The 820636-nt window shown below is 43.1% G+C and overlaps 1 protein-coding gene and 1 non-coding gene across 5 annotated transcripts; one reads left to right on the top strand and one right to left on the bottom strand.

The window, feature by feature from the left end:
• Positions 1-20828: 20828 nt before the first annotated feature.
• Positions 20829-704507, top strand: cntn1b (contactin 1b). Of its 4 annotated transcripts, none has more exons than XM_080190723.1 (25): positions 20829-20875; positions 104723-104788; positions 115930-115993; positions 284264-284401; positions 320700-320826; positions 321178-321350; positions 329218-329313; positions 339033-339239; positions 341247-341346; positions 343677-343858; positions 356500-356633; positions 357041-357170; positions 358495-358645; positions 369042-369169; positions 376043-376218; positions 396538-396658; positions 476143-476301; positions 479041-479190; positions 556763-556833; positions 561010-561244; positions 591703-591806; positions 636726-636912; positions 639973-640085; positions 649796-649955; positions 698813-704507. In XM_080190723.1, exons 4-25 carry the CDS (start codon positions 284347-284349, stop codon positions 698893-698895), a joined length of 3042 nt encoding a protein of 1013 aa, XP_080046849.1. In that variant the 5' UTR covers positions 20829-20875; positions 104723-104788; positions 115930-115993; positions 284264-284346; the 3' UTR covers positions 698896-704507. The 4 variants fall into 4 exon arrangements, with proteins under 4 accessions (XP_080046849.1, XP_080046848.1, XP_080046850.1 ...); XM_080190722.1 differs by having other exon boundaries at positions 20837-20923; XM_080190724.1 differs by lacking the exons at positions 20829-20875; positions 104723-104788; positions 115930-115993 and adding exons at positions 204697-204791; positions 205993-206056.
• Positions 76542-76614, bottom strand: trnak-cuu (transfer RNA lysine (anticodon CUU)). The gene has a single exon. It is a non-coding gene; the product is annotated as a tRNA-Lys (tRNA).
• Positions 704508-820636: the final 116129 nt, after the last annotated feature.

Consider the following 820636-nt stretch of genomic DNA (forward strand, 5'->3'; position numbering starts at 1 on the left):
CTAATGGAGGGTTGTGAATCTTTGGAATTCTTACCCCAGAGAGCTGTGAAAGCTCAGGCATTGAGTGTATTTAATGGAAAGATTGGTAGATTTCTAACTAACAATAAAGTAAAAGGTTATGGGGATAATTTATGCAAAAGACTTTGAAGTGTCCAATCAGCCATGATTGTACTGAATAGTGAAGCAGGCTCAATGGGCTGAATGGCCTACTTCTGTTCTATGGTCCTACTCAGGACAAAGCAGCCTGCTTGACTGACATCCCTTCCACAAGCATTCTCTCCCTCCATTACCGACACACAGCGGTAGTAGTGTGTACCATCTGCAAGATGCAATGCAGGAACTCATCAAAGCTCCTTTGATGGCACCTTCCAAATTCAAGACCACCATCATCCAGAAGGACAAATGTAGTAGATACCTGGGAATACCACCGTCTGGAAGTTCCCCTCCAACTCATTCACTATCCTGCCTTGGAAATATATCACTATTCCTTCAGTCTGCTGGGTCAAAACCCTGGAACTCCCATCCTAACAACACTGTGAGTGTATCTACAGCAGTACTGCAGCGGTTTAAGAAGGCAGCTCGCCATCACTTTCTCAAGGGCAAGAAAGGATGAGAAATAAATTTTAGTCTAACCAGCCAATACCATGCCCGTAAATTAATTTTTAAGAAGTTATATTATTTCTGTTATGCCCAATGTTTAAGATCTGCAAACAGCTTACATGAGTAACTTGCACTGCTAATTTGTAATAATTTCTGAGGTGGGACCCAGAACCCAAAGCTGGCACCAAGAAATAGTGGGATATCATTCAGTACCAACAGATTGAGAGCACAATGCCAGGATCACTGGGGGGAAAAGAAATGTATCTTCCCTTTTGAAGAATGAGGACAGCCAGTTTGTCTGTGGGAGCAGTCAATCCTGAGGCTTTGATTCCTAGCTTGGGTCACGGGTTGTGCAGAGTCGAAATGTTCTTCCCTTGTCTGCATGGGTTTCCTCTGGGTGCTCTGGATTCGTCCCACAGTCTAAAAGACTTTGGGGTGGGAGACTTTACTGACTCCTGGAGTTTTAGGGGGTAGGGGAGGGAGTGCACCATGTGCTGCTTGGGGGCTCATCATTTCAGGCAGCTGCTGCTTCAAGCAGGGGCTCTCAGGTTAACACAGACCCTCATGCTGCACATGCTCTGCACTAAATGGGAACTCATCTTGTGATAATTAGGAGGGTGTCCCTGACATGTAACATGCCTGGAAGGGAATGCTGTATTAGTACCCACGGCAATGGGTCAAGGGCACGCAATAGCCATGCCCACACACCAACCTGTATGCTCTCCCTTTCTGCTGTGTTCACGATGTCAATGGGCAAACAACCTAACCAGGTGACACATGGCACCACAGATTGTGTTGTGTTTTTGGCACCACAGATTGTGTTGTGTTTCTGGCACCACAAATTGTGTTGTGTTTCCAGCATCCAACAAGTGGAAACATTGGTCCCAGGGAGGGATTTTTTGGGGCAGTGGGTGGGTGGCAGGATAGTAAAAAGCAAAGACGTGTATCTGTCTATCTATCTCTATCTCTCTCTCTGGAACCCCCACCATGCAGATGGATTTTGGACTAATAGGTCTGGAGCTAGCCACCATGGTGGCAGCTGCTAACGAGGAGGAGACGTGGCACAGAAGGTGGAGGGAGTCACATGGCCGCTGCAAGGCCAGCCAGTGGGAGAACCTGCATTAAAAGAGCAGGGGACTGCCGGTGAGGCAGAAAGTGGGAACGCAGTCTCCCGCAGGGGGGACAGGGGAGGGTGCATAGACAGAGATAGTACAGGGCAAGGAGCCCCCTTGAGGGCCTGTCTGAAGCCATGTGCTGGTGTTGGCTCTGCCTGCGTGAGGAGACAGTACCTGTGTCAGGTACTCACAGACCTGACACGTCTGAGAAGGGGAGGGTTCCTGCTCCCAGTGGAAGGCAAGGTGATGGCAGCCCTGAATTGTTATGCCACTGGATCGTTCCAGGCACACAGTGGAGATATCTGTGGCATATCATACACATCTGTACACAGGTATGTGAACTAGGACAAGGATGCCTTGTATCTGGGCAGGCTAGTACAGCTACTTTGATGTTGGCCAGGTGTAACAGGAGGCCTGAACTGAAGGCTTTGCTCCATATGCAGGAGGCTGTGGATGTGACGCACATCACCCTGCGGTCCCCACGAGGTGAGGGGCAACCATTTATCAACAGGAAGGGCTTCCATTCGCTAAATGTGCAGGTCTCTGACACACAGACAAATCATTATGGATGTGTGTGCAAGGCACCCAGGGAGCGTCCATGATAGCTATATCCTAAGAACATAAGAAATAGGAGCAGGAGTAGGCCATCAAGCCCTTCGAGCCTGCCCCACCATTCAGTAAGATCATGGCTGATCTGAAGTGGATCAGTTCCACTTTCCCGCTTTCTCCCCATAACCCTTAATTCCCTTGTCTATCAGAAACCTATCTACCTGTGACTTAAATATATTCAGTGAGGTAGCCTCCACCACATCAATGGGCAGAGAATTCCAGAGATTCACCACCCTTTGAGTGACGAAGTTCCTCCTCAACTCCGTTCAAAACTGCTCCCCCCCAACCTTAGTTTGAGGCTGTGCCCTCTCGTTCTGTTTTCCTTTCTAAGCGGGCAGAATCTCTCTACCTCTACCCTATCTAGCCCCTTCATTATCTTGTTAAGTTTCTATAAGATCCCCGCTCAGCCTTCTAAACTCTAACAAGTACAGACCCAGTCTGTTCAATCTCTCTTCATAAGCTAACCCCGTCATCTCCGGTATCAGCCTGGTGAACCTTCTCTGTACTCCCTCCAAGGCTAATATATCCTTTCGCAAATAAGGGGACCAAAACTGCAGACAGTACTCCAGTTGTGGCCTCACCAGTTCCTTGTACAGTTGCAGCAAGACCTCCCTACTTTTATATTCTATCCCCCTCGCGATAAAGGCCAGTATTCCATTTGCCTTCTTGATCACCTGCTGCACCTGCAGACTGGGTTTTAGCGACTCATGCACAAGGACCCCCAGGTCCCTCTGCACCGTAGCATGCTGCAGCTTTTCACCCTTTAAATAATAATCCCTCCTACTATTATTTCTACCAAAGTGGATAACCTCACATTTGCTAACGTTATACTCCATCTGCCAGGTCCTCGCCCACTCGCTCAGCCTATCCAGATCTCTCTGCAGACTTTCCACACCCTCCACGCAATTTGCTTTTCCACTCATCTTCGTGTCATCAGCAAATATTGTTACCCTACACTCAGCCCCCTCCTCCAGATCGTCTATGTATATGGTAAACAGTTAAGGCCCCAGCACCGATCCCTGCGGCACTCCACTAGTCACCAACCGCCAACCAGAAAAGCACCCATTGATTCTAACTCTCTGTTTCCTGTTAGATAACCAATCCTCAATCCACGTTAACACTTTACCCCCAACTCCGTGTACCCTAACCTTCTGCAGCAACCTTTTGTGAGGCACCTTGTCGAACGCCTTCTGGAAATCTAAAAACACCACATTCACCTGGTCCCCTCTGTCTACTGCACTAGTCACATCTTCATAGAGATCCAATAACTTCGTTAAACACAACTTCCCCTTTCCGAATCCGTGCTGTGTCTGCTTGATCAAACTGTTCTTTTCTAGGTGTCTTGCTATTTCTTTGATATCCTGAGATGTTTGAAAATCCCTGGGCCATTTGAAGACCAGCTCAGGCTGCCGGGATGGCTCATGGGGGAACAAGTGCTATCCGCTGAAGTCATGGCTGATGACACCAATGTGGAAGTCCAAAATGAGGCAAAGACCTGGAATAACGAGGCTCAAGTTGCCACTCAGTCTATTGTGGAGCAACGCATAGGCCTGCTTAAAATGCAGTTCTGGTGCCTGGACCACTCTGGGGGTGCCCTTCAATATAGCCGTGTGTCATCATTGTGTGCCGCATGCTCCAGAATATAGCGCAGCAGCAGGAAGGCCAGCTGGAGGTGAGTGGGGGGGGAATCACCAACCGCAGGATGTGGAGCAGGTGCCATACGGAGAGTCGGAGGATGGCGATGGTGAGGGTCTGACGGGGCAGGGTGGCAAGGGATGTTTAATTGCAGCACGTTTCACCTAGTTGCTGCCATGCGGTGTGGCGGCTGCTACAACCACTCCCCCACCACACCTCAGGAGACACTGCAAGCCCTCAGCCATCCTAACCCTAAGATTTCCCCCTCAACCCCCCCAACCTTTCCCCACCTCATTCTTCTCCTCCCCTCGCCTCTTTCACCCATCCCCTCCTCAACACTCTTTCACTCCATCCCCCACCCTTCCCCTCCCAACCTTCTGTCACCTCACTCCGCACTCTTCCCCTCCCCCACCTTTCACCTCCCCCCCGCCCCCAAACCCTTCCCCCTCCCCCACCCTCTTTCATTCCACCCTCTACCCTGCTGAGTCACAACCGGTTAATATGCCTGGGCTGGCCATGATCGTGAGTCTTTGGTGAAGGCTGGAGGATGATGATGACTCACTGTAAGGCACACTGGCATCCTGCCGCTGGTGCCACACAAGTCTGACTCCGTTCTGTGCTCCAAATGTACACTAGCATCTGGGCCTATGTAGCAATAAGGATTTTGACCACAAATGTGTGTGCCAATGGGCAGGAGGCGGGGGGTAGTGTTTGACAAAGGGTCCGGGGGATGCTGGTGACAGCAAAGCAGATAGTCTGTAACGTTTGGCCAAGGCACCGGTGCTGTGCAGTAGAGCCGTCTGTGTCTTGATGCGTGGGATTGGGGAACACTCAGCCCTGTGGGGGAGAATCAGAGGCAGATTTGTCACAGCTGTGAAGCACAAATAACTTTTATTTTTGCTCTTAATATTGACCAAAATTTAACCCTTACTACTGGTAAACGTCACCCATGCCCTCTTAATGAACCTACAACTTTCCAATCTTAGTGTTTGTCTAGGTGCTCCCCAGGATGTAGGTAAGAGGTGGAGGAACATAGCTTTGAGCTGTGCCACATTGCCTGTGATGTACTTGGTGGTGTCCTTGGGGGCTGGCGGGGGGGGCCGAGACTTGGAAGGCCCCAGCCGCCTTGCAGATGACATTGATATTTCTTTGCCACCCTGTTCGTCCAGTTGACCCTGAGATGACCTGGTGTGAGGAAGGGGGAAATCAGATGGTCCAGGGAGGTCCGGAGTCTCCTAGGTGATGGCCCTGACATGGGGTCCAGCCCTTCCTTGGAGATCCCATAGGCCCTGGGGACACTTCATGGGACACTGGGGCAGTTGGGCTGAGCTCCACAAGCCTTGGCATCACCAGCCGTGGTGGCCCAGATGCGTCTGCCCATGGTCTGTGATCCTTCAGTACTGGCCCTCTGAGACTGGGCCAAACTTTGTAGACCCTCAGTTAGAGTATTCTGTGAGCGAGCCAGGCTCTGGAGCCCCTTACAATTGTGCCTGTGACATTAGGTTAAGTTGCCGAGGTCCACAGCCCGGGCCTACTGTGTCTCCAAAATCTCTGCAAGAGCCCCAGCCATGGCCAGATGTGTCTCCAACATGCCACCAACACACTTGGCCATGGCCGGCTGTTTCTCCAGGATGACCAGAATGCTGTCACCCATGAGGACACATCCCTCACCCACTGCAGTCGCCACCCTTGCAGTGTTGGCCTGGTTAACACACTGTGTCAGCACCACCTCCTGTGACACCACTCTGTTTGACTCTGCAAAACAGCCTTGCAGTCGCAGCATAGCTGCTGACAGCCCACCAACAATTAGTCATGTTTGCTGATGCCTCTCCATCAGCTTCGGGACGACCAATCCTGAGGCCTGCACCTAGCTTGGGGCCTGCTGAATCCTCACATCTAGCAGACTTCCAGGTGCCTGAGCCCTCAGATGTTTCCACTTCCGTCCGATGCGCATCAGCGGCTGTGAAGTGCTCACCAATAAGTGACCCAGAAGCCTCGCCACCAACATGCCCCACCATGTTGTGATGGCGGGTTGAGTTGTTGGTGCCTGTGCCGAATCACTGGTGCTGTCCTCGGAGGATTCCTCAGAGCCTCCCTCCGAGGTGTCAAATGAGATGTCCTGAGGAGTCTCAGCAGGAGCAGCGGGAGGGGGCAGCAGCATCTGAAGGGCTTGGAGCATTAGAATCATCCCCTGAAAGAAAGAACATAAGAACATAAGAAATAGGAGCAGGAGTAGGCCATCTAGCCCTTCGAGCCTGCCCCGCCATTCAATAAGATCATGGCTGATCTGTCGCTGCTCAGTTCCACTTTCCCGCCCTCTCCCCATAACCCTTAATCCCCTCTCTTATCAAAAACCCATCAACCCGCGTCTTAAAAATATTTAGCGAGGTAGCCTCCACCACTTCAACGGGCAGAGAATTCCAGAGATTCACCACCCTTTGAGTGAAGAAGTTCTTCCTCAACTCCGTTCTAAACCACCCCCCCTTTATCTTGAGGCTGTGCCCCCTAGTCCTACTGTCCTTTCTGAGCGGGAAGAGTCTCTCCACCTCTATCCTATCCATCCCATTCATCATCTTATACGTCTCAATGAGATCTCCCCTCATTCTTCTAAACTCTAACGAGTACAAGCCTAGTTTATTCAGCCTCTCCTCATAGCTCAACCCCCTCAACTCCGGTATCAGCCTAGTAAACCTCCTCTGCACGCCCTCCAAGGCCAAAATATCCTTGTGTAAGTACGGCGCCCAAAACTGCACACAGTACTCCAGCTGCGGCCTTACCAATGCCCTATACAGCCGCAGCAAGACCTCCCTACTTTTATATTCAATCCCCCTCGCGATGAAGGCCAGCATCCCATTCGCCTTCCTGACCACCTGCTGCACCTGCAAGCTGGGTTTTTGCGACTCACGCACAAGGACCCCCGAGGTCCCTCTGCACCGTCGCCTGCTGCAGTTTTTTGCCACGTAAGTAATAATCCTTCCTACCAAAGTGGACCACCTCGCACTTGCCAACATTAAATTTCATTTGCCAGTTCCTGGCCCATTCGCCCAGCCTATCTAGATCCTTCTGTAGACTCTCCACACCCTCCGCGCAATTTGCCGTTCCACCAATCTTGGTGTCATCAGCAAATTTCAACACCAGACACTCGGTTCCCTCCTCCAGATCATCTATATAAAAGGACACACATTAATGAAAGGGAGGTGCTATGGTCCAGGTTAGAAACTTCAAAATGTTTTTATGAGGCCTGCCTGAATCATAAGTTTTCCATCTTGAATTTGGCGAGGATAAACAAGAGATGTTCCGTTTCGGGTATGATTCAAAAGAGCCACAAAGGAGCTTTTATCAAACAAAGTTTATTTAAGAATATAATTCACACGTATTCTCTGAAAATTAGCAATAACTGTTATCAATTACAAACAAGAAACAAAACCACCACTATAATATATAACCCTTAATTGATATAGATAAGCTGTCCTAATCAAAACCAAAACCTGCCAGAGATAAAAGACTGTCTTCACACGTTTAACACAGCACAGATTAATATTAATTTGATACTAGGATTGCAGTCCTTAGTTGAATTCTGCAGTCCAATGCTCTTGAGACTCAGAACAGTTTGAAGACAAGACAGCTTCCCATAGTACCAGTGAGACTCTGGCCCAGCCCTGAGAACAACAGATCTCCACCCTTCAAGAAAACAAGACATGAAGAGAGGGAAAACACTTCTTTTTAGCTTGCTGTCCCTTCTAAATCTCAAACTTGCAGCTCCAAACTGAAAATCAATCCTTGTCACCTGACCACAGTTTGTTCTCCTCCCAACAATGACACCACCTAAAGCTGTGAACTTGAATGGCCGTTGGTGACCATTCTCTGCTCCGTTTCTCCTGCCAGCTCCAGTGCGTGCTATTCAGACCCCATGAGCAGACACAGCTTGGCTACTCCATTACCAATTTTCTCTCTCTCTCTATGTGCAGTTTTCCCCTGTGGAGACATGAGCAGGATTGTGGTTGGTACAGACTTGAAGGGCTGAATGGCCTCCTTCTGCACTGTAGGAATTCTATATAAAAAAAAACACATTTTACCTTCATCTGTGGAAAATCGCCTTGACATCTTCTGTTTTGTTCTTTCAATGTTCTGGGAGAATGATAAATAGGAGACTGGCTAGAATTAGAATCTCTACACTATTGATTGGTTTAGATTCAACACAAACAAAAAATGGTTTATTGAAAAGAGTAAATCATTTGAAAGAAATACAAGGGAAATGAAAACAAGTAATGGGTCTCATGCCTTCTGCCCGTCGAGGACCCCAGTAATGGCGGCTGGTCTGCAGCATGAGTGATCCCAATCCGAGTGTTGAGCAAACGACTTGTGTGAGTGACTTGGTATAAACATACGTGGAAAACAATATACAAAAATATCACTCAAAGATCAGCTTATTATTGGAGTGCAGCTTCATTTTTAGGTTTTCACAGTACGAATATTGTTGAGTTGACTGGTGACTATCTTAACTCCTTACTTTCTATACAGATCTAATAACAAGTTCTGATTTCTGGCTTCCTCTTTTTCTGAACTCTTCAGGCACAAAGTTGAAACTGTGGGGTTTGGACAAGTTGGTGAGGGACTTTGGAACGTCTCACCATCAAACCTTATCCTGGTCTCAATCTATCAGCAGAGACCTTCAGGATTTGACATCATTTTGAAATTAGTCCCCCAATGCCTGAGTTTAATGGTTTGTTCCCCTGTAGCTGCTCACATGGGTATCTGTCATTCACAGCTGCAAAAGACACTTAGCCCTCAAGTAAGTTGATGGAGAGTGGCTTGAAAAGATACTTCCATGACATGCATTGTCCTGTCCAATCTTAGTCTGACTGTTGATTAAACCCATTGATAATGAGAGCAATGACACCAAAAAAGTATGTTTGCTAAACATAACTTTTGATGAATTAGACCTTCCTCCGCATTGTAATATTGATGGTAATTAATGCTTTGCAAACACTAACTGATATTTTTCCATGGTACTACTTGTTCTGAGATGTTACTGTGCAGAATAACTGAACATTCATGAATCATTTATACTTTTTAAAATACATTTTCAAGATGGTAAGGTCCCAGGCAATCATTTCATTTACTGTTCATCATCAGTTTGTCTTACTATGTTATGTAAGAAGTCTCACAACACCAGGTTAAAGTCCTACAGGTTTATTTGGCAGCACTATATTTCGGAGCCTCAAGCTCCTTCTTCAGGTGAGAGAGGATGTGTGTCCACAACCAGGGCATATAAAGATACAAACTCAAATGAGTTTGGATTTCAACTCCAAACATCTATCTGAAAGGAAAATTAAATATGATTGTTTTAGGTTTATAATGCAGTACTGTATCTCACATAACAAAAGTGGGAGAAAACAAAAGTGGGCAGCATGGTAGCACAGTAGTTAGCACTGCTGCTTCGCAGATCCAGGGACGTGGGTTCAATTCCCGGCTCTGGTCACAGTCTGTGTGGAGTTTGCACATTCTCCTCATGTCTGCGTGTGTTTCCTCCGGGAGCTCCGGTTTCCTCCCACAGTCCAAAGATGTGCAGGGTAGGTTGATTGGCCACGCTAAAATTGCCCCTTAGTGTCCTAGGATGCTTAGGTTAGAGAGATTAGCGGGTAAAATATGTAGGGATATGAGGGTAGGGCCTGGGTGGGATTGTGGTCGGTGCAGACTCGATGGGCTGAAGGGCCTCTTTCTGCACTGTAGGGTTCTATGATCTATGATCACTGAAGCTGCTGACCTTGTTAAGATATTTCAATAGACGGCCTCCACGCCTATTGGAAATGTATTGACGGCTTACCCACTTTCTGGAGTCCGTACAAAATGGAAATGCTAATGTTGGAGATGGGTTGGGTAGGTGTTAGGGTTTGAAATTTTAAAAAAGTTAACATCTGACCCAACCCAATCTACCTGGGGTCTTAAAATCTAATACCAAGTTTCAGCTATGACTCATAAAATTCACAGGTTAGGAGTGTTGTCTGTCATAAGATGCAGGGCTGTGATCTGAAAAAGATAAATGAAAAATAATTTAACAGATCACAGGCTCAGTCTGGATGGAGAAGATCCTTCAGCCCTCTCTGTGTGATAAAATAATATCTCTCTATATTTTCACGTAATGGTGAGCACCATAAAGCAATTAAGACTTCTCAAGGATGGAGACTGTCAGATAGGATCCAGCTCATCCTTAAAATAATTTTCAATCAGTTCTCATAATGGAAAATTGCAGCAGTGCACTTGCTTCTTGCAAATAAGTTGTCAGGGGAGATGCAGCGTATATAATGAAATAGAGTGCAAAAATGTTATTAAGAAATTGGAGCAAATGGAAGCTCAGAAGGCATCAGATATAAATGGAGTACCTGAGAGCAGAGCAAATGAACATTAAAGAGGTTATTTCTTTCCGTTTGGCTGAACTGGTGCAGGGAGGGAGTGTTTTACATTCGTGGAACATTGGGGAAGAGGATGGACCTGTTGAACCTGAACACAGCCAGAACTAAATTAATTGCTGGGTTATTTGCTAGTGCTATTGGCAGGGATTTGGGAACTAGGAGGTAAGATTAGATATGAATACCAGGGTGCACAGGGAACTGGGAGAGAACATGTTCTGAACTGAGATGAGAAAGAACTTTTTCACTCAGGGAGTCATTAACCTGTGGAATTCTCTACCACAGAAAGTTGTTGGGGTCGGCTCATTAGATATGTTCAAGAGGGAGCTGGACGTGGCCTTTGCGGCTAAAGGGATCAAGGAGTATGGAGAGAAAACAGGAGTGGGATACTGAAAGTAGATGATCAGCCATGATTATATTGAATGGTGGTGCAGGGCCAAATGATCTACTCCTCCACCTATTTGCCATGTTTTTATGTATAGATAGGGAGCCAGTTCATTCCTCCTCATCTGGGATTGTAACAACTTGTGACAAATTGAGGGGTCTACCCGGATCAACAATTTAGGGGAACCTCATATGTAGTGGGACCTAACATAATGACGTACAAGAATTATGGTGTAGCTACAATGGAGGATTTTAATCATCCTAATGGAGACTGGGATCCTCAAACGTTCGAAGGGTAGATTTAGCCAAGAGTTCAGAGGAAATTTATACATCAGGATGTTTGAAGTCTGATAAAGAAGGAGACATTGCTGGATCTGGTTCTGAATGATTGTGGTGGTCAGGTAGATCAATTGTCAATAGGGAACATTTAGTGGATAGTGATCATTGTATCATAAAGTTTCGGTTGGCTATGGAAATGGATAAAGGCTAATCTAAAGTAGGAACGGTTAATTGGGGAGGAGCCTGCTCCTTGAGCTAAAGTAAATTGGAATCAAAGATTGGCAGGAAAAACTGTAATGGAACAATAGGCAATCTTTAAAGAGGAGATAATCCAGGTACATAAATGAGGGGCAAAATCCAGGTCTCCATGGATAATAAAAGAGAGAAACTGTGGGATTAAGTTTGAAGCGGTGCATATGACAGATGTTGGATGGATAATGGAAAGGAGAACCAGGTTGAATAAAGAAAGTTCAGAGGGGAAGTGCAAAAACAAATAAGATAATCAAAAAGAGAGCACGAGGAGGAGTTGGCAGCCAAAATAAGTGAAAACTCAAAAATCTTCAATAGGTATATCATAGTAAAAAATTGGTGAAAGGTAGTGAGAGGCTGTTAAGGGGTCTAAAAAGGAATTACATGTGGCTGAAATACAAAATGAGTATTTTGCGTCTAAGGTTTTTCTGAAGCCATGATGAAAGACGTGGTAATTAAGACACTGGATGGGGTAAATATTGTTAAAGCAGACAAACTAAATTGGTAAGTCACCAGGTCTGTATGAGGTGTATCCAAGGATACTGAAGGAAGTAAGGAAATTGTGGAGACATTGGTCATAATCTTCCAAACCTCCTTAAACACAGTGCCAAAGGATTTGAGAATTGCCAATGTTGTAATCTTGTTGTAAAAGTGTGTAGGGATAAATCCAACAATTACATGTCAGTAAGTTCAACTCTGCTGGCAGAAAAGCATTGAGAAACAATAATTTGGGACAAAACTAATAGTCACTTGGACAAATGTGGACTAACTAAGGAAATGCAACACAAATTTCTTAAAAGCAATTCATTTTGTTGTAAGATGTTGCGTTTAGTTTAGATAGTCCAACAGTAAGCATTTATTAACTGCTAGAAACCATATACATAGAAACAGTAAAGGTCTAAGCTGGGAGCTCGCCCCAAGATTGTTTCTACATATGACTCTGTCCACTGACCCCTCGGTGCAGGTCATGTGTTCTCTTGCATCACTATTTGGCTGGTACTTTATTCAGTACCAGATTAACTCTTTATGTGCCAGGCCCTTATATTTCAATCTTTAAGTAACTTGATTGAGTTTTTTTGATGAGGTACAGAAAGGGTTGATGAGGTAATGCTGTTGATGTGGTGTACATGGACTTCCAAAAAGAATTCAATAAATTTCCAAATAACAGGCTTGTCAGCAAAATTAAAACTCATGGAATGAAAGGTACAGTGGCAGCATAAATAAGAAAATAGTTTGAGGCAAAGGAAATAGGGGGTAGTAATGAAGTCATTTTTTTGGACTGAGGAAGGTACATTATGGGGCTCCCCAGGAATCCTGCTTTTCTTGATATATATTAGTGACCTAAATCTTGGGGTACAGGGCACAATTTCAAAATTTGCAGATAACATAAAACTTGGGTGCATTGTGAATGGTGAGGAGGCCAGTGATGGTGATCAGGTGTACATAGGCAGGTTGGTGGGATGGGTGGCCAAGTGACACATGGAATTTAATGCAGAGAAATGTGAAGTGATTCATTTTGGTAGGAAGAATGCAGACACAAAATAAAATAAATTTATTAGTGTCACTGTAGGTTCACATTAAAACTGCAATGAAGTTGCTGTGAAAATCCCCTAGTTGCCACACTCGAGCACCTGTTTGGGTACACTGAGGGAGAATTTAGCATAGCCAATGCACCTAACCAGCATGTCTTTTGGACTGTGGGAGAGACCAGAGCACCTGGAGAAAACCCACACAGACACGTGCAGACTCCACACAGACTCCAAGCCAGGAATCGAACCTGGATTTCTGGTGCTGTGAGGCAGCAATGTTAACCATGTGCCGCCTCCAAGGAAACAATTCTATAGGAGGTACACAAGCTGTGGAATTTAGGCACATATGTGCACAAGGAATGGCTGAGAGAGCAGTTTAAGTAAAGGAGAATCCTGAGCTTTGCACATAGAAGCATAGACTGCAAAGGCATGGAAGTAATATTAACTTTTATAAAACACTGGTTTGACCTCAACTAAAGTATTGTGTCAATTTCTGAGCACCACATTTTACAAAGATGTGAAGGTATAAGAGTGGGTGCAGAACAGATTCATGAAAATGAAGGACTTTAGTTACATGGATAGATTGGAGAAGCTTGGTCTGTTCCCTTTGGAGAAGACAAAATTTGATTAAGAAGTACTCAAAATCATGAGGGGTTTGGACAGAGTAGATGGAGAGAAACTGGTGGATGGATCAAGATCGAGAGAACACCAACTTATAAAAGGCAATACTGACATGAGGAAATCCTTTATTATCAATGCGTGATTAGGATCTGGAATGCACTTCCTGAGATTGTGGCAAAGGCCTATTCAATTGTGACTTTCAAAAGGAAATTAGACAATTAGCTGTAGAGAACAAAATGCAGGAAATAGCAGGACAGTTGTATAGATAGGATGCTCTTGCACAGAGCTCGAACAGATACAATGGGCCAAATAGCCTCCTCCAGTGCTGTATTCATATATCACATGATGGATATCACTTTCTGTCACACCCTTGAATTTCCTTTTCTGCTCCACCACCTCTTTCTCCTCCTTTAAGACCATCCTTAAGAGATACTGATTTGACCAAGAATTTATGTTTCTCCTCCTCATACCACCTTATTTCCTTTGACCATCATTTTGTATTCTGATTACACTTCTGTAAAGTGGAGTTGTTTTTACATTAAAGGCACTATATCAATGAAAGTTCTTGTCACTCTGTACTCAAAAATATCTTTTGATGAATGTAATTGTTCAAAAACAATTGGTAAAATGTTGTTTGGTTTCAGAACATAGCACTCTGTCACTCAAAACTAAAGCAGAATACTTTGAAAGCTGACATTGTTTTGCAAATCTATTATAAATTCGGAACAAATTTACATCATCCAGCAGCTGCTTGTTTCATTCCTCTGAGATGTAGAAAACAAGACAATAAAATCTGCAGAACACCAAAATGGTTCAAACAGATGAACAGTTACTTGACATTGTAGAATTGTTTCACTCATCACTGGCCTTAAGAATAAGTTGGAAAGATCATTTCATGAGGTAAGATTGATAAAGTTGCACTTTAATATGAAATTCTGAAGCGTTGAGACCTAATTGTCAGGAACCATATGATTTGAAGAAAGAAATATGCAGAAGGATTGTACTCACTTGAAAGAATGCAACGTGAATGGTAAGAGCGCTAATGTTAGTGTGAGAAGTACTTTGTGGAACATCTGAATATTTCTTTCCCTACTTTTTATCCCCCACCACCCCTGAAGGGAAAGAAGGGAGAGCTCTGAAGAAGGGTCATCCAGATTTGAAATGTTAGCTCCATTCTCTCTCCAGATGCTGTCAGACCTGCTGAACTTTTCCAGCATTTCCTGTTTTTCCTTCAGATTCCACTATCCACAGTAATTTGCTTGGAGTGGTGGAATACCCAAGGTGATCAGTACTGTTAAGACAATACAAGACTCACAAAGTCAGTGTTTCTTTGTATAAAGATGTAACTTTATTAAACGAGCAGCCGCCAGGAGATCATTAAAAGGGTTAAGAAGCTCTGACATAGAGCATCAAAACCTGTCCAATGATTCTAACAATACAATCAGAAAACAGATCAATTATAGATATTTCTTATCAATCATTCCTGTCTTACAATAACTTTAAATAAATCATCTTCAAGATACAAAAATCAACAATAATACCTGTCAAATACTCTGGCCAATTACATTCCATTCCTCAGCATAACAGTATTTTATTAGTCTGTGCAATCCGGAAGGTAACTCCTGTCTTGACTGACCCACCCCCACCTTCCATACCCTGGTTAACTAGAAACCTAAGCCACAGAGTCCAGAATTCAAATTAACATTCTTACAGGTTCCCTTAAAGTTCACTGTCTAACCAGACAAACATGTGACCCAACATTGGGGCACTAGTCCATCTTGTCTGGACAGTAAATTAGCCCTATTCATCAAATGTGATTAAGTGTTCTAACAGTTCTTTCATCCAAAACTTTAACTGATGAAACTTGCACATTTTCAAGGTTCAAATATTCTCCTGAACTATGGCTTTGCTCTTATGACATTTACCATGATGCCTTGTGATAAAATGGCTTTTGACCAAAGTGAACAATATTCCTTAAAATCAATAACAATACATTTAAAATACCAGCATTTATATTTTACAATCATAATGACTTATTTGAATTAATCACTGCATCTCATGTATGTAAATTACTTCTTGTTAGCTTATTTTAAAGCCATTTAACTGAATGCTGCTGGTTCTGTCAGTGCCTCAGTGTGTACTGATTTTAAAAATCTCACTAATCTTATTACCCCACTTTAGAGAGTAATGGTTAATGGGCTCTACAAGTAAAGTATATTGGCCAATGTCAGTACTCTTATCCCTCAACAACCACATGGAGGACATAAGCACATAGTTTCCAGGTGAAAATCACTAGATGCCAATTAGAAGCAGTTGCCTGATGTAACAGCTTCCTATCATTGTGTGGGAATTCTATACTAAGAAAATTCTTGTCAAGGAATATTGGCCAAAAAGGCCCCCCTCCTTTTGGGGAGCTGCCCCCTTTTTTTTTGTCCGAATGTAATTTAAGTTTGTTTGCTTGGTTCGGCCCACCTGAAAGAACAATATTGGCCAAAAAGGACAATCACTAATTTAGAATGCAAACTGACAATGTTTATTGAACAATAGAGATGATACTTAAAAATGTCATTAGCCAAAGCACAGCAGAATACACAGATCCAATATGTGTTGGTCTGTTTTCCTATTGATTCCTAGATTTTTGGAGTCTTCTTGGTTCCTTGAACCTAATCTCTTGATTTGCTATGCCCTTGGAAATTTTAGCTTAGCCAACTTAACTCTGATATGCATACAAGTTCCTTCATTGCTTTCAGACTTCAAATATAGTGGATTCTGCTAACCTGCAACTTCCTAGTTTACCTAAACAGCTGAATCTTCCAGCCCACCTTAACTGCTGAAGCTACACACTTTGCAGCTACCTGTTGAGTCTTTTTCTTTCTCTCTCTCTTGTGGAAACAGTTCTTTTAACAAAGTCTATAAGAATGTACTTTACTACTGATTCTCCCCAGGTAGGCTTTAACTGACTGGACAAACCCTTGGCAGCTATGTGGTTGTATATTCACTTTGTCTTGAAGCAATTACTTTAGCCCTGGCATCCTGCCTATACTGGGTCCACTGATCTCTAATATTGGATTACTATGGCAATCCTGAGACAGTCACTTTAGTCACTATCTGAATGTATTATGAGGTTCTAATGGCAATGCCTCAGCCTGTGAAAAATACCCATTGACTGGCAAGGTTGCACGCAAATGCTAACTTCCTAGCAAGTACCCTACATTTAACTTTTTCTCCCAACAAATACCTCCCAAAGGTATCCTAAGAGGATGTTAACCCTTGGCAAGTGAAATAACCTGAGTGATACACCCCTATTTTCACACCCATTTTGCAAGCAGTTTTGTGACATGCGCACACAACTAATACTTCTAACCCCGATATTTGCAACTCTTGGCCAATGGGAAGAGCATTCCTAGCCTTTCCATAACAATCTAATCTTATTTTTTTCATCTATAACTGGCAATCCTTGGAACATTCTAGCCCTCAAGTCAGCTTCCTCTCTGTCAGCATTGTAGCTTTAGCTTCCCTTCCAATTGCTAAACTATAACTTATATCTTTTACCAGATGTCCTAGAATATCTAGTCCTCAGGCCCAACTTCCTGGCCAATCAGCAATATAACTTTGATCTCTCTGCTAAGTTAGACTCACTGGAGCCCAAATGTGCAATTGTGTCCTAGCTATAACTTCAGTTCATTCACTCCTGCGTGTTTTCCTTAAAACTACATCATATTAATTGATATTAAAGAGATGCAAGTTTTCAGATTTTCTGAACAACATGAAAATTCACAAATCATCTCAATAATACAAGTAAGTTGAGACTTTTCATCGCTAAGAATACATACAGTTCAATTTTACAATTTAATCCTTATTAATTAATTACACAAATGTGCCAATACGGTGAAGTCTAACAATGGTGTGGCTATATTGGAAAACTCTGGCACCCAAAGCCAGCTGAACATAAGATCACATATACAAGTCATTGCTTATGGTCTGCATATCTACACTCACTAAACTATGGAGTGCAACCTTGTCTAACAAGGTCTTAAAGTGGAGTGTGTAAGTTTTTTGGGCCTTCTAAAATGGCAAAATGGTGTGGCAAAAGATAGCTGGAACGATGTCGTACCACTGCAGTATGAAGGGAAAGACAGCTTGTAGTCAGGGTGATGGGGAATGAATTGGCGAGATCATTCCCTTTCGCACCTGACAAGACAAAGAGAAGTGCAAACTTACTCAGTGGTGAAATTGTGTGGTAAGTGAAAGAAGAAGAACACGCCTCCTTCAATGACTTCATTGTGTCCCACAATGTCTTACAGCCAGTGAAGTGCTTTTGAAGAGCAGTCACTGCTGTAGTGCAGGAAATATAAAGGAGAATTCTCTGGCTGTTCACACCACTGGATTCTCTGGTCCTGCTGCGTGTTTCACAGGGGTATGCAATGATATCAACAGGAAATCCCATTGACAGCTTTAAGACCAGAGAATCCCACTACCAATGAACAGTGCGCCACCTCCTGCTGCTGAGAAACATATGGCTGGGAGGCCAGGAAGTTCCCCCTATAAACCAGGGAGCGAATGTGCAGAATGATGAGGCTCATCTGAAAGGACAGGGTAGGTTATGTTGTGATGGGGAGGGAATGAGAACAGAAACCTAGGAAATGAAGCAGACCCTTTCTTGCCAAATAGTGTAAAGAGAAAGATCTGACAGAGAGGAAAGGAAATTTCTAGAAACCCTTACAGGAAACAAAAGATAGAGATGGGTAAATGGGGAGAGTGGATGAAGTCTTTACAGGAATAAGGGTGTGAAAAGATTCCCTTGGTAGCTATATGGAAAAGGGTGGGCTTGCAGATTGTGGAAAATCTAGAAATTGGATTTTCAGGAACTATCCAGAAAGAAAAGAGTTAAAGCGGAAACACATAAAACTGAGTGAATTGGAAACATGGATAATGTAATTCTCACAATCAGGGTAAGAGTAGGAAGCAACAGCAATCAGTGTAATTGGAATTTGGAGGAAACCTCCAGCAATCAAAACCATTAACCTGTCTTTTGAAATGCAGTGTATTTTTAGCATTTTCTGATTTTTTATTACGGACAATATTCCCCACAGACCTTGCTGGAGGTGTGTATGTGCTTACCAAGTGAGCATAAGGTGTGTCTTACATGACCAAATATCTTCCCAAATATATTTGCATAGAATAAACTACAAGGGCATGGGACTGAAGAGAACCCTCCCTATGTGGAGCTGTCTCCCTGGTCTGTTGCTATGGGCATGGTATCTAAGTAATTCTGTTGTCACACAGCATCTAATTAACTTCTCTCTTCAAGTTTCTAGGTATGAAAATTTTAATATAGGGTATGGCAGGGTAGTGCTTATGTCATTGAACCAGTAATCCAGAGATTATGAGTCCAAATCCCACTATGGCAGTTCATGAATTTGAATTCCATTTGTAAAAAGCTTCAACCATCGCCATCATTGTTGGAAAGCACCAGCTCCTCTAGTGACTTAAAGCGGTGACCCACGGCAGCGACCAGTAAAAGTGACCACAAGGCCAACTAGTTCGCCATTGTACCCTTTGGTGTAGGGAATCTGCCATCCTAAGTCTGGTATGGCTCATTTATGACACGAATCCCACAGTTAGTGGAGTATAATTGCCCTCAGATTTAGCGAGCCACTCTGATACGTCTATCTGTTATCAGGTCCAGCAGCTTCTCAGATGCAGCTGAGGATGGGAAATAAATGCTAGCCTTGGCAGCAATGCCCACGCCCTGACTATGAATTTTGAGAAGCACATTTACTGGTACATCCTGGAGCAGTCTCAAAGGGCTGAATTGCCTACTCCCGCTCGTAATTCCTGTGTCCTAAATCCATGTATTGATAGGCACAGTGGTGGTACAGATGTGGTACAATGTTAGCATTCATACCTCTGTGGATTGGTTTAGCTCAGTTTGCTGGATAGCTGGTTAGTGATGCCAACAGTGTGGGTTCAATTCTTGTACCAGCTGAGATTTATTAACAAAAGCCTGCCTTTTCAACATTGCCCATCACCTGAGGTGTGGCAATCCTTGGGGTAAATCACTACCACTCACAGCCTATGGTCATCTGGGATTATGAGAACTTTACATTTTTTAAATCTCTGGACGAGAAGCTCCTGGTTCAAATCCAACAGCAAGACTTGTTGGCTATTGAAGGAGCAGTCACATGGGGTTCACCAGGCTGGTAATCAGCTTGGAAATCCCTCCACCAATTCCCCGCTGTCCTCAGAGGGGAAAACACGGTGTGTGTGCGAAGCTACTTTAAAAAATGTAATAATGTTGACTATATGTTGGCACAGCATTAAACACAGACTGGCTGCATAAATTGTGTATTTTAAATGTGTGAAAATACTGATGTATGCGCATTATTTTTCCGGAGGGGGCAGTGGCTGTTGCCCAGTTGCTTCCCCTTCTGATGTTGCTCCTGGCAACATGTTGCTGCGATACAATTGCTAGGTTGCTGGTGTTATGATAGAGATTATTGCATGCTGTTCTGCTCTGATCTATTACGCACCGCCCCGTTTCATTCATTTCTCCCAGTGAGTGCATGATCCCACTTTGATTTGACTGCGTCCCCTTCCAGCACTGCAACAGTCCAGTGACACCCCGGTTGGTGAATGGGCGGGAGCGGGGAGGAGGGGGGCACCAATGGACTGTTTTGGGGGAGTGTCGGCGTCTGTCATCCAGTGTTTATACCAGAGGGGCACTCCCCAAACCGAACATTGCGCCAACCTGAAAATTGGGCGGATTCTCCTCGCTGCTGTTAAAAATTGAGTATTAGGGTGACTATTTCTCAACTGCAATGCTTGCTGTCACCTCCAATAACCCCCGCCCCCTCCCTCGTTGCATCCTGTAGGAGGATGGGCTCTTACTCTTTGGAGGAGGTGGGTCTGCTTGCAAGTTCTCTGCAATGTCATTGACGGAACCCAGGTGGAAAGGATGTGATGCAGTGTTTTTTTAAAAGGGTCTGTTTTCAGCTTTCCTCCTCCATCATCTTCCCCCTCTCTACTGTCAATTGCAGGATGTCAGTTTCCTGACTGCAACTGACATTTCGCCTGCTGCTGCAAGGTTTGGGTGGTGTATGTATGTGTGTGTGTGTGTATTTCTGCAAACTCCGCAATGCCCATCCTGTTGCACTCCATCCTGCTGCTGATGCAGTGACCGTCCCGTTTGACGCAGCTACTGCAGCAGCCGGAGAGGAGGGGGAGGCTGGGGAGGGGATGGGAGGAAGACAACAGATCCCGCCTCCCCTCCCTTTGCTTCCTCCTCCCCCTCGCACTGTTAGGCTGCTTTGTCCTTGATTGACTTCTCAGTTCACCAATGGGACACTAGCAGTGCCTGTCAGTCAGGGGCTGGCTGTGTAACGAGCTGTCAGGCCAGCCCCAGCTCAGGTACCAGTGACTGGGAGAGCCGGCTGGCTTCCAGGTGAGCAGTAATACTGTCCACTGACTTCCAACCCCCAAAGCGCCACCGGTAAGTGAGACAAAATGCAGCTATTTAATCTCCTCTTTCTTTTCAGGAGCTGAGCTTTTCTTTAAAAAAAAATGCACAGCTTTTGTTGAAAAGCAATAGCTACTAAAGTCCTGCTTGTGCTTAATTCCAATCCTGCATTTTAAATCCAAATGTTTTCCCCAATGTCACTCGCGCCTTATATGAGTACCATTCAAAGTTTCACGCGTAGTTTTAAGAAATCAGTTTTCTTAAAAACAAATCTATCAAAATCTTTTGGCGGGCAATTGAATTCACTTTTTAACAGATGAAACGGTTCCTCGGGGTAAGGGGAAAAAGCAATGGCAGGTAAGACAGTGGATTAGTCGTATATTAAGCTACAGCAAGTGGCTAAAAAATAGCTTTATAAATTTGGGACACCGTGAAAATATTTGCCACAGGTGGGCGGATAAATAATCTGCAGTTTTACAAAATAAGTTATCAGTCAGAGACATTCAATGCAATGAAATGCTTGATTGTGTTGTAATGCAGTGTGTGTGTTTCTCACTCGGGAGTGTGCCAGTGTTGGTAACATGCTGCGTTCGCGATCAGCACACTATCGGAGAGCAACTGGAGAGTGAATCACATACATTGTGAACAGTCTATATCCTGGCAACATCCAGTGTGTATGTGCAGAATTCCGCTTTGCTGTCTCTCAGCCACCTGCATATTTTAAAATAGCTGGCTAATTTTTTTTAGTTTTAATTTTGCAGCAACAATGCACTGAATAATTTTCCACTGCAGTCTGCATTTCTGGATGGGTATCTAATTCAGGGATGGAGGTGAGGTCGGCTGCATCCTGTAGTTGGCATTATGTCATCCCTTAACAGTATCTGGAATTCCATATTTTAGTGCAAGGGAGCATCAGGGAGGACACCACAAAGAAGTTAACAGTGCTCAATGTGGGTGGGAGGGAGGTTTGTGATACCGATTGTTGGTATCACTATCTTGGCAATCAGGAGTAAATTTTGATCCTGCTTGTTACTCTCGTCTCCCAGGCCCCACCCTAGTTTTTCCCCCTACCACTTCCTTGGAGAATACTTTGGTGAACTGTTCCTCCTCTGCATTTTCCACCTTCTCTCTTCTCACTCCAGGGAATGTGTTTAAACTTTGCCAATGAGGTTCCTAATGAGCAATTTCTGATAATGATCATCTGGCTATTTGTATGGATTGTAGATGGCGAGCAGATGATTAAATCAGCCTTCCAACTATCCTGTTGCTGACATTGGAGCGCAGAATATACTACACTCCCAGTCAATACCAGGAGTCTCACTGGCAGAGTAATGTATTCTGTTTTGCAATTTAACGTTGGTGACCTTCTGTTCCCCTCTAATTTACTGTAAGCTAAGCTGTGAAAGAAATATTGCTATTAACACACTGGGGAGACCTCCCAGAATTTACATATTGGATTGCCATGGGCTCAGTGAATCTGGGGGGGGGGGGAAAACAGGAGGGCTGAACCCTAGCTCTAAATCATTGTTTAATACTCCTAGCATGTGACACTCTGTCGAACCAAGTCTCTGGAGGAAATGAAACAATGTCAACGGTCTGAATGAGAATTAATCGGGAACATATATATTTAAAGAATCAATCTTGGATAAATTGAAACAGATACAAGTTGAAGGAGGTCTGCATTTAACATCAGACACCCAAGCACTTCTAGAAAACAGCAAATATCTTTTAAGATTGGATACTTGTTGGAGTTCTTATCAGAAGTTGGTTGAATCATATTATGGATGTCTGCCCCAGCTGCATTAAGGTTCAATGAGATTGTAGGATCTGAGTGCAGGTCAGCCTTGCCCATAGTGAGCTTTGGGCAGGGCTCTTTAGCCTTGATTACAATTTGGCTTGCAGAAGGTAGTATACAAAGATGAAATCCATGAGGAAGGCAGTGAGAACCCACCTCATCTACTCTTCCCTAGTAAGTTACTCTGGAATCTTTGTGGCTGGAACTCACCTCCTAAGTATGTGTTGCTGGATAACGTTTCATGTAAACAGCCATCGCTATCCACTGGTGACCAACTTCGAAACATAATTGAAGAAACCTCACCGAACTTGAGAACTGCTCCATGTGTATTTGATGTAAATACTAGCGTTTGGTGCCTAGTAGGCACAAGGCAATGCAAGCTATTTGATCAATAAAACCATCCAAAACAGACTTTGTTTAATTGTCATGCAAATTTGCTTTCTTTCATTTAAATAAAAACATGTAAATTTTCAACAGTAATCTATCCTGGTTTTTCACTTCTGACCAATCCAGTCATTAACCACTTCAAAACCACAAAAATCTCATTGCTCGTTTAATGTAAAAAGTCCCTCTTCCTACTGAATATTTTGTTTCTTTGCTAAATAAATCTTTTGGGGAACAAATGCAGGGTTTTGGTCTCCCAGATTTTTTATTTTAATAAGTCAGCAGTCTATTTTAGATCATAACCATCACATATGCAAAACATTTTTCATTTTAAAAAAATCAAGAAAAAGTTAATTGTTTCCTTCAGGTCTCAGGTAAGCTTCTACAGTAAGAGACAACATGGCCCCATTCACCTGTAGATTCGAAGAAGAGTGGTTAATCTCTAATTGATGTTTATAAAAAGAAACTTACACTGCAGAAAGAGGCCATTTGGCCCTTTGAGTCTGCACCAACCCTTTCCCACAACCCCATACATTTAGTCTGCTAATCCCTCTAACCTACACATCCTGGGACACTAAGGGGCAATTTAGCATGGTCAATCAACCTAATCCACACATCTTTGCCAGGAATTGAATTTGGGTCCCTGACACTGTGACACAGCAGTGCAAACCACTGTGCCACCCCAGTTCATGGTTTTAAAGACATGAGCTAAATATTGTTCTCTTCTCGCACATTAGGAAAGAACTTGTGTTTGTCTAGCACCTTTCACATCCTCACAATGTTGTACTTCACTTCACATTCAAGTAAATAGTTTGTTTGAAGTAAGGTCACTGTTGCAATGTTGGAAGAACAACAGCCAGTTTATGCATAATCTCCTAAAATCTTATAAATTAAGACAAATGTGAGAAATAGGAGCAGTAGTGGACCACCATCCAGCTAGTTCTGCCATTCAATACGATCATGGCTGATCTTCACCTTCAACTCCATTTCCCTGCTCACTCCCCATATCCCTAAATTCCCTGAGAAACCAAAAACCTGCCTATTCCAGCCTTAAATGTATTCAATGCTGGAGTATCCAAACCTCTCATTGTGAATTCCCAAGATTTGCAATGCTTTGAGTGAAGTGATTTCTCCTCATCTGTCTTAAATTATCTTTATCCTGAGACTGTACCTCCATGTTTTACATTCTCTGACCAGTGGAAACAATCTCTCAGCTTCTACTCTCTTGAACCCCCTTCAGAATAGGTTTCAATGAGATCACCTCTCATTTTTGTAATCTCTCAAGAATATAGGCCCAATTTACTCAACTTTTTATCATTAGGACAACTTCTTTATCCGTGAGACCAATATAATGAATCTTCACTTTAACACCTCCAATCCTTCTATAGCTGTGAAGACCAAGCTGCATACGTTATTTGCCAAAGCCCTGTGCAATTACAGTAAGACTTCAATATTCCCTGTACTCCAGTTCCCTTGTAATAAAGGCCAACATGCATTTGGCTTCCTAATTGCTCACTGTAATAATGTTTTGTCTTTGTTGTACGAGCTCACAAGAGTGTCTGAACATCACACTTACGAGTTTCACACCCTTTTGAAAAAAATATTCTGCTGTACTATTCTTAGAACAAAAGTTAATGACCTTGCATTTCCTCACAGTATACAGCGTCTGTCATCTTGTTCTCTGCTCACAAAACCTATCTATTTCTTTTTGCAGCCTCTTTGTGTCTTCCCCGCAGCTTACATTTTCAATTAGATGTATATCATTGTCAGAATTAGTAACATTACTCACTGCTTTTCACCTAGGTCAGTAATATAGAATTTAAATAGCTGACACAGCAGCACTGATCCTTGCAATGCTCCACTTTTCACAAACAACCTACCAACTTGAAAATGCTCCATTTATGCCAACTCTTTGCCTCTTTTTCATTGACTGATCCTCTCTAACCATGTGTATATATTATCCCAACTCCATGAGCTGTTCATTATCTTACCTATTAACCTTTTGCGTGGCACCTTATTAGGTATGTATTGGGAATCCAGATGTACTACATTTACTTGTTTCTCTTTATCTATCCTATTAGTTACATCCTCAAAAAAACTCTAATGAATTTGTCAAACATGATCACCCTTTTGTAAAACCATGTTGGCTCGTTCTAATCATACTAACTTTCCAACTGTGTTGGTAAGACTTCTGTAATAATAGATTTCAAAATTTCCCCAATAACTGATGTTAGACTAACTGGCCTGTAGTTCGGTGTTTTCTCTCTTTTTTGAAAAGCAATGTTAAATTTGTTGACTTCCAGCCTGATGGGACCATTCTCGAATCTAAGGTATTTTGGAATATCATAGTCAGCATGTTCACTATCTCTGCAGCTATCTCTTTCAGAATCCCGCCCATGGACCTTTCCATGGTCTGCCCCTTGCCTGCTCTGATTTCTATGGTGGGCAGGACAGTAAAACTCTGGCCAGGGCATTAGACATCAGTTCCTGAGATTCGCTGGATTTTAGTCACATAGGTTTCTCTACTAAGTGCACTATGACTGAGTCAAGGCTGAAGCTTAAGTATGCAGAAACTACAAATTAAAGGGAACATCTGAGTGTGTTGAAAAATTTACTTGAAAGGAGAAATTGTGTGAGAACAGGAAGGGAGCGAAGTTGGAGAAGATGGGCTGAGGGAAGTTTAGGAATAAAGCAAAAGCATCAATGAAAGATGCCTAATGGATTAGGTGAAGGGAGACATGAGGAAGACAGGCTGAAGGTGGGGGAAGGAAGGGGGAGGATTGGTTGGCAACAGCTGCAGCTGCCTCTGTGTTGTTCCGAGTACAAACGCTGCCGGCCTCTGGTTGGCGGCAGCTGTTACCGAGCAGGAAGTGGTCTTCTGGGGCCGCCAGTCCAGAGGAAGGCCTGCTGCTGTTCACCTAACTGCCTGATGGGCAGACAATATGGCAGGCCTTCCTCCTCAGAGGTGGTGCAGGTGTCACGTCACTAGTTCAGGCAACAAGCGAGATGCCTGCAGAGAATGGAAAATTCTTCCCATTGTGTGGTATTCAGAGAATATTACAACCACGAAATATATTCCCATAATGCCTTTAATGCAGCAAAACATGCTAAGGTGCTTCATAGGAGTGTTAGGAAGCAAAACTTGACACTAAGACACTCAGTGTTCTTGAGGGAGCTGATTAACGACTGGCCAGAGGCAGGTTTTAAGGAATATTTTAAAAGAGAAAAGAGAGTTTAATGGAAGATACACCAGAGCTTTGGGCCTTGGTATCCAAAGATGTGGGCGATCAGTAAAATTGGGGGTATTCAAAAGGCCAGAATTGAAGCAATGTAAACATCATGGAGGGTTTGGGCCTGGAGGAAAGTACAGAAATAGGTAGTGGGGTCTATCCAAGGAGTAATTTGAAATTGTGGTTTTACTCAGTTGGGAGCCAATATATGTCAGCGAGCATAACAAGAATAGACAAATGGGACTTACGTGAGTGAGGAGATGACAGCAGTTATTAGAATAGAGTCAAGGTTATGGAAGGTAGCATGTTGGAAGCTGGCCAGAAGTCCTTTTGAATAGTTAAGTCTAGAGGTAACAAATTGATAAGGGTGTCAGCAGCAGATGAGTTAGGTGATATTACAACGGTTTATATAGGTGGTTTTAGTGATGGCTTAGGGATAAAGGCTCAACTCAAACTCAGATATGACACCAAACTTAGTCTGTTTCCACCTCAGACAGTTGCCTGCAAGAGGGATGGAGCGAGGAGCTGGGATGGAGTGGAATGAGAACTAATGACAATGGCTCTGGTTTTCCCAATATTTAACTGGAGGAAATTTCTGCTTGCCCAGCCCTGAATAGCAACAGTGGAAGAATTGTGAGGTGATGGTAGAGAGACAAAGCCAGGTGTTGTCAGCATTCAGATGATGTTGCTGAAGATGAGAAATAAGAGGGGACCAGGGATGAGTCTTTTGCAGCAAAGGTAAGAATGGAGGAGTGGTGGATATGGGTGTTGCTGTATGGGCCAGCATTTATTGCCTATCCCTAATTGCCCTTGACCTGAATGGTTTGCTAGCCATTTCAGAGGGCATTTAAGAGTCAACCACATTGCTGTGGGTCTCAAGTCACATGTAGGCCAGACCAGGTAAAGATGGCAGATTTTGTTCCATGAGGGACATTAGTGAAACAGATGAGTTTTTACAACAATGGTTTCATGGCCATCATTAGACTTTTAATTCCAGATTCTTATTGAATGCAAATGTCACCATCTGCTAGTTGTGGAATTTGAGCTCAGGTGTCCTGTGTGGCTTCTGTCTACGATTAGATATATAGCAGGGCCTCCAGCAGTAAGTGATGAAGTTGGGGGAAAGCACCGAGCAGGGGAGCAGGTTGAACCCTATGAACCCCTCCTTGTAAGGTGCAGTGCTTTGATAAGCTAAAGAGCGGCGCCTGATGCCGTGAGGTGAAGGAGATGCAGAAAGGACTAATCCTGGGTGTCTGAATGGCAGGAGCATTCAGCAGCTTGGAGAGGGACTAAAAAGCCAGAAAGAGAATTGAAAACCCTAGTCAAATTAACTGGCAGCAGCAATGAGTCTAAGAAGCCTCATGAGAGAGAGAGAGAGTGTGAGAGGACAGGATTGCAGCCAGGAGCTCAGCAGGAGAACAAGCCTGGTAAGTGACTGCATTGAGGAGCCAAAACCCTGAATAGGACAGAGAAATGAACATTGGTAGTGAATATTCTCTGCAAATAGTTTATTTCTTAGAGTTACACATCTCTTCAGAGGTGATAAGACTTTGATGCCAGTTGAATAAACACACCTTGTTTTTGAACCTAGTGCAGACTGTGGCTAAATCGTACATTGCAGATAGGGAAGAATGGGATCAGTGAGGCAGTCACACCCAGCTGGATGACAGTGGAGAGGCATCAGAGGAGGAGGGTGTGTTCAACTGTGTCGAGGACTGTAGACAGTTAGACTGCGGTGAGGAGGTTTAGTATATCGCCATCACAATCGCATAGAACTTCCTCTGTGATTTTGATAGGAGCGGTACTCTGGATGGGTAGAAAACTGATCAGAAAAACAAAGAACAGTACAACACGGAACAGGCCCTTCAACCCTCCAAGCCTGCGCCAAACATGATGCCTCTCTAAAGTAAAACCATATGCACTTAAAGAATATGTACCCTTCATTTTCCATCCTATCCATGTATTTGTCTAGATGCCCCTTAAATGCCATTATTGTACTTGCTCCCATCACCTCCCCCGGACGCGCATTCCAGATCTCTGTCCATCCTCTGTGCAAAAAAAAACTTGCCTCGCACATGTCCTGGATTTAAGTATGGAATTCTGGGAAAGATGAGCACAGGTTCGGGAAGCAACAGCATCTTCGAGGATTTTGGCATTGAAAAGAAGATGGGTGGTAATTTGGAAGGGCGGTGCAGGTCAAACATTGTTTGATAATTTGAGGTCAGGAGTGATGATGGCAGATTGCAAGGTGGGACAAACATTTCCTGAAGAGAATGGGGGATCAAGGATTGATCAGTGACTTAGTTACACTCTGACAAGGAGCAGAACAAAAAGAGGGTGATTTATTGGGAAAGAATGAAACGAGTGAGAGGGAAAAGATGCAGTGAGAACTCGTGCGGGATGGGACCTCTCTCATTGCAACAGGCCTTTTTGGGCAGGGGGAAGTGATTGGCAATGACACCGGGTCATTTGGCTTCCATGACTGAGTAATCTGGATAGCCACATGAACAGACTGGGAATGGAGGGATACAAACGAATAGTCTAGTTGGAAGCATGAGCGGCGTAGGCTTGGAGGGCCAAAGGGCCTGTTTCCTGTGCTGTATTGTGCGTTCTTTGTAATGGCAGCCACAAACCAAGTATCCACCAGGGCTAGGATTTGTGTATGCTGAGGGTCTTCCTGTGGGGAAGGGGTATCTCAATGGGAAATGGTGATTCACTAATACAGTCAGAGGGTAGAGGTTGTGAATTGGACTATGGGAAAGCCTTGCTGAAATAGGCTGGATGGACAAGTCTGGTTATCCAGTTGACTTGATTTTAACCTAGGTGGAGCTCCCCTGAAGCAGAAGGCTTGCAAATGGTTTCTCTTATTGACATGGCTTTTGGCCTAATGGCACTTGATTGAAATCCAAGTTTCTGCTAATGCATACCAGTGTACTCCTGACCCTAGCTTGAACACTTTTGTCCATTCTTGAGTTTCCACCCACTCACGCGGCATGTAGCAAGAAGACTGGTATTTACAAATTTTGCCTTGAACTATCAAACATCTAGCACTACTTTGGATTGGTAGAAAGAGGAACTGAAATGCAGGTTCAAGAAAGAGTTTGGGAGGAGTTGCTTAAGTTATGGTAAAGGTTTCAAGAGATGCAGAAAGGACTAATCCTGGGTGTTCGAGTGGCAGGAGCATTCGGCAGCTTGGAGAGGGACTAAAAAGCCAGAAAGGGAATTGAAAATCCTAGTCAAATTGACTGGTGGCAGCAATGAGTCTGAGAAGCCTCATGAGAGAGAGAGTGAGAGGACAGAATTGCAGCCAGGAGCTCAGCAGGAGAACAAGCCTGGTAAGTGACTGCATTGAGGAGCCAAAACCCTGAATAGGACAGAGAAATGAACATTCAAGACAGCAAGGCCGCAAACTTTGTCACAATAGAATCAATGGAGAGAATGCACAGGATAGTGGAGTGAAAAAAATAAAGGGCTCAAAAAGGGAAAGTGAACATGGAGAAGGCAATTGCAGAGTTTGTTCAAATAAGGCCACCAAGGGCTTTCAGCAAGATCACTTTAAATTTCAAGGTGCTTTGGGACACAGAAGCCAGTATCAGAAGATTGCCAATATGAGTACTGAAGAAGGTGAGGTGGTCCTTCAAGCCTGTTTGGATCTTTCTCTCCAGATGCCCTTGCTATCCTATTCTGCTGTTCACTGCTCCAATATCTTTTGCATTTCTCTTTTATAAGCAACTAATTCCTTTTTGAAATAATTTATGGGACTGTGCTTCAACAGCAGGTTAAGGATAACTAATTCTATATTCAAAACATCATCTATTTTCACCTCTTTGGGGTGCAATTTCTGCAGGGGTTCTCTCGATCTGCTGTCATTTTCTCTGAACCTCAACCATCTGTGAACTCCAACTTGACTAAAATTCAGCTGTTTGTGTCCATTCTGCTTTCCTATCTCTGTTCTCTTCTGGACTCACACTCCCCTTCTTGAATCTCCATTCCATAGCCTATGAATTCTTTTACTTAACAGATGCACCATAGAAAGCATTCTTTCTGGCTATATCACAGCTTGGTGTGGCTCCTGCTCTGCCCAAGACTGCAAGAAACCACAAAGGGTTGTGAATGTAGCCTAGTCCATCACTCAAACCAGCCTCCCACCCATTGACACTGCCTACACTTCTCGCTGCCTCAGAAAAACAGCCAGCATAATTAAGGATCCCATGCACCCTGGACATACTCTCCCACTTTCTTCCAACAGGAAAAAGATACAAATCTGAACTCACGTACCAACCGACCCAAGAGCAGCTTCTTCCCTGCTACCATCAGACTTTTGAATGGACTTACCTCCCACTAAATTGATCTTTCTCTACACCCGAGCTATGACTGTAACGCCACATTCTGTATTCTCTCCTTTTCTTCTCTATGAACAGTGTGCTTTGCCTGTATAGCATGCAAGAAACAGTACATTTCAATGTATACTGTTAAATGTGACAGTTATAAATCAAATCTCTAACTTGCCCTAGTGTCCTGAGCAGAAATGCCCATCATTCTGGTGGCAATGTTTTTACTCAGCCATTTCCACCACATTATTCTATCACAATGAACCATGGGGTGCCTGCTTGGTGATGAGAGGGACCTGCTCTCCATATTTGTGTTTAAATATCTCCCCTCCCTTTCAGCCATTCACCCCACTATCCCTGGCAGAGCCTTCAGCTGGCTTCGGTCTTGATGAAACCCATTCTATAACCGTTTGGGTGGAATTCTCCCGAGCCCCTGCTGGCAGTTTCAGTAGGGGCTGGGAGAGGCAAAAATTCAACAGGAGTCCAAAAATCATTTCAAACCAGAGTGAACATCTCACGGGATTGTCCACTGGTGCCAGCCAGGGTGGATCAAGAAACCACTGGAGACTGGCGTGAAACTGATTTATATCATGCAGATGAAGACCCAACCGCTATTCCACACACTCCATCCCCAAGCTCTCGATCCTCTGTGAAGCCAGTAGGAAAAAACACTGGTCCAGAACATGTCTAGAGAATCGTGGCTTGCAGAAGTTGGGACTCGCTTGAACAATGCTTGCAGCTGCCTCCAAGAGTTCAGCATTGAGGCTGCCTTCAATCCTGGACCCCACAACACCACAATAGTGGGTCGGGGGAGCATCAACACGTGGATCTTTCAGATTCATTTTCATGAGGAGGTTCACCTTCCATCCTTGGTGTTCCTGCAAGTCTATCTTCCCTTTTACAGGTGGCCCATCTCTTTTCTTCAATGGTGGGTCAGTGATGTTGGGCACCTATTTAATATGGCACTTGGATATGATAGTGGGACTTGCACCATCATGCCCATCCTACCACAGAATAGGGGCAAAACTCTCGATGTATAATGAACGAGGTCAGCATCGGAAGATACAGCACAGTCTTCTGCCGGCCTCCACAGCAGGAATCTTTACATTCCTGCCTCCACCGCAGGATGTAGTCCATATAGGAGAATTCTGCCCTTTGTCTCTCCATTTTAAATCTTCCAAAACCATCTTTTAAGCCCATCCTTCAGACTATGTTTTTAGCCCCCTATCCTAAATTTCCCAATATTCCCAATAACATCTATTGCTTATTTTCCCTGTAGAATATTTTGGAATGTGTTTTTAAGTGGTGCATGTGATTAAAATGGTTTTGCCTTTCCTAAAACTACTACAGTTTTACAAACAAATCACCGACATGTGTAACCTCCCTCTCCCTCCCACCCTGCTTATTACAATTCCTGCAACTAATTCATTCCTGTTTTTTCCCCATTATATTCACACTCACACTAGTGTTTTTTTTAAATTTTACTCCATTCTTAAAGTTACAAAGCCAATGCATACAGTAGATACGGCAAGCCCTTAATCTTGCTTGGTCCAAAAACCAATTCAAATTCAACTTGAATCCAATTCATGGTTCCCACAAGAGAGACATACAAGATCCAAGCTGGCAAGAAAAGACATTGCTCCTAGTTCATCAGATTAAATTATGTAATATTTCAGATGAGTTATACACCCCCTCAATAGCTGCAATGCCAAATATTTCTGGACTCCTATGCAAAATCCAGAAGTTACATATCCTTGAGTGTTCAGTGGCAGTCTGGTGTGAAGGAATTATGTATCTTTCTTAAAAATGATACTTTGAACCTCAGTGTAACATGAGAATCTGCACAGTGTAGCAACAACTACTTGTAATTTGAATCCATGGCATCAGTGTTCAAGGTCTTGTCTCAAGTCACAGAGTAAACATATTTTTGTTTCTCATTCTCTTTGCAATACACAAGTCTGACATGTCCTTCCTTCTGTGCTGGATGGTGGATTGGTATTAAGCCAGCTGTTTGTTATTATACAACCGTAGAGCACTCTGGGGCTTAGCTTAAAATTGAAGTCTGAACAGTTTGACGTGACCTTGATTTTATCACCATCACAAAACAGATTCAGATGAGTCAGAGAAACTTGGAATCAGTCCAACTTGGCTTATACATCCAAAAAGAAGTAAATTCATCAATTCCCAGCTCCCAAAGGGAAATTGTGCTTATTGGACCCACAAGCAAAGGGAATGTGGAACAGAGTTGGGTAAAGGCAAGTCAGAGCCATTAGACCTTTTCAGGTAACACTGAGTGCTAAGAGTGTGGAGAGTCAATGACAGCTCCCCCATCCTCCTCTTCACTGTATCTAGTTCTCTCAAGAGATTTTCTTCCAATGCTCCATCTGAGTGACATCAATTCTAAATGCAATTGTACATGTGTCTCCTAGATCTGCTGCATTGGTATCATTGCAAGCAGGGCATTTGATTGACATTTGTCCATACACTGTACGGAGACTTCATTAATAGAATAAAAAGATTTATTTACAAGTTTCTTCAGCAGATAATTCTAAAATACCTCTGGTCTAGGAGAACTCCTCCCCTGAGGTGGTTTCCTGTTCTCTGCTGTAGTAGAACTCCTCCCCCTGGGACTCGAAATGCCAGTTGGTCACCCAGATCAGGTGACCTTTACTCTGCTGTGATGCTCTTAAAGGGACAGTCACAACAGTTAGCTAATATCCTCGGGCTTAAACATCTCATTGTGAGCTTTTTCACTGCTGTGTCCCCTATTGAAGTTTTAACCTCTCTCTGAGCTGGACAGTGAGGTTATTAAAGAAGATGAATGATTTCTTCAGCTGATGAACCAAGTTTGTTTGTCCAAAACTAAAATTTTGAATTAAGACTTTTTTGATCAGGATTGATGCAGTCATAGGTTCTCAGTTGACTGATATATGCCATTGCTTCCTTACCAAACACCTTGTGTGGTTGTTTGAAAGGAACCCAGATGGAATCTCCTGAGCAATTTATCTTTACAAACAATTCAAATGCTGCCTTATTCCTTTCTCACTGAGCTTTCAGCACCTTGGACATCTTTTCCCTGAAGCTCCCTGTGGCTTTGGTGGATAAGATTTATGCTGAGATTGTCTAACTACAATGAAAGTAAAATACTCTAGATGCTGGAATCCTGAAATGAAACTTGAAAATGCTGGAAAGACTCAGCAGGTCTGGCAGCATCTGTGAAGAGAGAAACAGAGTTAGTGTTTTGAGTCCAATATGACTCTTCTTTAAAAGAACTCTTCCACTATGTACAAACAAACAATTTAGGAGCACAAGTAGGCCACTCAGCCCCTTGCGCCTGTTCCACCATTCAATACAATTATGGTTAATCTGATTGTAACCTCAACTCTACATTCCTGCCTATCCCTATAACCTTTCACCCCTTGCTAATCAAGAATCTATCTACTTCTGCCCTAAAAAAAAACTCAATAACTGCTGCCACCATCTTTTTGACGAAGAGATTTCCAAAGACCTATGGCCCTCTGAGAGAAAGAAATTTTCTTCATCTCTGATTTAAATGGGCGACTCTTTACTTTTAAACAATTACCCTAGGTTCTCAATTCTCCCATATGAGGGAAAATTCTTTCCACATCCACCCTTCCTAGACTCCTCATATCTTACATGTTTCAATAAAGTTGCCTCTTACTCTTCTAAACTCCAGCAGATACAAGTCTAGCTTGCCCAACCTTTCCTTATATGACAACCTGTCAAATCCATGTATTAGTCTAATAAACCTTCCCTAAACTGCTTTTAATGCATCTACATCCTTCCTTAAATTGGTCTCACCAATGCCATGTATAACTGAAGTTCCTTATAATTGCTTTCAGTTCCCCTCACAATAATTGGTAGCATTCTATTAGTTTCCTAATTACTTGCCATACCTTCATACTAACGTTTTGTGCCTCATGCATTAGGATGCCCAGATCTTTCTGCACCTACAGAGCTTTGCAATCTCTCACCATTTGGATAGTATGCTTCTTTTACCCTTCCTGCCAAATAGAAAATCTCACACGTTATATTCCATTTGCCAGATCTTTGCCCACTCACTTAACCTGTCTATATTCCTTTGTATTCTCCTTATGTCCTTTTCACAACTTACTTTCCTACCTATCTTTGTGTCATCAACAAATTTAACAAGCTTAACTTCAAGTTATATAACTTGTTTAGATTCTGGCACATCCAAAATTATAATTGAGACCTCACCGAGGCATGGAAAATGACTGCTAAATTTTGGTTCAAACACAATTGGAGTACTATGAATAATTCTGGTCACCATATTACCATTTTTAGAGTCAAATGAGACAGTGCAAAATGGATTTGGTTGGATGATATTAGACCTGAGATGGTGCAATCATCAGAAAAGACTGAAGAGCCTGAAACTTTTGCCTCCAGAAGGAAGAAGATTGAGAAGTAATCTAATTGGGATCTTTATTTTGTGAAGATGTCCAACATAGCAGATATGGATGTCACTGGCTAACACAGCATTTGTTATTGTTGGGAGGTGTGAAAAAAGACTGTGGGAGGTCAGGTGACCAAAGTTTTTCGACTTTCAGTTCTGTTTTGGTGTTAGAAGAATAGCTGAAAGAGGTCTCTCTCTGTTTTGAAAGTTTTACCAGTTAGCTGAAAGCACAATTTATTGCCATCTTGCAGTAAAGAATCATGTGTTTTGGTAATTTTGGAGAGTTGATGACTACAAGCTGCTCTGTGTTTTCAAGATCATTTACGATCAGCATTCAACCCAGGGAACTGGATTCCAGTATTAAGTGAGCTTTAGCCTGTGCAGTAATAAGTCTGTTTAAAGGGTTTTGCTTTTTGGATTTTGGTTTTAATTGGAACACATTAGAGATATCAAGAGTTTTATATTATAGTGGTTGTTTTGTTTCTTGTTTATAATTGATAAAAGTTCTTGCTAAATTCCTTAGTATACATGTTGACTACATTAAGTAAACTTTGTTTGATAAGACCTCCTTGGTAGGCCACTTGACTTATACCTGAGGTGGAACATCTCATGCTTATCCTAGCCAAATTCAATGTGAAAAAACTTATGCTTCAGGCAAGCTTCATAACATACTTTGGAGTTTTTGACCTGAACAATAACACTATTTAGCAATTCCTGCTGGACAGCCTGTATCTTGGGCACATAATTCACATTCACGATATATCATTAAGATGCACTCTCTCTGTAGATCAATGGGAACTTGGTACTTTTCCACAAGACCATGACATATCAGAGCAGAATTAGACTATTTGGCCCATCAAGTCTGCTCTGTCATTCAATCGTGGCTTATCCCACATGGAACACAAGGTGGGATCAGCTTCGACTTCCCAAATCTGGGGAAGTTCACCCTTGAAAGGCTTCTTTAGATATTTTGCAAATCTGTCTTGGGTTTTGAACATAAACCAGTACTGGACCTGTAGAGTTCCAGACAGGTAAATTGATTTCCTTGCCTTATGAGGTTCTAAGATTATTGAGGGTAGATGAGTAACTTGGTATTTGAAACTCAAATAAATCAGCCATGATCTTATTGAATGGCGGAGCAGGCTGGAAAGGCTGAATGGCCTACTCTGGCTTCCATTTCATTTGTTTAGTTAGTCTCTTGGATGAGATGGAATTCTTCACATTCGGAAGGGGGCAAAAAAAGAGTTAAACTCTCTCAGGTTAAAACGAAGTTCGCCATGTGTTCAGCTTCTCCATCATCCTCGAACAGACCATGAAAATTCCACACATTAATGAAACGGTTTGTTCCAAGAAATAGAACGACCGAAAAGAAAACAACATGTGGTAGCACTTCTTCTCTGCAGATTGAATTTTGGATAATGCTGAAAAACAAAGTTGAAATTAATAGCACAACAACATTCTCTCCTCATTTTCTTCTTCAAAGAGAAAACAGTGCGTGTGGTCCCAGGAACAGCGCTCTATGTCCACTTCAGCTGAAATGAGGATTGACGGCGGGTGGGTGATAAAACAGCACATAATTGTGGAAAACCAGATTTATGAACCATAATCTCTGACCCCTCGGGTGACCAACAGTTTCTTCCTCGTTAAGTACAAAGAACAGTACAGCACAGGAACAGGCCCTTCGGCCCTTCAAGCCTGTTCTGATCATGATGCCTGCCTAAACTGAAACTATATGCACTTACACAGTCTGTCTCCTTCCATTCCCATCCTATCCACGTATTCATCCAGATGTCCCTGAAATGCCACTATCATACCTGCTCCAACTTCTCCCTGAGCATTGCATTCTAGACAAAAAAAACTTGCCTCACACATCTCCTCTGAACTTTCCCCATGCACCTTAAACCTATGTCCCTAGTACTTGACTTTTCTACCCTAGGAAAGAGCATCTGGCTATCCACTCTGTCCATGCCACTTAGTAGTAGGTTTAAAAAAAAATGTTTTGTGCTCCACTGAGGCACTCAAGAGGGCAGTAAATGATAATTATTTGAATAGAAGGGATACAGGGGAATGGCACCAAGTTAAGTTGCCTGTTTGGAGAGCCGGTGCAAACATGATGGGCCAAATGGCCTCCTTCTGCACTGTAACGATTCTGTTGATTGGTTGAAATCCATCAACAAAGGCACCATTTTTCAAACACAATGTTATTTTGACAAATAACACTGGAGTTCTCCCGTGTATCTATAGTTATCTAACATTTTATAGAAAGATTAAAAAAAGGAGTAGGCCATTTGGCCCATCGAGCCTGTTCCACCATTCAATGTGATCATAACTGATCCTCAATCAATGCCGTTCTCCCACTCCTTCCCTAAACCCCTTTAGAGTCTAGAGATCTATTTATTTCTGAAATATATTCAGTGATTCAGCCTTTTGTCGTAGAGAATTCCACAGGTTACCACTGAGTGAAGAAATTCCTTGTCATCTCAGCCCTAAATGGCCTAGCTTGTACCCTGACACTGTGACCTTCATCTAGATGTTCTCACCCCTACCCCACACACCATAGACAGGGAAAAGTCTATGCTGAGTGACTTCTATGGCGACTATGGAAAAATTCCCACTTTCACCATTGAATTCAGATAGCGTGAATGTGGATGGGAGTCACACGTGAAGGGAAATTCATTTTGTTTTTTTCTTCCTTTGCTGGGCATGATTCCTCATTTGAGACAACAGCAGTTTGCGGCCTACACAATGGACTTCTATTTAAAGCACTTTTAGGTCCTGTATGCATGCAAGTACCCAAAGTCAACCCAATGATACTCTCTGTGCAATAGTGACCCTGCTGAGATTGGCAGCTCGACAGCATGTGGTCAAATAGCCTACTGACTGACATATGATGTATGCCTGAGGCACACGTGGAAAGGGGAGAGGGTGTGTTGCCGTGTGCAGACTTGTACCTCCTCAGGAGTTGGTGTCTTTAAGGGAAGGGAGAGTGAGAGAGAGGACTAAAAATGGTTGGGGATTGGACAATCAACTCATCTGAAAGCCTTTAAAATAAAATGTGTTACACGACAAAAATAATTAATACGGTCCTCTCCTGGTTTACAAAGCTTGAAAAATTATTCAGGTCATAGTTCCTACCTGCAGTTGTGTTCTGCATGACTGCCGATTTCATTAGAGATTAATTTTAAACAATATCATGGTTTAATGTTAAAATAACTCCGGGGCTAGAAACTGTGCAGAGGTTTATTAGTCATCAACCTATAACTAATGACAGTGTGGTGGCCACTTACTGTGATCAGCAGCACCTTTTTCTTTGCAATAATTATGCCTGCAGTCTAAGGGCGTTTCAAGGACTTCCTTCCACGGTGGTGGCAGCCTCAGTGATGCAGTGTGTCAGAAACTCTCCTTATTACACTGGCTGCAGCCTTTGCTTCGGTGCCGAGGTAGCAGTCGGAGAGACATTTGAGCTTGCTCTTGCACTGAAACTCTGCCAAATCGGTCACTCCTGTACCTCGTAAAACAATAAGACCTTCTGTGAAATGATCTGCTCAGTCTGTTAACCGAGCAAGTGAGCAGTGGCTGTTTGGCGTGTCCCTCTATTATGCAGTTGGGTGTGCTCTTGCGGCAGAATTTTTTTTTCTCTAATCTACACTCTGACTCCTGCGTTATTCATAGGTTGCTTGGAAATCCGTTTAAAATGGATTCCCTTAACCAGCTTACAGCCAAAACCACAGCAGGAGCCCCATCACAAACAGCCTCTTGAAAACACAGAGCTCGCTCCATTTAATCCGGTCTCTATTGGTCTGGTATTTGTTTTAATGTTTTGTTTCTGTAGATCACCCCCTCCGCGCTCCTCCTGCAGTAACTGTTTTTCAATAACGGGAACATGAACAAACAAAATTAACTGCAGGCAAGGCCCTGCTAAAGGGACCAGGCTGGGCACAAGGTCTATTAAACATTTGACAAAAAAAGGTAGGTTAGCATTTCAGGCATTTAACTTCAATCAGAATCAGATGATGACAGAACCCAAAAATAGCATTAGAAGCAAGACTCAGATCGATTTTTGTATCGGAAGTGAAATGGAATAAAACCGGACAGACAATCATCACTTTAGGCACCAGAAACATCAGTGGCAAGCCCAGCCCAGCTGATCCTGCAAAATCCTTTGGGGTTATAATTGTGCAAAATATTGGGAGAGTTGTCTCACAGACTGACATAGTCACACTCACAGAATCATACCTTACAGCCAGTGTTCCAGACACTATCCCTGGGTATGTCCAGTCTCACTGGCAGGACAAACTCAGCAGAGCTGGTGGCATAGTCGGGAGGAAGTTGCCCTGGAGTCCTCAACATTGACTCAGAATGCTGTGAATTCTCATGGCATCAGGTCAACGTGGGCAAGGAAACATCCTGCTGATTACCACCTTCTGGGCCCTGCCCCCACCCGCTAGCTGATGAATCAGTACTCCTCTGAAAACAATTGGTTGAACCTCCATTGAAAGAAGCAGTCGTGTGCCAGGGTGTAGGAGTTCTGCTGCCACTGGGCCAAGCCAGTACTGTTGCTGTTGTGCATTTAACATGCATAATCCATTAATTAACTGAATACAACCCGAGCTATATGCAAAGAAGCAGTGCAGAGTGTGACTAGAGACCGGTTCCATTCACGTCAGAGTGGATGAAAAATAAAGTCTGGTTTCACAGCTAACTTGTGTGTGTAGTCAATGCTTGCTTTGCAAGCTGAACAATGGCAACTGTCCAAGTGATACAGTCTTCCAACTTGAGTCTTGTTGCAGTAGCTATTGACAACATGAAATCAGTGTATGCCTCTGTGATAATGCAGTCATTGCTTTACTCTATCTGAGATCAGTCATGTTCTTGATCCTATACCATTCCAGCACTTGCTCGCTCAAATTCTCTCCTTCAGGGAAGTAGGTGTGTGATGGGCTATGGAAGATCATGGAAAAATTCCTTTCCTTGATTCTATACAATCATGTTGGCTAATGGTGTGGGCATATATCAGAATTACTCAGGATAGGTTTGGGGCTGATGAGTCCCTTGTCATTGCTGGATCAAGTCCTGGAACCCTGCTTTCAAGGTTCCTTTGGCACATGGACTGCAAGTGTTACCAGAAAATATCCCACCTTCTCGAGGGCAATTCAAGATCAGCGATAAGCATCAGCGTTGTTTGTGAAGTTCATACCCTGAGAATGAATCATCAAAAAATTGCTAGCTACCATTGGCTACCTTTACAGCATTCCCTTATAAATGTTAACATTGCAATCCTGTCACAATCAGATGCATGCTCTAGTTGTAAGTGAGAGCAGCAGTTATCAACTGGGGACAGTATTGGGCTTTATTCCTGAGTACAAGATAGAACCTGTTTCCACTTGTGGGGAGAGGAAAAGAGTCTGTGCTTCTGTTCTCTGGGTTTTGCGAATAACTGTTATTCACTTTGCTTATTGAGCATTGAATTGTGACAATAAAGGTTCACACATGAAGAATGACCAAGGATAGGAGAATGGAAGACCAATATGGCTTTTAGAATGAACTCGCACCAAGAATTAGCATCTTCAGGTGAGGAGGTAGTAGAGGGGAAACTGGAGGTCAGGTGACAAACAAAGAATTCTGAGGATACGATGTTGCACTTTTGGAAATCATAAACACTTCTAACCTTGGCTGCACTTGACTACTTTAGCAAAGACCAGGCATAGAACCAGTAACTTTACCAGAGCTATGTATTTGTTGATCTTTTAATCACAAAAAAGAAGAAAAAAAGCTCTTTGTCGGGTTGGGTCAAAGTGTAGCAGTGTAGCAGAACTGCAGAAAGCAGGATTTGGGCTCCCTCATCTTCTTGCTGCTGAGATAGCTGATCAAGATGTCCATGGTCCATGCCATTGAGTTAGGAAGGGGGCACTTCCGGAAGTATGAACATTGGGTGTGGACAAATTTGGTTTATCCTGCAACACCTCTGATTTTGGAATAATCCAGTGAATACTAAGTTCATTTACGTGAGGTTCCGGAGGCGGACTGATGCTTGTGAAACCAAACCCCAACAATGGGTTGCTGCTTTCAATGGAGAAGGACGTATGATTGGGTTGGAAGACTCTGTTTATCTGACTTTACAGTAAGTTAATTTGTACAGTTTTATGGTTGATTGTGATAAAGAAGTGGAAATCCTGAGCACTGATGCTTTTATTATAGCATTAGCTGTGGCATGCTCCAAGAAAATTGTTTGTTGAATTTCCACCCTAGAGACTAAAGAATAGTCAATCATAATCCTATCACAGTTTGCGGGACCCTGTTTTGTGCAAATTGCCTACCACATTACTGGTATTCGAGAAACATTCCAGTACAACACAGAGAATGCTACACAGTCAGTGGTGTTCTTTCGGATGAGGTAAAGCCAAGGCCCCATTTGGCCTTGCAGATATCAAAAAAGGAGTTTCATTTATATAGTGCCTTATCATGTCCTCTGGATGGCCAAAAGCACTCCACAGCCAATGAAATCCTTATCGAATGTCAATACTGTTTTCACATAAGAAATGTGGACTCCCATTTGTGCATAGCAAGCTCACACCAAATGTAATGTGACAAAGACAAGATAATGTTTTTTGCAATGTTGGTTTAAAGATCAGTATTGGCCAGGACACTGGGGAGAAAGTCTCTACCTTTCAATTTAGTACAATGGGATCTTTGACACCTCCCAGAGAGGGAGGGGCATCTCTCAAATAGAAACTGGGGAGCTCTCTCAATATCCTGCCAGCCTGGATCCCTCAGCCAACATCATCATAAATAGTCAATCATTATCCCATCACTGTTTGTGGGACCTTGTTTTGTGCAACTAGCCTGTGATGTTGCTCATATTGGAAACTTAGTCTGTGATTCAATCAGTGACAGTAATTGTGTCCACGTCAGATATCACTGTTTGTATTTAATGGAATTTCTGCCTTAATATGACTCTTATTTCATACCCTGACCTCTGGGCCACAGTCTGGAGCAGATCTGTCAATGTTCCTCTGCAATGTTTCAATTGCAACTTGTTTCAATAAAACAAAATTTTAAAAAATGATCACTTTCATACAGGAGGCTAGGAATCCTGCGACAAGTAACTCACCTCCTGACTCCCCACATCCTGTCCTTCATCTACGAGGCATGAGTCAGGAGTGTGATGGGATACTCTCCATTTGTCTGGACAAGCACAGCTCCAACAACGCTTGACACAATCCAGGACTAAACAGGACACTTGATTGGCACCCTATCCACAAACATTCTCTCTCTCTCCACTACCGAGGCACAGTAGCAGTAGTGTGTACTGCTACTGAGAAGTGGGAAATTCCCACTACTGCTAGCGGGGAAGTGAATTGCGTGGAGGACGCAGAAAGTCTGCAGAGAGATTTGGATAGGTTGAGTGAGTGGGCAAGGATCTGGCAGATGGAGTATAACATTGGCAAGTGTGAGGTTATCCACTTTGGAAGGAATAATAGTAAAATGGAATATTATTTAAATGGTGAAAAATTACAACAGGCTACTGTGCAGAGGGACCTGGGAGTCCTTGTGCATGAATCGCAAAATCTCAGTCTGCAGGTGCAGCAGGTGATCAAGAAGGTGAATAGAATGTTGGCCTTTATCGCGAGGGGGATAGAATATAAAAGCAGGGGGGTCTTGCTGCAGTTGTACAAGGTACTGGTGAGGCCGCAACCAGAGTTCTGTGTGCAATTTTGGTCCCCTTATTTGCGAAAGGATATATTGGCCTTGGAGGGAGTACAGAGAAGGTTCACCAGGTTGATACTGGAGATAAGGGGGTTAGATTATGAGGAGAGATTGAGTAGATTGGGCCTGTACTTGTTGGAGTTTAGAAGGCTGAGGAGTGATCTTATAGAGACATATAAGATAATGAAGGGGCTAGATAGGGTAGAGGCACAGAGATTTTTTCCACTTAGAAAGGAAACAAGAACTAGAGGACACAGCCTCAAAATAAAGTGGGGGGGGGGGCGGTCAGATTAGAACAGAGTTGAGAAGGAACTTCTTCTCTCGGAGGGTAGTGAATCTCTGGAATTCTCTGCCCATTGAAGCGGTGGAAGCTACCTCGTTGAATATGTTTAAGTCACAGGTAGATAGATTTCTGATCAATAAGGGAATTAAGGGTTATGGGGAGCAGGCAGGTAAGTGGAACTGAACCACTTTCAGATAAGCCATGATCTTATTGAATGTCGGGGCAGGCTCGAGGGGCTAGATGGCCTACTCCTGCTCCTATTTCTTATGTTCTTATGTCCCATCAACAAGAATCACTGCAGGAACTTATCAAGGCTCCTAAGCATTTTCCATGCTCATGAGCACTACAACCCAGAAGGACAAGTGCAGCAGATACATGAGAACATCACCACTTAGAGCTTCACCTTCAAGCCACTCACTATCTTAACAGAATCACAAAATTGTTATGGCACAGAAGAAGGCCATTTGGCCCATCATGGCTATACCGGTTGTTCAAACAAACATCATGACTTCGTGCCATCCCCCTGCCTTTTACCATACCCCTGCACATTGATTCTATCAAATAATCATCTAATGTCTCCTGAATGCCTTGACTGAAACTGCCTCCACCATACTTTCAGGCTGTGCATTACAGACCCAAAGCGCACATTGTGTAAAATAGTTTTTTCTCACATCACATTTGCTTCTTTTGCAGATCACTTTAAATCTGTATCCTCTTGTTCTTGATTCTTTTATGAGCAAAAACAGTTTCTCCCTATTACTCTGTCCAGTCCCCTCATGATTTTCAATGTTTCTATCAGATCTCCTCTCAGCTGCCTTCTCTCCAAGGAAAACAATCCCAACCTCTTCAATCTCTCCTACTAACTGAAGTTTCTCATGCCTGGAACCATTCTTATAAGCCTCTTCTGCACTCTCTGCAATGTGTTCACATCCTTCCCATAATGTGGCACCCAGACCTTCACACACTACTTCAGCTGGGATCTAAGTAGTGTCTTGTATAAGTTCAGCATAACCTCCTTGCTTGTATTCCATGCCCTATTAATAAAGCCCAGAATACTACATAGTTCAACTGCTCTCCCCCTGCCCTGCCACCTTCAAAGACCTATGTACGTATACACCGAGGTCCCTCTGCTCCTAGACTCCTTTTCAGAATTTTGTTCCTTTTTTTTATTACCTCTCATGTTCTTCCTATCAAAATGTATCACCTCACACATCTATGCATGGAATTTCTTCTGCCACCCATCTGCCCACTTCACCAACTTGTCTAATTCCTTTTGAAGTTCTGCACTGCCATCTTCACAGTTTACAATACTTCAAAGTTTTGAAGTTGTCCCCTGCATACTAAGATCTACATTAATATATATCAGGAAGAGCAAGGATCCCAATACCAACCCCCTGGGGAACACCACTGAAACCTTCCTCCATCTTGAAAAAATGGGCTTGGAACTATATTGCTGTTCCTTCACTATCTCTGGGTCCAAATCCTGGAACTCCCTCCCTAATAGGACTACAGGGGTATCTACACCACATGGACAACAGCAGCTTAAGAAGGCAGCTCACCACCACTTTCTCAAGGGCAATTAGGGATGGGCAACAGTTGCTGGCCCAGCCAGTGATGCCCACATCTCATGAATGAATAAAAAAAAATTAAGAGTGAATGCAGCAGGAGGAATCTTTGGGTGTGGAACCTGAGAAAATGTTGAACCTTTAATCCTCTGTGGCAGGAATTTTCAAAAAGAATTGATCAGGTGTGCACCAAGAAAGGAGGAAACTCTGGAGCACTTCATCTAATGTTGGTAAGACGTCAGTATCAGTATTGGTACTGTAGCTTTGAAAAATTATGAAGACTGCTTTGAGAATGAGAATTATTTGGGACCTTGGCTGACTGGGAATACTGGTGACAGGAATTGTTTGCCTCTGGGGGAAAATGAGACTAAATGAGAGATTACCATATTATCAAGATTCATGGTTGGATCTGGAAGGGTGAAAATCATCTTGTTGAACAAGGCCATGCTTCGTAGCAGATTGTGTTGTAAACTCAGTGCAACTTGAAGACCTTGACATGATTTAACTGCTCGTGGTTTCATCAGTAATGAAACCATTGTCATAGATTATTATATGTAAAACACACACAATATTTCAACTTAACCAAACATGGATAGGGCAGAAAAGGCCCATCATCTTCAACATTTTGATTTGATTTATATTGCCACATGTATTAGTTTACAGTGAAAAGTATTATTTCTTTCACATGATACAGACAAAGCTTAACATACATGGAGAGAGTGCAGAATGTAATGTTACAGTCATAGCCAGGGTGTAGAAAAAGGCAGTAGGGAAGAAGCTGTTGTTGAGACGGTTGGTACGTGTCCTCAGACTTCTATATCTTTATCCTGATGGAAGAAGGTAGAAGAGAGTATGTCCAGGGTGCATGGGGTTCTTAATTATGCTGGCCGCTTTTCCGAGGAAGCAGGAAGTGTAGAAATGTCAATGGGTGGGAGGCTGGTTTGAGTGATGGACTGGGCTTTGTTCATGACCCTTTGTAGTTTCTTGCAGTCTTGGGCGGAGCAGGAGCCATACCAAGCTGTGATATAACCAGAAAGGATGCTTTCTTTTGTGCATCTGTAAATTCTGTGTATTTCTTCTGTGGATTCTGTGCACTTTTCTGTGCATTCATTTGCACAGAATTAAGAGAAAACGTAGAATCCCTACAGTGCAGAAGGAGGCTATTTCACCCATCAAGTCTACATTGATTCTCCAAAAGAACATCCCACCCAGGCCCTCCCCTTTACCCTATCTCTGTAATCCCGCACACTTACCATGACTAATCTACCTCACCCACATATCTTTGGACTGTGGGAGGAAATTGGAGCACCTGGAGGAAACCCATGCAGATACAAGGAGAACATGCAAACTCCACACAAGGCCAGAATTGAACCCGGGCCCTTGGTGCTGTGAAGCTGCAGTGCCAAGTATTGTGCCACCCTCTAAATGCTGAGATGACTTGAAAATGGGAATGTAAGCAGGCTGTTATACCCAATGTGTGTACTGCATGATGTGAGTCCGTGATTCACAAACCTCAAGCAAGGCAACCAATTAAAAGTTTATTTTTCCTCTTGTACCTGGATGGAGATGTGGATTGGACTCCCAGTTAGTGCTGTGACAGATCAATGTTTAAGAAGATTCACTGAATGGTGAGCTGGTTAGCAATGTTTTTGAGATTATATGGAGATCAACAAATCCCAGCTGTTCCTTTAACTTTTCACTGAACACTGCCAACTATTCAGAACTGTCTTAGAGCTTCTAGGGAGTAAAGATTAAATTCCTGCTGCAAGCAGGAAAAAATGCAATGTTTAAAACAAAAATGCTGCTTGCATTTTCTTCAAATAATTTGGTTTCATAGCAAAACATATAATGGAGATAGGGGAATGTAGAGAATAGTTATTAGGCTGAGTTTGATACAGAAGCTCATGGTTTTTGAAACCTCACAGGAATATAATCACTGAATGCTCCCTGAGTTATTGAACCATGGATGTGTCAGGCATGGAATTCACTGCACTGGCGAAGGAAATTAATGGAAGGAGAAGACTCCTTGATCATCCCTTAATGATGGAGGGGCCCCACACACGAGTATCCAAGACGAGGCTAAAGCTTTTGCAAACATCTTTGTTCAGAATGCTGAATTGATGGTGTTTATTGTACATAATTGGGGGTATTAATTGTATTCAGATGGCAGGTATTAATGGGGACTCATCTGCACTCATATGTAAGAGTAGACAAAGTGTGGCAGATATTTAACAATGCTCAATATCTATAGTGCGTTTTTATAAATGAAAAGGTATAAGCGCATTAAGGCTAGGCTCCAATGTTCTGTCCTACAATGTCTGGCTAGCTGAGTTCTAATGGATGTTTCATCTTGTTGTCCTCCTCAAGTTCCCCACCATTGTAGAAGCCAGTTTTCAACCAGTTTGACGCCATGTGATATCAAGAAGTAGCTGCGTGCACTGACTGGATAGACTAAAGACTATGAGCCCCAACAACATCCCAGCAGTAACTAGTACTCCAGAATTAGTTGCACATCTAGTCAAGCTTTCCTAGTACCGCTACAGCATTGGCATCTACCCAACAACGTGGAAAATTGTCAAGCTTGTGTCCACGGGACGTAAGGAAAATCCAACCCAGCCATTTATTGCCCCGCCAATTGACTTGTCAGTCATCAGCAAGATGATTGACAGTGTTGATGGTGCTGTCAAGAAGCATTTACTTATTGCTGCTTGCTTACGCTCAGTATGAATTCATGCAGGGTTATGCTCTGCTTCTGACCTCATTCTAGTCTTGGTCCAAATGTGGATGAAAGAACTGAATAGGTGAGAGTGGCATCGGGAAGTCTCAGCAGAGCTGCATTCAGTGGGAAAATTCTTCACGGTTTGGAATGATACCTTGTATGAAGGAAGGTGGTTGTGGTTATTGGAGGCCCATTATCTCAGTTTAGGACATTGCTCCAGGTGTTTCTAAGGTCAGTGTCTGAGTCCAGTCATGTCAGAAATGGAGGATGTTCTCTTACGATTCAGTTCCATTCACAGCATCTCGGATGCCGAAGCTGTCCATGCCTGTCTGCGACAAGACCCGAGCAACATTCAGACTTAAGCTGACACATGGCAAGTAACATCTGTGTGAGGCCACGACCATTTCCAACAAGAGAAAATTAAGCCTGTTGCTCCTGACATCAATAAAATTCCCCTTGTTGAAACCCCCACCTTCAACACCTTGTATATAAGCGTCAACCAAAAATTGAACTGGGCCAGCTGCATAAATACAGGAGCAGGCCAGAGGTTGGGAATTCTGCAGGGAATAACTCATTTCCCGATTTCCCCAAGGCCTGTCCAGCATCTACAAAGCACAGTTCAGGAGTGTAACGGGGTACTCTCCACTCGCCTGGATGAATGCTGGTCCAACAACACTGAAGAAGCTTGACACCGTGCAGGACAAAGCTGTCCATTTGTTTGGCTACCCATTATTTATTACTAAATCTTGGTTTATTCCCCAGTTCAGAACAGCAGAAATGAGTTCCTTCAGTACATTTACATCATGACAAGTCAAAGAACATTCTATACAATCACACAGAGCTGGGCCAACTTTATGAAGTAGAATACTGCTCACTGCAGCCGCTCAGTCCCACAGTTCTGAAATGTAGACACTCTCTCTTTTTCTGTCACATTCTTATCATTAATACTGCAGGGATAGCTGGTGATCGTCAGCCTATAGGACAACCACTTTATTTTTTTTTCTCAAAAATATGTCTGAGGATGAGTTTCCTAATGGTACAGACCTTTTGAGATCATTAATTTTGTTCACATTCACTGGTTTATAGATGTACACATGTGGTTATTTCAAAGGGAGACCACATTGCCTGCCAACACACTTGGATCTCAGCAGCTTCTGAGTACATAAGAACATAAGAAATAGAAGCAGGAGTAGGCCATCTAGCCCTTCGAGCCTGCCCCGCCATTCAATAAGATCATGGCTGATCTGAAGTGGCTCAGTTCCACTTTCCCGCTTTCTCCCCATAACCCTTAATTCCCTTGCCTACCAAAAACCTATCTACCCATGTCTTAAATATATTTAGCGAGGTAGCCTCCACCACTTCAACGGGCAGAGAATTCCAGAGATTCACCACCCTTTGAGTGAAGAAGTTCCTCCTCAACTCTGTTCTAAACTGCTCCCCCCCCCTTATCTTGAGGCTGTGCCCTCTAGTCCTGCTGTCCTTTCTGAGCAGGAAGAATCTCTTTACCTCTACTCTATCCATCCCCTTCATTATCTTATAAGTCTCTATAAGATCCTCTCTCATCCTTCTAAACTCCAACGAGTACAGACCCAGTCTATTCAGCCTGTCTACAGAGTCCAACTCCCTTATCTCTGGTATCAGCCTAGTGAACCGCCTCTGCACTCCTTCCAAGGCCAAAATATCCTTGCGCAAGTGCGGTGACCAAAACTGCACACAGTACTCCAGCTGTGGCCTCACCAGTGCCTTGTACAGTCGCAGCAAGACCTCCCTGCTTTTATATTCTATCCCCCTCGCTATGAAGGCCAACATCCCATTTGCCGCCTTGATTACCTGCTGCACCTGCAGACTGGGTTTTTGCGACTCATGCACAAGGACCTCCAGGTCCCTCTGCACCGTAGCAAGATGCAGCTTTTCGTCCTTTAAATAGTAATCCCTCCTACTATTATTCCTGCCAAAGTGGATAACCTCACACTTGCTAACATTGTACTCCATCTGCCAGGTCCTCACCCACTCGCTCAGCCTATCTAGATCCCTCTGCACACTTTCCACACCCTCTGCACAATTTGCTTTTCCACTTATCTTCGTGTCATCAGCAAATTTCGACACTCTACATTCAGCCCCCTCCTCCAGATCATCTATATAAATGGTAAATAGCTGAGGCCCCAGCACCGATCCCTGCGGCACTCCACTAGTCACCAACCGCCAATCAGAATAGCACCCATTGATACCAACTCTCTGCCTCCTATTAGACAACCAATCCTCTATCCACGCTAACACCTTACCCCCAACTCCATGCCCCCTAACCTTCTGAAGCAATCTTTTGTGCGGCACCTTATCAAACGCCTTTTGAAAATCGAGAAACATACAGGCCTAAGAACAATCTGCCAAAAGAACTAGAGATCACAGATCATTTTTGGATTGCATCAGCCGAAAGTGTGTTTGTCATTTGAGCATGCAAAAACAAATCTAAAACATTGCATCTTGCCAAGAGGGAAGTGTGGATTGAAGCTTTTGAGGAAGCATATTTCAGTTTAATCTGTGCAGAGGACAGTGATTGGGACAGATGTGAATAGTATGACAGAGCCACTGGATTAAATCAAGTAGGTTAGAAGAAACTGGATAGATGTTTCAGGATGTATCTGTGTATATGTATGAATTGACAGAACGCAGGACTGCAAGTGTAGGTCGTGTTAATCTTACAGGAAGCTTTGTAATGCAATATTTAAAGCGTGCTTACATTTCCGATGCTCTGAGTTGTGCAGAGCTCAGAGCTACAGACACTTAGTGCAAAAGGGAGTTATTGGTGAAAGATTGCAAAACCTAACATCTACAATATGGAATGAAAGAGGTTAATGGAGATCTCATTGAAGGGCATAAAGTGTTGCATGCAATCAGAGTAATGTAGAAAGGTCACCTCCAAATATTCAAGGCAAGTTAGTTGTGTTAGACAGCCAAGTTTAAATTAAAAAATAGTGTTGGAAACATCCTTTTAATCAAAGGGTGATGTAATGTTTGAGGTTAGCTGTGATGTAAAGTAGTAGAAGTACATACTTGGAGCCACTGAAGTGGAGAGGAGTAATGAGCTTTGGAGACCCAAGTGATTTACTTTTCCCTCCTTGACTTTAGCTGGTATAGCCCATCAGCTGGTGTCACTGCTTCTTTCATACATCAGTTTGAGGTCTCCGATAAAAAGACTGTGAAACATGTCAAGAATCATCCATTATGTCAATTTTTAATTGAGAGTTCAACTTTTGTTTTGTGCTTCTTATTTTTCTTTTGTTGTAAGTGAACCCTTTGTGTCTTTTTGTGGCTTTGCAGTGAGGAAGAATTCTGATAATTTGATATTGCTCATTTTGCGTGACCTTGGGAGAGAGTACAATTTGTTTTTTAGAGTGTCATTGATTGATCTACTTGTCTGTCAAAGCTTCTTTAATGCTATTCTCAAGAGTTTCTGAGGCACCTTTGCCATCTCTGTTCATTATTGGGTGTTTTTTTTAGCATAATAGGAACCTTCCTCTGGTGATGACCTGGGTGCTTTTGACTGAGTGGCTAAAATAGAAAGTGTCCCTACTTTCCAGCATATTGTGATTTGAGGTTTCCTGCCTGGCTCATTGCAATACATGACATACTGTCAGCTCATGGGAGATCCAGCATACTTTGCCCCTTTCTCCCACCCCCACTTGCTGCCCAGGGGTCTTGGTAAAAGCATTTCACATCAAAGGACAAAGAATGTGGCCAATGCACCAGTTTCCAAAAGAATGTCTATAACCACAGAATTCCTACAGTGCAGAAAGAAGCCATTCACTCCATCAGGTCTGCACCAACAACAATCCCACCCAAACCCTATCCCAGTAACCCCACATGTTTACCCTTAACATTAAGGGTCAAATTTAGTACGGCTAATCAACCTAACCTGCATGTTTTTTGGACTGTGGGAGGAAACTGGAGCACCCTGAGGAAACCCGTGCAGACGTGGGGAGAATGTGCAAATTCCACACAGACAGTGACCTGAGGTGGGAATTGAACCTGGGTTCCTGGTGCTGTGGGGCAGCAGTGCTAACCACTGTGCCATCGTGCTGCCCATCCATAATAGACTAAAAGACCACACCAGTAAACAGAAAAGAAATAATGGCCTTGATGGTGAACTCGATCAGTGACAGAACAAAACCAAATTGGGTTAATAATTCCACTGCTTTCTAGTAACGAATTCAACTCCAGAGTCTGCAGTCTGCTGCAAACCCTCATGCCATCAGCACTTAGTATAGCGACTGTAGTTCAAACTTGGACAAATCACTGTTTTGGGTTCTCAAGTATGTTGGTCAAACTTGAGTGAACGGCAAAAGACTTTTGTAACAGCAGCACAGGTGCAAGCTGGTGAGATGGGAAGAGGGGAAAGAAAGAAAATAAGAGGAGCATGCTTGTCATTGAATTTGTTTTTAAATCTCTGCATTTTCTCTTGTCTTCCAGCAACCTCCAACTCACTACTCCCAATCCAATTGTACATGCTGTATTTTTTTCAGTTAAGTCCTCTTTCTGTCTTCCTGTGCAACTGCTGGGGAGCCTGACATGGGGAGGTCGCCTTTGGTGAGACTGGAACATCCTGCTGGCGGGAAGGGCTGGACAGTCCCACCCAATGAGTGGAACTTTCCCTATTTTTCTTCTAACTGCTGGCTCAGTTGAGAAAAGAGGCGTGAAGCTTGCCAGTTGCCGCATTGTGCGGTACTTGAAAGCAAAAATCATTTGGAGGCTGGCAGGGCAGGGCCAGAAAAAGCTGATAATTTTGAGATTCCCAAGATTGGGCCACTGTGTAAAAAGGGCGCCCCAATCTCTAGTTTAAGAAAAATGGAATGAACTGTGAATTCGAGTGCAAGTATTATAAAGGGGGCAGGAGCTCCAGAGTGATTTGGGAGTCCAATTGCATCAATTAAATAGAGTACAATTTCATTTAAATAGCGCCTTGTGCTTTTGAAATGTAGCCACTGTTGTGATGTAAGAAACATTGAACCAATTTGTCCGTAGCAAGCTCCCACAAACTGCAGTGTGATAATGACTTGATAATCTGCTTTAATGGTGTCGATTGAAGGATAACTATTGGTCAGGACACTGTGGATAATTACTCTGCTCTTTGAAATATTGCCTGGGCTCATTTTACTGCCTCCCAGAAGGTCAGACTGGCCATCTGTTTAATGCCACATCCAAAATACGGGACCTGCAGCACTCCCTCAGTATTGCCTTAAGGCGTCTGCTTTGATTGTCGTCTTCAAGTCTTGAAGTGGGCATTGAACTTTCTGATTTAGTGGCTGAGTGCAATCAACTGAGAGTGCATTGCACTGCCAGAAGTAGCCATGATGTGGAAATGCTGGCATTGGACTGGGTAAAACACTAAGAAGTCTCACAACACCAGGTTGAAGTCTCACAACACCAGGTTAAAGTCCAACGGGTTTATTTGGTAGCAAACGCCACTAGCTTTCAGAACGCTGCTCCTTCGTCAGGTGGGTGGGAGTTCTGAACAGAGAACAATTCTGAACAGAACTCCTACCCGCCTGACAAAGGAGCAGCGCTCCGAAAGCTAGTGGTGTTTGCTACCAAATAAACCTGTTGGACTTTAACCTGGTGTTGTGAGACTTCTTACTCTGCCAGAAGTAGGAACAGAAGTCAAAAAGGCTGTTCAAAAAATAATAATAAAGTAATTAGTCCTAGAAGGTTAGCATTGAAAAAAACAGACAAGTTATGATAAACCTGTACCAAACTTTAAATCATTCTTGGAGAACTGTGTATAATCCTTATGTTATTAAACAGATGTCACAGAACAGGTGAGGGTAAATAACAGGGTTTGAAAGAGGACACCATAACTGTGAGGTTATACTCATCAGGAAGGGATGAATAAGATGAGACTCTTTTTTGATAAAGGTAGGCTGAAAGAAGTTTGAAGGCAGTTCAAACGCGGAGAGATTTTGATGCACACAGATTGGCCTAGATCTTCCAATGTCAGGATCATCGCATATCAGATATACCTTCCAGGAAACTCTTCGGGACCCTGTGGAAATCCCAATACAATGAATCAGTGGGAATCATCTGAGAAGTTTGAACTGCTGATGGGCAATTGCCCTGGGACCATCCAAAAGGTTCTCTGACTTTATTTTAGAGCCGTAGACTTGGGACTGTTCAGATTTACTTACCTGGAAGTTGTCTAGGAAATGTTGGTCAGAACAATTCCAGTTTAAGTCCCGGTTAACCGTATAATTGACAGCACTGAATAATTCCCCAACCAGCCCTTACCACCTGACTACACCCTCTGACTCTCTCCTGACCCTAGTTGCTAGCCCCTACAAGCTGACTACCCCCTCCGACCATATGACACCTTCCCCGTCCCCAACCCCTAATGTGCCCTGACAGCTCTCCCAACCCATCTGCTCACACAGCTGCTCACTTACACACCCACCCATTCTTTCTTACATTCAGTCACAATGAGAACCTTGGGGAATCTTTAAACGCTTACCAGAAAATGGCAGCTACTGCTGTTCAAGAAGAGTTGTGGCTTTTGCACAGTTTCACTTCAATGCTTTCTGCATGAATCCCAACACTGAGGGAGTTCTGCAGCATCCTCTTTTGGAGCCTTTTCAACGTATGCACATCATTTTCCATTTGCTCAGTTAGACACAGGCCTGGCCGGAGTTCTACCACCTCACCTGTCATGGAATTGGAGTGGGTGAGGGTCTGACAATGGAAATCTCCATTGACCTCGGGAATTTCCGGTCTCGTTTGAGTTGGGCCGTAAAATTCCACCCGGGGGCTCCGAATGTGATCTGAAGTTTTGGACCGGTCTTTCTGCTTTTGGAAAATGCAAAGTTGGAGGCCACCAATACAAGCTAGTCACCAAAAAAATGCAACAGCAAATTAAAACAAACGTTTTAACTAGAGAGGAGTCAGAAAGTGGAACTGACTACCATAAGCAGTTCAGGAAGCCAAAATTAAATAGTGGATGGGTAAGCATGTGGTGAAAAAAGAGATGGAGGGTTAAGCTGATGGGGAAGGATTGAGCTTGACTGGTGTACAAATGCTGGCAGTGATCAGTATGGACTGAACATTTTATATAATTCTGAAAATTTCTATCTGTTTCATATTGAATCAGTCACTGTAAAGTACAGTGACTCTTGTTATGTAGGTAAATGTGGAAGCCATTTATTAACAGCAAAGTTGCTTGAATTACTGTGAATGAACATTTTTGCTGCTGAGTGGCACGGTAGCACACTGGTTAGTCCTGCATCTCACAATGCCAGGGACTTGGGTTCGATTCCAGCCTTGGCTGACTGTGTGGAGTTTGCACTTTCTCCCTGTATCTGTGTGGGTGTAGTCTGGTTTCCTCCCACGGTCCCAAGGTGTGCAGTTTAAGTGGATTGGCCATGGTGAAGTGCCCGTGTGTGTGAATGTGTGCCCTGTGATGGAGTGGTGTCCTGTCTTGACTGTGTCCTGCCCAGCACCCAGTGTCTGTCAGGATAGGCTCTGACTCCCCATGACCCTGAATTAGAGTAAGAGGTTGTGAAGTTTTACTGCTTTTGATGATGGGAGGAGTATTGGTCAGTGCAGGAGAGGTTTTTGCTCTACCTTGTGGAGTGTACAGACCCCTTTATTTGAACACTGGCAAAAGCAGACAGGAAGACTTCCCTCTGCATGTCCAGCCAAAGTATGGCACAAGCAGCATTGGCTGAAACTGTACTGATGGAGAGCTTGAACAAAGGACCTTCTGACATTTGAAGGTGTTACCAATGAGTGAAGTCAGTGTGTTAGGATTGATTGCACTTTGGAGTTCTATTGTGTTTTGAAGCTTGAACTCATTGAAATCGATGAAACCGACATTGGTGTTTGTTGATGTTTGGTCTTCATTCTGCTGCACAGGATATTGCCATCAATAAATAGGACAACAGCTCGCTAGATAATAGGCTTTTTGTATAGACTGAGTTTCCATGGTGTAGTTCAGTGAATTGGAGAATAACCTGTTTCATGCAGTTGAATAGAATGAGCTCCTCTTCAGCCAGCTAGGCCACGGGGCTTTCATACTTTAAAAACTATACAGTTCTCAAACGCTTAAATCTGGGTCCTTTGCTTAATGACTCTCCGGCCACTGGAAACACTTTTTCTCCTTATTTTCTCTCTTACAAACACTTCGTAATTTTGACACTAAGAAAAAAATGCCTCTTACTCCCCTCTGGACTCTCCACTTAGCTGAAATCCTGTGACCCTTGTGCCATTCTGGTAAATCTCTTATGCACGCTCCTAAAGTGGTCCAGAATCAGACACAGTACTCCTGCAGGTGCCAAATCATTGATTTTTGTATCGGATTAGAGTCATTTCCCTGTTTTTGTTGTGTTTTAGTTTTACACATAGAAACATAAAGAATCTCTGTTTATTTTTGTGAACAGACTTTTCAGCTTATCATGCCATCTTGAAAGGATTGTGCGTGCAGTCCCCCAGGTTCCTTGGTGTTCTTCTTAAAAATTGTACCATTTAGTTTATGATCCTTTTTTCACTCTGATCAAAATGCATCACTTCAAACCTCTTTATATTAAATGTGATCGGTGGTGCTTCTGTCCATCACACTGGCCTGTCTGTTAAGCTTTCTTAATCATGCGAATGGTTGACAGGATGGTTCAATACGACACTTGACAAGTTTAGTCAAAGTCAGTGTCCTAGCAACATGTTTTTTTTGCCTTGTTTTGTATTCATGTCTAGCTGTTTTGAAACACAGCCCATTCTAGTTGCCATGGGATTCTCAGCAAGAACATTGAGCAAGAATTCCTCTTCTCTATTGCAATCTAAAAATGTAATTTCCAATTGTTGCCTGGCTGGATTAAAAATGGGTCTTAATAAACAGAACAGCTCGAAGAGGATGTCATCTAATGTTTACTGAAACGTTGGCCTGGTTGGCATCTGCTGATTTTTGCATCTGTATTAAGCTTCCAGTATTGCATGAATGATCTAGTGTAGTAATGTTTGATTTCATATCCCCGCTTCAATTTTTAGTATTTATTTTAGTGCCCCTACATAGCAAGGTTGTACAGAGCACCAGATCCACCTGAGGCTTGAAGGGTATGACAAAAGCAGTCAGATCTTTTTTAAAAGAGATAACCTCACCCCAGTTTCTAAATGGCTGTACAGAGATTTTTGGCATTTTATCTGCAAATGAAACTGAGCCAGTTTGCAGTCATCCCATTGTGTTGTTTTCTCTGTGCAAAGTTTTATTTTATTCCTTTATGGTCGTGTGTTTGGAGTCGCATGTAAGACAGACCAAGTAAGGAGATCCTGTCATCGTTCTCTCTGAGAATGACTAGCTCTGCCATTTTAGGAGCTGACTCTTTTGTCTCACACGGAATGGATCACAATTGCTCTGCCATTTGATCAAGTGATGTCAACTCCATTTCAAAATAGGGACATGCAATTGCCCAATATTTGCAATTCAGTCTGAGCAGGTAGACGTCTGAGTAGATGTTGCTGGTTGTGCTGAAATGTGACTGATAATGTGCAGCTATTGCAAGTGAATAGAGGGTAGTAGTTATCTTCCAGCTTTATAAGTAAAAGTTCAGGTTTGATTTTTCTGCTCTTGGTGATATTTTGAATTTAAACCCTATTAGAAAATAACTCCCTTCATTTTAGTTGCTACAATCAATTTCCACATAGGTGGTGAAAAATCCTGGTGCTTTTTTGATTTCCATTGCTGACTAAATCCTTTGGATACTTACAATGCCATTTAATTCCGATTTTAATCCAATAGACTAATCTCCCATTTCGTTTTTGTTTTGAAACTTGAACGTTTATCAAATACTTGCTGCATAGTTTAGACTTTTAAAAATGCTGTGATTTGGAATGGTTGTCTGTTTAATTACCTGGATGCTCATTTAATGTGATTGTTTCCTTTTTTATATAGATTGGTCATTAACTTGACTCGTAATTTCTTAGCAGGAGAACGAGAGGGCAGGTTCTGTTGCCATTTTGATCTTACTGGGGGCAAGTAGCCTGCTAAAAGTTAACATGATATCTGGAAGCTAGAGCTCTGATAGTCTTCAAATTGTGGGCTATGACATTGGGGAAAGGGTGTGAGGGGGAGGAGCAGATATTCCATTTCCATTGAGCACACCTAACCTGTTGGATGCTAACAGTGTACTCTGAGACTGTTCTCCTACCAATGTTGTCAACCTTGGGGCTTGAACTTATAACCATCTAATTGACAGGCAGGAATGCTAACACCCAATCTAGGCTGGAATTCCAAATCCACACCACCACTCACCATAACCATTGCACCCCCATCCTGCAAGGACAGCAGTCAGCCATATCTATTAAAGTTGACAACCAGTGAGTGCAGTGAATAACTACTGTTTTTTAATCAACTACTGTCTGCATATAGATGTGTTAATTTGCAAATAGAGTTTGCAGTTGATGATCAGTTCTGAAAATTGCATTGTGGCTTCTGACTTTTGCATTTACATACTTTGTACAAAGGACTGTTTTTTTGGGGGGGGGTGGGGTTGGAAGCAGGGTGAATAAGTCTCTCATTTGTTGTGGGGTGCACACCTGCCTCATTTAGAAATGACTTTTGGTCAAGTTTCTCCTTTTGACTAGGGAATTTTCACAACTTCACTGCAGTGTTAGTGTAAACTTGTGACACTAATAAATAAACTGTATGTGTACCAACTAGTTGATGGCCACATTTCCAAACATGTCGTCTATGGTGAGTTTGTTATTCACACACAACTATCAGGTCACCGTATCTGTGATACAAGGATGTCTGCAATCTCAAGTTGATTGGCATCAGTGTTGATCCGTGGGAAGTCCTCACTGCTATCTGGCGACAAGCGGTCAGGAAAGGCATGAAAAGTAACAGAAGACAAAAGCAGCAGACATAGTGGAAAAGAGAGCCCATCAGAGGGAAAAAGGGTCAATTGACCTCAAGGCAACACAATTCAGCTGTGGACGGGGCTGCCTTTACAGTAACAACAGACAGTGTTCAATATGGAAGTGCCATATGGCCCAGGTACAATCCCTCATCTGAAACAGGCAAATCCCACTGCCACTCCTGTTTGTGGTTTCTGCCAATCTTCTGAAAGTTTGGTGGGAAATCTGGGAATCCCTGTGGAAATTCTGCCTCATAAATTTTCGAAACATCTTGTGTGGCACTAGCTCTGGATTACCTGACTATCTGCCCCACCCCCAGCCTGAAGATTGAAGGTTGCTGCCTCTGCCGCAGTGCAATTAACTTCACAGTACTTCCTTCCACATCAGTTCACAAGTAATATAGTTCAACACCTTTTGGGACCTTAGTTGCAAGCTTGGACTAGCCTACTTCTGTATCTGTAGGTTTGTCAATCCCTCTTGGCCTGATGTACTGACTGGTTCATTGGAGTTTTCTTTTAAATGCAACCAAGTATGAGAGATTTTCAGGTTGGCTACCTTGCTTTCCTGACATTCTTAACTTCTTTCTCATTGTGCCAGGTTATGGATGTTGGTATGCTGTGACATTTTGATCCATGTACTCATATTCACTCAGTGCTACAAGCTGTGTGTTATTATACCTAAGGGTCTAGGTTAACAGAAAAACTTCATTGGTGAGTCACAGTGGTTCAAGGGACATTGTTGTAAAGCACTGTTTGTCCAGTCTGCTTTTGTGCAGCCATGGGCTCCTTTGTACTGTGGGAATAACAACCTCGGGGATTTCTTTCTGAAATTGTACCCTACATCTGCTGCTCCTTTATTGGCTTTCTATTCTTTTTCCACCATTCAAATGAATCTGCCATGATAGCTCGCACCTTGTCCCCTTGTGGATACTTCCACAACATTATTTTGTTCTCCCTTGCTGCTACCACCACCACACCATATTTCCTCACAAAGCTTTGACAAAGGGTCATCTGGACTCGAAATGTCAGCTTTTTTCTCTCCTTACAGATGCTGCCAGACCTGCTGAGCTTTTCCAGCATTTTCTCTTTTGGTTTTAGGCCATTTGACACAACTGGTACTTTACAATACTCTTGTGTACAAGTAGAATCTGAGATTTGCAATGCTTTTTGTGGGTCTGCTGATGTTAGATCAGGTGCTCGTTACAGCATTGGTTAGACAAGGTAATGTTCATCAATCTAAAATTAACCCCAATCTTCACAGTGCCTCCTACAGGATGACGGGTACTGAAAGCAAGTTCCCTGCTGTACCAATGGGATTGTTCTATTTTCTATCCTGGTCTTCCTATTTGTCCTGTGGAATGAAATTACTCATTTAATTTCACTGTGACAAACTGTGGATATTTGTGCTGTAGATATAACTCACTTAGCACGTGGACTATCTTGTGCCCAGATTTTCAATGGCTACAAGGTATGCCCATAATGGTGAGGGTGAAAAATGACATGCTGGCAGGACTGCAAGACATGCTAATGATTAACAGAAAGTGACACAATTAGAGGCCAATGTGTGAGAACCTTGGAAAGGTCAGAAAACAGGTAAGCAGCCTTTTATTAACAATGAAGGGGCCAAAAAACTTAAGATTGCAAGTGTTACACTTTTGTTCAAGAAATTGGGAATCAGATAATCCTTGTAATTACAGGTCAATCATGCTAATATCTGTGACAGGAAACTATTGTCAAAGACAAAATAAATCCTCGCTTGGGGGAGTATGGAGGACAGCCAACACAGACGTGTCAAAGGCCGATTGCTGTCCAAGTAACCTGATTGTGTTCTTTGAAGAAAGAGATGTAATATAGTAGATGTTGTATGTATGGACTTTGAAAAGGCATCTTATAAAATAATAGACCTACTAACAAAATAGAGGCACATGTTATTAAAGGGATGGTGATAAGCTTGGGTATGTACTTGACGATTGAATAAGAGCCAAAGAGTAGTGTTTTTTCTAACTAGGGGAAAATGCAGTGGTGTTCTCCAAGATTCATTACTTTGATACTAGAATGTAGCAAACAGTGAGCAAGATAGAAACAGATCTCAGGAGGCCTTAGACAGACTGGTGAAATGGACAGGCTGGTGGTGGATACAGCTTAAAGCAGCTGAGTGTGAAGTGATGCACTTTGGGAGAAACAGGAATTGCAATATTTGAGGAGGATGTAAGGGCTAAGACCTGGTGGTGCACATTCACAAATCTGTGGATGAGGCAGGGCAAGTTGATAACACAGCATATGGGAGACTTGACTTGCAGCGGGACATTAAGTTTAAAACAAGAAAATCATACAAAACGTTGATAAGACTGGTCAAGCTACAATGGGACTGCTTTGCACAGTCCTGGGCGGTACTCATGATTTTGGATGAAATGTTGAGGGTACAGACTAAGTTTTTACCAAGGACTTCAGTGTCATAGTAGAAGTCACACCAGGTGTTGGGAAGGAAGATGGCACCCCACGGTATTGTCCACCATAGGCAGCATTCCAGCACACCTAAAACGTGGTGGAGATTGTTTTGACTTAACCACATCATTCTCAAAAGTACCACAAACATCTGCCATTGTAATTGCACTTCCCCACAGGATTCTTGATTATAGATTTACTAATGGACCCTTTCTCATTATGCAATACTGGATGTAAAATAACCTACTTCCTGGTTGATCCTTTGGCATGATACTGTAGGAAACAACCTCTAATGTACTCCAAGATATTGTCTTTCCAACCACTTTGCCAGTGTAGTCTTTATTAAGGTTAAAGTCGCCTGGGATTATTTCAATACCCTTGTCACATGCCGCTGTAATTTCTTTGGTATTCTGTCACAATCACTGTTAGGATTCTAATAAGTACCCCCCCACCTATCCCCCCCCCACCCCCCTCCCACCACCACCAGTGATTATTTTACCCCTTTTATTAGCTTCTATCTCAACTCAGCTGATTTTGCATTCTGGTTTTCTGAGCTAAGATCCTTGCTCCCTCCTGCCTTTATTTTATTCCTTCTTATTAGGGCTATCCCCTCTACTTCCTTCTCCATTTTTCATATTTTTTTTACATATCCTGGAATATTAATTCCCAAGTTTTGTCACCCTGCAACTCCATAATGACGACCAGACTGAATTTGCTCTCTCCTCTTTCTGTGAATTCGCCGATCTTGACTTGAATGCTTTGCACGTTGGAATGCAGTGCCTTTAATTCCAACTTATTTTTAATTTTTTCCAGATATTGCCTTAGACAGTAATACTCTATTATGTTATTACGTTCTCTGTCCCTTCTTGATGCACTTCACTTAATTTTATCCTGGTTGCTGTGATGTAGGGTCTTTGACTTTTCTCTTCAGACTTAGCAATTTATTAAAATGAATCATCCCTCCCCTTAAAATTTTATCTGCTGATGTACTTATTTGATTTGTTTGGATATTGGTCTAAGTGGAGTCCAACCCAACAAAACAGTTCTCCTCTTTCCTGAGCATGGTGTTTGTTCCTCAAGTGGGTGGCATGGTAGCACAGTGGTTAGTATCACTACCTCAAAGCGCCAGAGACCCGAGTTCAATTCACGGCTTGGGTCACTGTCTGTGCAGAGTCTATAGGTTCTCCCTGTGTCTGTGTGGGTTTCCTCCGGATGCTCTGATTTCCTCCCATACTCCTAGGGATGAGCTGGTTAGGTGCATTGGCCATGTTAAATTCTCCCTCAGTGTACCCGAACAGGCGCCGGAGTGTGGCCACTAGGGGATTTTCACAATGTTAATGTAAGCCTACTTGTGACACTAATAAATAAACTCATAAATAGAAACCCTTGTTTCCTACTCCTCTCTCAGCCATGTTACTAAAGCTTTCTCAGTGCTAATTTGCATGTGGTTCAGATAACAATCCACATTGAGCAAGTATCAGGAGAGATTGAAACTGTCCCAGGGAGGCTCAACACAAGCTTGCAAATAGCTCCTCCTCCTTTTGATTAGGTACTCGATTGAGCGTTTGGACTCAACATTGAGTTGAACAACTTCAGACTATAATCTCTCTTCCATTTTGTTTCCTTTGCTTGTTTCATTTTCCCGATTCGCAGCACATCTTTATTTTATTTTCTTTTCTTTTCCGACCCTATCATCATTCCCCTTCGCCCTGCAAGACAGTTATTGAATCACTCCTGATTTTCACCCTATCCATTTCACCTTATCTTCGTGTCCTTATCCCACCTACTCCTCATTCAAAACCTATTAAATCTCTAACTTTTCCCAATTCTGATGAACGTGCACAAAGCTGAAATGTTGGGTGCGATCTTATTGGCTGTTCACGCCACACTCCCGTTGCAGCGAGGTTGGAGAATTTGGCAGCCAGCCAAATCTTCATTCACTGCAGCAGGATGGGAAAATCCCACCGCTGTGAACGGTGGTAAGACTCTGGTCGTTAACTCTGTTTCTTTCCACGAATGCTGCCATAACCTGCTGCGAGTTTCCAGCATGTTCTGGTCCATTTTTAGTCTTTGAAACTAATTCAGCTGGTTTGAACTCAGTTAATAAATATAGATTCCTAGTTTTCAATGCTTACTACGTCACCTTCCCACTTTGTTTACAATGCACTCTGTTAACATTGCGATCTGCAGCTATGTGTGTGCCTTAGCTGTCAGCTTGCAGTTTTCAACATGGTTTAGTTTGATAATGATTTTGATTCTGTCATGGTACATTAGGGACTTCAATGAGTTTTCAAAGGTATTTTTCACCATGACCTTTTCAAATGCATGAGTTTACCTGGGGCTTCCAGAGAAAGAAAATCTCCAGGATCTTTGAAGAGGTTTAGTGGTAACCTCCAAAGCGATTCATCTCAGCAAGGCAATATCTGTGGTTGGCGAGATAAAAGGAATAATGAAGAACAGTTCAGTTTGTCTACTTTTGGGATCATTTGGCTTCAGGGTTTCAAGAGAATCTCTGTTACCAGAGCAAAGCTAAACCTAACAACAAAATACTGCCGATCCTGGAAATCTGAAATAGAGAGAAAAATGCCGGAAAAACTCAGCAGGTCTGGCAGCATCCCTGGAGAGAAAGTTACCGCCTCGAGTCCAATATGAATCATCTTCAGAGCTAGAAATGTGATGGGTTTTATGCTATTGAAAAATTGGGGTGGAGGATAGAGGAAAATAGAAGGTCAGGGATATGTTGGAGGGCAAGAGAGATTAAATGGCAAATATGTCATGGAACACAAGACAAGGAGTGATAATGATAGTATTCAAGATGAAGGCTTTCGTCCAGAGTAAGTGTCAAAAACAGAATAAAGGTAAGTGTAGGAAGGGTGTTGGTTACAGATTAATAAGTTGTAAATAAAAGTCTCTAAGTTAGCTAAGTCTTTAACAACTGCTACAATTATTTACACAAACAGCAAAAGCTACAAGCTAGGCGTTGTATCCATGCTTAGGTCTGGGCACGTTTCCACGCCCTGGGTCTGGATCGTGTGCCTTCTTATATCACTGTGTGAACAGTACTCAGTCCCACATTAACACTCTATGTGCCAGATATTTACTCTACAGTAAGCATTGTCTGAAAGCAAAATCATGAAAGATATAGGCTGGCACTGGGAGGGAGGTGGGGGCTGGGTGGTGACAGTCAAATGGTGGACAGAGTTCACAGCCTGAAATTAAGACTGTAAAATGTCTAACTGGAAGGTGAGGTGCTTGGGTTTCACTGGAAAATTGTAGCAGGTTGAGGACAGAAAGGTGAGTATGCGAGTATGATGGTGATTTGAAATGGCCAGCAACAGGAAGGTCAGCAACCCAAACCTAACAGCAGCAATCTTACATACTGCTGGCAAGGCTGGTGTTTATTTAGTTGCCACTTCAAGTTGTCTTTGAGAAGATGGTGGTGAGCCATCATCTGGAACGGCTGCAACTGGGGTGACGGAGCTCTGTTGGGCAGGGAGACCCGGGATATCAACCCAGCGACAAAGAGAGAGCGACAATAGATGAGCATCAGGATGGTGTGTAACTTGACGATTATGATATTTATCTGCTACAATTGGTGATGGAGATTGTCAGGACATTCCATATCCACAAAGAAATGTTGGGCTTGTGCCAAAAGATTCTGTGAGCAAAATGCAGAAGTACTAATTTAGTTTGCACAGGGATGTCATTACGATGGAAGATCCAGTGCATAAATTCAATCTAATCCTAATTATTTTGACCTAGATGAGATATTCACATGATGATCCCTTCTTGCTCATTAGATGGTATGAAGCAATGCTAATAATTTTCACACATTTACTCTTAAGCTTGCAAGTACTGTTCATTTGAAATGGTAATTCTTCTGTCAGGGGAAGAGAAGTAGAAGACTGGCCTTTTACTGCCAGTATCTCTGAATTCACAGTTAATCATGCAAATATAAAAATAAAGAAGTGATGAGCATGAACAAGACTTGGCTAGATGGCGATTGAAAGATTTTGTATAGTCTGGACACCTCATTCTGGGGAAAGTATTGGAGATGTGAAAAGCAAACAGTGAAGATTCACAAATGATAACTGGAAATACAGATTTATAAAGGTTGAAAATGTCCAGAATCTTCACTGCTTCCGTGAAAGAGAAGATATAGTCATGGTTGCCAAAATTCTCGAAGATTTTGAGAAGGCCAGTGGTGAAGTATTGTTTATATTTGTGGATGATTGGGTACCAAAGAAGCTTAAGTTCAGAATTGTCATGAAAGAATGAAGAGAGACTTTTTTTAACCTCATGCAGAGGGTCATTCAGAAATAAGGGGTGGGTGGGTATTGGGGCAGAGAGTAGCTCAGTTTAAAAGGGAATATTAAATAAACATTTGAAGAGGAAGATGATAAGGACATGGGAATGGAGTTAAGAGTAGGTAGTTCCGAATGAAGATGTATTACTCACTAGATGGGTTGAGTGACACTCTATGCTGATGCACCACACATTTTCCAACTTTTCAGACAAGATTTGAATAATCTTCAAAGTGTCAAGTTTAAAGATTACTGATTGTGATTGATCCCAGTAACTTCCTGACAATGGCTGTAAAAGGGTTCTCAACATTAAGAGTAAGGGGCGAACTTATCGGATGGCTTTTAAACTAAAAGGTCCACTGTTTCCCGGTTTTCCCTTCCTTCTGTCTTTGCCTGTGCAATGGAATAAGTCTTGAATCTGTTGAGCTTTGGAAAATTAAGACATGACACATTGTCAATTAATCCACCTGTCTCTTCGAACCCCTTGGGTTGGAAACCATCAGTTTCTTTCCATCTGGAATCTCCGTCCTTTCCCCATTACCATTTGTATTTGATTCCGATAAGTTTGCCCCTTACTCATAATGTTGAGAACCCTTTTACAGCTGACCTTTTGACCTCTTCTATGATGGAAACTGATATAGACTGTTCATGAAATCATTCCTTATTATCTGTTATAGAATCTGCCTTTAATGGGCCCACATTTCCTCAACCTCCTCACCCTTCAGCATTTGCATTTGCTTTGATACCCATTGCCTTTTCTACATCTTAGCACCCCCCATCACTCTCTTGTATTTCTTTGTTAATATTTATTGCTGTCCCAGACTGCTGGATTTGCACTTTGTCTTTCATTGGTGTAAACATTGAATTTGATACTGTGTCTTTACTTCGTTTGTTGGCCATTGCTGTTTGTAAGTGAGTGAGGCTTTTGCATTTTTGGATGATGCACTGCTTCTGTAATGTACCAAAAAATTCTTTCAGTCTTCCCACTATGTATCTGTAGATTCTCCCCTTATAGCCCAGTTTCCAGTGGTCAATATATTTTCTGACACCTTCAAGTTTCCATAGAAGAACGCCCACAGTGCACAAAGAGGCCATTCGGCCCATTGAACCTGCACCAACAATCCCACCCAGGTCCTATCCCTGTAATCTCCACATACTAAGCCTGCTAATCTCCATGTCTCTGAGGGGTAATTGAGCATGGATAATCAACCTAATCTTTGGAGGAAACTGAAGCACCCGGAGATAACCCATGCAGACATGGGGAGAATTTATAGACTCCACACAACCAGTGACTCAAGGCTAGAATTGAATGTGGGTCCCTGGTGCTTTGAGGTAGCAATACTAACCACTATGCACCACCTAAATTTAACTCATGCCTTTTACATGAGTTAAATTTAGAACCTTAGGGCAGAATTTTAACTGTTGGGTGCCTTTTGTCAAAAGCGTAACCAGCACTGTAAGCCATTTCCACTCTCCTGCTCTTTGCCATTTCCCACATGGATATCTGAGAGGTGGCAGCATTCACGGGAAATGTCTGTGATTCTGCGGCAGAGGAAGCTTTTCATTGGTGCAACTCACCATTGGCTGATTATACTGCAGCCACTGGTAGGCTATAAAACTGTCTCCTGGGCAACAGGGGAACTCCACACGATGGTGACAACTTTGCTGTCAAAGTCAGTGCCAGTCTTTCAAGATGCTTTCTCAGGAGTGGCTTCATTCTGACCAGCCTCCCCCTCTAGCGCTGCCCACTGTTGACCTTGTGGCCTCCATTGTTGAACGTCAAGAGCCAATTCTTTGTTGTGCTCTCTCATCCTGCTCCTGAGGTTGCAGGGATATTGGGTGTAGGAAGCTGGATGCAATTGGACTGTGTGGAGAAGGCAGTGTTATGAGAAAATTGCATCCATGGATTTCATCCATGTAATGGATGAGCAGTGAGAGTCTCAATATCCTCCATTGTGTACAGACAAAGCTCCACCTGCCACACCCAGGATGATAGGCCCTTCCCTTTTACCATTTCTGGATTCTCCCAACCGCACTTTACAATTCTGCCTAAACCCCTTCCATCCCACCCCCTGCGAGCTGCCATTCTCCTGCTCCCCTCCCAAAGAGCTCAGTAAAGAAAACCGCTGATCTGAAACAGAACTGTAAAAGGCCAACCGGTGCACACTGCCATTAATCAAACAGGAACTGGGTTCCATGTGACTCATGTGCCGCTGACATTATCTTGAAGGTAGGATGTAATTACTCAAACGTTTTGCATCGAGTAATCATGGCATGCAAAAATACAAATTACAAATATGAACCCACCATAGGTTGGCATGAGGCATACAAACATGGCACTGATGGAATCTTGGCACAACAACCATCGGGAAATTCTCTCTCATTCGCTCAGATTTCCCATTCTTGCAGATTCCTTCAAATTCCCACCGCAGTTTGTGACTTTTCTGTCTGTCTCTCGAACATAATATGAAATTCAAATACTATCTCCAGCAAGATGCACACTTCATTATTTTCTGTGAAATGCAGCATGGTATTTTTCATTTCCCTTGGCAGTTGCACAACAGATTTGCCCTAGAAAACTGTGCGTGATACATTCAGAAATTCATTACTTTTATTGCTTAAGCTATTTTGCTTCTCCGAGTCTGTGTGGAAATTGAAACTTCACATTAAAGTCACATTGTTTCTGCTCCATGCTTCACCTCCCTGTGTATCTACACCTCCCTCCCACTACATCATTGCTGACAAGAAGTCTGCAGACAAGTCCCACCAGTGTGTTCAGTCCTTCGCTCTTCATTAGCTCTACTTTACTGTTTCCACTGACTGCTCATCCTTACCATTGTCCTTTCTTTCCACTGTGATAATTGTGCCTTTTATTGATATTACTGCTCCTCCTTTCCTAACTTACCTGTCATTTTTAAAAATGCCACAGCCTGTAATATTCCGATCCCCTTGGACTTGCAACCAGAACTCCGCTACATCACAGCCATTTAAGATGCAGCTAACTCACTTCTACACTTGTGTTTTTGCCTATTGCTCTGGTACTTCCATTTTTACCTCACCTTGGGTTTCCCACTGGCAATGTATTTTAGTTTTGCACAGGCGCAGTGGAGGGAGGCCAGGCTGGTTCAGTTCCACGGGAGGCACTTGGAGATATTTCCCCTCCACAATAATGGTATGGCATTCCTGCCCCCGGCAGTCATGATGTGGAGACGCCGGCGTTGGACTGGGGTAAACACAGTAAGAAGTCTGACAACACCAGGTTAAAGTCCACCCAGTTTAATTGATAGTAAACCCACAAGCTTTCGGGGTTTGCCCCTTCATCAGGTGGGTGGAGAGTTCTATTACAGTATTCTGTAAACTGTGTGTGCCTTTTACATGCTCTGTCTGAGACCAGAACTCTCCACTCACCTGACAAAGGGGCAAACCCCAAAAGCCTGTGGGTTTACTATCAGTTAAACTGGGTGGACTTTAACCTGGTGTTGTGAGGCTTCTTACTATTCCTGCCCCCGGCAGAGCTGGGAGCAGTGCTTGTGGAGATGCTGTGTCACTTGGGAAGCTGTTAAGGGATTAGAATACTGATTGTAACCTAACCTGCAGCCCACCTCCACCATTGGACTGCATTGACTGGGAAGGGCACTGGCATAGTGGACAGAAGTGTTCAGTCTGCTACCGATGCACTTTCGTTGGCTCAAGCATCATTTTTCAGTTGGAGATCAATGTAGGCGAGAGCGGTACAAAATGAATGCTCATATAAATGAGATAACGATCAATAAATGTTTTTCCTAATGCAGTGATTTGATTACCATGTGCAGTAACTAGGTAGAAAGTATAGAATCTCCTCAGTGCAGAAGGAAGCCATTCAGCCCATCCAGGCTGCACCAACTGTCTGAAAGGGCGTTTACTCAACCACCCCACTCCCCCCCTCCTGGCGGTCTATCACCATAACCCCGCATGTTCACCTTGACCAATCCACCAAGCCTACACATCATGCGAAGAGCGTGTAAACTCCATACAGACACAACCAGTTAAGTGGCTTAGTGGAGAAAGGAAGAGCAGGATGTGTGGTTAAATTAGGTAGTTTGGAGAATGCTCACGTCTAAATGCTGGCACGGCCTTGTTGGATTGTTTGGCTTATTTCACTCCTGTAAATACTAGAACCTGCAGCGGTGTAACAGGCCAACATGTCTAACCAAGTGACAGCATTCTTTGTGACCCTTATCATAGAAAAAAGAATCATAGAGTCACGCCAGTGCAGAAAGAGGCCATTCAACCCATCAGGCGTGTACTGACAACAATGCCACACAGGCCCCACATATCCCTGTAACCCTATGTATTTGCCCTGCTAATCTCCCTGACAATAATTGGCAATTTAGCATGGTCAATCAACTTTATCTGCAAGTCTTTGGAGTGTGAGAGGAAACCACAGCACCCGGAGGAAACTCAGACACAGGGAAAATATGTACACTGTCACATGAAGCTGGAATTTAACCCAGGTCCCTTGTGCTGTGACACAGCAGTGCTACCAATCTGATTTTCTGTTGATGTATGCCTGTAATGTTTGATCCCTTTGAGTATGCATCATGCTTCATCTAACTGCTACCTGACTGGCAGGAGTGCCGTCTCCAGCAGCTACCCATGGACGTCTCTGTTTCTGATGACAGATGGTGTCTCCTGATCCTCTGATCAGAAACATCTTCCGTCTTGTGTCCCACTGCCAGCTCCTCCTGTCCACTCCTGTTTTGTTGTATCATCTTGCGTGTTTTTTTAGGCTCACATCTAATATATGTCATCAGACACTGACTCTGTGAAGACATGAGTGATTCACAGCGTGCACTGAAGTGGCAGCAAGGCTGAAGACGTAAGGTTGCCCTTTGTTGTTTCGTCAATGCATTTAGAGGAAGAGAAAATAACTCGTCGCTTCTTCACCTTTTGCCTTGACACCGAGGAATACTTCTGAAGTGCAATGAACAATACGAAGGGCAGAATCTTACCAACATCCACGCCAGCATGATTTTCCCATCATATCCTAGGTGACATCCTCAACTCAGTAGTGACATCCAACTCTCTGAGCCAGCTTGTGGCTTCAACATTTACATAGAAACGTAGAAACTAGAAGCAGGAGCCAGCTCCGCCATTCATCTTGATCATGGCTGATCATCAAATTCAATATCCTTATCCCCTCTTCTCCTTATATCCGTTAACCCTTTAGCCCCAAGAGCTATACCTAATTTCTTTTCAAAATCGGACAACATTTTGGCCTCAGCTATGTTCGGTGTAGCGAATTCCACACGTGCAAAACTCTCCAGATGAAGAAATTTCCCTTTGCCTCAGTTCTAAAAGGTTTACCCCTTATTCTCAAACTATGACCCCTAGTTCTGGACTCCCCCACCATTGAGAACATTCTTTCTGAATTTACTCTGTCTAACCCTGTTAGAATTTTATCGGTTTCTATGAGATCCCCTTTGCAAGTGAAAGTTGCAGCTGTAACAGACAAGAGGAAAGGTCACACCTAACTATGCTAAATATCTAATAGCAGAGACTTGTGAATGGTACACCCATTTTAGACTGCTCCAAACATTGGAGGACAAAAGCTTTACCAACTTTGAAGATTTTAAGCAATGGTGAACAAACGCAGGGCCCCATTCCCATAGTGGACTGGCTAATTCAACAGCTGCCTCTGTTTCCCTTAAGACAACAGGTGAGTTCCCTTTGCAGAAAGCCCAATGAAAGGGATGCTTGGCAGCCCCACTAGGAGAGGTAGGGTGTTGCTGAGGCAGGTAGAAAACTCTGACAGAGAAACTTCTAGACCTGAAACATTAGCTGTATTCTCTCTCTCCACAGATGCTGTCAGACCTGCTGAGATTTTCCAGCATTTTCTGATTTTGTGCAAGAAAACACGAGTGCAGCTCAAAATAGAGGCACTCACTTTAGCATTTGAAATGCAAAATTAATATAGGGCTACATCTGTCAGCCACCACTGCAGAAAATAAGCCACTCCAGATGTCTTGTGGCTGCAACTGTGGCCCTCTCATCCCATTGGCTGCGATTGAAAGAAGATGCCAATGACTTCTATTTTTGCTGCTGGATGGCTGACTTCTGGGTTGCAACTTCACTGGGGGTCCTGTCCATCATTGTGAAGATTGCAGTAGCGTTAAAAGCATTGCCTTGGCTAGCCCCTAGTGACCTTAATAGATCTATGTGGCTACCTGCTGTTGCTGGGTGGTCACTGACATACGTTCGTAGAATCATAGGATCCCTATAGTGCAGAAGGAGGCTATTTGGCCCAGCGAGTCTGCAGTAACCACAATCCCACCCAGGCCCCATTCCCAAAACCCACATATTTACCCTGCTAATCCCGCTGATACTAACAGTCAACTTAGTATGGCCAATTAACATAACCCATATATCTTTGGACTGCAGGAGGAAATTGGAGCACCCAGAGGAAACCCACGCAGACATGGGGAGAAAATGCAAACTCCACACAAACAGTGACCCGAGGCCGGAATGGAACCCAGGCTGCTGATGCTGTGAGACATCAGTGCTAAGCTCTGTGCCACCATGCTGCTCATACCACTGTGTCACCCATGACGCCAATGTTGACCCCATGCCTGAGAGTTTGAGATTTGCCACTGACCCAAACTTGCTGCAATCCAACAGTTTTTACCCAACAAAAAGTTTAAAACCTTGTGTTCCAGTTTAAGAAAACATACAATTATGGCCTGATGTTGTAAGGCCCAGATTGACTACAGATCAGTTGGATCTTATTTGACTAGGACTAACCTGCTTACCAGTGGGACTTCCTTGATAGTCTCACTCTGAGATTGTTAGCCTCCTTTTATCCATTGGCTGCAGAACAACTATCCACAATCTTTCTACCCCACCACCTTGATCTGTTTCTGAACTATGTGATCTGTCTTTGGCCCACATCGAACTGAACTTAGTCTGAAATAGCATGTCTAGTATCATGTGTTATCAGTTTTCTCCATAGTCGATTTTCCCATGCACATCATTGTAACAGCAGGATGTCTGGTGCATTTGTCTTTGTTTATTTCAAAGTTCAGCTATCTCATAGGTGGTGATGAGGCTGCGCATGTTGGAGATATTGGGTGGGATTTTCCAGCTGTGCTCGCCCTATGTCCAAAAACTCCCATCCAAGGTCAACAGACCTTTGCATGGTCCGTCCCCACCAGTTATGATTCCTGTGGTGGCCAGGACGGAAACATTCTGTCAGTTGTCTCTTTCCAAAGTCACTTGAGAAAATGGAACGTAGGAAAGAGCCGTATTGCTTTTTGACAATTGTAACATGTTGCAACAATTGTCAATCTGTTTCTGGTGCATCAATTCTGAGCATAATCTTAACCGTGTCCATGGCCAGGTGCTTGGAGGTGAAACGTACCGAATATTTGACCTGCGGCACTAGTTCCCAAGTATCCCCCGATTCTGCCTCTGCCTCTGAGAAAACTCTGCCTACTCTTAAAATGCAAGTTGAGCAATTCTTGTTTAATCACCAGCCTTGCAAGTGGAGTTAACATTTTAGATTGTTCCTCAGACAATGATGTGCTGGTCACCATGACGATTGAGGATGCTCATGAGAAAGGAAAAAAATTATGTGCCTGCTGATTGTTTGATGTACATCCATGCTGAGTGGAGTTTGCCTGGATATTTATTCATGGTTTTGCTTGATGAAATTGCTTAATGAGTGCAGTGAGCTTGTTATGTATAATCAGAACGTCTGATCAGTTTGAATGTTGGAGTTTTAATGCTTGAAGTGAGAATTGGAAGTGCCTCAAAAGATCATCAAAAGCTGAACACATCGCTTCAGAGAATTTGATGGTGCCAGTGTATATATTGCTTCAGAGAATTTGATGGTGACTGATTCTGTAACATTGCAAACTCCTGACAGGGCTGAAGGAAATACAAAAAAAACAAATGAGGAGGGGAGGTTTTGGGAAATGTCTGTCATCGTTAAGGTAATAGACTGTTCTACCCTGTAACTCCTTGTAACTATAGCTTGCTATCAACTTGCCCTCTGTAGCAGACAATGGTTCATTTTTTGGCAATTTTATGGTTTTACATATGACCTTTGGTAATGATTTTCCACTCCTGTTTGGCTTGGGTGGGTTTGGCCATGGGACAGAAAATATAACGAGAAAGCCAAACTCACGTTTCACAAAGGTGTCAAACCAGAAAGCACTTGTTGCTCCTGCCCCTATCGGTTTTGAATTTGCAGTGAAGAATGACTAGTCTCAGAAGGCTTTCACCTGGCAAGCAGTACTCCCAAGAGAACTCTGACGTGAAAGCTGGAGTGGGGTGAGGTGGGGGTATGGTTAGTGCCTGGGCTGTGCTCAGGTAACGTGAGCTTGATGCCAGGAGGTGCACTTGGGTGAAGATTATTTTACAGTTCACCAGCTGTACACAGAGAGGTGGTTGTTAAAAATGGCATTCAGACCATCAGATGTTTGATTCTGTGGCCGGGTGAGTGAATCAGAGGCTTGCCAGTCGTGGCGTGGAATCCATGACTTCAGGATTTTTTTTCAGAAGTGCTGCACTATGTGGCGGAGAAAGTCACCATTGTCATCGGTGGTTTCAATGCCACTTTTCCCGCCCGACATCGACCTTTTGTTGATATCAGAGAAATTCCTGACCACTGTTTCTGGGCCACCAGTCTGTCCCTCAAGCAGACTTCTCATTTCTTAGGTTCTGGACAGCATCTCACAATTAGCTCAATGATGGTGTGATATGACTTCTGTTCTGTATGTAAGAAATGCAGTATGATGCATGCCACCATGTGTGTCCCCCTGTCATGGGAACATCTCTGATGAAATGAGAAAATATGAAAATGAGTCAGTCGTTTAGCTCTTTGATCCCGGTCCGCTGGCTGTTCAGTGAGATAATGGCTGACCGGTGAGCTGACTCTGTACATCAACCTTTATCCCTCCATCCTTTTCATATCTTCTTGTTACCAAAAACCTATCAATCTCAAACTTAAAAATTAACAATTGACTCAGCAACAGTGGAAATAAGGTAGATAAGAAAGAAACTATCAGTCCCTTTTTAAAAAGCTTGAAAACTTCATTAAGTCACCCTTTGAATTTCCAAGATACACAACTTGTAATCTCCATTTCATTTAGCTCTCGGAATCTGGGTATTATTCTGTTAAATTTGCACTTCTCTCCCTCCAAGGCTGTTATATCCATCCGTGAGATCCGGCACTCAGAACTGCTGGCAATATTCCAGATGTGGTGTAACCAGGATCTTGTGTAGTTGTAGCCTCAGGTCTAATTCTTTTGTATTCTAATCTGCTAGATATGAAGTACAGATTTCCATTTGCCTTTTTAATAATTTTCTTCGACTGCATGTGGCATTTTAACAATCCCTAAATCTCTTTTTGAAATTCTACTCTCTCTAGCTTTTCACCATTTCAAAAGCATTCTGACCTATTTGTTATAGGTCTGAAGCAGATGACCTCACATTTACCTACATTGAAGCCATTCGTCACAGTTTTTCCCATTCACTTAATCTATTAATACCTCAAAGTAACTTTATGCTTCTGACTACACTGCTCACAAGGCCACATACCTCTGTGACATCTGCAAGCTTAAGTATGTGGCTTTTTATGCCATTGCCCACGTCGTTTATAAATATCCCAGCCTGATAAATAATTTGTCTCCGATTACATGGACTTCAATTTGAGCCAAGTCTCAAAAAAGGAAACTTATAGAGTGTGTCCTGAAAGCCCATTTCAGTAATATCATCAATACCTGGTTTATTTTATCTAAAATGCTTGAATGAACAGTACATAGTTTGCACTGTGCGGACAGTCAAATTTCTTAATCCAGTTTGGGGTAAATAATAAAGATACCATGTCTTAAGAGCCCAAAAGTGAAAACTGAATAGGGAGGGTAAGATTCCGGTCTGAAATGCTTAAAGTCTGTGTTCCAATCACTGGACAAAGGTGTTCGAATGTTTAAGTGGTCCATTCAGTATTGAACCTGTGGAGGAGGAGCTTTTACTTTGATCCTTGGTATATGCAGATTGCAGCTACAGCTACTCAATTGGACTAATTCAGTCTTGATGCACTTCATTGTAGATTGTATCCATCTTAAAAACTCATTCAGTGCTATTCATAGATGCCATGTGCTGATTTGGTCGTGAGTGTGAAACATGCAAGATTTCCGGATTTATTTCCCTTTTTAAAATAATGGAGGTTAAAATCTTCTCTGGCCAAGATGTAACATGGTAGACTGCAGGTGCTATATGAAGCTGCCAACATCTTGTTCAACAACCAATAAATCCCAGAAGGTGTCTGAAATAAATTATTTAACATGTTAATATGTAAAGATTGACAGGTGTTCGAATAGTCAGTTCTCATCGCAGAACACTGTGCCGTTAGGGAATCCGTGAACATAATCGTGTGTTGATCAAGAATTTTCTCCCAGTATTGTTTTGTATAGTGCTCAGTATGTAAAGGTGTTGCATTCAGGAGAGTGGTACCAATGTTTACTGGGATGGGCTTTGAGAGTAGCTGGGAAATTTGCATGTCCTCCTATTTTAACATCACAGGGTGCATCCTTTTTGTTTTGCAGCGTGATTGACAGACTTGGTTTCCTGTCAGATGGGAAATACTCCAGAGGGGGCTGCAATCCAAAGTAAAATAGGTAGCCTGCAACTAGGTTGGTGTTGGGGGGAAGCTGGGTGGTTGAGGTAGAGCTGTGGGTCCCTTTGGGGAAGATAGTTCTGTGGTGGTCAGAGAAGCAGGTAAACCTCTGGGCCGGTGGAAAAGCTCCCCCTCTTCGCCTCACGTCTCCTGTGAAGCAGTCTACACTAAATACAAAAACATTTCTTGGCTTTCTGGAGATCTGAAAGATTCTGCCAGCTGGGATAAACATGGAAGATTGGTTTAATCATGATAATGTTCTCCTAGGAGGAGGTGAGTTGCCTGCAAACCAACTGTATCCTGTTTCAGTGTAAAATACAATTGGGTGTGATTGATGGAAGTGGCCTGGGAAATATTTGAAATTTGCACATGTCATGCAACCTAAACCCATCCATTTTTGGTCCCATGTTTCTGCTCATAGTACTTTCTCAGCGGTTACGTACCTTTTCTCTGTGCCCATGAGAGATCTTGAAATCATAGAAACCCCACAGTGCAGAAAGAGGCCATTTTGGCCCACCAGGTTTGCACCGACCACAATCCCACCCAGGCTCTACCCCATATCCCTACATATTTACCTGCTAATCCCTCCAACCTGTGCATCTCAGGAGCCTTGTGGGCAATTTTTAGCATGGCCAATCAACTTAACCCGCATATCTTTGGACTGTGGGAGGAAACTGGAGCACCCAGAGGAAACCCATGCAGACACGAGGAGAACATGCAAAACTTCACACACCGTGACCAAAACCAGGAATCAAACCCAGGTCCCTGGAGCTGTGAAGCAGCAGTGCTAACCACTGTGCTACTGAGCTGCCCACAAAATTGCACCCCTCCTCTCATAAGAGCTCTCTGTTTTGCCTCCCAGTCTGTCTACACTTTCCCAACTGTTTATAATCAGCTAAATTTTGCCTGCAGGCTCCAGCAGGAATTGAACTTGCAATCCCTAGTTTAAGAGGCCAGTGCTCTAACCACTGAGCTACAGAGCCAAGTGCTGTAAACTACTGTAGTCATAAATGTAATAAACTGCTCATCCTTGCCTGCCTTTTTGAACCTGAAACAGTTCTGATGGATATAGTGGATTTTGCAGTCCTTGATTGGGTTGACTGACAGTAATATCAGGTGACTGGGTGGAGCTAGGCTTACACAGAGATCTCCAGCTTGGTTGCTGTTTGGGAGCTGAAGGGAGAGGTGGCCTTTTCTCTATCTGAAATCTGGCAACTGGGATCCGTCAGAGACTAAGTTATTTCTCTGAAGTTCTGCCATTTGAGGACATATCCTTCTTTGGAAATTGCTGTATGACAGTCAGCAGACAGGTGTATGTCTGGATCTCTATCAGTGGTGTTAAAAGGCCAGAAATATAGCATCCATGAGCTTACTGCTTTTGGTGTTAACTGGTTCTGAATAAGGGATTTATGTCTAAGGGGATACTGCTTGAAATTGGAACTATAGAGATGGATCATTGTTAAGAATTATACTTTGTCATGTTTAACTATTTTAATTGGTAAATGTTATGCTAATTCTTTTTGTTATATTGTAACTGTGTTCTTAAATAAAGTTTGTTTTGATAAAAATTTCCTAGTGTGTCAATTGAATCATGCCTGGGGCAAAATACCTTATGTTCACCCAAATGCCAAAATCGAAAGGAAAAGTTAGGATCGAGGCAAACTTCACAAAATATCTTGGAGATTTTGATATGGTCCCCAGACCGTGAAAGATGTCACATATCTCCTCCTTCCTTGTGTATTGGAGAGCTTTTCTGTCTTAACAGTCACATCCAAGCAAACCTTGCAAGTTTATTTATTACTATCACAAGTAGGCTTACACTGCAATAAAGTTGCTATGAAAATCCCCTGGTTGTCATACTCTGATGCCTGTTTGGTAAGGTTACACTAAGGGAGAACTTAGCATGGCCAATGCACCTAATTTCAGACTATCCTGCAATGCAGGAGCAAATAAAGCATGTGTGTCCACTGCAGAATATGATATGAACTAAAGTTCTTTGACTGTCTACACCTAGAACTTCTTTTCATTGAGATTACTGGTTAGATTGTTGCATTTTGTTTTAAATGGAAACTTGTTTACATCCAAAGTATGTCCTGTGATTACACTTCACTTCTCGAGCAAAAGCAAAACTTTAATGCAAAGGACAACCCAAAGCAGTACGTTTCCAGCAATATGATTACTATACCGTGACCCATAAATGCTTGTTCTTTACCCAGTATCTTCTATGGGCACAAGGGATCAAACAGATGATGCAGACTGTGTTGCATGGGTGCACAGGAGTTTAAGACACAGCCAGTCCTTTACATTGGATGCCACTGACAATGAATTTGTTGGGTTTTAAACACATTGTAGTGAAAAGAATCTCTATGCCATTATTTCATTTATTAAATTATGTTATAACTTAATATGAATTAGCAGTGTTTCTTTATCCACATTTCAAAATGGTGACAAGCCTCTCACACACCCATGTTTATATCTGTGTATATGTTGACCTCCAGTTTTTGGAGGAATTTTTCAAGGCTTCAATGGTTGACTTGTGTGTCAACATCTACAGGTAGCCATGACCTTCCAGTGGTTTGATGCCATACAGTGTCTCATCTAGCTGGATGGTGGGCAAAGACTTTCTTCCAAAGCTGGGTCATTTTTCACCTCTAGCACACCCACCATCTTGCCATATTTACCCAGATATCTTGGAAGGGAAGGGAGGAGCACAGTGGTTAGCACTGCTGCCTCTCAAATCAGGGACCTGGGTTTGATTCCCGGCTTGGGTCACTGTCTGTGTGGATCTACATGCTCTTCCCGTGTCTGCATGGGTTTCCTCCGGGTGCTCTGGCTTCCCTTCACAGTCCGAAAGTTTACGTGCATTGGCCATGCTAAATTGTCCCTTAGAGTACCTGATCAGGCACCGGTGTGCGGCGACTGGGGGATTTTCATAGTAACTTCATTGCAGTGTTAATGTAAGCCTACTTGTGACACTTGTTAATAGAATTTAAACTTTAATTTTAGTGGAAGGTGAAGTCTTTGCCTGTATTATCTGGCTTTGTGAATGACAGTTATCACAGGTAAAATTTGGGAGTTGCAGAGATTCTCTGCAGCAATTTTGTGCAGAACATGCATTTTTTGAATGGCCTGTCATGTGTGCTGAGAGTTCTGACTCAATTTGCCTGGCGCAGCTGCATTTTGTGGATTAGGGATGGCTCTGGAGGAATATGTCGAGGAGATAGCAGGTGGGTTCGAGGAAAAGTAATTGTGAGCTGGTGGAATGAGAAATCTTGGAGCAGGTGCACTGCACCTCATGCTGTTCACGTTCTCACTATTGGCTGAGTTAGCAACTGTGGGGGTGAGGTGGAGACAAGGCCCAGAATGAGCAGTTTGGACTGTGCAGTTTGCTGCCCTCCTCAGCCAATCTTTGAAGCATATTGAAATGGAATTGAGCTGCCGAGGTTTAATTGTGATGGGCTGGTTCCCCCCCCCCCCGCACCCCCCATCCCTGATGGAGCCTGTTGGGCTTTCTGGCAATGGTTGCCAGTGGGGACTTGCTTACCCACATCTTGCCTCTCTGACTTGGATCTTTAGTTCAAATCCCACTCCAGAACTTGAAGTCAAGGTCATCGCCAACGGTGAGGAGGCACTGTATTGTCAAATGTGCCATCTTTTAGATGAGATGTTAAAATTTCTTTCTCACACCCTATGTTATTTATGTTAACTGTAACTGATTAAGGTAGCACACTGACATTAGCACTGATGGTAGTAGCTTTTTGGGCCAGTTTTTCTTTTCTAAGCTCCCAGTAAAATTTTGCTAACTTTCTGCGTTGCCATGTATGTTTAGATTGGCATTGATGATGCCTCTCGGAGCAGGAAGGGATGGAGACACAGCGATTCTGCAGATAAGCAGATGGCTTGGAACACTGGAAGAGGAGCAGGTGGTTTGGAAAGTGGAGACCATGACAACAGCGATTAAATTCAGTTCCTGCCAATTCCATTGCATCAGACAAAATTAGCAATTGGTAAACGGAGCAGTGTTTTCAATACACAACCTGCCATTGGCACAAAAATCAGGTTTAAACACTTTCCGATAGCTAATTTTGTTGTACTGGGCAGTGCATTTATCCCCGACCTTTTCTGGGACGCTCCCAATCAATCATTGCTATTTGACGCTGTACTGAGGGAGCACTGCAGTATTGGAGATACCACCATTTTGGATGAGATGTGAACCCAATTTTCTACCTGTTCCTTTTGGTGAACATAAATGATCTTGCAGTTGTATTGACAGTAAAGCAGGGGAATTCTCTTGGTGTTAACTGCATAATATTTATCAACACATCTAAAAACCACAGCATTTGGTCAATATCACTTTGCGTTGTGGGATCTTGCTGCATGCAAATTGGCTGCTGTGTCTTCAAAACAAAACTTCATTGGTGCTGAAATGTTGGAATTGTGAAACGCACCATATAAATGCACATTTATCCTTTTACTCTGATCCCAACAGGTTCGAAATTCTTGTTCCCTGTGTGGATGGGATCAGGTGCTGCAGGGAGGATGAGCAAACTGACCATGGCACTGTGGTACAGGGAGTCATTCAAGTGGGGTGGAGAAAAAAAATGTAGTTATAATTGGGGATAGTATAGTTAGGGGCATTGACATTGCTCTCTGTGACCAGAATTGAAAATCCCAAAGGTTGTGTTGTCTGCCTGGCGCTCAGGTTCGGAATATCTCACCTGGGCTGCAGAGGAACTCGAAGTGGGAGCATAAAGATCCAGTTGTCGAGGTCCACGTAGGTACCAATGACATAAGTAGAACAAAGGGTCGGCTAAGAGAGTATGTGCTGGCCTTGGAAAAGGTCCAGAGAAGGTTCACAAGAATGATCCCTGGAATGATGAGCTTGTCGTATGAGGAACAGTTGAGGACTCTAGGTCTGTACTCATTGGAGTTTAGAAGAATGAGGGGTGATCTTATTGAAACTTACAGGATACTCTGAGGCCTGGATAGAGTGGATGTGGTGAGGGTGTTTCCACTAGTAGAAAAAAGTAGAACCAGAGGGCACAACCTCGGGCTAAAGGGATGATCCTTTAAAACAGAGACGAGGAGGAATTTCTTCAGCCAGACAGTAGTGAATTTCTGGAACTCTGTGCCGCAGAGGGCTGTGGAAGCGAGGTCATTAAGTGTCTTTCAGACAGAGATAGATAGGTTCTTGATTAACAAGGGATCAGGCGTTATTGAGAAAAGGCAGGAGAATGGGAATGAGAAAAATTTCATCCATGATTGAATGGTGGAGCAGACTCAATGGGCCAAGAGGAGGCCTATGTCTTATGGTCTTATGATTAGTGTATTAGATCCACTTTGCAGCTCTGTCTTGGAGGCCCTAAGCTTCGATTCAAGGGTATGTGTGTTTGTGTATGCATTGAGGTGGCTCTCTTTCTGAGGGAACTTACTCTGCACCTTGCTATGTATGATATCTGACCGAATCACACTTGATACTGATTGTCAGTGCCTGAAATTAGTAGATATATCCCACTACAGTGTCACCTCCCACACCTGCAGCCAAAATAAATGTATGCACATTCTGGCATCAAATTCAACTCCTCAATCTTCCCCACAGGAGCAAAAGTAATTATTTGGGGCTCTATCTCACTTTCAAAGCACATGAGTGTTAATTGTATCAATTGAGATTAAGTATACAAAGGTGGAGGCATTGATTGCCTGGTTACTTGAGCACATATAAGGAGACATTTGATGGCTCTGTGGCTCAGTTGGTTAAAGTATCTACCCCCTAAATGGGAGATCCTGAGTTCAAATGTCAGCAGTACCCTCAGTGTTTGGCCAATGAATGGCTTTAAATCAAACTGGCTGTGTCCAGAAATAGCATTGAGAAGTATGTGGCTGTCTCGAGAGGCTTTTACTGACAGGATGTGATTCAGGCTCGGCAGTATATGCCTGTAATGACTTACTGTGACTAAATCTACACCAAGTGAAGATTAGCTCTATTTTTGCCTTTCAACAACTGGCTCTCAGGGAACACAACAAGTTCCCATTTTATCAGGTACACTTAGGAATTTTGCTGCCATGTATATTGATTATGCCTTGTGCTAATTTGAAGATTTTTAAAAATTAATTTTATGGGATATAGGCGTCACTGGTGAGGCCAGCACTTGTTGTCCTTCAGAAGTGGTGATGAGCTGCCTTCTTCAACCACTGCAGTCTCTGAGGTGTAGGTACACCCACAGTGCTGTTAGGAGGGAGTTCCAGGATTTTGGCCAGACAATATTGAAGTAATTGTGCTACATTTCCAAGTCAGAATGGTGTGTAACTTACATGGTGTCAGTCTTCTTGCGTGTTATTGGAGCTGCACTCATTCAGACAAGTGGAGAGTATTCCATCACAGTCCTGACCTGTGTTTTGTAGATGGTGGCTAAGCATTGGGAGGAAGGGGCAGGTGGCCAGGAGCTAAGTTATTTTCCACAGGATTTTTAACCTTTGGCCTACTCTGGTAGCCACAATATTTATATGGCTAGTCCATTTTAATTTCTGGTCAATGGTAGCCCCACAATGCTGTTACAACAGATTCAGTGGTGGTATTGCCATTGAATGTCAAGGAGCAATGGTTAGACCCTCTCTTATTGGAGATGGTCATTGACTGGCACTTGTGTGACAAAATGTTACTTGATACTTGCCAGCCCAAGCCTGGATATTGTCCAGGTCTTGCTGCATTTGGACAGGAGCTGCTTCATATCTGAAGAGTTGAGAATGGTGCTGAACATTGTGCAGTCATCAGCAATTGTCACCACTTCCGACCTAATGATGGAAGGGAGGTCATTGAAGCAGCTAAAGACTGTTTGGCAGAAGGCTCTACCCTGCAGTGATGTGTGGGAGCTGAGGTGATTGATGTTCAACCACCACAACCTCTGTGCTAGGATGACCCCAAAAGCAGAGAACTTTCCCCACAGATGCCACTGACGCCAATTTTGCTAGGGCTCCTTAATGCCATACTCGATCAAATGGAGCCTTGATGTAACTCTTGCCTTACCTCTGGCATTTGGCTCTTTTGTTCATGTTTGAACCAAGGCTATAATGAGGTCAGGAGCTGAGTGGCCCTGACAGAACCCAAATAATAGAATTCACATCCTCGCATCTCTCTTCCTCTCCACCACATTCGTTCAGTCTTTTTTTTCTAATCGCCTGAAAGTTATTGAGAAAGTAGGTTTCAGTGGGGCTTCAGTCAGCCCCTCAACTAGCATCCTGTGCCACAAGAAGGTTTGGCAAAGTTGTCAAATTGCTGTAAAGATCTAGTCCTTTGACCGAAATGCATGTTTTTTAGGTAAGCTCCACCTTCCAACACTAATGAATGCACAACTTGCCATAGCCTGCTAAATTTCCAATCTTCAAAGTTATGGTAAAGTTGGTGCTAAATTTATGCTTTTTTTCCCTGAGAAATTGCCCATTATTTGTTTTGACTATCTCCTGAACCTCCCTCCATCCTTTCTTGTCTCTACGTTGTAAGTCTGTTTGTCCGACAACCGGTTATGGATGAGCAGGAACTTCCATTCCTCGAAGCCCGCTCTCCAGTCCCCTTGTGTTCCCTTGTTACTGACTTCATTCTTCTTGGTCACTGCCTGAAGTTGAATAAGGCAATTTGTAATCTTTTTATGTTTTTAAACTCTAGGATGAGTGTGGTAACCTTTCTCGCTATGACCTCTAAAAACCTGAACTCTTCCAAAATTCTGCTGCTCTTAGGATAGCGTTCCATTCACCCATCATCCCTGTGTTCGCTGGCATTCATTGGCCCCCGGTCCAGCAATGGCTCCATTTTAAAATTCTCATCCATGTTTGCAGTTTCCTCCATGGCTTCATCCCTCTCTATCTCTACAAAGAATAATTTCTTCTCCCTGAGGGTAATGAATCTTTGGAATTTTTTGATTGCGGGGAGCTGTAGAGACTCAGTCATCAAATATTCCAAGGCTGAGGCAGACCAATTTTTAATCGGTGAGAGAATCAAGGATTATGGGGACAATGTGGGAAAGTGGAGTTGAGGATTATCACATCAGAACAGACATGATCTCATCTCAATGGACCAAATGGCCTTATTTTGCTCTTCCTTGTGTTCTAAGTTTCCTGAGCCCTACAGCCCTCCAAGATCTCTGTGCCGATTCAGTTTGGCATCTTGTATGTCTCCAATTTTAATCACTCCACCATTGCCGGCTGTGCCCTCATTGCCTTGGCCCAAAGCTCTGGAATTCTCTCCCAAATCTTCCCTACCCCTCTCCCTTCTTTCAAGATGCTCCTGAAAAACCAACTTCTGACCAAGTTACTTACCCTAATGTCACCTTTGTGGTTCTGTCAATACCACGTCTCTGTGTTCTGAAAAGCTCCTCTGAAGTTCCTTGTAGTTTTTACTTTGTTAAAAACCCTATATAAAGAAATATTGTTGTGAGTTTCTCCATGTACCAGTTCAGTGTAAAATCATTTCTAGTTTAACAAGACTTTGAGTGAGTATTGTTGCTTGCTGCCGTGATGGAAAGTGCTGATGAAGAGAATTCCTTTGGGTCTTAGTCTAAGTGATGAAGATGAGTTCATGAGGGGATATCAAATTTGGAGGATGTGCTGGGAATACTTCAAGTGTGTTTTGTATTAAAACAAGATCGATTTAATAAATATGTTAGATGTGCTTGTGCAAATTAATGGCTGACATAAGCTAATATTTTCCCCTCGGAATGCAGAATTCAGCAATAATTGAGAAAAATTATCTTGATGTGAGATTTCTTACTCAGCACTGCTGTTTGGTAGATCAGTCCACTATCAATTTATCCTGATAAACCAAATGCAAATTAGATTGATGTTTTTATTTGATACTTAATTCTCTTTGTAAGGCTTTACAAAGATCAAGATTTTGATGCAAATCTACTTATTCTAGGGTAATCTGACTCTGCTATCCCATCAATATTCATTCTGTTTAAGAGCAATTAGAGATGGGCAATAAATGCTGACCCATAGCCTCTGAACAAATTAAAACGAAACTCTTCTGAAGAACAAGATATCCTGGTCAACATTCACCCTGCAACCAAAATGGAACAATTGAGCATTAATCTCATGATCTTTTTTCTAAAGAGCTTGCTGTGTATGTATTGGCTTTTACAGTTGTTTGAAGAACAATGATAGTCACAATAATTACTTGATTCTGAAGATCAGGCGGCATGGTGGCATAGCATTTAGCGCTGCTGCCTCTCAGCACCAGTGATCTGGGTTCAGTTCCAGCCTCGGCTGACTGTCTGTGTTGAGTTTGCGTATTCTCTGTGTTTACACAGGTTTCCTCCAACAGTTCAAAGACATGCAGGTTAGGCTGATTGACTATATGGTAATTTGTCCTTTAGTGTCAGGGATTAGCATGGTAAATCTGTTTGGTTATGGGGATAGGACTTGTCGTCATCGTCATCGTCGTCGTGGTGAAGGGCCAAATGACCCCCTTCTGCGCTGTAGCAATTCTATGATTATATCCTTGGAGTACTCTGCGGGTGCAACATAAGTTTTGTTTTCTTTCCTTTGCATGGATGGATAGAAATCCATGCCAAATTTTGTTCTGCTTGTGCTCAGAAAATATAAATGCTGCTGACATACCCAGGAAAGGAGATTTATTTAATAAGCATTGGAATTACTTTTATGTACCAAGTTGAAAATATATCAGCTCATAATAAATTGAAAGGTGGTTTAGTTATAATTGGCTTTGGTGGAAACCACATTTGTCTCTCCAAATGCAGAGATTAGATCCTGAATTTCTAAAATGGTGGCGAAGCTATGAGCAGCCATTTCCAATCCTTAACATTTGGTTATGATCCAAGACTCACCCCTACTGCATAAAGGTATTTCATAATGTAGGAAAGATTATCCAACAGCAATCTCCATTGTCATTTGACACTCATAATTACTCCTGCAAATCCCAACATGACTCTGCCTTTTCTAACATTGTGGTCTGTTTGGGAATCAAAAGATATAGGGAGCAGATGGGAAGATAGCGTTTAGGCAGATGATCAGCCATGATTATGTTGAATGGCTAACCAGCTTAAAGAGCTGAACAGCCTACTCCTGTTTCTTAACTTCTTACCAGTACATCCTGTTGAGGTGGTGGCAGGACGATTTTGCCTATCTCCATTCAAGGTTGGGTGCAGGCATTATGGAAAACATACCAATCCAACAAAATTCCATGCATTCTTTGGCAGAAGCTGGAACTAAGATTGGAAGTCTGGGACCTGTCCATGCCCTGCTGTTAGTTGCACATTAGCAGCATTCCCCATATTGTTTGTCTACCACGCATCTGGAACACGTACTAACCCAGCAAAATACTGATGACTGAGTGATGGAGTCGACCTTAGTTTTTCTTCTTGGCAAGCTGATGGTTATTGGGGGTGAGCGAGTGGTCTGTCATGAAATTTTGGTGTGGTTGAATTACATTATTGCCTATTTTCCCTGGCAGTATAGTGGCTATTAGTCCATGGTTCAGGTGATGAGAAACTTTTTGCATTTTCTGCATAATAAGACCCTTGTGTTTGACTTGAGGACCTAAAATTTGGAAATGAGGCCAAGGAAACTTGAATGTTCATTGCCATGAACTTCTGGGGAACTGAGTTGAATGTCCAAACTCACTTGACATTGTAATTAGATGAAGTGACGGGTTATGGGCAAAAGCACAGTCTGGTGTTGTACCAAACCATATAATACGGCCCAGAGCTGTGCTCTTGCACTGGGAGTGAATGAATGTTCCAGTTAATTTATCTCCTGTACTGGGCAGCTAGAAGGATGGGAATAACCTCGATTCCAATTTCTCGCATTATCCAGAAGTGTTGCTGATGAGTGGGCTCGGGATTGCACATGGTTATGATGGCTTCCTGAAGGAATAGTTTCTCTTTCCTCCCAACCCCTCAAAGGTTGGGGGGAATGGGGGAGAGAATTCATACATAGGCTGACAGCCAGTCAGGGGTCAGCATCGATTTGGGACCAAACTGGAGAGCTTTGGTGTGAGTGGGGAAGTGTGACATATTTGTTAATATCCCCCTTTACCAAGAACAGCTTGCACCTGGAGAAGAAAGGAAAGAAGAAATTCTCAGGGTGCCCACCTCCCAGGCATTTTGAAATTTTCTCTTGGGATTTTCCCCTGGTGCCTGGTGTGACTGATTTGGGAAATCTACTGGTGGCTGTATGAAGCTGATTTGCATTTCACTAATGGGATGCAGATGAAGGCTTGACACCCCATCTCCCCCCTTCCCTGTCCCCAAATGATTCTCCACAACGCCAGTGAGAAAACACACTGGTCGAGAACACATCTGTATCAATGTGGCAAAAAGTCTGGACTTACCCAAAGATGTCCAGGGCTGCCTCGGGCATTTAGGATGGATACAGCCAGCAATCCTATTACACCACAGTTGTGGCTGGGCAGAGCATCTTTAAAATAGATCTTGCAGCTTCACTGTCATCAAGGAGATCCAACCTCCAGCCTCAGTATTCCTGGGGAATCATCTTTCTTCAAGATGTCCACCTTCATTCTTCAATGGTGGGTCAGTGATGGGCACCTTTTAACTATGGTACCCAGATACAATGGTGAGATGAACATCATCAAGCCCACCCTGCCACAGAATATGATGCTAAACCCCTGGATGCATAATCAATCAGGTCTGGGCCTGAAGATATGGCATGGTTTCCATCGGTCGTCCCAGCAGGAAACATTCCCTGCCCCGTCTTGCCATTGCCATGGGCAGGATCTTCCAATCTTGCCTGAAGATCTCACTGGCAGGAAGGGCTGGAAAGTCCCCATATTGACCTTTTTTGATCAGCCAGTAAGAACAGGGATTAGACATCAAACTGGCTCCACTGGTCAAATCTTCAAACTCCTTCAACTTCTACAGATGCTCCATAAAAGCATTCTTTCTGCTTGTAATCACACCTTGGCATGGTTCCTGCTCTGTCCAAGACCACAAGAAACTACAAAGGGTCATGAACGAAACCCAGTTCATCACTCAAACCAGCCCCTCATCCATTGACTCTGTCTACAATTCCCACTGCCTCAGAATGCAGCCAGCGTAATCAAGGGCCCCATGCACCACGAACATTCTTCTTCCACCTTTTTCTGTCACGAAAAGATACAAAAATCTGAGGTCATTTACCAACCTACTCGAGGCAGAAGGGAAGAGGCGTTCATCAGGCTTTTGAACGCACCTACCTCGCATTAAGTTGATCTTTCTCTGCACCCTAGCTATGACTGTAACACTGCATTCCTCATTCTCTCCTTTCCTTCCCTATATGTGGTATGATTTATCTGTATCATGTACAAAAAAATGATACTTTTGCTGTAAACTAATACATGTGACAATAATAAATCAAATACTGAGAATATATCGGCAAACCACCTGCAATAGCCTCACGAGACACAACATCTTAGCAGGTGAAAACTAAACAAAGTAATTTATTGTGAGATGAACCATATTCCGAACAGAATGATGAATGTGAATTTATTCTCTAACACCTGGGCTCCAACAGAGGGACGGCCCACTCCCAGACCTGCGGCCCCTGCTGTGATTGGCCCACTCCCAGACCTGCGGCCCCTGCTGTGATTGGCCCACTCCCAGACCTGCGGCCCCTGCTGTGATTGGCCCACTCCCAGACCTGCGGCCCCTGCTGTGATTGGCCCACTCCCAGACCTGTGAAGGGCCACGGTACCACACAACCAATTAAAGAATAGAGACAAAAGAAAAGCAGTGAATACTGCTCAGCTGAAATAAGACAAAGGGTTCAAATTGAACATTTGAAGGATTGATTATTTTGGACAGGTGGAGTCTGAAGATGTAAGATGTAACATTCCATTTTGGGTCTCACGACAGACTGCCCATGAAAACCTGCAAAAGTTCAAACAGGGTTAAATCATAAATATATATGTTTTTGATTAATGAGGCCTGAGTAAAGTTAGTGCTTGGCGAAGAGTTGAATGGGAGGAAAAGATCACGGAATCTCAGCTGCCTGAGGCTCAGCTCAGGTTGGAGTGAGGCCTGGGACGCATGGACCCAGGACAAACAACCTGCTGCTGGAGATTGTGCCCACGTGTTGACATTGGTGAGATTCGGTTCTTCAGCAATCTGTGGTCATCTTTGTGGGTGAATCATCTGCCAATGTTCCCGTTCTGGCTCACCAATTCCAATTGGCCCAACTGTGGGGGGATTAGCAGGGTAAATATGTGGGGTTACGGGATTAGGGCCTGGGTAAGATTGTGGTTGGTGCAGACCCAGTGGACTGAATGGCCTCCTTCTGCACTGTGGGGATTCTACGGTTCTATGAAGGGCTGAGACAGAAAATTAGTGAAAGCTGCTGTCACCCGTGACAACCTATTCGGGGAAAGAGGTGGAGAAAATTGCCTTCCAGGGACAGCAGCTTTGTTTTATGTGATAAGGTATAAAAAGTAGAAAACTGGGGAGCTCTTGAATTTCCACTTATAAATGTAACTCGTACACCTCTTTCAACAAACTCTGCTCATTATTTGCACCACTCGGTTATCTCTTTCCCCAGTCCTTTCCCTTCCAGATCCATAAACGAGGGTACTATTTTATCTGTTTTGATGTGAGCAAGAATTCAGGATTTTAATTGGAAGCTTTCAGCTGTCACCTTGTCCGTGGTATTTCTAATTCTTGGTGATTTGTTGAGGCTCAGCCAAGCCTGAATTTACAATTTGCGGCTCAACAGTCAGAACAATTAGTTACAGCTTTCTAAAATGATGTGCCCTTTTGACACGCATCCCCCTTCCTGTTTCACTGCCTTAATTTCTCCAATTCCATCAACCTGCTCTTCCCCTCTGATCTCTTATTCAGCATTCTAGACGCGATAGCGCTGCGCTCATAGACTGACCCCAGCACAGAAGATGCCATTCAGTCCGAACAGCCTGTGCGGACTCTCTGGAAGAGTTATTGAGTTCCTTTTCTCTTTAGCCTGAAATCCTGCAAATGTTTCCCTTTCCAAGTCTTATTGAAAAATCAATTATTGAATCTGTGTCTACCTGCCCTTACAAGACTGGGTGTTCCAGATCATACCAACTCTGTGTATGGTTTCCATCATGTTGCCTTTGGTTCTTTTGCCAATTAGCTTTTGGATACTTTTAAAAGTGACACTTGTTGCTCACGTATAGACAGGCTATTCAACTCTGGAAGACATCGAGAGCCACCTGATATTCACTCAAGCACATTTTCTAAAGGACCCCAAGGCACCAGTAGAAACAGGGAGCCTGGCAGATTGCACCCTCCCCTTCCCTAGCCCAGGCAGTGAAGACTAATTGTAGCACTCCCCTAAAATGCTGTTCTGGACTAATATTAGCCTTGGCTCACCTCTTGAGTTTGGTCTCGGGCCTACATTTCACTTGAGCACTTAATCCAGGCTGACATGTTCAGTGCAGGGAGTGCTGTGCTGCTGGAGCTGGCAGCTTCCAGAAGAGACGTTAAACTGAGCTTACTCGGGTGAAAAATTAAAAAACCCAGGACGCCATTTGAAGAGCTGGGAAGCTCTCCCTGATGTCTGGGCCAATGTTTATTCCTCAATCAAGAAAGGTTATCTGGCCATTATCACATTGCTGTGATCTACTCACGTTTGTCGCCATGTTTCAGTATTACACCAATGACTATATCAGAAAAGTATTTTATTGGCTATAAAGTCTTTTTGAGGTTCTGGAATAATCTGCCATGTAAATGTATTTTCTTTTATGGATGGGATGAAGGTGCAGCTGGTGCATTGATGTTCTCTGCATTGCCCTGAACGAAATGGACTGCGGTCTTTTTCTTGTCTTGCTATTACTATATCCTTCCACTTATCACATTCTAACCTTCTCCCTATAGCCAATCAGCAATTGTGCAATTACCAGCCTCAAAGTGGAGCCCTCCCACTCCCCCTTTAACTATTCCACCTCCGCCCTAAGCTCAGCCTTCCAGCTGCAGCCTTTCACTCCATTGCTCCACAACCTGACCCACCCAGAAAATGGCTGCTTCCCCCCTCCTGCAGCTCGCTACCTCAGTTTCAGCTCCTCCTAGATCGGCACTGATCCCCGGCTGATGTTTTAATGCAGCATGCAGGGAGTGCTGTACTGCCAATAAAGGTGCTGTCCTTTGGATGAAGCAGTTAACTGAGACCTCCACCTTCCCTTTGGACTTCAAACATCCCAGTTGTTTCAAAGACAGACTCCAGGGATGTCGCCTGGTGTCTTGGTCAATATTCATCTCACAATTGACGTCACCAAACAGGTAATGTGGTCAGTATCACCTTGCTGCCTGGAAGACTTTGCTGCGCAGAAATTGGTTGTCACATTTAGTGAATCAAATCCGTGACTGCAGATTTCAACAAGCTTGATTGGTTCCAAAACACTTTGGAATCTCCTGAAGTAAAAAACACAATAGAAATGCAAGCTCTTTCTCTATCTTGACTGTCCCCCGGTTGAGACCAGCGATCTCATGTCAGAATTGGAGATTAACTCTCCCAACTTCTGGTCCGACTTGGTACATCATTCTCGCATTGTTTGTTATGCACTGTTAGTGCTTGAATCCGTGAATCATTCTTTTATTTTAAGATGCCTCCTGTTCTCTGAAGGATTTTCAAAGCAGCTGCCTCGCCACCAGCGAACTTCGGAATATCTATTATTCAAGAACTTTGACATCAAAAAAGGTTTTTCTCTCCTGTTCAAAATGGAATTTTAAATTACAGAGATGCAAATGATGATATTGTTGCAGTGTGCATTATTTTTGTCAACCCCTTTTGATTTGGCTGAATGAATTCTGACCCACATTTGTTGTAATCTTTGGGGTTTGCTGCAGTCTCTTGCCCTGAAGGCTGTGTTTCTGAAATTATAGTTGGTGAATAACTTCTCGAGGGGGACTGCAGTAATGAAACCTGATTTGAAGGCTGCGTTTAAAATTTAATTTTAATTTATGCACTGCTGCATTGCAGTTTTCTAATTAAATGTGGATGGTGTCATTGGATTAAACAGGGATACATTTTGCTCCTGGCTTGTTTGTTTTGGATAATCATTGCAGCAGGATAGCTGGGTTAATTCTAATTTTGAGAGTGAGTCAAAAGGCTCCAATTTTATGGCAGGGTTAACGTCCCTCAACAGATTTTCAGTGGCTTCTGAGCATATGTTGAAACCAGAGATGAAGTGATGCTGGTAAAGATATATCTTATAACTAACAAATGGGGTGAGGTTTCAAGGGTTGCAATGCAAGTCGCCATTGAGAATTTCTTTTATTCATTTGTGGGACATGGGCATTGCTGGCTGGCCAGCATTTATTGCCCATCCCTAGTTGCCCTTGGGAGGGCAGTTAAGAGTCAACCACATTGTTGTGGCTCCGGAGTCGCATGTAGCTCAGACTGGGTAAGGACGGCAGATTTCTTTTCCAAAAGGACATTAATAAACCAGATGGTGTTTTTTTTTGACAATTGGCAATGGTTTCATGGTCATCAGCAGATTCTTAATTCCAGGTTTTTTATTGAATTCAAATTCCGCCATCTGCCTTGGTGGGATTCAAACCTGGGTCCTCAGTGCATTAGCTGAGTTTCTGGATTAATAGTCTAATGATAATACCACTAGGCCATCACCTCCCCATCACTAGGCCATCACCTCCCCTAGAGATTGATATTAGATGACAGTTAAATATTGACTGGTATATCACAATACAGAAGAGGTCTTGCAGTGCAGTGAGCAGCATCCCTATCTCTCAGCCAGAAAGCTCTGGGTTCAGTTCCAACCCAAAATTCAATGGCCAAGGAAATATTAGAAATGTGTTCATAGAGTGGCCAAACCGATTGAACATCAACCTGCAAGATTGGTTCATCATACCAGTGGCTGGTAATAAGAGCAGGAGAGACTCCTTGTCAGCCACCTAGAGATGGAGTGGCACCCTCAAGGCAAAAGCCTTTGGCAACTGGCTAGTAACCTGTTCCAGGGAAACTGATAGCCAGGTTCTGCACACATGAGGACGGCGTCAACTGGGATCTTGGATTTATGTCTCACTATCTGTAACCCCCCACGACTTGCCTGGGTTTGCAAAATCTCACTGACTGTCCTGGCTGGAGACAATTCATACGTCTTTAACCTGTGCTTAACCTCCCTCCACTCACATTACCTTGATTACCTGTTAAGACTCGCATTCCAACCATTATCTTGTAATTGAGTTTGCCTGTTTGGGAAACAAATCCTGCACTCAGCTGATGAAGGAGCGGTGCTCCAAAAGCTCATGCTACCAAATAAACCTGTTGGACTTTAACCGGGTGTTGAGACTACTTACGGTCCAGGGAAAACTAACTATGGTTTCCATGTACACCACTAGGTGCCAGAAGAGAAACAAAGCAAACAATGTTATGATACAAAGATAAAAGTGGCTGCTGGAATCTGAAATAAAAACAGAAAAGTCTGTAAAATCTCAACAACATTTGAGGAGAGCAAATAGAACTAATGTTTTGAGTCTGGATGATGCTTCATCAGAGCACTTGCAAACCTGGGATACAATCCACCTGGACCTGGTGATTTATCCACCTTCAAGGATGCCAGCCCCTCTAGTACTTCCTCTCATTATGCTTATTGTATCCAATATTTCACATTGCCCCTCTCTAATGGGAATGTCTGCACCATCTCTCTGCTTAGTGAAGACAGACTAAAGTACTCATTGAAAACCCTGTCAACATCTTCTGAATCAACTCCACAAGTTACCATGTAGATCTCTGATAGGCACGATCTTTACCTGAGGAGTTCTCTTGCTCTTGTCATATTGGTCAAACATCCTGGGTTTTCTTTGATTTTACTTGCTAATGTATTTTCATATCCTTTGTTTGCTTTTCTAATTTCCACTTTTACTCCAAAGATGTGTGGGTTAGGTTGACTGGTCATGCAAAATTGCCCCTTAGTATCGGGGGGACTAATAGGGTAAATATGTGGGGTAGGGCGTGAGTGGGGTTGTTATCAGTGCAGGCTCAATGGACCAAATGGCCTCCTTCTGCACTGTAGGGATTCTACTTCATCCCTGTACTTTTCACTTCTTGGTTGTTACCAAACAGCAGTAAACTTTGGCTGATTTTTGTTTCTACCATCCCTCTTGATAAGTAACATTTGTGTACATATGTGCCAGGCAATAATCATCTCCCCTTGACAGTCAACAGCATTGCCGTTGGTGAACCACTGCAGCTGCTTCATGACGTCCTTGGCTCAGGGCGGTAACGCACCATCTTTCATCACTTGAGTTTGTTTTCCAAAATGAATAGCAACTATATTCGTTGAATTTTGTGATGCTTTTTTTGTTACAAAATGGAAAGTACAGTGACAGCAAAGACGGATTGAGAGACACTTGACTCCAGCAACTGGGCATAAAGTACAGATTTCATTGCAGAGATCTCTTGGAAACAGATGTTGCCCAAATTGGGATTCCCACTAGTTTGTCAGCCTCTATTTCTCTTTGCTGCTCATTCACTGTGTCCCCTGTTATGTTCTCCTTTTACTGCTGAAGGGTCTGAAGGAAGAATCTCCACCCTCTAAGACATCAAGCCTCCTTAAACCATGGTACCAGCATTCATGCTTCTGTGCTGCAAAAGCTCCATACCACAGGGACATTTTGGCCATTCTACATGCAGACTTTCCAGTAAATATCAATAGGTTATTTGACTGCAGAAGGCATTATTAATTCTTGCCCAACGTCCGCATCTGTGTACTTCTCAGCCGGTGTTGACTGTTGGCAGAGAGTAGTAAACTCCAGCTGATTTTGGTTTGCAGCAGAAGAGAAAACCCATTTGATTTCTCTCTCCCTCCCTCTTTCAGCAAGCAATAAGTAACATTTGTGTCACGTAGGTGCTGGGCAATAATCATCTCCCCTTGACCTGAACCACTGCCTGCCTCAGTATCTTGAGAGTCACCATTGACCGGAAACTTAACTAAACCAGCCAAATTACTCTACCTACAGGAGTAGGTCAGAGGTTGGTAACTGACTTCCTGACTCCGGCCTACGTGCTTTGTCCACCATCTACAAAGCACAAGTCTGGAATGTGATGGAATACTCTCTGCTTTCCTACTCCAACAACACTTAAGAATCTAGATGCCATCTAGGACAAAGCAGCACATTTAAACGGCTCCACAGCCATTACCTTAAGCATTCACTCCTTCAGCAGTGTGTACCATCCACTGCAGCAACTCACCAAGGTTCCTTCAAGAGCACCTTCCAAATGCACACTTCCCTGCACTTAGAATGACAAGGGCAGCAGACACGCTACCACTTGCAAAGTTACCTTCCAAGCCACTCACCATCCTGACTTTGCCATCACTTCACTGTTGCTGGGTGAAAATCCCGGAACTCCTTCCTGTCAGCACTGAGGGTGTACCTACAACACATGGTAGTAGCAATTCAAGCAGGTGGCTCATCACCACCTTCGCGAAGGCAACTCAGGATGGCTTTGGTGGCGATGCCCACATTTCATAAACAAACAAAAGCCTTCAAGAACTGATGAAGTTAACAAATTTGATGCAGGCCAGGTATCAAACAGATTGGGAGTCCTGTATAGTTTCCTGCCAGCTAATAACCATATTATTGTGCTGCCAATAGAGTTGGAGTTTGCCCAACAACCTGATTGTTGAGTCTGGCCCTTGTCAGTCTCACTCCGCACTGGATCCAACATAACATGAGCTGTGAGCCCCAGTTCTCCCCCATGTACCCGAACAGCACCAGAGTGTGGCGACTAGGGAATTTTCACAATAACTTCATTGCAGTTTTAATGTAAGCCTGCTTGTGACACTAAATGTGGAAAAAAACCCCTCAGTTATCATGGATTTTGTGGTTATAATGGCAGCCTCACTAAGTTTAATTATAATTTTAATTCCTTTCTAGCCTGATCTTAAATTTTACTGAAGACCATCTATCAGCCTCTTTAAGACGAATTGTATCGTCACAAAGTTAACTTTTCAGATGATAGGAAAGCAGTTTTACAGCTGAGAGGGCCTTGGTGCTTGTCATTGCTTGCTCTTGATACAGAGGCAGCAGGTGGTTAAGATGTGTTTCCTATATGTGCTTCTCCAAATTAAATTGGTTCTGCATAAACACACACAATTAAACTTTAATTTCTGGCGCTAATTTCTACAATTAGTTTGGAAGCGTATGACCCATTAGACTGGATAAATAGAGCAACCTGTTTTAGTTTCAGATCTATTTGTTCATACCAGATATTGACACAAGATACGACAACAGTGTAGCTGAGTGACAAGCTTAGATGATCTTTCTATCCATTTTAAGATATTACGTGTATCTGTGTGTCATAGGAACATAAGATTGAAGAGCAGAAGTAGACACTTCAGCCCTTTGAGCCTACTTGCCATTCAATCAAGTCATGGCTGATATTTCCCTGGTCTCAAATCCACCTCCCAACCTGCTCCCCATCTGCCCTTTATCCCTTTTTTAATCAGAAATATATCCACCTCCTTCTTGAAACCATTCAACAATTCAGACTCCACTGTTCTACGGGATAGCGAGTTTCTCAAATTCACCACCCTCTGCAAGAAGTAGTTCCTCCTCATCTCAGTGTTAAATCTACCTCCTCTCAACCTATACCTGTGACCCCTTTTGTAGAATGCCCCATAAGAGGAAACATTTGGTCTATGTTTACTTTATCAATCCCTTTTAAAATTTTATATACATCGATCAGGTCGCCTTTCTTCCTCCTAAACTCCGAGTATAAGCCCAAACTGTTTAAGCTCTCCCCATACGTCAACCCTTTCATCCCCAGAATCAATCTGGTGAACCTTCTCTGAACTGCCTCCAATTTCAGGACCACTGCCTCCTCAAATAAGAAGACCAAACTGGACTCAATACTCCAACGCTCCGTACAATTGCAACAAAACTTCTCCACTTTAATACTCCAGTCCTTTTGCAATAAATGGCAACATCCCATTTGCCTTTTTTTATTACTTGTTGCACATGCATACCGACTTCCTGTGATTCATTAACATAGACATCCAGATCCCTCTGCCCAGATGCAATTTGCATCTACTTTCCTTTTGGTTAAATATTTGCCTTTCTATTTTTCTTCTGCCAAAATGGATAACCTCACACATTTCCATCTTAAACTACGTCTGCCAAATGTTGGCCCGTTCTCCTAGTTTGTATCTATATCCGTCTATAAAATCTTTATATCTTCTTCACTGCGTGCTTTCTCATCTATTTTAGTGTTGTGTGTGTGTGTGTGTGTGAGACTCTTTTTATTCAATCTTGGGCTCTAGGCCTCAGTCCAAGTTATCACTCTCTAGTTGTCCTTGAGACAGTGAAAGTGGGTGGTGTGCAGCCTGTATGCTAATAATGCCCCCACAATATTGTTGGGTCAGGAGTTCCAGAATTTTGACTCAGTTAGGAAACAGCACCAAATCTCCTAATCGGCGTTCACTGTGACTTGGGAGCAGAATTGGGAGATTATGGCGTTCCAATGCAGCTACTGCTCTTGTTATGGATGGTGGAGGTGCTGCCAACAAAGACACGGCGAGTTATTGCAGTGCACCTTGTGGATGGTGCACACTACCACCTGCGGTGGACAGAATAAATGTTCAGGCTAATGATGAAGTGACAATCAAGCTTTGTCTTGGGTGATATTGTACATAGTAGGCTATTCAGCCCCTCGAGCCTGCTGTGCCATTCAGTAAGATCATGGCAGATGTGTTTTGAATTCCAAATTCCCATCTACCCCTAAGAACCTTTGATTCCTTTGCCTAACTAGATTCCATCTACCTCTGCCTTAAAAATATTCAGTGAATATGCCCCCACTACCTTCTGAGGCAGAGTTCCATGGTTTCATAATACTCTGAGAAAAAACATTTCTCCTCAATTCTTTCCGAAGAGAGTGACCCCTCATTTTAAAACCGTGTCTCCCAGTTCTGAACTCACCCACAAGAGAAAAACATTATTTCCACATCCACCTTGACGAGACCATTCAAGGTCTTGCATTCTTCAATCACGTCACCCCTTACAGTTCTGAACTCCAGTGGAAATGAGCCCCGTCTGTCTAACCTTTCCTCAGAAGACAACCCACTCATTTCACATATCAACTACACACAATATTCAAGATATAGTCTCAAAGTGCTGTGTAACTGAAGCATAATGGCTGGGATTCATCAGTGGGGGGTGGGGGGGGTCTTTCGCAACATTGCCAGTCGAGAGTCTCTCAGATGTTCTTTTGGAGCATATCCTCATCAGAAATTAGCGCCGAACTGATTGTCACTTCCATATGATAATCATCCCCCAACCCCAACCTGGCCAAGTTCCCACCAGCAAGGTCTACAACTGCTCCCCACTAATGGGGAACAAGCATCCTCACCCCACTGGTGGGGACAGAGGCCATTGAGGCCCCCACTAGGCATCAGTCAGTGCTGAGAGGGTGGGGCATATTGAAGGGCGACAGGTCGGGGGGGTGGGTGGGTGTGAGGGGACCTGCTACCATTCTGCAAGTGGGGTCGGTGGAGAGGGAAGGAGAAGCTGATTGGAGCTGGTCGTGGGGATGGGGAGTATGGTCTGGTCATTGGGTTGGGGTGGGAGGTTGATTGGGGCTGCCCTGGGAGGGGGCGAAGAAATGGGCATTTCCTACCCGTTGAGCACTTAGAATCCTGGTCAACATCTTTGTTTTTATTTCAATTCTTTCATAATAAAGGATAACATTCTATTACCCTTCTTAATTATTTGGTGTACCCGCATCTAAACATTTTGTGACTGATGCACTCAAACACCTAGATCCCTATGCATCTCAGAATTTTGCAGTTGTTCTCCATTTAAGTTATACTCTGCTTGTTTTGTTCTTCCTGCCAAAATGAATGACTTCACATTTCCCCATCTGCCAGTTTTTTCCAATCTCCTCATGTCCTCTTCATAACATGCTTTCCTACCTATTTTAGTGTCATCTGAAAATTTAGCTTCTATGACTTCATTCTCATCGTCTAAACCATTGTTATAACTTGTAAAAAGTTGAGGCCCCAGCACAGACCCTCTAGTGGGATTTCACTCATCACATCCTGTTCTGTTTTCTGCCAGTCAACCTTCTTTCCATGCCAATATGTTATCCCCTACACCATGAACTTTCATTTTCTGCAATAACCTTTGATGTGGCACCTTTAACAAATGCCTTCTGGAAATTTAAATGCAGCACATCTACAGGCTCTCCTTTATTCACAGCATGTTACTCCTTCAAATAACTCTAATAAATCGGTTAAATGCGATTTCCCTTTCGTTAAACCATGCTGATTCTTCCCAATTACCTTGAATTTCTCTACAAGTGCCTGGCTATAACCTAGTTAATGATTTAATTTTTGAATGTGATTGCAATTTCACTTATCCAAGCAGGTGAAAAATATTCCATCAGGTATCTGATTTTTGCTGACACAAAGTCATATCTATAATAATTGAACAATGGTTGATGGAGTTTTTTGCTGGTCAGTGTAGTTGACACAGTGTAGTTGACGGGGAAGTGCCGGAAGATTGGAAAACGGCTAATGTACGCCGTTGTTTAAGAAGGGTGCCAGGCAAAAGGCAGGGAATTATAGGCCGGTTAGTATAACGTCTGTTGTAGGTAAAATGTTAGAATCCGTCATCAAGGAGGAAATAGCGAGGCATCTTGAAGGGAATTGCTTGATAGAGCAGACGCAGCACGGTTTCGTTAAAGGGAAGTTGTGTCTGACAAATTTACTGGAGTTCTATGAGGATGTGTCTAGGGCGGTGGATAGAGGAGAGCCGTGGATGTGGCCTTCCTTGATTTTCAGAAGGCGTTTGACAAGGTACCTCACAAGAGGTTACTGCAGAAGGTCAGGGGACATGGAGTTGGGGGTAGGGTGTTAGCGTGGATAGAGGATTGGTTGTCAAATAGGAGGCAGAGAGTCGGGGTCAATGGGTGCTATTCGGATTGGCGGATGGCGACTAGTGGAGTGCCCCAGGGATCGGTGCTGGGGCCTCAGCTATTTACCATTTATATAGATGATCTGGAGGAGGGAACCGAGTGTATGGTGTCGAAATTTGCTGATGACACCAAGATTGGTGGAACGGCAAATTGTGCGGAGGGTGTGGAGAGTCTGCAGAAGGATCTAGATAGGCTGGGCGAATGGGCCAGGAACTGGCAAATGGAATTTAATGTTGGCAAGTGCAAGGTGGTCCACTTTGGTAGGAATAATGGTAGGAAGGACTATTACTTACGTGGCAAAAAACTGCAGCAGGCGACGGTGCAGAGGGACCTCGGGGTCCTTGTGCATCAGTCACAAAAACCCAGCTTGCAGGTGCAGCAGGTGGTCAGGAAGGCAAATGGGATGCTGGCCTTCATAGCGAGGGGGATTGAATATAAAAGTAGGGAGGTCTTGCTGCAGCTGTATAGGGCATTGGTGAGGCCGCAACTAGAGTACTGTGTGCAGTTTTGGGCGCCGTACTTACGCAAGGATATTTTGGCCTTGGAGGGAGTGCAGAGGAGGTTTACTAGGCTGATGCCGGAGTTGAGGGGGTTGAGCTATGAGGAGAGGCTGAATAAACTAGGCTTGTACTCGTTGGAGTTTAGAAGAATGAGGGGAGATCTCATTGAGACGTATAAGATGATGAATGGGATGGATAGAATAGAGGTGGAGAGACTCTTCCCGCTCAGAAAGGATAGTAGGACTAGGGGGCACAGCCTCAAGATAAAGGGGGTCAGTTTAGAACGGAGTTGAGGAGCAATTTCTTCACTCAAAGGGTGGTGAATCTCTGGAATTCTCTGCCCGTTGAAGTGGTGGAGGCTACCTCGCTGAATATATTTAAGTCACGGGTAGATAGGTTTTTGACAGACAAGGGAATTAAGGGTTATGGGGAGAAAGCAGGAAAGTGGAACTGATCCACTTCAGATCAGCCATGATCTTATTGAATGGCGGGGCAGGCTCGAAGGGCTAGATGGCCTACTCCTGCTCCTATTTCTTATGTTCTTATATTATGCAGGGACTGTTTCCAATTAAAATACTCATTCTCTCCCCCTTCTCTGACAAGGGAATAGCAAAAGGGATGGTTTACTTATGTGAGTACATTGTACCTGCTTTGTATTTAGATTCTGCTGTTGGTTGAGTCTGCCGATGATCATGTACAGGCTGAATTGGGTGTGGGCTGATGGTAGGCACCAACCATAACCTCCAGCGTACATTGTGATGCTCAAAGATATGGTGTGCATGCTTTGATTCATCACCATGGTGACACTGCAATCGCAATCTCTTTCTCCTTTACATTCCTGAAAAGAGCTGCTCCCTTTCTCATTAAAAAAAACATAAGATTTCATGTTTTATATGATCTCAATATTCATTATTTTTTAAACTATTCAGTTGGCAGCGTTGGTGTTGATCAGTATCTATTCTGACCGTGCTTTATTTCAACTGAACATGTCTGTAGTAGCTGGGATCCCCAACAGTAAACAAGTTGGATCACTGGATCTATCATAGATGTCAGTGTATAAGTTGACCATTGAAGCTTTGAAAAATCCTTCTAGAAATGGTGTTTAACTTGTATGCCAAATGTAAAACCGCTGGCTTGGGTTTGGTTTGTCATTTTAAAATGTCAATGACATCCAACACAAAGGGTGGACGCATCTTAAACTCCCGTGCATCTTTGCACCTGGTTGTAAGGCACCGGCATGTAAACATTTTTATTTATTTATTAGTGCCACAAGTAGGCTTACATTAACACTGCAATGAAGTTACTGTGAAAATCCTCTAGTCGCCACACTCCGGCACCTGTTCAGGCACACTGACTGAGAACTTAGCATGGCCAATGCACCTAACCAGCACGTCTTTCGGACTGAGAGGGGAAACCGGAGCACCGAGAGGAAACCCACGCAGATGTGGGAGGATGTGCAGACTCTGCATAGACAGTGACCTAAGCTGGGAATCGAACTCGGGTTCTTGGCAATGTGAGGCAGCAGTGCTAACCACTGTGCCAGAGTGGGGTGAGAAATTGATGTTGACTGCTATTACAAGTGTAACATGTCACGGCTAAAAAAGGTGGTGGGGAGCTGGGGATGGGTGCAGGAGTGGGCGGGGGGGAGGGGGAGTAGGGGATTGGCTTTTAAATGCTGAGTATGTGCAAAAACGTAATTTTAGGGGCCAGAACGCTGCAGTAGTTTTATATGCCAGGTCAACTTGTATGCCACAACTTACTGCAGATGGCTTCTGTCCATCTATCGTATTAGTTTTGATCACTTCCTGTGTTTCAGTTACTGAATGATTGGGTTTAAATTAATCTCAGAGCCCTACCCAGGATTAAAACCCCTTTGGTCAATCACAGTTTGAAGCATCATAATTCTCTTCATTTTAGAGAACATGTAAAAGTGACCTACAGGAGATTAAAAGCTGCTCCATCAAAGCCTGCCCCACCAATGCTGTGACTGCATTCCTGAATGGGATAACCAACTGAGTGCCCCACTTAGTGTGGCAAGTGAATAAAAAGTAAAAGCTGCAAGAAGATAAATATTGTAGCTATAAATCCTTTGACATTTTGTTTTCTTTTTCACTGCTGGTAACTTGAGGATACCAGAGGATGCAAACATGTGAGAGTTGTATCTGTATTTGAGGAATAATGACTAGAGTTTGAGGAAGATGATTTAGTGTTCAGTGTAATGAGGAAAGTAAAAATCAGGTGGATGTGGATCATATAGACATATATCTTGGAGAATACGGGCCCAGAAGTAGGCGCTGTGCACAAGATCCTGTAACGTGATAGATTAGAAAACTGTTCAGTCAACTCTGCAACCTTGGCTCAAATTGAGCTTGTGTCAACATGGCCTGAAATACATTTGGGCAGGTTTGACATATTTTCTATTTGGGTTGACAACATGGAACCATCTGCAAATCATCAATGGCTGTCTTAGAGTCACAGAGATTTACAGCATGGAAATGGACCCTTTGGCTCAACTTGTCCATGAACATAGAACATAGAACACTACAGCACAAACAGGCCCTTCGGCCCACGAGTTGCGCCGATCACATCAACACCTACCAACCTACAGACCTATCTATAACCCTCAATCTCATTAAACCCCATATACTCATCCAGAAGTCTTTTAAAAGACCCCAGCGAGTTCGTCTCCACCACCACTGACGGCAGCCGATTCCATTCACTCACCACCCTCTGAGTGAAAAACTTACCCCTAACATCACTTCTGAACTTCCCTCCGTGCACCTTAAATCTGTGTCCTCTCGTAGCGACCATTTCAACCCGGGGAAATAGCCTCTGAGAGTCCACCCTATCTATTCCTCTCAACATTTTGTAAACTTCTATCAGGTCGCCTCTCAACCTTCGTCTCTCCAGGGAAAAGAGTCCCAGCTCCCTCAACCTAACTTCATAAGGCATGCCTCCCAGTCCTGGCAACATCCTTGTAAATCTCCTCTGTACCCTCTCAATAGCTTCTACATCTTTCCTATAGTGAGGCAACCAGAACTGCGCACAATACTCTAAATGAGGCCTGACAAGGGTCTTATAAAGTTGCAGCATTACCTCCCGACTCCTAAACTCAATCCCTCGATTAATGAAGGCCAGTACACCATACGCCTTCTTGACCACCTCCTCCACCTGCGAGGCCGATTTAAGAGTCCTGTGGACCCGGACCCCAAGATCCTTCTGCTCTTCAACACTACTCAGACTTCTGCCCTTGATAGTGTACTCGTTCATCCCGTTGGTTCTGCCAAAATGCTGCCCCTTTATTTAACCATTAAGCTAGTCCCAATAGCCTGTGTTTGGCCCATGTCCCTCTATACCCATCTTACCCATGTAACTATCTAAATGCTTTTTAAAAAACAAAATTGTACCCTCCTCTACTACTATCTCTGGCAGCTTGTTCCAGACACTCACCAGCCTCTGTGTGAAAAAATTGTCCCTTTGGACCTTATTGTATCTCTCCCCTCTCACCTTTAAACCTATACCCTCTGGTTTTAGACACCACCGCTTTTGGGAAAAGATATTGACTATCTAATTGATTTATACCCCTCATTATTTTACAGACCTCTATAAGATCACCCCAAAGCATCCTCTTTTTCAGAGAAAAGCAGTCCCACTCTATCCAGCTTCTGCTTATAACTCAAGCCATCAAGTCCTGGTAGCATCCTAGTAAATCTTTTCCATACTTTTTCTAGTTTAATAATATCCTTTCTATAATAGGGTGACCAGAACTGTACACAGTATCCCAAGTGCAGCCTTACCAATGTCTTGAACAACTTTAACAAGACGTTCCAACTCCTGTATTCAATGTTCTGACCAATGAAACCAAGCATACCAAATGCCTTCTTCACCTGTGACTCCACTTTCAAGGAGCTATGAACCTTGTTATTAAGACGACAAAATGCTGCATTGGTTGAGTTGACTACGTGGTTCAGAAGCTGGGGGTGAATTATATTGTTGGGGTGAAGTTAAAGGACCTTTTTGTCTAAGCCTGTTAAAACACCTGTTCTTGCTGAGTGCACACTGATATACATAACCAAAATCAACCTTAGAGACCAACTCCCCAAACTCAGCGCAGCATGGTGGCACAGTAGATAGCATTGCTGCCTCACAGCGCCAGGGGCCAGGGTTTACCCAGCCTCGGGTCACTGTCAGTGCAGAGCCTGCAAGTTCTCCCCATGCCTATGTGGGTTTCCTCCAGGTGCTGTGGTTTCCTCCCACAGTCTGAAAGACGTGCTGGTTAGGTGTGTTGGCCATGCTAAATTTGACCTCCATGTATCCAACAGATGCGGAGAATGGCAACTAGGGGATTTTCACAGTAACTCCATTGCAGTGTTAATGTAAGCCTACTTGTGACACTAACAAATAAACTTTAACTCATCAGATCTGTGCCTATGCAGAAGCTTTTAAAAGACCAGCAAGAAAACTTCGATTAATCGGTCAACATTCCCAAGTTATCGTGTGAAATGTTTGCTCTTGCATCTTGTGTCAATGTGTGTGAGCTGACTCTTAACCATTGTTAAATTCATTGCTGCTTCAAATCTTGTTTGACGACAGTAGTTTATTTGTCCATCCGTGTGACCCCTATTTGTCCTTGTGGTCAGCTGCCATCTATTGCTAATTGTTGACTCTCTTCCTTCACCCACAGGTTTCAGAGGGTGGTGCCAATCTTCAGGCTCTGAATAGTTTTCTCCCATTGATTCCTCTGTTTGCGGTAAGAATTGGTCATTTAAATTTCACTGAAACAGGCTCTTTGTCCGCAACAATCGCTAAGACATGCTGTTGTTCACTCATTAAATGATGCCCGATATACTCAGGTTCACTAAAGAGATGATCTTAAAAAGTGTAGCTTGCCTAACTGCTGTGGAAACCTAGGGAATTATAGTGTCTTTTCAGAACCGAATTATGCATCTTGCCAACTTATCACATGACTGTGTTGGCGTGGAAATATCCCGCTACTACCAACTGCAAAATGCATGCGGTGTGGAGAGGAGTTTGAGTGGAAGCCTGCTTTCTCTTTGAGTTTGTAATGCTATTTTGGTTTCAATGGCATGTAACAAATCCTTTCTGGTGTTACTAACCTACACATCTTACTTCTTAAAGAAAGGACTAAAATCTTTGAGGCAAGCTTATCATTTTGTGACTTGATTTTTTTTTCTCTTCACCTTTGAAACTTGTTATGTAAAGCAATGCCATCTTTGTGCGATTAGTTACATAACATGCTGTGACACCACCAGAGATGTTCACGGGTTTTTATCTCTCTTCCATGTTGGACTTCAATCTGTCAACAGCTCTGAAATAAATCTGCGCGAGTCGGTTCAAAATCCACACTATGATACCTCTTCATCTTTTACCTCATTGGTTCTGCCGGTCAAAACATCGATGATGGGATTTTCTAGCCGCACTCGCCCAAAACTGGAAAATCCCACTGAGGAGAATGGATCTTTGCGTGGTCTGCTCCCTGCCCGCTGTGATTACCATGGTGGGCAGGATGGGAACTCCACACTCCCGCCACCCTCCTGCTATTATATAACAAAAGTAATCTTATGTTGCAGTCATAATAATGGTTAGAGATTGGCACTCTCTTCAGTAGCACTGTGAGTGGAGAGCATAGAATATAGAGATAGCTAGGCAAAGAAAGACCCAAGATCTAATTAGTTCACCCCTTCAACCATCCTTTTGTGGTCTGATGCAATGATAATCGATTTCCTTAATGAGCCATTGCAATCAATCCATATCAGTTTGTCTCCAAGAGACCCTGAGACATGAGGACAATATCCTAGTGGTAGAGAGCATTGGGGACCATGTGTGAAATTTTAACCCCTGCTCTTCCTGAACCCCAGGAGTGGATGGGCAGGTCAGGGCATTAAAATGGGACTGTGCCTGTCACCTGCCTGCTACCACTGGCATTTTACTAGCGGAAGGGGAGATGTTGGATGGCCAGCTTGCACATAGGATCCCTACAGTGCAGAAGGAGGCCATTCGGCTCATTGAATCTGCATCAAGTCTCCGACAGAGCATCTTACCCAGGCCCACCTCTCTGCTCTTTTACCATAACCCCACGTTATCCAAACAAGGCCTTTAAGTGGTAAGTAAATGGCTAATTAAGGGCTTCTTCTGCTGAAACTGTTGTTTTCTGAGCACAGAGGAAGGGCGAGGGAGGGTAAGTGGTATTGGTTAGTACTGCTGATGCCGCTTGTTCCAATAGAGCACTAGGGAATTAGGCTGATCATCCAACCCAGTAGCTTGATCCTGCCTTCTCTCTGCCCCCTTCCCCCTCCACCCCCCCATATCCTGTTATCCCTTTCATCCCCTAAAAGAGTTTGCCTTCTTGAAAACGCACAATGTTTTCTCCTCAACCGTTTCCTGTGGTAGCAAATTCCACAGGCATCCCACTCCCTGGGTGAAGAAATTTCTGCTTACCACTGTCTTAAAAGGTTTACCCTGTAACCTTAGATAATGACCCCTGGTTCTGAACACGCACATCAACAGGAACATCCTCCCCTCATCCACCCTGTTGAGTCCTATTACAATTTTATAGGTTTCTGAGATTCCCCCTCATTGTTCACATTCCAGTGAAAATAATCCTAACCAACTCAGTCTCTCCTCATATGTCAGCTTCCATCCTAGGAATCACTCTGCACTTCTATAGCAAGAACATCCTTCCTCAAATAAGGAGGTAAGAGCAAAACTGCAAACAATATTCCAGGTGTAGCCTCACCAAGTCTCTCTATAATTGTAGCAACAGAAAGAAGTCTCACAACACCAGCTGAAAGTCCAACAGGTTTATTTAGCAAACACCACAAAGCTTTTGGAACAGGCTGTCCCTTCGTCAGGTTGATGGGCGTTCTGATCACAAACAGGGCACAAAGACACAAACTCAATTTACATGAATAATGATTGGAATGTGAGTCTTTACAGCTAATCAAGTCTTAAAGGTACAGACTATATGACTGGAGAGAGCATTAAGCACAGGTTAAAAGCATGTGTATTGTTTCCAGACAAGAAAATTGGTGAGATTTTGCAAGCCCAGGCAAGTTGCGGGGTTATAGATACTGTGACATGAACCCAAGATCCCAGCTGAAGCCGTCGTCATGCGTGCGGATCTTGGCTATCAGTCTCTGCTCAGCGACTCTGTGCTGTCGTGTGTCATGAAGGCCACCTTGGAGAACGCTTACCCGAAGATCAGAGGCCGAATGCCCTTTACCGCTGAAGTGTTCCCCAACAGGAAGAGAACAGTCTTGCCTGGTGATTGTCAAGCAGTGTTCATTCATCTGTTGTTGCAGCATCTGCATGGTTTCCCCAATGTACCAAACCTCAGGACATCCTTTCCTGCAGCAGCCTCCAAGGCAGCCTTCATGACACATGACAGCGCAGAGTCACTGAGCAGAGACTGATAGCCAAGTTCCGTACACATGACGACGGCCTCAACTGGGATCTTGGGTTCATGTCACACTATCTGTAATCCCCACAACTTGCCTCGACTTGCAAAATCTCACTAACTTTCCTGTCTGGAAACAATACGCAACCTTTTAACCTGTGCTTAATGCTCTCTCCACTCATATAGTCTGTACCCTTAAGACTTGATTAGCTGTAAAGACTCACATTCCAATCATTATTCATGTAAATTGAGTTTGTGTCTTTGTGCCCTGTTTATGATCAGAACGTCCACCAACCTGACGAAGGGACAGCCTGTTCCAAAAGCTTGTGGCGTTTGCTACAAATAAACCTGTTGGACTTTAAGTTGGTTTTGTGAGACTTCTTTCTGTTTTGATTCCAGTCCAATGCCAGCATCTCCACATCATAATTGTAGCAAGACATAGCTGCTGTTGTACTCGAATCCTCTCGCTATGAAGACCAACATACCATTTGCTTCTTTACCACCTCTTGCACCTGCATGCTTACCTTCAGCAACTGGTGTACAAGGGCATAGCCATTCAGATAATGATCTATCTCCCTGTTTTTGCTACCAAAGTGGATAATCTCGTATTTATCCATACTGTACTGTATCTGCCATGCATTTGCCCACTCACAGCTTATCCAAGTTACACTGAAGGATAAAGAAAGGGCTTAGGAGGGGCATGAGCAGTCACTGGGGCGTTGGATAAAAGAAAACCCCAAGGCTTTTTACTCTTATGTGAGAAACAAAAGAATGACCAGGGTGAGATTAGGGCCAGTCAAGGATAGTAATGGGAACTTGTACATGGAGTCAGAAGAGATAGGTGAAGCGTTGAATGAATACTTTTCTTCAGTGTTCACTAAGGAGAGGGGCCATGTTTTTGAGGAGGAGTGCATGATACAGGCTGATAGGATGGAGGAGGTAGATGTTCTGAGGGAAGATGTATTAGCAATTTTGAAAAACCTGAGGGTGGATAAATCCTCTGGGCCAGATGGGATACATCCTAGGATACTTTGGGAGGCAAGGGATGAGATTGTGGAGCCTTTAGCTTTGATCTTTAGGTCCTCACTGTCCACAGGGATAGTGCCAGAGGACTGGAGAGTGGCAAATGTCCTTCCTCTGTTCAAGAAAGGAAATAGGAATGACCCTGGTAATTATAGGCCAGTTAGTCTTACTTCGGTGGTTGGTAAGTTAATGGAAAGGGTCCTGAGAGATAGGATTTATGACCATTTGGAAAGATTCAGTTTAATCCGAGATAGCATGGTTTCGTGAGGGGTAAGACCTGCCTCACAAATTTGATTGAATCCTTTGAGAAGGTAACTAGGTATGTGGATGAAGGTAGAGCAGCAGATGTCACATACGTGGATTTTAGTAAGGCGTTTGATAAGGCTCCCCATGGTAGGCGCATGAAGATAAGGAGGTGTGGGATAGAAGGAAATTTGACCAATTGGATAAGTAACGGGCTGTATCATAGAAGACAGAGGGTGGTGGTGGAGGGAAAATTTTCAGACTGGAGGCTAGTTACCAGTGTTGTACCACAGGGGTCAGTGCTTAGTCCTCTGCTTTTTGTGATTTTTTTTATCAATGACTTGGAAGAAGGGGCTGAAGGGTGGGTTAGTAAATTTGCTGACGACGCCAAGTTTGGTGGAATAGTGGATGAGGTGGAGGGCTCTTGCAGGCTGCAAGGAGACATTGATAGGATGCAGAGCTGGGCTAAAAAGTGGCAGATGGAGTTTAACCCTGATGAGTGTGAGGTGATTCATTTTGGTAGGATAAACTTGAATGTGCATAACAGGGTCAACAGAGGGTTCTAAAGAGTGTGGAGGAACAGAGAGATCTTGGGGTTCATTATCAAGTGGATAGAGCCGTGAAGAAGGCTTATAGTATGTTAGCATTTATTAACAGGGGGTTTGAGTTCAAGTGCTGTGGGGTTATGCTGCAACTATACCGGACGTTGGTGAGACCACATTTTGAATATTGTGTTCAGTTCTGATCACCTCACTATGAGAAGGATGTGGAAGCATTGGAGAGAGTGCAGAGGAGATTTACCAGGATGCTGCCTGGTTTGGAAGGTAGGTCTTATGAGGAAAGGTTGAGAGAGCTGGGGCTTTTCTCTTTAAAGAGGAGGAGGATGAGAGGCGACTTAATAGAGGTTTATAAGATGATGAGGGGGATAGACAGAGTGGACGTTCAGAGACTATTTCCTCGGGTGGATGTAGCAGTTACTAGGGGGCGTAACTATAAGGTTCATGGTGGGAGATATAGGAGGGATGTCCGAGGTAGATTCTTCACTCAGAGTGGTTGGGGTGTGGAATAGACTGCCTGCTGTGATAGTGGAGTCAGACACTTTAGGAACTTTGAAACGGTTATTGAATAGGCACATGGAGCACTCCAGAATTATAGGGAGGGGATAGCTTGATCTTGGGATTGGACATAGCTCGGCACAACATTGAGGGCCGAAGGGCCTGTACTTTGCTGTAATGTTCTGTGTTCTATTTCTGCATCCTCCTCAGCTCACCGTCACACCTAGCTGTGACAGTACATCTGCAAATTTGGAGATATTACATTTAGTTGCCTCATCTAAATCATTAATATACATTGTGAATATCTGGGATCCCAGCACTGATCCTACAGTACCCCATTAAGCACTGCCTGCCATTTGGAAAAAGACCCACTGATTCCAATTTTTTGTTTCCTGTCTGCAAACCAGTTTCTTACCCATCTCAATACAGTACCCCCACACTAGTCTCTTGTGTGTGACTTTGTCAAAAGCTTTCTGAAAATCCATATAAATCACATCCGCTGGCTCCCTCTCATCAACTCTATTCATTATATTTTGAAGAATTCCGGAAAGTTTGTCTTTGTTGGGGACTGTCTGGAGTCTTGTAAATAGCCAGCATTCTTGGTGGCACAGTTGGACTTTGGAGTCATTGAATGAGAGTGAGAGTGACCTTACCAAAAGGAGGTTAGCTCCTCCTTGGCTTTTACATACTTATACTTTATAAACTGCTTCCCTGTGATGTAAATGACCAATCATATACAAGGACTAGTGAATAAATAATATGGGTTCTTTATTTGAAGAATATATACCTACAATGTTCACTGGGAAACTACAAGGGCACAAGGCTGACTGTAATCTCTGCTTACACACTGACGTAATGGTTGACAGTAGAATCATAGAATCCTACAGTGCAGAAAGAGGCCATTCAGCCCATCAAGCCTGCCCTAACCACAATCCCACCCAGGCCCTATCCCCATATCCCTACATATTTACCTTCGAATCTCTCTAACCTTTGCATCCTGGGACATTAAGGGGCAATTTAGAATGGCCAATCAACCTAGCCCCCACATCTTTGGACTGTGGGAGAAAAGCCGAACACCTAAAGGAAACCCATGCAGACACAGGGAAAACGTGCAAACTCCACGGAGGCAGTGACCCGAGCCAAGATTCAAACTCGGGTCTCTGGAACTGTGAAGCAGTAGTGCTAACCACTATGCTACTGTGCCACCCTTTAGTTTAAGAATTGCCCCCTTAAAGGTATATGTTATCACAGCACAGCAACAGCCTCTTTGTAAAATTTCAAAACGTGGGTTATAAGTCACCTGTTCTGCCCAAACGTGTTACACTTGTCACATGTATCTCAATTAACTCACATACCAACTATTAACACCTATTTCTAGTCATGGCACATGTATGTAGATGTATTTACAGCTATGTGCAAAGCCTTGGCTAATTTTATCTTGGTATTCGATTCTGTCAGGACTGAATTGAAATTGGACTGATTTGAAATTTGACAGAGTGATAAAGGAATTTTATGGCTTGGTGTGGAAACTATTGCCAATTAGCAAACTCCACGTTGGAGTCTGTCCGGAACCCAATTTCAGCCTTGATATAGATAAGTGGAAAAGCAAATTGTGCGGAGGGTGTGGAAAGTCTGCAGAGGGATCTAGGTAGGCTAAGCGAGTGGGCGAGGATATGGCAGATGGAGTATAATGTTCGCAAGTGTGAGGTTATCCACTTTGGCAGGAATAATAGTAGGAGGGATTACTATTTAAAGGGTGAAAAGTTGCAGCATGCTACGGTGCAAAGGGACCTGGGGGTCCTTGTGCATGAGTTGCAAAAACCCAGTCTGCAGGGGCAGCAGGTGATCAGGAAGGCGAACGGGATGCTGGCCTTTATAGCGAGGGGGATTGAATATAATGGCCGGGAGGTCTTGCTGCAACTTACAGGGCACTGGTGAGGCCGCAGCTGGAGTACTGTGTGCAGTTTTGGTCGCCACACTTGCGCAAGGATATTTTGGCCTTGGAAGGAGTGCAGAGGAGGTTCACTAGGCTGATGCCGGAGATGAGGGGGTTGAACTACGAAGAGAGGCTGAATAGACTGGGTTTGTACTCGTTGGAGTTTAGAAGGATGAGGGGGGATCTTATAGAGACGTATAAGATAATGAAGGGGATGGATAGGGTAGAGGTAGAGAGATTCTTCCCGCTCAGAAAGGACAGCAGGACTAGAGGGCACAGCCTCAAGATAAGAGGGGGGGGGAGCAGTTTAGAACAGAGTTGAGGAGGAACTTCTTCACTCAAAGGGTGGTGAATCTCTGGAATTCTCTGCCCGTTGAAGTGGTGGAGGCTACCTCGCTAAATATATTTAAGACACGGGTAGATAGGTTTTTGGTAGGCAAGGGAATTTAGGGTTATGGGGAGAAGGCGGGAAAGTGGAACTGAGCCACTTCAGATCAGCCACGATCTTATTGAATGGCGGGGCAGGCTCGAAGGGCTAAATGGCCTACTCCTCCTATTTCTTATATTCTTATAGTGTTTGTCTTGAGACTGCATTCAGATATAGTGTCAGTATTATGATGTTCAGGCCCACTTCAAGACTTCATCTGCAGGAAAGGAATTAGGATTTGATGGATTAAAGATCAAATTGGAGTGCTCATCCCAGGAGTAAGAAATCTCACTATGCTTCACTGAAGAACTAGGGTGGGCCCCTAACTCTGAATTAATACTACAACCAGTAACTGTATAGTTTAATTGGAAGAGTAGCTCAAACAGTCCAAGTGAAATTTCATCGTGCTATTTTTAGAAGGAAGCTGACAGACTGTTAGCTCTGTTCTAATTATAGAAACTTCAAAATGTTCCCCTGGGTTCTACTTTGCTCTTTTCAAACTTGAATTTTAGCAGAAACATTACAACTACTGAGAAGCTGAACTGGTGTGTGGCTTACCAGTATTTCCTAGGGTTGATCTGGCACTCCATTCGGAATCCACTCTTGTCCTGCTGTATTTGCCCCATGATTCCTCGGTTGCCCCCGATACCAAAGAACAGAAGTTTGGAAGAGGAGAACAGGGGCAATTTGAAAACTCATTGGTGCAGGAGTAAGGAGCCTTTCCTTTTAGTTATTGCAAAACCTCAGTGAAAGCTCAAAAGTTGGCAGAGAAAGCAGCTCAAAGATTAGTGAGAAGATGAGGTGAATTAAGAAGTCTGAGTTTGGTAAATGCATGCTTTGGGATTTAAAATCCTGCAGTGTGTTGAAGGGTGAAGGCACTGAAGAGGATGCAAAGTGCCACAGTTCTGAGCTCATGGGAAAGAATTGGCTGATGTCGGGGTGCTGAGGTTGCTGGAAGCAGATAGAAATAGAGCAGGAAATTTAGAGAACAGCATTACTGTAGTAATTGTAGAGTAAAATAATGGCCTTGCATACGCATGATTTCACAAGAATTCAGAATCCGAGAGTGTGGAGTTCTCTCTTCCCTAACTTCTGTTCTTCGGTGTCAGGGGGCAATCGAGAAATCATGGGGCAAATACAGCAGAATGATAGTGGATTTGAAATGGAGTGCCAGATCAACCCTAGGAAATACTGGTAAGGCACACACACCAGTTGTGTGTGGCTTACACCAAATAGTGTTTGCTGATTTATTTATTTATTTATTTATCCGTTAAGTTTACGTTTTCTCTTGGGCTTTTTTCTTTTCAAAAGTTTTTTTCCTGGGAAAACTGCGCAGGTGCCTGACGCCAGCTAGTGGTGAACAGGAGCTATAAAGAGCAGGCCACTCTATACAGTGGGCAGGTTGAGAATGGGCGCGGAGTGAGAGGGAGCAGAGTGAAGGCTGAAGGGCTTTGGCTCAATGGGCTTTGGCATAAACAGGCAGGGCAGGATAGGTTTGTGTCCTTCATTCTTCCAGTATTTTAAAGGAAGGGGTAATTATGAGTGAGAGGCCAGTTTGTTGCTTTCAGTGTTGGTTGTGGGAGTTCATGGAGTCACCTAGCCTCCCAGAAGTCCATATCTGCACCAGGTGCGTCGAACTGCAGCTCCTGAGGGACCGCATTAGGAAGCTGTGGCTCGATGATCTTAGTCTCGTCAGGGAGAATGAGGAATTAATAGAGAGAAGTTACAGGCAGGTAGTCACACCGGGACCACAGGAGGAAGACATGTGGCTCACGGTTAGGAAGGGTAATGGTCACGTACCAGAGAGTACCCCGGTGGCTGTCCCCTCAACAGTAAGGGCTGGGTGACAGACAGGAGAGGGGATGGGAGAGAGCAGTCAGTGGAGGGATCCCCTGTGGTTGTTCCCCTCCATAATAAGTATACCATTTTGGATTCTGTTGGCAGGGGATGGTGTGGAAGGTCTTAGCTATGAGGAGAGATTGGGTAAACTGGGGTTGTTCTCCTTGGAAAGGAGGAGGGTGAGGGGCGACCTAATAGAGGTGTATAAAATTATGAAGGGCGTAAATAGGGTGAACAGTGGGAAGCTTTTTCCCAGGTCGGAGGTGACAAACACAAGGGGTCACAAATTCAAGGTGAGGGGAGGCAAGGTTCAACACCGATGTCGGGGGGACGTATTTTACACAGGGTGGTGGGGGCCTGGAAAGCAAGGTGGTTGAGGCGGACATGCTGGGATCGTTTAAGACTTAGCCACATGAACAGACTGGGAATCGGGGGATACAAACAAATGGTCTAGTTGGGCTCATGAGTGGCGCAGGCTTGGAGGGCTGAAGGGCCTGTTCCTGTGCTGTATTGTTCTTTGCAACCACTGAGAAGCTGTACAAACAATGTTTCTGCTAAAATTCAGATTTGAAAAAGCACTGTAGGAATTCCGAAGTGTGGAGTTGGAGAGTTGTCTGTTGACGATAGGTAAGTGGTCATTCTTGTACTTGACTCCAGACATTTGCGGTGACAATGAACGGTTGCCCTGTCAAACCCAATTTTACCGTGGTTCAGTGTCACACATGTACACTTCCAGCACGGCTCCCTTGATAGCCAACTGGCATGGACGACTGTCCAGTTGCCTGTTTAATGCCAGTGTCTGGTGTGTTTCCCTCTGTCACTGCCAGAGAGCAAGATTTAAATCTTGATGCTCAGCCACTCTGGATAAACTGGGTCAATCATGGCGAGTTTAGCTACAGAAACTTTAACTTGAGTATCCCACACTGTGCCTGTCTGCCAACCAAGCAAGCTAGTCAATAGAACAGTTGAGACTAGTGAAACCGCGGTGAATTTAATAATAAATGGCTTGGTGTATGTAAATACTATTGCATTTACATTTCCATATTTCATGAACTGGAATGCATTGCTTATTTTTGAATGTCCTAACTTGGCTCTTGTCGCCCTGGGATCTGCTGAATAATATCTCTTAAAGGTAGCGTTGAATCATTAGGAGATAGCTTGTTGTGCAAAGCTTTCAAAGGTCAGTTTAAAGGCTGACACATCTTTTAAATTACTTATGCAGTCTGAAAAGACATTTCACGAAAGTGCAGATAGAATGTGCATCAAGCTTTTGGTTACATAACCATTTAAAATTTTCTCTGTATTTTTGCTTCTTCTTTGATATGTGTTCAATTTCCCTCTGCCATCAATGTGTCAGTGCAGAACTGTCTAATAACCTAGCATTTACTTGGCTTTGTCGAGTTTTCATTTGGGATTGGTTCATGGGGGAATTACTGGAATGTGTTCCTTCACTTAGCCTATCAAACATTTTTAGTTTGTGCTTTAACACACATCATGTCAGCCAGTTGGCCTCCCACTTGATTTCAGCTGTCATCTGTGGCTCAATGGGAAGCACTTTCACCTCTTTAAGTTGGGAAGTTTCTGGGTTTGAGTTCAACTCTGCAGATTTAAGCACAGCACCTAGGCTGACACTCCAGTGCAGTACTGAGTGGGAGTTTTCATCTCTGAGGTGTCGTTGCTGAATTGTTAAACGGCTGCACCGTCTGCCCTTTGAAATGGATCTATAAGATTCCCCCAGTAGTGTTTGAAGAATAGGGCAGTTGTCTTTGGTGTTCTGGCCAACGTTTACACCTCAACTAATGTCACTAGAACAGACTATCCCAGTCATTATCCTGTTGCTGTAAGCCAGAGCTTTGTGTGTATAAAATGACGAATGCATTACCAACATTGCAATATCATGAGGTGGTGAAAGGAGTTATGAGAAATATAAACCTCTCTCTTTGTTTTTCAGGGTAACGGGAGAGTGTACTGAGATGTCAGCGACTTACTGACTTCCAATCCTTGATCTTTTACAGGTTAGATGATTCTCCAGTGCTCGATTTGCATTCACAAGAGATGCTGGGGGGTAAATAAGCTTCATGTAAACTGTGGTCCATGCCCAGTCTAAAGCTGGGCAGCAGGGCCAAGTTCAGTTTTTAAATGGTCCGACTACCAAATAGATTCACTTGAGCTTGGACATAATTCTGCATTTGCTTGAGTGCTACTTTGGACTGTTCAGTTTAAAATTGGGAAGTACTTGCCTTGACAAGGGTTGTGGGCATTCGCATTGGCTTATGCCAGAGGTTCTAGCACATGGTGGAGGCTGGAGGAAATGTTAGGAGGTTTTGGTCATACTTAGGGAGGAGAACTCTTTCTGATGGTTGTCAATAAGGGATAATTTGGATCACACGATGTAAACCAAGACTAGGGAAGCCTTCCTTATGTCAGGTTCATTATCTATCTATGGTGAAGGCGAGCATGGGAATGTAAACTGCTAGGAGGACATGCTTCTTATGTAAAGCTGCAAAAAAGTAAAAGTTAACGTTTATTTATTAGACACAAGTAGGCTTACATTAACACCTCAATGAAATTACTGTGAAAATCCCCTAGTTGCCACACTCCGATGCTGGTTTGGGTACACTGAGGGAGAATTTAGTATGACCAATGCACCTAACAAGCATGTCTTTCGGACTATGGGAGGAAACCAGAACACCCGGAGGAAACCCACATAGACACAAGGGGAATGTGCAGATTCCACGCAGTCACCCAAGCCAGGAACAAACCCAGGCCCCTGGCGCTGTGAGGCAGCAGTGCTAACCACTGTGCTATCATGCTGCCCAGAAAGATATAAATAGGGTAAATGAGTGGTAAGATAGTGGTAAACGGAGTATAATGTGGGGGAATGTGAAATTATTCCTTCAGTCGTCAGAATAGAAAAGCAGAATATTTTTTAAGGTGCGTGTGTTTTGTAAATGATGATATTCAGAAGTGTGGCCTTAGCGCACTGAGCTGGTATGCAGGTACAGCAAGCAATTAGGAAGGCAAACGGCATATTGCCCTATATTGCAAGGGGATTAGAGTACAAGAATATAGAAGTCTTGCTATAATTGATGTAGTAAGAGTGATTGATGAACATCCTACGATGAGAGGTTGACTAAATTGGATCTACATTCTCTGGAGTTCAAGTGAATGAGAGGTGATCTCATTACAACACAGCGTTCTGAAGGGACTTGGCAGGGTCAAAATAATTCCCTTTGGCTGGGGAATTTGGAACACGGGCACAAAGTGGGTGATCTTGTAGGATTGAGATGAGGAGACCTTCACTCAGAATGTTGTGTTTCTTTGCAGTTCTCTACCCCAGAGGGTTCTGACTGCTCCAGCATTGAATACGTTTAAGTCTGGGATAGGTAGACTTTTGGTCCTGGGTAATTCAAGGATTTTGGGAGGGGACATATGAAGTTGACGTATTGACTGGTGGAGCAGGCTTGACAGGTCACGTGGTCTATCCTGTTCCTATTTTTATCTTATGTAAAGGCGTGAGGGACTTCTCCTCTGAGGGAACGCAAGTGAAATTTTCAGAGGAGTTAATAATTATGTTGCTACCATGGAAGGTTCTAGATTTTAGTCATGCTTTTCTGGGAGTCCTCAAAGAATGGTTGGTGTTGACAGTTGTTTGGTCGGCTTTGACCTCCAAGCCTGGCCAGGATTTATGTCGGCTGACTCAATTTCGAACTGCAAATCCCCAGAGCTGGGCAGTCCAGTAACAGAATCATGGAATATTTCCGCATATCAGTTCGCTGGTCCATCATCTTTGCACAAGGGCTTTTATCCGTATGAATGATCCCCTCTAATCCCCAACTCCTGGTTAATCCCCAGTGATTTCTTCTTTTCAAGGAATCACATCTCTTCAACAGCTATTGCAGACTAGTATCGTGGAAGGCAATTTCACATTGCAAGCACCTTGGCTCGGGTCACGATTACCTTCAGGAAGGCCTCCCAGGGGAAGGTTTAGACTTTGATGACTTGTTCTGTATGGATAGCTGACAAGGACATCTGGTGCGTGAGGATGTTGGTTAACCGTCTGATGGCCGTGCCGCTTTCTGGGTCAGTAATGTGAAATGGAGAGAGTTCTAGGGAGCTGTGGGTGATGGAGCTTCTGGGCCTGACAGTTGGGGAAGGTGCCAAAGAGCTTTCAGTCAATGTTCCATTGCGTTCACGGCTCAACTTTGGTGCTTGACTATCAGGATCACTTGGTGAATCTGGAAAGGTGAAAGCCAGTGGTTATGTCTCCCTCTGGAAGAGCCCAGCGTGTGCCCATGCTGGCCTTCGCTGTGTTCTAGCTTTTAGTGGGTATTCTGAAGGGCTGCTGCAGCTGTTCCCATAAACTGGTGCATTGAACTTTGAGGGTGAGTTCACAGGTAATTTTGGTTCTTTATCGGGTGCAGACCTTCCTTAAAATCAAGGCTGGGAGACAACCTTACGTGAGGAAGTCAAGAGAGGGAAATAATGTCTTGGGTCGTCACTTGGAATGTTCATAAGGTATAGTTAAGGTTTTATATTGCTTTTGAAACAAGGCAAAGACAGATCAGCTATAGTAAGAACATTGCAAAGCCATTCCACTGTTGTCCAGTTAAATGAGGGTATATTTATCTAGTTCCATTCCTAGCCACCAATCATACTTGGTGTATAAATGATGCACTTTCAGATACTTCATTAGTAAACAACAAAGGATTTATTTACAAAGGTCTACAAGAGCAGCAGGATATCCACAGCTGGATCTGGAATGCGTCTTGCCTGAGAGGACTCTTCCCCTGGGGTGATTACCCACTCTTGAGTATCGATTGGTCATCCAGGCCAAATGACGCTTACTTTGCTGTGTTGCCTTTAAAGGGACAATCACCAGGCACCTATAGTGGCTTCTCTTCTCGCCTTTTACTGCTACCCCTGGATCTATCCTTGGCCCCCTCCTATCCTTCCTTGTGGCATCATTGGAAAGTACAATGTCACCTGACCTTGTCTCGGTGTCAACTCATTGATTGCAGAAACCCTCATCCGTGCCTTTTGTTATCTTTGAAACCGACTATTCCAATGCATTCCTACCATCCCATATTCAAACCTCCATAAACTTGAGACCATTAAAAAGTTCAACTGCCCATTTCCTAATTTGCATCAAACCTTATTCATCGAGTGTGCTCACTGACCTTTATTGGTCCAGGTTAAACAAAGCCTCAATTTTGAACTTCTCATCCTTGTTTTCAAGTCCTTCCATGGCTTTATCTCTGCCTGTCTCAGAAATCTCTCCCTTTGATTCTGCCCTTGTGCACAGCCCCAGTTTTTAACTGCTCCATCATGGGGTATTAGAATGTAACCTGTGATAACATTGGATCTGTTGTGATATGACCAATGGTAACGAGCTGTAAGGGTCAGTTGACCCAGTAAACCATGTAACCAATGACAGAATGATGTGCTGACCAGCTGACACAGTATAAATTAGATCATGTTCACAATTGTGGGATTGGCCCAGGGTGAGGCCTGAAGATTGGAGTAATGATGTTTCCTTATTAAAGCTTTTCTTTGATTTATAATTGGAGTAAATTTTATTATATTTTTATTGTTTACACTAGAAGATCTTTCTTGATCAGTATTGGTGGCTGTGCCTTCAGCTGCCTGGGCCCCAAGCTCTGGAATTCTGACCTGAACCTCTCCATCTTTCTTTCCTCCTCTAAGATGCTCCTGAAAGCCTAGGACCAATTTTTGGCCGTCTCAGGATTTGTTTGGTAATGTTCCTTGTATTGTACTAGGTTGGAGGTGTTATATAAATGCATATTGTTGGTGTTAAATGATATGAATAAATTTGATGTGGGTAATACAGAGCCTTGTGCTGATTATAAACACACTGAGTAAAGTCAAAGTCTATGACGAGCAGGTTGCTGAGATGATCTTGCAGCAGGATTAGACAGAGGCCTTATTAGTTACAAGGATGCCTGTCTTGCCAAAGCAGTTAAAAATAAAGGTTATAACACAAGGCTCAAAGTGAATTCTAGCACCATTGGCCTGTACAGGAAGTCATTTGATTCCTGGGCAATTCTTTACGTGTAAATTTTCTAGACAGACCCTGTAGGGCTCTGCATATAGCCTGAAGAAGAATGACTTGAATCATTAACAAGTGGAAATGATTGTCAGGTTTATTTCTGTCTCTGGCATTCTCCAGTCTGGACTAATCATAGAATCCTACAGAGGCCGTTTGGCCCATTGAGTCTGCACTGACCATAATCCCCCCTCTTCCCAGGCCCCGTAACCCCGTGCATTTACCTTAAGTAGTCCCCCTGACACTAAGGGGCCATTTAACATGGCCAATCTACCTAACCAAAGACTATCCAACAGTGTTTCCTATTTTTCTTACTGCTTTCCCCTGTGCATGTTGACTGCGTGCTGGGTTGTAGTTTTTCTTGGTTGATTTACCAGACTCAACTTTGGCGAGCTCAAGGTTCCTGATTTGGCCCAGTCTGTTGGGTCCTGATATTGCGGTCAAACATGTCCCTTTACCCAGTGCTGGAGTGCAGTCATTTAACAATGTCTGCACAAGAGATTTCATTGCTGCTGTACAGTCTGTGCTGAAGCATTAAATTAGGATTGGATTTGTGGTAATAGAACCTCTAGGAATCTGATTAAGTCTTCCGATCCTATGGGTATGAGTACCAGGTGGGCTGCTGGTTACCAAGTAATGCACTGTCTTTATATTGAATTAACTCCTTTTTCTCTCTTTACAAAGATTTAATTTGGTTTCAGGTCCCTCTTGCAGCTCAAAGGTGATCAAAAAGTTGTTTTTTCCTTTAACACTATTTATTACTGTTGAAGAGAAATATCATGTTTTGGGCTCTAACCAGATCAGATGTGGTTTTATTTCCACATTCCAAAGCCATGTCTTTGTTCCACCTCCCCCACACACACCTTTATATTATTATCATTCTGTTATTGGGAGATAGCAGATGCTGAGTTTAGGATGTCTTGATAGTGCATCACCATTTCCATGACCAGCACTTTATACAGTTCCTGTAACTTACACTCATGACATCAAATTACATCCAAGAAACAGGCTGTTTGGTTCAACAGGTCTGCAATTCCAAACGAACCACCTTTGGCCTTGCTTTGTCTTTCCCTCGTGTATAAATCTGACTTCTCTTAAATGTAATAATGACATTCAGTGGCATTACCATCACAGAAGCTCCCACTACCAACATCCTCAGGTTTGCCATTGACCAGCCATAGAAATACTGTGGCACAAGAGCAGGTCAGAAGTTGGGAATTCTGCAGAGTAACTCGCCTCCTGACTTCCCAAAGCTGCCCCACCATCGACAAGGTACAGGTCAGAAGTGTGATGGGGTACTCCCCACTTGCCTGGATGAGTAGAGTGCCAACACTCAAGAAGCTTGACACTATCCAGGACAAAGCAGCCCACTTGATTGGCACCCCATTTCACCACTGTAAACATTGTGCATCAGTGGTGGAGGAAGTCAATGTTTACAGTGTACCATCCACAAGATGCACTGCAGTAACTTTTCAAGCCCCCTTCAATAGTGCTTTCTAAACCTGTGACCTGCACCTCCTGGGAGGGCAACATTTGCATGGGAACACCACTGACCTGATGAAAGGGCAGCACTTGAAAGATGTGATTCCAAATAAACACCACCCCCCCCCCCCGATTCTGAGCCAGAAACTGGAAACCTACAAGGCTGAAGTGTGAACTCCATCTTGCCTTTCTGAATTCTGTAAAGTCAATTCGGGTGATAAATTCACCTCAACTCAGTTTTTAAATTTTTAATTTCTTCTCTTTTCCAACCCTGCTACTCTTAAATTATTCCTGTCGGTTGCTGGAGAGTTTTATATTTAGGGTTGTTTGTTGGCTTGCTGCAGTTATTTTGTTCTTTGAACATCGATGAGATGGTGGATCTGGTGATACCAGACTACTTATAATATCCCAGCCATATTGGAATACCCTATACATTCCACCCACACCAAATCCTCATTGCAGCATGCAGCTGTTTCAGGAAGAATTTGGTTTTGCAGCCTTTCTTAGAATTCCATGTATTGATCACACTGTGAAAAAGAGTTTTTGATGAGCAGTGTAGGTAAAACTGGATAAAACCAGCAGTTTTGCCCTTGTGCCTTTTGAGACTTGATTGTCAGTTTAGTATTTTGGTGTTACACAGTTGCTGTGGCTGGTTCACTTTGGTGGAAAAATTGTGGGGGTTGGGGATGTGGATTCAGTGGTCTCTCCCCAGCCACATCTGTCTCAGTGGTGGGAGGTGGCATGCTGTTTGCTGGTAGCAGGATTCTCTGATCCTGTTGCTGTTAGTGGGATTTCCCATTGAAGACACCCCACACTGGCGGGAAACCTGCAGGTTGGGGTGCCAGCAGAACCAGAAAATCCTGCCAGTGTGAACAGCCGGCGAATTCCCTCATGATCTTATTTGCATCTCTACCCTTGCAATTTTGATGGAGTTATTTAAGATCAAATTGCAACAAGCAAACTCTTTCTCAATTTAAATTCCTACTCTATATAAAGAGTTCATTTACATTGCAATTTTATTTTTGGAGAAACAAATATGTTGGAGAAATAGGGAAATGTGCAGCTGCCACTTTAATGGCTTTTTGAACTGTCCTGACAAATATGCAAAGAATGAACACTGAGGGATATTAATGGACTATCTTGACTTATAGTGTGGAAAGGATATGAAAAGAAAACTGGTGGGAGAATGTGAATAACATTGGGCCATGTCACCCATTGCTATTTAATCCGATCCTTAATCTATGTAATGAGCAATTAAGAAGCTCCTCCATTGAATCATTAACAAATATTTCAAAGCTCACAATCCCTGTTCCCTGACTGGAAGGAAAAGCCAGCCAAAGGTTGTACCAGTTCACGGGCTCCCAAGATGCCTGCTCTTTTTGCAATCTTGTGGAGTCTGTGGCCCATGTCTGTTTCCTAATATAGGCTGCACTCCCTTTTTAGTTGTCATAAAAACCTTTCATTGTTTTTCTTTTGCAGTACAGTCCCACACTCCTGTTCGACAGTCACCTGGTATGCAGGTGGTAGGGAAGGTGTAAGATTTCCTCGTGAACCTGCTCCTGGCCAAACTTGCCATAAATAGGTCCAGGTGACTGAGGGGGTTGTCCGACTTGACTGTCTGCCCCTCTGCTGTGGCTACATTATGCCCAGGTGTCCCTGGAGAGGGAGCATTTGGTGTCTGAGGGCACTGTTGAGGCCTTCCATACTCGTTGGGCATCACAGCTGGGATGTATTATCAACCCTTTTACCCACAGTTTTTAGTTTGATGTTTTAAGTTTCCTTTCTGCATTGTTTCTTGTTTTGGGTGGTTTCCTTTTTGGGCACTGCCCTTTTTCATTTGTCCCTCAATTAACTTGATTTAATTTAATTTAATTGATTTTTAAAAAATTAACTGGAAGAAAAAGCTTTGCGTTGCTCCCAAATGGTTTTTAAGCTTTGCAGTTGAGTCTCCTTTCCCAGTGTTGATTCCCCAGAGTTGTGTGTGTGAAAACAACATTTTTATTTTAAAAAAAACATTTTATGGGATGTGGGTGTCGTTGGCTGGCCAGCATTTATTGCCCATCCTTAGTTGCCCTTGAGGGTGGTGGTGAGCTACCTTTTTGAAATGCTGCACTCTGAGGAGAATGTACACCCTCAGTACTGTTAGAGAAGGAATTCCGGGATTATGCCCCATTAGTAATGAAACAATGGTGATATGTTTCCAAGTCAGAATAGTGAGTGATTTGGAGGGGAACCTCCAGGTGGTGGTGTTCTCAGACATCAGGGCAAGGGTGCCAGATACATGCTAGCAGTCGTGAGTTTGGAAGGTGCTACCTTGGTGAGTTCCTGCAGTACGTCTCACAGTTGGTATACACGGCTACCACTGTGCATTAGTGGTGGAGGTGTGGGTGAATGTCTGTGGAAGGTGTGTCAATCCTTCAGGGTGCTCTATCCTGGATGGTGTTGAGTTTGTTCCATCACACATGATTTGTAGATTTATTTGTAGATTGTGGACAGCCTTTGGGGAGTGAGGTGGTGAGTTACTCACTGCAGAATTCTTAGCCTCTGACCTGCTGTGGTAGCCACAGTATTTATATGGTTAGTCCAGTTCTTTTTCTGGACAATGGTAACCTCTAGGATGTTGATGAAGGATTCAGCCATGGTCAGCCATTACATGTCATGAGGTAATGGCTTGATCCTTTTTCTAGTTAGAGATGGTCATTGCCTGGCACTGCACTAGTGTAGTGATGAAGGGTCATCTAGACTCAACACTGACTCTATTCTCTCCCACAGATGCTGCCAGACTTGCTGAGATTTTCCAGCATTTTCTGTTTTTATAAATGGCTGCAGTAAGTTTTTCATGCCATTGGATGGCGCTGTGTTCTCCTGCTGCCTTTTGTTGTACCTAATTTCAGCCACTTGGTGGCGGTATAAGGGAATCCATCAGTTGCTACACAGCGCTCTCGTGAGGTATCTATTAGGTACTGCAAGATGCAATACAAGTTTTAGTGCCATTATACACATTACTGCTTTAATGAACCGAAGAAGAACCATAGAGTCCCTACAGTGCAGAACGAGGCCATCCAGTCCATGCACTTTAACTTTCCAAAAGTGCATCAACCCAGGCTCTCCTTTCAACCCTATGCCTGTAACCCCACATATTTAACTCACTAACCAATTTATTTGACGAAGAGGGAAACCTCGAAAGCTTGTGAGTTTACTATCAAATAAATCGGTTGGACTTAAACCTGGTGTTGTCAGACTTCTTACTGTGTTTATCCTAGTCCAACGCCGGCATCTCCACATTACCCCACATATTTCCCATGGCTAATCCATCTAACCTACACCTAACTAGGACACTAAGGGGCAAATTAGCCTGGTCAATCCATCTAAACTGCACATCTTTGGACTGAGTAAAGAAACCCATGCAGACCCCACATAGTCACCCAAGGCCAGAATTGAATCCTGGTCCCTAGTGCTGTGAGGCAGCAGTGCCAACCACTGTGCTACCATGCTGCTAAATGCCTTGCATTCATGTAATGCAATATTATCTCTAAAGAGCTGTACACACAATGCATTGACCTGCAATTTAGCTCGCTCCCACAAACAGCAAGGAGATGAACAAAATTGGGGGATTTTCTGCTCAGCAAGACTCCAGTAATTGTGTTCTTTTACCAATGTTCTTTTTAATGTTGTTTATTGATTAGGAGCAGGAACTCTGAGCATTATTTTTTGCTGTTTCCTAGTCTGGGTTCACTTGAATGTTAACTGTAATACTTGTTGATGAACTCCTGGTAGAGGCTGGTAATGCCAGAAGATGATGTGGAGTTGCTGGTGTTGGACTGGGGTAAACACAGTGAGAAGTCTCACAACAAGTGATGAAGGGGCAGTGCTCCAAAAACTTTGGCTTGTGCTACCAAATAAGCCTGTTGAACTTCAAACTGATGTTGTGAGATTTCTCACTATGCCATGAGAAACCAGGATTTGAACGTGGCACCTTTTTGGCCAGGAACACACAATATAACACATTGTATATTTACCCCAGCACTACAGAGCTGTTGTACTGAATGTAAAGGCTGTTGAAGTAAAAGATCTGAATGGGTTTCGTTCAGGTCACTGTGTGCTATAAATTCAAATCCCTGCTCGTCTTTTATGATTAGACTATCTCATTAATAACGTTAACGTCATTGTCTTTTCCACAGATTAATGATTTTTGGATGTCATTTGAATTTGCCACCTAACGTGGAATCTAAAATTAATTTAAATAATTGTGGTCTACTATCCAAAAAACCAAAAACATGAAGGAACAAATTGCATTGCGTTATAACAGTGATACTGTAAGTGGACTAATAATGCAGAGACCCAGGGTAATGCTCTGGGGACCTGGGTTCAAATCCCACCACAGCAGATGGTGAAGTTTGAATTCAGTAAAAATCTGAAATTGAAAGTCTAATGATGACTGTTGTCAATTGTTCACTAATGTCCTTTAGGGAAGGAAATCAGGTGTCCAGCTTGTGACACTCACCCACATCCATGGATTAACTTAAAATACATGTATATAGTTTATGATAGGCCCATGTATTGATTTGCAAGATATTCATAGAATCCCTACACTGCAGAAGGAGGCCACTCAGCCGATCGAGTCTGCATGGACTCTCCAAAAGAACATCTTACCTAAGCCCTGTTCCTGGAACCCCACATATTTACCTCTCTAATCCCTCTAACCTATGCATCTTGGGACACTAAGGGGCAAGTTAGCATGGACAATCCACCTAACCCACACATACTTGTGGGAGGAAATTGGAGCACCCAGAGGAAGCCCATGTAGACTTGGGGAGTATGTGCAAACTCCACACAGTCACTTATAGCCAAAATCAAACCCTGGTCCCTGGTATCATTTTTTTTGTCTGTATAAAATTGACTAGTGTAGTGACAAAGGGTCATCTAGACTCAACATTGGCTCTATTCTCTCCCACAGATGCTGCCAGATTTGAGATTTTCAATTTCTTTATTTGAGGAATCATGCAATTACTGTTTAAGTGTTAATCATGCTACTGTGAGAAGCTATCTGGGTATTTGGTTTCCTGAACATAAGTCACTCCTTATACACACAAGCTAATTGCATCAGAAATGTCCTGTGCTTTTTGAAATGTTAAATCTGTGAAGAACTTGCAGATGTCTATCAGGTAATCTTGCTGTTGAGGCTGGATGAAGCTATGTGGTATGTCACTTAGGAAGCCAAACACCTTGCCTTCGTGCTCAGCCTACCTGGATGGTGAAAGTGATATTCTGCATCATGGGAGTGGAGTATTTGGATAGAGCAGTTTCCAATTGAGTAAACAACCACAAGTATAGCATTACAATTGTTTTGAGTGTACGTAGTTGCCTGTTTGCTATTTAGCTGGTGCAGCTATTCAATAGCAGATGGGGTGAGCCTCATGAATTCTGAAACACTCCTATTCCTTTCTTCAATGGTTCTGACTTGAAGAACAAATAACAGCCTATATTGTTATGACAAATCTTGCAGTTTAGCCACACTTTTAAAGCATTTGAAATAAATGGGTTAACGCTGTGGTTAAATTGGTGCTGACTGAAGCATTTGGATTGTTATCTTTACACATGCTGCAGGTGGATTCCAGGGTTCTTTTCAGGAGTCAGGAAGATCTCCCATTATCATCGAACCCCTATAGTGCCAAAGGAGGCTATTGGGCCCATCAAGTCTGTACTGACCAGAATCCCACCCAGACCCATTCCCATAACTCCACACATTTACTCTGCTAATCCCCCTGACACTACTGGCAATTTAGCAATCAACCTTTCCCACACATCTTTGAACTGTGGGAGGAAACCAGAGCACCTGGAGGAAACCCACACAGACACTTGAAAGAAGACAAAAGTCTTGGTACACTAACAAGATGGAGTGAAGAGAGCTAAGGGTGATGGAAGCTTTGCTTCTCAATGGCAGGAGTGGTAAGGTTGAGATGCTGTACAAGAACCTATATGCCAATAGTTGGAGTTGCATCGCAGAGTATCAAATACTTAACCAAATTGATTCATTTTTGCACTTTTGCTGCCTTGTCAGGACCTGCAAGACTGAATACAGCAGGAAGTATCTATGTAACAAAAATGCTGGACTATCTCAGCAGGTCTGGCAGCATCTGTAGAGAGAGAACAGAGCCAATATTTCGAGACAGGATTATCCTTTGTTGGAGCAGGTCATCCTGACTCAATGTTGGCTCTATTCTCTCTCAATAAATGCTGCCAGCCCGGCTGAGATTTGCCAGCATTTTCTGTTTTTGTTTCAGATTCCAGTATCTGCAGTATTTTGCCTGGTTGGAAGTGTCTCTGGTTAGATTCAAGCCTTCTAAATTATAATAAGAACATAAGAAATAGGAGCAGGAGTAGGCCATCTGGCCCCTCGACCCTGTTCTGCCATTCAGTAAGATCATGGCTGATCTTTTTGTGGACTCAGCTCCACTTACCCACCTGCTTACATAACCCTTAATTCCTTTATTGTTCAAAAAATTATCTATCCTTGCGTTAAAAACATTCAATGAGATGGCTTCAACTGCTTCACTGGGCAGAGAATTCCATAGATTCACAACCCTTTGTGTGAAGAAGTTCCTCCTCAACTCAGTCCTAAATCTGCTTCCCCTTATTTTGAGGCAATGCCCCCTAGTTCTAGTTTCACCTGCCAGTGGAAACAACTTCCCTGCTTCTATCTTATCTATTTCCTTCATAATCTTGCATGTTTCTATAAGATCTCCCCTCATTCTTCTGAATTCCAATGAGTACAACCCCAGACTACTTAGTCTGTCCTCATAAGCCAATCCTTTCAATCCGGAATCAACCTCATGAATCTCCTCTGCACCCCATCCAGTGCCAGTATATCCTTTCTCAAGTAAGGAGACTAAAACTGTACACAGTACTCCAGGTGTGGCCTCACCAGCACCTTATACAGCCGAAACATAACCTCACTGTTTTTAAACTCTATCCCTCCAGCAATGAAGGACAAAATTCCATTTGCCTTCTTAATTACCTGCTGCGCCTGCAAACCAACTCCTTGTGATTCTTGCACAAGGACACCCAGGTCCCTCTGCACAGCAGCATACTGCAATTTTTCACCATTTCAATAATAGCCCATTTTGCTGTTATTCCTACCAAAATGGATGACCTCACATTTACCAACATCGTACTCCTTTTGCCAGACCCTCGTCCACTCACTTAGATTATCTATATCCTTTGCAGACTTTCAGCATCCTCTGCACACTTGGCTCTGCCACTCATCTTCGTGACCCACCACACTTGGTCCCCATCTCCATCTGCGTAAATCATAAACAATTGCGGTCCCAACACTGATCCCTGAGGCACACTAGTCACTGATCACGAACCAGAAAATCACCCATTTACCCCCACTCTTTGCTTTCTGTTAGTAAACCAACCCTCTATCCATGCTAATACATTACCCGTAACACCGTGCACCTTTATTTTATGTAACAGTCTTTGGTCAAATGCCTTTTGGAAATCCAGATGCATCACACCGGGGAAGTGCCAGATGATTGGAAAACGGCTAATGTTACGCCGTTGTTTAAGAAGGGTGCCAGGCAAAAGGCGGGGAATTATAGGCCGGTTAGTTTAACATCTGTGGTGGGTAAAATGTTAGAATCTGTCATTAAGGAGGAAATTGCGAGGCATCTTGAAGGGAATTGCTTGATAGAGCAGACGCAGCATGGTTTCATTAAAGGGAAGTCGTGTCTGACAAATTTACTGGAGTTCTATGAGGATGTGTCTAGGGCGGTGGATAGAGGAGAGCCAGTGGATGTGGTCTTTCTAGATTTTCAGAAGGCGTTTGACAAAGTACCTCACAAGAGGTTATTGCAGAAGGTCGAGGGACATGGAGTTGGGGGTAGGGTGTTAGCGTGGATAGAGGATTGGTTGTCAAATAGGAGGCAGAGAGTGGGGGTCAACGGGTGCTATTCGGATTGGTGGATGGTGACTAGTGGAGTGCCCCAGGGGTCGGTGCTGGGGCCTCAGCTTTTTACCATTTATATAGATGATCTGGAGGAGGGAACCGAGTGTAGAGTGTCGAAATTTGCTGATGACACCAAGGTTGGTGGAACGGCAAATTGTGCGGAGGGTGTGGAGAGTCTGCAGAAGGATCTAGATAGGCTGGGCGAATGGGCCAGGAAATGGCAAATGGAATTTAATGTTGGCAAGTGTGAGGTGGTCCACTTTGGTAGGAAGAATGGTAGGAAGGACTATTACTTACATGGCGAAAAACTGCAGCAGGCGACGGTGCAGAGGGACCTCAGGGTCCTTGTGCATGAGTCGCAAAAACCCAGCTTGCAGGTGCAGCAGGTGGTCAGGAAGGCGAATGGGATGCTGGCCTTCATAGTGAGGGGGATTGAATATAAAAGTAGGGAGGTCTTGCTGCGGCTGTATAGGGCATTGGTGAGGCCGCAGCTGGAGTACTGTGTGCAGTTTTGGGCGCCGCACCTGCGCAAGGATATTTTGGCCTTGGAGGGAGTGCAGAGGAGGTTTACTAGGCTGATACCGGAGTTGAGGGGGTTGAGCTATGAGGAGAGGCTGAATAAACTGGGCTTGTACTCGTTAGAGTTTAGAAGAATGAGGGGAGATCTCATTGAGACGTATAAGATGATGAATGGGATGGATAGGATAGAGGTGCAGAGACTCTTCCCGCTCAAAAAAGACAGTAGGACTAGGGGGCACAGCCTCAAGATAAAAGGGGGGCGGTTTAGAACAGAGTTGAGGAGGAACTTCTTCACTCAAAGGGTGGTGAATCTCTGGAATTCTCTGCCCGTTGAAGTGGTGGAGGCTGCCTCGCTAAATATTTTTAAGACGCGGGTTGATGGGTTTTTGATAAGAGATGGGATTAAGGGTTATGGGGAGAAAGCGGGAAAGTGGAACTGAGCAGCGACAGATCAGCCATGATCTTATTGAATGGCGGGGCAGGCTCGAAGGGCTAGATGGCCTACTCCTGCTCCTATTTCTTATGTTCTTATTTCTTGTGTTCTTATGTTCTCCATTGTCCACTGCACATGTAATGTTTTCAATGAATAACACCAAATTAGTCAAGCATGACCTTCCCTTCCTGAACCCATGCTGCGTCTTACCAATGGGACAATTTATATTCAGATGTCTCATTATTTCTTTCTTGATAGATTCAGGCATTTTCCCTACTACAGAAGTTAAGAACTAACCAGCCTATAGTTACCTGCCTTTTGTCTACCCCCTTTTTTTAAACAGTGGCATCACATTTGCTGTTTTCCAATCTGTGGGAATCACCCCAGAGCCCAGCGAATTTTGGTAAATTACCACTAGTGCATTTTGACCGAGTGCATGATGACCATACCTATCTGCAGGAGCTTGAGGTCTTTTACTGATCTATCACTTAAATATAGTATATATATAGGGGACACCAAAACTTGTAATTAAACATGTCTTCTTCAAGAATTAAATTCTGGGCATGGTGGAAAATGACAAGATGTCAGCCTTTTGGGTTCTGGCTCCATATCAGTGTAAACTTAAGTGGGCACTTCAGTGGGATATTGTGCAAGTGCTACACTGTCAGAGGTGCCATCTTTCCAGATGAAACCAAATCTCCGTCTGCATTCTCAAATGCAATAAACTTAAAAAAAAAATGCCGGGGAGTTATTTCAGTATATCAATATTGTACTTAAGCTTCAATCAATAGCATTAAATACAAAGCACCTGGTTTTCTATCGCATTGCTATTCAGGAGACCTTGTTGTGTGCAAATTGGTTACTATGCTTCCCTATCTTAGAGCAGTAATTATACATCAAACACTGAATTGACTGGAAAAGATGCCTTCAGATGTGCTGAGGCTGTAGGAACAGAAGAACATAAGAACATAAATAAGAACATAAGAAATAGAAGCAGGCCATTCCGCCTCTAAGCTTGTTCTGCAATTGATTTGACCTTGGCTGATCTATACCTCAACTTTATTGACCAGCCTTTTCTTCATGTCCTTTAATGGCCTTGACAAATTAAAAATCTGTCACTGTCAGTCTTGGAGGTTTCAATTGAGCCAACTTCTAGACCACTAGTGGGGGAAGGGAGTTCCAGATATTGACTATCCTATATATTAACTTCTTATTTATCCTCCCAAATGGCCTGGCTCAAATTTGAAGGTCATTAAGAATATTCTTATTATTTGTAAAAGGCGAGATAGAAATTCATTGTTTCTTTATCACCACATCTTTTCTAGACTGTTTCTTTGGAAGAGCTGCCCCATTGAATCCTTGTATTTAGAACATTCAGATATTCAGTGATCAGCTGTTAGTGAAATAGAAGAATCATTTACAGCTTTTCCGCCTTAATAATTAATAATGTTGATGTGATAACCCTCAGGGCTTTCACGGGCAATCACTGATTGATCTCCCACGAGCTCCTTGGGTAATTAACTAACCAGGTGGAGCTCCTATGTTGAGCGCTGTATAAAGCAGGCTCCTGAGTGGGTCTTTTGTTGCATTGTCTCAGTTGAGACCTGTTTGTGTTCACCACAGACTTGTGGTTTTTCCTTTACTTTTATTTTGTACAATAAAGCACAAAATAAAGTAAATGGAGGTCAGCTGGCTCCTGGAGTTATTATAATTGGGAACATCACTGTTTGTCTCATTCACAAACTGGACAGAATGCATCATGCCTTATAACATTAGAGATAGGAGCTGAAGTAGACCAGTTGGCCATCGAGTGTGCTCTGACATTGATTAAGATTATGGCTAATTTGATTATTGACCAACTCTAGTTTCCTGCCACCCCACCCCTTTGCCTACCATTACTCTGCACTCCCTTAATTGTCAGTCAAAAATCTACAACACTGCCTTGAATATATTCAATATGCCGGCTTCCACTGCTTTCTATGGAAGAGAATTCCAAAGACCAATAGCTTTCAGAGAAAAGAAATTAATCGAGGTACTTGGCATTCCAACAATGCAGGCAGCAATATTGATAACGTGAGCATGAGTTGTGTATTGAGAAAGCCAAAGCCCTCGGGTGGGGTGGATGGGGGAGGCAGGAGTGGTGACTCTGTTGCTGTTGATTTGTTACTAGCTCCCCTTGGTTTCTTATGAAACTTTCAATCCGTTCCTGTTCAGTACTGAATTCATCCCTCTTAACTTTCTGGCACAGAATGCTGTCCATGCTTCATTTTCTGACAATTCTATGGCATTTGCATCTTTTTTTATGCTACTGTGTCACCAGCTTCAATTTTGTCCCTTACCTGTTAATTTACCTGTGGGTTGTCTTTCACACGCTTCGAGTGTTACACAGTCGAGGGCAGAATAGGAGAACCAGTTCTCAGGAATGTGAAAACATGTATTGCGGGAAGGCCTCGCTCTCAATAAGTTAATGCATTGTCGTTGCTTAATGTGTTGGCCACTTAAATTACGAGGGAACAGATAACGTTAGATTACATCCGCGTAGAAGCTATTGCCTGGCTTGGTGATTACTGCACGCGCTAAAAATACAGCACAAAGAGTTTCCAATCTAGTGGTGAAGCACAGTCAACGAGTTACGAGGCTCACCCCAGCCTTGGAGGCCAGTGCTGGATTGCTGGAAGATATTGGATACTTCAATTTTCAAGAGGAGTTTTATAGGTAAGGTCAACCTGCAACTCAAACGTGTTAAACAATGACCTCAGGGCAAGATAGCTGAAGCTTAAACTAGTAAAAGACAAATTTGTGACTGACAGGAAGTTTTTAACCTAAATTACAACCCTTGTTTGGAAAGGAGTTGCAGGCAAAAAGCCTGGATCCATTTAAGGAGCAGCAGAATCTGGGGATGGTGGGGGTTGATTTTTATGCTTGGGTGAATGTACGGCAAATAACCACTTTGGTCTATTGCCAGATCATCACATTTACAAGCTATTCATGGAGCAATAAACTCTATTTTATGCCAAAGCCAATAAGCTACACATATACTAAACGCCTTCGAAGTGGTTTAAAAAGTGACACATGAAGGGGAACGCAAACAATCTTTCCTAAATGTCAATGTGTAATAGCAGGAATGGAAATGTCACAGCCTCCCAGTTGAGAAGATTATTCATCAAAATATTGCTCCTTGCTTGACTGCACTTGTTGCTGAACAGTTACATTGATTCCAAGTTCCCGTGCGCAGATATTTGACGAACTTGCTCGAGTCTTGATAGCTAATTCACTTTGCTTTGTTAAATTGGATTATTTCAGTGTTTGTGTGAAAACCAGGATACACTCCAGTTTTCATGGGATGTGGGCATTGCTGACAAGGCCAGTATCTGTTGCCCATCCCTAATTTCCCTTGAACTTAGTGGCTGACTAGACATTTCAGAGGGCTGTTAAGAACCAACCACATTTCTGTGGGTCTGAAGTCTCATGTAGGCCAGACCAGGGTGAGGATGTCAGATTTCCTTCCCTGAAGGACATCAGTGAACTAGATGCTGAGTTTTGACGGCAATTGATGATAGTTGTCATGGTTACCGCCACCAACTAGCTATGTACAGGTTGAGTATCCTTTATCCAAAACCCTGGGGGCTGATTGTTTTTAGATTTTAAATTATTTTGGATACTGCATTTAGGCTGAGTCCTACTTTCAATACAATGGTCAAAGTCTCGGCTAACTGTAATCTGAAGCCAATAAAATGGCTACAAAAGTAAGAGGTACCACTGAATAAATGAGGTCAGGTAAATCAGTAGATGAGATTTGTGTTGATTTGAGGACACAGACTTCCTGTGTGGGGTTCACTTAAATGGGCTTTATTAATGTTCGGTTTTTGGATAAAGGATAGTCGACCTGCATTTCATTGTAGACTTATTAGCTGAATTTAGATTCTACCAGCTGCTGTGGTGGGATTTGAACCCATGTCCCAGAGCATGAGCCAGGGCCTCTAGATTAATAACTATTAATATTACCACTATGCCACCATCTCCCCTTCGTTGAGCTACAGCGTTAAGTACTGGTGCTATTTGACACTAATAACAATGGACAAATGTAATATGTATATAATACATGTACAGCTTTCAGAAGATTGCCGTCAGATGGATTTTTTATGTGTTTCTTTGGTCTAGTCAGAAGTGACAGCTGCATTCTGCTGGCTTGCTTCAAATGCAATTGGAATGACCCAGGCTAAAACTCAGATGTGTGCCTTATACCCACATATCTTGCTGTAATTCTTTAGCCAACAGGAGAGTCCTGGTTGTGCTGAACCTTGCTAGTTATTGTCAGTTCCCACAGGATCTGGTAAGGGGCTTATTTATTCAAAAAAAAGCTTCCCTACTTGAGGATCTGTGCCTGGTGAAATGTAAAAACTGACTGGTTATCAGTTAAAAATTGTCAACAAGCTAATTTGGGGAAATATGGACAGGTGATCAAAAGTTTGGTCAAAGGGAAAGCTTAAAGAGGCGACACATGAGGAAAAGGAGCAAAGTTGAGAGAGGAAAACCCAGTATTGGCAGCTGAAAGTACGGCTGCCAATGGAGGGGCAATGGCAATCAGAAATGGATAGCGGAGTCACAGGGACACCATCTGTAAGTGTCACTTCAAACCACACATTGGGTGGAATGTTCTGATTGTTCCTGCTGGTGGGATCTTCTGATCTCATCGGTGAGTGCACGCTTGGGGTCCTGGTGGCAGAACAAGCATTGAAAGGGAAACCTCGTTGACATCGGCGGGACCAGAATACCTTGCCATTTGCCAATGTCAGGTTTCCTGTACCACTGTGAAACATGCAGGGAGGATGGGGATGGAGGGGGTGGTGGTGGTGTTGGGAGCAGTGCATGAAAATTCCCACCCATTTTCCTGATTTGGAGCAATCATTCCTTCACTGACACTGGATCAAAACCCTGGAAGTCCCTCCCCATACCAGTTCTACGTACACCACATGGACTGCAGTGATTCGAGAAGGCAGCACCATCTTCTCGAGGAAAATTAGGGATAAGCAACAAATGCTAGCTCAGCCAATGACACCTATATCCCACAAACAGATAAAAGAAAAAAGTTGGGGTTGTGGATGAGACCTGAGTTGGAAGAGCTCAGCACTCTCGGAACGTTGCAGGGCCGGAGAAGGTTGCTGAGATGGTCCTACAATCGACACTGCTAGACATCTAATCACCTAGACCTGAGTTTCTGACACCGAAGGGTCAAACTTGTGAATAGCAAGAGGAAAAAAACTCAGTCTTTTCATGTTGCTTATGTCTGATTTAGAATTATACAGCAGAGAAGGAGGTAAATTGTGCCTGAGCTGACTTTTTGAAAGAATAGTCTGATTCCATCCACATCTCCCCCACCAATCCCAGCTCTGCAGATCTTTCTTTCTCAGTTCCAGTGTCATAGGTGGCACAGCCGTTAGCATTGCTGCCTCACAGCGCCAGGGATCTGGGTTCAATTCTGGCCTTGGGTCACGGTCGGTGTGGACACTGTACATTCTCCCTGTGTCTGCGTGGGTTTCCTCCGGGTGCTCCAATTTTCTCCCATAATCTCAGTCTCAATTAGAGATTTCCCAGTGTAGTGTGTTTGTCAAGACATTATTCCTGAGTTGGGCAATGAGCATTATTATTAGTGTCACAAAGTAGGCTTACATTAACGCCATAATGAAGTTACTGTGAAAATCTGAGTGACACCCTCTGGCACCTGTTTGGGTACATTAAGGGAGAATTTAGCATCGTCATTACACCTACCCAACATATCTTTCAGACTGTGGGAAGGAACTGGAGCACCCAGAGGAAACCCACACACATGGGGAGAATGTGCAAACTCCACACAGACGGTCACCCAAGCCTGGAATTGAATCCTGTGTGAGGCAGCAGTGCTAACCACTGTGCCAACTTGCTGCCCATTACATTGTAATAGAAGAAATGAAGTGTGGTTGGCCTTTTAATGTTTTGATTAAATCCATTATCTTTTCAAACTAACCAGTTGAACATTGCTTAGATTTTTTTTCAAAGCGATTACTCCCCCTCCCTCCCTTGCCACATCACTGCCTGTTTCTTGCTCTGAAGAGTAAGATTCATCACATCACAACAAGATTGCAAGAAGCTGCATCGTTGCTTCAGGGCACAATATATATGTTAAAACAGAAATGCCTCAGAGTGACTGTCAAGTCATTTCTAGACCAGTGCTAAATGTTTTTTTTATTGCATACCTTCTCCATTTTATTAGTCTTTCTCCTTCCTGTATTCTTGTTCAGTCTCCCAACACCTTTCGAGTTTCTTGCCTCCCTCAGTAGTTCTTCAGGGTTTTAAAACCTAAGCTTAGTGTCACAAGACAGCAATATCCTGTATATTTGAAGCACTTCAAAAAATACATTATAAATCCTGGAGTTTATACTGTGGGCAGTCAGTTTTAAAACTATTCATTGGGAAAATTGTGCAATATATATAAAACAGATATTATGACCGACTTTCAACTTGTGCAACCCATTCATACATCTTTCCATCTTCACCATGGCTCAGTTAGTAGCACTCGTGCCCTGGAGTCACAAGATTCCACATCCCACCCCAGAGCTTGAGGGAAAAAAAGCATAAGCTGACATGTTCCTAAGGAGGAGTTGAATTGTTCTTCGGTTGAAACATTAAACTAAGGACCTTTCTGCCTGCTCAGGTGGATGTTGAAGATCCCATGGCACTTTGTTGCTCACGTGCAGGGGAGTTCTCCCCAGTGTCCAAGCCAATATTTTTGCCTCAATCAGCATCATAAAAATCAGATTACTTGGTTATTTATCACATTGCAATTTGTGGATCTTGCTGTGTGCGCATTGGCTGCCATTCTGCCTACGTTACAACAGTGGCTACACTACAAAGTGTTTCATTAGCTGTAAAACACTTAGATGTCTGGTAGTTGTGAAAAGTTCCATAGAAATGCAGTTTCTTTTCTCTTCATACTCAACAATCACACTGATATTCACTCTTACATTTTCTCTTTCCTCCACACATCTCTCTTTCTCATTCTCTGCCTTCACATATCTCTCTTATTTATATGGTATACATGCACAATATACGATGAATGAACGTTGGACATAGTCTGTGTCTGGAAGCCATATTACAGCTTTTCTATAGAATCCCTACAGTGCAGAAGGAGGCCATTCGGCCTATTGAGTCTGCACCCACTGTCTAAGAGCTTCTCACCCAACCTCACCCCCCACATGCCCTATCCCCATAACCCCACACATTTACCATGGCTAATCTGCTTTACCTATACATCTTTGGAGTGTGGGAGGACCAGAGCACCCTGAGGAACCCCACGCAGACATGCGGAGATTATGCAAACTCCACACAGACGGTCACCCAAGGCTGGAATTGAACCCGGGTCCCTGGCAGCAGCAGTGAAGCAGCAGTGCTAACCACTGTGCCACCATACTGCCCTTTGACCAAAACATAGTTACATCTCTCTGCTAGTTGAGGTGAATCCTCGTACCTCAACAAAGGTTCTTAAAACAAATCCATTGTTTAGCTGGAAGCTAATCATGAAAATAAATAGTTTTGTTCTCACATTCCAAGCTATGCACCTGGCTTCTGGGTGACATACCGGCAGTAGATGGTGCTGGCAAGTATATCATCAAGATACTCCCGGAGTGTGGAATACTGGTGTTCTGCTGTTCATCATTGTGAATGTTTGTAGTTACTGGTCTCATTTATTAAGCCTTTTTAATGCATATTTGGTGCCCTAATGGTGTCTGTGTGCTAATTACTTTTAAATTTTAAAAATATGAAATTTAATATGAAAATGAATAATGAAGATCTGTGAATGTTCATTGAGTAGTTGAAAAATGGAACCACTAGTTTGGGTTCTGCTATATTTAGCAGCTTGTGATTATTAAGGTATAAAATGCTCTTGGAATAAATGTTAGAATTGATTCTCGTTTTTAAAAATTGCATCTGGTGCTCTTCTGTTGAATGGAGCTTGAGGCTACATGTAGGAAGACAGTTAATTTCCTTGCAGTCAGTGATTAAATGGGAAAATGCTAAATCCTATTACTGTCCAGTTAACTCTAGATATTGATGTGCAGAGGACAATTTTAAAGTTTGCGGATAACGGAAATCTTGAAAGCATTGTAAACTGTGAAGAGGATAGTGTAGAACACAGGTTATTTGGTGGAATGGGCTGGTAGGTGACAGATAGACCGAGTTCAATGCAGTTAAATGTGAATTTGTTAGGAAGAACACAGACAATATAAAATAAGGGGTGCAGGAACAGAGGGACCTGGGTCAACATGTGAATCACTGAAGGTAACAGAACAAGTGGAGAGAGCAGTTAATCAAGCATTCAGTATTCTGGTTTTTATTAATAGGGGCATAGAATACGAGAGCAAGGAGATTTTGCTGAACTTGTACAAAATATTAGTTAGACCTCGGCTAGAATATTGTGTATAGTTCTGGCCACCATGCTAGAAGGAAAATGTGAATGCAATAGAGAGATCAGAAAACGTTACAAGAATGGTTCCAGGGATGAGAAAGGGGCTGGACAGAGTAGATTGGGAGAAATTGGTTCCACTTGTAAAAGGATCAAGAATGAGAGGGCATAGATTTAAGATGATTTGCAAAAGAAGCAAATGTGATGAGTACTTCTTTACACAACAAGTGGTTCAGGCGTGAAATGCACTGCTGGAAGTGTGTTGGAGGCAAATGAGACATTGAAGAGGACATTAGGTGATTGTTTCTATTGAAGTAATATGGAGGGCCATGGAGGAAAGGTGGGGAATGACACCAAGTCATGATGTTCATTTGGAGAGCTGGTGCAGACATGAAGGGCCAAACGGCCTCCATCTGCACCACCACAGTTTCTACGATTCTATGAACTCCCATCGTTCATGATTCCTTCCTATAGTGAATTAGTTTACCTGGGCGCAAGCGGTTGTACATGTTATCATGGTTCACCGCCCCAAAACTTCCCTCATCGGAGCATTGTAATATTGGACTCTCACTTTTCCCACATCATTCTCACAGAGAAAGGGCCCAATCTGCACATGCACAAGTTCACTGTTCATAATTTCACACTGTGTGAGTATTTACAAGAACGGAACCCTTCTGAATAGTGGAAGTTTATTGTATTAATGTTTACTTAGTAAGGTTCTGCTGGTAGTTACAAGCACAAGTTTAATGTTGAAGCATATTTTGCAATATATTGTGTTCAATTTCCTATCAGTTGTTGTCTTGGCCAAAATGACCCCTCTCCATCTAATTGGGGAGGCCCAGTTCACCATGATGAAATCAATCGTATCCCACATTGGGTTTTCATTTTCAGGGTTAAAATTCTCAGTCAATATTCTCTAAATACTAGGTAAGCGAGTGCATCACAAGCCGTATGCCTTCGCTGACACAAAAAGCCTATGTGTCAGGAATGTGTCAAACTGTATCTGTAATTTGGATCTCAGTGGCTGGCTAGTTGAAGTGCGTGTATTCTTCTCCTCTGTTATCCTTCCTTTTCTTTTCCTTTTTTATGCTTCTGATGTGATTTTTCTTCTGACGTAATGGAGATGTTTCTGTTGATGAAGACCATGATCAAACTCTCACTCATCATATCCTGATTGCCGTGTGTACAGGGGAATGAAATTATTTCTGAAGTGAATTGATTGTTGCCTTAGCTTTGCAGAGATTTCTTGTTGTTTAATAATCCTGCCATGAAGGACTCTTTCATAGAGCCAAGGAAGTGGACATCCCCACTGTGAAATTTTGCTTTGTGTCAAAGGGGCTAGAAGGTTTTGTCAGAAAGCATTCCCTCACTGCTACCCGCCCCATGGCTATTTTGTTTTGTAATGAAGCCAGGAGCAACCTTTAGCTTTAACATTCTCTGGTGAATAGCAATAAATTTAGAAATAAGATTAATTTGCACAACTTCATCTGAAGTAAATGGACCGAGTTTGGTAAATATTGCCCTATGCTGATTTCTCTTCCACACAGACAATGCTATTTTTCTCAGATTATGGTCCCTCTTGACCAAGATAAAAGTTGGGGGACACTTCACGAAGACAGCAAAGTCAAGAAATACAAGCCAAGTATCATTTATCCGAAACCTCTTGAGCCAATTGCATTTCGGTATTCGCGTATTCTTGGTTTTCAGATGTGCTAAAGCTGCTGTATACACTTTGGGCTTGGGCCTACTTGTATTACAATAGCCTTACCCTAGGCTAGCTATCATTTATGAATGCTGGGTTGTTTCTCCATTCTCCACATCCTACCTCTTGCCCTGTTAACATTTGTTACATCTGCAATAATATATTAATTACATTGCTTTATTAACATTCAAATTCACTGCAAAGTTGTTGGAAGGAAATTCACTCCGCACACTGTTTGCTGATGTAAGCACCATGGTCAAGTGTCTGCGGCAACTCCACTTCTTTAACAATTGATAACGAGCAATGATTCCTTTTCTTTCTCTCGCCGTTACCTGTAAGAGTGCCTGACATGTTCTTCATAGCATAAAAGCACTAAATAACAATTGCAAGGTGAGGACATGTGACTGTAATTAGTGCAGGCAAACAAGTAGACTTTCCACATTGAAGGTTAGGTCTGGTATTATATATTTAAAAAAGGATGCAGGTTGCTTTAAGAGCTGACTACATGATTTGATGGTGATGTCATTAGGGTGCGTGCTTAGGTTGCTGTTTTACTTTCAGTTTTGTACTTGATGCAGTGCAGAGCAGCTCTTCAATAAAACCTGTTGTGTGTTTGTTTGAATTCATGTGTGCAAATCATGTTCTTTTTCTGTTAAAACCCACAGCTTCTAACATAGTTAGGACATTGCATCCACTCAGTGAGGTTCATGTCAGCTTGAGTCACAGATTTCCTGAACAAAAAGTTTGTGTTGGCTCATGTTAGTGTCTGATGTGTTTTATTTTTGGATGTACGGATAAAGGATATTTGACTGTACTTCACTGAAACCTTCCACTACAATCTTCCTCTTCAATCTTCAACTGGGGGAGTCCTGATCCATTTCCATTCTCAGTACAGTCAACATGAGCCTGCCAAATGATTTGATCTCATTTCTGCATTTGGATATCTAGTGCACACAACTACGATTGGTCATTCCATTCATTTGCAACTCAAATTCTGAATCATTTTAAGAGACTTAATTAAGGTTTGATTTATGAGGTGCTAAATGAGTACTTTGCTGAAAGTCTTAGCAAAAGAGCTGGCATGGTGGCACAATAGTTAGCACTGCTGCCTCACAACTCCAGGGACCCAGGTTCAATTCTGGCTTGGGTCACTGTCTGTGTGAAGTTTGCATGCTCTCCCCGCATCTGTCTGGATGGATTTGCTCCAGATGCTCCAGTTTCCTCCCGTAGTCTGAAAGACACGCTGGTTAGGTGCATTAGCCATGCAAAATTCTCCCTCAGCGTACCCGAGCAGGTGCTAGAATGTGGCGACCAGGGGATATTCACGTTAACTTCATTGCAGTGTTAATGTAAGCCTATTTGTGACACTAATGCATATACCCTTTTTTAACGAAGAGGAGGATGGGCGAGAAATGAATAAAATGGTGGTAAAGTTGATAAGACACCAGGACCAGATGGGATGCATCAAGAATGTTCAGGGACGTAATGGTGGAAATTGAGAAGTTCAGGCCATAATCTTCCAATCTGGTTCAATACACAAGGGTGGTGCCAGAGGACTGGACAATTGCAAACATTTAAATTCTTATTCTAAAAATGGTCAAGGATAAATCCAACAACTGCAGGCTTGTCTGTTTTAATCTCAGTGGGAAAAATTTCTGACAATAATCTAGGACAAAGTTAAATCACTCAGACGAACGTGGATTAATGAAGAAAATCCAGCATGTATTCATTGAAGACAAATCGCGTTGGATTGAGTTTTTCACGAGGCAACAAAGATTATTAATGAGGCCTATGGACTGCCAATGGAAAGGTGAATAAATGTCACTGAGTCAACTTGCCTGCAGAATTCAGTAAGAGAGGAACCATGACAATGTGGATATGAAGTTGGCTGAATGACAGGAAACAGAACATAGTGTCGGCTAACACAAAACTTTGTGTATTGTGAACCAGGAGGATAGGAATAAGTTTCAAAAGGACAGACAGGTTGGTGAAATGGGCAGACATGTGGCAGATGAACTTTAATGCAAAGAAGTGTAAAGTCACTCATTTTAGTCATAAGAGAGGAGAGGGAATAGACAGAGTTCAATGAGGTACTGAAAATCATTTAAGGGTTGTAGACAGATTGTGAGTGAAGTTTAAAAAGTCATACAGATTCCTGGACTTTGAAAATAGAGGCATAGGGTACAGAAACAAGCAAGTTACGATGACTCTTTATGAACTACTGGTTAGTCTCAAATCAAGTAGTGTCCAATTCTCGCAACCACACTTAGAGTGCAAAAAACAGTTATGAAAATGGTCATCCAGGGCTGAGAGTCTTCAGTTGCACAGACAGATTGTAGAAGTTGGGATTCTCTCTCATGGTATTCAAAATAATAAAAGGCAGGGAAAAGAAAAATCTGAAATTCATTAAGATTAATTTGCGAGAGGGCATGAAGGCACATGTTCAGACTGATTTTAAAAGGGCCAAATTTAGTGTGGCCATTGGGAAAGTCTACACACATAGTTTGGCCCACTTGGAGTGGACAGATGCAAAAAAAACCCTCAATCATTCTCAGAAGGAATGAAATAGTGTGATGTGATCCAGGGACCAGATAAGCACAAGCTTTCTGAATGGATGGATTGACTTTCCTTATGTGTAATTGTCTTGTAAGCAGCCAGGCCACAATGTGGTGAAGTGGTGATGGCATCCGGGAGATTTTGTATACAAAATGAACTGATGATTGCACTAAAATAGTACATTGGCGCATGAACAGTTTTGACAAAGACAGTCATCAAATGTCTTACTTTTTTGTTCAGGTGGGTATGTGCCTCTTATTTTAAAATAACCTTGCCCAAGTATCTGAAATCCAAGTGCACAGTTTGACATATCCCAATTATGTTGCTGAACTCGCATATCACTGAATGCTATGTGCTGTATTTAAAAGCCCCAATTACTGCTGCCATGGGCTGCAATCACACAGAACCATTTTTATTTTTAAATGACAGCTCTCTGCCAAATTATGCTCATTCCCTCATCCTTTCCCATGCTTTATGGACAATTCTGATCTAGATTTGCCTCATGAAGGTCACTACACTCCAGAGGTAATTCATTTTTGTGGAGAACTTTGAGACATTTACATATATGATGAGGTGCTTACAGCTCCTCTTTTCTCCTCTGCACCCCCCTCCCCACTTTGTTTGTCATGCACCTTTGTAAAGGGGTCAGATTGACAACAGCTTTTTTTCTCCAAAATGACTCTTGGCAGACACTATCCTCTTGACCTGGGCACATCAGCACTCAGACACTGCAAAATTTACCTTTGTGTGAGCTTTATCAACCTGTTTTAATGAGGTTAATAATTGGATGGGTTTTCAGTTAATTTATTTCAGAAGGACAAAGCAGAGTGAGGGAAGAGCAGAACCTGATGGTGAAAACTGAAATGAAAAGACAGATGTCAGGTAGCAACTGTGAAAGAGCAGACCACTTTTGTATTGAACTCGCAGTAGGTGAATAGATCTGCCTGACTGCACAATTTTAAATATCTTCCTATGTTCTGTGCTTGTATTGTTCATTTGTCCAATCGTCTCCTGCAATCTAACTAATTTTCCAACAGTACACCCTGGTTTGGGTGCATTTTCCCAGAAAGTTTTGCTTCACAGAGATACCGAGTGATGCCAAAGCCTGACATTGGAGCAAAGTAGATTACGATGAGTCAGATTGGAGGGGATTCTACATATCGAACACACCGAGCCTTGCTTTTCAGTGTTCAGGATCTGTTGGATTCTCAACCATTTTGTAAATGCCTCTGACCTCTTGAGAGTTAAGGTTCTTCCACTCAACCCCCATTTACTTTGAATTTCAAATTTGTTATGCGAAAGCTCTGCCCATGTGTTTTTTTATTCTTTCACAGGACATGAGCCTTGTTGGCTCAGCCAGAGTTAATATTACCTTTTAGAAGGTGGTAGTGATCTGCCTTTTTAAACCACTGCAGTCAATATGCTGTTGGTGTGTCCCTAGTACTAGAGAGGTTTCCAATGACTTCTGAACTGGAGAAGTTAAGGCTGCAGCCAAAGGCAAAGAAACAATAGCTAGAATTTCAGCTAGCTGCCTCAGTCTGCAGTCCACATATTTCCATTGGGTGACTTAATGTAGAAATATGTTTACTTGAATACCTCCAAGTAATTCACAATAACTGACACAGGCTAGGAATGTGGCAGCGGGCAGATAGAATCCCTACAGTACAGAAGAAGGCCATTTAGCTCATCGCGCCTGCACTGACAATGATCCTATCCAAGCCCTATCCCTGTAACCTCATGTATTTACCTTGGCAATCCCCCTGACACGAATGGACAATTTACCATGGCTAACCCACCAAACTCGCACATCTTTGGACTGTGGGAGGAAACCAGAGCACCCGGAGGAAACCCACACAGACACGAGGAGAACGTGCAAACTCCATACAGACAGTGACCAAAGTCAGGAATGCAAGGGGATTGGAGTACAATAATTTAAAAAAAAAGTCTTGATACAGTTGTACAGGGTTTTGGTGAAAACACATCTGGAGTACTGCATGCAGTTTGGGTCTCCACATTGAAGGATATACTTGCACTGGAGGCAAGGGCAATGTTCAATTGATTCCTCCCTGGAATGAGAGGATTGTCCTATGACAAGAAGCTGAATCAATTGGGCCTATATTCTCTGAAGTAGTATTTCATTGAAATATACAAGACTCTGCAGGGGCTTGACAGGGAGGCATCGAGAGGTTGTTTCCCTTGGCTTTGGAATCTCAGGCATGGGGGTACTCTCAGGATAAGGGTGCAATCACTTAGGATTGAGATAAGAAGAAATGTTTTCACTCTAAGGGTTGTGACTCTGTGGAATCGTCAATCCCAGAGGGCTGTGATGTTTCATTGTTGAGTATGCTCAAAGATGAGAGATTTTTGTCTTTTGGTGAATTCAGGAATATGGAAAATGGATGGGAAAATAGAGTTGAAGCCAAAGATTAACCATGATCATTCTGAATGACAAGAGAAGGCGTGATGGGATGACTGGTCTTCGTCAGCTTCTATTACTTCTGTTCTTGTGTGGAAATCAGTGATCTTGATTATGGAGTCAGAAGCTCATCTCTGGGTCAAATGCAACACCACACTGTGAACACACTGGCTTCATCTCCAAACAATAGCCAGAGTAGTGATTGAGTCAGTGGTCAGGGAATAGAGTTTGGACTAGGCACGAAAAGCAATGACATCAGTCTTCCTAATATTTAACAGGAGGGAACTTCTGTTACTGGATGTCCAGCAAAGCAGCCTGATAACAGTGGAGTGGGTTGAAATGGGGGTGGGTGTTGGCCAGTGTATATCTGAAAACTAAGGGACCATGTCACAGAGGGGCAGCATGTAGATGACGATAGGAAGGGGCCAAGGATAGAGCCTTGGGAGGTGCCAGAGGTAACAGTACAGGAGCTGGAGGATTTCTATGGCTGAGATTAGGTAGATAGGAACGGAAGCTGGTGAACGCAGTTCCACCCGGCTGGACCACAGTCGAGCATGAAGGTGTGGTCAAATATCTGCGCAGGCAAGATGAAGATGGGAAGGTTTACCTTTTTCACAGTCACATAGGAGGTCATTTGTGACTGATGTGAATGACAGGGATGGAAATCTGGTTGGAGTGATTCAAGTAAGGAGTTCTGGAGGAAAAATGGATGTGAATTTGTGAGGCAACAACACACTCTAGGACTTTAGAGAGGAAAAGGAGGTTGGAAATGGGGCAGTAGTTTGCAAAGACAGAGTTGAGAGTTGGTTTTTAAGTAGAGAGATGATGACAGCAGAGTTAGAGCAGAGAGGAACAACACCTGAGAGAGAAAACCATCTATAATATTGATGAACCTGGGGATCAAGGTGGTCCACAGTTCAATGAGAATACGACTGAGGGAGCAGAAAGTGGGTCTGAAAGGCCATGGAGATAAGAGGTTGCAGAATGGGGAAGTTCTTTGTGATGCCCGCTGCCAAAGACACTGACTCTTCTGAACTGGCAAATAAGCTACGCTTTATGCATGGCTGAGTTGCAGCCCACCCGTGCCTAATGGCTCACTATGTGCTGATCCCAATGGTGTACTAGCCTCGAAGGTAAGAACAGTGAATGTGCTGGTGACTGCTGAGTGTCAGATCATCACTGCTGCTGATACTCTGTCCTCCTTAGACTGCTGTGGCTGGGCAGGCTACAGCTTTTGGGTGTTTGAAAGCATGAAAGAGAGGATTTGTGCAAGGGGAAGAGGTGGAGTGGGAAATGAGCAATCCATGATCACCCCATTGGCAGCTTGCTCATCAGGCCAAATAGCAGGACAAATGTGTGTGTGTTAGGGGATGAGAAAGCTCAGAAATCAACAATATATCCAGTGTTCTTGACAATGTTGAACTCCATACACACTGTTGCAGCTGCCCACATAATAGGGGACTAAGGGGAGGGAAACCATATCCTCCAGAGGATTCAGAAGATGGTTTTTTTTTACCCCCATGCCAATTCTTCTCTGATTCTATTATGTGATTTGATTTATTAATGTCACATGTATTAGTATACAGTGAAAAGTACTGTTTCTTGCAGAGGGAACTTCATACAGAAGGAAAAGAGTGCAGGATGTACTATTACAGTCATGTAATAGGGTGTAGAGAAAGATTAACTTAGTGCGAGATAGGTCCATTCAGAAGTCTGATGGCAGCAGGGAAGAAGCTGTTCTTGAGTTGGCTGGTATGTGACCTCAGACTTTTTCCCAACGGAAGAAGGTGGGAGAGAGAATGTCCAGAGTGCATGGGGTCCTTAATTATGCTGGCCACTTTTCCAAGGCAGCAGGAAGTGTCGACAAATCCAATGGATGGATGGGAGTCTGGTTTGTGTGATGGATTGGGCTACATTCAAAACCTTTCGTAGTTTCTTGCAGTCTTGGGCAAATTAATGGTGTTATCTTTCCTTGTAGGAGCAAGAGAAGAATATCAGTGATTGTGTTGCTCTGTTTGAATGATATACCTGCTGTAGCTGAATAGTTAAAAAAAATATGTGAGAGGTGTGTAAGGTTGGCAACATTGGTCAGGTAACCTGGAGTATCTGGATGTTGGGCATGAGTCCTGAGTACCACAAGAAGTGCTGTTGTGTGAGTGACAGAGGTTTGGTGCACTGAGGCGAGTGTTGTGCTGGGTAGATGTAATGAGAAGATGCGTTCATTTGACCTTGACCTCTTACTGCAGAGCCAGACTCCCTGGCTGCGCTATGCCCACCCAAAGTGATGCTGACCAGGCCCCCTGCTGAGCACGCGGTTTGCTCCAGTACTGCAATCACGGAAATGAGGAGGAAGCAGCAAATTTGCTAGCTGCCCATTTCTAACAAAACCAAGTGGGGCCAGCTCACCAATCCCTGTCTCTCGTGCCTGAAAAATGGAGTAAGTCCATCTTTAGCCCACCCTGCTTCTACATGGCCCTTGAATGTCTTTGTGCTGTGCATACATTTTCAAAATAGAAATTCAATTGTTTTGTGTCCATTACTCAGGCAGCACTGAAAATCACCCAGTGTTGAAGTGACAGGCCCCTCACTTGCATCAGTAAAGGTCCTGAGACAGGTTTCAGATTGAGTGCTATTTGATCACTGCAGGCGTCATGATTTGGCTCAGTCAGTTTTGGTAAATTTTAAAGGGACATTCCCACCAAAAGATATGTCAAAATGATAATAGGAACATAGGAATTAGTTGGTAAAAATTCAGCCTTTTGAGTCTGCTCTGCTATTTAATCAGATCATGACTGATACATTTACCTGGACAGCAAAGACTTATCCCCTCACACCCCACAATTGCTCTCCTCCCCAAGGAAAGCAGTATTTCAGGAACCATGATTGACACTGAGAGTTCACTAGTGCAGAACAAGAGAGACTGGAGATCAAATGAATGGAGTTTGGCCAGGGTCCAGTTTTTAAGCTATAATGTTTGAAGAATGGGAGGCTGGGGACTGCAACAATATGATGTTTATTGTGGAAAATAAAGAATCTAATTTCATACGACGTGTTTCGATTTATTTTCTATGAATCTGTGTTGTGACTTATCACAATTCTCTGTTATTCCCCAATATAACAAGTACAGCAGTTTAGTAATCTGCACTGCACTTATTGCCCTGTTGTGCCTGATTCCTTGGCAGGGGAACTCGGTGTGTGTGTATGTGACGATGATGAATGGTTAGTGCTGTGGAAGAAATGGAGTGTGGAGAGATGGGAAACCTAGTTCAGTAAATTGCCATCAAAACTGACAGATGCACCCGTTCCCCCCAGAGCTCAGCCACTGAAGCATGTCACTGCAATCACATGTGTTTGGTGGGGACGGCGGCGGGGGGGTGCTTGAGGTTTGATTATTGGTCTCTGCCACTTAGGATTCCCTGGCTTTCAGACAGAGAGAAGGCAACCCCAGCCCAGTGCCCCCACTCCTGATTATCTGTCTGGTTATTTCCATTATTTAAATGCTAGCCTCATGTGGCTAGTGTGTGATGCCTTCCATAGTTCAATGGCCAATTTTTCATTCTCTTTGAAAAATGGCCACATCGGTGTTGCCCTTTGAGCTGCACCCTGGGAATGGATCAGCAGTGTTTGTGGGGAAAGATGGGGAAGTGAGAAAGGAGGTCTTGCTGCGGCTGTATAGGGCATTGGTGAGGCCGCAGCTGGAGTACTGTGTGCAGTTTTGGGCGCCGCACCTGCGCAAAGATATTTTGGCCTTGGAGGGAGTGCAGAGGAGGTTTACTAGGCTGATACCGGAGTTGAGGGGGTTGAGCTATGAGGAGAGGCTGAATAAACTGGGCTTGTACTCGTTAGAGTTTAGAAGAATGAGGGGAGATCTCATTGAGACGTATAAGATGATGAATGGGATGGATAGGATAGAGGTGGAAAGACTCTTCCTGCTCAGAAAGGACAGTAGGACTAGGGGGCACAGCCTCAAGATAAAAGGGAGGCGGTTTAGAACGGAGTTGAGGAGGAACTTCTTCACTCAAAGGGTGGTGAATCTCTGGAATTCTCTGCCCGTTGAAGTGGTGGAGGCTGCCTCGCTAAATATTTTTAAGACGCGGGTTGATGGGTTTTTGATAGGAGAGGGGATTAAGGGTTATGGGGAGAGGGTGGGAATGTGGAACTGAGCCACTTCAGATCAGCCATGATCTTATTGAATGGCGGGGCAGGCTCGAAGGGCTGGATGGCCTACTCCTGCTCCTATTTCTTATGTTCTTATGTCTTTTTTTTAGTTTTTGGCTTGATTGGCCAGTTCTGTGCCCCCGTACAAAATCCTGATGCTTGGTTCCTGTTTCACTCTGCCCTGTTGACATTCAAGATTAGTGTTGGAGTATTGGCCAGGATTTCTGCGGTTCCCAGGATGTGGGGGATGAGGAAAGGGATAGTAAAATTGTGGGGATCCATGTTGGTTTAGCTCCACAAACCTTCCTGCTATTGGGGCATTTTTCTGGATTGGTTCCTCGCTCCAAGGTGCTGGGCAGCCAATTAACATAATTAAAATCATACTCGCAGGATATTTCACTTAACCATTGACATTTTGCTGATGGGGTGACTTTCCTTCTGCTTGCTAAAGCTGCCAGCTAAATGGAGAGTGCAAACAAAGATTTTCAAGGATATTACTGGGATTGGAAGGTTTAAATTATAAGGATAGGCTGGGACTTTTTTCCCTGAAGCATAGGAGGATGAGGGGTGACCTTACCAAGGTTCATAAAATAATAAGGGACATCAATAAGGTGAATAGCCGAGACTTTTTCCCCAGGACTGGGTGTCCAAAACTAGAGGGCATAGGTTTAAGGTGAGAGGGGGAAGATTTAAAATGGATCTGAGGGGCAACTCCTTCACACAGAGGATGGTGCATATATGGAATGAGCTGCCGGCTGAGGTGCTGGAGGCAGGTACAATTACAACATTTAAAATGCATTTGAACAGGTACATGGATGGGAAAGGTTTAGAGGCATTTAGGCTAAGCGCAGGCAAATGGGACTAGTTCAATTTAGGAAACATGGACGAGTTAGGCCAGAGGGCCTGATTCTGTACTGTAGATCTCTGTGACCCTCTATCTCAGCAGCGACCACCTCTCCCAATTGTACTGAGGCTTCAGAATGGCTGGCCCACTGATTGCTGGTGAAATAGTATTAGGAGCTTGCCCACTGCCCTCTGTTTGATGACAAGCCAGCAGGCAGCCAATTACAAGTGAGTCTTGTAGCCAGTAATGTGGGCCCAGGACCAGTTTTCATCTGAAAAATGGCAAAATGCGGGCAACATTTTGGCTTTCTAATTAGCTGCTCAGTTGGCATCCAAATAGAGAGAATTTCACCCGAGCCATAATCAGTGTGGCATCACATATCAACATCACAGTAAAATATGCTCTTGATTTCAATGGGCGATGTTTAAAGGAACCACCACACAATAAACTCTTCCTTTTAGCATCAACACTGGGTTTGAGAGATTAGCAGATACTAACCAGGAACAGAGTTGTCTTTCCTAGTTTTAATGTAGAAGATTGGCTTTATAGAGAAGTGATAGAAATAAAAATCTCACGAGAGGTGATGAAGGCGAAGTTATGTAAATAGGTTTTGAGAAAGTAATGAAGGGTGATGGAGGAAAAGAGACATGGAATCGTCCTGAAGTAATTGTAGACTTGTGTTAAGGGAATGGTGCACAGTGGGCTGGAGAGAATGGACTGAAGAAGACAGAGATAGGAGGTCAGGTATGAGGCTATGGAGAAAATTGAAGACCAGTACAAGGATTTTTCTGTTGGGCATGTTCAGGCAGAGAAGGAGGAAAAGACAGCCGTGACGTAGGAGTGAGGAGGAGGATTACTGGAACGTGGGCCAAAGTATGACATTTTGCACAAGTTGTTTGACAGGCAAGGACAGGAAAGAGAAGACTGAGGTATTTATGTAGATGGTGACAGAACCATAGCGCTTAGAGATGATTTGGGAATGGTTATGCAAAACTTGCAGAATTTGGATCCTTTCTCTCCTATAATAAAACCGCATTCATTGTCCATCTTTAGTTTCTCTCAAAGGTGGTGGTAGTTTTGCAAATGCTGCAGTCTGTGGTGAGGGTGCTCTTGCAATGTTTATAGGTAGCAGATTCCAGAATATTGATGTAACAGCAATGAACAAATTGCAATCCGTGTCCAAGTTGGATGCTGGGTGACCAGGAGGTGATCATATCTAAGTGATGGAGATCATACATTTGGTACATGCTGCTTTAGAAGCCTTGGCATGAGTTTTATTCTATAATTTACTTGCAAAATAATTGAATCATGGACAGTATAAACAAACTATTTAAAGATTTTGGTACCAGTCTTTATGGCAAGTTCATGCTGCAGCTTTAGCACTATTTCACAAAATACTATGATTACAGCTGAATATGGAAACAAAGATAAATAGGAGCAAGAGGAGGCCATCTGGCCTGTCAAATAATCACAGCTAATCATCCAACTCAATGGCCTGATCCTGAGCTTGAAAAAGAAATTTCTCCCTCATCTCTCTCCTAAATGGTCTACCCTTGTATTCTCAGACTGTGACCTCTGTTCTGGATGCTTCTGCCATCTGGAACATCCTTCCTACATCTACCCTGTCTAGTCCTGTTAGAATTTTATAAGTTTCGAATGAGGTTTCCCCTCTCATTCTTCTGAACTCCAGCAGGTACAATCCTAACTAATTCAATCTCTCCTCATGTTAGTCCTGCCATCCCAGGAATCAGCCTGATAAAGCTTCTGTGCATTCCCTCCAGAGCAATGACATCCTTCCTCAGGTAAGGAGAGCAAAACTGCACACTATTCCAGTTGTGGCCTCACCAAACTGCCATATAATTGCATCAAAACATTCCTGCTCCTCTACTTGAATCCTTTTGCTATGAAGGCTAGTATACCATTTGCCATCTTTACTGCCTGCAGCATCTGTATGCTTACCTTCAATGACTGGTGTATGAGGACACCCAGGTCTCATTGCACATTCCCCTGACCTAATTTATGGACATTTAGTAATCTGTCTTCCCGTTTTTGCTACCAAATGGATAACCTCGAGTCACAGCTTCTCAATAATTTGTTGGAGCTTGTGGTTTGCCATTGAAGCCAGGGAGTCAAAAGGAGCAGTTGCATTAATAATCTAGTCTGATCTTAAAGCCACATCAAGTCACCCTCGATTTATTACAGTTGCACTGCATGAAGCAGGTCTTGGTTGAGAATGACTGGTGATTTTTATGCAAAATTGCCCCTTAGTTTCCTGGGATGTGTAGGTTAGAGGAATTAGAGAGTAAATGTGTGGGATAGTGGGGGCAAGGCCTAGTTGGGACTTGATGGGCCGAATGGTTTCCTTCAGCACTGTCGGGATTCTATGATTCTTTCTATGAAATTCAGTCAAAGTGTTGGTGAAAGTGTCGCCGTCAGGTTTAATTATAAAGAGTAAGACATGACACTGGAGAAAATACTATTTCTTATAGTCAGCTTTCCGTTAATAGCAATGAGATGTAATGAAGCTGATCATGCAGAATTTAGAAATGGCATTCATCAGTCTGAAAGTTGAGATCATTTCCAATTTGTCTCTCAGCCATGGTTCCATTGCAGGGGAGGGTTTATAATGAAGCACACTTTGTCACGGCATGGGGACCTCCAGTAACAGGGGGCTCCCACAGTGAACGAGTTTCTACTATATAAGGGATTGAATTCCATGTGACAACACGTTTTCTTGGCAAACCTGTGCTTTGAATGTCATAGAAACAATAACCTATCTTGCAAAGATAGGAAATTAATATCAAGTCGCTTAACCACGTGAATGGATCTCCATAAACTTTTCCGAAGTGCTCAGCGAGACCATTGCTTCGAAGTTCATCCAGACACCTCGCGTTGTAAGGGGTAACCCATTGTCACCTGGTGTTCTGATAGACTGAGAAACCAGAGCCCTTAGTATGGGACATTGGCGAGAGGTGAGAACTCCTCCCAGCGCCTCTTATGACTGCAGGAAAATCAAACAAATCCTGGACAACCCCCAGTCCATTTGCCTCATTAGTCAGGTGGGAGTCATTCCGAGCCTCACTCACAGCCAACCTGGCCCGTGAACTTCATAAATCCATTAAAAAAACAAGCTGGGTCCAGGAAAAAGAAGCTAACCGCAGAAGGCTCCTCCTCAACTTTTCGTTGCTCTTGTCTTGTAGAAGTGGTTAGTTTGTTTCTTAATTATAATTGTCAGTTTGCTGAGTAATTTCAAACAGCACAATGCTGAAAATGGAAAGAATCACAAATATTTTAGTTGTTAGCTTTGGATTTTTGTTGCTTTTAACTGCATTTGGAAGAACTTCTAAGTAGCCAGGTAACTTTTCCATATAATAAATGTAACCCACATTTCAATGTAGCTTACAATTTGACAATTGGAAGGGATTGATATTCTACATTTGCATTGCTGGCAGATTGTCATTTTAATATGATGGTTCTACTTGAAATGCATTGATATTCTCCAACAGGTTTTCACTGAGGTCCTAATTCCAGTTCCCATTAGAGTCCAAGCAATTTTCAACTGACATCCAGTGGGTTATATTTCTCCATCATAAAATAATCTGATCATTTATTTTGGGACATGTATTGTTTCAGCTATTGATATTGGCAATAGTGGGTACTAATTGATGGTAACTATTCATCCTAATATTCATTTCAAAGAGTAGTGTAAGTGAGCAATCACCTAGAGCACCCTGATGTGTCACTCTGGTAATGGTGCACTCGGTATGTTCCAATTTAGATCTCTTGTCTGCGTTGATTTCACTGATCGCCCACCCGCACCCCCCTCCCCCCTCCCACCGGGGGGTTGTTGATATGCCAACAAGAGCAAACAAGAGATGATGGGGTGGCAAATTGATTAGCACAGCTGCCCCACAGCACCAGGGACCCGAGTTCAATTCCAGCCTTGGGTGACTGCCCTGTGTGGAGTTTTCACATTCTCCCTCTGTTTATGAGGGTTTCCTCCAGGTTCTCAGGTTTCCTCCCACACTCCAAAGATGTGCAGGTTAGGTGGATTGGCCTTGATAAATTGGTTCATAGTATCCAAGGATGCATAAATTAAGGAGATTGGCCATGGCAAATACATGGAGACATGGCGAAGGGGAGGTTGCTCTTTCAGAATGTCGTTGCAGACTTAATGGGCTGAATAGCCTGTCTGCTGTGTAGGGATTCTATGAATTGGATAGCACCTTGTGGCCAGTCAGGCACAACGGGTTGAGTGGCTTCCTTCTGTGTGACATGAGTTTTAAGAGTGCTTATTGGGGTGTCAGCAGACTCTGCAGTCTTTTTCCATCCATTATGGATAGATCTCTACACTCTGGCTCCCTGACCCCTGTGGCTGAATTCCTGTTCAAAGATCCAGATGGACAAAATTGGGACAACAGCTGTGTTTGGGGGGGGAAAAGATGTGCCTGGTAATTTTTAAGCATGAAATCTGACGATATAATTGGGGAGCGTGGCCGGGTGACTGACTGAGACCACCTGGGAAGCTGAACAGGGAAAAGAATTAAATTTAAAACCAGAATGATGCAGGTTAAAATTATCCTTAACGATGTGGTGTTTGTTTAGCTGTTGCTTTCAGCTGGCAAATGTTTCTTGGCCGTAATATCTATTCCAATCCCGGTGTGGTGAACATGACTTGACTGTGGATAGAAAATAAGTCATTGAATCACAGTTATTCAAACCATACAAAGTTTCTGAGTTGTGGTAATGGAATATATAAATGCAAGTCACCTTTTTTGTTTCCCCTCGATGCTTTTTTTTAAATTATCAGCCTTGTGCCTGTAATTACCTGAAGCCTCGTCTGTGCTGCAAAGATCAAACAAGGCAGGCAAAAGTCTGCTGGCAGTTTGCATTTTAAATGCCAAGATTTAAGTACACTTCCTCAAGTCACAGTTTCTCAATAATTTATTGGAGCTTGTGGACGTGATATGCGGAGGCAGCAACACAGTGATCAATAGCCTCTGTGTGCCTTTGGGAGCAAAGCCTGACATGACTAATTGTGTAGGAGACACCAGTGATGAGCAAGTCACACTGATGTTTGATATCATGTAACGTGCTGATGTTGTAATGCTGCAGCAAATTGGATTCAACTTTATGACCATCGGCTTACAGGTAATAATCTCTTTAAAATGTACTGGGGTTTGGCAGGGATTTGGCAGTAGTGGGGGGCGCTATTTGTCACAATGAATGACAAAAAGCTGGTCACATTAGATACATAATTGTTTAAGTTGCAGAGATGTAACGTCGCTTATCAATGCTTGCAGCCATAAAGATCAGACGAGAGAACTGAGCACTGGAATCTGTAAATGAAATGAGAACTCTGTGCGGGTACCAATTGAAAAAAGCACAGATAGCTGCTTAGGGATAGTGAAAGATTATTCAGAATGGAGGCTTGATGGCTTGAAGTAATCTGCCATGTGAGCTATCCAGAGTTTTTCTTGTTCTTATTTGGGTGCCTTAAAATGAGATAGCCAATATGAAAGGCAGGACTGTCTTAAATTCCAAATATTCATCTCTTTGATTTCAACTAACTCAGTGTCCAGATAGAGATCTGTTGGAAACCAGACCCAAATTGGCTCATTAAAAAGAGTTGAAAACTAGACCAAAGTGATTACCTTTATTGCCTTTTCACCAGGTGACTCTCTTGTACTAACTGTTGGTATGGTTGATCTATTTGTAAGACAGTGCCCAAGGAATTCATCGTTTGGAAAGCCACAATACCAGCTGTAAAAGGACGATTTCTGCCTATGGATCAAAAGAACTTTTTGTTCTACAAGGACTGAGGGGCCAAAACAATTGTTCCTGCCATTTCCTATGTGTCTGTGTTTCTACATTTCCTGCAAATATAGTTTGAAATTACAATATGCTAAGTATTTAATGATAGGTGTACAAAGTTGAAGCAGTGCACAGTGGATATATATTACAAGTTTGGCTCTTGTATTATAAAAACATCTGTAGAGATGGACTCTTTGCAGTGTTATAAATAAACAAGGTACAATGATGTCCCTGTTGTTGGCAATTAAACAGCAGATTGTATGGAGAGTTTGTGCCAGTCTGTACAAAGTGTAGCATGATGGATGAGTCCACGGCCCTAACCCCGGCTGCTTCACTGGCTTATTCAATGAGAACTGTTGACTGGTGAGGGTTTGCTCTATTGTGAGAACCTCTGATGAATAAATTATTACAATTGTTGGCTTGGCTGCATGTAAAATTAACATGTGATTGGGATTATGTTCAGAGTCCAACAAGAGGCACAATATTTGCAATGTTTTGCTTTGTTTTGAATAATCCTCAGTTTAGTTTGTATGCCAACACTATAGGGTACTGGACTCCTTACAGCCCCTGACAAGCCATTCGTATATATCCATTGAGCTGATAACAAAACTTGTAGGTTTTAATATGTGGAAACAAATTATCTGCATTTTCCAAGCTCAGTACAAGAATGAAGCTGGGTTTCCAGTAATGTTAACTGGATCCACGCCAGTTGGTGAAGTTAGAATTCGGACATGGCAGAGAGCGAGTTTATGGACTTAGTTCACAGTCAACACTACTCTTGCCCCTCTTCTCCCCACCCCCCCGCCCCCCCCCCCCCCCCCCCACCACTATCCCCCCACCCTCCTCCCAGTATCTCCATTTATAGGTATACAAGTACCCATAATCTGTCTAACAATGTAATTGCCATTCAACCGTAACTAATAAGACATTGACATGTAGTGGAAGTTCAGTAGCATACTGATCCTTCATTGGTGAATTATAATAGGGAATCTGTTGTGGATACAGTAAATCTACTTTATCTCTGTAAAACATCACATCATCTTTCTTTTATTGACTACACTTGGGATATTTAATTTAAGTCTAAACATATTACATGTATAACAAAATAATTGAAGCTGTACTGAAGAATCCTGCAGGGATTTTCTTCAATGTATGGGTAATCTATCCTTTCCTTTCTGAAGACACTGATTTAGCCTTGGGTACAGTCCCACAGGCACCATCAACACATTACTGCCCCATGCAATTGACTGTACTGTATCTGTGCCCATAGAGAGTTACTGTCAGCAGACAACAAGATCATAGTGCACACCGTCACTGTGTTGTTCACGTGTGATCCCTGGGAACAATTAACCAGCACCAGGAGCTGCCTGGCAATTCTTAAGGATCATGACACTGCACTGCTGGTTGGAACTAGCATTACACTACCACAAGGAACATGGCACAGCACTGGTTGGAGCTGGCACTGCATCAATGGAGGAAGCCTGGCACCGCAGTGTCTGAGAGTGCCATTTATTCTTACAGAATGTTTCTCTGTACGCGAGTCAAAAATATTTTTTTGACTCGCATATATAATCAATAGCTCCCAATCTTTATACTGGTGTAAACCAAATTAGAACACCATCTCTGCAATGAAATATCTGCATCAAAATGAACAACATTGTGTGATGAATATTGATTTGCATCATTGTTTTCCTTTGGGCAATGGGTGAACTTTTCATTGGTATTGATTTGTGTTATAAGATCATATTACCGATAACTTTGATTTATTCCATTTTAAGGAGACTGAGGAGAATGTTCCTTTTCTAATGCTTTTCTCTCTTTCAGAATATGTGTGTGTGTGTGTGTGTGTGTGTGTGTGTGTGTGTGTGTGTGTGTGTTCCATCAAATCTTTTAAAAAATACATTTGACAGGCTAGTTCATGCACTGAATTAATGCTGCTTGGAGCAGCAAGATGCTGTTCATCATATGGGGAGCTGCTGCTGATCTTGGGGACTTGCAGCTGATTGGTATTTAGTCAAATGCCTCTTGGGAAGGAAGAAAATTGTGATTGGATTAAACTGAATCAGGATGAACCCTAGGAGTTTGACCAACGTTATGTGGCACAATGTGAAAAAAGTGGAAAAATGAGCAAAATGAACCTACCCCAAAACTGCATAATTAATTGCCTGAGTAGGATGATGATGATCCTCAGTGGACAAGGATCAGTAAGTGTATGAATTAGGGGTGGTACAATGGCGCAGTGTTTTAGCACAGCTACCCCACAGCAAGAGGGACTCAGGTTCGATTCCGGCCTCCAGTGTCTGTGTGGTGCATTGGTTCTCCCAATGTCTGCATGGGTTTCCTCCAGGTGCTCCAGTTTCTTCCTAAAGTCCAAATATGTGCAGGTTAGGTGGATTAGTCAAGCTAAACTGTCTCTTAGTGTCCAAATGTGTGTAGGTTAGGTAGATAAGCCATGGTAAATGTGTGAGATTATGGAGAAAAGGTAGGGTAGTGGGCCTGGGTTGGATGCTCTTTCAGAGAGTTGTTGCAGACTTTATGGGCCAAATGGTCTCTTTCTACACTGTAGGGTCCTATAGTTCTATGATTTTATGCTTTGTGCTGGTAAACTGTGCTATTGCCACCTGCTGAACTCCAGTTTCTACTCAACTGGAAAGGTCAGTTGATGATATTCTGAAATCTGAGGGCCCTAAGCCTTGGCTTCTGCAATTTTAGAATTGGCGTGTAGTCTTGGAAGGAGAGAATCTACTGGTTTAAACTTAACTTGTACAATGTGTTACTTGTTTGTCACAGAGGCCCTTGAGCTTAGTAATAAGTTTCTGAATGTAGCTGTTGCTGGATGTCTAAACGCATATTTTGGATACAGGTATGGTAATGTCATTGGAGTTTCCTCTTCAGTTCACAATGCTAGTTTCTCATAATTTGCCCCAGTACTTAAATTCATATCTAAATGCAGAATTACATTTTTCTATATGTCTCTTTGGTTGTTCCCCTGTGAACCATATGATTAGAATGTTACTGTTAGGTGATATTCTTTGGGATTTTGCTTTCTTATTATCTTGAAAGCTACCAATTTGTAGGAGGACACAAGTAGAACAATTTATTGGGACTTTCAATCACCAGTATTTCTCAGTCAAGTTGCCCTTTATTAACCTCATGTCATTTTAGGGGCCATTCACAGTACATACAAACAAAGAAAAAATCTTGCATTTATATAGCATCTTTCTTAAGCTCAGACCATTCCAAAGTGCTTCACAATCCATGAAAAAGAGACAAAAGAAAAACTTACTTTTATAATACACTTTTTTCAGGACTTCTAGGTACTTTGAAGTACTTTACAACCAATGCAATCTGTGTTGAAGTGTGGCCACTATTGTAACGTAGGGGACACAAGCCAATATATGCTCAGCAAGCCACACAAATAAGATGACAGTGACCACGTAATCTGTTTATTTTGATGTTGATTGAGGGGTGAATGTTGTCCAGTACATCAGGGAGAACATGCTTGCTTTTCTTGGAAATGATGCCCTGGGATTCATTTGCATCCATCTGAGCAGGGAATTTGGTCCTTGGTTGAACAGCTCACCTAGAAGACTGCACCTCTCTCTGTGCTGTCATTCAAAGGCCACCAACTGAGCCACAGGTGACCTTTTGAAGTGCAGTCACTATTGTGATTTTCAGAAGCTTTGAATTGTTAAGAGGTACAATTGAACCTGTTGCTTTTCTATTTAACTGAACTGCCAGTACCAGAAAATTTCCTTCTCTTTAAGAGAAGTCTAAAAAGATTTCTGCATTCAATTCATGGTGGATGTAGGATTATCTCCTTCTGTGTCCTGTTTGAACACTCGCTTTCATTGTTACAGCATATAGCAAAACTTTCAATAATCTAAAGATATTTTGAACAAAAGGGCATATTACAGTAAGAAAAAAGTATTTTACAGAATAGCTGTTCTAGTTAACCAAACATATACATAGAATAATAAGGGCTTTGAGGCATAATCAAACAGATGATTGTATTAAAGCCTTGTGGCTGGTGATTGACATTTATGGATATGTTCCCATTATCACAGGTTATTAGTTGCTTGAGGAGAAAAGTAATTTAATCTTTTAGTGGATTTTGAATGTTCTAATATTTAAATGTTCAGCTGCTAACCACATCTGTGAGCAAATTGCTACTGTAATAAATGCATTCTCTCTGCCCTTTGTCCTTGCACACCTTAGTATGCACAAATTGCCTATTGTTCATGATACTACTAAAAGAGGAGCTTTCATTAGTCAAGTTCTCTGTGGGATCTTGCTGTGCCTGAGATAGCTGCCACATTTAGCTGCCCAGCTCATAGTACTTCAGAACCACTCAATGGCTTCCAAGGTTTCTGTAGCCTTTTGATAAGGTGTTACTTAAATCAAGTCTTAAGTATGTAACACAGAATGTGCCTTGGGCATCTGGTGTCAAAGCTGAATGACAGCTTGATTATTGCAGAACTTTATCCAGACATTTTAAACTCTTTAATTTCCTGATCTCTCTTGCTTTTTAAATGAAAACGCCTAGGTAAATGGCTATGGCCCCATTGTCATGACAATGTGTGTACAAACTTGTGTCAAAACAGGCTGCAGGCAAAAGAGAATGCTAATGTAGCATTAAACTAATGAGATTATGGGCAGGATTTTTCAGATGGTGGAGTTTCCTGCCTGGCCACCCCAAATGTGGATGGGGCATGCCTTCCTGCCTATCCTGGTTGCCCTATAGCCATTTAGACCCCTCGTCTGGGGAGGAATCCATGCCTCCAAGATTGGTCGGTAGCTCTGTAATCCCAGTAGCACCAGATTTCAGTGGTGGCCATTCCAGGGACTGCAGACAATCCCCAAAGAAGAGGCGGTTATGGGTGCCATATTTCAGGTAAATCCAGATTATTAGCAGACCTGGCTGGTGAGCGTGTGGGGGGTGGGGGTTGGGGGGTGCAGATAAGACACGTAGAAGGTCTGATTTGAGGGGCTGGAAGGTGGGGAGTGGGGGTGGTGGGCGAGTTGTGTGGTAAGCCTTGTTAAGGAGGAGGATCCTTTAATATGCACAGAGGAGGCACCCTCTTATCTAACACTATCCTACGCAGTAATAGCTACCAGACTACCCACTGGGCCTGAGCATTCCCCACCCCTCCTGTGGCTAATATATAATGGTGGAGGCTAAAGTCCTTAACCGTTGACTTATTAGTCACTTAAGGACCTCAACTGGCCCAAGGACAGTCCTGAGGACTCCACTACCACCTATAAAATGGGAGACTGGTTGGGATTGGCAGATAAGTAACATGCAAGCCATGCACTACACTTTGTGAGTTTTCATCTTCAAACTTACAGGTTGTGGTCTATAAAGCTTTGACCATAACTTTAGAATTAAAGCATTGTTTGGTGCTGCACTAGTAGGATATTAATTGGCTTAAATTAACTGTAAAGTGATGTGGTTGAGGTTTCCTCCTTCTTCAGAGTGTCTGACTTTGTTTCACATTAATGCTGGACCAGGCCCTGATTCTTGATCCTGGCTAAATTTGTACTCCTGCTGCTTTGGCTGAAAGCAAAATTGCTTCGCTCCAACAAAACCAATATAGGGTGAATGCACCCTGAGCATTAGGCAAGGAGTTGCACAGCCTTGAGGACGTGGAAGAATGGGTTCAAGTGTAGAGAGGATAGAAACTGAGGAGGTGAAAGAGGAACATGGAGCAAAACATATTTCAAGGATGAGAACAACTGGAGAAAAAAGAAGGGGGCATTGATCAAATCAATGAAACAAAAAGTGGGGATGGGTAAATGTGGGGCTGGAAGAGAATGAGAGAAGACAGGTGAGAAGGATCGAAGATGATATCAAATTTGTGTTTACTACCCTACTCACTCTAGTGGACATTGTGAAATGTCATCCCCTGCGCCCCATCTACCCTAATGATATCCTCTCAATTTGCTTTCCAAATATCAAAGCTAAAAGCAATTAAAACCCTTTGCCCCAAGCTCTGAGCTGCAGAGACATCTATTATTCAAAGAAAAGTTGTCTTCTTCCAATCTGCTTTGGTTCTCTCGTGCAGAAGCACCTGAGCAAAAAAACAAGGACCAAAAAGAGCTTTGGGGATTTTCAAGTCACTCTGAATCAGTCCAAGGCTCTGCCTTAGTCCTGTTTGGAAGCTCCTAGCCATAACACCAAGTCAATTGATCATTTGTATCCTCTTTCAGACACACATACACACAGTTTCTCAGGACTGTGGCAGCTTTCCATTTGGATTGTATAATTCTTTGCCACAATTTAGAATATAAATATTTCCTGTCGCTATTGCTTTCATAACCTGACATGTTTCTTTGAGGGTTGTTCCTGTGTCTATATGAAATAACTTCCATTGAAGGCGATTGTGGGATTGTCCCTTTAAGGACAGCACAGCAGGAGAGGGTCACTTGGCTTGATTTGGACTGAGTGGGTAATCACCCCAGGGGATGGAGTCTTCAGGCAAAGGCATCAGGATGAGGGGAGGGGGCCGTCAGCCTCTAGAGTTTTTCCTTACAAATAAGTACTCTTTGTGTTCCTAATGAAGTCTTTAAGTGTTCATTATTACAATGTCTATTTTGTTTCTGGGAGACACTTGGTGTAACACTTAGTTTACTTAATATCTTTGACCTCACGACACAGCCGTGAGGCATTGGTATCATGGGAATTCTCTGGATAAACAACCAAGATGCTGTTATTGTTTTGAATGTTGATGTTGGGACTGTGACAATGAGCAAATCACTCATAGTACTGATGAAAAGAAAGACTTGTCCTGATACAACATTTTTCAGTCTCAGGACTTTCCAAAGCACATCACAGTGGCTGAAGTAATTTTGAAGTGTAGTCACTGTTGTCATGACGGAAAGGTGGCAACCAATTTCTGCTCAGCAAGATCCCTCAAATAGTAATGTGATTAACGGCTATACAGCCTTCATTTTCTTAGTAACATTGACTATGGTTAAACATTTGCAGGGATACTGAGGAGAATTCTCCTGCTCTTCTTTGAATAGTGATGGGAGATCTTTTACATTCACCTGAGAGGGCAGGTGGAGCCTCGGTTTAATGTCTCATCTGAATGATGGCATTTTCTGACGGTGGAACACTCCCTGAGCTCTGCACAGGAGCATCAGCTCAGATTGTGTGTTCATGTTTCTACAGAGTGAGAGTGTGAAACTAAATCACGGGTTTCTCTGCCAGCTTGGTGTTATCCAAGCACTTGGGTATGAGAATTGCCTCTGCGTGGCTGTTTACTAACTAACTGGCACGTTAGTCTGTCTCCTCGCGCCAGAAGAGAAAGGACCTCGCCAGAAAGGAACGGAAGCATTTCCATGTGCACCACTAGCCAATTGTCATTGAGGACTGGAGCTGAAGTGACTACTGAAATTCTGGGTGCTTAAAGCAGAATTAGGACACGTTAAGGGGTGGTATTTTTCATTTGGGAGGAGGCATAGTATTGTCACTCAACTAATAATCCAGAAACCCAGAGCAAGATCTGGGGACCGGTGTTCAAATCCTGCGATAGCAGATGGTGATATTGGAACTCAATAAAAATCTACTAAAAGCTAAATAAAATTTAATTTTAAAGTGTAATGGTGACTATCGTCAGAATTGCACACTAACATTCACTCATGTCCTTTAGGGAAGGAAATATTTCTTGGTCTGGCCTACGTGTGACTCCAGATCCACAGCAATGTGGTTGAGTCTCAAATGGAGGGCAGTAAATGCTGGCTCAGCCCGTGGCGCCCCCATCCTGTAAAACTGAATTAAAATAAATATTTTGGACTGGGATTCTGACATTAGCATCACCTGACCAACTCCACAAATAGATTTTGCTGGATTGGCAATTTAGCGGCCAGACAGCGCATTCATTATCCAACTATGGATCATTGGCCTCTTCTACACTGTAGGGATCCTTTCAGCCCATCAAGCAAGACTCTTTGACGGAGTATCTTACCAAGGCCCCTCCTATCCCCATAACCCTACACATTTACCAAGGCTAACCCATCTAACCTACACATCTTGAGACACTAAGGGACAATTCACCGTGGCCAGTCCACCTAACCTGCACATCTTTGGACTGTGGGAAGAAACCCACTCAGACGGGGAGAATGTGCAAACTCTACACAGAAAGTGACCCAAGGTCAGAATTAAACACAGGACTGTGCCACCACACATCCCTGAATGGAGTCAAACCTAACATTGCAGGCAATGGAGCGAGAGAGAGCACACTCATCCTGAGGTCACTCTCAGCACTTTTATTACTTCTGAAATAAGAAATAACCACAACTATTGGACCATTGCTGTGGAGGAGAAACCCCCTTGACAGGGCAGCTCATGGCAAGGTAAGTATGATAGCTATGGACAGATTGTTGTGGCCTCGGCTGCTGATTAAGGGCTTAACTGGCCATTAAAATTCCATTTGGTTACTCTCCAATGGCGGAAGGTAGCTGTTCCTCGCCTGATCCAACTTAGAGGAAAATGACCACGGTGGGGAACTGACACACTGTACTGGAAATTTAGTGCCTGTCAACCTCCAGTCCCACTCCCAAGTGGTCAGAATCATACCCAAGATCTTTTGAAATGAATGCCAGTAAATATTTCTCTGCATTCTTCCTCAAACTGTTTTTGAAATTCTTTGTTCATGTGCTGATTTGCATTTTAAGACAAGGATCAGCCCACAGAGATAGGAATTGAAGAGATGTGGTGGTGAATTGTGTATCTTCATTCAATCAACCTGAGCACAAAATTCAGACGTGCGTGTGCACATACCTTTGTGTATGAGTGAAAGCATTGCTGGAATTTTACTGCCTCACCAGCCCGAGGCTTGTAAGATCCTGCCTGAGGCCAATGAAGAATGCCTTTCTGCAAGTCTCACCTGCCCTGATTCTGGGGCGGGCAGGCCAGTAAAGTTCGTGTGTGCATGCACGTAAGGTATTATATAAATGGAAGTTCTTTATCCTGCTTTGTGTAAAGATTTCAAGCTCTGTGCTGGCTGTGTTCAGCAAACTACTTTGTCAAGAAGTGTACAAGTTGGGCAAAATAGATCAACAGGATTTGGCTACAAGCAGCAAAGAAGTTGGTCTGAGTTTGGGGATGTGAGATGCCTCCATGGTGAGAGTCAGTCAAGGAGGCTGCTGAATTTGTCCTTGGTTTAGTCACCTTGCTATTCCCAAGTAACATGTGATGCTACTGAAGCTGAAGGAAGCAATTCCTCAGTGTTGGTGTTGACAGTACATCAATTATACTGCATGTGGATTTACGAGAGGACATTGATAGATTAAAGCAGTAAATCTGCAAAGTGCTGTGTCTAGGCACATAAAATCCTCATATTTCTTGCTCAGGCATCTGATGGACACAAACACATCACCATGCTTAAAGAATCTCCCAAACTAAATTACTGAGAAATGAGCTTAATATCCTTCCACATTTCAAGATTTTTGATATTTTGTTTGTCATCTGGTAAAGATTTGTGAGGATTTCAATTTTAAAATGAATTTAATTTGTTCAGGTTTTGAAGAAAAACTTCAGGCGGTCAGGCTGAATGTGAAAGCCTGATTATGGGAAGTTACGGCATGCCATCCACCTCCAAGGCACTGAGGTTAAATTGATTCATCTCAGAAATCCAGGATGGTTTTGAGAATACCACGATACATTGGGTTGAGACTCACAGAAGAAGGAGGCACAACATTTTTTTGGTGAAATTGCTTGTGAATCACTGAACATTTGCAGAGAGATAAGGTGATCCTGGAGTTGTGCTGTCTCACTCAGTACCCCGTTACAGGCTGCACTTTGGCCAGTAGTCAGTAAGAATTAAAACATCCCTGCTTTCCCATCACTGTTAGAAAGATAAAGTTAGAACAAAATCCTTTAAATTATACTTTGCTCTGGGCTTTTAATGGTGATGTGACTAATAAAATTTGAACAACAAAACTGACCCTGAAAAAATAATTTTATCATTGTGGTGCGCTCTTTAATGATTAAGTAATCATATTTTTAAGCAAATATATTAAATAATTTATTTCAGAGGAAGATTTTAGTTGCTACTTGTGTCATAATCTTCTGATTGCTTTTATGCTTTTTAAAAAAAGTTCTATTTTAATAATTTAGTTTCCAAATTGGCTGTCTGTGAGAATCCTTTAATATGATTGGCTGCCCAGAAAGCGTGATGACATCACTTCCTCACTTACAGGGAGTCTTCAGTAAATAATGCTGTGATCAGTTGCAACTAAACTGCATGTCGATAGAGATAAAAGTCAGACCAGAGGCACTGCTAGGTTTCTCAGTGAGATTTATTTACCAGTTATGGAGAATGGCTTTGTTTTGCCAGAAGTACAAACTCCAGACCAATATTGGTTTCAGGTCACAAGGGAATGTGATGGGATACTCTCCACTTGCCTGGATGAGTGCAGCTCCAACAACACTCATAAAGCACGATTCCAAGCAGGACAAAACAGCCCGCTTGATTGCTACCCCTTCCACAAACATTCAATTCTTCACACTGAAAAACAGTGGCAGCCATGTGTACCATCGACAAGATGTACTGCAGAAATTTACCCAGATTCCTGCGGCAGCGCCTTCCAAACCCATGACTACTAGCATCTAGAAGGGACAAGTGCAGCTGATACCTGGGAACGCCACCACCTGAAGGCTCCCCTCCAAGCCGCTCACCGTCCTGACTTGGAAATATATCATTGTTTCTTCACTGTCCCCGAATCAAAATCATGGAATTCCCTTCCTAATGGTACTGTGGGTGTATGTATACCTCTGTGACCGCAGCGCTTCAAGAAGGCAGCTCACCACTATCTTCTAAGGGCAATAGGAACGTCAGTACGTGCTGGTCTACCCAGCGATGCTTACATAAAATGAATGAAAGATAAATCAAATTCTTTGTATTTAAAAATCAAATCATGAACAGTTAACATCAGCATTGAAGAATCATGACTTTTAAGTCATGGCTGGACTTTAAAAGCCATGTTGACATTTAGTTCAACAATGCCATTAGCTGCTCGGTCATATTCCCAGACAGATTTAAAAGCCAATATTAGTCTTATTTTGTAGACAGGCCCTGACGTTTTAGGAGCAACATCCTTTGATTATTCTAGGGCCTGAATATCTCCACTGGCAGGGGCTTGGTGCCCTCTATCATATTAGTCATTGATCCCAGTATGTGTGTGGCCATTTTACACTTTAACAAGCCTTGATTGGCCTAGGACATCAATCCAATTAGCTTGCAGCTCTCAGGACCTCCAGGCATACTGCTGTGGTGGCCAGAATGTGCCTGAAACTAAGTGTTGTGACATGGAGGCCAGCTATGTGGGAGAGGTCCAGTTGAGAAAAGTGTAGGAGAGACCCAGGAGAGCTGCAAGGGCGGGATGGATGTGTGATAAGTGTCCTAAGGAAAAGGTGAGAACGCGTGGGAAGTCTCCACCATCAGGAGGAGACTACAAATGGAGTCATCCCTACCCTCCATGATGTGTCATCTGCCCACCAGCATAAAAATTGAGGCTGGATGGGAAAAAGCTTTTAATTGGCCATTAAGTGAGCAAATATAAAACTCAGGCCGAGGTGAATATTTCTGACACAGTGAATTGGGAAATTCTGACTTTTTCAAACTTTAATTTAAACTGTGCATGAATGAATGGCCATGTGATCTATGGATAATGCTTACAGTATTTTAGATCTTTGTAATTTTTTAACCCAGGAATGACCATCTGGCCTTAAAGTGTTAGTGTGATTATGAAATGGTGAAAGATGTATTGTTCCTTTCTCAATGTTTTGGACTATGTGAAATCAGGTAGAAAAATAAGTGATGCCATAAGTTGAGGTGGCAATATCCCTGATCTAGCGAGAGAGGGACCATACCCACTGTGCTGTCCGGTGGGGTCTGAGAGGGCAAAATTCTGCCACATTTACATTTCTATCGGGGGACAGGAACTAACAAATCCAAAGGCAATTGACATGGTTCACATGGTTCCTTTGCCCCTGGAGTAAGGCATCAGGCACCCAACGGTGGCTGAAAAGTGCGTTTGCCAGTGCTTGCACTTTGCTCACGCGGAGAGTCCCTTTAGGTCCCATCATGGTTGTTCAGAAGGCTCTTTTGCAAAGCTTTGGGTTCGCTGTTGCCTATCCCATGACCAGCAGGGAAATATACGTGTATTATACTTCCGTTGAAATCCAGTCAATCTCCTCCAAGGATTTCATTTCTTCATTCCTTTTGCACCTCTTGTAGAGAATTCATTTTGTGGTCATCCCTTTGTAAATCTAAAAGGGCTCCCTGATAGAAATTTACATAGTAATTACTTGTTACCTTAATTGTAATCAGCTCTTACAATGTGATATTTATGTGAAATGCAATTAAAGGTAACGTTTGTATATCCGACAACCGATATAATATTTGTAACTACCAAGTCAGTGTGTGTAGATAGAATCGATTCCCTTGTAAGCCATTTCCTTAATGGAGAAGTATTAAACCTGCTTTGAACTAGTGAAAAATAAACTTTGGAAGCAATGAAAGGTGATCATGTCCAGCAAGTCTGTACCTTTGATAGTTCATTTCCAATTATTCAGCTTTTCCCCACAATCCCATTTTAAAGATTTTTTGCTATCTCGTGCTTTGTAGACCTTCCTTTGGTACTGATTTCCCCACCCCATTTCTCTGGATTACTGCTCCCAGTTGACTCAATACTGGAAGAGGCGTTTAATATGGATGAGCTAACAGGCTTCATTCATCTTGGTGAATGTTGCTCTTGGGGCAACTCCCTGTGCCACTGCTGTCCTCCAGCTTTACAAATTTCCAAGGTCTCTGCACTCGCCAACTCTGGCCTCTTGAACGTTTCCAATCTTAATTGCTTCTGGCCCCAAGCTCTAGAAATCCCTTCCTAAACTCCTCTGTTTTTCACTTTTGCTCTTTAAGGGTGAGATTTCCTGGCCTCCCCGCAGCATCTTTCTCGATGGCAGGAGGCAGTGCTCTATTCAGTGGTGGCAGGATCCTTGGGTTCCACCGGATACAATGGGAATGCTCATTGTAACTATACCATCAGGAAACTTGTGGCGGGGGGAAGGTGCACCATCAGTGGATCACACCAGCATGAATAGCTGGAGAATCCTGACCACTCTTTTAGTTTTTGGTCATATAAGCTGAATGGTTCCTTATATAGTTTGATGTCACATTTTGCTTTATAATGCTCCTGTGAATGCCTTGGGATTTTCTATTCTGTGAAAGATGCTTTATAAATGCAAAGTTGTTTTTGAATTGGACACTTTCACTCCTCTGCTTTTGCTTCAGCTGAGTTGTGTTGAGCTAAGTCGATGCCTGGTATTTGCTACACGTGATTTATTTAAAATAAATGGCTTTGTCAGCAATACGACAGCCTGTGCTATCAAAATCAGGATATATTGCAGGGGCATCTGAGCTGCCTTGTAACAGTAGCAGCGCTTTAACCTGAAATCTATTGGATGCACCAAAGATATGATTAAACAAAAATCAATTCCATCTAGATTTTGCACCATTTTCAGCTCGTATAGATTAATGTTGTGATAATGATTATATGAGCCGGTTGCATCCATAATCGGCATTACCCTCGCTTGCTAGGTAGACATTATTGCTGATATTTCTGTCACTGTGACCCAGAAGTGCATCACTTGATATCCTATTCAAACATCAGTTAAAATGATTGCAGTCTCTCCTCCATTCATAGTTCTGGAAAGTGGTAAACAAGGCTTGCCATATGTTCTCTTTGCACTGCTCGATTGGATCAATCCCTTGTGTTCCATCAGGTCATTATGAGCTGCCTTTTGATCTGATACGTAAATTATTTCCAGATATTTACAACACCAACGATATAAACTCTGCAAGTTGTTAATTTTAACAGTATCCTCGATTGCTGGCCAATATCCATATTGGGTGTTTTCTTCTATGGTTACATTTTGTTTTTGGACTCAAAGTTGGAGATTGCAGGAGGATAGAGGCTGACTGGTCACTTGTAAAGATAGGTAGTGAAAGTAGTGGGTGGGATTTTCTTCCCCCCCGTGGTGTGTTTCGTGCTGGCGGGAGGTAGCATGTAGCTCGCTGGCAGCGGGACTTTATAGTTCTGCCATTGTCAACAGAGTTTCCTGTTGAACACACCTCTCACTGCTGGGAAACACATGGTGGGGGGGGGGGTGCACCTTTGGCAGGATCGCTGAATGGGGGGGAATGGGTGTGAATGGCAGCAAGATTTCCATTAATTTATTGCAGCTTTGAAAAAAAGTTCAGTTTTTTAACTGGAACACGTGAGGTTGGTGGGTAGAGGTGAGTGCAAGATGGTTGTGAGACAGATTCAATAATACTGTTCATGACTCTGAGTGTCCTTGAACTCTGAATATCCTTGGAGAATATGTTGGGCAGGATATCACCACACCACCACTCCACCCCCCGCCGCAACTGGCGACATGTTTTTATTGAGACAAAGACCCTAATTAAAATAATTTAAAATGGAATTGAATATGCCTTTGTAAAGTAGCATAAAATAATACGTGGGACACAAATATGTAGCTCCATTTGAGAAGCTCACATCAGTACTGGCCTAGTGGAACTGAATATTTTGTGTCACTATTATAGGTTCCATGATCTGCTATGGCACAGCTGATGATAAGTGCTGACCTGCCAAAATCCCAAAGGAAAACCTGAAACAGCTGCCAGAGCAGTTTGCAATTTGTGTATTATGAGGAGGTTTTCAGAAATCAGGAAGTGACTTCTCAGACCAACTGTGACTTTATATTAAAGTGAATTATTAAAGTAAATAAAATAAAAATATATTCTTAAATGCATGAACATGTTGACACAGTTAACAGTATTCTTAAACCTTTCTGAACAGATCTTGGCTTTAATAAGTTGCAGCTAAATCTCATTTTAAATGGCAAATGTCCTTATAGATTTCCTAATCTATAATATTCCAGTAAATTAACCTTGCAGCTTTTGGGGTGTTCTGTGAGGGTGACAGCAAACAGACTCTCTCGGTCTGGCTTTTACCTACACTCTGTCCTTTTTGAGATCTAAACAGCTACCACTCTCATACATCTTGTCTGTTTTTTCCCTTTAATTTTACCCTCTCTTGATTCCTCCAATCTTTTAGACTCGTGTTTCCCATAATTGGTTAACCCCCCCTCCCTTTTTACTTTATGGCTACTATATTTTGAAAGTAAACTTAGCTGATCTTTCCTCAGCTATTTACAATCTTTCAATTGTATGTTCCCTTTTAGAATGCAGTAGTCAATTTGAAACCAGCTTTTTCTTTGCCTTCTGTAAATTCTTATGTACGTTTTCCTGGCTGCCTCAATTCATCAACACATTAAACTATTTGCTTTCACACCTTTCTTATTGGTATTTGACTTTTGGATTAGAGGCAGAAAGCCTGCAGTCACACGCACATAAATGTGTTTCCATGATTTAAAATTTGGCAGTGATATTCCAAAGACAAGATTTAGTAAAACTCCTTTTCCCTACAGTTTCTGTAATAGGACCAAACCCCTGCAGCACTGTAATAACTCAGGAAACTGATTTAAAAGGAACGACATTTACTGTAATCATAAAGTAAAACCACAATCCTGTGGTGCATGGACATAAGTCCCAACCGGATCGATGCAGACCCGTTTGGGAATCTGCCTTATCAAGGGCTGAGGTAACGAGTGCCACCTGGGTAGGCGGTTGCCTGTTACCATGGGAACTCTTATTCCACGGGCCCCAAAGGGAGATCAATTAAGAATTCTCCATGGAAGCCGTGCAGCTTATCACAAGAACTCATGGCGGTCTCAGTAATTCCAGAGATTTTGTTACTTAATTTGAAAGGAATGAAAAAGAATCTTCCTTGACCACCGTGTTCAGCAGGAAAGGTCTCAGATTTGATTTTCTGAATTAACCAGATTCAGCTAAGGCAACCTCTTGTTTATAGCCTTATAATCTGTAGACTTCTGTGCAGTTCTTGCTTACAGGTATGTATGACCTATTTTCCCTTCAACAGACATTTTTTTTTGTTTTTTGGTACTTGCTTTAAACTGGTTTATTAACACTAAGGGCCCTATTTTACCACTTTGATGCTAAGTGCTGGGCAGACTTGAAACTGAGAGTGTTTCAGATCCGACTTTTAGACCCATTCTCAGGCGCCCCTATACGCACTCTGCATGCAAAAGCATCAGCAAGTCCGAACTGCACTGCACAGGCCTGTGGCTAGGCCTTAACGCACTTGAAATCCTGCAGGTCTGATTGGCACCTCCAACTGCACATGCACAGAAGAAAAAAAGATAGAATGCTGCTCCTCTGGCACATCCCCCTCCGCCCCCCTCAAGGCAGGATAATGTCTCCCCTGGTCTCCACAGACATTGCCCTCACAACATTACTGAACCCCCCTCATTGATCTCAGACAGTGGCAGCAGAACCTCCTTTCCCCCCCACTCCCCTCCTCCCTACCGATCTCAGGCAGTGGACACCCCTTCCCCCCACTGATCACAGAGTGATCCACCTTCCCCGCCCCCCCCCCCCCCCCCCCCCCACAATCTCAAGTGGAGTGGCAACGGACCCACCTTCTCCTGAACTGATCTTTGGCATAGTGGCAGCAGACACCGCCCCCCCTGCCTCCCCCCCCCCCCCCCCCAACCAACTCACTGATCTCAGGCAGAGTGGCAGCAGACCCACTCTTCCTCCCCCCCGCTCCCCCAACCCCAACAATCTCAAGCAGAGAGCCATCGGATAATAGGCACTTACTTCCTCATTAACTGGAGCACCCAAATCGGACTTTTGTGGAGCATGTCTATTTCACGCTGATTCTGGATGGATGAACGCGGTGGTAAAGGGGTAAGTGCTGGTAAGGTTGGGCATGCAGCCCACCAAGTCAATTTAAATGCATGCAAACGCATTTAAATTGCCATTACTTCCATTTTGGGTGTGGTCCTGATTATAACCATTTTCAGGCTGAGGTAAAGAGGAAACCGATGCAGAGATAGGCGTAGATCATGCTACTTGCCTCATGCCCAACTTTACCAAGTTTCCACGCCCAAAAACAGGTGCGACATAATGGTAAAATTGGGCTCTGAGTCTTAACAGGTTATAGAGTAGTTTGTGGCTCCCAAGTACAGTGAGTTCCTTCCTCTTGAGACATCATCATCTGCCTCACTCCCTCGCATATCCATTCCATCAACCCTTTACACTGCACTTTTGACCTTTAGTGCTTAGGAAGGGAGTTCCTCAGGGGTGATGGATGTCAGGTGAGGACGGGAGTGGGCTTGGCTGTGATGAAGGGCAGAATTCTCTCTCATCCCTGTTGGCAGGTTCAGTGGTGGGCAGAGGTGGAGGGAGGCCCAAAGATCAGTTTTATGCCGGCATGATTTCCCATGGGATCATCTGCTGGGGCCCACCATGGTGGATTTGGAAATCCTCTGGAAGCCAACAAGGAACTGATTTACACCCCACTACTAGGATGCAGATGAAGGCCTGACCACTTGCCTAATTCTCAGTGATGCCAGCAAGAAAACACATTGGTCCAGAACATGTCTGGAATAAGTTGCTGTGCAGAAGTCAGGACTTACCTGAAGAATGCCTGGGGCTGCCTCCAGAGTTTGGGATGGAGGCCACCAGTGACCTTGGACTTTGGAACGCTACATCGATGAGTGGGGAGAGTGTCTTTCAGGTGGAACTTCCAGCTTTAGTGTCATTGAGGAGGTCCACCTTCTATCTGAGGAGATTCATTTTTTTAATGCTGGGACAGTGATGTTGGGTACCCTTTCAATATGGCATCCAGATATGATGGCGGGACATGAGCAATCAAGCCCAACCTACCACAGAACATAATGTTAACCACCACCAACGCAGCCCCCCACCGCCCACCCCACGGTGCATAATTAATGAGGTTGGGCAGGAAGATATGCCTTTGCCATGGGAAACACTTCCACGCCATGAGACCTAGGCTGGAATTCTCCCATTCTGCCCGCCACTGGAATTTTAGCGGGTGGGTTGCGGACAATGTGAAACCCCATTGACAGTCGGGCGGGAATTTCCGGTTTTTAGACCATCGCAGCCGGAGAATTCTGCTCTTAGTCTCAGATGAGAGTTCTGCCCCAAATTGGCACTTGAAGCTTCATTTTCGACATGAACTAGCAGAGGTTATCAGTATCCTCCTAGAATGAGGGGAGAAATAGCGGAATATCATACAGAGAAAAATAATAGAATCGTTGATGTCAAGGACACTATTTTTTGCACACTGCTAGAACTAAACTGATTTGCAATTCTGGATACAACATTTTCTTCCCAAGGATTCCCTTTTGGTTGCACTTACTCAGAAAAAAGCTCCATTAATTATGCGAAGCTTGCCTTGAATTAAAATTGCAATTTCCTCAGGAATAGCTTAGGATCTGGGAATGTTACCTTCATGCTTGACCATCACAGATATTATAGGCTCATTTCATAGAGCAGGGATTTTCTTATGAAAGTTGGTTTGGTTTAATTTAAAGAATAATTTACTTTGGTTACTTGTAAACTGTTTAGCACAGTGTATCTGGAGCTCTGGCAGGAATCTCTCACTGTAAAGGAAATTGCATAATTTCATTATTTCTGGTAGTTGCAGACTTGAAACTGCAAAAATATGAGGAAACATTGTGGTCAGATGGAAATTTTGCTGACTGGCAGTGGGAGTCACTCTTGGGATTCTGCTATTGGGCCCAGAGTAACAGGGTTGCCAGCAGTATCTCCATCTTTCAATGTCCGTAATGTTGGTAGTTACTCTGGACAAGCAGAGCAAGCTTTCCAGACCTGTTGAAGACCTCTTAGCATAGCCACCCTTTCACTGCACCTGTAGGTGCCACCCATGTGTTGAGGAGCCAGGAGCCCTGAAACTAGCAACTCCAAATTGCATCATTCAGCAACTTGAAAACAGACTCAACATTAATTGAAGATGTGAAAAAAATAACCAGTCCCTGAGTTAGAATTGATATTTAGTTTTGCATGGAGATGACTATAAATTTTCATCAGATCATCAAACACTGAAAGAAGTTAAATGTACATCTACAGGTGTATAGATTCTTGCTTCTGCTGTTATAAAATATTTTGGAATTATTATCACTGTTCATCGGGGTTTATGGTTTGTAAGCCACTGCAGAAGTTGCTCAAAAATATTTATTGGTTAGTGTAATCCTGTAGTTTATTTTATATACCTTTTATAGCTCATAGATTTTTCTGTCACATGTAAAGTCGATCATAACTAATGATTTATGATTTTTGGAAGGGATGAATCGTAAATAATCTTGAATCTTTGAGCTTTGGTGCTAATCCTATTAAAAAGAAATTGTTTCTGGAAGCTTGCCAATTACAGTTGTTAAACTGACTGGTCTGCAGTTGCTGAGGCTATCCTTACAAATTTTTTTGAACAAGGGTGTAATATTTGCAATTTTTTAGTCCTTTGGCACCTCCCTTGATTCTGCAGAAGACTGGAAGATTATGGCCAGCACCCCTGCAATTTCCATTCTCATTCCTTAAATATCCTTGGATGCCCCTTGTTTGGGCTTGGTTTCTTGTCAACTTTCAGTACCAATAGTGCACTGGAGACTTCCTCCCTATCAATTTTAAACCCTTTTATGGACATCCTCATCTGTCACCATGACCTGAGTAGCATCTGCCTCCTTAATAAAGATGAATGCAAAGTATCCATTTAACATCTTAACCATGCCCTCTGCCTCCATCTGTAAGTTCCCTTTTCGGTCCCTAAACAGCCCTCTTCTACCTTTTATCACCCTTTTACTATTAATATAAGAACATAAGAACATAAGAAATAGGAGCAGGAGTAGGCCATCCAGCCCTTCGAGCCTGCCCCGCCATTCAATAAGGTCATGGCTGATCTGTCGCTGCTCAGTTCCACTTTCCCGCCCTCTCCCTATGCCTATAGAAAACTGTGATTTCCCCTTCATGTTGGCTGTCAGTCTTTTCTCCTCTTTGCTCCTCGTTTGTGCTTTATCATCTCCTCTCTGAACCTTCTGTATTCCTTTTGCTTAACTGTATTTTCTACCTGACCTCCCTCATGGGCACACTTTTTTTTTTAACTCATCTTACTTTCTATCACTTTTTTTAATGCAGGAAACTTTGGATTTGTTTGCCTTGCCTTTCCCTTTTAAGAGAAACTGTGTCCAGACTACTACTGTTTTGAAGGCAGCCCATTATTCAGCTATAGTTTTTCCTGACTGTCTGGCTCCGCTGTGTTCTTGCTCCATTGATGTCGGCTCTCCTCTACTTATCCATTTGGACTCTAGATTGCTTATTTTCCTTTTTTATCATCTTCTTAAACCTCACAATATAATGACCACTCTCTCCTAAATATTCCCTCCACTGATACTTGATCTACTTGGCCCACCATATATCAATGAATCAAAAAGCAACATTTCAACCTCGTCAGATTTGGCTTTATTCTTCTCATGCAAACAAGGATCTTTCTTTGCCTGGTTTAATACAAGAAAGCATTATGATAGCTTTTGCATAGTTATTTTTTTCACTCCCATCTGGTTCCTGATTGGCATCTAGGCTGTTGGACCACATGTTCTCTCCTTTGCTTCCTTTCTTTCAAGCCCTTTTTTGTTTTGCAGTTAGTCATTTCATAGCTGCAATATGAGTCAGTTACCCAATTGAGCTCTAGTCGGCTAAAAATCTGTTTGCATTGGCCCTTCTCTTTTGATGTTAAACATTGTATCTTAGCAAAGCTGCCAAAACTCTGACACATACAGTTAATACAAAATGGATAATCTGTGTCGTCATTGGCATTTGGCACCATTGGGCTAGTGTATTAACTTCAAGTATTGGTTCCATTAGTTAACTTATGAAACACAATGATTTATTACAACTATAAACAACCATTTATCAAGTGCTTTAAACAGTTTTTCTAAACTCAGCTCTTGGTTCAACTGCTGGGACAAGTCCCAAAACGTCCCAGTGAATCTCCAATTCCGTCCCTGGTCCCCATTAGACTAGCGGGGCAAATGACTCCTCCCTCAGAGAACATCCCTTTAAAGGGGTTAGCAACTACAGCTGGCCACTGTGCAAATGAGCCCAAGACTTCTACGAGACTGAATTAATTTTTAAAAACATCTCCAAGAAATGGGGAATGCAGCGGCATCTGGTAGGGGCAGCACGGTGGCACAGTGGTTAGCACTGCTGCCTTACAGCGTGAGGGACCTGGGTTCAATTCAAGCCTCGGGTGACTTTCTGTGTGTGGAGTTTTCACATTCTCCCTGTGTCTGTGTGGGTTTTCTCTCGGTGTTCCGGATTCTTTAACGGTCCAAAGGTATGCAGGTTAGGTTCATTGGCCATACTAAATTGCTGCTTTGTATCGGGGGATTAGGATTGTAAATATGTGGGTTACAGTGATGGAACCTGGGTGGGATTGTTGTTGGTACAGTGATATATTTCCACATCAGGATGGTGAGTAACCTGGTACTGAGTGACTTGAGCCAGAATTTGGCATATGCTTTGATGTTTCTCCTTGCTGAGTGGTTTAATGTTATGAGGTTCACATGGGAATTTGTGGAGGATGTGATCTTTACCGGTGGGACTTGATATTTGTTGAGGCAGCCAGTGCTTTCAGAACAAGTGTGAAGAAATATGTTCTCTCCTAATTTTTGAAAATTATGCTGCTTGAACTCTGTCAGAGAATTGTTGAAAGATTTGGTGTTTACTCAATTCGGTATCATGTAGAGGCTGCACCTCATGATTCTCAATTATTTTGAACTGTGAAAACTTGAATTATTCATGAAATTGCTTCAAGTGGTGTTGAAATTATATCATGTCCTTTGTGGAAGATAACATGCCGGCCTTGCCCAGTCTAGTCTATATGTGATTGTGGCCTCAATTGCCATCTGAAGGGGCCAAACCCCTTGCCAGGATTTTAAGAAGATGGCTCACCACAACCTTCTCTGTGTAAACAGGGATGGGAAGAAAAGTACTGGCCTTGCCGGTGGCATTCAGATCCTAGGAATCAATTTGGAAAAACAAATGGGAAGTTGGTGCCAAAAGTAAAAATTTAACTAACAATTTGAATGATTGTCTATTGAAGAGGATTAATCTATTGTGAGCAGTTAATTTTCAGATGTTATGGATGCTGCTTTTGCCCTACAGTGACAAGGGTCACTGTACACATCAGCAAATCATTCCTTGCCCAGAATTGAAGATGAATTCCTTTGTTTTGTGCAATAAAAGGGCATGTCAGATTATAATCTTGAGGTAAATTCACATTGGAAGTTACTGCATATCGTAATGAATAATGGATGTAGCAAATAGACTAGGAGAAAATGCAGTGAAAGCTTTATCTTCCACATTCCTACAAGTGCCAAATGACTGCCATTGCATAATAAGTCACAGATAAAGTACATGGCAGGCATGGTATTTAATATGTGCATCATTTTAAGTACGTTTGATCTTTTTTGTTGGATTCACATGCATTATGTTGAGGGTTTCAGAAACATGGAACTGAGTTATCCAAAGAGCTTCATCCAGCTTTGGACTCATGGGTTTGGTTTTCACACAAACCTGATGACTGCTGTACTCATAAGTGATAAGAACAATGCCCAACCCTGTATCCAGGCCAAAGTTATTGGTGGAATCGCCTTAACTTACTTGAATAAATCCAACAGTTGCACATAGTTACAAATATAAAAGCTTACTGCAGATGCCGGAATCTGAAACAAAAACAGAACATGCTGTAAAATCTCAGCAGGTCTGACAGCATCTTTGGAGAGAGAAGAGAGCCAACAACTGGAATTTTACCACTTCACCAGTACGAGGTTGTAAAATTTCACCTAACATTTTGAGTCTGGATGATTCTTCGTCAGAATTCGAGTATTGGCTTGTGGTCTGTCACTAATGTGAATTGTCTCCCATTTAAACATCAATGGAACGTTTTGGTGTCACAAATGTCTTCTCTCAATTTGTGAATAGTTCTTCTCGGCATCTGTAAGGGTTCTCGGCACATATCCCACAGATCTCTGTGCCCCATCATGCATTTAGTAGGATCATATGTTGCTATTATTTTCCTGTGGAGTTGGAGTGCACCAATAAACATGATGACCGTAATTTTATTGGGGCAGGCGTGGCTCGCAGAACAGTACTCTCAGTTGACCTTGGGCGGAATTTTACGACCTATAGGTAGACGAGATGGTAAAATTTCGGCAGAAGACTACAACACCTGATTGAGCTATTTAAAGACCTCCTCTTGTGGTGCCTGCCAGACCCATCTCTAGCAGATCTCTGATAATATGTGTGGTGGAGCTAACGTTGTTGACAGATTTGGGAGGAACCTATATTGACCATCCCCAGAAAGGAATTGAGTTCTGAGGTATTCCTAGGCACTTGCCTCCTTGTTTGCTTTCACCTTGTCCTTCAAGGGGTGCACACCCTGTGTATCCACCCAATAACTCAGATAAACCACCTCATTAGCCTGGAAAGTGCACTTCTGTTTCTCTTGAACATTCTTGCTTCCTGGAATCTCTTTTTATCTCTTCCAAATTTAACAAATGTTCTCCTTCTGTATGTCGTGTTACTAATTTGTCATCCAAATAAACAATGACACCCCAATTTATAGCCTCACAGTAAGGTCCCTGTGGTTTTTTGGAATATAGCACATGCTAATGAGATTCTAAAGGGCAAGAGTTTGTACTGGTATAACTATTTATGGGTGTTTATGGTCACATATTCCCTCAAGGCATTGTGCGATCCAGTTGCTGATAGGCATGATTCTTGTCTAACTTAGTGAATATTTGACCTCTAAACAGTTTTGCATATGGATCTTTGATTATAGAATGGGGTACTTACCCAGATTCACAGCTGGGTTCATTGTCAGCTTGTAAAGCCTGCAGATGTGAATGGTTTTACCTGGTTTCATGACTGCACAATTGGTGTTGCCCATTCTGCAAATCTCACTGGTTGAATGATGCTTTGGTCTTCCAGCCTTTTCAACTCCATTTCAACCTCCTCCAATAACACATAGTGCACAGGTCTGGTCCTGAAAAATCTTGAGTTGGCTTCCATGGTCTCATGATTTGTTGCCTTTACTCCTTGTATTTTTCTCAGTTCTTCCTGAAGATGTGTTGGTACTTTCAGATGATCTTGTGTGGGCTCTCTTCCTTGATACTAAAAATCTCCAGCCAATTGAATTTGATCCCTTGCAGCCAGTCATGCCTATTAAAGTCAGTACCTGACCAGCCACCATGACTAAACGCAGTTCAGTGGATTGCTGTCACTGGAGTCATCGTTACACCTCTCATCTTTATGGCCTTCATCCGTATATGTTGTCAACCTGGTCCCAATATTTTTCAACCTCGAGGGGAGACCCCTTCATGAAGTTGGTCTACACCCCCACCACATTGGCTAAGGCCCAGTGTCTATTTCCATTTGTAACTCCCTTTCACTTATCAGTAACTTTATTATGATCTGAACCACTTTGCCTCCTTTTACATTATTGACCCATATAATCCTCCACTCGCCTCAGAACTATCTTGTATATGGAATACTCGTGCTGTATTGTTTGATTTACTAGTGCTAGGTAGGCTCTGTTTAGACTTGCACTTATATCTCAAATGTTCTTTTTTCCAGCACCTGATGCATACAGCTTCACAAAATTTGTATACATCTGGGACGCGGCTTCCCCCACACCTGTAACACTTTCTACAGTCTGGGTCTATACGACGCTGTTGCTTTAATCTCTCATACCTTCTGACTGTTCCAGTTCCATGTTCATTTCCTTGCTTGGACCAGCGCTTTCATTCCTGTCACCACAACTGTTTGTGTTTTTCCACCCTAACTGGTGGACTGCACTGCTCAGAGCACTTGTAACCCTTGGGCACCATTCTCCATGGATAAGACAATCTCTAGCACTTTTCAAAGTCTATTCCAATTTTGCCAAAAGCTTCCTTAGTATGGCTTCGTCGATAAAGCCACATACTAAACAATCTCTTATCTCATTTAATGCAGGCGAAAGTCACAATGCTCTGCAATCTTCTTGAGCCTTGTGCAAAGGCTGCAATGGCCTCCTTTGTTGCTCTGTCAGTCAAACTCAATTTGAGTAACTCTAGCCTCTGTGAATGTTTTTGTATCAGGGCATCTCAGGATTTTTAGCTTTGAATCAGACTTTGTCTGTGCCCCACACATAGGGCCTGATTTTACCATTGTGTTGTGCCTGTTTTCAGGTGTGAAAACTTGGTAAAGTCGAGCGTGAGCCACATAGCATGATTTGCACCCGCGTCCGTGCAGATTCCCATTTTACCGAGGCCGGAAAGTGGCCATAATCAGAACCGCACCCAAAACATGCATTTAAATTGACTTAATTACCTGGATGCCCAATCTTACCTGAATTTCCCCCTTTACCACCACGTTCACTCATCCAGATTTAGTGCAACATGGACTTGCTCAGCAAAAGTCTGTTTCGGGCGCTCCAGCTTCCAAAGGCTCTCTAACTCAGATCGGTGGTGTGATTGGGTGGGGTGGGTCAGATGTACTTCTTTTGGGGGGGGGTGGGGAAAGAGGCGGTTCAGATTTTCTCTGGTAGGCGGAGAGGGGGGAGGATGGAGGTCTGATCATTCTCTGGTTGGGGGAGAAGTAGGGAGAGAGGCCAGATCATTTTCTGGTGGGTGGGGGGGATGAGAGAGGGCCAGATCATGTTCTGGTTGTGGGGGGCGGAGGGAAGGAGGAGGGCCATATCAGTCCCCAGCTATGAGTGGGGGGAAGAGGAGGAGGAGGAGGACAGGGAGGTCAGATGGTTCTCTGATAGGGAGTGAGGTCAGATAGTTCTGTGTGTGGGTGTGGGGGTAGGGGGGGCACATGGCTCTCTGGTGGGGGGGGGGGTGGGGAGGGGAGAAGGGAGACCCAATCACACTGTGTTGGTGGGGGGGGGGAGGTGTATGGAGGAAGAGGAGGGAGGCAGGCCAGAAAGATCTCTGGTTGGGGGGGGTAGGGGGGAGCAAGGGGGTCTGCTGCCACTCTGTGGGTGATTGGTGCGGAGGAAGGGGGGCCGTGCCACTCTGCAGATGATCAGTGTTGGGGGGGAAAGGGGAAGAGGGTCATGATCGGTCTGGGTAGCAGGGCGTGTAGGTAGATAAAAGGAACAGTTATGTTGTGGGGGTTGGGCAATATCTGTGGGAGCCATCACTCCTGTTTTTTGCTTCCGGACCACTTTATCCACTTTTTGTGGCCTGGGAGCAATATGAAGGGGAGCATTTTTCAAATTTCTTTTTACTGCGCATATGCAGTTGAAAGTTCCAATTGGAGCAGCAGCATTTCGGGTGCGATAAGCCCCACCCACAGTGCAATTCAGATTCGCCATTTTATTTTTCAGGCTAAATGCGTATGGGGCGCCTGAGAGCAGATTTCCAAGTCATCCCAGATTGCCCTTGAGAAGATAGTGATGAGCTACCTTCTTGAAGCACTGCATCCCTATGTTGTAAGCACACCCACTGCGCTGTTAGGGCAGGAAGATTAGAATCTTTAACCCAGTGACACACAGTGATTAGGACTACTGCCCCACAGCTCCAGGAACCCAAGTTCAATTCCAGCCTTGGGTGACTGTGTGGAATTTGCACGTTCTTCCCATGTCTGTGTGGATTTCCTCCAGGTGCTCCAGTTTCCTTCCTTAATCCAATGATGTGCAAGTCAGATGAATTGGCTGTGCTAAATTGACTTAGTTTCCAAAGATGTGTAGGTTAGGTAGGTCAGCCATGGTAAGTGTGTGGGGTTATGGGAATAGGGCAGGGGAGAAGGCCTGTGTAAGATATTCTGTCAGAGAGTCAGTGCAGATTTGATGGGCCGAATGGCCTATTCTGCACTGTAGGCGTTCTATGAAACTCCAAGAACGGCAATATTTTTCGCATCAGGATGTTGAGCGATTTGCTGTTGTGTGACTTGAGCCAGAATTTGGCATGTGTTTTGATGTTTCCCCAGCTGAGAGGTTTTACGATGCAAGGTTCACATGGGAATTTGTGGAGGAAGTGATCTTTATTGGTGGGACTTGAAGTTTGCTGAGGCAGCCAAAGCTTTCAGGACAAGAGTGAAGGAATATGTTCTTAATTTTAGAAAATTAAACTGCTTGACTCTGTCAGAGAACTGTTGAAGATTTGTTGTTTACTCAGCTCATGATTCTCAATAAGTTTGAACCGTAAAAACTTGAATTATTCATGAAATTGCTTTAAGTGGTGTTGAAATTATATCATGCCCTTTGTGGAAGATAACATGCCAACCTTGCCCAGTCTATATATGTGATTGTGGCCTCAGTTGCCATCTGAAGGGGCCAAAACCCTTGCCAGGACTTTAAGAAGATGGCTCACCACAACCTTCTCTGTGTAAACAGGGATGGGAAGAAAAATACTGGCCTTGCCGGTGGCATTCACATCCTGGGAATCAATTTGGAAAAACAAATGGGAGGTTGGTGCCAAAAATAAAAAGTTAACTAACAATTTGAATGATTGTCTATTGAAGAGGATTAATCTATTGTGAGCAGTTAATTTTCAGATGTTATGGATGCTGCTTTTGCCCTACAGTGACGAGGGTCACTGTACACATCAGCAAATCATTCCTTGCCCAGAATTGAAGATGAGTTCCTTTGTTTAGCGCAATAAAAAGGGATGTCAGATTGTAATCTTGAGGTAAATTCACATTGGAAGTTACTCTGTTTTGTGTTGAATAATGGATGTAGTGAATTGACCAGGAGAAAATGCGGTCAAAGCTTTATCTTCCACATTCCTATAAGTGCCAAATGACTGCCTTTGCATAATAAATCACAGATGAAATATTTGACCAACGAGGTATCTTATTTCTTTATTGGAACCAAATTGTAAAAACTGTATGATCTCCACATTACGAACTGCACCATTGCTATCTTACCAGATTGCTTACCAGATGTTCAGTGCTGGATGAGCAGAAATTTTCTACAATTAAATACTGGGGCAATAGAGACCATTGTTTCTGCACTCCCCAGCCACTCTTTTCCCCTCTCTTCCTCCCGCCCCCCACTCCAATTTCTGTTCCCAAGCTACCATCCCCTCATCTTGGAAACAGATTGAAACTAAACTGTGATGGTCACAACCTTTGGATCATTTACGACCCTCTGATGAACGATCACAGGTTGTTCCGTAGTTTGGCAGGTTAATATCACTTTTAAGATAACGGTCAAAGGAAATCCAGGGAATCTAAGATAACCAGCTGTATCTTCACATGCCATTGTTTTGAGAGTTACTTAACTTTCATTGATAGCAGGCACTGTCATCGCTGCTCTTGAATAAAGGTTCCTTCAATACAAGCGTATGAACTGAAAAATGGAACAAGACTTCCCTGGTGTTGCCATTGGCTTACTCAGTACTTTATGATTCATATCCAGTGTTAATCGACCATTGAACACTTCATGCTTCTATTTAATTAATTAATTTTATGCAAGTGTAATCATATTGATGACTGGTTGCAGATGTTAGGAGTGAGGGTTCAAAACGTTTTTCAAAACTCTTGCTAGATTTGAGTAACTTCCCATTTTCAAGAAACCACTGTTGTAAAAGGAGTTCATAATGGGAATTAGACAAAACAAAGGAAAAGTATGTTCACGTATACATTTTATGCAGCTATTATACATGTAATTTACATTGACCAATACATTGTTAGAGACCATCACATCATATATTTTATGAAAGTATAGATTACCATACTTATTTATGAAGCCATTGTGTCTATGTATGCACAATTATGGTGGGAGATGTGTATTTGGCACACCCAAGTTTCCTGACCTGACGACATTTGTGTTGGAGGAATGGTTATGTTTGATTTTATTTCTGGGCTTGTATTTAACAGATGAACAGATGTTCTGCGACTTGAACATGAAAGGAAACGTTTGATGAATGTTGTGTCATTAAATTAGCAGGGGGAATTAGTGGCGTAGTGGGAACATCACTGGACTGAGGCCATGGATTCAAATTCCAGCATGGCAGCTGGTGGAATTTGAATTTGGTTAATAAATCTGGAATATAAAGTTCATCTCAGTAATGAATCATAGAATTCCTGGTTTTGTGAAGGAGAGGTCATGTGTCACTAACTTTGAATTTTTTGAGGAAGTGATGAAAATGATTGATGAGGGTAATGCAGTGGATGCTGTCTACATGGACTTCAGTAAGGCCTTTGACAAGGTCCCTCATGGCAGACTGGCGCAGAAAATGAAGTTGCATGGGACCAGAGGTAAGTTGGCAAAGTGGATACAGAACTGGCTCGGCCAGAAAAGACAGGGTAGCAGTGGAAGGGTGTGTTTCTAAAATGGAGGGCTGTGACAAGTGGAGTTCCTCAGGGATCAGTACTAGAACCTTTGCTGTTTGTAATACATATAAATGATTTGGAGAAAAATATAACTAATTTGATTAGTAAGTTTGTGGATTTGTGGATAGCAATGAAGTCCATTAGAGGATACAGCAGGATAAAGATTGGTTGGAGACTTGGGCAGAGAGAAGGCAGATGGAGGTTAATCCAGACAAATGTGAGCTAATGCATTTCAGAAGGTCTAATCCAGATAGGAAATATAGAGGAAGTGGCAGAACGCTTAAGAGTATTCATAGGCAAAGAGATCTGGGTGTAGGTACACAGATCATTGAAAGTGGCAACGCAGTTGGAGAAGGTAGTCAAGAAAGCATACAACATGCTTGCCTTCATCAGTCGGGGCATTGAATTTAAAAATTGGCAAGTCATCTTGCAGCTTTATAGAACCTTAGTTAGGCCACGCTTGGAATATAGTGTTCAATTCTGGTCGCCACACTACCAGAAGGATGTGGAGGCTTTGGGGAGGGTACAGAAAAGATTTACCAAGATGTTTTCTGGTATAGAGGACATTAGCTATGAAGAGAGGTTGGGAAACTTGGTTTGTTCTCACTGGAATGACAGAGGTTGAGGGGCGACCTGATAGAAGCCTACAAGGTTATGAGGGGCATGGACAGAGTGCATAGTCAGAAGCTTTTTCCCAAAGTGGAAGCGTCAATTACCAGGGCACATGGGTTTAAGGTGCGAGGGGCAAGGTTTAAAGGAGATGTACGAGATACGTTTTTTTACACAGAGGTGCTGGGTGCCTGGAACACTCAGCTGGGGAGGTAGTGAAAGGAGATATGATGGAGACTTTTAAAGGACGTCTTGACAAATACACGAATAGGATCGGAATAGAGGGTGATGTTCCCCAAAAGGGTAGGGGGTTTTAGTTCACGTGCAGGCTTGTAGGGCCAAAGGGCCTTTCTTGTGCTGTAATTCTCTTTGTTCTTTATTCTTTGTAAAACAAAGGGGGACAACTCACCCCATTGGGTCAGCATCAGCTCACCTACAATTTTAGCCAGGCCCTGTCCTCATAACCTCACGTATTTACTCCACTAATCCCCCTAACCTAAGCATCTTGAGATATTAAGGAACAATTTAGCGTGGCCAATGAACCTAACCTGCACATCTTTGGACCGTGAGAGGAAACTGGAGCACCTGGAGGAACCTACACAGACAAGGGGAGAACGTGCAAACTCCACTCAGTCAGTCACCCAAGGCCGGATTTAACTTGAGTCCCTGGCACTGAGACAGCAATGCTAACCACTGTTGCACTGTTCTGCACCATTCATGGAGGCCCATGATAGCTTTCATCAAGATTGTAAAAACCCATCTATTTGACTAATGTCCTTTAAGGAAGGAAATCTGTTATCCTTTCCTGATCTAACCTAACCCACATGTGACTCCAGACTCTCAGCAATGTGGTTGACTTGTAACTGTCCTTGCTCCTCCTCTGAAGTGGCTCCAGCAAGCCCCTCATATCAAGAGCTTTAGGAGTGGGCAGCAAATACTGACTTGCAATTGATGTCCACATCCCATGAAAGAATGCAAAAAAAAAAGTCAATTCATACATTCCCTATGTGTTTGATGATATATTTTGGTTTCTAATTCTCTTATGAATATCCTTGAGATACTTTGTATTGTTATGTGTTAAATGTAAATATAAAATTAATATAAGTCATTACTGCACTCCTAATTTGTTTTCGTCTAATATGATTGTTTTTTTGTTCGGAATCTATAAAGCAAGTAAAAATCCAGAAGCTAAAGCAAAAATTTATTCACTGCATCATTTTAATAAACCCAGTTTCAAGAAGTAATCCTGCTTCTGGATTCTTGGATCTCCTGGTTATGTTTGCAATTCTTGCCACTTTGTGGTCCTGGCTCCAAGTAGTGACACCTGAAGTATAGCATAACTAAAATTGGACCCCTGAGTAGATACAAGTTTCCATTTGCAATCATCTTGGCCGTGGTTATTTAGATCCTTTAGTTTAAGTTGAATTAATTGTGTCAGAGATAGGCTTACAATAACACTGCAATGAAGTTACTGTGAAAATCCCTAGCCACCACACTTCGGCGCCTGTTTTGGTACACTGAGGGAGAATTTAGCGCGTCCAATGCACCTAACCAGCACATCTTTCAAACTGTGGGAGGAAACTGCAGCACCCGGAGGCAACCCACAATAGACACAGGGAGAACGTGCAAACTTCATACAAACTGTCACCCAAGGCCAGAATTGAACATGGTTCCCTGACACTGTAAGGCAGCAGTGCTAGTAACTGTGCCACTGTATCATTCCACTGCCACGTGACATCTTCGCCCACACCTACCGTCTTCCCAACTAAAGAATGGACCTTCCCAAAAATTAAGTCCCTACGTTTTCTTGACAAGATGGTCCTGCCATTACAGTTTGCTTTTTAATCTCTCCCTGCCTTCAGTTATTTTTCTTAATCCTTTAAAGGGGCATGGGCATTGCTAGATAGGCAATATTTAGCCGAACCAACACGGTGAGTGATGCCCAGGTTCCATGAAAGAAAAAGGAAATGTTATTAACGAGTGCCGATAGGTGTACAGGCAGGCTGACAGCTGGGCTTGCTGAGATTCTGCCATTGGTTACCTTCAGTTTGAATCCAGTGAGAAGCAATATCTGGTTTAAAGAATTATTCTGGGCTCTCATTTGGGAATGCCATTCATAGGAGCTTGACATGTAGTAGCCCTGTCCCTCCCATTACTTAACAACGCTCCCTTCCCCTCCCCCACAACTTCTGCCCATAGTCCCTCATCGTCACCCTCTAGTTCTCCTTACTTCCCCCACCTCACACCCCACCTTCACTCCTTCCCACAGTGGTGCTTTCCATTCTGGTGAATCTAACTCACAATAAAACGGTGATTGTAAACGGTCCATGCCATGAATGGGCTGATCGATCCAAATATACTTGTCGGTATCCGATTGTTTCTTTGTGGTTTTGTTACTGGAAGTTGGTTCTGATATAGAACACTGCTATTAGAGGAGACCGGAAGAAACAGCTCCCAAAACATCAGCATGGTTTCACCTACATTTGACCTCATAATACATGACTTGTTACCGATCAATCTGTGCATAGTCTCCAGAAAGCTTATTGTGTGCTTAAGTTGCTATCAAGTAACGCCAGGAAACTAATGTATTTGGAAAGATACAGAATCATGCTGTCTTATTCCACTTCGGAAGCAATATTTCTATTTGAGGAAGATGTTGAGACGGCTTTCTCTGGAAACAGCTTCACTTTCTCAACTCCCTGCTGTGGAGCAACACTTTATACCCCTGCTAAGATAAATGCCTCAACAAGGTGAAGATGTATAGATTTTTCATACACTGACACTAAATTGTAATGTTATTGATAGTGCTAGGCATAATCAGTGACAGAATGGTGTCACAATATCATCAACTACTACTGTTACACCCCCCCCATCCCACTTTCAGTGAATTGATTGGACATTTGGAAAATATAAACAGGTGCCAAAAGATGGGAATTTGAGTCAGCAATGGCCCAATTTTCAGGGATGTAAGGTGAACATTATGGATTGTGAAATGCAGTACAGACGTGGAGTTTGGCCTTATGCCATTTGTTTGGAGGCTCTCACAGCACAGTTTCTCGAGTTATTCTGAGCTGTTGGAAACCTGAACTAATCTGGTCAGGAATTTTCAGTAAATGGACAGTCTGTACCCTTGTCTTATCCAATCACCTCTGTGGCTTCGCTACACCCTGTGGATCTGCCTGTGTCTGGTAATCGAACACCTCCACATGGGGTGAGAACTAGGCTCATTTTGATACAGAATTGCTAATAGTTGTCCAGACCCAATAGCTTGGAGATGCAACTGCTGTTTGTGGTAGCAGTGCACGTAAGGGAGACCTGGAGTTGTCAGGACATTGCAGATCTGACACTGTATAGCACTCATTTATATTATTTACCACTTAGAATCCTCCTCACTTAGAAACGTGTCCTCTTCATGGACTGCTTTAATGGCACCTTTTCTGTATCCTCTACAAGCCTTGCAGTTCCTTATAACTTCCACGCTACATATAACTATCATGTTCACAGTCCCTGATCAAACATGTTGCCAATGCAGCAGCAGAATGCTGTTTTACATCCATCAGTGGAAGAGTTCATTGTTCTTGCTAGATGTGTATCACTGCCTTCAACATGCACTCCCTCCACCGCCGACACACAGTGGCAGCTGTGCGTACCATCTACAAGACACACTGTTGCTCACCAATGCTCCTTCCACAGTATCTTCCAGACCCTAAACTTCCACAATCCAGAAAGATGGGGGCAGTAGATGCATGAGAACACCACCACCAAGTTCTGCTCCAAGTCACTCACCATCCTGACTTGGAAATATATCACCATTCCTTCGCTGTCACTGGGTCAAAATTCTGCAGCTTCCTCTCTTGCAGCACTGTAGGTGTAACTGCACCTCGGTGATTGCAACAGTTCAAGGAGGCAGCTCACCACCTCCTCAAGGGCCATAGAGATGGGCAACAATTTCTGGCCAGCATCATACAATAAATCCTCAAATCAAGCTGATCCTTGAAATTTGGGCAGGGTCAGAGTGACCCTCGAGTGGCAAAGTGCCACAGTGGTTAGCACTGCTGCCTCACAGTGCCAGGGACCCGGGTTTAATTCCCAGCTTGGGTCACTATGTGGAGTTTGCATATTTTCCCTGTGTCTGCATGGGATTCCTCTGGGTGTTCTGTTTTTTTTCTCACAGCCCAAAGATGTGTGGGTTAGGTTGATCGGCTATGCTAAATTGACCCTAGTATCAGGGGATTAGCAAAGTAAATATGTGGGGTTATGGGGATGGGGCTTGGGTGTGATTGTGGTTGGTGCACACTCAACGGGCTGAATGGCCTCCTTCTACACTGTAGGGATTATTTGATTTGATTGCACCATCTCTAATTCATTCAAGTTTCTAATGGGAAAGATCTACTTTGCTCCCCACATTTAGGAATTTAGGAAATAGGAACAGGAGTAGGCCATTCAGTATGATCATGGCTTATCCTCTATCTCTATCCACACAGTCCCCATACCCACTAACACCTATAGTTTCTAGAAATATGTTTCCATGTTCAATATATTCAGTGATTTGGCCGCCACAGTCTTCTGTAGTAGAGAATTCCACAGAATCACCACCTCTGAGTGAATATGTTTCTCCTCATCTCATTCCTAAATGGCCGACTCCTGTATCCTGAGACTGAGAGCCCTGGTTCTAGACCTCCCACCTCCCCCAGCCAGAGGAAGCACCATCCCTGCATCCAATCTATCCAGCTCTGTCAGAAACTCTGTCAGACGTTTTGTTGAGATCCCCTCTTATTCTTCTAATCTTCAGCAGATACAGCCCTCATTGACCCAGTCTCTCTGGGTCAACAATAATCCTGCCATCCCAGGAATCATGTTAGTTTGGTCACATTGGTTATGCTGTCAGTCTGGATGGCCTGCTCCCTCCTTCTGTCCTTAAGTGTTTGCAGAAGCACTTATCCTGTTCAAAAAAGATTACCACTCAGGGAGCCTAACTGGAAGAAACCACGGCTTTTATGGAGCAAAGCTCCAACAGATATAACTGGAATGAAGAATGGTGAGAATTAATACCCTGAACTGAACAGTACAGCTAAATTCAATCAACACATGCACTGAGGATTTAACTTCAAAGCTGGGTGAAGACATGCTTTATGAAGCAGTTAATATTTGTGTGGATTACCCATTTTTAAAAATTCTGTAAGCTGCAAGCTTTTAATTTTGTTGGAAAATGTTATTTTTATGTTAGGAAAAAGGCTTCTGCTTTACAGAGCTTAAAGCTGGCTTGATGCCGTGATTACAGTCTGAACAAGCATATTTCTTGGAAGAAGACTAATTTAGAGACCACTTCACTATATATTTGTTCAGGGTGGTGAATCCAAGACCCTGCGTGTCAATTTGTAATATTTTTTCATTGAAGGGACGCACAAAGCAATATGAATTCACAAACCAAAAATGAATAGATCCCCACCATCTGTAACCTAATTTACACCATTGCAATACATTAATAAAACAGTGAATAATAGATGTAGAACATGAATATTAATTTTATCCTTCGCTGAACCAATATGAGGCAGTTCATAGAATGATAGAAACTTTCAATATAGGAGGTCATTCAACCCATTATGACTGTGCTGGTGTTTTGAAAGAGCAGTATTGACAGTCCCACATTCTTGCTTTTTATCCGTAACTCTGCGGGCTAGTCCCAATTGCCTACATTTGGCCCATATCCCTCTATATCCATCTCACCCAACTGTCTAAATGTTTTTTAAAAGACAATATTGTACCCGCCTCTACTACTGTCTCTGGCAGCTTGTTCCAGACACTCACCACCCTCTCTATGAGACAATTCCCCACTGAACCCTTTTGTGTCTCTCCCCTCGCACCTTAAACCTATGCTGTCTAATTTTAGACTCCTCTACCTTTGGAGAAACTTGCTGATACATAACGTGCAGTATTGCATTATGTGAGATTACTGTGCTTGGGCTGAAATATCTTTGTTCAGTTAGATGTTAAAGATTCCATGGCACAGCTTGTAGCAAGGGAATCCAGGGAATCTTCTGTGTCCTGCTCAATATCTAACCACTCCACAATCATCCTCATCACTGATTAACTTGATTCTCATCATTATTTTTGGTTTTGTTCCAATTCAAAATAGACATCATTTTTCACTTCCATGGCAATAGTCACTGTTTCAAAAATATTTTGCTGGGTGATGAATTTTCATCATGTATTCATTTCTGTTGATTTGTGGGATGTGGGCATCGCTGACGAGGCCAACATTTATTTCCTGTCCATGTTTACCCTCGGGAAGGTGATAGTGGCCATCGTTTTCATCCATGTGACCACAGTGTGTCCCACAGTGTTGTGACACAAGGAGTTTCAGAATTGCCACCCAATAATGTTGAAGGAACTTAAAGACTTGAAGGAAAAGTTTGAAGTCATGGTACTCCCATTGCACCTGCTGCCCTCTTCACTAAAGGTGAAGGAGCCACAGTTTTGGGAGGTATTGTCAAAATTGCCTCCTTTGATAGTACACAGTGGGGAGAATTTTACCATTATTTGTGAAGTGGGAAAGGTGGCAATGAAGTCACTGGCACCAATGGTGGCTTTTTCTTCCATTTTGCTAGGAATTTAATGCACAAAATGTGAAGGAGCCGGTATGAGCCATAAGACATAAAAGCAGAATTAGGCCACTTTACTCATCGAGTCTGCTCCGCCACTCAATCATGGCTGATTTTTTTTTTCTCATCCCCATTCTCCTGCCTTTTCACCATAACTTATTAATCAAGAAGCCCATCCCATCAGCAATTTAGTTTTATTTTTAAATCTATTACGCTATTACATTCTATCACTGGCATGGGGCAGGGACAATCGCAAAGAGACTTACCACTGACAGTTTAGGCTTCACAGGAGATTTTTCGTCCTGCCTGAGAAGAACAGATGCGGATAATCCTGACCACTGTAGCAATAATGAAAGGAGTGAACGTTTAAGCTGTGAATGGTATGGTCACCACATGGATTGCTTTGTCCTGAATCATGTCAAGATACTTGAGTGTTGTTGCAGCTGTGCCATATCCAAGCCAATGGAGGGTGTTTCAACACACTCCTGACTTGTGTGGATGTTTGATGATGTTGGAGAATCAGACATCCACGGACATTCTATTTACTGTAGAATGAACAGTCTCTGACCTGCCCTAGTAGCCACAGTATTTATTGCCAGTTGAGTTTTCAGTCAATGAAAACTCCTCAGGATGTTGATGTGGAAGATCCGGTGTTGGTAATATCATTGAATGTCCTGGAGAGTTAGTTAATCTCATCGGGATGTTTTATAGATACAAATATTTATTTTCCTTCCACTTAGATATTTCATCTGATACAGTGTCCCAATATTTTATTAATGATATCCATTTGTCTAGATACTAAATGGTGTCTAGTGTTAACTATTTTAATATACTATCACAGTATATGCATTAATTGAGAATTCCAAACAATCAGTTCAGATCCATGTACAAGATTATTATTCCACAATTGACCTTGGGAGGTAAATTATGTTATTAGCCTTCTAAAATATTTTTCAAGTGTCTCCTTCTCCATATCTGTAATCTCTGTAAATAACATCCAAGTAATAACAGCTAATTCCTCGTGACTTTGAAAAACTTCACTAAACAAATTGCCAAGAGATGTGGCACTGTAAGTGAAATGCAAAGCTTCTGATCACAGTCATTCACCCCCTCGGTGACTCAGTATATACATGAACAACTAGGACTTTTTTGCTTAGTCCTGTTGCTTATGCTGTTGAACCCTTCAGAAACAATTTCCTCTTCCCCCGAAGATGAATTATAACTATGCTGTCACGTTGTAACATTTTCTGACTTGGGTGCCACTGATAAAGCTAGTTAGATCTTTCAACCTAATCAATGGACGTGGCTTGCAATGCATGAGGTGGGGCAAATGTTCATGTTATAATTAATTACAAATTAATTGTAAACATTCGTAACTTTGATAAACAATGCCTCCACATTGTCAAAAACATGCATAAGAGGGAATAAGTTGGCTTTTGGTTGAAAAAACTTCTAGAAATCCCGATCAAAAACTGAACTGTGAATTATGTTAAGTAACAAGTTTGTTGCTGATAAAATCTTCATCTTGAAGGTAATTGAGTCCACAGTTTTAATGGGTAATATGAAAGCAAGTCTAATATGAATCTAAACCTTTTGGAATTTTTATCTTCAGGACCACTATTCTTGCAATCTGTCTGGATATCTTTTCAATCTTAGTAAACTTTCATGATGTAGTATAATTGGGTCCAAAAAAAATTGTCGATCTGTATTGGGATTCACAACTGCTTATAAGCTACTTATTGATTTAAATATCCAGCATTATCTGTGTCAGCCTTGGGTAAGGTGTCCATAAAGTTCCCAAATGGTAATAAACAATGAATGGTGATTGTATTTATGTGAAAGCTAGCAAACCTATGTGTTTGAAAACCCTACTCCATTCAATAGAGGCAACTACTTTGACTCTCACTGCCTTTTACCAATTATCCATCCCCATGCAGATTCTTAAGCACTGTTGTTTGCAAAATGGGCACCGAGCTTGTTTGTACAAAATTTCTTATGACAGCTCTGTTAAACTATTTAAAATACAACATTTAAATTGGGGGCAAAAGGATGTCTGCAGTCAAAACAAATTGATGCTTAAAATTTTAATTATATTGCAAGAGAAAAATTACTCGTGTATTTTCTTTTCTGTACTAAGCACAAGTCATATTCTAACAATTTTTTGTTTGAAGTAGGAAAATCACTCCATGATAATTAAGAAAATCTGATGTCCAAAATTGGAAATGCACAGTAAAGCCATCAAATCTCAGAGAAGAAATATAGGCTAATGATTTGGGGGAAAGCATTAAATGGACAGGTTGTATAGACTTGGCTTGCATTCCCTTGAGTACAACAGATTAAGGGACAAACTAAATTAGGTGCAAAGTAGTAGATTGGGTAGAGAGAGAGAGAGAGAGAAACATTTCTGGTTGGGTGGGAGTTCGGAACAACGGAGAATATCTTTTAAGTTTGAACCAGGATGTCAAAGACTGAAATCAGAAGTATTTCAAGGGAGTGGAAATCTGGAAAACTTCTGTCAAAAAGCCATTGAGGATAACTCGATTTAAGTACTGCACATGGTTGCTTTTTGTTAGATAAGGGTATGGAACCAGGGCAAGTATATCAAGTTAAGATACAGGTCAGCCACGGACTAATTGAATGAGGCAGCAGACTCATGGACCTCCAACCATTCCAACACTCTGTTGGCAGATTTGCTGTTCCTTTGTAGCATTCTGAGCTTGTCACCAATCCTATGGACTTTGAAGGAGCCAACCAGCCCCCTTCAATCTCTGTAGTCATGACCTCCACCATTCCCTGCATCCTACCCCACCACCATTCTACTCTTGCCTTCCCCTCTTGGAACTTACCTCGGGGTCACTATTGTGTAAGGCAATTGTCCTGAAGCATATGTTTTAAAAATAGACTAGTTGCCTTTTGAGACAAACAGGTGCCAGCAACTCACCCAAATAATGCTAATGAGGCACAGGGTCCAAGATGGACCAAACTCATTAGTCATCTTGCTTGGGTGTGCTTGCCATCCATTCCAAGCTCAGGACTGAACCTAGGAGGTTTTCCACCCATAAGACTATATGATGTAAGAGCAGAAGTAAAACCATTTGGTTAATCAAGTCTGCTATTCCATTCAGTGAGATCATGACTAATCTGACATAATAACCCCCAATCCACTTTCCCATCTTATCCCCATAACCCTTCACTGTCTTACTGATTAAAAATCTGTCTATCTCAGCCTTGAACATACCCAACGACCCAGCCTCTACAGCCCTCTGTGGAACAAGTTTCACAGATTTACTACCCTCTGAAAGAAGAAATCCCTCCTCAACTCTGTCTTAAATGGATGGCCCCCTCACTCTGAGATTATGTCCTCTGGTCCGAGATTTTTCTACAAAGGGAAACAATCTCTCTGTATCTATTCTGTCAAGCCCCCTGAGAATCCTATTTTGTCTCAATAAGTTTGCGCCTCATTCTTCTAAATTCCTGTGAGTATAGGCCAACCAATCAACCTCTCCACAAGAAAATCTGTCCATGTGCGGGATCAACCTAGTCAGCCTTCACTGGACTGCCTTTAATTTCCATGGATAAAGGGACCAAAACCTTCTCTAACTTTACAAATGAGACACCAAGGGGAAAAAGGGGTAGACGGGTGGAATTAATCAGTCAGATTCTTTGCATTTTATTGATCAAGCTTGTGCATTAAAAAACTGATTGTCTTATGAATGAGTATGGCTGGAATTGGCTGCTATGTGTTTGAAGATTCACTTAGTTCCCAGGTTTCCTGGAGAGGACATGCTCTGTATTAGAAATCACTCTTATAGTTTAACATGTCAAATAGTTTTGACAAGAATTGAAAGCAAGTGGCATGCATTCCAGTAACACATTGACAAATAAGACAGATTAATAATAGTTTTCTTTTCACAAATGTCTTCTGCTTTGTCTGCTGTGATCAAATATTGCAGATTTAGTCAAAAACCCTTTCATTGTGTTTTTCTCAAATTAATGCAATGCTGTGGTTTTCTCTCAGAATGTCTTACAGATAATAACAGGCTGGGATTTGCTCTTATCTGCGTGTTCCATTCAGACTATTGTAATATTTAATAGATAGAAGTGATAGTGAATAGAAAAAATATTACTTTAGATATTGTATCTGATGCCTAACTGTTGAAGGATCAATTGTTTGAAATGACAGTGTGTAAAGATCAAGCAACCCTGACCTTCCATTTGATAGGCTGCTCCCCACCCCCCCACACTTTAGAAAAACCTTTAACCTTTGTCATGTTGCACTCTGCATCGCATTACTTTTTCCTCCAAAGGTCATAATATGTAACATTAAACCTGGTTATTCTTTCTGTGCTAATAGCAGCTTTTGATATGATTGATAAATGTATATTATGGTTTAAACTCTGACAGATGAGCTCAATTCACTGATGAATCTAGCATTGCAAAGTGTTGAGGAGCTGGTTTTGGGGTGTTACTGAAAACAAGCAGCACTTTGATTCTTTCTCATTAATCTCCTATTTTCACAGTGAGGTTTTTGCTATCTGTTTCCATAACCATTGCTTAAGACATTACTAACTGTTGCCCTGAATGCTCCATTTGGTGTCTTCTATAAAGCCAAGCTTGTATGACCCCGTAGCTATATTGCATCTGCAAACCCTCATGGAACTTTAAGACTCTTGATGGGCACCAGTGCAAAGACAGTGGACAGAAAATTTATCTACATTACATTTACAGAATCTATTGACCTTTGGTTTAACCTGTCATTTTTGTGTCATTGAGCACACTTGCACATTGGTAACAACTGACACAATTATTGTGAGGCTCAACAAGTTCCGATGACTGGCTGAGTTAATGCAGTATTATGTGTAAGAAATACTTGGTTTTTAAGAAAGAGAGGCTTGCAATTATACAGCCCCGATCCCTTTCCCCAGCAACATCTTATACAACATCCACGCAATGCACTACACTACATCTGCTTTGGTGCAGCTACAGGGCTACTGACTGATAATGTCTGAATATTCAAATAAGTGAACGTGACCAGGTAAATGTTCCAGTAAGTACAGAAAGTGTAAATGATTTGCAAGCCTTCAACAACCTTCCGGGTACCCCTTGATTGGTCAATTAGCCCTTCTCAACTCCAAATCCAGCAGCCATTTTATGCACAGATGGATCCCACAATCATCAATGGGGTGAAAAAGTAGTGAGCTAGTTTTGGTCCTTTATGTCGAGGGTATAACTTTAACCAGGATGTAACTGACTGTTTTTCTTCTAATTTGGCGCCAAGTGGTCTTGAGATCTGTTGGAATCGACAGGCTTGGTTGAACACCTCACATGAAGAATGATACTATCAACATTGAAGCTCTTGCTCAGTACTGCATGGGACTGTCATCATAGATTATGTACCTGAGATCAGTTTGTGACGTATATAGCAACAGCACTGTGCTAAGTGCAAGGAATTCAGAACAACAAAAACTGCAGTTCCATTGTAAGGTAAAAAGTAAAAGTAAAGTTTATTTATTAGTCACAAGTAAGGCTTATATTAACACTGCATTGAAGTTACTGTGAAATTCCCCTAGTTGCCACAGTCCAGCGCCTGTTTGGGTCCATGCACCTAACCAGCACATCTTTCAGAATGTGGGAGGAAACTGGAGCACCTGCAGGAAACTCATGCAGACATGGAGAGGACGTGCAAACTCCACACAGACAATGACCCAAACCGGGAATAGAACCCCTGGTGCTGTGAAGCAGCAGCAGTGCTAACCACTGTGCTACCATGCTGCCCACAAATTGAGTTCAGAAGAGATGGCATAAAAATGGCTGAGCTGATGCCCACTATTGAACGGTTCAAACTTAGAGCATTAGCTGTTTATTGCATTTTAAAAGAAAACTGGGAGACTAAATACAAAATACAATTTTCACAAACCACAGTGTGAGATGGCACAAGAGTGGCAACAACTTTTGAATATTCACTTTTAACCTTGCTTTGCCTAAAACTGCTGTACAATTCACCTATAAATGACAGCAAGCCTTGTGGTTATTTTGATGGTGAATTCTGGGCCAAAATAATTTATCGGCAAATGAACAGCAGCATTACAATTTGATCTTATCGCATAAACTAGGTGGCACAGTGGTTAGCACTGCTGCCTTTATAGTGAGTTTGATTCCAGCCTTGGGTGACTGTGCCGTTCCCGTGTCAGCGTGGGTTTCCTCCAGGTGCTCTGGTTTCCTCCCACAGTCCAAAGATGTGCAGGTTAGATGGATTGGAACATGCTAGATTGCCCCATAGTGTTAGTGGCCATGGTAAATGTGCAGGGTTACGGGGATAGGGCCAGGGAGTGGCCCTATCTAGAATGCTCTGCCGGCAAGTCAGTGCAGACACGATGGGCCAAATGGCTTCTTCCTACACTGTAGGGATTCTGAGATGTTCTTCCCCAGAAACATGTTGCGAATGAGCATGAGTGTGAGCACAGATTCCATTGAAGCTGAGGCTTAATCGTTGAACTGACGAATATCTGTGAAATTGTTGGAATTATTCCAGGGAAGTGGATTATCAGCAGTTGCTGCATGGAAAAGATGGGATGAACAAAGGTCACTTAGCCTGTCAAAGCCTATCCCTCTGGTACATTAACTCTCTACCTTGCCTTCTAATTGTATTTTAAATGTCTTGACAATTTTTAACCCTTGATTACTTCAAGATTTCTCCATCGCTCTTTAAGTAAAGATATTTAAAATTTTTTAAATCAAATTCTATTTCTGTCTTTAGCTCTTCTTTCACAGTTTACTTTGAAATAATAATCTAGATCTGTTGTCGTGATGCACAATTGAACGTTTGAGATATCTTCGTATACTTGAGATAGGAACGTTATCTCATTGTTCTTATACAACTGATCCTGGTTTCATGTGGGATCCATCTGGTTCTTCTTTTCTATACTATTCCCAATGCCAGTTGATCTTTTTCCTTTCTTGTGACACATTGATATAAAACTTGAACCAAGAATTCTAGTTGTGGTTTGATCCCCCAGCGTATTGTAAAAGTTCAGTGTAAAACCAGTACAACAATTGATTGTTTCTGCTGCAGCATCAGATTGCCATCCAGTTGGTTAGCCAAGAATAGGTGCAACACAAAGGGTCAATGCCAAGTTTCAGATCTCATGTAGTGCTAGCCATCTGTTGTCGAATGGGCAGTTGCTATCAAAATAAGACCAGGAATCACTCTTTCCCCTTAATTTTTCTGTTTTTTAATACCACTCCTCTTCTGAGGGTGGTGGCCTATACTACCATTTGGCTCGATGAGCGCTGCCAGAGGTATGGGGTCTTGATTACATTTTGTAACTTTGTCTAGGCGGATCTTAGTTATATGTGATTGTCATTGGACTGTTCAACTGCAGGGGAGATTTCTGAATCTTGTCTTCAACTGGCCAACACACATTTGCAATAAGCGATGTGTTGATGCATGACACTTAGATCCACAATCATCATGTAAAGGTCCTGTATAAATGTATCTAATTTCACCATATTATGTTATAAATATACCATTAATATAAAGGTCTACTTCGACCACAAATCTTGTAGCGCAGGGGGTAACATCTCACTTATGGACCAGAAGCTCCAGGTTCAAGTTCTACTCAGGACTTGATGGCCATGCAAGGTGCTTTAATTACACGGCCAAACATGTTGATTATCAGCCTGTAAATCCTTCCAATCAGCCTGATATCTGGCAGTAAGGTGTATTGCAGAAGGCAATGGCAAATGATTGCAGTATTTGGCCAAGCATGATCATGGACAAATCCATGGTCGCCAACACCTTCTTAGGGCATGGCACCTGAAAGAGGTGTAAATTTAAGTTTATTTATTAGTGTCACAATTAAGCTTACATTAACACTGCACTGAAGTTACTGTAAAAATCTCCTAGTCGTCACACTCCGATGCCTGTTCGAGTAAACAGAGGGAGAATTCACCTCACAGCACATCTTTCGGACTATGGGAGGGAACCAGAGCACGCAGAGGAAACCCATGCCGACTTGAGGAGAATATGCACACTCCACACAGTCAGTAACCCAAGCTGGGAATTGAACCTGGGTCGCTGGTGCTATAAGGCAGCAGTCTAACCACTCTGCAACCGTACTGTCCTAGAGTTGGAAGAGTGAGACCACACCTGCAGTACTGTGTTCAGTCCTGGGCATCTCACGTTTGGCTGGATGTATCGATCTTGGAGGGAGTGCAGCCTAGATTTCCCAGAATTATACCTAACTTCCAAGGATTGAATGACGAGTAGAGATCACATGAACTAGGGTTGTATTCCCCGGAATTTAGAAGATCGAGGAGTGATTGAATCAAATATTTCAAGATGTTGAAGAGAATTGTTAATGTATACTAGGAGAAACCATTCCCTCTAGCTGGGGAAATATAGGCTGAGGGGCATAAGATAAATATTGGAGCCAGGCCCTTCAGGAGTTAAATTAGGAAACTGTTTTTGTCTGAATTCAATTAGCACAGGATTTCTCCCAGCAATTCACAATGTAAAAACTGAGTAAGCACATCTGTAAAAATTCCAAAGTGTCATATATAATGATCTCTATGTGTGATGCTACACTTCTCCATCTTAAACTATACCTAAGTTTGCTGAGCCCACGTACCAACTCTTTTCAAGTCTATCTGTGTGGTTCTTACTTTCGCAACATTGGATACCTGACCACACAGAGTCATATGTTCGACATCTTGGGAAGTTGAGAGTTAGTAGTCAAACTCCTTTGTGTTTTTGGAGTACCAGTTTGCCAATGCAAACAGGAAGGCTTGGAGGTGTCTTGAGAGGAAAGAATGGCTTGTCCTGGGATAGAAAAAAAAGCCTCGTGTGAGGAAATAAGTGAAAGTAATAGTATCAGCCATGTGTGATTGAAGTGGGAGTTCAGTGGTTAAGATTATAGAGGTTTACAGCATGGAAACAGGCACTTCGGCCTAACTTGTCCATGCCGCCCTTTTATAAACAAGGGTAGATGTATGCATTAGCTGTACTATTGAAAGATAATGGTTAAGAGGACTTATTCATCAAGAGGTTAGGGACAGTTAGGACAGGAAACCTTGTTCAAAGGAAGTAGCTTTAAAGTAAGGAACTACAGCTATTTACCTGAATAGAACGTATTCAAAGAATTTTGAAATAGATATGCGAAAAGATCTAATCTGTGGCAATATACCTTTTGATGTGGGAAAAATACGGTGGTAAAGGAGCATGATTTTCGACAGTTCTTAAAAGGACTGAAAAGCTGCTTCTTCTGAATGCCTTGAAGTTGATCACTTTGCTATTATCAATAATGTCTGTCCTGTATTTTACACTGCTATGTCTTGTGCCAACTCAAAATGTGTTGTTAACTATGAAAGGAAGGAGATTGATTGCTGGCAGTGTCATCAACAAATTTTGTAACATAATGGTTCCAATTCTAACCTGACCTGCTGGATGGGACAGGGGTGGTTTGAGTAACTGTACCTTTCATAACTGTAGTTTTAGTCTGCATCAAAGTCAATGGAGAATATAGTTAGTTGGGTAAGATTTTAAATGTGGTCATTTGTGGCCCACATGTTGCCCTGATAGATGGTTTAATTTCAAATGAGCAGTATTTACTACCATGGCATTTATGAACAATGCATTACAGTAAAGTGAGTATGATGGCCAGTTTGAGGCTGTTTACATGCATGTTAGTTTGCAGTGTGGCTGATGTACGTAAGCCTAAATATTAATATTGTTAACATTAACAGTCCAATATCTGCTGCATTCGAATGGTATTCCACTGATATCGTCAAAGCACTGGAGGCCCACTACCAGTGATACCTTCATAAATCCTGCAAATCCATTAACAAGAAAGGTAGTCCAACAACAGTGTTCTCTCCCAGGGCAATCTGCTCAGCATTGAGGCAGTAATCACTCAAAGCCAGTTCTCCCCTGGGTGGGATATGTCATTCACATGCCTGCATCAGACTCCTGTAACAATTGCTCTATTTGGCACTCAGTCACAGCAGGAGACTCCCAGGAGGAAAGTAGAAATGCTTTAGGGATGTCCTCAAAGCATCCCTGAAGAAGTCAAGCATTCCTCCTGAGATTCTGACTTGACTGACCAAAAAGGAGGAGTTTCATTTGCGAGAGTTGTGGGGAGGGGAGGGGAGGGTGGTGTCTGCAGAATCTGCAGATCCTGCATTGGATTTTTAAGACATCTTCAGTCTTGAGAGACTGCCTAAGCATTTAAATTATACATGGGGGTAAGAGAAGGCCATTCAGCCTGTGGATCCTGCTCTGTCATTCAGATCTGTATCTCTCAACTCCATTAACCCGCTTTGGCTCCATATCCCTTGCCTAATGCCGCTCTATTGATCTCAGTCCTGAAAGCTCCAATTGTCCTAGCATCCACAGTCTCTTGATCGATTTCTTTTAAATGATGCTGATAAGTGTTTCTCTGCTACTCGTGGCAACTTTAAAACTAAGGGTAGATAACAGATTAAATAAATCAAATGGCATTAAAGATCTTTCGTTGCACAAAGTACAGAAAAATAATTTATTAGGAATTACCTTATACATTGGAGAGCTGTAGGAGAGAGGGTGGGACTACTTGGATAGCTCTTTCATTTGGAATAGACATGAAGGGCTGAATAGCCTCCTTCTGTGCTATATGATTGTATATATTGATTTAAACTGTTCCAAATTACAGTCATGATGTAGAGATGCCAGTGTTGTGTAAACACATTAAGAAATCTCAGAACCTTCCACACACCTAATGAAGGAACACCGTTTCTGAAAGCTTGTGAGATTACTATCAAATAAACTGGTTGGACTCTAACCTGGTGTTGTGAGATTTCTTACCAAATTACAGTAACACCACCAGCACTGCACTCTGATCCTGAACAGACCCTTGTAGAATAGATATTGGTAATTGTGTGACAATTATCAGTCTTGTGATGAGCCTGTGGCAGATCAGGCTATGTTTATATAAGGCACCCTGGAGATTTAATACAGAAACCTTTTCCCCTGCACATAGTTAGCTGCTTTGTCCATTGCACTTGGCTGTAAATGAAGAAATGCACTGACCTACATTTGGAAGAGGATTAGTGACAGCAATACAGAGTCAAGTGGCATGATGTGAACATCATAAAGGCAGGGTAACAAATAATGGCAGGTGTGGAGAGCTAACCAGCTGAGTATTTTTGAAAAAAAAATCATTGTGTATCTTTAGCGGATGCTGTTTAACTTTAAGATTTGCAGTAAGCTCTTTCTGATCAGCACTTTAAGGTTGGCTGTTAGGGACTTCGCCGTGACACTGCAACAATACAGCACTAATAATGGATGGGCAACTCCCAGTGGGTTAGATAAATGCACAAACTTGAGATGAGCACTCTGGTTTTAGCTAAGATTATATCAAATGAAAATAGCTGCAGGGTTAGAATTCCTGGATATTAAATGCTGGATTTTGATGAATGTACTGCTAGACGCAATCAAATCTAATGACTGATACCTCCCCATCACCCAAAATTATTTTAGTAAATGAGTGATCAATAGACCATTACGCTCCCCCAACTGGGAATAGAGGAAGTGTACAGGTTTGAGGGATGAATTATGCATCATCGGTAGAGAATTGGACCGATTTGCAGATCAGAGGCGAGTGGTTTTAATTGGGATGGTTCCTTCAAGGCAAAGGTGACTGAATCCCAGAGCCTGATTTGACAGCAGAAGCTGCCACGGTGCATCGCGTCTCTCGGGTGCAGCCCGAGCCCTGCTTTGCAGAGGAGGTGGGGAGGACTGCTCAGACTCATTGCAAAGCCACTGTTTTGTGTGTGCCTTTAACAACCAGAACTGCAGCCCCGCGGAAAGCTGCCACTGTGCAAACACGGAGCGGAATTGGGGTGGGTAGGGGTTGAAAGCCAACGACAACTAAGTGCATCCGCGGTAGGTTGAATCCTCATTCCGTCTGAAGCAAATTCAATGAGATTGCTACGTCTTGGGCGGGCGTGGGGGCGGAGGGGTGGTGGTGCGGTGAGGTTTTGCTGAGACAAGGGTTTAAATGATGCAGCGAGATGATTTTGATATCGACTCTCCTTTAACCATGCACAAAAATGTCAAGTCAGTTCGTTTTTTTTAAAACAAATAGCTGTAAGATTACTGCTTCTCAGTTACTGATACTAACCACCTAGTTATCATATTGAGTTGTGAATTCCACTGAGGTTTATTTATGTGTTCGCACTGAAAGGAGGAAGAAAAGGTCAAAGAATTAATAGCCACTGCTGAATTTAACACCCTTCCCCTTTCAGCATTCTGTCTTTGAATGAGAAACGGTTTTAACTAATGAAAATAACATGATAATCTTACAATCTTACAGTACCTATCACTCCAAGCCTTATCTTACTGGCTCACATTTCTATCCATCTCTGTGTCGCACCGTTTTTTTATAAAAAAAAATGCACAATTGTGCATTTCACTGAGCTTCCTGCTAGCCAATCTAAGAGTGGGAAGCAGCAGGGATGATTTGTGCAGTGGCTTTGCATTGAACTGGGCAGTGATCCTAACGCTTCAAGTTTTGTCATTGTGCAGGGGGGATGGGGGGGGCAGAATCCTGTGTCAAATGAACAACTGAATATGTATTTAGCCACAAAAAAAAATATGGAGGAATTGTTTAGTGAAAAAGACATCACCAATTGAGAATGTGGAACCCTCAAGTGAGGAATCTCAAGTGATGTTTTTCGATATCATAGAAAGTGCCATGAACTGTAGCAATCGATTTAGCACTGACTGAGTAGGCAGATTTTTCAGCAGCACTTGTAGCTTTTTTTGCCTCGTAGGGATTAAATATTAATGAATTATTGACCAAAAAAGACGCCCCCCGCCCCCAATTCTACTCCCAATGCTTCGGACGAGTAGTTTTGAGATATGACCAGTAATGTTGACGAGCTTTGTATGAATTGGAATGAGAACATTGTGCATCTGATGAAAGTTGTCCCTTGCACCTTGACCAAAGCGTGTCTGTCGCCTGTGCCTGGCCCATTCTCTGCAATCGGCGGAATGGCGCATTGAATATAAAGAAGCTGTTAACAAATTCCGATCACATTGGGCAGTACACACTCCGATCCGAAAACTCTCTCTCTCTTTTCAGGGGCTTTTTGTCATGGATTTGTTGGAGTCTGCCTTGCTATTCGGTGCTGGAAAGTGAGCCAACGGTAGGGTTCTGATCCTCCAATTCTTATTGTGCTGGATCCCACTCTCTCAGGCAGCTCGGGTATTTGAACTTTGCGGTGGGATTGTGTCTATATGTGGGTGTGGGGGTGGGGGGGCGGGGGTGGTGGACAGACTGACAGAATTCTGTGCAATACATACCTGGTTAAATTCAAGTGCAGCATTGTAAATGTGTATTGCTGTTTTCTGGAAATGTGTGTGAAGCAGGGAGATGAGATCAAAGAGCGGGCACTCTGGTCGATTCCTACCCTCCCTGTCAGTCCTAAGGTGGGACCTTGAGGGGAGAAAAAGCCGAATACTAAAGTCTGACAGTGGTCAGAGATGACTTTGCTTTGAAAAGATCCAGTGTTGCGTTGTGCCTCTCACGAGTCGCAAGAAGTCATTGCCTTTTTCCAGAGAAATAACCTGTGCAAATGTGTATGTTCAATTGCAGTGTCTTATTTAACCAATGTGTGATGCACTGCTCATGGTTTGTGATAAATCCCATGAAAGCGGTGCTAGCCAAGATTAGAAAAGGAAGTCTATATTCTCTATAAGAGAGTATAGACTACCCATTAGTTGTCATAAAATCTATTGTGGAGATATCGGCGTTGGACTGGGGTAAACACAGTAAAAAGTCTCAACACTAGGTTAAACCTGTTGGACTTTAACCTAGTGTTGTGAGACTTCTTACTATAAAATCTATTCCCTATGCACAGTAATCCAACTCAGGTTACTTAAAGTTAATTTATTAGTCACAAGTAAGGCTTACATTAACACTGCAATGAAGTTAGTGTGAAATTCTTCGAGCTGCCACAGTCCAACTGACACCTGTTCGGGTCAATGCGCCTCACCAGTACATCTTTCAGAATGTGGGAGGAAACCAGAGCACCCAGAGGAATCCTGTGCAGACACGAGGAGAACATACAAACTGGAAACAGACAATGACCTAAGCGAAGAATCGAACCCAGGTCCCTGGCACTGTGAAGCAGCAGCGCTAACCACTGTGCTACTGGTTACAACAGCATGGGTACTTCAAAATACAAATTTTGTTTTTTTGCTGTTGTACAGATTGTTTAGAACAAGCTAATGGCTTGGATCCTTGGATATAGCTTCAACGTTGTACCTAATATCCATCAGTAAGAAGCCTCACAACACCAGATTAAAGACTTCTTACTGTGCCCACCCCAGTCCAACTCCAGTATCTCCCCATCAGGTCAAAGTTAAAGAAACAACTTTTTCATAATATAGTTTTCACAACCTCAATGTTCCATAAGTATTTTGCATCCAATTAAGTACTTTGTTTGACGTGTAGTTGCTGTTTTAATGTAAGGTGGCACAGTGGTTAGCACCTCTGCCTCACAGCTTCAGGGACCCGGGTTCAAATCTGGCCTCGGATGACTATCTGTGTGGAGTTTGCACATTCTCTCGTGTCTGCGTGGGTTTCGTCCACGTGCTCTGGCTTCCTTCCACACTCCAAAGATGTGCAGGTTAGTTGGATTGACCATGCAAAATTGACGCTTGCTGTCAGGGGAATTAGCAAACTAAATAAATGGGGTTTCAGGGATTGGGCATGAGTGGGATTGTTGTTGGTGCAGATTTGATGGGCTGAGTGGCCTCCTCTGCACTGTAGGAATTCTATGATCCTTCTATGTAAGGAATTACTTGGAGTCCCTTGAGTTTAAATGTTGTAAAGCTCCCTATAAGGGACACATTGTTGGATTTTTAGGGACTTAATCTGCAAAAGGCAGTAAAATCTGAAAGGAAATGTTGGTATTGATATATTCAAGGATTGTGGAATCATTGCCTTCACTGTCTGCAGATATATTGATTTGACTTGCACAGTGCTTATATCTGCATTTCTGCCTGTGTTGGTGGGTGTGTTTCGATCCATTGTGCATTTGATTGGTCTGTTACTTGTCTAACATCATGTGCTGCATGAATGAAATTTTTTCCAACTAAATATTGGAAATACCAAATGCATTGTCTTCAGACCTGCCACAAATTCTACTCTGGTAAATGATCCCATCTTTCTCCATAGTAGCAGTCTGGGCAACTAGACTTTTTGCTAGCTCAGTATCCTGTTTTACACCATGGTAAGGTTGCAACTACATAGGTACTCCATCATAAACACTGCCTGCCTCCACCCCTGTAACATTATCCAGCCCTGCCAATGTCACAATCCATCTGCTACTGAGTTTCCTTTCCACTCCTTGTTATCTCTAGTTTTAACTATTCCAGTGCTCCCTGACTGGCCTCCACTATCCATAAACTTGAACTCAACTAAACCTAGTCTGTTCATTCATTATCCCTGTGTACATAGACCCCTGCCAGCTACTCTGGCAATGTTTTCAGATTTCGCCATGGCTTCACCTTGCCCAAGTTCAGTAGCTTCCTCTCCAGCTCTATGAACCTTGATTTCTGTGCTCCTCCCATGTTGGTCTTTTGTGCATTCCTTGATTTTAAATGACCTCTTTGCTAAGCTTTTGATTTATCTCTGTCTGGTAGCTCAGTACTGAATTTAGTATGATAATACTCCAATGAAGAACTATAGGAATGTCTTGTGCTATATAAATAATGTTTAACTGGAGTGGCTTCTTCAGCCAAGTCAGAGGGCAGTTAAGAGCCGACCACATGTCTAGAGTCACATGTAGGTCAGGCAGATTTCCTTCCCTGAAGGGCATTGGTGAACCAAATGGCTTTATACAACCCTAGAAGATTTTTTCATTGTCACCATTACTGAGACTAGCTTTCGATTCCAGATTTGTTAATCAAATTTAAATTCCATCATCTGCTATGGTGAGATTTGAACCCGTGGCCCCAGAGGATTACTGTGGATTAGTAGTCCAGTGACGTTGCCACTGCGCCATCTCCTTGAGCTGTGCTGGCTTGTTGAAAAAGATGTCTACTTAGACCCACAGCTGTATAAATTTTCTACATCAACTGGCACACAGTTTGATTTAATTTTAAACAGTTGTGCTTTTTGCTACTGTTGATGGATAGACATCTTGTGGTTCAATCTTCCTTCTTCACATCATGCTAATAACATTGTTTGTTTTCGGGCATAGTGTCACATGCGAGAGTTTAGTTAAATAATATGAACCCAGAGTTCTGCAAACATCTCCTGGAAGGGACTGAGTTGCTGTGTCTGTATCCAACCCTCGCCATCACGCCTTTCTTCATTCTTCTTTTTCACCTCTCCACCTTCTGCAACCCTTTGCTCAACACGTACACCATGTCCCTCTTTCCCATGGTCTGATTACTGAGCTGATTTAAATTGCCTGACTATGCAGTGTTCATAAAATTAATCATAGAATCCCTACAGTGCAGAAAGAGGCCATTCAGCCCTTCAAGTCTACATCAGTGCTCCAACAGAGCATCTTAGCCAGATCCCATCCCTGTAACCCTATTTATTTACCCCATGAATCCCCCTAGCCTGTATATCATGGGACACTAAGGGGCAATGTAACATGACCAATGCACCTAACCTGCACATCTTTGGACTGAGTTAGGAAAGAGGAGCACCCAGAGGAAACCAACACAGACATGGGGAGAATGTGCAAACTCCACACAGTCACCTGAGGCCGGAATTAAACCCGGGTCTTTGGCACTGTGAAACAGCAGTGCTAACCACTGTGCCACCAACAAAAATTGACTAGGTGCATGGCTAGTTACATTCTGGCTTGTGCACCTGAGAATGCAGCCTGGAAATTGCCAATTTTTACAAATCATTGGAATTACCTTTCTGAGAATGCTTCATTTATGACATCAGTCATTTTGGGATTGACAGCACTGGGCTTGCTGTACCCTTCGTGGTGGATGCAAAAGGCCTGTCAGGGCAATTCGAAGAAGAGCAGGAGAATTCTGCCCCGTGTCCTGGCCAACATTCATCTTCAATGAGCAATCGTTTTCTGTTGTTCAATATTTCAATGCAGTGTTTGGGAACTTACTGGGCGTAAGTTGACTGCGAGGTTTTGGCATTTCAACAGTGAAACTTTAGAACTACTGATTTGGTAGCAAAATGCTTTGGGGCATCATGAAGTCATGAAAGGCACAGTGCAGATTTGTAGTTGAATTCTCTAAACTGCAAGTTGAATTTAATTTCTCCTCTTGTATTTCAATGATGTCAGCTCCAAATACTGTTTGAGAAGTTCTGTTGTATGTGGTAATCACTGATGAATCGCTCCACTGTTATTGTCTGGACTTTTTTTGTTTAAGAATTGCCGGACTACCCGGTTTTTGACTGGGAGCTGTGGAATTTAAAAAAAATTTTGCCTTAAAATTTTCCCACTCTAGCCTGCCACTGTTATGAAACACGCATATTAGTTTGTGTGTTTGTTATGATCTTTGAAGATTTTTCACCAGGAACACAGCAAATCCTGGACTTCTGAACCCCACCCTAATCCTGCCCTTTTTGTGCTTGGCTTTAAAATTGGCAAAAGGTGGCTCTCTGAACAACATTATTCTTGACTACTTCTTCACCTCCTTCATAACATTTTGAATATAGTCTACTGCATTTGTTGTACGGAAGGATCTTTTGGAGTGATTCAAAATTGTGATGGTGCTGGTGACTGACATGGTTATACCACAAGGGATCCTTCATCCTTGATTGGATCCAATAAGCTCCTTGTAATCCAGAGATTTTTGCCCCCTGTGACACCCTGGAACTAATCACGAGTTGTGATCGTGCAGCACGTTATGGGGAATTGTGGCACAGGAGTCTCCATTCTTCTTCCCATCCGTTGTTGGGTTAGTGGGACTTTGCTGTATCTCTGCAATATCCCACAAGGCACTGCTGTCCTCCTCAGTCAGCATGGAGTTGGGCCAACTGGCAATGTTCATTAAAATCTCTGAATGGTCCTGGTTAAAATTGTGTCAGTCATAAATCTGTGGAACTCCTCAGAGGAAGAAAATTGCAGGGATATTGGGAAAGGGCAGTTGAGTCAGACTATTTGGACAGATCCTTCAAAGAGCTGCCACAGGCAATACAATCTGAAAGGCTTGTTTGTGCCAAAAGGTTTAACGATTTCTGTTCATCATCCCGTCAAGAGACTGGATTTGTACTTGTTTTGAGCATTTTCCTTGTCTGTTCAATAACAATAAGAGAAACAGAGACCCAGAATGTTGAATTTAAGGTGGTTGCCCCATTTTGAGGTGATTTGGCATGTTGTCCATGGATTCAGGCCACCAATGAAATACAAGCTGACATTTATGCCTAAGGGTACAGTGTTATTGTCTTCAGCCTTGAGAGGAAAATAAGATGCCTGTTCTTGTGGGAGTGGATACAGAAGAACTTCCACAATCAGGGCCTGTTGAGTTTTTAAAACTGTAATCAAGCTTGGTTGTGACTAATGAATCATCTGTATGACAATTGTAGATCATGGTGTAACTGACCTTTGTACCAGAGATCTGATATAACACTCTGTCCCACTTAGTCCTTATCTGAGCCAGTGGCAGCTCTACATTCCTTCCTCTGTCTTTGCCTCGTGAGGAACTTTTTCTGCTATTTCTTCAGTCTGGCAGCCATCTTTTCACCAACTGAAGAATGATACTTTTCCTGAATACAAACACCAGCAGCATTGACCACCAATGATGTTGCTCTGGATCACCTAAAGCAATCTGGTCTGAGGAAATCATGCTTTAAGCAATGCACTGAGTTGTTTAATTTCTTTTGTTCCATGGCGCCAGCCAAATTGCTGCTGTTACATTCTTAAGTAGATTCCTTTAACTTTAAACTTTGAACATAAAACATGCATCTAAATTAATGATAATTGTATTTAATTGTTTCTTACAATGTTGATAGTGTAATTTCCAATCCTCATTGCTCCTGTCCTTTGAGACTTGAGTTTTTTTTTAAATTGTAATTAAGCTTGGTGGCTGCTTTAATGAATTGTCTGTGTGGCCATCATAGATCATGGAGCAACTGATTAGTGCCTCATTACTTGCTGTTTAATGTGGTGCCGGGTTACAAGATGTATTAAATGTCAAAAAAGAGAGAGCAGGAGCTTGTAATAGAAATAACGGTGAGGCTAATAGTGCTTACTATTACTTGCATGGGAAATCGGACAGGAAAGTCCAGCAACTGCACCTGTGCATTTAAATGTGGGAATGAGGAAGTTGTTGACCGAGATGCTCTCCAGAAGTTGTGCAAAAACAATGTCACACCGTTTTGACTCCCCATTCAAATATATTGAATGGTGTTGGTTGCTGTCTCTGCTGAAACTTGCTAGAGACCATTAGAGTTACATACAATGTATGGCACAAAAACAGGATGTTTATCCCTGTATTGGAGCCTTCTCCCTTCCTTCTTTGTCTAATTATATCAGCAAAATTCTGTAATCTCTTCATCCTCACCAGTTTTCCTAGCTTCCCCCTAAATGCTCGATTCTTCACCTTGCATACTCTCCTCCCACTTGTTCACCAGTCCTGGGCAATGATGTTTCTTTTGACATCCCTGTTTGACTTCTTGCTGACTCTTTTATATTAATGGTCACTGGTTTCACTGTTACCCACAAATGGAAAAATACTGCATGCGTCTGCTCTCAAAGTCTAAATAGTCTTTTTAATAGTGTGGTAAGTTTTACATATTGTGAGCAACCGCTCTGCACTGAAAATCAGCTTTTATTTATTGTGTACTGCCACATTCTTTTTATTAATTTGTGATTTTGATAAAAATTGAGTAATCATTTTCATTTCTCGCAATCAAATATTTCCCTCTGCTTTCCTTTCTGTATCTTATTTTTCATTTAAATTGACATTTACTGTCTCAGACTCTTCACTTAATTCTTCAGTCGGGGTGAGGAGATTGCTTGCTGTGTTCACACAGATCCCACGTTGCCTGTGTTAATATAAACCTGCTTGTGATACTATTAAATAAACTTAAACTGATAATTCAGATAGTCAGTATCTATGGATTGTAGCATAACACAGCTACAATGAGAGCCATGATTGTCATTGAGTGCATGATGGATATCTAGAGACCCAACAGGTCCTGGAGCATCCCCTATCAGGGTCTTTGGAATCATCTCTCTATGCACGATAACATTGTCATCCAAAGGGGACAACTACAGAGAGAAGAGAGGAGGAAAAATGTCAATTGCACCAGGAGTCAAACTGATAAAAGAGGAATGATCTTTGTGGAACTGATTTCATTGCCAGGCAGCTAGAACCACATGGCTGTCTCTCAAATACCCATTTCACTAAAAAACCCAGCCATATTCTGTGCTACGTAGTGGCCAAATACACTTTCTCTAATCTTCATTCCCATTTGGGCCACCATAGAATCTGAAAATAGTCAGAATAACCACAACTAATTTGGTACCTTCATAGTTCTTCCTCTTTGTGTTTGAATATTCTGGTTTCCAATCGGGAGTTCCTTCCAAGTGCTCCACCAGTCTCTGGATACATGAAATGTTTGTATACCAGGCAGCGTTTGTGATTGAAGTATCCCTGTGGAACCATTGAGAGAATTGTGCAACTGGTTGATGTGCTGTGAAAACCCCCAAATTTTGCTTTAATGCTGACTCACTGCCTTTTGTTTGTATATGGGAAATTGGAGAGGCAGTCTATGACATCATTAGGAGTGTGCATGACATGCCTCTAGTGATACTATGATTGCATTCCGTTTATTCAGAGTCACTGATGTTTGAATCCAAAGCTCAAACTTAATGAGAAATGTCAGATGTCCTATAGTTCCTCAGTGCTCCTTCACTGACAACTCCCATTCATTGTTATTCTGTACAAACTGGTACCCCTTCCTCTACCTTGGTTTGCTGCAAAAGGATGGGTGACCGTGGTACTGTGTTGTCATCTTGAAGCCATTGGAACATTGCACTGAATTCTTTGGCACACTCACACATTGCCTAGGGCAATCTATGGAAATCTCTGTGTTCAATGGCACGAGAATAGCTAGTGTCACATATAGCTGTGCTTGGACAAGAGCCAATGAAAAGAATGAGAAGGAAGAATGCTACTTATCCTCACTCACCCTCCATCCTGCGATCTTGTGATCTGCTAGGTGTCATATTCTGCTTCACTTGAGGTGGCTGGTGTTCTCCTATATCCTATACCCACATCTGCTTTCTCCTGTTGTCGATGTCTTTTCGCTCAGACATTATTGAGGAGCTCACAGTATCATAAAACTGTTACAGTGCAGGAGGCCATTTGGCCCGTTGTGTCCGCATCGGGCCCTTTACAGCCAGTATGTTATTGGAGTGGAGATCATTCTGCAATCTTGGTGAAGATGTGGCAAATCTTACAACTCAAATCTGTTGCTTCTCAAGTTTTTTTAAAAAAAGCTCGTTGATTTTGGGGGATTGCCAATGCATGTGGGTGTGATTATTTATTCATATGTGTATCCCACATAAAATTCAGAAGGTGAGTTTTTTTCTGCTACAAGCAGTATATTCTTGTAGAAAAATTTTATAAGATAGCATGAGGGGGAGGAATCTAATCTTTGTTCAACCACTTTAAGATAATGGAACCTAAAATGACTTGAAGTCCCTGAATTCTATCTCAGCAGCCACATCTCCATGGTTCAGGGCTACTTCTTCCCATGTACCTTTTATATGGATTTGTTTCCATGGTTGTTGCACAGCAGAAACACTTCCTCTGTCCAATTGAACCTCACTGAATGAAAAGCTGTCAGCTTTTGTGCCATCCTTTACCACCCAAGGCTTCCAAACATGGAAGTTGCTAATGTCTGATTACACAGAGTGTGCAGTAAATTGATAAATGGATGTAGTCCTGGTATGGTCAGACATTGTTCATTTTTGATGAGATCCTCCATGTTTTAATCCAATATTGAGTGTTGCGAGTTCTCCTGCAGTGAATTTCCCTGGCTGTAGTACAGTAGCAGTTTTGGAGGAACAATAAAGATATGCTGAGATGCTTTCTCCAACTGCAAACTTTTACCCAGGTGAGGTAACGGAAAGCCTGAGGTATTGGTTGTAAGGGATTCTGTCATGGGGCAGGATACTGCCACACACTTTAGTGCTCACATATTAAGAATGGCTGCTTGGGAAAAATATTTGAAGATCAGCAATGCCTCTGGTTCTGATCCACAACATGATCCAGCGCTGTGGGGAAAGGAAGGAACAAAATACATTGAATAGTTAGCAATGTGCAACCAGAAATATTTCAACATGGGGAAACCTAACAAGTTATTGAAATGTAATGGCTGTTAATGCTACTGACGGGTTCACAATCTTGAGGAAGAGCATCATGACTTCCAAATGTGGCCCGCGTAGCCATTGTGCCAGAGAAATGATGACTGGCTCTTTGCCAAAACCAATCCTGTTATTGTGATGCATTGTTATTATCTGGAATGGGTGACAGAAATGGTGGAGGAAGCAGATTCAGGAGGAAGGGGAATTGGATAAATACTGCCGAGGGAAACGTTTGCTGGGCTGTGGGGAAAGGAGTGGGTTGTTGGATGAATTGGATGTCTCGATGTCTTCTGTGCTTCATGAGTCTGAACAGCTGTCTTGTCTTTTCCAGTGAGTGATTTTTGATTTAAACAATAGGCAGTGAGGCAGGATCAGTGGGTTCTTGGAAACAAAGAGCAAGGGATCAATATTAAACAATGTTTTAAAACATATATCTTGGAATGTGGGCACCACTGGCTAGGCCAGTATTTGTAATCCCATCATACGATATCAGCCACCTCGGAGGGAAGTTAAGAATTAGCTACATTGGTGTGGAGCTGGAGTTAGAACCAGTTAGAGTTTCCTCCTCCTCTTAAAAAAATAGTGAACCAGTTGGGATTTTATTTTGATAATCCAACAGCTTCACTGTCACCTTTTCACACGTCCCAGATGTTTATTTTTAAACTTAAACCAAATGATCAAACTGATGCGATGAACCAACGCTCTCCAGAATATTTGACACTTGTGGGGAACGTTACTGGATATTAAAGAGGAGTTTGAAAGGGGCAGCTTTCAAGGAGTTTGTGGGCCACAGAGAGCCTGTTTAATGTGTGCTCTCTTGCTCGCTCGCTGGCTCTCTCCCTCTCTGAAGTTTGACTCTGGCTGAGAAGATGATCTCCTTTCAGCCCCACATCAAAGAGTCAGTTCATTTGGTGAAAGGAACTCTGGCAGCTGCATACTTTGCCTAAACAAAATGGACATCATTATTCCTAATTATCAAATTAAATGCTGACAGGAGGACAAGGGGAGCACAAATTCAAGTGTGCGAATGCCAAAGTTAAATAAAGACTGATGTCAGGGAGTCCTTTACACAAATTTCAAGACAGGCAAAAATAATGGAATTCATGAACCTAAGTTGTTTATTAGTGTCACAAGTAGGCTTACATTAACACTACAATGAAGTGACTGTGAAAATCTCCTAGTTGCTACACTCTGGCGCCTGTTGGACACTGAGGGAAAGTTTAGCATGGCCGGTACGCCTTTCAGACTGAGGGGAAACCGGAAGACCTGGAGAAAACCCATGCAGACACAGAGAACGTGCAGACTCCACACTGATAGTGACAGGTGACCCAAGCCAGGAATCGAACCTGGGTCCCTGGTACTGCGAGGCAACAGTGCTAACCACTGTGCCACCCATTAGCAAGAAAAGGTTGGTGGGGAGTGAGAAACAAAACAATGGTACTTTTCTTAAACACGCTGTTTACATTCGAGGTGGCTGGAACCAGTAATAAGCTGTTGCACATGTTGCAGTTTCACTGATTGAAATGAAAGAAGATGTAATTAAACAACATGGTAATGGACTCTCAAGCATGTTTTTTTTTGCGCTTGATAATTACAGTTTTAACTTTCATACATTGCGCTGAAGGATCACAGACTCTGAATACAGATGCTGTTTTCACCTGCTGGGAAGTTGCTATGTTCTCTCTGGTTAAGCTCGGGACCAGCAATAGTCATGCCTTTTGTAAAATTCATTATTCTAATGTAGCGCAATTTTTTTTCCCTCTACTAATCTATCTTTCTGTCATCATCTGGTATTCGAAGATTAACAGAAATGTTAATCGTTGTGGCATGTTTGTATTTGAGCTGCTCCCATGCTGGCTTTCCAAACAGATGGTGACTCTTGATTGACGTTCAACGCTGAGCTGCCTCTCAAATTCGCCAAGTGCATTTGGGATGAGCAGGCCGAGGAGGTTAAAGGTCAGACGCTCGCCCTGTGCAGTTTCTGCCCAAAAGTGCCCTACCAACAACACCCAATCTGAAGCCTGGATGGCCAAGCAAGCATCACCAGTGGATTATTGGCAGAAGTGTAAAGGGGAGAAGAATTCATCAACCTCTTCAACACCAACTGCTTCTACAGGCACCCTTTTTTTAAGACATTTGCTGTTTTCAGTGTAACGGTTTGGATAGTTGAGCCCAACCTCACTTGTTTTGTAGCTGTGCATATCTAATCACTGATCCATCTCCTGCAGTGTTTGCGAACCGATATTGTTCTGGTGATATGGGAATTTTTACTGGAGATCAGATGGCAATTAACACACACTGTGCTGCAGATGCAAGGTTTTGTGTTGCTGTTTTATTTTGAGAGCATAATTACAGTATAGCTTGTGTAATTGCAGTGTCAATTAACATTGAAAAGATAGGGGCAAAAAGGACAATTTGTAATTTATCCAACATTTCTTCCAACATGAACTTTTCATTTTGGAGCTTGGGAACACGGAACATTGCTTACAAATGTTAAATGGCTGCAGCCTAAGTCCTGTGCTGTGATTATACTCAGTTTTATGGAATCGGAAGTGCTGAATTATTAATTAGTGAAATAATGTAACTGCTGTTAATTTAGGTGCACGGGCTACGTGTAAGAGAAATCTCTGGGCAGATAAAAGGTTTCACAGAATGGAGTTTTGAGAAATTTCTGTCATGTAGTTTAAGGTCTGCAATGGTAATAGGATTGCTGAATCAGAATGGTTTCATTACATGGCCAAATCAAACAGCTGATTTTTTTTTTTGCTACTATTTCCAGTTTATTTATGAACAATAAATAAAATTATGAAGAAAAATTAGAAGTACAAACAATTATTTTAATGCCTCAGTTTTTCTCATGTTTTATTGCTTGTGGCGGTGCCCGGGGGATTAATCAGGTTTACAGACTTGTCGTGTAGGGCTCAGCCAAGAACTTCAACTTCATCGGGTCCAATCTGGCCCTGCGTCCTCTTTCCATTATCCTTACCCAGCAGAGGAGTCATAGCAGCTTTAAATACTTCCTTGTTCAGGTTAAAAATAACAGTTTGGCCTTACCATGTACTTCAAGTAGATTGCCCTGTTTCAAGTGGGTGCCTTTGTTGCCTGTCCCCAGACAGCGTTAAAAGAGCTTATTGTTCTAAAGGTAAGTCTCAGCTGTTTTAACTTTGCCAACCCTAACTCTTCCTCTTTGACAGTTGCTGAGGATCAAGGATGACTTGCTTCCAGTCCAGTTTGGGTCCTGAGATGGGTCCAGTGCACCGCCTGCAAACTCTGCAGGGCAAGTGGTGCTTGAAGGATTGGGTAAATGGATTGTTTTGAGTCTGCTGTCTTGATTTTTACCTCTGTACCTTCCCACCAAAGCATCCTCAATGTGTCTGGTATCTTCCCAAACTTGCCTTCTCCAATTTGGTCGTTTGCAAGCCAGGACCTGCCCATGAGTCACTGGGTATTGTTTGCACTCTTCACTGAGGACTTCCCCTGAAGTATTTTCACTTTCCTCCTGGGAGTTTCCTGCTGTGTTTGAGTTCTGAGTAGCGCGGGTGTTTCGAGAGTCACTGGGCATACAAGTGATATGTCCCATCCAGTGGGGCTGGAGGTTTTGAGTGATTAGCACTTGTGCTCGGGAAGGAACACTGTTGTTGGACCACCTTTCCTACGACCGGATTTGAAAGATTTTGTGAAAGTACCTTTGGTGATACTTCTCTAGTGCTTTGAAGTGCTTGCAGGCTATCCAAGTCTGTGAAGCCCAACAGCAGACATGGTGTCCATACCAATTAGGGCAGAGCGGTGCTTGTATTTCAAGCTGCTCTCCAGCCAAGATCATTGCTGGTGGATAAAATCTGGAAGTGACTTTCCGATGATATTACTTTTTTTCTGGTTGCCACTAACCTGATGAAGGAGCATCACTCCGAAAGCTCATGATTCTAAATAAACCTGTTAGACTTTAACCTGATGTTGAGAGACTACTTAAAGTGAGGATTAGGCAGACTTACCTGGAACCTTGAGCTCCTCATTATTCTCTTGTGTGTGACTGAAAGCTGTGTGTCTCCGGAGCATGATTCAGCTAATGGAGTTTTAGGCTGTGAATATTTAATACTCTGATTAACTGGCGTCCAGAACTAAGTCGCATGATGTCTGGCCTGTATTCTCAGCTGAACATAGTGGTGGAAGGAGGTGGGAAGCTGGTAGATGTGGTAAACTCGTATGAGCAGAATACAACTGTGTAGTCTTCAAGCTCCCTCATGTTTGTTTTTGAGAGATATCACTGAAAAAGTGACACACTGTCAAAGCTTTTCAGCATGCATACATCAGGACAGAATCACAATAGCAAATTTCAAATGGGGCAAACATTTGAACTGCATGAAAAAAGGGTGCTGATTGGTTGGCAAGTGGATTCTGGTAGAGGTGTTGCCATGGAGATTGCACCAGGGAATATGATTTTGAATGCAGTATAAATAGCTGTTCCCTTTGAAATTTAATGAATTTTTTTCTTTTTTTTCTCCTTTTGTTTGCTTTTTAATGAGGCATTGTCATTCTATACAAATTTCACCCAGCAATTGTCCTTTGCTCACCAATTGCACTACTTTGAACCATTTCTCACAGGGAACAGCTGCGCAGTGTTCACCTGAAACTCAAACTGCAGCTTAGCATTGTGTTCGACGGTCGCTTACTCACCTGTTGAGTCAGAAGTAGGTTCTAATTGTGCTCCAAATTTGTATTTAATCAGGTTATTCAAGTCCAGCTGGTATGGTACCCAACTCATTGTATTGATTCTGAAAGCCAAAATTAAAACACTCTTGCTGTAGAAGCCTAACCACTCTATGGGCTGGTATAGAGAAAGTGACGCCCATGAAAGGAGAGTTCATGTCACAGCATCAGTTCTTCCTCAACTTCACGCTGATCTCTAAAGGAAGAGTATGAAGCTACAGAAATATCTTCTCAGTCAGATCCTAGAAAAATGATGAACCATGCCATAATTGTGGGAAGTTTACTGAACCATTCCATTCCAATACCATGGTCTAGAACATTGCACTGGTTTACAGTAGCACAGCAATTCTGTCAGAGGGTTCAAAGGGTCTTTTACACTCGTGCAGTGCTATCGATCACAGACTTCTCCCAAGCCACTTGCATTATAAACCCATGCAAAAATCGCCATTATGTTGCCTGTCAGGTGTCAGTGCTGGTTTCACATACAAAATAGGTCATTCGGCCCATTGGGCCTGCTCTACCATTCAGTGTGATCATAGTTGATCCTTGATCTCAATGCCATATTTTCACACTCTCCCCATACCCCTAAGTGTTTGGTAATATATTTATTTATTTCTTAAGTATATTCAGCTACTTGACCTGTACAGCAATAGAGAATTCCACAGGTGCAGCATCCTCTAAGTGAAGAAATCTCTCCTTATCTCAGTCCTAAATGGTCTACTCCATATCTGAGATCACGACCCTTTGTTCTAGAGCCACCTTCCACGCACAGAAAAGTTCAGCAAGACATCCTTGCTCCTTAACTCAAATCCTCTTACAATGAAGACCAACATACTATTTCCCTTCCTAACTGCTTACTGCCCCTGCATGCTTGCTTTCAGTGACTGGTGTACAAGGATACCCAGTTCCCTTTGTACATCAACATTTTCCAATCTATCACCATTAAAACATTTTGCCATTCTGTTTTACCTAATTGAATCATCATACTTATCCACATTATGCTGCATCTTCTATTTACCCACTGACACTTCCAAAATTATCTTGAAGCCTCTTTATTTCCTCCTCACCACCCACAGTTCCACCCAGTTGTGTCATCATCTGTACATTGCTGTGTAACCAAAATACCCACTTGGTTTGAGGCCAGATTTAAGCTGCCATTGGGAACAGGAACACTCCCACCATAGAGGGCGCTATATCTTTGTGGATAGCCTTTTCTGAAGTCAGCAGTAAGTCTCCTTGCTTCACCACTGAACACAAAATTCAGGCTATTGACTCTTGTGGCCAGTAGGGGATATGTCTCATTTATAATTACCTGTGCACTTTATTCAAAGGAACTGTAATAACTCCATGGAGGTGAAAGTTCCATCACCAAGTTTATTTACATCATACATCTGTAAACAGCCAGCTCTCCAGTTGCTCCCTGCTGAATGCAGGCTGGGAGTCTGACACACCTACTTTAAATAGGGAGCATGAGGCCCCTTGTTTTCAGCATCTATTAGGACTCATCAGGAGTTGATGCTCTAGCAAGCCAACCTTATTAGCCTGGCTGAAGTTATCACAGAAACCTTTGTCTCCTGCAGTCATTTGAAGTGAGTAATGGAAGGTAGCCCTGGCTTGAAAAATTAACTCAGAAACTGGTATTGAGTCTTAATTTTGTCAAAACCTAAGATGAACACACCTAACCAATTATTTTTGTTTTTATTGGTCTGTCCTATTTTCAACCCTTTGGAATTTTAAACATTGGACTGGTGCTTTAATCTGTAGACTTTATCTTCTGATACGGCAGTGGATATTTGATTACAATAGTGAAGTGTGATTATGGCTTAAGATAGCAAGATCGTTATGAAACTGGTTGACAGACCACCACTGATGTTGGAACTTGCTGCTCTGAAGCAGAAGTCTGCAGTGTTATTCACAAAATGTTGAAAATGTTTAGCGCCTGTGGAGAGAGAAACAGAAATAAGAAAATAAGAATGAGGAGCAGGAGTAGGCAAATCAGCCCCTCGAGCCTACTGTGCCATTTAATCCAATCATGGCTGATCTCATCTCGGCCTCAACTTAACTCTACTGCCTGTTCATCATAGCCCTTCAAGCACTAATTAAAAATCTGCCCATCTCTTCCTTAAATTTACTCAATGTGCCAGCATCCACTGTACTCTAGGGTAGTGAGTTCCACAGGCTCACGACCCTTTTGGGAGAAGTAATTTCTCCTCATCTCAGTTTTAAATCTGCCACTCCTCATCTTAAAACTATCGTTTCTTGCTCAAGAGGTAAATATCATCTCTGTTACCCCATCAATCCATTTTAGCATCTTAAATACTTCAGTTAGAGCTCCCCTTATTTTTCTAACTTGCAGGGAGTATAGCCCTAAACTGCCTAATTTATCTTGGTAAGACAAACCCCTCATCTCTGAAATCAATCTAGTGAACCTCCTCTGAACTGTCTCTAATGCAACGCCATCCCTTGAAGAAATAGGAACAAAACTGTACACAATATTTTAAGTCTCACTGGTGCTTTGTACAGTAATGCTTCAGTACTTCAATATTCTATTCCTTTAGCGATGAATGCCAAGATTCCGTTTGTCTTCCTTATTACTTGCGTTCTAGTTTTCTGTGATTTCATGCATGAGGACACCCAGATCCCTCTGCACTGAAGCACTACAAAGTTTCTCTCCATTTAGGTAATTTGCCTTTATATTTTTCCTGCCAAAGTGGGTAATCTCTCATTTATCCACTTTAAGCTTCATCTGTCAAATGTTGACTCATTCACTTAACCTATCCATATCCGTTTGTAAATGTCTTAATTCATTATTGCAACTTACTTTCCAACCTATTTTAGTGTCATCTGCAAATTTGACTATGGTACCTACTATCCATGCATCCAAACCATTAATATAGATTGTAAATAGTTAAGGCCCAAGGAGTGAACCCTGTGGCACTCCATTAGTTACGTTTTGTCAACCAGAAAAAGACCCATTTATCCTGACTCTCTCTTTTTTGCTGGTTAGCCAATCCTCTATTCAAGCTAATAAATTATCCCATGTTAACTAACTAGTCTTGTGTATTAACCTTTTGTGTGGCACTTTCTGGAAGTTCATATATACTACATCTACAGGGCCCCCATTATCCACTTTGTTTGTTACATCTTCGAAGAACTCAAGCAAATTAGTCAAACATGATTTACCTTTCATAAAATTATGCTGACTCTGATGGATGCATTTTGGCTTGTTCTGTTATTACTTCCTTACTAATGGATTTGAACAATTTCCCAATGACAGATGTGAAACTAATTGGCCTATAGTTTCTTACATTTTACCTCCCTTTTGAATAAGGGCATTTCATTATTATTTTTCCAAGCCACTGGAACCTTTTCCACATTCAGGGAAGTTTGGAACATTGTCACCAATGGATCACTATCTCCAGTGCCATTTCCTTTAAGGCAGCAGGATGTAGGCCATCAGGCCTTGGGGACTTGTCTGCCTTTAATCCCAATCCCAGTAGTTTACATAGTTAACATTTTGTGTTGATAATGTTTTCTCTCCCCACAGACGCTGCCTTACCTGCTGGGTGTTTTCCAGCATTTTCTGTTTGTGTTTCTGATTTCCAGTATTATTGACTTTAACTTTTTGCCAGCTTCTCAATTGTGATTTGAACAGTTCAAAGCAGCAATGTCTCTGTGCCGCTAGGATCGATGGATCAGTGAGTTGGCCAGCGTGCTCTTAAGAACATTGTAGGCTCTTGTCCTTGGTTTGATCTTGGGAAGAATAATTTGCCAGCCTGTTGACCTGTTGGCTGCTAGGGCAAGGCCAGTACCATGAGTGAAACTCCACCTGTGTGAGGAGGCTACCTCGCTGCAACAATTACACACATATGCTTGATTGGCTGCTGCAGTTGCTGTGACCTATGGTACCTATAGCAGATTCTGAACATTGATAAAGCTGCCAGGTTGCTCCCAGACTGACTGAGGCCTGGGAAATCCAGGTACAAACTGGGGAACCTTCTGTAAGGTTTGTGCAAAATGCTATACATCAATTGCAGCACCGTCAATCCAGTGAAGTCTACCATATTGGAAGTGAGTACCACTACCTCTCTGTGAAAGGACCTTAGTTCACTGCCGGTTTATTTTCCACCTAACTTTATTAACAAAATCCAAATAGGAATATAAGATGATAAAAGACCATCTAAATCTCTTTCGATCATCCTGATTATTGCATTCAATGTCAGTGGATTGTTGATTAATCATTGCAATCGATGTTTGTCAATTAGTTTACACGTCAGTCCTGGTTTGGTGGATAGAATCTTGCCTGAATCAGAAGATTTTCATTCCAATGATTTCATCCCAAAATCAAGGCCACATAGTCTGAATTCCTGCCTTTTCAGATGAAACATTAAATGAGGCATTGCCTGCCCTCCTTGTAGAAGGTTTCATAGCACCATTTGAAGAGGAGCATGGGAGTTATCAGTGTCAATATTTATCCCTCAATCACGTTATAAAGGAGAAATTGATCTCCTGTCTGAGAACTAACATTCAACCACTCAGAGGTACCTGCCTTCATAATCTGTTTGTGTATGGAAGAAGGGATAAGATCTTCCTCTCAGCAACTTTCAGTGATCAGATCAAATCAAAATAACTACCTGAGATTCTCTCTGTAAAGCAACAAATTATACTTTATTTATCTAACTAATAATAAACAGGTTAACAAAACTATTAATAAACCAAATAAAATGCTATTCTAATGAAATGCTGTTTAGATAAATATAATTCCACTTAGTAACAAAAACAAATAGAATATTTAGTCACACTCAAAATGCTTCTTTATCTTCTGCCTTCACCATCTTCTGTTGGCACCTTTTGCGATTGAGATGAGCCTTTCTTTTAAGACATAAATGTGGCTGTTACGCTGGCAGATGACAGTTACTGGTTGTCTCTCTGAAACAGAGAGAGCTGTATGCTGTGGCAGTTCTGGCTGAGGCAGTGGAGCTGTTCTTATGTCCCTGATGGCATACCAAAATCAAACCTGATAGGCTGTTGCTATTCAAGTGCCTAGTTTAAACTGGTTAAAATTAAAAAAGCAATCTGTTGTCTTGGCAGCATTACTGCAGGCTCACGATACAATGTTTCAGTCTGTGTACTGCTTGCCCCTGCCCCTCTTCAGTACAGAAAACAAGTACCTTTTCTAATAGAACTATGAAATTTTACAATTTTTGAAATAATTTTACAAACACTTCACACCAATCAGCATTAAAAAGCAAATTATCTGGAAGAAATCACATTGTAGATTCTTACTTTGTGTGAGTTGGTTGCCCAGTTTCCAGCTAAACTATTCCTGGCTGCAGAGCACTCTGTTACATCCTGTGATTGTGAAGATGTTAAATACATGCAATTATTTTTGCAATAATCTAAATGTGGCTTGAGGAAATCCAAAGTGGTGTAAGCTTTGGGAACCATAAGTCCACAGTCTCCCTTTTCCTCCCAAGGATGTTAGACATAGGATAGCTTATGTCTCAAATTACTCATAAATCTACTCAGACCTCCCAGGAATAAAGATCCTGGCTCTCCCAGGTTGCTGCAGCTTTGGGAGTTCCCTGCTCAGAGGGATTAAAGCAAAGGTAAATTTGGAATGCTTCCAATCTTTGTGGTTCACAATAGCTTTCCATTGGTAATACAGAGACACTACACCAGTGGGAACCAGAGTGTGACAAGGAGCAGCAGTGTGCAGAACAGTTGGCCTATTCATTGTGGCTTTGCATTAATGGTCACCATTATCTTTGGGACATAAGTTTGGGAGGTTTCAGTTCTTGTTTGGTCCGAGGACTTTGCTCACCTAATTATGCTATGATGCACACAACAATTGGAGAGACCGTGAGGCAGTTGGTGTGAGAAGTGGGAAAACTGCATTGCCGCAGTTGTGAGAAATCCAAGTGTAGTGCTAAGATTAATCTTGGAGCAGCACAGTGTGGGAGTACAAATGTATGTCTGGCTCTGATTGTACTTGAGTCCTTGAACAATTTCCATTCTTCAGCAGTCTTATCCCCTAACTTGATGGTTACAAGGTCTGGCACTGTAACTGAGGATTAAATCAAAGAATGAAGGAAGCTGGCAAAGACTGGTATCAATTTTTAATGAACCATAAGTGACTGTGGATTTCGGATAATACTGCAATGCAAATTTTTAAATCTCTTTTTTTGGCTGTCTCAAAGCAGAGTCCAGAACAAACACACACATTCAAAGAGTGCAGAGAATTGTTTTTATCCCACCTTTTGTAATTCTAGGTGATTGATGTGGCCACATTATTCTGCACCCTTATCTCCGTTCACAGTTGGCAAGTAAATTATTGATGGCATCTTCATTTTTGAACACTTGGAAGAGATCTTTTTGTGCGCTCATGGGATGTGGGCATTGCTGGCAAGGCCAGCATTTATTGCCTATCCCGAATAGTCCTTGAAAAGGTGAACTCAGTTTACCCCATGTGGGAATGCAGCACCACAGAAGAGGACAGCAACATAGTTTTAGATGTTAAAACAGATTCCTTCTCCCTTGTGCTTTCCTCTGAAAATCAACTTGATGTAGCTCAGGACAGGAAGGTTCAAACAAGACTGACTAGGTTGAGGATATGAAGTAAATCACGAATCAAGGATTCAATGGCTGAGGTAACAACAGAGTTGAGCAGTTTTAAGTGAAATGGCAACATGAGTTAGAGTAGATGGGCATGATTTTCCTGGCCTGCTGTGTTGTTTGAGTACCGCAGCGGGCTGGGAAATGTCAACGGGAAGCCACAAATGGGATTTGTGTCTGACTGGTCTCGATCTTCCCATTGTTTTTTTTGGACATAATCAGCCTCGTGCTGGGGAATAGCACAAGGCTGATTACAATATGCAGAAGCTGCTCTGCATCTATTTACCAAATCCAGGACACAATCATCTGGGTTCGCTAAAGTTTCTGACCCCACTCGTTGAGGTGCTCATCAACGGGGACCGGGTGTGATGGCATCGCTGGTGGGACCTGAGGCCATTGAGGCCTCTGGAAGGTCTGGGGTGGGTGGTGGTCAGGGCTGGTGATTGAGAGGCTGGTGATGCTTGGGGTGGGGAGAGTGGGGGGATGCAGTGGAGAGACTTGTCAACAGATCTCCCAGTGTACCAGGAGATTGGCGCATGTGCACTGACCCCAAAGCATGCTGACGCCTGCCTCTCTGGCAGGGTATCCTTCTCCGTCAGCATAAGTCCCCTGCCAGCCTTTGTGCGTATAAATTGCTGGAAATTTATTTTAAGTTCACCCAAAAATGGATGGGAAAAACTACTGTATCCTTACCTATTGAGCAGTTAGTTTTTTTTTGGAAAATCATGCTCAATTAGTCTTTCTAATATTAGTGGGAGCGCTGAGAGATATATTTATAGGCTAGCATGAACAAGAGAAAATATCTGACAACAGTGACAGAAATAAGAGGCAGGATTTTTCCGTGAACATTGGGCATACATATAGATCCTGAGCTCACCCATGTTGACAAGTGATCCCTCTGATGTCACCACCTGTGACGCAGCCTCCTAATTGACCCACTTCTGGTTTGGAGTCCTATTAAGAGTGGCAGGTGGAATCCCCAAGCTGCAGGCTCTGAGGATTTGTGGTGACATTAGCCCCACTGGGCAAGGATTGCGAAGGCAGGAGTCTAAGTGTGGAGGTGCCATCATATGCTTTGAGGTTACAAATTAGAGGCACGAGGCTGGTCGGCCCATTGGGTCAGAAGGAAAACCGTGCTGCAGGCCTGGTCACAGACTAGGCAGCAACCTTTCATTCCCATTTTGCTAAGATTTGAAATATGGAACCTCTGGCTCCATCAGCACCTGGCCTGCAGCTGCAAGAGAACCTCAGATGAGCTGGCAGCCTCGGCATATGGCGGAGGAGGGAGTGGGGGGACACTTCCAAGGGCAGCAAAGTTCTGGTGCAATATGGTCCTGAAATAATTGAATGAATGGCTGTTGTTAAGTGCAGCACGGTGGCACAGTGGTTAGCACTGCTGCCTCTCAGCACCAGTGACCCAGGTTCAATTCCAGCCTTGGGCAACTGTGTGGAGTTTGCACGTTGTCCCCGTGTCTGGGTGCTCTGATTTCCTCCCACAGTCCAAAGATGTGCAGGTTAGGTGAATTAGTCATGCTAAATTGCCTTTGGTGTCAGGGGGACTAGCAGGGTAAGTATGCAGGATTACAGGGATAGGGCCTTGGTGGGATTGTTGTTGGTGCAGGCTCGATGGGCTGAATGACCATCTCCTGGACAGTAGGGATTCTGTGATTCATGGAGCAGGCAGCCAACCCTGTTCCGAAACCCACCCCTGAGAAAATTGCCCAGAGATATAAATACATCAGGGAGCTATCCTAATATAGTTGCCCCTTATTTTGCTGACTTTTACCCCATCTCTAACCTTCATCTTATTGGAGCTACGATAATCTAGTCCAGAATGTCAATGGGTCAGAAGGCTGTAGATGAGGAGTGTACGATTTTTGCATTGCAGCGGGCAGCCTTTCACTTCATTTTGTCTTGAAGCAATACAGAACTGATGGATCAATATCAAAGTGGAATACAGGAGGCAACAGAAGCCCAAGGCTGCTGTTATATCAATCTGGATTTAATTTATTTTTTTGAGAATTAATTCAGGTCATTGTGTCTTCTGGTCGATGTATTGTTCATAAATCAGTATTGGGAATTGTCTTGGTAAATGTAATTTTAAAATAAGAGCAGGATTTCTAGGTGTTCAGCTACATCACTGATGAAGTGAGATACTGTCTTTTTCCATGGATGGGGGCTGCAGCTAATTGAAATGCAGGCGTTACAAATGACTTCAGTTGTTCAATGTTACTTGAGATGTTGTGTTCTTTATGCTTGTGAAATGGTGAAGAACCAATTAAGATCAGTCCATATTCTCCAGTCAGTCACTTGTAATTGTCTTGCTCTTTCCACTGTGGTTTACCGAATGGTAGCAATGCTGATAGCACACAGTTGGTTTGTTTTAATGCGTTGTGACTTGCTTAGACAGCAGGGCGAGATTTCTACCCAGCTCTTTCTTTTTGCTGTCTCTTTCTGTAAATCACTGTTTCATCAATAGTACATGTATATATTTTGCGTCATGAATGGACCCAAAATTGCTGGCCACACTGCCTTTGAGGGGCTTATCTTAAAGGTGCAAAACTGACGGGTAGTAAAAGACCATCTATACCATCCACTTGATTTCATATCGTTGCAGTATTATGTGTTGGGAACAAGGTATGGATTTAAGTTTTTTTAAAAAGGTATTTTAAGATTGCGCCTTGGGTTTGATTTCATTTTTGAGGTTCTGTGAAATTGAGCCAAGAAGCCTGTTTGTACACCTGCATTTTTAATGAGGCTTTACTGCTCTTGGAAGCGGTTCAGGGAAGTTAGAAAAACTGGGCTGTTGCCTAGCAACAGGAGACCTACATAGGGAAACAGAAGGCAGATTTAGTTCCGTTGGGAGCAGGTGCCAGGGGATGCTGGACAAGAAAGGGGAACTGCAGAGAGCAGACCTTAAAGCGCCAGAAGAAAAGTCCCAAGACCAGAGAATGGAACAGGAGAAAGATCCCATGAAGACAGTTAAATCAAAGGACAGGAATCTGAAAAAAGTCCTGCTCAGTAAGGAGCAGAGGAAATGGTTCCACATTAGAGTGAGAGCTGCAGGAAGCAAAATCAAAGCAAGCTTGTGAGAAACCAGAAGTTCTGAAGAGACAGCCCAAGGTCGGTGGCTCCTAGTGTGCTTCTGAGGCAGTGGTGTTCTGTTTATCAAGCTGATTACCTGAGAGTGCGTGGAAAGTGAAGCTTGAATGCATGTGCTGATCCAGGGAAGAGGAACATTCAGGAATGATTGAAGTCCTGGAATTAGTCACTTTTGAAGATGTCCATGAGAAAATGATGTTTGCGAGAGGATTCCAAGGCAGGTTCTTAGAAGGTGGAGATTGGGAATCCTCGTCTGGAAGACAGGGTTTGTGAGACCAACTGCCTCCCAGCAAGAGAAATCCATGGCATCTGTCTGGGTGGCATTTGCCACCTGATTTTGGAATGTGATTTGTCTGACCACTCAGCACCCATTAGTTTACATGGACTGTATCCTCGTTATTAGAGTATGAGGTTTTTAACTATATGGACAGCATTAAATCTATAAATGCTTGGTTGTGGGTGAAGGCTTGGTGCAACATAGCTTATCTTGTTTAGTAAATGCCTTATTCTTTTAATCAGCAGACTTTGATTCTGTTCAATAGCTGCTCTCCATATTTCTGAACAAAAAAATTTGGATCTATCCACATTTGAATCTGACTTATCCAGTAGTAACAACAAATGGGATCATAAACAATATATGACACACTTGCCCCATCTGCTTGGAATCATGAAACCCTGTGTTAGATGGGAAAAGCTCTGGCCAATTATGGGGAAAATGAAAACAACTCTCCAGTCTCTTTAGATGATTAAAACTAGCTCAGAAGATCATTGTAAGCCTGATTTTTATATCGCAACATATCTACATCCTGCTCTGTCTTCTGTATAGTTTCGACCAGCAAGCCAATTTTGTATTCAGTTGGCTTGTTCTCCCTGGATCCCATGTGATTTAACCTTACTGACCAGTCTACCATGTGGTACCTTGTCAAAAGCCCTGCTAAAGTCCATGCAGACAGTGTCTATCACACGGCCCTTATCTATTTATTGGTCACCCCTTCAAAAAAACTATTAAATTCGTAAGACACACAATTTCTGATGCACAAAGCCATGCTGACTATCATTGAACATAGAATCCTACAGTGCAAAAGGAGGCCATTTGGCTCATGCAGTCTGTACCGATCACAACTTCACGCAGGTCCTATTCCGACAAACCAATGTACTTACCCTAGTTAGTCCCCCTGACACTAAGGGACAATTTAGCATAACCAGTCTACCCAACCTGCACATCTTTGGGCTTTGGGAAGAAACTGGAGCACCTGGATGAAACCCATGCAGACACGGGGAGAATGTGCAAACTCCACACAGACAGTGACCCAAGCTGGGAATGGAACCAGGGCCCCTGGCACAGTGGGGCAGCAATGCAAACCACTGTGCGACCCTGTCTTGGCACCACACATGTGGCTGTTGATGATACAAATATCTCCACCAGAGACTCCAGAATTTCTCCTCTAGCTTCCCACAATGTCCTGGGATACACTTGATCAGGTCCTAGGCATTTATCTATATTTACGCATTTTAAGGCCTCCAAAACCTTCTCGTCCTCCTTTTGAAGACACCACTATTTACTTCCCGAGTTCCCTAGTTTCCATGTCTTTCTTCGCGGTAAATGTTGACGAGAAATATTCGTTTATCTCACCCATCTCCCATGGCTCCACATATAGACAACCTTGTTGATCTTTAAATGGACCTATTCTCTCCCTAGTTACTCTTTTGCCCTTAATGTACTTATAGACTCTCCTTTAGCTTATTTGCCAAATCTATCTCATATACCATTTTGGTTTTCCTGATTTGTCTTTTAAGTGTACTCCTACACCTTTTGTGCTCCTCAAAGATTAGCTTGACCCCGCTGCCTATACCTGACATATGCTCCCCTCTTTGTATTGACCAAAGCCTCAATATCTCAGTGATCCAGTGTTCCCTTCTCTTGCCATCCTTGTTCTTTACACTAACAGGACACACCGGCTCTAAACTCTTATCTCACTTTTGAAAGCCTCCCACTTGCCAGACGTTCCTTTACCTGCAAACAGTCTCCCCCAGTCAACTTCTAAAAATTCCTGTCCAATACCATCAAATTTAGCCTTGCCCCAATTTAGAACTTTAAGTTGTGGACTAGATCTATCCTTTTCCATAACTGTTTTAAAACTAATTGAATTGATTTGGTTTATTATTGTCACATGTATAAATATATCATGAAAAGCATTGCTTCTTGTGCACTATACAGACAAAGCATGTGTTCATAGAGAAGGAAAAGAGAAAGTGTAGGATGTAGTGTTACAGTCATAGCTAGGGTGTAGCAAGAGATCAACTTAATGTGAGGTAGGTCCATCCAATAGTCTGGCAGCAGGGAAGAAGCTGTTTTTGAATCAATTTGGTACATGTCATAGAATCAGAAGTTTACAACATGGACACAAGACCTTCGGCCCAACTTGTCCATGCCACCCTTTTTTTTTCAAAACCCCTAAGCTAATCCCAATTGCCCACATTTGGCCATATCTCTCTATACCCATCGTACCCACATAACGACCATAAATGCTTTATAAAAAATAAAATTGTACCCACCTCTACTCCTACCTCTGGCGGCTCGTTCCAGACAGTCACCACCCTCTGTGTGAAAAAATTGCCCCTCTGGACACTTTTGTATGTTCCCCTCTCACCTTAAACTTATGTCCTCTAGTTTTAGACTCCTCTACCTTTAGGAGAAGATATTGACTGTCTACCTTGTCTATACCCCTCATTATTTTATAGACCTCTATAAGATCACTCCTCAGCCTCCTACGCTCCAGAGAAAAAAGTCCCAGTCTATTCAGCCTCTCCCTATAACTCAATCCGTCAAGTCCCCGTTGCATCCTAGGAAATCTTTTCTGCACTCTTTCTAGTTTAATAATATCCTTTCTATATTAGGGTGACCAAAATTGCATACAATATTCCAAATGTGGCCTTACCAATGTCATGTACAATTTCAACAAGACGTCCGAGCTCTTGTAGTCAATGTTCTGACTGATGAAACCAAGCATACTTGAATGCCTTCTTCACTGTTCTGTCCACCTGTGACTCCACTTTCAAGGAGCTATGAACTTGTACCCCTGGATATTTTTGTTCTGTAACTCTCCCCAGCGCCCTACCATTAACTGAGTAAGTCCTGCCCTGGTTCAATCGACCAAAATGCATCACCTCACATTTGTCTAAATTAAACTCCATCTGCCACTCGTCAGCCCACTGGCCCAATTGATCAAGATCCTGTTGCAGTTGGAGATAACTTTCTTCACTGTCCACTATGCCACCAATCTTGGTGTCATCTGCAAACTCACTAACTGTGCCCCCTATATTCTCACCCAAATCATTAATATAAATGACAAATAACAGTGGACCCAGCACTGATCCCTGAGGCACACTGCTGGTCACAGGCCTCCAGTTTGAAAAACAACTGTCTACAACCACCCTTTGCCTTCTGTCGAGAAGCCAATTTGGTATCCATTTGGATACCTCACCCTGGATTCCACGAGATTTATCTTAATGCAACTACCTACCATGCGGTACCTTGTCAAAGGCCTTGCTAAAGTCCGTGCAGACAACATCAACTGCACTGCCCTCATCCACCTTCTTCGTTACCCCTTCAAAAAACTCAATTAAATTTGTGAGACATGATTTTCTGCTCACAAAGCCATGCTGACTGGCCCAAATGCATCTCTAAATGCCTGTAGATCCTGTCTCTCAAAATATCTTCCAACAATTTACCCACCACAGATGTGAGGCTCACTGCTCTGTAGTTCCCAGGCTTTTTCCTACAGCCCTTTTTAAACAAAAGCACAACATTTGCCATTCTCCAATCTTCAGGCACCTCACCCGTGACTATCGATGATTCAAATATCTCGGCTATGGACCTGCAATTTCCTCCCTAGCCTCCTACAACATTCTGGGATATACTTCATCAGGTCTTGCAGATTTATCTACCTTGATGTGCTTTAAGACTTCCAGCACCACCTCCTCTGTAATATGTAATACTTGTCAAGACATCACTATTTATTTCCCCAAGTTCCCTAACATACATGCTTTTTTCAACAGTAAATACTGAGAAGTATTCAATTAGGATCTCACCCATCTCTTGTGGATCCGCACATAGATGACCTTGTTGATCCTTAAGAGGCCCTACTGTCTCCCTTGTTACTGTTTTGCCTTTTATGTATTTGTAGAAGCTCTTTGGATTCTCCTTTGCCTTATTTGCCAAAACAATTTTGTGTTCCCTTTTTGCCCTCCTGATTTCTCTCTTAACTCTACTTCTACACCCCTTATACTCCTACTCCCCTTATATTAAGAGATTCAATTGATCCCAGCTGCCTATACATGTCATGTGCATCTTTCTTCTTCTTGACCAGGGCCTCAATATCCTGAGTCATCCAGGGATCCCGACTTCTGCCAACATTGCCCTTCACTCTAAGAGGAATGTGTTTACCTTGAACCCTGGTTAACCACTTTTGAAAACATGCCACTTACCAGACGTCCTTTTGCCTTCCCACAGACTCCATTAACTGTTGAAAATTTCTGCCGGATACCATCAAAATTGGCCTTGCCACAATTTAGAATTTTGACTTTTGGGACAGACTTATCATTCTCCACAGCCATCTGAAAAATGAATAGAATTATGGTCACTGGTCCGAAAGTGATCCCTCACTAACACTTCTGTCACCTGCCCTTCCTTACTTCCTAAGAGGAGGTCAAGTTTTGCCCCCTCTCTAGTCAGGCCATCCACATACTGAATGAGAAATTCCTCCTGAATACACTCAACAAATTTCTCTCCATCCAACCCTCTAACACTATGGCTATCCCAGTCAATGTTGGGAAAATTAAAATCTCTGACTGTTACCACAAAATTTTTCTTGGAGCTTTCTGTAATCTCCTTACACATTTGCTCCTCAATTTCCCGCTGACTATTTGGGGGCCTATGGTACAAACCTATCAAGTGATTTCCCCCTTCTTATTTCTCAGTTCTACCCATATCAACTCAGTGGTCAAACCCTTGGATATATCCCCTCTCAGCACGGCCTCAGACTTTTGTATCTTTATCCCAATGGAAGAAGGTGGAAGAGAGTGTGTCCAGGGTGTGTTGGGTCCTTAATTATGCTGGCTGCTTTTGTGAAGCAGCGGGAAGTGTAGACCGAGTCCGTGGTTGAGAGTCTGGTTTGAGTGCGGGACTGGCCTTCATGCATGACCCTTGTAGTTCCTTGCAGTCTAGGACAGAGCAGAAGCCATATCAAGCTGTGAAACAACCAAAATGAATGCTTTCTATGATGCATCTGTAAAAGTTAATGAGAATTGTAACAGGCATGCCAAATTTCCTTAATGTCTGGAGAGAGTAGAGGTGTTGGTGGGCTTTCTTAACTATAGTGTGAGCATGGGGAGACCAGGACAAGTTGTTGATCTGGACACCTAAAAACTTAAAACTCTCGACCGTTTCAACTTCTCCCCCATTGATGTAGACAGGGTTATGTCCTCCACTATGCTTCCTGAAGTCGATGATTATCTCCTTTGTTTCGTTGACATTGAGGGAGACTGATTGTGGTCACTGATCTCAAGGTGCTCCCCCACTTAATTACTCAGTCACTCGCTTTGCCTTATTTCCCAAGAGGAGGTCGGGTTTTGTCCCTTCTTTAGCAGGCTGTCTACGTAATGATTGAGAATTTTTTGCTGAACGAACTTAAAGTCCTCCCCAGCCAAGCCCATAATAAAATGGCAGTCCCTGTTGATGTTTTGAAAGTTAAAATCCCCCACTATTACAATTCTATTATTCTTACAGTTATCTGCAATCTCTGTACATATTGCTTTTCAATTTCCTGCTGACAATTGGGAGGGCCTATAATAGAATCCCATCAAAGTGATCACCCACTTCTTATTTCTCAGTTCCACACATAAAGCCTCACTAAATGATCCCTTAGAAATTTCCTCTCTAAGTACTGCCATGATGTTTTCCCTCATCAAAAACGCAACTTCCCCATCTCTTTTGCCTCTCCCTTTATCCTTCCAAGAGCATCTGTACTCTGGAGCATTGAGCTGCCAGTCCTGTCCCTCCCTCAGCCAAGTTTCTATAATAGCTATGATATCTCAACCCACGTACCCACCTATGCCCTGAGTTCAGCTACCTTACCTGTCAGGCCTCTTGCATTGAAATAAATGTAGTTTAATTCATCAGTCTTCCTTCGTTCCTTACCACGTTCATGCCTGCTTACCTATTTAACTTGCTCTCTTTAAATAGCGTATTAGCCTCAACATCCCCATTTGTCTCACTACTCTTTAGGGTTCTACCCCACTGTCAAACTAGTTTAAACCCTCCCAAGTAGCTTTAGCAAATCTGCCTACTAGTATATTGCTCCCTCTCCGGTTCAGGTGCATACTGTCCCTCTTGTGCAGGTCACTTCTGCCCCTGAAGAGTTCCCAATGTTCCAAAAATCTGAATCCCTGCCATCTGCTCTTGCACATAAACCACATATTCATCTGCCCTGTCCTATTCCTACTCTCACTAGCACATGGCACCAGGAGTAATCTTGAGATTACTACCCTCAAGGTCCTGCTTTTTAACCTCCTGCCTAATTCCTTATATTCACTCTGCAAGACTCCATCCCTTTTACTATCAATGCCGTTGGAACCAACAGTCCACAATGTCTGTCTCATCTCTCGCCCCTTTCAGGCTGCCCTGCAGCTGTTCAGTAACACCCCTGGCACCATGAAAGCAACACACCATCCTGGAGTCACATTTTTGGCCACAGAAACGCCTGCCTGTTCCCCTGACGAATGAATCTCCTATTATTATTGCTCTTTCCCCCTCCTCTCCCTCCCAAAACAAACACACACACACACACACACACACACACACACACACACACCTTGTGATGCCAGGCTCTTGGCTCTGACTACACTCCTATGAGGTATTAGTGCCCTCATCAGCTTCCAAAATGGAGTAATAAATAATGAGCGGGACCCTTGCACTACCTGCCTGTTCTTTCTGGACTGTCTGGTAGTCACCTATTCCCCTTTGTCTGGTTCCTTGAGCTGCTTTGAGACCACCTTTCTGAACATGCTATCCATGGATGTGCCACACTGTCTCTAGCTGCGGCTCAAACTCTGAAATCCTGTAGCTGGGACAACTTACTGCACATGCGGTTACCTAGGACACTAACAGTATCCAGGACTTCCCACACATGTCAAGCTGCACATTTAAACTCGGCTGGCCCCTCCTAATGTCTCTTAAGTTTACAATTAATGACTTAGACTAGAATTAGTAAACTTATTCTATTAGAGTTATTATTAGACATCCTACTCCTCTATCATTTGAGATTATTTTTGGTTATTGCATTAAATGTTGTACAACTTTAAATGCATTTCTGCTTTAAGACTGTAGTTCTGGAACAGAAACCCGAGTTCACGAGGGTGATTTCCCCCAATTAGTTCCCAGGGTCATGTGATCCTTATTATGGATCCTTAAAAGAACAGCTACCACAACCAGTTTATTGTAGGCCTCTTCCATTGCCCTAGGCTGTCAAGGACAAAGTGGCACAAGAGTTGAAAAGATTTGAGACTGAGACTGTTTTCTAAAGTAGAAAAGAGTATTTGGGCACATCCCATAGGGGTAGTATTCAGATGACAATGCAAGAATATGTGGTGAGTCAGGTACTACAATGCACTTGAATCCTCTTGACACTTAGTTGAATGTAGAAATCCTGCTCTGTTTTGTTGTTACATCAGATTTCCTCAGGTTTGACAAATGTCCATCTGCAACTTAAGTTACACAATTTGTACAAGTCCTGTTTGAGTCATAATACACACATGGGTCTATTTTAGTTTCATAGGCTGCCATTCAGTGTTTCTTCAGCCCATGGAATCTTGCGAGGGATAGTGAAGCAAATTTTACAAGGAATTTAAAGAGCTCTGTGTAATTTGGATGACCTACTTATTTTCATTCCAAACTGGCATCTATTCGCTTCCACATACTGCAGCTCCAACACATTACCTGCTCTGCCATCTTTGTGTGTTAATTTATAATTAGTAAACCAAGCACCAACATAAGCTTTAATACTACACGTAAACCTTACTACTATTAATAAATCTCACAGATATTAAAAAATTACCTGAATTTGAAAAATAATCAATAAAAATAATTAATATGATGCGCTGAAAAAGCGGCTCCAATGTTTGGAGAAGCATAGAGATTGGATGAAGGCACACAAACGTGAAATCATTCAAAATTCCGTCCGGTGTTTGGGTCACAGGATAGACAAAGATGCGTTACCACCTTATAACGCTCATTAAATGAACTGCTAAGAAAAAATGTGCTATGGAATTGGACAAAGAAGTGTGAAGAGGGCATTTCAATTTTACCATCTACCAATACATGGCCTAATATAAAGTGTTGAAGTTAGCATGTGATCCCTCTCCAAATGGACTAGTCTAAAATAGCAACACCCAGACTTTGACAGCAAAGGAAACAGGTTATTGAGTATTTTTTATTGATTATTTTTCAAATTCAGGTAATTTATTAATATCTGAGATTTATTAATAGTAGTAAGGTTTACGAGTAGTACTAAAGCTTACGTTGGTGGCTGGTTTACTAATTATAAATTGACACACAAAGATGGCAGAGCTTTTAATGTGTTGCAGCTGCAGTATGTGGAAGCTGATAGATGCCAATATGATCCAAGGCAACCACATTTGCAGTAAGTGCTATGGCCTGAGGCACTTCAGCTCAGTGAGCTGCAGACACTGCAACACATTGGAGCAGCGGACACTTTTACTGGACAACTTTGATCCAGAAGGCACTCCCCTCTTGGCTTAGGATCTTCTGATTTGCTCAGGGACAGGAGAGGGTGACTGCAAATGAAGCAGGTATGCAGTCCTAGAAGGTCAAATTGGAGAAGCCTCAGCCCTAATAATCAACCAATAGGTTTGAGATTCTTGTAGCCAGTGTGAATGAGTGGAGACTATAAAGTGGATTAATGAACTGACTGTGGCACCATACTGCAGGCAGTCTTTCAAGTGGGAGAAATAAATAAGTGTTTTTTAAGGTAGAGTTCCGTATAGTCAGGGGAGGTTCTCTGCAGCCGAGAGCAAGAGTCCAGAAGGCTGTTTTGTCAGCCTGGGACCAGGAATTGGGACGTTTCCTCTGGGCTGCAGAGGAACTTGCAATGGGAAGGGGAGGATCCAGTTGTCATGGTCCATATTCATACTAACAAAATGGAAAGGGCTGGAAAAGAGATTTTGGTTAGACATTATGGGCAGCAAGGGGCCAAGTTAAAAAGCAGAACCTTGAAGGGAATAATCTCTGGACCTTAGCCTGAGTCATGAGCAAATTGGTGTCAGGTAAATAGATTAGAGAGGTGACTGCATGGCTCCAAGATTGCTGTGGGAGAAATGAGCACTGGTACCAGTGCTGGGGAAAGAGGGAGCTATACCATTGGGATAGTCTTCATCTGAACAGTTCTGGGACCAGTGTTCTGGTGCTTTGTATAACTAGGGCAGCAGAGTTTCAGTAAAAGGAATCCTATGTGATTAGAACATGGCGAATTAAAGGAAACAAAGATAAAAGAGCAGGGTAGTGATTTGGGTAATAACCCGAATGTGGCAGGAAGTTAAGAAGTGTACCAACCTGGGAGTGCCCCAGAAGATCAGGACTGCAGCAATTTAACAAGGCAGCTCACCATCTTCTCAGGGACAATTGGAGATGGACAATAAATGAACAGATACAGTTAAAATTCTATATCTGAATGCATATAGCATTTGAATCAAAACAGATGAACATAGAGCATGCTTAAAAGTAAATAAGTAAGTACAACTGATCACCATTACCAAGACATGATCTCAGGAGGATATGGATTGGGACCTGAATACTGAAGGGTACAGCATATTTAGGAAGGACAGGATGTGAGGAAAAAGTGACAGGGCAGCTCTGTTAGTTAATGATGGTAAAACAGGGTGACCTAAGTTCATGAAACCAGGATGTGGAAACCATCTGGATGGAAATGAAAAATGGTAAAGGCAAGAAATTATTTGTGGGAGTGGTGTACAGGCCCCCTAACGGTAGGGTGAAGCATAAAGGAATAAATAATTGGAACTTGTCAGAAAGGCGCAGGGTTAATCATAGAAGAATTTAGTTTGTATATTGCGTGGAAAAGTCAGATTGACAAAGATAGTCTACATGAGGGATTCACTGAATGTTTTCAGGATAGTTTCTTCAAATAGTATGTCCTAGAGCCAACCAGAGAGCACGTTATATTAGACTTGTTATTGTGCAACATGGGAGTAATTAATGACCTCAGTGAAGACACCCTGAAGTAGCAGTGATCATAATGCATTTTATATTCAGTTAGAAGGAGAGAGGAGTAGATCCGAGACTGGTTTTAAATTTAAATAAGGGCAATCGTGAGGGCATGGGGTGTCTAAAGTGAATGAGCAGGGTAGGCTAAGGGATAAGTCAATAGAGATGCAGTGGCAAACATTCAAGGACTATTTCATAGAATCCCTACAATGTAGAACTACTATTAAAGATATTATAGTAGGGCACTTGGAAAAGCTCAAAGTAATCAGGCAGAGTTAACAAAGTTTGTGAAAGGGAATCCATGTTTAACCACGAAGTTCTTTGAGGAAGTAATGTGCTGTGAATAAAGGGGAACTGGTAGAGGTGCTGTACTTAATTTTCCAGAAGGTATTTGATAAGGTGGCACATCAAAGTTATTGCAAGATATAAAAACCCATGTTACAGGAGATAATGTATTGGCATGGATAGAAGATTGGCTGACGAGCAGAAAGCAGGCATAAATGGGTCTTTTTTCAAGCAGGCAAGATGTAATGAATGGTGTGTCACAGAGATCAGTGCTGGGACCTCAACTATTTACAATTTATATAAATGACTTGGATGAAGGGATGGTTGCTAAGGCAGCTCACCACCACCTTCTGGGTAACTGGGATAGATAATAAAAGCTGACCAGCCAGCAGTGCCCATGTCCCATGAATGAATAATAAAACAAAAAACTTGCTGATGACACAAAGTTGAGTGGAAAAGTAAGTTGTTAGAAGGATATTAGGAGGCTACAAAAATACAGGAATATGTTAAGTGAGTGGGCAAAGATCTTGCATATGGTGTATAACGTGGAAAATGTTAAATTGTTCATTTTAGCAGGAAGAATGAAAAAGAAACATAGGACTATAGAACACTACAGCACAGAAACAGGCCTTTTGGCCCTTCTTAGTTGGGCTGAACCGTTTTTCTGCCTAGTCCCACTGACCTACACCTGGACCATATCCCACCACACCTCTCTCATCCATGTATCTGTCCAAGTTTTTCTTAAATGTTAAAAGTGAGCCCGCATTTACCACTTCATCTGGCAGCTCATCCCACACTCTCACCACTCTGTGTGAAGAAGCCCTCCTTAATATTCTCTTTGAACTTTTCTCCCTGCACCCTCAACCCACATCCTGTAGTTTTTTTTCTCTCCTAGTCTCAGTGGAAAAAGCCTGCTTGCATTCACTCTATCTATACCCATCACAATTTTATACACTTCTATCAAATCTCCCCTCGTTCTTCTACGCTCCAGGGAATAAAGTCCTAGCCGATTCAACCTTTCTCTGTAACTCAGTTTCTCAAGTCCCAGCAACATCCTTGTAAACCTTCTTTGTAAACTTTCAACCTTATTAATATCCTTCCTGTAAGTAGGTGGCCAAAACTGCACACAATACTCTAAATTTGGCCTCACCAATGTATTATACAACCTATTATGTAAATAGCAGAGTTCTAAAGGTGCACAGGGATCTTTTTTGTTTTCATCTTATGAGATGTGGAAGATGGAGGCTCGACAAGCATTTATTCTCTAGGCCAAGTTGGTACTATAAAATACCTACAGTGCAGAAGGAGGCTATTTGGTCCATTGAGTCTGCACCAACCCTCAAAAAGCATCTTACCCATGTCTTCCTCTCCCCCTTTATCACGGTTAATCCACCGAACATGCATATACTTGGACACTAAGGATCAATTTAGCATAGCCAATTCACCTGACCTTCACATCTTTGTTTGTGGGGAAAAAACCAGATCTCCTGGAGGAAACCCACGTGGATATGGAGAGAACATGCAAACTCCAAACAGATAATCACCCAAGGCCAAAATCAAACTCAGATCCCTGGCACTGGGGCAGCAGTGCTAATCATTCTGCCACTTAGTTGCCCTTGCGAAGGTGGTGGTGAACTGCCTTTTTGAACCACTGCAGTCTGCGGTGTAGGTACACCCACAGTGCCCTGAGGGTGCGAGTTCCAGGATCTTGACCCAATGAGAGTGAAGGAATGACAATATAGTTCCAAGCCAGGGTGGTGAGTGACTTGGAGGGGAATCTCCAGGTAGTGGTGTCCCTAAGTATCTACTGCTGTTGTCCTTCTCGATGATAGTGGTTATTGGCTTGGGTGGTGCTGCTGAAGAAACTTTGGTGTACTCCTGCAATGCGTCTTGTAGATGGTACACACAGCTGCCACATTTCATGGTGGTGGAGGGATTGAATGTTTGTGGAAGTGATAGCAATCAATTTGTTTAGATGGTGTCGAGCTTCTTGAATGCTGGTGGAGCTGCACTCACCCAGGCAAGTGGAGAGTATCCCATCACATTCTTGACTTGTGCCTTGTAGATAGCGGACAGGCTTTGGGGAGTCAGGAGGGAGTTATTCACTGCAGGTTTCCAGTCTTTGACCTGCTCTTGTCGCTGTAGTATTTGTGTGGCTAGTCCAGATCATTTCTGCTCAATGGTAGCCCTCAGTTTGTTGATTTGTGTGGGATTCAATGATCCTAATGCCATTGAATGTCAAGGGGTAATTGTTGAATTCTGTTTTGTCATGATGGTCATTGCCTGGCACTTGTGTGATGTGAATGTTACTCGTCACCTATCAGCCTAATACCGCATATTGTCCAGAACTTGCTCCATTTGGACATGGGCTGCTACAGTATCTGAGTAATTGCAAATGGCGCTGATCATTATGCGGTCATCAGCGAACATCCCCACCTCTGACTTTGTGACGACATGGAGGTCATTGATGAAGCAATTGAAGATGGTTCGGCCGAGGACACTACCCTCAGGACCTACAGCAGTCCTGGAGCTGAAATAAATGACCTCTAATAACCACAACCATCTGACTTTGAGTCAGGTCTGACTTCAACCAACGAGAGTTTTCCATGATTCCCATTAACTCCGTATTGCTAGGGCTCCTTGACGCCATTCTCAGTCAAATGCTGCCTTGATATCAAGGACAGTCATTATTACATAACCATTGACATTCAGCTTTTTTTTTTGTACATGTTTGAGCCATGGCTGTAATGAGGTCAGGAGCTGAGTGACCCTGGCAGAATGCAAGCTAAGCATCAGTAAGGTTATTGCTGAGTAAGTGTTGCTTAATGGTGGAGTTGAGTAGATGCCAGTTTTGTAGCTGTATGGGAATAGCTAGGTTAGGGGTGCACATTTGTTCAAGATGTTTGGTTGTGCAAAGGTAGGGTTTGTACCTACAGATCATGTTTTACTTTTGCAAGTTCACAAAGGAGCGAGGAGGATGTTGGGAAGAATCAATGAATCTGATGAATTGGATAGTTGGGATGGGAGTCGAATATCAAGTTACGACAACACAAGTTTTACCTGAAATCAGTTCAGACCAAAGCCAGAGTCAGACAGACATCTCTGATGAAGTGCAAATTTCAACTGAAGACCAAGGACAAGGTCTGTCCTTGTTGCAGAAAGCATCTCCTCAGACTCGCGTCAGGCCCTTCCCCAAAATTTTTAAAGTATGGGTCAAGAAAGGAGATATCATCTTAGGAATAAAGCAGTGGTTCAGTTTGATTTGTAAGTGGATGAAAATAATAATGTATATATGTTGCCTGAAACTGAAAATTGTGAATCTTTTTATTGGAAGAGTGTGGGGGTGATTCTCCCCCAAAAAATTCGAAGTGTTGAATTCATGGGATAACTGGAGTAAATCAGGCTGGTTTTTTTTTCAAGGAGAGTTTAGAGAAGAGTGCACCAGCGTGAATCACGTAAAAATTCAGCTGGAGAGGCCAGCAGCGTAGCGCTGAGCAGGCCACTGCGCATGCGCCAATGTGTCTGTTCTGAGATTAGCACAGTAGCCCCTGTCTGCCGTTCTCTCGATTGCTGGCCAGCTCAATCGCTGTGACCCTGCATCACTGGCCATGGATCCCCTGCCCCCACAGCCAGGGGACCTAAGCTGGCACTGCCAATGTGCCAGCGCCCAGGGTGCATCCTCCTGCCACGTGACCCTCTGGGGAGGTCCCAATTGCCCCCTCTTTCATTCCAGTGGGATTTGAGTCTCTAGCTCCCCACAAGTCAGCAGCTGTCGTAATCTCCGTTGGAGTGAAATACCCCTGGCGGAGGGAGGCTAGTGGGTCTGGAGACTTCAGTCCAGGTCCCGCTAATGCCAATTAAAACAAATGCAAGCAAACGAGTGGTGGGGATTGGTTGGGAGGGAATCGAGTGGAGAGTATCGCTGTATGCAACCAACTATGGTATGTTGGCGACCCGTCCAACTCGATTCCCAAAGTCTGATCTATACTGGAGAGGTTTGGTCATGTTTCACGGTACAAGCTTAACTTGAATAAGAGTGAGCTCCTTCCTTTGAATGCGGCAGCTCATAGCCTCCCGCTCCACACCCTGCCTTTCAAGATTGTCACTAGGCAGTTTACTTACTTGGGAGTGCAAGTGACTGGCAAATTTAGTCGGCTCTTTGGAGCTAACTTTATTCTGCTCATGGGGCGGACGGAACAGGATCTCAAATGTTAGTCCATCCTCCTGTTATTGTTTGCGGGCGGTATCAATGCAGTGAAGATGAACATACTACCTAAATTTTTATATATCTTTCAGCGCATCCCAATGTTCATCCCCAAATCCTTTTTTCACAGACTTAATTGGTTCATTTCAAGCTTTGTCTGGAATGCAGAGGACAATCTCTAAAAGCTCTAAATGGGAGGGGGGATATGGGATTGACCAATTTTCTATTTTATTATGGGGCAGCCAATATTACAATGGTAATGTGTTGGGTGCAGAGAGAGAGAGGCAACAGGAGGTTCCTTGTTGGCTGCAGTTAGAATCCTCTTCCTGTGCTCCATCTTCCCTGGCTGCCTTGACATGTTTCCTTGTATATTTTTCCCCCTCCCAGTATACTAAAGTGCAGCTGTCAAGTCAACTCTTTGAATTTGGATGCAATTTAGATGTCACTTTGGGTTTCAGGCCTGGTCACTGGCTTCCCCAATATCAGCTAACCATTCTTCTCCTGCTTCTGTTTTGGATGGTGCCTTCAACATAAGGGCCAATCACGGGATTAGAACATTCCGGGACTTGTACGTAGACAGCATGTTTGCGTCATTCCAGCAGGTGGTGGATAAGTTTGCTTTACCTGCAACGCACTTTTCCAGATATTTGCAAATTTTGAGACTTTGTGCGTAGGGCCAACCCCCAATTTCTGATGCTCCCACCTTGTGCCTCGATTGACATCTTCTTCATGCCTTCTTTCACTATGTGTGTATCATTTCTGCTCTTTATTCTGAAATTCTGTCCCAACAAAACTCTGTAAGTGGTTAAATCTTTATGGGAACAAGATCTGGGGGAGGAGATCTCGGTGGAGGATTGGGACATGGCGCTGCATCAAGTACATTTTTCCTCAATATGTGCCAAGTTGGGTGTGATACAATGTAAACTCCTTCACAGACCCTATCTAATTTGGGTTAGACCCGATTGGGGATGCGTCCTGGCTCTTTACTTGAGTACGCACGCCTGCCCTGCCAAGGTGTGGGAACCAACACAAGAACTTTTCCTTTTTTCTTGTTCCCCCTCTCTTTCTTCTCTCGCCTTCACTGTCTCTCTCTCTCTTTCTTTTCTCCGCTCGCTAGTTTATAGCCTGGGCTGTTTGCGTGCTCAGTTGGTTCTCCAGTGGTGTTCCTCTGCCTTTTTGTTTTTATATTATTACTGTCATTCCCGGTGCAATTAGATGGGACTCAGGCAGGGTGGGTGTCGGACGTACCAGGAGCTTGTCCCTTGGCCATGGGGAGCCCTGAGCCCAGTCATGTTGGAATGTACACGTGAGCACTGTGTGGATCTATATCTGTGTTTGTTTGCTATGTGAAATATAAGAGAATTTTCAATAAACCTAAAATCCAAAACAGGTGCAAATGAAGGGCTGCGTATCCATTGCAGTTCCGTGCCTATTTCTTGAGCGGAGCTGACGGCACCAGAAATCTGACGCTGGAAGACCAATCTGACACTTGGGGCCAGACACCCAGCCTAAATATCCCAGCCCGCTGTGCTTAAAAAAATCAGTGCAGTGGAATGAGAAAATTGCCCCCCTGTATTTTTGTATTGAGAGTGTAACAGCACCCAATGTGACTTTGTTTGTTTGTGTGTGTGCCTTTGTGTATGTATAGGTACCAAAACCAGATGAAACTGGATTGAACTCCATGTGCTTGCACTGGTCTCTTTTTGTCCTGCAAGATAACACACATTGGAATACAACCACGAGAGAGCAGCCTTTTCTAAAGGGCTTATATTCTCCGGGAAGAGAAGAACATTTTATAGTGAGGAGAAATAATTGATTTCATAAGCACTGCCAAGTCTCTTCATTATTTTGTATACCTTGATTATTGTCCCCCAAGTGCCACTTGGTGCTATTTGTCTTTAATAACTACCAAATCCACTGGAACAGGAGGAAGGAGGGTTTGTTCAACTTTAATCTGAAGCACAACTCCGCTGGCAATGCTGCAATCCCTTCATGCTGACCAGAGTGCCAGTTTAGCTTTATGTGCTCAGTTGTGGGAGATGGGGGCTAGAAGCTGCAACTTTCTGACTTTGATCTGACAGTGCATCAACTGAGCTAAGACCACTGGCACACTTTTTTGGCTCATGAATGGCAGTCTATGAAGTGTGCTGTTCTTTAGGTTCCAAGAAGATGGCAGTGGAAAACAAAACAACATTTGTCCCGTCTTTTCAACTGAGTGCATCTGATTAACTCACCATTCATCGCATGATCAATACATCAATGACTCCATTTCAGTAAATGTTGCTATCGGAACAATAATAATTCTTTAACTTAGTGCAAAGAACTGTAGATGATGCTTGTTCAGTTATCTTCATTCACATTTTCCTTTTGAGGTATTTTATTAAGAAACTGGCTTTAAGCACAAAATCGCTTTTATGTGCCGAGACTCCCAAAGGAAGTGAAATAAATAGAATATAATTGTCATACTTTATTGGAGTGCTTCAGTAAGTGCTTAATGATTTAAAAAGATTTACTACTAAATATATTGAGACAATTTCTGAAGAATATTGATGGAAATCATTGATTTATTGTGAATGCGCTGAAAGCTTTGCCTACATAATTAATTTGAAGTCTTAAGGCAGCAAGACTTGCACATTTTGTCATCTCAAAAGCATTTCACATACAATTTGTTTCCAAGTTGGCAGGTGAAAATTATGGCAGCCATTTTATGCCATGCAAGACTCCTACTGGAATGGCCATTTTAACATGTCTTTTTCTGCTTTTGATGTATGATGTGAGAGCTCACTGCTGCTCTTCACATAATGCAGTGAGACCTTTAACCCGTGACTGAAACATTGGAGTAAACATTCGGGCCTTGGGTTCATATTGCTGTTCAGTGGCAACGACAGCTGGACACTGAAGCTTCATCAAGTTCCTTCTTTTTGGAAAGAAACAAACATTTGCATTTATAGAGCCCCACAGTGCAGAAGGAGGCCACTCAGCCCATTGAGTCTGCACCGATCACAATCCCACCCAGGCCCCATCCCCATAATCGCGTGCATTTACCCTGTCTACCCCCCCCGACACTTAGCATGGCCAGTCAACCTAATCTCCACATCTTTGGACTGTGGGAGGAAACCCACACAGACATGGGGAAAAGGCGCAAACTCTACACAGCCACTGACCCAAACCAGGATTCGAACCTGGGACCCTGGCATTGTGAGCAGCAGTGTTGCCCTTCACTTTATTTAGCACATTTTGCAGCCTGTGCAGTATTATTAAAGTGTAGTCATGATTGTAAGGTAGTAAACATGACCCCCAATTGTCAAACTGCAAACTTCCACAAATGGCAAGACGATACTGACTGGATAATCTGTATCTGTGATGTTGAGTGAAGGATAAATATTGGACAGGACACCAGGAGTCGTTGGTTCCTTTGCTCCATTTTGAAATTGTACCATGCAATCTTTGTCCCCTTGACACCTCATTGCAAGATGGTGCAGCACTCCTCAATACAGCATTGAAGATCAACTTTGATTTTTTTAATGTATTATCCAAATTGCTTAATTATTAATTACACAATATAAGCAACTTTTAGCTAAAAGTTAAGGGGTTTAAGGCCTTTATTGCAAGACACCACAATTTAGAAAAAGTCAAGAAGCTGTGAATTAACAAGAGATGACACTAAGTTTATTTGGGTTTATCAGCCTGATCCATAGGATACAAAAACAAGGGCAGTAAGGCATTCCTGAGAAACAGACTGTTATAAACAGAGGAAAAATGAGTAAGGCTAAGAGTGATATATGAATGCTGTTTCTATGTTCGAGTTAATATCTGCAGAAGTGGAACTTGCAGGAAGAAAAGGAAGACTTGCATTACACACACTTTTCATGACCACTGGATATCTCAAAAAACATTTCACAACCAATGAAGTATTTCTGAAGGGAAGCCAATATTGCAATCTAGTAAACTCCACAGCAAATTTGCACACCGCAAACTCTCTCAAACAGCAATGTGAGAATCTGTTTTTATGACATTAATTGTGTGACAAATATTGTCCAGGGATAACTTCCGTGCTCTTATTAAAAATATTGCTGTGGGACTTCTTAGCACTCATCAAAGCAGGCAGAAGGATTAATGTTTAATCTAAAAGACAGCACCTCCAACAATACAGCACTTGGTTTTTGTGCTCAAATCTTAAAGTGGGACATGAACTTAAAACCTTGTGACTCAGGCAACAAACCACACTGCTTAATGGCGACATGTAAACTTTGGTGGTGTTCTTGACTTTGGTCGATGAAGTTCTGATGCAGTGTGCTGTTGGGTGTGACTTTTCGTGTTGTGAGTCAGGCGGTGCCAACTGGTAAAATAGAAATCTGTTTCTTTATATTCTGTGATGGGTTATATTCAGTTTTCAAAGACTTTTTGTTGTCATGCTTGGTGTTCCATGCCCAAGCATTCATTGCGCAGTAATTGAAGAAAAGCGAAGCCTTGCAGCTTGTTATTATCTTAAAATGCTTTATATGAAATACTTCTGAAGTACAGAAACTTTCATTATATAGGCAAGAATGGTGACTAATTTGCATGCAAGATCCTACCAGTAATGAGAGGAAGGAGCTCTTGAGCTGTAATGTTGGTGTTGGTTTAAAAAGAACACACTTGGCAACTCGGTGCTGTTCTGTAAATTATGCCTAGTAATTTTTAATATTTGTTACAGCAGGCACAATTGCTGTAATGTCTCAGCTCGAAAGATTGCACCACTGGCAGTGCTGAAGTCAGGCCTGCCATCCAGAAAGTGTTGTGGATGTAACCAGAGGGCTGCTGAATGCTGAGTTGAGCAGTTAAAAGGCTTGTTGGCACTCCGGGACTTTGAGCCAGTTGTAATAAAAGTAATTTAGCTCTCAGCCTTCATATCCCCTCCTCATGTCTCATCCATGTCAACTCATGGTCCACCAACCCATGATTGTCTCCCCCTCCCCACAGCATTTATTGCTCATCTCTAGTTGCCCAAGGGCAATTGAGAATCAGCCACATTGATGTGGCTCTGGAGTCACATGTAAGCCAGACGAGGTAAAGGACATTATTGAACCAGATGGGTTTTTCCGACAATTGACAAGGGTTTCATGGTCACCAGTAGATTCTTAATTCCAGGTATTTTTTATTGAATTCAAATTCGATCCCAGCTCCCCAGAACATTAGCTGAGTTTTTGGATTAATGGACGAGTGATAATACCACTAGGCCATCATCTCTCCTTTTGGTCTCCCAAATACTCTGGAAGATCGCTTGAGTGAAGGTAGAGGAAGTTCCTCTGTGCAGTTGGAATGAACATTACCCAATTAAATGTACAACAATCTTCCCAATTCGACTGTCCAAGGCAACATTAGTATGTTTTACCTCCTGCAATAATTCTGCACTGCCCAGAATATATCGTCCCTTTCAGTCGTGGCTCAGTTGAAGGCAGTGGGTAAGTAGAGAGCAACCTATGCTCTCTAACCATCCATGACCCACCATGGCCACTTAGTCTTGATGCCAATCTATGTCCCCTGCCCCATCAGCCTTTCTCAAGGGCACTTGGTCAATTTTCTCATCCAAATGATTACACTCCCTTATCATGATAGTAAAGTATTAGCCTTGAATTTTGTGCTGTAGTATCTGGAATGGAACTTAAACATACAACCTATGAGCTCCAGAGATGACAGTGCCTTCAACTGAGCCACGACTGAAAGGGAGGATATATTCTGGGAAGTGCAGAATTATTGCAGGAGGAAAAACATACTAATGTTGCCTTGGATGGTGGAATTGGGAACATCGTTTTACATTTAACTGGGTGATGCTCATTCCAACTGGATAGAGGAACTTCCTCTACCTTCACTCAAGTCGTCTTCCAGAGTATTTTGGAGACCAAAAGGGGAGGCAGTGGTCTAGTGGTATTATCGCTAGGCTATTAACCCAGAAACTCAACTAATGTTCTGGGGACCCAGGTTCAAATTTGAATTCAATAAAAACCATCTGGAATTGAGAATCTGCTGATGACCATGAAACCATTGTTAATTGTAGGAAAAACCCATCTGGTTTAATGAAGTCCTTTAGGGAAGGAAATCTGCTGTCCTTATCTCATTTGGCCTGCATGTGACTCCAGAGCCACAACATCATGGTTGATTCTCAACTGCCCTCAGGCAGTTAGGGATGGGCAATAAATGCTGTCCAGCCAGCGACATCCATGTCCCACGAATGACTTTTTAAAAAATCATGTAAAATTCTTTCTTTGCATTGAAGCTCATGGCTATCCACCACCTATCTGATATTGATTTCGTAGCTCACTTAATGATAACATCCTGTTTGTGTGATTTGTCCTGTACTTGTGTAACCCAAGTGATAGAAATGACAACTTGTGTAAAACTAGAAGCTGGAGGCTTGCATTTATCTCTCATTTGACTTCACTTATTGAGGAGGAAGTCCCTCCCATTCTGCCAGGTATCAGGAATGATAGCATCATGGCAGTGCCATTTATTTATTGTTCTTAAGCTGCCTTTCTCTATTCTGACCTTTAGATTTTTCTGTGTGTGGAGTCTCCTGCTGTACTTTTCAGTCATTCTCTTTGAATCCCTCAGTTCCTTTCTGGAACTGGTGATTTCTGTAATATGTTGTTCTCAGTTAATTTGTCTGACTGTTCAACATCTTGACTGTGAGATGATGCCGACACATCAGACTGCAGCAAAGCTGATGGAGTGTTTGTTGCTATGACAGCCAGCTCTCGTCATGTGCAACATTCAGCTCAAAGTATTCGACAGCACAGAATCACTAGTAACTGAGTCAGGATCATGTCATGGGAAATCATAACACTGCTTTGATAGAGAAGTCACCTGGTGAAGCTACAACATGGGACTACATGCATGCTGACCAGTGGAAGCAGCATGCCACAAACAAGGCCCAAGTGGTCGCACAACCAACAGATCAGATCAAAACTCTGCAATCTTGCCACATTTAGACATGAATGATGGTGGACGATTAAATAACTTACTGGAGGAGGAGGAGGCACCACAAACATCCCCCTCAATGATGGGGGAGCCTAGCATGTCCGTGCAACAGAGAAGGCTGAAGAAATTTTTAATCATTTGTGGGACATGGGTGTCACTGTCTGGCCAGTATTTATTGCCCCCCCCGCAGTTGCCCTTGGAGGCAGTTGAGATTCAACCACATTGCTGTTGCTCACATGTAGGTCAGACAAGGTAAGAATGGCAGATTTCATTCCCTAAAGGACATCAGTGAACTAGATGGGTTTTATCAGCAGATTGGGTGGCACGATGGCACAGTGGTTAGCACTGCTGCCCCACAGTGCCAGGGAACCCAGGTTCTATTCCTGGCTTGGATCGCTATCTGTGTGGAGTTTGCGTATTCTCCTGTGTCTGCATGGGTTTCGTCCGAGTGCTCCAGTTTCCTCCCACAGTCTGAAAGACGTGGTGGTTCAGTTTGCCATGCTAAATTCTCCCTCAATATACCCAAACAGGTGCTTGGGTGTGGTGACTAGGGGATTTTCACAGTAACTTCATTGCAGTGATAATATAAGCCTACCTGTGACACTAGTAAAAAAAAATCTGGCATTAAAATTTATTTATTGAATTCAAATTTCACCATCTGCTATGGCTGGGTCCCCAGAACATTAGCTGAGTTTATGGATTAATATACTTGCAATAATGCCATGATACCATTGCCCCCCAGTATTTGCAACAATCTCCAGCCAGAAGGGCTGAGTGGATGATTCATCACCATCTCCTCCTGAAGTCCCGAGCATCACAGATGCCAGTCTTCAGATGATTTGATTGACTCCACATGATATCAGGAAACAGCTGAAGGCATTGGATACTGCAAAGGCTATGGGTTCTGACAATATTCTGGCAATAGTACTGAAGACTTGTGCTCCTGCACTGACTGTGCTGCTAGTTAAGATGTTTTAATACAACTACAAGATGGATATCTATTGAAAAATGATTTGTTAATTTCCACATGAACAGGACAAATTGAATCTGACCAATCACTGCCCCATCAGTTTACATTTTGATCACCAGCAAAGTGATGGAAGGTGAGGTTGACAGTGCTATCAAGCAGCACTTGCTCAGCAATAACCTGCTCACCAATGTTGAGTTTGTGTTCTGCCAGGGCCGATTGACTTCTTATCTCATTACAGCCTTGCCCCAAACAGAGTCAGGGTGGCACAGTGGTTAGCACTGCTGCCTGACAGTGCCAGGGACCCAGGTTCAATTCTGGCCTTGGGTGACTGTCTGGAGTTTGTACATTCTCCTATGTCTGTGTGGGTTTCCTTTGGGTGCTGCAGGTTCCTCCTACAGTCCAAAGATGTGCATGTTAGGTGGATTGGCCATGCTAAATTGCCCCTTAGTGTCCACAAATGTTAAGTTAGGTTGGTGCAGACTCGATGAGCCAAATGGCCACCTTTTGCACTGTAGGGATTCTATGGTTTGATGGACAAGGAAGATTAAAGAGGTGAGATTCTAGTGACTACCCTTGACAGCAAGGCAGCACTTTACTAAGCATAGCATCAAGGATCCTGAACAAGATTGAAGTCAATAGGAATCCGAGGGGGACAACTCCTCACTGTTTGGAGTCATACTTAGCGCAATGAAAGGTTGTTGGGGTTGTTGAAATGCGCAGATTTCAGTCTCAGGACATTGTTGTAGGAGTTCTTCAGGGCAGTGTCCGAGACCCAATCATCTTCAGCTGCTTTATTGCTGGCCTTGCCTCCAATATAAGGTCAGAAGTGGAGATGTTTGCTGCTGATTGTGTGATATTTAGCACCATTTGTGTCTCCCCCAATACTGAAGTAGTCCATGGAGCAAGGCTTGAACATTGCCCAGACTTGGTCTGATGTGTGGCGCAGTTGTTACTTGCCACTTAGGTGCGAGACAACGGCCATCTCCAACAAGAGAGGATCTAATCATTGCTCCTTGATCTTCAAGGGCATTATCTTTGTTGAATTCTGACTAATGTCCTGAGAAGAATATTGTGGCTACCACAGCAGGTCAGAGGCTGGGGATTAAGTGGTGCATAACTTGTCTCTTAACTCAAATCTTGGCCATCATCTCCAAGGCAAAAATCAGAGTCTGCTAGACTACTCTTCACTTGCTTGAATAAGTGCCAGTCACTTGATGTCCAAAAGTGCTCAAGAAATATGACACCATCCAGGATAAAGTAACCCACTTGATTGGCATCCCATCAACTGTCTTAAACATTCAATCTCTGCGCCACTGATGCACAGTGACAGCTCTGAGGACCATGTACAAGATGCACCATAGCACCTTGCCAAGTTTTCTTTGACCACAGCTCCCAAATCCACAACTTTTAACATCTAAAAAGGCAAGTGGAGCAGGTATAGATACCAGTTACTGCTAAATTGAGACTGCTGACATTCCCAGTTCTATAGTCATGAACCATACCATCCACCTCTAAGACACACTTGGAACTATATTACTGTTCCTTCACTGACACTGGGTCAAATCCTGATGCTCCCTTTCTTCCTGTCAGCACGGTGGGTGTACCTACATCACATGGAGTGCAGCAGTTCAAGATGCTGGCTCGCTAATTAAGAATGAGCCGTATATTTTGGCATTGCCAGTGATGTTTCCCACGTGCAGTTTTTAAGTTTTAGAACTTGTATTTACACAACCCTGTTGTGACCCGCCACGATGGCCTGAAGTACTTTTGTAGCCAATGAGCTGCTTTTGAAGTGGAGTCACTGTCATGTTGCAACTACAGCAGCCGATGGGCACACAGCAAGTGCCTCCTTAGCTCTTCAACTACTGCTGACATCCACCTGGGAGGGCAGACGAGACCACAGTTTAAAAGGACAGCTCTGACAGATGGAGCTCCCTCAGCATTGCATTGGATTATGGACTCTGTCTCTGGAACAGGATTTTCATCCACAGAATGCTGCTTTAGAAGTGAATGTGACATCAACTGAGTCCAATTTGGCACCCAAGAGTCTTATCTTTGAGACTTTAGAATTGAGGTCAGTGGGTGGCAATGCTTTTGCTTCTTTTTTTGATGCCATGCAGCTCTGAGATCTTTCCAGATTGAAACTCGAGATGGGGAAATTTGTAGGAGATGACTCAGTTGTATGTCTCTACCTTGAACCGGTCTTTTCATTGCAGTACAGCCATTTATGTTAATACCCTTGTGTGGTCTGGTGTAATCTTGGCTGATTTCCATACTGGAAACAATTATTCTGCAATACCCGTGTTTAATTTTTGGAAAGAGGGTGGGGAGGAGGAAGATGTCTTTAACCACTGTTGTGACAGCTATTTTGAGGAAATGGTGGAGCCTCCCAAAATGTGGAAGAAAAAGCATCACGCTTCTGTAAAGCAGTGTGAAAAAAGCAATGTGCTGCTGTCTCGCAGCCGGACTGTCAGTTTAAAGATTGTAATTGTTTCTATTCATTAACATTCATTTACAGTCCACTTATTAAATGAAATGCTGCAGAATCACGTCTTTGAAGTACTAATGCTGCATCTTATCCAGAGCCGCAAATGCTTCAATTTAATTTTCACACATTTCAAAGGAAATACGAGTCTGGTGAGGCAGCTTTTAGCTTTTGATAAGAGTGTGGAGCAACATGCAGTGAAATAAACAGCTGTCAAATCATCAAACCTTTTCCTTCCGCACAATTTGCTTTCTCTCATCAATTGTAGACTTTTCTTTCAGCCATTCCATATCACGAGCACAGGTTCAACATGAATGTGGTCTCCTATCCACCCCCTTCACCGAAAATCTCGCAGGTGGCTCAACCCAAAGAATCATAAAGACCATTCAGCCCATCAAGTCTGCACTGACTTTCCAAAAGAGCATCCCACCCAGGCCCCTCCCCTCCATCCCATCTCCACAATACCATGCATTTACCATGGCCAATCCACTTAGCCTACACATCCTTGGACACTAAGGGGCAATATATCACGGCCAATCCATCTAATTTGAACATCTTTGCTCTCCGGGAGGGAACCAGAGCACCCAGAGGCAGTCCACACAGAGGGTGAAATGGGCAGACTCCGCACAGACGTTGACCCAAGACTGGAATTGAATCTGGCTTCCTGGCACCGTGAGGCAGCAGTGCTAACCACTGTGCCACCGTGCTGCCCTAGAATGGCTATTTTTGAAAAGTCATACTGTGAAGAGTGATTGAAGTTCGGCCACTATATCCATTGAAGAAATAAATGGTTGCATACTGCAGTAAGACAACTGGGTTATATGTTTTTGGATAGTTACATTCATTTGGAGTGTTGGGGTTTCTCAGGAAAACACTCTTGGTTGACATTTCCGAATCACTTTAAGAAGCACGATGTTCTACATCATCACCTCTACTTATCCTCCAATTCTACCTGTTCTGAATGAAAAGATATTTGAGAAATCATTAAAAACTTTACCTGGGACTCTAATTCCAACAACCACACCTCTGCTTGTGGGCAGAGGGGAGAAACCTTTTGCATTGCTCTTTATTTGCAGGTCATGAATTTCTTATGCATTTGATTATTTGTTTCTAGTACAAATTAAGCAACTTGATTGCATTGAGATTATCTATTTTCATACCTGGATTACATCCAATGTGCTTCGTAAGAAGGATGCTTCCCACTCTCAAACTGGCTAAAGAAGCTGTAAGTGGCGACTAGACACTTCTAAACTGAGGGAGGTGAAAGCAAAGGGAAATTGGTTATGCTACCAATGATTCCTGTGACTTTATGGCTAGATTGCAGCTCATCCTCTTTGAACCTAAATTTGGCTGGCATTGATTTAACTAGTCCTTATCTCTACAACGTTGTTTGTTTTCTCTCATCTGGCATTGGAGTACTGTTCACTGGGACTCGTTCACTATGTCTGCCAGGGAATTAAAGCTTTGCTAATATAGCAAACAAATTTGCATCCATTAAGTTTCATAGACACACAAAAGCAAATCGGTGTCTATGTTGTTTTATGTCATATTTTATTGATGGCCGTGCATTAGGGACAATTAGCAAACAATTATGGAGGGTCACTGACCCTGAGTGAACAAATGCCAAAGTTCTTTGTGATGAATGCTGCTTTAGAATGCTACTCATCAGTCAGGAGGTAATTGTCAGGATAAATTAACTTCTTTGTTCCCTTAATGCTGCAATGGTCTGTGCTCCTCACTCCTTTCTCCTAAGTTGAAAACAAATTACGCTGAATTGTCTTGTTGAAGCCTCAGTGTGTTGAAATCCAGATGAATTCAGACTCATTCTCCTACAAGTGCTCCCCGTTGTATTAATGTTAAAGTGCTTATATCTGTACAAAAAACAGCCACTCTCCCCATCATCCATACCCCCTTTTTCTGGAATCAGGTTTCATGGGCATGTTCTTCATGTGTCTCAGTTTAACCATTGGTTGCTAATTTATCTTCACAAGCTGGACATCTTTTCCAATACTTCCAATCTTTTTGAAGATTCCATCTACACCCGCAAAAAATCTCCGACAGCCTTATAACCTTCCAAGACCTCTCTGCTCCTCCACTTCTGGTCTCTTTCCTGTGCCCTACCAAGGATGGCCATTGTTCAGTTACCTAGGTTTTAAGCTCTGGAATTACCATGCTTAATCTTTCTGCCGTTATATCCTTTTTTCCTCCATCACTCCTGAAAACATTCTCCTAAATTTTGTTTGTTAATGCTCCTGCGTAGTCTTATGATATTCTGCTACAGGTATGTTGAAAGTGAGTAGTTGTTGTTAGAGAATGGCCGTGAGGTAAGGTGCTGCTGGTACCTGTGGTAATGTTGCCCCAACAACAGCCGGTATCAGAAAAGGAGAGTGAAAGTTTGGCGTTGTCAAGATTTGGTTTAAGTGAAGATCAGTTTAGTTCCACTGGGAGCATTGTCATCAGCAAATCATGGGAGAAAGCTTTATCTAGATGGACACTTCAGTGGCAGATTGAGGATGTACCCCACAGCCCAAATTTCTTTTGAAGAACATATTAAATTGAGGCTCTGTGTCTGGTGTTGGGATATGGGTATTTTCCTGGTGTTTTGTCCATCAACTAATTTACTCTCTCTTTGTGGAATCTTACCATATTTGGCAGTGTACCACACGGGCAATCCCTCAGCGTACACTATTTGATGCCAAGAGTTTTTTGGGGTGTCCTGAAAACCCCAGATGCTTGATTAAATTCAAGTTTGTCCTGCAATTGATACAGGAGCTTCAATGAAATCCATTTATCTTCAGTGACCTTTCAGTGCATGTTTCAAAAATTAATAGCATGTCAGTAAAGCAATAGAAGAAAGATTTACAGGAAAGCTTTGGATGGACAAGGGGATGTGCAAGTGTGGGTCTAATTTTCTATTTTTTCTATGTGTTTTGACTTGTTAATGAAATCCATAAAGAAATCCTCTGATTAGAATTTCTAGAGGCAAGTGTGCCCGTTCTTTCCTCTCTTGTCAAACATGGCCACAAGAGGAAACCACTGGCAACACTGTGTATTTACATATGCACCTTCAGTGCAGTACTCTCAAATTAAACTTGACACTAAGCTACGTAAGATAGTAAAATCTGATTAAAAGCTAGATTAAAGAGGTAGATGTAAAGGACAGCTTTCAAAAGAGCAGAGAGCGAGATGGAAAGGATCAGGGAGGGAAGTACAGAATGTAAGACCTTCACAGTGAAAGTCACAACTGCCAATGATCGGATCAAAGAAATTGAAGATGCCAGAGAGGAAGCAAAATTGGAGGACCACAGATTTCTGGGAGAATTTATTAATGGTTGAGGGATGGGGTGCACAGAGAGGTTAAAGACAGGGATTTGAACAGAAAAGGATGAGCATTTTAATTTTGAAGCATTGGTGGACTGGGAATTAATAAAGGTCAGTGAGTACATGAGACATGTGCAAGCTTAAGATACTGGCAAAATAGACTTGAATGAGCTCTGGTCTTGGAAGGGTGAAAGGTGGGAGGTCACCAGGAAAGCATCAGTATAGCTTAATCTGAATAAAACAGTAGCTATTTAATTCCTCTCTATATATTTGAATAAAACAACATCTTCCTCCTGTAAAAACTCATAAGTATGTTGACTGAAGCTACTCACTTTTGGAACACACATTGCATTTGTTTGGATATGGAGATGAAAATCATTTGTGACTGCTGGGCATGCTGACACACACTGGCTTCTTCAATAGTAGCACAGCTTGACCTGCTCTGAAGTGCCTCTTTGCTTATTTGTTTTCTCCAATAATTTTATTTGCTCGCTTTGCGTGGCTGCTGTACTCCCTAGTTTATAGCCTACGTGCAGAAAGGTTGTCATGGTAACAAGATGATGTTGCATGGGGGATGGTTGGAGGATAGTCAGCTCTGTACCAAACATCTCCACGTTGACTGAAGGAATAATCTCCTGTCTTCCCCTGACAAGTTGAAATTCCGAGTTGAGCTGTTGAGTAGGCAGGCTGAAAACAGCAGACATTTGGCTTCTGTTTCTTCTTAAAGTTCGCCAATGAATGAAAACTTCACCTGGAGAAAGAATTTGTCTCATGACTGCCTTTCCAATCTCTTCCACTCCCACTGAGAATGTACTTGGTGCAATGTATGATCTGTTATTCTGAGCTTTTCATATGTCACCTTTTCATTTTCTCTTTAAAAATTTTTTTAGAGTTGATCGGAATTATTGAGTGCCTACATAAGAACATAAGAAATAGGAGCAGGAGTAGGCCATCTAGCCCTTCGAGTCTGTCCCGCCATTCAGTAAGATCATGGCTGATCTGAAGTGGATCAGTTCCACTTTCCTGCCTGCTCCCCATAACCCTTGTCGATCAGAAATCTATCTACCCGTGACTTAAATATATTCAACGAGCTAGCCTCCACCACTTCAGTGGGCGAAGAATTCCTGAGATTCATCACCCTTTGAGTGAAGAAGGTCCTCCTCAACTCTGTTCTAAACTGCACCCCCCCCCCTTCAGTCGCTCACCTTTTCTCTCTCGATCCTCCTCTCCACTTGCTCCACGAACAATGGTGAGTGCTCTTCATATATTACAAAACCCTTTCCAGCACACCCCGTGCCTAATACATCCCAGCACATCAGATATTGTATCCAGAGATTAATCATCTAATCAATTCACTCTACTCGTAAAAGCAGTGCAGTAAACTGTTCCAGCAGAGATGGATCATATTTTCCATGTCTTGGAAGCCTCGTTTTGACGAGGCCTGATGTAGGTACAAAATTTATTATCTCCTCCAGTGTGCCAGCTCAGCCTTCAGGTAACTGCAGAATGGAGTATTTGAGCACCAGGTTGGCAAACCCGAGGCTAAGGTCATAGTTTACTGAGAAGCAGAGATTCCATGCACTCCTCTACGTCTTGGAGTCATGGGCAAACTTGAGCAGGCACCAGAAAACACTGGGAAAGTACCATCAGCAGTGCCTTCGCAAGGTCCTCCTAATCTGGTGACAAGAGAAACAGTCCAACGCCAGCAACCTCTCCCAAGCCAACATGCACCGCAGCAGGGTGCTCATCACTCAAAACCAGCTCTGTTGAGCAGGACATGACAACGGACTCCTGAAGTAACTCCCTGCCTGAAAACCTTTTGACAGAATTCTGCATGCATGTATTAAAATTGCCCTCTTGTTGCGAAACTCTATGTTCTTACGAAAATTAAAAGAGAAGGAATTGACCGGAACCTACATCAGTTACGATCCTTTATTTGCTTGCAATTGTAGACATCACATCAATTGCAAACACCAACTATTTGGCTGACAGCATTGGTGTCAACACCTAATGGATCAGTGACCAGAATACTCCCAGGAGGCAGTGCAAACACAAGGAATGCTTTGAAAATATCAAGAGATCAAACATCCCTGCCAACTGCTGGGAGACCTTGGCTTGTGACAGACCAAAATGAAGAGGCCTCATCTGGAAAGCACTGAGTACATGGTGAGATTTCATTGGGAACACATGGATGTGAAGTTGACGTGTCAGTGAGAGCGCACAAATGTCCAAGCAGCCCATCTACCTGATTCCCAAGCACCAAATGTGGCGGCCTCATAGCTCCAGACACCTGGATTCAATTCCCAGCATGGGTCACTGTCACTGTGTGGAGTTTCCACATTCTCCCCATGTCTCTGTGGATTTCCTCTGGGTGCTCCAGTTTCCTCCCACAGTCCAAAAATGTGCAGATTAGATGCATTGGCCATGCTAAATTGCACCTTAGTATCCTGGAATGCATAGGTTAGAGGGATTAGTGGGGTAGAGTATGTGGGTTACGGGGATAGGGCCTGGCTGGACTGTTGTCATGCAGACTCGATGAGTCAAACAACCTCCTCCTGCACTGTAGGGATTCAATGGCAGTATTTGCACATCACACATTGGACTTATCAGCCATCTCAGAATCCCAAAACTGGAATGGAACCGAGTCATCCTTGATCCTGAGAGATTGCCAAAGAAGATAGATAACACAAAACTTTGCAAGCTTTTCCGTATTCTCCCCAACATTCTACTTCCCAGTAACCCACTGACGGAGATTACCAGGGGAGGACCTAAGTTTGATCCCAGATCAGAGCTGACCAATGTTAATGGGTTGCACTATCAGCAAGCTAGGCAGGGGAAAAATTAGCCCGGGCCCTAACTCTTCATTGAAATCCCACCACCCCTGTTAGAAAAGCCTCTGTGTGGATAGTGGCTGAGAGCAGGATCATCCTTAATCATAAAGCACACCATTGTAAAACAGTTCATACTGTGCGGACATATGAGAAGTAACTGGGGGAGCTTAAAGGCAGAATTTAGAGGAACTTTGACACAAACCAACTTCCAAACATTGACTGTGTCTACACTTCCCAATGCTTTAGAAAAGCAACCAGCATAATTAAGGACCCCACGGACATTCTCTCTTCTGCCTTCTTCTGTTGGGAAAAGGATACAAAAGTCTGAGGATACATACCAACCAACTGAAGAACAGCTTCTTCCCTGCTGCCATCAGACTTTTGAATGGACCTAAGGTGATCTTTCTCTACACCCTAGCTATGACTGTAACGCTACACTCTGCACACTCTCCTTTCCTTCTCTGTAAATGGTATGCTTTGTCTGTTTAGCATGCAGCAAACAATACTTTTCATTGTATCCCAATACATGTGACAATAATAAATCAAATCAAGGCAGTGGCAGAATACTTTTTTGGTGTGGAGGAGTGGGGTGTGGGTGGAGGGGTTGGACAGAGAGAACTGTGGGTGTGATGGTAGGGAGTAGAGCGCTGGGGAGCATAGGGAGCAGAATGGATGGAAATGGAGCCTTGAGGGAGAATAGGGAGCAAAAAATTGGGAGGGGGAAATGAGTGACAGTGAAGCTTGGTGGTGGGGATGAAGTGGGAGACAAGGGGAGAGGAGGAGAGAATGGGGCAAAGGGCTGGTAAAGGAAGGATAGAAGCAATTGAAGCAAAGGGACACAAAAGACAGCATTACATGTTATTGATAAGCAGAATAATATAAATGTTGGGAATCTGAAATAAAAACGCTGGTCTGGCAGCATTGTTAAACAAGATTAACAATTCACATTGACCTTAGATCTGAACTGGGAAAAGTTACAGGTGGAATATGTTTCGATCAAGAGAGAGGTGGAACCAGGACAAAAGGAAGCTCTGTAATGGAGTGGACGACAGGAGAGAATGAATAATGGAGGTGTTAATCTTCCAGGACCAATGGTGATGGGGCAAGGAAAGAAACAAAGAGATAAATGATGTACCTGGAGCAGATGTGCTGCTGACTGAAAGAAGGAAAACAAAAGTAGCAAACCAAACTGGAACATTAGAATTTAGCTTGAAAAACAACAGTAAGTAGTTTAATACACTTCACTATCTATTATCTCCTGCCAACACTACTGCATATTTCCAGCATTTATGGGTTTTTACTTCCAATAGATTTGTGCTTTCACTTGTGCTGCATCTCTTGTATCAATGAGGTTAAACAAATTTGGGTTTGATGAGGCTTAATTTAATTTGTCTGTCCACGCTGACAGTCACTCTTAGTGTACACACTGCAATGTTGTGACCTTTCCTTCAATCTTTAATGCTTTGTGCATGAACAACAGATTATAGTTCATCCTGTCCTCTGCTCAGCCGTCTTGTTATTTTTATCAGCATTCTCGAACAATTCTTGATGCTTGTGGGAGAGAGGTGTTTAGCATGCCAGGCATCGAGTTGGCAGTCAGATGCCATGTGTGGAAAGGGGTGAATCTCCACCGACACTTGTGGACAGAATTTCTTCATGAGGAAGTTTTCCGTAGTACTTTTCCTGACTCCATTCCCACTCAAAAACTAACTAATTGGAAAGCATTCCCATTGACTATTAGGGCATCGCTACTACAGTAGCTGCATGTCTGTCTTGCAAGTCTTTTGGGACATGCCGTTTGCAGTGGCACAAAAATGGGTTTTGGGATTTCCTGCAATCACTAATGGCTGTGTTTACAGGAGTTATCCATAAAGTGGTCTGTTTTCTGCAGAACATCTGCTTATCGTGAAAGGGCAGCACAGTAGCACAGTTGTTAGCAGTGCTGCCGCACAGCACAAGGGACCCGGGTTCAATTCTGACCTCGGGTCACTATCTGTGTGGAGTTTGCACGATCTCCCCGTGTCTGCGTGGGTTTCTTCCAGATGCTCTGATTTCCTCCCACAATCCAAAGATGTGTGGGTTAGGTGGATTGGCCATGCTAAATTGACTCTAGTGCTAGGGAGATTAACAGGGTAAATATGCGGGGTTATGGGAATAGGGCCATGGGTTTGAATGTGGTCAGTGAAGACACGATGTGCGGAATGGCCTCCTTCTGCACTGTAGGGATTCTGTGATGGAATTTTAGAGTGGGCCTAGGATGTACCAGCTGTCTCCGATGAAGGGGAAGCTATGGTGGTGGCAGCACAAATTTCCCCTGCTTTTCCTGGGTCATTTCCCTGTCTCCTGACTCAGTGATCATTATTTGCTCTTCAATTTTTCAATCCTTTCAACTATCTTTCATCTGGATGCACTGTTAAGCTTCAGGAGGCATCGAGCTAAACATGATCTTGTCTGGAACTGAACTAACACATGGTTAGAGATCTGGGAAAGGCTCCTGGGATTGTGATATGGTGCATGCAGTTTAACGTATTGATTAATGTACTGCTGAATATGCAAATGATTGGCATATTCATCACAGGAGATGATGCATTTGATACAGTATTTGGATCATTGTTGAGAAACAGGTGGTAGTGCATCTATGACGAGGTCTCTTGGGATACTGTTATCCTTCAAAAAAGAGCCCTTGGTTTAGATTCCAAAAGAGAAAATGCTGAAAGATCTCAGCAGTCCTGACAGCATCTGTAAAGAGAGAAAAGAACTGCCGTTTCGAATCCAGATGACCATTTGTCAAAGCTAAAAGGCGTAGAAAGTGAGATCTTCCTTTTGGTTTCAGATTCCAGCATCCACAGTAATTTGCTTTTATCCTTGGTTTAAATTACTAGTCTTTATCATAGTGCTGGGTAAGATTGCAGGAACAGGCAATAATATAACATTTGGGTGAGCCTCCCCTCTAACTGAGGGCAATTTAGGAAACACGATAAACATTAAAGACCAATGTTGGATCTTGTGGCTTTTTAAATTTTACTCCACTCAAAGTTACAAAGCCAATGCGCAGTAGACTGGGCAGGCCCTTAATCAATCTCTAGGCAATGGCCTGATGGTATTATCGCAGGACTATTAATCCAGAAACTCAGCTAATGTTCTATGAACTCTGGTTCGAATCCTGTCATGGCAGATGGTGGAATTTGAATTCAATAAAAAATATCTGGGATTAAGAATCCACTGATGAGCTTGAAACCATTGCCGATTGTTGGAAAAATCCATCCTGTTCACTGAGGACTTACCTGGTCTGACTTGCATGTGACTCCAGACCCACAATCATGTGGTTGACTCTCAGCTGCGCTCTGAAATGGCCTTACAAGTGTCTCAGTTCAGGGGCAGCTAGTAGGGATGGACAGTAAATGCTGTGGAGATGCCGGCATTAGACTGGGATAAACACACTAAGAAGTCTCACAACACCAAGTTAAAGTCCACAAGGCTTATTTGGTAGCAAAAGCCACTAGCTTTCAGAGCTCTGGCTGCCCCTTCATCAGGAAAGTGGGCGTTCTAATCACAAACAGGGCATATAAAGACGCAAACTCAATTTACTGAATAATGGTTGGAATGCGATTCTTTATAGCTAATCAAGTCTTAAAGGTACAGACAGTGTGAGTGGAGAGAGCATTAAGCATAGGTTAAAGAGATGTGTATTGTCTCCAGATAGGACAGTTAGTGAGATTTTGCAATCCCAGACAAGTTGTGGGGGTTACAGAGTGTGACGTGAACCCAAGATCCTGGTTGAGGCCGTCCTCGTGTGCGGAACTTGGCTATCAAGCCTGTCTGGAGACAAGTGGCCCTCTTTGCCTCTCGCTCGCGCCCTCTTTGTCGCTGGCGCCCTCTCTGCCGCCCGCTCGCTGGCGCCCTCTCTGCCGCCCGCTCGCTGGCGCCCTCTCTGCCGCCCGCTCGCTGGCGCCCGCTCGCTGGCACCCTCTCAAAGTAATCTGTGCTCTCCTCTGCATGCTTGGCTTAGACCAAAAATGTAAATAGAAATTTGACCAGTGGTGAAGAGCGATACAGTGGGACAGTGTTAGCACTGGGGCCTCACAGCTCCAGAGAGCTGTGTTCAGTTCTGAGCTTGGGTCACTGTCTGTGGAGTTTGCACATTCTTCCTGAGGCTGCATGGGTTTCCTCCCACAGTCCAAAAATATGCGGGTTAGGTGCATTGGCTGTGCTAAATTGCCTTTCGTGCCCCATCATGTGTAGGTTGGAGGGATTAATGGGGTAAATATGTGGGATTACGGGATGAAGATTCAATGGACTGAATGGCCTCCTTCTGCACTGTAGGGATTCTATGATTCTATGAAAGGTTGGAAGACACCTCTCTGTTTATATTCCTTTGTAGTGACTGTGATGTTTGAATTCTTTCAAGCCATCCTTTAGGCCAAAATGCGTTTTACTCAACATTTTGATTCAAGATCCAAACAAATGGCACCCACTCAAGTAGATCACTCTTCCCTCTAGCTAATGGGATCTCCATTTTGCAGCCTACTGATCAGAAGCTCCAAGGTTCAATTCCCAGCCTGAGCTGAAGGAACTAATGAGTGTGCTACTGGTAGAGCAACTCATCCTGACTTTGTGCCTCTTGTTGAGAATGTAGCCAACAGTGTACACAATCCAGGCTCCCATGCAGATGCAGTGAGGTGACAAAAAGAATTTGTCGCACGTCTTCCGATCAATTCACAGGTGTCCAGGAGAGGAACAGAATGAAGGCCATTGATTGGAGACAGGGGAGAAGTTTATGAATTGGTGAAGGGGAGAATCTGCCATGTCTCGACTAACAATTCTCCTTGTGTATTCAAAACAATCCATGTGGGAGTTGTTGAGATGCTTTGATAGCACATTTGTGTAGATTAAAGTTACTATGTGCTGTGTATCAGTTGAGAGGGCGCTGGGCACTGGTGAGATGCTGCTGAGAAGAGATTAGATTTGGGGATGATTTAATTTGTCTTAAAATGATTGTAGCATCTTTAAAAATGCTTAATCCATTTCAGTCCCTGAGGGTTGGGGGAATTATATTTGATGTTCACTTAGTTGTTCTGTGCATCCATCAGGACAACATTTTACAGGGTCAATGCTCCTGTGACCAAGCTGTTTTGTCCCTCCTGTTCTGCTGGTCTGAATAGACTCCCGCGTTCATTGTGTGTCTATAAATCTATAATGTGGATTGTTAAACTTTAAGCACCTTGCAGTGCGGTATATAAATGCTGTCTGATATGTGGTTTGACTGTTGTCGCGTGGCAGTACTTGATTGATCAGCAGTGCAGTTGAAATGATTGACTCTAGTTATTCACGTTGTATTTCATCTGTTGCCTCAAAGAAAAGAGTTTTCTGCAGGAAAGGTCATCTGTCTGAGAGAATCAATAATGAGAAACCGTGTTGGAAAACCTAATGGGATCAGTCCTTCACTGTGCTGTTAAATGCTGAATTGCAACAAAATATGTTTCTAACCCAGTAAGAGATTTGTTTTAGCAGGAATAAAATACTGTTCAACATGCTGTCCTCTGATTGCTCACATTGATTGTCATTGTCCCCGGTGTGCTCCTCTCCCAGCTGCCTTTGGAATTCAGTTTGGGACTAGTGAGATGCTTGCTTCTTGGCCTTTGAGCTAAGATCAAGTGTGTCGGCCAAGTCAAAGATGTGGTGCAACGCCTTACCTTGTCGTCTTGGATTTTGTGTGTGTCTCTTGTACGGACCATGAATTGGATTCAGTTGGTTTCTGGAGCAAGCAAGGGGATAGACTCGGGTCGGGCTGGTGCACGCTGAGTATTGATTTGATTTATTATTGCCATATGTAATGGGACACAGTGGAAAAGTATTGTTTGTTGCCTACTATGCAGACAAAGCATACCATTCATAGAGTATATCGGGGAGAAGGAAAGGAGAGGGTGCAGAATATAGTGTTAGAATCATAGCTAGGGTGCTTGAATATGCTGGCTCTTTTTCCAAGGCAGCAGGAAGTGTAGATAGAATCAACAGATGGGAGGCTGGTTTGACTGATGGGCTGGGCTTCGTTCATGACCCTTTGTAGTTTCTTGCAGTCTTGATCAGAGCAGGAGCCATACCAGGCTGTGATACGTTGAAAAAGATGCTTTGTGTGCTGCATCTGTAAGAATTGGTGAGGGTTGTAGTGGACATGCCAAATTTGCTTAGCCTCCTGAGAAAGTAACTTTAAGAATGGAGAGGCTCAGAAAACAAAAGCAGTTGGTCCCCTCGTTTCAAAGTGTTTCACATAGTCCAAAATCTTTTATTTTGGACTTGCAGTTTTCAGAAGTCTTGTGCCTGACATCTCGTGAATACCTAAACATCCCCTGGAATCCTCTGATGCTATCGATGGATTTCTGGCACCTATTGTCATACTTTAAGGAAACATAATTGCTTGCTCTCCTCCATCTTCAGGGTTATCTTAGTTGCATTGAATCTTTTTGAAAGAGTGTAAGATGCCTGAATGCAACAAAAGCTTGCATTTATATCATGCCTGTCATATAGTAAGAAGTCCCATGGTGCTTTGCAGGAGTGGTCTCTGCCCGTATTTAAAAGGACAAGTGACTGAAAGGAAGTAGAGAAGGAATTCTAGAGTTTTACGGTCTAGGCAGTTGAAGGCACAGCCATAAATGGTGGAATCTCAAAAATTTGTTATGTGGTAGAGGTCCAAATTATAGGAGGATAGAGATCTTGGAAGATTATCCATTGTTTGGAGCCCATAAGGTGTTTAAAGTTTATTTGTTAGTGTCACAAGTATTCTTACATTAACACTGCAATGAAGTTACTGTGAAAATCCCCTCACTGCCATACTGTGATGCCTGTTCGGGTACACCTGAGGGAGAATTTAGCACGGCCAATGCATTTAACCAGCACATCTTTCAGACTGTGAGAGAAACTAGAGCACTCAGAGGAAACCCACACAGATACCGGGAGAACATGCAGACTTCTCACACAGTGACCCAATTCGGGGATCAAACCTGAGTCCCTGGCGCTGTGAGGCAGCAGCGCTAACCATTGCGCCACCATGCCGCCCATGGTGCAAATAAATTCATAGCTGCCATGAACTTCACAGTTGCAGGTATCAGTGTAACAAATGGAGCGATCCCCAGCCTTCATGGCAGGTGACATTCATCAATGCCGAACGTGGGATGGAAAACTGTGCTGTTCTGTAGTGCCAGCTATTTAGTTGGCTGGTATCAAAGAGATTAGCGGCATTTATTTCCTCAGTTTTTACTGCCCCCCGCCACCCACACACATGCACACACGCGCACGCACACACATACACCCCCATCCACACAATTAGCCTTATTCATTCCAGTGGGTCAGGAAGCTTCTGCAAGTTCAATTAGCCCGGCGGCATTCATGACACACAGTGAACTCATTGAGCTGCTGTTTGATGCAAGACTCGGTAGGCTGGTTTCTTTTAAGCCACATCCGTCTGACAGTAAACTGATGTAATGACTAATTAAGTCACTATAGATGGGTTCAGTGCATGCTGCTGCTGTTTAATTGTAGAAAGTTCAAGTTTGTGACAATTGTATCGTATGTAGCTTTTTGTCTTGTAATTGTCACAGTTAGTGCCAAACTAGCACAAATTTAACAATCCCTTTCATAATGTATAATCTTAGAAAATAGTTTATTTTGTTGTCCAGTTGCCAATTTTACAATATAGTTACAACAGTAACTAGCATTTTTGTTCTACAGTGCCTTTAGTTTCAAAGCACTTTGCCACGGGGAACTGATGCAGATAAACGATGAGAACTTTCTTGTCTGTTCCAATATGGCTGCTAAATTCTCCCTCAGCTTACCCGAACAAGTGTCAGAGTGTGGTGACTGGAGGATTTTCACAGTAACTTCATTGTAGTGTTAATGTAAGCCTACCTGTGACACTAATAAATAAACTTAAATCTTGTGGGTCGGGACAGCAGGAGTCCCGTGTTAAGTAAGGCTCAGTCTTTTTCCCTCTCTATACTCCATATAAGCTAGCTGGTTAGATTTCAGGGAAACATAGAAACTAGGAGTAGACCATTCAGCTTTTTGAGCCTACTCCACCATGCAATATGATCGTGACTGATCCTCAGTCTCAATGGCATATTCCTGCTTCTTCCCATACCTCTTGATGCCATTAAAATCTAAAATCTCTTTCTTGAAAACATTCCACAGCCTTTTGTGGTAGAGAATTCCACAGGTTAACTACTCTGTGAGTGAAGAGCATGTAACTGAGACTGCTATAACACACACCAGGCTGGGAGCCTGTTCTTTCGAAAATAAAAGACTAAGGTATTACCTAATCAAACTTTTCAGATAATGAAAGAGTTCAATTGGATGGACATAGAGAAGATCTTTCCAACAAGGTGGTGTGCCATTCTATGGGAATGAATATAAGATGGTCACTAATAAATCCAGCAGGGATTTCAGGAGAAACTTCGTTATCCACAGAATGGATAGAATGTGGAACTCGCTACCGCAAAGAATGGCTGAGACAAATAGCACAGATCCATTGAAGGCAAAGTTAGATGATAATATGAGGGAGAAAAATAGAAAATATTGATATTAGATAAAAAGGGTGTTGCAAGCTTTGGTTGTCTTTCCCTGTCAGCCTTGGTCAGTGGGTTGTCTTCGAATCAGAAGGTCATGGATTCAAATCCCACTCCAGGGGCTTCATCATGTAACCATGGCTGACATTTGAGTGCTGACCAATGATTTGCTACTGTCCCATAAGACAGCAGTGACTACACTTCAAAAATATTTCACTAGCAATAAAACACCTTTGGGAAGTTCTAAGCACATAAGAAATAAGAGTAGTCTTTTGAGCCTGCATCTTGTCTGGCTGATTATGACTGATCTCCCAAGTCCACTTTCCTGCCCACTCCACACACCCCTAGAATCCAAGAGAGATCACAAGTCTGTATCTCAGTCTTGAGAACCTACTTAAAATCCATTGAAGAGTTTGAATGTATAGTCCAGGCTGATAGCCAGGTGCATCACCTAAAGAGTTCTGTGTTGCAGATGGTTTAGATGATACATTGAACAAACTTGTGACATTAATAAACTTAAACAACCCATCTATGTTTCCTATTACTTTGAATGGTCTGTGATAGACATCAGTTTCATCTCGAGTTGCATTTTGAAATATTTTCCTGACTATCTCTCGTAGGTTAGCCGTTGTACTGAGAGGTTAAAATGATGTTGTTCAGTTACTTCTGAAGAATCTATTTTGACTTTGCCTTGGGGCCTGATTTTTAAGCAACCCTGAAGAGTATTTCTGTCTGTGGGAGAGAAAGGTATTGCCACTATTTGCTAATGCCCAGAAATAAAACGTAATTAGTTCAAATTTGCCTGGTCAGTAGTTCATGTTCATAGAAATGTTAATGTGGACAATCCCTTGAAACCACTTGCCTTGCATTAACAAACATTGACTGCAAAGATCAGAAAGCTTGTGCTGTGAACCAAATAATGTTTCTTCTTGGGAGCACATGTTCTTGTATTGTCCGGGCTCCCAGTCACTGTTTTTTAAGTTTCAAAAGCCTGTGTGATTGACACTTTTATTTCAGACTTATAGGAAAAAGTAATCAATGGATCTATTTTGTCAAAGTTTTTTTAACAAATCCTGTGATGTACTGTTGTACTTATTGATTCTAGAAAGTATACAGTGGGTCAACGGACATTGAAGTGTCAAAGTTTGGTATAGGGGCTTGAGGGACCTGAGGTGTAGGGTGGAAGGGCAGAGCTTGGTATAGGGAACATGAGGGGAGATAAGGGTAGGTGGGGGGTATAAGGTGGCAGGGATGGGGCTTGGAGAGTAATGTGAATGTGAAGACTTGGAGGGTCTTTGTCTCTTTTTCGCTGTGGCAAAGCCCCCAGCACTGATCGAGTCATGTGTGTTGGCTGACCCAAATGCAACCCGTACCCAGTCACCAACAACGAAGATCCTGCTTCTGTTGACATTTTCTCCCCAGGTGGATGAGCTAAGCCAGGAATTTTCCTGATCCCCTTCTCTCTACCCCCTCACCCTCTCACCAGCCACCTTGAGGATGAAGATCCAAGCCTCGTTCTCTATGTTACTTGTTCAATAACAAAATAGTGTTACACGCAGGATGAAAGCTCTCTGTTCCTGTGAATAAAGCAGTGATGATCAAAGGATAAACTTCAAAGCATCTGCCACCTTCAAGGAGCAAGCAGATTGAAGCAATTGAACTGACCTTTCTGAATAATAAAGGAATCTTCATCTAAATATAACTTCCTATAACTCTCAAGTGATGGTCTTGTGTCGCAGTGGATGGTGTCCCTATTGCTCAGCTAGAAGCTCTGGGTTCCAGGTTCAGTATCAAATACTTCCATCACACTCCAAAATGGCATGAGGTGAGAAAGGCAGATAGTCTTGGGCGACTTTGTGAAGGAGGGAAGTTGGAAACTTTAGTATCAATATTCATAACTCCAGTCAACGTGCAAGTCACAGCAAACCAGACTCCCTGTCTGGTCCATAAGGCAGCATCCATCAACCAACCACGACCATTGCTTTTATTTACCTCAATTTAAACATAAAATGCTCAGACTAAGCATTACTGTTTATTGCGGAAAGGATACAGAGGTGGAATCCCTGTTGAGAACTGTTACGGTGATCCCTTCACGAGGGAGCTGGCCGGAAGAATCAGATCTGATCACACTCTGCAGAGCCTGAAATTCATCATCTGAAACATCGAAGCATCTGCTTTCACAAGTCATGTTTTAGTCAAAAAAAAAGCAGTCACCTAATTCTACAGCTCATTGCAGAGCAGACTTTGGAAGGGTGTTCAGTTTGGACACCGTGACACAGAACGTAGTCACGCCTAGGAAAGGACACAGCAAAATGCAACAAGTTGATTCCCAAATGTATAGGGGCTGAGAGGGAAGGCTCAAAAACAGTGAGTTTTACAATGTGGCAGGTAGTAGTGGAAATCTGACTGGCATAGCTTAGCTACAGCTGGAAAATCAATTCAAACTAAGCCAGCAAAGCAGCATCACAGAAACCCTAAATAGATTTCAGCTAAAAACAGTCAACTCATCAGCACTGTTCAAACTGGGGAGTCTGCACTGAGGTGCCAGTAGATTAAGCAGAGTGCACGCTATCCAGGACTACAGCTGGTCACAAAGTAACAGGTGGGATCACAGTTTAAAAGGCTGTCTTCTGCGTTCACTGACATGACAGACCAGCTGGTTAGAATAGGAATGGGCAACTCCCCTCACTGCCAAGGGAGGGGACAGAGCCCCTGCTGAATCCAATGGCGAGAGAAGAATAAACCAACTGCTGCCAAGCCAGGCTATGGGGGTATAATTGTGAGATTACTCAAGGGGTGTCTCATGGGAATAATTTCCTCAATGTAGCCTGAGTAGGAAGAAAGCTCAGTGGGCTAAATGATCTGTTCTCCTTTGATGCTTCTGAGCTGCTATATTTTCTGGATTTATTGTTAAGTGCTGGTACATGAGGTGGTCTGAGTGGAAATTGACATATTCTCATCTGAAGGACAACAGGTATTTGGAGTGCGGAGATAACTTGCCTTGATATTTCCATGGAACTGTCTAACTGCCTGATCCTCAACTATTTAAAAAATTTACCCTCTTCAGCAACATCAGTTCACTCCATCTGCAACGTCAGTCTAATTTCACACTCTCTGATCATCACAGTTCGGGACCTTCACTCAGCGATTACCAGACTCTGTAGCTAACAGTGTGACTGTTAGATTAATAGCAAACCCTCAACCACTGTTGGCAGGTTTTCGTTCTCCCCAAGGATTGCTTATTGCTCCTTGTGAACTGGCCTTGTCTCTCCCAAACAGCAATTTTAAGCTCAAAAGTAGGGAGTCAGTAAGATGGAAGAATCTGAAATGTGAACCCAGTCTTTCCACTTCTAGGTTTAATGGAGGCAGGATGAGAAAAGGGCAACCCATCTCATCCCAAGACCTGGGTCAACCAATTAATAAATCTTATAAAAAGAAGCTATGCCTTAGATTTTGAATTTTAACCCAGGCCTCAGGAAAGCCAGCAACTACTGGGAGGTAGGGACTGCTGGATCCAGCAGGCAATTATCTTTTCATTTGTCTACTCGATCCATTTGACTTGTTTCCAGCAATGCTCAAACCCTCTGGGTTAGGCAGTATTCCAAGTTGCAATCTCTCCCTGAGCTGCAATCTACGCCCTTGTACTTTCTCTTTCCAATTCTCCCTGGCTGCAGACTCCAATCTCCCACGCTGCCCACCTACATAATGAGACCCTGCCAATCTCTCTGTCTCTCTACCCACACACATCTTCCTAACCTGCAATCCACAACACCCTTTCATTCTCACCTCGGCCTTTCCAATCTTTGTCTTGCTTGCTCTGTCTCTTTCTCTCACTTGCTCTCTCTTGCTTTCTCTCTCCGTTCGCTTCTCTCTTGTTCTGTCTTTCTTTTGCTCTCATTCTCACCCTCTTGCTCTTTCTTATGCCCACACACTGCTCCTCCTGCCTGCCCTTTCCTCCTTAAACACTGCATAGTCTAAAAGATTTGTCCATGCTAAATTCTCCCTCAGTGTACCTGAGGAGGCGCTGGAGTGTGGGTGACTAGGGGATTTTCACAGTAACTTCATTGCAGTGTTAATGTAAGCCTACTTGTAACTAATAAATAAAAAAAGCTTTAAACAATACACAGTCCTCTTTATCCATTAAACTCCACACAACCCCTTTTCCCCATTAGGCTCTGCACTGCCCCTAGTCGTCATTAATTAGTACATGGTTTATGCTCTACAATATTAGCTGAAATGAGCTAGGAGTGTCGGTCATCATGGCGCTCGGTTCTACAACTACAGTCAAATTATAGAAAAGGCTGGTCAAGTAATTATATTTTCAAAGATTTGACCGAATCAAAGCCGCCCTGCTTCGGTGTGTTAGTTCTTGAGAATGTTGCCCTGTACTCTTGAGCCAGGCCTGGGCCAATACATGTTTACAATCACTTCTTAGCCTGGGACCAGGGTCACTTTGCTGCAGAATTTCAACTGGTAATGAAATAGCAATTTGAAGGAAAACAATGGCAGAATAGTAGCAGGATAAGCAGAGCATTTTATTAAAGAATTATTGACAGAAACGAGGCTACAAATGTGTTTATGTGCACAGATGGAGTGAGACAAGGCGAGACTCCCAGCAAGCTTAGTCAGTGTCTGGCTTGATCATCTTTGCTGTATGTCATTAGCCACTGAGCTTTGTTCGGTTGTTGTTTGTGCAACTTGTACTGAGGGCTGTGTGGAATGTCAGTGAGCTACCATTCTCTCATTGATGTTGCAGATATAAAGGCTTAGGGAAATGGAATGTGTAGCACAAGGTAATGAAGGAGAGGGAAAGATCTGTGAATAAATGCAGAAGGAACTGCGATATGCTGCCACTGATATGAAAATAAAAGGCTGTATTTGCTTAAATTCCCAATGGTGACATGCCCCCAGGCGCACTAAATGCAAAAGGTCCCTGAGTCTCAGCCAACTGGCTTAAATAGGTCTCTGGAGGGAGAGATAGTGTATGCTCCATTTCAGCAAAAACCAGTGCTATCTGGCTGGTTTATTTGAGTTGAGCATGGGTCCCTGCTGATCAGTCACACAAGAAACTAGAAAATATTTCAATACGAGCAGCATAATCTTCACTGGAATAAACCGGTATGGGAAAGCTATTCTGGCGGATGGGGAGGTTGAGCAACGGCACGGTGGCACGTTGCCTCACAGCACTAGGTTCGATTCCCGGCTTGGGTCACTGTCTGTGTGGAGTTTGCACATTCTCCCCGTGTCTGTGAGAGTTTCATCTGCGTGCTCCAGTTTCCTCCACAGTCCAGAAATGTGCAGGTTAGTTTGATTGGCCATCCTAAAGTGACCCTAGTTTTAGGGGATTAGCAGGGTAAATATGTGAAGCTATGGGAATAGGGCCTTGATGGGCCGAATGACCGCCTCCTGCACTGTAGGGATTCTATGATTCAATGAACTTTAGATTGTTTGTCCTTTATTGAAAGGAATTTAAAACTTCCCTTTTGGGGTGGGTAGGTTGGATTCCACAAGTGAAAACCTATTTGCCTTTCAAGTTTTTCCATGTTTCTGTCTCGATTTTCTCAAGAATCTCTGCTGCCTGCAAGGATGTGGATCCTTGACCTTCCTCTAGGCTACCCATTTATAAACCTATAAGGTTTCACTCTGGAGGGCATCACACTTGAGCTCAAACCTTCCGCATTCAACACTCACTCCCATATGCATTTGCCATTAAAGGCCTCTGGATGTTCTCACGGCTTGCCGATTGGGCAGCATATCAATTGAGTAGAAGTACAGGGAGAAATTTGCAAAGAGCACAGGAGTGGCCGGGAATGGAATTGGACAGTTCTTTCCAGGAGCTGACACAGGTATTATGGACTGAAGGGAGACCATTCAGTTCATGAATGAAGCCTGTCAATTGAACCAACAGTCGAATCATGAACATTTTTGCTTCGTGGGACAGTGTTTTTTGCCCACTGTATCAGGAAGGCGAGCTTACCGAAGGCAGTTTCCTAGGCAGGAGATCAGGAAAGGCAAGATCAGAAAAGTCATAATAGCCTTAACTTAATCCTTTTCTTAATACCACAAAATCCTTTTCACCACAGTTCGTTGTAATTAGACCTTTGACTCCCTACTTTGTGACGGCTCCGACAAGATATTGCTTCAGCCTGGACGCTTTTTCCATTCCCCTTTTGGAATCCGTAAGAAGGATTAAATCAGTCAGAAGCCAACTGCATCAGATTGAAAAATAGACTAGAGTTAGAAATTAAAATTTCACTTGGATCAAAAATTGGCACAGAGTAATTCACATGCCCATGGTTTATGGATGTTATTTTAATTTCTGATGTATGGATTGATATACATTATTTAAATGTTCATTACCAAAGCAATAAGGACAGGACCCTCATTGTAAGTCAGTAATTACCCTCATTTTCAAAGAGAAACTCCATTACTTTGTGAGATTGAGGAGAAAGTTTTGATAGTTTGAAATGTTGCACTCGCAGCTCTCGAGAATGTGACTGAGTCAGCTTTGTTACCCAGGGACTGGGTGTGAAATGTGCGAGGTCAGAGGTCCAGATTTTGCAGGTAGCAGAATATTCAGGGTTCTTGATTCCAAATAGGAAATATAAATTAGGAGGAAGTCCTGGAAATTCTGAACAACTTCTTGACTCTCAGGATTGACATTGCTCTTGCCCTGTTAAAAACTAGAATCATAGAATCAGAATGTAGAAGAGGCCCTTCAGCCCATCGAGTCTGTACTGACACGTGAAAAACGCCTGAAATTTCACTCGCACAGCTCCCCTAGAAGGAGCGGTCCTCACTTGCACAGCTCCCCTAGAAGGAGCGGTCCTCACTTGCACAGCTCCCCTAGAAAGAGCGGTCCTCACTTGCACAGCTCCCCTAGAAAGAGCGGTCCTCACTCGCACAGCTCCCCCAGAGACCAATCCTCACTCGCACAGCTCCCCCAGAGAGAGCGCGCTTCACTCGCACAGCTCCCCCAGAGAGAGCGCGCTTCACTCACACAGCTCCCCCAGAGAGAGCGCGCTTCACTCGCACAGCTCCCCCAGAGAGAGCGCGCTTCACTCGCACAGCTCCCCCAAACCTCCTAGCAGCCTTCTGGAAGCTGCCACCTCTCACCACCACCCCACGACACACAGTGAGCCTGCATTGGACCCTGCACCCAACAGGTTCCTGCCTCTGCCATAAGAGTGGTTTTCGTGCCTGCTACCCTCCCTCTCCCATACTAACATTGGGAACACTCAGACTTAAATTTCTGGCCAATACATTAAGAGGTGCAGATGTGATACATTGCGAGTAACTATTTCCCCTGGTTCGGGCATTTGGGACTGGGAGATATGGTCGAAAATTTAGTGGCAGACGTTTTATGAGTGAACATCTACACAGACAGACTGTAGAAGTTTGGGATTCTCATCTGCAAATGACAACCGATGTTGGGTCAATTATAAAGTTTAAATCTGAAATTTAGATTTCTGTGGATATGGGGCAAAGGCAGCGACCTGGGGTTAGGAGAGTGATTAGTCTTGATCTCATTGAATGGCAGAATAGCCTCAAGGGCCCAAATGACCTACATTTCCTAATTGACAGCACTCCTGATCTTAGCTCACACATGCAGAATGTGCGCTGAATCTAGACGACACTAGGTGATCTGTGGGGATGAAATCACATGCTAATGAAGGCTCAGTAACTTTGGGGGAAGAGGGCAAGAATGGAAAGCAAAAAAATCCCCTTGGTGTTCTCCTTCGCTATGCGCTAATTCTGCAAGGCAAATGATTATTGTCATTGCTCAGTCCTTTCCACTCCTGCATCCTAATCTGGGATCGGGATGCTAGTGTTGGAGCAAAGAATAGATTATACTACAGTTCCGCTGCAAGCAAACCCAGGTCAACAACATCTTAATCTGACAGCTGATATTTATTTGACCATGACATTAGTAACAACAATAGCATCTCTCTCTCTCTGTCCCTGTGTCAACACATTCCTGTTTGAAGGGACCTAATTATGTACACTTCAGTTTATTGAGCACCTTTTACTCCAGCACAGACAGATTTGGACATTGAATGTGACTTTCTCTCAAGGACGACCGGTCAAAGCTGGCACATGTGTGCAGACTTCAGGGCACATGGTCTACCCAGGATTTGGCATCCAATTTATCACTTTGGGTGTTGGGGATGTGATGGAAATATCAATGGGGATAACAGGAAACGTTTGTGACATGCTGGCATCAAGCTGCAGTCAGAACTGGTTAAAATGTAGTGGATCTTTGTGGCGAATTGGCTGCTTGGGATTTCTCTGAACATCTCTTCAGAATTGATGCGGTGCAAAATTTCTTCCTCTGCCTTGTTAACAGGAGCCCCAACATGTTAAAATAAAATACAGCAACCCCATCAGTGAAGTGACAGAGGGCAGAGTTTCATGTGTGAAACTCCAGTGTGTTGGGATTCCATGTTAGGTTTTGCCTTCTACAATCATGGCTTTCACTGGTTCAAAGATGTAGGGACCTGACTCATTAGTACACTTAATTGCAAACGAAATTTACACATTCTACATGAAGAATCTTTCCAAGTGATGGTATCCTAGCTTCCTGTTGTATTGTGGTGCCTGCAGGCAATGTAGCAAAGCTTGAGTTGTTGTCATTGGTGTTTTAATTGCTTTCGAAAGGGAAGTTATTGCCAGTGGTAACCCTATCAGCTTCTGACTGTCTCGTTTTCGCACATCAGGCAGTATTTAATTACCAACTGTCAGATTAGCCAGATCTGGATGTTGCTGAGCTCCAGCTCAATTGCACAGTGAATTTGTTAGACACCAACTGAATCAGATCTTCCAAAATCGGAATAGACTGCGGAATTACTGAGTGTAAATTAAAATTGTTATCATGTGCTGAGTAGTCACTGGTGTGTAAATGAATGCCAAATAAATTACACACTCATTAGGAATTCAGCAGCAGTCAGACTGGGACAACAGTACAGAATACACAAGGGATATAGCCATTTAAAGGGCAAGTGTTTGTACCGCAACTTCAGCACCTTGTACAGCGGATGTGAGTGTTTCACTGTCAGCAATGTGAGTCGAGTACACTTAAAACTGAGAGTGAAAAGCCCTGAACAGTCAGGTGCTTCACACACATGAAACGCCTTTGATGCAAGATGGTTATAGACGTTTCAGCCCTTCAAGGCTGTTCTATCATTTAATTGGGCCATAGCGAATCCATGCCTCTTGGTTCCATATCCCTTATCTGGCAGAAATCCATCAAAGTCAGTTTTGAATTTTTAATTGAGCTAAGCCCAACCATTTTCTGGCAGGTCTCAGACTTGCACCACCCTTTGTGTGAAGACTTTCTCTCCGATGTGATCGTTAAACAGCCTAGCTTTAATTTTAAGCTCATGGATTCTGGTTCTGGACTGCTTCACCAGAGAATCAGTTTAACTCTCTCTACCCTACCAAATTCTTTAAGCACCTTGAATAGCTCAATTAGGTAACCTGTTAGGTTCCCATGTGCAAGCAAATACTAGCCCAGCCTGCGTAAAGATTCCTGTACCCCAGAGATGGGACCTTTCTGAAGTATAGTAGTTCCCGTTTGCCTGAGCGGGAATGTCTCATAGGCTATTAATGCTTCATGTCGTGACCCAATGGTATCAGCTGAGTGTCTATTGGAATGGAGAGTCCATTGGGATTATGGGTATAAATTAGATCTCTGTTAACAATATGAAGTTGAGCAATGCACTTTCATTATACAGCAGAACAGCACCCTCCAACATTATGGATTAGATTTTACAAGATGGGGGGTATGTATGCCCCCCAGAAGAAATGTTGAATGCCAACCTGCATAAAACAAATCCACCCCACAGCAATAACATGCTGTGGGCAGCATGGCTGAGGTGACAAGAGGGACTTCTGCCCCTCAGTGGGTGGAACAGCTTGAGCAGTCCTAACAGCACCAAAACCCAGTAGTGGGCATTGTCAGAACTGCAAGCAGGTCCAAGGACAAAGAGGATATAACTATTGAAGGGAAACTAGTCTGGGGTAGGATCAGAGAACTGAGGTGAGAGGGTTGGATTTTGAGGCCAAGTTGAGAGGGGAAAGTAACAATTTTGTGGGGGGTGGGCAGGGGTAGTGTTGGTGGGTGCTGCCTATGCCCCCTGCCCTGGATGTAGTCTGTTGTCTTCTTGACTATTACACAGCCTGCCTGCCTACACTGGCCCATCTGGCTATGTCAGCCCAATTATTGCATAGGTAGGGTATTATTGAGGTCAGTTGGCTGGTAACACATTTGGAATGGCAATTAATTATTTATTCCTAAATGCCTGTAAGGCTGCTTATTTCATTGCCTGCTCATCTATCGCATTGTGGGAAACACTTCAAAGTTGGGCAGAAAGATGCTGGGCTTAGCAATCTTATGTTTTACATTCTTTTAAAAAAAATGCTCAGCAGAGGATGTAAAATCCAGCCCTATATTTTAAACTCCAGTTACATTTGCTTCCTTTGGACTTGTTGCATGCTTGAATTCTAGTATATGTACTTTATTGATTATAAAACTCTCTTAAGCTCTCAATCCCCTGGTTCCTGCTTGACTATTGCCACTCTCCTTACTTAGGCCTCCAGTCTATACTAATTTGCTGTTCTGATAAGCTGATGCAGTTCTTGGGCCATTTCATTAGTGGTTTCTTCATTTTTTAAATTTTAAAACATGCAACCTCAGCTCAATATCATCCTCAGAAATATACCTGTACTGGACTAATGTGATACTTTCCATTTTCCCTGTACACTAATTGATTCCATATTTACAGTAGCAGAGAAGGAAGTTTGGGGTCTGGTGATGGATTGAATGGATTGCCTCAGCTGGTAGAAAACCAAACTTGGTGAAATTTTATATTGGTACGAAGTATGGCTAATGGAACCTGTTAAAGACTGAAATCTTTCCTGCTGGGTGCAGAAGGTGACACAACAGCATGTCATCTTCAACCTTTAAATAGCTTTGAAAAATGTAGTCAGATATCTTGGGAACATTGCCAATTATTATTTGCCTTCAAAGGGGTCATCTATAGAGTTTCAAATGTCTGGAGTTTTAAACATCGAAGGGATGGAATTGCATTGCTGGGAAGGGGTGGGGAACTGACCCCTATCTTTCAGGGAGCACCGCTTTACCTGAGGTGGCCCCTAGAATGGCAGACCAAGCAGTACCCTTCAGCTCACTTTATTCTGCATCTGTAAAGCTCTGTTATCTCCACATCATCAGCTTGCTGACATAGAAGTTTTAATTTGGTGTGCGGCCCATCTGGATTCTGAGTGTGGCCCACGAGACATTTTGTTGACTGTTGCCCATGCACTGGGTTGCCACATTCTGCTGATTTTACATCCACACGGCATTTTTCTTATTGGAATGACGGAAGTGATAAACACATAAAGCAAGGGAAATTGAAGTGAGGTGCATGCTAATTGCTCACAAAATTGAGTGTGACAGCCATGTGTTCCTTCTGCATCCTAAGTGTAAATATTTCTGTTGTTTCTACTATTTGAAGTTGATGATCGTTCAATTAATATATGAATGATTCAGTATTTTGTGTAACTTGCTATGAACTATTCAGCGTGTATTAGATATACTCAGTCTTATTCATGGAATCATGGTTAGCAAACATTCCTGATTTCAATCTTACAGCCCACTGAAATGAAGAAGGGCTACTCATGCGGCCCACTCATTAACCTCGGTTGCCCATCGCTGATTTAAATGGTTGCAGCAACAAAGTCAATGTTCCTTGCTCTCAGTTCCCAATGAATAGTTAATGACAAGCAAGCCTGCATGATCAGGTGGGGCAAGCACACGTTATGCATTACTAGAGGTGTGCACAAGAGAAAGCCTACCCTAATGTGATGGGAATTGTAAATTAGGCAGATTTCTTTCAAGAAACAACAACCTGGGTTGCAGTATATGAAAAGTTGGAGTCCTAGCGTATGGTAGATATCACAAGCTTGGGAGGAACAAAGACTTTGGATCGATGGTTCCCAGGGCTCGTCACTTTTGGGGTTTTCTCACCTCATGTCTGGGGCTGTTGTAGTCTAATTAGTAGAGATTGTTTTGTGATGACTCGTCAGCACCTCAGTTATCATGGTATCATGTGACTATCAAGGGGTTTTCTGATATGACAATTCCTGTGGTCGAGATTTTAACTTCGGATGTGGGCCAAGGGTAGTCTGACGGTCCCTTGAGGGCTGGAGGCATGAATCACCAGTCAAATCAGGACACACGTACTCTGACATCCTTTACTAAATGCGAGCTTATAATTGCCGCCCACCCACTCACACTTGACCCACTATGTGTGTGTTTCAATTACCTCATTATCACAATGGTGAATAAGTGGCCTCAGAGCTGCAACAAACAGAGGTCCTTTGCTTTTTTTAAAACAAAGTGGTGCTCATGGAATATTTAAATAATTTTGGTTTGGCATTTGAACAAGCTGGCTGTTCAATCGCCTTTTAATAGAGCCCAAATAACTCCTTTTCTTCCCAAGCTAATTTCCAAATTTGCCCGTGTTAGTTTTGGGTCCATTTCCGTCCTGCCAATTTTCTCCCCTTTTTGTAAACTGAAATCAAAAGTTGCAAATAAAAAGATTCCATTGGAGTTTTAAATCGGCAATTAAAATTGACTGCAGTAATCCTTACTTATAATTAGGCAAATGTGTGAGAAAGCATCGCATAAAATTAAGTTGATGATCCGAATGATTTTGCTCATCAGTGAATTTAATGAAAGCACAGGTATTAAAATATGGCAGACATTCTCACACTCACAGCTTGAAATCGCACTGTAAGATAATAGACACATGGTTTCACACATTAATCTTACTGCTATTTTTAGCAGAGGACCACTTGTTATATTGCTAAAAGGTGTCACTATAAAGGATAGGAATGCCATGCTGAACACATTAGGCTTTTGCAATTATTATGGACCGTGATTTCAAGGCTCCACGTCTTTAAGCAAAAAATTAGTTGCTCTAATCTGTAAAATTTTGAGTTCAGGGGCGACAGATATGCAAAATAGGCAGACAAGTATTTGCCAGCCATTTTAAAGTAATTACTAAGAAACAATAGTTTAGATGCATTGGCTAAATAGATAGAAGTATACAACCTGTGGCAGATGAAAGTGGTTCACAAGAAAAACAGAAATGTGTGTTGAACTCAGCTTGTGATGGCAGCATGCTGTTCTTTAGCTAAAGAGCTGGGGAACGCTTCCCTCCGTCTTCCTCCATTTTACTTGGTCCATCTTCTGCCTGAAGAAGACAACTGTTTGATGAGGACTGCTCCTTTGTCTCTGAGCACTCGGTATATTTCTAATCAATATGGGGCAGGTACCCAAGATATCAGGATGGTCACCTCCCCATTGTACACTGCTTAACCTGAGTCAGTTTTTAGTTTGCTTCATGCTGAGGGTCATTGTTTACCTGTAAAGACTCGCATTCCAAGCATTGTATTGTAAATTGAGTTTGTGTCTTTATATGCCCTGTTTGTGAATAGAACTCCCACTTACCTGATGAAGGGGCAGCACTCAAAGCAAGAGGCTTTTGCTACCAAATAAACCTGTTGGACTTTAATTTGGTGTTGTGAGACTTCTTATTGTGTTTCCCCTTAGCCAAGCATGGAAGCAGAAGCAGTCGTTAAACATAGTTAGGTGTTGTAATAGTCAATAACAATGTGTTTATGGGCTAATTAAAGATTAAAGGTGGTATTCAACTAAAGGAAAAGGTTAATGATGTTGGCAAAAAGAGTAAACCTGAGGAGTGGAAGGTTTTAGAATTCAGCAAAGAATGACCAAAAAATTGGTAAAGGGGGAGGAGGGAGAAAGTCAGAGTAAACTATAAAAAGAGACACAAAAATAGACTGTAATAGCTTCTATAGGCACAGACAGTGGCCCAAGTCAGGAATCGAACCCAGGCCCCTGATGCTGTGAGGCAGCAGTGTTAACTACTGTGCTACTGTACTGTCCTGGTTGTAGAAAGCAATGTTTCTCTCTCTCCCCAGTATTGGAAATTCTGCTAGCTAACTGAAAGCTAGTCTTTTTGCCTTCCTGGTGTTTTTGCTAGCTAGTATCTAGAGTCTCCCTCTTCCTGGTGTTTTGGGAAGCCGTTCTGAATCCAAGCTTGTCAGTGTATGCATCAAGAGAACTGCAGCATCCAACCAAAGGACTAAGTTCCAGCATCACGTGAACATTTCTATTTTCTGTGCTAAACCTGTGGCAAGGCTTTTGTATAGGGAAGTTTGTTTGATTGGAACATTTCCTATATTCATTTAGGGTTGTACAATATCAAGGTTGTTTTTATTTTTGTTTGTAATTGTTAAAAGTTATTGATAATTTTTTTCTATATATGCTAACTGTATTTGTAAATAAACTTTGTTTGATAAAAGCTCCTTAGTAGGTCACTTGAATCGTACCTGAACTGAAATATCTCATGCTCACCCTAGCCAAATTCAAAGTGCAAAACTTATGATCCAGGCAGACTTCATAAACACTTCTGAGTTTCTGGCCTGAATTATAACAGCTGTGATGATATGGTGATGTGCTGTAGAGATGGGTTTCGAAGGGACAATTGATATGATGTAAGGATGGATTGTAATGAGAGAGGATGGGCCAAAAGGCCATTTTATCATTGTGGGGGGTTTTTGATTCTGCTGTCTAATTAGAACCGGTGACAATAGTAGTGCTCACTTTCTGTTCTTTATTTTTCAGGCGGGCTGGTGAATTTCTAACCCAGACAGCCGGACATTATCCCCTTGGAAATTCATGCTAACCTCTGTGAACCAGAGCTGAGAATGTGGTTCCTGTTGAGTCATTTTTTTGCATTGTCATTCATTTGCTGCTTGGCAGGTAAGTTGAGCGTTGGGCATGACACTGACGTGAAGGGTTTTCTGCTGCTCCCCTTGGCATGATTTCAGATGCAAAGCACTTCAAGGTCAGCACTGAATTTACATGAACGATTAATCTTTGCACCCACAGCATCCATTGACAGGTAATCATGGCATTCTTGAGGCCTGAGGATGAGCAAATTTTGTGATTTTTCAATGCTGATTTGCAACAATCGGATGAAATGAGAAGAAAAAGCATTGGGGTTATAAAACCCTGACTTCGTTTGTGTCTCTGAGCAGTTGAATCCCCTGAGTTCCTGTGTACTTTGCGCCAAGTCTCCCATTTCACATTAAATATTCTCTTACAAGAGCCTCGGTGCAATATGCATGACAATATTGCTTTTATGAAGCCTGTTGGATTGATATCTTGATGTCTGACTGACGACTCGAGCTTCCGTCTTGCTCACGGATATATCTTAGGGCTTTCCAACTCCTTCCGTGAGGTAATGGGCCATTATAACATTGTGTAGGCTAGCTTAGAAATAAAATCACGATTCCCAGATGACCGTGCAGCATTAGTCCTTTTGAAGATCGTGGCAAAGCGGAAAGGTGGTAATTTATTTCTGCCCGCCGTTGTGTGCGAGCACAATGTACACATCAATTATGGATGCAAAGATGCGTCAAGTCTCGCAAAGCTGTAATGTTCAATTTGACAGGAGCCGAAAACAAGCAGATCATCAGCATCACCAGCTGACGCTTTGAAGGTTTTGTGAATCTGTTACTTCATTCCCAGCTGTCATCTTCAGGCCAGCATCTACTCACTGAATTGTGAAAATGTTTAGCAAAACAATTGCTGGGGGATCATTCCTTAATGCCAAGTTTTTTTCTTCACTGAGTCCCTTCACTCAAGTGTGGTTCTCACTGACAGTTATTTCAGGGCAGCGTGAAGTGAATTTAAGTTAAAGTTATGATGGATGCAATTTATTCCTGACTCGCCTTCCAAACTGCATCAGTGACCAGCTTTTGTTAATTGTTTGGAGGTAAATAAGATACAAGAAATTAAACATTACTGTGTCAGTGCCAGAAATGTAGAATTTTGGATGGGCAATGTAGAGCGAGGTATTCGATGCCTGATGGACGATATGTTGGGTCCTACTGAACATTGTCACTATTCTCTCACTAACTCAAGTTTAGTCTCTGAACCAAAGAAATCCTTTAAATGACTGACAGCGTTTATTGTAATAAATGTGTGACAACAATAATGTGTAGTTGGTAATTGGGATATAAATTCAGTGAAAAGCAAAGCTATATTTATTGGTATTCAGGCTGATTCAGATGTCTTCGACCTAATTGATTAAATAAGTATTGTCGTTTGGATATCCATAACATGCTGTGCGTTGTGAGATGGCCGTTATGAACTCAACATGTACAGGCACCATAAAGCTAAGGAACCAACTGTTTTCATGCAAAGCATTCCGTTTAGTCTTTGATTATTCCTGCTTTGATCTTTGTCGTATTGCCATTCCCAACTCTCTCACAGAAAAAGAATGCCACTGGCAGGAGTTAGAGGTGTTCTCCATGGAGCCTGCGTTAGGCAGCAAACAAGTCCGTTTGATTAAGAGAAGTCTTGATGCAGGCTGTTGTATTCCATGTTGTTTCCGGGTGGAACACCTCCACGTTTGTAATTTCTCAAATAATTTCTTAGCCATGTAGCTGCTAAATGGAGCGACCTATATTTATTTGATTGTAATTTTCTTTTAAAAATTCTTGTGGAGAAGAGATAGCTGGTGCCATGCTAGGACTGTTTAGTCACTAGTGAATGAAGTGTGTGATACATTAAAGAAGATGGGGAGGAGGGTGTAGGTGTGGATGAGTATACTGGAAGTCACAACTGCTAAGGAAATTGCACTCTGAGATCCAAGTTAGATACAAGATTTAATTTAAGAAGAAAAAGATCACGCTTGTAGCTTTTAAGTTTTCAGTGCCAATTCTTCCATGTCTTCATTATTAGCTAATATTTATTTGTTGTTGTTTTATTAATCGTAATGAAATATATCCCGTGTCTGCCAAAAGTAATTGTAATCATTATGCACGAGGTCATATTGTATGTCTGTAATCCACAGAGGGGTTTTGGTTTTTGGGTATTTTATTGATTTATAAATATTTTGCACTGATGCACTTTTGGTTCTGAAGAAGGAGGAATGTTTGTATATCAGCATGGCTTATGAGAACTTCCAATCTTTGTCCTTACTGCAATGCACGTGAAACTGCAACTGAGCATTGTACACGACCTAGTCAAGTCTGCTGATAAACTGATAGGTACAGTTCACAATTTGTTATTCTTAATATTTTAAGGATCCATGCACTTTTATAACCTGGAAGCTCCATGTGATAGAATCATAGAAAAACTACAGCACAATTCAGTGATATTTCCCAGGATAGTTTATTCTGAGGAAGCTTTCCAGACTTTTTTGGGAGAACCAAAAATTGGTTAAAACGAGCAAGTTTGCATTGCACTTGCCCTTTGTTCACATTTTTGGGAGGACCATATGTATGCTCAGTACATGAGTCTCTCCCTTCAATGAATGTCAGCAATTGGAAGTGACTGTATGTTAAGTTCTGTATCTGTGCTTTGCATTGTTTATTCATGGTGGCCTTATGGGGTTTTTTTTAGGGGTGAACATGTTTCTGACCTCCCAATAGTCTTGTTGTTACCCTACCAAATCCTTAGAGGTCCATGAAGAGTCATATCCTCTCTTGCGTGCTCTCCTTGTTTAAATAGAACTTGATTCTTGAGCTACTAATCCATAAGGTTACGATGTTAACTGCTCAATATTAACACGCATTGACATTCACTGAACAGAATTGACTGTCACTTGTCTTTCGCCAAACATCTATAATGTTGTACCAAGGTACAGGATGAATTACTCAAGTGGACAGTCTTGCAAGCTGATGATTAGCTGATAGATTCAATTCAACCACAGAACAAATCTTACATTGATACTTAATGTTCAGAACAGTAAAGCAAATGTCAGCAAATAAAACTCAGGATTGGCCGTTTCAAGGAGCTATAGTTGTCAGTAAACGAGGCAGAGAATTTCTCCTTGTGGTTTAACTGCTACCCAGAAAATGCCCATGGAAAGAGAAGCTGCTGAATCTGCTTTGTGTTGCAAGTTAAAAAGATTTTTTGTCAGTGTTACTGAGTTGTGAAACTAAGTACAGACCTATCATACTAGTCAATAAAGTGTAGATTATTATTAGCAAATGTTGTATACTGCAGTGTGCAAAACCACTGAAATGTTTTCAAAAATGTAAGGCCCAGATGTTGCTGGAGTTGGGCATCTTGTCATATGTCCCAATTATTTAGACTCGTTTGTGCATGTTTTAGGTTTTACCATCTTTTGTTCACAAGATTCCTGGGAACACGAGCTAATAGCACATAGAATATCTTGGTCAACAATAGGACATGATGTGGAGATGCCAGCGTTGGACTGGGGTGGGCACGGTAAGAAGTCTCACAACACCAAGTTAAAGTCCAACAAATTTATTTGGAATTAGGAGGTTTTGAAGTGCTGTTTCTTCGTCAGGTGAGTGGTCAATTCACCTGATGAAGGAGCAGCACTGTGAAAGCTTGTAATTCCAAATAAATCTGTTGGACCTTAACTTGTTATTGTGAGACGTCCAACAATAGGACAAACAGTGCACCTCGTTAACCAAAGGATTAGGAATGAGGAATGATTAGGAAAAAGGAATGATTAAGAAAGAGTGGGTGAATTCAATGTCAAATCAAATGCCAAAACAAATAAAGGGAGAAAAAGGAAAATGATTGAAGAGGAGGAAGAAAAAGAGACCAGAAGATTAAGAGAATGCCTTTAAATAAATTAATGCATTACTTTATTTAAATTTCCAAAAATAATTCACAATCTGAAAGATTAAGACTTTTAATGGTTCACTGTCTGCGCAAGAGAAGCTGATCGGTAGTCCTTAGCAGTTATTGCACAATTTAAAGGATACCTTAGCATGAATGAGTGGGGTCTTAATGCAAGAAATGCAAAAATATTGAGGAGCTGTGTCTTGTTATGTTGAACTGAGCAGATTTACACAGTTGCACAGTTAGCAATATCAGTTTTGAGGCTCAAAATCAGTCATCAGGAGCATCTTCTATTCTTAGCTACAATAGTACTATCTGAGGAGAAGAATGTATTTTAGATTGTTCCCTTTTTACCAGAAGACATTTGGTGTTTGCTATCGAATTATTGAGCTGATGTGACTTTGATTGTGAAAAGCACAACCCATTTTACCAACTAAGCAGTAATGTTCATTTACACGGTGGTCCCCTGTACACAGTGGTTCCCAGTATACTGCGATCCCCTGTACACTGATAGAGACTTGAAGACAGTTCAGTGTCTTGTCTTTTTATTGGTTTTTTGCAACATTGTTTGTCTAAGTAGCCACCTACTGCTGCTGAGCCATATCTTGAACACAGTGATATGGGTTCACCTGACCAGATTGAAAGACATTTTTTACTCTCCATTCTCCTTTAAGGAAACATATTGAAGGTTTATAGCATAGCTTGTCTTAACACACAGTCCAACAGTAATACATTTCCAAGTGACTTGTTTGTAAAGTAAAAGAATAAAGGTTTATAGATGTGTTTCATGAAGATACTCAGACTGTGTGACATCATTTTTGTAGCTGTCTCTTCCTATCTACTGCCTACCATGCACGTAATGAAAATGATGTCTTTGGCATGCAATCGCATCCTTGAAGACTCTTGACACATTTTCTGCAGAAATTGCTTATGTTGCTTACTTTTACTGGGACAGTTGTTCACTGGAGCTATCAGTCACCTGGACCAGGAGAGAAATATGAAGCCCCAGAGCATCCGCCATTTTCTGCAACACAGCAACACTGCTTCAGGAGTATTTTCCAGATACCCAAACTCTTGTCTAAAATGGGCAAAAACTGCTAAGTTCTTTCTGACCTTCCATGTGAAAAGACAGAACATGGATTGGGAAGGTTCGGCTGAAGATGATCCCACATTCAATATAGAAGAGATCTTGTTCTGTGCCTATTGGAGCTGTCCACTGGGTATCTGATCAAGAGAAATTGCTCTGGGTTAGATGAACTTTTACAGATGCACCATAGGAAGCATCCTTTCTGAATGTATCACAGCTTGGTATGACCTCTGATCTGCCCAAGACCACAAGAAACTTAAAGGGTTGTGAATGAAACCCAGTCCATCATGCAAACCAGCCTCCCACTCATTGACTTTGCCTACACTTCCTGATACCTCCGAAAAGTAGCCAGCATAATCAAGCAAAGAGCTCAACTCCAGACGTGAGGTGAAAGTGATAGCCCTTGACATCAAAGCTGCATTTGACCGACTGTGGCATCAAGGGGCCCTAGCAAAATTGGAATCAGTGGGTATCAGGGGGCAAACTCTCCACTGGTTGGAGTCATACCTGGTACATAGGAAGATAGTTGTTGATGTGGAGGGTCAGTCATCTCAGCTCCAGGACATCTCTGCAGAAGTCCCTCAGGGTAGTGTCCTAGGCCCAACAATCTTCACCTGCTTCATAAATGACCTTCCCTCTGTCATAAGGTCAGAAGTACGGGTGTTTGTCAATGTTCAGTACCATTCATGACTTCTGAGATACTGAAGCGGTTCACATTCAAATGCAACAAGATCTGGACAAATATCCAGGCTTGGGCTGACAAGTGGCAAATAATGTTTGCGCCACACAAATGCCAAGCAATGACCATCACCAAGAAGAGACACTCTAACCATCGCCCCATGACATTGAATCCCTCAGGTCAACATCCTTGGGATTATGATTAGCTAGAAACTCAACTGAACTCACCACATACATACAGTGGCCACAAGAGCAGGTCAGAGGCTGGGAATATTGCAGCACGTAACTCACCTCCTGACTCCCCAAAGTCTATCCATCAACTACAAGGCACAAGTAAGGAGTGCGATGGAATACTCCCCACTTGCCAGGATGGGTGCAGCTCCAACAACACTCAACTTGACACCATCCAGGCCAACCAACTTGATTGGCACCGCATCTACAAACATTCAGTTCCTCCACCACCAAAGGCCAGTAGCAGCAGTGTGTACTATCTGGAAGATGCACTGCAACAATTCACCAAAGATCCTTAGACAGTGCCTCCCAAACCCATTTAGAAGGACAATGGGAACACCACCACCTGCAAGTTTCCCTCCAAGCCACTCACCATCCTGACTTGGAAATATCTCACCATTCCTTCACAGTTGCTGGGTCAAAATCCTGGAATTCCCTCCCTAACGGCATTGTGGGTCAACCCACAGAACGTGGACTGCAGTGATTCAAGAAGGCAGCACACCAGCATCTTCTCAAGGGTAACTTGGGATGGGCAATAAATGCTGGCCAGCCAGCGCCACCCATGTCCCACAAATGAGTTTAAAAAAAGGGCCCTATGCACCTAGGACACACTCTCTTCCACGTTCTTTTGTTATGAAAAAGATGCAAAAGTCAGAGATTACCTACCAACTGACTTTGAACAGCTTCTTCCCTGCTGCCATCAGATTTTTGCATGGACTTATATTAAACTGATCTTTCTCTACACCCTAGGTCTGGCTGCAACACTAAATTCTGCACCCTTCTTTCCTTCTCTATGAATGGTATGCTTTGTTTGTAGCGTGTACAAGAAACAGTACTTTTAACTGTATATCAATGCATGTGATAATAAATCAAATCAAAAAATTTGTCTGAACAAAAGATTTATTGATAATATTGATGACTTCTTTTTTTTCTTGTGCCATAAAAGAATAGAATATCCTGTATAAGGTTTGAACGGATGGCAATGCCATGTGATATTTCTTGTGTGTGAGTAATTAACAAGTGCCCTTATCTCTTGCTGTTTAACACAACTGTAAACTGCTAGATGTTGATGTCAAAGATTAGTGAGCATGTGGAAGTGTGACTTTGAGCGAATCATTATTTTTGATAACATGGTAACTTTTTCACATCCGTGTAGTTCAGCCATCAATTTTGGTACTTTAGCTAGCCCCAGCCAAAATGTTTGTTCTCTAGAAAAGCTTATTTATTAGTCACAAGTAGGCTTACATCAACATTACAATGAAAATCCGCTAGTCGCCGCACTCCAGCACCTGTTCGGATACACTCAGAGAATTTAACATGGCCAGTGCACCTAATCAGCACATCTTTTGGATGTGGGAGGAAACTGGAGCAGCTGGAAGAAAACCCATGCAGGAAGTACGTGCAGACTCCACACAGACAATGATCCAAGCCAGGAATTGAATCCTGGCGCTGTGAAGCAGCAGTGCTAACTACTGTGCCACCGTGTCATCCATCTGATTGCTGAAGATAGGCATTTAGAAGATCTACCCAAGAAATACTGGTGGCTTTCAGTCTGCGATTGTGGAAACCAATGCAATTCACTAGATGAGATTTCAGTCTATTGGTTTAGATCCACAGGTAGCAGAGACACCAGAACTAAAGCAATATTCTGAACTGGTCTGAGTTAGGATAATATGACCGATCTCTGAATTTGGGTTAGCTTCAGTTCAGGTGTTTTTCAGGGAAGAAATAATGAAGACAAACTGAGTTCCTCAGTGTGTGTCTGAATGGTTTTGTGCTGCACATTCTGGTTAATGTTGGTGCCTAGGGACGGTTACTTTGCTGTATGTTCCGTTGACAAAGCAGGAATGTGGGATGATTTGAAATGGCATTGCTGGTCAGAAAACCTGTTGAAGGAAATTGTCTGACGTGTGTGTGCCCATTGTTCAGCTGAGAATGATTAAGAATCACTGCAAAGTTAATTGTTCTGAGACAATACCTTCACCATTTCTAATCTTACAAGACAGAAATCCTACCGCACTGTGTTTGTGTTAAAATAAGGGTTTCAGTATCATCAGTTGAAACTGATCAAGGTGAAAAAGCATTACCAAGGGTCACAGTGATGGCTGAACTGTCTTCCACTTTATGATTATTCAATCCACTGAGTGTGGAACATTACAAAAGGCCTTTTAGATTATTGGACTCATCAGTGTAGCGTTCCAATTCTACAGCTCATTTTCAGTTTAAGTTTGCACTCTGTGGATTGATTCTTCCCACAAATGCACAGAGTGTTGGCTCAGGTGGGAAAGCCAGTGTGAATCCTGCAGGTTTTTCTTGCTGCATTGAACAGCACTCCGTGCACCTTCAAAGGGGAAGCAAGATTCACATGGGGCCAAAGAAAACAGGCAATACTGGGTGTCCTGAGAAAGGGTGACCCCATCTCTGACTTCAATAAAACCTCAACCCGACAGAGATCAATACCCCTCATGGACATTGAGGCACCCCGCTCCCAAGGAGAAGGGAAGTGTCTGCAACAGAGCTCCCAGAGGGCCGTCATGACAGTACCACGGGGTCAGAGTGCCAGATCATTGCCTGAGCATATCTCTCACCCTCTCGGGGCTATACTTACATGTACACCCCTGGCATGGACATTTTGACTGGTTTTTGTTTTTGAAAGCCATCAGTGACTTGCACTAGTGTGATGTCAAGCTGGTTGGATGGGGAGTTCGGCTACGAGTGAAAATAGCAGCATCAATCCCATTAATGCGATAATTTATACACATCAGTAACCTGATCATGTCACAGACTGGGTATCAGGGAAGATTTCAATCTGAGCTGTTGCCGTTGCAAATCCCATTTTTGGCTTCTCAAGATTTAGCAGCCATTATGGGACTTGTTCCCACAAACAGTAGAGCCATTAGATTGCGGCCTATGAAGAATAAAATGTTTGGAGCATCCATAACATTTGTGTTGTACTATTTCCCCACATTTACCATTCTGTACAAAGAAGTACTTTCTGGTATTTGATCTAAATTTGCTGTTTATTTTTTCACATTCATGATCCCGAGTTCCTCATCAATTAGTCAGATAGACATATTTAAGCCATTTACTATTTCCTATATTCCAATGAAGTTCCCTTCCAGGTCTCCTCCTCGTCCAAACCACTCTCTGCCCCTACTTAACCATTCTCACCCCAGTTTATCTGACAGGCTAGTATAGGGTGGAAATTACATGGAGCCAGTCAAAGTATAGTGCTAATGAGTGTCACACTGCTTCACAGTGATTTTTTTTTATAATATGTATTTGCCAGGTTCCTGTGGGACTGTAAATGTGAATTTACAATTAATAATCACCTTACATCAAGACCCAAATGCAGATGGATCTTCAGTGCTTAAACAATTCACTGGTAGAAAGCTGAGGCAAAATTTTTGCAACAATGGAGTATCTCCTCTTCATTTTTAAAATGGCGGAAGTGGCTCAAAATCTTATGTCCTGCTCCTGAAAAGGACACTTCCTATTTTTGTGGGATGGGAGCTTTTCAAGCATGCACAATTTATGTAAATGGATGACCGTTTAAATCATCAGCAGCCTCCACTTATTTTGGTGGGCTTTTGTTTGACCAGAAGTATGAAACCTGGAGTGTGCAGATTAGACTAAGTAAGTGCAGCTCTGAACTTTGTGGATTCATTTATATAGCCAGGATACCCCTTTGGATCTAACAGTGGACACCTTTGGTGCCCTTTGGCAGAGGTCAGGTGCCCTTTGGGGTTAATAGGCAAAAATGTATGTAAAAGTTACTTAAATTCATTGCTGTAAAGCTCATTAGAACTGCCAACAGTCCTGTGAAAGTTGTCCAAACTGTCAAAAACACCTGCTGAAGCAACCTGTCAAAGGCAGCTGTCAAAAGCCCTTGTCAGTACTTTGAGTTACCTGTCAAAGGTCCATCAGAGGAACCTGTCAGGGCATCGAACAGTCTTGCCTTTAAATTTTTGAAAAAATGTTTGAAATGTTAAAAAAAATTATTGCCTACCATGTTGACGTAAGCCTGAGGGCTTTCACTGCTGGATGTGTGCTACGTGTCTGATTTCACATCCAACTGTTATCACAGTAGGGTGCCTACCATTTCAGAGCTTAATTTGACGACCTATGTATATTTGTAGACTCTTTGATGTAAGACTATGAATTTCAATGCTTGTTGTCATAAGAGATTAGACACTTGAATAATTGTTGGTTAAGGCTTTATTTAGTTGAAGGAAGGAATGCAAATGTTGCAAATGGATTTTTGTGGATTTTTGTTTAATACAGTGAGTTCTGCAACAAAAGGAGGGAATTTCACAACCCCTCCCACTGCTGGTATTTTCCAGTTGCAGTAAAGTCAATGGGTCTTTGAGTGGCTTGAGTCTCTAGCTCTGTGTCCAACGTTTAAAAATAAAGATTACAACGTGGAACATCCATCCAGCTCTCACACCTCATCACCCTGCACAGTCCCCATGGCACCGCATATTCCCATAACCTTCCTTTAATGGCACCCATAGTCCCTCCTATCCTCCGTGTCAACTATGCCCCTCATGCCAACCATTCAAAAGTCCATTGACTTTGCAAGTGGAAAATTGCGGTAGCAAGAGAGGCTGTAATGTTCTGCCTTTCTGTTGCAGACTTCAATATACTAAAAACAAAACTTATTCATTAAAACCCATTTACAACATTGGAATTTGAATGGCTCACTACATTTTCTGGCCATACTCTCACCATAACAGGGCAGTAAAATTCAGTCCCTAGAGCTTCTTATAGAACTTAATTTTATCCTATCTCTGCGTTGGCATGGTAAGTATAATGGCAAAGAATGGTGAGTGGGGGTCCATGGGTTAACATTAAGTTGGCATGGGGCTATAAAGAGCTGCGGGAATAGGGAGGACATGATGTGGGTATGCCGGCGTTGGACTGGCGTAAACACAGTAAAAAGTCTGACAACACCAGGTTTTAGTCCAACCTATTTATTTGATAATATTCTCACTAGCTTTCGAGGGGACAGCCTCTTCGTCAGGTGAATGGAGAGTTCTGGCCTCAGACAGAGCATATAAAGCACAGACAGTTTAGAGATTACTGATTAAAATGCGAATCCTTACACCTAACCTGCTGTTCAAGACCTGAAGTGGCTGATAATGTGAGTGGTAGGAGCACTGATCACAGTTTAAAGAGATGTGTATTGTCTCCAGACAGTACAGTAAGTGAGGTTTTGCAAACCCAGGCAAGTCACGGGGGTTACAGATAGTGAGACATGAACCCAAGATCCCTGTTGAGACCGTCCTCATGTGTGCGGAACTTGGCTATCAGTCTCTGCTCAGCGACTCTGCGCTGTCGTGTGTCGTGAAGGCCGCCTTGGAGAATGCTTACCCGAAGGTCAGAGGCTGAATGCCCGTGACCACTACTAATAGGGAGGGGCATAGTTGACACTTGGGGTATGAGGGATCATGGAGGTGGGTGGAGGGGCATTCTTAGCGTGGCAGATATGAGGTGATTATTGGGACCACTGGGGCAACTGATACCAATGTCAAGAGCACCACTTTGCCACCATGTCTGCAATCCAGAGACTGGGCAGTGATATAGTTTCTTGTTTACTGCTTTGTGTGAATCCTATAAAGTCTCTGGGAGTGGGAGGAGCTTAGCTAGCTGGCAGCAGTATTAAGACCTGAGATTTGAAAGTTTTGTGCACATTTTATTTTTTTTCTTTTGGTGCCGCATGCCCTGTAATAGTGAAGAATCAGTGATCAAAGCAGAGGACTATAATCAGAGGCTGGGTTCTTGAAGCCGTCCATGTTTCATGCAGTACAGATACACAGGTAGGAAAAGAAAAATCTGATACAGGAAATTGTTGTCAGCAATGGGATGTATGGGTATCCAGGGCTGGGAGGTGGTGATCAGACTGGGTTTTGGGTTGTCAGGATGGGAATGGCCGGAGTTTGGATCAGGATGTTTGTGTTGAGATTTGGGGTGCTGTGGGGATTCCCAGAGTGAGGATAGGAATAAACACTCCATAATGAACAAACAGCAGCATCATCATTCACTTTAAAGCATCTTAAATCAGTAGATTTTTTTCTACATCTGCTCGATGCTCAGATGACCAAAGCAGAATTTATACTGAAAAAAATCAGTTTTGCATACTCTAGCCCATGTCAAAAAGTCATGAGTTCAAGTTCCATTTGGCAATATGACACCCAGCGGAAATGGAGTGCCTCTTGAGGAATGCTAGACTGATAAACATCCCTCCCACCACCCCCAACCCGTCTCCCGTCTCCTGTCTCCCACTCTAAGCACTTGTGTGAGTGCTGCAAGAAACAACTACCAGCTTCCCAGATTAGTGATAAAAAACCAGGGAAGGTAGCTGACTCCAACTGGTGCAGGAAGTGGACTAATTTGAACCTGGAGGCAGCACAAAAGGCTTCTGGAGAAATGGCAGCTAAGACAGCACAGGAACGGATTGGGCCAAGATACAGATTGAGTTGAGGATGAGCAAACAAAGCTCAAGACAGTGCTGATGATGTTTTGGGACAGAGATGAGAAAATCCAAAGCTTATGGTTGCAAACTTGGAGATGGGGGAAAATGTGAGAATGGCCATATGAGGGAGAGGGGCTGGAGAGACTCGGCCAAAAGCAATTTTGGTTTTGTGTGCAACTCAGTTCCAACTGGATTGAATCTTTAGGAGGATTGGAAGTTAAGTATCAAGTATACATAGCTTGCACCATAAAATCAGCTTTCTGGTGTGATAGAATTGGTCGTTATCTTCATGGTGGAATAGAAAGCATATTCTACTTAAATGTTTTACATAACTAGATATAAAGGTACTTTTTAACATTTGATCAATGTCATAAGAAGCTTGAGCAAAATATTATATAAAGATTGACTTTAAAATAGATACAAACAAGACTTCTTGTTCCACTGTATTCTAATATAAGGGTATTTGACATAGCAAGGGTTAATGTGTACCACTCACATAAAGAGACACATGGCCTGAGACTACGATCAGTTGTGGACTGGACAAAGACCTGTGTAAAAGCAAGCATGGAGTTGGCTCATAGCTTGGGCCGTATATCTGTACTCTTTGGGTGGGACTTGCCAGCCTTTCTTGCCAGTGGATTGAGAAGATGCTGCTGAAGATGACCCCCTACGCTGAGTTCCCTTGTGGCAGGACAGGCAAGCCCCATAAAGTGCCATTGATGTCGGTGGGACAGGGAGACCAATTCCGGCGGCCAATAGCAAGCCACTTCCACCAGTAGAAAACACGCTGTGATGGTGGGACGAATCCCACCCTTAATGTTCACCAAAAAAAGAGACCTACTGAAAATACAACATGTATGACCACAGCCTTGATACATTCTTCGGTCATTCATGTTCCGACACTTTATGGACATCAGCTTTGGTTTATTTAATCTCTCAAACAACATGTCAGCAGCCACCTGCATTCTCCCTACAGGACCTGCCTCCTCAGCAGGAGATGGCTATTTTATGATTTAATGATTTTGTAAACTTCAGCTGACTGCCAATCATTACACTTTTAGCAAGAATTCAAGGCTGCAATTTGGTCTATGTATTTACATTAATGCTGATGATGCATTCACACTCTGTGCTCAGCATTTACACCACCCGTTTGATTTGTGACCTGGGAACATTGCCTATTTATACACAAGTCCTTTGGCGCCTTTCTTAGGGTGACCATTATCGTCTATGTGAAATCCTCTGGCTATTTTCCTGATAAGTGAATATCTTTGCACAGCTGTGTAAATATTGTTAGGTATCTTCTTGAGTGTTTTCCCAACTCTGTGTGTACTTCTTCATTTCAGCTGCCTTTCCAGGGGTGGCATAGTGGTTAAAACTGCTGCCTCACAGCGCCTGTGACCCAGGTTCAATTCCTGGCTTGGGTCATTGCCTATGCAAAGTCTGCACATTCTCCCCGTGCCTGCATGGACTTCCTCCCACAAAGACATGCTGGTTACATGCATTGGCCATGCTAAATTCTCCCTCAGCGTACCCAAATGGGTGCCCGAGTGTGGCGACTAGCTGATTTTCATAGTTACTTAATTGCAGTGTTAATGTAAGCCTACTTGTGACAATAAATAAAATTTAAAACTTTAAGCAGTTTTTACCTCATTTATTGCTGTTTCTTTCTGTCTCATTTGCTAGTATTTAAAGTCCAAAGAAATCAATGTGAACTTTACTCTCTTCAACACAGCCATCAGGTTCTTCAACATTTCCTTCCATCTCTCACTTATTTCATCACGGTTTGCTATGGGGGGAAGACTTCAAGGAAAGGAGGGAAGAAGAGAAGTCAATATTGGACAGCTTGAGAAGTGAAGGAAGTTACTGGCAAAAGAAAAGAACAATCTGAGGGTGAGGATGAGGTATCTAAATGGATACAAAATTGGCTTCTTGACAGAAGGTGGTTGTAGAGAATTGTTTCTTCAAACTGGAGGCCTGTGACCAGTGGTGTGCCTCAGGGATCAGTGCTTGGTCCATTGTTATTTGTCATTTATATTAATGATTTGGATGAGAATATAGGAGGCATGGTTAGTAAGTTTGCAGATGACAATAAGATTGATGGCTTATTGGACAGTGAAGAAAGTTATCTCCAATTACAACGGGATCTTGTTTAATTTAGACAAATGTGAGGTGATACATTTTGGTAGATTGAACCAGGGCAGGACTTACTCAGTTAATGGTAGGGTGTTGGGAAGAGTTACAGAGCAAAGAGATCTAGGGGTATGTGTTCATAGCTCCTTGAAAGTGGAGTCACAGGTGGTCAGAGTGCCGAAGAAGGCATTCGGCATGCTTGGTTTCATCGGTCGGGATATTGAATACAGGAGTTGGGATGTCTTGTTGAAGTTGTGCAAGACATTGACAAGGCCACACTTGGAATATTGTGTGGAATTCTGGTCACCCTATCATAGAAAGGATATTATTAAACTAGAAACAGTGCAGAAAAGATTTACTAGGATGCTACCGAGACTTGATGGATTGATGGCTGGATAGACTGGGACTTTTTTTCTCTGGAGCATTGGAAGCTGAGGGGTGACCTTATAGAGGCCTATATAATAAGGCATGTATAGGGTGTCAGAGAGGAGTAGTACTTCTGGTGGGGGAACATGTCGCATCCTTCCAGCGTGGTTTGTCTACCCTTTGTCCCCACCTGGCACTCAGCTCTCACCTGTGGCTCCCTGTAGTTGTTTGCATGCGACAGCAGCCACACCCCGGGCAACGGCCTCGACAAGCTGGCTAAACCAGGTGAGGGTAGCCGACGGGTCTCAACCCTGGGTGAGATAGGGAGATGTCTATCCCAGCATGTGAAGACAGACTCCGGCGGATTGAGCGGACAAGACCAATGGAAGGTCCAGTGGTCAAGAAGGCGGTCTCTAAGTATCGTGGAACACGAAGAGCAGGACAAGATACAGAAGACGTCCCGGCCATCCACTGCGCCTAGTCCCATCTCCAGCCGTCTTGACTCTTGTCTTGTCACTGGATCCAGATGGGAATTGGGAAGAGTGAGTGAGGCTGACGCTGCACAATTCTCCCTCACTTTAATCCAAATCAAGCGCTAGTTTCGACACCACCATCGTCAGTGTCCTGTTCAACCCTTTAAGTCCTGTGGCTATGGGCGAGCAACAAAGCAGCAGGTGTGGATACACAGGGAGTTGTAGTCACGGACCTGCACACAGTTGGCCCAGATCTAATGGTGGTTTTCCGCTGACCGAAGCAACCGTGAAACTCGGTGCCTACCTGGGCGACTGAGCAGTCCTCTTCAGGAACGCACTGCTCACCTCCATAGAATGAGGAAGGGGCTAGAAAAGGTGCCCTAGACAATGCCTGCTTCACTACACCCTGGCCAGTTTACCGCGGCTGGCAGGGATCCCATCTTGCGGTCGAACAAACAAAACAGAACACGAGGTAACACCGCTCATCATTGGCAGTTGGAACGTGTGCATGCTTTTGGACAACTCTACAGCAGACAGACCAGAGAGAAGAACAGCCTTAGTTGCCAGAGAGCTTGCAAGATACAACATTGACATTGCAGCCCTGAGCGAAACTCGTCTTGCCAACGTAGGTCAGTTTACTGAAACTGGAGGTGGATACACTTTTTTCTGGAGCGGTCGCGGCAGCGATGAGCGTCGTGATGCTGGAGTTGGATTCATCGTCAGGAGTCACCTTGTTCGGAAACTTGATAGTCTACCCAAGGGTGTAAACGACCGGCTTATGACATTACAGTTTCCGCTGCAGAACAGAAGTTAAGCCACCCTGATCAGCGCCTATGCCCCCACAATGAACAACCCAGACGAGATGAAAGACAAGTTCTATGAAGAACTAGATGCCCTACTATCAGCAGTGAGCAGTACCGACAAACTGATCTTGCTTGGTATTTCAATGCAAGAGTAGGGTCTGACTCTGCAATCTGGCAGGGAGTCATTGGGAGGCATGGAGTGGGCAAGTGTAACAGTGACGGCCTACTCTTAAAGAAGACTTGTGCAGCACATGACCTCCTCATCACCAACACAATCTTCGTCTGCCTACCTATAACAGGACCTCCTGGATGCACCCCTGCTCTGAGCATTGGCATCTTATCGGCTATGTCATTGTCAGGAGAAAAGACAGGCAGGATGTCAGAGTGACCAAGACCATGTGTGGTGCTGACTGCTGGACACATCACAGGCTCATTGTCTCCAAAATGAGGCTCCGCATCAGACCCAAGAAGTGACCACAAGGAAGCAAGGTTATGAAAAGAATCAATGCGGCCAAGCTAAAGAACCCCAGCATAGCTTCAGCACTGGCTGAAGACTTAGAAATCAAGCTTGCTGACCTACACCTCACAGGCAGCGCTGAGGATGATTGGGATGCTTCAGGGATGCTGTCCATACATCTGCACTGAAGATGCTTGGACCCTCTACCTGCAAGCAGCATGACTCGTTTGATGAAAATGATGAGGAGATACAGGCTCTACTTGTTGAAAAGCACCGTCTTCATCGGGCCTGTCAGATCGACCCATCATCAGCTGCCAAGAAAAATGCTTACACCAGTGCCTGCAGGACAGTCCAGAATAAACTGCATAAAATTCAGGATGCCTGGCTGAGCGCCAAGGCAGATGAAATACAGGGATACGCTGATAGGAACGACTTGAAATGGTTCTATGAAGCCCTCAACACCCTCTATGGGCCTCAATCTCTCGGGAGTTCCCCCCTCCTGAGTACAGATGGTACAACTCCCATTATAGAGAGGGCTCAAATTCTGCAGAGATGGGCTGACCACTTTGAAGCTGTCCTCAACCGACCGTCATCTATTAATGATGAGGCAATAGACAGGATTCACCAGGTTGATATCAACAGCGCCATGGATGACTGGTAGTAGCTGAAGTCACGAAAGCTGTCAGCCAGCTATCCAGCAGCAAAGCCCCAGAGGCAGATGCCATACCTGCAGAGATCTACAAAGCTGATGGTTCTGTACTTATTGAGAAGCTCACCGAGTTGTTCCAGTTCTTTTTGAAGCAAGGATCCATTCTTCATGAACTTAAAGATGCCTCTATCGTACACCTCTACAAGAGGAAGGGCAATCGGCAAGTATGCGACAACCACCAAGGACTCTCGCTGCTCTCCATCACAGGAAAAACCCTCACAAGAGTCCTGCTAAATTGTCTGGTCACTCATCTGGAGCTGGGCCTGCTTCCCGAGTCACAGTGTGGCTTCCGCAAAGGCCGTGGGACAACTGACATGATTTTTGCTGCACGCCAACTTCAGGAGAAGTGTCAGGAGCAGAATCGTGAGCTCTACACAACCTTTATTGACCTCGTGAAAGCCTTCGACACTGTCAGCCAACAAGGTCTGTAGAGGATCATGTCAAAGTTAGGCACCACCCCCCCCCCCCCCCCCCCCCCCCCCCAAATGATGGCACGATGGCCAGAGTACTGGATGGCGGAGTATCCTCTGAGGTATTCCCAATCACCAATGGCATCAAACAGGGCTGTGTGCTCGCACCCACACTGTTCAGCATGATGTTTACTGCCATGCTGAATGGTGCCTTCCAGGACAGTGTCGCTGGAATCAGCCTCAAGAACAGAGTGGATGGGAAGCTCTTCAACCTGAGGAGACTTCAAGTTATTACCAAAGTGAAGGAGACTGTTCTGAGAGATTTCCTCTTTGCCGATGACTGCGCCTGTATACTGGCTCAGAGCCAGAGATGCAAGTCAGTATGGACAAATTTTCCACGGCTTGTGACAACTTTGAACTCACCATCAACATTAAAAAGACCGAAGTTATGCACCAGCCTACTCCTCATGCACCATACACAGAACCCATAATCACAATCAAAGGGCAGAAACTACAGGCAGTGCACCAGTTGACTTATCTTGGCAGCACCCCCTCCCAAGCAGTGACTGTTGATGCAGAAGTTAACTGCAGAATAGCGAAGGCAAGTTCTGCTTTCGGTAGACTGCGCTCCACTGTGCGGGAACGTCGAGGAATCAGCCCAGTAACAAAACTGAAGGTCTACAGTGCCGCGATACTCACTACCCTCCTGTATGCCTGTGAAATGTCGACTGCGTACCGAAGGCATGCAAGACAGCTCAATCATTTCCACATGACTTGTCTTCACAGAATATTATGCATCAGATGGCAAGACCAAGTACCAGACACTGAAGATCTCTCTAGAGCAAGTCTACCGTCAGTCCACAACCGCTGATGAGAGCGCAGACCCGGGGGGGGCAGGTCATGTCATCCGTATGTCAGACGAGCGCATACCCAAGCAGCACCTTTTTTGGGGAACTGTCTGTTGGAAGAGGTTCACGTGGAGGACAGAAGAAATGTTTCAAAGACACACTCGAGGCCTCCCTGAAGTCGCTTGACATTGACATGACCACCTGGGAAACGCAGGCACAAAACCGCCCTATCTGGCACTGCCTCATCCACAAAGGCTGTCAAGTTCACAAAGCAATGTGTATTGCTGAAACACAACTTAAGTGCGAGCTGCGCAAGTCCAGAGCCACCAGCGCAACTACCACAGTGTCTACACAAGTCTGTCCAATATGTGCCAGGACATTCCGTGCCCAAATTGGCCTGATCAGTCATCTTCGGACACACTGCAACCAGCCTCAAAATGACTAATGGTGTTGAGGTCCTCGTCAATAATGATGGACGAACAACTATAAAATAATGAGGGGCGCAGATCAGCTCGATAGTTAATATCTTTTCCCAAAGATAAGGGAGTCTAAAGCTCGAGGGCATAGGTTTAAGGTGAGAGGGGACAGATTCAAAAGTGTCCAGTGGGGTAATTTTTTCACACAGATGGTGGTGAGTGTCTGGAACGAGCTGCCAGAGATAGTAGTAGAAGCGGGTACAATTTTGCCTTTTAAAAAGCATTTGCATAGTTACATTGATACGAAGGGTATAGAGAGATATGGACCGAATGCGGGCAATTGGGATTAGCTTAGGGGTTTGAAAAAAAAGGATAGCATGGACAAGTTGGGCCAAAGGGCCTGTTTCCATGCTGTAAACCTCTATGACTGTATGATTCCATGAGATAGAGAGACATGGAAAGACAACTTTGCATCAAAGACCTCTCTTTGGGCAGAGCACATGTGATAATGACGATGAGAACTGCCTATATTCTTGAACCTTTTCCTGTACAATGATTTTTTACCCAGTCTTTCCCCTTCACTATCAATGTCTTAATCTTTGGTCCCTTTGACAAAAGGCACTACCAGTAAAACTCAGCAAGCTTGATCAGTGAAGCACCGACGCATAAACAAGAACATTATATGCTTTAAAAAGATAAGGGTTTGCATGCAAAGGATGCAGGCTCGGATTGACTTTCATGAAGACATTAGGCCCTGCTTCAATTGGTAATATTGTAGAATCGTACAGCTCAGAAGCAGGCCATTCAGCCCTTTGTGTGTGTGTGCCGGTTCTTTGAAGAACCTCTCCAATTAATCCTGTAGCACCCCATTCTTTCCCAAGATCCCTACAAATTTCTCTTTTTAAATATGTACGCATTGCTTTTTAAAACTTCTTATTGAAGCCGCCTGGCAGAGAATTCCCAAACTGGCTGTGCAAAAGAAATAATCAGCTCTGGATTTTTTTCCCTAGTTATCTTGAATCTGTGATCTCTGGTTAAAGGGCTCCTGCCAGTGAAAACAAATTCTCCTTATCTAATCAATCAATATCCCTCATTATCACTCAATTCAATAAAATCACCATCAGCACTCACATAGCTTGACAATATAAACCATTTGCTATGGAATATAGAAGCTATTTCCTATTAGTATAAAAGTAAAATACCCCGGATGCTGGAGAGCTTGACAATATTAATCATTCCCTCTGTAATATAGAAGCTATTTCTGATTAATTTAGAAGTACTACGGATGCTGGAGATCTGAAGTAAAAACAAATTGCTGGAAACACTCAGCAGGTCTGGCAACGTTTGTGGAGAGGGAAACAATTAACGTTTTAAGTGCAATATGACTTCTTTTATTGTTCCAGAGAATGATGCAATTGGACTTGAAACATTGACTGTGTATCTCTCTCCACAGATGCTAGCAGACCTGCTGGGGTTTTTACGTCAGCATTTTTTTGGTATCGCTTTAGGCTCCAACTGACAACAGGAAGTTATTTGATTTATTAATGTCACATGTACTAACTTATAATGAAAAGTATTGTTTCTTGTGCGCTATACAGACAAACCATAACGTTCACAGAGAAAGAAATGAGAGTGTTCAGAATGTAGCATTACAGATATAGCTAGAGTGTAGAGAAAGATCAATTTAATGCAAGGTTAGCCCATTCAGAAGTCTGACAGCAGCAGGGAAGAAGCTGTTCTTGAGTCGGTTGGTACGTGACCTCAGACTGTTGTATCTTTTTCCTGAAGAAAGAAGGTGGAAGGGAGAATATCCGGGGTGCGTGGGATCCTTAATTATGCTGGCTGCTTTGCTGAGGCAGCGGGAAGTGTAGACAGAGTCAGTGGATGGGAGGCTAGTTTGCGTGATGGATTGGGCTTCATTCACGGCTTTTTGTAGTTCTTTGCATCTTGGGCAGAGCAAGAGCCCATACCACGCTGTGATACAATCAGAAATATTGCCTTCTAATGGACTTTTTAAGTCCATTTTCTCAGTCATTCTTGACAATACTAATGAGGAGAATTGCTTTTGGTCACCACCAGGGATTCTGAATTATAGAGGTTGAACAATGTTACCCAAATGTGACCTGCAAAGCTGATGGTTCCAAAAGAAAATAAACAACATAGATCTGCCAACTCTTGGAGCTCGGAAGAAGAATCAATTGTTAGGAAACTGGCACGAGGCTTGATGGGCAGTCAACACTGAGAACATTTAATACTCCGTGGAAAATCTTGCCTTTCTCTCTGATGGCAGATATCTTGCCACACCAATGGGACTCCTAACAAATGCTTTCCGTTCAGATTCGAAGAACAAAGTGTTCCTGCCAAAAAAATGTCTTTCAGGTTCTGTGCCCTGAGGGGAAAAAGGGACATTATGATGTTATACCACTGTTGGAATGACTCAGAATTAGCCCAGGCTGTTGAGAATAGTGATGCAATGTTTTTGATATTGCCCTCAGTGTGAACAGATGAACGAGCAAGTGCGATGGGTTGGAGTGATATATCACTGTTTACTAATTGGAATTTCTTCTGCAAAAAAAATAAGTAGCACAGGGTCTGTAATTTATGAAGAGCTGCACTGAATGATGAACTATCAACAAGATAAAAGAAAGTGGCCTAGAAATTGGTCTGTACCCAAGTTGGGGCAAGATTCCTTTGCAGTGCATGCTGCAAGCACTTAATGAAGTAAAAGTTGGCCACTCGGCCCCTCGAGCCTGCGTCACCATTCAATAAAATCATGGCTGATCTGATTGTAACTTCAACCCCATATTCCTGCCTGCCCCCAATAACCTTTCACCCCCTTGTTAATCAAGAATCTATCTCATTCAACCTTAGAAATATTCAAAAACTCTGCTTCCATTCCCTTTTGAAGAAGAAAGTGCCAGAGACTACTGACCCTCAGAGCAAAAAATCCTCCTGTCTGTTTTAACTGAGTGACCCCTTATTTTTAAACAGTGATCCCTCACTCTGTATTCACCAACAAATGGAAACATCCTCTCCGCATCCATCCTGTCGCCACCCCTGATGATCTTTAAGGTTTTGATCAAGTCGCCTCTTACTCTACTAAACACTAATGGATGCAAACCTAACTGCTCCAACCTTTCCTCATTCCTGATATTAGTCAAGTAAGCCTTCTCTGAACTGCTTCTAAGATATTTACATCCTTAAATAAGGAGACAGTATGATACACAATACTCCAGATGTGGTGTCACCAATGTCATGTACAATTGAGGCGTATCCTTCCTGCTTTTGTAATCAGTTCCTCTCAGAATAAACAATAACATTCTTTTAGCCTCCCTAATGACTTGCTGTCCTTGCATACTAGTCTTTTATAAGAACATAAGAACATAAGAAATAAGAGCAGGAGTAGGCCATCTAGCCCCTCGAGCCTGCCCCGCCATTCAATAAGATCATGGCTGATCTGAAGTGGATCAGTTCAACTTCCCCGCTTTCTCCCCATAACCCTTAATTTCCTTGTCTATCAGAAATCTATCTACCTGTGACTTAAATATATTCAACGAGGTAGCCTCCACCACTTCAATGGGCAGAGAATTCCAGAGATTCACCACCCTTTGAGCGAAGAAGTTCCTCCTCAACTCCGTTCTAATTCTCCGTTCTTATGATTCATGCATTTGGACATCCAGATTCCTTGGTACCTCAGCACTCTGCAGCTTCTCACCATTTAGATAAAAACCTTCGTTTATTCTGCCTCCCAAAATTGGCAACTTCACATCTTCCCACATTAATACTCCATTTGCCAGATCTTTGCTCAGTCACTTAATCAACTTAACCAATCACTATGTCCCTCTGTAGCCTCCTTACATCCTCTTCAGAATTTACTTTCCTACATACCTTTGTGTCGTCAGCAAATTTAGCAACCATACATAGAATCATAGAATCCCTTCAGTGGAGAAGGAGGCCAGTCAGCCCATCAAATCTGCACCAACTCTTTGAAACAACATCTCACCCAGGCCTGATCCCATAATCCCATGTATTCTACCCCACTTATCCTCCTAACCTGCACGCTGAAGAGCAATTCAGCATGACCAATCAACCTAACCCGCACGTCTTTGGACTGTGAGAGGAAACTGCAGCACCCAGAGGAAACCCACGCAGACACGGGAGGAAGTACAAATTTCACACAGACAGTGACCCAAGGCTGGAATCGAACTTGCATCCCTGGCGCTGGAGACAGCAGTGCTAGCCACCATGCCACTATGTTGCCCCAAACCCTTCAGTCCCTTCATCCAAGTCATTCATATAAATTGTAAAATGTTGAGGGGCTAGTGCTGCTCCTTGTGCCGCACTATTTGTCACATTCTGCCAACTGGAAAAAGACCCATTTCTGCCAACTGTTTTTTGTTTGCTAGCCAATCTTCAACATGTTACCCACTCTAACATGAGATTTTATTTTGCGTAATCATCTTTGTGGTACTTTATCAAATGCCTTCTAGAAACCTAAGTACAGTACATCTACCGGTTTCCCTTTACCACAGCACATGACTCCTTCAAAAAACTCCAATAAATTGGTTAAACATGATTTCCCTTTCAGAAAACTATGCTGACTCTGTCTAATTGCCTTGAATTTTTTTCTAAGGGCCTCCTGTATATAACATCTTTAATAATGCCTCATAACATTTTCCCTATGACAGATGTTAAGCTAACTGGACTGTGGTTTCCTGCTTTCTGTCTTTCTCCCTTTTTCAAAAAGGAGTTACATTTGTTATCTTCCAATCTAATGGAACCTTCCCCAAATCTAGCGATGTTAGGAAAATTATTAATTCTCTCATTTAGCCAGGGTTGAGCCCATCCTGGGGTTTGTCAGCCCGCAGACCCAATAATTTGCTCAATACCACTTCCCTGATGATTGTAATTTTCCAGAGTTCGTCCCTCACTTCCACTTCCTGATATACAGCTATTTCTGGGATGCTACTTCTGTCCTCCCTCATGAATATTAATGCAAAATACCTGTTTAATCCATCCATGATTTCCATTACCAATTTCCCAGACACATTTTCTACAGGACCAATGCTCATTTTGTTAACTCTTTTCTTAAGTAAATACCAATGGACAATCTCATTATCCACCTTTATATTATTAGCTAGTTTTCTCTCGTTTTCTATTTTTTTTTCCCTCCTTAATCTTTTTGCCATTCTTTGATGTTCTTTATATTCTTTCCAATCTGACCTGCCACTTGTCTTTGCGCAAACATATCCTTTTTCTTTAAGTTAATACAGTCTTTAACTTTTTCATTTAACTACGGATGATAGGCCCTCCCCTCATTTGACTGAGTCTATTCTGTGTATTCTGCCAATTAATCTCTATTAATCTATCCCTTAAGCAAATTTGCCAGCTCACCTTAGCTAGCTCCACTTCCATGTCCTCATAACTGACCTTATTTAAGTTTAAAATACTAGCCTTTGGCACGCTCTTCTCTACCTCAAATTGAATGTAAAATTCAATCATGTTATGATTACTGTTACCTCAGGGTAACTTTACTCTGTGGTTAACAACGAATCCTATTTTGTTGCAGAATAGCAGGTCGAGTATAGCCTGCCTTCTAGCTCCAGAATGTTATGTTCTCAGAAATTATTTCAAAAATGTTTTATGATTTCCTCGTCAACACTACCTTTGCCTATCTAATTTTTCTAGTCTTTCTGCTTATTGCGGTACCTTACTGATGAGCTCCCATTATCTCTTTTATATTCTGTCATATCATGTAGTTACAATTAGGGAGCTTGTACACTAGTTCCTCAAGTGACTTCTACCTTTATCATTTCTCATTTCTGTCCAATCTGCTTCTACATCTTGATTTCCTGAACTTAGATCATCCTTCTCCATTATGCGAATACTATCATTAATTAACAGAGCTCCCCTCCACCTTTTCTTAATTTTCTGTCCTTCCTAAATATTACGTCCCCTTCAATATTCAGGTCCTGCTCTATGTCATCCTGTAGCCATGCCTCTGTAATGCTATTAGATTATACTTATTTCAATTTGCTCTATCAGTTCGTCTGTTTTGTTTTGAGTGCTGCGTGCATTTAGATACAGAACCTTTAGTCATTTTCATCATTTTTGTAGCATTTTCCCTTACATGCTGATTGACTTAAATTTGTACTCTCTGTCCCTTCCTGCCATGGTCTATTTATTATTTCCCATATTGGTACCTTCCTCGCTTGCATTATCTCTACTCTTTCGCATCACCATCTTTCCAAATTTGATCCCTTGCCCCCACTTTAAAGCTCTTTCTGCATCCCTAGTTGTGTGGCTCACTGGAATATCAGCCAGAGCATGGTTCAGATCCTGGCACATTGGTCAAGCTGGCTCTCTGACTGTTATTGTTGAGCTGCTGGCAATAGGCACAGGCTCAGCTCGCCAATACCAATGAGGATGGTATGAGGTTGGAGCATTGAGACAGGGGCGATGGTGCATGATTTTGAAAGGGAGCCTTAATGTGGTGGGGTTTGATTGCTGGCAGTGTTGACCATGTCTTCTGTCTGTGTGAATGTCAACTGTGATTGGAGTTTCAAATCCAATTGTGTCATTGGGTATTTGATTGGTCTTCTGCTCTTTCCCTATAGTGTTGCAGCTTCAGTATTTGTGGTTTGCTGAAAATTTCAGAACTGTATTCTACACCTGAATTCCCTGCAAAGTCAGTTCATGCTACTTTGCCACTTAGTGCCAGCACAAAACCATTTCCAATACTTGGTATGAAATTAAGAGTTTAACCAGGGAGTCTGTCTGACTCCTCTTGGCTTGAGAAAGAAGGCCACTCTCAAAACCTTCTGGCATCCCATTGGATGTGGCTAGGTAAATGTCCAGGTTATCTAATGCACAGCCTGGAGACTTGGTAAACTTGGACAGATTTGCAATTTTGATATTTCAAGATGTGGACCAAGCGGTCGACAGAACATAAGTGCACCAAGCTCATTCCCAGCTGAGCACCATAATAAAAATCAGCAACATTTGACTTCTTTCACCTGTGCTTGGTCTTGGCTATTCTTCCTACTTTCTGATTGATCTCATTCATTCACAAACCATCTTCATCCTACAGTGGGAGCAGTGGGTCTTTCACAAGATGTTTTTGGTTTAAAATATTTTTGTAATATTTATTGTTCAGTAGTACATTCATTTGCATGCCACACAGAATTCTGAAGTCATTTGAAGAAATATCATTGACCATATAATTGTTGTGGTATCATGCACCAATGTGATTGCATTGTACAAATTATGTGACTTACCCGTGTGTTGGGTAGTACTGAATTTATGCTGTTTATGTGGTTCCTACAAGTACCCAGCCACAACTCACTTGGCTTCCTTTGTCTCTACATCAAACGCTGATGAACTCCATTCAAAGTTCCATTTACCAGTACGTTAAAAGAGCTCTGTCTTTATGAAGCCAAGTACTGATTGTGCCTTTTGTTCCAGGAGGGAGATCATCTATCGTTTCTGTTCTGAGAATGTTCTTGCACAATGATGAATTTTGATACTCATTGAATTGTGTACTGGCAAATACGTATCTAAAAGTTAGCCAAATGATGTTTCATTAAGTCAGCTCCACCAATTTAGCTGTTAATGCAGAACAAAATAAACTGCTGTTTGACAGCCATTCGCCACTTTAAGCCTTAACTCTCTGCAACATCGTTACACCATGCCTGCAGTCTAATATCTAGAGGATGCATTGCAATAACTTAGCAAGGCTTTTTTGACAGTACCCATGCAAGGCCATGACCTCCATCACTAAGATGAACATGGGCAGCAAGTGTATAGGAAGTCTGCCTTCTTTCAACTTCCTCTCCAAGTTCTATCATGAAAATGTATTGCCATTTCTTTGTGGTGGCTTGGTCAAAATCCTGGAACTCCCTACCTTTGTTGGAGTATCTTCTTCATGGGGATTACATCAGTTCAAGATGTCACCCTACCACAACTGTCTGGAAGGCAACAAAGATAGACAATTAATTGTAATTCTTACCTTGCCCAGCTAATCAGATGTGAGCAAAAACGAGAACCACAATTCCACTCTTTTTTTGTCCACAAGTCTGAACACCACCTTTTCTATTGATCATGCTTGCATCAACTCTTACTACTCTTTACATGTGCAAACCAGTTGCGGCTTTTATTTTGATGAACATTTATAAGTTTTAAACTTGCAGTGCAGTCAGTCTTTTTGAAAAGCTGCATCAACTTCTGTGCATTAATGAGTGGGCTATTTCACTAGCATTATTTTTTTCTACCTTGTACAATTTGGAATGGGATTTCAGGAGCTGAGGCGCCTGTCTCCAAGGTAACCAACCGCTGTGGCAGTCGGGTGGTTTTGAATCTCCCTTCATTTTCTGACCCAAACCGAGAATAATATAATTCAAATATGGAAGGCCTTAACAGGCAGAAAATACTGGAAAAGGTTGGGGAGTATATTCTCTGGAGTTGAGAAATGAAGGGTAATCTCGTTGAAATATAGAAAATATCGAAGAGACTTGACAGAGTAGATACCAGAAGGTTGTTTTCCCTGGCTGAGGAATCTAGAAGATGGTGGAGATAAGCAACAAGAATTTAGGACCTGGCAAGTTTGAGTGGCATGGTCTACTCCTGCTTCTATTTCCAATGCTTATGTCAGTCAACTTTACTTAAAGGCTTAAAAAGCTATTGTTTAAGTCTAAGAGGTGGCAGATTTCAAACAGAAATGAGGAAATATCTCACTCAAAGGATCATGATTCTGTGGAATTCTCAACCCCACAATGCCAGAACATTAAACAAATTGAAGGAAGAGAAAGCTTGGTTTTTAGTTAGCAGTGGGATGTAGGGTTATGCAGAGCAGGTAGGAAGATGGAGATGAGGCTGAGATGAGATCAGCCATGATTGTATTGAATGGCAGAGCAAGCCCGAGAGGCTGAATTGCCTATTCCTTCTCCTTGTTCTCACGTTCATTGAGATTGTACACTGTGATTTTGCTGTAACGTGGCCCGCTTTAGTGTGGAATGTGGGTTCATTTATCATTTTATTATTTCAGAACATTGTTGAAGTGTAAATGTTCAATACTCCCCAAGTACTTAGAAACAGCCCATGAGCTGGGAGGTTCCTGACTAATTAAGATGCAAATTTTCCCATTATAAATACTAGTCAAACTTGCACGATAGCCATCCAAGGATCAGTGTGAAATCATATGTCCTCAATTGCCTAAATAAAGGGCAGTTTCTACGTAAACATCCATTTTGGAAAGAATGGGGATTGCTGAATCAACAATTGTGGATGACAAAAGATTGAACAGAAGTTGAAAATTGTGTTGGTGGAGATGGATGAAGGTGCCCACACAAGGTGGCAACTCTGCACTTTCAACCAATCATCTCTCAACAAGGCTGTATATGTCAATATCTGATCAATCACATTGCTAAAGTTTTAGTATCCATTACATGGTCAAGGCTAAAAGAAGGAGATGATGGGCATTTAAGCACTTTAAATGGGGAATGGCTGGGACACTGGGTTGTGTGTGGGGAGATCTGTGAGGCTGAGTAAATCAATAAACTCTCAATAAAGAAAAGCCTTGGTTTGTGCTTCACCAATATGCTTGGAACCTATTAACAGTACTCATGTGGTTCCCTCAGCAGAAAGTCAAGATTGCACTTGTATTCGCTCCTGTTATTCAAGCTCAGGCGCAGAGGTTATGCAGCCAAGTGAATGGAAACACGAATGCTTTAGTAGAGTTTTGAGGTAGCAAAGGATGCTTAGCAGGATGCAAGAACTGATGCAGCATTTTACAAGTTATTATCGGAGGACATTATCGGTCTGTGGATCACAGCAACATTTCTGGTTGAATTAACAACATGAAGGAGGATATGCCAGAGAACAAGCTTACAGCTGCAACGAGACAGCCCTGTACGAGAAAATGTTAGTAGAAAAGACAATAATAACAAGGAGCAATACTAAACAAACAAGCACAATGAAACAGATAAAGACAATAATGACAGTTTTCTTTGCAGAAACATAATGGGTGAAATTTCTCCTCCTGCCTGCCATGGAAATCATAGTGGGCATGGGCGGGCCATGCAAAGGTTCATTGACCCTGGGTGGGAATTTCCAGCCTTGGGGCGAGTGTGGTTGGAAGATCCCGCTCAACTTGTCTACACAAGGATGCTCTACAGCTCATTGGAAAATTCACCAAAATATTCCATCACCTAAACCTAAAATAACTACCATGTCAGAGCTCAAGAAATGCCAAAGCCTGGATGATTTCATCAATTTTCAAAGACTGGTTCCACTATGAACTTGTACCAAATGTCAGTGAACATCTTTAAACTATTAAAGAAAGTCAGTTTACTGCCTGACATTCATGGAGAACCTGGTGACATGAGATGGGAACATCAAATACATCCAAACAAATGTCAAATATTCAACACTGGACCAAGGCATCATACTGATCTTCAAACATAACTACAGAAAAGAAGTAATTAATCCATGTAAGGATGACATTGTAAGTTGCCTGGAAAAAAACTGAGCACCTTCGTGTGTAGTCGTGGCTGGTGAGAAGAGATAACTGTATCAGTAATCTCCTGGAGACGTACCTTGATGCCGCCTTTGAGATGGAAAATACCAGAGATGATATGGAAGATTTCAAAGGCTTCGTTGGAGAAGGAATTATTGGAAGCAAAGAGAGAGCTATAAACTCTGGATCTAACGCTCCCAGCCTGAACAATGCTTGAAGCTGAAATAGATAATAGCAGGATTAAAGCATGATTGACTATCAACACCAAAGAAGATACCAGCGAGATAATGTCAGCTGATGAAATATTGCGTAACAGATCCAAACCGTAAATATTGCATAACAGATCCAAACCATAAAGACATTCCCCAGGCTGAATAAGACAATGATGATGATGCTGAGACTGAGCCACTGATTCTATACAGTCGCCCACTATCTAGGAGTATCACTGAGATTTTTGGAAGTCGATGAAAAATCAATTGCTCCAAGTCTGACATAACTTCAGAACATGCTACATCTAATAAAGGCAGAGACAAGGAATTAAAAATAACTGTGTTTCTTCCACATGCATTCATCCATTTGACTATTTAAGATTGCAGCTGTATATACGTATCTCTGTCGAGAAGAAATAGCATTCTATTTGTTTCAACTAGTTGTCTTCACTTTGTTTTTATTATTCTCGTGACTGGCTGAAAGGACCACATTATAACATGGTCTCACCTATTATGCAGCCTTGTAATGTGAGCCCATTGGAACAGGAGCCTTTTCAGCCTTTCAGTTTGATTATGGCTGAGCTGTGTCCTAACTATATTTACCACCTCAGCTCCATGTGCCTTGATTTCCTGACTCAATTAAAATTGCCCAGTCTCGGTATTGAAAGCTACAATTGTCCCAAAATCCACAGTCTTTTGGGGAGGGAATTATAAGATTTCTGTTATCCTCTGTGTGAAGGTTTACGTCATCTTGGGGTAGGATCTTGAATTGAAAACCTAGCCAGTTGCTTGGCAGAGATTCAGTGATAATTGTGCTGTTTATTTTGAAGAGCTGTATCTGTGAGCTGTGCCCCTATATTAGAAGCACAGGGTTGATTCATGATTAACTCGCTTTTGACAGGAATATTATACCATTAATTTCTTATCGGTGTGGCATTATTGTTCAAAAATGTCGACTTATTATGGTGTCCAAACGTAACACATAAGGCCCCCTGTGTAACATATAAGAAGAGAATAATAGTTATGTGGGAGTGAATACAAGGCTTTGATATGAGCAAAGATTTCAGTGATACTGCAAACCTCAGGAGAAAAGCTCGAACTGCTTATAATCGTACTGTCAACACAAAAATGAGATTACAGTTCCAAAATAACTGCAGGCTACCTGTTTGTTCTCATATATATTCTGAGTTTCAAAACCCAATATTGTGCCCCTACTTTCAAAGAAGACACCTTGTTGCAGCTATTATTGGCTCATGTACTTTGTATATGTGGTCGGTGTGTACAGTTTATATATTGATGGTTCAGTACTTATGACCTGACAACTGGAAGTTCATCCAGCAATATTATAGACTAATTATAGACTTAACTGAAAGTTAAGAATCAAGTAAATATTGAAGTCTGTCTGTTTGAGAAATGAAACCCTAAAGGCTTATTTACTTATTTGCTTATTTACTGAGCACTTTTATACCTCAAAGAAATTACAGTGCCAATGTAACTCACAAGCCAGGTTTTCTTGTGACTCTGCAAGGGAATGACATGAGCCCTGATTATCAGCTTGCCTTGAAAGAGGTGGTACAAGTGCAGGTTTGTACTTCGGGTGGAGGGTATAGGGTGGGGTGAGGTGGTCTTATTTGCTAGGTCTCCTGGTGTCTTTTAAGTTACTGTTGAATTTCTTCAAACGTCTTCAGTGACACACAAGTGCAATAACAAAATCAAGATTCTTCACTCAAGGGACAGCTCTTTCCCTCATCCCTAGTTGTGAGCATGCATCTTCAGGATTTATTGTTTATCACTGGAGGTACATTCAAAGGCAGTTCTAATGGATGTGAAGGCTGGAAGTTAAATGAGAGGTAATGATCTTAAATTTGGTACAACAGCAAACTCCAAACTGAAGTTATATATTAGAAGAAAGAACCATCGGAAAATATTGAGAAAAATTAATATTCGCTATTCCATGAGGACACTTATATCAAGCAGATGTCACTTGTATTACAGAATAGGTTTATAATATTCTTGCTATTGCTAAGTTTAGCAACCATACATTTTGACATCTGCTGACAGTGGAGATGTACCATCAGGCTATATTCAGTGTTACATTCAGTGTTTACATGCGTAGAAGGTTCGTTTATATTATTGAGAGAATTCCATACAGGTAAATTCTGACGCTCTGCATTACTCATAACTTTATTTTGATCTTACGCTAGATGTGGCAATGAACACAGTAGTAACTGGGTGAGTTTGGGGCTAGGTTTTTACCCACTGCATAGTTATGGTGGTAAATTGATGTTTATTTGTTGTGGAGGTGCATGCCATTTAGTAGGCCCTCAGAATAAAGGGTGGTATTGTAACATTGCCTCATAAGGATATCTCTGTATCAGCTTTACATTTCATATTATTCTTCTGCTCAGATCTATCCAGAGCAGTCAGCATTTACTGGATATTTAGAATGGTCAAAGGTTGAGGGTTGGATTTTTCTTGAAGCTGATGTAAAATCCATGAACTCTGAGGGCCAGTGCTCAATGTGGCTGCACATGCCTTTGTGCAGGTGGAGGGTGATATAAAGTAAGTCAGAGGCCTGAGTGTGATGTGAGAAGAAACACGATTAAAAATTGGCACTATCTATATGGGAAAGTCAGTTTCGTTTTAGTTTTAGGAACATTGTGACACATAATTTGCACCCAAATGGATCATTACATGATAATGATGCAACTCTCTACTGGCAGCTGTATTTCAGCCAAAAATAAGTTTGCCAATTATTCTTTCCCCTTGGAAGCTGTCTCTTTAATCTGTTTTATACTTGTTGCTCATATCACGAAATTAGATTTTCCATTTCCTCCACGACCCTCGTGCAGTGAGAACTAATGACATCTTGCATATCAGTGTGTACGTGTGTGTACCTTCTGTGTGAGTACCGTGTCTATCTATGTACCATGTCTATATGTGTGTGTGTACTGTATGTGTGTGCATGTGAGTTGGAGCAATTAACAGTCCAGGGGGAAACATGAACATGCTGGGGCTCAGTGTTCGTGCAGCGTTCTCAGCACCTGGCCCCACCTGGCCATGATATCCAAATGAATATTGCAGCTTGGGTACAAGTCATTTGATCAAAGCTGGCCAGGTGAGCAAATACTGAAAATAAGACTGCACGATGCATCTCTAGGTGGAATGACAAAGTCAGCAGCTTAAATGCCAGTCTTACTGTCTGTCTCCTTGCCCATTTTTTTAAAACACTTATTTGTGTATAATATGTTTTTCAATATATGTATATATATTTAGTTTTTTTTTGTGTGCATGTACGATATGTACTTTAGTTGTGTGCAGTTGACTAAGATAGGTTTGGTTAATACAGCTGAACAATCTCCACAATATTCCATTCTGCTACACCAAACCATTCAGAAGTTACATTACACTATCCCAGAACCAGGGAAGAGTAAACGGTCAAATAATGTTTTTAAATGCAATGGGTTGATATTCATAGATTAACACATAGTTATACATGTGTATGAACTTGTTTTGAATGTTAATTTTGGAGGAATTAATCCATTTGGTTACAATATTGAGCAAAATAATTTCACGCAAATAACATTAAACTTTGTGTTAATATTGTACAGTGTAATTTCAGGCCATAAGCCAATCAGGATGGAATATATATCTATAAAGATGTTTTACATTTTTCATCCCATTTCAGATACTGCTGTTATGATCTGAGAATGCATTATTAATTTCCTCCATCCAAAGATTGCCTCAGGGGCTTTAGCTTCAAGTCGGGGAGTAGACTCACTGGCTTTTCTTATTCAAGTTAATCCTTATTTCTGCCAAGCATTCAGAAAAGCCACATGTACATTTACCATAGGAACCGATGCATGGTCAGCATAGAGTTACCAAATGAAGTGGTATTGTTAGCCAGGTTTCACTCAAAGATGCTGTGAAATTTTCATATTGTGCCCTCTGAGCAGAGTGCAGTCGTGCAATTCTAAGTTTTGCCATTCCAAAATTGGTTTGGGTTTGGAGGGAGCTGTTTGATGACCCTGAGATGGCAATTTGGTGATCACTAATCACTAATAATAATAGTAACCTGTCACTAGTGGTGGGGGCAATATTTAAACAATGAACTTTGGCTCAAAATGCAACTTTTTAGGTTCAGCACATTGCTTGTAATACACTATATAAGGTACTAACAGGCAGATTTCAAAAACCTCATAAATCATGCAAAGAATGCAAAATTGAAGGGCAAATGATCAGAGCACACCTCCCATTGAAGGTCATCTTTAATATTTTGAATGCTGCAACAAAAGAATTACAAATTGCTCATCTTTCACTTAATATTATGGATGTGTACAGATCTGAAATGTGACAAAGGTTCTTCGTTTTAGCATTTTGTTCATTGAAGAAACCTGATCCCAAACTTTGAAATATGTAAATTTTGAAATGGCTGCTGAAGAGCACAATGGATCGACACTTCGTATTTCAGTGTGATATCTCTGTCCACTGTTATAACATGGTTATCTTCGATGGTGGTAATAGTTCTGCTGCAACAGTGAATGTAACATAAACGTGCCTAGATCATGACCGTGACCTGTTTTTGGTTAGTGACAATTGCAACATCTCATTTTACCTCTGAAATTCCCATCAGTAGTTTCTGGACTGTAGTTTGCCTTTCACAGGGCTTTGAGGTAACTTTTGGAATGTTGGTTATCTACATTTTTGGATGGTGCTCTATTCTGCAAAGATGATTTTTCAAAGATTTGTAAAAAAAAGTTGCCATCCTGAGTTGTTCAGGTGCTGGTAACATTGTTATTTAACAATTATCATTTCAAATGATCAAGAATTGAGGTGGAGCTGGAAGTAGTTTGTGATTAATAGCTGGTTATCAAAGACACTGCTGAGGCATTCTCCTCTTGAGTTTTGTTCCAAAGTGGAGTCCAGCTCAAAATCCAGAACTTCAACATCAGGTGACAGATATTGTTGCATTGTACGCATTAACACCAACGCTAAATGTTACAGTACTGTCAACTTGTTTGCATTGCTCAGGAGTTTCATTTGGATTTGGGTTATATTTCCCGTTTGAGTATTAGCGATGCATGTTGACAGACTTGAGTTCCGTTATTGAGGAAGAGGGCAAACCAAGAGACAGAACTGTCACTGTGGCCACACTGTATATGGACTGCTGGCTGTTCCAGCTAGCTAAAGGTGTTCATCTTCTACAATCAAACAGCAGGAATTTGCAAGAACGTCATTACAATTGCTTCAGTTTCAAATCATCTCCCAGCAAAACCTGTCAGATTAGTTCCTAATTGCGGCCTGCCTTTTGAATGTATGGCAGAGGGCGAAGTGACGTCAAGTCAAGGTTGAAGTGGACATAACTCCATCTGTTGTGCTTTCTGCAGGGGGTGAGATGACCTGGCTTCTCAAAATTCTACCCTGCAATGGACCAGCTCCAGTCAAATGTTGAGTTTGTCTGCAAATAGGAGCAAATGAGCTTTGGAACATTGTACAGAGACTAACCAAGGAGTCTTTAATGCACCCTGAACCCAAATTTTGGTGTCAACAGAAATGAAAGTCAGACTTCATTATGTTCGAGTGCACAATTCTTACATTGATTGCACATTGTTTTTGTTAATTGGACATAATTCTCCACGAAAGATATTAAAAATTGAGACTAGATTGTTCTCTGAAGTGCTTGTCAATTCATGAGTTCTAAGACGCGCTCCTTGCATGATACTATATTGATTGTACCATAGGATGTACATGTTTAATAGCAATTGCAATAGAATGGTAGCTTTTCTCTTTGTGTAATAGAGATTAAATGCATTGCATACACTAGAAAACTAATGCAAACTGCCATCTTTTTGAGAGTCCATAATTAACATCCCCTGATATTTGGCTTCATGATCGCAACTGTCAGCTGTGGTCTCATTGTTGCCACTCCTGTGCAGAACTATACCCTGAACGATACCAGAGCTTCACCTGTGTAGATTTATTTGCCTCGGGAATTTTGATGGATTAACAAAGTAACTTGTTGAAAGAAAGATTGAGTAACATGTTTAGACAGGTTCAAATTGTGGTCAGGTTATTCAAACTGGACATGTTCTGGAAATTTCAGGTTGACTTATCAACATTTGGAGAAGTTAAGGACATAGATTAACTGACTGTGTCTGAAGAAAAGTCAGCTGAATCTTTTACAAAGTGTCACAGAATATAATCTGTCTTTAACAATGACTTGATTTTATGGGTTTTGCGAAGGTACGATAAATGTAAGGTAGAAGCATGAGCCCAAGGTGCTTATATAGGTGTCAGAAAGAATAAATGTTCCTTCAATGTTGAAGGAGTATTGAGGGAAAGGACTGAAGAGCTACTTTCACCATCAGTTTGTGCTCTTTTAAAGCATGTGTCACTATGGAAAGTGAAATAGTGCTGTGGTGGTGAGACAGATAAGTGTCATTGTGTCACTGATATTAATCAAAAGTAGGTAAAAAGTAGCGGTAAAATCATGGAAATTAATGTACTTTTTGTCCCCTTGTGTCCAATGGATGAACATTATCAGTCCAGCACTTAAGTAACAAGATTTCTAGTTTGTAGGACATGCCATGATGTTTCTTACAGGTGCTCTCGTTGGCTATAATAGCAATGTGTTGTGATTGCAGAAGACAGTAGGCAGCATGGACCAGTGTTTGAAGAACAACCACTACCTACCATCTACCCAGAGGAGTCGGAGGAGGCTAAAGTGTCACTAAACTGCCGAGCCCGGGCAAATCCTCCTCCAGTCTACAGGTAAAAGAAACTTTTTCGGTGTATAAATGTCTACCCATCTGCAGTTATTGGTGTCCAAAGGAATATTGTTCTCTCTGTTTGTTAACAGTATTAGAAGGTATGTCAAACGTACTTTACCTCACTTTATGTTCCCTTTTACTTTTCCTAATCCCTTATTGTTATCATTTGATCGCCAGGTGAGTACTGGAATGGCCTTGACCTCCCCATTACATTTGCGTATACTATGACTGTTTTCATTGTTTCTAACACAATTGGAGCAAGTCTTGGGTGTTCAGTCGTTCCCTTGCAGCATGGACTGTCTGCCTTTGAGTTTATTTTAACATGTAGAATTGCATTTTGTGTTTGGTTTAGGTGGAAACTTAACAACCGGGACATTAATGTGGATGATAGCCGCTACAGTATGATCGGTGGTAACCTAGTTATCAACAACCCGGAAAAGTCCAAGGATCGTGGCAGATACCAGTGCCTGGCAACAAACAAGTATGGAACCATCATCAGCAAAGAGGCCAAGCTGCAATTTGGCTGTACGTAGTTATCTGGAAACCATTAATCTTTCAGAGTCGATCCATGTGTCTGTTGTGTGTGTTTGGTATTTAATTTTTGCCACTTCAGCAGTGGCTCAGTTGTTGTATCTTCCCCTTTGGGTACAAGCTCCACTCCTGATACCTGAGCATGTCATCTTGCTTGACATTCCAGAGCAGTACCACAGAAGTGCTGCATTGTCAGGGATGCCTTCTTTAAGAGCCACATTTATTAAATTATAGAAACTATATAAAAATAATGTCCCAAAGTGCTTCATATAAGCATTAAAAACTAAGTTTGATATCTAGCTGATTTTCAGCATTGTTCTGTCCATGCCAAAAAACTTGAGTTGGGATTTGCTATCAGGGTGGGCACACGTGTGAATCCTGCGATTCAGCCGACTCAAGAATCTCCTGACCTGCTGCACTAAAGAAATTAGTGCAGCGGGATGGGAGAATCATCCCCAAAGTAATTAAACTTGCTCTTCAGAACCAGCTTCATTAACATTGATGCCATCACATTATCATTTCAGTCAGTTGTTAAAATATTTTTACTCCGCTTTTTTGTATTTTTAGTCGCAGTCGCTGAGCTTGTGTACCTTTTCAGTTTTTTCTTGAACATTAATCTATGATTGTGACTTGCCTCGTCCAATCACTTTCTAACCTTACTGATGCTTTACCTTTTGAGCTTTGATCCTTTGACCAGGCATCTCAGTAAAATGAAGGGCACAGAATAAAGCCACAGTGTAGAATTTATATCCGCTGGTGATCTGGGTTTGTAATTTGTCACTCTGGAGTTGTAGGGTCAGCTCACTGGGGAATTATAAATCATACCCTGCAGCTTCTCATCATACTACTCTCTGTTTACTGTTATATATTAAGAGATGGTCAGGGACAGATTACTGAACTCTACATATCACCCGATTGTTTATGGGGGAAGGGGTGAAAGGGGGCTTGCAATGAATGTTTATGAACTTCTAGCCAATCCAAGGTAGCGCATGCCTCTATAATGTGTCCCTGGCCATCCATTACTCTCTAAATTGTGCAGTTGCATGAAATTTGATTCCGAATCAATTCATCTTAGAAACGCTCTCCCAATCAGACTGGAATACAGCAGAGATGGGCTTCAGATTTAGTTGAGTGAGCCTGTAATCTATCTTTCCTTTGTGTTGATTGAAAATGCAGTTTGAACAAAGGTTGATTCGAACATTCATTTCTCAAAATTCCATTTACATGTCCCTTCCATCACCTCTGCCTTTTTGAAGATGAGCACATATTAACAGTGATGTAAAATTCCAGAGCTGATTGCATTCAGGACAGTAGGGAGCACATGAGGTTGGATGGGGGAACATTGCTTTGCGATCCTCTTCCCTTGTAGAGTAATCTTTGCTGGCATCACTTGCATGAATATTGGGTGAGAATAGGATTGGGTTTGGCTGTGATGTCTTCGATGGTCAGATAGCCTGCTCGTACTCATATGAAGAAAAGCCATTTTGAAAGTGTTGGAGGGATTCTATGGAAGGGTAATTCAGGAAGAGTTCAGGCCATAATCGGATAACTTTGGATGAAGAAAGCTATCCAGCCTATTTGACTCCATCCCTTCAGGACACTATTCATGGTGGCACGGTGGTTAGCACTGCTGTCTCACAGCGCCAGGGACCCAGGTTCAATTCCAGCCTAGGGTGACTGTGTGGAGTTTGTGTGTTCATCCCTTGCCTCGTGGGTTTCATCTGGGTGCTGATTTCCTCCCAAACTTTAAAGATCCGCAGGGTTAGGCGGATTGGCCTTGCTAAATTGCCCCTTAGTGTCCCAAGATGTGTCGGTTGGGGGAGATTAATGAAGTAAGTATGTGGGGTTACAAGTATAGGGCCTAGGTCTGCTGAGGAGCAGTGGAGGATCTTTAAGGAGATCTTTCTTGGTGCTCAGCAGAAATTTCTTCCGATGGTTAAAAAGGACCGTAGGGGGAGAGGAAATAAGCCATGGACAACGAAGGAGGTGAAGGAAAGTGTTAAATTAAAAGCGGAGGCGTTTAGAGTAGCTAAGAGTAGGGGGCGAGAAGAGGATTGGGAGAGATTTAAATGTCAACAAAGATTGACAAAGAAGTTGATAAAGAATGGTAGGAGAAACTATGAAGCTGGGCTAGCGCTTAATATAAAAAAGGATAGCAAGAGTTTTTATAAATATATAAAAAGGAAGAGGCTGGCTAGGGTGAACGTTGGACCCTTAGAGGATGAGAGGGGGGACTTAGTGGTAGGGGATGGGGAAATGGCTGAGGCCTTGAATAACTTTTTTGTTTTGGTCTTCACGGAGGAGGACGTGAATAATAGGGGGATTTCAATCTGCATATTGATTGGTCGACCCATGTTGGACGCGGGGGGCTCGAGGAAGAGTTCTTGGAATGCTGCCGGGATAGTTTCCTCAAACAGTGTGTATTGGAGCCGACGAGGGAGCGAGCTATCTTGGATCTGGTGCTATGTAATGAGGCGGGTAGAATTAGGGACCTTGTGGTGAAGGATCCTCTTGGGGAGAGTGATCATTGTATGGTGGAGTTTCTGGTGCAGATGGAGGAGGAGAAAGTGGGTTCCCGGACACGCGTCCTCTGTTTGAATAGAGGGGAGTACGGTAGGATGAGAGAAGAATTGGCGAATGGGGACTGGGGGAGCGCGTTGGAGGGAGAGTCTGTTGAGGAGCAGCGGAGGATCTTTAAGGGGATCTTTCTTGGTGCTCAGCGGAAATTTATTCCGATGGTCAAAAAGGATAGTAGGAAGAGAGGTAATAAGCCATGGATAACGAAGGAGGTGAAGGAAAGTGTTAAATTAAAAGCGGAGGAATTTAGAGTAGCTAAGAGTAGTGGGCGAGAAGAAGATTGGGAGAGGTTTAAATGTCAACAAAGATTGACAAAGAAGTTGATAAAGAAGGGTAGGAGAAACTATGAAGCTGGGCTAGCGCTTAATATAAAAAAGGATAGCAAGAGTTTTTATAAATATATAAAAAGGAAGAGGCTGGCTAGGGTGAATGTTGGTCCTTTAGAGGATGAGAAAGGGGACCTAGTGGTAGGGGATGGGGATATGGCTAAGGTCTTGAATAACTTTTTTGTTTCTGTCTTCACGGAGGAGGACGTGAATAATTTGCCGGGTGTTAGCGATGGAAAGGTGGTAGGACTGGAGGGTCTTAATGACATTACTGTTACTAGAGAGGCGGTGCTCGACAGACTGGAGGGGCTGATTGTGGACAAGTCCCCAGGACCGGATGGAATGCATCCGAGGGTTCTGAAAGAAATGGCGGAGGTGATAGTGGATGCCTTGGTTATTTTCCAAACGTCGCTGGATTCCGGGGAAGTGCCAGATGATTGGAAAACGGCTAATGTTATGCCGTTGTTTAAGAAGGGTGGCAGGCAAAAGGCGGGGAATTATAGGCCGGTTAGTTTAACGTCTGTGGTAGGTAAAATGTTAGAATCTGTCATTAAGGAGGAAATTGCGAGGCATCTTGAAGGGAATTGCTTGATAGAGCAGACGCAGCACGGTTTCATTTAAGGGAGGTCGTGTCTGACAAATTTACTGGAGTTCTATGAGGATGTGTCTAGGGCGGTGGATAGAGGAGAGCCGGTGGATGTGGTCTTTCTAGATTTTCAGAAGGCGTTTGACAAAGTGCCTCACAAGAGGTTATTGCAGAAGGTCGAGGGACATGGAGTTGAGGGTAGGGTGTTAGCGTGGATAGAGGATTGGTTGTCAAATAGGAGGCAGAGAGTGGGGGTCAACGGGTGCTATTCGGATCGGCGGATGGTGACTAGTGGAGTGCCCCAGGGGTCGGTGCTGGGGCCTCAGCTTTTTACCATTTATGTAGATGATCTGGAGGAGGGAACCGAGTGTAGGGTGTCGAAATTTGCTGATGACACCAAGATTGGGGGAACGGCAAATTGTGCGGAGGGTGTGGAGAGTCTGCAGAAGGATCTAGATAGGCTGGGCGAATGGGCCAGGAAATGGCAAATGGAATTTAATGTTGGCAAGTGTGAGGTGGTCCACTTTGGTAGGAAGAATGGTAGGAAGGACTATTACTTACGGGGTGAAAAACTGCAGCAGGCGACGGTGCAGAGGGACCTCGGGGTCCTTGTGCATGAGTCGCAAAAACCCAGCTTGCAGGTGCAGCAGGTGGTCAGGAAGGCGAATGGGATGCTGGCCTTCATAGCGAGGGGGATTGAATATAAAAGTAGGGAGGTCTTGCTGCAGCTGTATAGGGCATTGGTGAGGCCGCAGCTGGAGTACTGTGTGCAGTTTTGGGCGCCGCACCTGCACAAAGATATTTTGGCCTTGGAGGGAGTGCAGAGGAGGTTTACTAGGCTGATACCGGAGTTGAGGGGGGTGAGCTATGAGGAGAGGCTGAATAAACTAGGCTTGTACTCGTTAGAGTTTAGAAGAATGAGGGGAGATCTCATTGAGACGTATAAGATGATGAATGGGATGGATAGGATAGAGGTGGAGAGACTCTTCCCGCTCAAAAAAGACAGTAGGACTAGGGGTCACAGCCTCAAGATAAAAGGCGGGCGGTTTAGAACGGAGTTGAGGAGGAACTTCTTCACTCAAAGAGTGGTGAATCTCTGGAATTCTCTGCCCGTTGAAGTGGTGGAGGCTACCTCGCTAAATATTTTTAAGACGCGGGTTGATGGGTTTTTGATAAGAGAGGGGATTAAGGGTTATGGGGAGAAAGCGGGAAAGTGGAACTGAGCAGCGACAGATCAGCCATGATCTTATTGAATGGCGGGGCAGGCTCGAAGGGCTAGATGGCCTACTCCTGCTCCTATTTCTTATGTTCTTATGCTTTGTCGGAGAGTTGGTGCGGACTCGATTGGCCAAACAGCCACCTGCACTATCAGGATTCTATGGTTCTATGATACCATTGCAGTATCTGACATCAAGCATTTAAAAAGGGGCAGGGTCTGGTCTCAGCCATCCTTTCACCCTCCAGCTCACTCTCCCCTGGTGGTGGAAAGAATATTTGGATCAGTGTTTTATTTTCAGTGTTTTGTTTTCACTTAAAACAAAGAACAGAGAAAGGCACAGCACAGAAACAGGCCCTATGGCTCTCTAAACCTGTGCCAATCATGATGTTCTAATTAAACTAAAAAAACCCCTTGGCCCTTACTCGGTCCATATCCCTCCATTCCCTGCCTATTCATGTACCCATCCAGATGCCTCTTAAATGTTGCTCGTGTGCCTTTTTCCACCACCTCCTCTGGCACAGTGTTCTAGGCACCCACCACTCTGCATGAAAAATTTCCCCTCCACATCTCCATTAAACTTACCTCCTTGTAATTGACATTTTCACCCTTGGAAAAAGCCTCTGGCTATTCATCCTGTCTGTCATAATTTTGGAGACTTCCATCTGGTCTCCCGTCAGGTCTTTCCAGTAAAAACAATCCCAGTTTATTCAACCTCTCATAGTCAACATCGTGGAGACCAGGCAATATCCTAGTGAACCTTCTTTACAGCCTCTTCAAAGCTTCCGCGACCAGAACTCTACGCAGTATCCAAATGCGGCCAAACCAAACAAATCATATTGTAGCTTCTTTGTGAGATACAGGAGAATACTTCTCCTCGTAATCCCACAAATGTACCCTCTCTGTTCCCGCTTTTCATGATACTGCAGGGTGATGGGAGGGGTGGGGCTGACCATTCCCAATTTTAACCGACTCATTAAAGCAGGAGGCAAGAACATACATCCAAGGTAAGTCGAAGTCTATCTGACATATGCATGTCAAGTCACACATGTCATTGGGATTCAACTGTCATTTTAACTAAATGGTTAGGATGGGATTTTGAGTTCGTATGATAGAAATTCCAAGCCAAGGAGGAGGTTCAAATAGGATTTTTAAAACTTTGTTTGTGGGGTTAGGAGGAAGAGGAGTACTCCCCTGTATCCCACAAAGAAAACCTAGCTACAACATTATGTGCCAACTCTTGTACCCAATGCCCTGGCTGATGAAGGCAAACAAGCCCATATGCTGCCTTAATCACCTTGGCCACCTATGTTGCCACTTTTAGGGAACTGTGGACCTGCACACCAAGGTCGCTCTGCATGTTAATGTTCCTAAGGGTTCTGCCATTTTCCAGTATAATTAAATAACTAAAATAACTAAATTTGCATCACTTCGCATTTGTCTGGATTAAACTCCATCTGTGCCCAAGTCTCCAATCTATCTATATTCTGTTGTATACAGAATAGAAATTTGCCAATAAATTGCCAGTGAATGCTTTTACACCTACAAACCCAACTACAACAAGAACAAGTGAATTACCTGTGTTTGGTTCTAGCTTTTTCAGGGAATGTGTCCTTCAGTGTGTCTTTGAGTATCTTTGAGCTCTAGTAATGGAAAAGTTAGATGAAATTATTAATTGTGTCTCAGTGCTGTCCCTATTTGTTTCACTTCCATCTTACCACTATGCCTCTGAAAATGATTCCAATGCGGCCTGGTTGAAAGCAATATTTGTGCTAATCAGAACACCCACTCCATGAAACCTTTATTCCACGTCCATTTTTTGAAGAGGAAGCAGAATCTGTGGGTAGTCTTTTTTTCCCCAAAGTATTCCCCCATCATACATCGAGAAAGCAGATCTCCCAAGCTTTATGCCATAATTTTTAAACATTCAATTCCTGCTAACCTACTCGCACTGATTCAGTGGAGCTCTGCTTTCATGTTAAGGATTTATTGTCAACTGTTGCTTATATTTGAGAGTCAGTTGTGGCTATCAACCACTAAACTATTGTAATTAATTCTGATCTGCCTTATTCTTAATGGCCGTACTTGAGGCTGCAAAATAAGTTTCCATTAAATCACACATCCTGTGGTGACCTGGACTAGCCATACTGTGGCTCCAGAGCAAGTCAAAGGCTAGGAATCCTGTGGTGAGGAACTGATCTCTTGACTCCCCAAAGTCTGTCCATCATCTACAAGGCACAAATTAGGAGCATAATGGAATACTCTCCATTTGCCTGGATGAATGCAGCTCCAGTAACACTCAAGAAGCTCGAAATTATCCAGGACAAGGCAGCCCAATTGACTGCTACTCCATCCACAAACTTTCAATCCCTCTGCCACAGACGAACAGTGGCAGCTGTGTATACCATCTACAAGCTGCACTGCAGAAACTCGTCATGATGTGGATGTGCCGGCGTTGTACTGGGGTAAACACAGTAAAAAGTCTGACAGCACCAGGTTTTAGTCCAACCGATTTATTTGATAGTTTACTGTCAGACTTTTTACTGCAGAAACTCATCAGGATTCCTTAGGCAGCACCTTCCAAACCCATGACCATTACCGTCTGGTAGGACAAGGGCAGCAGATACCTGGGAACACCACCACTTGGAGGTTTCCCTCCAAGCCACTCGCCATCCTGATTTGGAAATATATTGCTGTTTTTTCACTGTCGCTGGGTCAAAATCCTGAAATTCACTCCCTGACAGCACTGTGAATGTACCTACACCACATGGAATGCAGATGTTCAAGAAGGCTGCGCACTGCCAACTTCTGAAGAGCAATTAGACATGGACAATAAATGCTGGCTTAGCCAGCGAAGCCCACATCCCATAAATGAATAAAAATGTAGAAGAACTTTCCTTTAGGCAGCACGGACAGCTAACTGGGATATCACTGAATTTTGTAGACTGTTGTAGAATAAAATTCCAGTCAGAGCAAGTGTCTTAAATCATGAGAACTGTGCCCCAACTGAAATTTTAGCTTCAGTGGTGTCCAGCTCCAACCTGCCATGACTTTGCCTTGTTAGTTTGGATGTAATGAGGGCTTTGCGCTTATGAAATATCACTTATGATCATCAATAAATTAAAATTGATTATTTCCTATATCTTTCTCCTCCAGATCTCGAGAGATTTCCCACTGAGGAGCGTCAGACTGTGGAGGTGAGGTTAGGAGTGGGTGCGATGCTTCTCTGTGCTGCACCTCCACATTTCCCAGGTAATTCCACAAACATACCTATCAGTCCATTACGTGAACACTTAGGCGTCCCAATTCTACTTCCATTTTCTTACCAAATCACCCTCTGCCTCTTCCCCTGAAGGCATTACATCCTTCCTGGTGTATAACATGGTTGTTACAGACAGGGAGGGATCTGTTTAGGCTGCACTAATTTTCCTCTCGCCAGCCATCCACAAACAGAAATGGAGTTTTGATTTTTTTTTCATAAGCGACGATGCAGCTTCCCAACCATTAGACTTTTGTGTGACCCAGTTTCTGTGAATAACCTCGCAGCATGAACTCAAAGGGTTAGTATATCTCACACTTTCAAAAACTGCAAAAAGGAGGGTCTGCAACTTCCCTAGCTGCACACAGTAAAGAGAAAGATAGGCTAAAGAAGTTTTAGCAATACAGAGGTGACAGAGAAAGTAAATACAGGTTGGCTTAACACCCAAGTCCAAAATTGAAGCCCCAGAAGAAATTCTTTCACGGAGGTAATGGGTTGAAAACTGATGTTGTAAAATTTACTCTTCTGGTGATGCTGACTTCACAAGATGAAATAGGCAAGCAGAGATTAATTAAATTTTGTAGGCGACAGTGCAAAACTTCTAGCCAAGTTGGGGCAGTTCGACCAATTCTTCAGCCTAGCCCATGGCCACTGTTATTGTTTCCTGCATTTCAATAAAAAAAAAGTTTGAACAACCCTTTGTAATCTGAAATGTATCCTCCCTGCTCCTGATTTTCATGATACTGCAGGGTGTTGGGAGGGGAGGGGAGGGGCTGACCGTTCCCAATTTTAACCTGCTCATTAAAGCAGGAAGCAAGAGCATACATCCAATGCAAGCAGAAGTCTATTTGACATATGCATGTCAGGTCATGCATGATGTTGTCATCGGGATTCAACTGTCATTTTAACTCAATGGTCAGGATGGGATTTTGAGTTGATTTGATAGAGATTCCAAGCCAAGGAGAGGTTCAAATCGGATTTTTTAAAATTTCTTTGAAGGGTTAGGAGGAAGAGGAATACTCCCCTCTGTCCCACAAAGAAAACCTGGGCCTCCGTGAGTGTGAACACGCCACCCAGCTGCACCCTCCATCTCCATCATGAATTCTAGATTACATGGATTACATGAAGATATTATTAAATGGAGAAGAAACAGGAGGGGAATATTGAGGGAGAGAACCGAAATGGATAGGCAGGTTAGGTGGATTGACCATGGTAAATACACAGAGTCACAGGGATAGGGCAAAGGTGAGTGGGGGGGTTTGCCTGGGTTGGATACTCTTTCGGAGAGTCATTGCAGACACGAGCCGATGGCCTCTTTCTGCACTGTAGGGATTCAAAGGTTCTGTGGATAGAGAGATTAGCTGTGGAGACCAATCTCCATTCAACCAAGGAGATGCAGCAACAGCCTGAATTCAGTGCTTCATTCTTGCAGACTCTTGTTCTGTGCCCCCATCCTAAGGGACAACGCTCAATTTATGAATGTCTTAAAGATGAAAGGCTGCATGAAACCTGCTGGCAATCAAGCTGTGCATCTCTGGCACTCAACCAACTGAGAACCCTCTTTTATGTGCTTGTAGATGAGGTCATGTGTTTCCTTTGAAGTCCCCTATCTTCAGTCTCCTCGGAGAGAATCACTCACATTTCCCTCTGGTCCCAGATTATCTTCCCTGACCAGCTGACGTATAACAAAGGGCTGGGATTTGTCTCGTACTTGTCAAACATCAAGAACAACAGGTCTGCTGCCCCTTCAAAATCTTTACCCTCGGATACAGTATAAGCAAACGGATGCGTGAAGCTTCTCTATTTAAACTCTCTGTTCTGTTAGTCACCAAGAGAGTGAAAGCTGCATTTCAGATGAACACTTACTTACAATATATGGCAAAGCAGCTGCCAACATCTCAATCAAACCTGCTGGAAGTGGAATGGAGCAGTGTTAAGCTAATTCCCTGAAGATCTTCAGTTCTCCTTATTTCTTTGAATGTTGGTTGTACCAATGAGAAGAGCATTTGTATGATGCATATCTCTCACCACCTTGTGGCTGTTAACAGTTACTACGTGGGAAACATTCTGGAACCATCCAACGGTTTTCACTTCTCTTCCAATACCTGCAGATTCAAGAATAACATGTGATGCGCATGGCACTGCAATATTTTCCAAGAATTTGCTCCAAAGACCAAGTGCAATGACTGGGAAAGACTCTCAATGTCCTACAAATGCTTTCAGTAGAGGCTCAGAGAATCTGAAAACTCAATGGTATATCACTATTGCTGAAAGCACCCAGAGCTACGGCTGAGCACATGTACTTAATGAGTGAGACTTAAACACTACCTGAGCAACACTGTCACGCGATGCATAAATCTACAGCACAGTAGCTGTACTGCTGCCTCACAGCACCAGGGACCTGGGTTCAGGTTCCGGCCTTGGGTGACTGTCTTTGTGGAGTTTGCACATTCTCCCTGGCTCCGGGTGCTCTGGATTCCTCCCACAGTCCAAGTATGTGCACAGTAGGTGTATTGACCATGCTAAATTGCCACTTGGTGTCCAAAGATGTGTAGGTTAGAGGGATTAGTGGAGTAAATGTGTGGGTTTTGGGGATAGGGCAGGAGATGGGCCTGGGTAAGATGCTGTCTTGGGAAGCAGGTTCAGTGGGCCAAATGGCCACCTTTTGCACTGTAAGAGTTCTACGATTCTATTCTGCCTTTTAAACTCCAACTGATATCTGAATAGTTTCTCAGTGCTCTTTTGATCACATTGTCTAATTAGTGTGTTCACTTTTCTCCTTTTCCTGAATTCTCCATGGTATCAATAAACATTCAGCATTATGCCCTGTCCTTGAAACTCTGCTGAACCCTTCATAGCGGTATTCTCAACTGTCCCCTGTGGAGGATGCTATCAGGTATCCACAGACCTGTCTCACATTGGATGCTTGTCTTTGCCACCTCCCTCTGTCTATTCTTTCATTCAACCAGCTGCTTTCTTATTTCCCACTGAGAGGTGCATAATATTCCCCTGCTGGCTTCCTCTGGTAATTGCTTCTCTATGGACACAGCCTAGAACCTCCACATATGTTACCAATCACCTGTTTATTGTTCTGTGAACTGAGGATTCTGTTAGCCTTAATGCAGGACTCTTCCTAGTTTTCTTAATGAAGTAATTTGTGTACTTTGAAATAACAAAACAATTGAGAGAGGTGGACAGAATTTCCCCCTTTCCAATGAGAACTATGTATCCTTTCTTTCGCTGTCATTGGGTCAAAATCCTGGAACTCCTTCTTTAGCAGCACTGGTTAATTAATATGTTAATAACAAAAGTGAATGAAACTGTAATTTGCTTGAATGTTTCTGACATGTCACACAACTAAAATGAAATTATAATAATTTTATTTGTTAGTCCCTGTTCTGTGGAGCCCATACATTTAACTTGCAAGTATCCTGGTGTTGAATGATTCCTTTTTGTCCCATTGAGTAATCACCTTCCTTTGGCCTTGACCTGAGGATAGAAAACAAAGCTAAACTGTGCTGAAAAAGAAAATAGGGCATTAGCCTTTCAGCAGGGACATTACTGGAATGTAAGCTTTGACTCTGAAATGCAGACAGAAGTACCATAGTTTCTCAGTACTTTCTGTTCTTAGCAAGTGTCTGAATGGGGCTGTGTTAGAATGAGTTAGATTGTCACCTTACTCCCTAGAACTTCAGTTTGAATGGAGACCTCACTATTCAGGGTGTGGAAAAGGGGATTAGAATTGCCTTTCCTCATTCATAGTCATTTTAAGACCCCCAACACGAGCAAGTGAGTCATGAGGGTATCAGTTCTTGGAAATGAAACTTCTGTACTTGTGTAGAGAAAGGACTTGGATTTATATGGGGTGGGATTCTCCCAAAAAAATTTGAATGTCAAATTTGCATAAAAACTAGGGTAAATCTCACTGGATTTTTCAGCGGGACTTTCAAAATGAATCCTCTACATGATACACAGAGCGCTTTAGCATGAAACATGCTAAAAATCAGTGCATGGGGCCTATTCCCGCTGGAGAGGCTGAGCAGGCCACTGACAGATTGGGGCATATGCAATAGCCCCACACTGCCGGGTGTTCATCCAGCAGAAGGAATTCTTCAGTTGTAAGCAGTGAAAATAGCTTACTCCATAAATCAAAGAAAAAGGTTTAATGAAGACAATGTATTACTCCAACACTTGAGGCCACCCCCTGGGCCATACAAGTTCCCCACAATTCCCATCTGCTTTTATTTATACTGGGTCAGCTGACCCTTACAGCATGTTACCATTGGTTACATTATAACAGATCTAATGTTATCATTGGTTACATTCTAAAGATTCCCCTTTTTCTCTTCTAAATTAATTTAAGACAACCATCCTCCTGTATTCTTAACAACTTTCCAGTTCCTGCATCCCTTTTAGTAAAACGGATTTGTTTTATTCATAATTGGAGATTTACAACAACCCAGTTGAGCTTTGAAATTTCCTTGTTTTCCAGCATTTGTTTAATGCTGGCCAAATCAATTCTCAGTCGCCTTTTGTCGGGTGAACATTGTTTATAATACACTCAATTGGTACTTTCTTTCCTGATGTTGTCATGAAAATAACTGTTAATGTGTCAGACAAATGCCCATATCCCCATATCTACTTCTTCTGCTAACACTAAGGTTTCCGCAATGTACTTTTGAATGCCCTTTTTATTTTCTTTGCTTCCCAGGCCGAGGGGCAACATATTTCTCCCTTACCAAGAATATTATGAATCCAGCCCTGCTTAAATGTCCATCTGGTAGATTGGCATGTGAAGCATCATTAAACACAACTAATGTCATGTCTTCTAATTCTCCTAGTGCTGAGAATTTAATTACACATTCCTCTAATTTCAGCTTTTTTAAAATTCTATTCGGCTGCAGGATCTCTCTGACTGGAGCGCGTCTCAACTTATTACTTAGTTCTAGGACATTATAGTTCCCATCCTGTCTTATCTATGTGCATAGTCAATTTAACTGTTCTGTCATACCCCTCAACAATTCTGTATTTTTTTTCCATTGGCCAGTTCCTCTTTTCTCATCGACCTTTCTCTTGTGATGCTGCCTAGATATCCCTGTTGATTAATAGTTATCCCAGATTTGTTTTGGCAGGTATCAAGACCAAGATATTGATAAGCACCAGCTGCTTGATTCCCTACTTTAAATCCTGTCTTTAGCCCATTACTTACCCTTTTTTAAACTCCTTCGTGCCACCCCAAAAGAAATCATCAACATGCATCACAAAAATTCCAGCCAATTTTCCTTCAGATTTCCAATAGAACATTGCAGGATCTGCTTTTAACTGGACATAGCCAGTTTTCATCAATACAGATGACACCAAAAAATACCAACCTCTTAATACATCACTTAATCCATATACATATTTGTTCTGTTCCACAACTATCCCTGTGTGTCATCTGCTTCTTTGGATGGCTTCAGAAAAATACTTTGAAATGTTTTGGATCACTTTCCCTGCTGTGGGAATCAACCCTAATGTCTCTCCCCTCCAAGTGCTCCTCATACCCTCTGACTACCATCTAGGTTTTGCTTTGAGTCCCGCCTTGCAAAACTTTCTCTGTGCAAACCTTCCAATGGGATAAAGCAAGCTGCCCTTTCTCTGGTACCTCGGTGTACTCCCCAAACTCTTTCCAACTGTTCAAATCTTTGTTTGGCCTCTCTCACTTCCACAAGCTCGACTTTACAGCAGCCACCAACACTTCCCTATCATGGGGACTTCTAATACTGTCATTGGTTTGATTCCTAGCCTTCCTCATTAAACTCCAGCCTCTACTGCCATATCTGTCCCTGTCAGAGTTACTACTCTCAGACCGCCGTTCTCTGTTAACATACTTTGGTCACAGATTCGTGACTTTTTTCTGGGTTTACAAGTGCTCACTGACTCATTCTCAGAACTTAAATCTTGCTTTTTTGTCTTCTATCTTTCCACCCCATTTTCCCAAGCTATAGCTTTTGCTTTTTGCCCTTGCTCTTTGACTTTGAGCAAGTGTTTATATTTTCCTGAGACTTTTCTTGCACTGATTATTATTATCACCCTTTTTGAAAAGTACCCCTGATGTTTGCTCCCGTATGCTAACTGGCACGGACTACAACCCCCCCCCCAGCTATTTGTAATGAATTTTTCGCTCGCACTGCCCATGCTAATGCAATCTGCACTTTACAGCCTGGTTGCTCTGCCAAAATGTTATGCAGCATATCATCAATAACTGTGATTCCTTCCACAGTGGCTGTTGCTGAATGGGCTTTCTACTGCAGTGTGCATTATTGCAATATTTATATTTTCACATACCTTGAAATTCATTATTTGCAAATTCACTTCCATTGTTTGTCAAGAATTTAGACGGTGCCCCCAACTCTGTTCCAATACAGTGGGTCATAATTTTATCCATAATGATATTTTTATCTTTGCTGTAAATCACTGCAGATATGCTACTTTTCTTGTCCAAGAAATGCCATAAATAGATGCCTTTGTCTTTATCCCGTATCTTCAGATCCATCGTCACTGCATCAGTGAAATCCTGGGCTAATGGTAAACTCACGACTGGACGTGGCGTGTCCTATATTTCATGCAAATTTCATACCGGGCTGACAATTATGAGATCGTTATAGCCTTTGTCCATCACACCTGCATTCTGCAACAATGTTCTCAGTCTGTGTGATGCTAAGTGAGCAAACTGCTTATGAAGTTTAAAAGTAATCATCCTTTTGTCCAACATGCTGTTGTGAGTAAGTAACACTAATGCATCATGAATCCTTTGGTCCAATAATTTTGGTCCACTTAAGAGAAGACAATAATGGCCCAATGTAAAATGTAGGTCCACATTCTTTCCAAGTACCACAGCTTTATCGTGTTTCATGGTCATCTGGACTTTTTTAAAATTGCAGACCTGTTTAATAACAAAGGTATGTCACTGGAAACAACATCTGTACTTATGAATAAGCTGATTCCTGCAATCCTACAGGGAAGTACCACCCTTTTGGAAGAAGTTAAAATATTGTCATCTCCAAATTGTAAACAGGTGGAACCACCATATTCTTTCACTCTTTATGATCTAGAGACCCTAAATAACTTCTTAGCCAATGTTGGCCACTGACAGTGGATGTACATCCACTATCCAGAACAGCATAGTTCAAAGAGTCTATCACCAGGATATTCGTTATGGGGCTCAACTTTTCTGTGACCAGTACAATGTCTTCATTGTCCTTATCTTTCTCACTGTTGGTTTCTATGTATTTTGTGTCATGTGTAGTTTCAAAGACAGGATTTCTTCTTTTTGGACAGTTTACTACATAGTGATATGCATTGGAAACAGCAATTTACAATTCCATTAGCATTTCCTTGATTTAAATGTCTTTTATCACTTTTCCCTGTGTGTCTACTTTCCCCATTATCAATTTGGTTATATCCAGTTTCAACATCAGGTCTATTTTAGCGTAACTGTCTCTGTTTAAGGGCCTTTGTGTATCATTTGGTCTGGCACGCAGCTGAGCTACTATTGACTCCTCCATTCTGGGTGCCATGGCATTCCGATCTGGATTGAAAAAGGTGGCAGGGAACAATTATTTCATAAAAAACTTATATAATGATGCTGTCATTTGATCAAAGACAGGCTCTGTTCCCTTTAATTCCAGTCATTACTAGAAGACTATTGATCCACAACATTCATACATAGTCCAACAACTTAAAGGCCAATACTGTATCCAAAATCTCCAAATTAAATTTCATTAGCCTGTTGTGGCCCCTATCAAAATCCATGATATACTGTTTCATGGACTGGACAGCTTATTTTCTAATCTTGTTAAACATCACCCATTTCATAATTCTCCAAAAACTCATCATTTTGGTAAAACTTACCTAGATATGGCAGCAAAAGCTTTTAACCTTGTTCCTTATTTAAGGTATCTGCAGTCCACTCAGAAAACACCATGCTCCTTATCTTCTGATCAGAAATGACAATGCTAAGGCCTTAATTTCTTTTCAGTATTGAGGTGACAAGAATCCACATTTCCACCTCTGCCTTCCATTTCTGATATGGTTCAGCATCTGAAAAGCCAGGGGGACAATCAAACAATGTCAGTTCACTTCTACCTTCTGCATGGTTCTATTCTGAATCTGTAGCACTTCTTCAAAAACAAACATCAAGTTAAGATGGGTTTTCTTCTGCTACCAATGTTCATTCAGCAGAAAGAAATCTTCAATTTCAAGCAATAAAAATAACTTCAAAGAAAATCAAAGAAAAAGTTTTAATAAAGAAACCTAATTACTCAAACACTTTCAGACCACATCCTGGGCCACACGAGGTCCACACAATTCCCACCTGCTGCTTATTTATGCTGGGTCTGCTGGTCAGCTGACCATCACACAACTTTGTCATTGGTTGCATTGTCTGCCAGGTCAGCTAACCCTCATAGCATGTTATCATCGGTTGCATTATAACAGATCCAATTATTGGTTACATTCAAACACCGGCCTCCTGGTTGCTGGCCAGCTCCACAATACCCCCATCACTGGCCGTGCAAACTCCCACCATCCAATCGTTGGGCTCCCAGATATGTCTGGGCCTGTCCCCTGGTAGCCCAAGCACTGGCCTCCCTCTTTCTGCCACTAGGGAGATTGGTAGTGGGACCCTCACCAATCCCTCCCCCCCAAGCCATTGCACCCCTGTGGGCATTGCCAGTTTTCCCCTTGGGCAGTGCCAGCAGGGGCCATGATCGCACTGCCAAGCTGGCAGTGCCCCTTACCCCCAATCTCCTTGAGGGCCTCCATGGCTCCCCTTTATTGAAATGAGCATTAGAATAATTTATTCAGCTCCCCACCGATTTCTGGCATGGAGCTGTAATCTGGCAGTTGGAAACGCACAGATGCTGTGGTGCCCAGTAGGAAGCCCGCTACACAGCTTCCCCTTAAGTATCGCCCCCATGCTGTCTTTCACATTTTCAGAGCATCCAGAAGCATTTTATGACCAATGAACTACTTCTGAGGAGTAGTCTCTGTGGTAATCTAGGAAAAATTGCAGCCAGTTCATGACAAATGAACTATGATTGACACTGCAGCTGGGAGTTTCCAGCCCCCCTCCCCCAATTGCCCTGGTGGGATTTCCAGCTGCTAATGCAGCAAGCTGTCAGCAACTGGCAATACCTTCCAGTCACTGCAGAATCTATGGCCTCTGCATGGTTCACCTGCTCTTCCACCAGGGAACCCGTAACGGGAGAGTGGGGAGGGGGTCGATTTCAGCAGGACCAGAAAACCTGTCAGTGGAAAGAGTTGGAATATCCCCTTTACAAGTGGGCCCTTGGCTGTAAAACTCTTGAGACTTCATGAGGTTGTGAAAAGTGCAAAATGATTTCAGATCTTCCTTTTCCAAATGAAAAGATTCCTTCGAATTAATACCTCTGTTAAAAATGTAATGCACTGATGCCACATTTAGAATGTACCTCATAAAGGGTCCAGTGTAGGAAAATAGAAGCTGCAGTGAACCCTTTACATGATCCAACTGAGCCTGATGTTGACAAAGCGTGGAGACGTGTTCAATTCACCCAATGCTGATGTTCAACATCACAAACATTTGTAAAACTGTTTCTCGAGCTGTGTTTTGTTCAGAGTGCTTTAACTGGGATGTTAATTTTTCACCAAACCCTGGACTAACAGCAGGGAATGTTTTTCCGCCCTGCAGATGACCTCACCTATCGCTGGCTTCTGAACGAGTTCCCCAAGTTCATCATATCCGACAGACGCCGTTTTGTTTCTCAAACGACCGGGAACCTCTACATTGCCAAAGTGGAAGAAGCTGACATGGGCAACTATTCCTGCATCGTTACAAGCCCATCCATTTCCAAAAGTGTTTTTAGCAAGTACATCCCTCTCATCCCTCAGACAGATGGTGAGAATTCTCATGTTTTGTAAGTGCTAAGACTCTGAATCGTTTTGCTTGTCAAAGTTGTAGAAGGAAATGATTTAAGTGTCTGGATGGGATTTATTTCAGGCCACCTGGGAAAGAAATTTTGAGCCAAATTTGGAAATCACTCCTTAAAGGATGTTGTTTAGAACAGAGCCAGTGAGTTCAGTTATAGGCCACAGGGATTCACAATCACAGTGCAGAATTTTGCATGTAGTGGGAATTTGCTCATGCGCATAAATAAATGAAATGTCATTGTAAGATAGTCACCAAAAAAGCCAATAAGGAATTCAGAAGAAACTCCTTTACCCAAAGAGTGATGAGATAGTGAAACCTACTATCACAGGGAACAGTTGAAGTGAAGTACAGAAGGAAAGATTAGACTAATAATGAAGGATTTGATTCTGGGTTATGTGGAGTCCTTGATTATGCGGCAAAGGGAATAGAAATTTACGATGGCAGATTTAGACAATGATGGGGGGAGGATGGAGTTCTGCATAAACACCCACTGGATGGGCCTAAATGACCTCTACCTGTGTCATTAACCTTACGTTAATATGAAATTCCTGTAGGCCATTCATTGCTCTGACAACTTTGGGCAAGCATCCCTGTCTCAGAGTTCTACACAAGCTAGTCAGATCTTACATGCTGGAGATTGAAGGAGTCTTACTAGCAAAATATCAGAATTCTTTATTTTCCAGGTTTTCCCACCTTTCATCCGTCTTCTGCCGCCTCTCCTTAATTCTCTGACTCGTGCAGGATGCAGGGGGCTTGATTTTTCCAGTTATCAAATATGGGTCCATAAAGGTCATGAGTAGGGCATTGCAGATTACAGCCTTTGCCCACATGTGCCATGCCCTTAACATGGGTTACCTATCCACAATCCAGAGCAAGGGCACTGCCTCGCCGATAGCTGTAGCCCTCTGTTCAGAGCCACTAACTATGTACAGCCTGAACTAAGGCCCATATGGAAAAGCTGGCCACGTGAAGAGTGCAGACTCTTGATGGCTTGGTTTCACAGGAAAGGTTCGTAACTGCTAACTTGTCCAAGCATAAAAGTGGATCTTGTTCAAGATGAGGCTTTGTAGTTCTTGTTATCAGCCAGATGTGAAGCTTACAGCTGGGAGCCAGAAGGAGAAACACTGCCAGTGATTTGCATTATTCACTGCCCTTGCTAATCAGTAGGTACTGAGGCTAAATTTGCTCTGCCAACCCAGGGGCGAGCCTAATGGGTGCAAACTGCAGGTAGAAACTGAAATCCTCCTAATGTTGTGTCTCAGCTACTTGCTGCTTAAACTTATTTTGTCATCAGAGAGCCAAATAGCACTTTTGTTGCAATCGTGAGTAAATGGTGATTGAAACTGAAGTCAGTATAACACCTTGGGAGGTTTCGTAATGATGTGGATTGGTTCCACTGTTCAGTATTGTGCACAGTTCTGAGTGGCACACCATAGAAAGGATGTGAACACACTGAAGAGTGCAGAAGAAGTTCATAAGAATCATTCCAGGGATGAGAAACTTCAGTTATGAAGATGGATTGAAGAGGTTGGGACTGTTCTCCTCGGAGAGAAGAAGGCTACGAGGGGATCTGATAGAGATGCTCAAAATCATGAGGGTGCTGACCAGCGTAGATGGGGAGAAACAGTTCCTGCTTGTCAAAGAATCAGGGACAAGCTTTAAAGTGATTTGCTAATGAAACAAATGTGATTTGAGAAAAACCTTTTGCATACAACAAATGATTTGGGATTGGAAGTGTGGTGGAGGCAAGTTCAATTGAGGCATCCAAGGGAGTATTAGATTATTACTTGAATAGAAACAATGTGCAGGGGGATGGAGGAAAAGGCTGCAGAGCGGTTAGAGAACTGGTGCAGACATGATGGGCTAAGTAGTCTCCTCTGCAATGTAACAATTCTGTGATGCAATATTACTTTTGTAACACATGGCTAAATGATCGCAAACCACTCAAGTTAAATTTCTTGATTTTAATCCCAGCTGTGGCGAAAAGGTATCCGGCTGACATCAGAGTGAAGTTCACTGATACCCAAGTCCTGATGGGTCAGAATCTAACTCTTGAATGCTTTGCACTTGGAAAGTAAGTATGGGGAGTTTTCAGAGCAGTGCAATCCACTCTCGCTATAAAATATTCTTCTCTCACTTGCAGATACTCATGAAGCATCAAACTTCAATGGGAACAGAAGTAGACCCATTCAGACCCTTGAACTAACTCAGCTGTTTAGTTAGGTCATGGTTGATTTGTACCAGAGCAACATTTGCCTGTTTAATCGATATCGTGAAGTGCCTTGTTAATATCAAACATATCTCAGTCTTAAAATTCCACTGAACCCACATCCTTCTGTGAGGAGAATTCCAGATTTGTACAAGTATTTATGGAATGATTCACTAATGTGCTTTGGGAAGGTTCACTGCTGTCCTTACTTGGTCTGGCCTTCATGTCTTCAGGCCCACAGCAATGTGGTTGGCTTTTAAGTGCCCTCTGAATGACTTATCAAACCACTCAGTTGTATCAAACTGCTGTAAAGTCTAAAAGGAATGAAACCCAACAAACCACTTGGCATCAACCCAGGTACCAGAAAACACAATGGTATACCCAGCCCTGTCGACCCTGCAAAATCTTTCATACTAACATCTCTTTTAATTTGATTTATTATTGTGTCACACATTAGTATACAGTGAAATATATTGTTTCTTGCATGCTGTACAAAGTATATCATACATAGAGAAGGAAATGAGAATGCAGAATGTTGTGTTACAATCATAGCTAGAGTGTAGAATGTAGACAAAGATCAACTTAATACGAAGTAAGTCCAATCTAAAGTTTGATGGCAGCAGGGAAGAAGCTGTTCTTGAGCCAGTTGGTACATGTCCTCAGACTTTTTACGTTTTTCCCAACAGAAGAAAGTGGAAAAGAGTATGTCCGGGGTGCGCGGGGTCCTTGATTATGCTGGCTACTTCTCCGAGGCAGCAGGAACTGTAATTGGAGTCAGTGGGTGGGAGGCTGGTTTGTGCCAAAATTGGCAGAGCTGTCTCTCAGACTAGTCAACCAACAGCCTGACATAATCATGCTGACAGAATCATACCTTCCAGGTAATGTCCCAGACACCATCATCACTGTTCCTGGATGTGTCCTGTCTCATTGGCAGGACAGACCCAACAGAGGTGGTGACACACCAGTATGCAGTTGAGAGGATGTTGCCCTGGGAGTCCTCAACATTGACTCTAGACCCAAGAAGTATGGCATCAAGACAAACATGGGCAAGGAAACCTCCTACTGATTACCATGTACTGTGCCATGGTATAGTATATACCATACCATGATGGCCCCCACCACCCCCAGTTATGCTATGGGACACTACGACTGTGCTAAACAGGAAAAAAATTGAACAAATCTTGTAACTCAAAACTGGGCATCAATGAGGCGCTATGGGCCATCATCAGCAGCAGAATTGTACTCAACCATAATCTATAACCCCCCCTGGCCCGGCATATCCACCACTCTATCATTACCATGAAGCCAGGGGATCAACCCTTGTTCAATGAAGAGCGCAGGAGGGCATGCGAGGAGTCATACCAAGCATACCTAAAAATGAGGTGTCAACCTGGTACAGCTACAACACCAGAGTACTTGAGTGGAAGCAGCAAGTGATGGGCAGAGCTAAGTGACACCACCCCCTCCCCACCACCCCCCTAACTAAGGGATCAGAGATAAGCTCTTCAATATTGCCACACCCAGTCATGAATGATGGTGGGCCATTAAATAACTACTAGAAGGAGGAGGTTCCACTAATATCCCCATCCTCAGTGATGGAGGAGCCCAGCACAAAAGACAAGGCTGAAGTATTTACAAACACTTTCTACCAGTGGTGTGGAGTGGATGGTCCTTTTTGACTTCCTCATGAGGTCCCCAGTATCACAGATGCCAATTTTTAGCCAATCTGATTCACCACACATGATATCAGGAAATGCTGAAGGCACTGGAAATTGCAAAGGCTGTGGCCTTTAGTGGTCTGGCTCGTGCTCCAGAGCACCACACACTTCTGGCCAAGCTGATCCTGTATAGTTACATAGCAATGGCTCCGGTACACCCTGTCCACTATAAGCAGGACAAATCCAATCTGGTTAATTGCCACTCCATCAGACTATTCTCAATCATCAACAAAGTGATGGAAATTGTTGCCAACCATGCTTTCATACAATAACATACAATAATTCTCCCTCCTCCCCTTCCCTCTTTCTCCCTCCTCCTCTCTCCCCTCTTTTTTTCTCCCTCCTCCTCTCTCCCCTCTTTTTTCTCCCTCCTCTCCTTTGCTTGCTCTCTCTATCTCGCTCTCTCCCCCCACCCCACTTTCTGTCTCTACTCCTGTCTCCCCCCATTCCCTCCAACCCCTCTTTGTCTTCATTCAGCCCACTTCCTCAGATCCAGTGGAGGAAGGTGGAAGGAAGTTTGCCGAGCAGTGCCGAATTGCTCAACTTCAACTCGGTCCTCAGACTAACAAACATCCAGCCCGAGGATGAAGGTGTTTACATGTGCGAAGCAAAAAATTCCAAAGGACAGGATCATGTTGAGGGACGGCTCACCGTACACGGTAAAGAAACCCATCCTTGATTTCTCTAAACTTTGAGACTGAGGGACTGCCCTTCTTGTTAGGGAGCAGATCAGAAACGCCAAGATATTCTATACATTTAGCTGAGACCTCAATCTTTGCATTTGATTTTGGCGTGAAAGTGAACATAAGGTGTTTCACACCAGGTAAAAATACAGTTGACCCACTAAGAAGCTTTTATCAAAACAAACTTTGTTTAAAAACACAGTTACACTATAACAAAAAGAATTAGCATAACATTTCCAATTAAAATACTTAAACACGACAAAGTAAAATTCTTAACAGTTAGCTATCTCTATAGTTCCAATTTAAAACAAACCCCCTTAGACATACACCCCTTTTCAGAATTAGCACAAAAACAAGTTTGCTCACTGGGGCTAGATTTCCAGCCTTCTAACAGTAACAATACAGTGCTGCCAGATCCAGACAAAATAGTTCGAAATGCACAGAACTACTACAACAGATCCTGCACAAGAAAATAGCTCAAATACATCCCTTAAAGGCACAGTATCATCACATTCTGAACAAGTTATGCTAATCTATTACCTTTTTAGATGGACATAAAAGATCCAATGACACTTTTAAATGATAAGTTCTCCCAATAGTGTCCTCAGTAATATTTATTAACCCAGCCGTACACTGCAGGGATATTATCTGGCCCTATATAAGAAAGCTATTTGTCAAAAGTTGCTGTGTGTATATTGGGTACTGTATTTCTTAAACAACAACGATGACTATGTTTCAAAATTACTTTGGTGTGTGTAAAGCACTTTGGAACATCCAGAGATGGTGAAAGGCTACAAAATAAATGCATGTCTGTCAAAATTGTCAGTGTTAGCGTAAATTGAAAGGGTTTTGCATTAAATGTAGGAATTAGGAGCAGAAGTAGGCAAATTCAGCCTGCTCCACCATTCATTCATAAAGCTAGAATATTTGTGAAGGACGTCCCTTACAATTCTAGCTGTGTCACTAACTTGCAACAAGAGGCACTGTGGCTTTAAGAAGAATTTGTCTCTTTATTGAGAAAAACAAGCACCTTAAAAGTTGACATTTGTCGAGGTTCATTATCTCCAATAGACACTATCAAACGTTTGCATCTCTGAGAGGCAATTACTTGATTGCCTGAAGAAGAGGATTTTAGATGCAATTAAATTGGTGAAAAAAGAGGTTTGCTCTTTCAGCGACCTTTTTCCAAGTTGCCTCTTGCTGTTTTCATTAGTGGATTCTATGTTCTTCACAGAAATTGAACAAAGAACACTGAGGATAGAAGTGGTAGAAAGGTACTAGTTATTAGCTGTCATGATGATTAGTATTATAAAAGAATTCCTTCTGGTTTTCTTCACACATTTGGACAGCTTTAAAATTGAAGACTTGTAATAGTTTCTTTGATTTTTTGAGTTCTTATTCTCATGTCTGTGCTGGGTATTCTCCACCCTGCCATCCATCGCTGTCCAGGAAAGTGAATTCCAAAGATTCCCTCTGAGAGAATTCTTCTCATCGCCATCTTAATTGGGAGACCCTTTATTTTTAAATTAGATCCCGTAGATTTGTCTTCCCCACAAGGGAAAACATTCTTTCAGCATCTACCCTGTCCAGTCCCCTTAGGATCTTATATGTTTCATCTCTCATAGAATCCCTATAGTGCAGAAGGAGGCTATTCGGCCCATGGAATCTACATTGACCACAATTCCACCCAGGCCCTATTCTTGTAACCCCACACATTTACCCTGCTAATCTCCCTGACACTAAGGGGCAATTTAGCATGACCAATCAACCTAACCTGCACATCTTTGGACTGTGGGAGGAAATCGGAGCATCCAGAGGAAACCCAAGTAGACATGGGGAGAATATGCAAACTCCACACAGACATTGACTGAAGCTGGGAATTGAACCTGGATCTCTGGTGCTGTGAGGCAGCAGTGCTAACCACTGTGCCACCATGCCGCCCAAAATTCTTCCAAATTCCAATGGATACAGACCCAACCTATTCAACCTCTCCTCAGAAGATAATCCCTCTCTCGTATTTTCATCCCAGGTGTCAGTCCATTGAGGACTGTTTTACTTTCAGCAGAAGACTCGTACTTTGAGTCTATGGATGAATCTTGAAGGGACACTTTTTTTATCCGAGTGTATGGACTTCCAGAGGTGGGTGAAGGTGTAAGCTGGATAACTCTGGGGAAATTAGTGACTGAGGAGCCTATGAGGTATAGAAATATCATTGTTTTTAACTGTTCAGCCAATCTTAAATTTGAGATTGTATAGCCGAGCTCTTAGTAATGTGCACTTACAATAACCCCTTCAGTGTCAATTGAGTTTACCTGTTGCGTACAAAGAATCTCCTGGAGCTAAAGAATTTTTGTTATTACAGCTGCCAATAACTCAGAGCAGTTGCTGATGAGTTCACAGGGTGAGGTACAGTCAGCTAGGTCATCTGTTCACGAGGCATTGTGATAGGAGGCCGTAGGTGAAGATTTTGGTGGAATAGACTTCCCACTCGAGGAGTTCTCTGCTTTTGGTGTGTACAGGCTGGGCAGATGGTACAGAAATGTCTTTGTACCTCCTCACCAATAACAAAAGATAAGCAAACTTGAAGAAATGTTAGAGTTTTCTGAGTTTCATTTATTGAAAGTTAATCTTTCTCTACATTTAGATTCAGTGCCGTATTAGTTCTTAGATGTAAATTGCCCTTCGGCAGTTGTGCCAGCTCATGACAGGTTCACCTCATCTGGTCTTATTCCTTCACTTCCTTTAACTCCCTTTCCTTGGCAGCAATTGACAATCCTTGATCACCCTCTGTGTAAAGAAGCACTTTTCATTTCTGTCCTGTTTTCATCCTTTTAAACACTGAACCTGTGCCTCCATGTCACGCTGCTTCAGTACACCTTTAATGTTACTGTGGGTTTACTTCATCAAAATTATAATCATAAAATCCGCCATAAAACATCTGATTTTGACAGTTATTTAGCTCTTTGAAGCTCACTGTCTGACAGACTAGATCAATCCCATCCCTGTGTTCCATTTGGATGCTTCATGTAAGATGGTGGCCCTGTTCCATAAGCCTGAGGCTGGGTTACATTGTTGGGGCAGAGGGGAGGCCTCTTTACCCTGCACAAATTAAGCAGATTAGTCCTGGCAGTGCTTGATGGTAGCACTGAAATTAAGATGTGTCTCAGTTCTTCAAACCAACATCCTTGGACTGATGAGCCAAAAGCCCACTTCCAAAATTATATTTTGGTACTTTGATGTTAAGATGAATACTAAATAAGCAACTTAATTCTCTTATTGTGTCCCATGGCGTATCATTTCACTTCGCACGACAAAGTGCTCTCTGATCTGGTGTGAAATCAACCTCCTCCTCTCCAAGCACTCACCATACTTCTGTAAGCATCTTGGGCTGGGTAAGTGGTTTTAAGGAGCTTTAATTGAGCCAGTGTGGTCTTCCGCCTAAACAGCAGTTCAACTGCCTCACAACTGCAGAGCAGTGACAGGATTAGAGTTTGGAATCTGAAGCAGCATTAAGCAAAATAGGGGTTGCAATCAGACCCTACACTTAATCCTTGGCAAAGTGCTGAGACAATTCTGGCCTGAAATAGAACTCTTCATTTAGAGAGCATTGTGAATTGAGATGGCTGTATGCGATTAAGTGCATCTCTGTAGTTTTACAGATTGTAAAAAGTCTGACAACACCAGGTTTTAGTCCAACCAATTTATTTGAGAGTAAACGCACAAGCTTTCGAGGTTTCCCTCTTCGTCAGGTGAATGGAGAGTTCTGGCCTTGGACAGAGCATATAAAGCACAGACAGTTTAGAGATTACTGATTAGAATGCGAATCTTTACACCTAACCTGCTGTTCAAGTCCTAAAGTGGCTGACAATGTGTGTGGAAGGAGCACTGATCACAGGTTAAAGAGATGTGTATTGTCTCCAGACAGCACAGCGAGTGAGGTTTTGCAAACCCAGGCAAGTCACGGGGGCCACGGACAGCGCGACATGAACCCAAGATCCCTGTCGAGACCGCCCTCGTGCGCGGAATCTGGCCACCAGTCTCTGCCCAGCGACTTCGCGCCGCTGTAAGGTTTTACAGATTTGCAGAGGACTGGATTTCATACATTTCCAGATCTGTGAAATGTGCCAGAATGAAATAACACAACATTCCAAAACATAACATCCAAATACCACATTCAAAAGTACTGCAGTGTACCTGTGTGACATGGTAGAGGCTGACACATTAATCATTGAACTTTAAAGAAGGTCATTCAGACCTGTTCCATCTCTTTGGGAAGCTATCCAATTAGTCCCACTCTCCTCTCCCCAAAGGCTCTGTGATATTTTTGAGTTTGCAAGCATTTATCCAATTCCCTTTTGGAAGTTACTATTCCTTCCCTCAAAGGCAGTGAATTTCAGATCATAACCTGCTGTGTGTAAAAAAAAAACTTCTCTTCCCTACGATTCTTTTGCCAAATATCTTAAATCTGCACCCTCTTGTTAATAACCCTCCTAGCAGTGGAAACAATTTCTCTTTATTTCTTTATCATGTAATAAATAGAAAACAAGAGTTTGGGATCACTGACATTTAGGTGTGTAGGAGGATTTTGGAAGAAATAGGGAGATTCATGGAGTAAAGGGAGATTCCATTCTGGGTCCAGTCTCATTGAACCCATGGAATCCCTGCAGTGTAGGAGGCAGCCATTTAGCCCATTGAGTCTGCAGCGACTCTCTGACACAGTATTTTACCAAGGCCCTATCCCCATAATCCCATGCACTTGCCCTACTAATCCCCCGAACCTACACATTTTGGGACACTATGGGGCAATTTAGCATGGCCAATCCACCTACCCTGCACATTTTTGGATTGTGGAGGAAACCGAAGCATCCGGAGGGAACCCATGCAGATACAAGGCAAATATGCAAATTTCACACAGTCACCCAAGGCCAGAATTGAACATGGGTCCCTGGCACTGAGGCAGCAGTGCTAACCACTATGCCACCAACCTGTCTATTCTAATGTAGAATATTAGACTATTCTAGTATTAGGGAGCACAGGAAAGTTGTAATAACTGGGCTCTTCCAGCAATCTGTAAGAACACTTCTTTGTTCTTCCCTTTGCTTGCTTTGGTATTTCTACCAATGCTGTACAACCCCTTGTCCAATAATAATGGAGCCATTGACTTATTGTAGCAAATAGTCTCTCTTCAATTGGTGTACCACAGACCCAGTCATGGAGTGAGGGAAACTCCATTGGTCACTAACAGTCCAAAGATACTCATTCCTCCCGAACTTGCAACATTCACCACAGTTAATGATTCTAAGCACAGTTAGTGCAGTTGTCTTTCTAATTTGAGAGCTACTCTGTTCCCTTGAGTGCCATTGCATGTCAGGCTCCCAGCCAAAGCTCCTCTTCTCTCAAGGACTTTCAATTCTGGTTGGACGTATTCCTGGAAAGTTAATTAGGTAACATTTGATCACATGATATGGGAACTAAGGCTTCCTTTAAGCGAGAAGCACAAAAGCTGCCTGGAAGCTCCCAGAATAAAACACATCCTTCAACAATACACATTGCAGGCTCACATAAACTCTTCCCTGTTCCTTCATATGTGCACATCACTCTCCCTCCTTCCCCCAGTTTGTCTTTTCCCCTCTCTCCCAGTTTGTTTTTCTCTCTCTCCCTCCTTCAGTTTGTATTTCATTCTCTCTCCCTCTCCATGTTTGTATTCCGCTCTCCCTTCCTCTTTGCATTCCAGTCTCTCCTTCCCCCAAGTTTGTTTTTCTCTATCCCTCTCCCTGATTGCATTCTGCTCTCTCTCCCTCTGCCAGTTTGTGTTCCTACTGTGTTACGGTGATTGGGGGTGTGTGTAGGGGCGAGGCAGGGTGGGGCGCCTGGGTAAAACGGTCTGTCGGAGAGTTTTTGCAGCGACAATGGGGGCTGAATGGTTGTCCTGCAGTGTAGCGATTCTATGAACTCACTGTGCTTGTTCGACACAATAGTCAGGATGTGCATGAACTCTGCAGATAGGAACTATTGATCCTGTGTGGGCAGTAGCAGCATTCTGATACCAATCGCCCATTCCTGCCCAAAGCAGGAGTGTTGGGAGCCATGGTCCCCTCTGTTGGAATTATGAGCTTAACCTTGGCCTAATGACCCTCAATGCTCTAATTGATTGGATGAGACACCCTTCCTCCCTCCCCTACAAGTACTGAGAGTGAGACTGGCTAAGGCAGAAAGTGGTCAAGATATTTTGATGGGCATTTTTGTAAAATAGGTTCTATGGGACACATAAACACCAGAAGACCGCCTTGAGGGGTGTGGGCGGGGGGGGGGGGGAAGGATTATTTAAAGAGACATCAGTGAGACAAACTGGACCAAATTTTCCAAGCCTGAATGCGGTGACAATGGGAGAAGGGGTGTCTGCAATTTCCCATCCTGGCCAGTTTGCCATGATGTTGCTGTCTCTGGGTCATTTTGGGAGTGAAATGCCTACCTATCAGCAAGTGGCCAATTCGGACCTGCTAAGAGCCCTCTGCCACTGCAGACTGCAATTTTTTGTTGGCAGGCTGGCGCTGCACTGTAGCCAGGACTCATCAGATGAAAGGAGGCATCATCCTGGCAACAGACCAGAGTGCCAGTTTTACTTGTGGTTTGTTCAACCCGGTCCCTTGGCGCTCCAAATGCTGCAACTAATTAATGGCTACACCTGCAGCCACAAACTACCCTTTGGAGAAGTATCCCTCCACAATGGCACTCCTGCAGTTGTGACCAATGTTACGATCACAGTTGATGCTATAACTGGGCGGCATGGTGAGACAGTGGTTAGGACTGCTGCATCTCAGTGCCAGGGACAATGGTTCGATTCTGACTGTGTGTGGAATTTGCACGTTCTCCCCGTGAATGTGTGGATTTCCTCCGGGTGCTTTGGTTTCCTCTCACACTCTAAAGATGTGAGGGTTAAATTGATTGGCTATTCTAAATTGCCTTTTAGTGTCGGGAATTAGCAGGGTAAATATGTGGGATTACGGGGATAGGACCCAGGTGAGATTGTCATCCATGCAGACATGATGGGCCAAATGGCCTCATTCTGCACTGTCAGGATCTGTGAACTGTTGATCCCAGTATGGACCTCTGGCTCAAACGACTGCAACTTCTATTTTTTTATTGAACATGGAGAAACACAATCACAGGAATACTAATTAGTTTCAGCAACAAGAAAAAAATCTAGTAAACATGAAAAATTAATTATAATACAATACTCCTTCACTCCTCCTTTAGATTAACCATTACACACAGGTTTTAAGATTAACACAGATGACAAAACCCATTTGAAATTACAATGGTCTCATTAGTATATACATTCTGTGTTTGCGGCTTTCTCCTCAGAATTCCCCAGATGATTGTAATATGAAAGTTTGCAAACTCCATGCCCAAAATATACTTTTAAAGTCTTCTGTTGTGGTTTGCATTCCAAAATCCAGTAAACATTTTCTGAAAGACCTGTTTGACCAGAGCTTTCACTCTACTGCTAGGAGTAAGCTATGCCAGGATTTTGCATTAATCCTTTCGGGTTTTCACTGTAACACCAATTCTGATATCCAGTCAATACTCTATAACTTATTTATAGACGGTAATAAGACGTTCCAAACTTTAGGATTACTTTTCGAAAACTTTTCTCTGTTATCCTCACTAATTGATTTCTTCTCGGTTCTGTCGGGTGTCCCTGAACAGAATTCTGCTCTACTTCCCAGTTTCTTCTTTGTTCCTTTAACTTCAGACCTTCTGGATACCCTTTTTCATTTCTCTAGCTTCTTTACTAGTTTCTCGGAACAAATTTTCCATTGTAGAGTTATTCTTCCAGAAAGGTCAAAAGAGCTGGTTCTTGTTTAGCTTTCCTGAGCAGAGCTGAGAGTGAGTTGTTTGCTGCTTCATTGTCTGTCTCCAACTGCCTGCAGCTTTCAACTGAAGAACAAAGAAAACTTCTGCTGCCCTTACAGAGCCCCTCTAATTGCTAAGCAATTATCTTTCATCACTGTAGCTTTCTAAACATAATAGCGTTGCAAATGGAACTGAAACTAACCCCCACACAGACACATACTTTTATTCATCATGAAATCCAACTACAACTCCCTCCCAGGCACAGGAACATTAAATTAAATGTATCTAAAGCTATATCTTATTTATTGTATTTACCCATACAAATATAAGTCCCTTAAAATTACCTACAGTTTGCTAACACCAACTTTTAAAAGCTGTTGAGACGGGGCCTTGAGGTTCATACCCTTTCTCTCTCTCACCCAGTAAGGTTGCAACATCCACCTTTGACAGTGGGATTGTCAGACTCAATGCTGGAGGGCTTGATATTGGCCCTGTAGTGTCGGGAGGTCACCCACTGTCTTTAATTGGAGTGTGCATACCCTGTGGCAGGTACTGAAGTGTTGTATCAAGCGTGTCACACTGACACTGTTTGGAGTCAGGATCCCCAGACCACTGTCTGAGCTACACAGTGAGACACATGGAGGATGACAGGATAGAAAAGCAACAGGGAAAGATAAAGGGGCAACGGAATAGGAAAGCTAGCAATTACGTGAAGAAAGATAAATGTTAATAGGTGATCATAGTGAATGTCAAATAGATTTAGGAATTATACGGCTGTAATTTAATGCGGAGAAGTGTGAGGTAATTCACTTTGGTAGGAGCAACAGATGTGTCGAGTATAGGGCTAACGGGAGGACTTTGAATAGTGTGGATGAACAGAGGGATCTAGGTGTGTGTGTACATAGATCCCTGAAAGTTGGGAATCAAGTAGATAAGGTTGTTAAGAAGGCGTACGGTGTCTTGGCGTTTATTGGTAGGGGGATTGAATTTAGGAGTCGCAGTGTAATGTTGCAACTGTACACTACTCTAGTGCGGCCGCACTTGGAGTACTGTGTGCAGTTCTGGTCCCCGCATTACAAGAAGGATGTGGAGGCGTTGGAGAGGGTGCAGAGGAGGTTTACTAGGATGTTGCCTGGTATGGTGGGGAGGTCCTATGAGGAGAGACTGAGGGATTTAGGGTTGTTTTCGTTGGAAAGAAGGCGGCTAAGAGGGGATCTTATTGAAACATATAAGATGATTAGAGGTTTAGATGGGGTGGATAGTGATAGCCTTTTTCCTCGGATGGAGAAAGCTAGCACGAGGGGGCATGGCTTTAAATTAAGGGGGGGTAGCTACAGGACGGATGTCAGGGGTAGGTTCTTTACCCAGCGGGTGGTGAGGGATTGGAATGCCCTGCCTGCTGCAATTGTAAATGCGTCTAGTTTGGGGGCGTTTAAGAGATCTCTGGATAGGTTTATGGTCGAAAAGGGATTGGTATAGGCTAGTGGGTCATTGTTTTTGTAACTGGTCGGCGCAACATCGTGGGCCGAAGGGCCTGTTCTGCGCTGTAATGTTCTATGTTCTATGTTCTATGTAATATTCAGCTGATGGTATTGCAAAACCTCAGTGATGTTAGGTGTCAGTGTATTCCAACCTGAAACACTGGTTTCATGTGTTTTTTTTTTGGATTATTAGTAAGAAACATTTGTGGAAACAGTGATAATTCCGACCTCTCTTTCTTTAAACAACGATGAAAGTAGTTAGTAAAATAGAAAACAGAAATGAAACGCTACAAAGAACAATCTTATACTTCAGGACATTGATAGTAAGCACTTAATCTGTCATAGATTATAGACTCAAAAGCATCTATTTTCCCTGTAATCTTGAATTCTACTAAGACTATTTCCAAACAACACCCATTTCTTGGTCAAATCTAGCCAGTGACTACTACACTGTACAACTTAAGTGACCAGGACTTGGGAGTGGAACTGAGCAGCGACAGATCAGCCATGATCTTATTGAATGGCGGGGCAGGCTCGAAGGGTTGGATGGCCTACTCCTGCTCCTATTTCTTATGTTCTTATGTTCTTATGAATGGTCTTTGGTTCAGCAAAGAAAACAATCTTTTGCACAGACTGGCTTTTGCCTGCAATACTTCAACTCTGGCTGAACTGTTCCCTGAAGATGGCTGCCGATCTCTCTTGCTGTTGCTTTTTCAGTGCCTCATCTGCATCTGTTTGCTGCTGCTTCCTGAATGCAACACTCTGATTACTTAAAATTTAGCAATTGCGGAGAACACTCTGTTCCCTTAGTTCCTGCCCAGAAAAAAATTACATGCTAGTTTGGTTTTACTTTTGCACAAAGCAATACATTCATTTTAATTGCATCAATGGGTATGTTAAATGTTGTATACACATCCTGGCCTGCTGTGCATTGTAGTTATTCACAAAGTGATGGATTATTTGCCAGTTCTGTATCTTTGTGTACTTGGAGCAGCTGAGAAGTCATTCACGTTTCCTAAACATAGTCTGCCCTGTAAGTGAAAGACCCTGTGCACCCGCCAGAAAATAAATACTGAACCGTGGGGAAAAAGTACAGGTCGGAATTTTCCGGCCATTCATGCTGGTGGGGTTCTCTGGTCCGACTGCAGTGAATGGAGATTTGGCTGAGTGTCAAATTCTCCGCCCTTGCGTGCAGTGGTGGCAAGATGTGAACGGCCAGAAAATTCCAGCCACAGATTATGATCCCACCTCAGGAAAACTCCCATCTTGTTTAAAAATGAGGACAGCAGTAAATTAGAGGTGCTTTTATCAAATGCCATAATTGCCATTTGAGCAGGTAATTAGCTCAGATTCAACCTGTGTTTGACACTTGGGAATGGAAAGAGAATGGGAGTGCATCGAGTTGATCCCAAGATTCAATAAAAACCACATTGGAGCACTGTCGCAAATTTTCCCAAGAACACTCATGATTGGCTGCTGGAATTTGGGCAAAAATGTTTGTGTTCTTTGCCTCCAGCTCTCAGAATTTCTGGCTACATCCAACAATACAGCTGTTCTTAGCTCTCAGTTCATGAAAAGGTAAGATGAAGCTTTATTGACAGACTTTGAAGATCAGGCAGGGTGGGTACAAAAGAGGAGGGTTACTTTGCAGAGATTCCCACATTTGGACCTCTAACCTCTCATCTGTGATGAAAGTGTTTTTTTCATGTACAGAATGCTGCGCCCTCCTTGCATGGCTTTTATGTAACTAACAAAGCAACATGAAGGACCAGTCAGAATAAATCTAAGCAAAAGCAAAAAGCCACAGATACTGAAAATCTGAAATAAAGTCAGGAAGTGTCAGAGACACTCAGCAGCTGTGGAGAGGGAGAGAGAGAAGAACAGTCATCCTTTCTTGAGCAGAACTAATGAAGATTTAACAGTGTAGAAGTTAGTGAAAAGTCAGGAGAAGGGAATGCAAGTACAGGGGAAGGAGGACAAAAACAAGGGTGGTGGGGAAGGTCTGTGATAATAGGGTGGGGATGGCACCAGAGATTCAATGACAAAAATAATGATGGTAGAAGTCAAAATAATGGGGAAATGCAAAACAAAAGACAGAACCTGGAGAGATGTGAGGGCAGATTTTTCCAGCCATGCTCGTCCTGAAACCAGAAAATCCCATCCCAGGGTAAATGTTTCTTTCCATGGTCTGCATGTTGTGGGGAAATTTGAAAATGGCCAATTGTGTCATAAGCTAAGACAATTCAAAACTGGCCAAGCAAATATCTCTGTGCAAAGACATAACAAATATATTTTGACAAGTAAAACATAGAACAAACAAACAAATCTGTAGCCAACCGGAGACTTACAAAGGGTTAAGTAGCTCTGAGAATAGAGCGACACAACCTCTCCAAAAGATCTGAAGTACATAGTCAAATATAGATCAATTATAGTTGGTCCTAATCAATAATTCTGCCTTTCATTAGCTTAAAATCAATTTCATTTAATAGTCATACAAATCTCTGTCAAGTACCTCAGCCAACGATATGATACTTAATAGCATGGTGATATCTTATTCGTCTAACTAATACGGACGTTGCCCCCCTCCCCCTTCTTGCTTGTAACTATTTTGTTGTTGCCTGGTAACAGCAAATGCTACCTTAAGGTCAAAGTGGATGTTCCCACTGGCTCACTGGCAAGTTGAATAGATATGTGTTCCTGCATCCAGGGGCATATCTATCCTAGTGTTTGGGCAGTGAATGTATCTATTCATTCTGTGCAAGATGTGTTCCCTTATATGAATCCTCCCAGTAAGACTGCTGCTGACGAACCAGTTCCCAGACCTTTGGCTATAAACTATTGACATTTACCACCATGCCTTTTGGTAACTTTGCTTGGTGTAAGTTAACAATACATTTAAAATATCATAAAACATATATGCTGATATTTTATGATATCCTAAAATCACAACAAATCACTTACTTTAATTTTCTTACTGCATTCACATATGTGTAAAACTATTCATGTTAGCTAGTCTTAAGCCTCATTTAACTCCTTACTGATTTCTTGTCCTCTGAAAGACTGCAGTCTGCCTATAAATCTTCCTAGTTGATTAGGAACCTCCTCCTTCACCGCCCCTCACCTGCTACAATTCCCGTGGCAGGCAGTTTGGGAAAATTTGCCCCTTTGCTTTACTTGTGTCTTGTCAGTCTTTGCTTTCCTTCTTCAATTTGATGTATTTTTGTGACAGTGAAATTATTCAATGTCACATTCTAACTTGTCACTTCTGTTTCTCTTCAGCTCACCCTTACTGGATCCAAGCAATCAATGACACTATGGAAGACATTGGGAGTGACCTCATCTGGCACTGTGAAGCAGGAGGCAAACCCCAGCCCACATACAGATGGCTCCGGAATGGGGAAGTAGTGCATGGGGTATGAAAGCTGTGCCTGTGTTCTCACTGTGGTTTCCACCGTTTGCAATGGTTGCATGTCCACTTCAACACAGTAAAACAATGAGAAATAAGGATGCCTGAATCCCTTGTACAGCCTGTGTCCTGTTAGCTATTGAATAGAAATGATGCGTTGAAATTTCTTGATCTTTGCTTCAGTTCCAGAGAAGTCCTTTCCCTTTTGCCTAATCTGTCAGAATGTCCCAAGCGCATAATCATCAATTTCGCTTTTCTCGCACGTGTAAATATTTGCTTCTTTCTTTCTGCAGGTCTTTGAAAATGATAAGCTCCTCAGAGCATTGCTGAGAGCAGTCAAAAGCTCAGTGAAGTTTTAGATTAAATGTCAAAAAATTCCCTTTTCAGCCATGTGCTTGTTTCATCTGTGCATAGGCTCGATTCCGAGTGAATAGAGGGGAGCTGCGAATTTCCCGACTAATCCTGCAAGATTCTGGAATGTACCAGTGTGTGACAGAGAACAGACACGGATCCTTATATTCCAACGCTGAGCTGAAAGTTTTGGGTTGGTATTCCGAACACAGCACAGCCCTCGAGAGTTCAGTGCATTTTAAAAAATATATCTTATTTTAGTTTATGTTAAATTTTTATGAATCATTGGTTAGGCCTCAAGCTGAAATATTGTAGTTAATTCTGGGCAATAGAATGGACATCAAGGCTTTGGAAAGGCTGCAGAGATGATTTCTCAGAATGATGCCAGGGATGAAATATTTTGGGTAACTGGAGACCTCAGAGAAATTGAGAATGTTCTTCATTTGTTCTGATTTCCTTCCAAGTCCAAAGATGTTCAGGTTAGGTGATTGGCCATGATAATTGCCCCTTAGTGTCAGGGGGACTAGTTAGGGCAATGCATGGGATTATGGGGATAGCGCCTGAATAGGATTGTGGTCGCTGCAGACGTGAAGGGCTGCAAGGCCTCCTTCTGCATTCTATGATTCATAGAGCAGAGAAGTTAATGGGCTAATTTAATGGCAGCGTTCAAAACTACAGTGGACTTTGATTGTTTCCACTGGCAGGAGAGCTGTTCACCAGAAGATACAAATTTAAAGTAATTATCAAAAGAATCAGGAGGGGAGGTGCTGAGTTGTTTTTACACAGCAACTCATGATGATGATCTGGAATGCACTGTCCGAAAGGCTGGTGGAAGCAGATTATCCTTTTAATTGTTCATGGGATGTGGGCATTTCCAGCAACACCAAATTTGTTGCCCATCCCTAATTACCCTTGTGAAGGTGGCGGTGAATGACCTTTTTGAACTGCGTGATAAAGGTGCTCCCATACTGCTGTTAGGGAGGAATACCTGGATTTTGACCGCTGTGACAATGAAGGAATGGCGATGTATTTCCAAGTCAGGATGGAGGGGATTAAAAATGCTGGTGTTTCTGTGTGGTAGAGGTCCTGCATTTGAGGAAGTGCTATTGAGTAAATCTTGGTGAAGTTCTGCACTGCATCTTTGTCCATTCTACATACTGTGGCCATGATGCGTCATTGCAGCTGTGAGTAAATGTTTAAGAGGGGGAGGGGGACAGCTAAGTGAAGTTCAAGTGCAGATGAACCATAATCTAATTTAATGGCTGGGCAGACTCGAGAGGTTGAAGGATCCACTCTTGCTCTTGATGTTCAGTGTGCAGAGCTGGGCCATGCCGTCATGCCTTCTCTTTTCTATCCACCAACGCCCCCCCACCATTACCTGCAGTTAAAATTAAAATGACACTAAGATATTTGGAGGGAAAGTAAAATTGATGAGAGGTGAAAGAAATGTTTTGTAAAAACAATGTTGAATTTTCAGTAGTCGTGTTTTTCTGTTCCTGTTCTGTGCTTTCCTTCAGCTTCTGCACCAGACTTTCGGCTGAACCCAGTAAGGAAGAAGCTGCTGGGGGCCAGAGGAGGCAGAGTGCTAATCGAATGCAGACCCAAGGCTGCTCCCAAGCCAACCTTCATATGGAGTAAGGGAACTGAGCTCATCAAGAATAATTCAAGGTCAGTGAAATGGATCCGCCTCCAAATACGATGGTCACCATGTTATGTAACACCCAGATCTTCAGCCTTGGTGGGCCATCCACAATATTTTTGATCAGTAATTTATCAGAACTGGGCAGTTTACAGTCTTCTCAACTCCAGTAAGAAGTCTCACAACACCAGGTTAAAGTTCAACAGGTTTATTTGGTATCACGAGCTTTCAGAACACTGCCCCTTCATCAGGTGAGTCATACTAATCTGAGGAAGGAGTGACACTCCGAGAGGTCGTGCTACCAAATTAACTTGTTGGACTTTCACCTGGCGTTGTTAGACTTCTTACTGTGCTCACTCCGGTCCAACACCAGCATCTCCACATCATTCTCAACTCCAGCAATTGTATATTCTATTTTATTCGTTCATAGATTTGGGGTGTTGCTGGCAAGGCCAGCATTTATTGCCCCACCCCTAACTGCCTGCGAGGAGGCAGTTGCTGCTCCGTAGAACCACCACAGTCCATGTGGTGTTTGTTTACTTTCAGGAGTTCCAGAACTTTGACCTAACAGCAGTGAAGGAATGCCAGTATAGTTCCAAGTCAGGATGGCATGTGGCCTTGGGGGGAACTTACAGATGGTGGTGTTTTGTTGCGCCTGCTGCCCTTGTTCTTCCAGGTAATAGAGATTGTGGTCTTGGAAATTGCTTTTGAAGAAGTCATAATGAGTTATTAATGATAACTTCCCATAAACTGGTGGGGAGGGTGGAAAGGGGTGATCTCAACAGTGAATGTGATGATTGAAGCTAACATCATTTGCCATTTACTTTAGCAGGACCAGAATATCCTGCCAGGTAGAGGGGCTGGTAAATCCTGCTCAATCAGTGTCTTGGGCATGGAGAACAATGAACCTTAAAAGCCTTGAATTCCTTAGCAAAATGAATATGTAATGTAGGGATTTACTCTTTGTTAAAAGGTAATTGTGTCAGTTTCATGGAGTACTGTGTGCAGTTTTGGTCGCCGCACTTATGCAAGGATATTTTGGCCTTGGAGGGAGTGCAGAGGAGGTTTACTAGGCTGATACCGGAGTTGAGGGGGTTGAGCTATGAGGAGAGGCTGAATAAACTAGGCTTGTACTCGTTAGAGTTTAGAAGAATGAGGGGAGATCTCATTGAGACGTATAAGATGATGAATGGGATGGATAGGATAGAGGTGGAGAGACTCTTCCCGCTCAGAAAGGACAGTAGGACTAGGGGGCACAGCCTCAAGATAAAGGGGGGGCGGTTTAGAACGGAGTTGAGGAGGAACTTCTTCACTCAAAGGGTGGTGAATCTCTGGAATTCTCTGCCCGTTGAGGTGGTGGAGGCTGCCTCGCTAAATATTTTTAAGACGCGGGTTGATGGGTTTTTGATAAGCGAGGGGATTAAGGGTTATGGGGAGAGGGCAGGAATGTGGAACTGAGCCACGACAGATCAGCCATGATCTTATTGAATGGCGGGGCAGGCTCGAAGGGCTAGATGGCCTACTCCTGCTCCTATTTCTTATGTTCTTATTAGCAAGGACGCAATGATCACAGGCCCATTACTGACAGTGGGATCTTTATGTTAAAGCTGGTGGGGGGAGAACCTGTGGTGACTGAAAAATCCCACATTAAAGGAGAATATTTTGAATAGTAAATGGTCATTTCAGCACTTTACAGCAAGAAATAATTATCATGACTCAATAGTGTTGGACCAAGTTAAATCCACATTCTTCTTTCGACACCAAATGCACACACGTTATTTCTGTGAAACTAAATAGGGCTATTCTATCAGAATAAAAGTGCACAGGAATTTCCAACCAGTAGATTGGGTCAGGATTGTAATTACTACTTGTGCATAACCATAGTACCCTTATAACATGAAGACTCATCACGTTTCCTAGCAACGAACAGCAATCGACGATAACGCCCATTGTCATGCAGTTGATAGGAACATGGCAGTAAAACTGAACATTGTGCCCCAATCAGTATACAGGAGAGAAAAGTGGAGAAGATAAATGGGGAGATATTCTTGAGAAACCAGTCCATGGTTGACAGGGTGGTTGGCACTCCTGGGGATATACCTACCTATCACCCCCCCAACATGCCTAGACAATGGAAGCCTTCTTCCCCAAGTCAGATTTCCACCTCTGCTGTTATTCTGTCACCTGCACCTTTTTTTCCAAAACTTGCATCTTTATCACCTACTTTTGCTTTACAACATGATGACTTTCGCCATTTAATTACGTCTACTTTACCCCAGTCCTTTGCAATATTCTTCCCCTGCAAATCCCATTCATTTATGTTGGCTGTGAATCTCAAACACCATTCAGTTGTACAGAACCTGAAACATTAACTCTTTCTGTGTCCACAGTTGCCACCAGATCTGCTAGAATGTAAAGTTCACATTTATTTATTGTCACAAGTAGGCTTACATTAACACTGCAATGAAGTTACTGTGAAAATCCCCTAGTCACCACACTCTGGTGCCATTGGTTACACTGAAAGAGAACTTAGCACAGCCAATGCATCTAACTAACATGTCTTTCGGACTATGGGAGGAAACTGGAGCACCCGGTCGAAGCCCATATAGGCATGCGGAGAACATGCAGACTCCACACAGCCAGTGACCCAAGCCAGGAATCATACCTGGGACCCTTGGCACTGTGAGGCAGAAGTACCAACCGCTGTGCCACCCTGTCTGGCATTTTCTATCTTTTTGTTTTAGATGATAGGAGCATGGTTCTGCTCTACTCTTACTTTCCCCATTCACACGCCAAGGAGCTTCTGTCTAATCTAGAACTGTTCTTACTTGCTGTCCTCTGGGTCATTATTTCAGCAGCCTTGCTAAAACAACCTTGGCATAGCAACCAACATTTTTCACCTGCAGTCCAGCTTTTGAAAAAGAAGAAAATCCAAGCACAGTGTGGACTCTCCCCGCCAACCTTCCTCTGTCTTCCTGTTCCCTCCTACCTGCTGCTCGATTTGCTAAATGATAGATGTGGATTCTAGTGCACCACCTGCTGTGATTTTCCCACCGCATAGGAACAGAACATCACAAGTAACCAAGCGGAAAATCGCTGCCCAGGCCCTGAACTGAAGTGTTAATTTTAGGTCAGAAATTTGTCTCCGCTGGTCATGGGAAATGAGCATTATCACTATAACCATACGATAAATTCTACTGGATGTTCAATTCTATTGAAGGCAATGGAACCAAGTGCCAGCTGGGAATAGATCAAGTGGCACAATGATGCTGTCTTTTGATCTGCTGCCCATTAACATATTTTTAAGTTCCCTATCTTCGCATGAGTCCATTACTTGCCAGTTCCAATTCAAAACAGCCACTCAATGAGGTGCATCTTCAACTCAACGCAAGAAGCTTGACCCCAACCAAAACAAAGTAGCCAGTTTGACCAGCATCTCATCCATCACACTAAACATTCACTCCTTCCACTGCCAGTGTACCTGATATATATCAGTACTCGTCAATGTTGAACACCACTTAGAAGAAGCAATGACTGTAGCAAGAGTGGGGGACTTAAATGCCCATCACCAAGAGTAGTTCAATAGCAAAACTATTGGTTGTGTCTTGAAGGACATAATAGCCAGACTGGGATGTTGGCAGGTAACTAACAAGTGGGAAAGAACTACTTGACCTTGCCCTCACTAATTTACCTGTTGCTGATGCATCGATTCATTATAATATTAGTAGGAATGGCCACCACACAGTCCTTGTGGAAATGAATTCCCATGTTCCCTACTGAGGATACCTTCCATCGTCTTGTGTGGCAGAACCATTGTGCTAAATGGATAGGCTCAGAACAGATATAGATGTCCAAACTGGGCAACTGTGGGCACTGTGCGGCCTTCAGCAACAGCAGAATTGTACTCAACCTCTATCTGTAACTTCATGCCCCAGCATATCCCCCACCCTACCATTACTGTCAAACCAGGGAATCAACCCTTGTTCAATAAAGAGTGCAACAGAGCATGCCAGGAACAACACCAGGCACACCTAAAAATGAGCTGGAAGCCTGCTGATGACAGCAGATAACTGCTTGCATGCTCAACAGCGGAAGTAGCATGAAAAAGAGCAAAGCAATGCCACAACCAACAGATCCAAGTGTGAGTCGTAGTGGACAATTAAACAACTCTTGCTCCCTTGTCTAGGAGGGATGAGCTGCCATTGGAGGCAGTCCAAAGAATTAATTAGGGCGATCCTGGGTGTGGAGCATTTTCTGGTGAGGACGGGTTGAGTTGGTTAGGATTGTACTCATTACAGTTTAGAAGAATGATTGGCAAACTTATTGAGACATACGGTATCCTTAAGGGGCTTGAGTGGTTAATTCCCTTGTGGGAGAGTCTAGGACCAGCAGAAATAATCTCAGTGTAAGGGTCACCCATTTAAGACAGAGATGAGGAGGAATTTCTTTTCCCAGGATCGTGAACCTGTGGAATTCTTTACTGTAGAGGTTGGGTCATTAATTACGTTCAAGGCTGGGATAGATTTTTAATCAGTAAGGGAATCAACAATTAATGGGATTAGGTGGGAAGTGGAGTTAAGGATTATTATATCAGATTAGTCATGATCTCATTGAGCAGTTGATGGGCCGAAAGGCCTTATTTTGCCCCTACTTCATATAGTCTTAACTTGCTGGGAGCGGAGGCTCCACAAATATCCCCATCACCAATGATGGGGGAGCCCAGCATATCAGTGCAGCAGACAAGGCTGAAGCCCTTGCTACGATCTTTGGCCAGAAACGTTGGGTCAGTGATCCATCTCGGCCTCCTCCTGAGGTGACCGGCATCATAGATGTCAGTCTTCAACCAATTCGATTCATTCCAAGACACAGCCGAAGGCACTGGATACTGCAAAGTGTAATGAGCCTCAGAATTATCCTGTGGATAGGACTGGAGCATTGTGCTCCAGAAATTTGCTGTGCCTCTGGTCAAGCTGTTTCAGTACACCGCTGGCATCTACCCAGCAATGTTGAAAATTGCCCAGGGAAATCCTGTACAAAAAAAGGAGGACAAATCAACCTGGCCAATTATTGCTCCAGTGTGTGGTTGAAAACCTGTTCGTTGATGCACAGTTCCGCCAGGCCACTCAGCTTCTAACCACATTGCAGCCTTGATCCAAATATGGACAAAAGAGCTAAATTCTAGCAGTGAGCTGTCCTAGACATCAAGGCAGCATTTGACCGAGTGTGACATCGAGGAACCCGATCAAAATTGAAGTCAATAGGACTCGGGGAGAAAATTCTCCACTGGTTGGAGTTCTACCTAGCACAAAGATGGTTGTTGTTGTTGGAGGCCAATTATCTAAGGCCAGGACATCATTGCAGGGGTTCCTCAGGGTAGTGTCCTCGGCCCAACCATTTTCAACTGCTTCATCAATAACCTTCCCTCCAACATACGGTCAGAAGAAGGGATGTTTGTTGATTGTGCGGTGTACAGTGCTATTGGCGATTCCTCAGATATTGAAGCAATCCATGCCAATATGCAGCAAGACCTGGGTAATATTCAGGCTTGGGCTCATAAGTGGCAAGTGGCCTTCATGCCACCCAAGTGCCAGACAATGAAGAGCTCCAACAAAAGAGTTTGTTTCTGCCCTTGACATTCAGTGGCAATTGCTGTTACCAAATAAACCTGTTGGACTTTAACCTGGTGTTGTGAGACTTCTTACTTCTTACCCCAGTCCAGTGCTGGAATCTCCACATCATGACCACCACGTACTAAGCAGGAATCCACTTGTTTACAAACTTCACGCTTCGAGTAAGCCATGTGTGTGTTCACCTGTGTTGTGCATGTGTGCATTGTTGATTTACTATTAATCAAAGTGTATGGCCTGACCATAGATTGCAAATGGGAATGGGTGCCACTCCTCTGCTCTAAGTCTGTGTTAAGCCTCACCAGTTTTAGTGAATGGTACAGATTTTTAATGAAACTGGAAGCATTTACCAAAGGTCAACATTGATTGCATATAAGAGACCTGTCAGTTCTCTTGTGAAATGCATTAACCATGCGCAAGCCAGACTGGAGCATGCCACAATCCAGGCTGAAGCTGAATTCCTGATGCCCAGCTGCTCTAACCAATTTTGCTGCAAACTTTTACAGGACCTGCTTATCTTTGTGAAGTACAATAAGAAGTCTCACAACAGCAGGTTAGAGTCCAACAGGTTTATTCGATAGCACAAAGCACAAGCTTTCGGAGCGCTGCTCCTTCATCAGGCATCTCCCCATTATATCTTTATGAAGGCAGCACAAAATGTCTTTGGAAAAATACTTTTGCTAATCTGGTCTCTCTTTGCATTGAAGTGGGACAGTGTGTTCTTGGAATCCAGTTGTGGAGGCAGCAGTCAGAAAGCACTGCATTCTAGCTCATGGTTATAGCTGCCAAAAACAATGTTTTCTTTGGATTATGCACATCAGATCTGAGTGAACAAGGGTCCTTTTAGACAAGGGCCACCTGTTTCAGGAAAGACAGAGGAGCAAAAATTGATGGAAAGAAGGAAGGGAAGAGATGCTACTAATGAAAACATGGGGTGGCATTGTAGCCTAGGGTTGACATCCCAACCTCGAGCCTGGAAGCGACACAATATAGACTGGTATCATCATCCTTAATGAACCTGATTTTGTTGTGTTGGAGTAGATTTGGGCTTAAATTTGAGTGCTCATACCTTTGGCACCATGGTTGTCATTTTGGCTCCAAAATGGTGCCTGGAATGCGTGCACACCATCTTCAGTAGAGTGTTGATGTGGGTGCAGGGGGGTTATGTATTGCTGAGTTGAGGGCAGCACTACCATTTTGCTGTTCAATGCTCTGTTAACTTTACACAGAGGACCAAGTGTTCAGTAACAGTAAGGAATCCCTTAAGTGGATCCTTACCACTACTGAATGGTAACTTAATTAATTTCACATTAGGTACATATTTGTTGCTAAATTTGTGCAAGTGTTTGGCAGTTCAGAGGGACTGTTGCAGAGGGCAATATGGCAAGTACTGACGACGCGATCTTGACCTCATGACTTCTGTTTTAGCATTTTTTCATCTTTTCTTGGTCTTTTCTCCTTAGAGAGACGAAGGATGAGAGGTGTATAAGATGAAGTGTATAAGATGTTGAGAGGTATAGGTTGGGTGGATGCTCGGAGGCTTTTTCCAAGGGCTAGAATATTTGCTACGAGAGGACACAGGTTTAAGGTGCTGGGGAGTAGGTACAGAGGAGATATCAGGGTAAGTTTTTCACTCGGAGGAATTGGCTGCCGTCGATGGTGGTAGAGGCAAATTCGATAGGGTCTTTCAAGAGACTTCTGGATGAGTACATGGAACTTAATAGAATTGAGGGTTATAGGTAAGCCTAGTAGGTATGGATATGATCGGCGCAACTTGTGGGCTGAAGGGCCTGTTTGTGCTGCAGTTTTTCTATGTTCTATGTTCTGTCTTGCTCCCTTGGTTTGCAACATGGTTGGGAGAGTGAGAAGTGGCTGAAAGGATAATGACGAGGTGGTGAGGGACAGCCCTCAGCTGGTAGATATGTTCGCCCAGAGTATTCAGGAACCTATCATTCTGCCATGCCTCAGCTAGGGACTGATATTTCCACTTCAAGCAGGTATTCTTATGGAGTATAAACCAATTCCATACTTGGCTCCAAGCTCTGTGTCAAATCCTTGTTAGACTGCTCCAGGCTGCTTGACATTGAGTGCAGGCTTTCGAGCGCCATGCAAGTACTCCATTTTTCTTCTGAGGGCTTTCTTATCTAAGTGCTCATCTGAGTCCTCAGTGGTACAACTCGTATGTAGCCTCGCCCTCTAACAAGCTGGCACTTATTGCTTCACAGTGCAGGGACCCAGTCAACATGCTGCCTCACAGCACAAAGGACCTATGTTCAATTCTGGCCTTGGTGAATGTCTTTGTGGAGTTTGCATGTTGTCCCAGTGTCTGCGTAGGTTTCCTGTGGCTGCTCCGATTTCCTCCCACAGTCCAAAGATGTGCAAGCTAAATTACCCTTAGTATCCCAAGGTTAGGGGGATTAGTGGAGTAAATATGTGAGGTTACAGGAATAAGGCCTGGGTGGGATGCTCTTTTGGAGCATTGGTGCAGATTCGGTGGGCAGAATGGCCTCCTCCTGCACTGTAAGGATTCTGTTATAATGTACCCTTATCTGGTGCCCTTGCTGCAGGTTATTCATCTTCATGTCTCAGCTTGCACCAATGCTGTCTCTAAAGCAGGGGCAATATCGGCATCTGAGGTGCCAAAGTGTGGTGACTAGGGGATTTTCACAGTAACTTCATTGCAATGTTAACGTAAATTCTACTTGTGACACTAATGAATAAACTTTAAAAAAACTTATGATGGCTGTTCCGCTCATTCAATTCAGGTTCTCCTACAGTTCTAATTTATCACCTTGTGTAAAAGCTGATCCAAGATATTAATGTAATTCCATCCTTTTGTACTGTCAAGTGCAAGAAAACCTCCTTCAACCCTAAGCGATCCCACACTTACTTTGACTGTCCTTTTACTTATTCCCTTTAATGTTGACTGCCATTTTTCTTTCATACTTGTCCCTCCTCTCTGCTGCCATCTGGAATTTAGGTTATAATTGTCATACTTGTCTTCTATTCATCTTCCCAGTACTTGCAGTGTGCATCATTTTAAATTGTAGTTTTGCTCTAGCTTCTTCTTGGCTATGATATTACTATTTTTTTTACATAACCCCACTTTACTTCCCTTTGGAATGTACTCTCCCCACATCTTATTCGCGTCATTTTTAAACTGCCCAGAACTTCCAGTCTCTGGATAGTCAGAGACTAGATGTACTATGGAATTTTTTCATAAATCCCAACAGAAGGGCTGGAATTTTCCCCAAAAAATTCTTAGGTATGGATATGATCGGTGCAACTTGTGGGCCGAAGGGCCTGTTTGTGCTGTAATGTTCTATGTTCTGTGTGTTCTGAGGTGATGATTGGGAGTGAGAGAGTGAGTGATGGCATTTCTTCTTCACTGTCTTCCTGAACTTCCAGCACTGCCTGGGCAGGTTGCAATTCTTTTGTATCTGAAAGGAGAAATTTGTTGAGGAGAGTGGGGAAAAAAGCAAAGGGTGCCTGCTTACATCTGCGGCTAGCTTACCAGAAGAAAGAGTAGAGTGAAGGGAAGTGGAAAACGAGATGGAAGATTAGGGAGATTAGGAATGAGCTGACTGTCGTCAGGAATTGTTTTAGCCCTGCCACTGGCGCTGGCCTTAGTGATCACTGCTCAAATGATGGCAAACATCATCTGCTCCGTAAGGGCGAGGGCATGCTGGGCTGTCTGACCTCCACCAGTTACGTGCCTCAAGCTTTTCACCATCTTAGCCTGCAAGGGAGAGGGAAATGTGTTAGTGAGAGTGGTGCCATGTATTTGGGTGATCTGGCTGTCATCAATAAATAGCTGGCGGTGAGTATGCCAGCTGTGTGAGTGTGAGGTTTGCAGCAGTGCTAAGGGTGTGAGGGCGCAGTGAAGGGATGAAGGTATGTGATTGATAGAGATTGTTGGTAGGTGAGTGAAGCGGTGTGCTGGGTTGAGCTGTGACTGCGGCCAGTAGTTTCATGCCAGGAGAAAATAAATTTGCTGGCCTTGACCACTTGTGTGAACTACCTTGTGTGAAAATCCCCTAGAACTACTTGCAGCACTGTAACCAGCTGTATTGCTGGTGTTGACCTTGACAGTTCATTTTATCTCTCAGACTTTGTTAGAAGGTCCTCCAAGACTCTAAGCAGAGACTCTCACGGCTTCTGTCCACTTTGTGTACCAAAGTCTTCAGCATTAGATATGAGAACTTTGAATTTGTTGCACCATTATTCGTTGCTGCTCTTAGGTTGTTCTGTCTTCCCCCTCACATTTGCAGCACTTGCCTCAGTGGAATACATCTCCCCTTTAAGAATGCAGACTGACGTTCAGTAGTGCAGGTTAATTTTAATCCATACTAGCCTTGTACAATCTTGGAACCTTTGCTGAGATGGGCAGCCATTCAACAACAGGACATTCGGGACTGGAACGGCAAGCTATTATGACATACTTTTTCAGGTAGCATGACATTTGCTGCTAAAATTGCAAGGAATGAGCGTGACTTCATCACATGGCCCCTGTGCCCATTTTCAGGGGCTGGTGTAAAAGTTGACCCAAACTTAATTTCCACAGATTGGTTCATTTTCATCTCCGGAAGGGATGCTTGACTTTTTTTCTCTCTAATTGATACATTTAATGGAAAACTTTTAGGTAAATGAGAGAAAGAACTGGAAAAATGTTGATCGGATCAGACAATGTAGAGTGAGAATTTTGCCTAGAGTACAAACACTGTCGTAGATGGTTTCTGCGCAATTGATTCTCCACAGTCTTGTCTTTGTAACTTGTCATATGCTTCATTAATTCTAGGATGTCCATTTGGTTCAATGGGACTCTGGAGATTCGTGATCTGTCTAAGGCTGATGAGGGAAACTATACCTGCTTTGCTGAGAACAACAGAGGAAGAGCAAACAGCACTGGCACTCTTTCCGTGACAGGTAGGGGAACAAAGTTTTGGGTTTACTCAGTGTACTGGCATTTTTCACTCCAGACCCTGGATCTCTTGAATAAAAAATGTTGCTGTTAAAGTTTATTTATTAATGTCACAAGAAAGCTTACATTAACACTACAATGAAGCCACTGTGAAAATCCCCCAGTCGTCACACTCCTGTTCGGGTACGCTGAAGGAGAATTTAGCATAGCCAATGCACCTAACCAGAACATCTTTTGGACTGTGGGAGGAAACTGGAGCACCTGGAAGAAACCCATGCAGACATGGGGAGAACGTGCAGACTCTGCACAGACAGTGACCCAAGGCCAGGAATCAAACCCGGGTCCTTGGCAATGCGTGGTAGCAGTGCTAATCACTGTGCCACTGTGCGGCCCCATTCCGCACAAACAGTAACAAGGCTCGGTATCTTTCCCTGAAACATTCGTTCTTCCCTTATCTGCTGATACACAATGTGCCTTTGTGCCAGTTTCCAGACGAAGGGGCAAACTGGCATAAGGGTCAACCCTCATACATAAAAGATTTTGGTAATCTGCTACTTTCTGATACATAGCTCCAAGACGAACTCAGTGGTGCAAAACTACCTTGAAGCTCATGGAGTGATTCAGGAGCAGAACTCTGAAGGGTTTAAACTGAAGCCAATGGGGTAAAGAGAACCTCTCCTCTATATAGCCTGGCTTGATTTGAAAGTCACATTTCATTGTACTAAACATGCTCATAGCAGAAAATGTTTCTCTCTATCCACCTTATCAATTCTTTCAAAATTCTTTTTAAAAAAAAAGCACAATCAAATCATCATTTAACCTTTTTTATTTCAGGGCATACAAGCCTAATTCATGTGACCTCTCATAAGTCAAACATTGAAACCTCTCGTAACCTTTTCATGAATCTGTGTACTACTGCCAGTATAGAATGTGCAGTGTCCAGAGTTATATACAACACTCCATTAATGGTCTAACTAGCAGTAACAAAACTTCTCTGTTATATTTGTAACCCTAACCCACCAGTTAACCAGGCTAACGTTCCACTTTTGTTTATTTCAACAAAAACAAACTGAAATCCCAAGTCTGTTTTTCCTCTACCATCTTACATTCCTGTGTTAAACTCTTAGATGTTTCATTTTAAGACTTTCTGCACAGTTCATTTCTCAAGTTAGCATTCAAGCCTCCAAATTCTTCTATTCAACATCTCCAAAGCTTGAGCATTTTGCCTAGTGTCTTGAAGCAAAGGCACAAGTTGCAGTCTGAGAAGAACATTCTGTATGTTTTACGTATCACTTTAGGAAAATATATTAATTTCTTCAACTTCACGTATTGAACCTGTGAAATGGAGAATCAAAACCTCACATAGAACAACCTGTGCTCTAACATTAATAAGAACATAAGAAATAGGAGCAGGAGTAGGCCATCCAGCCCCTTGAGCCTGCCCCGCCATTCAATAAGATCATGGCTGATCTGTCGCTGCTCAGTTCCACTTTCCCGCCCTCTCCCCATAACCCTTAATCACCTCTCCTATCAAAAACCCATCAACCCGCGTCTTAAAAATATTTAGCGAGGCAGCCTCCACCACTTCAACGGGCAGAGAATTCCAGAGATTCACCACCCTTTGAGTGAAGAAGTTCCTCCTCAACTCCATTGTAAACCGCCCCCCTTTTATCTTGAGGCTGTGCCCCCTAGTCCTACTGTCTTTTTTGAGTGGGAAGAGTCTTTCCACCTCTATCCTATCCATCCCATTCATCATCTTATACGTCTCAATGAGATCTCCCCTCATTCTTCTAAACTCTAACGAGTACAAGCCCAGTTTATTCAGCCTCTCCTCATAGCTCGACCCCCTCAACTCCGGTATCAGCCTAGTAAACCTCCTCTGCACTCCCTCCAAGGCCAAAATATCTTTGCGCAGGTGCGGCGCCCAAAACTGCACACAGTACTCCAGCTGTGGCCTCACCAATGCCCTATACAGCTGCAGCAAGACCTCCCTACTTTTATATTCAATCCCCCTCGCTATGAAGGCCAGCATCCCATTTGCCTTCCTGACCACCTGCTGCACCTGCAAGCTGGGTTTTTGCGACTCATGCACAAGGACCCCGAGGTCCCTCTGCACCGTCGCCTGCTGCAGTTTTTCGCCCCGTAAGTAATAGTCCTTCCTACCATTCTTCCTACCAAAGTGGACCACCTCACACTTGCCAACATTAAATTCCATTTGCCATTTCCTGGCCCATTCGCCCAGCCTATCTAGATCCTTCTGCAGACTCTCCACACCCTCCGCACAATTTGCCGTTCCCCCAATCTTGGTGTCATCAGCAAATTTCGACACTCTACACTCGGTTCCCTCCTCCAGATCATCTATATAAATGGTAAATAGCTGAATAAATAACATTGGCCTGAACATCCGCACAGCAGGAGGTGTTGTAAATGGAGGTACGCCAGAAGATTCTCTGGTGTCCCCGAGAAGTCCAGAGACAAGGACTGTACAGGAATTGTCTGGATAGTTTAAACTTTCAATGGCCAATCACCCTGGAACTGGAACCAGCTGATACTCTAACTCTCTGAGCAAGATAATTACCCAAGTAATATCAGAAGAATTCAAACCACTTCTAGCTCCTGGGTAATCATAATACTGACACCTCCCCATGCCAAACCCCCATGACTCCTCTCCTGACCCCCTGACACCCTCCTCCAACAACTTAACTCCATTGATCACCTGACCCCCTCGACTATCACCATCCTTCTTGGTCCCTTCGTACCCACTTACCTGACACAGTTATGGGGTGTGGCTTCACTTCCCCAATGCTGCTGCCCTACACTGGTAGAAATTTGGAGCTGCTGCATTGCACATTTCTCACCAGGCATGGAATGGTAGATTAGGCATGGTGGCATAGTGATTAGCACTGCTGCCTCACAACACCATGGTTCTGGGTTCAATTCCAGTCTTTGGTGACTATGTGAAGTTTGCACTTTCTCCTCATGGGTTTCCTTTGGGTACTCCAATGAAAGGATTCTATGAAAGACAGGAAATGTGCAGCTCCCAACCTGAGTGAGTAAAAATGAACTAATAGGAGTTCTGGGCCAATGAGTTAGATTCATGTTCCAGATTGGTGAAGCCTTTCTAGAAAAAAATGATAAAGTGAGAGATGTGATATCAATGATATGTTCAGATCAATGGTCACTGTATTCATAAAGTTTCTCTCTTCACTCCAAGCATTTTCTTCCTTGATAGATCTGGGACGGCACAATAGTACAGTGGTTAGCACTGCTGCTTCACAGCTCCAGGGACCTGGGTTCGGATCCTGGCTCAGGTCACTGCCTGTGTGGAGTTTGCACATTCTCCCTGTGTCCTCTTGGGTTTCCTCCCACAGTCCAAAGATGTGCGGGATGGTTGATTGGCCATTCTAAATTGCCCTTTCATGTCCTGGGATGAATAGGTTAGAGGGATTAGTGGATAAATATGTAGTGATATAGAGATACGGCCTGGGTGGGATTGTGATTGGTCCAGACTCAATGGACTGAATGGCCTCTTTCTGCACTGTAGGATTCTATGATTCTCTAAGATTAACCTCAGCCACCAAACTTCACCACATTCTGCGGATCTTTCTCTCACCATCTCTTCCCCCTCACCTACCCAGCTTGTAATTACTTTCCTCTCCCCTTCTCTCCAGAAACACAACTAATGGTCTTCTCTACAGATTGTAGGGTTTTCCTACACTGCATCCATGTGAGAGGTTTGCAATGGGATGTGTGCCCAGACGTTTGCACCACTTGTGAGAAATTGGCCATTGAGCAAGAGCATCCAATATTAACCCAACTGCCTGATGCCCCACATATCAAATCCTGTTCATTCATCGCCCCGAAGCTCACTGACCTATGTTGGCCTCTAGGTCACTAAAGCGTTGATTTTAAAATTCACATCTCTGTGTGTAAATCTCTCCACAGCCTTGCCTTTTTCCTATCTCTGTAATCGCCTCCATCTATACGTTCCTCCAGTGTTATCATGGGGTGTGTGCCCAATTTCCTTTATCCTTCTATTAGCAGCTGAACCTTCAGTCATTTAGAATCCAAGCTCTGGATTCTTTCTCTAGTCCTCTCTCTTTTCCATTAATACCCTACTTAAAAGTTGTCTGTTTGAGGCGTTTTGTCACAATTTGCTTGGCTTGGCTATGCTTGGCTTGGCATCAATCTTCAGTGAAGCACCTTGGCATGTTTTTCTATGTTGCAAGCATGATATGTGTGTTGTTATTCTGCTGCCATTCTTTGCCAGTAACAATTGAGTTGTTTTGGAATTCACAGCGTTAAAGTTCCTAACTCACTTCCTGCCACTTTCTGGTGCAATGTAATCACACAGAAGCACATCAGCATATCCAGCATCTGGTCAAATCCCAATAAAATGGGAGCTAGTGCAAGCATAACTAGTTTGAGGAAGTGTGAACTTTATGGCGTAAAAACATTGAGAATTACCTCTTGTTATTCCTGAGAGGTTTAGCTTTAATAGTAAATGGTTAAAATAAATTATGGTTTTAGCACTGAAGAATGCTGTCAGGCCCCATGTGTCCGTGGCTGCTCTCTGCAAGAGCAACTCACCAAATGCCATTCCCCTGTCTTTTCTCCACAGCCCTGATTTGTGAAAGCCAGGAGGAATCTGGTTCCACCACACTCTTAGACTGTGCATTCCGGATCCTAACCATCCAGGACAACAGCCCAAACTTCTCTGATCTGCCTGCGTAACTGAAGTTTTTTATCCCTAGAAGCATTCTCCTGAATCTTTTCTGTATCAGCTCTCATGTCATCATATTCTTCTTGAAGTCATGGTGCCATGAATTGGACGCAATGCTAATATTACAAAAGGCAATGAAGAGGAGGGAGTTTATCTGTAAACCCTACATTTAGATCTTAACACCTACAATGGGGTTCATGATCTTCCACTTGAGCAATAGATGTTGAGATAAACCACCTTGCCTCTATGATTCAGCTACAAATTCAAACCCTTTCCAAGCGTTCCAGTTTAATGTGACAACAATGACAGGAGTCGACTCTTTATTCTCTTAACAATCTTGTTTTATTTAACGCTTTAGGTACCAAACTCAGTTGCAACCCTTTGATGGAACTTTAACTCTCAACTGAACATTAACTCTTCACTAGCAGTAACTCTTAACTGAACATTAGCTCTAATTCTGAAAATAGATGCTGCCCAGATTAGAACAAAATGACCAGGTCTGTTCCCGCTGTACAATCTATCCTCGTGATCTTCTCTGTCCTTGTGAAAGTTGATCTCTATAGTTATCGCTGGAGACAAAGGACTGCACACCTCTCTTATCCACAAATTGTTTCAACTTTTTCTGGAAGTTCTCTTGCACCTAGCCAATTGGGGTAACCGGAAACTGATCACATTGCTCGAATAGCCCATGGAATTACTTGTAAACGACTCTATAATGCTTAGTTCGGATAGCACGTAGCTTACATTGCTTTCACCCAAATTTTGTTGCCACAGAGTCTAGCTCCAGCTGGACAGCTACCCATATTTGGTCAACACAGGAAACTTCAGATCACATCTCTCAGACCAGGTCATGGCTCACAGTAACTCTGCAGCATGCCTTTGTTTTTATTTATATCTTGGCCAAAAATCCTAGCATGCTTAACTCTGTTACACCTGCTCTTTAAAGTCAATATTGCCATTACTGGTGTTACACTCATTCTTGTAGTTATTCTTTCTCCGTCTACACCTCACAGAATGTATTTACTCAAGGACAGCCTCTCTGAAGAGGATAACCTGGGCCTTGCCTGGTACACACTTCTTCATCTTTTAGATGAGACATGCAATTGAAGCCCTGCCTGTCTATCTGATTGATGTAAAAATATCCTGGGGCATTATTTCAAGAGCTGGGAGTTTTCCCAGTATTCTAGATTTTTTCCAGTATATTTCTCCATCAACCATAAACATGGAAAAACAGCAAAACAAGGTAGCTCCTTGTTAATGTTTCTGCCTAGTCACTCAGGGGAATTGAGGTTTGATTCTCTGATAGATTACCACGACAGCTCCCCGCTATGGTGTTTTAAAATGACATCTTCAAGTGCATCACAGGTGAGGCTTCCCATCTGGCCCATTATAAGCAGTGCAGCACAGCACCATGCGCCTGCTGCTGCCCAGGGAACCGGTCAAACACGCCATGTCGAAGGGAACAAAGGCAGTGACCAAATGCACCATCTCCAACTAAAACTGTACCATGCACTGTGAAGATACACAGAAACACTAAAAAATACGCAGTTTAAGTAGTTGTTCATTCAGTTTATGGGACCTTACTGTGCTCCAATTGACTTCTATATTGGCATGGACTGCTCTTCAAATACAATCGACTACCAATGAAGTGTTTTTGTTATACAAACATTAGTCTGTTCGTTAACCTATCGCTCTGACTTAGTCTGTCCCAGCAAATATTTTTAAATTATTTCTCTCATAAACCTGTGACAGGGATGCTGAGGATCAGTGCTATGTCCCTCTTTAAACACAGCTTGGGACCTTGCGGTTTTGTATGACTTCCGAATCCAGAAGTTAATGTTGCCCATGTTACTTTTATTTGATTTTGATTTGATTTTGATTTGATTTGATTTGATTTGATTTTGATTTGATTTGATTTTGATTTGATTTATTATTAGTATACAATGAACAGTATTGTTTCTTGCACGCTATACGAAGCATACTGGACATAGAGAAGGAAAGGAGAGGGTGCAGAATGTAGTGTTACAGTCATAGCTAGAGTGTATATCAAGTCGCGCCTTGATTGCACTTTCACATCTTGTTTTGGCTGCCAGATGAAAGGGTTTTCAAGATGTTGAGATGTTGTAAATATGATTTGATTCCTCTGTCATTTCAGAGCCCACCAAAATCACCCTTGAACCATCAAACATCGATATCACCATGGGCGAAAATGGCACCATGGAGTGCCATGCATCTCACGATCCCACATTGGACCTTACGTTTGTCTGGTCAACCAATGGCTACCCTATTGACTTTGAGAAAGAGAAAGACTACATGGATCGCAATGTACTGGTGAGTGACCAGAAAGAACGCCCGTGGCTAATGCAGACCTGAATTCTGCATTTGAACAACATTCTCATCACATGTTTGAACTGTAATTGAAGATCAGATCAATTACTTTCCATCCAGAATATGACACAAAGATTGGTGGAACGGCAAATTGTGCGGAGGGTGTGGAAAGTCTGCAGAAGGATCTAGATAGGCTGAGCGAGTGGGCGAGGACCTGGCAGTTGGAATACAATGTTGGCAAGTGTGAGGTTATCCACTTTGGTAGGAATAATGGTAGGAAGGACTACTACTTACAGGGCGAAAAACTGCAGCATGCTACGGTGCAGAGGGACCTCGGGGTCCTTGTGCATGAGTCACAAAAACCCAGCCTGCAGGTGCAGCAGGTGGTCAGGAAGGCAAATGGGATGCTGGCCTTCATAGCGAGGGGGATTGAATATAAAAGTAGGGAGGTCTTGCTGCGGCTGTATAGGGCATTGGTGAGGCCGCAGCTGGAGTACTGTGTGCAGTTTTGGTCGCCGTACTTACGCAAGGATATTTTGGCCTTGGAGGGAGTGCAGAGGCAGTTTACTAGGCTGATACCGGAGTTGAGGGGGTTGAGCTATGAGGAGAGGCTGAATAAACTGGGCTTGTACTCGTTAGAGTTTAGAAGAATGAGGGGAGATCTCATTGAGACGTACAAGATGGTGAAAGGGATGGATAGGGTAGAGGTGGAGAGTTTCTTCCTGCTCAGAAAGGACAGCAGGACTAGAGGGCACAGCCTCAAGATAAGGGGGCGGGGGCAGTTTAGAACAGAGTTGAGGAGGAACTTCTTCATTCAAAGGGTGGTGAATCTCTGGAATTCTCTGCCCGTTGAAGTGGTTGAGGCTTCCTCGCTAAACATATTTAAGACGCGGGTAGATAGGTTTTTGGTAGGCAAGGGGATTAAGGGTTATGGGGAGAAAGCGGGAAAGTGGAACTGAGCCACTTCAGATCAGCCATGATCTTATTGAATGGCGGGGCAGGCTCGAAGGGCTAGATGGCCTACTCCTGTTCCTATTTCTTATGTTCTTATGTTCTTACGTCAATGTTTGAGTAATCACAATTAGGATTTAATGTTCCCCTCGTCAATGTCAACTGGACTGATTGTGACTGCCTGAAGGAATTGGAGAAAGAATTTCAAAACTTTCTTCATTCCATATTTGCCTTAGAATACGTTTCCTGTCTTTTTTAAGTTGCCTGATCCAGAAAAAATGCATGGCTACTGAGATAGTCAGGATAGTCTGCACACCATTGTGTGTTTTGATCAAACTTTGTGAATCAACTCCTGTTTTCCTTCCTATGTTCATATGCTCACATGAATTGAATGAGAAATGGTTTTGTGGCCATTAACTGCTTTGTTTCCTTTTGTCATGAACATTTGGTCCTATTTGTACCTCTTCCACATGTTTGTATACAGTCACTTTCGTTGTGCCCACTGCTGTTTCTGTTGCTTTGGATGGATAACCATGGGATTTTTCCCAAGCAAGGGAGGCAGGTTTGTGAAGCTGCAGGGAGTTAAATCCTTTAAAAATAGCACTGGGTTGCCCTTCTGTTCCTGTGCTTGTTGCAGCCTTGAAAAGAAAACACTTGGTCCATTGCAACACATATCAGGGTCCGATTCTTTACATCAAGAGATGAGGTGCTACTGCCATGTATGTCTTCAGCAAAGATCATTCTAGCTGTCAATGGGTCTCCAAAGAGATGCAAGTCCCAGTTTTTAGCAGGAATTACTCTTTGAAAGCAGCACTGTGATGCCTCTGAAGGAGATCTTGCTATAATATTCCAGTCAGGCAGCTGCCAGACAGGTGCTAGTAGCTGTAACTAGCATCTTACAGCTGGTTCTATCAATGGGTTTCCGTTTCCACATTGACTAGTGGGCATTGTGTTACTGGTGAACTATGTGGCCAGTCACAAGGGGAACTGAGTCTGATCCCTGCCAACATAGGGGAAGAAAATCCTTTATGTGGGATTAATTGGTGTGGGGATTATGCTTTCGTAATTTAGTTTATTCACTGTGCCTGTGCTACATGGTTCCCTCCATCCTGTCTGAAACTAGCTCCCTTCCTTATTACTCATAGTATTTTGTTGTATACACTCAATAAGACCAATCATATCATGTGATGGGATATGTATATTCAGCTGTTGCATGGAGCTATCTGAAGCAGGCCTCCGAACATTCAAAAGACTGACTAGTCTGCTAAACCTGCCCCTTTAAGGCCATCATTCCTTTTACAGGCATACTCCTGGCTCTCAGAGTGGCTGTGGGATTGGCAGAGGGTCCTAGAGCTTGGCACCATGAACAGGGCCCTTCGATTTGGCTCTGCCATGGAACAGAAGCCAGGGGTTTGGAAAGCATGATGAGTGGCTGTGGTGGATGAGGGATGTACCAGGGATTGGTGAATGTCCCAAGTTCCGCAGTGCTGGGGAATGAATCCATTCCATGGCGGTTCTGGCATCACTGCGAAGCTTTTGGCAATATATACAGGTGAGGGAAGGTTCAACGGAGAGAAAACAGGGATTCTACCTCAGTGGGTGTGTTTTTAATCACCATAAAATGTAGCATGTCAACAAACGCACATCATGCCTACAATTGCACCCATTTGCTCTCGTCTTCTTCTGCTGATTTGTGCTTTTTTTAATGTATGTTTATTTACCCTTTCCTGAACCCCGCAAATAAGTTTTGGAAATAATTGTGGGATAAATTTAAGTGACGGGGTTCCTGCTCTCTCACAGTAACCTGGGTTAAGAGAGGAGAAATGGTGGTAGTGAGATGACAGCAAGAGCTTGGAAGAGTCCAATATGTTTACTGTTGATCATTGTCCACTCCACACAAAACCATCTTTGCTGAAAGCCAGCTTATTTCCCATGAGTGAGCACGGCCATCAGTGAATAAACCATAGGACACAAAAGGTGAAAGGAAACATGCTGATGGTGAATCTGAGAACAGTTGTGTTTAAAATCAAAACCCAGATCCGTGATTTCTCTTTATCTAAGAACAGGAGTGGGTCATTCAACCCATTGAACTTATTCTGCCATTCAGCTAGATCATGGCTGATCTGTGGCCTAACTCCATATACCTGCCTTTGGTCCATATCCTTTAATACCTTTGACATAATAATTGAGATCTGCATTCCTCTGACAGTGTATTGCAGTTTGGTTTCCTTACCCATATATGAAACATATAGGAGCTGACAGTGACCTGGCAGATTCCTAGTCATTATGTTAAAAAAAAAACACAAACAGAAGATTTGTAGGTGCCACCAGTAATATCAGCAATAACTTCTTGTGATAAAACATCTGAAGGCGCTTCACCAGCACAACTATAAGGCAACGTTTGACGCCAAATCACATAAGAAAATATTAGAGCAGATGACCAAAGACTTGCCCAAAAACGAGTGAGCTGATGGCCTAGTTGTATTATGGCTAGACTACTGATCCAAAAACTCAGCTCATGTTCTGGGACCCGGGTTTGAATCCCACCATGGCAGATGGTCGAATTTGAATTCAGTAAATAAAATCTGGAATTAAGAATCTACTGATGAGCATGAAACCATTGTCAGAAAATCCCATCTGGTTCACTAATGTCCTTTAGAGAAGGAAATCTATCACCTGGCGCACCTATCTGGCCTGGCCCATAGACCCACACCAATGTGGTTGATTGTCAACTGCCCTTCAAGGGCAACTAGAGATGGGCAATAAATGCTGGCCCAGCCAGCAATGCCCATGTCCACGAATGAATAAAAACAAAGTAAAAAGAATAAAAGGTAGTAACTTGTAGGAAAGACAGTTATAGGGTGAGGGGTATTCCAGAGCTTGGGGCCTAGGCTCCTGAAGGCCCGGCCACCAGAGGACCGTTGAGGGGCTGGAGATATGGATGTGAAAACAAGGATTTTAATATCAAAATACTGTTTGGTCGGGAATTTTGTGCTCATGTTGAACAAGCAGCCAGACCATTGGGAGACAGCAGTGGATTCAAGAGTTGATGCTGAGGTAGAACTGGGTGCATGTGGCAAATAAGTCTGTGCTTTTGGACACTGCTGCCAAGGGCAGCATGTTTATGCAAAATAGGAGGGGACCAAGAGATAATGGTGTGGAAGCATTGAAGGTGATTCTTGAGCTATGCTTAGATAAGCATGGAACCAGGTGGGTGCAGTCCCACATAGCTGGGTGACAGTGGAGAGAGGTGATGGTGGAAGGTAGCATTGTCAGCTGTGTCAAATCTGCAGACAGGTCAAGAAGGAAAGAAGAGATAGCTTACCTTTATCACAAATTCATCTCTTGGTGACTATTTTAATTTGATGGCCTCTTGTGTCTGTGTCTGTGAAAACCTTACATAATTTAAAACATGGCGATTAGATCTCCCCTTGAGAGAAAAGTGACCTGGCTTGTTTATCCTTTCCTGATACATACAACCTCACATTTTCAGTCTCCAGTACTTCCATATATTTTGTATAATATGGCGACCGGAACAGGCCTCCAAATATGTTCTAATTAAAGTGTGTTGCATGTTTTAGTACAACTTCCTACTTTAAAATTCTATCCCTCCTGGAAATAAATCTGAATGCATGGCTTGTTCTTTTTTAAAAATTCCAACATTAATCTGCCTCTCAATTTCTAATCATTTGCGTAATAGTGCTCCCAGACCTCTTTGCTCCTTAACCCCGTTAGATTCTAATTTTACAAGTTGTATATGATTTATTTTGTTTATGGAAGTTTAATAACCACACACTTATCGGTGTTAAAGTTCATTTGCTGATTATTTGCCAATTCTGCAAGTTTACTTTTAGGCACCAGAATTCATATCTCACTACGTTCAGTGTTGGCTTGTGAGGAGGTGAATACAGTAGGCTGTAGCTGAGTGGAACCTCAGCAAAATGTTTGAATGGAACCGGTAAGAAACTAGACTTGGTGGCCGAAATTGAAATTAATGAATAGTAACTTAGAACAAATACCAGGATAAACTCCAATACTTTCCATTGACAGACATCTAGAATGTTCTTTTAAGGTAATCAAGTCATTAAACACTGATTCATAGAGAAAAATGATTTTATTACGGAGGAGTTCATGTGCTGGATGATCTTCTCATCTTTAATTTCACCAGTATTCTTACAGTTTGTGTGTCAGCTGAAGATTTCCTTAAGATGTAGCTCCATCATCCATTGGTTTAACACCCCCCCCCACCCGCTGCAGCTCTCTGTTTGACCACCGTTTGAAAAAGAATCCATACAGAGCTTGTTGTTACAGAAATGCTTCTTTGCAAAGCAACTTATGATTCTTGCCTTCATTCTATCACCGCACCCCCTCCCTCCCTTACCCGCAGCACCTTAGCACTTCTTAAAGGAGCAGTCACCAACATGCCTAAGTAGCTTCAAGGAACCCTGTTTGTACTGTGTAGGTTGTAAGCGTACTGTCCTTTCTTAGATGTTGCCATCCCTTTTTCCTTCTCCTTTCTTTTGTGTCAGCTGGGAAAAGTCAGGGGAATGTATTCATAAATGGCCTACCAACCAGTGAAGCAGGAAGATGAAGTCTAATTTCATGTTTTCTCTCGGGAATTCCGCAAAGAACATGAATTGAGTCCCGAAATTGCAGCCAAATCCAGGAAGCGATATCCCTGTTTGCCGAGTACAATGTTGAACAACATTGTTGAACAGACAAGTGGCCACATGACCTATCATAGGGTATTTGACCCATGGTGCCAACTTTAAGCAACCATTTGAGCACCTCAGTTTCAATATCACTTTCTCTTTAGCAACAACATCACCTTGTGTGTCCCCATGGTGCTCCCAGTAGGCATGCATCAAACCACTCCGTCTTCACATTCGCCACTTTGGAAACCTCTGACTCCTTCCTCTCCAACCCATTAACAAGATTAAGTTAATTGGAGACATGTTGCCGGCTTTCCCCCGCCTTCCTGCACCCTCGCTTTGAATATTGTGGCATGTTCTGGAGGCTCTGGAAGACTGACACACACACACCATCCTGAGCGCTGTTTGCAAAGTACATCTGCACCCAGCCTTGCATCCACAACCATTTCTAAGTTCTGCTCCCTCAGTAACTGCAGTGCCACCTAACTGCTTCCTCAGGCTTGTGTGACAAGTCCCAGAAGTAGAGAAATTGGGTTGATCGGAGTCACAGCAAATGGTTGGTCCTGCAGATAATGAGGGGCATTTGGCATCCATTTTTGAAGCATCAACCTTGCCCCCATGTTTGGCTTCAAACAGAGCTTGCTCATGAGTAAATCTCTTTGCTCGGTTTCTACCCCTTGGCAGTTTAACACTAGCGTCATTTAGTTTAATTTAGATTTGACAAGAACATAATACCATAACTTTCTTTCAATTGCTAGCTCATTGGAAATGAGGCCAAACAGACCAAGGCTTGGTATCTGAGAAGGAAAAAATAGTAAAACAGGGATACAAGAATACTGATCCAAACTGTTTCTTCCTTCTGGGGCACACTCATGCACACACACAGCCACACACAATCACTGTCACTGAGTCAAAATCCTGGAACTCCCTCTTTAGCAGGACCATGGGTGTACTTACACCATGTGGGCTGCAGTGATTCAAGAAGGCAGCTCACCAACATTTCCATTTCTTCAACAGCATTTTCCAAATCCACAACCTTTACTATCAGGAAGGTCAAAGGCAGCAGATGTTTCAAAATACCACCACATATAAGTTCCCCTTCAAGCCACATGCCATCCTGACTTGGAACTACACTGGCATTCCTTCACTGTCACTGGGTCAAAATCCTGGAAGTCCTGTGAGAAAAGCAGCATCTGGCCCCTTGGGTCTGCTCCGCCATTCAATAAGATCATGGTTGATCTTTTTGTGGACTCAGCTCCACTTGTTCACCTACTCACCATAACCCTTAATTTCTTTACTGTTCAAAAATTTATCTATCCTTACTTAAAAACATTCAATGAGATAGCCTCAACTGCGTCACTGGACAGGAAATTCCACAGATTCACAATCCTTTGTGTGAAGAAGTTCCTCCTCAATTCAGTCCTAAATCTGGTCCCCCTTATTTTGAGACCATGCCCCCGAGCAGTAGTTTTACTTGCCAGTGAAAACAACTTCCCTGTTTCTATCTTGTCTATTTCCGTCATAATCTTCCATGTTTCTATAAGATCGCCCCTTATTCTTCTGAATGCCGGTGAATATAGTCCCAGTCTACTCAGTCTCTCCTCATAAGCCAAACCTCTCAACTTCAGAATCAACCTCGTGAATCTCCTCTGCATCCCCTCCAGTGCCAGTATATTCTTTCTCAAATAAGGAGACCAAAACTGTCCACAGTACTCCAGATGTGTCCTCACCAGCACGTTAGACAGCTGCAACATTACCTTGCTGTTTTTAAACTCCTTCCCCCTTGCAGTGAAGAACAAAATTCCATTTGCCTTCTTAATTACCTGCTGCCCTGCAAACCAACTTTTTGTGATTCATGTGTAAAGCCACCCAGGTCCCTCTGCACAGCAGCATGCTGCAATTTTTTATCATTTAAATAATAGTCCATTTTGTTGTTGTTCCTATCAAAATGGATGACCTCACATTTACCAACATTGTGCTCCATCTGCCAGACCCTCGCCCACTCATTTAGGCTGCAAATTTTGACACACTACACTTGGTCCCCAACTCCATATAATCTATGTAAATCGTAAACAATGGCGATCCCACCTCTGATCCTGAGGCACACCACTAGTCACTTATCGCCAACCAGAAAAACACCAATATATCTCCACTTTTTGCTTTCCGTTAGTAACTAATCCTCTATCCATTCTAATACATTACCCATAAGACTATGCACCTTTATCTTATGCAGCAGCCTTTGGTACAACACCTTGTCAAATGCCTTCTGGAAATCCAGATACACTACATCCACAGGTTCCCCATTGTCCAGTGCGCGTGTAATGTTCTCAAAGAATTCCACCACATTAGTCAGTCGTGACCTGCCCTTCATGAACCTATGCTGCGTCTTTCCAATGGACAATTCATATCAGATGTCTCGCTATTTCTTCCTTGATGATAGATTCAAGCATTTTCCCTACTACAGAAGTTAAGCTAACCAGCCTATAGTTACCCACCTTTTGTCTACCTCCTTTTTTAAACAACGACGTCACATTTGCTGCTTTCCAATCTGGAAATGGACTGTGGCAGTTCTAAAGGGCAGTTGTCGCCTCCTCGGGGCAGTTAGGGAAGGGCAATAAATGCTGGCCTCACCAGTGGCACCCAATCTGTGAAAGAATAAAGACAACTCATGTTCTCTCTCTCTCATGCTCTGGCACATACAAACCTGGTGTTGTCAGACTTTTTACTGGACATACACACACACAGACTTCACACACCCTTTTACACACAAACACACACGTACTCAATGAATTGTATATCAGAAGATTCCAGCTTTCTGTAGTTGACTTCACAGAATCCTTACAGTGCAAAAAGAGGCCATTTGGCCCATCGAGTCTGCACCAACTACAATCCCACCTAGGCCCCACCCCCATAACCCTGCATATTTTACCCACTAATCCCTCTAACCTACGTATCTCAGGACACTAAACAGCAAATTTAGCATGGCTAATCGACCTAACCTGCACATCTTTGGACTGTGGGAGGAATCCAGAGCACCCAGAGGAAACCCGCGCAGACTCGGGGAGAATGTGCAAACTCCACACGGACAGTGACCCAAGCCAGGAATCCAACCCAAATCCCTGGAGCAGTGCTAACTACTGTGCCTCCCTTCAGATTAATTTTTCATTCACTGTAATGGAATAATCAACACCTCTGTTTTGAATCTGGTGCTTACAAACATTTGGTCCAATGACCTTTTTTAGTCTCTCTCACTTGTGTCTCCTTCCCATTTACTCTGCTGTTACTTTGCCTTCATTGGGTATATGTCAAAGACACCTCATAGGACAGGATTTCTGGCCATGTTAGCCCCAAAACCAGAAACTCCTAGCCAAGCTCAATGGACCTTTGCCTGGTTCATCCCCCGCCTGCCTCGATTCCCATGGCGGGTCGGACGGTAAAATTCCTCCCATTGAGTACTAGAGCTTTACAGCACAGAAAGAGACCCTTCAGTCTATCAGGTCTGTGCTGGCCATCAAACACCTATCTATTCAAATCCCACTTTCCAGCGCATAGTCCATGTTCATGTTTGGCTCTTTACTTAGAGTGTTACCTTTTAGAGGAACTTCAATTCAATTAAACCCAGGTCTCTTTAGAAACACTACATGACTCCCCGGAGTTGAGGGGATTGAACTCCGGAGTTGAGGGGATTGAGCTATGAGGAGAGGCTGAATAAACTAGGCTTGTACTCGTTAGAGTTTAGAAGAATGAGGGGAGATCTCATTGAGACGTATAAGATGTTGAATGGGATAGATAGGATAGAGGTGGAGAGGCTCTTCCCGCTCAGAAAGGACAGTAGGACTAGAGGGCACAGCCTCAGGATAAAGGGGGAGCGGTTTATAACGGAGTTGAGGAGGAACTTCTTCACTCAAAGGGTGGTGAATCTTTGGAATTCTCTGCCCGTTGAAGTGGTGGAGGCTGCCTCGCTCAATATTTTTAAGACGCGGGTTGATAGGTTTTTGATAGGCAAGGGGATTAAGGGTTATGGGGAGAGGGCGGGAATGTGGAACTGAGCCACGACAGATCAGCCATGATCTTATTGAATGGCGGGGCATGTTCGAGGGGCTAGATGGCCTACTCCTGCTCCTATTTCTTATGTTCTTATGACAACACCCGCTCCTTTTAGGAAAAGCACCAAATTGGCTGTAAAGCACCTTGGGGCATTCTGATGTTGTGCAAGATGCTACATAAATTCACGTTCTTTATTTTCCATTGGAAAAACACTGGATTTAAAAAAAGTAAAACCTCACTCTCCCTTTGGCTGGAACATCAGCCCCCACATTCTCCACACTGCTAGGAATTTACAGTGTCAAATTTGTTCACTCAGTCAGAGCCCAGCAGATGGCGCTGTTTCTTTGTACCTAAAGCCATATTGGTGATTGCTTAGACACAACTTCGGACTGTTCTGGGAATCTGTTCAGAAAGTTCTGCACTAGAGGTCAAAGTAGACACAACCACTGTTATAGTGCGGAACGTTCCAACTCCCTGGATGTACCTTGTTGCTGGGAGTACAGGATTAATAACTTTACTCCAATTGAGGCAATTATTAATTTACTAATTTCCAGAGTGTGGATGTTGCCAAAAGTGCTGGTGTTTATTGCCTATCCCTAGGTGCCCCTGAAAAGGTGGTGGTGAGCTGCCCTCTTGGACCCCTGCAGTCTGTGTGATGAAGATATTTATTAAATGCTGTAGGGGAGGGAGTCCTAGAATTTTGACCCAGGAATAGTGTGTCATTTCCAATCCATGACACTTTCCATATCTTCATGACCTCCGAAAATGCGATCTTTCACAACAACCAGTAGAGGGAAGCCAGGAGCCGATGATATGTTTACGGTGTGGATGGGCCAGTAATAAGTGACAAGATGTCTGTACTGAGTTGCCTTCTTGGTGATGTTGCATTCCATTAATAGCATAGTCAGAACGATTAGCTTGCCACCTGAATGGTACATTGAAATTTTCATTATTCATAGCTTTGGACGTGGCAATGCTGATTACATATCAGCATTTTCACAAGACAGCCTGAGCACATTCCTCCATTTGTTGTGTGTGTTTCACCGCATTGTCTAAGTATCACAGTCGCAAGGATTGAACCAAATGTAATGGAGTGGAGGCAAATTGTCAATAACTGTCAACTGAGGAAAGCAGCACCCCTAAGAAGGCAGATAGCACGGCTGGGAATTCTCCCAAAACATTTTGAAGTGTCAAATTTGTGTGAAAAACAATTGTCCCTTATTCACTCCAGCAGGGTCAGGCCACTAACTCCCGAAAGTGAGGAGCTACTGTTAATCCTGCTGGAGTGAAATACTGCTGGCGGGGTGGCAGAGGCTAGTGGGCTTAGAGACTTCGGTTTCCAGGCCCGCTCATAGCATTTAAAATATATGGTAATGAGTATTACCATAATTTATGCATCTCCCTGCCAGTGCCTGGCATGGAGTTGACGGTGCTGGAAACCAGGCGCTGGGAGACACTAGCGGGCCAGGATGCCTAGCAAAGATTCTGGGTATCGGACGCTACTGGAACCTCCCAAAAAAACTCCAAAAAAATTGAGAGTAATGGGAGAATCGCCTCCCCCCCACCCCCCACATCTTTATTTTTTGGCATAAATGTAGTGAAAGTTTAAAGCTTATTTATTAGTGTCGCAAATAGGCTTACAACACTGCAAATAAATTACTGTGAAAATCTCCTAGTCGCCACACTGCGATGCCTGTTTGGTTCATTGATGGAGAATTTAGCATGGCCAGTCCACCTAACTGCCTCTCAGACTATGAGAAGAAACCGGAGCACCTGGAGGAAACCAAAGCTGTCATGGGAAGAATATGCAGACTTTGCACAGACAGTGACCAAAGGTGAGCGCTATCCACCGTGCCACCATGCTCTCCTGAAAGGAGGCAGAGTAGGCATTTGCAGTGTAACTCATAGTGGCAGTTAATCTTGACTTTACCCTTGGTTGAAATACTCAACAGCCTAAGCTAATTTTAATTTACTCCTTGTAAAATGTAATGATGTGGTTGAAGTGGATTAGAGTCTGTCCTTTTGCCTCTGAAACCTCAGTTCACATCTGCCACAGACTGAAGGAGTGGAATTTGGATTTGTATCCTCATCATCAGCTGAAGTCAATTAGCCAGCCTCATTCCCTTCTCCCACTGTGAAGCATTGATCCTAACTTGGCATACTTGGATATGCTACAAATCTTTGGCAAAGCAGCATTCCTCCATCTCTGCATCCCGTACAGCTCTCTCATCCATTGGTGGCTGTGCCTGCAGCTGACAAGCCCAAAACGCTGGAATTCTTTCCGTAAACCTTTCCACCTCTCTCTTTTCCTTTAAAACACTCCTTAAAACTTTTTAACCAAGCAGTTCTAATAGTCCATGAAGTGTTTTAGAATCATAGAAACCCTACAGTGCAGAAGGAGGCCACTCAGCCCATTGCATCTGCACTGACTCTCCAAGACAGCATCTTATCCAGGATTACCTCCCTGCCCCACCTTATCCCTGTAACCCTGCACATTTACCATGTGGGGTGGCACGGTGGCATAGTGTTTAGCACTGCTTCCTCACAATGCCAGCAACACGGGTTCGATTCTCGCTTGGGTCAGTGTATGTGTGGAGTTTGCAATTTCTCCCTGTGTCTGCATGGGTTTCCACCCACGATCCAAAAAGACTGATTTAGATAGATTGGCCATGCTAAATTCTCCCTCTGTGTACCCAAACAGGTGCTGGAGTGTGGCGACTAGAAGGTTTGCACAGTAACTTCATTGCAGTGTTAATGTAAGCCTACTTGTGACACTAATAAATAAACTTTAATAAACACATTTGTGTATTTCCCAGTAATGGGAAATCTTTTAGCATGGCCAATCCCCAAACCTACATATCTTTGGACTGTAGAAGGAAACTGTAGCATGTGGCGGACACGGGGAGAACACGCAAACTCCATGTAGCTGTCCAAGGCCAGAATTGACCTCAGATCCCTGGAGTTGAGGCAGCAGTGCTGGCCATTTTTAAAGGGGTGATACAGATGCAGTTTTTTGTTGCATTTCTGAGGTTGGCAGCCGTGCTGGATTTTGTTAGCATCCTTACCAAAAGCCCAAACTGGTGTGATCTGGCCAACTGCAAAGGGTCACACACTCAGAGCCACTAGTATGTCGTGTAACTGTCTGAGTTTTACAGCCACAATGACATGCCTGTTTTCACGAGAAAACATTTCCATTATGCGCAATGTCAAGCTCAGAATGTAATTACACCTTAAGGCTCATTGTAGAATGTAGAATACAAGGAATTGAGTTGGTAGGGTTTGATACTGGGCTGTTTTGAATTCCCATTGATTGAAATGAACTTCCTGCATTTCAACAAATGCAACACACCCCAAACAAGTTTAGAAAAGAGAGAAGCACATTCATGCTTTAACTGATGGTGACAGAAAAGCCCTGAAAACAAAATGCTGTGGTTTGAGAGCCTGTAAGTGGGATCCCATTTTCCCCTCCCCACCACGCTCCCAGCAGTGTGTTTTGCAGCAGCGGAGGAGGTCCGCCGTTGGATAGCGCCATGACCTTCCAGTCCCAGCACTGCCAATATGTTTTCTCTTTGTCACACTGTCCGCCGCTTGAGAACCTGCAGCAGGGGGTCGTGGTCGACAGGACTGGAAGATCCTGCCAGCAGAACAGCCGGAAAAGTTCAGCCCATATGAGCTCCCGATTCGATCCAAAACTTGTGAAGATGTGCGCAAAGTGGAAGACATTTTCCTCAGAGTTGTGGAAGCAGCGACAGTTCATGGAAGATATAGAGGATTTGACTGGTGCTGGGGTACATCCCAGCTTCCATCTCTGGACAGGGCCGATTTAGATGATCCGAATATGGGGAAACATTGAGGTACTGTCAACATTCAAAATGCTGCAGCAACAAAGAAAAGGGGCAGTGATATCAGAGACTCCTAAACCAGCCTTCGTTTAGCTCTTATCCACAGGCAATGCTTTCTGTTTCAGCTTCCCTGTGAAGAACAAATTCTTCCTCAAGGTGTTTGTGCTTTGCCAGTGTTCTGCCCTAGGCCATTGTCCAGAAAAAGTCAGCACCTGCAGGAGAGAGGAGGAAAGGAACTGGAAAGCGATACAGCTTTCATTGGAGAGGTTGCACGTTGCTTTCCCCTGTCTGAGGTTAGTGGGTTTCAGCATTGATTGAGCTCTTATGCTGAAGGAAGGCAATCATTCATAACCAACCAAAGATATATTTGGGGTAAATTAGCTTTTCTGATCACAGTTTCCAGTGCATGATCCAAGTTCATAATAATTGACAAGCCTTGGGTATTGCCGAGAACATTGGTATCTTTTGCAGGACAAAAGAGAATCCCTTCACAATCAGTGCCTAAAAAGGCATTAGCTACAGGTTGCAAGTGGATTGATTATATCATTTGACTGCTCATTTCAAGAGTGTCGTGACAGACAGCTCAACACCTTACAAAGATAAAGTTATGGTGTGTGCGGGGGGATGGGAGGGGTGAAATAGTTTAGAGACCCAAGAATTCATTCATGTTGCATCGTTGGGACATGTGAGAGTGCAGAGCTGACACTCGCAGCTCCTGAAGCCGGAGCCAAGTGACACAGATCAAAGACATCATTGCGAGTCCAGACTTTTGATTCCATAGTTTTGACCCTTAAACACCATGCTCTTTGAAAGGTGGGAGTTCAGCACTTGTGTGAGGGATCCATGTTATAATTCAGTGCTTCAATCAGGTTTGATTGACCTACGAGCATAACCTTTCACTCGGTGTCACTGTTACATGGTTGGTGTGGTGGAGGTAACTTAAATAACGGTTTGCTTGAGTTGCTCGAAGGAGGCCCTTGATGCCCAGTGATTTCTGTTTATCTCTGAAGCATGGGCAGAATCTTTGTAGCAGCCGTAGGAACCATTCTCCTAAAGGTGCTGTATTGGTGAGAAAACTGGTGTAAATCATGATTGTTTTTTCAGTTCAACTTCACACCGAATCTCTCCACTCTGTACAATGTAGAGGTCACAATCATGAAAATCATTAAAAGCTCAGGGAGCGGGACCTATTCACGCAGAGTCTGACAGTTTCGGAACTCTGCGCGTGTGCAGTGGCCCCAATCTGTCAGATTGCAGTTTGCTGGCCAGCTCAATCACTGCCAGCTCCAACGCCTGTGCCCCAATAGCTAGCCTCCCTCCAACCCCAAACGATTCCAATGCAGAGTGGCAGCAGGACCCCCCCATACCTCCATCGGTCGTCCTATTGGCCCTGCCTCCTTGCCCCCTTGGACCTGATAGGCAGTGCCAAGATGCCGGCTTTGGACTGGGGTAAACACAGTAAGAAGTCTGACAACACCAGGTTTAAGTCCAACTGATTTATTTGATAGTAAACTTGCAAGCTTTCGGGGTTTGCCCCTTCGTCACGAAGGGGCAAACCCCAAAAGCTTGCAAGTTTACTATCAAGTGAAACAGTTGGACTTAAACCTGGCATTGTCAGACTTCTTACAATGGACACTTTGGGCAGTACTGGGGGCAGAGGCTGGCAATGCCAGAGTTCCCACGCCAAGGGGACACCACCACCCTGCTGCCTGACTCCCTGGGAGGACCCAGTTGCCCTTGCTTTACTCTGGCGGGGTCTCCCGCTTGTTCCCCTCAAGTGGGGAGCTACTCTAAACCCCACAGGACTGCAATGCTCCTAGCAGGTGGGGGATGCTCTCTGGTCTGGAGATTTCTGTACCAGGCCCGATAATCACACTTAAAATACATTGAAAAAGATTTAAATTCCTTACCTCTCCCCACTGGTTTCCAGTGCGATTCTGACTGCGCCTGTTTTCCAGCTGTGGCAGATGCACATGCATCGAGATATGTGATTTTCCCATCCCAACATGCCAAAAAACGTGCACGTTGGGATGGGAAGAATGGGGCCCAATGTGCCCAAATGGGATGGGCCAGAACTGAGCCAAATTTCCACTTGAAGGCAAGACAGCTGGCCACACACAGTCATAGGCTGGAGAGATGATTGTGCATAGTTCAAGTGGCAAGGTCAGTTGTGCAGTGGAGGTGGGCAGTTGGCCGCTGACTGTGCAGTTACCTCATGAGGTTTCAAGATTAAATGTTTTGTTTGTACCATCCAATCCCTGCAAACCAGCAGCATCAGACTGTTTGAGAGGAGGAATTTGAACTGGGCTTACTGCGAACCTTTACCCTGCACCCTCCCTCAGTCACCCTAGACCTCCCTTCCATCACTCTCCTTCCTTCATCTCCACCCACTCTTCTCTAATGCTAGATGCATTCACCATCGCCCCTGATCAATTATCTGCCAGTCTAGAGCTACTCCCTTGTCCCATTGAGCTACCCCCCCCACCCCCAGCACCCTTGTCCCACTTCCATGCTCCTCCAACCTCCCCCCCCCCCACCAGCTTGCAAACCTTCACCCTCAAACATCCCTCAGTAACGCTCAAATCCCCCAGCCTCATCTTTGACTGCTCCCCCCACCCTCACCCCCCTGCTTACCATTAATCTCCTCTCCATCATGCGACTGACTTCAGTAGGGATTGAACTTTCTTGTGTCATCCAGCTCCCTCTACCTCTGTCCCCATGAACTTTCTGAGGGCTGCTACGATCTGCCCCCTCTCCCATGAGCAGCCATGCCCTGACCTCTCTGGACAACATCTACTCAAGCTCAGTGCAGTAACCTGATCTCCCCTTCCCTGGTCCAACAAACTTCATCTTCCAAGGAAAGCAGTTCCTACTCTGTATCCACCAGGCCTGTTGCACACCAGATGTGAATCTAAAGGCATGACTTAATCCCAAAGGTATAATTTAATCTGGCAACTGTCCGATTTAATGAGGATGCGTGTCATGCAAATGCATTAAAATAGGTTCCCGCCACTGTCAGAAATCACAATCCACCTTTAATCTGCCACCAACCTACTCCTCAACTTCCATCCCACCATTGGGAAGCTGCATAAATGTCCCTGCCCACCCCATTTCTCGTTCCCAGGACTTTCACTAGATTCTGCCCATGGAGTGCCAATGTGCCCTGTTCCTTGTACACATGCCCCAGTCTGCAAAGTTAGTCTTCCAATGTTTGGCTTCGAGAGCACGAGGTCTGCTTTGCCACTTTCCCGAGTACCAAAGCCAACCTGCCGCCCCAAGGAGGCTGCAGTTGTACCAATCTATAGTGGGTCAAGAGCCATCCTATATTCTGGGTTGAATGCTGGGGTGGCTTGTTTTACCACATCTTTTGGACTATCACATTGTGCTGGCCTTGACATCTCACAGGGCTGAATTGTAACAATTTGAGAAATCGGATTCTACAAATCTGCTATCTTTGGGCTGACCCCATTCAAAACAATCTGACTGTTTGTTTAAAAAAACCCACATCGTTCTGAAATGTCCTTCAGGGCAGGGAGTTTATTACCCTGTACCCAGTCTGGCCCGGTATGTAACTGGTCCACACTATTTGACTAGAGGGTTTACAGTTTATTCCCCTGGCCAACTGGCTCTGTGGTGGCCTACCCCACTGCCATTACACCAGTAATGCCCACTTCCTGATAGTATCTTGTAAAAGGAAAAATTTACTGGCATGTCATTCACCATGTGGGTCTTTTTCACGCAAAAGGGTGGAGGAAATTTCAAACTCTGTCCCAAACATCTGCATACACTGGGATAATTGGAATTTTCAGGACCAGGTTCCATCGAGTTCTGTTGAGAATGGTTATCAAGGGATATGGAGTACAGGTAGATCAGTCATGATCTAACTGAGTAACAAGAGCATGCTCAAGGGGCTGAATGGCCTCCTTCTACACCATAATTTCCAGGGTGTGGCTATGTCTTGCATGAATAATGGAAGGATTGATTGGGCTTTGTTTTTTCACTGAGCTGTATCTGTAGCTTCTGTTAATCAAAGGTTCCAGTCACTCTTGCAATCTACAGAGATTTGCGTAGATTGATATCACCAAGTTGTTAGCAGCCTCGCACCAAGAGAGCAAGGTTTGAACAGAACTTGTGCAGGGCTTCAGTTAGCCACATGGTTCTGTACGTCTCTCCTCTTAACAGTCTCTCACAATGGCTTCAACGGATTTGGTCTCTCCAGTAGTGGACTCGCGCCATGTCTAGCTTAAGTTCTCCAAAGTTCTCTGGTAACTGGCCGATACACAGCCAGTTACCAGAGTCCAAACTTGTTCAATGCTTTCCTTCTGCTCGTAAAAGTTACTCAAATCTGACACATTTGGCCATTTGACTTGAAACTGGAGGAGCATTGTGTGAGCTGATGGGCTGACACAGCTTAGCTTTCAAGCATGTTTTCAGTTAAAATGGCAAAACTGAGCAGAATGGCTCAAGAGGGAAAGTTGTTGTTGATTACACTGGAGCAGCATTTGCTGCAGGTCACTGTTTATAACCTCTGTCCAGAGCTGGCTTTTCCAGAGTTACTTGGTGAACGATTATGACAGTAGACAATATTATAGTTAGATTAGTGTGGCCTGCAGCGTCCACGATCCAAATACCCGCCTGACGTATTGTCTGAATAAATCTTTATGGCAGACATCCTGCGGAATGGGATGGGGTTTAAAGACAGAGGTGACCATCTGTAGATTATTGTAAACTGACACCAGGCACTGCCCAGTAGCTCATACAAATCATGAGAACGAGTTGCTGCAGTTTCTGCTGCCTGATAAAAATCTTGAATTCTTAACAGATTGTTGATGAAGAGTTTTAAACTTCAGCTTTTAATTTTAATTTGTTCTGGCACCAGTGTAGTGAAAAACAAGTGTCAATTGGTGATCAGACTTCCCAAATTTCATTCCAAAAGCTTGTGGTAATTCCATGAGATATTGATATTGAACTAAAATTCTGTGACATTTAAGCAGCTGACCAGAACTTCTTACATTTTAGCAATGGCCTGAAGTTCCCTGACTTTTAACAGAATATAGAAATATCTGAGGGGTAGTTCTTCCAGCCTGCTGCGCTGCATCAGCAAAGCAACTGGCTGGGAGACATCAGCAGAGGTCATTTAGCAGGCGTCCTATTGGGCGCCATGGCCGCCTCCTCTGCCCCAGGATTGGTGGCTTCATCAGCATGGAGTTGATTTAAATATTAAAATCATCACTACCCTTTCATTAGCAGGCCCGGGACTAAAGTCTCCAGGCCCGCTAGCATCTCTTCCCCCTTCCAGCCAAGAATGGCTCACTCCAGCAGGGTTTACAATAGCTCCCCACTAACGGGGACCCCGCTGGAGTGAGGGATGGCCTTTGAGGCCCATCCCCCCAGGAGGTCGGGGATGGGGGATGGGGGGGGTGCCCCCTAGGCATTGCCAGCCTGGTTCCCTGGCACTGCCCAAGGAGCAAGCTGGCAGTGCCCAAAGGGCACATTGGCACTGCCCACCAGGCTTTGGGCAGTGCCAAGGGGGGGGGGGGGGCCAAAGGGATAGGGCCTATTTGTGGCCTATGGGGAGAGATTGATGTGGGGAGTGGGTCCCACTGCCATTCTCCAGTCACCATCAGTGGCAGCGGCTGATCAGGGCTGGTCTTAGTGTGGTGGGGAGGGGGGGGTGGGTTGGGAAGATCAGGACCGCTGAGGTTTGGGGGGTAATCGGGGCTGGTGTGGTGGGGGGGGGGGGAAACATTGGGGCTGGCTCAGAGACATCCAGGAGGCCTGCCATCAGGGGATGAGGTGGCGGAGCGGGAGTTGCCTGGCCAGCAATGCAATGTCACATGGCTGGCCAGCGATTGGGAGGCCAGCAGTGCAGGGCTATTGCACGTGCACCAATCTCTGACAAATCAGTGCATGTGCAGTGGTCCATTGGCCTCCACCTGCCACACGCCCCGCACCCCCCTCCAGTCAGGCCCCAACATATTGGTACTGTCTCAGCATAGTTATGGTGACCAGTGGGCAGTGCTGGAGTGCCTGGTGGGCACTGCCAAGTCATTATCCCGACCACTTGAGGACTTCAATGGCCTTTGATTCTACCCTTCAGTTCATTTACACCTTGCTAGACTAGACTAGTGGTCTAACAATTCTTGCAAATGCCAAGCACATTTGTGATTAATTAGCAGACGTTTGTCAATTTTTATATCCATACTTTTTCTCTAGTGAACTGCTGTGCACTTGATGTATAAAAGCATTCTGTCATCCTACTGAGGAAACTATGCCAGGCAAAGCCATGTTGATTGATAACCAAACATTATGTAATTGTACATTTGTTATGTTTCACTTGTGTGAAAGGAAATGGAAGTGAAGCTTTTCTGAATGACATAGTACTGAATTCCATGTTTTTTTGTTACACATACAATAGGGGAACTAGGTAAGGATTAGCAGCAATGTGTGGATGCATTCATAACTTAGCAATATGTTTTAGTACTTTGAGCTGTGCTTCCTATCTTCTATCTTAAGTCATGCATGAGCTTTTCTTAATAAAAGTTGACCCACATGGATGTATTTAGAATAAATGTGTATTGTTTTGTCATTGTTGGCCCCTGACTAAGTGCATTCCAGTTTGACTTGAAGACTTGAAGCAGGTTTGACTTGAAGCAGGTTTCTCCTAAAATGCCAATTTCAGCCAATCTTACACTTTTATCTGTCAGCATCTATGATGTACTCTGGTGCACAAGATGATAAGCAACTCTCACGATGAATCCCAGCAGGGAAATGACAGACTAAATATCCAGAGGAGCTAAAGCGTTTTGTTTGTTTGTGCTTTTCCACAGAATGGAGATGGTGGAGCATTGTTCTTTAAAAACGCACAGCTGAGGCACACGGGGAAATATACCTGCACTGCCCAAACCATCGTCGACAGCACGTCTGCCTCTGCAGACCTGATTGTCAGAGGTAGGAACGTATTTAGATGCTTTCTGAAGGTGTGCTGGTACAGTGGACAAGGCAGGAGTGCAAACAAATCCATTTTAATTACTGAATGAAAAAAATGAGAATACATTGCCTTAATTTCAAGCATGCATATTGGAGCAGATTTTTAAATATTTATGGTAGTTTTTAAAATGGATTTCAATTAACCTAATTCTTCTGATGTGATGTGTTGAGGTTACTATATGTTTTGACGAAATTTCATGACCACCTAAGCAAGCAGTGGAAGGAAAACCATGAATCCAGCACCCATTGCAGTTGATCTGTCTGTGATCCCAACATCCTACACAATGGTCCCAGCAGTTGATTCCAAATTCATACACAGTTATGGCACCCAAACCAGATCTCATCGCATCTAATGCTGCATTGTCTTGACTCATTTGATACTTGATCATCATAAATAATTGTCTTCTCAAATTTTGGGGATCTTCAAAATCAGCAGTTTTTGGAGTGTGGAGCTAAAGTATTGCATATACAGCTGCGAGACATGATTTACTTTCTGCTTATTATTTATTACACTTCCACACAATCGGTTGTTGTATGGTGATTGACATTATTGGTGTATTAGAAGTTGCTGCTGAAGGTTTCCTCACGAGTGTGTTTAGCTCAATTAATTCATGATCCAACCTTTCTGATGGATGCCAGCTTGAGGTATGAGTCGAAACGGGGGTGGGCAGAACATTCATCCCAGAGGCAGATCATAGGAGTCAGGAGAATTCCTGGCTCAGCCTGCCAGCCTCGGAAAGAAGTTCCTGCAAAGGTGTGTGCAAAATGGTATCGAACCCACCGCTCCTGGAATCAGTTCAGAGGCAGCCATTGGAACTCTAGGGTTTGGCAGTGGGCTGTTTACAAGGCCCCTATACCAAACTGTGTCCCTTCACCCAACCCAGTGGCCATTCATTCCCTCCGTACAAACCTCTGCTATCCATACACCCTCAATGTCCCCCCCAAAACTTCATGCAAATATATGTCCCACTATACATCTCCGTGACCCCAAACTGAAAGCACTTGGTTCCTCTTTATTTTATGTAAACACGCAATGAGTAATTGAGAATAATATCTGAGAGACAAATGTGTTAATTAAACAATATTGTCACTTGGGTTCAGCGGTTTCTATAGACTAATGGATGACTCTCAGCCAAGAATGCATCATGAGGCTTAATAGTTTTCTGTCTTAGATCTATTTCTCAATTAATCTTGACACTTTAAATGGCTGGTTGAATGATAAGTTGACTTTTTTTTGAAGAAAATTGTGAATTAATAACTTCTGAAGGTTTTTCACACATGACATTAGTACATGTCTCATTGCTTCTACACAGAGTATATACTTTATAAATGGACATTGAAGGGCTGAAGGTTGGCAGGGAAGGTATGTGGGGAATGGAGTGGCTGGGTGGAGGGGCATAGGCTGGCAGTGAGGGTTGATATGGAGGGTATGACTGGCATTTGAGGTGGGTGAAGAGGCATAGGTTGGCATGCGCTTATGGGTAAGACCTTAGTAAACACTAAGTTAGCACAAATATTATGTTCACAGTGAAGGCTTGGTTAACTTCTGCTCAACCTGTTGCACATTTCCTGTTCAACCTTTGCTCTATACAGCCTTTGTCTGGAATGTGTTGTTTAATTTCAATTTCACTTTGTTTCTAACTTAATTAAAAGTTTATAATGTCTAATTACACATTTCTCTACTAGTCTGTAGCAGCATTTTGTAACACAAGACTTTCAGTGGCTGAGTGCCAGGTTTTGAAAGCTTTGATTGTAATGAGTGCCATAGCTGCATTGAAGTGGGAATGCCAATCACTCAAATGAGAATTATCTCCAGTCACAGGAAAGCTGGTCATGGATGACTGCAGTCAAAGGCATTCTGAACAAGTAGGTTGTGTCTGGTCAGATGAAACCCGCTTCATTGCTGTGAGAGTTAAGATATAGAAATTATGCTTTTTAAAACAAACGCTTGCTGATGAGGCCTTTGGGGTACTGTATCTCATCATTCCTGTGAGAATCCAGTGGATAAGATGTTGAGATGGTGTCACAAATATTTATTTCCATAGAAGCAAAGGTCAGCTTTCTTTAAATAATGAGTAAAACAATGAGGGCATCAACTTCTTTCTCTTTTATTTCTGTTTCGATTGTGTGTTTTCTTTGTATAGATGGCAGGCCTCCATAGATTACTACCAGTGACATTGGAATGTTGTCTACTGATATTTATCACCCTGCATACTCCCTTTTAAATGACCGTATAGGTTTGACTCCAGATGTCAAGTGGTTGAATCTGCCTGTTTAAAATATCCATGGGGATACCGCATTCCCAATATTTTGGAAAAGGGAAGACATACCTAAGGTTCAAAATTGATTAGTTGGGTTCATGAACTGTCAATTAAAAATAATAAAGCTCACTTTTACTCCATTGCAGAAAAAAGCACGATGCAGCTCAGCAAACTCTTCATTTCTGAAACAAAAGCAAACAATGCTGGAAAATCTGAGCAGGTCTAACAACATCTGTGAAGGGGGCGTGGGGCGGTGGTGCTGTAATTGGACAAAGGGAATGTAAATGTCAATGAAGAAAGTTGAGAAAGGTGCTAAAAATGTCCGTTAAAGTGTCCATTTGCTTTTATCTTCATTTATGAAGTATTTTTGCATATTCTCAGAATCCGGAGATACAATTCCTGCGCTGTTACTCACACAAGTTGAGTGGTCGTGAAGCAGCACAATATATGCAATGTAACAGCACCCAAATTGCCTCAGATCATCAACTTGCATCTTCTGTAAGGCCAGCCAGGGAAGCAAATGGCCTTTCCTGTGTTACACTTCATTTTATTCTTGATGTGAGGGAAAAATGTATAAAGGCCAGCAATAATGAAAACCCATGGCCAGATCCAAGATAGCAGCCCTGACCAGTGCTATTGGCAGCAACGATTCAACTGTATCCTCCCTGACATCCAATTACAGTGTTGGGTTACAAAGAGGGATAGGTGCTCCTAACAGCACTCGCACCTGGTTGTTCCCTTAACTGTGTTCTTTGTTATTGGATGCAATTCTGTAAATGAAGTCAGATGTTTTGTTGGCTTTGAACCAGAGGCAGCATAATAGTTAACAGTGAGAAAGCAACTGCTTAAACTAGAAAACTAATATTTTACCTTGAGATAAATAAAAGACAGGTAATATCAAATATGAGGAGCGTGTAATGGAGCTAAGAGTTTGTTGGTAACTACAGGACCACCCCATAAATAATAGCTCGACACTGTGTTTCATAGTTGTATGTGATACAGAACTTGAGTCTTTGCTCACTAAAAGACATTTTATTGAAGCTTTTCAATTTGCACTCACCAGGACAAGCGCAGGAATACCCATGTCAGCGGAAGCAATAACTTTATACTATATGAGAAAAGAATGCTGATTAATTGGCAGGTGGACTCTGTTGCCAGCCATGGAGGTGTCGTTGTGGAGAATGTGCTAGTTAATGGTGACTGACGGTTAACTGCCAAGCATTGTTTAAAAATTTAAACTCTGGCACCTTTGACTCTGAATGGTTAAGGCATTGCCCTGAGGAATGAACCAGCGAATGGTTATCATGCACTTTGTTTAGCTGAAACAGGTGCATTCTGTGTGCATGTTCTTTTTGTCTGCAAAGAAAAGGGCCCTGTGTATTAATAGATGTAGCTTCCAGTGCAAGCATATCTGTCACACTATTAACACAACTGATAACATTAAATTGGTTGTCAGCATAATTTTTTTAGTACACTGAGGATTATTTAGCACATGTTGTCCCATCACAGAATCACACCTAATGTTGGACAGTTTTGCAATTACTGGCTGATTGGGTATAATCTGTGTCTTGTTCGTTGCAAACAGCAGAAGAGAATTACTATTTGTTACGATTCGCCAGTCTTTGGGATGTACTCTCAAATAGTGAGAAGTTTGTTCTTGTGCAAGCTTTCAATTTTAGTGTGCCCTCATCCCAAATCAAACGGGAAGAGGTATTTGCTGTGTTTGGATTCCTCTACTCCCAATGATCCCTCCACAAACCAGAGCCCACTGAAGATGATGAATCCTTGAAAACCTATCTAGCAAATCTAGCATAAGCATATTGCAGGATTCCGAACAATCTATCTGATTTCACATACTACAAGAATGTTTTACAGCATTTAGAGGCCTTGAGATCAACCTGGACATACACATCAGTAAATGTGACAAAGGGGTGGGAATAGTCATCCTTAACAAGTGAAACTACGTCAACAAAATGAGCACCGTTCTTAATGACCAGTCCAATTTTGTATGCATTGGACTTGCTGCTCAACATAACTGGACAGCCTTGCTTGAAAGTAACCTAAAAAAATTGCTTGCTGGATCTTTAAGAGCGATGGATTGCCACATGATATGTATGGCAGGATTTGACCTCATGGCTCACTGCATCCAGGTATGCGCTGCCAAGGAAACACACAAAAGTGATGTTCCTTTACGCTCTATTTTAACCATGGCCATCCTGCGCAGCTTGAACTGCTCAATTGGATGAGCAAACAGTTACAACCAGTTTTGAGCTATTTTTCTCCATACTCGGTGAAACATTCCTTCACATTTGTGAAGACCATGCAGGATTTGTATCCCAATAACGTTGCAATGCTCATTTATCATTGTTAGCCTATTCACCAGTGTTTCCCTGAAGGAAGCGATAGATATTTGTGCTGCAGCACTGTATCATAGAGATCTAGACCCACCACCATTGTATGAGTTGGTATTAGAACCTTAGAATCCCTACAGTGCAGAAAGATGCCATTTGGCCCATTGAGTCTGCACTGATCACAATCCCTCCCAGGCCCTATCCCCATAACCCCGTTCATTTATCCTGACACTAAGGGGTAATTTAACATAGCCAATCAGCCTAACCCGCACATCTTTGGGCTGTGGGAGAAAACTGGAGCATCCAGAGGAAACCCATGCAGACCTGGGGAGAATGTGCAAACTCCACACAGTAATCCAAGCCGGGAATCGAACCTGGGTCCCTGGTGCTGTTAGGCAACAATACTAACCACTGCACCACCGTTCCGCCATGTTCACTGAATTTATGAACACAGTACTTGTGCAGTTGAGTTCTATTTTAACGACACCACATATGCCCAAATAGACAGAGTTGCAATGAGATACCCTCTAGGCTAAGCTCTTGCAGACATTTGTTATGGTTCCATGAGGAAAGTGTCTTTGATGGAATGACACTTAACCTCCTACCCCTTGCATATTTCCAATATGTGGATGACATGTTTGCTATATTACAATTCTTAGCAGCATATAATATTTTCCTTAATTGTTTTAATGGGCTCCATCCTGTGCTCAGATACACATTTAAATGGAGCAGTCAAATGAATTCCCTTTCCGTGATGTAGTAGAGAAATCTACTGCAGGTTCTCTATCACAAGCTCCCCTTCACTGAACAAAACACACATTGGGATTCTTACAGTTCCACACTTATCAGCAACTTTGTAAATAGGGCCTGAACCATTTGCTCACCATGCAAGCTTAATGCTGAAATAGGATGCATCAGACATCCTGTGGGATAATGGCTATCCTGATCAAATCCTTTTGCTTTGTATGTTACGAAAACTCATGAGCAGACCTACAGCAATCACTTTGTGCCCTGAAATGTGCTGAGTCTACTTCAAATTACCCAAGAAAGGCAAAGTATCTTGAAAATCTGAGCAACAGGTGAAGCTAGCTGTTTCACACTGCTACTATGTTGTAGCAACACAAGTGATATTCTCCACTAACAGGGTGCAGCTGTCAAGCCAAAAAGACATTGTGCCTCAAACAGTAATGTGGTATACGAATGTCATTGTCCGTGTGATGCTAGGTATGTAAGTCACATGTCCCAGAGACTGGTGGATTGCATCAAATAGCATGCCCAGCTGCTGTTTGCAATGGGTAAGGTACAGACAGTACCCAACCGGTCCATGCTTGCAAAACTCAAAATACATTGTCCAGCATTTAGATTTGATTCTGCGATTGGACAACATTTGCTAAATAATCCTCAGTGTGCTGAGAGTTACGCTGACAATGAATTTAAAACTGATAGTTGGGCTCAGTGTGGTGCAATTGAGAGTATTGAAAACTTCACATGTTAACACACAGGACCTCATTCTTTGCCGACAGACTGAACGTGTACACATACTGCACCTTTATCAGCTAAACAAAGTGATAGCCATTCACTGATTCATTCCTTAGGACAATGCTCGACCAATCAGAGTCAAGCTGTCTGGTTTAATTTTCAAACAATGCTTGGTAGTTAACTGTCAGTCTCCATTAACTGGTGCATTCTCCATGGCAACAATTCTGCTAATCAGAGTCCAATTGCCAACCAATCAGCACTCTTTTATCATGTAGTATAATGTTGTGTCACTGATCAAGGTAGTCTTGTGATTGTCCTGATAAGTGGAAGATGAAAAGCTAGGACAGTGTATTTTTTGTTTGATATAAATTTGTCGATAATAAATCAAACAAAGATTTTTTTAAAAAACCAAGTAACTGGGTGATAGTGTGTCGTGCAGTTAGGCCAGTTAGATTGATGGGGCAGATCCTATCTCGTTAATAGGAGATGAGGAGATGCAGAATTCTGAGATTTGGAGTTGAGATTGCATTATTGGAAAATGTTGCATTTAGTCCAGATCCACACTAGATATAATGTTCATAGCAGGGAATGGACACACATCTACGATTTCAGTACCAAAGCTGAACTTGTGCAGAGTTTAGGACTGGAGGGCATAATCTCAGTGTTAGGGGGTTACCCATTTAAGACAGAGTTGTTGAGGAGGAATTTCTTCTCTCAGAGGCTAGTGAATCTATGGAATTCTTTATTGTGGAGGCTGATTTGTTATGTGTCCCCAAGGCTGAGATAGACAGATTCTTAATCAGTCAGGGAATCGAGGGCTGTGGGAGTAAGGCAGGAAAGTGGAGTTGAAGATTATCGTATCAGATCAGCTATGATCTCATTGAATGATGGAGCAGACTTGATCGGCCAGATGGTCTACTTCTGCTCCTATGTGTTACGGTCTTATGGTTTGGAACTAATTGGAGAGGAATTGGTTTGTAAATATTTTGTGAATGGTAGAATGAAAACTTGGAACTTCACCAAGTCCTTGCTTTGTTCCAAAGTTGGAAAGGAGAATGGTAATTTTACAGATTTGGCTCCGATTTTAACAGCAAAATTAATGAATGGGAAGTGAGGGAATATTTCCTTCAATGGGACTGCTTGCCCATTATCTCAGATATTTTATGATTTAGCTCTTACTATAGGGATAGTTCATTTTCTGTTTAATTATTATTGGAGATTGTCTACAATTGGAAGAACTTAAAGGGTGGGACAGTGTGGAGCATCAGAGGCAAAAGTGTGAGGAAAAGCTAATCTCAGAGATGATGTTAGAGAACGAGATGAAATACTTGATGAGTTAGAGAAATAGCACTTTGAGACACACCAAAGCATCAAGACATGAAGACACAGGTTCATGGTTGTATTACTAAATATATATATCTATTATATAAATGCAGGATTATCTTTTTGAAGAGTACATTTAGGTCAAATGCCTGGAAGAATTTCTTTATACGCCTTCTGTGAACTGCAGCAGGGAGTTCCTAGGGGGCTGGCTGAGCCTTAGACACTGGATCTATACATTGAAGGACATTCTTCACCTTTGGGACTACGCCTATAGTTGTGTGTCATTTTCTTGCACCTGTAAATCATGAGAAACTCATTGTGTGGCTGTAATTAAATGGACCAAAATAGTCCCTGATGGCATAAGGTAGTAAGGTATATAGGATAGAAGGTTTTAGTGTTCGTCTAAGAATTTTTATTTCAAGAGTTGCCATTGAGGCAGGGCTGTCCCAGTAACATCAGTGGTTATTTGTCACGTTACAAATGCTGCAGTCTTATAGTGGAGCAGGAGAAGGGAAACTTGGATTCATACTGGTGAAAGGTGAATTAAGGCCTGAAGTCTGAATGTTTTTTACACTGAAAGCAATCAGCTCTTAAAACACGGCTAACATCTTGGGCTACTAAAAATCCAAATATTGTCTAGGAATGCAGGGTGCAAAGTTGAATGGTGATGTAGGAAAGGCCCAACTTCATACATAGTAACTTGATGATTTCGGGGCCTGTATTAATGAAGTTTCTGCCAGAAAAGAACACTGGTCTATTGTCATCTTGAACAGGAACTTTCCTCATTAACTTGTTAGCCTATTAACTTTGTTGAATATATTTTCCATGCCTTTTCCCAATCAGTTACACTTTGCTCCTGTACACAAGTTGTTGAACCTTTCCTGGGGTTTGATTCCATAGCCATCTCTGGTACTTGGTCCAAATGCCCATTGTTAATTTTTGACTCTGGACAGTGAGTGTCCATGAGGTTTTCAACCTAAGGAGGCATTGCCAGCAAGTTTACTGATTTTTTTTTTTCACCTGACATCCAGAGATTTGTTCTTTCAGTGGAGAATGCTGTATTGCGATTGGGAGTGAGAAGCCTGACTGAATTTGGTTGAGCTAATCTCAGAGTGCTGAGGTAAAATGGAGCACTAGCACCTCCTCAGATAAGTTAATGCAGCACAGACACCCACTCAATGTCTTAACCAACTGGGGCATTGGGGAGCATCACCAGAGTTTTTTTAAACAAATGTAAAAATATGTAGTGCAATCTGATAAATGGAACTCATGAGGCCCCAGCATCGATGCCATATAATTTACTCTAGGTTTAATCAATCGTTTCAAAGAGTTGGCTCACATCGAGTTTATTTTTACACTCTTCTGTTAAATGGCATGTGGCAGGTCGACATTGGTGCCGAAAGGTGTCCAGCCCCAGCTCGATCCCCATGATGGGAAGCAAAGGTCAGAGGTCCTTGGAGGTCACCCAGAAGCTGATTGTTATTGTTAGTGCCCTTGCCATATCCTGGTAACCACTTGGGTAGAATAAGTTGCAGTCACAAGCGCACAGCCATTTCCTTTTGTAAACGCTGAGCCAGCAGAGGGGAAAGCTCAGTTTCCCTTCCCTTGTTTTAATGATTTATCGCTGAAAAACAGTTGAACAACAAGCATTCTCAACTGAAACTGAGGAAAGTGGAGTTGTGTAAGATTAAACATGCAGTTAATATAAAATTTATAGCAGCCAAAATTGAACATTCTGCTCGAAGTATAATTTGGCAATCTGATTAATGAGCATTTGCTCAGAAAGGATATTCATTTTATTAAACAAATGGAAAAATATTATTTTTCTTTGCCCTTGTACCTCTGTTGAAAGCCAGGAGCATACTTCATGCATTTCACAGCATGTTGTTTTAACATAAATGTGGAGAGGAGGAATTCGGGTACAGATTAGTTACTTAATTCAAACTTAAACTGTCATCTACTTGGAAATTATATTTTGCATTATATAAAGTGGCAAAATACACAGAAATAAACTTTATATTGTGTATGAGTCCTCTGACTCCATTCTAAAGCAGAGAGCAACGGAACCGTGTTTGGGTATATAGGCCTGAGGAAAGTGCTACAGTTGGCCTTTGTTTTCTTGTGGCTAAATTCCTCCTGATGTCTTACCAGTCGATTATACCAGAAACATGTCTGTGCGGCTGTTAGGTGAGCATAAAATTATAGTGCCAGACAAACACATGGATTGCAGGATGGCAGTGATTGGACATATAACTTGGTCCTTAAACCTGTTTAGAATTTAGGGAGATGGGAAGGTTAAGAGTCCCACAACACATGCAAAAACAAGTAAGAGAAAATAAGTCATAGTGAGCCATGATTGCAACAAATGATTACAACATTTATCAGAATTACTTTTAAATGGCATTCCCTCCAATGCCACTACTTTTCATTTCCAACCAGTGGGTGAATAAGAGAGCCCATGTCAGTATTTTATCCCATTATTAAAGTTTTAATATTTACAATCAATGTTGGATTTATCAGTCAGATTGCCCAATTACACGTGAACACTGGCTATATACTTAAACCATGGAATCAAGGCATGCAGTATGATTATGTGCATTGCATGTTTGCATGTTCAGTGGTGTTACTGTCTATACCAATTCTTCATTTGACCAGCAGAGTGCACACTTTCACCAGACAAAAAGGGGCAGGGAAACCCATTCCAGTACCAGACAACCTGCAGCAATCTTAGAAAACGAATGAAAAATACCATTACTAATGATGGGTGGATATATCATGTAAAAATAATGATAGTATAACCATAACAATATAAAGTATAGCCCAGCAGTACCCAATATTCTGAATTATTTGCATAAAAGATGCAAGTCCTGCAACTTTATTCCTTTAATTAATCCCCTTTATTTGCATTATTTGGCTATTGGAACACATGATGTACAACATTTGCATTGGGCTAGTTTTATTTTAAGTAAGTACTTGCATTCATATAGTTCCTATCTCCTCCTACCCAAGAACTCAACACTCTGCCAGCTTCGACATCTAGTGCTTTCTCAATTCCCTTCACTCTGCCACTGGCATCTGTGTCCTAAGTTGACTAGGCTCTGAGCTCTCCATATGAAACCTCTTCACCTCTCTATCACTCTCTTCTCAATACTGCTCCTTAAAACCCCCCTCTGTCCGAACCTTTGGCCACCTGTCTTAATGACTCCTGTTTCGGTGGGCCATTTCATGCTTGATGATGCTCCTGTAAAGTGCCTCAAATTTTTACTGTTAAATGTATTTAACAAAGTGAGTTTCACACAATTAGTTTTGAATTGCAATGAGGACTAGGTTGGCAAACATGTAATGTGTGCGTCATGGCTTTGATTGGAAAAATAGGTGAGATGTTTTCATGGCCAACATGTTAAATAGTGACTTGCATTTCAGAACAAATCAGAAACTTGAAATGAACCTATCATAAAACTTTGCAGAGGTTTGTGAGTTTCTGCATAGAATGAGTTCCCAATTGCAACAGTGCTCCAGAGGGTGGGGATGCAGTTCTCCACAGAAATAAAAGAAGGGAAGCGAACATTGGAGCTGCCCGTGAGAATATGTTTTCCCACTTCCCAACAGCCTTGAGACACATCCACGTGGGGAGTGAGTTTCCAACCTTGCTGTGCCTGGTGCAGATCACGCTGATTCCCAGAAAATAGCGATTGAGCCTAAATATCGATTTTGCACCTGATGTCAAACAGTTTGCAATCATCCCAGTCCCAGAAAGCATTTGGTGAAGATTAGGATGAGAATTACTGAGTTTGTTTCATTAGCAAGTTCAGCAAGCAATCATCCCCGTCCTCTGTAATGTTCCTACCTCTCCAGCTGGAGATCAGACTGGAATGAATCACTACTGGTCTCCATTGGCAGAGACCAGGCACGGGGGCCTCGGGGGGAGGGTGGGCATTGAAACTCTTGGATGGATGGGGGCATGGGTGGGCAATGCCCACCTGACACATTGGCAGTGCCCTGCTTCCACACCAGCAGTGGTCACTGGACACCACAGGTGTGCTAGTTTGGCACTGCCAGTGTGCCTGGGGCAGTGCTGACGGGGTGGGGCCTGAGTGCAGGCCTTGATGGGGAGTGTCTTCCAGGGATGGATCATGAAGAGGACCATTATGATTGGGCAAGTCAAAGGTCAGGCAGGGGAACCCATCTGGAGGGGGAAAGTTGGGAAGGGGGGTGGTCACAATGTCTGTAGGGGGACAGATGAGGTCTCCCAGGGCAGAGAAATTGAGGCATCTTTGTGAAGTGGCATCCAAGCACTCTGAAACCAGACTCCCCCCATCCCCAGAAACTGCATAAAACTCCCAATTCTCCAAAAAAGTGACCAAATGTGTGAGGATTGTGGTGCGGAGCATGCCTGAGAGACCAGCACCGATCACTCCGTTAGAAATATTTTGGGAAAATTTCGCCCATTGTGTCTCTGCTGGAAATCATAGAATCCCTACAGTGCAGAAGGAGGCCATTTAGCCTATCACATCTGCTCCGACCACAGTGCCACCTAGGCCCTATCCCAGTAACCCCACATATTTAACCCCCGACACTAAGGGGCAATTTAGCATGGCCAATCAACCTACATCACACATCTTTGGCTTGTGGGAGGAAACCAGAATGCCCGGAAGAAACCCACACTGACACGAGGAGAAAGTGCAAACTCCACATAGACAGTGGCCCGAGGCCAGGATTGAACCTGGGTCCCTGGCGCTGTGAGGCAACAGTTTGACCTAACTTTTCATACCCACTTTTATCTCATGTCTTTTAATAGTTTTTTCTTAAACTGCAGATTTATAATTAATAATTGGTGTAGCATTGATTTCAGTTAATGGAAGGGAATTCCAAATGTCTATCACCCTTTCACGTGGAGAAGTATTTCCCAATTTCAGCACTGCCATTCTGGAATACAGTGATTGGGTAGAGTGGAGGGATCTTTCTTTACACCAGACCATGCAGCCCCCAACAGTGGACAGCTCGCAGCTCTTACTAAGATATACACAAAAAAGGAAACACGCTACTTCTGGAAAGACCACTAATTTGTTGAGAATAACTGGATTTAACATTAAAGAGCATTTATAGACTTGAAAAGCAACAGTGCCTTTTACAGTAGAACAGTTATGATATTTTTATACAGAATTATAGTGATTTGGTGTGTATTAGTAGGACTTGACTCATTATAGACTGCACAGTGTAATTGGCTTCAAATAAACCAACTGGGACAGTGTGGGCTACTCGAAGTTGCCAATTGACAGTGGGCATTGGGTGGAGACACTTGATGCTGACCTTAAGGCCAGTCATACTGCCAGTAATACCATGAATTTCAGTTGACTTCAGTAGTAAAAATGCTCTCTCAACCTTTGTGCACCCTGACAGTGCATAGGTCAGACTTTCACCTCCTTCTTCTGTAGCTGATTATTCCTGAAACAGGTTGCTAATCTGTTATCAGGGGCTCACAGCTTGAGAGACATACTCCATATCAAATATAGCTAGCTACATATTTACCCACGTACGTACACACATGCACGCACGTGCACATTCATACATACGCCATGTAGCATAGCCAATCCGCCTAACCTGCATGTCTTTGGACTGTAGGAAGAAACTGGAGCACCCGAAGGAAACATACAGGGAGAATGTGCAAACTCCGCACAGACAGTGACCCAAGGCTGGAATCGAGCCCAGGTCCATGGCGCTGTGAGGCAACAGTACCTATGATAGGGAGAACTTTTTTTTGCAAATTTGGGATCTTTTCCATATTCTCTCCGTTCTGTGTGGGTTTTCGCTGGGTGCTTCGGATCCCTCCCACTGTCAAAGACGTGCGGGTTCGGTGGATTGGCCACACTGAATTGTCCCTTAGTTTGTCTGTGTGTGTGAGAGTGTGACTATGCTTGATGTGGTGTAATGCCACTCAAGCTCTAAGCCCCTGGTGGCAGACTGGTGACCTATTTGAGAAATAATTAGCTGCAGAAACATATGAAAGTCTGGCCAATGCACCGTCAGGGTGAGTAAACATTGAGAGGGGGTTGGGGGGGAGAATGGGTAGCAGTGGTCATGGTTCAAAAATCTTGTCTAAAATGGTGCCTCAGACATTGGGTACAGCATTCCCTTAGCATTACACTGGGATGTCAGCCTAGAATTTTGTTTGTACGTTTCTGGTGTGGGACTTGAACCCATAACAGTCTAATACAGGCAGACTCTATTTGGACTTTATTTCCTCTGGGTGTGAAGAATTGCCAGTACGGCCTGCAGAAAACCTAGCCTGTCCCTAGCAGACTCTGGAAGGGATCTGCACCTGGTTGTTTTCTCCCACATGGCAATTTCTTCACTGGTGTTAGAGTTAAACAACAGTTAGCCATCAGAACTTTCTCACTGAACGTTCACACAATAGGACTCCTTTCACCAATTTCAGAAGATGCACATAAGACCTGGTTGATCACTCCCAAGAATTGTGATTTAAATAAAAACACCCATTGTCCGCAAAGGGGATGTGATTGTGCAGCAGTACTGTCACTGGATGAGAAATCCTGAGAACCAGAGTAATTTTCTGGAGAACCAGGATCAAATCCCGCCATGGCAGATAAAATAATCAATGATCAATAAAAATCTGGAATTAAGAAGTCTAATAATGACCATGAATCCATTGCCGATGTGGTAAAAAGCCATTTGGTTCACTAATCTGCTATCCTTAATTGGACTGGCCTACATGTGACTCCAGAGCCACAATGTGGTTGACTCTTAATGCCACTCAGTTCAAGGGCAATCAGGGATGGGTCCAGCAATACCACATCCTGTGAATGAATTTTCTAAAAATCCCAGAGCTTATTAATTCGATTTCCAATTAACAAGGTGGCATATTCTGTCTGAACTGCCCATCAAGCTGCTCGTCTTCCTGCGTGTGGACACTTCAACAACAACAAATTATGTTTTTCTAGCACCTTTTAATGTAATAAAACATCCTGAAGCATTTAGCTGTCCTTACCTCTGATTTTTAGAAAATTCCATGTACTGCTGAGTCTCCAGTCATAAGTTGAGAGCAAGCTCTTAAAGTTGTACCCAGTCAAAAGTTTTAAATAAAAGATGCAAATTAGACGCACAGCAAAGTTCTACTTCTGCCACAGTTAATACTGCAAATTTAAAATTCTGAACTCAGTTGTAAACGAAGGTATGATTCTCATATTTGAAAGAAGCAGAAAGAGCAAAAGGTTATGAAGAGACCAACATCCCTTCCCACCTGGATCAGAAGTGATTCTGGACTGAGATGAAGGAGCCTGAGCACTGCGCCTCACTGGAATAAATCGGGCACATTAGGTGTAGGCCTTACCAATTTCATCATAGGCCTAGGGATAGATCTTGGGAGGGGTGCAAGTGGAGGGCTCATAATTGCTTTATGAAGCTGGCAGTCCAACTCCAAAAGGAAACCTTTTCAAAGTTGTTTGCAATGTCTTTGAGTGAGTCAGGCTGCTAAGGTTGCTTAAGTCCCAAAGTACATGTTAGAAGATGATATTGGCATTGCAGTACCAAATAGAGCAAGCCAATCTACTAATTTAAATCTGAAATATTGTTTTATTTCCTGCATCTAGTGGTGTACAAGGGAGACTTTTATCTCTTCCCATAACAAATTCTTCCTGGAACAGGTCACTAGCCTGTTACCAGAAGCTTGCAGCTTGAGTGGCACCACTCTGCATCAAGCATGGCTGACCATGGGTCTACCCTGCTCTTATCACCTGCCATTGGAATGCGTTGGAAGGATTTTATAAGTTGATACTTAACCTGTTTCATTGCGCTATGAATGCGTGACTATCAAGTCCTGGGGTGGGAGTTGAACCCGGAGCTTCTGCCTTAGAGGCAGAGACAATACCCACAAGACCACAAGATCTCCCTTGGATCTGAAATGAGTCCCTATAAGAAAAGCCTCAGCCAGTTCAGCAGTGCTCTGACCACCCGTACCTCTAACTTGCAAAACGATTTTGGACCCATAAAATTTATTCAACAATGTTAAATTTAGACCCCAAATTTGATTAATCCAGAGCCTGGCAAAATGGCTCTGGATTTTAACACTTCAATTTTCATTTGATCTTTGAGGTTGTGTGAAGATGAGAAGGGAAACACCTGCTTGGTTTTCCAGAATGCTTCCCATTGATTGGGAAATAAATCTTGTTTTCACTTTAGTGATGACTGTTGTTGCTGAACTCTGTTTTCTATGGAATTAGTTTGGGCAGCTAGATCTGGAATTAGAATACTGTCCCTCTCAGTTGCAGCAGGAAGTTATCACTCAGTCAGATTTAATTTGAGAACAACGTTTGAAATGCTACCTCTGTGGCCTTTATAAACATCTTGCCACAAAGTCTTAGTCCAGTATTAGCTGAAGGGTTAGTCAAGGATTAACGTCCAGTTTCCTACTTGTGCTCTATTAAGAGAAATTTCTGAGAGTCCAAATTTCCTTTTGATTTTTCACCTTTAGAAAATATTAAATGTTTTTGAAGTTCCGCTTAATCTCTTTCTTGGGGGCCATCACTGATCAGTTGGAAGCTCCTGCTGTCTGCATGTAGCTTATGAAAGTTTGGATCACATCTCAAATTATTCTTCAGGGACAGTAATACATTCTGTTTTCACTTAGTGTTGCAGCATGTGTTGAAATGATGCCTGAAATGTGAAGCTGATTTTACTGTAGCTCATTGTAGTTTGAACTCTCAGCTGCTCAAATGTTTATTGTTTGTGTGTGATTTACATGTATCATTATGCCCATGCATGTTTGGCTGCATGTCTGCTTGTACCCATGCGTGTTTGTCTTTGAGTGTATCTGCATGCTTGTGTATGTTTGTGTGCATGTGTATGTTTGTGTGTGTGTGTGTGTGTGTGTGTGTGTGTGTGAGATATATATTTCACATATATGTGTGTGTATATGTGTTTGTGTGTGGTGTGTGTGTGAGATTTGTTTATTATTTTTACATGTATTGTTATGCAGTGAAAAGTATTGTTTCTTGCGTGCTATACAGACAAAGCATGCCATTCATACAGCACATAGGGGAGAAGAAGGAAGGAGAGGGTATAGAATTGTGTTACGATCATAGCTGGGGTGTAGAGAAAGATCAGTGTGTGCGTGTGCACGTGTGTGCGAGTGCGTGTGTCTATGTCTATCTGACTGTTTAAGCCTGCACTTCGCAGCGCTGTGTTACCATGGTGGGCTGCACCATAGGGTGGAATTCATAAAATGTTCAAGGCACTTAAGCTGTGTAGAAAAGATTTTGATACTGCGAAGACAAGCCTGCTAAACAGATCACCCCTGGAATTGACCACATGAGTTGATTTTCTTTTAACAGTTTTGAAAGGGCAACAAACAGAGGGTTTAGAGACAATAATAACATGAGGATATAATAAAGGAATGAGGGGAGGTGTGCCTTGTGTATACTTGTGGATGAGATTAGAAATGTATTTTACTGTTTGAGAGATGTCTTTTGTGAATTCTTGTATTGGTGAGTCCACACTCTTGGCTTGGTCTCGTTCTCCTCTCTTTTGTACTCTTCAGTGCCATTTATTGATCCAATTATTAGCCTTCCACCTTTTTCCAGTTCTCTCTGCAGTTTCCTCTTGCTGAAGCTCTTAAATCTCCAGGTTTCTTCTCCCTATATTTCACTGCCCTCTCTTGAATGGCTTTCCCACTCAATTTCTTGCAGTCTACTGTAGCAAGAGTGTGTGGTAATTGATGTTCACAGGTTGTGGGGTTCTGTGGAGGATCTTGGATATAAGACCTTCAGGGTATCTTGGCTGAAAAGTGAGATACTTTGGAAATGTGTGCGACTGCACTATAAACAGCCTTTATTTTAATTTAACCCTTATCAACAAATTGAGCTTAAGGTGATCTGGCTGCTCTTGTGTTACAAATATCTGTGAAGGTTAGCCATGTTAACAGCTTTAACTAATGCAGTGTACATTTCTGAAATACCCAGTTGCTGAAGGAGTAAAAAATGATTTATAAAGTGCAGGTAGAGAATAACATTCAGTGTCATTTATGCACAGGATTCAAAATCATCAAATATTTGAAAGCAGAGTGAAAATGTTCTATCAGCTAAACACAGGATGAAATGGATGGAGCAATGTTTAATCGGGTAATGAAGACTGCATTTTGAATAGTTCTGACTTACTGGACTCACCTTGGTAAAATCCTCCTTGATATGGATGATATCTGCTCTGAGGAGCAGATGTGGGGTGGAGTGAGACCCACCAACCCTGGAGGGAGAGTGACAGTGGCATTTGGGTGAGCATGTGCTGAGGCTGGTTGGTTAGAAAGCATCCCATGGTCCTCTGGGACTTCACCCAAGTTGTTCTGGCAGATTTTAGGCCCTCTTAGCCTCGTGCCTCATATCCCCGCACCACCTCCACCCACCCGCTTAGGCTCTTATACAATGCCAACCCATGTCTCTTCCATGCCCAGTATGCAGTATGTACAGAACCAGTGAGCCATGTAACAAAAATGGCAAGTGTGGAACTACTGAAGGAAAGAAAAACACCCGTTCAGCAATACTCTTTAAAGAAAAATTGCTGTTACTATAACCCTATGAAAGTGTCAGAAAGAACACTAAAGTAAGTGTTTTTTTTCTCATGTTTGCCATGATCGGCATACTGAATGGGTGTGCGTGGAAGACGTATGAGATAACATTGAGCTGGCATGGACAATATGAGGAGCCATGGGCAGTGGCTGGGGGTGGGAGGAAGGGGGAGGTATAAGGCACCAAGGTCATTGGTTGAGAGCATGAGTTGGTACTGATTTGGAATGGAAAGAGAATAGGGAGAATGGGTAAGACGTTGTGAACTTACCTTTCAAAAGGTTCCCAGTGCAGATTATAGTTCATGTCTCTAGTTGTGAACTATGTATTACAGGGAAGTTAGCCCGACTTCATAAAAATTAAGGAGGACTAAAAGAAGCGTGCTGCTGCAAGGAGTCGACTATGTCAGTATTGCAAAGTAACTTTAACTTTGTAAGTATCTCACACCAGCAAAAGATTGGACTCCAGTTAAATCAAGTACTCTTTTGAAAAATGCCATGATTTGGACTGAATCAACAATTCAGTGATCTGTGTATAATGTCATCATTTCCCTCCAGCTCTACTACTACTTCAATAGCTCAGGTGGTTAAATGGCTTGAAGTTTCTCAGCCAGGAAGATCAGATTTGATACCAGTTTGTCTTCAGCCAGCTGATCTCACCTAGTTCCAGGGTAGAGATGTAACAATTGGCCTCAAAAACTGATGTGATTAAGGTCCAGTAATTCGGCAGCCCAGCCATGAGTGCCCCGGGACGTGAATGGTCCTGGTTCAGCACAGGGTCCTCACTTGGTGAACTACAATGTTAACTCTCCAACGAGCAATACTGACCCAATTACTGGCCTCTGAGTTTGTAGGTTGGTGAAAGGGACACATGGTCAGAAAATAGTAACCAAGTCACACTGAACCTGAGGCTTACAAAGCTTCTTGTAGCAACTGGAAAATGAAAAATTATATAAAGATGTTAGAGTTTTGTTTTGTCGGGAGATCTGGCTTGAGCTCTTCAGTTACAAGCCTCAATGACCAATGATCATCTCAATGTGATTTTAGCAGCAAATATGTACTTGTGACATGAAGGCCGAACATAAAATGCTAAGATTTATCTTTTATTGCACAAATATCAAATGTTGATGTACTCTGTTTATCAAAAGGCAGCACTGCCAAGAATTCCTGTCTGTAAACACAGGCTGGACTCTCAGACTCATGTAGAAAATGTAGACTTGCTCCAAAGAGGCTTTCAAAATACATTTTCACGCACATTAAGAATTGTACCCTTGAAATTGTTTAAAAGCACTGCTTGGGAAAGAATTGTGGCTTGTCATTATTTGCACGGACATGGTGGCTATGCCAGGAGTTTTTATATCTCTGTGATTAATTTCCTTCCCCCCATGCATTGTAGGAACCTTCAAAGAATTATGTAATTTGTGAACCAGCCATTTGTTCCCATTTTTACCCTGTTCTAAAGAAGGACTTGCATTTATATAGCACCTTTCCTGGTGTCAGGCCATCTGGAAGCACCGAGTCACTGTTGAAGCACAGTCACTGTTGTGATGTTGGAAATGTCATAATTTCCACCCAGCAACATTTCACAAGTGGCGATGTGATAACAATTCAGTCCAAAGAGGATTGGCCACTCTTGTCCCGAAACAGGAAGATCCCACCTGATGTCAATGGAACTTTCCATGGTCCACCCCTTGCCCACTCCAATACTTGGCTGATGTGTCGTCTTGTGAGAGAACCTAGAGCTAATGGTCGCTGTTTAAAAATCAGGGGTCACTCATTTAAAGCAGAGATGAGGCGAAATGTTTTCTCTCAGAGGGTTGTGAGTCTTTGAATATTTTTAAGGCAGGGGTGGTTGGATTCTTGGCAAGCAAGTGAGTGATAGGTTAATGGGAGGTAGACGGGATGCAGATTTGAGATCATTATCTGATCAACCACGATCTTACTAAATGGCAGAGCAGGCTCGAGGGGCCGAATGGCCCACTCGTGCTCCTTGATCATATGTAACTCTAATCTTGCAAACTTGGAACCCAATCTCTGCTGGACTTTGGAACTTGCTGATATTAATACACTTCTCACACATTGGATTTAATAACTCGGATGACTCCCCCACTTTCCTACGTTATTTATAATAAGAAAAGATCAAATTGAAATGATGCTAAATAGTTATAACAGAAAACAATGTTTTTTATTCATACAAAAGACTCTTGTAAACTCCCTGAACTGGCTTGGGCCAGCTGTGAGAGGGCAACTGGTATGCATTGAACTTAAAGGCTTTAAAGAGTCAAATGCAATATTTAATTTAGTCCAGTGAGCTTCTACTTGCGCGACCTTAATGATAAGTTTAATTAGTAAGTTTGCGGACGACACAAAGATTGGTGGATTTACGGATAGCGATGAGGACCATCAGAGGATACAGCACGATATAAATCAACTGGAAACTTGAGCGGAGAGATAGCAGATGGAGTTTAATCTGGACAAATGTGAGATAATGCATTTTAGAAGGTCTAATACAGTGTTCAGTTTCTGGTCACTTTACTACCAGAAGGATGTGGAGGCTTGGGAGAGGGTACAGAAAAGATTTACCAGAATGTGGCCTGGTATGGAGGGCATTAGCTATGAGGAGAGGTTGGAGAAACTTGGCTTGTTCTCACTGGAGCAAAAGAGGTTGAGGGGAGACCTGGTAGAAGTCTACAAGATTATGAGAGGCATGGATAGAGTGGATAGTTAGAAGCTTTTTCCCAGGGTGGAAGTCAATTACTAGGGGGCATAGGTTTAAGGTGCAAGGGGCAAGGTTTAAAGGAGATGTATGAGGCAGATATTTTACACAGAGAGTAGTGGGTGCCTGGAACTCGTTGCAGGAGTAGTGGAAGCAGATACGGTAGTGACTTTAAAGAGGCGTTTTGACCACTACATCTATAGGATGGGAATAGAGGGATATGGTCCCCGGAAGGATAGTGGGTTTTAGTTAAGTCGGGCAGCATGGTCAATGCAGTCTTGGAGAGCTTAAAGGACCTGTTCCTGTGCTGTAATTTTCTTTGTTCTTTATATTATCAAAACTCAATACTTCAGCAAAACTGCAGTAAATGGGAATCGGGAAAATCCTCCGCTGTTTGGAGTCATACCTCGCAAAAGGAAGATAGCTGTGGTGATGAGAGGTCTCAGCTCCAGGACATTGTTGCAGGAGTTCCTCAGAGTAGTGTCCAAGGCCCAGCCACCTTCAACTGCTTCATCAATAACCTTCCTTCCAAAACCAGATCCGAAGTGGGGATGTTTGCTTAATGTTCAGCAATATTCGCAACTCCTCAGATACTGAAGCAGTCCATGTCCAAATGCAGCAAGACCTGGACAACATCCAGGCTTGTGCTGAAAAGTGGCAAGTAACATTTATGCCACGTAAGTGCCAGTCAATTATCATCTCCAACAAGAGAGAATCCAACCATTGCCCTTTGATGTTCAGTGACATTTCCATCTCTGAATCCCTCATAATCACCATCCTGGGAGTTGCCGTTGCCCCAGCTGTCCTAACTCTTCCTACTCTTAACTCTTCAGTTCTTATTTTTTTCTATTCTATTTTTGTTATTAATATTTTCTTTGACTTAACTAATATTATTACTGTGAAACAAAAAGTCAAATATCTTGTTTGGGGTTTAGTAGTGTCAACAAACTCAACTGCTGTGGAAGTAATGATATTTGTAAACTGCAGACAAACGTTTTGTGATTGAGCATTACATTTGTAGGTTAAGTATTACATGCAAATGTCATGTGTTTGAATGTCACAGATCAAATGCCTGGGAATATATCAAACTTAAGTTGGAAATCATATGAAGCAGGCTATTTCTGCATCACATTGCACACATTCCATTTCAACCATTAAGCTTACTACATGAGAGCATTATCATGCCTATTTCAAATTATACTAATTGTACATGTTGTAGAAGAGCCGATGCACTGTGGAAGCCACCTGATTTCTATAGGAGTTGATCTCTTACATAGGGCTAAAATATTGTTACTTGATGGGTTTGCACAGTTACTTGGGCCTTTAACTGCTTTTGTTCAGAGTTAACTGTTTAATAGATACAAATTACATTTTATCTCTGACTGGGTTCTGAATAGCTCAGAGTTTGCAAGGTCTGGAAAAAAGCAGAGGAATGGAATACCATAGAACCATAGGATGCTCACACTGCAGCAGGAGGATATATTTTAGAATGGCCTATGATCCATCAAGCCTGCACTGACTCTCCAAAAGAGCGTATTATCCAGGTCCAGGCTCACCCCCACCACTCTGTCCTTATAACCCTATCCATTTACAATGGCCAATCCATCTAATCTACATATCTATGGACTCTGGGAGGAATCCCACACAGACATGGGGAGAATGTGCAAACTCCACATAGACAGTCACCCAAGCCGGAAATCAAAATCAGGTCCCTGATGTTCACTCAGCTGAAAGAATTCTTCGGTTGCAAGTAATAAAATAAAACAACTACTTACTCTAACAAGGAAATCAAAGAGAAAAGTTTAATAAAGAAACTTTACTATTTCAACAACTGAGGCCACATCCTGGACCATCCAAGCTCCCTATAATTCCCAACTGGTTCTTATTTATATTGAGTCATCTTGTCAGCTGACCACCACATCATTTTGTCATTGGTTACATAATCTACCTGGTCAGCTGATCCTCACAACATGTTACCATTGGTCACATTATAACAGATCCAATGTTATCATTGGTTACATTCTAACACTTGGCACTCTGAGCCAGCAGTGCTAACCACTGCACTGCCCTCCAGTTGGATAGATAGTCCATTCAGTGTGTCAGCAAAATCATGACGGACCAAATGGCCGTCGCTGGTGCTGTTTAATTCTATCAAAGTGGAGTTGTAATGTAGCCGCACTTGTAATTTGATTGACTGCAACATCATAGTGATGCACTCATTCTGAGTAAGGCCATTCTGTACAACAGAGATTGTTGTGACAGCGTAAAGTCTTGTCTTTTTCACAGTACCTGTGGGCTTTGCTGAAAGGTTGCTGGTGGAGAGGAAATTTGTGACTTCAGCATTAAAAAATCTTGAATGGAAGTACTGTCTGAGGAATCAAAGGTGATGATAAATTCAGACAGAATCATAAGTTGAATGTCGATTATGTATATTTTTATTGCATAGATGGAGGCAGTTTTCACGTATGAGACTAAATTTTGGGTGTTTTGAGACGGCGTGTTATGCCAATGTTTCCACAGCACATTATTTTCAGAGCTAAGACAGTGCTGTGTGCTTGTATTGATCAGAGAGCAGGAAGAAAACATAAAGACAAGAAGAAGAGTGTATGGTGTGAGTAGGGCGGAAAGCATTAGTTTGCAGAGAAATATTTTGCTACGTATCTGAGGTGACATTAATGCAGTGCATCAAAAAGAAACAAATACTTGTTAAAGTTGGGAATGTTTGCAGAAAGCTCCACCAAAGGAATACACAACAGTTGAAATACACACAGCCTGTCAGCATATGGAAAGTGACATTGAGAGACACCAGAGGTCAGACTTTTGAAGCAGGTTTGGGAACCCAACACTTGGATAAATTTTGGATCCCGACCCTGCGCCTTGCAACAATATTTTTGAATGTAAATATCCTAATTGGGTTGGAGGTGAGCTTGCTGCCCAGTTAGTGGCACCGGGCATCTCTGGCATGGGGGAGCTGCCTGCCTGGCATCAGCAGCAGAGATGTGGAGATGCCAGTGTTGGACTGGGGGAAACAAAGTAAGAAGTCTCACAACACCAGGTTAAAGTCCAACAGGTTTATTTGGTAGCACAAGCCACTTGCTTTTGGAGCGCTGCTGCTTCATCAGGTGAGTGGGATTTCAGTTCATAAACAGGGCATATAAAGACACAAACTCAATTTACAAGATAATGGTTGCAATGCGAGTCTTTACAGGTAATCAAGTCTTAAAGGTACAGATAGTGTAAGTGGAGAGTGGGTTAAACACAGGTTACAAAAATGTGTATTGTCCCCAGCCAGGACAGTTAGTGAGATTTTGCAAGCCCAGGCAAGCCGTTATGGGGGTTACAGATGGTGTGACATGAACCCAAGATCCCGGTTGAGACTGTCCTCGTGTGTGGAACTTGGCTATCAGCCTCTGCTTAGCGACTCTGCGCTGTCGTGTGTCGTGAAAGCCACCTTGGAAAACGCTTACCCGAACATCAGAGGCCGAATGCCCGTGACCGCTGAAGTGTTCCCCGATAGGAAGAGAACACTGTCTTGCCTGGTGATTGTTGAGCGGTGTTCAATTATCCGCTGTGTAGAGTCTGCATGGTCTCCCCAATGTACCATGTCTCAGGACAACCTTTCCTGCAGCATATCAGGTAGATAACGTTGGCCAAATTGCAAGTGTATGTACTGTCTACCTGGTGGATGGTGTTCTCACGTGACATGATGGCATCCGTATCGATGATCCAGCACGTCTTGCAGAGATTGCTGTGGCAGGGTTGTGTGGTGTTGTGGTCACTGTTCTCCTGAAGACTGGGTAGTTTGCTGCAGACAGTGATCTGTTTGAGGTTGTGTGGTTGTTTGAAAGCAAGAAGTGGGGGTGTGGGAATGGCCTTGGCGAGATGTTCGTCTTCATCAATGACATGTTGAAGGCTCCGGAGAAGGTGTTGTAACTTCTCCGCTCTGGGGAAATACTGGATGATGAAGGGTACTCTGTCTGCTGTGTCCCATATTTGTCTTCTGAGGAGATTGGTGCGTTTTTTCACTGTGGCGAATCAGAACTGTCGATAGATGAGTCGAGTACCATATCCTGTTCTTATGAGGGCATCTTTCAGCGCCTGGACGTGTCTGATGCAATCATCCTCATCTGAGCAGATCCTGTGTATACGGAGGGCTTTTCCGTAGGGAATGGCTTTTTTAATGTGTTTAGGGTGGAAGCTGGAGAAGTAGAGCATCGTGAGGTTATCCATGGGCTTGTGGTACAGTGAAGTGCTGAGGTGACCATCTTTGATGGAGATGCGTGTGTCCAAGAATGCAACCGATTCCAGAGGGTAGTCCATGGTGAGTCTGATGGAACTTGTTGATGACATCATATAGTTGTTTCAGTGATTGTTCACCATGAGTCCAAAAGAAGAAAATGTTATTGTATCTAGTGTACAGCATTTGTTGAAGGTCCTTTGCGGTGAAGTGATCTTGTTCAAACCTGTGCATGAAGATGCTGGCATATTGAGGTGCGAGTTTGGTCCCTATGGCTGTTCCGTGTGTCTGGATGAAGAACTGGTTGTTGAAGGTGAAGACATTGTGGTGCAGGATGAAGTGGATGAGTTGTAAAATTGCATCTGGAGATTGGCAATTGTTGGCATTGAGTACTGAAGCAATTGCAGCAATGCCATCATTGTGTAGAGTGCTGAGACATCCATTGTGACGATGAGTGCACCTGGATCAACTGTTCCATGTATGCTGAGTTTCTGTAGGAAATCCGTAATGTCGCAACAAAAGCTGGGGGTTCTTTGTACAATGGGTTTCAAGATGTCCTCAATGTAGCAAACTACCCAGCTGTCAGGAGAACAGTGACCACGACACCACACACCCCTGCCACAGCAACCTCTGCAAAACATGCTGGATCATTGACACGGATGCAACCCTCTCACGTGAGTACACCATCCACCAGGTACATGGTACATACTCTTGCAACTTGGCCAACATTGTCTATCTGATACGCATGATGTGGATGTGCCGGCGTTGGACTGGGGTAAACACAGTAAAAAGTCTGACAACACCAGGTTTTAGTCCAACCGATTTATTTGATAGTAAACTCACAAGCTTTCGAGGTTTCCCTCTTTCACCTGACGAAGAGGGAAACCTCAAAAGCTTGTGAGTTTACTATCAAATAAATCGGTTGGACTAAAACCTGGTGTTGTCAGACTTTTTACTGTATCTGATACGCTGCAGGAAAGGATGTCCCGAGGCATGGTACATTGGGGAGACCATGCAGACACTATGACAATGGATGAATGAACACTGCTCGACAATCACCAGGCAAGAGTGTTCTCTTCCTGTTGAGGAACACTTCAGTGGTCATGGGCATTCGGCCTCTGAGCTTCAGGTAAGCATTCTCCAAGGCAGTCTTCATGACACATGACAGTGCAGAGTCGCTGAGTAGAGACTGATAGCCAAATTCTGCACACTTGAGGACAGCCTTAACTGGGATCTTGGGTTCAAGTCATGCTATCTGTACCCCCATGATGCCTGGGCTTGCAAAATCTCACTAATTGTCCTGGCTGGAGACAATACACACCTCTTTAACCTATGCTTAACCCTCTCGCCACTCGCATTGTCTGTACCTTTAAGACTTGATTACCTGTAAAGATTCGCATGCCAACCATGATTTTGTAAATTGAGTTTGTGTCTTCATACGTCCTGTTTGTGAACTGAAATCCCACTCACCTGATGAAGGAGCAACGCTTCGAAAGCTAGTGGCTTGTGCTACCAAATAAACTTGTTAGACTTTAACCTGGAGTTGTGAGACTTTTTATTGTATCAGCAGCAGAGACAGACAGCAACCATTTTGGGACCTGCTGCTGCCTCGCTGGGAGTGAAAAATGGAGGTAAGTGGCCATGCATGTAAAATACAGAACTCGACCCAACATAAGTTGGCCTATCAAACTTCAGTTTTCCATGAGTAGAAATAAGCTTTCTGGTGTCCTCACAATGAGCTGTGCAACTGGGCACGAATGTGCACCAGGCTGTTTGAGTTTGCTGATTTGCCATTGAAATTCCCATCCATGGCTTCCTCAGGTAGTAAAGAAGCTTAATGGGCAATTAATTGGCAGCAAGTGGGTTTCCCATTCCCTCACTCTATTACTATCCCTTTCAAGATTTCAAACTCTGTGAGGCATCAGGATCCTGAGATGCCATCCAGAACTGCCATTTTGAAATGGTGCCCACACAAGGACCCAGTCACCCAGCAATTGAAAATCTAGTGACTGGTCTCTGCAGCTGTTTATTCCCAACTTCTAAGGAACATTGAAAAATAGGCGTTAACCCTTCGGCTAAGCTTGTACTGCCGTTTTGTTATCAGCGCAGGTTCCATTTCCCTTAATACTATTGCATAACAAAAATATGGTAAATGGAGTTTGAAATTTTCTATAGACACTGGCATTCACAGCTTGTTGCAGGAGAGAATTACAGATTTCCACTAATCTTCCTGTGAGAAAGTGCTTCCTGGCATCAACCCTGAAAGGCTGAGCTCCACTAGGTTTGGCTCCACATTTTGGTAGGATTGTTGTCAGTGCAGGCTTGAAGGGCCAAATGGCCGCCTTCTGCACGTTCGGTATTCTATGATTTCATGACTCCCCTACCAGAAGAAATCATTTCCCTCTATTCTAATAGCTGCTTTAATCATCTTAAACATTTCATTTATATCACCTCTCAATCTTCAATATTGAAGGCAATAATCCTAGTCTGTGCCACCCACCTGGCTTCAGTTATAGTCCTGGTATCTTTCTGGTGAATCGCGGCAGGAACCCCAGCAAATCTGCTGATCCCTTTCTGAGATAAGCATCCTGGACTAAAGGCAGTAACTAGTTTTTATTGCAAGTTTTCAGTTGTTTTCACTATTCCTATCTATCCGCTCAGCTTCTATAGCTTCAGGAGAGAGAGAAGTGCAGTGTGTAACTTGTAAATCCAAATATCCTGTGTTTCCTGTGCAGTTGTTACAGCGCTACAGCTAACTCTTGACATTTACCCTGCCTTATTGAAGCTGGTAAAACCTTACTATCGAGCAAAAAAATGGAGTGTAAGAAATAGGAACCGTTGTAGGTCTTATGTTCCTTTGAGATTGCTCCGTCATTCAACATCATCAGGGCTGAACTTGTCAACTCCACTTTCCGCCATATCCCATGACCCCATTCTTAACCATGAATCTGTCAATCTCCAACTTGAATATATTCATCAACTGACCACCTACAGCCCCTTGGGGTGAAGAATTCCAAAGATTCACAACATTCTAAGCAAAAAAACCTTCTCATCTCAGTTCAAAGTAGCTGATTTCTCATTCTGAGATTATGCCCTCTAATTCGTGACTGTGCAGCCAAGGGAAACCTCTACAATAAGTAGCTGAGGCTCAGGTACCGACCCTTGCAAGACTCCACGAATTGCATCCTGCCATCCCAAGAATGATCAGTTTTTTTCGTACTTTGTTCCCATTCAGTTAAATCAACAATCCATGCTATTAAGTTAATCCCCAAACCCCTAATCCTAGTGTAACAGCCTCTTGTGTGACACTTTTATCAAATGACATATGAAAATCCAAATGTACCTCATTATCTATTCTGTCCAAAACGAATATCTTTTCAAACATAATTTCCCTTTCATGAAACTATGTTGACTTTGTATTGAATAAGAACAGAAAATGGTCGAACTACTCAGCAGGTCAGGCAGCATCTGTGAAGAGAGAAACAGAGTTAACATTTTGAGTTGATGATGCTTTGTCAGAACTGTAAAAGGTTAGAGATGTGATAGGTTTTGAGCAGTGCAGAGACGAGGCAAGAATGGAGGGTCGGGGTAAGGAACACAGGAGGATCTGTGATAGGGTGGAAAATCAGAGGAATTTAAGGACAAAAGGAAGGAAAAATGAGATGGTAATGTAAAGTGACACAAGAGTAGATTTGGATGATCCTGTTTAGGATCCCTCAATGCAGAAGGAAGCCATTCAGCCTGCTGGGTCTGCAACAACTCCAGTAGAGCATCTTACCCAGGCCCTATCCCTGCAACCCACTTACTTACCCAGCTAATTCCCCCTAACCTTCCTTTCTTAGGACACTATAGCCAATCCAACTAACCTACAATCTTTGGACTGTGGGAGAAAACTGGAGCACCCAGAGGAAGCCTATGTAGACACGGGGAAAATGTGAGAATTCCACACACAGTCATCCAAGGCTGGAATTGAACCTAGGTCCCTGGTGCTGTGAGGCAACAGTGCTAACCACTGTGCCACCCAGTGCTCAGGGTGCACGCTATCGGTTCGATGGATTTGTCAGCTTTTATTTTTAACAGTTGGTACAGTGTGGTTTCTTTACTAATAATTCCTTTAAGTTTTTCACTCCTCTGATTCCCAAAAATTTCCATTATGCTCTTTGGTGTGTTTCACTGTAAGACGCAAGATATTTGTTTAATATCTCTGCCATTTCCTTATTTCCCAATTATAATTTCTCCTTATACCTCCAAGAGAGCCATGTTTACATTTCTTCTTCTCTTTCAGGCTTGGAGGAGGTCTGAGCAATCTGTTTTCCTAACATTTTCTAGTTTACTCTCACGTTCTCATTTGTCCTGCTGGAAATGGGACTGAATTCTCAGAGCGTTGGGGGGGGCGCACCTGGGAATGGAGACCACCGGTCAGGAACCGAAAAATCCCATTCCTGGTCAACGGAATATGTGCATTGTGGCCGAGGTACGGGGATCCCTGGAACCTTACAGACCTCCCCACCCTCAACTCCCTAGGTGCAGGCGTTAACCAGGCAGAGTCTAATGTTACTTGATTTCTTGAAAACATTTATTTACAGGAATGAAGGGAAAATATGAGGGAAGCCAAAAACATCCAACGCACTTGGCAAGCCCCGATACTTGGAGGTCCTGCTGAATTTAAGGGCAGGACATCATCAAAGAAAAGTTCTTCCTAACTCCTATTCACTGCTGGACTCCCAATTACATTGCAGAAACCTAATGAAAACATGTTAATGAAGTGTGACACCCCCCCCCCCCACCCACCCACCCACCTCAGATACCGTGGGGTGTTCAAACGCAGCAGAATGGTGGATTGAATTTGCATTCCCTGTTCATTTATTTTTAATACTGCCTCCCTCCGCCAACCCCCGCCACATCCAAAGCTTCTCTCCACCCTAGTGAGTAAGGCTAACACCATGGTCACTGTCTCAAATCTGTGCACAATGTGACAGGGCCCCTCAAGGAGACAGTTCCAGTGAGAAAAAATGTTAAAATGAGCATTTCTTGTGCTGTTTACATTCATAACAGATGTGTGATATAAAAGATTTGTTGGTCCAGGTTTTCAAAGGCCCGTGGACTTGGGTACCAGATTGGCAGGAATTAAAAATCATTGTCGCAGGGTCTGAATGCCTGTGGGATAGTTTCTGTCTTCAAAGGATATGGGAATGGGGCGGGGTGGTGTGAGGCGAGGCGGAGGGGGGTGGAGGGGGCAGTCATCGCTATTCAAAGCGTTTGAGTTCATTAAAGTTCTCGTGAAGGTGCCTGTCTTTTCAGCAAAGCTAACCACTCTGATGAAGTTCAGTGACATCTATCTGCTTCACTGAGTGGGCCTCCATTTATTTAAAGCTGACCTTTCCTGGAATCTTTTGCACTGGTTCCAAGTTCACAATCTCACCTGTCTGGCCCCTTGCCTTGGACCCAGTCAGCCCTCTGGGGTGTTGCCTGCTCTCTTCAGCAAGGCAGTGCTGCCCTCCAACATGGCTACTATCTGCCTTTGCTGCTGGCACCAGGCAGGCAGTTCCTGTCACCTGCATGTGCTAGACACCAGTAATTATAGAATTATGTAGCGCTGAAGGAGGCCTTTCAGCCCATTGAATCTGCACTGACCTCAATCTCATGCAGGCTCTATCCCCATAAACCCATGCATTTACCCTAGCTAGTCCCACTGGTGTAAAGGGACAATTTATCATTACCAATGCACCTAACCAGTGTGTCTTTTGGACGAGGGGAGGAAACCAGAGTACCTGGAGGAAACCCACGCAGACACGGGGAGAACATGCAGACTCTGCACAGACAATGATCCAAGCCGGGAATTGAACCCAGGTCCCTGGTGCTTTGAGGCAGCAGTGCTTAACCTCTGTGCCACCGTGCCGCTCCTGGCAGCTTGCTTTCCTGCCAATTAGACCATTTGGGTTTGAGGGGGCACATCTGGTGTGCAAGATTGAAACTAAGAATTCATCCAGGTATTGGGTTCTCAACCCTGCGTTGAAAATCCAGCCTGTTCTGTTCAAATTTATCTTTTTAAATATATTTACTTAACAGAAACAGCTGTAGAAATTACACAATTGTTCCTTCTCACTAAACTCTCCCAACCTTCAACCCACAAATATCTTCAGATATTCAGTTGCCCTTTCCTTCTGAAATAGAATACCACAGCCTGTAGGAACATAACACAAATGTGCGCTACGTTTCCAGTAACATCTTAGAATTTGCTAGAAACAAATGGACTAGTTATCCTTGGAGCTCTATAGTAGCATTTTTGACCTGAATCCAAATTTAAGTTTCCAGATGGTTCGTTGGCGTGTACAGTGCACACTCCATCAGGATCAGTTTGCCCATCTGCAATAAGGAGCTGTTATTTTTGTTGTACACAATACTATTTTAAAGTGTACAAGAACAGGGAGACCTAGAAGCACAAATATATAATTATGTGAATAGATAACGAAGCTGGTTAAAAGAATGGCAGTGGTAATTCAGGTTTTCCATGTCGTAGAAGGATAAAGGAACAATGAAAAGTTTTTGCAAAATCATAATTAGGCCATTGTTAGCACACAAACCCTGTGCTGTTCACAACTGTTCTGCATTTCAAATTTAATTACCTGCCTTGTTTATTGACCAGGGTCATGTCACAGATGAGAATCTACAGTTTGAGATGATATCCACTGGCGAAGAGTAAAGTAAGAGGAGGTGTAGTTGAGGCTTGTGAAATTATGAAGGACTTTGTTGAAGCAAATGTAGAAAGGCTACTTGCTCTCCTTTGGCACTAACAGATAAGGGGATCATAAATGCAAAATTATCACTGAGGAGAAAGAGAGCAGAAATTTGCAGAGGTTTGTTGGAGTACAGAATGTCATGATCATCCCCAACAAGGGATATTCTAACCATCCCCCTTTGATATTCATCAACATTATCCTTGCTGAATTCTTTCACTGTCTATATCCTAGGGAAGGTGTGAACGCCATTGCTTATAGGAGAAGCTGAGACCAGGGGGCATAGTCTCAGAATAAACCAGAGATGAGGAAGAATTTCTTCTCAGAGGGTTGAGAGTCTTTGGAACTCTTTGCCATAGAGAACTGAGGGGGCAAACTCCTTGTGCATATTAAGACTAAGATTTTTGATCAGTAAGAGAATCCAGGGTTATAGAGAAAGGGTACGAAAGTGGACATGGGGGATGCCATGATCCTATTAAGTGGCAGAGCACACTCGATGGGCTGAATGGCCTATTCATGTTCATATTTCTTATGATTTTAAAGTAGTTCAAAGAGGCCAGGCTGTTCTTTCAAATTAGTCCCTAATGAAACTGATAGCCTCCCTTCAATCAGAGCAGTTTAAAAAGGTTTCAAAGCAGCTAGAGCTTATGAGAGAAAGCAGGGCAACCTCCCCATTGAAACTGACAGGTCCTTTCAATCAGAGCACTTTAACCTGGTCAGGTACCACATGGAACTTATGAAATTAACTAAGGACAATTCCTAGTGCAAAATTGCTGTGACTTTGAATGCTTCCAGGTGTTCAGGGGCATGGATTTCAATGAGACCATGAGTCCATGGTGCCAGGTTCCTGCTGTAGTTTTGGAGCCATGGGCCTTCTGTCGGGGTGGGGCGGGGGTTGTGGGGAGACACTGGAAGACAGTAGAACTGGGCTTCCAGCCTGCTAATTATATTAATTGCCCTATAAATCCATTTGAGTCAGCTTCTCACCCGCTCTGGACGAGAACCTAATGATACAGCCACATCAGGAGCTGGGGAAGGGGGTAGGTGGGGGGGCGGATTCACTCAAGATGGGATTGGCACCTGATTCAGCAGGCCATCAGAATTCCCAACTGGAGCTAACGGTCCCCTGGAGAATTGCCCCTTAATCTCTACATGCCCATGTGTTCAGTGTTTAATGTATTTAGAAAGTAGTTTGTATGGTTGCACAATGGTGGGTGGCTTTCCTTCAGGTGCTCTGGTTTCCTCCCACAGTCCAAAGATGTGCAGGGTAGGTGGATTGGTCATGCTCAATTGCCCCTGAATAAGGGCATCTTGAAAGATCATCCTGAAATGTTGACTCTATTCTGTCTCCACAGACACTGTCAGACCTGCTGAGTTTCTCCAGCATTTTCTGATTTTGTTTCAGATTCCAGCATCTGCAGTATTTTGCCTTTATCTAAATTGCCCCTGAGTTTCCAAAGACGTGTGGGTTAGGGGGATTAGCAGGATAAATGCATGGGGTTACGGGAATAGGGTGGTGGAGTGGGACAGGTTGAGATGTTCTGTTGGTGAGTCAGTGCAGACTCAATGGGCCAAATGGCCTCCCTTTGCACTGTCAGGATTCTGTCATATTTTTGAAGCCTCTGAATAACCATCTTGGGTTCAGAGGCCAATGTAACTCCCGTTCAGCAGCCTGTGCTTTCAGCTACCAGTGTTTCAATCAGATGCTTTAATATCCCAAGGCATGCTACGGCAATATTCAGAATAATTTGCCCAAATTGTAAGTCCAGCTGTGGTGATGAGATCTGTTTTTGCTTTTGGAATTGAGACAAATTGATTGTGCCAAAAATGAAGGGTTCCTAAAAGTTGTAGCAAAATCTCAGAAGTCCTCAATCTGCTAAAGCAATGGCTGTGGTGTGCACTGAAAATGTGGTTGCATTTGTTTTAAGTTACTAGCATCAGATGGTATTGCAAGTGATTGCTGTGTCCTTTCACTTGTGGCATCTGTGTCCAGCAATAACAGTGTGAAATTCTCTTTCTTGTGCCATTAATTGGCAAACAAAGTATTTTTCTTAAAGCTACACTGCTTTAATTAGTTGTTAAATCGGACAAACTGGATTCTGCGTTTTCCAAACAAAGCTATTCAATGTGAAAAGGAGAAATTGATGATGAATCTGTACAGATAGGAACATAAAAGAATTGGAATCAGCCATTCAACATCTTGAGGCTGCTCCACTATTCATTCAGACCTTTGCTGTTCAGCACCTCAACTCCATTTTGCTACCTGTGCTCCATGCACTAACATTAGCGAACAGAATTCTATCTCTGTCTTGAAAAGTTCAATGGATTCAGTATTCTGGCTTTCTGCTGTTGTGCCATATTGGAAGAAGCTGAGTGGATCTAGCTGGAGACAAAGATCTTGTTTCAAAGTAACCTTTGCTTACATATTCAATTATGTACAGGATTACCATGTACCACGACAGAGCCACTATTCATCTCTCAGATTCTCTTCACTGTCTTTGGCGAGACGTCATTAATACATTGCTGCATATGACATGCTCAGTAGTTGTGTGTTCGAGTTAATCTTTTATTCTACATGCCCCTCACCCTCCTCAGTGTTCATCACCAGAGCATCTGCTACCTCGTTATTTTTATTATACTCTTTTTTAAGACCCTAGGATGAAGTCGATCAGGATCCGGAGACTTGTCAGCCTCCAGCCCCATCAGTTTGCTCAGTACAGCTTCCCTAATGATTGTAATTTCACCAAATTTTTCTCTCCCTTCAACATCCTGATTTCCACCTGAGGTTTTTTGTATCTTATAGGGAAAGCAAAAGCAAAATGTTTGTTTATTTAATTTGCCATTTACTCATTATTAACGATTAGCTCCCCATTCTCACTCTTTAGAAGACCAGCATCCAGATATACTTTTCTTCTATTTTAAATACTCTTGCTATCGGTTTTTCACATTTCTAGTTACCTTCCTCTCATACTCTACTTTCTTTCTCCTGATTATCCTTTCAGCCTTTATGTTCTGACCAATCATTTAACCTGTCATTCAGCTTTGCACAACTGTCTGCTTTCTCTTAAGGTTTGATGATTTTCTTAACTACTGGTGGGTCCTCTCTGAGAATTTTTCTTTATCGTAGAAATATACTTATTCAGAATACTCTGAAATCGTAAGAATCATAGAATCCTACTGCACAGAAAGAGGCCATTCAGTCCATCAAGTCTGCACCGACCACAATCCCATCCAGGCCCTATCCCCATAACCCCATGCATTGATCCTACCTAGTTCCCCTGACACTAAGGAGCAATTTATCATGGCCAATCCATCAAACCTGCACATCTTTGGACTGTGGGAGAAAACTGGAGCACCCAGAGGAAACCCACGTAGATCCTGGGACAATGCGCAAACTCCACACAAGACAGTGACTCAAATTGAACCCAGGTCCTTGCCGCTGTGAGGCAGCAGTGCTAACCACTGTGCTGCCCTATCCCCTTTAAATATCCTCTTACATGTCAGTTACTGCTGCTGTATTAGTGTAACCCTAGTGTAATCCTTTAGTTCACTTCAGCTAGCTCAGCTTTCATGTCCACATTGTTTCCCTTATTTTAATTTAAAATACTGGTCTTAGATCCACTCTTCTCCCTTTCAAACTCAATGTAAAATTCAATCACATTATGGCTGCTGTTCCCTAGAGTTGCATTCATACTGAGGTTATTAATTAATCCTGTCACATTACACTGTAAACAATGATATCAAGGTACTAACCTGGTCCTTGTCAGTGTTACTAATGAGACCCAAAGCATTTTAATAATGAGTGTGATGCTTTCTCCAGTTTTGCCATTGCTCAGCTTGTCTGGGGCCCTCTCTGTTCTGGAACAATTCTGAAAATGGGAGGGTAAAAGTCATTGCTCACCCTAGGTTGATGTTTGCATTTCCCATGCTGCTTTCTGAGTTAGCAGCTGGGCTGACCTTGTGGTTTCCCTCTCTGATCCGATTACTGAGTTGGCCTCAAAATCCTTCACCCGCTGCTCTCTGCTGCTGCTGAGCTTCTCCTCCATTTTACACAGCTTTTCTGTGGGTCTGGCCACTGCTGCCACCATCTGTTATCTGGTTGGCTTGGAAGTTGTTGGATGACTTACTCTCAGAAAGAGATCTGGTTGAAAGCAAAGATCCTTTTTCAAAGTAGCCTTCTTTTACATAATTAACTATGTACAAAATTGCAAAGCATTAAGATAGATGCACTGCTCATCTCTCAGCCTATCTTCAATCTCTGACACCATTATTACACAATGCATGCTTTGTAGCTACTGTTAGAATGGTGTTGGACCCTTTACAGGCTCTTTGGGACCAAATTTTAAACTCATGCCACTCTTTATCAAAATAAGTTTCCCAGTTTTCCTTCTGCATGGCCTAACTCTCGTTTTGAGATTATGTGGTTAAACTTTAGTTGAAGCACAATGTGCTATCATAGAATCCCACAATGCAGAAGGAGGCCATTTGGCCCATCAAGTCTGCACCAACTACACCCCTACCCAGGCCCTATCCTCATAACCCCATGCATTTATCCTAGCTAGTCCTTCTGACACTAAGGGGCAATTTAGCATGGCCAGTCCACCTAACCTGCACATCTTTAGACTGTGGGAGCAAAGCGGAGACCCGGAAGAAACCCACATAGATACGGGGAGAATGTGCAAACTCTATCCTGACTGTGATTCAAACCGGTGTCTATGAAGGAAAACTATTGGAGCTGTGTGATGTTTCCAGGGCTGAGTTATTTTGATGGGCTGTGTTCACGGAAGCCCCTCAAGCTTTCAGTGAAGCTAGCCACTCACCTGCCAGTCCCTTGCTGAAGTGTCCAGCTGGTAAGCACTGGCTGGAGGCTGAAATTATTGAGATGAGCAGACAGTAAGGAGGTGGTCTCCTGCCTGTACTGTATTCAACGTGCACAGCTTAATCACTCATTACAATCTTTGTACCGGTTTACGAGTGCTATTGAATTTAACTCTACAAGTGGAGGTAATGGAGGCTACGTCCAATAATCATTGCCTGGCAACTAAATATTTTTAGTCCTACAATACCAGCTTACAATTCTGTAAGAATCATAGTTTTGTCTCATGCAGATCAGCGATATGACATGGACCAAAGCTGAGTAAAAAGATCTGCCTTTGCCCTATTTAACAGTAAACTTTGGAGTTATTTTCCCTTTCTTGCTCCCCCTTTCACTCCTGTTCCCCTTAAATTCCACAACTTTGTGTGATTCTTTTCTGCTGTTTCTGGCAACTGTGGGAGACCTCATCCCAAATAGTGGTGATAGTGCTTACCAGCAGACTGCACCACCCTGGATATTTGAGCCCAATCTTGTATGTGTGGGATGACAAAGGATTAGATCAGTGAAAAGAAAATCACAATGTGTGGACAGACAGAAATTTCTCCTATCAAACGACACCAATATGTTCTGGTTGTATGCTCTTTAACAGCTCATAATCCAATGCCCTTTTAAAATTCAAAGATGTGTGAATAATTGGAACTGCAAAACACGGCCTAATAAAATGTTGATTTATGTTTTTAATTAGAAGGGATGCTTGTTGGCCTCTTGCATAATGGCAAGCTTAATAGTTTCCTTTTCAGATCAAGAAGTACATTTCAGGATTGAATTCAAGCCACTATGTGGCTGATACACTTCTGCTACATTCTCCGTAATGATGAAATGCTCAGATGATGTGAGGGAAGTATTGTGTAGTCTTTACTGTGAAGATTTCTAATAGGCTCATTCAGTGTTGATTCGACCCACAGTAATGACTCTTTGTGTTACTGCCCCACATCCTGCTGCACGAACATTTTACATATTTGGTTCTTGAATGATATTTGCAAATTTTCTGCTGTGGTCCAAAGCAGCTCGGCACAATGCGTGGACAGAAAGAAATTTCTCAGCACTGCTGTATCTACACCACCAAGTGAATTTGACAAAACCTCTGTTTTAGTTTTTTACAGAGACAGATTGCCCAATCGGGCCCTTTTGGCTCCATGACCAAGAACCTGATGCTGTTTACTTTCCATCCATTTAGTCAAACTTGTGTTTTCCCACCCATTCTAACCCACCCATTCCCTCCTCATTCTAAGAGCCAGATCGTGGAATGAACACTTATTTGGTCAACTCCTGCCCATACTTGGAGAGTTACTTGACAATGTAGGGACTGTGTAAGGACATTTGTTTGGAGATAGAGGCTGTTGCAGGGCTGAAGGACTTTTCAGCAATCTGTATTAAGCAAGGACTGCAATTCACCTTTTGGCCAACGACTGGAGACATAGTCATGCATAAAGAGTTAGTGGACCTTCTTCAGAGCTATTCATGGCTTGCTATTGTAACAAAAAGTTGTTAAGATTGTTGTTTCACACAAAATTATTTGTAAAGAGGATTCTTCAACAAGTCTCAAGCACGCATTTACACATTTCACCCAAATAAATGCCAGAAAGTCTACTGTCACTTTGAAGTTGGCACCTGCTGTACAAGATAGCTAAATGACATGCTTTTCACATTCACGCCTTGTAAAAAGCTTTTTCTCAATGACTAACAATTCTCTTATCTCTACTGACTCACGCATTGCAGGACATGGCAGTCATTGATTTTGAAGATTGACTTTAGCCAAAAACGTAGAGCACAAATCTCATTTTGATAATGTCAGGAAATTGAGATTGTTTTAATAATTGATGTTTGCATTTGTTACAATCAGTAATAGGGTTTAAGTTTAAACTTATGTTTCTGTATTTATGTGCTAAGGAAAGGTTATAACTTTAGTTTAACTTCATTTCAAACACAGCTGCCTGCATGTCTGTGGCCTTTAGTTTCACTTCAAACTTCCTCTGCATTTTAAGTAAATGTGTATAACATAAAAGCAATTATGTTTTTATTTAGAAAACTAAGCTGTTGCTTAATAACTAGAGGCTTATAGTGGAAAGCAAAAGTAGTTAGATTTCAGTTAGTAACTGAGAAGAATGCAGCTCTCACAGAAACTGCCTATAATTGCAGTACAATACAGGGATGCAGAAAACAAGCCCCAAAAGCTAAAGAACAATGCAGTAATCAGAGAATAAGAATTCCAGGAAGTTAAAGGAATAAAGAACATAAATCTGGAAAAAAGTGTTTTTTTTTCCGTGAAACACTTCAGTGAAATCAGGATCAGAGAGTGATGTTCCAAGTTGAGAGAGGGTTGCAAGGTACAGACCTGCTGAAGTTGGCTAGTGAGAAGCAAACACTTGAAGGAATCCTAAGTTTGGTGACACCTTAATACAGGTTGTGAAGCAGTGGTGTTCAGGATGATATGGCTGGGTACCTGAGAGATTGTGTAGAAGCTTGAATGCTTGTGGCAATCCAGGGAAAAGGAATAATGAAAAGAGAAGTTGAAATCCTGGGTGTGGATCCTTGGTGAAAGCATCTGGGAGAAAGCCTTGTGTGGGAGAAGATTTCAGAGTGCATTGTTTGAGAATGGAGTTTGGAATCATTCATGTGGATGGCAGAGCTCCAGTGAGACCAGTTGGCTCACAGTGCGATAAATATCTGGGGGATTTGACGATAATTCCAGAGAAGATGTTTTGGGAGGCATCTATCACTTGGTTTCAGAATGTTGCATGTCTGACCACATTTTGTCTGTTGGCTTACATGGACTGTATACTTACTGTGAACAATAGAACTTAAGATATACTGTAAATTCTGTTACCCTTTTAAATCTTTATACTCTGTAACAGTATAGCTGGTGTGAAGGAGTAGTGTATTATAGTTAATATTAATAAAGCTAATCAGCAGTCTTTTGACTTTGTTCATTCACACCTCTAAAGAAAAACATATAAATTACAATCTGCTGAGCTGGAGTCATAACAACAACAAAGGATTTTGCCACATTTGAAATTTTGGCACTCACCTTCCCTGATTTAAAATTTGTGTTCGGTATTAATCTTCACCGTTTTCATAGCTGGTAGAAAGTAGGACCTCACACCAGCCTGCTGTTATGACTCTCATAGTTAGGCATTGAAAGATGAAACAGTGGACCTTTGTTTAACAGACCCATAAACCTTTACTTACAAAGACATTCATTACAACTCATATACTTCCAGCCAACAAGACAGTTTTCAGTCTGCTCCTATACGTAAGAGGACAGGTTTTAAAGTTGTTGTATACAAGAGCACCACCTGGACACAAGTAAACACCTGATGATACTGATTTGCCTTCATTTCCACAATGACATGTGCACTTTAATGACTTAGATCTGCAGTGGGAAATGCATTTGGAAATTTGAAATGAGAGCAAAAATTACAAGAAATGTTCAACAGGTCTGGGCACCATCTGTGGAGGGAGAAAAAACAAATAATAGAATGTGATCTATTAGCCTAGTTCGCTGTAGGTGCAAATCCCATTATGGCCGCTAAATCTCACCAGTAGCCAAAAACAGGATTTGCACTGGCAAGATCTCAGTTTTGAGTCTCACCCCCCCCCACCCCCCACCACGCTCCCCCGCCCCAACCCACAAACCAGTGAAGTAATCAGATTCATGCCCAGTGAGGGTGTGACCTGATTTTTCATTCATTTAAATAAACTTTAATATATTAAAGAGCTTTACACAGTAATATCTACCCAGGATGTATCCTCCTCCCTCCCCCTTCAGCAGTGTGATGTCACTCTGGTGTGAATCACTGCTGTTTACAGAAGCGAAACCTAGTTGTGATGACCATTCCGGGGGTGTGGAGGTGGATGAAGGCCCCAGAGGTTGACAGACAAAGCTGGGCATTGCCCTCCTGGCACCCTGGCTGACTCCACAAATATCCCCATGCTCAATAATAGGAATGCCTAATAATTCAGTGAGAAAGACGAGATGAAGCACTTGTAACCATCTTCAGCCGGAGTAGGTGATCCATCTCGGCCACTTCCTGAGGGCCCCAACGTGATAATGCCAGTCTTTAACCAACTTGCTTCACTCCAGTGATATCAAGGAATTAGAAACAGAGAACATAGGACAGTACAGCACAGTACAGGCCCTTCGGCCCTCAATGTTGTGCCAAGCTATGTCCAACCCTAAGATCAAGCTATCCCATTCCTCATCATTCTCCATGTGCCTATCCAAAAACCACTTGAAAGTTCCTAAAGTGTCCGACTCCACTGTCACATCAGGCAATGTACTCCACAGCCCAACCACTCTGAGTGAAGAATCTACCTCAGACATCCCTCCCATATCTCCCACCAAGAACCTTACAGCTATGCCCCCTAGAAACAGCCACATCCATCTGAGGCAATAGTCTCTGCATGTCCACTCTATCTATCCTCTCATCATCTTATAAACCTCTATTAAGTCACCTCTCATCCTCCTCTGCTCTAAAGAGAAAAGCCCCAGCTCCCTCAACCTTCCCTCATAAGACCTACCCACCATTCACATACACACGGGGCAGGGTAGGTGTAGGAAAATGCTCTGTTGAAATGGCGGCGTGGGCTTGTTGGGCCGAAGGGCCTGTTTCCTGTGCTGTGTTGTTCTTTGTTCTTTGTTCAAACCAGGCAGCATCCTGGTAAATCTCCTTTGCACTCTCTCCAATGCTTCTACATCCTCCTTATAGTGAGGTGACCGGAACTGAACACAATATTCCAAATGTGGTCTCACCAAGGTCCAGTATAGTTGCAGCATAAACCCACGGCTCTTAAACTCAAACCCTGTGTTAATAAATGCTAACACACTATAAGCCTTTTTCATGGCTCTGTCCACTTGAGTGGCAACCTTCAGAGATCTGTGGATATGAACCCCAAGATCTCTTTGTTCCTCCACATTCCTCAGAACTCTGCCATTGACCCTGTAATCCGCATTCAAGTTTGTCCTACCAAAATGAATCACCTGCACTTATCAGGGTTAAACTCTATCTGCCACTTTTCTGTCTAGCTCTGCATCCTAACAATGTCTCAAATATAGTAAAATATTCGTAGACGAGTTGATTCTGGCTCAGGGTTTCACAAGTAGCAGAGCAGCTATCTCGCTGCAATCTATTGAAAGTCATCCTTCGAGCCATTGGGAACGTGGTGCTAAAAAATATATGAGGGCAGTGGATACAGCAAAGGCTAAGACTCCTGACAACATCCTCGCAATAATACTGAAAAGTTGTGCTACCATCCAAGCTGTTCCAGTATAGCGACAGCTCTGGCATCATCCTGACATCATGAATAATTGCTCAGATATGTTCTGTCTACAAAAAGCAGGACAAATCCAATCTGGCTAATTCCTGCCCCATCAAACTAACCTCAATCGTCAGCAAGATGTTATCATCAGGAATAATATAGTTTCCTGGAACAGTGTGTGTTGGAGCCGACGAGGGAGCGAGCTATCTTGGATCTGGTGTTATGTAATGAGGCGGGTAGAATTAGGGACCTTGCGGTGAAGAATCCTCTTGGGGAGAGCGATCATTGTATGGTGGAGTTTCTGGTGCAGATGGAGGAGGAGAAAGTGGGTTCCCGGACGCACATCCTTTGTTGGAACAGAGGGGAGTATGGTAGGATGAGAGAAGAATTGGCGAATGTGGACTGGGGGAACGTGTTGGAAGGTAGGTCTGCTGAGGAGCAGTGGAGGATTTTTAAGGAGATCTTTCTTGGTGCTCAGCAGAAATTTATTCCGATGGTCAAAAAGGACCGTAGGAGGAGAGGTAATAAGCCGTGGATAATGAAGGAGGTGAAGGAAAGTGTTAAATTAAAAGCGGAGGCGTTTAGAGTAGCTAAGAGTGGTGGGCGAGAAGAGGATTGGGAGAGGTTTAAATGTCAACAAAGATTGACAAAGAAGTTGATAAAGAAGGGTAGGAGAAACTATGAAGCTGGGCTAGCGCTTAATATAAAAAAGGATAGCAAGAATTTTTATAAATATATAAAAAGGAAGAGGCTGGCTAGGGTGAACGTTGGACCCTTAGAGGATGAGAAGGGGGACTTACTGGTAGGGGATGGGGATATGGCTGAGGTCTTGAATAACTTTTTTGTTTCTGTCTTCACGGAGGAGGACGTGAATAATTTGCCAGGTGTTAGAGATGGAAAGGTGATAGGACTGGAGGGTCTTAATGACATTACTGTTACTAGAGAGGCGGTGCTCGACAGACTGGAGGGGCTGATTGTGGACAAGTCCCCAGGACCGAATGGAATGCATCCGAGGGTTCTGAAAGAAATGGCGGAGGTGATAGTGGATGCCTTGGTGGTTATTTTCCAGACGTCGCTGGATTCCGGGGAAGTGCCAGAAGATTGGAAAACGGCTAATGTTACGCCGTTGTTTAAGAAGGGTGCCAGGCAAAAGGCAGGGAATTATAGGCCGGTTAGTTTAACGTCTGTTGTAGGTAAAATGTTAGAATCCGTCATCAAGGAGGAAATAGCGAGGCATCTTGAGAGAAAGTGCTTGATAGAGCAGACGCAGCACGGTTTCGTTAAAGGGAAGTCGTGTCTGACAAATTTACTGGAGTTCTATGAGGATGTGTCTAGGGCGGTGGATAGAGGAGAGCCGGTGGATGTGGTCTTTCTTGATTTTCAGAAGGCGTTTGACAAGGTACCTCACAGGAGGTTATTGCAGAAGGTCAGGGGACGGGGAGTTGGGGGTAGGGTGTTAGCGTGGATAGAGGATTGGTTGTCAAATAGGAGGCAGAGAGTGGGGGTCAATGGGTGCTATTCGGATTGGCGGATGGTGACTAGTGGAGTGCCCCAGGGGTCGGTGCTGGGGCCTCAGCTATTTACCATTTATATAGATGATCTGGAGGAGGGAACCGAGTGTAGGGTGTCGAAATTTGCTGATGACACCAAGATTGGTGGAACGGCAAATTGTGCGGAGGGTGTGGAGAGTCTGCAGAAGGACCTAGATAGGCTGGGCGAATGGGCCAGGAAATGGCAAATGGAATTTAATGTTGGCAAGTGCGAGGTGGTCCACTTTGGTAGGAAGAATGGTAGGAAGGGTTATTACTTACGTGGAGAAAAACTGCAGCAGGCGACGGTGCAGAGGGACCTCGGGGTCCTTGTGCATGAGTCGCAAAAACCCAGCTTGCAGGTGCAGCAGGTGGTCAGGAAGGCGAATGCGATGCTGGCCTTCATAGCGAGGGGGATTGAATATAAAAGTAGGGAGGTCTTGCTGCGGCTGTATAGGGCATTGGTGAGGCCGCAGCTGGAGTACTGTGTGCAGTTTTGGGCGCCGTACTTACGCAAGGATATTTTGGCCTTGGAGGGAGTGCAGAGGAGGTTTACTAGGCTGATGCTGGAGTTGAGGGGGTTGAGCTATGAGGAGAGGCTGAATAAATTAGGCTTGTACTCGTTAGAGTTTAGAAGAATGAGGGGAGATCTCATTGAGACGTATAAGATGATGAATGGGATGGATAGGATAGAGGTGGAGAGACTCTTCCCGCTCAGAAAGGATAGTAGGACTAGGGGGCACAGCCTCAAGATAAAGGGGGGGTGGTTTAGAACGGAGTTGAGGAGGAACTTCTTCACTCAAAGGGTGGTGAATCTCTGGAATTCTCTGCCCATTGAAGTGGTGGAGGCTACCTCGCTAAATATTTTTAAGACGCGGGTTGATGGGTTTTTGATAAGAGAGGGGATTAAGGGTTATGGGGAGAGGGCGGGAATGTGGAACTGAGCCACGACAGATCAGCCATGATCTTGTTGAATGGCAGGGCAGGCTCGAAGGGCTAGATGGCCTACTCCTGCTCCTATTTCTTATGTTCTTATGTAATATTAAGTAGTATTTACGTAGCAATAACCTGCTCATCAATGCTCATTTGGGTTCCTTTCAGGGCCACTGAGTTCTGCACCAAATAACGACCTTGGTCCAAACATGAGTTGAATTAAGGTGATGAATTGAGAGAAATTGCTCCTGACATCAAGGCATGTTTTGAAACAGGTCTGTGCTCATACGCTGCAGCCCTAAACGATATTCAGGCTTAGGCTGATAATTGGCAAGTAATACTCACACCACACAAATGCCAGTCAATGACCATCTCCAACAGGAGTGAATCTCCCCTTTACATTCAATAGCATTATCATCACTGAATCCCCCATCACCAACATCCTACGAGGCACATATCAGGAATGTGATGGAATACTCTATACTTGCCGGCCTGAGTGCAGCTCCAACAACACTCAAGGAGCTTAACACCATCCAGGACAAAAAGCAGCCCAGTGGATTGGCACCCCATCCATAAACATTCACTCCTCCATCACCAACATGCAGTGACAGCAGTAAATACCGTACATAGGATGCACAACTTGCCAAGTCTTTTTCAACAGCACCTTCCAAACCTATGACCTGTACTACCCATAAGTGGAAGAGCAGCAGATGTGTGCGAATCATTTTCCCTCCAAGCCACAAATCATCTACACTGGGAACTATATCACTGTTCTGTAAGAGTCGCTAGGTCAAAATCATGGAACTCCCTTTCCAACAGTACAGTGGTTGTACCTACACCAGTGGCTTAAGAAGGCAGTTCAAAACCACCTTCTCAAGGGCAATTAGGGATGGGCAACCTTACCTTGGAAGAATAAACAAAGCCTTAAAATAAAATTGCTGAGTTTGTCTTCAACTTCCTCTGATTGATGGGAAAAACCAATAAGCATGAAGGCTCATTTGAGTCATTGAAGTAGGTTCTTCTAATACTTTACATCACTGAGTCAAATGCCCAGCCACACTCTAACCTCCCTCCACTGCCTTAGCTAATAGATTTTTCCAATGTTTCATCTTTCCATTTTTTTAAATGGCTGTTTAAAATTACTCTAATATCAATATACGTACTATCTGTCATCCTACATCCAGTTTAATCACAAGTAATATGCTTGATTTACCTTTCTGCAGCATTAGTGGTGAGTGTACCTCTGCAAGGACCCCCTCAATTTAGCTGCCTCCTCTGCAGCCTGTGGAGTTTAAGGTTTTCTGGCTATAAGCTAAGGAGAACACAGATTCTATTCTGTCCTGCTTCCTGCTGAATAAATCCAATGCAGGCACCATAATAGTGTTCTTTGAATCTAACATTAGAACCAGATCTACTCCCACCATTTCATTGGGTGATATTTTTGTTCATTTGAACTCGGGTGCAGGATAACCTTTGACCTTGGTAGTGCACGGGCTCAAAAGGTATTTATTGTTTCTAAATTAACTTTCACAAAAACGGCATTGAGGAAGGAAAAATGCTTTTCACAAAGTGAGACATTTTGCAGACAGCACCTTGCATTCATATAACTGAAAGTAATTCGCAGAGGGAAAACCAACACAGACGGGTGGTCGGAGCTGTGTTCAAGCATGGTCAATGAGACAGGTTTTGAAGAGGTGGAGAGGAAGTTGTAATAAAGAGAGAGAGAGAGAGAGAAGTCTAGAGTTAAACGCTGAAGGCTTTACCAGAGATTCAAATAAATAGTGAGGAGTCTACACTAAGGCCAGAAATGGAAAAATGGGGTCAACAAATTCACTCATGGGACGTGAACATCATTGGCTGGGCCAGCATCTTATTGCCTATCCCTAACTGCGCTCCATTTCAGAGGGCATTGAGAGTCAACTACATTGCAGTGGATCTGGAGTCAGATGTAGGCCAGATCAGGTAAGGATGGCAGATTTCCCTCCCTAAAGGACATTATTGATCCAGATGGGTTTTCACGACAGTTGACAATAGTTTCATAGACATCATTAGATTTTTAATTCCAGATTTTTATTGAGTTCAGATTCCACCATCTGCCATATTCAAACCCAGGTCTCCAGATCTTGCCAAGTCTTTGGATTACTAGTCTTGTGACAATACCACTGTGCCACTGCCTCCTCCTAAAGGTTCCCATGGCACTATGTTAAAAACAAAAGAACAGGAGTGTTATCGTTGGTGTGCTACTAATTATTTGCCCATCAACCAATTAAAAAAGACATGGGGCAGAATTTTACGAGAAAACTCTAAATATGCAGCTAGTGTGAAAATGGGAGAGTTGCAAATCTGTTTTTGCTCCCAATCCTATGGGCTTAGACTTTTAAAAATTGGGCTAGACTGTTTCAAGCTACAGTGGGCAGTGGGCAGGGCTTACCTCGCCAGCCAGCAGAGAGGGAGCTATTGTGCATGTGCAGACCACAATTCCATCAGCATAGGCCTGACAGAGAAAGAGAGAGAGCTGTCAGTTCTCTGCTGTTGGAAACCTGCCTGAACCAACACCCCCGCAATCATAGGGGCCCGAGGCCAATGACCAGCCCAACACCTCCAAAAATACAGTGCCCGCACCCAATCCATTCATTCCCCTCCCCCCCCTCCCCTCCCCCAATCTCAATGCAAAGCAGCAGCGGAGCCCCCCTCCCTACACCCCACTAACCAAAAACAGAGTCCCTCCTCCCTGGTCAGGCTGCTGAGGCCATAAAGACAAGCAAGCAAGCCTGGACGATTGAATGCTGGGCTCGCTAAGCAGATGGAAATGAAGATGAGAATAAATTTAAATAATTTATTCAGCCTCTGGCTGGAAATGTCAGATGATCAGTTCACTATTGCCTTTCTTTTTGTGGCACCTTGCTGTGCACACTGGCTGCCACATTTCCTGTATCACAGCAGTGACTACAAAAGCTCTCCATTGACTGCAAAGCATGTTGGAATGTCCTGGAGAAAACTGCAACATGTTTCTTCCTTTCGCAGGGATTGGGGCTGCCTACAAATATAGGGTTAGTTGAGAAAGCGCAAATTTATGAACAAAGCAAGGATGATGTAAGGGAAGAGGTGGGGCTGTGTTGCAGAGGTGGGAGCAAAACAATCTTGGTGTATTCAGTCATGCTGCAGTGCTTCTTGATGCATATAAGGCTTTAACACAGGCTGTCATTAAATGAGTATCTTTGCAGAAATGTTCCTTGGATTGAACCTGCACGGGAAAGTACAGTGATTCAAGGGCCATGCTTCCCAACCCATTTGATTTGAATATTTCATATTTTAGGTGCATGGGGTTGCTGATGCTGCAATCTGCATAGGCTGAGCTCTTTTTTAGTGCAGTATTTGTGCATCCTCCTCATTCTAGGAGTCAGAGCCTGGAGAGGTTTGTTTAACTGCAAAATAAAGTGCAGTGACCAGCTAATGCCGCAATGTTGATTCAACACTGAGTCTTTACTCAAGTTGTATTCGACTGCCAATTTATGAATGAATAATAGATTGGAATTGATCTTTCCAAGTGTAGCACTGCTGTCATCAAAATACTTCACAGCATCAATGAGTGTTGTGAACAGTAAGGACACATTTCCAGATTTGCCCTTTCTTTCTCACTCCACACTTGAAGGTAAGAGAGTTTTTCTGACATTTATATGGATGAAAGTATTAATTCAGTGTCTTAACCATTTAAGCATTTGACCATTTCATTGAATCCTATAATCCTTACAGTGTAGAAGGAGGCCATTCAGCCATCAAGTCTGCACTGACCAAAATCCCACCCAGGCCCTATCCCCAAAACCCTAACAAGTCCCCCTAACACTAAGGGGCAAGTTAACATGACCAATTCACCTAACCTGCACGTCTTTCGACTGTGGGAGGAAACCAGAGAAAACCAGAGGGAAAATGTGCAAACTCCACACAGTGACCCAAGCCGGAAATCGAACCCAGGTCTCTGGTGCTGTGAGGCAGTAGTGCTAACCACTGTGCCACCATACAGCCTCAAAATTACACGAACCAGGTGGGAATCAAGCATGCAATCTTCTGATCCATGGTCAGACATGTTATCCCTTGCGCCACTGACCTCACTACTGTGTTTCTGTACTGATTGCAAATAATTCATTTTGACAAGCTTTCTTCGTTAAAAACAAAGAGGTTAATTTTTATTGCGCAGCCGTGTCAGTAAAATCAAGGCCTTTGTCTCTTCCTCAAGGGTAGCTTTATAGAAAGTGCAAATGATACAATTCCACTTAAATTTTGAAGTAATTCTTAACATTAGTAGGTGTGGAGTTCCACAGGAGACATGTCCAAATGGAAATCCACACTGGTAACTTCCAGAAGCTGTCCAACTTGTAATACCAGATTTGTCAAGTGCCTGTGGCAGCCATTTTAAGTCAGTGTCTTTATTTATTTTAAAAGTCCTTTCAAAGAAGTTATATATGTATGTATTATGACAGTCGATGAAATAAATAAAATATACAGGCACATGTCACAAAAACATGATGAAAATTTTATTGCATGTAGAGGGCAGCACAGTGGTTAGCACTGCTGCCTCAGAACGCCAGGGACCTGGGTTCAATTTCCCGGCTTTGGTCACTGCCTGCATGTTCTCCCTCTGTCTGTGTGCATTTGATGTGGCAATGCTGGCATTGGAGTGAGGTAAGCACAGTAAGAAGTCTCACAACACCAGGTTGAAGTCCATTATCATAAAGTATCATAGAATCATAGAAGCCTACAGTGCAGAAAGAGGCCCTTTGGCCCATCGAGTCTGCACCAAACACAATCCCACCCAGGCCCTATCCCTGCATATTATATCCACTAATCCCTCTAACCTACGCATCCCTAGACACGAAGGAGCAATTTCTTAGCATGGCCAATCAACCTAACCAGCACATCTTTGGACTGTGGGAGGAAACTGGAGTACCTGGAGGAAACCCACGCAGACACAAGGAGAATGTGCAAACTCCACACAGACAGTGACCCGAGCCAGGAATTGAACCCAGGACCCTGGAGCTGTGAAGCAGCAGTGCTAACCACTGTGCTGCAGGGCCACCCGACAGGTCTATTTGGCAAATTGAGTTTGTGTCTTTATATGCCCTGTTTGTGAATACACATCCTCACTCACCTGATAAAGGGGCTTGAGACTCCGAAAGCTAGTGCTGCCAAATAAATCTGTTGGACTTTAACTTGGTGTTGTGAGACTTCTTACTGTGTGCATTTTCTCCAGATGCTCCAGTTTCCACCTGCTGTCCGAAGACATGCTGATTAGGTGCATTGGCCATGCTAAATTCTCCCTTGGTGTACCCAAACAGGCACTGGAGTGTGGTGACTAGGGGATTTTCACAGTAACCTTATTGAAGTGTTAATGTAAGCCTACTTGTGACACTAGTAAATAAAACTGAACTTAAAAAACTTAAAACTTAAAAGTTGTTGGGCAACATAGGAACCTGTTTTTGCAAACAAGTCCAACAAGATCTTGGATCACAAAAGAATAAGTCTTGCAGTCCTATAAGTGTCACTGCTCCCAATGCTTTAACATGGTGCTGCCAAATACAGAATGAATGGACTGAAACTGTCTCTTAGCAGATTGATGGAAGGGGGCTCCACTTAGATAGGAAGATATGGGGCGACTTTCCTGATCAGACCATGTGTGAGGCAGAAGGCCTGTACCTGGAAGCGAAACTGTCAGAATTAGTTGAGCAAGAATAGAAACATTCTGCTAGATAGTGTATTTGTGATGAGGTGAGGCTAAATTTCTTCACTCAAAGTTGTTAATTTTGAAATTATCTACACCGGAGGGCTGTGGGTGCGCAGTCATTATGTATATTCATTAAGTATAACACAGGGACAGAAAGACTTTTGGGCACTAAAGGAATTGAACATCGGAGGATTGGGCAGGAAAGTAGAATTGATGTAGAATTTCAGCCATGATCTTGTTGAATGGCAGAGGAGTCTGCAGAGGCCTGTTAGCTGCCTCTCCTGCTACTGTTTATCATATTTGTGTTAGATTTGACATGGGGGGGCAATGGCCTCGTGGTATTATTGCTGAACTATTAATCCAGAAACTCAGCTAATGTTCTGGGGACCCAGGTTCCAATCCTGCCATGACAGGTGGTGAAATTTGAATTCAATTAAAAATATCTGGAATTAAGAATCTACTGATGACCATGAAACCATTGTTGATTGTCAGAGAAATCCATCTGGTTCACTAATGTACTTCAGGGAAGGACACTACGACTGTCCTTACCTGGTCTGGCCTACATGTGACTCCAAAGCCACGGCAATATGATTGACTCTCAAGTTCCCTTGGGCATCTAGGAATGGGCAATAAATTTTGGCCTGCCAGTGATGCCCATGTCCCACGAATAAAAAAATCATAATGATTAGGCTGTGGAAAAATCAGATTTCCCAAGATGGGAAGAGCAAACAGCCTTGGCATGAATAAGAAGCTAAAGTTAATCTCATTAGTACTTGGCAAAGGTGACAGCAGATTCATGACAGGCTTTGCTCTTCTGGTGCGAGTTTTGCCTTTTGATAATAAAAGTGCTGCTTACTTTCCTGATGCACAGTAACACAATTGATTTGAGAACAGAATGTAAGAACAGTTGAGCTGCAAATGAATCATGAAACTGCTACATTTCCAAATTAAAGATAATCCAGTGGTATAAAGGTTTCTTGATTAATTTTCCATTCAGATGCTTTGAACTACTCGAGGAGTTGCCACTGAATTCCTTTCACCTCATGTGGCAAGATTTATGAGGGTGCAAATAATAAAAAAAATTTAAGCAAGTAAAGATTTCTGTTTTTCTGTTGTGGAATGCGGGACCAGATCAGGTTTCACAAGGTAACGCAACCACGTCCGAACTTTGTTAAGTCTCAGTTAACTGGCCATTGATGTTTTTTAAAGCTACAGTTTCAGCAGACATCCCTGGGAAGGTTAGTGTCCTGTTCCCAAAACGCAGAACCTCAAAGCAAAGGTGGAAATTTTATTCCGTCGCTCTTGATCAATGAAGTGTATATATTCATCAGGCTCCAGCGCCAAATTTAGAGAAATTCAAGTGGTTAAAAATAAAAGCAAGTATGAGCCACATTGGATAATCATACTCTGGACTCTGCTTATCAAAATACCTCCTGTCCCAAATATTCAGTCGTCACCTCTCTGTCCTCTGGTATAACTTCTGTTTGACCAGTGGATTTTCAGAATAGCAGTATCAGACAATGAGACACATGGATAAAGCTAATCTTTCAGGTCACCTCAGTTCATTTATCTTGAAGTCCTGCAGTTGCGCCTTCCACCATGAATTACACCCCACCCCCCCCCCCGCCCCCTCGATGAGAAGTTATCGATGTGAAGTGTTAACTCTGCTTCTGTCTCCACAGTTGCTACACAACCTGCTGAGTATTTCAAGCTTCTGTTTCACATTTTTGTGATATTTTGCTTTTGTCCAAATGTTGATTTGTCTGCAACAGAAGAAATTGCTTCTAACAAAGGAAAACAGGACATCAGGACAGGAGTTGACCATTCAGTCCTTGGGCTCTGCTAGTCAGTTAGATCATGTCTAAGCTGTAGCTCCACTTACTCTGGATAGTACCATGGGATCATACATCTGTTTGAGAGGGGAGACAGGGCATCTCCAAAAGATGGTGCATCTAACAGTACAGTATTCCGCAGTGCTGCATTGGAGTGGATTATATGCTTAAGTCTCTGGGGTGAGGCATGGATATAGTGGCAAGTGTCCTTCTGAGCCATAGCTGACACTGTGCAAGTGATTAATATTCTAGCTTTTGCACGATCTCAAATCATTCCACGTTTCACTGAAGCAACGCCTTTCTAAAGCATCCACCATCAGTGAGACCTTGTCGATCGTAAAGGTAACAAGCCCTGAGACTTTGTGCATTCTGCGTGCCATGAGAGGCTTTGGCATGGTTACCATGTTGGGATTAGCTACACTCAGCCCATTGCTTCCCACTAAATTGTGAAATTAAATTCAGTGTTGTAGCAATTGTGAAGGAATAGGAGTGGGAAGCAAAAGAGGCAAAATAACCATGAAAGCTGCTCCAGATTGTTGCAAAAGCACAATCTGCTGTGCCCTAGACTTGACTTTATGTCACTTTACCCCAGTGATCTCTGAAGTGGCTTAGAAAGCCAGAACTAGGGCATTGATTGCAGCCTTGGCAGGACTCCTCATTTCTCAAAGAAAAACACCACCCTTTGTTGTGGTGTCTTTTTTTTGCAGGATGGACCATTTCATGTTGAACTCTTCCATCAGGGAACCTTTAAAATTTTTGAAATCCCAGTGTCAAGAAAGTAGTGCAAGATATTTTTTGAATCCAGCCAGGTCTTAGTCTGGCAGCTGTTCATTTTTGAGTTATTTTTCAAAAATGTAATTTTTAAAAATTGTTGGAATCGTTTCATTGCAGACAGCAAGGTATTGGTTTCAGTCAAGTGTTGAGGTTGGGAAAGGCTTTTGGTGTGAAAAGCTTGTATTTTTTTTGAACAAATTCAGCAGAATGAACTCTCAACCCTGAGGTTTTCAGCTCCTTGTTCTAGTTTACTTCTTGATGTCTGACACGAACATTGCTGCCTGTTCGATGTTGGGATGGGAAACCTCAGGCTAATTAAAGGACTTTGCCGACCTTCTTGGTTAATTAGCTCCCTGATTTCAGCGTAAAGCATGCGGGAACGTTAATCATAACCATATTAATATAAGCTGCTGGCAAAATGCACGCTCAGCTATTTTTAAGCATTTGAAAGCCGAGAGACCCTTACTTTCTAATTGAGTGACTTTTTAATCCTCAAATGGTGATGTTGAAGGAGCGGAAAGGTACAATGTTGATCATAACCAAACGCAGCAGTGGACACGTGAATGGAACTTCATTCACAGAATCCAGTTGTAGGACATGAGATGCTATTTTGGTCGGGTGTGGTTTGAAAAGTTGCTTTTGGTCACAAGGAGGTTTTAATTTGCAATCTCCATTTGTCACTAGTGAGTTGGCTTCGAAACCAAACTGAGTTCGCTAAATTGTTGCTTAGAAGTATCCTGGTGGAATGAGATAGCCGCTTTTGGAACCAAACATCAGAGGCAAAAGACTGAGGTTTTAGTTAGATTTGTATCAAATTGAAAAACTGGCATTGGTTTGCTGTATTGCAACGCAGTTCCTTCTGATATTTTCTCCTGATAACCACACCGCCCTCGATCCTCCAGTCCCATTCCTGAAGGTATTTGTGGGTTGCAACCCAATGGGAACCTTCGACCCTCATTCCCCACTCCTCACTCCAATGGGAGAGACAAGTGGCAGGCTGGGGACAGTTCACTCCCTTGGGTCAGCATGTGTGCAAGAAGTGTCTCCAGCTACAGCTCCTGGAAGCTCGAGTTTCAGAGCTGGAGCGGCAGCTGGAGACACTGGAGCATCCGTGAGTCAGAGAGGATTGTGGATAGCACGTATCAAGGAGTGGTCACACCGCAGGCTCAGACTCTGCAGGCAGGATGGGAATGGGTGACCACCAGACAGAGCAAGAGAGATAGGCAGGTAGTGCAGGAATCTCCTGTAGCCATTCCCCTGCAAAACAGATATACGGCTTTGGATACTGTTGAGGGGAATGACCTCTCCAAGGAAAGCAGCAGCAGCCAAACTTCTTGCGCCACAGTTGGTTCTGCTGCAGAGGGGAGGAGTAAAAAGTGTGCCAGTGCAATAGTTATAGGGGTTTCAATTGTAAGGGGAATAGACAGGCATTTCTGTGGTCGCAAATGAGACTTCAGGATGGTATGTTGCCTCCCTGGTGCTAGGATCAAGGGTGTCTCGGTACATTCTGAAGGGGGGAAGCCAGTGGTCGTAGTACATGTTCATACGAATGACATAAATTAAAAAAAGAGGTGAGGTCCTAAAAGCAGAATACAGGGAGCTAGGAAGAAAGTTGAGAAATTGGACCTCAAAGGCAGTGATTTCAGAATTATTATTGGTGCCACGCGCTAGTCAGAGTAGAAATGACAGGATGTAACAGATAAATACGTGGGTGAAGAGATGGTGTCGGAGGAGGGTTTCAGATTCCTGGGGCATTAGGACCAGTTCTGGGGGAGGTGGGATCTGTACAAATTGGACGGGTTACACTTGGGCAGGACTGGGACTGATGTCCAAGGGGAGTGCTTGCTCGAGTGGTTGGGTAGGGTTTAAACTAATATGCCAGGGGGAAATAGTAAGGAGAAAAAGTCACTGATAGGTGTAGTCTATAGGCCACCAAATAATGACATCATGGTAGGGCGAGAAATAAACAAAGAAACAACTGAAGCATATAAAAATGGCCCAGCAATTATCATAGGGGATTTTAATCTACATATCAATTGGACAAACCAGGTCGGTCAAAGCAGCCTTGAGGAGGAGTTTCATAGAATGTATCCGTGATAGCTTCCTTGAACAGTATGTAATGGAACCTATGAGGGAGCAAGCTATCCTGGATCTGGTCCTGTGTAATGGGACAGGAATAATTAGTGATCTTGCAGTTAGAGATCCTCTCGGAAAAAGTGATCACAATATGATTGAATATAAAATATAAATGGAGCGTGAGAAAGTAAAATTCAATACCAGTGTCTTGTGCTCAAACGAAGGAGACTGCGAAGGGATAAGTGAGGCGTTGGCTAAGGTAGACTGGGAGCAAGAACAAGGACCTGGGTGTCCTTGTGCAAGAATCACAAGGAGTTGGTTTGCAGGCGCAGCAGGTAATTAAGAAGGCAAATGGAATTTTGTCCTTCATTGCTAGAGGGATGGAGTTTAAAAACAGCAAGGTTATGTTTCAGCTGTATAAGGTTCTGGTGAGGCCACACCTGGAGTATTGTGTATAGTTTTGGTCTCCTTTGTTGAGAAAGGGTGTACTGGTACTGTAGGGGGTGCAGAGGAGATTCACTAGGTTGATTCTGGAGTTGAGAGGGTTGGCTTATGAGGAGAGACTGAGTAGACTGGGGCTCTACTCATTGGAATTCAGAAGAATGAGGGGAGAATCTTGGGCCTGATTTTACCATTTTCATTCTAAGTGCTGAATCTGGGCTTAATGCAGATCCGACTTGGAAATCTGCTTTTAGGCACCCCCATATGCACTCAGCCTGAAAAAAAATCGCAGGCCCCATTCACGCTCTGGGTGGGGCCAGATCGGATCTCTGAACTGCACATGCGCAGTTGGGAAAAAAAATTGAATAAGCGCACCCGTGTCAGATCGCTGCCAGGCCAGAGAAAACAGCTTGGGAGCAACAAGTGAGAGCAATGGTGCACACACGCATCACTGTACCCCTTATCAACCCACCCACCCTGCTACCCACAGATATCACTGACCCCCTTATCCCCCCCCCACTCCCCCCGCCATCCAGATCAATCGCGACCCCCTTCTTCCCTACCGATCGCCTGCAGATTGGCAGTGGACCCCCCCTCCACTGTGTGGCCTCACTCACCAAAGCCCCCACCTCCCCCCCCACACCCAAGAACGATGTGGCCTCACTCCTTCCCCCCCCCCGCCCCGCCCCCCCATATACACACAACCAGACAATGATCGGGCCTCCCTCCCTTCCCCTCTCCACCAGAGAATGATCTGACCTGCCTCCTCTTTCTCCCCACCACTGATCTGAGTCAGGGAGCTGTTGGAAATTCTGAACTCGCTCTTCAGCAGCTGGAGCGCCCGATTCAGACTTTTATTCAGCAGGTTCATTTTGGCACGATTCTGGATCGGCGGAACGCAGTGGTATAGGGGGAAATGCTGACAAAGTTGGGCAGGCAGTCTATTAATTGAAATACATGCAAATGCGTTTATATCGCCGTTGCGCCAGCTTCAGATGCGAATTGGATTGCCGCCATTCCAGGGTTTCGGTAAAGTGGCCATCAGCATGGGTGCGGATCACGTTAATGGCCTCACACCCGACTTTACCACATTTTAGTGCTCGAAAATGGGTGCAACGCAATGGTAAAATAGGGCCCCTTAGAGCAACATATAAGACTATGAAGGAAATAGATAAGATAGAAGCAGGGAAGTTGTTTCCACTGGTAGGTGAAACTAGAACTAGGGAGCATTGCCTTAAAATAAAGGGAAGCTGATTAAGGATTGAGTTGAGGAGAAACTTCTTCACACAAAGGGTTGTGAATCTGTGGAATTCCCTGCCCAGTGAAGCAGTTGAGGCTACCTCATCAAATGTTTTTAAGGCAAGGATAGATAAATTTTTGAACAGTAAAATTAAGGGTCCGATTTTACCAAAAATTCGCACCTGTTTTTGGGTGCGAAATTGCGGTAAATTCGGGCGTTGGGCCTGTAATGCGATCTGCACCCGAAACTGAGCAGATTGCGCCTTTACTGACACCCGATTTGGGCACAGATCCGGTCCGTGCCCCAGTAGGGCGGCCCAACGATTTAAATACATTAGCATGCATTTAAATTGACTTAATGAACCGCGTGCCCAATTCTACCACCAAATCCCATTTTACCGTCTTCAGATCCGTTGCAGATCTGCGCTGTTAGACCCCCCTCGCCAGAGCACACCCCCAATCTACCTCGATTGCTGCTCCCCCTTCACCATCCTTCTGACCTGCACTCATTGATGTGGAGTTGCCAGTGTTGGACTGGGGTAAACACAGTAAGAAGTGTCTCAACACCGGATTAAAGTCCTATTGGACTTTAACCTGGTGTTGTGAGATTTCTTACTGCACTCAGTGGACATTCTGCAGCACCTTCCTGGCCTTCTGCTGGCATCTGCCGGAGGGTGGGGGGGTGGTGTGGCTCAGATGGATCTCTGGTTGAGAGGGGGGCGGGTGGAGCTCCACCCCCCCGCCCCCCCCATCTCTGTTTTGTCTTTCATGCCCAGGTGCGCTGTTTCAGTTTTTTTTCAAACTGCGCATGCACAGTTCAGCACTCCAATCGTTCCAGCAGCGTGGACCGGATCGGAGCCGGCAAAAAGTGTATGGGCGTGCTAGAAAGAGGATTCCGGTCTCGGATCCGTTTTATGTCTGGATCCAGTAATTAGCTTCCGATTGGTAAAATCTGGCCCTAAGGGTTATGGTGAGCGGGTGGGTAAATGGAGCTGAGTCCACGAAAAGATCAGCCATGATCTTATTGAATGGTGGAACAGGCTCAAGGGGCCAGATGGCTCCTTGTTCTTATGAACACGCAATCAATATATAACACAAACAATAAGGGTCCCAACATGGAGCCCTGTAGGTCACCACTTGAAATAACTTTCCATTTACAAGGGCCTTCATCAACCGTTATCCATTGTTCCCTTTTACTAAGACAACTTTTTATCCAGTTTGCCACATTACCCTGTATCCCATGGACTTTTATTCTTTTGACCAATCTGCCTTGTGGGATCTTGTCAGAGGCCTTGCTGAAATCCATACACGCAACTCTACTGCACCACCTCCTTTAACCCTTCTTGTCACTTACTCTAAGAATTCAATCAACTTTGTGACGCAAGACCTTCCTTTAATAAATCTATGCTGAGCTCCCTGACTAGTCCATACCTTTCCAAGTGACAGTTACTGCTATCTCTCAGGATTGATTCTACCAACTTGCCCACTACTGATGTAAGAGTAACTGGCCTATATTGATTTGGCATTTCCTTTGATCCCTTTTTAAACAGTGGAACTAGGCTTGCATTTCTCCAGTCCTCTCATACCTCCCCTGTATCTAGTGAGGACTAGAAAATTATCCTCAGAATATCTGCTACCTCCTCTCTGACTTCCTTCAGCAGCCTTGGAAACAGTCCATCTAGCCCTGGCAATTTATCAACTTTCAGGGAATCCAACCCTTTGAGTACTTCCTCTATCTTTATGATTATCCCATCTATTCTCTGTGTTCCTATTGAACTGTGAACTCTGCATCATCCCTTTATTTGTAATTATGGAGACAAAGGGCGGAATTCTAAGTGTCAAATTTGCAGTAAAACTGGAGTAATTCACTTTTTTCAGTGGGAGTTCACGCTAGAATCTCCCTACTCTGTGCGCTGCAGAGGCCACCAGCGTGAATCCCATTAAATTTCAGGGAGTGGGGTCTATTCCTACCTGGAAGGCTGACATTTCAGGGCTTCTGCACATGCGCAGTGAAGTGCAGAGGCCCTGAAATGTCAGCCCCCCGATTTCCTTGCCAACTCAATTGCTGGCTAGCCTGGGACCCCCACTAAGCCCAAACTTCCCTGTCCTGGAGTGCTCTGATCTCTAGCCGCCCCCCCACACCCCCCCCTCCACCATCTCAAACCCGCCCTTATCTCCAGAAGTCCACCCCCACCACCCTCAGAGATGATCCCCCCCCTCTGTGGTACAGATCCCCGGGAGGCAGACCCCCCCCACCCCCAGCCATCCCAATCATTGGCACCACCTCCTTGGCACTGACCCATTCCTGATGGGCTGTGCCAAGGTGCCCCCTGGGCATGGGCACTTTGCCCCTTTGTCACTGTTAGGGTGCACGCCCAGAGGACACCACCCCTTCAGCACCCAACCCCCTGGAGGGGGAGGGGGTGCTGATTGCCCCCACTTCACTCCAGCGAGGTGGTCCTGATAGTTCCCCAAAGGTGGGGAGCTGATGTAAATGCCGCTGGAGCAGAACTCTCTGGCGGGGTAGGAGATGCTAGCCAGCCTGGAGAATTCGGTCCCGGGCCCGTTAATTACATTAAAAACAAATTTAAAATATATTAAAATTACTTACCTGACTTCCCGCCAGTTTCCAGTGCTGTTTTGATGGCAACAGAAATCTGGTGCTGGGAGATGCGCTCGCAGCGGGAAGGCATGTGCGAATCCCACATATACCCAGCTAGAAAGTTAGTGCAGCGGAGTAGGAGAATCGCCCCCAAAATATTCATTTAAAACCCTTCCCGCAGCCTCTTCATCTGCACACAAGCTCCCTTTTCCATCCCTGATAGGTTCCACTTTTTCCTTAGTTCACATTTTACCATTTATATATTGCTAAAACGTCTTCGGGTTTTCTTTAGCTTTACTTGCTAAGATTGCTAATTCTGCAGGAAGCAGGCATGAAGCACAAGGCCACACTTTCAGGGATGGAATGTGTGTATCAAATGTTACAATCAGGAAGGAACAAGACAGGGCTGCCACTGATTGGAGAGTGGAATCCAAGGTGGCTGCTCCTTTGCACCCGGCATGTGTGTGTTCAGGGGATTATCGTTCAGAAGCCAGCCACTGGGGATTTGAGGGGGTGTGCGTGCGTGTCTGTGTGCGTGCGTGTGGCTGTGGGGTAAGAGACCAGGGTCTGAGCTGGGAAAGGGGCAATGACTCAGCAGCTGCTGCTCTAAAGGACTGCTGCTTGATCATGGTTCCAGCAGGCACCTGGGTGCAGCAGTGCCTGAACATCAGGATAGTGAACTTTCCATATGTTTGGCCGCACAGAAGGAAAACAGCCCATATCTGTGAGAAATCCTAAATAGGCCAAGTGCTTCTGGGCAATTTCGTAATGCATTTCATGGCCAATATATGTATAAATCAATCCATAATTTAAATCACATGATAAATGTGTCTCTTTGTCGTTAAGTGAAATAATTTTATTGTTAAGTAAAATGACTATAATTGATGACTGTCTTCCAGCAGTACCTGAATACAATTACTGTTGTACTTTTGAGTGTTGTCACATACAATATCCCTATTTGTTCTATCTGTTGATCTTAAATAGGGCTAAGGCAGCATTTGACTTAGTGATAGATCCTTCAATCTTGGTGGTTATTAGATGAATTAAGTATGGACAACTGTACTTGAAAAACAATACTTTCATAAATATATAAAATGTAAATGACTTTTGCTACATACTGAAAATGTTGTATATCAAATTTTAATATATCTGATGAAAGGCTATTGCAGCTATTTTTAAATGGCAGATAAGATGTGACTGGCTGTTAGTCATGGAAAATGGATCACAGTGTCAAACAGATCTCATGAATTACTGCTTGTTATCGAACGTTTCCTGTAACACAATGAGAGGATCCAAGGGTTAACTAAGTTGAAATGATAGAGTGTGAGAAAAGCTGCCTCTGATTTTCACAAGTGGGTTAATTAAGAGGAGTGAAACTTCCCATGAAGGGTCTCATTTACATTTAAAGTAGAGCATCAGGCAGGTTTGAATTTGCCCTCTGTTCAGAATTTATAATTTCTTATCCATTCTTGTTTTGTTCGATGTTCATTGAGACTGATGAGCAGTTAACTTCAATCCAGTCTGTAGTGCTGATGTAACAAACACTGTCCTGTGTTTCTTCCTCCTGCCTCCCTTTTCATACAGATGTTTAGATTTAGGGAGTGTCGACTGCATCATAATCTAATATTGGTTTGTACCTTTTCTGAGAGTTTTTAAGAAAAACCAGTTTCTTCCAGTATCTCCTCATCCCACTTGTTTTCAAAGGTGCTCATGACTGCATTCCTACAGAATCCTCTAGCCCTCTGATTCTAGAGAATGTTCATTGTTGATGCACTGAGCCTTGTCAGTTGACATAAACGTGCTTGCACAAATTTCCAGTTGGCTGTGGCTCAGTGGGTACCGCTCTCAGCCTGTGGTCAGTGATGTGGGTTCAAGTCTCGATTCAGGGCTTGGGGACAAAATTCATGGTTGACATGCCAATGCTTTTTTGATGTGACTTTAAAACTGACCCCCCCCCCCCACCTCATTTGATTTCTTGGATGGATATAAATGATCCCATGGCACAATTTCAAGAAAGAACAGGAGAGTTATGTCTGATGTCCTGGCTAATATGTATCTTATTTTTCTTCTTATGGGATGTGGGCTTGACTGGCTGGACCAGTATTTTTACTGTTCATTGCTAGTTGCCCTTGAGAAGGTGATGGTGAGCTGCCTTCTCAAACTGCTGCAGTCCAGGTGCACCCACAGCGTTGTTAGGGAGGGAGTTCCAGGATTCTGACCCAGCAATAGTGAAGGAACACCAATATATTTCCAAGTCAGGAGGGGAACTTCCAGCTGCTGTTTCCTTCTCGATGGTAGCGGTTGTGGGTTTGGAAAGTGCTTCCTAAGGAACTTTGGTGAATTCCTGCAGTGCATGTGTAGATGGTACACATGGCTACCACTGTTCATTGGTGGTGAAGGAAGTGAATGTGTGATGAAGGGGTAGCAATTGCTGATTTAGCGTTGCAAAAACACTTTATCTGCTCATGATTGCTGTTTGCTTGGAGCAAATTGGCTGCTGTGCTTCCTACGTGACAACAATGACTGCTCTTCATATGTAATTCATTGCTGTAAAGCACTTGGGATGTCTTATCATGATGAATGCAAGTCCTTTCACAGTCATTGGTCAGTAGACAGCAGTGGAAAGTAATGTTGGTTAATCTTTTGCTTCACCAGACAAGGGAACTGTGGCCAATTCTAGGCTCCCATTACTGCCCTAATTGAGATCAGCCAATTGGGGATTATATGGTAGGATTCTAATTATAGTTTGCACAGATTATGCTTTATATTTATCTATTATACATTCTAAACCTTTCTGTTCAAAATTGGACAATGTCATCATTGAGATTACAGGAGTTAGATATTTAATTGTCTCAAATCAGCCTATTTGATGAAAAAGTGCTCCAGTTTTTGATGCAAATTTGCTCACTTTGAGAGCTATGACAACATCCTCAAGTGCTTGTTGGAAATTCTTCCCAATCGATTGAAAACCCAGGAGTGTCCACTCTTGGCCTTACCTCCAGACTTTGTTCTTGCTACAGCTCTCAATGGATCCTTCAGATTATCCACTCACCCTGAGTGCTTTGATCTTTTTTCCTTGTCCTCTTTTTATTCATTCTTGGAATTTTGGCATTTATTACTCATCTCCAATTGCTCTTCGAAGGTAATGGTGGGCTTTTTTTAAACTGTTACATTTTTAAAATATATTTTATACGATTGAAGGTTAGCTGAGTGTTAACCATATTAGTGTGACACTGGAATCACATTAAAGGCTAGACCAGATAATGGCAGCTATTTAGTTAGACTTCGATTGTAGTGTAATGGGTTAATTGTAATGGGTTAGTGATGGGTATCATGATGTAACAGTGAGACCAACAGTTATGAGCAGGAGCCTTTAGGCCAGGGGGAATAAACTCTGTACCCTAGAGTGATGTGCTTTCCTAGTAGCTCACCATGTATATAGCGTACATCAAGTAGTTTTGAAATAACCTACTGAGTCCAACCAGAGTTACTCAAAATAATATGGGCCACGCGACAAACACACCAAACATTGTTGACAATCAGAAAGCTTTTCTAAGAATTGTCCCAATACCAATCTTTTGTTTTCAGATTTCTTTGAAACCAAATTCAAATTCTCAAGTGATCATGGAGGGATTTGAACTCCGTCTCTAAATTACTAGTCCAGTAACAAAAGCACTATACTGCTGTTCCCCATTTACCTCTCCAAGCTAATATGAGCACTCCATTCTCCTCACTTTTATACTTCCTCAATTACATTTTAGCAATTCCTATTAATGTCTTCATTTATTCATGGTACTGGTGATATAATCTTCCCTCCTCCTCTTTGTTCACGCCATTTCCACATTCTTTTTTTCATACTTTTCTCATCTTTCCTCACATCTCTCTATTTTCAGTGCTTCATCCTCATGTTCCTCCTTACCAGGCATCTACACAGCAGTTTCTGCAGAAACATAGCCCAGCAACTCATGTTATCTTAAAGGTACATCATGCCATTCACAGCCCTGAAAGTTCCTTACCCAACTGAGTCCAGCCCTGCTGTACCTGTTGCTGTGGCATTTCAGTCTTTCTCCTTGTGCAAGTACAAGACTGCACATTCTCCCCATGCCTGCATGGGTTCCCTCCAGGTGCTCCGGTTTCCTCCGTAGTCCAAAGATGTATGTGTTAGGTGGATTGGCCATGTTAAATTGTCCCTTAGTGCCAAGGAGACTGGCAGGGTAAATACTTGGGGTTGTGGGGATAGGCCCTGGGTGGGATTGTGGTTGGTTCGGATTCGATGAACCAAATGGGCAGGGGAGTCCAGTACTCGAGGGCATAGGTTTAAGGTGAGAGAGGAAAGGTTTAAAAGGGACTGAGGGGCAATTTCTTTCACCCAGAGGGTGGTGCGTGTATGGAATGAACTGCCAGAGGAGGTGGTTGAGGCAGGTACAGTTCCAACATTTAAAATACATTTGGACTGTTACATGGCTGGGAAAGTTTTAGAGGGCTCGGGGCCAAACACAGGCAAATGGGACTAGTTCAGTTCAGGAGACCTGGTCGACATGGACGAGTTGGGCCAAAGGGCCTGTTCCTGTGCTGTAGATCTCTATGACTCTATAATAATTGAATGGCCTCCTTCTGTATTGTAGGATTCTATATTCTATGAACATCTGAAAACCTGGAGCCTCTGTAATAATTGCACAATGTGGCATCTCTTGTGTATAGATCCTGACCGTGTATGCTATCAGTAGGTCTTCAAAGTTGATCAGTGAAATGGATGGAATCCCTCAAGCTGGATGTTTGGTGAACTTAGGACCAGTCAATATTGTGGCTAGGTCTGCAATGTGCAGCTGATCTTTGATATTAGAAAGATAACTTTCTGCCCCATCTAAGTGTGAGGAGTGACTCAGTGGCAGCACTCTAACATCTGAGCTGGAAGTTAGAGCACAATTTAGTTCCTCGCCAGAGTCATTTTGCACAAAGTCTAGGCTGACACATCTCCAGAGGTGATGGATTGCTGCACTGTCAGTGTGTCAGTGTGCTGTGTTTACGACGAGGTGTTCTTATTGTGCTTTTCACAGTCTCAAAATGCTTTGCAACTAACAAAAGATTTTTGAAGAGTGGTCTGTGAAGTGATGTAAAACAAAAAGCAGCTGACACCACACAGCAAGATCCCACAAATGGTCAGATACTTGGCCAGGTAGTGTGACAAGTCACAATCTGTTTTGATTGTAATGGTTGATGGATAAATATTAGCAAGGGCACTAGGAACACTTCTATTCTTGTTCAAAATAATTGATTGAGATCCTTAGATCTATCTTGAGAGGGCAAGCCAACATCACCTTGATGCCCCATCTAAAAGTCTGCACCTCTGACAGGGCATTTTAATTTGGATTATGTATAAATGACCATTCAGGTTTATACTTTCCATGTATAGGGTGGGGGTGGATGTGTGGCAGTAATATCAAACAGAGTAGGAAGTTTCATTCCTACTCTGCAACATTGCCTATTTATTCAGCCAGTAAATCTTCCCGGTTGGTTGTCTTGGACTTGTGAGGGGACTCGGGTCTGGAATTTCCTCTCCCAGGGATTGAATTTGTCTCTCACTTTGGTGATCATTTATGGATTAAGTCGGGAATGTCCATGTCTCCGGCCCATAGCTCCACCTTCTGATTTATCCCTTGACTGATAAGCAGCAACCAGTGGCTCCTGCAGTTAAATTTCCCACTGCGCTTCAGTGTGAGAGTCTGAGAAGCTTTGTCATTAACTCATAAATACACTCTCTCTGTGGCACACTCCCAGAAAGTCCTGTTTCAGCACATAATCTGCAGCTGGGAACCCTTTTGATCTTTCAGCAAGATCATGGTTTTGTGCAAATAATTCACAAAGGACATTTCCAGAAAACGTTTGTGAATATGATCCGGAGTTAGTGACTGGTGCTGATGTTTTCTTCTGTCTGTTAATTTTAACAGATTCAGCATACTTTGCTCTCTAAGGACATTTATCTTGCTCTTCAAAAGTACATTGTTTTAATTTGTTCTCTGGTAATATATGACACTGGCAAGGCCTCATTTATTACCCTTGTCTTGTTACTATGAGAGGGTGGTTGGACTTCTTTTGTGATTTTTTTTAATATAACAGACTTGTTTATCTATCTCCGAAGACATTGATTTATTGTTAGCTTTTTTCCAACCACATGTTCCGAGATCTGTTGGATTTATTTTCACAAATAGCTGTCATGCGATTTGAATCTGTGACTTTTACAATTGCCAATCTAGTACCACAGCCAGTACTACTCAAACCCAATTTACATTGGTCTAGGTTAGATCAGCAATGACCCTAATGATGGACTTCCCTTGGTAATACCCAGTGACACATATTGGCCATGAGCTCAAGCACAGTTGGCACTCACTGTTTTACAAAGCATTTGTTGGTTTTCCAAGAAGCTTTTTAAGCTGCTTTAGTTTTCCATAGCGCACAGCAGGATCTTTGAAGCTTTATGGAAACATTTTGAGTCACAAGTCTTCTCGGGAACCCTTTTTATATGATTAGTTTGTCTGGATGTCGAAAAGACCTATGAAATTTGCAGATTAATTAAGTTATCACTCGTAGCAGGAAGCTTATGGGGCAATTAGGGATGGATAACAAACGCTGGCCTTGTCAGCATTGCCCACATCCCATGAAAGAATTAACATTTCAAAATAAATGCAGTAAGAACAAGTTCTCAATAGTCTCATTAAGTGTTTTCTTATTACTGTACTGCGAAATTCCCTGTTCACTGAAGCTCAGACCAGTTCTTAGTGATGTAACTATCTCTTTACATCAAAGGGATTGCTGGTGAAAGGCCATCAACACCTTTGAGACGCAGCTGACAGAAACTGCAGGCTGTTTACCAGATGAGATAACAAACTGTGACCATGTGTGACCATTGCCCCACTTCCCACAGTCTTCTGCCACTTTGAGCTGGTAACTTCATCCAGAGGTCAGTCCTCCTCATTAACCCTGGTGCGAGGCGAAAGACAAGCACGAAGTACAAAAGTAAACCCTCGCATCAGTGACGCGAGACTTGGCGGGAGGAGCTTTGAAGGAAGAGAGATGCTCCACGGAGTAAATCACGCCAGAACGCAGGCATCAAAGCTCGGAACTGAGGAGCCTTCCTGTTAGTGAAATATGTCTTTCAGTCAGGCAGGCTTTTCACAGACCTGAAAGAATCAGCGTGGAGTCCATTTAATATATCCCTGAAGTCTTCCTCAAGCAACCGTTGACAGACAAGTGAAAAACAGAGTCCAAATGTACTGTGAGCTGAAAGGAGAAAAGCTTCAGGGGGAGGCTTTTTTTATGATAACCTTTCAGTCTGGAAACAAACAAGTGCAGTGACCCACAGCCAGACTGAATACCTAAAGTGAGAGCAAGACTGTTGGATAGATAAATTGATAACTAAAGCTAGGCAAAGTGACATTCTACAAAGTATTAATGTGTAAGAAGTGGGACATTCCAGGTAGCCTACAGTCTAATTTTACACAATGATATATTATCTATATTGGGGAGTTAGTCGCCCAAAGCAAAAAACAAGATATAGGAGCTATCATGTGAGGAGCATTTTATGAGGAGGAATGAAGACCCTGTCTTTTCTCGGGTGGTTGTGTGGTTTTGCTTACTTGAACCCATGTTTCACTTTCACAGGTGGCTAATGTGCAGCCAACTCTAGCTGTCCCAATACCTGCAGGTCTCAAACCCTGAGTAATACATGCGCCACCCCATCACTCTCCTCCCCCGCACCCTTTAAACTTTTCCAGAAACACTCCAGTGTGTTTCTCCTTCTTGGCGGGTGTGATGTGACTGTCACTTCAATGCAGCTATTGCTGAAAAAGAGACATGTTGTCGAAGCTTTTTGCCTTGCACAGATTTGGAAGAGTACCATTTCTAATAGGAACAACAATTAATACTGCATGAGAGGAGAGTGGTGATAGTTGGCAAGTGGACTCTAATTGGTCGAGATGTTGCCATAGGGAATGCACCAGGGAACATTTAACTGCTGAGCTTTGTTTAAATTCAAGTCAGGCAAGTTGACTGGCCAAGGCATTGTCATGGAAGAATGAACCAGAGAATGGCTGTACCCAATCAGTCTTTTTTTGGGAAAAAAACATAATGTGTATAGATGTTCCTTCTATGCACGTAGGACAGGGCCCTGTCTGAACATATGTGGTTTCAACATGTGGAAGTGAGCAGCACTGTGAGCCCGATTGATAATCTTAAATTGGTTGTCAGTGTCATCATTAGCACAATTTGGATTCTTTAGCAGGTGCTGTTCAATTACGAAATTGCATTGTATGTATGCATGCAATTAATAAAGCAAATCCATTGACTCCATTTACACTTCCCACTGCTTCAGAAAAGCTGCCAGCGTAATCTAGGACACCACGCACCCCAGACATATTCTCTTGCACCTTCTTCCATCGGAAAAATGATAGAAAAGTCTGAGGTCACGTACCAACGGACTCCAGAACAGCTTCCTCCCTGCTGCTGTCAGACTTTTGAACGGACATAGCTTATATTAAGCTGATCTTTCTCTATACCCCACTTATAACTATAAGACTATATTCAGCATCCTGTTTTTTCCTTCTCCCTATGTACTGTTATGAATAGTATGCTCTGTTTGTATAGCATGCAATAATACTTTATACTGTATTCAAATACATGTAATGATAATAAATCAAATGAAATCATTAATGCCAAAGTTTCAAATCATAGAATTCCTACAGTACAGAAGGAGGCCATTCAGCCCATCAGGTCTGCACTGACAGCAACCCCACTCAGGCCCCATCCCTATAACCCTACATATTTACCTTACTCATCCCCCCCACACAGGGGGCAATTTAGCATGGCCAATCCACCTAATACGCACACCTTTGGAGTGTGGGAGGAAATCCATACAGGCATGGGAAGGACGTGCAAACTCCACTCAGATGGTCACTTGAGGCCAAAATTGAACCTGGGTACCTGGTGTTTTGAGGCAGCAAGGCTAACCACTGTGCCGCTATGCTGGTTAAACATTTCAAAGTTAGAAGTCAGAAGGCAAGATGTATATAACTCTTGTGCCAGTACTTAGGATGTAAATTTGCAGGGAAGCCCTTTTTTGTGAACTGTATAAATGGATTGGATGAGGGATAGAAGGGATTGAAAGATGGGGAGGAATTTTCCTGTCTTGCCCGGCCATAGGAGTCATAGCAGGTGGGACATGGCTCATGCAAAGGTACCTTGACCTCGGGGGCCGGGGGTGGGGTTTCCTGTCTTGGGGCAAGCATGGCCGGAAATTTCAGAGCTTGGTGTGGAAGTGTTTGAAGAGTGCTGTGCTAACAGAAAGAGGTGGTAACATTGGACATAATTGCTTTTTCCTGTTTATAAGGCTCGTATCTGTAACATTCACTATGTATGAAGAAAGCAACAGACTTGTATGATGATCACTTCCTAATCCCACATCTTTAAGATTTTCACTTTAGTGAAGCTCTTTTGCTGATTTTATTTGGTCTTTCTTTCTTTCATTAAAATCTTTTCCTCTCTTGTGGTCTGGAGTTTGCTTGCCAACACATGCCTTTCATTGAGGATATTATAAGTAAATTTGAGGTTCCAAACGATTAAAAATAAACCAGCAAACTCACTAATATGGACCAGATTTCATTGGGTTGAACTCTACAGTCATTATAACGCCGTTGAATCTTATATAAGTACTGCACTGCTATTTAAAAGCTTACTACAATAACGTTGACTTAATGAAATGGTCCAGACGGAAGTGCAGGTGCCAGACTTGGTGGAGTGTAATGGGAAGATAGTAGTGTGGGGAGCTGTCAGCATTAAATGGGATTTCTATAACATATGGGTATGGGATTTTTATAATATATAGCTGAGGACATTCTGAGCCTGTGAGATCCCACAATACATAGAGAGGGAAACTGTCCTTGTGAAAGGAGGAAGTCATGACATGTATTTAATTTACAAATAAAAAGAAAGATGATGAATAAGTGTTTTGATTGCAATGTGCAGTACTTCTGGAAAGGTGTGTGCAACATGTGGCTAAATGTGCATGTATATAAACATTGCATTCAGAAATATTGGGCTGTACTGTGCAGTAGAAAACACAGTCTGGCTAACAGCGGTCATTGTTATTCAGGTACATGGCAACTTGAGGAAATGCAGTTAAACAAAGAAAACTTGTACCCCTTGTACCCCAGAAACAATGTGGTGATGGTACCCTTCAGCACAAGTCCTTATACAGATGCACTGAACAGTGTGATGGACTTATATGGACCAAACAGAAAGAATTAAGCTTTGTCCGTTCCGATATAAAGCGTATTTCATAGCGTGATAATTCTTAATGACTGCAAAACAACAACTCTGGCACTGAAAATCATCTTTTCTAAGCATGGCATCTCATTCTATCAGATTTTAATTATGTAAGAAATATTCCAAAAGTAAAAATTTGTGGGCAGGATTTTCTGGCTGCGCTCGCCCTGAAACTGAGAAAACCCACCCAAAATTAATGGCACTTTCCACGGTCCACCCTTTGCCTGCTCCATTCCTATGGCAGATCGAACAGTAAAATTTGCCTCGCTTTCTCTTTCATCTCCCTCTATTAATCCTTTATTTTCCTCTATTTCACTTCCTGTGAAGATTTGTTAGTGAATTGAGTGTTGCAGTCTCCCTTAGGATTCTTCAGTGTGATTGGTTAGGGCCATGTACAGTTTTGTGCCCTTTTCATACTGGTCCCAGATACCCTTCAGAAGTTGCTGAGCTGATTGGACAGTTCACTGCCGGGAAGTTCCAATGGAAAGGCACAAGGCTCAGAAATGCCACTGAAAACACTCTGGGCCCCGTTTTACCATTTTGAGTAAGTGCTGAATCTGGGCGTGATTCAGATCCGACTTGTAAATCTGTTCTCAGGTGCCCCCATACGCACTCAGCCTGAAAAAAAATCACAAATCTAAATCGTGCTGTGAGCAGGGTTTATTCTGCCCGAAACAGTACTGACCCGATTGAAGCTTTCAATTGTGCATGCACGGTTAAAAAAAAAAATTGAAAAATGCTCCCCTGCCACTTTGCACCCAGACTGCAAAAAGTGGATAAAGTGGCTCCGGAGTGATGGTCCCCACAGACACTGCCCCACCCCCACACATAACTGTACCCCTTATCCACCCACTGCCTCTCTACCCAGACCGATCGCAACCCCCCTGCCCCACTACCCCCCCACCGATGACCTGCAGAGTGGCAGCAGAACCCCCTTCCCCTCACCGATCGCTTGCAGAATGGCAGTAGACATCTCCCTCTGCCCCTGCCCCACCCGCCCCACCCCACCACAGAACAACCTGGTTTCCCTTCTCCTCTCTCCCCGCCTCACCAGAGAACAATCTGGCCTCTCTCCTCCCTGCCCCCCCAAACCAGAAAATGATTTGACCCACCTCCCTCTTCCCTCCCACCAGAAAACGACGTTACCCGCCACCCGCCTCCCTCTTCCCTCTCCACCAGAGAACGACCTAACCCACCTTACCCCTCTTTCTACAACCCTCCCACACCCTCACCAGAGAACGATCTGGCCTTCTTCCTCCCATGCAACCAGAAAAGAATCTGACCCACCTCACTCCTCCCCCCCACCTGAGAACAATCTGACCCCACCTCGCCCCTTTCCCACCACCCCTACCCACCAGAGATACATTTGACCCACCTCCCTCCCCTTCCCCAGCAGGGAATACCGATCTGAGTTAGAGAGCCACTGGAAGCTCTGAACTTACCTCTTCAGAAGCTGGAATGCCCGAAGCAGACTTTTTTGCCGAAGATGTCTGTTTTGCGCCAAATCTGGATGGACGAACACAATGGTAAAGGGGGAAATGCCGGTAAGTTTGGGCATCCAGTCATTTAAACTGATGCGCCTGTTTCAGGCACGGTGCTGATGGTGTCCATTTTCAAGCCTTGGTAAAGGGGGCATCAGCGTGGAGTTGGGCATGGATTGCGCTATTCATCTCATGCCCGACTTTACCAACATTTTGTGCCTGAAGACAGGCACAACACAATAGTAAAATTGGGCCCTCTGATGGAGAACCAAATCAAAGGACATCAAAATGTATGACTAGTAACTGCATAAAGCTACACAGCAATTCATAGGTTTCAAAATGTCGAGCAAATACAGCTGTTAATTACATATATACTTAGAAGCTCTGTATACTGAATGAGTTCGTTGAAGTACCAAACTATCAAGTCCCAACTAATGGCTACTGGATCAATTCAATTGCAATAGCAATATCGCAACATGTTATGAACCAGGTCATCAGCCTTAAAATTATCAAACAAGCCGATCAGTGCTGCTCATATAGACAATCAGTTTCTCTCCTGAATTGTTGGGTATCATAGAACCAAAAAGGATAACCACAAATGGGGGCCATTCAGCCCATCATATTTATATCCATCCACCTGTGTCCTCCACTCCAAACATTTTGAAGGCACCAAAGAAGAATGCATTAGTCATTCCCTGTAGCAAAATAGTCCATGTTCCAATAACCACCACATCTGCCACGCACCACCCCCCCCCCGCCCAAAGACATTTCTCCGAACCAATCACCACATTACAAATATGATTACACTCTGACTATAGAATATTGACCATTTTCTCTAAGTTCAGCTGGGTGTTTGACAAAATTGGTAAGGTCAAATGTACATACCTTGCAGACAGAAATGTTTCCTTTTTCTCAATAATGGTGCACATTTGAGTGCTGCAAGATAATGAAGCTGTCACCCATGTCTTACTTGGACTTTCTCTGAACTTGCATACCAGTAAATGGGGTTTGAGATTTATCCAGAGAAAACAAACAGTTGAGTGGAACAAAATATATTTTTGATGTCAATGAAAGGTACCAAGTCTTTGGCAGTGAATGGAACTTCCTGGTTTCTGTGTTGCTAGAATTTTGTGGCCACTCAAAATTCCCTCTCTGTACCTATGGTGTAATTGGAAAACCACTGCTGCAGTCACCACTCATGTACAAAATGGCACATGGCTAATGACAGGTTGCAAGGAGATGGCGCATATGTTCTGCGTCAAGGAACATCTGTTCTTCAAATTGGGTGCCTTAACCACTTGAAAGCACTGAAATATAAAAAGATTTACTTAAAATGGACTCCCAGCACTTTGTGCCGTGACTGGAATGTGGGAAGAACATAATATGGCCTGGGGTTCTGCTCGGACGCACTGTATTGTTGTAATTTCCCAATTTGATTAAATCAGCACAAAAGATCATAGAACTTAAAAGAGCAATTAACATCCAGCAATCATTTGCACTACTTTTGCGTGAGAAGCTGGCCCTGGTCATAAAACTAGCCACGTTCCCAGAATGAATGAATCACCATTGGGAATTTCTGCTACTTGCAAACATTTTGCAATCTTTCAGAAAGCTTTAAAAATGAACCTTTTTCGTTGGGACATGAGGAACGCTTATGGGCAAAGCTTTGAATATCATTTGTTTTAATTTGTTATGAAACTGACTACAGCACCCCAATGTAACTAGTAAATTATTCTGTGTTAGATTTCCCCATTATTTTCAGGGTTATTCATATAAACTGGGCTAGACACCGCTGTCAAGTTGCTCATTTCTTTGTTGTAAATCCAGTTTCAGCTGTACCTCATCAAAACGCAAAAAGTTGGCACTCTTAAATATATCAAGGAATATTTTCAAAGCAAATCTTACAAGGAAAAGTTACATTCTAATTCACACTGCCTGATTTCACTGGTTGCTGGCTGTTTTTGTGTTTGGTGATCTATCTGAGCAAAACTTGAAAAAGAAAGATTTTAAATTGCTCCCCAAGTGGAAATTCTACCACATTGTGTTTTGCCGTGTTGCATTCACTGATGGGCTAGACTATGAGGCTCACTACATTGGTGGCATATTGGCTAGCACGGTTACCTCACAGCGTCAGGGACCTGGGTCGATTCTCAGAGCTTGGGTCACTGCCTGTGTGGAGTTTGCATATTTTCCCCATGTCTATGTGGGTTTCCTCCGGATGCTCTGGTTTCCTCCCACAATCCAAAGATAGGCGGGTTAGGTTCATTGGCCATGCTAAATTGCCCCTTAATGTCCCAGGATGTGTAGGTTAGAGGAATTAGCCAGGTAAATATGTGGGGTTGAGGGGTAGGGCCTGGATTGGATTGTTGTCGGTGCATTCTCGATGGACCAAGTGGCCTCTTTCTGCACTGTGGGTGTCCTATGATTAAGCACTCGGTGCTAAAGTATAGATTCAGCTGTTGTTGGAGTCCTCTCCTAAACCGGTTTCAGATTTTCCTGCTGGGCCTTCCTGGAACACTGTTAACTTTTGATTAAGAGGATGAGAAGTTGAAAATTCATTATTAAGTGTCAGTGCGGTGACACCAAAAATAATGCAGACTGTCACATGGTCCTGTGCAGAAAAACACAGCTTTGGTCTCCTTCGAGGACGGCTTTATAGACCCCACCAAAACATTCTCAGTAAAGAGCAGGAAGTACTTTTGGTATCCTGTTCAGCTTTTGCCCCTGGACCAACACCACCAGAACAGATGAACTGGTCACTCATCCATTTTCTGCTTGCAGCCTCTTGCTGTATACTGGTTTGCTACATGACAACTCAACTTGTGTATTCAGCTTTGAGTTGCTATCCCAAGATGTGATAGCACATATCTGTGTTTCTGCCTTTAGAAGCCAGAAACTAATGAAAGAGAGGCATAAAAGCAGTTAAGATGGTGTATAGCAAAAGCAAAATCCTGCGGATGCTGGAATCTGAAATAAAACTGCTGGAAAACTGACAGTATCTGTGGTGAGAGAAACAGAGTTGTATGACTTTTCTTCGAGCAAAAGAGAAGGAGAAATGTGATGGATTTCATACCATTTAAGAGGTTGAGTGGCTGGAGCAGAGTAGAAAGTCAGTGATTGGTGCGAGCTAGGAGAGATCGCAACAAAGATGCACGGGTCATGAAACAGAGGAAATGTTAATGACAGTAGAAAGTGCTAATTGTTGCATAAAGGTAAAAGAGCAGAACGTGTTACTGGAAGAATAAAGGTCAGTGCTCAGTGAAAGCAAAATGGTGAATGTTTGGTGTCCTTGATTAATCTACTATGGCCTCCATATTCAGGCCCCATCCACCACTGGAATTTGACAGTCTTTTGGAAGTTGATTTTTCGGGCCAACCAAAGGTCCATGGATTTTCTGTCCTTCTGAAAGTCAGTGGGTCTTTGGTTAGCCTAGAAAATCCCAGCCTGCGTTTTCACCATCGAATCCTGGATTTGAAGCCCATCTAATGCAATGAACTTAAATTCTTCCCGTCCAGATTGTTACATGGGGTTTCTCTAGTGTTACCTAGAACCCAGTGAACCTGAGTACGCGGTTGAATCTTACCTGAGCGTATTTCCGATTGACGTTGAATTGGATGTTTCATTTTGGCGCTGAAGAAGGTTCATTACAATGGGAAAGTATAAACTGATGCAGAATTTAAGTACTTCTTAGGTAGGAATATATGGAAAAACATCATTGGACCAAAGTAGAAGAAGCATGTTGTGTCCACTCAGTCTGATAGATAAATGTTTTGATGAAATGATGATGATGCTATTGGTAAAAATGAAAGAACCACATAATTGTTACAGCAATTAAGGAGGACCCTCAGTCCATCCTGTCTGAGTCAATTCTCCACACAAGCAATTTAGCTCATGTCACTCCTCTGCCTTTGACCCATAGCCCTGCACATCTATCCTTTTCACTTAACAGTCCACTCCTCTCTTGAATGTCTCTATTGAACTTCCTGAATGAGTGATTAAACATCCTGTTCTGAACATCACCGAGCATAAAAATAGACAGGAAGTAATTTTCACACAACCTCAATGTTCCTTCAATCTTAAGGATGTCCTGCAAGGAATGACAATCCTTATAAATACTGCCACATTCCCAAGGACCACCTGCAAACATCAACATCTGGGGAATCCTCCACAAATGTTAACTGCTAGGATCCTGTTCTGTCAACTTACAGAAGACTGTCAAATAGCTGAAGAAAACAGTGATACCCTTGAAAACAACATTTATCAGTAAACGACAGGAATAACATGGTAGTACATCAATGTACACAGAAAATATAGCTAACACGTCGGCAGAGATTGGATATTGTGATCTCCTCTTCTAGATTTGTGAGCTATCTAGGATGCATACTGCCTATTCAAGAGAGGCAATATTCAGTTATCTTCCTAATTTCCTTGTTAAACACAAACAAAATGGTGATATTTCCAAAGGTTTTAAGCAAAGGATCTCCTCCAGCATGACATTTAAAGTAACTTCATTGCAGTGTTAATGTAAGCCTTGTGACTAATAAGTAAACGTTACTTTACTTTTGCTGCTCATTGACTATGCTTTCACTCCATTTGTGAACAGAGAAAACTTTTAATTTTTGCATCCTGAATGTGTGTCATATTTGTGCCCCCCTCCCAACTCAGCAATAGATTTTAAAAAATCAAGATTCCAAGCATCTCTAAAGGTTTTTAGTGTTGGATGAAAATATAGCAATCTTCTGAATTTGAGGAAGAGCAATTGATAAATTTTAACAACAAGTATCTGACAGATTTTGAGGTCATGATATACAGATGCTGGCGTTGAACTGGGGTAAACACCGGAAGAAGTCTCACTACACCAGGTTTAAGTTCTCATTATCACCAGACAATAGTACCTGAAATCATTTTGCTACTAATGGAGTACTTTTTGAAGTGTCGTCACTCTCTTGTGATGTACGAACGTAGCAGGAAATATTTGTACAGCGAACTCTCACAAACAGCTATGTGGTCATGGCAAGATAATCTCTCACTGTGAAGTTGACTGAGGGATAAATATTGGCCAGGACCCCAGGGATAATTCCCCCATTCTTCTTTGAAAGAGTGTCAAAGGATCTCTCAATCATCCAAGCAAATAGACAAGTCCTTGGTTTAATATCACATCTAAAAGATCAGCATCAACAACAGTACAGCACTCCCTCAGTAGTGCATTAATTTTTTGCACTTAAGCCTTGGTATGGGACTTAGAAATGTAGAAACTAGAAGCAGGAGTAACCCAAAACGTGTAATGCAGAGGGGGAGAGTGCTGCCAGGTGAGCCACAATTTACTCCTCAAGTAGTGCCCTCAGGTATTGGGGATCTTCTGTTCAATCTCTTTAAATTACGAACAAACTTCAACAGTGTGGCCCAATATTAACTGTAGCAGCAGAATATTTGGCTGTCATTCATTTTGTAATGAGGTCCAAGATAAACTATAACAGAATAAGTAGTTGTAAAATAGAATGTTTATTCAACTCTGTTTCCTTGGGTACTATAATTCACTGCAATGAAAGAAGTTGCAGGTGATATCAATCCTGTAGCTCATTAAAAACAATTGCTTTTCCTGTCTTAAAAATAGTAAGGTACTGATTTCTTGAAGCAACATACGTTTGTGTGTGTGTGTGGTTGTGGGGAGGGAGGTGATTATCCAGGTCCAAAGCTGCCGGCGAGTATCGTAATGGCCCAGGGAATTGGAGTCAGCGGACAAACAGGTTCTGCGCAGGTTGACAAACCCGTTGCGACCCTCCCAGGCTGCACTACCAGCACTGACCCTGAGCCAGGTGAAATTGGCAGAGGACTTCGAAGGGGCCTGATATCACCTGCAGCTTCTTACAGGGAGAGGGGAAAATCTCCACTGCAGAATGGAATGCTGCAATGATTTAAAATCCTGCCAGGTAATTGGGGGCACCAAGGTTGAAGCGGCCTAGCCATTTCAGAATTTTCATAGCTGATGGGCAGAAATGATAGAATCCCTACAATATGGAAGGAGGCCACAATCCCACCCAGACCCTATTCCTGTAACCCCACACATTACTCTGCTAATCGTCCTGAATAGGGTCAATTTAGCATGGCCAATCAACCTAACCCATGTATGTTTGGACTGTGGGAAGAAACCGGAGCACCTGGAGGAAACCCCTGCAGACACAGGAAAAAGTGCAAACTCCACACAGACAGTGACCAAAGGCTGGAATTGAACCCAGATCCCTGGCATTGTGAGGCAGCAGCGCTAACCACTGTGCCAGTCAATGCAGATGTTGATCATAGGGCTGTCTGAAATCACCATGCCAGGGGTGATCTTCAGGTCTGCCAGGGCTAGAAGGGGCAGTCTGGCCATGGCACTCCCATCCCTGGGAACAGTGGCAAGATCAATCCTTGCCCCCAACCTGAGCTCATCCAACCTCCAGGGTCATTGAGGGACCGTCCTCTGCAGCCTGGCAATAGCAGAGGGGGAATGACCAATGGACCTTCTTCTTTGAGCCCCCTTGGGGCCCAGGGTGCCAGTACCAAAGTGCTGGGGGCAGTGCACTGTTGGCACTGCCAAAGCATATGGTCTGAAGGAGGCTGATTGGGGTAGGGGGGATGGTTCTGACAGAGAAAGAGTGTTTTGGGGTAATGGGATCTGAGTGGATGATGGGTCACCTACATGTCTGCAGAGTTTAAGTGGGGTGTGAGAATTGGCCAGGGAATGAGATTGGCCAGGACACACTGAAATGTTGAGAGGAAACCTATGCCTGTGGTTAGTTGCTGGTATTGGCTGGCATGTATGTATTGATCAGAGACCTTGCTGCACAAATGAAGGAGGTGTTAGTTGAAGCTTTAATGCATTAATTAGTAACTTGTGGATCTGAGTCATTTGTGATGTGGGGAGCGGGCTGTTAATAGGATTCCAAACAGTAGGGGAAGACAAAACCAAGCTTTTCTTTGCTGAGAGTTTATTGATCTATTCAGTCTCACAACTCCCCTCCCAATAACCGAGTGTCTCAGTTACCCCCTCTGTATGTGCTCAGTTCTCATCACCCCTTTCACTTAACCTTCACAGAATAATCAACATGACATTAACATGGGTTGGGGGGAATGATCGGAAACAAAATTTCTGGATCAGATCAGTCCTACTTGATCACAAAAGACACTGGAGCAGAAGTAGGCCATTAGGCCTGTCGAGTCTGCTCTGCCACTCGATGAGATCATGCCTGATCGGATATGATAATCCTCAAATCCACTTTCCCATCTTACCTCCATAACCCTTGACAACCTCACTGATTAAAAATCTGTTTATCTCAGCCTTGAACATACTTAATGACCCAGGAAAGAATTCCACAGATTCACTACCCACTGAGGCCTCACCATTCATATCTCAATGTAATTATTTATTATTAAGAATAGTCATCACGCTGGTAGTCCATTTCGGTCTGATATTTGTTTGATGTCCTCATTCAGAAGTCACAGTAATCTATATTCTAATTCCATTCATTTGCATCTGATTGTGAGCTGGTTACGTGGCCCCAAAAGACTTGTCCGTTCCTCAAAAATCAACTCCAATTGTCCACCATCTTTTCTCATCCCTCACACCCAGTTTTACCTGGCTTTGGAATTTTTGTAACAACTGTGGCTCAGTTGGTAGCATTCTTGCCTTTGAGTCAGAAGGTTGCAGATTCAATCCCATTCTAGGCTTGAGCACAAAAATCAAGACTGGTACTTCAGTGCAGCACTGAAGGAATGTGCTACTGTTGGAGGTGCCTTCTTGAAGAATGAGCAAACAATTGGGAAATGAAGTTCCACACAGATAAATTTGAGGGAAGGCACTCATTGCTTGGAAGGTGCAAGTCTAGCTTGGGTAGAGGAACAAAGGGATCTTAGAGTACATCAATCACTAAATGTTGCACAGCAAGTTAGCAAGGCCAAAAGCAAATCAAGCACATCTGTTTCTTTCAGATGTGGGGAACAGCCTGTAGTACAATACTGCACGCAGTTGAATCTTTGCTTGAAGAGGAAAATAATTTCCTTTTATCAAGTAGGGTGGCTGCATGGAATTGAAATCTTTTTGGGGCTTTGATGAAATCTCCATCCCTACGCCCCAGCATATACCACAGCCCTTTGAGTCTCTTATCTCCCTCACTCTACCATTGAACATGGAGCCTTCACTTTAAAACTCTTGACCTCATCGTTTCGCTTGCCTCTTTGACACTGCCTTGAACCACCTCTCAATTTTTCTCTCCTCCTTCCTGTTTGATGTCCAGTTCTTCTGTAAAGCACATTGAAATGCGACAGAAAAGGTATATGAAGGAAAGTTTTTGACATGCAAAATTAGAACCCTTAATACAGTCTGTGGCATATCTCGACTCTTAATTATTTGCTCCACGTGTAATTTTATTGTGTTTGTCAGTTCTGACAACTTATTAACCCTGGTTTGATTCAGCTCACTATTCATCAAATACTTCAGTCACAAGTTCTCCAAATTAATCTGCAACATACACGTTGATCAGAAATCATGTTTGGAGTGTTAGCATTTTAAATTGATTATGAGCTGCCATCAGTCTGTATTGATTGGTGAGATGATTATTTATTGATTGCATTTCTTGCGCTGAAAGCTGCAACATTTGCTCCACGCTTTGTGACTCGAATTTCATTTGTCCTTTTGCAAATCTCTTTTATACCAGGTCCACCAGGACCCCCTGGGGGGGTGAGAGTTGAAACTATCGGAGACACGTTTGTGACCTTGTCTTGGAGTCGAGGGACAGACAATCACAGCCCAATCTCCAAGTATACCATTCGGCAGAAGTTTATTGATTCAGATGAATGGAAAGAGGCCAAAACAGGTCAGTCACGAGCCGCTGATAGAAGGAGCTTGGTTGAACAAGAGAAACATGGCCATAGGGCCGTTTGCATTGCCCTCTACTTCTTTCAAAACAATATGTGTTGAGGTGTTGAAAACCAGTTCACCAAAGCTGCATATTTAATGCGGTTGTTCTCAACACATCTCCTACTCTTTTTCATGCCTAAGCCTCCATTCCCAAAGCAAATCTGTGAAGTGCCTTCAGACATTTTGTTTGTAAATAGTGCTATAAAAGTTCATGATGCTACATTAGCAGTAAGAACTGTTTTATTGCTCGACCAAGATCTGTCCTCAAATGATGTCCAAGCTTGCCTTCTTTTACCAGGGGTTCTAGCGCTCAAAACCAGGAACCTGGGCAAAGGTTTTCTTCTCTGCTTTCTAGCCAGGGGCTACAGAGTTCAATTGTATTGTCAGCTCAGCCCAGGCTGGGCTTAGCTAATGCAGGATTAGTCAGGAACTGAACCAAGGGACATAGTCAACATATCAGCTACTTCCTGCTTTCACTGGTTACTTTGAATTTCATTAATGTAACAGTAGCTGCCATGGGCACATATTACCCCAGAAAGTTTTCCTATGACTATTGAGAGCAAAGTGAGGCCACAGAGTGAACCCTTACAGGACTGTAATGTTCATCCTATGGAGCTGTGGTAACTTCAGACCAGAATAAAGGGAGTTGACTGCATTGTTTAAAAGAAGGAAACTTCTTTATATAACAAAATAACCAAGTCTAACAAGAACGGTAACTCAGCAGAACAGTAATAACAATGAAAACAGGAGCGCTAGTAAAACAGGTCTTGCTTGTAGAACACTCTCTTATAGACTGAAAAGCTCTCCAAAATCTGCACATGCTCAGAACTCTCGACAGACACTAGTAAAAGAATTAGATAGAAGAAAAGGCTTATGAGAACACTCAGTCCTCAAAGTGACACTGTAATAGGAGCAAAGATTGCTCATTATTAATTGTAAATGAATTCAAGCCATCTACATTCACCCAACTTGCAAGCTGCATGGTAGTCATTCACAGCAGCCTCTACAAAAACATATATTTAAGTTACAATTATGTGGAGCTTGTGGAGGATGTTTGTATGCCTTTAGTGTCGCTTTCTCTGCAACATTCCACATGGGCCACATACACTGAGTGAAGGACAAAGGAGGTGATAGACATGTCTGCCGCAGTATGCTCACAGCAAAACATGCTTACCTATGGGCTGGAATGGCGTAAGCACACAGCAAGTACCTCCCAATACGGTGATCAAGGTGTCAGAGTAACGCAAGCTGCAGCTAATGAATTACCTGTCTTTTAAGATTGGAGTAAGAAGTCTCACAACACCAGGTTAAAGTCCAACAGGTTTATTTGGTAGGAAAAGCCACTAGCTTTTGGAGCACTGTTCTTTCGTCAGGTAAATGGGAGTTCTGTTCACAAACAGGGCATGTAACCTGTTGGACTTTAAACTGGTGTTGTGAGACTTCTTATCGTGTTTACCCCAGTCCAACACCGGCATCTCCACATTTTAAGATTAGGGCAGACATCAGTGGCAAAGGAGCTTTCTTCTCAAACAGTCCTATTTAATTCGGGATGCTGTAGCATTGGAAGAGTCTCCCAAACAGTTTTGGAGAAAACCACCATCTTTTAAGACTATTTTGTTCTCAGGATGGGGCAGCATTGGCAAAGTCTGCGTTTTTTTCTGTCACAATGATCATCTCTCATGTGTGAGCTTCCACAACAATTTTAGGTGGAAAATTTGACCATGATTTACAAGGGACAGAGAAAATAGTTTGATATCCTTTGCAATAATCCCTCACCAAAAGAAATTGTTTCTCTATTGCTTGAGTTTCAAGAGCTGGGACAGAGTGAATAAAGGGGTGCACACTGGCTGCCACACAGCATATTTAATGTGGTCCTTCCCAACACATCTCCTGCTCAGCTGATCGAATCACATGAAAGAGAATTGAATCTTGTTTCTCTTCATGTTGTTGATTTGTGATTTCTGTGTGGGCAGAAACACTGAGGTTCACCTTTAGATCTGGACATCTCAATGGGACACTGCGTATCCTGAGAACTGAGTCAAATGACAGAGGTTCTGCTTAACTCTGTTAGCAGCATTCAATTTGATCAGAGCTGATCTGCACCTTGGCTGTATTATTCCATTCCTGAGTGCCAAATACTCTGTTCTTACTAGCAGTGGTAGCGAGTGTATGAAACCAGAAAATTCCAGACAAAATATCAAAGTGCCTTACATCTTAGAAAAATTCAGACCTATATAATCAGAAAGTCAATGAATCCTACCTCCTTCCTGAAAAGGGAAGATCACTAAAACAGTTGGAAGCGTGGAAAATTTGAAATCTAATCTTAACCTTCCCAACATCCAGAAAGACACCCTTTCCCATCAGAATCACTGGATATGAATAAGAATCCTGAGCAATTTTCCCCCTATATTGATGGTTGCTGAAGCCAAGTATGTTCCTATGACTGCCTGAGTTAGCTCAATATAGAATATGATAGAAAGTGAGACTTTATTAGTCCATGTTGCTAAACTGGATAAATGGAATCACTGGGGAAGATCACAAAGATGAAGTGTTAGGCTTTAATGTCACTAATTAGTTATGCTTATGGTGGTTTTTATCTGAATGTCTCTGGTGTCAGTTGTCAATCTTGAAAATGTTTTTTTCTGTTGATCTTTCTCTCTTCTGTCTTTCTAACTCTCATTTTTTTCCTAATTAGACCCTCAGGATATAGAAGGCAACGTGGAAACAGCAAAGGTTGTCGACTTGACCCCATGGATGGATTATGAATTCAGTGTAATAGCAACCAATACCCTGGGGATGGGAGAACCCAGTTTGCCATCAGCGAAAATCAGGACAGCTGAAGCAGGTGGGGTGCCAGCTGCAGGAATATCTATTGCATATTTTATGCCTTATCATAAATTATTGTACAAATCATATAATGCTTTATAAATTTTATGACCTTTAGTAGTGGAAACTACATATATTAATCCACAGGGCCCTGTTCTTTCCAGACAGAAAGTCTCTTTCCGCTGAATCAAATAACTGACAGCTATTTGCTGGTTCATTCCTTAGGGCAGTGCCTTGAGTCAAGCTGCCTGGTTTAAATTTCAAACAATGCTGGGCAGCACATGCGGCACGATGGCACAATGGTTAGCACTGCTGCCTCATAGCTCCAGGGACCCAGGTTCGATTCCTGTGTTGGGTTAGTGTCTGTGTGGAGTCTGCACGTTCTCCTCATGTCTGTTTGGGTTTCCTCTGGGTGCTCCGGTTTCCTCCCACAATCCAAAGATGTGTGGGTGAGGTTGACTGGCCATGCTAAATTGCCCCTTAGTGTCAGGGAGACTAGCAGGATAAATGCACGAGGCTGTGGGGAAAGGGCCTAGATGGGATTGTGGGTGGTGCAAAATCAATGGGCCGAATGGCCTCCTTGTGCACTGTCGGATTCTGTGATTCTATTAACTGACAGTCACCATTAACCGGTGCATCCTCCGTGGCAATGCCTCCATCAATCAGACTCCCCATTGCAAGTTATCAGCATTCTCTCCTCATACAGTATAAATTTGCTGATTTCCCATGCATTGTATTCTTGTGAATGTTCTGATGAGTGCAAGACAATAAGTTTTAATAAAAAAGTACATTCCATCAGCAATACTAATGATATTTAGTTATTGGGAGAAAGTACACTTGTAGCTGTAGTGGGTTTGTATCATACACTCTGGATATGACTTGAAATCCTGAGCAATATTTAACTTCAAATCAGCAAGTTTTATCCTCGTCCCTGTCAATATTATTGCCTTCCTGACTCCCAGCTGATTTCAACTTCTAAAGGGAGTAGACTGTCATGAGCTATAAACCACTTCATGTCTGTTGCTCCATTGCCAATATCAATGCCTACTATGACGTATTCCATTTGGCAGATGCCAGGTACAATAGCTTCAAGTAATACTGAAGAATCCTTAGCTCAAAGATGTGGCTGTGAACCTATGTTGTACCTTTGATGGTAAAGTGATCCCTATTACAGATGCTTCCACCATGTTGGTTTGTTTCTTGTGCAAGGAAAAAGTGAATTATTTATGAAATCATTTTAAGCATTATTAGTGAACTGGCAATGTAAAGAAAAAATATAATCAAAATTTGGATTCACAGGTAATTGAAGTGATCTAAGTTTGAATTTAGAATAGTCTGTTTTTATTTTAGCTGCTTCTCACAATTTGCAGTTGTTTATGCATGAGATTTGCAGGTAATGCCATCAAACTGACTGAGGTACTGGCTCAAGGGGTTAACAGGCCCGTGTTTGCCTTTTGGGCAAATGTATGATAAATAATTATTATATAAATAAATCAGTCAATGTATAGAATACGACTATCCATCAGAATTGTGAATTAGTTCTCCCCATTTTATTTTCCTGACCTGTAATTAAAAGCAGCGATAGCAATGGTGAGATAAAGAGGGAGATAAAGAATGATTAACTGCACCACTGGTCAATTATCTAGTGGCTGTGTGAGCTGCAGCTTCATGTTATGGTGTTGGTTTTATTACACACCTTGTCAACATTTGAATGGAACTTCAGAGCATGCTGACTCTACCTTATTCTACCATTGGTTTGAATCAGAGGCCAAAACAAGAAGTTGTCTACATGAAGTGTGGTCTGCTTGCTCAGGTAGAGGAATAAGATGCAACGTATTGTAGCTAGCATTAAAGTTAGATTAAAATAACAACCATGAAAATATGGGAGAAATAGATATTTATTTTTGATTATCTTTTATGAGATGTTTAATAAAGAGTTTAAAGAAAATCAGGGTCTAATACTGTAGAGAATAGCAGAATCAATTAAATGTTCTCTCTGATTCTGTACCCTAACCTAGATTTTCAAACAAAATTTAAGATTTATTTTATTTGAAAGAAGCTGAATACTTCATTGTACAACTGTTAAATACATTGACTTGACTAAAAGTAATTGACTTCTGACAGGATAACTTCACGAAGCTCTGTTCCCAACATTAAGCCTCACTAGGTCAGTGAGCAGGTCATTAATGGGATTACAATACTACACAGCTAGTTCTGCAAACTGCACTCCCACCTCACTTGGAAGAGCCTTGTAACATTGAGTTTAGTGTTTCATGTATTGCAGTTTGGTGTTCACAATGAAGGATTGGTGTTTATTTTGTGTGTTCATAGTCAAGGGAATGCCTTAAGGGGATCAGATGGGAGAGAGGCTCTTTTGGAGTGTCGGTGCGGACTCGATGGGCCAAATGGCCTCTTCTTCACTGTAGGGATTCTATGATTAAATAACGGGACCTAAATAAGGGCACATGGAAAACCACTGAAAATCAGTAAAATGTTCACTGGATTCCTTTGTGAAAAGACAAGGCCCATGTGAAACTTAGGGAACACTAGAGTCAAAAAGTGTACAAAAGAAATCACCCAAATTTGAAATTAATGATCGAATGCTGAAAACCATGGCCAGAATATTTTAACCATTCTCACTGGTGGGATCTTCTGGCCCCATTGAAGGTGAACTCCCATTGTGGGTTTTCTGATGGCAGTGAGGTGCGTAGAATAGGAAACTTCGTTGACAGTGGTGGGACCAGAAAATGCCACCGCTGGCCAATGGCGGGCTACCTCTGCCACCACAAAATTTGCCGTGGAATATGTGGAAATTCCTGCCCATAGATTTTAAAAATGGATTGCCTCAGATTGGGTGAAGGCGTTGGGATGAAATAGAAAGTAACTGTATCCAACTATCAACCATGGAACAGATGTGACCCTTGGTCTTGCCAATTCAGACCATGAACTCGGTTGACTCAATTCTATCTATGTTTATATTTCTTGGTTGCAATTTCATCCTTTGTTCTTCGATTGAGGTTTGGAAATGATTGTTTTTAGCACTGTTGTCGCATTGGTGGGTAATTTCTAAATGTGAACACCCAAGATGTACAGTTTGAGGTTGTACAAATGACAGAAAACAAGGACAAAACACCAGTTTATGTACGTATGTGGCTCATGGAAGAGAAAGGAATGAGGATCCTCCCATGTTTAGGGATCTGTTAGTTTACAGCATGCCAAAGATGTGGAATCCAACTGAGCCAAAGTGTAGCTAACATCTCATCTTGCAAGCTACAGTGGCTCAAAGGAGGTATTTGCGACTTGCCTCAGTGCCACTGTTTAATAATAGGACATTTAAGGCAGGGAGGTTGAACACTGTACTGGAAAATGAAGACTTGGGATATTGAGAAGATCAAAACAAGTTGCTGACAGCAGGAAATGGCTGTAAAGCTGCTGATGGATTTGACTGAAGAAATTTCTTTCCATGGCTTCTCTATTTGGTGATCAGTAAATATTTTTTTCACTTTATGCACGGTTCTATAGGTGTGCTGTAAACTAGATCAAATACATTTTTCATAGAAGCTTCAGATAACAACTTTTATATTACAAGTATATACATTGAGTGTATAACAAGGGAACCAGTGTATGAGCAAATTAATAGTATGCTGGGTTACAAGGTGTCGTTTGACTTCCATGTTTTCCAGATCTAACTCAACTTGTTTCTTTGAATTCTTCCACATTGCTTAGTTATACTCTCAGGAAAAAAAATGATACCAAGGTCATTCATAATTTCTGGTGCGAGCAAGGTAGAGCTGAGAGGAGTGGGAACATCTGCTGCACTCTCAAAGGATCAGTTTCCATTTGATAATGCATCTACTGTAAGGCACATTTGCTCCTTATTGAGAGAAATTTTACTGTTTTAAATGTTTAGTTAAAATAACGGCATGATATGTACAAATACATAGTGGAATACAGTACAGATGTACTGCAGCACAGTGAGTATTCTGAGTCATCAGTATATGTGCAGTATGACTTTCAGTATCTTTTTCACATTTTTGGGTTTTCACTATAATACAACTCTTCGTGATTTAACATAACAAACTGCAGTCATATCCTGGGAACTTCATCTCATTCACATGTATTCCTGAATTTAAAGACCTGTTGGATTGTTAGGAGTGTTACATATAGGAAATGAATCATTTCTCAACATAAGCTTCCAGCTGTTCACTTAGCTATCCTTTAATGGGTGATTGTATTTCGCAGATGTGCAACTCAAGTCTGTGATTTTCTGCCTATTTTAGGATACTTTAATTCTCAGTATGTTTTCTTATCTGGATGCACTTTCTTGCTGTTACCAAAGACAATGAAGCATGTAGATATTGGTGTTCTATGCTTCATATTACTAATGACAACAATTCATTGCATAACATATCATGTACAATAAGATCAGGTTGACTTTAGGCACAAGAAATCTGGCCATTCGACCTTTCAGTAGATTGGATTCAGTGTTGACCATAACCTTTCATGTTTCCACGTTCAACTTTACAAGTGAAATGAAATGCCATTTTCAAAGTGTCATGTGACTTACATACATATGTATGCATATTTGTACATTGCTTTTGATGTAGATGAATTTGACTGATAAGGCAACAATAGAACAAATTCAGCACATTTCAGATGATTAATCAAACTCTTATTTCTTGTTAATCCCTAGGATTTGATACATTCAGTAGCCTTGTGTTGTATATTTAACTGGTTGCATGATTGCTTTGAGACCTGGTCACATGATTTGATGGTGGTGTCACTGTGTTGTTTCACAAACTCCTGTTTGGTTTCATTTCCTTCACTGTACAGGTCGGAACTCCTAGAATAAACCCGTGTTGTTTGTTATTTTGAATCTATGTGTGCAAACCACATCTTTTTTCTTTTTGTGTAAAACCCACAGCCACCAACATAGTTAAAACGTTACAGAAAGAACATTTGTGTGACTCGGGATCTTGTTTCATCAAAAAGAGATCCTAAGCAAAAAAACATTGTAGTCCTCACAATTTGAATGTTAGAAAGCTGGGAAGAAATCAACTATAGGATTAAAGATTGTGGTACCAGTGAAGGAAGACCAAGTAAGAAGAAAAGAAAAAATATCATATTTCTTACCGGAAAAAAGTATCGGGGAGGCTCCTCTAAGCTGCTGTGTCCATCTACCTGTTGCAGAGTATGTGGCAGAGCAGGAGACTCACTACACAGTTGAAATAGCGTGGAAGCTCTCTGTGTGGTTTTGAAAGATTCTTTTTCCGATCAGAAAAGGGTGAGGTTCCAGGCAGTATCTGGCACATTTGAAAAGAAAGGGATGCTTTGCTGTATGCTGGGGTCATTTGAAAAACCACATGCATCAAGTCAACAGTCTCGAGTTGCTGGTGCTTGCAAGAGAAATGGCCGGTCAGTTACAATCCATGGGCCCTTTCAATGAAGAAAATAAATCATTGAGTTCCGATGCAAAATGTTTTCAGTACTTATACAAGCAAATAAAATTGAAAACAAGTTACTCGTGCCAACTTTTCTCAGTACAATCAAAAGCAAAACCTTACATTTGCTCCAGAGCTTAGTTCATCCAACAAAGCCAGGTAGTAAAACTTATGATGACTTGACAAATATCCTTGAAGAGCATTACTGCCCAAAGCCACTGATCATCATGCAATGGTTTAGGTCCCTAATGGTTTAGGTATCAAGTGGAAGGCACAAGAATTGCTGTTTGTGGCAATCTTAAAAAAGTTGGCATAATATTGAATTTGGTGAATCGTTCGAAGATGCTATTTAATATCATCTAGCTTGCAGTCTCCAAAATGAGGCCATCCAGAGAAGATTTCTTATTGAACATGCTTTGACTTTAAAGACAGCAGTAGAAATTGCAGTGTCGATAGAACTGGCTGGTAAAGAAATTTCACAGTTTGGTGCAGGAATGAAGATGCTCAAGTTGGGAACTGCCCAAAAGAAGTCAGATTAGCAGCAAGCATGTTACAGATGTGCCAAAATAGGCCATTCAGTGAGTGAATACTGGAGCAAGGACAACCAATGCAAGAATAATGGCAAAGTGGGTCATATTGCAAAAACTTGTTGGGCTAAACTATCCTCCCCTGAGAAGAATATTCAGAAGAAGGATCTGGATATCTGGGAATCAGAAGAAGATCAAGTTGTGTTCTACAAAATAAATTTACAAAATGAAATAAAAGAATTACGACAGTGAAGAAAAGAACGTGATGAAGAATCCCACTGAACATCTTATCCATACAGGGCAAATCACATTGATTCTAGGTGACCTCAAAGTTAAGCGGATAACCTATTATGGTGGAGGTTGATACTGGTGCTGCTGTATCTTTATTTCCTGAGACTACATATGAACAAAGGCTAAAGCATCTTCCCTTATAACCAGCTGATGTGATTTTTAGGATATAAATGGAAGAGATTGTTCCATTAATAGGTTATAAAGTAATCAACATAGAGTTGAATGAACAAACAATGACATTGCCTTTCCATGTGGTCCATGGTAATTTTCCAGCTCTATTGGAGAGATCATGGTTGGAGTAGATGAAGCTTAGTTGAAGTGTTGTCAACAGATTGGTTGATACCAAAACAGACTTACAGCATCATCCGGATAAATACAAGTGTGTATTTGAAGAGACACCTGGCTCAATGAAGGGAGTTCAAGTGAAACTCAAGATAAAGCCTAATAGTCAACCCAAAAGTCTCAAAGCAGGAGAGGTGCCATATGTAATTTGTCCCAAGGTTGAAGAAGAATTAGTGTGACTTAAGTGACTGAGTTACCCCCATCATGCCTGTCATGAAACCAGGTGGTTCAGTTCATATGGCAATTTTAAAACAACCATGAATCCATTGTTGTGTGCTAATCAATATCTGCTTCCCTTAATTGAAGATTTATTTATTGGATTATCAGATGGGCAAAAATGCAGCAAAATTGATCATTCAGAACATATTTACAGATCAATGTAGCCACTGAATCTCAACCATTGTATACCATTGTTACTCATGAAGGTACTTTCCGTTATAAAAGATGGCCATTTGTTAATCTGCACCAGCCTTGTTCCAGTGACCGATGGATTAAATTTTAAGTGTTTTCTCTGGTGTACAATGGTCTCTGGATGATATCCTAATAACAGTGTCCAGTGAACAGGGGCACATGAATAATTTAGAAACAACATTGGAATGTCTTCAAGCACATGGTCTGCGTATCAAGAAAGAAAGACTTTTTGCGGACATCAGTCCAGTATTTGAGTCACGTTATTGATAGTAAAGGCCTAGATAAAGGAGCTAAAAAGATGGAAACTATTTTAGAAGCACCACATCTGGTGAATGTGATGCAATTGAAGTCATTTCTAGGATTAGTAAATCATTATGGAAAATTTGTTCCTGAATTAGCAGCATCATTGCATAATTTACTATTTGTGATACAGTTATGCAATTGGACAACAGAATGTGAAAAAACGTACAATAGTGTCAAAGATGCTTTGCAGAAATCTGTCACGTGTATTGGGATACAGTAAAAAGTATTGTTTGTCATTTCACATTATTGACTGTTAATCAGCCCTTTACTATTTTGATCCATAAAAGGCATACCATCACTACGTCCTAGTCAATTGCAAAGGTGGTCACTGATCTTACCTGCACATTCTTATAACATAAGTATCGTCAGTCAGAGTGCCATACTAATACTGATGCATTATCGCGCTTAACTTCACCAATGAAGCAGATGCCATCAACTAGTTTTGCTAATATTCTTAATTTATTGCTAATCGATCATTTGCCTATGACAGTTTCTCAAGTTCACATACATACCAGAAATGACCCTGAGATGGGGAAGGTGATGGATATGGTGGTGAAAAGAGTGATAACTGGAATGCATCTTGTGCATTCTGGTTTGAAACTATATGTACCAAGAAAGCTCAAGTTGGCCGTCCATGGGGTTTGTCTATTATAGACAATCCAATGGATCATTCCTCCTAATCTGCGTGGAAGTGTTATTGAAATATGACATGAAGATCATCCTGGTATAGCCCGCATGAAGGAAATAGCATGTAGTTACTTTTGGTGGCCAGGTCTGGATGCTCACATTGAAGAAAACATGGGACAGTGCCAATTATGTCCACGAATAAGAAATACACACCATTGTCTCCTTTATACCACTGACAGTGGTCTACAATGCCCAGGCATGAAGATTTTGCTGGTCCACTGGGGAAGTTAAATGCAGAGATTATTTCCTCGGGTGGATGTGGCTGTTACTAGGGGGCATAACTATAAAGTTCATGGCGGGAGATATAGGAGGGATGTCCGAGGTAGATTCTTCACTCAGAGAGTGGTTGGGGTGCGGAATGCACTGCCTGCTGTGATAGTGGAGTCGGACACTTTAGGAACTTTCAAGCGGTTATTGGACAGGCACATGGAGCACACCAGAATGATAGGGAATGGGATAGCTTGATCTTGGGTTTGGACATAGCACGGCACAACATTGAGGGCCGAAGGGCCTGTACTGTGCTGTATTGTTCTATGTTTCTATGTTACATGCTCTTAATCAGAACTGATTCACACCCAAAGTGGCCAGAAGTTGTTATCATGAAACCTATTACATCAGAACAAACCATCGAAAAACTTGATAAGATCTTTGTCAGATTTGGTAAATCAGAACAGATCGTTAATGATAATGGTTCATAATTTACTTAGAATAATAGCGTCATAGAATCCCTACAGTGCAGAAGAAGGCCATTCAGCTCATCAAGCCTGCACCAACAACAATCTCACAGAGGCCCCATCCCTGCAATCCCACACATTCATTTTGACAATCCCCTCCCTGACACCCCCTAACATTGGGGTTAATTTAGCATAGCCAACCGAACCAGCATATCTTTGGACTGTGGGAGGAAACCGGAGCACCCAGAGAAGACCTATGCAGACATGGTGGGAGTGTGCAAACTACACACAGTCACCCTGGGTCAGAATTGAAACTGGGTCCCTGGCACTTTGAAACAGCAGTGCTAACCACTGTGCACCACCATACTGCTGTCATCTCGAAATGATTTCTTAGAATCATCTCCAGCAGTACCAACTTTTTTAGTTCCTAGTATTGTGAATACTACTGTGGGAGACTTAGTTGAATCCAAGTTGCCTGATGATTATGTCAATGCTACTATACCATGTGAAAATGATGAAGAATTAGTTCCAAGAGAAGAAATGTCTACTGAAGTTCCAGATCATACTTCTAGAGTCAAGGACAGCCAAATTCCAGAACATTGTACATAGCCAAAAAGGAATAGACATCCTCCTGATTAACTTTCTTACTGACTGTGTATAATGGTTAATGGTTCATAACACTGTGTCTAGCATATTATTGACCCTGTGGACAACGTCATAGTAATTTGTTGTCACGATCACAGAAATAAAGAGGGAGGAATGTTATATATTTAAGTCATTGCATGATTGCTTCAAGAGCCAATTACATAATTTGCTGGTGATGTCATTAGGATGTTTCACAGGCTCCTGTTTAGTTTCATTTACTGTACACAGGCAAGATCTTCTAAAATAAGCTACTGTTGCTATTTTGAATCCACATGTGCAAACCATGTCCTTTTCTTTTTGTGTAAAACCCATAAGCCCTAACATCGGCCATTACACTTTGCTATATCTATCACTTTTTACTGTCAGCAGGCCAAATCATTTCATGTAGTTACATTTGATTGTTTACATCCATACTGATTTTGCTCGTTTGTATTGTTGCTTCTCTTAAGCCTCAGGTGGTGCTGTCTTGTCCCTATTTTCTCTCTGTACAATAACCATGTGGCTTAATCCAGAGGACTGTGTTGTAGAAGGTGAATCCTGTACATCTCAACAAGGGTCTAGCACAACGATAGCATTAGCTGCTTGACCATGTTTCTTTTCTTGCAAGACTAAGTTGGTAGTCAGTAAAAGAAAGAAATTGGCATTTATATAATGTCCTTTACGATCTCAGCAATGAAGGACTCTTGTAGTATAATCACTGTTGTAATACATGACATATGAAAGACACACCTAGCTACTGCAAACAACAGTATGATGTGAGCAATGTTAATTGAGGGAGAGAAGGAACTGATATGGCCTTAATTTCATTGCTCATCGGAAAGACAACTCCTGAGTGCAGTACTCCCTTGGTATTGCATTAGAGTCTCAGCGAAGGTTTTTGTACTCAAGTCTTTGAAATAAGACTTCAACGTAATCCCTTCTGGCTCAGAGGTGAGATTGTGCCACTGTTGATAGCCACTAACAAAACATTGAAAATGTTTCCATGTTGTAGCAATCAAAAAGGAAGACGGATATTAGCAAGTACAAGTTGAAGAATTTGCCATTAGTGAAACCTCACTTGGCTTACTCTGTCCAACCGTGTTAATGCATGTGCAAAGCAACAGTGGCAGAACTGTAGAGAATCCAAAATAAACATTCACTGAGAAGAAGGTAGATGGTTCAATCTAGCAGAATAATTGTAGTTATGGAGAATTCTTTGTGCAGAGTCAGAAAAAGGGATGTGATTACTAGCAAAATATCCTCAAGTTAACGGCAAAGTACAGAATGACTACATTTACAAAATAAGTTGCTTCTTAGCAAACTCAATGGAATTGGCTAAATCATTCAAGCACAACTGACAAGCTTTGTTCCAAGATTATAGAAGGAGGCAGGAAAGAAAGTGATCTGTTGTCATTTGGGGTGGCATGATGGTACAGTGGTTCGCACTGCTGCCTCACAGCACGAGGGATGCAGCCTCGGGACAGTCTCTTTGCATTTTCTCCCTGTGTCTGTGTAGGTTTCCTGTGGGTGCTCAGGTTTCCTCCCACAGTCCAAAGATGTGCGGGTTAGGTTGATTGGCCATGCTAAATTGACCCTTAAGATAGTATTTTACCATTTTTTGCTTAAGAGCCTGTTGGTCTCTGCAGAAGCCTGTCAGTGGGGCTTAACACACCCAAAAGCCTGCAGAGGGAGGTAGCGCGCATGTGCAGGTCTCTGATGCTGCACATGTGTATAAGCAGTAACAGGGGTCTGGCAGACAAAGAGAAAACTGTCAGCTCCCTGCTTCTGCAGGCAGCAACTCCCCACTGCAATCATGGGGGCCAGTGGCCGTAGATGCAGTCCCTGCCGACCCTCCCTCCCCACTGCCCAGACTGATTGCGGGCCCCCTTCCCCTATTAATTCCACCTACTGGCCTTTCCCGCGTTGGCCCTGCCTGGTTGGGCATTGCCCAGGTGTCAGGAGGCAACCCCCTTGTCCTCAGCCTCCCTGGGTGGGGGGGTCCTCAATGGCCTCCAGTTCCACTGGTGAGGCCAAGTTGACTGCTCCCTGTTCATGGGGAACATATCTATTCTTCACTGGCAAGAACCTTTTCTGGTGAGGTTATAAAGGCAGGCGAGCCTGAACAATTGAGACTGGGCTCGCTAATGACATTGAAATGCTTATTTTAATAAATAAAGGTGGTAGGAATGGAGGGTCTTAATGACATTACTGTTACTAGAGAGGTGGTGCTCGACAGACTGGAGGGGCTGATTGTGGACAAGTCCCCAGGACCGGATGGAATGCATCCGAGGGTTCTGAAAGAAATGGCGGAGGTTATAGTGGATGCCTTGGTGGTTATTTTCCAGACGTCGCTGGATTCCGGGGAAGTGCCGGAAGATTGGAAAATGGCTAATGTTACGCCGTTGTTTAAGAAGGGTGCCAGGCAAAAGGCGGGGAATTATAGGCCGGTTAGTTTAACGTCTGTGGTAGGTAAAATGTTAGAATCCGTCATTAAGGAGGAAATTGCGAGGCATCTTGAAGGGAATTGCTTGATAGGGCGGACGCAACACGGTTTCATTAAAGGGAAGTCGTGTCTGACAAATTTACTGGAGTTCTATGAGGATGTGTCTAGGGCAGTGGATAGAGGAGAGCCGGTGGATGTGGTCTTTCTGGATTTTCAGAAGGCATTTGACAAGGTACCTCACAAGAGGTTATTGCAGAAGGTCAGGGGACATGGAGTTGGGGGTAGGGTGTTAGCGTGGATAGAGGATTGGTTGTCAAATAGGAGGCAGAGAGTGGGGGTCAATGGGTGCTATTCGGATTGGCGGTTGGTGACTAGTGGGGTGCCCCAGGGGTCGGTGCTGGGGCCTCAGCTATTTACCATTTATATAGATGATCTGGAGGAGGGAACCGAGTGCAGGGTGTCGAAATTTGCTGATGACACCAAGATTGGGGGAAAGGCAAATTGTGCGGAGGGTGTGGAGAGTCTGCAGAAGGATCTAGATGGGCTGGGCGAATGGGCCAGGAAATGGCAAATGGAATTTAATGTTGGCAAGTGTGAGGTGGTCCACTTTGGTAGGAAGAATGGTAGGAAGGACTATTACTTACGTGGCGAAAAACTGCAGCAGGCGACGGTGCAGAGGGACCTCGGGGTCCTTGTGCATGAGTCGCAAAAACCCAGCTTTCAGGTGCAGCAGGTGGTCAGGAAGGCGAATGGGATGCTGGCCTTCATAGCGAGGGGGATTGAATATAAAAGTAGGGAGGTCTTGCTGCAGCTGTATAGGGCATTGGTGAGGCCGCAGCTGGAGTACTGTGTGCAGTTTTGGGCGCCGCACCTGCGCAAGGATATTTTAGCCCTGGAGGGAGTGCAGAGGAGGTTTACTAGGCTGATACCGGAGTTGAGGGGATTGAGCTATGAGGAGAGGCTGAATAAACTGGGCTTGTACTCGTTAGAGTTTAGAAGAATGAGGGGAGATCTCATTGAGACGTATAAGATGATGAATGGGATGGATAGGATAGAGGTGGAGAGACTCTTCCCGCTCAAAAAAGACAGTAGGACGGGAAAGTGGAACTGAGCCACGACAGATCAGCCATGATCTTATTGAATGGCGGGGCAGGCTCGAAGGGCTAGATGGCCTACTCCTGCTCCTATTTCTTATGTTCTTACCTGCCTCTCACCCATTTCCGGTGAGAGGGTGATCGTGCTGGAAATCCTATATTTGTAAAATCGCGCTGGTCGCAAAAACTGGCGCCAGTCGCACTAATTGCTTTACGCAGCACTTAGTGATAGGGGATTAGCAGGGTAAATATGTGGAGTTGCGGGAATAGGAATTGGGTGGGATTGTGGTCGATGCAGATTCAGTGGGCTGAATGGTCTCCTTCTGCACTGTAGGGATTCTATGATCATGGACGTAAAACACAAATCAAGCCGACAGATTCTTCCACATTTCCCTCATTTGTATTCTTCTAAAGAGATACAATGGCGGTCAAAACCATTCAAATTCTATTTTGGGGCACTGTCTTAAGCCAGTAGTGGCATCATCCATACTTTATTGCTGGAATATTGCTGCCGTTCACGCTGGTGGGATGTTATGGTCCCACCAACAGCGCACCCCCAACCATGGGTTTCCTGGCAGCAAGTGAGGTGTTCAACAGGAAACCCTGTTGATAACAACGTGACTTTAAGATCCCATCGCCAGCAAGTACGCACCAGCTCCTGTCACTGTGATACATGCTGTGGAGGGGGAGGAAAATCCCATCCAAAATGTTTGACTCAGTTGTTTATATCGACTATTCAATGGAGACCATTTATTGCCTTTTCCAAACCTCTGGCAACTTTCATTCTGCATTGGACCTGGTACTGTTTCAAAGCAGGCCTGAGGACATTCCAGAAGAAAAATAGCTAGACCGTTGTTTTACACTGGAAAGGAACATAATGAATGAAACCTCCATTTATTTCTTTGAGACAGTGTTCTTTGTTTTGAGATCTGAGAAAGGATTAAGTACATTGATCTCTGTATTCCATAGTTATCTTCTACGTTTGCACCAAGTGCAGGAATATGTTGCAGCTATGGCATATGGGAGTTAGTGGACCCCAGTATGATCCATGGCATCTACATCTGCAGCAAATGTTTGCAGTAGGAAGCACTTCAGCTCTGAGATGGTGAGCTGGAATGCAATCTTTGGACATTGAGTTACTTGGAAGAGGGAATATTATCTGAACACCTTGTTCAAAGAGGCAGTCACATATCTTGGGCTGGACACTTCACATTTGGCCCATGGTCAGAGACAAGGGGCTGTGACTACACGTGAAGCAGGTAATAGTAGTCATTAACAGGATAGCATTCCACATTCAGTTTGAGGATGAGAAAGATAGGTCTTAAGATGTCTTAAACCCAAATAAAAGCAATTATGAGATGATGAAGCTTGAGTTGGTCAAAATGGAATGGGAAATTACTGAAAGATAAGGCAGGACAGAAGCGTTGACATAACTCTCAATAAAGATATTTTCCATTGAGAAAGAAAGACAGCGAAAAGGGATGCACCATCATGGTTAACTCAGGAAGTTGAGATGATATCAAATTGCTAGAAAAGATATGCAGTGCTGCAAAGATTAATGGTAACCTAGAAGATTGGGAATTTAAAAAAACACAGCAAAGGATGATTTTTTTACAAAAGAGAAATTGGAGTATGAGGAAGAACTAGCAAGAAATATCAAAACAAAAAGTAAAAACTTCGACAAATATATAAAAAGAAAGAGAATAGCTAAAGTAAATGACAGTGGCAAGCCATTTTGTCAAACCTGCAGTGGCCGTAGATGCCACTGTCAAACCTGCAGAGCCCTCCTTACTAAGATCTAAGGGCTTGAGCCAAAATATGAAAGCTGTCTCACAAACTAGTTGAGCCACAACCTTACATAGCCATGCTCATGGAATTATGCCACATAGACAATGTCTCAGACATCACCAGCATCCTTGGGTATGTCCTGTCCCACCAACAGAACCACCAGAGTGGTGGCACAGTGGTATACAGTCTAAATGGTACACTGTTGAGCATAAGTGGTGCACACTTATTTAGCCATTTCCTGTCTTATCTAATTGGACCATCTTTCTTTAATTATTCACAGGATGTGAGCATCAGAGGCAAGGTCAGCATTTATTGCCCATCTCTACTTGCCCTTGAGAAGATTATGCTGATTTGCCATCTTGCACTGCTGCAGTCCATGTGGTGTAGGTACACCCGCAGTACTGCCATGTATGGAGTCCCAGAATTTTGACCTAGCAACAATGAAGGAATACTGATATTTATCTAAGTCAGGATGGTGTGAGTTTTGGAAGGGAACTTGCAAATGGTGGTCTTCCATCATGCCTGCCTGTTTCCCCTGTCCTCCTGGTAATAACAGTTACAGGTTTAGAAGGTGTTGTCTGAGCAGCTTTGGCAAGTTGCTGCAGTGCATCTTGTAGAGGGTACACGCTGCAGCCATGGTGGAGATAGTCTTTGCCTCGTGCTTGTATGGTGTAAATATTGCTTGCCAATTATGAGCCCAAGCTTAAATGTTGACTTGGTCTTGCTGCTCGCAGGCTCAGGCTGCTTTACTGTCTGTGGAATTGTGAATGGATGTGAATACTATAGTTATCAGCAAACATTCCCAATTCTGATCTTATGACAGAAGGAAGGTCATTGATAAAGTAACTGAAGATGGTTGGTCCTAGAACACTACCATGAGAAATTCTTGCAGTGATGTCCTGCTGCTGAGAGGATTAGCCTCCAATACCACAACCACCTCTCTTTGTGCTTGGCATGGTTCCGGCCAGTAAAGAATGTTCTCTAAATTCCCATTTACTTCAGTTTTGTAGGGCTCCTTGAGGTTTTGAATAGAAAAGTGGGCGGCTACGTGGTAGAATGAAGACTAAATTCAACTAAGAATCTATTTCATAAATTTAGTTTAAGAATTTAATAAGAATTTATTTCATAAAGAAATAGACAGTTTCGCAAGAGAGCAGAATCCATAGGCAATCTAGTGAGAGAGGAGAATCTATAGGCTGCCTAATCAGAGGAGAATCTATAGGCTGTCTAATCAGAGGAGAATCTATAGGCTGTCTAGTAAGAGAGCAGAATCCATAGGCAACCCAGTGAGGAAGGAGAATCTGTAGGCAATTTAGTCAGAAAGGAGAATCCATAGGCAGTCTCAGGAGACAATAGAATCCACAGGCCATCTAGTGAAAGAGAATGATCCATCGGCTGCCTGGTGAGAATAGACCAGAGGCAAATTGACTTGTTTCTTTCAGAGAGAGTAATAAGTTATTTGTCTTCTGAAATATTACAGCTTTGGCTTAGTTTTAGAATGGCCAAATATCTTTCAATGTCATTGTGCTCAAATAACTTTTAACTCCGTTTTTCAGCATTTGTCTGTGAGCAACCCTGTTCAACTAGATTAGCATTGTACAGAGAGTGAGAATGAGGTGGTTTCAACATATTTCAAAATGTTAAAAGGATGTTTCAGACAAAACCTTTTTCATGGGGAAGTGGGGTGGTGGGGGTGGTGAGGAATGAGGAATGTGACTTTCTACATATTTCATTTGTAGCATTGCTCCTTATTAATTTCCACAAATGAGCCTTTTCTTTGCTGTCGGGGAATATGGCAATCTACCTAGCTTAAATTTTTGGGTTTTTTTGGCCAGTTCTAAATATTCTGTGACAAACCCAAGTTTTGTATAGAGTCAGAATCCTACAACGCAGAAGGAGGCCATTCAGCCCATTGAGTCTGCACCGACTGCAATCCCACGTAGGCCCTACCCCATAACCCCAAGCATTCAGCTTAGCTAGTCCCCCTGACACTAACAGGTAATTTCGTATGGCCAACACATCTAATCTGCACATCTTTAAAATTTTGCAGGATTTTGATAGGGTTCAAAGACCTTTATTTGGTCACCCATCAAGTATCAAAAGAGCCCCAGCCTGTCAATCCTTTCCTGATATGTATACCCACACATTTCTGATATGATTTTTGTAAATCTCTGCAGCCTCTCTAGTGCTGCTATACCTCTTTTATAATATGGACACCAGTGCTGCATGCAGTCCTCTAAATATGGTCTAAGCATGGTTCAATACATGTTTAACTTCCCAACTTTTCAAATCTATACTTCTAAAAATAAAACTGCATGCTTGTTTTTCTATTTTTAAGGCCCTTGCTAACCTATGGTACAACATTTAGTGACTGATGTATTTGTACTTCAAGATCAGTTCCCCCACTGCATCCAGACTTGCACCATTCAAGTTATAAGTGATCTCGCACCAGAATGTACTAACTGACATTTCTCTGTGCTGAACTTCATGTGACAATTATTTGCCCATTCTTCAAGTTTATTAACCTCCTCCTATAATTCGATGCAGTTTTCCTCGGTATTGACCATTGCTTGAATTTGGTGCCATTGGCAAATTTGGTTCCAAAGTTAATATAAATTTTGAAGAGCAGTGATCGCAGCTTCGATTCTTGGAGAATACCACTTCCCACCTTCTACCACTCTGAATAACCGCCCTTTACCCATACTCTGCTTTTTGTATTGAAGCCAGTTAGAAATCGATTCTGCCACTTGTTTACTGACTCCACTTTCTCACCATATTCATTTGTCTATTATGGAAACCTTATTAAATCCTTTTGAAAATCCAGATAAATTACATCTACAACATTTCCATTGTCTACTCTCTCTCTTACCTCCTCAAGAGTTCCAAGGGTGGGATTATCCGGCCACCGTCAGGATCTTCCGGTTCCACCGAAGGACACACCTATGCAGCAGGTTCCCTGGCAGCAGGACAGGTAAACCATGCAAAATGCTGCAGACTTCGGCAGGGAGGGAAGATCCCTTTGGCAACCGATGACGAGCCACATCTGCCGATGCAAAAATTGCTGCAGGAGGGCTAGAAAATCCCACCCAATCAAGTTGATCAAGCAAAATTTTCCCTTTGGAAATCCATGCTGATTATTCCTTATTATATTTCTCATTCTGGATATCCTGCTATTCTCTCCTTTAGTGACGATTCCATTGATTTTTCTGCCACTGATGTTAAGTGGACTGAGCTATAGTTCCCTGGAGGTGTTCTGTCTCCTTTCTTAAACATAGGAATTAGCTATTCTCCAAATCTTTCTGTAATACCTATTTCTAATGGATTATTGAATTGTAATGCTCTGTTAACTCTTCCCTAATCACCACGTTACAAGGAGTAACATGTCAATGAGAAACAGGAAGAAACCAAGACTCCTTGCAGCAGTGGGATGAAAGGCTATTAATGTGATTCTTTAACTATGATTAGATAGAAAAAGATATAATTAGTCGAGTGTAATACCATTGAACTGGACAAAGGACGATATTGGAGAAGCTTAGAAGGGGTGAAGGTGGTCTATTGTGTCAAGGGCTGCAGACAAATTGAGGAGGACAGGGAGGGAAAGTTTACCTTTGTCACAGCCTTGTTGGGCAGTATTTAATGAAGGCAATGGGGATCAAGCCCACCAGTTGGAGACCCAGCAAGAGGACTGTGTTACTGCTTTTTGGGAGGGCTTGCTGAATTAAATGCTACTCCAGCACTTAACTGGGCAGCAGTAGAAGTGGGCAGCCGAGCAGAGGCCTGCAGCTGTATTGACTAACAGTGCTACCATGGAAACAGTGGCTGCTGCTGGTCCGACACTCACGCCTATGATGTGAAATTGTTGCTGTTTCGCAGGCCAGAAGTGAGTGATGTTGGAAGAAACACCACGGGGTGGGAGTCACAAGAGATGGGGTGGAAGGGGATCAGCATTAAGCTATTTCTAGCTGAATTTCCTCCGCATAGGTGCATGGTTTTCCCTGTGTCTGTGTGGGTTTCTTCTGGGTACTTCAGTTTCCTCACACAGTCCAAAGAATGTGCAGGTTAGTTGGATTGGCCATGCTAAGTTGTCCCTTAGTGTCCAAAGACATATGGTTTAGTGGGATTAATAGGGTAAATAGATGGGACTATGGGGATACGCCTGGGTAAGAGAGTCAGTGCAGACTTGATGGACTGAATGGCTCCTTCTGCACTTTAGGGATTCTATGAATCTAAGCAATAAGAGCAGGGGGGTGATTCTCAGCAGTCCCCCCACCCCGCTCGCAGTGCTTGATCATCATAAAATATGATTGTCTCCAAGTTTGAGCGCTCAGCTTCCTCTCTCGTGCACTCTTCAAATTGGAGTATCAAATAATAGATGACATTTGTACATCTCTAAAGTTGGCAGTATTACTATAAATAAGACTTCAGATTTCTTAATTTGTTCTGTGTAAACTTCCTGTTTGACCCATTGTGTCAAAGAGCTACAGCTGAGCCTGTGTTCACTACAGAGTTTGGTGTTTATCAGTGAGTTTGCATTATTGTTAAAGTTGAGTATTTTTGTAAGGGGTGATCCCAAGGCATATACAATTCTGGATAACCTCTTTAACTGTTGCTGCTCTACCCGGAGAATATTTGTTGAACTTGCCTATTATCTGTTTCTTGGTGATCCAAACCAGCCTGTATTTGCAGCTGTGCACTGGCAACTTTGCTCGAGCTTATTATGACCATTCTACTCATTGTCCTTTAACATCAGATGTTGCTGGGATACCTTGTTGACCAAAAACATATTTCTCCTGGGCCACTTTTCCAAAGCCACAATGTCAGCACTGTGTACAGTTCTGCAGTGAACAGATTATGGAATGACAGATTGCAGTTCTTAGATTTTAATTGACTGGTTTTATGAGTTTTATGTGTAAGAACAGCAGTCTTTTTCAGTGTCTATTTTAGTGAGAGACTTTATTGAACCATCCAAAATGGCAGCCTACAATGAACTTGCCTCATAATAGTCACATAATTACAGCAAGCCAGATGGGACACAGTACTGTTGCACTTCAAAATGCAAACACTATGAATATCCTGTTTGCCATAGCAATGGCTTCTCTGGTCTTGAACATTGAGTGTTGTGCGCATCTTGGTCCAAATCTTCCAATCAGTGTCGAAATCATTGTGCCGAGCACAGATCAGCCAGAAAACTGGATGAGGTGAGTGAGGGGTTGAGGAGCATAAATGAGTAAGGTGAAAGAGATAAGTAGGAATTTGGGTTGGGGACCTGCATGGTTAGGATGTAGTGGGGTAGCATGGGATAATCAGGTCAGGTTGGGGTTAGTAGTGGTGGCTATGGGGAGGTGGGGTGGGGGGGTGTTTGCGGTGGCAGGCTCAGGTTGGTGTGTTTGGGATGGGGTAGTCTGGTGGGTTAGTCAGGTCAGGTGGTAGTCTGGTCAGATCAGAGGTGTGATCAGGGGTGCAGGCTAGTCATGATGTTAGGGCACCGATGGTGGGGCAGGATGGTATCAAGGGGTGATTGGGGAGGTCAGTTGTGGAGTTTCCTGCCTTAAACTATGGCTACATACCTTCCAGGTTCTCTAGCATCGAATTCAGAATTTCCAGGAAATTCCTATGTAAAAGTTGACCTGGAAGCGCTAACTTCCTCTAAAATTGCATTGGGCTGGGAACCAAACAAAACAAGTGATTTAAATCGCTAACTTTGGATGGTTCTACCAGTTTTAGCCTGATAGTTAGTTACTCTGAAAGAGTTTTAAGAAAAAGACATTTCTAACTCCAGAGGAACTGAACACCCAGACCTAGCATTACAGAAGGCCCGACCCACCCCACCCTTCTCCTAACCTGAATCCTCATCCCAGCCTCTGGTCCAACACCCCCTCACAGTCTGCCTCATCTGGCTACTCCCCACCCCCAATCCTGAGCCCCCATCCCTGATCTGACACCTCCCATTTCCAGTCTAACCCCCCCTCCCAGTACCGCACCCCCCACTCCTGATCCGATCCCCCCATTTCCGATCTGATCCCCCCATTCCTGGTCCAGTGCTCCCATTCCCGATTCAATCCCCCCCCCCCATTTCTGGTCCAGCACCCCCATTTCTGATCTGACACCTCCACTCCCGGTCGTACCTCCCACTCCAAGTACAGCACCCCCATTCCCAATCCAATCCAATCACCCCCATTCCCGATCCAATCCCCCCCCACTCCCGGTCCAGCACCCCATTGCTGATCCAACCCCCCTCCCCCACTCCTGATCCAGCCGCTCCCACTCCTGATCCAACCCCCCCCCACTCCTTGGAAGATTTGACCCTAGATTCTGTTCCCATTTGACCAGTTTCAGTATTGTTTCCTGTGAATAATAGTTATATATTCTGTGATGGACTTGCCTGCACATATTTCTCTGGATTGGATGCCATTTGTAATGTACTCCTATAACATCTATATTTTATAGAAATTTGCACTTCTACACTATCTTAACATTTGCACATAATTTTGTGTCACCTGAAAACTTCCAACTATACTCTGTAACACCAATACTCTTGATGATAGCAAAAAATAATAGCATCAAAAGAACTCCCACCCTGACTTGCAGCTGATTTACAACCAACAAAGGGTTGGCCAGTGCACCATTTGATATCCAATGGTGTTACCATCGCTGAATCCCCACAACCTGGTGTTTACCATTGACCAGGAACTGAAATGGACCAACCATATAAATACTGTGGCGAAAAGAGTCAGTCAGTGGCTTGGTCTTCTCTGGCAAGAAGCTCACTTTGTTACTCTTCAAATCTGAACACTATCTACAAGACACAGGAATGTGATGGAATATCCTCCACTTGCCTGGATGAGTGCCGGTTCAACAATACTCAAGAAGCTCTGTATCATCCCAGACAAAGCAACCCAAGTGATTGGCACCCCATCCATCACCACAAACAGTATGGCAGCAGTGTGTACCATCTACAGGATGTACTGGAGCAACTCACCAAGCCTCCTTCAATGGCACCTCCCAAAGCTATGACCTCTACCTGCCTAGAAGGACAAGGGGAGAAAATGCATAGAAACTCCATTAACTGCAAGTTTCTATCTAGGTTACATACCATCTTTGCTTGGAATTACATTGCCGTTTTATCATCATTGCCAGGTCAAAATACTGGAACTCCTTACCCAACAACACTGTGAGAACACTGGCCCTGCACAGACTATAGCATTTGAAGAAGGCAACTCACTACCATCTTTTCAAGAGCAATAACGGACAAACAATCAATTTCCACTGGAGGCACTAGATTCTTTCCTGTGGATCAACCCAGAGCGGGTTACCTTACCAAAAGATTTCTGAAAATCTGAACGATCCACTAGATAACTCATCTTCATAAGCCTAGTAATTCCTTGAAAAAACTCATAGATTGGTAAGCTTAGCTGCAGTAGAATTGTCATGACAAGGGTAGGGTCAAAGGCTAGAAAGTTGGATGTTTGAAAGGGGATGTTTGTTTTCCCCCAAGTTTGGAGGCGATTTGAAATGAGAAGGTTGAGGTGACAGCCATGGATATGAGAAGGTGAGGACAAGGTTAAGGGGATGTGAATTCTGGTAATTCACGGAACCTGAAACTTCTTTAAAGGTACGATAGATTTCAGTAATAAAGCAGCTTTCTGTTATACCCTTCCTTAAGATTGTCTTGGACTGCAGCAAATCTGTTGACTGAAATTGAATAATAGCATTTGGTTACTGTCATTGGACTGAAAGATGGTGGTGGGGTCAGTATAAGATCTATTTCCAAATTCCTGACTAACTGGGAGATTGATGAAGCGGATGTTACATTTCATCTTTCCTTGGTAAATTAAGGAATTCCCCCACCACTTGGTCATGTATTTATTGGCTTCTCTTAACAAAGCAGCATTTATTTTATTTTTTCAATATGTTAAATTTCTAAGGGGTTTTATTTCCCCTGGTTTCCTGGCTCTGGAGGTGATGCATGAGCTGTCATATGGAAACGCATTGAGTGAAGTCACTGCATGGCCGGAACCAGAAGCTGTGCTTTCAAAGCCAGAAGGGATTGTGATGCATTAGAGTTACTGTTTACTGTAATCCAGGTAGCTTGCAGCTGGATCTTTGAAGACATGTAGCATCAGTTCTATTGTAATCTCACTGCTTTGAAAATTTCAGTCTGAAACTTATTTATATTGAGTCCTCCTCCTCCTGACCAATTATAGATGAATGAGTTAATCCAGTGAGTGATTGACTAGGAACACTGCAGATCTGATCTCTGATCCTTGCTGCGTTAGCATATCATTAACTCCACTGCCTTGCAAAAGCATAATTGAGAGGCTGCCCAGTCCCCGGAGGGTGGGGGGTGGGGGGAGAAATCAATTGACCCTGAACCTTGGGGGTGAAAGTGAGATTTAGCTTGACTATAGTTCACATTGTCAGATAGTTTTCTGCGATTCTGGACAAACAGCTTTTGTGTAAAACATGATGTGAGAAAGAGATTTTCTCTTTATTTAGATCAGTGAGAATTTCATTTGTGATACTTGATCCTTTTACCTTCTGCCTGGCCTACATGGATTAGCCACCACTTCCAGTTAAGGCAATGACTTTTGCCACTTTAACTGTAAGATAATGGCCAGAATTCTCTGGTCTCGCACGCCCCAATCTGGCTTAAATACAAGAGCGGAAAATTTGATGCTCAGCCAAAGCTCCACTCACTGTGGCGGGACCGAAGAATCCCACCGCAAGCAAAGTTGGAGAATTCCAGCCAATGTAAGAGTGACGTGGAGACGATGGTAACTGCAAGTTTACTCTCTCACCCCAAATTCCCTGAATTAGCTGAACATAGTACATGATAGATGGCAGTGGCATGCACACTGATTTGGGTCAAAGCATTCTGTATATACAGTGTGAGTCAGAGATCCATTATACTTTGAATCATAAAAGGCTGTACATTTTTATGTTTCTTTCAGGGAAAGTAGAAGCAATAGACAAAATGTTGCATCTAATCCTCGTCAAGAGGAAGAAACCTAAAAGAAAAAGAGAGAAGCCATCATGGCAAGATCAACATTTGATTTGATTTATCATTGTCACATGTATTAGTATACAGTGAAAAGTATTGTTTCTTATGCACGATACAGACAAAGCATACCATTCATAGAGAAGGAAAGGAGAGGATGTAAAATATAGTGTTACAGTCATAGTTGGGAATGATCAGTTCAATACAAGGTAGGTCATTTAGAAGTCTGATGGCAGCAGGGAAGAAGCTATTCTTGGGTTGGTTAGTACATGACCTCAGACTTTTGTATCTTTCTTCCCGACGGAAGAAGGTGGAAGGGAACATGCCCCTAGGGGATGAGGATATGGCTAAGGTATTGAATAACTTTTTTGTTTCTGTCTTCACGGAGGAGGACGTGAATAATTTGCCGGGTGTTAGCGATGGAAAGGTGGTAGGACTGGAGGGTCTTAATGACATTACTGTTACTAGAGAGGCGGTGCTCGACAGACTGGAGGGGCTGATTGTGGACAAGTCCCCAGGACCGGATGGAATGCATCCGAGGGTTCTGAAAGAAATGGCGGAGGTGATAGTGGATGCCTTGGTGGTTATTTTCCAAACGTCGCTGGATTCCGGGGAAGAGCCGGATGATTGGAAAACGGCTAATGTTACGCCGTTGTTTAAGAAGGGTGCCAGGCAAAAGGCGGGGAATTATAGGCCGGTTAGTTTAACGTCTGTGGTAGGTAAAATGTTAGAATCTGTCATTAAGGAGGAAATTGCGAGGCATCTTGAAGGAAATTGCTTGATAGAGCAGACGCAGCACGGTTTCATTAAAGGGAAGTCGTGTCTGACAAATTTACTGGAGTTCTATGAGGATGTGTCTAGGGCGGTGGATAGAGGAGAGCTGGTGGATGTGGTCTTTCTAGATTTTCAGAAGGCGTTTGACAAAGTGCCTCACAAGAGGTTATTGCAGAAGGTCGAGGGACATGGAGTTGGGGGTAGGGTGTTAGCGTGGATAGAGGATTGGTTGTCAAATAGGAGGCAGAGAGTGGGGGTCAATGGGTGCTATTCGGATTGGCAGATGGTGACTAGTGGAGTGCCCCAGGGGTCGGTGCTGGGGCCTCAGCTTTTTACCATTTATATAGATGATCTGGAGGAGGGAACCGAGTGTATGGTGTCGAAATTTGCTGATGACACCAAGATTGGGGGAACGGCAAATTGTGCAGAGGGTGTGGAGAGTCTGCAGAAGGATCTAGATAGGCTGGGCGAATGGACCAGGAAATGGCAAATGGAATTTAATGTTGGCAAGTGTGAGGTGGTCCACTTTGGTAGGAATAATGGTAGGAAGGACTATTACTTACGGGGCGAAAAACTGCAGCAGGCGATGGTGCAGAGGGACCTCGGGGTCCTTGTGCATGAGTCGCAAAAACCCAGCTTGCAGGTGCAGCAGGTGGTCAGGAAGGCAAATGGGATGCTGGCCTTCATCGCGAGGGGGATTGAATATAAAAGTAGGGAGGTCTTGCTGCAGCTGTATAGGGCATTGGTGAGGCCGCAGCTGGAGTACTGTGTGCAGTTTTGGGCGCCGCACCTGCGCAAAGATATTTTGGCCTTGGAGGGAGTGCAGAGGAGGTTTACTAGGCTGATACCGGAGTTGAGGGGGTTGAGGTATGAGGAGAGGCTGAATAAACTGGGCTTGTACTCGTTAGAGTTTAGAAGAATGAGGGGAGATCTCATTGAGACGTATAAGATGATGAATGGAATGGACAGGATAGAGGTGGAGAGACTCTTCCCGCTCAAAAAAGACAGTAGGACTAGGGGGCACAGCCTGAAGATAAAAGGGGGGCGGTTTAGAACGGAGTTGAGGAGGAACTTCTTCACTCAAAGGGTGGTGAATCTCTGGAATTCTCTGCCCGTTGAAGTGGTGGAGGCTGCCTCGCTAAATATTTTTAAGACGCGGGTTGATGGGTTTTTGATAAGAGAGGGGATTAAGGGTTATGGGGAGAAAGCGGGAAAGTGGAACTGAGCAGCGACAGATCAGCCATGATCTTATTGAATGGCGGGGCAGGCTCGAAGGGCTAGATGGCCTGCTCCTGCTCCTATTTCTTATGTTCTTATAGGGGTAATTCACATCACAACTATTAAGTTCATGTCACTTCTAACGCAGAGGGCTGGCACACATGAGAGACAGTTGCCCAGGTTTCAAGGTGTCAAGATGGCCCATATCATCAGGCATTTCCTGTAAAAGTCCAGTCCTTCTCAGATGCTGCTTTGATTAGAAATGTTACCTAGGTGCGAAGTTTGCCTTGTGGTCATCATTATCCATTGGGACACACTTTGTACTTTGGGAATCAAAATAATATACAATTGTTGCAAAGGTGCAGCACAGCATCATCAGGCTGCCAGACATCAAGCTGGAGTTGGTGGAACATGCAAGTTCATGTGTTAGCTCACAAGGAGTTTGGGTCTTGCCTGCAGATGAAGGTCATTTTGAACCAGGGACAAGAAAAGCAATCTGGAGCAAAGTTCCAAATTGTCAAGCCTAGGAACAAATACCCCTCATCCAGTGACCAGAGTTAATTATTTTTTTACCCACAACAACAGAACGAAAGCAAACTTTCATTTAACAGACTTGAATATGTTGCAACTGAAATGAACTTCCTCATCAGCACATTGGTACCAAATTAGTAACAGCCATGCTTTTTCTCCAGGGCTGAGAATACAGTGGCAGCCAGACAGAAATGCTTTCTTTCAGAACCTATATAGTGTCTTTGTAGTGTTAAATAGTGGCTATTATATTACTTTGACTTCTTTTCCTGCAATTCTAGGGTATCAAATGTGGTTCGATGGAGACATAGAGATTGTGGTGATGAGCCGGTTCCAAGTTTTGGAGCAGAGCTATGAAAGCAGCCAAAACTGCCACAACCTGAGAATAAAAGTCCACGTGTATAAATTTTGAAAGCAGTTGACTTAAATCAAACCCACTTGACTTGTGAAATTGTTGAGCTTTCTTGGCAATCCTTTCACTGTATATAATTTCATATCCATTCCTGAACTCCCTCCAAGTAATGACTGCATTGAATTACTTATCTCAATGGAGTTCCAATTATAAACAGAGGAAGTAAAGAAAGACTGCTAACCATTAACTTGGCCATCTTGAAACTAGCTTAGCCCAATGGTTAGATTCTAAAATTGTTCAGCAATTGACTGTGTGCACGTAGCTGCAGTGTCTTTCTTTCTCATCACTCCTGGTGTTATATTAAAGAAATAACTCAAGGTTATGGATACAGTGCAGAAGGAGGCTCTTCAGACATCAAATCTGTAATGGCATTTTAAAGAGATATCCAATTATTGCCAGTCACTTGCTGTTTCCCAGCAGTGCCTTTACTAGTATCTCCAGTTCCCTATTGAAAGTATCTAAGGAGTCTCCTTCCGTCATTCTATCAAAGCAGTGCATTCCATAACACCATTTCACGGTACTGTAGAAATTTTCACCATAAGTGTATTTGGGTTTTGATACAAAGTCAGTGTGTAAGCCACTTGTGGATAACCATTGATCTGCACTTGCAAAAAGATGTGAGTTGGAGAATGAGGCAACACTAATACAATGCTGATTCTGTGGCCCACCCTCCCATGGAGAATCACTCTTCACTGGGGATCCAGGTTCTAGAAATTTACCATTATGTCTATCCTTTTTTACCCTGTTACTTTAGGGGCTTTAAAGTGATTTCTCTTTCATGGTAGAGAATGGTATCAGCCTCCCCTTCAGAAAAAAAGGCTGAGTAATTTGTAAGCTATGTTGGCTCAGTGATCTAGGCAATCCACAAACAGTTCTTTTACTTGTTAGGGAAAGGCAGTGGTGTAGCGGTATTGTCACTGTACTGGTAACCTAGTAAATCCCAGAGTAAAGCACTGAGAACCTGGGTTCAAATCCTACCATGGTAGTTATGGAATTTGAATTCAATAAAAATCTGGAATTAAAAATCTAATGGTAACCATGAAACCATTGTTGATTTTCGTAAAAATCCATCTAGTTCACTATTATCCATTGGGGACAGAAATCTATTGCCCTGGTCGGTTTATATGTGACTCCAGTGATTGATTCTTAAATGCTTTTCAGGGCTGGGCCAATATTGTCCCAGTGACACCCACACCCCATAAACAAATTTTAAAAAGCTTAGCAGCCTCAATCATTTGTTCAGGACCAGGAAATTTAAATGCATGATATATAAACCGTTAAAATACTATTTTATGTCAGAACTGCAGATGTGTTTTGACTCTTTACATACCTTGATGTGTCTGCTGTGCATTTCTAGCCGTTTTTGTTTGCCTACCTACCAGTCTTCAGAGTGTTATGGGTCTTCAATAGGAGGTAGCACAGTGAAGCCTTTATTAAGCCCATTTTATTGAAGTGATTCCCATTAGATAGTCTGCTTTCTTTTAGTCAGTCTAGCCTGAGCAGTTTAATTGTAATCACTTTCTCCTACAGACCAACATTTTAAGCAGAAAGAAGTGGATCCTCTTGAAGTTTGCAGTAATTTACTATCTAGGTCAGTAAGCCTGTCTGGTACATGCACCAAACCAAACTGAGGGAGTTGGATTGTAATCATCAAAGCTTCTTTTTGAGTTAATTCTGAACTTTGTCATATCCTTGGCCAGGTTACTAAATGAACTGGGTCATAACAATAAGGTCAAGTATTTTGGGGATGAAAAACTGGATCTCATCATGCCTCACTTGAATCCTGGTGGCTGCAGGGATTTCCCAAGTCTACAATGATTCATATACCCTGGCTGAAAGGAACATTTGACACTGATGAGTTCGCAAAAGAAAATTTGACTTTTATTGAGCAAGGTGCTAAAGGAACAAGTTATTGCAGCAATCCAGGTCCCTGACACTGAGGTAGCAGTACTAATCACTATGCCACTGTGCCGCCACTTAAGCAGAGAAAGTAGAGCAGGGTATACAGAAGGATAGCCCGTAGCCCAGGACCCTGTGCAAAATGTACTAACCACTCTCGTGGACAGGCTCATGTCATTTGCTCACTCAGATTAAAACAGTTTACATGGACCTCTGTTTCCAATAACATTTAAGGAAGTGTTGTACGTATTTGTTGAAACATTTGGGTAAATACTTTCCTGTGCATCCTGCAACAACATAAATTACCTGACAGACTTTATAAATAAATCCTTTGTGGGCCTCATTTGAATTATTTGAAGGTTTTACCATATAGCAGCATAACCGAGTAAGCTGTTATGTAGCTACAGGCACTGTATTGAAATCATTGGCTGTACCCCCTAGTTTGTATACCTAACAATCAGAGATATTTGAGAAAACAGTTGTTTGCACCCAGAACAGTGAACCAACGTGGGTGATAATGAAAATGTTCTTTTGTTTCTCTGCAACTGAGAATATCTTCCAATTTCACAATATTATTTTGCCCTCAGAATGGTGGAGGTTTACGCTTTTTAAATAACTGCTATATGTCAGGGCCTTCACACTGGAAGTATTTCAAAGAGTGTATGCATACCAGTAAATACTGCAGACAATGCAATTGTCCCTCTTTAGACTAAACCCCATGACTACATGACACATTCTCTAATGGTACAGTAGCCTCTTGCAGCCTACAAACCTGTTCAGGTTCTCCTGTGTGGACAGAATAATCTCATGACATGTGCCTGCCCGAGTGAATAATCCCTGCACTTTGCACATGGCACTGGGGCAACACCATCACTGCTGTCTGCCTTCTGCATGCCTGCTCTATCATCTCTGCTCAAATGAACCTTTGATAAGATGTCAAAAGAGAAAATGCTGGAAAATCTCAGCAAGTCTCGCAGCATCTATAAGGAGAGAAAAGAGTTGATGTTTTGAGTCCAGACAACCCTTTGGTTTCAGATTCCAGCATCCGCAGTAATTTGCTTTTATCCAGATAAGATGTCATTACCCAGACCTTGCTTGTATCCATCGAGTCCACTGTCTCCGCACCTCCGCATAAAGGATCAACCCAGATTCTATCAACTCTCAATCCATAATGCTATCAAAATGCTCCTGATTATGTAGGATCATCAATGTATATATTTGTATAAATTTTCAGATGATAGTTAACTTTAATTCAAGGAGAAATTAAATGGAATTAAATGAAATGACAGATCAAAAATGACCTTGGTTCAACTAAGGCTGGAGATTTCCAGCCCTTTATTCTGACAGGATCGTCTGGTCCTGCTGATGTGAGCAGAGAATTTAATGACATGCTGGTCCTGCTGTGGGGAAAGGGGGCTAGAAAATTCCGGCTTGTGTCTCTGCTGGTTTTGTCAAACTTAATATTTTGGCCTAATCTCAGCAAGAACAAATAGACCCAAAAATGACCAGGGATGGGATTTTCTGGCCCTTCCTGCCAGCGGGATTTACAGTCCTGATGAATGCAACCCGCGTGGGCAGATCTCCTGGTGGTGGGACAGACAAGCCATGCAAAATGCCATCAACGCCAGCGGGACTGGATCTTCCCATTGGCCGCCAATGGCATATGACCTCCACTCACCGAAATATGCATTGTAAGTGAGCTGGAAGATCCTGCCCAATAATACAGGGAAATGTGTATCCTGCATACCTTTGGTTCCAATTATACCTGTATGGTAGCACTTTTGCCTGTGAATTAGAAGATTGTGAGTTCAAAACCTACCAGCAAGAGACTTAAGTATAACATTTTAAGCTGACGTTCCACTGTGGTACTGGTGGCGATAGAGCACAAAGGTTTTTGAGCGACTCTATGTATGAACCTTACATGCGTTCCTATTTATATACAACACTAATTGAATCAAGTAACAAAGGCTTGTACGGGAAGATGTGGCTGAGGTAAAAGATCAGCCATGATCTTGTTAAATAACAGAATAGGCTTGAGAGTCTGGTTTGGAGTGCTGCACTTTTGGATGAAACATTAAACGGAGAAATTGACTTCCCTTTCATTTGACTCCACAGGAGACAGGAAAGTTGTAACAATTCTGAAAGTGCTGCGTGATGGTAAATTACTCACCTGGACTTTTTACATAATATGCTACTTTATGCTAAAGGTAGATTTGGGTTCACAGAAAAAGGACATCACTGGACAATAATCAGAAAGCAACATTTTCTACAACAATTACACTGTATATGTGCTTCAGAGGATGGTTCTGGACTGTCAAACTGCCTATTTGACATAATCCAGCCCATGATTTTAACCTGTTGGCTCAGCGTTGCATCAGGTGTAGCCCAAGAAGGGGAAAGCTGAATATGGGAAACAGAAGAATGGATTACACTCTATTAAGGCAATTCTGTCATCACCTGGGTCTCCTTATTGAACACACATCTGTTTTACATTGCAGTAACAGAGAAAGGCTTTGTCTTCTTTCTTTAATGCTCAGTGCAGACCACAATTCTAGAAATTAATCCATTTTAGGTTCACAAGCAGGAGCTTTCAAATTTACAAAAAGCCATTATACGGGGATGCAAATTGAGGGATTTTAGCAGCATTGGTTTATTTGCTGATTTTTATTTGCATTAGAAGAATTGCTGCACTCTCCCACTGACAGAGGGGAACACTCATTCTTATCTTAAATATGTCTGTTTTGAATATAAGCTGTCAACTGTGTCTTAGTGGTGGCATTCGGTAGAGAATGTAGTATCTTGGCTGATGCTCTGTGATCCTGTTTGCCCTCTTAGGTGGATATAAAAGATCCTGTGAATCTATTCAATGAAGAGAAAGGTTCGTCTTCCAGTTTACGAACAAATATTTATTCCTCAACCAACGCCAAAAGAGTCATTTATCTCAAGGCTGTGGGCTGTTGCTTCATGTAAACTGGCCACCATGTGTCCGACAGTCATTGATTGTAAAGCACTTTGGGAATCCAGAGGTCCGAAGAAGTGCAGTGTCAATCTAAATATTTCTTTCTCTCCAAGTGATGATACAAATTCTGATGGATAGCAATGATGTCTGAATGCTGAGTTGTATATTCCTGCAAAAACTACTCCTAAATAGTCTGAAGTTAAGGGTGACCCCTGGCAGGCATGTTTTCAGCCTTCCTGTCCAACCCCCAAACTCACCCCATAACCAAATCGGCAACTCATCTACCATATTTAAATAAATAATCAAGAGTCAATTGAGCTTGTTACTAAGCCAATTAACTCCAAGAATGCACTGCCTGTGCCACAGTTCAATTGGCATGGGGAGTCAGTCAGGCTGTTTTTTTTCAATTTTTTAAAAAAGGGCTGGAAGAATAAGTGTGGGATGCACCCTTTGCAGAGCAGAGGACAGCTTCCCTAAGATAATACTCCATCTTTCTTCCGACCCATCTAATTGCCAAAATGCACCATCCTCACGTTCCCTCTCCCTACACTACCCAAATCCTCCCCACCCAGTACCTTATTCCAGGATCCACTGGACCACCTTCTTGGAACAGGTGGCAGTGCTGGTAATGCCCACAAATGCGCTCTTGGTGCCTCTAGGACTGCTAGAGCTGCCAGCCATTTGTGAGACTTCCTCCTTAGTGAGGAGTGGAAGTCACACTGGCAGTTGATTTAGCCTGTCCACATTGTGTTATGGCTATGGGGTGGGCTGGCATTGTACATGTTCGCTCCAAACAGCTTCACTTCCAGGGCTAGGTGACAAGCCATCGAATACCCTGTAATGTGCAGCCCTAATGCATGTAACGCCCATGAAGATATCTCACACAGGAATTGACTAGTGTTTCTTCAGCAGTTGTTGCCTGACCTGACGTGTGTTATGTTTCCCATTTTTTTAATAGCAGGATTTTATTGTGGAAGGAGATTCCAGCTCCTTATAGTCACAATGCGGGATTTCCATGAATAGGTGTTTAGTGGCACAATGCTCTGATTATTAACATAAAGTGGTGCCTCAATCAAACTATATAATAGTGTTTAAATTATGAAATTTATATAATAAACTTGGCTTGTGTTCCCTGAAGTTTAGGGGTGATTTGGAGGTATTTAAAATGATAAGAGAGATTTGCTAGAGTAGATACAGAAAAGCAAGTTCCTCTGGTAAGCAAATATAGGGGAAAAAAATCTTAAAATTAGAGTGAAAGTCTTTAGGACTGAAATCAGGAAGCCCTTTATCAAACAAGGAACAGTAGAAATCTTGCAATCTCAACCCCAAAAGCTGCAGACAAATGGAGCTCTCAAGATGGAGCAAGCTGCATCTTTGGAGAGAGAACAGAGCTAACTTTTTAAGTCTGGATGACTCTTTGTGATGAAGGGTCATTCATACTCGAAACATTGGCTCTGTTCCCTCTCCACACATGCTGTCAAACCTGCTGAGATGTTCCAGTATTTTTAGTTTTGGTTTCATATTTCAGCATCCAAAGTAATTTGTTTTTATCAAGCCAGATCTTTGTTAGGCAATGATATCAAGGAATATGGAGAAAAGGCAGGTAAATAGAACTGAGGTATAGATGTAAGGAAGGAGGCAGGAGATGTAGAAGGCATTTGAGAGAAAGGTTTTTCAGCCAGAGGGCAGTGGGAAACTGGAGCATGTTGCCTGAAAGGATGGTACAGGCAGGAACTCTAGCAACACTGAAGGAGCTTTTAGATGAGCTCTTGAAACACCATAGCATACAAGGGTATGGACCAAGTGCTGGAAAGTGGGGTTAGAATAGATAGGCGCTTGATGGTCCTCTTTCCACGCTGTGAAACTCTATGGCCGGAATTTTACAGGCATGCCCGCCCAAGGCTCATGAGATTGCACCCCAGGTCAATGGAAAATGCTGTTTTGTGAACATCACTCTCCCCGATTCCAGGGCAGGTGTGCCGGTAAAATCAGGGGCTATGACTCTAGGTGCTTATCAAATATTATAGAATTAAAAGGTGGAGCAGGCCTGAGGAACTGAATATGGCCTAGCACTGTCTCATACATTGGTTTCCCAGCTGAATCATGGCAGAGTTCACTTCAAGATTGAAATTCACATTCACACAGTCAGTTCCAGATCTGAACTCCTATGGATTACTTTAATTCCGTTGTCATGGTGATACAACATGCACTTTATCAAATTTTTATGGCTTTTAAACTTACTCAGAACATCAGATTCAGGAGAGACAGCTGAAAGGAAAATGATTCTTTTTGTTAAAGTATTAATTTTTCTCAAATAGTATACGTGACCACTTGGAACCTGAGCTGAAAAGATTATTTCTGCACAATTCAGATTCTATGTCTGAAACAACCACAATGACTGCTTCAATGTTCTCTGCGTGGCAACATCCATTCTCTTAAGTCTCCAGCAAGAAATTTCTTTAACCTATCTTCTTACTCTTTTGAAACTGTTTCAAATTTGTGATGAGCCATAACAGCTTGAGGAAATAGTCTCAGCCTACTCACTCTAGCAAACTCCGTCATAATTTTTTAAAAAGTTATTAATTCCCCTCATGGCCTTCTGAACTCCAGTGGAAATATTCCCAGGGAACTCAGATTACCGCTTCTAACAGGTTAGGAGAGTGCTTCAACCTCCGTTCACCCTGTTGCCACACCATTATCAATATTTCTATGAAGCAGGACACAGTAACATGGGTCACCAAATCTTCAACTATGGGATGTTTATCAGTGTGAATTGAAGTTTTAATATCTTAGGAGAATATTTTCAGGGCAGATCAGCAGAGAAGTGTTAGTGGGTGAGATTTTCACACACTCCCACATAGCATGTTTAGTGGCAGCGGAAACAGTCTGCCATTGTCCGGTGACAGGATTTTCCAGTCCCACCACTGTCCATGGGTCCTTCTATTATTGCATTCTCCTGCAGATTACCCATAGCAGGATGGGGATGGGGGTGGGGTCACCATTGGCAGGACTGGAAGATCCCACCAGTGAGAACGGCCAGAAAATACAACCCAGCCCTCAGGGGTTAGGTCCTGATGTGACCTGATTTCTAAACTTGATTCCGCCATTTAGGTTTACAGCATAGGAGACCTTTCTGTCCATTATCAGAGAATGGAACAGCAAGGAAAGGTTACTGAGCTCATTGAACCTGTGCCAGGTCAGTGGCAGCTATTTGCAAGAACTTTCTCACCATAACCCTTTTCCTTTTAAAGATGTTCAATTTAAATCTTGTGGTAAAGCATTCCATTCTCCAACAATCCTGCCTAAAGAGCTTTCTTCAGAACTATTTTCTCATTCATTTGAACCATTTTAAACTCATGCCATTGAATTACAATCATCTCATCAGAGTAAATAGCCTCTCTCTATTCATCCCAGGCCCAAACATCTTCAGCTATTTCACCAATGTCCTTGCCTCCATCATAAAGTCAGAAGTGGGGATGTTTTCTGGTGATCACATCATTTTCAGTTTCATTCACAACTCCTCAGATAATAAATCAATTTGAATCTGCATGCACCAAGATCTGGCCAACATTCAGACTTGGGCTGATAAGTGACAGGTGGTATTCATTACACATATGCAAGAATTAATAACCATCTCTAATAAGAGAGTCTAATCTCTTCCCCTGGACATTCAATGGCTTTATCATTGCTGAGTCTCTGCCCATTGTCATCCTGTTGGTCACCATTGACCGGCAATGTAACTGGACCAGCCATATAGGTAATATGGCTACAAGAGCAGGTCAGAAGCCAAGAATCCTGCAACTAGTAACTCAGTTCTTGATCTCCAAAGCTTTTTCACCATTACAAGGCAGAAGTCAGGACCCTGATGGAATACATAAGAACATAAGAACATAAGAAATAGGAGCAGGAGTAGGCCATCTAGCCCTTCGAGCCTGCCCCGCCATTCAATAAGATCATGGCTGATCTGTCGTGGCTCAGTTCCACATTCCCGCCTTCTCCCCATAACCCTTAATCCCCTCGCTTATCAAAAACCCATCAACCCGTGTCTTAAAAATATTTAGCGAGGCAGCCTCCACCACTTCAACGGGCAGAAAATGCAGTTCCAGCAACACTCAAGAAACTCAGTGTCACCTGGGACAAAAACTTGCAGGATAAGAACCCCATTCACACCTTAAACACTCTGCCTGCAACACTGCTGCACAATGGCAGCAATGTGTACCAAATACAACATGCACTACTGCAGGTTGTCAAGGCTTCTTCAACAGCACCTTTCAACCCTGCAATTTCTACCGCCTAAGAGGTTAGGGGCAATAGGTGCTTGGAAGCAGCACCACCTGAAAGTTCCCCTCGGAGGCACATGCATCTGACTTGGAACTATATTGTCATTCCTTCACTGTCATTGGGTCCAAGTCCTTGAGCTTCACCTGAACAGCATGATGAGTGTACCCATGCCACATGGACTGCAGAAGTTAAGGAAGGCAGATCACTGCCATCTTCTCAAAGGCAATTTGGGAGGGCAATAAAACACTGGTCGTGCCAATGACGCCCACATCCCCCAAGTGAGCTGAAAAAAACTGTCAAACCGGTCATAATTTTAAAATGCGCTATTAAATCTCCTCTTGTCCTTCTTTGCTCCAATGAAATTAGTCCAAGGATCTCAACTCACCACTTCACTTCTTGCCTGCCAACCAACACTCTATCTCTTGTATTCCAGTACAATTCTCAGACCATAAATTTTGTAGCAAGCCTCCTGTGGTATTAAATGATGTGAAACAATTTGCAGGAACTTATCTTAGATCAGACTGATGTCACACTGATTCCAAAATACGGACATAAGAAATAGGAGGAGGAATAGGCCTCTCCAGCCTGTTCCGCTACTCAATAAGAAATGACCTTTGCCTCTATTCCACTTTCCTGTCTGCCCTCATAACCCCTGATTCTCTTTTCCATCAAAACTCTAACTCAGGCATGAATATATTCCCTGCTCTCTGTGTACAGAATTCCAAAGATTAATGACCCTCCGAGATAAAAATTCCTTCCCATCTCCATCTTAAATGGACACTTTTTATCCTGAAACCATGTCCTTAATTAAAGACCCCCTGATGTTAGTAAACATCCTCTTGCCATGTATGCTATCAAACCCTGTCAAAAACACACATTTCCATAAATCACCTGCTATTCTTCAACTGTATAGGCCCATCCTGCTTAACCTTTCCTCATATGAAAATTCTTTTGTCCAAAGATTCAGCCCAGTGAGCCTTTTCTGAAATACATCCTGATTCAACAACTTGATCATCTGAGCCTTTCTTGCTTCTATACTGATCTCAACTTTTTTTAACAGTGCTACCAAATTTCCTTTTTCTTACCCTTTTGAAATGCTATATACTCTTGAATATTCAGTTCCCAGCCTTCGTCACCTTCCATCATATCATACCATATCATATACCATACCACACCATATCGTAATCACACCATATCATACCATATCATCATACCATACCATATCATATTACCACATCATATAATCATACCGTCATATCACACCATATCATAATCATCATACCATATCATATATCATATCAATCATACTATATCATATACCACATCATAGGTGAGGTACCTGGAAAGGAATGGTTTGATAGAGCAGACGCAGCATAGATTCGTTAAGGGGAAGTCGTGTTTGACGAATTTATTGGATTTCTATGAGGATGTGACTAGTGCGGTAGACAGAGGGGAACCGGTGGATGTGGTGTTTCTCGATTTTCAAAAGGCGTTTGATAAGGTGCCTCACAAAAGGTTGCTTCAGAAGGTTAGGGTGCATGGAGTTGGGGCTAAGGTGTTAGCGTGGATAGAGGATTGGTTGTCTAATAGGAAGCAGAGAGTTGGTATCAATGGGTACTATTCTGATTGGCGGTTGGTGACTAGTGGAGTGCCACAGGGATCGGTGCTGGGGCCTCAACTATTTACCATTTATATAGATGATCTGGAGGAATGGGCTGAGTGTAGGGTGACGAAATTTGCTGATGACATGAAGATGAGTGGAAAAGCAAATTGAGCGGAGGGTGTGGAAAGTCTGCAGAGGGATCTGGATAGGCTGAGCGAGTGGGCGAGGACCTGGCAGATGGAGTACAATGTTAGCAAGTGAGGTTATCCACTTTGGCAGAAATAATAGTAGGAGGGATTACTATTTAAAGGGCGAAAAGCTGCAGCATGCTACGGTGCAGAGGGACCTGGGGGTCCTTGCGCATGAGTCGCTAAAACCCAGTCTGAAGGTGCAGCAGGTGATCAAGAAGGCGAATGGAATACTGGGCTTTATAGCGAGGGGGATAGAATATAAAAGCAGGGAGGTCTTGCTGCGACTGTACAGGGCACTGGTGAGGCCGCAGCTGGAGTACTGTGCGCAGTTCTGGTTGCCGCACTTGCGCAAGGATATTTTGGCCTTGGAGGGAGTGCAGAGGAGGTTCACTAGGCTGATACCGGAGATGAGGGGGCTGGACTATGAAGAGAGACTAAATAGACTGGGTCTGTACTCGTTGGAGCTTAGAAGGATGAGGGGGGATCTTATAGAGACACATAATATAATGAAAGGGATGGATAGGGTAGAGGTAGAGAGATTCTTCCTGCTCAGAAAGGACAGCAGGACTAGAGGGCACAGCCTCAAGATAAGGGGGAGAACGGAGTTGAAGAGGAACTTCTTCACTCAAAGGGTGGTTAATCTCTGGAATTCTCTGCCCGTTGAAGTGGTGGAGGCTACCTCGCTAAATATATTTAAGTCACAAGTAGATAGGTTTTTGGTAGGCAAGGGAATTAAGGGTTATGGGGAGAAAGCGGGAATGTGGAACTGATCCACTTCAGATCAGCCATGATCTTATTGAATGGCGGGGCAGGCTCGAAGGGCTAGATGGCCTACTCCTGCTCCTATTTCTTATGTTCTTATATTATACTGTGTCATCATACCATATGATATCATTCCATACCATATAATCATACTGTATCATACCATACCATATATATCACACCATATTCTCATAACATATCACACCATACCACATCGTGCCATATCATATAATCATACCATACCATCGTACCATTCCATATCATATTATACCATATCATATTATGCCATTTTATATCATTTATCTGTTTGTGACATCAATTCATTAACTTTGTTATGAATGCTACACGTATTCAGATAAAGAGTCCTTAATTCTGTCTTTTTACCATTTTTCTCTACACTGACCTGATTTACTGGTGCAGTTACATTTCTGTGTGCTCTTTCCTTGTTGTTGCTACCCGGCACTATTGCCTTATCTTTTCTTTTAACCTTTTTCCTCTCACATGAACCCTCCCTCCCACCGACTATTTAGTTTAAAAAGTTTTCATCACATCAGTGAGTGTGAATTCACATTCAAAAAGGCAATGGTGGTCCACTGGACCTAATGGAGATTTTCTAATTATAAATGTGATTGTTTCACAGTGAAAAAATGTTGTCACCACCTTTCAAATTACTGACAACAGCTCCCCCATCCTCAGTCCTGATGGGAAAATGTTTCAGGACAAATGTAGAATTTGTGCTCTCACTCACCTCAATTTATCCCTCAGTGTAACTTGGGTCCTGTCCGCTAACCGTCGAACTCTGTCTGAGGCCATGTCTGTCGAATGATTACAGTCTCGTTGTTGTTGTGGCGAAGCATTTAACTCGGTCTAAGCAGCAAAGGTTGTGACCACTGCAAATTGAATGGTAGTCTGTGGGAGACCATTGAAACTTTTAATGAGTTAAATGCACCCTTGGAGAGCAAAATTAATCTTTTGTCCTGTTTTACAAAACACAGGCTTATGCCATGCCATTCGAAGAAATATCCAGTTGTTTTTATTGTAGCATGCAGTAAACTGCTCATTATAACTGGCTGCCTGGAACTCTGCCAAGTGCCAGCTTTTAATGAGGCCCCAGTATTTAGGCCTCTTTTAGAATGCACTTAAACAGGAAACCTGAATCCAGAGGCAGCAGTACAGAACTCAATTTGAATGGAGCTGTTGTCTGATGCTTTTGCCTCTGAATTCCTACCCAAGTGTGGCTGCTTGTTCATTTTAATCGAATTACCACCACTTTGCTGTCACGACACTCTATTTTATCCTGACCTGATTTACTCCATCCCCGGGATCTCTCACTAATTTATTGTAGGCTGTCATTTGCCACTAAAGGAACAGTAAGGCTAATGGCGCAACTGTTATTTTGGCATCGGTGATACAGCACTGTCAGGTGAGGGGGAGACGCTCAGCGAAAAAAATGTTGCTGTCCATGTTGTGTTACTCACTTCATGATGGTGGTATTATGCTTTCTGCCTCACCATTGAAATACATCACATGGCATGATATTCCTTGAACTGCACCTTAGACATGAACTAAATTAAAAGCCTGGTGGGTTTCAACCCAAGTACTCTGTTAATGAAATGGCAAGTATCAATAAGCAAACACTCTGGCACTGAAATTACTGTTACAGTTGTGGAATCACATTCCTCCAACTTCTAATTGTTTTTGGAGATTTTTCATTGATTTGCTTCTCTCCCTCTATCATATTCCAATCTTTGTTTCATCTCCATGGGTTGAATTTTACATGGACCAAAACTTGTATCCACTGCAGTTTAGGAGAGCAAGAGGTGACTTGATTGATGCATATAAAATCCTGAGGGGCTTTGACAAGGTGGATGTGGAAAGGATGTTTCTTCTTGTGGGAGAACTCCGAACTAAAATATAGATCTGATGTTATATAGAATGCTGTTATATATATTGTAGAATAAAAAATACGTAGAATGCTGCTTATTGTATAACCTAAAGATGTAGACATAAATACAGTGACATGATTGGGAAGTTCGTGGATGGCATAAACATTGGCCTTGTAGTAGCTAATGAAGACAATAGTTGTCGACTGCAGAATGATATCAAGGGTTTGGTCAAATGGACAGACAAGTAGAATTCAATCTGCAAAAGTATGGGTGATGACTTGGGGAGGGAAAACAAGGCAAGGGAACATTTGATAAATGGGAAGATATTGAGAAGGGTTAAGGAAATGACAGACCTTGGAGTGCATGTCCATGGGTCCTTGAAGGTGGCAGGACAGGTAGTCAAGATGGTCAAGAAAGCACATGGAATGTTTTCCTTTATTGGAGCGACACAGTGGTTAGCACTGCTGCCTCACAGTTCCAGACATCTAGGTTCGAATCCCGGTTTGGGTCATTGTCTGTGTGGAGTTTGCACATTCTCCCTATATCTGCATGGGTTTCCTATGAGTGCTCCAGTTTCCTCCAAAAGACATGCTGGTTAGTTGCATTGACCATGCAAAATTGACCTTTAGTATTTTCTAATGTGTAGGGTGGAGGATTAGGGGGATAAATGTGTGGCGTGGTGGGGATAGGACTGTTGTCAGTGCAGACTCGATAGGCCGAATCGCCTCCTTCTGCACTGCAGGGTTTCTGTGATTCTATAGGCAGTTGCACTGAGTAATCATGTATTGAATGCCAAAGCAGGGATATAGTAATGATACTGCGTAAAACACTGGTTAGGCCTCAGATGGAGTTTTGTGCCAAGTTCTGGTCACCACTTTACAGGAAGGACATAATTGCTCTGAAGAGAGTGCAGAGGAGGTTTGCAAGAATGTTGTCAGGGCTTGAAAATTGCAGCTGTGAGGAGAGCTTGGATAGGATAGGGTCAATTTCCTTAGAAGGAAGGAGTCTCAGGATGACTTCATCGAGGTTTACATAATTATGAGGACCCTAGAGAGGGTAGACAGCAAACTCTTGTTTTCCCTAATTCAGGGGTCAATTACCAGGGAGTATAGATTTAAAGTGATTTGTAGAAGAATTAGAGGGGACAAGAGGAAAATCTTTTTCACCCAGAGCGTGATGGGCATCTGTAATTCGCTGCCTAGGTTGAAATGCTCAACTTATTTAAAAGTTACCGGGATCAGCACAATGACACAGTGGTTAGCACTGCTGCCTCACAGCACCAGGGACCTGGGCTCAATTCTGGCCTTGGGTCGCTGCCTGTGTGGAGTTTGTACATTCTGCTTGTGTAGCTGAAGTTACAGTCAAATCAGCCATGATGTTACTGAATGGTGGAGCAGGTTTGAGTAGTTGAAAGGCCTTCTACTGCTTCTAATGTGTTTGTTCATGCGCTGGGATTGAAACTGAGTCTCGGGTGGAGGGCAAAACTAAGGGGGCCATATTAGTGATAGCAATTAAGGATGGGCAATAAATGCTGGCCTAGTCAGCAACACCCACATCCCATGAATGAATAAAAAAAGTTGCTTGCCCTGGCTGTTCAAGATTTCTGTTGTCCCTGATTGGGATGTTATCAATTCATACTTTTATCAATTTGGCATGCAAAAAACTTTAAATCTAAATGCCCAAGGTCGGGTTTAACTAGTGACAGATGGCAGTAGATTCACTCTGAGAGCAAATTCTAGCCCAGTATGTTCTCTTGTATTGCTGAGTGGCCAAAGTGGAAATTTGATAGAGGGCATTAAAATTATGAATGGTTTTGAAAGTAAAACTGATACAACAAGGCCCAGTACCAGGGGTCAAAATCCTGAGCCCCAAGAAAGGTTGAAAATAGTCCAGCCTGAAATTATGTGGGACAGTTTTTCATGAGTCTGTGGCAGATAGCCCACTCACTGTATTGCTACAGCAGCTTTCATGACCTCAGGATACCTCAAAGTGCTTTGCTGTGCTCTGGAGAGAGTGCAGAGGAGGTTTTCAAGAATGTTGTTGGGGCTAGAAAACTATGAGGAGAGATTGGGTAGTTTGGTGTTCCTTTTCTGGGAACAAAGAAGACTGAAGGGTGACTTAATAGAACTGTACAAAAATTATGAGGGAAAAAATAGAGTGGACAGGATTTTTTTTTCCTTAGTGGAAAAGTATAGAACTGTGGACATAGATTCAAGATAAGGAGCAGTAGGTGTAAAGGTGTAGAGATGAAGAACCTTTTTACGCAAGAGTGGTGAATGTCTAGAATTTGTTGCCTGAATTGGTGGTGAAGGCAGAGACCCTAAACTCTGTTTAAAAAAAACCTGGATATGCATCGTAAATGCTGCAAAGTGCAAAGATGTGGGCAGGGTCCAGGAAGATGGGATTAAAAATAGCACCTATGTGTCCTCAGGCTGGCATGGACAAGATGGGCCAATTGGCCTCCTTCTGTGCTGTATCTCTTCTATTGTTCTAAGTAATTTTGAAGTTTAGTCATTGTTGTAATATAGGCAATGTATCCCCTTCTTAGTTCCCTGTTAGCTACGATCAGTCTACTGCTCTACCTTAGCACCCACTCTCCAACTTTCCCCTGACCCAGTATTTAACACGGGCTGCTGGCAGCACAGGTAGCTGCATAGAGTTAGTTGTTGCCAGCTATGGAGGCCCACTGGGGCCAGATTTTAGGCTGGCTTTGGAAACCTTTTATGTCACATTGTTGACCTTATTGGCAAAGTAATGAATTCCCACACTATCACACATCCAGACTCGTTATCCCCAAGACCACAGACGCTGACATTTGCATCTGTAGGAGAATTCCGAATCTAAGAGTTGACATTTTCCTGTGGGATATAATACTTTCCTCCGTAGTAAAGATAAATCCATCTTTTGGAACAACTGTTTCTCCACAGTGAGATTTCACATGTTCCACTCACAAAGGTTGACCACCTGGAACACAAAAAACAAACCTAGTGGCCATTCCTCAGAGCCAGACTTTGTGCAAAGCACAGAAACTCTCAGCAACAGTGGCAAGAGACTGAGGGGAAAATTGTCAGAATCTGGAGTGACCAATTCACAACCAGCACTTCCTCTGTTGAGAAATCTGTGCAGAGCAAGGTGATGAAGAATTGATAAGTTTGAATCTTTAATCTTTTGGTCATGCAAAAAGTGTGCCTTTTTGACCTTTAACAAGAAACAAGTTTTTAATTATTTTTTGACTACAAAGCTTTCTCTTTTTCCATCCCTTCAATTCAAAGTAAAAGAGTTGAGAACAGCTGGTATATAAGTAGAAAGTAACCATATATTACATCATTGAATTAAAGAGAATGCTTTCAGGGAATAATTAGTAGGAGTAAAATGGCCAATTCTGTTCTGTAAAGACAGCTTCTTAAAATCTCTAAAGATATCAAAGCTATTGGAAATCTCAACTGTTTTTACATCATGGTTTCTGGTTGTTAATGGTTTGGTGATAATAATTATTGGTTATGCTATAAAAATTAACTTGGACATGAGGATTACTTTAAGGTTATATAACAGCAATCAGTCTCATAATTCAATGTTAGGAACACCTTGACTTAGACTGGAATCAAAAAATCCCTGTTGTCCAGAGGGAGGCCATTCAGCCCATTGAGTCTTCGCCAACTGTCCAACAGAGCATCCCACCCAGGTTCTTGCCCATAACTCTGCATATTTATCCTGCTAATACACCTAACCGACACATCTTGGGACACTAAGGAGCAATTTAGCATGGCCAATCCACCTAACCCACACTATCTACTGTGGAAGGAAACCAGAGCACCCAGAGGAAATCCACGCAACTCCACACAGATAGTCACCCAAGGCTGGATCCTGGCGCTGTAAGGCAGCAGTGCTAATCACTGTGACACTATGTTGCCCTAAAGATTTGTTGGAAATTTGACTAGATCAAAAATCTGTTGAGTTTTCCTCTTTAACCAATGGGTATGAAGCCACAGTCACAGGTAGCAATCACACCTGGAGCCTACACAGTTGATCAGCATCTAGATTGAAAGGTCATAGTATCAGGTGGGGTCCATAAGCTGCAGAGTGTATGGTAATGGTGGATGAGGTGCGAGCTGAGGTGCATGGGTTCAGAAGCAAACTATGATAGGAAGAAAGAAGGAGTAGGGCATTCACTCCCTTAAGTCCATTCTGTGATGCATTCAATCCATTTGTAACCCAACTCCTCACTGAGATTTGATAGATATGCTGCACTGTTCTGATTTCTTTCTGGACATGCAACAGGTTTCAAACCAGCAAATGTAGATCAAATCTTAGACACGAGGAGCTGATGAAGGAGCGCGAGTCCCCATACAAAGCATAGCAAAGTTGGCATCTCCTCTCTGTGATATGCTTCCCGCTGCACTCTGCTTGCTGTCTTTCACTAATGATGATGTTTCCCTACCATCCTAGTGCTGCTTTCTACCCTGCCCACAGTTGGGTGTGGGTGCAGAAGCTAAATCCCTCGTTGATATACCCCGCCACAACCTCACAAGAGCACTCCCTGATGTGGCATGTTTTCCAATTCCAACAAGTCCTGTGGCTGCTTAACAAAATTGCGATTCAGAATAGAACTGATGTTGGGTGCCTGTTAAGAATTTGAACAGCCCTACCTCAACTTATTGCAGCATTGCACATTTATAAGTCTTATCGTCCGATTTAGCAATTTCATTTGTTCTTGGAGGAACTTCAGATTGTTGCCCTAAAGTTGGATATTTTTCTTCACTAGCAAGAGCAGCTGCATTGAGTAGCCAGCGCAGTGCAATCTGAAACGCCATCAGATCTGAAAGTTAAGCAAAAGCCAGGCCCTGTTCAGTGAGAGTGCCTTTAACAAGGATCCACTGTGCTTTTCCAGTTTTCCTGGCATAGTCTGCAGCAAGTTGAAGCCATCCAAAGTTATTTCCCGCAATTGATCTAATTGAAGGAGATGAAATGTTGGAAAGTTGGCTCCAGCACGGACACCAAGCAAAAGCTCAGCCTCAGAGCTCTAGTGTGCAGTTCTTTCCTCCCGTGCTTAATTTACGAAGCTTCCCTCCAGCATGGGGCTTTAAAAATACAAAGCCGAACTTTTTAATGTTTTTAAATCAATGGAAGAATTTCCAGTTTTACTTTGCAGTGATAAGTAAACCATGAACCATTTTTGTGCACTTTTGAAATGAAGAAGCAAGACTTGCATTTACATTGCACCTCTTTGGAGCCAATGAAGTACTTTTTTGAAGCATGGTTACTGTTGCAATGTCAGAATTGCAGCAACCAATTTGTGCCCACAATGTTCCTATAAACAGCCATGTGACGATGATCAGATAATCTGCTTTCGTTTTGTGGTGTTAGTTATGGGGTGACTCCCACAAGACTCCAGGGATAGCTCCGCTGTGTATGTTCAAAAAAGTGGAATGGAATGTTTTGCATCCAAACTGAGAAGACAGATGATTGAACATCCTCTCTGAATGATGGACCTGGTGCTGAACTGGCACTGCCAGTGTTAAAGTCCCGGATCTGGGGCTTGACCCCACCATCTACTGACACAGAGGCTAGCGCTTTACCCACTGGGTCAAGGCTGTCGACAAAAGTTGCTAATTAGCGCCAAATGTTTAATCTCCAGTGCTTTAAAAATCAGTTGGCACCCTAGTTGTTGTATTGGCCAAGGTCAACACAGGCTTCAGATTGAACAGGAAACGAATGGCAATCAGACCTCTCATACTAAAAACTAAAGAGCCCAAGTCCACTTTAAGATCTGTGGCATCCTTTTCAACAGTAGCCAGATCTGCTAAATCTAATCAAAGTAACTTCCTTCTGCATGTATGGTTTAGCAATTTATCTCCTGACTATTTTCCACCACTGCAAGCACTAATCTGTTAATGATTCTTTACACTTCAGCCAATGTAAAGATTGTAATTTACACCATATGTTTGGACCAAGAATCAATTATTTCATTTCCAAAGATTGTTTTTCTATTTAAGACTGTTTAGCATGTCTCCTGGCAGTAGTGCAAACTTCTGTTCATGTCCATCCTACACAGCGCTGCCATTTTTATAGAATCATTGAATGGTCAAACATAGGAAGAGACCGTTTTGCCCATTGTATCCATTCCAGCTACTACTAAAAGCCGTTTAGCGTGTGTCCCACTCCCCAGTCTTTCACCATAGCCCTGCGTAGATCTTTTCTCTTCACATAATTATCCAGTACTCTTTGGAAAGCCAAGATTGAATCTGTTTCCACCAGAACCAGGGGCATGCATTCCAGATCCTAACCACTCGCTATATAGAAAGATTTTTCCTTATTCCATCTTTGGTTCTTTTGTATTCACTCTTAATTGCTATCCTCTGGTCCTCCACCCTTCCACTAATTGGAATAGTTTCTCCCCTGTCTAGGCCCCACATTATTTTGAACAAGTCCATATAGTCTCCTCTTAGCCTCCAATTCCCTAAGGAGAACAGCCCAGTTCCTCCAAACTATCCCTGTAACTAATGTCCCTCGGCCTTAGAACCATTCTCATAAAACCTTTACAAAGGATTAGACATGATAAATGGCACAGAAACAGAGCAAGTGGTCAGTCCACTTGTGCTCCACTTAAGCCTTGTCCCATCTTTCCTTATGTAAATCTATCACCATAACCACCAATTCCCTTCTCCTTGGTATGCTTGTTTAACTTCTCCTTAAATACACCTATACTATTCAGTTCAGCGACATGCATGGTCAGAAGTTCAACATTCTCACCGCTCTTTGAGTAAAGAAGTTTGCTCTGAATTCCCTATTGGATTTCTCAGTGACTATCTTATGACAGCTCTAGTTATGTTCTTCCCCTCAAGAGGCAACATTCTGTCTGCACCCTCTCAGTGACTTAATATCTGTGCTAAAGTGTGGTGCTTAGAAATCGACAGTGCTGCCGCTGAGGCCAAATCAGTATTTTATAAAGTCGCAGCATAGCATCCTTGCTTTTGTACTCTATGCCTCCATTAATAAAGTAAAAAGTCTGACAACACCAGGTTTTAGTCCAACCGATTTATTTGATAGTAAACTCACAAGCTTTTGGGTTAGCCCCTTCGTCAGGTGAATGGAGAGTTCTGGCCTCAGACAGAGCATATAAAGCACAGACAGTTTACAGATTACTGATTAGAATGCGAATCTTTACACCTAACCTGCTGTTCAAGTCCTGAAGTGGCTGACAATATGTGTGGAAGGAGCACTGATCACAGGTTAAAGAGATGTGTATTGTCTCCAGACCGTACAGTAAGTGAGGTTTTGCAAACCCAGGCAAGTCACGGGGGTTACAGATAGTGCGACATGAACCCAAGATCCCTGTTGAGACCGTCCTCATGTGTGCGGAACTTGGCAATCAGTCTCTGTTCAGCGACTCTGCGCTGTCATGTGTAGTGAAGGCCGCCTTGGAGAATGCTTACCCGAAGGTCAGAGGCTGAATACCCGTGACCACTGAAGTGTTCGCCAACAGGAAGGGAACAGTCTTGCCTGGTGATTGTTGAGCGATGTTCATTCATCCGTTGTCGTAGCGTCTGCGTGGTCTCCCCAATGTACCATGTTTCGGGACATCCTTTCTTGCAACGTATCAGGTAGACAATGTTGGCCGAGTTGCAAGAGTATTTACCGTGTACCTGGTGGATGGTATTCTCACGTGTGATGATGGTATCCATGTCGATGATCTGGCATATCTTGCAGAGGTTGCTGTGGCAGGGTTGTGTGGTATTGTGGTCACTGTTCTCCTGAAGGCTGGGTAGTTTGCTGCGAACAATGGTTTGTTTGAGGTTGTGTGGTTGTCTGAAGGCAAGAAATGGGGGTGTGGGGATGGCCCTGGCGAGATGTTCGTCTTCATCAATGATATGTTGAAGACTCCGGAGAAGATGTCGTAGCTTCTCCGCTCCGGGGAAGTACTGGACGGCGAAGGGTGCTCTGTCCACTGTGTCCCGTGTTTGTCTTCTGAGGAGATCGGTGCGGCATTCTCCAAGGCGGCCTTCACGACACATGACAGCGCAGAGTTGCTAAACAGAGACTGATAGCCGAGTTCCGCACACATGAGGACGGTCTCAACAGGGATCTTGGGTTCATGTCGCACTATCTGTAACCCCCGTGACTTGCCTGGGTTTGCAAAACCTCACTTACTGTACTGTCTGGAGACAATACACATCTCTTTAACCTGTGATCAGTGCTCCTTCCACACACATTGTCAGCCACTTTAGGACTTGAACAGCAGGTTAGGTGTAAAGATTCGCATTCTAATCAGTAATCTGTAAACTGTCTGTGCTTTATATGCTCTGTCTGAGGCCAGAACTCTCCATTTACCTGACGAAGGGGCTAACCCGAAAGCTAGTGAGTTGACTATCAAATAAATCGGTTGGACTGAAACCTGGTGTTGTCAGACTTTTTACTGTGTTTACCCCAGTCCAACGCCGGCACATCCACATCATGTCCATTAATAAAGCCTGCATCTTTATTAATTGCTTTCACAACCTGACCTTTCAGCTTCAACTGTTCATGTAACATATATCCCCAGGTCCTCCTGCTCCTGCAACATTTCTAGCATGGAATCCTTTCTTTTATTTTGCTCCTTTGCATTCTCCCTACCAGAATATGTCCCTTCACACTTCCCTGCATTACATTTTACTTGCCAACTGCTGGCTCATTCAACCAATCTGTCTACATCTGTTTGATGCCCATCACTTTCCTCCTCTCAATTTACAGTATTTCCAAGGTTTATTTATTTGTTAGTGTCACAAGTAGGCTTATATTTGTGAGCCTACTCAGTGAAGTTACTGTGAAAATCCCTAAGTCGCCATACTCCAGCGCCTATTCAGGTACACTGAGGCAGAATTTAGCATGGCCAGCGCACCCAACCAGCATGTCTTTTGGCCTGTGGGAGGAAATCGGAGCACCCAAAGGAAACACATGCAGATATGGGGAGAACATGCAGAACCCGCACAGATAGTGACCCAAACTGGGAATTGAACCCAGGCCCCTGGCGCTGTAAGGTAGTAGTGCTAACCACTGTGCCACTCTGGTGTCATCAGCTACTTTGGAAATTGTATGCTTGCACATGAGCCATCAATATGAATCAAGAAATAGTGGGCACATTACCAATCCCTGGAAACAAAGTATGTACTTTCCTCCAGTCTGAAAAATTATCTTTCATCATGACTATTTTTCCTGTCACTCAACTAACTTTGTATTCATGCTGTCACTATCTCTTATTCCAAGGGATTTACCTTTGTTGAAAAATCTGATATGTGGCACTTCATTAAACATCTTTTGGAAGTTCATGTATTCCACATCAACCGCAAAGCTCTCATCCTATTCTGTCATCAAATAACATATAAGCTGGGTAAACATGATTTGCATTTAATCATGCTGGTTTCCTCTAATTAATTATCCAAATGACTATCTTTCACACCACTAAGGTTAAACTGACTAGTGTATAATTGCTGGGCTTATCCTTACACCCTTTTTTGACCAAGGCTGTAACTCCTGCAATTCTCCAGTCCTGTAGCAACACCCCTGTATCTAAGGAAGATTGGAAAATTATGGCCAGGTCTTCCACAACTTCCACTTCGCTCAGCATTCTTGATACATCTCATTTAATTCTGGTGACTTCTCAACTTTGAGTAAATCCAGCCTTTCTAGTATATCTTCTTTATCAATTTATAGTCCAACCAGTATCTCAGTTACTTCCACTTCCTGCAACAGATCTGAAAGTGCATTTGACTCTTCAGTATTTTAAATGTCACTTTGAAATATCATGACTCTGCAGCTATTGCTTCATGCTAAAAAGAGTTCTCATTTAGTATCTCCGATGTACTCTGATTCCATGCATAAATCCCCTTTATATTGTCTGATTAGTCTCATCCCTCCTTTTGTGACTTTTTAGAAACTTAGAAGATAGGAGCAGGAGGAGGCCATTCGGCCCTCAAGCCTGCTCCCCCATTCATTATGATCATCCTGATTGTCCAACTCAACAGTCTAATCCTGCTTTCTCCCCATAACCTTTGATCTCATTTGCCCCAAATGCTATATTTGACTGCTTCTTGAGTACATTCAACGTTTTGGCATCAACTATTTCCTGTGCTAATGAATTCCACAGGCTCACCACTCTTTGGGTGAAGAAATGTCTCCTCATCTCCATCCTAAACAGTCTATCCTGTATCCTCAGACTGTGACCCCTGGTTCTGGACTCCGATCAAATAAACCTGTTGGACTTTAAACTGGTGTTGTGAGACTTCTTACTGGACTCCCCCACCATTGAAAATATCCTCCCTTCATCTACCCTGTCTAGTCCTGTTAGAATTTTATAAGTCTGTATGCGATTACTGCCCCCCCCGCCCCACCCATTCACGTGAACTCCCGCAAAAACAATCGTAAGCTAGTCAATCTCTCCTCAGACATCAATCCCACCATCCCCGGAATCAGCCTGGTAAACCTTCACTGCACTTCCTCGAGAGCAAGAACATCCTTCCTCAGAAAAGGAGACCAAAACTGCACACAATATTCTAGGTGTAGCCTCACAAAGCCTCTATATAATTGCAACAATACATCCCTGCCCCTGTACTCGAAACCTCTAGCAATGAGGGCCAGCGTACTATTGGCCTTCTTTACCATCTGTCTTCTTTACCATCAGTATGCCTACAGATTCTCTTTTATATTAGCTGCCAATCTCCTTTCAGAATTTGCCTTTGCTTTTCTTAGTTTTTCACCTCTAAAACTTTCTGTGTTTAGCCTGGTTATCACTTGTGTTATCAACCTGGCATCCGCCACATACACTGCTTTTCGATTTCATCTTACTGTCAGCGATAGAATTTGTCTGTGTTCTTCCTGTCCATGATCAATTTGTTTTTGTATGTGAGGTGTTTGTATCTTCTTGTCCTTAGAGTGATTGCCATAATTTAAATAATTTCAGCAGCAAGCTTTTTCATGAGTTTAAAAACAAAAAAGGCTATTTATTATCCAACCACCTGTCCCAAAGGTCTAAAAGACTCAACATTTCACTCATTTGACACATGCAATAGCTTATGCTGAGACGAGATACAGATGAAAGAAAATACAATACAACTACATTGTATAAATATTTTAGACTGTCTTTCATGGCAGGCCTTTAGTTTCTTAGATGAGTTGATGTTTTTTCAAGGAGGTGAATATCTTGTAAGCGCAGGTTTCTCAGTAAGCTGTGACACTTCTTATAGTTTAATTTCCTGGAGGTTGGTTCTCAGGTGAACATCAAGTTAGAACAGGTTGGGGAGAGTCCTCCTCCCACTTTCAAGATATTGTTGTTCATTGTCTTGGTTGCTTAGTTGACTGCAGCTGGTCTGATGGCTTCCTGTGGTTTCTCTGTCCAAAATAACTTGCTGTTTTGAAAACAGCAGACAGATGTGTGAGGCTAGTATACGTTTAAGAAATGGTTTTTTAAAATTATGTTCTCTGCATTTGTAAGCAGGCCTTTTTGTTTCATTGTTGCCGAGTTGTCCTTTTATTGCTGCTCAATGGTTTGAATGGAGTTTTGTTTATTTTTACCCTGGACCTCAGATACTTTCTGGGATTTGTTTTATGACCTACGTTGTTAAGGGGAAGTCTAGGTGGCAGATCACGTGTTTTGGACAGTTTGTTTTTCCTAATGAATTCAAGGTTTCACTTTCAGTTTGGCGGCTAGCTGCTGTTTTAGTTTAGTTTAGAAGGGCTGTGGGCATCAAACTGAGAAGCAGTGTTTCTCTCGCTTTCTCCCTGGTATTGGAAATTCTGTTAGCCAGTTGGAAGCAAGGCTCCTGGCCTTCATGGAATGAAAACTCGACTGTGGTGATTTTGCTAAGTACCTAGAGTCTCCCTCTCTCTCTCTCTCTCTCCCTCTCTCTTTCTCTCTCTCCCTGGTGTTTTTGGGAAGCTTTTCTGACTCCAAGCTTGTCTGTGTGTATGCCAAGAGAACTGCAGCATCCAAATAAAGGACAAAGTTCCAGCATTAGTGAGCATTCGTATTTTTTGTGCAAAAGGCGGCAAAGGTTTTTTTAAGAATGTTTGTTTGGTTGGAACTTTTCATGTATTTGTTAATGTTTATAAAATATCATGTTTTTTTCCTTATTTGTAATTGGTAAAGGTTATTGCTAATTTTCTTTCTATACACGTTAATTGTATTCTTAAATAAACTTTGTTGATAAAAGCTCCCTAGTGGGTCAGTTGAATCATACCTGAAGTAAAACATATCATACTTACCTTAGCCAAATTCAAATTGCAAAACTTATGATCCAGGCGGACTTCATAAAACACTTTGGAGTTTCTGTTCTGAATTATAACACGTGACTGGCTCACCATATGATCTGTTACAAATCCAATGTCCTTTTCCAAATAAGATGGGTGACCAGACAGATTATACAAGCTGACTTTCGCATCTTGAGAATTTGAGGCAGCTAGTTTCTTTGTATCGGGACAACTGATTCAATTTGAAATTACCCTTTTGGATTAATTTCAGAGAAAAGGCAGCATCAATCTGAAATATTAATTTTGTTTCTTCTTAAGGCAGGAGTTGATTCAATTCATAAGTGAAATCTGGTGATCCTCTAGTGGCTAGCTAACTTTTTATAGCCTTTTGTGATTCTAAAAATACAAAGTATTAGCAGATAGTTCACGAAATGCTGGAACATGAAACGCCTCTACTGCCTGTAAAGAAAATGGAATCTGTGATTTTATTTCTTTCCATTAGTTCCTTGCAAAGCAAGAGAAATGTATACGTCACTTCTTCATACAGGCTCAGACATTGACACACAGTGATCTGGGACTACCACGGTTCCGCCACCACATTCCCTTTTTCTTACAAATCCCAGTTAGGTTTTATCCGATGACTATTTATTAATATTGAGCAAAAGGTTTTCGGATTGGTGAGTCTATTGGATACCTGATTCCCAAAGTAGTTTGTGGCTGAGGGATGTTCAGGCTGTACGGTGGTCCTCATGGAGGGATCAGGTCCACCAGGCTGGATTCTGACCGCTTTGTTGCGATGTCGACATATCTCTTAACTCTTTCATTATGTCTTCCACAATATAGGAATCTGAACATTTGGATTCCGTCCCACTTAAGATTGATATTTCTCGGGTAATAGTGTGGGGTTTTTCTTTTCAACCTCCTGAAAGGTGTGTCTGGGTTCTCCCTCTGGTGGTGGCCTTGGAAATTAAAGTGTTGCATTCAAATGGATTTAAGTTTTGACCCTGATCAAACGATTGTTTTTTGGGGATTTTTATGATAGCTGCATTTGTTCTTGGCCTATGATTTTTGCATCCTGGGCTCACTGATAATATTCAAATGAAGGCGCGAGGCTGATTACACCGATGGATCGAGGCCAGAATGATCACTAGAGTCAAGAAACTAAGCATGAACCTGGTTTTTTTTTGCCACTCTCAATCTCACTGGCTCACCATGCCGATCGACCGGAGTGATGAGCTGATAATATCGCCCTCCCTGTATTTTGGAAAATTCTCCTTCCTTTTCTTGGTCCCTGTGAAGCAAAACAAATTACTTTCCCTTTCACGGAATCCCTACAGTACAGGCAGAGGCCATTCAGCCCAACAAGTCTGCACCGACAGAACATCTTAACTTGGCCTATACCTGCAACCACATGCATTTACTCTGATAATCCCTCTAACCCACACATCTTTGGACATTAAGGGACAATTTACCATGGCCAATCCACCTATGTTGCAAATCTTTGGCCCTTGGGAGGAAACCAGAGCATGCAGAGGAAAAACACACAGACATGGGGTGATCGTGCAGACTCCGCACAGTCACCCAAGTCAGGAATTGAACCTAGATCTCTGGAGCTGAGAGGCAGCAGTGCTAACTATTGCGCCAACATGCCTCCCATAAAATGCTGACTTCCTTGCGTTCCATGTGCTTTATTTTTAAATTTGGTGATTTATCTTCCCTATTCCCCTTTCCTCCTGAGTTGATTTCTGTTCCACCTACTTCCTTTTTGTCTCTCCCTTGCTGATATGAGTGACTACATACAAATTTGTTTTGATTTGAAGGTTTATGGGTTAAATCATGGTCATCAGCCATGACAGCTGTGTCTCTGACTTTGGAAACATATTTTACTAGGTGAGTTTTGAGGCTGTATAGGAGTCAGTTTTTTAAAGTGCTCTAACAGCACTATTTCTATTAACTCTCCATAGATGTGGTTAGTCTCCAGGTCTCAAACCCCACCAGTCAAATGACAGCTGGTTAATTGCCTTGAATTCCAGGAAGGAATTTTGTAGGGTTTTTTTTATGGGAGCTTTAGAGTTGTTGGCAGTACACCTCCAGTAAAAGTTCATAGGCACTAAGAATTTTCCTAATTATAATCGGCAGAGCTCTCTACAAGCAGCATGGACAAACCTCATGGGCTCCTCACACTCACTCATCTTGTATCTGGAGTGTCCAAAACTGCTAGCCTTTGTAATTGAGCTGCCAATTTTTTGAAGGCAGTAAAGAAAAGTTTGTGCGTCCTTCTCTTTGGGGCAAATCTGGAATACCTGAGGAAATCAGTACTTGTCTCTGAGCTTCAGGTATTTAAATTACCATTAGATCATACTTCAAAGATTCAATATATTTACAGACAGCTGAGCAGCCATACAAGCCAAATATAAATGTATTCAAAAATGTGTATTTGAACTATCTTCCTCATTTAATGTTAGCCTTTGCTCCTCCAGGCAAATCTTGGCTAAGATAACTTGATCTCCTTCAGGTTCTGCCTCTCCTACCTGTTCCAAATGTGGAATGAGCCCAAGATATTTGGACACCATCTTCACTACCTCTGGTCTCTGGGCTTTATAGAGTACATTAAGTTCTACATGTTTAATTATGGCTTTTAGCTGTTCTGTGTTCAGGGATGCTAATTTCTGCCAAGTTGAATCCTCCTCATAACACCTCTTGAGATAAAATTGGCCAAGGACTTCTTTCATCTGAATAAGTGTTACAATGACAGAAGCAAAACACTCTGGGTTCAGGAAATGGGAAATAAAAACATTGGAATGTGTTGCTGGAAATGCTTAAGAAAACACCCAGCAAGTCTGGCAGTATCTGTGGAGATAGAAAAAACAGGGTTAACCTTTCATTAGAGCTTTATGGTATGATTATCCTTGAAACCTCCTTTATTCTGTCCTCTTCCCCTTTGACTGACTGAGTATATTTTCCCTGCCTTTTCATCCCTTTCATACTCCTCGCTTCTCTTTTTTTCTGTACTGTGGGATTTAGTTCCTGCCTGCCAAACTCTGTTATTTTAGGACCAATTGCAGTATCTGTCCTTCTGTCCCACCTGACGCAGGGCAATGCAGCTTAGTGTCTCTGTTGTAAATCCAGAAAAGGGGAACTTCATCCATCCATCCATATGAACTGATGGTGTCAATTTTGCTTTTAGTCGTTTTGTTCTAAAATAAAGCAGCAAATAACTTGTATTTATATAGCCTCGTTCACAATCCCAGAATATCCCAAAGCACTTCATTTATTTTGGAACATTGTCATTGGCCGGAATTTTACGAGGTGGGTGAGGCTCACAGAACGGAATTCTCTGTTGGCCTTGGGCAGGATTTTACGAGCCTTGCCTGAACAAGGTCATAAAACCTCACGAGGTCATTGTTATAATTCAGCAGCCAATTTGCACACAGTGAGTCCCAGCAGTGAAATAGATGTCTGGATCTATTTCTATGATGTTGCATGAGGATGAATACAGCAGGAAAGCCTCCCTTTTTTTCTGAGAAAGACAAACTTAAAGTCACACCCATCAGGCAAGACTCCTTCAGTGCTGCAATGAAGTGTGAGCTTGGATCATCTGCTGAAGTATCTGGATGAGGTTTGAACCCACAATGTTGTGATACAGTGGCTAAAGTCCTCCCACTTTGCTTAAGAGAGATGTTTGAGTTTGAAAATATTGCACTGGTGCAATCATCATACTCATAGTTATACTCAGCTCTTCACTCAGTGCTGGTGCACAATCACTAAACAGTTAAAAGAATTACCAGCATTAACTTTCCAACTACAACTGTGAGAGGCTTTAAAATTGGGTTCACAACAGTGCTTTTTGTACCATAAATGACATTTATTCAGTATATCTTTTGCATTTTAGCTTGGGAAGCCATCTGGTGGTGTTGCGATTGTGGAAATATGATTTTTATTCCCACACTTTAGGGGCCGCATGAATGTTATAAAAATAAGCTTCAGAGCAAATCCAAACTTGAAATTTCAATACACATTCCTGTCACCAGGAGCCACATTCTTAGCCAAATGTCTCTTGGAAAATTAAGAATTAAATTCATCAGAAGCCCACTGTGTCTGAATCACAAAAAAAATTTACTCTGTTTGTAAAAATAGTTGTCTGCTTGTTTTCGTGGACTCTGAGGGTGGAGGGTGTAGAGAAATATTGTGCAATGTTTCTGGAAAAGGCATCTGCTGACCAAATGTCAGACTGAAGTCATTTGCGTGCTTGCATAAAGTGAGCTATTCGATAGCTCAGCTGGATGTTTCCTTGTGGATTTCACCCCTTTTCTAATCCTTCAGAATTGAATGTAATTTTACACTCTGCACCTCTAGCATGGACTTACGTATTCCTAAAATGTGGTGTTGAATCCAGGAGGAAAGAATCAGCACAGCCATGCTTGGAGGAGATGCTCCCAGGTGGTGATCTTTGCTCCACCTGCAATGGTTTCTCTTCCTACTCCCGTCACGTTGCTCTGGAGGTCCCGAATGATCTATCCATAGCTCCCTCCTAACATCTGCTTGCAACACATTTGCAACATCGTGGGGGAAACACAGCATAATTTAGTTAATCTATGCTGACATACCCACCTTTACCTCACTAACACCTTCCTCAAATTCTCCATCATTTCTAAATTGTAGCACTGCTTGTCCAACATCTGTAATGGATGAACAGAAATTTCCTGGTTAAAGAATTGGAAGATGGAAGCTATCGTATGGGATTTCCCCATCCCTCACTCTCAGACAGACAACTGTTTTTACAAACAGAGTGAATTTTTTTTGTTCTTCGGATATAGTGGGCTTCTGATGAATTTAATTCTTAATTCTCCAAGAGACATTTAACTAAGAGCGTGGCTCCTGATAACAGGAATGTGTGTTTTCCGGTGGTGGAGGTGGTTCACCATTGTCTGCCAGCAGGCTATTCTGCTGACAACAGGAGGAGGCTTCATGAACACCCTCTATGATGGAGTAGCTCAACATATGTCATGACAGCAATTGACCAAGTATGTATCAAAGTGTAATAGCAAAAGTGAAGTCAATAGGAGTCAATGGGAGAAATCTCCCCTGGCTGAAGCATACTGAGCTGTGGTGTTGGAGCCAATCATCAGTGTCCCAGGACATGGCTGCAGGAGTTCCTCAATGTAGTGTCTTAGCTCTGAATGTCTTTAACTGCTTCATCAATTACCTTCCATCCATCAAAAGATCAGAAATGGGGAAAACTCACTAAAAATGTGAAAGTTCAGTTCCATTTGGATTTTCTCAGATATTGAAGCAGTCCATGCCTGCACATAGCAAGATCTGAACAACACTTGGGCTTGGACTGAGAAGTGCGTATTCACGGCACACAATTGCCAGGCAATGACCATCTCCAGCAAAAGAGAATCTAACTATCTCCCTTTGACATTTACCATCACAAAATCCACCACTTGGAGGGAGGATATGATGTAGCACTAATGTCATTGGACTAGCAATACAGAGACCCAGATGAATGCTCTGGGGAAACAAGTTCAATTAACAAATCTGGAATTAAAAGTTAACTTAATGCTGACCATGAAATCAATTGTTGTAAAAGCCCATCCCACTAATCTTCTTTGAGGGAAGGAAATCTAGCATCCTCCCTATCTGTATGCGACTTCAGACTCACAGCAATGTGGTTGACTCTTAAATATCCTCTGAAATATCCTAGCACGTAACTTAATTGTTTCAAACCTCAATAAAGAATGAACAGCATTCTGAGTGTACCTTTACCATTTGGATTTAGCAGTTGAAGAAGGTGGCTCACCAGGATAGACAACAAATGCTGTCCTAGCCAGCAACACCCATATCCTGAGAGTTTTGCAGTGCACTTTGTCGATGGTAGAACATAGAACATTACAGCGCAGAACAGGCCCTTCGGCCCACGATGTTGCACCGACCAGTTAAAAAACAATGACCCACTAATCTAAACCAATCCCTTTTCGTCCATAAACCTATCCACGGATCTCTTAAACGCCCCCAAACTAGGCACATTTACAACTGCAGCAGGCAGGGCATTCCAATCCCTCACCACCCTCTGGGTAAAGAACCTACCCCTGACATCCATCCTATAACTACCCCCCCTTAATTTAAAGCCATGCCCCCTCGTGCTAGCTTTCTCCATCCGAGGAAAAAGGCTATCACTGTCCACCCTATCTAAACCTCTAATCATCTTATATGTTTCAATAAGATCCCCTCTTAGCCGCCTTCTTTCTAGCGAAAACAACCCCAAATCCCTCAGTCTCTCCTCATAGGACCTCCCCTCCATACCAGGCAACATCCTGGTAAACCTCCTCTGCACCCTCTCCAAAGCCTCCACATCCTTCCTGTAATGTGTGGACCAGAACTGCACACAGTAGTCCAAGTGCGGCCGCACCAGAGTTGTGTACAGTTGCAACATGACTCTGCGACTCCTAAATTCAATCCCCCTACCAATAAACGCCAAGACACCGTATGCCTTCTTAACAACCTTATCTACTTGATTCCCTACTTTCAGGGATCTATGTACACATACACCTAGATCCCTCTGTTCATCCACACTATTCAAAGTCCTCCTGTTAGCCCTATACTCAACACATCTGTTATTCCTACCAAAGTGAATTACCTCACACTTCTCCGCATTAAACTCCATCCGCCACCTCTCGGCCCAGCTCTGCAACCTGTCTAAGTCTCCCTGCAAACTATGACACCCTTCCTCACAATCTACCACACCTCCGACTTTGGTGTCATCAGCAAATTTACTAATCCACCCAACTATACCCTCATCCAGATCATTAATAAAAATTACAAACAGCAGTGGCCCCAAAACAGATCCCTGAGGCACACCACTCGTAACCGAACTCCATGACGAATATTTACCATCAACCACCACCCTCTCTCCTATCTGCTAGCCAATTCCTGATCCAATTTCCTAGACTACCCTCAATCCCATACATCTGCATTTTCTGCAGAAGCCTACCATGGTGAACCTTATCAAACGCCTTACTAAAATCCATATATACCACGTCAACTGCCTTACCCCCATCCACCTCTTTGGTACACAGGGCTGCCACTGTATATCCGTGATGGAGAGAGTGAATATTTGTGGAAGGAATGCCAATCAAGCGGGATGCTTTGCCCTGCATGGTGTCAAGCTTCTTGAGTTTTATTGGAGTAACAGTCATCCTAGCAAGGGGAGAGTATTCCTGACTTGCAGATAGAAGACAATCTTTGGGGAGTTAGGAGGTGTATAGTCACCACAGGTTGGCTTTGCCTTTGACCTGTTCTGGTAGCTACAATATTTATATGGCTAGTCGAGTTCAATTGCTGATCAATGGTAATCCCCAGGATGTTGATGGTGGGGTGCCATTGATGGTAATGCCATTAAATGTCAAGGGGCATTTCTCTCTTGTTGTTTGGATTCTCTCTTGTTGTAGATAGTGATTGCCTGACACTTGTGTTCTACGAATGTTACTTGCCACTTGTCAGCCGAAGCCCAAGTCTGACTATTGTCCAGGCCTTGCTGCATTTGGACGAAGATACTCCTCAGTATCTGAGGAGTTGCAAATGGTGCTGAACATTCTGCAGTCATCAATGAACATCCCCACTTCTGACCTTATGATGGAAGGAAGGTCATTGATGAAGAAGCTGAAGATAGTTGGGCCCTGAACTAAAACTCTCCTCCTCTCTCTTTTCTCCTTTCCAACACTCCTTTAAACCCAGCTTTTTGATCAAGCTTTTGGTCATCCAGCCTAATACCCCCTTATGTGGCTCAGTTTCAAATTTTGTTTGATAAAGCACTTGTCAAGCTAGTTGGAGTGTTTTATTTCATTATAGAAACTATATAAATTCACATTTTTGCTCTTTGTGGTTGTTAAGAGTTAATAACTGATGTAAATGGTTGATTCCGTTTTTCTAGCTGCACAGTTGGCCTATGAGACAACTTAAACTAGCAAAGGGAGCTCTCATTTCCCAGTTTTCTGGCATTTGTGACAAGGCCTAATTATCCAGTTCAGGGATGTTTTGCAGCATCGCACTGATAAAGACGTTGGTCTTCCATAGTTCTGTTTTGACTCATTTGATTAACTTTAGAGCTTTTTGAGTTTGCCTAGCCTTTTTTTCCAGAATTACAATAACTCCTTTTAAAGTTTATATATTTGTCACAAGTAGGCATACATTAACACTGCAATGAATTTACTGTGAAAATCCCCCAGTCGCCACACTCCAGCACCTGTGCAGGTACACTGAGGGAGAATTTAGCGTAGCATCTAACAAGTCTGACATCTTTCAGACTTGTGGGAGGAAATCGGAATACCTGGAGGAAACCCACGCAGACACGGGTGAGAACGTGTAGACTCCGTACAGACAGTGACCCAAGCAGGGAATTGAACCCGGGTCCGTGGCACTGTGAGAAACGTAATATAAAAACAGTGAATACTGCAACTACTCTGGGGTTTGCAACCTGAAAATTTAACCTATTTCTCTCTCCACAAATTCTCCGAGACCTGCTGAGTGTTTCCAGCATTTTCTGTTCTTATTTCTTATTTTCAGCATTTGCAGTACCTTGCTCTTCTACCAACATTTATTAGTTTCTCATCACTTAAAACATATTTAGTTTATCGATTCTTCCTACTTCTTTCCCAGTGGAAGGACAATAAAACCCTGTCAACCTTGGGCCAATGCTATTCATCTGTTCGAACTGTGGTAGGCACTGCCGCTCTCAAATCAGCCTCTACAGCCGCAACAGACTATCTTCAATTCAGAACTACAAACGCTCTGGCCACAGTCCATCATCGTTGAGACAGACAAAGGCCATCATTGTCTAGTTTGATTAGTAAGTTTGCGGATGACACAAAGTTGCTGGATTTGCGGATAGCGATAAGAACCACCAGAGGATCCAGCAGGATTTGGTCGGTTGGAGACTTGGGTAGAGAGATGGCCGATGGAGTTTAATCTGGACAAGTGTGAGGTAATGCATTTTGGAAGATCTAATAAAGATACGAAATATATGGTAAATGGCAGAACCCTTAAGACTATTGATAGGCAAAGGGACCTGGGTGTACAGGTACACGGATCAGAGGAAGTGGCAATGCAAATGGAGAAGGTAGTCAAGAAGGCATACGGCATGCTTGCCTTCATCAGCCAGGGCACTGAGTTTAAAAATTGGCAGGTCATTTGCAGCTTTATAGAACCTTAGTTAGGCCGCACTCAGAATATGGTGTTCAATTCTGGTTGCCACGTTACCAGAAGGATGTGGAGACTTTAGAGAGAGTACAGAAAAGATTTACCAGGATGTTGCCTGGCATGGAGGACATTAACAACGAAGATAGTTTGGAGAAACTTGGTTTGTTCTCACTGGAACTATGGAGGTTGAGGGGCGACCTAATAGAAGTCTACAAGATTACGAGGGCATCGGCATAGTGAATAGTCAGATGTTTTTCAGAGGGTGAAAGAGTCAATTAGTAGAGGGCATAGGTTTAAGGGGCAAGGTTTAAGGAGATGTACGAGGCAAGTTTTTTTACACAGAGGGTGGTGGGTACCTGGAACTCACTGCCGGGGGAAGTAGTGGGGTGCAGATACGACAGTGAGTTTTAAGGGATGCCTGGACAAATACGTGAATAGAATGGGAATAGAGGGATATGGTCCCCAGAAGGGTAGTGGGTTTTAGTTCAGTCAGGCAGCATGGTCAGTGCAGGCTTAGAGGGACAAAGGGCCTGTTCCTGTGCTGTAATTTTCCTTATTCTTTGTTCTTTGTCACTGAAATGAATAATCTTTGATTTCCCCATACTATATTCCATCTAGTGCATTCTTGCCCGCTACTTTAACTATCTATCTGCTTTTGCAGACACTTTCTGTACCCCTCACAATTTAAATTCCAAGCTAATTTTGCATTGTCCTACATTTAGGCTTGAACCCATCACCCAAACCTTTAGTATAGATTGTAAATGGCTGAGAGTTCAATATTGAACCTTACATCATGCCACCAGTTTCATTTGCCAACCTGCAAATGATCTGTGATTTCCTACTCTCTCGATACCACCCTACACCTGTGGGTAGCCAACCAGAGCTGCAAACCAACTGCCCCTCAGCCTGACCGGCGTTATCATGGAAGAAGTGTATATAATGTCTGGCCCTTGGAAACATACGACTGGTTATCTGACTTATGCACTTGTGGACAGCCAACTGGGGAAAGCCTTCAAATGCTTCCAGCAGAGCCTGGAAGATCCCAGGCGCGAAGATGTTAAGAACAGTGGTGCTCTTAAGTGTCGCTAATGAAGCATAGCCATCAGGTCCAGTTGACAGAGGGCTAGTTCCAGTAGGCTGCAATTATTTCTTTATTTATTTATTAATGTCAGTAGGCTTACATTAACACTGTAATGAAGTTACTGTGAAAATCCCCTAGTTGCCACACTCCAGCACCTGTTCAGGGTACGCTGAGGGAGAATTGAGCATGGCCAATGCACCAAACTAACACGTCTTTCAGACTGTGGGAGGAAACTGGAGCATCCAGAGGAAACCCAAACAGACACTGGAAGAACCTTTAAACTCCACACAAACAGTGATCCAAACTGGGAATCGAACCCGGGTCCCTGGCGCTGTGAGGCAGCAGTGCTAACCACCGTGCACCACGCCATCCTAATATTTGTCATGTTCTGTACTTTCTCAAACGTGAGTGACCCAACAAGTCAAGCAGCTTATCCCTTGACTGTGGACTCTGTGGGCCAGTTTGATCCTCTCTCTGTAAGCTGCATCCTTCTGCTCATTTCCTCATTCTCTGGAGCTGCAGGGATTTGAACACCAGGCTGCTTCTATACCTGCTGCTGCTGGGACTGCTGGTGCAGGTCATCTTGCACCTTATTTCAGGTTCACAATTACACCACAGAATACTGATCTGATAGCTTGGAACTCCAAACTGCAGATCAGATGTACAAGCTGTTAATTTTTTTATTCTTTTCATGAGATGTGGGAATCACCTACGAGGCCACCATTTGTTGCCCATCCCTAGTTGCCCTTGAGATGGTGGTGATGAGCTGCCTACTTGAACTGCTGCAGTCCATGTGGTGTAGGCACATGCACAGTGCTGGTAGGGAGGGAATTCCTGGATTTTGATGCAGCAACACTGATAGAACAATGATATATTTCCAAATCAGGATGTGAATGGCTTGGAGGAGAACTTCCAGGTGATGGTGTTCCCAGGTGTCTGTTGCCCTTCTTCTTCTAGATGGTAGTAGTTATGGATTTGGAAGGTGCTATTGGAGGAGTGTTGGTGAATTCCTGAGGTGCATCTTGTAGATGGTATACACTGCTACGGCTGTACAATGGTGGTAGCAGGAGTGAATGTTAAGTGTGGTGGATGGGGTGACAGTGAAACAGGCTATTTGTCTTGGATGGTGTCAACCCTATGGAGTATTGTTGGAGCTGTACTCATCCAGGAAAGTGGAGAGTATTCCATCACACTCTCGACTCGTGCTTTGTAGATGATGCGCAGGATTTGGGGAGTTAGAAGGTGAGTTACTCCCCACAAAAATCACAGCCTCTTACCTATTGTGGTAGCTACAATATTTATCTGGGTATTCCAGTTCTGATTCTGGTCAATGGTAACGCCCAGGATGTTGATAGTGGCGGATTCAGCAATGGTATTGTCATTCAGTGTCAAAGGGAGATGTTTGGATTCTCTCTTCTTGGCAATGTCATTGTTTGGCACTTATGTGGCATGAATGTAACTTGCCAATTATCAGCCAAAGCTTGAATGTTTTTCTGGTCTAGTTGCATTCGGTCATGCATTGCTTCAGCATCTGAGGACTCATGAAATTTCCTGAACATTGCACAATCACCAGTGAAATTGCCCACTTCTGACCTTAAGATTGAGGGGAGGTCATTGAAGAATTGGCTGAAGGTGGTCAGGACTGGAAGGAGATCAGAGGATATGGCAGGAACGTGGGATCAGGCTGTTGAGTTGGCTGATCAGCCATGATCATAATGAATGGTGGAGCAGGGCCAAATGGCCTACTCCTGCCCTTATTTCCTCTGTTTGAATGTTTACCCTGAGGAACACCTGCAGTGATGTCTTGGAGCTGAGATGACTGACCTCCAACAACTACAACATTTTCTTTTGTGTTCAAAATGATTCCAACTGGTGGAGATTGTCCACCTTAATACCCATTGTCTCCAGTTATGCTGGTGCTCCCTGACACTTTGATCAAATGTTGCCTTGATGCCAAAGGCAGTCACTCTCACCTCACTTCTTGAGTTCAGGTCTTTTGGACTAAGGCTGTAATAAAGTCATGAGCTGAGTTGTGCTGACAGAACCCAAACTGAGCATCAATGAGCAGGTTATTATTTGATAGCATCCATCACTTAGCTGGTGATTGCTAGCAGACTGATAGGTTGGTATTTAGCCAGGCTGGACTTTTCTGCTTTTTGTGTACATGACATACCTGGGCAGTTTTCCACATTGCTGAGTAGGTGCCAGTGTTGGAGCTGTATTGAAACAGTTTGGCCAGCGGCAAGTTCTGGAGCACACGTCTTCAGTACTATTGCTGGAACGTTGTCAGGGCCCAGAGTTTTTGCAGTATCCAGTACTTGTTCCTTGATATCACATGGAATGAATCAACTTGGCTGAAGATTGGCATCTGCAATGCTGAGAACCATAGTAAGAAGTCTCACATCATCAGGTTAAAGTCCATCAGGTTTATTTGCTAGCACAAGCCATTAGCTTTCGGAGCACTGCTCCTTCATCAGATGAGTGGGAGTTCTGTTCACAAACAGGGCATATAAAGACACAAACTCAATTTACAAGATAATGGTTGGAATGCGAGTCTTCACAGGTAATCAAGTCTTAAAGGTACAGACAATGTGAGTGGAGAGAGGGTTAAGCACAGTTTATGGAGGTTACAGATAGTATGATATGAACCCAAGATCCCAGTTGAGGCCATTCTCATGTGCGTGGAACTTGGCTATCAGTTTCTGCTCAGCGATTCTGCGTTGTTGTGCGTTGTGAAGGCCACCTTGGAGAATGCTTATCCGAAGATCAGAGACCAACTGCCCGTGACTGCTGAAGTGTTCACCAACAGGAAGAGAACACTCTTGCCTGGTGATTGTTGAGCAGTTTTATTCATCTGTTGTCATAGCATCTGCATGGTCTCCCCAATGTACCATGCCACCAGACATTCTTTCCTGCAGCATTACAGATAGACAATGTTGGCCGAGTTGCAAATGTATGTACTGTGTACCTAGTGAATGATGTTCTCACCTGAGATGATGGTATCCGTGTCGATGATCCAGCACATCTTGCAGAGGTTGCTGTGGCAGTGTTGTTTGGTGTCGTGGTCACTGTTCTCCTGAAGGCTGGGTAGTTTGCTGCAGACAGTGGTCTGTTTGAATTTGTGCTGTGGTTTGAAGGCAAGAAGTGGGGGTGTGGGGATGGTCTTAGCAAGATGTTTGTCTTCTTCAACGACACGGTGAAGGCTCCAGAGAAGATGTTGTCACTTCTCCACTCCAGGGAAGTGCTGGATGACGAAGGGTACTCTGTCCGCTGTGTCCCGTCTTCTGAGGAGTTCAGTGTGGTTTTTCGCTGTGGCGTGTCAGAACTGTCGATCGATGAGTCGAGCGCCATATCTTGCTCTTATGACGGCATTTTTCATTGTGTGGAGGTATCTGCATCTCCACATCATGCTGGGAACCACCAGAGGAGATCGAGATGGATCATGGATTTGGCACTTCCAGCTGAAGATTGTTGCAAATGCTTCAGCCTTGTCTTTTGTACTGATCATTGAGGGAGGGGATATTTCTGGAGCCTGTTAATTTTTTAAATGTTCACCACAATTCATGACTGGATACCAAGACCAACATTTTGATTCCAGATTTATGAACTGAATTTAAATTCCACCTGTTCCTGTGGTGGGATTAGAACTCATGTCCCCAGAGCATTAGCCTGGGCTTCTGGATTACTAGCCCTGTGACATTACCACTAATGCCATTGCCTCCTCCAGTTGTGTTTAATTGTATGCAGGTGGTAAGCATTAACTGGGGATTCAGTTGAGCTCCTATTACCGACTGTGCTCGGAGGGGCATGCTTGTAATTTGTAACTGTGTAACACCAACTGGCTTTCTGGATTATGAAATGGTAGCAGAGAATGGTTGGATAAAGGTTGGAAACTAAAGAAAAAATTCAGATAACTATTATCTCAGAAGCCATTGTGAAAAATAGATGAAAGCAAGTGTAAATTGTCATGGTGTGATGACCCTTTGATAGTCTCAGTGTTTAACCTATCTGATCAGTGGAAGAAAATAGTGGACAAGGATAATGACCCTGCCAAAGAGGAAACAAGATATTGCCTTAGCATTGTCACTTCTTATAGCAACAGAGATCAGACATTAATGTCAGTTGGATAGCGATGAAGATTTGGACCTTTTCTATCAGCATTCAGATGAAATTTATAAGAAATAATAAAATTTATAAGAAAGATCATCTGTCAAATGCATCTGCAGCATGGCTAGACTTTGATAGACAGTCATTCGAAGGAAAAATATATCATGAACTTAAATTAATTTTGTAAAAGATCGACAAAATCTGATTTGGGGCTTCCTGGGTCAGTTTGAGCATTTAAGTTGCTAGAGTGGGACAATGTGCTTTATATGAACAGGCTGCTATGGTCAACTATTGGAAAGGGAGACTCCATACAATCAGATATGTATGGCCTTGGGAAAAAACCCTGAGGAAATCGTCATTTCCTACAGGCTTTATAGAAAAAATTGGCCATTCGGTGTCAACACAAAGAATGTGATTACCAGATTTTGAAATAGTCTGATTATGCCAAACAGTTATCAATACGTTGAAATGGTAAAAGACATAAAGAAATTTTCAATCTCATTCTGTATCCGATCTGGTTATTGCAGCAGAAAACAGAACTGAAGCTACAATAATAGTTTAATTATAGAATCCCAACAATGCAGAAGGGGGCTATTTGCCCCATTGAGCCTGCAGCAAGAACAATCTACCTAGGCCCATCTCCATAACCCCACGTATTTACCCTGCTAATCTTCCTGACAGTAAGGAACAATTTAACATGGCAATGCACCTAACGTGCACACCTTTGGAATCCCATTAATGAATCCTAGGAATGCTCAAAGAACTAGTAGGTGCTGCTGCTGTAACTAATATACAAATGTATGAATTAGGAGCAGGAGCAGAGTGCTCAGTCCTTCAAACCTGCTCTGTCATTCAATAAGATAATGGGTGATTAGATTTTCACCTCAACTCCACATTCCTGCATACCGTCCAACAACCTTTATCCCCTTGATTATCAAGAATCCCTCTAGCTTTGCCTTAAAAATATTCAGAGATTCTACTGCCATTACCTTTTGAGGAAGAGGGATCCAAAGACTCTCAATCCTCAGAGAAAAGACTCTCCTTATCTCTGTGTGAAATCGGTTACCCCTTATTTTTGAACAGTGGCCCCTAGTACTCAATTCTCCCTCAAGAGGAAACATCCTCTCCTCATTAACCCTGAAGACCTTGTATGTCTTGTCTCTTATTCTTCTAAACTCCAGTGGATACATACTCAATTTGATGAACTGTCCAAAGTGGAGAGGTAGGGTCCTCAAAATGACACAGGACTAGGAGAATTCAGAGGAAGAAGATGAAGATAATGAGGAATCTAAACAAATTATGCTGGCTACAAGGAATTTTAATCCTATGATGAATATGTTCGTCACAGACTCATCTACAAGTGCAATGTTAGTACTTCCACTTTGACAGTATTTGGAACAGATTGGTTAGTGTTATCTCAGTTCATTGAGTAATGGGGATCATTGCAAGGATATGGAATACACACTACTCTCTTTAGGTTTGGTGATGACAACACATTCATTAAATATAGTTGTCATTTCACGTGAAATAGCTGAAATAAGCTATTTTGAAAGTACTAATGTAGTCTCCAATGAGATACATATGCTGTTAAGAAAAAATGAAAAAGGAACAGATAAAATTTGACATGGAGCAGAATAAGGCAATTATTTCTGCAAAGTCAGAGAATCTGCTGTTTACCCAGTCAGGATATTATTGTATTCCCTTAAGAAAACCTGTTCCTTCCCGTCAGAGCATTAAATAAATGGCTTTAGATGATAAGAATCAAACAGAATTTAAAAACTGTCTTAAGGCTACATTTTTTTATCCCATTCAGCAAGAGGTGTTTCAGAAGCCACCCAAAGAGCAGCAGATGCAGAAAGGAAACTATGGAAACATAGCAAATACATTTATGATATGAATGATGCATCCAGGTTGTGGTATTTTTCAGTGAGATCTGATTTGCTCCAAGTGGTCTGTGTTCAACTAAAAGCAGATCCCACAACTTTTTATTGGTATCATAAAGGAAAACTTCCAGGCATCTTCATCATGATGTTGATGGTTTCTCATGGGGTGGTTCTGTGGAATTTAAGAAGTGTGTTATTGATAAGATTAGAGTAGAATTTGAAAGTTGGCGTTAGGCTTCATGAGGTTTTACATATATTGGTTTATATATTAAACAGAGGAAGCCTGGAATAGTTTTAAATCAACAGTCCTATTTTGAGAGTATTAGTCCCATACCAGTTAATTCTACCAGGCCCTCGCAGAAAGATGGTGTTATACCTAAAGTAAAGGAAGAACAATTATAAAACTTAACCGATCAGTCGAGCTTGTTGGACATTCAGGCTAGATAGGTTGCCAGGTTTGATGTGTTGGAGTTATGTACTACAATGCGACACCATCGAAAATATTTAAAACATTAAAACGATTAGAGCTGGAAACGTGCACTCAAATTCCAATGTTGACCCTCCAGTGAAATACTGAAGGGGTGCTGCACTGTTGGAAGTGCCACCTTTTGGATGAGACATTAAACTGTGGCCTTATCCGTTTGCTTGAGTGGGTGTAAAATGTCCCTTGACAATATTTCAGCAAAAAACATGGGAGTTATCCTGGGTGCCCTTGTCAATATTTACCCTTGAATCACCATCACAAAAGCAGATTATCTGATCATTTTCACATTGTCATGATGTGGAGATGCCGGCGTTGGACTGGGGTAAACACAGTAAGAAGTCCGACAACACCAGGTTTAAGTCCAACCGATTTATTTGATAGTAAACTCACAAACTTTCGGGATTTGTCCCTTCATCAGGTGAATGGAGAGTTCTGGCTTCAGACAGAGCATATAACAGCACAGACAGTTTACACATTACCGATTAGAATGCGAGTCTTTACAACTAACCTGCTATTCAAGTCTTAAAGATGCCGACAATGTGAGTGGGAAGGGCATTAAGCACAGGTTAAAGAGATGTGTATTGTCTCCAGAATGTTGTCGTGGAGAATTTCTTGTTTTCTGAGCTGCGATAGTAAAACTTAAACAAAGTTTTCTTTGCAAAAACAACTAGCTATTATTATTGCAAGACTGCATGCAGTATATGGCAGAATCTTGAAGACGGAGTGCTGATTCTATCCCAAGACCGTGCCAGCTACAAGAATCAGTTCCATAGTTATACCTTTGTCTTATCAGTGTACATGTTCACTTAGTAATACAAGCAGTAATACGTCATCAATTGTATTAGGATCCAGTGACCTCTAAGACCTCTTTCTCATCAATAGTATCATTATCTTGTCCTTTCGGTAGAACAGAAGAAGGCCGATGACTTAGTCATTTCTAACCTTATCTCGCCTCACTCATCCAGCCCTAAGTTATGTGGCGTCAGCATTGACTTGACCTTCCCTGATGTTCGTCATGTCTTAGGTTATTCAGAGTCAGTTTTACAGGGGTCTGGCAATTTGGAATAGCTTGGTCAGCTCTCCTTTATTTTATACCAATTACTTGATCATTTTTCCCATCATGCCACTGCTTCATTCGTACACTATCACAAGACAGGACAGTAAGTGAGGTTTTGCAAACCCAGGCAAGTCATGGGGTTACAGATAGTGCGACATGAACCCAAGATCCCTGTTGAGACTGTCCTCATGTGTGCAGAACTTGGATATCAGTTTCTGCTCAGCGACTCTGCGCTGTCGTGTGTTGTGAAGGCCGCCTTGGAGAACGCTTACCTGAAGATCAGAGGCCGAATGCCCGTGACCACTGAAGTGTTCGCCAACAGGAAGGGAACAGTCTTGCCTGGTGATTGTCGAGCGATGTTCATTCATCCTTTGTCATAGCGTCTGCATGGTCTCCCCAATGTACCATGCTTCGGGACATCCTTTCCTGCAGCTTATTAGGTAGACAACGTTGGCCGAGTTGCAAGACTCATCTCACGTGAGAACACCATCCACCAGGTACACAGCACATACCCTTGCAACTCGGCCAATGTTGTCTATCTAATATGCTGCAGGAAAGGATGTAGGAAAGCATGGTACATTGGGGACACCATGCAGATGTTACGACAATGGATGAACGAACATTGCTCAACAATCACCAGGCAAGACTGTTCCCTTCCTGTTGGTGAATACTTCAGTGGTCATGGGCATTCGGCCTCTGACCTTCGGGTAAGCGTTCTCGAAGGCGGCCTTCACGACACACAACAGCGCAGAGTTGCTGAGCAGAGACCGATATCCAAGTTCTGCACACATGAGGACAGTCTCAACAGGGATCTTGGGTTCATGTCGCACTATCTGTAACCCCTGTGACTTGCCTGGGTTTGCAAAACCTCACTTACTGTACTGTCTGGAGACAATACACATCTCTTTAACCTGTGCTTAATGCTCTTTTCACTCACGTTGTCTGCATCTTTAAGACTTGAATAGCAGGTTAGTTGTAAAGACTCGCATTCTAATCAGTAATCTGTAAACAGTTTGTGCTGTTATACGCTGTGTCTGAGGCCAGAACTCTCCATTCAGCTGACGAAGGGACAAAGCCCGAAAGCTTGTGAGTTTACTATCAAATAAATCGGTTGGACTTAAACCTGGTGATGTCAGACTTCTTACTGCATTTTCACATTGCCAGGAGTTTGTGAGTGTTTGCTGTGTGCAAGTTGTCCATCACACTTCCTACATTACAGCAATGACTAGACTTCAAAAAGTACTCAATTCGCTATAAAGTGCTTTGAATTGTCTGGTGCTGTTCAGTTGAAGTCTTCTTTCCCTTCTTCCTTTGGTGAGCCAGAGAATGTGAAGCTCATCATTTTGAGGGATGCTACCTACGTTCATCTACCTGATGCATGGTCTAATGCAGCTTCTTTTCTATTATGTCTCACTGGTGAAAATGGAGAATGGTTTCCTTTCACTTGCAGAGCTAAGAAAATAAAGTTTATTTATTAGTGTCACAAGTAGGCTTATATTAACACTGTAATGAGGTTACTGTGAAAATTCTCTAGTTGCTGCACTTCGGCGCCTGTTTGAGTACACCGAGGGAGAATTTAACGTGGCCAATACACCTAATGAGCACATCTTTCAGACCATGGGAGGAAACTGGAGCACCCAGAGGAAACCCACACAGATTCAGGGAGAACTTGCAGACTCCGCACAGATGATGACCTAAGCCAGGAATCAAACCTGGGTCCCTGGCGCTGTGAGGCAGCAGTGCTAATCACTGTGCCACTGTTTGAAGCACTTCAGCTGCCCAACCTGGCTGTCCTGGAGACAATTGATGTGGAATTCTCCTTGTGAAATATTTTGGCTGGAAATTTACCATCCTGCCTGCCATGGGAATTGGAGCAGACAAGAGCAGACCATGGAAAGATCCGTTACCTCGGGCGGGATTTTACACTTACGGGATGAGGGAGGCCATAAAATTCCACCTATAAGTCTGTGTCTATGTCAGGGGCATATTGAAGACTGTGTACCTATTAAATATGTAGATAATCATTCCTTGTGAGCTAATCTACATTCTACAAAAGGTGTGAATGAGAACTGCTGTCTTCAAACAAGGAGCTCTCTCAACTTAAATGGGTGGAAACAGTTCATCAGTTCTGATTTTATGAAAAGAAATGCTTGTACGAAAACATAGTTCACAATCTTAGAAGAAGGACATCTCACAATGTATTGCTCCATACAGAATTTGGAGAGCTTTGATTTAATTTAGTTACACATATCAACTCTAATGTTTATTTAAAGAGAGAGAAGGAAATCTGTTGATTATATATTAGATGTATAATTGAATACAGGAAATGGGCATTAACCCAGGATTCACTTGAGCCCCCTAGAAAAATAAATAAGGCTGAAACTGTGGTTGTTACGTTGGGAGGTGTATGCTTGTAATACATAACTGTATAAATAAGCATGAAAGTATTAAAGATTGGCTTCAGCCCTGCCCTTTAGCAAAGGACTTCCTGGATCAGAACACAATCCTCCAGTGGTGTAAGAGTAAGCATTCAGCCCAAATACCATGAACAAAGTATTTCACACATTCAGGCAAGAAAGCAGCTGTAAGGTGTCAGTACTTATTGGCTTGTTGTCCTGTTATGTATTCAGCATCCTCATTTGACACTACGTTCTTATCTTACTTTCACTGGTGGGTTCTAGAAGCTTAGCAAACCCATGGACCCAAGTTCAATTGTGAACATCATGTAAATTTCCCTCACACATCAGAACTGATGACCCACTTCTCTACGTGCACACAAACACACACACAGGTCTGAGGCTTGAAGGCACCTTCCTGACATGTTCGTATTTCTCTAGAATTTAAACACCACCCACCTTAGTCCCCCCACCTCCATCCCCAAAACCTCCCCTACATCCCTCCTATCACTGCACTGTCACTCTCCATTGTCTTCACACTCCCAGTTCCCCTACTGCCACACACCACTGTATCATACCCAAACCCAAGCACTATTGCAATTCCCAGCACTCCGAAAGCCAGTTTATCCTAAACCTTTGTAAATACTGATTGGCCTCAGTTAAAGAATTGTGACCAATTCTGAACGCAACCCTGAAACATGCAGTCTTTAAAGAAGTCACAAAATAAATTTACTGGAATAGTCCCAAGAGAAGGGTTACATTTACGTGGATCGACTGGTAAAGCTGGTGTTGTTCTTCCCAGGGCGGGGTAAGAGAAAATCTGATGGAGATGTTTAAAATCAGAATAGGATTATCCTTGCTGATGGCTGAAGAACCAGTCAGCAAAGGGTGCAGATTTAAAGTGATTGACAAAACACCAGAGGCGGCAATGAGAAACATAACAAATGGTTTGGTTCTGGAATGCTCTCTCTGATAGACTTCTGGGAACAGGGATAATGGTAGCCTTCAGAACAGATTTGGATAAATACTTGATGGAGAAAAATATTGCAGAATGGATGAGTGGGATAAACTGGATTTCCTCATGAGAGCGGGCGTCAGTTGTCTGAATGACTTTGTTCTGTCCTGTGAAATGAATGAAAGTCCCAAAGGGCCATAGGCTCCTCTCCTCTTTGAGGGGGAGGGCTGACTGTTGGTGATTTAACCTGAGGATCACCACACCTCAGGCAAGGGGCAAAGTTGAGAAGGCGAGGCCTCCATTAATAACCTCAGTCGCTGCGGGAATTGAACCAGTGCTGTTGGTGTTGCTCTACATTGTGAACCAACTGTTCGGCCACCTGTGGCAAATAACTGTGTGATTCAATTCCTCTCTCACGATCGAGGTCGCCTTGACAAAGATATACGTGGAATTCTACTGCCCTGCCCACCGTGGAATCGGATCTTGGGCAAAAATTTCCGGTCTCGCTTGAATGAGCCCATAAAATCCAGTGCCCACAGAGCTTAAGGAAATTGAGCAGCATTTGTTTTAGTGTTTTATTTTCCATCGGAAGGAAGTCTATTCCGTGATCACCTTGCACGCTTCAATCACAAATCCATTTTATTCCCTTCACCTCTTCATACACAGTCCTAAGAATGAAGTCTGTAAAATACTGTGTTGAGGTTATTAGTGTTTAATAAGTCGCTGATTAGAATTGTGGGTGAATTTTCAACCTGCATTTACCCCCAAGATCAGAAAATCCCACCCGAGGACCTTTGCATGATCCGTGTCCCTTGGTGAGTGGGATGGGAAAATTTTGTCCTGTGTGTGTTTGTGTGAAGAATCTAGCCAGGTGCCAATCTTCAATTTACCTCCAAACTATTCCGAGTTACACATTTAAGTGAACAGTGGAGCTGAATTGTGGCTGCATTGCCTTTGCAGTTGGGAAATTTTGTTTTGCTTCATAAGTCAAAGACTTGCTCCCAGTAAAGACTTGCATTTGTAAAACATTTGAGATGCACGCACTTGTTGATTTGATGTCAGTGGAAATGGAGTCATACTTTCTGCTTTTCTACTTCTTTGTGAAGCGTTAAAAACAAGGGGTTCTCATTGCTTGACTGATTTGGGCTGAACATCAGTCTGGCACTCCAAGCACTCCTCCTCACATATTTATTGCTATATCTCTTTGAAAAGCGAATCCTCCTGAATCATGCTGACTGTTACTTAGACTCCTTGAAGCCGAGGTTCAGCTGAGGAGGAGTATTTTTATTTCAATTTGCACCCATCCATGCTGAGGGCAAGAGGTTGAAAAACAATGTTCAACATTTTGTTACAACACATTTATTATTAATTCAAAAGAATTGTAAATATGGTTTCCTCCCTCCAATGCCTTGCAAATTAAATCGCTTCATTGCTAGGTTGTGTCTTCTTTGTCAAGATTAGGAGAAACTGGAAGAATTGGAAGAAACTACAGCCTATTTTAATTCCTTCATTCAGAAAGACTCAATAAATTATGCCATCCAGTTATTGCTCCTGAATATTTGTAAAGGGAGTTCATTATTTACATCTTCACTATTCTGCCTATCAATCCCTTCCTTGTATTCATTAGTTTTCATACAAAGAACTCCCTGGCGTTAGATCTTTATTTGGCTATTGTAACATTCAGCCTTTGGCCTACACAGTGGGCGTAAATATTTGCCTTCACCCCACAGCCTGTGATCTTGGAGAGCGGGCTGCATGCACATTTTGGTAGAATGAAAATCTAGCGGGCCTATAACAGAGTGGATGATCCACTTTGCCAGTTCACTGCTCAAGCCATGAAAGTGAAAATTTGCACCAGTGTCTCCATTGCCGCAGTGACATCAGTCAGTCTGCAAATCCAAACCAACTGACCCGTCCGCCATCTGACCCAGTTGACCATCTGCCTCAGCCAACCTCACTGTCAGCTAGGCAGTTAGTGTAAACAGAACCTGCTTTGGGTTTCAGTTTCTTCATGGTATGATTGGCAGCATTCATTCTAATTTAGCTTTCTTATCTCCACGTTTATTTCACCTCCAGAAGCTGCATCTTGATTCTTGTTGGAAGCAAAATTATATGTTTTGTTTGAAAATTTCTGTACGACTGATTTTCAATGATTGGCATAGGCCTTCTATTTAAAAATTGTATTTTTCTACAAGTTTGTACAGCTTGCAGTCTTATGCAAAGTCCTTATTTGTTTACGTAACGAGGCTGATGTATTGCTTGAATAAAAACAGAAGATGCTGGATACACTCAGCAGACTCAGCAGCATCTGTGGAGACAAACAAAGTTAACGTTTCAAGTCTTATTGATCCTTCTACAGTTTTATAGGAAGGTCTTTTAGACTTGAAATATTAATTGGGTTTCTTTCCTTTTGTCTTTTCTTATTTCAGATTTCCAGCATCCACAGTATTTTGCTTTTTTAATGATACATTGTTTGCCTGATTGGTAGAAATCCCCATACTTTCTTCAAGATTTAGCAAACTTTAAGATGACTGTTTTGTTTGTGCTGGAATAGTTGCACTGTACCTCATTGGTCTTATGCTGTATTAATGATATAGACACTAATTACTCATTAAGGGATTGCATAAATACCTAGCTGGTTCATTCATTAAGACTAGACACATGAAAACATTTATACAAAGGTTAAGAGCTTAAAGACATCAGCAGGAGAGCTGTGCATGCATGTGTGTGTGTTCAAAACCAAAAGTGAAACTAATGACTGGATCACATGACACACTTCCCTTCCAGTGATGTCTCTTAAACCTCTACAACATATAGGACTGATGCTTTGTTGGGAGGCTGGGGACACTTCTACCTTTCACAATAGCAAAACGTAAACTCAGACCAGAAACGTTGAAGATGTTCGAGAGGGTGGATTGAAAGAAAGCCTATCAAGAGTATTCCTTTAGGAGACTTTACAGGAACTTGCAACCTGAGTCTTCATTGAAGGAGGTTGAGAATGACAGTGGGAATGTGGAAAGTGGCTCCACAGGTGACTTCAGAATAGCATTTCTGAGCATTTATCGAGTTTGAATCTAATTTTGAAACTTTTCACAGGAAGGCTTCAGGAGGTCTGTGGCACAGTGGGTAGTGCTCCTATCTCTGGTCCAGAAGGTCCGGGTTCGAGTCCAACTTGATGACCATGGAAGGAGTGTTCATAATCCACTTCAATGTGCTGATGAACAGCTCAGGATTTATTACCAAAATGAAAAAAATTGTGTGGGTGTGATGATACTCATAAAACAAAAACTAGAACGTTGAACAGTTAACTTTATCAACCAGATTGAAGCCAAATTGTGTGTTTGTATTTTTAAAATAACTTTCTCAATTCATAAACCAGTTGTTTGGAGTGTTTATATGCTGGATAAGACCAGTATTGCTCTAGATTTTTGAGGCAGTGAGACTAAAGGAATCACTGATAGTCACCTTAGACAATGGAAGAAGGATTGGAGAACACAAGTAGGAAATACACAAGTCTCGAGTAAAACTGGTGATTTGAAAACAACATTTCAGTCTGAATTTGTGCAACAGATTCTCAAGGAAGGAAGTTGCCTGTGAGTCAGCTGGCACCTTTCAAAGGAAACTAGATCAATACATGTTCAGGAGAGTATAATGGAGATGGAGAGCGTTAACACTTGATTTATTTTAAAGAGAGTTAGGGAATTACATTGGCGATCTCAATAGATAGGAGAGGCTTGTTCCTCTTAATATTTTATTGGTTCCAGTCTGTAGATGAGATTGTTTTGGCCTATACTGTATGAAGTGGGGAGTCATTAGGAAGAAATATGTCCAATAGTAGCAAAGAATTTGCTGACAACTTTGCTTCAGTGGCGCTGTTCGAAAGCTGGCAGCAGTCCCAGAGCAACAGTTATGTGTTAGTTTTGGCAGTGAACTGGCCTCTGGCAGCTATTGCAGGTCACTGTTACTGTAATTATATCAGCCTTGTGTGTTGTTTGCCTTTGTAAAGCCCCTTTACAAAGCTTTCTCCTCTGTCACCAAAGCAAACCACTAAAGTGCACCTATCTTCTTCCCACAGCTCCAACAGTGGCTCCATCTGACGTCGGGGGAGGTGGCGGAAGTCACAGGGAACTGACAGTAACCTGGACGGTAGGTTTTGGTAAATGAAGCAGACTGTCATGGAGAGGTTTCCACTTCTTCTAATAGTTTTCTGCACGTTAGGTCTTCTGAATCCTTGCTGCCAAGTACAAGTCAAGAAGGACTAAAGAGATTAGCATGCTTTGACTCATATAGAGTGATGATGGGGACAGTGGGCCTGTTCTTTCAGACACAGTAAAAAGTCTGACAACACCAGGTTTTAGTCCAACCGATTTATTTGATAATACTCACAAGCTTTCGAGGTTTCCCTCTTCGTCAGGTGAATGGAGAGTTCTGGCCTCAGACAGAGCATATAAAGCACAAACAGTTTAGAGATTACTGATTAGAATGCGAAGACAGCCAGTGCAGATGTGATAGGCCGATTGGCCTCCTTCTGCACTGTTGGGATTCCACGGTTCCATGATAGTAAAGTTCCAGCACAGAAGAAGACCATTTGACCCATTGTGCCTGTAGCATCCATAGAGCAATTATCCAAGTCTAATCCAGTTACTCAGCTCATGGGCCATTGATTTGTGGGTTACAACACTTCAAGAATCCTCTCCACCTCCTTAACCCCTGGGTACATGCGTCTTTACTTAGGGAAATATCCAATCTACCACTGGCATATCTGTGGTATGAGAGGCAAATTAAAAAATGCATTTCTGTGTGCTGGCTGCAGAATTTTACCACGCATGTACTGCTTCTCAATGTGTTGCAGGATCTTGTTTCTCATTATAATTTGCATTCAAATGAGTTGCATTTCCTAAGACACTCCAGTTATTGTGAAACCAGAATAAACTTCAAGGACTTTAGCCTTGAATGGAGTTCTGTGAAGATTAGTGCACAAATGATCATAATAATAATTTCCCTAATCTATGACTTCAACAGAGGTGCTAACCTAAAATTAGGACATCCTTATTTAAGTGTAGCATTTATTTCTTGATACCAAAAGAGAAAATGCTGGAAAATCTCAGCAGGTCTGGCAGCATCTGTAAGGAGAGAAAAGAGCTGACGCTTCAAATCCAGATGACCCTTTGTCAAAGCTAAAAGGCATAGAAAGTGGGAGATATTTATACTTCAGGGTGAGGGAATGAAAGATGAGTCATAGCCACAGAAACCAGGGAGGAAAACTGCTAATGGTTGTTCACAGAGAGAATAAAAGGTGTGAATGGCCAAATGGCAGAGAAGCCAAAATGAAGATGTTGGTAGGTGTGTGTGTGTGTTGGCTGTGGGGGAGGTGGGGAGTGCAGATGGATGGGACAGAGGTAGAACTTGAAAAAGGGAAAGCAAAGGGGGAGAATTGGTAAGGTAAGGGGATAAAATAAAACTCCCCATTTATAAATTTCACCTCTATCCCACTTCCTCTGCCTTTTCACTTTAACAAAGGGTCGTCTGGACTCGAAACGTCAGCTCTTTTGTCTCCTTACAGATGCTGCCAGACCTGCTGAGATTTTCCAGCATTTGGTTTCAGATTCCAGCATCCCCAGTAATTTGCTTTTGTCCCATTTATTTCTTGATAACTTGCCATCAACGCACATGTTGAATCCTATAATTTATCCAGCCCGCCAATGCATTTTTTAAAAACCATAAAAACAATTCACTCGTTAATGTATTTGAAAGGGGCAACCACCTCTGTGAAAGTAGCAAAGTAACGAATCAGTAGAGATGTTCGAAACTTGTGTCAGCTGTAGCTTACAGCAGCACTTCAGCCTCTGAGTAAGGGAGGTGGGGAGCATGGGTTCAAGGCCCACTGCAGAGACCATGCTGACTCTAATGCAGAATTTCTAGAGGAAATTAATTCCACACCATCTGAAACATGATTTACTTGAACAGGGAGGCAATGGTCTAAAGATATTATTGCTAGACCATTAATCCAGAAACTCAGCAAAAGTTCTGGGGACTCGGGTTCGAATCCCGCCATGGGTGATGGTGGCATTTGAATTCAATAAAAAATATCCGGAATTACTAATCTATTCAATAACCATGAAACTGTTGTCGATTGTCAGGAAAACCCATCTGGCTCACTAATGTCCTCTGGGGAAGGAAATCTGTCATCCTTGTTTGGTCTGGCCAACATGTGACTCCAGAGCCAAAGCATTGTGGTTGACTCTCAGCTGCCCTCTAAACAAGGGCAATGAGGGATGGACAATAAATGCTAACCAGCCAGTGATGTCCATGTCCCTTGAATGAAAAAAAAAGCAATTGCGAGCTAATACTTGGAGCTCTGCCCTCTCAAAACCGTAGTATCTTTTGTTGCGTTGTTGGCAGTGAGGTGAAGGATTTATTATCTAAAAGGAAGTGTTTCTATTTATACAACCTTTTTTTCAAACCTTGGGACATTCCAAGGCAATTTGTAGCCAATTTGAAGTGTAGCCATTGTTACACTTTAGGAACTACAGCAGCCAATTCGTGCACAGCAGTCAAAAACAGCAGTGAGATAATGACTAGATCATCTGATTTAGTCATGTTCATTGAGAGAGAAATATTAACCGTAACACCTGAGAGAGAATCATAGAATCCCTACAGCGCAGAAGGAGGCCATTTGGCTCATCGTGTCTGCAGCGACAACAATCCCACCCAGGCCTTATCTCTGTAGCCTCACGTATTTACCCAGTTAATCCCCCTGACACTAAGGGGTAACTTAGCATGGCCAGTCAACCTAACCTGCACATCCTTGGACTGCGGGAGGAAACCAGGGCACTCAGAAGAAATCCATGCAGAAACTGGGAGAATGTGCAGACTCCACGCAGTCCCCCAAGGCCAGAATTGAACCCCAGTCATTTTTACCTTTGGGGAGTAGTAGGGGGAGGTGGTGGAAGGATTTGAAGCTGATTATCAACCCATTGAACCATGTTGAATGTTCCTTCCATGGGCAACAAGTTCTTGTTGAGCTTTCTGGTCCAGTAGTAGGGATGCTCTCATTGCGCAATAAGACCTTACTTAACCACCGACAGTGCAGCACACCCTTGGAACTGAAGTGATGACGTGAACCCCCCAACTTGCTGATTCAGAAGTGAGAGTGCTGCCACTGAACCACAACTGGGGTTATGCCCATTGTTAGAATTTTATTCAAAGATCATCTATCACGACACAACGGAACAGATGTAGCGAGTCAAGAAATGTTTTGCTCACCCGCAGATAGACATGTTAACCTCAAACCAGTCAAACCTCATTGAGATTTGACTGTTGCTGCAGGTAAGCCTTTGAGAAGTTGAACCTTGACTTTGATGCAAGTGTTAAAAGCGAATCAGCACTGTGTAGATCATTACTGAGATGGTAGTTGTAGCCAGGGCTGAGATTGCTCTCGATGACAGTTGTGGGCATGATGCCTGTCATATTAGCCATCATTTGAGGCTGGCTTTAATGTGATCTGACCTGATCTTCTTTGGCTCAAGGACATTTTCACGTCTTAAATTTTGTTCCTGTTTGTTTTAGAGCAGATACAGCAGCTGTTTACAATTTTTTGAGCTGTGAGGTGTGTTTGCATGTGCTGTGGCTTAACAAAGAAAATCAACAAAAATGATTAAATAATGTTAATAAATGTTAGAAGATGCACACTTTTCCTTTATAATTAGTTTAGAATGGGCACTTCTGCAATGCCTTAACTTAGAGTAAGTTTCCTCAATAGCAGTTCAATTTAAGTGAACTACAGGAACAGAAGTAGGCCATTCAGTCCCTTGAATCTGTTCTGCCAGTCAATTAGATCATCTTAACTACATAGCCTTATGTGATAAAATTCTACCATTATTGATTCTGACTTTTTCAATTAGCCTAGTCCATAGTGTTTTGCTGTAGCGAATTTCAGATTTCCACAGCTCTTTGCGTAAAGAAATGCTTTCTGCCTCACCCTAAATATCCTTGCTCGAACTTTAAGGTCACAACTTGACTATGAGAAGACATGGTGCGGAATTCTCCAATCTCTTTTGCCCCGACACCACTGCCAGCGAGAACGGAGACCTAGGCACTCAGCCAAAATTCCACTCACTGCAGCAGAACCAGAGAATCCCAGCCACGGGCCTGGTCAGAGATTTCCAGTGATTGTTTCTCTCTCCCTACCCATAAAATTCTTTAATCACCTTAAACACCTCAATTCGCTCACCCCTTATCCTTTGATCCTCAAAGCTAACCCTCTTTCCCTCTCTCTTTCTTTCTTTCTCTCACACTCTCTCTCTCTCTTTGCCTTTGTAGCCCCTGCCAAGGGAGTACCATTATGGAAGTAGCTTTGGTTACATTGTTGCCTTCAAGCCAAGCACAGAAAAAGAATGGAGGAAAGTGACGGTGCCCAACCCTGAAGGCAGCAGATACGTTCATAAAGATGACTCACTGTCTCCACACACTCCATTCGAAGTCAAGGTCAAAGCATTTAACAGCAAAGGAAATGGACCGTTTAGCCTGTCTGCTTTCATTTATTCCGCAGAAGATGGTAAGTGCCATTGGCTTTTAACATACCAATGCTGTTCATCTTTGTTTACAATATCATTAGTTTATTGTCCCCTGGTTATTGTGTGGAGTTTCAGGATATTTAGCAATATTTTGGGAATCAGGTACCTAGCCACTTCTCCATTACTATACTGGGACTTTCTGCTGTCTATTATTGGGCACTGCTTATGGTGATACAATCAGTGTCACACTTCCTGTTCTCATTGAAAGGAAGTCTGGGATTACCCCTGGTGTTTTGACAGTGCACTCTGTGCTTTGCTCTATCTTTCCATGAAACCCATGCATCAGCTGGCCTTTGGTAATCAGCTTGGGAATTACTTGATGTACTTTAACCGTTCAAGAACAAATCATGTTACCTGAGAAACAATCAGAAACAAATTCTGTTACTCTTTGCAAAACATGATGCACAGTTTGATGCATGCCTGATACCATAGAACCATAGAATCTTTAGAGTGCAGAAGGAGGCCATTCAGTTCATCAAGTCTGCAACCCTCCAGCACCACACTATTTCCCCTAATGCTGTGCAATTAACATGGCCAATCCAGCTATTCTGCACATCTTTGGACTACGGGGGGAAATTGGAACACCCAGAGGAAACCCATGCAGACACTGGGTGAATGTGCAAACTCCACACATATAGTGACCCATAGCCACAGCCGAACTGAGGTCCTCGGCACTGTGAGGCAGCAGTGCTAACCACTGTGTCACTGTGCTGCCAGATGATATACTGAAGGGAATGGATGAGTAAAAGGTTCTTCTACTGCTGAAGCTTGACTCTGACTACAGTCTAGATTGCTGGAATGAAAGCTTCTTCCATCTCTCTCTCTCTCTCTGTCTCTCTCTCACTTGTGCCATCATTTTCTGTCTGGATGTAGCTAGCTTAGGCATTCTGATCAAACCAGTGAGGCCTCAATAAAAATGGCAGTTTCAATCAGAGATGACGTGAAGGATAGCTGATGCAGAGTTTGGAAATTCCCTCTGACACGCAAAGAGTGCTGTTCCACACGTGTGGTTTAAGTAATTTGTAGTGAAGGAACAGAAAGCGATTGCCTATTATTTTGGCCATGCTGACTTTGACTCAGCTGTGCTCACCACCAACATTAGATACTTAATACAGAGATTAAATTCTCAGTAGGGCAGTCGTTCAGCTGTTCGTGTACCAGACCATCTGGATTTAAGCATACCTGGCCTTGTTCCAGTACTGGACGCTCTGAGGTCCGGTATTTTGCTGTTTGATGTTCTGTTTCAATCAGCCCCATTTGACTCTCATTATCCTGAATAATACCCACATCAAGGACCATCCCACATCACAACACTGACCCACACCTCAATACCAAAACATCAAACACAAACATCTCTCTAAATATTTAAAAATAATAATTTGAAATGTGGAAGTCATAACATAAGCAAAATGGATACCAGGAATGAGAAGATGTTCTGTTCATTATACTGGTGGCCCAGCCTTCAGTGAAGCAACTCTGATGTGGGTGGGAGCCTGGGAAGCAGAGGCTGGAATTCCAGGGAGGTGCTCAGTTGACCACCTGGCAAGTTCTTCACTAGCAACTGGGGACCCTCTGAAATTGAAGCAGTAAGAAAGAGAGATGACTGACTACAGTGGAAGGGTGGGGGAGAGACTACAGTGGAAGGGTGGGTGGGGGAGAGACTACAGTGGAAGGGTGGGTGGGGGAGAGACTACAGTGGAAGGGTGGGTGGGGGAGAGACTACAGTGGGAGGGTGGGGAAGGGCTGGCGGTGGGAACATGGGGGAGAGACAGCAGTGGGAGGGTGGGAAAGAGACTTTGGTAGGAGGGACTGTGGTGGGAAGTTGGGGGAAAGACGGTGGTGGGAGGATGGAGGAGGGACAGAGGTGGAAGGGTGGGAGAGAGATGATGGTGGGAGGGTGGTGGAGGAGACGCTGGTGGCAGGGCGGGGGTTGGGGGAGACAGCGGTGGGAGGATGGAGGAGGGACAGCAGTGGGAGAGAGATGGTGGTGGGAGGGTGGTGGAAGAGATGCCGGCAGCAAGGCAGGGGAGGAGGCAGTGGCAGGAGGGCAGGGTAGAGGCGGCATCGGGAGGGCAGAGAGGAGACAGCGGTAGCAGGGCCGGTGGGGGGGGAAGGCAGCGACTGGAGGGTGCAGGGGAGACAGTGATGGGAGGTGGCTGCAGGAGGGCGGGGAGGAGATGACGACAGGGGGGAGGTGGCAGCGAGAAGGTGGGGAGGGGAGATGATGGAGAGAGGGTGGGGGAGATGGCAGCAGGAGGGCGGGGGGAAACGGTAGCAAGGAAATGGGGATGGGAGGGAGAAGAGGGCGGGAGGGACACAGTGATGGGGGGAGGTGGTGGCAAGAGGGTGGGGGGTAGGCAGCGGGGGGAAGGAGGTGGTGGGGGGGAAGCAGCGGCAGGAGGGTGGGGAAGATGGTGGAGGGAGGGCGGGAGAGAGAAGGTGGTGGTAGCAAGAGGGTGGAGGGGAGACACCGGCAGACAGGCGGGGCGAGGCAGCGACGGGAGGGCAGGGGGTGAGAGTGGTGGGAGGACAGGTGAGAGATGGCGGCTGGAAGGGGGGTGGAGATGGACAGCAACGGGGGGTGTGGGAGACAGCAGCAGGGAGTTGGGGGGAGGCTGTGACGGGGGTGCTGGGAGGGAGACAGCAGCGGGTGGGTAGGGGGAGGAGATTCAGAGGTAAAGGGTTGAGGTTGGTCTCTGTTGGTGATACTTTCAGCACAAGTCAATAAGAAACTGAGGCTGGTTGTATCACTGTGTGTCCCAGTGAGGTACACTCACATCATTTACTTATCCATTTTCCTTACTTAATAAACACAACACCACTCACTCTGAATAAACATTTTTAATGCATGTATTTTTCTGGAAGTTTGATATTTCAACAAACTCTACAGTTTAAAATGTTGCGTAATGTTTTCGGACTGTTTGTTCTTTCTTTCATTGCCAGATTGTAAAAGTTTTATTAACACATATGTATGGATGATGTCTATCTGCTGATCACAAACAGGTGCTAATCTGTCCAAATAGCCCAGCAAAATTCAACTACTGCACAACTGGAATAGAGATTTGTGAGTGTGCTCGTACATGGCAGGCCAGGGGTGTGCGGTCTGTATCCGGTATCTCTGGCTTCCCTCAGTGCCCACTCTATTCTAAGTATGAATAGCAACAATATTGTACAATACTAGTGCAGGGAAAAACAGCATCTTGATTGCTTAGCGCTGGTGTTTACAGGATTGCATTTTTTTTCACCTCAGTTATCTTCTTCTGGTTAACACTCAGACAAGGAACCAAGGGAGGCATCACACACTCTCCTGCCCTGGCACAGGTTGGCAAACCGGCCAGGTACTGTCCTCAACCAGCGTGTGCACTATTTCCTATCTTCCCTGAGAATATCAGGGTGATCTCCCAGCTCACTGCGCGGCTCGAGCAACACCGTGGGCCAGGAGACATCAAGTAGCAGGACTTGCGATTGGTGTCTAGCCGATCACAAGTCTCTCTGGCAGTGTTTTTCAAGGTAATCAGAGCAACGCTGAAAACTGATGCAAGGCTGACTACCATATTGAAATCTGAATTTCAATATGATTAGCAAGCCCAGTAAGGCATTCTCTGGGCTCACAAGTATCTCTCCTTCCATCCCCACTGGGAGAGATTCCCATCAGCGGGGAGTAAAACTGGTCCCCATCAATGGGACAGAGGCCATTGAGGCTCCATCAGGTGGTCAGGGGCAGGGGGGTTGTTCTTTGGTTAGTATCAGCCTGGCACTGCTCACTTGGCACTCTGGTACTCTGGCAGTGGCTGCCAGGTAGCAGCTGGGGTGGGACCAGAAGGGTGGGGCCAACTGGGGTGGGCCAGTCAATGGTGGGGGTGACCCACTGCGCAGTCTGCAATGGGATTGGTGAGAGAAGGAGGGAGGAGGCGATCAGGGCTGCACATGGGGGGGTTGGCAGTTGGGGCTGGCTGTGGCAGGGGGATGGGGGTGTGTGGGGTCAGGTAGAATGGAAATCGAGGTGGGGGCAGGGTTGACGCCTGGAAAATAAATCGGGAGGCCAGTGATGAGGAGGGCCACTGCACATGCACCAATCTGTCAGTCCCCTCCCCTCTACTGGTGTGAATCCCCCTGAGGCACTGGAGATTTATGAAACTAAGTATATCCAAAAAGCGGGCAGGAAAATCCCCCACTTTCCCACCTGTTGGGCATTAATAATTTGGGAGAATCGCCCCCCCAGGGCCCTGAATTGTCCCTGCGATGCCAAGCAAGCATTTTGTATCTCTCACAACGAGTGAGGCCTGTTACTGATATGCTGCAGCTGGGTTTCCTGCAGGTGGGCATTTTCAGAGTGTTGGCAAAAAAGTTATCCCCCAGTTTGCTACTTTGAGTTTGATAATATAAAGGCAAATTGGGAATGGGTCACAGTGTCGCTCACATCAAGCGTGGACATTCTTCCCCCACTGTACTTTGTTTAAGAAAACAAACGTAAAATCAGAAGGAAACACAAATTGGGAGAGAGAGAGAAACACAGACTGGGGGAGAGAGGGAGAGGGAAACACAGACTGGCAGAGAGAGTGAGAGGGAAACACAGACTGGCGGAGAGAAAGAGAAATACAGACTGGCAGAGAGGAAGAGAGAAACATAGACTGGGGGAGAGAGAGAAATACAGTCTGAGAGAGAGAGAGAAACACAGACTGGGAGACAGAGAAACACAGACTGGGGAGAGAGAACGAGAGAAAAACACAGACTGGGGGAGAGAGAGAGAAACACAGTCTGAGAGAGAGAGAAACACAGACTGGGGAGAGAGAGAGAGAAACACAGTCTGAGAGAGAGAGAGAAACACAGACTGGGGGAGAGAGAGAGAAACACAGACTGGGGGAGAGAGGGAGAGGGAAACACAGACTGGGGGAGAGAGGGAGAGGGAAACACAGACTGGCAGAGAGAGTGAGAGGGAAACACAGACTGGCAGAGAGAGTGAGACGGAAACACAGACTGGGGGCGAGAGTGTGAGGGAAACACAGACTGGGAGAGAAAGAGAAATACAGACTGGCAGAGAGGAAGAGAGAAACATAGACTGGGGGAGAGAGAGAAATACAGTCTGAGAGAGAGAGAGAAACACAGACTGGGAGACAGAGAAACACAGACTGGGGAGAGAGAGAGAAACTCAGACTGGGGAGAGAGAGAGAAACACGGATTGTGTTTTTCTATCTCTCCCAATCTGAGAGGGAGAGAAAGACAGACTTGGGGAGAGAGAAACACAGACTGGGGGAGAGAAACACAGGCTGGGGCTAGGGAGGGAGAGAATCACAAACTGGGGAGGAAAGGGAACTGAAATCTGCAGAGTGGAACATGGACAACAATTGTCAGTCTCTTTGAAGGAGACTGAATTCACCAGGGTCCTTCCAGACTGGGCAGGCAACATTTACAACATCTCCCAATTTGCTGCCTACTCTTGTTTAAGGGAGCTGACAACTTATCAGTTATTCTTCTCAGAGGAAGCCAGTGAGTTGAGCATAAGGATTGCTTTCTTCCTCATGTTGTAGAATGTAAGTCACTGCATACAGATTACTTACTAGATGCATCATGCCAGTATGGCAATGTGTTGTAACCATGACGGATTCCACTCCCTCAACACGCAGTTGATGTATGTCCATGCTCACAGCATCCTGTAGATCAATGCCCTGGTGTTCCGGCGTCAGTAATGAGGCCTTTATTCTGTGACAGTGCGCTGTGCCATCTGCATTGCGAGTAACCACAGGATGGCTATTGGGTGACACAGGCTATCTATTGACTACCTAACTGATGGGTCTGATTCACAGCTCTTACATACATGGGCACCAGATGCATGCCAGCACATGGAATGTAATCGAGTGGGCCATTGGGTGTCTCAACAGCATGTGCGCTGTTTGAACCACTGGCATAATTCAGCAGAGTGGGTCATGGTTTGTGGTGGCCTCCTGTATCCTGCATAACCTCACCATCACGAGGGCGCAGTTCTTGCTGTCAGAAGTAGACCAAGCAGTGGAAGAGTTGAAGAGAAAGGGGAAAGCCTGTCATTGTTAGTTTTTCCTGTTTGTGGGCCAGGAATTAACAACCAGGAACTAATCTTCAGAGAAACAAATTTTCTAATTAACCTCATGACGTGCTTCGGAGGACTCGCTCTTTAGCAGCACCAAGAATGTGCCTATAGCCAGTTGACTTTAAGGCCATAAAGAGATAGATGAGATTCAAGACAAGGCCATTTTTTTAGGGAGAATAATATTTTGTGCATTTCACAGACAATGCAATGGATCATCTGTCTTAAAGTTGGCAACACAATAAGTGATTTGCTAATCCTCCTCAGTAGCAAAAAGTTCCAGTACTGCTTTATTCATATCTTTTTGCCATGTTCTGAATGCCTTTCAAATCTTTCATTCCTTATTGTTAAACTAGACAAAATTGCTCAGGTTTAACACATGTTACACATTTCACAAATGAATTTCGTACCAAATTGTGAAGTTAAGCTGCAGGAAGTATCCTTTACCAGTGTGAGGTGAGAGATGGCTGCTGCATCCACTGAACCAAGGGCGGCACAGTGGTTAGTACTGCTGCCTCACTGTGCAAGGGATCTGGGTTCAATTCCAGCCTTGGGTCACTGTCTGTGTGGAGTTTGTACATTCTCCCCATGTCTGCGTGGGTTTCCTCTAGCAGCTCTGGTTTCCTCCCACAGTTCAAAGGTGTGTGGGTTAGACTAATTGGCCATGCTAAATTGATCCTAGTTACAGGGGATTAACAGGGTAAACATGAGGTTACCAGAAAGGGGCCTGGGTAAGATTGTGGTCGGTGCAGACTTGATGAGCTGAATGGCTGTAGGGATTGTATTGATTGTAGGGATTCTATGATTCTACTTACTCAATTCTGATTAGCTTTTCTGTCTTTTACGAATAGAGACGGGAGAGAACAGTTCCCTTTCCTTACTGTCTGTAATCAGTGTGTTTAGGAAAAAGAAGATCCTTAAACAATGAGTCAGTGGTCAATTTGAATAGCCAGCGTCATGCTTTTTGTGATTTGAAATAAAGAGGATTATTTCATTTTCTCCATGAAAGACTACTGCAATATCATTTACCCACAGTGTGTGCGTGTTCCACAGGCACGCACATACACAAACACAAAAAATACAATTAAAGAGGATAGTGCATTTTTATAAGCTGTAATTCCTACGTATGCTGGGATTTTGGGTTTTAAATGGAATAGATGGTGGTTTACACACATAGATCCAAACTAACAAAAACAGATTTATTCCAAGAGCTCTCTTTCCTGTACCGAGTATAAATGGAAAGTAAAATAGAAGCTTCTGCAGGACCCTTATGGCTTTACCATCAAATCATGTGCTCAGCTGTTAAAGCAACCTGCAACCCTCTTGCATATAGAAAATTAACATCAAAGTCAAATGATTGCCTTGTCTCTGTGCAGCCTGGTGAAGAAGAGAATCATTTCTACTCTTAAGTGTAGCTAGGTGAATTTAATAACCAAACTCGTACATCAAAGTTGCTGCAAGATTCCAGCAGTCACAATGTTAGTTGCTTGTAGTCATATTACTAGGAGGTCTGCAAACAACACAGCAAGAAACAGTAGTAGCAAAGGCATCCATACCTGAAAACTAGTGACTATATCATCAGAATGACCCCATGCCTCTTCCATACAGCCGATGTCCCCTCAAATCTCTCTATGCCAATCACCCACTGTGTATGCTCCATATCCAGTCACCCAGTATCCTCTATGGCAGACCTCAGAAGCCAACTGGTTTTCTCAATGGGAAAAAGGCTGCAATTCATCACAACACTTAAACACTGTTCGCCAATGTAATGTAATAGTCTAGTTCCCTTTTCAGGAAATGGTAAATCATTGTAATGAAAGCTCATCTACATTACAATACAGCATCTGCTTTTGACATCTGAAGTTGTCAAAACATCTAAACTTACCTGATAGAATGTTCCCAACTCATAAGCAGGCTTCCACAATGGTGGGTGCTCCAACTGGACACGTTTTCTACGGCTTGAAAATCCAAACTGATGTGGAAATAGTGGGGGGAGGGAAATTCAAATTTCTGACTGGCCTTGTGGTGGTGCCCCGACATCAGAAGAGGGACATTTGATATTAAGAACATAAGAACATAAGAAATAGGAGCAGGAGTAGGCCATCTAGCCCTTCGAGCCTGCCCCGCCATTCAATAAGATCATGGCTGATCTGTCGTGGCTCAGTTCCACATTCCCGCCCTCTCCCCATAACCCTTAATCCCCTCTCTTATCAAAAACCCATCAACCCGCGTCTTAAAAATATTTAGCGAGGCAGCCTCCACCACTTCAACGGGCAGAGAATTCCAGAGATTCGCCACCCTTTGAGTGAAGAAGTTCCTCCTCAACTCCGTTCTAAACCGCCCCCCCTTTATCTTGAGGCTGTGTCCCCTAGTCCTACTGTCCTTTCTGAGCGGGAAGAGTCTCTCCACCTCTATCCTATCCATCCCATTCATCATCTTATACGTCTCAATGAGATCTCCCCTCATTCTTCTAAACTCTAACGAGTACAAGCCTAGTTTATTCAGCCTTTCCTCATAGCTCAACCCCCTCAACTCCGGTATCAGCTTAGTAAACCTCCTCTGCACTCCCTCCAAGGCCAAAATATCCTTGCGTAAGTGCGGCGACTAAAACTGCACACAGTACTCCAGCTGCGGCCTTAACAATGCCCTATACAGCCGCAGCAAGACCTCCCTACTTTTATATTCAATCCCCCTCGCTATGAAGGCCAGCATCCCATTCGCCTTCCTGACCACCTGCTGCACCTGCAGGCTGGGTTTTTGCGACTCATGCACAAGGACCCCGAGGTCCTGCTGCAGTTTTTCGCCACGTAAGTAATAGTCGCCACGTAAGTAATATTGTGACCCAAAGACTTCCCAAACCTGAGAAAAGGCCACACAAAAATAGCACGGGTCAGGAAGGCACTGTAAATTTGAAATTATCAAAATGCAAAAAACATTTTGGTCATTCTTGACCCCCTTCCCACCTCCATCGTCAGATGGAATTCTGGTCCCGCATGTAAGGTTCTCAGTTAAACATTCAGCAATGATATAGTAACAAAGTAGAGCAGTTTTTCACATAAAGGAAACCCCAGGATCGTGATATAATAGCAGATAAAACATAGAGATCTGACTAAATATCACCAAAAATCTTGAGCAAAGCTTCTTGTCCCATCTCTTCAGTAGACAATGGAGAATGAGATTTGGACTGTAACCAAGCAGATCATGTTTCCTGCTAACATTGCGCCATATCCCATTGAAACAGCTCAACATTAGAGTTAGTTTATAGCTCTCAGGCAATCAAAGATGGACTAACAAGCAGAAATATATCGGGGGATTGAAAAACTTGAGGAAATCACTTTCATTTCCAAGTGACAAAATGAAAAGACTCCAATATCTCCTTCCCAACATTTTCAGTCACTCTCCAAGGAGTCTTTCTAGTCACAATGTTCCAGTTATAATGTTGGTAGGTCAGACCTGATGATCCAGCTAGTCCTTTCCTTTCCATCATTAATGAACCCATTTTGAATACCAGCCCTATCCTATTTTCTTCTGGGATAGATGGTCACTTGGATTTGAGGAAATCTGTCATGTGCTGAGTCGGGCGTTCAGGAACAAGACCTTTCTTCTCCCACTAGAACAGTCCGTAAAATTGAATCTGAACTTTACTGCTGACACGTGAAGCCTGTTGAATTTAAAGGTGTCCTCATCTCTGAGAATAATGTGGAAACACTAATCACCATATTTGAAAAAAAGGGTACCTTAGATTTAGTGAATGGCACCTTCTGGCTCCATCACAACCATGACATCCTGTCACCAATTGAACTTTGCCCTCAGTCACCCCTCATGGCAAAGCTGCACTAATGTGGCATTTCTGAACCGGGACCTTCACTTCCCCATAAAATGCCAGGATGGAGAGGGGTTCATCCTCTCACCACATAAGGATGCTTCTGGGAATGTTTCTCTGTTATTTTTATTACAAATCCATCCTCTACCAAGTGTTAAGCTTCCACTCTGAAAGACACTAAGATAAAAGCAAAATACTATGAATGCTGGAATCTGAAACAAAAACAGAAAAATGCTGGAAAACCTTAGCAAGTCTGAAAGCATCTTTGGGGAGAGAATAGGGCCAAAACTTTTAGCCTAGATTACCCTTCGTCAGAATGTCTAGACTCAGAACATTGGCTCTATTCTATCCCCACAGATGCTGTCAGACCTGCTGAGATTTTCCTGCACTTTCATTTTTGATTCTGAACAACACATTTGCTATCTCCATAGTATTTTCTCCACTTCTCTGTTTTGCTCTTCTCCTTCTTTACGAGTAGATGTAGTTTGCCTACAGATGTGTTAAGATTGTGTTAAATTCAATTTGATTTTTAATGTATGGATCTATTTTTTATATATATAGATATTAGATTTCTTGTTAAAGCATGCTATTAAAGCACATGGTGGCACAGTGGTTAGCACTGCTGCCCCACAACTGGGGACCCAGATTCAATTCTGGCCTTGGGCGACTGTCTGTGTGGAGTTTGCATGCTGTTCCCATGTCTGCGTGGGTTTTCTTCAGATGCTCCGGTTTCCTCCCACAGCCCAAAGATATACAGGTTAGATTGATTGGCTATGCTATATTGCCTCTTACTGTCAGGGAATTTGCAGGGTAAATACGTGGGGTTGCAGGATGGGGCCTAGGTGAGATTGTTGTCAGTGCATGCTCAATACGGGCTGAATAGTGGCTTCCTGCACTGTAGGCATTCGCTGATTCTACGATGAACAGTAGTGTTGCCAGTGCTCTGATGTGCTGTGTTTTTTGGAATAATTTAACTTGAATTCTTTTAAACCACGTGGGAAATGTAAAATTCGTTATACCAAATGGATTCAGAACGCTGAATTATTTAATTATAATACTTATATATTCCATGTGTATGTCTAATGCTTCTGCACAATTCTACAAAACTCAGTATATTATTTCTTAACAAAATCCTGGCTCCCACTCAACTAGCTAATTAGCACCACAATCTACCATTTGTGTTATAATATTTGCAAAGTATTCCATTCGTGTAATATGATAAGCAAAGTTTAGTATTCTTAATTCCTAGTAGCAATAAGAAAATAAGTCACAGTCTGACAAAACTGTAACTGGGTAGTAAGAAGCTAAATGGAATTAACATTATGGGAGTGATTTGAGCCCATGTTCACCAACTACAAACTGTGACATGGGTGCAAAATCTTATGAGACTTAAAAAATAAAAATCTTGCCGACAAGATCTCATTTCCCCCACATGCTTGCGTGTGACCTAATGAGGTTCCCACCCAGAAAGATCAACTACCCCATTTCCATTTAGTATAATGTAATTAAAAGGTTTTCCTGTCATATATTTCCCTCCCCAGCTAGGTTTACACCAATTTTTGGAAAACATGAACCAGCCAAAGGGGACCCACTTGGGGATACACAGATAAATATAGCTCCCAGAGGGAGAGGGACATGTGTTGGGGAAAGTGCTCCCTCTGGGAAGCTCCACTGGGGGGGTGGGGGGGGGTGGTGGTTGGTGGTGGGCTTCTCTTCTCCTTATGTGTGGGGGAGGGTAGCCCCAGTCCTTACGGGGTGGGGGCTTCCCCAGTGGATGTGACGGGGGGTCCCGATGTCCGTGGGCAGTTTGTCCTGATACATGTGTGGGTGTGGGGGTGTTATAATTCAGATCAGAAATTCCAAAGGTTTTTATGAAGTCTGCTTGGATCATAAGTTTTGCATTTTGGATTTAGCTACGGTAAGCATGATATGTTTCACTTCATGTATGATTCAAATGACCCATTAGGGAGCTTTTATCAAACAAAATTTATTTAAGAATATAGTTAACATGTATAGAAAGAAAATTAGCAATTTTTTTTACCAATTATGAACCAGAAAAAAACAACCATGATATTGTATAAACCTAACAGCCAAATACCATTCCAACCAAACAAATCCCATAAACAAAACACTTGCCACAAGTTTAGCACAGAAAGTACAAATGTTCACATGCTGTTAAAATTTATTCCTTTGGCTGGATGCTGCAGTTCTCTTGAAACACACATAGACAAGCTTGAAGTCAGAACTTCCCAACACACCAGGGAAGGGAGAGACTGTAGTTATTAGCTAACAAACCACCAACAGCAGAATTTTCACTCCAGGAAGGCAAGGACCTGCTGCCAGCTTGCCAACAGAATTTACAATATCAGGGAGAGAGGGAGTAACTCTGCTTTTCAGTCTGATGCCCAAACACTTCTAAAGTAAAACTGAAAGTAAATCCTTGGATTCTTCTGGGGAGGAACTATCTGACTTTGACTTGTCAATCAATCTTTTCCCTCACAATAAAAGATCCCAGAAAGTACTTGAGGCCCAGAGTAAAAATAAACAAAACGTAATTTAACCAGCAATATAAGGACTTGCAGCAGATAGCTCAGCAACAATAAAAAAGATCTAAAGCTGCTTAACTGCAGTGAACATGATTTTAAAAAAAGACACATTTGTTAAAGGCATACTAACGTCGCAGGGGAATGTGTTGTTTTAAGTACAGATCTTTTAAAGGGCATCCCAATCTCTGTAGAGCTGGCATTGCTGGCTCTATCTGGCCCCACTCCTCCATCATGACATTGTGGACCACACCTCCAGATTTTTCCCGCACACCATTCAGTTCTCTGCCCAAAGGCAGCCTGACCCACAACATCACAACCTCTACCTCAGACAGGAGGCAGGTCCTGAATCTACTTCACCCAGAATGGGGATTGAACACTGTGCTGTTGGAACCAAACTGAACTACACTGGCCATCCACCCATTTTTGAGCCAGTGCCCAACCCCCAAGGATTCTAAGTTGCTGCAGCAATGTACATTTTTGCATGCACGTTATAGCCTGGAGCTCTGCGTAGTACTGGCGGAGATTCCAGTTTCCTTCAATCACATAGCTGATCAGGAATCTCTTCCTCTCTCATTGCCTGCCATTGGTGCATCTTGGAAGGATTTACATTTTGATAAATGACATGTTGGATCACATTATGAACGATCTTCCTTGGGACTTGAAGCTAGAGTTTCTTACTCAGAGAAAGCTACCTATATATGATCAAAATTCTGGCATCCGTACCACAGTGCATAGCTCCTGCCCTTTTCACAGTAGGGAACATGGTTTGCAAACATTTCTTCAAGAAATAATGGAGGGGCATGTGATGTGTTGTTTCTGTATGATGTGGGAACTGGTGGACCCCAGGGTCCTTCCCAATGACCATGTCTGCAGTAAGTGCAGGTTGCTGGAGGAGCTCCAGCTCAAGGTAGACGAGCTGGCCTCTGAGCTACAGACACTGAGGCTCATCAGGGGGAGAGAGGGTGCCATTGTCAATGGGGTGCAAGTGACATCCACCCCCCGCCCCCGGACTGGCTAACTCTAAGGGTCAGGAACAAGAGGGGGCTGCTGAGAGGAGGAAGGGGGGTGGGGAGAGGAGGAAGGGGGGTGGGGAGCGGAGGCCTCAGCCTCTCAATCTGCATAACAAGTTTGAGGTTCTTGCTTCCAGTCTGGACGAGGACGAAGGAGGTGAGGTTGGTGAGCAAACTGCACATGGTACAGTGATGCAGCAGGACATAGGCAAAGAGAAGGTGAAAAGGAACATAGTAGTAGTTGGGGATAGTGGGGTGAAGGGTATTGACACTGTCCTTTGTCACAATGACAAAGTGCACAGAAGGGTGTGTTGTCTGCCTGGTGCTCGGGTCCAGGATGTCACATCTGGGCTGCAGAGGAACCTGGAGTGGGAGGGTGAGAATCCGGTCGTTGTGGTGCATGTGGGTGCCAGCGACGTAGGCAAAATGCAAACTGAGGATCTGGGGAGGGAGTATGAAAAGCTGGGAATAGGATTAAAAAGTAGAAACGACAAGGTGGTCATCTCTGGGCTACTGTCTGAACCGAGTGCAGACGGGTGTAGGGTTGACAGGATTAAGGAAGTGAATGGGTGGCTCAGGGATTGGTGTGGGAGGAATGGGTTTGAATTTCTGGGGCATTGGCATCAGTATTGGGGTAGGTGGGACCTGTTCGGGCGGGATGGGGTGGGTCTGAACCGTGCTGGGGCCAGAGTCCTGGCGAATCGTGTAAAGAGGACTGTAGACAGGGCTTTAAACTAATTAGGCGGGGGGGAGGGTGCGAGGGTTGGTGACGTTACGAGGTCTAAAGTTAAGGAGAGGGTACAGGTAAGGGTAGAGGCCGAGGATGTCCCAATAATAAAGGGAGTAGGGGGCGTGAGTATGGTTGGTGGCATTCCGGCAAATAGTGTCCAGGTGAAGGCTGGGATGAAGGCGCTTTATCTGAATGCACGAAGCATTCGGAATAAAGTGGATGAGCTGGTGGCGCAGATCGGCACAAATGGATATGATCTGGTGGCCATTACAGAGACGTGGCTGCAAGGTGACAGGGACTGGGAGCTGAATGTCCAGGGGTATCAAGTGTTTAGGAAGGATAGGCGGGAGGAAAAAGGGGGGGGCATAGCTCTGCTGATTAAGGATAGCATCAGGGTGGTAGCAAGGGATGATATTGGAGCCAAGGAGCAGAAAGTGGAATCGTTGTGGGTGGAGATTAGGAACAGCAAAGGGAGGAAGACGCTGGTGGGTGTCGTCTATAGGCCCCCGAATAATGATCTGGAGGTGGGGCGGGCTGTTAACGCGCAAATAAGTGCGGCGTGCAGGAATGGGACGGCCGTAATTATGGGGGATTTCAATCTGCATACTGATTGGTCGACCCATGTTGGACGCGGTGGGCTCGAGGAGGAGTTCTTGGAATGCTGCCGGGATAGTTTCCTCGAACAGTGTGTGTTGGAGTCGACAAGGGAGCGAGCTATCTTGGATCTGGTGCTATGTAATGAGGCGGGTAGAATCCGGGACCTTGCGGTGAAGGATCCTCTTGGGGAGAGTGATCATTGTATGGTGGAGTTTCTGGTGCAGATGGAGGAGGACAAAGTGGGTTCCCGGACATGTGCCCTTTGTTTGAACAGAGGGGAGTATGGTAGGATGAGAGAGGAATTGGCGAATGGGGACTGGGGGAGCGCGTTGGAAGGTAGGTCTGCTGAGGAGCAGTGGAGGATTTTTAAGGAGATCTTTCTTGGTGCTCAGCAGAAATTTATTCCGATGGTCAAAAAGGACCGTAGGAGGAGAGGTAATAAGCCGTGGATAACGAAGGAGGTGAAGGAAAGTGTTAAATTAAAAGCGGAGGCGTTTAGAGTAGCTAAGAGTAGTGGGCGAGAAGAGGATTGGGAGAGGTTTAAATGTCAACAAAGATTGACAAAGAAATTGATAAAGAAGGGTAGGAGAAACTATGAAGCTGGGCTAGCGCTTAATATAAAAAAGGATAGCAAGAGTTTTTATAAGTATATAAAAAGGAAGAGGCTGGCTAGGGTGAACGTTGGACCCTTAGAGGATGAGAGGGGGGACTTAGTGGTAGGGGATGGGGAAATGGCTGAGGTCTTGAATAACTTTTTTGTTTCGGTCTTCACGGAGGAGGACGTGAATAATTTGCCGGGTGTTAGCGATGGAAAGGTGGTAGGACTTGGAGGGTTTCGATGACATTACCGTTACTAGAGAGGCGGTGCTCGACAGACTGGAGGGGCTGATTGTGGACAAGTCCCCAGGACCGGATGGAATGCATTCGAGGGTTCTGAAAGAAATGGCGGAGGTGATAGTGGATGCCTTGGTGGTTATTTTCCAGACGTCGCTGGATTCCGGGGAAGTGCCAGAAGATTGGAAAGTGGCTCATGTTACGCTGTTGTTTAAGAAGGGTGCCAGGCAAAAGGCGGGGAATTATAGGCCAGTTAGTTTAACATCTGTTGTCGGTAAAATGTTAGAATCCGTCATCAAGGAGGAAATAGCGAGGCATCTTGAGGGGAATTGCTTGATAGAGCAGACGCAGCACGGTTTCGTTAAAGGGAAGTCGTGTCTGACAAATTTACTGGAGTTCTATGAGGGTGTGTCTAGGGCGGTGGATAGAGGAGAGCCGGTGGATGTGGTCTTTCTTGATTTTCAGAAGGCGTTTGACAAGGTACCTCACAAGAGGTTATTGCAGAAGGTTAGGGGACATGGAGTTGGGGGTAGGGTGTTAGCGTGGATAGAGGACTGGTTGTCAAATAGGAGGCAGAGAGTGGGGGTCAATGGGTGCTATTCGGATTGGCGGTTGGTGACTAGTGGAGTGCCTCAGGGGTCGGTGCTGGGGCCTCAGCTATTTACCATTTATATAGATGATCTGGAGGAGGGACCCGAGTGTATGGTGTCGAAATTTGCTGATGACACCAAGATTGGTGGAACGGCAAATTGCGCAGAGGGTGTGGAGAGTCTGCAGAAGGATCTAGATAGGCTGGGCGAATGGGCCAGGAACTGGCAAATGGAATTTAATGTTGGCAAGTGCAAGGTGGTCCACTTTGGTAGGAATAATGGTAGGAAGGATTATTACTTACGTGGAGAAAAACTGCAGCAGGCGACGGTGCAGAGGGACCTCGGGGTCCTTGTGCATGAGTCGCAAAAACCCAGCTTACAGGTGCAGCAGGTGGTCAGGAAGGCAAATGGGATGCTGGCCTTCATAGCGAGGGGGATTGAATATAAAAGTAGGGAGGTCTTGCTGCGGCTGTATAGGGCATTGGTGAGGCCGCAGCTGGAGTACTGTGTGCAGTTTTGGGCGCCGTACTTACGCAAGGATATTTTGGCCTTGGAGGGAGTGCAGAGGAGGTTTACTAGGCTGATGCCGGAGTTGAGGGGGTTGAGCTATGAGGAGAGGCTGAATAAACTAGGCTTGTACTCGTTAGAGTTTAGAAGAATGAGGGGAGATCTCATTGAGACGTATAAGATGATGAATGGGATGGATAGGACAGAGGTGGAGAGACTCTTCCTGCTCAGAAAGGACAGTAGGACTAGGGGGCACAGCCTCAAGATAAAGTGGGGGGCGGTTTAGAACGGAGTTGAGGAAGAACTTCTTCACTCAAAGGGTGGTGAATCTCTGGAATTCTCTGCTCGTTGAAGTGGTGGAGGCTGCCTCGCTAAATATTTTTAAGACGCGGGTTGATGGGTTTTTGATAAGAGAGGGGATTAAGGGTTATGGGGAGAGGGCGGGAATGTGGAACTGAGCCACGACAGATCAGCCATGATCTTATTGAATGGTGGGGCAGGCTCGAAGGGCTAGATGGCCTACTCCTGCTCCTATTTCTTATGTTCTTATGTAAGAGAAAGAGCACTTTGTTGACACACTTAAATCAGGCTCCCAAAGAGCAATTGGAAGCTTTAATGAGAAGCCTGGCAACAAATCTAGCTTCAGATGGACTATTCTTTTAACTACACCATTTACAGGGAGTGATAAACAGGAGTACACACTCAGTTCTCTAAAACTAGCAATCAGCCTCTTCGGTGCTGAACACGTCCTCTCTCTGGAGCCCCCATCATAATCTCAGCTGAACCTCTCTCCAAGCCTTGCTCTGCCGTTTGCAGAGATATTGCTGGAGATCTTCACTGAGCATTCCCAACTGCTTCCCCCCTGCTGCCAGTTATCCCCCCAGCAAGTTGACCAGCCTGTCAATTGGCTGGCTTCTGTGTGGGGAAAGGAAAGATAAGTTATAATGAGATCCTGCCATTAAATTCAGCAGAATCTCCATGTCCCTGGCCTAACCACATGTCTGCCCTTTACCACAGTACCCAGCATCTTCCCCACCTCTCAAATGTATTGAGGCCATTGGGCTGGGAGAGTGCCTCTTGGGCCTGATTGCACAACATTCAAATTTTTCAATAGTTTGCAATACCAGCTGGACTGACAAAGGGTGGCAATGCTTTTTAAACAAATAATAACTTTCTTCTGTGCTCGTTTGGCGTGGGTTGGACCAGGGTGCCAGATCTGGCGTGGGCAAAAACAAAGTTTGTTCGAGGCTTTTACAGTTGCCTGTTTACGAGCATGATGTTTGTTAGTGCAGGAAGAGTCTGCAAGCTGACTTTGCTATTGCTGTAGGTGTGGAGAAGAAGTAGAACCAGCAGAGACTCCCTAAAATCAGGACCAGCAGCAAGAAAACAAATGAAAACAGTGGAGACACCAGGGGTTGTTACGTATGCAATTTGGGGCTGGAGGAGATTTGAATGCAGTCAATAAGAAGCCAGGTGAGGGTGTTGAAAGATAACAATACAAATTATGCTACAGTTCGTGTCTTTATATACAGCCTTATGATGTGACATAATGAATTACTTTTGAAGGGTAGTAACAGTTTAAAAGTTTAAAGTTTATTTATTATTGTCACAAATAGGCTTACATTAACACTGCAATGACGTTACTGTGAAAATTCCCTAGTCACCACACTCGGGCACCTGTTCGGGTACAATAAGAGAGAATTTAGCATGGCCAGTGCATCTAACCAGCACATCTTTTGGACTGTGGGAGGAAACCAGAGCACCTGGAGGAAACCCATGCAGACACGGAGAGAACGTGCAAAAGCCGAGAATCGAATCCAGGTCCCTGATGCAGTGAGGCAGCAATGCTAACCTTTGTGCCACCATAGTGGTTATAATTGGAGATGGTCACTACGTGGTATAATTAGGGAAAAGACAAGATTAGTGTTTGTGTGGCGTAATCTATGAAGCACATATACAGGATAGGATAAGCTTCGTAATAGAAGCCTAACAGAAGTATTTATGGGGTAAGGGCTGAGGATCCCACAATTGTCGAGTAATCTGGGGTATTCAGGTGGAGTAAGATTGTTGAGCTATAGGGAGAGTTTGATCCACCTTGAAGTCTAAGGGCACTGAAAAATCCAAAGCGATCTTGTTGTGCTTGACGTTGCATTGATAAGGCACAGATTGAAAGAATTCCGTGGTACCTTATTCCCAACATGGGCGAGAGTATTTATGGACCCAGTATATCTGGAAAGAATTGGAAGTAATGTCAGAGGGAAAATGGCAATCCTGTCAAAGAATGTAGGTAAACTGTGAGGGGTAACATTAAGGAATTTCTAGCAAGAAGAAAGGTTCAAACATGATAACTTTGTAATTTTGACTGATCTATATTGTGAATGAGAGGGACAAAGTCCAGGTATATAGGATGACCAGAGTTATTTGTGTCAGTTGTATGCATCGTGCCTTTTAAAAAAATTGACAGAAATCAATAGTTTAATCAAAGTAAAATGGATAAAGAGAAAGGAAAAATTGCACATCAATATTAATAAGGCTTCACCATCCTTGGTCGTCAACTCAATTTATATAAGCATTGATGTGTTCCAGAAGCATTGAAGGCTTTAAAAGTCATGTTGTAACTTGCTGAGCTGGCATCATCTTACATTCTAACTTAAATACAAGCGCTGGTGGGCAGTTTATGATGTGTGGAAATATGTGTTGCTGCCTTGGGTGAGTTGAAAGTTATGCTGTTGCAGGGTGCTTGGTGTAGAAGTGGAAGAATTTACAAAGCAGTTTGTAAGGGATCTCAGAACACAATGCAGCAAGCATTTATGGACTGTCCTCAAAAAATATATTTTCTTAAATAATTATATTTCTCAGTATGTTATGGGGCTGCAGCTAATTAAAATTTACTGTCTATTCATTTCAGGCATTTGACTCACATAAGATTAAACTGATTTGCATATTTTCTCCTTTACAAAATAACCGTGCAATCACAGTTTTAGCTGCTAGGATGTTCTGTTTGAAAATGTGTGCTTAAATCATTTTCGGTCAGCATTTCCGCTAAATGGAATAATGGAACAGTGTTTCCAGAACTTGCGATGTTTTAGATGAAAAATTTTTCTTTTATTCTTAGCACAATAATTCCCCATATACAGCTTCTCGACTCAGTTGCATCTCCATTCCATTCTGTTGATCTATTTATAGAGGAATCTAGTACTTATAGACCATGCATCATAACAAAGTTACTGGAAGTAATTAAAGACTGGAATTCTCCGACCGTGCCCATGGCTGGGATTCTCCGGTCCCGCTGCTGTAAGCAGAGATTTGGCTAAGCGCCAAATTCTTCATTCTCACTGGCAGCAGAAGTGGGGCGTATTAGACCGGAGAATTCTAGCCAAGGGGCTTGTGCTATATCTTGGGCAGAACTTTCCCAAAAATGGCAAGTGTCAAGCTCTGATTGAAAACAGGCATATTTCTCCCCAGAAAAGTAGCCAGATTTTCTCCCCAGATCTTCCCTCCAGATCAAAAAAACACATGGGAGTGTGTTTTGCACCATTATTCTTGAGTAGTGGGTCTCAAGACACCAGTAAGCCAGGCTGTACATAGATCAGGGCATACCCACTCCCCAGGTTGACCCTGCTAGATTGGCACTTCCGGGGTACCAAGTCACTGCCCAGCCATGTCTCTCACCACCTGAGAGCTAACCTCACCTCCAAACCCCTGGTGTAGTCATCACAACTGTTTTCTGTTTTTGGTAACGAGCAGTGATTTGCGCTGGTGTGATGACAGACCAGCGGAGTGGGGGATATATGGCGAATCTGGAAGCAATGGCATTAAGCTGTATATGACATTTAAATGACTTGAAATACATGGTAATCAAATTTACATCCTCACTATGAATTCTGGCCCGTGTAAATCCCATTACGCTCCCTCCCCACCGCCCCCCCCCCCCCCCCACACACACACACACACACACACACACACACACACACACACACACACACACACACACACACACACACACAAGAGTTAGCGGCCATCAGAGGATTTGTGTGTTCGACAAATGGTGCCAGAAAATTGTCCGCTTTATTTTGAACATACATAGTCAAAGAGCCATCATAAATAGGCTGGAAGATGTGAGATTTATAAACAGCAAGACTTGATTTTCTGTTTGAATGCCCAGTGCCAGGTGCTCCAGTTTCCTCTCTCAGTCTGAAAGACATACTGGTTAGGTGCATTGACCCGAACAGGTGCCAGAGTGTGGCAACTAGGGGAATTCCACAGTAACTTCATTGCAGCGTTAATGTACGTCTTACTTGTGACTAATAAATAAACTTTAACAATCTTGCTGTCAGTCATATCCCAAAAGTTGTAGAGGCTGGTGTGAGCTTGGAACTGCAGCATCATATCTGGATTCACCCCAGGAAATAGCAAGGGGTTGAAGAATTCCAGAGAATTTGAGGTTTCAGTCTCTTTCCCAGACCTCCACAGAAAACATTTTTTACATCTTGGCGCAATAAGTTTTACTTCCACTGACAGTCTAACTGGGAAACAAAGCTATCAGCTGAAATGATTACAAAAAAAAATTGTTTGGGAATTTAGGTTGTTCCCATTCTTTCCTTCATTGCCATGTTTTTTTCACTTACTTTCCTCTTTAATTCATTGTTTTCATGTGTGCTCAGTTAGTCTGCTTCTACATTTTATTTACCAGCACTTCACATGTTTAATTCATTAGTTTCAGCCAATCAACTTCAAACACTTTGCATACATAAACATAAGCACCAAAATGTGACAAAGCAAGTGTGATGTGGTAAATAAAGCACACATCAAATGCATGCTTTTATGTGGATGTATATAGACCTATAATCTGTTATGTATTAAAATCATTAGCTAGGTCACAGTATTTAACTTTAAAATGTATTGTAAAGCTCTGTGCCATACTATGAAAAATAGATTCTAAAAGTCTTAAGTTGCCTACAATATCACTTAGACCCATGACAGGCTTAACGGTGGAAGTTTAAAATATTAAGTGTTACATACTGCAGATCACTAAAGGATTGGCTTCAGTGCTGTGTGGTGATGGTTAACAAGGAGAATGGGTTGAGGCAACATTGTGATTATAGGCTCACACTATCACGTGACTAGCTGAAGGTGTTCAGATCGGCAGTCGTGTTGGCTTTGATTAAGTAAAGGAAGGAAAGCATATGGCTGGAATTTTCCAAGCCCCCCCCCGCCACCAGGATCTTCCAGTCCCACCAGAACAATGGATGTTTGAATGACTTGCTACATCTACCATGTTGGGGGGCAGAAAATTCTGGCCTATCAAGAGGCGAACGTCCTGCTCACGATCAGTGTGTTGGCAGCTTATTAGTTTAATGGGATGTTAGTGAGGATATTGAGTGGAAGTTGTTCCATTTACTCGTGCATTTTAAAAAGGCGTTCCTGAGTTTCCTCATCCTTTTTGAGCCAGCTGTCTGTTCAGCTGTCAGTCCTGAATGACTGATTGCATTTGCTTGTGTCAGAATGAGTATAATTGGTGTGTCAGCTCCTTGTTTCCTGAATTTGTATTTCAAATGTAAATTTAAGATTTTGTGGGCAGAATCTAATGAATCTTCCAGGAGAGGACAACGAGATGGGAAGAGAGGGGGACACTCATTATGCAGGAAGTAAAATGTCAGCTTCCGGACATTAGGATAAAAGTTGGGAAGTAAGTTGGCAGTGGATTAATGGTGACTTGTAATTCCCAGTGGCAAGTGGCATAAATCTATTTTTAATACCGTGGGGCAGCACGGTAGCACAGTGGTTAGCAGTGCTGCTTCACAGCTCCGGACCTGGGTTCAATTCCCAGCTTGGGTCACTGTCTGTGTGGAGTTTGCACATTCTCCTCTTGTCTGTGGGTTTTCTCCGGGTGCTCCAGTTTCCTCCCACAGTCCAAAGATGTGCAGATTACGTTGATTGGCCAAGCTAAAATTGCCCCTCAATGTCATGAGATGCATAAGTTAGAGGGATTAGCGGGTAAAATATGTAGTTATATGGGGGTAGGGCCTGGGTGGGATTGTGGTCGGTGCAGACTCAATGGGCCGAATTACCTCCTTCTGCACTGTAGGGTTTCTATGATTCTATGAATATGTTAGGATGTTGTTCATACTCATTACAATATGTGGTCACCATATTAAATCTTACTGTTGCAATTAAGTTAACAAAGGAGAGGAACGTGCCTCTAGATTACTGACTGCTTAAGGAGGAAAAAAATTCTCCTTATCTCCATCTTAAATGGGACACCCTTTTATTTTTAAACTGTGTCCCATAATTTTAGTCTCTCCCACAAGGGGAAATATCTCTTCAGTATTCACCCTGTCAAGTCTCCTTAGGTTCTTATCCGCATCTCAGTCTTCTGAACTCCAGTAGACACAGGCTCACCCTGTCCAACCTTTCCTCATCAGATAACCCACCCCATCCCAGGTGTCAGTCAAATGAACTTTCTCTGACCTGCTTTTAACTCATTTGTATTCTTTCTTAAATAACAAGAGCAAAACTGTACACAGTCTTTGAGATGTGGTCTCACTAATGTCATGTACAGCTGTGGTAAAATATCCCTACTTTTATATTCCATTCCATTCCTTTTGCAATATATGACAACATTTAATTTATCTTCCTAATCACTCGTTGTACTTGCTTGCTAATATTCTGTGATTGGTGTACCAGGACACCCAGATCCCTCTGTATTGCAGAGTTCTGCAATCTCTCTCCGGTTCACTAATATGCTGCCTTTCTATTCTCCCTATCAAAGTGGACACTTTCCCACGTTATATGCTATCTGCGAATTTTTATCCATTCACTTGTCTTTATCCCTCTGCAGCCTTCTTATTTCCTCACAGCCCTTTCTCCTATCTTATTGTGCCACAGCAAATTTAGTGACTATACATTCATTTAGTCCCCTTATTCATGTCATTTGCCCCACCGCAATGTTCTTGGAGTAGCAATCATGAGCGAATTACTGTTCCAGAGGACTTAGCTTCACTGTAATTGCAAAGCCCTGTCTTGTCTGACCACCTTTATTCAGGCGGGGTGAGAGAGGAACAGTGAAGTGCACTCCCATATACAGCAGCATGATGTATATAGAGTGCAGCAGGAGAGGACATGTCCCCTTTTTCCAGTATTAGCTGCCATAAAGCATATATTTAAAGGGACTATTGAAAGGGAGAAGGTGACTTTCTAAAGTAAGTGGGAGTGGAGATTTAGAATTCTGACTGACAGTGAAGAGTCAGATCTGGAGGAGCAGATTGGACAGGGGTGAGGGTGTCTGGTGTTGGGCCAGCCCAGACCAGGAGATGGAATGGTTGGAAGTCCTCTGTGGATTCGGGGTGTCCCGTGCAGGCTAAAGTTACTCCAAAGTTAGAAGTGCTTTTTTACCTTCTAACTCCTTCAGAATAACTACGAAGGTAAATCTGGTAGATCTATCCAATGTTGGCGATTTAATTCACTTTTCTGGAATGATCTGAGCTCAGGCACCCTCACCAAGACTGAAAATTCCCACCCAACGTCAGTGGACCTTTCAATGTCCATCAAATTGTCCATCATACCCACAACAATTCCTGCAACAGGCAGATAGGACCATAACATTTATCCCACATGCAGTTAACTCACGTGGGGTGGGATTTCCATTCCCCCCACCCCTTGTGGCCTGTCTTGTGCTGGCAGAAGCAGTCCAACATTGTTCGTGAAATTTCTGGTTGTTTGCATCCTCTGCTGTTGGGGGATGTGCGATGTGGGGGATTGACCATTGGCGCTTCCGGAAGATCCTGCAATTGGAAATGGCTGGAAGCTAAGACCAGCGTTCACAGTAGCAGTCCAACTGCAATGGGAGATCTGTATATATGTGGCTAAATATCACCCTGAGCAGCTTTTCATGGAATCCTTGTATTTTTGTTAAGGCTCTTTGCTGAAACACAAATTTTTGCAGCAGTTACAAATTTGGTTGTTATATAATTGTATGCGTTGTTTGTTTGGCAAGTGGACTAAATGTTACCAGATGCACATCGAAGTGTAAAGAAAATAAACAGTGGCTGGAATTTTCTGATACCGTCTGCCACAGGAATCGGATCGGGCAAGGGGCAAACAAAGGGAAGGTTCATTGATCTCGGGCAGGATTTTATAGTTTCGGGATGAGCAAGACATCAAAATCCCACCCAGTGAGTTTTAATGTTTCACATCCTACTCCTAAGGGTGCTGACATTTATAGAGAGTGACGTTCCATGAGTGCTGGCAGCACTTATGCATCCAACTTCCGTGCCCATTTTTTAAAATATAAATCAGGAAAGCGAGAGCATTGACAAGTTGATTAACTGTTGAGAGCATTCGCTCTCTTCACTCATCTCTCTTATACATACAGACACTGTCCAACATGAAGAAGAAGGCAGAGTACAAGCATCAGTTGATGTTTGTCCCTTTCCTAGCTGAGGGTTGTAGGATCCTGATGGGAAGTGTATGTGTGTTAAGTAGGTGCCACTTGTGTATCTCTGGTACAGAGCTGTTGAGCTGAAGTGAGTCCGGGCTGCAAACATTGCAGATTATCGGAGGGAGAAAGTTGCCTGAACTATGGTAAGAATGGACCTTCATTCACACAGTCAGGGAGTAAAATCCGAATGGGTGGAGATTAGGAATAACCACCAGAAAAAGCTGGTGGGAGTATGACATAGGTTCCCTTAACAGTTATATTGTTGGACAGAGCACTAATTGAGAAATAATTGGAATGTCGAACAAATACTATGTCATAACTTTGGGGCACTTTAATCTTTCCGTGGATTGGAGAAGTCAAATCAATGGTCAGAAGTTGATTTTATAGAATGCTTTCATGATAATTTCCTGGAAACTGTGTGTTATGTTTTTAGTTACTGATAAAGCTATTTTAGATCTATTGTTGTATACTGGGATCTGGTTAATTAATAATATGATGATAGTAGTGCAATATGTTCTTTTATGTTTCCGGGGAATCTTTAAAAATTCAGCTTTATTCTACAGGCAGCCGGTATGTCTGGGAGGAATGCAACTTAGATGCTGAGATAGCAGGATAATTACTCATCTTAGCCTTGCAAGTGGTTATGTTAAGTTGAGTTAAGGAACTTTTGTTCTCGAATGTTCCCCTGAGATTCTGATTAGCGTGATTGACAGAATCATATGATGATGTGGTTTATGTACAATCCTGGATCCGTAGCAAAGAAAAAAGCTTTGTAAGAAGCATCTCAGTTTGCAGCTGAAGCCTGGTTGGAATTAGAAAAATTTTGCAGGTTTCTGAAACTAATTTTCTCTTTGATAGTTTCAAAACTATCTACTCTCATTGTAGCGTATATATTTATGGTTGCTAATTGTATTTAAAGTGGCATTTAAGTCTGTAAGAGGAATGTTGCTTATTTGGAACTGAAACAATGATAAGTTAGAAACTATAGTTGTTTCCCTTTCATTTTCAAATATTGTTCAACTGTTATTAGTTAAATTGCTACACTTGTTAGAATTACATTTACACAGTGTTATTGAATAAAGTTTGTTTTACCACAAAAGACCACTATTTTGTCAGCGGAATCATTCCTAGAAGGAAGTATTCTTTCCTCACATTTGTGCCAAAATAAAAAAAAATTGTTGGGGTCGAGTCTGACTTCCTAGTGTAACTTGGGTTTGTAATCCAGAATCCTAATAATAGTTTCATATTAAAATACCCTTGGAAAAAATATACATCTGAACTTAATATTCAAATTATGATTGATGTACTTGGGTCCAGAACAAGAACCTTTAACTTAATCAAACAATCAAGAACGCACCAAACGTCCCATCTTGATGGAAGCGAGAAAATGATGTTCTTGACGTGGATTGGAGGACACTTCTTCCAGCATTAGAATCTAGAATGGTCGCAGCAGATTAGGACTTGATAAATGTAAAATGGCTATTCAGGAAAGAGGGAGAGAGAAAATAGGAAGCTACAGGCCAGTAAAATGATATGTTGATCTTTATTGTGAGGTGATTGGAGTACAAGAATAAAAAAGTCTTGGAGCAATTGTGAAGGCTGTTGGTGAGACCATGCCAGGCAAAAGGCGGGGAATTATAGGCCGGTTAGTTTAACGTCTGTGGTAGGTAAAATGTTAGAATCCGTCATTAAGGAGGAAATTGCGAGGCATCTTGAAGGGAACTGCTTGATAGAGCAGACGCAGCACGGTTTCATTAAAGGGAAGTCGTGTCTGACAAATTTACTGGAGTTCTATGAGGATGTGTCTAGGGCGGTGGATAGAGGAGAGCTGGTGGATGTGGTCTTTCTAGATTTTCAGAAGGCGTTTGACAAGGTACCTCACAAGAGGTTATTGCATAAAGTAAGGGGGCATGGAGTTGGGGGTAGGGTGTTAGCGTGGATAGAGGATTGGCTGTCTAATAGGAGGCAGAGAGTGGGGGTCAACGGGTGCTATTCGGATTGGCGGATGGTGACTAGTGGAGTGCCCCAGGGGTCGGTGCTGGGGCCTCAGCTTTTTACCATTTATATAGATGATCTGGAGGAGGGAACCGAGTGTAGGGTGTCGAAATTTGCTGATGACACCAAGATTGGGGGAACGGCAAATTGTGCGGAGGGTGTGGAGAGCCTGCAGAAGGATCTAGATAGGCTGGGCGAATGGGCCAGGAAATGGCAAATGGAATTTAATGTTGGCAAGTGTGAGGTGGTCCGCTTTGGTAGGAAGAATGGTAGGAAGGACTATTACTTACGGGGCGAAAAACTGCAGCAGGCGACGGTGCAGAGGGACCTCGGGGTCCTTGTGCATGAGTCGCAAAAACCCAGCTTGCAGGTGCAGCAGCTGGTCAGGAAGGTGAATGGGATGCTGGCCTTCATAGCGAGGGGGATTGAATATAAAAGTAGGGAGGTCTTGCTGCAGCTGTATAGGGCATTGGTGAGGCCGCAGCTGGAGTACTGTGTGCAGTTTTGGGCGCCGCACCTGCGCAAAGATATTTTGGCCTTGGAGGGAGTGCAGAGGAGGTTTACTAGGCTGATACTGGAGTTGAGGGGGTTGAGCTATGAGGAGAGGCTGAATAAACTTGGCTTGCACTTGTTAGAGTTTAGAAGAATGAGGGGAGATCTCATTGAGATGTATAAGATGATGAATGGGATGGATAGGATAGAGGTGGAGAGACTCTTCCCGCTCAAAAAAGACAGTAGGACTAGGGGGCACAGCCTCAAGATAAAGGGGGGGCGGTTTAGAACGGAGTTGAGGAGGAACTTCTTCACTCAAAGGGTGGTGAATCTCTGGAATTCTCTGCCCGTTGAAGTGGTGGAGGCTGCCTCGCTAAATATTTTTAAGACGCGGGTTGATGGGTTTTTGATAAGAGAGGGGATTAAGGGTTATGGGGAGAGGGCGGGAAAGTGGAACTGAGCCACGACAGATCAGCCATGATCTTATTGAATGGCGGGGCAGGCTCGAAGGGCTGGATGGCCTACTCCTGCTTCTATTTCTTATGTTCTTATGTTCTTATACTTGAAATATCATATACAGTTTTGGTTTCCATATCTAAGGAAGATTACACTTGCATTGGAGAAAGTTCACTACATTATTTCCTGGGATGAGAGGATGGTTCTGAAGCTGCACACATTGAGAGATGATCTTATTGAAGCAGATGAATTCTAAAAGCACTTGACAGGATAAACACTGAAAGGTTGTTCCCCCTGGCTAGGGGATCTAGAACATGGGGTCACAGTCTCAGGCTTAGAAGTCAATAATTTAGGGCTGAGCTAAGGGAAAGTTCTTCACTCAGAGAGTTATGAATATTTGGAATTCTTTCATCCAGGAAATTGTGGGTGCTCCATCATTGAATATATTCAAGACCAGGAGGAATGATGATGATTAAGGGATTATGGGGAGTGGGTAGGAAAGTGGAGAACAGACAACGATCTGATCATAGCCATTATCTCGCAGAATGGCTTTGACATTCCCTATTTCAGCATCAAGCTTGCACGCTGCTCAAATGGTTAGGCCCCATTTATGGGGCTGCCTATAAGGCCAATATTACAGTGCGTGGAACTTCAAGAACCTCAACATATTGACTAGTAAAGATAGCTTGCAATAGACAGCAGGAGTAAATCCATTGGCACATTTCCCAACTAACATTTCAGGGAAAGGGAGCTGATATGACAGCTTCTTTTCAAAGGTGAATTTGAGTGCAGAGTAGAGCCCGTTATCTGGTGTAAAAAAACTCTTACATGCAGTTGTGGATTCAAATACAAGTTCTGGACTCCATATCCAAGATGTTCAGGACAGGATGCATACTGAATTGGGATTTTCAGGATTTTGAGTCCTGAGGAATAGGATAACTTAAAATCAGACTGATTTCTTTGCTGAGCTTGACCCAGCCAGTATGGGGTAAGGAAGAGATGGATGGCAGTGTGCCAGGCCAGCTTCTGCCATTAATCCTGGACCATAGGGCAAGGGTTCAGCATGCTGTGACCTGGATATGATTGACAATAATGCCTGATGGGGGTTGTAGTTCAGCACAGGATGTTGTTTTTGGATCCTTCCGAATACTGGGGAACTGGATAAGGCATTCAATAACTGAATAGCAAGTGTACTATCTATGTAAGAAAAGTATTTGTTCTTCTTTACAATTAGCATTCTTGTGAATCTGTCCTGATGAGTGCAAGACCAGATGTTTTGACAGCATGTCTCTTTTTACAGTAATACTGAGTTTTTAACTTGGACGGAGAATAATTGGCCATCGCTGATAAATATTCATCAACCCACTAATACATGGGCAGATCTGAAGGTCAGCATGGGATTGACCTGTGGATGTACCCCTTTAGAGATACTGCTATTCATTGCTTTATAGAGCAGAAAACTACTGAGTGAAACCCGATATCAAATTCTGTCATGTTTAATTAAATCTCAATTATTGAGTCCCATAGCTTATGAGTTTCTCAATTGGTCTAAGTGAATTTTTATAAACAAAGATAACATATAATTAAGTGGAAACTTACGATGGTGGACTACCTGTTGTTGTACAGCTTGGGATTTTGTGATGATAAGTTCACTGACAAGGTGACTTGACTGATGTACACAAGAAATAGCTGGAAAAAAGTTTTCCTTCTCGAATGATCCGTAAGCACTGAGGTAACGATGAGGGAAATTATTAACCAAAGTAATAATCAGATTATGGCAATCTTATATGGAGCAATCAGAAATCTATGTGTGGTGACACCTCTTACATTGTGCAGGTTGGAGACTTAAGAATAATAAATGCTGGTTTCAGTCACAGTTGACTGAAAAAAATTGCAGATAATCTCAGAGGCAGCATAAAATATGGGTCATTAGTCAATTGTATACTTGAAAATCCCTCCAGAAGTTTATATAATTGCAAACTGTAAATCCATTGCCTTTTGATGGGATGTGCTGAAAGTACTCTTTTTTTAAATTAATTTGGTGAATTTGCTAGGCAAGCATTTATTGCCCATTTCCAATTGAAGGTGATGGTGAGCTGCCTTCTTGAACATCAGATGCTGCTGTGATCAAGTCATTGAGTGTTGATGTTAACAATTTTGTTAAGGCATCACCCATGGCAATTTGACACGTTCATTTATCAGTGGGGTAAAATTAATACATTTTAGAATTTGAGCCCCAAGCTGGATATACATTTTATTGCCATGGCCACTGATGTCATTTCAAGTGTAAATAAAAATGTCCATGTCCTGACTGGTTTCATTGCAGTCAAGTCATCCAGTGTTTTATTCTATCACTAGAGCCCAGTGAAGCTCCTTCATATGTGACTGCCAGGAGCATCTCATCTTCAGAAATTGAAGTCATGTGGTCGCCTGTGACCCAGTCATCACTGGAAGGCTACGAAGTAAGTTGAGCTCTTCTGTCATGTGACTGAGGTGTATGTGAAAGGATATGATACTGTGTTTATATTAAAGAGGTACATCTGCATGACAACAGTTTCGACAACTGGACTACCTCTCTATCAAACAGTGTATATTGACAATGAACACATCATCACATTGTCTGTATCAGTGCAATAGTCACACGCTACTTGGCTAAGAACATTGGGCGGACTCCAGTAAGGTAACATATCCCAAGATTGGACCTCTCCTGTTTAGCTACATTGGCAATTACAAAACCATTTGCTCAGCCCTTCCATTTATGAAACCCTTGACCGTGGGCCGAATGGATGGCATATCTGTCAAGCAAACATATACCATCCACTGTCTTAAATATTTATTCCTTCACTGTACTGTGGCTGTAGTGTATGTTATCTGCAGAAGCATAAAAATAACTTACCAAGTCTCCCTTCATCGTATCTTCAGAATTCACTGCCCAAAGGAACAAGGGCAGCAAATAGATGGGAACACCATCAATACCGAGTTGCCTTTCAAGTTACACAACAACCTGACTTGGGCATATATTATCATTGCTTCATGTGACCAGACCAGAATGCTAGAACTCCAGACTGAAAAGCACTGTGGGGGCATCCCCTTCACCAAGGCGACAGTAGTTTCAAAAGGAAAAACTCACCTTTAAATAGCACTTTTCACAACTATGGACATGCAAATTGCTCCACACCCAAAGGAGTGCTTCTGAAGTGTAGTCACTGTGGCAATGTAGGAAGTGGGGCAGCCAATTGTGCAGTTCTCACAATCTATTTTGTGATTTCGACTGAAGGATAAACATTGGCCAGGCCACAGGACATCTCGAAATAGTGCCATGGGATCTTTTACGCCCACTTGAGTCAGCAGATTTGGCCTTGATTTATCATCATGATAAATCAAGATTTTTTGGCTGCGCTCATCCTGAAACCAGAAAATCCCATCCGAGATCGAAGGACCTTTCCATGGTCAGCCCCTCGCCCGCCTGTGGCTGGCGGAACAGGATCATTCGCCCTAACACCTCTGATGAAGCAGCACACCTTGTGTACTACTGGGTATTAGCCTAGATTACGTGCTCACTCTAGTGGAAATTCATTTTCATTGGAGTAACAAAGTTGGGCTCAGCTGATACCCCTGAGTCAGAAGACTGAAAGCCCCCTCTCATCATCTATGGTGACAGAATTACTGTGATTGATTGTGGGGGAATTGAATCAAAGTAGGATGAACTAGCAGCAGATGGGAGTGTTTCAGTCACTTTAGAACGATTAATTTTCCCTGCTGCTGATTGATCCAACTGTTGAAATCAGACTATCCAAGCCATTCATGTGTCAAGCTGTTACTTCCTGTCTTAAACTTATGGGAAATATTCAAACAATTTTAAATCTCAAGCCACAATCCCTTGTTCAGGCTCTGTATTTTAAATCAGTGAGTCAATTCTGCAAAGCATTAGCAATTTCTTTCTGGTTGTTCAGTTCAACACGCTGAAACTTGGATTCTCTGACTTTATTGTCCACCATTCCAGTTATTTCTTCATCTGCCTTTCCACGTCGTTCAGATAGTTGCTGAGGATGTATATGGAACAATTTCAAGGAACGATGGGTAGTTTTTGAAATCCATCTCTGAACCATTAACATTAGGTCAACAAGTCATTCTTCTTAAGCTGTATTTGCTGCCAGTGTCACACAAACATAGTTCCTGGGTTCCTCCACCATGTTTACTGTTTTACACTTTGAATCTATGAAGCAGCAAATGCACACATATTCTGACTGTGTCCAAGCACATTCCCAGTTCCAAAGAAATAGGGACATCCTTTCGGATTTGTGAGAAGAATCATCAGGAAACACAATGCACAGAAATAAATGGGCTTTTTCTCCATTTCAAGCTCACTGCGGGCAGTTCCTGAACCCGGGGTGGGGGTGGGGGCTGGTGGGGTTAGAAGGAGTTGGGTTGTAGTGGACAATGTGGTGTTGATATACTTAGAGGATCAATTTGCAGTCATTCCCTACAGTTGTGCTTCTGATTACGTTGGAACTCCTTTTCAAAATGTTTCTCCTTTTCAAATTTCAATTTGAATTCAACTATGCTATCTACACATATGGTTAAAAGTTAGATTATGAACCAAGTCTGTCCCAATTACTCATTACTAAAGATATAGTAGTCCACCGTCTTGTAGCAGAATTATATCCTGTCTATTATCAAGACATCAATAGCTTTCCAATTCAGCAAAGTGACGTCTGCACACACCAGTGCACATGCACTGACGGTCATTTTGCATTGCCAAGAGACACGGGACAAAATGTACCATTCCAATTGACATGGTGGGAATAGAAGATCCCGCTGGTGGAAGGGACCGTAAAGTTCCACCCTCAGCATTTTCCTCATCGCTGTTTAGTGGATCTTTCTTTACTCAAAATTACCTGTCGGATCACCCATAGCAAAGCGAGCATTATGGACCTGATTTTACCATTTTATTCTAAGTGCTGAATCTGGGTGCAATTCAGATCCAACTTGGGAATCTGTTTTCAGGCGCCCCCATACGCACTCAGCCTGAAAAAAATCGCGAGTCCGAATCATGCCGTGGGTTGGACTTAGTGCAGCCGAAATGATTGGAGCTCTGAACTGCGCGTTTGCAGTTAGAAAAGAACTTGAAAAAGTGCGCCCGTGTCAGATTGCTTCCGGGCTGGAAAAAGCGGCCCAGGAGCGAAAAGCGGGAGCGATGGTCCCCACAAATATCACCCCCACAACATAATTGTCCTCATTGTCCACCCACCCCCTGCTATCCAGACTGATTGCGACTCCATGCCCCCTTCCTCCCCACCAATCGCCCACAGAGTGGCAGCGGACCCCCACCCCAGAGATCCATCTGGCCTCACGCACACACACACACACCCCAAGAGAATGATCTGGCCTCTGTATGCCCATTTCAGCACGATTCCAGATTGACGAACACGACGGTAAAGGGGGAAATGCTGATAAAGTTGGGCAGGCAGTTCATTAATTCAACTTAAATGCATGCAAATCATGGATCGTGTTAATGGCCTCACACTCAACTTTACCATGTTTTTGTGCCCCTAAACGCATGACACAATGATAAAATCGAGCCCTATATTTCATGGTCTCTTGCGCTTTCCTGTCTGTGAAGTACTTGGCCATGTGTCAGATACAATACATTGCTATTTAAATTCTTTCCTCTCATTTGATTGTCAGAGAACAAACCCTTGCGTTGGACATCATCGCCACACAGCGTTTTTTGTTATTTGTCTTTCACATTCTTGTAGAAAAGAGCTACCTAACACTTCTTTTGATATTTGTACTGTATTTGTATCCATTCTCATGCCTGAGGTGTTGAATTACTATACATACAAGAACAAAAAAGAGACATTTGATATCAGACAATTTCAGTAATCGCCCAGAAAATACATTGTTGATATTGCAGAGGGTGGACTTTTCACTGCACTTGAGAGAAAATGATAATTATTCTGTGGCCAGCCTCCACAGAAATAATTGTTCCACTTCAGGTAAATCTACTTAGGTGTATGTATTGGCCACTTTTGCAATTAGATCTCATCCCTTTAAATACTTGACAAAATCAGCAAAGCAGTTTTTATTGAGGGGGGGGGTCATCTTATCAAGATGTACATTGTAATGTTTACAGTGGAACTTCTGGCAGGGCAGAGGGAAATGCTCGTCAGCACATGAGGTTTGTATTAAGCAACTCAATTATAATAAGAACTTGAGTTTTGTTCTTTTTATATTTCTAAATCCACATTTGCCAAAGTATCCTGATATGGCCTTTGGCATTTGTTTCCTAATGTATTGTGGTCGGATAGGGCTAGAAAGGTAATGTAACTTCACTTCATTGCTTCAACAAATTATGAACAACTTTACAAAATAGCAATAACAGAGAAATGCTGGCCTTTTTTTGCAGTTATCCGTCAGTTTACCTAATCAATTCAGGAATGCACCAGAAAAAGACCCCGCAGTTCACTGAACTATACTTTCGTGGGCGCCAGCATTTAGAAAGTTAGATGGTTAGAAGTTCACAAGTTCAGTGAACTCTTGTTGGACATTTTTTAAGCCAAGACTATTTGAAATCAACATTCTTAAGCAGAAAGTTATATTCTCATCATTGTCTACCATTGAAGATTGTTTCATGTGGTAACTGTCAGGGTGCTAGCAGCAAAGAAAAAATGTAGCTCAAAAAGTAGTTGATGAGGACATCCACTGACAGTGGACTAACTGTCAGGAATGTGAACCTCTGGATGCGAATCTACTGCTGCTCCAGTGTATTGATCCCACATCTCTCTGTAGCAGCTCACAGTTGCCCATAGGCCAAGTTCATCCAAAACTTGAATAATTCTCTCATTTGATTGCCAGGATGGTAGATGGCAAGCTATCACTGGAGGAAGATAGTGGCATACTGGTAATATCATTGGACTAGTAAACTGGAGGCCCAGACTAATGCTCTGGGGACATGGGTTCAAATCCCACCACAGCAGCTGGTGTAATTTAAACTCCATTAATAAAATCTGGAGTTAAAAGCTAGCCTCAGTAACTATTGTTGATTGTTACAAAAACCCATCTGGTTTACTAAAGGTGGGAAATCTGTCTTGTGACTCCAGACCCACAGCAATGTGGTTGACTCTAAACTGCCCTGTCAAATGGCCTAGCAAGCCACTCAATTCAAGGGCAATTAGGGATAGGCAACAAATGGTGGCCTTCACAGCAACACTCATATCCCATGAAAAACATAAACAACCTACCTTCTCCGTGGGCCCTTTATCACCTGCTGGTTTCAATAATTGGGATCTCAACTGACACTTTCCATTTGTTTCTGGGATAAATACAAGAAAAGGATTGTCCCCATGGTAGAGAATCAAACTCTACCCTCAGACCTGTCTTGACATCACAACCTTTCATGTTTCTCATTGTTTTACTAATATACAGCTATGGGTTAGTATTCCTCCAAAGTCGTCCCACTTGCTTATCATGCACTGCTCCACATTATTCAGTTGAAGCACATCTTCTTTCCCAAGACTTTATGGAATTCTTACCCCCTCAATCTGTCTTCTTTCCTGTTATCTTCAGTCTTGGCACCACTTAATGACTGATTGGGCTTCTCTACTTTTTTGTCGCTTTAGTGATGTCTTCCATCATGGGCCATTAATTTTGTTCCTCAGTTGGTGGATTGGAGAGAAGCAATGTCTCCAACAAATGCAGAGATGGATACCGGTGGCTCTGCAGTAATGGTGTTCATTCCTCAAATGATGGAAGTTGTGGATAGTTTTTTGTTTGCATCTTCACACTCTTCCTTTAGAAAGAAGGATTCACAGACCAATTACCAATTACCAATTCACAGACTGCAATGACCATCAGATCCCACCATGCGCCACCTCCTGCTGCCGCGAAACGTGCTACAGAAGAGGGGGAAAATCCCACTCTATGTTTCAAACCCATGTTTGCGACTAGCTGGATGGACAAATGGCACATGAGAACTTCCAACACCCCAGATTCTCCTCTAAGTCACAAACCTGCATGACTTGAGTATTTTTCAACACGAGATCGAAACCCTGGATTCCCTACCTAACAACACTATGGGGTCAGCTTTAACACACTGATGCAGCTGTTCAAGAAGGCTACCAACTACTTTCTCAACTCTGGCCTTGTCCAAGGCATCTGTATCCCCCAAGAAAGAATTTTTAAAAATCCACAGTGGGCACTATTTAATCTTCTTTGATGCTTCAGAAATGATATTGCGTGACAGCATTATTAAAGTAAACAGTTTATGGGTTGGGACCAGTGACCCATAGAATGCTACATTTTACAGTGTACACAAGCATCAGACATTTGTCTGTTTTGTTTTCCAAGTATAAGCTTGATTTATTGTTGCTGGCAACGAAGTGTGAATTTTAACCTTGCAGTCAGCTTTCATGCCTGTAGTCTCCTTGTCATCTTCTGTTGGCTCAGGAATAGTCATGTCGCATCATGCTGTTTCAGATGAGGAAAATGTTTTATTTCGCTTTATATTTTTGGCCACTTTTTTACTTCTGCATTCCTGAAAGGCTGCCTCATTACTGGGGTGTGGTTCCAGAAGGACCATGCCTCACCTGTCCCTGGATGCTACTTCATGATTGGCTATTTCTTCACCTCAGCTTGTCTTTCTGCAATATCCTCACACACTTTGGGTAATGATAAGAAACAGGGTGCTGCCTTATTGTCTTCCCTCTCTGACCAATGGACAAAGAAATCGGGTATGATCATCCCACTGGTTCACTGATTATAAACTGGGGGAGAGTGTGATCAAACAACAGGCTGTACTCCCAGACAGGAAACAACTGCCTCAGTTGATCCATACAAGAAGGAAAATTAGATTTGATTACCAAACTCACACATCATACATCTTTACCAAGAATCCACAGCTCATTTTAGACCATGATGTTGATGGCATGGTATTAGCAGGTTAATGAAGAAGCTAAGGACAGCATGGTGGCGCAATGGTTAGCTGCCTCACAGAGCTAAAGACCCAGGTTCAATTCCAGCCTTGGGTCACTATCTGTGTGGAGTTTGCACATTCTCCCCATGTCTATGTGGGTTTCCTTTGGGTGCTTGTGTTTCTTCCCACAGTCCAAAAATGTGCAGGTCAGGTTGATTGGCCATATTAAATTGACCCTTACTGACAGGGGAACAAGCAGGTAAATAAGTGGGGTCATGGAGATAGGGCCTGAGTGGGATTGTGGGCTGTGCAGACTCGATGGGCCAAATGGCCGCCTCTTGCCCTGTAATGATTCTATGACAATAGTGATGATATTATTGAGCCAGAGTATAATGCACTGTTGTTAGCACTGGTAGTGTCATGAGCACTTTGGTAAAGTTCTTATCCAGGAAAGCCAAGCACCTGAATTTTCCTGATTACAAAAATACTTCAGAACTATGTCTTGGGTATCAACTATGACTCAATTGTAGCACTCGCCTCTGAAACAGGGATTGTAGATTCCAGTTCCAATCCAGAAATTCAGAACATAACCTAAGCTGACATTTAAGTGGAAGTGCTGATGTGTAGTCTTCACTCTAAGGTGGATTTGAGACCCATAGTGCTATTCATAATCCCTACAATTCAGAAGGAGACCATTTGGCCCATTGAGCCTAAACTGACAACAATCCCACCCAGGCCTATCCCTGTAACCCTACGTATTTACCCTTCTAATTCCCCTGACACGAATGGGCAATTTAGTATGGCCAGTCCACCTAACCTGCACACTGTTGGATTGTGGGAGGAAACCGGAGCACCCAGAGGAAACCCACGCAAACATGGGAGAATGTACAAACTCCACAAATACACCCAATGCTGGCATTGAACCTGGATCTCATTACTGTGAGGCAGCGGTGCTAACCACTTTGCCACAGAACAGGTGAGTTCTCCTGGTATCCTGACCAATTCTTCAACGTCATGAAAAACAAGTTATCTGTTTGTGCAGAAATTGTTAACTCAGTATCGTTTTCATCTAACCTGGAATTATTTAAGGTTATTATATATTGCCACAAGGCTAAACTGATTTAGTGAAGAAACATGGTCACAGCTGGCAACATGTCGTAATGATTAACTGAAGTAAAACTGGGTGAGGTGCTGTCCAGAACGTGAGAGTAATGTTAAATGACTTTGTAATACACATTTTACACATGAAATTAGCTTCCTTACAGACAGATGGGGATGTTTGAGGAGGTTGTTCAAATGGTTTATTCATGGTGGTAAAGTGTATTAGGTTTATTGATGGCAGTAAAGTTTATTAGGATCTTTAAAGTTTTTTTGATTTGATTTATTACTGTCACATGATTTGAAATACAGTGAAAAATATTGTTTCTTGCACACTGTACAGACAAAACATACGTTTCATAGAGAAGGGAAGGAGAGAGTGCAGAATGTGGTGTTACAGTCATAGCTAGGGTGTAGAAAAAAATCAACTTAGTGCAAGGTAGGTCCATTTAAAAGTCCAATGGCAGCAGGGAAGAAGCTGTTCTTGAGTCGATTGGTACATGGCCTCAGGCTTTTAACAGTAGCAAAGTTATTGACTAACAGATAGAATAGCAGGTCTTCCCTATCCTCTAGGATGCACATCCTGTGCTACTGGGAATTCAGAATGCTTCCCCCATTCCAGATAATCATTTGTGCAGAAAGTGTTGTCACTTGCAGAAGATTGAGTTTCAGAACTTGAGCAACAGCTGCTGCCACTGTGGTGCATCCTTGGCGCTGTGAGCTTTCTGGAAAGCATGTTTCTAGATGTGGTCACCCCACAGCTGAAGATGATGCAGGGAGAGAGGAAGTGGGTGACCACCAGACAGTGAAGTCAAAACAGGCAGATGGAGCAGGAGTTCGCCAACCAGTATTCATAGAATCTATGGCACGGAGATGGGCCCTTTGGCTCAAACTGATCCATGCCAACCAAAAAGCTCATCTAAGCTAACCCCATTTGCCTGCATTTGGCCCAAATCCCTCTAAACCTTTCCTATCCATTTATCTCTCCAAATGCCTTTTAAATGTTGTCAAAGTCCCTGCCTCAACCACTTCCTCCAACAACCCACTCTGCACACATACCACTCTCTGTGTAAAAAAAAAGTTGCTCCTCAGTTGTGAATACTGATGAGGATGATACTCAGCTGTGGAGAGCATCTAGAGTCCAATCGGTGGAAGCTTGGGGGGGCTCATCTGTACAGAACGGGTGCAAGAGCAATGCAGGGGAATAGACAGGTGTTTCTGCAGTAGCTGACATGAATCCAGGATGGTGTGTTGCCTCTCTGCTGCCAGGGTCAAACATGTGACTAAACGACTGCAAATTGCACTGAGTGGTGGTGGAGGTGGAGTGAACAGTTGCACTAGTAACAATGACGTAGTTCGAAAGAGAGATGGGGTGCTGCATTCAGAATTTATGGAGCTAGGTAAGAAATTAACACACAGGACCTCGAGACCTCTGTGGCTTGGCCCTAAGCTAGACACAAGTAAATATAGGTAGATGAAGCAGATGAATGCGTAGTGACAGAGATGATGCAGGAGGGAGAGCTTTAGATTCTTGGGACTTTAAGACCAGCTCTGGGAGAGATGGAAGCTGTACAGGCCTGATCTGTTGCATCTGAATAGAGCTGGAATTGAGGTCCTTGCTAGTGCTGTTGGGAGGGATTGAACCAATGTGGCAAGGGTGTGGGAACCAGGATGAAATATTATACAGGAATACCAAGTGCACAGAATACTGGAAGAAACAGACAGCACAGAGTAGGGAGTTATTTGGTGGGATCAGTATAACTGAGAAAGTACGAAGTTTAAATCAGGGTTAATGTGCATGTATGTGAATCACAGTGTGGTCAATAAAATTGGTGAGTTATAGTGAGGCATATGGAAGAACAATGTTGTGGTGAAAACTGAGACCTGGCTCAAAGAAGGCTAGGGCTGGTTGTTAAATATTCCTGGCTACAAGGTATTCAGGAAAGGGGGAGGAATGACAGTTTTGATAAAGGAGGGCACTCCAGTCCTGGAGAGCGAGGATGTCCCTGAGGGATCAAGAACTGAATCTATTTGGCTAGAGCTAAGGAACAAAAATGGTGCAATTTCTCAGTGTAGTCTATGCACCACCAACTAGTGGGAAGGATACGTAGAGCAAAAAAAATGCAAATGAATTACAGAGAGGTGCAAGAGTTATACAGTAGTTATAATGGTGTCTTGAATTATCCAAATATAGATAGGATGATCGTAGTGTAAAGGGCCAAGAGTTCCAAGAGTATGTTCAGAAAAATTTTCTACAACAATATAAGAATTAGGGCATTCGGCCCTTCCAGCCTGCTGCACCATTCAATATGATCATAGTTGATCCTGGTGGCTTTCTCACCAAACTCCTTGATGCCATTAAAATAACAAAATTGTATCTCTTTCTTGAAGGTATTTAGTGACTTAGCCTCCACAGCCTTCTGTGATAGAGAATTCCACAGGTTCACTACCCTCTAACTGAAGAAATTTCTCTTCATCTCAATCCTAAATGGTCTACATAATGCCCACTGTCCACACTGCCCACTGTCCATACGCCTCCAACTGTCCACCCCTCTCCCATTGTCCATCCCCTCCTACTGTCCACAACCCCCACTGTACACATGCCCCACTGTCCACCCCCTTCCCACTGTACACCTGCCCCACTCTCCACCCACCACTGTCCAACCCTCCCCTGTCCACAACCCCACTGTCCACACACTCCTCTGTCCACACCTTTCACTGTTCACACCTCCCCCCATTGTCTACCCCTTCCCACTGTCTGCATAGCCACACTGTCCACCCCCTCCCACTATCCACCCTCCCACTGTCCACACCCCCCACTGTCCACCACGCCACTGTCCACAACCCCCTCCACTGTCTGCACCGTCCCTCCACTGACCACACCTCCCCTCACTGTCCATGCCACTCCCACTGTCCACACCCCCCCAGTGCCCATACCCCCCACTGTCCGCGCCCTTCCACTGTCCGCGCCCTTCCACTGTCCGCGCCCTTCCACTGTCCGCGCCCCTCTAATTGTCCATCCCCCCCCCCACTGTCCACCCCTCCTGACTGTCCACCCCTCCTGACTGTCCGCCCCTCCCGCTGTCCGCCCCTCCCGCTGTCCGCCCCTCCCGCTGTCCGCCCCTCCCGCTGTCCGCCCTCACCGCTGTCCACACTCCCACTGATCACACTCCCAATGTCTACTCCCCCCACTGTCTGCAACCCCTCCACTGTCCACGCGCTCCCTCCAATGACCACGCCACCTCCACTGTCCATACCCTCCACTATGCACAACCTGCGCTGTCCACAACCCCCACGGTCTACAGCCCCAATTGTCCACAACACCCCCCAATGCCCATATCCCCCACTGTCCACACACCTCGCTGTCCACATCCCCCCACTGACCACACCCCCCACTGTTCACAATCACCCCCTAATTTTCCAGACCACACGCTGTCCACACTCCTTCACAGCCTCCACCCCTCCCATTGTCCACAACTCCCATTGTCCACATCCATCTGCTGACCACACCCCTCTACTGTCCATAAACCTCAATGTCCACATCCCCCATTATCCACACTCCTCTTTCTCCGCCCTTCCCACTGTCCACAACCCCACTGTCCATCCCCCTGCCCATTGTCCACCCCCTGCCCATTGTCCACCCCCTGCCCATTGTCCACCCCCTGCCCATTGTCCACCCCCTGCCCATTGTCCACCCCCTGCCCATTGTCCACCCCTTCCATTGTCCACCCCTACCACTGTCCACACCCTCACTATCCACACCCTCACTATCCACACCCTGTGCTGTTCACACCCCTCCCCACTGTCCACATCCTCTCCCACTGTCCACACCCCCTTCCACTGTCCCCACCCCCCTCCACTGTCCTCAATCCCCTCCACTGTCCATCCCTCACACTGTCCACAACCCCCACTGTCCACAACCCCCGCTGTCCACAACCCCCACTGTCCACAGCGCCCACTGTCCACAGCGCCCACTGTCCACAGCGCCCACTGTCTACAGAAGTGTGAGGTAATTCACTTTGGTAGGAGCAACAGATGTGTCGAGTTTAGGGCTAACGGGAGGACTTTGAATAGTGTGGATGAACAGAGGGATCTAGGTGTATGTGTACATAGATCCCTGAAAGTTGGGAATCAAGTAGATAAGGTTGTTAAGAAGGCGTACGGTGTCTTGGCGTTTATTGGTAGGGGGATTGAATTTAGGAGTCGCAGCGTCATGTTGCAACTGTACACTACTCTGGTGCGGCCGCACTTGGAGTACTGTGTGCAGTTCTGGTCCCCACATTACAAGAAGGATGTGGAGGCTTTGGAGAGGGTGCAGAGGAGGTTTACCAGGATGTTGCCTGGTATGGTGGGGAGGTCCTATGAGGAGACACTGAGGGATTTAGGGTTGTTTTCGTTGGAAAGAAGGCGGCTAAGAGGGGATCTTTTTGAAACATATAAGATGATTAGAGGTTTAGATAGGGTGGATAGTGATAGCCTTTTTCCTCGGATGGAGAAAGCTAGCACGAGGGGGCATGGCTTTAAATTAAGGGGGGGTAGTTATAGGACGGATGTCAGGGGTAAGTTCTTTACCCAGAGGGTGGTGAGGGATTGGAATGCCCTGCCTGCTGCAGTTGTAAATGCGCCTAGTTTGGGGGCGTTTAAGAGATCTGTGGATAGGTTTATGGACGAAAAGGGATTGGTATAGGCTAGTGGGTCATTGTTTTTGTAACTGGTCGGTGCAACATCGTGGGCCGAAGGGCCTGTTCTGTGCTGTAATGTTCTATGTTCTATGTTCTATGTTCTATGTACAGCGCCCACTGTCTACAGCGCCCACTGTCTACAGCGCCCACTGTCTACAGCGCCTACTGTCCCCACTCCCCCACTGTCCCCACTCCCCCACTGTCCCCACTCCCCCACTGTCCCCACTCCCCCACTGTCCCCACTCCCCCACTGTCCACACCCCCTTTGCTGTCCAGAACCCCTTTGCTGTCCACATTCCCCCATCCGCACCACCCACTGTCCGCACCACCCACTGTCCGCACCACCCACTGTCCGCACCACCCACTGTCCGCACCACCCACTGCCCACACATTCCCGTTCACAACCCCACTGTCCGCATCTCCCATGCCCACAACCCCTCCCACTCTCCACAATTCTCCTACACTGTCCACGCCCCCCCACCGTTCATACCAATTGCTGTCCACACCCTCCACTCTCCACACCCCTCACTCTCCACACCCCTCACTCTCCACACCCCTCACTCTCCACACCCCTCACTCTCCACACCCCTCACTCTCCACACCCCTCACTCTCCACACCCCTCACTCTCCACACCCCTCACTCTCCACACCCCTCACTGTCCACACCCCTCACTCTCCACACCCCTCACTGTCCACACCCCTCACTCTCCACACCCCTCACTCTCCACACCCCTCACTGTCCAAGCCTCCCGTCTACACCTCCGCTGCCCTCACCCCCCGCTGCCCTCACCCCCCGCTGCCCGCACCCCCCGCTGCCCGCACCCCCCGCTGCCCGCACCCCCCGCTGCCCGCACCCCCCGCTGCCCGCACCCCCCGCTGCCCGCACCCCCCGCTGCCCGCACCCCCCGCTGCCCGCACCCCCTGCTGCCCGCACCCCCCGCTGCCCGCACCCCCCCTGCCCGCACCCCCCCCACGGTCCACAGCCCCCCCACGGTCCACAGCCCCCCCACGGTCCACAGCCCCCCCACGGTCCACAGCCCCCCCACGGTCCATAGCCCCCCCACTGTCCACACCTTACCCAATGCCCACACCTCCCCCACTGTCCACCACCACCTCCACAGTCCACATGCCACCCCACTGTCCACACCACCAATTGTACACACACCCCCACTGTACACACACCCCCACTGTCCACACCCCTCCCCCACTATGCACACACCCACTGTCCATACCCCCCACTGTCCTTACCCCCCACTGTCCTTACCCCCCACTGTCCTTACCCCCCACTGTCCATACCCCCCACTGTCCATACCCCCCACTGTCCATACCCCCCACTGTCCATACCCCCCACTGTCCTTACCCCCCACTGTCCTTACCCCCCACTGTCCTTACCCCCCACTGTCCTTACCCCCCACTGTCCTTACCCCCCACTGTCCTTACCCCCCACTGTCCTTACCCCCCACTGTCCACACCCCCCACTGTCCACACCCCCCACTGTCCACACCCCCCACTGTCCACACCCCCCACTGTCCACACCCCCCACTGTCCACACCCCCCACTGTCCACACCCCCCACTGTCCACACCCCCCACTGTCCACACCCCCCACTGTCCACACCCCCCACTGTCCACACCCCCCACTGTCCACACCCCCCACTGTCCATACCCCCCACTGTCCTTACCCCCCACTGTCCTTACCCCCCACTGTCCACACCCCCCACTGTCCTTACCCCCCACTGTCCACACCCCTTACCGTCCACACCCCCAATGTCCACATTCCTCTGCAATCTCCACCCCTCTACTGTCCACACACCCCACTCACTGTCCACACAACCCACTGTCCTTTCCCCTTTTAATTCCAGATTTTATTGAATTCAAATTTCATTGTTCGCCGTGATGGGATTTTCCACCTTACAGCTGCAATGAAAAGATAAAGACTTTGTTTTCACTGACCACCAACTGGAGAATGACTTGTTGGCATTTGTTGTTCTTTGGTAGCTGTTATTTTGTTAATATGATCTGCAGCGTAAACCTCCTCCAGCCCTACGACCCAGTTAAGTCTTTGTGTTCTTCCAATTCTGCCTTGGGGCCCATCCTTCATCCCATTGTTGGTGCTTTTCATGGTTATCCTTTGGGACCCAAGCACTAGAATTCCTTCCCAGATCATTTCTTTGTTTAATATCCATCCTATGGACCAAACTTGATCACCTGTCCATAATGTCTCCTTCATTATAGAAAGATAGAATCCATGCAGGGCAGAAGGAAGCTATTCGGCCCATCGAGCCTGCACCGAGAACAATTCCATCCGGGACCTATCCCCATGTATTTACCCTGCAAATCCCCCTCACACTAAGGCACAATTTAAAATGGCTAATCCACTTAACCTGCACATTTTTAGACAGTGGGAGGAAACTGGAGCACCCAGAAGAAAATCATGCAGAGACTTTGATTTGATTTGTTTTGATTTGATTTATTGTTATTACATGTATTAGTGTACTGTGAAAACTATACAGACAAAGTATGCTGTACTAGGGAAGGAAAGGAGTGATTGCAGAATGTAGCGTTACAGTCATAGCTAGGGTGTAGAGGAAGATCAACTTAGTATATGGTAGTTCTGTTCAAAAGTTTGATGGCAACTGGGAAGAAGCTGTTCTTGAGTCGATGCAGAGGGAGAACATGCAGGCTCCACACAGACAGTCACCTGAGGCTGGAATTGAACCCAGGCCCCTGACAGTGCTAACCACTGTGCCGTCCCATTAGCTAGCTATCAATTTCTATCTGTGTATTCTCCTGCGAAGTACCTTGGGATGATTTACTACGTGAAAGACACTAATAAGGCAAAAGTTCTGGTAGGAATGAAGTGGAATTTTTCAGGCAGGACATTTAGTGACGCACAGAAAATTGGAACACTGCATCGTTGAAGCAATGGCTTATGCAGAAACATTTATGACACATGCTGTAGCCATTTCAAAAATCCAAGCAGATGGACAAGTCATTCCAACCAGCTGATGGAACGATAAGTAACATTCTACTTGCCATTTGCAGTTTGGCACTTTATTTGAACAAGTTGTCAGTCTTTTAGCTCGAAGTTTCTCAATTAGCACAGCTACTGTAACATAGTGGTCCTGTTACTGGGCTAGTAATCAAGAGGTTTGGACTAACTATCCACCACAACATCGGGGCAATTTAAATTCCGCTTGTTAAATAAATCTGGAATAAAAAGCTAATATCCATAATGGGATTGTTGTAAATTTCTATCTGGTTTACTAACTGCCGTTTAGGGTCGGAAGTCTGCTGGTCTTTACTTGATCTGACCTGCCTGTGACTCCTGGCCCCCAGCAATGTGGTTGACTGAAATGTCTAGCGAGCCATTCAATTGACCACCTTGTACTTGAAGACGATTAGCGGTAGGCAACAAATGCTCACCTTTAGCTAACTTTTACAGCCCTCACCATGGTGTGTTTCAGCTGTGTGGGGGCGGGAGAGGGTGGGGAGGGGGGAGGGAAGGTGGGCACATAAAATACATGGACTAGCAAGCCCACCATCATCCAGCCCATCCCTGAGATGTCACCCATAACACAGTAGTTGGCTGGGTGCCAAAATCAACAGCCCACCGCCATATTTTGTTTAATAATTATGGTTCCATTAAGCTTATTAGCCATTCAGTTGACCTGTATAATATAGTTGACATGGGCTGCTGGGCAAAAGTCTGGATTTTATGGAAGTAGGGTATGGACTAGTCATTAGCCCCCCCACCCCTCTCTGCCACACACACTTAGAAACATGGGCCGATTGCCAGCACTTGAAAAGAAACCCACCCTACAGCCACAAAACTTTAGCGGTGGGCTGAACAGGCCCAGAATGCAGCCTCCTACCCCCAGTAGGAGGAAGCCCTGCCTTCAAGGCCTGCCACTCAATCTGATGGCCCAGCAGCTCCAGCAGTCTTGGCAATGCCAGAGCTGAGTTGTCTACTGGGACAGACAAGCAGGCCTACAAAGAGGCAGTTAAGGTTTCAGGGCCTAGGTAAGTTTGATGTCTTGAGCAGCCAGTCTGGGGAGGGTGTGACAGGAGGCTGGAGGGCCTGTTGTGGAGGCCTGCCTGGGGAAACAAAGGGCAGAGTAACGTCTTAGTAAAGGGTGTCCCTGATGTACAAAGAGCACTGCCTGAATGCTGCTGCACCCCCCCCCTCCCCTTTCCTCCTGGCTGGCCAGCTATTTCACATGATCAATTGACCCTTACCTATGTAATTGATCCCCCTCACTAGGCTGGCCAGAGTAGTATCCCATATTGCTAAATATCAGCTAACATTCTGGGGGCCCAGGTTCAAATCCTGCCGCAGCAGATGGTGGAATTTGAATTCAATAAAAAATCTGTAATTAAGAATCTACTGATGATCATGAAACAGTTGTCAATTGTCGGAAAAACCCACCTGGTTCACTAATGTCCTTTAGAGAAGGAAATCTGCCAGCCTTACCTGGTCTGGCTGACATGTAACTCCAGAGCAACAGCGATGTGGTTGGTTCACAACTGCTCTCCAAGGGCAATAAATGTGGCCAACCAACGGTGTCCATATTGCATGAATGCATAAAAAATTGATTTTGGCACCCGGCCAACTGCTGTGTTATAGGGTGTTACTGAGGCATGAGCTGGATGGTGGTGGGCTTGCGAATCGATGTATTGTATGTGCCACTAGTTACCCCTTTCATCTGATCTCTCTGCCATACCTTCCAACGGCGCGCACATCAATATGTGAACTTACTTCCTATCAAAACTATGAGAGTGGTTGTTCCAGCAAACTTCACAGTGAATGGAGGCGTTCATTATATTACAAATATAACTTTCTAGATATGCTGACATCTTTCCCCTGTATGCATGGTAATTCACTGGATCTGTTATGATGCGACAGTAAGGTGTTGGATTGCAGATTTCTTGAGACTAATGAGTTAAATTCCATTCTGATAGCATGTTATTATGGGATTTTTATCAAGGTTTTAGGGAGCAGTTCCAGTAAACTGTTAATTTAGTTTGTGTTAACCATGATCTTTAGACAGCACTGTAGGATTCAATGATCTATAATATTATTCCTTCACATGTGAATTTATGGTATCATCTAGCAGTTCTAAAGCTCAGTAAGATGAATGCCAGAGATCTCAGTTGAAGATGGATAATTGATATTTTCAGCACTGATGGGGTTTCTCTAAACTGGGGATGCTCCTTTGTTCAGACAACACTGAGAGTGACCCAAGGCTGTTTCGCAGCACTGAAGCAGAGCGGGGAGAGCGATGCAGTGATAGTTTTGGACATTGAAAGAACTGAAGGAGGGAAAAGGATCTTGCAGCACTGGAGGAGGGAGAAGGAACTTGCAACATTGAAGGCAAGGTCTTGTGGCTTACTACTATTGTGAAGGAGGCACCTCCTGAGTTTTGGCAGAAGTGAGGCTTGGAATGTAGGTTTGGCTTGAAGGCGAATACCTCGTGTATGTGTTAGCAGTGAGGAGAGGGCATGGTCTGCCTCACACTGTAGGGAGGAGGTATCCTGTATCTGACAGCGGCTGTAACCTTCTAAGTTATGTCTGCAAACCTTAAAATCCTTTTGTTTGTTTCTTGGTTACATGTCTCTGACTGTCTGTCTTTTGGTCTCCTTGTCTCAGCTCAAACAGATTGGAGTGCCTCCGTTTAGTAATCAGCAATAAATCATTGCAGCTGAAACTGGTCTTTAGACTGATTTTTTTTTTCCGGTTCGCGTGGTGGGTTCACGGTGTGGAGCAAGGTGAAATCAGGGAGGGGAGGAGGGAGAAGCAGTGCTGGATTGGGAAACATTATCTACGGCAGGAATGGCTTCAGACAGGCTTCCTGCCGCAAGAAGGTGGGAAGCAGATTTAAATGTTGAACTGTACCATTAAGAGACATTTCACCTGGTCCTTGACATTTTGCCATTGGTGGATCGACCCCTCTGCCAAATGGGGAAGCCGACAGCTGAATGCAACTTGGGGAGGGAATTTTCTTTTATTTAGAGAGAATCGCGGACAGCGAAGACGGTATCATACGGCCCCAGAGATTTGCTCAGAGAGCTTTCCCTTCTATCAGGGTCATTTAAAAAATCTTTCTAACATTTCTTCGGCCTACCTGGTATAGGCTGCAGGAACCCCTGCCTTGGTCAGCATTTGCTACCTATCACAGTGGCTAGTTACGACACTGGCTTCCTTAAAACTGTGCTGTTAATGTTGCCCACCATGTTACCTGCCATTGTCGGAGCTCCTAACTTTGGGTGGAATTCTCTCAAAAAAATTCCAAGTGCCGAATTCACATAAAAACTGGAGTAAATTCCAGATGAATCTCCCCTAGTGCTGAGTGGGCCACTGCGGATGCACCAATCTCCGCTCTGACAGAGTGGCACATGAGCAGAAGCCCCATACTACCAGCCTCCCGATTAGTGGCCAGCTTGACTGCTGGCCCCGCAATCCCACAACACTGCCCCACCGATCCCCCCCACGGCCCGATCGCTGAACACCTCCCCACCCCCCCGCCATCCCCCCCACCCCAGTGGCCAACCCCGATAACTGGCCTCCCTCCCTCTGTCACTGCCGAACGCAGAGTGGCCGCGGGACCCCCTACTCCCACTGATCTACCCCCCCCAGGCCCTGCCCACCTCTGCCCCTGCTGCCTTGGCACTGCCTGATGCCTGGTGGACAGTGCCAATGTGCCCCATGGGCATTGCCACCTTTCCCCTTGGACAGTGCAAGGGGACCAGGATAGCACTGCCAAGCTGGCAATGTCCAGGGAGGCACCCCTCCCCTTACCTCAGACACTCAGGGAGTCCTCCATGGCCTGTCTTCACTCCAGACGGGTTGGGCCACCAGATCCCTGCTGATGGGGAGCTGTTGTAGACCCTGCTGGAGTGAAAGACTCCTGGCGGAGGTGGGGGGAGAGGCTCGTAGGCCTAGGCCTACTAATGATATTATAATGAGTATTTGAATAATTTATTCAGCTCCGCGCCTGTTTCTGGTGTGGAACTGATAGCGCAGAAATCCAGTGGCCAGAGCAGTGCAGTGGGCTGGGAGAATCACTCCCTCTATGTTAAAATAGCGCACTAGCTTTCTGTTTGCAGAATTCGACTCTTCATATTTTCCTTTCAAATATAAGAAGAAAATGAATTATTCTGCGGGAAAGACACAGGTTCAGCATCCTGAGACTGATTCCCTTGGTTCTGCAGTGTAAGTGAAAGACCATCTTATTTGTAAAGGGGTCTAGACTTATCAGTGAGGCATTTCAAAACCTGCTTGCCCCAACTGGGGCTTTTGCTGGATTACTACCTGCTCTAGCCCCTCTTTCCCATTCAAACTGAAGTCAAGTATCAGCAGCATAATACTCACATTGTCACGGCACTGAATAACATTTTCCTTTCAGTAAATTGTCAAGTTGGGGGCAGGTTGTAAGTCACCACCCAATTAGAGACCCACCACTCTGGGTGCAGCTCTGCTCATTTACCCTCAGGGTTGCAAAGAGAAGATGAGGGAAATCAGGGATGAGTGGTTAAAGGACAAAACTTGAAGTTTTAAAACCTGGAAGTGGTCAACCCAAGGGAAGACTGAGGGAACAGGCTCCTGGATCTTCCTCCTTAACAGCACTGTGGGTATACCCACACACAATAGATTGCCCCAAAGGCTTTTGCAGGCACCATTAGGGATGAGCAATAAATGCTGACGTAGTCAGCAATGCCCACATCCCGTGAAAGCAGAAAAAAAATGTGTTGTATCAGGATGTGATACTGGTGAGGGATTATGCGGCTGTTGAGTAATAGTTCAGGGCTAGAGCTTTGTGTTTGGATCAATGTCTTTCAGATTTCAACTGAGTCAACTTAGCTTGACCATACATACAAATACATCAGCTTGAGTTTCCCAGTCTACCATAACTGTTGTAGTTTTCAGTCCATCTTAACTGATGAAGCTGCACACTTCATTGTTGCTGACCCCAAGATAAACCTCTGTCCTCATGTACATGCCATTGCCTAAACTATCCATTTCAACTCCATAACATTGGCCCTGTCTCCCCTGCTGAACCTTTTGCTCATGCCTTTGATCCTTCTTAAGTTGTCTATTCCAATGCACTCCTGGTTGGACTCCCACATTTTACCCTCTGTAAACATGATTCTGGCCTATGTCTTCATTCGCACCAACACCTGTTCACCCAGCAATTCTGTGCTTGCTGACTTGTATGGCTCCCAATCAAGTAACACCTTGATTTTAAAATTTTTAACTTTACTTTAGAATCCATTCCTGGCTCTGCTCCTCCCGATCGCTATGATTTCCTATAATCCAACAGCCATCCCAGATATCCATGCTCGTCCAATCTCTTGAGCTTGCCCGCTCAGCTTTTGGTGGCTGTGCCTTCAACTGCCAAGGCCCTAAATCCTGAAATTCACTCCCTACAACATCTGTGTCTCCCTCTCACTTTCCTCCTTTAAGATACTCCTCAAAACCTAACTCTTTGACCAAAATTTTGGTTATATGATTTTATCTCATGTACGTGGCTCAGTGTCCTATTTCAGGCAGCAATGTTAACCACTGCACCAAGGATCTGGGTTTGATTCCTGGATTAGGTGCCTGTGCAGAGCCTGCATGTTCTCCTGGTGTCTGCATGGGTTTCCTCCGGGTGCTGTAGTTTCCTCCCACAGTCCGAAAGATGTGCTAGTTAGGAGCATTGGCCATGCTAAATTCTCCCTCAGTGTACCTGAACAGGCACTGGAGAATGGCAACTAGGGGATTTTCACAGTAACTTCATTTCAGTGTTAATGTAAGCCTACTTGTGACCAATAAATAAACTTTAACATAGTGCTCCCATAAAGTGCCTTGAGAAATCCTATTTTGTTTGAGGTACTAAACACATTAATTGTTGTCTTTCAATTAACATTACTAAAACAGATTATCTGAACATCATCTTATTGCTTGTTTACTGTGCACTAACTGGCTGCCCCATTTCTACATTACAATAGCGTACATCAAACACACAACTTCATCTGTGCATCATTGTTCTATAGTAAGTGAGCATCTTGATTTATGCAAGGTGCACTTATTTTTTAAAACTGGAAACATAACTAAATTGAAGTCACAATCGGACTCTGGAACACACTAGTATCAATGGAATCAAGAACCAACACTCCACTCTTCCCCGCATCAGTGGGCCAGCCCATATCATTTGAGTTTGGCACTGTGTGACACGTAATTCTTTTCTGATTTGAAGCTCATATACAGGAAACTTTCAGATTAGATTTTCTGGGCACTGTTTCAGTGGCTTCAGGGTCCTCTTAAATGTCACGACAAAGCTCATATCCCATCGTCGGTGTACTGACATTTTAGAGCAGAGTAGAGTAGGTCTCAGCACATGTGCAGGCAAACAAGCACAAACTTTTGTCTGAAGGGCAAAGTGAGTGAACCACACAATAATCCCATTGTTGCCGGCTATGTTTGGCACACAGAGATTGCAACAGTTCAAGAAAGCAGCTTGCTACCACCTTTTCAAGGGTAATTAGGGATGGGCAATAAATGCTGTTCTAATCAACGATGCCCATGACCCATTAATAAATAAAAAAAACTCTACAGCTACCAGCCAGAAACTAATAAACAAATATAATTGCTGCTTTAAATTCTGTCCTTTAATTAACAAGTTCCCTGTATGGGTTTTATTTTATGTTTCAACAATCTATATCCTAAGTGTCACTAAAACTGCCCTTTTCAAGCATTTAAAGAACTTGTCATTGGAAAGACAAAGTTATACATGGAGTTTTGCCTGTTTGTTTGTGTTTCAACACAGTCAAAAGTAACCTCTGTTAGAGTCAGACTATTTGCTGCAAAGTCAAGAGGCATCCTTGATTATAATCTAAATGGCACATTGCCAGTGAGTTTTCCCATAACTGTCTCCTCACACAGTAACAGCTCCCCATGGCCTGACATTGACATGTGCCTAACCAATTTGTGGTCATGTCTGTTTTGACTGATGGAGTACATGAGATTAGATGACTGCAAACTTCAGGTTATTCAATGTCACCTTCAACATGCGATCGGGCAAGTTCATTTTGTACGTCCTTTCAGATCAATATCAGTTATTGCGTGGGTTTAATCCAAGTGAGAATACAGAATGAATATCACTTTTGTGTTGCTGTATTGCTCTCACTGTAAAACAGGAATGAGAGACAAGAACTTTTTAACAACCTGGTGTTCTTTCACCATTGGGCCCTGTATTAGGTTCCAGCCCATATGAAAGACATGCGAGTCCCCCATCTAAACAACAGGACCTAAAGAGCAGTGTGCCATTCAGTCTCTCGAGCTTCTTCTGTCATTCAGTTGGATTATGACAGGCCTGTACCTCCGCTTCATTTACCCCTCTTTGCTCTATATTGCTGGATACCCTATAAATGAAAATTTGATGCACTTAATCTTGGAGAGTTCAATGGACCCAGAGTATCTGCAGCCTTTTAAGGAAAGAGAGATCAAAATTTCAACTATCTTTTGTGTGAAAGATGCCTCCTGATTTTAAGCTTAAATGCCTTCCTCTAATTTTATTTAAGAGCAGAGGAATATTAGAAATAGGAACAGGAGTAGGCCATGTGGCCCTTCAGGCTTGCTTTACCATTTAATAAGATCATCCACCTTAATTCCTCATTCTTGCCTGGTCCACATATCTGCCGATTCCATTAGTGTCCAGAAATTAGTGTCTCAGGACGGAATTTCACGCTGGCAGAATTTTGCAATCTCGCCGAACTTTTGGACGGCACAGTGTATTTTAATATGCCACCTCAAACGAAGGGGCCCTAAAATTCCATCCTTAAATATATTCAAAAACTGAACATCCGCAGGTCCCTTGGACATAGTACTCCAACACTTCCTGACCCTCTGAATGAAGAATGTCCTCCTCATCTCAGTCTCAAATAACGTCTTTTCCAGAGACTGTTCCCCTTAATTCTAGATTCCCCAGCCAGGGAAACCAACTTCCCGGCACCTATCCCCTCCACACCAATTCAGAATCTTACACATTTCAATCAGATCAACTCTCATTCTTTTAAACTCCAGAAAGTGTAGACCCACGCAACTCAGCCTCTCAACATCAGTTACCTCTGTCATGCAGGAATCAATCTGTCAATCTCTGCTGCAGCTTCACCAAGGAACCTATATCTTTCTTCAAAACTGTGCACAATATTCCAGGCATGGCCTTAGTAAAGCATTATACAATTGTCGCAAGGCTCCCTTATTCTTGTTCTCCAACACTCTTAAAACGAAGGCCAACATGCCTTTTGCCTTTGTAATTTTGCAGCACCTGCATGCTAACTTTCCATGTTTCTTGCGCACCCGTATCCAAATGTCTCCAAACACCAACAGCCAAAATTTCTCACCATGTAAATAAGAACATAACATAAGGAGTAGGAGCAGGAATAGCCATCTAGCCCCTCGAGCCTGTTCCGCCATTCAATAAGATCATGGCTGATCTGATAGTGGTTCAGTTCCACTTACCCGCCTGCTCCCCATAACCCTTAATTTCCTTAGTGATTAAAAATCTATCTACCTGTGACTTAAACACATTTAACGAGGTAGCCTCCACTGCTTCAATGGGCAGAGAATTCCAATGATTCACTACCCTCTGGGAGAAGAAGTTCCTCCTCAACTCTGTTCTAAATTGACTCCCCCTGATTTTGAGGTTGTGCCCCCTAGTTCTTGTTTCCATTCTAAGTGGAAATAACCTCGCTGCTTCTACCCTGTCTAGCCCCTTCATTATCTTATATGTCTAACTAAGATCTCCCCTCAACCTTACTCCAATATATAGTCCAATGAACACAGGCCCAGTCTACTCAATCTCTCCTCATAAGCTAACGCCCTCATCTCCAGTATCAACCTGGTGAACCTTCGCTGTACTCCCTCCAAAGGTAATATATCTTTTCGCAAATAAGGGGACCAAAATTGCACACAGTACTCGAGGTGCGGCCTCACCAGTACCTTCTACAATTGCAGCAAGACCTCCCTGCTTTTATACTCCATCCCTCTCGTGATAATGGCCAACATTCCATTTGCATAAAATATATTCTGATTTTTTATTCTTCCTACTAAAATCAATAACTTTATGGAGACAATTCTCCCAGGCCATTGGGCTCAAACAGCAGCACAATGGATCAGGAGACATCAACAGGATGTCGTTTCGCAGGCTTCCTGCTAGGTGCCCAGCCTCTGCCTCTCCGCAGCAAAGATTTCCGGTGTGGAACTAATTTCAATATTTAAATTGTGATTTACATTTCATTAGTGGTCCCGGGACTGAAGTCTCCAAGCCTGTTCATGTCTCCTCCTCCCAGCCAGGAGTAGTTGACTCCAGCAGGGTTTACTATTGCTGCCCATTAATGGGGAACAGGTGCCCAACCCCACTGGAGGGAACAGAGGCCATTGAGGCCTCTTAGACAGTGCCAGCCTGCCAGTACCAACCTGCCCCCTTGCACTGCCCAAGAGGCAAACTGGCAATGCCCAAGAGTGGCAGTATCCACCAGTCATCAGCAGTGCCAAGGAGGCGGGGCCAGAGGGACGGGTGACCTATTGCGGGGTGGGGGTACAGGGAAGTGGCAATTGGTGGGGGTGGGGGCTCCCACTGCCACTGCATTGGGATTGGTGGAAGAGGAAGGGAAGAGGATATGGGAGCTGGGGATGGGGTGGGGTGGGGTGGAGTGGGACGGGAGGCTGGTTCAGGGAGGTTGGGTCTGACCAGGGGGCGGGGAAATCAGGGCTGGCCGGATGGGGGTGGGGGGCCAGGAGGAGGCAGGGAACATCAGGTGCTAGCCCAGAGGGGTCCAGGAGGCCAACGATCGCTGGGTGAAGGGGATTGGAAGGTCAGTGTTGCTGAGGGGGGGGGGGGGGGGGAGGGGAGGGATGGTCACAGGGTCGCAAGGCTGGCCAGCGATAGGAGGTCAGCACTGACAGATCAGCGCATGCGTAGTGGTCTGCTCAACGCTATGCTTCTGGCCTCTGGTCAGAGGAGTTGGCCCTGCCTACAGATTTTCAGAAAGAATCCTGCTAAGGCACTCTTCAGTGCTGGGAGATTCATTCTGAAAATCACGCTAAAAAACCAGCGGGAGTTACTCTCATTTTAATGCGAATTGGGGACTTAGAATTTTTTTGGGAGTGTCCCGGTCCACATTTCCTCTCGTTATATTCCATCTACTGCCTTGCTGATTTAACCTGTGTCAAACCCTTTGCAGCTCTTCATGTCCTCCTCACAGCCTATTGTCCCAGCTAGCTTTATATTATCGCCAAATCTGGATCAGTCACTCTCAGTTCTCTCATCTAAATCATTACTAATCTTTGTGGCACTTCATTAGTTGCAGGCAGAAAACTTGAAAATGCCCTGTTTATCACTCCTCTCTGCTTTCTGTCTGTTAACCAGTCCCTAGTCATTTTAATATATTATCCTCAACACCACCTTGTGTAAAGACCTTTTAATTTAGAATGATGGGTCACCAGAAGTGTTGTCAGGCCCGTCAGGCTGTCTCAGTGGATGTGCATCACATTGTCTGACTCCACAGAACTCTGATATCAGTTCTCTGCCCCAGTCAGGCATTCACTTCATGTGAGCAAGGAATCGTAGACACCAGATCCTCATTGAATCATAGAAAATTTATGACATGTGTGGCTACTTGACCCATCGTGTCTGTACTAGTCGGCAGAGATCCCAACCTAATCCCACCGTCTTGCGCCAGGCCTGTGGCCTTGCTGGTTGTAGCTCTTCAATTGGACATCCGTATGCTTGTTAGATGCCGTGAGAGTTTCTGGTTCTACTACCCTTTCAGGCAGTGAGCCCCAGGTCCCTACACCCACTGGGTTAAAGTATATTTTCTCATCTACCCTCAAATGTTTCTACTAATTACTTTAACCTGATGCCCCTTCATTTTTTGGCTCTTCTACTAAGGTAAATACATCTATATTTACTCTATCTTGGCTCCACATAATATTATGCAACTCAATTAAGTCCTCAGCCATTTTAGTTACGTACCTTTAAGACATTTCACATTGTTAACCAATATATCATTACACATTTCTGTATTTGAACAAGTGGCATTTATAGGCTACATGGAAATGTTCATTAAAATGTGGGAAAAGATGGTCATCTTGGGATGGGTCAGGAGAAGGTAGGGGTTGTCGGGAGGGGAGAAGGTGGGGGTTGTGGGGAGGGGAGAGGGTGGGAGTTGTGGGGAGGGGAAAGGGTGGAGATTGTGGGGAGGGGAAAGGGTGGAGATTGTGGGGAGGGGAAAGGGTGGAGATTGTGGGGAGGGGAAAGGGTGGAGATTGTGGGGAGGGGAAAGGGTGGAGATTGTGGGGAGGGGAAAGGGTGGAGATTGTGGGGAGGGGAAAGGGTGGAGATTGTGGGGAGGGGAAAGGGTGGAGATTGTGGGGAGGGGAAAGGGTGGAGATTGTGGGGAGGGGAAAGGGTGGAGATTGTGGGGAGGGGAAAGGGTGGAGATTGTGGGGAGGGGAAAGGGTGGAGATTGTGGGGAGGGGAAAGGGTGGAGATTGTGGGGAGGGCAGAAGGTGTGGGGATTGTGGGGAGGGCAGAAGGTGTGGGGATTGTGGGGAGGGCAGAAGGTGTGGGTTGTAGGGAGGGGAGAGGGTGGAGGTTGGGAGGGGAGAAGTTGTGGGGAGGGGAGAGGGTGGGAGTTGTGGGGAGGGGAGAAGGTGGGAGTTGTGGGGAGGGGAGAGGGTGGGGCTTGTCTGGAGGGGAAGGTGGTGGTTGTGGGGGGGGGAGTATGTGGGGCTTGTGGGGGAGAGGGAGAAGGTGGGGGTTGTGGTGAGGGGGGAGAAGGTGGAGATTGTGGGGAATGGAGAGGGTGGAGGTTGTGGGGAGAGGAAAGGTAGTGGGTTGGAGGCCGGGGGAAGGGTGGTGGGGGGAGCAAGTTGGTACAAGGCAAGTTGATACAATGCAAAAGTTCCAAGCTAGGACACCACCAGGTTGCATGTTAATTTTGATCTCAAAAAAGTAAACAAAAGTGGTGTGGTTTATTCTGTTGGCTGTTAACGCAAATAACTCCTTCAGCAATTTTAAAACTGTCCATAATTTATTTTTAACACAAAGCAATCCAGGCGGGGAAAATGGTGTGTTTTCGGGAAATATTCAGTTCTGACCTTCAGTACAATTTTGTTCCGGTGCCAATAGAGCATTTTCAGTCAAGATTCTGATGGAATAGATCTGTTCATGGTTTCTCATGAGGGTTCTTCAGTTCAGTTTTTAATTACTGGTCAGTTGGAGAGCCAGCGTTCACAGTGGATTGGCTTATCTGTGTACTCATGTGTTCAGTGAGTGCCGTGGGGTGAGACTGAGCGGAAAGAACTGAACCCTTTCAGTCTCAAGAGGATGCCTTCAAAGGAACGCAGTGCTGAGGCACTGAGGCTGAGATTGCAGATGAAGAGCAGATGCATTAACCAGACTCAGACATTGTGTCAGCACCACAGAGCTGCACCTCAGATCTGTTTTGCAGCCCAGTAGCTCACTGTTCCATGATATAGTACATCGGCGAGTTTGGTCTCCCTCTTTGTTAATGTTTGTTGTGAGAAATCGCTTGGTAGAATCCGTAAACTTGGCATGGAGTGGATTTCACTGCGGATTTCTCTAAATAATCACAGCTCCTTTTAAGTGAGTTATTCCATTAGTGAATAGAAATGTCTCACTTACTTGTATCAATCCTTTGATGTGCTGGTGAAAATTATACAGAATCATAGAAACCCTACTGTACAGAAGGAAGCCAGTTGGCCCATAAAGCCTGCATTGAAAATGATCCCACCTAGGCCCTATCCCCATAACCCCATGTATTTACCCTTCTAATCCCCCTAACACTAAGGGAAATTTTTTTAGCATGGCCAGTCCACTTAACCTGCACATCTTTGGACTGTTGGAGGAAACCAGAACATCTGGAGGAAACCAATGCAGACACTGGGAGAATATGCTAATTCCATTTCAGACAGTCACTCAAGATTGGAATTGAACCCAGGTCCCTGGTGCTGTGAGACAGCAATGCTAACCCCTGTGCCACCCTTACAATCCAGAATGGAATAGTAAAACTACCTCACTAGTGGAAAACCTACGCCATTGCTCACTAATGAATATTAAACAAAAACTTTGATTGTCCTTCCGTCTCTCAACTGTATCTCTACTTATCTCCAACCCTCTCATTCTTCTTCAGTGGGCCGGACCTGCAGCTGGGATTCTCCTGTCCTGCTGCTATGAATGGAGATTTGGTTAAGCACCAAATTCCCCCTTCTTGCTGGCAGCAGCAGCAGGGCGTGAACGGCCGGAGAAATCCAGCCCATATATCCCCTCTCCCTCTCTTTCGCTCATTTATTTTAATTGTTCATTTGCCTCTGATTCTCTTCTCATTTCTTCCTGATCTCAAAGAAAAACAAACATTCCCTTTTTTAAGTAACTCTTGATGATCATGCTGTGGCCCAGTTATGGTTGCTATGGCAGCGGTTGTTCACATGCTGGTAAGTTTTTTTTCAGTAGGGACACAAATCAGCCAATGCCGTCTGACCTGTTTGCATTCCTGAAAATGCTTCCCTGCCATTCTGAGGAGTTGGCGACAAACTCAGCCTCTGGCAGACCTTGTTTCTTTTCCAAGTTATTTTGCATTTCTCTGAACTGTCTTGGTAAATGAATCAAGGGTTGTTCTGAATAACCTGGACAACGTCTCCTGCCACAATCGGCCCCACCTCTTTCTTGTCTCAACATCTCCTTTTGCTTGGAAACTCTTATTGGTTGACTGAAGGCCCTGGTTGGTCCACTCTCAGCCATGGTTCCAGACTTGTCATCCTTTGCCTCCCACCATGACTGTCAGCTGGTCCATTAGCTTTTCTGCTCTGTCTTGGCATCTTGACCTTTTTTTTGTTACTCTTTATTGTCTTAGAATGTGGATATTGTGGCTAAGATCAGGATTTATAGTGTTCAACTTCCCCTATTTATTTACTGTTGAGAAAGTGATGGCAGAACTTGTTCCTCAACTGTTACTGCCTGGAATGGACTGGTGAAGGTGCTGCTACATTGCGGTCAGGTAGGGAGTTCCACATTTTGAAAAATCAGTGACAAAAGTTCAAGGTGACACTACTTCACACTCTGCCAGTTTACATGCTAGCAGCATTAATCCCCAGCATTCCCTTTCTTAACAATATTCACCCACATTTATTTTAATTCTTGCATAGAATGTGGACTTGCTGGCAAGCCAGCATTGATGCCCATTCCTAACTGCCCTTGCAAAGAGGGTGGGGAGCAGCCCTCTTGTGTCGCTGCAGTCCAGTATTGTTATGGATGGAGTTCCAGGATTTTAACCCAGTGATAATGAAGGAACAGCGATATAGTTTCAAGTCAGGATGGTGTGTGGCTTGGAAAGGAACTACCAGGCGATGATGGAGGCACCTGCTGCCCCTATGCTTTTAAGCAATAGATGTTGCAGATTTGAAAGGTGTTGTCAAAGGTGACTTGCAGCAGCACATCTTGTAAATACACATGGCTGTCATTGTGTGTCACTGATGAAGGGATGGATTGTTGACGGTGGTGGATGGGGTGCAAATAAAATGGGGTTGTTTTGTCCTGGAGGGTGTCACACTTTTAAGTGTTATTGGAGTTCCACTTCTCTAGGCAATTGGAGAGTATCACGTCACACTTCTGACATGTGTCTTGTAGATGGTGGACAGATTTTGGGGAGTCATGAAGTGAGTTATTCAGGATTCCCAACCTCTAACCTCCTCCAGTAGCCACAGCATTTATATGGCTGGTCAGGTTTGGTTTCTGGTCAATAGTCACCCCCAGGATGTTACACTGGGGATTCAGCAATGGTAATTCTGGCTCTCGGCTCCATCCTCTCCTGCATTCAAAGTAGTTCCAATAAACTACCATCTAGATGCTTTTTCCAATTTCTCTCACCTACTCAGTACTCCTTCCTGCTGATTTTCCAATTAAATAAGCACTACTGCAAAAATTTTATTGGCAGGTTTCAGCTCAGGGTTTATGGTAGAACTCGATCACTTGGAGCTGGCAGAGGGAAGTGATAGCCACAAGTGTACCAGGGACAATGGAGCCAAGTGCTACGCTGAGAGGAGGAGCTGTGTGCCACATTGTGGGAACCGGGGAGATGGAAATAGTTAGGGACTACAGAGAGAAGTGGAAAACCAAGCTGAGGAAGGAATGGGCACAGGAACAGAGCTGGAGATCAGAGAGAAGCCAAAGCCACCACTAATTGATGGAAGGGAGGAAAAGCCAGTCGCTAAAGGGGTAAGAAGGGGTGAGGAGAGAAGCTGAGAGCCCCTTAACAAAATGTGAGAATGGTTTAGAAATCATACTGAATGATCAGCTCAGTGGGGTGTCCAGATAAACTGAGCTTCCATCCAGCTGTTGCATGTTTTCTGGAAGTCGATCTGGACAATCTCCTTCAATCCAAATTGCCCCAATGCCAATGGGTCAGCTCTCACCACTTTTCTTTGCACCTCCCTCCAAAACATCTGTTCACTTATGAACAAGATTCTTGTCATACGCGAACCTACTATGGATGACTGTCTTGACATTGCGGTCTTGATGGAAGTCTGGCTGAAGGCTGACGACACGTGCCTCATCTGGCTGTACCTTGCCCTACACGGACTATCATAGTGGCTAATTATAATGGCCCTTATCAAAAGCACAAATGGCATCCTGTGTGACTGTGACAAAGACAAACTAATCCTCCTCACCTTTCTCAACCTATCTACTGCATTTAACGTGATTGACCACACCATCCTCTTCGTAAGCCTCTCCACTGTTATCCAGCTGGCTGGGATGACTCCCACCTGGTTCCATTCTTATCGATCTCATCGTAACCAGAGAATTATCTGCAATGGCTTCTCTTCCTGCTCCTGACCATTGTCTCTGGAGCCCCCCAATGCTCTATCCCCACCCTTTCCTATTTCTCATCTATGTCCTGCCCTTTGGCAAAAACACAGCATTAGTTTTCACATACACACTGATGACAGAGAGAGGAGGGAAACCAAGCTGAAGATGGAGAGAGCACAGGAACTGAGCTGGAGGATCAAGAGGACCCGCAGCCACCACTAACTGATGGAAGGGAGGAAAAGCCATTCGCCAAAGAGGAAAGAGTGAGAAGCCAACCACCTTTATCCCACCTCTCTCGACTTTTCCTCTCATGCTAAATTATCCAACTGCTCATCCAACAGCCAGTACTGGATAAGTAGAGGTTTCCTCCAAAATGTTGTGAAATCTGAAGCGATTATCTTCAGCCTGCTACAAATTCAATTCCCTAGTTACGAACTCTGTTTCTCTCCTTGGCAGCTGCCTGATGTTGAACCAGATGTTTCACAAACTTGGTGTCATCTTTTATGCTGTGATGAGCTTCTGAACTCATCACTTAGATCACATATTTCCACTTCCATAACATTGCCAGACTCCACCTCTACCTTTGCTGCTGCTGAAACACACATCCATGCCTTCTTTAAGAACAAAGAACAAATAAAATTACAGCTCAGGAACAGGCCCTTCAACCCTCCAAGCCTGCATCGACTATGTTGCCTAACTTAACTAAAACCCCTACTCTTCCGGGGACCGTATCCCTCCATTCCCATCCTATTCATATATTTGCCAAGGCGCTCCTTAAAAGTCACTACCTATCTGCTTCCACTGCCTTCCCCCACCAGCAAGTTCCAGGCACCTGCCACCCTCTGTGTAAAAAAACCTGCCATGTACATCTTCTTTAAACCTTGCCTCTCGTACTTTAAACCTATGCCTCCTCGTAATTGACTCTTCCACCCTGGGAAAAATCTTCTGAATATCCACTCTGTCCATGCCTCTCATAATCTTGTAAACTTCTATCAGGTTACCCCTCAACCTCTGTCATTCCAGTGAGAACAAACCAACAAGCTAAAGTTTACCTTTAGACTTGTGCACACCTAGTCAACCTCCCACATTATACCCTCTGTAATTGATGACATTTAAAATTCAGCTGCTCACATGTTAATTCAAACTTGCCCTGTTCAGCCACCACTCCCATGTTCACTGACCTCCATCGGTTCCCATGAGCAAAACCCTGGCCGGAATTCTCCCATCCCACTTGCCACTGGAATTCTAGCGGGCAGGGGGGTGGGCCATATAAAGATCCATTGAAGTTGGACGGGAATCTCCAGTTTTCAGGCAAATGCAGCCAGAAAACCATGTCCCTTATTTTTTAAATTCTCATTGTTTTGAATCCCTCCATGGCCCCACCCATCCTGATCCCTTTAATCTCCTCTAACCCCATAACCCTTTGAGAAATCAATGCTCATCTACTTTGTGCTAAATTGCATCTTAGTGTACCAAGTTGCATAGATTTGGTGGATTAGCCATGGTAAATGCACGTAGTTATGGGGATAGGGCGGGTGGGGGAAGGGGGTGGGTGTGGGCCTGGGTAACATGTTGAGTCAGGCAGACTTGATGGGCCAAATAGCCTCTTTCGGCGCTGTAGGTATTCTGTGATTCTGCCCTCTTCAGAATCCTTGGTTTAATCCCACCATCGGTGGTTGTGCCCTCAGTTGCCCCGGGCCTGAGCTCTGAAAGTTCCTCCCAAAACCTCTATATCTCTCTCTCTCTTTCTCTCCCCCTTCAAGACACTCCTTAAAATTTATCAAAAAGTAATTAACTTTTTGACCATGTGTCTAATATTGCATCATGTGGCTTAGTGTCGTATTTTGTTTTAAAAGTGCTGGATTAATAACAGGTTGTTGTGGTGTAAGAAGCTATTAGCTGGACAAACAAGGGAAAGGTTTACAGTCTGTACTAATCAGATGCACAAACTGAGCTGATGAAACTCCGCAGACCTGCCTGGGCTAAACGTTGTCTGCTGCAAGCTCTCACCCAAGATCGCTGGCTCTAGGTAAATAGCTGTTCCACCTACAGCATGAGAGTGTTCAGTAAATCGTGCAAATTTTTGATGTTGCTGTTATTTGATTTCACAACTTTTGATCACAGTGATGGGTTTCCATGTAAGCCAGGGATCTGGCTGACCATAACATGCTTGTAATGACAGATTTAGCTGAATAAACGATTTGGAGATTTGTGATTATACATGTAACCCTGGCAAAAGTACTACACGATTCTCAATTCAATCAGCCTTAACGTTGTTTTGATTAAAGAACATGCAGTATTTTCTAGCATGAATCGCTGGGTAGAATTAGAAGCTTGTATGGTAGGGATGTCACAAGAATATGAAATGAATTCAACAGCTAAGGAACCGCTGTGTCTGAGAATATCGAAAGGGCTCATGAGCCTCTGCTGCTTTCTTTTGATGTGGAAATTGGACAGATATTAAAGGGATACACTTATAAGCACTTGGCTCCCATAGGAATGAGCAGGAAATTGCTTTGAGAAGACTGTTAGAAGAAATAATTACATTGTTTTAGCAATGGAAATTAATAGGCATTGCATTTTCTACTGATTAAATGGTGCAGTTTCTTGAAACCGTCACATCAGAATAAAGGGCATGACGCCACCAATTACAGGCCTGTACTCACAGTGAATGGTTTGGAGTGAAAGGAGCAGTTGGACCACAATTCCCGAAGGTCCTTTGCCACAACTCCAAACAAGTGGACAAAGTAATGCTGTGGCCAGCCTAATCAAAGACAGGCAAGGCAACAACAATCAGCATTGATGTCATGATGTGGAGATGCCAGAATTGGACTGGGGTGGGCTCATTAAGAAGTCTCACAACACCAGGTTGAAGTCCAACAGGTTTATTTGGAATGATGAGCTTTTGGAATGCTGCTCCTTCATCAGGTGAGTCATTGATGTAGCTCAGAATGCCTTAGAAATTGGAAAAGGTGCACTCTTAACCAGCTAAAGAGAGCATTCTTGAGGAAGGGAGAGTGTTTCCTTTCAGGCTTCTGAACACCAGGTGCATTCTCCAGGCTGTAATGGGAAAGTTGCTCATGAGGCCAATGGCTGAGGAGTTGAAAGATTCAGCAGTTTCCGAGAAAAGGAGTAGCCCAGCTTCAGTCGTCACCACGGGAGACGACTGACTGAAGGAGGTCGTTTAGATTGAGTTGATGGGTTTGAAGATGAACAAGTTTCTCGACATTAATTCACAAGTGCAGCTTAACTATGAGGTGGGGGTGAATAGGTGCATAACTGAGTGAGGGAGGGATCCCAGGGTACTGAGTCGTAGAAGCATGGTTGAAGGCTACTGTTGTGCTTAATGAACTTGTTATTCCTGCCACTTAGTTTTACTGTCAACCCAAATTTAAATCAGTGTGCCTTGGTGAAGGTTATGATGTTGGCAATCTGGTTTTGTCATGTTATGTTGGCATAATGCAGAATTTGGACATTTGGATGTCATAATGAAAAGAATTCAAACTCCTAACTCACAAGGTGCCAATTCATGTTAGTGGAACTAGTGTATGTGTAGTATAGGATGGCTAGAGAAAAATTATTTTCTCAGATGGAATCAGGAACAATGGAGAGACAACCTTAACATGGGAGAAAATTTGTGTAACGTTTTTTCACACAAAAGGCTGGTAGAAATCTGAAGTTCTCTCTGTAAAAGACTTGGCCTGGGATTCTCCCAACCGCGGTGGGCTTTCTCATGGCAGATGTGCTGAGCCATTGGTACCTGGCCAGATCTTCCAGTCCCACCAAAGTCATTGGGCTTTTGCGTGGTTCGTTTGTCCTTCCGCCAGGAAACCCACAGAAGGGGCAAGGGTTGACGTCAACAGGACTGGAAGATCCCATTGGTGGGAAGGGCCAGAAAAGCCCATCTTTGGAAGTTAGGTCTGCTGGAATTTTGTAGACTGAGCTGGACTGCTTTTTGTAAGTTAAAGGGGTAAGGAGTACATGTGGGAAAAATGGAGTTGAAATGCAGATTTCCTTTTTATTCACCCATGAAACATGGGCGTCGCTGGCAAGCATTTATTACCCTTGGAGGGCTGTTCAGAATCAATGACATTGCTATGGCTCTGGAGTCATATGTAGGCCAGACCAGGTAAGGACAGCAGATTTCCTTCCCTAAAGTGCATTAGTGAACCAGATGGGTTCTTCCGACAATTAACAATGGTTCCGTGGTCATGAGTAGCTTCTTAATTCCAGGTATCTTTTATTGAATTGAAATTCCACCATCTGCCTTGGTGGCATTCGAACCTGGGTCCCTAGAACATTAGCTGAGTTTTTGGATTAATAGCTGAGCATAATACCACTAAGCTATAGCCTTCTCTCAACGATGATCTAATGGAACAGTGTAGAGGACCTGGGGTGGGAGAGGTCACAATATTCCTAATGTTCCACTGCTGTTTTATTAATAACTTTCAGCACTAAGACTGTGTTAAGAACATTTGTGTCCAAAGACTGACACAGGGGGCTGCTGAGGAGAGCCTGTTCTTGACAGTGTTTACATTCCTGAGACCATAACTAGGAAGTCACATCTGTTTCAAAAACAACATGTTGGCAACTTGGCAGAGAATAAGGATCCAAGGAATTCTTCCTGCCTTTGTTTGCAATATCACTCACATGGTGCTCAGAATCAAGAATGATAAGTGCTGGATTCTATTTATACCTCACTCCCAAGTGGCTGATTTTCATCCAATAAGCCTGGACAATGGCAAGTTGACCAATGGGGACACGTGAGCGAAACCCAATCTTTTTTTTAGAGGGTGGCAATGATGCTTCAATGAGCCAGTTACTGGTGGTGGCACAGTTTGTAGCCTTTAAATCCTAAAAGGTCATGGGTTCAAATCCCACTCCAGAGACTTGAGAACATGAACACTCCAATATCAGAGGTGCCATCTTTCACATGAAGCATTGCATCAACTTGGCTGCATCCTCTAACAGACGTTAGAGAACTCGTGGTAATTTAGACAAAGAGGAAGGAAAGTGACATGGTCCATATGTATCACTCAGGGAAAATTACTCAGAAAAGTTACCTGGTCCCAATCGCACTGTTGCTAATGGGATCTTGCTGCATGCAAATTTTCTGCGGTGTTTCCTACATTAAGACAGTGATTGCATTTTTGAAGAAGCACTTCAGTGGCTGTGAAGAAATTTGGGGATGCTCTGAGATGGTGAAAAACACATGATAAAAAGGTGTTCTTTTCTTTTAACTGCCACTCACCTATCCAACACAAATGATGCTCACATGCAGCATGCCTCCCAAGACGAGTCCCAGAAGAGTTGACCAAGAATAAAAATTCAGGTTGAGGTATGTTTTTTAATTCTTCTTGCCACACGAATGGAGAATTATTATAGAATCTCTACAGTGCAGAAGGAGGCCATTCGACCCATCAAGTATGCACCAACAACAATCCCACCCAGGCCCTATCCCCGTAATCCCACACATTTACCACACTAATCCTTCTAACCCATGTACCCCAGGACACTGGGGCAATTTAGCATGTCTAATCCACCTGATCCACAAATCTTTGGATTGTGGGAGGAAACCGGAGCATCCGGAGGAAACCCACACTGACATGGAGAAAATATGCAAACTCCACTCAGACAGTGACCCAAGCTGGGAATTGAACCCACGTTTCTGGAGCCATGTGGCAGCAGTGGTAACCACTATAACACCAGTGGCTGAGTTGATTGAGACTGGGGATTGAACTGGCTCTCCTTCTGCTCCTGACAGCTCAGCAATTCACCGTGTAATACATTCTTCAATGGAGCTGAGTATATGGAACGAACATATTCAACAAGTCTCTCTGAGTTAGGGGGAAGGAAAAAATATTATTCTTAAACCTGTGCAGCTAATAATTGTGATTGTCTTGGTGAACTGGCACTTCAAATTTTTGCCAGGAGGCCGATTGAACTACATTCCAGTGACTGATTTTTTTTAAACGTTTTTAATTACTGAATTTTTAGAAAGGTGACAACCTTTCACAAGCCAAACAAATCCCAAAACTAGTGGTTGCCCGCAAGTGAATAATGGATGGAGTGATCCAACAAAAGCAGCAGGAAAGTTGTTTAACATCCCACTGCACAGTTTAAGTTTTAAAGTTTATTAATTAGTGTCACAAGTAGGCTTACCTTAACACTGAGATGACATTAGTGTGAAATCCCCTAGTCGCCACACTCTAGCACCTGTTTGCGTGCACGGAGAGAATTTAGCATGGCAATCCACCTAACCAGCACGTCTTTCAGACTGTAGGAAGAAACCAGAGCACCTGGAGAAAACCTGTGCAGATGTGGGGAGAACATGCAGACTTGCACATTGACCCAAGCCAGGAATTGAACCCAGGTCCCTGGCACTGTAAGACAGCAGTGCTAACCAGTGCGCCATTGTGCCACCCTTGCAGGTTTGTAGAGGTAGAAGGTGTGGTGATTACAATAATCAGTAACCAAAGTGCAATGATAAATGGAGTGACTCTGTCTTTGCCAACTGGTTTATTTGTAAATAATGTGTCATAGTGATCTGAATGGATTTACCTAGATTCAAGTGAGAAAGAAAAAACAAAACTGTGTGGGAGGAGGTGAAAATCCAATCAAGGGGTTAAGATACCATCGCAAGAAATAATATGAATCAACCAAATAGACCCCAAAAAACTGGGCCTCTTTATTGTCCCTAATGTATAACAGTGAGTGAAAGAATCTGGAATCATTCGACAGAATCACAGTCTTTGCAGCTTTTTCTTATTTAGATGTTAGACCTCAGGAAATATTACTAACTAGGCTATGTTATAAAGCCAAAGAAACTCATCCATTAGTGTGAATGGTATCAGAATGCAGTAACAATGCTGCCATAGATAACAGCTAAATTATAAGAAGTTATACTATGGAAAAATAATTCATCGGTAATATTTCAGCAGTGTTTGAAATTAAAAACAGGCTATTGTGATGATCTACTGCAGTAATACATTGTGGTCCAACTTAAACATTAATATTTCATGGATTAAAACAGTCTGGAAAACATAATGGAACCATTATGGGCTAAAACAGACGTCTGCTGGAGAGAAAAATGGTTGCAGAAAATGGCCGATAAATCCCACCTGTGACTGTTGTGCTCCATGAGAATTAATCACACTAGAATACGAATTGCACCTTTCCATTCACTGGTCAGACAAGAGATGCTTGAAATTGTCATTTGTTGTGGCAAATCTTTAATGTGCTTCAGACCAGCCTTAAGGATAAGCAGCACTCAGGTATAGCTGCACAGAGGCCAGGAATACATTGTGCTGAAGCCACTATGGGCCAGCTGCATTCCTGAGCCAGTGGGCTGCTGTTGTGCGTGCCGATGCAGAATGCTCATTTGACTGCTGCACTGGTTCTCCATTGCTCAAAGCTTCTCCTCATAATTCCCTGCAGACAGTGAGAGCACAGACAATGAAGCACTTATGTAATCAGTAAGTTTTCCTCTGTAGTTGTCTCCCAAATAGTTGAAGACAAGCCAAAACATTGCCTAAAAACACTGGGAGAATTTCAATATGGCCTATTATCATGGTCATCACAATTGCCACCTATGTTGCTACCTCCACGGTGTCATATTGCTATGAAGACAATATATAATTAACCCCTTGGGTTCTATTGGAAATGCAGTCAAACATTATTCTTTTCAGGGTTTTAGTCAGATACGCCAATAAATGAGCCCATTTCCTATGAACCGAGAGGCCCAATCCTGAGTCCTGTGGCCAGGCCAACAGTCCTACAGAAAGCCTTTCATTGAGAAGTATGTGATAAGAGTCGGTTAAGGCCTTTTACCTCTGGAAGAAGGTCTTCTGTGTCCGTTGGTTGTCCTATGTGAAGTCAGCATCAGGAGTTTTGATCCAATTCCAAGTCTACAGGGACTTATAACTCAGAGAAAGGGCTTCAGTCCAGCATTATTTAGCCGTCTCACTAAGGTCAATGACTGGTCTGGAAAACAGAAACAAATGTCATGTTTTTGTGACAGCAGATATCCTTTCAGACAGGGGTTGGGACAAATTGTGTGGGTAGAGGAATGGGAGATTTCCTCTGTGCTGTTCCTAACTTGGGCATGCTTGATGAGTTGTGAACCTGAACTTGTTTTTCCATTTATGGGATGTGGGCGTCGCTGGCTAGACCAGCATTTATTGCCCATCCCGAATTGCCCTTCAGAAGGTGATGGTGAGCTGCCTTCTTGAACTGCTGCAGTCCCTGAGGTGTAGGTACACCCACATTGCTGTTAGGGTGGGAGTTCCAGGAAATTCATCCAGCAACAGTGGAGGAACGGCAATATATTTACAAGTCAGGATGTGTGTGACTTGGAGGGGAACTTCCAGGTGGTGCTTTTCCCAAGTATCTTCTTTTCTTATCCTTCTAGATGGCAGTGGTTGTCGGTTTCGAAGGTGCTACCTAAGGAATCGTGGCAAGTTCCTGCAGTGCGTCTTGTGGATGGAACACAAGGCTGCCATTGTTCATTGGTGGTGGAGGGATTGAATGTTTGCAGAAGGGTAGCAACCAAGTGGGCCGTTTTCGGTGGCACAGTGGTTAGCACTGCTGCCTCACAGCGCCTGTAATCCGGGTTTGATTCCAGCTTGGGTGACTGTGTGGAGTTTGAACATTCTCCCTGTGTCTGCGTGGGTTTCCTTTGGGTGTTCCGTTTTCCTCGGTGGCTAAGTTGCCCTTTAGTGTGAGGGGGACTAGCTGAGTAAATATATGTGCTTATGGGGATAGGGCCTGGGTGGGATTGTGGTCGGCGTAGACTTGATGGGCTGAATGGCCTCCTTCTACCATGTAGTATTCTATGATTTTATGGATGGTGTTGAGCTTCTTAAATGTTGTCAGAGCTGCGCTCATCTGGGTAAGTGGACGGTGCTCCATTACACCGGGGCAGTTCCCTTCCCTAGCACGATCCCCTCACTCACATTATTGAGCTACAAACTTCAAAAAAAAGGCTCTATTTGCAGTTAGCTTCCTGGATATTGCTGGAATGCCCTGACCATCTCCTACGCTCAGAAACCTGGCTGAACAAACACCACCAACATGTGACTTAAGCTTTGCACTACAGAACAGGTTGATCATAAATGATGTCAGCCAAACAAGCAAAGATGGCTTACATAATACAACTCTTTAAATGATACAGAAAATAATAAGCACTCAATCCTTCAATAATCGTACACCTGAAATCATTCTTTGGCCCTAGAATAACGGCCTCATATGGTTCATTCCCCATTGTGCCCACACACTCTGTCTTACTGACCTCAGAAGGACTAGTGAACCCAAAGCATTTTAGAAGAGATATTCCTGGCAGTTCACCCTGAAGGAAAAGAATTAAAAAATAGGCAGCTCCCTAACTGCATCATTCAACCCTAAATCAGCAAAGATTTTCTGTACAACTAGACCCTAAGCTGTCAGGAGAATGGAGTGAGATATGGGCCATGGAGGAGGTGATGTAATAGCCTTTGAACTAAACTGAAGAGAGAAGCCATTGTTCTGTAGATTGAAAGTTTAAAAAAAATCATCTGGAGGGAGGAATTTTGATGGATGTATCTTTTGTGAACAATGTGATCTATGTGCCGGATGTGAGTATCTTCAAGTTAATTTAACCCCAAACAGACCTTCAACTGTTTGATTGTGTGTGAATTTATTCCCGGTGGACAGGCATTGGACTGCATCCTTTGTAATATCACAAAATAATTGTGTGTACACTCAGAGATAGAATTTAGATTTATTTGACATCTTTCAAGACAGCATAAAACACTGCACAGCCAAACAAATATGCTTGTTATAGGGAACGTGTATTAACTATAAGCTATATCTAGTTTTAATTTGATAGTTCCAAGATTGGCACAGCAGTCAGCACCACTGCCTCACAGTGCCAGGGATTCCATGCTTGAGTGACTGTCTGTGTGGAATTGAATTTCTGGCAACATATCTCTATCATTACCAAGAATTATTATTACTACTGCTGTAACATCAGTTGATTCCAACTTTCCCTCAGCTCATCTATTTCTGAAACCTTCATCCATCCCTTTGTTCTCTCTAAATTTGACGATTCCATTGCTCTCCCAGCCAACCTCCCACCTTCACCCAGCATAAACTTGTGCTCATCCAAACTGTTGCTACTTGTATCTTAACTTGCTCCAAATCTCATCCATCCATCATCTCGGCCCTTACAGACCGTCACTGACTCCCCGTCCAACAGCGCCGCAATTTTAAAATCCCTCCACGGTCATGCCTCTTCCTCTTCCTCTTTCTCTTTCTTTAAATTTCTCCAACCCTAGAATCCTTTGAGATCACCTTCAGTTCTGGTCTGTACTGCACAGCAGACGAGTGAAAACAGTTATAGTTCATGGAATAAAAGGGACAGTAGCAACTTGGGTACAAAATTGGCTGAAGTGGAGAGAAGTGGCCAGTGGATATTCTTTGGGCTGGAGGAAAGTTTGTAATGGTGTTCCCAGGGGTTGGTGTTAGGTCCCTTGCTTTTTTTGATATATATTAATGATCCAGATCTTGGCGTGCAGGGGACAATTTCAAAGTTTGTGGATGATACAAAATGTGCAAGTATTGTAAAACTGTGAAGTGGAGAGTGTAGAACTTCAAAAAGGCATAGACAAGGCAGTCGAATAGATTGATAGGTGGCAGAGGAAGTTCAATGTGGAGAAAAGTGAGGTGTTGCATTTTGGAGAAGCAATATAAAGGGTAAAATTCTTAAAGGTATCCAGGAGCAGAGGACTTGAGTGTATTTGTTCGTAGATCATTGAAGGTAACGTGACAGGTGGAGAGAGCAGTTAATAAAGCATTTTGTGTTTTGGTCTTTATTATAGGTGCATAGTGCACAAGAGCAAGGAGGTTTGGCTGAACTTATAGAAGACACGAGTTAGATCTCAGCTGGAATATCATGTACAGTTTTAAGAGGTTTAAAAGAATGGTCCCAAGAGTGAGCGACTTCAGTTAGGATAGATTGGAGAGGTTGGGACTGTTCTCCTTGGAGAGAAGAAGACTAGGAGGAGATTTGATAGAGGTGTTTGGAGTCATGGGGACCAGGGAAAGTAGATAGGGAAAACTGTCTCCGCTCATAAAAGAGGACACAGATTGAAAGGGATTGCAAAAGAAGCAATTGTGATGTGACAAAAAGCTTTTCCATACAACAAGTTGTTGGGGTCTGGAATGCACTGCCTGCAAGTTGATGGAGGCAGGTTCAATTGAGGCATTCAGGAGGGTATTAGATGATTATTTGAACAGAAACAATCTGCACGGGCATAGGGAAAAGGTAGGGGAATGGCACAAAGTCACTCTTGTTTGGAGAGCCAATGCAGACATAATGGTTTCCTTCTGCACTGTAAGAATTCTGTGATGTACCAGGTGGCCTGTGCACCCTTGCAGCCTCAGCGGATCAACACCTTTCTGAACTTAATTCCACTATTGCCTGCACTTGTGCAGTCTAATGTTCCTTCTTGCATTGGTTATCATCTATTCCACTCTCTGTTCTCCTATTCCATGGTAATTTGGCCTCTAAATGTAATAAGAGTGTAAATTAATAAGATAGGCTGAACTGCCATGTGGCAGGGTGTTCATTAATTTGACTTGCTTCAATAACTCAGTTATTGCAAGCAGTCCCACATATATTTCTTTGGCATTAGCAAAGGCTGTTTTGACTATTCATCAGGTTCAATATTTACACATTGCTAGTGTTTTGGCATTCTGTGTGTTGCTTTCGATTTCATAGAGAAAATGGTGATACATGCGTTGCCTAGGTATTCTTTTTCCAGATATGAAATTTCTTGTTGCCCTCCTCTCAGGGCTTCATAATCCTGAGTCACCAGGGGTAGGGGGTAGTAATCTTCAGCTTTGCTCTTAGTGTCTGAAGCTGGCTGTTGTCCTGTTCCGCCACATCCAGCCTACATTTCAAGAGTACTGCCCACGGGTTTTCATATATTGCTCACTGAGGCAGGCTTTTGTCCATTTCTGACATTTTTATCAAATATTATGCAAAGCATGGCTCGGTAAGCAAAATATTTGAGATTTCATGTGAAGTAAGTGCCAAACTAGTTGTTTGGGAATTATGAGAATAGCATTAGTACAGACAGACTAGTTTCCTGCTTACTTCTGTCCTGCTAACAAATTCATATTGAACAGAAGCATCAGCGGAAATATTATATGCACCATTTTAATTTGAGCCTAGTAATTTCGACAAGAGATAGAACTTTGTTTGTGAAGAAAGGAAACTATAAAATCAACAGTGTCAAAGATATGATAAAAGGCACACTTAGCAGATTGGAAGTTAGCATGTTAAACACGGCAGTGAAACAAAGGTGATAGAGTTAACTGTGAACTACTGATCAGTTTGATTGACATCAGTTATTGGGAAAATGCTGTGATCTCTTAAGAATGCACTTAGAGAATTATAGGGTGGTATTCTCCAACTGGTCCCTGCCCGCCCCACTGCAAGTGAGATCAGAGAATTTGGCATTCCAGGCAAAACGCCACTCAATTTCAGTGGCACCAGACAATTCCAGCTGCAAAAGAGGTCAGAGGTTTTCCGTAATAGTTACAAATCTGGTACTCCAGATGTGGTCTCATCGAAACCTTCTACAGTGGTAGTAAGACTTCCCGACAGGGCTTTAGTACGACCACAGGTGGAATACTGTGCACAGTTTTTGATTTCCATGTTTAAGGAAGGAGTTACTTGCACAGGAGTTAGTATAGCTCGTGTTCACTATGTTTATTCCTGAGGTGAGAGGGTTGTTCTCTTGAGAGGCTGAGTAAATTAGGGTCTGTGCTCTCTGGAATTATGGTGATCTCATTGAAACATAGACAACTCTTAAGGGGATTGACAGGATAGTTATTGATAGTTATTGCCTTAGAAACTAGAACACAATGACACAATCTCAGGATAAATAGAAGATCATATAGAACTACGGTGAGGAGAAATGTCTTTACTCAAAGGGTTGTGAATTTTGTCTACCCCAGAGGATTGTAGATTGTTGAATATATCTAAGGCTGAGGTAGAGAGATGTTTGGTCTCTCAGGAAGGGAAAAGACAGGAAGAGTGGTGGGAGAGTGGAGTTGAGGCTGAAGATCAGTCATGATCACATTGAATGACGATCAGGCTCAAGAGGCTATATAGTCTACTCTTTCTATTTCTTACGTTCCTAATGGATAATTTAAATGTCATCCAAATACTTAGGTCAGTGGAAAGTGACATCATGCAGAGTGTAAAATGGACAAGTGAAGTGATTCTGTTGGCTAGAATAGTTCAAACTTCTTTAATTAAGGTAGCCGGGGGGGGCGGGGGTAGGTGGTGGGTGATTGGGCAGGGCCAATTGATAATCCCTTCCCCTTCAATTTTCCTGAATACATTAACCCGTGCTGAGGTAGAGCACAAAAACTACAGACATTTTCCAGCATTCCTACCTAATAACTGTACTTTTGTCTGAACTGTGCTGCTCAGTGTGAACCTCAGCAAATACCATAACCAAGCCTGGTCCTTTCCTTGAATGAATGCCCACACATGCCCTTCTATTAAAAGTCACTGTATAACAATCACCAGCTATAATTTTGACTGGCTTTAATCCTTCCCTATCCTGTGATAACAAAGTGAATTGCAAAGTCCCCATTACTCCCATTCTTCTCATCCTTAGTCATTTGTAGCACCCTCACCCTCTTCCCCACTGGCAGACTGAACAATCAGTCACTCCCTGTTGCTTTAAGGCTGGACCATTTACTGCTTCAGTTTACTAATCCAGGGCAGAATTCACTTTAAACGCCAATTGCTGTCTTTGTAGATCAGGTACCGAAGGGACATTGACACCGAAGCTGCTGCTCAGCGAGTGAGAACAATTGGAACGAACACAACGGCAAGAATCAGAGACCTGAAGCCCCACACACGCTATCTTGTGGAAGTCAGAGCCTACAACAAGGCAGGAGCTGGCCCTTCTACTCAACAAATTGGAATCACTACAAGGAAAGCACGTACGTATTACTTAAGTGATGTGAGATTTTAGAATTGCTTGTCGTAAAGATGTGACTGCCAGTTGTTGTACCATTCATCATCTGAAATTCTGCTGTGTCAGCTTTTCATCTCTGAGTCAGAAGGTTGAGTGTACAAACTCCACACTGGGCTGTCAAGTCATAATTCCAGCCACTGGTACTGTGGCAGTGTTGCACTGTTAGAAGTGCTGCCAGTCAAATGAAATCTTATATTTTGGCATCATCTTCCAGGTTAGTTATATATTAAAGATACCATGTTAAAAGTTAAAAAAACAATCAGGGCATTGCTCTAATGTTTGGGCCAATATTCTTCCCTTGATGTCATCAGCAAAAAAGCATTTCATCATCCAGAAGAGGAGACAGCAACCAATTTGTGACATTCCTCCAGTAGTTCACCCACGTTCTGCACACGTAAGGCGCAGCAACAGGTAATTGGATGATGCAGGGCGCATCACAGCCAAGTGAAGGGTTGTCCTTATCTAATTCCTGATGAATTTTCTGGTGCTAGCGAGTGATCAGGGAGTAGGGAAATGCTCTAACTGAACCCAGTCCTTTCCTCTCATCAAACTATCTGCAGTTGTAGTGCTGACCCATCCTGAGAGCTTTAGCAGCACCAAAAAATAAAACGCAAAAATAGCACAGAAAAGAATTCAGTCTGGAGATACCATGGAGACAGCTGGCAAAAATGGACACGGGACTGCAATATGCAGTTCACCCATTTGTGTTGCCTGCTCATTTCAGTGATTTCTCCATCCTGCCGCACTAATCTTGATGTTGATTGGCTGGGTGTATCAGTACTACAAACTAGTAAGGATGGGTGCATCAGTCAGAAGGCCCATATTCTCTGGAGGCTCTCCCCTCATGACAATGAGGTTGTGCAGCAGACACTCACAAATCTTGACATTCGCTCCATTGAGTACTGCAGAGCACCTCATGAGAGGTCCAGATGCATTGTTTCAGCACATCAATAATATGTTCAACCTTATTTTGTGTGGTTTTCATTCTATGCATATCATGCGTGTGTGGATAGGTTGCACACTGCAATCATCAGTCATGTATTCAAGCATATAATCTTTGTCCCCCAATTGTCCACTTTAGTTTGACATTGTGGATTAAGTGCAGTTGTTGTGGAACAGAGAAACCATGGCTACTACAGGATACCAGACATTTACCCACATGAGTAGCTAGCTGCCTATGGTCCCATACCAGCTGGGCCTTGAGGTTATACAGAGCAGAGCTGGCTTGTAGCAAAGTGGTGAGGCTATAATTTTCACAAAGCTGCAAGAACGCTTTATCTACTTGTTTCTGCCAAGGCAGAATGAAATTAGCTCACTTTACGTAGATCTGAGATCTGCCTTAAGCAACAGTGGATGGCAATCTGTGAAGTTGCAAAATCTTCTTTACCAGCCTGGAAAGATTAGAAACATAAAAGTTGATTACCACAGTCACCTTCAAGCCATCCTTGCCCTGATATAAAGTTACATTTCTGGCTACAGTAAGTGGCAGTTTTCATGGATGACATCCTTGTTCAGCTGTGTGACATTGTGTCTCACTGAGGCTTAGATGGGAGAATTGTTCCCTGAAGACCCAGGACAGATATCCCCCCTATTACCATAGCCCAATACCATAACCTCATGTATTTACCCTAGCTGGTCCCCCTGACACTAAGGGACAATTTAACATGGCCAATCCACCTAACCCACACATCTTTGAACTGTGGGAGGAAACCAGAACACCCAGAGGAAACCCATGCAGACATAGGGAGAAAGTGCAAACTCCACACAGACAGTGATCTAAACCAGGAATTGAACCCTGGTCCCTGGAGCTGTGAGGTAGCAATTCCACCATGCCGCACATTTCTTCTTCTTCTCCTCCTCCTTCTCTTCCTTCTTCTTGCAGCTTGTCCTGGTCAAAATGGCCTCTGTTCATTCTCCCAGTCCTACTGTATTCTAGGAGGACAGTTTACTAATGCACCCATATCCAGGAGCAGCAGATTTATAGAGAAGATTTAAAGCTTGCTCAAAGTACTTCATCAAATTCCATAACACTCCCCATCAAATTTTGAAACTTGAAACAATGTTTGAAAGCATCAAACAGTGTCTGAATCACAGTATCAACCAGTAGAAACTAGCCAGCAACAAATCCAATAATTGCTTGGAATAGTGCAAGTGAAGGCTCCTTACTGCTCCTGAATGTATGTACAGCTGTATGAGGCTGAGAGAGCATGTTTGCTGGTATAGTGAGGTCTGGAATGGTACCACTGGCATCAATCAGTATTGTACACTAATTAGTGCCATGATCTGATGCTCAGCATTCTTTTTAAAAATTAATTCAAGACATCTGGGCCTTGCTGTCTTGGCCAGTATTTATTGCCCATCCCGGATTGCCCTTGAGAAGGTGGTGGTGAGCTGCCTTCTTGAACCACTGCAGTCCCTGAAGTGTAGTTGCAGCCACAACACTGTTAGGAAGGGAATTCCAGGATTCCGACTCAACAACAGTGAAGGAATGGCTGACATATTTCCATGTCAGGATATTAAATGACTTGGAGAGGAAGGTCTAGGCGGTGGTGTTCCCAGGTATTGGCTGCCCTTGTCTCCCAGTGACTGGTCACTGTACACACATTAGTGCTTGCACCAAAATGACATCTGGCATGATTTACCTCATAAAAGCACACATGTTCCACTGCAGATGACACTTTGGAGTGTTAAAGGCATTTGAACCCAAGTAAAGGGCACTAATGAGTCTAGTTGTTCACCCACATCTACGGCATACCTATAGAGTCTTCAGGTAGTCTATATTGTTGAATGGAATAAACTTTACACTCCTGTTGATGTTTGTTAGACAGTCTGAAAATTCCCAACTATCTTCCAATTACTGTTCAACATCCTTTCAGTTTTAAAACTGAGCAGATCCAACCCAATTGAAAAGTTTAGTTGAAGTTCTCTGGAAAATTCAGTTCCCCTGCAGAGGTTGTTTTCTGTCTGACAAAGTTATTTGTCAATTTTATGTTGCTGATCAGATTTGTATTGAATTCTTTACCAGCTCCCAGCAAGCCTCCAAGAATAATCGACACCACAATGATTGGTACCCACTTCCGGATTTCCTGGGAAGCGGTCAAGCCATTGGACAATGAGTCGAATGTCGAAGGCTACAAGGTAGGCTGCAAATAGAAAAGTTTTGTGAAAAGTGAGTCAAACTGTGGTGACCCCACTATCCATATTTCAGTGTTCTCCCCGCTTCCGGGTTATCTGCCAGAATTCCTGTGGGACAGAATCTTGGGGAGAGGGATCACCTTGCTGGGCTGCTCACTGTTATCACTCTCCCTGATCTGGCATTATAAGCTTTATAGTCTGAAAGAAAGATCCCAAAATGTATGTACCATTCAAACAATATTTCTGCTCTCACACCACAGATATTGCTATACTGTACATGAAAGAATAGAATCTGGAGACCCACAAACAGCAATATGGCTAACTCTTAAATGCTATTTTTTAGATTTGATTTATTATTGTTACATATAGTGACATGTAATGAAAAGTATTGAATGTATTGAAATTGTCTCTGAAATGGCCAAGCAAACCAGTAAATTACATAGAAGCATAGAAACTAGAAGCAGGAGTGGGCCATTCGGCTCTTTGAGTCTGCTCTGTCATTCATTTTGATCATGATCAAATTGACCAGTGTGCAAGCTTGGCCAATACATGTTGGCAGTCCATTTGACAGTGATCATCAAATTCAATATCCTGATCCCACCTTTCCCCTATATCCCTTGATCCCTTTAGCCCCAAGAGCTATATCTAATTTCTTCTTGAAATCAGACAACGTTCTGACCTCAAATACCTTCTATGGGTGTGAACTCCACAGATTCACCATTGAATTGAAGGGCAATTGGGATGGGTAATAAATGCTGGCTCAGTCAGCGGTGCCCATATCCCATGAATAAATTTTATTTAAATATAAATGTTCACTCATTTCCCTTTCTCTTGTGGATGATGATGGGGGCTCCTTTTTGCATAGGAGAGCACAAAAGGGACCAGAAAAGCTGCTGGAATTCATTATTAATTTACCAGAATACAAAACCAAATGTTAAAGCAATCACTGCCCTGAACTATGCACTTCCCTGCATCGTTATTCCCACATTTCTCCTCTCACTCTTCTAAAGGTACTTCCTGCTACTAGGGTGAGTTGTCATTTTGCCTGTGATCTCCCTCTGAAGGTGGTTCTAATTGGAAGTGTTGACTCACTGAATTTACTCTTGCAGCTATATTAATGCATACGATAATACAATAAAATATATTATTAACTGTGAGATTCAACTTATCTTGTTATCCTGCAGCTGCTTCTAAAATGTGACAGGATCTCTCCTATCAGCAAACATTATACAGGGCTGACGGTCAGATACAAATATGTGAGAATCTCTTTCCTCAGTCAAATTTAATGAATAATCTTTTTTTGTAATCATTATTTAGGTTGTATTGCAAAGCAACAGTGTCTAATTGTCTGAGCATTAGTCAAATAGTTCTGAAATATCTGGGGATTTATTAAATATCTACGGATTACTGAGAGGAAATGAAGTCAGGTTGTCTGTCTTTACAACAGTTCCATATTCTGCTGAACACTATCCCACTCAGCTGGAGAAATCCTTTCCTCAATCCTGCCAGGGCATTTCTGTTTAAAACAGTTCCTAGGCTGCTTCTTTTCATTATCTCTAACTCAATATCCTTGATTTAACTCCACCCATCTCCCCAATCTCTTCAACCCTTACATTTTTAGGGCCTGAATATTTTGCAGTGATCCACAGAGAGCACTCATCTGTGTTGAGTTAGACGGTCTCAGCAGGGGTATTGGTAGAGGTGATACAAATGGGCTTCGAAGTCCCCGGGGTAGGCAAGAGAGAATGCAAGTCAGGGGATTTTGCTTCCAAATGCTAGCTGAGATCCTTTTGCGAGAAATGCAGGCATGAGGCCCTCCCACTGTCAAATGGACTGCCAACGTGTATTGGCCAAGCTTGCACACTGGTCAATTTGAGAAGGAACTGGAAGGCTGCCAGGACCCACAAAATCCCTTCCAGCTTTTTCGGAAGGGTATGATCTTGGCTCGACAAAACACATTACAATAGAGCCTTTTGAATGAGACCCTTGGCCAAATAAAAATCTTCAGCCTTTCTGTTGGTCACGCAGTGTTCCCAGTTTTCCTATTCCACTGGCTGAAGGCCTTCCAAATTGACTCCATAGAGAAATTGACAGAGGCCTGCTGCCCCCGCGTCAGCCCCAAACCAGGGTGAGATGGATGAGTGTAATCACTGAGCACTGGCAGCTTACCCAAAATACTTCATTGAAGCCCAACCATGAAAATTGCTCAGGCCTCTCATTCCAAGCAAGGAGTGGGCAGTGTGATAATTCCACACACCCTGCGCCTAAAACAACTTCAGCCTAAAACAGACTTCAGTAAATGATTGTGTGAGCTCCAACTAACACAATGAAGAACAACAACTTGTGTGGTATTTGTGTTATCACAAGGTATTTCACATTAGCATCACAAAGGAACTGACACGGAGACACATAAGGCCTTACTAGGGCAGACGACAAAAGCTTGATAAAGAGGTAGGTTTTAAGAATCACCTTAAAGGAGGAAAGGGAAGTAAGAATGTAGAGAGGTGTAGGGGAGGGAGTTCCAGGGCTTTGGACCCATCAATGGTGGAATGATTAAGATCACAGAAGCTCAGGAGGCTGAAATCCGATGATCTAATTAGATACATTTAAAGCTCCTATATCTAGAAGTGATTAAAGAGACAGGGAAAGGGACAAGGCCATAAGACAATGATGAGGATTTCAAGGCATTGCTAGTCAGTGAGCGCTGAGTGGCAGGTAAACTGTAATTGGTACATGTTGAGAAATAGGCAGCAGAGTTGTGGCTGATATCAGGTTTACAAAGGATAGAATATGGGAGACCAGCCATGAGTGTAATAGAGTATTCGAGTCTAGAGATAAAACAAAATGAATGGGAATTTCAACAGCAGATGAGCTCAGACATGGATGAAGTTAGGTGACATTAGGGCGGCACAGTGTTTAGCACTGCTGCCCCGCAGCGCCAAGGGCCGGGTTCAATTCCAATCTCAGGTGACTGAGTGGAGTTTGCACGTTCTCCCCGTGTCTGCATGGGTTTTCTCTGGGTGCCCCAGTCTTCTCCCATAGTCTAAAGATGTGCAGGTTAGGTGGATTGGCCATTGCTAATTTGCCCCTTTTTGTCAGGGGGATTAGTGAGGTCAATACGCATGGGGTTACAGGGATAGGGCCTGGGTGGAATTGTTTCAGTGCAGACTCAATGGGTTGAATGGCCTCCTTCTGCACTGTAGGGATTCTCTGATTCTATAACATTGTGGAGATGGAAATTGGTTGGCCTAGTGATAGCATAGAAATGTGGTTCAAAGCTCATCTCGGGGTCAAATATGATATCAGATTGCTAACCATCTGATTCAGTCTCAGACGTTTGCCATAGATTAGAACGGAAGCAGTGATAGGAGAATGCAGTTTTTTGTCAGTTCCAAAGACAATAGCTTTTGTCTTCCCTGTATTTAGTTGGAGGAAATTTTTGATCATCTAGTACTGGATACTGCAGAAAGGAGCCTGACGATTTGCAATAGTGGGGGGGGATTGACAAAAACACTGGTGAAATCAAGCTGAGTTTCATCATGTGTAAAACATGTTCATGTTTGTGAGGCAGCATGCAGGTGAAAGATATGAAGAAACCAATGATAAGTCCTTGGGGACATCAGAAGTAGTTGTGCAAGAGATAGAAGACAAGTAATTTCAAGTGATTCTCTGGCTGTTATTATATGAATAAAAATAGAACCCAGCAAGTGCAAACCCACCCAGCTGGACAACGGTGGAGCGGGATGGTATAGTCAAAGGTATAGTCAAAGAAGGATTGGAAGGAAAGTTTATCTTTGTTACAGTTGTGTAGAATATCAATCGTGACTTTGATAAGCACCATTTTGGTATACTGTGACCAGTTTGGAGGTTATATAATATGTGTTTCACATATTGATGCCCAGCTCTCTTGCGACTTCTCCACTGTTGCCAATTATCAGACTGCTTATCTGACACCCAGTACTGGATGAGCAAATATTTCCACTGATCAAAGACAAGGAAGACGAAACATGGAGTTCCAGGGAAAATAGATACATACTTGGGAGCTGACAACATGTTCAAGGATAAAGGCAAAATACTGCAGATGTTGGATTCTGAAACAAAAACAGAAAATGCTAGGCAAGCTACTGCCCATCTCCATCCCCATTCACCTCTCCAAGGACTTTGGAGAGGTGGAGGAGGATGGAGATGGGCAGTATTCTGCAATGGTGGTGGCGGCGAGCTTTTTTTTTTGCAGGAGGAGAAATGGCAGCAGAATTAAAGGAGGGCAACACCAAGGAAGAGAACCATTAGCAGGGTCAGTTACCATAGGAACCAGGAGGGGAAGCTGGGTAATCAGTTTAATGAGAAAAGGGTCAAGGGTGAACGAAGTGGATTTCATGGACATGACGGGAGATCAAAGAGAATTTACAGAAAGACGCAAGATCAGCAAGCTTTAGATTAAGTTTGTCCTGGTGGGGGAGGGGAAAAGAAGGACACGGCAGAGGCAACTGATTGGGTGAACCCGACTTTAGCAAAAAAGAATCTTGTACTTAGGGAGCGGAGGGTGTGTAAGACAGTTTGCAGTTGAAAAAAAATTCAAAGATGGGATAAATGATTGAATTCCTAGCTGAAAATAGTTTGAAAGCAAATTGGTCTTCATTAAAACAAATAATTTCATGAAACCCCAGGTAGCAGAGTGGGGTCAGAAAGGCAGGATTGAATTACGGGTTGAAAAATGTGCTTTTTATTGTGTAATGGTAAGAAGGTTCTGTGCTGTACTTGCGTTGGCCTGGACATTTCTGTTGTCTGGCAAACAAGCTGTCTATCTTCATGATCGTGGAATTGAACAGCTGGAGCCCAACTCCATTTATTCCCCCACTTCCCTGGAGCTGTGCAAACCTATTACCTTATCCAACCCCACAAGCCACCAAATCAAAGTGCAGCAAAGAAAGACTTGCATTTGTTGTTGCCTTTTATGTCCTAAGGGTGACTCAAAGTATTTCAGAGTCACAAATGTAATGTAAGGAAACATAGCAGCTAATGTTATGGAGTCATATAGTACAGAAGAGGTCCTTTAGCCCACAGTCTGTCACAGTATCTTCTACATTGGCTTTTCCCTACATCCTGCCTTGCATTGTTCCACTTCCAACTGTCCCAGTGCAAGCCAGGAACCGCAGGCAATGCTTTCTCCTGCTCCTACACAATCATCTCCAGAGCTCCCAAAAATCCATCTTCTACCAGAACCCATCTGTAACCTCTCGCGATCAGAATTATCCATCTTAAGAAGGATGACCAGGCCTGCACATGGGTGTGTCAGGATAGTGTTCCATCCATCATGATACAGCATCTTAAGATTGGTACTCGGCCTTAACAAGAGCAATTCCTCTTTTGCACGTGAACATCATACTGACTATTATCCATAGGTCATCGAGATTTGGCTTCTAATAAGCACAAAGTGCCATGATTAAGCACATCTCTTTAATTCCGCATTTCCATCATAATTAGTTTGCATTTATCAACTTTGGACTTCATCCAGTACTCTTGGATCTAATTGCTTGACTGTTGAATTCCCCTTTTTATGATTTTTACTATTGTCTTTGAACACTGCCAGAGGAAATGTGGCCTTTTTATTGCCATGTCTGTTCAAATTTTTAGGTTTAATTACCTGTGCCAAGTATCCTACATTCTTCACCATACACAAAGTATTTCTGAGTTACAAATGTAATATAAAGAAACATGGCAGCTGATGTCATGGAGTCATAATAGTACAGAAGAGGTCCTTCAGCCAACGTTCTATCACAGTCTCTCCTACATTGGCTCTTCCCTACATCCTGCCTTGCATTATTCCACTTCCAGAGTAACCTGGCTAATGTGCACTGGAGTACATTATAATCATTTGAACTTAGCCACATTTAGTTCACTACACTGCCAGGTACTCAAAGCCCTGTGAATCTGTTGCTTCTGCAGCAGGACCAAATGATCCTGGTTGTATTAGGATGCAGTCATGTGCCACTCTTTCCTGTTCTGTTTCTATGCTGCACATCTCTCTGGGCATTTGGAATGAATGATAACATTATTAACAGTGCTAGCCTTTCCAATCTTGTTTAAGATTCTTTTATCTGCCTTTATATATCCGGAGAGTCTGTACCTGCCCTCAAACCTGCAAGTATTGACACACCTCTGGGCTCCCTTGCAAATACCAGCATGGCCTAACAGGCAGCTTGCAAATATTGATATATTAGCAGGGATTCCCTGTCCTAACCTCTGAAAGACACTGTTGAATTTCAAAGAAAATAATACTCCTGTTGCAGAAAATGTTTTTATTAGTTTGAGGCAGCTGAAATGATCTGCGCTCAAGTCTATAGAATTCTGAATCGGCTACGCTTCTGGTACTTGGTCTCCGTGACCCTGAGGGACAGAATCTGGTGTCCATAAAGCCTCACCAGCAGCACCTCCTCCCTGCCACCCTGCCTAACACTTTATAGTCCTGTAGATTTGAAGATTTCTTCAATATTCTGTGAGGTTTCCGATCATCAACAGGCAGCATGGTGGTACAGTGATTAACATTGCTGCCTCACAGTGCCAGCAGCTTGGGTTCAATTCTGGCCTCTGGTCACTGTCTATGTGAAGTTTGCACATTCTCCCCATGTCTGCGTAGGTTTCCTCAGGGTGCTCTGGTTTCCTCCTACACTCCAAAGATATGCGAGTTAGGTTGATTGGCCATGCTAAATTGCCTCTAGTGTCAGGGGGATTAGCAGGGTAAATATGTGGGTTTTAGGAATATGGCCTGAGTGAGCCCTATTGTAGTCAGTGCAGACGCGACTGGGCCAAATGGCCTCCTTCTGCACTGTAGATTCTATTGCTCATCATTCTCCAAGAAAAATGGAAGAACATTGCTTTGTCTTTCCCTTGTCAAATACACATTCATTTGATTCATTCACAGAATCCCCAAATCTAATTTGCTCTGATTAAAAGTCCATGTAAGTTGTTTTGGAACAAGAATTTGTTTAATGAGTTTACTACCCCTCTCCCCTTGCTTTGCAACATTATAAATAAATCTGTGGTGCATTGCATGGCCAGAATCTCTACAATCTGTTGATTCATCTCCGTAATTAGCATCCAGAAGGCCAAACATTTTCACCAGAAGTGGCCCCAAGGGGTGAGACACATGTATTCTATCACTTTATATTCATCAGAAAGCTGATTGAGTGACTGGGCTGCAGCTCCTAATGCACAATCATTGAATTCTGTGTAAATTTGTCATTCATTGACTTCTATGTATGTGTAAGTATAAAATTAAAAATCAATGGCTGAGTGATGAAAAACCCCGTGCAGATCAAACGTTGAAAGAAAAAAACACAATCTCCTGGATTCAAAATGTTATTGTTTCTAAGTTGTATTTTGCAAAGTCCAGCTGGATGAAAGAGTTCATTGTCCTACTGTTTTCTTGTTCAGAGCTCACTCTTACCCCTCAGTTCAACATAATAAATGCTCTTACTTCTTTCAAAAGTCAATCGTGCCCAGATAGACAGTGGAATATTGGTTCAGAATTACTCCAGAGTTATCAGATAGAGCTTTAACTAAAATGTGAACTTACCTACCTTTTTTATTGGTTGGGGAGGATATTAGAAAGCCATTGACAGTGTTTATTGAAGATGGTTCTCTGTGGCTTGGTGCCTCAATCAGCACTATAGATAAAACCATTTCACAGCTTTGAGTGGGATCATGTGTAAAACAACTTAACCGTTCAGTTGAATGCTAACAGCACCGAAACTGTAAGTGAGATATGATTAAGTGACCATTGTCTGAACAGACATTCCATCAATCTACCACATGAGTCAACATGAAGGCAGGTAATTGGAAAATTGGTCAACGTTGGAGGAGTGCCTCGAAAGAAAAGGTGGAGAGGTTTTCTGTAGGGAGTTCCAGAATCTTGAGCTAAGCAGATGGAAGCACAGCCCTCAGTAATTGGGTAATGAAAACTGGGGATGCACATGAGGCCGGAATTACAGCACAGAGATCTCAGAGGATTGTAAGGCTGGAATATACTCTAAAGATAGGGAAGAGCAAGGCCATGCAGGAACTTAGAAGCATGGATATGAATTTTTAAGTTAGAGTGTTGTTGGCCCAGGATCCAGTGCAAGTCTGAGTGCTGATGTCGTGGGTGATCGGGACTTGGTGGGAATTAGGATAAATAAGCTTATATTTATTGAGCACAGGCTGTAGAAGACCACCAGAGAGCATTGGAATAGCTAAGTCTAGAAGCATCAAAGAATGAGGGTTTCACCAGCAGTTGGGTCTGAGACAAGAACAGAGATAAGGGATGGTATAGAGGTGAAAAGAGATGATCTTGGTGGTGGAGAGCATATAGCATAGGTAGTTCAAGGCAGAGCCAAAGAGGACGATCAAGTTGCAAATAGTCTGGTTCAGCATCACACAGTAGCGAGGGAGTGGGCTAGAGTTGGTAGCAAGTAAATGGAGTTAGTGAAGGAAATCAAAGGCAATAGCTTTGACCTTGCCAGTGTTTAATCGAGGGAAATTCAATACTCGATGTGAGACAAGCAATGTGACAAATCTGAGGGGGCAGAGGTTTTGTGGTGAGGCAGATTTGATTGTTGTCAGTCTACAGCTGGGAACTGATTGTAAGTTTTTGGATGATGGTGTCTCAGAGTCTGCATGGGTGATAGTACAGGAGCAGGAGGAGAAGACATTACAGGTGATTCTCCAGCTATGAATGGACAGATAGGCTGGAACAATGCACAAGCTGTTCAACCCAACTATACAATGGAATAGATGCATTGTAGGTGTATGTACTGTGGTGTACTGTGCCAAAAGCTGCTGACAAGTCAAAAATAATGAGAAGCAATAACTTACCACAGCTACAGTTGCATAAAATGTATTTTGTGATTTCCATGAGGGAACGGAGTCCCAAAACTGAATAGTTTGAGTTTGGAGTTGGGGAAGATGGACTTTGGAGATAAGGATTTACTCAAGGACTTAGTAGGAGAATGGGAAGTTGGAAATGGGGCAATAGTTCGCAATGGCAGAGAGGTTAAGAGTGGATATATTGAGCAGAAGGTGACTATGACAGATTTGAAGTGGAGAGGAAGTACTGAGGTGAGGGAACTGTTGGTATTAACATGGGGTTCAAGAACGGCGGTTGGATGGTCAAAAGTTGCCGAGAACTGGGTTGAGATAACAATAGTTGGATTCCATGAACAAGATGAGTTTAACAAAGGGCGTGATGTGGGGTGGGGGGATTAGGCAAAACAACTCGAGAAAGAACTGCAGAAATTGCACATGGGACAGTCAGTGAATTGGAGCAACCAACAGATAACATGTAAGATTGCCAGAAAAAGATCGATACGCTATGAATGTGATGCGAAACACAAACATAGCCTACCAGGTCATTCATCTGTTAGCATTCCATTCCTAGAAAAGGAAAGGAGAGAGTGCAGAATGTAGTGCTACAATCATAGCTAGGGTGTAGAGAAAGATCAACTTATTGCGAAGTAGGACCATTCAAAAGTCTGATGGCAGCAGGAAGAAGTTGTTCTTGACTTGGTTGGTATGTAACCTCAGACTTTTGTATATTTTTCTTGATGGAAGAAAGTGGAAGAGAGAATGTCCAGGGTGCACGGGTTCCTTAATTATGCTGGCTGCTTTGCCAAGGCAGCAGGAAGTGTAGTCAGAGGAAACAGCACTTATATGAACATTTTCTTTTGTATTTTTAGGTGCTATACAGAAGAGATGGCACAGTAAACAGTACACTGTTACAGACAGTGGGACACAATATATATATACCGATTCATGATGAGGGAGACTATATTGTGGAAGTGCGAGCCTATGGCGAAGGAGGAGATGGAGCAGTGAACTCAGTCAAAATTTCTAAAAGTAAGTTGATGGTTATTCCTTTTCTCAAGAAGTTGTGTGTACAGAGAGCAGTTTTAATGGGCTCTGTGAGACATTGAGGAGTGGCTGATTGATGAAAGGATGAGGCCCTCTTTGTTCCCTAAGGCCTGAGCGCAGGGAAAGCAGAAATTTGCTGTTTGTGTACAGTTAGTGGGAGAAGGACAAAAAAAATCTAATTTCCCCATCGCAGCCTTCTGAAAGATAATGGTTTTTGCAACATGAATTTTACTGGGGTGTTCAATGCTACTTACTCTTTATGGGTGGAATTTTTTACTGACATCTGACTGTGATTGTCCTCCAGTTTCAGTTGGATTTTCCTCGTTCTGCCCTTTGGCGTCCCTTGATCTAGAGCTCCATGCTTATCTCTTCAGTCCTGTTTATAATACAATATATTTCTGGGATGTTTCTTCTCATGCACCTTTTAGGAAGGCAAAAAAGTGCCACTTTCTTCAGTTTTCTGAAACTGCGGATAAGTTACTTTCAAACTTTAAGCTTGTGTCTTGACTGTCAAAGTGAGATATATGTTGTACGCCCATGTGATTAGTGAGATAGATCCCCACAGAAGAAGTCTATGCACCATCATGATGGAACATGTTGACTTGCCATGCATGTACAGTAAGCCTACATGTTGACGAGTGGGTGGCCTTTTTTTTAATACAGTGAAATTCAGCTAGGTTTCAAAGATAAGGGCTGAGATTTTCCCAATCCCTGTGCTGCTCGAGTAGCACAGCGGGTCAGAAGACATCAGTGGGCCAATCACAAGTATCCCAGGCCCTCTTTTCTGATGTAATCAGCCCTGCCCCACAAATCCATATTTCCATATGATTAGTGAGGCCCGCTAATATCTCCCCCCGTGCTGGGAGAGGTTTCCACAGCAGGGTTTACAACTGCTCCCCACCAGTGGGGACAGAAGCCATTGAGGCCCCCGAGGAGGGAGGGGGCAGGGGGAGGGTGGGGGCAGGCGCTGTGAGCCAAAGACAATGTGAAGGGGCGGGGCCAGAGGGGATGGCACCCACTGGAGGCTGATTGATGGTCATGGGAGTGGGATCCACTGCCGCTCTGCAACGAGATCGGTGGGAGAGAGAGTGAGGGGTATTTGAGGCTAGCCGGGGGCTGAGAGGAGATTGGTGCTGGCCAGGGGGATGGTTTGGAGCTGGCCATATGGGGGCTGGAGGGAGATCTCAGCTACTCGGGGGGGCTGGTCGGGGCAAGTCATGGTGGGGGGAGTTTGGGCTGGCCGTGGGCAGGAGGGGGGGAGTCGGATAGACTCGGGATTGCTGGGGGGGAGCCTGCAACAGAAATCAGGAGGTCAGCGATCACGAGGTGAATTAGGAAGCCAGCGATCAAGATAGGGAGACCAGCGGTTGGGGGGTCAGCGATGGAGGGGGAGGGAGGTAGGAGGTGGGGGTGAGGGTGAGGGGTGTGCAGTGCTTATGTGCCGATCTCTCCACTGACAGATCAGCACATGCGCAGTGGCCGGCTCAGCACACTGATTCTGGCCTTCCCGGTGGGATGAGGCCTCTTCCCCCACTTACCACTGTGAATTCCCCCTGAGGGGAAATTCTCCTGTTTTTCTGCCTGTTGGGTACTTAGTTTGTTTTTGGGAAAATTCTAGCCAACATATTGAATTTAGTCATTTTAATCAACAAGGTTGCTGCAAAACCCAACAGCAGGAATGGGGAGTCAACTTGAAACGTCTGTGGAAAACCCTTTTATAAGTAACCTTTCAGAATATTTGCACAGAGGAGCCTAACAATGGGCTGAATTTTGGTATGACCCTGCTAATGCTACCTGGCTGATTATCCAGCTTACTAACACAAATGTTTCTTTACAGTGATATACACTGCACAACCCTCAAGTGTTGTACTGGATTCATGCTCATTTCTGAAGTCACCTCTCACTGGCTCTTTGGAAAGTGCTAACATCATGTGAAAAATGTCCTGGTGATGCGACCTTTTCTCCCCCCAGAACTGTGTCAAGGTTTTGCATTAAGTTTAAGATGTGATAAATGCTTTGCCTGCCTGTTTTAACACAGCTGTTTGAGCCTATCTGAAGTCATTCTTTGTGGCGGTTTTGCAATACTGTGCAATCGTGTTTCCTCCAAATCTGCAAGGAAATCTTAATTATCTCCAGATGCTGTTTAATATCCATTTATCCCCATAGGCACAACATGAGTGCATCAGACAGCTTAGTTCACACTGTACCAAGGCACATATCTGCTGCACCCTGCAGCATTCCCACACATATAGAACATCACCTGAGCTGCAGCTATAGGCAAGCATTTGAATTTTATTTTTGCACTTACATCTTAATGTTCATCAGGATGGGGAATTAAGATTCAATATCTCCGATGGTATGTTGTAAACTAGAGAAGTCCATTAGCCTGTATGACGTTGATTTGCTTTAATTCTTAGAGAAACGTTTGACTCTCACAGCCCAATTTTCAACAGCAAGTCATGCAAATCGTGTAGGAAACAGAATATGTTTCCTACTAAACACTCACAGGGGCTCCATTGTGAGTTTATCTGGTGTGAAAGTCATGCAATGTCACATAGCCAATCTAGGAGCAAGTGAACGATTGGGTGCTGATGTTGTTCGCATCAATCTTGGGTTTGCAAGGAAAAGGTCGCGAGAATCGTCCTTTCTGATTGTTATTCAGCCTCCCCACTCCCTGAAGGTCATGCGGATCAGGGTTGTGCCTTGCTGTGCTCTGTGGCTGGACAGCCAGCCAACATTCATTGCAAGAATTCTCCCCTCTGAATTGCCACTATTTGAATGAACTATCAGCCTACACTTGTGACCTTTGGAAACCCACTACAGTCAACACCTTGAGGGGAACAAATTGGAACAGATCAGGCATACACTGCCTATGTCTAATAGCCAGTAATAACTCTTGCAGAATAATGACTTCTTTGGCAAATGATGTAAATGTGTTTTCATCTGATTGAACGAGATAGTGCGAACGCTTCGAATCGTATTTACTTCCTAAAACACATTATTTTTTCCCATTTTAATGATTTGACACAAAATGTATTTGACTAGTTCAGTCACTATGAATTAGTGGTCCTGGTGTGGTAAAACGGTGCAACACTGCAACTGGGTGAAACAGCATTGGAGATCCACCTGTTTGGTATCAGGCATGCTATATGGACAAGGACAAAACGGTGAGATGTCACAGTGAATGGGAGAAAATAATAGTCCTCACAGGACCCTTTTGATAAATAGCTGGATATTGTCCATTTTGGAGATGGTGTTCAGAGATCAAATGGACTGAATAGCCACCATTATTCAAACCTATCTTGTTATTATGGCTTAATTCTCTTCCCAGTTCAAAGTTTATTGTATTCATTTGCTTTAAACTTTGCTCAGTTATTTACCTTTGCATTCGTGTTCACTTCTACATTTTTACTATCTTGATCACCTATATCAGGTTTTACACAGTCACAACCAAACCATAACTATCGGTGTTTAAATTTTGAACTTTTCAACTGTGTCTTGCTAGCTACAATCTGGTTGCTGCTCTCCCAACCCAGATTCCAAATTGAATGTGAGACTTTATAGGTGCTGAATTATTCTTTTCTACAGAGAGAAGCAAAGAATGTACAGAACCGGTGACTTGACGCAATCAACTTATCCTGAGAGGAAAATTATAGATCTGTGTTTCCATTGGCTCCACCAGCTCCTAGTACCAGCCATGTTTATAGCATAGATTGGAACTGACAGAGAGAAATGCGTATACGTGCAGTCTGCTTCAGTGCTATAGTGTAAAAGTGCATTGATCACTAACTAACATATGGAAGGCAGTATATCCGGTTTTACATGTAACAAAATAAGCAAAACAGATAAAGGTGAACTGTATTCCTATGGGAAAAGATACAAGTGTCAGCCTCAGCTCAGTTGGTAGCTCTCTTGTCTCTGAGTTATACAATCCTGTATTATCCCTCAAGAACAATCAGTGCATTTTCACCCTTAACTCTTGATTTTATCCCTCAAGGAGAATCAGTGCATTTACACCCTCATCTCCTGACTTTATCCTTCAGAAAGATTCAGTGCATCTAAACCCTCATCTCCTGGTATTATCCCTCAAGAAAAATCAGTGCAATTAAATCCTCTTCTCTTGGTATTATCATTCGAGACATATCAGTACATTTACACCTTCATCTCCTGATCCCTCGAGAAGATTCAGTGCATTTATATCCTCATCTCCTGAGATTTTCACTTGAGAAGAATCAGCGCACCTCATCTCCGGGCATCTAGCATTTCTTCTTCTGCTTCCTTGCTGAATCTTGTTCTCCTTCCATGCTGAATCTTGTTCTCCATGCCATTTCGTCACTGCCAGTCAGACCTCAGCTGTGCCAAGGATATATATGAATATTTTTCTGCATTAATTTTTCAAGTTCAAGGATATATTTTGCAAAACACAGACTTCTCAGTGGAATTTGCCAGAAAGTAGATATTTTAGAGAAGAATTTCCCATTGCTGAAGGTTTGGCAACCAAGGAAATGGCAGAACTTCTATTATTTCTGTAGTCAGCGTTAGTCCTTAATTGCTCAGAAATGACCAGTTTTGAAGATTGACCTGGATCTGATTTAATTCTTTAGACTCAAGCTAAGTCAGAATTAAAATACTTTCTAATGTAAGTAGCATTATTTAGAAGAGATAATACATGCTTAAGATACACATGAGGTGTGCTGTGTTCATTGGTTTCACCTTATGGGTACATTGAATTTGCAAACGGCATGGTAGTTCTTTGATATGGACTAGATTATTCCAGGGAATGATATGACAGCAGTAGCTGTAGCTTTTGGTGTTGGCTGCACGTTGCAGTCTGACCAATGCTGCCACATATCCCATGTCCCATTCACCAGTCTGTTCAGTGTTGTCGGTAAGAGGTATCCAGTTATGACCATGCATATTTACTTATTCTAAAACACATTACATTACTTTTAAGTTTGTTTTATTCATTCATGGGACATGGGCATCGCTAGCTGGTCAACATTTATTGCCCATTCCTAGTTGCCCAAGGGCAGTTGAGAGTCAACCATATTGCTGTGGATCTGGAGCCACATGTAGACCAGACCAAGTAAGGATGGCAGATTTCCTTCCCTAAAGGACATTAGTGAACCAGATGTGTTTCTCCAAATATCGACAATGATTTTATTGTAATTAATAGATTCTTAGTTCTGGATTTTTTTTATTGAATTCAGATTCCAATATCTGCTGTGGCGGGATTCAAACCAGGGTCCCCAGAACACTAGCTGATTTTCTGAATTAATAATACTACTAGGCCATCTCCTCCCCACTGAAGTCAGTCAGTCGATCGCCTGGGTGTCTTTGAAACTTGGAGCTGGGTTTTTTTACCCCCACAGAGTGAAAGTACAGAGGTGGGTGCAAAAAACTGTGCTGGTTTCCTGGCACCATCCCACCCCAGGGCCATTTTCCTGGAGACAGGATCAGAAGCAAATGGGCTAGCCTGGCCACGAGTAGCAGGTGGTCAATTCAAGTAAGTTAAAGGCCAGTTAAGAAGCCAACTGGGATTTTTCTGTTGGTTTGTGGGCCTCCGCAACTTTGGAAACTGGGCTAGCTGCTTGGAGACCACGCCCCCGCAACGAACAGTGCACCAGGCTGGCTTTGAGGCCTTCCCACTCTCCCTGGCCACAACTGCAGCCAAAGGTCAAACTGTGGAAGAGTTCCCCCACCATTTTGCTGACCTGACAGCTGCGTCAATTTCTTTAATTCCAAAGTTTTAGAAAATGCTGGGACGGCATCCAACGATGTCTCTCTCTCTTACCTGAAACAGCAGATTTCAACTTCCTGGAGGAACTCTGTATTTACCCTCCAGCCTTGAGAGCCAGTTGAACCTTCGGTTCAGAACAGAAAGAGAGTTAACACATGTAACTGTATGGAATTTGCATGTTCTCCCCGTGCCTGCATGAGTTTCCTCCCAGTGCTCCACTTTCCCCCCACAATCTAAAAATGTGCAGGTTAGGTGGATTGACCATGTAAATGCACGGGATTATGAGAAAAGGGTGGAGTGAGGGGCCTGGGTGTGATGCAGGGTCAGTGCAGGTACGATGGGCTGGATGGCCTCTTTCGGCACTGTAGGGATTCTATGATTAAACTACCACTGGGTCATAACATTGCATGGGTGAAAGAGCTGTTTCAGCTTTATTGGGAACTGGCCTAAAGTGTTCCTCCTCATCCTCCATATCTGAATTTCCACTGTATATCTACAAAGAACAACAATATCATTATCAATGAATTCAGCAACACAAACATTACATCATGAGATTGCTCTTTTCCCAGTACTCTCAAAGTCAAAAGGAAATCCTTTCAGATAACTGAAGTTCTTGTGGGTGGGGATAATCAGTGATGTTCTTCTCATCTGATGGATGGAAGGAGCCTTTGTTATCTTTATTAGAGCAACTTTTGTGTAGCCTAATAATAATGATATTATTTCCAACTGGTTCATTAGATTTGGCTTTAATTCATGCAGTTATTGGATTATCTTAATGAATGTTTTATCCTGCTAAAAACACTAGTGAGATGAGGGCATTTACGCAAGTTGCTTTGATCTACTGTACATTGCCTGCAATGGCAGTGGAAGCAGATAAATTGACAACTTTCAAAAGGAGTTAAATATTTGCTTGAAAAGGAAAGATCTGCAGGGCAGTGGTGAATCAGCGAGTAGACTCTCAGAGCCTGTGCACATGTAATGGACTAAATGGTCACCTCCTGTGTGGTACAATTAGGTGACTCTGTGATTTTATACTTGTAAGATAAAGGGACAACAAGGATCACCAGCTTCTTTGTTCAGTTGAAGAATAAGGACTAATGGGATAAAATGGAATAACAACGCATCCAAACCACTTCAAATAAACAGCCTGTACACCAGGGATTGAAAGACAGAAGACCCATTGCAAGAGCCTCCAAAGGCTGATGTCTCGAATGACTAGATGTCTCTAATGCTTGTCCAAAGGGGTAAATCGGCATCTCTGTGGTCTGGCACAATGCCACTCTGACAATAACCCCCAGCTGCCATCTGATTTGTTTCTTCCTGCGTTCCTCCCTGTCGAGCAATCACTTTGGCGGCATCCAGCAACGCTGCAACTGCCAACCAAGCCAAGCTTGGAATCATGCCATCTGAATCCAAATAATGGCCTAATCAAGAATTTAGACCCAGTCTCCTACATACTGAAGTGTGTCACCACATTGTCCATGACAGGCTGGGGAGGAGGCCAGGAGGATGGTGAAGCTTTTCATGATGTGGGTATGCCGGCGTTGGACTGGCGTAAACACAGTAAAAAGTCTGACAACACCAGGTTTTAGTCCAACCGATTTATTTCGGGTTACTACCCCGAAAGCTTGTGAGTCTATTATCAAATAAATCGGTTGGACTAAAACCTGGTGTTGTCAGACTTTTTACGAAGCTTTTCATGTCATTTCTCTACAGTCTGTTAGTGACATTTAATTACAAAAATAGTAATAGCGATATGGACTTTGCTGTAACGTATACAGTCACAATCCAATTCTTGCATCCTGAATATTATTTAGAATATTCAGCTACAATAATATTTATCTGGATCTTCACTATTTCTTCACTGGGAGGCTTTTGCAAGTTGGCAGTGAAAAGAAAGGCCCAATGCAATCGGTTCACTTCATCCTCCATGTCACTAAATATTTACTTGTTCAATATTATATTAGTGCTTTGGCGTAATTTGGTACATTCCATGCTTTGATAGGAATGTCTGACAAGTGCTTGTACATATAAATTCCTTTGAATAAATATTTAATTCCAAGATGACATGTGGGAGTTTCAGCTTTAGATCCTTGAGCTGGCAATCCAACCATAACTATTCAAATAACCTCAATTGCAAATTCAGAGTCACAAATATGAACATATGCACTCTCTATTTCCTCATCCTTCACAACCAACGGGGCTGTCCTCACCTGGTTCAATTCTTCCTGATCCAGTCTCCTGCAAGAGCTTCCCTTCCCTTCCCTCAACGCTACATCTGGAGTATCCCCTCCTTGGCTCTCCTCTATCATCAGTTAGGTGTTGCATGTTATCCAAAAAAAATTAATATCAACTTCCATGTGTGCATTAATGACACACACAATTGTTCCTCACCACCACCTCTCTCTACCCCGGCTTTCACTGCCTCTGTGTTGTGGGATTGCCCGTCTGTCATCCAGCACTGAATAAACCAGGATTTCTTCCTATGAGGCATTAGGAAGGCCAAAGCCACTGGCTGGAATTCTCTGACCTCGCCGGCAGCCAGAATTTTCCATTCCTGCTATAGTGAATGGAATTTTGACTAAATGCCAAATTCTCCATACTCGCTGGCAGCGGTGACGGGACGAATGAGAATGGAGAATCCCGGCCATTGTCTTCGGTCCTAACCGAGAAAATCTCTTCTCTCGTCACCAATTCCATCTTCTTTAGTCATTGTCTCATACTACTGAAGCAAGAACAATCAAGCTCAAATAGATATTGTCAAAGTGATGAACTTCAGATGAGGAAATTACCAAATGATGCCTACTATTGTTTGGTAAGTCATTTTAGAGAAAATTGCAAATGATACAAACCATATGGAAGTCAACCTGCATTTGAGCTGTTTTTTAACTGGCATTGACTATGAATTCTTTCACTATTTGAGTTAACTGCTACCAGCTGAGGCATGAAGTTATTGAAGGTTGTGAGAGATTCTTGCATACCTTGGCTGGAGCCATGTGGTAAATTGGTGTGATGGATTTGCTCAGGAAGAAAGTATTGAGGATAAAACAAGTGATTGAAAAGAGTGACCATGTATAGTTACCTCAAAATTGAAAAAGCTGCTGTTATGTGTTGAGTTCACAATGTAGATGATGTACGACTCTGCTTTTAGCTCATGTAAATGACCCCACTAATTCTCAATGGCCAAATCAATGTAAATTTTGGAATTGAAAAAAATATCTAATTTACATTCTGTTGGCATGTCACTACTAGCTATCTAAATTTTAGCAACCAGGCTTATAATAATGCCAGTTTCCTGAGCTTCTATCTATTCATGGAATGAGCGTAGTACTGGGGATCCGTACTTGATTTGACCCCTGCACTGGTAATTGCGAGTTAAACAATGTGGACCACTGTGTATGTGCAGCTCTAGTACTTGCTACTGTATCCTTCTGTCAGACAAAAAAAATCACAGTGGCAAGCAAAATCAGTCCAACTGGTGAAATGGCCAAAATAAGCACTGCAAAGGGGGGAAAGCCTACAATGATAAAAATGCCTTTTAAGTATCCATCAGATTATAACTTTGAAGCTCTGATAGCACCAGGTTCTGATATTGTTGGCAACAAAAAGGTGAGATTTGGCTGTCAGCTGTCCTGTTTAGTTTATGCTTGTTCTGGACTTAGTTGTGGGGTGTACTCGATATTGTAGAGGTTTGGGTTTTCCCAGCTAATTGCTCCAACTCTGGGTGCAAGCAACAAATTATGCAATTTTAGCATTCCACAGACTTTAGCAGCATAGAGCTGTGAATTTGGTGGGCAGAAAACAATAATGCATTCTCTTCTACCTGTAACCTCTATTACCTATAATGGGATTCTCCATTATAAATTCTCTATTTTTACTGTAGTAAAGTCCTCTTTATTGAGACTCTCCAAAAACTGTAAATAAGGCTTTAAGTTATTCTTGTACTGAGGTACTTTGTTATACCTACAATGAGTATTGCTTTCTATTGAGGCTTCATGTATTGCTCCTTAGTGAGGCTTTTTTTAATGGCTAATAATAATGATCAGTCTGGGTATTCTGTTCTTCATTCATTCATGTGTTGTGGGCATCACTGGCCCATCCCTGAGGACATTTAAGAGTTAACTACATTGCCATATGTGTTGTTATGATCCCTTTGGAGACTGATAACTTTAAAAAATAAATTTAAGCTTTCACTTAACAACTGAACAGGTGACTCAACAAGGTTTCACATTTGGAGATGCTTACTGTAACATAACAGACTGAAAACACCATTGACTAAATACTATTTTTGTGGGCAACTTGTACGGCAATCTACAGAAGAGATTGGTCCACTTTGGTAGGAAGAATGGTAGGAAGGACTATTACTTACGGGGCGAAAAACTGCAGCAGGCGACGGTGCAGAGGGACCTCGGGGTCCTTGTGCATGAGTCGCAAAAACCCAGCTTGCAGGTGCAGCAGGTGGTCAGGAAGGCGAATGGGATGCTGGCCTTCATAGCGAAGGGGATTGAATATAAAAGTAGGGAGGTCTTGCTGCAGCTGTATAGGGCATTGGTGAGGCCGCAACTGGAGTACTGTGTGCATTTTTGGGCGCCGCACCTGCGCAAAGATATTTTGGCCTTGGAGGGAGTGCAGACGAGGTTTACTAGGCTGATACCGGAGTTGAGGGGGTTGAGCTATGAGGAGAGGCTGAATAAACTGGGCTTGTACTCGTTAGAGTTTAGAAGAATGAGAGGAGATCTCATTGAGACGTATAAGATGATGAATGGGATGGATAGGATAGAGGTGGAGAGACTCTTCCCGCTCAAAAAAGACAATAGGACTAGGGGGCACAGCCTCAAGATAAAAGGGGGGCGGTTTAGAACGGAGTTGAGGAGGAACTTCTTCACTCAAAGGGTGGTGAATCTCTGGAATTCTCTGCCCGTTGAAGTGGTGGAGGCTGCCTCGCTAAATATTTTTAAGATGCGGGTTGATGGGTTTTTGATAGGAGAGGGGATTAAGGGTTATGGGGAGAGGGCGGGAAAGTGGAACTGAGCCACGACAGATCAGCCATGATCTTATTGAATGGCGGGGCAGGCTCGAAGGGCTGGATGGCCTACTCCTGCTCCTATTTCTTATGTTCTTATGTTCTTATAAGAGAAGTTTTCACACAACTGAAGAAACCCACCATCAGGTATATATTACATTATCCTTTAAGTAGACATTTCCAGAATCAGTTCAAAGTGATTCGTAGCTCCCAAAGGGTTACTTCTGATCGTTTCCTTTCCCAGTTTGGAAACTTTCATGGTGCCAATTTTCCTGACGATTTCTCCCTCTAGTTAAGCTAGGCCAATTTTCAAGTCTGGTTTTTTAACTCCCCATAAATTAGATCTTTACATTCTGAGTGGAAACTTTCACCCTGATGGTGAACCACAGTATCCAGCTACTTATCGCTGCTCTCCCTTTCCTAGATCCTGGAAGACAAACTGTGTCTGTGAGGTTTCAGCAATATCTTAGAAACCCATCCCCTCTCAAAACCCATTTCTATGGCAACGTAAATCAAATGTGCCTAGTATCAGTAGAAATGTTGATTAGCTGTCCTTCAGAGCCCAGCGGTCTTTCCATCTTGGTATGAGAACAAGATGCTGAGTTGAAATTACAAGCGACAGGAAGGTTGGGGTCATGCTTGTGGACTAAACAAAGGTTTTCTGCAAAGCGGTCACCCAGTCAACATTGAGGAAACCATGTTGGGAGCAATGAATACAGTAGACTTATGTAATGGTAACTAAACATAGAAATTGTATTGCAAATAGTAGTGCTCCTTTATAAAGGGGGAAGTTTCTTTATAAAGAAAAGGGTTGTTCTACTATTCCTTGAAGGGATATCAACATGTCAACATGAAAAGGGAAATGTGTCATGTGATCCCATCTTCATTGGACTTTCGCTGTGAGCACAGCACCTGCACGCAGCTCTGACATGTTCAAGCTTTACACCCTATGTATAACTCTCTCATATGCCTAAACTTAATAAATGAATCCACAATGTGTTTACCCAATCTCTTATGAGTGATTGATGCCTTGTGTCTTGTATAGTAACTAGGCCCAAGCAATTATATCAACATAATAACACAACAGAATTATTTGCTGTCAGGCAGCCCTTTCTAAACATACTGGATTTAACAACACACAATAGACCAGGGCTGTTTATCTGTTACTGAGACTAACTAGTTGCTCATTGCTTACAGTCTTTGGAGAAACACCTACAATTAGCACCTCTTGTTTGGTATTTTATTTAAACTGGTATCAATCTCTTGTCACAAGCAGTCACTTTGGATTGAGGATGATTTGTTTCCACTCTATTTCGATGGGTTCTGAGATGTTTGATAGATCCAATACACATTCTGCTGTCTCTTCCGCATGTGGGACAGGTGGGGCTTGAAGGTTTGTGCATTCCCACTCATGCCTCAACCTCACCTCTGCAAGTTCCCAATGTCTCTGGATGTGTTTGGTGCCTTCTCGGACATGATGTCTCCGTTTTGGTCAGTCACAATCCAGGGTTTCCAGAGGAGGCGGCTTTGTTTAACCTCTTTGGGCATGCATTGAGGATATCCCTAAAGTATTTCCGCTGTTCTCCTGGGAGCCTCCTGCCACAACCAGGTTCTTAATAGGGCAGTTATTCCAAGAGTCTTGGTCCCACCCGGGGGGGAGCTGGTTCAGAGTGATTAGTATCTCTATGCTGGGCAGTGTGACTTGAGAGAGAACAGAGATGGGGAAGATGGTGTGGGTATGGTAAACAGTGTCAGCATAATTTTGAGAAAGTAAAGAAAAAAATGGCAGATCAGAAGTGAGGGCACCATGGGGAATGAAACAGAAGCACCAGCTAAACTGTTTGTTTAATTGTTGAGAGAGAGGCAGAGTGGCTGTTTGATTTAGGAAGCTTGAAAGAGAAGTCTGTGTTTCCAAGAGGGTGGAGTTTGGATTTAAAAGCGTGACGTTCGAGCTCAATCCCTTGGAAATCAGAATGTCAGTTTATAATTTGGATTTAGGTCAATTAATTATGAAGTTCCAAAGTACTTAAATGCATCATTTTTAATATAAACATTCACATTTTTCTAGGGAGCTTACCCCGGGACTCCCCTAGAAATGCACCATCAATTTTGTGCCTTCCATTCAGCTTTTCAGGTACTTTTGTTCCTTTTCCTCTAGTAACAATGAAGAAATGTCAGGGCAGGTGTTCCTCTTTAAGGCTTGGGGCATACAGGCGGGTTGTAAAGAGGAGAATCAGCTTGGAGACCAATGCATATAGCCATCCTGCCCCCTCCCCACCCCTTCACTGACTGCATGTCCCCCCACTGTCCCCACCCATTTTACTCTTTGTAATCCAACCCAGCCAAGCACTAAAGAGGAAGCTCTTGCCCTAGTTGTGCATGCCCATCGTTTAAGTTAGAAAACCCATGTGATAACATAATTTCACATCAGGCCCGTTCTTTATTTGTCAGTTTGTTGGCTGTTAGGTCATCTTTTACTAATTGTCTAGGTTGCACATATTATAGCACATGTTTGTATTGCCATATAGACCCTATATAATTTTCTATCACTAGGAATGGGGAGGTGATTGAGTAGTGCTGGTGTCACTGGACTAGTAATCCAGAAACCCAGGGTAATACCTATGTTCGAGTCCCACCTCCTCCTGGTGAAATTTGAATTCAATACAAATTTGGAATTAACATTTGATGATGACCATAAAACTATTGTTATAAAAACTTGGTTCACTACTGTCCTTGAGGGAAAGAAATCTGTTGTCCATGTGACTCCAGACCCACAGAAATGTGGTGGACTCTTAAAATGACCTCTAAACAAGAGAAATTGGAGATGGACAATAAATGATGGCAGTGACACCCATATACTTGCAAAATTTTTATTTAAAAAGACAGGTTGATTCAGTTTCTCCTCCAGGACTAGATTCAAGTTGGAATTACCCTTCGCAAGCACACTTGGTGTCTTTGTGACCAGCTACATCCAAAAGGTGACATCTCCATCCTTCCAGTCAAATGGAGTTTAACTTCCTACATTTTCTGTTGTACTGGGTTGAGATATTTTTAGAAATATCTTTTGGTGAGAGCCTTAATGAATCTGTGGATTGAACTGTCAACAACTGGTAATAGAGCTCCAGAACTAGCCGTTCCCCTGGCCGAGCAGTTCCAGTACAGCGACAACACTTGCATCTACCAAGCAATGTAGAAAATTGCCCAGGTATGCCCTGACTGTCCAGAAAAAGCAGGACAAATCCAATCCAGCCAATCACTGCCCCAACAGTCCACTCTCAATCATCAGCAAAATGATGGAAAGTGCTAACATCAGTGCTATAAAGTGCCACTTATTCAGCAATAACCTGCTCACTGATGCTTAGGTTGGGTTCCACCAGGGCCACTTGGCTCCACACCTCATTACAGCCTTGGTCTAAACAGGGACAAAGAACTAAACCTCTACGGTGAAAGTGACTGCCCTTGACATCAATGCCACAGTTTATCATGCATGACATCAAGGAGTTATTAAAATTGAAGCGAGTAGAAATCAGGAATAAAATTCTCTTAGTCAGGAGTTACGCTCAACACAAAGGAAGATGCTTGTGATTGTTGAAGGTCAATCATCCAATCTTGTCAGCCCCGGGCATTGCTGTCAGAGTCTCTCAAGTCCAACTACCTTCAACTGCTTTATCAATGACCTTCCCGCCATTATAAGGTCTGAAGTGGGATGTTTGCTTACGATTGCACATTTTTCAGTACCATTCAAAACTCCTCAGATTCTGAAGCATTCCTTGTGCGCACACAGCAAGATCGGGATAATATTCAGGCATGGTCAGATAAGTGCCAGGTAAGATTCACACAAGTGTCAGATGGATTATTGCCATTCAAAAAACCAACTTGCCACCACTTTCTCAAGGGCATTTATGGATGGGCAATAAATGCTGAGAGGCACCTAAATCCCATGACAAAATGTTTAAAAATGTGATTGAGGTTTGTTTCTGTTCCATGTATAAAGTGGACCTGAAGTGCACACATGGTGGATCTATTCACATCTTTCCTGTTTGATTTATGATTTGCAATTTGTGCATTGAACAAAATTTGTATCCAACATCAAGAATCAGTTATGTACGAAATAAAGATGCATCGGCATCTTAACCGTTATTAGGCCACTAGACCAATTTATCTGCTGAAGAAATGCACATTATGAAAATGTTTTACCATGGAACAATAGAAGATTGCTCTCAGTCCCTCCGAATTGCTGTCTTCATGCTCCAGCTCCTTAAGCATGTAGCCATTTCTACTCTTCAAATAACAATTGAAGTAAGCTTCCTGTCTGTTAGTGCAGGAAATGAAGTTTAAGTCCAGTGCTAATTAGGTTACTTACTGATTGGTAATTCAAGGCACTCTATGGCTAATTATCAATTCCTGAAGGTTGTATGTAAATATGCCTTGAAGTCTAACGTTACAACTGTAGAACTTAGGAATTCACATGTAAAGTGGAGAAAAGCCTATTTTGTGTAAAATGTGCAGTTTATGAACTATCTGGAATATAATTTGTACTAAATTACAGACCTGCAACAGTCCAGGTTGCACTGGTTTTCTGTATTGTTTTCTCCATTTGCTCAGATAAATGGAAATGACAAGACCATTGACCTGTGAGGTTGCGTTCCAGTTTTACAAATCAGAGCAAAGACACTGCTGGAAAATGATTGTGTGGGATATCTTAGGAAGACATGAATTGCACTGCCACGTGCAAGAAATGGGAGATGAAAATGGTGGTCAGTCAAACCGCTGGCATAAAGATCCGATTACAGATGATGAAAGCCATTCAGCCCACCCCAGCTTCACAATGACAGAAAGATTAAAAGTTCGTCATCACTATGGCCTGATTTCCTTTACTGTTATCAACCTGCCAAAAGTCTACTCCATCACCTTCTCCATGTGAGGAAGAGTTTTTGGACCCAGTCCAAAATTTGCCTTTCATTCCTTCATCCACTGCCATTGTGCATATCAGTTCTCTCCATTTGCATTTTCCATGTTGTTTACAGTTTTGCACATCTATGTGAGGTTTTCTTGCTGTTGCCTTTAAGGCTGAAAAACCAAAGTTTCTTCAATGATCCCTCCTAAATCTTAAAGAAAATTAATAAATGAGTGTTGTGCACCATCGCGAAGGTTTGAGTGCTTCCCTGTGTCTTTGTGACCAGAACAGGGGGCAACACTTAATGTATGCCCTGACTCTCTCAATTTACAATCTGAGTGTGGTTTCCTCCAACCTGCACCTTATTGATAGCTGCTGGAAGTGAAACAAAAACAGAAAATGCTGTGAACACTGCTGAGTTCATGTTTCAGATGTTAACTCTTCATCAGAAGTTTAAAATAACCATTAACCCACCCGGTTACATCTAAAGATTTATACCGTGTCAGTGAGGAGCCTGCAGAGTTTGGATTGTCTGCACCATGAGATAAACACAAACTTGGGTCTAGTTTAATATTTCTTTGCAGCACCAATTGCAAATTGTGTTGTACAATATTTTACCCCCTCATGCATAGGCTATTTTAATACATATTGCTTATACATTTAGAAGTTAGAAGCCATTGTTCCCATTTTTAGGGTTTAAGAACAGTTTGAAGAAATATACATTCAACTGTTCTGCCTGTGGGATTGTAGAATCACCCTGTGCACTCTGATAATGTGACCAAAAGCATTGCAAAGCCAGCAAATGCAAAGGAGCCAAAGTGGCTACTCACATGGAAACTGGTAACACAGCAGGTGCCAGACTGAAGTGGCAGTGTTCAGTCTTAAATCTGCCTCTAGACCACCCAAGAACACCACCACAGGAGAATACCAATAGAACAGATATTAACTGCAGTCTACAGTCAGTCAGCCTTGGACTTTTGTGACACTGTATCCCACTTAATGTGCTGAAATTGTGACTGTAGAAGTCAGAAATGAGTCTCATTGATAACATTAATTTCAGGATCCATTTAAATACTGCATTGATTTCAGACCATCGAGATACAAGGAAAATATCCAATGTTTGGAGAAGTGGCAGGGACGGAACAAAAGTATGAGTTTAGTTTCAAAAATCAGAGCTGTGAGGAAAAGCTGGAACAATTCTTAATGTTTCACAGGAAGTCAGAGAGGTATATATGATACTAGAAGGTTAATTATGTTGTTTGAAGCTAAACAATAACTGAAAGTCAAGAAGACGTGCACATAAATTGACAAAAGATAGATTCAGGAGGGGTTTCAAGAAGCACTCCTTCACTTCAAGGTCATTTGAACTTTAGCCAATGATGAAACATTGGCTTTGCTGCCCACTTTCATCTCACCTGATTTTCTTTTTCCATTTAAGTCACTGAAAATAAAAATCAGATGAGATAATTGATGGTTGGTCAGTCTGATTTTGCCTCTTTCTCCCTCACCCAAATTACACCAAAAAAGTAAATAAATGACTGGTGCTGACATCCTGGAGTCATTCAGAAGACAGCTCAGAGGCCTTGACTGGGGTACATAGATGTTTTTAGAGTTGAGAGCGAAATCTGTGCTTAGTTTTGTGATTTGCAAAGAGCAGTGGGGCCCTTTGAAGGTCTGTGAATCCCGCCGCTAAAGGGTTAAAATACCTGTCAGCAGCACTCCATGTGACTAAGAACAGAACCTTCACTTTTCCTGGGAATTGAGTGATGACTTTCTAGCCTGCAGCTACACTCTGCTTCCTGCTGCTGCATTACAGCTAGTTTCCCTTCTCTTGTTCCAAGCCCAGAGCCAGAGGATGTTTAGGTGTAGTCTGACACATAGCAAAACAAATTTGGGCCTTTCTTCATGCCAAGCCATAAATCACTTTGCTCTTACTCAGTTCGTGGACACAGAGTTATTGCACCAAGCTCTCTGCACTGTTGTCATGAGCGTCCAGCACCACTTAATGGGCTGGGATGGCAGGCAGACAGACAAATGTCCCATTTACACACTGCTGCAGAACCTTGGTGGATTAGTCTGACTGCTAATAAACTAAACAACTCCACAGGTGGCTGAGGATCTATGTTTACACAATGCTTATAATGAAAAGTATGGTCATTATAAGTGCGCTTGAGTGGTCAAAATGAATAAATAAATAAAACTGCACCGTCACTCCATTTGATTGCTTCCCACCTCTGTGAATGCCTTTGATTTACCAGTTGGAGACGCAGCCCTTCACGTTATTTCAATTATTTCCTCAGGGTGCACAAAGGGAATATTCCTCTTAATCGATCACATCCCATGAAAGTGTACCTGTCTGTACGCTGAGGCGTGAGAAAGCTTTGAGGCCGCACAGGCAGCTTTGAGAGGGGCTGATGAGAAACAGAAGGGAGGAATAATAGAAGGAAAGGAAAATAAGCAAACATCAAAATAGAAGAAAAATCCATCATCGACACTGCATTGGTCGCCCGAAAACAAAACATTGAGGAATGGGAACTGCCATACCAAGGCAGATGAAACAGGCATTGAGCAGTCTCCGTCGGGTGAAGAAATAAATTCCCATTATTCTGAGTAGCAAAAACGTTTGGAGTTCAGGGTTAGAGACATAAGCTCCAAATTTCCTCTCCGTTGTCAACATCTGGCAATATTCCTTTTGGATTTCATAGATCGCTGAGAATAACTGTCCACAACTTCATGGTATTTAATTCCTAGCAATTTGAGGCACCTGTCATTTAGAGGCCCTCATGACAGGAAAATTAGACATTGTAAAGACAGTGGGCATTAGCAAATGCGCCACATTCAGAATTTAGCCCTTTTCTCCTTTTATTAACTCAGGAACCTCCTCTGCTCACCAACAACAGAAGAGCCCCCTCCCCTGCTGGACTGCAAACAATGTGGATGCTCACCCCAGATATTTAAATGCCCCTGACTCAAGGGCAGAGTAGTGGCAGAGTGGATAGCACTGCTGCCTCACAGCACCAGGGATTCCAGCCTTGAGTGACTGTGTGGAGTTTGTACATTTTCCCCCTGTCTATGTGGGTTTCCCCCGGGTGCTCTGGTTTCCACCCACAGTTCAAGGATATGCAGGCTAGATGGATTGGCCATACTAAATTGCCACTTAGGGTCCTATTTTACCATTTTGATTCTAAGTGCTGGGTGGACTTGAAACTGGGAGTGTTTCATATCCAACTTTTAGACCCACATGCACTCTGCCTGAAAAAAATCAGCAATTCCAAATCGCGCTGCAAAAACCTGTGGGTGGGGCTTAACACACCCGAAACCCTGCATCTCCAAACAGCGCCTCCAACTGCGCATATGCAGAAAAAAAAAGATAGAATGCAGCTGCCCTGCCACATCCCTCCCAGGCCAGATAACGCCTCCCCATGGCTCCCACACACATTGCCCCACCCCTCCCCACTACATTACTGACCACCTTATCCCCCTACCCCCATCACCCAGACCGATCGCAGGCCCCTCTCCCTTCCCTTTTACTGATCTCAGGCTGAGTGGCAGCGGACCCCCCTTCCCCCCACTGATCTCAGGCAGACTGCCGCGTCTGTTTCACGCCAATTCTGGATGGGCGAACGCAGTTGTAAAGGGGGAAGTGCTGGTAAAGTTGGACGTGCAGCCCATTAAGTCAATTTAAATGCATACACCAGGGGTAGGACCCCTTGTTAAAGGGGAACTGGTACAGAGGCAGGAGAGGATCATGCTAGTCGCCTCATGCTTGACTTTACCAAGTCTACGTGCCCAAAAACGGGTGCAATGCAATTGCAAAATCGGGCCCTTAGTGTCCAAAATGTCTAGGTTAGGTGAATTGGTCATGGTAAATGTGTGGCATTGCTGGGATGGTTAAGGGCCTGGGTAGGATGTTCTTTCAGAGAGTCAATGCAGACACAAAGGGCTGAATGGCCTGCTTTTGCACTCTGGGAATTCTATGGTTTTATGATACGGAAAGGACTCGAGGACACAGCTGAAGGCAGAAAGGGGGAAGTCCTATGCTCTCTAACTTACATCAGCAAAGCAGGGAGTGTTGGAAGTTATAAAGTCATACGGGCTAAAATGAATTACCAGTCAGTATTAAACAGCTAGTTTCTGATATCTTGAAATATCACTGCTTTGACAGTACTACTGTGTTTGGCAATAGGATGTGAATGTTGTACACTCATCAGCTCTTACGTCCAGTGGGGAATGAATCAGTGAAGCATCTTAGGAATGTGCAGCTCAGATCAAAAGTTTGAAGGCGGAAGGCTCAAGAGCATTGGAGAATGGCACTGACTTTCAGGTCTGGCTCAAAGATCTTTGAACCATGGAAAATGAATACTCTCAAGCCAGCCATATGTTTGAAGGACCTTACCCTAACCCATACCTGCTTTCTATCTGGATCCCTCACTCCTTTTGGTCTGTAGAAATGCATCCAGTTATTGAGCTCATTTGTCCTCTTTACCACTTCAAAAGAATAAAACTTGCTAGCTGCAGCTGACCAATCCAGGTACAATCTCATTCTAAATAACAGTGTTGGGAAGAAACAGTTCTGATCACTTCCAGCACTTTCAACAGCTTTTGCCATTTCCCCTGAACGATCGTACCTTTGTACTTGAGACAGACTGCTCCAATCTGAACATTGTTTTGTGGAACTGAATCTGGATGCATATTCTCCCACGGGAATCATAGCAGGCAACCTCGATTTTCTGGTTTCGGAGTGAACGCAACCAGAAAGTTCTGCCCCTAGTGTATTTGGGTGTGGAGTGAAACAACGCTGTCTATTATCACCATTTCTCTTTTTCGTGGGGTGTGGGTCTTGCTGGCTACGCCAACATTTGTTGTCCATCCCACAGCACCCTTGAGAAGGTGATGGAGAAATGCCTTCTTGACCCTCTGCAATCTGTGTGGTGTTAGGGAGGAAGTTCAAGTTTGGACCCAGTGACTGAAGCAACGACAATATATTTCCAAGTCAGGATGGTGAGTGACTTGAGGAGTAACTGCAGGTGGTGTTATACCTGATGGTGTTAGCAGTTATCTGCCGCTGTTGTCCTTCTAGATGGTAGTAATCATGGGGTTTGGAAAATGATGCCTAAGGACCTTTGGTGAGTTCCTGCAGTGCATCTTGCAGATGATACACACTGCTGTCATCATGCATTGGTGATGGAGGGAATAAATATTTGAAGATGGGATTGCTTTGTGCTGAATGGTGTTGAGTTTCTTGAGTGTTGTTGGAGCTGCACCCATCCAGGCAAGTGGAGAGTATTCCATCACACTCCTGACTTGTGCTTTGCAGATAGTGAACAGGTAGGTTTTGGGCAGTCAGGAGGTGAGTTTCTCGTTGCAGGATTTCTAGTCTTTGACCTGCTCTGGTAGCCACAGTGTTTATATGGCTAGTCCAGTTCAGTTTCTGGTCAAAGGTAACCTCATGTTGTTTGTGGGGGAATTCAGTAATGGTGATGTATTGAATGTCATGGGGCATTGGTTAAATTCACTCTTGTTGGAGATTGTCATTGCCTGGGACTGTGTGACCCCTATTGTCCAGGTGACATTGTGCAGTGTACTCCTGACATTATGACAGAGGGAAGGTCATTGATGAAGCAGCTGAAGATGGTTGGGCCTCGGACACCACCCTGAGGAACTCCTGCATTGATGTCCTGGAGCTGCAATGTTTGCCATCAAACAACCACAACCAACATCCTTTATGCCAGGTATGATTTCAACCATTGGAAGGTTTTTCTCCTGATTTGCATTGATTTCACTTTTGCTAGGGCTCCTTGATGCTGTACTCGGTAAAATGCTGCCTTGCTATGAAGGGCAGTCGTTTTCACCTCTCTGCTGGAGTTCAGCTCTGTTGTCCATATTTGAACCAAGGCTGTAATGAGCAGCTGAGTGACTCTGGCTGAACCCAAACTGAGTGTCTGTGAGCAGGGTACTGCTAAGCAAATACCACTTGAAACCACTGTTGAAGACATCTTCTATCACTTTATTGATGATTGAAAGTAGACTGATGGGGTGGTAGTTGTCTAGATTAGACTTGTCCTGCTTTTTGTGTACAAGTCATACCTGACAAGTTTTGCACCTTGCTGGGTGGATGGCAGATTTATACCTGTATTGGAACAGTTTAATTTAAAGGTCTCACTCTCAGATGTAACATTGCAATCTGTACATCTTACTTGGTCCGCCTACATTTGAAAATTGAAATTTTTACTGTGCAAATCATTAATTTACTAGATCTATGGTAATGAGTAGAAGAAGTAGTATGATCACTATTTCACTTTTTACACATATTTTGTATTGGCTTGCAGACCATTATCCAGAATCATCACTCTAGGCAGACCATGTAATCTGAAAATAGTACTTAGTGTGTGTGTAACAGCAATGCTTGATATATTGTGCAACCATCGAATAACGAGACTCTCGATAATAGCCAATTATGACAATGAAGTTAGTGGTATGGATGTGAAAGAGGTTGGATGCAATTTTTAGACCAAGGATGGGTAGGAATTTCATGCAGGATCAATAGTGCTTTCTGCTGTTTTGCCAAATGCTTTTGATGTTCCTGACAGTTCTTCACGATGACTTCAGTGTTGTTGTTCATACCCAGCCAATAGACTATGGGCCCGATTTTACCAAAAATCCACGCCTCTTTTCGGGTGCGAAATTGCAGTAAATTCGGGTGTCAGGCCTGTAATGCGATCTGCACCCGAAACTGAGCAGATTGCGCCTTTACCAACACCTGATTTGGGTGCGGATCTGGTCTGCGCCCCAGTAGGGCGGCCCAATGATTTAAACACATTAGCATGCATTTAAATCGACTTAATGAACCACATGCCCAACTCTACCACCGAACCTCATCCATCCCAGATCCGCGCTGTTATCAACCTGCAGAATAAAAATCCAAAGCGGATTCCTATTCTGCAGGGGATCCTCCGAAGCCCATCCTCCTCGAACACCCTTTGCAGACCCCCCCACTAACCAGCCCAGCAAACCCCGCCCCTGCGATCCGAACCCCCTGGGAGGCAGATCCTCCTCCAAACCGCCCCCCGCCTCTGCAATCCACACCCCCCACCTCCGCCCCCAGCAGAACCTCCCCACCCCCCCACCCCGTGATCAGACACCCCCTGGGACGCAGGACCCCCCTTGGCAGAGCACACCCCCAACCTACCTGGATTGCTGCTGACCCTCCACCATCCTTCTGACCTGCACTCGTTAATGTGGAGATGTCGGTGTTGGACTGGGATGAACACAGTAAGAAGTCTCACAACACCAGATTGAAGTCCTGTTGGAATTTAACCTGGTGTTGTGAGACTTCTTACTGCACCCGTTGGACAGCCTGCAGCGGTGGTGGAGGATGGGGGGAGGATGGACTTGGGAAAATCTTAACTCCTCCCCCTCCACACCCAACCAGAAATCCACCTGAGTCCGCCCCCCCCCCCCCCCCCCTCCTCCAGCAGACGCCAGTGGAAGGCCAGGAAGGTGCTGCAGGCTCTCCAACGAGTGCAGAAAGAAGTCTCACAACACCAGGTTAAACTCCAACCTGCTGTTGTGAGATTTCTTACTGTGTTCACCCCAGTTCAACACTGGCATCTCACATCAATGATTGCAGGTCAGAAGGATGATGGAGAAAGAGCAGCAATCCAGGTAGGTTGGGGTGTGCTCTGCCAAGGAAGGGCATGCCTCGGGGGGAGGGGGGGGCATTCTGATTCGGGGTGCTGCCTCCCGGGGGGTTCTGATTGGGGGGGCTGCCTCCCAGGGGGGCTGTCATTGGGTGGGGGTGGTCTACCGGGGGGGCCTGCCTCCCAGGGGGCCCAATCACATCTCATTCCACCCCCACCCCCCAGCTCACTCTGTCTATTTTTGTCTTCTGCACCTGGCACGCTGTTTCAGATTTTTTTTAAACTGCGCATGCGTAATTCAGAGCTCCAATCGTTCCAGCAGTGCTAAGTCCCGTCCACAATGCAGACCGGACCGGAGCCAGCAATAAGCGTATGGGCGCACTGGAATGAGGATTCCGGGCTCAGATCCATTTTACGTCTAGATCCGGCCCTTAGCCTCCGATTGGGAAAATCTGGCCCTATCTCTCTTGCAAGTCTTCTCAATGGACGTATGCAATGAAGTTGCTGAATAATATCCAGATGCGCAATTTTGATATAATGACCTGCGTGACTTGAAAAATGACTCCCCAGGAGATGCCTGGCTCATCCTGGTAAAGCCATACTGGGTCTCACAGGTTTGGGACATGGTGAATTGGATCAGACTATTCATTAATAATTGTTTACAGTTTCTGTAGTGTAGGATCTTTCACTATTTCCTCTTTTAACTAATTGCGCAAAATATACCAGAACATTTGACGGATTTACATTTTCCTGCAGCCATAACACTTCAACTATCTCGAAACTGCTCATTTTTTCAAAACATTGCGGATATTTCGATGTAACTTTGTGAACTGAGGTAAAAGCTTCAAAGGTTGATTTTTCATTTGATGACTGACTGATTCCATAGATTGTCACAAGTGCGGGGGTCATGGCATACCATTTGACCTACAATCTCTGGGCCTTTAGTCTCCATGATGTCGAACATCTGTGACACCCAGGAGAATTGATTGTACAGCAAAAAATAAGTGAACTGTTGTGAGCTGAACATTATGCCTTAGTAGGGTTTGCCATGGCCTCCCACACCTACGAATTCATGGGGTAGTTTGTTGACAATTGGTCTTCCAGCCACATACCTTGAAGAATTGCTGGAAAGCTGGACATTTCCTTTATGCATACAGAAAACCACACCTTCAATATGTTTGCTATGTTTAGGTGTTCAAGTAAGTGTGTCAACAATTTTGGTTGTGCTTAGGACCTGTAAGCTTTGTCAAGCAACACAAATCATTTTGTACTTACATCCATCCTTGAGTAGTTCTTCAAAGCTCTATGTTTTGTGCTTGTAGAGCAATTCTTCTTTGAACACATCCACAGGAATGGATGCAGTCACCAATTCAAGAATTCTGTCTGCTAGCTCCGCATTTGAAAAATCCCAGTACATACCCTTTGTTCTGCATCTTCTGACAAAGTGGTCTATGGATTCTATAGACAGTTGTCAAAATGTCTTGAACTCTAGTTGATGAACAGGAAAGTTTAACCTGATTCTGAACCAGTCTTTCAATGCAGTCCATATCTTATGGGGATCCCTTAGTTCTTTTGCTGGTAATCCTGACGTGTTCAGCCTGTGTAACTCTTCATTCACAATCGCTAGATGACTTTTTATGGCTCGCTTGTCTGGTTCAGACATAACTGAATGAAGAAACCACAGTTCTGTGCGCTGTTTAAACACTTTGAAATTGTATAGTAGGTCAGCTGCCTCCCATTTCAAATTGGGGAATTCTGTGAACATTCTGACAATATCTATTTGATCTTCCTCCTTGTTTTTTGCAATTTATTGTGAAAGCCACCAGGTGTAATTGCAAATTTCTCTGGCCCGATTTTATGAGAGTTTTGTTTCTTTTATTTTGCCTTTGTTTGACTCATCCTCATTGGCTATCAATCTGACCCACACCTTTTCCCCTCCCCCTTCCCAACTGTGTTAACCTAGTATTGGTCCACCTTGATGCACTGTTTCACTCACTGAACTGATGGAGTGTGCATTGCAATCTCATCACATGTCTGTTTACCAGCTCTTTATTTGAGCACCATCTCTGCAATGCATCTTCTAAACTTTTCTCCAAATGGAATGGCAACAAGTGCATTCTCCAAACATAAAGAATTACTCAGCATAGGAATGAGTAGGTATCTTAAGAGTGATCATAACTGTGATTTGGAGTGTGTTATTGCATGGGCTGAAATATAGACCTTTAGAAAAGAGGACAGCCAAAGATCAGAAAGTTGTAAAATGTGGTTCGTGAGAAAGATGGACCTTGTCAGTTGGAGAGAACATGAGTAATGAGAAAGTTTGCCGGATAACAGAGGTCGAAAGGTCGCTATTGAAGATCATCAAAAAAAGGTTTAAAGTTTTAACTGGCCATATTCTGAATCGTGAGAACCTGCTGAAGGTGGTGGGAAGATTAGAGGGATGTAGGCCAAGGGAGCGAAAGAGAAGTTGAGTTGGGAAGCGGGGGAGAGGGGGTGTTCCTGTGAGCGGGAGGAGGTGTGGAGAAAGGAACAGAGGAATTGCCCTTAGTCCGATCGCTTTTTGTATAGGAGCAAATTAAGTTTTATTTCCTGACCTATTCATTTGATAATTGAAAGAATGCCTGATGCAATCAAGATGAATTATGTTTTCATTCTTTCTTTCTCACTTCTGACTCACTTTCTATTTGGAAGCCTGGGCAAGGACATTTTAAAATGTTTAATATTTGATCTATGAGGAACAAGTAGGAAGTTCACTTTATGTTTCAGTGATAAAATAAATGTAATAATTGCTTTAATAATCTCACTTGATTTTTATTTCAAGTCGCAGTACAATGGAGGCTGTTTAGCAAGTGCAACCTGATGGGTACCAGGTAGGGGAACTGATAAAATGGTATCAACAATGAAGGGGCTACTAGTTGTGCACGATTAATCTTCTGTTTATTTTTCCTGCCCGTTAACATTCGAGTTCATGTTTTGAAATGGTCACTAAATAGTTATAGAGAGAAAGGAAAATAAATATAATTGCACTCTTGTTATTCTGAAGGGTCTGAATGAATGTTTGGTTCTGCACTTTGACATGGCCGCTGTCAATCACAGGGCATTCTTAATTGCCACAGGGAAAGTTATAAACTTTTTAAAATTCCAAACCCGTTGTGTAATTGAGATGCTGCACAGCAGGGCAGTACATCACTAAGTGAGTTAACTAAGGACTTCATGAGAACTGAACAGTACAGTGACCTGCAACTATGAAGCCCTTGAGGGATCGAGAGACTGTAGCGTTGAAAGCAGTCACTTTTATAGGCAGAATTAGGGTGTAGCCTGCAGACAATAGGGTCATTCTTATTTAATGCAGAGCAGTGACCTGTGGTTTGTTAATTCAGGGGAAATCCAAATGAACCCTGAAAATGGCTATGATCAAAGTGTTTTCACAATTATCCATAATAAAGGATTTTTCAGCACAAATAGGGCAGAGACTTAGCACCTCTTCAATTTTTCTGTCCTGGGGACCAAAAGCAGATCTGGACAATGATGGTGACAGCCACCCAACGTTGTAGTCTTAAGGGAGGCAGCTACTCAAGAGGCTGTCTTTGTATTCCCCAGCGATGGCTGGGGGGGCGGGGGCTTAGGTTCACCAGACATGAGGCCCAATCCAAGGACCCAAAGCTGTGAATAGCTAGCAGTCTTGCTGGGATAGGTGACTGTTTCTGAGGAAGCTAGGGACCATGAGGGTGCCTAAAGGGGCCTCATTGGCTGCTGCCAGGTGGATAGCTGCTATCAAATTGATCCTACCTCTAGCAAGATCGCTCAGTCCTGCCTCTACTAAGTTTTTTTTATTCATGTACAAAGATTTATATCTAAGTTGTGGCATACTATAGATCCACCTTGGACACTTACACTTGACATCCATTTGTGCAAGGATCACCAGTTGGTGGGTACCAGAAGTGAGGATGGTAGTGCACTCCTCAATACAGCAGCAGTCAGGCCAACTGCAGAAATCCTGGTTCCACTCCATTCGCGATCAGTGAGTTGAGCACAGCCCCATTCAGCTGCTTCCTGTGTATAAGGACTGTGCTCCTGAGAAAGCTGCCAGTGGATGTGTTTAGTTACGCAGGCACAATATTGTCCTTCGGGTACCAATGAATATATTCCTCTGTCAGTTTTGCCAAGATGTGGAGATGCTGGCATTGGACTGGGGTAAGCACAGTAAGAAGTCTCACAACACCAGGTTAAAGTCCAACAGGTTTATTTGGTCGCACAAGCCACAAGCTTTCAGAGCACTGCCCCTTCATCAGGTGAGTCCTACCAAGAATATGCTTGGCAAAATCTCTGGCTGCAAAAAGGACAATTTTAGGCTTTCAGTTGGCTGCAATAATGGGAATCAAAGGCTGTTTGAATGTATCCCCAGCTGGAAGGCCTCAGCAGTTAATGTGGTTATTCTGGCAAGCAATGCCTTTGACTTATGGGCAGCACAGTGGTTAGCACAACTGCCTCACAGCGCCAGAGATCCGGGTTCAATTCCGGCCTCAGGTCACTGTATGGAGCTTGCACATTCCCACCATATCTGTGATGGTTTCCTCCAAGTGTTCTGGTTTCCTCCCATAGTCCAAAGATATGTGGGTTAGGTTGATTGGCCCTCAAATTGATCCTGGTGTCAGGGGGATTAGCAGGGTAAATATGTAGGGTTACAGGAATAGGGCCTGGGTAGAATTGTGATCAGTGCAGACTTGGTGGGCTGAATGGCCTCCTTTTGCACTGTCGGGATTCTATGATTCTTTGATTCCCCACATTAATTTTGATGCTCAGACAATTGCGAGCAATACATTGCTGAATTCCTGACTCGTTCTACCCGCTAACAAGAATTTTGAATGTGAGCTCAAAGGATCTTGTGAATATATACAGTATTGAAATATCAGACTATGTAGCCATTTAAAATCTAAAAGCAGCTCTACCTTAATAAAATATGCACTTTTCTTCAATATGACAGCTCAACTTTATATAAATAAATGGATATAGAAATTCAGATTTACATTATAAAACAAGAAAATTCCCAGAGATTCTGCTATAATGAAGTATTCGTGCGAATCGATATTCTGTCAAAATTACATGCATAGCTGCTCCCAAGATTGGGAAATATTTTTTCAATTAGCTGAGCAGGTAGGGTTCTGGTTGCTGATTTTGATATCTGATTGCTAGTGCACTCATTAACTGTTCCAATGATGCAGAAAGCGCCACAGATATGTTGTCAGTTTTAACAAGAACCATACAGTGAAACTGAGGAACTGTAAACTCTTTTCCCCATCCAATGGAATGAAAGTGTTGAGGCTGGGTTCTAGCAATAGAGAGTTAGACTACAAGTATCGCGGCAAGGGAATAATTCATGAATAGTGAGAAGTTCCAGTTGCCATTCGTAAACCAAGAGGCTGAACACTTGGGCGCGAGTTGCACATTTCCAATTCCTACTGATGTTGCTAACAGCTGACAGGACTGCACACTGTGTCAAGTCACACACAAAGGATTCAGTGCAACTCCTACTTGTGCTATTCAAGGCAGCCTAAGGGCAGAGCTTCCCTGTCCTGCCTGCCATGGGACTCGTAGCAGGCGAGACAGGACCATGCAAAGGTCTATTGACCTTGGGTGGGATTTTCCAATCTTGGGGCATGTGCAGCCAGAAAATCCAGCCCTAAGACTGCAAAGTTTAACAGTAACATGATGATTAGTTCTGTTAAAAGCTATGTTCCAATGTTAGTGCCACCACAAAGAAGCAATTTTGGCTACCTGTATAACTCCAGAGACTCTTGGCCTCACCCCACACCCTTGTCTTGGGTAATACAATCTTGCACCAATTGAGTTTGTGGAATGAAAATTGTCCCCCGCCGCCAGCCCCCCACTTTATGCACTCATGCCCCCCACCCAGTGTTGGATAGAACGTTGTACTCAAAGTCGAGTTTTCTGTTATGGGGAATTTCCAATAAAAGATGGCTTGCAAGCAACATGCGGATCCAATCCTCAGTAAGGGCTGAGCACTAACAGAAAAGAGAGAAACTTTAAGTGCAGTTGTGTGTTGGTGCTTTGAGATGGGCTGCAGACAGGGTCTTTGTGTTCCTATTCAGTTAGAAAAAGTCACTACATATTTTCATCTGGGGCAGCCAATAAATGTTAAAGCAGGAAACTTCATCTGGAGATGAAGTGAGGTCCCTCTCTTGATGTGCATCTATTTACTCCAGATACGGGCCCACCAACAGCATGGCCTGCATCACAGAAGGCTGGCAAAATGAATCATAAAAACAGAGAATCCTTACAGTATTGAAGGAGGTCATTCGGCCCATTGAGTCTGTACTGACCACAATCCCACCCAGGTCATATTCCCGTAAACTCCCCACACACTTATCCGAGTTATTCCCCCTAATACTAGGGTCAATTTAGCATGGCCAATCCACCTAACCCACACATCTTTGGACTGAGGGAGAAAACCAGAGGAAACCCACACAGACACAGGGAGAAAGTGTAAACAGACAGACAGTGACCAAAGCCGGAATTGAACCTGGGTCTTTGGTGCTGTGAGGCAGCAGTGTTAACCATTGTGCCTTCGTGCTGCCCTAATGTTGGGCCAGTGTGTAAACAGGCACCTAGTGAAACAGGTTTCAGTCCATCTGGGACATCTGAGGTTACCACTGACCAGAACCTTAACTGGACCAACCATAGTTATACTGTGGCTTCAAGGGCAGGTCAGATGTTGGGAGTCCTGTGGTAAGTAACTCATCTTCTGACTCCTTATAGTCTGTCCATCATCAACATGCACAAGTCAAAGTGTGGGGATCAAGACTCCCCATTTGCCTGAATACTCCAACATCATTCAGGATGTCCAATAATATCCAGGACCAAGCAGCCCGCTTGATCAGTAGCCCATCCACCGCCTTAATTGTTCACTCCCTCTACCACTGGTGCACTGTTGCAGCATTATATACCATCTGCAAGATGCACAACAACTCACCAAGGCTCCTTCGATCTTCCAAACCCACAACCTCTACCATCTAGAAGAACAAGAGCAGCAAAGACATAGGAGAACCATGATCTCTGAGTTTCCATCCAAGCCACACAATATTTTGACTTGGAACCTAATCACTGTTCCTTTTCTGTTGTAGGGGTCACATTCCTGGAATTCTCTTCCTTAAGGCACTGTGAGTGTATCTAAGCCACATGGACAACTAAGGTTCAAGAAGGCAGTTCTGCACTATCTTTGAAGGACAATTAGGGATGGGCAATAAATTTTGGCCTCATTTGTGATGCCAACCACCCATTGAAAGAATAAAGATAATTTGCACGTAGAGATATTCCCCAGGGGCAAATGTAAAGAAAATCAATCCACATAATTCTTGTTAATGTCAGGCTATATTTAGAGAACAGTCAGAGGACCTATGGGACTACCTGAGCACTTAACTATAGACCATCTCACATTTGACATTTGCTTGCAAGATGCTTGCGTGAGTATGTGAACGTGCATCCAAACAGCTCTCTCTGGATTGGAGAATTCCAGCTGGAGTCTCTCAGCTTCAACAACTGGCTGTTTGGAACCAGCCCAGGTGAGTATGTCTAAAAGAAATTTGGTGACTTTCAATTCACTGCCTGTTTGCATTTCCTATGTTCAAAACAAAAACTGGTTGCCCTCTTATTGGAACTTGCAACATTGATGACTGAATACAAGGTACCCGTTCTACTGTATTTTAAGGGATGGTACCTTATTTTGATCCTGTATCCCTTAAAGGGACATCTTTTGCCCATTATTTCTTGGACTGATTGTCGTAGACTGATCTGGGGATCTCCTGGATGAGTGATTTGAGCAGGACAGCAAGTGAGTGAGTGAGAAGTGCTAATGTTGTGACTTGACAAGGTAAGTTGTAAGTTTTGATTGATTTTCATTCTGCAGTTCCCTTTGTTATTATATTGTGAAGGACTACCTCCTTCCTCCACCACCATTCCACTCTCACTTATTTATATCCTCACACGCTCCGTCCTGCTCTCACTGTCACCAGCTACAATACTCCTGTGCACCCACCAGATCCATGATCAAAGTACTCCAAATTTTGCTTTGTAAAAGTTGGTCACCTTAGGTGAATTAAATGTGAAAATGTTTGTACATTTATGATTTACATCTTTCTGTCACTAGGTGTAGCCATTATTCTTTGTACGCATTGGATTGCAGAGTGCTCCTTAGGTGCACTGGAGACAAAGAGCAGGATTTTCAAGCCACGCGTGCCCCAAGACCGGAAAATCCCACCCAAGGTCAACGGACCTTTGGATTATCCATTCCTACCTGTTACAATTCCCATGGCAGGTGGAATGGTAAAATTCCACCCACAGGGTGAGAAAGTAGGCTCATGCCCAACTTCCCTCATTCTCTTTTTGGATTCTACAAATTTCTTTGGGGCTTCAAAATGGCACCCATGGTATGTGCGCACCCTTACAAGGTGAATCATGCCAAATACTATTGTGAGGGAGTGGGAACAGTGATTGGACACCAGTGGCTCCGTTTGGTAGCTCCAGCGATGCCCTGTCGCACAGCTGAGTGAACATTTGGCAGCAAGAGTGATCTCCTACCAGCACTAGTTAAGGGAATTGTTAACTGCTTATAGGTTAGTGACTGGTTGACCTGTGTTCAAATCCTGCCATGGCAGCTGATGGATTTGAATTTGATAAAGAAAATTTGGAATTAAGAATCTACTGATGACCATTAAACCATTGTCGATTGATGGAAAAACCCATCTGGTTCACTAATGTCCTTCAGGGAAGGAGATCTGCTGTCCTTACCTGGTCTGGCCTACATGTGACTCCAGAACCACAGCAAAAACAGCTCGCCAAGGGCAACTAGGGATGGGCAATAAATGCCCATGTCCCACGAATGAATTTTTAAAAAGTTTCTTCAGCTTGTTGCTACGATTCATAAAGTTGGCAGGGAGTGATGTGGTAGGAATGATGTGGCAGGCACTGAGGCCTTTTTTTGCTGACCTTAAAACTTCTGAACAAATTATTTACTCCCAGTCATGGTGCATGTGCAGGTATTGCCTTTCAAATGGATCAGGACTGGGAGAATGAACAGAGAGCTTGCTGGGCAGGGCAAACATCTAGAAGAAGGAGGGGGAAGAGGAGGAGAAGAGTTCTTGACAGAGGGCAACATCTACCAAGAACATTCAAGGAAGAAATTTCCCACCAGAACCTCAGCGGGGAACAAAGTGTGAGATGGGCGTCATTTAGTCAGAAGATCCTCACTGAAGTTTGTCACTTGCAGCCAAAGCTGCAACCTCAGAGCAGAGTGAGGACTGAATTATCAGTGTCTGTGCAGATGTGGTGGCGATGGATGTTTATTCATCTGGATCCTTTCCGGCTAATTCTGACATCTCGCAGTTGGCCATTTGCAAATGTGTATAGGAAGTTGCTGAGCATTGTTCAGTCATTGAGAGCTGAGCATTTCCATCTCCTTTCCCATGGAATAGCAAATGGAATATGACACAGTTCCCTAATGTAGACTTTTTGGTGGATGTTCCAGTGTAAATGGCATTATTGATGAAGTATAACTGACTATTCGAGCACCAGGTTCCCCTCCACCCGCCACAGTGCTAACCACTGTTCTACTGTGCGCGTTATACAAAGTGCCAAACACCAGTAAGAGTCATAGCAACAAGAAGGAGTTGACCAGTTACTAACCTGTAAGCAGCTGACAGTTCCTTTAAATAACGCAGGTAGGAGATCATTCTTGCTGCTAAATGTGTGCTCAGCTGGAGCAACTGGAGCCACTGATGTCACTGGTGACAGAGATTGTGCAGGTACTTGAGCTGCTGACAGCTGCTGATCAGGTCCTGTAACACACGGATACTGACTTCAAGAATTAAACTGGAAGTTTGCAGATGTTTTTATTTTACTGGTGGTGCTTGTTTCTTCCATTGGTAGGGAGAACAAAATATAACAAGCACTGACCTTAAAAGGTCTTCTACATCATTAGTCAGAGAATCATAGAATCCCTACAGTGCAGAAGGAGGCCATTTGGCCCATAAAGCCTTGACTGACAACAATCCCAGCCAGGTCTCATCCCCATAACTGACATATTTACCCTGCTAATGCCCGTGACACTAGATAGCAATTTAGTATGGCCAATCAACTAAGTGATTTGGAGAACTAGAGAACTCATCTTATGAAGCAAATTCATTTTACAAGGAAAATGAATTTTTCAACTTTCATCTATAGCAGTTCAGACCAAGCAAATATGTGATGTGATTTTTAGACATATATGTATACTTTATATATCATGGCATGCTATCATTAGCATTGCTACTTCACAGTGCCAGGCACCTGGGTTCAATTCCAACCTTGGCTCACTGTCTGTGTGGAGTTTGCACATTCTCTCCGCGTCTCCATGGGTTTTCCCTGGGTACTCTAGTTTCTTCCCATACTCCAAAGATGCGCAGGTAGGTGGATTAGCCATAGTAAATCTGGGGGGTTAAGAGGATAGGCCAGAGCGGATCCTCATCTGCATTAGAGAACTGATGTAGACTTGATGGGCCAAATGGCCTCTTTCTGCATTGTAGGGATTCTATGATATATATACTGCATATAATATGTGTGTGTAACCTAAATAAATGTGCGTGGGTATAACCTTCTCTTGAAAACTTCAATCAGAGTGTTAAGTTTTGAACTGCTACAAATCATTAAACATCTCTGGAAGTGATTACCAGCATTTCTAAGATTTTGGATAATTATCAGTTGCCATTAATGCAGACAGTCAATGTTTGGAGAATTTAGATCTTCATTTCACAGAAAGGATTTGGACATGAATATGTGCGTAATGACTTCATTCAGGCTTTTGAGGTTGGCCTATTGAAGGATGATTTCTCTGATTAAGGATTCAATTGATGGGCCAGCCAGGGAGTCTTTGCCTTGTACTTAACCAGGAGTAAGAAGTCTCACAACACCAGGTTAGAGTCCAACCAGTTTATTTGATGGTAATCCAACAAGCTTTCATTTCCTTGTACCTTAACGGGGAGGGGGTGTGGGGGGAGAGGTGGGAGGTCAGAGGTGTGGAAGGTGAAGTGGCCAATTTTACCAACACGCCTACTGCCAAATCACCAAATGGAGAAGTCAGAGGGACAACCATTCCACAGACACAGAGAGAAAAGGGGCATCATTTAGCCAGCTTTTAGGGTCTTAATAATGTAACCTAAAAGGAGGAACTCAGGTTCAGAATATGTGAGAATCAGAAGGCTAGCCAGGAAAATTGAAGTGAACCCATTACATAAGGATAATTAATGTTTTCCTGTTCTTGTGGAACAATCTGTAGCTAATTGGATTGAGCAGCTATTTGATTCTGACTGTTACTCTGTAGATTTATTTGCTGTTTGTAATGTCAAACAGCAATTAAAGTTGTAACAAGCCTCATCTCAGTAAAATATTTCAGTCATTCAGCTGACTGGGAAAACACACTTTAAAGATACAGTAGCCAGTACAGCTCTCAAGAAGATCTTAGTCTCTGCAGTTCCAAAATTATATAGTCTGATAGTCGGACATCATTCTGAGCCGCTTAGTGGTGAAGAAAATCCTGAAAATGGCCAAAATCCTAAACCCCGCACCTGAACAAAGCATGTTCCGTTTTCATGAGGATGTGAGTGGAATTGGGCCAGCGTTCACGATTACACATTTGTACAATGGCACAGTGTTTAGCACTGCTGCCTCATAGCGCCAGGGTGCTGGGTTCAATTCCTGGCTTGGGTCATTTTTGTGCGGAGTCTCACAGAGTTCTCCTTGTGTCTGCATGGGTTTTCTCCGGGTGATCCAGTTTCCTCCTACAATCCAAAGGACATGCTGATTAGATGCATGGGCTACGCTAGATTCTCCCTCAGTGTTGCCAAACAGGCGCTGGAGTGTGGCGACTAGGGGATTTTTACAGAATCTTCATTGCAGTGTTAATGTAAGCCAACTTCTAACACTAACAAATAAACTTTAAACATTTTTGCTAGGCCTGTGGTATGAAACCCAGAATGTGCAGACTTGACCAGTAAGACGAGGTCTGAATCTGGTTGATTCATTATAGCCAGGGAATCCTTTTCAGGTGGTCAGGTACCCACTTTGGGAAAGATCAGGCACCTTTGGATTGTTAAAACTAAGCATTGTTAAGGTCTTGGACCAGGACCCCAATTTATATTAGGAAGCCAGACTGGACGCCAACAATTTTTTTTCTATTTTAGCATAAATGTGAGGATAGGATGCTTCACTCCAGGAATGATTTCACTGATAAGTTAAAGATCTCCAAAAAAAATGTTAATTTCTAACTTATCAATGTTTCAGTTCCTAATAAGCAACATTCCCTTACAGACTTAAAATCCACTTTAAATACAGCTAGCAACCGTAAATATACTTACTGTAAGGGTTGTAGACGGTCTCAAAGCTTTCAGAGAGGTTTTGATGATCAGACCAGCTTGTAGACCTCTGTCTTTAAAGAAACCCCAGCCAGAACTGAAAGTTGTTTTTCCTTTGCTACATACCTAGCTCCTCCCATTAACCACAGTATCACATGATCCTGCAAACCTAAACCCACATTTATTTCCTTTAATCAAAATCCCAAGGGACCTATTCTTTTTTAAACAATAGTTCATTAGCTCTTGCTTAGTAAACATTACATGGCTAAAAGACACAATTAGCCTGCTCTTCCAGCATGAGTGGTGTGTTTTCCAGACACACTGCCTGCAGAATAGAGCTAAATCTGTCAACAACACAAAGTAGCACACTATCATAACAACATGAATGTCTGTAAAATGTGCATAAACTGTCACGCTGTCAAAGAACTGTCAGATTGTCAAGGAACAATCAAAAGATACTTGGTGTGTTAACATGTAGGAAGTAAGGGCAAAGGATGGTGGGTGGGGCATGGCTTGGCATTGAGTTGGCATGGGGCTATAAAGGGTAATCAGAATTGGGGACATTGGTTGTCGTAGGGGTGTGAGGGGCCATGTGAGTTTGTGTAGAGGAGCATGGGTAAACATGAGGGTATGAGGGGGCATGGGAGTGACTGTAGAGGGACATAGATTGGCATGGGAATATGAAAGGCCATGGAGGGGTTGGTAAGGCGCATGAAGTAGCAGAGATCGGCATGAGTCATGGTGGCAGAGTGGTTAGCACTGCTGCCTCACAGTACCAGGGACCTGGGTTCAATTCCAGCCTCAGGTCACTGTCTGTGTGGAGTTTGCACATTCTCTCTGTGTCTGTGAGGGTTTCTTCCAGGTGCTCTGGTTTCCTCGCACAGTCCAAAGAGGTGCAGGTTAGGTTGATTGGCCATGCTAAATTGTCCCTTAGTGTCAGGGGAATTAGCAGCGTAAATACATGGAGTAATGGGGATAGGGCCTGGGTGAGATTGTTGTCAGCACAGGCTTGATGTGCCAAATGCCCTTCTTCAGCACTGTAGAGATTCTAAGGTAGGCGATGTGGATAGTTCTGTGTTAAAGATCCAAGTTTGGAAGAGAGGCACAACGAACAAAGACTTTTCTCACCAGAGAAAAAGTAGTACAGTGCAGGCCTTTCAAAATGTGAAGAATAAACACAGGGCTTGATTTTACCAAACATTCAAAATCGCGGTAAATTCGGGCGTCGAGCCTGTAACGCAATCTGCACCCGAAACTGAGCAGATCGCGCCTTTACCGACACCCGGTTTGGGTGCAGATCCGGTCCGCGCCCCAATCGGGTGGCCTGACGATTTAAATGCATTAGCATGCATTTAAATTGACTTAATGAACCGCATGCCCAACTCTACCACCAAATCCCATTTTACCGTCTTCAGATCCGTTCCAGATCCGCGCTGTTGTCAACCTGCAGAATAAAAATCCAAAGTCGATTCCTATTCTGCAGGGAAACCTCTGGAGCCCATCCTCCTTGAACGCCCTTCGCAGCCCCCCTGCTAACCACCCCGGCAAACCCCCCCAGAGGCAGGCCTCCCCCAGCAGACCCACCCCCGCCACCCCCAAGCGATCTGAACTCCCTGGGAGGCAGACCCTCTCCTGGCAGACCCACCACGCAATTGGACCCCCCCTGGGAGGCAGGTCCCCCTAGCATACCCCCCGCCCCCACAGTCAGACCCTCCCCCATAGGAGGCAGGCCCCCCCCCCTCAGCAGAGCACACCCCCAATTTACCCAGATTGCTGCTGTCCCTACACTATCCTTCTGACCTACATTCGTTGATGTGGAGATGCCAGTGTTGGACTGGGGTAAACAGAGTAAGAAGTCTCACAACACCAGGTTAAAGCCCTGTTGGAGTTTAATCTGGTGTTGTGAGACTTCTTACTGCACTTGTTGGAGAGCCTGCAGCACCTTCCTGGCCTTCCACTGGTGTCTGCCGGAGGAGGGGGGGGCAGGCTCAGGTGGATCTCTGGTTGGGGGAGGGGGATGGTGGTGGAGGGGAGGATGGACTTGGGCGAATCACCCCCCCCGCCCACCACCAGCCAGAGATCCATTCGAGCCCGCCCACGTCCTCCGGCAGATGCCAGCAGAAGGCCAGGAAGGTGCTGCAGGCTGTCCAACGAAGTCTCACAACACCAGGTTAAAGTTTCAATCTGGTGTTGTGAGACTTCTTACCGTGTTCACCCCAGTCCAACGCCGACATCTCCACATCAACAAGTGCAGGTCAGAAGGATGGTGGAGGGACAGCAGCAATCCAGGTAGGTTGGGAGTGTGCTCTGCCGAGGGGGGGCCTGCCTCCCGGGGAAGTCCGAGCACAGGGAGTGGGGGGGGGGGCTGCCTCCCAGAGGGGGTCTGATCGGAGGGGGGGCTGCCTCCCGGCGGGGGGGGGTCTGATCAGGGGAAGGGGGCTGCCTCCCAGGGAAGGTCGGAATGGGGGACATCTGCTGGGGAGGCCTGCCTCCCAGGCGGGTCCAATCGCAGCGCAACCACCACCACCTCGCCCCCCTCTCTGTTTTGTCTTTTGCACCTGGGCACGCTGTTTCAGATTTTTTTTGAACTGCGCATGTGCAGTTCAGAGCTCCGATTGTTCTGGCAGCACTAAGCCCTGCCCACAGCGCGGACCGGACCTGACCGGAGCTGGCAAGAAGCGTGTGGATGCGCTGGAACAAGGATTCCAGGCTTGGATCGTTTTATGTCTGGATCTGGCCCTTAGCCTCTGATTGGTAAATTCTGGCCCGTAGTCTTAAGTAATGCAAGCCTGTTGTTCAACTTAAGATCAGAAAACTGATTACAACAGCAGCAAATGTCATCTGAGCCCGAGGATTGAAAAACTTGTACACCTTTCACTTCAGAGTAGTCAAATATGTTGAATGCGTTGAGTAAACTCCGTGTTGATATTCTGGCTCGTAACTCATTTAAACAACTGGATAGACTTCTCACGAGAGCAAGATTGCTGGCTGATAGAGCAAGAATAGATATAGCTTAAATTCCCCACAGTGCCTAATGGTTACTCTCTTGACAGGATCATAGGTTCTGTTGAACACAGCTAACAGAGTTGAACTTTGTAAAACGGTGTCGATCGTAAGGTATTGTTGGTTGTAAGATCGAACTGACATCTTTGAGATTGTTTTCATTTGTCAAATGTTTCCATGAGTTGAACAGAAAATTTGAGGAGCTTTAAGCTACCAGATTTAACTGTATTCTGCCAAGTCTGTGGAAGAAATGGACTTGATGGATCAAATGACCTTTTTCTGATCACATACTTCCTTACGTATCTTCAGTATTCTGTAAAGTGAGGGCATGGTGATAACCAAGCTCTCTTTCTGTTCTGAGAGAAGTGGAAGGTACGCCAAGATCTCCCAAGGATTGAGGCATATTTGACATATTTGTCTTGAGCCTCATTTGTTGCTTCACTCAGCACTGTTTGTGTTGTTGTCTGAGAATGAGCTGATTGCGTTTGTTTCTACACGACACTAAGCTGTGACTCTTGAAAACTACTGTGCATACCTTTTGTAATTTTCTTAAATGGCATGTGAAGAAGGTAACAATTCATTTGCTTTGGCCATCCAGTTCACCTGGCGTAGCCACACCAATGTCATTACTCACTAATTCACAACAACTAAGTAGCTATGGCATTTCACGTATCAATCAGTATTGAGTCAAAACAAAATGAAAATTACATTGTCAAGACCTGAGAAACAAACATTCTTCAGTGAAGCTAGTTCCTCTTGACATATATGCTGAGTATTGAGATTAGCACTGTGCAGGTGTAATGGGGAAATGCGAAGGATTTCCTTAAATTAGAAGCACTACTGGCAGAAACTAAAAAAGAACATGAAATAAATTTTAGCAAATGCAATGGCAGTTCCTGTATGGTGAATAATTGGAAGTGTCTTTGGGCTGCCGCTAAACAACTACTCTTGGCTCGTTTATCTTCAAATTGTCAAGACATTGATGCTCAGAGGAAAGGTGATTTCTTAATGAAATGGTTCCAGCTCCAGGGAGCTGCTCTCAAACCATTGAACATTCTCACATCAGATTCAGCCATTAGATTGTGGCATTTACAAATGGAAGAACATTTATTGAGAATGCCTTTCCCAGTGTGTTTCTTGTTTCGTAAAAGACACAGATTTTGTGCTGTAATTAATACAGCAGTAAATTTTTCTGGTCTGCCCAAGGATTCCAGCTATCAAAGATGTACTTTCAACCCTTTTAGTCTTTCCTTCATGTCACAACAGCAGGAGGCTCACATTGCATCTCTGAGATTAGAGATTGGCTTCTCCGCCATGTTAGTTTGCACTTCTTCAGATCTCATTGAGGCTACATGGTGAGATTGAGAGGAAAAATACATATTGTGCCTGATAACTAGGATGGGAAGAAAGTCTACTTTTCCCCACCTAGTCGATGATTCCTGTGCAATCCGTGGAATAGCATTGCAGTTGATGTTCCACAGTTCACTGTGTTATCCTCATGGCTAAATGGCCAAAACAAAGGAGGGCTTTAATCCTTTTCACTGGTCTATTGTACCATTTAACTGCTGGATTTGTATAACACTCAAATTTTGTCGCTCTGCAGATACATTTTAATTCTTCATGTCAAGATGCAGCCTACATTGGATTAGTCCTTGTCCAAGTTCATCTGTTTTACATTTTGTTCATTCAAAGCGCAATCCACAGCGATGGTGAACAATGGCACCAACAAAGAGTTTTGTAAAGTCACAGAAATATTGGGTGCAATTTTCAAAAAAAGTTACTAAATTTCATCTCCAATTGGAAACTCAGTACAATTCCCGCTGGGTCAGCCAGCACAATTGTCCACTTAGTCATTTCTTTGGAGGTTGCATGATTTGCATCATGAATGAGAGAGGTGAGGCCTAAAGATGCTGGCAAGGCCTGCTTCTCCAGGATTAAAAAGGGCACCCAAGCTCATAATGAAGTTAAAGACAGCATTGCCCCCTCAATGTCCAGCATCAGGATCAGGCCTCACTATTCATTGTTCAGCATCAACCAGCTCCCACCACGCCAGTATCAGGCCCCCACCCCTCAACACAGGCACCAGATGCTCCCTTAATGCCAGTATCTGTGACCCCCTTCACATCAGCGAGACCCTGTTATGGGATCGCCAAAGTCCCTGCCCCTTATGGCATCATCCCCTTCGGTCACCATCCATTTTGGGCCCCGTCCCCTTCAGGTGCCATCCCAGGGCACTGTCCAGCCATGTCTCTGACCACCTGGGGGCTGTAATAGCCTCCATGACCACCGCCCCCTGTCTGCCCCCCAGCATAATCATCATATCTGGTCTTCGTTTTTGGAAACCAATAGTGATTCCCGCTGCTTCACGTCATGCCAGCAGGTGGGAGCATTTAACAATCCCTCAGAATTTGGTTTAAAGCCAATTGAATATTTAAATCATCATTAATGTATGCTAATCTGGTTCATGCTGTCACTTGACAGAATCCAGATTATGCCACCTGCTGTGATTGAGGAGAATCTCAAAATGAGTTCTCCCCATTGCAAATCCCATTATGGCTCCTCTCACAAGAGTCTCTGGCCATAACGGGGTTTGTGTCTGTGGGAGCCGGGCTGGAGAATTGATCCCCTTACCTATAAATGATAGTTAATATCAGGTGAGCACAGGAAAGAACCTGTATTCATATAGTGCTGTTCATGACCTCAGGATGTCCTGACAAGTCCCTAAAGTGCTTTTGAAATGTTGTCACTTGTAAGATGGAGAAATGCGCACAGTAAGGTCCCACAAGTAACAATGGGATACATGGCCTTGATGTTGATTGACAACTAAGTATTGGCCTGTGAATAGCACCACAAGATCTTCTACATCTATTTGAGAGGGCAGACAAGTCCTCCAGATACCAGTTCCAATGGTGCGGGGCTTCCTCGGCACTGTATTAAATAATCAGAGTAGATTTTCTGCTATAGTTGATGTAGTGAGATTTGAACTCATGACCTTCTGATTCAGACGTGACAGTGTTAACATTGAGCCCCAGCTGCCATTAGCAGGGCACTGGGGCCCACTTAGAAATGTGCAAAATGGATACAGTTTAGTAAGCTCACGAAGAGAAAGTCAGGTAGTAAATTGTATAATTGATAAATGCTGCAAAACGCATGCAAAGTAGTCTAAACCAACTTGCAATACAGACCTCTCCCAAATCTGGCACTGAATTCGCTATGGAGGCCAGAGGATGGCCTTTATGGAAAACAGAAAAATGTCACATTAGCACATTAGGCATTTTGGTTAGAAATGAAGGGCACACTTCTGCTTTCATTCCTTTCCCTTTCACACCCAGAACCATGAAAGGATTTTCTTTGTCCTCACTGTCCATCCAATCATTCAAAGAATCATCCTTTGCTATTTCTGTGACCTTCAAAATGATGTTCCATCCTCCCTGGAATGTGTCCCATCATTCCAAAGGGACCATTCCCACTGCAACACTTTAATCACCTTCAATTGTCCGCATCTTCCCATGGTACCTTTCCATGCAAGCTCAGGGAATGCAACACTTTCTCTTTTACCATCTCTTGAGGCTCAGTGATCAGGACCCTTTCACACCTTCCAGGTGAAACAGTGATTTACATGTATGCTACTTCCTTCAATTCAGTATGCTGTACTCACCCTACTTTGGGGAAGCCAAACAGAGATTTGGCTTTGTGGAACACCTCTGTTCAGTCCGCAAATGTGAGCCAGAGCGTCCGGTCACTTATTGAATTAATTATCCTACTTGATCCTACTCAGATTTTTCAGTCATTGCCCTCTTGCAGTGTCCCAACAAAGTTCGAGCAGGCTCAAGGATCAGCACCTCATCTTTCAATTGGCTTTTTGCAGCCTTCTGGACTCAATATTCAGTTCACCAAATGCTCTCTCCGCAGATGTTGCCTAATCTGCTAAGCACTTGCAGTGTTTTCTGTTCTTTATGTTAGCTTTTGGCTAAGTTAGGGGTTCTATTCGTAGACACGCAGGGTAGAATAGGTGTAGGGTGATGCGGCGGCGTGGGCTTGTTGGGCCGAAGGGCCTGTTTCCCGTGCTGGGTTGTTCTTTGTTCTTTGTTGTTCTTTCCAGTGCCCACGCTGCTTTGCTTATCAAACTTTCTACCATGCTTTAACCGACTTGTTTGACACCATCACATTTGATACTAACACCAGGAGCCAGGCATGAAAGGAATTCGATTGCTCAGCAATGGCATCCTTCACCAAACAGAATTCACTGCTACTTGTAGAACAAAATAAAATTTCAATCATTGATGAATTTAACTTCTGAAAAACATCAGATCTTTGGGAACTCATTACTTTTTTTTTCAAGTTTCTTTGTGAAACTGTGGGTCATTTACACATTAAACTGCAAGAGGCAAGTCGGCAGGTTCTCAATGCAGCCCTTGTTATTCTAATCTCTCGCTTGCCAAGAGAAATACAAGTTAACAGTGATGTGAATCGGAGAGAAAAACAATGGCAGCATTCATGGGAATTGCCCTTCCTCATAGGATAAACTCAATATTCTATCGAGCCCAGAACATAACCTCCAAGGACATTTCATCAGTCCTGCAAACTCTCACTGATCCAACTGAACCTGTCTCATTCTGCCATTACCAGGAAGGAGGCTAAAACTGAGTGATTGGAAATTGGGAGAAATTCATAGCATTCAGACTAAGAGCCCCAGACTCCAAACCCCAACCCCCCACCTTTCCTCACTTTCTCCATTGTTTGGAGAAAACCAGAAACCTAAATTCTCCCAAAGATTGTCTTGATTTCATGTCAAGTCTTCCTGAGAGACCAAGGCACCAAAATGTGATAGGACCTCCTTCTGAAACTTCAATTCATCAAGCCAAATACAGATAAAAGAGGCCCCATCTAGTTTATTCTTCCTTACAACTCTTCAATCAGCCCCATTACACTGTCAATCACTTGAACAATGTTGCAGCGTCCCCCTGATGCTCTACCAAAAAGTGTATTTCAAGTATGGACTTCCATTCTCTAGAGTTTAGTAACTGTATCTGAGAGATAACATCACGTAATCTATAAAATATTGAAGGGGCTTGATAAGCTAGTTATTGAGATGTTGATTCCCAAGACTGGGGAATCAAGAACATAGGGGCATGTTTAAAAACGGATTTAAAAAAAAGATCATTTAGGATAAGATGAGAAGTTCCTTCATTCAGAGAATTGTGAATCTCTGGAATTCTCTTCCCCGGTGCGTTGAGGAAGCCCCATCATTTGAGATATTTAAGGTTAAGATAGACAGATTTTTGGTCTCTTGGGGAATCACAGTATCCCGACCCTACAGAAGGTGGCCATTCAGCTGCACCAATAACAATCCCAACCAAGCCCTATCCCTGTAACCCCACCTATTTACCCTGCTAATTCCTTTGACACTAAGGGCCAATCCACCTAACCCGCACATCTTTGGAATGTGGGAGGAAACCAGAGCACCCGAAGGAAACCCACGCAGACACAGGGAGAATGTGCTAACTCCACACAGTCACCCAAGGCCAGAATTGAACCCAGATCCCTGGTGCTGTGAGGCAGCAGTGTTAACTGCTGTGCCACCATGCCCCCATTTGAATTTCAATGTTTCCCCAACCCTATTTATTTTACTCATGCTGCCATGAAGCCCCACAGATCCATAGTTCCCATTAATAACAGGAAGGAAATCTCGTCTGTGCGCCGTCTGAAAAGCAAGAAGCATAGTTCTATCTCTCCCTATCAGGAAGACTCAAGATTTCACAGCAAAAACTTGCTTGAAGTATATTCATCATTGTCATGCAGGGAAAAGAGGCAGCCAATCTGCTCACTGCAGGAGTCCACAAGCAGTGTTGGGATAAATGAGCACAGGATCTGTTTTTATGTGTTACTATGGGATGCACTTTGGCCAGGACACCAAGTCACTCTCCCCTGCTCTTCAAATCATGAAACAAGATCTTGCATAACTGTAATGATTGTGGGGTCTATTCCTGAAGACTGTACTTCAGAAAAGGGTCACTTGGCTTGAGGGATCAATGGGAACTGAGAGCGAGTGATCACCCCTGAAGGGGGAGCCCTGTCTGGGGCAGAATACATCTGGAAGCCAAGTAGTAAGTGTGTAAGGACTGGAACATCCGGACAGGTTACTCCAATGCAGCCTAGGGCTGCAAACTCCTGTACATAGTTTCTCTTTATCAATTAATACCTTTTGTTCCACACAAAGCCTGAATTGTCTTGATGATGCCCCAACTGCCATTACATAACAATAACCAAGAAGGATGTTAAGCTCTTGGTTGACCATCACATCAGAAACAACTCAGACAGTGCAGCTGTTCGTCATTGAACCTTCGCACCAGATTAGGTGGCCAAATCCCTAGAGTAGGATTTGAACCCACAACCTCCTAACTCAGACAGGAAAACCATCCACTGAGCCACAGTTTAGACATGATGGCAGTTGGTAGGATTAAGCATTTTTCTTGAAGAGAGTTGCTGACTCAGGCACACCATCCATTTGCAGTCAACACACTCCTTTATTACAAAACCACTTCTACAGCAGCAATTTGGAATGGATCTCAGCATTCATCTTTTCTTCCTGCATTTTTATATCCTGACAAGTTACAAACAGAGGACACCATTTGGTCTAGCTGGGTCATCCTCCCTTATGAGCTTACCCTAATGAACACCTGATCTCAGCAGAGTCTGTTACTCTATACTCCATCTACCCTCCCTAAATAACAGCACCTAAATGCTTTTCAAGTGATTCCCAGATACTTATGTTTGAACTGATTCAACATTACAGATTGACGGTTTGAAAAAATAGCATTTTGGGATTCAGCCGCCATGAGCAATTTGAATTAAGGTAGCTGTGCACTCAATGCACAAAGGCTTTGCCTAGAAGGTTCTACATTCTCTTCTTTTCCCTAATGAGCACCTAACCTGAGATGAGTGTGTTACTCTATACCTTACACTAACAGTGTGACTGTTTCCAATGACAGAACTGGGAAAAGTTCTATTGTTTAAAAAAAAATCAGTACACATCGTTTAAAGGGGCATTGTCTTCAGAGTTTAACATAATGTTTACAAACTCTTTTCTTCTGGATTAAGAAGGTTAAGAGTCTGGCATGATGATGCCATTCATAAGTGAGACAAACAATCTAATTTTGTGCAAGAAAAATGTTTGCCAAAGCATCTGTCAGCCTTGTCTTTTCAGTTTGCTGCCTTCCACTAATACGCAGGGCATAGCCCACTTATCCTTAAGACTGGAGTAATGGATTTCATTATGAAGTGATAATAATTGCACTATAGCAGGAATGCTATCCTGAGTAAGTGAAATCAATTTGTCCGCCCATTGATCAAGCAACATATTTTAACCACCTGTCTAAAGTCTAATGTGGAAAGGTTTTGAGCGCCCTTGGGAAGGGTACATCACAGATTCACCAGAATGATAAAAGGACTTAACAGTCACCTGGCAGTAAGAAAATTGAGTATTGTTTTTGGGAAAAAAAGAGACATACATCTGATGAGTACAAGACAGAAAGCTTCAACAGCATGTCTCTCATTTCAGTGATACAAAAGGACTTAAATGGTGAAATCATGAGAATGTAGTTCATAAACCTGATTTATATTCCCTTGAGATTAAAAGTTTGAGGGGGTGATCTAATCCAAGTCATTAAAATGATGAAGTTATTGAATAGAAAACATTTCCCTCTAGTGGGAAAATTCAGGACAGGAGAGCATATTCTTATACTTGGATCTAGATCATTGAGAGCAAAATCAAAAAGCACATTCTCAAAGAAGATAGCAGAAATATGGAACTTAAAGCACAAGAGGTTGTGATGTTGTATTAATTGAAACTTTCAAGACTCAAATTAATAGTTGCTAACTAGGGATATCAAGGGATATGGGCAGAATATAGGTAAGTGGAGTTGAGGTACAAATCAGACATGATCCAATTAAATGGCATGGCAGGCTTGAGTGGCCAAATAGCCTACTCCTGTATCTGTAATTGAAATACTTTTGGTACTGTTAAAGTTAATTTATTAGTCACAACTAAGGCTTACATAAACACTGCAGTTAAGTTACTATGAAATGCCCCAAGTTGTCACAGTCCAGCACCTGTTTGGGTCAATGCACCTAACCAGTACGTCTTTCAAAATGTGGGAGGAAACCAGAACACCTGAAGGAAACCCATGCAGACACGGAGACAGCACAGACAGTGACCCAAACTGGGAATCGAACCTAGCACTGGTGAAACGGCAGTGCTAACGCCTGTGCTACCGTGCTGCCCACAGTACAGTGTTTGCTGGTTTTCCAACTCTCATCATGACAATTTGTGAAATTGATTCAATAAACCTGATAATGTGTGAGAAAATAACCACATAACACAGCAGATTGTTGTCAAAACCCAACTGATTCTTGAATGTCCATCTGGAAAGGGATGCTGATTTGGCCTACATGTGACTCTAGTTCTGGGTCTTGTGTGGCCTTGCTGCCATAGCCCTTATCCAAAACCAGTAGCTCAAACTCTCTTCCCATTTTTGGTCCTGCTTCTCACAATTTCTCTGTGACTTCTACATTCAACTTCACCCAAGGAAGCAGATCAGTGACAGTCCCATATTTTCATGTAGTTCTTCCCAACCTTATTTGTTGTAGAGTACATGAAGATCTTCCCTGAGAAAGTTGGAAGTCCATAATTAGAATGGTCACAGTATGAAAAATCACCATCATGTGCAAAATAGCTTCCTCTTGTTTAGTGCTTCCTTTTGATCATTGGCTCACCACCATACAATGCCAGGCAGTGAATAACTTCAACAAGATATGGTGACATTGAACTATCATTGCTGGATCTCCACCATCAACATGCTGGAGGTCACCATTGACCAGAAACCTAACTGTACAAGTCATAGAAGTACTGTGGCTGTCAGAGGCTGGGAATTCTGCAATAAGTAACTCACCTCCTGACTCCCAAATCCTATCCATCATTGACAAAACTCACATCAGGAATGTGATGGAATACTCTCCATTTGCTAGGATGACTGCAGCTCTAACAACACACAAGAAGCTCAACACTATCCAAAGCAGCCCACTTGATTGGCACTCCATCAATGGACATTCACTCCCGCCCCCATTGCACAATGTAACTGCAGTGTATCAGTTTATAAGATGCACTCTAGCAATTCAGCAAGCTTCTGTCAAACCCATGGCCTTTGCCCCCTAGAAGAATGTGTAGCAGGTGCATAGGAATATGGAATGGGGAACCTGAAAGTTTCCTCCAAATCATGCAACATTCTGATTTGCTATATCGCCATTCCTTCACTATCATGAGGTTAAAATCCTGTAATTCCCTCGCCAAAAACACCTATATCACAGACTGCAGCGGTTGAAGAAGTATGAATGCAGTGCATCATCTAAGGTCAGGAGTGTCAATGCTGTGTTGATCTTAAGGTCAGGAGTACAAATGCAGCGTGTTACTAGTGTGTTATGTGAACTCAGAAGTGTTTTTTTATATCTGAAATCAGGAGTGTGAATGTGTTTTTTATATATCTGAATTCAGGAGTGTGAATGTGGTTTGCTATCTGAACTTGGGATTTGTTATCTGAACTCAGAAGTGTGAATGTGGTCCGTTCTTTGATTTTGGGAGTGTGAACGCTGTGTGTTCTCTCAGATTGGTAGCATTAGCATTGTGCATTCTTTGAAGCCAATAATATGCGCATTGTGCGTCCTCCTACCACAGGAGTATGATCCGTGTCTGCTCTGTGGAATTAATACTGTTAGCATTGTGAGCTTTGGAGCCTGCCTGACAATGCCTGGATCAAATTGCAAAGACCTTAAAGTTTAATGTAACCACTCTGTTTTTCAGTTCTATATCTGGCTTAGTTCATACGCAGCTCAAATAAGAGGTTGGAGACATTGTGGAACAGGTCTGCTCTGCTGCTAGAGAGATTATCTACACATTCTAAATAACTTTATAGCTTATTCTCTTGTGGAACACAGACGTTTGAACCAAATAGTGTGTGACATCATTAAGTGCAATTGACAGGAGGTGCAATGTTTTTACAATATAGATCAGTATTAGTAACTTATCTTTGAAGTGTAATGTTCTTTGCTTATTATGCTAACCTATTTCTTCTTTACCTTCCAGGTTCAGGAGTCACTGTACAGATCTCCTACATGTTGCTTAGTTTTGGCTTGATCCTTGGTACCATCAGTTGCCTGGAGCTGTGAGTGTAACCAATGTTATCTGTACTTCACATCAGTAAAGAGCTCTCCGTGAGGTGACTGAATCGTCTCAAGCCTGTAAGGATCTTGGCTCGCTGCAGACATCTCTGGTACCATCAAAAGCCAAATATAATATGAATTTGAAAGACTTATTGTATACTTCAAGAAGACAGAAGGCATCAAGGAACTTCCCCTTCTCCCTCTCTACCCACCCACCTACAAACCCTAGACCCCATAAAATACCAAGTAAATGTAACATTGGAAGTGAATCAAAGGAATTCTTTTGACTTGTTCCAATATGCCTTATATAAATACTTACACTGATCTAGGGCAGTTGCATGATTTGATCTAATGGTGCAAATTACAGTGACAAAAATACCATAGTTTAGAGTTTGAGGGAAAGAATTTAAATCACCACACATAGGTGCTCTAACAGTTAACAAAAACCAGTTAAGTGTACTAGACAATGAATGCATTGGTTGTATAAGAGTGAGTGCAAGGTGAACCTTGTCATTTACATGTGTCTGTATGCAGCACTGTTCCTCAAAGTTGATCGGAGCCATTCTCCCATGAATAAGAACATTCTTCTCAGAGAAACAGTCATAACAAATAAAATACGATTTTTATTTGCGGTTTTATGGATATCGGACCAGATTTTCCTTTTGAGAAGTGCACACTCTGGGTGTTTGACATTAACTGAGCCTTTTAGTTACCTTGCATGCTGACATTGAGATACTTTAGAGTCTCGTTTCTCAGTTTTCTTCCAATGTGGAACAATACACTATAATCAGAAAATAGAATACATACATTATATATATAAAATTAAAAATCATTACTAATTTGCTCAACTTTGTATTTAGTTTTATACTGATGTTAAAGCAAACAGTGCATTATAAATCTTCAAATGTGACGTTTCATCAAGAGGTTGTGGTCTTCCTCAATAGATAGCAGAGTAACTGCTCAGTTGCCTTGTTGCTGTTGGTGGCATCCTTCCATGTGCAAAGTAACTTGACATGTGTGCTTTTCATGAAAATCTATCCCTTTTCAAGAAGCCGGGTTCTGAATTGTCTTCTACATCCCAGCCCAGTCATTCTGACCAATATGCTCCCCAGAACGATGTCAGATTAGCCAGCTGTTTGCTGTTTGTGGGAGCTCCGAGTGCTTAAATTCCTTGTCATCCCTTTGTTGCCGACAGGACCACTGCCCTTGGAAGTAATTGATTATCGATGGAGTATTTTGAAATAATTTTGACAGGGATGATAAAAGCTGGCAAACTGCAGTGTCTTCTGAAATTTAAGGAACCTTCTGGGACTTTAATATGTTCCAAATGTTGGACCAAAAATCTTGCAGGATTGTAGAAACTTTGGATTGTTGGGGGTGGAGGCTACAGGTGGACCTTTTTAGGTTTGAAGTCACAGTCATGTATTTGATGTGTGAAATATTTAGTTGGTGACTTGCTCCAATTTTACTGGTTAAATCCTTTTTCAAATTATAACTCAGCCAATCTGTTTGGTTGCTTTCGTAGATCATAGCTAGAATCCCAACAGTGCAGAATGGGCCATTTGGCCCATAGAGGAAGCAACAACTCTCTGAGAGAGTATCTTACCCAAGCCCTCTCCCCATCCTATCCTATAGCCCATTGCATTTAGCATGGTTGATCCATTTAACCTACATAGCTTGAGATGCTAAAGATCAATTTAACATGGCCAATCCACCTAACTCACACATCACTGGACTGTGGGAGGAAACCAGAGCACTTGGAGAAAATGCACACAGACACAGGGAGAATGTGCATACCTCACAAAGACAGACATCCAAGGCCAGAATTGAACCCGAGTCCCTGGCGCTGTGACGCAGCAGTGTTAACCACTGTGCAATCATGCCAACCCTTCTCACTTTTTGTTTGATATTATTACGTGCTGCAGTTTCTCTTCAATCAACTTCCCTTGTATAATTTTACCTGTATCTTCCCTCCTGTATTATGGCATCTGCCAGAAATGCTGCAAATGCTCCTTCCTTGGGTCCAATCGCTCCTGAGAAATCTCTACAAGAGTGCAGAAGTATGTAGAATGTCACCAGTAAAGACTGATAACTTTAAATTTGAACTTCCAATTACTAACCGAAGTGATGACATCAGAGTTCTCATTTTAAACTTTTTACTGTTACAAACAGACTAAAAGCATTATTAACTAAACACTGTTTTTTGTAAGCAACTTATACTCTAACTTCCAGAATACAACTTTTGCCTTTTATTCTTAACATAAATAAAAACCAAGTTCCTATATTTGATACTGTCCTTCAAGTAGGCATTTGATTTTTCCAGACTCAGTCCAATGTAATTCTTAGCTCACGAGGGTTTATTTCTGTTCCTTTCCTTCACTAGTCTGCTAACTTTTAAACCCAGAACTGTCTTTTACGGTGAGGGTTTTTCTGGAAATTCTCCTTCCAGTACAAACTAGGTAGATCTTCTAGCCTTATTATAAATCCTGACAAATTTGGTCTTTTCAGTCTGAGTGGAAGCTCTCACCTGGATTCCTGAATTATAAAGACTTCTGGTCCCTGATTGCTTCCTCTCTCTACTATATTGGCAGACAAACTTGCATATGAGTTTCAGAATATTTTTTATGAAAGCCCATAGTCTGATCTCACAGTGGTTTCTGAAGGTCCTTCTCTCCCTCTCTCAAAGCCCATCTCAGTAGCAATGTGAATCACTTGACTCTTGTATCCAGGCCCAGAACATTGATTCACTATATTTGAAACTCAAACCCTATTTTTTCTTGGTACTAAATGGACAGTTTGAAGCATACCTGTTTACAACCTGACATTCCCAACATTTTCCTGGGTCTTTAAAGATAGTAAACTGTAAATAAGAGGCTTCTTTCATTGTTGCCAAAAGTGAAAACTTTACACCTTCTTTCCAGCAAAGAAATCTGGTCTTCCCTTTAATAGATACGTCACTCTGGCCTGTTGTTAGGCAGACTTCAGAACAGGTGACATTGCCCCCTTCATTTTATCCTAAATTAAAGGTGCAGTCCCAGAAAAATAACATAATCTTATAAACCTTACATTTGTAACAGGATATTTTCACACAGTTTCTTTTAGACTCTTGGCAGCAAAGAACAAATTCAGTCAGGAACTCACAATTCTCCATTTTTAGATAGTGGCTCTTAAATAGGAGTGTCCAAACTATTTCCCTTATTTGGCTACTGAATTAAGTGCCACAAAGCCCCTTGATCCACTTAACAACAAATGCAAGTCTTCTGCATATATCTCTGCTCCTTTAACAAATTTTATAGAATAATTCCACACAGAAGAAGATATTTGACCTATCGTGTATGCACAGGCTCTTTAAAGAGCTATCCAATTGATCCTAATCCTCTTCTCTTTCACCTTGGCCCTGAAGATTACTCTTTCCGATTATAGATCCAACTTTCCTTTGAAAGTTACCATTGAATCTGTTTCCACCACTCTCTCAGGCAGTGCAATGCACATCATAACAACTTACTACATTAATAAAAAAGATTTCTTGTCTCCCCTGTGTAAGTTTTTGCCAATTATCTTATTGTGTACTGGGTGAGGTAGTTTGAGGATTAATGCATCCTCTATATCAAATTTTCACCCTTATTTCTCAGGGTAAAGGGAAATAAAAAGTCTATGCTTCATGTGAAGTGAAGCAGTACAAACCAACTATTCCTTCCTGATAAATAGTCCAGGATATGGGGCTGACTAACGATTAGAATTCTAATCTCTCTTGTGGGGATTGTTTCTTTTGATGAATATAACTACCAAAAAATTATGGGAAGATCTCAGTGATACTGTAAGTGTGTTTTCCACTAGAAATACCAATCAACGCAAACTTCCCACATTTGGGTTACATTGTAACTGGGAGAATTAATTCACAATTGGTTGAATAAGACATCTTTCTCCAATAAATTATGGAAAAAGTAAAATGTCTTTGCAAAGTCATGTTGCACACAAGTGATAGGAAACAACCTGATTTAAACTGCAAAGGAGACCACAAATACTTTCAAAGGCACTTAGGATTGTCTAATCAGGTTGATTTGGGAACTACAGCATTCACCCTGAGAAACGCAAAGTGCAAAAAGATCTGAATGCCAGCATGTTCATAATGAAACTTTGCTGTTTATACACATACATAAAACTGCGATTATGTCAAGCACCTATAGTCTAACACAACATACAAATGGTGTAGAAAGTGCTGCAGCAGCTGCCAAAATGCCTGAAAATAGCTATCGCTTTTGTTTTGACTGTCTATAGTGTTACATGTTGGTGCTGTGCGAGGAATATAAAGTCCATTTATGATTCACTTGTCAATTAAGGTTGAATGTGTGACTGTTACAGATAATGCAAATGGTGTTGAATCATCGGATTAAAATATTAGTGCAATGTCATGCTTTAAAACAGAGTAATAGCTTTTGAATGAAACTTAGCACAATCTTGCTAGATGGGGTTAGATTTCTCTCTTAGATTTCATGCTGTCTCCAAGCTTCGTCAGTAATAAAGGGTGCAGAAAGTGGCCCTGCAATATGTTATATGTGATTTCAATAGTTTTACTATCAATGAATTATTTTGCACTGTCATTTTTAATATAAATTAAATGAGTTATGCTGATTTCAGTTACTCCATAGATCTGTCTACTTTGATTTACTTTCTAAAGGCTCGTTCATCAGATTGGATGTTTGTGCACCTTCGCTCCAGTTGTGTTTTTTGATTGAATTCATTTGTTACGACTGATCTCTGGACACACAAATAAATCAAAAAGGGTTTCCTCAAAAGTTACATTTTTCCCTGTTGATTTTCTGGTCATTTTTGATAGTCGATTGTGAAGGAATTGTGCCTCATGTTTACATTACAGATTATTGACCTATTTTTCTTTCCCCTATTTCTTTGTTGGATTAAATTGGCAAAGCTCACAATGTAAAATGCCTTCCAGTTACCTGATAGGATACTAACGTAGCGCATTCATCTGAAATACTTCTGTCAACTGATTTAGCAGACATGCTAACCCTTTCAAATACAAATGTGTTACGTGTATGTACACTGTTATTCCAATGCCATGCTAAATTGCCCCACAGGGGAATTATAGGTGAACCTGTTAAAGTGTCCTTAGGTTGTTACCCACAGGTTTATGCCTTTGCTAAATTAACGGATGTATCTGTTAAGTGTTGAGGCGAAGTCATCCCACAACCTACTTCCAAGACTATTATTGTTGAGACTTCTTCCCCAAGTCTTTACACGGTACTGGACTTTACCCGATGCAGCTCCCAAAATGCACAAATGTCTCCAACTGTTAAAATCAAAGATATTCAGACCAAAATTGATTATGTAACATTGTGCATGGGATTATGCTGCAAAGCAAAAAAAAAGTTCTTTTTACACCCTCTTTTATTCAACTGATTGCTACAGTTCTTCTAATAACCAGGGAGCACAGACTGCCTTTTTGTTACCAACTGATGTACAGTTTTTTTTGGGATCATTAATTCATACAGGTATTGTAGATTAAATAAACATTAGCGCTCTGCTGATTTCTCATACCTGTTCTGGTATCAACGAACTGCTGGTACTGGTGTGTAACCGCTTTCTCAATTAAAGTTTATATAGACAGAAAACACTGGCTACTGTTTTTCTGAATTTTGCGGCTCAATTGGCCAAACTTTCTGGTTTAATGTCTTTCTGGCTTTTCAACAGTCATCCTTCTTGTGAGATTTTGGGTGTGAAATGATGGTGGTTTCATGTGTATAGAGGAATCAAGGGAATGCACAGAGAGTGCGAACGGCAAACCGAAATCCAGGTCTCCAACAGCACTTGAATTCTCAATGACTATTCTTAACAATGACTATCAGAAACAGTCAAAAGCATGAACCTCCATTCTAATGGCCTTCCATCAAAGGGGTCCCATGGACTGTGGGTCTTGAGCACAGGATCACTAATTCGTAACACAGAAACAGTTGGAGACAATCTATACAAATACTGGGAGATATCTCTTCAGCTTCACACATCAATTAAATTATGGATAATCGAGAGTTGCTGTAACTTTATTCTTGCTGCTTATGCTTCCCAAGATGGGCGGAGCATTCCGTTGGCCACAGCCAGCAAAACATGGCAGATTAGGGGTAAGAGCAGTTGTAATTAATCCATAGAATGGAATCCCTGCAGTGCAGGTGGAGGCCATTTGGCCCATCAAGTCTGCAGTAACTCTTCAAAAGAACATCTTACCCAGGCCCTCCTCCACAGCCCTAACCCTGTAACCCCGCGCAGTGTGGCACGGTGACATAGTGGTTAGCACTGCTGCCTCACAGCTCCAAAGACCTGGGTACGATTCCCGGCTTGTGTCATTATCTGTGCAGTCTGCACATTGTCCCCATGTTGGTGAGGGTTTCCTCCAGGTGTTCTGGTTTCCTCCCACAGCCCAAAAGACATGCTAATTAGGCGCATTGGGCATACTAAATTCTCCTTCGGTGTATGCGAACAGGTGCTGGAGTGTGGCAACCAGGGGATTTTCACAATAACTTCATTGCAGCATTAATGTAAGCCTAAACGCATTTACCATGGCTAATCCTCCTAACCTGCATGTCTTTGGAAGCTGGAGTACCAGGAGGAAGTTCATGCAGACACAGGGAAAACATGCAAACTTCACACAGACAATCACCCAAGCTGGGAATCAAACCCGAGTCTCTAGTGCTGTGAGGCAGCGGTGCTAACCAATTTGCTATCATACCAAGACGCAAGTAGACAGTGGTGACTTTATGAGGAGAATTAAGAAACAGAAAAGGATCTGTAATGGGAGCTGCTTTTAGGGTGTTGAGTAACAGAGGTGCTATATTGTCAGAAATTCATCTTTTCAGATGCAATATTACATCAAGGATTTTGCCATCTATTCTCATGAATAAGAAATATCCCGTGAGATTATTCAGAGACTAGCAGAGAACGCCTCTGGCATCCAGACCCATTTTCATCCTTCACTGGACAGCACCATAAACAGATAAAACTGTCAGTCATCTTATTTAAAATCTGTGCACAAACCCTCTCCTGATTTTGTCAACATTATAGCAGTGACCACATATCAGAAATAATTCCTTGGCTATGAAGCATTTTGGAACATGAGGACATTAACAGTGATATTTTAAATACAAAATTATTTTGGTTTTCTGCCAATGTCTGAATAAAGTGTGAAAGTAAAATAATTGACAAATGACAAATAAATCGACTTGCCAAAGAGCCTCAGCTCAGTGTAAAAGATCAATATACCTTAGCTAGAATCGTTTGAGGGCCTGTTTACAAACTGGTAAGCGTGAAAGCATTTCAGATGGTAAGCGATGATTAAGCATGGTGAACAAAGATTATTTCTGAAGCACATCCAAAGGCTGGCTTTTGACCCACCTGATACCACACGAAGCTTAACTCAGCAATCGCGGAATATGAGTTGTTGTCATGGTAACTGATTGGATTGAATCTGAGTTACTGCAGCTGCCCCCACAAGGAATTTGCTGAAGGGTCAGTTATGTCTTCTTTAGATATTAATCAAATGAACTCAAATGAACATCTGAGAATTGGATATAGAATGCAATTCAGTAAGTAAGTAACCAATCTTCATTGCTAACCTTCTATGTCATGATTTGTTCTGTGTGGTGCTTGCACATTCTCCCCATGTCTGCATGGGTCATCTGGGTGCTCCGATTTTCTCCCACAGTCCAAAGATGTGCCAGTTAGGTGGATCGGCCATGATAAATTTACCCGAGTGTCAGGTGGACCAGCTGGGTTAAACGAATAATTGGATTGGCCATACTAGTACTATTTGAAGTAAAATAGCTTTAAAACAAGGCTGGCTATTGAGTAAAGAGGAAGGAATATTGCCAGAGTATGGGTCTAATAAAAACTGTTGCATGATTTTTAAAAAGCAGAAGTATCCCTGTCTCACTCCATTTAAAATGTCTTCCTGCAATATGGTACGGGCTCTATGAACTGAATGGTTTTTGTCACGCTAGTTACAGTATTGATCAAATATTGAATGATGCTTGATGGTTGCTAGGGTTAACTTGTGAATGGCTTCCAACCCCAATTAAAATGTAAATTTAATTCCCAGTGATTCTGTTTTTGTACTTAGGTTTAATGTTACCATTTCAAGGAATTCTTGCCTATGCCCCTTTTCTTCTGAGTCAAGAGTATTATTTTATCCATGCTTTCCTCTGCTCTGCCAATATAGGAATGCCCTGCAAAGTAGAATTCCCTCCCAGAGCAGTTTGAAGCTCCAGGCCTGGCTGGAGAAGTCATTAGGCTTCTTTCTCCAGGCAGAAGCTGGAGGATTCAATCACTACTCTCCAACCTGAGTGGAGAATGCAGGCTGACACTTGGGGGTGAAGCACCGTGGGGTGTACATTGTTGCAGGAGGCATTTTTCAAATGAATCAGATAGAATCAATCTGTACAGTGCAGGAGGCCATTCAGCCCATTGAGTCTACACTGACAACAATCCTACCCAGGCTCTATCCACGAAACTCCACTTTTACCCTGCTGATCCCTCGAATATACACATCCTGGGACACTAAGGGGCAATTTAGCATGGCCAGTCAACCTAATCTGCGCATCTTTGGACTGTGGGAGGAAATCGGAGCATCCAGAGGAAACCCACGCAGATAGAGGGAGAACGTGCAAACACCAGACGGACACTGAACCAAGTTGGGAATCGATCCCAGATTCCAGAAACTGTGAGGCAGCAGTGCTAACTGCAGTGTAGTAGGACACTATTCAGCCCATCAAGTCTACACTGACTCTCCAATAGAGCGTCTATGCCCAGAGGTCAGAGTAGGACTGGAACATATGGATCTAATTATGCCTGTCTCTTTATGGGGTGGAGCATTCCTTGTTCCAGTCCTTGACAATTCTGTCTCCATCTCTGGTGATAGACGGTCGACAAGTCCAAACACATAGTTCCCTCAGTCCCCATGTCAGCATTCTACAGAGACCATTCCCTCTGGCATATCCTGGTCCACGCCTCCATCGTACCCAACACTTAACCCACTGCCAATGGTACTTTACAAAGCGATTGCAGAAGGTGCAACACCTGCCCCTTTGCCTCTTGCCTGCTCACCATCCCAGGCCACAAAAACTCCTTTTATATGGAGCAGCGCTTCACATGCACCTCCTTCAATTTGGTCTATTGCTTTCGCAGAGCCCAATACGATCTACTCTAGAGAGACCAAACTCAGACTGGATAACCAGTTTGCTGAACACCTTTGGTTCATCCACAAGCGTGTCCCAGACTTTCTTGTTGCTTGCCATTTTATCACATGCTCTCATGTCTGTTCTTGGCCTGTTGCAATGTTCCAGTGAAGCCCAATGTAAACAAGAGAAACAGCACCTCATCTTCCAATTTGGCACATTACAGCCTTCTGGACTGAACATTGAGTTCAAGAACTTCAGACCATGAACTCTCTCCTCCACCTTCACCCCATTTCCATCATTTTATTTTCTAATCTAATTTAATTTCTTTCATTGTTTCAATTTTGTATTTTTTAAATCTCACTTTCCATTTTTCTTCCGTTCCCACTGTCTCCCCTTCCCCCCTCCCCACTTGGGCCATCTGTTACATGTTTCAGGTGTCCTGGCACACTGCTCACCCTTGTTCTGCCATTAACACTGATTCTGATCTCTTCATGTGCCACTATCAGCATCATTCCTAGCCATGATCACCATCATTTACATTCCCTTTCTCTATTTGTATATGACATTAACCTATCCCATCTCCACAAACTTCTGGCCCTCTAAGCAGCTCTCACAGTTTCCACCCCACTCCCCTCCATCCACCTCCCCCCGCCCAACCCCTGCTCCCCACACCCACCCCACCACCGTAGTATATATATCATTCTCTGTTTTCTTCAGATCTGATGAAGGATCATCTAGACTCAAAACATTGGCTCTATTCTCTCTTCACAGATGCTGTCAGATCTGCCGAAATTTTCCAACATTTTCTGTTTTTGTTTCAGATTCCAGCATCTGCGAGAATTTGCTTTTACTGGAGACATGACGATGTGTTATCATTGTAGGTGCAGATGTCGTACCCACCTCAATCCAAAATCAATCATTGATCTAACAATGAACCGCGTCTCACTCTCCATTCCAAAGGTCGCTGCCAATTCCACTGATGCATGCACTGACTTCTGCTGTAAACATCGGAGCATGCATCCTGCCACAATTTGTCAATCAAACCAGATTGGGTTTTCAGAGCTTTCATGCAAATTTGACTTTTTTGTTTCTGCAGTTGTCTTTTGGAAAGTGACCTGAATAATGTCAGAATCGCAACAGAATCTGATTTTCATGGGTGTTAGTGGATGACAGGTGAACTGAATTTGTCCTTCCTTGTGACATGTAACTCAAAAGAGAAAATTCCTTGGATTCTTTCCTTTTGCCTTTCTCAAAGTCCAGGTTGTTAAAATGCTGTGTATCTCCACTGCTCTGTATCTCCACCTGACTGACTCTGAGAAAGTTATCATCTGGCTGTGACTTCAAGGTTGAGCCCCATCTCCAGCTGACGGATCTGAAGCTTGCTATAATTTCATCTCTTCACTCACTCTCTTTGAATGGTAAACCAAGCACAGATGCAATTGCGAAAACAATTGTTGCACACCTACATTTTCAACAAATGGCACAGTGGTTAGCACTACTGCCTCTCAGTGTCAGGGACCCAGGTTCAATTTCAGCCTCGGGTCACTATCTGTATGGAGTTTGCACATTCTCCTGTGTCTCCATGGGTTTCCTCCAGATGCTTTGGTTTCCTCCCACAGTCCAAAAATGTGTGGGTTAGGTTGATTGGCCATGCTAAATTGGCCCTAGTGTCAGGGGAACTAACGGAGTAAATGTGCAGGGTTACAGGGATAGGGCCTGGGTGGGAATGTGGTCAGTGTAGACTTTATGGGCTGTCGGGATTGTACAAAATCATTTTGGATTATTATAAAAATAACTTGTGATATCTGTAACTCATGGTTTGCTGGCCACACACTCTTGATCCAAGTTTCAGTTCTGTTAACTTTTGTGATATAATTATGACTGCTGTCTCTTCCATTCACACAAACGGGAAAGCTCCCTTACAAAGCAAAATAGCAGAAAGATTACGATCAGAAACAGTGGTTGACTTTAATCAGTGAGGGACTAGAAGGGAGACAAATTTGATTGGATTTTCCATTAGGGCAAGGGTTATAGCTACATACAAGAAGATACAAGGCTGATCAAATTTTTCCACTGGGATTACAAGTTGTCGGTATTAACCCATCATAGTTGGAAGCTGAGACTGAAGCTGAACTGAGACAATCAATCAGGTCAGATAAATTAAAGAATCGTAATCTCCTTGTAACAGCTTATCTTCTCCGCCTTTGATTCTTCCCTCCATTTAAATGGGTGCACTATCATGTAGGAACACAGGAATATGGAAGACTGTGCAATTAGATCAGTGATGGGCAATCTGCAACCCGGGAGCCAGATGCGGCCCATCAGTGGATCGTGAGACATTTTGTTGACTGTTGCCTCCGCGCAGAGTTTTCACATTCCCCTTGTTCCCATTTGTGTTGTTCTTTCCTATTAGTATGACTGAAGTGATATGCACGTAAAGCAAAGTGAAGTGAGCTGCATGCTAGCTGTATACAACACTGACTGTGTGAGTCATGTGCTCCCAAGCAAACATGAATATTTCTTTTGTTTTTATTATTTGAAGTTGATGACAGTTCTGTTAATATAAGGATGATTAAGCATATTCTATTACTCGTTATGAAATATTCGGCATGTATTAAATGTATTCAATCTAATTCAAGAGTCATAGCTAGTGAACAAGCCTGATTACCATCTTGCAGCCTACTGAGATGAAGGAGGCCAGTCATGCAGCTCACTCACTAGCCTTGGTTTAAAGTTTATTTATTAGTGTCATAAGTAGGCTTACATTAACACTGCAATGAAGTTACTGTGAAAATCCCCTAGGGCTGCTCATGTGTCCCACTCACTAGCCTATGTTGCCCATCACTGCATTAAACCATCATTAATCTGTATCTCAATTCCATTTACTAGTCTTTGATGTATAGCCATCACTCCCCCATAACCTAACAAAAATCTGTTTGTTTTGGAAGTAGTAATTAACCCACAATCCACAAAAAGTAACTCCTTAAAAGCTTAACTCTGATTAAAAGATTAAGCCTCCTTTTTCTGGATTGCCCGCCAACGAATTCTAATCTCCCTACATCTACCCTCTTTACTTTTAAACACCTTTACTAAGTCACCCCTCAACTTTCCAAACACTGTAAAATAGTTTTTTGCAACCTGTCCTCAGTTTAACCCTTTCAACTCTATTATCATTCTGGTCTTGTGGAGACTTTATATAAGCCTGAGTTGAATTCCCTGGAATGTACGAGGTTAAGAAGTGATTCGATTGCTTGTAATGACTCAGGAAGCCTGACTGGAAAAGAACATGGTTTATTGCAGAATGCAAAATAAAACCACTACCATGGTGTCCACACATTAGCCCATGCCTGGGACTGAAGTTCAGCAGGCCCAGCCCTGGGGAGTTATCACAATGCTGTTTTAGAATTTTAAAAGGAATAGATAGAGTAGATAGAGAGCCTCAGACAGGAGGGCATAACCTTAAAATCAGAGCCAGCCTTTTCTGAAGAGAATTTAGAAAATACTTCTCAATACAAAGAGTAGGAGAAGTGTGGTATTTTTTCCCAGGTAAACAGTGAATGTGAGCTCAATTAATAAATTTAAATTTTGAGTATTGCTGAAAAAATGGAACAGTTTTGCTTAAGCATTTTATATTGCACTCATCAGGATACTCTTCAGAATGCACTTTAAAGGAAACAACAAATTTATACTGTTTGAGCAGAGAGTGCTGATACGTTGGCAAGTGGATTCTGATTCGTAGAAGCATTGCTATGGAGAATGCACCAGGTAGTAGTGACTGACAATTAACTGCCAAGCATTGTTTGTTTTTGTTATGAGCATGTAGCTTGGCAGATTGTTCAAGGCATTGTATTGAGGATGAACTAGCAAATGACTGTCTTTTATTTTGGTTAACTAAAACAGGCACAAAAACAGGGCCCAGTCTACTAATATATGTAGCTTCCAGTATACACAAATGCACCATTCTGCAAACCTGATTGACAATTTTAAATCGATTGCAAGCATAATTCTTAGCACACTGAGGATTATTTAGCAAATATTGTCCAATCACAGAATCATGTTGGATGTTGGACACTTTGGGCCCTATTTTACCATTTTGATTCTAAGTGCTGGGTGGACTTGAAACTCGGAGTGTTTCAAATAATAGCAATTCTGAATCATGCTGCAGAAGCCTGTGGGTGGGGCTTAACATACCCGAAACCCTACAGCTCCAATCAGCGCCTCCAACTGCGCATGTGCAGAAGAAAAGATAGAATAACATTCCCCTGTCACATCACTCCCGGGCCAGACACTGCCTCCCCCCTGGCTGCCACAGACATTGCCCCCTGCTCCACAACATTACTGACACCCTTATTCCCCCAACTCCTCCACCATCCAGACTGATTGTGGGTCCCTCCTCCCTTCCCCCTCACTGATATCACATAGAGTGTCAGCTAACCCCCCTCCCCCTCACTAACCCTCAGGCAGAATGGCAGCAGACCTCTCGTTCCCCCTCACTGACCTCAGATAAAGTGTCAGTGGACGCTCCCCCCTCACTGATCTCAGGCAGACTGGCAGTGAAACCCCCCTTCCCCCCATCACTCTCAAGCAGAGAGTTGTCGGAAGCTCAGCACTCACCTCTTCATTAACTGGAGTGCCTGAATTGGACTTCAGTGGAGTATGTCTGTTTCAGACTGATTCTGGATTGGTGAACACGGTGGTAAAGGGGGATATGCTGGTAAAGTTGGGCGTGCAGCCCATTAAATCAATTTAGATGCATGCAAATACATTTAAATAACCACCGTGCCCATTTCAGACACGGTTCCAATCGCAGTCAATTTCAGGCCTTGGTAAAGGGGAACCAGCACGGAGGCAGGTGAGAAATGCACTACTCGCCTCACACCTGACTTTACCAAGTCTTTTTTGCCCAAAAATGAGCGCAACGCGATGGGAAATTCGGGCCCTGTGTTTTGCAAGCATGGGCTGGTTGGATACACTTGGTACCTTACACATTGAAAACATTAGAAGGGACATAGTGTTTGTTGTAATCCGCCAGACTTTGGGATATACAACCCAGATACCTAGCATCACAATTTTAAATCTGAGATTAAGTAGTTTTTTGCTAGACGAATGTACTGAAGGAGATGGAACCAGGGTAGTTTGGTAGGGTTATGATCAAGATCACTGAGGTTTAAGGGGCTGAATGTTCAGTTCTGAAAATGAATCTGCACTTTTTTTTCTCCAGGACTAATATATCTTTCAGTGTTCAACACAATGCAGCACTAACTTCAGACCAATAAGCCACCTAGTTTTGATTTGAGTCTCCTTGAGATAAAAGTCAACATTCCATTCATTGATTTGATGACTTTATGCACCAGTTTTTAGTGATGTCATGTAGCTGGGTGCCTAAGCACCATTTTCCTTCCCAAACTCTGGTCATTATGAAAATAGTCCAGTTTTCTTTCTTGGGTGAGGGTTGTGCAATTTTTTTGATCTATTCTCCTGGGACCCAACAGAATTTTTATCCATCAATGCTTTCCAAAGTGGATCTGTGTATACAGTCAACTGCTGACAATGAGGGTCTTTTATAAACTAATTTGCCTGAGTGTCTTTCCAGAGCAACCTGGCTGTTGTCTTATTGGAAGTTGATTTTGTAGAGTAAGTACAGAGAGGGAAAGCAATTTTAACTCATTCATCCTGAAGTTGTAGCTTTTGGACTACTTTGCACCTATCCCCCTCCCCCAGAGTGTTTAAACTCCTTTTATATGAGCATTCCTGTTGCCATACCTGCAATTTAATGAAGGCTTCGAAATTTTATTGGGTTGCACATACAACACGTAAACAAAGTTGAAAACATGTAGAACTGCAATACACACCAAACTGAATAATTACTGTCAAAAATCAGAAACTCAGAAGGAGAGTGATTAATGTAGGAATGTAGGAATTAGGAGCAGAAGTAGGTGAATTCAACTCTTCAAGCCTGCTCTGCCATTCAATCAGATTATGGCTGATCGCTCCCCGGTCTCAAATCCACATTCTCACCTGTTCCCCATATTCCTCTTTCCCTTCTTTTATTAGAAATATATCCAGATCTTTCTTGAAACCCTTCAGTGATTCAGATTCCACCCCATTATGGGACAATGGGTTCCACAAATTCATCACCCTCTGCAAGAAGTAGTTCCTCCTCATCTCAGTGATAAATCTATCACCTCTCAACCTAGACCTCTTGTTCAAGAATGCCTCATAAGAGGAAACAATTGTTCTTCATTTACTTTAACAATCCCTTTTAAAATTTTGTATACATTTTCATCTTTCTAAACTCCAGTAAATAGACCTTCTACCTTCCCCACTCAAATTTTGATTATTTGTAGATATAAAGATTTTTCTAAGTGACAAAGAAAAAATTGTGATGACAAAAGTTTTAGTGAGGAGCTGAAATAAATCAGCATTAGTAAATAAATGGCTTTGGGGAAATTGATTGGATTGAAGGTAGATAAATCTCCAGGACCTGATAATCTTCATTCATGAGTACTTAAGGAAGTGGTCCTGGAAATAGTAGATCCATTGATGGTCATTTTCCAAAATTCTTTGGACTCTGGACTGATTCCTGCAGATTGGAGGGTAGCTAATGTAAGCCCACTATTCAAAAAGAGAGCTAGAGAGAAAACAGAGAACTGTAGACCAGTGAGCCTAACGTCGGTACTGGGAAAGTCGCTAGAGTCCATTATGAAGGACTGCATGGCTCAGCATTTGGAACACAATCCGACAAAGTCAGCATGGGTTTAAAAAGAGGAAATCATATCCGACGAATCTAGCGGAATTTTTTGAGGATGCAACTAATAGAGTGACCAAGGAGAACTGTCTATACGGTCTATTTAGACTTTCAGAAGGCTTTCAACAAGGTCTCAGATAGTAGACTTTTATGTAAAGTTAAAGTGCATGGAATTGCAGGTAGTATCTTGAGATGAATAGAAAGCTGGATGGCAGACAGGAAGCAAAGAGATAGCATAAATGGGTATTTTTCTGATTAGCAGGCAGTGATTAGTGGGGTTCCACATGGATTTGTGCTAGGACCCCAACTGTTCACATTATTAATGATTTTGACAAGGGAAGTAAATGTATTGGGGGGTGATTCTCCCTGTCCACTGCGCTATTCTGGTCACACAGCGAGCTGGGAGATATCAGAGGGCCTGCAGTGGGATTCCAGGCATCCAGCCAATTGTGACCCTTTCAGGCCATTTTTTGTGATGTAATCGGCCTCATGCCAGAAATCAGCTGATTCCATATTGAAATTCACAGTTCAATATGATTATCAAACCTGGGATGGTATCCTCCGAGCTCATTAATGTCTCCCCCACCAGGAGAGGTTCCCGCCAGCGGGGTTTAAAGCTGGTCCCCATTAAAAGACCATAACATGGAGATGCTGGTGTATTTCTGGACTGGACACAGTAAGAAATCTCACAACACCAGGTTAAAATCCAACAGGTTTATTTGGAACCATGAGCTTTTGGAGCATTGCTCCTTCATCAGGTGAGTGGCCCTGGTTTGTGAGACTTCTTACTGTGCCCATTGAAGGGGACCAGGCAAGATCAACTTGCTGGTGGGGATAGAGGACATTGAGGCCCCCTGGGAGGTCAGGAAGAGAGCCCCTTAGGGGACCCGCTGTGCACTCTGCACTGGAGATCAGTGGGGTTGGGAGGGAAGAGACAATCGGGGGTGGACAAATGGGGGATTGGGCTGGACATGAGGGGGAGATTGGACTGGAAATTGAGGCTGGTGATCGGGAATCACAGAGGGCACCAATCATTGGGGTGGGGGGAAGGGGTGCGGGCGGTGTTGGAAAGTTGGCAATCGAGAGTCAGGGGTCTGGGAAGCAATCAGGAGGCTGGCAGCCAGCAATAGAGGGGGGGCAGTGTGCACGCACCAATCTCCCCACTGACAGATCGGCACATGCACAGTGTCCCACTCAGCACACTGATGTCAGCCTCTCCAGCAGGGTCAGGCTGCCTCCCTCCAGCCCCCAAATCCCCAGTATGAATTCCCATGCAAAACTCTGTGATGTACAGATTGCTGAAGATTCATTCTCCTCAGTTCTCCCAAAAAATGAACCTGAAAAACAAAAACTCTCATTTCTCACTTAGTTTTCTTGTGGGAGAATCGCCTCCCCATCATCTCCAAATTCACAGATGGCACAAAGTTGGGATGAGAAGTTAAGCTTTGAGGAGGATGCAGAGATGCTTCAGCATGATTTGGAAAGACTGAGTGTATGGGCATATGCATAACAGTTGCAGTATAATGTGGATAAATGTGAGGTTATCCACTTTGGTAGCAATAATGGGAAGGTATATTATTATTTGAATGGGTGTAAATTGAGAGAATTGGAGACTCAGTGAGACCTTGGTGTCCTTGTGTATCAGTTGTTGAAAGTAATCACGCAGGTACAGCAGGCAGTAAAGAAGGCAAATGGTATGTTGGCCTTCATAGCAAGAGGATTTGAGTAAAGGAATAGGGATGTATTAATGCAATTATACAGGGCATGGGTAAGGCCACACCTGGAGTATTGTGTGCAATTTTGGCATCCTTATCTGAGGAAGGATGCTATAGAGACAGTGCAGCAAATGTTTACCAGGCTGATCCCAGGGATGGCAGGTCTAATGTATGAGGAGAGACTAAATTGGTTAGGATTATATTCATTGAAGTTTAGAAGAGTGAGAGGGGATCTCATAGAAACTTATAAAATTCTGACAGGATTAGACAAGGTGGATTCAGAAAGAATGTTCCCAATAGTGGGACAGTCCAGAACTAGGGTTCATAGTTTGAGGACTACCATAGAAAGTAGTTGAGGCCAAAATGTTGTATGATTTCAAGAAGGAATTTGATGTCGCTCTTGGGGCTAAAGGGATCAAGGGACATGGAAGAAAGGGGGAAATCGGGATATTGAATTTGATCATCAACCATGACCAAAATGAATGGCAGAGTAGGCTAGAAGGGCTGAATGGCCTAATCTGCTTCCAGTTTCTAAATCTGTGTCCAACTACCTTTGCAGTTGCTTGCCAATACTGCTGTTGACCAGCCATGAATAGTTTTGTAAATTAGCACAATGATTGCTGAGTGAAGAAGAATATTTAAGGATGGCGTTTGGAGGAAGATTGAGCCCAGAATTCTGGATTATGGTGGGATGAAATGTGAAAACCAAGCTCTGTAACTGACCAGGTCACTTAGTAGAAATTAGGTTTCCCATGTATTATGCTCTGAGAATGATATTGGATTGTTTATTGTCACTGTTTTGCCTCAACTGTATGAAGAAATTCAAAAGAAGTGGACTATAAATATAATCTCAATACGTTTCAGTAAATGAGAAAGATGTCAGTCCATTTCACATAAAATGAATGAGTAGCTATAAACTATGCTGTGTGCACTTACTTTATTCATAGAAACCCTACAGTACAGAAAGAGGCCATTTGGCCCATCGAGTCTGCACTGCTCACAATCCCCCCAGGTCCTACCCTTATATCCCTACATATTTTACCACTAATCCCTCTAACCTATGCATCTCAGGACACTAAGGGGCAATTTTAGCATGGCCAATCAACCTAACCTGCACATCTTTGGACTGTGGGAGGAAACTGGAGCACCCAGAGGAAACCCACACAGACACAAGGAGAATGTGCAAACTCCACACAGACAGTGACCCAAGCCGGGAATCAAACCCAGGTCCCTGAAGCTGTGAAGTAGCAGTGCTAACCACTGTGCGAAGGTGCCGCCCTGGTTACAGGGCAGTTATGTTCAAACTGGTTAGGTTCAGCCATGCTAAGGAGCTGGGAACAGAAGCAATCAAGCACTCTTTTTTAACTTGTCCAGCTTTCAAAGGGGAGTATCATCATGTTACTTCTCCCTGATTACACATGCTCTCTGCCCATGACTGGGCAGCCTCATCTTCAAAACAGATCCTCACTGTGTGTGGCAGTTATTGGTGGAAGCCAATCTGTATTTACTTCATTATGGGCAGTCATAATGGCTTTCTTTCATTGACTTGATTCCCCTGTTAGGAAAGAACCAAAAATGTTGGCAAGCGCAAGGGTCCAGTGGAACTGAGGAACTGAAGGATGCTATTAGTAAGAATTGATGTGACTTAAAATGATTAAATATACTGGAGCTGATGACTTGAATCCGAGATTGCCACAGAGATAGTCAATGTGCTGGTTTTGATCTCAGACAATAACCGGTTTTGTAAACAATCACCATGGATTGGAAGGTAGCAAACATAGGACCACTATTCAATGGGTAGGGGGAGAAAACAGGGAAGCCTGATGTCAGTATAAGGGGATGAAAGCAAATTACTGCGGACGCTGGAACCTGAAACCAAAAGAGAAAATGCAGGAAAATCTCAGTAAGTCTGGCAGCATCTGGAAGGAGAGAAAAGAGCTGACGTTTCAAGTCCAGATGACCTTGAAATGCTGCCCTTTGACAAATGGTCATCTGGACTCAAAACATCAGCTCTTTTCTCTCCTTCCAGATGCTTCCAGACCTGCTGAGATCTTCCAGAGTTTTCTCTGCCAGTAGAGGGGAAAATGTTAGAATATATCATTACAGATGTGGCAATGGGGTACTTGGAAAATTATAATATGATTAGGCAGGAACAATACAATGAAAAAGAAATCATAATTGACAAATCGTAGGCTGGAATTCTCCAGCCATTCACACTGCTGAAATTCTTAGATCTCTTGGGTGGCACATCACCTTCCGTGGTTTCCTGGTGGCATGGCGTGATTTCAATGGTGATTCCCATTGACAGCAGCAGGACTAGAAGATCCTGTCGCCAGTAAAGACCATACCACCTCCTGCTGCTGAGAAAAACACTGAGGGGAGGCCAGAGAATTTCACCCTTTGTTGTCTGAGGTTGCAAGAGAAAGAAGCATTTGATAAGGTACTGTCAGAGAGATCATTTAAAATTAGGGCTCAGGGGGTTGGGACTAATTTATCAGCGTGGACTGAGGGTTGAATTAATGGACAAAAAGCTGAATAGGACTGAACAGGGCATGTCAGCCTGATGGCTGATAACTGGTCGCGTATTGCAAGGAGCATTTCCTGGGCTCAGCGATTTCCAATCTATATTAAAGTCATTGATGAATCTAGTGGGACATTGACTATAATCTACCCAAATTTGCTGATGATGTGAAGTTAGATAGGAAAGTAATCAATCAGAAGAACACAAAGAAGCTGCAAAGACGTATGGACAGGTTTGGCAACAGATGGAAGATATTGTGGGCAAGTGAGAAGTTTTCTACTCTGAAAGGAAAAATAGAAAGGCAGAATATTTAAATGGTGAATGGTGTGAAGTGTTGGGCTACAGAAGGAGCTGTGTCTCCTTGTCACAGTGAGTTAATATGCAGCAAGCAATTAAGAAAGCAATGGGATGTCAGCCTTTATTACAAAAGAATTGCAATATACCAGAGGAGAAGTTTAGTCATATCGGGTCTTGGTGAGACCTTGGAGATGATTTTGCACCAGCATTCGCTGTTGAAATGGATGCAAAATCACGCAGGAATTGAAAAACTATATTCTAGCCAGCAAGATCTCATTTCACGATTTCGCCGCCCCTGAGTGGTGACATAATGATTCGTTTCAATAAATTGTATTAAATTTAAATATAATTAAAGGGATTCCCTGCAACACGCCCTCCCCATCCCAACTCATAACTCATTCATGTGACGGCATGTAGGTGAGGTTTACAACAGCTATTCAAAAACCTGAGGCAGTCGAGGGGAAGCCACTGGGGGCACAAAGGTAAGTATAGCCTGGGAGGAGAGGGACATGCTTGGATAGTGCCCTGGCACTGCTTCCTGGCAGAGGCTAGGGTGGCAGTGCCAGGAGTAGGCCCTCTGGGAAGCCCAATTTTAAGGGGGGGAGGTTTTCCCTTATGGGTGTAGGGGGGCTTCCCCAATCCTGTGTGGGGGGAGAAGGATTCACTGTGATGCTTGTGGGGATGGGGGGGGGGGTCACTCCAACGCGTGTGGGTGGGATCACCCTGATATTTGTGGCGGGGGGGGTTACACCGATGGTTGTGGGGAAGGGAGAGTCACACCGGTGCTTGTAGTGAGTGAGTCCCTGTGTCCACGGTGGGGAAAGGGAGCGAGTTATTTAAAACACTGACCTGGGTGCCCTTAAAAGTTGGCACCCCAGTGTCTGTGGAGTTTGCATTATTGGCTCCATCAAGCCCCGCTCTGGCAGAGTGACGATGAAAATCACACCGCCAGATTTTCTGTGCACAAGGGCCCGAGACTCTATTGAGAAAACTTGGCCCTGCATTGCCAGCTCCTTGGCAGAATCTTGCCTCCTGAAAAGTGTTTTTTATTTGAAAGATGTTTACCACAGCAGAAATTATGCATCGTTCATTAGCTAATATCAAGGGGTTTGATCCTACTCAATAAATTGGCCAATTATATTGGTTTAAATGAAGTACTGTGCAGTGGTATGGAACTTACCGTGCTTTAGATTGATAAACTGTGTACTACTGCTGAATATTTACAGCTGACAGAACCATCCTCTACACAGGATGCCTGGTTCTTTGGATGAGAGTCTTTTGTCACTACAGTTTTTATTTCCTCCCTCTTGTTGTGAAATGAAACCATGGCCTGGTGAATTAAGGTGGGGGTGACACCTGACAGTCAGGTCAGGACTCCCAGTTTCCATGAAGGAGGCCAAGTGCCTTTCAGAACATGTGGCACTTGCCTTTTAACCTCCTTAATTGGCACAGAAACCAGTTTCTGCATAGCCGGCAGTCTAGTTGAACTATACTTAATTACGTCTAATGATGACCGTGAAACCATTGTCGATTGTTGTAAAAAACCCATCTGGTTCACTAATATCCTTTAGAATTATAGAATCCCTACAGTACAGAAGGAGGCCATTCGGCCTATCGAGTCTGTGCCAACCACAATCCCACACAGGCCCTATTCCTGTAACCCCACATATTTACCTTGCTAATTCCCCAGCACTAGACCAATAAAGCGTGGCCATTGCACCTAACCAGCACGGCTTTGGGACTGTGGCAGGAAACTGGGGCACACGGAGGAAACGTACAAAACACAGGAAGAACGTGCAAACTCCACACAGAGAGTGATCAGAGGCTGGAATTGAACCTGGGTACCTGGCGAAGTGAGGCAGCAGTGCTAACCACTGTGCCACCGTTGCACAATCTGGAAATTTGCCATCCTTACCTGGTCTGCCTACATGTGACTCCAGACCTATAGCAATGTGGTTGACACATAACTGCCGTCAGGGATGAGCAATGGATGCTGGCCCAGCCAGCGACGCCCATATCCCATGAATGAATAAAAATAATCAAGGTTTCACTGAAGAATTCTGAGTACAAAGTCCTAAAATGGATTTAGTTCAGAAAAGCAGTTATGGTGCATCCAGCCAAGAAAAGATCTTAGAATCTTGCTCCTTCACATTGCAATAACAGTCATTTGCATTAATATAACACCTTTTACCTAACATCCTAATATGTTGCATTTAGCTATTGCATAAAATTATTCCTTTATTTCCCATTCCACATGGTGAATATTCTCAGAAGAAAAATCTTCTGATGTCAGTCTGAGGATGGATAGGATAGAGGTGGAGAGACTCTTCCCGCTCAGAAAGGACAGTAGGACTAGGGGGCACAGCCTCAAGATAAAGGGGGGGTGGTTTAGAACGGAGTTGAGGAGGAACTTCTTCACTCAAAGGGTGGTGAATCTCTGGAATTCTCTGCCCGTTGAAGTGGTGGAGGCTGCCTCGCTAAATATTTTTAAGACGCTGGTTGATGGGTTTTTGATAAGAGAGGGGATTAAGGGTTATGGGGAGAGGGCGGGAAAGTGGAACTGAGCCACAACAGATCAGCCATGATCTTATTGAATGGCGGGGCAGGCTCGAAGGGCTAGATGGCCTACTCCTGCTCCTATTTCTTATGTTTCTTATGATCAGAGTAGGGACTGTAATGCTCCGAGCAGTGAGGATGTCGGATTGAACACTTGGTGTGTTGGATAGTGTGATGACATTCTGTGATATCCACATAGCTCCCCTTGAACCCTCAAAAGGCCTTTGATATAAATCGTTTCATTTGGATTCCAGACGTTGGTTTTGTCCAGACTGATGGCAGACTTCTAGAGCAGCCAGAAAGCTAATCAGATTTAAAACCAGGATCAGGCTTGCAGGCATTGCATTGAAAGACCAATATAAATACAATGTAATCATATCTGGAGGGAGGAGGTGTACTATTAAAGGCATACTCTTAACAAGTCTGAGAATCTTGCAGCATTCTTTAAACTATTATTACCCGCCCACCTTGCATTTTGAGAAGCCTTCTAAATTAATTTTCTGCTCCCGTATTATTTTCCAATGAATTGTACCTGACATGAGTAACAGAACTTTTTAAAGAGTTTTATGTTAAAACATGTCAAGGTGCTCATCCAAACCCTGAAATATTTTTAAATAGCCCAATGGTATATCTTGCTTTTCAGCATTTTGAGCAGGAATATGTACGTTGAGGGTGGGCGTTGCCACGGTAATGGTGGGAGCTAACTCCGTATGTGCAGGAGTCGCAACTTTTGTGCACATGATATTGTTGTAACATCAGCAATCTCAGAGAATCATAGAAACCTTATAGTGCAGGAGGCCATGCGGCCCATCGAGCATGACGACAATCCCACCCAGGCCCTATTCCTGTCTAATCTCCCTGACACTAAGGGACAATTTAGCATAGCCAATCCATCTAACTTGCACATCTTTGCAGTGTGGCAGGAAACTGGAGCGCTTGGAAGAAACCCTTGCAGACACGGGGAGAACGTACAAACTCCAGACAGACAGTCACTCAAGGTCAGAATTGAACGCAGGTCCCTAGCACTGTGAGGCAGTAGCGCTAACCACTGTGCCACTGTGATGCCCATGCTGCCTGCTTTCATTGAACATATTGCATTTCTGAGTGGCAACTATTTGTTTTTATGACTTTATCCTCCCATCTCTTTGGAAGCTAATCAGAATTCAGATCCTATCATGATAGAGGAGCTTGTTGTCACACTGCTCACACAGTGCACAACCAACCACTTCCTTCCCCCAACTCCCTGTTTGACATTCTGGGCCCACCCACCACAGGGACCATAGCTGGCGGATATTTGGTGGATCATGCAAAGCTCTGTTGACCTCGGGATGGACTTTCTGGTCTTGGGGTGAGGGCGGCTGGAAAATTCTGCTCTATGTCTATTTATCTAAGAGAGGAGAGAGGGCGACTTCAATGCTGTTACCCACATAAGTCCCTCATTTGTAATGCAGCACATAGCTAAAGCTGCACTGATTGGTAGGGAAGGAATGTAAACCTAATCATAATATACCGATAGCTCCAACCAGATCCTACCTCCAACTGGAGTTTGCTGGTGCTTAAGCATCACGTGAATTTCCTCCCAATGATTCATCAAATTCAGTCAGCATAACCTCCCATTCCTTTTCCTGCTTACCTAATAATCTAGCTTGCTGTTAAATGCATCTTTCAACTACTTCATGTGGTTCTCTATATTCTAACCACGCTCTGACTAACGAAGTTCCTCATGATTCTTTTGGATTTATTTGTAACTATCTTATATTTATGACCTTTCACCTTGAACTCTCTTATACTGTAAATATGTGCTTGCTAGTACAGAACTTGAATAGCGCTACCAATTTCCATGATATCTGTCTCCTCTAATTCTAGCTTCTTATACATGACCTGTAATAATTGATCCACCATTGGAGGCCGTGCCTTCAGTCGCTTAAAGCCTAAGCTCTGGAAACCCTCCCTTCACCTCCACTTCGCTTTCCTCCTTTAAGACACTTCATAGAATCTACATCTCTGACCAGGTTTATGGTCATCAGACCTGACATCTCTTTATTTAGTTTGATTTTTACATTTTGTTTTATTATTAAAGTACCTTGGGATATTTCACGACCTTAAAGGTGCCAGATTGTTGTTGCTGCTTTGTGATATTTCTGGCTGGCCAAATGCTGTGTAAAGACTCTCTTTAGATGCCTTTCAATGAACAAATAAGGTCACTGAATGAAGATCGTTGAAAATCTCCCACAACAAATGAGATTATAATCTATACAGAAATCACAAACAGCAAATAACTCTAAAGGAAAGGCTTCACAACACCTTATACATCAATAGTTTAAAAAGGGGCAATGGGAGGGAATGCTTAATTAACTGATCCGCATCTCTTAAAAAGTTATGTCTTGCAAAATACTTGTGCAACCCCATAGACTTCAGCAGTTAAGCTTTGAAGCAAGTCTGGGGTGATCTTGACTCCATGGTCTCCATCTGTGGGATTGGCAATGAGAGTCCAAGATCCACGGAATCCTGGAGACCATGAGGGAGAGTGGAAGTGAGAGCTGTGGGGCTGCAGGAGACGTTCAGGGGAGGGGGGGAGGGGGGGGGAGAGGAAATGCTGGCAATGACTGTTTTGGGGTTGGGTGGGGAGGAGGGAGAGTGGTAGAGCCCTTAAGACCTCCATGGTTGGGGTGGAGGTGGGGCGAGGTTATTTTTTGCTCTGATCAGAAGGGCACCCCAATTTCAGTGTGCTTAGGCCCTGCTCCCAACATGATGGGCTGAAACACTTTTGTTTTGACAAAGTGTCATAAGGTCTGGTGAGACAACCTGCCTGTTTCTCTGGAGAGAAACACATTAGTTTTCAGTCAGACCCTTACACTTCACCTGTTTTTGGTAAGATTCTGCCCTACTGTTTTTTTCTAAATGATGCTGGTTGAAATGTATACCTAAATGTCATTCCTGGAGTTGAATATCTGTTTCCTTTTTTGGTTTTGGATTCTAACACCAAGCAGTGGTCAGGACTAAGAAACCTAGCCACACTTAAGAATCATTTCCAATTGTTCCTCGAACAACCTGGCGTTTGCATGTGACTTAACTTTCCATTGATTTCAGCCATGTGCCCTACTGTAGCTAGCAAGTGTGTTCAGGAAGAGAAAATCGACAAACCTCAGCTTTGTACCACCTTCAATAGCCTGGGGGTGTTCCCAGGTGCTTCAGAGCCAATGTGCTTCTGATATGTCGTCACTGTTGCAGTGTGGCGGAAATTGGCTTTTGCAAAAGTTAAATGAGTTGACTGTAACTTGGTGACAGCAAGGAGCATGTGCTCATTCCTTTGAATTACCTCATTATCAAAGGTTACACTTCTACCAATATAAAGAAGTTACAATGCAATTACTGGTGCAGCATTACTTACTTAAAAAAAATCATATTCCATTACAAGCCAAAGTTCAGAGATTTCAAGAACATTTGACCTTAGCCATTGATTTTAGCATTCATGCTAAGTGCAGCTTAAAGGGATTTTTTTGCACAATTTGTTGATAAGTCATTGTGAAAGGCTTGGATTTCCTCTACTTAATGTTGAATGATTCTTGCATATGGTTGATGTCATGTAAACCCTCTATAATTGGGACATCAAAGCAAAAATATGATTCTGACCATTATACGGCATGATGTTCATGTTTCACAGGAACCTTTTGATGTAAATCATCTCATTGTGCCTGTCAGTTTTACCTTCCATAAAGAATTGGCAACAATGGGCTGCGTAACCTGAGGCTATCACTGCAAAATCGGAAAAAAGTATATTGGCTTTCCTCTACCAAAGCAGCACATCATGCAAGAAGGCTGTACAAATTTACCTTCAGAGTGAAGAAGATTTGTCACAGTCAGACTCCACACTGCAGCTGGGAATGAGGATTTTATATATTTTACAGATGGGGCGCAATTTTCCCATCCTGCTGCATTGGTCAAGTAGCGTAGCGGAGTGGGAAAATTCAGAGGGAGACAAAAAATGGGAATCACACCTGGAGTCGGGCCAGTCGCACTACTGATCACCAACTGCTTTGTTACAGAATCCCAATGCCATATGACGCGTATTCTAGTTGGTGGGAAAACACTAGGCAGTGAACATTCCCATTCCGCCTACCACTGGAATCATAACAGGCAAGGGGCAGATCATGGAACTTTCCATTGACCGCGGATGGGATTTTCCGGTTTCAGGGTGAGCGTGGCCGGAAAATCTCACCCTCGGCCTCTACCTGTACTGGTAATCTCCACTTTGCAACCTCTTTATATTGATGTCAGAATTCTTCCATCAGGCACGTCCCTCTGCTGCTACCACATCAAAACCCAAATGCAAAAAAAAAATCTGTTATCAGAAAAATAAAGCCAATTAAACCAGCTTCTGTAGACTTGGTAAACCTTGAATTTGATTAAACATAGAACCGTAGAATCCCTGCAGTGCAGAAAGAGGCCATCCAGCCCATCGAGTCTGTGCCAACTCTCCGAAAGAGCATCCCACCCAAGTTTGTCCCTCCACCCTATCTCCATAGCCCTATGCATTTACAAAAGAAACAAAGAGCAAAAACAGCCTGGGAAACAGGCCCTTTGGCCCAACAAGCCCATGCCGCCATTTTAACATTACCAGTCCCCCCTCCACCCATGACCCTTATCTGTGTTTATGGCATTCCACATTACCATGAATAATCCACCTAAGCTACACATCGTCAGACAGTAAGGGACAATTTAGCAGGGCCAATCCACCTAACCCACACATCTTTAGATCCATGGGTGGAATTTTACCAAAAAATTCTAAGTGTCACAAAAGTGCAAAAACTGGAGAGCCTAAGCTTGCCGGGGAAGCCAATTGCAGACTGCTAGGCGTGCGCCCTCATCTCCCCTATATTGTACAGCAGTATACACAGTATATGGGAGATCTGTCAATAACCTCCTACAGACATCATCAAAAAAATGGTCTGGGAAGATAGTGACTGGTCTGACATTGGGTGCAATCCTCATTTTTTGTCTCCCTCTGAATTTTCCCACACTGCTACACTATTCGACTAGCACAGCAGAGTGGGAAAATCACGTCCCATCTATAAAATATATAAAATCCTCATTCCTAGCTGCAGTGTGGAGGCTGGATGTGATAAATCTTCACATTGATGGTAAATTTGTACAGCCTCGTTGCATGACTTTAGTAGATATTCTGCATTCATCATATCTGCTTATTTGATATCGGGCGATGTTTTGCAACTTCAGAGTGCATAGGTTTGTTCCACCATCCAATACCTACAGATTGAACTCTGTAATTTTCTATTTCAGAATCTTCGAAAATGGCAATGTATCAAGATACAGACTCCCGAAAGACTTGCGAACTTCCAGCATTCTAAACATACAGGACTACTGAACTGGAATTTTATTTGGCTTTGCAAACGAAATTGTAGCTTCAAAGTATTTTATTTTAATTCAGACGGTTATTGATTCTGATACACCCAAGGTAATCTGTACATACCCAGTGTAAGGATTTTGTTGTCCAGACTTGTAGTCTTGCCAATCTGTCCTGGTTGAAATATAGCTTTTCCTGTATGTAATCTTTCTTAATTCTCCTCCTCCTCCATTCACTTTTATTGCTCCCATTCTGTGCTGACCTTGCCAATTGAAAGGTTGCAGCCTCAAGTGGTAGCTTGTGTTTGTCATAAATTGACCTCCTTTACTGTGTTGTTGCCTGCAATGAGCTGATGATAATGGGTTGACTTAAGACCATTCTTTGGGTAGACGTTGAGCATTAATGGTGTTGTGCTTAAATGCTGAATCTTGCTGACCCTCAGTGTACAAAACAATAAATGGTTCCCGATTGTTAAGTAAACTGTGAGGCCATAGGTCAAAGATATTTAAATCACAAGAAGTGGAAGTACACACAGGAATGCTGAAGTCCACTACTGCTGTGTATACTCTGCTCTTCCTCCCGCACCATATACACAAACAGGAGAAGGCCATGTGATCTGCTTCACCATTTTGTTAGCTGTAGCATGATCCATCACTTCAATCCCAATTCCTTATCCTCTTCCCCATGTATCTTCCCAATTACCCTTTTCTTTTTTTGGAAGTATGTCAGTTGCTTCTGCATCCATACTCTAGTGTATCCCAAGGGTGGGATTCTCTGGCCATGCTCGCCCCAGAACTGGGGTATCCCATGCAAGGTCAATGGATTGTTGCATGATCCGCCCACTATTATTCCCGTGGCAGGCAAGAAGGGAGAATTCCCCCCATATTCGTTCAAAATTTTTGTGTGAAACATTTATTTCTGGATTTACTTATGAATCACATAACAATAGTTACTAAACTGCACGTGAACTGCTTTTTTGAACATGCTGAAAGGTTCCTATTTAGCCAAGAAGCCTAATTTTAACTGGCTTAATTCTAATTTTAATACATTCTGGATTCCACCTACTGAAGGGAAGAATGGTTTCTGATTTAAGAAGTCAGATTATTCTTTAATTTCCTTATTCTAGAGAATATTTAGGTGACTGTCAGGCCCAAATTTTCACTGAATCTTGGAGATTCAACAGAGCTTTAAAAATGCAGGCTGGATTCAGATCTAGAAGACATGCCCCCATTTCTGATAGAATCCATTTTTTCCGGGAAGGGAAATCAGGCAGAGTCTAATTATATGTGAGGGAAACTTACATGCTGTGTTCACGTGGATTCCAATTTTGTTACAAGGGCCTAAACCTGAATTGTGGGAGTTACAAACTTTTAGGGTAGTTATAAAAGCGCTTGAAATGTGGGTAAGGTCTGTAATGCTGTCACAGTTATTTGAATCCGCAGCCCTATAAAAATAAAAAAAGGCTGCCTATATCAGAGAGAGTTGAAAAAAATCTGAAGTAGTTGTTCGTTGACATTACCCCAAGTGCTAACATATTGCCATTGTTAATGTTTGGCTTATACCACAATCTATTGCTATCCCAGTTGGTGTAAATTTGCAGGTAGATTGACAGCTCAAAGGGGTTATTAAAGGATTAACTGTCTTTGATGTGGGTTAAGAATACAACTATTTATACTTGTAAGGGATTAAATATTTGAGGGGATTAAATGTTTTGAATGGGCTTTCATGAATAGAAGTATTTTTTTTAGAATAATAAAGGCTGCAACAGATCACAGAACCTTTACAGTGCCGAAGAAGTCATTCAGCCCATTGAGTCTGCAGTGGCTTGCTCAAAGGGCATTCTATTTAATTCTGTTCCCCTGCCCTAACCCTGTAGCCCTGCATGTTAATTTCTTTCAGAGAGCAATTTAATTCCTTTTTGAATGCTTCAATCGAACCTGCCTTCACCACCCTTTCAGGAAGTTTGTTCTGGACTTCTCTGGGTAATAATTATTTTCTTGCATCATTTCTACTCCTTTTGTTCATTATTTTCAATTTGCACCTTCTCATTCTTGATGTACTCTTGAGTGGGAACAGTTTCTCACTATTTACCCCTTTCATAGCCCTCCACTCAGGATATTTAGAACTTTATTTTAGTTCGTTTGAACAAAGCTCCTGAGGTCTTCCCATGATGATACCGAGCGAATTGGCATGGAATATATAAAGGCAAACAATGTTGAGTGGAGGCATGAGTTGGCATGAAGCTTATGAGAGACTATTGGGGTAAATGGGGATATCAGTTGGCATTAATTGAGCATGAAGAGTGGGTGGAGGGTGAGAAGGTATGAGGGTTTAAGTGCCTAATGTTTAACAAAACAACAAGATAAAGTCCCAGAGAACTAAGGCAGGCCTCTTAAACAGCCCACTTGGCACTTGGCAGCCCTTGTGGCTGCTTTTGATCTGTGTCTGGGTACAATAGGACCTGCATATCCATGTGACACACAGAGCCCACCCCTCCGCAACCCCACCACCAGCCACTACCCACCACCCCCTCTCCCCTACCCCCGGATGAAAACTGTGCAGGGAGTTTTCTACAAGGCAGATGTGCCAAGGTGTAAGACTTTCTAACTCAGAAGCAAATATCTGGACTTAAATTTCCTAGATTTTAACAGCAACTATTTCAAAAAGTACATCTGGTGGCTATGAAAGGCACTGTATTAATGCATATCTGTCTGTCTGTCTATCATGATGTCAATTTGCTGGCTTGGAGTGGGGTAAGCACAGTAAGAAGTCTCGCAACACTAGATTAAAATCCAACAGGTTTAATTGGTAGCACAAGCTTTCAGAGTGCTGCTCCTTCATCAGGTGAGTTCTCACCTCATTTAATGAAGGAGCAGTGCTCCAAAAGCTTGTCTGTCTGTTTGTCAGAGAGGGTTATGTCCTAGGTTAGACCTTTCATAGGTCCTTACTATCAAGCAACTCCTTCCAAGCCTATTCAGGTATTTTCACCAACCCCCTTATAGCGTTCTTCTGGACACCTCTAACTTCCTTTTCTTTAATTATCTCACTGATGCATTTACCATTTTAACTACTGTTGGAGACACTACATGGAAGCTTGTAAGGTGTTGGGGATCTCCACTATGAACTGGAGAATCAGTGAGACCCCACATAGCCTCCTTTCGAGAAGGCTCACTATATCTTGTGCCACACAGGCAGTTAACCGGCCAGCAGTAGGCCTTCCCTGGTATCAAGGACCTCAGTGGAGAAGCACTGTGACCAGCCAGCCAATTGCAGAGCAGGAGCTCTTATGTACTCAGCAGCACCATCAAGGAAGATGAGCCGCTGCTGCCAGTACCACATCCATTCACGGTCTTAGATTGAAGAAGGACCCAGGCACAGGGGGGTGATGGCCGGAAGGGAGTCACACATTATGTGAGTGTTGAAGGGGGTTTGAGTTGTGTTAAACAGCAAGAACAGGAGGTGGCTCTCTGTGGCCACTTTCTTGATGCTGTGTCACGTTGGCACTGTGTGCCTTTGAATGTGAACTGCATCCCATCAACCCCCATTACGCTCCTTCCCATGAGCCTGTTATCAGCAAAGATGCCAGGTTTTGCTTGCCGTGTTCCCTGCATGGTAAATGTCTGTAAAAAGATGAGGCCCTCAAGTGGCCATTAATTGCCCATTTAAGTACTTCAATTGGCAAAGGGACGACAAATCCTTGGGTAACACCATATCACAGTGGTTATCACTGCTGCCTCACAGCATCAGGGACCTGGGCTCAATTCCGGCCTCGGGTATCTGTGTGGAGTTTGCATGTTCTCCCCGTGTCTGTGTAGGTTTCCTCTGAGTGATCCAGTTTCCTCCAAAGACGTGCAGGTTAGGTGGATTGGCCACACTAAATGTGGTCAGGTGGTTGAGGTTGCAGTAGGTGAACATGTGGCTAATAGTGACCACAACTCTGTCTACTTTAGGATACAAATGAAAAAAGAGGAGAGCTGTCCTAAGGGGAAGGTGCTAAATTGGGGGAAGGCTAGATACAGCCGGATTAGGCAGGAGCTTAGGGATACAGACTGGGATAGGCTGTTGGAGGGCAAGTCCACGTTAGGCATGTGGGAGCCTTTCAAGGGAAAACTGCAGAGGGTGTAGGAAAAGCATGTGCCGGTTAGGAGGAAGGATGGGAAAGGTAGGATTAGAGAGCCGTAGATTACTAGAGATATTGAGGACCTGATCAGGAAGAAATGAGAGGCGTATGTCAGGTCTAAGCAACTGGGAATGGAGAGAGCATTGGAGGAATACAGAGAGAGTAGGAGGGATCTCAAAAGGGGAGTCAGGAGGGCAGAAAGGGGGCATGAAATGGCTTTGGCAGGTAGGATTAAGGAAAATCCAAAGGTGTTTTACTCCTATGTTAGGAACAAAAGGGTGGCTAGGGGAAAAATCGGTCCCCTCAGGAACAGAGGAGGGGAATTGTGCTTGGAGTCCGAGGGAATGGGGGAGATCCTGAATGAATACTTTGTTTCGATATTCACGAAGGAGAGGGACTTGATGTCTGGTACGGTCATCGAGGGAGCTTTAGACCAATTGAAGGAACTATCGATTACGAGGGAAGAAGTGTTAGGGCTTTTAGGTAGCATTAAAACTGATAAATCTCCGGGGCCTGAAGGCATTTATCCTAGGCTGCTTAGGGAGGCGAGAGATGAGATTGCTGGGTCTCTGACACAAATCTTTGTCTCTTCTTGGGACACAGTTGAGGTCCCAGAGGACTGGAGGATAGCGAACGTGGTACTGTTGTTTAAAAACGGTAGGAGGGATAACCTGGGTAACTATAGGCCGGTGAGTTTGACGTCAGTGGTAGGCAAGTTGATGGAGAGGATTCTTAGGGATAGGATGTATGAGCACTTAGAGCGTTGCGATCTGATTAAGGATACGCAGCATGGCTTTGTAAAGGGGAAGTCTTGCCTTACGAATCTGGTAGAATTTTTTGAGGAGGTGACAAAAACGGTCGACGAAGGACGAGCCATTGATGTTGTCTATATGGATTTCAGTAAGGCGTTTGATAAAGTCCCTCATGGTAGATTGGTAGAAAAGATTAAGGCTCATGGGATACGAGGCCAGGTATCTAGATGGGTTGAGAACTGGCTTGCTAAGAGGAGACAGAGAGTAGTAGTGGAGGGGTCCTTTTCTAGCTGGAGGTCTGTCACTAGTGGTGTGCCGCAGAGCTCAGTACTGGGACCTCTTCTCTTTGTGGTGTACATAAATGACTTGGAAGAGGGAGTAAGTGGTGTGATCAGCAAATTTGCTGATGACACTAAGATGGCTGGATTGGCGGGCAGTGAGGAGCAGTGTCTGGCAATACAACGGGATATTTGTGAAGAAAGCCTATGGTATGTTAGCCATTATAGGAAGGGGTATAGAATATAAGAGCTGGAGTCTAATGTTGCAGTTGTATAGAACGTTGGTTAGGCCGCATTTAGAGGACTGCATCCAGTTCTGGTCGCCTTCCTATCGGAAGGTCATGGAGATTCTGGAGAGAGTGCAGAGGAGGTTTACCAGGATGTTGCCTGGTATGGAAGGACTGGGTTATGAGGAAATTTTGAGCAAATTGGGGCTGTTTTCCCTTGAAAGATGGCGACTGAGGGGGGATCTAATAGAGGTATATAAGATTATGAAGGGTATAGATAGAATAAACAGAGGTAAGCTATTTCCTATGTTAGAGACACACAGGACAATGGGCCATGGGCTTAAGGTGAGGGGGGAGAGGTATAACACAGATATTACAGGGAGGTTCTTCATACAGAGGGTAGTGGGGGTATGGAATGCTCTGCCAAGTAAGGTGGTGGAGGCAGCACACTGGAGTTGTTTAGGAGTAACTTAGACAGGCAGATGAGTGGGTTGGAGATGGGTGGATATAGGAAATTGTTTTAAATAAGGTTCATTAGCATTGGGGCACCCCTGGTAATGTAAAAGGATATGGTATGATAATAATGTTTTTTCTCTTTTAATTCACAGGTTTTAAGTCGGTCCGCCTTGTTGTCCAACGAGGGAATTACACGCGATGGGTCGTACTTGGGCTGCTCTTGAATGCTCGAGATTGGCCTCGTGCTTCATGTTGTTAGTGTGTGCTTAAACTGGACCAGATGCTGGGCAACACAACAGCTCAGTGACTATCACTGTTTGTTGTGCAGACACATGGATTTGGGCCAGTGTTTGTGGGAGTTTGTGCAATCTCCCCGTGTTTGCGTGGGTTTCCTCCCACACCCCAAAGATGTGCTATTAGGCTGATTGGAAGTAATAAATTGTTCCTAAATTAGTTTCCCTCAATGTGGATTGCCACAAAACAATAGATAAGAGTCATGGGTGGAGGGGGGGACTGGTAATGTTAAAATGGCGGCGCGGGCTCGTTGGGCCAAAGGGACTGTTTCCCGGGCTGTTTTTGTTCTTTATTCTTTGTTCTTTTTGTTCTAAATTGACCCTTAGGGTGGAATTTTACCAGCACGTCTGCCTGAAGTTCGTACAATCCTGCCTGAAGCCAATTGACAATGCTGTTCTCCGAGCCGAGCCGCCTCCTGGGATCACTACAGGCATGCCAGTAAAATTCTGGCCTTAGTCTCCCAAAATGCACTGTAGGGTTTCTATAGTGTTCAAGCATGGATTTAATTGGGTTGAAGGTGGGAAGCTGGTTCAATCCCCGTCTGCCACTCTCCTACCTCATTGAATGTTTTAGAACTTATTGAATGTTTTTAAGGCAAGGATAGGTACATTTTTGAACAGTAAAGGAGTTAAGGATTATGGTGAGCAGGCGGGTAAGTGGAACTCAGTCCACGAAGTGATCAGTCATGATCTTACTGAATAGGGGGGCAGGCTCGAGGGACCAGATGGCCTACTCCTGCTACTAGTTCTTATATTCTTATTAAATGCCCTCTGTGCCACAAAACCCACCATGGGGACAGGCACAGAATTCTACCCACTATTTTAGCCAGCCGGAGTTGTGAGCAGGTTATTCCAATGCAAGGGTAACCTCCCTTGATATGAACCTTCAGCTGGATTTCAGTTACCTCGTATCTGAAAACTATGCAGCCATCATATCAGACCAACCAAAAAACTGAGCAATGAACTTGAACCTCGGGCTTGGACAGCTCCTGTGTGTATTGTAAATACTAATTATGAAATAAGAGCAGTCTGGGAAAAGAATCATCGTTTCAAGGTGCGTGATGATCTAATTACTCAGGTCTCTTCTTTTTTACAGATAACATCAGTCTAAGGAATGTCCCTTCTAAAAAGCCTGATATTATATTCAGGTCACTGGTCACCTGTAATGTTTTCTTTTAAGTTAGTAGGAGCACATTGGGTACCTGTCAAGGCTTGCAAATGAATTTATAAAGTAAATTTCTTCCAGTTACCAAGAGCACCTTGTCTCTCATGATGGAAGAAAAGCTATCATTCATTTCAAGCTGTTACAATTCCTGTAGTACAGTACGTCTCTTCAACTCGATCAAGCTGTGGTGAATTTTAAATGGCTTCAGCTGGGGAGATGTTATTTGGATCTGATTCTGTAGTTTGAGGAAACGTTATGTTGAAGTTCCAGCAGCCTTTGTTAACTCATTAATCTAATTCTAGGATCTTTGAAGGGCAGTCGGTATTTTAATTATAGATTCTAAGCAGATGGTTGGCATTGAAAGAGTGTTTGCAGATGGTGGGTAACAATGGTTCAGCCATGGAAGTGAGACTTGTCCTTCTGGATAGAGTCCAGCTGCTTCAAGTTTCAAATCAGTGAGGTTGTGGAGAGTTTATCCCAGGGCTATTACTTCGTGCAAGTAGTGTTTGCATTTGATAATCCTGGGTAGTTATATGAATATTCATTACTGTCAATGTCAGCCTTGACTCCGTAGTCACGTTACTTCTGAGTCAGATTGTGGATACAAGGCTCAGCACCAAACCGAAAATGGCACTTTAGTGCAATCCTGAGGGAATACTTCACTGTCTGAGGTGCCATCTTTTCAATGAAATGTTAAACTGAGGCCTTAACTGCCATCTTGGGTGGTTGTAAAAATGGCCTGGCACAATGAGGAGAGCAGGGGAGCTTCCCCACATGCCCTTGCTAGCATTGCTAAAATAGACTATCTGATCATTATCTCATTGTTATCTATGATTCTATTTGTGGAAGCTTCTAATGCACTTATTCACTGCCATCTTTCCTACAAAATAATAGTGACTACTTTCTAAAAGGACTCCATTGGTTGTGAAGCAATTTGAAATGGCCTTGGTTTGTGAAAGGTCTCTTTTTTAAAGATTTGTAAGTGAAGCCTTTCAGATGGAATATGAATAGGCCCCATGACTACTCCAGTGAAGTGGCTTACTCTGTTGTTGACATGCTCTGCACTCAGAAACAAAGTGACTGCTAGAAAAAAGCTTCTGACTGTAATAGCTGCTGCCGTATGAACCTTCCTCGTCGTCTTTCATGTCAATCATTTCATTTTTCTTCCTAGTAACAGAGTGAGGTACTTAAGAGGTTGGGCTTATAACATGCAGGAGGTAAAAATGACCAAACTGTTTTATTCCTTTACTGAGGAGCATCAAAGTGAATGTGAAATTGATGACCAGAATCAATAGTGAATGTGAAATAGAAACATTTGGCAGCTCAACATCCAGGTCAACTGTTTTCTAGAACACTCTGTTAAGACAGCCTGGCACTTAAGCAACAATTGATGTTCCTCAGCTTTTCTCTGCCAGATTGACCGTCGCAGTACTTGTTTTTCTGCTTTGCTTCAAGAGTCAGCCGGCCTCTGCCTTTGTCTCATGAATTTAATTGTCTGCCCTGAAGGTCTTGATGTAAAGCAACAAATTGCATTTTTACATAGAGCCTCTAATGTAGTTAAACAGCTAGAATACGTCACAGGAATGCAATCAGACATAAAAATAGACATTGGCCCAAACATAGACTGATGATCAGAAGCTTGGTCAATGAGGATAGGTTTTAAAGAGCATCTCAAAGGTCAGAGAAGTGGAGGTTTAAGGGAGGAAATTTCAGAGCTCAGTTGAGAGGTCAGAAGGCACAGACACCAATGGAAGGTCAAAGGGAGAATGCATGGATAAAGATAAAGGGCCACACGGAAGTTTGTATGGGATCTTTGATTGCCTGCAAAAGAGGAAATATCAATTCCCCCACAGGGATGTGCCAGAAATATCAAATGTCATTTGTGAGGAAAGAAAACGTGCCCTTGAGTAGGTTCAATGGCCATTCCATGCCTATAATAGGCAATCACTTGGGGAAACAAATGCTCCCAGATGTTTAGATTTCTGCTTTAGCTTTTTGCCGAACATAAATGGAACCGAAGCATATAAATAGGTTTGTGTGGAAATAAAGTTGTATAAAGAGCCATTAACTTGTTACAATGCAGACTAAATATTTTTACAATTTCACTATTAGACTGCAAAAAGGATAGTGGGGGGTTCTTGGCTCCTGTGGTGTTTCTCCAACTTGGGTCATGGGTCACTTAAAGCACAGGGTGGGTTACTTGGATCATAGAATACTTTTCCTGCAGAGCACTGTTGAAGGGGAAAACAGGCTTAACAAAAAATAGAAAAGGATATTTTGCTGCCTTCTGTAATAGCATTTTCACACTGTTAAAACTGGGAAGGCCTACCTTGCTGTTTCCATTCAATGCAGCTACTTTATTGGGTCAGAATTAATGAGGGGATAGCAAACTATTTTGTCAATGTTATTCAGTCTTTTTTTGTACATCTATCCAAAAATTGTGTTAACACTGAGGCTACTTACTTTACGCATGGAATACCTGCCACAAACTCCTTTAATTGTCTCAGAACTATCGGTTGTCAAGTTCTTAAAACTTTTTTTTCAATTTCTCTCATGTTTTTGTTCACTTTCCCTTGGTTATGTCAGGAATTACAATTGGAAATCAATTTGTTTTGTTGAAGTTAGACTCTGAAAGTAAGGGCTCTTCGGCCCATTATCATCCCATCCTTCCAGAATACTACCCCTCTCATTTGAGCATTGTGCTGTTTAGCTGCGTTTTAAATGACCATAACCAGTCATCAAGGTAACCCATTCTAACTGTTGCTTACTAAGACTGTGAATGCTGGACCAATTGAAATTTTCAAGGTGGGGTTGTCTCCTATTACATTTTCAAATAAATATCATGTTGCATTTGATTATTAAACTTGATTAGCCATGATGGATGTCCTGCTGAACTTTCTTTTAAACTTTCTTAAGGTTTATCCATGTGAGTTGTAGTTATAGTTTCTCTAAAGCAAGCTTTCTTTTTAAATCTATGTTTCGATTTGATATTAACAAGAAGTTGCTAAGTTTTGGTTGTAGGGTTGAGAAGTCAAGAGTGAACAGTGACCAGAACCCTAAAAACTGGGCTGAGAGCCCTCAGGAGAGTGCTGGGAATATGGGCCAAGTCTTAAAGGGAATTCTCTTGACAAGGTAGATTTGATAGACCCTACAGAACTATGGGTTAATCAGCTTTGTACGAGGGGGACCACTCCTTTTCAGGATTACTCAAGAAATTTACCACCAAGTAAGTTCTAAAATGGTAATCAATGGATTGTGAATTCAGTATACTTGTGCAATATATTCTCCTGTGCAAAAGCCACATGCTATAACTAAAATCAATAGATTTTGATCTTTTGACATGTCTTTGGTTAAATCTGTCAGAAAGATTTTATTGACCAAAAATTTGTATCAATTTGTATTGAAATTTGCAGTTCTCATGCAACAGTCTCACGACAATGCACTTGTTGCCTTTGCAGTTTTAAGGAGGGTAGGTTTTAAAGAGCATTTTCCAAGCAGGTTAACAGTCTGATAAAACGTGATGAGAACATTCTTCCCATGATCCTAACCATCTTTGTAACAGCCAGTGGGGTTGTTAGTCCTATATAGTGGGAGTGCTTCAATGAGGGAAATCCACCCACAACTACTGAACACAAGTATCCCAAGCTTGGAGCCGAAATGCCAATTGCCAAGGCTTTCATGGAGGTGTTCACATTGTGCCTCTTTTGATTAAAGGTTGGAATTTTAGCATCGAGCCAAAGGCATATTTTAGTGCTGAAGACTAAGCAATGAAATTTGCAATATGTCAGGTAACATTTAATAGTTCCTGTGCTCATTGTTAATGTGGTGCTATAATGCAGTTTTTAATACTTTGGATTTTAAAAAAAGCCATGAAGGATAAGTTGTTAGTAAAATATCTTCTGCAGCTGTAAAGCTCTCATGTTAAAAGTCCTGGCTCATCAATTAATTGGAAAGATTTTAAGTAGACTAGATACAGAGAGGATGTTTCACTTGTGGGGATGAGTATAGCAAGTGGCCATTGATATATGACGATCACAAAATAATCTAACAGCATTTGGGAGAAGCTTTTTTACCCAAAACAGGCGAGAGTTTAGAAATTGCTGCCACAAAGAATAGTTGAAGCAAATAGTGTGATGTGTTTAAGGAGAAGCCAAAGAAGCATTTGAGGAATAAGGGATTGGAGGACACTTAGGATAAATTCAAGGTAATCAGGCAGAGTCAACATAATTTTGTGAGAGGGAAATCATGTTTAACTAATTTATTGGAGTTTATTTATGTGGATGAAGGGGAATCAGTGGATGTACTGTACTTAGATTTCCAGAAGGCATTTGATAAGATGCCACACCAGACATTATTACAGAAAATAAAAATTCCATGGTTTGGGGATGACATATTGATGTGGGTAGGACATTGACTAGCTAACCAGAAACAGAGAGTAGGCATAAATAGGTCATTTCCTGATTGGCAGACTGTAATGAGTAGTGTGCCAAAGGGATCAGTGCTAGGCCTCAACTCTATACAATTTATATAAATGCCTTGGATGAAGAGTTGCTAAATTTGCTGATGATGCAAAGATGGGTAGGAACTTTTGTTGTCAAGAGGACATAAGGAGGCTTCAAAGGGATATACATATGATAAGGGACAGGGCAAAAATCTGGTAAATTAAGTATAATATGGAAAATGTGAAATTGTCCATTTTGTCAGAAAAATATATCTAAATGGTGACAGATTGCAGGGCTCTGAAATGCAGAGGGATCTGGATACCCTAGTGCATGAACTGCAAAATGTTATTGTGCAGGTACTGCAAGTAACAAGGAATGTTATCATTTATTGCAAAGAGAATCAATTGCAAAAGTAGGGAGATTCAGTTACACAGGATACTGGTGATACCACATCTGGAGTACTGAACACATATTGCTTTCCTTATTTAAGGAAGGGTTTAAATGCATTGGAAGCAGGAAAATTTGACAAGATTAATGGACTGCGAGGGTTGTCTTATGAGGAAAGTTTGGACAGGCTAGTTTTGTATCCACTGGAGTTTAAAAGACTAAAGGATTAGAAACACGTAGGGATAGATTTTATACCCCCTCCCTGTGGTGTGTATTGCAGCAGCGGACACTACCTGCCATTGGCCAGCAGTGGGATCTTTTGGTCTCACTGCTGTTAATGGAGTTTCCAGTTATTTACATCCTCCACCATCAGGAAACCCACGGTGGGGGGGGTCACTGTTGATGGGAACAGACAGAAAATCCCACCCATAAGATCCTGAGGAGCCTTGATGGTGTGATGGATGTTTCCTCTTGTGGGAAAATCCAGAACTAGTTGTCACTGTTTAAAACTAAGAGGTTACCCATTTAAGACAGGGGTGGTGAGCAATTTTTTCTGAGGGTTGTGAATTTTTGAAATTCTCTTCTTCAAAAGGTGGTGGAAACAGAGTCTTTCAATATTTTTAAGGCAGAGTTGGAGGCCACAGGCCCTCAGGCACTGCCTTAGAATAAAGGGACGATCCATTTGATGTATGTGTACACAATGGTCAATTTAGATCAGGAAAGATTGGAGAAGGCAAGAGCAGAGCATAAATGTCTGCATGAATTGGCTGGGCTGACTGGCCTGAAAGTATGCCATACACACTATGTAATTCTATGCAAAGTCTCAGCTACCTTGGGGAAGAAAGTGTTGTAGCAATTGAAACCAGTGAACCATCTCACCTGGGACAGCAAGACACTTTCAAGTGGAGGTTACATGAATAAGCTCTTAATTGTGATACCGTTTAAAATCATTATTATTTTGTTGTTTGATAGGACTGGGTAGAGGAGGCTTGTGTCATCAGCTTCTCTTAAGGCCCCAGCAAATAGTAAACTGTGAGTAAATCTTGGTGTCCTGTTTCCACTATGATCCCAGTACAAACAGATGTGGGCTCCTAAATGAGCTGCCCTCATCAAGCCCCCTTCAAAACAAAATAATTATTTCAACAGTGATTAAAGGAGCGTTTCCTCTGGAGCAAATTACAAAGTAATTAAATTCCCAGTGACTTGTAAAGATACATTCCAGATACTCCAGTATGTCACCAGCATGTATTCCCCATTGCCTGATGCTACAGTACACATAACAGAGCTGAAAGTTGATCTCCACTGTATGAATGAGCTCAATGTGTCATGCTGCATTATGAGCAGACAGTTGCGTATCACAGTGTATCAAATGCATAGAAAGGATTTTTGGAGTATCGCTTCTTGGACGACTTCCATTTGTATCGTGTTACCTTTTATTCTTTGTTACACTTCATTTATTTGCCAAGCACTTGTATTGTTGTGTCATGGCATAGGAAAAGACAGCTAATCCAAGGCTATACATGAAACCTGTGCTGGACTTTAGTTCGAAAATTTGGGAATTTTTAAGGTGGATCAGATGGCTTCAGTCATTTTATGCGACGTCTTTGCTCTTCCATACGTCGTCACTGTCACGCTTATCAGCACTCTGCAGCTCCTTCAAGTTGAGTTGACCTGCAGTTGCCTTTTGGCATGGGTCAAGATGGAAAAGTTTAAATTTATTTATTTGGCTGCAAACTGGTATTCATTGGCACATCCAAGGGTTGGAAAGGAAGCAAAATGACGTGTTGATAGGAAAGTGATTTGCAGAGCTGGAGAAAGGACAAGAAAAAGGATAACAAAGAAATGGGAACCAGAACTAAAAGCGTTATGTTGATCCTTCAAGTTAAATAAAGACATGGGAGCAGTGTGCTCACCAGAAACATGCGCTTAGGTTGTTAAACATTAAATAAATACTGTTTTCCTATGGAAACTTTTGGGAAACCAAACTACATTTAATCTTTGAGTTTGGAGATTTCCTTCTCACATTGCAAACACAATCTGCTAATCCATTTGTGTTGGGAAAAGAAAGATTTGAATGGGTAAAGCTTTTCGATGTATTTTTCAATACCAATTTTAAGCTTAACCTGCAGGGTGGACAGACTTCGGATCTATCAACTGTTTCACAGTGTTCAGGTGTGTTGAAATCCTTTCAAATCAACTACATGTGTTAGTTTAAAATCTGAACTGTTGCCTTTCATTGAAGGGAATCTATATGTTGATATAAAACCTTTCACCTCTCTATACATCCGTATACTGGAGCACAAAGACGTGAGGTCTTTGTGCTCCAGTATACAGATGTAATTTTCTGATCTTCCCAATTCAGCACTCCAGTGTGAAGTCATCCAGGCCTTGTGTTATTAACCTTTTGGTTTCCCACCCATTCTACAAAATGGGGGAGGTTTTTGGGGTCTGCTGAGTAATGGAAATGTCCAATATTAGGGATGGACAATGCCTGAGAACCCACAATTCCAGGCGAAACCAGTCAACGCTGCGGATGAATGGGGCAATAAGGGATAGACAATATGGTTTGTTAGAAGCAAGTTCGGTTTTGACATCTTTGATAGCAATTCATTTTCAAGAAGTGGTTGATGAGATTAATAAAGGGACTTCTGGAGATGTAGTTTGTTAGAATTTTCAGAAGGCTTTCAGAAAGTTATCACTAATGAGGGTTAGTACAGAAAAGAAAGCGTATGATATCAATAAATGTAGCAGTTGAGATGGAAAATTGCTTTTGGACATTAAAAAAAGATTTAGAGCTAACTAGTGTTGCTCAGATTGGAAAAGCTAATTACCAGAACTCTACCACCTCACCCATCACGGAATCGGAGCGGGCAAGGGTCCGACAACGGTTCATTGACCTCAGGCGGGAATTTCGGATGAGGCTATAAAATGCCACCTGACATATCCAAGTGAGAGCTGGATTTGCTTTTTTTTGCCTCTTTTTCCTCCCTGCTTTTACAACTTTTACAAAATAAATGTGGGGAGTTCACTGCTGAGATTTGTTAACAGCACATACAGTAAGAGTTCTGTTGAAGATTGTCAGGGAGATGTAGATTTAAAATTTGGGCAGGCAAGTGGCAGACACAGGTTAATACAAAGAGCTGAGGTCATATGTATTGGGAGCAAAATGAAGGGATGGCAGCGTGCACTGGAGATAATATAGGGCGGGATTTGCTGCACAATCCTCCATGTGTTGCATGGTGGACACAACCTGCCATCAGCCAGCAGTGGGATCTTCTGGCTTTGCTGTTGTCAATGGGGTTTCCCATTGAATGCACCCCCTGCTACCGCTAAACCCACACAGGGAATAATTTTAAAAAATGTGTTCTCAGCATGTGGACAGCACTGGCAAAGTGGCATTTATTCACCATCTCTAGAAGCCCTGAGATGGCGTTGGTTACTTGTAGTGATGGTATCTCCTGCACTGGTACTGTATAATGACAAGGAAGGACGCTACACTTCCAAGTCAGAATGATGTGAGATTTAAGAGAAATTTTGTCAATGTTCCCCTAACATTAATAATTTTGTTTTTCTATCGTGTAGTGGAGATCAGAAAACTGAGCAATGAGTTGGTACAGTGTTTCCAATAGGTTGCACATACTGCAGCTACAGTGTGTCAGTGGAAAATTGGATGGGTGATAAGTCCAGTGTTCGGAGCATAAATATAATTAAGTGTTTGATGATGTGAAATGTTTTGCAGCCACCCCATTCCAGGAGCAATACACGTATTATGTCACCTCTTCACCCTGATAGATAGTGGAGAGCATCTAGAATGATTCTTGAGTAGAGACACATCATCAGGTGCCCAGCCAATTTCTTGATATTGTAGCCAAAGAGTTAACATGGCTAGTCCAGTTAAGCTTCTGGTCAAAGGTGATCCCCAGTGATGCTGGAGGGGTTGATGTTTGTGAAGATTGGAGGAGGTGGCTGGGCTTTCTCCTCTTCAAGGGGGCCTTTACCTCACATTAATATGCTACATGTAATACCTGTCATTTTTGTAGCTCAAACCTGGATAGTAAAGTCCTGCCTTAGGGTGGCATGGGATGTTATGAGCAGTATTGAACATTGTGGAATTGTCAGAGGTCAGCCCCACCTTTGTCCTTAAGACTGAGGGAATGGCATTGATGGCTCAGCCGAGGGTATTATTATTTGAAAATGTGAATAGTTACAGCACAAACTATTGCATCCTTAAAGGGAAGAGCAGCTACAGATTTGAAGCAGGAAATGATACAGAGAGTGATATTAAACCATTATGATTCCATGAATTGCTGAAAGTGGATAGATGACTTTCTGTCACTTTGTTTTAATTTTAATGTCTGTTATAATCCAGGTCAGAAGCTCAAAAGTGTTTATGAAGTCCACATAGATCATAAGTTTTGCACTTTGAATTTGGCATACGTAACCGTGAGATGTTTCACTTCAGGTATGATTCAAATGATCCACTAGGGAGCTTTTATCTAACAAGGTTTACTTAGGAATACAGTTAACATAGAGTAAGGAAAATTAACAGTAACTTTTACTAATTACAAACAAGAAAAAAAGTCATGTTATTGTGTAAAGCTTAGCAGTTAAATACTGTTCCAACCAAACAAATCTCATAAAAAAACACCTACCACAGGTTTAGCACAGAAAATAAGAATGCTCAGGTGATGTTGGAACTTAGCCCTTTGGTGGGATTCTGCACCTTTCTTGACACACACACAGGTAAGCTTGAAGTCCGAACTGCTTCTCAAAACACCAGGGAGAGAGAGACAGAATATTGCATCCAGCCCGCAGTAAAACACCTTCTAATAAAAACAGCAGCAAGAATCCTAAAACTGAAAGTAAGAACTCTTGTCACCTGACCTGTCAATCATTCTTTCCTCCAATTAGGTGCATTGACCTGAACAGGCTCAGAAGTGTAGCGACTAGGGGAATTTCATAGTAACTTCACATTGCAGTGTTAATGTAAGCCTTACTTGTGACTAATAAATAGAAGAATTGAAAAGATCATAAACTTGCAGAAAATCCATTAGACCCAGGGTAAAAATAAACAAACCCCCATTTAAACCATTTAAGCAGCAGTAAAAAGACATCTATGCAGGTAGCCGGTACTACAACGAAAACCAAAGGCTGGCTTACAAACTGAAGACAAAATGCTTTTAAAAAAATACATTTCTTAAAGGTACAGTATCATCACAATGTCATTCTTCATTGGCATCACCACATTTACTATTTGTCCAGATTTACCAGAGAAGGGATATGGGCCAAAGTCTTCGTGAACACAGATAGTAAAGAAGTTGTCAACATTGGAGTCCATTAGCAATCAAAAAGGGGATGTTCCAGAAGCAGAGGGCTGAGGTGTTATATGAATAATTGGACAACATCTTGTCTTGCAAAGGCAGAAGAAATATAACTTCAAGAGAGGTGGAAATAGTAATATTGGATTGAATATTAAATAGGAGATGGTACTTGGCAGCCCTCAAGGTAAAATACAACAGTCATCAAATCCAGGTGGGATGTATCTGAGGTTACTGAGGGAATTTCAATGATTCTGAGCATAATCTTCCAATCTTCCTTTGATTAAGGGGGGTGAGTGTTGCCAGAGAACTGGAGGCTTGCAAACATTACATCTTTGTTTGAAAAAGGAGAAAAGGATAAACCTGGGAAATAGAAGCCAGTTAGTCTAATGTCTACGGTTGGGAAATTTTCCACTGCCTGGGGCATCTAGAAAGATATGGACTAATAAATGAAAGCTGGCATGGATTGTTGAAGGTATCCTGCTTGACAAACTCAATTAAACTCTTTTAAAATAATGCAGTGGGTCAATGTGGATAATGTCGTTGATGTTATGTATCTGGACTTGCAAAGAAACGTTTGAAAAAGCACCATGTAATAGATTTGCTAACAAAACTGCAGCCTGTGGGGTATATATTAATAACTTTGATTTTGGAATACTATATTAAAGTTTGTATATGAGATGAAACTATTGAATGGAGTGATCAACTAAGACAATAGCAATAGATTTTAAGAGGACATTGACAAATGGTGAAGTGAGAAGAGATATGGGAGGCAAAATTTAACAAGTAAGTGTGAAATGATGTTTTTGGTTGGAAGAATGAGAAGGGTTGTTTAAAAAGGGTAGGAGGGATAACCCGGGTAACTATAGGCCGGTGAGTTTGACGTCAGTGGTAGGCAAGTTGATGGAGGGGATTCTTAGGGATAGGATGTATGAGCACCCAGAGCGTTGCGATCTGATTAAGGATACGCAGCATGGCTTTATAAAGGGGAAGTCTTGCCTTACGAATCTGGTAGAATGTTTTGAGGAGGTGACAAAAACTTCGACGAAGGACGAGCCGTTGATGTCGTCTATATGGATTTCAGTAAGGCAAAGTCCCTCATGGTAGGTTGGTAGAAAAGATTAAGGCTCATGGGATACGAGGCCAGGTATCTAGACGGGTGGAGAACTGGCTTGCTAAGAGGAGACAGAGAGTAGTAGTGGAAGGGTCCTTTTCTAGCTGGAGGTCTGTCACTAGTGGTGTGCCGCAGGGCTCAGTACTGGGACCTCTTCTCTTTGTAGTGTATATAAATGACTTGGAAGAGGGAGTAAGTGGTGTGATCAGCAAATTTGCTGATGACACCAAGATGGCTGGATTGGCGGGCAGTGAGGAGCAGTGTCTGGCAATACAACGGGATATTGATAGGCTGGTATATTGGGTAGATATGTGGTAAATGGAGTTTAATCCGGATAAATGTGAGGTGATGCATTTTGGCTGGAATAATGTAGGGGGGAGTTATATGATTAAGGGTAAGCCCATAAGGAGTATAGAAACGCAGCGAGACCTGGGGATGCAAGTGCACAAGTCTTTGAAGGTGGCAGTGCAAGTGGAGAAGGTTGTGAAGAAAGCCTATGGTATGTTAGCCTTTATAGGAAGGGGTATAGAGTATAAGAGCTGGAGTCTAATGTTGCAGTTGTATAGAACGTTGGTTAGGCCGCATTTAGAGTACTACGTCCAGTTCTGATCGCCTTACTACCGGAAGGACATGGACACTCTGGAGAGAGTGCAGAGGAGGTTTACCAGGATGTTGCCTGGTATGGAAGGACTGGGTTATGAGGAAAGATTGAGCAAATTGGGGCTGTTTTCCCTTGAAAGACGGCGACTGAGTGGGGATCTAATAGAGGTATATAAGATTATGAAGGATATAGATAGACTAAACAGAAGTAAGCTATTTCCTATGTTAGAGACACACAGTACAAGGGGCCACGGGCTTAAGGTGAGGGGGGAGAGGTATAACACAGATATTAGAGGGAGGTTTTTCACACAGAGGGTAGCGGGGGTATGGAATGCTCTGCCAAGTTAGGTGGTGGAGGCAGTCACGCTGGAGTTGGTTAACAGTAACTTAGATAGGCAGATGAGTGGATTGGAGATGGGAGGATATAGGAGATTGTTTTAAATAAAGTTCGTTAGCAGTGGGACGTCCCTGGTAATGTAAAAGAATATGGTATGATAATAATGTTTTTTCTCTTTTAATTCATAGGTCTTAAGTCGGTCCGCCTTGTTGTCCAACGAGGGACATACACGCGATGGGTCGTACTTGGGCTGCTCTTGAATGTTTGAGATTGGCCTAGCGCTTCATGTCATTAGTGTGTGCTTAAACTGGACCAGATGCTGGGCAACACAACAGCTCAGTGACTATCACTATTTGCTGTGCAGACACATGGATTTGGGCCAGTGTCTGTGGGAGTTTGCGCATTCTCCCCATGCTTGCGTGGGTTTTCTCCGGGTGCGCCGGTTTCCTCCCACACCCCAAAGATGTGCTATTAGGCTGATTGGAAGTAATAAATTGTCCCTAAATTAATTTCCCTCAATGTGGATTGCCATAAAAACAATAGATAAGGATCATGGGTGGAGGGGGGTACTGGTAATATTAAAGTGGCGGCGCGGGCTCGTTGGGCCAAAGGCCTGTTTCCCAGGATGTTTTTGCTCTTTGTTCTTTGGTAAACTAAATCGTGCAATTTGAATGTGGGAAGAGAAAGGGACTTGGTACTTTTTTTATTCTTTCATGGGATGTGAGCATCATTGGCAAGGCCAGGATTTGTCTCCAATCCCTATTTGAACTGAATGATATGCCATACCTTTTCGGGAGCAGTTAAGAGTTAGGTCTTGACTCACAGGTACGCCAGTCCAGGTAAGGATGGCAGATTTTCTTCCTTAAAGGACAAGAGTGAACCAGATGGGTTGTTACCATTACTGAGATTAGGGGTGGAATTTTACACAAAAAATTAAGAGTCCAATTGGAGAGTTGTGGATCCATTTTTTGGGTGAATTTTTACACCCAATCTTGTGTGCATAACTCATGAGAAAATGGGCTAGTCTGTTTCTAGCTACTACAGGCAGTGGGCTAGGCTTAATTTGTGTGCCAGCATCAGAGGGAGCTATTGTGCACGTGCAGACTTTTGTGGCTACACAAGCACAATTCCAACAGCAGGGGCCTGACAGAGAGAGAGCTGAAGGACCAATGCTCCAAAAGCTAGTGGCTTGTGCTACCAAATAAACCTGTTGGATTTTAACCTGGAGTTGTGAGACTTCTTAGTGTTTATCCCAGCATCTCTATATCAGAGACAGAGCTATCGGGCCTCTGCTGCTGGAGCTAGCCTCAACAGAGCCCCTCCCTGCCACAATTGCAGAGGCCCACAGCCACTTGCAAGCCCCTCACTGCCCAAAAATGTAGCCCCTTACCCCCTTCAGGCCCCACTCCCAATTGGCCTCCACCTCTCGTTTGGCCCAAGTGCCTGATGGGCATTGCCAAGGTGCCAGGCTGGCAGTACCCAAGAAACGCCCACTTTGCCCGCTGCTTCCCTGCTTCCTCAATGGCCTCCTGTTCTAGCAGCAAGGCTAACGTGATTGTTCCCCATTCATGGGGAGCAGGTGCTTTTCAAGCCAGAGAGAACACCTCCCAGTGAGGCCATAAAGGTAAGCGAGCCTGGAGAATTGAACGCCAGGCTTGCTGGTCACATGTAAATGAAGATTTAAATAAATTATTCAGCCTCTCGCTGGAGATGAGTGAAAGGTTGACCTCACTGGAAAATCAGTTCCGGTAAGATCGCAAGAACCAAGTAATCGGGTGCAATCCTGATTTATCTGCTCTTGTGTGATTTTACTGGCTCACTCCACACATCAATGGGTAGGGCAAATCGGTAAAATTCAGCCCACACTTTCAATTTCTGATTCATGAATTGAATTCAGTTTCCTCCAGCTGCCATGGTTTGATTTGAACTCATGTCCCCAGAGCATGAGCCTGGATCTCTGAATTACCAGTTCATTGCCACTATGTTTAAAAAATTACATTTATGGGATGAGGGTATTGCTGGATAAGCCAGCACTTATTGTTCTTAGTTGCCCTTGAGAAGGTGGTGGTGAGCTGCCCTCTTGAACTGCTGCAGCTGCTAAGGTGTAGGTACACCCACAGTGCTGTAAGAGAGGGAATTCCAGGATTTTGACCCAGCAACAGTGAAAGAATGGTGATAAATTTTCAAAGCAAGGATGGGGAACGACTTGAAGTGACTCCAGCTAGTGGTGTTCCCAGGTATCTGCTGAGCTTGTCCTTCTAGATGGTATCAGGTTGTGGTTTGGAAAGTGCTACTTAAAGAGCCTTGGTGAGTTCTTGCAGTGCATCTTGTAGATGGTACGTACTCCTTGTCCTGGATGGTGTCGAGCTTCTTGAATGTCATTGGAGCTACACTCATTCAGTCCAGTGGAGTGTATTCCATTGCACTCCTGACTTGTGTCTTACAGATGGTGGTCAGGCTTTGAAGAGTCAGGAGGTGAGTTATTCACCACAGGATTCCAAGCCTTTGACCTGCTGTATCAAACTTTAAAGATGGCAGGAGAAATCTCTAAAAATCAAATGGGAGATTGGCTTGATAAATAGACAAAATGCCCCAGAAGATGGAATTTTCATTCTGGGATGGCAGAGTTAGAAACATAAATAGAAACTAGAAGCAGAAATAGGCCATTTGGCCCTTTGAGCTTGGTCCATCATTCATCTTGATCCTGGTTGATCATCAAATTGAATATTCTTATTCCCCCCTTCCTCCCATTTTCCTTGATCCCTTCAGCCCCAAGAGTTTTATCTAATTTTTTCTTGAAATCAGACAACATTTTTGCTTCAACTACATTCTGTGGCAGTGAATTGCATGCATTCACCACTCTCCGGTGAAGAAATTTCTCCTCACCTCAGTTCTAAAAGGATTACCCCTTATCCTGAAACTCTGACCCCTAGTTCTGGACTTCCCCCCACCATTGGGACCATTCTTTCTGGATTTACCCTGTCTAAAACTGTTAGAAATTTATAAGTTTCAATGCAAACCCCTCTCATTCGTCTAAACTCCAGTGAGCATAATCCTAACTGACTTAATCTCTCCTCATGTCAGACCTGCCAACCCAGGAATTAGCCTGGTAAACCTTGGCTGTACTTCCTCTGTAGCAAGGATATCCTTCCTCAGATAAGGACACTGAAACTGCACACAATACTCCAGGTGTGGCCCCAACCAGACCCTACACAATTGCAGCAAAAGATCCCCATTCCTTTACTCAAATGCTCTCACTATGAAGGCCAACATACTATTTGCCTTTTTTATTGCAAGTAAATAGTGTCCCGAGCTACGCTTTTTAACTCACTGCTAAGGACTGCAATGTGCCATGCTTTACAGAAGTATGATCAAATGTATTTGTAGAGTCTAATTTAATTGGATTGCTGGGGTTCATGTGGTGCTGATAGAAAAATGAGCCGTCAATCTTGAAATCAAAGATGAGCTTGACAGTGCAGCAGGCTGCAGAGTGAAGACATGGCAAGACCATTTCCTTTCGAGGTGAGCTTCTCCAGCCTCCCAGCCACGTGTTTCCTTCTAGCAGGAGGTGGCGCATTGTTTACTAGTGGCGGGATTCTCTAGTTCCGTCACTGTCAATGGGAATTCTCATTGCAGTCACTCCACAGCAGTGGGAAACCTGCAAGTGGGGTGTGCGCTGCTGGTGGGATCCTGCCAGTGTGAACAGCCAGAGAATTCCGGCCATGAAGTTGGCGCCAACTGTACTACATAGTACGCTTGATGCCAAAATCACATTAGTGGTATTAGTGCCAGAATTGCAGTACAGCAGGATAATATCATGAACATTCCATAAACAGAACAAAAACAGTCACCCAAAGAAGTGAAAGGATGAGTTTAGCAGATGCTGCTAGCTTGAAGTGGCACCTGGGAATCATCAGCCATGAGATGTAACAGTGCTGGTTAATCAGTTTAACAAATGATCTCTGTTATTGAGTTGGACTTAGTTTGCATGGTATGAATGGAGGGATACATTTAAAATTCCTCTCTACTGCAAAGTATATTTTCCTAAAACATTTTAGAAGAAATTAGAGATGATTATGCAATCAAAAATAATGTGCTGATGTAAATTGGTTTTGAGATGCCCAGTGAGATCTCCTTAACGATGTTAAATATGTGACAATTAGAAACAAGTCCACTTGCTGGAGCATTCCAGCCGCATCATTGAGAGGATGTGTCTAAAGTACCGATACAAAAAACAAAGGACAATACAGCACAAGAAAAGCCTTTCAGCCCCACCATATCTGTGCCAATATGTGATTTCTATCCCTCTGTTCGCCTCCCGTTTATGTATCTGTCAAGATACGGCTTAAATATTGCTAATGTGCCTGCTTCCAACACCTCCACTGGCAATGTGTTCCAGGCACCCATCACTCTCTACTTGATAAACTTTCCCTGCACGTTTCCCCTAAACTTATTCCCTCTCATTTTAAACCTATGCTTCCTTGTAGTTGACCGTTCCCTCCTGGGAAAATGCCTCTGATTATCTATGCCTCTCATAATTTTGTAGACCACTATCAGGTCGCCTCTCAGCTTCCTCTTTTCTAGAGTAAAAAATTTATCCAACTTCTCCTCATACCTAAAACCCTCCAGACAAGACAACATCCTGGTAGACCTTTTTTGCACCCTCTCCATTGCACCTACGTCCTTCTGGTAGTGTGGCAACCAGAACAGTATGCAATATTCCAAATGAGGACTTACTAAAGTATTAGACAGATGCCAAAGGTGTCCTTTGTCACAATAGATGTTTCAAATTGCTATTGCTCGCCTTGGACTGAAGAGGTGTGAATTAACAGAATGATTCACAGACTGAGTAGCAGTCTGATAGGCTGTTTTCATTGCCTTGACCATCTCTCTTTCAGCCAATGGGATTGTCATTCCTGTCCATAGAGGAAGGGGATTGGTTAAGGATCTCCCTCAGATTGCTGTGGGGGTAGAGTGTAGAGCATCGGGGGAAGGGTGCCACCAACACCAGGGGCATTGGTGGAGGGGCGCCACCCACACCCCACAACTTGTGAGTACCTTGATGGATGTCAACCCTGAATTCAGAGCTGAAGCTCTATTTTCCACTCATTGGGACTATCTGAAGCAGGGCTCAAAGTCCTACATCTGACCAAGCAGGCCAAATCCCAAAGGACATAACAGCTCAACTTGTTCTGCAATGGGTGGCAGAAGAGGGTAAAACTTGCTTGATCTCATCCTCAGCAATCTACCTGGCATAGAGGAACCTGCACTTGTATGGTGTGAATGTTATTTCCCACTTACAGTCCAAGCCTGAATGTTGCCTAAGTCTTACTGAATGAGGACACAGACTACTTCAGTATCTGAGGAGACATGGATGGTGCAAGATATTGTGCAGTCATCAGTGAACATCCCTACTTCTGAACTTATGATGGGAGGAAGGTGAATGCTGAAGCAGCTGAAGTTGTTTGGGATTAGGGCCCTCCCCTAAGGAAATCCTGCAATGATGTCCTAGAACTGAGATGATTGACCACGACCATATTCCTCTGTGCTCAATATGACTTCAACCAGCAAAGGGTTTTGCCCCTAAATTCCATGCTTCCAGTTTTGCTAGGCCTCCTTGTCGCTACACTCAGTCAAATGTTGCCGGGTCTCTGGATTACTAACTCAGTAACGGTACCACTATGCCACCATCTCACCCTCCAAGTTACATTGAAATATTTACTTGAAAATATATCGCCGTTCCATCACTTTCACGGGGTGAATATTCTGAAGTTCTCTTCCTAACAGCGCTGTGGGTTTACCTACACCATATGGGTTATGGGATGGCCAATGAATTCTGGTCTAGCCAGCGACCCCCACATCCTGTGACAGAATTTTAAAAATCACCTCCTGGAGGCAGGAATGCTATCTCAAAACCAAAGACTTGCTTTGGCGTCACATAGATGCGTATCGTGAAGGCTTGAGGAGCTACATGTAAATTTATTACTGTTTTCCTATTGATTTGCATCTATCTCCAGTTGCAGGCACTAAGTGATGTTTTGTTTGAACTACTGATGAGGAAATATGCTGAAGCAGCCCTTCCAAAATACAAGGCTGGAAAAATCCAAACTGAGCAAGTCAGAAATTAAGTGTAAATGAGACCAAGTTGCTTGTGTTCTGGGGTCATAAAGGCCGGATTAACAGATGTGTGTGGGTGCCCTTCTGTAAGGCAAGTGGGCAGAATGGCTGGAGTAGGACCAGTCTGCATCATTCTCAAGTGATGTAACAAGTTATGAGAACTGGGGGTCCCACTAAAATCACTCAAGTGTAACTGGAACTGGTTAAAATTCCAATCACAGTGAGGGTCCAAATAATTCGTTTTTTAACTATGTAAGAATCAGACAATCTGTTGGAGTTTACATGCCAAGTGTATGTGTTTTCTTTTTAACAAAAAAATGAGTTGTTCAGAAGTTATGGGAGAGATCTGAAGATAGCAGATGTTTCCATGACTTCTTCAAAAATGAAAACAATGAACAAATCTGAAGTGCCTGGGGGATCTATAATGTACATAAATGCCAGTAAAGGATCTGCAATGAAAAGCTCAAATACTTAAATATTTACAGAGTATCTAACCAAACGAAGGCAGGATTTTCACTGAGACAGGAAAGCGATTTGTGGATCTTCTTTAATATAGAAACTGTATCCAGAATGCTGCCCTCCTCTCTTGACAAGAAATCAGACAATTGAATATTAATTAATCTAACACTAATAAGAGAGCAAATTCTCAGGAAGATTGGGTGTTACAAAATGGCCACAAGAAATAGTTGGTGTGGTTCTGACAATTATCTGGAACTCTCTAAGAAAACAGCTACAAAAACAGTGATGAGTGGAGATTTGGCTGCGTTCCGAATCCTGTTCTTCAGTGTTTTCTGTAAACAATTTGCAAGAGGCTATTTCTGGTAAAAGTATAAAGTTGACTCATAACCCAATTTATCAGGCCAAATGGTGAATGTAAGGAAATTGAAAGGATTCAGAAGCACCAGGGTCAATTAAATAAGTGAAATGGAGATTAGCGGAAGATCCCAAAAAGGAACACATCTGTAATATTCTGTAGTAAACGCGCATCAGAACGACTTGAAACATTGTGCTGAAACAAAGGCATGATACTGATATTTGGCCGAGAGATTGAAGAGCTTTGGTCATCACTTGTGGCTGAATGACCTCAATCTTTTATGCAGATTCCATGATGTCTTTGCCAAGGCTTCTCTGTTGCTCATCAACAGCTGCTCTTAAGATATGCACAAATTTCTTAACTGGTCAGTTCTCAATGGGCTGCGGATCTACAGCTAAACTCCAAACTATTATTTTAGCTATTCTGTTTGCCATTTTTTCCCATTTCAGTGAGTCTTTTTTTCAAATTCAGCAATTTTAGTTTCCAAACCTCTTCCGAAGGTTCTTAATAGCCTCAGAATGATTTGATTTAAAAGTTCAAAAATTTCCATTGCATCTTGACAACCTGGCTGCAAATCTAAATGATAGTTTGATGGTTTCATGCTTTGCTGCAGAAAGTAGGAATTTAAGAGGAATATGATGCAAATTTGCCACTTTCTTCTGATTTGATTGCTTAAGCTCATTTCTATTTGGTTTAATCTATGATAAGCCAATCTTTACTCAGAGAAGTAAGGGCGAGGAATGCCCTGCCTGCAACAGTAGTGGACTCGCCAACATTAAGGGCATTTAAATGGTCATTACATAAACATATGGACAATATTGGAATAGTGTAGGTTAGATGGGCTTTAGATTGGTTTCACAGTTCGGCGCAACATCGAGGGCCGAAGGTCCTGTACTGCGCTGTAATGTTCAATGTTCTATGATCTATGTTCTAAACATTCTGGAAATTGCACCAAAGGAATGTCAGTATAAATTTCAGCCTAATTTGCTGGCTATGGAAGAAACTAATTTTCATAATCCCTCCCCCTTAAAATCAACGGTGATCCTAAATTGCTTAAAAGTTTATTTATTAGTCACAAGTAGGCTTACATTAATACTGCAATGAAATACTGTGTTGTATTTCATAATACTGTGGGAATCACCTTGTCGCCACTCTCCGTCACATGTTCAGGTACACTGAGGGGGGATTTAGTATGGCCAATGCACCTAACTAGCACGTCTTTCGGACTGCAGGAGAAAACCAGAGTACCCAGAGGTAACCCATGCAGACATGGGAAGAATGTGCGAATTCTACACAGACAGTGACCCAAGACAGAAATTGAACTTGGGTCTCTGGCGCTAAGAAGCAGCAGTGCTAACTACTGTGCCACCATGCTGCCTCAATATTTCTGAATTAATACTTGTGTTCTCTTCACTGCCGCTTAGACTGAACAATAATGAATTGGTTAGTTATTAGGCTGATTTATGTTGTAAAATTGCTTCCAGTATTGTGGTTAAGAATTATTTCACACAATACTGTAGCTACCATAAAATATAGCAATGCATCACCAGACTGATTATTGTCCAATTTACAATATAATGCAAGGGAATAAATTGAGCGGTGTTATTGGAATATTTTTATACTCAGTGAATAATATTTAATACTTACTCAGATATTGTTTCTATTAAGACAGGGAGTAAAAGGATGTGCTGAGATTGAAAATACTGTTATAATCATGGACAAGTTTAATAAAGTTGAAAATGAAGGGCATGCAGTAATAATACTGTTGGCAATCTGTAGTATTTATAGCATCAGTTTTCAAAAACATCAATGCAGTTTGCAAATTCTTTATTCTGTCATGAGATGTGGCCAAGACAGCATTTATTACTCATCCTTAGTTGCCCTTAAATTCAATAGTTTTCTTGGCCAATTCAGTTGACAGCTTATGAGTCAGTCACATTGTTACATGTCTGCAGTCACATGTAGGCCAGACTAGGTAAGGATGGCGAATTTCCTTCCCTAAAGGGCATTAGTGAACCAGACTAACTTTCAATTCTAGATTTACTCATTGAATTTAAATTCCATCGGTTGCTATGGTGGACTTTAAACATATCTTCCTGAGGTATTAGATTGGACATCTGGATTACTAGTCCAGTAACATTATACCATTATTAGGTTTCAAGTTCAATGTGACTCTTCTTCAGAACTGGAGTCCAAAATCAATCTCTTCCTCCCTTCACAGATGCTGCCAGACCTGTGAGTACCTCCAGCACTTTCTCTTTTTATTTCAGATCATCAACTTCTGTAGCATTTAGCTTTTACATTACCTTCTTTGTATTTTATATCTATTGGTTTATAATTCAATTAGTATGACCAGAATTCACCTGTCATTCACATTTCGCTGCAGCTGCCAACAACAACAGAGAATTTGGCCAAATGTCTGTTCACTGCAGCGAGACTGGAGAATTGCAGGGGCAAGCTCGAAGAATCTGGCTCAATGTCTTAGCCAGGCTTTCTGCGAGAAAGAGCGCAGTTTCTAAAATTACACTCAAATTAAAGTGGTGTTTGAAATACCAGTAGTTTCTGACCAGTGCTGAGAAACGGCACAGTGGCACAGTGATTAGCACTGCTGTCTCACAATGCCTGGGACCCAGGTTCAATTCCAGCTCAGGTTATTGTCTGTGTGGAGTTTCTGCATTCTCCCCATTTCCTCCGAGTGCTCCAGTTTCCTCCCACTGTCCTGGATATAACCCCAGCCCTCGGTCGCCCCCTCAGACCAATCGCAGCCAAGGCCAATCCTCCCCTCCCTCCACCGATCACCATTACGGCCAATCCTCGATATAGGGCACACCCCCTCCACCCAATTGCCACCCTAGCCGATTCCCAATGCAGAGTGACGATTGCGTTCCAGTTGATATCCAAGGCAGAGTACCACCCCATCCCACTATCAAGCCCCCCATCATGGCCCTGCCCTCTCATGGGCCTGCCCCTTCGAATCCCACCCCTTTACTCTCTGCTCCATTAATCCTGTCCTCTTGGCTAGTGGACAGTGTCTGGATGCCAGGCTGTCAGTGCCAGAGTTCCAGACTAGCAGTGCCAAACCGCGATGATCTCCAATGTCCCTAGCATGGCCATCACATCATGTCTCTGTTGGTGAGGTCCATACATGATCCTCGCAGGTTGAGGCCCTCCCTGGCGAGCCTATTAAGGCAAGTGAGCCTGGACAATTGCATCCAGACCTCATCAATTATATGAAAATAAGGTTCTGAACATTTAAATCAACCTTGCACCCTTCCTGGGTGCGAGGCTAACTTCACCTGCCCAAGGAGGCCAGTTACATCACAAGAGACAAGAAGCTGGGTGCAAACACAGTTTTTTGCCTCTTGCCCAATTTTATCAGCTTACCTCACTTATCAATCGGCCAAGTCGATAAGACCGCCCGCTTAAATTTTGTATCCATCTTTACTGTAATAATAACGGAGAATTAATTTTAAGTTCACGCTGCAGCAGTGCAATCTATGCAGATTCCATCAATTAAAAATTGCAACAATGCACCCAGAGTAGTACTCATTGGATGCTGCATTTAACTGCGCAGTTGCAGACACTGGGATTTGCTGCCAGTTTCATCCAGTAATATCAGTGAGTGATGTTAGCCTTGCTGTTTCTGCCATCACAAATTCTGAGCCAAAGGCCTAGCCCTGAGCAAACTTTGGCCATTGGCTACGCTTTTGCCTTTATTAAATCCATGAAATTTTGGAGGGAATACAGTGAGATGAGCTGCCAAGTCAGCAAGACTTACAAGCGCCGTCCCTAAACTCACTGGAAATTTTAGGCTATCACTTTAATTCAGTGCTGTGGAAGATATGGGGCAAGATTCTCCAGCCTCTGAGCCGCTGTCTCCTGCCGGCGGGAGATGGCGCGCTGTTTGTTAGCAACAGGATCCTCTGGTTCCACTGCTATCAAAGGGAATTTCCACTGATGTCACCCCATGCCTATGGGAAATCCAAGGGTGGGGGTGCCCTGCCGATGGGACTGGAGAATCTTGTCAGTGTGAATGACTGGAGAGTTCCAGCCATGGGTTGTCTGATGATAAGTCACAGGTCTGAAGTGTTAATTTTGTTTGTCTCAACATAAATATGCCCTGAGCATCTGAATATTTCCAACATTTTCTGTTGTTGTTAATGGTTTATCACAGATGTTAAATTGACTTTCTGCCTACCAGTGATTCAGGCAGGCATTTAATATCCTATGGCACTATTTAAGGAAGGGCAGAATAGTATCACTTTGTCCTTTGTCCATTTCTTCCTCAGTAACTAAAAACAACCAATTCAATTGTTCAGAATTGATTATTGGATCTGAATGTATGCAATTTTGCTGCTATATTTTAACAAGCACTTGGACTTGTGTGGAAGGCATTTTGGGATGTCACTGAGAGCTGTACATAAATGCAACCCTTTATTTCTTATTTAAAAAAGAAACTAAAGCATAAAAAACGAGAAGGCCATTTTGACCTGTTGAGTTTTATCGTGGGCTCTAACCAGTCCACCTGAGGCAAGCCCCCCAGATCACAGCAGAACGAATCATGTATAGCTGCGGTGAGTACCTATCTTAATATATAATCCTACAATATTCTTTCCTGCCAGAATGCATTCCTAGACCTGTTTCTCAAATTAATGTTGTTAGGGAACCAGGATACTGCATATTCTTGATCAGCATTTATTTAAAGTGATTATCAAACTGAAGGGTGGGAGTGAACACTGAAGTAGTATAATTTAAGGCAAGCAATCGGAAGAATTGTTTTTCTGTCATTGAATCAAGGGCCTACGTGTACCCTGGAGTTTTGTTGATGACCTTTTTGTGACCTGTCTCAAAGATTCCACTTGTGCTTCACTTAGGATTAAGGTTGAGTGGAGCCACCAAATGGGTAAATAACGTGCATTCACATTTCCTCAGTTCTATTGTCAGGGAAATGTAGGGAAGATTAAATCAGTTTGTAGGTAAGATGGTGCAGTGTTGTCTCCAGAAGCTTCCTGCAAAATGAGTTAGTTTCTCGCCCATCCATTTAAGACTGATGATGGTAACAATTGATGGTTCTATCGTTCCTGCAGTACTCGCATGGGGGACAAATGTCTTCCCTTTCCTTGATCAACTCTTGTATTGTGTGTATGTTCCAGGTACAGTGCAAGTTATACTGACTGCTTGCTTTGACATATTTCTCCTGAAATCTGGGCCACTCCCTTATGGTACTTCAGTCCCTTCTCCACCTTACTTTCACTTAAAGGGAATCACTGAAATGTCAGTTAAAATTGGAGGAGGAGGGGGGCTTTGCTTTATTGCTACTCTGTTCTGCAGCTTTTATCAAAAGATAAAAGTGCCAAAAGTGATAAAAGGGAGAGAGTTTCAAAGGTTACGGGGATACCATGTCTAAAAGAGTGTGAACTCAGCATGGAGTTGGAGACTCGGGACTAAGTAGACCAGTGTTGTTACAGGAGGTTGCAGATAGAGACACTTCCTAAAAGGGAAAAAAAATAGTTCGGAACAGTATTCTAATTTCCCTGTTTTTACTGTTTTTTTCCTTCCTAGGTTGGCTAGAGGCGACCATGGAAGTAATAGGGGAAAGATTATGCAGCGGTTCAGAAATGAAGGTTGGCATCTTTAAACTGATACTTTGGAACACTAGAGGTCACTGGAACTTGGCATGGGCAGAGCTGAGATACGCACAGTCCTAGTGTGAGTAAGGACGCATGCTGTGGCATTCTGGATGCTGGCAAGGAGAGCTTAAGTGAGATCCAGCAGTGAGGCAATTCAAAACATTCCAGTGGGATAAACACCAAAGCACTCTCCGCAAGCTACACTAGATTTAAATTAAGAAAATATTCTTGTATAATTAAAACCAAACAAGAAAAACACTCTTTCTCCTCCCAAGTCTCAAGCTAAGTTAAAGACTAACTGCTTGAATTTGGTGAAGCTGTTTGAACTTAATACTCTAGTTCAGAGGTGCATTGTTGGAGTCAGCTACTTGTCGTGTCAACTTCACAGTCAAGGTCAGTGTCATAGTTTGAACCCCCATGATGTGCAATAGGAACTATGAATTTCATTCTTCTACGCATGATTTCCAATTTAAAAGGATATGAGCCTACAAACTGTCTAGACACATAAACAATTACAATTTATGCCAAATGGACTGCAAGTACCAGGTAATAACAATCTGTAACAAGTAAGAATCTAACCTGATTGAACAGTTTAGGTCTCTACTCTCTGGAATTTAGAAGAATGAGGGAAGATCAAATTGAGATATTCAAGATGATGAAAGGTATGGATAAAGTAGATGCAGAGCGGATGCTTCCGCTTATGGGACATTCTAGGATGAAAGGTCATAGTCATTGGATAAGTGGTAGCAAATTTAAAACAGAGTTGAGGTGAAACTACTTCTCCCAAAGGGTTGTGAATATGTGGAATTCACTACCCTATAGTGTGGTGGATGTTGAGAGAATGAGTAAATTTAGGAAGGATTTCGACAGATTTTCAATCGGTAATGGGTTGAAGGGTTATGGGGAGAAAACAGGAAAATGGGAATGAGGAGCATATCAGTAATGATCGAATGGCAGAGTGAACTAATGAACCACTTATCCTTGACATTCAACATGCTGCCATTGTTGAGTCGTCACCATCAGGATCCTTGGGGAGGTCACCATTGACCAGAAACCTAACTCGACCAGTAACACCGATATCGTTAAAACCCTGGTGCTCCCTCCCAGACAACACCACATAGACTGCAATCATTAAGGAAGTGACTCATCACCTCTTTCTCAAGGACAGTTGGAAATGGGCCAGTGATTTTTACATCCCATAAACAAAATGTTCTTTAAAAATACTTTTTTTTCTAGTTGAGAGTGCTACATGGAGCTTTGTGAAGGTCTCCTGATTTGGAAGTTTCCATGTTCTGATATTGTCCTTCTGGAGTTCACTGACATCTGCTGGGATGGTGGGTGAGGCACATTGCAATTGCTAATAAAAGAGACATGCTACTGAAGATTTTTGTCTTGCACTCATCAGGATGGATTTTCAAGAATAAAAAACCTCAAAGGGAACAACTATTTGTACTGCATTTTGCATTTAGCCTTAAATGTGAGAAGTAAACCTCGGTTCTTGCTCAGCATCACCATTGGAGAAAGAAATCCTGCTGGGAAAATGCATGTATTTGGACATTGAATGGACACTAGACTGGTTTTGACTGAGATGTGCACCTCCCGTTTCCACCACTCTCCCCCACCCATACATGTCGAATAACTTGTAAAGACTCAACTATCTCAGCTCACACATAGAGATTAGCCACCTTAGCAACATACTTGATGACGTCTGTTGGCAGCTGCCCAGTTCAGGAGACCAAAGAAGAAAATGATAGTTAAGTGCCTGTTCTCTACCTGGGACATAGGAATAAGCAGTTTTGTTGGGTTAAATTATCTGTGCTTTCTGGCAGTGTATGTAAGGCATGAATATTGTTTTGAAAATATAATTGTCTCCTGATGTACATTGCCTCCTGAAAGAACAGTTTTTCTATAAAAATTGCAAAGAAACTTACTAATTCATGACATTATCCACAGCCTCAATTCAATAAATGCTAAAATAAATCATAATTGCAACTATTTTCTCCTCCGCAAAATTACTGCTGAAGTTGTTAGTTGTTAAAAATGTAACAGAATATAATTTTAGAGTTGGTCGGAGCATGTTATATAAACAGTTTTGGTCTGCCATGAGGCAAAAGACAGTAAATTGACCAATTCCACACTGCAATGCCAATAATACAAATGTGTGCATAAATTTTGGCTTTAAAACCTCACCATTTTGACAACTTGCAATGATCTTTAAAAAAAGAATGTTCAGTGACCCTTTTTGTATTTCACTATTCCAGTTGTAGAATTCTGGAAAACTATCCTGTGGATGTAGGACATGCACACTTGGAGAACACAATTACCTCATGGGTTAATTGTTTTCAACCAGGGGAAAAGAAAAGACCATTTGACAAACACTGATTCATGACAGCTTTGCCCTTGTAAGGTGAAGAATTATTGTACTGTTAAAATCAGAATGGACAGATTAAGGTCATATTTTAAATTGGTGCAGTCAGCAATTTTTACAGGTGTTACCTTCAGTTAAGATTCTTCCACTGAGTCTGTTCAAGAAGAAGAAATCAAAAGCAATCGATGAGTCATCATCATTGTCTATCATCCTAATATTCTCTACTTTAAGGGTTATGGGGAGAGGGCGGGAATGTGGAACTGAGCCACGACAGATCAGCCATGATCTTATTGAATGGCGGGGCAGGCTCGAAGGGCTAGATGGCCTACTCCTGCTCCTATTTCTTATGTTCTTATGTTCTTATTACTTTAAGGGTTCAAGGATAGTAAATAGGTAAATGCGTTGATGTGCCTTTTTAAATACACATTATAAGTGTGTTTTTATGATCATAATTTGTCCTCTACCCTTATCCACAGGCCATATTGTGTACAATCCAACTCTCACCAACTGTTACAGATGCACCAAAGGAAGCATTCTTTCTGGTTGTATCACAGCTTGGTATGACTCCTGCTCCGTCCAAGATTGCAAGAAACTACAAAGGATCGTGAACAAAGCTCAGTTTATCATCTAAATCAGCCTCCCATCCATTGACTCTGTCTACACTTCCCGCTGCCTCAGAAAAGCAGTAGCGTAATCAAGAACCCCATGCACCTTGGACATATTCACTTCCACCTTCTTCCATCGGGAAAAAGATACAAAAGTCTGAGGACACATACCAACCAACTCAAGAACAGCTTCTTCCTTGCTGCCATCGGACTATTGAATGGACCTACCTCGTATTAAGTTGATCTTTCTCTACATCCTTGCTATGACTGTAACACTACATTCTGCACTTTCTCCTTTACTTCTCTAAGTACAGAATGCATTGTCTGCATAGCGTGCAAGAAACAATACTCTTTATATTAATACATATGACAATAGTAAATCAACTCAAAACAACCTAGCTGAGAGTTTGATTTCCGTCATATGGTAAATCTTTGCCGGTCCGCTGTAGGACAAGAATTGAAAGTTGGAATGGAACATAGGAGTAGGAGAAGGCCATTTGGCCCTTAGAGCCTGCTCCGCCATTCATTACGATCATGGCTGATCATCTACCTCAGTAGCCTAATCCTGCTTTTTCCCCATAACCTTTGATCCCATCTGTCCCAAGTGCTATATCCAGCTGCCAAGGCTGAATGTGACTCATGAATACATTCAATGTTTTGGCATCAACTACTTCCTGTGGAATTTGAGCTCAGGAAATAAGCGTATTTTGATTAACATTCTTCAGTACCTACTTCTTAGAGTCCGTAACTAAGGATAGGGTGACTGAACATCTTTAAAACTTTCAGCTGGTGTGAGAGAGCCAATAGGATTTGTGTAGGGAAGGCCAAGTGCCTGACAAAACTGTTTGAAATGTCTTGAAGAGGTGACTAAAATAGTGAATAGGGAGATATCTCTGCATGTTATTTATTCAGACTTCCAGAAGGTAATCAAGAAAGTCTCTCATGTGAAACTGTTAGCTTAAAATTGATGGTTATGGAATTGAAGGCAAATTGTTGACCTAGTTAGAAAATTGGCTGAAGTATAAGGAGACAGAGCGGGCATTACTGTCATCAGCAGTGTGTGTTTCGTGATGTCCTGCAAGAATCTGTGATGAGGCCTCAGCTATTTGGCATATTTATCAACGATGCAGATGATGGGATAGAAAACCACTTCTCTACAGTTGCTAATAACACTTTCTTGTCCTTGGATACATGCTCCACAGCATTTGCACACAGTCCAAGTACATCATTCATGTTGAGACTGGCTGTGCTGACAAAAGGTATGATGAAAATCATTGACATAAACTTAGACAGGAAGTGTGCCTTGTGCAAATTTTTAATAACCTACAGATTTTGATGTCCTGAGAAGCTGTTCCTGCGATGATGATTCAGTTTGATCTGCACTGCTTTCAAGGAATTGTGAAAGCGATAAATTGTAAAAACATGTTTTCAGTTACTGTTATATTGAAATGATTGAAATGTACTGGTTACATTCAGTTGTAGGAAAGAGCATTTGGTTATAGTTCAACATGCCTTTCCCACAGTGGTGGTAATTAAGGGACACCACTAATGGAATGAGGCCCTCCAAATGGGGGTTGGATCTAACGATAGCTTGTAGGAGTAGGGATTGTACAGTGACACATATCAGGATCTTTCTTGTGATCTTTAGAACTTTTTAAATTAAAATGCAAGCTTTTTTCGTTTATTGAGGACTTGTTACCCCCAACCAATGCTGCAAAAACAAATGTATTTGTATTCTTGGCTGCTCTTACACTGAGAATAAAATTGAGCACTTTTGATTTTTAACCCTTCTTCATTTCTCTTAATTTGTGTAAGTTATGCTTTAATTGGCAGAACATTGCCTCCAAGTTCCAGACTCATGACTTCAAATGGCAAATCTCTCTTTTGCTTTTCTGATAGTTAGAATTGGTTGCAGTTCTGGCCTTGCTTGCTGCCAACTGTCTACAATCTTTACTTAATTTCCAATTCATCCATATTCAGGCAATTGTTGATAAGTCATGTTACCTTTTGCACTGCATTGGTAAAACGCCTGTGTGTCATATCACTATTGCCACTTTAACTCTATTACAAATGATTCCACTTTGCAAATTTTCCATGAAGCAAATCAGTTTGTTATTTTGCTGCAGTCATTAAGACATCTAAAATATCAAATTTTGCGAGGTAATGAGTACAAAAACTGAAAAGTCATCCTGAATCTTCATTAAGTTCTACTTAAGCCCCAGTGAGAAGATTTCATCCAGCTCTGGTAACCACACTATAGGATATGCTTCTCCAAGGCTGGATGTGACTCGTGATACTGTTTGAACTGGCTTTAATTTAGGCTTGATGTCAATCAAATCTTCAGTGCTATCAGTAGCCAATACAGGGGAAACCAGCCTATGATTGGACAAGCAGCACAGAATACAGTTGCCAGGTAGATCTGAAATCTCTATTTCTGCCAGCAGAGTTCAGAGCAACATGTGATGAGTGTAGGGGATGGAACAGTTGCAGTGGGATGGAGGCGAGTCGAACCTGGGGCCTGGGAGCAACTTTGAGACTGGGGGAGGTATGCCAGGCCTCAGAGCTCAGAGCAACCTCCAGCAGGAGGAAGTGTGGCAGGAGAATCAGGCCTTGGGACATGGAGCCACTACAGGAGTGGGGAGAAGACCTCGGAGCAAGTTTGCACAGAGGGAAGAGAGTTGGGCCTCAGACCATGGGACTACTAAGTGTAGGAGGCGGGGGAGCCTTGGCTGTGCAGCAACTCTGAGCAGTGGGAGGGAGTCATGCTTTGGGTACTGGAGAAAATTGGGAGTGGGGAGGAAGGAGATTCTGGCTTCAGAGCCCGGAGCAACTTCAAGTGGGGCCGAGGGGGAAGTTGAACTTCGGAGCAATGGCAAGTGGAGTTGGGGCTGTGGGAGTTGGGGGAGGGCCTTGGGCAGAGCCCTGATACTGTGTGTGTGTGTGTGTGTGAAGGGGGAGGTCTGTTCCAGGCTGACAGATGGATATCAGGTCTTGGAAATGTTGCACGACATCAAGTACATTGTCAGATGTTAAATACTTGTGACAGGCAAAAGCAAAGACAGATGTCTCACTTAATCAGTGCTGAATGGGCAAAGAAGGTAAGGCAATAAATCCGTCTCCCCATCTGTAGCCTATCTGTAACTTTATGTGGATCATGGCAGGGTAAATTCCTCCCATCCAATTCTGTTCACTTTATATCCCAAACCATGCACACTTGTTCCTGTGAGCAGGGAAAGAATGGGAATGGGATCCCTCACATGGAGGTGCAGGACAAGAATACGGAATCAGGATCGTTCCTGACAGATGGATGTCAGGTCTGGGATATATCACAGTGCTACATCAAGTTTGTAGGCAGGCATTCCCTTCTTCCGGCAGGCAAACACAAGGGCAGATGTCTCACTAAATCAGTGTTTAATGGGTGGAGGAGGTAAGGCGATAAATGAGTCTTCTCATCCGCAGCTTGTTCATAGAGATGCAGAGCTGTGATGTCTGGAGTAACAGCAAGATAAATTTCCAATCATCCAAACCCGTTTCTTTTTCTTCCCAGAAATTGTGCATCACTGCGAAGGGCGATGGGAAACCACACCATGAGCGAGATTTACCAGATATTGGCAAAGGCTGATGCAAGGTGAGAAAAGCAATATTGAAGCCACTAGTGGCAATGGCAGATTTCTGCGCCATAAAGTCCAGAACATAGAAAGAAAGCTTCAAGAAACAGGACCCATGACACATTACTGGTAGGATGGCCTCTGATTTGTCAGCTAACCAAACCAGTTAACACTGGAACACTCCCTGGAACTGCACCAGCGCCCCGTGGTATTGCTAGGATACACAGGGAAGGGCTAGTGCAGTGTCTGTGTAGTGCCCGGGTAGTGTCCAGGCAGTTACTGGACCATGCTAAGATTGCCCTGGTAGTGCGAAAGTTGTGCCTGGTCAGAGCCAGGGCAGTGCTCTGATAGTATCAGGGGTGCCAGGGTAGTCCAATCTTAATGTGCAACTCCTGCCAGGGTACCACCCAGGCACTAAGCAGGCATGACTCTCTCCCTGCAGCACTGCACTCACCTGAGCTTCCCTAGGAAGTCTGCATGCAAGGTGCATGTCTTCAGAGACTAGTCGAGCTTCACATTGTTCTGGCACCACATCATTGTGAATGGATGTTTTTACACAGTGGGTGGATGGTTGTGATGACATTTGGGCCTGATAATTACATTTTAATATATTTGGATGAAATTCCTGACTTTGAATGTAGGGAAACACATCCCACCACTGACATGGGAAGGGGGACAATCACTTCATGCATTTACACACATGCTGCCATCATATCCGGGTACCATATTGAAAACGCATTTGAAAGCACTGACCCACCATTGAAGAAAGAAAGTGGATCTCCAGGAACATTCTGAGGATGAAATATGGACCTCCTTGATGTCACTGAAGCTGGATGATCCACCTGAAAATGTTTACCCCACCCACAGCTGTGGTGTTCCAGAGTCCAGGGTCATTCGTGGCCCCCATCCTGAACTCTGGAGGCAAGTCCAGCCATTCTTCATTTCAATCCAGACTGTTGCATGCCACATTCTGGACTGACACATTTTCCTGCTGGTGTTGTGGAGGATCAGGTGTGGGGGCGGAGGAGAGATTCCAATCGGGTCTTCATCTGTGTCCCATCAGCTGGATGTAAATCAGTTTCACACTGGCCTCCAGCAGGATTCCCAACCCGCCACGGCAGGGAACCTCGGGAGATCCTGCTATAATTTTTTGCTGGTATGCAACGGATTTTTGGGCTTTCCATCAAATTCCTTCCCCTGGTGGGGACATGTGAGAATTCCACCCAACATCAGTTTGGAAAAAGCTGGGATTGTTCTCCTTGGAGCAAAGAAGATTGAGGGGCGGTTCGAAAGAAGTGCACAAAATTGTGACAGGTTTGGATAAAAGCAGGCAGGTAAAACTAACCCCATCAGCTGAGGTGACCAGGACAAAGGGACAAGTAGATCAATTATAGAATCCATTCTGTGCAGAAAAAGGCCATTCAGCTTGGGAAGCTCAGGTGAGTGCAGTGCTGCAGGGAGAGAGACATGCCTGCTTGGTGCCTGGGTGGTACCCCAGCAGGAGTTGCACACTGAGATTGGACTACCCTGGCACCCCTGGTACTATCAGAGCACTGCCCTGGCTCTGACCGGGCCCAATTGGAATCTCTCCTCCGCCCCCCACACCTGATCCTCCACAAGCACCAACCACAATCCCACCGAGCCCCTTTCCCCATTATCCCACATATTTAACCTGCTAGTCCCCCTGATACTAAGGGACAATTTAGCATGGCAACAAACCTAACTGCACATTTTTGAACTGTGGGACGAAATCGGAGGACCCAAAGGAAACACATGCAGACACGAGGAGAATATGAAAACTCCACAGAGACAGTGGCTCAAGTTGGGAATCGAACCCAGGTCCCTGGTGCTGTGAGGCAGCAGTGCTAACCACTTTGCCACCATGCCTACTGGGCAAGTGGATTTAAGGTTTTAGGCAACAGCTGCAGGGTAGATGTCAGGAAAAACTATTTTTACACAGCGAATGATGAAAACTGAAATAAAGAGGTCATGAGGAGAATGGGTGGTTATTTGAAAGAAATAAGCTTGCAAGGCTATGGGGATTGAGTGATGAGTGGGACAGAGTGGATTGCTCTCTGGTGAACTAGCATGGACAGGCTGGGCTGAATGGCCTCCTTCAGTGCAATAAATGATTCGAAAACTCCTGTATTGGCTTTATACCATTAACAAATGTAACTGTTGTAAACAACTTGATTTTGGAGTTAATTTCTGGCATTTGGTGCAGTATAGCTCCAGCCCAAAACTATTTAGTTCAGAAATTGCCTTTCTGCCATTCTAAGTTACAATGTTACAAGTGTCAAATGTGGTTAAATTAGCCGCACACACACTTCTGATTCTGAGTTCAAGTCCCAGTCCAGGACTTGAGCACAAAATTAATTTGGATGGCAAGTTAAACTGAGGCCCTGTTTGCCCTTTTGGATGGAATTGAAGGATCACATCATTTTGAAGATGGGCAGGGGAGTTGTCCACATTGTCCAGGCCAATTGTCATCCCTCAAACAGCATCACACATACAAAAAAAGTTGATCAGGTCATTATCACACTGCTTTGTGTTAGAGTTCGCTGAGTGAAAATTAGCTTTCAGTCATTGCTTTACAACAGTGACTGCAATTCAGAAAAGTATTTTTGTTCATTGTAAAACATCAAGTGTTCTTGAAGTCTTTCTTTCTCGCTAAGGCAGCCAGCATGCATTTGCCAACCCAGATTTATTTTTGTAATTGTCACTAATATTTGGTACTCAAGGAACAAGTCTGATCTTGGGCTAGGATTTTACTGCTCTAATAGAGCGTGGCCTCACTGACACCCCCTCCCCCAGCAGATGCAACAGGCCATTTAAACTGCCATTAACTTAGATGGGACCATAATAGCCCACTGGACATGAGGGACTGTAAAACCGTGGCCTTGCTGTTGACTTAATCTGCCTCTTTTCTCCTGCTTTCTTTCAGAAAAAAAGCGGTGACAACAAAAAGCTTGGGGAAAAATTAGCAAATTCTGGGAAAACAATGCATCTATTCAAGTTTGGAAGGTGGTTCCGATTAAATATCTAGAATGGTTAGATTTAAGCAAAAATTGCTGTTGAACTATGTACTGTGCCAGAAATAATTGGTGCAGAAAGAAGGAAGCAGACTTGTTTTAGGAATATAGGAGTAGGAGTAGGCCATTCAACCCTTTGAGTCTGCTCCTCCACGCAGTAAGATCTTGGCTGAACTGCTTATATCTCAACTCCACTTTGCCGCCTGCCACCCCACCCCTACCCACCACCGCCCCCCACCCCCCGCCTCATCACTCTTGACACTCTTGTCTTTCTAAAATCTGTCTAACTCTGCATTGAATAAATTCAATGACCCAGTCTCCATTGCTTTCCGAGGAAGAAAATTCCACATACCAATAACCGTCAGAGAAGCAATTTCTCCTCATCTCCGTCTTAAACAGTAGACTCTTCTTAAGTTGTGTCCCCCGGATTTAGTCTCTTCCACAAATGGAAACAATCTCCTGGCATCTACTCTATCAAATCCCCTTAGGATCTTATATGTTGCAACCAGATCTGATGTTGTGATGTCTACAGGGCGGCACGGTTGCACAGTAGTCAGAATTGCTGTTTCACAGCTCCAGGGACCTGGGTTCAATTCCTGGCTTGGGTCACTGTCTGTGTGGAGCTTGCACATTCACAAGAGGTTATTGCAGAAGGTCAGGGGGCATGGAGTTGGGGGTAGGGTGTTAGCGTGGATAGAGGATTGGCTGTTAAATAAGAGGCAGAGAGTGGGGGTCAACGGGTGCTATTCGGATTGGCGGATGGTGACTAGTGGAGTGCCTCAGGGGTCGGTGCTGGGGCCTCAGCTATTTACCAGTTATATAGATGATCTGGAGGAGGGAACCGAGTGTATGGTGTCGAAATTTGCTGATGACACCAAGATTGGAGGAACGGCAAATTGAGCGGAGGGTGTGGAGAGTCTGCAGAAGGATCTAGATAGGCTGGGCGAATGGGCCAGGAAATGGCAAATGGAATTTAATGTTGGCAAGTGCGAGGTGGTCCACTTTGGTAGGAATAATGGTAGGAAGGATTATTACTTACGTGGCAAAAAACTGCAGCAGGCAACAGTGCAGAGGGACCTCGGGGTCCTTGTGCATGAGTCGCAAAAACCCAGCTTGCAGGTGCAGCAGGTGGTCAGGAAGGCGAATGGGATGCTGGCCTTCATAGCGAGGGGGATTGAATATAAAAGTAGGGAGGTCTTGCTGCGGCTATATAGGGCATTGGTGAGGCTGGAGTACTGTGTGCAGTTTTGGTCGCCGTACTTACGCAAGGATATTTTGGCCTTGGAGGGAGTGCAGAGGAAGTTTACTAGGCTGATGCCGGAGTTGAGGGGGTTGAGCTGTGAGGAGAGGCTGAATAAACTAGGCTTGTACTCGTTAGAGTTTAGAAGAATGAGGGGAGATCTCATTGAGACGTATCAGATGATGAATGGGATGGATAGGATAGAGGTGGAAAGACTCTTCCCGCTCAGAAAGGACAGTAGGACTCAGGGGCACAGCCTCAAGATAAAGGGGGGGCGGTTTAGAACGGAGTTGAGGAGGAACTTCTTCACTCAAAGGGTGGTGAATCTCTGGAATTCTCTGCCCGTTGAAGTGGTGGAGGCTGCCTCGCTAAATATTTTTAAGACGCGGGTTGATGGATTTCTGATAAGAGATGGGATTAAGGGTTATGGGAAGAGGGCAGGAATGTGGAACTGAGCCACAACAGATCAGCCATGATCTTATTGAATGGCGGGGCAGGCTCGAAGGGCCAGATGGCCTACTCCTGCTCCTATTTCTTATGTTCTTATGTTCTTGTGTCTGTGTGGGTTTCGTCCAGGTGCTCTGGTTTCCTCCCACAGTCCAAAGATGTTCGGGTTAGGTTGATTGACCATGCTAAATTGACTGTAGGTGCATAGGTAAGAGGACTGGTGGGTAAAATATGTAGGGATATGGGGGTAGGGCCTAGGTGGGATTGCGTTGGTGGTGGACTCAATGGGCCAAATAGCCTCTTTCTGTACTGTATGGTTTCTATGATAATTTTATGTCTATTGGTCTATAAACATACAAAGCAGCCTACACATTCGCCATTGTAGGGATGGACTATTTAAAAATATATTTGTACTACTTCATTTTTTAGATTATTGAAATAGATAGAATTGTAATAATGCAACAAAACTCAAAGCGAGTTTAAAGAGGGGAAACTATACATTTTATGCTTTATTTTATGCTTTAATATAACAAAGATTACATAATGTAGTCATTATATTCAATTTGTGAGTTCTGTTTTACAATTTGATATCACAGCTGGCAGTGAGGTATCTGAATGGTAGTACTTCTGTGGCTGAATAAGAGTCAGTTGTTTTGAGAACTCTGCTTGACAAATTGGTGTGTGTGTGTGTGCACGCGTGTAAACATATTGATGTGTTGTGAGTACCGTGCAAGTGTACTGCAAAGTTTTGTCATTTTCTATGAGCACCAGCATAGGCAGAAGCGCTTATGAGAGGAACAAGATTTGTAGGTAGCCCTCTCATCAATTTCTCCCTAGATCAAAAGGCTCTACTCACACCAGCAGCCCCAGGTCTCCCACTAACCTGGTAAGTTGCTACTTGATCAACTTTTGGGTGGGATTTTCCAGCTGCGCTTGCCCCAAAATCAGAAAATCCTACCCGAGGTCAACAGACATTTCCATGGTCCATTCCTTGCCTGCTATGATTCCCATGGCAGGTGGGACGCAAAAATTTGTCCCTTTGTATTTGCCCTGATCCATTGAATATAAATTGGATGCTGCAAACCTCTCTAGTAAGATCATAACCACAATAAATGTAGGAAATATGACGTCCCTGAGCAACCGATTCAACCGAGAAAGAAATGGGTGTGCTGTGGTTTTGTTTGTCTCATTGAAATGTAACATATTACTGGAAAGGTTGGGAACCATTGCTTTGGGTTCTGATTGTCGGACTCAATTGGAGAGTGTAGATGCAGTACGGATCAGATACTTGTACAAACAGTACAGATAGGGAAACTCTGTATGCTCCATCCAGCCTGTCTCACACAATTGAAATCCCTTGTGTGTCCAGATATACACACACTCCATCCCATCCTCAAACTATGTGATCTCCCAGGAGAAGTGAAAATCCTAAAAAAAATGCCCAGCACAATTTGAGTGGTAGGGTGGGGGGTAGAAAATCTGAATTCCTCTCTGATCCACTTAAGGAAGTGGACTTAGTCCAGGAGAAGATCCACTGGCCCTGAATTTCCTGCAGCATTTGTCTTATGTAGGAATGTTGTCCAACTAATTGGAAAAGTCCAGTTTTCATTTGAAGGTTCCTAGCAAATTGATACCCACTGCTTAAGCTGACAACCTTTTCCAGAGCTCCATCAACATTTGAGAAAAGAACCACCTCGTGACCTCTGACCTTGCATAACTAAAAATTTTAACCCTCAGTCCACATAAACTTATTTAATTGGAATGTCATCTGTGTTGTTCATCAGGAAGCATGGTGGTGAAGAATAAAGCAGGAGACAATTTTTATATAAGTATTTATTCATTGATATGACATGCTACAAACATGCACTTCTCAAATCCACTTTCAGTCTCTTCTTATTTATAGGGACCCAAATAAATCCCTAGTTAACGCTAACAATTTGCCTCCAATTAAACACAATTGATGTACAACTAACCATGAAGGAACTAAAGGCACTGTTGCTAAGTTTGCAGATGATTCAAAGATATGTAGAGGGACAGGTAATATTGAGGAAGCAGGGGGACTGTAGAAGGACTTGGACAAGTTCGGACAGTGGGCAAAGAAGTGGCAGATGGAACACAATGTGCACTTTGGAAGGAAGAATGGAGGCATAGACTATTTTCCAAATGGGAAAGTGCTTAGGAAATCAGAAACACAAGGGGCTTGGGAGTCCGTGTTCAAGATTCTCTTAAGGTTAACGTGTAGGTTCAGTCAGCAGTTAAGAAAGCAAACGCGATTTTAGCATTCATGTCAAGAGAGTTAGAATGCAAGAGCAGGGATGTGTTTCTGAAGCTGTATAAGGCTCTGGTCAGACCCCATCTGGAGTATTGTGAGCAGTTTTGGACCCTGTGTCTAAGGATGGATGTGCTGGCCTTAGAAAGGGTCTGGAGCAAATTCACAAGAATGATCCGTGAAATGAAGAGCCTGTCATATGAAGAACGGTTGAGGACTCTTGGGTCTGTACTCATTGGAGTTTAGAAGGACGAGTGGGGATCTTATTGAAACTTACAGGATACTGCGAGGCCTGGATAGAGTGGACACAGAGAGGATGTTTTCACTAGTAGGAAAAACTAGAACCAGAGGGCACAACCTCAAGCTAAAGGGACGATCCCTTAAAACAGAGATTAGGAGGAATTTCTTCAGCCAGAAAGTGGAGAGTCTGTGGAACTCTTTGCCACACAAGGCTGTGGAGGCCAGGTCATTGAGTGCCTTTAAGACAGAGATAGATAGATTCTTGATTAATAAGGGGATCAGAGGTTATGGGGAAAAGGCAGGAGAATGGGGATGAGAAAAGTATCAGCTATGATTGAATGGTGGAGCAGATTCAATGGACCGTGTGGCCTAATTCTGCTCCTATCTCTTATTGTCTTATGCTCACAAATAATCTTACAAACATCAATCAAATGACTCCAAGTTTAGATTTTCTAAACTGCAGAGTCCTAACTCTCTTAACCTATCTTGATAACTAAGCTGTTTTTTTACTGGGGATTAGCTAGAAAACATTCCAGCATTTCACAGGAGCATTATAAAACAACATCAAGACACCAAGACATGCAAGGCGAGATTATTCATGAAGGTCCTGTCTGTTCAACCTTGCCCCTGATCTAAGGTGTGGTGACCCTAAAATCACCACCAAGGTAACCAAAAGCTTGGTCAGTGGGAGAGATTTTAAGGAGTTTCTTCAAGGATGAAAGTAGAGAAGAGACATGGTGTGGTGTTGGGAGAAAATTGTAGAGCTTACAGCCCAGCCACTGTCACTAACGGTGGGTCAATTAAAATCACAGATGTTCAAACGGCCAGAATTAGTTAGTGAAGATATTGCAAAGGGTAGTGGGGCTGGAGAAGAGTTTAATGTTTATTTATTAGTGTCACAAGCAGGCTTACATTAACACTGCAATAAAGTTACTGTGAAAATTCCCTAGTCGCCACACTCCGGCACCTATTCGGGTACACTGAGGGAGAATGTAGCATGGCCAATGCACCTATCCAGCACATCTTTTGGACTGTGGGAGGAAACTGGAGGACCCAGAGGAAACCCATGCAGACATGGGAAGAAAGTGCAGACTCCACAGAGACAGTGAATCAAGCCAGGAATCGAACCCAGGTCCCTGGTGCTGTGAGGCAGCAATGCTAACCACTGTGCCACCGTACCACCCCATTCTGAAGAGTTCAGACATAGGGAAGGACTAAGCCATGGTGGGATTAGAAAACAAAGGTGAGAATTTGAAAGCAAGATATTATTTGACTGGGAACCAAAGTAGGTCAGGAGGTACAGGAGTGATAGGTGAAGAGGAATTGGTGTGAGTTACAACATTATAACAAAACCTGCTCTTCGTCCTGCATACATCTAGTTAAGTTGCAGTGAGCTTCCATGCTTTGCAATGTCAATTGGATACGCGGCGGAATATTCCCATCAGATTCACTTCTTAGATAATGTGCTTACTAGATGGCACTAAGGAGAATGGGCAATCACAGTGTTAAATTTGTTCCAATCTTAAACTATTTTGCACATGTTTAATGCAGTTGAAAAGTGTTGTCATAACTGCTGTGTGATAATGCTATGAATGACTGACAAACCCACATTCTGGTTACGGCATATCTTCTAATAGCCATGCCAGGAACTGTGGTGTTGATTTCTTGGAATGTTGCTTTGTTTGGTTCATTAACCCCTCCCTTACCCAACTTCCAAAATGGAGCTCCAAGACTTTGTACCTGAAATGTGGCGGTTTCCAGCCACAACCCATCCCTCCAGAGGACTGTGGCTTTCCTTAACAAAGGTTGGAATGCTGCCTGTGGAGTGTGACGGACATCTGACCCGGGTCACATTGTTGACTGGAGAGAAACCACTGAGTTCAGTGACAAAGGAATATTCTGCATGGATTATGAACACTGCATTAATAAAGGAAAAATGTGACTGGAGTTATACTGCATGCTGTCAAGATTGAAGTAGTGAGAGACAACTTTAAAGTATACTAGGGAATACCAAGTTTACACTCTCGCTTTTATAGTGGTGTACATCTGACACCTTCTCCCAGCACAGATGTAGCAGTAAAACTGCAGATTTGGTGATTATCGTTTGAATGTGACGTGACCTACTTTTCCCCACCTTCAAAGTTGAACCTATGAAATACACTGGCTATTCTGTTTAAAGATATATTAAATAAATAAACCACATTTTAAAAAATCCTTTCCAAAGCTTCATTTGTTATTTCAGGTGAGTTTCATAAATTCCTATTAGGTATAGCTCCACTCAGGCTGATCGCTTTTGGGTCCGTCACAGAGTAAGTGACCAGAAAACAGTAAGTGCAGCGATTCTTGTGCTGAGATCCATTCTGCTTGTGTAAAATTCATGGCCACTTTCACCCAGTACCCAGATCATTCACTCACCCTGTGAATATTAAATCATAGCAATGTCTTGCATTTTGGTAGTTTGTGGACGGAAGTGATTTTAAAGCTATGCATTGGGGAAGTTGTTAAATCTTTTATTATTCCAGTATGATTTGGAAACATAGAATCATAAAAAAATCGGACCAGGAGCAGGAGCCTTCGAGCCTGCTCCACTATTCAGTATGATCATGGTTGATCTTTTACCTCAAGGAGATACTCCTGTGCTCTCCCCATACTTCTTAACACCTTTACAGTCTAGAAATTTATTTCCTTCTTAAAAAATTCAGTAAATTGGCCTCTACCGTCTTATGCGCAGAGAATTCCACAAATTCACCATCCTCTGAGTGAAGAAATTTCTCCTCATCTCAATCCTGAATAGTCCCTTGTTCTAGACTCTCCCAGCTGGAGGAAACAACATCCCTCTATCCAATCTCTCCAGACCTGTCAGAATTTTATACATTTTTCAATAAAATCCCCTCTCATCCTTCTAAATTTAAATGGATACAGATCCAGTCAACCCAATCAACCCTCATACAACAATCCTACCATACTAGGAATCAATCTGGTGAACCTTTGCTGAACTCCTTCTATGCTACGTATATCCTTTCTTAGCTAAGGAGCCCAAAACTGTAACACAATACTCCATGTGCGATCTCACCAAGGTGTTATGCAGCTGCAGTAAGACATCCTTTCTCCTATACTCAAGTCCTTTTGCAATGAAGTTCAACATATCATTTGCCTTCCTAACTGCCTGCAGTAACTGCATGCTTGCTTTCAGTGACTGGTGTACAAAGACATCAAGTTCTCTTTGTAGCTCAACATTTCTCAATCAGTCACCTTTTATGTAATACTCTGCCATTCTGTTTCTCCGTCTGAAGTGGATAATTTCACACTTATCCGTGTTATACTCCATCTGCCATGTATTTGCCCACTCACTTAACTTGCGTAAATCACCTTGAAGCCTCTTAACATCCTGCTCACCACTCACATTCCCACCAAGTTTTGTGTCGTCAGCAAATTGACGCTTGTCATGCATATGTATACATAAGTATCAGCTGCCACATTACTCATTACTGCACTACAGTCAGACACTGAGCAACACATGGTGTGGTCTGAGAAATACATATGATGAAGTTTCAGTTTTTGTGTGCAATTATTTTGAACTGCATGGAACCAAGTCATAACAAGAAGGCAAAACGGAGGACCCTGTGTAGGAATGAGGAAGACAAAAAATGAGGTTGAAAGCAAGGGTATTTCTGACGAAAAGAATGTTGAAGAGAAATGTTTGAGGAGGGTTTAAAAGGAGAGATTGATGACCGATTGTATGGATCTGGTTAATAGCATTTTACCGTGAGAAGCATAATGACTGAAAATATGCTTATCTTTGGAGATGTAGAGGGGCAAGGAGAACCCCATTGTCAGGGAAATTGTGTGTAGGCACAAAAGACTGGAAGGGACAGCTAATCTAGAGCAGAGTCTCAGAGAAAAGTGAATGTGGGCAAGAATTTTAGAGTCAATTCACTGGGGAACAACAAGCACAGTGGCTCAGTGGCTAACACTGCTGCCTCATGGTGCCAGGGACGCCAGTTTGATTTCTAGCTTGGGTCACTGTCTATGTGAAGTCTGCACTTCTCCCTGTGTTTACATGGGGTTTCTTCCAGGTGCTCCGGTTTCTTCCCACAGTCCAAAAGACATGTTGTTCAGGTGCATTGGCCATGTTAAATTCTCCCTCAGTGTACCCGAACAGGTGCTGGAGTGTAGCAACCAGGGGATTTTCACAATAAATTCATTGCAGTGCAAATGTAAACTTATTTGTGACACTAATAATTAAACAAACAAAAAACCAGTGAAGTATGACTTCATGGTGGCACAGGTCTTCCTTTGAAACACTTCACAATAAATGGGTTATAAAATTGTTAAAAAATTGGCTATGTTAATAATCTTTCAGTGCAGTCAGGTTATTTTGAAAATTACTTCCAGGGTTTGAGGTAGGGTGGACTAAAGACCAGAGAAAGAGCAATCACCTCGGTAACAATCAGCAAAATTGTTCCAAATTGTGTTTTGGTCAGGTTACTGTAAAATGCAGAATTCTTTAAATTTAATTCATACATTTGATCCAAAAAATATAGTGTCAAAAGGTTTTTCCAGAGCACACACCAATGGATGTTTTGAAAGATTTATGATAGGATGGCATGCTGCCAGAGTGGTTAGCACTGCTGCCTCACAGTGCCAGGGAATTCTCCCCATGCCTACTTGGGTTTCCTTTGGGTGCTCCAGTTTCCTCCCACAGTCCAAAGACGTGCAGGTTAGGTTAATTGGCCATGCTAAATTGCCCATTAGTATCAGGGGATTAGCAGGCTAAATATGTGGGGTTTTGGAAAAAGGACCTGGGTGGGATTGTTGTTTGTGCTGGCTCAACGGCCTGCTTCTGTCGGGATTCTATATTACCAACTGAATATGCGACAGCAGTAGTTAAAAGCACTGCAATGGTTAATCACTTTTGTCCCCAGATAACTCGAGAGATATTGTCAAACATTTTTTATCGGTGTCAATTATTTTCAAAGTGCACACTATCGTGTTGTGTGATTGATGTTTTTAAGTGGGTCAGAATGGCATATAGAGTGCATGTCTTTCCAAGATCTCCTGTGAAAGGTCCACAAGAAGGAAGCTGTTATTTTCCAAAACTTTCAAATAACCTGATACAGAAATGTATTTCAAAATAAAAAGTTCATTGTATCCTAACTGAAAAGGAATTGTGGTAGCAATTCAATATCTGCTAACCAGCTGGTTGCCGTAATTTACTGCCAGTTCGAAATTGAGTCAAGTGCAAAGATACCATTATCGTAATGGTGCATTTGGAATGCTAGCAGATCTTCAATGGCATTGCGTGTATTGAGTCTGAATTTGTGCTGTTCCGAAAGGAAATGCTCTAGGGTCTGGGAGTGGGGGAAGGACATCTAGTTCCACAGAAATAAGGATAATAATGTTTGGCAATCTCCCTGGGATGTTGACGGATTCCTGGGGGGGAAGAATGAATCTTGTTTTTCTTGCTAACTGCAAGTAAATAATTGTGTGTCTTTGAATGCCATATTTACAAACATGCATGCATAAATCTCTCCTTGAAATATGTAGGAGCTGCTCATTATCTTTTCCTGTTTGTCGGTTTAGGATGTGGCTTTCACACCCTGGAGCTGGAGAATTTTTTTTATTTTCACCTTTCCTTCTTCTCAAAGGAGTCTGGAATCGTTCAATGTTGGTAAAGATAAGACTTTAGACACAGGAAAGATAAATCTGAGTGTTTTCAAAATGGGGAAAAATTGGTGACTGTCAAGGAGAGGGAGATTTGGGATTCCAAGTATGTAAATCATTAAAAGCCAGTGGAGAGGTACAAATGGCAAATGAATGTTGCCCTTTACCTCAACATGGCTGAATACCAAAGGGAATACCCCGTCTGGAGCACTGCGTTTGCTTTCACAAACTGTTGATTCAGGAAGGATATGATGATCTTGGAAAGCTGACAAATGCAGAAGCATTCAAATGGTGCTGGGGGTTGGGGGATTAAATTTTAAGGACAGGTTGCATAATATTGTTTTGTATTCCCTTGAGTGTAGGAGACTGAGGAATAATCTGATCTACATTTTAAAGATGATGAAAGGATTTGTTAAGGGTTGATACAAAGAAACTATTTCCTCTGGGAGCATCAAGAACAAGTGGGCATGATCTTAAAAATATAACTGTCATGCAGGAATGAAAATCAAGAACTACTTTGTTTATGCAATGGGTAATGGATATTTGGAAAACTCTATCCCAAAGTGCCAGTCAATTGGAAATTGCAAGCCAAATGGATAATTATCATATGTATTGCATTGAGGAAAAACTTATGTCCTTTGACAGCAGGCAATCATCATTGAGCTAACTTTATTTACACCTCCCAACACAGGGGGCAGCAGAGAGGGAGTTGCACCCAACACTTTTTCCCCACCTAAAAGAAAGCTTGTACATTAAAGTGCAATATGGAACATGTTGTATCATCTCTTTCTAAACCAATACAAACAAAGCTGAAGGGCAGACATATTGGGTAAACACAGAGTTTTAATGGAGACATCTTGCAGCTTCAGTTTGCATGGGCTCAATTGGGGGAGGACCAACTACATCCAGATTAGACAGGAACTGGGGGAATGTGGATTGGGAGTGGCTATTTGAGGGCAAATCCACATCTGGCATGTGGGAGGCTTCTAAAGGCTAGTTGATTGAAAATGAAGGATAGAAATGGCAGGGTTCAGGAACCATGGATTTCAAGAGAAATTATAAGCTTAGTCAAAAGGGAAAAGGAAGCATTTGGTAAGTCTAGACAATGAAGCCCTTGAGGAGTATAATGAAAGTAGGAAGGAAATTAAATGTGGAATTAGGAACGCTAAAAGGGGCCAATGAAATGTCTTTAGCAAACGGAGTCAAGGAAAATCCCAAGGCTTTTTATATATACATATAAGGAGCAAGAGAAAAAGTAGGCCCACTCAGGGACAATGGATGGAACTTATGAGTGGAGCAGCAGGAAGTGGATGGGATCCTTAATGAGTACTTTGTATCCGTATTCACCAAGGAGAAGGTCATGACGAATGTTGAGGTCAGAAATAGGTGTGTGAACGCTCTAGAGAATGTCAATATATTGGAGGAGGAAGTGTTGGGTACCCTAAATTGCATTAAGGTAGACAGGTCCCTGGGACCAGATGGAATCTATTCCAGGTTATTGCGGGAGGCATGGGGAAGGGCCTTAGCAGATATCTTCACATCCTCTTTGACCACAGGTAAGGTTCCAGAGGACTGGAGAATAGCCAGTTCCCTTGTTTAAGAAAGGAAGCAGGGATAATCCAGGAAATTATAGGCCCGTAAGCCTGTCATCAGTGATGGGAAAGATTCCAGAGAAGATACTGAGGTACATATATGTATGTTTGGAAGGAAATGAACTAGTTAGTGACAGGCAGTATGTTTTTGTATGGGGAAGATTATGTCTCATCAACTTGAGTTTTCAGAAGAGGTGACAAAGATAATTGATGAGGGAAGGGCTGCGGATGTAACTTATGTGAACTTTAGTCAGGTGTTTAACAAGGTTGCACATGGTTAACTGGTACAAAAGTTAAAATCACATGGGATTTGAGATGATTGACTAGATGGGTACAGAACTGGCTTGGTCATAGAAAACAGAGTAGTGGTGGAAGGGTGCTTTTCAGAATGGAGATCTGTAGCTAGTGGTGTTCCACAAGGACCAGTGCTAGGACATTTGTTGTGTGTAGTATATATAAATGATCTGGAGAAAAATGTAGATGGTCTGATTCGTAAGTTTGCGGATGACACTAAGATTGATGAAGTTGCAGATAGGGCCAGAGATTGTCAAAGGATACAACAGGATATAGCTTGGAGAAATGAGCACAGAAATGGCAGATGGAGTTTAATCCAGACAGATGTGAGGTAATGCATTTTTGGAGGATCAAATTTAGGTATGAATTATACTGCAAAAGCCAAGGTGATCAAGAAGGCATACAGCAAGCTTGCCTTCACTGACCCGGGCATTGAGTACAAGAGTTGACAAATCATGTTTTAGCTTTATAAAACCTTGCTTAGTACATTGGGGGTACTGCACACATGGTGGATAGTCAGAGACTTTTTTCCAGGGTGGAAATGTCAATTATAAGGGGACACAGGTTCGAAGTGAGAGGGAGAAATTTTAAGGGAGATGTGGAGGCAAGTTTTCATGCAGAGAGTAGTGGGTGCCTGGAATGTGCTGCCAGAGGAGGTGGTGGAAGAATTAGCAACATTTAAGAGGCACCTGAATGGGTACATGGATAGAGTGGAAAAAGGGGGATATGGTCAGAGTAAGGGTAGAAGGTCTTCTTTTAGTTTAGTTAGGGCATCGTGATCGACTTGAGTTTACAGGGTTTAGTTTAGTGCTGTACTTTTTGTTGTTCTCATTGTGCTTTATGTATTAACTGACAGTTGTAGGCTAACTAGAATGGCTATTGCATTGTATTGCATGGCATTACATCACTTCCTGTAATGGTATAATTAGTAACATAAACATTAATTTAAATAATTGTAATTAACATAAATAAATATACTATCACATATATCTACATAATTTCCCAGAATACAATATGATGACTCAATATCAACAATGCTTGAAATTTAAGAGATTGGGATGCATATTTGTTTTCCTGTCATCGTAACTCAAACATATATGACCAAAATTACCTGTGTCATTTACATGTGAAAAATTGTATTTTTTTAACACCAGTATGTATTTAACAAAGATTATCACTTGACAAATAATGAAATGTACAACTTTCTTCTTCTTCTTCTTCCTCCCTACATATTTTCAATTAATAAGAACATAAGAACATAAGAAATAGGAGCAGGAGTAGGCCATCTAGCCCTTCGAGCCTGCCCCACCATTCAATAAGATCATGGCTGATCTGTCGTGGCTCAGTTCCACATTCCCGCCCTCTCCCCATAACCCTTAATCCCATCTCTTATCAAAAACCCATCAACCCGCATCTTAAAAATATTTAGCGAGGTAGCCTCTACCACTTCAACGGGCAGAGAATTCCAGAGATTCACCACCCTTTGAGTGAAGAAGTTCCTCCTCAACTCCGTTCTAAACTGCCCCCCCTTTATCTTGAGGCTGTGCCCCCTAGTCCTATTATCCTTTCTGAGCGGGAAGAGTCTCTCCACCTCTATCCTATCCATCCCATTCATCATCTTATATGTCTCAATGAGATCTCCCCTCATTCTTCTAAACTCTAACGAGTACAAGCCTAGTTTATTCAGCCTCTCCTCATAGCTCAACCCCCTCAACTCCGGTATCAGCCTAGTAAACCTCCTCTACACTCCCTCCAAGGCCAAAATATCCTTGCGTAAGTACGGCGCCCAAAACTGCACACAGTACTCCAGCTGCGGCCTCACCAATGCCCTATACAGCTGCAGCAAGACCTCCCTACTCTTATATTCAATCCCCCTCGCTATGAAGGCCAGCATCCCATTCGCCTTCCTGATCACTTGCTGCACCTGCAAGCTGGGTTTTTGCGACTCATGCACAAGGACCCTGAGGTCCCTCTGCACCGTCACCTGCTGCAGTTTTTCTCCACGTAAGTAATAATCCTTCCTACCATTATTCCTACCAAAGTGGACCACCTCGCACTTGCCAACATTAAATTCCATTTGCCATTTCCTGGCCCATTCGCCCAGCCTATCTACATCCTTCTGTAGACTGTCCACACCCTCCGCACGATTTGCCTTTCCTCCAGCAAATTTCGACACCCTACACTCGGTTCCCTCCTCCAGATCATCTATATAAATGGTAAATAGCTGAGGCCCAGCACCGACCCCTGGGGCACTCCACTAGTCACCATCCGCCAATCCGAATAGCACCCATTGACCCCCACTCTCTGCCTCCTATTTGACAACCAATCCTCTATCCACGCTAACACCCTACCCCCAACTCCCTGTCCCCTGACCTTCTGCAATAACCTCCTGTGAGGTACCTTGTCAAATGCCTTCTGAAAATCCAGAAAGACCACATCCACCAGCTCTCCTCTATCCACCGCCCTAGACACATCCTCATAGAACTCCAGTAAATTTGTCAGACACGACTTCCCTTTAACGAAACCATGCTGCGTCTGCTCTATCAAGCAATTCCTCTCAAGATGCCTCGCTATTTCCTCCTTGATGACGGATTCTAACATTTTACCTACAACAGACGTTAAACTAACCGGCCTATAATTCCCTGCCTTTTGCCTGGCACCCCTCTTAAACAACGGCGTAACATTAGCCGCTTTCCAATCTTCCGACACTTCCCCGGAATCCAGTGACGTTTGGAAAATAACCACCAAGGCATCCACTGTCACCTCCGCCATTTCTTTCAGAACCCTCGGATGCATTCCATCCAGTCCTGGCGACTTGTCCACAATCAGTCCCTCCAGTCTGTTGAGCACCGCCTCTCTAGTAACAGTAATGTCATTAAGACCCTCCAGTCCTACCACCTTTCCATCTCTAACACCCGGCAAATTATTCACGTCCTCCTCCGTGAAGACAGAAACAAAAAAGTTATTCAGGACCTCAGCCATATCCCCATCCCCTACCACTAGCTCCCCTTTCTCATCCTCGAAAGGACCAACATTCACCCTAGCCAGCCTCTTCCTTTTTATATATTTATAAAAACTCTTGCAATCCTTTTTTATATTAAGCGCAAGCCCAGCTTCATAGTTTCTCCTACCCTTCTTTATCATCTTCTTTGTCAATCTTTGTTGACATTTAAACCTCTCCCAATCCTCTTCTCGCCCACTACTCTTAGCTACTCTAAACGCCTCCACTTTTAATTTAACACTTTCCTTCACCTCCTTCGTTATCCACGGCTTTTTACCTCTCCTCCTACTGTCCTTTTTGACCATCGGAATAAATTTCTGCTGAGCACCAAGAAAGATCTCCTTAAAGATCCTCCACTGCTCCTCAGCAGACCTACCTTCCAACACACTCCCCCAGTCCACATTCGCCAATTAATTAACCTTTCTGGCTTCTTTCCTTACTGTCTGGGTATCTTCTTCCAATTCCATTAGCTTCAGTCTGCCCTCTCAGTATCTCTGGCTGTATCACTTCCAAAGTTTGAATTTCATTACCAATTCCATTTAATGTGATCATGACGTTGATTGATTTGTCTTAATCAAAGTCTCTGCCTTACCATGCTCTAATGGTGGGTTCTATAATACTGGCAAGCCTTCAGTTTCTTTGTGACTTTTGCTTTTTCTTTGACTTTCACTTTGGTTGTAGGATGAATTTGGGTTATTTTGCTCTCCCTTTTTCAGATTTCCTCTTTCAAGAAAATGCCTACATGATGTCAATGTATCAGCAAGTACATGCTTTGGCAATTACATTGTTAAGCTAATTGCCTTATTAAAGACAGGTAATGGTTATTGGCTCAACTCATAAAGAGCATAAATGGACACAGCTGTGGGGAATCATAAAGAGTTTGTATCTCTACCAAACCTTGAGCAGAATAAACTTGTTCAAGGTAAAAGACAAGCTACTGTGTTGTTCCTCTAGTAAATACCAACTTCTGATATTAATACGTGACACTGGAGAAGACTCTGTTCAACCTTCACTAGATATCTAACATACCTAGGACAGGATTTTCTAGCCGTGCTCGCCTTAAAATTGAAAAATCCTGTCTAAGGTCACCAGACCTTTCCATGGTCCGTCCCCTGCTTGCTATGATTCTCTTGGTGGGTGGGATGGGAAAATTCTGATGCTAATCTCTTTACAACATCTCCAACCACAGAACTCTTCTAACACCTCATGGTTTTTCAACTTCAGCACTGAACTCCCTAGTTTCATGCCAAGTGTACCATGACTCATCTTCATTGTTTTGTTTTTCTCATATTTTGCTACTGACGTCAACCTTAAAAAAAAATTAAACCTTATCCTTGAAGCCTGTTTAAATACTAACCCATAATGTGAGAAACCTGTTATAGTCTGTAGGATTATTCTGTAAGAGAACAGTAAAATTGTCTTGTCTGGAAATGATTATAGCTTAGGAATGTAGAAGCAAGAATAGACCATTCAGCTTAATGATCCTGCTCCACCATTCAATACAATCATGACTGATCATCTACCTTTATGCTTTTTCCCACACTATCCCCATATCCCTTTTCCTTGTTACCCTATCAAATACTTCTGCAAAGATCTCTTCATAATCCGTACACTTCTTTCTGCTGCACCATTCAATGCTGGGATACTTGCTGGTATGAGAATGTGTTTAAGTCCATTCTTACTCAGAAATATTTTAAACTCCTCTGACCTAAACTATGGGCCATTATCTGATACCAATACAATTGACAACCTGCAAATCATAAACCAACTTCTCAAAACTTTAATATTTTGATATTGGGCATTGATTCAACATTTATCCACTTGCTATAGTTATAGACTAAAATAAAGTATAATTTTTCCTCCACTTCAAAAAAAAATCAACATCTAGGTTTGTTCCCACTTTTTTTGTGTTTGGCCACGGAAGGAAAGGAACCTTAGCTGGATCATTTCTCATTCTAAGACCACACTTCACAGCTTTTTTCCAACTCTTCAATGTCTCTATCTATATTTGGATACCAAAAATAACTTGTGAGGTGAGACCTGGGTACAACGCTCTGTCGGTGAAGACTCGATAGGCCAAATGGCCTCCTTTTGCATTGGAATGCACCCCAATATACAGGCCAACAGAGAGGCAGCTGCAAGCTACATTATACAAAAGTGTCAAAGAGTAGAGAGCAAAGGTGGGTATGTTTTGATTTTTTATCCATTACAATAAGATCTAGATGGGGTGAGAGAATAGGTCTACTTTTAGAAGGGTGCATGTTGTATAAAATATGTTGTCCTGCAAATTGATATAACTAACACCTGTAATGCAGTGACTGCATTGTTCCAAACTAAATCCCATTCAGTGCTCAGTGTATGAACAATTAATATAAGCCAATCAGGTCCAAATGTGACATTTCTTTTACATAATACAATTCTGGTTCTTAGAGTATGATGAAAATAACTTGTGGAAATCTTATGCTGGGGTTAATAGTGATTGGGTGAAAGAAGAGGGGTGTACCTCATGTTTATTATCAAGAACACAAGTGACTGATTATATCAAATTCACTTTTGATGGTAGTATTTTAGAAGTTTTCTTTCACTGAATTTTACAATCTTGTTGCTGTTTCTGTGAATATCAGCTTCATGATTGTATCCAATTTACTCCTGGCAATTCAGTCATTTTGAATTTGTTCCAAATTTGTTTGGCTTTGACCCAATATGAAAGAAGTCATATTCTCTCATGACACAAAAGCGGAAAATGCTGGAAAACCTCAACATGTTTGACAGCGTCCGTGGAATGAGAATAAAGGCAACATTTCGAGTCTGGATGACCCTTTGTCAGAGCTTCATTAGAGCTCAGCTGCTCTGACGAATGGTCATCCAGACTTGAAACATTAACTCTGTTCTCTCTCCACAGAAGCTGTCAGACCTGCTGAGATTTTCCAGCATTTTCAGTTTCTGTTTCAGATTCCAGCATGCACAGTATTTTGCTTTTTTATTATCTCATGGTTTGATTTAGGCATCTTTGAATGAAATGGAGCAGAGTAATCCTCCTTTATGTGAGTTCTTAATTTTATTTCTGACCTTTTAAAGTTCTGCTATGTGTGGTTAGATAGGAGACAATGTACATCAGGGTGGAGTGGGTACTTGACATTTGTGAGTGGAGCGATGTCGGGGCTCTTGAAGTTTAGCGGTGTTTGGCTAAAATCAAGTGTAGTATCGACATGCAGTACTTGGTTGAAGTCATTAGGTTACAGTTCAGCTTCATTTGAAACAATTTTTAAAAGTGGCATCCCAGTCTTTTGGCTAAGATGCAAATGAGATCAAGCCTTGGAGGAGGTGCAATGCCTACTCCAATCAGCTTGGATCATGTAGATCAAGCCCAAGACAGGAGGTGAGAGCCCTGTCTTGTCAGCTTGGATTGGAAATGTCTCAACTTGTTGGGACTCTGAATTGGACTTGATTTGATTAAATTGGGTTAAAAAAGAATTTGGAGAAAATCTTTGACGACTTCAGCACCAGAGGAATAATGTTCTTGGGTTTAGTATCACTCCTCACGGATTCCTGGAATTTTCCAACACTTCAGCAAGAATCATATGTTTGCATGGGTAAAATTCCAAAACTTGTTTCACTTGTTGTCCCTTGCACGCTGCAGCTGGATAAATAAATTACTGCTATGGCTGTACTAATATCAATATTCTTCATTTGAAAGTATAAATAAAGCAAAATCTTTCCCATAATTAACTTCTGGTTTTGTAAAAGCTTTTTAGCCTTGGGAAGTATTTTACAAAATGAGATATTAGCAATCATTGGGGGTGTTCTTACTGGCTCACTCCTTTGGTTAATCGGCATGGTGGGCCGGTAAGATTGAGCAGGAGGTGAAAAATTGGGTTTGCACCCAATGGGATGGTACCGGCACTGAGTTGCTGGACTCACTTGTCCTTACTTGCTCGCCGGTCAAAGTCCTCACCAGCGAGTATCACGTATGGTCCCCTCCAATGGGGACTCAATGTGATTGCCTCGCTGGTGGGACCAGAGGCCATTGAAGCCCTGCAGGTGCTTGGGGCAGGCCAGGCAGTGGCTCTTGGGCAGTACCAGCCTGGTTCTGCCAGCATGTAACCCTGGCAATGCCAGCCTGGCACCCTGGCAAGCCTACCAGGTATCATTGGCACTGCTTATAAGGAACCAGGCAGTGCCAAGTGGGCAGGGGCATGTGACAGGGTGGGGCCACAACAAGGGATTGCTGGGGGAATCTCCGTGGAGGGGGAAGAAAGGGGTACTCTTCATTGGGGATGAGTAGTGGGAACAACTTGGATGACGAATTGGGGGGCGGTCAATATTCAGTGGGGGAGAAATCAGCTGGGACGGTGAACAAGAATGCTTTTGAATGCAATATGAAATGGAAATGCAGAATTTGTCAATTAACTTTCTATTGTCTTCACCTGAAAGAAGCAAATGTTGTGATGCTTCATTTTTGTAAATAAAATTTGTAGTCATTTGTAAAAAAAGAAAGTGAAATTATAACTATCAAACATAGACAACAAAAGTAGGTGGAGACAGATGCGAAGTTACAACTTTAGGTGCCCACACTCTGCCTTCATGCTGGACTACTCAATGACATCACCTCCACTTTGGCATAGGTGCAGAGCGTTCGGTTACATATAAAATGTTCTGTTCTTATGTCTAAACCTCCTTTCCCCTCTTCCCCCTTCCTCCCTCTCCCTCCCTCCCTCCCACTGCTTCCCTGCCCTTCCCCTCCTTACCCGGTGGCACACAAGATAGCATGGTGACACAGTGGTTAGCACTGCTGTCTCACAGAGCAAGGGACCCGAGTTCAATTCCTGGCTTGGGTCACTGTCTGTGCGGAGGCTGCACATTCTCCTTGTCTGTATGGGTTTCCTCCGAGGGCTCTGGCTTCCCCTCTCAGTCTGAAAGATGTGCCAGTTAGGTGCATTGGCCATGCTAAATTCATTACTAATGGTAAGCACATCTAGATTTTCTATGGCCCAAAATGTAAACTCTCCTTTGCTCACCCTCATGCAATATGGTCTCTGAGAAATTCTGACCTCTCATCTTCATAGTTACTTTTACAGTTTCTACTTTCTAAATTAAAACACATAAACACTTACTAGCATGCCACACATTATAATAACATAATGCTGATTTAAATAGTAATTTCACAGATTTAGAACAAATAACCAAACCTTTGTTACTGTCTACACTTTCCATTGCCTCAGAAAAGCAGCCATCATAATCAACATGCCCTAGGAAAAGGTACAAAAACCACATGCCCTAGGAAAAGGTACAAAAGTCTGAGGACATATATCAACTGACTCAAGAACAGTTTCTTCCCTGCTGCCATCAGACTTTTGAATGGACCTACATCACATTAAGTTGATCTTTCCATACACCCTAGCTATGACTGTAACACTACATTCTGCACTCTCTCGTTTCCTTCTCTATGAATGGTATGCTTTGTATAGCGTGTAAGAAACAATTCTTTTCACTGTATATCAATACATGTGACAATAATCAAATCAAAAATGTATACATTAAATAATACTAAAATTCAATCTTAAAAAATAAAAATTACACTTTAAATGAGCCAATAACAATAGGATTAACTACTTCACTAGTTGGGGCAACTGCATAGGGTTTTGGGGATAGGGACCGGGTGGGATTTTGGTTGGTATCGACTCAATAGGCTGAATGGCCGCCTCCTGCACTGTAGGATTCTATGATCCTATGATACTTAAAATAAATGGCAAAAATAAGATGAAAAAAAGACTCAAGATACCTTTTATAAAAACAGGAAAATCCTTCTTTGTTTTCAATGCAAACTGTTATTTCCAAGCTGGATCTCAATGGGCTTTCCCAGTCTGGCCACGTCATACAGAGGATGTGGTTAGGGTCCCCCTGCGCCACGCTGGGGCCTGAGGAGATGGTTCTGCTGATGGCCGAAGGCTGATGCTCCCATCAGGAGTCCGGGCACAATTGTTCAACTTAGATTAGTGCGCAAAAAATTATTTTATTTTTGGTGGCCTTTGGCTTTCTGCTACTGATCGGAAATTATGGGCCTCTAGTCTCTTTATTATGAAATATTCAATCATACCTAGTGGAACAGGCTTTGGCCATAAGGTAATGTCTTCAAGGTAGGTTTCTTCCCTCACTTCAGTGACAAAAAGAATGAGTTTTTGTACAAATATCCTGTAGTCCCATTGCCATTCCAGACTCCACTTCTTCTTGAACTTCTTATTCAACTTTTTCAGGCAATGTGGTATCTCTGGAAATCAGCAAGTCAATGTTATCAGATAATTCCCTCACACTTGTGGGGAATGAAAATGAATGTGCAGTTTGTGAGCTGCTCAATAATTCAAACATTCTAAAGTAAAATGACAAACTGTCTTTTGGTTAGCTTCATCCTTTGGCCTCATGTTCAATCTTCAATCATGCTTTTAACTGCTAGATTGATTGCGTCACTTCATATTAATATTTCTTCATTTTAATGAATGAATTTTCTGAAAGAGCAGGTTCCCTCCTCAGCTCTGGGATTCACATTGCCCCTGCTCGCTTGGCACCCACGCTGTTCTGCTGGCTCACTGGCTGCCTGGCTATACTATGGCCTCAGTCTCAGCTTTGCCCTTTGTTGTCCAGTCCTCAGTCTGGCTGGGGTTCAGATTGCCCCTGCTCATGTGATGCCCTCGCTATTCTGCTGGCTCACTAGTTGCAGCCTGGCTACTTGGCCTCCTCATCTTGCCCTTGGCTCATTGTCCAGCCATCCCTAGCCCTGCTGACCTGGCCGAGTCACCCTGCTGTTCCTCTCGAAGATCCCTGGCACTTCCTCGGTCCTCGCACTTCACCTCTGTGCGACGACAACCTTGGGAAATGTGCCAACTCACTTGCTGCTTTGTCTGCTGCCTGGCTTCACTTTGCCTTGCCTTTTCCCTAAGTTTGTTGCCCATCCACCCCTTCAGCCATGCTGCTGGCCTGGTCAAACTGCCTCACTGCTCCCCTCAACAACCACCAGCACTTCCTCCTTGGCTCTCACACCCAGCATTTCTGTCGCTCAGGCTGCTCTGGCCTCCTTAGACTCCAGGCCTTGATCAGAAATTGGCTTTTTTTTAAACTTAGGTTGCTTGCCTCCCTACCCTCCTTAGCCCTGGCATGGGGAAAGTTATCCTGCTGATCCCCTTGATGGCCAGTGCCCAATGCTTGCCCATCACAAGCTCACACTATCTAAGCTAAACTCACGGCTTTGCTTTTGTCTCAGGCTGCCTGTGTGGTTATCTGGTCTCCTCAGCCGTGGTTAACAAACGTGCAACTATTTTAAATAATACTTTTAGAGATTTCCATTACTGCTGCTCTCTCTTCCAAAGTCACCAAACTCTCAACAATGTGCAATGTTTTCCCGCTTTAAGATGCCTGAAAAAATCAGAGCCCATTGTTGTTCTGCCTTGGCACAAGAAATACAAATGAACATATTAGCAAATTCACAGCTCTTAGGTTCTGATTGGGGCCCCAAGGGCATCAGCCAGCATGGGGATCCCCCCGTTTGGTTGGGACCCTGTGACAGAGCACGATGTATTTCATTGTAAATCCTCCTCTGCTCTGGGTGCCCTTCCATCACATGGTCTGCAGCAGTTCAAGAAGGTGGCTCAAGGGTGAGTCTGATGGGCCTTTGACAGCGATGCCAACACCCCAAGAATGACTTGTTGAAAATCCCTAAAATCATTGCTTATGCAGCCACATGATTGCCCCCCGCTTTGAAAATAATTGATGTTAAAGTATCAGAAACTATGGAAATATTTAAATTCTTCCCCAACACTTCAAAGTGTTTTCAGTGGTCATTTTTTTCAACTTTCAGTTTTTAGATGAGGGCATCTCCTTCAAGGCCAGCATTGCTTGTCTATCTTTCATGGCCTGAGAAAGTGGTGGTAGATCTTTAGAGCCACTCCAATGTACAGTTTTGATATGACTGTGTGGCTTGTTTAGGGTGGTTTCAAGTCGACCGCATTGGCATGGGACTGGAGTCACAGCCAGGACAGAATCAGAACAGTAGGTTTCCTTCTACAGCCACAACTTACCAACCAGTTTTCTCAACAATCTGACAATTTTGTGATCTGGGTGTATGGAGTCGTGTAAGATTGGAATGCCCAGCAAGGGCTTAGGGTCTTGATTTTTTTTTATTCATTCATGGGACATGGCCGTCGCTGGCTGGCCAGCATTTGTTGCCCATCCCTAGTTGCCCTTGAGAAGGTGGTGGTGAGCTGCCTACTTGCAGTCCATGTTCTGTGTGTTGACCCATAATGCCATTCGGAGGGAATTCCAGGATTTTGACACAGCAACTACAAAGGAACAGTGATGTATTTCCAAATCAGGATGTTGAGTGGCTTAGAGGGGAACTTGCAGGAACTTGCAGATTTGCACCATGTAGCGCCGTTTTTAATGTGATGGAAGTGTCGATCACTTTTGTCCCAGGGAGCAGACTGAATCTTGAGAGTGCGGTAACAATGAGCAAAGTTGATCCTGTTTCTCAAAACAGTTTTGTGCTCAATTTGCAGTGGGTGAAGGGTCAGGTTCCCTCCTGCTCATTGCTGGAACTGCACTAAGCCCCCGAATCACATGTCGAGCTAATAAGCAGATCACTGAGTTCCTGTTACAACATCTTACAAGCAGTAAGGAGGAACTGTTAGCTCCTAGCTCAGAGATTCCTGCTTCCCCAATTGAGCTGCATGGTGTTGACTATTGATCGGAGTTGCTAACCTTTAGATATCACCTTTTAAGGGTGTAAAATATGAAATAATTGTTCCTTGCTCCCGTTGCATTTAAGTTTATTTAATTTCACATTCCAGCTTTGAACAGTTTCTTTCTCTTCCCATGTTTGGATAGCCTCAATTGGGCCAATATTTACATGCTTTAGCTGAATCTCTTACCACCCAAGCGTAAGGAGATGCTGGTGCTAATCAGACAAGAGAATTATCAGCTTGTTTTCATTCTGCCATGTCATCCCCCAATTCATTTGCTGCTCTTTGTTTTAAAAACATGGTTATCTTCTTTGGAATAGATTTGCTGAGGCGCTCGCAAAGGCTTGCTTCAATGTGAGAAGCTATGCGGATTACAGAACACATTTAACAAAGCTGGCAACTCTATAAAGTGCAGCTGCTGATTGTGGAGAATGAGTTGGCTTTGTTACAGCAAAAGGATGGGGGACCTTGCACATGAGGCTGCTTTTACACAATCAGATTGCAACTGATTCTAAACATAAAGGTCTCCTCTCTCAGCCTGTGCTCTGTATGCTGAACAAGCCACTACAAGGCAAACCCTCAATTTGAGTTTCTGGATAAGGAAACTGACTTTACTTGGGTAAATGCAGTGACCTGGTCATGTACATGTACTCTGTGTAATTCTCCTTAGAAAAGATGAGTTTTGATGGTCCCACCTTAACCTCCCAAGCTCATTTGACAAGGGGAGAATAGCGGAAAAGGTCGCTGTCCTGAAATAAGAGGCACTGAAGGGAAAGGCACCTTTGAGTTCCCTCCTGAGCAACCACCTCTCTGTCCCTGCAGCTCCCGTAACTGTTCGCTGCAACCTCCACCACCATCAACAACCCCCCCACCTCCATCTAACTTTCTTTACCTTATCCTGAGTGCTTACCTCTGCATTGCTATGGCTTATAAAGAGAACTCTCCTAATAACACCTATAAATCCAGTTACAAGTATAAGAGCAGCACGATGGCGCAGTGATTAGCATTGCTGCCTTACAGCACCCGAGACCCAGGCTCAATTCCTTCCTTGTGTGAATATCTGTGTGGAGTTTGCATGTTCTCCTCATGCCTGCATGGTTTCCTCTGGATGCTCCAGTTTCCTCCCACAGTCTAAAGATGTATGGGTTGGATGAATTGGTCATGCTAAATTACCCCTTAGTGTCCCAAGATATGTACGTTAGGGGGATTAGCAGGGTAAATGTGTGGAGTTGCAGGGATGGGGCCTGGGTGGAATGCTCTGTCAGAAAGTCAGTGCAAACTCAATGGGCCAAATGGCCTCCTTCTGCACTGTAGGAATTCTATGATCCTATAATAGTTATGTTACTGGACTAGTAATTGAGAGAATGAACATCCAAATCTTACCATCGCAGCTTGAAAATTTTAATTCATTGGGGATAATTGTTCCATTCTGCCCGCCATTGGAATCATCGCGGGAGGGAGGAAGGGGAACCATGCAAAGGTCTGTTGACCTCGAGCGGGGCTTTCCTGTTTTGGAATAAGCGTATCTGGAAAATCCCACCCGTTATTTCAAAACCTGGGAATTAAAAAGCTGGCATCAGTCTAGCTAAGCATGAAATTATAAAAGTTGGAACATTTTACTATGTTAAAGGAGCTATGTAAATGTGAATTGTTGTTGCTCGTCTGGATCCTGTGTAAAGATAGAGCAAGGCTTACTTTTTGTAGGTGAATAGCCTGCCCCCACACCCTGCTAACACTTGCATGTGTGAAGTCAGGCCCCACAGACTGCAGAGCATCTGATCCAGCAGAATTGGATGTTTCAGGGGAGGAGGAGAGAAGAACATTGTCAAATATGGTAGTCAGGATAGTGAAGAAGCATTCAAGTTTAAACAAGTTAACATGTGAGGTAATTTAAATAAAAGCCTAATGACTAGACATCAGTAACTGAATGCTTTACAACATGAGATCAATGACCTTGAGGAGTTTTCAGTTCTCTTGTATTTACAGAAGTACAGATAAACTTATTTTACTGTTACATAATTTACAAAATGTGAGATTTCTGTGGAAGGCTTAAACAGAGGATTGTTTCTTCCATTTCTGATAATAAATTTATCCATGAATAATCTCAATTATTGGTGAATAAATTCTCAACTATTGGATTTATATGGATAAACAAAATTGCATAATCAATTATTGCACAAAGTTTATTTATTAGTGTCACAAGTAGGCTTACAATAACACTGCAATGAAGTGACTGTGAAAATCCCCTAATTGCCACACTCCAGTGCCTGTTTGGGTGCACCAAGGGAGAATTTAACATGGTTAATCCATCTAACCTGCACATCTTTGGACTGCGAGAACATCTGGAGGAAACCCACATAGATACAAGAAGAAAGTGCAGTATCCACAAAGGCAGTGACCCAAGCAGGGGATTAAACCTGGGTCCCTGACGCTGTGAGGCAGCAGTGCTAACCATTTTGCCACCATGCGCATTGTTTGTGGTCCCACTTCGAAGCTGGAATCTTCGTGGTTATGTTAAATATCTTTTCACCCGTTCTCTTCTGTATAGAGTTTACTTACTGTAACTTTTTTTTCTTTTCAGTTCAGTTCAATTCTACCTAAGCCATTTCACAGTTCTTCAACCTGGGTCTTGGTTCTGTGAAATTAAAGTTGGGTCTATCTTCTCCCAAAGTGACCCGTTATTAGCCAATTTTTGGGTCTCATTTGACAACAATTCTGCTGCTTTCCCTCCAGGCTTTTGCACTTCTTGTCTTTTCGAAACTGGATTCCTTCAATAGTTCCTCGCCTTGTACATTTCTTCCCATAATCTGGAATCCACCAATTTTCAGATGCCAGAATCGCAGCCGTCAAACTGACTGGCCTTTAACCGACAGCTGATAGGAATGTTGCTGTAAATTAACTGCTAATACTAACATGCTACTAACATATTGTTAATCATGGACATGAGGTGGCTTGGCTCGGATTGGTTTTCCAATCCCCAGCTTTAAAACTGAGTAATATGCACAAGTGTTTATTTGATAGGATATTATTACATCCAACATTATTGCCCCACACCGCAAACTTTATATTGAGCAGCATTTCAAACCCATGCTTTCTGTTTGGCCTGATAAGCAATATTCAAGATCGAGCCCTTTTGTCAATTTTAGATACTAGGGATGGAATTTTCCCATTGTTCCCACCACGGGTATTGTTACAGGTGGGACACGGACAATGCAATGGTCCATTGACCTCGGGGTAGGATTTTCCGGCCTTGGGGTGAGCATGGCTGCAAAATCCCTCCTGAAGGATTTTGTTTAATAGGGCAAGATTTTCTAGGCTTCTGCCCCCTCACAGTGCAACAGATTTAATGATGGGCATAGCTTGAGGGGCATAATGTGGGGGTACCAAATAGTAGGTTTCCCACTGGGTGAAATGATGACAGGGATGTGAGCTTCAAAGAGCTTGAGCCTTTGATAAACAATAAGCCAGACTAGGAGGCTAGGGGTTTGATATAGGAACTTCATAAAGGAAGAAAAGTTTAGAAGAATGCTAGCCTTAGCAATAAAATAGACAAGAATGGTTGCAACAAAGGATATGAAGTGTAGATATGAGAGAGAGCATTGCTTATCAGATTGCAGTTAATTTACCTTGGCATCTGCATAAGAATTTCCTAAGGGAACAATTTTGGACAGATGTCGATGAAGTCAGTGTTCAAAAGGATAAAGAGACATTTAAAATGACTGTGCCATTTTTATTAAAACACAAAGATATTGCCTGGATGTGTATTAATTTATTCAAATATCTTGGGAAAATAACAAGCTACTCATTGATGCAGAAATGACGTGTGTTTGTGTCTGTGGGGAGGGCGGGAGAGGGGGGCAAGGATAGTCCCGGAAACCTGGTGTGTGTGTATGTGTGTGAGGCCTCAGCTATTTACCATTTATATAGATGATCTGGAGGAGGGAGCTGAGTGTAGGGTGTCGAAATTTGCTGATGGCACAAAAATAAGTGGAAAAGCAAATTGTGCGGAGGGTGTAGAAAGTCTGCAGAGGGATCTAGATAGGCTAAGTGAGTGGGCGAGGACCTGACAGATGGAATACAATGTTGGCAAGTGTGAGGTTATCCACTTTGGCAGGAATAATAGTAGGAGGGACTACTATTTAAAGGGTGAAAAGCTGCAGCATGCTACGGTGCAGAGGGACCTGGGGGTCCTTGCGCATGATTCGCAAAAACCCAGCCTACAGGTGCAGCAGGTGATCAGGAAGGCAAATGGGATGCTGGCCTTCATAGCGAGGGGGATAGAATATAAAAGTAGGGAGGTCTTGCTGCAACTATACAGGGCACTGGTGAGGCCGCAGCTGGAGTTCTGTGTGCAGTTTTGGTTGCCGCACTTGCACAAGGATATTTTGGCCTTGGAGAGAGTGCAGAGGAGGTTCGCTAGGCTGATACCGGAGTTGAACTATGAGGAGAGGCTGAATAGACTGGGTTCTGCTCGTTGGAGTTTAGAAGGATGAGGGGGGATCTTATTAAGACGTTTAAGATGATGAAGGAGATGGATAGGGTAGAGGTTGAGAGGTTCTTCCTGCTCAAAGGACAGTAGGACTAGAGGGCACAGCCTCAAGATAAGGGGGGGGCAGTTCAGATCGGAGTTGAGGAGGAACTTCTTCACTCAAAGGATGGTGAATCTCTGGAATTCTCCGCCAGTTGAAGTGGTGGAGGCTACCTCGCTAAATATATTTAAGACGTGGGTAGATAGGTTTTTGGTAGGCAAAGGGATTAAGGGTTATGGGGAGAAAGCGTGAAAGTGGAACTGAGCCACTTCAGATCAGCCATGATCTTATTGAATGGCGGGGCAGGCTCGAAGGGCTAGATGGCCTACTCCTGCTCCTATTTCTTACGTTCTTATGAGATTAAGAAGGGGCACGGATAGGGATAGTCCCGGAATCCTGATCTGGAAGGTCCACTTGCAGATGCTCTCCCAACCCACTGCTGTGGTGGTCCAGGGTTCCGGCTGGCCTCCTATCTTGAACTCCTGAGGCAGTCCCAGGGATTGTTCAGATGAGACTGCATGCTACATGGTCGTGGACATGTTTCACACTGGCGTGTTTTTCAGCCGACGTCACAGAGAATTTGGCAAGTGGGGCACAGGCCTTCATTAACAGGATGCAAACAAGGTTCATGCATTCGGCCTCCAGTGAGTTTTCTGACCCACCGTGGTGAGAAACAGCAAGATCCTGGTGTGAAACTGATTTCTGGGCATTCTGCCATATTCACCCCCCCCACTGGGAGAATTGAACCTGCCCCCAGGGTCTTGGGGAAATTCCACCCTTGGGGTTACTGCTCACAAATCTATGTGAAGCTCCATCTTTAATACATAAAATTGGAAAGATTTGCACTTATGGCAAACTTTATCATGTCACTCATAAATATCTCGGTTCACTTCAAATCAGAGAATCAAACAGCACTGAACCAAGCTTTTTGGACTATTGTGTCTGTGCTATCTCTTTGAAAGAATTATCCATGCACTGCCACTCCCCTGTACTTCTCCCCAATCTTATGTTTTTTTTCCCTTTTCAAATCTTTTGGAAGATATGATTGAATCTGCGTCCTTCACTATTTCAGGTAGTGCATTCCATTTGTCTCAATGAATTACATGATTGTCACGGAGGTAGATTAGGGAACCTACTGTTCACCCACCAAGGACCCAAAACAGCAATGTGATGGATGACTAGTAAATTTGGCTTGAGGAGGGGGCAGTGTTAGCCGAGACTACAAAGTAATCAGTTTGAAAAGATTCAAATCCACAATTTTAATAGCATGAGCAGAGATTCTGTATGAGTTGTGCATTTTCTGTAAATACCAGAGCTCTGCAATAGAGAAATATAGTCACACAGCATAGTTCAATAAATTCTATGGGAAGCATTTCAACTTCTTTACTATTGATGTATCTTTAAATTATTGTGCAATATGACAAAGTTTTGAAAAGTCAAAATATAGTGTTGCCAAAAATACCTTAGGTTTGTACTTTAAGATTTAGGTGCGTGTTTTGTAATTTTCAATTTAAAAAACTATTGCGCATGGTATGTGCAGTCATTCAGTTAGCTCCAGTCTGATCATTTCAGATACTTATACCTTTTGCTGTCGATACCTTGCTTTGTCAGCAATCCAACTTCCAATATTTCAGTGCTGCTGATTTGTTTCTGACTGTTTGGAGGAGAGGTTGGAGAGGTCTTATCTAGAAGCACAATTGGCAAGATGGGGATGATTTGGGATGTACTTTCATAGATGCCCATGAAAACATTGCCCCTTTAACTGTCTAACTCAATATTCCTTCTGTGAACTGCACCCATTAAAATTCCAGTCAAGTGCAACAGCATGATGCCATCTCCTAATCCTTAATTTTGAACAGATTGTTTAGTTTATCCATTTACAGAAGAAAAATGCACCATATTTAATTAACAACCGCACATAAACCAAACAATAGCTTGTGTCTATGCCCAATGCTTTATCATGACTGCATAAGTCAAAGTTTGCTTTCAATCCTTGAGTTTTCTAGGTGTTTGTTATTCCACGAAAACTACACCCTGCTTTGCTTCTTGCCTAAATACATTTTCATATGAAGTAAACTAAAGGGTTGAAGGATTTGTTTTTGCATTTAACTATGCCAGAAAGACATACTTTGCCCCAATCAAAATTTCACAAATGCATTAGTTGTTCAGCAGGAGATCAGAGCAGATCGTTACATTTTTCTTTCTTAATATAACCTGAAGCAAGGGAGCTTTGCTGATCGGTTTAAAGTTTGATTATTGTCACAAGTACACTTACATTAACACCAGAATGAAGCTACTGTGAAAACGCCAAGTCACCACACTTCGATGCCTGTTCGGGTACACTGAGGGAGAATCTAGCATGGCCAATGCATCTAACCATCATGCCTTTCAGACTGTGGAGGGAAACTGGAGCACCCAGAGGAAACCCATGCAGATACAGGGAGAACATGCAGACTCTGCCGATGGTGACCCAAGCCAGGAATTGAACCCAAGTCCCTGATGCTGTGAAACGGCAGTGCTAACCACTGCGCCACTGTGTGTGAGGATGATGTGAAGAAGTAGATCAAGATGGATGGAGTTGGGAAAATGCACACTTGGTTTCATGTTACTAATCTTATAGGTAGATAGATCCCTGCATAAGCTTCATTCCACAAATTTGTGTTTGTAGAATGAATGTGTTCTCTGTCAGAGCAGCTGTTGGCTGTTTGCTCACCTGCAAATTTTGTGTCTTCCTTCTGGAAATGGCCAATGTTTAATAATGGGATGTTCAGATCAAAAAAAACAGACAGTTGCGAGGTATGGACTGCCTGCAGTGACCGGTCTGCCATTCTCCAAAAGACTTATTGCATTTGCGAGCAGCCATGTCCTGTTGCTCGTCTTCATTCAGTTATTTATTTCTGGTGTGGGACAGCTGTGTTCCTACAACTGAACAGATGTTTCTGATCAAAATGCTCTGGTGTTCTCTTTTCCCAATCCAATTCCCAATCCTGTTGTTGTACAGCCCTGCCCACCATTGCATCAGGTCCACCCGGCTGTAGAGACTCTGTAGCTCCCAGTTGAAATTAACTGTGTAATACACTCCTGACAAACTCCATTCATCACAACAACATTTTCATATTATCAGCAGTTGGTCTTGTTCTGTAACATTCCCATGCTTCCAGTTGCGTTAATGGGAAAGAACTTAGATCACTGACTTCAGACCATCAAGAAAATGGGAGCCGTTTCCAAAACTGAATGTACTTAACCCTGGAATCACTTTCTTTTCTCTAACCTCTTCAATGGCAAAATACTTCCATAGTAACCCTTTAAGATAGAAAAGAAAATAGAGTTACTGCATCCCAGTAATTAATGAATTCTAACCATTGTCTTTATATGGTTTCACATTTAAGTGAGCCATGTGACCACAAGCAAGAAGCCTATGTTGTAATAGCAAGTGCTGGTGATATCCGGAACTGACAGCTTTAACATAGCAGGTGGTGAGAAACTATATTTCAATGATATAAGAACGAAAGGTCTTGCCTGGGACTCTGTGGCCCACTGGGTTGGCAGACTGACCTTTCACCCTTTTGAGAGTGTGGGTTTGAATGTAGCCCAAATGGATGGGATTACAATCTGCTCTCCCTGGTGTCTGATACCCTCAGTGAACATTGTTCACGGAGTTTCAGCCAAGATTCTGTCCATGGAATCTTGCTCTGAGATCATGATGATAGTTGGTTCACATAGGACAAAGTGTGCAACTGGTGCCCTTTGAGCCCTGTCACTGCCACTTGTAAAATCCAAACATTTCAGTCCCATTATGCACCACATATCTCCACCGCCCCCTTCTGACTTCTTTGTTGTCAGATCAATTGTCCAGCATCCAGTTTTCAATGAGTCAGTGTCATAGAATCATAGAATCCCTAGAGTACAGGTGGAGGCCATTCGGCCATCACTGACAATAATTCCACCCAGACCCTATCACTGTAACCCCATGTATTTACCTTACTAATCACTCTCACATTAAAGGACAACATTAAAGGCCAGTCGCCCTAATTTGCACACCTTTGGAGTATGGGAGGAAAGCAGAGCACCTGGAGAAAACCCAGGTGTCACTGCAAGTCCACAAGAACAGTTTATGAACGGAAGAGAGAGGTGAGGTAGGAAATGGGTGGCACATTTTTAGATGGGCTGAACCATGCAACAGATGTGAGACTACCTGATGAGCACTGAGGTAATTGAATTTGACAAAATGCAGATGCAGAGAACGTGCAAACTCCATACAGTCACCTGAGATTAAAATTGAATCCCGGTCCCTGGTGCTATGAGGCAGCAGTTTTGGCCACTGTGCCGCCATGCCGCCCAGCAGCTGATAATTGGGAAACTGAAGGTATCATTCTTGGTTCCCACCTCCGTACCATTGCCATATTGACCACAACCCACACTCAGCAGTTGTCCCAGTCTGAATCAGACTGTTCACAGCTTCAGTTTAACCTTGTCCTAATTTGTCCTGAGCAGACCTTTCAAATTCCTATGGTGTTCACCATGAAACTGCCAGCTCTGTAACACTGTCTACCAGTAACCTTGCTTCCTCAGCTGTTGAAACCACCGTCCTCAGTTTTGGCAAACTCAGTTACTTCAGTGCTCATTAGGTAGTCTCACATCCATTGTGTGGTTCAACCCATCGAAAAATATGCTACCCATTTCCTACCTCGCCTCTCTCTTCCACTCGTAAACTGTTCTTGTGGACTTGCAGTGACACCCATTCCCACAATATCTCAAATTGAATATTCTTTAACTCTTTTTGTGGTCTTGCCCTATGTTATATCTGTTGAAGCCTTCCCAACCCAATAAATTATCCATTCATTTAGAACATAAGAACATAAGAGCAGGAGTAGGCCATCTAGCCCTTCGAGCCTGCCCCGCCATTCAATAAGATCATGGCTGATCTGTCATGGCTCAGTTCCACATTCCCACCCTCTCCCCATAACCCTTAATCCCCTCGCTTATCAAAAACCCATCAACCCGCGTCTTAAACATACTTAGCGAGGCAGCCTCCACCACTTCAACGGGCAGAGAATTCCAGAGATTCACCACCCTTTGAGTGAAGAAGTTCCTCCTCAACTCCGTTCTAAACTGCCCCCCCTTTATCTTGAGGCTGTGCCCCCTAGTCCTACTGTCCTTTCTGAGCGGGAAGAGTCTCTCCACCTCTATCCTATCCATCCCATTCATCATCTTATATGTCTCAATGAGATCTCCCCTCATTCTTCTAAACTCTAATGAGTACAAGCCTAGTTTATTCAGCCTCTCCTCATAGCTCAACCCCCTCAACTCCGGTATCAGCCTAGTAAACCTCCTCTACACTTCCTCCAAGGCCAAAATATCCTTGCGTAAGTGCGGCAACCAAAACTGCACACAGTACTCCAGCTGCGGCCTCACCAATGCCCTATACAGCTGCAGCAAGACCTCCCTACTTTTATATTCAATCCCCCTCGTTATGAAGGCCAGCATCCCATTCGCCTTCCTGACCACCTGCTGCACCTGCAGGCTGGGTTTTTGCGACTCATGCACAAGGACCCCGAGGTCCCTCTGCACCGTCGCCTGCTGCAGTTTTTCGCCACGTAAGTAATAGTCCTTCCTACCAAAGTGGACCACCTCGCACTTGCCAACATTAAATTCCATTTGCCGGTTCCTGGCCCATTCGCCCAGCCTATCTAGATCCTTCTGCAGACTTTCTACACCCTCCACGCAATTTGCTGTTCCACCAATCTTGGTGTCATCAGCAAATTTTGACACCATGCACTCGGTTCCCTCCTCCAGATCATCTATATAAATGGTAAATACCTGAGGCCCCAGCACCGACCCCTGGGGCACTCCACTAGTCACCAACCGCCAATCCGAATAGCACCCATTAACCCCCACTCTCTGCCTCCTATTTGACAACCAATCCTCTATCCACGCTAACACCCTACCCCCAACTCCATGCCCCCTTACCTTCTGCAGTAACCTCTTGTGAGGTACCTTGTCAAACGCCTTCTGAAAATCCAGAAAGACCACATCCACCGGCTCTCCTCTATCCACCGCCCTAGACACATCCTCATAGAACTCCAATAAATTTGTCAGACACGACTTCCCCTTAACGAAATGGTGCTGCGTCTGCTCTATCAAGCAATTCCCCTCAAGATGCCTCACTATTTCCTCCTTGATGACGGATTCTAACATTTTACCTACAACAGGCGTCAAACTAACCAGCCTATAATTCCCTGCCTTTTGCCTGGCACCCTTCTTAAACAACGGCGTAACATTAGCCGTTTTCCAATCTTCCGGCACTTCCCCGGAATCCAGCGACGTCTGGAAAATAACCACCAAGGCATCCACTATCACCTCTGCCATTTCTTTCAGAACCCTCGGATACATTCCATCCGGTCCTGGGGACTTGTCCACAATCAGTCCCTCCAGCCTGTCGAGCACTGCCTCTCTAGTAACAATGATGTCATTGAGACCCTCCAGTCCTACCACCTTTCCATCGCTAACACCCGGCAAATTATTCACGTCCTCCTCCGTGAAGACCGAAACACAAAAGTTATTCAAGACCTCAGCCATTTCCCCATCCCCTACCACTAAGTCCCCCCTCTCATCCTCCAGTCTCTCCTTTGACTCCAGTCTCTCCTGCATTCTGCTTCCATTTGCTCCAGCATTGCCTTTGGCTGCTTAGACCTTATAGAATTCCCTCCCCAAACACCATCTCTCCAACTCCCTCTACTTTCAGAAATTCTTTAAAATTCACTTCTTTTCATGAACTTTGCATCTTATTTTGAGGCTTGATACCTATATTTTTGATACTTTGCCAAAGGACTGAGATTATTCTTTGAGATGCTTTTCTCATTAACCATAATTTGTATTTTAAAAAATTTATTCTTTCATGAGATGTGGGTGTCGCTGGCAAGGCCAGCATCCCTAATTGGCCTTGAACTGGGTGGCTTGCTTGGCTACTGCAGAGGGCAGCCCATGTAAGCCAGACAGGGTAAGGATGAAGATTTCCTTCCCTGAAGGACACCAATGATCAATTGTTGTAAAATCCCATTTACCAATAATGATACCAGATTTATATTCCAGATTTTGTTAATTTAGTTTAGTTTCCAGCAGCTGTGATTTGAACCCATGTCCCCAGATCCTTAACTTGGGCTTCTGGAGTAGTAGTTCAGAGACATTACCACTATGCTGCCATCTCCCATTAATAGTGTCTGTGTGGCGTTTGCAAGTTCTCCCTATGTCTGCGTGTGTTTCCTCTGGGTGTTCCAGTTTCCTTCCACAAAGGAAGATGTGCAGAGTAGGAGGATTGGCTATGCTAAATTGGCCCTTAGTGTCCAGAGATGTGTAGATTAGGGGGATTAGTAATACTTCCTATTCTCTGATTTTGTCCTGTTTGAATTTTGTGGATTGGGAGTTTTAGAGTGGACTACTTTGAGTCCTATTGCTCATTCTTGAATAAATCCTACATCTGCTGAATAAATAATACACCAGGATTTTTTAATATCAGCACCTTCAATAGAAAGAAGGATTTAAATTTTACATGTGCTCTCACATCACCATAAGGGAGTCTTGCAAAGGCTAAGATTTAAACATCCTGCAGTAGGAGATGATCCATGGAAATTATAAATAGAAAGTATGACTAGGCAACAGTCAAAGAGGCCCTGAATTGCATTTGACCAGAGAGCATGTGTTGTTGGTGTGCTGAAAACTGACTGAGTTAGTACATTAACACTGCAATGAAGTTACCATGAAAATCCCCTACTTGCCACATTTCAGTGCCTGTTCAGCTACACTGAGGGAGAATTTAACATGGCCAATGCACCTAGCCAGCATGTCTTTTGGACTATTGGAGGAAAATGGTACACCCAGAAGAAACCCATGCAGACACAGAAAGAACATGCAAACTCCACATAGACAGTAACCCAAGCTGAGAACTGAACCCTGGTGCTGTGAGGCAACAGTGCTAACCACTGTGCCACAGTGCCACCCACCTCATCCCAAACCCCTTAGTTAACTTTTGTGCTCAGTAAAGTTAACCAAAGTATATATGAGAACACTTTCAAGCTGTCTTCTTTTTCCAAGCTTTCTTAAAAATAATTTTTAAAACTCATAGTGCTAAATGTCAGTTTTCCCTTCTGATTAGTTATTTGATCTCCTAAACCTCTGTGTTGCAGAACTGCTGTCCCATTGATGAGATGTGAACAATACCAAAATATTACTTGAAGTAGAGCAGAGTATCTTCTCAGTATCCTGGCCAATATTCCTCACTTTACCCAATGAGCAAATTTCCTGGTCATTCACGCCACTGCTTGTTGGATCATGCTGTTTCCTAAAATGGCTGCCATGTTTGTTTATGTTACTGGGTTACTGTAAAAATTTGATTGACCAATAAAAATCACCTCCACGTACCAATTCTGAAATGTGTCAGGAGTGGCCCTCAAGGCTCTGACTCTGTCCTTGGGAGGCAATGTACCTCAGAAACCTCTCCTAAGCACCTTTCCAAAAATGAAATTCCGATCAAATTGATAATACATTGAACAGTGTTGACAATATGTGAATTGGTGATGCCATCCATTTTAGCAACAGTTGCACTGACTTCAAAGCAGATGTGAAATAAATTACACTGTACTGAGAGCTGAATAAGAAGGGGATGAAATCTGAATCCCTTGGATGTCTCATGCTCAGAACCTATTGTTGCATTTCTTTATCTCTCCTATGTGTTCTAATCACTTCATACCAAGACACGCTGCAATAAATGTCACAGCGACAGTGATAAAACACAGTGGGTTTGTTATTCATTTCACAGGAATGTATTTTTGAACAAATGCCTTCACTGTTATTCTAACTCAGTGCTGCTCACTCTGTTTTTTGTTGAGGGCCACATTTCAAACCGACATCTTGCTCGAGGGTCATTCTCAAGAACACTGCACCACACACTGATGGAATCAGGTCTGTACTTGGATACCGCACACAGACTTCTCCTGATTGCAATCTTTACTACTGTGACCAATTAATAACAACAAACAAAAAAAAAGAAGGCAGCAAATTCTGAAGCATGGGAATGTCTCGAGGTGTTTCATGGATGGGCTGGTTGGGCACCAGGTAGGGATTGAGTGTGTGGAGGGATGGGTAGGATCCATGTCTGTAGAAAACTGAATTTTGGCCATTGCCCCCGAACATTTTCAAACTTTTTGTCTCTATCTGTAATCCTCTGTCTCACTGTCTGCCACTCATGCTCTGTCTCCTATTCTCTCATTTATTCGCACTTACAGACTGGCCTGTGTTTTTACAGCAGCTGCAAGAAGTTATTTGTACTGTCTGCTTTGTATGGACTGAAGGAAACTTAACTTCAGAAACTCACCTTGGGAAGATGAGGTCATATTTACAGTTCACAATTTGTCTTTTATTTTCCATAATCAAGACTTTTTGGGGAAATTGATTAATGTGACTGTGAAAAGTGAGATTCATTCATTTTTTCAATGTAAATAAACCAAATGATAGTTTAAAGCTGTCCCTTGCCATGATATAGTGGTTTTTCATTTGCCTTTCACATAGAGAGGGTCTTTGTGATATTTCCTGGGATACAAAGTAAGGATTCTCAATTAAAATCCATATTCCTGTTGTTTCTCTTCCTGCACCTTATGGTGCAAGGACAAGGCAGACTTTCATCCATATAAATGATGTTTTTTTCCTGGAACAGGTCGCTAGTCAGTCATTGAAGTTTAAGGGGCACCACTCCTCATCAAGCATGGCCAACCAGGAGCCTATTACCATCTGCAATTGACATATGTTTGGAAGAATTTTGCAGTTGATGCTCTGTTTGGCTGCTTTATGAACCCACCTTCTTTAGCCATCAAGTCCTGGGGTGGGGCTTGAACCTAGAGCTTATGGCTCAGAGGCAGGGTACTACCCTCTGCTCAACAAGCATTCCCTATAAAATCCATATGCCATACCATAATTTAACCAGATAAATACACCCCGGATCATTGGTGATATGAGGTATTGACCAGTAAAGCTGAACCTGAGTTAATATCCAATATCAGAACCCTAAACTTGTGGCTGTGACTCAAAGCATGGTCAAAGAGTAAAGTTTTGAAGAAGTCCTTTAAAGCAAGGAGGGATATTACAAAACACAGACATTCAGGAAGAGAATTCCAAAGTGCAGGGGTAAGTGGAGGTCAAGCACTTCTCTCCAGGCTGAGAAAAACAAACTATAAGACGAATAGTTGCATCAAATTTTAACTTGGTTGCGAGCTGGAATGACTCTAAGAACATTCCTCTGTCTTGTTTTCCTGCAGAATGGGAGGGCTCCTGTTAACATCCTATAATGACAAGAGGCTCAGAGTTACAAAGGGAACAGATTTGCCCTTGGCCATGGGGGAGGTGGTGTGATTTTGGCATCAAGGGCTAGGTTATGTGAACTAACATTTCTAACCCAGTGCTTTCCAATTAAAGTCAGTTACTGGCCACAGACATGATGACAACAGTGCTAGTTTAGTCATATGCCAGTAAAGGAAGTATACATTTGCTTATACAAGTGATATAGGTGCACATACTTAAAGCACATAGTTTTATTTTTCATTCATTTGTGGGACATGGGCAGCTCTGACTAGCCAGTATTTATTGCCCATCCGCAAGCTTAGCTTAAGTAACAGCCACCACTGTTCGATAGGCAAGGTCATGGGGAGGTGGTGGCGTAGTGGCATTAAAACTGGACTAGTAATCCAGAGACACAGGGTAACACTGGAGACCCAGACTTGAATCCTACGCATTAGATGGTGAATTCAATAAAAATCTTAAACTAAAAATATAATGATGACCATGAAATCATTGCCAATTGTTGTAAAGAACCATCTGATTCACAAATGTGCTTCAGGGAAAGAAATTTGCTGTCCTTATCTGGTCTGGCCTATATGTGACCGTGATGTGGAGATGCCGGCGTTGGACTGGGGTAAATACAGTAAGAAGTCTCACAGCACCAGGTTAAAGTCCAACTAGTTTATTTGATAGCTTGTGGGTTTACTATCAAATAAACTGGTTGGACTTTAACCTGGTGTTGTGAGACTCCTTACTATGTGTGACCCACAGCAATGTGGCCCTCTGAAATAGCCTTGCCATTCAGTCCAAGGACAATTAGGGATGGGCAATAAAAGCTGGCACAGTTCAGTGATGCCTTTACCCTATGAATGACGGTATTCACGATGATACTGATGCTAATGTTTCACTTCTGTTTTTCAGAAGAGTCCAATTGACCCAAACTGATGCTGCCAAACATTTTCTGTTTTTATTTCAATTTTCACCTATTACTTATCAAATCCCATGCTACATCTGTCGAGTGGCTAATGCATTGGTTAAGACTGCTCGAGCTCTACTTTCTCAGAAGCCTAAAGAAATTTGGCGTGTCAGCTATGACTATTACCAACTTTTACAGATACACCATAGAAAGCATTCTTCCTGGTTGTAGCATAGCTTGGTGTGTCTCATGCTTTGCCCAAGACCACAAGAAACTACAAAAAGTTGTGAATGTAGCTCAATCCATCATTGACTCTGTCTACACTTCCTACTGCCTCGGCAAAGCAGCCACCATAATTAAGAATCCCATGCACCCCTGACATTCTCTCTTCCACCTTCTTCTGTCAGGAAAAAGATACAAAAGTCTGATCATGTAGCAACTGACTTGAGAACAGCTTCTTCCTTGCTACCATCAGACTTTTGAATGGACCTACCTTGCATTAAATTGATCTTTCTCTACAATCTAGCTATGACTGTAACACTACATTCTGCACTCTCTTGTTTCCTTCTCTGTGAATGGTATGCTTTGTCTGTATGGTATGCAAGAAACAATATTTTTCACTGTATACTAATACATGTAACAATAATAAATCAAATCAAATAGGGCTTTAACTGTCCAACAGTTTTGCTAATTAATACGCAGGCAGACTTGAATAGGTTCTACGTGTTACAACCTGCATTGTGAATGATCTGTTTACACACACATACACACACCTTCCGTGGTGTCACCTCCACGCTCACTTCCATTATCTGAATGATTTGTCTGATCATGGTGAATAAATCAAATATGATAACATCAGTGGTTTTATAATATTTGAAGTATTTTAAACAGTCTGTTGTTTTGTTTAGAGTTTGGCAGCAGATTAAAGGTAAATTTCAACTCTTCCTAACTAAAGATAAATTATGGAGTTTTCTTGAAAGTGTTTGGGAGATTAAATATGTGGAGCAGACTTCATTATTTGTGATTGGTTAAGGTTTGAAGGACCAGAAGGCTTCTCTTTATTACATGCTTGCTTTTGCTTTTCTGCTTCACTACATGAATATGCTCCCGTTTATACTTATAGCTCTTTGGAGGCAATGTCTGTGGCCAGTAGTCATCTGTTTTTGCATGGTCCTTTGCATATTGCTCAGTTTTTATAGAATCCACTATAGAAACAATATAAAACAAAGGTTGCACAATAAAGGGGGTGCAGGAGCAAAGGGACCTGGGTGCATATGTGTATAAGCCATCAAGGGTGGCAGGACAGTTTGAGAGAGTGGTTACTAAAACATGCAGTACCCTATGCTTTAATAATAGTGGCATAGAATACAAAAGCAAGGAGGTTTTGTTGACCTTGTGTAAGTCACTAGTTCAGCCTCAGCTGGAGTATTGTGTCCAGTTCTGTAGGAAAGATGTGCAGAATTATGGACGGAATCTTACAGCCTCACTCATCCCAAAGCCATAAAATCCTGCCTGAGGTCAACGAACCTCTCCATGGTCCAGCCCTCGCCTGCTTTGATTCCCGTGGTGGGCAGGATGTGTCAATGTTGGAAATGCAGGCCTCTGTAAGGATAAACCAAGACTAGTTTACAGTGAATGGAGAGAAGGTGATGTTTATTGAAGTCTGTATTTAAGAGCTGGTTTTTTTCCCCAATGGGGAGGGCTTCTGGACAAGGAGGAGATCCAGATGGGAAGAGTAGAAACCAGTGTTTCTGAGGAACCATTGTATCACAATCAAATTGTTGAGAATCATCCGAATGTCTTCTGCTGTCTAATTAGTAAATGAATATTCACCTATTTGACATGGTAGCAGTTGACTGTCCTCGACCTCTTCAGATGGGAAGATAAAGAAAGCAGAAAACAATCTCTCCCTCTTACAAAATTAAAGTTGCCAAAGACTTTTAATGTGAAATGTCTGCATCACACTCCAGGATCCTGGACTATGATTATCCACCAGTCTTTTCTGAATTGGGATCATACAAACAATGGAACAGGTGCAGGTGTGGAGTTAGGTCTCTTCTCTAGCTAAAGAGAAACAAGTTATTGCTTTGGCCTTGTCTTTACCAGAAAGATTGGATATACAGTATTTTTCGAACTGAATCTAACTGCCTCAGACAACAAAGAGAAATTGTTGAATCTACCCCAACCTTGAACAGAATTTACAAAAAGATAACTTGTTAGAAACTTATGAAGTGTGGTCAACATTTGATAGTTCTAAGGAGATCGACATTCACTCCATATATCATAGATTTTGAGAGACTATATAAAAGACTATAAAGAAATTCAATTTAGAAATTCCGGAGTCTATGCTTGCATTCAACTGATTAGATTGCATGCAAATCTCACACATGGATAGACTTTTAATTTTGACGGCTGTTCAAGTTCGAGGTGAGATCTCTTTTTCTGAACATATGGCCGCAGCTCTTAAATGAAAAGCCTTTCGGTGAAACAATTATTTCCAGCTAACATCAGCAGATGTTGAAAATTCTGTAATGGTATAGAGAATGAAGGACTCCATGAGTACTGACCCTCAATCAATGGAGTCCTAGTCGAAGATGTTGTACAAAGAACAAATTGCTTGGAGACATCCTGAGGTGGGTCATACTTTTAATAGTAAGAAGTCTCACAACACCAAGCTAAAGTCCAACAGGTTTATTTGGCATTATAAGCTTTTGGAGCACTGCCCCTTCATCAGGTGAGGGTCAGCTGATGAAGGAGCAGCGTTCTGAAAGCTTGTGCTACCAAATAAACCTGTTGGACTTTAACCTGGTGTTGTGAGACTTCTTACTATGCCCACCCCAATCCAATGTTGGCTTCTTCACAAGATACTTTAATAGATCAAGGCAATATGAAGATTGAGGCAATAACTGACTACGAATTACACAGGGAATAATTATAAGGTGTGAGCAAGAAGGTGACAGAAAACCTAAGCATTCAAATGGGGGCAGCATAGTGGCACAGTCATTAGCACTGTTGTCTGACAGTGTGAGGGATCCGGGTTCAATTCCAACCTTGAGTGCTTAGGTTTTCTGTCAGCAATACAATACCTTCTTGCTGTCCATCCTTATCATCTTCATCATCAGAGCCATCTGTTTCATGAGTTGCTTCAAATACTTGATTCCTGACTTTTGAACAATTCCTCCACATCGTGATATTTGAAGTCAAACCGGAAACACTTTATAATAATTCCCTGTATAACTCATTGCACATTCTCCTCATATCTGAAGAGGTTTCCTCCGGCTGCTCCTGTCTCCTCCCATCCTTCAAAAAGGTGCAGGTTAGGCAGATTGGCCATGCTAAATTGCCTCTTAGTGTCAGGGAATTAGCAGGGTAAATGGATTTATGGGGCTAATGCCTGGGTGGGATTGTTGTTGGTGCAGGCTCAATAGGCTGAATGGCCTCCTTCTGCACTGTAATGATCCAAGGGTGGAATTTTACAGCCTCGCCCAGGTGACATCATAAAATCCTGAGATTTTCTTGAATCTGATACTGGGAATGGAATCCCTATCCATTCTGAATAGGGCTTCAGCCTATGATTCTTCTATGATTCTAAATCCAGTGCAGATGGATTTGTGATATTTCTTGTGAGAGAGTATGAAAAAGAGTTGGCCCCTGATATGGAAGACAAAGAAATTAAGGAGAATGCTGAAGAACCCAATAACCACTGAAACTCATGCTCTCATTGACGCTATTTATAACATTCCATTTGTCCAAGATACTAGAGGAAAATTTTGTTTTAGAAAAAGATGCTGAAAGAACAATAGATTGTTACCTAGATACCAATCTTTATGGGATAAATGAGTAAAGGAGAAAATAATAAACGTAACCAGTTTAAAGCAGATATTGAAAAGGAAAGAAATTTTTAAGTTAAGGTGGGTAAATACTAGTCATCAGCTATTTGGATTGTTTCACAAAGAGGGATACCTTTTTAGCAAAATTCTTAAAGGTTCTCGAAGAAGGATGTTTCGCTCAGTATTTTTGTTTCTGTTTTTATATCTGTGTACCTTTGGCTAAGTCTAACTTTTGTTCTTAAAAGAGAAAGAATCTGTCAATGTTGTGAGAGAACTCTTGGGGAACGAATGACTAAAATATAGTAGAATTTTTTGTCAAGGTAGATAGTAAAGTAGTTAGTTCTGAGACCGGGTCCTGAATCTCAATAAAGGTGACTATGATGGACTGGGAATCATTACTGAAAGGAAAGTCAATGGACAGGCAATAGCAGGCATTTAAAGAACGATTAGTTGAACTCCAGAGTTGTTTATTCTTGTTTGGCATAAGAATGGTAAGAGAACTGTGGCCAAACCATGGCTTACAGGGAAATCAGTGATAGTATCAGATTCAAGGAACAAACATACAACTTGGCAAGAAAATGCAATAGGCCTGAGGTTTGGGAGCAATTTAAAATTCAGCAAAGGAGGACCAAGGGATTGATAAAGAAGGGAAAAAATAGAGTATGAAAGTAAGCTAGTGAGGAACATAAAAACTGACTATAAAAGTTTCTATAGGTAAGTAAAGAGAAAAAGATTGACAAAAACAAATGTAGGCCTCTTACTGTCAGAAATGGGAGAACAAAGAAATGGCCGAGGAATTAAATTTGTACATTGCTTCAGTCTTCACAAAGGAAGATATGAATAATATACCCAAAGTTCTGAGAAAAACAAGTTTTAATGAGAAGCAGAAGGAAATCAGCATTAGTACAGAAATGGATTTGGAGAAATTGATGAGATTGAAAGTGGATAAATCTTGAGGTCCTGATAATCTTAGAAACATAGAAGAACTACAGCACAATACAGGCCCTTCAGCCTAAAAAGTTGTGCCGAACATGTCCCTACCTTAGAGATTACTAGGCTTACCTATAATCCTCTATCTTACTAAGTTTCATGTACTTATCTAAAAGTTCCTTAAAAGACCCTATCGAATCCATGTCCACCACCGTTGCTGGCAGCCCGTTCCACAGACCACCACTCTCTTAGTGAAAAACCTACCTCTGATATCTCCTCTGTACCTACTCCCCAGCACTTTAAACCTGTGTTCTCTTGTGGCAACCATTTCAACCCTGGGAAAAAGCCTCTGATTATCCATTCGATCAATACCTCTCAACATCTTATACACCTCTTTCAGGTCACCCCTCATCCTTTGTCTCTCCAAGGAGAAAAGGCCGAGCTCACTCAACCTATTCTCACAAGGCATGCTCCCCAATCCAGGCAACATCCTTGTAAATCTCCTCTGCACCCTTTCTATGGCTTCCACATCCTTCCTGTAATGAGGCGACCAGAACTGAGCATAGTACTCCAAGTGGGGTCTGACCAGGGTCCAATATAGCTGCAACATTATCTCTCGACTCCTAAATTCAATTCCTCGATTAATGAAGGCCAGTACACCATACACCTTCTTAACCACAGCTTCAACCTGCACAGCTGCTTTGATTGTCCTATGAACCCAGACCCCAAGATCCTTCTGATCTTCCGCGCTGCCAAGAGTCCTACCATTAATATTATATTCTGCCATCCTATCTGACCTGCCAAAATGAACCACTTCACACTTATCTGGGTTGAACTCCATCTGCCACTTCTCCACTCAGTCTTGCATCCTATCAATGTTTCGCTGCAACTTCTGACGTCCCTCCACACTATCCACAACACCTCCAATCTTCATCTCAGAGAACTTAAGGAAGTGGCCCTAGAAATAGTAGATCTATTGGTGGTTATTTTCCAAAAATCTTTGGAATTTGGACTAGTTTCTGCACAGGTAGCTAATGTATGCTTACTATTCAGAAAGGGAGGTAGAAAGAAAATAGGGAACAACAGACCAGTGAGCCGAATGTCAGTACTAGGGAAGTTGCTGGAGTCCATTATCAAGGATTTCATAACTTGGCATTTGGAAGGCAATGGTACAATCAGACAAAGTCAGCATGGATTTACAAAAGGGAAATCATGTTTGACAAATCTTTTGGAATTCTTTGAGGATGTAACCAGTAGGATTGATTAAGGAGAACCAGTGGATGTGGTTTTTTTAGACTTTCAGAAGAATTTTGACAAGGTCTCACATAACAGACTGCTATCTGAAGTTGAAGCACAAGGGATTGCAGGTAATGTCTTGAGATGGACAGAAAGCTGGTTAGCAGACAGGAAGCAAAGAGATGGCATTAATAGGTCTTTTTCTGATTGACAGTGAGTGACTAGTAGGGATCTGTGCTCAGACCCCAACTGTTCATATTATATATTAATGATTTGGAAAAGGAAACTGAATGTATTATCTAACATAGAAAAACTACAGCACAAACAGGCCCTTTGGCCCACAAGTTGCGCTGATCATATCCCTACCTACTAGGCTTACCTATAACCCTCAATCCTATTAAGTCCCATGTACTCATCCAGAATTCTCTTAAAAGACCCTATTGAATTTGCCTCCACCACCACCGACAGCAGCCGATTCCACTCACCCACCACCCTCTGGGTGAAAAACTTACCCCTGACATCTCCTCTGTACCTACTCCCCAGCACCTTAAACCTGTGTCTTCTCGTAGCAACAATTTCAGCCCTGGGAAAAAGCCTCTGAGAATCCACCCGATCTATACCTCTCAACATCTATCAGGTCACCTCTCATCCTTTGTCTCTCCAAGGAGAAAAGACCGAGCTCCCTCAAACTATCCTCATAAGGCATGCCACCCAATCCAGGCAACATCCTTGTAAATCTCTTCTGCACCCTTTTAATAGCTTCCACATCCCTCCTGTAATGAGGCGACCAGAACTGAGCACAGTACTCCAAGAGGGGTCTGATCAGGGTCTTACAAAGCTGCAACATCATCTCCCTAAACTCAATCCCTCGATTGATGAAGGCCAGTACACCATACGCCTTCTTAACCACATCCTCGACCTGCGAGGCCGATTTAAGAGTCCTATGGACCTGGACCCCAAGGTCCTTCTGATCCTCTACACTGCTGAAGAGCCTTACCCTTGATATTATACTCCTTCATCCCATTTGACCTGCAAATTATCTCCAGATTTGCAAATGATACAAAGTTGGATGGGAGGGTAGGCTGTGAGGAGGATGTAGAGATGTTTCAGCATGATTTGAACAGCCTGAGTGTGTGGCATATGCATGGCATTTGCAGTATAATGCAGGATAAATGTTAAGTTATTTATTTTGGTAGCCATAACAGAAAGACAGATTATTACTTGAATGGGTGTAAATTGAGAGAGGTGGATATTCAGCGAGACCTTGATGTCCTTGTGCATCAATCCCTTGAATGTAAGTGTGCAGTTACAACAGGCAGTAAAAAAGCAAATAGTATGTTGGCTTTCTAGCAAGAGGATTTCCAAAGTCCAGAACTAGGGGTCATAGTTTGCAGATAAGGGGAAAAACTTCTGGAACTGAGGTGAGGAGAAATTTTTTCACCTAGGGGGTGGTGAATGTGTGGAATTCACTACCACAGAATATAGTTGAAGCCAAAACATTGTCTGATTTCAAGAAGAAATTAGATACAGCTCAAGAGGCTAAAGGGATCAAGGGAAATGGAAGGAAAGGGGGATCAGGATATTGAGTTCAATGTTCAGCCATGATCAAAATGAACAGCAAAGCAGGCTCAATGGGTCTACCCCTGCTTCTAGTTTATATGTTTCTATGTTAGAAATGCAGGCGCCTTTAAGAATAAACCAGGTCTTGCTTTACAGTGAGTTAAGAGCAGGTGATACATATTGAAACTTGTATTTAAGAGCTGGGTTTTACCTCAGGGTTTGGGAGGTATCTTGACAGTGTGAGGATTCAGAAGTGAAGAGTAAAAGCTTATATTGCAATAAAAGTCATCTACCTGTTTTCTGCTGCCTGATTCATTAAATATTTAACATGAGAGGGTGCAGAAACGATTCACGAGAATAGCTTCGGGGATGAGGAACTTCAGTTGAGAAGACAGATTGGAGAAGTTGGGTCTATTTTCCTTATGGAAAAGAAGGCTGAGAGGAGATTTGATTGAGGTATTTAAAATCAAGAGGGTTCTGGACACCATAAGTTGAGAGAATCTATCCCCACTCATGAAAGGATCGAGAAAGAGAGGGCACACATTTAAAATAATTAATAAAAGAAGACATGGGGAAAATTCTTTCACACACTGATTCGGGAGTGGAATGCACTGCCTGAAAATGAGGTGAAGGCAGATTCAAATGAAGCAATTGAAAGAGTATTAGACAGTTACCTGAAGGGACGAATGTGCAGGGCTATGAGAAGATGGCAGGAGAATGGCACTAGGTGAGTTGGTCATCTGATGAATGGTGCAGTAGAAATGGGCCAAATGGCCTCCTTTTGTGCAATACCAATTCTGCAATTTCCCCATTGATTAATCTCTGAAGTTGTATTCCAATTCTTGATATTTCTAAACATATCATTGCGTGATGTTTAATAAATTTCATGGCATTTCCGCAGCAACTTATATTTTTCTGGTACCTTTTAATGTAAAGGCACTTCACAAGAGCTTTCTGAAGCAAAATTGGACACTGTGCCACAGAAGGAAATATTCGGGCCTTTGATCAAAAGTTTGGTCAAGGAGAGTAGATCTTAAGGGACATCATTAAGAAGAAGAGATAGCCAGAAATGCAAAGAAGTTTAGTAAGGAAATTTCGGGGCTTGGAAACCAGTAAGCTGAAACTAGAGTCACTAATGGTGGAACAATTAAAGTCAGAGTTGCTCAGACACTAGCTTTACATGAGCTGTGAAAACTTGGAGAGTTGTGTGTGGCTGTGCGTGTGTGGGGTGAGGGGGATGGTTGGTGGGGCGGAGGAGATAGGGAGAGACAAGGTTATACAGGGATTTGAAAACAAGGTGAACATTTTAAAATTGGGGCATTGTCGGCCAGTGAGTGTAGGAGTGATGGTGAACAGGGCGTGGTATGAGTCAGGAAAGTTTTGGATGATTTCAAATTTATGGCTGGTAGAATGTGGGTGGGCAGCCTGGAGTTAGTTGGCATAGTCAAGTTTAAAAGTAACAAAGACATGAATGAAGCTTTCAGTAGCAGTTTAATAGAGGTAAAGTCAGGTCATATTGTAGAGGTGGAATATATGTGGTAACGATGATCAGGAGCTTATTTTGGCTCAAGTATGACAACAAGACCGTGAACATCTTTTTCCGCTTCAAGACAGTTGCCAAAAGAGGAATGGAGTCAATCGCTGGAAAATGGAGTTTGTGCTAGAGAGTTAAGCCAACAACTCTGATCTTTCCAATATTTAACTGGAGGAAATTTCTGCTCATCCAGTACTGGCTGGGGAGAAGCAGTCTAAGAATTCAGCAACAGTGAAGGAACCAAGGGAGGCAGTGATAAGTTAGAGCTGCAGGACATCAAACATTGCCACAACACTTATGGATCAAAAAGAAACAAATCTTAATCCCTTTGCTGCTTGCAATCAAATCTCAACCTGCATCTGGAGACTGGATAGTACTGCAATGCGCTATATCATTTAGTTAAACTTAATTTTTATTTGACATAAAGCATAGCTTAATCTCTGCTCCCTGAGAGTTAAGAATTCAGCTAGCCAATGAGTTGCTGAGCAACATTGACCAGGTTAGACACCTTCAGCCAGGTGACAGGAAGACAATAGTTGCCTTCTGCACTCTAGGGCTGCACCCTTTGAAATCTTGAGCTCATTCAAAATTGAACTGCCCTTAATCTAACACATACCAAGTCCCATTCACCTCATCAGCCCATGAACAATAACCCACAGTGCCTCCTGGTGTGATAATGCCTCAATTTTAAAAATTCTCTTACTTTTATTGAAACATCACCGTGGCCTCACTATTTCTATAACCTCCTCAAGCTTTGCAATGCTCCGAAATCTCTACATTCTTCCAATTCTGACTGTTAATTCATTCCTCATTATAATCAGTCCATCACTAGTGACAGTGTATTGGTGGTGCCTAATTCTCTCTCGGTCTGTGTGTGTTTTCTCTGGGTGCTCCAGTTTCCACCCACAGTTCAAAGATGTGCAAGTTAGATGGATTGGTCATGCTAAATTGCTAAATAGTGTCCCAAGATGTGTGTAGGTTAGGAGGAATTAGCGGATAAATGTATGGGATTACGGGTGTAGTGTGGTGGGGAGGAGGTGTGGGTGGGGCAAATGAGCTTGGGTGAGATGTTCTGTTGGGAGAGTTGATGCAGACTCGATAGGTTGAATGGCCTCTGTCTGCACTGTCAGGTTACTATGATTCTAATTCCTAACCTGTCTAAACTTTTGGTCCTCTCTACTTCTATCTTCTCCTTTTTCTAAAATCTACCTCCTTTCTCAGGAGGCTAAGGAAATTTGGCATGTCATCTATGACTCTCACCAACTTTTACAAATGCACCATAGAAGGTATTCTTTCTGGTTGTATCACTGCTTGGTATGACTCCTGCTCTGTCCAAGACTGCAAGAAACTACAAAGGATTGTGAATGAAGCCCAGTCAATCATGCAAACCAGCTTCCCATCCATTGACTCTGTCTACATTTCCCGCTGCCTCAGAGAGGCAGCCAATATAACCACCCCGGACATACCCTCTTCCCCCTTCTTCCATCAGGAAAAAAATACAAAATTCTGAGGTCACATACCAACCAACTGAAGAACAGCTTTTTCTCTGCTGCCATCAATCTTTTGAATGGACCTACCTTGTATTATATTGATCTTTCGCTACACCCTAGTTCTGACTGTAATACTACATTTTGTATCCTCTCCTTTCCTTCTCTGTGAATGATATGCTTTTTATAGCGCGCAAAAAACAATAGTTTTCACTGTATACTAATACATGTGAGAATAAGAGAATAATAAATCAAATCAAACTTCTTTATCTAATATTTTGATCACCTGTTTTAACATCTCCTTCTGTGGCTTTGTGATCTTACTCCCATGAGGCACCTTGTCATCTTTTACTTGATATGTAAAATTGAAAATCACTCAGAATTATCCTCTTGATCATTTGTGGAGTAAATACTTCTGGAAATACATGGAGGTAAGGTGCAGTCAGGCTAAAACAAATGAAGGACCACGTCAGACAGACACTGGGGATCATTCGAGAGGAGGAAAAGAAAGGGGAATATTGAGAAGAAACAAAGAACGTTCTATTCAAACCTTCTAAAAGCTGTATAACCATGATGCTATTTAATCAAAACCAGCCACAATATTGTTAGAAATGATAGTACAAATAACCTTTCAAACTTTGTTGTCAGCCAAGACTCAGTGGCAAGATTTCAACCACTGAGATAGAAAGTTGGGAACTCAATGCATAATAAGACATGAGGGTTGACATTTCAGTGCAGCCCTCAAAGGGTGCTGAACTGTCAAATGTATCTTTCAGATTAGATGTTAAACTATAGACCCTATTACAATCCGGAGGCATTATTTAGAAAGAAGGGAGTTTTCTGTAATGTCATGGCTGATATATATTCTTCAATCAACCAATTCTACTTTGACAGATTATCTGGCCATTATCAAATTACTGTTTATAGGATATTGTTTGTAAATTGGCTGACATATTTCCTTGATTACTATAGTAACTACATATAAAGTACTTCATTGACTGTAGGCTGTTTAGAATGCCCCAAAGTCATGATTGGGCAGGCAATCATGATACGTTACATCAATCAGGGAGCTTATACTCCAAGAGGCCAAACTCAGTGGCCTCGTTGAGGTTATTACATTGTGCTATTGGGTACTATAGGTGGGTTTTCCAGACTCCCCCGTGGCATGTTTTGCAGAGACAGCCCACCATTGGTCAGTAGTGGTATCTTCTGATCCCACCACTGTCAATGGGTTTACCCATTATAAGTACCCCCTGCTGCTGGGAAACTGCACTGGGTGTTCACCAGAAGATCCTGCCAGTGGGAATGGCTGGAAAATTCTGGCCTCGATAGATGCATTTAAAGAGAAACTAGAAAATCAGAGGGAAGAAAAATGGAGGACTTTACTAATAGGATTAAGAGTAACTCACCTCCTGAATCCCCATCTGTCCTCTATCTACAAGGCATAAGTCAGTAGTGTAATGGGATACTCCCTAATTGACTGGATGAGTGCAGCGCCAACAACACTTAAGAAGCTCAACACCATCCAGGACAAAGCAGCCCACTTGATTGGCAGCCCATCGATCACCTCTAACATTCATTCCCGGCACCACTGACACACAGTGACAGCAGTGTACAGCATCTACAAGATTCACTGCAGCAACTCACCAACGGTCCATTGACAACACCTTCCAAACCCACAACCTTTACTATCTGGAAAGACAAGGACAGCAGCTACATGCGAACACCACCACCTGGAAGCTCTGCTCCAAGACACTCACCATCCTGATATGGAACTATATCGCCATTCCTTCACTCACTGGGTCAAAATCCTGTAAGTACCTCTCTAAAAGTACTGCGGGTGGTGTGTCTAGATCACATGGACTGCAGTGGTTTAAGA

The sequence above is a fragment of the Carcharhinus amblyrhynchos genome, chromosome 6 (assembly GCF_965287045.1).
Source record: "Carcharhinus amblyrhynchos chromosome 6, sCarAmb.v2.hapA, whole genome shotgun sequence".
Classification (NCBI taxonomy): Eukaryota; Metazoa; Chordata; class Chondrichthyes; order Carcharhiniformes; family Carcharhinidae; genus Carcharhinus; species Carcharhinus amblyrhynchos.

Coding starts and splice junctions, on each gene's coding strand:
- cntn1b (XM_080190723.1), top strand. CDS start 284,347: ATGTGGTTCCTGTTGAGTCATTTTTTTGCATTGTCATTCATTTGCTGC. Junction 640,086..649,795: donor CGAATGTCGAAGGCTACAAG/GTAGGCTGCAAA, acceptor TTGTATTTTTAG/GTGCTATACAGAAGAGATGG. Junction 649,956..698,812: donor CTCAGTCAAAATTTCTAAAA/GTAAGTTGATGG, acceptor TTTACCTTCCAG/GTTCAGGAGTCACTGTACAG.